This window comes from Lissotriton helveticus, chromosome 3_1 (genome assembly GCF_964261635.1).
Source record: "Lissotriton helveticus chromosome 3_1, aLisHel1.1, whole genome shotgun sequence".
Classification (NCBI taxonomy): Eukaryota; Metazoa; Chordata; class Amphibia; order Caudata; family Salamandridae; genus Lissotriton; species Lissotriton helveticus.
The window spans coordinates 1,089,283,771-1,090,437,203 of NC_136061.1; the positions used below are offsets into that span (position 1 = coordinate 1,089,283,771).

Sequence of the window (1,153,433 nt, forward strand, 5' to 3'; positions counted from 1 at the left end):
AGGTAGTGTATGTACAAAGGTGTGAGAAAAATCTATCAATGTGTGGCGATATACAATTTATATCAACAGTTTCCTAGCTCTATCAGAATTCCTGATGTAATAAGCCTGAAAAACAAGAGCACGTGATTACTAATGCGCGTATCCCATTGCGCTTGGTTAATATCAGCTGTAGGAGATCAAAGGGAAATACACATAGAGACATATGTTTCTCTGATTCCCCAACAAAAGGGAAACACTCCTCACATATGAAACAGGGTGAATCCTGTACATAATACAGTGAGACACACAAACATTCACACACATACAATAGGTTAGTTACTTTTGATCCCAGATGCAATGGTATAGAAAAATGCATACTGAGAAATGGTGGAGTCAGTGCCCCAGGAGCCAGAACTGGACTAGGGGTAGTAAGAGGGTCCAACTGTAGAAAGTGAAAAAAAGAAAAAAAGAAAAACAGAAAAACAATGCTAGTCCCCCTGTTTAAATATGTTACTCTAATGTACCAACAGTACCACCACAGCGATGTGTTCCTCCCGGCTAAGCCGTACCTACTCAACCCAATGCAGGCTTCGCTTCCTCCCTGGTCCGTGGCTTCCGTGATATGGAATGCCGTGGTCGGGCGGACCTTATATAGTAGGTTAATTGGTTAAATAGGTATAATTGGTAAGCGGTGTGTTCTAGTGGTAGTCTTTTAGTTGTATGACAAAACGGAACGGCCATCTTGGAGTGGGGAAAGTCCCCCGTCTGTGACCGGACCTGACTGCGTATAATGTTAATGCAGTACCGGACCTGCTGGTAAGTGCGGAGTTGTGAGCCGGTTGACGTTTCTAAAGTGAATACTGAGGGGTCTTAAACTCCGAAAAAGAAAACGGAAAAACAGGAGGCCGTGGCCAGCCGCGAGCGTGCGCATGCGTGGTGCTGCGGGTAGCATCGCAACTCCGCGCATGCGCCGCACACACCCTGTCTCCCCTTCCAAAGCACGCTAGATATGCGAGTGTACCATTAGGGCCGATTATTAGGTCTGTATTTACAGTAGGTTTCTGGGCAAACCTCACAGATATGAGATGTAATACGAGGCTGTTTTGAACACCATCAAGGATATGTTATTTATATTCGTGGTTCAGATGAAATACTTGGTTATTTAGATGCCCAATTGGGACCAAGGTATATCATGGTTGAGTCCTGTTTCATGAGTGCCCAATCGGGGCACCCAATGTTGTTCCTTCACCAACAAGTTTTTGTCGCTTTTAAATGACTCAATTACTGTCCATTTTAAATCATGAATGCTGTGCCCCATTGTTAAATAGTGTGTGGCCATTTTGGTGGTGGTCTTTTTACACCGCACGTTGCTGCGGTGTTCACCCATGCTTTTCTTCACTGGTCTTGTGGTCATCCCTACATATTCTTTCTTGCACGGGCATGTTATTAAATAGACCACATTACGGCTATTGCAGTTGATAAAGGAACGTTGTTCCCACATTGATTGGTTTGAGAAGGTGATAGAGCGGCTTTTTTGCGAATACTGGCATGACGCACAGGAACCACAAGGGTGGTGTCCATTCACCTCTGCTAGTTTTGGGGGGTCATTATCGATGATGTTTCTCGGTCTCGTGTGGACCAGTATGTCCTTAAGATTCTTTCCTCTTCTATGTGAAAACATAGGTTTTGGAAAATCAAGTTTCCCACAATTGAGTGTCTTCCAATATTTATTCACAATTTTTGTGATTTTGTCAGAGTTAGTATTATACATAGTAACACAGATGGGGCGTAGATCCGGTTCTTTTGCCACGGTTGGTTCCAACAGAGCCTCCCTGTTATTGTTTTTGGCTCTTTTCAAGCCTTTCCTTACAATAGGTAGGGGGTAGTTTCTGTGCACTAGTTTGCGTTCTAGATCAGCTGCTTGTGTTTTGAAATCCACAACATTTGTGCAGTTCCGCCGTAGTCGCAGGAACTGTCCATACGGTAGGTTGTCACGTAGGTGCCGCGGATGGAAACTGCTGTACAGTAACAGGCTGTTCTTCGCGGTTGGCTTGAAATGGGTGTTGGTCTGTAATTGACCCTCACTGGGGTAGATATTTAGATCAAGAAATACAAGGTTCTCCTTAGAAGTTGTATGTGTAAATTTTAAGAACCTGTCTTGCTGGTTCAACCAAGTCATGAAATGGGTAACTGAGTCTTGGTCCCCCCTCCAGATGACCAGCACATCGTCTATGTACCGTTTCCATGTCACCACGTGATTCCGGTAGGGGTTTTGTTCGTTGAGGATTTTTGTTGTCTCTAAGTGGTGTACGTACAGGCCTGCCAAACTAGGGGCGCAGGTGCTCCCCATACTTGTACCGTGTTTTTGTAGATAGTACGTGTCTTCGTACATAAAGAAATTCTTTTTTAAAGCTAGAGAGATACATTCAAGGACCACCTGCCTTGGTGTATGGTACTGCCAGGGTGAGGAGAAGAGTACTTCTGCCATTATCTCCAATGTTTCTTGGTGGGGGGCTGGTGTAGAGGCTCTCCACATCCAAGCAGAGAAGGAGATCACGTTCTGGGTCAAACTGTACCTCTTCTAACAGTTGGAGGACAGCCTTGGTGTCTTTTAGGTAAGTGTTGGTAGTTTGCACTATCGGTCTTAAGAATGCGTCAGCGAACTTAGACAGTGGTTCCAAGATTGAACCGATCCCTGATACTATAGGGCGTCCCGGTGGATAGGGGGCATCCTTATGTATCTTAGGTATTGTGTAGAAATAAGGTGTCTTGGGTTTGTCCTGAATGAGGAAGTCACCTTCTTTCTTTGTAAGCCAGTCATGTGCTCTTGCTTCTTCTATCATTATGAGAATACAGATCCTGACCTCTTCTGTTAGGTCCTCTCTGAGTATTTCATAATTTCGTCTGTCATCAAGTAGTTTGCGACATTCTCGGTCGTAATTGCGATATGTTTGAATTACTGTTGCTCCGCCCTTATCGGCTGGTTTTATTACGATCTCTGCGTTGTTGGCTAATTCCTGGAGTGCGTCTCTTTCTAATCTAGAGGTGTTCTGGAAGATATCGCTCCCATTCGTGGGTAGGTTTTCAAGGTCCCCCATTACTGTCTTCTCAAAAGTTAGAAGTTCTACTGGTATCGTAGAGTCTAAAGGGGCAATGGTAGATTTTTTCTTCAAACCTGTATCTGGCGGAGCCTCGGTCCTATTGTCAGAGTTTTGGGAAAAAGCTCTCAATTTCAATTTCCGCATTGAACTCTTTCATTTCCTGGCATAACCTGAACTTGTCCATTTTGTTTGTTGGGACAAAGCCAAGCCCCTTTTCTAGAACTCTTTCTTGGGCTTCTGTTAGGTGGTTATCGGAAAGGTTCACCACTAGGTGCCCCTGCTGATTGATGCTGTCTGGCTCTGTGTTGACACCCCCGAAGGCGCTGGTGGTTGTTGGTTCCAATGGACCTGTGTGCCTCTTCGGGGGCCTTGGCCCTGGCCTAAAAAAGGCGGTGGGCCATAGTAGTTGAATGGTGGGATCGGCTGATTCCATGGTTGGAACTGATCACCCATATACGATGGCGCTGGTGGATAATGCATATAGCCCGGTGGTCCCTGATAGGGTGCCCAGCCGCCTTGTGTGTACGGTCTTCTAAAGGATGATGCCCCTCCTCGTGCTCTCTGGTTACTGTTCCTACTTGAGCCCGAACTGTTCGAGCTAGTGTCTGAATAGTCAGTGTCTTGGTCGCTGTTATGACTTCTGGACACGTAATCCTTTTTGATATAGGGATATACGCGTTCATGTGTGAACCCCTCTGTGTCTTTTTTATATTTTTTGTATTTACTTGTTTTGAGGGTAAGTTCGAACTCCATCATCTCTTGGTTGAGTTCTTCTAGTCTCTTTTTTAAGGCAGTGGGGGATAGATAACTTTTGATTTTCACTTCTAATTTCGTTATGTCAATTTTAAGTTCTTGTGTAAGTTTGGGCGCAGTTTTTATGATGAGGACTAGCCAGTCCCTGGTGCATCGCCAACTTATCAGGGACCAATCCCTCTTGAATTCCAAATTGTGAGTAAAGATAAATGGTTCATTTTTAATAATCAAGCCAGGAGGGGCCGTTTTTACTTTAAGGAACTCCGACATGAGTAACCCATGTAAGCTGTCTTGATTTGTGTTCTCCTTAGCGCCGCCAATTCGTCCCAGTCACCATTGGTTGGCCCAGGGTCAGAATTGCTCAGCCCTTCAAAAGGGCGGAGGATGGCTAGGATCCTGTCGACCTCCTCGTCGTCGAAACTTAGGCCGCCTGCCTCTTCCATGATGAGATGACTAACCAACTGTGTGTGTTAGAAATGTGTGTGAAAGTAACTGTGATGTCCGTGAAGAAAAGTGTAGAAAATATTAATTAATTATGAAAAGGAACTACCAAGTTGGTTGTTCTATTTTGTTCCAGAAATACTGGTTCTCTTGGTCAAACGACTGAGAGAAGAAACTCCCACAGCTATGCGCTGTTTAAAGAGTGAATAGTATCAAAAAGGGGGGAGTGAAGAGGTGGTGCTCAACGGCACCTAGGTGGGCACATCCTCCTCTCCTGTAAGTACGAGTTATAAAAAAGGTCCACCTCAGACTGAGTTACTGTGTGTCCAGTTGTTCTTGGAATACACAGTATGTGTTAAAATACCCCTCACACACCAAAAGGGCCCTTGGTGTCATGCTTCATCATCGGGGTCTTCCCTCCCCGCTGCGGGACGGGGCGTGCAACGACAAGCGACTACGCGTAGGGTCCCCAAGGGCCCGATAGTGCAAACTACCAACACTTACCTAAAAGACACCAAGGCTGTCCTCCAACTGTTAGAAGAGGTACCGTTTGACCCAGAACGTGATCTCCTTCTCGGCTTGGACGTGGAGAGCCTCTACACCAGCCCCACCACCAATAAACATTGGAGATAATTGAAGAAGTACTCTTCTCCTCACCCTGGCAGTACCAAACACCAAGGCAGGTGGTCTTTGAATGTATCTCTCTAGCTTTAAAAAAGAATTTCTTTATGTACGAAGACACGTACTATCTACAAAAACACGGTACAAGTATGGGGAGCACCTGCGCCCCTAGTTTGACAGGCCTGTACGTACACCACTTAGAGACAACAAAAATCCTCAACGAACAAAACCCCTACCGGAATCACGTGGTGACATGGAAACGGTACATAGACGATGTGATGGTCATCTGGAGGTGGGACCAAGACTCAGTTACCCATTTCATGACTTGGTTGAACCAGCAAGACAGGTTCTTAAAATTTACACATTCAACTTCTAAGGAGAACCTTGTATTTCTTGATCTAAATATCTACCACAGTGAGGGTAAATTACAGACCAACACCCATTTCAAGCCAACCGCGAAGAACAGCCTGTTACTGTACAGCAGTTTCCATCCGCGGCACCTACGCGACAACCTACCGTATGGACAGTTCCTGCGACTACGGCGGAACTGCACCAATGTTGTGGATTTCAAAACACAAGCAGCTGATCTAGAACGCAAACTAGTGCACAGAAACTACCCCCTACCTATTGTAAGGAAAGGCTTGAAAAGAGCCAGAAACAATAACAGGGAGGCTCTGTTGGAACCAACCGTGGCAAAAGAACCGGATCTACGCCCCATCTGTGTTACTACGTATAATACTAACTCTGACAAAATCACAAAAATTGTGAATAAACATTGGAAGACGCTCAATTGTGGGAAACTTGATTTTTCAAAACCTATGTTTTCACATAGAAAAGGAAAGAATCTTAAGGTCATACTGGTCCACACGAGACCGAGAAACATCATCTATAATGACCCCCCAAAACTAGCAGAGGTGAATGGACACCACCCTTGTGGTTCCTGTGCGTCCTGCCAGTATACGCAAAAAAGCCGCTCTATCACCTTCTCAAACCAATCAATGTGGGAACAACGTTCCTTTACCAACTGCAATAGCCGTAATGTGGTCTATTTAATAACATGCCCGTGCAAGAAAGAATATGTAGGGATGACCACAAGACCAGTGAAGATACGCATGGTTGAACACCGCAGCAACGCGCGGTGTAAAAAGACCACCACCAAAATGGCCACACACTATTTAACAATGGGGCACAGCATTCATGATTTAAAATGGACAGTAATTGAGTCATTTAAAAGCGACAAAAACTTGTTGGTGAAGGAACAACGTTGGGTGCACCGATTGGGCACTCATGAAACAGGACTCAACGATGATATACCTTGGTCCCAATTGGGCATCTAAATAACCAAGTATTTCATCTGAACCACGAATATAAATAACATATCCTTGATGGTGTTCAAAACAGCCTCGTATTACATCTCATATCTGTGAGGTTTGCCCAGAAACCTACTGTAAATACAGACCTAATAATCGGCCCTAATGGTACACTCGCATATCTAGCGTGCTTTGGAAGGGGAGGCAGGGTGTGTGCGGCGCATGCGCGGAATTGCGATGCTACGCGCGGCACCGCGCATGCGCACGCACGCGGCTGGCCACGGCCTCCTGTTATTTCGTTTTCTTTTTCGGAGTTTAAGACCTCTCAGTATTCACTTTAGAAACGTCAACCGGTTCACAACTCCGCACTTACCAGCGGGTCCGGTACTGCATTAACATTATACGCAGTCAGGTCCGGTCACAGACGGGGGACTTTCCCCACTCCAAGATGGCCGTTCCGTTTTTTCATACAACTAAAAGACTACCACTAAAACACACCGCTTACCAATTATACCTAATTAACCTATTAACTTACTATATAAGGTCCGCCCGACCATGGCATTCCATATCACGGAAGCCACGGACCAGGGAGGAAGCGAAGCCTGCATTGGGTTGAGTAAGTACGGCATAGCCAGGAGGAACACATCGCTGTGGTGGTACTGTTGATACATTAGAGTAACATATTTAAACAGGGGGACTAGCATTGTTTTTCTGTTTTTCTTTTTTTCTTTTTTTCACTTTCTGCAGTTGGACCCTCTTACTACCCCTAGTCCAGTTCTGGCAAATGGGGCACTGATTCCGCCATTTCTCAGTATGTATTTTTCTATACCATTGCATCTGGGATCAAAAGTAACTAACCTATTGTTTGTGTGTGAATGTTTGTGTGTCTCACTGTATTATGTACAGGATTCGCCCTGTTTCATATGTGAGGAGCGTTTCCCTTTTGTTGGGGAATCAGAGTACCATTTGTCTCTATGTGTATTTCCCTTTGATCTCTTACAGCTGATATTAACCAAGCGCAATGGGATACGCGCATTAGTAATCACGTGCTCTTGTTTTTCAGGCTTATTACATCAGGAATTCTGATAGAGCTAGGAAACTGTTGATATAAATTGTATATCGCCACACATTGATAGATTTTTCTCACACCTTTGTACATACACTACCTTGTGGTAAAACATTAGTGAGTGACAGGGGGATCTGACCCCGGTCCTGACGAAGGGGCATATCGCCCCGAAACATGTTGACCCGCACAGGAGAGTAAGCCCAGTAACTAGCTTTATCTCTCCGATCCACTCTTTTTAACTATACCAGCCTGTGACTATTAAAAAAAAAATTCTACCACAAGGCCAAGTATTATTTTAACATCACTCGTAATATTACCCCGGACCCTACTGACACTCACTCTAATACACTCACATAGCACCCACAAAAGTAAGGTGCTCCAGCGTAGTCGCTTTTCGTAGCACGCCCCGTCCCGCAGCGGGGCGGGAAGACCCCGATGATGAAGCATGACACCAAGGGCCCTTTTGGTGTGTGAGGGGTATTTTAACACATACTGTGTATTCCAAGAACAACTGGACACACTGTAACTCAGTCTGAGGTGGACCTTTTTGATAACTTGTACTTACAGGAGAGGAGGATGTGCCCACCTAGGTGCCGTTGAGCACCACCTCTTCACTCCCCCCTTTTTGATACTATTCACTGTCCTTTGGACACCCCATGCACCCTTGAAATCGCAATCTCAATTTGTGAATCTCTAATTGCGATTCGAAAATTGAGATTGTCTTCCCATTCCTTCCTATGGGCCTCTAGGCCCATAGAATGAATGTGGAGGTATTCGAGGTATTGCGAGTTGCAATTAAGGAATTCTAAGAAATCGCTATTTTTAAAGTGATTTCTTGATGCATTCCATTTTGCAATTCCTTAATAGCGAATCGGTATTTTTCGCTATTAAGGAATCGCAAAGTGGGTTGTTGATGCATCTGGGGGTTGGTTGTTTAATCTTTGATTCCCTGATCAGTTCTTTTTTCTCCCAACGGTTGGCACTGGGAACCCTCTTGGGGTAGCTGTGCGCCTTACAAATTCAGCTTAATAATAACAATAATAATATTAATAATAATATTAATGGCCATGATCAGCCTGTTGCCCTCATTAGCATGAGGTTTCTCCCCAGAGAGCAGCGTTGGAGTGCCATTGAGAGAGAAACCTTTGCTGTGCTTTGATCCTTGAAGAAGCTGAGACCATACCAACCACAGCAAAAACACACAAGATGATGGACGGAATGATGCACAATGGCAAAACATTCACCCCAGTCACAGATCTGGGTTTAATCCATCGTTATTTTGCTCACCAAGCCACCCCAGTTCAGACATGGCCATATGCAAATCCGACTTGACCCTGTGCCTCATGGGAACAGTCCAGCCTGAACTGCCAAGCCATGTCTTCCCTGGACCGTAATCAAGCATCCTAGGACCGGTTTCTGGCTATCAGCCGTCTTCAGCCAGGATAGCTTGACTCCAGTGGCTTAGTGAGCAAGGGACCCACGTCTGGGCATAACCTTCCCACATAGGGTGAACAGCAAGATGATAGACGGAATGATGCACAATGGCAAAACATTCACCCCCAGTCACAGATCTGGGTTTAATCCATCGTTATTTTGATCACCAAGCCACCCCAGTTCAGACATGGCCATATGTAAATCAGACTTGACCCTGTGCCTCATGGGAACAGTCCAGCCTGAACTGCCAAGCCATGTCTTCCCTGGACCGGAATCAAGCATCCTAGGACCGGTTTCTGGCTATCAGCCGTCTTCAGCCAGGATAGCTTGACTCCAGTGGCTTAGTGAGCAAGGGACCCACATCTGGGCATACCCTTCCCACATAGGGTGAACAGCAAAACACACAAGATGATGGACGGAATGATGCACAATGGCAAAACATTCACCCCCAGTCACAGATCTGGGTTTAATCCATCGTTATTTTGCTCACCAAGCCACCCCAGTTCAGACATGGCCATATGCAAATCAGACTTGACCCTGTGCCTCATGGGAACAGTCCAGCCTGAACTGCCAAGCCATGTCTTCCCTGGACCGGAATCAAGCATCCTAGGACCAGTTTCTGGCTATCAGCCGTCTTCAGCCAGGATAGCTTGACTCCAGTGGCATAGTGAGCAAGGGATCTTTGACTGGGGGTGAATGTTTTGCCATTGTGCAACATTCCGTCCATCATCTTGTTTGTTTTGCATACCAACCACAGGCCTTTCAGATGGATAATACAAATAAAAGGTGAAAATCCCAAATTGTTAAGGTGGTCCATCTCATTACAAGATATGAACTTTACAGTGGAACACAGACCTGGGACAAAGCATGCAAACGCAGATGGTCTTTCCAGGTTTTTCCACTTAGATGATGAAGACTCTCTTGGGAAAAGTTAGTTTCATTCTCTTTCATTTGGGGGGAGATGTGTAGGAAAATGTACAATATTTGACTTGGACGCACTCACTTTTTCCCTGATAAATGATGCAATTTCGACAGAAGTGCACTAGGTTCCTGCTATCCAGGTCCCCAGTGTCAGATCTCTTTCCCTAGAACTGTGGAATTGTTGCTCCAAATGGCAACGACGTTTAGCACCCCTGTAAGTCTCTAGTAAATGTTACCCCTGATACTTAGGGCCTAGTTGCTAAGGAGAGTCCTTAAGTGCTGCAACATGTATTGTGCCACCCTATGGAACCCCTCACCATATGTATACAAACTGCCATTGCAGGCTGCATGACATGGTGCAGACAAAGGTAAAGACATGCCTATATACACTGCAAGTAATATATGCAAGTCATCCTTACCACAGGTCTTACAGCCTTAAAGCAGGGTGCATTATATTTTTTGTGAGGACATATCTACACAAGCAGATATGGCCCTGTGATGTCAAAGTTGACTCTTGGGCATTGCCAGTGAGAAGGGGAGTCATTTTGAGAGTTTGTACTTGGCACTGGTGATTACAAGTTCCCCAGCTACACAATGGCTTCACTGACACCAAGGATATTTGGTATCAAACATCTCATATCAATAAACCCATACTGATTCCAGAGGTGGATTTATTAATACTTGTACCCAGAGGGTACATGAGAGGTGCCCTCTGAAAACCTTCCATTCTCCAGGGTACTGGTTGAGTGGTGTAGACCAGCCTGCCACCATAGACAGGTTTGTAACCCCCTGCAGATGAGAGCCCATGCTCTCTGAGGGCAGAAATAATGCCTGCTATGACCGGAGGTGTTGTCACATCCTCCAAGCAGCATATCAAGGCAGGAAGCTTGAAAGGCCTCTGCCTTCTTTAATATGAGACTATTAGCAAATTCGCAATTTTAAATACTTTCATGCATTGCATTTAAGGAATCTCAATTTGAGATTCCTTAAATGCAAATAATAGCAATTTAGCGATTTCTAAAATTGCGATTTTTGCATTTGGGATGATGCATCCCAAATGCAAAAATACCGCTCGCAAAGGGGCAGATTCTGAGAATCTGCCCCTTTGCGAGCGGATTTTTGTTTGATGAATCTGGCCCTAAGTCTTCAGAGTTCTACAGGATCTACCATACATGGTTTCCTCGCGTAAAGTGAGAGGCAGAGAATTCCATAGAGTGGAACCTAGATAAGAAAAAGACCGACCACGCATACGAGAAAGTATGATTTTGGGGATAGTAAACCTAATTTGCTGGGCGGAACACAAAGGTTGTGAGGGAAAGTAGAGTTGTACCAGAGATTGCAAATATGTCGGGCATCTCCAATTTAAATTTTAAACAAGTAGCATAAAGCTTTGAACTTGATTTGATTCTCCATCTTTAGCCAATGCAGGTCGCGAAGGTAGCCAGTGACTGAGGCAGTCTTCGATATATAGCACAGTAATCTAGCCGCCGCATTCTCAACCACCTGGAGCCTATGGATTGTCGCTTTGTTGGATCCCAGGTAAAGGATGTTACCGTAATCCAGCCTAGACATTACCTAGGCATGAACCACCGTTTTCTGCGCCGAGAGAGGTATCATCCATAAGATTTTTCTCAGCCGCTTTAGAACATTAAAACATGTGACAGCCACCTTGGTGACTTGTTGTTTCATTGAGAGATGGTTGTCAATGATGAAGCCCAAATTACGGACCTGATGTACTGGTAGGGGCAAAGTACCCATTTCAGAAGGCCAGTGACAAGGTCGTGGTTTTTCCCTAGGATCATAACTTCAGTCTTCTCTCCATTACGTTTGAGCAAGTTGTTTTGCATCCAAGACACAATTTTACTTAAACCCGACTGAAGAGCCGAGGGTTCAGATCCCTTAGATGAAGAGAGGGAAAAGATGATCTGAGTGTCATCGGCAAAGGAAAAAAGGGACAACCGAGCCTCCCCTGCAACATACGTCAGCGGACGGACATAGACATTAAACAGCAAGGGACTCAGGACCGAGCCCTGAAGAACACAATAGGGTGACACATAGGATTTGGAGCTGGCCGCTGTAGAAATGACCTGAAAAGTATGGACGATTAGAAAAGAGCTAAGACATTGCAGGGCAGAGCCCCCTAGGCCCAAGGACTTCAATGCTTTCAGCAGAACAGCATGGGACACCCTATCAAATGCAGCGTTGAGGTTCAGCAGGACGAGAGCTGCTGTGTCTCCCTATTCCAGCCGGTGCCTCAGGATTTCGGTGACTCCAGGTAGAGTTGATTCTGTAGAAAAAACAGCTCTAAATCCAGATTGAGAGGTGTGAAGACATTTCTGGGACCCAACAAAAAGGTCAGCTGAGTATTGACATGCTTTTCAAGTATTTTAGAAAAGGCCGGGGGCAGCTAAATGGGACGGAAATTAGATAGCTTACACGTATCAGCTTTGCTTTCTTTAAAAGAGGGAGCATCATAGCATGTTTCCATTCCGAACGAACTAGACCCTCCTGCAGGTTTTCATCACCGAGATAGGCAGTATTTCATGGGGGAACCAGCTTTAATATTTGTCAAAAGACGATTAAATAGGCTGAATTCTAAAAGAGACCAGGCTTCCAGTTTGTTGACTGACTTAGTGTCAATGAGGGTCCCAGTCCTACCATCACTGGTAGCATTGGGGGGGTCTCAGAATCAGATGAAGGGTTTGTAACTTAGTACTAGACAGCGCAGAATGCTTTTTTTCAACTTTATCCACAAAGTATTGTGCGAGTTCCTCACATTGAATACCAATACGAACAAGTGGAGTGGTCTAAGTTTCCGAACCGGATAGTTCTTTTACCACCTTGAAGAGAGTTTGGAGCAGTTTTGGCCTTGAGAAATTTTGTATGAGAAAAATTCAGCTCAAGCAGCTCTAGAGAAAATGTGATATTCTCTTAAGGCTTTTTTGAAGGTCACTTTGGCATGTGTCTGGTAGTTTTTTCTCCAGTGTCTTTCAAGGGATTTACATCTAGATTTTTTAATCTCAAGTCTGTCAGTCAACCAAGGGACTGGTGGTCGATGATTGTTAGAGCGTTAATTAGACAGAGGGAAGCAGGTGTTAACTGCTTGTAACATCCAATTTTGGATGGAACCAAGATCCGTTGTTGATAACTTTTCTACCTCTGGCCGACTGTCAGTTAAAAGTTTATTCAGAGCTAAGACATTGAGTTTTGCCCAATTATTAACTTTTTGTTTAGGCCCCATAGAGATGGCTGGAAGACAAGGTGAGACTTTCAACAAGAAAGTAACAGCGAAATGATCGAACCAGCATAAGGGAAGAGTCGGGCTGCAACTGAGAGCAGACCGATTGAAGAAAATAGGGTCGAGTAGATGGCCTGCCACATGGGTCGGACCTGAAATACAAAGTCGAACGTTCAATGCTTCTAATTCAGCACCAAATGACACACTTTTGAAGCATTTAGGGTCTACTAAGTTAGAATTCTCTGTTATACTGCGTTTATGTCGGACATTTCCGCTGTACTCATTACTCTGCCTAGGGCAAGTGAAGGAGTACTTGCAATGTTTTCAGTCAGAGAGGACTTAATCTATTTTAAAAGCTTTACAGTTGGAGGAAGGGGTCGGATGGAGCTAGTACAAGTGTTTAGCATTTTAGATACCTCTCACAGTATTTGTTGGACTAGGGGTTGTGGCCCCTGGTCCCTGTCGGGTGCAGATAGGCTTGCCTTTGGCGTGCCAAAGGAGTGCATCTTTTTCACGTCTGCTGCTGGTTTAATAAATAGTGAGCCGAGGCGTGATGCAGCGTAAAATCTAGAATGCTAACTAAAGCTGACGTGAGGCACAACCAAGGTGACCTCTAGGGAGCAGAGCCTTCAATTAATAAAGTGCGGAGAGTCGAATTCCAATGCGAGCAACTTTTAAAAAGCAGAGTCAAATTCAGTGCTAAACAAACAATTCCCAATTCCCAGAATATACAGCTAAAAATAAATTTTAAAAGATTCAGCGTCACAAGCGCAAGACACAATTAGTAGAAGCTTACCAGGCACTGCGCGTCTGCTCCCGGTTCATTAAATAGTGAGCCGAGGAGTGACGCAGCGTAAAAACTGGAATGCTAACTAGAGCTGACGTGAGACACAACCAAGATGGCCTCTAGGGAGCAGAGCTTCGAATTACTGAAGTAAGGAGAGTCGAATGCAAATGCAAGCAACTTTTAAAAAGTGGAGTCACATTCAGTGCTAAACAAACAATTCCAAATTTACAGAATAAACTGTTAAACATTAATTAAAACGGATTCAGCGTCACAAACAGGACACAATTAGTAGAAACCTACAAGGCCATCATTATTGGTCTGGGATAGGACTGATCCTATCCCACTTTTTTAAGACTCATCAATCTGCACTATAAACTGCTTAAAATGATCTGGAGCTTTAAGAATGGGTGCTCAGCACATTGATTCTTACAGGGTGTCAAAAGCCTTTTGACAGCTCACTCTCCTGTTTATCTCCTTTGGGATCTTCTTGGAGGTAAGTTCAGTGAAGGGTGTTAACTCTCCCATGTTTCCCGAGGAACAACATGCAAGCGGCAGAAGAAAAGATCCCAACATCCACTATTCACGAATCCTGCCAAACAATGTCAAAGTAAAAACCAGTGTGATGGGGGAAGAGGGGAAACAAGGGAAAAATAAATGAAGAATTGTCCCTCGACGTACTTAGTGAAAATAGGTAAGGTTCAATGCAGGTATACGTGTTTCCTGTATGTAGGGGGTAGAGAAAGAGGATTAATGTGTTTACTAGCTGTATGCCAATGTCTATAATTCTATCCAAGTGAATCTGTATGTAGAAAGCCTTGCTACCTGTTTAACTTCCCTCTTCCACTATAAATCAATAACAGTCCACACAGGATTATAGAAGCAATCTATGTGAACGGCAATAAAGAAAGATATTGTAAACTCACTTTAGTATAGCAACCATGAATTCATAAATACATCTACACACAAACCACTCACCTACTATTAAGAAGTAGCAGTGAGTTAAAGATAGCCCAAAGTTTCATATAAATTCCCGTATAATTAACCAGAGAGTAAAAACAGTATATATGAACTCTTCCTTGAAAATATGAAATACTAAATATGCAAAAAATATGCAGGCTATATATGTCTTGTTGTCTTCAGGAAACACTAATATACTGTTTCTTAATTCACAGATCTAGTCAATGTGCACAGAGAAAATACAAATCTCCAAGGTCGTAGGGACAACGATTAGATAAGTATTTCATAGATCTATATAGCATGCCAGTGTGTAGTGCGCTACCGTCTTATAGATATAACTTGATACTTTAGGTTTTTGTTTCTTCTGTTTTGGCTTTGCAGGAAGTTCTGAGGTGGGATACTGAGACACTGCAGAACAGGACGACAACAGGATCTGAGACCAGTTCCCGCAGCAGCCCAACAAAGGAACAATGAATACAGTGTGATTCGATTCCGAACACCCAGGAAGAACAAAGGTAAGTGCACCAGACACAGAAGAGCAGCACTCCATAACTTTAACACGAGGCGCTCTCCCGCAGTCTCAGGGCTGTTTGAAGCCCACACCTCTCCGCTCCTGCTGCAGCTTGCAGCAGCAGCAGAGCATTCACGACAAGGGGTGCTACAATGGTGCCATAGCCCTTCACAAATCTCCTGTATTACCCTTTCAAGCCAAGGAATGACCTGACTTGAGTCTGGGTTGCTGGAGCTTCTCAGTCCAATGTAGTCTAGATCATGGGCTGTAAAGGTTGAACTTGACCTCTACCTACAAAGTGGCCCAAGTATACACCTGAGCCTTGCCCTATCTACCATTTGCTTCCCTTGATAGTGAGGCCTGCAGCTTGCAGAGCCTTCAGGACCTTTCCAATGTGGCTCAAGTAATCCAACCAAGTGAAACTTTAGACCACAATATCACTGAGATGTGCTGCATGACAAGTCTCCTACCCAGTAAAGACTTTATTCACCAACCATTGGAAGGGCGCAGGGGCATTTTTTAATCCAAAGGGCATAACAATGAACTGACAATGCGAATCTGGGATCGAGAATGCTAACTTCTCTTTTGTTTCTGTGATCAGATCAAGCTGCCAATACCCTGATGTCAAATCAAAATGATTGAGAAATTTGGCTGTCCCAACTGTCAATTAATTCATCAGCTTTAGGAATTGGGTGTGCATCTGTTTTGGTTACTTCAGTGAGGCTCCTATAGTCCACACAAAACCTCAGCTTTGGTTTTCCACCCTCGGAATGAGGTTTTGGAACTAACAACTGGGCTGGCTCAGGGCCTTTCAGAGGATTCAATGACTCCAAATTCCAGCAACCTTCTAACGTAATCTCTGATGCTCCCCTTAACTTGGTCAGACTGTTCGTATACTTTGGTTTTGATGGGTGCATTGTCCCCAGTGTCCACATCAGGATGTCTGAATAAGACTTAGGGAAAAGAGCTCAGCGTACTCCTCCAGGCCTTGCCTGTCATCACCTTGCTATTGGACAGAGGTGTCTGAGAAGACAGCTCCATCCACTGAGTCATCTTTTGGGCTGTAGGAGAGGAGGTCGGGGAGAGGTCCATTCTCTGCTTCCTGATACTCATGAGTGACCACTAGCATGTCCACATCAGCCTTGTCATAGAAAGGTTTCAGACGGTTGACATGGATGACTTGTGAGGGCTCCTGCAAGTGGCTGGTTCAACCACATAGGTGTCCTCACCTTTCCTCACAAGCATAGGGTGGGGACCACTCCACTTGTCTTGGATGGTCCTAAGTGCCAAAGGCTTCAAACCCATACCTTCTGCCCTGGTTAGAACTCCACCTTTTGTCATACCAAAGCTTCTGGAACTCTTGGCCTCAAGGTATTTTGATACTTTACCCATGTACTCAGCCACCCTGATATGTAGGCAAAGCACATAGTCCACAATATCTTGTTTAGGCTCTTTGAGAGGTAGCCTTCCTTAACTAGACACATTAGTCCCCTCACAGGATGTCCAAATAGAAGTTCAAAGGGGCTAAACCCTACTCCATCTTGAAGTACTTTTCTGTAATTCAAAAGCAGGCATGGCAAAAGGACATCCCTCTCTTCTGAGTTTTTCCGAGAGCCTTATGATCATACTTTTTAATTGATTTCTTGAATCTCCCAATTAAACCATTTGTTTGTGTGTGATATGGGGTGGTACTCCTGAATGTCAACTCATACTCAAACCCTATGGTTTTCATTTAGCCAGGCATGAAGTTTGTACCTCTGTCTGACACAGCCTCCTTAGAAAAGTACACTCTAGTAAAGATTATGATGAGGTCTCTGGCAACTGCAGGAGAAGTGACAGTCCTAAGGAGAATTCTTCAGGAAACCTGGTGGCATAATCCACTACCACCAGTATAAATGTTTCCCAGATGCTGTTGGAGGGTCAAGGAGGCCGACTTTGACAATCCTTACTCTTTCAAAGGGTACCCCAACTACTGGAAGTGGGATTAAGGGGGCCTTTGGGTGGGTACCTGACTTACCACTGGCTTGACAGGCAACACAGCAGTTAAAAAATTATTTCTCCTTCTGGGACATGTTTGGCCAATAGAAGTGTTTGACTAGCCTACTCCAAGTCTTGCTCTGACCAAGATGTCTGGCTAGAGGGATGTAATGGCAAATTAGAAGAAAAACTCTCTGTATTGCTGAAGCACTACCTCTCTCCTAGTGACACCAGACTTGGGGTCTCTGGCCTCAGTATACCGGAGTACTGCTTCCCAATAGGTCCTGTGGGAGCCAGTGACATCTCCCTGTTCCTATGCAGCAGCTTGCTGTCTCAGGTTTTCAAGAGTAAGGCAGGTCCTCTGTCCTTGGCACAATTCTGCCTTAGGGCATAGCATAGCAGTTCCGACATGTAAGGCTCAAGTTCCTGGGGCTCAGTTCCCTCTGGGCTGATAGGTCTTCTCTCTTAGGAGAGGGGACCTGAACTTGAAGACGTATTACCTTTTTTCTTAGAGGATTGGGCCATGATTCCAGGCTCCAACTCCTCTTTTTCACCCTGGGCCTTGTTCCGTGTTTAGGTTTTTATGCACACTCATTCAGGGTTTCCCAGCATGGCTACAATGGAACTTAGTTCTTCCTCAGCCCATACTGAGGACTCCGAGATCATTCCGTAGCAGACATTCAAACAGAATTGCAAAGGACACGACCACTTTCTTTTGGCGAGTAACCCCTCCCCACTCCAAGGACACCATAACCATGGAATGACCCTTGGTCACATTATCAGCATTGGTGACTGGATAAGTTTGTCCAGCCAGGTACCATTCTGGAGATACCTGTTTTTCAATCACCATGGTGAAACTTGCACATGTGTCTCACAGTGCTTCTACTCTGATCCCATTTATCACAAGCTGCTGTCTATATGTCTGCATGCTAGTGGGTCCGACGGCCAGGGTGGCAATATCAACCCCACCTCAGAGACTAAGGTAGCTTTTGTGTGCTCTCTGACCTGGTCAGAATCACCACCATAGCAGTAGCTGGAGGTGAACTTAAGGAATTCTCTTTGGGACATGCAGAGTCCCCAGTTTAGTGGCCATTCTGTTTACAGTTAAATCACCATACCTTTTTGTGATTCCAGTTCTTACCCTGGTACCCACTTTAGGTTTGGGAAGTGTCTCAGACCCACTCTCCTGAACAGGTTTTTGGCTGCCTTTAGAAGACTCAATGGGCCTGATTCACAAAGGTAAAGTTAGACGAAAGTCTAACTTTACGACTTTCAGTATTCACAAAGACCACTTACGTGTAGCAAATGCCCTTTGTGAATACCTAAAATCGAACTTTACAACTTTCAGTATTAACAAAGGGCATTTATAAGTAGTAAATGCACTTTGTGAATATTGAAAGTCGTAAGGTTAGACTTTCATCTTACTTTATCTTTGTGAATCAAGCCCTTTGTTTTTATATTTATAGTGTTCATCATCTTTCCCTTGGGGGGATAAGCAACCCCTTTATTTTGGTGATCCCCTCCATGAAACTTTTTGGACGCCCTAGTTTTGACCCACTGGTCAGCCTTCTTTCGCACTTCTGAGAGATGGTTTCTATGTCCACCTAGTGCTGATGCAATTTTTCAGAAACACAGTTACTTAAAAGATGCTCTTTTAAAGCAAGATTTTAAAGCCTTTCATAGTTTTGCACCTTGTTACCTTTTAACCAGCCACCTAGTCTTTTGACTGAGAAGTCAACAAAATATACCCAGGTCTGACTCGAGGTTTTGTGAGTCTAACTGAATCAAATTCAGCGCTCATCACTGGTGATTCCAAAGCACTCAATCAGGGTATCCTTCATGATGTTATAGGACTCAGTGTCAGTCTAATTAATTGGCAGGAGTCTACCCTTGCATTTTCCTGAAAACAGCTACCAGAGTAGAGAGCCCCAATACTTCTGGCTGAATTTGCTCATCCTACAAGCCCTCTCAAAGGCTGTAAACCATCTGGCAATAATATTACCTTCTACGTATTTGGGGACAATCCTTTTGAAGATCTTAGAGTCAAAAGCTTCATCTTTCTCCCTATTTAAGATTTTGCTGCCACCAGTAATGGGTCCTAAACTCATCTCATCTCTTTCTTTTTCTGAGTCTAAGATTTTAGCCTTCAGGCTATTTTCCTAGCTAGTTTTTGAAGACCAGATTCTTCCTCTTCTATTGCATCTACGGTACTACCAGAAGTACTCACAGCAGGGGTGCTGTCAGCATGGGAATCTGTGGGCTCATCATCCTCACTCACATCTCTATCCCCAGACACATTAGGGCTTTCTTCCATTGCCATGCTCTATCATGCTCAGAAAGTAAGTTTTGTAGATGTGCATTGGTTTAGACCACATGGCAAGGTTCCATGCCTTACAGAGGTCCTTAAGTTGCTTCAATTTAAGTTTCTTGCAGGGACCCAAGTTAAGCACCTGGTTAGTACCGTCTGACTCAGACATGGTATTATTTTAGTTGGGCAAACACAAGGGGATGATGGACGGAGCGCTGAAACTTTTAAGACACTCACCCCCAGTCACAGATCTGGGTTGAATCTATCATCGTTCTTTAGCTCACTTCGCCACCCCAGTTCAGACACAACTATATGCAAATCAGTCTTGATCCTGTGCCTCATGGGAACAGTCCAACCTGAAATGCCAAGCCATGTCTTACCTTGACCGGAAACAAGCATCTTGGGACCTTTTTAGAATCAAGAAATAAAATATATCAGACTATTTTTAAAGGCCTAACTGTCTAGGATACATTTAAAATTCTAATTGGACTGGGGTCTTAAACAAAGGCCATTACAGTTCAAATTTGCAAATTCAGAAAAATCAAAAATATGTAAAAACTAATTTTTTAACTGATGTCAATTGTGGATTTACTTTGTGGAATCACTGATTGACCAAGTTGTTTCAACAAAGGCAAAGTCTTTTATCCCACCGCTGCCACCAATGTAGGAAGCTGGCCCTCTATATAGTAGACCAAAATGAGGTACACTGTGTAGAAAGTCCAATCAACCCTTATTTTTTTTCAGAGGCAAAAATGATAACAGTATATGCTCTCTTTTGTGGTAGTGTGGGAAATCAGGTTAGGCTTATCAGAGGGTAGTGCTATGCATTTGCTTTACTCATAGAGGCAATAAATGAGACATACTCAAAGAATAAATCTGAGACCAATTCAGGAAATTAACTTGTATTTTTATGTACATTTTGATACTAAGAACTTACAAAATAAGTACTTTTTAAGGTCCAATGGACTACCAACAGTTAGAGCTTACCTATTCGGGCATCCAGGAGTAGAAGTGCTGTTCGGGTTGATACCCTCACATGCCAAGGGTGAGAAAAGGAAACAGTACAAGGACATACTACAGAGATTTAAATTTACCTAGAATGGTGCGAGGACCAACCCCTGGACAAGGGCTTGAAAGAAAGAGCTCCCGACTAATCAAGAGCCAACAGGTCAGGACAGTTGCAGGGCAGGTAACCTCCGCTAAGTGCAACGCCAGCGTCACACTCCTCTCTGCAGCTACTCTTGTTCCCCTTCTAATAAACAGAGTCTTCTCCCGAATCTTCTTTCAGAGTGCTCGACCAGCCCTCTGAGGTCTGCGGCATCCACGATTCTTCTTCAGCATACGTTGGGTCAGTGACAGGTCTGTGACAAGTCGGACAATCTAACTGACTAAGCCTACCTTAGTTATACCATTTTCCAGGATATGTACCCCCCCAATATTGCAAATTCATGTATTCCCATTATTTGATTGGTCAGAAAGACGGGGAGAGGTCATCACACCATACCAGTATGAAGTCATTCTCCTTTAGTTAATTGAGCTAGGTTCCCACCCATAATTTACTTTCCCATGCTTTGATTCCACCCAACAATATTTCATTTAATTTCATATACAATGCATAACTTTTCATTCAGTTTCTTCCTCTCTCCGAGTCAAGAGGTGAGTTTCTCATGCGCAGCGTGGGTAAGATGGGAGTTGGCAGTCATTCAATGCCAGGACTTCAAGGTTTTCAAAGTTCGAGTACGCATGCAATGGAAATCCAAGATGGAGAATACAGACACCCTTCAGGCCCAAATACGAGCTATCAATAAAGTCAAAGAGAGACACGTTAGAATACAAAAATAAATGAATGCACTGTATACCACTTATTTCTACTCTAACCCCATTACTTTATTTTAACTATTGCATTAGCAAATTAGCAAGACACACAAGGTTTAGTTTAAGCGAAAACATATGCATTAGCATGTGAAATTTGAAGCAGCCATCTTAGATGCTACTGCGCAGCTGGAAAGAATTCCCTCCAAAAGCAAAAGGCGTCATACCACGTAGATGCAATAGACGCATGCGCAGAAGAGTTCCTGCATTTTTGGCAACCATATTAAGACACTCTGGTTACTTGTTAGTAAAAGCACATAGATAAGCTTCCCCTAGAAACAGAAATGTTGTGTGGTGCAATTAATAGTAATCACAAAACATGTTGGTTAAGCTATTACATGTTATTTCGAGAGGATTGAATCCAAGCAAGTTTCGTTACATATGAAACCTTGTTCCATCAGGGGCACCTCTAAGGTGTGCTCTGGGTGCATGTATTAATAAATTCACCATTGTAATCATTTTGTTTTAACAACTTTATTGGCATTTTCATGCTCTCATTTATACAGTGTCAGGGATATTACAATCAGTTTCTTTACGTCATATAATATATTAGCAAACAGTGATGCTACATGCTCAATCTCGTTTCGCCTTTGTGCCTAAACAATGTACCCCACTGTGTTTAGTGTTTCTATTATTCCTAGTCCTTCGCACTATACTCTGTTTGCTTGTTTACGGCGTGATTGTTACTCGAGCCAATATTATCCCTCAATTCCCCCTCCCTCCTGGTGAGTGTCTAATACACATCTTTGTGTCTTCCTTGTGTCTGATCTAGTCTAATAGGGAATAATCAGTTGTCTTGTGTGTTCCCCTGTCTATACCCATCCTTGCCTAGTAGCTTTATTCCGGAAGTGTCCTTCGGTCACTGATCATTGCCGTCAGGTCCTGATGTCATCCTCTATTTTTTCATCTTTGCGGACCTCTTTCATTCTAATTTTCTCTGCCGTTGCCCATTCGCATATGTCTTTTAACCACAATTCATATTTCGGCGGTGTCGGATTCAACCATGCTATCACCATGCGTCTTTTCGCTTTCATTAGTCCTAATACCTCAAATTTCCTGCTCATTTCCTCTTCTTGGTCATGGGCAGTAATCCTAATAATGCTACCCTTATCTTCCTGGGAACCTCCCAACCTGTGACTTCCTGGAGTTTTTCCAAAACTTCTGACCAGAATGGAACTACAAGGGAGCACGTCCATACTATGTGCAGAAAATCGGCTCTGTTTCTCCACAGCGGGAACATGTACTGGACCTATCTTGGTATATTTTACTCAGCACCTTGGGGGTTAGGTAGGCCTAATGTGCGAAATTGTATTGGATTAGCTTAAATCGAGTGTTGGAGCTGACCAGTTTGACCCCTTTGTGTATCTCGACCCATTCCTGTGCAGTTATAGGTTCATCCACTACCATCTTGTTTCTATGGGGAGTTTTTTCCTTGGCAAGTCATCTCGTATTGCCTGGTATATGTGAGTAATCAAAAGTCGACCTTGGGCCATATACAGCAGTACCTGCAACATTTTTGTTATGGAGGACTCCTCCGGGAAAGACGTCCAAAGCTCACTAGCCACTTGAGATATCTTTGCACATTGCAAAAAGTGTCCTCTCCCCAAATCAAAGGAGGCCTCCTCACATTCCCTCGTTATAAATTGACCATTATTGTATAAATCCTCCAGAGTTAGACAACCCCCATTCCTCCATTTTCTTATTAACATGGAGTCAGCGATCTTGACGAACGGAGGTATCACCCATAGAGGCATGTCTGGCATGTAGGGTACATGTTTTATCACTTTTCTTACAATAATCTCCCATATCTCCATATTGGATGATGTAAGGCCATTCTCTCGGGATACCCTTGCCATGCATCAATAACTCCGGTAGGGAAATTTCCTCATGTGTCCCCGCCACCAGTCTTATTCCCAATTGTCCTGATCGTCTGACCAGTGAATGGAATTCTGTATTTGTTCAGCCATATAGTAGAATGCAATACTCCACATTGCTGCCAGGGTCTCTGTAGTGTTGATAGGCAGATGCGCTTACATCTAGGGCCCCATCAAAGGTCTGTAATTAAGCTATCCAATAGTTTGAAGTAACTGACCAGAATTTGATATAATGAGTTTTGTAAGGTATAAAGAATCTCAGCAAAATGATCATTTTAGTGATTGCGACTCTGCCCATCAGAGACAAGGCCACTTCCCTCCAAAGGTTTATGGAGCCCTGGATCCTTCCACAACCCTCCCTATATTAAGTTCCAGGAATCCTTCTGGTGTATGTGCCAGCTTAAACCCAAAATATCTTGGAGCCGAGGACGTCCAATGTAGCCCCACCCCGGGAAGCAGGGCGATTGAGTGGGTTGATAATCTCCCTAGTGGGAGTAACTTAGAATTCTCACTATCAATACCTTAGCCAGGTGTTTAGCAAGTATATCAAGGATCACTCCTTGTGTTAGCTCTAGTTTCCCATCGCTATCTTGACGTTGCAAGATCGGTAATGTAATCGATTCTCTTTTCAGTAACCTGGCTAACATGGCCCCAGTTTTGTCCCCCTCATAATGGAGGCGTTGTCTATAAACAGTATAGTCATAGTATTCTAGATATTTCCATGCTTCCAACAGCTAAGCGCGAGCTTTGCACCATGATGTCCTTTTCTGCAGGAGACATGCTTCTCCGCCTTGAGTATGGCCAGGCTGTGCTCCTGCATATCTATATCCTGTTCCAGCTGTTGTGGCACCCATATGTTGTGTGCATACAGATTCCACTCATATGCCCTACTGGAGGCCGATACCCAATTTTCCTTAAAGTATCTAACCAGCTCAGTTGACACAACTACTCCAAAGGGGGATCCAATAGCGCCTCCATCCTGAGGCGCTACATCGGGATCGCCGGTTTAGGCCTGCGGCCCTCGAAACTGAGGAGGACTGGCGAATGATCCAAGATATACTGCGCTTGGTATGGTAACCCTTTGACATCTAGTATCAGTTCATGTGAGATGAAACAGTAGTCTAGCCAGCTAAACCTATTAATTGCTGGTGTGTAGCATGAGAATGTCCTCAGTCCCGGGTTGCAGGCTTGCCAAATGTCTTTAAGTTGCAAGCCCTGCAAAACATCTATCAGTGTATCAGTCATATGTGGTTTTGTGTGCAATCAGGGGAGGGGGGTTTCACAATCTAGCGACCCATCCACGACACAGTTAACATCTCCCAGCAACAACATTGCTGCTGCAGTATACTGTGATGCTGCCGCCATGACGGAAGGGAAGAAGTTAGGACAGTCGACATTAGGAGCATACACATTAATAATACCCTGGGTGCTACCCAAAGGAGTGCTCCTCAAGCGAATCCTGATTTGGAAGTAGCATACATCTGCCCCCTCCATCTGTACCTAATACATGGCAATGAGGCCCTCCACACATAGGTTTCCTTCAAGCATGCAATTGAGACCTAATAAGGCTTCTGGTAGGCAAATACTCACCTACGTTTCTCGAATTCTGACAGTCCCCGGACATTCCAGGTGCGTATTTTCAAGGAATTGGGGGTTAACCCTGCCATTTCCTCTCTTGTGCCTTCCCTCTCCCACTATCAGTCACCCCTCTCAGACTCTTCATAGAGAGTTGTATGATTTTTGCATAAATGATATAGAGACCAGAGACATTCTAGAAGGACATCACCATTTCCCAACTTGTTGAACAAACTGAACTCCCCAAACCTCCCACCCCCTGGGCAGCACTGCTGGTGCCACCTCCCCCGACCATAGAGATTTAGGGCTCACCGATGCCGCCCCATACCCCTCCACCTTAACAAATTACAAAATGTCAACAACTAGTACACCATGTTCAAGTTACCCTGTCAATATATTGGTCACAAGCTTAGTTCCTTTTTTGAGTCCATACTCCCCCAGTCTTAACCTCTAAGTGACCGAGAAAACAGCCGGTGTGAGGCTGAGCCTCTAGCTCCCAGGGCGTGACTCGGACCCTGGTAGGCAGGGATAAGTCCACCCGCCGGTGGTGGTAAGTTACAAAAATAACACCTTATCCTGGTTTGTGTTTGATTCCTTTGTGTGAGACTCGTACACTGATCTGTCACACCCCTCACAGGTTATGCTCTTTACTTTTCAGCATGCGTCCTTTGATAGGAGTGAGTCTGGAATTATATCCTGCAATCTATCCTCGGAGTCAGGAACCAACTCCATCATTTGCAGGGTGCCTTCCTTGTGTACTCGGATTCTACTCTGACTGATGTTGTGCTCCCCCTTGGGTCTTTTGACTGGTTTGGGATTTGCTCCTAGCCTGGCCCGTTCTCCGCAGGGATCTGCCAGATCCCGACTGTAGCACCAAAGAGGAGTCCGAGTGGCCTGATTCATCCAGCCATTCCGCCACTTCCATCGCTGATTGAAAGAAAAGGACTATTCCCTTAAGCTCCACCCACAGTTTGGCTGGTAGAGGAGACTGTACTTCAGCCCGGCGTCGTGAAGACGGCATTTCACCGCCAAGAAGGTTCTCTGCTGTTCCTGAACTTTTTGTTTATAATCAGGATATATAGCAATGGTGTGTCCTTGATATGATTTTGGCTCCTCAGAAGGGATGACCTGTAGAATAATGTCCCTATCTTTATAATAAAAACAACAGGCTATGATTGCTCTTGATGGCACTCCAGGGCGAGGCAGCAGAGCAAGCGCTCTGTGGGCTCTTTCTATATTAAAAGATTTTGAAAGTCTCTTGGGGGCCAGCTCATTGACGATCCAGTTCTCCAGGAATAGCTCAGCAGGCGAACCTTCAGCTTTCTCTGGAAAACCTATGAATCTTAGATTATTCCTTCTGGATCTTCCTTCTGCATCCTCTGCATGGTCAACCAAATGAACTACCTTTTTGTGTAGCAGTGCGACTGTATCCTGCTGCATGGCCTTTACATCTTTTTAGTTTGAGGAGACTCTGTCCGGCACTTTAGGGAGATATCATCTCAGTAAATTAACATCTATCGCCACTGCATCAATCCTGTGGACCACATCTGCTCTAGTGGAGTGAATTGCTGCCATAATGTTTGCAAGAGAGGGATTTGGTCTGGAGTGCGCTGCGGATCTTCCACCGGCCCGCATTTGGGCCACCTAGGACCTGAGGGCACGGCTGCGCCAAGTTTGAGAATTTGTTTCTTTGCACTTTGTTAGCTTTATTCTTCACCATTTTGGGTCTCTATTGGCTTGTATCCCCTGTCAGATGTCGCTTATCTGTTGTGTGTGTTCTCTGGAGTTTCCTGTGCCAAGTGACCCCCAAGCATCTCATGACGGTTGCCCATCCCTCAGAGTTTGCTGATGAACAACATGGGCAAGCACTCCTGTAATTCACTCTTTTGCCCTGTTAGCATCCGTGGCACAACCCGTTTCCAGCAGCTCTAGTCTCAAGAGCACCCCTCCTCACAATCAGATCCCAGATCCAGTCACAGATACTCTCCAGTACACAACCGTGAGCACATACCTACTGGACTCCCTGGGTCTTCTTGCTCCTTTCCTCTTTGTCAGGGATCACCCGGGCACAACTAGGCAGGATCCAGTCAGGGCGCCGGGAACCCCCCCAGAGGCTCCCGACTTGAGGTGGGCACGTTAAAGTACGAGCATTCACTATATCTCTAAGGGTTTGTTTACAACCGCAGTGGTTCTCAGGCATATCACAGACCAGGCCCATTATGGGCTGACTTCCCTACAGGCCTCAGCAGCAACTACCCCCTCTCCGAGCTGTCCTCCAGCTCACCGATGCTGCTCCAGCATGGGGCCCCCGGCGCCCACGAGATGCCACCGATCCAAGCATTTTCTATCGGGACCCCCAATCCATGGGGGCCTGAACAACCAGCCATTTCTTCAGTTCTCTGTTGTACACTGCGGACGCACAATCTTCCGTACACCTTCCATGTTATCGGCGGCATGGGAGGGCCTCCACAGCTGGAGCACACACAAGCAGTGCCGGGTCTCCCCCTGGATGGCAGCCCGGTCCCCCAGGATTCTTCACTTTAGGCCGGAGCAGACAGGGGCCGACCATCCCCCACAGGCCCACCACCTGGCTCCGCCTGGCTCACTGCTGCGTTTGTCACCTCGCAGTCGGTCCAGATTACTCCTCGGCCTCCTACCTCACAGGTCTCCGGGGGATCCCCTGCACAAAACACGCCCCCTCTGCCGCCCGTTCGGACGCTTGGGTGCCTCCCTTTGGGTTCCGATTCCATACTGTGATTCTCTGCTTCCTCCAGTCGTCCAACTGTCACTCCGTGCGGGCTCGATAGCCCCCAGTACTCCATCCAGCCTGCCACCAAGATGACGTCTCGCTGCCCAGGTTGAATGCGTCTCTCCAGGGTCTGTTTGGCGAGAATCACCGGATATTTGGCGCCTTTGCTGAGTCTCACACCCCAGGCCAACTTTCCCACCAGGTTGCTGGCTTCACGGCAAAGTGATACTGCAGGATGTTATGCACCACCGGCGGGAGCTTCAGCAAGTGCGTCTAGTCCACCATTTGTCCAAGCCACATTCCCCCATTGGAATCATTATAGCTTTATTAGGATGAGATGTTTGATATCAAACATCATTGGTTTCAGTGAAACCATCATGTAGCTGGGGAAATCGTAATCACCAGTGCCCAGTACATATTCTCAAGATAGCTTCTCTGTTTGTTAAATATTGGGGGGATTTGTTAGCATGAGCTGAAAGCCATTTTGTATTTCTGGCATCTTGTTTTCCATGTCCTGCCACGTGCTCACCATGTGCTCTGTCCTCCCTCAGTGTTGACTGCTCTTGTAATCTGCCTAGAAACAAACTATATCTAGCATCTTCCACCTTCGCACATGTCCAGAAGGGCCTAGCTAGTAGAATGCACCTGCTTCTCTAGTATAACTGTCAGGCTATTTTTGCTGCTGATTGGAGAAGTAGCTCTCCTCCCACTTTGTTGAGCAAGCAGATCTTGTATGCCCATCTTAGTCATTTTTGCATGCTTACATGTGCCAGGACTGCTCCTTGGTCTTATGCTGACTATGTAACGATAAGCATATATAAGGCCTCTGTTTTCTGCACTCCTCAGACTGCCTCATTCATTTGCTAAAGCTTCTGTGTGACGTAGTCTCCCTCATTTGAGGTTAATAAAGATGTTCTTTTCATATTTCAGCTTCTGTGCCAATTTCTTCTTTGTTAGTTTAAAAGGACCAAGTATCAGTGGGACCCCTGAGAAGGTTTCTATTGTCTACAAATGGCGCTCCAACGTGGACCTCATCAGAGAAGTGGCTATCTAAGGAGTGATCTTGTCAGGAGACAGAAATCTACTGAGGAGGACAGGACAGGACTCTACTAAGGAAGTACTCTGTGCACTGAGATTCTGGGGATTCTCTGTCTCTGCAGCCCAGTATATTTCTGATATTCCTGAATTTGATCCTCCATATGAAGTCACTCCTGACTGAGAACCTTTTTGGCGTGAGTATTCTAAAAAGACTGTTGGGTCATTCAGAACTTGGCAGTTAGAATTTGGACAACCGGTTGTTTGGTAAGAGTCGTTCTGCGGCACTTGCTGTTGGTTTGATGCCTTGGATTGGTAAGGTAGTTTAGTAACACTTACTGTGGCTTTGGAATTTTGGAATTTGTGTTGGCCAACTTTGGATTTGTATGGGATAGATATGCGAATTGCAATTTGTGTAGGCAGGTAATGATGAGATTTTTCTCTGTTTGACTTTGTTTGAATGGCGCAACGTACGAAGAGCACCTTAAGTGTTACTTTGATTATAATATTTGCATATTCTGCAATATTTTTGGCATGCCTGTTTCAAGCACACATCGAAGAATGTGTTGCTTTTTGGAGGTATCATATTGAGATGTGAAGTGAATTAGCCGGCTCCCCTGAGGGAATAGCTAGATAGGTTTTGGTATAAAAACATATTTCTTCCTTGGTGTTATCCCCAGGGAATTAAAATATGACTAAAACACAAACAAGGATCCTTTTCTGGCACGTTTATAAATGGAGATATGCAGAGCGATTTTTTGGTGTTCTGCCTGACAAAGCTAGTGAATTGAGTCTATTTTGGCTTTTGGAAATACAACAGTTTGTTGGGCTGTTTTTTTTTCAGTCTTTTGGAATACTATCGAGAAGCACTTCTTGTAATTATGGCTTACAACTAGTATTTACAAAGGGTTTGGTTTAAGAACAGTCGGTGGGCTGTCCTTTGTTTCTGTCTTAAGTGTTGATCTGTGGGTTAAATGTGTGTTTAAATGTCTATGTGGTTTGTGGGATTTCATATTAGTGATACTTTTGTAAGTAAATAGCGATTGCGCTATTTGTGAAATAATGGCTCTTGAGCGCACTGTGTTGTGTGATTCTGAGTGTGTGACCCCTTCTGTATATGTCTGGAATGAGCTCAATGTTGTTTGTGTTTTCTTGCTGTCATCAGTCTGTTATGCAAAATGTCATTTAATTAATACTAAATAAAATTAAATAAGAAATCCAGAAATGAACCATATGAAATGCTAAATAATTATATGTTACTATTCAATTTATAGAGTAAGCAACTATGCACACGTACAAACTGCTAATGCTATAAAGATAAAATTAGAATTCACATTCAATAGGAATAAAATAGGCCTCAAAAACGAAATTGTGTGTTTTGTAATAAATAAACAATTATAAAGCATTTTCCTTAGATACATTGTATTAGATATTAACAGGCAAACACATCATCTGAGTAAATTGGATGTTGTTGAACTAAAACACATATTATAGAACATGCATTGAAATGCCTCAGTTTTAAATAGACAGTCACCATGCTTCCATTTCAACACAAAAAAAGCTTTACAACAACTGTGTTTTAACTGCTGAGCAGCAGCTGTTGTTTTGATTGTAGGCCACGGAGAGACAGGAATGTTGACTCAGCCAGGATTTTGTCAGTTAAACACGGTATAAAATCCTGCATTTCAGACTACTGTTTTAAAAAGTTACAAAAATCAGGTTCATTATTTTGAATAACAGGAAAACATTTAACGTAAGGATCTCCTTTCTTAAAGCCTTTTTTTATAAGCATATTCGTGGTTCTGATGTTAAATAATTGTCCTTTTAAAAAGTGGCGCAAAATGTTTCATGTTTCAAGTTAGGCTTCTGTGCTTAGGCTTATGAATGGATGTGTCTAAATATGATAGGCAAGGGATGCAGCTTGCTTTTCATGTGGAATTATAAAAAATGATTAGTTTTATTAAAAAAATATATATATATATTAATTATGAAAAATGATTAAACAAATGAGGGCTTTTAAATTCTTTTTTTTATTTATAAAGCTTAATACTCATGCTGTGACCTCCTAGCAATAAAATTAAATCTAAGTTGTGTTGTACCACATAATGAGGATATTTGCTTATGGAATTTCACTCTGCGCAGGCGTAAAAAACTCATTTTTGTAACAGTATATATGATTATTTCTGATTTCTCACTCCTGGGCTATCTAGAGAACATTTTGAGGATGACTATCATGCAAAAAAATTATAGGATATTCATTTTTAAGTGCCCCAAATATCCAAGTCGAAATTGGGCAAAATTCACTATTTCAACAGCATTTTTCCCATTCAAAGCAGCTTTTACTTGCCTTAGGCCTCAGTAAATGCATACATTTAGGTATAATACAAATAGCTGACTTCTATATTGTTAGACAAGTATATCGCACACTGCTTATAATTGAAAATATGTACAAAAAACCAGCAGAAGTTATTAAACTGACAAACAGGGGAATGGGTCAGCTTTCTGTTTTCAGGGTGACTTTGAATAGGGAAAGCTGCATGAAAAATTTGCACACAGAATAGGACAGCTGGAAGAGTTAAAAGTCAGTTCTATATTTAGAAGCCTGGCAGGGCTACCAGAGCAAGTTCTGCTTTGACATTTTGACATCTGAAACTTTTTGAAAGACAAGATGGCAGCGCAGGGAAAGAAGGAGGAGTTGTGCTAATTTTTATTGTTGGCAAAAGCAAGTTTTATGCACTCATATGAATATACCACAATACAATTGTATATGTGAGCTTGGCCATATATACAGCACTAATGCTTTTAATTTGGTGCTTACTAGGGCTGAGCTAATTGGATTTAGTTTGAATTCATTCGCCCTCATGTTACACTTGTACATTTGCTAAAAGGATTGGGATTTGGGTATTCATATTCTTTACCTCCTCAAAAGTGCTATGTACCTCCTATAACTTTGTTTATGGCCAGTTGCTACAAATAGGGGTTGATAGTGTTGACAGAAGTGAAACCTGTTTCAGGTTTCCTACTGTCAAAATGAGGGAAAGAGGCTAGCTCCTCTACAAATTAAGGCTAGGTAATATGTATGTTGCTCTCTACTTTTTTCACATTTTTTTGGGCCTGTCTAAGCTGACTGTGAAATAGCAATGAGACAATTAATTGGCTATTCAGTAATACTGTTTTAAACATTGTTAGCATTAATAAAATGAATAAATATATGTTACGTTACCGCCCATCCGGTTTGATGAAATTATGACAGGTTCAGTATTCTAGATTGTTGTTCCCTTATTTGACCTTTAAGGGGAGCTAGATGTGGGTAGTTTTTGTTCTAAAATTCTAAGGTGATAACACCATTATTGTATGTTTTTCCATGCTACATAGTTTTGCAAGGGCTTTGCTAGTTTGTTATTAGCTAGTCTGTGTAAATAAACTGACAGTCCTTATTAGAGCTGATGTTGCATAGTTTGGATCATGAATAGTAGAACGCAGGGAAGATGCCCATGTGATCCTTAGCAAAAAATGTTTTGAATGAAATGTTGTTTTATAGATAAGAACCCCTGTTAAAGTACCAGTTTTAGATTTTTCCTGCTGCTCCTATAACATGAGAGCATAGTCCTAAAGCGTACAATGTAGGTGGTTTTATTAAGAAGAAGAATTTTAGAAGTGTCTGCAGTTCTGTACAAGTAATTTCCTTTTTTGAGGGTTTTCAGATTAGCACACAGGAATACACCAATGTAAGGGTTTAGGGTATGTCTGTGTTGTTTTTCTCTTTTCCTCACAATTTAGTAAATGAATACAGACTTCCTTGGCTGCTTGGTATTGGGTGATGTATTACTCTTGTTCACCAAAGAGTTCCTTTTATACTTGCCAATAGGTCCAGGCTGTTTTTTTTTCTCTCTCATAGATAGATGGAAGTGGTTCTTGGGTACCTTGCTAATATATGGGGCGTCCCAAGACTAGGAAGTATTCTGACACTATCCTCTCTGTTGATAGACTGTTTCTGTGCCTTGTCTAAAGACCTTTTGTTCTGTCCACCAATAGATATTTACTGCTTTACAACCATTGCTAGAGGGGCCCGGACATCAGATTCAGCCTGGGGAGTCAGCGTCAGCACCAGTCCAGCTTGAAGCCAAAGTGAAGGTAACCAGTACAAGCATTGCTGGCAACTAGGACCTCAGTGAAGGCGGAAGCCCTGGGATGTTAAGTGTGTACCCCTGCCACTGTCTTGGACGAAAGACGGGGTCACAAATCAGAAAGGAGAAATTGTGGATCAAGCCCAGCTCAGAGTCACAGACCGACCTGAATAGCGAGGAGGCTTTGCTTGAGGTGACCCCTCTTGAAACAAGGGTTGCTTCAGAGATCCTAGCATCAGGCCTCTGAATCCTGGCCCTAAAGTGAATGCAAGTTTTCTCCTTTGTTTGTTGGTCAAGAGAAACCTGAGCACACTGAATGCAATGTGTGGCTCCAACTAATGAGCAGTGCGCCAGCAGAGCAATACAGGAGTTAGGGAAGGACTTGAGATTAAGGTACAGGTGCTGTGTCTCTGGTGCCTGTTAGATTGAAGTGAAGAAAACTGGTGCACTGCCTGATACACTGGACAGTATCGCTAAGAGCATTTGCCTGGTGAGTGACTGCCCTATCCTGAAAGAAGAGACTTTTTTTCCTTGAAACTGGGCTATGATTCTCGAGTTGCGAGTTGTGCGGCTCCACCGTGGAAACAACAAGAGCCTGCCTGTGAGGCTCAAACGGACACAGGGAGAAGACTCCCCTCTGGCTTGGTTGTACAGCGGCTTCAATTTCTGCAAGGACTTCTTCTTTTTCTTGTCAATATTGTACCCCTTTAGTCGTCCCATTTTTGAGGAGGAGCAGCCCTTTGCAGCTCTTCGTTCTAATTCCTATGGCACTGTGTGGTCCTCCTCGTCCCAGATATGATTGATGTTCTAGCCCTCATAAAAGGAAAATGTAAAAGTCAATTGGAAAATGTTTTTATTAGATATGTGGTGTTAGCTGTTTTGAAATTAAAATGAATAGCACTGAAATGCATAGGAGCCCTGAAAATGTTTACTAGATGATATTAGGATTTGCTTTTGCTTAGGACTAGGAAAAATGATAATTCTGTTTGTGATAGTGGTCATTACTTTCTCCTTGTATGTTACTTATGACCCAACGCTTTGTTCCCTTTGTATTCCTGCTTATACCTTACATGTACCCGCTTAATGAAATGTTTAGAATGGAAAATGCCGACCTAGCAATGAATTAGGATATTGATACATTTATGAAAATTAATGTGCAAATATTTTCTATGTTCCTACTGGATCATAGGAATGTCTTTAGCTCATGCTAAAAGGACTATCTGTTAAATATTGGAGGGATTTGTTAGCATGAGCTGAAAGCCATTTTCTATTTCTGGCAGCCATCTTGTTTGCCATGTCCTGCCACGTGCTCGCCATGTGCTCTGTCCTCCCTCAGTGTTGACTGCTCGTGTAATCTGCCTCGAAACAAACTATATCTAGCATCTTCCACCTTCACACATGCCCAGAAGGGCCTAGCTAGTAGAATGCACCTGCTTCTCTAGTATAACTGTCAGGCTATATTTGCTGCTGTGTGGAGAAGTAACTCTCCTCCCACTTTGTTGAGCAAGCAGATCTTGTATGCCCATCTTAGTCATGTTTGCATGCTTACATGTGCCAGGACTGCCCCTTGGTCTTATGCTGACTATGTAACCCTAAGCATATAGAAGGCCTCTGTTTTCTGCACTCCTCAGACTGCGTCACTCATTTGCTAAGGCTTCTGTGTGATGTAGTCTCCCCCTCATTTGTGGTTAATAAAGATGTTCTTTTTATATGTCAGCTTCTGTGCCAATTTCTTCTTTTTTGGTTTAAAAGGACCAAGTATCAGTGGGATCCCTGAGAAGGTTTCTATTTTCTACATGTTCACTAACAATGCCCAACAGTCACTTGAACATCACAGGGGCAAATCTGCTCACACCTAAATGTACTTACATGTATTATAATTCCCCCTTTCCTTAGGTCTGTAAGGTTTGCTGTAGGGATGTCTTACAAATAGTACATGCTGTGTCTGTAGACATGGCACACAGGAGGTGTGCCATGTCATGTATTCACTTTTGTCTGTATCATGTTACGCAGCCTGCAATAATAGTTTACACAAGTGTGGTGAAGGGTCCCATAGGGTGGCATAATATATGCTGTAGCCATCAGCATCCATTCCCTAGGCACCTGGGGGACCATTTACTAGGGACTTATAGTGGTCCTAAAAGGTGTATCCAATTGGGGGAACAATTGTACAGTCTTAGGGAAAGAGATCTGGCACTGGGGATCTGGATAGCAGGAACTCAGTGCACTTCTGTCAAAATTGCATCATTTACAAGGCAAAATGTGGGGGTGACCGTGTCAAAAAGGGGCACTTTCCTAGAACAATGATACTAAAATGACAAAAATACAATCAGTAGTACGGGAGATATTCAATTACATTTTTTAGGTAAGTATAGCGCCTAAAAGCCCAAGGCGCCACTCATGGCCATCTGAACATTCTAGAACAAAGGAAAGTTTGAGCCGAATGCCATGGAGTGCAGGCCAGATGCAGGGGCCAAGTTAGTCCTACTGAAAAAGTTCTCTTCAAAAAATTCAGGGGAGAGCATCGGTGAAGATCACTGCTGTCATGCGAAGAACAGGATTGGCATCACGGATGGTTGCAACTGTCACACGAAGAACCAGTAGGGCATTGCAGAAGGTCATTGCTGGATCTGTGCGCTGGTGATCACAGCGGGCTATTGATGCTGTAGCACATAGTGCAAATCTGGTATTTCTGGTCATTGCTGTAGCAGCAAGAGCTGGATTCACAGAGCTTTGAGTTGGCAGTCATCATGGGTCGGCAGAGTTTTGGCACCCACTGACCCGTTCGCTGTCATGAAGAGCCCACAACTTCAGGATTTCACTGATCCTGGCATAGGAGTGCACTCTGATGCCAGCCAAGGGTCCAGGACCTGCAGATGCACCTCTTGTGGTTAAGGGATTCCCTGTAGCAGAGGCTAGCAGAACTCAGGTAGCTCCAGTTGGGCAGTTGCAGGGAGGCATCTGGAGCTTGTTGTTTCCCTGTAGCTCAGAACAAGAGGCCTGCAGCTAATCCTTGCAGTCACTCTGGTGGTCCTGGGTTCAAGGACCAAATCCAGGCTTCCTGCAGTCCTTTTTCTGAGTCTTTCACAGGTACCAAAGTGAACTGATGAGTGGTTCAAGAGGTCCAATATTTATATGTGGTGCAGGCCTTTAAAGTGCGGGGACTCCCTACACTACCTCCACAACTTCTTCTAAATGTTCTTCCCGTTCCCAGTCATGGCTCCAAGTAGTCTAGGGTGACAAAAGACTGGTGTAAAGTTATTTTGTGTGTGTGCTGGTGGCAGCCCTTTGAAATGTAAGTGGGGCAGGGAACAACTGTGCCATAATCATTCTGGGGGGAATACACAAAAGGCAACTGCCAACCTATTCTCTGTCATTTGACCCAGGACACAAGCAGCAAGCACCAAATGGTTAGGACAAGAAAATGCCAACTTTCCAAACGTGGCAATTTTTAAAACAGTGTCTAAAATTTTTTTGTGTAAACATAATTTTCCTATCTGCTCCCAAATTTACGCCCAGGTAGGTGAAGGTCTCTGCCTCTTCCAGTACATCACCTTCAAAAATTACTGCAACTGTGCGGGCTGTGTTAGCCTTCTCTGGATGTCAAGGCCAATTGTGCTGATGTGGCTGCCACATTGTTGGTTTTCTCTTGCATCTGCTGATAGGAATAGGACAGTAGGGCCAGGTTGTCTGCATAGTTCAGGTCATCGAGCTGTGTCCAATGTGTCCAATCGATCCCATTCCTTCTCCCAGCTGTGGATATCTTCATGGTACAGTCTATGGCCAGCAGGATGTCCCTTCTTGCACAAAAACAATCCTGCTTACAATGCAGGTACCCTTGCACCATACTGCAAGGGGCCTCCACTGATGCTAGACAGCACATTGTCCGCCAGCGCAGAAAGTGCAGGGAACAGACAGGCATACTGTTAGATATAGACCATTCCTGTTCTTTCCCTATCACGCAGCACAGCAAGGTGACTTGCTGTGCCGCGTGGTATCTTAATAAATATGCCCCTTAGTTCTTGCAAGTGTTGTAAAGTAAGATGGCTGACTCTGTTTTCCATGAAAGTGCCGGCTGGGTGCTCAGGCGTGCTGTGCTCCTAAGGACATTGCAAAAGACAGAGCACTTGCACACAAGTACTCAAACAAAGGGCAACTTTATTTATTGGAAACTCCAGACAGTTAGATTTTTCTACTATCGAGGGTCACCTGCATCTTCAGAAGCAATCCCAAAATTCCCTGAAAGCAATGATTATCAAAAGAGCCTGATTGGGAATCAAAAACAGCCTTGGCAAAAATGTTCAAGCCAGCCCCATTCCCTTCCACCTCCCTCAACTCTCTTCTTTCGTCTTTCTTTTCTGTCGTTCCTCCAGCTCGCCTAAAACATCGTCAATGCCAGCTGGAATTAACCTGGGGAAGCTAGAGAAGGTGACAGAGGTGCCAGCAGAAACCTGTGGTTTCAAAAACCATACTCTAAAGACTTCAGCCCAGCGGGGGAATGCCCGATGGGATTCTTGTAGAGTCTGGCACTGTACATCACAATTAAAACACGTGCCAGTGGAGCTGAGGGTTCACGGGTGAGGAACTGGTAGGTCCTACCAACAAAATAAAAAATGTTTTTACACTCCTTCCTGTCAGACCCTGGCACGAAAGCACAGCATTAAGACACCGTTTGAAGTAGTTTATTTAAGAAAACACGTCCTTACAGGAAGTTCTAAAATTACATTGGCAGACACGGCGTTGGTGTTCAGGGAGGTTTCAGTAGCATCAGGTTTTTCTTGAAAACCAAATCAACCACGCCTACACCACACTGCGAAGAAGGAAGCTGGTTATTGTAAACGAAATGCCTCAATATATCAACTCCACCAGCGACAACTGCCTTTTACATTGAAACCGGTTTGATCAGTTCTGCCACAACCAGTAATGAATGTCATGCTTTGCTCGCTCAGCAAAATGTATGCAGATGTTATGTTGACCTCACAACCACACCGTGTGCATATTGAATTAGTTTATTTTAGAAGTCGTCATGTGTTGCAAAATTTCCCCCAGCAGGTTGCACCTGACACACCTTCTGTGTACACAGTATAGAAAACGAAACAGCATACTCTGACGAAAGCAACAGGAACGAGAATCGAGGTGAACAGAAAACCCCAGCCTGAAAGGAAGTGAGGGCTGTAGTCTCCCGCAGGTGGAACGGATTGTTCACTTGTGTCGATCACTTCTGCAGGCCTACATTCTTCACTGAGGTGGTCTCGCCTTGTTTGTTACTTTTCGCCCTTCGCCTCCTTCAAAAGGTATGTCTATAAGTACGTTCTTCTGGTTGCAGATATATAGGATTCATATAAAACCAGAGCTTTAAAAAAAAGAACCGCGATATGTGGCTTGTAATTTGTTGTAAACAGTTTAAGCATTCCAACATTGCAGCAAATTTACAACCATACACATATCCTATTAATCAATGACTGGCGTGATAGAGAGATTGAGCGCTGCAATGTGCGAGTGTAAGTGGCTGATGTAGTTGAGGGAATACCAAGGGAGCTGCTGCTCAAACTGCAAGCTGGCTCTAGTAGCCATTGTGACGTCACACGTGTAATAAATAATTACAGTTGCGATATCATTTGACTATTATAGGTAAGTAATGATCTCATAACTAGACCGTAATAAGGAAATGAGAGACAGGTTTGTATAAAGAGAGAGCAGGTGGTTTACACGTACTATAAGTAAGTAAAAGACACCTATGATTAATCATGTTCATCAACCTGGGAGACGACCTTACGTAGGGCAAGGGGTGCAGTATTATCTGTGGGGAAACTGATAACAAAGCAAGTTTTAGGGCCTGGTTACAAGTTTCGATGCTATTTATCGCACCTGATAAATAACAATACCCGTGGTAACACCAATTACGAGATGGTGGGAATAACATGCAATTTGAACTGTTTAACGCACTGAAATCAGCATGATGTGATAATTACCAAGTGCTCTTCTTTTCTTAAATGTGAGCAGGTGTGACCTGCTGAGATTTAGCTACGGTTGAGGTATTTAATGCATCAGATAATCATTGAATGCATGAAATACCTACTAACTCGTAGTTCTAACCTGTGAATAAACAGAGGTTTACGCATGGATCAGAATTAACCAACCCTCTCGCAATCAGGCCCTTAATGTCATTTTTAAAAAGAATTGGCAGTATATGTAATAGAAATCAAGAGTTCGAAAGTGAAAAAAGTATAAATGCCGCTGTCAAATTACGGCAGGCACAGATTTGCAAAGAAAAATATCTAAAACGTGCATCTATCTCTTTTTCAGATCACTGTACGGGTGATCAGAAAAAAATGTCTCTCTCACTGCAAAGCTGCCAAGGCTTAATTAAACTAACTGACTTATTGCGGCATGCTGCGGAGGGCATAACCAAAAAGTGGAATACAGAGTACACACCAAAGGATAAAGAGGGCTGACCGAAAGCATTTCAATGCATAGATGCCCAAAAAGTATATGGATGACTGGAGTGCTCCAAAGCCCAAGATATTTTTTCAAGTACGGGAAATTAATTACAATATATCCCACTTGAAAAAAAAAGATAAAAAAGACTAAAAGTATTTTCTAAAGCAACATTGGCGAACATATTCTGGGCACCATATTTACAGAAGTGGGGGAAAAAGTATTAGTCACAGACCCTATAGTCATAATATATTTAACTATATCAGAGTATTCAAGTATTTAAAAAAAAAAAAACATAAATATCTTATAACGAAGAAAACATCTGCATGCTCTTGAGACCAGCCTGGGAGCATGAAGTTTCTATTATACGAAATTATTCTGTCCAAAATATGATATCTGATTTACCAGTAGTTTGCAGTTTCCCATTTTTCCTACACATAGAAGCTCACTCTCTTTCACTTACTTGCGAATGTTAGTTTTCACCCATTCACTTGCAAATATTTTGTTTGCAAATAAATACCTTGAAGTTGAAGTTGAAGTTGAAATGTTTTATAAAGCGCTCTAACACCATGCGGTTCTTGGCGCTACAGACCGACAGCACCAAGGGGAAACAGGAGAATTACTGCGATGGTTATGCATGGGAGAAGAGATGAGTTTTTAGGGCTTTACAGAAGTCCATATAGATAGGGATGGACCTAATGGTAAAGGGAAGGGCATTCCAAAAGTGAGGGCCAAGGGTGGAAAACCTCATGCCTCCAAATTTTTTCCTCCGAAACCAGGGGACACTCAGGAGGGACTGAGTGGAGGAGCGGAGGTTTCTGCTAGGAACATAAGCACAGATCTTCCAATTAATGAAGCTTGGGGAAGTGTCAGCCGGGGCCATGAAGATCAGGCAACCCATCTTGAATAAAGATCGCTCCAAGATGGGCAGCCAGTGAAGAGTTTTAAGCAAGGGGGTAGCTCGATGAGACTTCGGAAGCCTGTAGATGAGGCAGGCTGCTTGATTTTGAATTAACTGTAGGCGCCGAAGTTCGTAAGCCGTGATGCCTACATACAGGCCATTGCCGTAATCAAGGCGGGATAAAATCATAGCCAGGAGAATGAGTTGGAGGGCTTCAGCAGAAAAGAAGCAGGAAATTTTACGTATAATTCTAAGAGACAGAAAACAAGATGAAACGACAGAACTAATTTGAGGACGCATGGTAAGGTCATGACTGATTTTGATACCCAAACTTTTGACAGGGGAAGAGGGTTGGGGAGGGGAACCAAGGGCTGGGGGCCAGAAGGCAGAGTTCTAGGGATTGGGGAGGCCACCGGTAAGGACCAACTCCGTCTTGTCAGGGTTAAGTTTTAGGTGATTATGGTTCATCCTGTCATAAATGAACGTAAGTGTGGTTTGAAACTTAAGAATAGAATGAGGGGAAGAGAAAAGGTTGAACATGAGCTGGAGGTCATCGGCATAATTAAATACCGTGACCTCTATTGTTTTCAGAGTGGCTATAAGAGGATAGATATAAACATTGAAAAGAAGAGGAGAGAGAAAAGAACCCTGGGGGACCCCGCAAGAGACAAGACAGGTGGGAGCAGAGAAACCCTCCAGCTGGACGGCCTGGGTACGGTCTGGTAGGAAAGAAGTGAGCCAGGCCAAAGCTGACCCCCGAATGCCGGCGCCCCCGACACGATCGATAAGGATGGAATGGTCGACCGTGTGGAAGGCGGCGGACAGATCAAGGAGGACCAAGGCCTGAGGAGAGTTGATGTCAGCACTTCTCCTAAGCTCGTCCAGGAAGGAGAGGACCACAGATTCCGTCGAGTGAGCTGGGCGGAAGCCGGCTTGATGAGAGGCCAGAAGATGGTTCTCCTCAATAAAAACAGAGAGACAGGTGGTTACGTGGCTCTCCAGGATCTTTCCCAGGAATGGGAGCAAAGAGATAGGACGAAAATTGGAGAGAGAGGTAGGATCAGCACTGGGTTTTTTTAAGATGGGGATCACTATGGATGATTTAAACGACTCTGGGACAATTCCCTGAGTAATGGAAGTATTAAGAAGGGTTAACAGAGGATCAGGACAGCTAAGGAAGACTTCCCTCAGAATGTGGGCGGGGCAACAGTCGGAAGGGGACCCCGATTTCACTTTCTTAAGCAGGGAGAGGAAGAAATTGAAGTCACCCAGTATCAAAACAGAGGAATTGTTGACCACCAAGGTGGCCAGCAATTCCTGCATAGCTGGAATAAAGTAAGACATAGCTTGGGGTGGACGGTAGAATAGCGCACAGGTGAGAGGCGTCGCTAGGTTGACAGAGCGAGCAACTAGGAAGTCAACTGCAGTGATGGTAGGGTAGGAAAGAAGCTGGAAATGGAGGTTGGAGCGGACTAACATAGCCTCTCCCCCTCCAGCCTTCCCATCAGGGCGATCGGCTCGGAGAGCATAATAAGAGTCAGGAAGAGCCGCTAGGACATCAGGCAAGGAATCATGTGAGTACCATGTTTCAGTCAGAAACAGGAAATCAGGCTTGGCTGTGTCCAGGAGGTTGAAGAGCTCCAGTTGGTGTTTGACTGATCCAGCGCTCTCACCAAAATTATGCATAAATGATTCTACCTACTACCACTAAATTTACCATACAACACTAGGCCCATATCAACAACAGAGTGACTGAATCATGAGGCGATAAGATATATATATGTTGTTTTAAACTACCCACAATAAACAAGACCAGCTTGTCATTTAGAAAGTTTATTTAAACATATCTAGAAAAACTCAGGTTTTGGAATTTTATTAAACAGTCATTAGAAAAAGTCATAAAGAGAGGTTTATTCAGAATTAATAAAGAGAGCAAAATTCAAGAAATATTATTCATTAGCAGAAATAAGTAAAATTTAGCATTTCCAAACCCTAACTATCTCACTGTCTCTACCCTCATCACCTAGAAATAAAATAATTATAAAACTGCTTTCCTTACGTATTGTTGTCCATCAGCATAACACGTCCCTCAGGAATCTCGAGCGCAAGCCAAATGTCTGCTGTTTGGTCTGATTCTTATACCCTAAAACTATGCTGAGCTAACTATTTTTCACATTCCAGCAGACGAATTCTAGCTCTCCATTGGCTGAGCCACCTCATGCCACAGTAAATTGTGACATCTCCTTTCCACATGTCCAGGCTAATTCACCAGTTCATTGTTCATGCAGAAGTCTTGGCAGCACTTCCTCAGGCTGCTACAATTTGTAGCGAAAGAAGTTCAAGCAATGCAAATTCTATCACGTCTCTTCCTTCCAACCTTGAGCCTGTCCGTTCTGAGCTCCCGTGGCACGTTAGCAAATTTCTCCACAGAGTCACTTTTAGCAGTTCTTTCCAAAACCTTTCAAATTAAAAGCTCAGAGGCTTTTCATCCTTTTCAGAATTATTTTCTCTTGTGGTAGTTTCATCAATAGGCCTCTTTTCAAAAAGCGTCATTTTTCTGCGCCACCTTTGCTTGCGTCAAATTTTAGAAGTAACTATTTTTCTGCAGCCATCTCTAAGCTTCATTTGTAAAACTATTATATAAACAAAAATAAAAGAATAATTAATGTGAGTAATATAATTCATTCTGTTGCCACCCTCCATTGCCATTAGTCTAAATTACCTAGCTGAAATGCACAATTAGAGCAGCATTTTATATCTACCATTCTTCATTTAATCCAACAGGGTCCTTTATGCACCTATACAGAATAGAGTGACACCACATAGACAAAAGGCAAAATAAGCACATGCCATCCTTTAAATCAGCCGCTATTAGTAATGACACAACAATAGACAAAATTAATGTATTATTTCCACAAACATGAAGATGCAACATATTGCACATTTATAAGCACACATGTTAGTTTCCCGCGTGTTCTGTGTAGATGCAACTTTAAACTAGGTTGAATTAATACACACACAGCACAGATCATTAATATTATTAATTAATTATGGAAGTGTAACTTTACGAGCTGAAATGTAATTCATTTCTGAATCTCGCTCCATCAACTCCCTCATCTGGTGATTTTAAAACCACCCAACACCACCAAACATTTTAGCAAAAATGTTATCTAAGATGAACATGATTCAATTTCACCTGTGTTAGTATTTCTAAAGACTTGTCTCATCAGTTTGCCTACAACTCTCACATTCAGTCTTACGAAAACCCCTCCAGTTCTATCTCTCTCTCTTGTGCCTTTCTGATTTTATAAATTCTCTTCTTTTCCTCAAGTATTTCTTTCTCTTGTGTAACATGCAACTGATCTTCAACAAAAGTGTCGCAAAAACTATAATTAATAAAGGTGTCAGTATTACACTATGTTTGTCTTGACTAGCTGAAGCTTTGCTTGTCATAATGACCTTAAACTTCTCCTTGTTAATTCCAAAAAAGGAAATGACAACTAAAATTAACTAAAGCAGAATTATTAGGAACACACATATCAGAGACATCTTACAACATCCCTTAAAGATTGAGCATCTTAAACTGTTATTCACAAAAACATGAAAGTATTTTCACTAAGCTTTGCAAGGAAAAATAAAACAAACATTTTAAAATTTTGTCTAAATTTTCTAAAAATTTCTAACACCCCCCTTTTTCAATTTCTTTTTTTATATACACCCTTAAACCTTCTAACAGTTTTTCTTCGACCTTGCGTCACAAGTTATTTTCCAGCTAACACAATTTCTTCGACCTTGCGTCACTTAACACATTTTCTTCAGCCTAATGCCAAAAACAGGAAACCCAAAATTTCAACAGGTAAGTACTTCAATCATTGTCACTATTCTCTTCAATCTTTTCCTGACTGCTACTATTTACCTCCACTATAGGTATCACTTCTAATTTCTTTCCTGCCTCACTTTTCTTTTCAGGATTTCTTTGACTTGATATTTTATCAATCTGTTCTTTTGATCTGTGTACCAATTTGAATTTTAGGCTTTCATTTTCTTCTGGCCAATCACCACTTTTTCTTGGTAATTTCTTCTTTGACTTGATCACATTATTTTCTGTTCTCCAAGCTCTTTTTCTGAATTTTCTTAATTGAGAATCTTCATCACTTTCATCAGTTTCAGTGTCAGAAATTTCAACTTTAGACTCAGGTACTTCTTTACTCGGCAGCTTCACTCCATTAGGAACGTCATCTTTGTAACTGGTACTTGGCAATTCATCTTCTTCTTTTTCTTCAATTACCTTCAACTTCCCAGTTTCAGAATTCCTGTTCCTGCTTTTAGAGCTTCTTTTCTGCTTTTCAACACTCTCCTGGTCTTCAATCACAATCTGTTCACATTCTTCTTCTGCTTCTTTTTCTAGCAGATCTTCATCAATTTCTGAATATACAGTCACAACTTCCAAGTCTTCTTCATTCAAGGCTTGTTTTTCAATCAAACTCTCCAGATGTCGACCAACCTGTCGATCTTCAAGATCTGGATTTCTTTCAGACTCTTCTTCATAGTCTGAATCAGCAGTGGTGACACTATCCTCATCATGATTTTCAGGTGTAGGTACACGAAAAGTATGGCCAGTGTCAATCCATCTCTTCAGTCTTTTGCACTTCACTGCATTTTTTGTCACAAGACTAACTCGCTTCGCTTTCTGCCACCTTGGTACTTGACCATTTCCTTTTCGACGAACTTTTTTCCTGACCCTGTCACCTGGTAACAGATTATGTGCTTGCTCTTTTTCTCTTGTTTGCACTTCAGTTCCATCTTTATTAGACACAGAAGTCACTACATCTGATAAATTCCTGTAGTACTCCAAATTGATGCTATCATTAATAGTCATCAATTTTCCCATTGGTATCAATGTCTGTCTCATGACCTTGCCCATCATAATATCACGTGGGCTTAAACCTGTCTCTTTATCAGGTGTGGCATCTGTCCATTTTATACCTGTAGCTAGGCACATTTTTATATCTCTGTTCTTTGTAGTACCATTCTCTTGCTCCACAACACCTGTAATTTCTAGTCTATATGTATAATGGAGCAGTCTGTTTTCAATATGTCTTCTGCCATCTGATAACTTTGCAACAGTAATTGCATCATTATGTCGCGTAAGAAATCCTTCCACCCATCTTGAAAACAAACAGATAATCACAAGAACGTAGCACAGTTTGTTATGCAGTGCCATCTCAATGAAATCCATTTGTAATCTGGTGAATGGATCACTCTCCTCTTTTTCTGTTTTCATTCCCACAACTGTTTTCTTAACTTTGTTCAATAGCTGGCAAGTCAGACACCCTTTGCAAAGAAATTCTACAATTATTTTGAATTTTCTATTGAACCAAATTCCTCGGAAAAGCTTGACCATTGAATCTCTTCCAATTTGTTCAAAACCATTGTACATTCTGTCCATGTCAGCAGTCATGCTGTTTGGTAAAACTACTTTGCCATCTTTATGTCTCCAAATTTCATCCTCATCTCGCTGTCTACATTCTGCTCTCAACCATGTGTTTTTCTCCTCATGAGTTGCTTCATCTTGTAAATCTTTGACTCCCTGCCATGTTTCAACTACAGATATTAGTATTAGTGAACTCAAAGCATGTTCATCATTCATTTTGTATGCTGCACATTTCACGATAGCAATCCTTTCTGCCAACTGAATGTCATCAATCAATCCTTTAATTAAATTTGCATTTCTGATAGGTGAACTTGCAGAGGTCAAATAACCTCTTTGGGACCAGAGCTGTTCATAATCATGCCCAACTCCATAACCGTATTCGCTGTCTGTTTCCTGATCTTTACTTAATCCTGTATCTGTATTGTCTGTCTGCTTATTAACATAATTTGGCAATGGCAACGCAATCAGGTCAACATCAGACTTCTCACTAGCTAGACCTGAAGTCATCACTCCCTCTTGCTGAGTTTGAATCATTACTGGCTCATTTTCAGGTACGTTAGAATAAAGTTTTTCAGCAAAATTTAGAATTTCAGAATTTAATGGGACTGTTAAAACTGTAGAACTTATTTAATCCTTTCCAAGCACAGGAACTGTCACTGCTTCCATGTATTTCATTGACTGTTTTAAATAATTTGTAGAATTTACATGATCAGGAATATTAATTCCAGAAGTACTAGGCATTTCATCATGCTTTTCTGTCGCGTCACATTGAGAAGAAGTCTGAGCTGGGACTTTATTAATCTGAACCGTGACTCTTGGCGTTACATTAATCTGTTCTGGGGGCCTTCTTGAATTTCTGTCCTGATCTGTATTTACAACATCAATTTTACACTGATCAATATTTTCTACTCTGACATGTTTATTATTTACATTCACTAATTTGGGAATCATTAATTTGCTCTCACATTTAGTAACAACTTTTTTCATTTTCCGGTACCAAGAAATCAATTTCTTTTTCTTTAGAAAATTGTTATCCATGTTAAAATAGTTAAATATAATTTCAATAGGTAAATGCACTCTCTTAATTTGCCTTACAGCGTTTGCTGATCAATTAATTAATTAATTTAACACTATTAGGTGTAGAAAAACCTTATAACTTGGTCAATTTAATATATCTCCTAATTTACCTGCATCACTATTTTTAATAGACCTGGAAAGAAAAACATTAATTTGCAAAAACAGCAATATAAAATATTCAATTTGCAACAACAAAACACCTAAATGTGATTGGATATGTGTATAATGTATTTATTTGCACTTACACACCTTTCTTCATCAACAGCTGTGGAAAAAGAAAACTTGATGTGTTTGCCTTTAATTTAAATAAAATGTTTTGCTGCAAAAACCTTTAGACCCCTTTTACCAATAATTTTTAGTCAAATCTGCTTTCTCTTTTTCTTAAATTCTCACTCTTAATTTGGGCAGTAAAAAAATGTAAACTAACTAAAAGCACCAATGGAAGTAATCCAATTATTAAATCAAATAGGGACAAAACTTCGTAATTTAAAATTATACCTCTGGGACACTATAATCACACTAGTAATTAATACAGCAACTAACAAAAAGGCTAGGTAATAATATTTATTTAATTTTGCTGCACAAGTCTTCGCTCTCCTCCTCTGTTAATCAGCTTTAAGATCACAGCTGTGGCTCTTACTATGATCCTTGTTAATTAGATAGAACTATCTCTTTGAACTATTTTTAATGTCTAGTAGGTAGCGCTATGGACAAGGAATAGCGATGTACTTAATCAAAATTTTGCTTAGAAAATACACTGAGTTTCTATACAGAGCCAATCATTACTCAATATGAACACATTTTTCTTTACACTGAGGTATTTACCAGCTATTCTCATCTATCAATTTAATTGTAAGTGCACACAGCTTCTAAGTTGTTTTTATTAATTTTCACTTCACTGACAGGACATCTGGCAACACCTGTCTCATTGAACCAAACACTGCCCCTTTCCCACACTGATAGAGGACTACAGTAAAAGAGAGTAGAGTAATTACCTCAGAACTAAAATTTACTAGGCGCTACAAGAACAAACGCCTCTATGACTCTGTTTCTAAAATTCCTCAGCACACTCACAGGATGAATAATGACTTTCTACCAGTAAACAATCTTGAAAACATACACTAAATAGTGATGGAGGCAATTTCACTATAATTTTCGGAATTGTGTTCTTTCAATTTCAATTTAAATGAAGTTCTGGGCACTAACATTAGTAAAATCAAAGTCTTGACACCTTCGGCAGAAGTAAACAACTCCTCCGCCAATCACAGCATCACAAATGCCTCTGCCAATCAGAGCGCTGCTTTGCTCTGTCACTCCGGATGCCTCAGCCTATCAGAGCGTGGCGGCTCTGACGCTCATAGCCACTACAGTTTCTAGTTCTCTGCGCTCAGCCCCTCCTTTAGGAATTATAATTTTAACACAGCGTGTAATCACTCGTCATGCGCATCAATTTTATCACTTTTCCTTTTAAAACCAATAGCGAACTAAGAAGATAACCAAATCGGGGACATTCATGATTTATAAACAATTCGGCAGCTCTAGCCAATCACAGCGGGACTTTGCGATGACGTCATGAACGCCTCAGCCAATCGGAGCGCGGCGACTATAACGCCGCTGCGGCTTCAGCTTTCTCTTTAGCGCTTGTAATCCACACACAACCCCTTCCTTGCAAAATGACCTGAGCTGACAATATAGCGCACCACGCTCATCGGCCGTTACCGCATCAGCTGTAATACTCACAGTTGTAGTTCTTGAGAAATAAAACCAAAGCGAGGGCTAAGTTCTATACTCAAGTGTGTTCTTACTACGTACTGTAGATCAGTCCATACAGACAGCTGATCCACTAGCACATAATTAATTTGGAAAACAAAAATCTCGGCAGGCAATGACGCGCATTAGCCAATTGGAGCACAACACAAAAACGCTGTCAGCAAATTACAGTGCAGCTTCGCTTATAACACTACGGCCACCTTAGCCAATCAGGGCGCGGCCCTGCTATGACGCTGCGGCACTTTGACCAATGAGAGCGCGGCGGCTGTGACGTAGACAGCCGCTGCAGCTGGCAGCTCTCCCCACACGCTCTTCACTCGCCAGAACAATTTTTCTTTATATTTAAAGCGGGGACAATTTAAAATGTTAATCTATAATTTTAACATATAGTGATAGTGTACATTAATCAATTTCTACGCTACTACTTATAACTAAATGGAACACTTATTAGCGAATCTCAGCGTTGCTTTACTATGATGCTACGGACCTTTCAGCCAATTAGAGCGCTGCTTTGCCCTAATGCTCCAGACGCTTCAACCAATAAGAGCACTGCTTCTCTATTACACACCGGAACTTCAGCCTATCAGAGCGCTGCGACTCTGACGCAGACAGCTGCTGCGGTTTCAGGCTCTCCCCACACGCTCTTGCTCCTAAAATCGGCCCCTCCTTCACAATTTCGATCGTAATGCTTAAAATTTCTTTTTTATTAGCACGCAATACTTTTAAGTGTATTTAAACAGCGAGCAATATCTTATAAAGTCTTTAAATAGTACAGACTTTATCTTGAACGTTCCTAAGTACCTTAAAATTACTTTTGGTACAATTTAGTAACTACATAAAACAAAACCATTTGTCTGCTTCTCTAAATAGGACAGTTTTATAGTCATGCAAGAAATTCTTTGCGTGGAATAGACGACGCTAATCTCACAGAATAATTTCAATCGCTAATAGAGCAATTCTTACCCTACCCTTCTAACAGGTAATAATCAAAATTGTTTCAGTTGAATGCAGGTACATTTAGCAATTCAAATTTAACTCAATTGACATTACAGAACATTCACGCACTTTCTAACAGGAAAACCCTAAAACATACATATATGAAATCTTTGCAGGACTCTCACCTGCTTATAGATAACATGCACCGTTAGTAAAATAAGCGACTCTTTTCACAGTGAGTTTTAGAACGGGCTCATTGTCCCTATAGTCATGCTGCTCAAATTTCTTAGACAATCCTCACTATGCATACATTCACACCTATATCCCTCACATGTGTTGTACGACTACAACACGATGATATGCGACGATATCACTTTTTGAAGCAGAACAAATGAACCTGTGTAACCTGATAACAGCATCCTGATCACAGCGTTACACTAACCTTGCCATGGCTAACCTGGGAAATTTTCACACTGCTGGAAAAAATCCCTTTCAACTACATTAAACAATCTGACAAAATCATTAACTCAACATATGTTAAACATTTATCCTATGAATATACCAACATATATGTGTTATGCATGTAACATGTATGTCAAAAACAACATATAACCGTCCGATTTGCTACCAGGAAATTGGTCCAGCGCTCTCACCAAAATTATGCATAAATGACTCTACTTATTACCACTAAATTTACCATACAACACTAGGCCCATATCAACAACAGAGCGACTGAATCATGAGGCGATAAGATCTATATATGTTGTTTTAAACTACCCACAATAAACAAGACCAGCTTGTCATTTAGAAAGTTTATTTAAACATATCTAGAAAAACTCAGGTTTTGGAATTTTATTAAACAGTCATTAGAAAAAGTCATAAAGAGAGGTTTATTCAGAATTAATAAAGAGAGCAAAATTCAAGAAATATTATTCATTAGCAGAAATAAGTAAAATTTAGCATTTCCAAACCCTAACTATCTCACTGTCTCTACCCTCATCACCTAGAAATAAAATAATTATAAAACTGCTTTCCTTACGTATTGTTGTCCATCAGCATAACACGTCCCTCAGGAATCTCGAGCGCAAGCCAAATGTCTGCTGTTTGGTCTGATTCTTATACCCTAAAACTATGCTGAGCTAACTATTTTTCACATTCCAGCAGACGAATTCTAGCTCTCCATTGGCTGAGCCACCTCATGCCACAGTAAATTGTGACATCTCCTTTCCACATGTCCGGGCTAATTCACTAGTTCATTGTTCATGCAGAAGTCTTGGCAGCACTTCCTCAGGCTGCTACAATTTGTAGCGCTGATGTCCAAGCAATGCAAATTCTATCACGTCTCTTCCTTCCAACCTTGATTCTGTCCGTTCTGAGCTCCAGTGGCACGTTAGCAAATTTCTCCACAGAGTCACCTTTAGCAGTTCTTTCCAAAACCTTTCAAATTAAAAGCTCATAGGCTTTTCAACCTTTTCAGAATTATTTTCTCTTGTGGTAGTTTCATCAATAGGCCTCTTTTCAAAAAGCGTCATTTTTCTGCGCCACCTTTGCTTGCGTCAAATTTTAGAAGTAACTATTTTTCTGCAGCCATCTCTAAGCTTCATTTGTAAAACTATTATATAAACAAACATAAAAGAATAATTAATGTGAGTAATATAATTCGTTCTGTTGCCACCCTCCATTGCTAATGATTAACCCATTAGTCTAAATTACCTAGCTGAAATGCACAATTAAAGCAGCATTTTATATCTACTATTCTTCATTTAATCCAACAGGGTCCTTTATGCACCTATACAGAATAGAGTGACACCACATAGACAAAAGGCAAAATAAGCACATGCCATCCTTTAAATCAGCCGCTATTAGTAATGACACAACAATAGACAAAATTAATTTATTATTTCCACAAACATGAAGATGCAACATATTGCACATTTATAAGCACACATGTTAGTTTCCCGCGTGTTCTGTGTAGATGCAACTTTAAACTAGGTTGAATTAATACACACACATCACAGATCATTAATATTGTTAATTAACTATGGAAGTGTAACTTTACGAGCTGAAATGTAATTCATTTCTGAATCTCGCTCCATCATGCCCACTGAGTGTGTGTTAAGAAAGTAGGCCGTAGCCACAGCAGGGGAGCTAGGAAAAGAGAGGGAGAGGGACTCTGATTGAGTGGTTGACGATGAAGAGGTCTGTGGTCCTAGCATAGGAGACAGTGATGAAGTATGAGTTGGCTGAGATATGCCCAGATTCTTAAATTGGGCCAAGGTGGAAACACTAAGAGGCCTATTACCTTGGCAAGCATGTAGTTGTGTCGAAGAGTAGTTTAAAAAACAAGCATAATGATGGGCCCCGGGTCCTGATCGGGCGCGGACGGGCGCAGACGGGCTTGCCTTTGGCGCGCCGCCGGCGCGTCCGAGGAGGCATGGTCATTATATGCCGGGGAGGTCGGGAGGGCCGAGCAACTGGTCCGCTAGCCCTGTTCCTCACCCAAGATGGCGGCTAAGGGGCTTGCTCCCGGGCAGCACCTAATCGGCTGCGATGGGGGCGAGGCGCCGAGAACAAGCAAGGGGTGCAAATGTATTTTAAGAACAGGTCAGTGCCAAGAGATTCGAGCAAAAGGTGCAATTTTAAAATCGCTAATGAATGCTATCACAGTCACACAATCCCGGCTTCCGCCTCAGGAATACACGCACACTGTCAGTCTGTGCTCGCGAATGAAAGCGCGTCTTTTATGCCGGGGAGGTCGGGAGGGCCGAGCAACTGGTCCGCTAGCCCTGTTCCTCACCCAAGATGACGGCTAAGGGGCTGGCCCCCGGGCAGCACCTAATCGGCTGCGATGGGGGTGAGGCGCCGAGAACAAGCAAGGCGTGCAAATGTATTTTAAGAACAGGTCAGTGCCAAGAGATTCGAGCAAAAGGTGCAATTTTAAAATAGCTAATGAATGCTATCACAGTCACACAATCCCGGCTTCCGCCTAAGGAATACACGCACACTGTCAGTCTGTGCTCGCGAATGAAAGCGCGCCTTTTATGCCGGGGAGGTCGGGAGGGCCGAGCAACTGGTCCGCTAGCCCTGTTCCTCACCCAAGATGACGGCTAAGGGGCTGGCCCCCGGGCAGCACCTAATCGGCTGCGAGGCGCCGAGAACAAGCAAGGTGTGCAAATGTATTTTAAAAACAGGTCAGTGCCAAGAGATTCGAGCAAAAGGTGCAATTTTAAAATAGCTAATGAATGCTATCCCAGTCACACAATCCCGGCTTCCGCCTCAGGAATACACGCACACTGTCAGTCTCTGACTTACTTATTTTTTTCTGTTGAACACTCTGGAACTGTTGCAAGCATTTTGTATGCAAGTGCGTATATTGATAACGTTTTTCTGAGAAATTATTCAGCACAAGAAACACTCATCTACAAATTATTCAAAACAGTCCTGATTTTTATTCAAAAGCCAAAGTTGGGTAGAACTTTGTGAGCTTCATAAAATCTTCACAGACCCGAAGGTTAAATCACTTCTTGCTTTAGAAAACCTTTCCCATAATAAAAATATCAGATCAAATTCACAATAGTAGGCGCACAACCTGACATTCACTCCTCTCCAACTTCCGTCATGAAAATAAAAAATGTATTCATAGCTTCGCACTTTATCGGCATCAACATGTCAAAGACAGTAAAGAAAATAGGCACCACATTACACTTGAATTTTAAGTTGGCCGTACACTTGAATTTGAACTTGGCCGTACACTTGAACTTGGCTGTCTCAGCCCACCAAGCACCCACTCTGCTGTGCACATTGAGGGTTTTGGGAGTCATCAGGGCATCGCGCCAGTCTGCCTCTTCTAAGGTGCCAAGCCAGCCTTCCCAGCGAGCCCGAAGCGAGTCTAACGTGGTCGGACCATTGTTCACTAGGGAGCAGTAAATCCGAGACACCCCTCCTCTGCCCAGATTTCCCATCATGACCTGTAGCTTTAGCGGGCTAAACTCTTGCAAGGATGTGCTAGTTGGTGCGTGGACGGGGAGGGTGTGATGGAGCTGCAGGTACTTAAAGAATTGGGAGTTGTGAAGGGTGTGACACTGCTGCAGGTCGGAGAAGGCCCTGATGTGATCCCCCACCCACACATCCCCAAGGAGAGAGATTCCGATATGGTACCACCATCGAAATCCTGCGAGGGCCGCCATCTCCTGCAACCACCTGCCCTGCCATAGTGGTTTGTGTTGAGTGAGACACTTGTCCCAACAAGTGTGTCGCAGGGTGGAACGCCAAGTCACCAGGACTGCTCTAGTTGCATCGCTTGTGGTATCTGAACCCCGTATAAATAAGCCTGGATGTGCGGAAAGTGCTTGTCTATAAGTTTGATCCGGTATGCCGGGTCAGACCACCCCCGTGAACCAGTTATGGTTAACGAGGAGTATGGTGGCCAAATAATAGAGGTGGAGATTCGTCATGCCCATACCTGCATCGAACTGCAGAATCCAGCATCGGGCCAGGGCGATACGTGGCCTCCTACCCCCGTTAGGAATTTTGTGTCAGATCCCCACAACACTCACCATTTGCTTGTGGAGTGATCCCGCAGGGATGAGGTGGACAACCCCCTCCGGCCCCCTATGTCGCCTAGCAAGAACTTAATACTAACCAGGTTGAAGAGGGGACTGGGGGAGGCAACCAAGATAGGGTGAAAGACAGCATAGAAGGACGCTTGGAGTGATCTGCCCTCTGATCCTTTTGGGGTCTTGTGGTGGACACCACCTAAGGGATGGAACAGATGGGTCACACACATGCCAGGCACTGCAGATAAGGTAACTACACATAACAGAAGAAAGAGTCGTAGTACCTGAAATGCAGTGCTTTAGAGTAGGAAGGACCAATCGGCAGGGTTCTGGATCTTCACTGAAGCAGCGCTGCGTAATCCAGGAGTAGGCAAAGGGCATCTCCTACCCTTACAAGGGTTGCCGTGGAAAACAATAAAGGGGATGTGCTCCTGCACTGGTGAGAATGTTCAAGAAATGCAGCTGTGGTTGTTGGAAAAAGTAAATGGGAGCGCTCCTGCGCTCTGAATGAAAACAAAAGAGAACGCGACCCCGTGTTCTACAGGGGTGCTGGGGCAACGTGAAGTAAATGTGACCCTATGCCTTTGCACAGGTCGCGAGTGCTGGAGAAAAACGTTCCTGCGCTGGTGAAAAGCAAAGTAACGCGACCTCGTGTACTTCACGGGTCGCGGTATGCAAATTCGGCGGCTTCTGCCTTGACGAGAGCAATGTTGCAGCGTGTGCAACCCCATGCCTTTGCACGGGTCAGGAGTGCTAAGGAAAGCGCTCCTGCGCTGCTGGGGCTCAAAGTAAGCGACCCCGTGTTCTACATGGGTCGCGGGAAACAATGTGAAGGCGCTCCTGCGCTGCCGGGAAAAGGTCAGGTCCCAGCGGCACCGTGCCTTTGCGAGTCACGTCAGGCTCCTGTAGTCGCCCTTGCGCGGTCCGGAGGGTTCCGGTTGCAGTTAGAGCATGCGCTCCTGCAAAGCTCAGTACGGTAATACGAAGCCCCGAACAGGGCGGCTTCGGTAAGGTTATAGGTACTCCCCCGGAAGTGCAGGTCAGCTGTTGACGCGATACTCCTACCGTCTGGAAGGCTAGACGGCCGACCTGCTCTGCCGATCTTGGAGAAAGAAGGTGGCTGGCTCCCGCATGCACTTATACCTCGCATACCAGCACCAGGGAACATGACATTTTGTGACCATCTCATCCAACTCTCGAAACCACCTCCCTGGGAAGTGAAAAGTGGTAGTCTGGATAATGTATAGAAAGCGGGGAAGGATCATCATTTTAAAAAATGCCCCTCTTCCAAGAGGGTTAAGAGGGTAAAGTGGTAAGGTTTGCCAGCACTTGAGATCGTATTTGGCCTTCGGGACCAGGGGGTTAATATTGAGCGCCAATTCCAACTCCTGGAGCAGAGCCACCCAAATACAGAGGTTCTTAAATGACTGCCTTCGAAGGGGGATAGTCGATTGCCCATCAAAGCAAGCCCTTGAAAGATGGAGAGGGATCAGGGTAGATTTGTCTGGGTTGAGCCGCAATTCTGAGATGCCCTCGAAGACCCGGAACACCTCCAAGCAGACGGGACCAGAGCTTTCCAAGTCTGCCAAGAAGAGCAGGACATCATCCGCATATAGTGCAATCTAGTCCACATGGCGGGAGTCCCAAGACCTGGGGGTCGCTACGAATGAGACAGGCCAGGGGCTCCATCGTCAATGCAACAAGAGGGGTGATAGAGGGCACCACTGGCGCGTGCCTCTCTGAACTGGAAATGCATCTGAGATGGCACCATTGGTAAGGACCCTGGCCCTGGGAGTAGAGTAGAGGGCTCAATCCAAGTTCCAGAAATGGGATCCACAACCCATTGTCGTGAGGTCGTCCCCCAGATACCCCCCCAGTCCACCGTGTTAAAAGCCTTCTCAAAATCTATAAGTAAAAGGGCCGAGTATGGTGTCAGACGGTGATGGTGGGCCAAGGCAAGGTGGAGGCGCCGTATACAATGCCTAGTGCCGCGAGCCGGCATAAACCCGCACTGATCCGGGTGGATCAGATTGGTCAAGAGAGAATGGAGGCACTGGGCCAGGGCTGTGGGAAAAATCTTCATTTCAGTGTTGATTAAAGAGATCGGAAGGTAGTCTGCACAGGTGGCAGAAGGTGGTTGGGTTTTCAGAATGACAACAATAGTGGCCACATCGGTCTCGGGGGGTAAAAGAAGCCCACCTAGGCAACATGTTGAAAAAGTTCAACCAGCTGGGGTGCCAACAAATCCCTGTAAGCCGCATAATACTCCTGCAGGAAACCGTCCAGCCCGAGCGTCTTCCCCGGATTCAACAGAGAAATAGCTCCCTGCATCTCCTCCGGGCTAAAGGGAAGTTCAAGGTCCGCTACTTCTGCCTCAGTTAGGCGGGATGAACTGCTGCCCGTCCTAGCAGGTCCCCAAGAGGTGCCTCGGGGGGGTGAGTGAAGTACAGCTTAGCGTAGTACTCTGCAAAGACTTGTGCGATGGCCCGAGAAGTGTGGTGGCGGGCTCCAGTGGCGTCTCGATTCTCATGGATAATTCCGTTTGCCCTGGGGTACGAGATCAGGTTGTGAAGCAGCTTCCCATTTTTGTCCCCCCCGCCATAGACACAGGCCATGGAAGAGCGCCAAACCGCCTTGGCAGAATCGAGGAAAGTCTGTCGGATTTCATCTCGAATTGCTGCCAGTTGCCTAGCAGATTGAGGGTCAGTAGTGTCAGAAAAGGCTGTTTCGAGTTGCGTGGCCCAAGCCTCGAGCAGAGTCAGGTGCTTGGATTGAGTTGCACGCTTTGCGTGCACCAGGCCCCTTGCCACGCCTCGGATGGTGGCCTTACCAGCCTCCTAAAGCGTGCCCGGGGAGGAAACGAGCCCTGATTTGTAAGGAAATAGTGGCGCAATTCTACTTCTATCGCATCTTTAACCTCCTTATATTGTAAAAACTTAGGGGTGAGCGGAATTTGCGTAATCGCGTTACGCAAATCTCAGCGAAACGGTAAAAAATCTCTGCGAACACGCAGAAATTCCGCAAACGCGGAATTGCTTGTTCACGATGTTTTTTTCCTTTTCGCAATCGCTGTTTGCGTGCTCATGGGGAAATATCTCATGAACACGCATTTTGAGAACGCGAACAAGCAGAAAATTTCGCAAGGTCGCGGAACGCAGAATTTTGGGCAATTCCGTGTTCTCCGCGGAATGCGAAATTACCCAAATTCCGCAAGCCAAACAGAATTTGCCACCCAGGTCTAAAAACCATGCGTTCAGTCTCCAGATCGGCCACGGCCCATCCGACACTTCCCCAGTTGCAGGGACATGGCCGAGTGATCTGAGATCCCCGAGGGAGAATAGAGATATCAGAGACACTTTGACAGTCCCTGGCGGGTAGAAAGAGTAAGTCAATGCAATAGTGTGTGTGGTGGGCCGCCGAGATGTGGGTGTATTGTGTCCCTCGGGGGTTCCAGACCCTCCAAACGTCGCATATACCAAGAGCCGCCAAACAGTCCGACAGTTTCAGGGCAGACGCTAGGTGTGTCGGAGAGGACTCACCGGTTGCGTCAAGAAAGAGATGGTTGCATGATCGCATTAAAGTCGCCCCCAATTATTGTCAGACCTGGGGGCAAGGCAGATACCATAGCTGTGAGATGATGGACACTGGAACTAAGCATCGTGGGGGGAATATAAGTGGAGACCAGGTTCAGGGTATGTTCCTCAAGCCCACCCGACAGGCCACACATCGGCCCAGTTTGTCTGTCGTTACCCTCTCAACGGTAAAGGGGAGATCCCTACGTAGTAACATGGCTGCCCCATGGGAGCCCTTTGTAAAACTCGAATGCCACACCTTGTCAAACCATTACCTTCCTAAGAAGGGGCAATGAGTGCCCAGGAGACTGAAGGAGGAGAATGTTGGGCGCGTGGCGCTGAGCACATCTAAGGACTGTTGTGCGTTTGATGCGATCTAACAATCCGTTCACGTTCCAAGACAGAACATGACAGGATCTAGTGTTAATAGACATCTGGGTCAGAAGTGGTGTATGAACGAGGCGGGCCGGGGGCCTGGGACTCAAGGGAAACAATGTTCTGCAGCCAGAGCGGAAAGGTGTGGCGCACATGATGTGATATGCTGTCTGTCAGTGGAGATGCTGGTGTACAGATGCTGAACACAACATGAAACAAAGGCACAAACGGAGCCAGCTCGAAAACATTCTTGAGGACAACTCCCCCCCATTACCCCCACATCCTCCTTCCCTATACTTCCGGAACCGAAGCATCTGTTGCTCTGAAGCAAAATAGGTTAACAGCAACAAAGGGCTAAGCTAAAACACTTAGCTGGTAGATCATGGCAGCGGTGGTCCCTTTCCACAGTGACCGATGGTATTCATCAGCTTGCGGTATTCATCAGCTTGTCATTGAGCGAGCAGTGTTCATGAGAGCTCTGCCCCCAGCCTGATCCAGGGGAGCCCCTGCAAATCAAAGTTCAGCCACGTCCTTGAGGCCCTGGAGTGCAGGGTTTTAGACAGGATCGAGTCCATAACTGTGGATTCTTCCACATGACGGTTACAGTATGGATCTTTAGCAAACCTTTGGATGAACAAAGTTCGGAGAGTGCCTATACCCACATCAGTCCGTTAGGGTCCAAGTAAGACCGACCTCCGTCTCTCCTCTGAGGCCCTGCAGCACGGTACCTCTAGAGAGGTCAGTCTCAGAGGTCACGGATTGTAGACTCGGGCTGCGATGGAGATCATCCACTGAGCCGGATTGGCTGTGATCCTGGAGGACCAAGGGGCCCAATCGGCATTTGGTCCTCGGGCTCCCAGGTGAGGCGATGCAGATACGGCCCCTTGCCGATTCCCTCTCCTGCGGGACTGCGTTTGTCTATGCTGCTGTTTGGGAGGGGCAATCTCAGCACCTGAGATCCAGGTAGGACTGCTGAGGGGGCAGGCTGTCTCCGCAGGGGCCGCTCCTCAGGCAGCCTGTGGAGTATTGAAGAAGATTGTCACGCCCTGGAAGACCACCCATAAACATGCCGGGTAGAGGAGGCCATATCTCAGTCCTAAATTACGGAGCTTTTGTTTGACTTCAGCATATGAGTGGCGCTGGGCAAGCACCTCCCTCATGTAGTCCTGGAAGAGCATGACAGTGTTGTTCTGGTACCTCAGGGGTCCCTGGGATCGGGCCGCGTTGAGGATAGTGTCTCTATCCTGAAATTTAAGGATCCTTGCGATTATGGGACGATGCGGGGTGCCTGGAGGTAGCGTAAGAGTCATAGAGCGGTGGGTGGGCTCAATCGCGGAACAAGCTGAGAGCGTGTCTTTGGGCATCCAGGATCTCAGCCATGTCTCCACGTTGATGTCCGTCTGGCCCTGCTCGACCCCCTCCAGAAACCCCACTAGTCGCGGGTTGTTGTGATGTGTTTTTCAGCATCTTCGGCTCTACAATGCAGCTCCAAGGTGCGAGTTCGGAGGTGGGCCACCTTGGTCTTCAGCTGCCCGAGCTCATCCTCAACCGTGGATATACGGGACTCTGCCTCAGAGATCCGTGCTGTAGCATTATGCAGATCCTGGCGTAAGAGGGAGAAGTCCATACATACCTTGTCCATCCTGCTTTCAACTGAGGCCTGTGAGCTGCTAATGGCTTGAAGGATAGTTGAGAGATCGGTCCCGGGAAGGGGGGAGCTCCCAGAGTTTCTGTCGGCTGGGTTACGATCAGCAGTAGCGAATTGGTCTATTTTGGTTTGAGTTTGTGTCGCAGGCGTCTTGGGGATGTGATCCTTCCCCATCTCTGCTCCAAAGTAGGGGGGCCTCAGCCACCAGGAGTGACAAGGCCCGTGCGGGCACAGGGGCGCAGGCAATCCCTGTGAGATCTATCTATTGCGCAGATCATCATCTCTCAGGCCCCACGATGAAGGGGCCGTGGGAACGGGGGAGAAAAGGAATGGGTTGCAGGACCCCCCTCCCGGCTCCCGCTGCTCAATCAGCGCAGCCGAAGTCCCCCACTGCCACCTCTCCCGAGCAGATTCTGAGGAGGATGCAACCAGGGCCCGGTTTAAATCAGCTATCTACCACCCCACAGTCCCTGGGGGGACCGCGGAGACCCCCCCACACCCAGCACAGCAGGTCTGGCTCAGGTCAAAAAGCTATGCCCACAGCTGTGCCTCAAGACCACAACTTCCAAGGTGACCCTAGCAGCAGGAACAGGGGAGTCCCAAGTGTCCCGGGAGGTTGCAAACTGCAGGGTGGCCAGTGTTGTGGCTGCCGAGTCGGGCCGTGTAGCGGTCCAGGTGTATGGAGAGCCAGGAGGCAATCTGTGTGCGGTGCGTTAATACAGGAGGTCAGAATGAGCCAGGTTGGGCTGGGCCCGAGTGGGAGGTCTCTACAATGGTGGGCTGTGAGACAGGATGAAGCGTCTCTGGCATAGACCCCATGTGTGTGGGGGGGGGCAGGCAAGGAATCACCACTCACGCACAACCAAAACAAGTGTAGCGCGGTCACCCACCTCCACTCAGGTTCGCCAGACTGCAACCGGGAATCCACCACCGGCAAAAGGCAGGAAACCGGCCGGCACCGGCCCAGCAGACCACGATGTCCGGTCACCTCCACGGTGCAGCCGCAGGGTGCAACCGTCCCAGGATTGCTGCTGCGGCGGAGCAAATCAGGTGCACAGAAGCTGTGGCTTCACCAGCAGCCGGAGAGAGGCCTCGCTCACCCGCGCCCCAGAAGCCTTGAAGGGCGGCCAAGGCAGATCTCGCTCCCATGGTCCCAATGGCAGCTGGATCCGGTCCTGCCCCATGAGGGTATGCCGGGCATGGCCCTCCCGTCAGAGAGGTCAGCATAGGGCCAAGCATAGACTGAGGCCAGACCTGGAGAGAGAGGGGTGGGTCCAAACCTCGAGGCACCGCCGCCCGATATAGCGGCCGATCCCCCGGGCGCAGGGCTGCTCGACCACCAGTTGCCACTCACCACCCCAGAGGCCAGGTCGGCGGGGGTAGAGACGTGGCCAGGCAAGGGGGGCGCCTCTTCGGTCCCAGCACGAGAAGCCCCAGCCCCGATCCCAACCAGGGCAGGACACAGCAGGTCCGGAAGGGTGCCGCACCGGAGGGCCTCCAATGGTGAGCTCGGGGAGTCGGAGCAGCAGTCTCAGGCTAGGGCAGCGAGACCCCTAAAACAGGCACCACCATCTTGGGCGCTGTGAGGTCAGAAATCAGGGCATTTTGTGCCCGCAGTAGACCACACCGTGAATTAGTTTGGCCCTGCCGGGTAGCCACCGCCACAGTAGGTACAGCAGATACTCAATAGGGGTATGTAGAGGCGCTGATGGTGGTGGATTTCAACGCGGATGACGGAGGGGTCCGGAGCACGGCCATCTTGACGCGTCAAGCCACACCCCGCGATTCTTAATTATTAAGACATCTATTAGTAAGGATTTTTCCCTTTCTCACTTTCTTCCATTTTTATTGTTATCTTCATATATAATTTTTGTCATAAATGCTAACATATTGTTTATGTTCTAATTAAATTGGTTATTTGTGCATTCTCAGAAAACATACTTTATGAATATAATGTTTAACATTATTTGCAGACTTGTTTTGTGTTTGTTAATTAAGGTTTTGTGCTTGCTGCAACACGTTTATGCTTTGCACTTAATAAAAGATCAGAATTGATTGATTTAAATACCTACTCTACATGATATGCCTCATTTGCTAGTTAAAAACTTAAATTAGGAGATATTTACGACACGTCATAAATATCTCACCTGGGGTAATGGTATTAGAGTGGGTTTAATGCTGACCATTTCTCATAATTCTCTGTTTTTCTTATCTACCTCAGTTCCCTGCTCCTTAGCTTTTCTCCATATTCTTTTGTTTGTCCTGCTTAAGACGAATTTCAGTCGCACTGCATTTTGATTGGATGAGTTTTATCCCCCCACCATTAGACCTTGTAGAGCAGAGGAACTATTTTATTAACCTTGCTCTGTCTCTTCTTGCTCCTACATTCCTTTTTCATACTAATATCCTTATTAAAAATATTGAAACCTACAGCGCCTGCGTAACTCCCAGCTCCACACACTGTGATCACCACCTGCCATATCGTTAAATAGTTTAGACTATTCCAAATGGCTTCCAAAACATGCAAATGTGTGCAATTGTGGAATGTTTTCCCTTATGCTGTAAGAAAAAACATTCAAAGATTGCCACTGCGTGTGCTTATTAATGGGCTACTGACATTTTTTCACAATATTTCTTAAAGCATAAGAAGAGTCCAAAATTGACATCATGCGTGTGTGCGCAAACACAGCGGCCATCTTGAAATAGTTTGTCTTTTCGTTTTAAGACAAATTATTCCAAGAAGGCTGTTGTACATGCATGCAAATGTTTGACAGCCATGTTGGAATGTTTTTAGCATGCACTGACAAAAGAGAAAAACTCCAATAAGCTGCTGGTTGAAGTTTTTAAAAGGCTTGTTTAAAACTGTCGAACGGGTGTCAATTTATTCCATGTACTTTATGGAGGAGGGTACAGATTTTCAATCAAAAACAGGAAGCAGGAGCACAGTTAGACAGTTTACGGTCTTACCAATGGCAAATATGTAGAAAACCTCACTACAAGCTTGGCATCTGATATCTAGACATAAGCCATCAATTTCTGATACATTTTGTGAAGCATTTTGGTCTTGTCAGTAAAGAAAGAATTACTCAAAAATGGAAGATTAGATTTTTTCCTACAGTTGCACTCTCAAAAGCAGAGGATTTGTAGATGCTGGGAAGGCAAATGTAGTATTCAAACTCTGTTCCTAGAATAATTGGACAAAGTGCAACATTTCCTTAAATACTCCATGATGTTTATTTGATATTCTATCTTCAATACTTGATTATTTTCGGGGAAGGTACATACTCGAATATTAAAAAACTAAATTTAAATAATGTTATTTTGCAAAACTGTTGCCAATTGGTGAATCAAATACAACTGTTCTACATAAAGGCTGATGGCCTGCTCTAGAGCTATTTGTAATTCCACCAAGCAAAAATGGAAAAACGAATAAAGATTACCAGCCAATCTTGTGACCAATGGAGTTTACAGTTCACAGGGTGTTTTCAGGTAATGAATTGTGATGCTTGAGGAAACTGTGACATTGAATGTATCTCTAGCTGTAAATGTTTTGCAGATTGAGTTAATAGAGAGATTTAAGCATGAAGGGGCAGATTTTAGATGGAAGAGATAGTAAGAGGTGTGGTTGGTCCCTCCAAACTGCTCCATAATTGCCATAGTACTTGTAGATATGTTCTGTTTGCTGATGTAAATCTATGTACCGAAACTTTTCCTCCATTGAACATTAGTACCATCTGAATGTGTCATATAGCTCACAGATCCAGCAGGTGTTATGTATGTTAAAATAAATATGTATGCTTCAGTGACATCAATTACTTATTTTCCTGAAATGCATGCTCTCGTTTAGCAGGTTCATGTATTCATTATGAATTATGGCTTTACATAGGTAAGGGATCTGTGGGAGGGCAGCCAACCTTCCAATGGCCAGAATAATTGAGTGTGAAGAAACCGACAGCGGACCCCACCGACCTCAAGAACTTTCGCCCCATCTCGCTCCTCCCTTTTCCGGCCAAAGTCATCGAGTAGACCGTCAACAAACAGCTCGCCGCCTTCCTCGAGACGAACGGATCCCTCGACCCCTCACAATCCGGTTTCTGAGCCAACCACAGCACCGAGACCGCCCTCATCGCAGCCACCGACGACATCAGATCCCTGCTCGACAACGGGGAAACAGATACCCTCATCCTCCTGGACCTCTCTGCGACGTTCGACACTGTCTGCCACCGCACCCCAATACAGCGCCTCAGCAACATCGGAATCCAAGAGAAGGCACTGGAGTGGATCATCTCGTTCCTCGCCGGAAGAACCCAGAGAGTCCGCCTCCCCCCGTTCAAATCCGCGGCCACCGAAGTCATCTGCGGCGTACCACAAGGATCCTCTCTCAGCCCCACCCTCTTCAACGTCTACATGAGCCCCCTCGCAGCCATCGCACACCAACACAACCTGAACATCATCTCCTATGCCGACGACACCCAGCTGATCCTCTCCCTCACCAAAGACCCTGCCACCGCCAAAGCCAACCTCCAGGAAGCAATGAAAGACGTCACCGAGTGGATGAAGACCAGCCGCCTGAAACTGAACTCAGACAAAACGGAAGTCCTCATCCTAGGGTCATCCCCCTATGTCTGGGAAGACTCCTGGTGGCCCCCCGCCCTGGGCTCCACCCCCAAGCCAACGGACCATGCAGGAAACCTGGGCTTCATCCTGGACTCCTCCCTCTCGATGACCAGACAAGTCAACACCGTTTCATCATCCTACTTCAACACCCTGCGCATGCTCCGTAAGATCTTCCGATGGATCCCCACCGAAACCAGGAAGACGGTCACCCAGGCACTCGTCACCAGCCGACTGGACTACGGGAAACCCTCTACGCGGGTACCACTTCCAAACTACAGAAAAGACTCCAGCGCATAGAGAACGCCTCCGCACGACTCATCCTGGACATCCCCCGCCACAACCACATCTCCGACCACCTGAGAGACCTGCACTGGCTCCCCGTCAGCAAGAGGATCATGTTCAGACTCCTCACCCACGCACACAAGGCTCTCCACGACCTGGGACCTAAGTACCTCAACAACCGCCTCACCTTCTACACGCCCACCCGCCAGCTGCGATCGTCCAGCCTCGCCCTCGCCACCGTACCACGTATTCGCAGAGCCACTGCCGGAGGAAGATCCTTCTCCTTCCTGGCAGCCAAGACATGGCACTCCCTCCCCATCCACCTATCAATTTACAGTTATTAGCCTAGCAGTCATGGCAAAGTGTATTTAGAATCATTCAAAAAGCCCCTAATTTTCGTTTTTATCCACATTTAAAAAAAAAATACAGACAAAAAAATAAATGGTTTTCTGTCTGTATTTATGTGTAAAAATCAGCAAAAACAGAAAACGGAGGCTTAATTATAATTATGCATAATAGGAGGGGTTCCAAAATGGTTCCTATCTGATATATCATACATTCTTGAAAAGCAATTGGTTCATGAGTATGTAAGGTTATAGTACAGCCCTATATTTCTCATGCCCTTTTTGGCATAAATTCCACAATTTTTTGCCTGGATTCTAAAAAGCGATAAATCACAAAAAATAGTATTTGCGGTAAGTAGATTTTTACAAGCAATGTGGTACAAGAGACTAACCCCCAGATTCATCATTGTCCTCTTTTGCGAGTCCTTAATCGCGATTATTAAGGAATCGCTATTAAAGACTCGCAAAACGGGATTCATGTAGAAATCGTAATATTATTTGCGATTTCTACAGCTTCCTTATTTGCGATTAGCCAATTGCTAATCGCAAATAAGGATGCGATTTCAAGGGTGCCAGGGGTGTCGAAAGGACACCCTGTAGCACCCCTGAAATGTAAATGTAGACTGATGTTGTGCACACACATGTCCAAAGGACATGTGTGTGTGTAACATACAACTTAGAAAAATGCACTAAAGTGCATTTTTCTAAGTTTTCGCTATTTACCACGAAGTCAGACTTTGCGGTAAATAGCGGCCAAAAATAGCGATTTCGCAAATCTAAAATGGTTCATGAATTGCATTTAAGGAATCTCAAATAGAGATTCCTTAAATGAAATTCCTCGCAATTTAGCGATTTCGCAATTTGCGATTTTTGCATTTGGGGTGATGAATCCCAAATGCAAAAATTGCGCTTGCAAAGGGCCAGATTCTCAGAATCTGGCCCTTTGCGAGTCGATTTTCCGTTGATGAATCTGGCTGTAAACGTTTTAAAGGCTTTAGAATGATGTGCCTCACTGGTTTACTTTTCCCATCATGTACTGTAGTTTAACTTTACATTGCATTATGCACTATGCACAGACATTTTCTTGCACTTTTTGCCCAGCCCTCACACTATATGTGAGGACAGTAATTGCACATGTACAGGAGGCAAATTATTGCTGTTTTTATATATAATCGAAAAAGAGGCCTCAGTTATTTATTTTCTGAAGAGACACATATTTTATCTTGTTTTGTAATCTTTTTTACGTGCTGCTTTTACTGTGTTTTCTGCATATTTTAACTGCTTGGAGGGAATTGATGAAATTTTGGATATTTTTGGTTATTATGAATTATAAGGAAGGCTTTAATGACCTGACTGAAACTTTTTTTATGGCAATTGTGATGATGTTGCATTGGGTGAATATAGGTCCCCCTGGAACAAATTGAGTCAAGTATACAAGTTGCTTTTTTGTTCTTTGTGAATTGATTGTTTGCGCTTTTGTTTTTGTTTGTTTGTGTGTACTTTGATGGTTAGCCAACGTATAAAGATTATATATACATATATACATATTGCTTGTCAAACTCAGCAGTCTCTGTTTTATTCTGCGTGTGGACTTACACTTTGGCTTTCTGCTTACTTTCTCAAAGGCAGAATATGAGCCTGGTCCTTGTACCTGACCCACGCTCAATTGCAGTCAGCCTTAACTTCCACCCTAGTACCAGTGAAACCCAAGAAGATGACTGTGGTTGGCACTGAATGCTTTTTGGCACTTTTTAAATTTTAAACTTTAAAAATTCACATCTCTAGTTCTATTCATTGGATTTTTTTTGTCATTTTGGTTTCATTTAATTTAATTTAAGAAATATTCTCTATTTTTCTAAATTGGCTTGAACGTTTCTTGCATTGTGTTGTGACTTTATTACTGTTTGTTCAAAAACTACAGGGGTAGTCCAACAACTGTCTGAGCACTGCAAAACTATTTTACACAATGCTCTAAAGTTAAGCCTGTCTGCTCTGTGCTATAACACGAAGGGGGTTGAGCTCAGGTTATTTAGGGCCTTTAGTCATTCACCCTGACTAGGATGGTGATTAATAATTGAGCTGGGTTATCACCTCTCTCAACTTATAACACAATTTCTTACACTTAACTACATGTGATCATAGATACGATAAGATGCCAAATACACAAACCATTGTCAACACATTTCTCAATATTAGAGCAAAGCTTCACCAGTGCAATCGCTAGCCACAACTAAAATAGTTTCCATTCAAATACATTCTTCATTAGGAAGAGTTTCCTCCAATTAATGCACATCTGTCTTAAAATCTCGCATATTCCTATAAATCCACTTATGTTTAGCTCAGAATAGGCTTTATTCCTTTTTCAGCCCTGCGTGGCTTTTCCTGTCCTTGTAAATATGGCCCCTTTGAGTGAAAGGGGCATTCCATGGGTGTTGCTGTGGGTGTTCCCACGCAACACCCATGGAATGAGAAATATTTCCAAATCTACGAGGATTAGTAAACCTGGAAATGCGTCAGTATGCTACGCCTCCTCAGGGAAGGCATAGGGAGGCGCAATGAGTAGAAATGTTTTAATTTCCCCTCGTTTTTCCTCTTTCAATACTTGCTGCATTGTACAGCACCCATTAAAAGAGGTGCCCCTTCCTGAACAAAAACAATCGCCCCATGGCGCAGGCATCCTTGCACCATGGTGCAATGGTGCCTGTGCCAGCGCATCGCAGCTGTTTGTGCACCAGCGCAGGGGCGAGCACAGTAATGCGACATATCACTGTAAATATGTCGCATTTCTGTGCTCTGAAAGTGCAGCAGCGTGGCGCAGCCAAATGGCTTGCGGTGCTGCGCTGCAGTACTTTCTTGTAGATCTGCCCCTCAATGTTTAAAAAGTATTTTTGAACCGGTTTGGAAGAAAGCTTATTAAAAAAACTGTAACTTCTTGTCTGGCTCTTAGAACCACCTTAGCTGATCCCTTTTTTGACCTTCTGTTCTCTTTTCTTCAAGGCCCTAGATGGAGGTGAAATGGAGTGCTGTTCCTCAAATGGAAAGGTTTGTATATGTTATATTGTGTGTTGTTCTTTGCAGTATGAAGTTGTCAGGGCCAGGACAAGAGAATGGGGAGATGGAGCAATATGTCACAGACCCGCATGTTGTAATGCTACGTACTTCTGTAGCACCATTGTTTATAGATGTTTAATTCAAAGCAAGCCTGTCATCATTTTTAACAAAGAGGCAGCTAACGGAGCAATGCCAATAGAGTATAACAGACACCACAGCTGCCAAGTGTTCTTCACTTTTTTTCCCATAGAAATAGGTGCTTTTATAACATGGCAAAGCGAAATAAGCATCCAGTGGGTCCACATCAACTTATTGACTCTGGCCCTGCAAACTCCTCTGACATGGACGTCTTGCAGGCCTGGTACCATGTATGAGTGATATGTATCCCCTGCTGTTTTTTTTACTCTGCGGGGATATAGCATATGCCCCTTTCTTCTCTGTATGTCATTGATACTTGTGAAATCTCTGAAACAGACTGGTTATCTTGCCCATCGATGTAGTTATTGGTGGAGTGGTATGCCAGAGATTAATGTAGTGTCAATAACGAGGATGCTAAAGTTATTAAGTGACAATCCACTAATTGAGAGGTAGAGGTATTAACCTAGAACAAACTACTTTATAATAACTATGCCGCCATAAATGATCGGGAAATGGAAGAGTTGCCACTACCAAGTCCTTTTCCAAAGGTTTTGCAGGTATCCAAGATACTTGGATAGGTTACGTCACCCACTCATGTTGTTTCATGCTTCATCATATGTGACCTGTCCACACTGTCGTGTGTATGGGGGACTCAACTTTTTCACAGACATTCTGTATAAACTGCTGCTGAATAAAGACAAGGATCCAGATCTAAAGATACCTTAAGTAATCCCATGGAAATCTTCCTATATTAATGGGGTAACTTAGGCATGATTAAACAATAAAATTTGGATAGGGAGTGATATGCGATGCATCATCTATCTACTGTATTGGTTTTCTACGTGTATAGCCAACATAATGCAAGTAAGTGAGCACTCTGAATTTGTTTAAAGGGTATTGTTCAAAGAGCATATGTGCATTCCACAAGAGTAGTACATTTGATGACTTGCTCAAATTCATCATCACTCATAATCCTCATATCTTTGACAATGTATAGCTTTTCTAAATATTGACCATACAAAAAGAATTTGCCCACAGTGATGAGCATTTGCCTTACAACAGCAAAGATGATGTGTAACTGGATAGTTATGTCAGATATGGATCATGGCATGTTGGATGAGGTTGACCAGCATCTGAATTCCCCAAACATATGTACATTTCATGATTCATTATTTTTCTGAGATGTCTCTAAAGGCAATTAAAGAATGCAATTGATATTGGAATAAATGAGCTCTCTGGGTGGGCACTCCTGGACATAGGAGCGGTCCTGGGGTGGCGGTCCCATTGGCCATTTTTGGCACCACGCACCCCCTTCCTTTGTTGGAGTAGGGCCTGCCCCGGGAAAGTGGTGGTCCCCGGGGCCTTGAGAGGCTCAGGAGGGGAGCCATACAGGCCTCTTCCCATTGAAACAAATAGATTTTGGCCCTGGAGAGTGGTGGTCCCTGGGGGGGGGGGGGTCTGTGAGGCCCCTTACTATACATCAAACAGCTCCGAGTGAGTGGTGTTCCCTGGGCCATGGGGGGCTCCTGTGAGGCACCCCCTGAGGTGCTTCATATTATCCCCAGTGAGGTGGCGGTCCTGCAGCTGTGAGGGAGGCCATAGGGACCCTGGCATTAATTTAAACAATAGCCCGAGGATGTGGTGGTCCCTGGGGTACACTGGGGTCCATAGGACCCCCACATTACTTTGACAAAAAACCCCAGGGAGGTGGCGGTTCCCGAGCACAGGTGGGTCCTCAAGATCCCCGATTTCATCATAATAACAAAGGTCGCATGCCCCCAGGACCTGGCCTACCCAGGAGCTAAACAATAGAGAAGCGCAGTAGCTCAAGCATCACATTTTCTTTTTTGGGGTGGGAGCCGCTGCTCCAGTGAGACTTCCACTTAATTTTCCTGGTCTGTAGTGTTGGCAGTCAATCAGATTTGAGCATGGGGACTGTCGGATCCTCGGAGGATCCGCATCCCTATGTACACAAACTAGGATTTTCCTTACTAGTTCCAAAACTACTGAATGGTTTGACACCAATTTATATAAAAAGAAAGGGGCTTTCTGACCCAGCAACCAAATTTCTGCAAATTTTGTGTAATTTCGTTCAGCAATTTGGTCTGTAGCCGTGTCCTAAATTTCTATGGAAATTAACATCGGAAACGCATATTTTTGATACCCCCCCTTTTCCCAGCCCCCGCTTGACAGATCACTCCAAAACTTTACATGTACAACAAAAATCACTGGCACGATTCTTTAAAACATGCAAAAGATATAAGCAAGTCTAAAACGCTTTTCCTATGGAAACAGGGGGCCTATTAGCAAGAAATAGCAATATTTATCGCTAAACGTGGTTAGCGACTTTGTTTTTATCGCTGGCTATCGCTGGATATTTTAGCGGAGAAAACATGCTATTAGCAATCTTTTTCTCCATTGTGCTAAAATATCCAGCAATAGTGGCGAAATGCGAGAATATCTCCCATTAAAGCCAATAGGGGCTTAATCTGATAATCCACCCCCCATTGACTATACAGGTAAGTCAACTTTTTAGCAGGCGTTAGTTTATAACGATAATCGCGCTTAGCGCAATTTTTTTTAATCCCTTCGCCTGCCTTGCTAATAGGCAATAGCTGTGTTAGCGACTGTTTTCAGTCGCTAACATTTTGGGTACGCCCACTTTACATGTTATTAGAGATAAATATCACTGACATGCAAAGCGGGCCTCTAACCTGTAGCTATCGCATAAAATCTGTAGCTAACTGCTGTTAGCAACAGCTTGCTAATAGGGAGATAAAAATATTGCCGCTTTAGCGGGAAAGAGTCCCACTAAAGCGACGATATTGCCCTTGCTAATAAGCCCTAGGTCCTATATATATATACCTACTGGCTGCCACCAGTAGGTAATATTAATATATATATATATATATATATATATATATATATATATATATATATATATATATATATATTCACTGAAAAAACCATAGGTTATAGACCATATATAGTTAGGAATTAGCATTTAAAAAACCTTATTTTACTCACACAAAACCATTGAAATTCCATATATAGTTAGTTGCACTAACTATATATCGCGCACCCGCAATCCACTGCTGATCATGTCACATATTACATCATTCATGACATGGTCAGTGACATCACTGATGACATCACTGATGACATCTCAAATGACATCACTGATGACATCACTGATGACATCATCCAGTGACTGTGTGTTTCTGTAAAGTTTAAATATGTTTTAGATATTGAAGAATGAGTAGATGTATAACTGTCTGGACGAAGGATTTAGTAGGTGCACGACTGAATGTATGAGTGAGTGATTAAATGTGTCTCACTGAGTGCATGGGTTAGTGACTAAACTGTCTTAATTTGTGCATCATTATGTCTGTTGTTCTGTAAACTACTGCATGTGTTGATCAGTAGCTATATGATTAACTATATGGGTTATTGATTGATTGTCCAAGTATTTGTATGGGAGACTGAGTGTGTGTGTGGCTGGCTGGGAGGTGTGTGACTCTGTGCAGATCAATGTGTACTTGTATCAATGATTGTATAAGAAAGTAAGTATGTGTTACTATATGTTTGAAAATGTAAGGTGCTCTATGTTTAACTGTATAGACGAGAAAATGGAAGTGTGATTGATTCTTTACAGGACTGACTAGGTGTGTGAGTAACTCCATGGATGAGTGGCAGAGTGTGAGTGTCTGTATAGGTGTATGAGTGCATATGATAGTGTTGTAAAGATGAGTGATTGTATGTATGAATGATTGTATGGGTGAATGAGTGAATGTGTGTGTAGACGTAGGAATCAGTGAGTACGTATGTAGTAACTAGTATTGGTGTGTCAATGGTTTCAAAAATTATACTCTGTATTTAACACTGGGTGAAACAGAGGTTATATTAAAATGTGAGGAGATGCATTGTATTGTCACATGAATGATATCATCAGTGATGTGGTCATTGATGTCAAATGAGATGTCATCAGTGATGTCATCAGTGATGTCATTTGAGATGTCATCAGTGATGTCATCAGTGATGTCACTGACCATGTCATGAATGATGTAATATGTGACATGATCAGCAGTGGATTGCGGGTGCGCGATATATAGTTAGTGCAACTAACTATATATGGAATTTCAATGGTTTTGTGTGAGTAAAATAAGGTTTTTTAAATGCTAATTCCTAACTATATATGGTCTATAACCTATGGTTTTTTCAGTGAATTTCAATGGTTTTTTAATAGCAAATATCATAAGCTGTCGAATGTCAAGTACGTGGTAAGTGAAAACATTTTCGTGTTTATGCACACTGATCTGCTTTGAATGGTGCCCCCCCCCCCTCATTTCTATTAGGAGTACTCTCTCTTTGCAGATAGTGAAAGGTAGTTAACGCAGGCCTTTGCCCCCGTTGTAATCCGTCGTGCCTGCTTCTCTCTCCATTTGATTGATTGTTATCCAAGTATTTACTGTTTTAGAATTAGTTCTCTTTGGTTCATTCTCTATTTACAAACAAACACAGAGTCGCAATACTCTGTTTAGTCTTTGCAGATAACGAAAAATCGTGTAAAAAAAAAGAAAAGGAATCGAGCAAAATCAGTAGGCCACTAATGGGATCTCTTTTTGACCTCGCTAAAATAGAAACATTAGGAACAACCCCTCATGACAAATACAAAACTAGTGAGATGAACTGAACTCCACACAATGATGGCTGCAAAACAGCTCGGCTCCGCCACCCACCCCGCCCAAAATAACGATAAAGAGCGGCTGCCATGATTGGTTGCGGAATGGCCACAACGGAGCTACGAAATGGTGCTGCTCTCATGCTAACCCCAGCTTCGGTCTGAAACATCCAGAAACACTGTAGACTACCAATTCGATCAGTTCCGGTAGCGCCCCAATGTAACCCGGTAGAGAAGAACTAGCCCTCCCCTCTTTGACTGATGGTTCTTGTTGCCTGTCCCTTCTGTTGTCATTTAACAGAACTATTTAGCCTGCTGAAAGGGGTTGTGTTTCGACCGCTGGTTGGTGGAGACATTTTGACTATATTCTGGACCTGCGTTGTCGCGTAATGCGTCATATGACGCGCCGTGTTAGCGCATCCGGAAGTCATCCGGGGCGCGCAGCGCGTAACGTAAGCATAACAAGTCATGTGACTTGTTAATAAAACTTTTCATTGGTTCATTTTACTTTTCTTATTCTAATGATGAAAGCCTTGGTCATATCACCTAAAAATTACGCTTTTAATTACTTCCGAACATTATTTTCTCTTAAATATATGTTATAATGTTCCAGGCTAATGTACTTTCCCGGAAATTTTACAACTGTCCTGCAAGTAAAATATATTCTTTTTTCGAGAAAAAGAGCGTTTCTTCGTCCCATGACGGAGCCGTTGAGCAAAAGAGGGTCGACCTGCTGTCTTAGTCGCCGATACGCCTGAATATGAGATTCTTATCGATCACTTTATGTTGCAGGAATAGAAAACACAACAGCCCTTGACCATTTATCTTTACTGCGTTCCTTCGTATTATACCTTTTACCCTTCATGTAATTGGTCTGCTTTATTTCACTTGCCTTTTAATGATTCTAAAACAGTGACTATTATTAAAAACTTTACCAATGTATACACTACTACCATGTTTTCTTTTAAAAACCTTTATTGTGAAAATTTCATTATACAAATACGAGCCTATAACCACGTGGGCCTGCCACGGAGCAAACTGTAATCGTATATGATGAATAGACATTTACACTGTAGAGGAACGTAACGGGCGGGCCATTAGGTTGCAAAAACTAAGGTGTCTAACAGTTACGGAATCGGTGGACGTACATTTTATAATTAAAATACGACAGGGCCAGTTACAATAAAATTATCTAGATATACATTTGCGGGCAAGTACCATGGGTGACGTTAATTCGAATTTTCAACAGTACAGTAATCAATAACACATCAGAACTTAATATCAATAGGGATGTCGAAATATTCAATCAATTCTCGTCCCCGCCCGCCATGTGCTTCAAAACTGCATACGTATCTCGTGATTTCAAGGTTCTGCAACCAGTACACAACAAGGAGTTACGAGTCCCATTTATTCCGGCGCCATTTTGGGCGAGGACGGGCAGGTCCAGGATATAGTCAAAATGTCTCTACCAACCATCGACTATGATGATGTTCATATGCTGTATTTATTAGAGTAACACTCATCTGCCCACATGAAATTAATTTACCACAATCTAAACATGTCATTTTAATCTTTCCAAAGTTCTTCTAAATATTTGGGACCGTTTCCCTTGCCTCTGAAGCTCTCAGTGCCACTTCTTTGATGAATGTACTAGCAGGTCAGGGGTTCTCCTCCAAATCTCTCTTTTATGCAGCACTATAATTAATTGGTGCCACCTCTCCATATGACGATGCATGGTATAGTTACCACAACTATATTTTTTTTCGGTTCCTCTGGAGAGTTCATCGTGGCAGATGAAGCGTGTAACATACCGGGCATTTACCTTTTTTTGCATGTACAGGAAAGGAAAACAAAATCGAGCGTCCGAGTTCTAAGGTGTCCCAGGGCCATTTTAGTGGACCAGGCCCAAATCCAAAGAACAGGCCGCCATTTTGAGAGTCCTCTTGCAGCCGCCTGTCGCTGTAGCATCAAGAGCGGCCGAAACTCAGCTGAATGGCAACTGAAACGGTAAAGGGGCGCCCCACTACATTTCAGCATTGTAGGATGACCACACCAGTACAGCAACTTGCTAGACATCACCTCGGTGCCATCCGGATCTCGGCGCCCCACTGCAGATGAAGTGCCTCTCAACTATGAAACCACCACGGTGACATCCGGATCTTGGCGCGTTGTGCTGCCTTCGGCCTATTCGCACATCGGTCCGCTACTGACGCCATCTCACAGGCTAATGGGGTGACCCACGCCGAGTTTCAGCATTGTAGGATGACCACACCAACTTGCTAGACATCACCTCGGTGCCATCCGAATCTTGGCATCTCAACGCCTAGTGGTATCTTCCATACAGAAAATATTGTTACGCTGCCTTTGGCCCCATTCGCACATTAGTCCGCAACTTAGACATCACCTCGATGCCATCCGGATCTTGGCATCTCAGCGCCTTGTGGTGTCAGTCAGAAAATATTGTTGCGCTGCCTTTGGCCCCATTCGCACATCAGTCCGCTACTGACACCATCTCACAGGCCAATAGGGCGCCCCACGCCGACTTTTACCATTGTACGATGGCCACACCAGTGGCACAACTTGCTAGACATCACCTCGGTGCCATCCGAATCTTGGCATCTCAACGCCTAGTGGTATCTTCCATACAGAAAATCTTGTTACGCTACCTTTGGCCCCATTCGCACATCGGTCCGCAACTTAGACATCACCTCGGTGCCATCCGGATCTTGGCATCTCAGCGCCTTGTGGTGTATTCTCTTCAGAAAATATTGTTGAGCTGCCTTTGGCCCCATTCGCACATCCGTCCGCAACTTACACATCACCTCGGTGCCATCCGGATCTTGGCATCTCAGCGCCTTGTGGTGTCTTCTACTCCGAAAATATAGTAGAAAATATTGTTGCGCTGCCTTTGGCCCCATTCACACATCAGTCCGCTACTGACACCATCTCACAGGCCAACAGGGCGCCCCACGCCGACTTTTACCATTGTACGATGGCCACACCAGTGCCACAACTTGCTAGACACCACCTCGGTGCCATCCGGATCTTGGCATCTCAGCGCCTTGTGGTGTCTTCAAATCAGAAAATATTGTTGCGCTGCCTTTGGCCCCATTGGCACATCGGTCCGCTACTGACGCCATCTCACAGGCCAACGGGGTGCCCCACGCCGACTTTCAGCATTGTAGGATGGCCACACCAGTGCGGCAACTTACTAGACACCACCTCGGTGCCATCCGGATCTTGGCGCGTTGTGCTGCCTTCGACCTATTCGCACATCGGTCCGCTACTGATGCAAACTCACAGGCCAACGGGGCGCCCCACGCCGACTTTCAGCATTGTAGGATGGCCACACCAGTGCGGCAACTTACTAGACACCACCTCGGTGCCATCCGGATCTTGGCGCGTTGTGCTGCCTTCGGCCTATTCGCACATCGGTCCGCTACTGACGCAAACTCACAGGCCAACGGGGCGCCCCACGCCGACTTTCAGCATTGTTGGATGGCCACACCAGTGCGGCAACTTACTAGACACCACCTCGGTGCCATCCGGATCTTGGCGCGTTGTGCTGCCTTCGGCCTATTCGCACATCGGTCCGCTACTGACGCAAACTCACAGGCCAACGGGGCGCCCCACGCCGACTTTCAGCATTGTTGGATAGCCACACCAGTGCGGCAACTTACTAGACACCACCTCGGTGCCATCCGGATCTTGGCGCGTTGTGCTGCCTTCGGCCTATTCGCACATCGGTCCGCTACTGACGCAAACTCACAGGCCAACGGGGCGCCCCACGCCGACTTTCAGCATTGTAGGATGGCCACACCAGTGCTGCAACTTGCTGGACACCACCTCGGTGCCATCCGGATCTTGGCGCGTTGTGTTGCCTTCGGCCTATTCGCACATCGGTCCGCTACTGACGCCGCCTCACGTGCCAACGTATTTTCTCCTAATTTTACACCCTATGCCGCATAACAGGTCATGTGACTTGTTTATAAAACTTTTCATTGGTTCATTTTACTTTTGGTTTCCTAATGATGGAAGGCTTGATCATGTGACCTAAAAACAACACTTTTCATAGGATGAAAACTTTTTTTTTTCCCCAAACGATGAAAGCCCCACCTTGTTTCTGGATGTTTCAGACTGAAGCTGGCGTCAGCATGAAAGCACCACCATCTCGTAGCTCAGTCGTGGTCATTCCGCGAGCAATCATGGCAGCCGCTCCCCACCAGAAGCCTGCAGGAGTCGGAGCCCCCAAAACTTTTGATGAATTCTCAAGGCGGAGGGGACGCTTTCGAGAATGAGGTCCAAGACCTAGCAGACAAGCGTCCGATTTCCAAGGTGTCCCAGGGCCATTTCAGTGGACCAGGCCCAAAAAGGAAACAGCCTGCCACCATTTTGAGAGTCCTGTGACAGCCGCCTATCGCTGCACCGCAAGAGTGGGCGCAACTCAGCTGAATTGCGGCTTTTGACACAGTGGACCAAAAACGGACGGAATGGCAACTGAAACGGCAAAGGGGCGCCCCACTACAAAAGACGAGACTCCACCTGGAGAGGCCCGTTCACGCCGCCTCCCCCGGGGCGCTCCACGCCGTTATTCGGAGCTGCATTGTAGGATACCAAAACCAGTGCGGCAACTTACTGGACATCACCTTGGTGCCATCGTTCTGCTGCCTTGGAACTATTCGCGCAACAGTTTGCTACTGATGACCCACCCCCGCGACGCCCCATGCCGTTATTTGCTGGGTGGCAACTTACTAGACATCACTTTTGTGTCATCTAGATTTCGGCGCGTTCTGCTGCCTTGGAACTATTCGCACAACAGTTTGCTACTGATGACCCACCCCCCGCGACGCCCCACGCCGGAAATCTGGACGTTGTGCTGCGTTGGGACTATTCGCACAGCCGACCGCTACTTCGTTGTTTTTCCCTAAAAATGTTTATATGTTATTACTATTTTTGTTTTCTTGTATATATTTATAAATTATTAAAGTTTTATAATCTTACTACTTAGTCGGAGTGCTATATATTTTTAATGTGACACATAATTGTAAAAACTTTGATGTACAAACAGTCATCCCTGGAATCTTCCGCTTCAGGCTCGGTCCCCTCCCCAATCACAATACAGGATGGTTTTCAGATAATAGCAACGCTTCTGCTGTGACGGATCTCATCGAGTGTGGGCCTTGATCTACTATAACTCCTTTGAAGAGGGGTGATTCTTTACAGCTGTGGCCATAAACTACATCTGCAGGGCTAGCTGATACCCTAGGACCAGCCTGGACAATCGGACACAGAGGAAAAGGAGTGTCAGAGGGTGCGGTAGTGAATAGGGCGAAAGGGAGGTGTCGGGCGGGCACAGGGTGTGATTCTCAGGGAACAGCAGCGCAGATGGGGGAGGTTTATTACCCATGCATAAGACAGAGAGCGGGGGTGACCACTGCCTGGGGGAGATGCTTGCGAGGGTGGGGAGCCATGCTAAGGATCGACAGCGTGCACAGAGTGGGTCTGGTCAAGGCATCTAAAATGGCTGCCGTGCACGACAAAAGTGTGGCATTTGAAAAAAGACAAGATGGCGCAGACAATGTTTTTCAACACTTCCTGATTTCCTTCGAATCGAACGTTAACAGACGTTGGGGCATATTACCAAAGTTAAGCGATATTTATCCCTAACGATGCTTAGCAACGATTTTTTTACCGTCAGAAATTATCGCAGATAAACCTTGCTATTATCAAGGTTTATCGGAAATACGATAAAAAACGACCGCAATGCATTAATATCGCTGAAAACTCAGCGATATTCATGCATTACCGAGCTAATGCTCTTAGCCATGTTATCCACCTCCCATTGGATAACATGGCTAAGAACTGCTCAGGGCAGGTGGTAGCTTTAAGAGATATTCGCCCTTATCTCGAATATTTCCAAAAGTTGATAATAGGAGATAGCGATGTTAGCGACTGTTTCCAGTCGCTAACATCTTGGCATGCCCACTTTGCATGTCATTAGTGATAAATATCACTCACATGCAAAGTGGGGCCCAAGATGGTCGCTATCTTCTACTAGCCGTCGCTAACTGGTGTTAGCAACAGCTCGGTAATACACATATAATTTTATCTCCGCGAAGCGGAGCGCTGTTACAGATATATATCTTGTTTCTGAACGTTAATTTCTCAAAATGCACTGAAGCACATATATTGAGACCTAGCAAAGGCACATCGGGCTACGAGTCCCTACAATTTTGCCAAGTTTCGTGCAAATCCATTCAGCTGTTCGATCCTACCGAGAGACAAGATGGCGGCCGCTACGGACTGTTTGGAATGTTTACAGACACCGGAGAGCCAATCAGCTTCGCTTCGCAAAGCTCCGTAACGCGAAAAGTACGCGAAGCGGTGCGCTGTTACAGATATATACCTTTTTTTGAACGTTAATTTCTCAAAATCCACTGGAGCACATATATTGAGATCTAGCAAAGGCACATCGGGCTACCAGTCCCTACAATTTTGCCAAGTTTCGTGCAAATCCATTCAGCTGTTCGATTATTATTATTTTTATTTTTTTTTGCCCCGCGGGGCCCTTTTAAAACCTCCACATCAAACCTAGGGGGTGAGCGACAATGTACTATGCCCCCTTATGGTCATTTGCCCCTTCGCTTTGGCCTCCTCTTGTCTCTCGATCCTACCGAGAGACAAGATGGCGGCCGCTACGGACTGTTTGGAATGTTGACAGACGCCGGAGAACCAATCAGCTTCGCTTCACAAAGCTCCGTTGCGCGAAAAGTCCGCGAACCAGAGCGCTGCCCGGTCCGCTATTACAGATATATATCTTTTTTTAAACGTTAATTTCTCAAAATCCACTGGAGCACATATATTGAGACCTACAAAAGGCACATCGGGCTACCAGTCCCTACAATTTTGCCAAGTTTCGTGCAAATCCATTCAGCCGTTCGGGCTAAAAGTGAGGCCAACCGCCCTATGGAAATTAACATGGGAAAAACGCGTTTTGGGACCCCCCTTTTTTCTCGGCCCCCCCTTGACGAACCCCCCCCAAATTTTCAAGGGCTGCTCAGAAACAAAATGTGCCATTTTCCTGAAAATTTCAGCCAATTCCGTCCACAAACGCCAAAGTTATTAGACATAGAATTTTCAAAAAACCCATAGAGAAAAAATCCTAACTATATATACCTACTGGCGACCGCCAGTAGGTAATATACATATAGATATATATTTATATATATATTCACTGAAAAAACCATAGGTTATAGACCATATATAGTTAGGAATTAGCATTTACAAAACCTTGAAAATTCACTGAAAAAACCATAGGTTATAGACCATATATCGTTAGGAATTAGCATTTAAAAAACCTTATTTTACCCACACAAAACCATTGAAATTCCATATATAGTTAGTTGCACTAACTATATATCGCGCACCCGCAATCCACTGCTGATGATGTCACATATTACATCATTCATGACATGGTCAGTGACATCACTGATGACATCACTGATGACATCTCAAATGACATCACTGATGACATGACTGATAACAACATCCAGTGATTTTTTGTTTCTGTAAAGTTTAAATATGTCTTACATATTGAAGAATGAGTGGATGTGTAAGTGTCTGGACGAAGGATTTAGTAGGTGCATGACTGACTGTATGACTGAGTGATTAAATGTGTCTCACTGAGTGCATGGGTTAGTGACTAAACTGTCTTAATTTGTGCATCATTATGTCTGTTGTTCTGTAAACTGCTGCATGTATTGATCAGTAGCTATATGAGTAACTATATGGGTTATTGATTGATTGCCCAAGTATTTGTATGGGAGACTGAGTGTGTGTGTGGCTGGCTGGGAGGTGTGTGACTCTGTGCAGATCAATGTGTACTTGTATCAATGATTGTATAAGAAGGTAAGTATGTGTTAGTATATGTTTGAAAATGTAAGGTGCTCTATGTTTAACTGTATAGACAAGAAAATGGAAGTGTCATTGATTCTTTACAGGACTGACTAGGTGTGTGAGTAACTCCATGGATGAGTGGCAGACTGTGAGTGTCTGTATAGGTGTATGAGTGCATATGATAGTGTTGTAAAGATGAGTGATTGTATGTATGAATGATTGTATGGGTGAATGAGTGAAGGTGTGTGTAGACGTAGGAATCAGTGAGTGCGTATGTAGTAACTAGTATCGGTGTGTCAATGGTTTCAAAAATTATACTCTGTATTTAACACTGGGTGAAACAGAGGTTATATTAAAATGTGAGGAGATGCATTGTATTGTCACATGAATGATATCATCAGTAATGTGGTCATTGATGTCAAATGAGATGTCATCAGTGATGTCATCAGTGATGTCATTTGAGATGTCATCAGTGATGTCATCAGTGATGTCACTGACCATGTCATGAATGATGTAATATGTGACATCATCAGCAGTGGATTGCGGGTGCGCGATATATAGTTAGTGCAACTAACTATATATGGAATTTCAATGGTTTTGTGTGGGTAAAATAAGGTTTTTTAAATGCTAATTCCTAACGATATATGGTCTATAACCTATGGTTTTATCAGTGAATTTTCAAGGTTTTGTAAATGCTAATTCCTAACTATATATGGTCTATAACCTATGGTTTTTTCAGTGAATTTTCAAGGTTTTGTAAATGCTAATTCCTAACTATATATGGTCTATAACCTATGGTTTTTTCTGTGAATTTCAATGGTTTTTTAATAGCAAATATCATAAGCTGTCGAATGTCAAGTACGTGGTAAGTAAAAACATTTTCGTGTTTATGCACACTGATCTGCTTTGAATGCTGCCCCCCCCCCTCATTTCTATTAGGAGTACTCTCTCTTTGCAGATAGTGAAAGGTAGTTAACGCAGGCCTTTGCCCCCGTTGTAATACGTCGTGCCTGCTTCTCTCTCCATTTGATTGATTGTTATCCAAGCATTTACTGTTTTAGAATTGGTTCTCTTTGGTTCATTCTCTATTTACAAACAAACACAGAGTCGCAATACTCTGTTTAGTCTTTGCAGATAACGAAAAATCGTGTAAAAAAACAAAAGGAATCGAGCAAAATCAGTAGGCCACTAATGGGATCTCTTTTTGACCTCGCTAAAATAGAAACATTAGGAACAACCCCTCATGACAAAAACGAAACTAGTGAGATGAACTGAACTCCACACCATGATGGCTGCAATACAGCTCGGCTCCGCCACCCACCCCGCCCAAAATAACGATAAAGAGCGGCTGCCATGATTGCTCGCGGAATGGCCACGACGGAGCTACGAAATGGTGGTGCTCTCATGCTAACCCCAGCTTCAGTCTGAAACATCCAGAAACACTGTAGACTACCAATTCGATCAGTTCCGGTAGCGCCCCAATGTAACCCGGTAGAGAAGAACTAGCCCTCCCCTCTTTGACTGATGGTTCTTGTTGCCTGTCCCTTCTGTTGTCATTTAACAGAACTATTTAGCCTGCTGAAAGGGGTTGTGTTCCGACCGCTGGTTGGTGGAGACATTTTGACTATATTCTGGACCTGCGTTGTCGCGTAATGCGTCATATGACGCGCCGCGTTAGCGCATCCGGAAGTCATCCGGGGCGCGACGCGCAGCGCGTAACGTAAGCATAACAGGTCATGTGACTTGTTAATAAAACTTTTCATTGGTTCATTTTACTTTTCTTATTCTAATGATGAAAGGCTTGGTCATATGACCTAAAAATTACGCTTTTTATTACTTCCGAACATTATTTTTTCTTAAATATATGTTATAATGTTCCAGGCTAATGTACTTTCCCGGAAAATTTACAACTGTCCTGCAAGTAAAATATATTCTTTTTTCGAGAAAAAGGGCGTTTCTTCGTCCCATGACGGAGCCGTTGAGCAAAAGAGGGTCAACCTGCTGTCTTAGTCGCCGATACGCCTGAATATGAGATTCTTATCGATCACTTTATGTTGCAGGAGTAGAAAACACAACAGCCCTTGACCATTTATCTTTACTGCGTTCCTGCGTATTATACCTTTTACCCTTCATGTAATTGGTCTGTTTTATTTCACTTGCCTTTTAATGATTCTAAAACAGTGACTATTATTAAAAACTTTACCAATGTATATACTACTACCATGTTTTCTTTTAAAAACCTTTATTGTGAAAATTTCATTATACAAATACGAGCCTATAACCACGTGGGCCGGCCACGGAGCAAACTGTAATCGTATATGATGAGTAGACATTTACACTGTAGAGGAACGTAACGGGCGGGCCATTAGGTTGCAAGAACTAAGGTGTCTAACAGTTGCGGAATCGGTGGACGTACATTTTATAATTAAAATACGACAGGGCCAGTTACAATAAAATTATCTAGATATACATTTGCGGGCAAGTACCATGGGTGACGTTAATTCGAACTTTCAATAGTACAGTAATCAATAACACATCAGAACTTAATATCAATAGGGATGTCGAAATATTCAATCAATTCTCGTCCCCGCCCGCCATGTGCTTCAAAACTGCATACGTATCTCGTGATTTCAAGGTTCTGCAACCAGTACACAACAAGGAGTTACGAGTCCCATTTATTCCGGCGCCATTTTGGGCGAGGACGGGCAGGTCCAGGATATAGTCAAAATGTCTCTACCAACCATCGACTATGATGATGTTCATATCCTGTATTTATTAGAGTAACACTCATCTGTCCACATGAAATTAATTTGCCACAATCTAAACATGTCATTTTAATCTTTCCAAAGTTCTTCTAAATATTTGGGACCGTTTCCCTTGCCTCTGATGCTGTCAGTGCCACTTCTATGATGAATGTACTGGCAAGTCGGGGGTTCTCCTCCAAATCTCTCTTTTATGCAGCACTATAATTAATTGGTGCCACCTCTCCATATGACGATGCATGGTATAGTTACCATAACTATATTTTTTTTCGGTTCCTCTGGAGAGTACATCGTGGCAGATGAAGCGTGTAACGTACCGGGCATTTACCTTTTTTTGCATGTAGAGGAAAGGAAAAAAAATCGAGCGTCCGAGTTCTAAGGTGTCCCAGGGCCATTTTAGTGGACCAGGCCCAAATCCAAAGAACAGGCCGCCATTTTGAGAGTCCTGTTGCAGCCGCCTGTCGCTGTAGCATCAAGAGCGGCCGAAACTCAGCTGAATGGCAACTGAAACGGTAAAGGGGCGCCCCACTACAGCAGACGAGCCTCCACCTAGGAAGGCCCGTTCACGCCGCCTCCCCCCCCCCTTCGGGCACCCCACGCCGTTATTCGGAGCAGTATTGTAGGATGGCCACACCAGTGCGGCAACTTGCTAGACATCACCTCGGTGGTAACCGAATCTCAGCGCCTTGTGGTGTCTTCTATTCAGAAAATATTGTTGCGCTGCCTTTGGCCCCATTCGCACATCGGTCCGCTACTGACGCCATCTCTCAGGCTAATGAGGCGCCCCACGCCGAGTTTCAGCATTGTAGGATGGCCACACCAGTACAGCAACTTGCTAGACATCACCTCGGTGCCATCCGGATCTTGGCATCTCAGCGCCTTGTGGTGTCTTCTAGTCAGAAAATATTGTTGCGCTGCCTTTGGCCCCATTCGCACATCGGTCCGCTACTGACACCATCTCACAGGCCAACAGGGCGCCCCACGCCGACTTTTACCATTGTAGGATGGCCACACCAGTGCCACAACTTGCTAGACACCACCTCGGTGCCATCCGGATCTTGGCATCTCAGCGCCTTGTGGTGTCTTCTATTCAGAAAATATTGTTGCGCTGCCTTTGGCCCCATTCGCACATCGGTCCGCTACTGACGCCATCTCACAGGCCAACGGGGCGCCCCACGCCGACTTTCAACATTGTAGGATGGCCACACCAGTGCGGCAACTTACTAGACACCACCTCGGTGCCATCCGGATCTTGGCGCATTGTGCTGCCTTCGGCCTATTCGCACATCGGTCCGCTACTGACGTGAACTCACAGGCCAACGGGGCGCCCCACGCCGACTTTCAGCATTGTAGGATGGCCACACCAGTGCTGCAACTTGCTGGACACCACCTCGGTGCCATCCGGATCTTGGCGCGTTGTGTTGCCTTCGGCCTATTCGCACATCGGTCCGCTACTGACGCCGCCTCACGTGCCAACGTATTTTCTCCGCATTTTATACCCTATGCCGCATAACAGGTCATGTGACTTGTTTATAAAACTTTTCATTGGTTCATTTTACTTTTGGTTTCCTAATGATGGAAGGCTTGATCATATGACCTAAAAATAACACTTTTCATTGGATGAAAACTTTTTTTTTCCCAAACGATGAAAGCCCCACCTTGTTTCTTGATGTTTCAGACTGAAGCTGGCGTCACCATGAAAGCACCACCATCTCGTGGCTCCGTCGTGGTCATTCCGCGAGCAATCATGGCAGCCGCTCCCCACCAGAAGCCTGCAGGAGTCGGGGGCCCCCAAAACTTTTGTTGAATCCTCAAGGCGGAGGGGACGCTTTCGAGAATGGGGTCCAAGACCTAGCAGACAAGCGTCCGATTTCCAAGGTGTCCCAGGGCCATTTCAGTGGACCAGGCCCAAAAAGGAAAGAGCCTGCCGCCATTTTGAGAGTCCTGTGACAGCCGCCTATCGCTGCACCGCAAGAGTGGGCGCAACTCAGCTGAATTGCGGCTTTTGACACAGTGGACCAAAAGCGGACGGAATGGCAACTGAAACGGTAAAGGGGCGCCCCACTACAACAGACGAGACTCCACCTGGAGAGGCCCGTTCACGCCGCCTCCCCCCCCCCCGGGGCACCCCACGCCGTTATTCGGAGCAGCATTGTAGGATACCAAAACCAGTGCGGCAACTTACTGGACATCACCTTGGTGCCATCGTTCTGCTGCCTTAGAACTATTCGCACAACAGTTTGCTACTGATGACCCACCCCCCGCGACGCCCCACGCCGGATGCCGAAATCAGTGCGGCACCCAGGCAACATCACCTGGGTGCCGTCCAGAAATCTGGACGTTGTGCTGCGTTGGGACTATTCGCACAGCCGACCGCTACTTCGTTGTTTTTCCCTAAAAATTTTTAAATGTTTTTACTGTTTTTGTTTTGTTGTATATATTTATAAGTTATTAAAGTTTTATAATCTTACTACTTTGTTGGAGTGCTATATATTTTTAATGTGACACATAATTGTAAAAACTTTGATGTACAAAGAGTCATCCCTGGAATCTTCCGCTTCAGGCTCGGTCCCCACCCCAATCACAATACAGGATGGTTTTCAGATAGTAGGAACGCGTGTGCTGTGACGGATCTCATCGAGTGTGGGCCTTGATCTACTATAACTCCTTTGAAGAGGGGTGATTCTTTACAGCTGGGGCCATAAACTACATCTGCAGGGCTAGCTGATAGCCTAGGACCAGCCTGGACAATCGGACACAGAGGAAAAGGAGTGTCAGAGGGTGCGGTAGTGAATAGGGCGAAAGGGAGGTGTCGGGCGGGCACAGGGTGTGATTCTCAGGGAAGAGCAGCGCAGATGGGGGGAGGTTTATTACCCATGCATAAGACAGAGAGCGGGGGTGACCAGTGCCTGGGGGAGATGCTTGCGAGGGTGGGGAGCCATGCTAAGGATCGACAGCGTGCAGAGAGTGGGTCTGGTCAAGGCATCTAAAATGACTGCCGTGCACGACAAAAGTGTGGCATTTGAAAAAAGGCAAGATGGCGCAGACAATGTTTTTCAACACTTCCTGATTTCCTTCGAATCGAACGTTAACAGACGTTCGGGCATATTACCAAAGTTAAGCGATATTTATCCCTAACGATGCTTAGCAACGAATTTTTTACCGCTAAGCATCGTCAGAAATTATCGCAGATAAACCTTGCTATTATCAAGGTTTATCGCAAATGCGATAAAAAACGACCGCAATGCATTAATATCGCTGAAAACTCAGCGATATTCATGCATTACCGAGCTAATGCTCTTAGCCATGTTATCCACCTCCCATTGGATAACATGGCTAAGAACTGCTCAGGGCAGGTGGTAGCTTTTGGAGATATTCGCGTTTAGCGCGAATATCTCCAAAAGTTGGTAATAGGAGATAGCGAAAACAGTCGCTAACATCTTGGCATGCCCACTTTGCATGTCATTAGTGATAAATATCACTGACATGCAAAGTGGGGCCCAAGATGGTCGCTATCTCCTACTAGCGTCTCAAAATCCACTGAAGCACATATATTGAGACCTAGCAAAGGCACATCGAGCTACCAGTCCCTACAATTTTGCCAAGTTTCGTGCAAATCCATTCAGCCGTTCGATTATTATTATTATTTTTTTTTTTGCCCCGCGGGGCCCTTTTAAAACCTCCACATCAAACCTAGGGGGTCAGGGAGGATCTACTATGCCCCCTTATGGTCATTTGCCCCTTCGCTTTGGCCTCCTCTTGTCTCTCGATCCTACCGAGAGACAAGATGGCGGCCGCTACGGACTGTTTGGAATGTTTACAGACGCCGGAGAACCAATCAGCTTCGCAAAGCTCCGTTACGCGAAAAGTACGCGAAGCGGAGCGCTGTTACAGATATATATCTTTTTTTGAACGTTAATTTCTCAAAATCCACTGGAGCACATATATTGAGACCTAGCAAAGGCACATCGGGCTACCAGTCCCTACAATTTTGCCAAGTTTCGTGCAAATCCATTCAGCCGTTCGATTATTATTCTTTTTTTTTTTTTTTTTGCCCCGCGGGGCCCTTTTAAAACCTCCACATCAAACCTCCACATCAAACCTAGAGGGTCAGGGAGGATCTACTATGCCCCCTTATGGTCATTTGCCCCTTCGCTTTGGCCTCCTCTTGTCTCTCGATCCTACCAAGAGACAAGATGGCGGCCGCTATGGACTGTTTGGAATGTTTACAGACGCCGGAGAACCAATCAGCTTCGCTTCACAAAGCTCCGTAACGCGTAAAGTCCGCGAACCGGAGCGCTGCCTGGTCCGCTGTTACAGATATATATCTTTTTTTTAATGTTAATTTCTCAAAATCCACGGGAGCACATATATTGAGACCTAGCAAAGGCACATCGGGCTACCAGTCCCTACAATTTTGCCAAGTTTCGTGCAAATCCATTCAGCCGTTCGGGCTAAAAGTGAGGCCAACCGCCCTATGGAAAACTCAATGTTAAAAACATGTTTTGGGACCCCCCTTTTTTCTCGGCCCCCCTTGATGAACCCCCCCCAAATTTTCAGGGGCTGCTCAGAAACAAAATGTTCCATTGTCCTGAAAATTTCAGCCAATTCCGTCCACAAACGCCAAAGTTATTAGACATAGAATTTTCAAAAATCCCATAGAGAAAAAATCCTAACTATATATACCTACTGGCGACCGCCAGTAGGTAATATATATATATATATATATTCACTGAAAAAACCATAGGTTATAGACCATATATAGTTAGGAATTAGCATTTAAAAAACCTTATTTTACTCACAAAACCATTGAAATTCCATATATAGTTAGTTGTACTAACTATATATCGCGCACCCGCAATCCACTGCTGATCATGTCACATATTACATCATTCATGACATGGTCAGTGACATCACTGATGACATCACTGATGACATCTCAAATGACATCACTGATGACATCACTGATGACATCTCAAATGACATCACTGATGACATCATTCATGTGATAATACGATGAACCTCTTCAGACTCTAATATAACCTTAGATACACTCAGTTAAACAGACACTGACAGACTGTCACTCATCCATGGAGTTACTTACACACCTAGTCAGTCACACCTCCATTTCCTCAACTATACAGTTATACACACCTTACTTATTCAAACATATACTAACACATATTTACTCTCTTATACAATCCCTGATACAAGTTCACAATGATCCATACAGCCACTCACTCATTCACTGGCTCTTATGCACAGTTATTTATATATGTCAACTCTCACATGTACTGTGTTTTACATATGTACTTACTTTGACATGTAGCACTGAGATATCTATTCACTCACCAATACACTGATGCACACAGTCAACCGCCCATACAGCTGTTTCCACATGCACTTTTGAACTCATACATCTAGTGAATCAACTGCTCACACATCTATGCACAGAGTCATACATCTCCCAGCCACCCACACACACACTCAGTCTCCCATACAAATACTTGGGCAACCAATCAATAACCCATATAGTTACTCATATAGCTAATGATCAACACATGCAGCAGTTTACAGAACAACAGACATAATGATGCACAAATTAAGACAGTTTAGTCACTAACCCATGCACTCAGTGAGACACATTTAATCACTCACTCATACAGTCAGTCACGCACCTACTAAATCCTTCATCCAGACACTTATACATCCACTCATTCTTCAATATGTAAGACATATTTTAACTTTACAGAAATACACAGTCACTGGATGTTGTCATCAGTGATGTCATCAGTGATGTCATTTGAGATGTCATCAGTGATGTCATCAGTGATGTCATTTGAGATGTCATCAGTGATGTCATCAGTGATGTCACTGACCATGTCATGAATGATGTAAAATGTGACATGATCAGCAGTGGATTGCGGGTGCGCGATATATAGTTAGTACAACTAACTATATATGGAATTTCAATGGTTTTGTGTGAGTAAAATAAGGTTTTTTAAAAGCTAATTCCTAACTATATATGGTCTATAACCTATGGTTTTTTCAGTGAATTTTCAAGGTTTTGTAAATGCTAATTCCTAACTATATATGGTCTATAACCTATGGTTTTTTCAGTGAATTTCATTGGTTTTTTAAAAGCTAATATCTATAGCTGTAAAATGTATTCTTCTTTAAATCCCAAAATATATTTTATATGTTTATTAATACATTTTTTTAAAATATTTTTTTTGTTTCGCTCCCGGTCCGCGAACCGGAAAGCTTTCCGTTAGCTCAAATTGATGCCGCGACCCGGTCCGCGAACCGGTAAACGTTCCGTTTGCGCAACTGCCGCGTTAGAAATCAACATCGTGACGCGTCGCGGAAGTGTGACGTATCGCGTTGTCGCGTAATGCGTATTATGACGTACCGCGTTAGCGCACCCGGAAGTGCTCCGGGGCGCGGACCGAGGCGCGAAGCGCAGCGACCCGGAAGCGATCCGCGGCGCGTCGCGAAAGCGCGACGTATCGCGTTGTCGCGTAATGCGTATTATGACGTACCGCGTTAGCGCACCCGGAAGTGCTCCGGGGCGCGGACCGAGGCGCGAAGCGCAGCGACCCGGAAGCTATCCGGGGCACGTTCCGCAGCGCGTAACATAAGCGTGAGAGGTCATGTGACTTGTTAATAACACTTTTCATTGGTTCATTTCACTTTTGGTTTCATAATCATGTAAGGCTAGGTCAGGTGACCTAAAAATAACACTTTTCATTGGTTGAGAACTATTGTTTTTCCCAAATGATGAAAACCCCTCCTTCTTTCCTCACTCTGACTTTCATCATTGTGAGAGGAAGACCTTTATTAATACTTGAGAAATGACTTCAGTACTTGCTTCAGCTGGTGCACCCCCACCACCACCTCCACCTCCTCATGGGAAGAGAGGACCACCTCCCCAGGTCATCACCAACACAGAGGAGGAAGAGGAAGAACTAGAGGAAGAGGAGAGAGAAGAACCACAGTTCTTGGAAGAGGTGCCCCGGGTTTCCCATAGGAAAGCCAGTTTCATCTGGCAGTTTTATTCAATCCCTCCAGGGCAAAAGAAAGTGAATGCGAGGTATGTCACCTGCCTCATCTGCAAAGACAAATTATCAAGAGGGACTGATAAAAAGTATAGTTATGGGAACTATACCATGCATAGGCACATGACCAGGAAGCATCCACTTAATTACAGCCGGGCGGAAATACGGGATATGGAAAAAAAACCAACAGCAACTCCTGTGGCCAGATCAACATCGTCAATATCATTGACACCAGCAGAGGCACGGGAAACTGTGCCAAACATCCAAGAGAATTTTGGGCACATGAAACATACTTGTATGCACTGTGGTGCATTGATATCATGTGGTAACATGAGTATTAATGCCATCAACCTGGCTTATGACAATCATAATTGCCCTAACCGTCCCCAGTAATTTTTTTTTGCTCCTGTTGAGCCCTTTTCAATGCCTGTTTTTTTGTTGTTTCCCCCCCCAAAAAAACCAAAAAAAATATAAAATTGTTCAAAAAATACAAAAAAACCAAAAAATGTTAAAAAAAAAATATATATATAAAACAACAAAAACATTAAAAAAAAGTTCTTTTCAGAACTACCTCCCCTTTCAAAAAAAATTGCTAGAATGTTTAGCACTCTGGCAAGCTCTATTTCTTTTGGTTCGCTTCCCGGTTAGCTTCCCGGTACGCGGACCGGGAGCTAACCAAAAAAAAAAAAAAAAAAGAGTAAGTATAAGGAAAGTAAACAGAGAGTGATGTTAAAAGAAAGACAGCTATAGGGAGTAAACCAGAGATACTGTTTAATAGATCTATTTACCGAAGAAAAGACGGAAGAGGGTATAATTGTGAAAAACAAAATAGATAAGGAAGTGAAAGAAAAAAAAGAGAGTAGAACAATAACAAAGAAGAGTTTCTTGGAGAATGTGAGTGAATGTTCAAAATAAGATTAAAACATGGGGAATAACAGAGAGAAAAAATAGAAAACAGAAAACAAAAAATAACAGAAAAAGATTAATTGAAACAGCAAAGAAATGTAAATAACATAGAGCCATATCATCAACATAGGCAATAAAAGTTTTGCAGCTTTTATCGGCAGAAATGTGTTGCTAAAGCCGCTTTTGCGGCAGAAAACTGCAGCTAAAACCACTTTTGCACCAGTTTTCTGCCAATAAAAACAGCAATAATGTTATTGGCTGTGTTCATAATATGCCCCTTAGTGTGCTTCAACTACACAGAGAAAGCATTATGAACAAGTAGTGATAGAGTGATCAGTCAAAGACACTAAGAGTAATAGAGTGAGTGAACAAGAGTGAGGAACTATGAGAAGAGAGGGACTGAGAAAAAGAGTGGAAGGAGTTGAGTAAGTAGGTAATAGAGAAAGGAATGAGGAAAGTAGCAAAGGCAGGAAACTGAGGGTTAAAGAAATGAAGCTGTGGAACTAATAGTAGGTGAATGTGATAGAAATGTAACGAAAAGAATACAAAACATTTACCTTATAATTGTCGTTAAATTACTCACTTTTTGTTTTTATACTTTCAATCTGTGAAAGAGAGAACAAACATTTGAAAAATATTAAAACATGTATTTAAAAATTACAAAAGACAAGGGAAAAGATTGAAGGACAAACAGTTTTTCAACAACTTTGACACTTACAGAAGCTTCTGCTTCTCCAGGCCCCCTACACAGTCATAAAGATATACATTTTAAACTAACAGTATCTTGATGCAGATGAAGTGAGGCCTATCTTAAAACATGGTGCATCTTTTGCACTGCTGTTGTCTCAGAAAAGTGTCGCAAGACACTAAAATTTTAAATGATTGCTTCAGGATGCCAATAAGATGTGTCCTATCCAGAGGTTTGTTTGAGGTGATGCCTACTCAGGGTTGCAGATGAAATTTAGAGTTGTTGAAGAGTACAGAGGAGATAATACATTTGCAGGCCTACCAATGAAGTGAGTCATGTCCACTGCACTCTTGAACAAAGGCCAAACCTCCTCTGTTTCCCTGGACAGACCTAAACTTGATCTGCACAATGTGATTCGTAATGATAGGAAACACAGGTGATGTAATTGAAATACGTGCAATTTCTTTTGCTCATTTCACAATCACATCACTTGTGTTTCCTTTGCTTAGGTATCTCATTGTGCAGATGTAGTCCAGCATATGAAAGAGTACGCAGAAGTGCAGCACTACATGCAACAACTTTGACACTTACAGAAGCCTCACCTTCTCCATGCCTCCTACACAGTTCTACATATACATCATAAATGCAAACAGTACAGAATTAATTATACATGTTAAATGGTTTATTTTTGCTGTTCTCAGAATGTATCAAATTTCACTAAAAACAGTGACTTGAAGGTATTCATCATATAACAGCGGGGAAAAAAAAACACAATCAAAATGATTGTGTTTAAAAAACCCATACAACATAACAAATCAGAATTCAGAACTCCTTAAAGTTAACTTACTTTCCATGACGTCAAAGGATGTCCTATGAACAGCTTACACTCTGTTGTGCTGTTATTACTTTCAGCCCGCCACTTTCTGAAAGAAAACCTCCATCGTTTTGAAAAACATGTTACATACAATAAATGACTTCTCGCTCTCTACCACAAGTTTCCACAAGGCCAAATCTTGTCAGAGCCATTTATAACTCTTGGATTTCTTGTAAGCCAATCCCGTCATTTGGCATTTCCGCAACTTTCAGAATTAAAATGTTGAAGATCATTTTCACAATCCTGGACTAGTAATATCTTCCCCTTCTTCCTCAGTCATGTGCTACATTTCCTATGACACTGATACTGCTTACTATGAAGCAGACTTACACTACCTCTATGACTACTACAATTATTTAATTCTCTACATCACTTTTAATCACAAAGCAATGTAAAACAGTAGACAGCATTGCAGACTTACATTCCCTCTACTCTATGTTTTGATTGGCTGCTTCAATTAGCTTATAAAAAGAAATAGTTTTTCTGAACTCATTCAAAGTGCACTTATTTCTCCATGACGTCCAGTCTTATGGTTAGAAGTTATGTCTCTGAACTACACTTATCCTCAAGGCCAAATCGTGTAGGAGCCATTAGAACTTCTTGAAATTCCACAGAGCACATCCCGAGATTCTTTCCCTAAAATTTTGGTTTTAAAAACACCAGGTAAGAGTTTTTAAGGTCATACGGCAATTTTTTTTTGAAAATTAAAACAGAATCATTGCAGAATGACCAGCCATTTCTAGACTTTAAATAAGCTGTGTAATGTCCTGATGTTATTGAAGGACCGTCATGATATATAATTGCTGCAGTTACAAAAGTCCTTCCTGATATTGACAACTGCGAAGCTACAACATTTTTAATTAAAGTTGTCAATTTTGTTCCATCAGGCCTACATCGTTGGAACATTAAAATGACATACTGGCCATATGTCCGTATAAATAATGTGGACATCATTTCAGATTTACATTGGCTACACTCCATGTTGTGATCAGCTGCTTTTACTAGCTTATTAAAGGACACTAATTTACTGTCTGGCAAAGTTAAATATATAAATCTTTCTGAGTCTACACTAGTAGTACTTGATACCATACAGTTCTCGCAGTCATGCTGCCATTGATAAGAAAGCCCAAACAGCTGATCTACATCTACACCTTCAGCATGCAATACATCAAGCATATACATTAAAAACTCCTGACAATCTTGCTGAATATTTTGAGAGAATTGTGTTTGGCCTGAACATCTGTCTAACAGATTTCGAATTTCAGACACACTTTCTATGTTTGTTCTATCAGTGCTACATTTCTCTAACACAGAATTTAACAAACTGCAAAATCTTTGATCAGAATTGACCACAATCTCTTCTTTTACATTTTCAAGAGAAAACAAAACATTAACCACTACATTAGCATAGCAGTTGACACCAGAACTGTTTTCAAATTGAAAACCAACAACATCTTCAACAGAATCCTTTTTGTTTCTGCTTATAATTTCAGGTTCATCAACTTTTCGTCTTTTTGCTACAACCTCCCCAGTATTGGTCACATTTCTTCGTTTCCGGCCTACCACACGTTTCTCAAACAAAGGATATTGAGGCAAATGTGGCGCATACTCTCTTTTTAACCTATTGTATTCCTTAACACAATCTAGATCCGCACAAATGCTTGTGACATCACACTCAATCAAGTAAAATCCCGATAAAGTTCTAACTCGTGACAATGCCACATATGCCATACCCTCCTTGAACACAGAACTGCCAATATTCACCAATGCACTGTCTACACTTAAACCTTGCGATTTATGGATTGTCACCGCATATGCCAAGCAAACAGGAAACTGCTTACGGCGAACATATAAGTCTTTTACAAGCAAAAATCTAGCAGAACAACGACCAATTAGCTGTACTTCCTCAATGCCATCAAATTTAATTTTTAAAAATTCAATTCCATCTCTATTTCTGTATTTTACAAAATCAACAACATTACCCATTGATCCATTTACCAGACCTCTTTCAACATGTAAATTCCTTCTTAAAATTATACGGCAGTTCAAGCACACAGTCTTTTCAAAACCTGCAGTTTTAGATATACTCTTCTCTAATGAATCCAATTTTGTTTTCAGATTCTCAGACAAAATAATTGTTGATCCCATATGCTCTACTCTGTCAATAGCTTCCAGTTTCACAATCTCTTGCTTTTCTAAATGCAACATTTTGTTGTTGAATTTGGCACATTCTGCAAGAGTTGGCATCAAACATATTCCAGATTTCTTCTCAGTAATTTTCTGAAAAATATTCTCAGGCACAACGTCTTGTTCTGGATATAAATTTGACAGTAATCGTGCATGTAAAGCTTCTTTCCCATGCTCGGTCACTTTTCCAATTCTAACATCTTGTAGAATAGTCTTGTAAACTTCATCCTTCGCCTGATGCATATTTTCATGCAGTTCAGCATAATTGAAGTTTAACCATATATTGACGTTGCCAATGCTGCCTAGGCACTTCCTGGTATCTTCATGCGTGAGCATTTTGAACACAGGTTGCCCTTTCACTGGTGTCAGCTGCAGAAGATCTCCGAAAACAATGATGTGTTTGCCACCAAATAACACATCATACTATGTTTTAAGAACTTCTTGCATTCTCAAATGCACAAAGGCAAGCATGACATTGGAAACCATGCTTACTTCGTCAATGATAAGAAGTTTCATTTTCCTCAAGACTCTTGAAACTTCAAAACAAGCATCTCCAGATAGCTTGTGATATTGTAATTTGTTGTCATGCTCCACTGGCAGCATCAGTAAACGATGTAAAGTAATCCCTTTAATGTTATGTGCTGCCAGTCCAGTTGGAGCGGTGACAACACAAGACAGCGATGACTCTGTCCTTTCCTGCAAATAACATGAAATTGCTTTAATAAGGAAACTTTTTCCAGTTCCCGCTTCTCCACTCACGTACAGTCGGACAGGCTTGAACGACGTACATGAGCACTCTTTCTTGTCATGACTTAATCCATGATCAATTTGCATGGTAACTTCGTCATATATTTTCCTCTGCTCAACGTTGAGTTGTCTTTCCAACTCTTCTAAGTTAACCGCATCCTCCTGAGCATGTGCCATGGCTCTTTCCACTTCATTCATAGCAGTGGCAGCTTCATTTTCGATAACAGGTCCTCCTAGTGGATCCTGACTCAATGAAGCAGAACTCTGACTGTCCTGAGAACTGTCTCTGGCAATCTCGGCTGCAATCATTGCTTCCTGCTCAATTTCCACATTCAACATTTCTACATATTTGGGAAAAGCAGGACATTCTATGGTCTCCTTGGCGGCATTGAAAGAGTCTTCGTAACAGAGAAAATCTCCAATCAGTTCCTCTTCTGCACGCCAAGGTTTGAAAAGTTGCAAAAGTGCTAAATAGAAAAACTCCTTTTTTTCAGGAGATTCGCCACTCAATTTTCGATGGTTTACCAAGTGGCATTTTCTTTGCTTGACCAGACATCCCTCACTTCCTATTACAGCATACACTCCTTTCTCAGTATCTTCTTTGATGTTCCTCTTGAATATGTAATTTTGAAGAACCTCATACAGACAAACATTCTCGAGGTGAATGCTTCGATTTGGATAATATGTATCCAACATGTTGGTCTTCAAAATGTCGGTACTGTTTGGCTCCTTTTCCGCCAAATACTCAATTTCCTGCACAGGTTTGAGAACTCGATTACGCGTTGCAGCAAGACCAAGACTCGCCCAAACGATACTCCTGGACTTGGCATAGAGACTTGCTGAAGACAACCGGTCAGAACATTCGTACGCTCCGATTTCTCGATGCGACAACATCTTCAGACTGAAACTGTACAACTTCTTGCTGAGGCTCTTTTCATGGGAAATGTCCTCCCACATATCCTTCAATTCTGTCTTCTCTTTTTTGGTGATGTAAGACGTCACATACCGAGCCACAGCCATACAGTTATCAGCCACAAACTGTATATCCATGTTAGCATTCCACATGGACAAAATCACCGGGTTGTAGTCGTTGATGTACTTGGACTCTTCGTTCCTCTTCAAATTGTATGTGTTTTTAGGTGATTTCTTCATCACATTATGTCGCAGCGAAGACATCAAACTGTTTACTCTTCCTTTAGAAATCACAGGTCGTGGAAAGCCGAAACGACATTTGGTGTAGAACTTGTCCTTGTTTCGGAATTTACGACGACAGTACTTTCCACATCGATGGCTTTGGAAACGCAGAACTTTTTCTCTTAGGCTTTTCTTCTCCTTTGCGTTTGGAACAGCACACGTAGAATACTGTTGCATAAAACTCATCACTGAGTCTTCTGGATCCGTTCCAAATTTAGGTGCATCCTTGATCCACAGCAACATATGTATATGAGGAGCACCTCTTGCTTGGTACTCCTTTCTCCAGAAGAAATCCAACACCTCTCCAAGAGGTGGATTCTTCTTATTCATGATGAAAGACATCATAGCTTCAAATCTATGATTGAAGTACCTACATACATTGACTGGATCCAAAGAGCACAGTTCTCCGGGTGTCTTGAATTCGATGTTTTCTACGTTAGCATTTGCCTCTCGTAGAAATTCAAGTAAGTCTTCCCAGCCATACTCGGCACAGCTCAGAGTGAGGAACCATGTGGGAGTACCTAAGTTCCTCAGCATACATTTTAAATCACCATGACGACGGTACCAGTACTCATTAGTACCACGCTGACACGCCATGAGATTAATCAGGGAGAATCCAAAATACTGTCTTGGACATTGACTTTATCCATAAAGTCACTTGCCGAGATGTTTTGCATGTGTATACCACTTTTCAAGATGTGGTTCACTGCATATGACAGTCCAGACAGATCGCTTTCAAACAGGAGATGAAACAAATAAGGAATGCATTGTCGAAACCTAGCATCTCCTGCATACAATCGCAAAGTCCGGTATTCAGAAGCAGGAATTTGATGAGGTCGCTCATCATATCTTCCTCCCTGACCTGTTGGAAAAAGCTGTGGGAAACACCGAGCTTCCAAACTTTCCTCCCAAACACTAATGGGACTCCCTTTGGCTTGTTTCATTTGAAACAACTCAATAGCATTCCCCATGACTTCCTTGGAAAGCAAAGGATGAACACTATAATGTTCATATATTTCTTTACTAGTAGAGGGTTCTACTTTCTCAATTTGACCAGCACACAAATCGCTATCCTCTTCCTCACTTACTTCCTCTTCTGCAACATATACATTCTTATAGTATTTATTATTTTTTTTCAAATACAATGTTGCCTTTTTAACTTTCCTAACATCTACTAAATCTTGCCATATTTTCTTATTCTTTGTCGGAACCCCATTAACTAAGATAACCAGAGGTTCCTCTTCCACTTTTTCTACTCCAATTGTGTTAATGTTTTTCTTCAAATCTAGAGGCAAATAAACAACTCTTCCCTTTAATCCTCTCTGTAAATCTGATGGAGGCAATTTCCCTGTCTTTGGCTCCATTCTTACAATAGCCTGAAAGGGATGGATACTTTGAATCAAAATAGATTCATAAGTATTTAAATCCTTCAATTCAGAAGGAATCTCAACCAATTCCAGATTATTATGAACTGCTCTAGCAGGCATCTGGTTTTGATTTAATTTGCAACAACAATAAGTACACACACGTTGATCCAATCCCAAATCAAAACAATTTTCTACCATCAAGTATGTTGTGAAATCCTTCCATTCACTATTATTTTCCCTTTCACTTTTTGCATATAGATCCACTAACTTATTCTGATTCTTATAATAAGTGCGTCGACAACACACACAAGTGAAATTTGGCCTGTCACTTGATTTGACCTGAAACGTCGCAATTTCCCTCTGGAAATTATCTGTACTGGAAACCTGTACACTATCTTCCACATTACCCGCTTCTTCTTGGTCAATTTCAACATTCTCCTCTTTACTTCCAAAGTAACAAAACTCAATTTCTTCACATATATTCTTCACATCTATTTCAGAACCATGCAAAAGAGCAGCACATAATTGTTTAAGCAAAATTGCTGGACTCTAAGCATAATACAACATTCTAACTAATTTCCTCACTTTATTATGATGCACTGCTAGCATCCTGAAATGATGAAAAACACTCTGGCATACTCTCCTGGAAAGACAAGCCAGTGAATGACCATGCAAACCTGTCACTTCTCTCACTCTGCAAGGATCTAATTCTTGCAACAACCTTATTTTCTGCTTCAAACTTTTCTTATTAAATGACCGTACAAAATCACAAAGCAAATTGATGGAATCCTGTCGCACACTGCAAATACTACTACACTTCCAGGTGTACACAGGACCCTTAGCACGTCTTCCTAAAACCTCATTACCTAACACCTCTTCTGCCTCTGTTGTCACAAGTTTTTCTTTTTCAACTGGACAACCATCTTTCACTTCATAAGCACGACCACTGGTGTCAACTGCATGCACCAAATCATTATCCTGGAAATAACTCTCCTCATTAAAAAATGCCTCACAGCTTGAACTATGCATCCATTCTCCAGAAAAAACTTCACAAAAATTACTACGATTAACTATTCTCTTCCATCTACTATTTCTTTTGAAATCATAAATTGCCTTGTTTAGCTTCCTAATTCTATTGATTATCAAAATAATTAACTTACGTTTAATTTCAAATGCCTGATCAATAACTTTCTCAACTATTTTTTTTCTCTTATAAAAAAACACTTTCTGTTGACCTTTCTTAATATTTTTTAACAAATTGCCAATTATCCTGTTGCGGAACATTCGTTTACGAATGTCCCTAAACTGTTGTTTCCTTCTACTATCATGCACAGAGTTATCTCTTGCTCTAGCAGTAACATTTTTGATTGGCCTTTCCTTTCCATTTGAATTGCTTCTCTTTTTCTGGACTGAAACATTTTCTGTAGTAATATTTTTTTTACTACAAATAGTTCTTATGAATGTTTTTGTACTCTTACCCGGTGCTTTCTTGGTGACTTGACAAATCTTTTTGTTAGAGGACTGCTGCTTTTTTTCAATCACCTGCTGTCTTTGACGTTTTGCAGCCTTTCTCAGTCTTTCTTTCGTTGGCATGGTGAAATGTTGAAATGATCTGCAGTTGAATCTGTGGTAAAATATATTAAAAAATGTTATTAACCACTATTACCCAACAGTACATCAATAACAGTAATCAAAATCTTAAAACACTACTTTACATTTTTACATATAAGATTTTTTAGTGCATGGCAATTTTAGAATACAGAAATAGCAGAAAAGAAATGGAATTTATATTCATGTTACCTGTGCTATTTTATATGTGAATCTGATCTAATTTTATGAGCATATTTTAATATTTTATTGAAGACACTACACATAACCTGTTTTTGAAGGTGTCTTTATTTTTAAATTAAACGGTTTACATTTTTAATTTTTATTTATTATAAATTTAAAAAATAAATGTTTATAGTTCCATAGGATCAAGCAGGTCAGCTTCCCACCCTATGTCATATAATTCGGACAAATCTGCATCCTCATCACGTTCTTCTTCATCCTCAGGATTTAAATCATCCAAGGGATCAACATCCACTGATGTTTCAATTACGAGTTCAATGATGAGGTCAAAATCAACTGATTGCTGATTGTCGCTCATGTTGATGTTGTCTTTATCTTTAAAGAAAGATAACAACAATGAGATGTTGCAGAGGAAGAGACAAATCTCAGAGATTATAATAGTAAAATTGTTTAACAAGAGTAACATTTTGCAGCTATTATTTAGCCATGTCCAGCGATGCTGAGCAGGTGAAGCCTATGTCTAATTTTTCAGTGAACAGGACTCATCTCTTCTTAACCTTGGATAAGCCTCACCGACTCTGTGTCCCCTGCACATACTTAAATGTAAAGGGGCAGATTTATGTTAAATGGCACATCCCCAGGCATGCACCAGTTAACACGCACCGCTGCTCTGCCACCTATGGTGTGCCGCATTTACAATCAGATAGGAGAAAGCTGCGTCAAAACCCTGCGCCTGCTTTAAGCAGGCATAGGTCTTGACGCAACATTGTGGAGATGGGGCACCCCTGAGCCTTGCTGGAGCTGCATCGCACTTGCGATACAACTCCAGCAATGCGCCACCTTTACGGCACAGATGCGTCACGCATCTGTGCCATTTTTGCCCCATGCTGCGCCGCATTGTAAATGCAGCACACCATGGGTGGCGGAACAGCGGCGCAGGATGACTGGCACATCCCTGGTGATGCGCCAGTCATCATAAATGTATCCCTAAGCTTCTTATCTTGTTACAGATGAACCGCCATATGTATCATCAAACTATTTTGCATTTCCTAAATAGCAAATTTTAAGGGATAAATAGCGATTCTTTACCATTCCTAATTTGCGATGAGCAAATTGCTAATTGCAAATTACCCATTCATTTCCATGGGCCACGAGGCCCATAGGAATGAAGGTGCAATTTGCGATAAGCAATTAGCTCATCACAAATTAGGAATTTTTCCAAAGGTGCAGGGGTGTCTCAAGAACACCCTGCTGCACCCCTGAAAAAGAAATTTGGGGGCATATGGCTCACATACATGCCCTAAGGGCATGTATGGGCGTCATATGGCACCTTTTGTTTTTTGGAAAAAAAGCTTTTTGAAAAGAATTCGCAAATTACCACCAACTAGAAGTTGGTGGTAGTTTGCAAATCCTTAATGGCATTTTTTGCATATTTTTTGTTTGGTACATTGCATTTAAGGATTAGCAAATTTTGCTATTCCTTATTTTGCATCAAACTTGTTTGATACATACCATTTGTCTAATTAGCATTCGCAAAGGCCGAAATTCGCAGAATTTTGACCTTTGCGAATGCTAATTAGCTTGATACATATGGCCCCAAGTGAGGCCTGTCTTGCAACATGGTGCATCTTTTGCATCACTGCTGCATCGGTTTCATGTGGCACGTTTTTTTTACACCATGACACATCTGCCTAAATGCATCAATTTGTAATTTTTTCGCCTCATAGCAAATCTTTTGCACCTCCGCTACATCAGAAAAGTGACGCACAGTGGCGCAAAAGAGGCATACACCTATCATAAATCTGTCCCTAGCATTTTAAATGATTAATTCAGGATGACGATAAGGTGTGGCCTATCTAGAGGTTTGTTTAAGGTGAGGCCTACTCAGGATTGCAGATTAAAGTTACGCTTGATGAAGAATACAGAGGAGATAATACATGTAAAGGCCTACCAATGAAGTAAGTAATGTCCACTTCATTGCGCCACTCATCATAAATGTATCCCTAAGCTTCTTATCTTGTTACAGATGAACCGCCATATGTATCATCAAACTATTTTGCATTTCCTAAATAGCGAATTTTAAGGAATAAATAGCAATTCTTTACCATTCCTAATTTGCGATGAGCTAATTGCTAATTGCAAATTACCCATTCATTTCCATGGGCCAGGAGGCCCATAGGAATGAAGGTGCAATTTCCGATTAGCAATTAGCTCATCACAAATTAGGAATTTTTCCAAGGGTGCAGGGGTGTCTCAAGAACACCCTGCTGCACCCCTCAAAAAGAAATTTGGGGGCATATGGCGCACATACATGCCCTAAGGGCATGTATGGGCGTCATATGGCATCTTTTGTTTTTTGGAAAAAAAGCTTTTTGAAAAGAATTCGCAAATTACCACCAACTAGAAGTTGGTGGTAATTTGCAAATCCTTAATGGCATTTTTTGCATATTTTTTGTTTGATACATTGCATTTAAGGAATCGCAAAATTTGCAAATCCTTCAATACAATCGCAAAATAAGGAATACCAAATTTTGAATTAAGGACATTTTAAGTCATTTCCCAATGTGCAGTGTTTTCAAATTATGATTTGAAAATCGTTTGTAGGGAAAAGGAATGGTTTGTACATTTATGACAAGGACATAATGGTGTATGCTTCTTTATAAGGCATTTCAGTGTCTCTGATGTCATTTTTCCCATATTACATTAAAAGACCTTTCCCCGTGGAGCACATTCCTTGTAAATATGCTCCCACCTGTGCATGGTAAATTTAGATTTTGACTGTTTGAGTTACATAGCCATATTAAAAGTGACCCATAAAAGTTGCAAAGGCTTTAAAAAAACACTTTCATGTGTCTTAAGGACATTGTAAGTCATTTCCCCGTGGGCAGTGTTTTGTAAGTGTCGCAAAAGAGGCATACACCTATCATAAATCTGTCCCTAGCATTTTAAATGATTAATTCAGGATGACGATAAGGTGTGGCCTATCCAGAGGTTTGTTTAAGGTGAGGCCTACTCAGGATTGCAGATTAAAGTTGCGCTTGATGAAGAATACAGAGGAGATAATACATGTAAAGGCCTACCAATAAAGTAAGTAATGTCCACTTCATTGCACCAGTCATCATAAATGTATCCCTAAGCTTCTTATCTTGTTACAGATGAACCGCCATATGTATCATCAAACTATTTTGCATTTCCTAAATAGCGAATTTTAAGGAATAAATACCGATTCTTTACCATTCCTAATTTGCAATGAGCAAATTGCTAATTGCAAATTACCCATTCATTTCCATGGGCCAGGAGGCCCATAGGAATGAAGGTGCAATTTGCGATTAGCAATTAGCTCATCGCAAATTAGGAATTTTTCCAAAGGTGCAGGGGTGTCTCAATAACACCCGGCTGCACCCCTGAAAAAGAAATTTGGGGGCATATGGCGCACATAAATTTTAACAACATTTCTTTACATCAAAAACGATTTTCAAGTCATAATTTGAAAACACTGCACCCTGGGGGAAATGACTTAAAATGTCCTTAAGACACATGAAAGTGTTTTTTTAAAGCCTTTGCAACTTTTTTGGGTCACTTTTAACATGGCTATGTAACTCAAACAGTCAAAATCTAAATTTACCATGCACAGGTGGGAGCATATTTACAAGGAATGTGCTCCACGGGGAAAGGTCTTTTAATGTAATATGGGAAAAATGACATCAGAGACACTGAAATGCCTTATAAAAAAGCATACACCATTATGTCCTTGTCATAAATTTACAAACAATTCCTTTTCCCCAAAAACGATTTTCAAATCATAATTTGAAAACACTGCACATGGGGAAATTACTTAAAATGTCCTTAAGACACATGAAAGCGTTTTTTGATTGCCTTTCCAGCATGGTTGGGTCACTTTTAACATGGCTATGTAACACAAACATTCAAAATCTAAATTTGCCATGCACAGGTGGGAGCATATTTACAAGGAATGTGCTCCACGGGGAAAGGTCTTTTAATGTAATATGGGAAAAATGACATCAGAGACACTGAAATGCCTTATAAAGAAGCATACACCATTATGTCCTTATCATAAATATTATAACCATTCATTTTCCTCAAAAAACGATTTTCAAGTCATAATTTGAAAAGACTCCACAGCTCCTATGCAGAAAAACACCCTGTCAGTACTAATACTTCACATTTTCTCCAATTACATTTTCTCAAAGAAACAAAATCTATTTGTAAAACACTTGAGACAAAGCAACATTTGAAAAACACAACTTTCTTCATAATTTTCTCCTTAAAGCACACTATTCTCCATCTAAATTAAAGAAATATTTTCTCACCTTAGCAAATACTTTGAGTTTCAAAACAGTCTCAGAAACACACCAATTTGTCTTCAGCAGAGCAAAAGGTATGCACTCCAGAGTCTGCAGCTATCAAAAGCACAGAAAAGCTTTAATTCTTCACACATATCTCTCATGTCACCCAATCAAAACTCTTCCCTCACTTTTTTTCAAATGAAAACCCTTCCCCCCTCTTTTCTCTCTGTCTTTTTTGCATGGCAACCACCTCTTGGAAAACCTCTGGTGTTTGCAAGTTCACACAACAATGTTGCAATTGAACTCTGAACTCTCAGTGCACCTGCATATCCAGTGCAATCTTTCATTTAATGATTTTTTATTGACCATTCAAAATACATCTTTCAAAGAACTCATCCATGCACCCTAACTTGCTGTTTTCAGCAATCAAAATCCACCAATCACTGTTACTGCTTCATTAACACAGAAACTCCACCGTTTTTTTCATTTTAAACTCTTATTTTTTCAACTGCCATTTCATTGCCACACTTCATCTGACTGCAGCAGAACCTTCTCTCACCATGTTTTCTGTCTGGATTGTTGGACATAGTTATATCCACTGGGCTCACAGGTATGCTGAGAACAGGAATTTACCTAACCTCAATTTACAAGATGTGGAAATTAAGTGGTTTGGCCACAGAGGATTAAAATGTCACCAATTGATACCATTGGTGAAAACCTTTATGCATTTGCCAAAACCTGACCTGTTAATTGTGCACTGTGGAGGTAATGATTTGGGCACTTTGACTGGGGTAGGTCTGGAAATGCTTTTAAAGGACACCTTCGAGCAATTGATGGCACTTTTTCCTCAGACTGCCTTGGTATATTCAAATATATGCCAAAGACAGAAATGGAGGTGGTCAAACCAATTTTGTCCACAAATTGAGAAGTCGAGGAAGCATGTAAACAAATCTGTTTCAGCTTACATGAGAGACCATGGAATGGGCTCCGTGTACAACAATAACTTGCGTTACTACATGCAAGATATCTACAGAGGAGATGGAGTTCACTTCTCAGATGAGGGCAACAGAATTTTCATTCTGAATTTAAGACTGTGCATTGGTACCTACTTATAAGTACCTAAATGTACCATAAACCCAAAAGCTCTTCTCAGAGCTACCCTACATATGATCACTCACAATTATTATTTTACTCTAACATTTTTCACTAATTTTCAACAAAGTACGCTCCCTGGGGCGCTACCCGGTACGCGAACCGGGAGCTAACCTCGCGAAATTTTTTAAAAAAATGGTTTTTTTTCGCACATATAAGCCTCCTCAGCCACCCTCAGAAAACCTAGGGGGTCAAGATAAGTCTACCGTGCCCCCTTCTACCCATTCTGAACATTATGTGCCCTCCATCTTGTATCTTAATTCGACCGAAACACAAAATGGTGGACTCCCGTAACGCTTAAGGTCCGCGAACCGGGGCGCTCAACAGTTCGCGTACCGGGTCGCTCCCTGGGAAGCACACCATCAAAAAAGGTGGGAAAGTAGTTTACAGAAAAGCAATTGGAGACAATTTCACCAAATATAGATTAGCTCATACTACATACCAATCCCTACCATTTTCACAAATTTGATTGGAATTCCATTTAACCATTTAGCCTGTAGACGACTCTGAATACCCTGAGGTAAATTACTTCACAAAACACATCTGAAGTGTTGGAATTGACAACCAATTAAAATGTTACTTTCATTTTCTACTTTTTTTACCTGACATTTGATTGGTTATGTACCTGAATATATATAAAGGAAGAGAGAGAAACACAGCCATTTTGACTACTACTTCCTGAACTACATTGCAAGATCATTTTCACTCACAACTTAAACTTGTTTTTAGAAGGTGAGATATTATTTTATAAATTTGAAAACATTTTCAGATAGTTATATACTATCCCTCTGTAAGAGTTAGACATTGAGAAAGGCTTCTTTATTGTAATTATGGATTGATTTAGGTTTCTGTGGTATAATTATAAATTTACTTAGACTTCTTCACAGGCACTTTTTAATAGTACTACTTCACGCCTGAAACCATACAGTGCCCATAGATTACTTCTCTGTTATAAACTCACAAGTACCTGTCTGAACTTACACCCAACAGTGCCCTATCTCTTCTGATATATTTATTTTTTATGCAAATTACAGCAATAAAATGGAAGGTGAGCAGAATGTTTCCTTCGAAATTGTTCTGGAGAACAACAAAGAAAAAGATATTGAGGACAATGATGACTCAGATTTCATGGATGAATCACGGGACCATGAATTAGTTCAATGTGTAGAATCTGTGGATCATTTACTCCATTATGATGACGGTCAAATGTGGGAACTTATGTTCACTCAACAAGAGGACATATCGGACAGTCAAATGCTAGACGTTCTATTAAATTTTGAGAAACAATCTGAAAAATAAAATTGTATGTAATATTAAAAAATTGTTTGAGTCTTTAATCATTTTTATATGTAATTTATAAACTAGTTAAATGTTAGAAATGTTATTAAATTTTGAAACACAATCACAATAATAAATAATTGCTTAAAAAATAAAAAAATTAAAAAATAATCTACAAAACCAACAATCAATTAACATACAGTATTTGAAAAGTCTATCATTCTTTTTTCCTTATAGTACGCTGCCCAGAACGCTTCCCGGTTTGCGAACCGGGCGCTACCCACGCAAAAAAAACAAAAAAATTATTTATTTATTTTTGCCCCGCGGGGCCCTTTTAAAGCCTCCACATTAAACCTAGGGGGTCAGGGAGGATCTACTATGCCCCCTTATGGTCATTTCCCCCTTTGTTTTGGCCTCCTCTTGTCTCTCAATCCTAGTACGCTGCCCAGAACGCTTCCCGGTTCGCGAACCGGGCGCTACCCACGCAAAAAAAAACAAAAAAAAAATATATTTTTTTTGCCCCGCGGGGCCCTTTTAAAGCCTCCACATTAAACCTAGGGGGTCAGGGAGGATCTACTATGCCCCCTTATGGTCATTTCCCCCTTTGTTTTGGCCTCCTCTTGTCTCTCAATCCTAGTACGCTGCCCAGACCGCTTCCCGGTTCGCGAACCGGGCGTTACCCACGCAAAAAAACCAAAAACCAATTTTTTTTTTTTTGCCCCGCGGGGCCCTTTTAAAGCCTCCACATTAAACCTAGGGGGTCAGGGAGGATCTACTATGCCCCCTTATGGTCATTTCCCCCTTTGTTTTGGCCTCCTCTTGTCTCTCAATCCTAGTACGCTGCCCAGAACGCTTCCCGGTTCGCGAACCGGGTGCTACCCACGCAAAAAAAACAAAAAACAAAATCTTTTTTTTTTTGCCCCGCGGGGCCCTTTTAAAGCCTCCACATTAAACCTAGGGGGTCAGGGAGGATCTACTATGCCCCCTTATGGTCATTTCCCCCTTTGTTTTGGCCTCCTCTTGTCTCTCAATCCTACCGAGAGACAAGATGGCGGCCGCTCCGGACTGTTTAGAATGTTGACAGACACCGGAGAGCCAATCAGCTTCGCTACGCGAAGTTCCGTTACGCGTAAAGTCCGCGAACCGGAGCGCTGCCCGGTCCGCTGTTACAGATATATATCTTTTTTTGAACGTTAATTTCTCAAAATCCACTGAAGCACATATATTGAGACCTAGCAAAGGCACATCGGGCTACCAGTCCCTACAATTTTGCCAAGTTTCGTGGAAATCCATTCAGCCGTTCGGGCTAAAAGTGAGGCCAACCGCCCTATGGAAAACTCAATGTTAAAAACACGTTTTGGGACCCCCCTTTTTTCTCGGCCCCCCCTTGACGAACCCCCCCCAAATTTCCAGGGGCTGCTCAGAAACAAAATGTTCCTTTTCCAGAAAATTTCAGCCAATTCCGTCCACAAACGCCAAAGTTATTAGACATAGAATTTTCAAAAATCCCATAGGGAAAAAATCCTAACTATATATACCTACTGGCGACCGCCAGTAGGTAATATATGTGTGTATATATATATATATATATGCATATATATATATATTCACTGAAAAAACCATAGGTTATAGACCATATATAGTTAGGAATTAGCATTTACAAAACCTTGAAAATTCACTGAAAAAACCATAGGTTATAGACCATATATAGTTAGGAATTCGCATTTAAAAAACCTTATTTTACTCACACAAAACCATTGAAATTCCATATATAGTTAGTTGCACTAACTATATATCGCGCACCCGCAATCCACTGCTGATCATGTCACATATTACATCATTCATGACATGGTCAGTGACATCACTGATGACATCACTGATGACATCTCAAATGACATCACTGATGACATCACTGATGACAACATCCAGTGACTGTATGTTTCTGTAAAGTTAAAATATGTCTTACATATTGAAGAATGAGTGGATGTATAAGTGTCTGGATGAAGGATTTAGTAGGTGCGTGACTGACTGTATGAGTGAGTGATTAAATGTGTCTCACTGAATGCATGGGTTAGTGACTAAACTGTCTTAATTTGTGCATCATTATGTCTGTTGTGATGTAAACTGCTGCATGTGTTGATCATTAGCTATACGAGAGGCTATATGTGTTATTAATTGGTTGCCCAAGTATTTCTATGGGAGATTGAGTTTGTGTGGGGGTGGCTGGAAGGTGTGTGACTCTGTGCATAGATGTGTGAGCAGTTTATTCACTAGTTGTATGAGTTCAAGAGTGCATGTGGAAACAGCTACATGGGCAGTTGACTGTGTGCATGAGTGTATTGATGAGTGAATGGATATCTCAATGCTACATGTCATAGTAAGTACATATGTAAAACACAGTACATGTGAGAGTTGGCATATATAAATAACTGTGCATGAGAGCCACTGAATGAGTGAGTGGTTGTATCGATCATTGTGAACTTGTACCAGGGATTGTATAAGAGAGTAAATATGTGTTAGTATATGTTTCAATAAGTAAGGTGTGTATAACTGTATAGTTGAAGAAATGGAGGTGAGATTGTTTCTTTGCATGACTGACTGGGTGTGTGAGTAACTCCATGGATGAGTGGCAGTGTGTGAGTGTCCGTATACACTGAGTGTATCTAAGGTTATATTAGAGTCTGAAGAGGTTTATCGTATTAGCACAAGAATGATGTCAAATGAGACATCATCAGTGATGTCATCAGTGATGTCATTTGAGATGTCATCAGTGATGTCATCAGTGATGTCACTGACCATGTCATGAATGATGTAATATGTGACATGATCAGCAGTGGATTGCGGGTGCGCGATATATAGTTAGTGCAACTAACTATATATGGAATTTCAATGGTTTTGTGTGAGTAAAATAAGGTTTTTTAAATGCTAATTCCTAACTATATATGGTCTATAACCTATGGTTTTTTCAGTGAATTTTCAAGGTTTTGTAAATGCTAATTCCTAACTATATATGGTCTATAACCTATGGTTTTTTCAGTGAATTTCAATGGTTTTTTAATAGCAAATATCATAAGCTGTCGAATGTCAAGTACGTGGTAAGTAAAAACATTTTCGTGTTTATGCACACTGATCTGCTTTGAATGCTGCCCCCCACCCCTCATTTCTATTAGGAGTACTCTCTCTTTGCAGATAGTGAAGGGTAGTTAACGCAGGCCTTTGCCCCCGTTGTAATCCGTCGTGCCTGCTTCTCTCTCCATTTGATTGATTGTTCTCTTTGGTTCATTCTCTATTTACAAACAAGCACAGAGTCGCAATACTCTGTTTAGTCTTTGCAGATAGCGAAAAATCGTGTAAAAAAACTAAAGGAATCGAGCAAAATCAGTAGGCCACTAATGGGATCTCTTTTTGACCTCCCTAAAATAGAAACATTAGGAACAACCTGTTGATAATACCAATGTGTATGTACATAAGCGGCGTTCATTTGTGTTCACAGTACCCCTTGTTGATTGTTTGAATCGAGCATTGAATTGTTCGAAGTTGGTTCTCTTAAGAATCTTCTCTGCCTGCAAACGAGGAAGAATAGGAATATTCTCTCTCCCTTTGCAGATAGTGAAGGGTAGGTAACGCAAACCTTTAACACGTCGTGCCTATTTCGTTCCTCATTGATTGATTGTTTCCCCAAACATTGACTGTTTGGGAATTGGTTCTTTTTGGAGGTATTCCCTGTTTGCAAATATACGTAGGAAAATCTTTGCAAATAGTGAAAGGGTACGTAATGCGGACCTTTCTCCCCCGTTGTAATCTGTCATGCCTATCTACTCCCCACTGATTGATGCACCTGTTTCACCCGGACCATTTACTAGAGATACGTCATCTGGCCCGACCAGAGAGCACCCCTAGTGAAAAGGACATATGCAATAATAACGAAGTGATCACTGTATCCTGTTAACAGAAACTTTAGCATGAAACAACCTGGAAAGAAAAGAATAGGAAAACGAAAATCAGTAGGCCACTGATGAACATGAACTTTTATTAAACAACGAACAAAGAAACGATAACATAACGTAATGATAAAACCTATTAATGTCCTAGAAACAAGAAAACATTAGAAATATGCCAGTGGTGAGAGACCAGAAAAACAGTAAGAGAAACCAAATCACCCCTCGCTGTCCCACCGCCTGCCACGCCAAAAAAATCGATAGACTAGGGAAAATGCAAGTCAGTAGAACATCCGCCCCCACTCTGGAAACTTACAAGGTGGGGCAGGGTTGCGGCTACGCCCAGCCGGGAGCAGCCCATATAAGGCGGGTCCTGCTGCCACGCCTCGGCCAGGAGATCCTAACGTAGGGTGTAGCCGGAGGAGAGGCCGAGGCCAGCGGGACATGGCCAGGGGATTGCCTTTACAAAGCTGAAGAGTTGCAGGGGGGGGAATGTCTCCTCGATCCTCCCCTCCCTCTCTCTCCCAGTCCGGCCGCGGTGGCCCTTGAGAGTTTCAGGTAGTCCCGCCACATGCTCTTCCGGTCCGGCCACCAACGGTCGGGGGGCCGAGGCCAACGGGATCCGGCTGCAGCCGATAAACCAAGGAACCCGTTCATGGGGCCAGAGCCAGGGGCGTCCGGCTGACATCCACCGGAAGCCCGGCCCAAAGACGGACGGGACATTTTTTCTTTTCTCCTATGTAATAGCAGCGGCAACACGCCAGGCACCACTTTTTTCTTCAAAAATGGCTTTGACAACACTGGGGGGGATGTCTTGCACATGCCTCCGACCCCCCCCCCGTCCTCATCGCCATCGGCCATAACAAATGTCAAGCGGGGCGCCGTGGGGTGCACTGGGAGGGAGAGACGGTGCGAACAGGCCTCTCCCGCCTCCTCAGGTGAAGGCTTCCCAGCTGCACCCTCAGCGCTCCAGGCGCCCCGAAAAGGGTTCGTCCACTGTGGCGATGCTGCAACGTCTCGCCCGGCAGGGTGGAGCCCGTCCGCTCATGTGACCCCGCGATCGCCGGTAGCTGCCGAACTCTCAAAATGGCGATCGACCTGGCAAGACCGGGCCCAGCATGAAGAAATGGCCCGGTCACTGGTTGACTCCACCACCGTAGTCCTCCACGACCTTGAAGATTCTAGAGGAGCCGCGGGAGTCTCCGACCCCCGATGGGGAATGACTGCCATGATCGCCCGTGGAGTGACGAAACTGTATCCGCGGGACGTCGGCGCTCCCATGCTGGCGCCAGCCTCACTTTGAATTACTAGAATCCTGCAGACCTCAGTTCCGGTGAAAGCACAGTGTGACCCGGTAGGAAAAATTGTTGCACCCCCTCCCCTTTTTGAGTGATAGTTCAAACCACCGATCCTTTCCTTTGCCCTTTTAACGGAACTTTGGACTGCCTCCCCCTCTTTTACATTTTCTAGAGAAAACAAAACATTAACCACTACATTACCATAGCAGTTGACACCAGAACTGTTTTCAAATTGAAAACCAACAACATCTTCAACAGAATCCTTTTTGTTTCTGCTGTGACCCTGCTACAGCACAGGCATTGTCCCCAGCAGTAATTCTGCAATGCCGGTAAGAATAGCTGTGGTGCCTACTGGACTCACTCACCCCCGCGGCGCCCCACGCCGTTATTTGCTGGGCGGCAACTTACTAGACATCACTTTCGTGCCATCTAGATTTCAGCGCGTTCTGCTGCCTTGGAACTATTCGCACAACAGACTGCTACTGACGACCCACCCCCAGGCAACATCTTCTGAATTTTCATAATTTGAAAGAACTAGTAACATGTCCTCATCAGGAATTCAAAAGAAATTGCCACGGTCTCTTCGTTGTTTAAATGTTTTTACTGTTTTTGTTTTGTTGTATATATTTATATGTTATTAAAGTTTTATATTCCTACTACTTTGTTGGAGTGCTATATATTTTTAATGTGACACATAATTGTAAAAACTTTGATGTACAAAGAGTCATTCCTAGAATCTTCCGCTTCAGGCTCGGTCCCCTCCCCAATCACAATACAGGATGGTTTTCAGATAGTAGGAACACGTGTGGTGTGACGGATCTCATCGGGTGTGGGCCTTGATCTACTATAACTCCTTTAAAGAGGGGTGATTCTTTACAGCTGGAGCCATAAACTACATCTGCAGGGCTAGCTGATAGCCTGGACAATCGGACACAGAGGAAGAGGAGTGTCAGAGGGTGCGGTAGTGAATAGGGCGAAAGGGAGGTGTCGGGCGGGCACAGAGTGTGATTCTCAGGGAAGAGCAGCGCAGATGGGGGGAGGTTTATTGCCCATGCATAAGACAGAGAGCGGGGGTGACCAGTGCCTGGGGAAGATGCTTGCGAGGGTGGGGAGCCATGCTACGAATCGACAGCGTGCAGAGAGTGGGTCTGGTCAAGGCATCTAAAATGGCTGCCGTGCACGACAAAAGTGTGGCATTTCAAAAAAGGCAAGATGGCGCAAACAATGTTTTTCAACACTTCCTCATTTCCTTCGAATCGAACGTTAACAGACGTTGGTGCATATTACCAAAGTTAAGCGATATTTATCGCTAACGATGCTTACCAACGAATTTTTTACCGCTAAGCATCGTCAGAAATTATCGAAGATAAACCTTGCTATTATCAAGGTTTATCGCAAATGCGATAAAAAACGGCCGCAATGCATGAATATCGCTAAAAAGTCAGCGATATTCATGCATTACCGAGCTAATGCTCTTAGCCATGTTATCCACCTCCCATTGGATAACATGGCTAAGAACTGCTCAGGGCAGGTGTTACTTTTTGGAGATATTCGCGCTTAGCGCGAATATCTCCAAAAGTTGGTAATAGGAGATATATATCTTGCATGTTGTAATGCATATTATTGTGGTATATGGAACTCATACCATAATCTCTCAGGAAAGCAGAAACTGATCCTTTTGGGACCGCCTGAGAAGGCCTAGGGGGTGAGGGGTACTCTACGTTGCCCCCTTTTCACGTTCCGAACTATTTTATTTTACTCTCTTCTGTAATTACACAAAATAGCAGCGATAAGATGCATCAGAGACACACAGTGAGAGAAAGGAGGCCGGAGATGAAGTAGAGATGTCAAATACACATTGGAGATAATATAGTGGGAGAAGGGAAGTAAATATGAGTAAACTTACCATGTAACATAAAAATGTTGCACTCTATACTATAAGTCTCATTTTATACTACAATCACTTCGCTACAACCTCATAAATTAAAAATAAAAATGAATAATGTCTCAAACAATTTTTGATTTCTAAATATAAATTTATTCTTCAGAATTTTCTAAATTTGAAAGAACTAGTAACATGTCCTCATCAGCAATTTCCTCTTCAATCATCTCATCTGGAATCTCCTCATTAAAAGTCTGGAATGATGATTCTTGTAACTCTATGGTCTCCAAACATTCGATAAATTCGCCATCAACAGATTGATCAAAAAAATCATTCAAGTCATCTCCTCCTTGTGACAATATTTCATTATTGGTGCTGTCAATTTCAATCAATGTAGTGGAATCATTCAAGTCATCTCCTCCTTGTGACAATATTTCATTATTGGTGCTGTCAATTTCAATCAATGTAGTGGAATCATTCAAGTCATCTCCTCGTGACAATATTTCATTATTGGTGCTCTCAATTTCAATCAATGTAGTGGAATCATTCAAGTCATCTCCTCCTTGTGACAATATTTCATTATTGGTGCTGTCAATTTCAATCAATCTAATGAAATCATACAAGTCATCTCCTCCTTGTGACAATATTTCATTATTGGTGCTCTCAATTTCAATCAATGTAGTGGACAATGCAAAAGAAATTGCCACGGTCTCTTCATTGTGAGCCATTTTATTTTGAAATTGCTTGCTGTAAATTGCAGAAAAAAATAATCACTTTCATTTATCGTTTTTAGTAATACATAATATAAAACTAACTTTATCAAGTATTTAGTATAACAGAAGGACTGCAAATAAATAACAGAAAACATTTTTCAAATTATCTTCAAGTGTACAACATAGTTCCCCTTACAAATTAACAACTCACCTTTTTAAAAGTAGGAGAAGTGTTAGTACTGTGTAAATCAAACACCAGAAATTCACCACCAAAAATTCCTCACAAATGTACCTCAGACAGTAGTATCACAAAATGGCTGTGGTTTCCTCTCATTTGAGATATATACATAACCAATTAACTTTCATCACACACAAATACAAAACCAAAGTAACATTTTAATTGGTTCTAAATTTCAACACTTTCAAATGTGTTTTCCCCATGCAATTTTCCATAGGACATTTACATACGTCTACAGCCTGAATGGCTGAATGGAATTACACCAAACTTGGCAAAATGGTACATCAAACCTAAGAGGTCAGGAAGGATCTACTATGCCCCCTTATGGTCATTTGCCCCTTCGCTTTGGCCTCCTCTTGTCTCTCGATCCTACCGAGAGACAAGATGGCGGCCGCTACGGACTGTTTGTAATGTTGACAGACGCCGGAGAACCAATCAGCTTCGCAAAGCTCCGTAACGCGAAAAGTACGCGAAGCGGAGCGCTGTTACAGATATATATCTTTTTTTGAACGTTAATTTCTCAAAATCCACTGGAGCACATATATTGAGACCTAGCAAAGGCACATCGGGCTACCAGTCCCTAATATTTTGCCAAGTTTCGTGCAAATCCATTCAGCCGTTCGATTATTGACATTTAGATACGTCTACAGCCTGAATGGCTGAACGGAATTACACCAAACTTGGCAAAATGGTACATCAAACCTAAGAGGTCAGGGAGGATCTACTATGCCCCCTTATGGTCATTTGCCCCTTCGCTTTGGCCTCCTCTTGTCTCTCGATCCTACCGAGAGACAAGATGGCGGCCGCTACGGACTGTTTGGAATGTTTACAGACGCCGGAGAACCAATCAGCTTCGCTTCACAAAGCTCCGTTGCGCGAAAAGTACGCGAACTGGAGCGCTGCCCGGTCCGCTGTTACAGATATATATCTTTTTTTAAACGTTAATTTCTCAAAATCCACTGGAGCACATATATTGAGACCTACAAAAGGCACATCGGGCTACCAGTCCCTACAATTTTGCCAAGTTTCGTGCAAATCCATTCAGCCGTTCTGGCTAAAAGTGAGGCCAACCGCCCTATGGAAAACTCAATGTTAAAAACACGTTTTGGGACCCCCCTTTTTTCTCGACCCCCCCTGGACGAACCCCCCCCCTCAGAAACAAAATGTGCCATTTTCCTGAAAATTTCAGCCAATTCCGTCCACAAACGCCAAAGTTATTAGACATAGAATTTTCAAAAATCCCATAGAGAAAAAATCCTAACTATATATACCTACTGGCGACCGCCAGTAGGTAATATATATATATATATTCACTGAAAAAACCATAGGTTATAGACCATATATAGTTAGGAATTAGCATTTAAAAAACCTTATTTTACTCACACAAAACCATTGAAATTCCATATATAGTTAGTTGTACTAACTATATATCGCGCACCCGCAATCCACTGCTGATGATGTCACATATTACATCATTCATGACATGGTCAGTGACATCACTGATGACATCACTGATGACATCTCAAATGACATCACTGATGACATCACTGATGACATCTCATTTGACATTACTCATTACATCATTCATGTGATGATACGATGAACCTCTTCAGACTCTAATATAACCGTAGATACACTCAGTGTAAACAGACACTCACAGACTGTCACTCATCCATGGAGTTACTCACACACCTAATCAGTCTTGCAAAGAATCAATCACACCTCCATTTGCTCAACTATATCGTTAAACACACCTTACTTATTGAAACATATAATAACACATATTTACTCTGTTATACAATCCCTGATACAAGTTCACAATAATCCATACAGCCACTCACACATTCACTGGCTCTTATGCACAGTTATTTATATATGTCAACTACCACATGTACTGTGTTTTACATATGTACTTACTTTGACATGTAGCACTGAGATATCCATTCACTCACCAATACACTCATGCACACAGTAAACCGCCCATACAGCTGTTTCCACATGCACTTTTGAACCCATACATCTATGCACAGAGTCATACACCTCCCAGCCACCCACACACACTCTCAGTCTCCAATACAAATGCTTGGGCAACCAATCAATAACCCATATAGTTACTCATATAGCTAATGATCAACACATGCAGCAGTTTACAGAACAACAGACATAATGATGCACAAATTAAGACAGTTTAGTCACTAACCCATGCGCTCAGTGAGACACATTTAACCACTCACTCATACAGTCAGTCATGCACCTACTAAATTCATCATCCAGACACTTATACATCCACTCATTCTTCAATATATAAGACATATTTTAACTTTACAGAAACATACAGTCACTGGATGTTGTCATCAGTGATGTCATCAGTGATGTCATTTGAGATGTCATCAGTGATGTCATCAGTGATGTCACTGACCATGTCATGAATGATGTAATATGTGACATCATCAGCAGTGGATTGCGGGTGCGCGATATATAGTTAGTACAACTAACTATATATGGAATTTCAATGGTTTTGTGTGAGTAAAATAAGGTTTTTTAAATGCTAATTCCTAACTATATATGGTCTATAACCTATGGTTTTTTCAGTGAATTTTCAAGGTTTTGTAAATGCTAATTCCTAACTATATATGGTCTATAACCTATGGTTTTTTCAGTGAATTTCATAGGTTTTTTAATAGCAAATCTTTATAAAAATAATACATTTTAAATCTAATTTTATATTTTATAATTTTTTTATTTTTTTTTTAATATTATTTTTAGTGCGCTCCCGGGGCGCGGACAGGTGAACGCACGGGTAAGCGCAATCTTGCGGCGCGCCCCAGGGCGCGTACTAATGCGCGTCCCGGAAGCGCTATTGCCGAGAATGAAAACAACATTGTGACGTATCGCGTAGCCGCCACGCCTTGCGTCATAAGACACGTATCGCGTAGCCGCGAGATGCGTCTTATGACGCACCGCGTAAGCGCACCCGGAAGCGCATACGATCGCGCAACGTAAGCGCCCCGATGCGCTTACGATACACGCCCGGGACGCGCCCCGGGGCGCGTAGCGTAAGCGCGTCAAACCATGTGACTTTAAAATAACACTTTTCATTGGTTCAGAACTTTTTTTTTTCCAAATTGTGTGAAACCCACCCATTTCTCTCACTATTGCTTTGTACTTGGAGAGAGCAAGAGCTGTTGTGTCTACTCTATCTCCTACTTTTCTGATCTCCAGCAATGGCTGCAAGAGAGTCATCCAGCAGTGATTCAGAGGGATTTTTAGATGAGGACCCTCCTCAGCAAAAGAAAAAAACCCATTTCATCTGGAAATTTTACGAAATCCCAGAAGGACAGAAAAAAGTCAACACTCCCAAAGTAACATGCAAAATATGTGGGAGTAGTTTATCCAGAGGCAATCCTCTGAAAAAATATAGTTTTGGGAATGCTAATTTGATCCGGCATGTTAAAAGAAGACACCCTAACAACTTTGCCAGGGAGAGTGTCAGAGAGCTGGCACGGAATGCACCCACAGATGGCGGCAGCACCTCCACTGGTGGAGCAACACCTTCGGGACCACCCCGTGGAAGAATGGTCCCTAACATTCAGCCGGTGTTTGCGGGCATCAAATTTTCGTGCACAGAGTGTGACGAACTGCTCTGCTATGGGGAGCAGAGTGTTGAACTGATTGCCCTAAAGAAGCAGCAACACCGCTGCTCTGCCAGTCCCTAAATTTTCAAATTTTTTTGCTCCTGTTGAGCAGTTTTGCAATCCTTGTTTTTGTTTTTTCCCTTGAAAAAAATCCCCAAAAAATATAAAATTGTTTTTAAAAAGTCTAAAAAAATATAAAACAACAAAAACAAAAAAAAATATATAAAACAACAAAATCAAAAAAAAAGTTCTTTTCAGAACTACCTCCAATTTTTAAAAAGAAGCTTTATTTTTTTAAAAGTCTGTCATTTTTAATCTCCATGGTACGCTCCCCCGTACGCTCCCCGGTGCGCGTACCGAGCGCTCACCCCCGCGAAAATCGTTTTAAAAAAAAAATAATAATTCACCCGCGGGAGCCTTTTATGGCCCCCACATGAAACCTAGGGGGTCAGGGGGTGTGTACCCTGCCCCCTCTTGCTCATTTCCCCCTTTGATTTTTGCCACCTCTTGTGTCTCAATCCTACCGAGACACAAGATGGCGGCCGCTGCGGACTGTTTCGAATGTTTACAGACACCCGAGAACCAATCAGCTTGCCGTGCGCAAGTCGCGTTGCGCGCCTGGAGCGCTCCCCGGTACGCGTACGGAGGAGCGCTCCAGGCGCGGCTCTAGATATATATCTTTTTTTGAACGTTAATTTCTCAAAATCCACTGTAGCACATATATTGAGACCTACAAAAGGCACATCGGGCTACCAGTCCCTACAATTTTGCCAAGTTTCATGCAAATCCATTCAGCCGTTCAGGCTAAAAGTGAGGCCAACCGCCCTATGGAAAACTCAATGTTAAAAACACGTTTTGGGACCCCCCTTTTTTCTCGGCCCCCCCTTGACGAACCCCCCCAAATTTTCAAGGGCTGCTCAGAAACAAAATGTTCCATTTTCCTGAAAATTTCAGCCAATTCCGTCTACAAACGCCAAAGTTATTAGACATAGAATTTTCAAAAATCCCATAGGGAAAAAATCCTAACTATATATACCTACTGGCGACCGCCAGTAGGTAATATATATATACATATATATATATTACTACAGTTGTTTGATCCACCAGGAAAAAACGATGGTCACACCAGGAAACTCCGTTTCAATTACTTTAATTAGTTGGAAACAAACAGCTAGCGGCTTAAGTCCGACATGTTTCGTTCCACCTGGAACTTTTTCCTAGGTAAGCCTCGCTCTTGCAGCTCGCCCACAGTCCGATGTTTGAAATCATTTCGTTTGCCTCCAATGGCATTCATTTATGGAATCACTTCCTGTTGAAATGCATTGTGGTACTTGTGGTCGTGCTCTGAATCTGGACCCTCTGAAGCACAGTCCGAATTCTTTAACGGTCGTTTTTGTTTTTCAGTGTCTCTCTCGCTGTTATCTTTCCACTTTGAATATCTTATCCTGACACTTGTAGTCGGACCTGCGATTCAAAAAGTCTGTTCAATTTTTAAAACCCTCCAGTGGGTAGAGCGCTTGTGCTGATGTCCTTGCAATTTTTTACAAAGTACATTGGTTCTGGTGATGAGCTTCCGCTGGTCAGTCTACATGGAGACTGACACTGACAAACCAATACCGAGATCCAGTCCTCGGCGGCACCCATCTCCCATTCTTTCGGTTTTCCCGAGTCACAACGTATATATAGAAAGAAGAAACAGAGAACTCTGGGTAGTTCTCAAGTTTAGGTGGAAAGCAGCTCCTGTACAGAGCACTCTCAACACCAGCAACACTACATCTACTCACCTCAAATGTCTGCTTTTCTATCAAAGTCTTTAAGCATAGGATTAGCACAGTGCTATCCACGCCAAGATAGAAATGAGCAGCGCTGTTCATGCCGAGCTGTAAAATGACAAAAGCCATTTACCACTCCAGGCACAGTATTACAGCTTCAAATTGGTAAAATACCACCCAAGCCAACCTGAAATGCGTAAAAGCAACCCCGACACTGTGTTTTGCTCTAATTAGAGCTCTTCTGAGAGGTATAGCTTTGTCCAGACACAAGGGAGCACCCACTATAAGTCAAAACAATACCCTTTCAGGCATAGAGTGACGCATAAATTATGCAACCAAAAAAAAAGACTTTGATAGAAAAGCAGACATTTGAGGTGAGCGGACCTAGAGTGTCGCTGGTGTTGAGAGTGCTCTGTACAGGAGCTGCTTTCCACCTAAACTTGAGAACTACCCAGAGTTCTCTTCTTCGTTTTTTGCATAATTTATGCATCACTCTATGCGTGAAAGGGTATTGTTTTGACTTATAATGGGTGCTCCCTTGTGTCTGGACAAAGCTATACCTCTCTGGAGAGCCCTAATTAGAGTGAAACACTGTGCCAGGGGTTGCTTATACTCATTTCAGGTTGGCTTGAATGGTATTTTACCAATTCAAAGCTGTAATACTGTGCCTGGAGTGGTAAATGGCTTTTGTCATTTTACAGCTCGGCATGAACAGCGCTGCGATAGTTCTATGCTTAAAGACTTTGCTGTAGAAATGGCAAAAGACATAGTCAATTTCTATCTCGGCGTGGATAGCACTGTGCTAATCCTATGCTCAAAGACTTTGATAGAAAAACAGACATTTGAGGTGAGCAGATATAGAGTGTCACTAATGTTGAGTGTGCTCTGCACAGGAGCTGCTTTCCACTTAAACTTGAGAATGACCCAGAGTTCTCTGCTTCTTTTTTTGCATAATTTATGCGTCACTCTATGCCTGAAAAGATATATATATATTTTTTTTTTCACTGAAAAAAACATAGGTTTCAAGGACGTTATAGTTAGCTGGACATTTCACTCAGAAAATTCCAAATAGGTTTCAGAAGCCACTAAGCACCTTAAATTCTCCATCACCTCAAACAGCGAAGAAGGCGAAAGCAATGGCGTACACGCCGCACAGTAAGACAGGGGGAAATGCTAGAACCCGAGACATTGTACGGTGCCAGAAATTAGCATTTAAAAAACCTTAGAAATTCACTGAAAAAAACATAGGTTTCCGGGGTGTTATAGTTAGCTGGACATTTCACTCGTACAAAACCATAGAAATTCCACCGTTATTGTTAGTTCTGCTAACTATAACTTGCGCGCCCGCAATGCACTGCTGATGTTGTCATATATTACATCATTCATGACATGGTCAGTGACATCACTGATGACATCTGTTAAGACACTTATCTGAAATCCGTAACGACGAACACGGAACTGGGAACCACAAGTCCCATGAGCCCATCCAATCCAAACTACAATACCCAGAGGACCTAGCGCGGTACACACGCGGAGGGCGTCACCATAAAGGCAGTCGGGACGCCAGCAGTCCGCATCGGATATTTTGCTTGTTAGACGCGAGACCGCAACGCCGACGCTTCAGAGAAGGTGAGCCTCGTAAACTCCATTGATTGCATACGCGAGCGCGGGACGCTGGTGCGGGAAAGGAGAACTCTCGCGAACACAGACCCTGCCAGCCACGGGCGTTCATGTTCCGCCCCAGCCGTTAACCTGTCCAGTCCCCGCTCGAGGGTTATCGAGCGGTTGAGACTAAATCCTTCCATAGACATTGTCAGTCCCCGTTCGAGGGTATTCGAGCGGTTGAGACTTAATCCTTCCATATACCTTGTCAGTCCCCGCTCGAGGGTTATCGAGCGGTTGAGACTAAATCCCTCCATAGACCCTGCCAGTCCCCGGTCGAGGGTTATCGAGCGTGTGGGACTCAGTCCACACCTACCTTTGCAGTCCCCACTCGAGGGTTATCGAGTGGAAGGAACTTTCCTGGCTTTTCGTTATCCTTTACATCGTTTTGCCCTCCGTTGGAGCGTGTCAGGACTGACACGAGTGCGGAGGACGACAACACTCCTCCGATTACTGCCAATCCCCGCTCGAGGTTTCTCGAGCGCGTGGGACTCAGTCCACACCTACATTTGCCAGTCCCCACTCGAGGGTTATCGAGTGGAAGGAACTTTCCTGGCTTTTCGTTATCCTTTTTATCATTTTGCCCTCCGTTGGAGCGTGTTAGGTCTGACACGAGGACGACAACAACCAGCTTGTGTATATACTCGAGTGGCTTTGTCGGCCAATACTTAGCACGGTGTCCCCTGTTGGTGAGTGCCAGGACTGGCATTCGTGCAGAGGACGGTTGGACCATCTACTGTACCCTTACCTTGTATATCTATAATAAATAGCTGGTTCGATTATCACGCATCGTCTGTTCTCCGTCCTTGAGTAGTGGGTGCCAGAGGGTGTGGGGTTACCCGATCCCGAGGCAATCGGGATTACATAATATCCGACCTTACCATCGCAATCAGCCTCCTGGTCGGGTAACAGGCCATGGCCACCATGGAAGACGTCTTGGCGGCTTTGCTAGACGTACAGAACGAACTGGCTGCCTCGCGCCTGGAAACGGCGGACTTAAGAGCAAGGGTGGATCACCAGCAGAGGAATCCGTTCAACGCAGGGGCTTAGCCCACGGGAACGCCTGCTGCAGTGGTAGTAGAGATGCCTGTAGCAATACCGCTGGCCACACCGGAAAGGTACAGCGGGTATCCATCCACAGTCCAGGTGTTCATAACACAGGTGGCTCTACACTTCTCCTGCAAACCGAAGTCGTTTCCCACCAACCAGGCGAGAGTCGCATTCATGATCTCCTACTTGGCGGGGAACGCCGCTCAGTGGGCTGTACCGTTGGTGAGTAGGGACGATCCGCTTTTGTACGATTGGGAACAATTCCAAGAGGAGTTCATAAAGATGTTCGATCGAAGGGCGGATTCATACACCGCGGAAAGAGAGTTATTGGAGCTAAAACAAGGCACAACAGGTCTTGTCCATTACCTGAACGCATTCAGAAGATTGGTCGCGGAATCCAAATGGCCCCCGGCCAAACAAACGGCGCTTTTTCACCAGGGACTGAGCGAGGACTTGAAGGACGTGATCGCGCAAATAGACCCTCAACCGGTGCACTGCGAAGACCTAATCAGCCTGGCCCTTCGCCTAGACCACCGCCTTAGCGAAAGGCGTGGGGGTGTACATAAAAAGGAGAAAGCCCCGCTTGCTGCGGGCCATGCGTCCGCTTCTGAAGCGACAACGGCTGCGCGTACTGACTCCATGGACATCGGGCGGTACGAGCCAGCCTTACGGCTACCGAGAAAGAGGCTCGAAGAAAACAAGGGCTATGCCTGTACTGCGGCAAGAAAGGACACTACGTCCGTGAATGTCCGGTCAAACCAAAATCAGGACGTCCGCGCCCTGGTCGATTGTCCACGGCGTCAGTGGACAAGATGGCGGAAAACTAAAGAGCTCCTGGAACAACGAAGGGGATTCCTGGAGTCATGGCTTTATCCCTTCAGCCCAGCTGCACACAACGGAGAGCAACCAACACCTGTACATCCCGTTACAGCTGAGGGTCAGGAACACCTGGATTTCAGTCTCAGCTATGGTCGACTCAGAAGCCACAGGGCTGTTTATGGATGAGAAGGAGGCAAAACGTATAGGTATGGCCCTACTGAGGTGCGCGGTCCCAGAGGAGGTCTTCAATGTGGATGGATGCAGGCTGGTGTCTGGACCCATCAGTCACCACACAGGGGACATTGAAGTGGTGTACGGGACACAGCACAAGGAGGTGGTGGACTTCAAGATCATCTGTGCTCCGCAGTATGGGATTATTTTGGGATTGCCGTGGCTGAGAAAACACAACCCCACAATCAGCTGGGAAACACAAGAACTGCACATGAACTCCCCTTTCTGTTCTCGGTCCTGTCAATGGTCGAGAGAGTCAAGCAAGGAAGCGGAGAACACGGGGTGGGTAGTGGCCACCGCTGCGGAAAAGGAGGTGAGCCTCCCTGAGGCATATTCATCCTATAGAGACGTGTTTGATGATGACCTAGCAGAGACGCTTCCGCCACATAGGGTCTTTGATTGCCAAATCGACCTGGTCCCGGGGGCTACGATACCTGGCGGCCGACTATACGCTCTATCAGAACCCGAAAACATCCACCTTCGCGCATACCTGGATAAGATGTTACAATTCGGGTTTATTCGGCCTTCACGTTCTCCTGCGGCTTTGCCACTGTTTTTTATCCCTAAGGCCAATGGGGAACTCCGCGCCTGTGTGGACTTTAGGGCACTCAACGCCATTACAATCAAGAACAGATACCCCCTGCCGCTCATAAACATGCTCCTAGAACAAGTGAAAACAGCACGTGTATACACCAAACTCGATCTGAAAGGAGCTTACCATCTAGTCCGTATGCGTTGCGGGGACGAGTGGAAGACGGCTTTCAAAACAAGGTTTGGCCTGTTTGAATACAGAGTAATGCCGTTTGGGCTGTGTAACGCCCCTGCAGTGTTTTAGTTCTTCCTGAACGACGTGCTTAGAGACATATTGGATGTATACGTCGTCGTATACATCGATGACATCTTGATCTACTCGGACAACACGGAAGAGCATGTGGGGCACGTGGCTCCGGTACTCAGGATTCTGCGGGAAAACACGCTATACTGCAAGCTCAGTAAATGCGACTTCCATGTGACCACCGTAGAATTCCTAGGAGTCATGTTAAGCCCCGAAGGACAAACTATGGCGGAGAGAAAGGTGAAGGCGGTGGCGGAATGGCCAGCCCCTAAGAACATAAAGGAAGTTCAGAGCTTTCTTGGCTTTGCCAACTTTTACCGCCGGTTCATAGAGGGGTTCTCAAGGCTCGTAACTCCCATCACGCACCTATTGAAGAAATCTGTAACGTTTCTGTGGTCGTAAGGGGCCGAGAACGCGTTCCGTGCGTTGAAGCAAGCCTTCGTGTCCGCTCCTGTCCTTGCACACCCTGACCCGGAACAGCAGTATCTGGTAGAGGCGGACGCATCGGATTCGGCGGTTGGGGCTATTCTGTCCCAAAAGGACCCTGTGACAGGAACGCTACATCCCGTTGCGTTTATGTCCAGAAAGCTGAATGCGGCGGAACGGAACTATCATGTCACCGAAAAGGAGCTACTGCCCATCAAGGACGCCTTTGCCGAGTGGAGACATCTGCTGATGGGGGCCAAACACGTGGTGTTGGTGTACACAGACCATTGGAATATACAGTTCATGACGGCGGCCCGACAACTGTCTCCTCGGCAACTACGCTGGATGTTGTTCTTCTCCGGGTTCCACTTTACCATCACCTATAGGCCGGGATCCGAAAACAGGAAGGCGGACGCGCTGTCGAGACAAACCACCGAGGAGGAACCTCCTCTACCCACCTTTGAGTCCATCATAAATCCGGGTGCGGTGGTGAATGCTATCCAGCCGGGGGCATTCTTACATGACATACAGAAGGGTGTCAACACCGTCCGATGGTTGACATGGCTACAGAGGCACGAGGACTGGCGGGTGAAGGATGGCATACCGGTGAAGGGTAGTCGGGTATTGGTACCTACCCCACGACTACAGAAACAAGCCTTTATATGGTGTCACGAATCGCCCAGTGCGGGACTCTTCGGATTGGAGAAAATGGTGGACTACGTAATGCGACAGTTTTGGTGGCCATCGGTGAGGGCAGATGTAAGGAGTTGGATAGCCGCATGCGCGACCTGCGGCGCCATGAAATCGGATCACAGGCGCCCCCAGGGACTACTGCAACCGCTTCCAACTCCAGCACGGCCATGGGACCGCATCTCCCTTGATTTTGTGGTTGGGTTGCCAGTGGACAAAGGGTATACCGCCATACTCGTGGTCATAGACTACTTGACCAAGATGGGTCGCTTTATAGCCTGTAAGGGAGTGCCCACGGCTGGACAGTTGGCGGTCATGCTGCTGAAGGAGGTGGTGAGGGCTCAGGGCCTCCCCCGCGTCATTGTGTCGGATCAGGGATCGCAATTCACGGCGCGGTTCTGGAAAACCTGGTGTTCATCGCTGCACGTCACCTCCGCGTTGTCCACCAGCTACCATCCGCAAACTGCCTCAACCAAACGTTCAAACAATACCTTCGTTGCTTCGTCGACCAAGGCACGGAGGAGTGGGTGGATAAGTTGTGGCTTGCAGAAGTCGCTTATAACAACACCACGCATACGTCCACGAAGGTGTCTCCATTCTACGGCAACTACGGGCATCACCCCAGGTTCCTCCCCTTGTCGCACCCCGCGACGACGTCGGGCATTCCTGAAACCGCCAGAAGAGTGGCTCACATCCGGGACACAACAGTGAGTGCGAGGAGATGTTTGGAGGAGGCGAAGAGGCAATACAAGGTGTCGGCGGATAAAAGAAGAAGGCAGGGCCCTCTATATCGGGCAGGGGATTACGTATGGGTGTCCGCCAAGAACCTGAAGTTCCGCAAACACAGCGTTTTTCATCCTCGTTTCATCGGGCCGTACCGAATAAAGGAGTGCATCAGTCCGGTGAACGTCAGACTTGAGTTACCAGGCAACCAGCGCATCCACCCCGTTTTCCACATATCCCTGCTTAAGCCGTCGGGGGCGCCCAGACCCCCCGCGCCGAAGCCGGTATGGGTGAACGATGAGCGGGACTATGAGGTCAAGGGTATCAGAGATTCGCGCTGGCGCCGGGGGAAGCTGTGGTACCTTGTGGCGTGGAAAGGCTACGGTCCTGAGTAGGAGTCCTGGGAACCTGTTGGCGGTATATGTGCGCCGCGGCTGGTGGCGGCATACCACAGGAGATACCCGTCTAAGCCCGTTCCTGCTGGTGGCCCCTGACGGAGGGGGGATGTACTGTTAAGACACTTATCTGAAATCCGTAACGACGAACACGGAACTGGGAACCACAAGTCCCATGAGCCCATCCAATCCAAACTACAATACCCAGAGGACCTAGCGCGGTACACACGCGGAGGGCGTCACCATAAAGGGAGTCGGGACGCCAGCAGTCCGCGTCGGATATTTTGATTCTTAGACGCGAGACCGCAACGCCGACGCTTCAGAGAAGGTGAGCCTCGTAAACTCCATTGATTGCATACGCGAGCGCGGGACGCTGGTGCGGGAAAGGAGAACTCGCGCGAACACAGACCCTGCCAGCCACGGGCGTTTGTGTTCCGCCCCAGCCGTTAACCTGTCCAGTCCCCGCTCGAGGGTTATCGAGCGGTTGAGCCTAAATCCTTCCATAGACATTGTCAGTCCCCGTTCGAGGGTATTCGAGCGGTTGAGACTTAATCCTTCCATATACCTTGTCAGTCCCCGCTCGAGGGTTATCGAGCGGTTGAGACTAAATCCCTCCATAGACCCTGCCAGTCCCCGGTCGAGGGTTATCGAGCGTGTGGGACTCAGTCCACACCTACCTTTGCAGTCCCCACTCGAGGGTTATCGAGTGGAAGGAACTTTCCTGGCTTTTCGTTATCCTTTACATCGTTTTGCCCTCCGTTGGAGCGTGTCAGGACTGACAAGAGTGCGGAGGACGACAACACTCCTCTGATTACTGCCAATCCCCGCGTGGGACTCAGTCCACACCTACATTTGCCAGTCCCCACTCGAGGGTTATCGAGTGGAAGGAACTTTCCTGGCTTTTCGTTATCCTTTTTATCGTTTTGCCCTCCGTTGGAGCGTGTTAGGTCTGACACAAGTGCGGAGGACGACAACAACCAGCTTGTGTATATACTCGAGTGGCTTTGTCGGCCATTACTTAGCACGGTGTCCTCTGTTGGTGAGTGCCAGGACTGGCATTCGTGCCGAGGACGGTTGGAACATCTACCGTACCCTTACCTTGTATATCTATAATAAATAGCTGGTTCGATTATCACGCATCGTCTGTTCTCCGTCCTTGAGTAGTGGGTGCCAGAGGGTGTGGGGTTACCCGATCCCGAGGCAATCGGGATTACAACATCACTGATGACATGTCAAATGACATCACTGATGACATCATCCAGTGAATGTGGTTTTGTTTGAAATGTAAATATGTATTATATATATATATATATACCAATCTGTATTGAAGATTGAGTGGATATATAACTGTCTGGATGGAGGATTTAGTAGCTGTCTGACTGTCTTATTAAGTGAGTAATTAAAAATGTCTCACTAAATACATGGGTTAGTAACTAAACTATGTGAATGTGTGCATCACTGTCTCTGTTGCTGTATAACCTGCTGCATCAGTTGGTCACTAACCACATGAGTGTCTATATTAGTTATTGATTAGTTGGCTGAGTATTTGTATGGGAGACTGAGTGTGTGTGTGGTTGGGTGGGGGTGTGTAACTCTATGCATATATGTGTGAGTGGTTGATTGACTAGGTGTATGGGTGTAAGAGTCCATGTGGAAACAGTTGTTTGGGTGACTGAGTGTGTTTATGTGTGTGTTGGTGAATGAATATATGTCTCAGTGGTACATCTCCAACAAAGTACAAAAATAAAAGGCATTGTATGTGAGAGTTGGTGTACATAAATAAGTATACGTAAGAGTCAGTGTTTGTGAGAGTAACTGTATGGATGAGTTTATAATTGTAATAGTGATTTTTTAACATAGTAACTATGAGTTACTATGTATATGAATAAATGAGGTCATGTGTGTATAACTGTGTAGGTGAGTAAATGTAAGTGTGATCGATTCTTTTCATGAGTGGGTAGTATGACTGCATAACGGACTAGGATGACTGCTGATGTGTCAATGTCTATATATATGAGTGCATTTGATAGTGTTCTATTGATCACTGACTGCATGTGTAAGTGATGCTGTGGGTGAATGGGTAGTTGTGTGTGTAGACTTAGGAATCAGTGAGTGGGTATGTAGTAACTGGTATTGGTGTGTCAATGGTTTCAAATATGGTACTATGTATTTTACAGTGAGTGATCAAAGGTTATACTAGTGTCTGATGAGGTGTATCAGATTGTCATGTGGATGATGTCATCAGTGATGTCATCTGTGATGTCATTTGAGATGTCATCAGTGATGTCACTGACCATGTCATGAATGATGTAATATGTGACATCATCAGCAGTGCATTGTGGGCGCATGAGTTATAGTTAGCAGAACTAACTATAACGGAGGAATTTCTATGGTTTTGTACGATTGAAATGTCTAGCTAACTATACCACCCCTGAAACCTATGGTTTTTTCAGTGAATTTCTAAGGTTTTTTAAATGCTAATTTCTAACTATCACGTCCCTGAAACCTATGGTTTTTTCAGTGACTTTCAAAGGTTTTTTAAATGCTAATTTCTAACTATAACGGGCCTTGAAACCTATGGCTTTTTCAGTGAATTTCAAAGGTTTTTTCAATGGAAATTTCTAACTACAATGTCCCTATAACCTATAATGATTTTTAAGTAAATTTTAAAAACATGTGTATACTTTTTAATGTGGAGCTTCAAAATTAGCGGTTGTCCACTACCGCTGCCGGCACCCACTCACGAGTGCACCGTTGGAGAAGTGGTAACAGAGCATGTATATATATATATAAAGCTCTAATGTAAAAAGGGGGGAAATATGTAGAAGAATGCCTGAACCCCCAAATAGAAGGCTCAGATGTAGTAGCATCGTTTGAATCCCTAACAAAACTAGCAGACAAATTGCTGGAAGCGAAAGGCTCTACTAGGACAACAAATCACCCACGTTGGTTCGACACAAGCTGCTCTAAAGCATTAAGGAAGCTAAAAAAAGCCCTCAAATGCAAACCAAGAAATATCGCACTAGTGGCCAATTATAGACAAACCTACAAGTCTAGTGTCAGGGAGAGGAAAGCAGCACTGCAGGCAGAAGTCTGGGCAGATTTAAGAGAGGCAGGTGAAAACAGGGACTACTCTGAATTCTGGAGAATTGTGAATAGGCCATGTTTCCAGGATAATACCACCCCAGTTATTACCTCTAGTGTCCTCCCTGACCAATGGGTTATGCACTTTGAGGGCTTGTATAATAACACCAAGGCGGTCACGCAAGAGGGAGCGTGGGAGGGTGAAAGGAGTGTGGAATTAGCTTTTTCCTTGGAAGAGCTAAAAACGGCGATTCAAGGTCTTACCCCCAACAAAGCACCAGGACCTGATGGAACACCCCCAGACCTATACAGAAGCAACATAGATCTCTGGCACCAATTTTAACAAGGGTCTTAAACGCAGCCATTAGGTCTGGCCTACCACGTTCCTGGTCCACCGCACTGATCGTACCCATCTTTAAGAAAGGGAGTAGAGAAGATCCCAAATGTTATAGGCCGATTTCTTTAATCGATGTCTCTGCGAAAATATTAGGGCGGGTGATCTTGAATCGGCTAATAGACTGGACGGAGGAACACCATACCATAGTGGATACCCAGTACGGTTTTAGAGTGGGCAGATCTACTAGTGACCAGTGTCTGAACTTGTACCTGCTATCGGCCAAATACACAAAAACTAGTAATGGCACAGTTTTTATGGGGTTCATGGATCTGGCAGCAGCTTTCGACAATGTTAATAGAAGCAAACTATGGGCCATGATGTACAACATGGGCATGGAGGTGGAGCTCATTAACATCCTGAAAGAGCTCCATTGGAACACCACGGCTAGGGTGCGCTTCAGCCCAGAGGGGGGGGCGTACTAAGGCTTTTCCCTGCTCAGGAGGTGTAAGACAAGGATGTATCCTTGCTCCTTTTCTCTTTTCACTATATATTAATGGTCTGGAAAGAACCCTCATCTCCCTTGCCCTGGATTGCCCGAGAGTAGGATCGCGTCAAATCCCAGTACTATTGTACGCGGACGACGCGGTCCTGCTGGCCCGCACATCGAGCAGCCTACAACAACGGGTGAACGGCTTTGTGAAGTTTATGGCCGACCTGTCGGTAAACTTAAAAAAATCATTTGTCATGGTGGCCGGTAAAAAACCAGTTAAGAAGCCTGTGTTCAAAATAGGGACACATACTCTAGAAACAGTTAATACTTTTCCCTATTTGGGCCTCTTGTTGGATGGCGATATGCACTTTAAACCGTTGGTGGAGGAACATTGTTCTAAATTGGTGTCTTCTACAGGGGCAATTCTAAGCTTTGCGCATAGACTGGGGCGTTGGTGCCCTGAACAAATAATGACTTTGTATGGATCAATCACTATGCCAAAGGCACTATATGGCGCGGAGGTATGGGGATTCAGGGACCCGAAAAAGCTGGAAATCGAAGAAGACAAGTTTCTCCGTAGAATCCTCAAAATCCCACATTCTATCCCCACTGATATTGCTCATTCAGAACTGGGGACACAATACATCTCGGACTAAGTGAAGATTAGGCCAATCACTGCATGGATCAGAATATGGACTAACCCAGAGGCTGAATTGGGCAGGGAAATCGCCAAAGACTGTTTGCAAAAGGACAATGCATTGCAAATCCCCTGGTTAAAATACGTTAAAAATACTTTTTTTTTTTTTGTCCTCATAAATGCCACCAGATATTGTCAACTCTAGATGGGCTTATCTCCTGGCCTTTACCACGGACTAACTGTTCCCGCCATGGCTGCCGTGTATAGCCGGCAAAGATCGCCCAGAGGTAGGTCGTTACCTAGTCCCACTCCTCTTCGTGATGTATCGGAGCCTATGGGAGGACCGGACCACAAACCTCTGGCATAATCATTGGACATTTTGTGTACCTTGTCCGTTATCTCTCAGACCATGCAATTAATTGAGACCATATTTTTGCAGCACTCTCTCCTCCGCACAATTGGTCGAAACGACTAACAGCCATAATGTTCTTAAGACAGTTTGCAAATCGAGGAGGACTTGCTGATTTCCACTCCCTGCATATTTCCCTTCTGGCAATAACAATAACGTAAAAAATAAACTGTGAAATACTGTTACTAATGTCGTATTCCATAGGGAGACCAAAAAGTATTAATCTGGGGGAAAGTGTAACTGGTATGGATAGGACCTCTTCTAAAAACCCAATCACCTGATCCCAATAGTTAACGATTTCGTGGCAATCTACAAACATATGTCTATCGTCTGCATCTGGTAACCTACATCTTGGACAGACATATTCTTCTGCTGAGATCCTCGATAATTTAGCAGGAGTCCAGTAAGCCCTATAGGCTGTAAATAGATAATTCCTCCTGAGGTTGGATGGTTTTATGATCTTTTGGGAAATTGTAAATGAGTCTATCCAAATCTTCAGCATCTCTTCAGGATCCTGAATAACGGCATTAGCCCAGAGCTTGGTGGTATCCGCTCCTAGTTCATCCTTTGCCCCCACCAGTGCGTTATACCAAAGTGAAACCTCCCCTTTCTTCCCAATTGCCATGCTAATCAATCCCAAGATCGGAATTTCGTCCTTGTTAGCTCAATATTGACTGCCCCACCAGGAGGATAGTTTGTAAAACTTAAACCTGGAAATGGAACCCCCAGTTAGATTTAGAATAGATTCCCAGCCTATTAGTTTGGAATCATTGGATAGATCTCCCCACTTAGTTAATCCTGCAGCTCTCAGAGGAAGGGCCAACCGATCTAATAAGCAGTCTGGTGTACCTGGGGAGTCCCAAATGGGGGCTTCGGAGTGATAGTATGGTATGTTCAGGATTCTACGTATTGCCCTCCAGATGTTGAGTGCTGTCCCAAGAAGCTTCAGTCGAACCTTTTAAAAAAACTTCTGGTCCCCAAATTTGTATAGAAAAAACTCCCGCCCTTGTGGCAGGTCTGATAGCATGGCCTGAAAAAGTCTTCCGTGTGAGGAAGAATCTAGTTTGTTTGTCAAAAGTCTAAAATTCTTAAATTGGAAAGCATAACAGTAAAAAAGTAAATCCGGCAGAGCCAGTCCACCCAGTTTTAATCCCCTTCTTAATTTCCGCCAAGCAATTCTGTGGGACTTGGTCGCCCAGATAAACGAGCCAATCCTTCCTTGAAGATTAGAAATATCTTTTTTGTTAAAGTACAAGGGGATAGGATTAAAGAGAAAAGTAACCTTCGGCAATATTATCATCTTGACTAGATTGACTCTTCCATAAATGTTCAGAGGTAGGTTGTTCCATCTAGCCAAGAGCTTCCTAATTTCTTTTACTGCCGTCTGCCAACTACTTTTGGTAATATCCCCCAAATTGTGAGTAAGCTGAATACCCAGGTATCTAATTTTTGATTTGGCTTCTGGTATCGGATGCAAATTATTCTAACTCATAATATCGTTTTTTTCTTTATTAATACTGTATCCCCAGACCTTGCCACAATCTTCGGCCAATTCAAATAGTCTGAGAATGGCCTGCTCAGGATTTGATGTGTACAGAAGCAAATCATCAGCATAGAGTGCTGTCTTAAGGGTCAGGTCTCCAACTTTAAAGGGGAGAATCACTGGGTCAGATCTCAAGGAGCAGACGAACGGCTCAATATAGATATCGAAGAGGAGAGGAGACAAGGGACATCCTTGCCTCATTCCCCTCGAGATGTCCAGCCATTCAGTCAGACCGCCATTAATTAATACCCTGGCTCGTGGGCCCCTATACAATGTCTCAATCCCTCTGATGAATGTGTCTGGAAATCCGAAGTTTACCATGGTTTTCCGTAAAAAAAAGCCAGTTGACTTGATCAAATGCTTTTGCAGCATCAATCGCCACAATAGTCAGCGGGAGTCCTTGCTGCACTGCCATATCTATTGCTCCTACCACTTGAAAAAGTGAGTTCGTTTAGTTGGCGCCCAGGTATAAACCTGCGTTGGTCAGGGTGAATGATGGACTTGATTATCTTCGCCAATCTAGACGTAAGGATACCTGAATAAATTCTAGAATCCGAGTTGAGGAGTGAAATGGGCCTATATGATGCTATGTAATTGGGGTTTTTATTTGGCTTTGCTATCAGGGTGATAGTGGCCTCTGACCATGAAGCTGGGGTCTCCTCTCCTTCTATAAAGATTTTATTAAATAATGACAATAGTGGGGCTATTATTTCTTCCACATTGTCCCTATACAGTTCAGTTGGCAGTCCGTCTGGACACGGAGCCTTGTTCCTAGCCATATTTTTTAGTTGGGCTCGAACCTCCCCCTCGGTGATCTCTGTGACTAGATATTCTTTATCAGGCTCACTCAACTGGGGTAGCTCTCTCATGGCCCACCAACGTTCTAACTCTTCTTCCCCCAGGCTGTTCTGCTCCCGATAGAGTTCTTCGATAAACCCTCTGGCCTCTATCCTGATGTCGACATCTTCGGTTATGGGCAGACCTGAGCCCCGCTGTATTAGTGTACTATTCCTGGATCGTTCCGTTCTAGCTTTCCATGCGAGAAGAGAGCCACACTTCTCCCCATACTCAAAGTTTCGGAGTTTACTCACTTCCCACCTGTCCTTGATTTTTTTTATCGGCACGTGCTTTAAAACTGATTTGTAGCTCAATCAGCTCTTTCTCAAGTAGTGGGATCCTACCCCTGTCTTCCAATACAGCTGACTGTAGTTGTTTTTCTTTAGTTTTGATCTTTTCGAGGTCAGATCTATCTCTTGCTTGCGTAAGCTTTCTTTTTAAGGCCATATACGACCCCAAGGTACCTCTCAAGTAAGCCTTAGAAGAATCCCAGACAATAGGTTCAGGAGCTGTATGTGCATTAAATAGAAAGAACTCTAATAGATTTCCCTTGATTTTGCTTTTAATTTCCTCGTCTAAGAGGATCGTTCTATCTAAGGTCCATCTATATATTGGGGGCTTAACCTTAAGATCAAGTATCAGTTCCACAACCGAATGGTCAGAGAAGCCTACCGGAATGTGAGATGTTGATATAATATCTGACAAGAAAACTTGGTCTATTAAGAAAAAGTCAATTCTAGAATATTGTTTGTACTTCTTGCTGTAAAAAGAGTATTCCCTAAGATTTCCTTGCTTGATTCTCCAGGCCTCCCTAAGATTAAAGTGTTTTATGATGTTTTTCAGGGCTAACAAAGATTTCTTAGGGGAGTTATATTTTGCCTTGGAGGTGCGGTCTAAAGAAGGATCCAAAACAAGATTGAAATCACCTCCCAAAATAACTGGAGCTGTGTATTGAATCATATATTCTTCTATTTTTTGGAGAAACCTGGGATTATCTTCATTAGGGCCATAGTATGCAGTACATAAAAAAAAAAGACTGCCTATAGAGAGGACCGCCGCTAGCCATCGCCCTGATTGATCTGTTCCCCAGTTTTGTACTCTAATACCCTTATTTGCCCGCACAATTATAGCTACTCCTCTAGTAGAGCCCTTCTGCCCGGAGCAAAGGATCTCCTGAACCCATCTAAGTCTAGAGAAAAGTTTACCGCAAGCTTCCGCCTCGAGATGGGTTTCTTGTAAAAGAAAAATATGCACTTCTGTGTTTTTAAGGAACTCACAAACTCTTTGCTGTTTCTTTCGATCCCCTATTCCATTTAAGTTCCAAGATAATATCTTAGTACTAACTGCCATAGCGGAAACTAGAGGTTATAGCTCGTTGAGATCTGCGTTCGTTTTTCAGCCCATCAAAATAAGAATTTCCGACATGTGAGGACATTTTTAAGTATTTTACCCCCTCCCCCCAGTAACCCTACCCACCCCTCCCACCGAGGAACCCTCCCTCCTTGCTCTTATTCGGCGTGTTGACGCCCTAGAGAGCCCTTCCCCGCCGTGACACCACATCTAACTTAAAACTTTATCCTACCCGTGTTCTGTGTGTTAACCATTTTAGCCAGTGACTATTGTATCCCCCAGCAACCCGTGTACAGTTTTTTTTTTTCCCCTTTCCTCCCCTTTTTTTTCCCCTTTTACCCCTTTTATCCCCTTTTATTTTTTGTGTATTTTCCAACAAAATATGATAGCTACTTTCTCCCTACATTACTATTTACATACTATTACATATTATGTATCAGAATTGGTAAATTGGTGTAATATGACTATTTTCTCATTATATCTAGTAATTCGTCTACTTCCTCGGGATAATTACAATTGTACATCTTGTTGTTCCACATAATTTTCAGTAGGGCAGGGAATTTCATTTGGACTTGAGCCCCCAAAGAACGAAGTTCAGGCACCCTGGAGCCCAGCTCCCACTGCCTCTGAGCCGAATTCCCCCCAATGTCTGATCTGATCTGATAGGGATTAGCCTGATAATGAAGAGAAGATCTTGCGAGGCACCTACTGAGGATTAGTTCTTTTACAGTATATGTCTGAAAGTATACCAACATTTTTCGGGGAGCTTTACGGTCTGAATGTAACCGAAAGGGGTCTCTATGTACCCGCTGAATCTCAGCTTCTAAATCTATATCTTGTCGATCTTTTAGTATGTCTTCCCTCAATAGCCTGCATACGAATCGTTTTATGTCTTCCACCTCCGTCCCTTCTGGAATTTTAAGGATTCTCAAGTTGTTCCGGCGGCTCTGCATTTCTAATCTTTCCATATCCATTGTGAGCTTACGGTTCTGCTCTTTTAGGATCTTAATGTCTTTGGAGTTGTCCTTTGATATTTCCACAAGTGAGGTAAGTTTGTTTTCTAGCACGCTAGTACGAGCCGTTAGTCCCTCCATATTTGCCTCCAGGTTATCGAATCTGTCATACAACCCTCTCTGATTACTCTCAGAAGTTGCAAATTTGTCCATCAAATCATCCCTGAGAGACTGAAATAGACAGCCAATTCGGTCACTCTCTTCTCCGCTGAGGGCTTCATCAAGCCTACCTCTGGTATTTAATGTGTTAGGAGTGGGAACGTGTAGGATGGTGTTTAAACCATGGGAAGAAGGGGCGATGGGTTGGACTGTATGGGGAACTTGAGAGATGGGAGTTCCCCCATCATTAGGTATGGTTTGGGCCATGGACTGGACCGGAGACGAGACAGTAGTCAACATTACCGCATCTAAGTTTATGCTTGAAGGGGAGACCCTTGTCTGCTTGGAGAATTGATACACAACCCCATTTCAGGCTCTGGGGGAACAGATACTGCATCATCAGATCCTTCCATATGTACTATTGACCCCAATGCTGCATACCTATTTTCCAAGGATAAGGTTGTCAAAGTAACAGGGAGGGGGGACTCAGTGTCAAGTTCATCAGCCCTTCCGCCTATCTCCGCCACCCCATTTGGAACGGGAGGCTCTACGTTGGTATTTTTTATTTCTTCTGCTCCCGCAGTGGATTTTCCGGAGTTAACCGCCTGCTCCATTATCTTAAAGAAACTTTTGAGTGAGGGGGTGCCCTCCTGAGCTAATAGCTGTTTGTTATACTTAACAGCCCCCCCTTTCCTGCCCCCCTTCTTCTTATTTTTATGGGGGGATACCGGAGTTGGCCCCTCTCTCACCTGGGTCTCTTCTAAGTCCCAAAGCCCCTGCCTCCTATGGTCCTGTTTAGACCTCAACTGATATCGGTTTCTGTTTCTGGAGTCCGCTGTTCCACCGCCACCCGAAACTACCCCCTTTGACTGTTTTGAGCCTTTTTCTGTGTTACCAGGAGGATTTGCTACAGTAGTGTCTGTGGGTTGGTTTTTACCTTCACTCACAACCTCTACCTCCATGCAGGCACTCCCACTTAGAACCCCCTTACCGGCAGTTTTATGCTCCCTTGGACTTGAAGAAGAACAATTGTCCCAGCAGGCCGGACCTTTTACTCGAAAGATGAGCGCTGCTCTTGAACGCTGCCAGTGGCCACAACTGTGAAGTAACCTTGTATTTCTGAGGCTATCAGTAGATGGGATCGCAGCAACCTCCGTGTAACTACGCCCGATGTCTCTCGCACGGTTCCTCTCTCCTGCTCTCCGTTCTCCTGCCTCCGATCGAGCACACAGCTGGGCGTCACGTGTGACGTAATGCCGAGGCTGCATCCCATGAATCCGGATTCCAGGGTCCTAGTGCCTGGGACGTTTTCTCCGAAAGGAAAAACAAAGCAAACAACTTAGTTTCGCGAAAAGGAGAAAGAAGCTGAATCGCTATCTATTCTCACCGTAGAAAACTGCGATAGCTAGCCGACGGAAATCATCGTTATGCCGGTAGGTTTCGACGAGCGCTGGTGTCAAGGCGAGGGAACTCCGCAGCAGCCGCTAGCCTGGCGCCGCCATGTTCCTCTGTTCCTGACGTTAAAAATACTTTGATAAATATTGACCAGTCTCATTTGTTTTCTGACCAGTCCCTAATTACAAACAATTGTAAAGCTACAGTAAAGAAATTGCTCCTAGAAAACTTTGCAGCACCCAGACTAAATGTGGGAAAGGTTAAGACATCAGTAATTGCACATGATTTAGTGGACAATGTGGTGGGCATGGAACCTTACTTGTTCCTGATGTATAATCAACAAGCCAGATTTTTAATGTGCCGTTTTAGGCTCAATCTTTTACCTAATATTTTAGCCTATCCTTCGGGTTTTACTGCAACGATTGAGCAGAAGGGTGCCTGCGGCTGCGACAATAGGTCTCCGCAGGACACCCTTCATTTTGTACTTTTATGTTCATTTTATCAACTGCCTAGGCGTAGATTCCTGGTTCACATTCTTAGAAAACAGAAACTACGTCACGCAAAAGCAGCTCTGCTATTCTTACAGAAAGCAAATGACACGTATACCTTGTGCGCCATATCAAGTTTTTTTAAAGTAGCAGCTAGATTGAGAAATACAAGAAACTAATTGAACTGTGAACTGGAACTCATTTCTACCTCCATTCTTGACTTATATGCCCTGCTCTTGGTGTTTCATTTTTAATCCTTTTAATTTGCTGAAATGTTCAGAAATGTAATTTAATGATATTTTATGGGTAAATGTATTGTTACTATGTATTTTTATGATGATTTTTAATTATCGAAATAAAAACTAACTGAACTGAACTATATATATATATATATATATATATATATATATATCAACGCCAAGTCCTCAGCACTGCGAACATTCAGCCACAGCAACAGAAAACACGGACCCCAGACTGCATATATATATACACACACACACTGAAAAAAACAAAGGTTAAAGGGACGTTATAGTTGGGTTCCCATTTTACACACACAAAACATTTGAAATTCATCAGTTTTAGTTAGAGTTATCTGAAGAAGATATTGCTCCTGCTCCAAGGTAACTATAACTCTAGCCCCTGTCATGCAGTTTTCTCATCAATAATTTTATTTCAGATGTTGCAGTGATATTATCAATGAAGTCATAGAGAAGATGTCATTAGTGATGTGAAATGTGCTGTAATGAGCAGTGCATGGTGAGGGCATGAGTTTTAGTTACCTTAGGGCATGAGTTATAGTTTCTTCAGACAACTGTAACTATAACAGCTAAATCTCTATGTTTTTAACATAAAGTAATATTTAATTACCATATGTTGATCCAACCTGAGGCCAACCCTCTGCATGCAGCCAACCCCCTACTGTGCACGGCCTCCAGCCGTGCACAGCAGGTGGTTGGCTGCAGAGACTGAAATGCGGCCAGGCCCTGCTGCCAACCGCCCCATGCCCTCATGCAGCCAACCCTATGCACTGCCTTTGGTCATGTTTGGTGTAGGGTTGGCAGCTGGGCCTGGCCTGTGGCCAGGTCCTGCGGTCAACCCTTACAACCCTCCACATGCAGCTAACCCCACACAGCACACTGCCTCCCCTCCCCAGGCAGATTTTGTACCCGAGTACCTCATCTTTCTGGTCCCCGCCGTATTCTTTAAAGGGAAGAGGGCATGCAGCCTCCCTCCAGACCATTATTGGCCCTGAAGACCCGATCCCCAGGGCCTGGTCAGCATCTACGCAGGGAGGGGGACACCCAGCGCCCCATCCTTGAGCCAATATTGGCCCTGGGGACATCATCCCCTGGGGCCTGTCAAAGAAATTAGAGGAGGCCTCGGGCTTATTTCAGTCAATATGAACCCATCTCCTGGGGCTCGGTCAAAATTAGTAAAGGGGGACGGGAGCCTTCCTCCCTGGGCCGATGTCAATCCCAGGGACCCCCATCCTCTGGGGCCTAACCAGTCAATGGTGGTCCCCTATAGTCCACCTAGGGGGCTGCGATACCCCCAAAGCTCCCACTCATTTCCCCGCCTCCAGTGGGAACTGGCATTGCTCCCACACACAGGGAGTGGCAAAAACTGCTGCTTCCTGCATGTTTATCTGTTTCCTTGCCCATTTGACAGCAGACAGGGAAACAGATGAAAAGTCCAATCACAGCAGGAAGGCACCATGCTAGATGTGGCCCACCCAAGGGGCAGATAGAAAACAAGCACAGAAGGCTACACTTGTTTTTTTGTTAATTTTGCCATGAATTTACATATCTACTGTGATTTCACAGCACAAAAAAAACATGTGTGGCCCCTGGTGAGACCCCACTACCAAGCCTAGGCGGTCAGGGAAATCCTACCCTGACACTTTATGGTAATTTTTGCTTTTTCTCTTGATACCCGGCTGAGTCAGAGTCCCAAGATGGCTACCATCACCTGCGTGAAGAGTTGACAGCCAGTCGGATCTCTGCATGAGATCTGTCAGATCTGCGGAGGATTCACGTCCCTAGATATCTATACATCTTTTATTTAAGAACTCCAAAACTACTGAACAGATTACACCAAATCACAGAGCTCTTTATGGACCAAGAGCTAGCTTTCTGCCAAACTTGATCTAATTCTATTCAGCGATTTGAGTTGTAGTCATGTCTGAAACCTCTATGGGAAATTGCATTGAAACATGTGTGTTTTGACCCTCCTTGCCTAACTAATCACCCCAAGACTTTAAATATATGCTGTGATGTTGTGCGGACAAAGTCTCCACAAGACCAGAGCATTGAGTTGGAGTCCTAATGAAGTTTGGCACAATAAGGTCTCTGTGGGACAGACTTGAAAACTGTAGCCATTGAAATCCTATTGATACTTACTTTACCTTGTCACCCTCTTCAGCTACTAAACTGTACTATGTTCCAATGTTTAATAATTTTTTCATGTACGTATCCTACTGCTCACAGGATTTTCAGAGCTTTTCTAGGTGACCCATGCCACAGATCCAATGAAGATCTGTAGCTACACTTTGTTTCTCCAAGCAAAAGCTAAAGGTAGCTTTCTACTGGGCTTGGACTCCCAAGGGTCACTCATGTCTTTGACTTCCCAGTAGCCAGCGCCCCTATAGAAATTCTGTCTCAATAACGCTACCCCCAACATCAGATACTCACCATTAATCATAAATCACTCACAAGGCCCATTTACTAACAAGACAGATTTTGGGCAACTGAATCATGTGACCTAATTAATCAGAACCTATTCACAAACTATTTATACATTTATATACATCACCATGGTTTAAGCAAATAACATATTAATTAAGTCACTAAGGTAAATGGATCAACTAATGGTAACAAGACCATGAATAAACAAGACCAGCTTGTTGTTTCAGAATCTTATTTTATTAACTTTAATCAAGTAAGCGCATTGTATTAAATACTTTATTAGCAATTTTAGCAGCTTTTATTGAGGAATAGCACATTAGACTGAAGATTCAAAGTAAAATCAATCAGCATGTTTTAAGTAAAATAAACAGTTTCCATCACCTAAGTTCCCTGTCTAAAACTCACTTCATCTAAAGGAAATAGTCATTAACCCTATTGATCCTTACGTGCACCAAAAAGTCCTTCAGCACGACACGCCTTACTGGATTCGGGAAGCGAGAAGCGCCCTCCCTCCAAAGGGGTCAGTTTTTATACCTTTTCTGACTAGCTAAAGTAACTTTATCACACATTGTTTCTGAAAATTCAAACTTCTAATTGGCTGAGCCATGTCAGTCCACCATTAGGTCATATTCTCCTGACCAAGTCCGGGCCTCATCATAGCCCTTATTGTTCTTAGTTTCTCCATCCTTTTTGCTTCCTCAAAAAGAAACATTCTCCGAGCACGAAACATTTCACTTCCTAATCTTGGCAGGCCATGCCGCATCCTGTCCTTGGAAATGTCACCAAGAACACATTCGACTCGACCACATTTGCTTCTGCATTAATCGTTGTCAGTTCAGCAAAATGCTCTATCGTCTGCGCATGCGTGAAGGCTTCACTCTGGTCAAGTTTCATATTCTGCAGCACTGCCAGCCATTTTCTTAGGCCCATTCGCAAAACTAATGTATAAACAAACACAAGACATCTATTAATGAAATAATTAGAATTCGTTCTGTTACCCACCCTCCTTTGCTAATTATTAACCCATTAATAAATGTTACCTAGCCATAACATATAAAGCAGCAGACAGGATTCTTTCTCAAACTTGTGCCATATAAAGACGGAAATTGCAAAAAACACAGTCGATGGACAGAATGTAGAACAATGTCATACATTCACCCCAGTACAAGGATCTGGGCCTAAATCCATCATTTTTTTGCACTCCACACCACCCTGGGTTAGACACTGGCTATATGCTAATCAGCTCTGACCCTGTGCCTAAAGGGAACAGTCCAGTCCGAACTACCAAGCCATGTCTTTCCCAGACCGGAATCAAGCATCCAAGGACCGGTTTCTGGCTATCAGCCTTCATCAGCCTGGATAGCTTGACTCCAGTGGTGTGGAGAGCCTGGGACTCACGTCTGAGCATACCCAGCCCACTAGGGGTGACAATTGCAAAAAACACAGTTGATGGACAGAATGTAGAACAATGTCATACATTCACCCCAGTACAAGGATCTGGGCCTAAATCCATCGTTGTTTTGCACTCCACACCACCCTGGGTTAGACACTGGCTATATGCAAATCAGCTCTGACCCTGTGCCTCATGGGAACAGTCCAGTCCGAACTACCAAGCCATGTCTTTCCCAGACCGGAATCAAGCATCCAAGGACCGGTTTCTGGCTATCAGCCTTCATCAGCCTGGATAGCTTGACTCCAGTGGTGTGGAGAGCCTGGGACTCACGTCTGAGCATACCCAGCCCACTCGGGGTGAAAATTGCAAAAAACACAGTTGATGGACAGAATGTAGAACAATGTCATACATTCACCCCAGTACAAGGATCTGGGCCTAAATCCATCGTTTTTTTGCACTCCACACCACCCTGGGTTAGACACTGGCTATATGCAAATCAGCTCTGAAACTGTGCCTCATGGGAACAGTCCAATCCGAACTACCAAGCCATGTCTTTCCCAGACCGGAATCAAGCATCCAAGGACCGGTTTCTGGCTATCAGCCTTCATCAGCCTGGATAGCTTGACTCCAGTGGTGTGGAGAGCCTGGATTAAACCCAGATCTTTTGACTGGGTGTGAGTGTTTGATTGATTCAGATGCTCCGTCCATCACCACCCCCTTTTGTACCGCTTTTGGCCGCCATAAGTGTGGCAGGGTATGCTCAGACGTGAGTCCCTTGCTCACTTTGCCACTGGATTCAAGCAAGCCAGGCTGAAGACGGCTGGAATGCCAGAAACCCGTCCTCGGAAGCTTGTTTCCGGTCCAGGGAAGACATGGCTTGGCAGTTCGGGCTGGACTGTTCCCATGAGGCACAGGGTCAGACTGATTTGCATATAGCCATGTCTGAACTGGGGTGGCAGAGTGGGCTAAAGAACGGTGATGGATTAAACCCAGATCTTTTGACTGGGTGTGAGTGTTTGATTGATTCAGATGCTCCGTCCATCACCACCCCCTTTTGTACCGCTTTTGGCCGCCATAAGTGTTGCAGGGTATGCTCAGACGTGAGTCCCTTGCTCACTTTGCCACAGGATTCAAGCAAGCCGGGCTGAAGATGGCTGGAATGCCAGAAACCGGTCCTCGGAAGCTTGTTGCCGGTCCAGGGAAGACATGGCTTGGCAGTTCGGGCTGGACTGTTCCCATGAGGCACAGGGTCAGACTGATTTGCATATAGCCATGTCTGAACTGGGGTGGCAGAGTGGGCTAAAGAACGGTGATGGATTAAACCCAGATCTTTTGACTGGGTGTGAGTGTTTGATTGATTCAGATGCTCTGTCCATCACCACCCCCTTTTGTACCGCTTTTGGCCGCCATAAGTGTGGCAGGGTATACTCAGACGTGAGTCCCTTGCTCACTTTGCCACTGGATTCAAGCAAGCCGGGCTGAAGACGGCTGGAATGCCAGAAACCGGTCCTCGGAAGCTTGTTTCCGGTCCAGGGAAGACATGGCTTGGCAGTTCGGGCTGGACTGTTCCCATGAGGCACAGGGTCAGACTGATTTGCATATAGCCATGTCTGAACTGGGGTGGCAGAGTGGGCTAAAGAACGGTGATCGATTAAACCCAGATCTTTTGACTGGGTGTGAGTGTTTGATTGATTCAGATGCTCCGTCCATCACCACCCCCTTTTGTACCGATATAAAGACGGAAAGACATAACATAAGCACACACAAATAAGCACATGCCATTAATTAAAACAGCCGCATTTAATTTCTGACAAAAACAATAGACAAGGTTAGTTTATTATTTCTCACGTACATGCAGATGCAACATAGAGCACATATATGAGCACATGTATTAGTCCCTTGTGTCGTTAATGCATTTTAATCTAGGTTGATTAATATAATTCACTTCATGCTGATTAATATGATTATTTTATTATGGAAGTTTAACTTTGCGAGTCAAAACAAATATGTTTCTGAATCTCGCTCCGTCAACTCCCTCATCTGGTGATTTCAAAATCACCAAACTACACCCAAAAATGTAACAAAATTTTATTCCGTAAGCATGTTTTTATTTACACTGTATTAGTATTTCTAAAGTTTTGTCTCAGCTGTTTGCCTGCAACTCTCATATTGAGTTCTACGAAACCCTTCCAGTTCTATCTCTCTCTCTTGTTCCTTTCTAAGCTTATACATTCTCTTCTTTTCCCTTAAGTACTTCTTTCTCTTGTGTAACATGCAAGTGATATTCAACAAAAGTATCACAAAGACTATAACTAATAAATGTGTCAGTATTTTGCCTAAGATTGAACCACCTAACTCTTGAAACCAGGTTTTGATTGCTGCAAAGCTTTTGCTCAAACGTTCTGAAAAATCTTCCTCTTCTAAGGGTTCAATTTCTGAATGAATCTCTGAAATGTTTTTGATATACATCTCAATACTTTGACTCTTATCAGGGATATAGGTACAGCAGTGTTGGACATGTAAAATGCCACAAACTCCTCCCTCTTTTGCTAGCAGAATGTCAAGTGCAAGACGATTCTGCATTACCATAGACCTTATAGCAATAAGCACAGTATCCACTAATTGGAAACCACTAGCTGTATCAGTTGACAATCTGTCAACTATTGTAGACAGTTTTCTGATTTTAACTTCATTCAGGGTTATATCTACTAAAGGTATTACTGCTTCAAAGATGTCTCCCAAAATTTCTGAGAAACTTTCTCTTTTAAATCTGCTCAGGTGACTGTTAATCTCAAATGAACCCTCTGCATTTCTGTCAACATGAAAGATTTTTGGAAAAACTAAACCAACAAAGAAAGTCCCATACCAGTGGTCTGGGAGGTTGTAATAAGCTTTGTCTCCACACACAAAATGAATTCCAGGAAAAATTGGATCCTTGCCACCTTTGAATCCCCAACCCCCCATGATTCTTCACATTGACTGGCACCCACAAAGTAATTATCAAACAACGTATTATCTCTTCTGATACAAAATTTTCCACTAACAGGTTTGTCTATGTGAATAGCAACATTTTCAAAAGATTTGCCATTAAGCTTTTCATCCTCTATTTGCCAAAATTTTGATTTGGTTTGCATTTCATTTCTCTTATAAATTGCTCTTCTCTCTTCAACTAAATTCAAGAAAGTCTTTTCTTCAGTTCTCAACTTACAAGTCAAATTGTTTTTAAAAGTATACTCGTAGGTAAGTTCATTAGTCACAATAAAGAATTCCCTCATCTGATTAGCATGTTTATGCTTATTCAGACTTTTGTCAATTTTCAAATTTGCAAAGATTTCATCATGGTTCGAATAGTAATATTCTAAACGACCAGTCTGATAAAATAAGCTAGCTATCACACTGCAGGTTATGCCATAAGTAAGAGGAAGCATATTATATGTCACTCCCTCTGAAACAGAAGCAGGCAATTTTACACAAATATAGCAGTCTTTGACTTCCATCACTTTAACATACTCTGCTAGAAGTCTTGAAAGAGTATTACTAGAAAAATCACCAGCGGATCTATCTTGATGGATCTCTGGTTTGTGATCAATAATTCTGTTAGTTTTACTTATTGCACCATGATTATCTTGTTTCACTGTAGCTTTACTTGACATATTAGCTTTGTACGTTTCCTTATCAATCCCAAAAGGGAAAATGACAGCTAAGATTAACCAAAGCAAGATTATTAGGATCACACAAATAAAAGACATTTTACAGCATCTCCTTAGAATGGAACATCTAGAGTTGGTATTAGTATAAGTATAAGGCATCTTTACTCTATTAACAAAAGCCTTGCAAAGAAAACAAAAATCAAAAATTCTAAATTTACAAATTTCTAAAATTTCTAATACCCCCCTATTTTTGAATTTTTTTTTTAAGAAAAAACCCTACTTTCTAACAGCTTTTCTTCGACCTTGCGTCTTACATCAATGTGTTTATCCAACTAACACAATTTCTTCAACCTTGTGTCACCTAACACATTTTCTTCAGCCTTATGCCAAAAACAAAACCTCAAATTTTTACAGAAACATTTCAATCATTGTCACTAAATTCATCAATTTCTTCCTGACTACTACTGTTCACCTCCACCACAGGTGGGATGATTAAATAAGTCCATTCAGGGGACTTGTATTTCTGGTTAGGTTTTACAACTCTTTTTGCCCTACTGCTAATAACTTCTATTTTCTTTCCTGCTTCACTTTTCTTTTCAGGGTCACCTTTTTGACTTGACACCTCATTCACTTGTTCTTTTGATCTGTTCACCAATTTGAATTTTAGGCCTTCATTTTCACTTGGCCAGTTATCACCTTTTCTTAATAATTTCTTTTTTGGCTCAGACACATTACATTCAGTTCTCCAAGCTCTTTTTCTGAAATTTCTTATTTGAGAATCTTCATCACTCTCATCTGAGTCTGTATCTGAAATGTCAAAACTGATTTTAGGATCTTCTTTACTCGGCAGCTTCACTCTGTTAGGAACATTATCCTTATAGCTGGTACTTGGTATCTCGTCTTCTTCTTGAATTACTTCTAACTTCCCAGTTTCAGAATTTCCGTTCCTGCTTTCAGAGCTACTATTCTGCTTTTCAATACTCTCCTGATCATGGATTGCTTCTTGCTCAGACTCTTTTTCCGCTTCTTTTTCTAGCAGATCTTCATAATTATCAGAGTCTACTATCACAATCTCTAAATCTTTTCCATTCAATGCCTCATTCGCAGTTGAATTTCCCAGATGTCGACTTTCTTGTCGATCTTCAGAATCTGGAATTTTCTCAGGTTCTTCTTCAGAATCTGCTGTAGTGTCACCTTCGTCAGGATTTTCAGGTGGTGGTACACAAATTGTGTGACTTGGATGAATCCACTTTTTCAAACCTTTACACTTTATTGCATTTGTTGTGACAAGAATTATCTGTCTTGCTTTTTGCCACCTGGGTACCAGACAATTTCTTCTTCGATGAACTTTTGTCCTCACCCAGTCTCCTGGTAACAGATCATGTGCTTGCTCTTTGTCTCTTGTTATCACTTCAGTTCCCACCTGATGGAACACAGAAGTCACGACGTCAGAAAGGTTCCTACAGTACTCCAAAATGACGCTATCATTTATACTCATCAGTTTTCCCACAGGTACAAATGCTTGTCTCATGTCTCTGCCCATGACAATGTCATGTGGACTTAAACCTGTCTTTTTATCAGGAGTACTTCTTAGAGACATCAAAACAAGTGGAAGTGCATCTGTCCACTTCATTCCTGTAGCTAGACACATTTTACCAATCCTGTTCATAATTGTGCTATTAACCTGCTCAACAACACCTGATGCTTCTGGTCTGTAGGCACAGTGCAACTTTTGTTTTATGTTCAATGCTTCACAAACCATTTGTAACAGTCTGTTTTCAAAATGTGTTCCACGATCACTTTCCACAGTCACCGGAAAACCGTACCTTGGTGTGATCTCCCTTAAAAGCAATTTTGCAACAGTAACTGAATCATTGTGACGTGTTGGGAACACTTCAACCCACCTTGAAAACAAACAGATTATCACAAGGACATAACGTAGTTTGTTGTGGGGTGGCATATCAATGAAATCCATTTGCAACCTAGTGAAAGGACCACCCTCCCGTCCTATGGTTCCCATGCTTACAACTGTTTTTCTGTTTGGGTTCATTTGCTGGCAGATTAAGCATCTCTGGCAAAAAGATTCTGCAATTATCCTGAACTTTGGGTTAAACCAAGTCTGTCTGAATAGTCTAATCATGGAATATCTTCCAATATGTCCCTGACCATGATACATTCTGGCCATGTCAGCCAATCATGCTATTTGGTAAAACTGGTCTGTCATCCTTGTAAACCCAAATCCCATCTTCTTCTCGCTGTCTGCAATTTGCTCTTAACCATGAGTCTTTTTTCTCATCACTTGCCTCATCTTGTAAATCTTTTACTCCTTGCCATGTCTCAACTACAGATGTTAGCATAAGTGAATTCAAAACATGTTCATTATTTTTCTCCCGATTGATTGAATAATTGTTTGTCGCGCAATATTTTGCGATTTCATCTGCATAGACATTCCCTTTTGTAATATAATCCTCACCTTTCTTATGAGCTGCACATTTCACGACAGCAATTTTCTCTGGTAATTGAATGCCATCGATCAATCTCTTGATTCATTTTGCATTTCTTATTGGTGTTCCCGCAGAAGTTAGATAACCTCTTTGAGACCATAGCTGACCATAATCATGGACAACTCCGTATCCATACTGACTGTCAGTCACTATGGTGATTTTCAACTCTTTTGCTCTTTCACAAGCACGAATCAAAGCAATCAATTCTGCTACTTGAGCTGAACGAATTCCTTCGAGACATGATGCTTCAACCACACTTGCAACTGTGCAGACAGAATATGCTGCTCTCAGAAAACCTTCGTCTGTTCTCAAGCAAGAGCCATCAACAAAGTAAACAAAATCTGACTCAGGCAAAGGAACATCTTTAATGTCCTGCCTTGGCTTGGTACAATAGTCTAAAACATCCAAGCACTCATGATCAATGTCACCTTCATTTCTGATCTCTGTCAGAGTACCATCAGGCCACAATGTGTAAGGATTTAAATTTACACACCTTGCTATCGAAACATTATCTGATCCTAGAATAGTTTTCTCACATTTTGTTAACCTGTTACTTGTCAAATGCTGTGTTTTGCGTCTGGTAAGAAGAATTTCAACTGAATGGGGTACATAGACTTTTACAGGAAATCCCATTATAATTCCCTCACTTTGCTCAAGGCTCACACTTGTTGCAGCTACTGCTTTCAAGCAGCCTGGTAATGCTTTTGCAACAGGGTCAAGAACTGCTGAGAAGTATGCTATTGGCTTTCTCAGTTTTCCATGTCTCTGAAAAAGGACTGATAATGCACATCCTTCTCTTTCACTACAGTACAACTCAAAATCTTTTTCGTAATCTGGCATGCCTAAAGCTGGAGCTTCACACAAGCTTCTCTTTAGCTTTTCAAATGCCTCCATCTCAATTTCTGTCAGAACAATTGGATCTTTTATGTCAGCTTTTGTTAGTCTCTGCAGTGGTTTTGCAATTACTGAAAATCCACTAATCCATTGGCGATAATAGCCAACCATTCCTAAAAACATTCTGACTTGTCTCTGTGTTTGTGGAGGTTGCATTCCCTTAATCATTTTAATTCTCTCAATTGTCACTTGTCTGATTCCTTTTGTAATCCTGTGACCAAGATATTTCACTTCTTGTTTGCAAAACTGTAATTTTGCAGGAGACACTTTATGTCCCTCATCTGCCAGGTGATTTAAAAGAGTAATCGTATCTGTAACACAATTATCTCGTGTTTTTGCTGCAACTAGCAAATCATCTATGTATTGTTCCAATGTTGATTTACCGGGTAAATCTAGATTTTCCAAGGATTTTTTTAGCAACTGATAAAAGATAGATGGACTCTCTGTATACCCCTGAGGGATACGACACCATGCTAGGATGCGATCCTGGAACCTAAACGCAAAAATTTGCTGGCTATCTGGATGCAATGGAACAGTAAAGAACGCATTGCAAAGATCAATGACTGTATACCATTCCGCATCATGTGGAATCTGGTAAAGAATCACTGCTGGGTTTGGAACAACTGGGCAACATGGAACAACTATGTGATTAACCTTTCTCAGGTCCTGAACTATCCTGTAAGTTCCATTTGGCTTTTTGATCCCCATAATCGGTGAATTACAAGGACTGCTTTTAATTTCTTTCAGTACACCCTGTTTCATAAATTTTTCAATTACAGGAATGACACCTTCAATTGTTTCTGCTTTCATTTTATACTGAGGAATATTTGGAAAATCTATTCCCTGTTTCCCTGTAATTTTGACTGGATCAACATTTTTCATCAAGCCCATTCCATTTCCTGTCAAATCCCAAATTTCAGCTTTCACTGTCTTTTTTAATTCTTCAGGAAGATTATCTTTATCAAATGCAGGAAATAGTTTACTTTCTTCTGCTTCAACCATGAACATTGTTAATTTGTAAAGCCCTTCCTCTTCAAGAGTTTGAAGCTTAATACCTTCCGGTGAGCAATATATTTTGCAGTTCATCTTACATAAAATGTCCCTTCCTAACAAGTTTACAGGACTGCTGTTACAAACTACAAATCTGTGTTTGTCTTTGAATTTACCAATTTCGACCTTTACAGGTTCTGTTAAATCTGTTTTAATTTGTTGATTAGCTACACCAACTACTTGGATACTATCACCAGAGAGAGGCAGGTTTTCTATTTCCACTGATCTAACAGTAGAACGGGTAGCACCAGTGTCCACAAGAAAAGTGATTTCTACATCATTCACTTTACCATTTATAAATGGACCGGACTGGTCAACCTCAAGAGTGGCTCCAAGCACACACTCTTCCCCCTCTCTCAGGCACCGTCATAAATAATCCTCAGAATCACTTCCTCCATTTCTGTCAACAAAAATTGTCGAGAAATATTTGGCATATTCACTCTTTGTGGTCTGATTACCTGATCACCTCCGCAGAATCCCGTTTCCAAATTGTACCTCTGACCATTCATACAGTTTGGAAGTGGCGGTTGTGGAATCTGACTCTGCTGATTCACTAACTGTCGCTGTAGCTGTTGCTGTTTCAACTCCTCTATATTAACATTGAATTTTTGCTTGTTACCTTTAAATTTACCTTGATTCTGATTCTGATTAACATTGACATTCTTATTCTCCAAATTTGCAATTTGTTGTTCAGCTACCTTCACCTGTGCCCACATTGCCTTTTCTTTTAGCTTTTTCTGCTTTGCATCTATCTCATCACTGCAGTATTTAGCCTTTCTCAAAATGTCATCAACTGAGAGTGATTGCCAACCGACAAACCCATTTCTAATCATTTCTCCAATTTCAGGTCTCAAACCATAAACAAATCTATATATGAAGTGGCTCATGTCCTTTTCACTTAATTTTTCATAGCCACCGTATTGTTTAAATACCAACAGTAACCTTTCATAAAATGAATGCACTGATTCTTTTGGCTCTTGATTTGTTCTGTCTATTTTAACCCAATCACCTTCTTTCTGGGGAATCTTGTTTTTCAACCAATAAATTACTTTATCATACAGTTCCATAACATCTGATGATGGAGCACCTGTTACTCTATTTCGTTCAGGTTCTTCCTTGGGCCAATCCACAAAAACCTTACATTCTGTCCAAAGATCTGATGGGACAACAATGTCGAAGAATCCATCAAGATCAATCCACAGAACTTTTGAAACTTTGATAAATCTATCTACCTGTCAATACCATTCTACAGGCTTTTCTCTCAGCCGAGGGAAATCATTTGTAAACAACAAAATGTCCTGTCTTGACCAAGGAACATGCACATATCCACCTCCTACTATTTCCCTCATTGGATTTTGATTTGCTACCATGCCCCTTTCTCTCCTTTATTCCTCTCTTTTCTTTGTCCATTTCACTCTCCATTTGCTTAAATCTCCCAATATTTTTATATACACAATCCAATCCTTTATATGCAATATTCTTCCCATTGTGTTGAAGTTTTCAATGTCTCTTTCAGTGAATTCTAATCTATAGTGTTTTCCCAAATTCTTCTGTTTGTTCAAATCAATTTCTAATTCATTAGCTAATCCTTCCAACTGCTCATATTTGTTTTTCGTTTTCCATTGTACACTTTTACAAATAAATAATAATTCATCATCTTGATAATGCTTTAAATTGTCCGGTCCAATTGTGCCAATAATTAATTCCTCCAAATCTGCTTTTAATCTAGCAACATCAAGTTTTGGGGATGTTACATTTGAATTTTCAACACTCTTTTCTGGAGTTTCGGTATCAGATTCTGCACCAATTGGTGTTTTGCATGATGAAACTTGATTAAAAGTTAAATCAGGCATCATTGTTTTCTCTCGATGTATTTCTGTTAAATCTGAGTAAAAATTTTCAGCCACTCTCTGAATTTCTGCATTTAATGGAATAGTCAAACCTGGATGTCTAATTTCTCCCTGATCAAATACAGGTTGAACAGGACCAAGTGTTACTGGAACTGTTACTGCTTCCATACCTTTAGTTAACTGTCAAATTAATTCTTCTTTTGATCGTAAATATTCTGAAGCACTTGGAGTTTCCTCATCTCTTCCAGTCCTCATTAGACTTCTGGAAGTCTCATTTCTCGAAACTGGAGTTTCAGAAAAATTTCTATTTTCACCATTTGTACTAGAATTAGTTCTCGTTTCTACTCTTTCAGGAGTTTCCTTATTATTCAGATAAAATCTAGATGATCCCTTATTGAGTGGTGGTGAACTTGGAGTGGTTTCTGTAAAAACCATCGGGGTAGACCATGCACAAGCTGGTTTAAAAGGAGTCTGTTTTCTATTTGTAAGATACATTTCTTCTAAAACTGAATCTTCTAATTCACATTCTTTAACAATATTATTTTTCTTTTGAGTATTCTTTTGACCTGGTATTTCAGTAACCATCACTCTTACTGAGGAGAGACCATCACACATGTCTGCTTGTCTCCATCGACGCATTCTATCTTCATGAGTTTCTCTATTAATGTCTAATTTTGGACCTTTTGTTACACCTCTGGTTTCTCGTGCAAGTTCAAACATTTCATCTTCCCATTCAACAAGAGCTTCAAATTGAGTAGGTCTAGGCTTTGGCACAAGAGCCATCATTTTTTCTCTCAAGTTTTTCAAAACCCTCATATTAAATGACCCATCTTCTGGCCATGCTAAAACACCATAATTTTTGGTATAATCCATCGAATTATCAAACCAAATGCAAGTGTGATAACCATATTCACCTTCCATGTATGCTGCAGGTGTTTTGTACTTCTGAAGTAATTTTCCACCTCGCGTTTCGATTTTCTTATCAGGTGTAAATATATTTTTTATTTTCTAAAGCCATGTAAGCTTCTTCTCCTCTTTTTTGTAATAATAACTCATATTTCTAATCAGATCTGCTTAATTCTAAATGATCGTAAACGTTTCCAGGTTGTTCCGCAAAATCAACCAATCCGTGCGCGAAACTCACCAACAAGCCAATCAGGTTAAGCTACGTCACCACCTTGCTCAACCAATAGAATTGACGTTTTCAGGATAAGCCAATCAGCTAACAGCTCGTCTGAGTCACGTTGAGCCAATCAGCGCGCTAGATGTAACGTATGTTAGCCAATCACAGCGCAGACCCTGTGGCGTACACTGCCGCTGCAGCTTCTCGTCTCTCACTCCTAGAGCTCACCCCTCCTTTACAGAATATTTTCACAGAGCTATTTTAAGAAACCCCTTTTCAATGAATTTCGATTAATAATGACAGAAAAACAAACCATTTGTCTGTTTCACTAAATAAAGTGATAGTTTATACAATCACTCAGGTATTCTTTTGCGTGGAATAGACAACGCTATTCTCACAGAATATTCAATCGTTGATAAAGTATCGCTACTCTACCCTTCAAACAGACAATAACGAACTAGTTTCCCTCTGAATGCACATAAAGTAACAATTCAAAGTTTGACTCGAACGCAATTACAAAATCATTTACGCACATTCAAACAGAACAAACCCTAACCATGCATACATGAAATCTTGGTAGGACTTTAACCAAACATAGAAATCCTCACGCGCCAGTAAGAATAGACAACGCTTCCTTACCCTTCACGCAAGTTTAGATAAATTCCATTACTCTTTTCGCAGTGAGTTTTAAAACAGGCTCCAAGTCCCTATACTCAAAAGCTACAATTTCATAGACAATCCTCACTATACATTTTACCTAGCACACCTAAAATCCCTAAACTTGTGCTGTACGTCCACAACACTAGTGATATATGACAATACCACTATTTTGAAACAGAACAAATGCACTGTGCAACTTCACTTGTCACACTACTCTTGTACCGGTACAAAACTAGGAATTTTCACACTGCTGGAAAAAACCTTTCGACTACATGTAACAAGTGAACAAACTCAACATATGTTAAACATTGATCCTATGTAATTACCATGTAACATGTTAGTTACCATAGTAACCGAACTCTGCTACCAGAGAATTGATCCAGCGCCCCTATAGAAATTCTGTCTCAATAACGCTACCCAACATCAGATACTCACCATTAATCATAAATCACTCACAAGGCCCATTTACTAACAAGACATATTTTGGGCAACTGAATCATGTGACCTAATTAATCGGAACCTATTCACAAACTATTTATACATTTATATACATCACCATGGTTTAAGCAAATAACATATTAATTAAGTCACTAAGGTAAATGGATCAACTAATGGTAAAAAGACCATGAAAAACAAGACCAGCTTGTTGTTTCAGAATCTTATTTTATTAACTTTAATCAAGTAAGCGCATTGTATTAAATCCTTTATTAGCAATTTTAGCAGCTTTTATTGAGGAATAGCACATTAGACTGAAGATTCAAAGTAAAATCAATTAGCATGTTTTAAGTAAAATAAACAGTTTCCATCACCTAAGTTCCCTGTCTAAAACTCACTTCATCTAAAGGAAATAGTCATTAACCCTATTGATCCTTACGTGCTCCAAAAAGTCCTTCAGCACGACACGCCTTACTGGATTCCGGAAGCGAGAAGCGCCCTCCCTCCAAAGGGGTCAGTTTTTATACCTTTTCTGACTAGCTAAAGTAACTTTATCACACATTCTTTCTGAAAATCCAAACTTCTAATTGGCTGAGCCATGTCAGTCCACCATTAGGTCATGTTCTCCTGACCAAGTCCGGGGCCTCATCATAGCCCTTATTGTTCTTAGTTTCTCCATCCTTTTTGCTTCCTCAAAAAGAAACATTCTCCGAGCACGAAACATTTCACTTCCTAATCTTGGCAGGCCATGCCGCATCCTGTCCTTGGAAATGTCACCAAGAACACATTCGACTCGACCACATTTGCTTCTGCATTATACGTTGTCAGTTCAGCAAAATGCTCTTTCGTCTGCGCATGAGTGAAGGCTTCACTCTGGTCAAGTTTCATATTCTGCAGCACTGCCAGACATTTTCATAGGCCCATTCGCAAAACTAATGTATAAACAAACACAAGACATCTATTAATGAAAGAATTAGAATTTGTTCTGTTACCCACCCTCCTTTGCTAATTATTAACCCATTAATAAGTGATTCTGCTATTTTACGGACCTCTGCTCATCTTTTTCTATCAATTATGTTAAATAGAGGCAGTTGCCAGAAAAATTGAAAAAAGAAAGACCCTCAGCAGAAAGCATTTCTGGTATTTTACTGACCTCTGCTGGTCGTTTTCTATCAAGACAGTTAAATAAAGGCAGTTGAACAGAAAAAAGTCCCTAAGCGGAAGCAGACAAGTCCTAGGGCTGATCTCCAAAGCCCACAAAGTACTTACACAGATAAGTATATAATAACGTATCACAGAAATTAATAACAATGACAGCCAGAACAGCCACAACAACAATCATAACACTAATAACGATAATAACGATATTAATAATACTAACTTAATAATATACTTTTGAATACATTGCATTAAGTTACAGTACTCTTCATTCAAATAATTTGATATTAACAATTTCTGTGAGTTCTATGCCTACCATTATATTGGCAATTTGCTGGCCAGGCCACTTTCGGAAATTGGCTTAACATTATGCACCATCCCTTTACAAACTTTACTTATTTGTTTTCTTTCCAAGAATGTGCAGTAATTTGAAAGTCTATGTGGCTTATCCTGTTCTTTCTTGTTGTGTTACATTCATTGTGCAGTGTAAGTCTACATGGTGAAATGTTCTTGTTCTTGATTTTCAGTGATGATGAAAGCAGTGAACTCTGCAAGTCCAAGTCTAATATCAAGTGTGCCCTCTGTAACTTGTGCCAGTGGTTACAAATCAAACATGGTACGTTTAGAAGCATTCCACTTTGTGCTTTGTGTCATGTTGACATATGAATATTGAAAAATACAACTTTGAAATGAGATTGAGTTCAATAGCACCAATGAAATATGAGTTAGTCTTAAACTCTGATTATATCTCTACATTAAAGCATAGGAGAACACGCTCTTAAAACATATAGGTCAAATTTATATCTACCTTGAATTTAAAGTTAGTGGAGAGAGCTGGGGATAAAAACCATTAACATGCTAGTGAACACCCTCAAAGTAGTCGTTTTGCGGATTTTACAAACCTTTTTAAAGCATTTTCTTACCAATCTCCACAGCTGCGCTTTTTCACCAACAAAATGGTGGGGTAAAATTTGAACAATTCCTATGAAATAAAATCACACCAAATGAGTATATATGGATGCGTTTCCCAATCCAATTTTCAGGTAAAGTTATAAGTTCAATCTCACACTTTCGAAATCCGCTGGAGTAACTGTGGCACAGTAAGAATTCACATGTAAATCTACAATATATAAGGTTTCTATGTGTACTGCTGGTAATTATTATTGCTAACATTTATGTAGAAATCTAAGCAAAATCTGTCTGGAAACTAGGATTTGAAAATTTTCATTTTGATTATGTTTTTCTGTAAAGTAAGCCTCAAGCACCTGGTCAAAGAATTGTCTGATGTGAGAAAATTAATTATTTGTAGGGGTGCGCAAGCAATAATGGCACTATTTGTGTTAGATCTAGTAAAAGATGCAGTAATTTACACCTGAATTCAACTCCTGGTAGCTAGGGCAAAGAGCAGACAAGCTTAACTTCAGTAAATGTACAAAGCATTCAGAAATACCAAAACAGTTAACAAGTCTAAAAAACAAAACATTAAAAATCCCACTCTAGTTTATGAAAATAGATAATATTTTAAAACAAAACAGCACCAAAATGATAAAAAAATCCAATAAGGGGAACTAGACATTTAAAAGTTTTGAATAAAAATAGCAACAAAAAGCACAAAGCATTAACCGCTGCTAACAGGTCACGCAAGGCTCAGACAAGCGTAAGGTCTGAAGCCATCCACGAAGGAGCGCAGGTTGGATACTTGGAGCAGGATGGTCCAGGTCAAACAGTTACCTTCGGACTTAGCATATCTTCAAGAAGGTAGAGTCTGGGCGTGGTCTGGCCACAAAAAGATATGACAGCTTGAATTAGGAGCTCTGTGCGAGGACAGGCTCCGGACGGTGGTCACGGAGTCTTCTACTGTGCAAGGGCGTCTCCAACTTGCCTCCCCTACCGAACCCAACACCAATTATTGGCACTGTCGGGGTGACAACCAGCAATGCAAAGCCTGCGGACCTCCTCTCCTGGTCCAGCGTGCCCTGATATCAACAGAACCTACACAGTGGGGAGAAGCCACAGCCAACAGCATCAAGGGAGGCCTTGCCGATCATCAATAAGCCGCCTGCCGGGCTCACAGATGACAGACGTCCCTCCTTACAGAGCGGTGGGGGCCTGAACCACCCTTTCACCCCCACCACGCCTGCCACATACTTTGACTGCGGGGCACAGCTATAGGGCCTATGCAGCAGGGAGGAGCCGCAGCCCACAGCATCAAGGGAGGCCCAGACGGGCAAGATCAATAATGGTACCCTGCTGGCACTCAAAGATGACAGGCATTCCTCCTTACAGATCGGTTGCGGCCCGAACCATCCCTACACCCCCACCGTGCCTGCCACATACTTTGACTGAAGTGGCACAGCTACAGGGCCTACATAGCAGGGAGCAGCCATGGCCAATAGCAGCAAAGGAGGCACTCACAGACGACAGACATTCCTCCTTACAGAGGGGTGGGGGTCCAAACCATTCCTACACCCCCACTGCTCCTGCCACATACTTTGACTGTGCGCACAGCTGGAGATTTTTCTGTGACACCCCCAAACAGCCGGCCCGATAACGATGGCAACACTGGGTGCACCCCGGACAGGTGGCTTGCGCAGGACTGTGGCCTGCACCTCAGGCAGAGTACCAAACCTTCATTTGGTCCCCGCCCGGAGTGGTTTTTACCTGACCCCAGCTGCGTACACTGCCCAGGCCCAGCAAACTGGCTAAACGGACCGCTCCTTTGTCAGTTGAGCCACACCATCATTTGGGCCACTGCCAGCAAGTTCCACAACATCGTTGGAGTCCCACTGCGGCCAGGCTGGTAGTAAGTGATCCCATGGTGCAGGGTGAAGAGGAGGCACCCCCTGGTCACTACTGCTGTGTCTCCCCTTCTTTTAGTACCTACCTCTTCTGCACGGCCCTGAGGGCCAGTGCTCCTGCTACAGCTGTGACATTGCCATCCAACTGGAGCTGCCATGTGCAGCCACGGACCCCTCTACCACAGACCGCATGAAGACCCTACAGACCTCTCCTCATCTGGGGACCCCACTAGAGGCATCCAAGGGAACTGCACCTCCAAAATCCTGTGCACTATGGAGCCCTCCTTGCATGACACAGGATCACGTCCTGAGCAGAGTGGTCACCTGGAGGCTACTTGATTCATGTGGATGAGTGGTCGCCAAGACTGTAATCTGCTAGACCCGAGCCTGGACCGTTGCCTGTCGTTGGCCCGCCCTGTTACCATAGATCCTGCTTCAATGCCACCGGGGTGCCCACCAACCACCGGTGCACTGCCACCTCTGAATTATTAGGAGACCTCTTGCTGGTGATGCTCTACCACCTGTTGCCTAACTTGGGGCCTCTGCCAACGCCAGTCCTCTGACCCACCACAGAGCATCTACCCACTGTAGTGCAGGGACAGGGGATGTCTCCTGGCAACACCATGGGCAAACTTGCTCAACAGCTGCTCTACTTTGAGGCCCTCAACCTGCCTCACACTACGTCGAATTCCCCGGGCACTACCCCCTCTGAACCAGACCAGTCTGGACCTGCTGTAGCTAGACCCCGTACACCACCATGGAGGATATCCTTCAGGAGATCACTGCAGTGGGCCATTGCCTGGAGGGCATGGACGCATATATTTCCAGATTGAGGACCGGATCTAAGTCCATCCACTCGGACATCGCAAGCTTCCAGACCTGGGTGGATGGTCTGCCCAACGAGTTTCCACACTGGAGGACAGCATCAGTACCCTGCCGGAGTGGAGTCAGGAACTTTTAATCCTCTCCAGCAAGGTAATAGACTTAAAGGACCGGAGCTAGTGGGACAATGTGCGCTTTTCTGGATTCCTGGAGTCTGTGGGGGGGCCACATGCCAAAACGTTCATTAAAGACACACTCCCAATGCAAACTGGCCTGACCTTTGACCCTCCATGGAGATACAGCAAGCGCACCGCATAGGTCCACCAAGGTGATGAACGCCCACACGCCCACAGCCCAACATAGCCTTTTTCCTGCATCACAAACAGGCCTGATCTCAGCAGCCCGAACTCATGGCCCGTACATTTACGAGGGGCACAAGGTGTGGCTGGAGGTGGACTTCCCCAGGGAGAGAAACGAGCATCGTAAAACCTTCGTATCCTTCCGCCCCACGCTCCGGCTGCTAGACATTAAATATGGAATCTTCTAACCTGCCCACTATCAGGTCACCAAGGATGGAGACTCAAAAGAATTCTTTGACCGGGAGGACCTGCGCCGCTTCCTTGCTGACCTCTCCATCTAGGACATGGACATTGCCTCACCAGCTACCACAGAGGGTCATGCCCGATCATTGTCCTCCCACACTGCCCCTCCCAGCAGCCTCTGCGGGACTCCGGGGGCTCTCGGCACAGGGTCAGAGATCACGACAGAGCAGCCTGCTCCAAGGACAATAGGAGCTAGGCTCTCCAGGTGGTGGCTGCACTCATGAATCAACAGGATAGGGACAGATCCAATTACCCCTTGAAGCCCGCCTCTGACCCAGAGACCAAGCCCTGAGGACTGAGCATCCATGGCGACCCAGATTTCAGGGGGGGGGACAGAATCTGGAGTATTAACGACCAAAGGCGGTGGATGTCTGAGTACTAACATGCTTTTTTTGCAGACTATCTTTCTCTTCCCGAATGTTATTAATGTTTCATGCCTTTCTCACTGTTCTTTCATTGTTTCTTTGGTGCCACTGTTTACTAATTTATTCCACCGTAGCGATCTTCATTTGCAGTCCCCAGCTCCTTGACCAATAGGCCACCAACGAATTGACCTCTCAACTTGGGGCGGCATGCAATCGCCCCCTCCCGCTACTCCCCACCAAATGGGCCCCCTGCTTCATGTATCCTATGCAATGCGCAACTAGATTCCCAGGGAACTCATATGTGCTGACATTACCCCTGATGTCCAGGGGACCTCAGACTCATGGCAACCTCCTACCTCAGCGGGTCCATATCTGCACATCCATGCGCCTTTTAACCCACCCTAACCCTGGAAGGGGCCCTCCATGTGCATTGCATCCGCAAGTCCAGACCAACAACGCAAAGTTTAGAGCCCAGGCGCTTCTCCCACACAAGCCAACCACCTATTCACTCCTTTCACCTCCTACCTAGTGTCACAAGACCTCCCATCTTGCCTGACCGTTGTCTGCCTGCAAGCACCCTATAAAAGGAGGATATGTCGCATGGCCGCCGGCGCGCCGCCGGTGCACCATAGGCAAGCCCGTCCGTGCCTGGACGGTGCCCAGTGCTGGAACCCCTGGTCCTGTGGCATCAAAACCCACCAACGCTATCAGGTATTCTGACGAGAAACTATTAGCGTTAAGACAATGTAACTCCAATAATGCCCCCTATCTCCCCTATCAGGGTAACACTACTGACCAAGTTAGATGGTCCCCTGATTTTCATTCACCAGAATGTACCAGACCACCTGAGCATACAGAATCAACGAGGTCCCCTCCAAAAAATAAAAGTAGCATCCAGTGTCTACTCCTAAATACTAGATCTCTGGTGAAACATCAGTTAGAGTTCCATGATTTTGTGCTAACGCTAAATATAGATGTGGCATACATAACAAAAACGTGGGCAGTGACAGCTCCGGTCCTGATATTGTTGCAGCTACACCCCCTTGGTATGCCACATTCAGATTAGATAGGCAAATTAAAAGAGGAGGGGGACTGGCAATCCTTTATCGAGACAATATAGTGCCAGATTGGAACCACTAGTAACAGTGAGCTTCAAAGCAATGAATTTCTCAATTGAGCCACCAGACTCATCAGTTATAAAAGGAATTCTAGTTTATCACCCTCCAGGAGACAGGAACAGTTTCATGTCTGCACTGTGATGGAAACTCTAATAATCAATGAGAACTTCACCGTGTTGGGAAATTTTAATTTCCATTTGGAAATCTAACTCCCTAAGATTTATTGATGTAATGGGCTCATTTGGATTCCCTCTAGTTACCAAGGGTCCAACACACAACCTCGGTCATATGTTGGATGGTATATTTTCCGACTGGGAGGACATTGTGGTATCACCGTCCCTCTCAATGACCTGGTCGGACCACTTGGTCGGTCAACTGGCTAATGATGACTGAAACAGTCCCCCAGCCTAGACAAACAATACAACAAACCACTGGTAGAGCTTGGCATAAAGTCCACCGTAGATGAACTTGAAGAGGCGATCACTGCTACCCCATGTCAACTGGAGAACAATGTGGATCATAATGTTGAGATTCTCTCTCGCTGGCTTAATACTGCGCTGGATAAGATAACACCCATCATTAGCAAAACAGTCAAAAGAAAGGTGTCCCAACCCTGGTATAATGAGAATATGAGACTATTAAGACAGGAATGTCGTAGACAGGAACAAAGATGGAGAAAAACTATGAAGTAGTGGAAAAAATCACATATAAAGCCAAACGTGCAAGGCATAAGAAAGATAGAAGCAAAAACAGAATACTTCACTAAGCACATAAAAAATGCTTGCTATACTAATAGAACCCCTTATCTCGGTTATCATTACGTTGGTCAAACCTAATATGGCTAGTCATACAGAATCAAATCAAGACTTTTGCGATCTATTGGCCAATCTTTTTCAAGAGAAGGTTGTCAATATCTATGACAAATTCGCGGATAAAAACACTCAGATTAAGCATACATCTGATACTAGAAAAAACATAAATAGCCTTTCTATGCTTATGAACCCCTTGGAGGACCAATTAAAAGACCTTATCCTGTCAGTTAGGTCTGGCTCCCCATACTACCCCTGCCCGCCTAGCATAATGCATCTGATACCCACCCAATTGGCAGTGTATTTGGAGCAAATTATTAATAAAGTGTTCTCTAGCTGATTTTTTCCCGCCCAGTGGAAACGTACCTCAATTCTTCCACTCTTAAAAAAAGACAACCTGGACAGCACTGAACCCAGCAATTACTGCCCTATTGCAAGACTCCCTTTTGCCGCCAAATGTATAGAAAAATTAATAAACAAACAAATCACAGAACACATTGAAACAAACTCATTGCTAAATGAAACACAACATGGTTTCAGGAAGTATCATAGTAATGAATCTGCCCTTATCATAGCAACTGAGGATATCCGTGTAATTCTTGATGAAGGCGGATCGGCTGCCTTGGTGCTGATTGACCTCTTGACAGCCTTTGACACGGTCAGCCATGAGATCTTGGCTGACTGTCTCCAGGAGGCAGGAGTACAAGGCACAGCATTTGAGCTTTTAAAATGATTTTTAATAAATCGACAGCAAAATGTAGCAATGGGGTCAGCAATCTCCAAGCAGTTCTCCCTACCATGTGGAGTCCCTCAGTTCTCCTTACCATGTGGAGTCCCTCAGGGCTCAGTCCTGGGCACTTTTTAACTTATATGTAGCACCACTAGCCCTGATTATAAAAGAGGCAGGTTTCTCCCTAGCTTTATACGCTGACGCAAATTGTGGTGTCCCTAGCAAACAGAGAAAAGAACCCGGGAGAGGCTTTTTGTGCATGTATGAAGAATGTGAGTGATTGGATGGATGGAAACTGTCTGAAGTTGAATGCATCAAAAACAGACGTTATTATCTTTGGTAACAAACCCTCCCTCTCGACGCTCGACTGGTGGCCACCAGTACTGGATGCGCTGCCTACACCCTCTACCAAAACAAAGGACTTGGGCATCATCATAGACAAAGAACTCAAGTTCAAAGAACAAATTAGCAAAATCACATTTGTTTCATTTTGTGCCATACGACCAATCAGTAAAAGGAAGAAATATATACCAGGGGAACTATTGAAAACTGTGACCCTGGCCATGGTCCTCTCACGTATAGACTATTGTAATAGCCTTTATCTTACCCTCAACTCACGTCTGGTCAACAGGCTCCAGATCGTACAAAATGAAGCAGCCCGTCTCATTTTAAAGATCCCTAAAAGCGTATCAGCAAGAGAAGCTATAAAAAACTGCACTGGTTACCGGTTAGGCAGAGATGTAAGTTTAAAGTCCTCTGTCTGGCTTTTAAATTGTTGCACGGTCAAGCACCAGTGCAGTTTAGGAACAAAGTAAAGTGGTGTGTCCCCAACAGAACCTTACAGTCAGGAATGGCTAGGAACATGATAGTTACTCCCTTCAAGAAGGCTACCTGGGGAGCTAGGAGCCTCTTTAGATCAACAGCGATGCTTTGAAACAAATTACCTATTACCCTAAAAAAAGCTTCATCCCTGCTGAGTTTCAGAAAAAAATTAAAAACGTGGCTATTTACACAGACTGCATTACCTAAATAATCTTTTCTTTTGCCTGTCCCCAGCACTAATGTCCCTTCTGTCCTCACTCGTTATAGCGCCAAGACGCCTTCGGGCAGTAGCTGCGCTTTATAAATCAGATTTACAATTACAATTACCCTCTTAGTGTGCCTGGGTCCCCTGCCCACCTACTCCCTCTACTCCCTACCTGAGTCCCTCCTCCTTTCCTCTATACCCCACTTCTCTTACCCTCCTTACACCCTACCATCCCCCCTTTCCTCCCCTTGTCCCCCTCTCGACCACCACCCGGCCTATTTCCCTCCTACTTTTTCCCCTCCTCCCCCCACTACTGCCCTCTGATGGTTCGCGGTCTCCTGCCACCTGGAATGCCATTCTCTCCCCCTTCCCTTTGGCTGACACTCACTGGGAGAGGTGTGGCGCTGCAGCCAGGGCGACTGACGCTGGACGCTGGGGATCATGGTTTGATCCCCGGCTCCGGCGGCAGGGATCTGCCCAGCACCATGCGACTCTGGGCAATAGCTCACTTAATCTTCCCAACGGCCCCCAGCGCCTAGATACCCCTTTGGGGGTGACTGGTGCACTATACAAGTACTGAATTTACATTTCACTCTTGCACCCCACGTAATCGCTCCCAACTCCGCAAGACACTGGACTCCAGATGACTGCACCTACACCACGCCCCATTCAACCTCTGCACGTTCTATCCTAGAACATCCATGGCTTCACGCACTATATTAAATAGAAAAAGGTACTCTTGTAGCTGCATGCTAAAAGAGCTGATGTGGCCCTCCTACAGGAGACACACCTGGACGTCCTAGAAGCCGACAAATGGTGTCACGACTGGACTACAACGCCTTCCACTACCTCAACTAGTCCACAGCGTACATGCTGAGTAGTGATACTCCACCGCAAAACATTACCCGTCACCCTTGTTAAGATGTGGTCTGACCTGGATGGCATATACGAATTTGCCAAGTTGAGGGTAGGAGATAGGTCTTTGTGTGTGTGTTCGGTATATGCACCGATGGCCAAATGCGCCTTCCTCCTTCAGTTAAATTGCCTCCTTGTGGAGATCAGCATATCTTAATACATCATCGATGGGGACTAGAACCTTGGTCGCGACGCAGTTTTAGATAGGACAGACCCCCTAGACAGGGTAAATTATGTGGATAGAGCCTTACTGGGGAATATCACCTCCGACCATGGCCTCGTCGATCACTGGCGTTTCTTCCGCGCGACGGACAGGGAGTATAACTTCCTGTCCTTGGTACATGGCACGCAATCCAGTAGAGACTATTTCCTCATCTCCCACCCGGCAGTGGCACTTGTTTGGGAATACTAGAAGCAGCCTTGTCCGACCATTCCCCGGTCCTACTGTCTTTAGATGTAGGCTTGGCCTCCCCAGGCCATAACCATGGCTCATAAACGTACAAAGATGCTGCGCCCCTCAAGGCAAGGCCCAACTCCGAGACCATGCCTCAACATACATGGCAGACAACAAGAACTTCGTAGACTTCCACAGGGTGCTCTGGGTGGCCACAAAGGCAACCCTCCATAGCCAACTAATGAGGGATGCCGCCATGGCCAATAAGCAGGCTTCTCTTCGTAGTGTCAAGTTGGAGGCACAGATCACCACTCTAACCTGCTTCTACTCCTCCTGCCTCATTGTGCCCAATCATAACCATTTAGAACAGTATTGTATGGCCCTCAATTGTCTTTATACCTCCAACATGGCGTATGCCCTCCAGCGTAATAAAGTGAGGCACTACGAGCTGGTTGAGAAGACAGGATGCCTGCTAGCAACCCAGCTCGGGCAAAGGGAGGCTTACCATGGCCATACCGGCTATGAGGTGGATGAGCGGGGAGAAACTCTCCCAACCTCAGGACATTGCTAATGAATTCGCATCCATTTACAGCGCGCTATACGCCCCTGAGATACAGGCGGATGCGGATCGAATCACAGCATTCCTCAAGAAGGTTGACCTCCTGCGCTTAACAGACAAGGGTCGAGAGCTCCTAGCGGAGGACATTAGTAAGGAGATTGCAGCAGCCATCTCTGAGCAATCCTATCACAAAGCCCCAGAAGAGGATTGCTTCCCAGCTGAATTCTACAAAATGATCAGGATAAGAGGTGATCTACTCCCTCCAATCAGCCTTCCAAGAGGCAGAGCGGATGGGCCTCTTTGGGAACACTCTCTAACAGGGCAGTATTGCAGTCCTCCCCAAACCAGGAAGGGATCCTTTGCTCTGTAGTAATTACTGGCCCATTGTGAGAAGTTGGCCTGGTATATGATGTCCACTAATTAAAGTGGGCACCTTGCACCAGTCCAAATGACCCTTATTGATGAGTAGGTCAAAGACAACCTTTAAAGAAAGCTATCCTAGTGGTAGCTGTGGAGAGCAGCCTTCAGGCTAAGTCTTGAAGGAATGTAAAGCAGCTTGTTTTACCAGATTAGAACCTCCTGAATAACCAAATGAAAGGAGAACCACACAAGAGATATATAAATTATATGTATTTATTACTAAACACTTTCTAATAACCTCTATACGAGATTAGAGCACAAGGCACACAATTATTAATCAATAGAACGACGGTAAATAGCACAATACACTGCAGGCTACTGGGGGGAAACCAAACCATATACTAAGAAAGTGGAATAACAACCACTATTTAACTAGACACAGTGCCTAGAGCACGTAGAATCGCTGGGACCCCAAAGAACCATCCAAAGTAGTGACAAAGGAGACCCACGGAGGACGGGTGCAGTGTGAGAACACAGACGCAAGCTCCGTACAACTCTATAGAAAAGTCGCAGTTGGAAAATTACAGTTTAAGGACACTTCGGAGAGGACTTAAAGCAAACCCTCTGGAACATAGAAGGTTCTATGGCCAGCACCTTTGTGAGTACTGAAGTACCCATATTACCTATCCCTGGGGAGCCGGGTGCATAGGTGTCAAGTGATGTCAGAAACCTTTGTTGTTTTCAATGGCATGACTCAAAGAAGTGCGGCTGCTGGGAAGATGAAAAGTGTCCGGTGAATCCAAGCCTGGATCCAAGGTGAGAAAAACCTGAAAGCAGAGGGGACAGAGTCTGGGTTACTTTAGGGTGACCAGGGGCTCGGGAGAGGAATGCCCACTGATGTCGGGTGCTTCAGGTGAGACTAAGGGATGCTTGACTCTGCAGCCACGGGGACCAGGAGATGTCGACGACAACCAAAGTCTGGAAGTGAGCTGTCCTACAAAGGATGTCGAGTGATGAGGGGTCAGTGTCTGGATTGAAAACCAACAAGCCTTGGCAAATGCAACCCACGCAGGCCGAGGAAACCAGTCCCGGTGTGGACCAGCAAGGTCCAGGATACTCTCTAAGCTATGGGGAGTCAGGGCACGTCTGGAGCAACCAGGGAAGCCCAAGAGAAATCAAAGTTACCTTCACAGGGACCCACAGGCCAATGGACCATGGATCGCGAACGGACCTCGAGCTGAATCACAAAATACCTACACAGAACACTTGTGGAGTGGAAGCTGGAAATCTTTGGTGCAATTACTGATCGGGTCAGGACTACACGTAGCCCAAAGCACAGCCTCAGGGATTTCCAAAAAGCATATGCTGCTGCAAAAGTACATGGTGCACAGGGGCTCAGGTTGCACGGTCTCCACGAGGGATACTGGTCTCAGAATTGCTGAGTGGGCATATCAACCTCAGAGACGCTCAGGAACCCACCTCCTGTGTTGCAGAAATCTTTGGAGTACCCAGGAGCTTGGGAGATGCAAACTGATCAGATGCGTTAAAGGTGCCTGCCTTGCAGGGGAGTAACTCCTTTACTCCTAGGAGATTCTTCAGTCATCCAGCATATTGTAGATCATCGTAGTACTTGGTTTCTGCTTGCAGAGTTTAGTTCAGGTAAAATCTAAAATCCTGTAATCAGGGTTCCTAATTCATACCCAAGGAAGGGGTGGGACAAACTCTGGGGATCCACCTATGGGAGGGTCAGGACAGAGGGGTGGTTACACCCATGTCCTTTGTCCATCTTTGCACCAGAGCAGGAGTAAATGGCTCCTGCAGCCGGTTTGAATTGGACTATGCCCAGGGACAGCAAATATGCCCCCAGTGCAGACTGTCAGGCACTCTCAGAGTGCACCCACCCAGCCCCAATACACTGAATCCTGTCTGGGCGGTGGCCACACCTCCCTACGACAAAAAACCTATTGCCCAACCTCCCCTGCTCGAGCTCAGCTCCACAGCAAGAGGGCAGATGCATGTCTGTGGCTGGCAGCATCCATTTTGTGATGCCCAGGTCGAGAAAGCTGGTACCGGGTGTACCGGTGTGTCACATAAGTCCCTCTAGAAGGGTGAAATCATACCTCCCCTGCCAGTTACTGGCAGGGAGATATGATTCCAAGGTGTTTGACTTCAAACACAAAATGTTTCTAAGCAGCCGTTTTAAAGTTAGCATTTACCATGAGGTTATAATGCACTTAAATATATATGGTTGGCTGCATCACAAAAGACCCTGGAAAATAGGTTCCGAAGGCTGCAGAGGGGCTCTGCTCATGCAGGAGCACCCTCTCACATAAAACCCAGTACCCTGCCTTCAGGATTGATAAGGCCTGTCTTAGGGGTGACTGATAGGTTTATATGTTCAGTGATTTTGAATAGGAATAGTGAACCTATATCTAAGTGATGGGTGCATGGACCACCTTACACAGGCTGCAGTAGCAGACCTGTGGTGTCATGGTCTATCAGTGGTGGCATAATACATGCTGCAGCCCCTGGAAGGCCCCCGGGGTCCTTATGCCCTGAGTACATAGCATACCATATACTAGGGAATGATAAGGGTACCCCAGTATCCAATCTGGAGTGTACCTAAAGTACATGCAATCAATTTAGAGGAGAAAGCAGCTTGACTGGGGTCCTGGATAGCAGGATCCGTCAGTCTAAGTCGAAAACAGTGATACATCAGCAAAAAGTGGGGGCAACTATAAGAAGCAGATTCAACTCTCCTACACCCATATCTCTCCTAAATGGTGATATTAATGAACATACTGGTGTCACGCTTGAAAGCGGTCCTTCTCCCTTATTCATAACTCACAAGTCTGCTTTGTACCAGGCCGTTCCTCTAAAAATCTTCTTGGTACACTGAAATATACTCTTCGGACTGCCAGGAACTTTCCAGAGGAGGCTGTTGCACTATCTATAGATGGTGAAAAGGCATTCAACCGCATTGAGTGGGGATACCTTTTCACCATTGTGAAACGGTTTGAACTGGGGAATCAGTTTATCTCTATGATACAGTGCTATAAGACTGCCTGACAGCTCAGGTCAATTGCGAAAGGTTCATCTCTGACCCCTTCCAGATCCGGGGGGGTTGCGGGCACATGCCAAGGCTTCCCGCTCTCTCCACTTCTATTGCTACTAGCAATGGAACCCTTGGCCTCCATCATTTGCCACTCATCACTCATAGCCGGTGTCCCCATCTTGGGAGGCCTCTCCAACACGACAACCTACTCACCCTGCGGGATCTTCGCAACTCCCTTCCAGCAATACTGGAAGTCATAGACGACTTTTCGGCCTGTCCCACTTTAAGGTAAACAGGGACAAGGTGAGGCACTCACGCTGTCGACCTGCATTACATTGGTGGCAATCCACGGATATTCCTTCTGCTCGAAAGCTGCTCGGCTCAAATATTTGGGGATCTTGGTCCACAGGGGCCTAACCGAGATGGTAATGGACAACCTGACTCCCCTCATCATGCAGATGAAATGGAACTTTAATAAATGGTCCCTGCTGGGTTTTCCTATGCGGGGAAGGACACAAGCGGTGTGGATAGTCCAGCTGCCACGCTTTACCTACACACTCAGCATGCTCCCTGTTGCAGTTCCCCTGGCCACACTACATCTCATAGAGTCCCAGATTTGAGCCTTTGTGTGGGAATTCAACTGACCCCGACTAGTAGCAGCCAAACTTCAACTGCTCCTGTGGTGGCCTGGGCTTACCGTCGGTGTAACAATATTCTCTGGCCATACACCTTTCTCAACTTGCCTACTTTATACCAGGCACACTGGACCCTCCACAATGGGTTCACATTGAACGTTCACTCCTCGCTCGTGACAATGGACACAAACCTACTCTATGGGTTCCATGCCCCTCAACCATCACACCCACATCCAGTGCTGCAGGCCATGTCCAAAGCCTGGCACCATGCCCACCGTCTCAGAAGATATTTAATAGAATTTTGGGTTTTCTTAATTCAGTAAAAAATAACTTTTATGTGCAATTTATAAAATAGTTTTTTGGTAACTTTAGACCTGACAGTGCAGTTATTCTTTGGTGGATGCTTTAATAGAGAATACAAGGGGCACAGATCCTTATTCCTTACAGAAAGCAGGGAAAGGGAGATTGTTGTTTTTGTGATGTGATACACCCCCTCACTTTTCCAGTAAAAAGGGTATCTCCTTTATGATTGTTAGTCATTGTCATGGGAGGAAAGCCTATGCCCACCACACCATTGACCATCAACTGGGGTCCGGCATGCAGCAATAGGGTGAAGGGCCTAATACCCTTTCTCCAATGGCAACCTGCACCCCCTCATCTTGCACCGCCAACACTCCCTATCCCACCCTTCTCCCTGCATTCATTCCCTTCTTATTGTACCACTCAATGCTGTCCATTATTGCATTTCTCGCTTTGAAACCCCGTTGTATGCTTTTATTTCAATACAAATTATGATACAAAAAAAGGCAGCCTTTAGTGTGGCAAGGATGCAGGCTGGATCCAAAGACAGGCTTCTCTGGGATGGGTGGATGAAAGACGAGGTCTTGGGGAAGCCATTGATGATCATGGGAAAAGCTCTGAGCTGGTTAAGTCCAGGGTTCATGCCCAGGAAGCTGTTGGCATCAACTGGATGCTGCTTGATGTCAAGCCCAATGAAGATTTCTACTTTTGACCTTTTCTGGAAATTTGATGTCATCAGCAATGCAAGGCTGCAGGCTTTAGCCAAAGAGGGCTCAACGGTCTCAGATGCCAGTCTCCTCTCAGTCTCATGTCTACCTGCCATAAATCATTCTTATTGTAATTCTGCAATTGGAAGATACCTCATTTCATACGTTGCAACCTCTCCGATAATAAAACCCTATCCCTGTAATCTAACATTATCTATTCTCCACCAATCTATCTATCTCACCCACCATTCACCTAAAACCACATAGCCCTCACTAATAATCACACCAGCCTGCTATTATTATATCACAAAGTAAGTGGAGTAAATGCATGCATTGCTTCTCGAGAGCACATGCCTAATCACAATAACCAACAATTAACCACAAGATAAACCACTAAACTTAGGTTCCAGAGTAGCGTGCTACTCACCGTAAATCACAATACTTAGGTCAGATTTACAAAGCAACAGAAGTAAGCATGGGCGGATTTTGCGAATCTGGCGTCGCGAATGTGCGTATTTACGGATTCACAATCCGCAGAATCCGCGAACTCTCGAGAATTTGCGGATTTTTTTTTGTGTTCGCAAGGGTTTCTGCCAGTTCGCGAGGTTTGTGTACCAGTTCGCAATTGCGAACTTACTTGTCGGCTCGCAACGGCCGCGACTATGTTGTTTCTACGTCTGGTTCATCATCACAGGTTCACAGCACCCTCTGTTTCACCACTGCCACCCTCTGGTACACCCATGCCACCCTCTGGTACATCACTGCCACCCTCTGGTTGGTTTATCACTGTAGATTATGGGGGTGAAAAAAAGCAAGCACACCTGCCCTTCTTCAACTGACATGAATTAATTTGGGTTTGATTAATGTGTCACTGAATGTAAACTTCCAGTCTGGCTGGCACCTGCTTCCTTATCTGTAATTTGCTTTCTGTTGCAGTGCAATTTGTTTTCACAGGACCTTTGTGGCCTACTTGTAGCTATTCTATGAGCCTGCTGTGAGGGTCAGAGCAGGGTCATAGAATAGTTGCAAGTAGGCAACTGAACTCTGGAGGGGCCCCTCAGTAAGCACTAGAGGGAATGGTTACTAATGATAAGATTGAACTTTTGCACCTGCTGAGTGCTTTCAATTTTGCAAAAATCGTTTTTCTGCAATTTCGCGCGATTCGCGGGGCGCGAATTCATGCGAGATCGATTTCGGAAGCCGCGAATTCGTGCGAATACACGATTTGTTTTTTTTGCGGCGCGTTTGTTCGCGTGATTTTTTGCGTGTTCCCAAGCCGCTTGTAGCGCAACGTTTGCAAAGTATCCTCTCTGCCATCCTTTGCTTGTTTGAAGTTTTTTTAATCTATTTTACTTATTATCTATCCCTCTATTTTTCTAGCTCTATATTTTTGTGTTTTTTGCTACTTTTTGTTAATTTTAAACTACTTTTCTAAACTCTTTTCTTTTCTTCTTCCCTATTCTATTTCTTCTTTATTATTTAGCTTCCTTTCTGCCCAGACCATGGTAAAGGGAGCCGGGAAGCATCCTGAGAAGGGGAAGGGTCCCGCACCCCGTGCCCGGCTCCCGTGCGGGCGTTTGAGGGGGGGGAATGTCCAAGCCCGGGAGATCTTCAGCGCGGAGGAGGTGGGCGCCCTAGTTCCTTATGTTCAGTGCCGCCTCCCCAGGACCATCATGGCAGGCGGCAAGATTGCTAGCGGGTAGGGGATCCGGGAGCGCCGGAAGCGGTGGGAGAAGGTGTGCCGGGCCATGTACCAACAATCTCGGGTCCGGCGCACCTACAACCAAGTCACCCACCGTTGGACGGATATCCTGAACCGGGAACGCGATCTGCTGGACCTGCTCGGCCTTGAGATCCCCGGGCTTGGTGAGTAGTAGTAGCTATTTCTTTACTACTCTGTTTTCTCCTGCTCTGTGTGTTATTATCTTGCAAATTTTTGTTTTTTTACCAAGAGCAATAATGCTGCTGATTACATTGTAGGTAAATTATATTTCAAAATCTTCTGTGCATTTCAGGTGCACTGCTCTCCTTCTCAGTAGCGCTGCTACTATGCTTATTTGTTTTCGGTTTTGTGTTCATTTCATTGGCCTGTGAAATTATGCATGAGTGTAGTTTAAAGAACTGCGTAATGCTAGACACTAAGGGTCAGATTTTTAATTACCGGCGCATCCCTGCAAAGTAGCAGGGATGCGCCAGTAATTGTGCGCCACGCCACCACCACCCATGGTGCGCCGTATTTACAATGCGGCGCACCATGTGCCCAAAACGTCACCGAAGCGTTACGCTTCTGTGCCGTAAAGGCGGCGCATAGCTGGAGTTGCGTCGCAACGATGGTGCAGCTCCAGCAATGCTCTGGGGTGCCCTATCTCCCCAATGCTGCGTCAAGCCGTACGTCTGCTTCAAGCAGGCACAGGGTTTGAGTCACGCATCATTGTCCTCAAAGTGACCGATTAAAATCTAGTAGATGTCCCTTAGCCACTTTTAGGATGCGTTCCTGCGCAGGAACGCCCTCCCTTGCGCCGGAACGCCCCCTGATGGCGCAGGGCTTTACAACGTGATGCATCTCCCATATGCGTCACGTTGTTAATATACGCCGCACCATGGCGCCTCTTTTGTTCTGCCGCTGCGTCACAAAAGTCACGCAACAATGGAGCAAAAGAGCCGCAAGGGGCTTCTAAATCAGCCCCTACAGACTCAAGTCCAGTCCTTCCTTTGTACACATGGCGATAAGAAGAAATAGTGGTGGTGGATTGATAGTTTAAGTATTTTAATGACTGGTTAATGGTGTAGGAAACTTTTTAGTGTTGTCGCTGATCTGCAATCACAATGGACTTTGTCTGTCACTTTGCGTGCTGCGGACTGCTGCCTGCCAGTCCTAGGCGAACCTTTTTAGTAGTTTGTTTAGTGAGTTACATAAGAACTTTCCAAGTCGACGGTCCGCAAATCAAGCAATACTAATAACGTAGTAGACCACATGAGATCGGTCAATATATCCCGTGGAATAGTTGTGTATTTGCGATTTTGCCAAAATATTTTGTTATTGTTCTTTTGAAATGTTTGATTTGGTTGACAAATATCATCCATGTTTTCTGGTCTTTCTTTCTTTCATGTTGTACATCAGCTCCCCCCAAGGGCAAGAGGGCATTGGAGGAGGCTGCTGCTGAACGGGATCGGTCAGGCGAGTGCTCCTTTGCTGGCCCCGGTAAGTTTTAATTTTAATGTAGAGTACCTATTTTTTCCTAGCGTTCCTCATTCGATTTTTTCTAAATCGTCTTTGATTTTCTTGTAGACTGTATCTAAATTCTTATCCTGCCTCGACTATGACTCCCTGTGGTATTACAAGATTATTCTTATTAGTCTGTCTGTGTAGCTAACTAAGATTGCACATTTGGCAATTCCATTGGACTCCCATTCTAGTCAGCAATAGCTCTATGCACTGAGCCTTCCCTGGAAAAAGGGACATTTTTACTTTAGATTAGACAGTCACAAATTATTACATTGTTTTCTGTTTTTTTCACATTTCTTTATTCCTAGACCAAATACTATATAGTAGTGAGTGGTGTATTCTAACATTCTTAAATGTACTTTGTAGGTGGAACATCTGGTGGCGGGGCCAGCGCGGAGGTGGTGGTGCTGGATAAGGAGAACACTTCTGGGGAGGAGGGGGTGCAAGTGCCGGACGACACCAATGTGCCTGTGAGGGTTCACACGGTGGTGGCGGGCAGAGGTAAGCTATATATTCCTTACTTATTGAGATTGAAGACTGCAGAGTGTGCTTTCTGCACGGGTGTATTATAAATCAACCAGGTAGTAGCCTCCTCTAAATGTACTTCGACTTAGCTGTGAAGTTTTTGGCGAGAAGAATCCCAATCAGATCTGAGATGAACTTGATGGATGGGATGAACGAAAAGCGAAAGAAGGGTGTAAGTAAGTTTGGAAGGACGAGAAATGTAATGATGACTGGCAAAGAAGAATGATATGTGTTTGCTTGGTCCCCGAGGTGGCTGGGAAGGAAAGAATATGGTATGGTGCATGGCTGGGTGAATGATGAAGCAAGGATGGGTGGAAGGAGAACAGCCTGGGTGGGTGAAACAGAAACTGTATGTGTGCATATACTTTGAATGGATGGATGCCTGGATCATGGTACTATCTGACTCTTAGATAGCATATGTGTATCTAGAGAGAGTAGACGGTCACTGGATGAACTAAGTGTTACTTTGAAGAGCATGTAACACCGCACCCGCACGTCCGTTCCAGTGTAGGAAAGGCAAGGAAAAGAAGTTGTAATTTTGTCCAAATACTACCATGAATAGTAACAGTAGTTTGTATTGCAACTGCAAGCACAGCATATATCCGGTTATTACGGTGGACACTCCCTACCTCTCTTAATAAGTTTAGTTTAGTAGTAGTACGTCATTCATGTCTGGGTGTATCACTGTTCACTCAATAAAAAGCAAAGCATCTAAAGTCATCCCATATGTAATCAAATACATCCCATGTGAAGTGATAGATAATCAGATTATTTAGCTTCTTCATTTTCCTTTTCTAGTACTCATTTGCACTGTAGGGTGAAAGTTAAATTAATTAAGCAGTAGCCCTTTTAACAGAGTATACTCAGTGCCACCCGTAATAGAAAAGTAAAAGCTTCACCACCTGCATGTACTGGACCGGTACAGTAACGCAAGTCTGTCTCACTCATCATGGTGTGCGTCTGTTTTTCTCAGGTGCAAGTTCACTGCGCTGGCATTGTGCCGGCTTGCAGAAGATAACGTACCAATTTTCCTAAACAAGAGAGAAGAAGAAGAATAAGACTGGTGTACTGTCATAGTCGACTGTAATGGAAGTCCATAGTGCTCGTAGAATTTGTTCCTTAAACTCCCACTAATGTTAGAGCAAGGATGAAGAAGTGGGAGGTTAGATAGATACTGGCCTCAATAATTATGTACTGTGCTTTCAAGTTGCTAGTTGTACTGTGACACAACTTTCTGCTCAATCATTTTGTGTTAATCTTAAGGAGCATTGGTTACAGACTATGTCTTTCTTTCTTCATATAGTTGCTCCTTCCAAATAAAAAAAACCAACAAAGAAGGAGCAGGCTCGAATGGCCCGGCAACGGAGGCTGGATGCCACTGTCACAGAATATCGGCGGCTGCTAGCCCTGGAGGAGGAGGACACGCAGTCTACTGGTACATCCACTGCGACAGCTGCATCCTCCTCCGGGCCCACACAGGCTGCCAGCCAGCGCAGTGCTCCAGCGGTACGGAGCCGGGCTACCAAAGCCAACCGCCACCGCCGAGCAGCAAAGACAGCAGCTGCCCCCCACAGGAGTTGCAAGGCACGCCAGCGCCGCTTATGCCTCAGAGTGTCCTACCTGTAGCAGGAGGTCTTAACATATAAGAACTTGGTGGAGGGCCTCCGCTCCGACCATGCCACCCTCCGCAAGGAGTATGATGCCCTGGCCGCTAAAGTGAACAGCATCCTGCCGTAGTGTCCCTTGCCCCTTTTTTAGAGACTTTTGGGGGGTGGGAATTGGGAGTTGGGTTGTTTTTGGGACTTTTGAAGGACAATCGTTGGGGTTAGGGAGGGTCTTGCGGGAGATTATTTTGTTAGGGCTACACAAATATACTTTTTGAAACTTTATCTGAGCATACCTGTTTTGTACTGCTTTTGAGTCTGGTGGGTGGGGGTTTAACAGTAAGTTTGTTTTCCTGAAACTTAAGTCTGTGTCATTTTCTTCCTTTAAGCGTAAATGGCTAAATGTTTTCAACACTAAGTGCCGCTCACAGAGTAAGTGATCCCCCCTTTCCCACCATGGATTTTCTTCAAATCACTTGCAACCAAAATTACACATTCCCACGAGTGCTCTAAGACCCCAGAACTCAGTTGCAAAAATCAAGAACACCCCGAAACACATGCAATCCTGCTGCTAGGGCTAACCCTAACGAACCCTAAGTTACAAAAAGTGCCAAAAGGCTTTTCCGCATGGATTTTGTCCAAACCAGTTTTATCCGGTATTAGACCTTCCCAGCAATGGCCCCAGAGCCGTCAACCCAGGCGAAAACAAGTAGAAGACCCCCAAACAGCCAAAAAGCAAAAGTACAAAAATGGGGACTTTGTCACTTTTGTGAAAATTTCCAAAATCACTCAGCGCGTGCTCTGCAGCTAGGCCCTAACTCCCCTCTGCCTCCATGGATTTCCTTCAACCTCTTGCTATCAAAACTATCCATATCCAGCAGTGCTCCCAGACCCCGAAACCCACCCACAAACACCAGGAAGCCCCCCAAACAGGCCCCCGAAAACGCTACATTGAGCGAAATGTCAGAAAATGCAAAAACTTTTCCCTCATGGATTTTGTCCAAACCAGTTTTATCCGGTATTAGACCTTCCCAGCAATGGCCCCAGAGCCGTCAACCCAGGCGAAAACAAGTAGAATACCCCCAAACAGCCAAAAAGCAAAAGTAAAAAAATGGGGACTTTGTCACTTTTGTGAAAATTTCCAAAATCACTCAGCGCGCGCTCTGCAGCTAGGCCCTAACTCCCCTCTGCCTCCATGGATTTCCTTCAAACCTCTTGCTATCAAAACTATCCATACCCAGCAGTGCTCCCAGACCCCGAAACCCACCCACAAACACCAGGAAGCCCCCAAACAGGCCCCCAAAAACGCTACATTGAGCAAAATGTCAGAAAATGCAAAAACTTTTCCCTCATGGATTTTGTCCAAACCAGTTTTATCCGGTATTAGACCTTCCCAGCAATGGCCTCAGAGCCGTCAACCCAGGCGAAAACAAGTAGAAGACCCCCAAACAGCCAAAAAGCAAAAGTACAGGTGATTAAAGTTTTAATTATATTAACTGTGCAAAACAAAGAAAGACAGACACACAGGAATAAAAGTGAATAAGTACGAAAAAGAAAGTTATTGATTCACTGGCTCATTTTCAGGGCTCGGTGTCAGGGAAGAAGAGTTCGTCCTCATACTCTGCGAATTCAGGCAGGAGTAGGTCAGTGTCACCTAACACAGAAGAAATTCCCTCATCTAAGTTGCTGTCCTCCTCGTCTTCTTCCGTCGTGTAATCAGGTACTTTGTAATCTGGTGGTATGAGGTGCTGATTCATCTTGATCATTGTTAACCTCTCCACATTTTTGGGCGAGTGGCGGGTCCGTTTGCAAGTTACAATGCTACCAGCAGCACTGAAAACACGTTCAGAAGACACACTTGCGAGTGGGCAAGACAAGTAATTTATAGCCAGGTTGGTGATCTCTGGCCACAATTCTTTTTTCCCATGCCAATACGCCAATGGGTCATCATGAAGAGAGACCTCTGTTGAGTCATTCAGATAGTCCTGCACCATCGACTCAAGGTTCTCCACGGTTCCCCCACTTTGCTTAGTTTTTGCTCGGACCTTTTGAGAACCAAACCCAAGCTCAGCTAGCCAATCCTCTTCACAATCATCACCTGATATTTCTGTTGTGTCTGGTGCAGATGATCCGGTTGCCGGTGTCTTTAACGGCTGAGAGGTCACTTCTGCCACAGCCACAGGTGCAGAAGTGGAGTCTTTTGACTGGGAATGGCCTGCTGATGCTGATGTACTGCCTTTTCCTTGAATGTGCTGCCGTTCTCTTTCAAACCTCATGGCTGACAAGGCTAGCCAATGTTTGTACTTTGTAACATCTTCATCACCAAAAGGAAATAATGCACTGCCTGCCAGCGCCTTTTTGTAGCGTGGATGCAGAATAGTAGCACAAATGTAATGCTGTTCTGAGTGGATCTTTTGAAGACGTTCATCGCCAAGTAGGCGCTCTAATAATTTCTCCGCCAAAACAAAAGCTTCTTGCTTTTCTTCATCTTTTTGAAACTTAGAAGACACCGCCTTCAGTTTGTGCTCCAGCATGCGCAACAATGGGATAGCTTTTCCCAAATTACAGTCCTCCCTGCTGACTGCACGCGTGAAGACCTCAAAAGGACGAAGCATGTCTGTCAGGCTTTTAACTAGCTCCCATTCCGCTGCATCTAGCCTCAGGTCCTTCTGAGCTGTACCCAGTGTTAAGAAATACTGATCGAGTACCGTAAACTGCTCATACAGACGCTCAAGCATGTAGAAGGTTGAGTTCCAACGTGTTGGCACCTCCTGGATGAGTGCTTTCACTGGCATTCGACGTTCATGTAGCAGGCTCCTCAGATGCTTCCGGGCCTTAAAAGAATGGCTGAAATGGTTTACACATTTTTTGGCAGGTGGCCACTAACTCGCACACTGGACTGTCTTTATCCAAAAAATTTTTAACAACCAGGTTTATACAGTGCGCCAAACACGGTACTCTGAAATAGTGACCCAGGTCCATGGCCTTAACTACATTGGCGCCATTATCTGTGGAAACATAACCAATCTCGCGTTTTTTTGGGGACAGCCAGTGAAAGACCTTTGTGTTAAACTCATTCAAAATGTTTTCTGCTGTATGACGTTTCTCCAAGCCAAACATGGCTAGTGTTGCATGTTTCCGAGCAGCTTTAAAAACTTGGTCCAGGTCAACACCTGCGTTTAGCTTTGCTTTAACCCCTGAAAAAGAGACCCAGTGTGCAGTGATGCACATGTAATCAGTGCCTGCGCCACTGGTCCACATGTCTGTTGTCAGATTTATAGTGTGAACAGCACTCTTCTGCAAAGCTGCCCCAATCACCTCCAGCACATCTTCATATAGTGCTGGAACCGCAACTCGGGCAAAATAGAACCGGCTAGGAACCTTCCATTTACGGCAGAGCGCTGCCACTAATTCTAGAAAACCAACCCCTTCTACAAAAGAAAAAGGGAGAAGATCCAGCGCTAGCATTTTAGCCAGCTTAGTATTATACAGACGCGCCGTTGGGTGGTTGCGTTCATATGGCGCGTCTGAAAACAACATGGTTCTAATGTTGCCCTGGACCATTTTACGGGATGATGATGACTTCTTCGACCCAGTTACGCTCGCTGATGAACTTTTTCGCATTGGTGTCTCACTCACAGGGGATGTGCTGACAGGGGTACTGGGTGTAAGTGAAGTGTGTGACGCTTCTTCCTCCTCGTCATCATCAGATGGAACATCAACATTTTCTTGACTTGCAATTCGGGCTTCCTTGATCTCCTTTAGGTGCGCAAACCATTTGACAGCATGCTGTCTCTCAAGATGACCTCTCTGGCCTCCAGTCCCATAGTTGGTACCAAGCTTACCACGACTAACTGCACGCTTACAAATGCTACAAATGGCTAGGTTTTCCTTTTTTGGGCAAATACTAAAGAAGTCCCAAACTGTGGACTTGAAATGTCTGGGGGGGCCGGAGGAGGCGATACTGGTGGTGGTCATGCTGCTAATGCCAGATGAAGTGGAGGATGCGTATTGCTGAAGTTTACTACGTTGTGCACTTTGCCCACCACTAATTGAGGTCGAGGTGGATGGAGGTCCCTTCTGGCGAGGAAGAAATATGGAAGCGGTAGGTGGTGGTGTACTAGTTAACTTCAATGATTGTGGTGTTCCCATTGCCTCCTCGTCGACTTCATCATCACGCTCAGCAGCTTGTCGGGCTAGGGTCAAAATGTCTGTTTGCTGCATGCCCGCTGAGGCTGGAGTCAAGCCTGTGATGACTGCGTCGTCGTCGTGAGAGTCTTCAGCAGCAGGAGTATACGCCACTTCTTGTTGAGCGTCATCACACTCCATAACTATGAGAGTTTCGACGACCTTCCTTTTACGCTTAGCTACCTTTGTCAGATCATGGTGTGCCTCAGCCTCACTCTCAGACGGCAGTGGTGCTGGTTCCCAAGTAAGATCCATATCATCAGAAGGAGGTGGGCTTGAAGAAGATGTAGACACCACCACCCTTGATCTTTTCCTTGCTCGGGATGTGGAAGACAATGAATGATCATCAGGAGGAGTGGCTTCCTCGAATGATACCTCGGCTTGATTGTCGATTTCCAGATGTGCCCCTACTTCTGGAGGAACAACTATTGTGGGCACTTGTTGTGCCCCTCCATGCACCTCTGCTTGTGCATCTCCTTGTGCTGCCTCTCCTTCAACATGTACTTGGGCTTGTACTTGCACATGTGGTTGTTGTTGCGGCTGTGGTTGTTCAACACTCGTCAGATGAGTTACAACAACCTGTGTTGATTGAGGGACATTGCTGCTGCTTTCTTGCGATGAGCCAACATCACTGGTTGATGGTGATTGAACAAGTAGACTGGCTGCCTCTGCAGCACTCAAGGGCTTGGACTTAAGTTGGCGTGGGGGTGGTGGCACTGAGCCCAATGGAGCGGGGGTGCTGCTCCCAGCTTGGTCCCCAGCAGATCCCGCTGATGCTGCAGGCGTATTTTTTTTTTTATTCCCAAAAAATGTGGCGGTCGGCACACCAGTCTGCTTGGTAATTTGCTTCTTCTGCTCCTTTCTGGCAACTTTCTTGCTAGAGGAGATACGGGGAACTTTTTTTGGGGCCATCTTCTTCAGATGTCACTCAGAACAGCAGGCCGCAGTTGCACAAGCTGCAGAGTTGTCTGTGGCCACACGTGACGTTGTGCTGCACACACCGCAGCAGGACTTCTTCCTGGCACTGGTGGTTCTCTTGTGCACCTAAAAGCAATGGAAGACAGAGGAACATCAGTTATACACCCCAAAAAATCGACAAAAACCACAAAATTCAGCACAATCCCAGCCCACCCATGGCCTCAATGATGTTTAAATTCAAGAAGACACCCCACAGAAAGACTAGGCCCATGCACCACTCACTACCCCTGGGCATAATGGATGAAAGCTATGCAAAATAGGTGCACCCCAAGCACATGTTGCCTGTACCAGCACTCAAGATGGCCACCACCACCCACATGGCCAGTCCACATCAACAGTACACCCCCAAAAAACGAAAAACACACAAAAATCACCACAATCCAATGCCATCCAGGATGTTTACATTAAAGAGACCCCACAGGCAGACTCAGTCCATGCACCACTCACTACCCCTGGGCAAAAGGCCACAACAGCAGCCCCAAAAACCGACAAAAAACACAAAATTCAGCACAATCCCAGCCCATCCATGGCCTCAATGATGTTTAAATTCAAAAAACAGTTGTATCATGCACCCATAACTAACCCTGGTCCTACTGGATACTGTGGCTACCCACAATATATTTTATTTAATGTTCTGAAAAAGTTCCAAAATTGTAGTTGCAGCAACTGCAATGCCCCAAACAAACTTACTTGTGAAAGTTGATTTCTAATCCAAAAGTGATCCAAAGAAAGTCCAAAAGGCCTCAAATCCAAATATCCAGCAGCATCCACAAAGAGTAATCCTTCCAGGTCAAGGTCCTAATGAAAGTGACCAGCACATGAAGAAAGCACTGGGAGGAGCCTGCTGGACAGGAACAGGAAGTTGGAGACTGTGGGGCACTTCCTCCCCCCCCCCAAAATGGACTCCTTGCTAAAAAAAGTGCATGCAAATGTCAACCTGAGGAGTGATTCTGATAAAAATCATCATTTTCTGAAGGTTTATGCTGTTTGCTGGTGGATTTCTTGTGCAGAATTGCAAAATCTGTATTTCGCGAGTGCGAGATTGTTGCTGCCCGCCGCACCTACGTGTTCGCAATTGCGAACTCTCACGATGCGTGCTGTGCAAGGTGGCAAGCCGCGATGACGTAATCGCGGTCGCCAAACTCCCGCGGGATCCCGCAGCACTCACAAAATATCGAGAAAAACAACTCGGCAAACGCTGAATGACGGTAAGTGAACGCCGCGCACCGCAATATTGTATCACCAAGCAAAAAAATCCGCCGCGTGCGAATTTACGAATTTTTGGCAAATTCGCGAGAGTTCGCGGATTGCGAATTTACCGAAAATCCGCAAAATCCGCGAGCGGAACGGATTTTACGCCCATGCTTAAACAGAAGGCCACCATGCTTGGCACTGCATTGCTTGGTAAATCTGGAAAGATGCAAGGCAGCGCAAATCGTTTTCTTGCATTATTCTGCACATTATATTGTATATTCCTGCCAAGTTTTATGTGCATTCATATGACACTCCGCTCTACGCTACTCCAATCTACGGTATTCCTGTATACGCCACTCTAGTGTAGACCACTCCACTCTACTCCACTACACTCTACAACACTCCACTATATGCCATTCTAATGTATGCCATTTCACTTTATGCCACTCCACTGTATGACTCCCACCTCTAGAATATTCCACTCTACATCACTCTACTGTATGCTATTCCACTTCATGCTATTCCACTATATGCCAATCCACTCTACACCACTCTACTCTATGCTATTCCACTGTATGCCACTCCACTGTACACTACTCCAAACTGCACCACCCCACTCCAATCTATGCTACTCCACTGTACACTATTCCACTCGCAGCCATTCCATTCTATCCCACACCTTTCTATGCAACTGCATGCCACTCTTCTCTTCTCGACTCCACTCTATGTTATTCTACTGTACACCACTCCAATATTCACCCCTATTCATGGTTGTCCCCAAGCTTTTTACCTTTATCAACCATTGCTTAAGAGCTTGTTCTGTCTCCTTTAAAATAGTAACACTGGTTTTCACCTGATTGGCATATTTAATTTACTTTTATTTCCCCTGTAGAATGGTGTACCATATACCTAGGGCTTGTAAATGAAATGCTACTAGTAGGCCTGCAGCACTTATTGTGCCACTCACTTAAGTATCTCTTTACAACATGTCCCAGGCCTGCCATTGCAGCCTGAATGCAGTTTTATACTGCCAATTTGAGGTGGCAATACGACCCTGTGAGAAATTGGGTTGCCTGTTGACTGGGATGTGACCGCTGGCTAAGCAGGAACGGCAATTCTTGCAAGGTTAAGGAACAAGCAAACCCCAAATAAACCTGGGCTCAACCCCTACAGAGCAGCCAGGCTTAACTTAGATGCAATGTATGAAGTATTTGTGGAACACTTCAAACAGTTGAAACATTATTGAAAACACCACACAAAAAGTATCCCACACCTAGCTGGAAAAATAGAGCAAAAGTTCATAAATTCCGGAGTTATGAATTTTTAAAGAAAATTAATAAGGGTCCAACCGCCACATTAGTAATGGGGTGGGTGGACCACCAGTGTGGCGGTCTGCGGAATGCCACTACGGGTTTAGCGGTCCATTGGATAAGGGCCTAAGGCAAGAAAATGGCAACTTTCTAAAAGGTATTTTTTTTGAGAACTTCAATTTAAAATTATTCAACTTCACCAGAAATTAGCATTTTAAATTGTGATTCCAGAGACACCAAACATGAACTGGGTATCCATTCCCATTAGGAAAATACAATTATAAAATGTAATACAGCAACTCCAATATTATCGTATGGGAGAGATCGGCCTTGCAGTAGTGAAAGAGGTATTTAAGAGTATTTCACTACCAGGACATGTGAAACTTAAAGCTGCATGTCTTACATTTTAAACACAGTGCACCCCACCATCTAAGGTGTCTGGTCCTACCCTAAGGGTGATATATGTATTTAAAAAAACCAACAGAAGAAGAACTAAGAAGCTCTCAAAATCAGACAACAAGGACCTCAAAAAGGACGGACTTACCCCTTTGCCTCGGCCCTAAGTATACAAGGACAGACTACATTTGAGGTCTGAAAGGTAAGGTAGTTAGTCAAGTAAGAATTTGTTAGTTAAATCTTTTATTGTTGTTCAGATAACAGGCTGGCCTAGACCTGTTTCATGTAGGTCGCTTCTTCATGGCCAATACATTAACTTTTCAACACTGAAATTATTTGTATACCACAGGTCAAAACAGATAGTGAACACAACCAGATCGAAAAAGAGAAAATCATAGAGTAACGAAAGACAGAAAAATATGTATAACTAGAATCACAAGTAAGTGTCTCTGGGGAAATTATACCTGCCAAATGCAAGCTTCAAGGGTGGAAGCTTCATTTAAACAAATAATATAGGCCCTTTTTGAATGAGCCTGGGAAGTCCATGCGCTGCACTGCGAGCCATGCTCTATTGGAGTATGGAATTGAAGCCCCACCCACACTACACCCATATTTGTCATTGGCTTGTGTCATTGTAAATGCTGGCTTCTGATTTGTTAATAGCATTCTTAGTCCCTCCTTAGTACCGCCTTGTCTTCATTTGTATCCTCTCATGAGGCCTGGTCCTTTTACTTCCGTTGTTACACGGAAGTCTGTAAACCCTATTTTTATGAATGGTTTGCACTAATACATGCACTACATGCTTTCCTGCAACATTCAGCACATTCAGTGCGCCATGCAGGCTTTCACACTACACTTTTACAACAAAAATATTTGTTTGTCAACTTGACAAACAAATGATTTTTTGGAAAAAGCGCCCCATACCACGCATTCACTTTAATAGCAGTCGTGGACCTTGCTTTAGACAGGCTTGTCTCAAGACCGGGGCGTGGCCTCTATTAACATGAAAGCGCAGCATGGGGTGCTTGTAAACAACAAGCATTATCAATGCAATAGATCTCTTATTTTAGAAACTTTGACCTATTGGTATTGAAAATGACAATGCCTTTTATTGCAGATTTTTTAAACACAAATAAAAAGCATTGTCATTTATAATGCCCATAGCTCAAAATCTCGCAATTGCGAGACCTATTGCAAATGTTTGTTAATCCTTCTGTTGGAACCTCAACAAAGTGTTTGAAATGTAATATCTTATAAGAAAAAGAAGAACAATAGGAGAAAAAGGAAGATGTAGTCAGGTCCTTGAAAAGGGCAAACAGATCCTTGCCTTTTTAGTCAAATCACCTCCAAATACACCATCTACGAAAGCAACGTGACACCAAAACAAAGAATAAATAGCCCAATATGCTTTTCCAGGAGGATCAATAAAAGATCAGTCTGCTTGAACTAAAAAACTGTGTAAAGCATGTACAATGGGAGCACAATGCCACCCTTATGCATAGGTCACAAAACATAGTTACACTACATGCATCTTATAAGTAAGTTACAATATCAAGATACACATGTATGCAACTCCATTGTAAACTACTACATTCTATGCTGCTCCACGGTATGCTATTCCAATCTATGGCACTCCACTGTATGTCCCTCCACTCTACGCTATTTCACTGTGTGCCTCTCCAATCTACTCCTCTCCAATCTACGTTATTCCACAGTATGCCACTCCGCTGTACGATTCAGTGCATTCTTCACCACTCCACTTTACATCACTTCGCTCTGTGCTATTTCACTGTATGCCACTGCACTATATGCTACTCCACTGTACGCCACAAAACTGTATGCTACTCCACTCTTCGTCAGTCCACTCTACAACATTCCACTGTGAGCACCTCCACCCTATACCACTGCACTCTATGCTACTACACTCTACCCCACTCCACTAGACACCAATCCACTTTATGCTGCTCCGCTGTACTCTACTTCTCTCTACACAGCTTGACTGAATGCCACTCCACTCTACTCTATTCCACTGTACACCACTCCACTCTATGGTAATCCACTCTACTGTATTCCACTATATGCCACTCCACTGTATGCTATTTGACTCAATGCTATTCCACTGTATGCTATTCCACTCTAACTCACTCCACTGCACACAGCTCCCATCTAGGCCACTCCACTGTATCCCACCCCTCTGTACGCTAATCCACTGTACACTATTCCACTCTATGCTACTCCATTGTATACCACACTCTATGCCACTGAACTGTATACTATTCCACTATATGCATCTACACTATACATTACTCCATGCCACTCAAATGTATGCTACTCCACTCTACACCACTCCACTGTACTCTATTCCACTGGATGCCACTTCACCCTACACCATTCCACTCTGCGCTATTCCACTGTATGTCACTAAACTTTACCCCAGTCCACTGGACGCCACTCCACTGTATGCGGTTCCACTGTTCGCTACTCCACTCCATACTACGTCACTCCACTCTACACCACTCCACTGTACGCTGTGACACTCTACACCACAGCATTCTATGCCACAACAATATACACACGATACTCTACGATGCAACACTTCACGACACATCACTGTATGACATGGCACTCTATGCCACTCAAGTATACTACAATCTATGACCCTCTACTCCACTCTACAACACTCTACACCTCTATGCTCCCCCAAACGGTACTTAACTGTATGTTTCTCCACTGTACAACACTGTACTCCAGTCTATGTCACTGTACAACCCTGTAGTCCACTATAAGCCTCTCTACCAAACGCTTCTTCACTCTAATCCCATCTATGCAACTCCCTACATGCAGCTCCACCACAATTTACTTTACTCTACTCTATAACACACTACTCCACTTCACTTAATTCGACTCCACTACTCTACTCTAAGCCACTACGCCACTCTATGCCATCCACTCACTACAATACAATACAATACAATTTATGAAGCGCACAACTGTCTCCGAAGAGGCACAGTGGCGCTAACACTTCAGAGTTGCACTAAGAGAAAAGACTCATACTGAAGTGTGTGGCCTACTTGTCAAACAAGTATGTTTTCAAGAGTTTACAGAAAGTTGGTTCAGAGGATGCGAGGCGAAGGGTTGAAGGCAAATAATTCCAGAGTTTCACAGTTGAGTAAGAAAGGAGCGGCCCCCTCTTCGTGCCTTACTGATCCTTGGGAAATGTAAAAGTTTGTGTTCATTGGAACTAAGGGCCTCATTAGGATGGCGATGGTACCACCACCGTCACCCCATTGGTGACAGTCCCACCGCCACCTGTGACTGCATTACCGCCCGCCTCATTATGATGGCAAACGGTTCCTTGCCAACCGCCCACCATGGATCCGATGGGCTCAAGGAGCATGTCAGTCTGTTGGAGGTGCAGTAATACGTACAATGCTGATAGTGCCTGCCTGGCACTGCCATATGTATTACAATGTTCCTTTCTGCTTGCCCAATCATGGTGGTGAACCCGCCATAAAAACGCAGGCAGAAAGGGACATTGGGGTCCTGTAGCGGGCCCCCCTTCAACCCTGGGCCTCAGCTTTGGGTTTTCGGGGGGGTTGGAATCTATGTTACCCCTACACATTCCTGCACCATGTGGCAGGCTCCTCATGGTGCCTGCCACGTAGTGCAAGCATATTTGTAATGTCCATTTTTTGTACTGCGTTGTGTGCTGCAGCCCGAGCACCAGTCGAACTACAGAATATAGACACTGCACCGCTGTGGTGATGGTAGCATCCTAATTCGCCTGGTAGGACCCCGACTTTTAGTTGGGCGGTCTAATTTACGAATGCATGGCGGTTGGGCGTTAGTCCAGCCGTCATGCTAATGAGGCCCTAAGTGTTCTCACCCGATTATAGGGAAGCATTCTTTTTCTCAGATAGCCAGGCCTTTCGGCTCGTATGCTCTTTAGGTGAGTATTAAGGCTTTAAATTTGAATTGGCTAACAATAGGCAGATACGTGAGACTGCGCATAGAAGCCATGACAGAAGCACATGGCATTAACTTCAAAATCAGCCGTGCTGCTGCATTCTGAATGATCTGCAGTCAGTAAAGCAGATAGGATGACTCTCACTGGGATCAGGTGAATCATCTTCCTAACTGCTTTCAACGTATGAAAACAACTGTTCGACACTGATCTGATCTGAGGAACAAGGGATAAATTGGTGTGAAATTTGTCCCCAAAGGTTTCTTACTCCCACTGCGGGGGTGTGTAATAGCCGAGCTCTAGGAGCCACCAGTTGAGGGCGTCGGTTAGAATGTCTGTTTTCTCAGAGTTTAACTCACAACAACTCGCATTCATCCATTCGTGGACGGTCCTCACACATCTCTTAAACACTGTCAATGCACCCACCTCTTTCTCGAGGAATGAGAGCATCATTTGTATATCCTTATGCCCCATGCCTCCACTAGCTTGGACAAAGAGTATAAGTAAATATTAATAAAGAGATGGTCTCAGGGCAGAGCCCTGAGATACCCCAAATTCAAGTGGGTTGGTTGCGGATGTGAAGGGAGGTAACAAAATAACCTTTCTGAGTGGTCCTCCAAACAGGACTTCAGCCAAGCCCAAGCTGAACCTTGGATACCCACATGGTATAATCTGTTTCAGAGGATAGAGTGGAACACCGAATTGAAGGCCCATGACAAATCAAGAAGGATAACCATGGCTACTGAGCCCTGATTGAGATTGCCCTTAATGAATTCAGCAACCTCCAACCGAGCAGATTCTATGCTATGTCCTGCATGGAAACCCCACAGAGTATCATAGAGCTAGTTATTATTTTTTTTAAACTGGAGCTTTGGCTGCTAGCCCATAACTCTAGCATTTTGACAGAAGCTGGAAGCATGGACATAGGCAGAAAATTGCTATGCACCTCGAGGGTCCGCATTAGTTTTTTCATCAAAGGTAGAGGCTAAGCGTGCTTCCAGGCGTGCTGAACTATCTCTGCCTCCAGTGATGCATTCATCAACTTATCTAAAATAGGGTTGATTATTGGTGGAGGTTTTTTGAGAATATCTGGGGGGCATGGGTCCAATGGAGATCCAAACTTACAACAAGCCAATAGAGAGGTGGAAACCATGTGTTTAAGGGGATCTAGATTGTCTAATGAAGGGACCAAATGAGTGCTCCTGTCTGTGATAGAAAATTAGGCTTCCTATGGGGGAAACCTATCATAAATCATTTGAATTTTGCTATAGAGGTAGTCTGTGAGTTTTTCGAACATTGCAGCGGATGGAGTCAAGGTGTTTTGTGAAGCACTAGGTGACAGAAATTAGTTCACCACTTTAAAAGGTTTGCTGGGATTATTAGCGGCGGTAGTGATTGAAGATAAGATGAACTCTTAACATGCCTTGCAAACCGCATTTACTGCTATTTGTAGGTGAGTTTTGCATCCAGGTCATAGGCTCTCCTCCACCTATGTTCAAGAGGTTTACAGTGCGACCTCTCCTTTGTGATGCAGCAGTGAATCAGGATGCAGATGGAGTTTATTTCCATTGGAATACCACTTTTAGAGGAGCAATGCGATCCAAGGCTGAAGTTAGCCAACTATTATCAATGGTCAGGGCATACTGTCCCTGAAAGTTCAAGCGGTGTAGTCTGCAAAGCTTCTAAAAAATGAGAATTCAGATACTTGCTTTTATGGCCTAGTAATTTTCTGCAAGGGAGGAAGCTGTTTCTTAGGGCAGATTGCACTGTATGCCATTTGACTCTACAACACTCTATGCCACTCCACTGTACCCAAGTCTACCACACTCTACTTCACTCTACCTTACTCCACTCTTCAACACTGTACTCTGCTTTATGCAACTACACTCGACTCCACTGTACAACAATTTTCCACACTTTACAACATTGCATACCACTCCACTATATGGCACACCACTCCACTCTCTAACACTTTTCTCCAGTCTTTGCTTCACTACTACAATGTACTCTACTCCACAGCACTGTACTATGCGACAATTCACTCCACTGTATGACACATTTCTCCATTGTATACCTCTCCACTCGACTCCACTGTATGACACTTTACCCCACAATACGACACTCCACTCTACCCGGCTCCACTCTACAACACTCTACTCTATAGAAATCTAGAACACTCTACTCCACTCTATGCCACTCTAATACACTCTCTGCCCCTACATTCTACTGTACAACACACTACTCCACTCTCGGTCACTATACATCGCTCAACTCTTTGCCACTGTACGACAGCCTCCTCCACTCTAAGACACACTGCACAACTCCCTCAATGCCACTGAACTGCACCGCACCTCACTTTACTAGACTATATTATATGACACACTACTCCACTCTACTCAACTACTCCACTGTACGCCACTCCACTTAATGCCACTCTACGACAATCAGCTCTATACCACTACACTCTACCACAATGTATTGTAACCCACTCTGTTGTGAGGTTAAAAGGCTCTGTGAACAAACACTTCCATTTTATATGTTCACGTTTAAAGTTGACATCTTTTTAAATAATGACTTTTAGCACACATTTGCTTGCGTGCCTTTAAGAGATAGTGTACACAAAAAAGGCTAGAAATTTCTAAGAAGGCCTATTATCATACCTGAGAACATTCTGTCCAAGGAATGAGTACTCTTCGCAAACTGCCTTGTTTTTTTGTTATCAGTTCGGGAACAGCTTTGGATGGGAAGAATCAGCAATAACAGGTGGATCAGAGTTCCGGCACAGAACCAATTAGTCCTGTTTTATTATGTCGTTGATTGGTAGAGGAACATTTTGATGGATACTCATTGTCGTTCGTGCCTGAATCCCATTACTATTCTGAGAGGGAGGGTGACTTGTTCCAAACTCCATTCTGTGCTATGCCATTCTATGCCGCTCCACACTGCACTACTCCAGTGTGTGCCTTTCGATTCTACCGACTCCATTCCATGCCACTCCACTCTACCCCACCCTATGACACTGGACAACACTAATATACACTCTTGGCCCTCCACTCTACCACAGAATACACCACTGTATAGCACTATACTGTACAACTCTGTACTCTAGTCTATGCGAGTGTGTGATGTTCTAGTTTACTCGTGCCAATATACAAAACTTTACTGCACTCAGTAACGTTTTACACACCACCCTCTAACCACTCCAACCCACTTTACTACACTGTACTGTATAACACAGTACTGCTCTTTACTCTACTCTACTACTCCAGTCTACTCCACTTCACTTTATGCTACTCTATGCCCCTCAATTCTATAAGGCTTGTGGCACTCCATTCTATACAGTTCCAGACTCTACGGTGCTCCATGCCATTGCACTATAGAACACTCTAATCTACTCTGTGACACTCCCCTCTATTCTGTTCTACTCTACTTTCCAAAACTCTATGACACACCATTCTACTCCACTCTACAATACAGCACTCCACTCTATGAAACTTTACTCCACTGTGTGCTATGCCATAGCACTCTACCCCACTCCACACCACTCAACACAACAACGTAATGAGACTCTAGCCAACTCCACTCCATTCTACTCCACTATATGATGCTTTATCCCACTTTATGCCACTATTCAAGACTCTACTCAATGCCTCTCCACTCTATGACACTCTCCTCCACTCTATATAAGTCAACTCTACAGAATTCTACTACACTCTATGCCACACTACAACACTGTACTACACTCTATCCCCTTAAACTTCACTGTAGAACTCTGTACTCCACTATATGCCTGTACACTCCACTGTACAACACTCTACTTCGCTCTGCAAGAATTTCCAACACTTTTCGACTCAGCACTTCACTCTGTAGCAAAAGCCGCCACTCCAATTTATTACATTTTACTCGACTCCACACTACATCACTCCACTCTACTCCACTTCATGCCACTCTGCTGTACGACCAAGAATACATTGTAATATACTTTACTACAAACTACATTATGCCACTCCCCTCGACTCCACTCCTGTCTCCTCTACTGCAGAACAGTTTACCTCATTCTACCCCACTGCACCACACTCCACTCTGTCAATCCACTGTATGACACCCTACTGCCCTCTATGCAACTCCACTCTACAAGACTATATCACACTCTCTTACACTCTATTCCACTGCTCCACTCCATTACTATCCCCTGTCTGCCACTGTACTATACTGTATGACACTCTAGCTCATGCCACTCCAGTTCTCTCTATGACACACTGGTCCACCATGTGAGGCGGAAATTGCTCCTGCTTCGCGGGATATTGAAAAGAACTTCTAACAAGCGGGAGCAAACATACGTTTCCCTGCATGGTACAGTGTGGGCATATACACACAAACATTTATGTTAACCTATGAATTCATGGTGTCAAAACATAGGCAATTAAATGATACATAGCATTTAATCACTTTGTGTTTTGCACAGCAGGACTGGCTTCACTGCCAATGATGCCCATTGTCAATTATAGTTTGTGATGATTACATTTCACTTTCCCTAATGTTAATTGGAACAGAGGCAGAATTGTAACTTTGGCACCCTTAAATATATGCATTTTCAACTACCTTCTTCTTAGTGATATAATGTCCTACCGTTTGGTGAGACTTCCAGCTTAATAAATGTAGTAAGGACTCCCCAATGTTATCCTATGAGAAGGGTAGTCGTCACAGTAGAGAAAGAAATTGGGAGTTTTTCACTGCCATGACATGTAAACCTTAAAAGAACAGTCCGACCTTTCAATTACACAGCAACTTGCCTTATTGGCTACTTAGGGCCTACATTAGGGATGATATATGTAATAAATGAGAAGTTTAAGACTTGGGAGTTCAACACTGCATTCAGGATGCAATGGCAGGCCTGGGACATGTTTAAAGTGCTAGTTGAGTGAGTGGCACAATAAGTGCTGCAGGCTCACTGGTAGCATTTAACTTACAGGCCATGGGTATGTTTCAAACCACTCTACGTGGGACTTCCAGGTAGATTAAATATGTCAATTGTGTCTAAGCTGATTTAACTATGTTTTAGGGGAGGGAGCACACTTAGTTTAGCACTGGTTGGCAGTGGTAAAGTGCACAGAGTCCTAAGGTGAACAAAAATATGTTCATGAAAACATAGAGGAAAAAAGGCAATAAGTTCAGGGGCGACCATGCCAAGTTGGCCAATATAACAATATCTAACTCCTACACTTAGGATTTTTTTAATATAGTTTTAGTGAATGCTTATGTGTTATGTTTTCTTTCATGTACATTTTGAATGTTTTTGATGAGGTCACGGAGGTTTTTTGTTTTTCATTTATTAATATTTGTTTCTATTTTTCATAAATATATATTTACCTTTTGCTACTTTACTTAAGGTGTTTATACATATGTTAAATTTGTAAATGTTTCAGTGTATTATAATATTTTGTATTTACAATTTTGTAGAATTAATAACAATATTTGAAAATGTTGATTTATTTATGCTTATATTTAATTAATTTGCTTTAGTTAAATAAACATTTATCCAGGTATTTTAGTATTCTTATAAATACAGTTTTTTTATGCATAAAATATTTTTAACCTAAGGAATATATATCATTTGTGATTCGTCTTCAAATAAAATTAAAAAAATACATCAGATTGCAAATTTTGAAAATAAATATAAAGATGTTCTATACATTTATATGGCATTAGTCATTTAAAATTTGAAAACAAATATTCTAGATATTTATTTCTTCAATTTTATTTGTGATATTTGTTCACAGTATATTGTTGGTTTCCAGTATTTTCATGAATTTTAATATTAACTTTTAAAACACAATATTATTATAATCTATATTTTGGGTATTTCATTGTTTTAACTTTAGATACCTTGTAGGTCAATAACTTGGACTTGATATTTTTGTTATTGTAAGTAAAAATATTGAGTTAGATACAAGAGAATGTTTAAATCTTTGGCATTTTGAACTAAATATTTTTGTAGGCTGATGTTGTTGATGTCCACATTCTGGACTACAATCAGTGTCTTAGTAAATGCGTGGACCCCTGAGGAATCACCTTAGAACAGTGTATTGGGGAAGAATTTTTACAGTTTTATAGGGACATCCAAGGCTCTTTAATTGGTAACAATATTGTTCTACACGGTTTACAGCATTACCTATGCCTCATGAGCCCAGTATCTGTATTCAGTGAAGCTCAGGTTTACACGGTCAGGCTTTCAAAGTCGTGGAACACAGTGGCCAGACACTGTGGCCAATACCCTCTGCACAGAGAGGTTTGGTTACCCACAGAGCATTTGGAACGCGGCTTGTCTGAAAGCCAGGCTCTAAGGCTAGTCTTGTGGACGGTCAAGGGCTTTCGTAGAAGTCAGATATAGTATATCATAAAAAACTTTGTAAAGAGAAGTTATAATTTCTTCTGCTTGTAGTACATCATTGTATGTTTAACCAAAACGTTATACTTACATTAAAAAACATTAAAGTGAAGTGATGGGTACAAAATACACATAACAACACCTGAAATTGAATAATTATAGCAAGCAATACAAAGGTTTCTCTAAATGGAAATCATAACTCGCCCACCAAATATACAGCTTATAACCTAAATATAATTAAACTCATAAAGCAATAGGAGGTGTGTCAGGTAATGAAGTTAAGGCAATCTTATTGTTTCAAAGACCTTTATTCATATTCTAACATTATTTTTTAATACATTTCCTTGTTAAAACAAACAGCTCAGCCAACGTGTTTCTTTCCAAACCGTCGGAACTTCGTCAGGGCTTGAAAAATAGTATAGACAAGTTCAGTCTTCAAAAGCAATAGTTATCATGGTATTCAATAATAGGCATGATGATGCCCATGAGGAACTAAACCCACGCTGACGCATGGAGATGAAATATGAGTAATAGTTTTGCTTTTTGCTGTTCCGGTGCGATGCTGCTCTTGCAGGTTATCGAGCTGCATGCCCTTTGACCACAGTGAGTGTGGCCAATAAAGAAATGTCCTCAACAGAATTCCACAAAGCAAGTGGGGGCTGATGAAATCACAAGGCCCGTTCCTTTGTTGGGGCACGGCACTAGCAGAGGTGAGGCTCCTGCATGACAGGAGCGTCCCTGCTCTACCTTGCACTGGGGCCTCTTGGCATTGCTGGATCCATGCTGGACGTTGACGCGTTCAGCGAGGCTTCCACACTCTGACGTTGTGGGAACTACGACGGCTTCTGTTGGCATTGCCGGGCACTGCTGAAGACCTTACTGCAGTGCTGGTTATTAGGTGACGCTTGGGGAGACCTCAGTGCTTGCTCAGCTGGCGAGCTGCTGTGCTCAATTCTTCAAGGTCTTTAATCACCCGGGTACCTCACAACACGTCACGGCTAGCGGTGCCTCGGTTGTTGCATGCCATGGTAGAAGGGGGAATCGGCCCACAACTGGGCCAAGGCCATATCCAATGGAGTAGCACCAGGGAATTTTCAGCAAAGTAAAGCACCAGGAAATTCCCAGCAAAGTAAAGCACAGGGAATTTTCAGCAGATAAAGTACCAGGAAATTTCCAACAAATAAAGCACCTGGAAGACTTTGATGTCCCTGAGTCTTTCAAAATAGGAGGCAAGCACACACAAGCCTTTGGAGATTCTTCACAGCTGGATACCACAGCAGGGCAAAAAGAGTCAGTCCTTCTCCTCTGCCACAGACTGAAACAGCAACTGCAGGCCAACCCACCCCTCACACAGAACAGATAGTGCATCTCACACAGCTTTTCAGCTCTTCTTCTTGGCAAGTTCTGATTGTTTCCGGAAAAAATCAAAAGTCCTGAGGTTTTAGGTCCAATACCCCATTTTCTCATTGTTCTCTTTGTGGCAAGGATTTCTGAGCCCAGGTCAAACCATTCCTGGCCTCCTTGGTACAGCTTGACTGCAGGAGGTGGAGACAGCATTGTGAAAAAGAGACACAGCCTATTCAGGTGCTAGTAAAACCCCTCTCACCACTCTAAATGCAGACCAGGTCTATGCAGCCTAGCGAGGAGTCACCTAGGCAAGGCAGGGCACACCGTAACCCCACCTTGTGACTGTCTAGAGTGAATGCACATGCCCAGCTCCTGTCACTCCAAAACCAGACATTTAATACACAAACAGGCAGAGGCACACAGGTTGGTTAAACAAGAAAAAGCACATGCTCTTAAAGTGGCATTTTCAAACACATAATTTAACAACCAGCTTTACAAAATGTGTGTTATTAAATTCTGATTTGAGAGAGCCTAAACCCACTTTCTCTATCTTGTCCCAATGGCAAGTTACACTTGAAAGATGGTACAAGGCAGCTTCAATGTTAATCTATGGGATAGAAAGCCTTTCAATAGTGAAAAACAAAATACACTGTATTTCACTATGAGGACATGTAAAACACCCTAGAACATGGCCTACCTTTATATACATGGCAACCTGCCCATGGGGGACATTGGGACTACCTGAGGGGTGCCTTACATGTAAGAAAAGAGAAGGTTAGGGACTGGCAAGTGGGTGCACTTGCCAAATCAATATGGGAGTATAAAACTGCATGTGCAAAAATAAAGTGGCAGGTCTGAGACACATTTATAGGGCTGCTCATGTGGGTGGAACAACCAGTGCTGCAGGCCCACTAGTGGCATTTGATTTACAGGCCTTTGTACCAATCAGAGTTATTTACACAGGGAGCACTTGCACTTTGACACGGATCAGTGGTGGCAAAGTGACCAAAGCATCTAAGCCAGCAAAAACAAAATCCAGTACACAGTCAAAAAATGCAGAAGGTAGAGTCAAAAATATGGGGGAAACCACGCCAAGGATAACAAGTCTAATGAGAGTGCTTTTAACAACATAATAGAGACATTTTAAGGCATAGGTAAAATGGCATATTGACCAAGGTCCCCTTCTCTCAAAGGACTCCCTGGTTATGAGATCTGCACAGTCCCGTAAACATTGTTTACTAGCTTTTACATCCTTTGTTACTTCATTATGCTTTGTCGGAAGTCATTCACTCAGCATTGCAAGTCAGGTTATCATCTTATGAGGATCGAAGCAACAAAGATATTATGGTGGTAGGGTTGGGCTGCCATACACACTACACTTCTCTTAAATGGGCAAGTGCAGCCCAGAATAATGTATCTTTTCTTACATTACATGTAGCACTCAACAGACATAGTATGAGATGAGGTGCCTCTTGCATTTCAAGCAACCACAGTACACACAATCAGGCATTCACTTTTACCCAAACTAAAAAGATGAGGCAGAGTAGTGTTCAGCTCTACTTTCTACTGTGTAAGCCATGCCCAGTTCATCTACTGCATTGGCCTTTATGAACACATAAAGCACTGGATTGTAGGGGGATCCTGGCGGATCCCAGTTCCAGCAGGTATTTATGTGCTGTATCTGGGACCTGGTTGGCCAAGGGAAACTTGCTGAATTTATCCTGGTATTATCTTCCAGCACTGGAACAGATTTAACCAGAACAACAGCATGTCTGCATTCTGTTGAGAGCAGCAACCTGCAGGCATCAAGAAGCTAAACAAAGACCTGATTTAAAGGCACATCAGCCCTTATTGTGTTCAATATTCACCCTTACAGGCAGTTATCTGGAGCCTAACACCTAGAAGCCACTGCAATGGAGGGAAACATAGGACTTATTACTTGACAAGTACTTTAGAGAAACTACGACTTGTATTCCAGATGTTATCTGTATTTATGAGTAAATACACAAATAATGATTTAAAAGAAACTACACTTTTTTTTACTTCATTGTTTTACAGCCCTACTCATCCCAGTATAAGATGTCAGAACACTTTACATTACACACAGAGACACAATAAATCATACATGTGTGCATCTCATTGTATAGGAATTGTTACATAAGCGAATGAGCGTGATCAGGAGTGAGAATCTAAATCTCTCACTTACAGTTTGCATGCAGCTCCCTCATGGTGATAAATAGATCACTGTGCTATATTAGAATATTCACAACTTAAGAACTGGAAGTAAAATAAAATGATCTCAGTATCAAACGCAGCGGCCCACTTATATATCTACATAAAATACAAATCTATGATCTGGATATTACAAGATGTGCTTTGCAGCCGGCACATTAACCCTCTGTGATAATTTATGAGCCAAAACTGTGACTGGAAAAAAAGACAGAACTCTCCCAGAACTGCATTAGCCAGTAGAATTATCTTATAATGGCCTAAAAATTGCTGGATACAAAACTTTTTGCAGCACATGTCTTAACCCTGTAAGACATTTTACATTGCACCCTCGTTGTGGCCAAATAAGCAAGCTAGACCAGATTTACTGACACATGTGTCCTTGTTGCCAATTTCTTCATAGCATTTTTAAAACTAAACATGTCAGACTCTGCTTTTTAATCTTCATCCCCCTTGACTCCTCCCCCTTTCCTCTATGACAGAGTAATCCCTGGTTTATGGGTTCCCTTAAAAATAATTCCAATTCCAGCGCTGACCACATAGCTAACACATAGGCAGAGGGCATAGAAAAGATTTGTTTTGTACATCATATATACATGACTGCTTCCTTTGTTCACCTCCATTAGGCTCTCGAATGGCTCGTCACTCCTCCTGGGCTGAGCTTTGAGTGATTTGCTGCCTGAGAGCCATATTGACTTTGGGTCCTGAGAGACAGTGGCGTAACTAAACTTGAGGGGGCCCCCCTGCACGGTACATGAAGGGGCTGTTGCAAGGATCCTGCTCATAAACAAAACTGTGCACAGAGACCTAGGACGTCAGTGAATTGTGGTGTACCAGAAACTCACCTCCGTACCTAGAAAAACCCCAACCAGCTAGCATCAGTGTCACATTAGCTCTTCGTCCTATAGCGAGGCAACCAATGATTAGACAACCTAGAACATGCGACTTAGGACCATCTCAGGAATGGTGGGAAGTGAGAACACTCTTTTGTTATGCTCTCATACCAGTCCACAAGAAGAGACACGGTAAGGTTAAAACATTTATTTTAATGGCGTAATCTCATGTGCAGTATCTTAGCAAACATAGCAGACATATGATTAAAAATAATATGGTCAGCATGGTTACAATTCCATGAAGTACAAAAGGAGGAATCATATTACAATGATGGTGAAAACAGGTCCTATGGTTCCAAGTGTTAACACTCTCCCTCTATAGGAACTATGTATTATAAACTACAGAAGGTCTCTTAGGCTTGGTTTTGGGGACCCCATTACCTTTCTGCTCAGTAAGAGTAAATTACATCTGGATCAGCATAGACTCTCTACATCCCTGGAAACAGAAATCTTCCAAGTGCCTGAAATCATGGCTAGTGTGTGATAATAAGGACGCCAGAATCTTGCTGGGCTCACAGCTGCCAAAATGTTGTTTCTAGAAAACGTTACGCGAACATGTCGAAAAACAACAACATGTTTTGATAACCTTGACGGCTTTAGCACTCACTGTGCAGCCTAGTGGCACGATGTAAGTCTAGAGATGTCAAAAACATACATTTTCTCATGTGTAGACCTTTGTGAAGGCTAACTTACAAAAATAGCTATGCAGTGTCACGTGCAAAAACAGCAAAAGGCAAAATGGCGTTTAAACTTCTAATAAGCCAGGCTAACATAACATGCACCCACACTACACCCTCCCTTGATCGGGGAACGCACAATAAACGGGGCAAGATTTATAGAACGCAGAGTTCAAGTTCGAATGAGACAGAACCAAGTTCAGGAATTTTGCCAAACTTGATAATTGGGAGTAAAATCAGAATTAAAAGCGCAACCATGTTAGTGAAAACAATTACGGGTGGCCATGGTGTGGAAAAAAAGACCTCAAAAAGTAAGAAAAACATTAACTTCCTTATGGGACAAAAGAGCTCTTATTCAGCTCATCTTGTTGAACTCTGCTTTCAAGTTTGGAATAGAAGGCCAGATGGAAACATCGGGCCTCCCATGTGGAGGAGGAAACAAGATATTCTTACAGCAAACCACACACTGGGAAACTGTAACTGTTAGAAGCGGCTGTCTCAATTTGGCAGAGGTATACACTTCTGACAAATAGGGACACACCTTTTCCAGTCAGGGCAAGGGGATCACACACTTAGATAACCCCTGCTCACCCCCTTGGCAGCTTGGCAAAGCAGACAGGCTTATCTCAGAGGCAGTGCGTTAAGCATTTATGACCACATACAGTAATAAAGTGAATACACTACAAATGGACACGACACAGTAGTATTATAAAAATAAGGATGTTTATATAAGGCTTAGCACAAGACCAAATAACGACAAAAATATACCACAATCTTAATAAATACTCTTGGAAGGAAAAATAATAGTTCAAGCACGGTTTCTTCTTAGCACAAAGTCTTTAGTAACAAAAGCAACTCTTCTTCTTTAAAACACAGTTCTTGGCAACAATGTAACCCACACGGGAGTCACACGACGTCGAGGCAAAGTTAATCCAAAGGTTCGGCGTCGACCGCGAGGAGCGCTACGTCGAGCCCGGAGTCGCACAGACCCCCACGACACAGTACCTTGGAAAAGTGAAGCACTCGTGGATCAGCGGCGTCGAGATGTCCGGCGTCGCGTCTTCGGCGTCGATCGGGCCTCGGAGTCGGGGCGATCTGCAGCGGCGTCGACCGATGTCGGGCAGGAGCAGCGCTCACGGGATGAAGCAGGATACGGCGTCGTCGATGTCGATGTTGCAAGAGTGAGCAGCGCTCACGGCGTCGAGAGGGCTCGAGGTCGATGCGATCAGCGGCGGCGTCGACACAGGGTCACTTGGAGCTGGAGCCGAACTCGCTACTCACTGGCGTCGCTACTGGCGTCGATCGGGCCCGGCGGCCGGCGTCGAAGGTGCGGGACACTGGAGCCGTTACTCACGATGTCGAGCTGGATTCGGCGGCGTCCGTCAGCGTCGAGATTGCTGGATTCTTCAGAGGTGCTGGATTTCAGGTTCCAGCAACAAGCACTTTTAGCAAATAGATGAAGTCCTTTGGCCCTGTGACTTCAACAGGAGGCTGGCACTCTTCCAACCCTTGGAGATTTTCTTTAGCAAGTTTGAGAGTACACACTCAGTTCCTCTCTCCTGGTTCCTTGGCAAAAATAAAGAGGCAACTGCAGGATTCCCCCAAAAAACAGCACTCTGGCAGAAGGGGTAGGCAGTCCTTGGATCAGCAGGCTTCTTGTCCTTGGTTCAGGTTTCCTTGTCAGAAGTGATCTAAATTCTTGGTTCAGGGGTCCTTCTCTTATACCCCTTTTTGGCTTTGATCCCTTTGTCCATGCAGGGGAATTTCCCCCCATCTTGGGTTTGTTGTGGGTGTTGCCAGGCCTAGGCACCTGGCCTATTCACTGTGCAGGGCAGAGTCTTCAGCCGCCCAGCAGGAGCGGAGCCAGCATTGTCACTGGCAGGGGCAGGGCCATCAGTTGCCCGGCAGGAGGTGGGGCCAGGAAAGTCCCTGGCAGGCACAGAGTCATCAGTCGCCTGGCAGGGGGGCAGAGCCAGCATTGTATCAGGCAGGGCAGGCTATCAGGAGCTACTCTTCCCCTACTCTCAATGCAAATGCCCCACTCATCCCACACTGACTCATTCAGACCTCTGGAGCCACCCAGCCCCTGTCACACACACACCAGAACCAGCAGAGACCGGTAGACAGTTAGACAAGAAAATAGCTACTTTCTAAAAGTGCTATTTTCAAACACAGAGTCCGAAAACCATCCACACAAACGGATGCGTTATTAAACCCTGAGTTCAGGGATACCAAACTCGGCATTGCACCATGCTCCCCGAGCCCGCTAGGATTATAGCATTAATAATCCTGGCAGCCCATTCTAACTGATGGAGAGCAGGTTACCTTACAATAGTGAAAAACGAATATCGCTGTAATTCACTATTAGGACATGCCAACCTTGTCAGGCTTGTCCTACCTTATGCTTACAATGAACCCTGCCCTTGGGCCTACCATAGGGGTGACTAACATGAAGTTAAGGGAAGGTTTAGGGACTGGCAAGTAGGTGTACTTGCGCAGTCTGCGTGACAGTACCAGACTGCACGTAGGTCTAGCAATGGCAGACCTGTAGACATACTTTTACTAGGCCGCTTCTGTGGGTGGCACAATACGTGCTGCAAGCCCACTAGCAGCATTTGTATTTACAAGCCCTGGCGCTCCTGGTGCACTCTACTAGGGACTGACAGTAAACCATACCGGCAAGCATAACACAACAATCTTCATTATTTAATAACAAATGACTACCGTTTGCGAGCAATGTGAAAGTTGGTGTAATAGCCGGAGTGGGGGTGCCTTTCAAAACACACGCAAGATTTGGTGCCTGGACATTGCAAGAACCGTGCAATTGCAGATTTCTACAGACTAATGAATGATCTGGTGTGGATGTGCAATCTTCACCTTTCAAATAAACTTCCTTTCCTTCCCTCAAGCACCTATATGTGAATGGGAGATTCCAAACTTCATGAAGATAAGCACTACCTAAAGGTTCAAATCTACCTATGGCATAGTGTTTCATGCAAGACTCAAATTTAAACAGGGGATAAGGTAGAGTTATCAACCCATGTATGAGCCAAAGTGCAGAATTAGACTCAGCCACTCAATATGGTAACGCTCCAGTTTTTCAATATGCAAAAGTGAAAACGTGGCATTCTTCATTGACATAAATTGTTGTTTAACAGTCAAATTAAAAGGCAAAAATAACAAACTCGTGTTGATGTAATCCCAAGGCACCTTGCCATTTTTCAACGTTTGAAGAGTCCATGCAAACTGCATAACAGAACGCAATTGATTCTGCCCATGGTACAATACAGCAACGTCTTCTTGCACAATATCAACAACAGATGAAACAATATTGTCCAATGTATAAATGCGGGAGGAAAGGGTGTTAATGCTATTATCTACAATGGCAAGCACTTTTTCCAAATTGGCCTGATCTATAGCTCTGAGCCTAGAAGCAGCTTCAATCTGGGACAGTTTCCAAACCTCGTTGTAAGCAGCATATATCCATCTTTTCGACCTGCCTGCTGCAGGACCTTTAACAAAATCATTTAAGTCGAGGGTGTCAGTCAGCTTGGACAAATGCAGCTTAACAGACACTAAGGTCGAGTGTCTGAGCCAACTCTGACATAATTTGCCTACAGAATAGGTGGTGACTGAATGTTGAGTCTGAAAATGGGGATCTACTCTAACCGCTGTATAGGCAGGGGTCAGACCCAGAAAACCGTGCTGGCAGGAATCTGCACTTTTTTGCCATAGCAACCAGCCTTCAGGATTAATGCCGGAGACATTAAAAGACGAATTTTTTAACAAACCCGACCACCAATATCGTTGCTGGAGAAGAGAACCAGTAGCTAACACGCCGGCATGCGCCTAAGCCATCCCGGCTTGAGCTGCTATAATCAGAGCCTGCCTGCGGTCCACGTTGGGTATTGACCTGTGCCAACGTCGTTAATTCTCACATAAGGAACTTTATCAGGGCTTAAATGATAAGAGTATTTAGAAGGGATACCCCTAGGGTAATTACCTCCCTTCTCTGTTGCGGAAATAGCTGCCAAGATGTCATCATCAATCTTACTTTTGGAACGTGTAACTGCTGCTACTGCATATGTTGCAACTCCTGTCTTCGCAGCCTCGTCTGTGAGACAGTTGCCAACAGCGTGAACTCCAACACGCTGGTGACCCAAAGTATGAATTACAAAGACAAGTGGCAGCCTCTCCTTAAGTTCAGCCACTCGAACCCAGATCATTTTATGTTTTATTGTGCGCCCCTTGGAGTCACGATAATCATTTTGAGTCCAGAAGGGTAGATTGTCATTGTAGGATTGAACACAGTAGTAAGAGTCACTTACAATTAGAGTGGTCACACCGGGGTCGGTGTACTCCAATGCAAGCATCAGAGCACGGAGCTCTGCCAATTGGGCGGTACAGTCCCCTAATGTCTGACTATGCACAACATCAGACTTGAATTCACCATCCACTAGAGTACCAACCACAATTGCGCAGGCCAAAGGATATGAGTGCTTTGAACCTGTAGCCGCTTGCGCACTGCCATCAGTGTATATGATACAACGGAAATCCTCAAGCGGGCGCATGGTCAGAGGAGCAGGATGAACAAATTCATACTGCAAGTACTTTTGAGTCTGCAAGGAGGAATAAAAAATTAACGTGACATCCGGAGATGTCAAGAACGTGGCCCATTGTATCCACAGAGGGTGCAAAGCTTTGGAATTTGGTACACTGGCTTTCGTCACTGCCTACAAGGCAGGATACAGAGTAACAACCAAAAGGCACTTTCCCTGCGACAGTGCACGTTCCTTAAGAATCGCCATCTGCACTGCTGTCAAAACTTTTTCCACAGTGGAAAATCGCAACTCAGCCGAAGTGCACAAGTGTGACTTGTAAGCGATAAGGACTGTGTCACCCTCATTAAAAGTGAAGTACGTGAAACCCACCGTCCCTGGCACAAATCTTATTACCAGGTAGGTGTGGTTATCATGGGTTAGCAAGAATTTAGATTCAAGCAGATCAGCCTGCAAAGATTGCAAGATGGCTGAATGCTGAGGCAGCCAGCACGATTTGGAAAAAGTAGGTTGTATCAAAGCATAAAGAGGCTTGATACGCTGGGCATATTCAGGAATGTAGGTACGCCCGAAATTCAAAAAGCCCAGCAAAGATTGTAGTTTATTCAGTGTTATGGGAGTTCACAATAGTGCGCATTTCTCCAGGAAGTGAGGAGCTAAATCTCTATCTTCATTGTTGAGCTCGTAGCCCAGGAACAACACTGTGTACTCTGCAATGTGTGATTTCGCAAAGTTAAATTTGCAGCCAAAATCCGCAAAATTGCAAATTATGCGGTCCACTCGGCACAGATGCGGCCATAATTCGTCGTCTGTGAGATAAATGTCATCCACATACGAACATGCATTTGTATCAATCCTCTGCAACGCGAGCGGCAAATACGCCTGGGCTGTTCTCATAGCCCATAGCCAAATGGCGAAAATGGCTCTGTTTGCCACCACTGGTAAAAGCTGTCCATTGACTAATAAGTGGGGACAGATTATGGGCAAAAAAACCATTGGATATGTCAAGTGTGGTTTTAAACCGTTCACGCGTGAGACTATCCACAAGAGCAGAACAGTGAGTATTCTGCACCGCGCACGTACGACAATGTGAATTTAAGTGGCGGTAATTGAATACCAAACGGTACGAGCCATCTGGTTTGGTCACAGAAAAAAGGGCGTTGTTTATCAGAGACACAGACGTTTCAACTACACTTTGATATTCCAGTTGTTCAAGCATTTCCGCAATGGAAGCCTTTGCTTCTCGTCGCACAGGGTATTGTGGTTGAGGCTGTGGCATTGACCGCAAAGGGATCTCATGTTGAGGGGAAAATGTGTCCCACCCACAGTGAGTACGGTACAAAGCCGGCGCAAGAGCCTTAGCCCAATTTTCTGCAAAATGCAGCGACTGCTCTTTCGGCACTGTGTGCACGAAACTAGGGAGGATTATCTCCTCCCCTTGGGGAGCAGCTAAGACAAAGGGTGGGGGCCAGTCGACCTCCGCCAACAAAATATCATAGGTACTAGTTAGATTATCCCAAAATATCCCTTTTATGGTATGTTCTATGTCACCTTCAATTACGAGGACAATTTCATAAAGCCTGTCAGGGGGAGCCACTCTAGTGTCTGCTGTCTCAACTACAACGAAGGTGTCAGTCGTTGTCTCCTTCAGTAGTGGACGCAGGGCCTCTCGTACTATGGTAATCTCCGCTGTGCTGTCCAACAGCGTCAGCGCCCATGTCAGATTCCGAAGCTGCGTTCTCACTATCTGTGGCATATCTCGCTGCAACAGCGGCAACTTTCTTCTTTTGAAAACAGGGGTCTTTGTCGCTGTGACTCGTCTTGCTTGCCTTTTCTGTTAGCGTTGCGAGGCTGCTCACAGCTCTGTTGGGCACCACGACCTCTGCTGCCACCTCCTCCTCCGGTGGTTGAGACCGATGTTTCCTGCAAAGAGTGAGTGGAGCGTTGTTCAGGAACCTGAAATCTTTCAGGTGACTTAATAGTACTGCGGTCGCGCAACTCATATGTATGCTCAGTAGAGGCAGGTGTAGGAGAAGCAGGACGGGACCCCTGTTTTTGGGTGCTGTTTCCCCTGTTTTTTGTTCTTACTCAAACTTTGTTTCTGAACTTTTGGGCGGTCATCCTTATCAGATGATGCTTGTTGAGATTGCTGCTGTGTTTGTTTCTTAGCAAAAGGCTTAACACCCAAGCTATTACGGCCAACGTTCTCATAAGCCTCCATAATAATTTTCGGTAACTGAAGGGGTTTGTCACATCGGGGACATCGAGCAAAGCATTAGACACCTGGAAACTCACCTTATCCCCCTTAACATTTGCAAGGACGAGATCGCAGACCATGTCAAATGCTCCCACGAGTCGCATTCCCAACTCCACAGCCGCCTCCGGCCCGGGTTCATCCTGAAAACACTTAATGACGGAGGGCAGGACAGCCATTGATGGGGTTCCGAAGCACCTAGTATAGACTGCCGCAAAAATCACACCCCAAGTTGTACAGTTATTTACGTCTGGCACTAAGTCTTTCTGCAAACTAATGGTAAGGATCCTGTGTTTTTCCACAGGAGTAGTGTTAGATTTGGGGGTCTCTAGTTGGCACAGGTAGGTACATGTGACAAATAGGGACCCTCTCCTCTAGTCAGGATAAGAGGATTACACTCCTAAAACAACCCCTGCTCACCCCCTTGGTAGCTTGGCACGAGCAGAAGGGCTTTACTTCAGAGGAGTTGTAAGTTAAACAGTTGTGACCACATACAGTAACCCAGTGACAACACTACAAATGGACACCACACAGGTTTTATATAAAAAATAAGTAGACTTTATATAGAGTTACCATAAGACCATAAACGACAAAAATACACACTATGATTACTTTAAGATGGTAGATTTAAGCTTAGTTCAATTCAGTTCTTAGAAGCGACACTCTGCGTCAATGTACCTTGGGTTGCGTTGCGCTTCCACGACAAGCAATGTCGCAGCGATGGGAAATGCGGCAAAGTTCAGATACAAAGAAATAAAGATGTGAAGATCTTCCAGATGCGGCACGCTTCTCGGGGATGCGAGAAGTTCTCAGTTCGATGCATGGACTGCAGCGGAGACACCCTTACGATGCGAAGGCAACAGCTCCAGCGGTGACGCTCTTCTCCCATGATGCGTGAAGCTTCCGCTCGATTCGACAACTACAGCGGCGACATCCAAGATGCGACGCAGCAGCTACGATGGCGGCGCGCTTCTCGAGTGTGCGAGGTGCTCTTGATTGATGCGGTGCAATGCGACAGTTCCAGTGGCGACACTCTCCTTTGGAGTTGTGACTGCAGGCACAGCGATGGCGACACGCTCCGACCTCGTTGCGAGATTCTTCTCCTGATGCGGCGCAGTGCGACAACTACAGTGGCGACACCCTCCTTCGGAATTGCGATGGCAGCAGCAGCGACGGCGACACGCTTCCTCTTTGTTGCGGCACGTTTCTCTCCGATGCGGTGCAGTGCGACAGTTCCAGCGGCGACAGCCTCCTTCGGAGTTAAAACGGCAGGCTCAGTGACGCCGACACGCTTCTTCTCATTGAGTCGTGCTTCCAGCTCCTTGCGACACGCAGTTCCTCAGAAGGCCCAAAACATCAGCAGGCACTTCCACAAGAACTCTGGGGAGCTGGGGGGTAGAGTCTGTTGTCCCTGAGACTTCAGCAGGAGGCAAGCTCTTTTCCAAGCCCTTGGAGATCCTTCACAAGTTGAAAGCAAAGTACACAAAAGTTCCTTTCTCCTTCCTTTGGCAGTAAGGCAACCCCTGCAGGCCAATCCCCCAAGCAGCACTTCGGCTTGGGAATAGTCTCCCCTCAGTTTCTTCAGGTTCCTCTCCTCAGTAAAGGTTTCTTCTTGTAGTCCAAAGTGATCTAATTTCATGGGATCAGGGTCCCAATATATATACCCCAAAATCTGTTGTTCTCTGAAGGGAGAGGGGCCTTTGCCCAGTCCAAATCAGTTCTGAAGCACTCTGTTTACCAGACTTCTCCTTTCCTTTCACAGTGCAGGGCATGCACATCAGACGCCCCACAGGAGGTGGAGCCAGCATTGTGGAAGGCAAGTACAGTCCTGGAGCACTTTGTTTACAGGACTCCTTCTCTTCTTTCAGTGTGCAGGGCAGAGACGGCAGTCGCTCCCCAGGAGGTGGAGCCAGCATTGTGGAAGGCAGGCACAGCCCTATTAAAGGTTCAGGTGCAACTCCTCCCTCCCATCTAGATGCAGATCTCTCTATTCACCACCGGGTGACTCAGCCTGTCTCCTAGAATTCCCCAGGCCTGTCACTCACAAAACCAGACATAGGAATACACAACCTAGCAGAGGGAGGTTTGAATGGTTAGACAAGCAAATACCTACTTTCTAAAAGTGGCATTTGCAAACACAGAATATTAAAACCAACTTCACTAAGAGATGTATTTTATTATTCTGAGTTCAGGCATACTAAATTCGAATTTCTACCATGTTCTCCGGGACAGTTAGGATTATAAAATGTAATAACTCTAACAGCCCATTCTGGCCTATGGAGAACATGTAGCCTTGCAATAGTGAAAAACGGCTGTAATTCACTATAAGGACGTGCCACACACTTCAGGGCTTGTCCTACCTTATCTATACAATGCACCCTGCCCTTTGGGCTACCATAGGGGTGACTGATATGAAGAAAAGGGAAGGTTTAGGTACTGGGAAGTGGGTGAACTTGCCCAGTCAGCATGACAGTACCAGACTGCATGCAGGCTCTTCAATGGCAGACCTTAGACACATTTTACAAGGCTGCTTCTGTGGGTGGCACAACCAGTGCTGCAGGCCCACCAGCAGAATTTGGATTTACACGCCCTGGGCACACTCAGTGCACTGTACTAGGGTCGGACAAGTAAACCAAACAGCCAAACAGGGAACCACTGATTAATACATCAATTTACAATAGGGAGCACTTGCACTGTGGCACTGGGTAGCAGTGGCACAGTGCCCAAAGCATCTAATACCAGCAAAAATACATAAGGCAACAACGAAGGGAGACCCACGCCAATGGTACCAGGTCTAACAAGTAGTATTTGGGAATACTGCTTCCAGTTGGTCGAATTTCTCGGCAAGCCAAAAAGGCATCTCATCCTTATCATGGGGACGCTTGCAAATGACCACATTAACCATGACGGGACTAAGCTTCATCCCGCCCCCGCCAACTGGATGCGCTGCACCACCCGGGGCCCCAACCGGGAGGTGGCGGGTAATGTAATGAACCAGACCCCTAATAGCTGACACAGCAGAAGCATAAAGGGGTCTTAGTTGCAGAGCTGTTAACTGCCCCGCCTAAGGATGGATGCGGGGTATAAGCAGCTAAAACAGGCCACGTCGCGCCTGGGATTGACAACGACCCTTGTCTGACCGCCATTATTACATGTGGGAGTGCGCCATTAAACCAATCGGCATGCTGCCAAGCCAAAATCGTAATTTGCACTGTCCTATACGGAGCGTACCCTGCAAGCACATCAGCAGGGGTGTAAGTGTGAAAGACACCAGACACAGCATCTAACGCAGGAAACGTGACCCATGAGTAGAACAACTCAAATGGGTATAATGCATCAGCTGATACAACAAAAACTACTGCCTGTCCCTCCAATGAAATGAGGTAATCCTGCAATTGATTCCGCACAGCCAAGCAACTGTGTGCTGGGATATCAACAGCCATATCGAGACAATGATAAATAGGTACAATGCAATAGAAAAAGGCCCAACTGGGTAGTAATTCAATAGAAAATCATTTTAAAATATTAAGCTTGAAAAGACCTATGTAACTAAAGGTAGGTTTTATCCTTCACTACTGTCAACCGGAAACAATAGTGAGGGGGTCATAGACTCATATAAGCACTTAAGTGTCTCACAATAAGACCACACCCGTTGGGCACCATGTTGCAAGAAACCTGCTCATACATAGAACTGTGCACAGAGACCTAGGACGTCAGTGAATTGTGGTGTGCCAGAAACTCACCTCCGTACCTTGAAAAACCCCAACCAGCTGGCATCAGTGTCACATTAGCTCTTCGTCCTATAGCAAAGTAACCAATGATTAGACAACCTAGAACATGCAACTTAGGACCATCTCAGGATCGGTGGGAAGTGAGAACACTCTTTTGTTATACTCTCATACCAGTCCACAACAGGAGTAAAGAAGATACACAGTAAGGTTAAAATATTTATTTTAACGACTTGATCTCATGTGCAGTATCTTAGCAAACGTAAGCAGACATATGATTAAAAATAATATGGTCAGGATGGTTACAATTCCATAAAATACAAAAGAAGGAATCATATTACAATGATGGTGAAAGAAATTAATAAAGCGCCTAGTTTTAACACCCTCCCTCTATAGGAACCATGTATTATAAACTACAGAAGGTCTCTTAGGCTTGGTTTGGGGGACCCCATTACCTTTCCGCTCAGTAAGAGTAAATTACATCTAGATCAGCATAGGCTCTCTGCATCCCTGGAAACGGAAATCTTCCAAGTGTCTTAAATCATGGCTAGTGTGTGATAATAAGGACGCCAGAATCTTGCTTGGCTCACAGCTGCCAAAATGTTGTGTCTAGAAAACGTTACACGAACATGTCGAAAAACAACTACATGTTTCGATAACCTTGATGGCTTTAGCACTCACTGTGCAGACTAGTGGCACTATGTAAGTCTAGAGATGTCGAAAACAAACCTTTTCTCATGTGTAGACCTTTGTGAAGGCTAACTTAGAAAAACAGCTATGCAGTGTCGTGTGCAAAAGCAGCAAAAGGCAAAATAGCGTTTAAACTTCTAAAAAGCCATACTAACATAACATGCACTCAAAGTAGGCCCTAGACCTCACTACAGAGCCCCCTCCGGACTCAATCTGGAGCTCTCCTGTCGAAGTGTGGTACTGAGAGGGGTCCCTGAAGGTTGGGGCCCCCCTGCACCATGGGGGGTGCGGGCCTGTGTTACACCCCTACTGTGAGATGATTCTTTCACAGCACAAATGCAGCACACTTGTTAAATGTCTAACATCTATGGACATTGTCTCTCCTGGTTGTGAACAGACACAATTTGAATTAGCCTCTGACTCACACTGAACAGTGCTGGGGGCAGGAGTGTTTATCGTGTAGTGTAGTTGTTTATTCTAAAATAGAGGGTAGGCTTGAGGGTCTTATTTTTCTTTTGTTGTCACTTCTAAATGGAAAGGATAGTCGAGCACACTCTGGTTCACACCCAGGTCCAGATTTACTAGTGGCTTGCTTTGCCCTTGCATGACTCAAGGTAACAGAAACCCTCAAATGTCAAATGTCAAATGTCAGATGCTTTTATATAGCGCGACTATCACCAAAAGAGGTCTCAAGGCGCTTTGCAGAGGAATGGCAGGATCCTTCCAGAGCGGAGAACGTGGTTGTGAGGCATTATTTGGGAAAGAGCCACGTTTTCAAGCTCTTACGGAACTCCAGATGATTAGAAAGGGACAGGAGATGCACTGGCAACTTGTTCCAGAGTTGAGGGGCCACATAAGAGAAGGACCGACATCCATTTCTAGATGTCCGGACCCGAGGCTGTGATAACAGGAACTTTGAACAAAAGCGAAGTGCTCTGGATGGTTTATACCAGACTAGTTTTTTAGCTAAATATGATGGTCCAGTGCCATGAAGGAGTTTATGAGTTAAACTCAGAATCTTAAATTGACATCTCTGGCACACAGGTAGCCAATGCAGCTTCTTGAGGTTGGGTTTAGAGGCAGACCTGGGCGGTAGTCCCAACACTAGTCTTGCTGCCGAACACTCTGGAGGGTTTGCAGCTTAGTCAGCAGACTCTCATTAATGGAAGCAAACATCGCATTTCCGTAATCAAGCCTGCTGACTATCAATCCCTGAACCAAGGGCTTTCTGGTTTCAAGAGGAAGCCATTTAAAGATTTTCCGCAATTGCCATAGTATTCCGAAAAAAGTTCTGGATATTTGATTGACATGTGCTTTCATAGAGAGAGCGCTGTCAAGCATAATGCCTAAATCTCGAGCAGCTTCTTTGGGTTCAGGGCAAGGTCCTAGATCATGAGGCCACCAATCCTGGGACCATATGGTCTTGGCCTTACCGAATACCAAAATTTCGGTCTTACCGCAGTTTAGTTGAAGTCTGTTCTCGCTCATCCAATTATTGATATGAACCATGAATTGTTTAAATCTGGTGCAGGTTTCCAGGAATTCGGAACTGCAGGTGATAAGCACCTGCATGTTGTCTGCGTAAGACACTGTGGTAAAGCCATAGGATTTTATGATGTTAGCCAAGGGAGAAAGGTACAAATTAAACAATAGGGGACTGAGAATGACCCCTGTGGGACCCCCACGGAAAGAGGGGTGTTACAGGATACAAGAGTGTTCATCTGACACCAATCTCCCACAACCGATGTTTCAAAATTCTGTGGGAGATGGTGCCAAAGGCCGCCGAGAGGTCTAATAAGACCAAAATGGCTGATTCGCCTCTATCTAGGGTGAGTCGGATGTTGTCCACTATCTCAACCACTGCAGTTTCGTGCCATGGGCGGCGCGAAACCCTGACTGCGAGGGATCAAAAAGTGCATGGGTTTCAATATAGGAGGAGACACGTTTATTGACTAGGTATTCAAGCACCTTCCCGAAGTAAGGCAGTAGGGATATATGTCTATAATTGGACATTATAGAAGGGTCACTGTGTGGTTTTTAAGGATGGGCTTAACCTGGGCCAGCTTCCAACTCCTAGGAAAGGAAGCGCTCTCGAAGGAAGTATTAAAAATGTTGGTCCGACTGTCAACTAGCAGCGGGAGTATCTCACTGCACTTACGTGGAAACAGTGAGTCAGTGGAGGAACCAGTTTTAATTTTCCTGAGTGCCAGTAGCACTTCTGCTGTGGTGATGGGCTCAAATTCTGTCAGAGATGGAGATTCAATGGTTTCACTGGTGGGCGCAATACAAGATGATGCCACCCCTGTTAAGGCCACATTTTGATGGGAGGGTGGAAATGAAGAGTAGATTAGCTGAAATTTATTGTAAAAGTATGGTGACAACGAGTTTACCCACTCCACGGTGGGAATAAACGCTGATTGCTCCACCTGGGGGGAGGTAAATTCCTTGAGTATTTTATACAATTCTTTGCTGGATTGGGCTGCCTTATTTATTCTTTGCGTGATGTAATGCGATTTTGCTGTTTTTATATGTTTTAGATAATTAGAATGAGATAATTTATAATTCTTGCGATTTTACGGCGTTCTAAATTTCCGCCATAACCTCTCAGCTGATCTGCTGACCGTTTTCTCTCTTTTCAAGGCCTCGGTAAACCATGGTGAGGCGACTCTTTTTACATTGACTTTCGTTTCCGGGATAATTATGTCAAGGGTGTTACGAATGGACACTTCTAGTTGAATAGCCATTGTTTCAGTATTATTAAAACTATTATCAAGGGGCTTAAAATGCATCAGAAAGGCCTCGGGGTCAATTTATGCCAGGGTCGTATAGAAGTGGATTCTTTGTAGGTAACAGTCCTTGACCTACAGGGTTTAGGAAAATTAAAATGTATTAAGAAGTGATCAGTCCATAATATCTGCATGGGAGAGTCACAGTTTAAATCCGTTACGTTGGAAAATATTAAATCCAATGAGTGACCCGCTTGGTGGGTGGGGCCTTGTACCCGTTGGGTTAGGCCCAGGGTTTCCAGAATTGTGATTAGATGACGAGAATCGGTATCACATGGTAGCTCTGCATGGTGATTAAAATCCCCTAATAAAATAAAATTATCAGTGGCCAGCACATGAGATGCTAGAATTTCTAACAGGTTGTTGGCAAAATTAGATTTTTCTCCCGGGGGTCTATATACCAGGGCTACTCTACCGAAGGATACTGTGTTGTATTTCATATGAATTATCAGAATTTCAAGCACGTCATTAGACAATGAGTCAAGCCGGGTAATCTCAATGGGAGCCTTAGCAGCCACTGCAATGCCTCCCCCTCGTTTTCCTACTCTATCTTGCCTGATGAGATGATATTCTGTGGGAAATGCCGTAGCAATGTCTGGGGAAGCCTGGCTATGGAACCACGTTTCTGTGAAGAAACAAATATCAGGTTTCTGATTATCCAATAAGCTCCAAAGTTCTAGAGCATGTTTAGGGATAGATCTGGTATTACGATAGAGAGCAGTAAAAGATTTAGTATCCGTGGTCGAACTGATATTGCTCATTTCCAGGGGGCTTTCTGACACAGGTTCCACAGAATCCCCGCTGAATAAAGAGGAGACGGCTATCTTGGTAGACTCATTCCTGAAGGGAATAGCAGTGGGGTAGACTGCCCGAATTTCAGATAGATTAGGCGGGTTTAAAGAAAGCAATTCCTGCCGATTGTAGCAAATCATGATTGATATACACAGGCTCCTTAAACTTCTAGATGGAGCCTGGATCTTACCAGGGGTCTGGGGCGACGGGCGGCGTCCTGGCGCGGACAAGCGCAGACTGCCTTGCCTTTGGTGCGCCTTCGGCGCGCCGCTGCGCGCGTCCGCGCTGGGAAAGGAAATAAGTAGGGAAGAGGGCGGGGCAGCTCTGATGACGCTGCTCGGTGTACCGGTGCTTCCGGCCCCTCCGCACAACCGGCACAAGCCGTGGCGGACCAGGGACCAGCACAGAAGGAACAGTCAAGTAAGAAAGTGGCGGTTGTAATCACTGCACACACACTTTAAAAACACAGAAATGCTGGTGTAATGAAAGAAGACGCAAATTAAAAGCTTATTGGCCCTCAAAGAGAAGTTACTTCTTCAAACGATTTTAGTATCCCAAAAAACCCTCTCAGCGTACAACGCAGGTTAAACAACAGCAAGGGTGCCAATCTCGCTGCGCGTGTCCGCGCTGGGAAAGCAAGATTTACTAAGCCACGCAAAGCCACATTGCGTGGTTCTGCGTGGCTTAGTAAAAAAAGAGTAACACAAGGCAGCGCAAGTCACTGCCTTGCATTACTCTGCTCCTAGAAGGCGTTCCATGGGCGTTCTCACTCATCCACCCACTCATCCACCCCATGGATTTTGGTGCATTCTCAGATTTACTAAGAAAGGTAAACCTAGGAATGATTCAAAATGATACGCCTTCCCAACAGAGACATAATTTCATTATTTCGATTCTGCAGCACACATAGAAAGAGGAAAATGCTTCTGAGGATTGTTTTTGTATAGGGTGGTATTTCGAACCATTTCACTTAATGCAGTGAGAGAGCACAGGTAAACATATGCTATTGCTATAAAGATGCATAAAATGTGTATAAATACTTTTTGGGCATGCTGTTTCCACTGTTACCATATATTTAATAATCAGGTACAACAGTAAACTCAAAATATTTTTTTGCACCAGATTATTTCATTTTGATGCCTTGAATAGAGTCCCCCAACTTTTCTCCGGGACCCATAAATGCTTGGGTTGGCTCTGTTCTAATTGTTAACATGTTTGGATCTGCCTAATGGTCCTGTCTCGTCTCCAACTTTTTTAGCTACTACTGGAATTTTAGCCACAACACATTGCTCTTTGGGACTTGTAGTTTTGCTTTAGACATGAGTGGGTGGAAAAATTCCTTCATGTAAAGTGATTTTTTACATAAATCCAGGAGTAGCTGAAAGTGTCATACATTGACACAGTGCCAAAACAATAAATGCCAATTTGACAAAATAAAAGTAAAGCATCAGTATCAATTTCGGTCAAACGTTTTGTGACACTCTTTAAAATCCCTTACATATTGTGTGACTCCTTAGCTCACAATATACTTTCATTTCACATGTGAGGTTTATTTAAAAAGAAAAAGAGCATTGATTATGGACATTTCAGTTAATATGTCTATCGATCATAATGCGCACTTTTGTCGACACCATAATTAACTAAAAGTGTCGATCTTTCTTGTTACAATTTACTCTGCATATATTATGATTAATTGAAATGCACTATTGTAAATCAGTTTTTTTTCTCTGCCTGCTAGAGGACGTGGCTTCAGGCCTCATTTCACCTCTACGACGTGCTTGTATTTTTAACATTTCCTACAATAGTTTTGAGAAAGTATGTTTGTAACTGTGATGGGCCATGATGAAAATATTTAACTTGCGGTGTGAACGGTATTTAATTGTGTTTATATCATTGCTCTCTAGAGCAATACGAAAGAAGGCAAGCAAGACTCATTTTGTGTCTCAGTAAATTACCAAATCAATTATTAATCTCAGGGTGGGTCAGATATGGCTTTAATTACATGTACCTGTGTCATTAGTATCATTAGAATAAGTACCCCTTTTACCACTGAGCTCCATTTGACGTCCTGGTCACTTCACAACAAACCTGCTTCTGTTATATTGCATGCAGCGCCCTTACTTCACAGATTATGAATGACTTTTGCGTTATTCTGACTCTGCTCTGCCTTAGTTATGGATATGAAAGACGGTCCCCAGAGGAGTGCTGCATTTTGAATCGCTGCTGTGACCTCACAAAATAAACTTCAACAGCCAGAATACAAGTAACCTGCAGTTTAAATGTCAGCAGGAAGTATTTCAGGGCCTAGTTGCATCTTTCATTACTGGCACCATGCTTTTCAATTATTGCCAACTATTTCGAAACAAGTTAGTATGAAGCAAGGCGTCCTCCCTGACCCTGCAGCTTTGCATATGGCGAAGTATCCCTACACTTGTTTAATATAATATGTGCACTCAGATTGGGGAGCCCAGGAGAACCTGACTGGTGAAAAAGCGTGTCCATGACTAATACTGTCGTGCTCACCACTTGAGGCGGATTCGGCGTGCTCTTGAAATGCCACACTGTATTACCTTATGTTTACTTTGTCTTTCGATGCTCTGAGTTTACTTTTCCCGAACTGTGCCAGGCCTCTGGGCTCCTCTTCCAAAGCACTCCTCCTTCACCTTCTTTGTGAGCAGACACCCTTCCGCCTGCTGCCTTTTCTAACCTTGAGGTGATTGCTCACCACATCTTGCTGTAAGGCGGGCAGTCCCGTGCGCTTCAGGGACGGTTTCTTTTTTCAGGGGACACATTACACATTCTACCCTTTTGCCGTGTCCTCAGCATCCGCAGGCTGATCAGAGGCGGCCTCGTGGGATTCTGAGACTTTAAATCTCTCTGGTCAGTTTACTTTTATTTTCACCCCTCACCTGACCAGAGACTATTCCAGTCTTTGACTGATGTGTGGTTCCAAGGATGAAAAGAGTGGGCCGTATTACCAAACGATTTTGGCTGGCGCTATTTAATGTCCTTGGTGGTAAGTTTAGGAGGTGCATGGTGCAAAAAGCTCCTATCATCGTATTATGAAAGCGGGATTATGGAGGTGGTAATGTGTGTCAATTCTTTTTGTGTGTATTTGTTGTGTTGCGTTTCGTTGTGAACTTTTGCCTTTTTTTTGTGCAGCTGTGGGTTTGTGCTGCATTACTGCAATGCTCTGCTGTGGTTGTGTTTTTACATTTCGGTTTGACTGTGATGTTTAGTAGCGTCCTCTCATCTTGTAATCGTGTTGTTGCTTTGCTTTGTGTGTGTTATTGTGTCACGCTGTTATTTACTTTAAAAATGTTAACAAACGTTCCCGCATTTCAGTGTCTTAACGTAGTGCTCTAAATGCTCACTTTATGTGTGTGATGATGTGTGCAATGTGTTTTTAGGTCCACCCCACACCTCTTCAAATGCTTTATCTCGGGTGATTGTGTAACCTGATAGGAGGCAGTTTCCTTTGGCGTCTCATGGTGATCTAACAGTCTCGCAATCTGGTTGTTTTGTTTCACTCCTGAGTAGATTAACACTGTTAGTTTTTCAGACAGTGCTGCCCACGTTTGAACACAGTGTTTGAACCGTGCACCGAGTCCAATCATTTATAACTTCGGGAGGTCAACACCTCCGGAGACAATCTGTCGGGGGACTCTCGGGTGAAACATGGGGGGCGGTGGCTGAGTACTGACAGACATCCGCCATCAAGAGAGAGGTTTTCAGGCGCCCAACTGCTCGTCTTGTTCTGCCTCACTAATATTTAACTTGGGGTTTAAAGTTTGAAGTGCAGGCTACTTGGACTGCGTACACGGATGCCCGGCGCCTCTTCCTGACACTTACATTCTCTTGTTTCCTTCACTCCCCTTTCTTGCACAAACTGCATCGACTCAGGAAAGAAACACCCCAGGCCAGCCAAGATCGGAAAAGAAATGAAGGTCGGTAGTTCTAATTCATTTTTCACAATTATTGCACGTTGTTTTGTAGCAATGTCTGTCTGTATTATATTGACTGTGTTAAAAGTGAAAACATATGTTAGCTTCTCTGCAGACATTCAACATGTGGGGGAAGAAGGAACAATGCACAGAGTAAACAACGTTAAGTTGAGTTGCTGTGTGATTAAGCTGTGAACCAGTTTCAAATTAATGCTCTGGAGATGCTCTATACTGGTTTACATTAAATATGTGCATATATGGTTGTTTTTAAGATCGACCTGCTCCTCTTCCATTTTTCCATGCGTTTTTGGTCCCCAGATTGCCCGCATTTCACTGACAATGGTTTGGAAATTAAGCCAGTGTTCCGCCTCCTGCCCAAGAAACAAAAATCAGTCTTTGCTGATCTCTTACATTGTACATTAGTCGGGTATTTGTAGCAAGAAGGTTCACACAAATTCAGGACTGAAGTTACAATTTCCTTTTCTCCGAATTTGACCATGTATAAGGGCACCTTTATTTGCCCCACGGGACTGTGCCTGGGGACCTCGCTATTCCGAATAATGTAACACTTAATTTGTAGATAAGAAAGTGATAAACGGCATCACTTTGGATAGTGTGAGACAGTGTTTAGCAGATTTATGATGCCTTCCATGGAAAGAATAGAACTATTTATTATTCGTAGCTTATTGCCACCGAGTGGAGTAATGTCTCCTACCAGTAATGTATCTGTGCAGAGAAAGCATTTATGGAGACTGCTAACCTTCTCTGTATAACATGTGCAAGCATCCTGTGGAGCCTTTTCGGTTCTGCTTGCTTTCACTGTATAAAACAGGCAGGTATCCCATAGCATCTTTGGCAACTGTGCTTGCTTTTACTGTAGAAAATCTTCAAGCATCCTATGCTGTCTTTGGCGACTGTGGTTGCTTTTGCTCTAAAAAACCCGCCAGCCCTTGTGTGCGTCTTTGGTGACTGTGCTTGCTTTCACTGTATAAAATCGGCAAGCATGCTGTAGCAGCTTTGGCGACTGTGCTTGCTTTCACTGTTTAACATCTGCAAGCATACTGTAGCATCTTTGGCGACTGTGCTTGCTTTCACTGTATAAAATCTGCCAGCCCTTGTGAGCATCTTTGGCGACTGTGCTTGCTTTCACTGTATAAAATCTGCAAGCATACTGTAGCATCTTTGGCGACTGTGCTTGCTTTCACTGTATTAAATATGCAAGCATACTGTAAGATCTTTGGCGACTGTGCTTGCGTTCACTGTATGAAATCCGTTAGCCTCCTGGAGCGTCTTTGGCGACCGTGCTTGCTTTCATTGTATAAAATCTGCCAGCCCTTGTGAGCATATTTAGTGACTATGCTTGCTTTCATTGTATAAAATCTGCAAGCATACTTGTTAGATTTGGGGGTCTCTGGTTGGCACAGGAGGGTACTTGTGACAAGCAGGGACCCTATCCTCTAGTCAGGGAAAGGGGGCTTACACTTCTAAAATAACCCCTGCTCACCCTCAAGGTAGCGTGGCTAGAGCAGCCAAGGCCTTACTTCAGAGGCGTTGTAAGTTAAGAAGTTGTGACCACATACAGTAACCCAGTGACAACACTACAAATGGACACCCCACAGGTTTTATATAAAAAATAAGTCGACTTTATATAGAGTTACCACAAGACCATAAACGACAAAAAAACACACTATGATTACTTTAAGATAGTAGATTTAGGCTTATTTCAGTTCAGTTCTTAGATGCGACACTCTGCGTCAATGTACCTTAAGTTGCATTGCGCTTCCACGACCAGCAATGTCGCAGCGATGGGAAATGCGGAAGTCAGGTGCAAATAAATAAAGACGTGAAGATCTTCCAGATGCGGCACGCTTCTCGGGAATACGAGAAACTCTCGGTTTGATGCGTGGACTGCAGCGGCGACACCCTTACGATGCGACGGCAACAGCTCCAGCGGCGATGCTCTTCTCCACAATGCGTGAAGCTTCCGCTCGATGCGACAACTATAGCGGCGACATCCAAGATGCGGCGGCAGCAGCTCCGACGGCGGCGCGCTTCTCGGGGATGCGAGGTGCTCTTGGTCAATGAGGTGCAATGCGACAGTTCCAGCATCGACACCCTCCTCATTCGGAGTTGCGACGGCAGGCACAGCGACGGCAACACGCTCCGACCTCGTTGCGCGATTCTTCCCCTGATGCGGTGCAGTGCGACAACCACAGCGGCGACACCCTCCTTCTTCGGAGTTGCGACGGCAGCAGCGACGGCGACACGCTTCCTCTTCATTGCGGCACGCTTCTCTCCGATGCGGTGCAGTGCGACAGTTCCAGCGGCGACACCCTCCTTTCTCTGGAGTTGCGACGGCAGGCACAGTGACGGCGACGCGCTTCTTCTCGTTGAGTCGCGCTTCCAGCTCCTTGCGACACGCAGTTCCTCAGAAGGCCCAAAACAGCAGCAGGCGCTTCCAAGAGAACTCTGTGGAGCTGGGGGGTGAAGTCTGTTGTCCCTGAGACTTCAGCAGGAGGTAAGCTCTTTTCCAAGCCCTTGGAGATCCTTCACAAGTTGAAAGCAAAGTTACAAAAGTTCCTTTCTCCTTCCTTTGGCAGTAAGGCAACCACTGCAGGCCAATCCCCCAAGCAGCACTTCAGCTTGGGAATAGTCTCTCCTCAGTTTCTTCAGGTTCCTCTCCTCAGTAAAGGTTTCTTCTTGTAGTCCAAAAGTGATCTAATTTCATGGGAGCAGGGTCCCAATATTTATACCCCAAAATCCTTTGTTCTCTGAGGGGAGAGGGGACTGTGCCTAGGCTAAACCAGTTCCTGAGCACTTTGTTTTCCAGACTTCTCCTCTCCTTTCACAGTGCAAGGCAGAAACATCAGACGCCCCACAGGAGGTGGAGCCAGCATTGTGGAAGGCAAGTACAGTCTTGGAGCACTATGTTGACAGGACTCCTTCTCTTCTTTCAGTGTGCAGGGCATAGACATCAGCCGCTCCCCAGGGGATGGAGCCAGCATTGTGGAAGGCAGGCACAGCCCTATTCAGAGTTCAGGTGCACTCCTCCCTCCCAGATGCAGATCTCTCTATTCACCACTGGGTGACTCAGCCTGTCTCCTGGAATTCCCCAGCCTTGTCACTCACAGAAACCAGACATAGGAAAACACAAACTAGCAGAGGCAGGTTTGAATGGTTAGACAAGCAAAGACCTACTTTCTAAAAGTGTTATTTGCAAACACAGAATATTAAAATAAACTTTACTAAAATCTGTATTTTATTATTCTGAGTTCAGGCATACTAAACTCGAATTTCTACCATGTTCTCTGAGCCTGTTAGGATTATAAAATGTAACAATTCTAACAGCCCAGTCTGGCCTATGGAGAACAGGTAGCCTTGCAATAGTGAAAAACGGAAATGACTGTAATTCACTATTAGGACATGCCACACACATCAGAGCTTGTCCTACCTTATACTTACAATGCACCCTGCCCCTGGGCCTACCATAGGGGTGACTGATCTGAAGAAAAGGGAAGGTTTAGGGACTGGGAAGTGGGTGCACTTGCCCAGTGAGCATGACAGTACCAGACTGCACACAGGCTCTGCAATGGCAGACCTTAGACACATTTTACAAGGCTGCTTCTGTGGGTGGCACAACCAGTGCTGCAGGCCCACCAGCAGCATTTGGATTACCCGCCCTGGCACACTCACTGCACTAGACTAGGGTCTGACAAGTAAACCAAATAGCCAAACATGGAATCATTGATTAATACATCAATTTACAATAGGGAGCACTTGCACTGTGGCACTGAATAGCAGTGGCACAGTGCCCAAAGCATCTAACACCAGTAAAAACACATGAGGCAACACCAAAAATGGAAGGGAGACCCACGCCGATGGTGCCAGGTCTAACATGTGTACCCTCCAGCTGAAAAGTGTGTAGAACTACCCTAACTCCTGGGAGTTCTCTTCACTAAGGCGGAAACATCTGGACAGACCATCAGCGTGTTCTGTACCAGGGCGGTGTTCCACCGTAAAGTCCATACCCTGTAGGGAAATAGACCACCTCAACAGCTTTGGATTCTCACCCCTCATCTGCATCAACCATCTGAGTGGTCTGTGGTCTGTCTGAATCCGGAAGTGAGTCCCAAACAGGTATGGTCTCAGCTTCTTCATTGCCCAGACCACAGCAAATGCCTCACGCTCAATAGCACTCCACCATTGTTCCTGTGGAAGTAACCTTCTACTGATAAAGGCTACAGGTTGATATAGGCCCTCCTCATTCATCTGTGACAAAACAGCCCCCACACCATGCTCTGAAGCGTCTATCTGGACAATGAACTCTCTTGAGAAGTTGGGTGCCGAGAGCACGGGTGCCGTGCACATGGCAGCTTTCAGGGCCTCAAAGGCTTTCTGACAGGTGTCAGTCCAAATCACTTTCTTGGGCTGCTTCTTAGAAATCTGCTCTGTCAAGGGTGCAACAATGTTGCCATACCCCTTGTCAAACCTCCTGTAATACCCTGTGAGACCTAAGAAGGCTCTCACCTCTGTCTGGGTTTTGGGTGGCTCCCAAGCCAGGATGGTTTCAATCTTGTGTTGTCGGTGCGCCACCTGGCCGCTCCCAACTTGGTGTCCCAAGTACACCACCGAACCCTGCCCGATCTGGCACTTACTTGCCTTGATCGTTAGGCTTGCATTCCGCAGCGCCAACAACACTTCCCAGAGGTGGCACAGATGTTCTTCCAAAGTGACACTGAACACTGCGAAGTCATCCAGGTAGGCGGCACTGAACTCATCCAGTCCAACCAACACCTTGTTGACCAACCTCTGAAAGGTGGCAGGGGCATTCTTCATCCCAAAAGGCATAACACAGAACTGGAAATGCCCATCTGGTGTGGAGAATGCTGACCTCTCCTTTGCCACATCAGTCAAGGCGATCTGCCAGTACCCAGACGTTAAATCAAACGTGCTGAGGTACCGTGCAGCCCCTAGCCGATCAATGAGCTCATCAGCTCTGGGGATGGGGTGCAGTCTTTGTGACTGAATTGAGCCCTCTGTAGTCCACACAAAACCAGAGTTCGGGTGTGGCACACGGCGCTGCAGCCTTCGGGACCAAGACCACTGGGCTGGCCCAAGGACTGCTAGATGACTCAATCACCCCAAGTGCAAGCATCTTTGAGACCTTCTCTTTAATGCAAACTCTGACCCTTTCTGTTACCCTGTAAGACTTGTGCTTCACAGGTAAGCTGTCTCTTGTGTCAACATCATGGACGCACCAATTTGTGACACTAGGAACTAGGGAGAACAGATCAGAAAACTGTCCCAGCAACTGGCGGCAGTCATTCTGTTGCTCAAGGGTCAGTGTGGAAGAGAGGTTAACACCATCCTCTGACCCATCTTGCTCTGAGGCTGGCAGGATGTCAGTAAGAGACTCAGTCTCCTTCTCCATCCCAGCATCTGTTGCCAAGAGAATGCCCACTTCAGACCTCTCTAAGTGGGGCTTAAGGCGGTTGACATGTAGGACCCTCCAGGGGTTCCTAGGAGACCGCAAGTCCACCAAATAGGTAACAGGACTCTTGCGCTCCACAACCTCAAATGGTCCGTTCCACTTATCTTGGAGCACGCATGGCTCCACTGGGGCATGACCCACCCCTTCTGTCCAGGCTGAAGCTCTACCAGAGTGGCATTCTGGTCATACCAGTGCTTCATCTCCTCCTGGCTGGCCTCCAGATTCGCCTGAGCGAGTTCACTGAAGCGCCTGCTCTGGTTCCTAAAGGCCAGGATGTAGCTAAATACATCCTGGGGAGGTTTCCTGTGAGATTGCTCCCAGTCTTCTTTAACCAGACTCAGAGGTCCTCTGACCGGGTGTCCATAGAGAAGCTCAAAGGGACTGAACCCTAGAGATTTCCGTGGCACCTCCCGGTATGCAAAGAGTAGGCACGGTAAGAGGACGTCCCACTTATGCCTCATGGGTTCCTCAAGACCCATAATCATCCCCTTCAGTGTCCGGTCGAACCTTTCAAACAGCCCATTTCCTTGGGGGAGGTAAGGAGTGGTAAACTTGTAAGTTACACCACACTCCTGCCACAGAGACTTCATATACTTGGAAATGATGTTGGGATCCCGGTTAGACACTACCTCGCGAGGGAATCCTACTCGTGAGAAAATTCCCATCAGTGCTCGTCCCACCACGGGGGCCGTCAATGTCCTCAGAGGTATGGCTTCCGGGTACCGGGTGGCATGGTCCACAAAGACCAGGATGAACCTGTTGCCCATGGCTGTCTTGGGGTCCAGTGGCCGCACAATGTCAATCCCCACCCGCTCAAAGGGGGTACTGACCACAGGGAATGGCTGGAGAGGAGCCTTGTGCTTCCTCCCACTCTTTCCACTTGCCTGGCAAGTCTGACAGGTCCTGCAATGAGTATCAGAACTCTTGCGCATTTGGGGCCAATGAAACTGGGCGAAAAGCCTTTCAAAGGTCTTGTCCTGCCCCAAATGTCCTGCTAATGGCACATCATGAGCCAGCCCCAGTAGGAAGGCTCTGAACTTCTGGGGTACCACCAGCACACGGGCTGACCCAGGTTCAGCAACCTTAGGCTCACTATACAGGAGACCATTCTCCCAGTAAATCCAGTGTGACCCTGACTGATCACCTGTTGCCTGGCAAGCAGCCTATTGCTGCTTGCCCACAAGAGAAGGGCACTCTCTCTGCTCCTTGCAGATGTCTTCCCTGGAGGGACCTCCTTCTTGCTGCCAGTGGGTCAGCTCAGGCAGGTCTCCCAGGTCAGCTATCTGTTCCCCGGTAGGCTCCAGGGCATCCCCCTCAGGGTCTACCTCCTCCTGGGCCGTGGGAACTTCAGGGGCCGGTTTCCCGCGCCCCTCACCATTTCTCTCTTTGGCAGATTCCTGGCCCTCCCTCTCAGGCCCCAGGTCCTCTTGAGAACCCCTACTGGCTGACATTGACCGGGTGGTCACGCACGCCCAGTCAGGCAGTCCAACCATCTTCAAGTGAGTTGTCTTCTCCACCTTTTCCGAAGGGGAGCTCTCCAAATCATTACCCAACAAACAGTCAATAGGCATGGCGGGCCTCACAGCTACCTGAAGAGTACCAGAGCCCCCCTCCCCCCCACTCAAAGGGAACCTAAGCCATTGGACAATGACTCTCTGTGTTGTCAGCGTTAACAACTCGGCAAAATGCATGAGGTACAATCTGCTCTTGAGTCACCAGGTGACACCTGACAGCTGTCACAATTGCTCCTGTGTCTCTAAGAGCCTCCACCTTTCGGCCATTGACGGTCACTGGCTGCCCATATTTCTTAGTGTTCCTGGGTAGCTGAGCTTCTGAGACCGCCTCACAGTCTCCTAAAGAGACAAGGGTCTTCTGTATGGGACCCCCCCACCTTGGACTTCTCTTTCCTCCCACAAGGCTACACTAGCCATCTGCCGGGGCAGAGCACCAGTGGGTGCTTGTTTACCAAACAGGCGGCATCTGGTATCATTCGCCTTATGACCCATGTCTCCACACTTGTAACATTTCAGGGGCCCCTGGGGAACAGGACTACTTGTCGGGACCCCTTGCTTTCTCTCCGGGGGAGGCAAGGGAACGTTTCACGGGGTTCCCTTGGGGGCTACCTTGGGGCCCTTTGCGGAACTCCTTCTGTTTACCCTTGTTCCCCCCCACTTTTCAGCTGGGGACCCTGCCCTGCCCTGAGTCTCCCATGTGACCCTTGTGGACCCTGGTACTGACCCAGCGGTCCGCCTCCTCAGCAAGCTTCCTAGGGTTAGTCAGCTTGCTATCTATCAGATCCTGGCGCAGCTCTGGAAAACAATTATCAGACAAGTGCTCCCATGCAATCAAATCAAAGAGACCTTCAAAATCATTAACCTTGCTGTCCTTTACCCAACCATCCAATGCTCTGCAAAAGAAAGTGAGATATTCAACCCAAGTACTGTTTTCTTTTTTTTAGTTTAAGAAATTTTGATTGTTTTAACAAAAACACAAACAGAGCCATACGATATTGTAAATGAATATGATAAGTTAAAACATGAGGCAATAGAGTTAATGAAAAATCCAGAATAACCAATGAGGTGAAGAAAGAAAAGTAAAGAGAAAGAAGAAGAGAGGAGAGAGAGAGAAAGAAAAAAGGCGGAGGTGGGGAAGGGGAGAAAAGACAGAGAATGAAGATGGAAGGGGAGAAAAAGAAGTCAGATGAAAGTAGGGAATATGCGAATATAAAACAGGCCATGAACTCACGTGGGATGGGTAGAAGAGAGGTAAGTAACAAAGGGGAGCCATAGGAGATCGGATTTAAAGGGACAGAAGAAGAAGAAGCAACAGAAATCCTATGCTCGTCACATATGAAATTCGACCAAGTTATAACAGAAATTTTGGAGTTATCTTTCCAACAAGATAAAATCACTTTAAATGCAATAGCAATAAACAGATCAAGTAATCTAGCATTAGATGAGACCATATCTATACCATCTGATAAAGAACCTAAAAATACATTTGCTAACGTGAATGGAGTAGAACATTGAAACATACGCATGTATATACCCCAGATAGATTTCCAAAATGAGAAGACAGAGGGGCAGTCAAGCAGTTGATGCTTAAGTGTACCTGTTTTGGAAGAACAAGACCAGCATGCAGAGGGTGAAGAAGGTGAAAACTTGGAAATACTTACAGGCGTAAAAACAACTCTATGATAAATGAAAAAAAGGGATTGAGTAATGCGTGCAGCAATAGAAACTTTAAATAATTTGGACCATAAACGATCCCAAACATCAACTGGTATCGAGACATTCAAATCAGCTTCCCAAGCAGTCTCAACAAAGGACTTGGGTCGTCAGAAACATTAGACACCAATAATTTATATACATTGGCAGCTTTTGATTGGTGTAGGTTGAACAAAGGGTAAAGTGGGGAGAAGGGGGAGAAGGAGGGTAAAACATCGGGTGGTGAAAGGAATGTTAAGTGAGAGCAAATAGCATTAGTTATGATGGTATACTCCTGTAAACACAAAATGGGAAGTTGATAAATATTTTGCAACTCATGAAAAGGGAGAATAGAATTATTGGAAAAGAATTGATGCACAAAAGAAATCCCCTTTTCTTTCCAGTATTTATAATAGAAAGACTTGCCCTTATATTTGAGAAACTTATTATACCACACAATGGACGATAAGAAGCATTGAAGGGGAGATAGGTCTTTGGAAAAAGTGTCATGCAACAGCGACTGAGAATATTTCAGTTCCGAATGTTTGGACAAAAATGAACAATTGGACATAAGGACAGCATGTTGAAACGAAAAGTCTTCAACAGGGAACGTTCAAACATCACCCATCTGGGTACCGGTGAAGTCGAAAAATCATATGCTAAAGAGAAGGATTGTTTTATCATAAAGGCAGAGTGATATAATTTGAAGTTGGAAAAACTGACTCCTCCTTCATTTTTAGGACGGATGAGTGTTTGCAAAGCAATGCGGAGGTGCTTATCATTCCACAAAAATTTGGAACATATAGAATTCAAACAAGCAAAATATGAGTAAGGGATTTTTATGGGGAGCATAGATATAGTATAAAGAATATGCAGCGTAATCATCATTTTAATAGTATCCAGTCTACCCCACCAGGACTAAAATAAGGGATACCAGCTTTGGAGAAGGGACTGGATTTTTTTGACAAGGGTATCAAAGGTGAACTTAAGTGTGTCAGCGAGAGAAGTGGAAAACCAAATACCAAGGTATTTTATTTTGGAAGGGCACCAAGCAAAGTCTGTAGAGTCAAACATGTATTGGTAACAAATGGAATCTAGGGGTAGGACTTCTGTTTTGGATAGGTTGAGTTTGTAACCTGAAATGGAAGAATATAAACGAACTTCATCCATGAAATGTGGTAAAGACGAGACCGGGTTAGCCATATAGACTAGGATATCATATGCATATGCAGAGATTTTCGTTTCAACAGATGCTAGTTTGAAACCATGGACATTGGGGTTATTTCGGATACGTTCCAAAAAGGGTTCGATACATAAAATAAACAGTAATGGGGAAAGAGGACAACCCTGTCTCGTGCCCTAGAGAAAGAAAAAAATCTAGAAAACTCGTTGTTGACAAAAATACTAGAACGGGGAGAGGAGTAAAGGAGCTTGACTAAGGAAATAAAGGAGGGACCAATTCCAAACCATTTCAAGGACCGAAACATAAATTGCCAGTTGATCCGATCAAAGGCTTTCTCTGCATCCAAGGACACGGCTGCAAGGGGAGATTTAAATGATTTACTGTGTGAAATAATGTTAGCAAACATAAAGGGCATTATCAGAGGCCAATCTACCTTTTACAAAGCCAACCTGATCAGTTTTATTAAAAAAAGGGATAAGGGCATCTAGGCGAGAAGCAAGTATTTTAGCAAAAATTTTATAATCATAATTAATCAGGGAAATTGGGCGATAATTCTTACATTGGGAGCGATCCTTGTCTGGTTTGGGAATTATGATAATTAGGGCTTCCAGGAAGGAACCAGAAGCTTTAGCAGATGAAATAAATGAATTAAAAAGTTGAACTAATTGGGGCACAAATATGGTATGGAATGCAGAATACAACTCAATAGGTAATCCATCAGGACCCGGAGCTTTAGATTTTTTGAGGGAAGAGATGGCCTGGAGAACTTCTTGAAGAGAAATGTCTTTCTCTAATTGGGCAAATTCGTCAGGGAGTGAAGGTGGAGAGGGGAGACCCTCAAAGAAAAACGTTAGGTTAGAATCCGATGGGTGAGTGTCATCTGTATAAAGGTTGTGATAATAATTATGAAAAACTTCCGCAATATCCTCATCCGAGGAAACTAATTTATTAGTCCGATCATTAAAAATAGGACCAATCGTTTTACGTTTAGATTTGATTTTGAGATAGTTTTCCAGCATTTTGCCCGCTTTGTTTTGGCCCCCATGATATTTGGATTTAATTTTTAAGAGGGTGTTACAAGCTTCGACTGTAGCAATTTTATTTAACTCAGACTTTGCTTTGATTAGACTCTGAAGTGTATCCTTGGATTTTGAGGAAAAATATGAATGTTCAAGAGTTTTAATATTCTTGAGTTGGTCTTCATATTTGAGTCCATTAGTTTTCTTCTTTTTTTGTAACATACGAAATAGTGAATGCTCGGAAAGCAGCCTTGAATGCGTCCCAATTATTAGGAATAGAGGTGTCAGAAGGGTCATTAAGGAGAAAAATCTCATTAATAAAAACCATAGCTTCCTTAACATATGCAGCATCAGACAATAGAAATGTATTGAATTTCCATCGACTGAATTTGGAGGAAGTTAGGGTAAGATCAATGGCCGCATGAACAGGAGCATGGTCTGACAGAAAAATAGACCCAATATCAGACTTTTCAAGTGAGGGAAGGAGTGATTTACTAACCATAATATAGTCTATCCTAGAACGGGTATGATGGACATTGGAAAAAAAGGTATATTCAAGGGTGTCAGGATTACATGTTTTCCATACATCATAAAGGGGACGCGAGGCAATGGCAGATTGGAAACATTTATGAGTCTTATCAGGTTGAAATTTGTGGGATGAGAGCCTGTCCGCAAATGGGTCTAACCATTGATTAAAGTCACCAGCTATTACAATATTTGGGCAGACCATAGTAGATATAAGGATTTTGATATCGTTCCAAAATTTGGGATCTGGTCGAATTGGACCATAAATGTTTAATAGAACCAAAGTCTTATTTTGGATCACAACCTTTGCCATTACCCAGCGTCCTTCGTCATCATTTTGAGAGGATAACATTTGGGCCGACAACCCTTTATGGAACAAAATCGCAACACCCCCTTTCTTGTTAACCGCAGGAGAAAATACCACTTGACCGACCCAATGGCGTTTTAACTTAGAAGATTCAACATCTGAACAATGAGTCTCTTGGAGAAAAACTACTTGAGAATTAAGTTTAGATAAATGAGACAGTACCTTCTGACGCTTGACAGGATGACCAAGACCTCGAACATTCCACGTCACAAAATTACACATGATGGAAGGTAAGGATGGGGCAGTACACGTGGGGTGGACACACTGCAGGAAAACATCTACAAGAGAGGACACAGCAAAGAAAAATGTTACACCGGGAGAAAATACCCAATACATGTATAATAAGAAGATTCAATATGACCAAAATCACTGTGATTGAGAACAACAACCAAAGAAGCCACAGTTCGAATAACAGAGACTGTCCAAGGGGAAAGAAGTAGGGGAGTGCCCAAGTCGTAGGGAGAGCGTAGGAGAAGAGACAGCAAGAAAGAAAGGAAAGAAAAAAGAAAAGAGCAACAGGAAAGAAACAAGAAGACAGATCAAGGCAGAAAAGCCAGGTCTGAGAGGCTAGGAAACGCCAAAGAGGACACGGGTCCCTTTGAGCAGCAGAAGAGCAAGAACGGGCATAAAAAGGATGAAACCATGAAACCTCAAGAGAGAGGATGACACATGCAAAGAACCATGGCAGAGTCAGAGAAAACAGATAACCACAATATATTCAGGCCTACAAAAGATAAATCAAACATTAGTGTCCATGTCAGATGAGGAAACAGTCTGTAGATAAGCATGGAGCTTCTGGGGATCATCGAAGGATTGGGTACGCCCATTGTGCGTGATCTTGCATAAACATGGATACAGAATACCATACTTAATATTCAGCTCTCGCATCTGAGGCCGAACATTCAAAAATTCTTTTCCTCGAGCATTGGTTGCATTGGAAAGGTCTTGTGAAATAAAATTATTATGCCCCGACCATATAAGAAGACGCTTAAGTCTAGCAGATTTGAGTACAGTCATTAGTTTAGTAACCTCAAGAAATAAAACAATAATACCACGAGGCTTAGACGCATTGGAAGTGAGGCGCCCTAGGCGGTGTGCTCGCTGGATATTAAGAGGATGGGACGCAGGTTGGAGGTCCAGAAGTTCATGCAGGAACTTTCGAACAAAACGACACCATGTCTGATCCCTCAACATTCTCCGGAACACCATATAAGCGCAGGTTATTCCTTCGATTGCGATTTTCAAGGTCCTCGGTGTGGAGCTTGAGCATCTGAATCTCTTTTTCCATTTGAGGAATTTTAGAAGAAGCATCCTGCATATCACTGATGCGTTGTTCTAGGTTCAGGACTTTACCCTCCATAACGACCCATCGCTCCTCGATTTGCTTAAGCTTCTCATTAGTAGCAGACAGAAAAGGCTGTAGCCCCCGTACCTCCTCCAGAATGGAATCCAAAACGGGATTAGGAGACGTATGAATAGGAGAGGGGGGATCATTTTTGGGTCTCTTAGGTTTTGTTCCTGTGTGGGTTGATTTAATATTACTTGCGTCATGAGACATTGCGACGACTGGATGGCGCTGTAAGATTCAAAGGAATAGTGTGACTACTGAGGAAAATAATGTGAAAACCTCAAATATCTCAGATAGAGAATCGCAGAAGCACAGAGTTAAAGGTCACAACCGCATAAAAGTAATAGAGGAATGGCAACTGCAACTCACACCGAGATTGAATGCCCAGAATCCACAGCAAGGTTTAAAAATATCATCTCACGAAGGGCAAAATGCTCCAAATCAGCAAATTCGCCATGTAGCAAGGTAAAAATGAGAGAAAAGAAAACAAGGTGGACAGCATTCAGGTAAATAAAATACAGTCATAGTCATAGATTGCGCAGAATATAATGCCTTTCAAATCCAGCACTTAAAATGGCCGCCATAGCTTCAAAAACGAATGTTCTCAGGAGAGAAGACACTGAAATCGCTGATTGGAGAATAAGCTCTGTGTCATACCTTATAGCGGAAAATAGAGAGAGAGTCAGCACATTACAGGCATGTTGAGGGAGACTGCGACGACATCAGGATGAAGCTGAAGAACATGTGAGAGGACGGGGGCACGGCGGCTCAAAATGGCGGCCGCCCGCGTCCCGACAAAGGAGAAAAACGCCGAAGTGCGCTGCTGACGAAAAACGGCATAGAAATTGCCGAATCCGCTTTCATTTAATGCAGAGCATATTCCGCCGTGGAAACCTTGCAAATTCAGGCGTTCGTCGGCGGTGTAGAGGTGGATATGCTGAATAATAGCCCGTAGCTCGACAGAGCTCATGGGAGAGCCGTCTGTACTCAACGGCGCGTAAGCCACGCCGCCCCAAGTGCTGTTTTCTAACTTTTTGCATTTCCTGAACCTCTGCCTCTAGAGCTCAGATGTCAAACCATATCTAGACATCAATGCATCTTTCATGTGGCTGTATGAATTGTGGACTTCAGAAGGCAGGTCTAACAATGTATCCCGCCCCTCACTAAGGAAAAGAAATGAAGGTCGGTAGTTCTAATTAATTTTTCACAATTATTGCACGTTGTTTGTGGCAATGTCTGTATTATATTGACTGTGTTAAAAGCGTAAACATATGTTAGCTTCTCTGCAGACATTCAACATGTGGGGGAAGAAGGAACAAAGCACAGAGTAAACAATGTTAAGTTGAGTCGCTGTGTGATTAAGTTGTGAACCAGTTTCAAATGAATGCTCTGGAGATGCTCTATCCTAGTTTACATTAAATATGTGCATATATGTTTTTATCTTTTTATAAAGTACATGTTTTTAAGATCGACCTGCTCCTCTTCCATATTTTCATGCGTTGTTGGTCCCCAGATTGCCCGCATTTCCCTGACAATGTTTTGGAAATTAAGCCAGTGTTCTGCCTCCTGCACAAGAAACAAAACACAGTCTTTGCTGATCTCTTACATTGTACATTAGTTGGGTATTTGTAGCAAGAAGGTTCACACAAATTCAGGACTGCAGTTACAATTTCCTTTTCTCCGAATTTGACCATGTATAAGGGCACCTTTATTTGCCCCAAGGGACTGTGCCAGGGGACCTCGCTATTCCGAATAATGTAACACTTAATTTTCAGATAAGAAATTGATAAACGGCATCACTTTGGATAGTGTGAGACAGTGTTTAGCAGATTTATGATGCCTTTCATGGAAAGAATAGAACTATTTATTATTCATAGCTTATTGCCACCGAGTGGAGTAATGTCTCCTACCAGTAATGTATCTGTGCAGAGAAAGCATTTATGTGGACTCTGCTTGCTCTTTCTGTATAACATGTGCAAGCATCCTGTGGAGCCATTGTCGGCTCTGCTTACTTTCACTGTATAAAACAGGCAGGTATCCCATAGCATCTTTGGCAACTGTGCTAGCTTTTACTGTAGAAAATCTACAAGCATCCTATGCTGTCTTTGGCAACTGCGGTTGCTTTTGCTGTAAAAAATCGGCCAGCATACTGTAGCATCTTTGGCGACTGTGCTTGCTTTCGCTGTATAAAATCCGCCAGCCTTTGTGAGCGTCTTTGGTGTCTGCGCTTGCTTTCACTGTATAAAATCTGCAAGCATACAGTAGCATCTTTGGCGACTGTGCTTGCTTTCAATGTATAAAATCTGCAAGCATAATGTAGCATCTTTGGCGACTGTGCTTGCTTTCGCTGTATAAAATCCGCCAGCCTTTGTGAGCGTCTTTGGTGTCTGCGCTTGCTTTCACTGTATAAAATCTGCAAGCATACAGTAGCATCTTTGGCGACTGTGCTTGCTTTCAATGTATAAAATCTGCAAGCATAATGTAGCATCTTTGGCGACTGTGCTTGCTTTCACTGAATAAAATCCGCCAGCCCTTGTGAGCATCTTTGGCGACTGTGCTTGCTTTCACTGTATAAAATCCGCCAGCCCTTGTGAGCATCTTTGGCGACTGTGCTTGCTTTCACTGTATAAAACCTGCAAGCATACAGTAGCATCTTTGGCGACTGTGCTTGCGTCGACTGTATAAAATCCGCCAGCCTCCTGGAGCGTCTTTGGCGACTGTGCTTGCTTTCACTGTATAAAATATGCCAGCCCTTGTGAGTATCTTTGGAGACTGTGCTTGCTTTCACTGCTTTCACTGTATAAAATCTGCAAGCATACTGTAGCACCTTTGGCAACTGTGCTTGGTTTCACTGTATAAAATCTGTACGCATACTGTAGCATCTTTGGCGACTGTGCTGGCTTTCAGTGTATAAAATCTGCAAGCATACTGTAGTATCTTTGGCCACTGTGCTTGCTTTCACTGTATAAAATCTGCAAGCATACTGTAGCATCTTTGGTAACTGTGCTTGCGTTCACTGTATAAAATCCGCCAGCCCTTGTGAGCGTCTTTGGTGACTGTGCTTGCTTTCACTGTATAAATCTGCAAGCACCCTGTAGTATGTTTGGTGATTGTTCTTGCTTTTGCTGTATAAAATCTGAACACATTCTGTTGTGTCGTTGACGACTGTGCTTGCATTGTAACAAATCTGCAAGCCCCCTGGAGAGTCTTTGGCGGCTCTGCTTGCTTTTGCTGTATAAAATACGCAAGCATCCTGTACCATCTTTGGTGACTGTGTCTGCTTAGTGCTGATGTCGGCAGCCCTCCCCAGCAGCATAGTAAGGTACTTAACACACAGTTCATTAAATAATCACGTCACACAAAGTTTGTTGGAAAGCAGTTTGCTGCAGGTGTATTTTGTACATGAAATATGCCAATGTGGTGGGTTAACTTATGGATGATCCAAGGGCAGACAGAGATGAGTAACCTAAGCTGCCCACCAGGCTGATAAGCCAAACAGCACTGTGGCCAACACAATCGGTGCTACTATTTTATCTGGGGATTTTCCCCCCTTAATTACCATGGACCACCAGTCCATGACTTTACTCATGTCTTTTTAAGGGCGACGCACTGCAAGACAAGCCCCCGGTTGCTCAGGCTTACAACTCCCAAAGGACTAGCGGTCACTGACCTTTCCATCCAGGGTCCTGCTGTGAAGACTCATGGGGGTTGGCATAGAGCACTTCTACTGTGCTCATTGAGAGGGTACCCCTAACTACCAATTAGCCTCCGGATCAAACCGTAACACATGCCATGGATGTGGCAGCCGCCACTCCCAGAGCTCCCCAGCCAAGGCAGGCAACTTACCTACAACCGCCGTTACCAATACTTCTCCCAGATCCAACTGGAAGAGGTCCATGTCAATCTCTGACAGGTATACCCCGTTCACTATTGCTCCTGAGGCGTGAGCCGGGAGCTGCTGCTAACTTTGCCCTATTGCTTCGTTTTGCACTTATTATCTGTCCAGGATTGTTGCTGCTAAATTGAATGAATTTCACTTTGAGTTTTATTAGTTTTTTTAAAAATTATAATAAATTGTGCTGCTGATCTGTATTTTAACTTGGTCACTAAGGGAAGACAGGCTACTATTTATTACTTAATCTCGAGGCCCAGAAGGGAGGGAAACGCGACTAGGCACTCACCCGGACGGCCGCCATTTTGAGTGGGCCAAGGTGAGTGCTCTAATCTTTTCTCCTCCACAGACCTTCAAAAAGCGGGCTGGCGCGCCGAAGGCACGCCAAAGGCAAGCCCGTCTGCGCCCGTCCGCGCCAGGGTAGCGCTCAGCGCCAGCCACGCTGCCCTTTTTGGTGAAGGTAGGGTGCCCTCCTCAGAGATGGCTTTTCGGCATTACTCCAGGGATACCTTGCTCAATATAGGGGAACATTCTGCCGACAAGGGCAATCTTGCCTTTGCTGATTCGGCCCTTCCTTTGACCGATTTCCAGGGTGGAAGCCTTCTCTCGTGCAGACTTCTTAACGTGAGGTCCCTGCCAAAACACTGAGTAGAAATCCAATTGCTAATTGAATCACATCAGCTTGATGTTTTATTTATGACAGAAACTTGGACTCGCCCTGATTGCGAGATTGAGTCTGGTTGGGCCTGCCCGCCAGACTACATAATCCTTCATCTCCCTAGACCTAATGGAAGGGGGGGGGGATTATCTACAGGGCCCCCTGGCTAGTCGGGACCATTGAGATAGACTCAGTTGTTGGTGTGGAACTACTGGGCCTGGCTATAAAGAATGCCTCGGGCCTCATTGCCACTGGGGTTATCTGCTATAGACCTCCTGGGGTTTTTACGGTTCTACAACAACAATCTCTGCTAACTACCTTTACGAACATGACAGCCTCCCACAACAATCTGCTAATCTTAGGGGATTTTAATCTTTGGCCAAAATGTCCCTTAGATGTAGGGTTCCGTAATCTTCTCAACTCTTGCGAGGATTTGGGCCTCGGTCAGCAGGTTGTGGGTGCTACTCACAAGGACGGTCATTGCCTTGACCTTCTCTTCTCCTCCCTCATCTGCTGCATATGGGGAATACATTACCGTTGGTCTGGACCGATCATTTTTTAATTACATTTTATGTTAACGTCAATACTGGTCGACCTCGACTGGTGCGGCACACTACCGATGTTCTGTGTAGGGACTGGAAGGCCCTTGCACGACTGTGTGGGTCTGACTCGGTGTTCATGGTTAGAGATTGCTTCTCTCCGGACAAGCAGGTCGACGAAAATTTTACCGCGTTGTGCCTTAGGATTACCACAACGCTAGACTCCTTTGCCCCGCTAAAAAAACTTAGGTGCAAAAACAGAGCCTCGGCCCTCTGGTTTACTGACACCTTGAAATCCACCAAACTAGCTTGGAAACAGGCAGAGAGGAAATGGCGGCGGGGGTATAACGATTCAGACAGGCTGCTTTGGAAGCTTAAATTGGCTGAGTATAAAACCCTGATCCATAATACCAAAGCAGAGTACTTTTGCTCTACGATTTGTAACGCCTCAAACAGCTCCAGGAGCATCTTTAATATTCTTAACAGCCTCACCAGCCGGGATTGCTCCAGGAATTCGATACCACCATCGCAGGAACTCTGTGAGAACCTGGCCAAGTTCTTCAGGGACAAAATCGAGGTCATTATCAATGATCTCCAAGCTCTCCCTGTGGCCAGCTGCTCCCAGGGATTGATGGACCGGACCTCGTTCGGCAGGGACATAGGCCCCTGTCATCAGCCTGGGGAGCAACTATTAGGGTTTTCTCCCTTAGGGGAGGAAGACTTTAGGAGGCTGGCTTGCGACATCTCTTCCGGCTCACCTTTGGACCCGGTCCCGCATAATATCTGGAAGGAGTATGAGGTGGAATTATTCCCTGCTCTCCGCCTGATCTGTAATCAGTCTCTGCCAGCGGTATTGTGCCCACTCGTTGAAAACAAGCTTTGATATCCCCGCTGTTGAAAAAACCTTCGCTGGACCCAGAGTGCTCTAAGAATTATAGGCCAATTTCATTGCTTCCTTTCCCCGCAAAGATTGTTGAACGTAGGGTCAGCTCTCTATTGTCCAAACATTTGGAGCAACACCAGCTGCTGGAGGATTTGCAATTCGGCTGTCGCCCTGCCCATGGGACTGAGACGGCCTTGGTTACGGCCATGGATTAGCTTCAAATGCGTGCAGACAGGGGTCAGGCAACCGCTTTGATTCTGCTTGACCTGTCTGCCGCATTTGATACGGTAAACCATGAGATCCTCCTGCGCAGATTGCAGGAGGCAGGGGTGAGGGGCTGTGTCCTGCGATGGTTCTGCTCCTTTCTTGAAGACAGACAGCAGGCTGTGGCCCTCCCCCCTTTTCAATCTGCATTTTTCCCAGTACCACATGGTGTTCCTCAGGGCTCGGCTATTAGCCCTATTTTGTTTAATCTTTATTTAAAACCGTTGATCTCTCTGATTAAGTTCTATAAGATCAATACGATTAATTATGCGGACGACACTCAACTGATCCTTTCCTTTGAGGGGGAGGATTCAATATCGGTTGAGGTTTTCCATGAGTGTTTGAGGGACGTGGCCGGCTGGCTACAGGTTAATTCCCTGCAATTCAACGCAGGTAAAACTGAATTGCTCTTCTTTGCGGGGAGTAAGATTTCACACTCTCTCCCTGATAATCTCTGGCCCCCAGAATTTGCCACTAGGGTTTCTCCTGTTAAAACAGTGCGTAACCTAGGTGTTATGCTGGACAATAAGCTGTCTATGGAGGCTCAGGTTGCAAAAACGGTCTCGTCCTGCTTCGCCCTGATTAGGTCCCTTCGCAAAATCATGCCATTTCTACCTCCCTCTGCCCGGGCCCTGGTAGCCAGATGTACAATTCTGTGTAGACTCGACTATTGCAACGCACTGTTGCTCGAGTCTCCCAGTTTTCTGCTTGATAGGCTTCAAAGAATTCAATCAGCGGCGGCCAGAATGGCCTTGGGGTGGCCGAAGAACATCAGCATCCGCGGCCCTGGCCGAACTCCATTGGCTCCCCCTTAGACAGAGAATACGATTTAAGTCTCTCTGCCTTATTTTTAAGGCCCTCCATGGGCTTGGACCCAGAATGCTGCAAGCTAAATTTGCATGGTATACCCCCGCCAGAGCACTGCGCTCCTCGTCAGCACGCCTGGTGAGAGTCCCTAGAATTAAAAAAGTCAGGGCTGGGGAAGATCTTTTGGGGTGGCTGCGGCCAAATTGTGGAACAGTCTACCTTGGGAGATTAGGCAACTGGATAAACTTCTCCCGTTTAGAAAATCCGTGAAAACTTGGCTGTTCACTAGGGTTTGAGTTGGCTGTTTTTTGCTGTCCCCCCGTTCATGTCTTTGGAGCTCCAGCGCCAGGATGCCTGCAACGGCGACAGTGCGCTCTATAAGTTCTATAAATAAATAAAATAAATAAAATAATTCTTGAAGTACCCATTTGTGCCGGCATTTATTAGTCCATGTCTTATGAAGGCAAAAAATCTCTCTGCTGTGTGAACTTGTGCATGGCGCTATTCACCCTTCTGCGGCAATGTTCAATAGTCCCCCAGACCTGGCCCAGTGTCAAACCCTCTGCGGGGCAATCTCAGACCCCCATAACTTGCAATGTCCTATGCATTTGATCCAGTGGTTCAACAACAACAGATACTCCACTATCATATACTCACCTGGGCCCATAAACTCACAGTGCGTAAAACCGCTGAGGTCAAGTTTGTAATTTTCACAGTGTTCAGAGTTAGTTCTTTAATACTCCTAACTAACCTTTCACTGATCAAAAAGTTCTTTCCTCTGGTCAATGGACCATTAGTTGAAGTAGTTGATGGTGAAAAATAACATAAACTAACTGTTCTGTTCTTTTATTCAATGTAAATAACCACAGGCTCATGAAGTTTTTAAATCTTTACCTAAAATTAATGCATGTGACCCATTCCGAAATACAGTGCAGTCACCATCATTCATAGGAGAGAAAATTCAATTCAAATCAAATAAAGCTTTATTCGATTCCAGTAAAGAAAATCATAAAAGCACATGCTATCACTCATCATAATTAAAAATTCAATATTTAAAAAAAAACTTTAAAAATACAGTCTAAGATCTAGGATTGAATCAGCCTATAATAATTTCAGTTCAAATCGATTCAAAAAACTAATATTGGGTAAATATTGGTACACAGAAAATTCAATTCATAAACACCAAGCATAAACGTTGGACTCATACAATAATCAATGCTCAGAAAAGGAGAGTACAGAGAGAAAAGAAGATCAGCAAATAACAAGAGAATACAGTTACCAAGGATGGTGTGAAAGACCAACCCCCTGGCCAAAGGGCTGGTGAGGGTCCCCCGGGATAGGACAGGAGACAAAGACTCCAGGACAGGATTCAGGACAGGATGGATGACCTCTCTAGAATACCGACGATTGAGCCACACCCCTCTCTGACACTCTTTTGCTCCTCGATATTCTTCTGCAAATCTTCTGATCTAACCCAATTAAATTAGGATAGAAAGTTCTGCTTTGGATTCTGCATTCGGTTCAGCATCTCACAGCATTTCTAACGGAAACAGCATCTTTGTCAATCTAGGCAATTATTCATCTGACTAATTAACTAAAACTATCTTATTTATACCTTTCGTTCTTCATGTTCCACCCATTAATGTTTCAATATTGTGAAAATACGAAATATAATTGGTCAAGGAAGGGGGAAGCTTCATCACACCATGCTTACATGTTATTAAAATCAGTTTGACTATTGTTTGCAAACCCATCCCCTTAATTTTTATTCAGAAATTTAGTTCTCATACATCTTTTAGTTCACTTTGAAACAATTTAATAACATTCGGAGTACGAGTTTTCATCGCTGAACTCTTCACCATCCATTCTCATGGTGTAACACTCATTTTTGGCCACCTTTCAATAGCACAGTCAGGGCCTTCATGGATTCATTCAGAGGGCATGCGCAGACTTTGCATTACTCAGCTTAATCCAGTTCTACGAGAGAGGACCAAATACGCACTAGTGATAAAGTCAGAAAGACAAATATAAATTTCACAAATAAAGTGGTAGCATTGTATACCACCCACCTCTACTCTATTCCCCTTTACTTATTAATACATTTCCCGCATTAGCATTAGTAAAATAGCTTGCTCTAATTTCAAGTAAGCAGGTGCAATGCATGCGAGTCTTCAAGCCACCATGTTAATAGCTTCTGCTCATGCATTAGAATTTCCTTCCAAGTGTTACCTCGTCATACAACGTAGATGTAGTTGACGCATGCGCATAACAGTTTTTCTCGTTTAAAGCGGTATTAGTCCGTCTTCATTGTCATCCGCGTTAGTACACACATATGCAAGCTTCACACATATGCAAGCTTCACTAACCCGCATGTTTATGTGGTATGTATTAATTATTCACAACATTTTGTTTATAACTTCTATAGTAAGTTAAACAAGTGGATTGCATCCGAGCTAGTTGTTTTTCCACAAAACCAATCTCAGACCACATAACTTGCCATGTCCTATGCATTTCCTGATCTCATCCATGGTAGATTTCATAGCCTTTATTAGTGGGCTGCGCCCCAGGGAAGTAAGGTCATTGTCACCAAGGTGGATAACTAACATGTGTGTAGGTGGTTCCCACCAGCTAGTCTCTGCTGCAGCTGGTAGACTACAAAATGGACAACTTATTAAGCACCAATCCCAGTGTAAATAATATTTGAGCATGTTGACGGGAGGCATAGCCTCATATTCACCCTCTGTCTTGAAGCGCAGCAAATATGACAGGCCAGATACAGAGTCTAAAGGTATATATATATATATGTATATATACAAGGCAGGGGATCCTGCCGAAAAGCGTTACAGCCCTGATATTTGCCAAAAAAAAAGCATATTTATTCACTGAAATGGCGTAGTTGGAGACTTTCATACCCCACGCTTTAACTTGGAAGGGTGGGGTGGCTCCCACAGCCTGTAAACCTTTGGGTCTGCACAGTAACATGCATCGTAACATGTCGGTCCATGCTGTTTTTACAGTCCCCTTGCGCATGTTCACCCAGACAAATATCCACTGGCAGTACTCTATTTGTGTCCTTTGAAACTGGTTGTGAATGGCACTGCAACTTCTGATAACTAGGACTCTTATCTGTTTCTTTGAACCTAAACCTCCCTGGTATAAAAATTCACGATTATGTATTTAATGCCCTTTTATTAATCTACCTATTGTAGCTTTTAATTATTACTAGAACATCATTTTAAATCAATCCAACCGTGGACAGGCAACCTCCAATTAATTGCTCTCAGTTATCCCCAAGCAAGGTACTGTTTCGGGTTTCTGGACATCCTTATTTGTTCTTCGCTTTCTGTGAAGTGCATATCATTTATGTCACATGTCTCAAACTGTAATCTTTAAGCTACAGGTAGCTGGAGAATGTCCCTGGCATGGCTCAGCCAATTGAATCTCAGCCTTGCACATCATGCAGAGGGTTCCAGTACATAAAAAGGGGCAGTGCCGTTCGTATTGGGGACCCTTTAAGTGTAAGCCAACCGTATCAATTGAAGACCCTCCTGCTAATGCTTGAATACTACATGGCCAGTACCATGGCCCTTTGCATCACCACCAGGATTAAACCTGTTTAGTGATTTTTCTCTGTTAGTCAGCCCAAGCTGGGGCGATTCGTCTTAAGTCTTGTTTCTCATAACATTGTCTTATCTTATCTTATCTTATCTCTGAATTTGTAAAGCGCACTGACACCATGAGTTTCCTGGCGCTGAGAGTAAGTGCAGAAGATGTGGCAGAGCAGGCTAACCGGACCTAGCGAATAACCAGGTTTTTAAGGTCTTTCTGAAATTCAGTAGGGTACTACTGGTCTTGATCGCCAAGGAGAGGGGATTCCACAGCTTGGGTGCCAAGTGTGCAAATCTGCGACCTCCTAGCTTTTTGAGTTTGATAGTGGGGGTGACCAGTAGGTGAAGGTGAGCGGACCGGAGATTGCGAGCCGGGCAGTGTTTCACAATTAGGGTTTTCAGGAAGTCTGGCCTGTTGCAGTGGAGGGCTTTGAAAATAAGACAACCCGTCTTGAAGGCGGCCCTCTGTTCGATTGGTAGCCAGTGCAGTTTACGCAGCAGGGGTCTAGCTGATTTCCATTTCGGAGTTTTGTAAATTAGACTTGCTGCCTGATTTTGCACGATTTGAAGGCGGCAGAGCAATGACTGTGGTGGCCTAGGTAGAGGGAGTCGGAGAAGTCGAGACGGGATAGTACCAGGGAGATCACAACTTGTACCAGCGCAGCGTGCGAGAGTAGGTGGAAGATCTTTCGGATTTTTCGCAACTGAAATATGCTAGATGAAATCACTGCCCCCACCTGAGCCTTCAGGGAAAGATCGGAGTCGATGATCACCCCGAGGCTCTTCACCGAGCCCGAGGGTGTGGGGGATGGGCCCAGCTCATTAGGCCAGAACTGAGGGCCCCAGTATGCCATGCTGTTGACTGGCAGGATGAGTTCCGTTTTCCCTGGGTTGAGTTTTAATTGGTTGTGATTCATCCACCGCTGTATGTGGAGCATCACTGCTTGGAATTCTGTTGCAGCATCGGGGTGAATCGAGAGGGAAGATGATCATCTGCGTAATTGAACACAGTGATCTTCCACTTTTTTAGCGAGTGGATCAGTGGCCGAAGGTACAAATTAAATAGTAAGGGTGAGAAGGAGGATCCCTGGGGGACACCGCATGTCGTGGGTTCCTTAGTCGCCGTGAAGGGACCCAGATGGACCGTTTGCACTCTGCCCGGGAGAAAAGACTTAATCCACTTGAAGGGGGGGGGCCCTGGATGCCAGCCTGTCCAACACGGTGTAGGAGGATGTTATGGTCCACCGTGTCGAACGCGGCAGACAGATCCAGGAGCACTAGTGCTTGCGGGGCCCCTTTGTCTGCGTTCCCCCTCAGGGCATCTAGTACTGCCAGGATAACGGTCTCAGTGGAATGTGTCGGCCTGAAACCAGCTTGATTGAGTTTGAGAAAGCAGGAGCTCTCGATGAATTTTGAGAGGCACATGGTTACATGGGCCTTGAGGAGCTTAGATGGGTAGGGCAAAAGGAATATGGGGCGGTAATTGGAAAGGTTGACGGGGTCTGCCCCCGGTTTCTTCAATAAGGGAACTAATATCGCCTCCTTAAAAGAGCTGGGAACCATGCCTGTGCTGAGGGATGCATTCAGAAGGGGGAGGATACTGTCTGGTAGGGAAGAAAATACATTCCTGAGAACGGGGGGGGCAGCAATCGTTGGGAGACCCTGATTTAATACGATTGAATGATGCATCTCATGTTACACAATGTGGATACTGCTCTGCTTGCTTCGCCGTTGCCAACACATCACCCACATAAGCTCTTTTAAAATCACCAGTTAACCAGCCGATGCAAGTGGCCATCGCATCATCTGCTCAGGGGGCAAGCAACACTTCACTGCTACCGTTGCCTTAGTGCATGGATACGCGCAAAGAATTCCCTCGGTGGCCTCAAAGTAAGGTCTGTGGTGTGCCTGAAGGCTACATTGATGCCAGCATGGTGGAAATGGGGCTTTTTGTTATGTTGTCTCAGGGTTGCAATCCCACAACCGCACCTTGAGGTTAGCCTTTTCTGCTTGCTATCCTTACCTTGGGAGAGTCAAGTTTAAAATGGACGTAACTCAATTATTGAATTGGAATGAAATAGAATTGTGAACTGTGAAGACGAAAATCCAGGGATTAATCTTGGCATCCCTACTTGGCCAAGTTTTGATCCTAGGCAATTGCCTTATTTCACCTTTTCCTTCATTTTTACATATACGGGCACATTGATGTATATGTGTTCTAGATATACGCTGTATAAAACTTTCTCTTGTGTTGCTTTATTAAAGTATAATGTTGTCTATATATACTGACAACCAACAAGCCAGGGCACTCAGAAGGTTCTTCATGTTACTGACTCACCAGGGAGAAACGCATGTGAATGAAACACGCTTTTTAATTTTTAAGAGATTTTATATTCGCACGTTTGTTGAAAGATGTCTCAAACTAAATGTGTTCCTACCTTTATATGGTGCGGGGCACCTTGTTTGCTCCTTTTATTCAGTTATTGTAAATAAATGCTTGCCCGTTTAATTAGTATTGTTATGAATGTTAGTTCTCTTGGCAGCCAATGCGGTCGTGTGGTCCCGGACCATACTCTGAGTATCACTGCCCTAGTGCCTGAGAGTACTGCAGGCCGCGTCTTGCTGCTAAGGTTAGAAGAAGCATTTCTATATCATCTAGAGGCTTCCCTAGTATAAAGTGTGTGTACTTGTCCTTCTTAACAGCCTCAGAAGACTGTTATAGGTTGGTGACTGTCCCCACTATTGTATGTGGCAGCCTATCTTCTGATGGGGTGGCCTTAGGAATTGAAGCCCCTATGTAATTGCAATATGCTAAACCTTTCTTACAGTTTACTACTGCCCACCATCTTACCAGGCTGCTTAATTGCTGACCGTGTGAGTGGTTTACTAACATATTCTCACACACCACACCTCATTGTGGGTCCTCCTATATAAATTGGAGCACCGGGAAAGTTTATGACTTCCTTGGCAGAGTAAGTAGTTATTTTTAATCCTATTAATCACATTTCTGGTTTCAGAAATCAGAGTCCAGTGAGTTTCCATGTGCAGCCTTTTGTATACCATAGGATGGGATAATGAAGGTGTTCCCCTTGTACCTTTAAAATTCAGAAGATGCTTTAGCAAGGGGCTCTTTTTTTACTAATTTCAGGAGAGGGTTGCTCTGTACATGTTATGCATAGGCGAGAAACGATCGCAGAGGCATCCATTGCATCTATATAGTAAAAACATGCTATAGCGATCCGAAGGGCTAAAGGCAATAACGTCCTGGCAGCACAACCTCTAAAACGCCGCGAAAATTGTAAGCCACTCTTTACAACATTGCTCTAGTAGCCGATGGGAGAAAGTTAGCCCTTCTAACTTGCGAGATGTGCATGTGTCACTTGAACTGCTCAGTAAAGAGGGGGAGATGATGAAATCAAGTGATGAAATTGAAAATTATGAGTTATGTTTCAAGTAAACGTTCTCAATGTCCATCAGGTTGGAATTTTGATGCTATGACGATGTAGTAACGTAGTCCACGCTAGTAGGATGTAGTTTAAGTAGGTTTATTCAAATAGATAACAAGTAGCTTATATCCTGTACAGCAGTCAGTTAAGTTCTGTAGAGCAGCCACACCAGGAGCAGCCCATCCACCAACTGTCACCACGCACACCAGCCACTCAAGCACTCCACTAATGGCCCACACACCAACATTCCACACAGAACACTCACACTGGCTGAGCAGCTAGGAACAAGATAAAATAGAACATAGAACATAATAACACAACATGAAGATGCTACAGCCTATAGTTCAAATATAGCTGTGGACAGTTCCATTACTGTTCCCAGTGGTTGTGTGGATGTAGTTGATTGGTATGTAGTCTCTTGGGATGTGCGTGGGCTTCCCTGCTGGGAGGGGGGAAACTGGTGTAAGGGCTGGAAGCCTGTCCAGCCTTGTAATCCAAGTAACCTACTAAGAAGTGCTATCCCAAACCCGATGAGAGTCCTTTTAAAATCAGTGCGGACTCAGTTGGCCACTGCCACATTCCAGACTCCGGAATGTGAACTCAGGAGCTTGGCGTGAAGCTAAACTTCTGCAAGAAAAGACTTTAGCACTTCTTACCTCAAGGGAAAGGACAGCGGTTTCAGTGTAAGGCCCGGTATGGTTACGAGCTGAGTTGGGCAATGCCTAAGCAGGTCCTTCATTTGGGGTGCTAAAATAGGTAATAAATGTCTGAGACTAATAAAAATCTGAGGAAGTAAACCATCTGCACTACTGAATACACTGTGGGCGAGCTGCACAAAATCAGCTGCAGATTCTTGTGTTAGAAAGCCTGGCACACCCGCACCCATTCATGCCCAAACAGGTGTTTGCCAACACAAAACCTTCACCTGAACAGATTATAGATCTCGAGGATCTGGAGGGGGGACACAGCACTGAACTAATCGGAGCAGCGAAGACATCAGGGCCGTCTGCATTTATAAACAGCTTGTGGGATCCGGACATACACTGAGCTGTTCAAAGGCCACCAAGAAAAGAAGTAATACTTCTGATCATAGAACTAAGGCTTTTTTGATGGATAAACAAAAGGGCCTAATCGCAGCGTACTGTGGGCAGGTAATGACTTGTGAACTTTCAAGGTAACTTTACCTTTCTCTCTTCTCTTCCCCCCATACAAACAGACCAATCCCCATGGCTTCACACTCTCTCTTCCACAATATCCAGTTGATTAAAGGCATGTCTAGTTATTCTTATATTTTCACAATGTTACATAAATAAGAAAGTATAATTTATGGGGATTGCAATTGAAACTAGTACCTTTAGTACAAACGGATGTAAGTGTCCAACTTAAAGCAATTGCTCACTCGTGGTGTATGTAACCTTACTAATGAGACCAATCTCTCAAGGCAAGAACCCCTGCTGGGCATTGGGATAAAGTGCAATTAAGCAAACAAATCAAAGTGCCACCACACTGAGAAACAAATGGAGGTAACCAGCCTATGTATTATCCCAATTCCTCAAAATTGAAGCCACTCTTTCGATGGTAAGTGCATTATCTCAAACAGCACTGCGTGGACAAAATAAAAAGAATAGTTTTAACTCATCCGAAACGCTTTTCAGGCAACAACTGTATAGGAATGAAAGGCTCTTAGAACTGTAAACATACATTGGAACAGTAAATGATCACATACCAGGCCAACTGAAGAAGGACACATCAGAGAGTGCAGAGAGGGGCACGGCACTGGTGCATGGTCTGCCAATGAAATGTTTTGAGCAGTGATGGAAAGGTCTCCGGTCTCATGTGAGGATGTTGCATGGAGTGAGGAGGGCACAGTAGAGACATCCAAACACCACAGTAGATTAGGCAAGTGTACATCTACTGAATGAAGTGTGACAAATATGACTTCAAGTGGTGAGGGGAGGATTGGAAGTAACTCAGCCAATATATTTTCTGAAACGAGGATGGGAGAGTTGTACCATCATTCGAGTACTTTACCACTGAATAGTGCATTATAACGCCACCCAAAATACATGTAGTTACAACCCTTAGAACTTACAATAAAACATAGGAGAAAGCCATAAATATCCAAGAAGGGCAAGCTAGGGGTGGCCAAGAGTGCCAATGTATTTCTAATGAGGCTCAGGAGACCTGGGTAAAGATAGGATGTCCTAACAAAACTCAGCATTCAGTGGCATTCATCAAAATATGCAGTTCTTATTAAAAGGGTAGAATGTGTGTGTTAGTGATAAAGATCCATTGGTCACTGGTACAGATACCATCAAAGCTTACTTAATGTTCATCCGTCTGAGGCTGAAAATCGAATACCAGTGTGTTAGGTAAAAGAAAGGTTTAGTATTTAACTCCCTGAGATGCAGTTTATTTTCTATAGTGAGTTTACTATCTTGGTCCGCATATCATGTGCCCCGCCGCCCGATGTAAAGTATGATAACCATTCTGCATATTTCTGCCCGCAGTGGGACCTGAAATCTTCCTGTGGACGGCATATAAACCTGCCACGGAGCTACTGCCAGTGGCCAGAAATTGTCCCCCCCTTCCCACGGTGCAAGCGTGCCCTGAGCAAACACAAGGAGATGACGAACGGAGTGTTGAAACTTTTCAGACACTCACCCCCAGTCACAGATCTGGGTTTAATCCATCATCATTCTTTAGCTCACTTCGCCACCTCAGTTCAGACCCGGCTATCTGCAAATCAGTCTTGACCCTGTGCCTCATGGGAACAGTCCCACCCGAACTGCCAAGTCAGGTCTTCCCGGAACCGGAAACAAGCATCCTGCCCTGAAACACACAGAAGCAGGTGCAGTCAGCCCCAAAAAGGGTGGGGGGCCAGGTGGTCAAAGAAACCATCCCAATGGGCCCTGGGCTCACCGCGAGAAAACACTGATGCTGTTTGCAGGCACAAGACAACAACGCAGCATGGCGCCACATAGTCAGAATGTGGGACCAGCGTGTGGCAACATTCCCGATCAACGGTAGCAACCTATGATGGGCACTAAGACGTTTAAATGAAATCAGTCCACCAGAGGTGCACCTTTATAGGAAATGTGTGAGAAACACACTTAAAATCTTGAACGTTAAAACTCTGGCGAGATAGAAGAAAACAACAAAACAAGGGGACAGTACCACCCTTCGGCCTAAATACTCCATGGTGCCCTGGAGGATAGCATGTCCGAGCTCTAACTCTCAGACAGACTCAGAGCCCATTTTGTGTGAAAAATGCCACTTTATTGAAACAGGTGCACATTACAATAACGTACCTGGCAACTGCCTAACAAAACTAAAACCTCTCTATACATCCAATACCTAACCCCTTGTCCCACCCTCACCCCTACGATCTCCTCAACATGCCCCCCACCCTGCTATTACATATTACAAACATTACAATGTATTGCAATTAAAATACACAATTGTGATAAACCTACATCCTATGCCTGCCCTTCAGAAACTGTAAATAACCAAACATCTACAACTGAACCTTAAACTACCTCCTGCCTTTCCTTTCCCTGCCCGTGTTCTCAACCTTCAATGGCAGCCAAAGTTCTGGCAACTCCTGGCAAACTTTGCAAACCCCAACCACCCAGAAAAAGGGGGATGGTGCACACAACCCTTTATCTGCCGCCCCTCTCTTGCTCACTAATAGTTTCTCCTCACTTGTGCTGCTGCACATTCAACATTCAAGCCAGAACCTCCCTGATCTCCCTAAGATTTAAATCCATGGCAATCCTAAAGAGGTGTACTCCATCATCCCTGAAAAACTCGAATCTGTCAAAGCGTATCTCCCAATGACAAATCCTACCAAGCCCCCAACGAGCCATTTCACTGTTGACTTTATGTCTTGCCCTATCTACCACTCCTAGATTTACTTCTCCTCCGCCACTTCCTTCGGAGCACAAACTCGGTCCATAACACAAAACACCCTTCCCACTCTCTTTGACAAGTGCTAGGTCTTGCTTCATGATGCACATAAGTACTATGCCCTTTAGGGGAGTTGGCCTAACGACTAGGGAGCTCGACCTCGGACCTGGGGATCTGGGTTTGAGTCTCGGTAACGACGCCAAAAACCTCCTGTGATTCTGGGCAAATCACTTAATCTCCCCGTGCCTAAAATGAATGCGTGTCCTCATGTAACGTAACTGGTGCTATGTAAAGCGCTCTGATACCTGATTCAGTTCGGGTCTAGTTCGCGCTATATAAAACTCTGCAAAAAATAAAAAATTTGCACAAAATATTTTCACCTAAATGCAACACCAAAATATCCGGGCACTGACTGCGTCTCAGCATACTATTCAAGCATGGGACCAGCTCCTTCCAACACATGACCCCCTTTCCTTTCTAGGTAATTTTGAACAAATGCTCATTAAATCCGATGTTCTGATCAAAATAGCTCTGATGAGCCTGTACTTGGGCCTATTTTAGAAATAAATGAGTGCCCCATGACCCAAATAGCCATTTCTTCCATCTCTGGGCCAGACATAAACCTGACATGAGAAAAATCAGCATAAATCTACTGTTCACGGCGCGCACATCCTCCCCCAGCCCAATCATATAGCTCTTGTAACAATGCGATGACCAGTGACCCAAACGCATAATTCTGTCCTGTGCCCACCCCAGTGCAGAAGGAGTGCGTCCCATACTCTGACCCATCCACCCCCAGACAGTGTAAGGCTTTCCTCAATATTGCCAATTCTCCTCCCCAATTCTCCTGCCGGTGGGTTGTAGCCCCATAAGAGCTTCCCCATGAAAGCAATTACTTCCAATTTACCGATGATTGTGACTCTCGATAAGTCAATGAGGTCCAAGATGTATTGTATCACATCCTCAGCTCGCAGCGACCCCTCAGCTCACAACTGGGCACCCAAACACAAACATTCTCTCCATGGCAACATGTAAGACAATCTAGTGGAATCCGCAAGTGATCCTACCACCAGTTGTAACACCCAACGTTGCCTACATACCACTGGTGCCACAACATGGGCATCAGGGTCCTGTCAGTGTCCTTGGCGAGCTTACGGAATCTACCCCACTGTGAACGAGACAAAGCATCCGCAATGTCATCGTCCACACCCGGAACGTGCAAGACTCTGTAAGCAATGTCATGCCGCAAGCAACCCAACACAAAAACTCTCAACAATTTCAGCACCTGTTCATCCCTTGCTGACTGGCGATTCACGATTCTGCCAAGTTTTCCACTCTAAACAGCACCTTCTTGTAGGCTAATTCTTCCCCCAGAGTGTCACTGCAACCATCAAGAGAAAGAATTCTAAAATGGTGGTGCTCCTGCCGCCAGTGTGCCAGCTGCTGTTCCGCGCACCACCTCCCTTTGCAAAACAGACCAAAGCCCATGCTACCTGCCTCATCTGAAAAGATGTGCACGTCCCAGTCTAAGTCTTTGTCCCTTGCTCGAAGAATTCCATTAAAAGACTGTAAGAAACCTCCCCACATCCTCAAATTTTCCTTGACCCCAGCTGAAAGCCGAATGTGATGGTGAGGTAAATCTTTCCCTGACAAGGCTCATCCCAATCTCCTACAGAAGGTCCTACCAGCCCTCACTGCTCTGCACTCAAAGTTGAGGTGCCCCAGAAGAACATGAATTTCTTTAACCTTCACTTTCTCCCGGGATAGCATGTCCCACAAGAAAGTTAGTATTTCGTCCTTCTTATCCTGTGGCCAACGCTCTTGAATTTCCTTTGAATCAATCGCAATTCCCAAACATGACTGCCCCGTGGTAGGGCCCATCCTCTTTTCCAGTGCCAGTGGCACCCTGAGCTCCTGCTTCAGCTCTTGGAAACTTTTCAGTGCCTTCTGGCATTCCACGGCATTTCACGGAGCTAGGGGAGCCCACAATGAAAAAAGCAGTCAGGTAGTGCGTCACCCACTGGTGCCCTGTTTAGCTTGAAAAAAGCCGCTCTAAACATATGCTGAAACACTCAAACAGTGCACACGAAATGGAGCAGCCCATCGGTAGTAGTTTGTCCATGTACCACTATTTAAGAAATCCTATTTTCATACATTAGTTGTATCCCGGAAGTGTGCCTTTCAGCTCACAAGACAGGATGCCCAATATACAGATAACAGAACCCTAAAATAGTTTTGAAAAAGTATGCCCTCACAGTGACTGAAGGCCGAAAAGCTAATTCCATTGTGTAGGTTCAGCTGTCCCGTCCATGAGAGAAGCCTGGGTGAGATTTAAATATGCTGTTTTAATATTCGCAAATGCTAGAGAATTAATTCAAAGTAATGTTCCAAATAACTTTCAGATTTTGCGACTCATTACATTTCCAGTGGGTGGAATATACAACCTTTGCTGAAAGAGTTTATGACTTTGGCTCAGAAGACAACAGCCTGCATAAATGTTTTGTTGAGAGGATGCATTTCGCTCAAAATGAAAAATTGTAGAAAAAACACCTGGCATGAGCAGCGGCTGCTCATGCCCTTGCCCTTCATCTTGTTCCCAAGTGTGTGTGGTAAAATTTTGTGCAAGCAATGCATAAATACACAATTTAGTGTAATGGCTTAATTTCTTGAAATTTGTATAACAACCATAACAGAAGATTATGGAAATTAAGCATTTTGCACTGGTGTAATTTAAATTTCTCTTGGGCTTACTCGTGACACTTTCTCCCACCCAAGGGCTGGAACTGCACAACAAGGGATAAGTGAGTGGCTTCATGTTTGCCTACTCGGGGGTCACAAAAATCAGAAATCCCCGTAAATCCAAGAAGGCATTGCTGACCACAGAGCATTGAACCCTAAAGGAACTCTGTAAAAAGAGATATCTAGTGTTGAAAAGCCTGTCTTAAGGACCTGGGGGCTAAAGGACTGACCAGAAAAAATATTTTCCAGCAGTTCAAGAAAAGAGAGATGTAGTTATTTTTTCACCGTCCAGAGGATTGGGACAAGGTGTTGAGTCATAACCATGGAGGTTGCATCCAAAGCAGTCAAGAAAATCATGTTGCTCTTGCTCAGCATTTTTTGCTGCGCTGAATATGGGTTCCGCAAGACTTCATGATTAAAGCATCTGGCCTCATAGAGTCCTGCCTGCTACAGTCTTCCAGCCTTGCCCCAAAAACTTGACTAAATCCGAATGTAAATGGATGAGGTGACAAATGTATTAGATTTTCAGGAAATCTAACCTGGGCTTCTATTGGAATTCTATAATGCATATTAGCAAGCCCATTATCGCCGTTTTAGCTGCAGTTTCCTGCTGCAAAAACGGCGATACTTTTAACGAGGTTCTTGCTAATATGCCCCCACATACCTCTGTTTACCCTTATCCAATTTTAATGATCTTGAGTTGGGAATTTAATTGAGTGGTGTTCTTAAATTTAAACTTGTTGCTACTGCCTGTTACATGTGCGATAGATACCTGTTGTTAAACAGAAAGTCACTAAGACCTATGTCTTTTAAGTTTAGAAGGGTCACCTTCTACTAAATTATTATCCATTGCCTGACACTCAGCAAGATGGTTTCAAATGTACAGAAGAGTCTTCTTGTGGGGACCTGTTGCTTATATCTGCTCTCTTCTGGTCGTTTTTATTCTGTGGCATAACTTTAACCCCTTCGGTGCTGATGACGGCCTCCGTCCGTCATGCACCGCGGTGGGCGTGTGCTGATGACGGCTGGGGGCCGTCATGAACCCGCCCACTACGGAAAACGCCGCACAGGCGCAGAATCGCGGCCGCGCCCAAGGGGTTAAAAGTCATATCATTGCTTATCTGATAGAATCTGTAGAGACTTGAGCTAGCTGTAATATGGGATTCCCTAGATGTCTTGGAGTGTTATGGGCAAAAGGGATCCAAGAGCGCAAGCAAGTGTAGTTGGTTACATATAACGTGCACACAGAATAAAACATGTCATTAATGTGACAGGATACATTAGGTACGGGTGGGGGCAAAATGCAAATCCTGCAAGTTAAATAATAATTGTTTATTTGCAAGTCATTCAACTTGGCACACCACTACTCACAGGACATATTTTTTCACTGAATGCAAACAGCATCAGTTCTATTCAGTTTTTTTAGTGCCCTGAAATAACCTATCCAGAATATCGGCATGTAAGGTCCAATACAATAATCACAAAACTCATCACCAGGGGCCAATTAGGAGCAGCATGATGGGATTTCCAGAGTCATAATTAGTGATTGTAGGTTACTGATTGTATGTTTTATTTCCTCCCCTGCACTGTGGACTTATGAGTTCAAGGCACTGGAATGGAGAAGAAGACCACAGACCCAGCGTTACTGGGTCCTTTATGGCATGTTTATCCCCTATCCAGGGGCACCTGCTATGGGCAATGAATTATAATTTTGCTTTTCTAGTTCACATGGACTGTAATAGAATGAAATGTAATGTGGAGAAGGAAGAGAAGATTCCCTGGCAGTATGTCATTATTTGTAAGTTTTGTCTAGGAGTACTGTAGTGATATGTGAACAATGCACTCATGTATTTTATTTTCACTTATATTGAAGACTAAGAATATATGTGTTGATACGATTGATTAAAGGAAATTATCTAACTGATATCGAAGTAGTATTCTTTGAAACGGTTAGCATGTATTGAGTAATAATTGAAGGATGAATTCTGAAATGAAGGGATATTTAGCTTTTTTGCAGCATGAATATGTGCATAAATGAAACAATAATGAAAATAGATTAACTTTATCATACAAAGTCAGTGTTATGCAATAATTGATGTGATTCTGTAGCTAAATATGCTTTAGTTATTTTGGACTCCCTAGAAATTACCCTCTGTACTTAAGGCCGTGATTTTATCTAATAATATAAGTATTATTTTTTATTTGATCAGCACCATGGAAGTTAATACTTTGTATGAGATGTAAGATTTCAATAAAAAAAAATATCATTAAGCAGACAAATATAAACACGAGCCTGAATATGTAAATCTGCCAACCACAGTAAACTTTCATTCTAATTCATTGTATTTATTGTCCCTAACATGTTTCCATTTCTCACATCTCATCCTGCAGACATATGTTAAATGGCTGCTCGGTTTACTCATTGGTGCTGTTGCCATTGCCATCATTGCTGTTCCAGTGGCTCTTCTAGCAACACGTGGTAAGTTAAAAATAGAAATAATGAAGTTCAGTTTCTATACACATTTAATAGGAATTACAGTTCTGTTGTGTGCTTTGAAAGGGGGCACACTTAGTATAAACATTACCACAATACTGATGGATAACTCCAATACTAGGAGTACAATGCGTACCAACTTGTTAATAGTTACGAAAGTGATTTTGCTTGAACGGTGAGTATAAATTGACCATGGACATGCATCTTAAAAGGCGTAGGTTGTTTCCAGTCACCAGTAGCCTCAGACCTAACAGGTGTGGTCTATTAACAGTGCTTTCCTGAAATATTTGGGGCGAATAACGCATAGGGTGCACTTTCCCTGTTTGAGCCAAGGTGCACCTTTTAAAAAGTGCGCCGGGTGCAAACAGACTAAGTGTGCCCTACTTTGATGAATGTGGTGCCCTAAGGGCAGCCGTGAATGTGTGCCTGCCGTGGGGGCAGTGCCTTCAAGTGAAAACAGGGGCAGCTGTTTAAAGGCTGCTCTGTGTTTCACAGTGCAGGTGACAATCCTCCTGCACTTTCAAGAGGGAAGAGAGATCCCCTGCAGGCGAGTGCAGTCAGTGATTGCACCCGCCTGCAAGGGGATGTCTGGGAGGTACATAGGCCACCCTTTCCCTCCTCCAGAGGGCTGCCATTAGGGGGCGCCATTTTGTGGTGCACTTTAACTGCCTCTCCTGACAGTTTCTTTGCCCATGTGCCCACATCCATAACATAGAGCTGGCACAAACGCAAAGAGATTCCCTCATTTGCATGGGGCCGTGCCCCCATGCCAATGAGGGAATGCCCATTTGAGACTGTGCTGGTGCCACATGTGTGCCAGAACTATAGGTATGACAGAAGGGGCCTCACAAGCATCTGCTGCCCATTCTGTAATGCCAGATTGCCCATGATGTGCCATTAGCGGGTGCACACGCCTGTTGCACTCCAGGGTGCCTTGCACAATATGGCTCCGGCTGATCAATCAGATTGAGTTGGGGAGGGTAGCTGTTACCTATATAACAGAGGGCTCTGGGTATGCCAGCATGTCCAAGTAGAGAATGTTTTATCCACTAAGCACTCAAATTGGGACAGGTGAAGCATATAGATCAATTATGGATGTACTATACCACCACTCTCTCCTACTGGAGGACCTTTAGAAAGAGATAAGATACCAAGATTTACTGAATTGTGTGCAGTCTAGGTACAAATAAACCGTTTTCATTATGCCTTCCCTTACTACACTATCTACTACATAGAAAATACACAATTGAATGATCTGTGGAGGATGTTGGCCCACTAAGCTGTACTTTTATCTGTGGACATACTCATTATATAATTCATCTTACACTGGTGTAGGTACATCTCAAACTGTAAATGTCTCAGGTGTGACAGACCACTGACCAACATTTAGGCATTGTTTATATCCATATGAATTGTTTCTCTATTAGGTGATACTGGAGGTTATAATAACCCAAATGATATTGACCCTCAGTGGATGTGCCTGTCCACAAATATTAAAGCAGAAAACAAAGACTCAAAGGCCCATTTTGATGAAGCCTTTGTGTTGTTCTTGCGTCACACAAGGACAAAACAAAGGCTTCAGTAATACTTACACAGCCAAACAATGCCTGATTTGCGTGCCCTTGTGTGGCTTTGTAAAGAATTGTAATGCAAAGCAACTGCATTGGGTTACATTTCAACTTGGGAGACCATTCATGGGTGGAGGATGGGCTTTCCCATTCATTCACCTATGGATTATGGAGCATTCACAGCTGCACTGTAATTTCATATGTGTTAGACCTGGCATCTTCGGCATGGTTTCGCCTGACTTCTTTGCCTTCTGACCTGCTGTCTTGCTGATTTCATTTTTGCTGGCCTTAGTATACTGGGCACTTTACCCTTGCTAACCAGTGCTAAAGTGCATGTGCTCTTTCTCTAAAAACTTGGTAACCTTTGCATATCCACAATTGGCATATTTAATTTACTCGTTAGTCCCTGGTAAGGTGCAGTACATGTGCCCAGGGCCTGTAAATTACATGCTACTAGTGGCAGGGTATGCTCAGACATGAGTCCCTTGCTCAGTGCACCATCAGGATTCAAGCAAGCCGGGCCGAAGACGGCTGCAATGCCAGAAACCGGTCCCCGGAAGCTTGTTTCCTTTCCAGTAAAGAATTGGCTTGGTAGTTTGGTCTGCCCTGTTCCCATGATGTACTGGGCCAGGGACAGACTAATTTGCATGTAGCGACGTTCTGGGCTGGGATGGTGCAGTGAGCTAAAAAACGTTGATGGATCAAGCCCTGATCTTTTGACTGGGTATGAGTGTTCTGTTTAACTCAGATGCTCTGTCCATCACCACCCCCTTTCTGAATCGTTTTGGCCACTATAGGAGTGGCAGGGTATGCTCAGACATGAGTCCCTTGCTCACTGCACCATCAGCATTCAAGCAAGCCGGGCCGAAGACGACTGCAATGCCAGAAACCGGTCCCCGGAAGCTTGTTTCCTTTCCAGTAAAGAATTGGCTTGGTAGTTTGGTCTGCCCTGTTCCCATGATGCACTGGGCCAGGGACAGACGAATTTGCATGTAGCCAGGTTCTGAGCTGGGATGGTGCAGTGAGCTAAAAAACGGTGATGGATCAAGCCCTGATCTTTTGACTGGGTATGAGTGTTCTGTTTAACTCAGATGCTCTGTCCATCACCACCCCCTTTCTGAATCGTTTTGGCCACTATAGGAGTGGCAGGGTATGCTCAGACATGAGTCCCTTGCTCACTGCACCATCAGGATTCAAGCAAGGCGGGCCGAAGACGGCTGCAATGCCAGAAACCGGTCCCGGAAGCTTGTTTCCTTTCCAGTAAAGAATTGGCTTGGTAGTTTGGTCTGCCCTGTTCCCATGATGCACTGGGCCAGGGACAGGCTAATTTGCATGTAGCCAGGTTCTGAGCTGGGATGGTGCAGTGAGCTAAAAAACGGTGATGGATCAAGCCCTGATCTTTTGACTGGGTATGAGTGTTCTGTTTAACTCAGATGCTCTGTCCATCACCACCCCCTTTCTGAATCGTTTTGGCCACTATAGGAGTGGCAGGGTATGCTCAGACATGAGTCCCTTGCTCACTGCACCATCAGGATTCAAGCAAGCCGGGCCGAAGACGACTGCAATGCCAGAAACCGGTCCCCGAAAGCTTGTTTCCTTTCCAGTAAATAATTGGCCTGGTAGTTTGGTCTGCCCTGTTCCCATGATGCACTGGGCCAGGGACAGACTAATTTGCATGTAGCCAGGTTCTGAGCTGGGATGGTGCAGTGAGCTAAAAAACGGTGATGGATCAAGCCCTGATCTTTTGACTGGGTATGAGTGTTCTGTTTAACTCAGATGCTCTGTCCATCACCACCCCCTTTCTGAATCGTTTTGGCCACTATAGGAGTGGCAGGGTATGCTCAGACATGAGTCCCTTGCTCACTGCACCATCAGGATTCAAGCAAGCTGGGCCGAAGACGGCTGCAATGCCAGAAACCGTTCCCCGGAAGCTTGTTTCCTTTCCAGTAAAGAATTGGCTTGGTAGTTTGGTCTGCCCTGTTCCCATGATGCACTGGGCCAGGGACAGACTAATTTGCATGTAGCCAGGTTCTGAGCTGGGATGGTGCAGTGAGCTAAAAAACGGTGATGGATCAAGCCCTGATCTTTTGACTGGGTATGAGTGTTCTGTTTAACTCAGATGCTCTCTCCATCACCACCCCCTTTCTGAATCGTTTTGGCCACTATAGGAGTGGCAGGGTATGCTCAGACATGAGTCCCTTGCTCACTGCACCATCAGGATTCAAGCAAGCCGGGCCGAAGACGGCTGCAATGCCAGAAACCGGTCCCCGGAAGCTTGTTTCCTTTCCAGTAAAGAATTGGCTTGGTAGTTTGGTCTGTTCTGTTCCCATGATGCACTGGGCCAGGGACAGACTAATTTGCATGTAGCCAGGTTCTGAGCCGGGATGGTGCAGTGAGCTAAAAAACGGTGATGGATCAAGCCCTGATCTTTTGACTGGGTATGAGTGTTCTGTTTAACTCAGATGCTCTGTCCATCACCACCCCATTTCTGAATCATTTTGGCCACTATAGGAGTGGCAGGGTATGCTCAGACATGAGTCCCTTGCTCACTGCACCATCAGGATTCAAGCAAGCCGGGCCGAAGACGGCTGCAATGCCAGAAACCGGTCCCCGGAAGCTTGTTTCCTTTCCAGTAAAGAATTGGCTTTGTAGTTTGGTCTGCCCTGTTCCCATGATGCACTGGGCCAGGGACAGACTAATTTGCATGCAGCCAGGTTCTGAGCTGGGATGGTGCAGTAAGCTAAAAAACGGTGATGGATCAAGCCCTGATCTTTTGAATGGGTATGAGTGTTCTGTTTAACTCAGATGCTCTGTCCATCACCACCCCATTTCTGAATCGTTTTGGCCACTATAGAAGTGGCAGGGTATGCTCAGACATGAGTCCCTTGCTCACTGCACCATCAGGATTCAAGCAAGCTGGGCCGAAGACAGCTGCAATGCCAGAAACCGTTCCCCGGAAGCTTGTTTCCTTTCCAGTAAAGAATTGGCTTGGTAGTTTGGTCTGCCCTGTTCCCATGATGCACTGGGCCAGGGACAGACTAATTTGCATGTAGCCAAGTTCTGAGCTGGGATGGTGCAGTGAGCTAAAAAACGGTGATGGATCAAGCCCTGACCTATTGACTGGGTATGAGTGTTCTGTTTAACTCAGATGCTCTGTCCATCACCACCCCCTTTCTGAATCGTTTTGGACACTATAGGAGTGGCAGGGTATGCTCAGACATGAGTCCCTTGCTCACTGCACCATCAGGATTCAAGCAAGCTGGGCCGAAGACGGCTGCAATGCCAGAAACCGTTCCCCGGAAGCTTGTTTCCTTTCCAGTAAAGAATTGGCTTGGTAGTTTGGTCTGCCCTGTTCCCATGATGCACTGGGCCAGGGACAGACTAATTTGCATGTAGCCAGGTTCTGAGCTGGGATGGTGCAGTGAGCTAAAAAACGGTGATGGATCAAGCCCTGATCTTTTGACTGGGTATGAGTGTTCTGTTTAACTCAGATGCTCTCTCCATCACCACCCCCTTTCTGAATCGTTTTGGCCACTATAGGAGTGGCAGGGTATGCTCAGACATGAGTCCCTTGCTCACTGCACCATCAGGATTCAAGCAAGCCGGGCCGAAGACGGCTGCAATGCCAGAAACCGGTCCCCGGAAGCTTGTTTCCTTTCCAGTAAAGAATTGGCTTGGTAGTTTGGTCTGTTCTGTTCCCATGATGCACTGGGCCAGGGACAGACTAATTTGCATGTAGCCAGGTTCTGAGCCGGGATGGTGCAGTGAGCTAAAAAACGGTGATGGATCAAACCCTGATCTTTTGACTGGGTATGAGTGTTCTGTTTAACTCAGATGCTCTGTCCATCACCACCCCCTTTCTGAATCATTTTGGCCACTATAGGAGTGGCAGGGTATGCTCAGACATGAGTCCCTTGCTCACTGCACCATCAGGATTCAAGCAAGCCGGGCCGAAGACGGCTGCAATGCCAGAAACCGGTCCCCGGAAGCTTGTTTCCTTTCCAGTAAAGAATTGGCTTGGTAGTTTGGTCTGCCCTGTTCCCATGATGCACTGGGCCAGGGGCAGACTAATTTGCATGCAGCCAGGTTCTGAGCTGGGATGGTGCAGTAAGCTAAAAAACGGTGATGGATCAAGCCCTGATCTTTTGAATGGGTATGAGTGTTCTGTTTAACTCAGATGCTCTGTCCATCACCACCCCATTTCTGAATCGTTTTGGCCACTATAGGAGTGGCAGGGTATGCTCAGACATGAGTCCCTTGCTCACTGCACCATCAGGATTCAAGCAAGCCGGGCCGAAGACGGCTGCAATGCCAGAAACCGGTCCCCGGAAGCTTGTTTCCTTTCCAGTAAAGAATTGGCTTGGTAGTTTGGTCTGCCCTGTTCCCATGATGCACTGGGCCAGGGACAGACTAATTTGCATGTAGCCAGGTTCTGAGCTGGGATGGTGCAGTGAGCTAAAAAACGGTGATGGATCAAGCCCTGACCTATTGACTGGGTATGAGTGTTCTGTTTAACTCAGATGCTCTGTCCATCACCACCCCCTTTCTGAATCGTTTTGGACACTATAGGAGTGGCAGGGTATGCTTGGACATGAGTCCCTTGCTCACTGCACCATCAGGATTCAAGCAAGCCGGGCCGAAGACGGCTGCAATGCCAGAAACCGGTCCCCGGAAGCTTGTTTCCTTTCCTGTAAAGAATTGGCTTGGTAGTTTGGTGTGCCCTGTTCCCATGATGCACTGGGCCTGGGACTGGGACAGACTAATTTGCATGTAGCCAGGTTCTGAGCTGGGATGGTGCAGTGAGCTAAAAAACGGTGATGGATCAAGCCCTGATCTTTTGACTGGGTATGAGTGTTCTGTTTAACTCAGATGCTCTGTCCATCACCACCCCCTTTCTGAATCGTTTTGGCCACTATAGGAGTGGCAGGGTATGCTCAGACATGAGTCCCTTGCTCACTGCACCATCAGGATTCAAGCAAGACGGGCCGAAGACGGCTGCAATGCCAGAAACCGGTCCCCGGAAGCTTGTTTCCTTTCCAGTAAAGAATTGGCTTGGTAGTTTGGTCTGCCCTGTTCCCATGATGCACTGGGCCAGGGACAGACTAATTTGCATGTAGCCAGGTTCTGAGCTGGGATGGTGCAGTGAGCTAAAAAACGGTGATGGATCAAGCCCTGACCTATTGACTGGGTATGAGTGTTCTGTTTAACTCAGATGCTCTGTCCATCACCACCCCCTTTCTGAATCGTTTTGGACACTATAGGAGTGGCAGGGTATGCTTGGACATGAGTCCCTTGCTCACTGCACCATCAGGATTCAAGCAAGCCGGGCCGAAGACGGCTGCAATGCCAGAAACCGGTCCCCGGAATCTTGTTTCCTTTCCTGTAAAGAATTGGCTTGGTAGTTTGGTGTGCCCTGTTCCCATGATGCACTGGGCCTGGGACTGGGACAGACTAATTTGCATGTAGCCAGGTTCTGAGCTGGGATGGTGCAGTGAGCTAAAAAACGGTGATGGATCAAGCCCTGATCTTTTGACTGGGTATGAGTGTTCTGTTTAACTCAGATGCTCTGTCCATCACCACCCCCTTTCTGAATCGTTTTGGCCACTATAGGAGTGGCAGGGTATGCTCAGACATGAGTACCTTGCTCACTGCACCATCAGGATTCAAGCAAGCCGGGCCGAAGACGGCTGCAATGCCAGAAACCGGTCCCCGGAAGCTTGTTTCCTTTCCAGTAAAGAATAGGCTTGGTAGTTTGGTCTGCCCTGTTCGCATGATGCACTGGGCCAGGGACAGACTAATTTGCATGTAGCCAGGTTCTGAGCTGGGATGGTGCAGTGAGCTAAAGAACCGTGATGGATCAAGCCCTGATCTTTTGACTGGGTATGAGTGTTCTGTTTAACTCAGATGCTCTGTCCATCACCACCCCCTTTCTGAATCGTTTTGGCCACTATAGGAGTGGCAGGGTATGCTCAGACATGAGTCCCTTGCTCACTGCACCATCAGGATTCAAGCAAGCCGGGCCGAAGACGGCTGCAATGCCAGAAACCGGTCCCTGGAAGCTTGTTTCCTTTCCAGTAAAGAATTGGCTTGGTAGTTTGGTCTGCCCTGTTCCCATGATGCACTGGGCCAGGGACAGACTAATTTGCATGTAGCCAGGTTCTGAGCTGGGATGGTGCAGTGAGCTAAAAAACGGTGATGGATCAAGCCCTGACCTATTGACTGGGTATGAGTGTTCTGTTTAACTCAGATGCTCTGTCCATCACCACCCCCTTTCTGAATCGTTTTGGACACTATAGGAGTGGCAGGGTATGCTCAGACATGAGTCCCTTGCTCACTGCACCATCAGGATTCAAGCAAGCCGGGCCGAAGACGGCTGCAATGCCAGAAACCGGTCCCCGGAAGCTTGTTTCCTTTCCTGTAAAGAATTGGCTTGGTAGTTTGGTGTGCCCTGTTCCCATGATGCACTGGGCCTGGGACTGGGACAGACTAATTTGCATGTAGCCAGGTTCTGAGCTGGGATGGTGCAGTGAGCTAAAAAACGGTGATGGATCAAGCCCTGATCTTTTGACTGGGTATGAGTGTTCTGTTTAACTCAGATGCTCTGTCCATCACCACCCCCTTTCTGAATCGTTTTGGCCACTATAGGAGTGGCAGGGTATGCTCAGACATGAGTCCCTTGCTCACTGCACCATCAGGATTCAAGCAAGCCGGGCCGAAGACGGCTGCAATGCCAGAAACCGGTCCCCGGAAGCTTGTTCCCTTTCCAGTAAAGAATTGGCTTGGTAGTTTGGTCTGTTCTGTTCCCATGATGCACTGGGCCAGGGACAGACTAATTTGCATGTAGCCAGGTTCTGAGCCGGGATGGTGCAGTGAGCTAAAAAACGGTGATGGATCAAGCCCTGATCTTTTGACTGGGTATGAGTGTTCTGTTTAACTCAGATGCTCTGTCCATCACCACCCCCTTTCTGAATCGTTTTGGCCACTATAGGAGTGGCAGGGTATGCTCAGACATGAGTCCCTTGCTCACTGCACCATCAGGATTCAAGCAAGCTGGGCCGAAGACGGCTGCAATGCCAGAAACCGTTCCCCGGAAGCTTGTTTCCTTTCCAGTAAAGAATTGGCTTGGTAGTTTGGTCTGCCCTGTTCCCATGATGCACTGGGCCAGGGACAGACTAATTTGCATGTAGCCAGGTTCTGAGCCGGGATGGTGCAGTGAGCTAAAAAACGGTGATGGATCAAGCCCTGATCTTTTGACTGGGTATGAGTGTTCTGTTTAACTCAGATGCTCTGTCCATCACCACCCCCTTTCTGAATCGTTTTGGCCACTATAGGAGTGGCAGGGTATGCTCAGACATGAGTCCCTTGCTCACTGCACCATCAGGATTCAAGCAAGCCGGGCCGAAGACGGCTGCAATGCCAGAAACCGGTCCCCGGAAGCTTGTTCCCTTTCCAGTAAAGAATTGGCTTGGTAGTTTGGTCTGTTCTGTTCCCATGATGCACTGGGCCAGGGACAGACTAATTTGCATGTAGCCAGGTTCTGAGCTGGGATGGTGCAGTGAGCTAAAAAACGGTGATGGATCAAGCCCTGACCTATTGACTGGGTATGAGTGTTCTGTTTAACTCAGATGCTCTGTCCATCACCACCCCCTTTCTGAATCGTTTTGGACACTATAGGAGTGGCAGGGTATGCTCAGACATGAGTCCCTTGCTCACTGCACCATCAGGATTCAAGCAAGCCGGGCCGAAGACGGCTGCAATGCCAGAAACCGGTCCCCGGAAGCTGGTTTCCTTTCCAGTAAAGAATTGGCTTGGTAGTTTGGTGTGCCCTGTTCCCATGATGCACTGGGCCTGGGACTGGGACAGACTAATTTGCATGTAGCCAGGTTCTGAGCTGGGATGGTGCAGTGAGCTAAAAAACGGTGATGGATCAAGCCCTGATCTTTTGACTGGGTATGAGTGTTCTGTTTAACTCAGATGCTCTGTCCATCACCACCCCCTTTCTGAATCGTTTTGGCCACTATAGGAGTGGCAGGGTATGCTCAGACATGAGTACCTTGCTCACTGCACCATCAGGATTCAAGCAAGCCGGGCCGAAGACGGCTGCAATGCCAGAAACCGGTCCCCGGAAGCTTGTTTCCTTTCCAGTAAAGAATAGGCTTGGTAGTTTGGTCTGCCCTGTTCGCATGATGCACTGGGCCAGGGACAGACTAATTTGCATGTAGCCAGGTTCTGAGCTGGGATGGTGCAGTGAGCTAAAGAACCGTAATGGATCAAGCCCTGATCTTTTGACTGGGTATGAGTGTTCTGTTTAACTCAGATGCTCTGTCCATCACCACCCCCTTTCTGAATCGTTTTGGCCACTATAGGAGTGGCAGGGTATGCTCAGACATGAGTCCCTTGCTCACTGCACCATCAGGATTCAAGCAAGCCGGGCCGAAGACGGCTGCAATGCCAGAAACCGGTCCCCGGAAGCTTGATTCCTTTCCAGTAAAGAATTGGCTTGGTAGTTTGGTCTGTTCTGTTCCCATGATGCACTGGGCCAGGGACAGACTAATTTGCATGTAGCCAGGTTCTGAGCCGGGATGGTGCAGTGAGCTAAAAAACGGTGATGGATCAAGCCCTGATCTTTTGACTGGGTATGAGTGTTCTGTTTAACTCAGATGCTCTGTCCATCACCACCCCCTTTCTGAATCGTTTTGGCCACTATAGGAGTGGCAGGGTATGCTCAGACATGAGTCCCTTGCTCACTGCACCATCAGGATTCAAGCAAGCTGGGCCGAAGACGGCTGCAATGCCAGAAACCGTTCCCCGGAAGCTTGTTTCCTTTCCAGTAAAGAATTGGCTTGGTAGTTTGGTCTGCCCTGTTCCCATGATGCACTGGGCCAGGGACAGACTAATTTGCATGTAGCCAGGTTCTGAGCCGGGATGGTGCAGTGAGCTAAAAAACGGTGATGGATCAAGCCCTGATCTTTTGACTGGGTATGAGTGTTCTGTTTAACTCAGATGCTCTGTCCATCACCACCCCCTTTCTGAATCGTTTTGGCCACTATAGGAGTGGCAGGGCATGCTCAGACATGAGTCCCTTGCTCACTGCACCATCAGGATTCAAGCAAGCCGGCCGAAGACAGCTGCAATGCCAGAAACCGGTCCCCGGAAGCTTGTTTCCTTTCCAGTAAAGAATTGGCTTGGTAGTTTGGTCTGCCCTGTTCCCATGATGCACTGGGCCAGGGACAGACTAATTTGCATGTAGCCAGGTTCTGAGCCGGGATGGTGCAGTGAGCTAAAAAACGGTGATGGATCAAGCCCTGATCTTTTGACTGGGTATGAGTGTTCTGTTTAACTCAGATGCTCTGTCCATCACCACCCCCTTTCTGAATCGTTTTGGCCACTATAGGAGTGGCAGGGTATGCTCAGACATGAGTACCTTGCTCACTGCACCATCAGGATTCAAGCAAGCCGGGCCGAAGACGGCTGCAATGCCAGAAACCGGTCCCCGGAAGCTTGTTTCCTTTCCAGTAAAGAATAGGCTTGGTAGTTTGGTCTGCCCTGTTCGCATGATGCACTGGGCCAGGGACAGACTAATTTGCATGTAGCCAGGTTCAGAGCTGGGATGGTGCAGTGAGCTAAAGAACCGTGATGGATCAAGCCCTGATCTTTTGACTGGGTATGAGTGTTCTGTTTAACTCAGATGCTCTGTCCATCACCACCCCCTTTCTGAATCGTTTTGGCCACTATAGGAGTGGCAGGGTATGCTCAGACATGAGTCCCTTGCTCACTGCACCATCAGGATTCAAGCAAGCCGGGCCGAAGACGGCTGCAATGCCAGAAACCGGTCCCCGGAAGCTTGTTTCCTTTCCAGTAAAGAATTGGCTTGGTAGTTTGGTCTGTTCTGTTCCCATGATGCACTGGGCCAGGGACAGACTAATTTGCATGTAGCCAGGTTCTGAGCCGGGATGGTGCAGTGAGCTAAAAAACGGTGATGGGTCAAGCCCTGATCTTTTGACTGGGTATGAGTGTTCTGTTTAACTCAGATGCTCTGTCCATCACCACCCCCTTTCTGAATCGTTTTGGCCACTATAGGAGTGGCAGGGTATGCTCAGACATGAGTCCCTTGCTCACTGCACCATCAGGATTCAAGCAAGCTGGGCCGAAGACGGCTGCAATGCCAGAAACCGTTCCCCGGAAGCTTGTTTCCTTTCCAGTAAAGAATTGGCTTGGTAGTTTGGTCTGCCCTGTTCCCATGATGCACTGGGCCAGGGACAGACTAATTTGCATGTAGCCAGGTTCTGAGCCGGGATGGTGCAGTGAGCTAAAAAACGGTGATGGATCAAGCCCTGATCTTTTGACTGGATATGAGTGTTCTGTTTAACTCAGATGCTCTGTCCATCACCACCCCCTTTCTGAATCGTTTTGGCCACTATAGGAGTGGCAGGGTATGCTCAGACATGAGTCCCTTGCTCACTGCACCATCAGGATTCAAGCAAGCCGGGCCGAAGACGGCTGCAATGCCAGAAACCGGTCCCCGGAAGCTTGTTTCCTTTCCAGTAAAGAATTGGCTTGGTAGTTTGGTCTGCCCTGTTCCCATGATGCACTGGGCCAGGGACAGACTAATTTGCATGCAGCCAGGTTCTGAGCTGGGATGGTGCAGTAAGCTAAAAAACGGTGATGGATCAAGCCCTGATCTTTTGACTGGGTATGAGTGTTCTGTTTAACTCAGATGCTCTGTCCATCACCACCCCATTTCTGAATCGTTTTGGCCACTATAGGAGTGGCAGGGTATGCTCAGACATGAGTCCCTTGCTCACTGCACCATCAGGATTCAAGCAAGCCGGGCCGAAGACGGCTGCAATGCCAGAAACCGGTCCCCGGAAGCTTGTTTCCTTTCCAGTAAAGAATTGGCTTGGTAGTTTGGTCTGCCCTGTTCCCATGATGCACTGGGCCAGGGACAGACTAATTTGCATGTAGCCAGGTTCTGAGCTGGGATGGTGCAGTGAGCTAAAAAACAGTGATGGATCAAGCCCTGATCTATTGACTGGGTATGAGTGTTCTGTTTAACTCAGATGCTCTGTCCATCACCACCCCCTTTCTGAATCGTTTTGGACACTATAGGAGTGGCAGGGTATGCTTGGACATGAGTCCCTTGCTCACTGCACCATCAGGATTCAAGCAAGCCGGGCCGAAGACGGCTGCAATGCCAGAAACTGGTCCCCGGAAGCTTGTTTCCTTTCCAGTAAAGAATTGGCTTAGTAGTTTGGTGTGCCCTGTTCCCATGATGCACTGGGCCTGGGACTGGGACAGACTAATTTGCATGTAGCCAGGTTCTGAGCTGGGATGGTGCAGTGAGCTAAAAAACGGTGATGGATCAAGCCCTGATCTTTTGACTGGGTATGAGTGTTCTGTTTAACTCAGATGCTCTGTCCATCACCACCCCCTTTCTGAATCGTTTTGGCCACTATAGGAGTGGCAGGGTATGCTCAGACATGAGTACCTTGCTCACTGCACCATCAGGATTCAAGCAAGCCGGGCCGAAGACGGCTGCAATGCCAGAAACCGGTCCCCGGAAGCTTGTTTCCTTTCCAGTAAAGAATAGGCTTGGTAGTTTGGTCTGCCCTGTTCGCATGATGCACTGGGCCAGGGACAGACTAATTTGCATGTAGCCAGGTTCTGAGCTGGGATGGTGCAGTGAGCTAAAGAACCGTGATGGATCAAGCCCTGATCTTTTGACTGGGTATGAGTGTTCTGTTTAACTCAGATGCTCTGTCCATCACCACCCCCTTTCTGAATCGTTTTGGCCACTATAGGAGTGGCAGGGTATGCTCAGACATGAGTCCCTTGCTCACTGCACCATCAGGATTCAAGCAAGCCGGGCCGAAGACGGCTGCAATGCCAGAAACCGGTCCCCGGAAGCTTGTTTCATTTCCAGTAAAGAATTGGCTTGGTAGTTTGGTCTGCCCTGTTCCCATGATGCACTGGGCCAGGGACAGACTAATTTGCATTTAGCCAGGTTCTGAGCTGGGATGGTGCAGTGAGCTAAAAAACGGTGCTGGATCAAGCCCTGATCTTTTGACTGGGTATGAGTGTTCTGTTTAACTCAGATGCTCTGTCCATCACCACCCCCTTTCTGAATCGTTTTGGCCACTGTAGGAGTGGCAGGGTATGCTCAGACATGAGTCCCTTGCTCACTGCACCATCAGGATTCAAGCAAGCCGGGCCGAAGATGGCTGCAATGCCAGAAACCGGTCCCCGGAAGCTTGTTTCCTTTCCAGTAAAGAATTGGCTTGGTAGTTTGGTCTGCCCTGTTCCCATGATGCACTGGGCCAGGGACAGACTAATTTGCATGTAGCCAGGTTCTGAGCTGGGATGGTGCAGTGAGCTAAAAAAGGGTGATGGATCAAGCCCTGATCTTTTGACTGGGTATGAGTGTTCTGTTTAACTCAGATGCTCTGTCCATCACCACCCCCTTTCTGAATCGTTTTGGCCACTATAGGAGTGGCAGGGTATGCTCAGACATGAGACCCTTGCTCACTGCACTATCAGGATTCAAGCAAGCCGGGCCGAAGACGGCTGCAATGCCAGAAACCGGTCCCCGGAAGCATGTTTCCTTTCCAGTAAAGAATTGGCTTGGTAGTTTGGTCTGCCCTGTTCCCATGATGCACTGGGCCAGGGACAGACTAATTTGCATGTAGCCAGGTTCTGAGCTGGGATGGTGCAGTGAGCTAAAAAACGGTGATGGATCAAGCCCTGATCTTTTGACTGGGTATGAGTGTTCTGTTTAACTCAGATGCTCTGTCCATCACCACCCCCTTTCTGAATCGTTTTGGCCACTATAGGAGTGGCAGGGTATGCTCAGACATGAGTCCCTCGCTCACTGCACCATCAGGATTCAAGCAAGACGGGCCGAAGACAGCCGCAATGCCAGAAATCGGTCCCCGGTAGCTTGTTTCCTTTCCAGTAAAGAATTGGCTTGGTAGTTTGGTCTGCCCTGTTCCCATGATGCACTGGGCCAGGGACAGACTAATTTGCATGTAGCCAGGTTCTGAGCTGGGATGGTGCAGTGAGCTAAAAAACGGTGATGGATCAAGCCCTGATCTTTTGACTGGGTATGCGTGTTCTGTTTAACTCAGATGCTCTGTCCATCACCTCCCCCTTTCTGAATCGTTTTGGCCACTATAGGAGTGGCAGGGTATGCTCAGACATGAGTCCCTTGCTCACTGCACCATCAGGATTCAAGCAAGCCGGGCCGAAGACGGCTGCAATGCCAGAAACCGGTCTCCGGAAGCTTGTTTCCTTTCCAGTAAAGAATTGGCTTGGTAGTTTGGTCTGCCCTGTTCCCATGATGCACTGGGCCAGGGACAGACTAATTTGCATGTAGGCAGGGTCTGAGTTGGGATGGTGCAGTGAGCTAAAGAACGGTGATGGATCAAGCCCTGATCTTTTGACTGGGTATGAGTGTTCTGTTTAACTCAGATGCTCTGTCCATCACCTCCCCCTTTCTGAATCGTTTTGGCCACTAAAGGAGTGGCAGGGTATGCTCAGACATGAGTACCTTGCTCACTGCACCATCAGGATTCAAGCAAGACGGGCCGAAGACAGCCGCAATGCCAGAAATCGGTCCCCGGTAGCTTGTTTCCTCTCCAGTAAAGAATTGGCTTGGTAGTTTGGTCTGCCCTGTTCCCATGATGCACTGGGCCAGGGACAGACTAATTTGCATGTAGCCAGGTTCTGGGCTGGGATGGTGCAGTGAGCTAAAAAACGGTGATGGATCAAGCCCTGATGTTTTGACTGGGTATGCGTGTTCTGTTTAACTCAGATGCTCTGTCCATCACCTCCCCCTTTCTGAATCGTTTTGGCCACTATAGGAGTGGCAGGGTATGCTCAGACATGAGTCCCTTGCTCACTGCACCATCAGGATTCAAGCAAGCCGGGCCGAAGACGGCTGCAATGCCAGAAACCGGTCCCCGGAAGCTTGTTTCCTTTCCAGTAAAGAATTGGCTTGGTAGTTTGGTCTGCCCTGTTCCCATGATGCACTGGGCCAGGGACAGACTAATTTGCATGTAGCCAGGTTCTGAGCTGGGATGGTGCAGTGAGCTAAAAAATGGTGATGGATCAAGCCCTGATCTTTTGACTGGGTATGAGTGTTCTGTTTAACTCAGATGCTCTGTCCATCACCACCCCCTTTCTGAATCGTTTTGGCCACTATAGGAGTGGCAGGGTATGCTCAGACATGAGTCCCTTGCTCACTGCACCATCAGGATTCAAGCAAGCCGGGCCGAAGACGGCTGCAATGCCAGAAACCGGTCTCCGGAAGCTTGTTTCCTTTCCAGTAAAGAATTGGCTTGGTAGTTTGGTCTGCCCTGTTCCCATGATGCACTGGGCCAGGGACAGACTAATTTGCATGTAGGCAGGGTCTGAGCTGGGATGGTGCAGTGAGCTAAAAAAGGGTGATGGATCAAGCCCTGATCTTTTGACTGGGTATGAGTGTTCTGTTTAACTCAGATGCTCTGTCCATCACCACCCCCTTTCTGAATCGTTTTGGCCACTATAGGAGTGGCAGGGTATGCTCAGACATGAGTCCCTTGCTCACTGCACCATCAGGATTCAAGCAAGCCGGGCCGAAGATGGCTGCAATGCCAGAAACCGGTCCCCGGAAGCTTGTTTCCTTTCCAGTAAAGAATTGGCTTGGTAGTTTGGTCTGCCCTGTTCCCATGATGCACTGGGCCAGGGACAGACTAATTTGCATGTAGCCAGGTTCTGAGCTGGGATGGTGCAGTGAGCTAAAAAACGGTGATGGATCTAGCCCTGATCTTTTGACTGGGTATGAGTGTTCTGTTTAACTCAGATGCTCTGTCCATCACCACCCCCTTTCTGAATCGTTTTGGCCACTATAGGAGTGGCAGGGTATGCTCAGACATGAGACCCTTGCTCACTGCACTATCAGGATTCAAGCAAGCCGGGCCGAAGACGGCTGCAATGCCAGAAACCGGTCCCCGGAAGCTTGTTTCCTTTCCAGTAAAGAATTGGCTTGGTAGTTTGGTCTGCCCTGTTCCCATGATGCACTGGGCCAGGGACAGACTAATTTGCATGTAGCCAGGTTCTGAGCTGGGATGGTGCAGTGAGCTAAAAAACGGTGATGGATCAAGCCCTGATCTTTTGACTGGGTATGAGTGTTCTGTTTAACTCAGATGCTCTGTCCATCACCACCCCCTTTCTGAATCGTTTTGGCCACTATAGGAGTGGCAGGGTATGCTCAGACATGAGTCCCTTGCTCACTGCACCATCAGGATTCAAGCAAGACGGGCTGAAGACAGCCGCAATGCCAGAAATCGGTCCCCGGTAGCTTGTTTCCTTTCCAGTAAAGAATTGGCTTGGTAGTTTGGTCTGCCCTGTTCCCATGATGCACTGGGCCAGGGACAGACTAATTTGCATGTAGCCAGGTTCTGAGCTGGGATGGTGCAGTGAGCTAAAAAACGGTGATGGATCAAGCCCTGATCTTTTGACTGGGTATGCGTGTTCTGTTTAACTCAGATGCTCTGTCCATCACCTCCCCCTTTCTGAATCGTTTTGGCCACTATAGGAGTGGCAGGGTATGCTCAGACATGAGTCCCTTGCTCACTGCACCATCAGGATTCAAGCAAGCCGGGCCGAAGACGGCTGCAATGCCAGAAACCGGTCCCCGGAAGCTTGTTTCCTTTCCAGTAAAGAATTGGCTTGGTAGTTTGGTCTGCCCTGTTCCCATGATGCACTGGGCCAGGGACAGACTAATTTGCATGTAGCCAGGTTCTGAGCTGGGATGGTGCAGAGAGCTAAAAACCGGTGATGGATCAAGCCCTGATCTTTTGACTGGGTATGAGTGTTCTGTTTAACTCAGATGCTCTGTCCATCACCACCCCCTTTCTGAATCGTTTTGGCCACTATAGGAGTGGCAGGGTATGCTCAGACATGAGTCCCTTGCTCACTGCACCATCAGGATTCAAGCAAGCCGGGCCGAAGACGGCTGCAATGCCAGAAACCTGTCTCCGGAAGCTTGTTTCCTTTCCAGTAAAGAATTGGCTTGGTAGTTTGGTCTGCCCTGTTCCCATGATGCACTGGGCCAGGGACAGACTAATTTGCATGTAGGCAGGGTCTGAGTTGGGATGGTGCAGTGAGCTAAAGAACGGTGATGGATCAAGCCCTGATCTTTTGACTGGGTATGAGTGTTCTGTTTAACTCAGATGCTCTGTCCATCACCACCCCCTTTCTGAATCGTTTTGGCCACTATAGGAGTGGCAGGGTATGCTCAGACATGAGACCCTTGCTCACTGCACTATCAGGATTCAAGCAAGCCGGCCGAAGACGGCTGCAATGCCAGAAACCGGTCCCCGGAAGCTTGTTTCCTTTCCAGTAAAGAATTGGCTTGGTAGTTTGGTCTGCCCTGTTCCCATGATGCACTGGGCCAGGGACAGACTAATTTGCATGTAGCCAGGTTCTGAGCTGGGATGGTGCAGTGAGCTAAAAAACGGTGATGGATCAAGCCCTGATCTTTTGACTGGGTATGAGTGTTCTGTTTAACTCAGATGCTCTGTCCATCACCACCCCCTTTCTGAATCGTTTTGGCCACTATAGGAGTGGCAGGGTATGCTCAGACATGATTCCCTTGCTCACTGCACTATCAGGATTCAAGCAAGACGGGCCGAAGACAGCCGCAATGCCAGAAATCGGTCCCCGGTAGCTTGTTTCCTTTCCAGTAAAGAATTGGCTTGGTAGTTTGGTCTGCCCTGTTCCCATGATGCACTGGGCCAGGGACAGACTAATTTGCATGTAGCCAGGTTCTGAGCTGGGATGGTGCAGTGAGCTAAAAAACGGTGATGGATCAAGCCCTGATCTTTTGACTGGGTATGCGTGTTCTGTTTAACTCAGATGCTCTGTCCATCACCTCCCCCTTTCTGAATCGTTTTGGCCACTATAGGAGTGGCAGGGTATGCTCAGACATGAGTCCCTTGCTCACTGCACCATCAGGATTCAAGCAAGCCGGGCCGAAGATGGCTGCAATGCCAGAAACCGGTCCCCGGAAGCTTGTTTCCTTTCCAGTAAAGAATTGACTAGGTAGTTTGGTCTGCCCTGTTCCCATGATGCACTGGGCCAGGGACAGACTAATTTGCATGTAGCCAGGTTCTGAGCTGGGATGGTGCAGTGAGCTAAAAAATGGTGATGGATCAAGCCCTGATCTTTTGACTGGGTATGAGTGTTCTGTTTAACTCAGATGCTCTGTCCATCACCACCCCCTTTCTGAATCGTTTTGGCCACTATAGGAGTGGCAGGGTATGCTCAGACATGAGTCCCTTGCTCACTGCACCATCAGGATTCAAGCAAGCCGGGCCGAAGACGGCTGCAATGCCAGAAACCGGTCTCCGGAAGCTTGTTTCCTTTCCAGTAAAGAATTAGCTTCGTAGTTTGGTCTGCCCTGTTCCCATGATGCACTGGGCCAGGGACAGACTAATTTGCATGTAGGCAGGGTCTGAGCTGGGATGGTGCAGTGAGCTAAAAAACGGTGATGGATCAAGCCCTGATCTTTTGACTGGGTATGAGTGTTCTGTTTAACTCAGATGCTCTGTCCATCACCACCCCCTTTCTGAATCGTTTTGGCCACTATAGGAGTGGCAGGGTATGCTCAGACATGAGTCCCTTGCTCACTGCACCATCAGGATTCAAGCAAGCCGGGCGAAGACGGCTGCAATGCCAGAAACCGGTCCCCGGAAGCTTGTTTCCTATCCAGTAAAGAATTGGCTTGGTAGTTTGGTCTGCCCTGTTCCCATGATGCACTGGGCCAGGGACAGACTAATTTGCATGTAGCCAGGTTCTGAGCTGGGATGGTGCAGTGAGCTAAAAAACGGTGATGGATCAAGCCCTGATCTTTTGACTGGGTATGAGTGTTCTGTTTAACTCTGATGCTCTGTCCATCACCACCCCCTTTCTGAATCACTAGTGGCTCTGCAGCACAGATTGTTCCACCAACTCAAATAGTTCTTTAAACTTGTCTTAGGCCTGCAATTACCATGCCTGTTAGTAAAGTTTTAAACTTCCATTTTAACTTGGCAAGTTAACCCTCTTGCCAGGCCCATACGTTCCTTTTTAGTATATATAAGTCACGCCAAAGGTAGGTCCTGGCAGGGTGCAGTGTATTTCAAAAGTTGGACATGTACTTTTAAGTTTTACACGTCCAGGTAGTGACATTTCTTTTTCACTACTGCAAGGATTATCTCTCCCACAGGTTAACATTGGGATTACCTTATTACATTTTTTAAGTATAATATCCATTTGGGAAATAAAAGTTTGGTGTTTCTGAACTCACAATTAAAAATTGCAACTTAAGGTAAAGTGAGGTTTTAAGTTGTAATCCTTGAAATGCCACTTTTAGAAGGATGGTATTTTCTTACTTTAACCATTTTGTGCCCGTGGCTGTCTCTGAATACACGTCTGGGTTGACTGGCAGCTGGGCTTTGTGAATTCCCTCTAGATAGCCACACACAAATGAAATTTAGGTGTGCCTGAGGGCCCATTCACATCCTGATCGGCCATCACCAGGCAGATAGGCCGTCCTGAACAGAATGGGAGGGAGGAGCTAGCACTTGCACCTGAATAGGACAATGCCTGTCCCCACACAAAGAGCTGTATACCCCTCTGTAGTGAGTCTGGAATCAGGCAGGAAGGGCATAGACCGTGTGCACCTCAAAGACCTCTTTTTGAAGTCTTCCTTTCTTCAAAGGCTAAGCTGGGTATAAGTACTAGACCCCTAACATCATCTGAATACACTTCTGGACCTGAGGACACTCTGTCAAGAAGAAGGACTGCAACACTGCTGAAAGGACTCTCACTCTGCAGGACTCCTACTCTACTGTGTGTTTCCTGTTGTCTGCTGCTCTCCTTGCTTGGTATTGAGAATGAATGGACCTGCATCTCTAAATCCCCAGAACCAAGTGACTCCAAGGGTTTGCTGGTGTGCCTCCTGTTCTGAAGTCTCAGGGACATCAAAGAGTTCATTAGACTCCGCTCCAGCCTCTGGGTTCTGTCCAATGTGAGTCTTGCCCTGTCAAGTGGTGCAAAATCCAGTACTGGAACCTTAGAAGTTGTCTGTAAAATCCACACATTGTTGACTTTGCGCTGTTCGGAAACAACACATTGCCTTCATTGCCAAGAGTTTGACAATGATGCATCTCTCTAATACACGACTCAGAACTGACGCATCGCCTATCACTTACTGTTGTTAGCTAATAGTGCCAGGATGCCTGCTGGGTGTAAGTTGCGCATTATAAATGATTAATTATAATAATAATCCCATGGGTCGACAATGAAGCATCTCCTCCAACCATTACGTGTATGTGGCTCCTAAACGTCAACGCTTCCTCCATGAAGGTACTGTTTGCAGCTGGCCCTGTGTGGCTCCTGTATGCAACCTGCACTCCATCACAGTCAGCCTAACTTTTCAAATTTGACCCAGCCCAGCGAGACAAGACAACCCTGCTTGGCACTTTAAGGTTCTAAGCACTGGTTTTGAAGATAACCTTTAAAAATTCTTAACTCTTGTTCTACTTATTGGATTCATGTTGTTTTGGTCTTAAATAAGCTCTATTTTTCAAACCTTGTGAGGATTATTTTTGTGTGGTGTTTTCACAGTTTTACTGTTTTAAGTGCTGCACAAATACTTTCCACAGTGCCTGTTAAGTGAAGCCTGTCTGCTCCGTGGTAAGCTTACCCTGACTTAGATTGTGGTCTCTACTTGGACAAAGTGCAAACCTCTGCCAACTACAGACCCAATTTTGAACATTGGTGATCAGCCGTGAGATTAGGACTTGTGTTTCTACAGTGCCTTACAGTAATTTGGTGTACACTACTGATCCATACTTAAGACCAATTCGAGTTAATTCCTCCTGATTTACATTATTCTTAATTTTTTTGTCAGTCCTCTCTGATTGACAATTAAAAAATTTCTATTCTCCCTGATACACATTTTTGCTTTTTTACTAAAATCATGCCTCTGACTGGAGGTTCTTCATCTGCACCTGCAAAAATGGATTTTGAGCTGGCCAAACTTGAGGGTTACACTGTGGTCCAGTGCAAAGATTTCTGCAAAGGCTTTGGGATTCTTGTAAAGAGCACCACCAGGAAGATGCATATGCAAAAGGCACTGAGAGCCTGGTCCGAAGTCTATGCTGCATTGAATAAGACCCCTAGAAGATTAGGAAGAGGAGGAGAAGGATGAGGAAGATGATTTGACCAGGGCCCGGAGGAGGGTCTTGGACTGCTGCCTTGGGAGAAGGGGTTCAACATCCTTCCAGGATTGGAGATTCCACCCCAGGCAGGAAGCAGTGTGTCATCCAGTGGCCTGTCCTCAGAGGAGCTGGATGACAGGAGGGAGGAGAAGAACCTAAAATTGGAGCTTGCAAAATTAAAGATAGAGGCAGAGAAAAATAAATTGACCATGGAGAAGAAGATAGCTTTGGAGCATTTGGCTCATGAGAGGAGCTTTAAGGAGCTGGACCACAGGCCTGGCAGACAGAGGCCAGCAGTGATAGTGGCAACATTTCTTCAGTGCCCCCTGGAGACAGGTGGGTCCACATACCTAAGAAGCAAGTGGCTGAATTTGTGTTGGGAGACTACATTGATAAGTGGTTTGAGGCCTATGAGATTGCCCTACAGATTCACAAGATTCCTGAGGGGGATTGAGGGACTAGTCTGTAGAGACATATCTTTAGGGAGGGGAGGGATACCCTACTGGCCCTAGGGAAGGAGGACAGGTTGAGGTATCCCCCCCCCCCAATGAAGTAAGCCCTTACCTGGAAGTATGGCCTGATCCCAGAAAGGTGTAGGGTCCAGGTCATAGACAGCCAGAAACTGTCCCAACAGTCCTGGGTGGGTTTTGTGGATTCCTTTTTGCAGGGCGCTGGATGGTTGGGTGAAGGGCAGTGATGTGAATGATTGTAAAGGGCTTCCCCGTGGCCTCTTCATTGCGGGTGCCCACCCCGCTTAATTTTGTCTTTTCCTGCAGGTGCCCACCCTGCATTATGACCGTTTTATTTGTGACCATTGCGGGTGCCCACCCCACATGGCTGCCGTGATTGTCCTTATTTTAATTGTGCGGGTGCCCACCCCGCGACTTTGCCCGCAATTTTGTGCGTGGGTGCCCCCCCCGCTTTTGTGTATCTGAGTACAAGGGAGCCTACTCCTCTTGTGGCCGAAGCAAAGTCACCGCCGGCTCGGGAATAACCCCGCGTCATCACCGGCAGCGCCGCACTGGGATTGGAGCTAGCGGGGGACGTTGCCTAGCAACAGGAGGGCTCGCGGCCGGAGGAAATTTTGGTTGTATACGGGGTAGGACGGGAGCCTACACCGCCTCCCCGAGTGCTGGTGAAGAGTCCCGGGTCGCAGGAGGGGGCCCGGGTGAAGAGCGGGGCTGCCACGGGCAGCGGAGCACACACACGGAGAGAGTCCCCGAGACGAGGTTGGAGCTCTCCTGCGGATCCCGCTGTGTCCGCCACTCTCGAGAGGAAACCGGGTAGAGAGCCCCCGCATTGCCAGTCCCTGGAGCCTGGAGATCTCTGCCACGGAGAGCAGCCCCGCATAGCCCATGAGTGAGGGCTGAGGGGGCATCATCATTTCTAGAGCCTGAGTGGCTCCCACGCTTCGCCCCTTATTTTATGAACCCTGTATGGCTCCAACATTGGGGGCACGTTCTCCCCCTCCATGGTGCATAGTTATTTAAAGCGCCAGCGTGCTCTACAGTATTTGGGGGGCAGTATTATTCCCAGAGCCTGAGTGGCTCCCACGCTTCGCCCCTTGATTTTAGAGTCCCCATGAGGGGCTTGGGACATATTTAATTTAGAGCCTGTGTTGGCTCCACCCTGTTTATTTCTAGAGCCTAGATGGCTCCAGCGTTGGGCACCTTTGTTTGAAGGGCCATGGAGGTCCCATGCCGCATTTTTACTTTCCCAGCTGCCCAGCCAGTAGTGGGCAGCTGCACCGTTTAGGTTTTTCCTTCTTTAGTGGACATGTCTTAAACTCAGGAGTGAGACGCACTCCTTCGCCCCATCTTTGCCTGCACAGCTGCGCAGCACTTAGTGCCAGCTGCCACGTTTAGGTTTGGGCCAAGTGCGCACCCTTGACTGTCGCTGCATTGGCAGTGCTCCCTGACTTTGGACAGAGGGATTTGAGCCCCTTAGAAATGGCCAGTTGGCCCTGTGGACTATTAGATTTATAGGGCGCCAGGGCCCTAGTGTGATTTTAATTGGTGTTAGGAAATGTAATGTTTAGAGTATATTTTATGCACTTTGATTTATGCTTATAGATGTGATTTTATGCTTATTAGGTTTTACCTACTGTCTTATGTTTTATGTGATTCTCTACTGTGGTCTAGGTTAGATTTATTCCCTACTACAGGTGATGTTATCAAGTTTGTTTCCTAATGCAAGTTATGTTTGGGAGAATATGGTCTACTATATTTAGTTTATGAGTTTGGCGCAGAATAGAGTTCTCACCTTATGTGCTACTGTGCCTGTTATGATTTATGTTACAGGTTGACGCCGAGTATAGTGTCTGCCAGCGATTACTGGCTGTGTTCTAAGTCCCTGATATATTCTTACTATTTTTACCAAGAGACAATTCTGACAGTGGCCCTGTCATGTGTAAATAATCCCCTGTAAATATTGCCCATGCCAGTTGGCACAGTGTATATTGTGTAATCACCATCTAATGTGTTTTATGATAATCCAAAGGCTATTTCTATATATATAACCTTGTGTGGAGTTCCTTTTGTGGTGTGCCTAGTATGTTGTTACTGTGTGTGTGGTGCATATGCTTTACACATCGCCACCGAGATAAGCCTAGCTGCTCGTACCAAGCTACCAAGGGGGTGAGCAGGGGTTATCTTTGGCGTGTAACTCCCAAGTCCTGACTAGAGTGGTGGTCTCTGCCTGGCTTTGGCACAAGCCTTAGCCAACCAGAGATCCCCATTTCTAACAGGTACCATGTGATAGGGCCTCTCAATTTTGTTAAGGAGGGCTAGGCAAGCTCCTGGGAGGGCCACTCAGGATTTGGTCAGTTACATGCTGATCTTTAACAGCCCGCTTCTGGAAACTTGCTCAGGAGAATCTGGAAGCCAGCCAAAAGAACATGAAATGCTGGTATGACCCGAATGCCACTCTGGCTGAGTATCAACCATGCCAAAAAGCATGGTTAATGGAGTCCGTGGAGCCCCAAGCTCTCTACGACTGCTTGTCTGGGCCCTATGAGGTGAAGGAGCGCAAGAGCAAAGTCACCCACCTGGTGGACCTCAAAACTCCTAGGAACCCTTTGCAGGTCCTGAATGTTAATTACCTTAAGCCCCATTCTCAGAGGTCTGAGATTACCATGCTCGAAGTCACTGATGATGGGGTGGAAGAGAAGAGTGAACCTCTCCCTGACCTCCTATCTTCCAAGGAGCAGGATTGGTAAGTGGAAGGTGTCAGCCTCTCCCCTACACTGACCCTAGACCAATAGAGTAAATGCCGCCAGTTGCTGGGACAGTTTGACTCTTTATTTTCTCTTACCCTAGGACTCACTACATGGTGTACCCATGATATTGATATTGATACTGGTGACAGCACACCTGTAAAGAACAACATTTACGGGTTGCCTGATAAGGTGAAAGCCAGCATAAAGCAGGAAGTCTCCAAGATGCTGGTGTTAGGGATAATTGAGCCCCCAAAGAGCCCTTGGTCCATCCCAATGGTGTTGACCCCAAAGACTGCTCCTGCAGGTGTCACACCTGAACTTAGGTTCTCTGTGGACTACTGTGAGCTCAAAGCAGCTACTAAGACTGATGCACTCCCCATCTCCAGATCTAATGAGCTCATAGATCCACTTGGAACTGTCAGCACGTTTGACCTTATGTCTGGATACTGGCAGATTGCCTTGACCGAGGGGTTAAAGAGATGTCTGTGTTCTCTACACCTGAAAGGCACTTCCAGTTCAGGATCACACCCTTTGAGTTGAAGAATGTCCCTGCCACCTTCCAGAGGTATGTGAATCAAGTGCTTCAGACTCTGCAGAGTGCAGGCCTGACTATCAAGGCCAGTAAGTGCCAGTTAGGGCAAGGTTTTGTGGTCTGCTTGGGTCACCAAGTGGGAGATGGCAATGTGCAGCACCTATAGATCAGATCGAGACCATTCTGGCTTGGAAACCCGCTAAAACCCACACAGAAGTGAGAGCCTTCTTAAGCCTCACATGTTATTTCAGGAGATTTGTTAAGGAGGATGACACCATTGTTGCCCCTTAACAGAGCTGACTTCCAAAAAGCAGCCACGCCAGGTGATCTGGACAGCGTCATACCAGAAAACACCCTAAAGGAGGCCATGTACACAGCACCTGTGCTCAAGGCCTCTGACTTCTCCAGAGCATTCTTTGTCCAGACAGATGCCTCAGAGGATGCTGAAGGGGATGCTGATGCTGTTCTCTCACAGCTAAATGAAGAGGGCTGGATCAACCGGTATGCTTTATCAGTAGATGGCTACTTCCCAGGGAACAGAGGTGGAGTTCAACAGAAAGGAAAGCCTTTGCTTTTGTCTGGGTGCTGAAGAAGCTAATGCCATACCTATTTGGCACTCATTTCTGGGTTCAGACATACCACAGGCCCCTCAGCTGGCTAATGATTATGAGGGGTGAGAATCCCAAACTGTTGAGGTGGTCCATCTTCCTACAGGGAATAGACTTTACAGTCGAACACCATCCTGGAACAGACCACCAGTGTTGATGATTTCTCAAGGTTCTTATGCCTTACTGAAGAGAACTCCCAAGGTGTTGGGTAGCTCACCCCACTTTCGATTGACAGGGGCACGTGTTTGACCTGGCATCTATGGTGTCGTTTCCCCTGACCTTTTTGCCTTCTGACCTTATTACATTTTACAAATGCAATTTCCAAATGGGTAAATATAGATATCTCGAGTTTGGTGTCACTGGACTCACAATTTAATATCGCAACTTATGGTAAATTACGATTTTAAGTTGTACGTTTGGAAATGTCACTGTTAGAAAGTTCCAACTATACATAAAGTTACCGACTGCACATTTTCTTTTATGTCTTTTATTTTATTCACACCTTTTTATTTTATTTAGAAATAAAAAGGTATGAATAAAGAGTACCTTACAAACTTAATTGATATTAGTTTGTTTCGCTCAATTTTGAGACATAAAAGAAAATGTGCAGTCCGTAACTTTGTGTATAGTTGGAATGTAATGAGGGTCCAACCAACTGCATATCCCAGGACCTAACTCCTTACTTTAAAAAACTGTTAGAAAGTTGGCATTTTCTTACTTTCACCTTCCTGTGTCTCTGTCTGTCTCTAAATACAATTCAGGGATGGGTGACAGCTGGGCTTTGTGCATTCCCTGTGACAGCCACACACAAAAAGAACTTAGGTGTGCCTGATGGGTCATCACCAGGCAGATGGACCATCCTGGGCAGGATGGGAGGGAGGCACTGACACTTGCACTGAATAGGGCTGTGCCTATCTCCACACACAGAGCTGCATACCCCCCTCTAGTGAGTTTGAAGCCAGGGCAGGAAACGCAGGCACGTGGTGCACTTCAAAGGCCTCTCTTTGAAGTTCCCCCTATATCTAAGGCACAATTGGATATAAGTACTGGTACTGGATCCTTGACACCACCAACTCATTACACTTCTGGACCTCAGGACAATCTACCAAGAAGCAGGATGGCTGTGCTGCTGATAGGCCTGCCACTCAGCTGGACTCCTGCTCTGTTATGTGTGCCATGTTGATTGCGGCTCTCCTTGCATGGTAGTGAGAAGGGTTGGACCTGCATCTCTACATCCCCAAACCCAAGTGTCTCCAAGGACTTGTTAGCTAGCCTACGCGTCTGAAGTTTCAGAGACATCAAAGACTTCATTAAACTCTATTACAGCCTCTGGACTCTGCCAACTGTGTGTCCTTTCATGCCAAATGGTGCCAATTCAGTCCTGGGACCTTGGAAGTGTTTTTTTGGGCTGTTTTCTGTGAAATAGACTTTGCGCTGGTCGGAAACGACACATTCCCTTTGACACATCTCCACTTTGAGGACATCACACCTCTGAAAGCGTGGCTCGACAACGATTCATTACCTTCATTGCCAGCTGTATGACGACGACACTTCTCCCCACTACGCAACTTGGAACTGACACATTGCCTACAATCCTACTGATCGGGCCGATGTATTGCCTCTGACCACTACTCAAGGCTTGCTCCTTGACATTAATGCTTCCTCAGTGAAGGTACTGGTTGCAGCCGGTCTTGCGTGGCTCCTGCATCCAAACCGTGCTCCATCGCGGTTGGCCTGAAGTTTTATATCTAACTCAGTCCAGCGCGAACAGATAGCCCAGGTTGGCTCTTTAAGTTTCTAAGCACTTTATTTCAAAGATAATCTTTAAAATTCATAGCTCCAGTTTTACTTATTGGATTTGTGCCGTTTTGGTCTTGTTTTGATCATTAAATTAAGCTCTATTTTCTACTTTAGTGTGCATTATTTTTGTGAAGCGTTTTCACTGTTTTACTGTTTTAACAGTTGCACAAATACTTAACACATTGCCTCTTAAGTTAAGCCTGACTGCTTTGTTCCAAGCTACCACAGGGTGGGCACAGGTTAATTTAGGGTGTATCTGATTTACCATGACTAGGATTGTGGGCCCTACTCGGACAGGGTGCATACCTCTGCCAACTGGAGACCCTATTTCTAACAATAATTATAATAATAAAACCAGCATTTGTAAAGCATGCAGCCTCCTCAGGAGTGGTCTCCCGGTGCTCTGGGCTGTGGGAAAAATTAAGCGAGCTATTGCTTTGAGTCACATGGTGGTAAGCTAACCTGCCACCGGCGATCGAACCGTGAGCCCCTTGTTCCAGAGTCTTGCGCCTTTGCCATTGCACCACACCTCTTCCTTAGAAGCCTATGCTTAAACAGTGGATGAGCACAACATTGAAAGTGACATTATGTGAACATTATGTTTATTTATAGTTTAAAACTACATATGAAAGGTAACTGTATTTTATGTTCTGTACAGTTTCCTAAAATATTTCCTTCAACATTATATTTATCTCACGTGGTATACATTTAAGGATGTACACATTTTTATTCTTGTGAAAGTTGCATTCTTGGAAAAATATAATCTTTCTTTAAAATGACAAGCTGAATGAACTTACTGTGCTTGTGTTCTCCTTATTACCTGCAGTGGCACAATTTTTGTAAAACGTTCAATACAAAGAGTACCTACTACCCAAGAAGGACTCTCAAATCTATACTGGTCTCTATATAGAACATTCTCAAAGTTAGAAAATTCCAAATATTCTACATCAGTGGAACCTCCTTTTAACTGCAAACAACCAAGCAGTGGATGCCCCTGGCAGCAATAATATGACTCCTTCACAGTGATCTGGATTTTCCAAGAGTGTAAAGGCTAGGTTGTTACTATACATGCCACGCTTCTCACTCGCACACCCAAAAAGGACTTTACCTTCAATGATTGTATGTTCCCTAAGCTTGGCTCTATCCATCTTTCACCCTTCTAGAACATTGACACATGAAAGTGTTTCACTAAGCCCACAACATTATTGAAACATTCCAGTGCTCCTCACACTACTTCAAACTCTTTCCACAGAGGTCACACTAGAAACATACACAATACCAACCATATCTTCACTTTATTTTGAAATTCTAATTTTGCTACAATAATATACCACAAAATCAAACGTAGTTAGGTTTATAAAAATATCTTAAACATTAGTTGACTCTTGTTTTACTTGACCAGTAGCCAACGCATGTTTTGCAGAGTTTAGTCTCTTCTGCTTCATCAAGAGGATAGTTCATCTTTAATTCAATTGGAGATTACAAGTCTTATGTTCATTGAGATCTTTTGTTTACGTTGTCCGTCTTGTTTGAGGCTGGTATTCTTACGTTGGCTTTTTGATTGATGTCATGTTTTAAAGATATTATTGTACACCTAATTACGTTTGACTTTGAGTCATATTACTGTAATAAAAATTGAATGTATTTATAATATTCTGAAGTTAAGATATGTTCTATTCATGCCCCTTCGAAACTAACCCCTTGTTCAAGGTTGTTAAACTTGACATCTTTTGGTGTGTTTCCCCAGTCTTTTTGCGTTCTGTCCTCCCAGTTTTAACTCTGTTTTTGCTGGTTTAGTGTCTCTGAACACTTTCTCATTGCTGTTCAGTGTTAAAGTGCAAGTGCTCCTATGTAAATTATGTTATGGATGGTGTTTCCAAGATCAGCATATTTGATATACTGGCGAGGCCCTTGTAAAGTGCACTGAGAATGCCAGGGCTAGTAAATCAAATGCTACTAGTGGGCTTGCAGCACTGGTTGTGCCACCCTCAGACGTAGCCCTGATAAGGTAACTCAGACCTACCACCGCAGGGTCTGTGCGCAGTTTGTAACTGTCATTTTGATCTGGCAAGTGCACCAACTTAACAGGCCACAACCTTAACTTTTTCTACATGTCAGTCACCCATAAAGTAGGCCCAAGGTACCCCTGTGGGCAGGGTGCTGTGTATGTTAGAGGTAGGATATGTACTGCTGTGTGTGAGATGTCCTGGTAGTGAATAACAGTGTATTTCATTTTTCACCATTGCAAGGCTTCCTGTGGGACAGAATGGGGAGTTTGTTTATAACATCTTATAAACATAACTGGCCCTGGGAACAAAGTGGGTAAATAATGTTTAGTATGCCTGAACTCAGAATATTAAAATGCATCTTTTAGTGAGGGTGATTTTTACATTCTGTGTTTGAAAATACCACTTTTAGAAAGTAGATATTTTCTTGCCTAACCATCCAGTGGGCCTCTGCTAGTTTTATTTATTGCATGTCTGGCTTTTGGATGACAGGGGCTGGAGAGGGGTAGCGGCTCCAGAAGTCTGATGGGTCAGGGCTGGGCTGAATAGACCTGGGTTGCATTTAGAGTAGTGAGAGGAGATTTCCTTGCACCTGAATGGGCCTGGTCTGCCTTGCATAATGCTGTCTCCACCCCCTGCCAGGAAGCTGCACCAGTGAGGACCGAACAGGTTTTGGCTGGGTACAGACACTCTCTGCCTTCAGAGAACAAAGGCTTTGGTGGTATAAATATTGGGGGCCAGACCCCAGAACTTTAGAACTCTTTTGGACCAAGAACACTGCCAAGAAGAGCTGGAGAAGCTGTGAGGAGGAACTACCACTTTGCTGTGTGCTTTGATGTATTGGCCTGCAGTGGCTGCTTCTGTTTTGGGCAGTGAAAGGACTGGACTGAACTTTCGGCAATCCCTTTTTGTGAGGTTCTCCAAGGGCTTGAGATAGACCTTGCCCCCTGTTCAAGAAGTCTCAGGAACAGCAAAGGCTTCAAGTTCTCCTGCCCTCAGCACTGGGGACTGTGTGTTTTGTGCTGCAACAGAAGAAAAAGCAACCCAATGCCGTCTACGATGCTGTGTGCTGAAGGCATTGCAGAAGGCACCGCCGCAACACCGCATTGCAACCCTGGTCTCACCGATGATGCCTGCTGACATTACCACTGAGCCGCTGCTTGCACCGCGACCTGTGGGAACTGCACTCTGCACCGCCTTGCTTCACATCATTGCCTTGGTATCCCTAACGACGCCGCTTCATACCGGCTTCAACGCCGCTGCTTGCACCGTGGTTCGAGGGCATCACTCGTAAGTTCCACAATTCCACCGTCCTCATCCCGCACCGCAGCCTTGGCATACCGGCGCCATCGACTCCAGTTTGTCAGCCGACGACAGCTCTTCAGCAGTGACGACGCCGCTGCTTGCACCGTGACCTGCCAGCACTGCGACATGCACTGCATGCCGCACTGCTACACTTTGCACTGCAGCACCCGACGCCTGCCAACGCTAGCACTCCCAACTTCAACCTCGAGGAGCTCAGTCTGCAACGCATGTGACTTCAAGGGCCCGACAACTCCTGCACCGACTTCCAGAAGGATGCCTGCGGACGCCGTGCTTTCGGAGCTCAATAACAGGTCGCTGACACCCTACATTTCCAAAGGTACTGTTTTGTGAGTCTTCCCGACACCGTAGATTGCCCGCGACGCCGTGGTTTGCCAGAACTGTTTGCATTTTGTTGTTCACGATGCCAGGATAGCCCCAGACGGAGCTATTGACTTCAAGGAACTGTTTTTCAAGGTTATTTTGATAACTGAAGATTTCTAAGTACTGTATTGTGGATTTGTATTGTTTTTGGTCTTGTCTTAAGTATATAAAAATATTGGATATTTCTCTAAACTGGTGTGGTGTCCTTTTGTATTACTTACACTGTGTTACTGTTGGTTATGTGCAAATGCTTTACACACTGCCTAAAAGATAAGCCTGACTGCTCGTGCCAAGCTACCAAGGGGGTGAGCAAGGGTTATTTTAGGAGTGTAACTCCCCTACCCTGACTAGAAGGAAGGGTCTCTATTTGGATAAAGGTGCAAAACCTTGCCAACCAAAGACCCCTATATTCATATATCAGAAGCAACTTCAACAATGACATTGCATGTGCTCTGTTTTATACATATATAAGACTGTTATATGCTATTTGTTACCATTCTTGAGTGTAGGGAGGGGCCATGACTTACTAGCATTATATACTCTGCACATCTGCATATTTGATTCATGTCTTAGTGTTTTACCATGTATTAAACCTAAACCAGGCTGCAAAGGGATTAGATTTGTGAGGTATGATAGCATTATGCTGAAGAAGCCTCGTGACCAGTAGAATAGCGTGTCCAAATATTAACTACCTGTAATATGTAATCTATGAGGCAGTAAAGAGTTTTTTAAGTTCGCTCCACAATGGTAATAAACTACAATATGACTTTTGTACTGCAATAAGAGGTAGGTGAATGTGCGTAGAAGTAGAGAAGAACTAAATACCTTGTGTTATTGGGCATTTATTTTGACTGCCATGAGATGACTATATAAGCGTTTCCACTAAACTATGTTCCTATTATTGTTTTTGTTATTGCTCCTGTTGTAACTTCACCTTTAAAACGCATTGGTAATGCGAATTGGTTTGGTGTTAAAGGAATAATGTATGGTAATGTCGATCATTACAAGTAAATAGCAAGGGAATAGATATGTATTTGTGTGGAAGCAAAGAACTGTAGAATAACATTAGTGTAGGTTAAAAGGTCACGTGACTGTTGCACTGTCAAGCCAGACCTAAAAAGCCATGTATGTTAAAGACTGTCCTCCTCCCATCTGTGCTGCTGTCAGAGAAAAACAACATAAATAATCTTATCTTTGACACTTTAATAGCCTTGCAATGTCATTGTGTGCCCCTGAAGGTTCTAGTTTAGGCAGCTGGATAAATGAATAAAATGATCACAGCTGCTGGAGGGCAAGCACTTTTTTGTAGAAGCACACAACTTCTTCCCAACTTCTTCCCAATCAAAGTATGTGCTCCTTTCCTTACAGGTGGGTGGAGCCAAATGCCCTCTTTAGAGATGATCATGTAATTAAATTGTCTGGTGACAGCCGCGCTGTCAAGCCAGACCATAAAAATGGATAACAGGAAACACATTTTAAAAACGTTTGAATGAAAAAAACGGGGCATAGTCTGTACTGAAAGTACAAAGTCTCGAGCGTCTTTTTAACTAGTTTTCTTGACGTCTCCTAAAATGTGTTTTGACCCCGGTGTATAATGAGAAATGTAAATTCAAACAATTGGAATGTAGGCCAATTACTATCTTTCTTTCTGAGGCTAGTCCCTTTTCCAACAAAAAAGCTGAGTAGTATGGTCTTTAATTAGGCACATTATTTATTCACTGGAACGAATTTAGTAGATTGGAGTCGTCTTGGTAAAAGTTAATCATGAAGTATTCTCTGAAAATATTTCTGAGGTCAAAGTTTACTTCACGATGACTAATATTTCTTTCTACCACATTGTTTAGTAAAACATGCCCAATGCGTTTGGCAGCAGAGAACAGCACTTGGCAACACATTTAGAGAATGTTGTGGAAATGGGTTTATCTGAAATCCCATTTATGCAGTAATTTGACTAGACACCAATTAAAAACAAAACAAGCAAAGGAAGGGGGAATGTTTTATAGAGTGAGCGCCCCGCAAGAAGGAGGATAGTTTCTATCTTTGGTGCAGTAGGTGCTCTGACACCTGGGACCAGGGTAAGATGGACCCACTACATCCCTTTGTTGCTATCATTTCTTACCCGTCCCAGGACATTGCAGTTTTCCTTGCCTGCATTAGGGCCCAGAGGATACACATGCGAAGCCCCTGTAGAGGTGGGAAAGCACCGCACGCAATGAACAGGGCAATCACAGAGCCCTATACTTCAGGTTCATTAAAAAACTATTGTGAGGTCATAAAACTATGATTCATGATATCAGATTAGGGTTCAGTTTTTTCTTGTCTGTGAACTGCCTTCTCAGTTTAATCTTTTTTTAATACCATTTTATCAACAAAGCATACATTGAATGTAGTCTCCCAGTTAGACTGAAGTATTTTATTTCGTTTTCTGCACTCATAAAAAAATCTAAATTGTTATGAGTGGGATAGCTTTCATGGCCACAGGTGGAAAAACAATGATTTTCCTGTGCCAAACAAATGGTGGGACTTTTAAAGGTGTTCACCATCTGTTCATTATCTAGCAATAGTTAGACTTTAAAGATAGTGATATAGTGAAAGCAGTAAATTGTTTGTAGTAGTATTTCCCAGCAAAAAACACACACACACACTGAAGCTGGTAATCGGTGCTTGGCACGAACAGCTGCAAACGTTTCCCACAGAATCTTCAAGAAGTTTGCTGTATTCGATGTATTTAGTAGCACTTACACAGTGCAAGCCTGGTTGTTGAGCAATGGAGTGTTGTACCGGGTTTGTGGGATATAACTGAAGGTAGTTTACAAGAGAAATATTTAATTTTTATTTATTTATAAAGTTTTATATAGCACAAACAAGATCCCGAAGGATATCAGAGAGCTTTACAAAGAAAGGAACAAAAGGGCATATTATCAAGAACGGCGTTAAAAATTATCGGCGGTTTAGCGCCAGAAAACTGCCGCTAAAGTGGCGATAATGGGCTTGATAATATGCCCTTGAGAATTCCAATAGAAGTCCGTGTTCTGGTGTGAACATGGGCTTCTATTGGAATTCTCGAAGGCATATTATCAAGCCCATTATCGCCGCTTTAGCGGCAGTTTTCTGCCGCTAAACCGGCGATAATTTTTAACGTAGTTGTATTGTATTGTATTGTAGGAAGCATTTATATAGCGCAAAACTGCCACCCTGCGGGTATCCTGGCGCTTAGACTACAAACTAGTCAGCACGAAGATCAGCTTGAGCTGGTTGGGAAGATCTACTTTTCCGCCCTTGGAAATAACCACGTTTTTAGACTCTTTCTGAAACATAACAGTGAGTCGGCCTGTCTAATGGGCTGAGGCAGGTCATTCCAAAGTTGTGTGGCTGCCACACCGAAGGCTCTGCCCTCCATCCTGGTTTCCTTGAATCTTGTCATTCTTATTAAGCTCGCATTGGAAGAGCGGAGCTGTCTTTTCGGGTTATGCCAAGTAAATCTTTCCTGTAGTGGGACGGGACCCAGGCCATGCGCTGCTCTATGCATAATACAGAGAGATTTGAAACACACTCTCGCCTTCACCGGCAGACAGTGTAAATCTCTCAGGGCACCGGTCGGGGAGGCCCTGCGGTGCCTGTTCAGTGCCAGTTTTGCTGCCAAAGACTGGACTCTCTGCAATCTCTGTAGAATGTACTGCGGTGCACCCAAATACAGGGCATTGCAGTAGTCCAATCTACTAAGGATTACACTCCTTACCACAAGCGAGCGGGAATCTTGCTTGTAGTTCTTGATAATATGCCCCAAAGTAGGTTGCACATACGTTCCTATTGTAGAGATGAGATTACAAGTCCAGCAGCCTTTGTGGAGGGTTGGAAATTTTAAAAAAAAGAAAATCTAAGTGAAAATCCAGCAAATATGAGTTTCGCAGGAAAAATTCCTCAGAAACTAAGGGGCATATTATCAAGACAAGAGATAAAAACTGCTGCAAAAACGGCGATAAGTGGCTTAATAATATGCTCTATGGAATTCCAATTGAAGCCCATGTTAGATGTGAAGGACATCTAACATGGGCTTCAATTGGAATTCCATAGAGCATATTATCAAGCCAATTATTGCCGTTTTAGCAAAGCAGCGATAATTTAATAGCCTGTCTTGATAATATGCCCCTAAATTTTCATGACAGTTTACTAAGACAAAAAATATTTTTTACAGCAAAATGTATCAAGAAAACTATTAGCACAGGCTTGCAAAGGGTAATACTTGACGTTTGTCAGACAAAGAACGCCATCAAAAACGTAAACGATGTCCGCCCACAGTTTTACTCATCCTTATAGTCAATGACACTCAAAAAGCTGCTGACGCGACATCCGCCATGTTTGTGATGCAGTGCTCTTTCCCCTAAGCTATAAATATGTATGTGGCCCGAGTTTAATAAATCTGAGAAAACTTTGCAAGCGCTCCAAGGTTTTGAATTCGAAAGCTTTGTAAAAAGTGGAACATATGTTGCTCAGAGAAGATTCTAGTACTGCCAAGTCTTCAAAGAAAGGTGTGAGTGAGGCAGGAATATTTTCATGTCATGTAATTTTCAGCATGTTCAAACATGCTTAAATCTGCTTGTAAATTTATTACCATAAAATATCATGCAAACCCAGACTATTAAGCTAAACATGTTACAAACAATTTCTACTTTCTGTTTGCTTATGTTGATTGTGTAATATTATTCCTCTAATTACATGGCCGTGAAAAAGTCTCGCAGAAACTTTGAAAGTGCCTGTATTGCACCCAGACGCACTGGAATACAAAAATTCACCTCATGAATTTACAAACTAGATATTTTAGAGCATTTCCAGATTTACCATGAGTGATAGACCTGGGAAAGGCATCAAAGGGAGACGCAAAACCTAGATAAGATTTACCAAACCACGCAAGGCCACCTTGCGTGGTTCTGCAGTGCTTGGTAAATCTGGAGTAACGCAAGGCAGCGCAAGTCGCTTCCTTAAGTTACTCTGCCTCAAGGAGGCATTCCATGGGTGGAGTGTGGCATCAAAATGCTATGCCTCTGCAGGGAAGTCATAACAAGGAGAAATATCTTTTTTTCCCCTTGTTTTTTCCTCTTTCTAACCATTCTGCATTCTGTAGCACACATAGAAAGAAGAAAAGTCCACAACAATCGTAATAATGCAGGAAGGTGCCCTTTCCTGCACAAAAAACAATCCTGCCTGCAATGCAAGCACCCTTGCACCATTGTACACGAGTGCTTGCATTGGCGCTATGTAGCATATAGTGCGCCAGCACAAGTAGAGGACTGGAATGCAGCATATAATGTTAAATATGGCGCATTCCAGCCCTCTACCTGTCATACAACACAGCACAGGATGGTGTTTTGCTCACGGGAATACCATGTTTTTGTAATTTTACCCCCTGAAAAAATCTTCTTAGAAAAAATATTTGTATTTTGTTTCTTTTATCTCTTTTTTTCATTTGTTCTTGTAATAACATTTCATAAATAGTAAAACAGTCATTATCTCTTTTACGAAATATATATACAAAAATTCTAAAAGGCATGATGATACCTGTGACCAATTTACAAATCTGAGATAAATAATACAGTAAGTATTAACAAAATATCCAAACAGTGCATAAATATCCCCTTACCAGAATCACATTCGTACCAACCTCACATACAATCAAAGCATACCAAACAAACTCATACACACATCACAATACAATCATTTCCAGCAACACATTGGCTTGTAAATCAAAACTCATGGTGATTAAATCTTCTTAAATGTCCATGGTTGTACAGCCTGCTGGAAATAACCAGGCCAACCACCTTGCGGAGATAAACTGATTTGAACCACCTTCTTCAGGACCGCTTACTCTTGTAAATTTAAATGCAGCGGAGGTAAGGTAGGAGGTCTAAAAATTAGAGAGGGATGCATGTAATTCGTAATGCCCTGAGCAAAGGCTACAGCTAAACCAGAACATCTGCATGTTCCAAATATTGGAATAAATAAATTGCGGATCCAGAGGAATGTGCCACTACAAGGGTGTCCTCCACTGCCACTAGTGTGAAATTAAAAGCAGCCTTAACCATGGTGCCAAGCAAGACAGTTAGATGACAGTATCTAAAGACTTAGGGGCTTATTACGAGAATGGGGGTCCTAGGACTGCCATACTTGCGGTGGTGGTCTGAACACCGCTATGCTTGTGTTCTGCCAGCCGTATTTGGAGTGTGATGGTCAGACTGGCACAGGACCGCCGCCTCCACCAGGTGCCGATGCCAGCACTGCCAAGCATATTCCGAGTTGCATTTCTACCACCCATTTCATGGTATGCTGGGTGGCGACATGCAAGTAAAGGGGCCCTAACAGAGCCCCCCAGGCAAATTTGCCAATGGGGTGCATGCAGGAGGGCACACGTGTTGTCCCCCTTTACTTGCACCTATGTTCATGCACTGTATGGCATGCACAACATGATACATCAGGATTCAAGCAAGCCGGGCGGACGACGCCTGAAATGGCAGAAACCGGTCCCCGGAAGCTTGTTTCCTTTCTGGTGAAGAATTGGCTTGGTAGTTTGGTCTGCCCTGTTCCCATGATGCACTGGGCCAGGGACAGACTAATTTGCATATAGCCAGGTTCTGAGCTGGGATGGGGCAGTGAGCTAAATAACGGTGATGGATCAAGCCCTGATCTTTGGACTCGGTAAGAGTGGTCTGCTTAATTCAGACACTCTGTTCATCACCACCCCCTTTTCTGAATCGTTTTTGGCCACTATAGGTGCGGCAGGGTATACTCAGACATGAGTCCCTTGCTCACTGCTCCATCAGGATTCAAGCAAGCCGGGCCGACGACGCCTGAAAAGGCAGAAACCGGTCCCCGGAAGCTTGTTTCCTTTCTGGTGAAGAATTGGCTTGGTAGTTTGGTCTGCCCTGTTCCCATGATGCACTGGGCCAGGGACAGACTAATTTGCATATAGCCAGGTTCTGAGCTGGGATCGGGCAGTGAGCTAAATAACGGTGATGGATCAAGCCCTGATCTTTGGACTGGGTAAAAGTGGTCTGCTTAATTCAGACACTCTGTTCATCACCACCCCCTTTTCTGAATCGTTTTTGGCCACTATAGGTGTGGCAGGGTATACTCAGACATGAGTCCCTTGCTCACTGCTCCATCAGGATTCAAGCAAGCCGGGCCGACGACGCCTGAAATGACAGAAACCGGTCCCCGGGAGCTTGTTTCCTTTCTGGTGAAGAATTGGCTTGGTAGTTTGGTCTGCCCTGTTCCCATGATGCACTGGGCCAGGGACAAACTAATTTGCATATAGCCAGGTTCTGAGCTGGGATGGGGCAGTGAGCTAAATAACGGTGATGGATCAAGCCCTGATCTTTGGACTGGGTAAGAGTGGTCTGCTTAATTCAGACACTCTGTTCATCACCACCCCCTTTTCTGAATCGTTTTTGGCCACTATAGGTGTGGCAGGGTATACTTAGACATGAGTCCCTTGCTCACTGCTCCATCAGGATTCAAGCAAGCCGGGCCGACGACGCCTGAAATGGCAGAAATCGGTCCCCGGAAGCTTGTTTCCTTTCTGGTGAAGAATTGGCTTGGTAGTTTGGTCTGCCCTGTTCCCATGATGCACTGGGCCAGGGACAGACTAATTTGCATATAGCCAGGTTCTGAGCTGGGATGGGGCAGTGAGCTAAATAACGGTGATGGATCAAGCCCTGATCTTTGGACTGGGTAAGAGTGGTCTGCTTAATTCAGACACTCTGTTCATCACCACCCCCTTTTCTGAATCGTTTTTGGCCACTATAGGTGTGGCAGGGTATACTCAGACATGAGTCCCTTGCTCACTGCTCCATCAGGATTCAAGCAAGCCGGGCGGACGACGCCTGAAATGGCAGAAACCGGTCCCCGGAAGCTTGTTTCCTTTCTGGTGAAGAATTGGCTTGGTAGTTTCGTCTGCCCTGTTCCCATGATGCACTGGGCCAGGGACAGACTAATTTGCATATAGCCAGGTTCTGAGCTGGGATGGGGCAGTGAGCTAAATAACGGTGATGGAGCAAGCCCTGATCTACGGACTGGGTAAGAATGGTCTGCTTAATTCAGACACTCTGTTCATCACCACCCCCTTTTCTGAATCGTTTTTGGCCACTATAGGTGTGGCAGGGTATACTCAGACATGAGTCCCTTGCTCACTGCTCCATCAGGATTCAAGCAAGCCGGGCCGACGACGCCTGAAATGGCAGAAACCGGTCCCCGGAAGCTTGTTTCCTTTCTGGTGAAGAATTGGCTTGGTAGTTTGGTCTGCCCTGTTCCCATGATGCACTGGGCCAGGGACAGACTAATTTGCATATAGCCAGGTTCTGAGCTGGGATGGGGCACTGAGCTAAATAACGGTGATGGATCAAGCCCTGATCTTTGGACTGGGTAAGAGTGGTCTGCTTAATTCAGACACTCTGTTCATCACCACCCCCTTTTCTGAATCAAAAATTCTAAAAGGCATGATGATACCTGTGACCAATTTACAAATCTGAGATAAATAATACAGTAAGTATTAACAAAATATCCAAACAGTGCATAAATATCCCCTTACCAGAATCACATTCGTACCAACCTCACATACAATCAAAGCATACCAAACAAACTCATACACACATCACAATACAATCATTTCCAGCAACACATTGGCTTGCAAATCAAAACTCATGGTGATTAAATCTTCTTAAATGTCCATGGTTGTACAGCCTGCTGGAAATAACCAGGCCAACCACCTTGCGGTGATAAACTGATTTGAACCACCTTCTTCAGGACCGCTTACTCTTGTAAATTTAAATGCAGCGGAGGTAAGGTAGGAGGTCTAAAAATTAGAGAGGGATGCATGTAATTCGTAATGCCCTTAGCAAAGGCTACAGCTTAACCAGAACATCTGCATGTTCCAAACATTGGAATAAATAAATTGCGGATCCAGAGGAATGTGCCACTACAAGGGTGTCCTCCACTGCCACTAGTGTGAAATTAAAAGCAGCCTTAACCATGGTGCCAAGCAAGACAGTTAGATGACAGTATCTAAAGACTTAGGGGCTTATTACGAGAATGGGGGTCCTAGGACTGCCATACTTGCGGTGGTGGTCTGAACACCGCTATGCTTGTGTTCTGCCAGCCGTATTTGGAGTGTGATGGTCAGACTGGCACAGGACCGCCGCCTCCACCAGGTGCCGATGCCAGCACTGCCAAGCATATTCCGAGTTGCATTTCTACCACCCATTTCATGGTATGCTGGGTGGCGACATGCAAGTAAAGGGGCCCTAACAGAGCCCCCCAGGCAAATTTGCCAATGGGGTGCATGCAGGGGGGCACATGTGTTGTCCCCCTTTACTTGCAGCTATGTTCATGCACTGTGTGGCATGCACAACATGGTACATGCCACTCCCTGCAGAAACGTGCTGTAGGCACAGTCACAGCAGCGGTCTTCAAGCTAGGTCTTCTATGAGCCTAACAGACCATGGCCGTGACACAGTCGCCCACCTACCCTGGATTCAACTTGGAATTTGGTGGGTGGGTGCACCTCAGGCTTGACGGTCATCCTGTGTGTGCAGCGGCGGCAGTCTCACAGGAGGACGGGTAAACTCATAGTAAGCCCCTCAAAGTAGATACCTCCTTGAGTTTAATTTGCAATAGCAGTGTATCTTAGAAGGTGTGGTGTGAGCCTAAAAACAAAAATGGATTTCATAACATTCGCTGTTTGTGGCAGCCGCCTGGGTTCTGTTCCTTGTTCATTGGAGAGGAATTCCTTCTGTAAATTGTTTATGATCTTCAATTTTGATATCAAGCTTCTAGGGTTCTACTGTGACGTAAAATACAGCTGTGCAAATCTGCGCAGTCAATAGTATTTTTGGTTTGAGTTTTCCATGCATTTTGACTCCGGCCACTGTGAGACTGACATTCAGAGTACTCAGACCCTAAAATATGGGGTAAAATATGGGACAAACAATTTGTGGTCAACTTTTAAGAAAGCACACAATTACGTGTTGCTGCAAGTGCACCAGACACATATAAGTTAAATGTCACATGTGGACTGTATAAACATTTAAACCATCCACGTGTTTTAGTGGTTGTCTCAACCTCTTTCAGAGGGCCACAGGGTAAGCCGGACCCGCCCAACCATGGAGGTTGAGGCCTTTACTCCTGATATTCCAGTGTCCAGCTTACTATAGGTCCTGAGTAACTGGACAGAGTGCTATCGCTTTCAGCACTTGACTCTCAGTGGTAGCGTGGGTCGAGCTCACCAAAGATCTTCAAAGTGAAGATAGGAGTGAGGCATACACAGGTTCAAGATACACACTGTAACAGCAATAAGGTGATTGTCGTGCCCAATACTTGCTTTTATTTAAAAACAAGTATTTTAATGTGATCACAAAAAGCATAGAATCAAATGTAATAAATAATACCCACAGACTTTTAAGGACAGTGTGCTAGTGTTGTCCCAGATGGAATCCCTCTTTCCAGTCTTGTGGAGTCCATTATTCCCCATCCTATACTGGAGGCAACTTGTGGCCCAGACTAGCCCCATGCAACAAAGTTTATATCTTTGCTTAAGAGGCAATATTAGCACAGTTTTTTTTGCTAAGTTCATGCAAGTCCGGAGGAGGCCCAGTGGCCAGGAACAGTCTTACCAAGACTCATTGCAAACAATCCTGGGAGGACCAGTGCGCTCCTTCACAAGCTCCAGTCTCTCAGAACTGAGAACCCACAACTCTCATAGTCTCTCTCTAATGACATGTCAGCCTTGCAGCCTTTGGATGGATTCATCAGTGTTGGATGTCTTCTCCTGGCTCCTCTGGTGACCAGCAAGTGTTCAAGCTGGCTTCCTCACATGAAGAACTAGGGCAAAGGCCCTGACTAATGGTCACCCCCCTCCTGGTCACACTGAGGGTTGCCGATCTCGGCTCACACATGGGCAATGGCCTTGTCTTCATAGTGGCCCGCTTTCTGGTGACACAGGGATTGGCACTCTTGGTACCTACAAGGCGATGACTGCCACTTCAAAATGACCCCCCTCCGGTTCCCACAGGAATTGCCGACTTTGGGGCTCACACAAGTGACGTCCCGCACTGTAAGGTGGCACTCTTCCTGGTGACACGGGGGTCACCAACTTTGGGAAGATCAGTGGGCAGCTTGCACTCCTGCAGTGGTCCTAACCAGACCGGGTGTCTCACACTTCACCCATCAGGATCCACTTACTAGAAGCCTCACTGGGCCTCACTCCTCCTGGTTTTCTCCTCCTTACAGGCTCTACTGCTAATGGCAGGAAGGCAGCAGGCTGGTGCTCCAGGCTAAGGGTGAGTTGTATTGACTTCCTGGGTGATGCCCCCTCACTTAGCAGGCAGACTAGCAGACTTTGGTCCCCAGTACTGGTTCCATCAGCTAGAAGTCCTGGTGATCTTCTTTCCCTGGATAAACATTGCTGTTGAACAACTTGTGAGTGTCTTGCTTCCCCTTTATAATCCAGCTCCAATCACAAATGGGCAGTCTGCCATGGCAGGAATGGCTCCAATTCTGATTGACCCACAACACAGGCCAAGAGAGTAACCGGGGATCACACCTGGCTGTCAGCCTCCACCGAAATATGCCTCATAAAAGTTCAAATGCCTAAGCCTTTCTCTCTATCACACTATTCTGGTCTACAGTGCTAATGTTATCAGTCCAACCATCTCCCTGACAATTTGCATAACCACCCACTGAACAGTAACCTTTCTTGAAATCAAAGAGAACTTTGATGTGCAAAGGGGATGCTCTGCTTCTCTTCCTTCAGTGTATGCTCTGACCCTGGCCCTCAGGAATGTCAGCAATATGCACCGCCTGTCTGGTGGTTACAGTCTTCATCAGTCCTAGCCTCTCCAGGCTCGGGGTTTCCAAAGTGGAACCCACAGGACTTCATGGTCCATACTGTACACAGGCATGGATAGGCAAGTATAAGTGCTGTCCGGTGTTATACAAAATCCATACAGGCCAAGAATGAATTGGGTACACTCATACAAAACTTTACATGAGTAGACCGGTAGGCACCACTCCTGTAATAAAGGTAAATTGTTCATAATACTGGTCACTATGAACCACAAAACAGGTATTAAGCATGGGGGTAAAATCCGTTCCGTTCGTGGAATTTGCGGATTTTCTGCAATTTCGCGATCCGCGAATCTCGTGAAATTGCAGAAAAATCCGCGAAATCGCGTTCGGGACGAATTTTCAAAAACTGAAGTACATGAAGCACTTACAGGGTTACAGCAGGTGCCCAAGTTGAAGCTAATTTCTTTGTAACCATTTACAAAATGGTTACAAAGAAATTAACTTAAACTTGGGCACCTGCTGTAACCCTGTAAGTGCTTCCTGAGCGGCGCCTCCAGAGTTGTTGCCTACTTGCAACTATTCTCTGACCCTGCTCTGACCCTCGAATAGAATAGTTACAAGTATGGCACAATGCTCCAGGCTGTCACAAAAATTAAACCACAACAGGAAGCACTTACAGATAAGCAAGCAGGTGCCGGACTTGAAGCTCAAATTCAGTAACACATTAACCAGCCCTCAGTTGAGGCTGGGCAGGTTTGCTTTCTCCCCATAATCTACAGTGGTGAACCAGAGGGTGCTGTGATGAACCAGAAAGTGCAGTTGTGAACCAGAGGGTGCTGTTATGAACCAGAGGGTGGCAGTGGTGAACCAGAGAGTGGCAGTGGTGAACCAGAGGGTGCTGTGATGAACCAGAGGGTGGCAGTGATGAACCAGAGGGTGGCAGTGATGAACCAGAGGGTGGCAGGGGTGAACCGGAGGGTGGCAGTGGTGAACCTGAGGGTGGCAGTGGTGAACCAGAGGGTGGCATTGGTGAACCAGAGGGTGGCAGTGATGAACCAGAGGGTGGCAGTGATGAACCAGAGGGTGGCAGGGGTGAACCAGACGGTGGCAGCGGTGAACCAGAGGGTGGCAGTGATGAACCAGAGGGTGGCAGTGATGAACCAGAGGGTGGCGCTGCTAAACTGCCCGGGAGCCCTGTGGGTGTGAGCCCCTGCGCTGCCGAGCTGCCCAGGGGTTGTGAGCCCACGCGCTACTGAACTGCCCCGGGGCCCAGTGGGTGTGAGCCACCGTGCTGCTGAACTGCCCCAGAGCCCTCTCAGTGTGAAAATCATTTGTGCTCAATTGCCTGGGAGCCCTCTGGGTGCGAGCACACATTGTGCTAAGTGTCCCCCTGCCCCCAGTACATATATACCCATACCGCACAGCACCATTATGCTCTTGCAGCATGAAGTCTGGTGCCGGATGCTCCTGATCTGTGTAGGTGGTACCACCGTCTGGTGCAGTCAAAATGTAAAGTCATAACTTGCTAGACAGCCCCCCGTGGCACCGGTATGCGCATGTACCAGGCGTGGAGCACCCGCATGCCACTGCACCCTACTGCCCAGTGCCAGCATATGCCTGTATGGGGCAGTTTAGTATGAAATGGGACATTGTCCAGCAGCAGCATTTGCATGCGCCTGAACCCACTGAGCAGGATCAGAATGGCTTTGTACCAACATGCGCAGCAGAGCTATCTTGGACATCTGAAGGATTCTGGGGTCATGTGCCAAACGTATTTTTGCATCCATGAGTTTCCCGAGCGCCATCCCCGTGTAGATCCTGTGACCAGGAGGCTGCTTTCTCCTCATCTGCTGCTCTGCTCGGTCTCTGACCCTTTATAAACAAGATACATGTGAACTCGCATAGAAGCCCCGCCCGTTTGGCCCCATCCACCACACGCTAGCGGTATGAAACGTCTTCCAGCCCATCCTCACTATAATGGCCAGCTCACTCAAGGGACCTCGGCGCCATTTGGCGCGCTGGCAAAGTTACAGGCACACGTGGTCACAATTGGCACAAAAATCCGCGAGTTCGCGGGAAAATTGGTGAACTCGCAGAGTTTTTTTGCAATTTCGCACGAATTCGCGGACCGCGAATTTGCAAATTTCACCCATACTTAACAGGTATGCTGCCACCAGTCTGTCTCTTAACTCCTCCTACTATCATAAGATTAGTGCTTGGCTCACCCGTCCCGGTCAAATAAGACCCAATTATTATGACACAGTCCTAAGTCATGATGCACAGGCATTATCAGAGTCCGCCTATAGCCAAAACTCATTACCAGCAGTCCAGATATCTAAGTAGCTCTGGAGCTTTGTGTAGGCCTGCACATCTGTCACCATGCCGGGGACTTTTCCAACCCAACATTGAATAAACGTTGTTTCTACACAATTCTTGGTTAACAACAACTAGAAAATGCATTCACTGTTTATTTTATAATGTTTATCAGAAATCTAGTTCAATTGTGAACGTACAATTTTTAATAACTTTATTAGAAAGGTAACTATGCACAATCATGCCCCGTGCTGCATGTGAGTTTTAACCGCATGAATTCATTTCTGTTGAAATTTCCTACTGCACCTGATTAGGTCTTGATAAGATATAAACAGTTCTTCCTGCCAGTAAACAATAGAGCTATTTTTATGAGTTGCTAAGTTTGATAAAATTAATCAATGTCAAATTGTCTTACAATGTGACAGTTGGGAGTGGGCATGCTTACAGATGCTATCAGAAATAGCCAATGTTTGGCTTTCTTCTCTTATTGACGGTGTTAGTTTGAAGAATGCCTTTTAGTATGGCATCCCTTCAATGATATTGTCTCTGTGCTAAACATGTTTCTAGAAGAGTGAGAATGGTTGGATGATCCTGAGTCTGATAGGCCAAGCCCTGCAAGAAGTATGGTAGTTCTGCACACAGGCTTCTGCGATAGTTTGTAGGTAGTCAAATAGGAACTGTTGCTAATTGGGATAGTTGCGGTACGGGAATTCTGCAGGAACCAGATCATAGATTAACATTGCTCACTGGCTAGTGTACAAGTTAAAAGGGCACCAACCACCAGCTTATCTAGTAAGGCTGAGAGGTATCCTGTTCTCCACTTCAATCCAGGTAATCGAAATTCTCTCCAAAAGTTAGTTGGATGGCCTCTTGATTTACTTCAAGGACACAAAAGGCTGATGAAGGGTTTTACCCCATGTAGACAAAACAACTTCCCATTTGGGGCGGAACACCCTGAATATAGTGGGAGTTCAGGCCGTGGTATTATGTGGTGATAACTTTTTCCAAGCATCTTTTGCAAAAATCACTTTTCATAGCATCATTTTCTCTAACATAATTTTTCCATAACATCTTAGACCAAGTTAAATATTGCAATCTGTTTTAAAAATACACTAAGGGCCCAATTCACAAACTGCATTTCATAGCACATAAAGACGTACTTTAGTAGTACTAAGTGGAAATTTCCACATGCACCTCTTCTGTCTTTTCTATGGGGAGATCTTGACACATGTAAGATCACAACTTGGAAGTAAATGTCAGAGGGAGTGGTGGAAAATCGGGAGTACCCATTATAAAGTGGAAGTGGCATAGGGAGTAGTGAGGAGTGGTTTAGGGAGGGACAAGCTACCACAAACATCCACCCACAAAAAAAGTAATCACATTGTGTTAGACTTGGCCCTTTTTTGCAGGGTTATACCCAACATTTGACTTTTTCTTCCGGTATTTTCCTGACCTGTTTTTGTTGGCTTTAGTACTTTGTGCTATTTACCACTGTTAATCAGGGCTAAAGTGCATATGCACTCTGTGAAAATTGTGAACATAATTGGTTATCCATGATTGGCCCACAAAAATTGCTAATCACAAACTATGGGGACGATTCACAAAACTAACTTATGACAAAATCCTAAACTTACTACTTCTGGTATTCACAGAAGGGATTTAGTAGTCTTAAATTAGGATTTTGTCCTGAGTTAGGATTTTGTCTTAAATAAGGATTTTGTCCTAAATTAGGATTTTGTCTTAAATTAGGATTTTGTCCTAAATTAGGATTTTGTCTTAGGTTCGGATTTTTTCCTAAATTAGGATATTGCCTTAAGTTAGGATTTTGTCCTGAGTTAGGGATCTGGCGGAGTGGAGTGTATGTGCCAAAGTACGAAGATGATTTCTAGAAGAACGTCCAGGCACAAATCCCACTTGGGTATGATGATTTCAAGAGGGCAAGACTTTATGCAGGCGAGATGCGAGAATACTGGCTAGGATTTTAACATCACAATTAAGAAGGGATATGGGTCGATAGCTGCTACAAATTAATGGATCTTTGCCTAGTTTAGGTAGGACTGCAATTATCGCTTTATTAGATATACAGTCTAGGGAGGCTTTGCTGTCTGCTTCCTGAAAAGCAGTATATAGACTGTCAAATGTTTGTTCACCTCACCAATTATATAATTCTGCAGGAAAGCCATCTTCACTGGAGCTTTATGATATGGGAGTTTAGCTATAGATTGTGAGATTTCTACTTTAGTAATTTCCCCTTCAAGGAGTGCCCTGCCCTCTTCAGACAGATAAGGTAGATTTACCTCTGAAAGGAAAGAGAGCATTTTGTTGTGATCTATTCTTACATCTGGGGTATATAATGATTGATAATAAAAAGCAAATTCATTAACAGTGTCTTGTGGATGAGTGAACATGGTCCCTTCAGATGTTTTAATAGCTGGAATAGCCATTGCGACCTCTCGTTGTCTCAATTAGGCTGCTATAAGTCGCCCTGCTTTTCCACCCTGTTCATAATGGTATCCTTTCATTTTTTGTAAAGCATATTCAGCTTTGGACGTAAAAACTATTTAAAGCCATGCATGCTTGTTCTAGTAATTTACGATATTGTAAAATAGGTTTTTTAGTATATAGTTGAGAAAATGTCGCAATATCTTATTCTAGTTCCTTCTGTTGAGCAGCATTTTGCCTATTGGCCTGTGCAGCATCCTTCATATGTTGACCCCGAATAGTGGCCTTGGCTGCAGCCCATAGGATTCTGCTTGAGTGCACAGATCCTTGATTAAGGGAGAGATAAGTTTGAAGATGAGTTTTGAGCTGTGATTTACCCATAGGAGTTTTATAACGCTAAATATTCATTCTCCAAGGTTTGCGTCCTGGTGGAGTCAATCCTGTTTGAAGAGGTAATAGAACTGGGGAATGATCAGAGATAGACGCTTCTAAAATATGAGATTTGTGAACTAACTGTGCAACCTTTTGAGAGACTGAAAAATAATCTAGTCTCGAGAGGGTCCAATGAGTGGGTGAGAGGAAAGAATATTCGGTGTCAGTCGGATGGGAGAGGCGCCAGTGGAAAAATTGTTTTGTCGTACCTGTTGGGGCATAAACGGATCCTATGCAAAAGATGTATCGCCAATGTGCAGTTTGACAAATACATATCTGCCATTTGGGTCTTCCCACGTTTTTGAGACTATAACTGGTAGAGGTTTATGGATCAGAATGGCCACACCACATTTACGAATAGGAGTAGAGTCTAAGGGCCGGTCCGTATAAATACTGCTGTGATATACTTTAGCCACCCACTCTCTGCGTAACTTGTCAGACTCTGATGCCTCGAGATGAGTTTCCTGAAGTAGGGCCACATCTACGTTTTTTGAGTTCAAATAAGAAAGGCCTTTTTTCCTTTTGATATAGTGCGTTAAACCATGAACATTCGATGTCATAACATGCAGATGTGTAGTAGCCATACCCCAAGTAGAGGCCAGAACACTTAAAAAAGGTAAGTAAGTAATGAACTTAGATAAAAGTGAGTTAGAGAACAGACACAAAGTTTTTTAAATGATTAGCCCGAGATGTAAGAGAAAGAGAAGGAAAGAGAAAATAAACATAACAAAATAGAAGAGTGAAAGAGTACTATTTAAATAACGTATAGAATAATAAGATATAATAATAGGGAGTAACCAAGGAAAAATATAGTAGAAATGAAAGAAATAAGCAAGAAACTGTAGAGAGGAAAAACAAAAAGTTTAACTTTAGCTTCGGGTCTGGGCTCACTAGAGCACCGCCGCGGGTAGGAACTCCGGCAGGAGGGTTAAGACATAATAAGGACTATGTAGGGGGAGAAGTGAAGGTCCCAAGAGCCAAGTGTGTGTATAAGGGGCAATGTAAAAAGCCAAGCTTATATATAAATGACTGTTAAAGGAAGTGACAAAAATTATTAGAATACATACATGTACATTAAAATATATGGATTCAGTATCACATATATACAAATATAAACTAAAATATGTAGCGAGTTACAGATAATTAGCAAATAATTTATGAATAATTTATAACTGTATATAGGATATAGTTAACAATAAATATGTGTGCATTAAAAATTAGTAAAATAAAAGCAGGTACAGATATATATATATATTTATATATATATATATATATATATATATATATATATATATATATATATATATATATATATATATATATATATATATATATATATAAATAGTAGCGAGAAATTGGGATGGCATTTATAAAAAGGAATAAACGTAAGCTAATAAAATACATAAATATACAGTCAAAGATTCATAAGATTATTAATATTTGCATACTACCATAAAATGTGTAATAATTGATTAATAATTTATGATATTAAATAAGATGTAATAAATACTAAATATTTTGGGATGAATAATAGTAAGATGACGTTAGATAGAAACATAAATGGAGATATGAGTGAAAAGAATAAAGGAGAGGAACCATTGAGAGGGAAAAAACGAAAGCTAATAGAATAATGGAATAAATAGTTAGAGACAAGATATATTGAAAGGCAGTGACAGATAAATAGCAGTATATAACGTGGAGGAAGTGATTAAGAGTGTACAAGGATATATAAAATATAATAAGCAATAAGTACATTAATATATATTGGTTATTGAAAAGAGACAAGCAATTCTTTTTTTTTTTTTATTTCTTTTTTTATTAAGACCAAACAGTGGCCTGCATAGTCGCACACAAGGGTCACAAAGACGCACAAAAGATCATACAGGGTGTACATCCTTACATCAATGTCATGGCAAAAAGACAGCAATACGGTAAATCACTTATACCTCTACCTCGAGAACCGATTGTGGAGGCTGAGGGGGTTCACAGATGTTTACTCTATAATCATTCCATTTGTCCCAAACCTCCCCCCATTTTTGGGGCACCCCCGGGCTGCATGTACCGTTCTTTTTTGGAGCATGCACCAGTCCATGTCCCGTTTCCATTCGGTGAGTCGTGGAGGCGGGACTGCCCCCCAGTGTCGTGCAATATTGCGCTTAGCTACTACTTGACCAAGCGTTACCCAGAGCCTTCCCCTCGCTGGTAGGTCCGTTGGCTCCCAGATCTTCAAAATGCAACTTTTCACCTCAGGGCGCAACTCTACCCCCCAAACCTCCTGTATACATCGTACCACCTTTTTCCAATAAGTCTGCAGTATCGAACATTCCCATACCATGTGAAAGAAGGAACCAACCATCCCGCACCCCCTCTTACAGCAGTCCTCCTCACTCCTACCCATTCTTTTCAGCCTGGTGCTTGACATGTACACTCTGTGTAAAATTTTCAGTTGGATGAGCCGCAGTCTGGATGAGATAGCGCACATTTCCACTCCTCCTCGTCGATTACCAGACCGTCCACCTCCCACCTCCCTTTAAGGCCCAGGAGTAAGTCAGGGAGGTTATTGATCAGTTTTTTATAAGTGAGTGAGATAGCGTGTTCCTGTGTGTGACCATCTAGCAGCCTATCCTCCAGGGGGAGGCTTGTGGGGGCATCGTACTATGTGGAATGTTCTTTTGAAGGGAGTGTCTGACTTGCAGGTACCTTAAATACTCAGTGTTTGCGAGGTCAAATGTGTTCTGTAGGGATGTGAAGGATTTAACCCCGCCAGAGTCCCAGAGATCTTTGACCTGCGAGATACCAATGAGCTCCCAGTTCCGGAACCCCTTAGTGTGATCTAAGAGGCCCAGCCGCTCAGAGGCCCAGAGTGGGGTGGCCATTGTGAGAGTATTAAGCCAACCCATCTTACGTTGGACAATGTGCCACAATTGCACCGAGTGACGAGTCGGCCCTGTAAGTTCGTATCTGGCAGGCCTTCAGTAAAGTGCTGCTTCAAAGTTCCCCCCTGGGAGGAGCCACCTATCCATTCCGTATCCAGGATCATTGTCGTCACAGTACGTGCCTTGATTAATAGCCGAGAGGTGTGCGGCCCAGTAGTACCTGCGGATGTTGGGTAGAGCAATCCCTCTATCGTACCACCCAAGAGTTAGTTTCTGCAAGGCTATCCGGGGAGCACCAGACCACAATAGGTTTCTCTGCGCCGCCTCAACTGCTGCGAAAAGCAATTCTAATGATAAATAAAAGTATGTAACAAAATATCTATAATGCTAAAGTAGTGAGAAAAATTAATTAACATTTATCTTTTCTTTTCTTTTTAAGATTACCGGCAATAAACCTAAATGTGTAAAGATGTAAAAATATATAGTAAAAATATCTATAGTTCTAAGGAGAGAGAATGTTAAGTAAGTACATGTTGAGAATGAAACAGTAAACCAAAGTTTGTAATATCAGATAAAATAGATGGTACATTACATTCTGATATATTATCTAATATAGAATAATAACATATTTAATATTGATTATTAAAAGGGAAGGGTTCACAGCTGATAAAATGTAGAAGGATATAGGCAGCAATAAACCAGGATACTTAATATCAAATATATCAAATATAATAGATGTTATGTGAGGCAAAAGCTAAGAGTACATTTCAATAAATACCAGATTATAAATAATCCTCTGACCACTCTAAATTAAGATATAATTATACAGTAAAACAGGAAAACCTCCGTACAGTAGACAAAGTCTGATGTGAGGAACTGGAAGGAATGCGTAAAGAGGATATGTACTATCAATCATATCTGTAAGGAAATATAAATATTGTTAAAGTCCTTCTTCATCCGAAGCAGATTTTAAAGGTGATCTGGATTTGTCTCTATGCAGATCTTGAGTGAAGGTAGAAACTGTCTGAAGGGCAGAGATCTTATCTTCATGAGTACGGATTGATCGTTCAATGTCTCTGCCACGATGACAAACTTCACTAGTGATGCGACGCCGAGTATCTGATAGTTGTGGAGGATGTTGAGAACCGTGAAAAGACAAATCAATAGCAGGGTTCGGTGTGTCCATGTCCTGCATATGCAGTTCATCGATAAAGTGTTGCTAATCTTCAGGATTGTAAAAGTCTTTGGATTCGCCATTTTTAGTGATGCGAAAACAGGCAGGGTCAAACAAACCATATTTGATTTCCATTTTCCGCAACTGTGGTCTCATAGAGAGGAAAGCTTTTCTCCTGTCATTAGTTTCTCTTGAGAAGTCAGCTGCAATGCGGATTTCATTTCCAGCATAGATCTGCAAACCTTGTGTGCGCACTGCCATTAATATTTGTCGTACTTACTCATGCCTCAAGAAGCAAGCAGTGAGGGGTCACGGTCGAGAATCTGAGGCAGTACGTGGAGGACCAATTTGATGAGCACGCTAGATTTCAAGTGGTGGACTGAAGGTGATGCCCAGTAGCTTAGGAACGACATTACAAAAGAAGAGTCTGGCATTCTGATCTTTAATCTTTTCAGGAAAGCCAAAAAAAGGACATTGCCTCATCTGCTACGATCTTCTAGATCAACTAGCTAACTGTGGAGAAGCAAAAGATCTTGATCCTTGTCTTGTATGGAGTCAATCTTGGTTTATACCACTGTTAATCGTTGGTCTAATCCTTCCGTCTTAGTGTTAAATTGAAGAGTCTCTGCTTTGATGGATTTGGCCTCTGTGGTGAGATTAGAAATATTAATGTCCATGCCTGTCAAACGACAACTAATGGTTGAAATTTCTTGGAAGATGCAATAGTCTCCCCTGATATTGTAGAAGAGGTGGCCAAAGATGGAGTAGATATGGATGAGGATGAGCCTTTCGCAGCTACGTTTTGTGAGTGTTTGAGAACGTCTGCGAAGAGAGGTAGTTTGGAACTTTTAGGCTCGTTCTTTTGATTAGGCATTTGGAGATCGTCTGCTTAATAGCAAAAGAAGATTAATAGCAACAACACAATATCTCTTGTCTGGTCACAGAGACAAGGTAGTGTCGAAAACTGAAGTACCCAATATTATGATAAACAGTTATGCATAAGTAAAGTTGATTGACACACTCACTTGGCTAATCACATCACCATCGCTTGATACAAACTATTTTTACAATAGTAACATATGTGACATAAAAGGTATTATCAGGATTCAGTTTATTCCATTAATGAGGTTCTTGTATAAACAAGGATGGCAAATCTTAATTATCAGCAGCAAGCAAAATATCATCCTTTTATTGTGTTGTAAACAGTAGAGGAAAACATACCCCTAACATGAAGAAACAATACCCTGTTGATAGAGGCTTTAAAACTCAAGACTAATATTGTTCCACAGTCAGCTTTGCATACATTGCGCTGCTCTTGTTATAAAAACAAATTCACCTTGAGTCACAAGCACTAGCAAATTAATTTCTTCATGAGGTGGACAGAGTAACGCCGTAAACCCACAGCGCAAGGGGCTCAGACTACAAGAAGCTACTACTAAGGTTACCTGAAGAATACTCCACCAAATAATAACAATAAGTTGTGGAGCATTGAGCACATTTATGACAACCTGAGAATAAACACCTCTCAGTTGCTCGGAGAATAATGTTCCTGATTAGAATATTGTCCATTACTTTTCCATGCATAGAGGTTGCCAAGGCAAGAGCAGAGAGCCTTTTATATCAGTATATGAAAAATGCCAGAAGATCTCACTGTTTGTGAATATCCGGAGGCAAAAGAATGTCGTCTCCCAAGCCATGGTACTCGCGACAGCAAAAGCCTTGCAGTGAGGTGACAGACAGCGCGCACCAGTCACAGGAGGGCCGGTGATTCTGATTGTGCAAAGGGCCCAGCGGCATCTGAGTCCTCAACAAAATTAACTCATAAAGAGTTCACATTGCCACGAAAACCGGTTTAACCACTGCCGCCACACTGGACTCTCCAAATATGTTGTTACAGCAGTCCTGGTCACGCTGTGGAGAGCGACGACTCCGTCGGAGGTTCCACCCGAAGCGGAGCTCCTCTCCTAGGCGGCCATCTTCCTGGGTGGCCATACCACGCCCCCCAAGAAGGGCTATTTTGGCAGGTTTGTGCAGCAGGTTTTAGGCTGTTGCTGTCAGGCTATACAGGTTAGGCTCATGTCATGTTTCCCTATCATTTAAGTGAATGGCACAATAGGTGCTGCTGTCCTCAAGTGGCACTTACCTTTCCATGCATTGGTGTGTTGTCTACACCATAACATATGGAATTAGAGGAAAGTTAAATATGCCAATTATGGGTAAGCAGATTCTAACATGTTTAAATGGGGAGCACAGGCACGTGACTCCTTCTTAGCAGGGGTGAAAAGAGCACCATGTTCTAAAGATAGCAAAACAGAAAGGGACACAAATTGGGGAAATCAGGCCAAAGATGGTAATTTCTCAACATTTCATATCAATTATATAATATGTTTCTATTTGTATTTATTGTTACCAGTGTTTTGCCTGTAAGTGGTTCGGTACATTTCCAGCTTCCATAATAATTAGTACACATTTTAGTGACTGCAGAAGGATGAGGGTCTAAGTTGTTTATGCCGCGATAAAATGATGAAGGACGAGGGTCTAAGTTGTCTATGCTTTGATAAAAACCTTTGACTTGCAGATAACAACCATATGCTGGCAGTATGGACTCAATTCACTAAGGGCCATATGTAGGTAATCTCAATTTACCTATTCTTAAATACAGAATCATACCGATTCGGTATTTAAGAATAGGTAAATGGGATATAGGTAATTTTTCGTTAAAAATTACAGAATCCGTACGTTTTAGTAATTACCGAATCGGTATTTACCGATTCGGTAATTGCCATTCATTCCTATGGGCCTGGAGGCGAGCCTGTAACCAGGCGAGGTCGCCCCCACACACCACTGCTTCAGACTCGTTCTGCTTGCCTGCATTGTGTTTTGCCCTTGCTTTTACCTCCTTTTTGCCTCTGTTTTTTCTGTTTCTCTTGCCTTTCATTTTGTGTTGCCCTTCGTTTTCATTAACCTTTTGCCTCCATTCTTCTTGTTTTCCTTGCCTTACATTGTGTCCTTTCATTTTGCCTTACATTGTGGCCTTTCATTTCGTGTTGCCCTTCGTTTTCATTAAACCTTTTGCCTCCATTCCTCTTGTTTTCCTTGCCTTACATAGTGTCCTGCCCTGCGTTTTCATTTTCTTTTTCCTCAGTTTTTTTCCAGCTCCCCGGACGACCCAGCCGCCGCTGAGCCGCCCTCTGTCCTCTTTTTCCTGCCGCTGACTCCCTGCGGCCCCGCCCCCCTCCTGCCCATTCGCCGCCCCGCTCCCACCACCCAGCTGCTCCTCCCTCCCGGCTCCTCACTTAAGGGGATCGCACCGTGGTGCAGGAAGCGACCGCCGAGCCTGTAACCAGGCGAAGTCGCCCCCACACACCACTGCTTCAGACTCGTTCTGCTTGCCTGCATTGTGTTTTGCCCTTGGTTTTACCTCCTTTTTGCCTCCGTTTTTTCTGTTTCTCTTGCCTTTCATTTTGTGTTGCCCTTCGTTTTCATTAACCTTTTGCCTCCATTCCTCTTGTTTTCCTTGCCTTACATTGTGTCCTTTCATTTTGCCTTACATTGTGGCCTTTCATTTTGTGTTGCCCTTTGTTTTCATTAAACCTTTTGCCTCCATTCTTCTTGTTTTCCTTGCCTTACATAGTGTCCTGCCCTGCGTTTTCATTTTCTTTTTCCTCCGTTTTTTTCCAGCTCCCCGGACGACCCAGCCGCCGCTGAGCCGCACTCTGTCCTCTTTTTCCCGCCGCCGACTCCCTGCGGCCCCGCCCCCCTCCTGCCCATTCGCCGCCCCGCTCCCGCCACCCAGCTGCTCCTCCCTCCTGGCTCCTCACTTATGACGCCCATGCGAACGCCCAGCGGTGACGCGCAGCGGGAGCACCGATTGTGCGCCGAAGGCACGCCAAAGGGGCGCCAAAGGCAAGCCCGTCTGCGCCCATCCGCGCCTGGACTGCGCCCAGCTTCAGGACCCCTGGTCCCCACCGCCGATGCAAGACTACACGACGGATCTACGATGCCGTCACTCTCAACGCACTCAATCCCGGCCGGACCCCTGCCTGCTACCACCCCGAGACGCACCCACGGACCCTTCGCCTGCCAAGCCTGCTGATTCACCTGCGCCCGGACCTGCACCGCCCCCGCCAAGTCCAACACCAGCAGCAACCACCTGAAGTGCATCCTGCTCAACACCTGCTCCGTCCACAGGCACGCCGTGGAACTCTGGGACCTGCTCGACGCTACAGCACCGGACGTCGCCTTCCTCACCGAAACCTGGACTAACGCCTCCTCAGCGCCAGACATCGCCATAGCCATCCCGGACGGATACAAGATCACCCGGAAGTTTCGCGTCAACCAGACGGGAGGAGGCATCGCCATCGTGCACATGAACACCATCCGCATCTCGACTAACTCCGACGAAACCTTCTCCGCCGCCAAACACCTGCACTTCCAGATACACACTGACCCCAAGACCACCCTCCGAGGCACCCTCATCTACAGACCACCGGGACCACGCACACAATTCAGCAAAGACATCGCAGACTTCATCAGCCCGCACGCCCTTCCCTCCGTCGACTACATCCTCCTAGGGGACCTCAACTTCCACCTGGAGAACAACAACGACAGAAACACCACCCCCCTGCTGGACAACTTCGCCAACCTCGGACTCAAGCAACTGGTGAACACCCCCGTCCACCACGCCGGACACATGCTTGACCCCGTCTTCTCTTCCAGCAAGCACATCTCCCTCAGCCACGCCACCGGACTCCACTGGACCGACCACAGCTGCGTCCACTTCAGCTTCAGAAGAACTACGACCCACCACCACCCGCAACAGGTCCCCCGCCGAAGCTGGAGCAAGATCACCGCCGAGCAGCTCACCGCCTCCCTCAGCCAGAACACTCCCACCAGCACAACGGACCCCAACGAAGCAGCCAGAAACCTCACCAAGTGGCTGACCGCCTGCGCCGATGACCTTGCACCACTAAAGAACCCTCCCAGCAGACCCGGCAGCAAGAAAACCCCCTGGTTCACTGACGAACTCAAGGAATCCAAGAAGAACTGCCGCACCCTCGAGAAAGCCTGGCGGCTCGACCAGACCACAGACAACAGGACCGCCCTCAAGCACGCCACCCGCAAACACCATCAGTTGATCCGCGCCACCAAAAGACAGCACTCAAAGAACGACTGGACAACAACGCCCACAACAGCAAGGAACTCTTCGGCATCGTCAAAGAGTTCTACAACCCCAGCGCCGGAAACAACTACATCACTCCCTCGCAAGACCTCTGCAACTCACTCGCCTCGTTCTTCCACCGCAAGATCGCCGACATACACAACAGCTTCGACGCACAGACCACGCACCCTACCACCGAACGAACGCCCACCACCAACACCCTCTGCAACTGGACCCCGATCAGCTCCGAAGACACCACCCGCACGATGAACTCCATCCACTCCGGATCACCAACCGACCCGTGCCCACACCACGTCTTCAACAAAGCCAACGCCATATTCGCACCCCATCTCCGAGACACCATCAACTCCTCCTTCCACACCGCCACCTTCCTGGAGAGCTGGAAGCACGCCGAGCTGACCGCCCTCCTGAAGAAACCAACGGCGGACCCCACCGACCTCAAGAACTACCGTCCCATCTCGCTCCTTCCTTTTCCGGCCAAAGTCATCGAGAAGACCGTCAACAAACAGCTTGCCGCCTTCCTCGAGACGAACGGATTCCTCGACCCCTCGCAGTCCGGGTTTCGGGCCAACCACAGCACCTAGACCGCCCTAATCGCAGCCACCGACGACATCAGAACCCTGATCGACAACGGGGAAACAGCGGCCCTCATCCTCCTGGACCTCTCTGCGGCATTTGACACTGTCTGCCGCCGCACCCTAGTGAAGCGCCTCAGCAACACCGGAGTCCGAGAGAAAGCGCTGGAGTGGATCATCTCATTCCTCACCGGAAGAACCCAGAGAGTCCGCCTCCCTCCGTTCAGATCCGAGGCCACTGAAGTCATCTGCGGCGTACCACAAGGATCCTCACTCAGTCCAACCCTCTTCAATGTCTACATGAGCCCCCTCGCGGCCATCGCACGCCAACACAACCTCAACATCATCTCCTACGCCGCCGACACCCAGCTCATCCTCTCCCTCACCAACGACCCCACCACCGCCAGAGCCAACCTACACGAAGGGATGAAAGACGTCGCCGACTGGATGAGGAACAGCCGCCTTAAACTGAACTCAGACAAGACCGAAGTCCTCATCCTGGGATCTTCACCCTCCGCCTGGGATGACTCCTGGTGGCCCCCAGCCCTGGGCACCGCTCTCAAACCAACGGACCACGCACGCAACCTGGGCTTCATCCTGGACTCCTCCCTGTCAATGACCAGACAAGTCAACGCCGTCTCATCCTCGTGCTTCAACACCCTGCGCATGCTCCGCAAGATCTTCAGATGGATCCCCACTGAAACCAGGAAGACGGTCACCCAGGCACTCGTTACCAGCCGACTGGACTACGGGAACACCCTGTCCGCCGGAACCACAGCCAAACTTCAAAAAAGACTCCAACGCATCCAGAACGCCTCCGCACGACTCATCCTGGACATCCCCCGACACAGCCACATCACCGGACACCTGAGAGACCTGCACTGGCTCCCCGTCAGCAAGAGAATTACGTTCAGACTCCTCACCCATGCACACAAGGCTCTCCATGACCTGGGCCCCAAGTACCTCAACGACCGCATGACCTTCTACACGCCCACCCGCCAGCTACGATCGACCAGCCACGCACTCGCCACCGTACCACGCATCCGCAGAGCCACCGCCGGAGGAAGATCCTTCTCCTACCTGGCAGCCAAGACTTGGAACCCCCTCCCCACCCACCTCCGGCGAACCCAGGACCATCTCACCTTCAGGAAACAGCTCAAGACCTGGCTGTTCGAGCAGTAACATACTCCCCTCCCCCAGCGCCTTGAGACCCACCCGGGTGAGTAGCGCGCTTTACAAATGCCATGATTGATTGATTGATTGATTGATTGATAGGAATGAATGGCAATTACCGAATCGGTAAATACCGATTCGGTAAAAGGGGGAAAACATTGAATGATGGCAGGGTGTCACTTTGACACCCTATTGCACCCCTCAATTGTGTATGGGTGCACATGTGGCACACATACATGCCCTAAGGAGATCTATACCTTTGAAAATGCACAGATTTGCATTTTCAAAGGTATTTGTTATTTACCACCAACTTATAGTTGGTGGTAAATAACAAATCCTAAAATGGGAAAAGCACTTATTTGAGTGCTCCCTACATTTCAGATTCGGTAATTTACCGATTCGGTATTTTTAAGAATCGGTAATTTACCGAATTCCTAAATGCCGATTCGGTAAATTACCGAATCTGAAATGTAGCCACCTACATATGAAAAGCCTAATTCCGGTCGGTAACAGCCGAAATTCGTAATTTCGGCCGTTACCGACCGGAATTAGGCTTCCTACATCTGGCCCAAAGTTATTTCACCAGCCTTAAAAAGGAAATTATGCCAATTGTTTTAGCAGGAGATAAAATATGAATTAGCAATGCATATAAACATTACAAATATTTTCTATAGCACAACTTGACATACTTAACATACAGAAATTGGTGAAAATATAAACAGCTCATGAGGATTCTGCTGATTCAGGAGGAGTTAAACTGACATGTTTTGTTCAAAATCTCCTCCAAGTAATGTGCCAGATCTTGAAGGATGAATCAATGATTCCCCAGATGTGCTTTGCCCTGCCCTGGAGAAGAGATAACAGTTTGCAATTTTTCCAAGTAAACAAGGATGATAATTGCATTTATCTTTACTGTACACGGTTATCCAGTAGCCAAGAGATCGGGCAAATTCCACAGGGTCAAAGATAGGACATGGTTTCCCTTAGTGGTATCGTCTCTGAGCAGCCTTTTAAATCATTGTAGGAAGTCTTTGATTTGTATGTCTTAGATTTATCATAAACCATGTCTACCTAATGATTTGTTTTCACTTGATCAAAAAACTCTATAGTTTCCAAATAGATACTGAAACCCACATTTGAAACTTTTAAGTGAACTGAAAGCAAATTCATACACAAACACACACACACACACACATATCCCGTTACACAGGTATACGGCCTGTGTAGTTCTGGTTAGGTCCATTACGAAATATTTCTTTCCATTATTAACGTTGTCACCATTTGACAAACCTGCACAAAACTTTCAAAAATGATACATCCCCTTTAAGTTTGTCAGCTCATGGGATTTGTGCAGATCTGTCAAGACAGAGTGACACAAGGAGTGCATTCCATAATTTGCACAGCAGCCATGCAAACCATAATTCACACACCAAATGCAATAGTTATTACCTCATCCTATTTATTCCAGTAAATATCAGTACCTGAAAGCACAACGAATATAGATAACAACAACTTAAACTAATAAATACAACAACTTTCATAAACATCACTTTCATAGTGTTAATGGGAAATGTGATATGTAATCTCATCGCTAGGATTATTTATTATATTTCTGAACACATTGTCACATCAAGGATGAGGGCTTCTCTAAATTGTTGATTCCACATAGATTTAAAAAGCCATAAGTGAAACTCAGCCTGTTCAAATGTATTTATATCATATTAACAGAATCCAGTGTCAACACTCTAATTAAATAATTAGAGGATTGGTCTTCAGAATCAGGACTAGCTGATTCTTCTTAAGACCTTGTATGTTTTTGTAAGATGAAGTCTTAGTGTCCATTAATAAAACCTTCTCAAGACAAGAATTCACGCACAACCACCTTAAAGATTTATTAAAAATTAACTTCATTGCCCCATGGATAAGGGGTTTGAAGGTGATTGTGTTGTTGTCAGTTTTGCTAAGCCATCTGTTGCTGGAGAGTTGATTTGTTCCTCTGATCTGAGTCTTGTCAGGCCCAGTGATGTGAAGGTTTTGCCATCGGGCTACTTTTACAGAGATGTGGGCTTGAAGGGTGGTGCATTGAGGTCTACGCATGTCTTTTGCCACCACAGACTGTATCTTATTCTGTCCCCAACACTAATCGCTTCCCAGCCTTGTCTGGGGTGGGTGATATTGATTTACATCATAGCTCGGCCTTTCCATCTTTCAGGGTTGGGGAAAATGGAGGCAGCGCATTTCCCAGGGTGTCAGCTGTTCAACCTGGTACTGACACAACTAATGAGGATGCCTAAAATTGTTCTACTAGACCTCTTACCTTCCCTCTTTATTCTCTTAATAATGTTAAAATATTGAGTAGGAACATTGCAGGCCCTGCAGCCAAAAATAATATGAAGAATTGGGTGTACTTCATTTCTGTATTTGACATTGTTATTCTACATGGGATCTGGGCCACAAACGATATTTTTGTGATGGTTTTAGCTGGATTTCTGTTCCAGCATCACCTTCTGTGAAGAGCAGGGCCCTGGTCGAACTCACTGTGTGGTTTAAGACCTTTCTTGAGTGTGTTATATCACCTATTGACAGAAATAGCAGTTTTTTCCAGGCGTTTTCTTTAAAGTGGCTCAACACCTTAAGTTGTGTGCTCATTCATTTTTATAATGACAATTTTTTCAATCATGATAATTTTAATTTTGTATCCCTTTTTGATTTAATTCGGGAGTTAGAACATAGTTTCACCCGCTGAGATACTGTTTTGAAAGTTATTTTAGCTGGGGATATCAATGCTAGACTAGGAGCCGGGGTGAACAACCCAGCTGGATCTGATTATAATATCTTTATTCCTTATTTCCTGGCAGTCCATGTGGGCTCTAGTCATCGTAAATGGTCGATGCTGCTTCCCTATCCGTCAAATATAATTTCTGTAATATACTTTTATGTGCGGCATCCAGTGGTTAATTTGCGAAAAAATAAGTACTGTGGCTCTCGTCAGGAGGCAGCATGCACCAGTCTATTGCTCCCATTAGCTCCACCTATAACAGAACTTACTACTAACCATGAAACCCTACAAGATTTTTTTTTGGGGGGGATTCAAATAGCGCAAACTTGACCCGAAGGTATCAGGTATCAGAGCACTTTATATGAGCACCCGTTGCATTACACGCGGACGCATTCATTTTGTTAGGCACGGGGAGATTAAGTGATTTGCCCAGAATCACAGGATGTTAAGCGTCATTGCCGAGACTTGCACCCGGTTCCCCAGATTTGTGTTCAACAGCCCTAGACATTTGACCACATCCTCCCCCCCAGTGGAAGAGGATGTGGCTAAGGGCCAGTTCTACCTACTTTTGAACTGGAGAACCTGGTTCAAGTCTCAACATAGTCTCAACATCCTGTGATTCTGGGCAAATCACTTAATCTTCCTGTGCCTACAAAAAATGAATGTGTCCTTAACTGGTGTTTATGAAAAGCGCACCAATACCTTTGGGTTGAGTTTGAGCTGTAAGTGCCAGTGTTGATGATTAAGTGCTGAACATCAGAACCACCAGCTCAAATTAAGCACTGCTGCATCACAGAATCTCATGATCCCTACCTTTGTTGGAGGTACTGTTACACCAGTATTGATTATATTTTTGCCAACAGGAATTTTCTTGAACACATTAAGGATGGGGCAGTCATTCTTAGTACATTCAGTGATCATAACCTCTTATCTATCACGCTGACGTTCCCAGTGCATCACCCCTGCATCATTGTCGCAGTGGCACCAATGTCATCCCAAGGAACAATGGACTTAGGCTTGCGTGGAAATCTTGTAACCTGAAAAATGTCCAGTATAAGCTCTGTATCAACCACATGACCCTACATGTTGATTGCCTTAGGTCGATTGACATTTCTAATTGTAGTGTGGACTCCTTTTTAATCTTAGGTAATGCTATCTGAACATATCTTATGAGACCCATAGCTCATGCTAAGAAGTTTGCTCATTCCTGGTTCAATAAGGCCTGCATAGAGGCACAGTAATGTTTATGCAGTGCCCTTAAAGCAACTCCTAGGGATTCGGTAGTTGTTGCTGCCAATTGGAGATCATATAAGAAGGCTATTAGCCGGAGGACGGCTGAACTAAGGGAGGAAGCTGGGACTGGATTGGCCACCTCCTGTAGGGACAGAGACTCTGGTGTATTTTGGTACACAGTCAATAATAACAAAATCTTTCAAACTGATTCTAACTTGGTCTGTGCCAATATTGGCACAGATGCCTGGGTTGACCACTTCAGCCATATTTATCATTCAATAGATTGTGTCAGTGAGGTACCCAATTCTAATCTATCTACTTTTCCACTGAGCTGAATTCTCTGTGGCTTAAGTAGTGGAGGCCATTAATTAAAGCCCTATGCTTAAAGCCCCGGGTACTGATGGAGTCCCCATGGATCTCTTCGAATTGGAGATGGGCCTGTGGGCCCCCGTTACTGTCAACTATGTGAATGTCACGTGCAAAAGTGGCTTCCCCCAGTCATAGCATTCAGCCATTATCGCGCCCATTTTAAAAAAAGGTGACAGGGCTTTCCAAGATGCTACGGACCTATCTCTTTCATAGATTCCATGGCCAAAGACATTGGCAGGGTTGTACTCAATAGAATTAAGACCTAGTCCTCCGAGAATTGTATAATTTCTGAAGTCCAATGCAGCTTCAAATCAGGTTTGGGCACTCAAGACCAATGGTGGAGTTACATTTGTAGATCAACAAATATACTGTTGCGAATAATGGCCCAGTCTGTTTGGCTTTCATGAACCTAGCATGCGCTTTTGACAGTGTGGCCAGGTCCAAACTTGACCCTGGCCTGGTTTCTTTTTTATGTGCCCTCCATATGGATTTAATGATTTCTCTATGATATGGGCCGAATGGTGCATACACTGAACGTTTTAGCCTAGACCAATGTGCCCAACAAGGCTGTGTTTTGGCACCATGCATATCAATGACTTGAATTTCAGACTAGTCAGCAAAGGAAAGGATATGGCAACTGTGAATGGGCAGAGCATCCCTGTCCTTCTTCATGTGGATGACACCATTTGATTGGCTAGAACACTTAATGGCCATCCGTTATTGTTAGATATTTTCGTGAGCTTTATGGATGGACTAGGTTTGGTCACTTATTCAGCTAAAACTTTTATCACAACCTGTGGCTCCGAAAACCTGAAACTGCAAAGTCTTGTGCTACCGGGAACATCCATTGCTAGAACCCAGAAATTCTCATATGTGGGGGTCAATTTGGACTCCTCTGGGTCTCGGGGCTTATGTCTGAAACAGAGGAGGCATACGTTTTACAATTCGCTTGGCTTTCTCTTTAGTCTGGCCTCCAAAATCATTAACGAACTTATAGCCCCTATGGCTGAGGGTAGAAGAGAAAGTGTCTCCCTGTTTTCACATATGGTTATTGTTTGTAGGGTTATAAGCATGGGCGTCCGCAGGAGGGGGCAAGGGGGGGCACTTGCCCCCCCCTGGATCATCAGTCCGTCCGGTGCGGGCCGTACTGGCAGTGCTGCTGTTAGCGCTACTAACTGAACCAGAAAGCTGGCAGCGCGCCGTGTGTGCAGCTTGCAGTTTGCAGGCAGGTTCAGGGCTCTCAGGGTTGCGCAGAGGTGAAGTTACAAACAATGTAACTAATTCACCCTCGCCAGCGCGGTTGCGCAGATAATTTCAGCAGAGTGCTGATGACATCGCGCATAACTGTTTGCTTGAGCCGAAATAGTAAAGTATCACGTCACCCAGGACCGTATGCCACCAAAGGGATGGTGTCTGAACAGACACTGCAGTGAGCCCAGCAGCACTGAGGCCATTATCAAAATGTTGCACCAGCACTGTCCTCGACTCTAGGCCAGAAATGCGGGCGGCGCTTCTGCAGGGAAAGTAATCGGGGCAGGCTGGCCCATCAGTCCGGGACTCCGGGTCGTTGCAGCTACCGGCGCAGGAGCAGGCTCGGTGGCAGCAGCTGATGCAAAAGTAAGTGTCCGGTTACTTACCAAACATACCGCTATATGTATCAACAAACCATTTTGCATTTCCTAAATAGCGAATTTTAAGGAATCGCTATTTAGGAAATGCAAAACGGTATGTATGTACAAAATCGCTTTCCAATAGCGATTCCTTAGCATTCCTTAATTTGAGATTAGCAAATTGTCAATCGCAAATTACCCCTTCATTTCCATGGGCCAGGAGGCCCATAGGAATGAAAGTGCAATTTGCAATTAGCACTTTGCTGATCGCAAATTAGGGATGTTTCCAAGGGTGCAGGGGTGTCTCAAGAACACCCTGCTGCACCCCTGAAAAAGACATTTGGGGGCATATGGCGCACATACATGCCCTAAGGGCATGTATGGGCGTCATATGGCACCTTTGGTTTTTATCAAAAAAGATTTTTGATAAGAATTCGCAAATTACCACCAACTAGAAGTTGGTGGTAATTTGCTACTCCTTAATGGCATTTTTTGCATTTTATTTGTTTGATACATTGCATTTAAGGAATCGCAAAATTTGCAATTCCTTAAGTGCAATCGCAAAATAAGGATTAGCAAATTTTGCTAATCCTTATTTTGCATCAAACTTGTTTGATACATTCCATTTGTCTATTTAGCATTCGCAAAGGCCGAAATTCGCAGAATTTCGGCCTTTGCGAATGCTTAATAGCTTGATACATATAGCGGATAGTGGCTTATACTACTGCTCAACTGTTTCAGTCACCGAAATGCCGATTTTGGGAAGCTCAGCATTAAGCTCATTTTGCTCGAGTGAGGCCCATGACTAGGATTCTTTTCTCTTCTCCGCAGTCTCCCTTCTCTGGACCCCCTCCACCCACGCAGTCCTTTTCTCCTGCCTCGCATGGTTCTTGGGGTGGCCAGTGGCCTTGTACAGGCATCAGCGAGGCCACGAGCTCCACGCCGTGTTCCCCACAGCCGAGGACCGAGTTGGCCGCGATAGGAAGGCCAGGGAACTTGAGGCCTTTCAAAACCGGGAGATTATTCCAGGGCACATGGGACGCAGAACTCGGATGCGTGTCACATCGTACCTAAAAGATCAGCAGACAAAAGACTGTGACATGGTAACCCAATCTCTGGAAGGGAAGAAGTCGGGGAGCCCTTGCCTTAACACAGAGCACCTGGGAAGGCCAAGCCTCCCAGAGAGGGAGGACAAATCATCCACGAGGGAGGGACGCCCTGAACTAGGGAGACATGAAAATTAGGTAAAGATGGAGGCAGTGCCTAATTTAAAAAATAATAATAAGCACAGGGGTCCAAAGTTTTCTTATGGAACCACTGCAGGAGCAGCTGAAAGCTGGGGTGCCTAGTCTTGTGGATAACTAATGCAATACCCCCCCCCCACCCCTCCCCCCCACACTGCTGGTCTCTTTAGCTTTATTCTGCTACATGTTCTTTTTAATCCATGTTCCCCCTTTTTTATTGTTTTCCCTTTTCTGCTTCTTTTTCCTTTCTCTGCCTTTATCTTTCTTACTCCGGGTAAAGTCTAAATAATGAAAAATGTGTCCCATTCTGTTAAAAAAGAGCGCTAGACACCACCACCACCTGCACACATGAGGAACTGGAGATGTAGGCTCTCAGTTAATTCAACTGTCAGCAGGACACCATGTTTACAATCCAAGGCTTTCGTTTTAGGTATCTTTGTTTTTAAGTGTATTTATACAAAGTGGTCCACTGAGGCATATCAATACCACAACTCCCAGAATGCACAAAGTAGTTAAATCACTATAAGTTTCAGATTGCTATGTGTGACATTTTCATAATTTCATTGTAATTATGAGTCAGCCGTTTGCACCAGTTTTAAGATCTTCTTAGAGTGTTTCATTGCTCAAATTGGTCTAATTTTTTATATTTATATGTTTCCCTTGTCTTCCTTGCTTGATTTTTGCTCGCAAGAAAGTGTCACTCATACTCGTTGAAACGTCACTCATAATTACACTGTAATTATGAAAATGTCACACATAGCATTAGCAATCTGAAACATTGGCAGCTATGAATGCTGGCAGTGGCGCTCCAGCAGCCCAGTGACACATTGGGCTGCAGGAGTGTCCGATGTTACCAAAAATAATGGCGCCCGGCCTGCGAGGTGCGGGCCGTACTCGTTCTGGCTGGACCTGGTGGCGTGCCATGGTGCCATATGGGTGGCAGACGCGGGTGGCCTGGCGCCATTTTTTTTAGTAACACACTAACACTGGCAGTGCACTCCAGCAGCCCAGTGAGTGACACTGGACTGCAGGAGTGTGCGCAAGCGCGTTCGATGTTACCAAAAATAATGGGGCCCTCTCGACCACGGCCCAGTTGTAACGAGTCACACCAGGCGGTGCGGGTCGCAGGCGGCCATGCCACGGGGTCACTCAATGCGAGCGCTATGTCATTGGTAGCTGAGCCCTATGCTGCTACCAATGAAATTTAGCATATTTCTCAGCTACCAACAACCATGGACTGCACCCGGCCGCAGGTTTAACAGCCACCAGGAGGTTCAGGCGGTATTTGCAGGCAGCATGGGCATTTCTAGTCAGTCCAGTCCATGATATGGATAACTACACACCAGACAATTTTCTATAATTTGTTTGACTTCATCGCCTGTAGGAATGTGAGCATGGGCTGCGGCCCTGCATCTTAACTTCAACAGCTACGTCTACCCCCAAAGGTTCCAGTACACATGGGATGAACTGTCGTTTTTAAGTATTTGCTCTTTTGCTGTTTTATTAACTTGTATACTATTGTGTATAGAAATGACATGGAATATACAGGTGGTAGGGAATGTGGCGTTGGTACACTGCACGGGAAATGTGTCCTGTTAGTCTTATTTAAAGACAGTGACTGCATGGTCTTTGAATAGTATAATATTTTGCGTGTTTGCCTGGGAGGAGTCCCTGAATTTCGCATTCATGCAACTGCGCAGTTACAGTAGGCCCTCCCTTCACCACCCGGTGCTGTCCAGCAGAGGGGTGGGGGGCAACCCTAGTGGAACACACACTGGCAGTGATACATAATATGTGGGTGACAACATTGGAGCTAGCTGTCCATGGAAAAAGGGTGCACTTTCTATTCACGCACGTCATATAGCGCCAGACACCTGAGCACTGGTGGGGCTTCTGCTTCAAGTGCATGGAGCTCTGCGGGCCCCAGCCATCAGACGAGCTCCTCAGAAGGGCACCCTCCTCTAGACAGGTTCCTTGGATTCTGCAGCTTCGAATCCATAGGTTAAACACCTCCTTAAAAACCCAGACAGGTTACTGCAGATGTCGGTCACAGGTGATGCCCCGCTCCCCCGACCTATGCAGCCCGGACCCCCAGGGTCCCTGAGAGGACCCCGCAGTCCCGGCCCTCGGACGCCACCCGCCCCCATCCCACCGGTGACCCACCTCGCACCCACCTGCAGCGCCGTCCTGTTGAAGCGGTTACTGGCGTTGGCACTGGCCCCATCTTGCAGGAGGCCGCTGACCCCATAGCTCCTCCTGCGCCCCAGTGTTTCTTGTGCCCCACCTGGCACACATTATGTTGGAGGAAGGTGAAGTAAAAATGTTGCCCCCCCCTGGATAAATTTCTGCGGACGCCGCAGCTACATTTTTGCAGGATGAGGAGAACAGAGTCTGTAGATGTATCTTTGGTGTCTCACCAAGATCACTGACGTATGCTGTGCATGAAGAGCATGGGCTCCCGTGTGTAGCTCATGACATCCTTCTGACTCCAATGCTATTATCATGCTCAAAATGCCACAATCCTGAAGCTTTCCTGAAATGGGAGATTGTTTGGGGCTGCCTTTCATCTGACAGAGGTCTTTCTATCCCTTGGCTAAGGTGTGTCAGGGATACCTGGCATATGCTTGGTAGACCCTACCTCTTTTTCCTGCCTACAAATATCTATTTGAGCGACAAAAATGGGACTAAATCCAGCTTTAGAGATCTCATATGGAGTGAGAGGGAACTGTTGGAGCTGAAGAAGCCCACTAGTAGGGAGTATCAGCTTAACCCTATCTAGAGATGGTGCCCAAATCTTCAGATAGGGTAATTCTGAACAGATTTAGTTTTGGCCAGATGAGGTGCCAGCTCTTATCTCCCTTGGGCCAGTTTGACCTCAAATGGATTTTGGTTTGCCCTTACAAGGAGCAAGCCCTACAGACTTTGGCATATTTTGTGGGGGGTTTTTAGGCACTATTGCTGCTATACCAGAAGGTTTTTTATTCCACTGCTTGAAAGTGCATCTAATTTTAGATATTCCCGGCTTGTATAATTGAAAAACACCCCACCTTGGAGTATGTATATGCGTGGTTGTCTTTCTCAGGTATGATTTGCGGCGCACACAAACATTGTTCGTGCAGCTTACCTAATTTTTTCCGAGCTCCATAGCCCAAGGCTAATGCCGGCTCTTTATTTTTGGTAAACATTATGGCAAAGTGGCACCGGCCTGGATGCTGTTTTTACTGATGTTTAATTTTAATTATTATGTCTTGCGCCATGCACTTGAGAGACAATATGTACTTTAGGTTTTTATAATAAATATCATGTGTCTTATGTTAAGTTAAACTGATACAAGCTGTTGCTCACGTGTAGTTTTTTTTGCCTTCTCTGTGTATGTATGTACCGTTGTGTAATTTTAATATTTTTTTACTTCATTGCAGAAGGCAAAAAGATCATTAGTCAATCAGAGGGAAGTTGGCATTTATAAAAAGTCAAAGTCAAATAGTGCAAGAGGATCAACATAGGGTTAGCTCCAAAGTAAATCAACAGACAAAATGGTACAAAATAAGTAATCCGACTACCATAAAGTCTACTCAGTGTATTAGGCAAAGACAGTGTAAGTATAAATCAACAGATAGATAAGCACTTATTCCGCTCAGTAAGCAAGTGCAAAAAGCTTTAAGTATAAATATAATAACAAACTTGCACAGAGTATGCACAGTTGGAAAGGCTGGAAAGGTCTGGCACATCTCTCGCATTCAAGGCATTTCATAGGTTTTTAGAAATGTCACGCACACGACATGGTTTGAAATGACATAATAGGGCTCTATTAGGATATGTGTGAATTAACCAAAGACTGTTCAAATTCACAAGATACATCAAATACGTTTGGTTAGAGAACACCTATTCTTCAGCATACTACTATGTTTTACATGCATAGGAAATGAAGGCAATTTCAGGGCTTTTATGTAATTTAATAAACAATAACACGTTCAGAGCATGAATGGCTGTCTGGTTCGATCGTAAGCTAAGGGCATTGACTATTGCAACATACCAGAACATCGCAGTCACAGCTTCCTCCTGAGGAGGCAAATTAATGCAATGCTGTTTTATCAGCATGTCGGCTCTGTCAGTAATTGGGTCTCTAGTTGGCAAAGGTTTGCTCCCTGTCCAAGTAGGGACCACAAGCCTAGTCAGGATAAGCTAGATGCACACTTTAACTTAACTTGTGCTCACCCTCTGGTAGCTTGGAACAGAGAAGGCAGGCTCAACACACACACACAGTAATACAGTGGAAACACCACATATGTTTAGAAAAATAGAGCATATTTGTCTGAGTAAAACAAGACTAAAACGGCATAAATCCCATCAGTCGAGAAATGAATTCATAAAAAGAATAAATTCAAAAACAGTTCTTGAATGTCAATAGCACTAAAAGTTTACTTGAGGTCATGAGGGACCAGGGTAAATCAAAAGTTCAGGTCAAACACGATGGGGGCAGGCCAGCTACGAGACACATGTAGGTCCGGCTGAAACAGCACCTCGTATGGAGCAAAGCGTTGCGGTGATGGCATGACGCGTTGATATTTTCCACGCATCGGGCCACTGAGCCCAGCTCCATTGAAACACAGGCAATGCATTTTCATCAAGCCCCTCAGAGCATCATTGTCGGGACATGCAGGCTATAGAACTGCTGTCATCCAACATCCTCTGCATCAGCCTTGAAGGGCAATGCATCTGTTCTGACCAACGCAGTGGTGATGCTACGGTTTTGTAGAAAATTAGCTACAGTACGCACTTGGTCTATATTTGCAAGCAAGTGATTAATCCTGTAATGCTGGTCCTACTATTCCACCATTCTATTAAAGTGCACCCGTTCATTTTAGCTACCTAATGTTGACATACACACACAGGATACATAAATGTACATAGATTCGTCTGAATAGCATGTTAGTTATGACCTGTTTTTGTTTAATATAATTGATAGCGACTGAATCGATCCTGTATCTTTCCTTTTTAGACCCCTGAAGAAGGGTCGTTCCTTAAGACCCGAAATGCATTGGGTGTCGTATAAAGCATTTAATGATTAAGATCACGATGTGAAGAAACAAATGATTCAAACTAATCATGAAGCAATGAAAATGAGAATGAAATCAACGAAATAAAACTACACTTGAATCAAGATTTTTTGATTCATCATTTAATTAAGGATAAGATTGTGAAGAAACAATCGTGTTTCAATTGTAAAAGTGCGCAGATCTCTGAGACTGGTGATTCCAGTCACACACAATTCAGTTATCTAAGGGTACCGACAGACACGGTACAACAGATTGTGCATCACAACAAGAACTTTTCAAAGGATATACTTCGAGAATACATACATTAGGGAGTAATTAGAGTACGCAGGGATACCAAACCACCCCTGTTATTATTTCACCACTGTTACTTTTGAAACAGTTGGTATACATTTGTATAAATATAACTAAATATTGTGCTTGTTCTTTGGTATTGTGTATTGCCAAGAGAAAAAAGGCTAAGAGCTTTCTCTGAGGAAATCACTATTTTTTTCAGGTTTACATTATATACCCAGGTTTCCTGGAATACAGGGTTGTCCCTTAATTATTGAGAGAGACTGGATATCGAGTAAACAATATTATTATACCTTAATACCGTAGCCATAATCTCGAGGACAAAGAAATTGACAGGAAGGAACACACAGATTTTCTATAATAAAAGTCCAAACATATGTACCTTAAATATAGTTAGATACGTTTTCTTGGTACATAGATTTGGAGTTAACAATAGTAAATCTATACTTCCCTATATGCACGTATCTTTCAGTTTTTTGTCCTCATTATTTTGGCTATGATGTTAAGATATAACATTTTCCCAAAAGTGCCCTTTGGGGGAGGGGCATGGGAAACCTAACATACATCACTGCAGCCAGGTTAAGTCATATATTCTACCTGAAAATGACGTCAATCCCTGCACCTCCCTGAAATCACTGTGATTCAGTAAAAGATGGACAAGCAATTTCAAACTGCCAGTCCTCCTCTCTATTCTCCATTGTCCCCAGTGCCGGTGTGATTTCGCACCAGCACTGGGGACAACAAATTTTGTGTGCAATATGGTACTCTGTCTCTGCTTCATCTGGGAGCATCAGTAATTTTACATAGTATTGCTCCAGGAGGAGATCTGGATATGATGCTGTATGGATAAAGTATGCAGAAAAGTATGTGTTTGACTCGCTGAGACATTCCCCTTTGACACTCTTTGTACTGAGGGCAAAAGAAATGTTGCCACACACCTGACATTTTGCAGATGTGTAGGTTCAGTTTACGAAGAAACACACACACATTCTTTTTCCATAAAATATAGTGAAAACACCATTGTTAACCTGTCTCTATGTCACCAGGTAAGAAAGGGCTTCCAGTGCAAGACAAGGATTTAATGTTGATAGCCTCTAATCTATAGAAGACTTGATTTAGGGGTGTGGTGTCTTATGATATAGTGTATTTGCATAATGCAAAAAAGAACAGTTGATAGACAGAATGTCAAACATTCACCAAAGTACAGAGATCGGGCTTAAATCCACCGTTTTTTTGCTCCCTATGCCATTGCAGTTTAAACTCAGTCGTATGCAAATCAGTCTTGTCCCAGCTCTCTATGGGAAAAGTCCAGCCCGACTTCCAGGCCAGGTCCTCCCTGGAGCTGAAACAAGCATCCTGGGATCGGTTTCAATGTTTCACCTCTCACCAGCCACGCTAGCTTAACTCCAGTGGCATGAAGAGCACAGGACCCACATCTGGAGATCCCTGTCCTACTCGGGGTGACACATGCAAAAAGAACAATTGATGGATAGAATGATGAACAACGTCAAACATTCACCCCAGTACAAAGAGCTGGGCCCAAACCCATCAGGCCCGATTCACAAAGTTAAACTGAGACAAAAGTCTAACTTTACTACTCATAAATACCATTTGTGAATACCGAAAGTCATGAAGTTAGACTTTTATATCAGTTTACCTTTGTGAATCGGGCCCAAAGTTTTTTTGCTCCCTATGCCATTTCAGTTTAAACCCAGCAAAATGTATATCAGTCCTGACCCTGCTCCTTATGGGAACAGTGCAGTCTTATCAGTCATATCCTTAGGATATGTAGTCATGTTTTGAACTATGGGTTCGCGAAGCCAATCCAGATATCTTCCAGTGGGTTCATGTATGGAATTTCTTGCTGAAAATATTGGTCTAAAGGAAGTTTATGCAGCTCTTTGTTAATCCTGGGTAACACGTATATATGTGATGTGCTCTGGTGATCTTGTATGAGGTAACGTTTTTCCTCTTCTGTGATTGTACCCTTTGATCTCGCCCTATCCAAAATAATCAATAAGATCTTAGAAAATTCCCATGTGGGATTCGAATCAATTTCATGTATGTAGTGACATCTTGCACATGATCATTCACATTTCTCTGGTAAAAGTCGGTGTCTAAGATAACAAGAGCTTCCCCCTTGTCTTCCTTACAGCAAGTAATCATTTTGTTATTAGCAATTTGTGTGATGACTCCTCGTTCTTTTTTTGAGTCAAATTGGAAATTCGAAGATTTTTTCCTTTGAATACTTCATGTAGTTCTTTTTAGACTACTGTCTCAAATGAATCAAGAATTTTATGGCTGATGGGTCCTAAAAATGTACTCTTCTTTTTTAGACTTAATAAGGTATGTTCTTCTATGCTAGACAGTTGTTCGACCACATTATCAAAAAAAACTTAAGTTCCTAAAAAATCTAAAAAACATACTTGTGTTGACAATTCCTTAGAATGGTGAGTGGGGACAAATGATGTTCCTTTATGTAAGGTATTAATTTGAACTGGCATCAATTGGCAGCTGGAAATGTTTTCTGACTCTTGGTTTTCTGACTCTTGGTTTATTTCACAATTGTCTGTACTTTTCTGTTTGTGACCATGTCCCCTGTGGGTTCGATGATGACATCTTGGCCTCTCCCTAAAAAAGATGTGTCTAAAGTGGGTGGATTAAGGGTTAGTAAGCTTGTATTGTTGGAAGTTGATGCCCTTTGATTCACTTTCTCTCCAGGATGTCTGATTTTATTTACTGAATTATCTAATGACGAGGTTTAAGCCTCTGTAAATCTGGTTGAAAACGTTTTTTGTTGAGGTCTTCGGGCATGTATTTAGTCCAACTATAGAATTCACCCATTTCATAATATATGGTGTCCCGTTTAAATTTGTGGATCTTCCTCTCATTAATTTCCTTAATATATTGATCCAGTTTTGAACTGTATACTTCGGCTACTTGTGACTGTATACTTCAGCCACTTGTGATTCCAAAAAAATTCTTTATATGTTAAAGTGGACTAGCATGTGTGGGCAAAATAGAACGGAAGATGAAAATTATACTTACCGAACATAAAAGTAACATCCATAATAAGAACGAGAACTCTACCATTGCTTTCAATTTCAATATAAAGAAACACAATGTGAGCCACATTAGATTACTTGTACTGGAGATAGTACCAATTTAAGAATGTAGAGATAACAAGAAATACCTGCTCCAACGGAAAATCTACTGGATGAAGAAAATGGACTTGTGTAGCCCGAAGGGCCTAAATGAATGATTAGACCTCAGTTGTTAACTTTAAGACCTGCTCACTTTTCTTTTTTTAACATTTAATGATTACTGTCAGCCATTTGATATTGTTGTTCATGACCTTTACTATGTTCAATTCCTTAGTTTTTCTCATTTTTGCTTATTTTCACCTTACAAAATGGTGCTCATTTTTTCTATGCCACCAAATTCTTAGTTCCTTTTACTTGCGGCCTCTTTCTATTTCATTGCCTTTTTAGTCACTTGGGCGCTTACTTTCACGGTAGCACCAATGACAGCAGCATTCATGAGCTTTAAATCCATGCAGGATATGAATCGCCTTTAATGTATGTACACCCTTGGGTTCCGAGAATACGCATTTTGCACTTTTGAAATCAAAATATAAGCGTGGCTAAACATTGCACCTCATAGTGCACCTGGTACAGACTATTGCATGCTTCTTTCTTTACTATTTCTTTGAACCACCTGGTGTTTTGTACACACTGCGAGTACACACGTTTACCTCGCTGACAGAGGAGTAACCGTTTTTGTACGACATAATGCATGCTTCTTACTCTACATGCCATGAGCACACGTGTTGTTTACTTTCATACCATAAAAACACTTAGGCCACAATTACGTAGTTTGAGGAGTAACAGCTTTGTAATTGCACTGCATTTTTTCCTTTTCAAATATCTTTTGTACACCATTGTGTGTTTTGAGTGAGTTAGATATAGGTTTACTATCAAACATATCTGAAAGTCGTCATGTTCTATATGAGTATTCCTCATATTTTGTGGTTTGGGCAGCATTGTTTGTGTCAATGGATTACTTTAGGACTGCAAGCAATGGACTACTTTAGTACTGCATGCTATAACACACTTTTTCTGGTTCTCTTGACGTTACTTTAATGCTATTTGGCATAAATAATGACAGGTTTTTATAGCTTGTTCTTGTGACAGTTAGGTTGTTCCATTATTGGTTGTTTTTGATTCTATTATAGGACATATTCCCCTGATGAATAGGCTAGTCCCGAAATCCATTCCTAAGAAATGCATAAAGATGAACAAATCTATTGTGATGGACCAACACTATTAATTTGATGAATCAATCATAATGATGCATGTAATTGATACAGTAGACTACGTTGTGACAACTAGCCCAAAGGTAAATTAAGAGAATGCATAGATGATTTAAACTTATCAATAAAATTGTAAAGTGGGGACGTAATACCCTTCCAGGAAAACGCAAAAAAAGACTTTTAAAAAGTTGCCATTTTCTCGTCGTAACCATTTGGTGCCTGCAGCCTGTATCCTTAGTCACATGACTAGGCTAGGTTGACCTGTCAGTTGGTCTTTTTGTATTCCTTGCACACAGTTTGACAGAGGGGGTTGGGTGTTGGCAGGATGGGCCCTCTCTGACTTCATATCGGGGGCGGAGCTGTCACCCACCTCACTTGCACATCCCAAAGACTCTGCCTCAGCACACTCACAAAAACTTTCACACTAGTCTTTTGTGCCCCTTGGCAAGGTGGGGCCAGGTCAGGGAGGCAGGAAATTCCAGACACCTCTGTACGGGGGAGGACTCTAGAAGTTTCTCCCACTTCACATATGACTTCAAGTTTAAATATTGGTCCCAACTCTTCAGTACCCAACTGAACTTCTGTAAGAATCGGGAGAATGACTACTGTGCTACTCTATGGCAAGATGGACTGCTACTCTGATGTCCTGCTACTCTAGTACCCTGCTGTCCTACTGCCTGAGTGAGAAAGACAGGACCTGCATCTTGAACCCAGGATCACCAGACTGACTCCAGGGGTTAATTGGCTGGCCGCCTATCAGAGCCTCAGCAACAGAAAAGCCTCCAAACACCTTGAACCCTGCACCTGGACTCTACCTACTGTAAGTCCTGCCCCCCAAGTTGTGCCAACCCTGTTATGGACCCTTGGATGTGGGCTTGAAGATACTGTGTCATCCCAACTGTGATCTTAGCAAAACCGACGCAGCGCTATACATCATATCATAGCTCAGTACCGGAACCACCACTGCATGATGTATCCTCAATGTAGGACCTCACATTGCAGCCTGGCGCACCTCTGAACTGCTACTGCATGGCACATCCTTGGCGCATGACCTCGCAACGCTCTGCAACCAGGATTTAAGGTACTTTTTTCAGTGGGTCTAACTTGGTTCCTGTATTTGGCCCTTGTTTCTTAATAGTTGGCCTGAACTTATGACTTTGTCTCAGTCCAGCATGAACAAATGACCACAGTTGGTGCTTTGCACTATTTTTTCTTAAACCTTTAGCCAGGGGCCCACAGTCAATTTCCGACAGTCTTTTCGTGTCGGACAGGTCGACTCAGAAAGGCTGTTGGAAACCGACAATTGTAATCACTTGGTCAGAAACTCTGTCCTTAGAGCTTTATGATGCGGTTCCGACTGGCATGAATACATCGAGAGTCGGTCGGAACCGATTCGAAAAGACCATGCGACTTACAATCCAATTGCGCACATTGTAATTGGTTGGAAGCCCTCCGACACAGTCGAGAAGATTCTGACTGTCGGGAGGAGGCTTTCCGCATGACATCTTAATCAGCCCAGAAGTTGTCTCCCCAGGAATGTCCCTTCTCTGAGACGCCTAAGGGAGGCAGTAGTTGTATATCTGTCTTACGCAGTCTTTAGATCTGTGTCTAGTTTTTCCTTATAAAGGGTAGTTATTCACCACTGTTCCATTCATGCAACGATACACTGACCCTTAAGACTGCCTTAAACTCGTCCCTTGGAACATGCAAAGATGTCTCACCCATGGCATTCTCCTCAAAGTAAGCTTTAATACCCTCGTCTAGGTTTTGCTCTATGAGCCTCTATTTCAGAATAGATTTAACCCATTTCCTGCGCCTTAAATTCAACCATGGCGCTGGTGGGGCTAGGGGGTGGACGTGGCACTCCGGTACTTATGACGGCTCCACGCCGTCATGAGTCATGGGCAGCATGTGCTCATGACGGCATGGAGCCATCATAACCCCGTCCACTCGTTAATTCGGCCGCACAGTCGGGAAATTAGTGCTGCGTGGGCAGAGCTGCAGCGGCATGACGGCTCCACGCCATCATGAGCACATGCTGCCCGTGACTCATGACGGCATGGAGCCATCATGAGCACTCAAAGGGTTAACAGTTCACCTTCTCTCTTGACTATTGAATCACAAACCTAAATCTTGTTCCCAAATAGGCATGGCATGATTTAATCATTTAACCAGCTCCTGGGCAATAGCCATCATATCTTGCAAGAGAGATTCAGTGTCCTAAGCCAAATCTATTCTAGACTAGGACCTGTAGACAAAGGGAATGTGAGAAAGTTCCCTCCTGTATAGCTCTTCAGTTCTTATGATGCTTAACTGGGGAGGTTTAGCCCGTAACGTTCCATGGCAAGATCTTCGCCATACTATTATTAAATGGGCTAGGCCCATGTTAGCCCGAAATGTCAATGCACCTCCCGTGTTCTGGTGGTAAACAGCTTCGAGTGTGATGAATCCCTGATATATCTTCCTGACCTCCCTGTAGCCCTCCCTCCTACCGAACCGCCCAACAGGAACAACTTACCAAGGTACCTAAAACATTGGTGGTTCCCTCTGGGAGAGGGAATAGCTACAATCCCAGTGTGATGATGAGACACTCAGTGTTCTGCCTCTTCCCTGTAGCCAGGGTGAAGATTGGCATGCTAAATTGCATATAGGAGTCACTCTGGAGCCTAAAACAAAAAGAGAAACAGGGCTTCCAGTGTAGAGTGCCCCCTTGGTTCGATTTAGCAGAGGGCTAAGGTGTTCCACAGACCCCCATCGCAGATGTATTCAGTTTCATCTGTCATCATCCCTTTACACACAGGCGGCCTTTGCAGGGCAGCACCTGCAGGTAATCAAGCAGGGCGCTTCACAGAAATTATGCAAGTGCGCCACCTAAATCCCACCTCTAGTTGACTTTGGAGGCCCAGGGATGTTTGGGAAGAGCATCGCAGGACGTTATTATTCCTTTCTTCATGTCTTTAGACAGGTTTAACTGTAGCTGCTTGCAGTGTTCTGGTAAATTACTCCCATTGCAGGTTTCCTAGGGAGTGTTAATGTTAGCCGGTTTACAGTGAGATTCACACAGCTACACCTGAAAGCGATCTCTGCCTCTCAACTACTGGGCTGTTTAACCCTGCATTGTATACAAAAAAAATCATGAAAGCCAGCAAATGAGTTTTATTTCGTACCTCTGCACTTTCACAGTAGGACAGAAGATACCATCATCTCTTTTTGTTTTCTTCAACCAAGGGCATGTTGCATTGTGGGCCCAGCAGATTTGCTTTTAACAGTTTCATCATGGCTCAAAACCCCAGCATAGAATGCACCGTTGGTTAAAACCCCAGAATTGGCAAAGTGTCAACTATGTTTTAAAACATTTACAAAGGCATCAGCTATATTTTAACATTTTACAAAGTAGACTACTCCATTTAAAAAGAAAATCGTGTTTCACACGTACATTCAAAACTAAACTCTGATCACATATTTGTAAGCATTCACTCTTTCACTCACATCATGCATTAAAACAAGTATTCACAATATGAATATTTTTTTTCTTCTGTTTATCTTACAACACAAACACGGTACGACATGGATAGCAGCAGCACAACCCTTTCTAACGCAAATAATATGTTAAGGACATATGGCAGTAGTAGAAGGAACATAAAATAATTTTCTCGCACATGCAAGGCTGGTACAACACAGGTAGCTGATACATTAAAGAGCAAGTGAGATGGATTAGAGGACTGTTGTACAATCTCCATAAACATGCATAAGTACAAAACATCTGGAACAAAGAGCAAAATCTGATAAGGAATTAACATACATGCATGTACTCCAATAGGATGATGAGCACTCAGCTACCTAGTGGGCTACTCTTAATCAGTGGGTTCCATATTTGTACTTGGAAGCATTTATAAGTCTAACTGTTCTCTGTTTGAGCAGCCACCTAACAATGGGTTCCTTAACTTTGGAACGGCTATGTCCCTTAAATTATTTATGGGTGAGCTGTTTACTGGTATCTCCCTATCACAAGATTCAAAATGGCAGGGAGAGCAACAGTTTCTAATTCTCTTTTCCATCAGTATTTTCTGATGCTCAATTATTGGCCCTATGTGGTCGGAGGTCTTCACCAGGAATGCAGGTATTGTGAAATAGTCCCTGCTTCATATGGCATGTTCACCAGCCTCAGAAAGAGGTTGGTGAGTACGATGGGGCAACTTTTCTTAGGCAGTACTCTTTGAAGAGGCCTCTCAATGTGCTATTGACGAGGCTGTCGGAGTATGCAGCATGTTTCACAAAGTGAGTCACTGTGGGGCATATGTAGGTAGGCGTTTGCGATTCGCAAACGGTGTTTTGGTATGTAGGTGCACATTAGCAAAATAAGGAATCGCAAAAATTGCGATTCCTTATTTTGCTCAAGCATTTAAGGAATCGCAATTTTGCGATTCCTTAAATGCTATGTAGGAGTGAATTTTAAAATGCGATTTTGGCTTAAGGAATCGCAAAATACCACCTACTCCAAGTAGATGGTATTATGCGATTTCCTTTCAAAATGCATTTTTAAAAACCCCTCAAAGTGCCATGTGGCGCACAAACATGCCCTTAGCGCATGTATGTGCGCCACATGTACTTACAGGCACATTCCAGGGGTGCAACAGGTGTCCTTTGGACACCCTGGCACCCTTGGAATTGCGATTCTCAAATTGCGATTTTCTCATAGAAAATCACAATTTGAGAATGTATCCCTATTCATTCCTATGGGCCTCTTAGCCATAGGAATGAATGGGACACTCATTCCTTATTTGCGATTCGCAATTTGCTAATCGCAATTAAGGAATGTTAGAGATTCGCAAAAAAAATGAGAATTTTTACCTAAATTGCATTTTGCTATTCTCAAATAGAGATTCCTTAAAAATCGCTATTTGGGAATCGCAAAATGGAAATTACCTACATATACCCCCGTAATCGTAGCCTGCACTATGAAACAGGCCATGCCCATGCTGCCAAGCCACCCTCACAGCAGACTGGATGTGGGAAGTGGGAGTGCTTTGGCATTAAACCCGTTAATCAATTGTCCAACATCAAAGCATCTCCTGCCTCGCTATCTACACTTGGAGAGTGGAAGTAAAGCGGTGATGGCTAGGTCCCATAATTCTGAGCAAGACCCATCTGTGTTACATCCTGTCTGAAAATCAGTGCAGTGGATACTGAAGAGAATAGCCCTTAGCTCATCCTGGGCATCCTAAGCTGCTCAAGTGGTGCTGACTACCACTTTACTTATAGCAGAGGCGTGAACTTTTATATAAAAAAGTGTACTTTTTATTGTTTCCCTATAGCACCCTAGATGAATGCCCTCAGTGGTCTTTAGTAGGATTAATGTACAACACCCTTTCCGCGTGGACAGTTTTATTATAACTCAAGAAGCAAGTCAGTTATCTTGTTTCTCCTATGGAGAAACATTAGTGCCTATTAAACCATACACAAGAGAGATTGTTGTACAAGGGAATTATTTGAATGTGCTGTCAGATGCGATGGTCATAGATAAGGAGGCACAGGGAAGAAAAGCGATTTCTAGGGTCACAGTGTTTGACCCAGCTTGGTAAACAGGATTGAAACTAGGTTTCCTAATTAGACTTTGTACAATGCCGGTGGATATCACATTCTTTCCGCTTCTACCCTAATGAGAATTTTTATTAGTGAATGCATGAAATATTGTTAGGTGCACAGATACTTCTGAAAGAAATGTCCAGGAGGTAAAAGTGAGGGCAGGAAGACCCAAGAGGCATGACAGTTGTCTAGTGCCACTTACACAAGGCCTTTATTGTTATTGACGGAGCAACATTATGGTCTACCATACCATATATGAGAGAGGTTTTGTACACTGCAATGCCTGATCTGAATTATTCCAAGCTGCTCTCAAATGTGATGATCGAGGAAAATGAGTCAGAGGTGAAAAAAAAAGTAATTGCACAGGGACACACAGTTTGGAGAAGCTAGGAAGCTGTGATTGAAACCAGAGTCTCCGCGCCAGGACCCCACAATCAGTGTTTGAACTGGGTCCTACAAAAGCTTCTGACTGACCTGGACATGTAATGCGAGAGCATTTAAAATATCCTTTGTGATTTTATAAGATAGGGCAGCAACATCAGAAACACCTCTCTTCATAGAACAGGTGCACCTTGGGCAGAAACTGTGCAAGTTTCTCAACTTAAGAGTACAAGTGCAGCCAGGGTAGCATCAACACAAACCTTTATTTCCCATCACATTACAGGTACAGTTCAGGCAGTATCAGTGGAGCTTTACTTCCTAGAACAACAGGGACAGTATGGCAGTAACAAAGAAATGTAACCTCTTTCATAGAACACATATAGATAAGACATGAATGACAGGTAGGTTACAGACAGATTTCTGAAGTAGATGCTAAGTCACTGTGATGAATGTATAGGTGGATGAAAATATGGAATATGTAAGTTCTGACACCATGCTTTTTTTAGGTTCTGGTCAGCATCCTGAAAGTCCTGCTGCTGCCAGTTTGAGGCCTGCTGTTTGTGTTGATTTTTTGATGTTCCATGTATTGAGAAATAGCCATTAAATCGTAGGTCATTGCCACAGCAGACTAACTAAGCTCTATGCTCCTGGCAGGCACACAGGTAACAACCTCTTTGAAAAGGTTCTGAATGCATGCTCTCGTCAGTCGCTATGCAATCCCAGGCTCGGTGCTGCACCTGTTTAAAATGAGGTGGGCCGCCAGTGCCTTCACAACTTAGGTGCCGCTCTCAACCCACATTTGTGATTCCTCCCACCACTCCTTTTGCTGCTTTCCTGACTTCTAGGTCACCTCAGTTTCTGATTATTCATCTTTTTTCACATCTTCGAAGGCCACCTAACTCTCCTTTATAGTGGAAATCATGTGTTTTTTTCTAGTTCAACAGGAACCATAGTGAGAAAGAGAATATCTATCTGTTGTGCACTTGACAACTATAGGTCTGTGGTGATAGGAATCGGAGCTCTTCGAAAGTTCAGTGTATTTTGTGAAAGATCCTGGAACAAGTCTGGTGGATAACCCAGAGATACAAATTCCTCTGTCTTTCTGGCTTCACACATAATTGTATCTTTGAGCTGTGAGGAGCCATCTGTTTCTATAATGTCTCTGGATTATGCTTTAGGTGAATCTCAGGGAGCTCTGACTCTGTGTGCTTTGATGATCAGGAGGTCGAGACCATCAGCTTCCTGTAGTATAGCTCGGAAGAGGTCCTTACAGTGCTTTACTGTATCAGCTCCATATTCTGCTTCTTTCACATTATGCATTCAAATGTTGTCCCTGTGGGATCTATCCTCAAATTATGCACTCTTTTACTAGATCTCCTTCAGTTGATGCTCCAGTTGGGCTTGTGTTAACTGTGACTTCTCCATCTCCTGGCTCAAAGTCTCTATGTCATCTTCATCAGTCACTACTCATTCCCCTACTGCTTGGATGTTTTCAGTTGTTTCTACTAAGGGAGCTGTCATATTAGTTTTCATTCATTGAAGCTGTGTCTGCCATGTCCGAGATCTTTTGATGAAGCTCAGCCACAAATCCTGTAAATCTTCCTATGTTAGTGGTGCTTGGGGTCAGTCCTTTTGACAGCCATGTCGTCTTGCAGTTCTGGTGGATGGTCATTGCGTGTTTCCTCTTCTAACCCCAGATGAATGATTCCAGCAGTCCTTAAGTCCCCTCTGTTTTTCACCCATTTTAGGCTTAGGCATCGGTAGAATGAAACATATGGCTGTGCAGTTGAAATTTACAAGTGGGCACCGGTAGTATTTAGAATATATGGCTCTATCTCTTTTTTTGTTAAATATTTTTATTGAATTTTCCAACAACAAAAGATCTGGCATTATAAATCTCAAGTTGATGAGTCAATACTTATCATGACAATAGTTCCTTGATATACTTTTCTCGACGCCCTTGTCATTGCAATTATATGGCTACACTTTTCACAATCTTTAGTCTGTCTCTCATTTCTCCTCTTCTTTGTAACATTCAATGGTCACATACAATGTCATCCTCTGCCCACAATCAAAGCAAGCCTCGGTTGGTTGACTGATAGTCGCATCAATATAGAGATAAGCCAGTCCCATGACTTCCTCCCTCCCCACCACTTGCCACCGGTGTGTTCAGCCTATATACAGTGAAGAAAAGAAAGAAAAAGGACAATATTTTACATTACTCAAGGTTAATTAGCTCATCAACATCTGGACTGCTCAACTCAGCCTGCTATCATACCGTTCCTACAGCGGCGCTGCCTGGGAGTGTCAGGGGTTTCCCCTCTAGCCCAACAGCTCAGGGCGTCCCCGTCAGTGCATCTAGTGCTGAGTCTCCATCCGAATCTGCTTCAGGAACCTGCAGTAATACCACTAAGGCTTCCCACGCCCACGCAGTCCCTAGCGCTCTATCATTATTAGATCTTTTAGCCTGCTGGAACCGAACTGTGCTTACACTTGTTGCCCATTTAGTTCATCATCATCATCAAATCTTTATTCGGTTATTAAAATAGAACAACCATAAAAGTACAATAAAATCACGATTTACTAAATCTCATCATAAAATACAAATACTTCATCACCAATCAGGATATAATAGACTGTCTTGATCTAAAAACATTTTTAAAAAACGTTGAAATAGATACAACAGTTAAAATATTATCCAAACTTTGAACAGCCAAATAGGCAGGATGGCAACGATTCATTTCCATATTCTTCAACAGCGGAACAATCCATCTTCGTCTTGGAACCGAATAAAATTTACAAAAGAAAAGGATATGGATGTCCGATTGTTCAGAAATTTCATCGCATGGGCATTTAGGTAAAATTTTTGTCCAATCATTCATATTGGGGAAGCTGAGTGACCTGAATATTAGGTTTAATCTAAAACGAGTTAGAAAAAATCTCTCATGATCGCTCATTTACAACTTTAGATATGGCTGCATTTTTAATGTGATTATTGTCAACTGATGAGCAACCACCGTTTGTTTCACCATCTCTTTAGTTATTCTACGCTTTTCTAGGTGACTCATACACTTTTCCTTGAGGGCTTTTCTAGAAATGTCACACATAGATAGAGGTTCAATGAAATGATTTTCCAGACCTAGGTCAGTGAGAAACTTCTTTACATAACTTAACCAACCAAACCTACCACCATTGTCTAACCTCATCACATCGTTCAAGATGGATCGATTTAATTTACATTCTTCAGTGGTCCAGGCCCTATGCCATAACAGAACTGGGGCGACCTTTATTGTGTCTTCTAAGTATGGTTCTCCAAGTTCAGTATGGCAAACATAGGTAGATACGCTTTCTGGAACATTTAAAAGATACTTCATGAAGGAGTTTTCCACCACCTGTAATGATCTCACATTAGCATGCCCCCACAGTCCAGTGCCGTATGTGACAGTTGCTATGCAGGTCGCTCTATTTACTGTAAGCATCTCCCCAATTGGTTTTGTACCCATTCGTTTACAAAAAATTTTTTTGTGCCATTATTGATTTACTAAACAGTAACCTTCTTGTTTTGATTGCGTTATTCCATCGACCAGTATGGTCGAATAAAACACCTAGGTACGGGAAAGTTAAGGTAGTGTCGACTGGACTCGAGGAGACGAAAATTGTCCTTCTCTTTCTAGCTGCCCCGTGGCCACAATTAATGCTAAAGGTCTTAGTGCAATTCATCTTTAAGTCCAGATTGGTCATAAAATCAGTAAAGGCAGTGACTATGATTTGCATAGCCATTGGTGTTCTTGCCATTAGGACAGCGTCATCTGCGTATAATAACGCTGGGGGGATTGGTCTTGTCTTTCTGTAATCTCACACCCCCTCCTCCCAATACGTTTCCAATTGCGGACAACTCCACATCAAGTGGTGAAACTCCGTCCCTTCTAAATTGCAACTCGGGCATTGAGCTGTAACCACTTTAAAATACCTATTGATCTTAGCTGGAGTTAAATACGCCCTATGTAATATATAGAAGTGGAGTGGTGTGGCTCACTGGTTAGAGGCGGCAGACCCGGAAGCAGAGAACGGCCCGGGACCAGGGTTCAATTCCCGACGCGGCAGGGTCGTGGACCAGGGTCAGCGGACTCGATAATTCTCGCCTCGGTGCCTACTCTAACCAGGGATCACACTCTGCAACTCTGGGCATTAGCTTGCCTCATCTCTACAACGGCCCCCCACATTCGCCAGGGATGCCTGGTTTCACCTTGGAGATACCCAGTAGGGACCATCTCACAGGGATAGCCAGGATGGGTTCCCCAGCGGTCTACAGCGCCACGACGCCTCAGGGCAGCAGTGCGCTTTACAAGACACATACATTACATTACATTACATAGAAGTGAACCAGTTGGAAACTGGCATTGCGCGTGCTCTTCCACGTTCTCTCAACTAGCCGGGCCCCCATTGTCTCAGGAATCTCCTTACCGAGGTCTGCCTCCCATTTCCATTGCAATTGACTCAATGGTTTCATTCCTCTCGCTCACCATCCATCTATATAGGCACATAATAGCTTTGAAGGTCCCCACTGCATCACAACATACTAGCACGCCATAGATGTCTGCTGTTCCAACAACCCCCCTCCCCAATGACGTTGAATTGCTGACACCAGGGCGGAATACAATAAGAAATCTACCCTGGGAAGGCCAAACCTATCCAGTAGGATCTGATAGGGTATTAGAACGCCGTCTTCATATAAGCCTCCCAATACTTGTACCCCCAACTCCTCCCATGCTGCCAGAGCGGTCCAATCCCCCTGTGTGAAAGAGCAGTACACATACGCAGGGGAATCTCCAGAGCATATGGGTGAGCAATCCCATCTCTGCGCTGGGTCGGGTTCCAACACAGCCTCAGCGTCCGCTCCTCGTGAGATAGCATCCCAAAGTGCAGTTGCAGTTGAAGTATAATAAAAGATAATACATGACGTGGTATCCACCGACCCACCAGGCCATCCGGGCCCTTGTACTCCCTAGCCACTGCCTCGGTAAGCCATTGCAGTTGAGCTGCCAAATAATACAGCTCAATGTCTTGGACTGCCCACCCCCCTCAGCTTGCGGCCGCATCATTGTGACCAATGCCACCTACTGCCTACCGTTCCCCTACAACAATCCTTCTACCAGAGAGTGGAGGGTTTTAATTAGCGAACTCAATATCCAGATCGGCAGCATTCTAAAATAATACAACAACTGGAGGAGCGCCACCATCTTCAGGAGTGCAACCCAACCTGCTACCGATAGCAGCTGAGTGCTCCAAAATGTTAGACTACCCTTAATTCCTCTCAGAGTTCTACCTATGTAACCTTCTAACATGTCCTCCTGTGTATGATAGATATTAGTTCCAAGGTAAGGTAAGCAGCGAGGCTCCCACCGAATATCCTTCACCCGTGTGGGGCTCGTCATTGATGTGTCCGCAGGGGACAGGCAGGTCTTCCCCAATTCACCACAGCCATGAAGCCGTGCCGAATGTGCACAGTAGAGACGTTGCCCCATTCAGAACTTCCTCCGTATTGGCCAGGAACATGAGTAAATCGTATGCATAAAGCAATATATACTGCATTCTCTGCGTAAATTGAGACCAAGGTAGTGCCTTCCTGATCTGGCCTGTGCGGCCAGTTGTTCAATGTCCAATGCAAATAGCAGAGGAGAGAGTGGGCACCCCTGTCACGTGCCCCGCCCAACTGAGCAGGAAGAGGAAACCGTCGCTCCTGTCCCCACTTGAGCTGTTGCGGATCTATAAAAGATTTCTGTCCACTCCACGAAAGCCTCCCTCAGACCCAGCACTCGCATAACTTGTAACAAATATGGCCATTCCAAACTATTGAAAGCCTTTTCAATATCTACCAAAAGGACCGTCACAGAAGGTACATTACTGTGATCTTCCCCCAAGATGTAAAGTAAGCGTTGCACGTTAGTATATGTATTCTGGGTGGGGATAAATTCCGTCTGATCATGGTGGACCTGCTGCACCATGTACGGGAGAAGTCGAGTCGCAAGGATCCTACTCAGAATTTTATAGTCAGTGGTTAACTTTGAGAGGGGGAGGAAGGCCGACCTATCAGAGGGGTCCCTCCCGGGCTTCAGTAGTGGAATAATAATAGCCTCCTGAGTAGATGTCGGCAACGTTCCCACTTTCCGCACCTCTTGGAATCCCGCCAGCAGCCGTGGCGCTAAACAGTCAACGTATACCGAATAGAACTCTATGGCCAGCCCGTCGATCCCCTGTGTTTTGTTGCATGCTATATCCTTAATTGTGCCCCATATTTCTTCTATCGTGATCTCCAGCCCTAGCAGGTTTGCCTGCTCCTCATCCAGCTGTGGCAGTGCCAATTCTGACAAGAAATCCCCTAAGGCGTCCCCATTATCCCGCTTCAGTAGGGCTCAGTATAGTTATCCAAGAACAACCCATTGATCCCCTGTTGGGTATACACCGACCCTCCCGTCGGATCTGTCAAACCCAATATAGGTGAGCCCGGGGGGGGGTAGGGTTGGCTAGCCATGCCAGTAATGTGCCCACCTAATCCCCTTCCGCATGCGCCCTCGCCAGATAGGACTTGAGGTCAAAGCAGCGCAACTGCTCCACCTGCGCGGCTACAGCCTCCCTAGCATCTAAAACTTCCCCTTGTGCACCCGAATCCTCTGGGGGAGCCATCTCGGCTGTTCATAAACGTTGCTCTGCTGTCTCTATGTCCGTCAAGAGTGTCTTCCACACCCCACCATCTTAGCGATACATAGGCCCCTTACCACTACCTTAAAGGCATCCCACTCCAGCGCCAATGTAGATGCTGTGCCCTCGTTCTCGCTAAAATACTGGGTGTTGCCTGTCCCCATTTCCTCGCGGAAGAAGGGGTCCTCCAGTGCTTCCGCTCATAACCGCAAGGTCGGTACCACGGGTCTCTCCCTGATCCACTGCATCTTTACCAATAATGGATTATGATCTGACAATGTTCTTGTGAGATATTCACTGTGGCCCACTTTAGCAAGGATGTCAGGGGTACATATGGCGTCGAGCCGCACATGCAATTCGTGTAGAGCGGAAAATAAGAATAATCCCGCTCCTTCAAATGGTGCACGCGCCATGTATCTACCAACCCCCATCTATTTTGCCATTCACGCCTAGCCTTGGAGAGTCTATGTATACTGGCTTCGGGCAATGGGGGTGGGACCTATCCATCACGGTATCCGCTATAGAGTTGAAGTCCCCTCCCATCAATACTGGACCAGTCAGGTAAGATGCTAATCTCCCCGATAGGTGATTAAAAAAGGAAATGTGATCCACATTAGGAGCATATATACTACACAGCGTTACGTCTGCGTCATTCAGGCTACCCCCCCCCCCACCACAAACCTCCCTTCCAGATCCACCAAATGTTGCGTCGGCTGGAATGGGACTCCCGCTCTTACCCATATCAGAGCCCCACAAGCAAAAGCTGAGTATGTTGTGTAAAAAACCTGCCATCTCCACCTGCGCTTCAACGCCAACCCCTCGGTTTGGCTAATATGAGTTTCCTGGAGGAAGGCTATGTGAACCCCCCTACGCACCAAATAGCATTTACTTTATGGTGTCTCATCATCGTGTGTAACCCCCATACATTCCAGGTAATGCATTTCAATTCAAGTAATGTCCCCATGCTGAAACCTAATCTCACAAACAACCGCTCACGACGTCCGAATACACCAGTGGCTCTAACTACCCCCAAAAAAAACATGAATTCCCCCAACAGCCCCACCCCAGAACAGGCTCTACAAATCTAGTACCCATCCAAACTAACACTCTAGTTGCTCCTCCGGTAGTTACCGAGGTGCCACAAACACACCAAGATAGGGGCGGTGGCCCAGGGCCGTATAGGTCCGACCTACTATGTCTCCCTTATCCTGCGCCGTACCCCCAATGATAGCTAAGCCCCATCATCTCTTGAGGCACTGTGATATGAGGGAACCACTCATTTCAAGCACCCATCCATCCCTGTCGACCCCACCAACCTTTATCCAATAGGCACCTAAAGAAGGGTGGGAAATCATCAAAGGATAAAACACCCCCCGTATGCTCTCATAGATATATTCCACAGTATTAAGCATCCGCAATCTCGTCCGCTGTCCCAGGCGTCACGTGAGGCAATCGAACATTTCCTGTTTCCGACTCATCAGATTCCGACCCCATGGAGCCCTTTTCTGATTCTGTCTGATTCTGTCGCCACCAATGACGCCTCTCTTTCTCTTGAGAGCTTGCAATGACAGCCAGCAACGCAGCCGATCATTCTATCCCTGTTTGGGTCTCCGTGGGTTTTTGAGCAATAGGACGGCCCCTTCGGATGCGCTGCGACCGGTGCGGGCGCGGCCCCTCCGCTGGTGTACTCCTATTGCGTCTCGCTACACCCGTGCCCGCTCTGTAAGATTCCAACCAAGTCCAGGCTTCCTCGGGCTGTCGTAAAAATATGTTTTACCCTCCATGGCCACCCTTAGGTGCACAGGAAAAATCAAAGTATACTGGAGACCCTCGTCACGGAGCGCTTTCTTGACCTCTAAAAACAAAGTACAGCGGCGCTGTACATCAAACGTGTAATCCGGAAACAGTATCACGTAGCAGTTGTCCACTTTGTAGGGGCCCGAGGATCGAGCCTTGTTCAGCAGGAGGTCCCTATCTTTATAATGGAGTAGCCTCGCTACCACCGGTCTGGGCGGCCTGCCAGGCGCCAGCGGCCGAGCTGGCATTCTATGCGCTCTTTCCAGAGTATAGAAGGAGGTCAGGCCTTCAGGGGCAACCTCAGTCCTCAATTTTCCAAGTAGTCCACCATATTGGCCCCTTGCACTCTTTCTGGCAGCCCCACCAAGCGGACGTTGTTTCTTCAGTTCCGCCCATCGCAGATGTATTCAGTTTCATCTGTCATCATCCCTTTACACACAGGCGGCCTTTGCAGGGCAGCACCTGCAGGTAATCAAGCAGGGCGCTTCACAGAAATTATGCAAGTGCGCCACCTAAATCCCACCTCTAGTTGACTTTGGAGGCCCAGGGATGTTTGGGAAGAGCATCGCAGGACGTTATTATTCCTTTCTTCATGTCTTTAGACAGGTTTAACTGTAGCTGCTTGCAGTGTTCTGGTAAATTACTCCCATTGCAGGTTTCCTAGGGAGTGTTAATGTTAGCCGGTTTACAGTGAGATTCACACAGCTACACCTGAAAGCGATCTCTGCCTCTCAACTACTGGGCTGTTTAACCCTGCATTGTATACAAAAAAAATCATGAAAGCCAGCAAATGAGTTTTATTTCGTACCTCTGCACTTTCACAGTAGGACAGAAGATACCATCATCTCTTTTTGTTTTCTTCAACCAAGGGCATGTTGCATTGTGGGCCCAGCAGATTTGCTTTTAACAGTTTCATCATGGCTCAAAACCCCAGCATAGAATGCACCGTTGGTTAAAACCCCAGAATTGGCAAAGTGTCAACTATGTTTTAAAACATTTACAAAGGCATCAGCTATATTTTAACATTTTACAAAGTAGACTACTCCATTTAAAAAGAAAATCGTGTTTCACACGTACATTCAAAACTAAACTCTGATCACATATTTGTAAGCATTCACTCTTTCACTCACATCATGCATTAAAACAAGTATTCACAATATGAATATTTTTTTTCTTCTGTTTATCTTACAACACAAACACGGTACGACATGGATAGCAGCAGCACAACCCTTTCTAACGCAAATAATATGTTAAGGACATATGGCAGTAGTAGAAGGAACATAAAATAATTTTCTCGCACGTGCAAGGCTGGTACAACACAGGTAGCTGATACATTAAAGAGCAAGTGAGATGGATTAGAGGACTGTTGTACAATCTCCATAAACATGCATAAGTACAAAACATCTGGAACAAAGAGCAAAATCTGATAAGGAATTAACATACATGCATGTACTCCAATAGGATGATGAGCACTCAGCTACCTAGTGGGCTACTCTTAATCAGTGGGTTCCATATTTGTACTTGGAAGCATTTATAAGTCTAACTGTTCTCTGTTTGAGCAGCCACCTAACAATGGGTTCCTTAACTTTGGAACGGCTATGTCCCTTAAATTATTTATGGGTGAGCTGTTTACTGGTATCTCCCTATCACAAGATTCAAAATGGCAGGGAGAGCAACAGTTTCTAATTCTCTTTTCCATCAGTATTTTCTGATGCTCAATTATTGGCCCTATGTGGTCGGAGGTCTTCACCAGGAATGCAGGTATTGTGAAATAGTCCCTGCTTCATATGGCATGTTCACCAGCCTCAGAAAGAGGTTGGTGAGTACGATGGGGCAACTTTTCTTAGGCAGTACTCTTTGAAGAGGCCTCTCAATGTGCTATTGACGAGGCTGTCGGAGTATGCAGCATGTTTCACAAAGTGAGTCACTGTGGGGCATATGTAGGTAGGCGTTTGCGATTCGCAAACGGTGTTTTGGTATGTAGGTGCACATTAGCAAAATAAGGAATCGCAAAAATTGCGATTCCTTATTTTGCTCAAGCATTTAAGGAATCGCAATTTTGCGATTCCTTAAATGCTATGTAGGAGTGAATTTTAAAATGCGATTTTGGCTTAAGGAATCGCAAAATACCACCTACTCCAAGTAGATGGTATTATGCGATTTCCTTTCAAAATGCATTTTTAAAAACCCCTCAAAGTGCCATGTGGCGCACAAACATGCCCTTAGCGCATGTATGTGCGCCACATGTACTTACAGGCACATTCCAGGGGTGCAACAGGTGTCCTTTGGACACCCTGGCACCCTTGGAATTGCGATTCTCAAATTGCGATTTTCTCATAGAAAATCACAATTTGAGAATGTATCCCTATTCATTCCTATGGGCCTCTTAGCCATAGGAATGAATGGGACACTCATTCCTTATTTGCGATTCGCAATTTGCTAATCGCAATTAAGGAATGTTAGAGATTCGCAAAAAAAATGAGAATTTTTACCTAAATTGCATTTTGCTATTCTCAAATAGAGATTCCTTAAAAATCGCTATTTGGGAATCGCAAAATGGAAATTACCTACATATACCCCCGTAATCGTAGCCTGCACTATGAAACAGGCCATGCCCATGCTGCCAAGCCACCCTCACAGCAGACTGGATGTGGGAAGTGGGAGTGCTTTGGCATTAAACCCGTTAATCAATTGTCCAACATCAAAGCATCTCCTGCCTCGCTATCTACACTTGGAGAGTGGAAGTAAAGCGGTGATGGCTAGGTCCCATAATTCTGAGCAAGACCCATCTGTGTTACATCCTGTCTGAAAATCAGTGCAGTGGATACTGAAGAGAATAGCCCTTAGCTCATCCTGGGCATCCTAAGCTGCTCAAGTGGTGCTGACTACCACTTTACTTATAGCAGAGGCGTGAACTTTTATATAAAAAAGTGTACTTTTTATTGTTTCCCTATAGCACCCTAGATGAATGCCCTCAGTGGTCTTTAGTAGGATTAATGTACAACACCCTTTCCGCGTGGACAGTTTTATTATAACTCAAGAAGCAAGTCAGTTATCTTGTTTCTCCTATGGAGAAACATTAGTGCCTATTAAACCATACACAAGAGAGATTGTTGTACAAGGGAATTATTTGAATGTGCTGTCAGATGCGATGGTCATAGATAAGGAGGCACAGGGAAGAAAAGCGATTTCTAGGGTCACAGTGTTTGACCCAGCTTGGTAAACAGGATTGAAACTAGGTTTCCTAATTAGACTTTGTACAATGCCGGTGGATATCACATTCTTTCCGCTTCTACCCTAATGAGAATTTTTATTAGTGAATGCATGAAATATTGTTAGGTGCACAGATACTTCTGAAAGAAATGTCCAGGAGGTAAAAGTGAGGGCAGGAAGACCCAAGAGGCATGACAGTTGTCTAGTGCCACTTACACAAGGCCTTTATTGTTATTGACGGAGCAACATTATGGTCTACCATACCATATATGAGAGAGGTTTTGTACACTGCAATGCCTGATCTGAATTATTCCAAGCTGCTCTCAAATGTGATGATCGAGGAAAATGAGTCAGAGGTGAAAAAAAAAGTAATTGCACAGGGACACACAGTTTGGAGAAGCTAGGAAGCTGTGATTGAAACCAGAGTCTCCGCGCCAGGACCCCACAATCAGTGTTTGAACTGGGTCCTACAAAAGCTTCTGACTGACCTGGACATGTAATGCGAGAGCATTTAAAATATCCTTTGTGATTTTATAAGATAGGGCAGCAACATCAGAAACACCTCTCTTCATAGAACAGGTGCACCTTGGGCAGAAACTGTGCAAGTTTCTCAACTTAAGAGTACAAGTGCAGCCAGGGTAGCATCAACACAAACCTTTATTTCCCATCACATTACAGGTACAGTTCAGGCAGTATCAGTGGAGCTTTACTTCCTAGAACAACAGGGACAGTATGGCAGTAACAAAGAAATGTAACCTCTTTCATAGAACACATATAGATAAGACATGAATGACAGGTAGGTTACAGACAGATTTCTGAAGTAGATGCTAAGTCACTGTGATGAATGTATAGGTGGATGAAAATATGGAATATGTAAGTTCTGACACCATGCTTTTTTTAGGTTCTGGTCAGCATCCTGAAAGTCCTGCTGCTGCCAGTTTGAGGCCTGCTGTTTGTGTTGATTTTTTGATGTTCCATGTATTGAGAAATAGCCATTAAATCGTAGGTCATTGCCACAGCAGACTAACTAAGCTCTATGCTCCTGGCAGGCACACAGGTAACAACCTCTTTGAAAAGGTTCTGAATGCATGCTCTCGTCAGTCGCTATGCAATCCCAGGCTCGGTGCTGCACCTGTTTAAAATGAGGTGGGCCGCCAGTGCCTTCACAACTTAGGTGCCGCTCTCAACCCACATTTGTGATTCCTCCCACCACTCCTTTTGCTGCTTTCCTGACTTCTAGGTCACCTCAGTTTCTGATTATTCATCTTTTTTCACATCTTCGAAGGCCACCTAACTCTCCTTTATAGTGGAAATCATGTGTTTTTTTCTAGTTCAACAGGAACCATAGTGAGAAAGAGAATATCTATCTGTTGTGCACTTGACAACTATAGGTCTGTGGTGATAGGAATCGGAGCTCTTCGAAAGTTCAGTGTATTTTGTGAAAGATCCTGGAACAAGTCTGGTGGATAACCCAGAGATACAAATTCCTCTGTCTTTCTGGCTTCACACATAATTGTATCTTTGAGCTGTGAGGAGCCATCTGTTTCTATAATGTCTCTGGATTATGCTTTAGGTGAATCTCAGGGAGCTCTGACTCTGTGTGCTTTGATGATCAGGAGGTCGAGACCATCAGCTTCCTGTAGTATAGCTCGGAAGAGGTCCTTACAGTGCTTTACTGTATCAGCTCCATATTCTGCTTCTTTCACATTATGCATTCAAATGTTGTCCCTGTGGGATCTATCCTCAAATTATGCACTCTTTTACTAGATCTCCTTCAGTTGATGCTCCAGTTGGGCTTGTGTTAACTGTGACTTCTCCATCTCCTGGCTCAAAGTCTCTATGTCATCTTCATCAGTCACTACTCATTCCCCTACTGCTTGGATGTTTTCAGTTGTTTCTACTAAGGGAGCTGTCATATTAGTTTTCATTCATTGAAGCTGTGTCTGCCATGTCCGAGATCTTTTGATGAAGCTCAGCCACAAATCCTGTAAATCTTCCTATGTTAGTGGTGCTTGGGGTCAGTCCTTTTGACAGCCATGTCGTCTTGCAGTTCTGGTGGATGGTCATTGCGTGTTTCCTCTTCTAACCCCAGATGAATGATTCCAGCAGTCCTTAAGTCCCCTCTGTTTTTCACCCATTTTAGGCTTAGGCATCGGTAGAATGAAACATATGGCTGTGCAGTTGAAATTTACAAGTGGGCACCGGTAGTATTTAGAATATATGGCTCTATCTCTTTTTTTGTTAAATATTTTTATTGAATTTTCCAACAACAAAAGATCTGGCATTATAAATCTCAAGTTGATGAGTCAATACTTATCATGACAATAGTTCCTTGATATACTTTTCTCGACGCCCTTGTCATTGCAATTATATGGCTACACTTTTCACAATCTTTAGTCTGTCTCTCATTTCTCCTCTTCTTTGTAACATTCAATGGTCACATACAATGTCATCCTCTGCCCACAATCAAAGCAAGCCTCGGTTGGTTGACTGATAGTCGCATCAATATAGAGATAAGCCAGTCCCATGACTTCCTCCCTCCCCACCACTTGCCACCGGTGTGTTCAGCCTATATACAGTGAAGAAAAGAAAGAAAAAGGACAATATTTTACATTACTCAAGGTTAATTAGCTCATCAACATCTGGACTGCTCAACTCAGCCTGCTATCATTCCGTTCCTACAGCGGCGCTGCCTGGGAGTGTCAGGGGTTTCCCCTCTAGCCCAACAGCTCAGGGCGTCCCCGTCAGTGCATCTAGTGCTGAGTCTCCATCCGAATCTGCTTCAGGAACCTGCAGTAATACCACTAAGGCTTCCCACGCCAACGCAGTCCCTAGCGCTCTATCATTATTAGATCTTTTAGCCTGCTGGAACCGAACTGTGCTTACACTTGTTGCCCATTTAGTTCATCATCATCATCAAATCTTTATTCGGTTATTAAAATAGAACAACCATAAAAGTACAATAAAATCACGATTTACTAAATCTCATCATAAAATACAAATACTTCATCACCAATCAGGATATAATAGACTGTCTTGATCTAAAAACATTTTTAAAAAACGTTGAAATAGATACAACAGTTAAAATATTATCCAAACTTTGAACAGCCAAATAGGCAGGATGGCAACGATTCATTTCCATATTCTTCAACAGCGGAACAATCCATCTTCGTCTTGGAACCGAATAAAATTTACAAAAGAAAAGGATATGGATGTCCGATTGTTCAGAAATTTCATCGCATGGGCATTTAGGTAAAATTTTTGTCCAATCATTCATATTGGGGAAGCTGAGTGACCTGAATATTAGGTTTAATCTAAAACGAGTTAGAAAAAATCTCTCATGATCGCTCATTTACAACTTTAGATATGGCTGCATTTTTAATGTGATTATTGTCAACTGATGAGCAACCACCGTTTGTTTCACCATCTCTTTAGTTATTCTACGCTTTTCTAGGTGACTCATACACTTTTCCTTGAGGGCTTTTCTAGAAATGTCACACATAGATAGAGGTTCAATGAAATGATTTTCCAGACCTAGGTCAGTGAGAAACTTCTTTACATAACTTAACCAACCAAACCTACCACCATTGTCTAACCTCATCACATCGTTCAAGATGGATCGATTTAATTTACATTCTTCAGTGGTCCAGGCCCTATGCCATAACAGAACTGGGGCGACCTTTATTGTGTCTTCTAAGTATGGTTCTCCAAGTTCAGTATGGCAAACATAGGTAGATACGCTTTCTGGAACATTTAAAAGATACTTCATGAAGGAGTTTTCCACCACCTGTAATGATCTCACATTAGCATGCCCCCACAGTCCAGTGCCGTATGTGACAGTTGCTATGCAGGTCGCTCTATTTACTGTAAGCATCTCCCCAATTGGTTTTGTACCCATTCGTTTACAAAAAATTTTTTAGTGCCATTATTGATTTACTAAACAGTAACCTTCTTGTTTTGATTGCGTTATTCCATCGACCAGTATGGTCGAATAAAACACCTAGGTACGGGAAAGTTAAGGTAGTGTCGACTGGACTCGAGGAGACGAAAATTGTCCTTCTCTTTCTAGCTGCCCCGTGGCCACAATTAATGCTAAAGGTCTTAGTGCAATTCATCTTTAAGTCCAGATTGGTCATAAAATCAGTAAAGGCAGTGACTATGATTTGCATAGCCATTGGTGTTCTTGCCATTAGGACAGCGTCATCTGCGTATAATAACGCTGGGGGGATTGGTCTTGTCTTTCTGTAATCTCACACCCCCTCCTCCCAATACGTTTCCAATTGCGGACAACTCCACATCAAGTGGTGAAACTCCGTCCCTTCTAAATTGCAACTCGGGCATTGAGCTGTAACCACTTTAAAATACCTATTGATCTTAGCTGGAGTTAAATACGCCCTATGTAATATATAGAAGTGGAGTGGTGTGGCTCACTGGTTAGAGGCGGCAGACCCGGAAGCAGAGAACGGCCCGGGACCAGGGTTCAATTCCCGACGCGGCAGGGTCGTGGACCAGGGTCAGCGGACTCGATAATTCTCGCCTCGGTGCCTACTCTAACCAGGGATCACACTCTGCAACTCTGGGCATTAGCTTGCCTCATCTCTACAACGGCCCCCCACATTCGCCAGGGATGCCTGGTTTCACCTTGGAGATACCCAGTAGGGACCATCTCACAGGGATAGCCAGGATGGGTTCCCCAGCGGTCTACAGCGCCACGACGCCTCAGGGCAGCAGTGCGCTTTACAAGACACATACATTACATTACATTACATAGAAGTGAACCAGTTGGAAACTGGCATTGCGCGTGCTCTTCCACGTTCTCTCAACTAGCCGGGCCCCCATTGTCTCAGGAATCTCCTTACCGAGGTCTGCCTCCCATTTCCATTGCAATTGACTCAATGGTTTCATTCCTCTCGCTCACCATCCATCTATATAGGCACATAATAGCTTTGAAGGTCCCCACTGCATCACAACATACTAGCACGCCATAGATGTCTGCTGTTCCAACAACCCCCCTCCCCAATGACGTTGAATTGCTGACACCAGGGCGGAATACAATAAGAAATCTACCCTGGGAAGGCCAAACCTATCCAGTAGGATCTGATAGGGTATTAGAACGCCGTCTTCATATAAGCCTCCCAATACTTGTACCCCCAACTCCTCCCATGCTGCCAGAGCGGTCCAATCCCCCTGTGTGAAAGAGCAGTACACATACGCAGGGGAATCTCCAGAGCATATGGGTGAGCAATCCCATCTCTGCGCTGGGTCGGGTTCCAACACAGCCTCAGCGTCCGCTCCTCGTGAGATAGCATCCCAAAGTGCAGTTGCAGTTGAAGTATAATAAAAGATAATACATGACGTGGTATCCACCGACCCACCAGGCCATCCGGGCCCTTGTACTCCCTAGCCACTGCCTCGGTAAGCCATTGCAGTTGAGCTGCCAAATAATACAGCTCAATGTCTTGGACTGCCCACCCCCCTCAGCTTGCGGCCGCATCATTGTGACCAATGCCACCTACTGCCTACCGTTCCCCTACAACAATCCTTCTACCAGAGAGTGGAGGGTTTTAATTAGCGAACTCAATATCCAGATCGGCAGCATTCTAAAATAATACAACAACTGGAGGAGCGCCACCATCTTCAGGAGTGCAACCCAACCTGCTACCGATAGCAGCTGAGTGCTCCAAAATGTTAGACTACCCTTAATTCCTCTCAGAGTTCTACCTATGTAACCTTCTAACATGTCCTCCTGTGTATGATAGATATTAGTTCCAAGGTAAGGTAAGCAGCGAGGCTCCCACCGAATATCCTTCACCCGTGTGGGGCTCGTCATTGATGTGTCCGCAGGGGACAGGCAGGTCTTCCCCAATTCACCACAGCCATGAAGCCGTGCCGAATGTGCACAGTAGAGACGTTGCCCCATTCAGAACTTCCTCCGTATTGGCCAGGAACATGAGTAAATCGTATGCATAAAGCAATATATACTGCATTCTCTGCGTAAATTGAGACCAAGGTAGTGCCTTCCTGATCTGGCCTGTGCGGCCAGTTGTTCAATGTCCAATGCAAATAGCAGAGGAGAGAGTGGGCACCCCTGTCACGTGCCCCGCCCAACTGAGCAGGAAGAGGAAACCGTCGCTCCTGTCCCCACTTGAGCTGTTGCGGATCTATAAAAGATTTCTGTCCACTCCACGAAAGCCTCCCTCAGACCCAGCACTCGCATAACTTGTAACAAATATGGCCATTCCAAACTATTGAAAGCCTTTTCAATATCTACCAAAAGGACCGTCACAGAAGGTACATTACTGTGATCTTCCCCCAAGATGTAAAGTAAGCGTTGCACGTTAGTATATGTATTCTGGGTGGGGATAAATTCCGTCTGATCATGGTGGACCTGCTGCACCATGTACGGGAGAAGTCGAGTCGCAAGGATCCTACTCAGAATTTTATAGTCAGTGGTTAACTTTGAGAGGGGGAGGAAGGCCGACCTATCAGAGGGGTCCCTCCCGGGCTTCAGTAGTGGAATAATAATAGCCTCCTGAGTAGATGTCGGCAACGTTCCCACTTTCCGCACCTCTTGGAATCCCGCCAGCAGCCGTGGCGCTAAACAGTCAACGTATACCGAATAGAACTCTATGGCCAGCCCGTCGATCCCCTGTGTTTTGTTGCATGCTATATCCTTAATTGTGCCCCATATTTCTTCTATCGTGATCTCCAGCCCTAGCAGGTTTGCCTGCTCCTCATCCAGCTGTGGCAGTGCCAATTCTGACAAGAAATCCCCTAAGGCGTCCCCATTATCCCGCTTCAGTAGGGCTCAGTATAGTTATCCAAGAACAACCCATTGATCCCCTGTTGGGTATACACCGACCCTCCCGTCGGATCTGTCAAACCCAATATAGGTGAGCCCGGGGGGGGGTAGGGTTGGCTAGCCATGCCAGTAATGTGCCCACCTAATCCCCTTCCGCATGCGCCCTCGCCAGATAGGACTTGAGGTCAAAGCAGCGCAACTGCTCCACCTGCGCGGCTACAGCCTCCCTAGCATCTAAAACTTCCCCTTGTGCACCCGAATCCTCTGGGGGAGCCATCTCGGCTGTTCATAAACGTTGCTCTGCTGTCTCTATGTCCGTCAAGAGTGTCTTCCACACCCCACCATCTTAGCGATACATAGGCCCCTTACCACTACCTTAAAGGCATCCCACTCCAGCGCCAATGTAGATGCTGTGCCCTCGTTCTCGCTAAAATACTGGGTGTTGCCTGTCCCAATTTCCTCGCGGAAGAAGGGGTCCTCCAGTGCTTCCGCTCATAACCGCAAGGTCGGTACCACGGGTCTCTCCCTGATCCACTGCATCTTTACCAATAATGGATTATGATCTGACAATGTTCTTGTGAGATATTCACTGTGGCCCACTTTAGCAAGGATGTCAGGGGTACATATGGCGTCGAGCCGCACATGCAATTCGTGTAGAGCGGAAAATAAGAATAATCCCGCTCCTTCAAATGGTGCACGCGCCATGTATCTACCAATCCCCATCTATTTTGCCATTCACGCCTAGCCTTGGAGAGTCTATGTATACTGGCTTCGGGCAATGGGGGTGGGACCTATCCATCACGGTATCCGCTATAGAGTTGAAGTCCCCTCCCATCAATACTGGACCAGTCAGGTAAGATGCTAATCTCCCCGATAGGTGATTAAAAAAGGAAATGTGATCCACATTAGGAGCATATATACTACACAGCGTTACGTCTGCGTCATTCAGGCTACCCCCCCCCCCACCACAAACCTCCCTTCCAGATCCACCAAATGTTGCGTCGGCTGGAATGGGACTCCCGCTCTTACCCATATCAGAGCCCCACAAGCAAAAGCTGAGTATGTTGTGTAAAAAACCTGCCATCTCCACCTGCGCTTCAACGCCAACCCCTCGGTTTGGCTAATATGAGTTTCCTGGAGGAAGGCTATGTGAACCCCCCTACGCACCAAATAGCATTTACTTTATGGTGTCTCATCATCGTGTGTAACCCCCATACATTCCAGGTAATGCATTTCAATTCAAGTAATGTCCCCATGCTGAAACCTAATCTCACAAACAACCGCTCACGACGTCCGAATACACCAGTGGCTCTAACTACCCCCAAAAAAAACATGAATTCCCCCAACAGCCCCACCCCAGAACAGGCTCTACAAATCTAGTACCCATCCAAACTAACACTCTAGTTGCTCCTCCGGTAGTTACCGAGGTGCCACAAACACACCAAGATAGGGGCGGTGGCCCAGGGCCGTATAGGTCCGACCTACTATGTCTCCCTTATCCTGCGCCGTACCCCCAATGATAGCTAAGCCCCATCATCTCTTGAGGCACTGTGATATGAGGGAACCACTCATTTCAAGCACCCATCCATCCCTGTCGACCCCACCAACCTTTATCCAATAGGCACCTAAAGAAGGGTGGGAAATCATCAAAGGATAAAACACCCCCCGTATGCTCTCATAGATATATTCCACAGTATTAAGCATCCGCAATCTCGTCCGCTGTCCCAGGCGTCACGTGAGGCAATCGAACATTTCTTGTTTCCGACTCATCAGATTCCGACCCCATGGAGCCCTTTTCTGATTCTGTCTGATTCTGTCGCCACCAATGACGCCTCTCTTTCTCTTGAGAGCTTGCAATGACAGCCAGCAACGCAGCCGATCATTCTATCCCTGTTTGGGTCTCCGTGGGTTTTTGAGCAATAGGACGGCCCCTTCGGATGCGCTGCGACCGGTGCGGGCGCGGCCCCTCCGCTGGTGTACTCCTATTGCGTCTCGCTACACCCGTGCCCGCTCTGTAAGATTCCAACCAAGTCCAGGCTTCCTCGGGCTGTCGTAAAAATATGTTTTACCCTCCATGGCCACCCTTAGGTGCACAGGAAAAATCAAAGTATACTGGAGACCCTCGTCACGGAGCGCTTTCTTGACCTCTAAAAACAAAGTACAGCGGCGCTGTACATCAAACGTGTAATCCGGAAACAGTATCACGTAGCAGTTGTCCACTTTGTAGGGGCCCGAGGATCGAGCCTTGTTCAGCAGGAGGTCCCTATCTTTATAATGGAGTAGCCTCGCTACCACCGGTCTGGGCGGCCTGCCAGGCGCCAGCGGCCGAGCTGGCATTCTATGCGCTCTTTCCAGAGTATAGAAGGAGGTCAGGCCTTCAGGGGCAACCTCAGTCCTCAATTTTCCAAGTAGTCCACCATATTGGCCCCTTGCACTCTTTCTGGCAGCCCCACCAAGCGGACGTTGTTTCTTCAGTTCCGCCCTTCAGTGTCTTCGGCTCTCCGCTCCAGAGCTTGCAATCGGTGCATTACATCTGCCATCTGAGCATCCAGCGCCTTTTGGGTGGGTTCTGGGGTCCCCAAGGTTACTTCCGTCTGCTTTACCCAGTCAGCAAGCTTAGCATGATCTGCACGAAGAAGGCCTAGTCCCTATACCACATGTACAATGTCCTGCTGAAGAGCATCCCTAGTGTCAGTGATGGCCTTAAGAATTTGGTCCACTTGTTGCTGCAGCAGCCCCTCCGGGTGCGGTGTTATCACATCTTGCTTTTTATGCGCACCTGTTTCTTCCTACAGTTCGGGGGTGCTCTCCCTTGCTTCCCCCGTGGTTTCCCCATTAATGGTTTTGTTTCGAGTCCCGGCACCAGTGCAGTCTCTCATATGACCTCTCACGCTACCCGTGCCTATGGCAGGTACCAATCTAGTTCCTCTGCCAGTAAGGACTCTCTCCGCAGCCCTGCCGCACTCCTCTCACCACCTAGCCCTCTGTCATCCAGGGCCGCCCCCCACCAGCTTCCAGTCATAGTCTGCTCAACCTGCCAGTTTCGTCCACAGTCTTCCTCCAGCGCTGGGGGCCCGGGTGCAAAGCGTCTTCTCCTGCCAGTCCAATCCACTCTCCCCAGGAAGGAACCGCATTCAGGGGCTGGAGTTGTGTCCCAGGGCTCGCACACAACTGCTTCATCCCGCTCCAAACCCACCTATGTCAGCCAGTGCACCACTGCTCCGTCTCCTACTCCACGATGTAACTGCCGGTGGTGTGCCCCAGTATTTGTCTTCCCAAGAGCTATGGCCTCCACTCACCTCCTGCAGCAGCAGTCTTCTACTGCAATACCATCGATGCGACAGCTCGAAGAGATCTCAGCCACTCCACTGAAGACTGTAGTGTGGTCCCCTTGGAACGAGCCTCCGCAGGGCCGCCTGCCGACCTCCTCTCTGCAATCCCACCAATGCCCACACCACCGCCTGGCCGCCTCCTCACCATCCTCTGTGGTCTAACGGGCTACTCCTCCGCAAGGTCTCCATCCGCTGTTTCCATCCCTCCAGGGGCCTCGGTGACATCCGCTGCAGTCTTTGCGGAGCCCCCTCCGCTGTCTACCGCTCTGTCAGTCATGCTCAGCTGCGCTTACTGGAACGATCTGCAGCGCGGGGCCCACCGGCCATCCAAATGTTCAAGATGGCGGTCTGAGCCCTAAAATGGTGGTCCACCCGTGAGTCTGCTCTCTTCAATGGTGTTTCAGTACCGTGTCCAAGGGGGCGAGATGCCGCCTGCTCCCCGCGGATCACTGCTTCACCGTGTGACCGCTTCCTGCGCCTCCATATCCTTCCGATCCATTATAAGCCGCCGCTCCATCAGCCCCCTCCGCGCCAGATTGGCAGCCGCTAAACTCGGTATTTCAGGGCTCTCGGTCTGTCAGTGCGGCGGGGTTCTCGGTGCTGTTGCGGTTAAGTTGTATTTGCTGTACTCCACTACGCCCTCACTAGCTCCTGGGTCCATCCTCCAATGCTGCTTCCAGGTTCATGAAGCTGCCATCAGTGCCATCTTGGCCACTCCTCGATCGATCACACCGCCTCGCTGGGCCGCTGGTCATCAGAGGCGCCCAGTCCTGCAGTTACCATCGAATGGTGCTCCCAGCCCCTACAAGCCCTATCACGGGTGCTCAGGGGATCGATTCCAGTTCTCTAAGCAGGATAATTAACAGGGTCAGCACGGAGCTCCAGGCTCAGGCGTCTTTCCTCATTGGCTCTGTGGCCACGCCCTATATGGCTCTGTCCATGAAATCTGTTGTGCATATGCCCATACACTGTAGATCTTATTAGATTGCCAGTTTAAGTTTCAGGTACAAGTAAATGGTGCAGAGGGGAGCCGTAGACAATTACAGCTCAGTGATCATGTAGAGAATGGGGAGTGCTAAAAACAGTGCATCCAAACTGCCCCTCAACAGTTTGCTCCACGCTGCAGGACTCATTGTCAATGCTCCCCAACTCCAGTCGTTGCAAAGGCTGAGCATTTACTTGATGCCGGCCTCAATTTCAATGACTCATTATTGCACACTAGACCAAGATGACTGGCTCAACTCTCACTCATGGGTGCTTGGGGAACTGGTTGCTTCTCTAGGGTGCAAAATCCATGGGAATCCATGTGAATGGGAGCCCAGTAAGGTCAGCCCCCTCCCAACATCAGAAACGTCTATCAGTGGGGCTTGTCTCCTCACATCGTCATGCTTTGGTCTAGTCGAGAGTGCCTGGCAGGAGTCCATCTATGGGACACCATCTTCACCCCCTCCCATTATTAGATTTTTGCCATTTTCATATCATTTGCTTATTATATTTTTCTCTGTTTTTATAAATTGGAGTGGGTTTTAGTTTGTTAAACTCATCTTTTCTGTGCCATAGCTACCAGAGATTGGGTACTGGTTTAAAGTACTTAAACCTCTGCAGGACCTAACAGTTTGTGACTTTATTTCTTGAGCTGGACCACGCCAGGTAACCCAGCACCAGATGGGCTTACAGAAGGTATCGTGGGTTGTACTCAAAGACGAGTTATACTTTGGCCACCTTGCAGAAGAGTCTTATCAGCTCTCGTCCCATTCAGACGGAAACCAGAATGCTTCTGCTGCCTGAAGCCCCCTCTGGCTTTTCATAACAAGAGGGGCACTCTAAGTCTCTCAGTGAGGTTTCAGGAAGCCCCTACCCGCTGATGAAAGGTTGGGAGATTCAAACACAAATGTTGTGCCTGAGTCAAATGAAATGTGTAGGCAGTGAGAATTCCCCTACTTTCCATTGAAAGTTTTTCAAGCAATCGAAGGTCATCATTTTTTCTCACCTCTGCCTGTAGCTCCTAAGTGATCAGTTATTAAAAGCGAGCGCTGGTGGTGAAAAAAGGGTTACCAACTGAATTTTTAAATTTTAAATACACAAGCCTTTCAGGTATAGCCTTTGTTATGATGCATTCAAGGAATGGCGTACACATATTAATCGACAGCAGCTTAGGGGGTTGTACACCTCCAAACACTTGCAAATAGGTCTACAAAAGCATTTTTAAAAATAGCATAATTCTACATTTAGGCGCACAAAAGTTCCCCTTGAGGTATGCCAAGGTGTACATGACCCCAGGGAAAGCCCAGCGATATTCCCTTTCCTTAAATAACTATGCACTTGCGGTTTTAATAAAGCTCCTCTGAGAGCAATTCCACACCTTTCCTGAATGGTAAAAATAAAGCAATCCATCTGGGCTGAGAAGCTGATTTGCCTCTCCAGTAGCTTCAGTCTCTCCTTCATGAACAGCTAATTATTATTTATCTATTGAGAAAACATGACCCCGAGCCCTCAGAGTGCTTCACAGAAGGAAAGATAATGATACAACAGTAGTGATACAGTAGTAAATAATGTCATCATAAGCAAAGCAATCGGAAATTGTACACGTACATAAAATACTGAAAAAAGCAAACGTGAGAGAGCGTCCTGAAGCTAGCAATGGATCCAAGGTCATGACCTAGACTAGCAAAGAAGCAGGCTAGGCGTGGCAATATAGACTAAAATAATGAGTGTGAGGGAATAAAGAGATGTAAACGTGAGGAGAATGAAACAAAAACATAGGGGGTAATAAAAATACAGTGGCCAGAAAACAATGAGGGGCGAGGGAAGTCCAAGAACAAGGAGTGAGAAAGAAAGGAGAGAGGAACAAGGAAGGAAGTTGTAATACAAATGCACTAACTAGGATTTCACAGAAAGTGCCTTTGGATAGATGACACGTTTCTGCACAAATTTGCAGGAGCCAAGGTATGAAGTGATTCGTAAATCTTGAGAAAGAAAGTTTCAAATTCTTGTCAAGCATCCAGTGAAGGATTGTATTATCATATGAAACTTAGAGAGGAAAAAAACTATTGTTACCAGCTATGCATGGATCATAAACCACCAGACTCTGTCAGTTTTGCTGCAGTTAACATTGGCTGGCAGTATGTAAAAGCTTGTGGATGATGCTTGCAATATTGTAAGTAGCCTTAGCTTCTATTGGTAACTTCTGAGGAGTTAACAGGAGAAATATTTTTTGTGCAGCGTGAAGCACTGCTTTCTGCTGCGTAAGGTGTGCTTTAGGAACTCCAGTCAATAAATAGATGCCATAAAGTTTCCACTAGAACACTAGGGAGTGGACTATTGTGTTGAGATCAAAATCAGAGGAGAATTTTTGAATTTGCAAAAAAAGGCGCAGCTGGAAATGTACAGACTTAGGCGTAGCATTTATATGCATTAGCATGATAAGTTTGTTGTCAAAGGTGATCCCTAAAGATTTCACAATGTCAATTATAATCGGCTTACTTGGGCAGGTAAGGTTGAGTGTTTAGGCGAGTTAAGTACGAATTACATTTGTAGGGGTTTAAACTTCAGATTATAAGACGACATCCAGTCCTGTACCATTTGCAAAGTTTGAAACATTATCGAAGGAGATCTTTAGGCAGATATGAGTGGCAGTGTGAGTTTTGATGATACTAGATCCCAGAGTAAATGAATAGGAATGACCGAAGGTGGCTCATTCTAGAGGATAAAAGTAGAAAAAACCATGATGGCAGCTTGTGTGACACCTTGTTTCAGGAGGACTAGACTGCACATAACATTATCAATTTTGATCTGCTTTGACTAGTCTGAGAGCTAAGAGGCGCACCACTTAAGAACTACAACATCAATCTCCATATGTTCATGAAGAATTCTGATGAGCATAGAGTGATTCACTGTATCAACGTATAGCAGCACGAGAAGACAAAAGTTGCCAGTATCAAGGATGAGAAGTGCATTATTCATGACCTGTAGCAGGGCATTTGATTTACTATGACCAGGTTTGCTGCGGGAAACGGCCACTACAACAAAGCCGTTTCCACGAAATCCTTAACCACGCATGCAGTACAACGCATGCGTGGTTACCACGAAAGCCTTTACCACGCATACCTTTACTACGAGGTTTGTAGTAAAGGCATATGTGGTAAAGGTAAAAAGTAAAAAAAGGGGGGCTTAGGGGGGTCTCCCCCCCAAAAAAAAACTCACCTGAAGTAACGTCGGGATATGCAGAAACTCAGCGTCGTTTAAGAGAAATCGGAAAATAAACTTCCGCTTCTCTTAACGACGTATGACGTCACCACGCAAGTATTCGAGGTAAAGGTTATGTGTGGAAAACAAATTCCGTTGTAACGCATGCGTGGTAAAGGCATGCGTTGCAACGGAATTCGTTGTAACGTCATACATTCGTTTGCTGCCAGATTAGTACTCATCAAAAAGCTGATTGTGAAAGATATGCTGAGTTAGCTATGGTGCCACACAGCTTTTTATCACTTTTGCAAGAAAGGGAAAACCAGAAAGAGGATGAAAAATATTGAGATCCCCTGTGTTTGCTGTGAGTTTTTGGAAGAAGAGTGACCTGGTTGATGTGTATGCAATCTGGCAACACACCTAACTTAAGCTCTGAGGAAACTTCAGGTTTTGCCACACAGCATCACAGCGCAGTTCCCCAACATGGTTTACTTTATACAATGAGAGGTCATACTCTGACGCAGTGCTTGCAGTGTACACAATGTAGTTAGCTGAAACTCATGTTCCCCATAAATAATCGAGGTAGTAATTTTTTTAATACTCTGTCCCACACTGTTAATAGCCTCATATTTTGAACTACATGTTTCAGTAATGAGTAGTGTTATTTCCATAGCAGCCCGCCAAACTAAACTATAAGGCATTATGACTATTGATCTAGGCTTCCACAGGGTGTTCTTGGCATTCTGTGGCATTTACTAAAAGGATCAGACATAAAAAAATAAAGGGATTTCGGCAATGTTTACCAATGTCAGAGTAGCAGTGATTGTAAAGAATGGTGCACTGGCGCAAGGGCTGGACAGAGGCCTGATTATGATATTGACGGGCGGGATACTAGTCACAAATGTGAGGGATATCCAATCCCCGTATTACAAGTTCCAGAGGATGTAATGGAACTAGTAATATGGCGGACAAGATATCCCTCACGTTTGTGACCAGTATCCCATCCGCCAAGATCGTAACGAGGCCCAGAATCCGTGAATTGTACCTTTCACCTGGCGAGGTAGGAAAGGAAGGAACGTTCCTGGGAATATTTTTAGACAAATTGATCATCCAAAAATCGGAGCAGAATTGTTAAATTGTTCACTTGATGCAAGCAATCCGGGATTTATGCAATTGTTCAGAATGGAAACAAAATAAAATGAAAAGCACACAACTGCAGCTTTGAAACATTGATTGGTAATAAAAGTGTGACTACTTGCTTGAAATTTACAAGGAATTTAGGAGCGTTTGATCACAATACTCTCATGAACCTTTTGTGCAAATGTACCAAGATTGGAAAGGAGTCAGGAAAAGTTCACCTTTACATTGAGTCATATGCCGGTAGCATTATTTGAGAGTTGATAGTATAAAGCTGAAAGGTAATTTTTCTACCTGAAAGCACAGACAAAAAATATTTCAGGACAAATGTATAGAGAAAACTAAAAATAAGATTAAGCAATTTCACATAGTGGTAGAAGACTCAACGAACGGCACCATTTAGGAAATTATGGCAGCCAATGATTAACTGGCTAGTCTTTCTGAAATACTAGACATTGGTCATATGCCAGGTGCTTTAAACAGCATTTACTCCCATGATTTAAATAGCATAATATGTCCCCTTTCAAATATTTGCGGCTACCTTCATTTTTCAGAATGTGCGATACAAAGACAATATGAAAAATTAGGAAGAACTAAAAATAATAACTATCGTCACTGATTCTTATTCTGAAGTGAAAATAATTTGCCCAACATAGTACATCTCTTTGAAGTCAAGATGAGGCAAGAGTGTTGCCAAAGCAAGCCCTGATAATATAACTTGGACTAGAACGAGTCCTAAACTCTTAGGTGCAACCGGCTTACACAATCATTAATTTGGCAAAGTTAAAGAATCTCAAATTTTCATAATATATTTGCTTTATTGCACACTCTTATCTTCATAGGAAATTCATGTATTTTCCAAGGATGTGTCTAAGCCTATCGCTCCTTGTTCCCTAGGTTTGCCCCAAATTTAAGGGGAATTGCTTTCCTTAATAGTAATCAAGGTCACGAAGCTCTCTCTTACGAGCCTGATGGAGGTTAGCAAACCTACTATTTTTTTTATTACGGAATAGGTTTGCCTCAATAGATCACAGGCAACGGTACATTCACGCATTATCTAGTATTAATGATTAATTTCCCCATACAGAGAAAGTGATAAACCCAGTGTTGGACTGGCCTGTTTGGCAGTCTGCCACCGCCAGGAATGCTGGCTTTATTATTAGTCTGTGGGCCAGTTGTTTGCTCCCATTTGGTTGTGAAAGGACTAAAAAAAATTGGCCCACACACTGCCCCTTTAAAGCCAGCCCATCTGGTATTATAAACCTCTTAGTATTTATACTGAAGCAAACCATGTTGTGGCAGTGGTTGATCAATTTTGTCAATAAGCAAAGAGGAGGAGCACAGTATACCATATTTTGTCCATACTATCTTTGTTTCTCTTACATTATGGCTAAGTGATCCTGATCATGATTCTTACTGTTAATTGCAGTCACAAGTATCAAACAACAAGAAAAAGACTCACCGGCGAACTAGGGGCCTGATGCATGAAATCTCCATTTGACAAAAGCACTCGTAAATTGGGTCGCGGATTTTTGCGAATAGAAAGTGATTTTGCAAACAAACGGATGTACTTCTAGGTCTGTTAAAAAAATTCTGAATTGTTGTGGGCCTTAAACTGACATACCTCATCAATATTCATGAAGTCGGTCACATATCACGACTCAGTATGATTGGATGCCATCACAAGGATGGAGGCCTGCTGTGTTCAGCAGACCACCATGCCTGTGCTCGTATTATGAATAAAAACAACTTTTTTTAAATGTAATTTATTTTCCTTAAAGGAAACAGGGCTTCCTTTAAAAATAAAGTTTTGCTTTGTTTGTTTGTTTGAGAATTGGCAGTGGTCTTGTGGACCACAGCATATTACCCAGCAAACCTTTTTAAACATTCACAAAGGAGAAGGGCTCTCAGTGGGACCTCTTGCAATTTGCGAATGGGTTAATACCGCCTTTGGGGTGTCGGTAACATTTCAGAGGCAATTTACAAGCCCCTTGCGCTGCCAGTACGTCACTTTTTGTGAAGCACTGGCAGTGCATTTCTCTGCCCCATATTTACACGCAGCACTTTGCATGAAAGGGGCGTTCCATGGGTGTTGCTGTGGGTGTTCCCACGCAGCACCCATGGAACCAGACACATTTCCAGATTTACGAGAAATCGTAAACCTGGAAATGCCTCAGTTTGCTACGCCAACCTAGGGGTGGCGTAGCCAGGCGCAACTAGGAGAAATGTTTTAATTTCTCCTCGATTTTTTCCACTTTCAACAGCGTGCTGCATTCTACAGCACGCATTGAAGGAGGAAAATGCCTGTAGTGATTGTTTTTGTGCAGGACGGTGCCCCTTCCTGCACAAAAACAACCTCCCCATGGCGCAGGCATCCTTGCACCATGGTGCAAGGGTGCCTGCACCGGGGCATGGCAGCTGTTTGTGCGCCAGAGCAGGGGAGAGCACAGGAATGCAACATATCATTGTAAGTATGTCGCATTCCTGTGCTCTGAAAGTGCTACAGCGCGGGGCAGCTAAAGTTCTTGCGGTGCCGTGCTGCTGCACTTTCTTGTAGATCTACTCCTACATGTTTGGTGACCGGATTTCGGTTAAAAAACATTAATAAATAACTTAACCAATCGCTATTTGGAAGGGACTTCTAAACTCATTTGGTGTTTCGGTGATACGTTTCTGAATTGTAAAATGGGTTTGGCACACAACAGAAAGTCTTTTTCCGGGTGCAAATCCTGTGATTTTTGCAAACTGCAGGCTTTGGACTGCAACATTGCTTTGTACATCAGGACCCAGAAGTGGTGGCATGCAATTTGATGTTCAAACCTTGTCTTGAATGCCATAAATCAGATTTTAAGGCTAATATCCAAGCTTACATGTAGCTTTTTCTTGACGTTTCTCCATTTCCATAAGAGCAACACTCCCAAAAATGAAAAAAATAAATACACTACTTTAGAGTTTAGTCATTTCGACTTAACATGGTCATCATTTTCATGTATGCTTCCATGCATTGTTTAAAACATAAAACGGCAAAATATCTATAGGATTGCCGCGTAACGAGGATAGTTGCTTAGTTATGTAGTTTTACATACGGTCTTCACTAATAGGTGCAGCTGATTACTGCGACAGAATATCGGCCACACCGGATTTGTTTTGCATCCGGTTTCTTCTATTGCTGGTCTGCTTTTCACTGTAGGCTTGTTTCTTGGCTCACGTCTGTTCCACTTACAACATCTGGGTCATGTTTCAGTGGTGGCTGCCAAAAACTCTCAAAAGAACACGTCAAGCTTTGCAAAGATTGTATACACGTGTCTCACATATATTTATTTTTTCTGAGATTTACTACGGTTGAAAGTAAACAATTTCGAAATTATGTTTGCAGGAAGTCTAATTGTCAGTTCGATTGTGCTTTTTCACTTCATTAAAGCACCCCTTTCCTTTAAATGGATCACCCCGCAAATTACGTCACAATATGTTTAAAAAACCTAGCGGACATCATCAAAAAAAGAAACATCATGGAATGCCTATTTTTTTCTTAGGCATGCAGTACGTGGCAGGAACTGTTTTTTCTCTTTCTGCATCGGCCCTTTAAGAATGGTTGTAGGAAATCTCGATTTTTGTGTATGTTTATTATTTATCTTTGAATCAGATTCCTTACCTTACACCCATCCTGGGGTTGAATATCTCGGGCCTGATTTACAAGGGTGACTTTTTTGAGTATGTTTTCTACTATCGGTTATTCTCAAACTCTGAGTGTAACTTTACTCCAAAAGAGCCTGATTCACAAAGGTGTCAGGTAGATTTGAGTAAGCTTCCAGTTTTCAGTAAGGTTACTACTTTTCAGTATTCACGGGCTGTGGGCCTGATTAACAAAAGTAAACTTACATTTTTTGGTCAGTTACTTTCTTTAGCTATTCACAAACTGCAAGTTAATGGTAAGGACTGTGAAGACTTCATAGTAGGGGTGGATAACTACACACAAAAAGGGATAGGACAGGCCTATCTGTTTATGTGTAAAGTTCTCTGCCCTGAGTATGGAGTCTCTGCAGTCCTAAGCTTACTGTTAACTCAGTTTATGAATAGCAAAACAAAAATACACAAAAGTCTAAGTTTATGATTAGCAAATAATAAATATACAAAAGTGTAAGTTTACCTTTATGAATCTGGCCCTTTGTCTCTAAGGGGCAGATTTATGAGAAACTGAAGCATCTGTAGAGATGTGTCAGCCTGCGCCAGCCTGTGATACCCTTTCACCACCATGGATGCGCCATATTTACAAGGATTGACAGATGCGTCAGAAATTCGAACCCATCTCTTGGCCCAAAAGTAAACACATTCCTGGAGTCGTGTCGCAAGCATGATGCAACACCAGCAATGCATGTTGAGGCCTATACTTATTGTCCTGCTTCACTCCTTACACCTGCTTCATGCAGGCATCAGGTTTTGACGCAGTGGCATCCTAGAAGGTGCACAGTGAAATCTTGTAGATTTAACTGCATCACTTTTACGAGACTTTCCTGCATGGGTACGCCCACCCTGCATACATTTTACCTGACACAGGTAAAATGTGACGCAGGGCTTTACAACGTGACGCATATCCCTACATGCATCACATTGTATATTGGCTGCATTGCTTACGCCATCGCTGTGTCACAAAAGTGATGCAACGGTGGCGCAAAAGTGTAGCAAGGAGCTTGTAAATCTTACCCTAAGTTCCCATTAAAACAAGCAGTAGTAATTCCACCAGTACACCTCACCAACTGCTAGTTTTGCAACGCCCTCCCATAGAAAATAATAGAATGGATGGTGCAGTACCAGTGGTTGGCTACTAGTAGTGTAGGTTACTACAAAAGTGTAATCTACTATGAAGGTGCAATTTGTGAATACCAAAGATTAGTAAACTTAGTAAAAAGTGTAAATTTACTCAAAATGCAGTGTGTGAATTAAGCCCTTCTGGACTTGGCCATTTCTGACGGGTCATCCTCAAGCTTTTTGCTTTCACCCTCCTGTTTTCTGAACCTATTTTTGTTGGCCTTTAGGACTTTGTAAACCGTTCCACTGTTAACCAGTGCTAAAGTGCTCTCTCCTTTAAACACAGTAAAATTGACTTACACCCAATTGGCAGATTTAATTTACGTGTAGGTCCCCAGTAAATGGGTACTGCATGTATTCAGGGGCTGTAAATTAATTGCTACTAGTGGGCCTCCAGCACTGGTTGTGCCACCTACTTAAGTAGCCCTTTAAACATGTTTCAGGCCTGCAATTGGAGACTGTATGTGCCGTTTTAATACTACTATGTCAACCTGGCAAAATAGACCTTTTGCCAGATCAGAATCTTCCTTTCTAATACATATATGTCGCACCTAGGGTAGGGCGTGGACAGCTCTGAAGGCAGGGTGCAGAGTATTTACAAAGCCTGACGTGCACTTTTAAGTTTTTGCATGTCCTGGCAGTGAAAATCTCTTGTTTTTCACTACTTCAAGTTCTACCTCCACTATAGGATAACATTGTGTTACCTTATTCCATTTAATAAGTGATAACTTTCAATTGGAAGCAGATGGACAGGTCGAGTTTGGTGTCTATGAAACTGTGACTAAAAGCCCTTTCTCATAATGAAGTAAGATTTGTAATCACAGTTCTGGAAATGCCACTTTTAGAGAGTTTGCATTTTTCTGTGCCAACCATTTGGTGTCTGCTGCCTGTATCCTGGGTCACATGACTATTTGTAGTTGGCAGTTGGTCTTTGTCTATTGCTCCAAGACAGTAAGGAAAAGGGAAGCTAAGTGTTGTCATGATGGGCCACTCTTAGTTAAAGAAGTGGAGGAGCTGTAACCTACCACACTTGCTCATCACAAAGGCTCTGCCTGAGCACTCTCACAAAAGGTTTAAGACTGACTTAAGTGACCCCGGACAAGCTAGGGACAGGAATGGGAAGAAGGGGATGCCTGACCCCTCAGGGAGCTGGAAACCTTGTGATGATTCCTCTACTTAAATATTGGACCTCAGACCCCAACTCTTCAGTACACTTCTGAACCTGTGAAAGTCTTTGCCAGGAAAAAGGGCTGCTATGCTGCTGAAAGGACTGCCACTCTGCCCAAGTGTTTCCCTGCTACCCCTTTATCTTGGTGAGATAGACTGGACCTGTAGCCAGGACCACCAGATTGATTTCAAGGGCTAATCTCTTGTTAGTAGAGTCTGGACTCTGCAGCTGTGAATCCTACTTTGCCAAGTGGTGCCATACCAATCTGGACATTTGAAAGTGGGCTGAAGGTGCTCTACCAGCCCATCTGTGGACTCAGCAGGCCCAACACATCTCCTCTACTGTGCGGCACAAGTCCAAGCAGAACCAAAACATGGACTTTTCCTGCACGGGAACTTTTCATCACCTCTGCAGCTTAATTGGGACTGCCGCTGTGTGACACATACTTGATGCAGGCTCTTGCATCGCAAGCCCTTATTGACAGCAGCCTCGATGACAAAGCAGGATTCCACATTGCAAAACCTGCAGCTTGCTCTGAACCAGCCAGTGCTCAATGTATCCTCAATGCAGGATTTCGTATTGAGAGCCACCTTATCAACTGCCTCCTCAATGGCGATATGGGACCTTGCTCCACAGCCTACCAGCTCTCTAGAACCAATGCTGTGAGATGCATGTTTGACCCGGACCTCGCATCATCTCAGCTGTACAACGCATCCTAAAGTGGGACCACGCAACCAGGAATTAAGGCACTCTTGTTTAGCTGATCTACCTAGGTCCCTGCAGGAGGCTTGTGCTCCATTGCAGTCAGCCTGAACTTGTGACTTTATCCTGGTCCGGTACGACCAGATAACGTCATGTAGCACTTTGTGCTTTCTTGCACTCTTGTATTTTTGCTTTTTGGCACCATATTCATTGACATCTTTAAACTTCTCTCTGGTTCTGCTAATTGAATTTTTGTCATTTTGGTCTTGTTTTATTTATTCAAACTTACTCTTTTTGTCTAATATCTTGTGGGATTTTTCTTCTCTGGGTTCTGACTTTATTACTGTTTGAAGTACTGCACAAATACTTTACACATTGCCTCTAAATTATGACTAACTGCTCTGTGTCAAGCTGCCACAGGGTTGAACACAGGTTAATTTGGGGTTTGCTTGTGACTTAACCCTGATAAGGATTGTGCTTTCTGCTTGAGTAGGGTTTCAATCCCCTCAATCAGTAATCCAACTTTTTACAGGCCTAATTGTGCAGCCATGTTAGTTCCAGTTCTTGAGTAAATGTACACTTTGTGGGTAAAATCTTCAAAAGTGAATCAAGTCCATTGTCTGTTGCTACATTAGTAATAAGAGCTCCCTCCTTCATTTACCTCCTCCCCTTGAACGAGACCTTCCATATTTCGTTTCCGATTCTCTTCACTTTCATACTGACCCTCTTCACTATCAATAAGCAGGATGTAGGCTGGTAGTTCAGTGGAACAAGCTTTCAAAGAAAACGGTGGAATGAGTTGATTTCGAAATTCGCTTTTGCATGTTTTTTTCAGGTGTAAATGCAATGATGGCAGGTCTTACTTTCAAAATCTTTTTTGTCAGAGGTGTTTTTATCTGTGCTTTTCTTCAGGGGACATTATCTCAGATTATATATTTTCCATTGTCAAAAACTTACTTTCAATGATTTTAGTTTGCTGACCCCTCACCTCCCTTAAACACCATCCATCCCTGACCCCTCACAATTCCTATGCACCATTCCTTCCTTCCTTCTAAAAATCCTACACCATGCCTAAACTCCCCAATCCCTGACGCCTACACTCCACCCATCCCTGAATTCTGAATGCCCTTTCTACCCCAAACTACTTCCATTGTTGAATCCTACAAAACCCCTCATCTCACTTAAACTACACCCATCCCTGGTCCCCAAACTCCACTGATCCCAGAACAAAGAAACCTCTTTCTACCCCTAAACACAACTCATTCATGATCCTTAAAAAAACCTTTCTACTCCTAAACCCCACCAATCCATCTAGCTATGGGAGGCTAGAAAAGAAGTTGGAGAATTTCTGTCATGTGATCCAGTGGATAAGATATAGGATTTATCTTTCTGTACTCTATTGGAAGATTCAGAGTAGGAAGAGTGAGTCCCATAGGTAGAAACCGTTTAGATTGTCTATGCAAGACATGACAAGGCAATAGATGCCTAAAGCTCCTATGAAAACACAGACGTCCGAAGATGCATCAAAGAGCTAGCAAAGTGTAGAAATTACTTATCGTCACTTGGTTCACTATGAGCACAGATGTAAGGCTGATATCCTTTTTTTTTTATTTTTTTTTTTTTTTTTTTTTTAAAACCTTTATTGTACAATGAAGCTCACAAATACGGGCCCACAACCCACCAGGGCTGGCCACCACATGGTAATATATAATAACCGAAAATAAGTTCTTTACAGGATACGATATCAGGAGCATAGATAAAACAATAAAAGACATCGAGCAATCAGAAAGAACAGGATAATAAAAGGTTAATTTTCTAATGCGGGGCGGGGTACAGAAGAACAACCGTGTAGGAAACAACCAGGGAGGAGGGGCCGCGGCAAGCCGCCATCTTAGGAACACAGAATGAAAAAGAAGCCATACAAACATCGCTATCCAAAATAGAAACAAATTCGGATCATAAGGAAACGAGAATGGCAATAATCAAACCGCGCCCATCAGTCACCGCCCCCACCCAAAGTGAGGAGGCATGATCAAAGGGCCCGCAGTGTAAAAACAATACGAAACGCACCCCGACAGAAATAAAGGGACCCTCATAAAGGAGGAAAAAGGGGGGAGCGAGAAAAAGGGATAAAAGAAGGGACTCCCACCAAACCATGCACCCCCAGGAGATAAAACAGGATAATAGAATCCGGCCAGCAACGTATCAAAAATCGATACCGAATAACCCAGCGAGCCACAATCAGACACCCACCGGATTACAAAAGTCACAGAAACTCCCCAGGGGGACACAGGAGGAGACGGAGTCCCGAAAAAGTGAACACACAAGAGCCATAGAACAAAAAAAGGGAAAATAAGGGAGGAAAAAGACCCCCCAATGCAGACAGACCCCCCCAACCCACCCCGAAAGCCCACCCTGCACCCCTGCAGAAGGCTACGGCCTACCCCCCGGCAGCGTGCCTGTCGCCCTAAATAGAACCCGAAATATAGCGGAGCAAAGTGAAGTCGGAATCAAAAGACAAAAATGGGAAGGGAGGGAAGGGAACAGGGGATGGGAGACACACACACACACATATACGGGGGAGGGCCGGGAGACAGAAGTAAACGTACCCCATCACCCGCCTGAATGAAGAACCAGGTACCCGGGAAGCCAAAAAAACCATCGGGTAAAGTCCAGGAGCACTAGCCAGTCATACATAACCATACCGGGACATGTTGACCCTCCAAATCAGTGCAAGACTACCGCACACAGACTCCAGCATACATCAGCCCTGTCCTTGTTTGTCCAAAGTGGAAACCTCCCGATCGAGAGAGGACCAGGCCACGAAGAACAGGAGACAGACAGCAGGAAGATCCGACGGCAGTCCAGAAAAGGAACGGGAAATGAGACACGGAAGATCCAGGAAAGTCACTAAGTGGAGCAAACGATGCAGGCACAAGTCCAAGGATATGTCCAGAGAAACCGACCCATCTGGGCCAGAACAGGAGACATCGCCGGGCAGCGGCGGCCGAAAGGAAGCGGGAGAGTCATGAAGGTCCGGCCAAACAAAATCCAGCTCTCGGGCCCGAGAAAAAGGAGAGAGCGCAGGAGGAGGAGGCGCCATTAAGTCCCACACATCCGCAGACGCGGTCGTGACCGGAGCCAATCCCGCCAGGATAATTCCAGCCGCACCCCGCGGCGGCGAAGTCGCAGTCAGCCGTGGGGGCCCCAGAGGCCCGTCGTGAGGAATCACCTCCGAAGCCATAACAGGCGCGGTTGTACAGAGTCGCCAGGAGAGCAAGGTGTCCAGGATCTCATTAAGTGTAGAAAAACCTTTACAGTGTCCGGCACCCGGGCAATGCGGCGGGCCCCCAGCGCTCGCCCAGGCCCGGCCAGGACACCCGGGGCCGGTCGCCATTTTGAGAGTCCAACAAGGCCGCTCGGTCGACAAACTCCGCCGGGGCGGCAGCAAGGCAAGGGAAGTCCCGCCGACCGGCAACAGAGCACCCCAGGCAGGAAGGAGGGCCACCAGAAGAAAGGGGTGCGCCGGCCGCCCAACGCCGCCGGTCCCGTTCTCCGAGCCCGGGCGGTAAAATCAAAATGGCCGGACCGGAGAACAATGGGAGAGCAAGCCGGACACACAAGGAGCTCCGACAACGGAAGGCAGCGCCTCCAACATAGGTCTCCCTCCAACGGGATGCGGCCAGTAAGGACCTCCGGCCCACACGAACAACGGCCTTCCGACCACCTCCACAGCGCCCCGAAGGGGAGATCCGCAGGCTCTGTCCGGCCCGGGAGCCAGGAAGAAGATCCAGGCCAGTCCGCCTTCCACTCCCCAAGACAATCGGGGAGGCACTGCACCGGAACCACAGCAGCCAGGACAACCGGAGCAAGAGGTAAGTGCCTGCAGAGCGTTGTAGCACCAGCACACAGCAAAAGGGGCTTCCCGGGGCAGGATAACAACAGGATAAATGTGAAAACACAGGCGGGCGAACGGAGCCGAGCTAAAGCGCGGCCATCACGGTCGCGAGCTAGGCTCCTCCCCAAGGCTGATATCCTTGATGACAAAAAAAATCCTTATTTCAGTTGATCTCCCATGTATTGATCCACACCCATGGAGCAGGATTGTGTTATGCCAAGTCTTCCAAACCCAGCAAGTAAAGATCTCTGTTTTGGATAAGTGAAGGGTATGGTGGTTCTGCAGCATCAATAGATCAACAACTTTGAGTAAGTGGTCTAGTTCTAAGTTGTATATGTCGTTTGAGTTTCCCAGCTTTATGAGGAGCTGTGTGTGAGTAGCCAAGTTGTAGCAGATTAGGCTGAAGAACTTGATGAGGTTAAAAGAGGGGATGTGAGATGATAGATCCTTCAGGTATATCAGATTGAATTTTGAAAGGAGGTGACATATATACAAGCCGCAAGATTATGCTAGCTTTGCTGGAGAGATAGAACAATATCTCTCTAATGTCCAATTGTGTTAAAGGAGAGGGGCAGGTTCTAAACTGGAAGTTCTGAAACTCGTTTTCTGCTCACCATAATCTTTGAATCATTCCACATGGAAATCATGGCAGACTCTATGGAGCTGAACCCTGTCTGGTTGACCTGACAGTATACTGTTTAGTTTTAGAATATGAAGCTCTGATAAAAGGAGGTTCTTTCAGTCAGTTGTCCTAAGACTAAGTCACTGGGGATGACTGGTAGCTATCAGAGTTGCTAAATCATGTTACTTTATTTTGATCTGTGGTCTAAGGTGGGAAATCTTGATTTCAGATACGAGGTCTTGAATTTGAAGGGACACCTGCATGACAGTAGAGTTATTGGGGAGGATTTTTGATGGGGGTCTAGGAAATGAACATCTGCGTGGTTTGTCCCAGATTTGCCCCAGAGGGCAGCAGCCGGTGAACCGAGTGTACTTAGGAGAAGTTGTGGAGGGAGATGTACTAGGAGTTTGGGACCCATCTAGTAGATTGTTTGGAGTTAGTTAGTGAATGCACCTAGGATCATAAAGCTGTTTTTTGCCACTCGCAAATTAAGTTTTAAGTAGTCCCGATCGACGTCGGATGAAATTATTTGGCTCCTGATGAAGGGCCAACATTCAGCCCGAAATGCATTGAGCCGGCAACGGACAACTGAAGAATCTGTTTGAAATAATTGTTCAAAATGTATTTTGTTTATTGAGAAAAATATTATTTGATGTATACATGTTATTTGCAAAATACAAATGAAGTATCACGCAAAAAAATAATTTCTTTGTGTCGAATTGTAAAAAGTTTGAAGAGTAATAGAGAAACTGTTTGAGTTCAATGTTCAAAGGTGTTACATACTCAATATAAAGGTGGTAGTGACCAAAGCTACAGTGCATAGTGGTCGAGTCCTGTGGGCTCGAGGTAGGTAGGTTGCCCCAGATTTTTGCCAAATCGATTTAGTGCAATCTGGAGTAGAAGGTATCTGGCCTCATGGAGCTTTCTTTGGCTACAACCTGCACCCATGCCCCACTGGAGGAATCTGAACTCTAACAAAGTGACAAAGTATAAAAGGAGAAATCTTTACTGGTCAAAGCTGCCTATAGTATCTGGCCAGTGAGGTACATTCCCTGGGCAGAACATTTGAATTTCTACCAATTGAAGCTTCTATCCAAAGGTCAAATGCTTCACAGGGATCTTGTCAAACAGCTATCGTGGAGCCCTCCTCAAGCACAGGCTGTTGTCTTTCTCCACGAAGTCTGAAGGTAAAACGTACAAACGTGTTGCACCTGGCTTCTGTAGATGACCTTCCCTCCATTACAGTCCACCTTAAATTGCACCTAAGTTCCATTCTCTTGCAACCAGATAAACGTGGTTGGTGTTTAACACTTTTTTGTGCTCATTTTCCTTTTTTTATAAACTTCATATCTCTTATTTCCCTTCCTGGAATTTTGTTGTTTTGATGTCATTTTACTCTATTTTACAAATGTTCTCTAAGTTAATGTTGCCTGCTCTGTGCCATAGCTTCTGGGGGGTTAAACTCGGGTAATCTAGTGACCTTATTGGCTCCCCTTACACAGATTGCAATTAATACTTGAAATGGGTAGCTAGCCCATCAACTAATACTCCAGTTTCTTACAGGGATCATTGGAGATGTTAAGAGTGGAACGTTTGAATGACCTGACAGAGCAGACATATGATTTTGATCTTGCTGGTTCATTTGCCTTGACAGTTTATTTGAAGTGAGAGTCAGACTGTTGATGGAAAAATGCTGATGGAAGGCTGCTGAGGGGAATGGGCATAATAGTATTAATTTTGGTATGAGTGATGCTTGCTTTTGAAAGCAAGTAATCTTGATGGTCGTAAAGAGATTGAGGTGCCTTTGTCATTTTGTACTCTGCATAACTCTATTAATACCCCATGAAAATCATTTACAGAGCATTTGTCACTGGAGATCCATTGTGGGCAGCAGAGACATTTTGTGTTCCTGTTCTTGCAACAGGTTCAGTCATTGGTGGTGAATTTTGCCATGCTGTATGCTACAATTTTTCCATTGGTCTTGGAATCCTATGAGTTATAAAATGTTGTACTTCATTGAGTCTAAGGGTCTTAGGTTGAATGGACATCTTTAAGGAAATGATTAAGCCACAGCCTTTAGAAAGCTAGTTGCACTTATGTTATTTCATCAGGAAGTGACATGGCTGAGGGATGAGAGTGCTATAAGAGTGAGTCAGTTATCTTTGTAGCTGAAGTTTTTTGTAACTGTTACTGTATCATTTGATCACATGGGAGACTGACCATAACGTAGATGAGCTGGTTGTAAGTTCTTACAATGGGATGTTTCCTATTACTGTGATGAGTCTTGGCAGGGATAAGTTTCTCTTCAGTTTATAGCCAGTTTTATTTATATTTTCAGGGATGAGCTAGGAGATGCTAGGGTCTTTAGGTCTAAGTGAGGGTTCTTCACTAGGGGATGTTCGGTTGGTTGAAGATGTCTGGTCACCTGGGTGCAGAGATTGTTATGGCAATTTAATGAGATGAAATCTAGGAAGGTATCTGTGAAAACTGTGTTATTTTACCCAGGACTGTACGTCTTCAGGAATTAGCATGAGATGGTAGGTGAGGGTGAGGAATGGATGAGCAATGACATGAAAGCTTATGGTATGTATTGAGTCCCTGGAGTTGACTGGCTGTCTTCCTCTGGTCTTTCAGGAAGGTATTGTGGAAGAATTCCATATTCATGGGGAGGGTAGACTGTCCCACACAGGATTTGGGATGTATTGTCTCTAACCAGTTGAAGTAAATAAAGGGAAAGATAGCCAATCTGTTACTGTCAGAAAAGTATGATTTGATCAATAAAAACGTTAAACTCCTTGTGTCTCATCATCAACAGTAATGATCACTCCAACATGGTGTGAGATTATGTGTTAGGGATGGATTGCAAGAATAAGTAAAGAAATAATTCTTTATGCCAGTTACCAGAATATGTGGGTGCTCTCCTGTGCAAAATGACTTATTGATTAACACATCTCAACAGAATGTAGATGTTAGTCAAATGCCCTATGCTGATTCAGTGATAGAATATTAAATGGCCCTTCAAAGTCTTTGATCCGAACTAATTGATGTATTGAAGGGTTTTCGAAAAGAGACTGCAAGGGCGAATGGTTATTGCATATCAAATGTGACTCAAGCCAAGCATGGCATTTTAGGCAAGAGCATTCTGCCTTGCTTACTATTAAAGGTATAGGTTCTGAAGTATACAAATTCATGTAGTGGTATCTAAACGAAAAGTAAGTTTAAGAAAATACTTGACTGTACTAGAACATGAGAAATATAATAGTTGTTAATTATTTGTATTCACTTTAGTACAAGTATGCTAACATTGGGGTGGCAATATGCTACTGAAGCTAATAGGGTCTGTTTTCCAATGAGGTGGGAAACCTATCTTCAGGCTCATAGTGTTCATGAAAGCAGTGATTTTGAAAGGCGATGGGGGAAATCACAATGTTCCGATTTTTTTTGTTTTTTGCGAAGATGTAAGTGGTCACAAATTCAGAACTATCATTTTCTTTCTTGTTGTCCATCCACCGCAAGCCTCCTTAAGATTAATGTTGAAATACACCCATATTTTGGCTTTTAGCCAAAACAGTCTTTAAACTCCATCATTGGCATGCCTGCAAATTTTGCAAGATATTTCTTTGAAGAACACTCAACCCTCACTTATTAACCATAATCAGTTTTTGCCGTTTTCACTCCATTGTACTGCATAATGTACTACTTAGTAGTTCAACAAGTTTATTCAAGTCAGAAAAATCTATCTCTAAAGTGGCATTTAAATCTAACTCCAATATTCCATCATTATTTGTAGTGCTATGTTTGTGACTACTGTTGTCAGAAATCCCTCGTGTTATGACCCCCCAACTCCCATTAAAAATTACCCTAACCTTTTGCCTACTTTTCATCGATGTTACTGGCAAAATAGGCATCATATGCGCTACAGGACAGTAACAATTCCCCATGAAGAATGGCAAACCGCCTGAAAAAGATGAGTTTAAATTATAATTTCGGCCATTGTGTTTTACAGTCTCCTATTTCTCACAACCTTACTCCAGATATTTTTCAATGGTAAAAAAAATCACAGTAAAAAATGCTAAACAAAAAGTGTGATGTGATAGAAAATAGCACAAAATACACTGCATTTTTTAAAATAGAACCCCAACAAGAACCCTAGTTTGATTGTTTCTGTATTGGGGCTAGATTTCTGGCTACAACACTAGAATATCTTCTGGGATCTTCCCTCCACACTGTCACCATTCCAGGAGTCCTTCCTATCTGAGATCACCACAACCATGTTTTGAAGCCTCAGGCCCTAATCTGACCCTTCATGCCAGGTGTCAGAATGTTATGTTATGTTATGTTAACCAACTTGTATAGCGCAACAGTTGTCTCAGCGGAAAGGCTGACTGCAACAAGACATATAGGCAAAGCCTAAGAAGGAGGGAAGAGATAGGTTTTGATAGCCTTCCAAAACGCCAGATAGTTGTCCAGACAGCGGATCTGGAAGGGAAGGGAGTTAAAGAGTTTAGCCTATAAGCTGAGAAACTACCGTCCCCCGGCACATACACGTTTCACCCGAGGGACGATAACCAGACATGAATGATACTCTGCTCATTCATTACCTCTATTCCCTTCCATGCTCCCATACTCATACCTGTTTGTGGAGTCACTGCTTCTGAGCCTTTGTTCTTTTCTCTGCTGGTACATGTATGCAGGACATTTTCTCAAGATTTGTGGCATACTGTGCTTGATTTGAAACAGTGGGTACCGATGTGGCCCACAAGCACTCATTTTTGGGGACCAACCTTTATTTTTTACATTAGACTTTGACCCCGAGCAAGAGGGGGAAAACACATAGACGTGAGGGGAAAGAAGAAGGGAGAAAATGGCGGGAAAAGTACAGCAAAGGGAGAAAGTTAGATAACAAGCAGGTAGTAGCCGATAGTGGATGGAAGAGGTTGATTTAAGACTACGCATCCTTAGTATTTGCTGCCTAGACATGTAAATGCACTGGTAGCAGGTTCCAGAACAGAGCTTTGGGAACCAGCACTCATTCTATTACAAATTAAGCACTGGTTGCCTACATTTGGGAATTCAAGAACCAGGTAGTCAATTCTTCTCACTGGGAAGCTGCAACCCTGACCCCTCAGAAGTAATATTCAACACACTGAATTCATCATGTTATACTTTTTTATAGGGCTTTTTTCCCCTGATAAATTTCAACAGGATTGTCCTGCAGGAATCTGTCAGGGGTAAGCAGTTGTTGTGATAATTAGCAGATGACTCATAATTCCTATCCTTGTGCAAACTCTGGTTTGCAAAGGGTCTTTAATTTAGAACTGAATTTATAAACAGGGTCTCACTATACACCCTAAAAGAGACCTGTCATAAAGAGGGGTATTCAAGCATCTTAACAGTGTAACTGAAGTGTAATGGAAGTTTAGCTGTTGCAAAAGAAGCACATTATGACTAAGAAATATATGATGATCATGATGATAATGATGGTGACATTTGTGCACCCAATCTTTAATTCTTACTTGCACTCACACTCATTGACTGTCTATTCTCAAACTTCTAGGGCCACTTCCAGATTTGGGTCCATAGCTGTCTTTCACCCCTTCATTGCAAAATCCTCTCTCTTTCATGAGGTCAACTTCCTCCTTCAAGGAGCTTTCCAGAGATACCTCTGTCTACTTAAAGACCCCAATTGGTTGTCCAGTAGCACCGATACACGCCATGTGGTACACACCTCTCCTTTAAGTTGAGTGTAGTGGCTATAGCATTGTGTATTGTTCTTCTCTCCTCTCAGTATTTTCCGTTATCACACCTAAAGCAATTTAAGTTACCTTATCAATTTTTTTTGTGTATGCAGCTAGGTAAAATGTGTTCATCATTTCACATCAGATAATCATCGCTGATTTAGATCTAGATATGTGTTTGTTTTACGTACAGAGTTTAATAAAAGTCAACATTTCCTGTTTGTTTGGAACTGAATCAAAGGACAATTTAACCCAAATTAACCCTTCATGTCTGCATGAATTAAGGAGTGGGTGTGCTTTTGAGTGGGCTTGATAGGTAACTCCATTCTCACATATTTGAGGGGATGGGTTGTCTTTGAGTCTGCCTGGATCTCACACAATGAGGTTTATATATGCCTACCAGTTAGGCATGACGTGGCATGATATGATGTTTACTGGGGAAGATTCCTTGAGTTCTCTGCAACGGAGAGCAGGGTCATGCCTGAAGTACTCATGAAGGAAACGTTTGCCAATAATATGCTATGCTGCCTGGTGAGACACATGGAAAGTTAGGAGATAAGATGGATGTGGGTATCCTTGATGGGGCAAATTGGGAGTAAGTGCCTGCACTCCAAATAGGGGTGGCCATGCAAACCAATCTGTGTTTAATGCACCTTAACATTATTTTGCATATTTTAACTGCAAAAGAATGCACACAATGGGACTTTCCACTAATTGTACATGTTTCAAATGCAAAACATTTTGATAGCACTCACCTTTATTTATGCTATCCTGAAATGCGAGCAGATCCACAACAAATAGTCGGGTGTTAACAGCAAACTATGGATTTAACACAGTCCCATTTCCTTTATGGAAAACAGACTTCAAGTTATAAAAATAGGACTTTAATTATTAGCAATACCATTCATGGTGGTCTGCTGCCACAGCAGGCCACCATGCCTGGGATATCCTCTAAAAATAGTGTTACAATTTGTGACTCATTAGAATTCATGTAATAGGTCGGTGTAGTATGCTGCTCAGCCAGGATGTGTGCAATGTAGAATGTTGGTAGTTGGAATGTTGGAATGGTTTCAGGCTGCTCCTGGTGGGGCTTGTGATTTATATACTTTGTTACTTGTAACTTCATTGCTTAATAAATATACCTGAAGTTACCAACATCAAATGGACTTCTTTCCGTTCATTACAGTCGGATTGTGGCCCACGACGATTCCGATTTTTTAGAGCCAACCTATTAGTGTATGCATCGGTTCATAAAATTGTTTACTGGTCACAAAAATACTGGGCGTATTTTGTGACCAAAAACTTGTATGTCTTGCACTAAACTCACATGAAATCACTGAGGGTTCTGCCGGGGCTTGAACGTGAATTATGAAGGTATATTTGGATAAGGGTCAGCACACCTCATATCTGCCTGTGGTGTGCACTATTTTCTTACTGTTCTTACATTTCTTATGTTGAAGCAACAGTTATTGGGTAATAACGTTGGCATATTTATTGTAATTGAATACAATCAATGCACATTTTTTTGAACAATCAATGCAGAGAAGAATTAAAAATACCTTTTTTGTGTTTTAGAAGAAAGCAAGCCTGACCCGCGTCCAACCTTTCAATTGGAAGATTATTTCAGTGGTGCCTATCGGTATAGTTCATACAGTTTACAGTGGATTTCAGGTAAGAATATATAATCCGTCAACTTCAGTGAAAACTCTAAGTTTATCTAAGAGCTTCACTATGTGTGAATGGGAATATGCAGACAGAAAACAATACATTTGAAAGTGCATCTCATAGACTGGTCAGAAAAAAACGGAATCGTTTCTAACTATGGCAGCTGTGTTTTTTATGTGAAAACATTGTACATTTAGAAGCACAATATGTGAAATGTTGTACACACTGTGCTCTATTTAAAATACAGTGTATTTCTGGCTCTGTATCTCATGTGCAGGTAGTGTCTGTACGCATATTATAGGGATAGTTATAGTAAACTTTGTAGTTAATCAATAGAATTTTTTGATCATGAATAAAAACAATCATAAAAGCACATAATCACATCGAAAATATAAAACAGTAAATAGCAGTTTCAGATATGAAAAATACATAAAAATTGAGGTCAAGAATAATTGTTTAACAATCTAAAACAGACAGTAAAGATTTCCTATGCTAGAGAGCAAATTTAAGAAAAGTGGCGTCACAAACGCATACGTATGAAAGCGCCAGAGTGTATCTGATCACCAAGGCACTTTTGAGTAACTTAATTTAGAACCTTTTGGTATACAATAAAATCTACGCGACAGGGTTTGCAAAGAAAGTTTGTCACACAGGCAAATAAGAATAGTTTTAGGGTCAAAGTGGCCCAAAGGACATTAAAGCTGAAACTTGTTAGACCTGGAATCCTTGTCGTGGTTTCCCCCTGACTTTTTGCCTTTTTGCAGGGTGCAGTGTATGTGAAAGGTAGCACATGTACTAGTGGGGGTAACTTGTCCTCAGTGAAATACTGCCAATTTCGTTTTTCACTATTGAAAGGCTAAATTGCCCATAGGACATAATGGGGATCCCTGAATTCAGAACTTAATAACACATCTTTTAGGAAGGATGTTTTTTAAATTCTGTGCATGAAAATAGCACTTTTAGAAAGTGGCTCTTTTCTTGTTCAACCTTTCTGTGTGCCTCTGCCTTTTTGTGGATTCACTGTCTGGTTTGAGAGTGGCAGGGTCTGGGGTGGCTTAAGGAGTCTGGGTGAGTCAGCTCTAGGCTGAATAGGACGATCTGCATTTGGAGTTGTGGGAGGAGTAGCACTGGGGCCGGAATAGGGCTGTGCCTGCCTTCCACAATGCTGGCTCCACCTCCTGCAGTGTGTCTGAAGAGCATGAGACACACTGACAAAGGAAGAAGTTGTGCAGTGGCAGAGTGCACCCAGAACGAATTTTTATTCTGGGTCCAGGACCCCTCACACATAGAGAACAAAGACTTTTGGGGTATAAATATGAGAGCTGAAACCACTGGCGTAACGAAAAGTGAGGGGGCCTCCCTGCACGGTACTTAGAGGGGCCCCCTCCAGGCTCAATCAGGAGCTCTCCCGGCCATAGTTCAGTGCAGAGGGGGCCCCTTTGAGCTAGGGCCCCCCGCACCGGGTAGGCTGCGGGGGCCTGTGTTACGCCCCTGGCTGAAACCCCTGTAAGTTTGGCTACTTCATAATCAAGAGGTACCTGTTGCCAAAGAAGACTGCGAAAGAGACTGAGGAGCAGGACTGCCCTTGCTGTGTGTCTAGGGCTGGCCTGCAGTTTTCTGTTTCTACTGAGGAGAAGACAAGGGGACTTTTCTGTGTGCTCTGTCCCCTGCTTGAAGAAGGACTTTGCTGTGTGCTGTGTCCATCTGAAGAAAAATCCCCAAGGGCCTGAGAAGAGCTGGCCTCCAGTGTTTAAAGTCCTAGGAACAAAAGGCCTTCACCCCTAGCTTCCCTGAACTTCCTTGCAGGGATTTCTGACCTGCCAGGAGGTGCCTGTAACTGTGTGTGAGGCCCTTGCTGTTGGGAGCTAGAAGCGCAACGCAACGAGGGAGAAACGCGTCGCCTCTGCAGCAGCTGCCGTCTCATCGCTGAGGAAGCGTGCCACTGCTGCTGTTCCCCACCGCATCACCGGAGAAGCGTGTCGCAGGGCCGTCACATCACTGAGGAAGCATGGTTATAATTCCGCGAAGGGTTATCAATGTTCAGACTGGGATGGCGCACAACATGTAGTGGTGAGGTAGTAATGAAGGGGTAAGGTTGTTTGGTGCTGCTTGTTCAGAGAAAACCCTATAACTCTGAAACCAAAGGGTGAGAAGGCTAACCCTTATGCAAAATGAAATGTCAAATCAAGCGCACACAACGATATCAGTGATATGGGTAATCAAGATCTAAAGTTCTCCAAGGATAAGATCACACAATAGTGTTAATTTTCATTCTTGTTTTAATTAGTATATGGATGTTTCTCCTGTTCAAAGGAGATCCATATAGAAAGAAACCAGCCGACACGTGTTTCGTCAGTAAGGGTGTTAACCCAATGACTCTTCAGGGCTGCACTAGTATAGAGGGTCGTGTTCTCGGGGGAACGGTGATAATTCCAAACCGCTCCTGTTCGGGTTTGTAGGGTCCTAATGTGCACGGGTCTGCACCAGGAAACAAGTTAAATGGACCAAGTGTAAAGTTCGACAAAGGCGAGTAATGCCTGTTGTCACTTTTTTAAGCGGCGTTTCCGCCGTTATGTTGAGGTGAACGGTGTTCTCCGGATACGGGAAAAAAAAACGTATCCGTGCACATTAGGACCCTACAAACCCGAACAGGAGCGGTTTGGAATTGAACAATGAACACTATTGTGTGATCTTATCCTTGGAGAACTTTAGATCTTGATTACCCATATCACTGATATCGTTGTGTGCGATCACTGAGGAAGCATGCCGCCGCCGGCCCTGATCACCGTCGCATCACAGGAGAAGCGTGTCGCAGGGCCTGTCGTGGATCTGGAAACCACTAATTTCACGCACGGCCTTGCATGCATCGCCTCGTCGTTGTCGCATCGCATCAAAGATGCCATTTTGTCGCATTGCACCGGATTGTCGCAACGCATCGAGGCACCATCTTGTCGCATGGTACCCGGAGTGCAGGTAGAATCAACGCATCGCCTTCTCTGCGACCCTTTTTGTTTATTTTGCGTTACACTTCCAAGGTACTTTGAGAGTAGTGTTGCGCTCCCATCTACAGACTTATTTTTGCAACAACCTTTTTAAAGACACTCTACTGAGTATCTGTATGTTGGATTTTTGTAGTTTTGGTCTTCTTTAGTTTAGATAAAGAGCTTTTATTTTTCTAAACGGGTGTGGTGTCCATTTGTGGTGTTTTTTCACTGTCTTACTTTGAGTGTTGGTACAAATACTTTACACATTGCCTTTGGCATAAGCCTGTCTGCTTGTGCCAAGCTACCAAGGGAGTGAGCAGGGGTTATCTAAAGTGTGTATCTCCCTTACCCTTACTAGAAGCAAAGGTCACTATTTGGTCAAAGGTACTAGCCTCTGCCAACTTGAGACACCCAGTTCTAACATTGGTGGCAGCGGTGGGATTTGAACTTGTATTTATAGTTGACCCACAGCAATTGGTGTACATCACTAGATTAGTGCAGACCACTATGCAACCACATACTGTGTTTTTTTTTGGTTCTATTTTTGATCTGATCCTTGAGTCATCCACGCATCATGTCTCAGAATGGTAAAGCAGCAAGTGAGAAGGCCGAATTGGAGTTTCACATTGAGGATTTGTATTCCTACAAAGTAGATCAACTCAAGCAATTTTGCAAAAATTTGAGATGTCCCATGAGTAGTAGCTCTAAGAAGGATGAGCTGCAGAAGGCCTTAAAAGCCTGGTGGGAGGCCAAAGAGGGTGAGGAGACAGAGAATGCAGAAGTGGATGAGGGTGCGCAAGGGAATGGGTTCAGGTCACAGGATTTGCTTGTGCCAAGAGCAGCCTCAAGGGCTGGCAGTGTCCATTCCACAGGAGTTCTCTCTGAAGAGGAGCGGTAGGAAAACCAGAGGATCAGAAAGCATGAGTTGGAAGTTTTGAAATGAAAGAAGCAGGCCAGGGCGGAAGAGAGCAAGAGCGCTCTTGGTTTGGAAGAGAAAGAAATGCTTTTGGCTCATGAGTTGAGCATGAGCGAACTGGACATTAAGGCCAAACAAATGGAGTCCAGTTCAAATGGTGGCAGCGCACAGCCAGTGCAAGGGGGTAAGGTGTATAAACCCTAGGATTTAGTGCAGAATTACCAGAAGGGTGATGATATGTATGTATGGTTTGAGTCATATGAACTTGCATTGAGGATGAATGAGGTGCCTGAGAAGATCTGGACGGCGGGCCTATGGAAACACTTTGAGGATTCTGGGAGGGATGTATCGCCACCTTAGAGTGGGAGGTTAACGTGACCTACGCCAACATGAAGGAGACCTTATGCCTCAGGTATGGGCTCACCCCAGAACAGTAAAGGCAGAAGTTCGGGAACTTCAAGCAGCATGATTCAGACACTTGGATTGAATGTGTGAGGTTGTACATGCGTGCACTGGAGGGTTGGATAAAGGGCAGCAAAGTAACTGATTATGAGGGGTTATGCCATCTAATTAGTTGGGAGAACTTAAGCAGTCTATGTGTTCCAGAGCTGCGCCAGCATCTTTTGGACAGTAAGTTAACTGATCCCAGTGAGCTTGCTAAGGAGGCAGACCGCTGGACTAGCACCAGGGTCCACAAGGGGATTGTGGGTAACACAGCCTAGTGTTGGCAGGGCCCCCAGCAGAAGAGTGGGGGGACAAAGGTAACCAAAAGGTGTTCTCTAAAGGGCCCCAATACAGTTCAAAGCGAAAGGAGTTCCTGCCCCCAACCTAAGACATCTCAGCCCCCTGAGGGTGGGCCTACCTTCTGGGGTCCTCCCAGGTGTTACTCATCTGGCGAGAAAGGTCACATTGCCCCTAGGTGCCCCAAGAAACCCCAGCACCCACTGGTGCTCAGTCACTGGGTTTAGTGAGTGTAGCATTGATGGATGAATTAGTTTCCAGTGAAGGGGAGGAGCAAGCATTGGTGACCCCTGTCTCTTTAGGAGACAGAGAGATGGCCCAGGGGACCTACTTGCCTGAGAACACTAAGAAATACAGGCAGTGGGTGACCATCAATGGGAGGAGGGTGGAGGCTCTGGGAGACACAGGAGCCAGTGTGACATCTGTTCGCTGTTAATGGGTGTCTGAGGAGCAGGTTATTCCCAATGCACTTCACCCTGTAGTTGCGGCGGACAACTCTGTGCGCCTCTGTAAAGTGCCGCTAGTTCCCTTTGAGGCGGGGTCTCCCGTTCCTTGAAGGTCGATGTTAGTCCATCCATGGATGTAGACTGTCTGCTGGGAAATTACCTGGAGAGTTCCCCATTGAGGGAGGTGGAAAGCCAGGCTCAGTTAGAGATGTTGGGTGTGCCTGAGTGGGTCTGTGTGGCCACTCGGTCATTTGAAGCCAGTTGGGGTAATCAAGAAGCCCTGGAGCCTGATACAGTGGCCCAGGAGCCTGCCAGGAAGAGGAGGGGTAGTGGGCATTGGAACCCAGCCCCCGAAGTTCCCACAGTCCAGGAGGAGGCAGAACCTGAGGGGGATACCCTACAACCTATAGGGGAACAGGTGGCCGAACTGGGAGACCTACTTGAGCTGACCCATTGGCAGCAGGAAGGAGGTCCTTCCAGGGAGAAGTTCTGCAAGGCACAGATGGAATGCACTTCTCTCATTGGTGTGCAGCAACAGGCTGCATACCAGGGAGACCTGCCTGAGCTGACCCATTGGCAGCAGGAAAGAGGTCCTTCCAGAGAGGAGTTTTGCAAGGCGCAGTTGGAATGCACTTCTCTCATTGGTATGCGGCAACAGGCTGCAGACCAGGCAGCAGGAGATCAGTCCGGGTCACATCTCCTTTACTGGGAAGATGGATTACTCTATAGTGAGCCTGTGTGCTGGTGGTACCCGAGCACTTCAGGACCTTCCTACTGGGTCTTGCTCATGACGTGCCTCTCGCAGGATATTTGGGGTGCGACAGGACCTATAAGAGGCTTGTGAACCACTTTTACTGGCCCCAAATGAGGAAGCATGTCGGTACACATTGTAGGACTTGCCAGGCAAGTGGCAAGAGTGGAGGGAAGTGTAAGGCTCCCCTCCAACCCTTTCCTGTGGTAAGCACCCATTTTGAGTGGGTGGGCATCGACACTGGAACCCAAAACAGTCTTAGGCAACAAGTTTATCTTGGTCTTGGTGGGCCATGCATTGATGAGGATCTTTTCCCATATGGGGTTCCCCAGAGAGGTGGCTTCCTACCGGTGTACCAACTTCATTTCAATGTAAATTACTTCTTTGTGGGAGGAGTGTGGTATGACTTACAAGTTCACCACTCCTTACCATCCTCAAGGGAACAGGTTAGTTGAGAGGATCAACCGAACCCTGAAAGGCATGATCAAGGATCTTGCTGAACCAATGAGACGGAAGTGGGACATCTTTTTGCCATGCCTGTTGTTTACCTACAGGGAGGTACCCCAAAACCTGCCTTATCATGGTTGAAAAGTTTCATCTCCAACCGATCCCAAAATGTTCGCCTGGGCTCTCATTATTCTACCTCCAGGGAGCTCACTAAGGGGGTCCCACAGGGCTCATGTCTAAGCCCCACATTATTTAATGTGTATGTGGCCCCCCTGGCGAAGGTCGCAAGGAAATTTGGGTTCATACCAATATCCTATGCAGACGACACCCAGCTATTGTTCCCATTCCATAATATGACCTCAGCAGTAAGGAATTCCTTTGCTGCTGGAATGAGAGCCATAGCTGGATGGATGACCTCCAATTGCCTACAATGTAATGTGGGCAAGACGGAGGTCATGCTCTTTGGGAAGGCACCACTCCTTTGGACACCTGAGTGGTGGCCCCCAGAATTGGGTACAGCTCCTTGTCCTAAGGAAAGTGTGAAAAATCTGGGCGTCAAGTTGGATCAATCCCTGGTACTAAAAGATCATGCCACACAGGTTACGGGAACCTGCATGAGAGTCATTGGCCTACTCAGAAGGGTGTTCCCATACTTAGCTGACCATCATCGGAGAACACTAGTACAAACCTTAGTTATGAGTAGGCTTGACTACTGCAACGGATTGTTTATATCCGCTAATGCAGAACAGCTGAAGAGACTGCAGGTTGTTCAAAACACTGCTGCTAGATTGATCCTTAATGTCCCTGCGAGAACCTCCTCACATCCTCTACTGAGCAAGCTACACTGGCTTCCAATACGCCAGAGAGTGCAATTTAAGATTTGTTGTACTATCCACAAATGCTTGTACGGTATTGGTCCTAGGTACCTAATTGAAATCTTCCAACCTTATCAGCCAGGAAGATCTCTAAGATCGGAAAATCAAGCCTTGCTGCAGATCCCTAGGATCAAAAGAGAAAGACAAGGAGGCCGAGCCCTGGCATTTAGAGGTCCTACTTTATGGAATTCACTACCCCCCTTCCTAAGACAAAATTCCAATCTTGTTACTTTCAGAAAATATCTGAAGACGCATCTGTTTCCCATCCAGTAACCCTAGATATGTCACACAAACTTTCAGTCTGCATCTATCTTCGGAACAACACAGCGCGGAGATATCTCCCTGGAGATTGAATTCCTGCGCTCTATAAGAAACACAAATAAATAAATAAATAAAAGTCCTTAGCGTTCAGTCCCTTGGAGCTCCTGTACGGTCACCCTGTGAAAGGACCTCTGAGTCTGGTGAAGGAGGGTTGGGAGAAGTCTCCTGGTAAAACCCCACAGGATGTGTTTAGCTATGTACTGGCCTTCAGGAACCAGACACACCGCTTCAGGAAACTCTCTCAGGCGAACCTGGAAGCTAGCCAGGAAGAAATAAAAAGATGGTATGACTAGAATGCCACTCTTGTCAAACTTCATCCTGGGCAGAAGGTGTGGATGATGTCACCCGTGGAGCCCTGTGCACTCCAAGACAAGTGGACTGGTCCATATGAGGTAGTGGAGCGCAAGCGTGACATAACCTATCTGGTTGACTTGCAGTCTCCCAGGAACCCTTTGAGGGCCCTACATGTGAATCGCCTCCAGCTACACTTTGAGAGGTCTGATGTGACAATGCTCCTTGCTACAGATGATGGGATGGAGGGGGAGAGTGACCCTTTTCCTGACCTCCGTTCAGCAAAGGAGCAGGATTGGTCAGTGGATGGGGTGAACCTCTCGCCAACCGTGACCCCAGAACAGCAGAGGGACTGTCACCATGTGTTGGGTCAGTTCGCCTCCCTATTCTCCCTGACACCAGGAGTCACCGATTGGTGCATCCATGATGTGGACACTGGGGACAGTCTACCACTGAAACAGAAATGTTACAGTGTAATTGAAAAGGTCAGGACCAGCATCAAGGAATACATTTCCAAGATGTTGGCGTTAGGTTTAATTGAGCCCTCCAGCAGCCCCTGGGCTAGCCCAGTTTTCTTAGTACCAAAGCGGCTGCACCCAGTGCCACCCCAGAACTCTGGTTTTGTGTGGACTACTGTGGGCTCCCCATCCCCAGAGCTTATGAGATTGTTGATTGGTTAGGCACTGCCCGGTACCTCAGTATATTTTGATTTAACATCTGGGTAATGGCAGATTGCCTTAACTGAGGGGGCCCAAGAGAGGTCAGCGTTTTCAACACCTGAAAGGCACGTTCAGTTCCGTGTTATGCCCTTTGGGTTGAAAAACAACCCTGCTACCTTCCAGAGATTGATCAACCAGGTACTGTCCAGGCTAGAGGAATACAGCGCCGCTTAGCTGGATGGCATTGATGTGTTCAGCTACAGTTGGGAAGAACATTGGCAACACCTCTGCGAAGTGTTGAAGGCTCTGCAAAGGGCAGGCCTCACTATCAAGGTGAGTAAGTGCCAGATAGGGCAGGGGTTTGTGCTGTACTTGGGACACCAAGTAGGGAGCGGCCAGGTGGTGCCCCTACAAGCCAAGATTGATACCATTCTGGTTTAGAAGCACCCCAAGACTCAGACAGAGTTAAGAGCCTTCCTAGGTCTCACCGGGTATTACAGACAGTTTGTCAAGGGGTATGGCACCATTGTTGCCGCCTTGACAGAGCTGATTTCAAGGAAGTAGCCCAGGAAGGTGATCTAGACCGATACCTTCCCGACCACGTTTGATGCCCTGAAAGCTGCCATGTGCACGGCGCCCATGCTCAAAGCGCATGATTTCTCCAAAGAGTTTGTGGTGCAGACAGATGCTTCAGAGCAGGGTGTGGGAACAGTACTCCCACAATTGAATGACGAGGGCATGGACCAACCCGTAGCTTTCATTAGTTGGAGTCTACTTCCCAGGGAACAGAGGTGGGGTGCAATTGAAAGGGAAACTTTTGCTGTGGTCTGGGCGCTGAAGAAGCGAAGGCCCTACTTGTTTGGGACTCACTTCTGGGTTCAGACAGATCACAGGCTACTCAGAGGGTTAATGCAGATGAGGGGTTAGAACCCAAAACTGTTTAGGTGGTCCATATCCCTACAGGGAATGGACTTTACAGTGGAACACCGCCCTGGTATAGAACACACCAGTGCTGATGGTCTGTCCAGGTTCTTCCGCCTTAGTGATGAGAACTCCTCAGGGATGTGGAATTCCTATAGCCCGACGCCCAGGACATATTGTTTGGGGTCAAGGGCAACAAGTTTTAATGTGCATTTTGTCCTTGGGACAAGTAGGCCCAACCCCCTGCAGCACAAACCCTTTGGCTGCCAGTTTGCAGTAGCACATTACGGGGCAGGGAAGGGCACAGCCTGAAGTCAAGTTATTATTTGTGTGCCTATGTTAATGCTGTTCAGACTTGTATTTATGGTTCATCAATTGAAAGCCTTTATTATTAGGGTGAGCGCTCTAAGTAAATGTAAGTTGTAACTGCACTACTGACAGTGGTTACAGTATAAAAATGTGTACTCAAAGTTTGGCAATATGAGGCTATGCATAATGTTCCCAGAATGCTCACTGATTAGATGCAAATATTTGCAGAAGCTTGAGAGCAAGATTAATGACTCTTTGCTTTCAATATAAAATGTTCCTAAAAAAATGAAAGTAGGAAAAAAATACATTTTGCTAAACTACTGTGAAATTTCAGGTACCCTTTCTTTGCAGCATCCTTTAGTAAAATGTGTTGATGCATGCTAGTATTTCGCAAAAACATTCATATTGGAAAATCAGTGTAACCAGTTTCAATAAGATTGAGAAACAAAAAGAAACAAGCATTGGCAAAGCCAGTAGGTCTGAAATTAGTGTCAGCTTTTTAATTTTGCCAATACGTGACTTGTTTTGGCATGGTTTTTGTAAAGCCTTCTCGATATGAGAGCTGCCGGGCGCTCAAAAGCAAAAAAATAATTGGTCTAAAAAAGCACACACTGCCACATTAGTTACTGCCACTGAACAAAACTACTTTGTGTGCCAATATACTCCGTGTGAAAGAGCTTAATGCCGTCACTCACAGTGAAGCCAGCCGATACAGAGAGAGGGAGACAGAATTTTAATAAACACAAAAGGTTGTGGTTAACGCCAGACCACATTAGGGGCCCTATTAAAAAAAATCTCAAAGTGCACCCTTGGTATATGTCCTTGCATTAAGTGCAGCTATATGGCTTTCATGAATTTACAAGAATTTAAAGAAGTAGGGCAAGAAATATACTCCTGGAAAATATTTGTGAAATGCAGTTTATCATGAGCAAATATGCATGTGTAGATTTGCTCATGCGAAAACCCAAGGGTTTGCAAGGTCATTTTCCCATTAACCACTTTTTTCCCAACTCTGGAAGAAGGTTTACGTCTGCCATTGTCAGGAGTAAATTTCCAACATTTCTCAGTATTGGAAAAGATTAGAGAAGAGTTGTTGAAAACCCTTAAAACATGCAAGTTAGGGGCATGGCCAAGATGGCGACGGAGTAGGACGTGCTTTTTGTCCCCTCCGGCGTCGGGCCTACAATAGCCTTGTCCAACTTGACCCCGGGAGCTCCTCTGGGCTTACAATCGCTCCGAAGCCCACTGTGAGCGGTGGCTGGCAGTGGAGCGAGTCCCGACGCTCTTAGTGCCCGCGGGCGTGAGTTGGGAGCTGCCGGCGATCTTCGCGCCCTGTGCGACACAGAGGGCTGGAGTGCCGGGCGGAGCTGCGGGACCGTCTAGGGGCACTCGGCAGCCGGTGGTGGTCGGCACTGCCTCATACTGACAGCGGAGCGCCCCCAGGGGCCGGGCGGCAACGACACGGACCTGTTTGGAGCTGAGGCCTCGAACACCGGAGGGGGCGGAGCCTATTATCCGCGGACGGCGGGCCCTGCGGTGAGCCAGGCGGACTAATTGAGGCCGGGGACTGAGGCCTGGTCCGCGCATCGGCCTGCACTCCGCCTGGGGGTCGCTCCTTCGCGCTACAGCCTGGGCGGCACACGGCAATTGGGGCGACTGGACCCTTCAGTGAAGTGTGGAGGCAGTCACGAGGTGGCACATTTGGAGACTCCAGCTTGGCATTGAGGGTGCATGATCGGCTTGGCACGGCTGCCGGCGGCTGTAAGGGGACACGGGCCGTGTGAGCGCTCGTCCCCACGGCGGAAGACCCCTGCTACCGGACAGCGACGACGATAGTCTACAGGTACGCCAATTGACTCGGAATCCGGTGTAGCACCGCTGTGCCCGGCTGATGAAGGTTTGGGGGCCTCTGAAGGACTCCGGGAGGTGATTGTACCCAGGCGACGGCCTTCCCTCGCCCGGACCTAGCGGCGGCCCTGCGTCCTGTGGGGGGAGCGCTTCGATTGCCTCGAACTCCCGGGAGGCCTGACTGGACCTGAGACCCTTGGCTGGCCTGCTGCTAGCACGTCGTCACGCGCCTGCCTGCCCGGGGTGTGCTCTCTGAGCGCTGGGGCCCTGAGATCTGCAGGCTAGAGACACCGGTCTACCTTTGACACTGGGGCACAGGGGACAGCTGGAGAGTGTAGGGCGGTGCCACCGCCTGGTTATTACGGCAGGCTTTGGTGGTCTCTGCCCCCCTGTACGCCGCTCTTGTGACCTGCCTGGTGGCTGCAACAGCGATGGCCACCTCCCTACGCAAGGGGAAGCCTGGTAAGGACGGTTCGGCTAGGGGCTCCCAGGCCCCGGCCTCCCCAGGTCCTAGCGCATCTCCGGGGCGGTCTGATGATGAGGCCCCGGCTACTAAGGCCTTCATGAAGGACCTCTTCGCCTCCATCAAAGACGATATTGCCGAACTCGGAACCCAGCTTACTTCGGATCTCCGCGAAGTGCGGAGGGATGTCGACGGCCTTGGGGAGAGAGTGGCCACTCTGGAAGACCATGACCTCAGCGTGGCCAATGATGTCCACCTGCTACAACAGGACGTGCTCCGGCTCATGGAACAGAACATAGATTTGCAGGCCCACGCTGAGGATCTGGAGAATCGTTCCCGCCGAAATAACATCCGCATTCGAGCTGTCCCTTGGGAAGGCGAAGCAGGAGATCTCAGGGAATATGTGCAGGCGCTCTTTCTTCAGATTTTGGATGAGGAGGATGTGCAGGACATCAGAATGGACAGAGTCCATAGAGTGGGGCTGCCCAGGCGGAATGGGGGACCTCCCCCTGACATACTGGTGTGTGTGCATGATTTCCAACTCAAGGAGCGAATCCTCAGGAAGGCGCGGGACACTCCCACCCTGCAATTCCGGGACTATCGACCTCAGCTGTATCAAGATCTGGCTGCCTCCACGCTCCAGAAGAGGCGCGAGTTTCGACCGGTTACTGCTTATTTGAGAGAGCACAACATCTCCTACTCGTGGGGCCATCCCTTCCGCATAGTCTTCCGTTGGCAGAACAGACTGGCGCAGATTCGATCTCTCCGGGAAGCAAAGGCACTCCTGGGGATTGAGGAGGAGACGCCGGCGCAGGCCCGTCGCAGTCCTTCACCACGGAGACGACACCGCTCTTCATCTTGGCACAGGGTGGGACCGGAGGCGAGCCGCAGGAGGCCTGACCACGCGACTAGCCTGCAGGAGCGTGGAAGTGCAGCGGCGTCAGTGGCTTCTGCCACGCTGACGTCGACGCAGCAGAGCTCTGGGGCGGCCTGATCTTCGGGCTGCTCGCCTTGGTGCCGGAGGGGCACGCACATTCAGGTACCGGGGTTATGTATGTATTTTTCGAGAAGACACCCCACCCTTTGGCCTTGGGAGTTCCGATGTTGGATCCCCATTCACGCCCCCAAGGGGGTCTCAGTGACTTGATTTTTTTCTTCTTCCTTTTGTTCCTTTTGTTGGGGGGTGGGGGGCATGAGGGGAGGGGGTCGGGGAGGGTCCGTGGTGGTGACAACTGTGCTAGGGGGTGTGTATGGCAGAGGTGCAAGTTTGGAATGCGGAGGATTGGGGCAGAGAGGGCTTACCCCCGGTTCCAGATGTCTGGCTCCCCTGGGAGGGGAGACTCATTGGCGGGGGTCGGGGTGAGGTTCTGTGATGCCTGTTAGTGTAGGGACCTGGAATGTTAAAGGGCTTAACTCGCCGCAGAAACGACAGAAAGTATGGAAATATGTGACTGACCATCGGCTGGATGTGGTGGGTCTCCAGGAGACTCATCTAGCGCGCAAAGACGAGCTGCGCCTCAGACATAAGGCTTACCCTCTTATTTACAGGTCTTCTGCTACTACGAAACACAGAGGGGTGGCCATCCTCTTCCGCGCCGCGCTGCATTTCAAAACTGTAGAGGTGCGCAATGACAAGGATGGCCGTTGGCTGATGGTGAAAGGGGTTGTTCAGGGGCGAATGTGTACCTTTGTGGTGGTTTATCTTCCTAATGCTGGCCAAAATAAGTTCCTGCAGGAATTGCTGCAGAAGGTGGGGGATTTCACTGATGGGCACCTGTTCCTCATGGGGGATTTTAATTTGGTGTGGGATGAGGTTGTGGATAGCTCTAGGTCACACAGGGCTGATACAGGAGTGTTTTCGGATGCAACACAGCAGATGGTGGGTGAACTGGGGCTGACTGATGGATGGCGATTTTATCACCCTACTTCCCGAGATTACACATTCTTTTCCCATGTGCACCACTCCTACTCCCGTTTGGATTATATTTTTCTCAGTCAGGCCCTTAGGGGAGATGTCCTGGACTCCACCATCCTCCCGATGTCAGTCTCCGACCACAGTTTGCTGGTGCTCACCCTTCGCTGGACATTGTCCGGTAACGGACAGCGGAAATGGTACTTCCCGGCCTCGGTGGTCAGGGATGACGCGTCGAATAGGGCACTGCGTGAGGCTATTAGGGAGTTCTTTACTCTCAACCCCACAACGGATACATCGGTAGCTACTACTTGGGATGCTTTTAAGGCGTCAGTCAGGGGAACGTGTATAGGCCTTAACGCCGCTCTTAACAGGTTGAGGCGGAAAGACCGGGAAGCCCTGGAGGCCGAGTTGGCCATCCTCGAACAAGAGCACAAAACCCGTCTGTCGAGGGCGACCCTACGTCCGCTTACGGCGGTCCGAGGGAAACTGAGAGCTCACTACAATAACAGGGCTGAACTTACGATGTTGAGGCTGGGGCGACAATCTTACTCCTCTGGGAATAAGGTGGGTAGACACCTAGCGCGTCAACTGCGTGACAGGAGGGAGCGCGAATATGTCGGCGGGATTGAGGATGACGCGGGCGTGTTACAGCATAGGGACGAATTGAAGGCGAGCATTTTTGGCCGCTTTTACGCGGATCTCTACGCAGGGGATGAACTAGATGCAGAAGCACAAAGGGAGTATTTGCGGCGCCTACCACTCCCCCAGATATCAAAGGAATGGAATGATCTGTTGGAGGCCCCGATCACCAGGGAAGAGGTGCTTGAGGTCATCCACAATCTGAAATTGCACAAAGCACCTGGGCCAGATGGCTATACAGCCTTCTTCTACAAGACATACGCTACTGAACTTTGCGACTTCCTCGTGTCCCTCTTTAATGATATGGCCACCTCTGGTTCCGCGGCCGGAACATTGGCGGAGGCGGTCATTACGATCCTGCCGAAGCCGGGGAAGGATCCTACCCAGTGCGCCTCCTTTCGCCCAATAGCGCTCCTTAATATAGACGCTAAGCTGTACTCCTCAGTCCTGGCACGCAGGTTGCAAGACTTGATGCCGGCAATCATTCATCCTGACCAGTCCGGGTTTATCAAGGGGCGCCAGACTCACGATAATACGCGGAGGGTGGTACACCTCATTGAAAAGGCAGATAGGTTTCGCATCCCAGCGGTCCTGGTTGGATTGGATGCCGAGAAGGCCTTCGACCGTGTGGACTGGGGCTTCCTATTTAACACAATGTCGGCATATGGCTTTTCGGATAAATTTATTACTATGGTGAGGGCCAATTTTTGCAATCCCAGGTCACGGGTGACAGTGAATGGACACTTCTCGGCGTTCTTTCCACACTCCAGGGGTACCCGGCAGGGTTGCCCTCTTTCACCCCTCCTGTTCGCGCTGAGCATTGAACCTTTAGCATTGGCGGTACGTGAGAACGAGGGGATCCGGGGCATCCCTTTCACGGGAGAACAACATAAAATCACGCTCTTCGCAGACGACGTTCTACTATCGGTGGCGGACCCGGAACACTCGTTACCCTGCATCAGGGAGGCCTTATTGCAATTTGAGGCGGTGGCCAGTTTCAAGGTCAACTATAGTAAGTCATATGTCCTGAATCTCACCCTGTCGCAGACGGAGGTGGAGCGGGTGCGTCCTTTGACGCCCTTAGCATGGGCCGCCAGTTCGATTGTTTACTTGGGGGTCCACTTGACTTCGACGGTGGGCGGGCTGTTCTCGGCCAACTTCCCCCCTCTATTAGCGACAACACGAGCTGAAATGGACAAGTGGAAACCTAAATTTCTGTCCTGGTTGGGCAGGGTTCATTCTGTAAAGATGGTTCTCCTTCCCAAATATCTATATTTATTCCAGGCGCTACCCATCCCACTGGATAGAGCTTTCTTTCGACGCCTCAGGACTCAGATATTGCGCTTTATATGGGAAAGGGGGCGGGCTCGTCTCCCCTTTACGGTCCTGCGTAGACCAAAATCTGAGGGAGGAGTTGGACTTCCGGACCTGCAGCTTTATTATAAAGCGGCACAACTGAGGGTGCTAGTGGAGTGGTCGCAGCAAACGTCAGAGAAGCACTGGCTTCACATGGACCGGAGCGTGTCGGGTAGGTCAGTCTGGGACTTGGCGTGGAAACCAAAAAAAGACCGCCCTCTTAACGCTTATATTAGCACCCCGACGGGGACGAGGTTGAAGGTCTGGGACTCGCTAGCTTCGGACGAGAGGTGGACTACATTTCCCTCACCTTTCAGACCCATACATTTCAATCCGGCTTTCCCACCAGCGCTCCGAGAGGGCCCCTTTGATGCTTGGAAGGAGGGGGGCTGTAGAGCACTGACCCATCTGTTTCATGGGCAGGATCCTCTCTCCTTTGCTAATTGTACGCGGGACTATGGGATCCCCCAGACTGAACGATATCACCACGTACAATTGCTCCACTGGGCTACGTCGCCTGGAATACGGGAGGCGGCTACCAGACCACTATCATCATTTGAGGCCTTCTTGCTGCGGACATCTGCCATGAAGGGCGCTATCTCCTTCCTGTACCAGCTCTTGCTTCGATCTGCTGTGGCGCCCCGGCCTCGTTACATGGAACAGTGGGAGGGAATGGTGGGGAGGGATATCTCTGATACCGAATGGTCTGCACTGTGGCGGGATCTGACTGCGTTTAATCATTCCCTAAATCTAAGGGAAGCGCATCTTAAGACACTTATGCTTTGGTATCTCTGCCCGGCTCGGCTCCATCGCATATACCCGGCCACGTCCGACAAATGCTGGAGGGGTTGTGGGCTCCTTGGAGACTTCCGCCACATATGGTGGGACTGCCCAGTGATTCGGCCTTATTGGGAGGAAATTCTCTCCCATATCAAGGACATTCTTCGCTATCCCATCGAGAATTCCATCGCCTTTGTCTTGCTGGGCCTGCGGGACCCTGGCCTGGAATACCAGACTCGAGCGGACAAGAAGATCTTGTGGCTCTGCCTAGGAGCTGCCAAGCTCACGTTAGCTGCCGCTTGGAAACAAAAGGGGGCACCAGCAATCTCCTTGTGGCACGCACGGCTCTGGAGGCTTTTGAGTATGGAAAGACTGGCGGACATCTTCCTGGGTAACTTCAAGAACTTTCAATTTCAGTGGGGCCCGCTGGTTACCTTTCTTTCTAAAGGGTTACCATCAGCTGTGTGTCCCGCCTCCTTACGATCACTACACCTCTTTCGACTCTAGAGTAAATGATGGAATGACAGTTGGAGCGCATGAATCACCACCATGGGGAGGGAGGGGGTGGACGGGGAGGGGGGGGGCGGTTTCTGTTACTTTGTTCTTGGGCCCCTGGGATGCATAATGCAGGGCACACTACTCCATGCATTTCTGCACAGGGTACTCTACCTACAAGCCACTCAGTGGTCTTAACATTTTTGTCATCATTGCAGAGCTGCGTGGTCTACTGATCTAAGAACTTTGACCTTGATTAAGTACTTGTGTTACTGCACGGACCTTACGCCTATGATGCTAAGATAAACTGTCCTCCTGTGCGAGGGAATGTGTGGCACCTCGGGGGCCCGTGTCATGTTTTTCCACTGTTTAAATCAAAATCAAAATGTTACCAAAAAAAAAAACATGCAAGTTAGTAGATTTGCACAGACTTAAAGGGCATTCCAACCCTGGAAGCATTGCTTACCACTACCTTCAGTCCCAGTATGTAGATCTGTAAAAACGTGGCAACATAAAGGGATTGCCAGCATTCAAGAACTACTATGGTATGAGCACTGGCATAATCAAAGAGGCTATAGAAGCTCTTATATAATGAGATTGCTGTCATAATTTGGCGCCAAACCACATGACACCAAAGGGACAAAAGGATTTTGTTAAAGGACAAGTAGATTTATGAAGCAACTTGCCCCATGGACAAGTAGATATTTTAATAAATTCCACACCCCTGCTGATATCTAATCGTGCTCTCGCCCCTTGCCCCTTTAATAAACTCCGTCTCCCATCGTTCAGTACTGGGGCCACCTCTTGCCTTCCAATGTCTCGTAATCTCTCTCTTCGCTAATAAGAGTCCCATGTCGATAAATTTGCTAGTCACCTTAGTCTTGGAGGTGTGAGGGAACCAGTGTAGTATGCACTTTGCTATATCATAATTTAACTGCCTGTGACCGTGGACAAGATGTCTCCTATTTCCTCCCAATAATCTCCCAGGTTAGGACATTCCCACAACATGTGCTCTAGCTCCACTCCGGCTCTCAAGCATCTGGGGCAAGCCGCATCCTCCACATGAAAATATTTCCTGATCTTACCTGGTGTTAGATATGCTCTTTGTAGGATATAGAAATGTATCAATTGGAATCTTGCATTTCTCGTGCTTTTCCACGCCCTGTGCATTATCTGAGTCCATGTTGTCTCTGCTTTGGGCCTCCCTATACCTCCTTCCCAATTCACTCTTAAGGTATCTAATGGTGTCAGTTCTTCGTTCAGCAGCCTAGAGTACAGGCATGTTACCGCTTTTTAGTCCCAGCCGCCATCGTCACATATTGGCAAGCTCTCTTCGTCTTTGGTTCCTCCATGCCCCCTTTACAATGCAGTCTCAACGCACAAGCCAGAGCAGTATGCAGCAGAACCGCCCCCCCCCCCCCAGCCACCCCCCCAGGCAAATCGTATATTTCGCTCAGTGTGTGGTAAGGCAGCAGTGCTCCGTCCTCGTATAAATCCCCGATGACCTGGATTCCCGCCCTTTCCCATTCCTGTAACGATGTCCAATCTCCGCCATGGGGAGCGCAGTCACCATGCCCAGCGGAAATTCAGGCGCATAAGGATGCAGCACTCCCGCTCGCCGCTGCGATCGATTCCAATACAGTCGTAAGGTCGTCTCTTCCATAGTCAGTTCCTTAAGGACCAACCTCTGTTGCATGACTATAAATGAGAGCACATGCCGTGGTATTCCTCTGTCTCTCAGGTGTTCCGGGCCCCGAAACTCCCTTGCTACCGCCTGCGTCAATACTTGGAGTTGAGCCGCTAAGTAGTACAGTTCAAAGTCAGGGACCGCGAGTCCACCCTCCGCTTTTGGCCGTGTTACTGTTGCTTGGGCTACTCTACTCCACTATCAGGGATTTCAATGCTTTAAACATGGAGCATGGTATCCAAACAGGTAATGTTCTAAAAAAATATAATAGCCTAGGCAATGCTACCATTTTTAATAGTGCTATTCCGCCCGAGACCGATAGCGGGAGCACCGCCCAAAAGGCCATGCTTCCCTTCAATGCTCTAATACATCTCCCTATGTTCCCTTCCAGCATGTCATTAGCTCCATGATAAACATGAACCCCTAGGTATGCCAGACATGTCGGTTCCCACCGCAGATCCCGAGTCATCACAGGGGCCACCGCTCCCGGCTTCACCGGAAACAGACATGTTTTGGACCAGTTCACTCGCTGGCCCAAAATATCTCCAAAATCCGAAAGCGGCACTCTCCAGGGCCCCTTCTGCATGCTCCAGATACAGTACCAAGCCGTCCGCATACAGCGAAATGTACTGTCGGTCACCCCTAAATACCAAACCTCCGTACCTCTCTCCTAGCCTGGCGTGCGCCGCTAGTGGTTCCACTGCTAAGGTGAACAACAGGGGCGTGAGCGAGCACCCCTGTCTGGTCCCACGTGCCACCGGACACCTGGCTGATATCAATGGTCCTACCCGTACTCTCGCCATTGCAGACGCGTATAGCACCTTTGTCCAAGACACAAAGTCTTCTCCCACTGCAAACCGTTGCAGCGTATTGTAGAGGTACACCCATTCTAAGCTGTCAAAGGCTTTTTCAATATCTACTGACAGAATCACAGGCTGTCGCGCCCCCGGCTGATCTTCTTCCAAGATCCTCACCAGGCGTCGCACATTAGCAGCTGGGATAAAACCAGCTTGAACCTCATGAATCAGTGCGGTCATATGCTGCTGCAGGCGAGTCGCCAAAATCCTGCTCAGAATCTTGTAGTCAGTAGTCATCATTGCCAACGGCCGATATGAGGCCGTGTCTGTCCCTACCCTACCAGCCTTCAGCAGTGGGATTATCAGCGCCTCCCGCATGGAGCCAGGAAGTTGCCCTAAGTCCTTCGCCTCGCAATATACCTCCAACAGCCTAGGAGCCAGTAGATCCACACACTTCCAGTAAAATTCCACAGGCAGCCCGTCTACTCCCGGTGTCTTGTTGCGGGCCATGTGTTTAATAGCACTCCTGATTTCTTCAAGCGTTATTGCATGGCCCAAATCTATCGCCTGCTCCTCTTCCAACCTCGGAAGCACTCCCCCCCCTAAAAAAGTATCAATGGCCGCTCCCCCTAAGAAGTTATGAACTATCGCACTTTGGGAGTGTACCACCTCTCCGTCACTATTTTCCAGTGCTAAAATGGGTGAGCCTCTCTTCGTCGGATTAGCCAGCCAAGCAAGCAATGTCCCTGCTTTATCCCCTTCAGAGTACGTTTTTGTAAGATAGATTTTGTAATCAAAGCACCGCAGTCTCTCTACTTCAGTTGCCATCCCCTCTTTAGCCGCTGCTAGCTCTGCCTGCGCATCCGGGCGACCAGGTCTATCTAATTCCGCCTTTCGTAGCCTTTTCTCAGTTTGGTCAACATCTTGTAGAAGAACTTTCCTCACCCCTACATGTTTGCTAATGCAGAGCCCTCATATCAGCACCTTAAAGGCATCCCATTCCATCGCTTTAGTGGAAGCTGAACCGGTATTCTCTGTGAAATAATGTGTAATGTCCTCAGCGATTTCCCCATGAAACACCGGGTCCTCTAATGCCGCAGTCGCCTCGTGGGGATGGCAGTCGTCGCCTTCACCCACCGCAATGCAAACAATAGCGGGTTGTGATCTGACAGTGTCCTAGCCAGGTATTTAGTGAGCACTATGGTGGTAGCTATCCCCGCAGAGCACAGGACTGCATCTAATCTAACATGGAGATCGTGCACCGCCGAAAAGTAAGACTAATCACGGTCATATGGGTGGTGAGTGTGCCATATGTCTATTAAATCCCAACTAGTCTGCCAATCTGATCTACTCCTGGCTAACCTATGTACAGGTGAGTCCGCCAGTGGGAGGGTGTAATCTATCCGGCGATACCTCCGCTATGGAATTAAAGTCACCTCCCATTACCAAGGAACCTGTAAAATAGTGCGCTAACGTACTTGACATCCGCTCGAGAAATCGCACTTGGTCTGTGATTGGTGCATATACACTACAAAGTACAATATCTCTGCCGTGTAACCTTCCTTCTATCGCCACAAACCTGCCCTCAGGATCTATTGTTTGCCTTGTGACCTGGAAAGGGACCCCAGCTCTAATCCATATCAGTGTTCCTCGAGCTAACGCAGAGTATGCCGTGCTGAACACCTGTCCCCTCCATCTTCACTGCAGCGCAATACCCTCCACCTTTGTGAGGTGTGTTTCCTGAAGCAATGCTGTGTCCACCCGCCTTCTCACTAAATAGGCGTGGATCTTGTGGCGGCGCGTCATAGTCTGTAGGTCTCTCACATTCCAGGTAATACATCTTACATCAGGTAATGTCCCCATCGCTGACACTGCGCATACACATTTTAACCTTTGCTGCAGTTTACACACCGGTGAGTACCCAAACACCTCTATCCACCCAACCCCTCAACAGTCCCTCCCCCCCAAGAACAGGACCTAGAACAAAACAGCTAGTTCCCATCCAAACCCCTAGAACACAAAACACACAACTAAGCCCGCCAGTAGTAACTGAGGGCATGCCTTATGGGCTTGGGGGGGGACTCAGTGCCAATGGGGTGCCGTTGCTTCCTCGGATCCAGTCCGCTCTGCGAACCCGAAATATGATATCTCGCACTTCTCCCTTCCCCGCCCGCTACCCCCATCACAACAAACATCATCTCCCAGTGCTACCAGTCTCGCCAATCTCAGCTCTCCTGATGTGGTATCATCTCCCACCACCCCCACCCCCACCCCAGCGCCCAAGTCCGGCGGCCCCGCATGTCCACAGTGCACTCCACCTCTCACATCCCTCCCAACAATGCCATGTCCCTCTTCCACCATCCAGTCTTCACTCATCCAGCAACCCCTCTGCTGTCTTCGGCGTCACTGATGGCATCTGTATGCTGTCCACCTCCGAGATCTCGGTGTCGGAACGCTCCTTGTCCTTCTCCGAGTCCGTGCCCTCCCGGGAGTGCGGTCCCTGTTCTCCCGATAAGGCGGTCACTGCCGCCAGAGCCGCCTACCGCTGCATTGCTGTTTGCGAGGATGTGGGCCCTGGTGACTTTCGTCGTCTTTGCCACAACCTCTGAGATTTGCGTCGTGGCAAGCCCTCCCAGGAGGTCCGTTTCTTGCTCTCCGGACCATCTTTTCCAGCTCTGTAGGATTCTAGCCATGTCCATGCTTCCTCCGAAGTGTCATAGAAGCTGGTCGTTCCATCCACAATCACTGTTAATTTGGCGGGGAAAAACAATGAGTACTGTAGACCCTCCTCTCGCAATTCCCGTTTAATAGCTAAGAAGGAAGAGCGGCGTCGCTGAATCTCTAAGGTGTAGTCCGGGAATATATTGACCTTGCTATTCCCAACATGATAGGGTCCATCAGCGCGGGCTTTTTGGAGCAACAAGTCCCTATCCCGGAAGTGCAGCAGTCGGGCCACCACCGGCCTTTGGGGCCTCCCCTGCTGCGGCGGTCTTGCCGGTACTCTGTGGGCCCGTTCCAACGTATAGAAGGCTGAGAGTCCCTCCGGTGCTACTATCGTTTTCAGCCAACTCTCCAGGTATTGGACCATGTCTGTCCCCTCTGCTTTTTCTGACAGACCCACTATCCGCATGTTATTCCTCCGATTCCTACTTTCAGCATCCTCGGCCCGTTTTTCAAGAGCCACAATGCGGTCCAAGGCATCAGACGCCGTGGCCTCCAGCGCCTTCTGGGTTGGTTCCGCGTCTCGGAGCACCCCCTCCACCATCTTCACATGTTCTGTTAATTTAGAGTGGTCGGCCCATAGGAGCCCCAGGCCCGTCGCTACCTGTGCTATATCTTGTTGAAGCGCAGCTCGAGATTCCGCTATCGCTTCTAGGATTTTATCAAACTGCTGATTCATGGTGGGGTCTTGCTGAGGTTCCTGCATCCCAGATTCCGGTGTGGCCGGGGGTTCACTGTCCGATTGTTGTTGCACACCGTCTTTCTTCCCCTTCACGTTCCCCATCAGGCCGCTCCATACCCCGGAGTCTGTTGGGGAGGCCCGCAGTCGACGTCCTCTACGTCCCACATGTGTAGTTCATTCCCGCGTGCAGAAGGCCACCTCGCCACCACCACAGCCTTTATATCTGGTCCGTCCGCCGCCCCTCCACTCCGCTGCGTCGCTAATATAGGTCCCGGGTCCCACTGCCATGGCTTTTGACGGGCCGCAAATGCCTCTATGCGCTCAGGATCAGGGTACGGGCCAGCCGTCCCCTCAGTCTAACACGTCCAGCGCTCACCCTGCCACCGAGTTGTTCGTCAGTGGTCCAGTAGGGCCAGTCCTCTCCGGTCCCCCAGGGCAAGTCCCAGTTCAAAGGGCACGTGTCTCAGTGCAGCAGGGGGTACTAGTTTCACTGCAGTCCTCCAACACAGCAGTGCAGGCGCACCCCTAGGACCCCCCACTCTCCGGGGCCCCATGCACCAATCCCCCGCCGCCGATCTCCTCTTCAAGGGTATCTCTGGGCGGGGGACAGCAACCCCAGCCTCATTCAGCCAAATCCACCTACCCCGGCTTGCAGACCGCCTCTAGCCTGGGCGCCACGCCCACCTCCGCAGCTCGCGGTCCCCGGCCGCCTTGTGCTCCACTCACCAGTGCAGATGGCCGGCTCCTCTGTCCATGGGCAAACCGCAATCCTCTCACAGCCGCACCATCTCTACTCAGCTCCTCAGAGCTCTCCGGGATCGCGGCGCCCGTGCCGATCGCGGCGCCCTCAATAGTCCTCAGCACCCAGTAACACCATTTAATGCGGCTGCGGCCGCTCACCGGGCCTCTCCAATTCTGATGTTCTTCACCGCAGGGGGGCGGGGGAAGGGGTGCCCCCTTACGTTCCCGGCACTCGAAGGCGCCTCACTCGAGGCCGGCAGCAGGGATTGACGGTCCTCGTCATCGGCCGCCCCGGGACACCGCCATTTTGTTGTTGTGCATCGGGGCGCTCTCGCCTCCAATCGCAGTCCCCACCGTGATCCACTTTAAGACGCATGAGTTCTGCCTTGGGGCCGCACCAAGTCAAGTGCGCCCCGTCTCATCTATTTTGGAGAGGCAGCCGGGGGTGTTCCGCATCATTTCGTCAGGATAACAACGGGTTCTCGGCGGAGCTCGCCGCTTACACGGCTCCCTCCATCGGCTGCCAAGCCACGTCCCCCATGGCTCTACTGATAACTTTGACATAGAAGTCAAGTAGAGGGATAGGCCTGTAACAACTATGTGATGTAGTTTTTCCTTTTTTTAAATTAGGGACGATGATGGTTGACTACCAGGGCTGAGGCAGGCCATTCTTGCAGGCTAAGTTGGTGTAATATGTAATTAGAGGTTGTATAAATCCATTGGCACCCCTTCTGGACCAAGGACTTTATTCGCAGGGCTTTCATGAATAGCTTTGGCCATTTCTTCGACAGTGAACTCGATACCAAGGAGAAATTTTAACACCACAAGTTCCATAACATCAGTAGTTATGTCAAGCAAGTGGTGAAATTTACTCAAATGGATCACTCATTCTTCTGCAGCAATAATGGCCCACACTAAATTCTAGTGAGCATTAAAGAGTTTGTTATCATTAACAGCATGCCAAAACAAGCAAGTATTTCTAGTCCTTCAGGTGAACCAGTCTTCATCTCTCAGGTCCGACTTCCTCCTACATATAGCCTGCTTATTTAATCTATTACAGACTGCAATTGTCTCAGTGTCCCTTGGCGTGGCCCTCAAGGCCCTTTGCAAGCATCTATTGGCCTCCCTCCATGCCTTATTAAGCCAGGGCTATTCAGCTGTATTAATGCATTTCTTGGGCTGTAAAAAGAAAGATTTGATAATATGCCCCAGAGCAACAAAGGTGTCCACAATATAGTTTGGGCCTGGAGTCGAGTTCAGACAAGTATGCAACAAATCCAAGTGGTTGCCAGAAAGCCTACACTGGACATCACACAGATTTGAAGCTCTCCATACTTGCCTCAAACCATTATCCCTTGGGCGAACATTTACACCCCCTACAGAGATATCCCAAGAACAAGTTACCGTCATTCCAGAGTAATAAGTGGGTAATAAACGCTATATATACTAGGGCACACTAACCCATCCGCAATACAAATAAAGAGGGGACCTACCATCAGGGACTCCAGCTACCATCAGCCTTTGCAAGCGAGGGAACAATGGCTCCTGTGGAAAAAGGGACTCCAGCTACCATCAGCCTTTGCAGCTGTAGTCGCAACCGTGACCTCTGCCCTGACCCGCTACTGTTTGCACCTGGATGCGCTCATAAGGCCCCTTATCTTCCCACAACGTGGGATGCGTGCGGGCCGCGCGTGGCGAAGCCCGGGCCTAGGGCGGTCCTGTCCTTGCCCGTCATTGCCAGGTAGAAGCAGGTCAGGGCCACCCTCTTTACATCTGCATTCACAATCGAGCTGTTTGTTGATGTCTGCTCTTTGAGGAATTGTGTTCCCTGCTTTGTTATTCCAATTCATTGAAAATACATTGAGACTATCCAGGACTATACTTCTCGCAGCTCTTTGGGGACTATTCATTCTTATTATTTGTGTATCTATCAGAGTGAGCGGTTCCCTTATTGCTTGTGTACCCACCCCCTTGTACTGGTGGTTTGTGAGCATGAGAGATGGGGAAGAGAAAATCAATGTGTTAGGAAGGTCGATCTTGAGCAGATAGGGATACAATATAATTCCTCTACGGTCAGGAGGACCAACGTGGCTATACAAGGAATCGGGCAGAAATATGTTTTTCATTCAAATCCCTGGCAAGATTAATACAATATTTCTGTTGTTAGTGCTGTGCTCGAGTTCACCAATAAAATCAAAGAGAGATACAAAATTCAGATGTCATTAAAAAATAATAATTTGAAAAACCCAAAGAAATTTGTACCATTTCACTTGCAATGCATGGATTAGTCCACAATTTGTGGGAATGGGCAATAAAGCACAATCATGGGTAGTTTTGAATCAAACGGCTAACCCTGCACGGGCCCTTCTGGACATGAAGGGCAAGGCCGGGACAGAAAAACAGATAAAACTATAACAAAATATATAACTTAGGGACTAAGTCTCCTGCAGCATAACTATGTTATAGGAGTAATAGATTCCACCCAGTACTTCATTCTAAGTTTGACAGCAAGCCCTGCCTATTCCAGCTCAACAACATAACCCTTTTGGCCAGGCCGGAGTGTATTGATGGGTAGTGAGAAAGCACTTCTCTTACTCTGCAACCAAATAATTATTAGAAGGCCTTGCTGTCACCCTTTAAGTGGTAGTAACGCTGGTGGTGTAATAAAGTAGATGAAGTTGAGCCCTTGTGTCACTCATTGCTGCACTTCCCAACCAAGATAGATAAACAATTGTTGGTGGGCACAGGTGAGGATGAAGTCTGTACATCACAGGAGTAGTTAACTCTCTTGAAGCCCCTGACCTCTTACCAGATACCTATATAAATATCCCAGTGGTAGTACCTTGACTCGACTTCCTCGGGTGAGACCCAAATTGGATGACTGAATCAATTCTCCTGGAACAAACGGTTTAGCAAAATTGACAATAATACAACCGCCCACATATTCCTTTTCCATGGGTCCCACTCATCCCACTCGGCAAGCAAACAGTATGTCTGAAGGCAATCGAGCTTTACTCTGAATGTTGGAATGACATGGGAATGTAGCCAATTCATTAACTGTTTAGTACTCTTGGTCGCCTCGACTAGCAGTCTAGGAACCTTGGCCAGAATAGCGACATAAGGTCAAGTGGCAGGTGGTAAATGGCATACTGAATGAAGTATTGCCTTTTATACCATCCAAGGCTGGCATATTTAGACAGTCAACGGGGGGGTTGAGATTGCTATGGCAGCTGGAGCACGATGGAGATAAGGGGACTACAGATATCAGTACAGATTGCAGTTGATGAGAGATCGCATATGAATGCTGTGAAACTATGTTTGGCAATAGGGGGAAGAGTCTGTGTTGAAGTGTTAGAAAATAAATATTGGGTTTCCCCCTTTGTCGTGCCATTGGCCCGACCCAATTACCTCAATTTCTTTATTTTCAATGGCCTCTGAACGATCAAACAGCTGACGGAGTCAGGCAGTCAAGATGGAGTTAAAACTCTCAAACATCTGAATAGGAAATTCATTGGTATAATTATACATTTAGGAAGGATCAGAGGAGAGGGTCACAGGATTGTAACGCTGATTGATCCACAACAGCATCCACCAATCTTGACTATATGTTTTTTGCTTTTTGCATGGGGTGATCTGGCCGCAGGAAGCAGGATAGGTATCATTAGCAATAATAAATACAACAAAAAGTGGAGTGGAGAGATGAAGTCGATTCGGTCTCCCCGAACACAATTATTTCAACACAAAGAATCCACACAAGTATGGTATAGTCTGGTCCCTACAATGGTGGGGAGCACACAGTGTTCTTTAAATGCCCCTCACACACCAAAAGGGCCCTTGGCGTCATGCTTCATCATTGGGGTCTTCGCATCGCTCTATGCCATAGAGTCTATGGAATGTGGCGTGCTGCTGACCAACGATTACTTGGGAGCACTGAATTTTTTAAAACTATGTGTGGTGTGTGGAGGTATTGAATGGTAAGTGAGTGGTGGGGTCGAAAGTGAAAAATACGTGAATGTTAAAGAATACCTCAGGGGTGTGGAATTTATTAAAATATCTACTTGTCCATGGGGCAAGTTGCTTCATAAATCTACTTGTCCTTTAACAAAATCCTTTTGTCCCTTTGGTGTCATGTGGTTTGGCGCCAAATTATGACAGCAATCTCATTATATAAGAGCTTCTATAGCCTCTTTGATTATGCCAGTGCTCATACCATAGTAGTTCTTGAATGCTGGCAATCCCTTTATGTTGCCACGTTTTTACAGATCTACATACTGGGACTGAAGGTAGTGGTAAGCAATGCTTCCAGGGTTGGAATGCCCTTTAAGTCTGTGCAAATCTACTAACTTGCATGTTTTTTTTTTTGGTAACATTTTGATTTTGATTTAAACAGTGGAAAAACATGACACGGGCCCCCGAGGTGCCACACATTCCCTCGCACAGGAGGACAGTTTATCTTAGCATCATAGGCGTAAGGTCCGTGCAGTAACACAAGTACTTAATCAAGGTCAAAGTTCTTAGATCAGTAGACCACGCAGCTCTGCAATGATGACAAAAATGTTAAGACCACTGAGTGGCTTGTAGGTAGAGTACCCTGTGCAGAAATGCATGGAGTAGTGTGCCCTGCATTATGCATCCCAGGGGCCCAAGAACAAAGTAACAGAAACCGCCCCCCCCCTCCCCGTCCACCCCCTCCCTCCCCATGGTGGTGATTCATGCGCTCCAACTGTCATTCCATCATTTACTCTAGAGTCGAAAGAGGTGTAGTGATCGTAAGGAGGCGGGACACACAGCTGATGGTAACCCTTTAGAAAGAAAGGTAACCAGCGGGCCCCACTGAAATTGAAAGTTCTTGAAGTTACCCAGGAAGATGTCCGCCAGTCTTTCCATACTCAAAAGCCTCCAGAGCCGTGCGTGCCACAAGGAGATTGCTGGTGCCCCCTTTTGTTTCCAAGCGGCAGCTAACGTGAGCTTGGCAGCTCCTAGGCAGAGCCACAAGATCTTCTTGTCCGCTCGAGTCTGGTATTCCAGGCCAGGGTCCCGCAGGCCCAGCAAGACAAAGGCGATGGAATTCTCGATGGGATAGCGAAGAATGTCCTTGATATGGGAGAGAATTTCCTCCCAATAAGGCCGAATCACTGGGCAGTCCCACCATATGTGGCGGAAGTCTCCAAGGAGCCCACAACCCCTCCAGCATTTGTCGGACGTGGCCGGGTATATGCGATGGAGCCGAGCCGGGCAGAGATACCAAAGCATAAGTGTCTTAAGATGCGCTTCCCTTAGATTTAGGGAATGATTAAACGCAGTCAGATCCCGCCACAGTGCAGACCATTCGGTATCAGAGATATCCCTCCCCACCATTCCCTCCCACTGTTCCATGTAACGAGGCCGGGGCGCCACAGCAGATCGAAGCAAGAGCTGGTACAGGAAGGAGATAGCGCCCTTCATGGCAGATGTCCGCAGCAAGAAGGCCTCAAATGATGATAGTGGTCTGGTAGCCGCCTCCCGTATTCCAGGCGACGTAGCCCAGTGGAGCAATTGTACGTGGTGATATCGTTCAGTCTGGGGGATCCCATAGTCCCGCGTACAATTAGCAAAGGAGAGAGGATCCTGCCCATGAAACAGATGGGTCAGTGCTCTACAGCCCCCCTCCTTCCAAGCATCAAAGGGGCCCTCTCGGAGCGCTGGTGGGAAAGCCGGATTGAAATGTATGGGTCTGAAAGGTGAGGGAAATGTAGTCCACCTCTCGTCCGAAGCTAGCGAGTCCCAGACCTTCAACCTCGTCCCCGTCGGGGTGCTAATATAAGCGTTAAGAGGGCGGTCTTTTTTTGGTTTCCACGCCAAGTCCCAGACTGACCTACCCGACACGCTCCGGTCCATGTGAAGCCAGTGCTTCTCTGACGTTTGCTGCGACCACTCCACTAGCACCCTCAGTTGTGCCGCTTTATAATAAAGCTGCAGGTCCGGAAGTCCAACTCCTCCCTCAGATTTTGGTCTACGCAGGACCGTAAAGGGGAGACGAGCCCGCCCCCTTTCCCATATAAAGCGCAATATCTGAGTCCTGAGGCGTCGAAAGAAAGCTCTATCCAGTGGGATGGGTAGCGCCTGGAATAAATATAGATATTTGGGAAGGAGAACCATCTTTACAGAATGAACCCTGCCCAACCAGGACAGAAATTTAGGTTTCCACTTGTCCATTTCAGCTCGTGTTGTCGCTAATAGAGGGGGGAAGTTGGCCGAGAACAGCCCGCCCACCGTCGAAGTCAAGTGGACCCCCAAGTAAACAATCGAACTGGCGGCCCATGCTAAGGGCGTCAAAGGACGCACCCGCTCCACCTCCGTCTGCGACAGGGTGAGATTCAGGACATATGACTTACTATAGTTGACCTTGAAACTGGCCACCGCCTCAAATTGCAATAAGGCCTCCCTGATGCAGGGTAACGAGTGTTCCGGGTCCGCCACCGATAGTAGAACGTCGTCTGCGAAGAGCGTGATTTTATGTTGTTCTCCCGTGAAAGGGATGCCCCGGATCCCCTCGTTCTCACGTACCGCCAATGCTAAAGGTTCAATGCTCAGCGCGAACAGGAGGGGTGAAAGAGGGCAACCCTGCCGGGTACCCCTGGAGTGTGGAAAGAACGCCGAGAAGTGTCCATTCACTGTCACCCGTGACCTGGGATTGCAAAAATTGGCCCTCACCATAGTAATAAATTTATCCGAAAAGCCATATGCCGACATTGTGTTAAATAGGAAGCCCCAGTCCACACGGTCGAAGGCCTTCTCGGCATCCAATCCAACCAGGACCGCTGGGATGCGAAACCTATCTGCCTTTTCAATGAGGTGTACCACCCTCCGCGTATTATCGTGAGTCTGGCGCCCCTTGATAAACCCGGACTGGTCAGGATGAATGATTGCCGGCATCAAGTCTTGCAACCTGCGTGCCAGGACTGAGGAGTACAGCTTAGCGTCTATATTAAGGAGCGCTATTGGGCGAAAGGAGGCGCACTGGGTAGGATCCTTCCCCGGCTTCGGCAGGATCGTAATGACCGCCTCCGCCAATGTTCCGGCCGCGGAACCAGAGGTGGCCATATCATTAAAGAGGGACACGAGGAAGTCGCAAAGTTCAGTAGCGTATGTCTTGTAGAAGAAGGCTGTATAGCCATCTGGCCCAGGTGCTTTGTGCAATTTCAGATTGTGGATGACCTCAAGCACCTCTTCCCTGGTGATCGGGGCCTCCAACAGATCATTCCATTCCTTTGATATCTGGGGGAGTGGTAGGCGCCGCAAATACTCCCTTTGTGCTTCTGCATCTAGTTCATCCCCTGCGTAGAGATCCGCGTAAAAGCGGCCAAAAATGCTCGCCTTCAATTCGTCCCTATGCTGTAACACGCCCGCGTCATCCTCAATCCCGCCGACATATTCGCGCTCCCTCCTGTCACGCAGTTGACGCGCTAGGTGTCTACCCACCTTATTCCCAGAGGAGTAAGATTGTCGCCCCAGCCTCAACATCGTAAGTTCAGCCCTGTTATTGTAGTGAGCTCTCAGTTTCCCTCGGACCGCCGTAAGCGGACGTAGGGTCGCCCTCGACAGACGGGTTTTGTGCTCTTGTTCGAGGATGGCCAACTCGGCCTCCAGGGCTTCCCGGTCTTTCCGCCTCAACCTGTTAAGAGCGGCGTTAAGGCCTATACACGTTCCCCTGACTGACGCCTTAAAAGCATCCCAAGTAGTAGCTACCGATGTATCCGTTGTGGGGTTGAGAGTAAAGAACTCCCTAATAGCCTCACGCAGTGCCCTATTCGACGCGTCATCCCTGACCACCGAGGCCGGGAAGTACCATTTCCGCTGTCCGTTACCGGACAATGTCCAGCGAAGGGTGAGCACCAGCAAACTGTGGTCGGAGACTGACATCGGGAGGATGGTGGAGTCCAGGACATCTCCCCTAAGGGCCTGACTGAGAAAAATATAATCCAAACGGGAGTAGGAGTGGTGCACATGGGAAAAGAATGTGTAATCTCGGGAAGTAGGGTGATAAAATCGCCATCCATCAGTCAGCCCCAGTTCACCCACCATCTGCTGTGTTGCATCCGAAAACACTCCTGTATCAGCCCTGTGTGACCTAGAGCTATCCACAACCTCATCCCACACCAAATTAAAATCCCCCATGAGGAACAGGTGCCCATCAGTGAAATCCCCCACCTTCTGCAGCAATTCCTGCAGGAACTTATTTTGGCCAGCATTAGGAAGATAAACCACCACAAAGGTACACATTCGCCCCTGAACAACCCCTTTCACCATCAGCCAACGGCCATCCTTGTCATTGCGCACCTCTACAGTTTTGAAATGCAGCGCGGCGCGGAAGAGGATGGCCACCCCTCTGTGTTTCGTAGTAGCAGAAGACCTGTAAATAAGAGGGTAAGCCTTATGTCTGAGGCGCAGCTCGTCTTTGCGCGCTAGATGAGTCTCCTGGAGACCCACCACATCCAGCCGATGGTCAGTCACATATTTCCATACTTTCTGTCGTTTCTGCGGCGAGTTAAGCCCTTTAACATTCCAGGTCCCTACACTAACAGGCATCACAGAACCTCACCCCGACCCCCGCCAATGAGTCTCCCCTCCCAGGGGAGCCAGACATCTGGAACCGGGGGTAAGCCCTCTCTGCCCCAATCCTCCGCATTCCAAACTTGCACCTCTGCCATACACACCCCCTAGCACAGTTGTCACCACCACGGACCCTCCCCGACCCCCTCCCCTCATGCCCCCCACCCCCCAACAAAAGGAACAAAAGGAAGAAGAAAAAAATCAAGTCACTGAGACCCCCTTGGGGGCGTGAATGGGGATCCAACATCGGAACTCCCAAGGCCAAAGGGTGGGGTGTCTTCTCGAAAAATACATACATAACCCCGGTACCTGAATGTGCGTGCCCCTCCGGCACCAAGGCGAGCAGCCCGAAGATCAGGCCGCCCCAGAGCTCTGCTGCGTCGACGTCAGCGTGGCAGAAGCCACTGACGCCGCTGCACTTCCACGCTCCTGCAGGCTAGTCGCGTGGTCAGGCCTCCTGCGGCTCGCCTCCGGTCCCACCCTGTGCCAAGATGAAGAGCGGTGTCGTCTCCGTGGTGAAGGACTGCGACGGGCCTGCGCCGGCGTCTCCTCCTCAATCCCCAGGAGTGCCTTTGCTTCCCGGAGAGATCGAATCTGCGCCAGTCTGTTCTGCCAACGGAAGACTATGCGGAAGGGATGGCCCCACGAGTAGGAGATGTTGTGCTCTCTCAAATAAGCAGTAACCGGTCGAAACTCGCGCCTCTTCTGGAGCGTGGAGGCAGCCAGATCTTGATACAGCTGAGGTCGATAGTCCCGGAATTGCAGGGTGGGAGTGTCCCGCGCCTTCCTGAGGATTCGCTCCTTGAGTTGGAAATCATGCACACACACCAGTATGTCAGGGGGAGGTCCCCCATTCCGCCTGGGCAGCCCCACTCTATGGACTCTGTCCATTCTGATGTCCTGCACATCCTCCTCATCCAAAATCTGAAGAAAGAGCGCCTGCACATATTCCCTGAGATCTCCTGCTTCGCCTTCCCAAGGGACAGCTCGAATGCGGATGTTATTTCGGCGGGAACGATTCTCCAGATCCTCAGCGTGGGCCTGCAAATCTATGTTCTGTTCCATGAGCCGGAGCACGTCCTGTTGTAGCAGGTGGACATCATTGGCCACGCTGAGGTCATGGTCTTCCAGAGTGGCCACTCTCTCCCCAAGGCCGTCGACATCCCTCCGCACTTCGCGGAGATCCGAAGTAAGCTGGGTTCCGAGTTCGGCAATATCGTCTTTGATGGAGGCGAAGAGGTCCTTCATGAAGGCCTTAGTAGCCGGGGCCTCATCATCAGACCGCCCCGGAGATGCGCTAGGACCTGGGGAGGCCGGGGCCTGGGAGCCCCTAGCCGAACCGTCCTTACCAGGCTTCCCCTTGCGTAGGGAGGTGGCCATCGCTGTTGCAGCCACCAGGCAGGTCACAAGAGCGGCGTACAGGGGGGCAGAGACCACCAAAGCCTGCCGTAATAACCAGGCGGAGGCACCGCCCTACACTCTCCAGCTGTCCCCTGTGCCCCAGTGTCAAAGGTAGACCGGTGTCTCTAGCCTGCAGATCTCAGGGCCCCAGCGCTCAGAGAGCACACCCCGGGCAGGCAGGCGCGTGACGACGTGCTAGCAGCAGGCCAGCCAAGGGTCTCAGGTCCAGTCAGGCCTCCCGGGAGTTCGAGGCAATCGAAGCGCTCCCCCCACAGGACGCAGGGCCGCCGCTAGGTCCGGGCGAGGGAAGGCCGTCGCCTGGGTACAATCACCTCCCGGAGTCCTTCAGAGGCCCCCAAACCTTCATCAGCCGGGCACAGCGGTGCTACACCGGATTCCGAGTCAATTGGCGTACCTGTAGACTATTTCGTCGCTGTCCGGTAGCAGGGGTCTTCCGCCGTGGGGACGAGCGCTCACACGGCCCGTGTCCCCTTACAGCCGCCGGCAGCCGTGCCAAGCCGATCATGCACCCTCAATGCCAAGCTGGAGTCTCCAAATGTGCCACCTCGTGACTGCCTCCACACTTCACTGAAGGGTCCAGTCGCCCCAATTGCCGTGTGCCGCCCAGGCTGTAGCGCGAAGGAGCGACCCCCAGGCGGAGTGCAGGCCGATGCGCGGACCAGGCCTCAGTCCCCGGCCTCAATTAGTCCGCCTGGCTCACCGCAGGGCCCGCCGTCCGCGGATAATAGGCTCCGCCCCCTCCGGTGTTCGAGGCCTCAGCTCCAAACAGGTCCGTGTCGTTGCCGCCCGGCCCCCGGGGGCGCTCCGCTGTCAGTATGAGGCAGTGCCGACCACCACCGGCTGCCGAGTGCCCCTAGACGGTCCCGCAGCTCCGCCCGGCACTCCAGCCCTCTGTGTCGCACAGGGCGCGAAGATCGCCGGCAGCTCCCAACTCACGCCCGCGGGCACTAAGAGCGTCGGGACTCGCTCCACTGCCAGCCACCGCTCACAGTGGGCTTCGGAGCGATTGTAAGCCCAGAGGAGCTCCCGGGGTCAAGTTGGACAAGGCTATTGTAGGCCCGACGCCGGAGGGGACAAAAAGCACGTCCTACTCCGTCGCCATCTTGGCCATGCCCCTAACTTGCATGTTTTAAGGGTTTTCAACAACTCTTCTCTAATCTTTTCCAATACTGAGAAATGTTGGAAATTTACTCCTGACAATGGCAGACGTAAACCTTCTTCCAGAGTTGGGAAAAAAGTGGTTAATGGGAAAATGACCTTGCAAACCCTTGGGTTTTCGCATGAGCAAATCTACACATGCATATTTGCTCATGATAAACTGCATTTCACAAATATTTTCCAGGAGTATATTTCTTGCCCTACTTCTTTAAATTCTTGTAAATTCATGAAAGCCATATAGCTGCACTTAATGCAAGGACATATACCAAGGGTGCACTTTGAGATTTTTTTTAATAGGGCCCCTAATGTGGTCTGGCGTTAACCACAACCTTTTGTGTTTATTAAAATTCTGTCTCCCTCTCTCTGTATCGGCTGGCTTCACTGTGAGTGACGGCATTAAGCTCTTTCACACGGAGTATATTGGCACACAAAGTAGTTTTGTTCAGTGGCAGTAACTAATGTGGCAGTGTGTGCTTTTTTAGACCAATTATTTTTTTGCTTTTGAGCGCCCGGCAGCTCTCATATCGAGAAGGCTTTACAAAAACCATGCCAAAACAAGTCACGTATTGGCAAAATTAAAAAGCTGACACTAATTTCAGACCTACTGGCTTTGCCAATGCTTGTTTCTTTTTGTTTCTCAATCTTATTGAAACTGGTTACACTGATTTTCCAATATGAATGTTTTTGCGAAATACTAGCATGCATCAACACATTTTACTAAAGGATGCTGCAAAGAAAGGGTACCTGAAATTTCACAGTAGTTTAGCAAAATGTATTTTTTTCCTACTTTCATTTTTTTAGGAACATTTTATATTGAAAGCAAAGAGTCATTAATCTTGCTCTCAAGCTTCTGCAAATATTTGCATCTAATCAGTGAGCATTCTGGGAACATTATGCATAGCCTCATATTGCCAAACTTTGAAACCGTGAGTACACATTTTTATACTGTAACCACTGTCAGTAGTGCAGTTACAACTTACATTTACTTAGAGCGCTCACCCTAATAATAAAGGCTTTCAATTGATGAACCATAAATACAAGTCTGAACAGCATTAACATAGGCACACAAATAATAACTTGACTTCAGGCTGTGCCCTTCCCTGCCCCGTAATGTGCTACTGCAAACTGGCAGCCAAAGGGTTTGTGCTGCAGGGGGTTGGGCCTACTTGTCCCAAGGACAAAATGCACATTAAAACTTGTTGCCCTTGACCCCAAACAATATGTCCTGGGCGTCGGGCTATAGGAATTCCACATCCCTGATACCTGGCAAGTGAGGTCTAATAACTTTAATGGGCCTCCGTGCTGGTATTGTTAAAAGGGGTGTGGTGGAGGTTTTTTGTAGTTTAACGTACAACACCTCACATGTGTGTCGACATGTTTCGAAGCAAAGGCTTCTTCTACAGGACGGGGTGCACAGATCCCCACCTTACTAACATCGGGGTGTCACTAGACGTAACTCATAAACAAACTTTGTTTAATCTAGCTAGGAAGAAGACTAACATGTGCCTACTTAGTTTCTCCTACTCACAAGTATCTACAGTGAGTACCTGAAAAAAATGGGGAACAGAAGAACACAAGAAGAAAAAACACGTGGTATTTAGTAGAAAATATCCAACTTGATGGTTCAGTGACTTAGAAAAAAGTGATGGCCGCACTTTCTAGACAAAATATGTCATCCTATTACTGTGAAGTGCCCTGTAAAAGAAAAAAGGACAAGTACAAGACATACATACACACAACATAAAACACACGCTCTATTAGGATATCCATTAGATGTTGTTGTATCCTGGAATTTAAATATAGGAGGTAAAGAAGTCAAAAAATGCATACTTGCAGCCAATCAAGTGGTTAACATCATAAGCCTTTAAAACAGTGGGATTGTTGTGCTTAATAGCATCCTACAGAACACGTGGGATAGATCAAAAATAGCCATGGATTGGCTGACCATCACATTACTTACTTGAGAAAGGTGTACTGCATTCTTGTGATCTATCTCGGCTGTGCCGTACTTACAGAAGCAGGAGATTCTCAGTGCTTGACTAAGCCCAACCGCGGCTCCGTGGATAGTGTGGATAGTGTGTGGAGCCCGGCTGTGCATCGTTAAATACGCTATCTGATTAACGTTAATTGGTAACTCCCGGAGTTGACTAGGAAAAATATCCAGGCCTTAAAAGGTATTTCCGGGTCTAGAAAGCCAATGCGATTGTTCCGTGTGGAGATAGTGTCTGTTGACACTTGCGTATTGGAGCACTGCATCAGTCTGAAAAAAACTAGCCGATGCGAAAAGGGGATGTTTGCCGCGCATGCGCAAGGAGCAGTGGCTCGCGCACACGCATAGTATTGTAGCGAGAAAAGCTGCCAAAGGTGTCTTAACCTCTGCTGAGCATTCTGTGCAAATGGTAGTAGGGCCAAAGCAAGGTGGCAATAAAATATAAATGCAATAGATAATGTAATGACATAAGGTCATTGAGTTAGGCACGTATGTGTTGGTAAGTAGCGCCTTGTAAATCGACCCTTCTAAACCACTGTATTTCTGGTGATTTTGCACCCAGAGGATGATTACAAATGCAAGGTAGTTTAAACCTTACATATTAGAGCACAAACTTCGGCCGTTTTTCTGGTGTGGTTGGTAAGGTGGTTGTCAGTTATAGGATGCCACCCCATTCCAAATCCTCATTTATGGAAGAGAAAGATACACACTCAAAGGTTGTGTGATGTACACCCTATGGTCATATGATGCAGAAATATCCCAAAAAAAGGGGGAAGACCATACCAGAGTAGGGTTATGATATTACATTTCGGTGACAGAGTTAAAAAAAACTATCAAAGAAGCTGACTCCACGGGATGTCATCGTTAAGCCCATCAATATGTGTCCCTAAACAGAACACCCAGCGTTGTTCCTTCTCAAAAAGGCCTTTTTCTGTGGGGAGCTCTTCAATTATGGTCCAATTGAGGTCATTTACGGAGTCTGTCTCAGTTAGAAAGTGGGAAGCCATTTTGATTGTACTCTTTTTGCACCTGCCATTACTCTTGGCTTGCCAATTCGGATCTTAGCTGATCTCGACGTCATACCAATGTATTCAAGGCTGCATGGGCAGATGATCATATATATGACATTTCTAATGTTGCAATTGGTGAATTTTCCTTGTTTCCATTCGCTACCATTCCTGAATTTCAGAAGTTTACTCTTCTTTGTTAGGTGGCAGTTGCTGCAATTGCCACAAGAGTGATGGCCCTGTACCCATTGGACAGCAGGCTGTTCTAGTTGATTGGTGCGTAGTCGGGTATGGACCAGAATGTCCTCGTGGTTTCTGCCTCTCTTGTGGGTGAAAAGGGGTTTCTCTAGGTTCAGGTCGCCGCACACAAGGGTCCTCCAGTGTCTGTTTACAATCTTGGAAATCTCGTTGGAGTGGGTATTGAAGGTGGTTCCACTGATGGGCCTTTTGTTTGGTTCTTTTTGTACCCTTTCCTCCAAAAGAGCATCCCTATTGTTGTTGCGAGCTCTTTTCATGGCCCTGTCTATCACTGGTGTCATATACTTCCGATTGTGAACTATGTTTTTGAGGTCTACTGCTTCTGTCTTGTAATCCTTTACGTCGGAGCAGTTCCGTCTGAGAAATTGGCCATAAGGGAGATTATCACATGGGTGTCGTGGATGGAACCTATCGTACCTCAGGAGACAGTTTCTTGATGTAGGTTTAAAGTGGGTGGTAGTCTTTAGGAAACCTCCTTCTGGGTAAATGTTGAGGTCCAGAAACACCATCATGTCACATGATACAGAGCTTGTAAATTTCAGAAAAGTGTTCTGTGTGTTGAGACTTTCATAAATCGTTCAACAGATTGATTATCACCTTCCCAGATGGCCAAGACATCATCTATGTAGAGTCTCCAGGTCTTTATGTTGTGTCTGTAGGGGTTGCTTTGATGGAGAATTTTCTGAGCTTCCAGGTGGTGAACATAGAGGCCGGCCAAACTAGGAGCAAAGGTGCTTCCCATGCTGGTACCGTGGCTCTGTAAGCACAGCGTTTTTTCTTACTGGAAGAAATTCCTTGTTAGTGCCAAAGTGATGCACTCCATCACTAGGTTCCTTGGTGTTATATATTCCCATGGAGTAGCAAAAAGGACTTTCCCTATGATGTTGATTGTTTCGTCATGAGGTACGCTGGTATAAAGACTTTCTACATCCAGGCTTAGTAGTAGTTGGGTGACAGGGTTGAAAGGTAGTTTCTGTAAGAGCTGAAGTACAGCTATGGTATCCTTTAGGTATGTGTCCGTAGCCTGTACCAGGGGACGCAAAAAGGCGTCAGCAAACCTGAACAGGGGTTCCAAAATGGAACTGACACCCGAGACTATTGGTCTCTCAGGGGTTTGGTTCAGATCCTTGTGCATCTTGGGAATGGTGTAGAAATAAGGAGTCCTAGGTGATTTTTGGAATAAAAAGTCTGTCTCTTTTTTGGACAACCAATTGTGTGCCAGGGCTTCTTCCACCATTCCCATGATCCTGATGCGCAATGTCTATGTGGAGTCCTCATGTAGGATGGTATAGTTCATTCTGTCCGATAGGAGTCTTAGGCATTCCTGGTCATATGCTATTGCCGTTTGGACAACAATCACACCCCCCTTGTTGGCAGGTTTGATGATGATTTCTTTGTTTCCTGCGAGTTCCTGGATAGCTTCCTGTTCCAACCTGCTGGTATTGTGAAACACGCTCATATTCTTTGTTGTTAATTTGCCTAGATCTGTCATTACAGCTTTCTCAAAAGCCAGTAGTTCAACCAGCAAAATGGCATCAGGAGGGGTAAACGTCGACTTCAGTTTCAAACCATGTCTGTGGGGGTAGAGGTATCTTCTTCTTCTGGAGTTTCAGTTTTCGGATGAAATCCTGCATCTCTGCATGGATCTTACTTGAATCCAGCCTATTTGTAGGTACAAAACCTAGACCTTTGTTTAGGACCATCTTCTGGATGTCAGACAGGGTTAAGGGAGTTATATTCACCACTAGGTCCCCCTCTTGCTGGTTGAGGCTTGGTTTTGGAGGGCGCCTGTCATGCTCCTTGTTGCCACTCGTGGGTCCTTGTGATCCTCTGTCTGCCAGTTCACATTGTTGCCTCTCCTGTTTCTGCCTTGTCGTGGTCCTGGGCGTGACCCTAAAAAAGGCGGTGGGCCATAGAAGCTCCCATCGTACTCCGATGCCCATTGTTGGAAAGGGGCTCCTGTTGGATGTGGTCCGTATTGGTATTGTTGAAATGTCGGAGGGCCTTGGTATGGTTGGCATATCGGTAGGCCTTGGTAGCCTCTCCATCCCCTCTGTGTAGGATAGAATGGCCTCTGTTGTTTTTGCTCACCCCTCTGGTATCTGTAGAACTGGTGCCCACTTCTACTTGACCAGTTGGAACTGCAATCTGATGTCTCGCTATCCTGATCACTGTTATTATCTCTTGCTAGGTAGTCCTCTCTGGTGTACGGATAAGCTCTCTCATGTGTGAAACGCTCTTCATCTTTTTTTAGTTTATTAAACTTGCTCTGTTTCAGATCTCATTGGAGGCAAGATGGCGGCCGCTTAGGACGGCCGGGCGGCAGTGCGACTGGAGAGACGCCGGCTAATCGCTATGCTGTGACCCGTAACTGAGATTTGAATCAGCAACTGCAAGAGTATGCACTCCTGTAGTATGTAAGGACTGGCCCCGAAAATACAGAGGATCTGAACTCACCGTATGCCCCTTATCCGCTATCGGCCGCTCAGGCGGCTCCTACGGGAGCTTACACAGACCGCAAGGTGGGTTGCGTCAGGAGGCGTAACAGGAGGAGGTCTGGTCGCGGAGTTCGTGGATTTCGCCGAGTGGAAGCGGAGATCACGAAGCGGGCGGTGCTTGCTCCACAGGTCTCGGCAGCAGCTACTGAGATCGAAGCAGACGAGCCCTCAGGGGCAAGCAGAGCGTAAAGAACCACAGAGCAAGCTGGAAACTGCAAAAGAAGCGGAGGAAAGCGACTGGGACATTAAAGTTAGCGGTAAGGAGCAGTTTGGAGATAAGGAGAGGAGAAAGGAGATTATGGCTCCAAAAATGAGTGCCAGTGCCAAAGCGGCTGCAAAAAGGAAAGCTGCTGCTGAGCAGGCAGAGCTGCTGTCGGAAAAGGGGGGGATGGAACTAAAAGGAAGAATCAAAATGTAATATCCCCAACTAAAAAAACAATGCAGCAATAAGGAGCAGCGAAAGCTAATCATGGCACTACCCCAATCTCTAATATTTTTCAAAAGATAAGTAAGGACAAAGAATCTACTGGTGAAGTATTGGAGGCTTTGGAAGCAGGGCCTATAGAGAATGACAGCCCGAAGGGAAAAAAAAAGATGGTCGCACAAGACCCTGCTTTACCGATTCAGTTGATGGATTCAATAAATAAAGAGGGGGACAGTAACGTGCAGATACAGGTAGTGGAAAGAACTGAAACTATCACTCAGTCTTTACCTCAGTCTTCACCTATTAAGCCTATTAAGCTGGTACCAGACTCAGTCATTGAAATTCCCACCCAGGTGCTGGAAGAGGAGCTGGAGGAGGAGCTCATTGAGAATGCAGATAATGCAGAAAATGCAGAAAACTCTGAAGATAAAAAAGAGGCTCCTAGTGAGGCTTTCTTCTCACTCTCAGAGGGGGGAGAATGGTCGGATGAAGACGAAGGCAGCCTGGATCGAGAGGATAGTGGCTCAGCCTCTGAAAGTGAGCTTGACAAGGAAGAGGATTTACCTCCAACATCCGTGGGAAAATCCAATATAGGGTTAAGAGCATGTGGACAGAGTCGTGACCAACTTCAGCTTAACCCCTTAGCGCAGAGCCCTGGAGGGGAGGCAGCTCAGATGTCTCTGCTGGAGGTAATACATCAGGAAATACTGGCACACAGAGAAGAGGCCCGCCAAGAGAGTCGTAAATCACAAGCCGCAGCCAGGAAAATTCAAGGAGCGGTAAGAAAACTGGCTAGAGTATGTACGAACTTGGGAGAACGTGTTACCAATCTCGAAGAAAGAATTGTCATGACAGAGTCTGACACGACAGCTGCCACGCGCAAAGTGGATCAACAAGGCAAACAGTTGATTGACGTACAGTGGAAACTTGAGGCATTGGAGAATAGAGCAAGACAAAATAATCTCCGCATTCTTGGGATACCGGAGGGAGCAGAAAATACGGACACAAAGGCCTTTATAATAACACTTTTTGAACATGCTTTCACTGAGTTGAAGGGATGGGATTGGGCGAAGGAGATCCAGAGGGCACATCGTATCCCCGCCAAAATTCATAAGAATGCTAAAGAAGGAGATAAACCCAGAGCGATTTTAATTTTCTCGGTAACTTTAACCTGAAGCAGGCAATCTCAGAAAAAGCAAGACCGGACTCAAAAAAGAATATTGATGGCTTTTCTTTCTTTGTCCGACCGGATTTTTGTCATGTTACGGTGGAAAGACGTTGGAGACTTAGACAAATGATAAAACCGTTCCAGGATAAGGGCATGCAAGCATATCTAATCAATCCGGCACAGTTGAAAATAATTAATGGTGGGAGAACCTTGTATTTTTCTTCTGAAGTCAAAGCAAAGGAGTATCTTGATACTCAAGGCTCCTAGACCTCTCCATGGGATGTGATTAGATAGAGGCTTGGTGGATAGAAGGAAAGGGCTTTTAAAACTGGGACCCAGGAAGATCCAGGAAGAACCGACGGGGGGTGGAATGGGTGAGGACTGGGTGTTGTACAGGTTGTGGGTGTAGTTGCTGCATAGGTTTAAAGAGATAAATGGGTCACAGGCTCCATGATGGCTATCATTGAATCTCTTCAGTTAGCACTGCAAACCATCACATGCACAGACCGTTGGGTCTGAGCGCCTCTGAAAAGGGGAGGAAGGGGGGGAGAGCAGGGGGGGCAGGGGGGGCAGAGGGGTTGTAGGGGAGGAGGGGTGGGGTTGGGGGGAGGAGGGGAGGGTAGGGGAGGTGGTGGTGGTGGGGTGTAAAAAGAGGAAAAAAAATGTTGAGATGAAAAAGGGCCAGATATTGGTATGTGATAGATTCATGGATACAAACAGGATGGAGGTAAAAAAAGACAATAATGTCAGACATTAAGATATGTACTATTAATGTAGGGGGCCTTAATGATTGGAAGAAGCGACAGAGAATGAGTCAATTTGTGAAGTTTAACAATATTGAGGTAGTCTGTATTCAAGAAACACATTTACCTTGGGCTAAAAGGAAACTTTTGACTATACCCGGTTATAATTTGTTAGGCTGCTCGTCACAAACATCTACAACAAGGGGGGTTGCCATTATGGGGAGATGCAATCTGGGGGGGGTGAGACGCACTAAAACAGATGGCTCAGGTAGATGGGCCCTGGTTGAGCTAGAACTTGGCATCACTTTATGTGTAATATATGGTGCAAATGATGACAACCCAGCAGTTTTTGATGTGATGGAGGAGGAACTGGCTAATTGGGGTACCCCTTTGGTGTTATGTGGGGATTTAAACATTTCGGTAAATTGGAGGCAAGCAGGCAACTATATGGGACGTAAACAGAAGGTATATAGAGCATTAAGCTCTCTCCTAAAATCTCATGGTTTGTCAGATGTAGGGTCTGAAAAAGTTTTTGGAGACCCGGGATACACTTATTTTTCATTTCCAGCTCAGAGATTCTCTAAGTTAGATTATTTTTTTGTCTCTACTAGTGAGTTATGCAAAGTTAAAATTACTAAATTACCAAGATTAGTCTCAGACCATAACCCCTTGATAATGACATACAAATTATGTAATCTACCTAAAAGGATAACTAGATGGACTTTTGAAAGGAAACTTCTAAATGACGATAGATATGTTAAACATATAAAACACTGGGCAAAGGAGTTTTTTGAAATAAATAGATATAGTTCGTCTAGGAATGGGGTATGGGAAGCCTTCAAGGCAGCTTCAAGGGGAGAGACGATCAGCTGCTCCGCAAGATTAAGGAAGGAGGACAGAAATAAGCTGGAAAGGCTTCTCTTAGAGTTAACAGTATCAGAGAGTCGGCACACAGAGGAAATAGGATCAGGTAATGATGGGAGGGAAACGGCAAAAAATATGGCGCTGATTAAAGGGGATATCTTAAAAATATTCACGCAAAAGGAAATTAGAGACTATCAGACTTCACGAGCTAAAAGATATGAGACAGGAGAACAAGCTGGTAGAGCGCTCGCATTGCGCATAAGGCAAGATTTTAATAAGAATAACATTCAGAAGATTGAAGAGAATGGAATAGTACATACTGAACCAGGAGAGATAATGGGGGTTTTCCAGAGATTTTACCAAAAATTATATGATCAAGAGGCCAGTTGGATACCATCTAGACAAGACTCTGGAATCCCCTACCCAGTATTAGAGGGAAATGACAGAGAGCAGTTGGAGAAAGATATATCCCTAGAGGAGATCAGAATTGCATTACAAGACCTTGCTGCAGGTCCAGATGGGATACCTATTGAGGTATATAAAATTCTTGGGGAGGAAATATTGCCCATATTTCTCGATCTTTTCAATGGAATAATATGTTCAGGGAAGATTCCAGACTCATGGAAACAGACTAACATCGTGGTTTTCCATAAAAAAGGCAAACCTGAAGAAAATCCGGGCTCTTATAGGCCAATATCTTTGATAAATGCGGACACCAAATTGTATTCAAAGGTATGGGCAAAGAGGATGGGGGGAATCATTGGCCAACTTGTCTCTCCTTGGCAGCACGGGTTTGTACCAGGAAGGGGTACGACAGACCACACTTCGCGGGCAATTTCATTGTTTGATGCGACGGCTGCCATGGGGGGGGAGATGGCCTTGATTCTCCTAGACGCTGAAAAAGCCTTCGACCGAGTGGTCTGGGAATTTTTATGGGAAGTGTTGGTTAGTAGGGGGTTCGGAGGAAAATGTTTGAAAGCTATAAAAGCCATGTATGAAGATCCAGTAGCCCGAATTACAACTATGGGATTACAGTCAGATGAAGTGGTAATTAGGAGAGGCACGCGTCAGGGATGTCCTTGTTCCCCTATACTTTTCGCGCTTTACATAGACCCATTAATAAGAAGAATTTTAGATTCAGACCAAATCTCCCCGGTCATACTAAATGGACATTCAACTAAAATACTGGCCTATGCAGATGACCTGGCAATAACAACTACTAATCCACAGACGGCCATAAGAGAACTGATTCAATTAGCTAAAAATTTTGGGCTCCGCTCGGGATATAAGTTAAATGAAGGAAAAACTATAATAATCAGCACGAAGAACATACATAAGGTTGATCGCAGCTATGTGGAATCAGCAGTTTATTTGGGTGTGAGGATCAATGCGAATGTGGAGAAAATTGTACAAGAAAATTATGTACCCCTGATTACAACAATAGAGAAAGAGTTGAGAAGAATTGATGTTTTACACCTATCATTAATAGGTAGAGTGAATGTTTTGAAGATGTCTATGTTCCCAAAAATTTTGTATCTTTTCCGAGCCATACCTTTACTTGTAGAAGAGAGTGTCTTTAAGAAATTGGAAGCAGTTTTCTCACAATTTTTATGGCAGTATGGGAAAATTCGTAGATCTCTAGCTCGACTATCTGCACCATTGGAGGGTGGGGGTTTGACGGCACCGAATTTGAGGTTATATCATTGGACCTGTTTAATATTACAAATGAATGTCCTGTTTAAATACGATGATAGGGATGTATTAAATATCGTAGATAGAACTCCTACAATATATGAATTACTAGTAGGCAGGAAAGCAGTGGGTCTGCTTACTCGAGAAATTAATTTTAGGTATTTCAAAAGGAGTGGGAGCAGACTGATGTTGAGCGCCTGGGGCTTATGGAAAGCAATAATGAGATATTTGAAGATTCGGAAAATTAACTGTATGATAGATATCTGGCATTCAAATCCTTTTGAGCATCTCGGACAGAATAGAAATAGTAGGATATGGAAGGAAGCGGGGATTAAGTGTTTGGGGGTGTCATGGTAGAGGATGAACTATTGGGCTTCGATGTGCTTCAACAAAAATTTGGCATACCAGCTAATCAATGGTTCTTATATAGACAGCTAGAAGAAACATTGAAAGCTATTAGACCCAGGATTCTGATTCAGGAGCTCAGCCCAATTCTGAAATATGTGAGGAATGGTGGTAAGAGGATACAAATTGGTTACAGCTATCCCCTTCAGGGCTTGGGGGATGATATTGGTCGAATTGAATCAGATTGGGCGGAAAGAATTGACGATCCAGATGTAGATATTGATTATGTCCTTGCAATGAATAAAAGGGTTTTAAGAGCTTCGAATTTAAAGGCACAGCATTATAAGACCATTTTCAATCTTTATTATACACCTGCTAAGTTGTATAAGTGGGGTAAGAGGGATAATGATAGATGCCCTAGGTGTGACCAAGGTCCGGCAGACTTACCACATATGTTTTATAATTGTCAGAATTTAAATCCTGTTCATAAAGAAATTGAAAGATTTTTAACGGGGCTGTTAAAGAAACAGATCACTCTATCCTCTACCACTGCTTTGATCGGTAGGGATGCTAGCCTAAGGTTAGAGTATGAAGCGGAAGCCTTCATTTTTATCTCTATGGCTGTTCTGAGGATTCTAATTTCGGCTGGGTGGAAAGATCCTGTAGCCCCTACTTTCCAGCTGTGGTTAACTAAATTGCTGTGGATACATAATGTTGAGGAATGTTTGTACGACTTTAAAGGAAGAAGGATGAGGGAATTGGGTATTAAGATATGGGCTCCGCTTAAAAATTGGAGAGTAAATAGATGAGTAAGAAATTAAGGATTAAGTGAAGATATTGAATTTACTCTGTATATACTATTGTATGTTTTAATGTCTGATCTGTTTGAATCTCTTTGATCGTGTCTACATTATGTTATGTTGTATTTTTGAATACCTGAAGTGTATCCTGTTAAAGTTATGTATTTATGTTTTTTTTTTTTTTTTGCGATACCCGGAATCATCTAAAAAAAAAAAAAATTGGGAAACTTGCTCTGTTTCAAGGTAAATTCGAAATCCGTCATTTGTTGATTGAGTTCCTCCAGTCGTTTTTTTAAGGACGGTATGTAATTGGTATGATTTAAGCTGTACCTCCAATTTTTGAATATCAACTTTAAGTTCTTGAGCTATTCTTGTGGCTGTTTTTATAATGAGGACTAGCCAGTCCCTGGTGCAGTGCCTCCATTAGCGACAGGTTATTTGAGGGAGTTGAAGTGTGTTAGGGCAAATTCCAAACTACTATCATGAGTCTCATCTAGTTGGGTGAGCAGGTCACTGAGACCTGTAGATGCGGAAAGTTCATGGCTAACAATAGTAGAGGAGGGAGCTGCCTTTCTCCAAGCTGTATTTCTTTGTCAATAACTCTCTTTGCCGGATCAATAAAGCCGCCCAGAGTTGAGTTTTTGGCTTTGTTTGATATCCCCAACCTGAATTTGCCCATGTTGTAACCTCACACACTTACAGTAGTCGGAAACCAGGCATACAATATCAAAGGACCAGCTGTCACCTCATTCGCTGCACAATAACCAAGAAAGAGGGGTGCATAAATAAATAAGCACTACAAAGTTCCCAGACGAGCCGCCAAGGTGTAAGCTAAGCCTAAGAGATGGCTGAAAGGTGATGAACCACGAGAGGGGCCCAGACCAGCCTTCTCCAGTCAAGGATGGACAAAGACCGGGCTTGGCTGGTCAAAGTGGCCCCACCTTGCTCCGTCAGCCCACGCGGGCAGCACTGGGAATCCTTGGACTAGTAGTCCCTGAAGCTCCTCTTGTGTGGATTTAACTATGCTCTAGTCCCTCCCAGGAACGTGCACATGCAGTGACCATTTCTGCTCCTTAATTAGCCCCCCTTCTAATGAGTCTGCAGATCCGTGGGGTCCTAGATTACAAACAGGTCCTTAACCCCTTCCATGCTCATGATGGAACGGTTCCGTCATGAGCGTCGGTGCTCCGGTGCTCATGACGGAACATTTCCGTCATGAGTCAATGTGATTTATGACCCTTCAGCACTGCAGCGAAATTCGCGCAGCACTGAAGGGGTTAAGGGACTCGCAGACATTCCTCCAAATATTGCCGCCCTGAGGTCCCATCTGCTGCACATTATTATTCTGTTTCAGTGTTCTGTTTCTGCACCACAAATCCTGGCACCACTCTCCTTACCTAGGCCAGTTGCCCCTTAGTCTGCCATTATGCCCTGCAGGCCTTGTCAGTCACTCCAACTGTGATTCGCCACTCACCGAGCCCGGGAGAGTCTCTCTGGCCATGACACAACTGAAGGCCAGGTGGATGCTCCCCCTTCTTTTAACTATTTCCCCGAGACAGTCCGCCAGTCTGTTAGCTGTCATACCACTCCTTTCCCATCTAAGCAGAGCGATCAACCACGATTCAGTTCTGTGGATTTCTGTGCTCAATGACATCTTTGAGCCGCTCACTGTCACTGCCAGTGGCTGGCAGAGACACAACCCATGCTTCCCCCAGTGGCAAGACCCTAAGGCCCAAAATGAAACTCTGTACTCCGAGTTTAGTACAGTGGTCACTAGGGAAAATACTCTCGGTCATAAACACTGTATCATTTAGTGTCCCTCCAAAATGGTGTTTTGGCACCGAAGTTTATCTTGGATAGTGGTTTGCAGATTGGTCAAGGGTGAAGCATGAGTGCTCCTTAGGGAGGCCTCATTATAATTGGTTAAATTGATTACAATTACATTTGTTTAAAACCCCCATTACTTCTTCATCCTGGAATTACTATTACTAATATTTCTCCATCGTGGAAATTGAGGGGGAGGGAAGGGGGCCTAGGTGACAGGGAATTACCAAAGGTTAACATTTTGTGAGGAAAAACATACAGAAATAGTTTTTCCCCATCTGATTCTTGTATGGTTTCTCATGAAGTGTGAATTGGAGATTTTGGCTACTTTGAAAAGGGTTATTATTTTCAAGGTTACTATGAATACTTAAAACGTTGTGCTTCAAAACAAATATTTTACAAATATGGTATGCATTAACACTTTTCACTGGTAAATGTCCTCACATGTGTAAAGTGGTTATTGAGTGAAAATGAAAAAGCCTACACAAATATTACACAGAGTTACAGTAGTAGTCATAAATCAGTAATACTACCTGCACCTAACCCCTGGCATCCAGGGGTTATTTACTAAAGGTAGTGTATGCACTTGTGTTACACTGCTCAATTCTGTGCTGTGACTACAGGCTCCTAAAATGGTGCATAAAATTTGCGTTGCATTGTGCTACTAGGCGTCACTTTGTTCCACTCAAATAACCATAGTAAATTGAGAACCCAGGCTTCCGACCCACGTCAAAAAACACAAACTTATCATTTTGTTCCGCTAGTCCTGCCTGAATATAATTTCTTTAGATAACTATATGTTGTGGTTCCTACTTCAGCAAGTGTCTTTGAACCCAATATATATGCCCATTTTCAACACACCCGTTTCTGCCTTCTTGCTTTGTGTGTTACAGCCCTGGGCACCCCAATTCAGTATTCTCCAATCCTGTATGTTCAAGAGAAAATATATAAACTCAACAGATAATTGCATGATTGTGTTTCTTTCCTTTCTGCAGAGAATGAGTATATCTACACCACAAGAGAGAAAAATATAGTCCGAATCAATGTGGAAACTGATACCACTACTGTGATTCTGAAGAACACCACAGTGGTATGATTCGTTTATATATGTCTTCTGACTTGTACATACAAAAATGTAATACATCCACTGAAAATATTCTCTCATTTTTATCAACAGGACAGCTCCAATGCAACCTATTTTTCACTATCTGCTGACCTAAAATTTGCGCTACTTAGATACAACTATGAAAAGGTAATATACATGTATTTATCATCTAATAACTTTTCCTCATTTCGCATCCCTACAAAAGGTAAATATTAGTAAAATGACTCTTCTTTGTTTCACTTTCCTTAAATGTATTTCACACATAGGGCTAGATTTGGCTAATTCCGATGTACCTACTCTTAAATACCGAATTTTACCGATTCGGTATTTAAGAGTAGGTAAATAGGAAGGAGGCAGATGTAGGTAATTTTAAATTCAGAATTACCGAATCTGTAACATTCGGTATTTACCGATTCTGTAAATACAGAATCGGTATTTCCCATTGATTCCTATGGGCTTTGAAGGCCATAGGAATCAATGGGAAATACCGATTCTGTATTTACAGAATCGGTAAATACCAAATCCTGCAAGGGTGCAGGGGGTGCCACTTTGACACCCTCTAGCACCCCAAGTACAGGCTTGTGTGACATGTGGCACACATACATGCCCTAAGGGCATGTCTGTGTGTCACATTGCACAGGTGTGCATGCACACCTGAATTCGGTATTTTACCACACAATAGGATTGTGTGGTAAAATACTGACTCTTAAGGGCCTGTGGCACTGTAAACTGTGCCACCTACATTTGGAATTACAGAATCGGTATATTTACCGATTCGGTAATTTACCGAATCGGTAATTTTACCGAATCGGTAAATATACCGATTCTGTAATTTTCAGCCCCCTACATCTGAAAACCCCAATACCGGTCGGAAACGGCCGAAATCGGCCGTTTCCGACCGGTATTAGGGCTCCTACATCTGGCCCATAATCTTTAAATAGAAGAAATTGCAACATGATTGTAAAGTAGCTCGAGGAACGATTGGTAATCTATTCATCTGTTTGTAGAATTTCAATTCTAAGATCCTCTGAGGCACTGGGTTCAGCATAGTACTGGCATTACAATGTAATTACCTCAGACTCTCAGAAGTCATATGGTTTACTTCTTAAACTCATATTTAATCCACTTGAATGTCGATTCACCAAAATTCTACGGGTATTATGAACCCTTTGGCATTTATGACAACATTTTGCATCATAAGATGTTTGAGGTATGTGTCTTCAGAGGCATTTTCTTCCTTCTAAGTGTGCTGAAGAAAGCAGCACACTTAGAAAGAGGAAACAACAAGGAGAATTAAAGTTATTTCCCCGCATTGCACCTCCCTATGGAAGGCGTAGCTTTTTAACACATTCCCAGGTATATTTTGGCTTGGAAAATCTTGTAATGTGCCAAAATCCATGGGTGGATGCATGGGAACACCCACACTCCGCTAACAGGACGCCTTCCCAGGGCAGAGTAACATAAGGCAGCTACTTGCACTGGCTTGCGTTACTCAAGATTTATGAAGCCAAGCAGGACCACGCAATGTGGCCTTGCATGGTTTGTTAAATGTCATTTTACGTTTTGTGTAGCTTAAGGTGTTTCATGAGTGGAACATGGGTGTTCCCATGCATCCACCCATGGACTTTGCAACATTCTGGTAATCACAAGTAGGTGGTTACAGTTAGAATGTAGTTTCTGTAAAAAGAGCATTTTTTCATTTGCCAATAACTTTGGAGTTGTTTAACAAATCTTCACAACATTTTCAGAACTAATTTGCCAGTCACTTCAGCTGCTGGTTAGACAAGTTTGTGGTGATCCATCAAGCGGGAACTGAGAAAAAGGGTATCCCAAATTCATTTTCTTCTAGTGAGTTTCCATAGGAAACTTTAGACACGCTGTAGCCAAAACTGCTGAATTGAACTACACCAAATTTGGCAGAAAGGGAGCGCTTGGTCCAGAACACTTTTTGTTTGTTAAATGGTACAAATCCATTCAGCAGTTGCTGCGAAATGTAAAGATTTTTAAGATATGCAACTTAGGCCGCGGATAAACCATGACTCCTCCCAATCTCGTGCTTGAGATCTGAATGGCTGACAACACTTCAAACCAGGAAGTATTGGCAGCCATCTTGTGACTTGGTTGAACCGAGTCACAAGACAAAGACATAAAAAAAGAAAAGGGGGCAGAGTAGAAACACCCTAACCCCCAATGCCTCTTGTTGGGGTTCCACAGGGACTCACCAGGGCCAGAAAAGCATTTTTTTTTTTAAATCAAATTGCCGGGAGTCGTGCTGGATCCGTGACTCCTGCTGAAATAAAAAATGCAAGATAGGCCCTGGGTAGGCCAGATCCCGGGGGCAAGTACCTATAGTAATGCAAATGATACCCATGCAGCAACCCAGCACCATGGGGACTGCCACCTTTCCGGGGCAAAGATTTAAAATTGTGATGTTGGGGCCTGCATGTCCCTCAGCAGCCCCGGGGACTGCCACCTACCCGGGGCTATACATTTAATTAATGTGGGGAACACCCTTATGGCCTCCCTTGCTCCCCCGGGGACCAGTACCTCCCAAGGACTAAACTGAATAGTAATGCATGTTGTGGCTCTGGCCCCCCTGTGGAGGACTGGGGACCGCTACCTCTCTGGTGCAAGTCTTTTAAATTACATATGGGGCCATGCAGCCCACTCAGCCCCTGGGACTACCACCTCCTCGGGAAAAAATTAACATTGGAGGCCCCCCTCGTGGAGCTGCACATGGTCCTGGGGACCACCACCGCCCGTGGCTGGCACCAGCAATGTCCTGGGGTGCCCACACCTACAACATTGCAGTTTGCTATGGTTTGGTGGGAAGCCATAGCAAATACTCTGCTTTCAGCAAACAAGAGCATAAAAAAATCCTCGTGTTTGCTGAAAGCAGAGCATGTTTGTTTTCCTGCCTGCTGTCAAGCGAGCAGGGAAACAGACGAGATCCAGGGAGCTGCATGATAGCAACTCCCTGAGTCTCAAAGCAATGCTGGCTCCCGTAGGTGGTGGGGAGCTGGCAGGGACCACGGGGGCCTTCAGGCTCCCCGTGGTGCCCAACTCTGTGGCCAGGCCCTGGGCTCCCATGGGCCGATATCGAACCGGGGAAGGGGGCACATAGTCCCTCTTTCCCTTTGTTAAAAAAATATTTGAAGGCCTGACCCGAGGGGTTAGGGTACCTGGGGCAAAAATCGGCCCTCCCGTGTCAAAAATAGAAAAATTAAAGAAAGGGCAGGCCCCGGTGGATTCGGGCCCGGGGCCATTATTTTTGGCACAGTTAAGGGGGCCCTGAAAATGAAAGGCCAGGCCCTGGGGGATGGGGTCCCCGGGGCCCAAAATGATTCATGGCACCCCTGTGTAAAAAGTAGCACACCCCTTTTCTCCATCACTCTGCAAATGCCTCCTGGCATGCTGTTGGGTGGGGCATGAAATCTCCTTGGCTGCTGAGGGTCCTTAGGGACCAACAAGACCTCCTATTACCTCCAGTAAGCCCCACACACATTGGGATTGTTGGGAGGTGGTCGGATGCCACGCCCCTTTTTCACAACACTCTGCAAACGCGCCTCTCAATGCACTGCTGATGGGGGGATGATGTCCCCTTTGCATCCTGAGGGCCTCAGGACTAAAGTGGACTTCATACCCCAAGCAGCAGTGTGCCAGGAGGCATGTTTGTAGATTGGTGGAGATAGGGTGTGTGGCCTCTGAGAACCTCTCAACAAATCAGCTGTTTGGGTTTTACTTGAGAAAAGAGGAGGGCTAGTTGCCCCCCCCAAGGACCCTCAAGAGCCAAGGGAACATCATCCCTCTCCTAGTAGTGCACCAGGAGCCACGTTTGCAGAGTGGTAAAGAAAGGGAGCATGGCCACCAAAATCCTCCCTGCAAACCTGCTGTGTGGGACTTGCTGAAGGTAACAGGAGGGGTAGTGGCCCCCAAGGACTCTCAATATCCAAGGGGACTTCAGTCCCCTACTAGTAGTGCGCCAAGAAGTGTGTTTGCAGAGTGGTAGAAAAAGGGTGCATGGCCTCCTATCAGGGCTCAGCAATCCTGCTGTGTGGAACTTACTAGAGGTACCAGGAGTGGTAGCTGGCTCCCAAGGACGTAATTGGAGGCCAACTACCCCTCGTGTTTTCTCCAATAAGTCCAACTCAGCAAGATTGCTAAGAGGTCTTCAAAGGCCAAGCCCCCTTTCTCCACCACTCTGCAAACGTGGCTCAAGTTGCACTTCTGGTTTGAGATGGGACCTTGGGGGCCAAGAAGTCCTCCAGGGACTTCCTGAAAGTCCTACACTGCTGGATACCTAAGAGCCGATTGGAGGCCCAGCCTCCTTTCTTCACCACTATGCAAACTCAACTACTAGTTGAAAAAACATAGAAAATCACTGAACAAAACAAAGGTCACAGGGCGATATAGTTAGGAATTAGCATTTGAAATTCACTGAAAAACCAAAGGTTACAGGGATGTTATAATTAAGAAATGGAATTAAAAGAACCTTAGAAATACACTGAAAAAAACAAAGATACAGAGACGTTATAGTAACTCAAGTGTCACTCGTACAAAACCAGAGAAATTCAGTTGTTTCAGTTAGTGAGCTAACTATAACTCAAGCCCCTACAATGCACTGCTTATGACCGCACATATTACATCACTCATGACATGGTCAGTGACATCACTGATAACATTGCTGATGACATCTCAAATGAAATCACTGATGACATCACTGATTACATCATCCACATAATCTCTGAGGAACCCACTCACACCACATATAACCTCTCATACACCCACTCCAACTACCACACTACCATTGCCAAACCCATTCACACACATACCGGTAATTACACTACCATTAACTGAATCTTAAATTAACACACACATACACTCACTCACCCATACAGCTATTCATACACCCACTCACTCACTAATACAGCCACTGACATATCCACTCATGCACTCATATACCCACTGACACATTGAGTCAGTCACCCATAAAGCTACTCGTACAACTACTTACTCACCCATATAGTTACACACACAATCACTTACTCATACAGATACTAATGCAGACTCATTCACCTATACAGTCACTGACACAAACATACACTCACCCATACAGCCACTCTCACATTCACTCACTCACCCATACAGTCACTCATATACCTCATCACACCCATATACCAGTGACATATGCACTCACTCACCGACAGTGACACATGCACTCACTCACCGACACAGCCATATACACACACCACATACAGCCCCACACACATGCACTCACTAAACCATACAGCCACTGACCCACCTACTCACTCATCACCCATCCACACAGAGATTCAGATACCCTTAGAGGTATCAGACAACCAATCGCTCACCCATACAGAAATTCATGTACCCACTCACATACCCATGGAGCCATTTTGACACCAACTTACAAAGAGATACAGACTTTCACACAACCAGTCACTCACCCATGCATTCACTGAGACACCTAATCATTCACTTATACAGTTAGTCATGCACCCATTGAATCATCTAATCAGACACTCATACACCCACTGATTCACCAATTTACCTTAGAATAGAATTTAACACTCAAACGTTTTATAAACACTCAGTCACTAGATGATGGCATGAGTGATGTCATTTGAGATGATCAGCAATGTCATCAATGATGTCACTGACCATGTAATGAGTGATGTAATATGTGAGGTCATAAGTAGTGCTCTGACGGGGCGAAAGTTATAGTTAGCTCACCAACCATAACATCTGAATTTATCTGTTTTCGAACAAGTGACACCTGAGCCTAACTATGACATCTCTTTGGTTTTTAAGGTAATATATATATAAATAAACTTGGCAGTAAGCCCATGTATTCTTGGATATTGGGGCTCCTGGGAGTCAGGCACCGCTGAAGGCACGGTGCTGAGCGGTGAGAGCAAGAGACTTGGCTATTGGCAGACAGTGCTTGTTTGTGAGTTGCAGCGTTCTAGCAGCTTGACACAGAAGGTTGTTGAAAGAGAATATGAAGGATGGTTTCTGGAACTGCATAGACAAGTATATTTGCTGACTGTGCAAGGATTAAAAAGTGCTCCTAAATCGGGATAGAATATTTAAAGAAGCCTGAAAAAGAGAAATAAATTATAATAAAAGTGACAGTCTCAAAGTTATAAACACCGGAAAACCAAAAGAAAGCTATTGCCTTTATTTTCTATTTGTTGCATTTTAGAGATGCAAGAACTATTGTTGAGCACTTTTACGGATTTTAATTTATTTTAACATGTGAAGGCAAATAGTGGACATAAAAGAAGTAATCTAAACTGAAAGTATTTTGTCTATGTTTACCTACCGGAACACATGTGAAAGTATTTAATCTGCAAAGTTAATGAGGCTCTTTAAGGTTGACAAAGGTTGAGTGAACAGCCGAAATGCTTTCCTTTGGCATGTGCTGTTTTAAAATAAATGAAAATGCTTGTAGTCCCTGAGTGCAGCCTTTCTCTTTACTGGGGAGAAAATTGGAGTGAAGTTAAGAAGGGCGTGGTGGTATCGCCCTTAGGCTTGCGCCACTGACAGTCTGGATGCACACTACCAAACCACAAACCCAGAGGAATATATATATATTATAGCGCAATAGGAGTGACTATGACCGAGAGCAATTTTTACATTTGCGAAGGAATTTGATAGTCTATGGAAGCAGCGCTTGTCGGAGAAAAGTAGAATCTCTGAAGAAAACAGTCTGAGAAAAAGAGAGCAAACCCAATTCAGAGGTCAATATGGATCTGGAGAAGGCACGTCTGGTGCCTCAAACATCTCATTTGTCATTGACGAATTAGATTTTTTACTGCAAGACCGCAGGTCCAACCTACATCCCAGGGAGCACTAAATCCAAATACACAAGAAGGAAAAGGCAGAGGAGGAGGAGACGCCACTGCGCCAGTGAAAGGAAATCGAGGCAGAAGTAAATAGAAATAGAGCAAGGAGTAAAAAAACTGTCTTGAAGGACAGTAACAACACAATCCTCAATTTACCGAGCATACAAATATCCTAAAAAGAAGACATTTTAAAGCTAGGCCTATTATACTGTCCTGTACAAAATATGAACTACACACAGGTTAGAATTGATTTCTTTAAATTAATTTGAGCAATGAAACCTAAAAAATGTGTTCTGCTCCAATCTAAGAAAAAACTCGAACCTATGCAGCAAACATTGGGCATGCAAGACACAGTGGGCCCTATTCACAGAACTAACTTAAGACAAAATCCTAAACTTACTACCATTTTGGTATTCACAGAAGGCACTTACTCATTTTAGTATTCACAGAAGGCACTTACTCATTTCGGTATTCACAGAAGTTAGGAGTCCTAACTTTAGGACTCCTAAATGCCTTCTGTGAATACCAAAAGTCTTAAAGTTAGGATTTTTCTCAGTTTAGGAGTAGTAAAGATAGGAGTCCTAACTTTAGGACTCCTAAATGCCTTCTGTGAATACCAAAAGTCTTAACGTTAGGATTATTCTCAGTTTAGGAGTAGTAAAGTTAGGACTCCTAGCTTTGGTCACAAGAAAAATATATGATAAAAGCCTACAACCAATTTGATAATCAGTGATGTTACTTCAGAGTCACATCAGCGACCATGAAACAACAGCAAAAAGGGAATAAGCATGAACTAATGGACTGGGGGGATCGATGACTCATTAGCCATGAAGAACATCAGTACCTCAAAGTTGATCACCAAACCACTTCGGTAATGTACTTGATTCCCAGTGTACATAAAGATAAAAGCAACCCTCAATGCCGTCCAAATATTTCCACACTGGGCAGTGCGTTTGGAAACACTTCTAAATAAGTGAACCATTTTCTGTATAACCTCCTCAGAAAAATGATTGACCTGTCTTGGGAAAGTGACTTTTTAGTAATTACCATTGGCAGTGTCACACTGTATACTCTTATATGTCACACAGATGGGCTGAGGGCTGTATGCCACTTCCTGAGGGCTCGCAATAAGGTGTCGATGCCGCTGCAGAACCGCCATGCATATGTAAATATGTAAGCACATAGAAATGCTATTAACCATGATACAGAGATGTCTTGATTGCAATTTCTTTTCTTTAACAAAGAACTGTTCCATCAAACACACGATACGGCAATGGGCACCTGCTTCACCACCAGCTAAGCTAATTTGCATAAAGACTGGTGGAAGGGGCAGGTGATCCAGACCAAATACCACTAAGACTGATCTGATCATGTGATTCATTCAAGTGGATATTTTAATGACTTTTTCATAGTGTGGAGGGGCACGGAAAAAAGTGCAAGGTCATTTTTGAGAAGAATAGAAACCAACAACCTCAATTTACTCTCATTATTAACAGTGCAGAAGTTAATTTCCTTGATCTCACAGTGTATATCAAGAACAACATGTGTGAGACATAATTGTTTGGAAAACCTACCTCATGCAACGAATTGGTTCACACTACTATCTTTCATCCTTGCAGTTAAGAAAACAGCATCCCATACAGTGAAAGCTATTGCAGTGAAACTACTGAAGCTAAAGAAGATAAAGCGCTCTTAGACCTGACAATAAGATTTGCAGATAGGGGATACTCAAAAAACTGTTTAGATCAGGCCAAGAAGAGGGCCAAGTCTAGAATCAAAAAACAGTTTAGATCAGTCCAAGAAGAGGGACAAGTCTACAACTAGGGAACAACTACTATTTGCAAGTAAAACCACTAACAGAGATATCCAAATCGACCAACACTTCAGGCTCATCACAGCATAAAAATGTGCTATGAGGTCAATCTTGCAGAAACAGTGGCATATCATTAATAATTATCCGCTCTTGGGGAAAGTGACCCCCGCAGACCGGGAATAATGTTCAAGAGAGCGAAATTCATGAGAGAGGATTCAAGGCCTGATTACGGTCTCACCTCCTTATTACAACTTTGGTGGTTGGATTGCCATTGCGCCGATGCAACCAATAGGAACTGTGTTCCCTGGCAGGCCTGCAGCGGTCAGGGGCTCTCAATAAGGTGTCGATGCCGCTGCAGAACCGCCATGCATATAACAAGTTTCAGGACCGCTAGCGATGTCATGAAGAATCTTCCTCCACGAAACGTCTGGTGCTCATGTTATTATGTTATGTTATTCAAATTTATAAAGCACGCAAATACCAAACGGTATATTAGTGCTACCAGTCCTGAGTGTACTGGGACCTCTATTTGTTAAATAGCCAGGTTTTAAGAGCCTTCCTGAAGGCTGACAGGGAAGGGAAAATTCGCATGGAAATGGGGAGGCTGTTCCAGAGCTTCGTAGCCTCCACTTTGAAGCTCCTGCCACCCCAGTTGGATTTACCAAATCAGGGAGGTAGCATCAGTTTCACCCCTTCCGCACAAAGGCATCTGTTTGGAGAATACCAGTGCAGTGACCGCCTCAAGAACTAAGGGCCGGTACCATGAAGTGCCTTATATGTAATGCGTAGTGCTTCAAAACAATGCGACTCCTAACCGGAAGCCAGCACAGCTTCTGAAGATGCTTTCTTACTGATTGAAACTTAGGAATCCCTAGCAGAAGTTTTGCAGTGGCATTCTGAAACAAATGGGTCCCTACATGGCATCCTCGTGCCTATGCACTGGGACACATTTTGTGCCCCCCTGTGTTCATGCACCTCCAGTTCCACCATGGCATGGACATCACAGCCCATGCTGTGTTGATACTTGCTATGGCGTCCCTGCGATGATGCCTTTCTAATGCATATATAGGTGTCTTTGAAATTCACCACTGCAGGACTGCCATGCCACCCACCCTGCAGACCATGAAAAACTCATAATCTGGCAGCAGCCCTGTTTGGTGATCTTGGAGTGGGGCAGTAGAGTGGCGGCCCACTCCAGAACTGTCAAACATGCAATTGGGCCCTTAGCCAAAAGCAGTCTTGAAATAGTAACTTCTGCCCAAATGACGTGGTTGAGCCGCAACCCTGGCTTCCAGAGGTGTGGCTGATGTAAAGCATGCCAACAGCATCAACACCAAGGAATACTTGCCAGCCTTTTCCAGAAAGAGGAAAAATATCCTTGGGAGATATCACTGTAAAACGGACCATGCAGTGTATATTTTACAATGTCCCAGCAAGTTAATATATGCAGGATGCACCATGCTCTCAGTCCATAAGAGGATCCTACAGTATCTTAGGGCAGTCACAGATGGCTACAGAGCTTATCCTTTCACCAGACATTTTGAAGAACAACATCAAAGTAACAACATTAGCCTCAAATATTTTGTGATAGAGGGCATTCCGGTTAACATCAGAAGAGGAGATCATGAGAAATTGCGGAAAAGGGAATCTAGATATATAATAAAATTAGACTCCGAAATTCCTCATGGTCTCAATATGGAGGAAGACCTCCACACACACATATAGTTTTCTGTACATACTCCTCTCTCTCCATATAATGAGATTGTCTACACTATGGTTTTAACTCAGAATGTGAGTTACGTCGGGTGTAACAGTGACACATGTAGGCAACAAGGAGCAGACACTATTTGATCAGTGCTTTATAACGGTGCATGCAATCATTTGGATATTAAGCTTGTAATTTTGGCAATGATACAGTTTGTACGTATTGGTGCCAATATCTTGGATTTATTAAATAAGCCGACCCAAAGTTGCCTTTTGGCCCACATGGGCCAAAGATTTTGAGTTTTTTCAGATTTCGATCCATTAGGCTTTTTCTACTATTGAACAGTATATTGCATTGATAGTATTGAAGGTATAGATAACCATGAACACATTAACTGTGAAATATATGTCAAGAGTCATCAGGTGACCCCTTTTGTGACCAATGATGCTGGTTATGAACAAACAAATTGCTTGTCAGCAGCAAGGCATGTATGATACAACTGTTTGATTATGATGTGCCACTTCATACCAGTGCCATAAAAAAGGGTTTTGGCAGGGCATTTAACAACTTGGGTAGGTCAATTTCTTGACTTGTCACATTGGACTTCATTATGGTGGAGGGCGGACCACAACTGACAGGCTGTCGGTGGCAGTCCCATAGAAATCAAGGCCATCGACCTGACTGCCAGGCTACAGGACTGATGGTTCGGGCACATCGGTCAGGGTGGAAGACTGAGACCCCGACGGGGCTGTGGTCGTAATCCTAGCCCTGCAATGGAGGAGGTGCCTGCACAGGCACCCCCGTAGGGATTAAGAGGTTTCTTTCTGAATGCCTTTTCATGGCTGTCCCACTGCCATGAAAACGCAAACAGAAATAATTTGGGGGCACCATGCAGAGCCCCCGTCCCCTGAGAGCCAATGTTAAGTGCCGCCCACACATACATGCATCGTGTGTAAGAAATCACATGGTGCCTGGCAAACGGTGCAAGGATTTGCACAAAGTGCCTTTTTCTATTGTAGCTTGTGTTACGTCCCTTTTCCTGGGCAGCAGCACAAGCAGCAGTAAAAACTGGCACTTTCTGACCACCAGCACAGTGGTCTGATCATATTAGTCTTGGTGGGACCACCGATTCAATGTCGGATGCTCACCTGCCAGATACTATGGCAGTCGGTGGTCCGACCACCTGCCATCGTAATGAGGGCCTTGATATCTGCTACAATATCATTAGCTACTTTGTCGCTTGTTATTCAGCTAAAAGTTTCCCTCACTTTGCAAGTGAATAATAGTGAATAATAGTGAGTTTACTATTAGCACTGATCAATTACATTACATTTTCTCAACAGACGTTAACAAGCCAAGACAAGACAACTGTGAGTCTGTTTTCTTTGTTGCTGTGAGGTCACAGGTATTATTAAAGATATGTGCACTTAAAATTGCACCTCACTATCAGTGAGTAAGGCTGGAGGACAGTATGATATAAAACACATTATGCAAGATGCTGGGAAAAAAATTGTATGCATCCTTCTCAACATCCAGTAAAATGAAAGTGCTGTTTTGCGCATCAAATTATAAAGGTAAAATCCTATATATGTATGCAGATAAGTTTTTTTCCAGCATTTGCCATAATGTGTTTTATATCATAGTTGGAGTGATAATCTCCAGTCTCATATAAAGGAACACATAGTGTCCCTGAGAATGAAAATGTAGTGAGAATAGAGGTGTTAGCATTGGCATAGCAGTGGTGTAGATAATAAGCCTGAAAAACAAGGGGAATTAATTTGGAGAGACAACTGTTTACATGTAGCACTAGCACTTTTAACTGGATATAACAGATTCCTCTGAGGTATTACCCATATAAATGTATTTGCACTTTAGATATACGCACACAGAGATGTCATTGTGGAGAGGATTATTTATATTATTTATAAACAGGAGCTGCACTTTAGATATGATATTATGTAGGATAGTTTACACATAGGAATTTGCACTTTAAGTCTATGCAGGAGGGAGAGTAACTATGGGGACACCTGTTTATAGCAAGCATTCGCACTTTATTGTTTGACAATGTTGATGTTCGTGAAACAGTGTTTACAAATATGCATTTGTTCTTTAGGTCGACACAATAATCACATTTGTGAGATAATGAGTTGATCCCATATAGAAATGGATATGGACTGTGTATACCGCTAACCTATTTAGATAAAGACAGCAGATATGAGACATATGGATAGCTACTGTATCAAAGTATATCCTAGGTGTTTAAACTTATATGCCCTATGGGAGCCCAAGGAATGTGATTTACATATTATGCTTGATGCAACAGCATTTTACATTTATATTTAATAACTAAACACCTCAGGAAATGTGCAAGCTATCATACTGTGCTGATGAGTGGGGATTTTGACACCAGTGTGTAGGTGTGACACAGTGAGCACAAGTCTTTTCCAATAGCACTGTAATTATAAGGTGATTAAAATGCACAGACAAGTTGTGAAGCCACATGGAGATATCACCTCTGGAAATATGGTTTAAATGTTTCATGCATGGATCAGGAATGAAATGCAGGGTTTCACATATTAAGTTACTTGATGTTTTGCAACTCCAAAACCAAGAATGTAATGCAGTTTTAAATGCATTAAAATGCTTGACACTTTGGAATTCCACTATGGCTGTCGCCTTGAGACCTTGAGACCTTGTCGCCTTGAGTCAGGCAGGCTAGATACTGTTGATGGGAAATGTGCTAGGATCATGTGACTAACTTTTTTTAAACACTGTGGTTGTGGGTTTTGGAGTTTCGCGGTTAAAGGCATAAGCCGAAACGCGTAGGCCTCCTATGTTGGGTGTTGCTGAAACACATAAATAAAAAAACTGTTCAGTACCCGGACTTATCTGTGTTACCCTTGCTGGAACCATGGGAAGAGTGCAGCTGGATCGTTAGATGAAGATGAGTGTTGTGGTAGAATTAAAAATGTGCTAATATTCGTGCCAAGAATTTTCAATTCTATTCTTTACTGAAAACACAGCAGCCAATCAGTACGCAGTAAAGAAATAACAAACTACATTACCCATAAACCCTGGGTAACCATAGAGTATGTAAGAGTATATAAAGGGGCATAGAGGTGAACACTTCCTCTTTCTTTGTCTAAAGTCAGTTAGTAAAGATCAAACGGAAACTCAAACAATCCATCAAAGGCGTCCCCCGGAGAGGTCAGCGTCCGGCTGAAGAGGGGAAGGAACCTCCCAGAGCCACAGGAACAGCAACAGACCAACCAGGAGAAAAAAGTTGCGGCACACTTCATTTAAGGTCGGAGCCTGGAAGAAGGGAAATAGAAGCCGTAAAAACTGTTCCCCAAAAGAGTTGAACATAGTATTTAGGACAGGGTGAGAAACATTTCATAAACAGTAAACAGTATGGTACAGCATAAATGCAGTAAGCATAATATAAATACAATAAATGAAAGGGTGGGATAATCCTCACCTCCTGTCCTTAATAGAATTGAAAATTCTTGGCACGAATGTTAGCAAATTTTTAATTCTATGGCAGGACGGAGGCTCCGATTATGCTTGTTTAAAGCTTTGCCACCACAACAGATGCAACATCTACAATTGGTTTAAAATAAAAAGTTTTGAAAACAGACTCAGATGACCAATCCGCAGCCCTCATGATATCATGAAGACTAGCACCCATGGAAAAAGCCTTGGAAGCCATTGCTCCTCTTGCAGAATTTGGCCCCAAAGAGGGAGATATCAATGCCCGCTTCCTGCATGAGCCAACGTAACCAACGTGCTAACGTAGCTGGAGAAACAGGCTTGAAAGGCTTCTGTAAAGCGATAAGCAATTGACCCTGTGGATCAGAACGAAAAGGTGCAGTGCTTACCTCATAATCCTTTAGGCATTGGACCACACACAACTGAGGGTTGTGAGGAAAGCAAGGATAGGAAACCGCAGCTGTATTACATTTAGTTTGTTTTGAAATGACAAAAGAGACACCGTCAGGCGAGAAGGTACGACCCGCGAGATCCAAAGCCCGCACATCAGACACTCTTTTACAAGAAACCAAACACAGAAGCATAGTCAGCTTAGCTGAGAGTTGTTTGCGGGATAAGAGATTATTGGAAGGCCAATCAGACAGAAAACGTAAAACAATAGAAACATCCCAAAGGGCAACATACTTGGGGCAAGGAGGTTTTACCATCCTGATGCCCCGCAACAACTTGGAGATTAAGGGATGTTCTCCCGCTGGTTTACCATCCACAGGAATATGACCTGCAGAAATCGCAGAACGTAAATTATTAACCGTTCTGTAAGCTAGCCCAGAGGATGCCATAGAAGCCAAAAAGTTAATGATCAAAGTAAGATCCGCTGAAACGGGATCTACCGACCGCTGTGAGCACCAATCACACCAACGCTTCCAACTTGATTTATTGCGCTTATGTGTGTTAGGGGCCCAAGCCTCATTGATGAATTTTGTAGCGTCTCCCGATAAGCCTTGGATTTTCCAGCGTTCCCCGAAATTCTCCACGCTACTAGCAGGAGCTGGCCCGACATTACAAGAGGATGTGGTTCCCGTAGAGGGTCCAGCAACAGGTTCCATACCTGTGGAAGGAGAAGCGGTGTCGAGCAACTCATCTCCAGAAGAACTGGAAACCACGCCTGAGCCCTCCAAAGAGGGGTTATTAGAATGAGCTCCGAAGAGAATAGACGGGCCCGGGCTAGAACTCGGGGAATCATGAGGAACGGTGGGAATGCATAGCAAAGCAGAGGAGGCCAGACCTGAAGAAATGCATCCGTGGCTATGGCCTCCGGATCTGGCCTCCAACTGTAAAACTGGGGAACCTGGGTGTTGAGACGGGAGGCAAAAAGGTCCAGATGACAAGTTCCCCAAAATTGGGACAACCTGTGAAATGCCCGAGGATGAAGCCTCCAATCGCTGAAATCCCGCAGATGGCGAGAGTTCCAGTCCGCAATTAGATTTCGAGAGCCCGGCAGGTATTCGGCAATAACAGTGATCTTGCGGTTCAAGCAAAGGTGCCAGAAATCCTTCGCAATTTCTGAGAGAAGTCTGGATCTGGTACCCCCCAGTTTGTTCACATAACGAACTGCCGAGACATTGTCCATTCGGAGAAGAATGCAACAATTCGTTTGGAGAGGAGATAGACATCGAATCGCGAAAGAGCCCGCCAGAAGCTCCAGGCAATTGATGTGGAGAGACAGTTCCTCCAGAGACCAACGACCCCCTGTCGACACTGAGCCGCAGCGGGCTCCCCAACCCCAGAGGCTCGCATCTGACTCTATCACAACATCGGGAGTCCTCCCGAAGAGCGCACGGCCGTTCCAGGATTCCATGTGGTCCAGCCACCACAACATCTCTGTCTGGGCTTCCTCCGAAAGAGGAATGTGATCTGAGTACCGAAGACCCTTCTGGAGATGGCGTATCTTGAGGCGCTGAAGCGCACGATAATGTAATGGACCCGGAAAAATCGCCTGGATGGAGGATGATAGAAGACCCACAATCCGAGCCACTGAGCGCAAGGAGACTGTCTCTTGAGCGAGAAGCAACCTCAAGTCCCTCTTGATGGATCTGATATTTTGACGTGGCAGAAGTAACTGACAGGAGATTAAATCTATCTGAAAGCCCAGAAAATCCATAGTTTGAGATGGAGAAAAGTTTGACTTTAGGGGATTCACTAGAAAATCCAAAGACTGTAAAAGAGCCACGGACCATTGCAAATGAGAATGAAGAAGAACAGGGCACTGAGCCAAGAGGAGAATATCGTCTAGGTAGACAATTAACCGAACTCCGCATGATCTCAAGGATTCCATCACTGGACGCTTCGTGAAGCACCACGGAGCGGAAGAAAGGCCGAATGGTAGGACCGTGTACTCGTACCAACTGCCCATCCATTGGAACTGAAGGTAGCGACGATGAGGAGCATAAACTGGAACGGAGAGATAGGCATCCTTCAGATCCAGTCGAACCATCCAATCGCCCTCCTGAAGAAGATCTCTGAGAAGATGGATACCCTCCATCTTGAAATGACGATAGACTACGCCACCGTTGAAGTCTTTTAAGTTGAGTACTAAACAAGACCCTCCCCCTTTTTTCCCCACGAGAAAAACATTGCTTACGAAACCCTGGGGATGAGGAGACGTCGGAAAAATGGCCCCTTTGGCCAACAGGGAAGAGATTTCTGCGGAGATAACCTCCTGATCTGGTCGGGAAAAAACAAGAGGGCGAGGCCGGAGATGTTGGTGAGGGCGAGAGTAAAATTCTATCTTGTACCCTTACACCGTCTCCAGCACCCAGGCATCGTTTGAGATCAAACGCCAATTGTGCAGAAAAAACCAAATCCTTCCCCCCAAAATCACATTGGAAGCGAGAATCAAGCTCACCTGATGCGGAAGAATCCGGACGTCCTCTTGGTTACCATTGTAACCGCCTTTGCCATACTGCCCTCGGCCTTTTCTGGAAGGGTAGAAAGAAGATTTGTTGGAGAAGGAACCTTGACCTCCTCTGTGGGACTTATTCCCCCGTTGAGCGGGCTGGTCTGACCCACGGCCGGACGAACGTCCCCTTCGTCCGGCCCTGCCGAAAAACGGGCGGAAGGCCCGTCTCAGGTTCGCTTGAGCTTTATCTAGCCCACTGAAGGTCGAAACAAACTTAGTAAGCTCCTTGAGAAAAGGAGCTCCGAAGAGTAAGCCTTGAGCTTGGGAGCCAGATTCTGAAGTTGCTAAATCAGTGAGGCGTGGATCAAGCTTCATCAAAATGGAGCGACGTCGCTCCGCCGACAAGGCACAGTTAGCATTACCCAGAAAACAGACTGCTCGCTGTGACCAACCAATTAACTCGTCAGGGTCAGTCTGAGCGCCAGACTCTTTAGCCCTGTAACCCAAGTCCAGCACCTTCGTGTACTTGCGCATATATGTGACCATGGTAGGGTCTACATCGGGCGTGGAAGCTAGCTTGTCTGAAAGGTCAGGGCGAGGGCATTCCGAGCGTAAACGAGCTCGCACATCTTTTTCAAATGTGGAACGGATGTGGGATTGGACATAGTCTGCCACCTCGGGAGATGGCAACCAAGCAGAGGAATTGGGATGAATGATGTCTGCAGGATTAAATGTCAAAACCTTAGGTGAAGATGGAGCATCTACATAGTGTTCTTTCCGAGATTTCTTGGATGGGGGAGGCTTAGCAGACTCAGAGGACGAGGAAGAGGAAGACCTATCATCTGAGTCGGACGGTGGGTCCGAACGGGCAGGCGCAGCACGTTTCCTCGATGAAGGAGCAGAGAGGGTTTTGGGCAATTTAGCAAACTTGGATTTGTGAGGGTTTTTTGGTGATTTTTTGCTACGACTAGAGGAAGGAGGTACCCAACCCTGTTGGGCTGCATAATCAGAAAGATGCTTTTTTAGTGGCGCAATCGCCTGAAACAATGCCTGGCCCATATAATCATCAAGGGACGCAGAAGGCTCATCCTCCCCATAATAAGCCTCACCTTCCTCATCATAATATTCCGCCATGGTGACAAAACCACCAAATAATGCCCACAGGAAGGAAGGAATACGTTTTTGAACTTATAAAAGGCAAAGCCAAATTGGGGGAGTGGTACCCCAGTGCAAGTCGTTTAAACGCAGGAAAACCTGACCAAAATACAATAAATTGTGGAGGGAGGACTCGCACCGAACACCAGCAAGATTCGGCCACTCTAGGCAGAGCCTATGCTAATTTTACAACCCTCAAGATAATATAGATAGAGGGCGTCAGGGAGCTCAAGCGGCAGCACCAACAGGGCAGGCGTCGAAACGAACACCAGATGTTTCCTCCGTCTGAGGCAAAAGCCGACTGCTGAAGTAAACACACGCCTTCGACGGGCGTGTAAACAAAGGCTTGGCGCATGCGCAAAAGCCGCTGCCGAATAGGGAGAGACGCGCGAGGAGGCGCGTCTCAGCCAGCTCCGACTCCCGCTCCACACCGGTAAACAGACAACGCGAACACGCGTTGAATATACACAGGAGGTGAACTCACGCTCCAAAAGCACAGAGACCAACACGGCAAACGAGGTCAGCGACCTCGAACCAACACGGCAAACGAGGCCAGCGACCTCGAACCAACACGCCGAGCAGCGAGAGAAGAGCGCACACAGCGCGAAAAATGAAATACAAGTCAGAGACAAGTAAGCGTAGCAAATATAGAATAGCACAATGCATAAACAGTAATGTAAAAGATAAAGGCACTTAACTGGCTGCGAAGCAGCAAAGAAAGAGGAAGTGTTCACCTCTATGCCCCTTTATATACTCTTACATACTCTATGGTTACCCAGGGTTTATGGGTAATGTAGTTTGTTATTTCTTTACTGCGTACTGATCGGCTGCTGTGTTTTCAGTAAAGAAATTGAGAAAGCATAATCGGACCCTCCGTCCTGCCATAGAATATATATATATATATATATATATATATATATATATATATATATATATCCAAACACCACCTCACTCGTGCTTAGCAGTGAAGTACACCGACGCCTGCTGAAGGTTGTAGAAAATAGTTTTATTCATTGTGGAAAGCTGCACAGGTAAAAATAAAACCCAACGCGTTTCTCCTCTGAAGAGGCTTGATCACGGGTAGAAGTTCTCTGCCTTTTAACTGTTCTCGTGCTTTCGTTTCGTTTCGTGCATCGGAGCAATTGTGGTTGGATATATATATATATATATTTCGTCAATCTTTACAAATAAACGCATACTCAAAGTCAATTTCTGCAAAGAAGATAGCTTTTTATTGCTTGCTCGTTACGCGTTTCGACAAAAAAGTTTGTCTTGATCACACGAACATTGTTGCAAAACAGCGTGCATAAATAAAGTGAAACAAACCTTCGTAATTGACAAGGTAATCAATGACGGACTGTTAGTGATAGACTAGCCCTCTCGCCAAGCACAATGTCAGACATTTTGTAATATACAATTTTCGGGCAAATAGTGACATTTCATAATAAGACTTTGAATATTCACCATCTTAACCATTGTACAGAGTTGTATACCCACTGCTCATTGAGTTTTTCTCTTTTTTGCATTAAATACGGTAAAGTGCACGAAAAACATTTTTGTACGTCGCATTGCTTGCTCTAAAATATATTATTAATGTTGTTTCTCAGTGAGACATTTCTTAATATGGTCCCCGGTTATATGCCCTTATTCGGTATAGCGAAACTTCTGCTATACTACAAGTCACAGGGCGTGCCAAGTTGCTTTCACTAAACTTCGATGGCGGCCATCTTTGCAGAGATATTTACATTTTATGCAAGATACAAACGTAAAATACATCCCAAGCTTAGTAATACTGATAAGTCTTGTAGAGACACACAACCTTCTCAAATCTATCGTACAACACCGCAAATATAAATTCATAAATGCTAAGTACCATAGGTGCCCTGTACATGGTTAAAAGTTACTCATAGAAGTATGTGTAAAGTACCTCATTACGATAGTGGTGATGTACCTGTCAGATAAAACACATATAGGAGTCACATGAATTCGGTCTAGTGCCCATATACATATTGGACATAATAAATAAGTCCATTCGATCCTATCACTATTTAGCTGAGACATAGTTGTACTAGTGTCTACAGGTGTATGCGGTCTAGTGCCTAATACATCAAAAGCCAATACAAGTTAATTGGATAGTTGCTCCATAATGTCATTGCTTTTGAATGGGTGGTCGCTAGAGGGAGCTAGTGAGCGGAATTGTGAGTTCACCAGAACGCCAGAACGCCTTTGCCTCGAGGCGAGGCGAGTGCTGCTGCCACAGAGGGAAGCGGAAAGCCATTGTAGTGAGAGGCAGCGCCACGGATTTTTGACCCTTCCCGGTCTCTCCGGCCTCTTCGCCTCCCCCCCCCGGTGCGAGCGGCTCACAGGCTGGTGGCTTGGCTGATCCCTGCCCCTCTCCCCCGTGCTGTGCAGAGCAGAGCAGAGCGCAGGAGCGCGACCGTAGGTGGCCGCCAGAACCCACAGCCTTTACAGCAGGGGCCGCCGGCAAAATTCGGGAGCGGCCCGGTCACGGCGGGAGCCCTCGGCAGGCAGCCGGCCGGGGCCACATGAGCTCTTGGTCAGCGCAGGGCTAGTCTGGAAAGCGGAGGAGGATTGCAGCAAGGTCCCCTACAGTGGCAGGAGTATTCCAGAAGCCGCGGGAACACTCAGCAGGAACACCCAGCAGCCCAGGTAACAGCAGCAGCCAGGGCCACCCCTGAGGCAGCGGGAGTCGCCGGGGACACTGAGACCAGCCTGTGCATCTGTGCATCTGACGACGTGGGAGACAAGAGGTAAGAGGTGGAGGCAAGCGCGGCAGCCGTTAGAGGTCGCCGCCAAGTAAGAGCCAGAGGGCGTGGTCTGAGGGGTTGGTAGACTAGGTCTCCAGCTTGCAGTCCCCCTCGTGTGCACCGCTTGCTGACCCCTCCGTCACCCTCCACACCTCCGTCCCCTCAAAACAAAAAACACAGCGCAACACGGGGGCCCACATCAGTACTAGTTCTGGTATTCCCTCCCCACCAGCACAATCAGGCACAAACAAGCCTAGCCCCAGCAAACGGCGCAAAAAGAGATGACGCTGAGGAAGACTAAATCCTGCACGGAGGATGAGGGGGAAGTGAACCCTGAGAGTCTAGCACAAAGAAGGGTAACCAGAAGCATAAGTACCCAAAAATCCCAGGACCTGGTCACTGGCAACTCCCTCCCCCCCCCAAGGCCTTATCACTCAATTCTTTCAGGCCTCAAACTGCCCCTCACCTTTGGATGAAACGTCACAAGATCCCACGACCGATGCCCTACCGGGGATCCCAAAGATCCACCTGGCCCCAGGGGACTCTTACTCCTGCGAGTCTGCTAACTTCGAGTCACCTGGGAGCCTTGAAGCTCGTTTTCCGTCTGAGGCCAGGACAAAGAGCCCGATTAGGGTCACTGCCGACATTCACGATAGGCCAACGCTGGGGGCGAACGTGGATATAGATACTGGGAGGACAAGCGAGGTTGTCACATCCTCCTCCCCAAAGAGCACAGGCACAGGCAAGGGCCCGAATGCAATTGTGACACCTAGGGAAATACAGAGGCCAATCCCCCAGGGTACGGACGTTCCAACAACTTCGTTCTTACTAAAACTGGAACAGACTATTGAACGAACACTTGAAACTACCCCCATTAATTTAGGAAGAGCTAAGGCCCCGAGAACTGCACAAACGGAGGGTTGGAGTCCGCTGAGTTTAACTCATCACCAAGACTTAACCGACCCAATCGTTGAACCCACTTTTAAAGACCTTAACTCATCAGCTATAAGAGAAGTCCAGGACATAATGGCTAGGGCACTGTTATGGCAGTCCGCAAAGATGGAACTCCAAATCGATCTTTTGCAGTCGATAGCCCAACATTTGGTGTGCCAAGATGATAAGCTGGCAAAGCTGGAAGTCCAACTTAACGTCCAACAAGCTTATGCCGCCAGCACCAATTCCTGTGACGTCTTAATTGATAAATGGGCAAGTCTACCCGAAGTCTTAAAAGAGATGCTTGCATTAGCAAGGGGTCAGGGCGAGATAACCACGCAAGAACAAGCCGCACAAAAGCTACCACCACAGACGACAGAGCATGCCGAAACAGCAACCCTTAGCACAACGGGCAATAGCGCCACAAAGGCTCCGCTAGTAGGGCCCCGCATTAACTTTATTTCGGCTAATAAAGGGAATGGTGACCCCGAGGCCTCGGATCTCGAGACCGTTAGTGATGACCTGTCTGTTACTACCTCTGAAGTGGAGAGGGTCGAAGGAGCATTAGCAAGTGCCAAAGGTCCGTTATCAAGGAGAGCCAAAAAAAGACTTAAAAAACAACTTAAGAAGTCCAAAGTTAGAAGCAGAAACACACCCTCGGTGGTATCAACCCTGGGCGACACTGAAACTAAACGTATCCCCAAACCATTCTTCCCCATTTTCATACCCAAGCAGGTGTCTAAAATGGGCAAGCCATGTGACGCACCTCTTGTTCGCGGTGAGGCCCAAAGTCAACAAATCCCTCTCATGGAGGGTCAAACTAATGAGGCTCTCCAACAAAGGCCTTCACAGGTGGCCGTCGCCACACCATTAAGTGCCCCCAGCCCTTCCTGTTCGGTTCTGAAACATGAATCTGTAACAAATCCCAAACTACAACAGCGCGCACAGCTAGTACAGTCTAGAGTGGTAGGTCTACCAACTGAGGGGCAAGGGAATCAGCAACCAGGAGCCGCACTCAAAAATTACCTAAATGTAACATCAGACCAGGGGGAGTGGCAAAGATGTCCGAGTGTGGTAGGTCAATCAAGCACGGGGCCCAATGGGCAGCAGCCAGATTCCACTCACATAAACCCTTTAAATTTCAATAACCAGAGGCTTAAGCTCCAGGGAGAAGGGGTGAGTTTGTGCTACATCACACAAAAAAAAAACAATCCACCTACGAGCTGCAGTTAACCCCAAGGTACACAGCAAAAGGCCCATTTGACATCTTGCACAGGTCCAACATTGTCCGCCTCTTTGGCCATATTGCCTCGCTGGCCCAAATCACCTCAGAAAATATTGAGTGGGTGATATTCAAGAGATTGGAGATAGACACTCATGACGATTCCACCATAATTGGACTTGCGAGTCAGCAAGTCCAACAGGCTGTCCTCAAGGAAGCAACACTGTTTGCTGAATGGGGCATTGACGTCGCTGCTCCAAGAACACTGAAATATCCACACGTCCTGTTGCCGCAACAGGACGCACACGAACCGTCATCTATTCTTAAAGGCATAAGGCACACCCGCCCAGAAATAGTGGCGAAATCAAGGCGGGCAAAAACCCCGCTAAAAATTAAAATCCAGCAAAACGACGGACAACGGAGCGTGCAGCGGCATTTTCAGACATCGGATCATCTGGAGGCCACATGGAGACAGTGTCCCTAACCTAATAAACAGCCATGTAAAAAACGCCTGCTCAAATCCACTCAGGGGCCTAGTCCGCGAGTTATCCATTATTTCATGGAACATTGCGGGGGTGAGTAACATCTTTAGGGACATAACTACACCTGAATACCTCACACAAGGGGACATACTGTGTATTCAGGAAACCTGGGCAAGGGCAACGACCGCCATTGGTGGCTTTTACGAACATTTTAAACCAGCGACCAAAAGGACAATCTTTGGACGCCCGTCAGGGGGTCTCTCTATCTACGTAAGTCATGCGTGCAAAATTAACACAACTGAATTAAAGTTGGAGTCTCCTGATCTTCAAGCCATCCTAATCAGTGGGTTGTCATCGGGTCAAAAATCTCGCCCCCTCCTAATAATTAATTGCTATTTCAACCCAATTAAGTATCAATCCTCCCAGGCCATGGAATCACTTATTTCAATTTTGGAAGATCTTTTAATAAATTGGAAGGACCAAGACGTAATAATCGCAGGCGACTTCAATCACAGAGGCCTGGGTTTAATTCCGGAGGCTCCATCAAGCAAGAAGTTAGCCTTACTGACTGAATTTCTCGCAAACTTTAAGCTGCAATCCATCCATGGAATACAAAAAAAGACCCAACCTGAATGGACCACCATCCCGACTTTCAGAAATGTCTCTACTATAGACTACATCTTTATCAACGAAGGGCTTGCCCACAATCTTTGCAACTTCACAGTGGACGACAGAGAGGAAAGCGACCATAGGCCCCTCCACGCCACATTCAATCTGGCGCGGGTACAAGCAGAATTACAAGTAGTTATTGGAACTACCACGGGGGAGGAACATCACAAAGTGCTTAAAAGAATAAAATGGTCAACCAATCTCTGTCATAGCCTGCTTGACTATGTAGCTAGAAGGGAGGAAGAACCTAACCCAGTTCAAACTAAGAACATCATTCACCTCTGGGAAACTCTGACCGCCGACTTATTGGAACGCCTGGGCAATAATCATCATTCAAGAAGTCGCCAATTCCACTCTGATCCTTGCCGTGCAACATCGTGGTGCCTGTCACAGTGTAAGCGTGCTCTAAATAAGGCAATCAGGGCACAAAAGAAAGGCACTCATTTGTCAGGGAGATACTCCATTGCTGCTCTGCGAACAGACTATAAAAAGAAAGTCTGGGCCCACAAAAAACGGCAGACTGAACAGAATTGGTTGACCGTGTTCTCGTTAATTAAAGGAAATGACAATAGCAAGCTTTGGCGTTTCATTAACAGTCTGACCCCCAGAGGAGAGCAAAAGGAAAACAGTGTTGCAGGGAAAGCGTGGGAACAGTATGCCAAAGGGTTGTATACCTGCGAGTCAAATCAGGCCACTGCAGGAAGCAGTGCATGGTCCAAGGTGGCGGCGGAAATTATCGAACCCGAAAGAGCTACGTCAGAAGGCGTAAATTCGACCTGCACCAGATTGTTCACAGAAATGAAGGTACTAAAGTGCATCAAGGCCATTAGAACTGATGGCGCTCCAGGCCCAAATGGGATTCCGGCCCAGGTTCTGAAAACTGCCTCAGCCTTTTTTGCATCCAGACTCACCCCTTTATTTAACCATTCTTTTGCCACGGCAATGTTGCCATCCTCTTGGAAAGGTTCTATTCTATTCCCCATCCATAAAAAGGGGGACCACACGAACCCGGCCAATTATAGGCTTATAGCTCTCCTCGACGTAGAAGCAAAGATATATGCCCGCCTTCTTCTCAGGGATCTGGAGGACAGGGTGGACAAGAATGGCATTCTTCCGCCCACACAGACTGGCTTTAGGGCTCATAGTTCCACTCTTGACAACATCTTAGCCCTTTCCTGCCTTGCGAAGAAGGCCAATACGAGGAACAAACCGCCCCTGTTCTGCTGTTTCATAGACTACTCCACAGCCTTTGACCGAGTGAACAGGGGTCGGCTCTGGGCAAAACTTGACTCGTGGGGGCTACCACAGGCTCTGCTAAAAGCTATAAAAGCGCTCTATGAGGGCACCTGGGTTAAGGTGAAGCTAAGCCCCACAATAACAACTGCAAGAATTGAAACCAACTCGGGCCTCAAGCAGGGGTGCGTCTTGGCCCCCATGCTTTTCAACTTGTATACTGCGGACATGGGGACAGCTCTGAAAGATGCCAACTTAGCACCTCCAAAACTGGGGGGGCTCGTCTTGAGAACACTCCAGTATGCAGACGACACGGTGATCATGGACCACACTAGGGTGGGGCTCCAAAGAGCCTTAAGCAGTTTGACATTATACAATAAGTCAAATGACTTAAGGATCAACGTAGGCAAGACTAAAATCGTCATTTTTGGCAAATACCCCCACAAAAAAGAAGCTTCATGGTCTCTGGGAGAGCACCGTATCATCACTGCCCCATCCTACAACTATTTGGGCACCTGGGTATCTGAGAGTGCCTCTGCAGCCAAACATCTGAAGGAGCTTAAACCTAAAATTGACAAAACCATTCTGTCGCTAAGACGCTTATGCCACCGCTTGGACAGTCCCTCAGCAGAACCAATGTTGACAGTGCTCCGGGCAAAACTGATCCCTGCCATTGCATATGGGCACATAGCCTAGCATGGTGCATTTGACAAAATGGTCAACGCGGCCCAGGCGAAAGCCTATAAGATGGTGCTACAGGCCCCTAGATACGCAAGGAACACTAGATTAAGGCTAGAAATAGGCCTTAAGCGACCTGAGCTGGTATTACTGGGGGACCTTTTAAAACTCTACATTAGAGTATTGAAAGCACCAGAACATACGCTAAAGCACTCCCTAAAATCAATCTTTGATGAGGTGGGCTCCCCCTGGTACTCAAAGGTAGGACAAGCTATTGCAGGATTGAAAATCGAAAGAAGGAGTTTGCACCTGCATGAAATTCCTTTCTCAGCTTGGGCCCAAGCAGTTAAGCGACAAGTCCGGATCATCTCCTTTGGTCTTGACCTAGCATCTCTTCGGCAAAATCCACTAACTCAGGCCCTGGACAAATCATATATTCCAGGTAAACCCCAACCTTACCTGCAAGATCCAGTATCCACCTACGCGAGAAAGAAAATTTTGTACTTTCGACTTTTGGCCCTCAGGATCATGGACTCCAACCCCAAATGGGCCCGTACGGATGGCACCTTGGCCTGTCGTCTATGCAATTACCGTAGAGAATCCTGGCTACACTTGCTGTGCTGCTGCACAAAGCTGGCCAATGACCGCCATCGCTTGCTGCTCCCGATTTTACGGAACACGGATTATAGAACTTGCAGAGAGGCTTCGGACTGGTGCCTCTCAGTCTCCACGACCTGTTTGATAGCCAGAGTTGGGAAATTTATATACCAGGTAAAAATGGCACTCGACTCCCACTTAACGGCATTGTCGGCAAAGTAACCGGAAGCCTTCCGCCCCAGTTATCAACCTGGGCTGGTTTAAAGATCTACGAAGAATCCATCTTTCGTTAACAGCCCCTGGTACATGAATTGACTCTACCGAACTTTCATGTGCCTCCCCTTATCAGCTGGGAAACAACCTATACATTACTCCTTTTAAAAAGAACTCTGTTTTGGACAGCTTATCAGGATTAATATGTTAGTTTTTTAACTTAAAGTGATTTTCATTTTTATGTTTGGATGGAACTTGGGTGAGGGGTGAGTTGGGACGTTCATAAAGCTTTTTATTTTTTATACTGTAAAGATTTTAAGTAATCATGCAGTTTATTAATAAATAAATAAATAAATACAGCTGAATGTAGTTGCTCCATATATCATTCAATCCATTTTTTCGAATGCACCTTAAATCATTATTGAAAAGGTAAAAATTAATCTTTCTTGGCATGTATTGCCATGTTCCTGTCACATAGCAGATTACTACAGCCCAACCTGTTGGCTCTTATGTAAAAGTCCATATCATAGATATACCAGTAGTCTGAATTAAATAGTGAATAACGTGCCGGAAAGAAAACTTAGAATAACTATACAAGTGGAAATTTAAATGTTTTAATTTTACAATTTTTAAAAGTCTCTTATTTGTATTCAGTGTTCACCCGTGCATGGGGGAAGAAAAGGGTAGGGAGCCTGTGAAGTGACCACACGGTGGTGGGCCCCTTCCATTCCTACTGTGAATGGGAACACAGAAATAGAAACGTCATAAGTACAATTTCTTACAAAAACACAAATATTCACATTCTGAAACGGTATCTTGTAATCACAGTATTTGATACATCATTAGATAACAAATGCATGAATTATACATTAATCAGCATGGAGATGAACGGCTAGTTCATCATCGAGATTATGACCCCTGGGTGCATGGTTTCTAATACCAGTACCCATTTTGATTCTTTCTGTCTGAGTGCCAACTCTCTATTGCCTCCTCTGATGCCCACTGCTACCTGTTCTATAGTAAAGAATCTTAATAGGGCATTGTTTGACTGATGATGTTCTACAAAATGTCTGGCTATAGGATAATGTGTATCTACGTTAGTAATGGCTCTCAGCTGCTCCATGACTCTCTTTTTGACCATGCAAGTAGTGCTCTCAATTTGCATGGACACACCAATACATATATAATGAAGCTACTACTGCACGTGAGGAATTGGTTAATAGTCCACTTCTTAGCTCTTCCTGGAATATCAAATTCTTTAACAGAATGTCTAAACCTGCACGCCCTACAATGCCCGCAGGGAAAGAAATCCTTGAGATCGTGGAAATTACTCTTTTGGTTTCAGTCATATCACCCTTCACCAAGATATCCCTAAGGCTTCTGCCCTTTCAATATGTTATCAAGGGTCTGTCACCTACATCTCGACCTATAACTGTATCGGTCTGCAGAATCTTCCAATTTTCCGTCAACATTTTTTCAATTTTTTTGGATTGGTTATTGTAGGTGGTAATCACTCTGGCACTTGCATTCACTCTCTCGTCTGTTTCTTTCTCTTCCAGAGATTTCTCTCTACTGACCGTACAGATCTTGTTGAGAGCTTTTTTAAGGACCCATTCTGGAAAGCCTCTCTGTCGAAATCTTTCAAACATGATCTCTTGTTCTTCCAGAAATTTCTCATCAGTGCTGCAGTTTCTTTTTGCCCTCAGCAGCTCCCCGTATGGAATGCTCCATTTTAATGATTCCGGGTGGCTACTGAGGGCATGGATAAGACTGATGCCCGCTGTTTCCTTCCTGTAAAGACTGATAACTAGATTTACTCCCATCACTTCGATCCTGGTGTCTAAGAACTCAACCGACTTAATACTGATGTTATGTGTCAGGACAATGTTGTATTTGTTCTTCTTAAGTTTATCGATGAACTTTACAACCTCAGTTTCGGAACCTTTCCACACTACAAGCAGATCATCGATATATCTGAGCCATACCACTACTGACTCAAATCTGTGATGAGAGACATAGCTAGGCGAATCTCCTATTCCGATTTACCCAGGAAGAGATTTGCAATGCTCGGCGCGAAGCATGTGCCCATGGCTGGGCTCCGCAACTGCTTATGCAATACCCCATCAAACATAAATATATTGTTTTTAAGGCATAGAATCATCATTTCTGCTATCATGTGCGTGTGCTCTAGATACATGATGTGTCTGGTACCCAGATAGTGCATACAGGCTTCTACTCCCTGGACGTGGTCAATTATAGTATATAGAGAGTTGACGTCCAGGGTGATAAGATAGTAATTATCCGCCCAGGCCAAGCCTTGTATTTTATTGAGAAAATCCTTAGTGTCTTTCACGTATGATGGCAATTTCGTGACATACTCCTTAAGAAAATGATCAATGTATTTAGAAATGTTCTTGTTAACATTGCCTAATGAAGAAACAATGGGTCTCTCTGGTGGAATCGTGCAATGCTTATGAATTTTAGGGAGAAGGTATAGGATGGGAAGCTTTGGATAATCCCTCTTTAAAGAACAATATTCTGGCCATGAAATAATACCTGCTTCTTGCCATTCTAACAGTTTGCGCCAGGTAGTAGTGATACTTGCATTATATTTAGATGTGTCACAAATACAATTGAATTCAACATTATCCAATTGTTTCTTTGCTTCGTTGATGTACAGTTTTTTGTCCCATAGGACGATATTCCCACCCTTGTCTGATGGATATCATATACTCTCACACACACACACACACACACACACACACACACACACACACACACACACACACACACACATATATATATTCATTCAAGAAACTTTCTCCGAACATACTGAATAAATCCACACTCTAGGCATGAGTATATTCACTGGTTTTAATGACAGACAATATAAAAAAAATATTCAAATGTAGCAGCTTAAATTCAGGATGCATTTCGTCTTTCCTCTACAACTCATGCGAACGATATGTCTTGCCAATTATTTAATTGCTTTTACAGGGGTCAATCAGACTAAAATCGTAAAAAAACTGCTCGGCTCAGCACCGATTTGAATTAAAAAAGTCTGTGAACATTGCCGTTATATACATCCCAGACTGTTGCCATTTGTTGTGTGAGCAAAAATAAAATCACACTGTGCAAGAAATCAATCAATTTAGAGCCAACATTTGTTAAAGTTGTTGATGCTCTTCATTCATTGAACACAGTATCTGTCTTGATGATGCAATGTCATTGTTTACCTTACGCGTCATCACTCAGGCAACTGTCTGACGTGGCATTCAGCTCCGGGAATGTCTCTATAGTCGGAGAAAGTGCAACAGCCCTCCTTCCTTCAGTACATGCTCCTGTGGCCCTCATGTTTCACCAGTCGTGATCTTGTTGAAGATTCGGTGCTCCAGATCGTGGGGGGTGCAGAAAATGATATCACTGCAGGTGTTATTTTAATATTCAAGAAACTTAATCCAAACATAATGAAGAAATCCGCAATCTAGGCGTAAGTATGTTTGCTGGTTTTAATGACAGACAATATAGAAAAAAGTTCAAATGTAGCAGCTTAAATTGAGGATGCGTTTCAGGTTTCCTCCACAGCCTTTCTCAAATGATGCGAACGCTGTAGTCTTGCCATTATTTAAGTACTTTCACGTGGGTCAATCACACTAAAATAGCAAAAATACTGCTCTGCTCAGCACTGATTTGAATTACCATTGTCATATGTCGCCAGTCGCCAGTAGGTAGTTATAGTTAGGACCTATTTTCCATAGGAAATCTGCAAGATTCTATTTGGAATAACTTTGGCGCTGGTTGACGAATCTTCGAGAAATTTTAAAAACTGGTGGGGTGCTCCTGTCCTCTCCTATCCTGAAAGGGGGGTCCCAAAACATGTTTTCCTCATGCAATTTTCCATAGGTACCATTCATCGCGGCTACAGCCCGAATGGCTGAAGGGAATTACACCAAATTTGGCAAAGTTGTAGTCCTTTGTTCAGACTTGTGCCTTTTGCTTATATGGTGTAACTCTGTTCAGTAGTTCCTGATAAAATGACAATTAAAAGTACATATATATCTATGGCTTCGGTGGATCCGCGGATTATAAGCGCACCATTCCGATCACGCGCAGAGTGCTAATTGGCTGTCAACATTTGAAACCAGGAAGTGTTGGCAGCCATTTTGTGCCTCGGTAGAAGGGAGGATCTTGAAATTAGTGGAACAAGTGTTTAAAATATATAAAAGGGGCAGGTAAGAAATATTTTGACCCTCTAGATATGCTTAGGGGGTCCGCAAAAAGTTTTATTTATTTATTTTTAACAGAAAAATGTGCGGTGGGTGCATGGATCCGCCGTAAAAAAAATAAAAACGAAGCGCGGGCTCCTATGCTTGTTTAAAAATTAGCTACCTGGGAAAGAGAAATCCCGGGGTCTAAAATATTGCATTTGAAGTGGGGGCCGAGAAAAAAGGGGCTCCTGAAATGGGTTTTCCTCATGCAATTTTCCATAGGAATCGTTCATCACGGCTACAGCCCGAACGGCTGAACGGAATTACACCAAATTTGGCAAAGTGGTAGTCCTTGGTTCAGACTCGTACCTTTTGCTTAAATGGTGTAAATCTGTTCTGCAGTTCCATTGAAAATTGCAATAAAAAATGCATATATATCTATGACCTTGGTGGATCCGCGCATCTTGCCCGTACTCTAAGCGCACCTTCCCGATCACGCGCTGAATGCTAATTGGCTGTCAAATGGTTGTCAACATTCGAAACCAGGAAGTGTTGGTAGCCATTTTGTGCCCCGGTAGAAGCGAGGATCTAGAAAATAGTGGGACAAGTGTTCAAAATGTATAAAGGGGGCATGTAAGAAATATTTTGATAATCTAGACCTGCTTAGGGGTCCCAAAACATTTTTTTGGGGGGGGAGAAAATGGAGAAATGTGCGTAGGGTTAATGGATCCGCTGTAATAAAAATAAAAAGAAAGCGGGGCTCCTGTGCTTGTTTAAAATTAGCTACCTGGGAGGACCAAAACCCGGGGTCTAAAATATTACATTTGATGGGGGTACAGAGGGTCCCTGTAGCCCGGGGACCGCCATTCCTCTGTGCTACAACATAAAAGGGTGAGGGAGCTCAAAAGTCCATCTAAGCCCCGGGGATTACCATCCTCCATGGCTTTTTATATTTTGAGAGGGGGGCCGAGTGGGCTGCATTCTGGAGCAGTCGAAAGCCTGGGGGAACACCACCCCCCAGGAGCGGCTCCTGCTGTGTCTCGGGGTGTCTACCCACGGGACACTGCTATTTGCTATGGCAGGGCGGGAGTTGAGGTTCCCGCTGTGTCATAGTAAGCTTGAGGGCATATTAAGAAGTGCCATTTCACCGCAATTTAAAAAAAAAGCCAAAAGTGCGGTGAAAATTATATCGCCCTCTTACTAGGCGACGCTAAGATTCATTAATGCATGTTAGCAGCCGGTTTGCTAGGGGCTCACTATGTATCTCCAGTGAGATGCAATATAGGTGTTCTCAGTGGCAATGTAGGTGTTTCTATGAGAATATTAAAAGGACGAGGGAGGGATGACAATAGCATTGTATTTACAAGGCGGCCCTAGATTTGAGGACTGATAGGAAAACTCTTGATAAGTGCGGTTTATGTCGGATCCTAACATCTGTTCTGAAGTAGACTTAATATGTTTAATATGCGAGGTGGATTGATATGTTGAGTCCACAGTTTTATAGTAATAAGCTTTTCAATTGCGAACATAAATTATTGCTGTATTTCTCGCGATATTGGGGGCATATTTACAAGGACAGCGTTAAATTTATGGCCACTTTAGCGTTATGAAAGTGTTGTTAAAGTGGCCATAATGGTTTAATAATAGGCTTTTGAGAATTCGTGACAATTCCAACAGAATCCCAGGTTTACACCAGAACATGTTAACGCTGTCCTTGATAATATACCCCCAACTTTGCTATGGCAGGGCAAGAGCTTCGGCTCTCACTCTTGCATAGCAAACAGCAATGTTGAATACATCTTACGGTAAGATAACAAAGGATTTTGAAGTCCATTTTCACCATTTTTGTTGCAGTTTGCTGTCATTAAATCAGCGACAATTTTAACGCTGTCTTTGTAAATATGCCTCTAAGTTTTGTAATGTCGACAATCCTGTCTCCCATTTAAACAGGCACGAAGTATTTAGTGAAGTGCAATGTGAATTGTGAAGCAACACTGTCTAATTGTAATTGATAAAGAATTGAAAGAGTTGTGTACTTCTTTTGCTCGTAATGTGGATAAGGGCAGATTTACAAGTTCCTTGGTCACTTTTGCATCACTTTTAAGATGGGAAAAGTGACGCGAAAGTGGCGCAAGGGTCTTGTAAATTTGCTACAGTGTTCTGTCTTAGTTTGCTTTCCTTTCTGTCATATAGAGGATCCTGGGTAAATATAACGGTTTCTGTACAGCCAGTACCTTTAAACCCTACCTCCAAACTGCTTACTGCCTGTTACCATAGTAACAGTTCATGGAACACTTAAGTGAGCACACAGGTTAGAAGTTCACCACACAATGTTGCTAATCGAAACAGTTACTGTGCTGTAGTTTGACATTTTTTCCATGGGAACTGTTAGTCGCAGCTTTAGACTCTGATAGAGAGCTGGTAAAGAGTTAGCCTCAGTATTGAACTTCTAATTATAAACATAATTTCTATTTTTAAATGTTTTTTAATCGTCGCAGGATCCTCACCCGCTCAGTCCTTGTGGTACCACTAACTCAATGACCAAAAAGGTCATGCACGTAGTGGTGGGCCCATCTACTCTGTGGTTTGGGCCTACATGAGGCATCCGAAACACTAGGACGGGCCATCTCAGTGCTTGGGATAGGAACAACTCTAAAATGGCGTAGAACACGTGAGCCCCGTCTTTTTTATTGGTAGGGTCACGTGTGTAGTGACGCATGTGCTGGATCGGTGTGGTGTGGGTGTATACCAGGCATGAGGGAATGTGTGTGTGTGTGCCGTTCTGATAACTAGACCTGGAACTTAGAAATCACTACAATGGAAATCTCAGCAATGTTGCGTTTTTATTTTTTCCTGGAAGCGTAAGCGGAGTGGGCTGGACTGACGTATGCCAGTCTTGCGCGAGGCTATGAACCACGATTCCGTATCTATGGGCGTGGTTCCATCGTGAGCTATATGAGAAATCAAGTGATTCGGGTGTCCGTCTTGTAGTGCTGATGTCACCCGGGTCTTAAACGACGTAAATGTGTCATTATATCTGTAAAGTCCTACAACATGGCCAACATGGAAGGGACGGGGTATCATTGACTCTATTTTCATTCATAGTTGCATACATAAAAGATGGTGGACATGACGCATTTCTGCGTATATGAATGTTTGTTGTACATTCAGTGGAGTGTTGTAGCTGTAGTAATACAGGGCTATGAAAGCTTTAGGATGCATTTTTGGGCACATGAAGTGCAGCTAATATATATATATACGTATGAAGTCATTCGGTATGCTGTTGAAGTTGGTGCTGGAAATCAGTGTTTGAGCCTCTGAGTCGTGTCCACATTCTGGTATTGAAGAGAAATGACGTAATCTACGCGTGCCTGAAAATGTACTGAACATACGGTAATCATGTAAAGTGTTGATATAGTTTGGGGTTGACTTTGCGCTATATAAATATGCTAAAAAAAAGAAAAAAAAAGAAATATAACACATTTATAAATTGACTATACAGTTTCTTTGAGGTATTTTAATTATGCATTTTGTATGTTCATATTTGTAAAATAAACAAGAAAAAGTTATATAATCGAAGTTTTTGTTATTGGCAGTGGTAAGATAGTTGTATACGCTGTTTACAACACAATATAATGTGGTAGGCGCAGGAGCAGCATTTTACAAAAATAATAAGTACACTGACACAGATAGATAGTTGAAGCGGGTACGGGCAGGTGTGCTCGACTTTAATACATTTCTGTTGGTAACAAGTAGAATAGTAATCATGATATCATACACAGATATTCAATCATAAACGGTTTATAAATTCTGCTGTACAAAGGTAGGGGCACTATATGTGAAATAATACACAGACGATTCTATAGTGAAGGGTTTATGAGTTGTGGTACTCTGAGGTAGGGGCGGTTTGTCCAGAGCCTGCGATCATGCGTGGTTCAAGACGAACGCACTGGTAAAAATGTTTTTTGGCAACTGAATTTTGTCTTAATAAGGCCACGTGGCGATTATTTATAGTGCACTTAGTTTGTGGTACTCAGAGTGTGCTCACCCTGCGATGATGCGTGGTTCTGGCGGTCTGTACTCAAAATATTTAGTGTTGCATTCTGATCTGCATGAACTTTGAGGTTAAAAAAAAATAACTACCATCAATAGTTATCAATTGCTCTGCAAACTAGGTTTACAGATTGCTCCCCATAACAAATTGAATGATTGCAAAATGGGAACGTATGTCTGGGGGTGTTGTTAAAGTGATACCCCAGAGGTACTTGGTATTGCAGGTGGTGGAGGTACATTTTGGCGCTGTATTCTAAATTTTTTGTAAACATAGTTCACAGGATGTAGGGATTAAAGGTGCTTGCGCATACTAGCAATGCCTTATGAGTATTTTTTGTCTGTGCCTTAAATAAATCAAGGCTAAATTCCCTACTGTCTGTAGTGTAGATCCAAAGCTGAATTCAAGTTGTAAACCCTGCTGTCCGCAGAGTAGTTCTTAGGGTGGACTGCATTATCTGCAATCATGATTGAAGTGAAAGATAGAACATGTATGTAGCATACATTTTATTATTCAACTAAATCTATAAGTGATATAAAAGAAGTTTTTGAAGGAAGCATACTAAAGGGATTTTGTGTAGGTTTGATAGGTGTTATACTTAGTTTGGTTTGCACTGAGTTAGTGGTATCTGAAACAACAAGGTTCTGGTGAGCCTGCAATGATGCGCGGTCCGGGTAGACCGTACTGATAGTAATGTTTTTGGTGTTGTGAATGCTGCCTTCGTAAGGCCACGTGATAATGATTTTTGGTGCACTGAGTTACTAGTACCTTTGGTGCTTAGCTTGTACGTATCCTGCGATGATGCGTGGTCTGGGGGGGAGGGCACAGTAAGTAATGCCTTTTGTCGATTGGATTCTGCATGAATTCCACTTAAAAGTGATAGTATGCCTAATTGCGGACATAAAATTGTTCACTCTTCTTTCTGATGATTTATGGTGCACTGAGTTAGTAGTATCTTTGGCGCTGAGCTTCTATGTACCCTGCGATAATGCGTAATGCGGGGGGGCTGTACTGGGAGTAATGTTTTGTGCCTAGTGAATTCTGCTTTAATAAGGCTACTTGTGAGATGACTTGCGGTGCAGTGAGTTAGTGGTACCGAAAGAACTCAGCGTGTGCGTACCCTGCGATGATTCGTGGTTCGGTGGGGTCGCAGTGGGATAATGTCTCTTGTCTACTGGAATGAGTAATGTACAATCGTCATTCTACCTGAATGGTGAGCCCTCACAATGTAGATCGAAGGCAGTAGTCATCACTGACATCAAGAAATTCTTTTTGTCGTATCTTTTAACAAAATCTGAGGACGTAAAGTACAATTAACTCTTCCTTAAAAAAAACAAGGCTAAATTTCATGCTGTTCGTGGTATAGATTCAAAGCTGAATTCAAGATGTGAATCCTACTGTCCGCACTGTAAATCGAAGGCAGTAATCAGAAGAGATATCGACGAATGATTTTTGTCACTTATTTTAACAAAATTAGAACACATACAGTACAATTATCTCTGCATTAAATAAATCAAGGTTGAATTCCTTACTGTCCGTAGTATACATGCAAACTTGACTTCAAGTTGTGAACCCTGCTCTCCTCTGTTGATCGCAGTGTACATTTGAAAACACAACTCATTACAGTCATTGAGGAATGTTTTTTGTGGCATCCTTTAACAAAATAGTCTTTGCCTTGCATAAATCAGGGATAACTGGAATGCTGTCGGTAGTGTAGATGGAAAGCTGAATTGAAGTTGTGAACCCTGCTGTCCGCAGTGTAGATCGAAGGCAGTAGTCGACACAAACATCGATGAATGCTTTATTGTTACAGTTAACAAAATCTGAGGACACAGTACAATTGTCTCTGCCTTAAATATATCGAGAATTAATTTAATGTTGTCTGTAGTGCTGATGCGATTCTGGTATGTAGTAGTGAACTCTGTTGATCGCAGTGAACATTTGAAGGCAGTACTCAGTACAGACATTGAAGAATATTTTTTGTTGCATCATTTAAAAAAATTGTCTCTGCCTTACATAAATCAAGGCTAACTTCAATGCTGTCCGTAGTGTTCATGGAAGGCTGAATTTAAGTCATGAACCCTGCTGTCGGCAGTGTAGATCGAAGGCAGTAGTTGACACAGATATTGAGGAATGCTTTTTTGTCACATGCTTTACCAAAATCTGACAACATAGTACAATTGTCTCTGCCTTAAATAAATCAAGACTGAATTCAATGTTGTCTGTACTGCTTATCCGCAACTGGTATCAAGTTGTAAACTCTACTGACCGCACTGTAGATCGAAGGCAGTAGTCAGCACAGATATTTACGAACAATGTTTGTCACTTATTTTAACAAAGTCTGAGGACATAGAGTAGAATTGTCTCTGCCTTACATAAATCAAGGATAACTTCAATGCTGTCCGTAGTGTAGATTCAAAGCTGAATTCAAGTTGTGAACCCTGCTGTCCGCAGTGTAGATCGAAGGCAGTAGTCGATACAAACATAAGTCTACGGTGCTGTGGCGCTGAGTTCGCAATGGGCCTGTATTGAGGAGGCACGTGGTCATGGCGGCAGCCACGTGGCAAGGTGAGGACCTTTACTGTGCTGGAGTCTCTTCTCTTTGCAGAAGTGAACCACGCCCAATGCGTAGCCTAATTATTTATAGTCTTATGCTGACATTGCATACGTTGGACCAGCCCACTCCGCTTCTGCTTCAAGGGGGGGGAACACAGCTACATAACCAAAATATTCCCCAGGGTCTCAGATAATATGGTTGCATCCACTATGCAGTACACTACACGTATCAATAGTATATCTACACATGCTGTTCGCACTGATTGCACAGTGCCAGATGCTTGTCTGCACTGTGCAATAATTGCAAACCGCTTCTTGCACAGTGCAAATGGTCGTTTTCTGCCGCTTGAGCAGATTTGTACTCGAGTGGCAGCTTTCTTAACACGGACTGGTAGTTTCTCATCGCAAGTGGTCGCAAGCATACGCGACCACTCGCAATGAGAAATCTGACCTCCCCGCGTTGAGAATCTCGCCAGGAGATTTATTTTCCACGCTCGTGATTGGCAACTTGATGTTGCTAATCGCAAACGAGGAAAAAGTCTCGCCGGGATGTTATTTTGCTCACTCGCGGTTGCCAACTTGACGTTGAGGACTGCGAGCAAGCAAAAAATGCCCGCTACGCCTTTTTGCACTAGCTACGTGCTATTTGCATAGCGCATAGTTGCGCAAACTACGCACGCTCCGCGAGCGGAGCGTAGTCCTAAGGGTTAATCAGAAGAAAGATGAAAGTGTGTTTGATTTTTTTACTTGATTTGAAGGTATGTTGTGGGATTTTAGAGGACAGGATTTGTCGGTGGAAGGGGGTGTCCGACTGTTTGTTAAAAGATTTATTATGTAACCTGCTTCCTGAGATCACGACTCAGTTGCAGGCTTTGGAGAGCACCTGGACTAGCTCCTCCCCTTCTGTAATATTGAGTATGGCACAGTATTAAGAACATAGGGAAAATGAAGAGAAGGAGAAGTTGGAGAAAAAGCACAAAGTATTGAAGACGAAGGTGTTATTGCAACATGCTTCTTGAGGGAATGGTCGAGGACGTGGTGGTCCAGACTGACAGCTTTCACGCGCAAGCAGTACTGTAAAGAGGAGGAACACTGGTATAGCGAGTGTCCTCTGCTTTTGCAAAAGGTGGCAGTCCCGAGGGGACGAGGGTCTCATGGACAGGGTCATGGAGACGGTGGCCAGGACAGACTTCAGGCCATTGGGACATGGAAGGGTCGCACTGACCAGAATTAATTTGATGGCCCTAGGGGCAAACAGTACTATCACGATGACTTTGACCTGGACGAGGTTACAGGAATGTCTCACAGCTAGTACAGCCAGGGACCAGTTCAGATACCTGTAGATCAGCGTGGCCCTTACTTTTCTGCAGATTTACATGGCCCAGCTAAGGGATTGTTGGTGGATATAGGTGCTATGAATAGCTCTATTGCCCATTCACTGGTCCCCAGTGGAAGCTCTGTCTGGCTATAATCATGTTTCGGTAAGATTTTCTGGTGTACTGGTTGAAAATCCCCTTTTCCAAACCTCTCACATTGACTATAGGTTCTTTTACTGGAGATTCACCATCCTTGTTGACATCTAATTGTGGGGAAAATCTGATGGGCTTGGATTTAATTAAGAAGTTGCATGCAACCATTTATTGTCCTCTGGGAGGTGTTTACATGACAATGGGTCAGAATGTGGTCAGCTGTAAGCAGTGTCTGTCCAAAGATGCACCCCTCGCTGCTGAATTTAAGGATGTGTCGCCCATGTTGTGGGCAACAGGTGACATGGACTTAGGACTATTGTAGATTCCCCCTGCTTCCATTAAAGTTAAAGACAATGCTCTCTTGCCTCGTATTCCCCAGTACAAAATACCACAAGCAGGGCAGCAAGCTTTGTTGCGGATTATACAGGACCCGATTGAGTCAGGAGTTGTGGAAAAGATGACTACTAATGTGTGCAATAGCACTATTCTTCCCATTCTTATGATGCACCTTCAGGCTCCTCTGATGATCATCCAGATGTTTATCATTTTGGGATTGACTTGCACAAATTTGATAAGATAGTAGTCCCTCAGTTCCAAGTGGTCTCTGACATTACTGCCCTTCTGACAATGATTCCTTCCTTAGTGAAATACTTTTCCGTCATTGATTTGAAGAATGCATTCTTTAGTATTCCAATCCATCCCGACAGCAGGCACTTGTTCGGTTTTACCCTAGCTGGCAGAAGCTTTAGGTTCTGTCGAGCTTCTCTGGGATATACTGAGAGCCCTAATCAATATAGCCAAGCCTTGAAAGCCCAATTGGACTCCCTCACGCTTCCCTAAGGTAATATATTGCTTAAATATGTGGATAATATTCTCATTACGTCTGACACTGAAAAGGGATGCAAAGACAGTACGGTTAAGTTTTTGCTGCATTTGGCTCACCACGCACATAAAGTGTTCCTTTCTAAATTTCAATATTGTCGACAGGAGGTCACCTATTTAGGTCACCTACTGTCGAAGGAGGGTAGGAGTTAGACCCTTGAGTGCATCAGAGCCATTGTTAAAATGCTTATCCCTAAAACTCAGAGGGATGTGCACGCTTTTATTGGCATTACTTCCTACTGTCGCCAATGGATCTCTAAAAATTTGTTATTAACAAAACCCCTGTTCACACTAACAACTAAAGATGTGCATGAACCCTTGCCTTGGACACCTGAATGTCAGCAGTCTTTTGAGCAATTAAAAGTTGTGCTGTACTCTGCACCTGTGCTGGGTACGCCTGACTATATGAAGCTGTTTGTGCTGAAAGTACACGAGATGGGCGGTTGTGCGCTTTCTGTCTTAATGCAGGCCTTTGGAGGTAAGCGATGACCATGTACCTATTTTTCTGCTCTTCTTGACCCTGTTGCAAGAGCCATAGTAAGCTGTCTAAGAGCGGTCACGGCAGTAGTGTTAAATTCAAATGAATATAACAAATATATATTTAAAACATTCTAGATTCATTTAAGAGTTCCAGCATAGCACAGATTGTCAGGTAAAGAGCTTCAGGGATCTAGCCTAGAATACAGAATGCTTAACATACCAAAACAATCCAAAGATAACAGAGTGTTCTGAAAGCATTTAAAGACATAGGATACAGAATATAAAGAGAATGTAACACATCCTTCCCCTTAACAATTTAAACATAATACTTCATTCTAGTGGGAGGTCTGATACTTCTGCAACCAGTTTTAAATCTGAAAGCAATAGATTCAGGCTCCTTGGAGATGTTGGGTTCACAAAGAATGGAGTGATCAGAAGGGAAAATTCATTTAGCAATTGTTCTAACATTCCAAATTCTTCCATCTTGTGTCATTACACTATTGAAGTTAACTTTAACAACTCTAATGAGAGGTCCAAATTTGGAGGACCCTTTGACGTTGAACCGTGGTTTGCGTACTCTTACCAAGTCACCAGCCACAAATGAAGGTTCCTTCACTTTCATTTTTGTGTCAAAGAATTCTTTCATTTTTTCTTGTTTTGGTTGAACCTTAAACAATTCTTATTTTCAATCACCACCAACAAGATCTTTTGACATTTTATTTTTTATCCACCAAGGACACAGCTTAGAAGCTGGTTCTCTTCCTCTAAGGAGACGGAAAGGGCTCAAGTTAGTCGTAGAATGTGGAGTAATGTGATACAACCATAATTTCTCCCTAAGAACAATTTTCCACTCCCTGCCTGACTTCCTGGCTGTCTCAACCTGTCCATTTCCCTGGGCTCGTAAAGGGCTGTGGTATGATGCTTAATGTTATGAAAATTTAAAAAACTTGCCATTTTATGAGACTTAAGTTGTACTCCATTATCTGTCACAAGAACAACCGGAAAACCTTCCCTAGCAAAGATTTCCCTGAAACACTCAATTATGGCTGAAGTGGTGGCATGATGAACAAACTTAACTTCTGGCCATTTAGAATGATAATCAACGATTACCAATGCAAAGTGAGAGTCTTGAGGCAATGAGTGAAAAGGCCCAGAAACATCAAAAGCAACCTTTTGTTATGTTATGTTATGTTATGTTAGATGAATTTTGTAGAGCGCACTGACACCGAGGGTTTCCTGGCGCTGTAAGACAGAGGTGAGTGTGGGGTCTGAGGAGGCGGAGTTTAGCCGGGTGGGGGAAAAAAGGAAGGTTTTGAGCAGTTTTCTGAAATGAAGAAAGGAGCTACTGGATTTGATGAAAAGGGGAAGAGGATTCCAAAATTTGGGGGCTAGGTGGGCAAACCGACGGCCACCAAATTTGTTGGTTTGGGTTTTGGGGGCAACAAGCAGGTTGAGGTGAGCTGAACGGAGATTGCATGTTGGACGGTGTGGGTTGATAAGTGTCGCCCTTTGTTCTATAGGTAGCCAGTGCAGTTTGTGTAGCAGAGGTTTGGCCGACTTTTAGGAGTTTTGTAGAAAAGACAGGCTGCTTGGTTCTGCGCGACCTGGAGGCGACGCAGCAGTGATTGTGGGAGTCCGTGATATAGGGAGTTGGAAAAGTCCAAACGGGATAGTACTAGGGAGATGATAACCTGGACCAGAGCGGCTGGTGGTAGACGGTGACTGACTTTACGGATTTTACGAAGCTGGAAAGTGCATGAGGAGATCACAGCGCCCACTTGAGATCTGAGGGACATTCCGGCCTTGGCACTGGTTTAAAAGGTGCAGGTAAAGCTCTCAGCATCTTATCACTATTAACACATTCAAAACATTACCTTACAGACCTATCTACAGTTTTGTCTAAACCAGGCCACCAAAAACTAGATCTTATTAATCTCTTCATAGACTACATCCCAGGATGCCCCTCATGTGCAAGTTTAAGAATGGCATCCCGCATTGATTCGGGAGGAACACACTTTCCATTTTTGAAAATCAAATCATTTTCTACAGTCAATTCAGAAGAAACTTGCAAAAATGACTGAAAGTGCAACAGGAATACTTCCATTGTTAGGCCATCCTTTAAGAATGAAATCCTTAAGTACACCCCAAGTCTTGTCAGAAATGATACTCTGATTCCACTCTTCCTCAGAAATCGTAGAGAATTCCTGGGAAACAAGATGAGACACAGAGGCAATCATTTCAATGTCTCAAGAAACTTTAACTTCTCCCCTCTGATAACTGGGCAGCCGGGAAAGACAACCTGCAGTAGCATTTTGTCTTCCCGGGACATATTCTACAGAAAAAATTACACTCCTGCAACCTGGACATAATTCTACTAATTCTTGCAGTGGCATTCCATCCACACCCAGGAGATAAAATAGAAACAAGGGGTTTGTGATCAGTTCTGAGTATAAATCTGTTTCCCCAGATAAAATTCCGAAAATGCTCAATGCCCCAAACACATCCTAGTAGTTCTCTCTCAATCACAGAATATCTCCTTTATGTTTCGTTTAGAGTGCTGGAGGCAAACGCTACACACCACTCATCCTTACCAGCTTTTTGTGAAATAACTCCCCCTAATCCATACATGCTGGCATCTACTGTGACAATACAAGTCTTATTGATATTAAGGTGGGAGCCTCAACAATTTCATTCTTGTTCAGTTAAAAGGCATTTTCCTGTCTCTGTGTCCAGCAAAATTCCACTTTGTGCCTTGTAAGCTCTCTTAAAGGCTCCATTTTGCCAAAAACAGCAGTAGGCACTTCCAAAGAACTCTGGGGAGCTGGGGGTTGACGTCTGTTGTCCCTGAGACTTCAGCAGGAGGCAAGCTCTTTTCTCAAGCCCTTGGAGATCCTTCACAAGTTGAATAAAGTGCACACAAAGTCCTTTCTCCTTTCTTTGGCAGTCAGGCAACCACTACAAGCCAGTCCCCCAAGCAGCACTGCAGCTTAGGGCATAGGGATAGTATCTCCTCAGTTTCTTCAGGTTCCTCTCCTCAGCAAAGGTTTCTTCTTCTTGTACAAAAGTGATCTAATTTCTTGGGATCAGGGTCCCAATATTTATACCCCAAAATCCTTTGTCCTCTGAGGGCAGAGGGGCCTTTGCCTAGTCCAAACCAGTTCTGGAGCACTCTGTTTACATGACTTCTTCTTTCCTTTCACAGTGCAGGGGAGAAACTTCAGACGCACTACAGGGGGTGGAGACAGCACTGTGGGGGGCAGGCACAGTCCTATTCAGGTCCCAGCTGGAACTCCTCCCTCCCATCTAGATGCAGATCACTCTATTCACCACTGGGCGGTCTCCTGGAATCCCCCAGCCCTGTCACTCAAACTCCAGACAAGGAATACACAACCTAGCAGAGGCAGGCTTGGATAGTTAGACAAGAAAATACCTACTTTCTAAAGTGGTATTTTCAAACACAGAATGTTAAAACCAACTTCACTAAAAGATGTATTTTATCATTCGGAGTTCAGGCATACTAAACTCGAATTTCTACCATGTTCCCTGAGTCAGTTAGGATTATAAATTGTAATAATCTAACGACCCAATCTGGCTTGTGAAGAACAGGTAGCCTTGCAATAGTGAAAAACAAACATGGCTGTAATTCACTATTAGGACACGCCACACACATTAGGGCTTGTCCTACCTTATACTTACAATGCACCCTGCCCTTGGTCCTATCATAGGGGTGTCTGATATGAAGAAAAGGGAAGGTTTGGAGACTGGCAAGTGGGTGCATGTGCCCAGTCAACATGGCAGTACCAGACTGCACACAGGCTCTGCAATGGCAAACATGAGCCACACATTTACAGGCTGCTTCTGTGGGTGCACAACCAGTGCTGCAAGCCCACTAGCAGTATTTGGTTTACAAGCCCTGGGCACACTCAGTGCACTGTACTAGGGTCTGACAATTAAACCAAATCAGCCAATCATAAAGTCACTAATCCATACATCAATTTACAATAGGGAGAGCATATGCACTTTAGCACTGATCAGCAGTGGTAAAGTGCCCAGTGTCATAAAATAGGCAACAACAAGTCAGAAAAAATATAGGAGGAAGGCAAAAAGTTCAGGGATGACCCTGCAAAAAGGGGCAAGTCCAACAGGTACGGAGGCGTTTTTTTTGTTTGTTATGGAGGTTTACTTTTTTCATGTGCCCTGCTTGATTGATATTGGGGCGAGGCTAACTGTAAATGTCCTAAATTACAAATGTAAATGTACAGATATTGAAAGGTCATGTGTAGCCATGAAGTTTGCACCAAGGTTTTATTTTTTAGCATCGCTAGTGTGTGGCTGGGAAAGCATTACGACACATGTGATGTAACAACTATTAAAGGCTATGCGTTGTTACATTGCATGCATTGTAATGGTATGCTGTGTAATAGCCGTGTACTAATAGCTGTTCATCAAAAAAACACAGGTTTCAGGGACGTTATAGTTAGTTGGACATTTCACTCGTACAAAACCAGTGAAATTCGGCCATTATAGTTAGTTCAGCTAACTATAACTCGCGCCCCCGCAATGCACTGCTGATGATGTCACATATTACATCATTCATGACATAGTCAGTGACATCACTGATGACATAATCAAACGTGATATTCTGATGCACCTCCTCACACCCTTATATAACCTTTGATACACCCACTCTAAAATACAGACTACCATTTTCGAAACCATAGATACACCAACACTACATACCATAGGGAAATAATTCCCCTTGAATACTGAGGGTCCCTGGGGGCCAACTAGCCCACCAGGTAGCTCCAGTAAGTGCCACACAGCTGAATTGCAGAGAGGTGGTCCGAGGCCATGCCCTTTTTTACACCAGGCTGCAAACGCATTTTTCGTTTGTTAATTTCCATAGGGAATTTTGAGACAGGCTACAGCCCGAACTGATGAACGCAATTACACCAAATTTGGCAAAAAGGTAGTGCTTGTTTCAGAAAGCGGCCTTTTTGTAAATGGTGTAAATCCGTTCATTAGTTGCTGAGAAATTAAAAAAATAGGAGTCAAAAAATCCATTTGCCATAGGAAACTTTAGGCAAGGCTACAGCAGAAACTGCTAAATGGAATTACCCCAAATTTGGCAAAACGGTACTGCTTGGTTCAGAAAGCAACCTTTTTTTAAATGGTGTAAATCCGTTCAGTAGTTGCTGAGAAATTAAAAAAATAAAAGTTTCGATATCTATGGCTAGGGTGGAGTCGCGCCCCCTCCCGACCACAAGCTTTATTCTAATTGGCTGTCAACACTCCAAACCAGGGTGTGTTGGCAGTCATCTTGTGACTCAGTAGAACCGAGTCACAAGAAAACAGTGAAACAACGATATAAAACAAGAAAAGGGGGCAGGGTAGAAACACCCTGACACCCTAGGCCTGTTCAGGGGGTCCCACAAGGACCCCCAGGGCCCAAAAAAGCATTTTTTAAATATTTGGGTGGAATTTGCACTGGGGTTGTGCTTCAATTTATTGAGGCCTCAGGGTGGGCCAGGTCCAGGAGGCATTGCTTAAAAAATAATAGTGGGGGCCCCAGCAGCCCCGGGGACAACCTCCTCCCCAGGGCTTATTATAATGTATGCAGGGGCACTACGGCCCCCTGCAACCCCAGAGAACCGCCCAATGCTGTAAAAAAAAAGCATTGGGGGTCCCAATCCTCCCACATGCAGCCCCGGAGACCTCCAAGGGGCTCTTTCTTAAATTAAAAAGTATGTGTTGGGGCTCCAGCCTCACCACATGCCCCAGGGACCACCTCCTACCTGGGGCACTACATTTGGAAATTGGGGGGTACATTACGTACCCCAAAGCCCCGGGGACCACTACCTCCCCGGGGCTTCACTCACATTCCGCAGTCACACTGTCACTCCCTGTGCACTCCTTCAATCACCCAGCCACTACCATGTACTAATCCAAACACTCCTCCAATACCCAAGCACTTATAAATTTACCACACACTCTCCTTGCAGTACTCTAATTATTCACTCAGTATCCATGTACTCATGCAATGATCCAGTCACTAACACATACACTGCTGCTGCAATACCTTCAGGACTACCTAAGCAGTACAGTAATCTCCCTGGTACTATCTATGCAGTCCTCCAATCTCCCAGTCAATCCTATGTGCTTATCCAATCACTGCGCCAAAACCAAATCACTCACAAAATCACCATGCACTCTCCTTGTAGCACTCTAATCATCCAGTCACTACTCATGTACTCATGCAATAACCCAGGCATTAACTCATGGCAAATACAGAGGAGGTCATGCTTATCACAGGGGTACCCCAATGCATAGCATTCCCTAGTGTATGTAGGTGTTGTCACTGTTTTCTAAGTGTCTTTTAGCATAGCACTGGCTCTAGGCCTGGTTAGTCAGAGTCAGTTACCACCAGTGCCCATCAGCAAAAAGTTGGGGGCACAGGAGGACTTTCTGCTCCTCTGTTGGTTCTTTCTGCACATCTCTTCTTCTTCCTGCACTTTTCTTCGTCTTTCTGGACTTCTGTTGCCTCTTTCTTCATTTGTCTTGCTTCTTTCTGAACTTTTCTTTCCTTCTTCACATATCCTACCTTTGTAGGCATAGTTAAACATTTGTATTTAAAAAAACCTTAACAATTCACTGAAAAAACCATAGGTTTCAGGGACGTTATAGTTAGTTGGAGATTTTGCTCGTACAAAACCAGAGAAATTAGGCTGTTATAGTTAGTAGACCAAACTATAACTCGCGCCCCCACAATGCACTGCTGATGATGTCACATATCACATCACTCATGACATGCTCAGTGACATCACTGATGACATCATCCACATGCTCATCTCATGCACATCTTCATACCCTAATAAAACCTTTCATACAACTACTCTCTTAAACAATCACTCATAGAAACACACACTCATCCATACACATATTCACTCACTCTCACATACAGTCATTTATATATTCCAACACTCACATATACTGCTTTAAAACATATGTAGTTACTCACACATGCACCACTGAGACATCCATTAACTCACAAACACACCCATACACACACTCACCCACCCATACAGCTGTTTCCATATATACTGTTGAACCAATACAGCCAGTGAAACAACCACTCACATATCTATGCACAGAGTCACACACCCCCCAACCACTTACAAAGATACTCAGGCACCCATACAGATACTCAGACAACCAATAAATAACCCATATAGACACTCATGTAGCTACTCACCAAGCCATGCAGCCGCTTACACACCAACAGACTAATAAAGACATTCACACAGTTTAGTCGCTAACCCATGCATTCAGTAAGACGCATTTAATCACTCACTTATACAGTCAGTCAAACACCTACTAAATCATCCATTCAGACACTCATACACCCACTCATACTTGAATACACCTTGGCATATATATATATATATATATATATATATATATATATATATATATATATATATATATATATATATATATATATATATATATATATATATATATATATATATATATATATATATATATATATATATATATATATATATATATATATTACCTACTGGCGGTCGCCAGTAGGTATATATAGTTAGGATTTTTTCTCTATGGGTTTTTTGAAAATTCTATGTCTAATAACTTTGGCGTTTGTGGACGGAATTGGCTGAAATTTTCAGGAAAATGGCACATTTTGTTTCTGAGCAGCCCCTGAAAATTGGGGGGGGGGGTTCGTCCAGGGGGGGTCGAGAAAAAAGGGGGGTCCCAAAACGTGTTTTTAACATTGAGTTTTCCATAGGGCGGTTGGCCTCACTTTTAGCCCGAACGGCTGAATGGATTTGCACGAAACTTGGCAAAATTGTAGAGACTGGTAGCCCGATGTGCCTTTTGTAGGTCTCAATATATGTGCTCCAGTGGATTTTGAGAAATTAACGTTTAAAAAAAGATATATATCTGTAACAGCGGACCGGGCAGCGCTCCAGTTCGCGTACTTTTCGCGCAACGGAGCTTTGTGAAGCGAAGCTGATTGGTTCTCCGGCGTCTGTAAACATTCCAAACAGTCCGTAGCGGCCGCCATCTTGTCTCTCGGTAGGATCGAGAGACAAGCGGAGGCCAAACCGAAGGGGCAAATGACCATAAGGGGGCATAGTAGATCCTCCCTGACCGTTTAGGTTTGATGTGGAGGTTTTAAAAGGGCCCCGCGGGGCAAAAAAAAAAAAAAATTATAATAATCGAACAGCTGAATGGATTTGCACGATACTTGGCAAAATTGTAGGGACTGGTAGCCCGATGTGCCTTTGCTAGATCTCAATATATGTGCTCCAGTGGATTTTGAGAAATTAACGTTCAAAAAAAGATATATATCTGTAACAGCGCACCGCTTCGCGTACTTTTCGCGTTACGGAGCTTTGCGAAGCGAAGCTGATTGGCTCTCCGGTGTCTGTAAACATTCCAAACAGTCCGTAGCGGCCGCCATCTTGTCTCTCGGTAGGATCGAGAGACAAGAGGAGGCCAAAGCGAAGGGGCAAATGACCATAAGGGGGCATAGTAGATCCTCGCTGACCCCCTAGGTTTGATGTGGAGGTTTTAAAAGGGCCCCGCGGGGCAAAAAAAAAAATAATAATAATAATCGAACGGCTGAATGGATTTGCACGAAACTTGGTAAAATATTAGGGACTGGTAGCCCGATGTGCCTTTGCTAGGTCTCAATATATGTGCTTCAGTGCATTTTGAGAAATTAACGTTCAAAAACAAGATATATATCTGTAACAGCGCTCCGCTTCGCGGAGATAAAATTATATCTGTATTACCTAGCTGTTGCTAACACCAGTTAGCGACGGCTAGTAGGAGATAGCGACCATCTTGGGCCCCACTTTGCATGTGAGTGATATTTATCACTAATGACATGCAAAGTGGGCATGCCAAGATGTTAGCGACTGGAAACAGTCGCTAACATCGCTATCTCCTATTATCAACTTTTGGAAATATTCGAGATAAGCGCGAATATCTCCAAAAGCTAGCACCTGCCCTGAGCAGTTCTTAGCCATGTTATCCAATGGGAGGTGGATAACATGGCTAAGAGCATTAGCTCGGTAATGCATGAATATCGCTGAGTTTTCAGCGATATTAATGCATTGCGGTCGTTTTTTATCGTATTTGCGATAAACCTTGATAATAGCAAGGTTTATCTGCGATAATTTCTGACGGTAAAAAAATCGTTGCTAAGCATCGTTAGGGATGAATATCGCTTAACTTTGGTAATATGCCCCAACGTCTGTTAACGTTCGATTCGAAGGAAATCAGGAAGTGTTGAAAAACATTGTCTGCGCCATCTTGTCTTTTTTCAAATGCCACACTTTTGTCGTGCACGGCAGCCATTTTAGATGCCTTGACCAGACCCACTCTGTGCACGCTGTCGATCCTTAGCATGGCTCCCCACCCTCGCAAGCATCTCCCCCAGGCAGTGGTCACCCCCGCTCTCTGTCTTATGCATGGGTAATAAACCTCCCCCCATCTGCGCTGCTCTTCCCTGAGAATCACACCCTGTGCCTGCCCGACACCTCCCTTTCGCCCTATTCACTACCGCACCTTCTGACACTCCTTTTCCTCTGTGTCCGATTGTCCAGGCTGGTCCTAGGGTATCAGCTAGCCCTGCAGATGTAGTTTATGGCCACAGCTGTAAAGAATCACCCCTCTTCAAAGGAGTTATAGTAGATCAAGGCCCACACTCGATGAGATCCGTCACAGCAGAAGCGTTGCTATTATCTGAAAACCATCCTGTATTGTGATTGGGGAGGGGACCGAGTCTGAAGCGGAAGATTCCAGGGATGACTCTTTGTACATCAAAGTTTTTACAATTATGTGTCACATTAAAAATATATAGCACTCCGACAAAGTAGTAAGATTATAAAACTTTAATAATGTATAAATATATACAAGAAAACAAAAATAGTAATAACATATAAACATTTTTAGGGAAAAACAACGAAGTAGCGGTCGGCTGTGCGAATAGTCCCAACGCAGCACAACGTCCAGATTTCCGGCGTGGGGCGTCGCGGGGGGTGGGTCATCAGTAGCAAACTGTTGTGCGAATAGTTCCAAGGCAGCAGAACGATGGCACCAAGGTGATGTCCAGTAAGTTGCCGCACTGGTTTTGGTATCCTACAATGCTGCTCCGAATAACGGCGTGGGGCGCCCCGGGGGAGGCGGCGTGAACGGGCCTCTCCAGGTGGAGTGTCATCTGTTGTAGTGGGGTGCCCCTTTACCGTTTCAGTTGCCATTCCGTCCGTTTTTGGTCCACTGTGTCAAAAGCCGCAATTCAGCTGAGTTGCGCCCACTCTTGCGGTGCAGCGATAGGCGGCTGTCACAGGACTCTCAAAATGGCGGCAGGCTGTTTCCTTTTTGGGCCTGGTCCACTGAAATGGCCCTGGGACACCTTGGAAATCGGACGCTTGTCTGCTAGGTCTTGGACCCCATTCTCGAAAGCGTCCCCTCCGCCTTGAGAATTCATCAAAAGTTTTGGGGGCCCCGACTCCTGCAGGCTTCTGGTGGGGAGCGGCTGCCATGATTGCTCGCGGAATGACCACGACGGAGCTACGAGATGGTGGTGCTCTCATGCTGACGCCAGCTTCAGTCTGAAACATCCAGAAACAAGGTGGGGCTTTCATCGTTTGGGAAAAAAAAAAAGTTTTCATCCAATGAAAAGTGTTGTTTTTAGGTCATATGATCAAGCCTTCCATCATTAGGAAACCAAAAGTAAAATGAACCAATGAAAAGTTTTATAAACAAGTCACATGACCTGTTATGCGGCATAGGGTATAAAATGCGGAGAAAATACGTTGGCACGTGAGGCGGCGTCAGTAGCGGACCGATGTGCGAATAGGCCGAAGGCAATACAACGCGCCAAGATCTGGATGGCACCGAGGTGGTGTCCAGCAAGTTGCAGCACTGGTGTGGCCATCCTACAATGCTGAAAGTCGGCGTGGTGCGCCCCGTTGGCCTGTGAGTTTGCGTCAGTAGCGGACCGATGTGCGAATAGGCCGAAGGCAGCACAACGCGCCAAGATCCGGATGGCACCGAGGTGGTGTCTAGTAAGTTGCCGCACTGGTGTGGCCATCCTACAATGCTGAAAGTCGGCGTGGGGCGCCCCGTTGGCCTGTGAGATGGCGCCAGTAGCGGACCGATGTGTGAATGGGGCCGAAGGCAGCGCAACAATATTTTCGGAATAGAAGACACCACTAGGCGCTGAGATGCCAAGATCCGGATGGCACCGAGGTGGTGTGTAGCAAGTTGCCACACTGGTGTGGCCATCCTACAATGCTGAAAGTCGGCGTGGGGCGCCCCGTTGGCCTGTGAGTTTGCGTCAGTAGCGGACCGATGTGCGAATAGGCCGAAGGCAGCACAACGCGCCAAGATCCGGATGGCACCGAGGTGGTGTCTAGTAAGTTGTCGCACTTCTGTGGCCATCCTACAATGTTGAAAGTCGGCGTGGGGCGCCCCGTTGGCCTGTGAGATGGCGTCAGTAGCGGACCGATGTGCGAATGGGGCCAAAGGCAGCGCAACAATATTTTCTGATTTGAAGACACCACAAGGCGCTGAGATGCCAAGATCCGGATGGCACCGAGGTGGTGTCTAGCAAGTTGTGGCACTGGTGTGGCCATCGTACAATGGTAAAAGTCGGCGTGGGGCGCCCTGTTGGCCTGTGAGATGGTGTCAGTAGCGGACTGATGTGCGAATGGGGCCAAAGGCAGCGCAACAATATTTTCTACAATATTTTCGGAGTAGAAGACACCACAAGGCGCTGAGATGCCAAGATCCGGATGGCACCGAGGTGATGTCTAAGTTGCGGACCGATGTGCGAATGGGGCCAAAGGCAGCGTAACAATATTTTCTGTATGGAAGATACCACTAGGCGTTGAGATGCCAAGATTCGGATGGCACCGAGGTGATGTCTAGCAAGTTGCTGTACTGGTGTGGTCATCCTACAATGCTGAAACTCGGCGTGGGTCGCCCCATTAGCCTGTGAGATGGCGTCAGTAGCGGACCGATGTGCGAATAGGCCGAAGGCAGCACAACGCGCCAAGATCCGGATGTCACCGTGATGGTTTCATAGTTGAGAGGCACTTCATCTGCAGTGGGGCGCCGAGATCCGGATGGCACCGAGGTGATGTCTAGCAAGTTGCTGTACTGGTGTGGTCATCCTACAATGCTGAAAGTCGGCGTGGGGCGCCCCATTAGCCTGTGAGATGGCGTCAGTAGCGGACTGATGTGCGAATGGGGCCAAAGGCAGCGCAACAATATTTTCTGAAGAGAAGACACCAAAAGGCGCTGAGATTCCAAGATCCGGATGGCACCGAGGTGGTGTCTAGCAAGCTATGCAGTTGAGTTGTGTGCGCACTTGCGGCGAATAGGTCGAAGGCAGCATAACAATGTTTTCTGAATAGAAGACACCACAAGGCGTTGAGATTCGGTTACCACCGAGGTGATGTCTAGCAAGTTGCCGCACTGGTGTGGCCATCCTACAATACTGCTCCGAATAACGGCGTGGGGTGCCCGAAGGGGGGGGGGGAGGCGGCGTGAATGGGCCTTCCTAGGTGGAGGCTCGTCTGCTGTAGTGGGGCGCCCCTTTACCGTTTCAGTTGCCATTCAGCTGAGTTTCGGCTGCTCTTGATGCTACAGCGACAGGCGGCTGCAAGAGGACTCTCAAAATGGCGGCCTGTTCTTTGGATTTGGGCCTGGTCCACTAAAATGGCCCTGGGACACCTTAGAACTCGGACGCTCGATTTTTTTTTCCTTTCCTGTACATGCAAAAAAAGGTAAATGCCCGGTACGTTACACGCTTCATCTGCCACGATGAACTCTCCAGAGGAACCGAAAAAAAATATAGTTGTGGTAACTATACCATGCATCGTCATATGGAGAGGTGGCACCAATTAATTATAGTGCTGCATAAAAGAGAGATTTGGAGGAGAACCCCTGACCTGCTAGTACATTCATCAAAGAAGTGGCACTGAGAGCTTCAGAGGCAAGGGAAACGGTCCCAAATATTTAGAAGAACTTTGGAAAGATTAAAATGACATGTTTAGATTGTGGCAAATTAATTTCATGTGGACAGATGAGTGTTACTCTAATAAATACAGCATATGAACATCATCATAGTCGATGGTTCGTAGAGACATTTTGACTATATCCTGGACCTGCCCGTCCTCGCCCAAAATGGCGCCGGAATAAATGGGACTCGTAACTCCTTGTTGTGTACTGGTTGCAGAACCTTGAAATCACGAGATACGTATGCAGTTTTGAAGCACATGGCAGGCGGGGACGAGAATTGATTGAATATTTCGACATCCCTATTGATATTAAGTTCTGATGTGTTATTGATTACTGTACTGTTGAAAGTTCAAATTAACGTCACCCATGGTACTTGCCCGCAAATGTATATCTAGATAATTTTATTGTAACTGGCCCTGTCGTATTTTAATTATAAAATGTACGTCCACCGATTCCGTAACTGTTAGACACCTTAGTTCTTGCAACCTAATGGCCCGCCCGTTACGTTCCTCTACAGTGTAAATGTCTATTCATCATATACGATTACAGTTTGCTCCGTGGCAGGCCCACGTGGTTATAGGCTCGTATTTGTATAATGAAATTTTCACAATAAAGGTTTTTAAAAGAAAACATGGTAGTAGTATATACATTGGTAAAGTTTTTAATAATAGTCACTGTTTTAGAATCATTAAAAGGCAAGTGAAATAAAGCAGACCAATTACATGAAGGGTAAAAGGTATAATACGAAGGAACGCAGTAAAGATAAATGGTCAAGGGCTGTTGTGTTTTCTATTCCTGCAACATAAAGTGATCGATAAGAATCTCATATTCAGGCGTATCGGCGACTAAGACAGCAGGTCGACCCTCTTTTGCTCAACGGCTCCGTCATGGGACGAAGAAACGCTCTTTTTCTCGAAAAAAGAATATATTTTACTTGCAGGACAGTTGTAAAATTTCCGGGAAAGTACATTAGCCTGGAACATTATAACATATATTTAAGAAAAAATAATGTTCGGAAGTAATGAAAAGCGTAATTTTTAGGTCATATGACCAAGCCTTTCATCATTACAATAAGAAAAGTAAAATGAACCAATGAAAAGTTTTATTAACAAGTCACATGACTTGTTATGCTTACGTTACGCGCTGCGCGCCCCGGATGACTTCCGGATGCGCTAACGCGGCGCGTCATATGACGCATTACGCGACAACGCAGGTCCAGAATATAGTCAAAATGTCTCCACCAACCAGCGGTCGGAACACAACCCCTTTCAGCAGGCTAAATAGTTCTGTTAAATGACAACAGAAGGGACAGGCAACAAGAACCATCAGTCAAAGAGGGGAGGGCTAGTTCTTCTCTACCGGGTTACATTGGGGCGCTACCGGAACTGATCGAATTGGTAGTCTACAGTGTTTCTGGATGTTTCAGACTGAAGCTGGGGTTAGCATGAGAGCAGCACCATTTCGTAGCTCCGTCGTGGCCATTCCGCAACCAATCATGGCAGCCGCTCTTTATCGTTATTTTGGGCAGGGTGGGTGGCGGAGCCGAGCTGTTTTGCAGCCATCATTGTGTGGAGTTCAGTTCATCTCACTAGTTTTGTATTTGTCATGAGGGGTTGTTCCTAATGTTTCTATTTTAGCGAGGTCAAAAAGAGATCCCATTAGTGGCCTACTGATTTTGCTCGATTCCTTTTCTTTTTTTTTTCACGATTTTTCGTTATCTGCAAAGACTAAACAGAGTATTGCGACTCTGTGTTTGTTTGTAAATAGAGAATGAACCAAAGAGAACTAATTCTAAAACAGTAAATACTTGGATAACAATCAATCAAATGGAGAGAGAAGCAGGCATGACGGATTACAACGGGGGCAAAGGCCTGCGTTAACTACCTTTCACTATCTGCAAAGAGAGAGTACTCCTAATAGAAATGAGGGGGGGGGCACCATTCAAAGCAGATCAGTGTGCATAAACACGAAAATGTTTTCACTTACCATGTACTTGACATTCGACAGCTTATTATATTTGCTATTAAAAAACCATTGAAATTCACTGAAAAAACCATAGGTTATAGACCATATATAGTTAGGAATTAGCATTTAAAAAACCTTATTTTACTCACACAAAACCATTGAAATTCCATATATAGTTAGTTGCACTAACTATATATCGTGCACCCGCAATCCACTGCTGATCATGTCACATATTACATCATTCATGACATGGTCAGTGACATCACTGATGACATCACTGATGACATCTCAAATGACATCACTGATGACATCACTGATGACATCTCAAATGACATCACTGATGACATCACTGATGACATCTCAAATGACATCACTGATGACATCACTGATGACATCTCATTTGACATTACTGATCACATCACTGATGACATCATTCATGTGATAATACGATGAACCTCTTCAGACTCTAATATAACCTTAGATACACTCAGTGTAAACAGAAACTCATAGACTGTCACTCATCCATGGAGTTACTCAGACACTTAGTCAGTCATGCAAAGAATCAATCACACCTCCATTTCCTCAACTATACAGTTATACACACCTTACTTATTCAAACATATACTAAAACATATTTACTCACTTATACAATCCTGGATACAAGTTCACAATGATCCATACAGCCACTCACACATTCACTGGCTCTTATGCACAGTTATTTATATATGTCAACTCTCACATGTACTGTGTTTTACATATGTACTTACTTTGACATGTAGCACTGAGATATCCATTCACTCACCAATACACTCATGCACACAGTCAACCGCCCATACAGCTGTTTCCACATGCACTTTTGAACCCATACATCTAGTCAATCAACTGCTCACACATCTATGCAGAGAGTCATACACCTCCCAGCCACCCACACACACACTCAGTCTCCCATACAAATGCTTGGGCAACCAATCAATAACCCATACAGTTAATCATATAGCTAATGATCAACACATGCAGCAGTTTACAGAACAACAGACATAATGATGCACAAATTAAGACAGTTTAGTCACTAACCCATGCACTCAGTGAGACACATTTAATCAGTCACTCATACAGTCAGCCATGCCCCTACTAAATCCTTCATCAAGACACTTATACATCCACTCATTCTTCAATATGTAAGACATATTTTAACTTTACAGAATTATACAGTCACTGGATGTAGTCATCAGTGATGTCATTTGAGATGTCATCAGTGATGTCATCAGTGATGTCATTTGAGATGTCATCAGTGATGTCATCAGTGATGTCACTGACCATGTCATGAATGATGTAATATGTGACATGATCAGCAGTGGATTGCGGGTGCGCGATATATAGTTAGTGCAACTAACTATATATGGAATTTCAATGGTTTTGTGTGAGTAAAATAAGGTTTTTTAAATGCTAATTCCTAACTATATATGGTCTATAATCTATGGTTTTTTCAGTGAATTTTCAAGGTTTTGTAAATGCTAATTCCTAACTATATATGGTCTATAACCTATGGTTTTTTCAGTGAATATTTATATATATATATATATATATATTACCTACTGGCGATAGTTAGGATTGTTTTCCATAGGGAAATCGCAACATTCTATTGGGAATAACTTTGGCGCCGGTTGAAGAATCTTCCTGAAATTTTCCTTAACTTTGCCTCGCGGCGCTCCGATCCTTCCCTGAAAGTTTGGGGGGGATTTGTCAAGCGGGGGCCGAGATAAAAGGGGGTCCCAAAACGTGTTTTCCCCATGTTAATTTCCATAGGGCGGTTAGACTCACTTTTAGCCCGAACGGCTGAATGGTTTTCCACCAAATTTGGCAAAATTGTAGGGACTGGTAGCCCGATGTGCCTTTGCTATGTCTCAAGATATGTGCTCCAGTGGTTTTTACGAAAATTAACTTTGAAAAAATATATATTGGGCTACATTGGGCTATATATATGTTAGAGCCCAAATGTAGCCCAATGTAGCCCAATGTAGCCCAATGTAGCCCAATGTAGCCCAAAGATGGCTACCAGAGACAAAAAAAAAAAAATGTAGCCCAAATATCAGCCAGATGTAGCCCAATGACAGAATGTCCCAGAGTGTTCTAAAGAACAACTAGAGCGCTAACAGTCTTACTTATGACAAAAGTATGGCACACCTGAAGTCATCTTGATTGGAATAAAGTGTTAACACTTAAAACATTTAATTTACAAAGGAACAAAATGAGGAGGTTCATTTTGCCATAGAAATTATGATTAGTGCTGAAGAAAGAAAAATTAGGGCACATTTTGAGTGACTTCTCAAATCCTCTTATATTTCATTAAAAAAATTCTGATATGCAGTCTCCCAAGATGGTCACCAGAGACAAAATAGCCCAAATGTAGCCCAAATATCAGCCAGATGTAGCCCAACTATAGCCCAATGACAGAATGTCCCAGAGTGTTCTAAAGAACAACTAGAACACTAACAGTCTTACTTATGACAAAAGTATGGCACACCTGAAGTCATCTTGATTGGAATTTAATTTGAAAAGGAACAAAATGAGGGGTTTCATTTTGCCATAGAAATTTTATATATATATATATTCACTGAAAAAACCATAGGTTACACACCAGTTATAGTTAGGAATTAGCATTTAAAAAACCTTTGAAATTCACTGAAAAAACCATAGGTTTCACACCAGTTATAGTTAGCTGGAAATTTTACTCGCATAAAACCATTGAAATTCCCACGTTATAGTTAGTTGGACTCACTATAACTTGCACGTCTGCAATGCACTGCTGATGAAGTCACATATTACATCACTCATGCATATATTTAAATATTTAAACATTACTCGCCAATATATGTATTCACTAATATACACTTAATAAGCCAGTTAACCAATCAATTTTTTTTTTTAAAAACACTGAAAAAAACCATAGGTTTCAGGCCTTATATAGTTAGAAATTAGCATTTAAAAAACCTTTGAAATTCACTGAAAAAACCATAGGTTTCAGGCCTTATATAGTTAGGAATTAGCATTTAAAAAACCTTTGAAATTCACTGAAAAAACCATAGGTTTCAGGCCTTATATAGTTAGGAATCAGCATTTAAAAAACCTTTGAAATTCACTGAAAAAACCATAGGTTTCAGGCCTTATATAGTTAGGAATCAGCATTTAAAAAAACCTTTGAAATTCACTCAAAAAACTATAAGTTTTAGTGGTATTATAGTTAGCTGGACATTTTACTCATACAAAACCAATGAAATTGCTCCTATATAGTTAGTTATACTAACTATATTTCGCGCACCCGCAATCCACTGCTGATGATGTCACATATTAGATCATTCATGACATGGTCAGTGACATCACTGATGACATCTCAAATGACATCACTCTGGCGAAGAACTGGAGAGAGGCAGTTTCATAAAAGTCCTAGCGCTCTCCGGGAAAAAGGCATAGATGTTGTTCACTTTATTCACAAAGGATGCTGCAATTTGATCACATTGCTCAGTAGATGGGAGGATTGCCACTGTGGTGCATTCTAGGGAGGTAAGGGACTAGATTACCTGAAAGAGCTTCCTGGTGGAATTTTTGGAATGTTCAATTTGTAGGGCTTAGTAATTTGCACAGGCCTGCCTAAGGTTCTATGGTACTTCATTATGGCTGCAAGGTATGTGGATTTATAATGGTCATTATACACTTTGTGCCATACATGCTCTTACTATTTGCAAGACCTCTTTGTTTCTTGTACTGCCTCTGAAAACCAGGGTGCGGAGGGATTAGATCATCTGCTAGTAATTGACTTGAATGGTGCTGGAGTGTCTAAGGCTAGATTAATCCTTAATGGGCATTCTTCGAGGGTTCGTCTGTGAGAGTGTAGGACCTTTGTAAATGTGGTAGGAGTAATCCGAGCCCATTCACTTAAGGTGGATTGTAGGGGCGGTGCCATTTTCAGTGAGGGTTCCAAAATTCCAAAGGGAATCAGGTGGTGGTCTGACCACCCCACCGGAATGGGTTTGGCTACTGTTAAGAAGTGAGAGTTAGTAAAAATGGGGCCAGGATATGGCCCAGATCATGTGTAGGGGCCTTCACTAATTGGGTAAGTGGACACAATTCTTACCTGCGATATTCCTGATGATGATATTTTTCATGTCACAATATGAATGTGACTATATTATAATAAGATGATATTTCTATCTTGATATTAAGCTCAAACTCCAACGTGTGATTACCATCTAACTCTAAATATTGACCCAAAGGCAAATTTATACTATGCAACTTGATGTGCAACTCAATTCTCCTTTACCATAAATGAAAAGCAGAGAAAGCAGTCCCTGGACCGTTAGAGTTAGAAGAGAGAACAAAAGCTTACACACATGCTCCTTATGATACAGATAATCACTTCACAGACCAAGGAAAATAATTCTCTTTAGATGCCCTTGACTCACCATCATGCAGTTCATTGAAGCTCAGGCCCTATGATGAGGAGATCATGAGGTTGTAGGGAACATATGAACAGTGTAAAGCAAAAAATAAAAACTAATGTATGTACAAATGATTTAATACATTAAAAGGAATGTTATTCTGTATGTACTGGAGAAAGACATAGCACTACTGGCTTACTGAAATAGTGTGTTGAAGACCCCTAGGCCCAGCAAAATTGTTTCAAGCCTCCCGAGCCTTTATTGAACTACATTCTGGACCACCACAACAGCTGGTTCAAACAAAGAATAACAAATAATAGTAGTTGTTGCAGTGAGGGAGCCTGCTGACTCTTCAGCTCACCTGCTTGTTGTTCCAGTATACATCTTAGGTATCCTTCCTCCAGTCATGGTAAGGGGTAGAGGGCTTCTAGGCAATGTGTGAATGCCTATGGATCCATTGGGCTTGCTAGGGACTGTGATACAGTCAAGCTTGGCAGACGTGCAAGCCAGCAGAGGCTTTAGCAGGGAGTTCAAGATTGTTCTCTACCAGGAAGATATGGGCAGCATTTAGCTCCACAAACTGGACTCATCAAAGGCAAGTACTTCTAAACAGATTCAGGTTCAAAAGATGTTCACTAAACTGGAGGGAATCCCCAGTTTATTTATCAAATGTGGGCATTTAGACAATGGCAGTCTACCAATCAGGGCATGTGTATGCACCACATGGCACTTTGAAAGCTGCAATTTTGTGCATTGTTCAAAGGATTTGCAAATTACCATCAACTTGAAGTTGATGGTAATTTGTGAATCCTTAATGCAAAGTCACATTTTTAAAATGCTTCATGCAGTGCATTTAGGAAATCGCAAATTGTGATTACCTAAATGCATTCGCAAAATAGGTAATTGCAAAAATTGTAATTACCTATTTTGCAAATGCATTCAGGTTTGATGCATTGGATATGGCTTTTTGACGGTCACCAATGGGCCGATTCGCATGTGCCCCTAAATGTTTTTATTTTCATGGAAACATTTTCTTGTACGAAATTACCATCTTTTATGTGATGCCCCGCCTGATTTTAACCTTTTCTGCTTTGCTACTTTTAGAGTTATGTGCACTTTATCGAGTAAAGACCCTCTACTCCACTTTTAATTAGATAGGGTTCTTCCCAATTGTCACATTTATGAAAGTCCATAGTATATGGGGGTGAGACACAAAGTACACTCAGGACCCTTATGTTAAAGCCCACTTTTGGACTGCAGTACTCATTGCACCAATAACTATAGTGGCATTGCAAACATCACCTCAGGCCTAACCTGTGTAGCGTGACTGCTACAGTGTAAAACCTGCAGCACAACATGTCAAAATATGCCCTTTTGACAGGCGAAAACCTCCCTTTCAAATATTAGTACATTCCCCCCTACATTCCCCCCTACATATGCCTTGGAGCTCACAAGGTAGGGTGCATGTTATTTAAAAAATTGGAATATGTAGAAACTTAATGGGGCATATTACCAAGCATGAGCGAAAAATATCGCTCAGCTTGGTTAGCGGGCAAAATTATATCGCCGAGCATCGCCGATTTTTATTGCTTAGGAGCCTTGATATTATCAAGGTTTATCTCCTACACGATAAAAATCGGCCGAAATGCATGAATATCGCTGAAAAGTCAGCGATATTCATGCATTACCGAGCATATGCTCTTAGCCATGTTATCCACCTTCCATTGGATAACATGGCTAAGAACTGCTCTGGGCAGGCGTTAGCTTTTGGAGATAATCGCGCTTAGCGCGATTATTTCCAAAAGTTGGTAATAGGGGATAGCGATGTTAGCGACTGTTTCCAGTCGCTAACATCTTGGCACGCCCACTTTGCATGTCATTAGCAATAAATATCGCTGACATGCAAAGTGGGCACCTAAATGCCCGCTATCGCCTATTAGCTGTCGCTAATTGGTGTTAGCGACAGCTAGGTAATAGGGCGATGAAATTATCGCCGCTTTAGCGGGAAAAATTCCCGCTAAAGCGGCGATAAGGCCCTTGGTAATATACCCCAAAGTTCCTTTAGCCATAAAGTGTCAAGGGTCAAAGAGCTATTTTCACTGTGGCAAGGCTAGCCCCCTTTGTAGAAATCATCCTACAAATTAAAAATACTAGTACTTTATCTCAGGAATGGGACCAGCTAGAAATATAATTATACCATTATTTTAATAGTTGTTAAAATCCAAATAAATGGTGATGTTGGATTTTTAATAAAAATTAAAGCAAAGTAAATGTAACATAGTTTTAATTTTTCTGAATAACCATCTTCAAACAGATCCTCTTCAAGCACCTGAAATCACACTTAGGTCCTGGTCTATGGGGATCTCTGACTACCATTGTCACTTTGTACTTTGTGGTGCTGCTTTCCCTCAAATCTGTAAAAATTCACACCTCTAGTTGATCTAATTGGATTTTTGTTGTTTTGATATAATTGTATTTAGTAAGTTTTACTGTAATTTTTTTATCGGGTTGGGGATTTTTTTTACTTAGTGTACCAAGTTCAGTCTGTCTGCTGTGTGCCATATATACCGGGGCGGAGCTAGCTCAGGGTAATTTAATGTATTTTAAGGTTCCTGCTGACAAGAGGTGTGATTAATCTATGAGATGGACAGTCTCCCACTTCATAAAATAATCAAACTTCTAACGGTTCTTCAAGGAGAACCCCCTCCCATGTATCTCTAAACATTTTGTGGGTGTTCTCTCTCAGTTCAAGCTTTGGATGAAGATTGACTACTGCATTGATAGGAGTAAATATATGACCACATGCATGATGGCAATGAGGTGTACAACATTTTTTGGGGAAACATCCTTTACCACGCGGATTTTACTCTGCGTGGCCTTTACAACGCATCCCTTACAACGCAAGTCGTTACCACGACTTGCGCTGGAGGGCGCTAAAGGATTAAAAATAGTCAATTTACTATCCCAACACCTTCCCTAGTGTCCACGGGGACTGGTGTTAGAATAGTAAATTATACTATTCGAAATCCGCGCCCCCAACGCAAGTCGTGGTAACGACTTGCGTTGTAAGGGACGCGGTGTAAAGGGATGCGTTGTGACGGTACGCGTCGTACCGTCATAAATCCCATTTTTTGAACAGCTAGAAACTTGCAAGCTGTTACGTGTTCACCTACTTTCAAGAGCAGCTCGTGCAGGTAAGAGCAGTGGGCTAGGGGAGTGGTGGGGTGGGGGACTCGACAGACAACGACACCGGAAAATTAATTATTTATTTAATTTGCATTCGTCATCTGTCGAGTCCCGCCCCACTCCGTCCAAACACACCACCGCTCTTACCTGCACGGACTGCTCCTGCCTACTTTCCAAGGCATTTTCACACTGGAAAACCCCCACACTGTAAATGTGATTAGATTTGGTCACAAGTAGTATTACATCTTTGGAAGTATAAATTAATTTTTTTTTAGAGTACAAAACATGAATTAGGATTCATTCAATAAATTACATGAAGGTTGTAATACAGCTTTAGTTATTTAGATGCACAGAGAAGAGACACAGAGACACATAGCTTTTCATTGTTCTTTTAACACATTCTCACATGCTATTTTTCACATTGACTAATATGGAAACATTCAGCTCCATGCTGATCATTCCTTATATAAATCTGACCCGTGAAATATTTTGTAATAAAAAGTAGAGGACACCTGGGACCCCATTATGTAAATAGCTCAAAAACCATTTGTAAACCACAGCATACCTTTAACTGGGTGCACAGGCTAATAACAGAAACAATGTGCCCTATGACTCCTCAGGGGTAGCAAACGATATATAAATGCAATTACAAATACAGTTACAGGTAACGTGCTACCCTAGGGCAGATGGGAACTGGCTGCTGCCCCGGGTGCAGTGCATAAGTAGGCGCTGGAGATGCCATTTGTAGCCGGCTCTCCACCCTTCACAGAGCAGGCAGCACCCCACTTCCCCGGGTCACAAAAGCGGGTGCTCATGTCCACTGCTTCCCCAGGGAACTTTATGTAATTCACGCCATGAGATGAATTTCACATGAGTTTAGAGTACATTTTCTCAGTGAGGCATTGTATTCATATGAATGTTCATTAAGTTTCTTCCACCTGCTCACCACCTCAATAAGATGAAATGTCTGTTTCGAGTCAGCAGAGGTTCACGGTGTTAGTTACATGAATCACAAGATGTGTTGTACAATAATTTATAAATAATAACAACCACGAGCCTTAACTAGCAATGTGTTTTCTGTTACAGCTATGGAGACATTCCTACACTGCGTCCTATGGCATTTATGACCTTGAAAATAGGTCAGTATCTTTATTTACATTATACAAACGATTTAACAAGATCTGTTAGTCAATTAACAAAATACTGAAAATCTAGACTTTAATGTTTTGCTAATTGTGTTGCTTCGCAGTGCACTGCTGAACCCCAGTCTGCTTCCTGACAAAATACAGTACATAACCTGGTCTCCTGTTGGAAACAAGTTGGTCAGTACATATATTGTTACTTTAAAAAAAATGAATGAAAAATTGAAATCTCTTTGGATATGGCAACAGATTTATTTTTATCTGCAAAGCTTTCTGCTCAACATTTTAAATCCCTCTTTAATCTATATTATACACCCGATAAGGTCTCGAAATGGTCTGGGGATGCTATAGGGAAATGCTTCAGATGTGGTCAAACTTCTGCAAATGATGTACATATTTTTTTATTTGTCCATCATTGGCTCCCCTTTTGTTACAGATAGAACGATTTTTATCGGGAATTGTAGGTTGTCAAATTCAGCTATCTGCAACTCAGATTCTTTTGGGGGTAGAAATGGGATCAAAGGATACTGGAACTGCAAAGCAACATGCTAAATTAATATTTGTGGCGACTGCTGTCTATAGACTATGTATAGCTTCGTATTGGCTACAACAGGAACCACCCTCATTTGTGGAATGGCGCTCCAGATTCTTTGCTATTCATAATATGGAGCACAGCCTGTACGCGTTGAAGGGCGTACGTAAAAAGCAACTTGGCACACAAATATGGGGTAGAGTTTCATAGTATGTGGAGTTATAAAATAGGGTTATATCTTTTTATCCTTTTATTAGTGTCTGCCCGTAGAATTAAACCAATGTCCTGATTTTTTTCTTATATTTTTTCATTTTTTTCCTAATAGACTAATGTGTTAAGTGAATATCTAGATAGAGTTTTTTCCTCTCTGTTTCCTCTTTGTTTCTCTATCCATATTTATCAATCCTCTCTTTGTGGATTGTTTATGACATGTGCTGTCACTTTTGTTTGATTTAAAAAGCAATGTTATTATTTGTATTATATGCTAATAAGCGATGATTCATGTGGCACTTATTTGTATTGATTGGAATGACTCATACTAACCGCTTCATGTATCAAAAAAAAAAAAAAAATAAAAAAAAAAATGAATGAAAATAACTTGCTTAACTGTGACTATTGCAATTTATTTCAGCAACACGAGTATGTGCATGGAGTTATGGAAATTGAAAATATGACGAACAGAGGACAAACATTTGGGATGCTCTGTGGTAGATCCATTAGAGTATATTTTTCCAATTATCCTCAAAAGACAAAGGCAGTAAGAGCGCGTATGGTCATCCTCCCTTGTACACATCAAATGCCTCCTTTAAATCTGGCCTTCGTATACTTTTCTTGCACGCCTGATCGAATTTATGACCAGTGGCGTAAGGAAACCATAGGCACCCCCCTGCAAAGGATGGCAGGTTGAACCTGGCAATACCCATACCTTCGAGCTGACAATCTAAGGAGGCCCAACTTATGTATAGAAGACTGCCCCCCACGCAACCCAAAGGCTGCAGGGTGTCCTTTTCGCCCCTGTTTATGTCAGTCTGTCACTTTATGTCATTCGGCAGTGATCAGTAGCCATATCTGGTGTATGTTGTTTGTCAATAAAACCCATTATTCAGCATTAGATGCTTTGTTGTTAATTACATTAAATAATCACCTTCATATCATACTCCAGTCACAGTCGCCTTACGAGTAATTCACCGAAAATTGCTAATTATTGCAAACACAAAATCACCTCTGTAACTAGAGCAATTTAGTTCAGGTCACTTTCTGATCACCATAATGTAAGGTTGTGTCAATAGCTCAGTTTGAGTCATTGTTAAATCCTACAGTCCACTAAATAGAACTTGTGGCAGGGTCTGGCACAAATAATTCATTTTGTTCTTGTCTCCATTGTGTTTTTGATTTTGATCTCATTGAGAGATATTAAAGTGCCATTAAAAATCAGTATGTGTCTATTTACTAAACAGATTTTCCATCCTATCCCAGAAATGTCTGGTGCCTTGAATTGGATGGGTTTGAAAGGATAGGATTTGGCAGTTTGTTTAGCAATATGCTGTTACTTATGTTGCTCCACAGAACAGTGCAGTACTTGTCCGAATTGATGAAAACTAGGGTGAGTACGCATGGTTGGTAAAGTCGACGGCTGTCTTTCTGCTCTGTGAAAAGATCATGAGTGTTCATCTTTGTAGTTGTGAGCTTAGCACTGTATATATCTATGCTTTTGTCCCAGAGAAGTGTAAGGCTTACAGAGTGATTCTTCAACCCATTATATCTATTGTACTAATGTTTAGCTGAAACTGTTATCCGCTATTGTTACGCCACTGTCACCAATACAGCCGGTATAAGTAACACTGGATGGTGAAGTTAAAGGTTGGGCTTAGTCTGCCAGCAGGCTATCATAGGTGGTGGTCCATTGATTACAGGGTCCCTGCCATCACAAGGCCGAGGAAGTTTGCCCAATTTTAGGTGGGTTTCCTGATGCAGACTCCAGTCATGATAAACAACATCGGGCCCACTCATTGTTCAGTTTTGACAAAAGTGCATCCACTGCTCCTTCTCTTTTCCATTTTAAAACATTAGACAATGCGACAATGCAGTATTTCAAAAGCAGATGTAACTACAAAGAGCACATTTTGATAATACATTTTTATTAGCAGACAATAGCAATCTTAAGAGGAATTGCATAGCTTCATACACACTTTGACCCCAAGTCCATCACAGTCTCTCTCTCTCTCTCTCTCTCTCTCTCTCTCTCTCTCTCTCTCTCTCAGTCAGTCAGTCTCTCTCTTTCAGTCAGCCAGTCTCTCTCTCTCTCTCTCTGTGTCAGTCAGTCTATCTCTCTCTGTCATTCAGTCTCTCTCAGTCAGTCAGTCTGTCAGTCAGTCTCTCTCTCTCTCTCTCTGTCAGTCTCTCTATCTCTTTTTTTTAAAATTTATTTTCATTCCACAGCAAATTCAAAAAATAAGTAAATACAATACATGAATCAATTGAATTATTTCTTCATGCCGGTACATTCATATAGTCCGAAATAGGCCCCCACATATCCCTACCAATTTTTCGTTTATTCACCCCTCTAACAGCATACAAGCTAAATTCCAAATTAAATAAGCTAAACATTCCACTTCTCCATTGAAAAAAAGAAGGAGGATCCACTTGAAGCCAGGCGGCAGCAATGCACAATCTTGCTACAGTCATAGCAATAAATATAAGATGACGATATTTAAAGAGTTCCCCACCCCTACTAAATTGGATATCTGTCCCCAGAAGCATAGTTAAAGAAGTTATAATAATTGTTTTGCCAATCAAATCACTTAAGAATTGTTCAATATCAGCACAAAAATACTTTAGCTTCCCACAATTAAACAAAATATGTAACATATCCGCATCATCATCATTACATCGGAAGCATTTCCCATTATGTCCAATTTTCCACTTGGCCATATATGCCGGGGTGTAATATAAATTAAAAATAGTTTTAAAGCATTGTACACGCAAATTGGCTGACATTAAAGATTCTTTTGATAATGCAATAACATATTCTAACGATGGGGCCTCCATCATTAAAGTTTCAGACCATTTATCCCTTTTTTTTCTGCAAATCATCTTTCCTATATGCTAATAATAGGTGATATACCTCCCCAATTTTTGCCTTGCATTGTATAGCATTTATAACTAAATTGGGAAGACATATAATTCTTCGCCGTATTATAAAGTTGCAAATTTGTAGGTATTTAAAAAATTGTTGTTTCGGTAAATTAAATAAACGAGATAGCTCAATAAAAGACATTACTGTCCCATCAGCTCCTATGAAATCCCCCAATTGTACAATCCCTTGTGCCCGCCAACCTGTTGCCAAAGCATCCCAAAAAATTGGAGGTAGTAATTTAGTAGCATTGGTTGGAGTATACCATGACACCTTCCCAACTTGGGATAATTTTCCAACCTTTTTCCAAACATTGAAAGCTGATGATAAAACCTTGAACCTGGTGCGTTTAAAGTAACTCCCATCTATTTCTTTGAATAAAGATTGTCTAGTTTCTGATCCTAACAACATTTTATAGATTGAGGGCGCTTTTGCCACATTAAGTAAGTCTGCTCCAGTTAACATTATCCTCAACCTTAACAGAAAACATGTATAAAAATACAACATAAAATCTGGCATTGCTAACCCCCCCGATCAACCGGAAGAGTAAGGAATCGCATAGCCCTTCTTGGTTTTCCCGGGGTCCAAATAAATTTTGAGCAAATAGCTTGTAGTTGCTGGAGTTGGGGTACCGTAAACTCTAAAGGGACTGCTCTAAATAAGTATAAAACCTTTGCTAACACATTCATTTTAACCACATTTACCCTGCCAATAAGTGTAAGATGTAGTCGTGACCATTTGTCAAGTGAATTCCTAATATTAGCCGCCAATTCCCCCCAATTAACATCCAATATTTCAGACATGGATGAACGCACTTTTATACCTAAGTATAACACTTCCTTTTCTACACGTGGATCATTCATTGTGATAGAATCGGAAGTCATTATTTGTGTTTTTGTTGCGTTCAATTTATACCCAGATGCTTGACCGAATATTATCGCCAGTCGTTCTATCTCTTGTAATGCTAGAACAGGCTCTGAAGAAGCTATCGCAACATCGTCCGCGTAAGCGAATAAGGTATATGGAATATTCTGCACTACAAATGGTGTAATCCGGACATTATCAGCCAGCAAATCAATAAAGGGGTTAATATAGAGGGCAAATAATAATGGTGAACTGGGGCACCCGTGTCTGGTGCCCCTAGTAATATTAACTGTTTTAGACATTAGACCCATCATAGAAATTTTAGCTACTAGTGAAGTATATAACACCTTAATGGCCGTCAGAAAGCGTTGACCGAAACCTGAGAGTCGCATTAATTCCCATAAATATGTCCATTCTACACGGTCAAACGCTTTCTCCGCGTCTAATAACATCAAGCCAAGATCACGTCTCTCCACTTGTGCAATATCAAAAAGTGTCACTACCTTGTTGATATGTGAAGTGGTACTACGGCCTGATATAAAACCGTGTTGCATTTGTGATACCAATGAAGGAATAACTCTGGATAGACGAGTGCCCAATATTTTCGAATAGATCTTACTATCACAATTTAATAGTGATATTGGCCTGTATGAGCCTACCAACTCTGGATCTTTGCCTTTTTGATTAAATACTACTATAGTAGCTTCTGCCCATAACTGCGGTGCCCGTCCTGCTTGTGCAGCCCTAAAAGTTTCAAGCATATCGAATTTAATTACACCAAAGAAGAGCTTATAAATTTCCCCAGGTAATCTATCTGGCCCGGCAGCTTTTCCCAAAGCTAAGCCCTTAACTGCTGTCTCCAACTCTTCCATGGAGATAGGTTCTTCTAAAGCTAATATATCAATAGGATCTAGATATTTCAAAGTCCCTTCAGTTAGATTAAAAAACTCTCTATGGTCTTGCGGTTGTGCTGTATATAACTCAGAGTAGAATCTATGAAATAATGATAAAATCCCTTCAGAATCTAAACATGTTCTCCCATCACTATCTTTCAAGGCTTTAATCCTGCCTATAGCTTCTTTCCTGCGTAACTTCCATGCCAAGCATTGTCCCACCGATTCTCTGTATTCGTGCATTTGTTTTTTACTAACTAGGTATTTTCGTGTATTATCAATGTGCCAAATCCCTTGAATTCTCACTCTTACTTGTTCAATAATTTCATCAGACTCTGCGATATTATTTGCCCCTAGTTTAACACAATCCACTAACTTTGCCTCTGCCTCCTTTAACTGTTCATATAATGCACGTAACTCCAGCTTTTTCACTCGATTCTGTCCAAAGACAAAACTTAAAACTTCCCCCCTAAAACTCGCCTTAAATGAATCCCAAACGGTAGCGCAGTGAGTTGAATTCCTATTATTGATAAAAAAAATCCCTTATCCATTGGGCCAACTGTTCTTTAAATCTCTCATTCGCACAGAGTTTATGGTCAAATGAAAACATCCTTAAAGGTGGGGTTTGACTTTTAGCTTTAAGTGTCATTAAAATCGGTGAATGATCGGACGTAATCCTTGGAAACACTTGAATTGCAGCCTCATCTTTCCAAGAGAATGACAAAAAAATAATAATCTAGACGTGCAAATTTCTTATGGGGATATGAATAATAAGTGAAGCCAGGAATTGCTGGATTCAAATAACTCCACAAATCTATTAGCGCGTGATCATTAATAAAGTTATACAAAGCTTTAAAGACACGGGGTATCCGTCCTTTATACTTTCGCAGACCATCATATAATTCAGGAATCGTTAAATTAATATTCATATCACCACAACGAATAAGTGGTAAATCCCATGACGCTAATTCCACATTTAGTTCCACCAAAATCGAAGATTCATCCAGGTTAGACCCATATACAGCACAGATTGTGAATTTAACATGCCCAAAGAGACATTGTGCAATCGCCCACCTCCCACATTTGTCAGCTAGGCATCATGCCATCGTAACCCTATTATCTTTGACTAAAATTGCTACTCCTCTGATCATAGAAGCTTGATGAGAAGGAACTATTAAGGAATAGCCAAGCTTTTCTAATAGGGCCCTTTGTGACCAAGGTACATGTGTCTCCTGGAGACAGACTACATCGGGCTGAATGTTACGGAGCTCAGCTGACACGCGATTCCTTTTACTCCAGCTATTTAGGCCAGAAACATTACAGGTACAAATTTTAAAACCAATTGCTGCCATGTTAAATGGAAGGACAATCTAAATTTAACAACCATCTCATAATACTGAATGCACCAAATACCTAAATATTACGTTACATTGTACCCAAACATTTTTTTGTTCAATTTTCACATGTTTTTTTCCCCCTTTTTCCCTCACCCTGGTGAACCCTGTACCTCCCCCACCCCAACTACCTGACTACACCCACCCCTCCCCCCCACAAACGAGGCTTTAGGACTGATAGTTCTGTAGATGGAGACTAGTGTGTACCCCCTTGCTAACTCCCGCAGCTCTGACTACAAACCGGAGTGCAAAGGCATAATAATCCAAACACTGATATCAAATATAAACAAAAAAAACTATGCCAGTGCGCTCCTATACCTATATAATTTTAAACAATACTTTGTTGCAGATACAAAAGAAGCCAATTATTCCTTATTAAGGGATAGTAAGAACTTTTTAGCTGAAACCTCAGTCAAAAAAAAGTGTACATTCCTTATAAACAACTTTAAGTTTTGCCGGATTCAGCAAAAAAGACTGTGCACCTTTGCCTTGAAATTGAGGGATCAATTCACGTAGCTGCCATCTTAATTCCACAGTATACCTACAAAAATCGTGTTGAACAAAAAATTCAAAATCCCCCCAAACCTTTTCTTATAGGGTCGAGCCAACTGAAACACATCTTCCCTTGCCAGAAAGCTATTAAGAGAAATTAATAAGTCCCTGGGTTTTTCCTTTGCAGAGTCTGTATTGGGCAGGGCAGGTTTAAAGAAAGGAAAGTGATGTGCCCTTTCCTCTTCCCGCTCCCAGTCCCATTTGAAAAGTTCCGGTAAAGCTTTCGTAAACAACTCCACCACAAAACGATGGGGATCTTGACCTTCTTTTCCTTCCGGAATCTGCAAAATATGCGAATTGTTCCGTCTTACCCGATTTTCTATATCGGCTAGTTTGCAGGCTGAATCATCCCTTACTGCCTGAAGTGAAGCTGTTACTGTTTATTGTTGAAGGAGGTCGTCCTCTAGTGTAGAGATCCTCGTCTCCACCTCATTAACCCGGCCAATGAACTCAGCTTGAGTTTTTGACATTCTACGAACGGTATTCTGAAGTTTGCTACATATATTCTGTGTTTTCAAATTCTCTTCCCTGGTTTCTGTGCGGAAGGATAAAATAGACTGATATATTAGGGAGAGAGAAATATCTCCTTCAGCAACTGTATAAATTACAGTCTGACCCGCACCATCTACATTTAAACCACCTATCATCGGCGTCAAATCTAGCTTCCTGCGAACCGTATCAGGGTGATTGGTTTGGTCAGTTAGATCATCCAGTAGGAGACTACTGTGGTCACTTCCCTCGTTCATACTCATTTGAGCCGCATACTGATGTACTAGATCTTTGATTGCTCAGATAGGGAATAATAATCCCCGGAGTCTGCATCAAATACTTGAGGCACAGTTCCATTTATTGCCATACCTTCAACTTCTGCCAAATTATTTTCTTTCCCAGTCTCTTGTTCCACACATGCAATTGCTGTTTCCTCCTCCACGGGAATATCCACCTCCTTCGCTACTTCAGCCACTACCTGCGCATCTAAATCTACAGTTGCAGTTGAAGTTATAATGATTCGTGGAGTGCCCTGGGTTTGAATATCAATGCCCTCATTTGGGGGGAGCGGATGTAAGGACTGGGGGGGGAGGTTGCTACTGTTGCTTCCCTCGTCGTCGCTCTTTACTGTTAGAGAAGATCGCCGGCATTTTTTTAACTTCTTGAGCAGGTTTTGCCTCAGCAGTATTACCAGCAATATTACCAGCAGCAGCGACTTTCCCTTGCTAAACATTCACTCTGGCTAAAAAGTTTTTCGCTTTGCTCACCTCTGCGTCGCCGGCCCCTCTGCCCGCTTCAGCTCCTCTCTCCACTGTGGCTGTGCCACCGGCAGCTCCCCGGTCCTGGAGAGGAGCCGAGTTCTCCAGGGCGCGTGATTTACCTCGTCCGCCTTTGGACGGCATGTCACTCTCGCAACAATCCGGTCGAAAATTAGGCAAACGCTGACTTCCTGCAGCCCGTAGCAGCACCAGCTGCCTCCAATTATCTCTCCTCCAAGCAATTCTCTCCAAAGGCTCCAATGCCCCCTCACACCGTCTCGGAGCAGAGAAACCTAGCCGCGGGACAACCAAGATTCAGTGGCCGCGAAGAAAGAGACAAGAGCAGAGAGTGAAGCACACCGCCCACTGCCAGAAACCAAACGCCAAACACCGCAGCTCGCTGCCTCAGCACCACCGATTCGGGCAAAAATAATAGCTACAGCAGCTGCCAGTTTTTGATGTGGTAAGTTTTGCACAGTTAGTTGTCCGAATACTTTTCAATATAACTGCAACATTGTATCTGCAATAGCTCACAACGCGGGAGCCGCAAGGAACGCCGTCCTACACGTCCGTGGTCACGGGCACCACCTTGCCTCTGTCAGTCTCTCTATCTCTCTCTCTTTCTGTCAGTTTCTCTCTGCCAGCCAGTCAGTCTCTTTCTCAGTCAGTCTCTCTCTCAGTTTTTCAGTCTCTCTCTCTCCCCCGGTCAGTCAGTCTCTCTCTCTCAGCCAGTCTCTCACTCTCAGTCAGTCTCTCTCTTTCTGTCAGTCAGTCTCTCCCTTTCTGTCAGTCAGTCTCTCAGCCAGTCTCTCTCTCTCTCTCTGTCAGTATCTCTCAGTCAGTCAGTCTCTCTATCTCAGTCAGCCAGTCTCTCTCTAAGTCAGTCCCTCTCTCTCTCTCTCTGTCAGTCAGTCTCTCTCTCTGTCAGTTTCTCTCTCTGTTAGTCAGTCTTTCTCTCTCTGTCAGGCAGTCTCTCTCTGTCAGTCTCTCTCTCTCTCTCTCTTAGTCTCTCTCTCTCTGTCAGTAAGTCATTCTCTCTGTCAGTGTCTCAGTATGTATCTCTCTCCGTCAGTCTCTCTCTCTCTCTCTTAGTCTCCCTCTCTCTCAGTCAATCTCTCTCTCAGTCAGTCTCTCTCTCTCTGCCGGTCAGTCTCTCTCTCTCTCTGTCAGTGTCTCAGTTTCTCTCTCTCAGTCAGTCAGTCTCTCTCAGTCAGTCAGTCTCGCTCTCCCTGTCAGCCTCTCTCTTAGTCAGTCAGTTTCTCTCTCTGTCAATCCCTCTCTCTGTCAGTCTCTCTCTCAGTCAGTCAGTCTCTCTCCGTCAGTCTCTGTCTCAGTCTCTCTCTCTCGCAGTCAGACAGTCTCTCTCAGTCAGTAACTCTCTCTGTCAGTCTCTCTCTGTCAGTCAGTCTCTCTCTCTGTGAGTCAGTCTCTTTCAGTCAGTCTCTCTCTCTGTCGGCCAGTCTCTCTTTCTCTGACAATCTCTCAGTCTCTCTCTCTGTCAGTCTCTCTGTCAGTCCGTCTCTCTCAGTCAGTCTCTCTCTCTCAGTCAGTCTCTCTCTCTCTCTGTCAGTCTCTCTCTCAGCCAGTCAGTCTCCCAGTCTCTCTCTCTCTCAGTCTCCCTTTCCCAGTCAGTCAGTCTCTCTCAGTCAGTCATTCTTTCTCTACTTCAGTCAGTCAGTCTCTCTCGCTGTCAGTCAGTCTCTGTCAGTCAGTTAGTCTCAGTCAGTCAGTCTCTCTCTCTTTCTGCCAGTCTCTCTCTCAGTCAGTCTCTCAGTCAGTCTCTCTCTCAGTCAGTCTCTCTCAGTCAGTCAGTCTCTCTCGCAGTCAGTCTCTCTCTCTCAGTCAGTCAGTCTCTCTCAGTCAGTCAGTATCTCTCTACCTCAGTCAGTCAGTCAGTCTCTGTAGTCAGTCAGTTTCTCTCTCTGTCGGTCAGTCTCACTCTCAATCAGTCTCTCTCTCTCTCTCTGTCAGTCAGTCAGTCTCTCTCTCAGTCAGCCAGTCTCTCTCTCTCTCAGTCAGTCTCTCAGCCAGTCAGTCTCTCGGTCAGTCAGTATTCAGTCTCTGAGTCAGTCAGTCAGTCTCTACTCTCTCTCCACTCTCTCTCTCTCCATTCTCTCTCTCAACTCTGTCCACTCTATCTCCACTGTCTCACTCTCTCTCCACTGTCTCTCTCTCCACTCTCTTCGCTGTCTCTCCACTCTCTCTCCACTCTCTCTCTACTCTCTCTCCACTCTCTCACTCTCTCTCCACTCTCTCTCCATTCTCTCTCTACTCTCCCTCCACTCTCTCTCTCTCACTCTCTCTCTCTCCCTCTCTACTCTCTCTCCACTCTCGATCCACTCTCTCCAATCTCTCTCCACTCTCTCCACACTCTCTCTCCACTGTCGCCCTCCACTCTCGCGCTCTACTCTCTCTCCACTCTCTCTCCACTCTGTCTCTCTCTCTTCTCTCTCTCTACCCTCTCTTCACTCTCTTTCTCTCTCCACTGACTCTCTCCAGTCTCTCTTCACTCTCTCTCTCTCCACTCTCTCTCTCCACTGTCTATCTCCACTCTCTCCACTGTCTCTCTCTTCACCCTCTCTCTCTCTCCACTCTCTCTCGCTCCACTCTCTCTCTACTCTCTTCCCATTCTTTCTGTCAGTCTCTCTCTCTCTCTCAGTCAGTCTCTCTCAATCAGTCAGTCTCTCTCAGTCAGTCTCTCTCTTAGTAAGTCAGTTTCTCTCTCTGTCAATCCCTCTCTCTGTCAGTCTCTCTCTCAGTCTCTCTCTCAGTCAGTCAGTCTCTCTCCGTCAGTCTCTCTCTCACTCAGTCTCTCTCTCTCAGTCTCTCTCTCACGCAGTCACCCAGTCTCTCCCAGTCAGTCTCTCTCTCTCTCAGTCAGTAACTTTCTCTGTCAGTCTCGCTCTCTGTCAGTCAGTCTCTCTCTCTGTAAGTCAGAGTCTCTCTCAGTCAGTCTCTCTCTGTCAGTCAGTCTCTCTCTCTCAGTCAGTCACTCTCTCTCTATCAGTCTCTCTCTCTGTCAGTCTCTCTCAGCCAGTCAGTCTCTAAGTCTCTCTCTCTCTCTTAGTCTCTCTCTCTCTCAGTCAGTCAGTCTCTCTCTCCCAGTCAGTCAGTCTCTCTCAATCAGTCATTCTCTCTTTACCTCAGTCAGTCTCTCTCTCAGTCAGTCTCTCTCTAAGTCAGTCAGTCTTACTCTCTCTCAATCAGTCAGTATCTCTCTCTCTGAGTCAGTCTCTCAGCCAGTCAGTCTCTCAGTCAATCAGTATTCAGTCTCTCAGTCAGTCAGGCAGTCTCTCTACTCTCTCGCCACTCTTTCTATCTCCACTCTCTCTCTCTCTCCCCTCTCTCTCTACTCTGTCCAATCTATCTCCACTGTCTCACTCTCTCTCCACTGTCTCTCTCTCCACTCTCTCTCCACTCTCTCTCTCCAACCTCTCCACTCTCTCTCCACTCTCTCTCTCCACTCTCTCTCTACTCTCCCTCCACTCTTTCTCCACTGTCTCTCTCTCTCCACTGTCTCTCTCTCCACTCTCTTGTTCTCTCTACTCTCTCTCCCCTCTTTCGCTCTCTCTCCACTGTCTCTCTCCACTGTCTCTCTCTCTCCACTCTCTCTCTCCAACCTCTCCTCTCTCTCTCTACTCTCCCTCCACTCTCTCTCCACTGTCTCTCTCTCCACTGTCTCTCTCTCCACTCTCTCACTCTCTCTCCACTCTCTCTCTCTCTACTGTCTCTCTCCACTCTCTCGCTAAAACCTCTCCACTCTCTCTCCACTCTCTCTCTCCACTCTCTCTCTCTACTCTCCCTCCACTCTTTCCCCACTGTCTCTCTCTCCACTGTCTCTCTCTCCACTCTCTCGCTCTCTCTACTCTCTCTCCACTCTCTCACTCTCTCCACTGTCTATCTCCACTTTCTCTCTCTCCACTCTATCTCCACTTCTCTCTACTCTCTCTCTCCACTCTCTCTCCACTCTCTTTCCACTCTCTCTCTCTCCACTCTCACTCTACACTCTCTCTCTACTCTCAATCCACTCAGTTTCTCCACTCTCTCTCTCCACTCTCTCTCCACTGTCTCCCTCTACTCTCTCTCTCCACTCTCTCTCCAGTGTCTCTCTCTCCACTCTCTCTCTCCACTCTCTCCTCCCTCTCTCTCTCTCTCTCTCTCCACTGTCTCTCTCCACTCTCTCTCCACTCTCTCTCCACTGTCTCCCTCCACTCTCTCTCGCTATACTCTCTCCACTCTATCTCCACTGTCTCTCTCTCTCCACTCTCTCTTCACTCTCTCTCTCCACTCTCTCTCTGCACTCTCCACTGTCTCCTTCCACTCTCTCTCTCTACTCTCTCTCCACTCTCTCTCCACTATCTCTCTCCACTCTCTCTCTCCCCACCCTCTCTCTCTACTCTCTCTCCACTCTCTCTCTAATCTCTCGCCACTCTCTCTCTCCACTCCCTCTCTCCACTCTCTCTCCACTATCTCTCTACTCTCCCCACTCTCTCCCCTCTCTCTCTCCGCTGTCTCTCCACTCTCTCTCCACTATCTCTCCACTCTCCCCACTCTTTCCCCTATGTCTCTCCTCTGTCTCTCCACTCTCTCTCTCCACTCTCTCTCTACTCTCTCTCCACTCTCTCTCTTGACTCTCTCTCCACTCTCTCTCCACTCTCTTTCTCCACTCTCTCTCTCTCCAATCTCCCCACTCTCTCCCCTCTCTCTCCCCGCTGTCTCTCTTCACTCTCTCTCCACTCTCTCTCTCCACTCTCTCTCTACTATCTCTCCACTCTCTCTCTCCAGTCTCTCTACTCTCTCTCCACTCTCTTTCCACTGTCTCTCTCTACTCTCTCTCTGCTGTCTCTCTCTCCACTCTCTCCTCTCTCTCTCTCCACTCTCTCTCCCTTCTCTCTCTCAACTCTCTCTCCACTGTCTCCCTCCACTCTCTCTCTCTACTCTGTCTCCACTCTCTCTCCACTGTCTCTCTCTCCACTCTCTCTCCTCTCTCTCCTTCCACTCTCTCTTGACTCTCTCTCCACTCTCTCTCCCCTCTCTCTCTCCACTGTCTCCCTCCACTCTCTCTCCACTGTCTCCCTCCACTCTCTCTCTCTCCACTCTCTCTCTCTCTCCACTCTCTCTCCACTGCGTCTCTCTCCGCTCTCTCTCTCTCCACTGTCTCTCTCTCTCCACTGTCTCTCTCCACTCTCTCTCCACTCTCTCTCTCCACTCTCTCTCCACTCTCTCTCTCTCCACTTTCTCTCTACTCTCTCCCCAATCTCTTCACTCTCTTCTCTCTCTCTCTCTGCTGTCTCTCTCCACTCTCTCTCCACTCTCTCTCTACTCTCTCTCCACTCTCTCTCTCCAACTCGCTCCTCTCTCTCCACTCTCTCTCTCTCCACTCTCTCCAATCTCTCCACTCTCTCCACTCTCTCTCTCTCCACTCTCTCTCTCCAATCTCTCCATTCGCTCCACTCTCTCTCCACTCTCTCTCACAAAGTAGTGTGCGTTCTAACAAGAGTGCTTACCTGAGGGCACCATTTTCCTGCCTCGTCCCTTCTCATATGAGCATTGCCCTGGAGAATGCTTTCTCTGGGGCCCCCACGCTCATCCTTTTTCTGGGCCTGGCACGCTCTGACTGAAGAGAAACAATGTAACTTGTTACATTGTTTCTCTTCAGTCCTGAGTCAGCGAGGAGCTCAGAGCAGGCTGCAGACTGCAGCTGCCTGAGATAAATCCACTCACAGCTCTCTACCGATTAGCTGAGTGGGCCCCCCTTCATGTACTGGAGACTGGGCTGCGGGGGTGTTTGTTATGCCCATGTCTGACGCGTGGGAAGATTAATAGAGGTGCTAAGTTCTGTTGCCGTAGTAAAAAATAGCCTGCATAGTGGGTGGCACAATTTGCCACACAAAAAGCCTTGAAAAAGGTTTGTCTGGGTTCCAGGAATAAGTGGCAGGCTCGAAGGGCTGTTGCAAGATAGTTCAATGATCACAGGTTGAAGAGGGTTCTTGTAGAAGCACTGAAGCTTGCGAAGACAGAAGGCAGCACCCACAAGGAAAGTTCCATTAGTGCAATCTAGTACAAGTGCCATGGTATCTTAGACTCACTGATAGAACCCAGGAATGGGAAACTGAGCCTCAGAGTTGCAGACTATCCAATTCTGTTAAGAGGCAGTGGACAAGTATTGGGTGATCTATATCCATAATTTTTTTCTGATCTAACTGTCATCAGTTCTGTTGCACCAACAATTAAAGTTAAAAATCTTTGGGATATCTGGGAGGAAGCTGAGGTAGGCACTAGCCGCCATGGCAGTAAAACTGGTGTCTACCCCGCCAGATGCATCTTACCAGTTGTAAACAGTCTATCAGGTGATTTGCGACAGGTGAAATGCATTTTACTATGTACAAACTCTATTTTGCGAGTTGGTAACCTATTACCAACCCGCAAAATAAGGTTTGCGAGTCGCTATTAGGAAGGGGAGTGCCAGGGGCGTCCCTTCTTAATAGTAACTCGCAGGGGTATGTACGATTGTTTTGCAACCAGAATGCGGTCGCAAAACAATTGCAGTTTACTGCCTACTTCAAGTAGTTGGTAAGGCAGTTGCAAATGGGAAGGGGTCCCCAATGGACGTCCATATAATAGGTCCACTATATTATTCGTTGGCAAGGCAATGTGGGAAACAGCTCCGATTGTGTTCGTAATCTGTGAACCTTCAAGTAACATTGGTTCTGAGCATCCGCTGCGGAGCATCGTTTGGTAGATACACCGCCATTAAGCCAGGAAGGAATACTGGCTTTCATCAATATCTGCGAATTAATAAGCAAGATCACCGTCGGGGGCACAAGTTGCTGTTGCACCGACAGAACTGATTTATACAGTTTTCGCACCACCAAAAGCCCGGCTGGGTTTATGAGAAGGCTGTCCTCACCCGTCCCACACAGTCCTGAGGAAGACCCGCCTAGACGCCCCCAGAGGCGCTTCCAGAGCGTCGAAACGTCGACGAATAATATAGTGGACCTATTATATGAAAATCCTGTATTTAATATTGACATTTGCAGTGTACAGTTGGATAGTAAAAATAGTATAGGCCACGATAAATCCTTCCTGTGTCCCCCTTGTAAATAATGTTTGTATATTTTGTCAGTCAGACTTGCGCCGAGAGCACAGAGCACTAAAAGTCACGAATTGCACTTATTGTTCACTTTTCAGCCTTTTTGTAAATGATATACATTCGAAGTATTTATGAATGAATACAATTTATAAAACGTTACATGAATACATAGATGGTTTGGATTCTGTTTCTTAAAATATATTTTTTGTTGGAAACACTTTTAAGTAAAGAGTTGTTTGAATGCTACATACATATATGAGATAGCAAAAGAAATACGTTGCAGCCAAATGAACCAACTGTTTATAATATTAATTTACTGCCCAGGTTCATAGGGATACTGGGTTAACCCCATTGGATACTGAACTGGCCCATAAGATACAGCATAAACCATAAAAACCCAAGAACGTGAAATTACCCCCCTCTACCACCCCCTCCCGGTCTCCCTGCCAGACGGACCCCAACTATCCGCCACCCCAACTTAGCAGAATGCTTCAATCCCATCAACAGTACTTGCATGTGGGGGCGAGAGAAGTCTGTGGAGCACCGGAGTCTTTCCCCTCCACAAGGACAGTCTGATAGCCAGGGTGCGCCATGTTCCAGAATGCAGTCCTGCCAGTCCGGTCTTTGGCCCATCACCTTCAAGCGGGAGGACCATGTTATTTGTACCTCAGCCACTTGTATTATTCCCCTCTCACATGTGGCCAATCTATATAGACCTCTTCCTATTCTGGCACGTCTCAAGTGTATAGTGCCACTGATCGTCAGTCCTCGTTTTCAACCAACAGTGCACCTTCTTCCTCTTGTCCCCGTCTGTGTTCCGTAGAGTCATTGGTTTCTCTGCACTGCTGCTGTCTTCTGTCTGTCCCCCTGCAGCCTTCCACTCATCGCCATCCCTCGAGCCAGTCGTGGGCTTCCCCCGGCGTTTCAAAAAAACAGGTCTTCCTGTCTGCCACCATGCGCAGCACACGTAGTGGTGGGGCTATCCTTGCTGTTTATAGTATAACATCTCTGTTGCGGAAATTGTAAATTCGGGCCAGAACTGGTCTGTAGGGGGCCCAAGCTTAGGCCTTTCCCCCCGCACGCTGTGTGCACGTTCCACAGAGAAAAAATTGGATAACCCTCTGGGTTGGAGTCTAGTTTTGATAAGCTCCTCGACATAGAGATCCATGGCCGGATTCCCTTCGCTCTCGGGAATTCCTGTGTTTCGCACGTTGTTGCGCCGAGAGCTTCCCACCTGGTCGTCCAACTTCTCCACCATACGCCTATGTTCTGCTTCTAGATGGCTGACCCTACGGAGCAGTGCAGCGGTGTCCTTCAATAGGGTTTTTGTAACCTGTTCCACCTCACTGACTCTGGCAGTCATCTTCTGGAAGTCCGCTCTCAAAAGTTGAAATAGTGCCCACCGTCGATTGCACATTAGTGAGGGCTGACATGATGTCCTCCAGCGTCACCTTCGTCGCCCCCTCCACATTAGTCTTTATCAGAGGTGTCTTTGCGCTCAGATAGTGCAGGAAAGTCTTTATTAAAGGCAAATGAATCCAATTTGCCCTGCGAATTTGTGCGAGGGCCTCTGCCCCCCATCTCTGCCCGATGAATGTTGCGCCGGTCGGTAATCGCCGCCGCCTGCCGCGGGACCACTTTCCATGCGCGGCCTGTCGGTTTTCCTGCCACGCAGCTAATTTGTAGAGTATGAGGCCATGGACCGGCAAAGTGCGATCAAAAATGGCGCACCCTGGATCCCGGGACGCACTGCCTCTGTGCGAGCCCCCTTTCTTCCACTTGGGGCCATCAGTTATGGAGCCTGTTGTCACCCTCAGCCATGCCGTAGGCTATGTTGTTCTGTAGCGTATTATTGCTACCAGTGCCGCCAGTTCAGTCATTCAGGGCCCCGGGGCAGAATATAGTACTGCTCACACCTTCAACAAAGTCTCTCTCCCACCTGGTGTGATCTTGTGCGGCAGGTTAGTGCTGCCGCCTTTGCAAAGTCTGTCCCAGTGCATACAGTGGGTTCCCGGCAGTTATGACTCCTCACACAGGCTCGGGGGAAAATCAATGTCCCGGCTCTCCCCGGCCGTGCAAGCCCCTCTCACTTATGCCGTGCGAGTTCAGGTTCTTTGTGTCCCGCATCGGGTATTGGCACCTCGCGGATGCTGGTCCTGACCTTGAAAGTATTCCGCCCCCTCCTCCGTCCTACCACACTGCAGCCCGGGGCCCACACCAGCCCCGCGGGCGCCCTGCAAAGTACGCCGGCAGTATGTGCCACAGGGGAGAAGAGCAAGTTAATGGGTGTGTTTGCTGGCAGTGTGCGCGGGTCGCCTCCGGCTCTCTCAGTCCCCACAGGCGCCCACTAGACCCTCCCCTGTCCTCAGGGCCCTACTCACTTCCGGCGGCCCTGGTGTTATGCCAGTCCCCGGCCATATTCTCCCGCAGCCGCCCGCCTTCACACACAGAGCTCCTGCTTGTCACACGCCGGAGCGATTGATGCCCCTTGCTGTCCGCTTTCAGTTGGTGCCCTTGAGGTCCTAAAATTAAAAGGATAATTGTCGGATTTTACGGGGAATCTGCGTCTCCTCCCGGAGCTTCTCTAAAGTGCGGCCATCATGATCGGCTGCAGGCCATGCCCCCTCATTTTTCTTTTTGAAACACATCCCACTGCCTTAAAAAAATTGCTTAATTTAAAAGCAAACACAGACATGGTGGTCTGCTGTCCCCAGTAGGCCACCATTCCTGTGTTATTGCCCATTCCCAGTGGGTAGCAAATTGCCACCTGCCTCATGAATATTGAGGAGGCGGGTCCATTGCACCCCAGTGGAAATCACTAACGTGTCTGAGACACATTAGTACATTTCATTTTGCGAGTCTGTAAATGTGAGTCACAAAAACTTGCAGTAAGAGGCTCGCAAAATAAAATGGTGATACATGTGGCCCTCTGTTACATGTCCACTTCCTTCATGGAAGATAACTCATTTATAACAGCAAATGTATATTTACATTTGTTTACCATTGTGCTTTTGAATGGATATTTGAGTTGGTGCTACCATTGTCATTTCTATCATTATATTCATTTTATATCACATTGTAGATAATATCATTTAATTATATTTTCCATTGATTGGCCAATTTTGTATTTTTCTTCTGTAGGTCTATGTGGTTGACAATAATATATACATGATGGAAAAACCAGGTGAACAACCTCGTTCTATTACTACAAATGGAAAAGAAAATCAAATTTTTAATGGCGTGCCTGATTGGGTTTACGAAGGTTAGTTTTTCTGCTTTTCATTTTATTGTTCATTTTGAAACAGTGTAAGTCTAGGTATACTCACAGGCGACAATATATAGTAACCTAATACGGTCTGTGTTATTTAAGGGTTCAACAGTATTTCTGATATGAATAATGTTTACTCGATGTTATTACTTGATTGCAGAATGTTCCCCGTCATTCTCACAGAATCTCTTCTTAAGAGAGAATTAGGCTGTCATATTTTTAAAAAACTGTTATTATTATTTTGTATTTCCTTTTGTATTTTGCTGAGATTTTAAAGCACGCAGGCCTACCTCTCCTTATTCGTCACTCGCAGATTTCCCCCACAGCCGATTAGGCGCTGGGACGGGGAAAAAGACGCCGTCATATTGGGGGTAGACCCGGTTGCCGCACTAGCTGTTGGGACCTCCCGACCCCTACCCGCAGTATTTAAATCGCACAGATAACCTTGCGCATTAATCAGAACTAGGTGCTGTCTCCTGAGGTGGAAGCCGGGAGAATTAGGTTGTCATATTTTTAAAAAACTGTTATTATTATTTTGCATTTCCTTTGTATTTTGCTGAGATTTTAAAGCACGCAGACCTACCTCTCCTTATTCGTCACTCGCAGATTCCCCCCACAGCCGATTAGGCGCTGGGACGGGGAAAAACTCGCCGCCATATTGGGGGTAGACCCGGTTGCCGCACTAGCTGTTTGGCCCCTCCCTTTTTTTTTTTTATATCATGAGTACCCTGCGCCGGCCACGGCAGGCCGGGGCCAGGGGCCACAACCCCTGCGTCATTTGCTGGACAAAAAAGGTATTATAGCTCTGATCTTCTTCTCAGCATGAGGCCTACTGTGGAAGCTAGCTGTGCGCGCTTTTATTACCCTTTAGATCTGCCTGCGACTTGTTCCTATAGTAAACATAAGCTGAACGCCACACAGTACCAGGATGGAAAGCTGGATATCAATATGTTGCTTCTAAATTGTAGGTCTTTACCTAAACATAGTCTAGAAATTGCACTCCTGCTGGATGAATATATGCCAGACGCAGTTTTTCTAATGGAAACCTGGCTGACGCCAGATTCTGAACCCGTTGTAGTACAAGCACTAATGCCGGATTATCAGATTATGCAGAAAGATCGCGCTCTTGGGAAAGGAAGGGGCGTGGCAATTATTTTTAAAGAACAGTACTTATGCCGATGTACCTTTGATTCTATCCCAGATTGTGAAAGCATGTTTTTTTGTATTGATTTCTCTTCGAATAACTGTTTTTCGGGCACTCTTATATATCGCCCCCCAGGCCCTCTAAAGCATTGTCATAAAGCCTTATCATCTATTGTCGCTGATTTGGTTATCACTCCCGCCAACTTCACGTTGCTGGGCGATCTCAACATGCATTTCGACACTGCCTCTGATCGCACTGCCGTGGAGCTGGCGGGCAGTCTAGCTGCATTACAACTGGAACAATTGGTTGTATCCTCTACCCACATTAAGGGCCATCTTTTGCACCCAGTTTTTAGTAACTGCACTGAGCTTAAGGTAGGCTCGACTATCGGCCTCCCATGGACTGACCATTTGTTGATCCCTCTTACTTGGTCTATATACAATTCATCCTCTTTGACTCCCATTCCATGGAAATCGAGGAACTGGTCCAGACTCCCAGTGGAACAGTGGACCAATAATCTTATGGCTTCTAAACCTCCATTTAATGAGGAACCTCTTCTAGCCAACAAGGAGTACAATGAATGGATTCTGAATTCTCTTGATGCCACTCTTCCCCTGTGTACAATCACTCCAAAGCGGTCGCGGAAAACCGATCCATGATATTCAGTGGTGCTCAGGGAAAAAAAACAACAATGTAAAAAACTAGAAAGAAGGTGGCGCCTGGAATATGCTGCCGCAGATAAAATTGTATACAGAGAGGCGATAAGAGCATATAAACAAGAGATAAAAAGTGCGCAATCTGTCTATTTCACAGGAAAAATCACGCTGGCCAAATCAAAACCCAAAGAAATCTATCGAATAGTAAAGAGTCTTACCAAGATCTCTCCTCCTTCTGTTTCCAATTGCAATACAGTGGTTCACTGCAATGATTTAGCAAATTTATGTATCATTCACAGATGCCAACCCAGGTTTCTCGGCCCAAGAACGGCTATTGCCGTTAGAAACTGTCCATCTGCCCTAATTTACTTTGGATCAGTTTCCTCTATTGGATAAGGAGACCCTTGAATCGTTGATGCGTCAAGTAAAGTCAGGATCCCCATGTGACCCAGCTCCCCGGGACATACTGGTTTCGGCCATCCATGTTGTTCCTTTCATCATTATGAGCCTACTGAATGCCTCCCTGTCTTCTGGTATAGTTCCGTTCACCTGGAAACAAGCCATGGTGGCGCCCACTTTTTAAAAAGCCGAACTTAGATCCCAGCAATTTTAATAACTATCGCCCTATCTCTCTGCTACCCTGGGTGAGCAAAATCCTAGAAAAATATATTAATATACATCTAACGAACTTTCTCGAGAGTAACCAACTGCTTGATGCCACCCAGACGGGTTTTCGCCCCAGACATGGGACGGAGACCGCTCTACTGGCAGTCACCGAGGAAACCAGAGGGATTCTGGATCGAGGGGGATCAGTGGCAGTGGTCCTCCTCGATCTGAGCGCAGCGTTCGACGCGGTTAACCACAATATGCTACTGCGTCGTCTCCTTAGCTTGGGAATTTCTGGGATGGCAATAACCTGGCTCAGATCTTTTCTAAGTAACAGGACCTTTCAGGTCTTTGAGGGAGACATTGTCTCCTCCAGTAAACCTCTGAACTGCGGAGTACCGCAGGGCTCATCATTGAGCCCTACGTTATTCAACGTTTATATGAGACCGCTGGCTGAGGTCTACCCTCCATATGGTATTAAGATCATTACATATGCAGACGATACGCAGCTAGTGGTCTCCCTTGCGCAGGAAAATGGCCAGTCAGCACGGAGTGGTCTGATGAATTGTCTGGAGGAAGTAAAAAGTTGGATGACGACATCCTGCCTTAAGCCTAATGGAGATAAAACTGAGCTGATGCTCCTTGGTCCTCCGGCCTTGCTCACTATTGATTCCCTTTGGCCCTCCAGCCTGGGCACGCCACCTACACCTAAGGATAATATAAAAAGCCTGGGTGTATGCTTGGATAAATCTTTGACTTTTAGCACCCAGGCAACCAAGCTATCGGTAATTTGTTTTGGTCTTCGCAGGCTTTTGAAAAAAGTTCTCCCACTTCTTCCTGTGGAAGCTAAACAGATAGTTGTCCAGGGCCTGATTCAGTCTCGATTGGACTTTAGTAATGCCCTGTACCTAGGTGCACCCGACTATACACTGCATAAACTGCGGATCATTCAGAACTGCGCTGCCGGACGTTGCTTCAGTTGCCCCGCAGGATGTCTGCAAAACCTGGGCTCAGGAGCCTACATTGGCTCCCGGTGAGGGAAAGAATCACTTTTTAAGCGATGTGCATCTCCCACCAAGCCTATTGGCAGACGGGTCCGGCGATTAGCCATGCGTTGATTATGCCATATCACCCCAGTAAACAACTTCGCTCAAGTCACGCCTTCCTGGCCACAGTTCCCCGAGTCAGGAGAACCAGAGCAGGTGGTAGGTCGTTTTCTTACAATGCAGCTAAGTTGTGGAAGTCGCTTCCACTTCAACTTAGGTCCAATTGCAATCTGCTATCTTTCCGTAAGCAACTCAAGACTTTTCTTTTTAATATACATAACTGATTCTCTGTGACGACTGTATCTGGCAGGTAGCACTATTTCTTTTCTTCAGCGCTTGGACGCCCCAGGGCAGCAACCGCGCTCTACAAATCCCCTTTTCATTTCATTCATTTAATTCATAAATCTTAATTGGAGGTCGTACTCCTCTCAGTAAAGCAATAATAGATTTCCATCCCATGGGGGAAGCCTCACCTATATCTTTATGGCACTCCTATCTTTTAACAATAATGCCATTTCAATCCTGAAGTGATCTAGCATACTTAGAAACGAACAGAATCTCGAAATTGATCGTATGGTAAAATATTTAAATTTATGGACAAAATAAAAGAATGTGAAAAGGGCACTTCCGGACAATAAACAAGCGTTATGTTTTTTTTAACATAGCCCAGATGTTCTGTGTTATTGATTGTGTTTTAAAACATTGCTTTTCAATGCTGTCAATTGCATTTTCTCCTTGAGTCCAATGTAAATGAGTCTTCTGTCTGCAACTTGTGCCCCTCATTAAATGACTGTTTGCTTTATTTTTATGTCCAATTAGTTGGGCCCTGGCAAATGATAGAGAATCTATTAGTAATAATGCTTCCGTATTTGAAGCCTTGATATAGTGTGCCATAAATGTGAACATTTTTGGCTTGTTTGCTATTGGAATCCCGTCCTGGAGGTTGAATTCTATCCATCTGCAGTGGTCATTTTTGTGTTCTGCTTCTAGCTAATGTGATAGTTTGGAGTTCTATGCTGTGCTTGCCTGGTGCCATAGTGGGCGTGTGGGAGTCAAGCATATTTACAAGCACATAGTTTGCAACTGAGAATCCTTACCAACTGTGGAAATAAGCAACAGGCACATAACCCTGGTTTTACTGCTGGAACAGCATCTCATTCTGGGCTACTTGGTGCCAAGAAGGACAAGCATTTGCAATACAATCAGTCTCGCATTTGTGAAAGTTAAAGCTATTGGCCTAGTAAAAGAGAACGTTTTTTACTTTTGTTTTTTTGGGTTCCAAGTATTTAACACTGCTGTTCCATAATGTTAAGTGCTGCCAAAGCCAGAAGGTTTGGCCTATCACTTATAGTGCCTTGATGTTTCCATCCATGCTTTTACATCCGTGAGGTTAATCATATTTGTTTGACATAAAATTAAAAGTGCCTAACTGCGTCTATCTTCATGATTTGTCAGGTTACCATGGTAACGTGTACCCTTTTAATGGATAGGAGACACTACCCAGGCATGGATCCACATACCCAGCACTAAAGAAACAAGAGGCATATCAGCAAGGGCTTTATCACGGCTTTTATGGCTTTAAAAGCCAAAAAAGGCAGAGATAAAACTATCGCCCTATCAACAGCAGGGTGCTAACATGCAAAATCGCATGTTAGCACCCTTTTTCACTACGCCTCCCTTTGCATCCCTAATGAGATGCAAAGTGGGCGTTCTTTCCGAAAATAACTGGAGAAATGTTGCTAACCGACATTTCTGCAATTATCATTAGGCACGCTAACAAGCATAGCGATAAGAAACGTAGCGCTAACCGCGGTTATCGCTACTTTCCTTATGCCTGCTTTTAGTTTGACTTAGCCATGATATCCAATGGAAGGTGGATATCATGGTTTAGTATGCCATGCCCTATCAACAACGTAGCGGCAAACGTTGTGCGATTATCGCTGGAATCCCAGCGATAATTGCACATTTGGCAGCTAACTCGGTTATTTTTATCGCTCTGGAGATAAGCATCGCTGATAGCGCGCTATCTTCACAATGAAAACAAGCTATACCCGGCGATAATTATCATTGCGCTGAGTGTGCTTAGCGATAAGTATCGCCGGGTGTTGATGATATGCCCCGAAATGAGCAGAGCTTCAAACATGCTTTACAGAAACAAATAATACATGTTGTGCTTGTAGACTTAGTAGCACAACTCTAGTGATAGAAGAACAAGCCGGATGGCTATCTGCAGTAGTGTGAGCCTCATGCAAATGCTATTAAAAACTAAATACGACAGACTGTCAAAATAGTATATGCTATAGTGATGAAAGTATAGGCCACATGATTGGGCAGAAGAGTGGGCCTCATGTGCAGCTCTGTTGGCGAGGTAATGAACAGCAATTAAAAAATGCAAAAGTCCCTAACTGGGAAAGCATATATACATTTACGGACTGTCTTCCGTTGGGAGGTAGCCATGGGCTAATGAGGGTGTCTGCAATTTAGAGAAAATCACCCCAGCAGATTAACAAGACGCGAAGATTGCCTGTAGGATAAAGGCACCAGGAACAGAGATGGAAAAACGCGAGAGGCAAAACGTGGGGGAAGGGTAGGCCTAAGGGGAAAGGAAGTGGGAACTAAAGAACCTCTGCAAACGGAGCCAATGAGGTACCAAAAAAAACTGAAGCGGTAAATAAAACTAGAATCCATGATCAATTCCATAGCTGCACGAATCAATTTTATAATTGTCCGAATCCAGACTTATTAAAGTTCCATTTCTGGCTGTCCGGGCAATTTTTAATATATCACCACTTCCCCACTCACCTTTCCACGATCACTACTGCCTTAACCAAAGGTAAAGCCTCCTGGCGGAGGGTGCACACAAAAGACTTGACCCAAGGATTACGCACTCACGTGTTAAAAAGAGCAGGGACCCATCATATACCGCTACGAGAAATCAAAAAACACGTGTATGAGGGTCTTTTTATTGGGAGACACCCACTTACCTACCTGCAGACCTTGGTTCACGCAGGACTAGTGATCCTTTCCCTTGTTGATTATAAATGTAGGATAAAGGCACCAGGAACAGAGATGGAAAAAAGCGAGAGGCAAAACGTGGGGGAAGGGTAGGCCTAAGGGGAAAGGAAGTGGGAACTAAAGAACCTCTGCAAACGGAGCCAATGAGGTACCAAAAAAAACTGAAGCGGTAACTAAAACGCTGGGTCATGAAAACATTGTACCGGCTCAGGTGGCCGCTGCGCAGTGTTAGAGTGAGCAAAAGAAAATGTTAAATTCAAACAAACTTAAATTCCAGCGGTGCAAATAGCCAAATGCATTATTCCTTTAAACAAACATAGTGGGCAATCCCCTCCATTAGTCAAGTGCGCCACTTCCCTGGTATCCCGGCACACGCTTGCACTTACAGTACTCTTCTCTTCCTGCACTGCCCCATTACAGTCCGCTGCTGTTGCCCTCGAAGTCATTTTAACGAAGCGGACAAGTGTGTATGGAAACTGGAGTCTGTGCAAGGAGAGGGATGCAGGAGTGGGGAATGGAGAGAAGAAGGCTCTACTATGTATAGCTTAGCAGCCATGCTGGTTATGAGACTAGGAAGAAATCGGTTGCAGCAGGAGCTGCGGCCCAGAAAGTAATGCTGGTAAAAGAGCTAGCAGGAAGACCGAAATGAATGAGCAGGATGGGGAAGGGGAGTAGAAGAGATCAACAGGACTGCTTGGGTGAGGGGGTCTACTTTCTTCTGACAAAGCACCAGCTAAGGTCCGTACTGGTATGTTCCAATCCAAACCTGCCTAGCATGGCTGCCCACTCTACTCTGATCCTCGGCTGGGAGTATACATTGATCCTGTCCCCTTGGTATAAGACAGAAAATTGTCCAGTGCACATACCGTTTGAAATCCCTGATTAGCCTTCTCAGTGCCGGCTTAAACATTGCTGATGATTAAAATAACTATTTGAACTTTCCCTAGTGCAGAAACGACCAGTTTGCCTCCTTTAAGAACTCAGAGTACAAACAACCCCAATTGACGTGCAGCAACACCCAAGGGAAGCAGACGATTCGACAGGATGAAACTAAATCGTGGGTGGAACTACAGGGTTTAGCCTTCCATTACCGGAAAAAACTAAAGCGCACTTCCACAAGATTGCAAACGCATTAGCGCTACATTTTTTTTTTTTAATAGAAGTTTGTAGCAATTCTAGCGCATTATGGAGCAGTTGTCCTTAAACTTACATAAATGAATACTCCCTCCTCTACTTTGATGATGGTACATCCCAAAGCACACAATTCGTAAGATTAACTGAGGCGCTCCAGAAACGCCCGCCGTAACAACACAAAGGGGCAGATGTATCAAGCCTTTTGCGATTCGCAAAGGCCTAAATTCTGCGAATTTCGGCCGTTGCGAGTCGCAAGCGGCTTTTTTGCATTTATTGAAATGTATGAAAAAATCGCAAAATAAGGAATCGCTAAAATTTGCGATTCCTTATTTTTGCTTAAGCATTTAAGGAATCGCAAATTTTGCGATTTCTTAAATGCGATGTATGAGGCTTTTAAAAATTCCGATTTTGGGTTAAGAAATCGCAAATTACCACTAACTTGTAGTTGGTGATAATTTGCGATTTCATTTGAAAATGCCCTATTTGGCATTTGTGAAGGTAGCATGTGACGCACATACATGCCCATAGGGCATGTATGTGCGCCATATGCACACACATGTGAATTTCAGGAGTGCAGCAGGGTGTCTTTGAGACACCCCTGCACCCTTGAAAATATTCCTTAGTTGCGAAATCGCAAAATGTGATTCGCAAATTAAAAAATAATGCAGAATCATTCCTATGGGCCTCCTGGCCCATAGGAATGCATGGGAAATTATTCCTTATTTGCGAATTCGCAAAGTGCGAATTCGCAAATAAGGAAGACTAAGAAATCGCAAAAAAATAGCGATGTTTTACATACATTCCATTTTCAGAATTCTAAATAGCGATTCCTTAAAAATCGCTATTTAGAAATCGCAAAAGGGAACAATGATACATCTGCCCCTAAATGATGCTCCAAGAGCGCCACGCTCACAGTTAAAGTTTAACGCATGAGCGCTACTGAATGTATTTTAAAATAAAGAGCGGCGGGCGGGTGGCACTCGGGGGTGGCACACATAGGGCGGGTGGCGGTGCAGGGGGGACGACGTTGGGAAGGACGAAACAGACATGCACCGAGCACTGGCACAAGCATGAAGTCACAGCAGGCGCGCAACACCCATTGGAATCAAAGGGCTTCAGCCCCCCCCGTCGTGTGTGTCAGCCTGGGGTCAGACAGCTCCCAGGCAGACACACAGCCACACCCGAGCATTTCACAGGTATTTAAAAGACCATGTGCATTTTAAAGAGGCTTTGTTGATGTTTCACCCCTTGTAAGAGCCCTTGCAGCGCCACTCTACCTACTGCTTAATGGTTCAGCCCCCCCCAAAACTTTTTCTTAGCCCCCCCCGAAATGTGGCTCTAGTTGCGCCTCTGAGTCACAGTTATAGTTTAACGCACTAGCCCTACTGAATGTATTTTAAAACAAGGAGCCATGGGCGGGTGGCACTCGGGGTGGCACACAGAGGGCCGGTGGCGGTGCAGGGCGGGACGATGGTGGGGAGGACGATACAGACGTGCATCGAGCACCTGTTACCAAATCGCAAAATGGATTTGCAATTCGGTAATTGGAAGGGGCGAATTTAGGGCGTCCCTTCCAAATACTGAATCCTAACGGTATGCATGAAAGCTTTGTGACCGTGAATGCAGTCCTAAAACATTCACATATTACCAGCTACTTCAAGTAGGCGGTCACACATTCACAAAAGGGAAGGAGTCCCTAAGTTACCCCTTCCACCTTTGTGAATGATTGTAAAAGCATTTTTAAGAGCAGGCAGTGGCCCCACAGACCAACGCCTACTCTTAAAAAATGAAACTGCAAAGCAACATTTTTAATTTTTAAATGCTTCCCATTTTCCTTAAAGGAAAATGGGCTGCATTTATAAACAAAAAAGACTGCTTTATTTAAAAGTGATCACAGACATGGTGGTCTGCTGACCTCAGCAGCCCACCATCCCTGTGATGTTGTAGATTCCTAATGGCTCGCAAATTGCGACCTACCTCATTAATATGCATGAGCTAGGTCTATTTGTGACCCATTCAGAATCACTAGTCAATCAATCAATCAAGACATTTATAGAGCGCACTACTCACCCGTAGGGTCTCAAGGCGCTAGGAGGAGGGGGGTGCCGTTACTGCTCGAACAGCCAGGTCTTGAGCTTCTTCCTGAAGGAGAGGTGGTCTTGGGTCAGGCGCAGGTCGGTCGGGAGGGAGTTCCAGGTCTTGGCGGCCAGGTAGGAGAAGGACCTTCCTCCTGTTGTCGCTCTTCGGATGCGGGGGACGGCGGCGAGGGCGTGGCTGGCTGATCGGAGGTGGCGTTTGGGAGCGTAGAAGTTGATTCGGCTGTTGAGGTAGCTCGGGCCTTGGTCGTGAAGAGCTTTGTGTGCGTGGGTGAGGAGGCGGAAGGTGATTCTTTTGTTGACGGGGAGCCAGTGCAGGTCTCTCAGATGTCTGGAGATGTGGCTGTTTCGTGGGATGTCGAGGATGAGTCTGGCTGAGGCGTTCTGGATCCGCTGGAGTCTCTTCTGGAGCTTGGCGGTGGTTCCGCGTAGAGGGCGTTGCCGTAGTCCAGTCGGCTGGTGACGAGGGCCTGGGTGACAGTCTTCCTGGTCTCGGTGGGGATCCACCAGAAGATCTTCCGTAGCATGCGTAGGATGTTGAAGCATGACGAGGAGACGGCGTTGACTTGTCTGGTCATGGAGAGGGAGGAGTCCAGGATGAAGCCCAGGTTGCGTGCGTGGTCCATCGGTTTGGGTGCGGTGCCCAGGGCGGGGGGCCACCAGGAGTCGTCCCAGGCGGAGGGCGAGGAGCCCAGGATGAGGACCTCCGTCTTGTCTGAGTTCAGTTTCAGGCGGCTGGTCGTCATCCACTCGGCTACATCTCTCATCCCTTCGTGCAGGTTGGCTACGGCGGGGTCGTTGGTCAGGGAGAGGATCAGCTGGGTGTCGTCGGCGTAGGAGATTATGTTGAGGTTGTGTTGGCGTGCGATGGCCGCGAGGGGGCTCATGTAGACGTTGAAGAGGGTGGGACTCAACGAGGATCCTTGAGGGACGCCGCAGATGACTTCGGTGGCCTCTGACTTGTATGGTGGTAGGCGGACTCTCTGTGTTCTTCCGTCGAGGAAGGAGGTGATCCATTCCAGTGCCTTCTCCTGGATTCCGATGTTTCCGAGGCGCTGCACTAGGGTGCGGTGGCAGACAGTGTCGAATGCCGCGGAGAGGTCCAGGAGGATGAGGGCCGCTGTTTCTCCGTTGTCCATCAGGGTTCGGATGTCATCGGTGGCAGCGATGAGGGCGGTCTCGGTGCTGTGGTTGGCTCGGAAGCCAGACTGTGAGGGGTCGAGGGATCCATTCGTCTCGAGGAAGGCGGCCAGCTGTTTGTTGACGGTCTTTTCGATGACTTTGGCCGGAAACGGGAGGAGCGAGATGGGACGGTAGTTCTTGAGTTCGGTGGGGTCCGCTGTAGGTTTCTTGAGTAGAGCGCTGAGTTCTGCGTGCTTCCAGCTCTCCGGGAAGGTGGCGGTGTCGAAGGAGGTGTTGATAATGTCCCGCAGGTGGGGTGCGATGACAGCGTCGGCCTTGTTGAAGACGTGGTGAGGGCAGGGGTCGGTCGGAGATCCGGAGTGGACGGAGTTCATTGTGCGGATGGTGTCTTCGGTGGTGATCGGAGTCCAGGCGCGGAGGGTGGTGGTGGGTGGCGTTGCTGCGGTTGTGGCGTGCGTTGATTGGATGCTGAAGCTGTTGTGTATGTCTGCGATCTTGTTGTGGAAGTAGGACGCGAGGGAGTTGCAGAGGTCTTGCGACGGGGTGATGTCGTTGTTTCCGGCGTTGGGGTTGGAGAGCTCTTTCACGATGTTGAAGAGTTCCTTGCAGTTGTGTGCGTTGTTGTCCAGCCGGTCCTTGTATGTATTTTTCTTGGTGGCGCGGATCAGTTGGTGGTGTTTCCGGGTGGCAAGCTTGAGGGTGGTCATGTTGTCCATTGTTGGTTCCCTTCTCCATACTTTCTCGATGGCTCGGCAGTTCTTCTTGGAGCTCTTGAGTTCATCGGTGAACCATGGGGTTTTTCTGCTGCCGGGTCTGCTGGGCGGGGTCCTCAGAGGGGCGAGTTCGTCCGCGCAGTTGCTGATCCACTTCGTGAGGTTGTCGGCGGCCTGGCTGGGGTTCGCAGAGCCGGCAGGAGGGTGCTGGCTCAGGGAGGCGGTGAGCTGGTCGGCTGTGATCTTGTTCCAGCTTCTTCGGGCAGCCTGTTGCTGGTGGTGGTGGATCGTCGTTCTTTTGAAGGTGAAGTGGACGCAGCTGTGGTCCGTCCAGTGGAGTCCTGTTGCGTGGCTGAAGGCGATGTCTTTGCTGGATGAGAAGACGGCGTCGAGTGTGTGTCCGGCGAGGTGGGTGGGGGTGGACACCAGCTGCTTGAGTCCGAGGTTGGCGAGGTTGTCGAGCAGGGTGATGGTGTTGCGGTCGCTGTTGTTCTCCAGGTGGAAGTTGAGGTCCCCCAGGAGGATGTAGTCGGCGGAGGGGAGGGCATGCGGGCTGATGAAGTCGGCGATGTCCTCGCTGAATCGTGTGCGTGGTCCCGGGGGTCGGTAGATCAGGGTGCCTCTGAGGGTGGTCTTCGGGTCGGTGTGGATCTGGAAGTGCAGGTGTTCGGCGGTGGTTAGGGTGTCGTCGGTGTTGGTCGTGATGCGGATGGTGTCTCTGTGGATGATGGCGATGCCTCCTCCCATCTGGTTGGCGGTGCGGTCCCTCCGGGTGATCTTGTAGCCCTCTGGGATGGCGATGGCGATGTCGGGCGCTGAGGAAAACAGTTTCATACATTAGTATTAGCAATTACCCAATTGCGATTTGGAGAAAATCACAATTAGGTAGTCGCTACTTGTGATAATGATACATGTGGCCAAAAGTGTTTTGCACACCAGGCACTCAAGTGGACCCATCTATTGAAGGGCTGTTTCTTATTCCATTTATATTCCACAAGAACAATCAGAGTCCTATGCACCTACAGTGCTAGTACTTGTCATTCATACAAAAGCCCGACTGGCTGTAACGGGCATTGGGTGTAAACCTGGGAGGCTAAAAGTGTGGGGGCCAGTTTTGTTAGTGGAGGCTGGCTTTGCAGCTGTGCTACAGTTTTAAAAGCATTGCAACGTTCTAGTATGTACATCAGTTTTCAGGAAACAACAAAAGTGTCAAGATAAGTCTGGTGATTAATGTACCTTCTGGAGAGAGATGGAAGTGTGGTCTAGTGGCAGTTTTGACTCATATAAGGTAGCGCAGAGGGTTAAAATGCCTGCTGCGAAGAATGTGTACCATGCATACCAAAGAACAGTATTGTATGTGAATTGCTCAGTGGGAACTGTTTTTGACAAAGACGTTCTTTTGTTACTGTATGGATCACAAGTTACAATTCTAATCTAACACTATGAGCTAAGAACTGCCATCAAAGAGCTGCATGTTACAGGTAGAAAGGTATGTTTTTTCCCAGTGTTCAATTATCCTGATGTTGCTAAAAAAGGTTTATTTGGGTAGAAATACATTCTTATTATTAAAGTCAACCCTAACCACTCTGTTATGTTCTGCATCCTGAGTTTGTGCATCTCCAGACCAAGCACACTTAAAGAATGCCTGCTAGTATTGATGACATGAATCCTACACCTTCTATTCCCTTTTGCCTTATGTAAAATTTTCTATACACTGTTATACCCATGCTTGATTCATTGTCTCTGTATGTGTGTGGGATGTAAACTGCTCTCATGCGCTACACTGGTATGAGAGGTGCTATAAAACAAATGAAATACCTTTGAGAGAGAAGCTATGGAGAGATGAGAGGCACGGTTGGAGGGTGATAGTGAGGGAGTCATTGAAGAGTCCCATCAAAGATTGTTGTATCCTTGTGCACAGTAAGGTCATCATTTATTACACTTTAAAAGCAAATACAATTGAATATATAATGACAAATGTGTTTAAGATTGCACCATTTCCCCCAAATTTTCTTAGTGGGAGAGTTCTCCCCCCCCCCCTTTGTAGTGGTCAGGCTCACTCGCTGCACTTGCTATGCACCATATGGGGACTGGTCTAACAAAATTTGCCAGGACTGCTTTGGTTTCCCAGTCTGACCCTGATACATGTCCATGTAAAGTATATCATTGAGGCCACCTGGGATGAAACTGGGACCTCTCCAAGGTGATCCGGGAAACGCAGCTCGGACAACCTATCCAGGGCTCCTGCAGAGACCTGCCAATTTGATAATACCCTGGGAGAATGCACAGTTAAATGGATCATTCTACATAGTTTATCATCATTTTGTGGCCAGACTTCCTTGCCATGTTCAACCAATCACTCTGGCTCCCAGTTCTCCCTTCCAGGTTCCTCTTTCCCTTCACTTACAAAGAACATATCTGCTTCCTCTGAGAAATGGAAAGAGCACAAGTACCAAACCTGCCCGTAGCCGATCTAGGGCCTGAAATATGTCTCAAATGGGCCCAAACCTGTAAACAAGCAAACATCAATCAATTGCCCGAGACAAAATGCTTACAAAGCCTTCCCACTTTGAGATTAAATATTACTTATGAACCTTTCATGGCTTCAGGCTGTTGGTATATTATTAGGTTTCAGATGGAGAGTGGTATAAATACCTCAACTCTCTAGTATGTCAGGATTATACATTTATTAGCAATGGATTACACAAATGCAAAATAAATTTTACATCGAAAACTTCCACAGGGAATAGTAGAGAAAGCTCATCAAGAAGTATATTGAATCCTCAGAGATGTGAGTCATCTGCAATTGCTGTAAAAGCACCAATTCTAGACATTTTCATAACACTCAACACTAGCTGAACATAAAAACCCTGAGCAAAATGGACAAGGCCACGAGCAATCTTAAAAGACTGAAGATGGAAAGCCCAGATTCGTCAAGATTAAAGAGAAAAGTCCCAATACTTTTGAACTAAAATCAAACACACTTATTAAACTGTGCCTGGCCTCAGGGTTGTTCTTGACAAGCGCAAGCCACCAACCTGCGCTTTTCGCAAGAAAGAAGTTCCAGTGTTCGTACGGAAAATGTAATCTTTGCTGAATGTCAGAGGAAACCAAAAAAGAAGATTCCACCATCTGAGAACACATTTTGTAATTCCTAACTTTCAGCAGAATGGCAACAAATGGAAGAAGTATCAACCTGCTTACTAGGAGATACCATAGTCTGGAAGCTCAGTGTAGACCCTAACAGGATTACCAATGCCACACAATGTAGTTTCTAAGCATGTTTCACATGACAGCAAAAGACTAAATAATACCTGCCTTGTTGTATAACCCGGGAAAGAGATAAGCTTTGGTTAGGTCGACCTAGAGGTAATAGAGGGAACCCACAGGAATATTTCCAGTGAAGGATCTCCTGGAAATTAGCAAAACGCATTCTGCCCTCACACATTCATTAAATAGCTGCAATATCCTCATGCTGGAAACTGCAGCCAGTGCTTCAAGACTCTGATGAAATGTCAAATAGGGGCATGCCATAGAGCAAGCCTAGAGGAGGGCCACCCTTGTTATATTTCTGTCGCATTAAGAGGCATCTTACCAGTTAAGTTACAAATCTTTTGGGTGCTCGATAGAGCCTCAGATCCTCATCCCCTGTGAATGAAGTAAAAACACTATTAAGATGCCACAGGAGGTGCGTACTAAAGCAACAAGCATTGGTAAATGCATTAGGTTTCACCAATGTGATTAATAATAAGCTGTTTTGGTGTTGTTAGTTGTAGCTTGCTGAGTAGTTGTACTATATAAGTTACAGAAAGTCTGTTAAAGTGTTATGGCTTGTTTATGTACAAAGGGCAATATATTGTTCTGTTACTAGTTGTATAGTGCAGTTAGGTAATAGCATAATTTTGAAAAATGACATGAAAGAGAAAACTATTAGAATTAATTGACGTAAAGCAATATCATGTGTTTAGAGGAGTTCTGACAACATTTAGGCTTGTGCCAGTGCACCTGCAGCATCATTAAAATCACGCCTCTAGTGCCTGCAAGATAACTGCATTTGTGACTGCCTGTTTAGTAGTAGAATATAGCAATATTTGGTGTTTAGAGGAGTTATGACAGCTTCATGCCCCATTGACACTGTACCTGCTGCACCGTTCAAATCATAACCCTATTGCCTGTAAGGTAATTGCACTTGTGGCTGCCTGTTTAGTAGTAAAATACAGCAATATTTGGTGTTTAGAAGGGTCCCTAGAGGGTTGGACCCCGGTGTCACTGCACCTGCAGCACCAATTAAATCATGACCCTAGTGCCTGATAGATGACTGCCTGTTTAGTAGTAAAAATTAACAATTTTCTGTGTTTAGTAGGGTCCCTAGAGCTTTTGGCCCCGGTGTTACTGCACCTGCTGCACCATTCAAATCAAAACCTTTTAACTTCAAGGTAACTGCAAGTGTGACTGCCTGTATAGTAGTAAAATAAAGCAATATTGGGTGTTTAAAAGAGTTCTGACAACTTTTGGCCCCAGTGCCAGTGCATCTGCTGTGCCATTCAAATGATGCCCCTTTTACCTGTAACTGTAATCGTGACTGCCTGTTTAGTAGTAAAAACAGCAATATTAGATGTTTAGGGAAGTACAGCATCACTACAGATAGGAAGTTGGAGAGAGTGAAAGGCATAGCTTCATTATAGACAGGGCCACTGGAATTATGAGGCATGAGAAGGCTAAATTATGCTGCAGGGTTGAATACATTGTGCAGCAAGAAAAGGCAAATTAAGCAGCATAATGCCACACATTTTGTAACAGTATTACATCCTTATTTTGTCATTTCTATATATTAACACTTCCCGGGCATTGGTTGCACCTCATTAATACCAGTTTAACACCCAAATGGAGCAATAAGCAACAGAAAGGTGACCAGTCCAGCTTTGGAAAGGGTCTTCCACTGAGCGGCAACATGTGTCACTGCATTTTTAGTAACTTTTGAACAGTTTGAGCTAGATACAAACCCTTTTTTTTATATCTGCAGAATACATGGCAGACAAAGGCTTATATAGCAAACGCAGCAAATCTATAATTATGCAAAAATTGTACCATCTGCACAATCGCATAATTCCAGTGGAACTGATTAAAGATGAGAAGTATGGGAGAGGGCACAGCTGTCGTGGAGACTGCAACGACAGGGGTGATGTTTATGTTATGGAAATGCCCTTAACATTAAACAAACAAAAAAATAGAAGCTGTAAGAGATCAACTCTATTACATTATATGGGGATTTTGTATGAGTGCTTGCTGGGTACAAATGATTTCAATGCACTGCGTTGATTTACTTACCATTAAAAAGGCCAGCGTGAGCAGTTAAAAATTGTGCAGAGTCACCTGACCACCCAAAATGCCCCTATTAAATCTAGATCATGGTATGGGCTTTCATAGCGCTAATCTTAATAGTAGATGGGAGAGCAAAAGTGAGCACCTTTATTCTAAATGGGCAGGTGGATGTGAGGACATGGGACAAGTTTTGGAATGTTCACAAAGTCTGCTTACCACTGCTCGATCACTGATAATTGGCCAACACTTGCTGTAAGTCACTCGCATGCAGAAGAGATGGCCCTCGCGCATCTTTCATGTTGAAGTGAAGATTCACGCTTGCAGCACCAATTTACTGGCCTGAGAAGTGCGTCCTGCTTCATGACATCAATTAGATGCAAGCCATGGGAGTACTTTGGCCTGTCCTTGATTACTAAAGATGACATCAGCATTTGGCGTGAGTGTGTTGACTTGAAGCATCTGTATTGTCATTCTGTAATTCCTCCCAAACCTTTTAACCTCTGCTTGTTGATTTTCTGTTCTAATAAAACATGTGATCTGGTACCTAAGCAAGGCAGCACTTTTAGAGTTATGTTAGCCATTACCATATTAGGACAAAGAAATCTAGACAAAGAGGTAACGTTCCTTGCAAAGAATCCCATTGTGTGAGCCTGGCTTCTCACAGCTTGCACCAGAGAACCTCAGAAACCCTCTTAATTGTCCCAATTAAGAGGGTGTGATTGCGCACTGCCGGCAGCTAATAGTCACTGTGTTAATAGCTGCAGGCACATTGCAGCACTTGTAGCGAGGCTTAATGCGCATACCGCAGAGACTTGGAACGCAAGTGCGTTCCAAAACAAGAGAAAGAGAAGAAGCACTAACCAGCTGCTGAAACAGGCCGGTGCCATTGCGTGTCAAAACCTGCAGGGAGGGCATAATAGAGAAGGAGGGATATAGCAAGACCCCACAATGAAATTAGTGTGCTCCGACAACATCGGGTCTCACATGCGACCCCCTACAATGTAATCTTATCACTGCCCTGATGTTGCCTGGCTCTCAGATGCAGACAACAGTATGCAGCGTTAACCAAATGAAAAAAGTTGGAGCGACCAACGCGAATGGGAATGAGTAGTTAGGCCATGGGAAACTGATAAGAGAGACACAGGAGGAAGAACAGGCTACAACCAATAAAAATAGAGGAAAGCAAACTGGCAAGCACACTGACCTATACGAAGCAAATGCATAATGTAAGTCCCTCTTAAGATATATTAAAAACAATAGATTTCACTACCACTGTGCAGACAAAACCTAAAAATGGCTTACTCTCTCTGAACACAGTGCTTGACTATTCCTTGAAGCCCTCTCCTTGCTAATCTATACTGGTTAAGTGAAGATTTTATCATAGAACCCTGTCCTTCGTTGATAAGACACTGCACCGAGGTGTACCACTGCACATTGTCTACGATGTCTTACACCAACCTCCCATATGAAAAGTAAAAAGAGAAATAACTTCACATCAAAAGAGCTTATTGAGAGGGTGCTCACTTAAGGTCTTTGGATCTTCTTTCAAATATTCAAGATCTTGAATTATCCCTTTTTAGGATATTCTATTAGGGTGTGGTTATGTATCGACCAATAATTACTGTGACTATTTTATTAATAATTTATTTTGACGTACGGATATATTTCAGATGCAATTTTTATATGTGACCTTTGAAGTAAGCTTGCGTTAATGCAAATGATAGAATCTAGTGACAGTTGTAGATCTTCTAATCAATATAATGATTTTCTGTTTACTTTATTTACAAAGAGTGCAGTTTTACCAATTGGCTAATTTTTGGTTGTGATTTTCTAAATCACACACATATCTGCGCCCTGACTGAAGATGGTTTTCAGTCTATGTACATGACGTAGTTACAAACATGAGGGCTTCAAGCAGCCGATATATCGTTAAACACTGAGTACCCAATTTACAAAGCTATTTTGTTGTGTAAGTTTAAGTTTTACATTCAGCCTTTTCATGAGTGTAAAACTACTTTTGAACTTGCAATAGTTGGTTTTGCACTTATAAAATGTTTCCTCATGAAGACTTTCTTGTGAGTAAATCCGCTAACTGTAGTATGAAGAGGACTTTCCAGAGCAGCAATGATCTATGGTTTTGGATGCACCCACTCACTAACTAACATGCTTATGGGTAGTTTCAATACCATCTCTGACCCCAAATCACACTGAAAATGATGCATTTATTTGAATGGGAAGTGTAAATCCTTTTTCACAGTGGGAAAGGGGCTGGATAACCCCCACAATTAGTGGAGCGTTAGAGGAAGAGGTCATCAGGGTTCCAGAAAAAACAGTTGGTGTGGGATAACCTGCTACCTTACATGTTTGCGGGTATTCATGAAGTCCTCCATTTATTTGGATCAAACTAGATATTTTGGGAATGTACTCCTGAGAAGGGAAAGTGTACTTCTTTTTTGTGGGTGGAAAGGGGACTGAAAAAAAGTTAACAAGTGCATTTGATCTTGCTTGGCAGAATTTAGCATGAGCCAAATTGGACTTTTGAATTTGAGCATGTTAAAATGAAATTGATAAAAAAAAAATCAGAATGACGCTATAAACTTGAGAATGTTGCAGGGTCCAGTGCTATTTCCGAATGTGAGTCGTTAAAATCTGCATATTTCGTGTGTATATTGCCGGGTGTAGATTTTAGGCATCTTTAAAAAACTAGACCCTAAATATTTTCCAAACTGTAATGAAGATGTGATGCATTCATGAAACGAACAGATAAGATATGTTGTGTTACAGCATGGTGTATTTGTTAGTTTTAATGTGTAATATAACAATTTAAAATAATTCAATATTATTCCTTTTGTCTTTTGTTTTTAGAGGAAATGTTCAGCACTAATTATGCTCTATGGTGGTCTCCAAATGCATCGTTTATAGCCTATGTTCAATTTAATGATACAGAAGTTCCTCTAATTGAATATTCCATGTATGGAAATGAAAAACAGCAATATCCCGAGACCATTTCCATTCCATATCCCAAGGTAAACACTGTGTGTCATACTATGAAGCAGAAATGTCCCAATGCTCTTGTTTTTCTCTTAATTTCTGATGGAAGTCACCTTAATAAACGCCTGTGTGTCTGAAACAATAGTAAATGTTGCCATTTAAATGTCACTAATACCCTGATTACTTAGTGGTTACTATAATCCAAGTCCTAATCTTCCTTATCATTGTCGTTAACAAGTGAGGAGAAGCCTCATACTAGTCGCATGATTTTCCAACCTAACCCCAAAACAACTACTTATTCTCCACTTAACCTGCCCCAATGGATGGGGTTTCTCCTTCCTTACACCATAAAGGTCACCTTGGGAGCAGGGGACCTCTAAAGCTTTACACCCCAAAATAGTACCTCAACAGCATACCCACAGGAGAATGATTTGGTGACTGTGTTAAACCTCTATTTGATAAAGTAATGTGTCCCGAACCAAGGCACCTTACAACAAATCAAAAATACAGTTGATTAAGTAAGGGCAGGCTCAATAATTGAGTTCTAGGGCAGGAATAGGAATTTTAAAATGTTTATTACAAAAATTCAAAATTTGCAGCCCGAAATCCTAAATGCCAACGTATAAAGTTAATGCCATAAAGAATCTCAGCAAATTGAGCAATACAGAATGAATTGCATAAATCTGAAACATTCTAAGTCTCAAGTGAGCAGCAAACTGAATTCGAAACCGTACAGCATCACTAATAGCTTGGGAAAGAGCTCCGAATCACCCCCAAAATCTGGGAGTTGTATTAAGTTGTCTTGTATCAATTCTGCAAAATCATCATGTTGTAAGCAAAAGTGCTATATTCTCAGCAAATCACCTGGTTGCTGGTGGTGACAATGGTTTTGATTGTGCTTTTGCCAAATTCCCCTGATGAGAGACAGATTTGCAATTTGCAATAATCTAACGTGATAACATCAGTTATTGATGGAAATGTTATTGAATGTATGTAGGCAAATCCTATAGCTCTGCGCATTAGTGCTTCTTGAGGTAAAAGGCCAGTGGTTTTGTCCATGGTACTTCTAATAATCAGGGCAAGAGGTAGAGCATGTGGCCATTACAGACTAGTGGATGCACGCACTTAAGCCAGCTTGTTTTTGATGGTTCCATTCATCTTTTTCACTATGCCACACAATTGAGGACAATAACTACAATGGCACCTTTAATCAATCTGTAGAGTTGTGCAAATCAATTTAGAAATTTCATTTTTAAATGAGTTCCAAAATCTGTCTTAATAGAGTCTGGCCATCCATACCGTAGCATCAATTCCCTTAACAAGAGTTTGGCACCTGTCATACAAACCACGCTCTGGATACAGTAGGTATCAACCAACAAGGAGGCAATCATGAGAATATATTGAAGGCCATTGTGAACAAGCATCTAAATTAAGTCTACTTGGAGTCTCATAAATGGGTCCTCTGATTTGCCCATATGAGTCATAAGCACCACAGTCCCTTTTCCCTGAATATTTCTCTGACAAATGACACCTCTCTGATGCAAATCGTCTGGAGCATTTCAGAATTTTGGATTGAACCAGTACTTCCTAAAAAACCTAGTCATTGTATCCCTTCTATATGAGTATGGCCATGTGTTGAACTTGGCCCTCTCTGCAGTGTCATGCTCAAACATGTTATCTTCACCCTTCTATTTTCTGAACCCATTTTGTAGGTTCTGTGAACTCTGCGCTTGTTACCAGTGCTAACTAGTGCTAAACTACATGTGGTCTCTCCCTTAAACATGGTCTAATTGGCTTGCATGTACCTGGTACATTTAATTTACTTGTTAGTCCCTAGTTAAAGGGCACTACATGTACACAGGGCTTGTAAATTGACTGCTAATAGTTGTCCTACCGCACTGATTGTCCTACCCACTAAATTAGTCTTTTTAAGCATTTCTTTAGGCTTGACATTACAGCCTATATGTGCAGTTGTAAACTGTAATTTCAACCTGACAAAATACACCCTTTACCAAGCCCAGATCTTCCTTTTTAACACATATATGCCACACCTAGTGTAAGCCATAAACAGCCAAGAGAGCAGGATGCATTGTATTTCAATGTTTAAACATGTACTTGTTACTTTTACATGTCCTCATTGTGAAAAACTCTTAACATGATTTTTCAGTACTGTAAGGCCTACATCTCCTATAGGAGAACTTTGCATTACTTACTACCTTTAATAAGTGCTAACTTTCAATTGGGAGCAGGTAGGAATGTAGAGTTTGGTAGCTAAGTAATTTAGAAGCTCTATATAATAGTAAAATCAGATTTTAAGTCACAATTCTGAAAATGGCACTTTTAGAAAATTGGCATTTTCTTGTCCCAACCATTTGGCATCTACAGCCTCTATCCTGGGTCAGATGACTAGCTTTAGCTGGCAGCTGGTCTTTTTGTATTGGTCACAGACAGTGACAAAAATGGGGAATACATGTTGGCATTGTGGGCTATCTGTGACTGGAGGGGTGGAGGAGCTGTCAACAACCACATTTTTACATCACACTAGTCTTTTGTGCCCCAGTCATGCTGCAGCCAGGGCAGAGTGGCACGGAATTCTACACCTCTCTGGGTCTAAATCTCCAGAACCACCTCCTACTTTAAAATTGGCTCCAAGTATAAATATTGGACCCTTAGATCTAACTCTTCAGGCCCGCGTCGGAACTGTGGTAGACTCAGAAGGACTGCTTTACTGCTCTGATGCAAGGACTGCTACTCTGCTGCCCTGCTGTCTTAGAGAAAAGGACTAGATCTGCATCTTGGACCCAGGACCACCAGAGTGACTCCAAAGGCTAGTCGGCTGGCCTTCTGCTCAGAGCATCATGGACAGAAAAAACTCCAACCACCTTGAACCCAACACCTGGACTCTGTCTTTTGAGAGTCTTGCCCCTCAGGTGGTACCATCCCAGGCCTGGGCACTTGTAAGTGGGCCTGTAGCTGCTCTTCCCAGCTGTGGTCTCTTGGGCAGAACAGATTCAACACAATGCATCTCTGCATCAGAACTGCCACTGTGCAATGCATCTCTGATGCAGGACCTCATGTCACAGCTCATTGGAACCACCACTCCATCATGCATCCCTGACTCAAGACTTTGCATCACAAGCCTTCATCGACGGTATCCTTGATAAACACACAGAACCTTGCATCGCAATCTCAATCTACAGCTTCCTCTGAACCACTGCTGTGAGATACAATTCTGATGCAGGACCTCACATCACAACCCAGAGCTTCTTTGGAACAGCTGCTGTGCAATGCATCTGCAATACGTAACCTCGAAACTCTCCTCAACAAGTATTTAAGTTACTTTGTTCAATGGGCATGACTTGGTCCCTGTATTGGGCCCGCGCACCATTGTGATCGATCTAAACTTTTGACTTTGTCCCAGTCAAGCAGAACTAGATAAGCACACTTGGAGCTCTGTGCTTTTAAGCACTACTTGTCCCTCAGATTTTTTGAAATTGCATACCCCGCTTCTTCTGATTGGATTTTTGTTGTTTTGATGTCAAATAATTTATTAAATACTGATCCATTTTTATAAATTGGTGTGGTATTTTTCTTGTGTTGTGTTTTCACTTTATTATTGTTTGATGCACTGCATAAATACTTTACATATTGCCTCTAAGTTAAGTCTGACTGCATTTGTGCCGAGCTACCAGATGGATAGGCATAGGTTAATTTGGGGTTTGCTTGTGACTTTCTTCTGACACAAATTGTGGTTGCTGCTTCAGTAGAGTTTCACCCCCCTCAATTAGTCCAATATCCTACACCATGTAAATAGTGGGCTATTGACTATAGCATATTAAAAGGGAGAACATATTTAAATTCAGTAGTCCCCAAAACATTATTCTAACTTCTTTTGCAACCTGTTTGCTCTACCTTCTGTCTCTCATCCTCTGGTACCTTCTTCTGGAGTTCCCTCTATTCACTTAATGATGTGTATAATGGATTTAGCAGAAAACAATTGATGTTTTCTGCACCTTCAGCAAAACTTTCACTTGATGCATTTAGTTTGGTTTCTTGAATTGCTATCTGCTCATTTGATCTCATAGTTTCATTCTCAAGTGTGCAGTATCTTGCCACTTGGTCAGCGTATTTGCTTCCATTCATGATCAAATCTTTTCCACCCATATGGGCACCACAATTGACCATTGCAATTTCTTTTGGTTGTAGTATTGCTTCTAAAACATAAAGAATACAAAAATCATCCTTGACGGAAGTGCCAATGGAGGCCATAAACCCCTTTGTGACCACAACTGCCCAACATCATGTACCATTCCCAAAACCATACTGGCGCTCTGTTTAAGTCATGATATTTACATAATCTGCAAGGTAATGACGGTTTTTTGGTGCATTTAGTTCTGCCACTTGTGCTGATGTTACGTTATGCTGGTATGATTCTTCAACAAATCTAGAAATGGAACAGAGTACATAGGCTTTCAATGCTGCACATGGTCTCTCACATAAGAACTATCCACAGACATAAAGGGATCAGCCATTTGAAGAGGAATTTCTTTGATATCTGGTTTTACTTTGGTATATAAATCTGCAACATTAATATAATCATATTCTGGCTCATCATCATCATCATCATTGTAATCATTTTTGTCTTTGTCTTTATTACTATCTGAAGCAGGAACCAGTAAATTACATCTACTGATAGAGATGTTTTAATTGCGGCTATGATCTGCTCATAGCTTGTAAGGTGGCTGTTTGTTATAAGCTGAATGTTAGTATGGGTCAGCAAACTCTCGCCTGAATGAGGAACAAACACAATTGGTGTATGTTCCAGTGCTTTGCCCTCACTTTGTTGAAATGCAATGTAAAAAACTGCAGCCACTTTCAGACATCCAGGAAGGGTAACATAGCAGATAGATATTCCACATGCCACATGCTACCCCATGTTTTTAGGTCAAAGTTAACAGAGCAAACACACTTTTTCATGACAAAAAGGTAGAACTCCTTTTTGCAATCGGGCATTCAAGTGGCGAGTTTATTACATAATATTTTTCTTCATTCCTGGATGATCTTCATGCATTCTGTATCAAATGGTGATACCCTTGATATAACTACGAGGTAGCCAACTTAAAGGCTTCACAGTGAGGGAAAAGTTTTGAATTTATTGGCAGCAGTAGCCAACAATTCCCAGCAATATCATCACCTCCCACCGAAGAGTTGGAGAACTTATATTATGAATTGCAGAATCAAGCTATTTTGAGGTTTTCCTTGGTCCCTTTTCAATATATAGACCAAGATGAATTAAAACCTTTCTATAATACTGCATCATTTTGGGTGAAACCTTGTGCCTTTGTCAGCAAGATGGTTCAGAAGGCCAATAGTATCTAGTTTACAGTCTTGCCTTGTTTTTGATGCCACAGGCAGTTCATTAATGTAATGTACCAGAATTGAGTTACAGGCCAACTATAGATCCTACAAATCTTTCTTTAGGATCTGACTAGAAATTGAAGTACTTGCAATATACATCTGTAGAATTCGACACAAAACACACATTTTATGTTGGAACTGGAACATTAAAAAGGAAATGTACTGTCCTCATACAGAGGAATAGAGAACAACGTTTGACATAAGACAATGATTGTATACTATTCTGCATCTGCAGGAATCTGGAACAACATTGTTGCAGGATTTAGTACCACCAGACTGCACAGGCTCAACCTTTATTTTTATTTTCTAAAAATCTTGAACAATTCTCCAATTAATGTTCTGTCTTCTAGTGCCCATTGCCAGAGAGTTACGAGGACTACCAGCCAGCTCTTGCAGAATGGCTTGTTATATAATTTGTTCATTTATGGCGTTCATTCCTTCTTCTGCTTTTTAGCAATCCTATCTCTTTACCTGTGAATTTCCATTCCTCGTCTTTGACAATATGGCTTAAAATCCAGAGGTAGATCAACATTAGTAAAAACTGGGAATAACTGAACTCTTTTTTTTCAGTGCTCATATATGACAACGGCTTGGACCCAGCTGTGGGAGGGGAAACTGGTATCTTGATTCTAGGCCCTGCATATCTCCACGGTCCCGCTGTCCATTAAGTGCCTTCTTCAACTGTTGGTCAAGGAGGGTTTTGTGTTGGCCCCCACTAACCTCCTCACCCGGTTGAGCTTTGGCTTAATCCTTGGACTTAGTTGTAACGAGACCCAGATGTTCTATTGTCCCAGCCCACTCATGGTGGTTTAAGTCATCAGATTAAGGGGTTAAAAAACCTTAAGAAAGGTGGCCCACATTTTTTCTCTCTTAAGCGAACCTGATTGGCAATTTAATCTTGCCAACCCGCACAGTTAGGTGGAAGTTCAGAGACCCAATTTTTTACAGATTTCTCTGTGTGCAATAGGTATTAGTATAAAGAGTAGGAAGATTCTAATTTTTCCAAAACTAGGTTTGTCTGCCTTCAGTACCACAAAGATATTTAAGGGTAGTCTTACCTCAATAGTGGCCCCCAGGATTGTATTCAATACTTGACCTACATCTTACCAGAAGACCTGGATGGCGGGACATTGCCAAAAGAGATGTATGTTGTACGCGTTCTCCGAATCACACTTTGGGAAGCATCTTCTCTTGCTTCTTGCCATCTTCGCTAGTTTCTTAGGGGACCAATACGCCCTGTATAATGTAAATAAATGGTTCCTCCTGAGTGGTGCAGATTTTACTGACGACCATAGTGTAATAACAGATACTTGCCATAAGTGGAGAACATCTCCGCCTGGCATGTCCAGCTTCCAGATCTCTTACGGAGTTGTTGAGTATCCATTGTCCCCTTTTACCAATACCCAATACCACTTAGAAATTTCCTTTCTGTAATTCTGGGTGTTTTATAGTTACTTTTCGATTTCCGTTTCCATCCCCAGGTTCGATTGAGTTTGTGCCCAGCTAGCCAGCAGATAATACTTAAATTGGGATAAATTATAGTTTGTGGATTGGTTTAGAGAGAGCAAGGGTGCCAAGGCACCTTGCTCGGTGAGTTCACCCCACCTATCAAGTCCGGGATTTAGCAATGGTAGCACCAAACTATCCTTCAGCAGAGAGGCTTTCCTGGGGATATCCACATTGGTGCCATACTGCTATAGTATGGGATCTCTAGTATCTTCCTAATTTGTGACCAAAATTTGCATGCTGCAATTAGAATCTTAATTGTTTTTATTTTTTTTAACTTTTGGGTGGCCAAATTTAAATAAGAAGTGATTGCCTTCTCCTGCTAGGTCTCTTGTTAAGGCTCTATAATTCACTGGCATGTCATGTACATCAACCAACAAACGTCTAGCATTTTTCAAGAAGAAAGCCCAATAATAAAACTGGAAATCAGGAAGTGCTATTCTACCCTCCATCTACTTTTTCCTCAGTTTTTTCCAAGAGATTCTCACCGCTAACACCTCTATATAAAATTGCTAAGTTGACCATGTCGTTTTTTTATACCAGGCTTGTTTAAAATGTACAGGAAGAGCAATTAAAACTTAAGGTGAATTTTGGAAGGATCAACATTTTTACAAAATTTGCCCTCCCCATAATAGAGATTGTAAGGGAAGCCCAATTCCGCAAGAGTCTTTTAGATTCCTACATAAGTCTATTAAAGTTCATAAATGTCATTTTTTCCAAATCCTTTGTAACATGGATTTCTAAGTATCTAATTTCTGTTTTATTTAAGTGCTTGAGATAATTTGGGGGAGGTCTGTTCCACATCATGATCTCTGTTTTGTCTTTATTCACCAAGTAACCTGAGAATTTCCTAAAACTTTCTGTTATTTCCATAATTACCGGCAATGAAACCTCCAAATTGTTTCTGTAAAGTATTAATCTTCATACAGAGCCTCTTTTTTTATACTAGTCCCAATACTGTCCTGGATGGATCTTTGCTCCGCTCTAATTTTCCTCGCTTGAGGCTCTATATACAAATTAAACAATTGCAGCGAAAGAGGACAACCCTGAAGAGTTCCCCTATTTATCCGAAAGCTTGAAGTCAATGAGCCATTGACCAATATCTTAGTTGTGGGGGCTGAGTATATAGTTTGACTTGCTAAAAGAAAATTACCACCCAAACCATTCAGATTCATTAATTCATAAAGATAAGGCTAACTGACTCGATTAAAGGCATTGGTAGCATCTACCATTATGACCAATAAAGGAACGCCCAAGACAGTGGCTACATCTATTGTGCACACCAAATCCTAAACTAAGTCTGAGAGCTGCCTTCTCTCCATAAAACCCGTCTGGTTTACATCTATAATATTTCCCAATACCGTGTCCAAACTTTTCCCAAGAATCTTGGTATAAATTTTGTAATCTGCTTTGTGCTAGTAAATTGTTCTGTAAGACTTACATTTTTTAGGGTCTTTTTCTGGTTAGAGTATCAGGGTTATCACTGCCTCGTTCCAAGTAGTCGGGGTAGCATGATATTTATATATAGAAAAAGTCCCTGTGTAGGGTCCTAGAGAGGAGATAGTGGAAAACTAAGGAGGTATCAGATAAACTAGCATACCGGACATCACATAGAGCCTACCTCAACAGCTGTAACACAGCAAGAAGGACATATCTGGGTGTATGCATAGTGGAGGCTGATAATTCCTCCAGGGAACTCTATTGGATCCTGAAGGAATTTACAAACCCACAGGGCCGGTAAGGAAGCCGCCCCCCCCACTCAGGACCGGTGTGAAGATCTTGCCAGGTATTTTACCAGCAAAATCGATCTGATCTATCAGTCCTTTGGGTCGACATTATACGATCCAGGGGAGGAACATCTACCTGGAAACCGACTCCAAGAACTGGCCTTGCCCTATGGGTTGGACACCTTTACTAAGGTAACCAGAGAGCAAGTAGAGCCCCTATTATGCCGTGTAAAATCTGGCTCACCACTAGATCCGGCGCCCCCAGCTGTTATGGCAACTCTCAGCACGGTCTTGGCAGAGGCTCTTGTTAAGATATATAATATCTCATTGGAGATGGCGGTTTTCCAAGTCATTGGAAGAGTGCGCGGGTAAAGCCACTCCTAAAAAAGGCGGCAGCAGACCCGAACGCCCTACAGAACTATAGGCCAATCTCTCTTCTCCCCTGCTGCTCGAAGGTCTTGGAAACTCTGGTGAACCAACAGCTTTCTAATTATTTGGAACAGCACAACCTTTTGGACCCCTCCCAGTCTGGATTTCGTGCATCCCATAGCACGGAGGCTGCACTGGTGGAGATGACGGATTCCATAAGGATGACCTTAGATAGTGGGACCCCAGTAATCCTAGTCCTCCTCGACTTGTCGGCAGCGTTTGACACCATCTCACACAAGATGCTGCTAGGCAGACTGAGGGGGAGTGGGGTGCAGGGAAGGGCCCTTAAGTGGATTCAAAGTTTCCTCTCAGGGTGTACCCAGAGCATCCAGCTAGATACGTTTGTATCACAAACTGTCAAGGTAGATAAGGGCGTACCAGAGGGATCTGTGCTTAGTCCGACCCAGTTTAATGTGTACGTAACCCCATTGGCCGATATCATCAGCGGCCATGGCTTTCAAACTATCTCATATGCGGACGACACGCAGCTAATCATCCCGATTGGGGAGGATATTATATCCACCCAATCAAGGTTCAGAAGCTGCATGGCTAGCATCGCTACCTGGATGAGGAGGAATTTTTTTACAGCTTAACTCCTCAAAAACTGAAATCTTGCTGTTTGGGAAGGCAGAGACCATCTGGTGGCCTACTGAGCTGGGCGATGCCCCCGCACCCAGGAGTTGTGCGAAGAATTTGGGCATTAAGATAGACAATAAGCTATCCATGGAGGAACAGGTCAAGACAGTCTCAGGGGCCTGTTTTGGCACCATGAGAATGCTTAGGAAGGTTCCGTGGATCCCTTTGTCAGCAAGGAAGACCCTTATCCAGTCACTCCTGGTGAGTCGGCTGGATTATGGAAACTCGCTGCTGGTGAGAGCAAGGGACGATCTTTTATCTCGACTCCAGGTAGTGCAGAATACGGCGCGCGGCCTTGCCCTCAACAAACCGGCGAGGAAGAGAGCTATCTTTAAGATGCTCTGCGTAGTATTTAGATCACTACAGGGAAATGGCCCGGCCTACCTTAGAAATAAACTCATGTGGTATCAGCCAGCCTGACAACTGAGATCCAGCAACTTCAATTTTCTGTGTACCCAGAAAATACGGAAGGCACGTATTGGAGGTGGAGTCTTCTCCTACCTGGCAGCCAGCCATTTGAATACGCTTCCACAAAATCTCAGGTCCGGCAGGGAACTAACCAATTTTTTAAAAAACTGTTGAAGACATGGCTCTTTTAAATACGTATCCTCATGATCTTTCTCCTTGTATAGTTCCGAGAGATCCTTTCGGGGATGATTCGTATGCGCTCAATAAATCCACAAATAATAACAAATAAATAATAATTAAGAGATGCCTGCTGATTTTTATCCAGACAGAGGAGGTTATCCTGTTGCAACCATTCACTGATTTCTAAATGTGTGACTGCTGTGTCATTAGTATACAAATCTTGAGAAAAAAACAGAAAAACCTCCCCAAATGTCCGATCTTCTGTACATCAGCCTTTAGATGTATTGTTTAATACTTCCTTATTCTGGTTCCTGACCTGATCTTGCCTCAACTTCCAGGCTAACATCTTTCCACATCCTTTCCCATATTCATATTTTGCCAACTTGCTAGCCTCACATCTCTTTTTTACAATCCCTTTCAAGTAGTCTGATAAAGTCTCCCTCGCTTCTCTCAGTTTATTTTGTAGCTATCCGGTACAAAAGGGGGTGGTGATGGATGGAGCATCTGAACCAATCAAACACTCACACCCAGTCAACAGATATGGGTTTAATCCATCACCGTTCTTTAGCCCACTCTGCCACCCCAGTTCAGACATGGCCATATGCAAATCAGTCTGACCCTGTGCCTCATGGGAACAGTCCAGCCGAACTGCCAAGAATTGCCTTCCAGTATGTGTGATCTATTTACAACCCTGGACTGTATTTCTTTAATGGACAATTCCTATTCTTTTAATTTGTTGTTGCCTATCTTCCTTTCATATGCTGTGGCACTGATTAATTTCCCACAAATATAGGCTTTAAATGCATCCCAAACAATGTGCGGCAGAGCAGAATGTTCGTTTTGGTAAAGAAACAGACTGTGTCAGCTTTTAGGTGTTTTATATTTTATAGATCCCCTAGAGTCCATCTAATTTGTGATGAAGGAACCTCTAAAGACATCTCTAGTTTCACCACAGCACGGTCTGATAAGTGTGACGGTTGGTGTGCAACATTATTGATGCTCCTATTAAGTTTCTGGTCTGGAAAAAAAATCAATTCTAGAGGAGTGAGACCACTTATTGTTCTGAAAGTATGCCCTCTAACCTTTTCCTGCTTTCCATCTCCAAATGTTACCATGGTTAAGTTCTTTATCAACAGATGTACATAGTCCCTCATTTTACGTGAATTCACTGCTGGTCTGATTGTGGATTTATCTAACACTGGGTCCAGTAGTGTATTAAAATCTCCACCTATAATAATATGGAATTTTGTTTATGAGAAGATGTTGGTATAATTCTCTAAGTAATCGGCATTTGGACCATAATACCCCCACAAAAGCATAGACTATATGTTTGATTTTGGCATAACTTATTAGCCATCTACCCCCTGAATCTACTGTGAAACCCTCCTCCCTGGCAAGGGCCAAGTTCTTATATAGAATCGCCGTCACTTTCATATTACAAGTCTGATTAGTGCTTACAAGATGGCTGATCCATTCATTCTGCTCTAACACTCCCTGCCATTCTTCCCCTTGTAATTGAGTTTCCTGTAGTATTATGAAGAGATTAAAAAAATTCTAGGATCCTTCTTCATCTACTGTTTACCCTTAGCCCATTCCCATTCCAAGAAAGTACCCTCAAGATCCGTGCCAATTTTTCCTCACCTAATTGTGGTGCATGTATTTCCCGCCTCTTCTACCAGAGTCCTTATGCTTTGCACCAATAAGGAACATATATTTTTTCCCAATGCTCCCCACCCTGTGTTTAAATAGCCTAGAAAAAAGTGTGCCCTTCTGTGAACCATCTCTTCTGCCCACCATGGGGTACCCTCCCTTTATCCAACCTGGGTATTTCCTCATATCCCTTTGAGCTTCGCATCTCCGACCCCTTATTATGAATTTTTTATGAGTCCTTGTAAGTCTTAATATGTAGAAAGGATTTTCAACCTCAAGTGCCTCTCTTAAATTGTACATCTTGTTTTTCCACATTTCTCTCAACATTGCCGGAAATTTCAGTTGTCTGATCTTATGGTAAAAGACCATTCCTGTTTTTGAAACTGCTTTCCCCTGAGGGCAGCTGTAGGGATTAATTCCTTTATAGAGTAGGTGCGAAAATCTATTACCATCTTTCTTAGCTTTCCTTTGTCCAGAATTCTTCTAAAGGGGTCACAATGAACCCTCTGTATCTGTTTCTATAGCTTACTCTGCCATTTCCGCAATGTGCTCTTTGAGTAGGTTAACTACAAAATGCTTTATACTTCCACCCTCTGTGCCCTTTGGAACATTCAGAATTCTTAAGTTGTTCCTTCTGGAATTATTTTCCAAAACTATCAGTTTGTCTCTGAGTTCCTTTTCTCCTGCTTCTAGTGCTGAAATCTCATTTTGATTGCTCTTTACTTCCTCTTGCAGGGACCCAAGGGAGCCTTCCATGTTGAGAAGCCTCCAACTTTTCCTCTGAACCCTCGCAAGTGACTTGAATTTTAGCCTGGGTATGCTCCAAAACTGCAAATTTCTCCTCATGTCATTTGACAGGGCAAGCAGAATCTGACTAATATCTCCATCCAGGAATTCGGGTATTGCTGGAGGACTTGTTTTCTCTAAGTCCTGGGCTTCTCCTACACCTTCCCCTGTACTTTCAATGTTATTAGAGCGCCCCCCCCTCCAAACTCAAGGGTTGTAGTCGGGTTCTCCTCAGGGGGGTTATTAGGGTACTCATCATTCACAAGAGTGGAATAGTGATTAGAAGTGTGAAGGTCTTAGGAATTAATGACTCCATCTCCCGCGAGGAGTGTGGCGTATCAATTGTCTGAGCACTGCCCAGCTGGTTACCCTGATCCTCAGTACCTTTTATTTTAAAGTAGGACCACAATGAGGGGTTTATTTAAACTCTACCTCCCAAACCGGTGGCAGGCAGCTGTGGGGTTTTTGTCCCCCTTTTCGAAATCTTTTGAGCAACATCTTTTAATTGGGGTTGATTATAGGCTGGTTTCTAACTAACTTCCATGGAGGAGACAATTGTTTCTGTTAGCTTCTGACTTTTCCTAATATTTGTGTAAAAAATACTTCCCCTACCCCAAAATCTGCATTGTAGGAAGGTGGATACCTGACTATGGTTACCCCAGATTTTCTGCCTTGTGTTTAGCTGGTTTTCGACTTAGTTGGCCTGGGATCCTGCTAATCAGGACCCCAGGCTATCTGCTCTCACTGTAAAATGGACTCCATGTACTCTAGGTACATCTCCAATTGGATATTGGGTCACCTTATGAGCCCCTGTATAGTGTAGCATAGGTGCATCCAAGGCCTACCAGGGGCTGCAGCATATCTTATGCCACCCCTGGCTGGCCATCCAAACTGACACAACTGGCTGATCACTCAGCTGGGGCAAGGTCGTGTAATCACCCCTTGCTTAGCTATAGTATTCCTATACCTACCATTATATATAGACACATATGCACCTATAAGTCACTCCTATGGCAGGCCTTAACAATCCTGAAGGCAGAGTGCTTGGTTTTATGTCAGATGGTGCTCTAGCAGGAGCTGAGCCTGTCTGCAGCTTTCGGAACCATGTCCTTATAGCTGTTCTATGATATAGCCATACCCTATTCTCTGAAGTGCATTATAATCCTCGTGGTTAAATGCTAACTTTGGTTTGGCTTTATCAAAACATGTCGTGTAAGGTGTCATACGCTTTGGAATACTACCCCCTCACCAGTTCTGGTGACGGGGGTAGCATTCCACCCTTCTAAAGGGAGAAGACATGTTGCTCCTACTAATCCCGGTTAAAGTTAACCAGTGCCTCAGCATCACAAAATGGATGCTGCTGCCACAGACACAAGTCTGACCTCCTGCTGCTGGGAGTCCTTCCAGAGAGGGAGGCTTGGACAATAGGTTTCCTGTCTTGGGAGGTGCTAGCACCACCCCAGACAGGCCATAGTGTATTGGGGCAGGGAGGGCTGAATGAAATGAGACACTGCCTGGGGCACACAAGGTGTCCCATGCATAGTCCGGTTCAAACCCGTGATGGGGCACTCCAGCCCCAGCTCTGGCACGAAACTGGACAAAGGGAAAGGGGTGTAACCACCCCGTTCCCTGGTCCCACCCATAGGAGGGACCTAGCAGGTAATCCAGCCCCTAAATTTGGTATATAGGTAAGAGCTGAGTCCCAAGACTTTAGATTTTATCCTGACTGAAACTTGAAATGAAACTCTGGACCTTCGACGTTCTACCTGAAGATAGAAGACTGAAGAATCTCCCTTGTGGTAAAGGAGTGACCACCCTGTGTAAGCAGGCACCATCAAGCGGTCAACAATTTGCTTTGTCGACGCTCCCGCCGGAGCCCGAGCACAGAGCCTGACAAGACCCGGACTTCCAGACTTCCAACAGCCCAATCCACAGCCACAGCAGAGCTGAGGCCCGTGGAGGCGATGAGAGACGTGGGACCGGCCATCTTGTAAAGCCAGCAAATAGCTTTCCGTGCAACTTCTGAGGCACCCTCGAAGTTGTGAATTGGGGATTGAGAAGCCCCAGCCCGAGCACCAACTGCACCGAAGATCAGCCCTCCACACTCCACGAGTTCTGCTTGGGGCCCTTCTGCATTTTCCTGCTCGACGCGTCTGTCCGGTCATTTGCCCATTGGCTAGTGGCCTCTGTGACAACGAACCTTTGAATTTACACCACTGGTCTGGTTGCTCCGGACTGGCCCCTGCTTCTCTGAAAAGTAGAAGCCCATCAGACCTTGCTGGTCTGATCCAGAAGCCATCTTCGATTCCTGCGTAGGTTGCCTTGCCAAGGCTTGTTGACTCCAATCCGGAAGCCGACACCGCTGACAGCGAGAGCCTTCGTGGGACAGTCCATATCCAGCTCCTGGTCATCGTCCACACCTCCTGGTCCACGTGGCTGCAGAGTCAAGCTTCACGACATCACCTGATTGCTTCGCGACATCGCCTGGTTCCTTCCTGGTTCCTTCCTGGTCACTGGCTAGTGACCCAGACTCTGTCCCCTCTGCTTTCAGGCACTCTTCATCCTCGATCTGCTATTGGATCCAACTGGACATGGGCGTCCGCAGGGGAGGGCAAGGGGGGGCACTTGCCCCCCCCTGGAACACCAGTCCGTCACTATTGACAGCCCCCACAGTGGTGTTTGTCTGCAGGGCCGTCAATTTTCAAGCTAAGGAAGAGTGGAGCTGCAGCCAGGGGCCCTAGGAAGGGGTGGAAACCATCAAAGCCTCATTAACGCCGGCACCGAATTACACAATTCGCCCAGAGATGCAACGGGTGTGTCTGCCTGTTTTTTGCGAGATCAATTGGAAAGTCCTTCTGTGCACTTGTGATTTATTCGTACTCAAGCTATATTCCTTTCTTTTGTTGGTGCTACTACATCCTGGTATCTACTCTTTAGGTGCCCTTTCGTATACCATATCGTGTGTGGTCCAGACACTTCTGTTCCAATGGATGTGTGCACTTTTCAGCGAACATTAAAGTTTCATCAATTTCTTTTCCATGGTAATAATAAGTTTTAATTCATATTTTGGTTAACTGTTGTTATACGTTTTTTAATATATCCATTATTTCTAAAATAAAATAAAATAATGGATATATTAAAAACAGTAAACAATGGAAACCAAAATATGAATTAAAATATTTTGTTGACAACTGAAAAAGAGTTAAAACTGAACAGAAGTGTCTGCACCACACACGATATGCCTGTTTTTTGCACTATAAGCACTAGTATTACAGAAGGGTCTGCATATGAGATGGTTTAAAGAGTTTACGCCTTGAGCTCCAAAGGGGAAGTACCTCATGTTCATTGCAGTATCGAGTGTAGCCCCTGGACCACTGTCTGTACTCACTTTCGCCTGCCATGATTCACGAAGGGAAAGCTGTCCCACAGGGACAACTTTTCTTTTCTGAATCATGTACCAACTGCAGCTCAGTGTTGGTATCAGATCAACGGTTTGCGACTGCCATTGCGTTTGAAAACCATTGATATATGTCATTGTAAATTGCAATTTGAAGATAGCACCCTTTCCACTGCCCCTCCAAATTCCAATATGAAGTAAGATGCAGAACCCCTTTTGTCAATCATGAAGGTTATACACAACTCTAAAAAGGGGGTTTGCAGTAGCAACAACTGTGATGCTGCAAATTGTAAGCTTCATGACCACAATATCCTTTTGTATTTGAGGGCCCTAGTTATTTAGATAAAGCAGGATGTGCAGTGAAAGGAATGGAGTTACAAATGAGTAGTGCCTTTAATGCTCTGGAAATGCTAGGATCTCCAATCTACCTCTCTACCTCTCTCTCTCTACCTCTCTCTCTCTACCTCTCTCCCTACCTCTCTCTCTCTGTCTCTCTCTCTATGTCTCTCTTTACCTCTACCTCGCTCTCTACACCTATCTACACCTCTCTACCTCTCGCTATCTCTCTCTCTCTCTCTCTCCCTCTCTCTCTACCTCTCTCTCTACCTCTACCTCTCTCTACCTCTCTCTCTCTACCTCTCTCTCTCTACCTCTCGCTCTCTATCTCTCTCTCTCTCTCTCTACCTCTCTCTCTACCTCTCTCTCTCTCTACCTCTCTCTACCTCTACCTTTCTCTCTCTCTACCTTTCTCTATCTCTTTCTCTACCTCTCTCTACCTCTCTCTCTACCTCTCTCTCTACCTCTCTCTCTCTCTACCTCTCTCTCTCCACCTCTCTCTCTCTACCTCTCTACCACTACCTCTCTACCACTACCTCTCTACCTCTACCCCTCTCTCTACCTCTCTCTCTCTACCTCTCTCTCTCTCTACCTCTCTCTCTCTCTACCTCTCTCTTTACCTCTCTCTCTCTCTACCTCTACCTCTCTCTCTCTACCTCTCTCTCTCTCCCTCTACCTCTCTCCTCTCGCTCAACCTCTCTCTCTACCTCTCTACCTCTACCTCTCTCTACCTCTCTCTCTCTACCTCTCTCTCCCTACATCTCTCTCTCCCTACCTCTACCTCTCTCTCTCTCCCTACCTCTACCTCTCTCTCTACCTCTCTCTCTCTACCTCTCTCTCTCAACCACTCTCTCTCTCTCTCGACCTCTACCTCTCTACCTCTCTCTCTCTCTACCTCTCTCTCTACTGCTCTCGCTCTCTACCTCTCTCTCTACCTCTACCTCTCTCTCCCTCTACCCCTCTCTCTCTACCTCTCTACCTCTACCTCTCTCTCTACCTCTCTCTCTCTCCCTACCTCTACCTCTACCTCTCTCACTCTACCTCTCTCTCTCTCTACCTCTCTCTCTCTACCTCTCTCTCTACCGCTCTCTCTTCCTCTCCCTCTTCCTCTCCCTCTCTACCTCTCTCTCTCTCTCCCTCTCTCTCCCTCTCTACCTCTCCCTCTACCACTCTCTCTCTCTCCCTCTCTCCCTCTACCTCTCTCTCTCTCTCCCTACCTCTACCTCTACCTCTCTCTCTACCTCTCTCTCTACCTCTCTCTCTCCCTACCTCTACCTCTACCTCTCTCACTCTACCTCTCTCTCTCTACCTCTCTCTCTACCTCTCTCTCTACCGCTCTCTCTTCCTCTCCCTCTACCTCTCCCTCTCTCTCTCTACCTCTCTCGCTACCTCTCTCTCTCTCTCTCTCTACCTCTCTCTCTACCTCTCTACCTCTACCTCTCTCTCTCTACCTCTCTCTCTCTACCTCTCTCTCTCTATCTCTCTCTCTCTATCTCTCTCTATCTCTCTCTCTCTCTACCCTCTCTCTACCTCTCTCTCTACCTCTCTCTCTCTCTACCTTTCTCTCTCTACCTTTCTCTCTCTCTATCTCTTTCTCTACCTCTCTCTACCTCTCTCTCTCTACCTCTCTCTCTACCTCTCTCTCTACCTCTCTCTCTACCTCTCTCTCTACCTCTCTCTCTACCTCTCTCTCTCTACCTCTCTCTCTCCACCTCTCTCTCTCCACCCTCTCTCTCTACCTCTCTACCACTACCTCTCTACCACTACCTCTCTACCTCTACCCCTCTCTCTACCTCTCTCTCTCTACCTCTCTCTCTGTACCTCTCTCTCTACCTCTCTCTCTCTCTACCTCTCTCTCTCTCTCCCTCTACCCCTCTCTCTCTACCTCTACCTCTCTACCTCTACCTCTCTCTCCCTACCTCTCTCCCTCCCTACCTCTACCTCTCTCTCCCTACCGCTACCTCTCTCTCTCAACCACTCTCTCTCTCTCTCTCGACCTCTAGCTCTCTACCTCTCTCTCTCTCTACTGCTCTCGCTCTCTACCTCTCTCTCGCTCTCTACCTCTCTCTCTACCCCTCTCTCTCTCTACCTCTCTACCTCTACCTCTCTCTTTACCTCTCTCTCTACCTCTCTCTCTCTCTCCCTACCTCTACCTCTCTCACTCTACCTCTCTCTCTCTACCTCTCTCTCTACCTCTCTCTCTACCGCTCTCTCTTCCTCTCCCTCTACCTCTCTCACTCTACGTCTCTCTCTCTACCTCTCTCTACCTCTCTCTCTACCGCTCTCTCTTCCTCTCCCTCTTCCTCTTCCTCTCCCTCTCTAGCTCTCTCTCTCTACCTCTCTCTACCCCTCTCGCTATCTCTCTCTCTCTCTCTCTCTCTACCTCTCTCTCTACCTCTCTCTCTACCTCTCTACCTCTACCTCTCTCTCTCTACCTCTCTCTCTACCTCTCTCTCTCTACCTCTCGCTCTCTATCTCTCTCTATCTCTCTCTCTCTCTCTACCTCTCTCTACCTCTCTCTCTACCTCTCTCTCTACCTCTCTCTCTCTCTACCTCTCTCTCTCTCTACCTTTCTCTCTCTCTACCTTTCTCTCTCTTTATCTCTTTCTCTACCTCTCTCAACCTCTCTCTCTACCTCTCTCTCTACCTCTCTCTCTCTCTACCTCTCTCTCTCCACCTCTCTCTCTCTACCTCTCTACCACTATCTCTCTACCACTACCTCTCTACCTCTACCCCTCTCTCTACCTCTCTCTCTACCTCTCTCTCTCTCTAGCTCTCTCTCTACCTCTCTCTCTCTACCTCTACCTCTCTACCTCTTCATCTCTCTCTACCTCTCTCTCTCTCCCTCTACCTCTCTCCCTCTACCTCTCTCTCTCTCCCTCTACCTCTCTCTCTCTACCTCTACCTCTCTAACTCTACCTCTCTCTCTATCTCTCTCTCTCTACCTCTCTCTCCCTACCTCTCTCTCTCTCCCTACCTCTACCTCTCTCTCACCTCTACCTCTCTCTCTACCTCTCTCTCTCAACCACTCTCTCTCTCTCTCGACCTCTACCTCTCTACCTCTCTCTCTCTCTACCTCTCTCTCTACTGCTCTCGCTCTCGCTCTCTACCTCTCTCTCTACCTCTACCTCTCTCTCTCTCTACCCCTCTCTCTCTACCTCTCTACCTCTACCTCTCTCTCTACCTCTCTCTCTACCTCTCTCTCTCTCCCTACCTCTACCTCTACCACTCTACATCTCTCTCTCTACCTCTCTATCTCTACCTCTCTCTCTACCTCTCTCTCTTCCTCCCCTCTTCCTCTCCCTCTCTACCTCTCTCTCTCTACCTCTCTCTCTACCTCTCTCTCTCCCTCTCTACCTCTCCCTCTACCACTCTCTCTCTCTTCTCTCTCCCTCTACCTCTCTCTCTCTACCTCTCTCTCTTCCTCTATTACTCTACCTCTCTCTCTCTACCTCTCTCTCTCTCTCTCTCTATCTCGCTCTACCTGTACGTCTCTCTCTCTCTATCTCTCTACCTCTCTCTCTCTCTCTCTACCTCTCTCTCTCTACCCCTCTTTCTCTCTCTACCTCTACCCCTCTCTCTGCCTCTCTACCTCTCTCTCTCCCTACCCCTACCTCTCTACCTCTCTCTACCTCTCACTCTACCCCTCTCTACCCCTCTCTACCCATCTCTACCTCTCTCTCTACCTCTCTCTCTTCCTCTCTCTCTCTACCTCCCTCTCTCTACCTCTCTCTCTACCTCTCTCTCTACCTCTTAATCTCTTTACCTCTCTCACCCTCTCTACCTCTCCCACTCGATCTCTACCTCTACCTCTCTACCTCTACCTCTCTACCTCTACCTCTCTCTCTACCTCTCTCTCTACCTCTCTCCCTCTACCTCTCTCTCTCTCTCTCTCTCTCTCTCTCTCTACCTCTCTCCCTCTACCTCTCCCTCTATCTCTATACTCTCTCTCTACCTTTACACCTCTACCTCTCTCTCTCTACCTCTCTCTCTCTCCCTACCTCTACCTCTTTCTACCTCTCTACATCTCTCTCTCTACCTCCTCTCTCTCTACCTCTCTCTCTACTTCTCTCTACCTCTGTCTCTCTACCTCTCTACACCTCTCTCTCTACCTCTCTCTACCTCTCTACACCTGTCTACATCTCAACCAGTTGAATTCCGGGAAGCCCAAACCATCAGTATTTCAAATCTGCGCATGAAACGTGGGTAGGATGAGCCGTGCAGCTCAGAAAGGGATGCTCTTTTTACATCATTTGTATTTAATAGAATTGGGAAGCAGGAGAGCAGTCTCACAGTTGAGACAGGGATTAACATACACTGGTGACAACTTTTGAATTGGCTTTAAAACCATTCAAAGATGGCTGCAGCATCTACGTGGGATGTGGTGGACTAAGTGGCAGCCGGAGCCATATAGCACTGCTTGTCATTTAAAAAAAACAGCATTGACATAGCCAATAGGTCTCCCCTTTGGGACCTTATAAGTGTTTAGTTGTCTAGTACAATATCCTTGGTGCAACAACTTCAAGTGTTGCATGGCTAAACACTTATAAGGTCCCAAAGGCGAGACCTATTGGCTATGCCAATGCTTGTTTGTTTTTTCCTCTGTTTCATTGTGGTTGCCAGGTAATCTGCTGTGAAGCCTCACATGATTTTCTCCCACCCCATGGGTTTCTTTGTTTATTTAAGCTCTTTGTCTTATTAGATTTTTTTATTTGTTTATTTAATACTTGTGCTCAATCATGTCGGAGGATGGTGATGAAGTAAAAATGTTGCCCCCCCCCTGGAAAAATTTCTGCGGACGCCCATGCAACTGGACATTTCCCTCCTGGTTGCCTGCAGCATCTTTCTTCAAGGCTCCATAGGAATCAGCGACGAAACCCGACCCACTTTGACACCTATGCACCCGCGTTCTGTGGGTGAGGTAACGCGAGTACTTCGGTGCTCCTGTGGGTATTGACTATCCTAGTGTCTAAGTTTTAATTAGCTTTCTCCTAGTCCATCCGGAAGTATCCTAAAAGAACTAGTTTCCAATTCTTTTGTTCCCATTCTAACTCTATGGTAACTTGTGTGTGTAAAGACACTGCACACGCATCCCGTGGACCTCCTGCTCCCTATCCTTTGGTAGTACAGCGTAGCCCCAGCGATTCTCCAGGCCCTAGGCCTATCCTTTGTTCGTGACGTGGTTCTTATACCACTATTTTAGTATATGGTTTGAAGTGCCCCTAAGCATTACTGTATTTTGTGCAACTTATTGCATGATAATTGAGTATCTTGTTATGTGCTTGTGCCTCTGACCTCATAAAGAGTTCAGAGGATTAATAATAAATTTAGTAATAAATGCATATATATTTTATATATATAACCTGTGTGGTGACCTTTCACTTGGTATTAAAGGGATTGCATATGGTAAACAGCTGGCTTCACATGCCCTCTTGAGTTTAGCGTAAGACTGATTTGTCCATGCTACCACTAGGATAGCTGGTCTATAAGGTTGACTTTACGACCATCACCATCAGGGTTGTTTGGACTGGTGCAAGGTGCTCACTAGAATAGTGAACATCATATACCAGGCCAACTTCTCACATGCATTCCTTAGGGAGTATCTATTTTTACCTCTTCTCGTAGGAAAGGCAGAGGGGTAAGCTGGTACCCCTTCTGGAGAGCTGGTTGTCTTCTGTTTACTAGCTGCTATTCTGTTCTCTGCAGGATCTGCTGATTTGTTAAAAGAGGGAGGATTTAGATTCCTGCAGGTGCAGGCTTTAATTCCCTTTTTGGGGGGCATAGATGATTGAGGGAGATTCCCACTCCTCACCTCTATCTTTGCTGTGGGCAAAAGTTCAGGAAACGATGTAGATAAAGTGCTGACTCTGCCCCCAGGCATCTGGAAATGAATGCGGGCCGTGGCTCGCCATTTCTGCCGGATTTCCGAGGCGGCAGCAGGCACCGGGGACCCGTGTCTGCCACAGCCGCTCTCCCCCTCCCGTCGACCGGGGGAGGAGGCACCAAAGCACAGCAAAGCTGTGGCTGAAAAGAAGCAGATCAGGCAACAGGCCAAGCGAGCCCGAGATCAACGCGGGCGAGGTGAGTGAGAAGCAGGGGCAGAGATGTGAAATGCATGCGGCTGGCCCGCTAGCTAGCCAACATGTTGCCCACTATAACTGAACTCTTGAATTGATTTGATTTTGAACATTGAGGGTCAAATTTATTAAAGACTTGCATCGCCCTAGTGCCATGCAATGGGGCGCAAGAGTGACACTGCTCTTATGTTAGATATATCGTGCCACTCAAGGTATGGCCTTGTGTGGCTTGTTAAATCTAGAGTAACGCAATGCAGCGCAAGTCACTGCATCGTGTTACTCTGCCCCAGTGCGGCATTCAGTGGATGGATTGCATTCCCAGATTTACCATTAGTGGTAGAACTGGCAATACGTAAATATGCTACGCCGCCCCACATGAGGCTTAACAAGGAGAAATATCTTTATTATTTCTCATTACTCCTCTTTCTATGTGTCCTGCATTATTATGCAGCACACATAGAAAGAGAAAAATGCCTCCTGCTTACAACGCAAGCACCTATGGTGCAAGTGCATCTGCATTGGTGCTAATCAGCACATTGTGCGCCAGCGTAGGGGAAAGATAGGATTGTGCATTATCATGTTAGATTCTGCACATTCCTGCCTTTCTCTATCATGCAGTGCAGGAAGGTGACTTGCTGCGCTGTATCATTTTTTATTAAAATACCCTTTAGGCTTGATCTTGAGTTTCAATTGCAACTGTATCTGGTGTGAAATAAATCCTGCAGTTCATTTTGAACTCTGGCAAGTAAATGAACAGGACTTTGCTCAGACACTATGAAATGATGATTGTTTCCTATTGATGATCCTATTTCAACCTCTACAGTTCTATACCTCAAAATATTACTTCAGCATCACGCCCACATGTGAGTGAATTGGAGACAATGGTAATCGTTAATTTCATGAGGTAATGTGCCCAGAGATAAGGAACATTAAGCATTTCAAAAATGCAGTTGCTTATGTAAGGACAGGCTCAAAAATTAAGTTCTAGGGCATTTACTGAACCTATAAAATATGGAATTCTCTTTCTCTTTCTCTGTAGAATTGTACAGCTCTTCACTATTCTTGGAAAGCCATAAAAACCTTGCTTTTTAAGCAATAGATTGTTTTAACCCCTTTAGTAGTCCTTTTCATTTTGGCAGTTAGCTGCACTTAGATGCCACCGGGCAGTAGGGCGCTATATAAAAACAAATTTAATTTAATTTCATTTAATAGAAATTTTAGAAGATTTATTACAAAAATTCAAAAGGTGTTGTACAGCCATCACGAATGCAGATGCATAAAGTTATTGCGATAAAGGCCCTCAGCAAATAGAGCAGTACTGCGTAAAGTACAAAAATCTGAAACTTTCTAATTCCCAAGTGAGCAGAACATTCTTTTTAACCTGTACATTCCTAGTATATGGTTTATAAAATTCTCCCAGGGCCTTGAAATTGAATATCTTGCTGGTGGACTGCAGCACCTATTGTGACATGCACTACAGTGGCAGTGTAAACATGATTACATTCCTACCATAGTGCCCTGACTGCTGCAGTGTAAAACCTGCACCATGACCTGTTAAAATAACCCTTTGTACCACCTAAAACCTCCCTTTTAAATATTTTTGTAACTGTTTTTTAATTGTTCTTTATTTTAGATTAAACAGTTGAACAATCATTGCAACCATTCCAGCAGTTTATTTTGACAGTTGATATAACACAAACATAAATCAATATGATTTAACTCTCTGGTGCCATCCCAGAGGGGTCCCATCCAGTCAAGGCCACCTTTTTAGTGGTTGGACCCCTTCATACACTCCTCTCGCTCCTTGGGTCCCTGTACCGTGACCCATGATCTGGCTGATCATCCCGTCCCATACCTCTAAATCCTCTTCCATCTTTTTATTTCACCTCACACGTATCATATGTTAAGTGTCAGCTTCTGCCTAATCTAGGAGATCTCTCTTCCACCACAGCACCTGAGGGCCTGGGGTGACTTCCAGTGATTTGCGATCCTGCCTTTAGCCAGGACCATTCCAAGTGTCATCTTAGGTTTCCTCCTTCCTGTTTTTTCCATTCTTTGAGAATATTTAATATGCATAACTTCACCTACTTCTCCAGGGGTGATGTTCTAATTAGGCCTGGGCAATAAATTTCGTTCCGCTCACGGAATTTGTGGAATTTGCATAATTTCGCATTCCGTGGAGAACTCAAAATTACCCAAAATTCTGCGTTCCTGCGACTTCGTGACATTTTTTGCTTGTTCGTGTTCTCAACATGCATGTGCATGAGATGGATGTATGACGTTACAACGCACACTTTTACAACGCATACCTTTACAACGCATTTTTTACACCGCAACATCCATTACAACGCACACTTTTACAACGCATACCATTACAACGAATTCTTAAAACATACCTTTACAACGCATTCCACTACAACGCATACTACTTTTACAACGCATACCATTACAACGCATTACATTACATTACAATTAAGGTAAGTATTGGATAGTGTAGGGGTTAAAATTACTATTCTAACTCCAGGGGCAGCAACAGTAGGGAAAATATTGGATAGTGCAGGGGTTAAAATTACTATTCTAACTCCAGGGGGTGCAACAGTAGGGTAAGTATTGGATGGTAAGTTTTGCGTTGTAATGGTATGCGTTGTAATGACTGCGTTGTAATGGTATGCGTTGTAGTGGTATGCGTTGTAGTGTCATGCGTCGTAATGACTGCGTTGTAAATGTATGCGTTGTAATGGATGTTGCGTTGTAAAAGTTTCGTTGTAATGGTAGTGCATTGTAAAAGTTGCGTTGTAAACGTTACATACCGCGTGAGATATTTTCCCCCAAGCATGTAAACAGCAATTGCAAACAGGAAAAAAGCTTCACGAACAAGCAATTCCACGTGTTCGCGGAATTTCTGCGTGTTCGCGGAGATTTTTTACCATTTCACAGAGATTTGCGTAACGCGATTATGCAAATTCCGCCCACCCCTAGTTCTAATGTGAGAGAGTTCAGTGGAGAAGGAGCCCCAAAAGGCTTGACGGGGCAAGTCCATTTCATATGTAGAAAGCCAGCTGCATGCAGTCCACATCTGCTAGAGGCCACTGGTGTAATGGGGTCAATTTGCATTAGTCTGCCAGGTCTGAGGGACATCTGGTGCAGACAGATAATTAAAGAGAATCACCTTAAACTTGGCATTGGGGGAGACCATTTTCACAGATGTGCAGTACTTTTGCCATTCATGCACTGCCAGTGCTTCTGAGCATGCCTCCTCTTACTTGTCTTTTGCTCTAGTCTTTGTGCCTCTTTATCCTCCAGGAGCGTTTTATATATGTGTGTGATTGATCTCCTACATCTCATCAGGTCCACCAATTGATGCACCACTTGATGTACTGGAGGTTCGTCTTGGAATGTTGTCCACTCCTGGGGTGCCACTTGAGCTATCCTTGCATATTGCTGGAAATGGCCCGTTGCCACACCAAATTGTTCTCGCTCTTGTTCAAAACGTATAAATCTGTTATTCTAGTATAGGTTGCCTGATGTTTCGCAACCACCCTCTCGCCAATAGGTGAAGGACATTTCTTCCCTCAGGGACGTGTAGGGCTGTTGCCGACCAAGTGGTAATCTTTCTGCAAAGATTACCCTCTGTAGGGTTTTGCTAACCACCCTGTGCCACACATCCACCATGTGTCGAATAGGATGTGGAACACCTTTTCTTATTCCATCGCCCATGAAAAAGAGGTCCTGTAGGGTGTATCACCCTTATGTACCTCCAGGTTGATGTTCATTTTAAACCAACCTTTTGCATGTTGGAGCTGTGTTGCTACGTAGTATGAGAATAGAGCTGGGAGAACCAGCCCTTCCCATGTCATGGGGACATTCAGCGAGTCCAGCTTTACCTAACTTCTCTTATCAGCCCATACCAGTCAGTTGAGCAGTTGCTCAAATTTTCAAAATATTTGCATTGGAATCGGACACATAACATTCGACATCATGTACAGACATCTAGGGAGAATTCCTTTATGGCCACTGCCACCATACGATGATAGACAGGACGACAGAATGGGAAGTGCGGAGTTAGGCTGGAGCTAGACCATCCTTAATCTGGACTTCCCTTTCTGCCGCCCTGTCCATGATTGCTCCCCAGTATTCCTGAAAGAACCTTGAAGCGAACTCCCCATATTTGATGCATACCTGCATCCATTAGAGTATCAGCTTGTAGCGACCACAGTGTGGCCTTGGACCTAGGCTCTCTGGGGGAGAACTAACAGGAGCAAAAAGTGGTCATTAAGGTATTGTGTCAGGTATGAAGACTGTTTAAACATCCCCACATCTTCTTTACACCACAGTAAGTAATCCAGCCTACTATGTCCCCCGTGTGTCTGTGAGTAATATGATTAGGTGTGTGCTTCGGGGGGATGTACGACATTACAACGCATGCTTTCCCCACGCATGCTTTTACATCGCAAGTTTTACAACGCATACCATTACAACGCATAGTGCTTTGGGGCTCTGGATAGTGAATAGTTTAATTTACTATTCCAACTCCAGTCCCCGTAGATAGTAGGGAAGGTGTTGGACAGTAAATTAAACCTATTCCCTATCCTAGAGCGCCCCCCAGCGCAATGCGTTGTAATGGTTTGCGTTGTAAAAGTTGCGTCGTAAAGGCACTGCGTGGTAAAAGTTGCGTTGTAAAGGTTGTTTCCCGCTCCGGGGTGATGATTGTGCCACCGATCTACCAGCTGTAGGTTTTCTATCCCTCGATTCAGGGTTGCAACCATGGATGTGGTTGGCCGGGGGTCTACACTTACTGTCTTCTCAATTTAGGGTATCCTAGCTGCTATCAATGTGAGCACACACGTAGCATATTTGGAATAAGTTGCCATGTACACTATGTCCCTCTTCTTTTTACAAAACATGGGAACATCTGCTCCTAGAAGTTGTGTTTCCTGTAACATGGCTATCGGTACACTATGGTGCTTAAGATAGGAATGTACTCTATAGCATTTTGGACAGCTGTTCAGCCCTCTAACATTCCACGGTAATGATGTACGTTTCATTTCAGATCGAGGCAAGGTGCCTGCATTTTCCACCGCTCTTCTCTTAGATGTCATCCCATCCCCCCAGTCTGTTCTGGCTGTAATGAGTAACATCTCCCCAACAGTCTTTTCCGTCCCTTGATTTAGCTGCAGCATCTACCCTTCCAAACCTCCCTTCAAGCAAATCTATCTTTCACCCCAACTGAGGGCTCACCCATATACATCACTAGCACTTGCAAAATATAGGAGAGCTGTGAACGTTCCCCCAACAGCAAATGTTCTTAAGATAAAAGTAACAATATACTATAGAGAAACAATGTTTGCGACCAAGCATAAGCTGCTATCAGTCTCCCTGAGGCAGGGTCCATTCAACGAGTCAGCTCAGCCAGAATTTGCCTCTCTGGCAAGTAAATGCCTATAGTCCCTCTCCTGGGGCAGCTGGGAGAAGGCTACTGCAGACAGGGGTAGGCCCTGAGACCCAGTAGTTGAATGCAGGTGGCCCTCTACACAGTGATGTTAGTACATTTGTGTATGCAGTGCAAAAGAATAGTATTTCCCAGTTTTTGTATTTATACCAACATTCCACTTTGCTTGTAATTGAGCACAGGAGTCTTGTACTTTAGTTTGATCAGGTGCTGCACAGTCACTTTCCAATGTTCAAGCAGTCTCCACCTCAGTCCGTTCCAACGTACCCCCTCAGGGTGGCCAGAGTCTTCTGATGAGGACTCTCTTGGCTCTCATCCTTGTTCTGTCTTCTCCAATCATAATCCGTTAGAGCTGCTGGGTGTGGCCACCAATACACCTGCCTGGTTTCTGTCTCTGGCTGCGTACCACACTCCAGGAAGAATCAGTATCTTGTGAGCTTGGTGGCCCCTGCCAACCATTTTTGCCTTATCATATCTCTTTAGCCATGCCTACACATCCTCTGTGCTATCGAAGAAGTGACTCTTTCCATTTAGCATTACTTTTAGATGGGTTGAAATTAATAACATGTAGAGTAGGCCCACAATGCAGAGCTTCAGTTTCACCTCCATATATGTCCTCCTCTGACCTTGCACCTTCCTTGTATAGTCTGTGTAAATCATGAACATTTGATTTTCAAATGGCTTCTGTGTGGCTGTTTGGGCAGCCCTAAGGATGTTGTCTCTGTCTCTATTGTTCAGGATACAGATGAGCAAGGCTCTAGGCAGAACACCGGGGAGGACGTGGTGCCAGTGCTCTGTACACCAAGAAGGAGAATTTCTCTCCTTGAGTAAGAGCTGGCTAAGCCAACCTGAGGGCAAAAAGGATAACTTTCTCACACACAGGCAGTCATGTGCCGTAGTGTATTGCAAGGCAGGGATCCTCTGCAGCCATCCACGCAGCCTACGCCGTATCTCCCTGGTGGTCACAGTCCTTATTTCTCTCACTGGAGTTGCAGCAGAGGGCCGCTTCATGTTCATCGGCTCTGTGGCCCCCCATCTCTAGGCCACGGCTATGTGGATTTGTCATTCCTCTGAAGCCCGCACTCGCCTCAGGCAGGCTCACCACGGGGCATATTACCAACGATTAGCGATATTTAACGCTAACGAGGCTTAGCAACGAATTTTTTAACGCTAAGCATCGCCGGAAATTATCGCAGAGATAACTTGCTATTAGCAAGGTTTATCTCAGGGGTGATAAAAATCCTCACGCTAACTGCCAAATGAGAGATTATCACTGGAAAACCAACGATAAGCTCTCGAAGTTTGGAGTTAGCTTGATGATAGGGGCTCACAAACTTAGCCATGATACCCACCTTCCATAGGATATCATGGCTAAGTCAGGAAAATAGCAGGTGTAAAAAAAGCAGTGCTAACCGCGGTTAGCACTGCTTTTTTATCACTAAACGGGTTAGCGAAATCCTTGATAATAGGAGAAATGTCGCTTAACAACATTTCTCCTATTATTTTTCTCTGGAACGCCCCCTTTGCATCTCATTAGAGATGCAAGGGGAAGCGTAGAGAAAAAGGGTGCTAACATGCGAATTTGCGTGTTAGCACCCTGTTGCTGATAGGGAGATAATTTTATCTCCGCTTTCTTGGCTTTTAAAGCCAAAAAAGCGGAGATAAATCCCTTGATAATATGCCCCCCGGTCTTTCCACAGCCGGGCCTGCTGCTAATCTGAACTTCCAGACCTTGCAGTCTAAGACTCTGTCATCGTAGTGTCTGTCCACAGCTACTGCAAAATGGCCGCTGGCTCTTGTGCCCCGAGCCTGGTGTGTTCACTGCATGCTTTCTATCTTAAACACACAGGTGGTGCCATTTCAGTGAGACGCGTACATTGTTTCACCCTATGCACAGCGTTGAATTACCAATATGGGCAGTGCTCCCCGCAGGATTCAAATGTATTTTTCCTGGGGCTGTCGGATCTTTCACGCATTATGACCGGTCAGCCATGTTTCTAGGCCACAACCCTATGCAAGGCTTGTAGCTCACAAGATAGGGTACGTGGTATTTAAAAGTGGGAGATGAAAAAAAAATACTGTCACCATGTCTCCTACAATGACAAAACCCTTTAACCTAATTTCATGATTACAGGTCTAACTGGCCAGATTGTAAAATTAGAGTACTGATTACAAATATTACTTCTGTATCTCAGGAATGTGAGCAGATAAAAAAAAATTAAATACCTATTTTATTTAAAGTTATTAAAAATCAAATTCTATGGTGAAAATGGATTATTAATAAATAAAATGGAAAACTAACTTTTAGAAACTTTAAGAAATTGCTGTGATGGCAGTTCCTGCCAATGTAAGAGACATCCTCTGGGGCAGTGCACATCACTATATTTGTAGTGTGGTTACTCCTTCACCCTGTTGCTACACCAATATAAACCAGGCCCTAAATCAGAACGTAAAATCTTCTCCTGGGATGAACCTTGTTGATGTGCGCGATCAGCCTAAAATCATGTCTATGTTATAGTCTAGATCTCCCATAGTCTATCATTGTCACTTTTTAGAGAATGTTTAAAATTCATGTCTTTTTTTCCCCTTATTGGCCTTCTATTGTTTTGCTGTCACTTTGTTTAATATTTTTTACTCTATTTTCCGGATTCGGTTTGGAACTTTTATTACTTGGTGTTTTGACTTTATTATTGTTTTGAAACTGCATAAACACTTTACACATTGCCTGACATTAGGCATGTTTGCTCTGTTCCATAGCTTCCCAGGTGTTGAGCTCAGGTTTCAGGTTACTGTAGTGAATGTTAGGTTTCACCCTGACAAGAATTAAGATTCTTGCTTGAGGTGGGTATTGGTCCACAACAAATAATAATTCAATTTCTTTCAAGTGTCAAGAATTATCCATCTTCCTCGTCGGAGTCCGTAGGCAGTGAGGATTTAATCCAAAAGTGAATAAACCCATCAATATGACAGCATTCATGAACCCAAATATTGACACCTTGCTCCCTTTTCTCAATGCAAGGGGTAATAGGACAAAACTGTCCAAACTCAGATTCTACATGCTGCCTTGATCATCATAGAAAGAGCTGACAGTCAATTGAGAGCGCCTGAAGGTACAGAAAGCATTCCATCTAACGCTCTAATTCTTGCATCCCAAAATAGAGTTGGACTACTGGCCAAGACAGATCAATAATGCCCAAAATGTATGCAAGTGCATGCTTAGTTCTTATTAAAGAAGAGCGAGAAGATGAAGCATGTGTATGGCAAACTTTACTTGTAACTTGCAAGATCCCGGAGGGAGAATTGGAGAATCTCCGACACTTCCCTGTGGAACCTTGCATCCAGCAAGTAGCCAGGTAGACGGGTCATACATAAAACCATGATTGCCCTTCTACTAGCCAGGAGATGACGGGCACTAAAAGTTCTGGGGACAAAAAAGACTTCAAGTGACCAGGAGTAAAAGATGCATGGGAGAAACAGGACAGTGACCAAGCTGGCTGCCACAAGTATTCTCCCGTAGGACACACACTGGTCAGTAGAACCAATGTCCACTTGCACAGATGCTCCAGCGCAGACCTAGCAGATTCGGAAGCGGTCTCGAAAGGCTGGGGATAAAACTAATCTTCTGGAGGGTTATAACTGGTTTTCTCGTGCAGGTGGATAGGAGCTATTTTATTGTGACATTGTACAAGGATTCCAAAGCTGTGAACATGATTGGTGATGTTTGTTGTGTCTCAGGGTGCTCCTAAAAGACATCTCTGTATTCTGGTTAAAAAAATAGACCTGCGACCAATTCGCCTAAAGGAGCCTTTTTATACTTTAACTTTTTCTAAAAGATAGGTTGGAGGCTGAGATATTGCTTGACTGTTAGCCTTTTCCTTTTTAAAGCTTGTTTAAGCATCAAACGATATGTGATTTTCTTCTATCCGATCCCCTGTGCAATTTAGCAAAACCTTATAAAAGGTCTTACCATGTGCATCAAGTAAGGATATTGCTCTATCGTTGTTAGTGTCTCTTTTTATTGCCTGGGGATAGGCGTAATGGTGACAATTTCTCTTGAATCGAGGATTCTTCAACTTTTAAGAATAAAATCTGCTAGTAACCCTGAAATCTCTATTTTAGGGGTCCCGTTATGCAAATTGTGGTTAAAACATGTTTTTCTACAATGTGCCCAGTTCGTTTAGAGCGCCATCTGGCATACATTTTAATGCAGTTCATGTTGTATTGCCTAAATGATTCTTTAAAGCATTACCCCAAAACCCCATTCTACAAATTTAATTATTTTTGTATCGGTTTGGATCAAAGTTTGCAATATCAGTTCCAGAATGAGATTAGTTTGTACTCATGACTAAAGTGGGAACATTCAGCAAAACATAAAGCTGCATTTTCACTAGTCATTCATGTGAAGCACATTTGATACTGTAAGCAGATGCTTCTTCCCACTGTCCACAACTTCAGTTTCTACAGACTCCGTTTGATTTGGATCCATTATAATCAGGGCCACTGAAGTTATGTGGCAGGAGAAGGCAACATTATGCTGCAGGGTTGAGAAAATTATGTGGCAAGAAAATCCGAATTATGCAGCATAATGCGGCACACCTTGTGATAGTATTATTTCATTATTTTGACAATTTTAAACTTAGTAACACAGTCTGAGAATTCACTGTACCTTGTTAATTACCAGTTTAACACCCAGATATAGCAATAACAAACAGAAAGATGACCAGTCCAGCTTAGCAAATGGCCTTCCACTGCATAGACACACGCGGTACTGCATTTTTAGTAACTTTTGAACCATTTGAGCTAGAAACATTTTTTTTGTTGAAATCAGCAGATTATGTGCCAGGTGATGGATTATGTGGCAAATGCGGCAAATGTTTAATTATGCAAAAATTGCTGTGGACGCACAATCATATAATTCCAGGGGCCCTGATTATGATGTCTGTTAGTATTGAGGTTTCCGGTAGGCTAGGGTAAGCACCTAAGCCAAGCAGAACCCCACTGTAGTCAGGGAAAGCAAGTTACACAGCAAAGATAACCTGTGCTCACCCTATAGTAGCTTGGCGCAGAGCAGTCAGGCTTATCATCAGAGACAATGTGGAAAGCATTTGCCCAACTTACCCTCACCAGCAACACAAGGCATACACCACAAAAGAGATTCAACACAGGATTATTTTAAAATATAGTATTATTGTACATAACACATAAACCAAAATCAACATGAATCATAATTACTTTGCCAACTAGGTAATTATCAATCATTACAATGAGTCCAATGAGAGGAAGACTTATACGCTGCAAACATCATGGAACAACATTACCATGCATACTACGCGGTCACATTATATAGTACTCATTATCCTAACCAAGACCAGGCAAAATGACATACATCAATATATTGGAATGGAATGGAATGGAATATACACTTATATTGCGCATGGTTACCCGTAGGCATCCCAGTGCATTAGGATAACTAGAACGCCAAACCACTCAAGGGAAAAGGAAGGTCTTCAGCTGTTTCCTGAATTGTAAATAGTTGGATTCAAAACGAATTGATTCAGGGAGTTGATTCCAGAGTTTTGCTGCGTGAAGCGCAAATCTGCGTCCGCCAGAGCGGGCCCGGCGAAACCTTAGTTCTGGTAATGCAACAGATAATAACCAAAACACATAACTCCCCAATATTACCCAAAATACAGAGGATGCTGCGCCCCTGCACTCCTATTAAGGTCTATGCAGTAATGTAGGCACTAAACATAGGACATAGCAGCACCTACGTGCCTATTACATGGAACACGGTCTATGTAGTTGTCAAAAAGGTCACCAGTTCTAGACCCGGGGCCTCCATTGAGGACTCACACATCATGCACAAGAATGGAGCCAGTCAGTGCAAGTGCCTTCTGGTCCAGCCCAATCGTGGGGGATACCTACACACTATCAAATTGTGCAAGGAGACCTTGCTGGGTTCCGTGCCGGCGGAATCAGTAAATGCAGGTGTCCGCGAGTGGTCACCAAATGCTGTCGCATCACACGCTGATCCAAGCAACTTTTATGTGAAAGGGGGAGACATCCAAATGCCCCTTCCCACAAAAAGCTTGCCTCACATGCTGTTCTTTCTGGAAAAGTGGGGAGCACAAAGCGCTCAGCACCCGCTGGTCCCCAGGATTTAAAAACCCACCCTGGGAGTAAATTTCAGATGGTGAAAACAGGAAAGGAGCAAGTCACCCAGTCCCCGGAGAACAACTGGGGGGCACAAAAGCAGGAAGCCGGGCAGCAGTCCAGTAACTATAGCCCAATTGCAAAGTGGCAGTCCTTCTTGCAGCCCAGCAATCAGTAGGCAGCAGATCAGCACAACAAAGCAGATAGTCCAAATGGTGGTTTCTTCCTAGTAACACAGCAGTTCACTGGCAATGTGAAGCACATAGAGCCAGCAGTGTCTTGTTACAAATTCTGCGCAGGATCTAAAATTATCAGGTCGAAACCCTTGTATTTATACTCCAAAACATCGTTCTTCATAAGATGACTTACAAAGAAACCTTAAAAGTGCACAGCACACCTTATAAACTCCAGCCCTAGCACCTGGCTCTAGGCATCAGTAGGGGGTAAATTAGCTCTTTGTGTGAGGGTAGGACACAGACTATACAAATGAAAAGTGTGACCACTCCGCTCTCTCCCAGTTCAGGAAGGCCATCAGTATGCAGATGAATGCATATGTAACAGTGTAACACCCAGTAGCGGTCGGCAGTAGGAGTTACTGCAGGGCGGTGACGTGGGCAGGGGGAGGGGCAGGGTGGGGGGTAGTAATGTATGGATTACGGAGTTTTACAGGTAAGTAAGCGTTTAAATTAATAAAACGAATTTCGTTGCGCGCACTGCATCACATTTGCCTGCCTGGAAAGTATGCACAAAGTGCAGCTGTCAACAAGCCCTAGAAATAGATTTGAGACAGGCTGCAAAGCACACAGGGGTATATTTACAAGGGAATAGGGGAACATCGTGTTAAGCACACAATGCTAGCCCCATGCTCCGCTATTCCTAAAATGCAGGGATGCGTCGTATTTACAAAGATACGGTGCACCACTGCATTTTTGCTGGTGCTAAATTAAGCTGCCTAGCACCAACGCAGGCACCCTTGTACCATAGTGCAAGGGTGCCTGCATTGAGGGAATGATTGTTTATGTGTAGAAGTGTGTTCCTTCCTGCACATAAACAATCAGGAATGGTGATTTGTAACTTCTATGTTTGCTGCATTATGCAGCCTACATAGAAGTTGCAAAATCGTATTTATTTTAATGAATGTTTACATGCAGGAAGGGTCACCTTCCATCACATAAACAATCATTTATGGTGATTTGCTGTTTTTAGGTATGCTGCACAATGCAGCACACATAGAAACAGCAAAAACTAGGAGAAATTATGCATTTCTCCTCGTTTCGCCATGTTAACAACACCAGGTTTTCCCAGGTCTTAATTTTGGCGCTGCCCCCCATTTACACCACCCTTGTAAATAGGGGACACTGTCAAAAACAATGGGTGTTGCAGCAGAGAGCCCACCACAACACCCATTGCCTTGCCCTTTCAGGCTAGTGTAGCATGAAAGGGTGTTTTAATTAAAAGGCGGATCTAACTCATGCTAAGTGGCTTAACGCCGCCTTGTAAACAAGGCAAACCCCCCATCACCATAGGAACGTCAGAGAAAGTGACGTTCCTGTGGCGATAGGGGCTTGTAAATATGCTCCACAGAGTTACAACCACAGAGAAATACCCACTTTCTAAAAGTGTCATTTCTAAAATAGTAATGTAAAATCCACTCACATCAGTAAGCAGGATTTATCATCACTATTTGAAACATACCAAACATTGCAAGGCTTCTCCTTTCATATCAGGAATTACCACTTAAACACATATGAGGTAATTCCTAATACTATTCCCAAATATGCTAGTGAGAGGAGCAGGCCTCACAATAGTGAGAAACCAAATTGGCAATTTGCCACTACCAGAACATGCCACACAATAAAGGATCATGTCCTACCTTTTATTTACACAGCACCCTGCCCATAGGGCTACCTAGGGCCTACCTTAGGTGTGACCCATATGTAGTAAAATAGGAGTTTTAAGGCTTGGGAAGTAGTTTGAAATACCAAGTCATTATGGCAGTAAACTACACATGCAGGCCCTGCAGTGGGAGGCCTGAGATAGATTTCTATGGCTACTTCTGTGGGTGGAAAAACAGTGCTGCAGGCCTACTAGTAGCATATAATTAGAGGCCCTGGGTATTTTGGACACCACTGTACAAGGGACTTGCAAGTAAACCGCATACGCCAAACAAGTGTAAACCAATCATACCATGTTTAGAGGAGAGAGCACATGCACTTTAACTGTGATTAGCAGTGGTAAAGTGCCCAGAGTCCTAAAACCAACGGAAAAGGGTCAGAAAAATAGGAGGAAAAAGGCAAAAGGTTTGGGAATAACCGTGCAAAAAGGGGCGAGTCCAACAATGTCTTTGTTAGAAGTTTCATAGTGCGATCACAGATACAAATCTTTTATGGGTGACAAATAAACATTTTATTAAACAAAACTGTTCCTTTGATACTCATCACCGTGAATAATCCATGTATGTTCCATCTCTTCATTTAACCATGTCCTTTATTTGTTACTGTCAGACCAGCTTTAATAGTGCCACGGGGCAGGCAGAGGTTACAGGGCCCAACGTATGGGGTTGTGGCTTTTAACTCCTGAACTACCATGAGCCCATACCAAGTGGGGCAAGTACTACCCCTTCAGCACTTGACTCTCAGTGGTAGCACAGGGCAAGCATCCAGGCTTCTCAGGGGACTTACCCCCCCCAAATAAAAAATCTATTGTCCATTCAAATGCTCACTTTTGCAATAAACGTAGAGTTTGATCTAATCACACAAAGTACATACACAGTATATACATATCACACACAATAAATCCACAGTCTCTAAAGGTTGGCATGCTACCACATTCCTAGGTAGTAACCCCAAGTCCCCCTTTCCTTCGAATGGAGTTGGTCATTCCCCATTAGATAATGAAGGCATCTTTCAGGTGTGGCCCCCAGTAGTCAACCATCAATAAAGTCTTGCTGAGCCCTAAAGAGTCAATTAAGCAGCGCCAATAGCTAAGCTGCTAACCTCCCGCCAGTCCCAGGGATGTCTATCAGTCTTGAAACTCTGGGTTCTTTGCATAATATATGTGTCACTCTATGCCTGAAAGGGTTTTGTTTTGACTTATACTGGGTGCTCCCTTGTGTCTGGACACAGCTATACCTCTCTACTTCTCAGGGGTTGCTTTTATTCTTTCAGGTTAGCTTGGATGGCATTTTACAAATCCAAAGCTGTAATACTGTGCCTGGAGTGGTGAAAGGCTTTGGCCAAATTACAACTTAGCATGGATAGCACAGTGCTATTCCTATGCTTAAAGACTTTGCTGTATGAATGGTAAAATACTTTGTCCCTTTTTATTTCTGCGTTGATGGCACTGTTCTAATCCTATCCTATAAATACTTTGATAGAAAAGCAGACATTTGAGGCGAGCAAATTTAGAGTGTCACTGATGTTGAGGGAGCTCTATACAGGAGCTGCTTTCCACATAAACTTGAGAACTGCCCAGAGTTCTCTGCTTCTTATTTGCATATGTGTGTATATATATATATATATATATATATATATATATATATATATATATATATATATATATATATATATATATATATATGTACATATTCAGCGGATGGGTTCCGCCGCAGAGCAACGCACCGCCAGCAAGTCCGCCATCATTACCCACCCCTAAACCACACTTGGATGCTTCGGTAAAACGAACAGGGTAACGGACGCTGCCACGTACTGGAATGTGGCATGGTCCCTGACAGCCTCGAAAATAGGACTATAAAAGGGGTAATACTGCTCAGGAAAGACCTTGCTTCCTGTGAGACAGCACGAAAATTCGCCACAACCGACTGAAGGTTTTCACTGAGACCATTGTGAAAAGACTACAGATACCATCATGCACCAAGAATGTAACATCTAAAAATTACCACCAGAGGACTGAAAACATTTAATATGCGAGCATTTCCGTTGGCTCACAATTGGTCCCTGTGGCCAGGGCTAACCTTTGATAAAGTGCACTGGATGCATGAAATACGTCAGTAATGCCCGCAGCTGCTCATTAAATTGGTTTTAAGCCACAGTGTTACGAGTGCAGCTCATGTCTTTCTGCAAGGGAAGAAGTTGTGTACATATTCAGCGGCTGGGTTCCGCCGCAGAGCAACGCACCGCCAGCAAGTGCGCCATCATTACCCACCCCTGATCCACACTTGGATGCTTCGGTAAAACGAACAGGGTAACGGACGCTGCCACGTACTGGAATGTGGCATGGTGCCTGACAGCCTCGAAAATAGGACTGTGAAAGGGGTAATACTGCTCAGGAAAGACCTTGCTTCCTGTGAGACAGCACGAAAATTCGCCACAACCGACTGAAGGTTTTCACTGAGACCATTGTGAAAAGACCACGGATACCATCATGCACCAAGAATGTAACATCTAAAAATTACCACCAGAGGACTGAAAACATTTAATATGCGAGCAATTCCGTTGGCTCACAATTGGTCCCTGTGGCCAGGGCTTACTTTTGATAAAGTGCACTGGATGCATGAAACGCGCCAGGATTGCCCGCAGTTGCTCATTAAATTGGTTTTAAGCCACAGTGTTACGAGTGCGGCTCATGTCTTTCTGCAAGGGAAGAAGTTCTGTACATACATATATATATATATATCAAGCTCCTTAACACCTTGGGTGCTATGGCTTTTCCCCTCCTGTGCTGATTGATTGATAATCCCATTGTTCATGACAAGGTCAGCTCGTCATTAGCACAGCTTCAGTGTGCCTCATGACGAGCTGAGCTCGTCATGAGCATGGAAGGGGTTAAATATTATTTGATAGACAGTATACCACAAAGTAAAAGAGGGGGAGATAGAGAAGACAAGCTCCGCAAATTGGAGACCAGATTCATTTTGGACCTGGACTCCAAACACCCTCAGGGGCTGAATACCACGGAAGATCTGTATACATGTCTTTAATACAATATAATATTCTAGAATCTGCAGTGCCACACCAGGAAAATCTGTCTATGTAGACAAAATGTAAATATTTATACATAGACATTAGATACAACTGGGCATTCCAAAAAGTTCATAGACTCAAACCTCTCGAATCATGATATGAAAAGTAATAAAGATACATATTCCCAAAAAATGTGGGATATTTTAAGTTAGCTTTTATCTGTCACAAAATACCTAATATAATCCACCAACACTTTCACTTAAATATTAACACTGTCAACACCGGAGCAACACTGTACCTTCCAACAGAGGCTTCTGGAGGAGGAACACAGTACCACAATGATATAGGGAGTGCTTAAAATCAGGCCCCTTAATAATTAAGACTTGACCCAGGTTCAAAAAGAATTTTAAGGACTGTATTATTTAATTGTAATGTATATAGATTTATTTATCAAATGTGTATATATATGATTGGTTTTAAATATACAAGAACAGCGTTACCTCTGCACAAGAAAGCATATTTGCCCATGTACAATTATGTTCCATCTAGATAGGATGTAACCTTGCGGTATTTAAACCGATAGGTAAAGCATAATTTTGCACTATATAGCATTATTTTGCACATGAGATCTGCACTTTTTGGCAGAAATGTGCACATGTAATGCAATTTGCACTTATATAAATGCAATAACAAGAATGCAACAGTAAATGGTATTTAAACCACAACGTGAAGTAACTAAAGTCAGAAAATACACTGTGGTACTTTGCACTATATGTATGCACTGTCACTTTAACAAAGCATCACAAAAAAGAAAAAAAGTGAAAAAAAGTTGGGCATAAAAGGAGTCAGGTGACATACTCACGTGTCATGTGATCAAGGTGCTACGGTACCGAAACGCGTTATGGCCGACTGGTGAACAGCTGAATAAAGAAGATTTGTTTGCACTGAATTGGATCTGTGTTCTTTGTGTACGAGGACCGCCAGCAGTCTACTCGTGGTAGTGGAGTTGCCTGGATATATATATATATATATATATATATATATATATATATATATATATATATATATATATATATATATATATATATATATATATATATATATATATATATATATATATATATATATACATATGTCTGAAAGGGTTTCTCATTCGATGTAATTAGAGGAAACACAAAAGACTCGCACTCCAGGGTCCGTGTGAAGATTTTTTTATTGGTGACGCGTTTCGACCAGGCGGTCTTCTTCGTTAGCCAGCCACATAAACTCACAATCACCATTTTAAAGTGCACAAAGGAAAAAGTGGACATAGACATAGGACCACATTCCGAGAAAAACTACAAATGAGGTAGAGAAAAGACTCTGTTGCGTAACTGCTTTGTAAAACTATGCTTGCTAATAGACAGACATTTCTTATTTACACAGGCAAATGTTAAGTTCATAACATAATGCAAAATAAATTAACATCGGTCAATATATGTTTCGGCCAAGTGGCCTCGTTTCACCTCTCGGAAAGGAATGCCAAATTACAGGTTTTGATTTAGAATCTAATTTCTCATGGAAAAATGTCCTGGCCAAGTGGCCAATTGACCTCAAGTAGTAAAATTTCACTATAAAGGCAATAGTGATTTGACAATTATTATGTACAAGTTCCCAACTTCCCAAGGATTATTCTATTAAGGTTCATAATTCATGGCAGGTGGTGCTACATCATAGGGGGGTGAACGGTGTGAAGAGGGAATAAAGCTGATCCGCAGATATAGCTAAATAAAACCTTACAGCACTAAAATAAATCTTTTAGCGCTGTGATTAGTGCAAAAAAAGTGAACCCTATACTATCTGTTGACAGTCTAGTCAAACCTACATCAAAGAGTACAGTTGTGGATGTGATTGTACAGTGAAAAAGTGGAGTATTGGTTATGAGCAAAAAAGGGGGAATTTATATATATATATAGCAATCCTGTTCTTCATGAGAATATACAGGCACCAACATGCTGAAGTTTGATCATGAGTTTACTGGAGACGGAAAACTCTGATGCATTTCGGTGGATGAGCCACCTTGTTCACACAGTTCAGCGCCATTGAAAGTAAGGTTTATATAATGTTGCCATTGAAACCATGTCACTGACATGGACATAAAAGAAACACAAACCAATACTTTACAAGCATGTTGATGGCACATTGCGAGTAGAAATGCCAAAATATATGCAAAATCAATAAACAGCATTGGCTATAAACATTAAGATATACAATTTAAATCTTAGGTTATAGGCCACATATGCGGTACAATTCCGATAGAAACCATAAGTATGGGGATATGGGGATGGTGTATGTGGTTAAAAGTGTGCTCCGCAATAAACGCAATCAGTGACACTTTATGGTTAACACCTTGGCAGCTCAAGATATTCCTCTGCTGTGCTGGGCCATAATGTAAATGGGGGTGGTCATGACGAGCTCAGCTCATCATGAGCATCCTAGAGGTATACCTCATGATGATCTGAGCTCATTATGAGCATCGAAGAGGTTAAACATAGGGGGTGAATGGATGTAACGATGGTTAAGATATCATGAGTTCATTCTGTATACACATAGATATCTATATTTTCAAGTAGCGGATGAATTGAAGCAATATAAAGCTAAGGAACTATTTACATGTACCAACACATCAAATAAATAAAGCTCAAGTGGGTTATATGTAGCTTTTCTCAACCCCAAATGATTTATAAGAAACAGCATGTTTTTGATTTATTTAGAAAGTTTTATAAAGTTAAACATGACCCTTGCGGGTATCAGAGCGCTGTACACATGGCGAAAGCATGAATACACTCCATACAATAGAGGTCAGCACAGTGACACCGCAAGGAGTACCCAAACAAGATCAGGGACCTGGTAGTGGGCCACACTAGATCCATTTCTCCCATGGTGTAAAATATTTCCTGTGATATTCAGCAAAACCAGAAAAGTGAGCTTGACACAACATAGTAAAATAATTGTCAAAACTGTATGGTGAGTATCCTCGGGTAAAATAACAGCTAACCATCAAACATGAAATAAATGGAGAACGCTAAGTTGGGAAAAAATGTCAGATCTGTAAACAAGGTTACATGCAAAAGAGAACACAATGATGCAGTTAATGATCATTCAGAAAGATCAATTTGGCCTGTTTCTTGAAATAGGAGTGGAAGGATTGGCTCTAATCTCAGTAGGAAGAGCGTTCCAAATTGTAGGTGCAAGGCCAGAGAAAGCACGCGTTTACTTACTTTTCTTCTTAAATTTGGAAGGTTTCAAGAGAAGTGTGGACGTACTTCTTAAATTCCGACTCAAGCCGGAAAGAACAAGCTTGCTCACCAGATAGGCCTGAGTGTTATAATGCAAGGCTTTATGCGTAAGGCAAGCTATTTTAAAACAAATCCTCGCTTCAATGGACAGCCAGTTAAGCTACACAGGGTCCGGTGTAATGTGGTTGTGTGTTTTGGAGCCTGTGATGAGCCTGACCGATGCGTTGAGAGTGGCTCTGAGGAGGGGGGGGAGGGGCAAGCTCGCCTTAGGCAGCCCCGCAAGGGTCACCAGCCCATATTCAAGACGTGAGATCACCAGGGATTGTACTACAGGTCCTATGTCTTCGGTCGCAAGGAAAGGTTTGATTTTCTTGAGGGCGTTAAGATGAAAGTTGGCACCCCTAATAGGGGCACTAATGTGAGCTTGCATATTAAGTAATTTGTCCAAGGTAATGCCTAACGATTTAGCGGAATCAGGTGCAGAGTGATTGCTGGGGGCAATCAGCAGGAATTCAGTTTTGAGGGTATTCAATAAAAGATGGTTCTGGGATAACTATTGTTGCGTTTGCGAAAGAGCCTCATTTGTTAAGTTTTAATGTCATCTAGAGAGGAGATCTTCAAGTAAAGTTGTGAAGTCAACCTGCATACATGTAGTAATGAATGTTAAAGTGGTTTAGAATGACAGTGAGTGGCTCCATAAAAAGGTTGAAGAGCGTGGACGAGAGTGCGGATCCTTGTGGAACTCCATTCCTGACTTGGGTACTGGAAGCAAGGGACTGGTTGAGTTTAATCCTTTGAGTGTGGTTGTGTAAGAAGGAGGTAAACCACTTTAGGACTGGTCCTGATAAACCCATCCTATGTTGTAGAAGATTAATCAAGGTTTCATGTTTGATGGTGTCAAAAGCAGAAGACATGTCCAGAAGGATCAAAAGACAAGGGACATTATGATCAAGGGATTTCAGAGCGTCATCCACAAAGTGCGTTAGTGCAGTTTCAGTACTATGCCCTGCTCTGAAACCAGATTGATAGAGGTCCAGTAATTGAAATTTCTCTGTATGGTTGCAGAGCTGCTTGTGGACGCATTGCTTGAGACGTTTGGCTAATGTCATGATGTATGTTATAGGTCTGAAGTTGATGGGATCAGATAAATCTGAGTTAGGCTTCTTAGGGATGGGAGTGACTTCCCCGATTTTGAGGCAATAAGGGATGTTCCCCTGCAGTAGAGATTCATGAATAATCTGCAACCAAAGGGGTAGAATGGCCATACACCCATGCTGAGCTCATACACTCATAACTCTAAGTACCCTTTACTTATAAATTTCCTAAGAAGTATCCAAATCACACGATATAAGACATTATGTCAGGACTAAAATCTAATGCCTATTACCCACGGCATAATGTAAATTAAATAAATTGTAGCTCTGCACTGGAAAGGCTGTTAGGGAGTGGGTGACCACAAACATAATAACAGCTGCGATATTAACTCTTCATAAGAGTTGAGTCCATATGGAATTTTGCTGTTAAGCTTGAGGATATAGCATGATTCCAACCTCTTCAATTGCTGCTCCCTGTTACAACGCCTCGAGTTTTTGGGAATGGCATCTATCACACAGTACTTCTGTTCCCTGGTGGTGTTCATGGATGTGCCTGGCTACTGGGTAGCTCCTGTCATTTTTGTTATGGCCCTGAGGTGTTGCAAGATTCTAACGTGGACCATATGAATCGTGCTGCCTACATACCCTTTAGGGCACGCATACTCTAGTACATACACTGCAAATTCTGTCTTGCAGTTGAACATCCCCACAATGGTCATAGGTGTCTTTCTTAAGGGTGACTGGACTGTTTTCATATTTCTACCATGTTTACATGCTTTACATGCTTTACACCTGGAACACTTCTGGAAACCCCTACTTGTTCTCAGCCACTCAGAACCAATCCTGGTTTGGGTAGGCTCTGCTCTAGTTCATTCCGCATGGATTTTGCCCTTCTAAACGATATGAGGGGTATGCGGAGTGTGTCAGGTCCAATCACCGGATCACTTTAGATAATTCGCCAGTGCACGTATGAGATGTTGCGTAATCTGGCATGGTAGGTTGAGTACCCCATAATGAGGCAAATCTGACTATTATCGGTGGTTTGTTTCTTCCTCTTGTGCATGCCAAATAGCAGATATTCTCTCTTCTGTGTTTTAACCTTATCTTTAGCTATTGTCCAGTACAATTCCAGCATATCCTCGCATTGTACGACGTGTAGAAAGATCACTCTAGACCTCCCTCAATTTGTCCTCACTACTACAGATATTTTGTCCCTTTCTATCTCAGCGTCGATGGCACAGTGCTAATCTTATGCTTATAAACTTTGATAGAAAAGCAAACGTTTGAGGAGAGCAAATTTAGAGTGTCACTGGTGTTGAGGGTGCTCTGTACAGGAGCTGCTTTCCACCTAAATTTGAGAACTACCCAAAGTTCTCTGCTTCTTGTTTGCATATATGTGTATATATGCATATAGTCCCCAGTGGGAGTTAACCAACGAGGCTTCATAAATCCCCTGGAAGAAACTGCATATGGAACTGGCATTGAGGAAGGCAAACAGCCGAAACGCGACTTCCAGACACTTTTTGCACTGCGCCATGAAAATCTTTTAGCCAGTGGTGAATTAAAACTTACCTCAAGAACACTCGAGCTGTGTCAGAGCCCGTTTTTTACTTGTAGCGAGAGCTGGAGTTTATATATAGATATATATATATATATATATATATATATATATTTTTTTCTTTATACTTACCAGCATGGTAAACGCATGCGTGGTAAAAGCATATGTGTTGTAAAGGGATGTATTTTAAAAAATGCGTGTAAAGACATGCATAGTAAAAGCAAGCGTTGTAATGGCGTACAACTATTCACAAAGCAATTTAGATCGATTTACAGTGGTCAATGACTCCATTTATGCCTCAAAGCTGTGCACAAAACGATCACATAATTTCCTTTGTCAGTTTTGGAAACCTAAAAACTCAAAAAGCTGGGGGTATTCACAAACTCCTATCTAAACTTTTCCACTACAGAAGTCAAAACATAAACCCAAGATGCGTTATCCTGAAAACAGCCAAGTTATCATTTTTTTTTCTGAAATGAAGATGGTTGATAGTAAGGCAGAGAGCTAGAGGTAAAAGATTCCACTGGGCTGCCGCCAGATACCAAAAAGAGCATTCACCAGTTCTAGTTTTCGTAATACCTATTGTCTTGGCTATGGCCAGGTTGCTGCATCTTAAATTGCCTGAAGGCTTGTAAAATTCGACTCTGGTTAGTAAACGTTTAGGTCTAGTGTTATACAAGGCCTTCCGAGCATTTTACAAAATGGACATATGTATTTTCTTTTTTTTTTTTTTTATTCTTTTTATTGAGAACTTTTTTTTTCACGTTATTTCCCCCCAGCACCTGGGGTGAGGAACATATCACTATGTACATTCAATCATTTATCCAGTAAAAGAAAAGAAAAAATAACTTATATTACATTACACATAGAGGAACATATACATCAGGTGGAGCTTAAGATTAGTAATTGATCAGTCCAATCATGTGGGGCACCTAAAATTAACAAACCATAAAGAAGAAACATATGACACTTTGTTACCTACTAGTCACTTAAGAGTCCTCCCTCCTACCACACTAAATATTACAAACCCATATATTATATACATTATATACATTATATTTCTTCTCTCCATTTTGCTATCGGCTCCCATATTTTCAATCCTAATCTCCTCCCATACTTTCCTTTTCTAGAATATATTGCTTTTTCCAAACTGTAGCTGTTTAAGACCTTAGCTAACCCTTGTTGAAATACTGGTGGTGCCTGATCAAGCCATGCTGAGGCAATACATAATCTAAAAACGGCCATTGCAACAAAGATAAAATAACAACCCTCTCCATATGCATTGCCTGAATTCACTCCCAAAAGCACAATTGTGGGGGTTAAGTTGACAGTTATTTTCAATGCTCTTCGTAAAAAAAATTGTATTTCATTTAATAAGGTTGATAGACATGGACATGTTGCAAAGATATGAACTACATCAGCCTGCAGACTTCCACATCTGGGGCAGTTAATCCCGGTAGTCGCCCCCCATTGTGCAAGTTTTGCCGGAGTATAATACAACCGGTAGATAGTTTTATAGTGCTGAGCCTGTAGTGTTGCAGAACACAAAATATTTTGTCCCAATTCTAATGACAAATTAAAACATTCCGAATCTATGTCCAGCTTAGTCGACCAACTTTCCCCCCACTTAGCCAGATCATCTGGTTTTGTTTCAATTAACTCTGCATAAAACCTTTTAATAGTGCAATTTACTCCGTTATGTATCGCCTCAAGTATAGAGATTTTCTCAAATCCTCTCGGGCCGCCTCTTTTGTTCACCAAAAAACTTCTTACTTGAAGGTATTTAAAAAAATGCCTTGCTGCCAAACCGTATTTGTCCTGTATTTGTACAAATTGCTTCATCCCCTGTGTGCCCATCAAATCCCCTACTCTTATAATACCCTTCCTATACCATTCTAAATACACTAAATCAGAAAAAATAACCTCAGGGAATAATGAATTATCTTTTATTCTCGTATATCTATTGATTTTCCCTAAGCCATATTTCTTAATAAAAGCTTTCCAGATGTTATGAGCTCCCAAAATAGTCTTAAATCGTGTCCTTTTAAAGTAAGCAGTGTCAAAATTTTTCACAAATATATTTTTTACCTCATCCCCCAACAATAGACCATATATTGCCAATGATCCTAAATCATCATCCCCTTCTACTTCTGCCCCACCTATTAAACCGACCATATACTGTAAGGCTGCTGCCCAATAATAGAGTTTCAAGTCCGGTAAGGCCCACCCGCCTCTCTCTCTTGGTAGTGCCATAAATCTTGCTGCTCTCCTAGTTTTACCTTTAGACCAGATAAATCTATTGATCATTCCTTCGATCTTTTTAAACCAGAGATTATCAAACCATAACGGAATTGTCCTAAAAATATATAGAAATTTCGGCAAAATTAACATCTTTATAATATTTACTCTGCCGACTATTGTAAGGTGCAAATTATTAAGTCTGTCTAGATCTTTCCCAACCTTCCTTATAATAGGATCTATATTTAGTTCTACTACCTTTCCCAGCTCTGCAGTGATCGTTATACCCAGGTATGTCCCTGTCTGCACAACTCGTGGATCTTGACACATTGCCTTACTATTCTTTATAATCTGTGTTTTCCCAGTATTTAAAGAATAACCTGACACTTTTCCAAATTTTATAGCCTCCATTTCCAGATATCTGATAGCCTCTGTGGGTACTGGTGTTACGACAGCCACGTCATCAGCATAAGCCAATATCTTGCAGTCCCCCCTGGGCGTAACCACTGGAGGTATATTCCCATTCCCTTCCATTCTGCGTATTAACGGGTCCAGATATATAGCAAAGAGTAATGGGGAACACGGACAGCCCTGTCTAGTACCCCTTTTAATTATCACTTTTTCAGTTATTCCCGAGTTTATCCTGATCGTGGCCACCGGATCCCTGTAGAGAGTCTTTATTGCCGTCAGAAAGCCTCTCCCAAAACCCACTCACCCAGGATACGCGGTCGAATGCTTTCTCGGCATCTAACAATAAAACCGCCAGTGGTTCGCCCATAACTTCCATTTTGTCGAAAAGAGTGATTAGTTTCCGTGTGTGATGCGTGGTTCCTCGCCCAGGTATGAATCCATGCTGACTAATAGTAACTAATGGTGTTATTACGCTAGCGAATCTTTTTGCCAATGCCTTTGAATAGATCTTTGTATCGGTGTTCATTAGCGTGATTGGTCTGTACGAGCCCGGGTCTGTAGGAGCCTTTCCTTTCTTTAAAATGACAACTATCTCTGCTCCAGACCAAGAATTCGGTATTGATAAACCCCTCTGTGCCTGTTGCATTGTAGTTACCATATCCTTCCCTATCTCTTCCCAGAAAACCTTATAAAATTCCAGCGGGATCTTATCCGGCCCAGCTGCTTTGCCAGATGGGAGATTCCTCAGAGCACTTCCTATCTCCTGTTGATCTACCGGATTGTCTAGTCTCTTTCTCTCTGATTCATCCAATTCCACCCCTGCTTAGTCATTCAAGTATGCCACTATCTCTCCTGAATCTATTACATTGCTTTCTTGATATAGCTTTGTATAGAATTTTCTAAAGACTTCTCTAATTTGCTGCACACTTGTTACCATCTTTCCCGAGCTATCTTTTATTGCCTTTATCTCGCCAATCGATGCCTTTTGCCTTGCTCTGACTGCTAACATCCTACCTACTCGATCACTCAACTCGTAGCATTTTTCCCTATTAGTCACATATTGTTTAACTGCCTTTGCTGTTATATGCTCTTCTGCTTCCATTCTCAGTTTCGCTAACTTAACTATAGCAGGGTTTGGTACAGATCCATTAATATTGAGTGAATCTAGACCTTTACTCACTTCTGCCTCAGCTAATAATATCTCTCTTTTTAAAGCCTGACTTCTCTCTTGTTCCTGCTTTCTTTTCCTTGCTCCAAAACTTATAGTTTCTCCCCTCACCCCGGCCTTAAAACTATCCCAGACCATACCTACATTTGCTGTATCTCTATTTATTGTCAGGTATTCAACTATCCAAATTTTCATGTGTTGAATATATGCCTCATCTTCCAACAGTGCTCTTTCAAAAGTCCAGACCGACCCCCCCCTTACCGATAATAATCCTTTCAGATTTATGATCAGGGGGTTATGATCCGCCAATAATCTTGGCAATCTCTCGATATGTGCGCCTTCAACACCCTGGTTGCTAACCAAAAAGTAGTCTAATCTTGAACTTACTTTATGCGGTGCAGAATAGTATGTGTATCCATCCTCTCCTGGTTTGAGTGCATCCCAGACATCCAGCAACCCATTATTCCTGGCTAGTGAGCAAACCGCTTGAAACACTCTTTTTTTCTTTCCTTGATATTTAACTGGGGGTCCTAACCCTAATCCCAGACCTCCTGCTCCATTGATGTTAAAATCCCCCCCTATTACTACATATGGGGCCCAAGTTGCCAACTCTATATCAACCTGTTCAAAAATGTCCGCATCGTCCCCTGTAGACCCGTATATAGAACCAAGAGTTACCCATTGTTCTCCTACCAAACATTCTATCAGAGCCCATCTCCCCCATACATCCTCCCATTTTTTCCTAGTAGTGATGTCTCTCTGCTTTGCTAATACTGCCACTCCCCTGTTCCTAGACCCCTGTCTTGAATACGCTAACAAGGAAAGTCCCAGTTGTTCAAGCAGATGAATTTCAGTCACCTGAATATGTGTTTCTTGCAATATTAAGAAATCTAGTCTAAGACTCTTAATTAAAATAGCCACCTTCTGTCTCTTTCGTCTGTCATTTAACCCGCAGACATTCCATGTCATTATTCGAGTATTCATTCTGGATTATTAAATGAGTCAACATTTCTTATATCAATACACAACACAAGCCTTATACAAGATGAGCTAGCAGCCATATAACAATCATACCATTTTCTTTTATTAGTCATTGTCTTCTGACTTACTTTCTTTGTTCCTCTACAATATCTCCAAAATTTTTGTTCCTCACCCCTCCCTTGCCCTCCCCCCCCCTGAGTTCCCACCCTGACTGTCCCACCCCCCCTACTGGCAAATAGGTCCATCGGACCTATGTGTAGCAGCTGTGACTATCCGGGAACGCCGTATCCCCCACCTATACCAACCTATAGAAACAAGATGAAAATAACCTATATATATACAAATTCCTAGCTTACTTTGCTATGATCATTTGTACTTCTCATCAATTTTGTGTACTTTTACAACTTCTTGGTTCCTTGCGCCACCAGGGCTACCACTCGCTCTTTATCAGCCTGCGTCTGGGACTGTGGGCTATTATCTTTCAGCCATATCAAAAATTCCTGAGCTTTAATTTCAGAATCAAAAATTTTAAACTGTCCATCCCTTACCACTTTTAGCCTACTAGGGAACATCAGGTATGCCTCACATCCCATTTTCTGAAAGGGAACAATCAGCTCCCGCAGTCTCCACCTCCTTTCTACAGTTGTGTGGCAAAAGTCAGGCCTCGCAAAAAACTCAACATCTTTATACCTGCACTTAGCCTGTGGTTTTGCCTTTGCCATTATCTCCTCTCTCAACAAATAATTACCAACGTAAATAAGTATTGCTCTAGGCTTGCCTGATATATTCCCTTTTCTCTGTGCGAATGGAAATCTATGCGCACGCTGTATCTCCGACTCCCAGTCCCAGCCCTCTATGCCAGGAAGCCCACCCTTGAGTAGCTCAATAACGTACGCTCTCGCATCCTGCCCCTCTTTCCCCTCCGCAATACCCAAGAGTCTGATATTGTTTCTGCGCTGTCTATTTTCAAATCCTTCCAATTTCCACAGGACGTCTGATGTAGTCTTCTCTTGCTCCTGCCTTGACTCCTGCCATTTCTTCATCTCATCCTCTAGCAAGCCGGTTCTTTCTTCCACCTCTGTGACTCTCCCCGACAAATCTGCGTATAACTTATTCACTTTGCGGAGAGATCCTTGTATCGTTTTGCTTTCCTGCCTGGCTCTACGACTTTCCACTCTCGCCTCAGTCTGTATTTGCTTCAGCATTGAAAACATCATTTCAAACCCTTTAAGTGGCGTCTCCCCCTGAGACTGATTCTGATTCTGCCTCTGCATTTGTTCAAGTTCCTGCTGTGCTGGTTCTACAGCACCTATATTTTTGTCTCCTGACACCCCAGCAGTCTCTTGGTGCATCTGTGATGTCGCCGGGCAATCCCAATCCAATCGCTTTGCAATATCAGCATCTATAGGACTTATAGTACTTTTTGACTTCCTTCGCTTTTTTGTCAACATTTTTGACTTACTTTTAACAGGTAACTTTTGAGCTGAACCTTCTCCAGATTCTGTCGTGAGCACTGCCTCTGTAGCTAACCCAGACATTGTCTGATCATTCTCTGTCTCCACACAGCTTGAAGATGCTATAGAAGTGCTCCCCCCCTCCTCCTCCAGCTCTCTCTCATCCTCCTCACCCTCATTTACAGAGACAAAACATTCATCGGAAGGAGAACCTGATATTGCCAAAGGGTGCCTGCTAGGATCTCCTCCTTTTTGTGCATGAAGTTCATCAGAGTCTACAATAGCCATACCATTTACTGTTATCATGGGTCCGGATCTAGCCAGTTCTTGAGAGGCCACCCAGCCTGTAGTGTCTTCCGGGGAAAAAATCATACCCTCAGCCTGTATTTCTGCAGTTTCTTCCCCTTTCCCTATCGACCCCCCTGTTAGTGCCATGTCCTTATCTCCACTGACTGAGATAAGCCCCTTCTCAGCCTGGCAGCTGCCATTGCCATTGTTACCATTATTTCTTCCGTTATTTCCAACCCCTCGCTCCTGCCAAGTTGGTGTCCCTTCCATTTGCGGTGCACTACTCGCTTGGACTTGACTCACCGCCTGTTCTCCCCCTTCCATTAGATCACACTCATTCTCTTTTCTGTTTTGCTCCACGCCGTCTGCCTGCAGCATTACTCCTTCCAGCTGCTCTGAGACACATCGCCCCGCCCCTTGCTCGTTTGCTGTGGCCGCCGCCTCCGTGCTCACCGGCACCATCAGAGCTGTGTCCAAAACACCGTCCTGTGCCGAGCGTTGTGGGGCGGGAGTGGAGATTGACTCGTCCACAACAGGAGCTCGGGGAACCACTGCACTCACCAATGTCCCGCGGGTGCAGGCGCTGATACTTACAGGTAGAAAAGCCTCATATACTGTAGATTGCCTCATGATTGTCTGGTCAGCTGTTTTACCGCCTGCGTTACATTTCTTGGTAGCTGCCGCCTTGGTTTTCTCCTTTTTCCTCTTCCTCTCAGTCGCGCATATGTATTTTCAAAAGAGCAGCATTTTAAAAAAATCATGTGCTACTTGCACTTGCTACGCCACCTGAAAAGCTGTGCCTGTTGCAACTTTCCAGGTCTACTACTGCTGAGTTTGATGAATATGGAAAAACCATTATGACTCCCTCAGTGATCAGGTATCCTGCATGCTATAACCTGCCTTTAAACAGAAATCCCACATCAAAATATCTCTATACAGCACCTTATGACGGAGATCCGTCTGATACAACCTGAATCTCCCTAAAGCAATCAGCAGCTCATTGAAGTTAGGCCCATGCTATATCAAATATCACAAATGTATAAGCACCAACGCCTGAATTCCCCTATATGTGTAAAGTTGCAGCCTTTGTTTACCTCAAAGATGATCTCCTTGTGCAATTCCAGTCTGGATTCAGTGTTACACAGTGGAATGTCAACTAAAGTCTATATTCCTCTTTTATCATAAAACTCTATAGTGAATCATGCTTTATTTAATTACAACAGTTGCTTATTTGTTTTCCTTTATAATGGTATTATTCATATGATGCCAATGAAGTAACCATGTAATACTTTTATTGAGTTTTTTTTAATGTTTGTCATAGGCTGGAGCAACAAATCCCACTGTGAAACTGTTTATTGTGGACACACGGCTGCCCGGCCCAGCATTACACCAAGAAATTTCTCCACCGGCTGCCATAGCATCAAGGTTGGTTCTTTTATTGTATATGCTATGGTATTTGAGTGCAATCTCAGTGCACAGCACAGTTCTTGCTGTATGCCTTTGGCGCCTCTAAATCGTGAGGTCATGTAAGAAGAATTAGCTATATTTTATAAGTAATTGTAAGACCTGACAGATTTTAGCCAAAAAAATATTAGTATTAGGGAAGCTAATATGTAAGGAGCATCTGTGTGCAGTTCATATGCACACACATGCGAACTCACTCCATTATAAAGTAGTCTAGATATCCTGATTTGTGGGTTAACAGTTACCTAAGGAAGGTGTGAATGAAGCTTGGGAGGGTGTAGCTGTCCTCTGATGTACACTAAATAAATACATTTTTATTTTGCATGATGTACGTACCCTTGTTTGCTTTTATGCCCCAAGGTGTATGCGTGCTTTTGAAGTTGGAGATCTAGAAATATGTTTTTTGTTGTCAAGGGCTGGACACAGTAGATGTTCCCTTCAGGTTTGCTAGAAGATAAGGTGACTAGTTGGCATAAAAGACCTTCTTGAAAACACTCAGGCCTGATTCACAAAGGTAAACTTACACTTTTGTGTAAGTTTACTATTTTTGGCTACTCACAAAGAATGAGTTAATAGTACGTTTACAACTGTGGAAACTCTGCAGTCATGGTGGAGAACTCTGCACATAAAAATATAGGACAGGCCTGTGATTCAGCTAGGCATGCTGATATGAGCAGTGTCATTCTTAGAAACTGCAATTGATTTACATCAGTGGAATTTATTTTGGCATTCAGAGCTCACCCAGTGGCATTACACAAGCCAAACAATTTTAGTCATTGTTAAACCCCCAAGGTTCACTTAATGGATTTAGCTCCACAGCTAGAGAGTAGCAGTATATTTGAGGCACTATTAAGTCATCAAGGAACATTTTTTTAATCTATTCAGGAGCGACAGAGCAATGACCAATAGAAGGCGCAGTTATAATCCAAGGATACTTGTGTAGAATCCACCCAGGAGCAATAGAAGACTAACATATTGAAGGCAATGTTAATTTACCATGGTGCATTTTCGGGAAATAATAGAGAAGCAATACAAGAGCAAACCATTGGAGGCATTGTTTAAACTACTAAGGAGTATCAAATGGAACAAGCCCAGGAGCAACAAAGGAGAATTGGAGGCAATTTTAAAATATCGTGGAGTATTACATCGAATCTACCATGAGCACCACAGGATCTACACATGAATGAGGGAGGAACAATCTATTAGAGAGAATGAGAGGAACAATTGATTGGATGCACTGTTATATTAGTAAGTGGAATTATATGCAGTCTTCCGTTGTAAGAAATTGGGTTATTAGTTGAGATGGGTGGAAGTTCCACTAAATTCTTAAGCACAATCCTTGTCTGAAAAATAGGGAAACATAAAGAAAAAAGAAGCTAAAACAGAGAAAAAACCCCACAAAAGTCACTAATAAACCTGTGCTTAACCCTCCGATGGCAATGGAGTGTGAGTCAGATACAGGGACCAGGTTTGTCCCAGTGAAGAGTTTACCTTCTCACAGTCCAAGTCAATGTAGGTATCCTCAGCTGGAGCTTCGTTTTGGTGGGGCCACAAGGAGTCTGTTGCGGTTGCGAGGAGCAGGTCACAGCTGGAGCTTCGCTTTGGTGGTTGATGCGGGTGGTTGCTGCTTGGCGGAAAGAGTGCGTCATTGCTGGAGCTTTGCGTTGATGGAAGACATGGTGGTCATTGCTGAAGTGTGCGCCCAAAGCTGATGCGAAGAGCAGATCATACCTGTAGCTTCACGATGATGGTCATATCAGGTTGTCAATTCTTGGCGTGTGGATCCCAAGGACCCCAAACTTTCAGGAGTTTCACCTGGAGTTCTTTTGTGAGGCAGGAAGGGTCCACTCTGATGCTAGCCAAGGGTCCAGGACCTAGGGCGTTTCTCTTGGAGATCAAGACTCAATCCAGTAGGGCTGAGGCAGGTCCAGTTAATGGTGGTCAGCAGGGCAGTTGCAGTGAAGACTCTTGAAGCTTGTTAAGTTCCTGTAGCTCTAACAGGAGGTCAACCAACTGACCATTGAAGTCATTTCTGGGCATCCTGGGTTCAAAGCAAGCATGTCTAGTATTTCTTCTTTGGACAGCAGGGCAATCCTTCGTCTGAATCTTCTACAGGTCCAGGAGTGTTCTGATGAGAGGTGCCAGCCTTTGTGAGAGATCAATCCCTGGCCTATTCCCAAACTCATTGTGGTTCAGTTCTACCCCTTCTCATAGGTCTGGATTCACACTGTCTAGTTTAACAAAGGCAAGAACAGGCCGGGTGTCAGGTTCATTAATGTGTGCTGCTGGCAGAGTCCAATAAAGTGTAATCATGGCAGAGCACAACTCCTCCCCTGCCATTCCGTCAGGAAGGCCCATTCCTACAGCCAGGTCCTTTTGGCCCACGTGTCTGGAAGGAATACACAACACACCACAGGAGAGTCATTCACAATGACCCTGGACACTGCAGAATGGTTTTGGCAGAGAAATGCCAGCTTTCTGAAAGTAAAAATAACATATGGCGTAGGGAATGCTGAGCAAATCAATCATTCACCCCCAGTCAAAGATCTTGGTTAAATCCATTGTTTTTATGCTTGACACATCACCCCGGTTTAGACCCAGGCATATGCAAATCAGTCTTGACCATTCTCCCCATGGAAACGGTCCAGACCAGGTCCTGCCTAGACCGTAAGCAAGCATCCCGGGACCAGTTTTGGCGTATCACTCCTCATCAGCAAGGCTGCCTGAATCCAGTGGCACAGTGAGCATGGAACCCTCGTCTGGGCATAGCCTTCCCACTTAGGGCAACAAATGCAAAAATAACAGATGATGGACAGAATGCTGAACAGATCAAGCATTCCCCCCCAGTCTCAGATCTGCGTTAAATCCATCATTTTATTGCTTGCAACGCCACCCCAGTTTGGACATAAGCCAATAAGTCTTTACTGTGTTCCCCATGGTAATAGTCCAGCCTGAACTGCCCGGCCAGGTCCTCCCTGGATGGGAAACAAGCATCCTGGAACGGGTTTCGGGGTGTCACCCCTCATCAGCCATGCTTTCTTTAAACCAGTGGCACAGTCAGCACGGGACCAATGTTTTTGCATACCCTTCCCACTTAGGGTGACAAATGCAAAAATAACAGATGATGGAGTGAATATTGAACAAATCAAGCATTCACCCCAAGTCACAGATCTGGGTTAGATATATATTGTTTGTTTTTTTGCTTGCCACGCATCCCCAGTTTGGATGCAGCCAAATGCAAATCAGACTTGACCCTGCTCCCCATGGGAATAGTCCAGTCCGAAATGCCTGGCCAGGTACTCCCTAGACTGGAAACAAGCATCCTGGGATGGGTTTTGGGTAATCACCCCATATCAGCCAGGCTAGCTTGAATCCAGTGGCACACTCAGTATGGGACCCATGTTAAGGCATATCCTTACACTTAGGGAGACAATTGCAAAAAGAACAGATGATGGGCGGACTGCTGAACAAATCAAGCATTTACCCCCAGTCACAGAACTGGGTTTAATCAATTGTTTTTAGCCCTGTACAAAAGAGTCTTGACCCTGCTCCCAATGGAAACAGCCTAGCCCAAACTGTCAGGCCAGGTCCTCCCTGGACTGGAAACAAGCATCCTGGGACTGGTTTCAGGGTATCACCGCTCATCAGCCAGGCTAAATCAAATTAGGGGGCATAGTGAGCACAGGACCCATGTAAAAAACAGAATCAGCCAAGGAAAACCAAAAACCGGGGTGACCCTGCAGAAATGATTCTATCCAACAACCCTGTTGCATCGGAGGAGTCACATTGTTAGTATTATATTGGATCTACTCAAACATAATAGAGAACAACCCATTTGAGTAATGTCAAATCACAAAGGACAAATATGTTAGAGTCTACTAAAGAGTTAGAAAGGATCAAGAGAAAAGGAAAACATTGGACACACTTTAACATCACAGGGGAGTATTACATGCCATCTACCAAGGAGTAAAAGAGGAGCAACCCTTTGGAGGGATTGTTCAGCCACCAAAGAAATACTCTTTAGTGTTTACTTGAGATTGGCTGGGGGAGGCATCAGGGAAGGACATTAGATGGGAAGACAAAGGAGATATGGCCCCAGATAATGGCCCTAACAGACGAAATCAGAAATGAGGCCACTGGAATATGCCCTTAACCTTCCACCCCCACCTGAAATCTCAGTTCGGACATCACCATTGCGAAAATCAAAGAGGCATTGCATGGGGTGAGGTAGGGCCAGGAAGGTCTGGACTAAAGAGGAGGAAAGGCTCCATGTAGCTCAGGAAGGAAATAGAGGAAGGAAGCGAGAGAGAGAGAGAAAGAGAGAGAGAGAGAGAGAGAGCGGGAGAAAAACATAGAGAGAAAAGATAAGAAAGGGGGAGAGTAGGTGAGAAATAAAACAAGACACATAAGAAATGAGAGGTAAAAGAAGATAAAACAGAGGAAAAAGGAAGGCCAAATATAAGGAGAGAGAAAACAAGGAAAAATATATCTCAGAGATGAATCTTTTTAAAAGGCTGTTATACATTAACGGATCCCATTCAAAAGCATAGCTGTGAATTATCTACTTAAAACATTCAAAATGGTGGTACTTACGTTTCTTTCAGGGACAGATGTGGGATGTCATTTTAAGAAATGTCATTCAGGAACAAAGACTTTCCAAGCCCTAAAATGGCCAAACACAGGAGTCACTACAAGGAGGCGCAGTTTGTATTGGACACCCTTACCCAAAGGAAACTGGGCAGTGAGACATGTAAAGAAAAACCTAGAGACTTTTCTCTTGAGATATTCAGTTTGGTCAGCCAAGCCAATTATAGCAGGTAGGGGCTATTTTAGAACACTGTAACACCCAGCCCAGGAAAACGTCACCATAAAGCACTTTATGCAAACAACTGTGGCCATCTTTTAAGGATCACCAAATTCAATTCAGAGTCCCAATCACTGGTGGAGTTACACTGGCTTCCAGTCCTATTGAGGACCCCAAAATTAAATTCAGTCTCCCAATCTCTAAAGAGTTCCACTGGTTTCCAGTCAGAAAGCGAGTGGCATTCAAGGCACTCTGCATGGCTAACAAAGTCCTTCATGACACCGGTCCAGATTATGTCAGGAAGAAATTCAAATGGTACATCCCCAGTAGAATCTTCGTCCAACACTGTGCTAATCCCTACAATCAACACAATGTCCTGGGTTGGAAGAAGCTCTGTCTATTCCATCTGTAAAATATGGAACAAGCTGCCTTGGCATCTTAAAAATCTGTCTCATCTCCCTCAGTTCCAGAAATTACTTAAAACCTGGCTATTCTTGATTGCTCTATCTTACTAGATCATTGTTGGATTAATCAGCTGGCGCCAGTGCCAACAAACATTTGTGCACCTCAATAAACAATATCAATATCAAACTTTGTGTAGGTTGTTGCAGCCATACCGCATGCAAAAACATGTTAAAGTAGCAGAAGTACACAGTGAACGCATGGGTTTCATATTATCAACGACTTCCTGAGGTTGATGAAAAGTTGGAAAGGAAAGTCATGAAAAACAAAGGCACACAAGCATTGATAAAGGGTGATGATTGACTGCTAACCAGTGCTAAAGTATGTGTGCTCTCTACTTAAAACATGGTAACACTGGCTTATCCACAATTGGCATATTCAATTTACTCATAAGTCCTTAGTAAAGTGCACTACATGTGACCAGGGACTGTACATTAAATGTTACTAGTGGGACTGCAGCACTGAATGTACCACCCACATAAGCAGCCCTTTAAACATGTCTCAGGCCTGCCATTGCAGAGCCTGTATCTGCACTTGTAAACTGCCACACCAACCTGGCAAATTAACCCTCTTGACTGGTCCAAACTTTCCTTTTTAATCCATATATGTCACCCCTAAGACAAGCCCTGGACAGCCCCAAAGGTAGTGTGCAATGTATTTAAAATGTTATACATGTGCGTTTGAGTTTTACATGTCCTTTTAGTGAAAAACTCTTAAATTCTTTTTTCATTTTTGCAAGGCCTATCTCTCCCATAGGTTAACATTGGGATTACCATATTACACTTTATAAGTGTAATTTCTATTTGGGAAAAGTTGGACTTGTCACATTGGGTGTCTCTGGGCTCACAATTTAAAGTCACAACTTAGGGTGAAGTTGGTTTTTATATTGCAAATCTGAAAATGCCACTTTTAGAACGGTATACAAAAAAAAATGACCAGATAGGTTGCACCTCTTGACTTGTTTTACCGATGTACATGACATTTTTCGATTTAAAATTTGTAAAGTCGTTATGACGCTAGTATTTATGTCCATCAGTAAATAGCGTTCCTTCCCTCGTGGAACCAAACACAGAACATTTGCCAAATTTATGGTGGCCTTGTATGGGTTGGTGGTTGAACATAGTACGCAGGTTGTCTTTTTTTGTGGGGAGCGAGGCAGAGTTGATAATTTGTTGGCCAATACTGCGATTCTTCTTAAGAGCAAACAGTGGTGGGCCAGTGTCTGGGATGACAACTGTGTAGCCCTTTGCCCTACACACAAGCAGGACCTCTGAAATGGTCAATGGTCCACCTGTTATTTGTGTGTTAAACATGGACTGGCTGTTCGTAGGACATTTGTAGGACACTTATAATTGTATTGGCATTTCTTTCTTTTTATGTTTATCAATTGTGTGATTTTTTTGTATTGCTGATTTCTGTTATGTTTTTATAAGCATGGTATATTGAATGATGTGTTATCCATCTTATCACATTAATGAATTTTTTAATCTACATGTGCATGAAATAAGTCACAAGTGATGTGAAATAAATCACATAAACTTAGAATTGTTTGTCTAAGCTCATACACAAGTAATCAGTAATAACCTATCTGGTCATGTTTTTGTTGTATAAGATTTGAGTGGTCGAGGCCAGGTAGTGACAGGACCCAAGCCTTTCTTGTTTTTCCTACTATTAGAACGTTGGCATTTTCTTGCTTTAGCCATTCTGTGCCTTCTGCCTGTCTATGAATACACATCTGGGGTGGTGACAGCTAGGGTTTGTGCATTCCATCCAGACACAAAGGGAGCTTAGGTGGGGCTGATGGGCCATCCACATCCTTATGGGCCATCGTGGGCAGGATGGGAGGGAGGAGCTGAGACTTGCCTGACTAGGCTATGCTTGTCCCGACACAAAGAGCTGCATATCCCCCTGTAGTGAGTCTGGAGCCAAGGCAGGAAGGACAGTGACTGTGCACTTCAAAGGCTTCTCTTTGAAGTCTCCCCCACTTCAAACACACTACGTGTGTATAAGTACTGGACCCCTGACACCACCAACTAAGTGCACTTCTGGACCTGGGGACATTCTGCAGGAAGTAGGACTGTTGTGCTGCTGAAAGGACTGTCTGCTGACTTTGTTAGACTCTGCTGGACTCCTGCCCTGCTGTGCCTGACCTGCTGACTGCAGCACTCCTTGGCTGGGAGTGAGAAGGACTGAACTTGCATCTCTACATCCCCAGAATCAAAGGGACTCAAGGGCTTCCTGACTTGCCCCCTTTTCTGAAGAGTCAGAGACATCAAAGACTTCCAACAACCCTGATACAGCATCTGGAATCTGACAGCTATTAGTCTTGCCTTGCCAAATCCCGGGCCCTTAGAAGTAGGTTATTCTGTGTTATACCTGCATTGCCATCGTTGCGCCGGTCAGAACCGACACATCTCCTTCAGCACCGGCTCTCGCTTGCTTTGAGAATATTGTTTCGCCAGCTGTGCAGCTCCACAACAATGCATCGCCTACATCAGAAGAATCCACAGTATCTCGATTTGTGTGGCTCATTATCGATGCATCGCCTAACATTCAGAGGGATTGACGAAGATACATCGCCTCCTCTGCTTCATGCATGGTGCTTAGTTGATGGCACAACAAGGTACTTTTTCAGCGTGACAAGGTTAATCCCTGTGACCGACCCTCGCTCTATCGCGGTTGGCCTGAACTTTTAAATTTTATTCGATCAAGCACAACAAGATAGCCTAAGCTGGCGCTGTATATTTTAAGCACTATATTTACAGGTAGTCTTTAAAAACCCATAACTCTGGTTCTATTCATTGAATTTTTGTTGTTTTGGTGTTTTTTTGTTCAACACATTAAGCTCTATGTTTATAACTTGGTGTGGTATATTTTTGTGTGGTGTTTTCACTATTTTAAGTGTTGCACCAAATACTTTACACATTGCCTCCTAAGTTTGGCCTGACTGCTCTGTGTGAAGCTGCTAGTGGGTGAGCTTGGGTTAATTTAGGGTATGTGACTGACTTACACTAACAAAGATTGTGGTCCCTACTTGGACAGGGTGCATACCACTGCAAGCTAGAGACCGATTTTATAACAGGTATGTTGGACCTGGCCCTTTTGGCAGGATTCACCCCGAAACTTTTTGCTTTTTCCTAGCCTGTTTCTGGAACCTGGTGTTGGTGATTTTAGGCCTCTGCGCACTTTTTCACTGTGGTACAGTGTAAAGTGCGTGAGCTCTCTGTGTATGTGTGGTTAGTGACCTGCCCTCCCATAGGAATGCATGGGGAATATGTGTGACCATGGTAGTTCCTGATGTGTGGGGAGTGCAGGGTCGAGTTTGGTATGTGCGAACTCATGAGATTGAAAGCTGCGTAATGATGTATGTGGCATGAATATGTCTAGTGTGGAAGTGCCACTTCTAGACATGGGTGTGCGTGTGTAGTGAGTCTGCTGGCACGTGATTGGCTGGCGCCTGGCTCCAGGAGTGTGCCTGGGCCTGCTTGTGGATTGACTGTCTGGTTTGAGGGTGACAGGGGCTGGGGAGCCCCCAGGAGGTTGTCTGAGTCAGCCCTTGGTTGAATGACTGCATCTGCCACTAGAGTGGTGGGAGGAGATAGCACCTGGGAGTGAATAGGGCTGGGTTTTCCCTACACAATGCTGGCTCCGCCCCCTGTGGTGCGACTGATGACCCTGCCCTGCCAGTGAATAGAGTGAGGGGCTGAGCACATCCAGGGTGCTCCCAAACCTGCTGCGCCTGGTTTTCCCCCCACCTTGCACCTTTAGACAAAGGTTTTTGCTGTATAAAAAGGGTCTGTGTCCCCTTACAAAATGTTCTTGTTTCTGACTTGAATCCTGCCAGGGGCGTGCTGCGGCTTGGGCCCAGGGGAAGGTTTGCCTCCCTGGGCCCTGCCCAGCCCCTGGATACCTGATAGGCCTGGATGCTGGGTGGACTTTGTTTTAGGGACCCCTCTGCTGTGCTTGTGGGCTGAAGGACTTCCTTTTGACCCTCCTGCCCTCTGCTCCTAGGAGGGCCTTGTTGCTGGGTCCCTGTCTTCTGAAGGGGCACCATTCCTGTGGAGCCTGATGCTGCCCGTGGCCCCAGCGCCTTGAGGGCGCTTTATTGTGAATTGCTGGGCAGAGCGCTGTTGTTGTACCGCTTAGGGAAGCGCTCCTGCCCTATGTGTGCCCCGAGTGCCGGTGCCCACCCGGCGCCTTATTTGCCTATTTTTATAGTTCAGGTGCTATCCCGTGTATGGTGCCCTAGCGAGTGCCTACCTCGCTTCTGCCTTTTATTTGGATTTCGAGGGTGCCCACCCCTCATTCTGCCTCCTTCGTTTCACCGCCGTGGCCCGAGCCGTTTTTGATAATGGCCGCCGGAGAGAAGCTTTCCCGAGGCGCCGCGCTGTGAATGGCGGGCCGCGGGAGGCTCGCCCTGGAAAGCGGCGCGGTGATGGGCCCGCGGCAGGAGGCGCAACTGAAGGGCCCGCTCGGGAGACCGGAGAAGAGGATGGCGCCGGCCGCTGTGGGGCTCCCGTGACTGAGGGGAAGCGCCGCACCCAGAGAAGAGACGCCGCCGCAAGAGTCCCGAGGAGCGGGAGCTCTCCGTACCCAGCCGCCGCCACACCCGGTGAGTGTGGCAGCAGAGGAAAAGGGGGGGCGCCGGGACACATTGTCGGTGTCCGCCCCCCCCCCCCCAGTGGCGCGACCTCGTGCTAGTCGTTATTGGGAAGCCGCGAGGGCTTCAGGGGCAGTTCTGATGATTTCGAGCCCACGAGGGCTCCGGGGGCCATTGTCCTTTTGAGTCCCCAGGTGGGGGACTCCAGCAAAGCGGCGCCACCGTTGCTCAGAGCCCCAAGAGGCTCAGAAGCGCCACATTTGTATTGAGAGCCCAGAAGAGGCTCAAGGCGCCCCAAGTGTTCCTGTGTCCCCCGTGGGGGACCCCACCGCCCAGTGAGGCTGCATTACTTTGTTTAGAGCCAAGAGAGGCTCTGGGGCATTCTTTGTTTTAGAGCCCTGAGAGAGGCTCTTTGAGTGCCATTTTGTGTGTAGAGCCCAGCGAGGCTCTTGGGGGACACTAGTGCTGTGTTTAGAGCCCCGAGGCTCCCACGCTGTGTGTTGGCCCCATTTGTGTTCTTGAGCCCACGAGGCTCCAACGTGTGGCCCCATTGTTTGCACCAGTTGCCCAGCACTTTGTGGGCAACTGCTAAGTTTAGGCCACTGACTTTGGGACACGGGGAGTCCTCGCCCCAACAAGGCCAGTTGGCCTAGGTACTGCCACAGGTGGTGGCTTATGTAATTTTGTGCAATTGTGTGGTTTTTACTGCACCTCTGAAGGTGTTTTTATGCATCATGTGTTTTCCTTCCCTACACCTCTGAATGTTGTGATGCATCATGTGTAATGTGTTCTTGCTTATACCCCTAAATGTATTTTATTCTTAGGTGGTTGTGTTTTGCCTAGTAGAGTTTATACTAGAGAGGTTATGTGTCCATGCGTGATCTAGGCCTATGGTTATTAGTATTGCGTAGTGTGTACCTTCCTTTACCAGTAATTATTGGTTGTGACCTATAATTATTCTTTTGTGTTACCCTTATTCTATGATCTACAAAGTGCTATTTCTAAAAGTGTTTATCCTGACAGTGGTCCAAATGGCCCTGTCTTGTACAGAATCCCTTGTGAATATTGCCCCTGCCCGTTGGCACAATGTACATGTGTGATTCCTATCTGATGTGTTTGGACAATACAAAAGTTATTTTTATATAACCTTGTGTGGAGTTCCTTTTGTGGTGTGCCTAGGATGTTGTTGCTGTTGTGTGCGTGCGCAAATGCTTTACACATTGCCTGTCTGCTCGTGCCAAGCTACTAAGGGGGTGAGCAGGGGTTATCTTGGCGTGTGACTCCCTTGCCCTGACTAGAATGGTGGTTTCTGCCTGGCTTTGGCGTCAGCCTTAGCCTACCAGAAATAGCCAGTTCTAACAAGGTAACTATGAGCTACACAGACAATCTGCAACAATAGCAACAAGCATTGGCATAGCCAATAGGTCTCGCCTTTGGGACCTTATAAGTGTTTAGTTATCCAGCACAATATCCTTGGTGCAACAACATAAACTGTTGCATAGCTAAACACTTATAAGGTCCCAAAGGCGAGACCTATTGGCTATGCCAAGGCTTGTTTATGGTGTCTCTTATTTGCTTGTGATAGTGCCTGAGTGCAGCCTTGTACATCAGTGGTGCTGTGGCTGTCTATCTGTTTCCTTTCTAGCTGTTTACATTGTTGTTTAGTGTCTTGGAGGTCTTCTGTTTATCACCTGGTCTGCTTGTTTGATCTAATATGCTTGTAGAGTTGTATGTGTGCAAGGGAGTCCGTGCAGTTCTTGATCCAGTTCTTGATGTCCTTGTTAAGGTAGTTTGTAGACTACGTTGTATCTGTGCTAAAGGTGCTGAGGGAGTCTGCTTCTGTGATTTTGCCCAAGCTGAAGCTGGTAGGCATGTTGACTTGAAGTGTGTTGATTTGGAAGTGGATGATGGAGTGGTTGGTCCATGTTAGCAATGTGGGGTAGTTGTAGTTAATGTTGTTGCTTGTGGTCCTGTTGGGGTCCAAGGTGTGTCCTGTGATGGGTGTTGGTTCTGAGACAAGCTGAGTGAGTCCTATGTTGCTCAGTCTTTTTAGGAGAGCTTTGTGGGATGGGTCATTTCAGTCTGCTGTTTCGGGAAATAGATGAGGGCATGCTGTATTAATGTATTTTCTGTTTTTGTCATATTAGTAGAGTGCATGGCAGCTTCTGTTAATAGATTATTGCTGCTGAATATTGATAGAGTGCCTGTGAATTTTAATTCATGGGTTACTGTTTGTAAATATTGATTATGTACTGATAGTTTATGTTTCTGGATGTGGTGTCCGGGACATTGTACTAAAAGATTATTATTGCTTCGTTACTTACACGTCTGTTCCTTCATGGAATCCTTAGATCATGTGACACCAGACTAGATTGGGCTAGACCAGCTTTGATATTCACTAGGAGGAAATCAATGTAAAAGGCATGCACAGGGCCAAGTCATGTCTTAATTGTTACTGTTGTGGCATTTTGAATGCGTAGAACCAACCACTCACGCACAAAGGTTTTCTCCTCAAGCCACTGACTATAGTAGAACTGGGAGTTGGGAATCCAAGCAGGGGCATCTTCAACCTTCTCTTCTAGGCGCTATATCTGATGCTGTTTCAGACTGAAGTAATGGATCTTACCCAGGATTAGTGGCTTAACCAAGGCCCCTGCAGTGCGGGTGCCCCCCTCGACACAGTACCCTAGCCCTAAGTGCTCCCGAGTCCGGTTGGGGGGGGAAGGGTTATTGGGCGCTTCAAGTTTAGTGACGCCACTGCCCATGAATACTTCTGTAGCCTGACCCGTGCAATACCAGGAGACAGGCCCCCCTGCAAGAAGGAAGCTGGGGGAAAGTGGGGAAGTGTAGGCTGTGTGTGTGGCCTGTTAGCCACTGAGCCCACAGTTGTGAGGCTCCCAAGAGGCAGAACTTCAGATGGTCGTTAAAACATAAAAGGAAGACAGACTCATGAACATGTGCGACGCAGGTCTCGGAAGTGAATGAGAGATTGCGGAACTGTGGGGATAAAACCCTCCTAACCAGGGCCGGGGCGTTTTGTTTTATGAAAGGATCAATGTAAGCAGATATGGTCACTCCTGGCGACACAAGAGAGCACCTGAGACACACAGAAAAGGGCGTCTGCAACTCTCTGCTAACAGGCCACGCAGCAAGCTCTAAACACTGTTCTGCATGAACTGCCAGTGTCGTATTCAACCCCAGCTTTTAACCAACGAATTAATCAATCAGTCAGGGGCTTGTAAAGCGCAACTACTCACCCATGATAGTCTCAAGGCGCAAGGGGGGGTGTAGTCTTTATGATAAAGACTGCGGGGGATATGTAGGCTGTATGACACTCACAGACTCAAAACAAACAGAACAGAAACGGGGAGCTAGGTTTTTTTTTTCCACGGAAGGTGATGGTGGTGGTGCCATATTTGGTTTTGCCCTGGGCGCTATTTACACAAAGTCAACCACATGTGTTAGTATGCTTGTCGTGGTAGTTGTATGCAAGGCTGATTCTAGTATTGCAATGGTTGTGATTAGAAGCTGTTGTATTAAAGCAACCTTTCACACAGTACTTAGTGGCATAGCTCAAAATAACTCACTCCCCCACCACAGGATGTGGTGGGAGGCGGCTGAGACTCCCATGTCACAAATATTCATATGCCTGGGCCTGAAAGGGGCCCCTGGAGATTGGGGGACTGTACATCGGGGCTGCGTTTTGCCCTGACACTCCGTGGCTCACTGTGCCGTTTCGCTTGAGCGCTGTGCACACATGGGAGACCACCCTCGGATCCACACAAAGGCGACCAGCCCCCCTTGAAAACAAGAGTGTGGCCTGGAGCTCCTGCGGCCTTCCCCGCCAGGCTGAGTGCCGAAACCCGGGGGTCAACACTGTGGAGCCACCAGGATATGAGCGATATTTCGGGGAGGGGCCGGGGCAAGGGGCTTGTTCAGGGAGGGGCGGAGCAAGGGACACGCAAGAGCACATAGACTTCTCTAAAAAACACCCACTACTCAGAGACTCAGTATCAAACCCAGCAATCGCGCACACTGTAACCAAACAGGAAGACGGCCACCACAGAGACAGACACACAAACTACTGCAGAAACACCCACACAAACAGACACAGCACATGCACAGACACATTTCTGAAATCAACCGCATGACTTGGCTCGAGATGACAGCGACGCTCAATTGGCTTGCAGCCGACACAGCACAAGGGACAGATGCCAGGGCGAAGCAGCGGTGCACAACTGGGGAGCGAACTGGTGCCGAGACAAGAGGCCAGAGAAGTCCGAAGAGAGAGCTTTAAAAGGGGGATGACAGAGCGAGAAGGGTACAAAAGAAGAGGAAAAGAGAAATGAGAGAGGGGAAACGCACATGGGCAACTGAATGTTATGGCTCCGGCGGCCATGTTAATGTGACAACCTAAGGGCATCACATGGTGCTCTATTTGTAAAAGCCGCAAAAAAAAACAACAACAAGCGCTGGAGCTCGGAGGCCCACACAGGGAGACAGGAGGGCGGGAGGGGAGGGAGGGAGCTGAGGGGAGAGGGAGAAAAGCATAAGGTGCCTGCGGCAGCTGAGAAAGTGGAAGTCGTCCAGCGTGCGGCACCAACCCCTCAGTCACAATCATTCCTGCTTTAGGGGTCTCATATACGAATCAAGAAAGACAAGCGCGGGAGCTCGGAGGCCCGCACAGAGGGAGACAGGCGGGTGGGGAGGGGACGGAGCTAGCTGAGGGCCTGTTTACATTGCGTGAGCGAGCAATGGCACCATCTGTTTGCAAGTTAATTACAAACAGATGGTTTCAAATCTTGTTCCCGCAGGGAATCGCCAAACGTGAACGCGTTGCCATTCAAAGAAATGCAATGCGTGCCCGTTTTTGCCTGCAAACTGAATCGATTTCTAAAGGTCTCCTCCTATGCCGCGCATGCGCGCTGAGTAGGCGAGACCTAAAAAGGGGACAATCTAAGGACATTTAAGGAGTCTTCAGGGATCAGATGTAGGACATGAGCTTGCCTAATTTACTGTTGCACCAATTATATGGCTCTACATATATGCACTGGTGTAACTCTATATGTTGTGATGGTGGTCACAATCAACCAATGACTAATGAAAGAGGGTTGATCAATTCACTTAAACCATCTAATAGGTGACATGGTTGATCCTTCAACCTCTCTTTGTAAATTGGAAAATCTCTACGAAACAGCTAAACCATCTGCATACAGGACAAAAAGGGAAGTGGATGAAGTTTTAATCTCACCAGTAGCCCCTTTCTTCACCGTTGTCACAGGGGTGCCTCCCCTCCTGCATGATATGCAGCTTGACGTTGTCCACTCAAAGAATCCCACAAACACACACACTGTGGGTACGACAGTGTGACCATGTGCGGTCAACTCCATTTTCTTCTATCCCCTCTGGCCTCGCCTGGCCAGAGGAAGTCGGGTGTGCACCTTCCGGATCCGTGGCAGAATAAACAGGACTGCTGACCTGCTACATCCATGACCCCCCCCGGATTTGGGTCTGAAAGATATATGGGGGGAAAGAGTGGTTAACAGAAGAAGGGAACAACAATTTTCAAGTCCATTATATCAAGGCCACCTGTAAAGGTTGCCTCGTAGCAAATAATGACTGTACACCGCCTTCTGGTATGAGGGGTTTATTCTATAGTACAGTTCTCAGAGAGCGCCGAGCCAATACACTCCCGGCTCCGGAACTCACGCTTCTACCCTGAGGATGCGCACGCATCCTCAAAATGGCCGGGGGCGCGTTGCGTCATCACGCAACGTGAGTAGGCTGGAGCGCTAACATTACATATCTCCCCTTTTTTCTACCAATGGAACAAACATGAAAACTTACAGTCCATCGCTCATATCATAGTCCTGGAACCTGGATGGTCTCACCACCGCTCTCCCACTCCGGGTATGCCTTACCGGGGTGGATGCAGCTTCTCTCTCCTGAGTCTCTCCACTACCTTCTCCACAGCTCAGTTCAGCTGGGCTCCCCATCGACCTCCTTACACTCCTCTCCATCTCCAGTCTGGGGGTGCCTCTGCTGCCTTGCTCCTTGTCCAAGCATCCATTCTCCGTGTCCGCCTCCAAGTTGGAGAGTTCATTTTCTTCATTGGGCTCTGCTGCCCCTTCCAGCTCCTGCTCACCATGACTCTACTGTAATACTTTGTTGCATCTCGCCATGCGGTCTTGAGACCATACATTGCCATCGCTTAATAGGGCCGCTCTATCGTACACCTCCTTGACCTGAAGGGGTCTACTGTATTTGCTGTCACCCTTCCTTTGCATTACCACCAGCTTGACTCTCACCCATTTGCCTTCCTCTAATCCAGTGTCTCTCACGTTCCTCCGTAAGTTATAGTACTTGGCGTAGACAGCTTGTGCCCTCACCACGTTCGCCTGAACTACCGCCGGGGACCATTTGCTGGTTACTGTTTTTTCTTTCCACACTCGGTTGTCCCTCGTGAAAGGATCTCGGCCCCTCAAAATTTGAAAGGGGCTATACCCTGTTCCCGTTTCAGGACTATGCTGGGGGTCGCGTAACTAGTTAGCATGGAGGAGTCTCATTCGTTATCGAAATTAACCAGACAAATCGTTCCACCAACTAAGAACAGCCATGCACCACCACCCACAGAATCGAGAAAGAGCTATCAATCTGTCAATCCTTTCCAGACTCCTCCATGCTAACTAGTTACGCGACCCCCAGCATAGTCCTTATGATGATCCCCTTGTAATCAGAGCGCGGGATCGAAACGTCGACCTTTTTAAAGTAGTCATACAAGTTTAACCATTGTGTCATATTTTTTGTATGTGCTACCCTGGCAAACACTTCTAACACTGATTTAAATAGTGTCCAGATTGCTCACTATTCTTCTGCCTGAAAATTCTCCTCTCTTTTACTAAACTATCCTTATTCTTCCACTGTACTTCTGGTTCTGAGTACGGTACAGGATTGTGCCCTACGTTTATGAATTGTTGTTCATGTATTGTTAGATATCTCATGATTATTGTTAAAATAAACTCCCTGTCCGGCTGGACACGGTTAAATATATAGCATGGTCTATATATCATCTCTTGTTTAATATTTTGAGCCTGCTTTGGACCTCTGTTTTCCTCAATTAAAAAGGACCTGGTGTCTTCCTTGCTGGTGGGGGGTGGTGCGTCACAAATCGCTTTCACGTTCTCAGTCTTGGGCGTGATTCCTTGCACTTCAATTTCATGTCCTAAGTAGATCACTGATTCCATGCCTAGGCGGCACTTTTCCCACTCTGCAGTTAGGCCTTTTTCCTCCAGCACCCTCAGCACTTTGGCATGTTTAGCGTCGTGGTCTATCTTGTCACGCCCCATTACTAGGATATCATCCTGAAAGTACTGGATGCCGTCCATGTTCTTGAACAACTGGTGCATCAGTTTTTGAAACACCGCTGCCGCTGATGCCAGTCCGAACGGCATGCGGCGGAACTGGTAGCACCCGAAGGGGGTGATGAATGACGTCAGCCTCCTACTCTCCGGGTGTAACGCAATCTGGTGGTATGCTGAGGTTAAATCAATGGTGGAGTACCACTTTATTCCTCTTGTTTTGGCTAACATTTCTTCAATACGGGGCAAGGGGAACTTCTCCACTACAATGTTCTTGTTTAGTTCACGCAGGTCAACGCATAGCCTGACCTTCCCGCTGGGTTTCATCACCACCACTAGTGGGGAAGCGCCACTTACATCGGATACATCGCATCGCGCTGACATTGCAACGCGGCGATTACATCGTGCCCATCATCACATCGCATTTCATCAGGACGGATGCAAGTGCATCGCATTGACTATTACATCGTTAACGATGACATCGAATTTACTTCAAATTGGAAAATAAAGCGAGCACGTTAACGATGACATCGAATTTACTTCAAATTGCAAAATAAAGCGAGCACAATAATTGACTTCAAATGGGAATCGCATGTTTATTTAAGTAATTTCAATATGCGTACTTCAAATGGGAATATTAAAGAACAATGTTTATTTAAGTAATTTCATATGCAATGGGAAGTATGTTTATTTACATAAAATGTGAAGCAGCAAGAAGCAAAGCAGCGCATATTTGGAAGTATGTTTATTTAAGTAAGTTAGAATAAAGCGAGCACAATAATTTACTTCAAATGGGAATATTAAAGAACAATGTTTATTTAAGTAATTTCGTATGCGAGCACAATTGCTGATGACATCGAATTCACTTACAATGGGAAGTATGCGCAGTTTACATAAAATGTGAAGCAGCGCATATGCGAGCACAAAGAAGCAAAGCAGCGCATATTTGGAAGTATGTTTATTTAAGTAAGCGAAACATCAGCGTCAATCACTCCAACAACATGTGGTCTGACGGAAACATAGACAGACTTTGGTGCTGACAGACGAGGTTCAAGCCTTCTACCATCCACTCATAGCAAGAGCATATATATTTTTGAATTAACAAAAATATACTTCAATATGTTCAAATTAACATATGATATTTCATAAACACCTGCTAGTGTTTACTTTAAGCAGCGCATATGGGAAGCGAGCACTATTATTAAAGAACAATGTTTATTTAAGTCATTGCAATATGCGAGCACAATGACATAAAATGGGAAGCTGCAAACAGCATATATATTTAATATCACATATGATATTTCATAAATACCTGCTACTGTTTACTTTTTTACAGCGGGAATTAATTAAAACATCATATTTCATATCGTGATCTTCAGCGGGAATTAATTAAAACATCATATTTCATATCGTAATCACAGCGTCTACAACTACAACAAGATGTGGTCAGACGGAAAGGTAGGCAGACTTTGGTGCTGTCAGACACGGTTCAAGCCTGCAATCATCCACTCATAGCAAGATAATATACTTCTTTTTTTTCAAACATTTGATGGCAAGTGTATTTATCACGCACATTTGAGGTTATTTTTTAGAGCGGCGGATTGGGTCAAGGTGTGCTGTGTATTTATCACGCACATTTGAGGTTATTTTTTAGAGCGGCGGATTGGGTCAAGGTGTGCTTCATCCCCTCATATCAATATACTAACGTCAAATGAATACACCATATTTAATAAACATGTGATGGGTGGATGGGTGGATGGATGGGTGGGTGGGATGGGTGGATGGGTGGGTGGGATGGGTGGATGGGTGGGTGGGATGGCTGGATGGATGGATGGATGGATGGGTGGATGGATGGGTGGGTGCCTGGATGGATGGGTGGATGGCTGGATGGATGGATGGATGAATGGGTGGGTGGGATGGGTGGATGCATGGGTGGGTGGATGGATGGATGGATGGGTGGGACGGGTGGATGGGGATGGATGGATGGATGGGTGGATGGATGGATGGATGGGTGGGATGGGTGGATGGATGGGTGGGTGGATGGATGGATGGGTGGGAGGGTGGGATGGGTGGATGGATGGCTGATGGTGGATTAATGGATGGATGGGATGGCTGGATGGATGGATGGATGGATGGATGGGTGGGTGGCTGGATGGATGGATGGGTGGGTGGGTGGGTGGGATGGGTGGGTGGATGGATGGATGGGTGGATGGGTGGGTAGGATGGGTGGATGGATGGATGGATGGGTGGATGGATGGGTGGGTGCCTGGATGGATGGGTGGATGGATGGATGGATGGATGGGTGGGTGGGATGGGTGGATGCATGGGTGGGTGGATGGATGGATGGGTGGGACGGGTGGATGGGGATGGATGGATGGATGGGTGGATGGGTGGGTGGGATGGATGGGTGGGTGGGGTGGGTGGGAGGGTGGGATGGGTGGATGGATGGCTGATGGTGGATTAATGGATGGATGGGATGGCTGGATGGATGGATGGATGGATGGGTGGGTGGCTGGATGGATGGATGGATGGGTGGGTGGGTGGGATGGGTGGATGGATGGATGGATGGGTGGATGGGTGGGTAGGATGGGTGGATGGATGGATGGATGGGTGGATGGATGGGTGGGTGCCTGGATGGATGGGTGGATGGCTGGATGGATGGATGGATGGGTGGGTGGGATGGGTGGATGCATGGGTGGGTGGATGGATGGATGGGTGGGACGGGTGGATGGGGATGGGTGGATGGATGGATGGGTGGGATGGATGGGTGGGTGGGATGGATGGGTGGGTGGGATAGGTGGATGCATGGGTGGGTGGATGGATGGATGGATGGGTGGGACGGGTGGATGGGGATGGATGGATGGGTGGATGGATGGGTGGGATGGGTGGGTGGATGGGTGGGTGGATGGATGGATGGATGGGTGGGAGGGTGGGATGGGTGGATGGATGGCTGATGGTGGATTAATGGATGGATGGGATGGCTGGATGGATGGATGGATGGGTGGGTGGCTGGATGGGTGGGTGGGTGGGTGGATGGATGGGTGGGTGGGTGGGTGAGATGGGTGGATGGATGGATGGATGGATGGATGGGTGGATGGATGGGTTGATGCATGGGTGGGTGGATGGATGGATGGATGGGTTGGATGCGTGGATGGGGATGGATGGGTGGATGGATGGATGGATGGATGGGTGGGATGGGTGGATGGGTGGGTGGATGGATGGATGGATGGGTGGGAGGGTGGGATGGGTGGATGGATGGCTGATGGTGGATTAATGGATGGATGGGATGGCTGGATGGATGGATGGATGGGTGGGTGGCTGGATGGATGGATGGGTGGGTGGGTGGATGGATGGGTGGGTGGGATGGGTGGACGGGTGGTGGGATTATGGGTGGGTGGATGGGTGGGACGTGTGGATGGGGATGGATGGGTGGGTGGGTGGGTGGGTGGGATGGGTGGATGGATGGATGGATGGGTGGATGGATGGGTGGGTGGGATGGGTGGATGGATGGCATACTGCAAGCATACCCTCGGAAAATAACGCCAATGTGTCATGCGCTTTACACGCACGCTGATATGTTATGTCACATAGAAAAATACACAATAATCACGTTTGTACATTTTTATTTGTTAAACACCAAAAACACGTTTTTACATATTTAATTGTAAAATACAATAAACACGTTTGTAAATTTTTATTTGGTAAACACAAAGACGTTTGTACATTTTTATTTGGTTTACATTGCTTGTATTCAAAATACTTACAAACTTACTAGGTGTGTAAAAGAATGAAATAAAAGTACATATCCATGGGAAAAATGTAAACACGATAGGGGGTACAATTTACAGACAGGATTATCGGGCACAACAGTATGGATTCAGAGGATGGAATACAACACATACAAGTGCCAACTTTTTTTACCCAAAGGAATTAAGTACATGTGCGATGGAAGACAGATAGTCAGAAGGCACAGAGAAGGGGAAAAGTTTTAATACTGCCAAAAGTCGGAGAGACATTTCCTTTGAACGCGGGCAAACACGTGCATGTAGATTACCTGCTAAACACTGTGACATTCGCATTTCCTGGAAACTTTGCTCCTTTTTTAAAATCTCAAGAAAACTCTAGAAATTAGGGTGCGGTTTGCCTATACTTTTGTTTAAAGAGTTGTGCCAACCCTCAAGGGCATTGTTTGTCTTTGCTCCTCCCTCTAAGCAGGTGGAGAAGCAGTTCCACCAGTCCACAAGAAAACGTGGCTTCCTCCGGCAACCCAACCTGCTTAGATGCCCAATCCATGTGTCTTCAAAATAATTTAATAATGGTGCCAATTTGTCCTCGCTTACCATAAAATATTCCGACTCTGTAATCGATGTGTAGTAGTCATCTACACTATTAGGAGGAACAAAGCAAAGACCAGCTAGTTTTTTAAGCTCAAACTGCAGTTTACTATCAGACACATAATCCTCAATAAGGGATGTTTTTTTAATTTTGCGCCAAATAGCCTGAGAAAAGTGAAAATAACATCCTTGTATTTGGGTATCCATGTACAATTTCTTTACAACATTTATCATGGGTAATTCAAAGTCCATGATTACTTTTCTCGGACTTTTGTTTGGGATTTTAGATTTTATGACTGACAAAAACTCAGTATACGTTGAGGATTGTTTGTCTGGTAGTAAGCTGTAGACCCAAGGAACTACAATGTCGTTAACGTACCCGTGAATGGTGTAGATTTGGGTGAAAGTGGTGGGCGTGCTTTTAAACGTCCCATCAAGCATCCACACATCACTGTTCTCCAAGCGGTTAAGATTGCGGGGGGTGCAAAATATTAAAATGCGCTTATGACAGTTGTCATTGTCATACAGAATAAACTGTTCCTTTGAAACGGTAACACAGAGTTCAGCTGGAATTTTAATATCCCCAAAAGTTTGTGGTGCCACACTTTGTGGGTGATTCGCGAGTTTCTTATGTTGGATCATTCGACGTAAGCTGGGGATGGCAGGCATACTACTAGCCACATGTTCAGTAATATGTGATACCTCCCTTAAAATGGCACCACAAGGGTCATTGGAGTTGCCTGCAATCATTTTCATCTCATTTATCGATTCTCTAACTTCAATAGAAGTTGCAGAGGCTGAGTGGTTATGCTCTGTGCTTCTTAAAACAGACTCACCCAGAGTAACCGCTCGTCCTCTGCAATGCCTTGAGTAATATTGCACACACTTCCAATGACCCCGTGGCTCTGAATTTCTCTCCTTGCAATATATATAACCGCTGTGTTTGAGTAGGCGATTTCCTCTGCTTGAGGTGATATATTGCCCCATCTTTGGATCAGACATTTGCTGTCGGGGAAAAAAAACATGGTAAAAATGATGATAAGAAAGACATTTGTGGTAGGGGGACAACAGAAAATGCATTTTAAAAATAGTAAGAAAGACATTTCCAGTAGGAAACAAACAAAAACATTCCTTTTGAAAATCATAAGAAAGACACATTGTTCCTAATGCCGGACACGAAATGCATAATAAAGCACTGCATAAAGCACTGCATACACCCCTGCGCCCGCGGCAGAAAACCTCCATCCCAACCGACCACAGAAGGATGAAAGGCCCGTCCAAAAAACAAAAACATAACATCAACTCCCCAAGATCAGTTACTAAAGTTTAAGCTATTGCCATTCTTAATTACAATAACTTTTATTTTCAAACATTTTATTTTATTATAAAAACCTTGGATGTGTAACATCAATGCTTGGAAGTGACGTCAATCCAAAACATGTTGCTATAGGTGTCACATTGTCCACAAATACAAGTATTAACATTGTTAATGACAGAGCTATTAATTTCACAATTTAAAAACAAAACACATAAATAACAAATTTGTCATGTCCTGCTCAAATAAAGCTAACTTTCCTAATGCGAGACCTATTGCATTGCAAATGTTTGTTTACCTTTTGTGCTAATCTGCTGCCGCTGCACTTAGCGTAGAAAGCCAAAGTCTTAGCTTGAATTGCACCTCCGTTACCTTTACTAATCTGTAACCGAAAGTAAAAAATCAAGGTTTGCGGTGGCATTCTTACTTAACTCTTTGAACTACACTTTTTTCAGTTTAAAGGTGTTACATGTTATAAGTAGTGTACTACAAAAAACAAGTAGTACGAAACATAGCATTTTCTATCAGCAACCCAAAAAAAATTTGTTTGCAGTGCCATTATTACACGCCTACTACAACAACAGCAAGAAAATTACATCCCATGGTACTATGCAACACATTGCTTCAAGTCATTTGGAAATAGCATTTTGGTACCTGTATCGTTGCTTTACGCTTTGAATGGCGTTCTTCTTAGTGTTTGGATAACCACACAAAGCTTCACGGTGGGGGCAGCCTATTTTAGGAGACAAAATAGAGATTAGACTAACGTTGGGTATATCCAGCCAATCCTGCAGCAATTTATGCACTCCACCAACCCATCCACCCACCAACACACCCGCCTGCCAACACATGGTACTATGCAACACTTAGCTTCAAGACACAATTTCTTGTCTTAATAGTCTTTTGGGACTAGCAATAATGTACCTGTTGCGTTGTTTTACGCTTTGAATGGCGTTCTTCTTAGTGTTTGGATAACCACACAAAGCTTCACGGTGGGGGCAGCCTATTTTAGGAGACAAAATAGAGATTAGACTAACGTTGGGTATATCCAGCCAATCCTGCAGCAATTTATGCAATCCACCAACCCATCCACCAAACCATCCACCAAACCATTCACCAAACCATTCTTCCACCAACCCATTCAACCAACCAACCCATCTATCCATCCACCCATCCATCCATCCACCCACTGCATCCCCCTCCCACCCCGTTAAATGTAACTCGGGTCATCTGTATATAGAGATAACTGTAATCACTAGTATATGCAGTAGACCTTTGTACTTTACCATTCCTATGTGACTCTTGCAGTATATCCATTCATATCCCAAGGGCATATGGTACATTTCCAAGTTTTTTCTATTTGTATCTTTTATGTAACATGTCTAATCCAACGAAAAGTTCTTATGTTTTGCTGCTGGCTCTTATGTAAAGCTCTCTGACACCTTGAGGTAAAGTTCACGCTATTTAAAATCGCATAAAATAACACATTTACAAAAAAAAAAAGCACCCATCCTCTTTCTGTGACTTAACATCTTGTACATTTGCAAAACGAGGGAAACAGAGGGATGGGGTGCACGAAAAACGAAGGAAACATTGGGCAGGAGGGCACACATAAGCCAGGGAAACAGAGGGCTAGGGTGCACGAAAAACGAAGGAAACATTGGCCAGGAGGGCACACATAAACCAGGGAAACAGAGGGCAGAAGGGCATGTAATTTCTATATCACACAATCATTGTTTACCCCCTCAACCGAAACCGGGGGGGGGGGCATTGGGAACGACGGAGGCGTAATCAAAACATACATTGGCCAGGTGCAGAGACTGATATGGCGCCATTTGTGCTCGCATATTGCTATATATTGCTATCTGCTTCCCATTAAGTTTGTGCTCGCATATTGTTATATCATATCTGCTTCCCATTAATTTCACATAGGCGCTGCTTAAATAAACACCATTCCCGCCGATGTAAATAAACACAATTCCAGACGATGCTTCCCATTAATTTCACATATGCGCTGCTTAAATAAACACCATTCCCGCCGATGTAAAGAAACACAATTCCCGACCATGCTTCCCATTAATTTCACATATGCGCTGCTTAAATAAACACCATTCCCGCCGATGTAAATGAACACAATTCCCGACGATGCTTCCCATTAATTTCACATATGCGCTGCATAAATAAACACCATTCCCGCCGATGTAAATGAACACAATTCCAGACGATGCTTCCCATTAATTTCACATATGCGCTGCTCAAATAATTCGCATTAACACGATAAAGGATAGGCGACCTGTGTGCAATGCACCAGTATGATTTGCGGGAAATTAAGGCCTGGCGACAGTGAGCAGGGATATCAATCTTAGCGTAATGGAAGATAGGGTTAACGGCTGCACAAAAATAACAAGTGGATACTTACCGATGCAAATGTCTGTCCTCAGGGTCACGAAATGGGCACAAATGGCTGCAGACATGGCGGGCAACACAATATATACCCCCCACCCCCACGAACAACCCATTGGCTATAACGAATTTCAACGTGCGGGCTAAACCATTGCGTTGTCATGTCGCGCGATGTAAGGTCACACGCGATCCTATTGCTTGGCCGCATTTGCGTTGCAACATCGTGCGATGCTAAAATAGCCGATGTCACTGCACTTGCGATGTAGTGACGGCGATGTGAATTACCGCGATGTGTTTCAATATGATGGATCGTCATACAACCCCACTAGTGGCGTCAGCCATTCGGTGCACGTGATTGGTTCGATTATCCCCTTTTTCTCCAACTCCTGCAGTTCTACTTGCACCGCGTCTCTCACAGCAAGGGGTACATTCCTCACCTTGTGGGATACTGGTTCTGCTCCTGCTTTGAGTACAATCGGGTGCGCAAACTTCTCTAGTTTCCCCACTTTGCCTCCGAACACCTTAGGATACTCCCTCTTCCATCTGTCCAGGTCCAGCCATCTTTCTGGTTCAGTGAGTAGGATCTGAACCTCACCTCCCGGGTCCAGTTTGATGCCCAGGTCACCCTGGTCCAACCACCCCAGTACCGATGGCCCTTTTTCTTAGACATACAGCTTGCAGCACGCACTGCGGCCTCTGAATTCAAATTTTAATGGTCTGAACCCCACCATGGGTATGCGGTCTCCATTGTACGTGACGGGCCTTATGTCCAGCCGTTCTAACTCCGAACCCAAGTGCGGTCTGAACGTTTCGTTCCACACCGCCCTTTGGACTATCGTGTAGGGCGAGCCCGTATCCGCCACTATGTTTATTGGTACCCCACCAATTGTCATGTCTAGCACCGACTTGCTCGATCTCTTGGTATCCACGCATAGCACCTGGTCGTATATGCAGAGTACCGTGTCCTCTTCTTCGTGATTGCTCTCCTCAGGGTCTTCTTGTCCTTGGTCTACATATTTTATCACGTTCCTGGCTGACTTCCTTCGGCACACCTTCTCGTAATGCCCAACAATCCCGCAGAACATACATTTGGCGTGAAACGCTGGACATTTCCTGTCGTAGGCCTCGTGCGCTATGCTCCCACATCTGTAACAGGCTTTCTTGCTGCCTCCCGTTTGTTTTCCCGGAGGGCCTGGATTTCCTTGCCATCTGTTCGGTCCTTTCTGTGGGGTTCCCTTGTTCCTACTGTCTCTTCGGGGCTCCTCTTCTTCTATTCTGTTCACCATGGGTTTGGCCAACGTCTCTTTCTTCGCCGCCTCCGCACATCGTCGTGCCAACTCCGCTTTCTTTACTATTGCCATTACTTCCTTCAGCGTAGTATCACCACTTGCCCATAATTTATCTTGCACGGCCTTACTTGTGGTGTGCATCATGATTTGGTCTTTAATGAACTCATCTTGGAGCGCATCGTATATGCATGTGGATGCTAGTTTTTTTAACGCCGACACATATTCTTCCACCGATTCCCCAGCTTCTTGCTTTCTCTGTTGAAAATTGTAACGATCAATTGAGACGCATACTGCTGGCCTGTAGTGTTCATTTAATTCTTCGATTGCGTGGGCATAAACATCGTCATCGGTATCTGCTCGTTGTTTAGGTACTAGGTTTTTAAATACTCTGAGCCCCTACGGGCCCAGGTTGTGTAACAATATCCGTTTCTTCCTTTTACTTGTAAATTTCTCTTCATTTTCATCCTCTAGTACTTCGATAAAATTATCGATGTAGTCTCTCCAGTCTTCCCACCTCATAAGGGGTTCTCCTGGCATGGGCAGGAATGGTACGGGCGCCGTAGCAGAAGACGCCTGTGCGCACATGGTTTCGCGCCTTCCAGGCGGTGAGGTCCCACTTTGGCCCTTGGGACTACACGGTGCGCCGTTTTCCTCCTGCTTCCTAGATTGTGGCAGGGGACTTTTTGTTTCTTCCCCTTCACTTTTCCCTGAGGTCGCCAGTGCTTCTGCCCCTAGGGTCTAATATGCTGTGGGGTTAGTCTCTTTCGTTCTTATCCCCGCTGCGTGCCCTTTCTGACCGTGTCTGTGTGGTTGTTGTAGGCTCTGTCACGCTCTCAGATGTCCCTCTTCTGCGGCTTGACTGTGGCTCTCTCTGGCACCCTGTGATGGGTGGGCCCACATGGGTTCTGTGCTCGATGATTTTGTTTTTTTTTCGTTTTTTTTTTCTATTCACCCGACCTCGTCGTAATTGTAAAGGTTGCCTCGTAGCAAATAATGAGAGTACACCGCCTTCTGGTATGAGGGGTTTATTCTATAGTACAGTTCTCAGAGAGCGCCGAGCCAATACACTCCCGGCTCCGGCACTCGCGCTTCTCCCCTGAGGATGCGCGCGCATCCTCAAATTGGCCGGGGGCGCGTTGCGTCATCACGCAACGTGAGTAGGCTGGAGCGCTAACATTACACCACCGCCCACCAAATGTTTCGGGACAGAAGCAAATTGCATTCATTACTCATGTACAAGTAGATGGGCCGATACTATTGGAAATGTTATGCGTACTGCAAATTCCTTTCGAACATAATGTTATGAGCGTAAAAGCAACACAGATATACAGTTATCTGGGTTTAATCCCAATTTACTAAATAGTAATAGAGAAATAAGATGTCTTTAGCAGTGTGCTGATCGGAGACAACAAACGTATTTCTTTTGTGTTATTTTCCATATTGTAGTCTAAAAAAGAAATCAAACTAATCCTGGTGGCTCTATTTTCAATTTACAGCAGTTGGACATGTATATCGCATCTCTAATTCTAACCATTCTACAGTGACAATTTCAATAAAGATCTGTTAATTAGTTAGTCGTACGTGCTCTCTGGAATCTGACATCACATGCACTATGTATAAAATTACATAGAGACGGTGTTTTGTACTCGCGGAGAAGTTCATCCTGCAACTAGCGTCCAACTACCTAAATACATTATTCTGTTGCATACTACCCTCTAGTGGACAAAGATTTATTTACATGTAGTACAACCTTTAGCTAATCTCTAGATAATGATAAAAAGAGGAATTCGAAACGATATCATTCTTTGAAGAGAGAGGGCCATTACACTGTAGCTCCCACGTATCTCTTAGTTATTTGCTGTTATGCAGCGTGTTATTGACTGCCAAACGGGTGCAGATTGCGTTGTACACTGACAGCACACATTGCATGAAGATGTGGGAACATAAATATATGAAGATTGCGGTAGAGTATGGCGGGTAGAGCGAGCAAATCATGCTCAATAGATAATCAGGCCGGACAGAAAATCAAAAGCAGCCCTGGCAAAAATGTTGACACCAGCCCTGCTCCCTTCACACTCTCTGCTTTATTGTTAGACATTTGATGAATAGTTGCCTGGGGTGTGAGCCCTGGTCAAGTAGCAACCACAAACCTTGTCAGGGTTCGACAGAGGAACACCCCAAATTAAAATAGCTGTAAAGGTGTCAGATTGCTTATGTGTGACATTTTCATAATTTCAGTGTAATTTTGAGTGACATTCAACGAATATCAGTGAAGCTTTCTCACAAACAAAATCAAGCAATGAAGACGAGGGAAACATAAATAAGAAAAAAACTACACCCATTTGAGCAACAAGAGACTCTTAGAAGACCTTAAAACTGATGGAAAGCACCAGAAATGGAAGGGCACTGAGAGACCCGACTGTACCAAATAGGATGTCTGAGACCCCAGCGGGAATGATCTCAGCTGCCTGCCAATAAATTATCATAATTACTCAGAGTCACTACAGTCAGGTGACTCAGAGTGCTATCCAGCCCACCGCACAACCAGGCAAACCTCATAAGAGTGAGAGGCTGAGGCACACAGACTAAAACAAATTCTAAAGACTTTAGCTCAACTTCTAGCTCTCTAAAAAAACCAATCAATTTTACTGTAGGCAATAGCCCTGATCAGTTTAATATGAAAATATATTATATGTTAAAAGTGACTAGGGATATATATAGGTGGATTTCTTTTACACCTCATTAAAGCATGCAGAGAGGTATTTTGTTACCCAGAATCTTACATATTACCACAGTACACTCATATCTGCTCTAGGGATCGTCTTTTGTAATAAAAATGGACTCAGTGTAATAGGCTGTAATTGGTGTGGTGATAATGAAGCCAGTTTTAACTACAGCTTTTATAATAACAGGGACCTGCGATTAAAGGTTACATATTTGTCCAAAACAAAAACATGTCACTTAAAATGCTGGACATAGATTATGTATGATCAAAATAAAATTTCCTCCTATTTTTGTTTAGCATTGTATGAATTCAGAAGCCCCATGTAGAGGACATAATTGCTCCTTTTAAAACATGAAAACATGATTTAGCAAAAGAGAAGGAGATGGTGAACATGTCTGTCGGGCTCGATGTAGAAAGAAGAGATTGTAAAGAGCTACAGAGTGTGCAAGCAGAACTTTATGTATTGGATAAAATAGTGAACCCAGCCCCATCGGACCTGTGCAGTGTAGCACAATGAGAGAGTAGGGAGTGATCTGTATCCAAAAACGAGCACTTCCATGAATGGAATGGGGAGCCAGGAACAGCAGATACCCTCACTGGATGGACATTTGCTGTCTGATTGTAAACACAAGAGCATGAATAAAAAAAAAAAATCCCGAGAGCCACAGGTCACGTTCCCAGATCAGCTCAATTGAAAGTAGCTCATGTTGACATACTCTTGTGCCAAAAATGTAGGGCCTCATTTACTATATTTAGATGCCCTGCAGCACGGCAAGCCTTCCTGCTGCACTGCCGCGCATCAAAATGAAAGGGTAGAAATGTGCCAAATCTACAAGATACGATGCATTCTTGTCCTTCTCCCCTGCATTGGTGCACAAACAGCAGCTGTGCCCCAATGCAGATGTCCTTGCACCTTGGCGGAAGGCTGCCTGCATTGCAGGAATGATTGTTTAGGTGCAGGAAGGGACGTCCTGCACATAAACAATCAGTAAAGGCAATTTGCTCCTTCTATATGTGCTACAAAATGCAGCACACATAAAAAGAGCGAAAAACTAGGAGAAATAAAAATACTTCTCCTCGTTGCGCCATTCCTACACCTCTCCTAGGGAGGCAAAGGATTCTAAAGCATTCCCAGGTTTACAACACTTTGTAAAACTGGGAATATGTCAGGCTCGATGGATGTTGCATGGAACACCAACAGCAATACCATAGAACGCCCCTTTAGTGCAGAGTAATGCTCGAAAGGGGCCCATATTTACATAAAAAAGTAACGCAGGGTGGTCTGTGCTTTGATCAATGAGTGATAATAACAGCATTCCCGCCTCTCACTTGTCAGCAACTTCAGGAGGAGCTATAAGTGCATGACTTTGCATTTTGTTGTGGTAATGCATACCACCACACCAAAATGTGTTAGTCTAACGCCTGATGCATGGTACTTGGCAGGGCTGAACTGATCTGTGTTCAACCCCCGGGTAGCTTGGCGCTGAGCAGTCAGGCTTAAATTAGAGGCAAAGAGTACCGTTTTGTGCAACACTTCAAACAATAAAGCTGTGAAAACACCACAGAAAAAGGATCCAACACCAAGTTAAAGAAATAGCTCTGGATTTAATGAATAAAACAAAACCAAAACATCAAAAATCCAATCAATTGAACCGGAGTTATACGTTTTCTAAAGAATAAACTGCAATATAGAACTTAAAAGCATAAAGCATCAATCGCAATTATCTCATCACACTGAACCGGGTCAAAGTCAAAAGTTCAGGCCGTCTACCATGGAGTCCTAGATTAGTCCCGCTGAAGGTTACGTTTTGTGCCAAGAATCCCTTTGCGTGGAAGAAATTCACTGGGAGCTAGTAGAGAGTTGCTGGCAGTGGTCAGCCTGTTGCAAGGTGCAGGCCGGGCCACGCAGATGTCGGTCTGATACTTCACTTTGGAGGTCCTCCACAGGCAATCGATGCTTGCAGGGGGGAGAGGGGGCTTGTGGAAGCTCAGTGCGAGTGGTGCAGTTCCTGGGCGTATGGGTCCATACACTGTCACGAATAGCCAATAAGCTTGATTTTAAGAGCTCAGTAGCCTCACTAAAGGTCCAGGACTTGAGAGACACCTCTTGGAGGTCAGGAATTCACTGAAGCCATGTACAGAAGCTGTTGGGGAGCCTGTTATGTCCCTAAAGCTTAGATCAGGAGGTCCACAGACCATCCCTTGTAGTCACTCTGAGGTCGTGGGTTTGAGATGAAGTTGCAGGCCCAGTTCCTGTTACCCAGGCAAGAGGGCAGCAGGTCAGCAGGCAGCAGCTCCTCCGGAGTATAAGTCCAGCAGAGTAGCAAACCTTTCAGCAGCACAGCATTTCTTCATCCTGGCAGAGCATCAACAGGTCCAGAAGTGTACTGAAGTAGTGGTATCTGAGGTCCTTCTTTTATACACTGGTGTCCAGGAAGGTGGGAGAAGCTTCTAGACAATGTCTTTGAAGGGCATGTAATTCCCTGCCTCCCCTTCCCTGACTCTAAGCTGACTGTAGTGACAAAGCAGGGTCGTTAAGCCCTTTGTGTGGAGACAGGACACATCCTATGCAGGTGTAAGTGAGGCTGTGCCCAGCTCCTCCCTCCCATCAAGGCAGTGATGGCACATCCAGTCACACCTAAGCTCCCACTGTTTGTGGCTGTCTAGGTCAAATTCACAAAGCCCAACTGCCAACTGCACCCAGTAATGTGACCAGAGACTGGCTGCAGGCACCAAATGCTAAGGGAAGAACATCATATAATCTACTCATATCAACTATAGGGCTAGGGGAATGAGAGAGAAAATTATAGGGTTATATACATTTGCACTCTCTTTTTTGTCTTCAAAACTGTGCTGCCACACCACACGGCAACATCAGGAGGATGGAGATGCAAGAGTGGGTGCTGATGGCAGGGAGAGACCTTTGGCGAAAGAAGACAAATTGTGTGTGCATGCTGATCCGCTTATACGACTAAAAAAACATACCCACTGATACTAATTGCTCCCATGGTGTGACAATTTTGTCTTTTTTTCTGTTTTCTTAAATGTTTGTCTTCAAGGCTCCCTAATTCCAGTACTCCATGACACTGTCCCGAATTTGGCGTAAGAGTTAGAATGTGAATCTGGGTGTGTGTGAGAGTTGCACATTGTCTCCTTGTGTTACATGAATGTTTTACAAATGAGACCACACATGCCCATCTTTTTTAACAAAAATGTTATTCTTCCTCATGAATGGCATGGCTGATTCTCGCACGGCCGGCAACCACTGATTGGTCATGCCTTTTTATTTAGGAAATGCATGTCTCAACTACTAGTACATTAAATATGGCGATTGGGGGTAAGCCAAATATTACTATGTTTTAAGGAGGGAGGACATGCACTTTGGCACTGGTTAGCAGGGGTAAAGCTCTCAGAGCTCTGAGGCCAGCGAAAATAGTTCCAGCAAAATGGAGAAGAAGAGGCATAATGTTTGTGGAAAGTCCACCCTAAGGCTGACAGGTCTAACATTCATCTCTCTCTTTCTTTCTGTCTCCTCTCCTGAGGTCTCCCAGCCCCTCTCTATCTGACATAAATAGTTGGTGAAGCTGGAAAAGTTTATCACTAAAGGCTCCATTTCAAAAGGGAAAATCACCCAATATAAACAAACCATTTTTTTTGATGTACGTGACGTCTGGTCTGCAACATGAAAGTGATCAGACAGAACATGCAAGCCCAGATTTATGTTTTTTTTCCATGAAACACAATGAAGCAAAACACCTTGATGTGCTGTACTGTGCTGCATGAAAGAGAGAGGGCAGGAATGTTCCATATCTATGAAGATATGGCGCATGGCGTGTTCCTGTTTCTCTTTGCACTGGTGCATTCAGTGCAGCCTCACGCCAATGCAGGCATTCTTGCTCCTACGTTACAGGCAGGATTTTGTTGTGTAGGAAGGGACACCTCTCTGCATGAAAATAATTCTTAGTGGCATTTTCCTCTTTCTAAGTGTGCGGCATGGTGGAGCACACTTAGAAGGATGAAACAATGAACATAAATACATACATTTCTACTTGTTGTGCTTCTATTGATTCTGACACATTTCCAGGTCTACCAGTGTTGATAAATATAGGAATGCTTCAGAATACATTGTGGGTGCATGGCAACAGCCATACTCCACCCATGTATCACCTTCCTGGTGCAGTGTAACTCAAGACAACGATTTGTGCTGCCTCACATTACACCAAAATTACCAAGCCACACAGGGCCAGCAGTGTGCCTCTGTGTGGCATGGTAAATTGCATTCTAGGTTGTGCGTTGCCCTGTGTTGCCTTTTGTGGTGCGAGGGTGATGATTAATAATACATCAGTATCATATCATATCAAAACACATCCACAGCTATAGCACACCCGTTGCACTGTTCTACTGGCTTTTGAGCCAGGTTGTCGAAATCCCTGCTTCCTCCCTTTACTGCCTTAAGTACACCCTTCTAATGTCACCACCTAGACTGTACACACTGTGGGTCGGATTTAAAGTTTGGGGGATGAGTTTCTCCCCACAACTCCATAATTCTTAGTGATTTACTCTACCACGAAGAAGCTAGAATGAACACATCGAATGGTTTGCTTGAGCACACAAGACTAATCCTAATAATGATCAATAACCAATAACAATGGACTAACCACTAACTTTAGGTAGTAAATAAGTTGATTCGTAACTGGTTGCAAAAATACTCATCGCAAATTGCGACCGAAATTCCCTCTCAGTCAAGGGATCTGGGTTGAATTGATTGTTATTTTGTTACCCATGCCTCCCTAGTTTAGACCCAGCCATATGCAAATCAGTCTTGAGCCTGCTCCTAATGGGAACAGTCCAGCCTGAACTGCCAAGCAAGGTCCTCCCTGGACCAGAAACAAGCATCCTGGGATCAGTGTTAGGGAATCACCCCTCGTCAGCCAAGCTAGCTTGAATTCAGTGGCACAGATAGCCTGGGACCCACGTCTGAACATACCCAGCACACTTAAGGGGCACACAAGTGATGGACGGACTGTGAAAAAAAATCAAACATTTTCCCTCAATCAAGATATCTGGGTTAAATCAAACATTCAACCCCAGGATGCTTGTTTGCAGTTCAGGGAGGACCTGGCTTGGCAGTGCAGGCTGGACTGATCCCACGAAAAGCAGAGTCAAAACTGATTTGCATATTGATGGATTTAAATTGGAATGGCATAGTGGGCATAAAAACTATGTATTTAGGCCCAGATCTCTATACAAGGAATGGTGAATGTTTGACATTCTTCAGCATTCTGTCCATCAATTGTTCTTTTTACATTTGTCACCCCTAGTAGGAGAGGTTTGCCTAAGATGTGGATCCCATGCTCACCATGCCACTGGATTCAAACTAGCCTGCCTGATGAGGGGTGATACCCACAAATGTTCCCAGGATGCTTGTTTCTGGTCCAGAGAGGCCCCTGCCTGGCAGTTTGGGCTGGACTGTTCCCATGGGAAGCAGGGTCAAGACTGATATGCATATGGCTGGGTTTAAACTTGAATGGTGTGGTGGGAAAAATAATTATGGATTTATGCCCAGATCTCGTACTGGGGTGAATGTTTGTCATTGTTCAGCATTTCATCCATCAATTGTTCTTTTAACATTTTAGAACAGGCAAGTGGGAGACTTTGAAAACAATTGGGGAATATATTAACCCCAATGATTTCAATTGTAGCTGAGGCAGTTTCAGGCCGGGAGACAGCTAAAATAAAGTAATTTTTGGCTTCAGTCATCAGGAGTCTCCCACCTGAATCAGGTCTATTGGCATTTATGCCATGGGGAAAGGTCCTGTGCTTTTAGAGATTAGCAAAATGACAGCAAGTGCTTTTCTCCCAGGTGAAACTATTATTGTAATTCATGTCTCTCATTAGGCGACCTTTTATGCATGGCGACAATTCCTTCTCTCCCCTCTTTTCTTTGATGGGAGACGCCATGCTTTTGGCACTTGAACACTTCCCTTCCAGTAGGTTGTCTACCCTGCATTTCTACACATCCGGAAGTACCCTAAAAGCACAGATTTGCAAATGTTTACTTCTTGCTATATTATTGAGCTTCTTATCCTTCCTCTTCCTCTTCCTTTGCATGATGAAGAGAGCAGCACAATTTTGGAAAATGCTCATGAGTCAATGAGTATCTTCACACAAGTAATCCTCTTCCTGTTCAGCAGGATGTCAATGGATAGCACCTTTGAATCAAAACATTTGGGGCAGATTTACTAACATTTCATGCAATGTAGAGCAGCAAGGCAACTTGCTGTGCTGCGTTCCGTGAAATTTACAAAGTTATGGTACATTTCTGCTGCCTCCCTGCATTGGTGCACTGTGTGCTGCCTATCACCAATGGAGGCACACTTACGCCATGGTGCCAGGGTGCCTGTGTTACAGGGAGGTTTGTTTTTGTACAGGAAGCAACAGAAAAACAATTGTTAGAGACATTTTCCTTTTTCTATGTGTGATGCATCACACATGGAAAAATCAAGAAACAATCAGAAATAAATATAATGTTCCTTGTTACACCTGGATCTAGGAGGCATACCGTTTTGACGCATTCACAGATTTACAATGACTTGTAAAACTGGCAATGTGCTAAAATCAATGGGTGGATGCATGGGAACGCTCACACTCCATCCATAGAATGCCTCCCAACTACAAGGCAACACAAGGCAGTGAAATGTGCTGCCTTGTATTAATTTAGATTTACTAAACATGCAGAGGCATGCAAGGTGGCCTTGTGGGGAATGATCAATATTACTTAAAGGCTTGCATGCGTTTCCTGCGCTAAGCATGGGCAACACAACCCCTTAGTAAATCTGGCCCAGGCATTTCACTGTGGCCACTACTAAGGTTTTGCTATAGTCATCTTGTTTACTGATGCAGGCTGCACTGTGAGATTCCATTGTTTCATCAGCTTTCTTATGCTTTCTTTATCTAAAAAAACTGTGATTGTCTTTTTTCCTTCATTTTCTATATAGTGAGAAATAGGCCGCTCCCTGCAACTTGAAAGCTTATCTTCTGTGCCCATCAGCTTCTCTTTCAGATAACATCGATATATCATGTGCTATTTGAGAACTCAACTGACACCACTCCCTTGTCTCTGTGATAGTCTGCCTCCAAGTATCAGAAGTGAAATAGCCACAGGATCCTTCTTGGTCACTCAACAGCCTCTTCAGCTGATGCCTCATTATATTAGTTCTCCTATGGGCCGAATCACAGAGAGTTATGAAGCCCTAACCAGGGGTGCACTCATGCCCTCAGTGGAACTTGCATCAGCTTCTCAACTCCACTGCTTTCCCACCCCATGTCCAAGCTTACACCAGAACTGCACCAGGGCTAATGCCACAGTTCCTTTCAGCTTACTATTTGGGCGATAATATCCTGGTGCTGTCCTGGGATGTTATTTGAATCTGCTGCCATCAGGCTATTTTTATCTGTGGGGCAGCCTGGCCACTCCAAATATCCATGGGTTCATCAGTTTAACTGCTACTAGTTAAACTCCACCGCCATTCTAGTGTGGGGCTCAACCCATAAAACTCCCTCACGTTAGGTGGTACAAGGAGGCTTTTACAGTTTTTAAGTTGTAAATAATAAGTATCCATTCCCCAAAATCTTTCTGAGGAGGAAGTGTCAAGGAGAGGGAAGTGGGGGCTGATGTAGATGTAAGCCTTACCTGCAGCACCACTACAGCCTGGAGCCCCTGACCTCCTCTGCCAGCTTCCCCATCTCATCCCTTATAGAGTGAGCCTGGCCAGTGAACAGCATGCACATCACTCTGGAGAAAGGGAATGTTTGATCTGGCCCATTATGCAGCATTATCCCCAAACCATTTGCCTCCCATCTCATATTTTTCTGTCCTTCCTTTTGTTGGCTTTAGGACTCTGGGCACTTTACCATTGCTAATCAGTGCTAAAGTGCATGTGCTTTCTCAGGTATGATTGGTTTAAACTTGTTTGGCATATTAAGTTTACATATAAGTCCCTTGTAAAGTGGTATACCATATCCATATACCCAGGTCCTGTAACTATTGGCAAACACAAGGAGATGATGGATGGAGTGCTGAAACTGTTCAAAAACTCACCCCCAGTCACGTATCTGGGTTGAATCCATCATCATTCTTTAGCTCACTTTGCCACCCCAGTTCAGACACAGCTATATGGAAATCAGTCTTGGCCCTGTGCCTGAAGGGAACAGTCCAGACTGAACTGCCAAGCAATGTCTTCCCTAGACTGGATACAAGCGTTCTAGGACAGCCCTCATGAGCCAGGCTAGCTTCAATCCAGTGGCAAAGTGAGCAAGGGGCCCACGCCTGGGCATATCTGCCAACTTAGGGAAAACAAAGCAAACACAAGGAGATGATGGATGGAGTGCTGAAACTTTTCAAACACTCAACCCCAGTCACAGATCTGGGTTGAATCCATCATCATTCTTTAGCTCACTTTGCCACCCCAGTTCAGACACAGCTATATGCAAATCAGTCTTGACCCTTTGCCCGAAACCAGTCCAAAGATGCTGGATTCTGGTCCAGGGAAGACATGGCTTGGCATTTCGGGCTGGACTGTTCCCATTAAGCACAGGGTCAAGATTGATTTGCATATAGCTGTGTCTGAACTTGGGTGGCAAAATGAGCTAAAGAACAATGATGGATACAACCCAGATATGTGACTGGGGGTGATTGTCTGAAAAGTTTCAGCGCCCCGTCCATTATCTCCTTGTGTTTGTCCTGTAACTTTTGGGCCTGCAGTGCTGCTTGCGACACCCACAGAAGTAGCCTTTCACACCTGTCTCAGGCCTCTACCACTGCAGGGCCTGGGCGCGCAGTTTGCTGCCACATTGACTTGACATTTAAAACTAACTGCCTAGCCTTAAACTCTGCTTTTACTACATATAGGCCACCGCTAAGGAAGGCCTTGGTGGCCCTATGGGCAGGTTGCTGTGTAAGTAAAAGGTAGGACATGTGCCTTTATTGTGTGGCATGTCCTGGTAGTGACAAACACCCTATTCCGTTTCTCACTACTGTGAGGCCTACTTCTCTCATAGGCTAGCATTGGGAATTCCCTTATATGTATTTAAGTGGTAATTCCTTATCTGAAAGGAGTGGTGTTGCCATATTTGGTATGTTTAGAATAGTGTTGATAAAACTTGCTTAATGGGGGAGGTGGGTTTTATATTACTATTTTAAAAATGCCACATTTAGAAAGTGAACATTTCTCTTTGCTTATAATGTATGTGCTTTGCAACCTGACTACAATCCACATCTAGGGTTGAGTGACAGTTACACTTTGTGCAATCTCTCCAGACAGCCATCAGACAGGAAGGGTTAAGTGTGAAAGGGTTACATCTGCATACTTATAGTCTTCCTGGGCTGGGAGAGAGGGAGGTGGGGCACACTTAAATTTGTATAAGCTGTGTCCTGTCCTCAAACAAGGGCTTGTTGGTTCGCCCCCTGTTCTTTTTTGAGGTCTCAGGAACACAACAGACCTCACTACGACAAGATTCTCATATCTGATCTTTAAACTGCAGTGCCCCCGTGCTGCGAGAACATTCTTTTCTATTGCCTGGGGCTGAAGAGCTGCATAGCATCTTCCTGACAGCCGCCTGGTCATCAAGGTTCCTCAAATGCACTTTCAGCACATGTGATTACAAAACGCATTCCTTGCGGCAGCCCATGGTTGCTGCAGTGTGTGTTTATTTAATTTCCTTCGGATCCGAGTGGTCCCGATAACAGCACCTGGCACATCTCACCATTGAGGAGTGATTACCAACGTAATTCCACCCTGCGACCGCAGCGGTGCATATTTATTTAAATTGCTTTGGACTCGAGTGATCCCTATAAGAGAATGCAGCGCATCACGCCATTGAGAGGTTACCAGTTCAATTTCTGCCCACAGCCGGTGCAGTGTATGTTTATTTAAACTCCTTTGGAGACCTACGGCAGTACGCTGCACCTCACCATGTCGGGGTGATTATAAACGCACTTCTGGCCCTGGCCCCCGTCTGCAGCGGTCTGTGTGAATTTAACTTAATTCAGACCCGAACGGTCTCATCGACTTCTCCGTGCCCCTCACAGTTGGAATTCACTGACATTAGCTAGCACCCTTGTACTATAGCAGGCCCTATGTCCCCATTTGCCCCAACCTCTTACTGGGGTAAGTGGGGGTATTGCAGTCTCCTCACAACCACAGGGACATACGAAAGTAGAACCCACTCCCTTCACCGGTCCTGCAAGAATTATCGTAAAGGCTATAAAATGAGCCCTGGCTGATTCTGAAACACCCCGATTGTACCAATAGGGATTACAGTAACCCTGCTAATAGAGGTGCAGGAGTTTCTGGATCCATGCTTACTATTACTGATGTGCTCAAGGTGATATTTGGGGATTCAGGAGTTTGGTCTCTAAACACAGTTACATGTCTTGCACTAATGTGACAAATCTGTATTATTTCATAACCTGTTGCATTTCATGCTCTAAGTCTTCATTGAGGTTATAATGTATGTTGTTTTGATTCTTGCACTGTCAGGATAATGAGCACTATCTTAGTATTGCATAATATGCAGAGCATTTCTGATTCATGTCACTTTAGGCTGTGTGTTTTGTACAATATACTATATATTTTTATATAATCTGGTGTGGAGTCTCTTTTGTGGTGTGTTCATTGTGTTACTGTGTTACACATTGCCTGACTGCTCTGTGCCAAGCTATCAGAGGGTGAGCACAGGTTATCTTTGGTGTGTAACTTATTTGCCCTGACTAGAGTGGTGGGTACTGACTGACTTAGGTGCAAACCCTGGCGAACCAGAAACACAATTTTTAACACCATTTTTAACAGGGCAACACTCCCACTTTTATTACTATTGTGGCTCATGGAAACTAAAGAACTACTTATATATTGAGAAGATAAAGGATCCCGAAGCACTACCCCAGTGTATGGCAAGATGGCGGCTGCTGCAGCGGCTGTGTGAGGTACCTGCTCCTCTGCTCCTGTAGTGTAGTTCCTATATTCCCAATAGGCTCTGCACATTGGAATAACATAAACAATAGTTTAGACGTAGGATTGAGGTCAACTAGGTCTCTACTGAATATGTTAGCATTAATTATGATTGCCAGCTGGCTCAGAGGTCACTAGAAACTTTCTCGAGTGAACAGGAAGGAGTTAACTTTCCTGAATAGACAAGAAGGGATTAGTTTCTGACAACCGCATAAACATGACAACTTTGCTCCCTCCAGAATAAGGAGTATATCTCCAGAGTCGTGTGAAAACAATAGACAGCTATTTCACTCAGTCAATCGTGCATGCTTAGTTTCACCAGAGTGCAGAGAAATAGAGAGACGGGCGTTTTCAATAAAAGTTGTTATTTATTGAGCAGTCCTCTTTCTCGTGCAAGAGAAGTGAATTGCCACAATTTCAATACTTGTCATAAAGTAAAGTGCGTACAGTAAAAGGAGTATTATGAAATAATACTGTAAAAGCATTTATATGGTTTCTGAGCCATATGATACTTAAAATGGATAAAATACACAAAATACATACAGCGATAAAAGGTTGACTAAACGTGCTTAACTGGTGTTTCTAAAATACGCCTACCCCAGTGTACCTGACCTAAGCCTAATACGTGGGAAGGTGTAAGTAAGTTAAGATAGTTTTGTGAAGAATCTGCCTCAAGAATTCTCTTAAGGATCTAATCAGCTCCGTACCTTGTTTATAGAATGAAGGAGGTCTTGTATCTCTTTCTCAGGACTCGTTCTCCCAGTCACCCGCAAGGGTGACTGGAAACACTGGAGCTGGATTTCTTGGCAGGAGAAAAGACAGCGTCTCTCTCAGTGCGTCAAATGGGAGGGTCGGCTTCCTTCAGTACTCGCATCAGCTGGGCGTCGGGCAAGTAGATAGCCGCTCTGCTCCAAACCACCGTGTGTTTGCTTAAGGCAAATGCTGGTATATTTATACCTGAAAGGTGCTGGGTTTGACGTAAGGTTGGACATAAAACGTCACTAAGAACTTACAGTTCTTTCTGGACTCCAGGAGTTCTTGCACAAATCAAAACAAAAGCAGGGGGAATTCCCTTGCTGCTGGAGGCTTGGTTTGTTTAAAGAACGCGTTGTACTTTCTAGGAGTCTATGGGAGTAGCCTTGCCGTATTTGGACTGCATTGGCTATGACTAAATATAGATATGATTCTTATGCCTTTATAAGGATATTATTTGTTATAGCCACATAAGGGCATGAATCGGGAATATTTAATTAGGGTCCTAGATACGTTTACAACACTCCTGGTCGGGAAAGGGAGAAGCTAACGATGTTCACCTAGTAGGCTTCTGGCTTTCTTCAATCGAAATTGGGATCTCTCTGCTCTTTGTTGCCGGCGCTTGGAAGATTTTAGCTAAAATTGGATTACACGGAGTAGCGGCTCCAGTGCTTTCAGAGTGTTGAGGTTTCGGCGTGGGACGCGTGGCGCTATAATAATCCATGGTTGCACCATTACTGTTTCTCGATTTTCCCCGAGTACCAGCGTGGTGCTTCCCTCCCCTTTCTCCTGGACTTTACCTGTTTGGGGCTGCTAGCTCAAAACCAAGGATGCCGCTGAAACCCCCTCTGAAGCCTCTGGTTACCAGAAGCGGCAAAACGAAGACTTCAGGGCAGCCTGGTGTTGAAGAAGGAGCCGCGGGTGAGTCGGGGGCTTCGGGCGGTGCTGAGAAGTCGACTTCGCAGTCGGAGCCGACATTAAGCAGTAGGAAGGGAGGGGAGCGAAGGAAAGCGCATAACCTGAATCCTGCAGCACAAACACTCCCCGAGATGTTTGAGAAACAAATATTGAAGAAAAACTTACTAGAGAGATCTGAAAACGCACCAATGAGCCAGGTAATTCAGGAAGGGGATTCTACTGCGGAGGCATTAATTAATTTAGTTACAGAAACGCTTCTGCCTGATACCGCAAATAATGTTGAAAAGAGCCCGGATGGTTGCATTATGGGAAATGGAGTTCATGTAGATGCTGGTTTAAACTTTGAAGGTGCTGCTGGTTTAAACTTCCCCTCTGAGGGAGCAATGTTATCCGAGGTGGCGGAGGCTCTATACCCTGACTCTCTGGCCCTCCAAGAGATTGCCGACAACTTTTTCTCAATGTCAGACCACTAGTCGGATGAGAGTATGGATAAGGATTGGGCAGATTATCCAGGTGAGAGTAGCATGGATGACGAATCTAGAATAAGTGAGACTTTCCCTGGGTCTGCGACAACTGTTAAAAAGCAGAGAGCCAAAAAGTCTACAGGTACTAAGAGTAAGGCACTTGACTCTAGTGGTATGGTTGTGGAAGCTGTATCCAAATCCAGTTGTTTTGGAGGAAAGCAATCTAACTAATCTCATAATGATCAAGAGGTGACTTTAGCTATGATCTATCAGACAATGTTAGCACACAGAGCTGAGTCAAAAATGGAAATTGCTTGCACGCAAACCACATGTAGAAAGGTTCAGAATGCTGTTAGGCGAGTCACTAAGATTTGTACTGATATCTCATCACGAGTCACTGAAGCAGAGACTAGAATATCCGCGCTTGAGGATGAAGTTGCGGCTCAAAAGTTAGAGCTCAGTTCCATAAAAGCTGAACGTGACGACATAAGCTTCAAGCTCACGGAGTTGGAAAATATATCGCGTCGGAATAATCTGCGAGTTTTGGGGGTTCCGGAAGAAATCGGGGGATCTGATGTACGGAAATTTATTTGCGAACTTTTCCAAGATGCATTTCCAGAGCTAACTTCCGGGCTTGGTCTACAGTTATTGAACGGGCGCATCATTTTCCTTTTACAATCAAGAAAGCTAAGCAATCAGAGGTGGAACGGCCTAGAGCAATTTTGGTCCGATGTAACAATTTTTTGGCTAGAGAGGCAGTTTTTGGTCTTGCTAGACCTGATAAGCAGAGAACCGCAAAGGGCTGTAGCTTTTTTGTTCGGCTTGATTTCTGTCCCCCTTGTTGTTCACATTATATATTGAGCCCTGTTTGAACTTTTTTTAGGAAAATAAGCTGATTTTGCTCCCGTGAAAATTCATCAAGTAGAATATAACGTTTTTGCATATGCCGATGATGTCGCTATTGTCACCTCTGATATTAAACTTGCGTTACCTAAAATAATAGAACGGGCTCAGGAATTTGGCGAGTTCTCGGGATATAAATTGAATGTCTCGAAAACGCAGCTGATTCACTCGGCAGAGGGTCGACCGGGTGGCTTGGTGTTTTCTGCTGACCCTTCTTATCTTGGTATAACAATATCTGCCAAAATAAATGACATTGTACGGCTTAATACTGACCCTATATTAGATTCAGCTAATAGAACACTGGAGAGATTAAATAATTTACATCTATCTCTCAACGGTCGCACTAACGTGCTAAAAATGTTAATATTTGCTCAATTTTTGTATTTGTTTCGTACGATACCCTTGTTGTTTCCCTCTGATTTTTTTTTTGTAAAATAGATAGAATGACCTCCAGGTTTCTCTGGGGCTACGGGAGATCTAGAAGAGCTCTGAAATGGTGTACTCTTCCTAGAATCAGGGGAGGCTGGGGGATACCGAATTTTAGGTTATATTATTGGGCGGTTCAATTAAGATATATGGGCATTTTAATTTTTCAAGATGTCACTTTGGATGAATCAATTATGCCGTCAATTTATGAAATGGTTTTGGGGAAGGAAGTGCACAATGTTTGGTGAGAATAATAGAGCCCAGTTATTATAAAAAAACAAAATTTAAAATTATGATAACTGCTTTTCAAATGTGGAAGCAGTTCAAAAAAAGATTTAATTGCTGTTTTGGCTTGAATTATTATATGCCCTTATTGAATAATCAGATTCTACCTGAGATTTTTAGAGACCCAGTAATGATGAGGTGGCACGCTGCTGGTGTGTGCATATTAGGAGATTTATATCAGGATGATCAATTTGTTTCTCATTCTTTTTTACAGCAAAAATATAATTTCTCTAGAATGGATTTTTTTAAATATCTTCAAATTAGAAGCTTTCTGGAGTCTAAGGGTTTTTTAAATCAAATTTTGATGAATAAAATTGATATACTAGAATGCAGCAGAAAGGGGATCAGAATTGGCTTAATATACCAGATGATGATACCTAGGCTGCAAGATGATTTGTGTGTATATGCAGATAAATGGCAAGAAATTAGAAAAGGAGGAAGTTGATCTGTCTAGAGCAATCAAATTGTCAATTAGTACTTTATTTAATGGATCTTTTAAAAGTCAACATTTTTTGTCCATTTTTGATTTGTATTATACCCCTGCTTAGTTAGCTAAATGGAAATCAAAAAGCGGGGACAAGTGTAATCGATGTAGTTATATTGCTGCAGATTCTACTCATATGTTTTTTACTTGCCCCAAATTACTTCAATTTATTACCGATGTACAATTTTATTTGAATGACAGCTTAGGGATCCAACTTGAATTGTCTGCTGAATTAGTAATTCTTGGAATTCAGACAGATCAAATTGGTACAGGAATGACTGTAGAAAAAGGTTTTTTATTTATCTGTATGTCTGTATATCGATCCTGTATAACCTCCCGTTGGTTAGATTTTGATCCTCCAGCTTTTCATCATTGGCATTCAAGATTATTATCTATATTCTAACTTGAGAATGCGGTGTACAAACTGAAGGGTTTGAAAAAGAAGATATTTGGTCGAAAACTCTGGGCTCCTATCTCAAACTGGATTTGATTTTCTTCTTCTTTATGTTTATCGACTGTATCACCAAAAAATGCTTACAGTATTTTGCTTTTTGTATTTATTTTCCTTTCATTTTTTCTTTGTAGTATGACGTTCGCCATGCTGGATTTGTATGTTTTTGTGTATGATTTATTTTCTGTATAACTATCTGCTGACATGAAATAAATACAAATATTTTTAAAAAAAGAGAAGATAAAGGATCCCTTTAGTAACTGTCTTTCTTCTGTGTCTATGACTGGAAAATTAAAGGACGAATCTGCTGTTTCCTACTGCTAGAGTGGGACAATGCAGGAGGAGGCAAAGAGTCATGGTCCACTGAAGTGAATGCCCACTGGCAATCACAAATTAACTACTCAGGTGTCACACTGGATCCAATGGATAAAGCTGCTATTTCAAATATAGGTCAGTGTAACTTGGTCTATGAGGTTGACACATCTAATGGAGACAAACAAGATTGGATTTTTTCTTGTGATTAACTCACCTTAGTCTGAAAGTATTGTACATGTTTGCCACAAAGTGTGTGTGATGAAATGCTTTGCTTTAACAGAGTTGTGTTGCATCCTTTAAACCTATATTTTTTAAATATAAGTTTATATGTCCTGGGAAAAAATCATGTTAGAGCTAAATGGATCACGTCTCCACCCACAATTTTCAAATTCAACCATTACAAATATTAAACCTGTCCATCTTAGTTACATTTACTTTATGTATGAGGAATATGAGCAGAGAACTCCTAGAATTCTGTGCTATCTTTGAATTCTATACTCAAAACGTTCTTCTTTCTTTCAGTGATTATTACCTTACCTCTACAACGTGGGTAACAGATGAAAAGATGTGTGTACAATGGCTTAAAAGAATCCAAAACGTATCAGAATTGGTCATATGTGAACTAGCGGGTGCAGGAGGAGCCTGGAACTGTCCGAATGTAAGTGCCATTAACATGTGAATGTATGCAAAACTCCATGAATTGAAAATGCCTGAATGAGTGAAGTAAATTTAATTGGGCAACAGATGATGCATCTCTAGACTTCTAAATTAACCAGGCATATCAACACTGGACAATGTGGTTGCTGACATTTTTTCACTCTTACGACATTGGCTGTGATGTCCACAACCCAATTCTTGCTCCAGTTGTTCTCTGCCCCACGTCCTCCCTTAACAGATATCATCATCATTCTAGAACATGGAGGGATGTAGACAAACTCCATCCCTCTTTCTCTCTACCTGAGCCTAAAATCAGGGGCGTAACACAGGCCCCTGCAGCCCCACGGTGCTGGGGGGCCCTTACCCTCTAGGGGGGCCGTCAGCACCGCACTTCTGCTGGGGAGCTCTAGATTGAGTCTGGAGGGGGCCCCTGCACGTACCCTGCAGGGGGGCCCCCTCAAGGTTTGTTACGCCACTGCTTAAAATGTATTTACCAGCTCATAACATGGCCTGTCCCCTGAACGCATACCTCATCCTAGAGGACATCATAACCTTGTTCAGTTCTAAAGATACATAGAAGCAGAGATGTAGCGGGGGGACACGAGTTTTGAGACGGTGCCCACCCTGCTCTTACCTGCAGCCATGCGGGGCAGCAGAGGCTGGGACCGCCACGAGCGGCAGAAGGCCTAGCCATGCAACTGCATAGAAGTTCCGCATGGCAGGTGAAACTTGCACCATACATAAGCAATCTTCCTATATGGATTATCAAATATTTTTTTCCAGACCCTCCGCTGGGCACCAGGGCCCAGATTTATGAACCTGTCACACAATTAACGCGGCTCCCAAATTTTCTGTGCTGTGTGACAAGGAGAAAGCAGGAAAATATCATATCTACAGAGATATGAAACTATCCTGTATTCTCCCAAGGGCCGGTGCAGAATCATGTTGCCTAGCACCATGCACACACCTTTGTACCATAGTGCAAAAGTGTCTGCACAAGTCTACTATAGGTTTTGGTCTGGGAGGGTACTCTTCCTGAAACAAAACTATGCTTAGACTAACTTTTAAACTGTTTCTACATTGTTAGAATGCTGTACAATGCTGCACACAAAAGTAAAGGAAAGTAAAATAAAAAAATAAAAAGACCATTCACCTTGCGCTCGCTGCATCGCCAACTCAGCGATGTGGCAAATGCAAGGAAAGTGGTTATATTTATTTGTTTATTTTACTTTCCAATACTCTTGTGTGTACACTCCCTACCCCCACCTCCCCGCCCCCACCCCACCGCCTCACCACTGTTACCTGTGCCGGCCGTGTCTACATGAAATGCCCCTTGCATCAGGTCTGCGTTATAAAAGTAACACAAACACGATGTGAAACCTTTCTAAATCTGGCCCTTCATATCACCTTACTGTTTACTGCAAAATGATAGCACCTCTAAGGAGGCAGAGCAGTAGTCTAACACAGTCATGCTTTGTGATTACCTGCATTTTCATATTCCCGTTTGCATTTTTATTGCTTGTTTACTTTGAATATTTTCCAATTTAAGCGGGGCACTTATTGTGGCCTTGACCTTTAATCATTACTGCATCTGTTTCTTTTGATTAGTCTGTATCACGGTGAACCAGTCTGTATATATTTTGAGGGGCAGATCTCCAAGGAAGTGCTGCAGTGTGGCACTGCAAGCCCTTTGGCTACACCACGCTGTGGCACTTCCGAAGCACAGTGATGAGACATATTTAGAAGAATATGTCACATCTCTGTGCTTCCCCCTGCGCTGGCACACAAACTGCAGCCATGCGCTGGCGCAGGCACCCTTGCACCAGGGTGCAAGGATGGGGAGATTGTCATTGTGCATCTATGGCTATTATCAGATAACATCAACTTTCAAATCGGACTAACACCACAACCGTGTTGTTATTGATTTAATGCTTTGATTACGTTGAACATCAGGGCCATAGCTTGTGCTGGTAAGAGAAGAAGACTTGTCCAAGGCACCATCTCAAGTAATATTAACTCATCATTAATGTCCTTCTGTCACTAGAGTCCCAATACTGCTCTCAATGGCATCTGGCTCTTGGGGAAGTCCAGAGCCTGGCAGATCTCCACTGTCTTCAAAACCATGACACTCCCACCTACCTGGCTGACAAACTCACTATTACTGGTGTTTCTTGGCTGACCCAGAGCCAGGGCACCAACAGACTGGAGACTGACTGGAGAAGTTCAAAAAACAGACAGCAAGGCAGCAGGATATCTCCATCTATTATCCAGGATCGGAAATAACATGATGGTATCCCAACCCTGCTCCAATAAAGGGAAAAAGCTAAAAAATGTTACTTGAAAATGTAGTTGCAGCCCTTGTCTCTTCTTGGAAACTAGCTACCCCCTCTAATCACTTGTTAACTGTTTCCTTATCTTTGACTCTGCACAGTACTCAGCTGCAATGAGACTCCGTTTGCGCTATATGAGCACTATACACATACATATAGCAGTACATTTCAATTATTTTGATCTTTTTTTACGTTTCAAGAAGTTATTACAACTATCGTAGACATCTTGACACTAAAAACTGTACAGTAATTAGTATATGTTAGACCTGATATCAATCGCCTGGTATTCCCCCAAAACGTTTGCCTTTACCCCTCCTGTTTACTGAATTTTTTATTTTTTGGCTTTATGACTCTGTGCACTTAACCACCCAGTACTAATGTGTTGTGCTCTCTCCCCCAAACATGCTGCATTTGTCTACAAGTAATTGGAACATTTAATGTATTTCTAGGTGCCCAAAAGCTGGTACTACATGTTCTTAGGGGCTGTAAATGTAATGCTACTAGTGGGCCTGCAGCACTCATTGTGCCACCCACTAAAGTAGCCTGCTAAAAAAACTGTCTCAGGCCTGCCAATGAAGCCTGCAGTACAGTTTTAAACTGCAATTTTGACCTAGCAAAAAATAAATCCTTTTGCTAGGCCTAACCCTCCCTTTAAAATACTTAGAAGTCACCCCCATGGTACGCCATAGTGGCTCACAGGGCAGGGTGTGTTGTATTTTAAAAGTAGGACATGTGTGTGCCACAGCAGTGAAGAACTCCTAAAGTTGTTTTTCACTTTTGTATGTTCTATCTCACTCATTGACTAACACTACATTACCTTATGAAATTTTATAAGAGCTAACTTTAGATTGGAAGTAGCTGGAGATTCGCCGTTTAAACTCAAATTAATTGAAATTTAGAACCCTCTTCAACAATAAAGTCAGATTTTATGTTAGATTTCCAAAAATGCCACTTGTAGAGAATTCAGCTTGAGCACTATTGTTCACAAGGAACTCATTTAAATAAAGATGTTTTAGCTTTAGAAAATATCTCACTTTTTGCAATGATTTGATCACAGACCCACAAGGAAAATTGAAAATGATACAATCAATCTGTTCAAATTAATTCACACTGATCAGTGTTTGGACCAATGACTATAGAAGAGTAGCCCATTAGAGAAATATTTTTTGTAACACTCACTTCAGCCGAAGTGGGTGATATTTATTTGCAATTACAAAATTCTCAATAAAAAACATACGCTCATAAAACACAACATATATTGATACTATTTACATACTTATAAGGGAGTGTCTTATGTGACCCCAGTGAAGTGAACAAAACCAACATGTGATTAAACATGAGGTGGCCGTTTTAAAAGGGAGAAGTCAGTCATTGCAAGTTAAAGGCTGTCTTTTAAGGATTCTGAATCAATCATTAGATCATAGAGTATGGTCTAGTGTTCTTCGGGCTATGCTTTAATGGTTTATGATGACATTTCAAACCCACTACGGATATCCGGGTCTCTTTAGGACAGGAATTCTTGGGACTATAAGTATGATAAAGTGTTAATGAGGCTACAGTGAGAATCTATGGGCTACATGAATGTTTATATATGACCAAGACTTACCCAAGGCACTTTGGTATTTGCCAAAGGTGCCAATTCACTGTACCGTTAATTCTCAATGGTCTAACCCTCAATACTAGCTTTCTAGGCAAGGTGAACCTATAATGTAGAGGAGTTGAGGATTAGGCATACTGAACTGGGAATTCCTGGATGGCCTAGTGAAGATAGAAGGAATAGAACTCTCCAGCTAGGCCAAGCTCAACTTCAAACGGCGTTGCTTTTGCATACATAAAGGAACTTGAAACCAGGTCTACCCTGTCTTTTGTCACCCCAGACAGTTTGGAACATTGACAGGGGAAGAACCTTTCAGAACCAGAAGTGGGAGTAGGACTGGGAATCTCCCACATAAAGGCTGACACTAGGTATACATATTGGACCTTCAGAGGCACTCATCAGAACATCCCTAGACCTGTGGAAATTACAGTGGAAGGACTGCCCTGCTGCCAGAGAACTGCCCTGATGCTTGAAGGACCACCTTGCTCTCTGAAAAGAAAGATTTTACCTGCTTACCTTCACCACAGGCAACACAGAGTGGCTCCAAGGGTCAGTTCGCTGACCTCCTGTGTGAGATACAAGCATCATAGGATGAGGCTGCAACTGCGCTGCTGACTTTCTGCAACTGGACCTGCCTGGACCTGCAACTGGACCTGTCTGACCCCTGCTGTTGGCCTCTGCTGTGGTTAGGGCTGACCCCAAGATGTACCCCCCAGGTTCCGGACCCTTGGTTGGTATCAGTGAGAGCGCCTCCTAAGAAACAATATGGAAATTGAGCTCCTCATAACCACAGCTCTGCTGCCAGCAACACCCTCCAACACGAAGTTGAGGTGACACCTGCTCTTTGCAAAGAAAGCGATTTTCAGGGATGACCTGCAACATGAGATGCGTACTTCGCACTACAGCCATGACAGCCTGCGATGACCTCCAACGCAAAGCTACAGCAACGACCGTCCGCAAAGCCTGAACGGCATTTCACACAATAGCGAACACCATCTACGATGCCCAAACTGGTCTTTGTGCTGCAGCGATGAGCTTTATGATGCTCAGCCTTCTCCTCACAGTCTCAACAAACTTGAACAAAACTCTTTGTGCCAGGTTTGAGAAAGTAACTCTTCAGCAAGACTAAGCTACTCCGTATATCAGACCCAGCTCCACCGCAGTTGGCCTGAACTTGTAACCTTCCTCTGTTCTAGCATGACCAGATGACCACAAGTGGTGCTTTTTGATTTTGGGAGCTATTTGACCAACAAAATTTTAAAACTGAAAATGTCCTGTTCTACTGATTGGATTCTTGTCATTCTGGTATCCTTTTTTCACAAAATCTTTCTCTATTTTTCTAAATTGGTTGTGCTTTTGCTTTATTATTGTTTATGTGCTGCATAAATACTTTGCAGACTCCTCTAAGTTAAGCCCGACTGCTTTGTATGTACCAAGTTACCAGCCTGTAATCTTCTTGAGTGATTGCTGGTGTATAGCCTATGACCTGCTCCCGGGGTGCACCATTTGTTTCTTTGTATAGCTCTAGTTGTGGGTTGGAGGTGCCTGGCTCCTTTGCTTTTTAGCATCACCATCTTAGAAGGACATTATTGGCTGTTTTAATGTGTTTATGAATTGTTTTCCAATGTTTATTTTAACTTTTAAATATATTTCCAAGTAAGTTTTGTTTCAAAGGGGAGCTTCTGAATGCAAGTAGGAGTTGCTGAACTTTAGTTTAGATTTTTACTTTCTTGCTTCCTTATCCGCTGACACAATGCATCATAGCCCAGCCATGCCCCTTTTTATATGGCCGGCTTCTTAAAGTGCAAGGCAGCGTGTCACCACCACGGGTATGCTGCTGGTGTGCCGAAGGTGTGACAAAGGCAAGCCTGTTGTGCACATCTGTGCCTGGACTGAACCTTGTTCCCAAACCCCTTGACCTTTTTTGCCAAAGGAGTGATCTCAGATTTATTATATGTGGGATGATATGCTAAGCCTTGGAGTAAGAAGCACTTGACATATATGCTCCCTGTTTGGGCCTGTTTTAAACAGTGAAGCCTCCTGCAACAATCTAGCCCAATCTGCCAATCGCTGCATGTCCTCAGGCTGCAATAGTTGACGATTCTCTTGCTATGCCAGTTAAGTTTCTCACTAGCAAGTTGCCATCTTTTGAATGCACACTCGCTAATGATGAATAAAATTACATTTTTGGGGATTCATTCAGTTGCACAATCCTGACTGCATTTTTTAAATTAAGACCTAGGCACATGAGGACTTAGCCCCCTGTTTTGCTGATGCAGTTCCAGACATGCACAATATTTTATACGTAGCATATACCAGAGCATTATTTCTCTAATTTCCTCCACCACCTGTGAGGCTACAGTGTACAATCTGAAAGTTCTTAATACCTTTGCCTTCACAGTTTTATTTCTCTACCAGCCCCCGGGTCCTAGGGCTCCTCTATGAGTATACTCTTGGAACCTTTTGTCCATAAATAAAAAAATAATCCTTTTTGGGGGATTCTAACGTTCACCTGGAGGTGCTGTCTTGCTCCTTCTCTAGACCCCTCACTGATAGCACGTCCAGTTTTGGTTAATCCCAACTCTTATATTCTACTCATTCAGTGGGGCACACTCAGGATGATGTTTTAATTAACAATCCTTTGCTTAAGGTTCCCTCTTATCTGGCATGACCATAGTGTAATTGGCTTTTCAATTAATTTACCTTTTTTGAAAAACATCTTATTGACCCTTTATATCAAGGTAGGGCTTCGTGATTAGCAACAGATGGACTTGGATAAGTTTGATCATGTTCTGAAGTCCATGGGTTTTGTTACTCATCCTGATCCTGAGTTAGTAGTTGTACTTCACCAGAACCTGTGCATGGATCTCTGTGACATTGTGGCTCCATTTAATACTTGCCATCAGCATTGGGTGAAATCTTCTGAACCCAGTTTTCGGATAACCTTAAATCCATGAGACAATTATGTCACAGGCAAGAGCGCAAATGGTGTCTAGCATATGAACCTCAGGCAAAAGGTCTATAATTTGCAATTACAAGCAGGCCACTTTTGAGGAAAATCCTGCTTTTATGCATCTAAAATTATTAGTGCCCACCACCCCAAGATGGCCGCTTGTTAGAGCAGCTCCGATATCCATCTGCAATATCCCCAGCCATTCGCTTAATGATCCTTTCTCTAGAAGCAATCAACTTATATGCAATCCATTGCTGGCCTGTGGGAAACCCAGCAAACCTGCAACGACTGTTTAAAGCTGCCATCTGAAAACTTGATGCATTTGGGCCTAGCCAGTGAGTGGACCCTGTCCTAGAGTAAGAATTGTGCTGGAGAGGATGAGTGCTGTGGCCAAAACTGTGTTGTAGCGGCAGTGATAGACTGGCCATGCCGGGTGGTGGTGCAGGTTGGGGTCTCGGAGATGAGGCCCTCCCCCTTTGAGTCTGGTGGCCTGGTGTGGGCGAGACTTTGTGGCAGAAGCTGTAGGCCACTTGGCCCGGCTGAGGGAGTGGCTAATCGACGTGGTCCAAGCCTATTGAAGATACAAGGGGGTGAGTTGCCTGATTGGGCCCCCACCTTCTGGACAACCTTTAGGTCACCCAGCCGGGTGAACACTGGCTCTGCAGTGGGCCCCGGCAGAGGGCCTGTCCGCTCTCCCTACCCTTCTCCTCCTGATCCAAATTGAGTGGATCTGGACTGTGGGGAGTTGGCATAGACTTGGGCAGTAAGTGTGGAGCACAGCAGTATCTACATCAGGTGCCTACCAACCTCTGGTTAAAGCAGCACTTATGCATGCATGCCCTCACATAATGGCTCTGCTTTAGACTCCTTACTGCCTCATTCACATTCACTGATGTAATTGTGCATCTCCATATGGAGTTGTTACCATCGTGAGCCATCACTGCTATTCTGCACCTCGCCTGTTCCTGTGGACTCGTACCCCTCTTCAGACTGCGGTACGATCTCCTCTACTGCCGTACTCTCCTCAAAGCACTTGGCTGGATATCTGCGGTAGGTTGCGTTCCCCTGCTGGTTGAATCTAGGCTGGGTGCATGGTTGGCCCTTGTGGAGCAGCGCACACATGGTGAGAAAGCGGACAGTCTGCGTGGGGACTGTGTTGTACCCCGAGGCAGGCAACAGTGAGTATCCCCATGGCCCCCGTCTCTCCCTCATTTGTCCCCAAGCCCCAGGGCTGACATTATGATGGACGGCAAGTGTATGCCAGGAACCCACCAAACAAAGTGGGATAAATATGCACTCCCAAAGGGCCCAGTCACCACGGATGGCTCTTAGAAACAACTCTCATCAGCTGCATTATTACCTCACAAAAAGATGCCCCTGACTCGCACAATTTCATGGCGTGATTGAGGGAGTGCACACCACACTGGAGGTACACATTGATTCTACCACAACAGAGGTCTCACTGCTAAGAGCTGATCTTTGTAGGATGACACATAGAGTCAAGGAAGTGAAGGAATCTACGGTCACCATGCACCATGACACAAAGGCCCTCATGGCCCAGGTCGCCAAATTACAAGCCACAAGTAAATTCATTGAGGCCTGCCTGGAAGATTACGAGGGTAGATCATGTCAAAATAATGTGTGCATCCTAAGAGTCCCAAAGAGACCTGAGGGATCAGCAGTAGACCTGTTTGTTGAAGACCTGGTTCTTTAAGAGCTACAGCCTTGATGCCTTTCCAAATAATTTTCAGTGGAATGTGCCCATTGTTTTTCAGGCAGGTGTCCCAAGCCGGTATCCCCCCAACCCGTCATTGGCCTTATTTTCGATTTCTACGATATTATACTTCAGACAGCATGTAGTGCTCCTCCAGTGACATATGAAAACACAACTATAACCTTCTTTTCTGATTTTACACTCAGGGTTCAGTGCAGCATCACAGTTTCCTAGAAGTCAAAAAAGCATTACAAGACAAGACAGTGAAATACTCAATGAATTTCCCAGCAAAACCGTGTGTAGAATCTGAGGGAAAGAAATGGTTCTTCTCGACCTCGCAGGAGGTCTGGGACTGGCTCGAGTGGTGGAGGACGGCAGGATGCAATGGCTCTAAAAGACAACAGAGATGGTATGGGCAACGATCTGAGGAGTCGATAGGCAAGTGGTTGTAAATTCAGATTGAGAAGGGATCAAGTCACTGCAACGACAAACTGTGAGAGCTAACATTAACATTGACCGCTGCAGCCGCAGTGACACACCCCGTGAACATATCAATTGAAACAGGACATGGTTTTATGGCAGATTGCATCGTTGTGTCTGAAGATAAGTCCTCATACTGTAAGGGTCAGTATCGAGGAGGGACCGCACTGAGCTTATCATTCTCAAATGTTGACACTTTGCTTGCTTAGTGGGTTACTGATAATGCTTAGTGTATGGGGATCAGCGGGTGGTGGTGTCTCGGGTGGTCCACACTCTCCTCAGTGTTTCATGTTGGAAGGGACGACAGGCGCTCTGTAAGTTGGGGAGACTGACAGTCTTAGGGTTATCTTGCATGGAGGCAGGGAGGGTGCTTTGAGTTTAAACTGGGGGAGAGGAGAAGTGGGTAAGGGGTTGGTTTGATAACATTGTATTTTTTATTTCTCTGATAGCTTGACACCGAATTTTCTTATCTACCACATTTCTTGAGCTTGAAAGGTGTATGAGTGCGGTTCCTTGTTCCACTACACCGGATAAAGCTGTTGGCTGAATATCTGCAGACATCATCAAGTAGTACTGGGTGATGGTGCTTGCATTGACCACCTCAGAAATATGGCTCATGTCCTCAAATGTAAATGATTTGGGAGACAAATCAATGTGGGGTGGTGCTCCAGTGTCTTAAACATCACTCCCTAGATGTTTTTCTCTTATAGGAAATCTCTCCCTCACCAACGACCCCGCAACCGCCAGAACCAACATACACGAAGGGATGAAAGACGTAGCCGAGTGGATGATGAACAGCCGCCTGAAACTGAACTCAGATAAGACGGAAGTCCTCATCCTGGGATCATCACCCTCCGCCTGGGACGACTACTGGTGGCCCCCTGCCCTGGGCAGCGCACCCAAACCAACGGACCACGCACGCAACCTGGGCTTCATCCTGGACTCCTCCCTCTCGATGACCAGACAAGTCAACGCCGTCTCCTCGTCATGCTTCAACATCCTACGCATGCTACGCAAGATCTGCCAGTGGATCCCAACCGGAACCAGGAAGACGGTCACCCAAGCCCTCGTCACCAGCCAACTGGACTACGGCAACTCCCTCTATGCCGGAACCACAGCCAAACTCCAGAAAAGACTCCAGCGCATTCATAACGCCTCAGCACGACTCATCATGGACATCCCCCGACACAGCCACATCGCCGGACACCTGAGAGACCTGCACCGGCTCCCCGTCAACAAGAGATTCACGTTCCGACTCCTCACCCACGCATACAAAGCTCTCCACAACCAAGGCCCCAGATACCTCAACGACCGCCTGACCTTCTACACTCCCACCCGCCAGCTACGATCGACCAGCCACGCCCTCGCCGCCGTTCCCCGCATCCGAAGAGCCACAACAGGAGGAAGATCCTTCTCCTACCTGGCTGCCAAGACGTGGAACTCCCTCCCCATCCACCTCCGCCTGACCCAAGACCACCTCTCCTTCAGGAAGCAACTCAAGACCTGGCTGTTCGAGCAGTATAGGACCCTCCTCCCCCAAGCGCCTTGAGACCCTCCGGGTGAGTAGCGCGCTATACAAATGCTTTGATTGATTGATTTATTGAAATGCACCTTCTCGACAGTGCTTGTAAGGCTTTGGATCAATGGGGGTATAAAATGATAGTGCATGTGGGATACACCTCCAGTTCAAGGGGCACAGGTATCCTTCTTAGAAAACAACTTCCCCTCACTGTTAACCAAACCTGGACAGATAAGCTTGGTAGATATGCAGCTCTTTACGGGTCGTGGGAAGGTGCAACAATCAATATTCTCTCTGTAAATGTTCCCCTGACTATGCATAACAATAATTTCCCGGAATTGGGGAAGTGTCTAATTGGATTGCATATTGGAGAACTTCTTATGTGGGGAGTCTTTAATATGGCACTCTGTATTACTAAGGATCTTTGCCCCCACGACCTTCCTGTTCCCACCTGTCAGGCTTACTCTCTGCCCTAGGACTTGCTGGCATTTTCCATGCACAGAATCCCATTGCACAATTTTACTCTTTCTACTACAAGGCTCATAGTAGCCTTTCCTGGACTGATTTTATCCTTACACTGACCAGCCACACCCCTTGCTTTCATGATGTACGCTATGTGGCCTGGGGAATTTCCGGTTATTCCCCACAGTGGGTGCTTTTCAGTTTGAACAGGCTGTGACCTCGAAGGGTCATCACTTTAAACCCCTGGTACCGTAAGATCCCGGGTGTACGAGAGGGACTGGTTAAGGACATGGAACACTACTTTGCAGAGAATGCCACATCAATAGAATCTCCTCAAATTCTCTGGGAGGCTTTCAAAACTGTCATTAAGGGGCAGGCACTCTCCCTGTCAGTTGCGCATCGAAAGAAAAATAGAAAAAAGGTAGACATACTTGAACAAGACATTTCAAAACTAGAGGCTGCCCTGACTGGAGATGATACTCAGGAGGTCAAACACAATTTAAAACTTGAACAGAAACAATATAGGGATCTATTGATGGAGGCAGCCACGGCTAGACTCCAGGCAACCATTATTTCATATATGAGATAGGAAATAAAGCCGGAAGGCTCCTTGTATGGTTAGACAGGCCTGAGAGGGCGAGTCAGTGAGTAACCAATATCTACTCTGATTATGGGGAACACTGACGAGATTGGAAGATATTGCTGATGCTTTTGCAGCCAATTATACTCATCTTCACTGTCTTGTGGGTACAACCACCAACGGAGACTGCCATAAATTATTATCTGACTTACATCTCCCGACTCATTCTTTAGAGGATAAAACTCTTCTCGAAAACACCTCCACAATGGAGGAAATTGTGCTATGATCAGTAACATCCAATCAGGCAAGACGATGGGACCAAATGGTCTCCAGATTGAACTTTATAAATTCAATACCCCCAGCATCCCGCCTCACTTGTTGGGAATGTAAATGGAGAGTCGCAGCAAAGGTGTCCTCCCCAGAGACCAAAGATTGTCATCCATCATTGTAATACTTAAACAGAGTAAGTCCGGCGGAGAACTGCGCTTTCTATAGGCCCATCTCACTCCTCAATGCCAAAGCTAAAACCCTGGCTATACTCTTCGCATCTCGACTTAATCCAATAATAAGTAAACTGGTGCAGCCGGATCAGTTCAGTTTTATGTGCAGCAGAAATACTGCTCTTAATCTGCGGCTACTTCATGGAGTACTGGGTTGCTTTGACAGGATTCGGGAAAATGCAGTAGTCATGTCACTTGATGCTAGTACGGTCTTTGATATGATTGAATGGTCATATCTTTTTACTGTGTTCGAACAATTGGGCTTTGGTCCCACGTTTCTGTCCTGGTTAAGACTCCTCTACTCTGGTGAATGGATAGATCTCCTGGGTGTTCCCCCTCCAATTTGGTAACAAGCCGGGATGCCTTCTTTTCCACTTATTTTTGCCTTGATCCTTGAACTGTTGATGGCCTCGGTACATATGGACCCACTGATTCACTGACTGCATTGTACCAAGGAGTAGAGAGATAAGATATCTCTAATGCAGATGATGTCCTATTATATATTGCTGCTCCGTAATCCTCCTTCTGCAGAGTATTAGATATATTCACTAACTTTGATAAATATTTTGGATATACTATTAATTGGTGCAAATCCACAATATATGTCCTCCATGGTGGAGCACCAGGCCTTTTGCTTGATTGTTGGGTAACCTTGGCATCAGATGGCTTCAGATATCTTAGGATCTACGTTAGCACTGATCCTGAACTCTTTCATGCCTATATCTTCAAGGTCCCTTGTTGCAACTTAAAGGTTATCATAAAGATTGATAAAATGCACTCCATAATATTCATTTCCAGTAATTTTGACATCATGATTCAAATGCTGGCGTGCCTCTTAAAAGTGACACCCAGCATTGGAGGTCTTTGTGACTGGGGGTGAATGTTTGCATTGTCCAACATTCTGTCCATCAATTGGTTCTTTTGCATCTGTCGCCCTAAGTGGAAAGGGTATGCCCAGATGTGGGTCCCGTGCTCACTGCACAACTGGATTCAAGCTAGCCTGGCTGCTGAAGGGTGATGCCCTGAAACCGGTCCCAGGATTCTTGTTTCCGGTCCCGGGAGAACCTGGCTTGGCAGTCCGGGCTGGACTGTTCCCACAAGGAACAGGGTCAAGACTGATTTGCATAGGGCTGGGTCCAAACTGGGGGGGTGTGGTGAGCAAAAGAATGATGGATTAAACCCAGATCCTTATGACTCGGGGTGAATTTTTGCATTGTCCAACATTCCGTCCATCAATTGTTTTTTTTGCATTATTCCAAATTATGGCATTGCCACAGTCTCTATATGTGCTACAAAACATACCATTGTCCATCCCCGCAGCCTATTTTAAAACTGTAGAGAGCAAGGTCCGACTTCTATTGTGGGACGATGGATCCCCTCATATCACCTACTCCAAATTAATGCACGTTTGTATGGTGGGGAAATAGCTTTACCCGATGTACCAAAATACTACTTGGCAGAGCATTTAGTGGTAATTAACTACTGGTCGATCAATAATTCCCCTGATACGTCCTTCCCTTACATGCCCGTTGGGATGCAGATTTAGAGGACCGTGCTGACAGGCAGTGTCCCAAGGCTTTGGACTCCCCGCAGGAAGAAGCTATTCATATGCAATTTTGGCTAGTCCAGCTAAAGTTACTCCATAGATCTTACTTCTCCCGCAGCGCTTTGGTTAAGATAGGCAGAGTCCTTGATCCAGCTTGCTGCAGGCAGTGTGGGCGAGAGGGATCCTTTTTTCATATTCTTTGGGAATGTCCCACAATTCAAACCTACTGGAAATTGGCTGTGATGTGTCTGAGTAGAGCGTGTGGTGATGAGTTAAGTCCTTCCTCCAAATGACGTCTGCTTAATGTTTAGGATGCCACAGACTTGGGTCGCAAGCAATTGTGGGTCAACCTAGGATTGATAATTGCCAAATACAATATTGCCTGTCTGTGGGGGGTGGATTCCCTGCAGAGCCTTCACAAAAGTAGAGGCTGTCCCAAAAATGGGAGAAGATCTGGGGCAAAAGGATTGTCTATAGGGTTAGTCTATGTGTCACCCCCATAATGATGTCCTCGATGGTCAAAACTGCCATTTATGTGAACTCTGATCTCCACTAGACAGTCTATGTATTTTAATATCAGTCAAAGGGTCGTTGGGGCTAAACAACACTGTTTACGCTTGTTGTACTTAAGCACAACTCCTGTGGTATTTGTGCCTGCTCTGTTTTCATTACCCTGTTTAGTAAAAAGATTTTTAAAAAGATGTCAACTTGCTCTCTGACTCAAAAGTACCAGCAGCCACAGAACGGCCACAATCTTTTTGTGACGATTTAGCCACCTTTTTCCTCGACAAGGTATGTAATATATTTTCAGAGTATTCCAACCCTCAGGATAGCATTCAATTGTATAATATACTTCTACTTACTTAGATGTGGCCAATAGGAACATTCCCCTTCTTTCTCCATCTTTGCCTACACTAAAATCTCAAGTTAATTAGCTTTTTTCAGCTGCTTGTTAGTTAAATTACACTACCATATTATCTTCCTTTTCCTCGTTCTCTGTCTCCCAAGTTGAGGCTCTTCTGTTTAAAATTAAGTCAAGATCTCCTCTGAACCCCTGTTCACTTAAAATTCTACACCTGGTCTGTAAGGCAGTTGCTTGTCGCTACTTAATCTGCAATTACCTCTGGCTGCTTCACAAACATTTAGAAGGAAGCAATGGCAATTCCTTTGCTTACAAAGGCCAACCTTGGTGTGAAAAATGTATAGAACTATTGTCCTACACAACTTTTGAATTTACCAGCTAAAAACTTAGAAAAGCAAATGAATTAGGAACTGATGGATGTCATCGATCACTATGATCTACTAGACCAATCTCAAACTGTATTTAGGAAAGAACATAGAACTGAATATGCATTAGTGCATTGGTTTATAACATCAGAACCATTGTGGACACTGGAAAGTCTGTGATGCTTATCATGTTAGATTTGTCTGCAGACTCTGATGCTGATGCTGGGGATCAAGGTTAAAGCCCTGAATGTAGTTAGTTATTTTCTTACAGAAAGAACTCAGACTGTTAGATGTGAACAGTTCACTTCCAAGACCATTTCGCTGCCCTTTGGGTTACATCAGAGTTCATCCCTTCGCCGTACTTTATTCAATCTGTACGTCACTCCTCTGGCCAAGCTTTTTCAGTCTTTTGGCCTCAGTGTATTATCCTATGCAGGCGATACCCAGATCATTGTTACGGTTGGATGACATAGTTTCTGTCACTCAAAATGTTAACAATTGTATGTTGGCAATCAGCAAGTGGATGAAGGACAATTCCCTAAAACTTAATGCTGACATTCCTTGGTTTGGTCTCACAATTATTGGCCCTCTGCCCTAGGCTCACCTCCTGTTCCTTCTTGCTTTCCATATCCATGTCAATCTAATAGTTTCTTCATGTTTTAACATCATTCACTGCCATAAGAAAATCTTCCCTTTTGATCTGTAGTCGGAGCAGAAAACTGTTTTTTCTTACCTTAATCTCGTCTAGATTTGATTACTGCAATGCTTTATTCCTCAACATAAAGCAGAGCTCTTTAACCAAATTACAGAGTTTTTTTTCAGAGTTTTTTTCAAGCCTGTACTATATTAATATCGTCAGGCATACAGATGTTCAGATTGCTCACTGTCACCTTCAGATGGTATGAATCAACCAAGTCTGTTTGGACCACAACAAGCAGTGCAAGGGTTGTTGTGTGGTACCAACATAGGGCAAAGTGCACACACCTACATAAATAGAATATTTCAAATTTCGGGATTTCCAGCTCATCCTCCTCATTGGGTTTCAGAGCACTGTCCATTTAATCCTGGGTTGTTTGCCACCCCATACTAGCCTACTTCAATGAGGTTGTAATGATGAAAAACAATTTGTGTGTTGGGTAAATTGGTGTATTGTGAAACAGGTATAGAAATCGCAGAGGACCACCATCATTATGAAGGTGATCATTCCTACCATTGTCAAAGGAAGCTTGATCCAGTGATTGACTTGCTCCATAAGGTTTGATATAGCTGTCCTTAATTGTGTTTTTTCATCATCCCTATTTCCGAGTAGAATTTAAGTCTGATTGCCAGATTGCGCATTTTCCACCTGGCATTGGCGTGTGCCAGGAGTAGGAGAAAATTGCAGTAACTTAACCAGTTCACATTTATCCCAGACATCCTGCAGAGCTTCAGAAACACCCTGATCAAGAGTGAAATATTAGTTCTGTGGTCTCTAATTTAATGGACTTAATCAGTGTAGAGCGGCACAAGCATCAGGTGGGATATGAAACTTACACAGTTTTGAAATGTTTTTGGAGGATAAAGCAAGTTAGAGACTCTATCACGATTGCAAAGAGGAGCGGTGCATCTCTGCCTGGTACCTGAGATACATTCACCAGGTTGGAGAGTGCATTATTAATGAACACTTGAGCCACGAGTTGAGTGCACAATAGTCTCTACCAGGACAGGACTTTGTCTCCCAAGCTGATCTTTCCTAGTACTTTAACAAGTAATTCCTTTAAATGGAACCAAACTTCTTGGCTGCGTACAAGAATGCAACCACAGCTGGTAAGTGTGGATCTAGTTGGTTTAGAACAGTGAAAGTTTGCAGGTTCCATGATGACGAGCGCCCGATACAAATCCAGCTTGCTCAAGTACCACTATCTGAAAGATCAGACGTATAAGGCCCCTGCCAATATTTTACCTAGACATCGGGCAATAGGAGGAGCATTGTACAGGGTCTTTACCTGGCTTGAGGAGTGTTATTAGAAGGTCCTTCTGCATTGTAGGTGGCAATTGCCATACTGCTTTTGACTCCTCTAGAGATGCAGCCCTAGTATATTTGTATGCTCTTTGTAGAACTCAGATGTGAGTTCTTTGCTCCAAGAAGTCTTACCAGACAGTTTATCTATTGCTTGTTTGATGTCCTTCTCTAATGTTAGTTGCACCAAGTGCTCCCTATGTGGACTTTCCAATCATGCAAGGGCAGCGTCCTCAAGACAGTCAGTTATCTCAGTGCAGTTGTACATGGTGTGAAGTCTCACTGGATATCTGACTGTAGACCAAAGCTATTATCTGATGTGTGGGAACTTGGAGCCCTGATTGACGAGCAAATTGGTGCTTAATTCTCAGATAAATGCAGTGATAAAGCCTTGCTATTATCTTTTTGACGTACTTAGGAAGAAATTTTCATCAGAGGTTAACTGATAGTGTTCTCTGTGGTTATCTTGCCCAGACTGGACTATTGTACCAGCCTTTATCTTGTTGTGCTGCACAAACTACTGGCAGAGTGTCAACTTTCTGAGAGTACAGCGGTCCACATGGTGACAGATTTCAGTAGGTGAGCTGTTATCACGCCTGTATTAGCTTGGCTACACTATCTCTCTCAACCTCTAAGAGTTATTTAAGTTTAGTGCATCTTCCTTAAGCCCTACTCAATAATAATTCCCCATCCTTAGTAATAGATGACTTCAATAGTGCATATTGACTCACTTACATGTGGTCAGCAGACAAAGATGAAGTCGGTTTGCAAACTAAAGATCACGGTTCTGAGATTTCAATGTGCCTTTGGCTGTCTTGTTTAAATTTATCTAAATTGATCTACAGATGAGGACCAACTTCTTAACTTTCCACAGACCTCGGAAACTTTGGCTTTACACACACAATTGAGCTATACATTTGTTTACTGTAGAAAATTGGGTGGAAGCCTCTTTCAGGCAACAACGAGAATTCTTGCCAGGGTGAACCACTGAAATCAGTTAACAAACTGTGTTTAATAACCACAAATACCCTAATGCACTACGAACCGACAGCTCTTCCATGGAACAAAGAGAAATTCTCTGTAAAAACCCCCAAACTATAAACTATACTTAGGGTCTGATTTAGAGTTTTTGGGACAGGTTACTCCATCACATCATTGACGATTATCTCCTCCACCAAAATATAAATACCATAATATCCTATGGGATTTATATTTCAGGGGATGGGATATCCATGACCGTTGTGACTGAGTAACTCGTCCGCCAAAATATGAATAAGCCCTTAATAGGAAAAGAGCCAGGTTTTCAGGCTCTTTCAGAGTAATAAGTGATTATCCAGTTCTGAAACATGGTGAGTAAGAGAATACCAGAATCTGAGCAGTCAGAAGGACAAAAGACCTGCCTCCCTATCTAGCTTTGTGATAAATGGGTATAATCAACTGTCTCCTCTATGAAGAGCATGGTGGTGTAGGCGTGCGGTACCTGTGACATTTAGACTGGAAGAAATAAGGTCCATGACCAAGCAGAACACAATAAGTAATACAAAAAGCTTTGAAAGAGCCAATGCAGTTTTTTAGCTCCGGGGATACTGGTCTGAATTTAGGAATATCCAGAATGAGGCGGACCGCGCCATGCCACTGATAGACAATCTTACTATTCTGCTAACAACTAAATTAGGGTGTGTCAATAGATAGAGAAGTTTGGCAAACAGGCAATTGGGGATATGTTCCATGAATGATAATATAGCCCTTTGGATGAGTACTTTATGTCTACAACAAGGTCCTCACTAGAAAAAAATGTCCTACTATAGATTAAGACTTGCTTTGTAAAACCACATTGACTAAATTCACACAGGAACCTTTAGTGCTTCTGGCACGAGACCAAATCTCCAACTCTGGTGTTCCTTCCTATTGTATATTTAAACTGTGTATAATATCACAGCCAAGGGAGCTGAGGTGTCTATTTGGGGAGTCAGGGGTAGCTGGGAGAGATCTGGGTAAACACTTGACTGATGCTCAGTGTAAATTTTGCTGTCAGAAGACCAAGGTAATTGCAGCAAACAGTGTACAGTGAGCAGTGCACTATAAACTCCTTCACAACTAAAAACAGATAAAGGGATATGGACCTGCAACACAACACTACAGGTTAAAGATGCAGGGACATGTTTTTGATGCATGTTATACAACTGGCATGATACTGTCTATGCATAGGGTCATTATGGAGAGATTTTGATGTTGCTAGGCTACATGTATAACATACCCAAAAAGGTGGGAAAAATTACAGCAGTGGCCTTACTCATTGCCAGAAGACTAGCCACAAGGCACATGGACCAGAGTCTCTCCCCACTATCGAGCTCTGGATTAAAGACATAGTCTACTGCAATGACCAATGTGAAATGTATCATGAGCTTCTACCAACCCAAGAACCCAAAAACATATGGTAGCCACTCCACAAATACCATAAGCAGTGGAGTCCCTTGCTCACTTTGCCACTGGATTCAAGCAAGGCGGGCTGAAGACGGCTGGAATGCCAGAAACCGGTCCTCGGAAGCTTGTTTCCGGTCCAGGGAAGACATGGCTTGGCAGTTCGGTCTGGACTGTTCCCATGAGGCACAGGGTCAGACTGATTTGCATATAGCCATGTCTGAACTGGGGTGGCAGAGTGGGCTAAAGAACGGTGATGGATTAAACCCAGATCTTTTGACTGGGTGTGAGTGTTTGATTGATTCAGATGCTCCGTCCATCACCACCCCCTTTTGTACCGCTTTTGACCGCCATAAGTGTGGCAGGGTATGCTCAGACGTGAGTCCCTTGCTCACTTTGCCACTGGATTCAAGCAAGCCGGGCTGAAGACGGCTGGAATGCCAGAAACCTGTCCTCGGAATCTTGTTTCCGGTTCAGGGAAGACATGGCTTGGCAGTTTGGGATGGACTGTTCCCATGAGGCACAGGGACAGACTGATTTGCATATAGCCATGTCTGTACTGGGGTGGCAGAGTGGGCTAAAGAACGGTGATGGATTAAACCCAGATCTTTTGACTGGGTGTGAGTGTCTGACCGCTCATCCCTCCACAGGGCTTGGTCGCCCCACTCACTGCTGCCGCTCCTGCCTGCCTTTGCCGCCTCCTGCCTGCAGATTCCTTTGCTCGCTGCCCGCTGCTCCTGGGAATTTCCCGCTGCTCCTGCGAATTTCCCGCTGCCCGCTGCTTCTTGGAATTTCCCGCCGCTGCCTCCCTGCGGCCCCGCCCCCCTGTGATTCCATTCGCCGCCCCACCACCCAGCTGCTCCTCCCTCCCGGCTCCTTACTTATGACGCCCCCAGAGCGACCGCGCAGCGGACGCGCGAATCGGGAGCGCCGAAGGTGCGCCAAAGGTAAGCCCGTCTGCGCCCGTCCGCGCCTGGCCCGCGCCCAGCGCCAGGACCCCTGGCCCTCCCCGCCGAGGCAAGACGACCCGACTGACCTACGACGCCGCCACTCTCAACGCACTCAATGCCGGCCGGACCCACGCCTGCTGCCGAGCCACCCCGAGACGCACCCACGGACCCTTCACCTGCTGCACCTGCAAGTTCACCTGCCTACGAACCTGCCCCGCACCCCCAAGACAAACACCAGCAGTAACCACCTCAAGTGCATCCTGATCAACACCCGCTCCGTCCACAGACACGCCGTGGAACTCTGGAACCTCCTCGACGCTACATCACCGGACGTCGCCTTCCTCACGGAAACCTGGATGAACGCCTCCTCTGCACCCGACATCGCCATCGCCATCCCGGACGGGTACAATATCATCAGGAGGGACCGCATCAACCAGACCGGAGGTGGCATCGCCATCGTCCACAGGAACACCATCCGCATCACGACCGACGCCAACGACTCCTTCGCCGCAGCCGAACATCTCCACTTCCAGATTCACACCGACCCTAGGACGACCCTCAGAGGCACCCTCGTCTACAGACCCCCGGGACAACGCACACAATTCAGCGAAGACATCGCCGACTTCATCAGCCCGCACGCCCTCCCCTCCACTGACTACATCCTCCTCGGGGACCTCAACTTCCACCTGGAGAACAGCAAGGACCGCAACACCACCGCCCTGCTGGAAAACCTCGCCAACCTCGGACTCAAGCAACTGGTCAACACCCCCAGCCACTACGCCGGCCACACGCTTGATCCCGTCTTCTCTTCCAGCAAGTACATCACCTTCAGCCACGCCACCGGACTCCACTGGACCGACCACAGCTGCGTCCACTTCAGCTTCAAAAGATCCACGACCCACCACCACCCACAACAGGTACCTCACAGGAATTGGAGCAAGATCACCGCAGACCAGCTCACAACCTCCCTCAGCCAGAGCCCACCCGCCAACACAACGGACCCCAACGAAGCAGCCCGCAACTTCACACAGTGGCTGACCGCCTGCGCCGACGACCTCGCGCCACTAAAGAACCCTCCCAGCAGACCCAGAAGCAAGAAGGCATCCTGGTTCACCGACGACCTCAAGGACTCCAAGAAGACCTGCCGCACCCTCGAGAAAGCCTGGCTCCTCGACCGGACCACCGACAACATGACCGCCCTCAAACACGCTACCCGCAAGCACCACCAGCTCATCCGCACCACCAAGAAGAAATCCCTGAAGGAACGACTGGACAACAACGCCCACGACAGCAAAGAGCTCTTCGCTATCGTCAAGGAGTTCTCCAACCCCAGCACCGGCACCAACGACATCACTCCGTCACAAGACCTCTTCGACTCCCTCGCCTCGTTCTTCCACCGCAAGATCGCCGACATCCACAACAGCTTCGGCGCCCCACCCACGCACCCAACCATCAAACCAAAGCCCCCCACCGCCACCCTTCGCACCTGGACCACGGTGACCACCGAAGACACAGCCCGCACGATGAACACCATCCACTCCGGATCACCGACCGACCCCTGCCCACACCACGTCTTCAACAAGGCCGACTCCACCACCGCACCCCAACTCCGGAACATCATAAACGCCTCCTTCAACACCGCCACCTTCCCAGAGAGCTGGAAGCACGCCGAGATCAGCGCCCTCCTGAAGAAACCTACAGCGGACCCCACCGATCTCAAAAACTTCCGCCCCATCTCGCTCCTCCCTTTTCCTGCTAAAGTCATCGAGAAGATCGTCAACAGACAGCTGACCGCCTTCCTCGAGACAAACGGATCCCTCGACCCCTCGCAGTCTGGCTTCAGAGCCAACCACATCACCGAGACCGCCCTCTTCGCAGCCACCGACGACATCCGGACCCTGCTCAACAAGGTGGAAACAGTGGCCCTCATCCTCCTGGACCTCTCCGCTGCGTTCGACACGGTCTGCCACCGCACCCTAGTCCAACGCCTCAGCAACATCGGTATCCAAGAGAAGGCACTGGAGTGGATCATCTCGTTCCTCGCCGGAAGAACACAAAGAGTCCGCCTCCCCCCGTTTCGCTCCGAGGCCACCGAAGTCATCTGTGGCGTCCCGCAAGGATCTTCACTCAGCCCCACCCTCTTCAACATCTACATGAAACCTCTCGCAGCCATCGCACGCCAGCACAACCTCAACATCATCTCTTACGCCGACGACACCCAGCTGATCCTCTCCCTCACCAGAGACCCCGACACCGCCAGAACCTGCCTACACGAAGGGATGAAAGACGTCGCCGAGTGGATGAAGGACAGCCGCCTGAAACTGAACTCGGACAAGATGGAAGTCCTCATCCTGGGATCTTCGCCCTCCGCCTGGGACGACTCCTGGTGGCCCCCAGCCCTGGGTACCGCAACCAAGCCAACCGACCACGCACGCAACCTGGGCTTCATCCTGGACCCCTCCCTCTCGATGACAAGACATGTCAACGCCGTCTCCTCATCGTGCTTCAACACTTTGCGTATGCTTCGCAAGATCTTCCGCTGGATCCCGACCGAGACCAGGAAGACTGTCACCCAGGCACTCGTCACCAGCCGACTGGACTACGGAAACGCCCTCTACGCCGGAACCACAGCCAAGCTACAGAAAAGACTCCAGCGCATCCAGAACGCCTTCGCCCGACTCATCCTGGATGTCCCCCGACACAGCCACATCTCCAGCCACCTGAGGAACCTGCACTGGCTCCCCGTCGACAAGAGGATCACGTTCCGGCTCCTCACCCACGCACACAAGTCTCTCCACGACCTGGGCCCCAAGTACCTCAATGACCGCCTGACCTTCTACACGCCCACCCGCCAGCTACGGTCCACCAGCCTCGCCCTCGCAGCCGTACCACGCATCCGAAGAGCCACCGCCGGAGGAAGATCCTTCTCTTACCTGGCTGCCAAGACTTGGAACTCCCTCCCCATCCACCTTCGGCTGACCCAGGACCATCTCGCCTTCAGGAAACAACTCAAGACCTGGCTGTTTGAGCAGTAGCATACCCCTCCCCCCAAGCCCCTTGAGACCCTCCCGGGTGAGTAGTGCGCTATACAAATGGCATGATTGATTGATCGATTGATTGATTCAGATGCTCCGTCCATCACCACCCCCTTTTGTACCGCTTTTGGCCGTCATAAGTGTGGCAGGGTATGCTCAGACGTGAGTCCCTTGCTCACTTTGCCACTGGATTCAAGCAAGCCGGGCTGAAGACGGCTGGAATGCCAGAAACCGGTCCTCGGAAGCTTGTTTCCGGTCCAGGGAAGACATGGCTTGGCAGTTCGGGCTGGACTGTTCCCATGAGGCACAGGGTCAGACTGATTTGCATATAGCCATGTCTGAACTGGGGTGGCAGAGTGGGCTAAAGAACGGTGATGGATTAAACCCAGATCTTTTGACTGGGTGTGAGTGTTTGATTGATTCAGATGCTCCGTCCATCACCACCCCCTTTTGTACCGCTCAATGGTTAGAGCGGCAGACCCTGATGCAGAGGTCTGGCTTGGGACCAGGGTTCAATTCCTGCCTCGGCGGGTCTTGGGCTCAATTTCCTCGGACCTGATAATTCTCGCCTCGGTGCCTAATCTAATCATGGGTCCCACTCTGCAACTCTGGGCAGTAGCTTTCTTAATCTCCACAACGGCCCTGACAGCGCTGGGATGCCTGGCTTCACCTTGGGGGTGCCCAGGAGTGGACACTTCACAGGGAAAAGCCGGGAAGGGTTCCACAGGGGTATGCGTACAGCACCTAGCGGCCTCAGGGTATAAGTGGCGCAATACAAGTACGAAGTTTACAGTTTTTTTTACTTGTGTAATAATCAACAAATGAGGGCCAATGCAATTCTGAGCAATTCCTTTAATTACCAAATCAGTTAGCAGTATGGTATGACTGACAATGTAGAATTTCATTGATTGATCATACAGGATCAGAGCACCGATACTGTCCATATCTTGCATAAGAAATAATTAATCAGAAACAAAATGAGGTTGGTCTAAAGTTGTCCTTGACAATGATCAAAGAAGTGATGTATATTGGGAAAATACTGCAATAATCTTGCTATAATGTTTTTGATAACATTCCCTCAGTTGTATAGGTTGGCGAAAAGCGTAAAGTTGCAGAGTTTTGTTGACATAAGAGAATTCTTCTTTAACAGAGGATGAGACTTGTCTTTCAACTATGAGAGGACAACGCCTTGGATAAAGTGTGAGTTAGTTAGGTGGAGCTAGTATGGTGCAATAATTAGTTCTGATGGTTATTTCAAATTGTGCCTGGAAAAAAATCCCAAAATTGAGCAAAAAGAGCTCCTAGCTTAATAGAGCACTCTTCTTTAAAAACATGACAATGACTTTAGGTTGACCTCCATAATCTAAGTATGCATTATGTTTCCTATTCCTTGTAGCTTCTTGTATTGAAACCAGACTATTAGTATCTTATAAGATAGATTACTAGCTTTAATATCTACAAATATTAGGCAATAAAATTGTACAAGCTGTTAAAGATGATCTATGAAAAAGAAGAGGTCAGGATCCTCTATACACAGTGTTAGCATACTCTGAGTAAATCATAAAGAACCAAATAAATTTGCTTGTGTTAATTTGAACTAATAATTTGTACTTTCTTTATTGAATCTGCTATAGTACCCTATTCTCTGTGCAATAGTGTGGGCTCCAGTGTTGCATCAATTTACAGATTTCCTATTTCTCAGTCAGTGGCTCATATGAAAGCCAAAACATACATTTACTCTTTGACTAACTTACAGTCCCTACAGCTGACAAAAAAGTTTTATTCTACTAGACTCACATCCAAAATCAGCACAGCCTTTTAGTATCTCACAAAATGTTTGACAAACTTAAAATCAATAAAAATGTCTATTATATACTATAAGTACATCTAGCAGAAATTTGCCACTCCTGTAGCTAATTATTGATTGTAACATTTTTATGACACTATTGTGTTTTCAGATTCTGAGTAGGACATTTATCACATCCATATACCCAGTTAAAATTTCTCCGTTAATCTTTTTTAATCAGAGATGGTGCAATGCCAGCCTTCAAGACCTGAAGGAAAACTGGTGGATATGTGCGGTCAATGTCAAAAGGTACCACCGGATCACCCAAAAGGAAGGTGGAAGGTTTGCCATAGATCCTCAAATAATGTAATATTTTTAGAACCCATTCAGAATTTAGGCCTTCATTATGATTTGCCTCCTAATGGTTCCAATTACCGGAAAACTATGAATAAATTTGAAAGGCCCATTGTTGTAGTGCCTTTTATTTTGTTTATCTTACATTTTCCTTGTAAACGCCACCTGTCTCACCAAATTCTCTAAGATATGTTTAGCAGTTTTCTTTGTTGTGGAGAAGTGTGGCTCAATGGTTAGAGCGGAAGATCCTGATGCAGAGGTCTAGCCCGGGACCAGGGTTCAATTCCCCGCCTCAGCTCAAAAATTCCACGGACCTGATAATTCTCGCCTCGGTGCCTATTCCAATCATGGAGTCCCACTCTGCAACTCTAGACAATAGCTTGCTTAATCTCCACAACGGCCCCCACAACGCTAAGGATGCCTGGCCTCCACCTTGGGGGTGCCCAGGAGTGGACACCTCACAGGGAAAGCCAGGATGGGTTCCACAGCGGTATTCGTACAAGCGCCTTGAGACCCTTGCGTGTGAGTAGTACGCTATACAAGTATCAATTTACAATTTGGCAAAACATCTTCCCTTTAAATCCTTGCTTTTCAGTGGCGAAGGCACTCGAGGAGAAGAAATGCACAATTTTCTTTGGTTGTTTGAAGTTTTCAATCTTGGTTTAGGTGAGATGAGTGCTGTTGGTTACCCTTGAATTAGTGGGATAGACAGTCCTCATTAATCCAAGTGCTGATGTTCCAAGTTGGCCAATTAGCCCTAGTGCCAATGTAATTGACTAGTATTAGGTTGAATTACATGATGGTGCTAATATGTAAAACCAATACATTCTTTGGTGTACTCATAATGGCTGCAGTCAAGCCACACCAGTTCCTTACCCTGTTGAAGTCCAGTTACTTCTTGTTAAACCTGTCTGCCTTAGGGTGGTCTTCCGCCAAACGTTTCTGCCTATTCACCTCCTATTTTTTCTAAATTTGTCTTTGTTGACTCTGTGCACCTTACAACTGTTCACCAATGCTTAAGTGCCTGTGCTCACTCCCTAAAACATGGTAAAATTATCTTACGTATGAGTGGCATATTTAATTTTCTTATTATTCCCTAATAAAGTGATATATTGTATACCAGGGCTGGAAAATTAAATTCTACTAGCATTTATTGTGCCACCCACTTAAGTAGCCCCTCAATATATGTCCCAGGATTGCCATTGCAGCCTATGCCCTCTTAAACTATCAATTTGGTGAGACAAAATACAACTTTTGCAAAACCTAAACTCTATTGCAATACAAATAAGTTGCCCATAAGGTATGCCCTAAACAGCCCATAGGAAAGGGTGCATTGTATTAAAAGGTTTAACATTTACATGTCCTTGTAGTGAAAGACCCACAACTTTGGTTTTCACTAGTGTGAGACATACCTCTCCCAAACATAACTTTGGGTTTCTTTATTACATGTAATATAGAAATCTCATGTTTGTTGTCTAGGGAATTTTAATTTTAAACCCTATTCAATGGTGAAGTCAGATTTTAAGTCAGGGGGCGTGGTTTGGGCGCCAGCTGTGATGGCGGCGTGAGCCCGGAGCTCCTTACAGGATCCCACATTTCTCCTGTAAAGCCCTGCACCGGCGCTGGCTCGACAGCCGGAAAGTTCGCCCCCCCGCACCCGACACCGAGAGGCGAACGTTGCGGGAGAAGCGGAGGTCCGGCGGCGACGGGGGCAACCTGCGCGGAGCTCCTGCGGGGTCGCGATCCAGCGCCTAAGATGGCGGCGGCGGCCCCGAGGCGGCGGTGACGGAGGTCGGCGAAGCTGCCTGGCAGGGGTGCGGGAGTGGCAGCGGCCGGCGGACGCCCGGCGGGACGGCACCTGCAGGCGCAAGAGGGGCCGGCGACACCCGCGCTGGGGGAAGCGCTAGCAGGATTGACGACGGGAGGGCTGGTGGCCCCTCCCCCACTGCTGTGCAGGCCCACGAGGCGGGCGGCCCTTGGAGATTGGGGCTGCGGCTGGCGATTGCGGAGGGGAGGAGAGGTGGTCGTCCCGGAGGCTGCCGGGTGCCAGCGCAAGGCAGTGGACCCCTGAGTTGTGGTGGAGCAGTGGCCTGAAGGGCGGCCCCGGGGCCCGGGCTGTACCCGACCTTCGGCTGGAACTACGAGGTTGCTGGAGAAGCTGCGCACACGTGGTGGGGTGGCTCTCCTTAGCGATCGCCTACACGCACTGAGGGGACATCAGGGGCCGCTGTATCGGACCGCTGGGGGCTCTCCTGGGTCCAGCCCGGAGGGCTGTGTTGAGGGGTCCACGGAAGTGGCGAGCTCGAGGGCCCGCTCCTTGTCTCCGCTTTCGGGTCTCCAGTGTGAGCCGACAACGAGATACCGACTGGTGGAGGGCCATCCTCTGCCGCGGGGGCGCAGTGGGATGTGGCCCCGTGCTACTGTATAGCTGGAACCCGCAGGAGGCGCGGGGCTCTGCTGCTCCTGGGGACACACGTGGACACTGCTCCTTCTTTCTTTTCGGTGGTGCTTCCTTGCGCAGGACGTCCCCCGGTGGAGTGCAGCGCGCCTGCTCCAGGACACAGGCGCGGCCTGCGGATTGGGGGCTGCAGCGGTACAGTTCGACCCCCAGTGCTGTGTCGAACATTTGGGGGCTCTCTCTGATGGCGGACGTGGATGGCGATATGGCGGCTGGAAGGGGCCAGAACGCGACGGCGGGGCCGAACGGGGCTGACGCCCGACAAGAATGCCCGGATACCACAGCACAGGAACGCAGGTTGAATGCTCGCCTGGATGGCATATTGGAGGCGATTACTGCGACCAAGGAGTCCCTGCACCAGGACATAGGGCAGGTGGCTACGGGGCTGGGACTCCTGAGGGCGGATCACGCCAAGCTGTCGGATAGGGTGAAAGACAATGAATCGCTTCTTCAGGAGCTTAAGCCTGCGGTGGTCACGGCGGAACATAAACTTTCTGATATCCTGGCCCGACTGGCGACGCTGGAGAAGAGAGCGGAGGACTCCGAAGGTCGCAACCGCCGGAACAACGTTAGGGTGGTGGGCCTGCCGGAAAAAATTGAAGGGGACGATGCTGTGCGGTACATGGAGGACTGGTTCCGATCCACGGTTGCTCCTGAAGGCTTGTCCCCGTTCTTTTCCGTGGAGAGGGCGCACAGGGTCCCATCTCGTCCTCCCATGCAGGGCCGTCCCCCCCGGCCAATGGTAGCCAGGCTTCTGCATTTCAGGGATAGGGACCTGTTGATACAGAGGGCGAGATCAGCGGGACCCTTCCAAGTGGACAATAGCCGAGTGACTATTTTCCCGGATTACACCCAGGAAGTTCAGCGGAATAGAGCGACCTTCCTTGCGGTCAAGAAAGAACTTAGAGAGGAGGGTATTCAATATTCACTGCTCTTTCCGGCCCGGCTGAGAGTGATACTGGATGAACAGACTCATTTTTTCCACACCCCTGATGAGGCCTGGTCATGGCTAGAAAGGTATAGGATGGGTACTGACCGCCAACACAAGGATGGGAAGGAGAAGAAGAGGCCGACGCAGATCCGTAAGTCTCAGAGGATCCGCAAACGCGACAGGCTAAAGCAGGCGTTGAAGGAAGAAGCGCTAGCTGCGGAACGGAGAGGAGCGTTGGCTGCCACGGCGACGATCACGGGCTCGCTGCTCAGGGAGTTGGAGGAGGACTCGGAATCGGAAAGCGGGGGCCGCAAGTCGGGTGGAGAACTCTCCGAGGCGGACAGCTCTGTGGGACCATCGGCCACGCCGCAAACGGCGGATGGGCTGTTTAATGTGTAACTGTTGGGGTGCGCTGGAGTCTCTGCAGTGGTGAACATTTATCCAGTTGGCCAGCGTTTAGCAGGTACTCTGTTGCACTTTACATATGGGATCTTGGACATGGGGTGTGGGTTGCCCTGCCGCGGGTTGGTGCCGAGTTACCCCCCTATTGCCCTTACGGCTCCTGTGGCGGCTGCCACAGGTTAGTGAACTGTGTGTATTGTTGTGGGTTTGGATGGAGGCTGAAGCACCGTTGTTAGGTCCTGTCCTGGGGAGTGGGGTTGGGGTAGTTTTTTGGGGTGTTGGGGGGGGTGGGTGTGGCTGCAATGATGTGATGGGTTGGTTGATGCGGGCGGAGGGGAGGAGTGACAGCAGCAATGGGGTCGTCACCTGATGTGAAGTGCTTAACATGGAATGTTCGAGGTCTCAGAACAATGTCTAAGCGATACAAAGTGCATGCTTATTTAGTGATGCGGGGTGTTCAAATTGCCATGCTACAGGAAACTCACTTAACCAAACTTGAATGTGATGCATTGCAGAAAAGGTGGCGGGGCCAAGTGTTTGGAACCTCTTACTCGGCGTTTGCGAGGGGGGTGCTGATATGGGTCAGGGCTGGGGTCCCATTCCAGGTCACGGATCGAGTGGTGGATCCCGGAGGTCGATATGTGGCAGTGAAAGGGAGGCTGCATGGTTCTGAGGTGGTGTTATGTAGTGTTTATGCTCCTAATGTTGACCAGGCCCGTTATTTTGATGTCCTGTCAGGCTCCTTGGCCCATTATCTGACATGTCCCATTATCCTGGGAGGGGACTTTAACTCTATCACAGATATAGTGTGGGATAGGTCCCACCCGCCGCTAGCGGAATCCCCGGTGCGGAAGCTATCGGAACGTAGAAGGGAATGGCAGGACAGGTGGGGATTGCTGGATGTGTGGAGGAGGCAGCATCCTACTGATAGGGATTATTCCTTTCATTCGGCACTGCACGATCTACATGTCAGAATTGACTCCATATTGTGTGACGCCCATATGGCGGCCATGGTGACCCATACTGAGTATCTAGCTAGGACCGTCTCGGACCATAACCCTCTGCTGGTGGCGGTCAGGTGGCAGAGGGTAAGAACTGAGATCCCTACCTGGAGGTTACGGCCGGACACTTTGGAGGACCAGGTGTTTGGGGAAACGATTGGACAGGGCTTAACGCTGTATTTTGAGGAGAATGAGGGCTCGACTGCAACGAGGTCGCTGGAGTGGGATGCAATGAAGGTGGTGGTGCGGGGTGTGTGCATGGGACGCTTCTCGAGTGTACGATCGTCCGTTCTGGCGGATTTGGGAAAAGCGGAATGTGTGTTGCGAGACATGGAGAGGATTAGGCCGGAAAGACCGGACTTGCAGGAACGACTGTTGGAAGCGAAGGAGGTGGTGGCAAGGGAAACGGAAAGGTTGAGATGTTATGATTATAAGCTATACCTCATAAAGGTCCATGCGGAGCGGGACAAGGTGGGCACGTTGTTGGCAAAGATTGCTGACCCGGTACCGAGGAGTGGCCCGATTCTGTGCATTAAAACCGAAACGGGGGAGGTGGTCCATTCACCGGAGGCCGTTTTACAGCATTTTCAGCGGTATTACACGGGCCTTTATGATACTAGGTTGGCGGCGGGTCCCTCGGATATCAGTGATTATTTACACGGGGTACAGCTCCCGGTGTTAGACGAGGAGCCGGCGAGGGATCTGGGGGGTCCGATCACCCTGCTAGAAATCCGTGGGGCTATTAAACAGATGGCCAGGAACAAGACACCGGGGGTCGATGGGCTGCCTATTGAGTTTTATGCCAAATACGCGGATGTACTGGCGCCCACATTGTTGGCGGTGTACTCGGAGGCGATGACACTGGGGCGCCTTCCCGTTTCCATGAGAGAGGCGCTGGTGATCCCGCTTCTGAAACCGGGTAAGGATGCACTGGAGGTGACGTCTTACAGGCCACTGTCCATGCTGACGGTAGACTACAAAATCTTGAGTCGTATACTGGCTACCCGACTGCTCTCGCATATGACCATGTTGGTGCACAGTGACCAGGCGGGGTTTATCCCTACCAGGAACACAGCCATCAACACGCGCAGGCTGATCGGTGTACTGCAGGATGCTTTGGGCTCGGACGGAGCGTCGGCTGTTCTGTCGGTGGATATTGAGAAAGCCTTTGACAGCCTTGAGTGGTGTTACCTGGATGCGGTGCTGGAGAAGTTCGGATTAGGTGAGGGGTTTGTGAGCTGGACGAAGATACTATATTCGTCGGCCACGGCCAGGGTGCGAGTGGGGCCGCTTATATCATCAGCTTATCCGGTGCGTAGAGGAACTAGACAGGGCTGCTCGCTCTCTCCCCTTCTGTTCGCCCTTGCGATGGAACCGCTGGCGGCACGGGCCAGGACGGGGGACTCCTTTCTTGGAATCTGCTGTGGTGGTAATACTCACCACATTTCATTATATGCCGACGACCTGTTGTTATACTTGGAGGACACGGAGTTGGCCTTGCAAGGAGCCATGAGACTGCTCTCCTCCTTTGGGGAACTCTCGGGGCTCAAAGTGAATTGGGGTAAGACCTGTGTTTTCCCGCTGAGAGTGGAGGCTCAGCGCCCTGCTCTTGCGGCGAACGTGGTATGGGAGGACAGGTGCTTTACATACCTGGGAGTCCGGATCTACCATGATACGAGGAGCCTCCTGGAGGGGAATGTGGGGCGGTGTATCAGAGGGTTGCGCGGCTGCATGTCCTTCTGGGCTACTCTACCTTTGTCGGTGCAGGGACGGGTAGCACTGTTGAAAATGGTGGCGCTCCCTCGACTGTTGTACTATTTCAGGACCTTGCCTATCTGGATCCCGCAGCGGGTTTTTCAGGAGCTGCGATCAATGATTATCGGGTTCTTGTGGGGACAGGGTAGACGTAGGGTGGCGTTGCACACCATGACTCGGCCCAAACTTGAGGGAGGGCTGGCAGTGCCGGATTTTGAATTATATTATCTGGCAGCCCAGCTCCAGATTCTGACGCAGAATGTGGCTAGGGAGTTTAGGGGTCCTGACCGGGGGATGGGTATCCAGAGGCACGTCCTCTCCTATATTGTTATGCAGCAGCGGTTGGCATTGCGGGGGCTTACCTTGGAGGAAAAAACCCTCCGTCTCTGTTGGAACAGGAGCCTGAGGCGGGCGCGAGCGGTACGGCCGTATGCCCCGGAGATTCCCATTGGGATGTTGACGGCTCTACCGCATGGGGGCGATTGGTCACCGATAGCGGTGTGGGAAGAGCTGGGGCTACAAATGGTGGGAGATCTGTTTGTGGAGGGGGTGTTGGCCCCGTTTGCGGTGCTCCAGGAGCAGTTTGGTCTCCCGGATGGGGATTTTCTCATACACGCTGCGGTAACTACGGCAATACGGAAGCACTGGAAGGGGGGACTGACGGAACCGAGCACGACCATGGCCTGCCAATATGTGGTGATGGCCGCGGGTACAATCAAGGCGGTGACCTGTCTCCATTCACGGATGTTGAACGAAGGGCTGGAACCACTAACGACGTTGAAAGCTACATGGGAGGACAGTGTGGGCAAGCCTATTCCGGATCCTGAGTGGGGCCACATTCTGGCTCGGACGTGGAAAGGTAGTAGGAATGCCAGGTTCCAACAAATACACTTCTTCCTTTTGCATAGGGCATATCTGACCCCGGGGAAACTCCGCCGGCACTTTAAGGTGCGGGACGCGGCATGCCCGAGATGCCTGGCCGGTGGGGTTGAACTGGACCACATGATGTGGGGTTGCCCAAAGTTGGGTACGTATTGGACTGAGGTGGGCGCCCTTCTAAATGCAGTTACGGATAGGGAGGTGGAATTCGACATGGCGGCTTGCCTCCTGCTGTGGTTTCCCCACACGGCCAAAACGAAAGTCACGAGCAAGTTCATTGATTTGGGACTAATGCTAGCGCAGAGGGAGATCACCTGGCGTTGGAAAACCAAGGAAGGCCCGGCTGTGGGACGCTGGACGAATGAGTTGTTGAAGTGGTCAAGGTGCGAGAGTGTGGTGAGAATGCGACAGGCCACGAAACTGGGGAAAGAGAAGGGCTTGGAGGCGGCTAGGGCTTGGGAAACGATTGTGCAAGCTTTGAGTGACCACTTAACGGTCGATACGGAGGAAAGACTCTCGGAGGCTGAGTTCCAGGGAACTGATAGCACGAACGTTTGATCAGTATTGACGACGCACTGTTATATCCAACGCACATCATAGCCACCCGCACTAGCCGCAGTTAGAGGGGGGGAGGGATAGAGGAGTACGTAGTCTGTCCTGTTAGAGCATTGCAGCAGATGGGGCAGAGTATCCACCATGCGGATTGACTTGTTGCAATAGGGGCGGGTTAGGCTCTGTGGATCTACTGCGCTGGGATGGTGTCAGAGTGGTGGGTACGTCTCCTCTAGGGAGCGATTGGGAAGGGGGGAGTTGTTGTTGAGGGTACAGAAAATGCGGAACCAGGATTGTGTTGTTGACCTACCGTCCCTGTGTGCCAGGCGGGGAGACCTCTCTTGCACACTGACTTAACGCCGCCCTGCCTCCGGGATGTGGGCTGATGGGCTGTGTACTACTGTTTTTCAAAGTGGTCTCTTGTGTGGGGACGGGCTGATGGTTGACATTCTCGATGTTTATCTGTAATTCTGCAATAAAAACATACTTTCAAAAAAAAAAAGTCAGATTTTAAGTCACAATTCTGAAAACGCCACTTTTAGAAGGTAGGAATTTTCTTGTCCTAACCATTTGGAGCCTGCAGCCTGTTTCCTGGGTCAGGTGACTAGGTGTAGTTAGCCTTTGTCTATCCCTCCCAGACAGCCATACAATAGAGAACCTGCATGGTGGCAGTATGGGCCATCAAAGGCAGGATGAGTGGTGGAGTTGTGCACAATCCTGCTTGCACTTCAAAGGCACTGCTTCAGCTCACACACAAACAACTCCACACTAGCCTACTGTGTCTGCAGGCACACTGGGACCAAGGCAGGGAGGCAGGAAACTCTAGACACTTCTGTGGGGGAAATATTCCAGAAGATTCTCTCACTTCAAAGGGGGCACAGGTATAAAAATGGGACCTGCAAACCAATTCTTCAGTTTACTTCTTGACCTGTGGAAGGACTCTCATAGCACTGCCCTGTTGCCTGTGGCCAACTGTGCACTTCAGAGGACTGCCCTGATGTACAAAGAGGACTGCACTGCTGCCTCAAGCCAGTTTTGTGCTCTTAGATGACTGCCTTGATGCTCGAGGCTTGCTATCAAGCTTGAACTAAGGTCTTCCAGAGTAACTGCACGGGCTAGTTGGCTGGCATCCTGGTCAGAGCCTCTGGGACAGAAAAGGCTTCAACCATCTGGGCACCTGGACCTGGACCTAGCATGCATGAGTCCTGACTCTCCCATTAGTGCCCCTCCAGTCGTGAATCCTTGGAAGGGGTTGCTGAATGTTCCCATAGAGCCCAAATCTAAAACTTGTGACTTTTCTGCTAAAACGTTCTCAGAGAATCGATAAGAGACAAAGACCTTCCTGCTTGCCGATCCACCCACGGTGTATCAGCCTGAATTTGCGGCAGCTCCTGCTACGTTCAAATTCACAGCAGCAAATCCTGTACAGTGGCTCTTCATAGAAGGGTTTACGCCTTGTGAAGCCCTCATCAGCTACAGCCTGCAAGTTCATCAACTTCCAAAAAAGAGACTAACTGCGAACATAGAAATCTTCACCGCCACTTCTTTCAGAGTCTCCCCGACAATGACACATCCGACTTGGACACTGTCAGCTGTCTTGCACTACCGAATGTAACCTTCTCACACATTTTTCTTCAAAATTTCTTCAAAATCCAAAGGTAACTGGTGACAGGTCCCAATCCACTTTGTATATCCGAACTGTACTCCATCCGGCTTGGCTTAACTTTTGACTTTGCCCCGGACTCGCACGACTAGATGTCCGTGGTTGGGGCTTTGATCTTTTAGATTACTAAATTTTACTAAAAACTAAATAAATTCATTACTCTGATTCGACTGATTGGATTTTTGTTGTTATGGTGTTAAACAATGTGTTAAAATGTACTCAATGTTACCAAATTGGTGTAGGAGATTTATCGTGTGTGTTTTCACTTTACTAATGTTTAAGTGCTGCATACATACTTTCCATATTGCCTTTAAGTTAAGCCTGACTGCTTAAGTGCCAGGCTACCGGAGGGTTAAGCACAGGCTAGTTTAGTGACTTTTTTGTGGTTCACCCTGACAGGCATTATTGCTGTTGCTTGAATAGAGTTTCACCCCATCAACCAAAATGCCAATTTCTCAGACTTCTCACTCTTCATTTTGAGTATTGTATTTTCACTTTCCTGTTGTACACAATTGAAAACATACAAGTGCAACCCATCAGCAAAAAAGCTTGTGCACCACGTCTCATACTCCGTTGAGCATTTGGCAGCAAGAGCTAATAGTTGGAACAATGACCCATGGATTTGAATTAACTGGGGGCAGTTGAGATCCAGGCATATGGGAATGAAGCTACCTACCAGCCTGCTAGGTCAGTGGAAGCCCTAGACTATACTCCCCTGCAAAGGAAAGCATGCCATATTTAAAGATCACCCACTAACTTGTGGAAATCTCAGGGTCTTCAGTGCATCCGTAGGTGCTATGGATGCAATGAAGACACAAATGATTGCCAATTGGTCAACTTACTTACTGTCGGTGGACATTTCACTGGGTCTGCCAATAGAACCATCTAACCCATTGGCTCATGAGCCTAAGGAGCTCTGAATTATTATGACTGTCATCTCACACTATTGAATGAGTGTCTACCGTCACTCATTTTCCCTGCCCGTGTCTGCCATACTATGCATGGTGGAAACGGGTAGGAAAAATATGAAATGTTCCTGAACATAGGAGAAAATTTCCCTGCACATCAGGCCATTTACTTTTAGTTATTTGAAGATGAACTCCTGCTTTAAACATAGCTCATGCTGCGCAAATGTTCAACATTGTAAAGCAAGTCACTGTGGCAGTGACCCACTTTACAAAAGAGAGATACCTGCCGGCCTACAGGGATCTCTAGCTAGGGTGGGTTTTTCTTCACAAAGTAAGGAGAGGAAATCCCTCCACTGACCTGGCAAGAATGCCCACACCCACCAAAAGCTAAATATGGCCCTAAATATTTTGTTACAGAAGTAGTACCATTCCAAAAGTAGACAATACATTTTCTTGTAGGTAGAATATTGGAGTGCTTGACCATTTCACTGCCCATCCATGTCATTTCTTCTCAGCGATACATTGGAATGCTGGGCATGTATGACCTAACTGAGTTACAGACGGGGCGTTCGATCCCTTCCATCTGTTGGAGGGAGTAGGATGGGTCCCATTTTCTTAGATAGGCACGGACACAAGACTTTCCCTCCACTTTTTGGGAATTGATAAGGACCACTGTTTCCTCCTACCCGACCTGTACTATAATCCGAAAAGGTGTCACAGATCGAGTTGTGGAACTAGGCAGAATAAATTTCCAGGGAGCTTGCCATAATAGAAACATACACTGCTAGTCCCCTGTTAACTGCACTACATGCTCAGCAGTAGTGCACCATTCATTTTATAATGAGGCACAAGATTAGTCTCTTTAACAGGCTTGTCGGGAACCCTGGTAATGCTTAGAACCAAAGTGGTCTTGGAATTAAATGAATGACAACTGTCCCATGTTCTTTTTCAGTTTTTCTTATGATGATTCAAATGTCATTATATTGTTTGATGAAACATCTACTCAAAATAAACCTTCTCATGATCAAATTTAATTTTGAAATATTTTATTAGTATGTTATACTGCACTACTCAGCACAACTCCTTCGATGTCCACAGTATACCATGGAATGTGAATCGGTTGTATGATATGCATGACTTTGCCATTAATTTTTCCAGAGGCACAGTTGGTACTAATGAGGAAATCTCTAGAGGGAGAAGGGTGGTGTAGTGGCCAGAGCAGCTGACTCTCGAGCTGCTTCAATCCACGGCGGCAGCTCAGCTCATCATCATGTGACTCTGGGCAATAGCTCATTTATTCTCCCTGATGATCCCCAGCACTTAAATCCCCTGAGGGGGGATAAGTTGCGCTGTACAAATCTGGTATTATTATAGTAGGCAGATAAAACTGATTATATAGATAACAAAAAAAATGCCCTGGATGCAATAACTATTGTACCCAACAATATTGGTACTAAGGTGGTCAGAATTTCTCAGACTCAGTATTTGCCTATTCTAAATGTTTGGGGAAATAAATGTTAGTTTGATGCTTAAGGCAATATAATTCATTAGTTTTGATAAATACTGAGCCATTCCTCTTATTAAACCCTGTCAAGTTGCATCTGAATACATATAACGGAGGAGTTGCATTTTAATGGGCCACTCATAACCAAGTTTTATTAACAACACACAGTTTTAATTGCTGTCCAAATTTAGTTCCAGTTCAGAGGGAAATAAACTTTAAAATGCAGTCATTACAACACAACATCCTTTATATAGCATGCCATTACAACACAGCCTTTGCATAGCATGTCACTACACCGCACGTCAATACAACGCATGTCACTACAACACATGTCATTACAACGCAATATAAGGTAAGTAATGGGGAATAGTTATTTTTACCCCTCCCCAATCCAACACTTACCCTACTGTTGGACTCACTGGAGTGGGAATAGTAATTTTTACCCCTATACTATCCAACACTTACCCTACTGTTGGACTCACTGGAGTGGGAATAGTAATTTTTACCCCTACACTATCCAACACTTATCCTATGGTTGCACTCACTGGAGTGGGAATAGTACATTTTACCCCTACACTATCCAACACTTACCCCACTGGTGCCTTAAAAGTAAAATGCGTTGTAATGGTATGCGTTGTAATGGTATGCATTGTAATGGAGTGCGTTGTAAATGTAGTTTCTAAAAATGCATTGTGATGGCATGCGATGTAAAAACATGCATTGTAAAGGATGTTGCAATGTAAAAACTGTGTTGTAAAGGCATGCGTTGTAAATGTTTGAGTTGTATTGTCATACATTCCAGTTCGGATTGGCTCCTCCCATCTGTTTTATCTGTGTGCTCTATTCATAGTATGAAATAGCCTTTAATAGCCTTCAGAACTGATCAGATTTCAGAGGATGAAGTTTTGAAACATTTTGCAAGAATACATTTTCCACTTATTTTCTCTTTCCTTAGTAGTTGGTTGTATTTTGCACACAAAAAAACTGAATTCAACCAACTGACAGTGAAATGTATGCAGTGAGTAAATGTTCATGGATGTTGTTGTGGCTAATTGGAACACTTCTGTTGTTTAATTGACATCGAAGACATTTTATCTACGCTTAGTCTCGAGGAAGCTAATCATGTTCTATGGCAGGGCATGGGTCAAAAAAGTAAAAAAAAGATAAATCATACCCAATCACCTGCCTCCAACTAATGATGAACTTTTTTCTAGACCAGAGAGTTGTCTTGCTTGTTCCTTTAAAGGTGGGCAAACAATTTCTGGAGCTACAAGGTTACATTTGAATTGAAGATCAATCCGGTACTTGGGCAAGTTCAGAGTGGAGTAAAACTGACAGTGTGTTCTGAATAAATGTTTTTGAGATAGGGTTTCTAACTATTGGTTCTCCAAGATCATAGGCAATCTTGGAAAATGTCTTGTAATGTATTTCAAAGGTAGTTCAAAAAGATAATATGCGTTAGAGCTTCATTGGACCCTACTGCGTCAAATGAAAAGCTGTATTATTGTGATAATATCCACTGGCTTTCACCCTTCATTGGTTTGTAAATAATACCTTGTTTTGTTTGTTTCTTTGGATGCATTATATTCAGTACTGATACCCCAACTTATTTCCAATTTAGAAAATTGTTGTACCCATTGTAAAGACATTAATAGTGCTCTCTTTATTAACTGCAGTTATTTCAACATGCTGCTGTAAAGTTGGAAATTGGCATTGAACCCACACTCATATTTAAAGGCTGGTCCCTGGTGTACACTGAGGTTCATGAGAAAGGCCCAATATACCTAATTGCTAAGATAGTCTGGGTTTGTCCCAAGCGATAAATAATGTCTCGGACACGCACTTTGAAGACAGTACTGTTATTTTATTAAATAAACCTGAATCAAATTGTTTTTGTGTGCAGAAATGTGCTTTGGAATAACTTACTTAAGAATTCTGGGCAATGGACCACTTGCTAACTCTGAGGGAAGTAGTTAAAACCAAGGGCCTGGTTTAGAGTTTAGCGACAAGTTACTCCATCACAAACATGATGGATATCCTGTTCTCCTTATTGCAAGTGCTTAGAATGTGCTTGTAGCAAGAGGATGGGATATCTTACTCATCTGCTAGACTCTAACTCAGGCCCTAGGTCTGTGCAAAGGATGTTAAAACGTTTCCACTAATCTGTTTGATTGATAGGCAACCTGGAAATACTGTAAAAATAGATCCAGGTTTTAGGTGATTTTACTTTGTCAAATGATAGGAAAATGAAAAATAAAAAAAATATTGTTTTGCTTATGGGACTTTCATTTCATTTATCAATTTATTTGAAAGTTTTATATAGCGCAAACAAGATCTTTGCAGATAACAGAGCGCTTTACACAGGCAAGTGCAGGGTAGGGAAACGAGGGAGCATACTAGGAAGGTAGGTCATCACGTTAATGTAAATAGTACAACTAATACAGATAGTACAGATATGAGGTAGCATGGCATAGTGGGAAGGTAGGTCATCAAATCAATGTAAATAGTACAAAAATCACAAATAATACAGATATGAGGGAGCATGAACAATTAGGTAGCTCAATAATACAAGTAAAACACATGTGCATAGGAATCGGACCGGTAATACTGATCGACGCAGAGTAAATCAAACGTAGTAGTTCAAGTGTATTTAGCCATGAGGATACTTTTGACTTCTTTCTTAAAAAGAAGAGTGGAGGAGATGAGTCTGGTTTCAGGAGGGAGTGAATTCCAGATCCTGGGCGCCATTCCTGAGAAGGAGCGTTTGTAGGTTTTTTCCTTCCGGAATCTTCGAGGCTTCAGCAGAAGATTGTTTGTACTTCTGGTGGTTCTGGACCCGCCGGAAATTGTCAACTTCTGCGTGAGGTAGCCGGGTGATTTCAGGTGTATAGCCTTGTGCGTCATGCAGGCAATTTTCAGCTGTATTCTGGCTTCAAGAGGCAACCAGTTCAGGGATTTAAAGTCAGGGGAGATATGCGAATGTTTTTTAGATCCAGTGATGAGTCTTGCTGCCACGTTTAGTGAGGCTCTGAGGGGTGCATGGGAAAGTGGGGGGGAGATGGTATGGGAGAGAGTCGTGTTGTGAGGGTCAGAAGCGGTGGGTTGTTCTGAGACGCTAGTAGGAAGTGTGTTGTTCTGGTTCAGTTGGAGTGGAGTATTAGTGGAGGTCCGAGGATTGGAGAGGTGCTCTTTGAAAGTGGGGAACAGGTTGTCGAGTAGTTCCAGGTTCCTGTCTGTGGATTGAATTAGGACAACCCCGTTATTGTAGATAGTAATGGTGGTTCTGCCTGGGAAGAGTTGGGATGGTGTGATGGAGAGTGTTAGGCCATGAGCGGAGTTCCTGGTGGTGGAGATGTTGAGTAAGGTGAGGAACGCTTTTCTCCATTGAGCTCTGCGTGTGGTGTGAAAGATGATATCGGTGTTCAGTGATCCATTGACCGGTGAGAAGTAGGTGTCGGCAAAGGGGGTTTCAGGGTGGGACCTCAGGAAGTTGTGTTTAAAGCGTTTAGCGGCTTTTTTGGTGAGTGCGGGTGGGTAGTTGATTTTATATGTGTGCTTGCCGATGGGATCCATGTTGGGATGGCGGTATAGGTGGGTGTGAGAGGGTGAACAGTAGAGATATACAAGGGCAGAAGGTAAAAGCAAACAATAAATTACATGGGTCAAAAGTGACACTAGTGGAGGTTCAAAATATATGAGGTAGTAATCGGTGCATTACATGAATAAAAAGTGAAATGGGTGCAGTTTGCGAAAGAACTGTACAAAAATATATGAGGTAGCAATAAATGCATTACACGAATAAAAAGAGAAATGGGAGCAGCTTACATAAATGTACAGTAAACACATATAAGTATAATACTGATGAATACTGATCAATTAAATGTAATTATAATTGTGATAATGAATTATCTATTGCACCAAATTTAAAACACATGCTTTGTTTTATTATTCAATAGACAATCAGAGAAGAAAGCACAACTGGCTGGGTTGGAAATGTAAGTTTGAATTTTGATGAAATGTATTTTTAATAATGATTATCTTGATGCCAATACGTTTTTCTCTTGACTTGAAATAACACATTATATAATTTGCCTCAAGTGTGGATGATGTTTTGAAAGTTGCATTGGCTTTACTGCACTTGCTTACTTGTCCGGTCTTGAGAAGTCTTGTTTAAACAGCATAAATGTGTGAGATGTTTAATAACTAGTTCGATAAATCGTCCATCAATATTATATTATCATTGCTACTGCTCTGATAAAGGACACACATGATCCTGACCAGCTGATTAGCTATTTTAGGTCTGTTTATTCATTTGTTTATTTATATATTTAACAGTAGTATGCAGCACTCATTCACTGCGAAGTATGTAGGGGCTTTACATTAAACAGTCGAATATTAGAATGAAACATCAAATAACTGTAAACACTTTTAGTCAATTAAATAATAGTTAATATGTGCAAAATTGCCCAATTCCATTTTTATTCATACTGCGAGAGTCCAGATAAGCAGTAGAAAATCTGATAATGTGAAGACAGTAAGATAGGCAGGCGATGCTTTAGAGAGGTTATTGAGGACTATGTTAAGAATGGTCTTAGCTAATCACAAGTAGAAATGCATAATAACTAGGAACATGGCATAGATGACTATGGTTGAATTTGATATATTCAATAGCTGATATTTAAATGAGGTGGTTGATTGATGGGTTAGGCCATTACAATAGAGAGTGAACTGTCGAGTTAAGACAGAGGATAATAGAAGTTGGAAGAGTTGGACAGAAGCGCTGTTAAAGGACAGCCCTTATAGACAAGGTTTATAACAAAGTGTAAGATTATCAGGTGGGACAGCATAGTTGAGAGGACAATGAAGTATTAGAGTTACATGAAATACGAACAAATCGGTCTTTAGATGCTGGCAGAACAACAGTAAGGCGGTTTTTCAAGGGGTGCTGGGAGAGACCTCTGCAGGAGAGTTCCAGCTCCTGTAAAGTATTGATGGTGTGCTTATGTTGCTCTGAAGTTGTGATTTGTAGTAAAAAGCTATCTTTCCTCCTGAGGACTCCCTAGCCTCTTGGTAATTATAGGAGGTTTTAGAGATAATGAGGGTTAGTTAAGATATCTTCCTTTGGAGCTTAGGCAACCCAGTTTAAATGTAACTTTTGCCTCAATGGGTAGACAATACAGATTGATGACAGTCTAGGTGATATAGTCATACCTCTTGGAGGAAGAGAGAATTCTGTTTGGAAAGTAGAGAACACCTTTCAGAAGGTAGTAGCCAGTTTCTGGTAGGCTTGTTAGAACATCATGGCCAAAGTCAAATCCTAACAAGATTAAGGCATGGGATGATCTAACTTTCATTTTTTATTATTGCAATGGATATAGCTATGTTTTTAGTGCATATATGTTATACTTATAGTGAGTGTTCTATGTGCATATGTGTAATGCATTTCATTTCAGTTGATATGCGCTCAGTAAGCAATGGAGTGTGGTGTAAAGCATTATTAGCCATTCAATGGCTGATTATCTGAATATTTCTGTGAGCCTCCCTATTCGGCTGCTTCTTTCAGCAAACTTTGTTTTTTTACTTAGTGCCAATTGCCTCTGACACGCCATGTTTTGTCATTACTATCTTTCACTTGGAGTCCTTGCTCTGTCCTGAGGCTTACTAGTTTTGCCTGGGCTTTTTTCCTATGCTGTCGAAAGCTGATTGACTTGTTTTTGATGAAGGAGTCAGTGCATCCTTGATTCTCTCTACACTCCATTGCTTCAGTTTGGCTTGTGGTTCCCCTATATTGGTTACCAGCAACATGAATGTTGCTTCTGCTACTTGACCACCAAACTTTGGATTGTCTCCTGAGCCTTTCATTAGGCACTTGTAGTTGAATCACATGTAATTGGAGTCAACTTGGTTTATTCTCCATTAGCTGATACAGGGCCAGTAGATGTAGTCACTTTCCCCTCTTCATTGGCAATGAAACCAATCAATACAGCTATCCTTGTTTGGAATAGTGCTGGAATAAATTCAAAAGTAGGTGAAATGGAGTAGGGTGAATTCATTGATGGTCAAGAGATTTGTCTTTTTCAGGAGAAATAGGCTGCTGAAAACATTCATCAAAGTTGATTCAATAGTTATTGTGTCCTCTCTCTAAGGTCCCCAGCGGGTGGCATTCTCATCTGGTTGAATATTGCATTGTCTTACTCCATAGCAGAGCTCCCACTTGTGTCACCTGACATCCAAGGACTGATTGTTACATCATCAAAGGGAATATCCATTTTGTTAATTAACCCCTTGCGTGCGTCGGACGGCCGGCGGCCGCCCGACGTCACGGTGGGCGTGTGCGGACGACGGCCGGGGGCTGTCCAAACCACGCCCAGGCTATAAATCACCCGCACCGCGGCGGAATTTCCGCCGCGGAGAAAGGGTTAAATCTATGACAGGAGTTCTGGTAACCAGAAGGAATCTTACTCTATCCGCCTATTGGATAACATCTTAGCTCTTTATAGTGGGACCTATCACGTCATTTTGGCAGGTGACTTAAACATAATCTATGAACCCAACAGTATTTTACGGAATTCATGCCGTGATGAAGACATATTTTGAGGAATTCCCAAGTTAACATCTCCTGCAAGGAGTAATCTTTCCTGGGCTGCTCTCCAAATGGTGGATTTATCCCTTACACACAGTGCATTTAATGGCAGTACCTCCTCAGATGTGTCCCTCACCCCCACCTTTTGGGGAGGGACATACACCAGCTAAATTGATTATATCATTCTGGATATTAGTATATGGTGATTCATGCAGGATATGATAGTGGAGATAGGGAAGAGAGCGACCATAAGCCACTGATTTTAACTGTGAGGGATCTCTTACCATGTATTACAGAGACACCTACTCAGCATTGAGGATATGAATTGGAGGTGAATAACAATCATAGAAATGTGAATTTGGAGGCAGTTTTTTCTTCTCTTGAAGTGGTTTTGGATATCTATGCCAAAGGGTTACCCACATGACTGATGCTCGAGAAATGAGGGAACTATGAGGGAATTATAGTTGAACACCCTAATTTATTTGCGGGGTTTAAAGATAATTTGGTCAAACTTTCACGCAGGCCCATGGGAATGGCAAATTGTTTGTCTGTTTCTCACCAGAGGGCAGGGAGGCAAACAACAACATGGTAATGCATGAAACAAGGAGGTATAAGATCAGGGAGTTAAGAATCCAATACAAGGCTGCACTAAGATCCGCTAAGGCAAACTGGGAGATTAAAAAAATTGGATGATTTGTTTGGCATTAAAAAAGGAGGTATAAGTTAAGGGAGTTAAGAATCCAATACAAGGTTGCAATAAGATCAGCTACGGCAAACTTGGAGAGTAAAAAATTGGATAATTTGTTAGAAGCTAAGCCCACTGAACAAAAGTGCAAAGATCCTGACTGTGTCGATGTTGTAGAAGATGCGGGGTGCAGCCGAAGTGATGCGTCAGCATCGATCCTCGCAATGGCGAGCATGCACTGGACTGTACAATAGCGGCAATGCTTTGGCTTTGATGATCGCAGGGGTTGTGATGCAGAGTTCTCATCATTGAGACTGTCGTCGAGGAGATACAAATGCCTGGGGTAGAGGGTCACACAGTGCTGGTTTCAAAGGCGATGCATCAGGTCTATCCATACAGCAGAGGCGATGCGCAAGTTCTGGTCACGTTACAGGGGTAATGCACCAATCCCAATCCATGCAACGACGTGGATGCACTGGTTTGTGAGAGACCCAGCAGAGAGCATATTGGATCCGAGGCCATGCTGTGTAGGCCACCAGGACTCAGACTGTATACAGTCATTGACGGTTGCACCCCCCAGAGTGCAACTCTACAGGCCATTGTCTCACACTGATGGCAGACACAGCTGGAAGCACAGTCACACTGCAATCGGGGCTGGTTGGAGGTGAGGCCTGTGACAGCTGAGGGCATAATGAACCATATGTAAAGATGCCAACTGAAGTGAGTGCACAGTCAGCTACAGACAACTCATATATTAACCAATCAAAGTTTAGACTTTGAATGACACTGTCAGGGAAACTATTCCTTATAAAAATTGTTTTTGGAAAATGCAACTTCAGGATCCTCCTCCCCCGTGGCTGCTACTAAGCCATGAAACTTTCCACCAAAAGAGATCCACGTGCTGGAGTCACGATCTTAATGTCCTTAACGCAACTTCCGCTTTAGGGTTTGTAAGGTTGGTATGAAATAGCAGGCAGCCAAACACTTAGCAATAAATAAACCCTCCAGTCCCAGCTGAGTCAGCAATGAGCTGACAATAATAATTGCGACTGGCTAAGCTGGAGCATGAAATGTGCAGACTGTCTTATAATGGCACCAGGAGCTATAAAAAGCATGATGTGATGATGTGGATTCTCGCCCTAAAATACGTTAGTCTAACTCCTGATGCATGGTACTTGGCAAGGCTGATATTACCATTGGAGGAGCAAACTTCCAGTGTCAACAGTGGATGGGCAACCACTGCTATACTGATGTAAGAGGTATTTCTACTAGAGAGTTCTCCATCCTCAGGGTATTCGCTCTAAAACACGTCATTAAATCATGGCACACTGCCTTGTAACTGCTACGGCAAAGTATATGTGAAACTAGAATATTAATAGTTCCTGAATTCTTTACATTGCACTTTAAGACATTATTTTAAAAAACATAAGACCATTGATGGCGTTTACAGCATTTTTGTTGTCTCACAACATACTCAATGTGCAATGGATGGCCCTTTGTCCAAAGATTCTGTTGCACTATTTGTCCATAATTGGGCAGACATGTTTTTGCTGATAACTGTTACCAGCAGCAGTTACTCTTCATTCTCATGTTTACAAACATCATTCACACTGCCTAGTAGTACATATGCTATAAGAACTTGAAATAGTAATGTTTAGAGTCTTTAATCTGTAAAGACTGGAAATGTTAATGATGATATAGAGAGAGCCACCTCTACCAGAGTCTGAAAAAGTCAAAGTGAAACATATGTGTAGAATGTTGTATTATTATTATCTGATAAAGGTATTTGCTACATCTAGCAGTGAGTTGGAACTATGAAAATCACAGTAATTAAGACATATTCATATATGATGGATGTTGCACCACTGGAATATCTTTAGAAAACATATAGCTCAGTAAATGCAATATACAGATTAATTGTGATTAACCTAGATTTATGTACCTTTAATACACGTCGCCTCAGAGAAGTGGCATGCAAAACGTTCATGTTGCAAGCTATGTCTTTCATCAGAATTAAGCTATCATTCAAAGCAACCTTCAGTTTCAGCATAGTAGCCTGCCTCTAATTTCATTATTATTCTCGAGTCGTGATATCTCTAGATGCCAATAGTAAGTAAATGATGCAGCTATTGTAACTGTAATCACTTATTACAATTCAGTTGTGACGTCTCTAGTCAAAAATGACATAGCTCTTGAAATGTAGCGACCTTTTACGTTTAAGCTGTGACGTCATAATATCGAATGCCAGACCCAGCAACCAAGGTGAAAGAATGGTCATGGGCAACATTGTAGTGACAGTTTAAACAAAGAAAATGAGAACTGTCTTTATGTTTATGATATTTTGTTTCTAAAATTATCAGTGCTCAGCAGAAAAGAGATACTTTTGTCAGCATGTGGATTTTTTCACACATTTTATTACAGGAAGAAATATTCTGTCTGCCTTTTACTGCTCTTGCTAAGCAATAGCCTTTTTCTTTTGTCTGACTTATATTAAACTATTGTTTTTGTGACAAACTACTAAGTGGTTTATTGTGTTAAATTTCCCACTATAAAGTCCACTTGTATTCTTCTACAATACCTGAAATCTAATTACGTTTTTCATATGAAGCAGCAAGACACCAAGGATTTACTCTTTTGTTGGAACAGTGATAGTGTGCTCATGTATTATAGCTAATCAAATACTGTCTGCTATACATCAAAAAGATATTGCAAGTCACCTGGGAGTTCCAGGACCTTATAAAGGAAATTAGTATTTGGTATTGTTGCTCTCTACAGTAGTGGAGCTCCTCTGTGATTTGCAATATCCTTATAATGTATGGCAGGGGGGATTTTATCCCATATATAGTTGGAAAAATACATGAGCACCCAGTGGTAATATTTAGTGGCACACAATGTGTCTCGAGCTGCCGGGCTGATACAGCGCACAGCAATGTCTTTATATTTTGGTTTTTAGTGACTCAGGCCCAGATGTATTAAGCATTTTAACAGTCACAAGCTCTTCTATTTGGCTTTTGTGACTGTTAAAATGCTGTTTCCTATGTCTCAATCTTATTTTAGGAGATGGAAAAGTTTTCTCCACCCAACAGATTGATATCTTATGTATCAATGTTTTGCCACTGGTATCTGATGGAAAACTTTGAAAATGTCCTTTCACCTTAAAGTAGGTGGTAATACATTCACAAAGGTGAATGAGGTTCCCCTGTGAATGTAGAAAAAATAACCGGTAACTCCTGGCCCACTGCCTACACTGAAACAAGCTTTAAAAAAAAATGATTAAGGGCCATATGTAGGTAAATACTATTTACCAATTCTAAAATACAGAATTTTACCGATTCGGTATTTCAGAATCGGTAAATGGTATGTAGGTATTGATTCGGTAATTTTTACCGAATCGGTTTACCGAAAAGTTTACTTTATTGAAAATCAGTCACAGACATGTTGTCTGCTGATCCTTGCAGGCCACCATCACTGTCGTTGTGGGCAATCAGATTAAGTCACAATTTGGAATCTACCATGTGTATATTAATTAGGTAGGCAGACTTGTGACTCAGTCTGTTTCTGTTTTTTAATGAGCTAGCCAATAGTCCATAGGTGAGTTTGTATAAATATTAATTGATCGCAAAAATACTGGTTGCAAATGGCAAGCAGTATTTTGTGACCAGTAAGAAGTACATCTAGCCCCAAGTCACTAGATGATGGAGGATATGCAGTGGTGCACGCACAATACTGCCTTGTGTGTGGAGAACCAGGATTACAGCTCAAAAACCTTAGGTCCAGTTATCAGCACGCTGTCAATCGGGACAGTGTCTCAAATGTGAAGCGCTGCTAAGCCCATGTTACAGCCCAGACTGACCAATGATGACAATTGAAAAGTGTGCAAATTGAGGAATAGATTGCCCTCACCTCGGGATGTATGACACTACAACGCATGCTTTTACCACGCATGCTGTTACGACGCAGTTTATACAACGCATGCTGTTACAACGCATAGCGCTTTGGGGTGCTGGATAGTGAATAGTTTAATTTACTATTCCAACTCCAGTCCCCGTGGATAGTAGGGAAGGTGTTGGATAGTAAATTAAATCTATTCCCTATCCTAGAGCGCCCCCCAGCGCAATACGTTGTAATGACATGCGTTGTAATGGTTGCGTCGTAAAGGCACTGCGTGGTAAAAGTTGCGTTGTAAAGGTTGTTTACCCTCACCTCGAGTATGTCTAGGGTTAATGCGTTACTTGAAATTCTTGTCCATCTGCCAACAATATTTTCTGCAATGACACTTGATATATTTAGAGTGAATCAGTGTACAATATTGATATTTCAAACTCCCTAACGGTTCCTCAGTCAAAGACACTGGCCAGAGATAATTCTATAATCAACACTGAATGTAATACTTGTTTGAAAACTAGCGTTATGAACAGTAAACATAAAGGTGGTTGGCTTTATTTTTAAACAAAGCAAAATCTCATTCTTGCCCTGGGGCACAGGTAAGTTTTACAAATTTAATAAAAACCTCAAATTGAAAACAAAACTAAATGTACATTTCTTTATTGTTGTCTTAGACTCTTTTATATTATCATATATGTATGTTTTACTTACATAAAGCAATATTATAATTGTTATCCACTTGCAATAACAGATAGCTGTGAAACGATTCTCATTCTAAATTACTGTAGCATTTTGAGACTACATTTGAGTTCTGAGTTTATGTTGGTGGCTTTGGACATGTATCTCTGTATTTGCCAGGTAGGAGACCAAAGGAAAAATACAGTGTGTACTATCTCTATTTAGTTTATTGAAAAGTAGGCACTTTTATGTTCACAAAGATGGCCCTCATGGGTTTGACAACTACAGGACTATTCCTGTTTTCTTTGTTATAGTCAATGATGAAAGTTCTTCTTGTCTAATGTTAAGTAATGTCTGTGGTCATATGTGAAAAGAGAGAACAATTAAGTATTCTAAGCACATTTATAAAAATTGAGAAAGCTTCCCTTCCTCTTCCATTTGAATTTTCTCAGTATAATTATGTGGGAAGGTGCCTCTTTTTTGCATGGTCACCACCATTTTTTATAGACTTATGCTGCTGGGTTTTTGATTCTGTGCACTATGACACTGTGACAATGCTAATCAGGTCCCAGTACAGTACACGTGCTGTGACCCATAAAACATGTTACAATTAGCTAACTCCTACTCTCATCTGACTCCTAAAACTTGTTGAAATAGGCTAAACCCTAACTGGCATATTTAATCTTCATTTTATGCCGTAGTATGTATAGTTAAACGTCACCCATGGAATACAGCACTACTGTGCTGTCAACTATTGTGAGCAGGCAAACATGACTCCAGGTCTTCCACTGTAGCCGGGCAGCTGCAATAAAAGAATAATGATCCCTGACCTGTCAAGATTCCCTGAAACACCCTATTTATTTTTTGGTTGCCATACAAATGGCAGCAAATCCAGTATTAAAAATCAGTTTCTACAAATCTGTGTACTGTACATAGATTGGTCAAACATTTCAATGCACATAATCAATAGCATGATCAAAATAATTGGCTGGGTTCCACAATATTATTCTCAGGGATTTTATTTTACTTTTGTTACTGAATGTTTTAGTAGGAGCAATGGCACTATGGTGTACCAGATAACAACTTACTTAAATCTCACTTTTCATGGTTCATTGCTTCACTAAAATTTCTTCTTGACTCATATTTCCCTTGATGCTTAGTTCAAGTGTGCAAGCTTAGAAGTTACAGAAAAAAATGCAATGGGAAGTGGCTAAAGCACATTTTATACTCTTAATAACTCACAGATATGCATTCCTTTATGTTTGGTCTTGATCAAAATCACACATGCATAAGTCATGCTTGCTATGTCTTCAAAGAAGAAACTGAATTAAGACCAAAATATTACATGTAACTATTCTTCAGTTAGATTTCTTTGTAAATCAAAAGGCAGTTAGACCTAATACTTGGCAAAAGAAAAATAACTACTGATTAGGAATTCCATTGGCAGAACCGACAACGCTTGTGAGACATATTACAACGTTTCATCAATAGGTGATCATTTCAAGGTAAACCAATAAAAGCTAATAATTTAGGAAGTCATTGCTAACAACAATAGGCACATTGTATAATTATTTGCTTCAACTATAAACATGATATTGCTTATTAAATCACATGCTTGACTGCTTAATGAGGTTTATCATATTCATTACTGTATAAAAACACCTGGACACAAATATGTCAATATCATAAAATAAAAAGAAATAGAACTAAACCATGATCGTAGAAATCCAATCTGAAAATGAACACTGAGCGATAGATGTGGTGTTGCAGATATATTTACAGAGCAAGGTGCACCAGGTAGTTGCAAACACTGTATATTAATTGCTGCTTTCTGTGATGATATCTCACCTGAGAAAACCTGTTTACATAATATATGCATGTTTTTAGTTTCAACCTTCAGGTCCATATTTTAAATCAGACAATTCAACCTACTACAAAATTGTAAGCGACAAAGAGGGCTACAAGCACATTCACTATTTTAATATCCCCCAGGTAAGCATTTCTTTTTTGTGTTTGTTTTCTTTATTGAGTAAGTGCATTGTCTTTCTCACTTATTAATGTCTTGTTGAACACCTTTTCTCCAGAAAGAAGCTCTTACAAGTGGAAAATGGGAAGTAACAAAGATTGCCACTGTAACGGATGACTTTTTGTAAGTATTTCAGATTGACCATATCTTTATTGGACTTCATTTTTTATATATGTGCATAACCCAATATCTGATTTCATAAGTTACTTGCATTTTAATAAATATCTTAGGATATTTTATAAAAAAACATTTAGCAGCAGCCATATCTTTCTGTGTATCTCAACTGCAATCTCAAGCGTTACAAGGATTAAAGGTTTACTTTTCAAATTTCACTTCAGAGTATCTTAAGACTCATGGTGATATCATAATTTTTCAATGGCCAGTGGCAGCCGGTAGGTAGTTATAGTTAGGACCCAGTTTATATAGGAAAATCATTTTTTGAGTTGCTTATAACTTTGGCACTGTCTGACAAATCTTCAAGAACTTTTCGCAAAAAAGTGCCATGAGATATCTAGTTCTGCATGGAAAGTTTCTGAGTGATCCATTATGTGGCGGCTGAGAAAAATGGGGGGGGGAGGGGGTCAACAAAAGTGTGTTTCCCATGCAATTTCCCATAAGGAGTTTAAACACAAGTTCATCCCAATGTACTGTACACAATTACACCAAATTTGGTTTAAATCCATTCAATAGTTGCAGCATTATTAAAGTAAAACCAAAGTTGTATATCTAGGGACACAGACCCTCCGTGGATCTCAAGCTCCACCAGCAACATGGTGATTGGCTGACCACAACGACCTGACTGGGAGGCTGTGGCCGCCAGTTTAAGTATCGGGGAATGGTCACAGTGACTTAATATTTTTCTGGAAAATCATTAAAGAGGTCAGGGTAGAGGTATCCTGACCCCATGTGTGTTAGAGGAGTGGGAGAAAGACCTATGTTGGGTACAAAATTGAGTTATATCGGGTATTTTTGCACTTTGGGAATCTGCAGATCCTATGGAGGCTCAGTGTGGCCCCAGTTTAATTCTGTGACAGATTCGCGAATCTCGATGCACTTTAGAAAAAAAAAACACATTCAGATCCACTCAGACACTCACACGGGTACTCTCACACCCATTTACAGACCCACCCAGGCAGTCATGCACCCAGTTACAGAAATACAGAGGCATTCACACAGACTCACAGAGCCATGCAATCACTCTCAAACCCACTCACAGACCCATATAGGCATCTACACACCCACCCACAGATCTATGGAGGCATTAACACACCCACTCACAGTCCCATGCAGGCACTAAGAGGTCTACTCACATACCCATGTAGGCACTAATACACCCACTCACATACCAACAAAAGGCACTCACACACCTAGTCACAGACCTGCACACTCACACACTCACTCACAGACTCATACAGACACTCAGACATCCACTCACAGACCTATGTAGGCATTGACCAACCCACTCACAGACCCATGCAGCTGTTCACAGACCCACTCACATACGTAGGCACTTACACACTCACTCACTGACCCAAACAGGCACTCACACACCCATTCACAGACCCACACATACATTAACAGACCCACTCACATAGTCAATCAGACACTCACACACCCACTAACAGACCCACACATACATTCACATACCCAGAGACCCACTCAGACACTCACACGCCCACTCACAGACCCACACAGACACTTACACACTTACTCACAGACCAATATTGCCAGTCACACACCCACTCACAAACTCATACAGAAACTCATAGTCCCACCTGCAGACCCACTTAGGCATTCATGCACCCACTCACAGACCCATACAGGCACTCACAAACCCACTCACAGACCCACAAAGACACTTACTCAGTCAAGACCCACACAGACACTCACATACCCACTCACAGACCCACACACATCCACAGACCCACTTAGGCATTCACACGTCCAGTGTTAGACCCACTCAGACACTCACAAACATGCTCAAAGATCCATACAGCCACTCACACACCCAGTCACTGATGCATACAGCTACTCACACACCCACTCACTGACACATACAGCCTCGCACCAACCCTATCACACACCCACAAAACCACTGACACATTCACTCACAGACCCATTCAGCCATTCAGACGCCCACATACTGGCCTATACAGTCACTCACACACCCACTCTCAAAGGTTACAGGTTAGAGTTTGTGGTAAATAAATAAATAATACCCTATTTTTGAATGAATAAATGAATAACAGATAGCTCAATAAATAAGAGTCAAGATTCGAGGTAGTAGGAGTTTTGCAGGTTTAATACAGCATAAGGACAGGAACAGGACCACCTGCACAGGAATAGGATGGCAGCGCTGCCGGGGACAGGATCGGGAATGACGGCGTCTAACTTTTAATAACAATACATGAGCATATATACATAACGCAAACACATAGCATTACATTGCAATAGGCGTAGCAGTGGGTGGAGCAATAGGCGTGACGCGTAGCAGTCGCGAAAGATAAGGGTGAAAAGAGGTGTAACAGGGCGTATACATAGACATGTGATGCAAACGTAACAGAATATGTCATGAATGGGGCGGAAACCATGGAGGGGGCTACCTGAGGAGCCGGGACTTCTAACCTGATGGTGCGTGCAAACTGGCAATGACGTATCACTAGGAGAAGCTGGGGGCTTCGAACTCTGTGCTAGGAGCAGAGACTGAAGTCTGGAGAGTCAGGGCGACATGTACCTAAGCAGTATCTAGTATCTGATGTTTAGAGAACATGTTGATATAAACTAGAAGTCAGGAGGGGAAAGGCTAACTTGATTCTAAGACTGGAGCATGCATTATTCTACATGTAGTGCGTGATGAAGAATATTAAATGACCATTAATACAGTATTTCTCTAACGTGGAGACGTGAAGGCTAGACAATGACGGAAACTATCGATGCGATTCAGTAGCTTTAGGAATGTAGAGAAGGAGGACTGAACTGATAACTGGAATCATAACATATTCTTGGCAGACTCAGAGGCAGAGCCGAGCTGAACCGGGCACTGCGAGGCAGGAAGTAAGTGAAGGGTCGAGGATACAGGTGGGGGCTGTATCGCTCCTCAGCGAGGGCTTCAGGAGACAGGAGCTGAATCTGGTGTCCGGGCCCTTTTGAGGCCTAGAAACGGGGACTTTACAATGGAATAACGTGCACACTGAGAAACGTGGCAACGTAGCTTTACATAGGCCTGATATTCGTAGTATTCACGAGAACTGGAAACTGGCATACTAGAGGTGGACACAACTGTAATTGCGTCTTTAATCAAACATGGGGAATAACATATGCATATTAATCATGCACATATAACATATGATGGATGACACGTAGGGACACAGAACATGGCAAAATTTACTTTTCCACATTCCCTCCTTGTCACTACGTTTCCATCAGGAAACATCAATATTCATGATACCATCTATCATTTCATACAGTATCATTTGCTCGTCTCGAATTTTCTTGGAACGGGATTTAGAACGGGGCTTGGGACTAGGAATACATGATGTAGCACAAATGCCGCAAATCGCAGGGCCACATTGTATACAGAGGCAGCAGCTGAATATGATCGCTACTGCAATACCTAGAAAGGACAAGACTTTCCACCCCCAGGCGGAAATTATATTCCAGAACCAACCGGACCATGTCCAGGTGCCTGGATCTTGGTGTAACAGATGGGCAATTTTATGGAGTCTGGTTATAGCTGAATAAACAGACGGCGCGTTATTTGGAATGAAGATGCAGCAACTAGATCCGATGACTCTACAGGCCCCGCCCCTATCGGCCAATATGACGTCAAGGACGAGACGATTCTGTAAAACGACAAATCTCATAGCAGATTGCTCTTCGGTTAAGTTACCTAGAGCAGAGGCAGTCTCATTGACTACAGCTTCAAGGGTTCTGGTTAACCTACGGATTAGTTTACTATTCTGGATAGGTCCTATAAAGAAAAAGAAACCTCTGTTGAAATCTGTATACTGTTCTAGGGCAGTTTCAGTATAATCGACAATTGGGGACTCCCTTCTATGTCTAATGTGTACTAGATGTGTGTTTCTATGATAATCAGATGGGGCTAGGAAAACTGGTGGCAGTAGGAAGGCAATGTAACAGGTTCCCTCCCAATCGAGGGGCAGACGAACATATGCAGTTTGACCACAAATAAAATAAGAATGACGTGAAGCTTTGAAAATAGATTTCCCACTGTCACTATACTTGACAATAGTAGTACAATCACTATGTCCTACGTGTACGGAACCATTATTTCGGACACATAATTCGCCTTTGACTGGTAGTACTGAAATTGCAGGTAAATCTGGAGTGGAATCAGACTGAACATTCAGGACCATGAAATTCGAAGAATAATTACCTAAATTGTACACTTCATTTTCTAGATCTAACCCGATTCTGTGGGGGAGACCTTGCTTGTCTGGAAAACATGTACTGTTAAGAATAGACATATCTGTTAAGGATGACGTTAACGTGGACCATGCTCCACACGAACCATTATGTGAAAAAGGATAAGGAAAGAGTGGCAGAACTCCCTTCGGTGTCTGGAAAGGGGGGAGTCGACCACATACCCAACAATTAGTGGCATTGCTGGTCTGGTGTGAATAATGTAACATGCGGATAAAAGAATTATTTCGCATAGCGAGGCGGTAAGAGAGTTCATGAGGAGGCAGATCACTAAACGTGTGTTCTACTGTAGCATTAGAAGACGTACTTACATGAGAAACTGGGAAACACAGGTAAAATGCATAACTGGTGCAGGAAATCATAATGCTGAGAAATAATATGAAACATAGAAAAATGATACATCGGATTGAGTTTTGACTAACTCTCTCACTATGGGGGTCTATTTTATACATGTCAGAAACAGTCTAACCGTTTCACCTAGGGGAGGACTTAGACAATCAAACTGGCTGACTTATTTTACTAGACCGGAGTTTCAACTTATACTCCTGCTGCGGAGTTTTCTCTAACATGGGAGGGTTTGTAGCAATGTCTTTTGCGGGACAGTCCTTGAGAACAATATTTTGGCAATCCTTCAAATCCTGGGAAATGTTCTTTGAGACGGGTTTCAGTCCATAAAACTTCTTCACGTGCGAAAGGTGCACCCAGCCTTTGCGACCCTCCAACTTCACGGCTGTACGGGTGGCGAGGAGGACCTGTCGGGGCTCCTTCCAGCGTGGCTCCAGCGGACTTGAGCGGTCAAAATTGCGGACAAGGACCATGGATCCTGGAACGATTTCATGCGGTGCCACCTCGGTATTGTCTGGAAATGCGGCGGCAACCTGTGAACGACAAGAGTTGAGGGCAGACATCAAGGAAGCTAGGTAATCTGTCAGCATATTACTTGAAACATCGGTAATACTTCGGGGTCTAGGAGTACCCCACATGTTAGGGGGGCGGCCGAAAACGACCTCATACGGGGACAGACCTGATCTGGAATGTGCGACCATGCGCATATAGAACAAGGCAACTGGCAGAGCTACTAGCCAGTCCACACCTTTCTCTTTACACACTTTAGCGATGCGGATTTTCAGGGTCTGGTTATGTCTCTCTACGAGACCGGCTGCTTCAGGATGGCGTACACAATGGAACTTCCACTGGTACCCTAACAATAGGGAAACGTGTTTCATTAACTCTGATGAGAATGGCTGGCCGTTATCAGAATATACGACTCTAGGGAGTCCATAACGGGGGAAGAACTCACGAACCAACTGCTTGGCAGTGGTCGCGGCTGTGTAATCTGGGACTGGATATGCTTCTGTCCACCTGGACAAAGCGCATACAACTACAAGGACATACTTGAAACCTCGACATCGCTCCATCTGAATATAATCCATCTGGAGGACTTCAAAAGGGTGGTCAGGAGGCTGGAATCCCCCTCGTTCCACCGGGACACTTTTACCTGGATTAAACTGACAACATATCATACAGGTACGGACTTTTTGCTTGGCTGCAGCTCGTAAATGCTTGTTGAACCAAATGTTCTGGATACTGTCTAACATAGCTTATTCTCCTAAATGTGCTGGACTATGTGCGGTATTGATAATGACTTGAACCATAGAGTCGGGGAGAAACCATGTGGCTCTACCCTTCGTTAACCATCCTTAATCTGTCTGGACCCCTCCTTGTTCGGACCATTTCTTGATTTCATCGGGAGTAGCGTGTAACTGGATATCTATGACATCTTGAGTAGGGTCCTTAACTGTCATGCATGTAGTCGGATCTGGAGTGTGTGTTATGTTAACTGGAATGTCTGGAGTCTGTGCTGTAAGCTTGGCTGTGCGATCTGCTAGATCGTTACCTTGAGAAATGGTGTCAGTAACTTTCGTATGTGCTTTGCACTTCATGATAGCGATAGATGTCGGTAAATGTATGGCATCTAACAGAGCTTGAATAAGGAGACCATGCTGAATCTTGGTTCCATGAGAAGTCATGAAACCTCTCTCCTGCCAGAGCACTCCAAAGTCGTGTACGACTCCAAATGCGTAGCGCGAATCTGTGTAAACATTAACTTTCCGGTTCTTAGCGTGTAGGCAGGCTTGTGTCAGAGCAACTAGCTCTGCTGCTTGAGCGGACAGGGTGTCAATACGGTGTGTTTCAATAACTTCAGTGTCAGTAGTCACTGCATACGCGGCGACTAGTTCTCCTGTACTTGTTCTCATACATGAACCATCCACATAAAGTGTCAGGTCGGGGTCTGGTAACGGAGTATCTGTCAGATCTTGTCTTGGCTTTGTCGTAATGTTAACTACTTCCACACAGTCATGTGTGGCAGAATTCGAAGTAACTGATGGTAACAATGTAGCAGGATTTAAAATGTTGCAGCGTCTGATTTCTATGTGTGGCTGGAACAGTGTCAATTCATAACCTGTTAAACGTGCAATTGTCAAGTGCTGAGTCTGTGTTCGGTTTAAAAGAACTTCCACGGAGTGTGGAACTTGTACTGTCAAGGAATGTCCTAATACTATGGAATCACTTTGTCTGATAGCTAGTGCTGTGGCTGCAACTGACTTGAGGCACGCAGGCAGAGCCTGGGCTACAGGATCTAATGTGCTCGAAAAATAAGCACATGGCTTGTATTGTCCTGCTTGATCTTGTGTGAGAACAGATAATGCTGTACCTTCGCGTTCTGTGACGAAAAGTGTAAAAGGCTTACTGTAGTTCGGTGTAGCTAGAACTGGAGCTTGGCATAGGGCTTTCTTTAACTCATTGAAACTGAGTGTATGTTCAGATGTCCAAGGGAGGACAGTCGATACGGCTGCCTCCTGTGTCGTTAACTGTATCAGTGGCTTGGCTAGGAATGCATACTGAGGAATCCATTGTCGGCAATAAGAAGTAAGGCCAATAAAAGCACGTACCTCCTTCTGGGTCTTGGGCTGAGGAAGACTCGCTATTAACTGGATACGGTCTGGTGTCAACTGCCTACCCCTCTTGGACAGTAAGTGTCCTAAGTAGACCACTTGCTGGACACAGAATTGAAGCTTAGAAGGGGACACCTTATGCCCCATCTCGGCTAGAAAATACAGAACCGTCAGTGACGCTCGCTCGCAGTCACGTTCAGAACGGGCTGTGATCAGTAGATCATCGACATACTGGAGCAGGGCAGTGTCAGTTGGCATGTGAACATTATCAAGTTGTCTCTTAAGTGCTTGACTGTAAATACTAGGACTTTCTGTGAAACCTTGAGGAGCTCGTGTGAACATATAGCTCCTTCCATTTAAACAGAAACCGAAAAGGAACTGGCTGTCTGGATGAATGGGGACACTGAAAAATGCGTTCTTGAGGTCTATGACAGTGAAAAATGAAGCTTCGGAATCAATGGCTGTTAATAGGGAAGAGATATCTGGGACTACTGGGTACTGAGGAATAATACATTTATTAAGTTCTCGTAGGTCAATCACTAATCGATATACTGGGGGTGCATTTGGATCAGTACGTTTCATGACTGGAATGATCGGGGAATTGCATACATTGGAGTCAGTTTCTACAACTACTCCTTGAGCGATGAGCTCGTCAATAATTTTGGATAAGGCTGCTACAGCCTCGGGTGGCAATCTGTACTGTCTGATTCGTGGTAACACTACACCTGGCTTGAGAGTCACACGATGGGGTGTGATTTGCATGTAACCTACATCAGTTGGACCTTGCGCCCATAAATGCTGCGGAACATTAGACAATCTGGGATCAAAATCTCGTAATACATAGTGACCCTTGAAGTCACGTAGGAACAGACGTATTCCCTCTGGGGAACAGCATATAACTGCACCTAATTCTTTCAGTGTTTTAATGCCTAATAGGTTTTCTGGACATGACTTAGTAAGTAACAGATCAGTAGTACGGGACAATGGACCTACTTCTAGAGTAACTGGCTTTGATATTTCATTTACGATAGGTTTTCCTGAAAATCCAAGGGAAACATTTCTTGAGCCTGAGAGCGGAGCCCCTGGAACTTCGGCGTGACTAATTGTGGTCCTACTTGCCCCTGTATCAATCAAAAACTTTCTGTCTTTCCCTAATACTTGACTATTCTCGTAGGTCAATCACTAATCGATATACTGGGGGTGCATTTGGATCAGTACGTTTCATGACTGGAATGATCGGGGAATTGCATACATTGGAGTCAGTTTCTACAACTACTCCTTGAGCGATGAGCTCGTCAATAATTTTGGATAAGGCTGCTACAGCCTCGGGTGGCAATCTGTACTGTCTGATTCGTGGTAACACTACACCTGGCTTGAGAGTCACACGATGGGGTGTGATTTGCATGTAACCTACATCAGTTGGACCTTGCGCCCATAAATGCTGCGGAACATTAGACAATCTGGGATCAAAATCTCGTAATACATAGTGACCCTTGAAGTCACGTAGGAACAGACGTATTCCCTCTGGGGAACAGCATATAACTGCACCTAATTCTTTCAGTGTTTTAATGCCTAATAGGTTTTCTGGACATGACTTAGTAAGTAACAGATCAGTAGTACGGGACAATGGACCTACTTCTAGAGTAACTGGCTTTGATATTTCATTTACGATAGGTTTTCCTGAAAATCCAAGGGAAACATTTCTTGAGCCTGAGAGCGGAGCCCCTGGAACTTCGGCGTGACTAATTGTGGTCCTACTTGCCCCTGTATCAATCAAAAACTTTCTGTCTTTCCCTAATACTTGACTATGAACATAGGGACCTTCTTGATCTACAGGTATCTCGATGAGAGGCAAGCCTACCTCCCTCTCTAGGCTGTTTCATGAATACTGCTGGTACTCTGGATACTCAGACTGTGCATACTGGTACATCTGCTGTGTAACATGCTGTGTTGCAGCGATGGGCTGCGGTGCTGTAACTGTCTGTGGTGCATTCTGTGGCTGAGGAATCTGTGAAACTTGTTCTTGTCTAGGCGGACGTGGTCTTTCTTTAGTCTTACCGGTAGCTATGTTATGTTTCAGAACTGCACACTCATTTATAAAATGACCTGGCTGTTTACAATAATTGCAGTTCCCTTTAACGGGAGCTGCAGGATAACTGGCTTGATTTGGAGCCCTCTTCTGACTGTCTTGAGGAACAGATTGTGCAACTAGTACTTTCATTTTCGTGTCTTTCATACGTTTTCTCTCGTGTTCTTGCTCTTCCCTGATTCTATTCTGGTGGCATTGGAGCATCTGTAACATCTGGGACGGGGTATTAGCTTGCCAGGTACTTTCGACTTTCAAAACTCGATTTTTAATTTGTGGACTTGAATTCTCGACTAATTTAGTAACAAAAAGATGAGGGTATGACTCACTACTTGTCTTGAGGCCACTGTTGATGCTAAAACATTTCTCAAATCTGGAATAAAAATCACTAATATCTTCGTCTTGTTTCTGTTTACAGGCTGAGATTGCATCCCAGTCTTCTTTTCTAGTTGTCAATAATCTAGGTAAAACTTGTATTAATAATTCTGGTAATTCTTTACATTTCGCTCCAAGACCGGTACCTGGTACTCGTGCCTTATCTTCAGCTTCTAGAACTGCCCAATCGATCTTTTTCTCTCCCACCTCCCATTCTTTTTCCTTGAGCTTTTCATACACCCCTGCGGGCAGCAGAACTTTTAACATTTTAATTATATCTGGATACGTGTATTCTCCCATACGGAGCATGTCTTTTAATTCTCTATGGAACCCTGCTGGATCTTTATCATGACAGGGGATTAATTTCTTCATCTCTAGGAGTTCCATCTTTGTAATCGGAGTGTAAACAAACACTCGTTCTAGTTCGCCACCCGTTCCTCTAACTGGGTGGACTTCTCGTAACGGATTCTGTCTCTCCATGTAAAATGGTTTACTTTCTGGGGGTGAGACATGAACAAAATGCGGGTTCAAAAACGTTCTATATTTGTGACGTTGTTCTAGAACGACACTAATTAAATCGGTACCTAAACCTTTCCATCTATACTGGAGTAACTCGTTCAGGATATCATGTAACGGGCCTGGATCAGAGTGCTGACCCTCATACAATGTAATGAGGTGCTGAATCATATACATACCCGCCAGTCGTTGCTCGGCTGGGGGCAGTTTCAGAAACATTTGTGCCACTATTTCGTCTGGAAAAGTGGTAGAATCAGTAATCCATCGGACAGCCGATCGGACTAGTTCTTGTTCATGCATGGTACTCAACTCACTGTAACCGATTCGTGATTTCAGAATGTGATCGGTAGCTTGAAACACTTGTTCTAGAGAACCTTGTTCTGGTGCTGGATGATGAAAAATAGACTTGTGTTCTAGGCGTAAATGGCGATCTGGAAATCTAGATTTTCCTACATACGCTATTCTGTCGGGATTCTCGTCCTCTACCTCTTCAGTATCAGAGTTACTTTCTTTCTCGCTTACTTGTGCTGCTTTACGTTGATCGTGTAACCTTATTATTTCTTTACGAATTTTCTTGTACATACTGTCCATAGCACTGATGGTTCTGTGCTTACCCTCGGCTATATTATCACTCCACTTTGTCAGGGTTCTCATTTCGGCTTGATCTTTGGACGGGTAATCTTGTTCTCTTATTAGACAATTGATCAGAAACTTTAATATCATGAGCTGGGTCTCAGCTTTCCTTTGGGACATGACATCACTAATACTTTCTGGATCTTCCCCTGTACGGATGAAACGATATATTCTGTCTAGATCTTCTTTCATATTCGGTAGGGTGACTAGATACTCGGCCACATTTCTTACGCGTAATGAATATAAAACCATATCATCCTCGCCTGGGACTGGGTCATAGCAGCATTCGGCAAGGGATTTTCTTATTTCTGCAACAGACTGATGTCTGGGCGTACGCTGTGACGCTTGCATATGTAATTCGGCTGTCGTTAAACGCTTATGTGGCGGCGGGGTCTGAGGAGGACCTCCCCCTGCGGCCCCTAAACTAGAATCGTCGACTGATCCTCTTCGTACTAGTGTGGCAGGAAATTGAAATGCGGGCTGAACTGGTATGGCGGGCTGGACCGGGGGTACCGTAACAGGTACTCCGGTGTCTGGAGGAGCGGGAAGTGCCTGATTTACAGGGACTGGCGGAGCGCGAACAGGATTTGCATATTCTGGGACTGTGTCGTCCAAATAGGACGAAATAAAAATATCAGCTGCGGTCGGTTTGTGACGTAGCTTGGTCGGAACTAATGGTGGCGGAAAGTTACTGGATGCCTCCGGGGTCGCTTTTGGCAGGCCCTCGGCAAGGAGAGGATACATACCCTTAATAAGGGCATTCCTCTGTCTCTCTGATTGTTCGGCTTTAACTTGTTCACCTATCTCGATTAGTTCTTTTTCTTGTGCTCGTTCTGAGGATTCTCTACTTAATTCTGACTTTCTGATTTCTTTTTCGGTTCTTTTATGAGCTTCTTTGCGCCATAACTCGATGGCATCTTTCTGTGACTGTCTGGCTTTCTTTTTCCATAATGCTTCTTCTACTCGCATGATGCACTCGGCATCCCATGTACCCGATACGGGCCATCTATACTTTTCTTCTAACTGTTTGGTATAATCTACCCATAAATCTAGATATAATATGGCACTTATGCCATGCTTCTGATACATAAAATGACCTGGACTGTCCCTAGGCGGAACTGGAACTGCTTCTTCTAACAAACCCTTTCTAGTTTTTAACTGACGTAATCTCGAAAAGAGAGACATTGTAAACTTGAATCGGAACACAATACACTAGACGAGGAACAATAACAATTGGGAGAACAATTCAGGCATACCACAACATTGGAAATACATTGAACAACATCATAACATAACAGTTCGGACAAAATATTACCTGGAATACTGAGAACAGAAACACAAGAATTTCTCGAGAACGGAACAGACTAGAGTTACTGGATGCACTGCTGAAACAGTACGGAACATACCGGTCCCATAAAGGGACGCATCAAGACCCGTATCCACCTAGGTGAACACTTCGTTTGTGGGTCTGTGTACCACCAACCCACGGACCAGAGTCAATTTAGATTGACCCTGTCTAGATACTACCCCAGCGACGGTACTCACCGGGCAGCAAGAACGGAAGGCCTCGGATCGGACTGGACTGCTACGACGACGGACGACGAACTTCGGACTTCAGTTACGGGTGGGCCTCCGGATACCTCGGACCTTGGACTCTCGGCTTGGGCTCTGGTCGGGACTCGCCGCGTTCCTCCACCGTCTCGTCTGGATGCTGGACCGCCTCCTCCGTCTCCTCCGTGGGCCTGAGGGATACTTGAAGCAGAAATATCTGCCGGTGCGCAGAAGAGTTCCGTCACGACTGCAGAGGGTCAGGGGGTCGGCGTGGCTTCACCGACGCGTGGGGAAAGGGCAAGTCCCTATTCGGGCGCCATTATGTGGTAAATAAATAAATAATACCCTATTTTTGAATGAATAAATGAATAACAGATAGCTCAATAAATAAGAGTCAAGATTCGAGGTAGTAGGAGTTTTGCAGGTTTAATACAGCATAAGGACAGGAACAGGACCACCTGCACAGGAATAGGATGGCAGCGCTGCCGGGGACAGGATCGGGAATGACGGCGTCTAACTTTTAATAACAATACATGAGCATATATACATAACGCAAACACATAGCATTACATTGCAATAGGCGTAGCAGTGGGTGGAGCAATAGGCGTGACGCGTAGCAGTCGCGAAAGATAAGGGTGAAAAGAGGTGTAACAGGGCGTATACATAGACATGTGATGCAAACGTAACAGAATATGTCATGAATGGGGCGGAAACCATGGAGGGGGCTACCTGAGGAGCCGGGACCTCTAACCTGATGGTGCGCGCAAACTGGCAATGACGTATCACTAGGAGAAGCTGGGGGCTTCGAACTCTGTGCTAGGAGCAGAGACTGAAGTCTGGAGAGTCAGGGCGACATGTACCTAAGCAGTATCTAGTATCTGATGTTTAGAGAACATGTTGATATAAACTAGAAGTCAGGAGGGGAAAGGCTAACTTGATTCTAAGACTGGAGCATGCATTATTCTACATGTAGTGCGTGATGAAGAATATTAAATGACCATTAATACAGTATTTCTCTAACGTGGAGACGTGAAGGCTAGACAATGACGGAAACTATCGATGCGATTCAGTAGCTTTAGGAATGTAGAGAAGGAGGACTGAACTGATAACTGGAATCATAACATATTCTTGGCAGACTCAGAGGCAGAGCCGAGCTGAACCGGGCACTGCGAGGCAGGAAGTAAGTGAAGGGTCGAGGATACAGGTGGGGGCTGTATCGCTCCTCAGCGAGGGCTTCAGGAGACAGGAGCTGAATCTGGTGTCCGGGCCCTTTTGAGGCCTAGAAACGGGGACTTTACAATGGAATAACGTGCACACTGAGAAACGTGGCAACGTAGCTTTACATAGGCCTGATATTCGTAGTATTCACGAGAACTGGAAACTGGCATACTAGAGGTGGACACAACTGTAATTGCGTCTTTAATCAAACATGGGGAATAACATATGCATATTAATCATGCACATATAACATATGAGGGATGACACGTAGGGACACAGAACATGGCAAAATTTACTTTTCCACAAGTTAGGAAATAAACTTAAAAAACCTTTGAAATTCATTAAAAACACAAGGATACAGGGAGGTATTAGTTGGAAAACAGCATTAAAAAGCCCTTGGAAATTCACTAAAAAAACAAAGGCTTCAAGGACATTATAGTTAGGAAATAGATTTAAAAAAACCTTTGAAATTCACAGAAAAAATAAGGTTATTGGGTTGTTATACTTAGGCTCAGATTTCACATGCACAAAAACATAGAATTCAGCAGTTATATTTATGCTGAGCTAAATATAACTTACGCCCCTGCAATGCACTGCTTATTACCTCAAATATTGCATGACTCGTGACATGGTCAATGACATTACTGGTGACATTACTGATGACATCTCAGATGACATCAATAAATCAGTCAAACAGCATTTGTAGAGCACAACAATGTCACCCCTAGGGGTATCTGGGCACTCTGCCTCTGTCAAACAGCTAGGTCTAGTGTCTCTTTCTGAAGTCTGCCAGGGAGGAGGCAGGGGTTCACCTGTTGTCAGCTCTGGCCCTCGGTCACCTTTGAGGCTGCACTGCCACATGCCCTGTGTTATCCTGCAGTCTTATTGATTGAACACTAGCCGGGCACATTAGGCTTCACATTAGATTTCTTAGGCAGTATGGCAGTTAGTGAGGTTGCACCCCACCCTTTCCCATCTCGTCTCAGGGTGAGAATATCAAGTCTGATGCACCTCCTCCCACCTTCTACCATGGAATGATAAAGGAATGGTATTCAGAAGAGGATTAAGACACACTGCGTCATCACAGTGGAGACCAGACTAAATGGATTCGGGAGCATAGACTGCTTTCAATAAACTTCATGCCTGCCCCACTATCCCCTAAATAGGTTTGGACTGTGAGCACACCATTGCCTGCCTTGCCCTTCTAATTTCTTCTGATACTGCAGCACAGACTTACAGCATTAAAAAAAAAGGCACAAAAGTGTACCATGATACTTTCTGAAACTGGTTTACATGATACTCTGCAAATTGGTTCATGAAAATTATTTAGGTGAGATTATTTGGAAAATAATATCTTGATGTGTAAACCTCAGCCTCAGCTTTCTTACGCAGATCTCTAGACTGCCACAATAATCAATTGGTAAAACTAAATAGCTCTAAAGGACTTATATTTAAAGGTACTGTTTTTAGCTTTGGCCTGGGCAGCGCATGCACTGTTTCTTTGAGGCATGCTGTATCTACTCTTTAGACTTACAACCCACCTATCCGTTTTAATGTGTTGCTTTACGTGTCCTTCTCAAAGGCTTGCTTCTTTGTGGGAAATGTTAGTTATATGTCCCTCCTTTTTGGGTATCAATCCCTCACATGGAGCATGCCGCCATTACTTGTAGGTTTGGCCTTTTGTGCATTTAGGTTTGATGAAGCACACTATTTTGTTATTTTTTGTCATGGCCATGCTTTTTGAAATGATGGCTTTTTTTCCAGTACGTGAGACAGCTGTGAAGGGGTGAGTGTGGAGGATGCCAGAGTCTTCTGGTCAGCGAACTCAGCTTTGTATGAGCCCATCTTTGAGTAAACTTATCTGTGAACGAGTGCAGTGGTAATTGAGAATCAGGGTAAGAAAGCATAGTGATATGTGAGCATGAAGTAGAGTGGGCCTGTTAGTGGGTGAGCAACACAGTGAATGTGTCTGGTTCACACTGAGCTGTATGTGAGCTTAAAGACTCTTGAGTGTGGCAGGGAGTGTTTATACGGATGAGTGAACATGGTGGTAAGTGAATACAGCCTGCAGTGAGTGAGCCTGTTTGTGAGCATGTGTAATGAATGAGCATGATGGCAAGTGAAACCAGTGAGGAGTGAGAATAGTAGTAAGTGAGCACACAGTGCGAGCCTAGCAGTGAGTGAGCATGTCAGTGATTGAGTACAGCAGTGATTGACGTTAGCGTTGAGTGAGCCTGTTGGTGAGTGAGTATGAGTGAACATGATGGTGAGTAAATTCTGTGGTGAGTGAGCATGGGACTGAGTGAGCACATAGCTTGAGCCTGTGAGTTAGTGAACCTGTCTGTGAGTGAGAGCAGCTGTGAATGATAGTTCTGACTGAGGCTGCTGGTGGATGGGACCAGCAGTTAATGTAAGCCCAGTGCGGAGTCTTAGCTTTCTGTGTCGAAGCACCGCCTGCCACAAAGTGTTGATTTTCAATATATATATATATATATATATATATATTAAATACATGTTGAGGTTTTAATGAAAACGTGTGGTTATTTTATTGAAAGATAGTGCACCATTGAAGAGATTTGTTTCAGAACTGTTTGGTGGCCCTTGTAGGAAAGAGTATCTGAGCTGAACTACCACCGACTGCACTGTGAGGTGCCCTCGGATTACCCACAGAGTTGTGTCCTGACCATGGTAGTGATTGGTGGGCACACTGCACAGTGTGTTTGGTGGTCTCGGCCCTGTGGTTACTCCCTGTTTGTTTGGGAAGCAGCAGTTCTCCAGAGCCTGCAGTCATTTGTAATTGTATTCGGAGCACTGTTGTGTGGTTCTGCTGGCCTGCACATAAATACTAACACTTTTCACGAAGCTTCAGTTTTAGGAGGCAGGATGAAAGTGAGACTCTAGGGGATAGAATGCCATAACTCCACTGTGGGCCAGGCAGAAGATGAGGACGGGCAGAAGCAGACATTTGGGTTGGCTGATAACATGAAATGAAATTCACTTACTGTACACAGAGCTTTATAGTGACACAGGAGATGTTGTGTACAGTGCACGCTCTGAATTGATGCATTTCAAGGTGCTGTCACGTGTGATAATGAAGAAAGAGCAGGCATTACGTTGTAGCATTTATAGCACTTACTAACCCTATGTGTGGCTCTGAAGCACTTACCTGCATGGTCTACAAGCTATGTCATGTAGGGTGTGTGGTTTGGAAGTGTTTTCTTCGGTTTGTGATCCCATGTGGGAAGTATTTCCATGTCTTGCCTGATGAACACCAAGATGTGCTTATCATGTTATCAATTGAAAGGTCTTGAAGAGTGGTGACAACATAAATCCAAAGTCTTTCCTATCAGCTTTTTAAGGGAACTCTAAGTATTTTGTGCAAACCACAGTATGGACACCAAAGAAATTCAGCTTAAAAGTAAATGAAGGTGGGTGTGGGGGGTATTTCAGAAAAATGTGTGAGTTGCTTGGTCTTTAGTAGCTCATGGCAATTTTCACTGCCCAGAAGTAACTCTCACTACAGAAAAGGTTGGAGACCCCTGCTTTTAACTTTGGTGTTTATGTGTTCATTTAAGAATGACATGCTAATTAAATGGTCTAGTTCCATCAGTTCGTGACAGCAGGTCCAAAGAAACATGACTGCATTATGCGAATGATACCAGACTACCCACAGTAAACTAACTATAGACCTGCACTACTGTAGAACAAGGCAAAAACACCACTACCTCTCTCAAATGCAAGACCTATTGGCTTTGCGAAAGCTTGTTCTGTTTTGCCAATTACTAAAATATGCTGGTCTCGAGTTCTGTGTAGGAAGGCTCAGGCAGTGTTACTTTTAAAGCTGCTTGTGTATGTTAGAATGAAAAAAGTTAGCTTTCGCAGCGCCATTTTGTGTAAGGGCGCCATTTTGCATCCTTATTGAAACTAATTCTTCTGCCATTTCTGAGAAACGACCTTCTCTAGGTTATGTTTCTTGGAGCTGAGTTTTGCTACACCAATGAATGCACTGTCATTATTAGTGCATACCTTTCCTGTTAGATACAGGCCTTCTCCCACTTGTCTAGTGGTGGGTAGAGTCAAAGTGACCTTGAATAGTAGATAATGTAACTGACTCTTCATTTGGTACAGAAGGCTGAGAGGTGGTCCTGAGTGACTCGGGTGACCCTAATCGGGCCACTTCCTTCATGTATCATGTTTCTAAATTGTGACATTTTACATTTTAAAAGTAACTATACCATAATCAGTTGATTTCTAAATATTGGCATTACTCGGACATACCAAAGCATTGCTGTAATAGACTGTCCAATATTAAAATATATGCTTGCATCTACTTCAGCGTTCTGTGTTGCATTCACCCACTCATGCACAGTATCCTCCATGTTCATTTATCTTTCAGAACGTGTGTGGAACTGGACTAGTGGGGGATGGCAGGACGCTATTCCCTTGCATATTTCTACAACCAGTGTAATTCTGACTTTTGTCTGTCAGTCCTACCTTCTACATGCCACTCTCTGTGGGAATGCAGGTTACTAGAGATATTGTACATTCGGAAGGGGTGCTTTTAAATGTTTATTGTATTTGTAAAGTGACATGTGTTGCTCAATTTGCATGAGTGGATCTTTGGGACAGAAAAGGAAGCTCCCCTACTCTAATGTGACTGGGACTCTAAGTCATTTTGGAAACAGGATGAAAAAACCCTCATAAGGAGCAGCCACTTCAAGGGAGACAGTATTTTTCCTAAGGAATGTGTGCTATTTCAAGCCATAGTTGGCACTACTAAAGAAGGGAACTAGTATGGATGAGTGCCTGGGCTCCCTAATTAATTCTGCGGATAGTAGAAGGAGCTGAGGCTTTTCAGACAATGTGCATTGGATTGGTCAGAAGAACATGTATAGTCTTGAATATCTTGGGAATGGAGTGCTGCAAAAAACTATTTTCCTCTTGGTAGCAAGGTGCCTTTCAAGAGAGGCATCAGCATTTTATACATAAGCGTGCTTGTTCAATTACCTTTGCTCAGATGTTTCACTCCTCTTCTCCTTGCAATTCCAAATCGGTGGTTACCCCCCTCTCCACAGTCACATTTCACCGTCCTACTGTACTGATATGGTTTAGTCGATCATTGCTTGTCCCTTGACCTATAGGTATGCCTTATGACATCATGAGCCAAACCCATATGCCGTGGTCTTCAGTGCTGAATTTCTTTGTCAAAGATAAGCTCAATAATTCAACCTATTTGTAAACGTGGTCTACTAGATAGCCAGAGTAAGTTTTGGCTATATGAGATGCTAGATGCAGGTCTAAGATAACATCAATTTCTGTCATACAAGATTATGGTGAAAATGGTCCACCTGGGTGACATAGCAGCTATTGCGCCATTGATTACCAAAGAATGCTGTATGATAAGAATCTAACAGCCTGCATTCTTGACTATGCTGAACCTTTGATACAGCAGAGAGGGTATGCACATCTGTGATACAAAATATAGGCTTAGGAAAGCGATCAAGTATTGTTGCATCGGATTGTTGAACTGCACAGGCATAAGTGGGAGAAAGAGAAGCTATCAAACGGGAGAACCACCTCCCCAGGTTATTTCTATAATTGGCCTTGGACAGGGGTGCATATTGGACCCTCTACTCGTCTCATTATAGACAGCAAATTAGCCGATGCCCTTACACATCTGGATTCTCATCTGGTTAGGTCAGGGAAAGAGACAATTAACTGCCTGTCATCTTATAGTTAATATAATAAAAAGGTCAAAATGTAAATCCTTTTTTTATATTAATAGTTTTAACGTAAGTCAGGAAAAGGAATAATGCTAGCGGGGTGTGTATTTGACATTCACAAGGTTGACTCACTAAAATTGATAGCTCAAGGATGAGTTATATTACAAATCTAGCTAGGGGGAACGAGTTCTCCTTGCTGTTTTGGAGTTGTAAAAAATACCACATGGATTGCTGGATAGAACAAACTGGTATTAATAAATCACAGTTCAGAGGTGCCTTCAGTAAGAAAAATATGGTCAAATCTTGAGAAATCATTTGGTTAATATGTTATTTAACATCTATCTTCCTTCCAACTGCTCATTCATATTCCCTGCCATGTTAATAAGGTTAAACATGAGTTTCTAAGATTAAGGCTCTTTTGCTTTCAAAACTGTAGTTCACTGCTGGGTGCCCGGGTGTACAAATAGTGAATGGACCTGTCCTCTCTCTCAACAGGCTTCTGAAACAATTGAACATGTAAATTGGATATTACATTGATAATATGTTGCAATAAACATATTAACTTTGTACAATGTCTATTCAGGCAAAGAATTCACACTATTGCAGAGACAATCGACTTTTGCTGTTTCAGTCTATGCTAAATGACTATGAGCAAATATGTTAAGTACCTGCAATTACTGGCTAAGACCTACAATCCCAGCGGCAGGTGGGATACCATCTCACTCAAAGTCATTACAAATATTGGGTCATATTCTCAAAGGTAAATGTACATGTGTAGATTTACTCACAAGTTAACTTACTGCTCCACGTAGTAGTATCTTTACACTTTATTGACATCTACCATTTCCGAGAGTAAATATACTACTAGATACAGTTTTAAATGTCTCCGCCCTCTCAAAGTTTGGAATGGAGCATGTTAGAACAGGATTCAAGAGTGTAAAGTTAATAATAGTAACCTTTCACACTTAGGCCCACGTCGCACGACAACACAGCCTCAACATCATCTCCTACGCCGACGACACCCAGCTGATCATATCCCTCACCGAAGACCCCCACACCGCCAAAGCCAACCTCCACAGAGGAATGAAGGCCGTCGCCGAGTGGATGAAGGACAGCAGGCTGCAGCTGAATTCAGACATGACGGAGGTCCTCATCCTCGGCCCCACCCCCTCAGCCTGGGACGACTCCTGGTGGCCAATATTGCTGGGAGCAGCCCCAGAACCCACCGACCACGCACGCAACCTGGGGGTCATCCTCGACTCCGCCCTCCCCATGACCAAGCAGGTCAACGTCGTCTCCGCTTCCTGCTTCAACACCCTCCGAATGCTCCGTAGGATCTTCAAATGGATCCCCTCCGACACGAGGAAAACCATCACCCAGGCCCTCATCACCAGAAGACTGGACTACGGGAACGCCCTCTACGCAGGAACAACAACCAATCTCCTGAGACGGCTGCAACGCATCCAGAACGCCTCGGCACGACTGATCCTCGACGACCCCGACGCAGCCACATCACACCTCACCTGAGAGGCCTGCACTGGCTCCCCGTCAACAACAGGATCACCTTCAAATTTGCCATCCACGCACACAAAGCCCTACACAACGCCGGACCAGCATACCTCAACGACCGACTCATCTTCTACACCCCCACCCGAAGTCTCCGCTCTGCCAACCTCGCCCTCGCCACAGTTCCACGCATCCGTAAAACCACCACCGGCGGCAGATCCTTCTCCTACCTCGCCGCCAAGACCTGGAACACCCTCCCTACCAGCCTACGACAGACCCAGGACCTGCTGGCCTTCAGAAGACTTCTCAAGACCTGGCTCTTCGATCAGTAGCGTTCCCCCCATCCCCCCCCCAGCGCCTTGAGACCCTCAGAGGTTTGAAGCGCGCTTTACAAATGTAATGATTGATTGATTGATTGAGGCAGAGGTCTCCGACATGGGTTGGAGATCTTTCTATAGTAAAGTATAGGTAAAAATAGTACGGTTTAATTAATTAATAAAACATATTAACCACATTTTAATGGTAGACAAAAATATGAATTAACTTGAAATAACTAATATTAGCCTAGAACTAAAAACAACTTATAGCACATGCACTCACTAAAACTAAATGCATAAATAAATATGTATATATGCGTATGTATGTGTGTATATATAACATTTAAAAGTCTAATTAATTTGCTTTATTTATCATTATTTCCTATGTGGTGGTATTTTAAACTTGTGCCTCCATTATTTTGTTTTCTATGGGGATGTTTTGCAGTACCTTTGAGTGGCTATGCATAGTGTTGAACTTTCTCCAAGGCTCAGCTAGAGTACATTTAAAACAATGTTTGCATCCTTTTTCACTGTAGTAACTTTAGAAATGCAATTTGTGAATAAGCAATAGCCTTACCTTTTGTTGATGGATGTTTGTATTTGAAAGTCCCTTCCTAAACTCCTCCTTATCTCTCCCTGAAACCCACTGTACCAGCTCTTAGTCCTAGCACATTTAATAGTAAATAATCCCCATTTTCCCGCATTTACTACTATTACCTATTCCTATGCTTGCAGAGATCTCCTCAACCATGGAAGATCTCTGCATATAAATGTTAGGAGGTCTTGCAGATAGTTATGTCAATAGGATTCTCTAGCATATGAGTGCTATCAAGTACAACCATTGCAATACTTCTAAGGGTACTGATTGTGAAAAGGTCCCACTGTATCCAGTATGGACAATGCACTTCTAAATCACTGTTTTCAGGTTTGTTAGTTAAATGAGTTCAATAGAAGCCTAGTATGCAATAAGTCATCACTTAGGAGTTCATGACCGGAAACAGTGTTCTTAATGATCTGTATTGAGGTGATCACACTAATCTTAGATTAAACTGCAGCTGGAGATTGCAGTTGCTACCATGCAAGGTGAGTGCTTTGCATTTTTTAGTTGTTCTAGTCAAAGGCAACCATAACTAGCACTTATTTATACTTTATACAAAGGACAAAGTGTGCTTCAATAGATCTTGTATTCAATTCTTAAACGCAACTGTTCTGTTATGTGTAATAATATAATGTTTGTAGATGGAGACTTGTACTGGTGACAATTACAGTGCATTTAATTGTGTGGTATTGTAAATTGGAAATTATTATGTCCAGATGGTACATTTTATGACACTACAGATTGGCTGTATTTTCATCAAAGAACGTGGCTGTTGAAGCGCTGTAAAATAACCATGGTAACCTTTAACTGTTTTATGTCTTACAGGTATTACATTAGCAATCAAGGTTTTCCAGGGAGAAGAAATCTTTTTAGGTAAGATGCATGGTTTTCAAAATAAAATACTGATATATTCATGCAGAGATCTTTAATTGAATATGTTTAACTATAAAATGCTGACATCTGTTATTTGATATGCTTTATTTCTCCTTAACTGAAAAGTGACCCTGAATACATTTTTCAAGTGGATATTTCTGATTGCCCATAGGAAGAAATCAGTATTTGAAGTTTACATTTTTTGCTGTGATTACACGTTTAGGAAGAAATATTCCATTATGTCACCTTGGGTAAATTTATTAATATGAGACCAGGGAAAATGCCCATCCCTACTGGATGGATGGAAATAGTGCAAAGGGAGTTACATGGAGCTTTGGAAGGTAGTGTTATATTCTAACATGAATAACCATTCCAGACGTCACTCAGGACTCTCATAACCAATACTGAGTAATGCTGGAGGGAGGTTGAGAGGTGAGGAGGTGTTGTATCACTGGGGCGCACCTCATGCCAAGGTATGCAAGTCCCTCAGAACATAAACCGTACACATGCTTGATAAGCTAATTAGTTTGTGTGAGAGGGTGTGAGCCCTTCTATAGCAACAGTCACAATCTCTGTCAAGGAGAACCCTAAATAGCCACTAAATTAACCTGTACTTATTTATACAGCACACAAACAGCAATAAAGTGAAAATACAACACAAAGATTCCACACTAATTTAGAAAATAGAGTACATTTTATTGAATTATATGACACCAAAATGACAAACATCTAATCAGTAGAACTGGAGTTATGATTTTGTAGGTGAAAACTAGCTCCTAAAAGATCAAATAGCCACCCGCGGACATCTAGACATCTAGACATCTAGACATCTAGACAAGGGCAAATTCAAAAGTTGGGACTGACCGTTTGGAAATATAAAGTGAATTGGGCACATTCTCCGTTTACCTCTGGACTTGGTAGAAATTGCTTGAAAAATTGTCCAAGGCAAACGTCAGCAGGGCAAGGCAGCGGCAGTGTATGTGGAGGAAGGATTGTAATTAGGGAGCCACTGGATGAATGCGTGGTGAAGAATCCTAAGTTCAGACTTAGTCTCTTTTAGGAAGGCGAAACTCCAGCGGTATGACGCTGCAGACTGTAGCTGACAAGGGCTCCACAAGGCCTAACACCCCTTCTTGAGGAATAGCTGAACAGGATTTGCTGCTGTGGAAAAGAAGGTAGCAGGAGCTGTGGCAAAGTCAGGCTGGCCAGTGATACACCTTGGGCAAATTGGCTAGCAGGTAGGTCCCTGCCTTCTATAGATTTTCGAGCCCATATTGGCTAAGTCCCACATTTTGGATTTGGTCTATCTGTGAACAGACAGCACCACTTCCATGGGTTTGGGAGGGCAGCAAGTCAGCAGAGCAGGGCAGTAGTTCCTTCAGAGCAGCAATCCAACAGAGTAGCAGTCCTTTCAGCAACATAACAGTCCTTCTTCCTGGCAGAGTATCAACACGTCCAGAAGTGCACCGAAGAGTCTGAGGTCCAGTATTTATACCCAGTTGTGCCTCTTAAGTGGGGAGAAGCTTCTAGAGGCATACATTTGAAGTTCACAGGTGCCCTGCCTTCCTGACCCTGGCTCCAGACTAACCATGGGGGAATGAAGTCCTCTGTGTGGAGACGGTACACAGACTATTTAAATGTAAGTGGGGCTGGGCCCTGCCTCTCCCTGCATTCCTGCCAGTGATGGCCCATCCAGTCACATCTAAGCTCCCCATTGTGTTTGGCTGTGTAGAAAGAATACACTATGACCAACTTTCAACCACACCTAGTAATGTGGCCCAGAGACAAACTGCAGCCACCAAATGGCAAAGGCAAGAAAATACCACATTTCTAAGAGTGGCATTTTTAAAATTGTAATTAAAAATCCAACTTCACCATAAGTTACGATTCTTCTTTACAATTCCAGAGACACTAAACATGAATTAGGCCACGGTTCCCATTTGGAAATTACAGGTATAAAGTGTAATAATGTAACTCCAATGTTATCCTGTGAGAGAGGTACGCCTTGTAGTAGTGAAAAACAAATGTAAGAGTTCTAACCACCAGGACATGTAAAGTTTAAAAGAAATTGTCCAACTTTTTAAATACACTGTACAATATTTGACACCTAATTTCAAATGAACATCTCAAAATAGACATTTATGCTCTTGTCTTCTAATGACTAGACTTGTTAATGTCATTATCACATGAGGTGCCTGCAACCTCAACTGCCCCACGCAAAGCTCTCTTATACTCAGCGGCCAGGCTGAGTCATTCAGTAAGGAAATATGATCGCTTCATTCTCATACTGAGAGACTAAGAAGCCTCCATTAGCTTCAGCCTGCAGCATGAATACCATTCAAATTTAGTTGCATGGTTCATAATTAGCCCACCATACATTACTAAATGACTTAACATTTCCGTGGTGCAAGAGAACTAAGGAGTCAAAGTTCTCTGCGAACTGGAAGTTAAAAAAAATCGTAAACGCTTCTGCACAATATTTCTCTGGAGCAGTCACTGCAGCATGAAATTCCCTACCGCCAACACTCAGAACTCTAACACTGCCAATTGCCTTCCAAAAGCAAGCAGATATGTTCAGAATATTCTTGTCCTAGCAATACACATTAATCAAGCTTTCACGTAGTACAGCATGCGGCTTTGCTGCTCTGTGTAAAAAAGAAAGGGCAGGAATGCGCCATATTTAATATTATATGGTAGCCCTATCCTTGCACTGGCACCATTTTGGCTGCCTGGCACCAACGCAGACATCTTTGAGCCGCAGTGCAAAGGTGCTTGTGTTGTAGGCAAATTTTTGTTTGTGCAGAAAGTGGCACTTTCCTGCTCAAAAGCCTTCCTCAGAGGTATTTTTTCCCTTTTTCCTTCGAAGTGTGCTGCAAAAAGCATCACACTTAGAAAGAGAAACCAATGAGTTGAAATAAAGATATAGCTCCCCATTGTGCCTTCCCTGTGAAGGCATAGCACTTTGATGCATTCCCAGGTTTATCAATGCTGGTAAATCTGGGAATGCGCCAAAATTCATGGGTGGATGGGTGGAAACACCCCGCTCCACCCGTGGATGCCTCCCTGGGGAAAAGTAACGCAATGCAGCAATTTGCGTTGTGTTGCGTTACACCAGATTTATCAAGCCATGCAGGGTTGCATGGCTTGATAAATCTTACTTTAGAGTTGCATCACACTTTTGCCCCCATTGCATGCCGCAAGTGCCCCTGATTTTATTGGACTATGGCAAGTTAATTTGTATCTGAAATGCCCACTGTTTATTGCTGGTATGTTTAGTCCTTTTTTGACTCTTTGATTATTTACCACACATACTTCTGCACCATGGGCCAAACGTACGAAGCGCAATGTAGTGCCTTGCAAATTGCGAATTTTTTGCGACACGCAATTGGCGAGGCGCAATTTTGGATGTACAACAGTGTGTATCACACTGTTCGTGATTCCCAATGGGGTCGCACATTGAGAGGCTCATGAATATCAACGAACCCCTCACAATTTGTGACCATATTGGGAATGGCAGGTACTCCCAGGTATGGTGGCATGCTGGGCTCAGCAGACCACCATTTCTGGGACTGCTTTCAAATAAAGCAGTTTTTTTTAATGCAGCCCGTTTTCCTTAACGGAAAAAAAAATGCATTTAAAAAGAAAAAAATGATACTTTTTAATTTCGTTTTTAAGGGAAGGTAGTGGTCTCTGGGAACCCTGTCTACCCTTAAAAAACTATTTTCCCCTGCATTTGCAAAGGGGAAGGGGTCCCCTGGGAACCCCTTCCCTTTTGCGAGTACATTACCACCCTTTTGAAGAAGGTGGTAATTTGCAAGTGTTTTTCAACCGCAATTGCGGTCGCAAAACATTCATACATGGGCTTGCGCTCGCTATTAGGAAGGGAACTCCCTTTCCTAATAACGAGTCTCAAAACCTATTTAGCGAAATAGGTTTTGTACATGCCCCATGCTGGTTTGCAAACCCGTTTGCGCATGCAAAAACGGTCGTACATCTGGCCCATAACTCTTATTGGTCCAGGCGCATGAAATGAGTATAAAAAATAAAAAAAAATATTATGCATGTAAAGGGGTGTGGATGAGACCTCTTGAGATGTTTACAATCATTGTACATAGTACATTACATCTTAGTGAGTATTTCATTTCTGTTCTGAGCTAGAGTATGAGTGTGTAAATAAGATAACGAGGGGCATATTAGAAGGAAATGTTGGCGCAGGGAGCTGTGCCAAATTTGGCAGTGCCACTTCCGACATTTCTAAAACACAGGGATGTGCCATATTTACAACAATACAGTGCACTCCTGTGTTTACCCTAGCACTGGTACTAAAATTAGCTGCCTAGCGCCAACACAGGCACTCTTGCACCATAGTGCAAGGGTACCTGCGTTGCCGGAAATGAGTGTAAACGTGCAGGAAGGTGTCCCACAGCACACATAGAAAAATCAAAAACGAGGATAAACGTATTTGTCCTTGTTGCACCCTTCTAATGTCTGACATGGCATTCATTTTTGGCATTGCCTGAGATTTACACAACCGTGTTAATCTGGGGCAGCATAAACACACAGTGGGTGTTGAGGTGGAATGGCCAGAGCAACACCCATTGCCCGCCCCTTCGTACAAAGTGATGCATGGAAAGGGGCTTTATTTACAAGGTGGCATTAAGCTTGTAAAAATGGAGAAAGGCATAGTGCCACCAGAACTTTGCTAAAAGTAATGTTCTGGTGGCGCTATCCCCTAGTAAATATACCCTCGAGACTCTTCAAGCACCCATATTCAAGAGGAGTGTTTCAGATCTGTCATGCAGGTGGTATTTGGGGTCCAGTAATAGTTCCTATTCAATGTTGGCATTACAGCAAAACAACATGTTATAATTTGATGTAGTGGGATTTACAGGTGTCACATGATTTTTAATTGTTAAGCAAATGTGGTGACCAGTGCTTTGAAAGGAGAAGGCCGGTTTATGGTTAGAGGTCAATAATATGTTTCAATACGGGAAATCGAAAAGCTGACCTGCGGCGTGGAGGACGGCCGGGCTTGGCTCCGCTGTCTGTTTGCTGCCCTTGTGCCCTTCCTTGGTGTTCTGCAGCCGGGCTTTGCTCCGCTCAGGGTCCGGCCGGGCTTGGCTCCGCCGGGACCCTGGTTCCTACAACCCCCAGCAGCCCTAGCGCGGCAAGGACGCCGCTGACGTGACTCCGAGGGCGCCAGGAGGCGCATAAAGGCTCCCTTGGTGCGGAGCTCCTGGGGAAATCGAAAAGCTGACCTGCGGCGTGGAGGACTTCCGGGCTTGGCTCTGCTGTCTGTTTGCTGCCCTTGTGCCCTTCCTTGGTGTTCTGCAGCCGGGCTTTGCTCCGCTCAGGGTCCGGCCGGGCTTGGCTCCGCCGGGACCCTGGTTCCTACAACCCCCAGCAGCCCTAGCGCGGCAAGGACGCCGCTAACGTGACTCCGAGGGCGCCAGGAGGCGCATAAAGGCTCCCTTGGTGCGGAGCTCCTGGGGAAATCGAAAAGCTGACCTGCGGCGTGGAGGACTTCCGGGCTTGGCTCCTCTGTCTGTTTGCTGCCCTTGTGCCCTTCCTTGGTGTTCTGCAGCCGGGCTTTGCTCCGCTTAGGGTCCGGCCGGGCTTGGCTCCGCCGGGACCCTGGTTCCTACAACCCCCAGCAGCCCTAGCGCGGCAAGGACGCCGCTGACGTGACTCCGAGGGCGCCAGGAGGCGCATAAAGGCTCCCTTGGTGCAGAGCTCCTGGGGAAATCGAAAAGCTGACCTGCGGCGTGGAGGACGGCCGGGCTTGGCTCCGCTGTCTGTTTGCTGCCCTTGTGCCCTTCCTTGGTGTTCTGCAGCCGGGCTTTGCTCCGCTCAGGGTCCGGCCGGGCTTGGCTCCGCCGGGACCCTGGTTCCTACAACCCCCAGCAGCCCTAGCGCGGCAAGGACGCCGCTGACGTGACTCCGAGAGCGCCAGGAGGCGCATAAAGGCTCCCTTGGTGCGGAGCTCCTGGGGAAATCGAAAAGCTGACCTGCGGCGTGGAGGACTTCCGGGCTTGGCTCCGCTATCTGTTTGCTGCCCTTGTGCCCTTCCTTGGTGTTCTGCAGCCGGGCTTTGCTCCGCTCAGGGTCCGGCCGGGCTTGGCTCCGCCGGGACCCTGGTTCCTGCAACCCCCAGCAGCCCTAGCACGGCAAGGACGCCGCTGACGTGACTCCGAGGGCGCCAGGAGGCGCATAAATGCTCCCTTGGTGCGGAGCTCCTGGGGAAATCGAAAAGCTGACCTGCGGCGTGGAGGACTTCCGGGCTTGGCTCCGCTGTCTGTTTGCTGCCCTTGTGCCCTTCCTTGGTGTTCTGCAGCCGGGCTTTGCTCCGCTCAGGGTCCGGCCGGGCTTGGCTCCGCCGGGACCCTGGTTCCTACAACCCCCAGCAGCCCTAGCGCCGCAAGGACGCCGCTGACGTGACTCCGAGGGCGCCAGGAGGCACATAAAGGCTCCCTTGGTGCAGAGCTCCTGGGGAAATCGAAAAGCTGACCTGCGGCGAGGAGGACGGCCGGGCTTGGCTCCGCTGTCTGTTTGCTGCCCTTGTGCCCTTCCTTGGTGTTCTGCAGCCGGGCTTTGCTCCGCTCAGGGTCCGGCCAGGCTTGGCTCCGCCGGGACCCTGGTTCCTACAACCCCCAGCAGCCCCAGCGCGGCAAGGACGCCGCTGACGTGACTCCGAGGGCGCCAGGAGGCGCATAAAGGCTCCCTTGGTCCCTCGTCCCGCGGGACGCGCGCGGGCGCGCCCGGAAGAAGCCCGGGACAAGGGCGGGCCCTCTACGGCCCTCAGAGGCCAGAGGAGGCTGGGCTGGGCCACATCCCTGACATCCACGACAAGAGGTGAGCTGGGCCAAATACATTATGGGGAAGCGTAATAACAACACGTCTATAACATCTGCCCCTGCCAGCCCCCCCTTTCCACCACCCTCCTTTGAATGTTTACTAGAGAATGCCTTAACAATGGTGCAGGAGGAAATTGCCAACACTGAAAGAAGGATGTCACTGGGCTGCAGCGCCATTGATTTACAGTCACCACATAGCAGTCCCTCAAACATTTGCCCTCTATCTCCGACTATCACCATCACAAAATCATCTATCTTGGCACCACCGTTGATAATGCAGTTTGGGGACACCAGTCAGGCTATAACCATCGCCTCTCAGCCTGACTGTACTACACAGTCTGTAACATCACCCCTGTCAATCGGCAACAAAACCGGAGAAGGCAAAAGGAAATGGGGCCCCCTGAAAATGACTGTTAATAAAAGGAAGCAACCGGTGCGCAATAAAAATCAACCTACCCCTCAGAGCATGTGGACTAGAGGGAAACAACAACAATCTGAGGCTAACATCGCTACTACTGAACTGCCCCTGATTATCGACTCAGCCACCCCTATAGTTACCCCTATAACTCTTTCCATTGATGACTCTAATTCTTTGGGTACCCAGACAGAGTTCTTGACTGAGAGCATTATTCAACCCAAACCCAATGGGAATTTTATTGAGACAATTGTGGACTCTATTTTTAAACAACTAGAATGTCAAATGATCAAACAATTTAATGCTGTTTTTAAAAGATTAGATAAATTAGAAAACTTAGTAAAAAAGGAAGAGGTAAAAAGGAAAGGGGCGATCATCCTTGATCAGCGGAGGGGCGATCGCCTTCTGAAAGACCTAGAGTCAGCGGGTAAGGTACTTTCGTGCGGCGCGCCTAGCCCTAGTAGTAACACGACGGGAGTCCCTAAACTTGTCAGCAGTACCCCCATGGCTGACAATACACATAGTCACATCAATACATGGCAAACTAAACCCGTCCCTAAACCCAAGCCTACCCCTGTCGCTGTTGCCGCTTCTTCCATCACCATCACTGCATCGAATGGCACACGACAGGAGGGCTCTAACACAATCCCGGTGAAATCTGCAACCCAAAGCAGCAATAACATTAGGAAGGAACAACCAGCAGCCAGCAGACCCAGACAACCTCATGAATCTGCCCTCCACTTACCACCTGACGCCTGCCCATACGTCTTAGTACTGGCAGGCGTCCCACCCCTTAAGGAGGGACAAGGGGAGTCATGGGTCCAGTTAAACAACAAGTGTATTGACTGGCTAACTAAACATAAGGGGGTCAACCATGATATTTCACGTGAAATTTTGTCTGCCCGCCGTGTTAGCTGGGTTGGTCCCTTACGCAAAGATTTCAACGGGGACTGCATCGTTCTAAATTTTAGGTATCCTGGCACTGCCAAACACATACTTAACCGTAATTGCAGTTATCCTGCTCCATCTACTGTTGTTACCCCCTTGCCTTTGGCCTATTTTTATAGGCCTCCACCTAGGCAACTCCTCTCCGCCCCACCCTTTCCAATCTTCCCAGCACCTCCGCCCTTTCCACTTTTCAACAGATTCAGCGCACTTGCAGATACATGTAGTTTGGACTGACCATCAGTGAACTCATCCTACACTTCAGCCGTTAACTGCACTAGTAAGGTAACCCCGGCTGATGTTCCATCCATCTGTCCTATTGTAACACAGCCTAATTCTTTAGGTAGGCATAGGTCGCCATCGGTTTCTCCCAGTGGTGCTAAGGATCATGGACCCATTTCCTCCCTTGATGAATTCTCAATCCTGAGTTGGAACATTGCTGGCCTTAATGCCAAAATGAAGATCAAGTCTTGGACGGACTGGGTTACTAGCTTTGATGTTTTATTGTTGCAGGAAACCTGGTGCACAAGACCCTTACTTCTTGAGGGCTATAGATGTCATAATCTGATCGTTCCCTCCCCTCCCATTGGCCGCCCCAGTGGGGGTTTATCAATCTGGGCTAAAATTACAGATGGAGTCAACTTGGAACTATTGCCAACTAACAACAATAGTTTCATGGCATTGAAATACATGGGCCGGTTAAAGCTATGTATTATCAACTTTTATAATAATGACTTCACAACCCACCCTAATGTTAATTTTTTGAATTTGTTTAACTTCATTGATGAAGTTGAGGAGGGTCAAAAACACGGCAAATTCAACGGCATATGTCTGGGAGGTGATTTTAATGCTCATATCCATCCTAGATTCCCACCATGCAGGAGAGGGGAGGAACTACGTGATTTGTTGGCATCTCGTGATCTAGTTAATGTAATGGAGAATCTAGACACAGTTGCAATTAATCTACCTGTACCCTCCTACATAGGGCGAGGGAGCTCCACAACTATTGATTATGTGTTTATCTCATCTCTTCTTGAGGATCTCTTATTAAAATCTAAGGTTATCAGGTCAACATACAGCGACCATTATCCCATTTATATTTGCTTTAAAACAATTAAAACTCAGAGGAAGAAAACCGAAATTGGGGCTAAAAATTTAACAGCATCAACGGACAGGTTAAGGGTAGCCTGGAAGGGGAATGACAACCAGGATGTTTTGGCCAGAGTCATCAAAAAACATCCTATTCCTGTTTCGGTTTGTCTATCTACCACCAGCCCGGGGCTTGACATTGTAAATTCATTCTGTGAGCTCTGTAAGGTCATAAAAATAGAAATCTCTAAACCTGTTCCCGTTCTAAAAAATATTAACCCCAGGTGGTTTGACACCTCATGTTCCAAAGCTAACCGGGATTTAAGGGCAGCCTTAACTGCTGCCCCCCGTGATCCGTCCTTAGTAAGGACTTTGAGATCCAGATATAAACTCTGTCTGAAAGTGAGATCGGAAGAGCTTGTAAAAGAACATTGGGAATCGCTTGTTCGTACAGCCACCCTACGAGATACCGCAGGGTTTTGGAGGGAAGTCAGGAATCTTAGATCACTGGGCTCCAACATCTCCCCCATTAATTGTAACATAACTGGGGATGTGTGGACTGAGCACTTCTCTAAGATTTACGATGCCCCAGCGGCGGGTGAGCTGTTTGAGCTGTTTGAACCTACTCCAGCCATTAAGCCTTTAAACATCTTGCTGACGGAGGTGGAGGACGCTATTGCAGATAGTGCGGGGAACAAAGCCCCTGGCCCTGATGGCCTATCTATTGATCAAATTAAATCCTTACCGGATTTTTGGGCTCCCCTGCTATGCAACGTCTTTAATAACTTATCTGCCACCACTGTCCCGGAAACTTGGTCATGCAGCACCATCGTCCCTATATTTAAAAAAGGCGATAGACTCGACCCCGGATGCTATCGACCTATAGCACTAATTGACAACACACTAAAAGTCTTAGGTAGGGTCCTTTTTAACAGAATCAGTACTTGGGCGGAAGAAAACTCCATCTTACACCCTTGCCAACTAGGCTTTAGAAGTAAAGTTGGCACGGTGGAGCAATGTCTGAACTTAAATTTACTCATGGCTAAATATACGATCGCTAAAAGATCCCCTATATATTTTGGTTTCATGGATTTGAGTTCTGCTTTTGATTTTGTTAATCGTTCCCGCTTATGGTCTGTCTTGCTGAATTATGGTTTAGACGAAACTTTAGTTTATTTTGTGGCACATCTTCATAGCAATTTGAAAGCCCGTGTCCGCATTAACAATGATGGTGAAGTTTCCAACGGTATTTTAATTGGCAGGGGGGTCAGACAGGGTTGTGTCTTGGCCCCCCTGCTTTTTATTTTGTATATAAATGATTTGAGTGTTTCCTTGGCCAAAATAACTAATGATGTTCCGCAAGTACAAGGTAAACCTGTCCCTGCACTTCTTTATGCGGACGATGCGGTCCTTATGGGCCGCACACCTAATGCTCTGCGAATTTTAATTTTGGGTTTTGTCAAATACATGGCAGATTTGGGACTATGCACCAATTTAAAAAAATCTTTTATAATGGGCTGTGGGCCTAAAAGCTATAAAATAAGCCATATCCAATGAGGGGGCAACACCCTAAAAAGCACTTGCACTTTCCCCTACCTGGGGTTGCTATTCTCGAATACTGGCTCCTGGCAACCACATGTAGCGCTAGGAAGGAACAAGATGAGCAAGGCCATAAATTCCTTAGTTTCCCTTCGCCAACCCCATCAGGCAGACGTGATTATGTCACTGTTGCATATTTACAAAACACAATGCCTTCCGGTCGGCTCATATGGGGCCGAGGTATGGGGTTATTCCAACTGCACCCAACTACAGTCCGAAGAAAATAGATTCTGTCGGAAAATTCTGGGGGGGAGGGTAATTAGTGCACCAACCCACATTTGTCATAGAGAACTTAACCTCCATTACATTGAGGACTTTATAAGATCTCGACCCCCATTATTTTGGACAAAAATTTGGTGTAACCCTGCTGCCTCCTTGACACGTGACATCATCAATGACTGCTTAAATTGTGAAAGGGCTAAACTTATACCCTGGCTTAAGGCTGTGGACAGTAGCTTATCAAGTGTGGGGATGGGCCATCTTTTTACATCGCCACAATTGATTAACTATACACATAAGAACATATTAAAAAGGGCCCTTTATGATCATTATCGTAAGGAGAGGCTAACGTGTGATCGGGCCAAGCCGTCCACAGTTAGATATATGTCCCTTATGGAGCAATTCGATAAACCATCTGCTTTGCCCCAGGGCTATCTTCGTTTAAAGCTTGGCAGGTGGAATAGGAGCTTATTATTCCGGTTTAGGGATGGAAGCATCATAAACTTACTCAGCTTTCCCTTAGGTTTTAACAAAAATGTGGAAAAATTTAATTGCCCTTGTAACACAGGCGGCAAACAAAGTCTGCTTAATTTTGTCTTTTTCTGTGGTTTTTACAGAACGCTCACTTTGCACTTTATAATGCCGCACTGCCGAAAATATGCTTTGACGGATTTTACATTAGCTTTTAAAGAACTGTCATTGTTGAAAACGGACGAGGCCATCTTTAGAATGAGCTGCTTTTTTAAAGCTGCTGTTCGGTCCCGTGCCTCTATGCTAACTGACTGAGTAATTGACATCATGCATATTTTGCACTTTGCTTTTGCACATTGCATATTTTGCACAAACGACTGCATTTTTTGCACATGAAAAATGATGATGATTTATTGCTATGAATTTGTTACCAAATGTTATACATGCACTTTATTCGGTTGGGTTTTAATGTGTACTTTTATGGATGTTTTACAATCCGAATAAAGATCATTTGACTTGACTTGATGTTTCAATACTAGAAAGAGGAAATTCGATAGGGAATTGTTATGCTCTGCGTGCTGCCTGTCTAATGTCTATGTTAGGAGATGTTCATAAGTCATGGTAGATTTAAACATTTGCAGACTGAACAAAATGGCACTTTTCTGAGTGATTCAAGAGAAGAGTGACTGAGGTCCATGAATGGGCTGATGTAGTACTTTCCCTCGCTACAGCCACAGGAATGAATGTGCATCTTCACACAATGGTAGGTGAAATCTAGAATAGACCATAGCACACCATGGAAGGTAATTATTCAACTACTCTTGGAATAGTTCATGTTTTTAAAACGCAGTCCCAAAAAGTTGCAGCAAACATGATAGCACTAGCAAGGCAAAAGATAAAACTAACTTCACAGTGTAGTAACTAAGTACTATTGCAAGCTGCACAATACATGTTTAACAGTGCAACAAGAGAATATTTAAACAAAATTTGAAAATTCCTCTTGAGATACACAGTCAATGCAATTGTATGGTGTTTGTACAGACTAGTGAGTTCCTGGGGGAGGCACAGTAAGAGTATTTCCAAAACTGACAATCTGGGCCATTCTAGATATTGTGTTGGGTGTGGAGTCAAACTACTCCCTGTTGTGTATCACCTGGAAGGCAAGAATACAGTCCAATGTAGCACAAACCTACTGAATTATTTGTATTACTTAACAGTGTGTTTGTGCATTACTGATTTACCTGTTGTCGGATGTCCATTAACATTATTCACTACTACTGTTTGTTAGGCTAAAATGGAGGGTGTTTTATTGATGTTGAGGAAGTGTTGAAATTAAAGTGAAGAATGGGGTCATAAAAACACCCAGATGCATTTTACTGTTGAGATCAACCAGTAGTGTGTCTGTCCATGAGAAAATAAGAATGAAGTCATATCGGAGGAAGATTGAACATGTAGCAGATTTGCAGGGCATGAGTCCGGCATAAAAAAAATCTAGTCCTAAACCATTTACATGCACTCTATGGTTGTGTGTGTGTAAAATATGAACCTAACTACACATCCCTGTAACCTTTGCTTTATAGTGAATTCCTAAGGTTTTTTTAATTCTATTTCCTAACTGTAATATCCCTAAAACCTTTGTTTTCTCAGTGAATTTCTACGTTTTTTTTAATACTGTCTCCTAACTATAAAGTCCCTGTAACCTTTGTTTTATTCAGTGATATAGCATAGGTAGTAAACTGTTACAAATTTTAGTTGGCTCTCATACAGTAGAGTGGAGTGCTGTGTCATATAGAAAATTGTCGAATTGTGGAATAGAGTGCTGTACAATGAAGCCTACAGTTATAGAGTGGAATATAGATTTGGACAGTCTAGTGTACGAGAATAGAGTGGAGTACTGTAAGTCATCGAGTGCCATAAACTGTGGTAGATATTTATAGAGAGGAGCTATATACAGTGAAGTGGTGTAAAGTGGAGTGGTACATTCCACTATCCAACTCTGTACACCACTCTATATCTGTGCACTCCATTGTACAACACTTTATTTCACAATTCAACACTTTTCTATTTGGCACAGTGCTCCACTCTGCTGTATGAGACCCCACTTCCAATTTATGTACACTACATACACTATGCAACTCCACTCCTTGTCACTATAGTCTTGACATGCCAATGCACTCGATTGTAAATTACTTCACACTACGTTATACCACTGCACTTGATGCTACTCCATTATAGAAGACTTTATCTCACTCTATTCTAGTGTACAACAATGCACTCTAAGCAGCTTCACTGTTTGACACACTACTGTACTCTATGCAACTCCACTCTACAACACTGTACTACACTGAATGCCACTCTCTGACACTTTACTCCTGTCTATACACCTTACACTCCAAAGTACCACCCTGCTCTATACTGTGGGCTACTGTACAACACACTACTCCACTCTATGGAGCTCTATGATACTCTAGTCCACTATATAACACTGTACACAACTCTTTGTATGCCACCGCACCCTACTTTAGTCCACTTTACTCTGTGACATAGTACTGTACTCTACTTCACTAATCCAATGTATGCCAGTCTGCTCTACACCGCTATATGCCATTGCACCCAAGCATTGCTAGTCAACTTAAATGAAGTCTACATGACTTTCCAATACCATTCACCACACTGCTATACTCTACTGCACAACTCATATTAGAATTAATTGACATTCCATTCGACTTAATGCTTTGCCACTCCACTCTAGTGCACTCCACACCACTATAGTCTATAACATGCCACTCTACTCTGTGACTCTTTACTCCACTCTACAATACCCCACTCCAGTGTACTTTTATTCAGTATCAAGAAGTCATTGACAAAGACCATGCCCTGCAGGTTCTGAAAGCATTAACACCGTAGCCAGGCCACAGTCAATGCACACGACCCATTGGCATGATCTTAACCATGCATATCATTACATATCTCAATAAATTCTGTGCAATATTTCCAAATATAGGGGCTCAGTAGGATAGCGGTTTTTCCGCATCCTCTGGGCCGGCGGAAGCCACTGCCGGCCCAGAGGATGCGGAAAAACCGCAGCGGACCCACCAAAGACCCACCGCCATATTAGGATGGCTGGTGGGTCCTGGTTTCCGTCCGCAGCTTTTCCGCCGCGGTTGGCTTACAACCGCGGCGGAAAAGCACTAATATGGTGACGGTGTCTATCAGACACCGTCAGCCATATTAGGATGCCCAGAAAGAAATGCTTTTCCATGGCGGATTTTCCGCCGTGGAAAAGCATACGGAGCTTCACTGCGGGGGCCCGTTGTGGGCCCCCTGGGTGAAGGGGAGGTGGGGGGTGCACATGGGGGGTACCTATGGTACCCCCCTGCAAATGTATGCAGCAAGCGGCAGGCACAGCGCGGTGCCTGCTGCTTGCTGCATACATATGCAATGTATGCATTTTTAACATTGCGGCTGGTGCAGCTTGAAGCTGCACCCGCCGCAATGTTAAAGATTGAGGATGTGACCGCCAGGCTGGCGGTCACATCCTAATTGCACTGGAGGGACCGCCGCTGCCCTTGCGGACGGTCCCTCCTCCTCTAGGGTGGCGGACGGACGCAAGTCTGTCCGCCATCCTAATGAGGCCCTTAATGTGAAGGTTTTATTCAAATATCAAATACTAACCTATGTTTACAAATAGCCTTACAATACCTTGAAAAATGTCAGCTAAAAACTTACAGTTTTGATTAGAGGCAGTGATACATTTTCTAGATGATCTAGAACACAGCCTGGGAAATAGGCGTTCTAGACCCTTTAGCACTAAGATCTTTGTCAATGGGCCGAACTGAGAAAGAAAGAAGGACTGCAACCACACTGCAACCAGCCAAGCAGTACCTAAGATTGATGCATTACAGGTAATAAATTATAAATCTTGTGACATATCACAGGTATGATTAGTGAAACGCAAATCCTCTTTCATATTGTATAGACACATCAAGAACACTAGATAATGATAGATACAGTTTATAGGTGTATTTTAAAATGTAAATCCTGACATATTGAGCACAATATGAATTGTAACTATACTAAAAACAAACAGTATGGTAGCTGCAACATTTACAAGTAACATGAATAGCAGAAAATATTGGAACATATTGGCTGTTTAAGTTGATATACATCCTACCCTAATATGTTTGGCTTACTAAGTGAAACTCAGAACCAAAAGAATATCTAATTGAAGTTTCAAAGAGGGTTCCCACTCTCACACTTCTTTCATACAATGAAGCCATTGTTCTGTGGTATATAAATAAATAATACCGGATCTAGGTTTGACTAGGCATAGCAATAACAGATAGCTCAATAAATAAGAGTCAAGATTCGAGGTAGTAGGAGTTTGCAAGTTTATTACAGCATAAAGGACAGGAACAGGACAACCTGCACGGGAATAGGATGGCAGGGCCCGGCAGCTGCCGGGGCTGGATCTGGGATGAGCGCTGTTGGACTTGGCCCGCAGGGCTGGTTCACCCCTGAACTTTTTGCCTTAGGTGTGACCCTGTGTCAGTGATTTTGGGTCTCTGCGCACTTTTCCCTGGGTCCCAGAGTGAAAGTGCGTGCGTGTAGCATGGCTGGCCTGCCCTCCCATAGGAATGCATGGGGAATGTGTGTGTCCCTGGTAGTTCCTGATGCGTGGGGAGTGCAGGCTCGAGTTTAGTATGTATAAACTCGTGAGAGTGAATGCTGCGAGATGATGTCTGCGGCATGTATGTGTCTAGAAGGGAAGTGCTACTTCTGGACATTGAGATATGTGTGCATGTGCTGTGAGGGTGCTGGAGCGTGATTGGCTGGAGCTGGCTGGCATGCCAGGCTCCAGGAAGTCTGGATGGGTCTGCCCGGTGGTGAGTGGGAGATTAGCATGAGTGATGTGTGGGAGGAGTGTACCTGTGTCCTGGATGGGCTGGGTTTTCCCCACACAATGCTGGCTCCGCCCCCCTGTGGTGTGTCTAACGACCCTAGCCTCCCCAGTGAATGAAATGGGTGGTTGGGCCATTAAGAGTGCTCCAGAGCCAGCTGAAACTGGTTTTCCCCCCACCCTGCACCCTGAAACAAAGGATTTGTTACTATAAGAAGGGGCTGTGTCCCCTTAGAAAATGTTCTGCTTTTGGATCCTGCCAGAGGGGGCTGTTGCTGCTGCTGGGCCAGAGGACCGCCACTTGGGGTGTCTCCCTGCCTGGAGACCCAGTGTGCTGGCTCTGGGCCCAGCCTTGCCCCCCCTGCCTGCCTAGGAGGCCTTTTGCTGGGCTTGTTGGCCCCTAGCGCCTGGGAGCGCTTTTTGCTGCTGTTTAGCGCTTACGAGCGCTTATTTTTGCCTGCAGCGCTTGGGAGCGCTGTGGTCTGCAGAGGCCGGTGCCCACCCGGCCTCCGATCGCCCCGTGTGGTGGCTGGACGGCGCGGGTGCCACCCCGCTCATTGCCGTATTATTTTGCCCAAGTGCCGATTTGTTGGATTCACGAGGGAGCCCACTCCTCGGATCCTGGGAAGCCGCCTGCCTGCCGAAAACGGGCCGCCGCGCTGCCCGCGACGACCCGGAAGCACTGGGCCGGCTGGCCAATCAGAGTGCGGCCCCAGAAAGGCCGACCGGAAGTCCCGCCTCCCCCGCCGAGCCGCGAGAGAGCCTGCCGAGGCTCCCCGAGAGGAGAGGAGAGCCCCGGGACCAGCGGGAGAGACCCGCCGCCGCTGGAAAGCCCAGCGCCAGACCGGTAGGTGCCTGCAGAGGAGGGGGGGAGCGTCGGGACACCTTGCCGGTGTCCGCCCCGCCCCCTCTCTGTAGCGCGACCTCGCGCCTATGTGTTGTTGGAGCCTGAGGGCTCCGGGGGCATTTCTTTACTTCACGAGCCCTGAGAGGCTCTGAGCGCCCCACAATCACGTCGAGTCCCCAGAGGGGGGACTCCCAAAGAGAGGCGCCCGTGTGTTTCGAGCCTGAGGGCTCAGGGGGTATCTCCACGTTTTGGAGCCACGAGGTGCCCCGGGGGCACCAGTTGGTTTAGAGCCCAGCGTGGCTCTTGGCGAACATCACTGCTTTGGGTCCCCAGAGCGAGGGACCCCACAGCCCAGCGAGGCTGCACCTTTTGTTGCTGGAGCCCTGAGAGGCTCAGCAGCCCCCTTACTTGTGTAAGAGAGCCTGAGAGAGGTTCACCAGTGCCACAGTGGTGGTTCTTTGAGCCCAGAGAGGCTCCAACTTTGCGCTAACTTTCCCTGCTCCAGTTGCCCAGCACTTTGTGGGCAACTGCCACGTTTAGGCCCTGACATTGGGACACCGGGACAGTCACAGGGGGTGACTGGTGAGTTTGGGGAAATTGGTATTTGCTCTGCACCTCTGAATGTATTGATTATGCGTCATGTGCCTTTACACCTCTGAATGTTACGGCATCATGTGTTTTGCTTACACCTCTGAATGGGTAGATTATTCATCATGTGTTCTCTTTGTCCTTTTACACCTCTGAATGTTACGACATCATGTGTGTTGCTTTTGCACCCCTACAGGTAGTGTGACGTGTAGGTGGTTGTTTTCTCCCTAGTACAGGTGGTGCTAGTGAGGCCCTGTTACCAGTAATTACTGGTTGTGTGCTATTACTGAAAGTATTGCTTTATTACTGAAGGTATTGCTAAAGTGCTATTACTGAAAGTATTGCTGCTAAAAGTGTTGATACCCTTGACAGTGGTTCAAGTGGCCCTGTCCTGTACAAATATCCCTTGTAAATTCCGCCCGTGCCTGTTGGCACAGTGTAACAAGATGTGTGTTTTATCTGATGTTTATTTATTATAATACAAAGGCTATTTTTACATAACCTTGTGTGGAGTTTCCTTTGTGGTGGGCCTTTGGTTGTTGTTGCTGGGGTGCGTGCGCAAATACTTAGCCTACATCGCCTCCAAGTTTAGCCTTGCTGCTCGCGCCACGTTACCTAGAGGGTGAGTAGGGGTTATCTTGGCGTGTAACTCCCTTGCCCTGACTTGGGTGTGGTGGTCTCTGACTGACTTTGGCGAAAGCCCTGGCCAGCCAGGGATCCCATTTCCAACAAGCGCGCTAACATTTAATAACAATACACAAGTATATATAGTAAAACAGTTGCATTACAGTACATATGATAGGCGGAGCAGTGGGTGGAGCAAAGGGTGTGACGCGTAGCAGTCGCGAAAGATAAGGGTGAAAGTAGGTGTAACAGGGCGTATACATAGATATGTGATGCAAACGTAACAGAATATGTCATGAATGGGGCGGAAACATGGAGGGGGCTACCTAAGGAGCCGGGACCTCTAACCTAGTGGTGCGCGCAAACTGGCAATGACGTGTTACTAGGAGAAGCTGGGGGCTACGAACTCTGTGCTAGGAGCAGAGACTGAAGTCTGGAGAGTCAGGGCGACATGTACCTAAGCAGTGTCTAGTATCTGATGTTTAGAGAACATGTTGATAGAATCCAAAAGTTATCGGGGTAAAGGCTAACAGACTCTAAGACTGGAGCATGCATTATTCTACATGTAGTGCGTGATGAAGAATATTAAATGACCATAAATACAGTATTTCTCTTACATGGAGACGTAAAGGCTAGACTATGACGGAAACTATTGATGCGATTCAGTAACTTAGGAATGCAGAGAAGGAGGGCTGGACTGATAACTAGAATCATAACATACTCTTGGCAGACTCAGAGGCAGAGCCAGGCTGAACCGGGCACTGCGAGGCAGGAAATGAGTGAAGGGTCAGAAATACAGGTGGGGGCTGTATCGCTCCTCAGCGAAGCTTAGGAAACAGAAGCTGAATCTAGTGTCCGGGCCCTTTTGAGGCCTAGAAACGGGGACTTTACAATGAAATAACGTGCACACTGAGAAACGTGGCAACGTAGCTTTACATAGGCCTGATATTCGTAGTATTCACGAGAACTGGAAATAGACATACTAGAGATGGACACAACTGTAATTGCGTCTTTTAATCGAACATGGGGACTACATATGCATATTAATCATGCACAGATAACATATGATGGAGGACGCGTAGGGACACAGAACATGGCAAAATTTACTTTTCCACATTCCCTCCTTGTCACTACGTTTCCATCAGGAAACATCAATATTCATGATACCATCTATCATTTCATACAGTATCATTTGCTCGTCTCGAATTTTCTTGGAACGGGATTTAGAACGGGGCTTGGGACTAGGAATACAAGATGTAGCACAAATGCCGCAAATCGCAGGGCCACATTGTATACAGAGGCAGCAACTGAATATGATCGCTACTGCAATACCTAGAAAGGACAATACTTTCCATCCCCAAGCGGAAATTATATTCCAGAACCAACCGGACCATGTCCAGGTGCCTGGATCTTGGTGTAACAGATGGGCAATTTTATGGAGTCTGGTTATAGCTGAATAAACAGACGGCGCGTTATTTGGAATGAAAATGCAGCAACTAGATCCGATGACTCTACAGGCCCCGCCCCTATCGGCCAGTATGACGTCAAGGACGAGACGATTTTGGAGCACGACAAATCTCATAGCAGATTGCTCTTCGGTTAAGTTACCTAGAGCAGAGGCAGTCTCATTCACTACAGCTTCAAGGGTTCTGGTTAATCTACGGATTAGTTTACTATTCTGGATAGGGCCTATAAAGAAGAAGAAACCTCTATTGAAATCTGTATACTGTTCTAGAGCAGTTTCAGTATAATCGACAATCGGGGACTCGATCTCCCTTCTATGTCTAATGTGTACTAGAAGTGTGTTTCTATGATAATCAGGTGGGGCTAGGAAAACAGGTGGCAGTAGGAAGGCAATGTAACAGGTTCCCTCCCAATCGAGGGGCAGACGAACATATGCAGTTTGGCCACAAACAAAATAAGAATGACGTGAAGCTTTGAAAATAGATTTCCCACTGTCACTATACTTGACAATAGTAGTACAATCGCTATGCCCTACATGTACGGAACCATTATTTCGGACACATAATTCGCCTTTGACTGGTAATACGGAAATAGCAGGTAAGTCTGGAGTGGAATCAGACTGGACATTCAGGACCATAAAATTCGAAGAATAATTACCTAAATTGTAAACTTCATTTTCTAGATCCAACCCTGTTCTGTGGGGAAGACCTTGCTTGTCTGGAAAACATGTACTGTTAAGGAAAAACATATCTGTTGAGGATGACGTTAACGTGGACCATGCTCCACACGAACCATTATGTGAAAATGGATAAGGAAAGAGTGGCAGAACTCCCTTCGGTGTCTGGAAAGGGGGGAGTCGACCACACACCCAACAATTAGTGGCATTGCTGGTCTGGTGTGAGTAATGTAACATACGGATAAAAGAATTGTTACGCATAGCGAGGCGGTAAGAGAGTTCATGAGGAGGCAGATCACTAAACGTGTGCTCTACTGTAACATTAGAAGACTTATTTACATGAGAAACTGGAAAATACAGATAAAATGCATAACTGGTGCAGGAAATCATAATGCTGAGAAATAAAACGAAACTTAGAAAAATGATACATCGGATTGAGTTTTGACTAACTCTCTCACTATGGGGGTCTATTTTATACATGTCAGAAACCGGTCTAACCGTTTCACCTAGGGGAGGACTTAGACAATCAAACTGGCTGACTTATTTTACTAGACCTTAACTTTTTCTTATACTCCTGTTGCGGAGTTGTCTCTAACAGGGAGGGTGTAGTAACAGTGTCTTTTGCGGGACAGTCCTTAAGAATAGTACTTTGGCAGTCCTTTAAATGATCTGAAATGTTCTTTGAAACGGGCTTCAATCCATAAAACTTTTTGATATGCGAAAGATGCACCCAGCCTTTGCGTCCCTCCAACTTCACGGCTGTACGGGTGGCCAGGAGGACCTGTCGGGGCTCCTTCCAGCGAGGCTCCAGCGGACTTGAACGATCAAAATTTCGCACTAGGACCATGGATCCGGGAACGATTTCATGCGGTGCCACCTCGGTATTGTCTGGAAATGCGGCGGCAACCTGTGAACGACAAGAGTTGAGGGCAGACATCAAGGAAGCTAGGTAATCTGTCAGCATATTACTTGAAACATCGGTAATACTTCGAGGTCTAGGAGTACCCCACATGTTAGGGGGGCGGCCGAAAACGACCTCATACGGGGACAAACCTGATCTGGAATGTGCGACCATGCGCATATAGAACAGGGCAACTGGCAGAGCTACTAGCCAGTCTACACCTTTTTCTTGACAAACTTTTGCAATTCGAATTTTCAGGGTCTGATTATGTCTCTCTACGAGACCAGCTGCTTCAGGATGGCGTACACAATGGAACTTCCACTGGTACCCTAACAACAGGGAAACGTGTTTCATCAACTCAGATGAGAATGGCTGGCCGTTGTCAGAATATACGACTCTAGGGAGTCCATAACGGGGGAAGAACTCACGAACCAACTGCTTGGCAGTGGTCGTGGCTGTGTAATCTGGAACTGGATATGCTTCTGTCCACCTGGACAAAGCGCATACAACTACAAGGACATACTTGAAACCTCGACATCGCTCCATCTGAATGTAATCCATCTGGAGGACTTCAAAAGGGTGGTCAGGGGGCTGGAATCCACCTTGTTCCACCGGGACACTTTTACCTGGATTAAACTGGCAACATATCATACAGGTACGGACTTTCTGCTTGGCTGCAGCTTGTAAATGCTTGTTGAACCAAATGTTCTGGATACTGTCTAACATTGCTTTTTCTCCTAAATGTGCTGGACTATGTGCGGTATTGATAATGACTTGAACCATAGAGTCGGGGAGAAACCATGTGGCTCTACCCTTCGTTAACCATCCTTGATCTGTCTGGACCCCTCCTTGTTCGGACCATTTCTTGATTTCATCTGGAGTAGCATGTAACTGGATATCTATGACATCTTGAGTAGGGTCCTTAACTGTCATACATGTAGTCGGATCTGGAGTATGTGTCTGTGTTGGCTTAACTGAAATGTCTGGAGCCTGTGCTGTAAGCATAGCTGTGCGATCTGCTAGATCATTACCTTGAGAAATAGTGTCAGTAACTTTCGTATGTGCTTTGCACTTCATGATAGCAATGGATGTCGGTAAGTGTATTGCATCTAACAGAGCTTGAATAAGGAGACCATGCTGAATCTTGGTTCCATGAGAAGTCATGAAACCTCTCTCCTGCCAGAGCACTCCGAAGTCGTGTACGACTCCAAATGCATAACGTGAATCTGTGTAAACATTAACTTTCAGGTTCTTGGCGTGTATGCAGGCTTGAGTCAGAGCAACTAGCTCTGCTGCTTGAGCAGACAGGGTGTCAATACGGTGTGTCTCTATAACTTCAGTGTCAGTAGTCACTGCATACGCGGCTACTAGTTCTCCTGTACTTGTTCTCATGCATGAACCATCCACATAAAGTGTCAGGTCGGGATTTGGTAATGGAATATCTGTCAGATCTTGTCTTGGCTTTGTCGTAATGTTAACTACTTCCACACAGTCGTGTGTGGCAGGATTTAAAGTAACTGACGGTAACAGTGTAGCAGGGTTTAGGACGTTGCAGCGTCTGATTTCTATGTGTGGCTGAAACAGTGTCAATTCATAACCTGTTAAACGTGCAATTGTCAAGTGCTGAGTTTGTGTTCGGTTTAAAAGAACTTCCACAGAGTGTGGGACTTGTACTGTCAAGGAATGTCCTAAGACTATGGAATCACTTTGTCTGATAGCTAGTGCTGTGGCTGCAACTGACTTGAGGCACGCAGGCAGAGCCTGGGCTACAGGATCTAATGTGCTCGAAAAATAAGCACAAGGCTTGTATTGTCCTGCTTGATCTTGTGTGAGAACAGATAATGCTGTACCTTCACGTTCAGTTACGAAAAGTGTAAAAGGCTTACTGTAGTTCGGTGTAGCTAGAACTGGAGCTTGGCATAGGGCTTTCTTTAATTCATTAAAACTAAGTGTATGTTCAGATGTCCAAGGGAGGACAGTCGATACGGCTGCCTCCTGTGTCGTTAACTGTATCAGTGGCTTGGCTAGAAATGCATACTGAGGAATCCATTGTCTGCAATAAGAAGTAAGGCCGATAAAAGCACGTACCTCCTTCTGGGTCTTGGGCTGAGGAAGACTCGCTATTAACTGAATACGATCTGGTGTCAACTGCCTACCCCTCTTGGACAGTAAGTGTCCTAAGTAGACCACTTGCTGGACACAGAATTGAAGCTTCGAAGGGGACACCTTGTGCCCCATCTCGGCTAGGAAATACAAGACTGTAAGTGATGCTCGTTCGCAAGCATGTTCAGAACGGGCTGTGATCAGTAGATCGTCGACATACTGGAGCAGGGCAGTGTCAGTTGGCATGTGTATGTTGTCTAGTTGTCTCTTAAGTGCTTGACTGTAAATACTAGGACTTTCTGTGAAACCTTGAGGAGCGCGTGTGAACATATAGCTCCTTCCATTTAAACAAAACCCGAAAAGAAACTGGCTGTCTGGATGAATGGGGACACTGAAAAACGCGTTCTTGAGGTCTATGACCGTAAAAAATGAGGCTTCGGAATCAATGGCTGTCAATAGGGAAGAGATATCTGGGACAACTGGGTACTGGGGAATAATACATTTATTAAGTTCTCGAAGGTCAATCACTAATCGATATACTGGAGGTGCATTTGGATCAGTACGTTTCATGACTGGAATGATCGGAGAATTACATACATTGGAGTCAGTTTCTACAACTACTCCTTGAGCCATGAGCTCGTCAGTAATTTTGGATAAGGCTGCTACAGCCTCAGGTGGCAATCTGTACTGTCTGATTCGTGGTAACACTACACCTGGCTTAAGAGTCACACGATGGGGTGTGATTTGCATAAAGCCAACATCAGTTGGACCTCGCGCCCATAGATGCTGCGGAACATTAGACAATCTGGGATCAAAATCTCGTAATACATAGTGACCCTTGAAGTCACGTAGGAACAATCGTATTCCCTCTGGGGAACAGCATATAACTGCACCTAACTCTTTCAGTGTTTTAATGCCTAATAGATTTTCTGGACATGACTTAGTAAGTAACAGATCAGTAGTGCGGGACAGTGGACCTACTTCTAGAGTAACTGGCTTTGATATTTCATTTACAATAGGCTTTCCCGAAAATCCAAGGGAAACATTTCTAGAGCCTGAGAGCGGAGCCCCTGGAACTTCGGCGTGGCTGATGGTGGTCCTACTTGCCCCTGTATCAATCAGAAACTTTCTGTCTTTCCCTAATACTTGACTATGAACATAGGGACCTTCTTGATCTACAGGTATCTCGATGAGAGGCAAGCCTACCTCCCTCTCTAGGCTGTTTCATGAATACGGTTGATACTCTGGATACTCTGACTGAGCATACTGGTACATCTGCTGTGTAACATGCTGTGTTGCAGCGATGGGCTGCGGTACAGTAACTGTCTGTTGTGCATTCTGTGGCTGAGGAGTCTGTGAAACTTGCTCTTGTCTGGGCGGACGTGGTCTTTCTTTAGTCTTACCGGTAGCTATGTTGTGTTTCAGAACTGCACACTCGTTTATAAAATGACCTGGCTGTTTACAATAATTGCAGTTCCCTTTAACGGGAGCTGCAGGATGACTGGCTTGATTCGGACCCCTCTTCTGACTGTCTTGAGGAACAGATTGTGCAACTAGTACTTTCATTTTTGTGTCTTTCATACGTTTTCTCTCGTGCTCTTGCTCTTCTCTGATTCTATTCTGGTGGTATTGAAGCATATGTAACATCTGGGACGGGGTATTAGCTTGCCAGGTACTTTTGACTTTCAAAACTCGATTCTTAATTGGTGGACTTGAATTCTCGACTAGTTTAGTAACAAAAAGATGAGGGTATGACTCGCTACTCGTCTTGAGGCCACTGTTTATAATAAAACATTTTTCAAATCTAGAGTAAAAATCACTAGTGTCTTCGTCTTGTTTCTGTTTACATGCTGAGATTGCATCCCAGTCTTCCTTTTTAGTGGTTAATAATCTGGGTAACACTTGTATTAATAATTCTGGTAATTCTTTACATTTATCTCCAAGACCGGTACCTGGTACTCGTGCCTTATCTTCAGCTTCTAGAACTGCCCAATCGATCTTTTTCTCTCCCACCTCCCATTCTTTTTCCTTGAGTTTCTCATATACCCCTGCGGGCAACAGGACCTTTAACATTTTAATAATATCTGGATACGTGTATTCTCCCATACGGAGCATGTCTTTCAATTCTCGGTGGAACCCTGCTGGATCTTTATCATGACAGGGAATTAATTTTTTCATCTCTAAGAGTTCCATCTTTGTGATCGGGGTGTAAACAAACACTCGTTGCATTTCACCACCCTCTGTCTTAACTGGATGCACTTCTCGTAACGGATTCTGTCTGTCTATGTAAAAGGGTTTACTTTCTGGGGGTGAGACATGAACAAAATGCGGGTTCAGAAACATACTATATTTGTGGCGCTGTTCTAGAATGACACTAATTAAATCAGTACCTAAACCTTACCATTTATACTGGAGTAACTCGTTCAGGACATCATGTAACGGACCTGGATCAGAATGTTGACCCTCATACAAAGTAATGAGGTGTTGAATCATATACATACCCGCCAGTCGCTGCTCGGCTGGGGGCAATTTCAGAAACATTTGTGCCACTATTTCGTCTGGAAAAGTGGTAGAATCAGTAATCCATCGGACTGCTGATCGGACTAGTTCTTGCTCATGCATAGTACTTAATTCGCTATAACCGATTCGTGATTTCAGAATGTGATCGGTAGCTTGAAATACTTGTTCTAGAGAACCTTGTTCTGGTGCCGGATGATGGAAAGTTGACTTGTGTTCTAGGCGCAAATGTCGGTCTGGAAATCTAGATTTTCCTACATACGCTATTCTGGCGGGATTCTCGTCCTCTACCTCTTCCGCAGAGTCATTTTCTTTCTCGCTTACTTGTGCTGCCTTACGTTGATCATGTAACCTTATTATTTCCTTACGAATTTTCTTGTACATACTCTCTATACTACCGATAGTTCTATGCTTACCGTCGGCTATATTATCACTCCATCTTGTCAGGGTTCTCATTTCGGCTTGATCTTTGGTCGGATAATCTTGTTCTCTTATTAGACAATTAATCAGAAACTTTAATAACATGAGCTGGACTTCAACTTTTCTTTGGCACATGACGTCACTAATACTTTCTGGATCATTCCCTGTACGGATGAAACGATATATTCTGTCTAGATCTTCTTTCATATCTGGTAGGGTGTCTAAAAACCCGAGCACCCGTCTTACACGTATAGAATATAGAATCATACTGTCATCACCTGTGACTGGATCATAGCGACATTCAGTAAGGACTCGTCGGATATCTGCAGCGGACTGATATTTGGGCGTACGTTGTGACGCACATTCATGTAACTCGGCCAACGTTTTACGTTGGTGCGGTGGCGGGGTACCAGGAGGACCTCCTCCTGCGGCCCCTAAACTGGAATCATCGACTGATGCTCTTCGTACTAGCGCGGCGGGAAATTGAAATGCGGGCTGAACTTGTATGGCGGGCTGAACCTGGGGGACCGTAGCAGGTACTGCAAGGGGTGCCCCGGTGTCTGGAGGAGCAGGAAGTGCCTGATTTACAGGGACTGGCGGAGCGGGATTTGCATATTCCGGGACTGTGTCGTCCAAATAGGACGAGATGAAAATATCAGCTGCGGTCGGTTTGTGACGTAGCTTGGTCGGAACTAGTGGTGGCGGAAAATTACTGGATGCCTCCGGGGTCGCTTTTGGCAAGCCCTCGGCAAGAAGAGGATACATACCCTTAATGAGGGCGTTCCTCTGTCTGTCTGACTGTTCGGTTTTAACTCGTTCACCTATCTCGATTAATTCCTTTTCCTGGGCTCGTTCTAAGGATTCTCGACTTATTTCTGACTTTCTGATTTCTTTTTCGGTTCTTTTATGAGATTCTTTGCGCCATAACTCGATGGCGTCTTTCTGTGACTGTCTGGCTTTCTTTTTCCATAATGCTTCTTCTACTCTCATGATGCACTCGGCATCCCACGTACCTGATACGGGCCATCTATACTTTTCCTCTAACTCCTTGGTATACTCTACCCATAAATCTAGATATAATATGGCGCTTATGCCATGCTTCTGATACATAAAATGACCTGGACTGTCCCTAGGCGGGACAGGAACTGCTTCTTCTAGCAGACCCTTTCTAGTTTTTAACTGACGTAATCTCGAAAAGAGGGACATTGCAAACTTGAATCTGAACACAATACAATACACGAGGAACAATAACAATTGAGAAAACAATTCAGGCATACCACGACATTGAAAATACATTGAATAACATTATGAAGCAACAGTTCGGACGGAATACTACCTGGAACACTGAGAACAGAAACACATGAATTTCTCGAGAACGGAACAGACTAGAATTACTGGATGCGCTGCTGAAACAGCACGGAACATACCGGTCCCATAAAGGGACGCATCAAGACCCGTATCCACCTAGGTGAACACTTCGTTTCAGATCTGCGTACCCAGACCCATCGGACCAGAGACAATTTAGATTGACCCTGTCTAGATACTACCCCAGCAACGGTACTCACCGGGCAGCAAGAACGGAAGGCCTTGGACTGGACTGGACTGCTTCGACGCCGGACGGACGAACTTCGGACTTCTGTTACGGGTGGGCCTCCGGATACCTCGGACCTTGGACTCTCGGCTTGGGCTCTGGTCGGGACTCGCCGCGTTCCTCCACCGTCTCGTCTGGATGCTGGACCGCCTCCTCCGTCTCCTCCGTGGGCCTGAGGGATACTTAAAGCAGAAATATCTGCCGGTGCGCAGAAGAGTTCCGTCACGACTGCAGAGGGTCAGGGGGCCGGCGTGGCTTCACCGACGCGTGGGGAAAGGGCAAGTCCCTGTTCGGGCGCCATTATGTGGTACATAAATAAATAATACCGGATCTAGGTTTGACTAGGCATAGCAATAACAGATAGCTCAATAAATAAGAGTCAAGATTCGAGGTAGTAGGAGTTTGCAAGTTTATTACAGCATAAAGGACAGGAACAGGACAACCTGCACGGGAATAGGATGGCAGGGCCCGGCAGCTGCCGGGGCTGGATCTGGGATGAGCGCGCTAACATTTAATAACAATACACAAGTATATATAGTAAAACAGTTGCATTACAGTACATATGATAGGCGGAGCAGTGGGTGGAGCAAAGGGTGTGACGCGTAGCAGTCGCGAAAGATAAGGGTGAAAGTAGGTGTAACAGGGCGTATACATAGACATGTGATGCAAACGTAACAGAATATGTCATGAATGGGGCGGAAACATGGAGGGGGCTACCTAAGGAGCCGGGACCTCTAACCTAGTGGTGCGCGCAAACTGGCAATGACGTGTTACTAGGAGAAGCTGGGGGCTACGAACTCTGTGCTAGGAGCAGAGACTGAAGTCTGGAGAGTCAGGGCGACATGTACCTAAGCAGTGTCTAGTATCTGATGTTTAGAGAACATGTTGATAGAATCCAAAAGTTATCGGGGTAAAGGCTAACAGACTCTAAGACTGGAGCATGCATTATTCTACATGTAGTGCGTGATGAAGAATATTAAATGACCATAAATACAGTATTTCTCTTACATGGAGACGTAAAGGCTAGACTATGACGGAAACTATTGATGCGATTCAGTAACTTAGGAATGCAGAGAAGGAGGGCTGGACTGATAACTAGAATCATAACATACTCTTGGCAGACTCAGAGGCAGAGCCAGGCTGAACCGGGCACTGCGAGGCAGGAAATGAGTGAAGGGTCAGAAATACAGGTGGGGGCTGTATCGCTCCTCAGCGAAGCTCAGGAAACAGAAGCTGAATCTAGTGTCCGGGCCCTTTTGAGGCCTAGAAACGGGGACTTTACAATGAAATAACGTGCACACTGAGAAACGTGGCAACGTAGCTTTACATAGGCCTGATATTCGTAGTATTCACGAGAACTGGAAATAGACATACTAGAGATGGACACAACTGTAATTGCGTCTTTTAATCGAACATGGGGACTACATATGCATATTAATCATGCACAGATAACATATGATGGAGGACGCGTAGGGACACAGAACATGGCAAAATTTACTTTTCCACAGTTCAATGAAAAAGAATTGTCTGATATTATCGTCTGTGCTGAAAAGAAGGCTGCTAATCTCCAAGCAAGTGAAGGCTGAATACCCCTCAGTTAGACCTTCTGCAAAAGTCAGTTAAGCGATCTTGCACTGCCGGTTTCTTCTCAGAATCCTGGCATAAATCTCCGCTGTCGCCCTCAACATTCTGTACCTAACTTATATCACATTATCTGTTGATTGTTGAATCATTGAGAAAAAACAATTAACAGACCTGATGCCCTTTCACTCATTTTCATTCTGTGAAAGCGCGCTCTTTAAATTAAAATAATAAATGTGAATTGGAATGATCAACTTCATGAAACTTTGTTCACAACTTTGTTCAAGACTTAATAACAATCATTTTTAAAGAGAGAATGCAGCTTTGGATTACATACTGTTAATATATCCTAGCTGACTTTATTTTCATGTCACAAAGAAAAGTGACCTAACACAAATATGCATTGTATTTTATTCAATCATACTTAGAATGATTAACATATAAAATCTATGAGGGGGTACCCAAATGAATGAAAACATGATATTTATAACATCTGCCACCCGTAATTATTTTGCGACTGGATATGGTATGTACCCAGCCAATATTGGCCTGGTGGTCCTGTCGTTACTTAACGGCCCATTCTAACCTGTTAAACTACATGGAGTCACTGATCACCAAAGCATGCTTGAAGTTCTTGATATGCTGATGGGACTGCTAAAAGGTAGGTAAAATATGAGTTAGCTGGGGCAACATGTTCCCACTTAGAGACACCACAACTAGGCTTATTTCCACGTAAATGATGTCCTTCTGGTGAAAGGTGCAACACACTTCCGCTGGAAAACAAAACCCACCCATAGGTATGGCAGGGGATTGATTGAGGGGCAATGCAAGGGACAGAACAGAGGTAGGGCTTGAGAACCTTGGAACCATGGACATAGGTACTGGCAAATGGGCATCGTGTATGGAAGGGATAGAGTGTGTCGCAGAACTAACTAATTTGCTCTTTGTCTTAATTAACTGGGAAATGAATCTGCTATATTACTTTTACTTGCTTTTCAATACTTGTGCCTACATGTATCAAGACTGTTGTTATAAAGGAAACTAGGTAAAACAAAACACAATCACCATTTTATTTAAGAAGTTGTACAGTAAATACATGACCAATAGTTTATGATGATCATTAAACCATTCACCTAAATACTTCCTTTTTCTCATACTTTTCATAAGTGTATGGTCTCGTGTAACCACTATAAATACAATTGCTTCACAGAAGTAAGTTTAATTGAGAAAGGTCTTGAATGGCAACTTTAGGGTACCAATTAAACCTTAACTCCCACTCAAAGTCATTATTTATTGATGTAAACAAACATATATAGTTCTTCCTGTTTTTTGTTTCCTGGGTTGAATATCACTTTAAGAGGGTCTGGAACGTTTTCGACCCTTGGGAATACTTTTTGATATTTGGAATTTGAAGCAAGTGTATCTCTCTGTTTCTCTCCATCTCTCCAATGGCTCTTTGGGTTTGAAGTGGTACAGGCCATGGGCCTACTAATGCTGACATTGACACTGAGTTAATGCAGCGAAGGCACAGATCATCTGACATGCAACACCGGTGTAGGGATGGGTGAAGTGCAGGGATTTTACGGTTCTCTAGGAGGGGAGATGTCCTGAGGGTGTGTTCTTGTGGGCAGTACATCTCTCATCATACAGCTCTTTCAGTCTCACACTTTCCAACGAGCTCTCTTTGCTTCAGCCTAGCTTTGCATCTTCATCCAGGTTGGTCGGTATGATTTGCCTACTGTTCTTGCTTCTTTAAATGCACATGTTCTCTCCGTCCAACGTCTGAGGGATGCCTAAAAGACATTTTCATCATAATGCAATTGAAGTGAAAAATAATTATGCTCATTTTTCAGAATAAACCTCAAAGAGAGTTTGAAAACTCCCGAATGTCTCACTTGCCAATTGCGGCCAGAACGATGCCAATACTATTCAGCGTCCTTCAGCAAGAATTCGAAATTTTTCCAATTAGCTTGCAGTGGTAAGTAGGCACTCATCTTCTGCAGAATATCATTTTACAGTGATTTGGCTTACATGTCTCCTGCAACATTATATTGTAAGTCTATATGGTGCCCTACAACAACTCTCAAACTCAGCAAGTTAGTCAGCAAAGAATGCTCAATTCAGTCAGTCTTCGATCCTAAAGATATATATTTTTCTTTACAACAAAAATCATTTTCAGTACTTAGGCCCCTATTTAAAATAGGTATATACGAGCCCCTGTGCTTTGTTTGGGTTGGCTTCTGCTGTTCACCAGCTCCTTGCCAGTGACTCTCCCTCCAAACTATTTCGGTAACTTGCAGTCTGCAGTGTTGATGAATTTGCTCGTAGCTTTGGTCTTCCTGACCTCTATGTTGTCTTCTGTTATCACCATGAGTAATAAGTACTGCGGGCTAATTGTGCATGTAAGTCTTCTTTAAATGCTCCTGCTGTGTGAGTGAGTTAATGTGGACCCCTCCTGAGGCGGAAGCCAGGAGGTAGATAGCGGTGAACAGTGATTTATTAACTGTGTACTTTGCTGATTAATAGCGTAGGTTACATATTTTATTTGCAGCGACTTTTAATTTCCGATTTCACCTCCCTGCACCTCCCTGAGCACTCACCTTTAGTTTGGCTGCTCCATTTCCCCTCCCTGGTAGTTTGGACGGTCACAGCCGATTTTAGGGCTGAGGACCGAGACCCGGACGAAGATTTCCGAGAGCGGACATCTTGGGTGGGGGACGGCTGCAATTGGTAGCGCTCCAGTCTACCCTACATAAGGAACCTCACTGGAAGCAGACGCGAGATTCCTGCTGTGTGAGTGAGTTAATGTGGACCCCTCCTGAGGCGGAAGCCGGGAGGTAGATAGCGGTGAACAGTGATTTATTAACTGTGTACTTTGCTGATTAATAGCGTAGGTTACACATTTTATTTGCGGCGACTTTTAATTTACGATTTCACCTCCCTGCACCTCCCTGAGCACTCACCTTTAGTTTGGCTGCTCCATTTCCCCTCCCTGGTAGTTTGGACGGTCACAGCCGATTTTAGGGCTGAGGATCGAGACCCGGACGAAGATTTCCGAGAGCGGACATCTTGGGTGGGGGACGGCTGCAATTGGTAGCGCTCCAGTCTACCCTACATAAGGATTCTCGGCATGCCTCCGCGCAGCGGACGCGCTCGGATCAGCGCCGGAGTCACGCCAGAGTCCAGCCCGTCTGCGCCCGTCAGCGCAAAGGAAGCGCCGGGGGCCGGGACGGATGCCCGACCATTCACCCATGACCCGGTTAGCACCCTTTATGACCACCAGATGCTTACTGCACTTAGAACCCCTGCCAAGAGCTGCCACCACAGGTTTATCCCTGAACTGTTTTTAAACACCCCCTCCTGTAGCTGCTTTGATAGAAAGATCACTTTTCCTTGTCCCACGTCCCGCTACAACCCTTTTAGGGCTGAGAAAAGCGACCCCCTTCCTCCGATCATTGAGGTTGGGTTCCTCATTAACGCCAGGTCGCTTGTCAAAAATAACGTAGCTTTTGGGGACTTCATCTGAGAAAGAAACCCCGCATGGGCATTTGTCACCGAGACGTGGGCCTCCGAAAGTTCTGGTCCGGAACTCCTAAACGCCATCCCCGAAGGATACTCCCTGGCCAGTATGGATAGACAGGGCCGGAGGGGAGGGGGTTTGGGAATTCTCCATAGAACCTCGATTAAATGCTATATTGATCATCTTCCTACTGATGCTTTCCAGGCCTTGCACTTTATCCTGAGCCCTGCCCTGACCATCTCCTTTGCAGGCATCTTGATTTACAGACCACCGGGCCCCAGGTCAAATTTTAGTCATGACCTCCTACAAATGCTGGAACCCTATTTGGATAAACCTAACCTATCTATCTTAGGGGATTTCAATTTCCATTTGGAGGATGGTACCTCCAGAGACACTATTCATCTGCTAGAGGCCATGTCCTCTTGTGGGCTCATACAATCAGTTATAGGGCCGACCCACTCCGCCGGACACACTCTGGAAGGGGTTTTTTCCAATGACCCTAGACTACGTATAGGCACCCCCCTTCCCCTGTCCTGGTCAGATCATCTGGCAGTCACTTTTTATCTTCCACTCTCTCCTCCCATTGCTGCGCAAGGAGTTTCTAGCAGTTGGGAATTGAGAAGAAACTTTCGGGAGATCAACAATGAAACCCTGGCCCCTTTTCTGGCTAGGTCTGTGCCCCCTACTATCGGGGACACAGATAACTTGGCCCTGGCCCTTCATCATAACATCTCGAAAGCCGTTGACGCCCTGGCCCCGATGAAACAACACTATTCTGCTAGGAAACGTCCCACTGCACCCTGGTTCTCAGACAATCGAAGAGCGCTTAGACAGGGTTGCAGAAAGCAGGAGAGGCTCTGGAGACTCCACAATGATCCCCTTGAAAAAGACAACCACTTCTAAAGACCCTACCTGTGGGGAGTCATCGCTGAAGGGAGGAGAATTTGCTTTTTTTTTTGCACAACGGACCTCGCCGCACCCGCTCCGCGGGTGCCGCTTCGCCTTGTGGAGACAGAGGCAGCCGGACACACATCGAGGGAGCTGTGAACTGTTGGTCCCGGGCAGAGGCAGGCAACGGGGCTGCAAGCGTTGCAGGGACTCCATTTCCCAGGAGTCCCTGCCTGACCGACAGCCATCTTCTGGTCCGCTCTCCCTGTTGCTCCGCCCGCTGCCCACCTGAGGAGTATTAAACTCCCTGTTTGTTCTTATCTTGCGGGCGCACTTCTAAAGACCCTACCTGTGGGGAGTCATCGCTGAAGGGAGGAGAATTTGCTTTTTTTTTGCACAACGGACCTCGCCTTGTGGAGACAGAGGCAGCCGGACACACATCGAGGGAGCTGTGAACTGTTGGTCCCGGGCAGAGGCAGGCAACGGGGCTGCGAGCGTTGCAGGGACTCCATTTTCCAGGAGTCCCTGCCTGACCGACAGCCATCTTCCGGTCCGCTCTCCCTGTTGCTCCGCCCGCTTCCCACCTGAGGAGTATTAAACTCCCTGTTTGTTCTTATCTTGCGGGTGCACTTCTAAAGACCCTACCTGTGGGGAGTCATCGCTGAAGGGAGGAGAATTTGCTTTTTTTTTGCACAACGGACCTCGCAGAACCCGCTCCACGGGTGCCGCTTCGCCTTGTGGAGACAGAGGCAGCCGGACACACATCGAGGGAGCTGTGAACTGTTGGTCCCGGGTAGAGGCAGGCAACGGGGCTGCGAGCGTTGCAGGGACTCCATTTCCCAGGAGTCCCTGCCTGACCGACAGCCATCTTCCGGTCCGCTCTCCCTGTTGCTCCGCCCGCTGCCCAACTGAGGAGTATTAAACTCCCTGTTTGTTCTTATCTTGCGGGCGCACTTCTAAAGACCCTACCTGTGGGGAGTCATCGCTGAAGGGAGGAGAATTTGCTTTTTTTTTGCACAACGGACCTCGCAGAACCCGCTCCACGGGTGCCGCTTCGCCTTGTGGAGACAGAGGCAGCCGGACACACATCGAGGGAGCTGTGAACTGTTGGTCCCGGGCAGAGGCAGGCAAAGGGGCAGGGACTCCATTTCCCAGGAGTCCCTGCCTGACCGACAGCCATCTTCCGGTCCGCTCTCGCTGTTGCTCCGCCCACAGCCCGTAACCACCCCTATATCTTGGGACTGGTGTCCCGCAGCGCGGGACGCAGCTCGGGGCGAAGACCGGGCAAAGAGCGGGCCGTTCGAGGACGGTAAGGACTGGACTGGGCCATCTCCCTTGTTACTATCCTCGTTGCCCATTATACCTTGTTTGCACCTCGGCCAGAGAGAGACTATGTGTTCACGAGGAAGTCGCAGTAAGACCGCAAAGGGAGGGAAAATGTTGAACGGGACTCTCGATGATTTCATAACTAAGACCAACACGGCTATTGACATTGAAATCACCAAAATGCAACACAGAGTTTCCATAGAGTTAGACGCGGCTAGAAGACTATCCCAGGACCTAGCCATGTCAAAAAAGTCATCCTTAGGTAATATTGCCTCTGCCAAAACTCCCGAGCGCCTGTCTGGCCCCCGGCCACTAATAACAAAGGCGGTCATTCATCACTCTACAGTCACTCCACCATCTGTGCAAGCTATTACCCCAGTGCCGGCCTCTCATAAGTCTAAGCAGAACCTTTCGATAAATCCCCCTGTATTAGATTTAAATATCTCCCAAAACTCTGAGATGAATAAGTCGATTGTGAGTGCTAACCATAGGGATGTTATTCAAAAAAGAAAACGCATTGCAAGATCAGCCTATGCTAGAAAGAAGGCCAAAATCGCTAGGGCACAATTCTTTAATAATAGAAGACCCCCTGTACTAAGCAGGGTGGAAGGAGATGTGCCCCAAGCTGACTCATGTTTAAGTGACGAGGAGTCTTGCACAAGCACAGACAAAGTTGAATTAGATATATTAGTCAATGAGACTTGTTCACATCTCGTCGCGGGGGTTAATGGGGGACCTGCGTGCGAGCTAGAGGGGAGTGATGAAGACTTTCTAAAAATAGTATGGGAGACCCTGAAAAAGCTCATATCCCCCCTTGAACTCAGACTCTCACACATAGAAAATCACCTGCTAGAGATGGACAAGACTATTGTTACACTAGCTAGCTTTAGCCTAAAGCAAATGGAACCAAAAATTTTACTGGGAGTAGAGAACACTGCGCAGGTACTAGTAGCAGCTACACCTGTTCAGTCCCCGCCCAAACCGATACCCAAACCACGTACAAAGGCTTACAACCCCATAGCCACCACTCCCCAAACTATTGCCCCCACTCTCCGCCCTGCACAATGTATGCGACTTACAAGACAGGTCGCTGCCCCGAGACCAAACAACACCGCGACCCACCGTACATATCCACAGGGACCCCGAAATGCACATAACTTTCGCCGGGGTTTTATAGATCTACCCCCAGATGCTAGGCCCTATGTTGTGGTGTTGGCTGGAGTGCCTGTATTGGAGACACAATCCCAAGAGAACTTCTGGTCATTAAAAAATAAGGTAATTCATTGGCTTAATACAAACAGGCAATTACCTAATCATTTAAGAAGTAACGTCCTAATGGTACGAAGGGTCCCTTGGGTAGGCCCTACATCTAAATCCATCCCAGGCGACTGCATTGTTGTCTCCTTTGCAGACCCTTACACGGCACAACACCTATGCTCATGGGATGCACGAGGCGAAAACTCAACAATTGTTGTTAGGCCACTTACCTTCTTCCATCCCCCACGGCCAAGTCCAAATCCAGAGGGGAATTGGTCACTAGCTCGAAACTCTGTGCGGGGTGGGCGAAGGGATGGATGGCAAGGCCGTAATGGTCGGTGGGAAGGAGCCCCAACCTTTAATCGGTATGGATGTTTAGATGAGGTCGATTGACTCACAAGGATAAAGGCTTCTGCTTATGACCCTGAACACATTCCCCTTTCTGTGAGTACTGTCTCTATTCCACTTGAACAATATGAAGACAGTGCTCGTTTGCCTGAAGGTCCCAGTCTGAGTCTGAGTTTGAGTCCTGTTCTTAAGATTACTGAGACCAGGGTGGTGGATGCTAGCTTACTAGAGGCTAATCCTACCTGTAGTCAAGTGGGCTTGCTCAAAGTGGTCTCCTGGAACATAGCAGGGTTAAGGGGTCGTTTGGATAACAAAGATTGGGCAGAATTCATCGACTCCTTTGACATTGTTGTGCTGCAGGAGAGCTGGGCAACAGTCCCGTTATTTAGAGCAGGGTACTTAAACTACTATAAGCCTGCTATCCAGGGCCCAAAGGGAAGAGCCTCTGGAGGATTGGTGGTGTGGATTAGACACTCTTTGGGGTACCGACCCTCTGAAATCTTGGTGGGCAACCCAGACCTCTTATGTATTAAACTCAGTAGGGGTAATGATCAGAGCATCGTGTTAATAAATATTTATGCCAAGGAGGTCGTAAGCAACCAGTCTTGAACGACCTTGATCTGCTTTTGAGGGAATTAGGCAGCGACAATTTCATCCTAGTGGCAGGGGATCTAAATTGTTCATTTGAACCTATTCTTAGTTTAGTTGAGAATGTGGGAGCCGATGAGGATACTGTTTGGAACATCCCGCCATTGTCTATAAGCAAGGGTGTCAGGGGAACCGAGGCGGCACTGCTTTGGATGGGATTTTGTTTGGAGTGGGGGTTGCGGGCAGTGAATGGGCGTACACTTTCTGATAAGTCTGGTCAACCAACCTTTAATAATGGGATCAGTATGAGTCGGATTGACTATGTACTAGTTAAAGTAGATTTCTGGTCTTTTGTGGTTGATATGGAGGTTGTGGTACGGCCAGAGAGTGATCATAATCCTCTCTCATTGGGCCTCAGGGTACCCGGTGCGGGGGTTGGACCTTTTGCAACAGCATGTCTAACGTCTGATGTCATTCTGTGTAATGACAAAAGACGGGTAAAATGGCCCAAGGTCATTGCAGACCCTTCGCTTATCAAAGATATAGAGGAGGTAGTAATGAAAACAATGGTTGTCATGGCGGATTTTCCATCTCCCCCTGGTGTTAACTCTCAAATAATCGATTTACATGAGAAATGCTTAATGGAATTAAAAATTTTGCTCACAAAGCCACTGAGGTCAAAGAAAGATAATGCTCACAAAAGGTGGTATAATAAGAGTTGCAGGGCAGCACACAGTAAACTAATTTCAGTAGTCAAATCTAGGGACATTAATGACATTAAAACTGCCCGGATATCATATAAACAAGTATTGTGGGCAGCTAAGAGGGAGTGGGATGACCAATATTGGTCAGAACTCCTCTTGGCGTGTCAATCATCAAACCAAACGAAGTTTTGGGAGACCGTTAAGTGGGGCAGGAATTCGGATCCTCAAACGCCTGTGAACCACGTTTCTGCAGTAGACTGGGTGGTCTTTTACTCTGCTCAATTTAAAGATATGAGTGCAGCACATGAAACGCAGCAGGTGCCTGCAGCAGATTTGACTTTTATTGATGGGGCCGTGCTTACCTTCTCACCTACTGATACAGAGCATGCCCTTGGTACTGTACAGTCAGGGAAAGCACCTGGATTGGATGCAATCCCTGCAGATCTTTTTAAATTGAATCTTGATGTATGGGTTCCGTATATAACCAAGCTGGCCAATGCCATTGCAGCAGGGGCCAGGATCCCCGACTCTTGGAAAGGGGCAGAGATTTTACCTGTTTTTAAAAAAGGGGACCGCTCACTCCCAGGAAATTACCGCCCTATAAGTCTGATAGATTCACTTCAAAAAATAGTTGCTAGGATGGTACTTGCAACAATACAGGGGTGGATAGAGCAGGAAAACATATTGTCCCCCATGCAAGCTGGGTTCAGACTGGGCACTAGCGCCATAGATCAGGTCTTCAGACTTACTATGTTATATTGGAAGGTGGTTCTACTGGGTGGAGGGGTTATATATGCCGCCTTTGTGGACCTTAAGTCGGCTTTCGACTTGGTTCCAAGAGCAAAACTGTGGGACTCACTGAGACTTATGGGCCTACCCGTAGAACTTCTGGACATAGTTATGAGATTACATGAGGATAACTTTGCCAGAGAGCGGTGGGGCAAACAAGGACAGGTGACTGACAGCTTCCCGGTAACACGTGGGGTGCGCCAGGGATGTGTGTTGGCCCCCACTCTTTTTCTCCTGTTCATCAACCAGGTAGTCAAATTGTTTTCCAACTCTCAGACAGATGCACCATCTTTGGGCGGGTCTAAGTACCCGATGTTAATTTTTGCTGATGACACCCTGCTTCTCTCTAAAACTCGTAGTGGGTTGCAAACAGCCCTGAATAGGTTTGCAGAGTTTTGCAGGGTAAATGACCTACAGATTAATGTAGATAAAACCAAATTTATGGTCTTCAGTAATAAAAATCCAATCACAAGCTCCGTTAGCTTGAATGGTGTTTTGATCGAACAGGTGAAGGTAATGACTTATCTGGGTGTGACTCTGGATTACCATCTAAGTTGGAAACCCCAGATTGAGGCATTATATCTCAAATTTGTACGTCTCACGGGTTGTTTGCTTCTGGAACAAAAGAAATCCCTGACTAAACGAATTGCTCCTGTACTAAAAATCTATGAAGCTAAGATAAATGCAGCCACTTTGTATGGTGCGGATATTTGGGGTTTTAAGGACCTGTCCCTCCTGGTCAAAGTACAGAATACGTTTTTGCGAAATTTGGTAGGCCTTCCCCAGTCCACACCTACCAAACCATTGTTGCTAGACCTAGGTTGCAAACCCCTAAATGAGATGGCCCGGTTTCGTTTGGTGGCATTATGGCGACGGATCTGGACGACTCCGGAGCTCAGCCTTTTTGCCAAAGAATTAGACGAGGTCAAATCTTTGTGGGGAGCTTCTAGAATCCCATGGCTTAGGGAAGTCAAACAGGTTTTGTTAGAAATGGGTCTCCATCAGCTCTGGATCAATCCGGGGGGTTCCATCTTCCCCTCCAAACAGATTTTAAAGACCAGTTTTGGGCATCTGTTAAGTCAACTGCAGTTACCCAATCGGAAGATACCAATTTAACAGGTCTCTTTCTGACTTACAAACTGACACCTTCCCTTGAGCCATATTGGGATGTGATTTGTAAAACCCTTGACTGGAAATTATATCATCAATTCCGTATCGGGACGCTCCCTATTAATTCCTTTACTGCTAAGTGGGCTGCGAATTCAAATAACAGCTGTCCTTGGTGTCCGGATCATTTAGAGAGTATTGGTCACTTTTTCTTTGCCTGCCCAGCCTATCGAGCCCCACGCCTAAAATGGCTTAAACCCTTTTGTTGTAAACTGGATAGTAAGGGGTATCTTGAAGCCCTGAGGATTTTTTGTACTAACCTGTCTGAGTCTGTTGTGGTTGGTGTGGCCAAGTTCCTAGGTTGGGCATGGATTATTCGTACTAGGAATCCGAACATTTTATGATGGTTTTATATATTGATGCTGGTTTATAATTGATAATGTCCGAAGGCATTTTTATTGTAAAGTCTTTATCAATTGTTTAATAACTTTTTAAATGTTCTTCTGATATGATGATTTTATTAATATTCCATGTACTGTATACTTGTCTTTTATGAATTTTATTTCGAAATAAAGACTTATTGAACTGAACTGACAACCATAAGAGACTTCTCAAGGAGTACAAAGCCGCAGTAATTGTGGAAAAGAAATCTCATTTTGCTAAGATCACTACTTCCCTCAGCTCCCCACAGGAGCTATTTAAAATAGTGGATTCCCTATGTGCCCTTCAAACGCCTGACCCTATTGAGGCCTCTCAGGAACTCTGTGATCAAATCTCCATCTTTTTTCACGAGAAAATCACGAACATCTTTGCAGGCCTTGAAGCCCTCAATCAAGACTTAGGGCTTCCTACCTTCCCGGAGAGCTCTCCATCTTCTACTGCATCCACTGTCTCCCCCCAGGGCTGCCAGTTCTCCAACTTCCCCCCTCTTTCCCCTGAACAATTTAACCTACATTTAGACAATCTGAGGTCAGGATCTCCTCTTGACCCCTGCCCTCTGAAAATCCTGAAGGAATGCAGAGATGTCTTACGTCCTCCCCTCTTAGAGGTGATTAATAAGGCAATTCTTGAGGGAGTCTACCCTAAATCATGGAAACAGGCCATCGTCAAACCCCTCTTGAAGAAATCTACATTAGACCCTCACATGCTTAAGAACTTTCCCCCCATCTCCCTGCTTCCTGCCCCTGCGAAAATATTGGAAACTCATTTAAACACCCATCTGAGTTCCTTTTTAGACCAGGCTAGCCTGCTTGATCCGTACCAACATGGCTTTCGCAGGGCCCATAGTACAGAGTCTGCCCTGACAGTCGTTTCTAACAACATACGCTCTAAGGTTGACAGTGGCCAGACAACCATGCTGGTCCTGCTCGACCTTACAGCCGCATTCGACACTCTTTCCCCAGCAATTCTGGCTAGGTGGTTGGGGGAGATAGGGGTGGATGGACTGGCGCTCAGCCTTCTAACATCTTTCCTCACTCAGCGGGAACAGAGGGTCAAACTGGGGGATCACCTCTCCCCAGTACAGCCTGTGCAGTGTGGGGTCCCTCAGGGCTCGTCCCTGAGCCCCACGCTCTTCAATATATACATAACACCTTTGGCCAGGCTTGTTAGATCCTTTGGTCTGGAAGTCGTATCCTACGCGGACGACACCCAGATCATGGTGTCCATCTCACACAACGCTGACATCTCTGCCCTGAATTTTAAGACCTGTATGAAGGCAGTCGCGGTGTGGATGGTAAGAAACAACCTCAAACTGAATGGGGAGAAAACCGAGGTCATCATCTTCGGAGGAAAGCAGGACATCTGGTCCTCGGACTGGTGGCCATCGGAGCTTGGGGCATGCCCTACTCCCACGCATTCAGCTCGAAACCTGGGTGTTATCTTTGACTCCTCGCTCTCCTTTGATAAACAGGTCAGCAGGACAGCCTCAACCTGCTGTGGGGTCCTACGGATCCTTAGAAAAATTGTTCACTACCTCTCAATGGAAGCTCGTAAACAGGTCACGGTAGCGCTCATAACCTCCCGCTTGGACTATTGCAATGTCCTTTACCTGGGAATTGCCAAGCAACTGGTTCAACGGCTCCAAATTGTACAGAACTCGGCCGCAAGGTTTGTAGTTGATGCGCCCAGGCGCTCATAAAGCACAGCCATTAGAAAAAATCTCCATTGGCTCCCTGTACAATCTAGGATTGACTTTAAGGCATTGTGCCTCACCCATCGTGCTGTGCATGGGCTTGGGGCAAAAGATCTTGGCTCCCTTGTGTCCCTCTATGTCCCGGGTAGAGATCTTCGTTCTGCAAACAAAAACCTCCTCGCAGTTCCCAGAATCTGGAAGGTTAGATGGGGTGGGAGGGCCTTCTTTGCCCTGGTCCCAAGGTTGTGGAACACCCTCCCTGTCGAACTTAGGGATCAACCTTCGCATCCCCTCTTCCGGAAGTCCTTGAAGACCTGGCTATTCAGGAAAGCTTACCACTAGGCATCATCTCCCTCACACATCAGACTGTTTGTTACCATCCTCAGCGCCTTGATGCCCCCGGGCAAAGTTGCGCTATACAAGAACCAAGTCAGTCAGTCAGTCAGTCAAGTCGAAATCAGGTGCCCGAACCTACGGAAATGACGTAATACTTGTTTGCGGTGAGGCCTGGGCCGTAAAAAATCCCCTTAACACGGTGGAATGGTGAACTGGACAGCTTCATAATGGATGCGTGCGTCAGGGAAGTGAAGAAAGAGCTCTAAGATTTACTCTTTTAAGGTAACTTGTTGCGCTGCGTTGTGTGCAAGGGAGAGAACAGAAACACGCCATATCGTATAAGATGTGGCACACTTCTCTCCCAGCACTAGCACAATGTGTTCTGCCTAGCACCAACGCAGCCACCCTGGCATTATAACGCAAGGGTGTCTGTGTTACGGAAAGAACTGTTTTCGTGCAGGAAGGAATACATTCCTGAACAAACCCAATACTTAGAGGCGTATTCCTCTTTCTTGTGTACTGGAGAATGCTGCACACGTTGAAGAGGAAGTAACGAGGAGAAATACAGATTTTTATTCTTGTATGGCTCTGTCGGGTAGGCCTCTTTTCAGCCTGTTTAATTTGTATAGTTTTCTCTCATTGGACTTCCACTAGCCCCTCAGCAGCAAATATGTGGATGCTGATGTCTTAAGAGTTTTACATGGGGTCTTTTGTGTGATGGCACTGTGGATCAAAAGTTACGTGATATCACTTTCGGTACCTCTGGCTTAAGGATGAATCAACACTCAAAAGCAAGGCCTGATGGAGGAAACCTCTTAACATAGGTTTGCCCACAAAAAAACTCTAATAATGACGATGAAAGTCAATTTTCAATCTCAATTTAAGTGACTGACAGAAACACCAGAATCTTGCAAACTTGTGTGCATCGGCTCCTGGTTAAAATACGGATACCTAACATGGACCTGCCATCATCTACATCTTCAAGATTAAAACCGAAAGTGTAATTAAAAACTGTTCCTATGCTATATCTGCATTATTGTACCCAGAAAATATTCAGCTCAGTCCAGTCAAAAGTGACTAATCAGACTCCCTCCAAACAAAACAAACATAGATGAAGCATCAAAGAAACTGAATCATGCTATGTACAACATGTTCAACTGAGATCCTAAAGTAAATAGTTATTAGTTTAGCAGTAACCTAAAAGTTCACTGCTTTAGTAGGCGATGCACTTTTCAATAAAACAAGGGAAAACAAGGGAACCTGAACAATTGGCTGAGGACCACGGGTGTCAATCATATATTACAAAGAACAAGGGTCCTTAGCACTTCAAAGATCAAGAAAATAATAAGATATAGACCACAATAGGTAGCTATATTCCTCCTGTGTCCAGCCGGACAAGGATTTTATTATGTAGTAAATCACAAAAATGAGAACAAGAATATCAGAACATAGATTTGTAGTAGGGCACAGTCCTGTACCATACTTGGAAGGAAAGTACTGGGGAAGGAACACATACAACATGCAAAAGGTTTACAGGCAAAGACTGAGCAAAGTTGGCCAATTTTAAGTCAGTGTGTCAATTCAAAGTATTGCCAAAGTGTGAAGCACAACAAAATTATACACAATGGTAAGTTGTGGAGACACTAGAAGAAGTCGACGCTTCGATCCCTTGCTCTAAATAAATTGGGATTATCATCAGGACTGACAATATTAACATTTGCCTGGTATTTATCAGTTAAAACCGCCTGTTAGGGAGGAATAGGGAATGAAAAAACAAACAACCAGTGGCTGAATTAAGAAACGATATTAGAGACTAACTGACATTAGAGGGCGCAAGTATATACATTGGCAGCCATTGTATTAGGAATCGGCATACCGTGCTGTACATTCAGTGATTGCAGTCGAACTAATCGTGAAAGACCTGTCTGTTTGTGCCTTTGTGACATGCTGACTGAATATGTAATTTCAGGGGCGCATTGTGAGGAGGCAACACACGTTCATTCCTACATGGGTCTTGGCAGCATTCATGCATTCATACAAACATTGTAATTTCAGGAACACATTGCGAAGTGACAGCATACGTGCATTCGTACGTGGGTCTTGGCAGCGTATGTGCATTCATTCAGGGGTCTTGAGGGAACTATATATAGTGATTAGGTGGCACATACTCGTTGGATTAAGTGAAGATAAAATGAAGATAAAAACCGCGGTTCGGTAGTGTCTGCCGGGTATTTTAGAAGCGGAGTGTCCGAGTGAATGCAGGTTTTACCGCATTGTGGAATTGTGACGGCGTTTTCGGGATGCCTTATTTGATTAAAAGGGGGCCTGGTGGTATAAGGGCTTACCCATTGTAAAGGCAGTATGTTCCGGCTGGGTCTATGATTGCAAGGTGCCGGGCGTCTGCTGTGGACACATAATTAGAGATTTGTGAGGAACAGTTCAGGTGACTAACCGTGCTCAAAGCGTAATGGTGAGCAGTGCGTGTTGTACCTTGTTTAGAAAGCCGTAATGGGCTCAGATGGGTTTCTGCCAAGGCATCTCTGTGGCGTGCTGGGCGATTCCGGGCCAGCCGGAAGGTGTCTGAAGGTGGAGGCGCTCTGAATTGCGAGCCGCTGTAGGGAGAAGGGATTTTAAGGAAGGAGTTCCGCTAATGACAGTGTGCTCGGGTGTTTATCAAAAGCTGGGAAACGTCTTACCTGGCTTCGAGGGTGGACACAGCAACGATCTGCTTATTTCTCCGCTGGGCAATATTTCCCACGTGTGCTCTGCCGAATCGCAAGCACAGACTGCGCTGCTCGGGTGTTGCTTAAATCTCCCGGGCCATTGAGGGCTAGTCACGTGGATAGTGAAAATAGACAAGGGGTGTGCTGCAATGCTCAGGTTAGCGGCCATCTTGGAGTGGTGAAATTGGTGAGGTAATACATTCTATCTTTTGCACCATGACGCACTGGTGGTGGGAATCCGGGCGGTACTGTTTCAGTCATGAACCCTGACGTGTGGGGGTTGCATTAGGTCTGAAAGGGGTCACACATGCTGGGGATCAGCCGGGTGGCTGCCGGTGTGTCTATTTTCACTATCCATGTGACTAGCCCTCAATGGCCCAGGAGATTTAAGCAACTCCCGAGCAGCGCAGTCTGTGCTTGCGATTTGGCAGAGCACACGTGGGAAATATTGCCCAGCGGAGAAATAAGCAGATCGTTGCTGTCTACACCCTCGAAGCCAGGTAAGACATTTCCCAGCTTTTGATAAACACCCAAGCGCACTGTCAGCGCACTGTCATTAGCGAAACTCCTTCCTTCTCCCTACAGCGGCTCACAATTCAGAGCGCCTCCACCTTCAGACACCTTCCGGCTGGCCCGGAATCGCCCAGCACGCCACAGAGATGCCTGGGCAGAAACCCATCTGAGCCCATTACGGCTTTCTAAACAAGGTACAACACGCACTGCTCACCATTATGCTTTGAGCACGGTTAGTCACCGGAACTGTTCCACACAAAACTCTTTATGTGGCGACAGCAGACGCCGGCGCCTTGCAATCATAGACCCAGCCGGAACATACTGCCTTTACAACGGGTAAGCCCTTATACCACCAGGCCTCCTTTTAATCAAATAAGGCATCCCGAAAACGCTGTCACAATTCCACAATGCGGTAAAAGCTGCATTCACTCAGACACTCCGCTTCTAAAATACCCAGCAGACACTACCGAACGCGGTTTTTATCTTCATTTTATCTTCACTTAATCCAACCGAGTATGTGCCACCTAATCACTATATATAGTTCCCTCAAGACCCCTGAATGAATGCACATACGCTGCCAAGACCCACGTACTGAAGTACTGGGTTTTTCGGAACCCATCGGTGCCAGGGGTACACCATACGACTTCGGGTCCTTCCTGTTTACACTACAGAAACTCAGAGTCTTCTAGGTGAAGTCAAAGATCGAATTTATTGGCTGCAACCAAGTAACAGGTATCCTAGAAGTACAACACGGTGTATATTCTCAGGAGACTGCTCAATCTTACAAAGCCAGCCTTCTCTTTTTATACAAAATATTACGCTTTAGGCAAACATTCTTTACATTTCAGTTGACCATTCACATGTTTTCACTACAAAGAAAAAGCAGAGTCATGATGACAAGCCTATATTTCAGTTCGTCCAGCCCATAATAAATTATCCGGCAAGGCCCAGTTTTCTCATCAGATATCGACAGACCCCCAATAAAATCGGGCACCTCCTCATCGTAAAGCAAGTCATAAAGTAGGGAACAGGGACAGGTGTGTGTAAGATTAGGCAAGGTTTGTGTGCGATGAAAAGGTTTATGGTAGGCTGTGCCTTGATGCTATCTCGATCGGCCACTGGGAGAGGAACTGACCGAACAGGTTTGGCCTTGGGCATTGGAGTCAGCTCGCCCAGGTCGCAGAGAAGTCAGGAAAGGTGTACGTGTCCTTCGAATCGTGTTTGGCCTTAGTCATCTGCCTATGTGAGGGCAACTCACAAAATGACTGCCGTACACAAAATGGAACCCAAGGGTTCAGGACGAAAACTACGATTTCAGGGTGAAATTGTCACTCGAATATGACGAAAATGCTTGTGCATAGTGTACTAGCCATTCTCGGTCTTCTGATATCAAAATCGTCATGCTACGATGATGTTTATAACACGGGTCCAGATTTTAAGTACTACAGACCCTCCTTTTGCCCTTACATAGGCAATAACCTATACTCATGCTAATCTGAGTCCAGGTCTCTATTCCTAAAGTCATTGAGATGTTGCTGCAGCATCATCCTATTACTTAGCTCGTCCCTTGATACAGGTTTCCTTACACACGGTGTAGCACAGAGGCCACATATTGCAGGAGCACACTGTACGCACAGACAGAACAGGAAAAGAATGGCTAAGATCATCCCAATGACCATCAGAATTTTCCATCCCCAGGCGGATATCAGTTCCCAGAACCATCCCATCAACGACTAATCTCCTTTATCCACATGAATAGATTCGGAAATCTTATGTAGTTTGGAGATGGCCTGGTACACTGTTGGAGCGTTATCTGGAATGAAAACACAGCAACTTGATTGGATCAATTTACATACCCCACCTCGGTCTGCAAGGATGACGTCTAATACAAAATATTACGCTTTAGGCAAACATTCTTTACATTTCAGTTGACCATTCACATGTTTTCACTACAAAGAAAAAGCAGAGTCATGATGACAAGCCTATATTTCAGTTCGTCCAGCCCATAATAAATGATCCGGCAAGGCCCAGTTTTCTCATCAGATATCGACGGACCCCCAATAAAATCGGGCACCTCCTCATCGTAAAGCAAGTCATAAAGTAGGGAACAGGGGCAGGTGTGTGTAAGATTAGGCAAGGTTTGTGTGCGATGAAAAGGTTTATGGTAGGCTGTGCCTTGATGCTATCTCGATCGGCCACTGGGAGAGGAACTGACCGAACAGGTTTGGCCTTGGTCATTGGAGTCAGCTTGCCCAGGTCGCAGAGAAGTCAGGAAAGGTGTACGTGTCCTTCGAATCGTGTTTGGCCTTAGTCATCTGCCTATGTGAGGGCAACTCACAAAATGACTGCCGTACACAAAATGGAACCCAAGGGTTCAGGACGAAAACTACGATTTCAGGGTGAAATTGTCACTCGAATATGACGAAAATGCTTGTGCATAGTGTACTAGCCATTCTCGGTCTTCTGATATCAAAATCGTCATGCTACGATGATGTTTATAACACGGGTCCAGAATTTTAAGTACTACAGACCCTCCTTTTGCCCTTACATAGGCAATAACCTATACTCATGCTAATCTGAGTCCAGGTCTCTATTCCTAAAGTCATTGAGATGTTGCTGCAGCATCATCCTATTACTTAGCTCGTCCCTTGATACAGGTTTCCTTACACACGGTGTAGCACAGAGGCCACATATTGCAGGAGCACACTGTACGCACAGACAGAACAGGAAAAGAATGGCTAAGATCATCCCAATGACCATCAGAATTTTCCATCCCCAGGCGGATATCAGTTCCCAGAACCATCCCATCAACGACCAATCTCCTTTATCCACATGAATAGATTCGGAAATCTTATGTAGTTTGGAGATGGCCTGGTACACTGTTGGAGCGTTATCTGGAATGAAAACACAGCAACTTGATTGGATCAATTTACATACCCCACCTCGGTCTGCAAGGATGACGTCTAACGTGACCCTGTTCTGAAGGGTCATAAGACGATCCGACTGGAGCTCAGCAGTTAAGTTACTAACGGCACCGGCAGTTTCAACTACGGTGGATTCAACCACCCTTGTCAATTGCCTAATGTTCCTGCTGTTAACCATGGGTCCCCAGAACGGCAGAAAACCTTTTACGAAGTCCCCAAATTCTTGTCCTGCAGTGTCTTCTTTACCGAGGACACCTCTAACTATCCTGGTCTTATGGTAATCTGCTGCAGTGGTGTAGGTGGGAGGCAACAGGAACGAAACAAAACATGTGCCCGAAAAGTCAGGGGGCAACCATGTATAGGTCTATCATGGCAGATGAAATAGGTACCCTTAGCTGCTAGGAACGATGGGGAAGTCTGGGACGCAAAAACATACGTTTCAGTACATATACTCTTCCCTAACTGAGCTCTGGGATTCTTGCCATTACCTTGCAGACATAAGTGACCCTGATGGGGTACAATCCAAATCGGGGAAGATCTCTTAGCTTGCTGTTTCTCACTCAGAGTAACTCCATATCCGGTTACGTTCCATCCTATATATACTAGCGTCTCATCTCTCTGGATAGTTTTGTAGGAAATATCTTCCTTAATCATGTCTACTATACCCTTAACTAGAGCGCTATTCTTAGGATTGTCTGTTACAGAACGTAGGGGGTAGACTTCATGTGCGTAGATGAACATTGTTCTGTATGCCCACACAGAACCATTATGGCTGAATGGCAGGACCAAATAAGGGATACCTTTATCCGTTGTGTGAGGCATAAGATCACACACCCAACAGTTAGTCGTGTTCATTACTAGTTGGTGTTGGTGCAAAAGCTGAACGAAGGAGTTATTAATAAACTCTAATCTCCTAGCAGATTCATGTTCAGGAAGGGTTTGAAAAGAATGTGAGGAAACAGTAGGAGGAGGTATGGGTGATGTAGTGGGTGCAAATGTCACTTGAAACGAGAATAAAACATATCCTATAAAAAACATCATTACACTGAACAACATAAAAGTGCATAGTATCAGAAAGCTTTTCTTGGTCATAATTTTACATATTCTGTCTTTAGAGTTCATTGTTTTGGCAGGTCTCTCCATCTCGAAAAACTCCATCCTCTCTAATATGCTGCTCGCGATGGTTGGGTGTTCTATGCTAAGGAATGCTTCTGTCAGTCCAGGGCAACTCCCTTAGACCAACCAAAACTGTCGACCTAACGTCTTCAGCTGCACCCCAAAGACTTTGGGCAACCGCGACCCTACAGCGGAACCTGGATGGTGGTTCGAAAAACAAAAATAAAAAAGTTTCTCAGATGAGAGAGCTGCATTTAAAAAAAAAATAGCAATAAAGAAGGCAATTTTTATTAGTTCATAATTCTCGGCCTCAGATTATATCTTTTCTTTCCCGGTATTGTCTGGTCTCGGAAAAGGAGTTCAGGTTCTGTCGTGTCCAATCGAATTTATGGTGGTACAGTTTGTTGCAAAATATTGTCACTCTCTTTTTCAGTAAGTGTTCCTTTTATACGTGCATCGCTGAAAGGCAGAAAACGAGGCACAGTTTCAGTCTCTGAGTCGGCGACACCCTCCTGGACCCACCGGTCGTACGGCAGAGGCAAAGGTACCCTCTTGCAGTGTACACCGTGGATTCAGTGCTTCTTTCCTTCTACTCGAACAGCTGATCTCGTTGACAGAAGGACGAGGTGAGGGCCAGTCCACATGGGCTGATCGTTCTTTGTTCGCTGAAAGTTTTTCACCAGCACCCAGGATCGATCTGATGTCCCGGAGCTTCAGAGACCTGAGGCAGAGTATCGTGAACCTGTTGGTGTAAAACACGCAATTTAGCCGTCAATTCGTACAAATAGTCAAGCAAAACAGGGTGTTCGATTTCACTGAATTTTGTCGGCCTTGGCACTCCCCATATGTTGGCCGCACGGCCGAACACAATTTCATAGGGACTAAGTCCCACTCGTGAATGCACAGTCATTCTTGTCGATTGGAGTGCTAAAGGCAGAGCGTCAGGCCATTTAAGACCAGAGCTCGCTTGAATTTTGGCTAGTTTAAGTTTTAACATGCCGTTGTAGCACTCTACTAGTCCAGCTGATTGGGGGTGATTTGCAGCGTGGAATTTCTGGTGGATGCCTAGCCCTTCGCATACTTTCTTCATCACTCGACCCACAAATTCACTCCCATTGTCGCTCCAGACCATTCTCGGCATTCCAAACCTAGGGAAGAACTCTTTCACAAGGGCTTTAGCTGTGGATAAGGCAGTGTTGTCCTTTAGGGGATATGCTTCTACCCATCTTGAAAAGGCACAAACAACAACGAGTACGTATTTTAAATTGTTGCACCTCTCCATGTGGATGAAATCTAGCTGCAAGACCTCGAACGGATACGTAGGAAGCGCAAAATGACCAGCTGGAGTTGGGGTTCCCCTACCAGGATTGTATTTCAGACACACCATGCAATTCTTGACCACATTCTCTGCACACTTAGGAATTACAGCATTTTGCCATACTGGAGCCAACAACTTACAAATCCCTTTCACACTGATGTGAGCCATTCCATGGGCCATTGTAACCACTGCAAGCACATACGCATCGGGTAGCAACCATCTCTGATGCTCTGACAATTCAACCCAACAACCATTGGCATCCATTTTACCCGTACTTTCTCTCCACACACTCAATTCTTTTTCTGTAGCTTCAGCTTGAATAGACTTCACACTCTCTATCGTATCTTCACACATTCCAACATCACCAATCCATCTTGCAGGGCCTGCAACATACATTCGACTCATCACATCCCTTGCTGTTTCTTTTGCGACTTCGTCAGCAAATGCATTTCCACGACCAACATCATCCGTCACCTTCTTGTGTGCGCTACACTTTACAATCGCAACTTGCAACGGCAAGGTCAGTGACTCGAAAAGCTCATTCACCAACTGACCATGCTGTATCTTAGCTCCATGCGAAGTCAGAAATCCACGTTCTTTCCACAATCGTCCAAAATTGTGGGCCACACCAAATGCATACTGGCTGTCGGTATATATAGTCACTTTCATTCCTTTCGACAACACACATGCTCTCGTAAGTGCAATCAACTCTGCTGCTTGAGCTGAATTATGTGGAATACGTGCAGCTTCAACAATCGTATGCAAAGTCCTATCACCATTCGGAAGCTTGAAGCATGAACCATCCACCCATAATGTACCATCACATTTCACAAGAGGAGTATCTTGGAGGTCTATTCTCCCTTTCGTTTCTTCTTCTGTTCTGAGAAAACAATCATGCTGTTCTGAAGCATCTAACTCTGCTACAATCGGCAACAGTGTAGCTGGGTTAAGCGTGTTGCATCTTTTTATGTGCACATGACTCGCTAACAGTGTCAACTCGTAACCTGACAATCGAGCACTAGTTAAGTGCTGTGTCTTGGTTCTGTTTAACAACGTGTCCACTGCATGTGGAACCATCACAATCAATGTATTATTCATCACTAAACCAGCAGACTGTCGAATAGAAACAGCTGCTGCCGCTGTTGCTCTTAAACAACTCGGCAATGCTTTAGCTACCGGATCCAAAGTTGACGAAAAATACGCACATGGACGCTGCTTGTATCCGAACAACTGTGTCAACACTGATAATGCACAACCTTCTTTCTCATGGACATACAATGTAAAGGGCTTACTGTAGTTGGGGGTACCCAACACAGGAGCCGAACATAATGCATCACGCAATTCGCAGAAACTTTTCTGACACTCTTCAGACCATGGAAGGGGATTCGGTGTATCTTTACAGGTTAATGCCACCAAAGGCTTGGCCATCAACGAAAAATTTGGTATCCATTGTCTGCAATATGATGTAATGCCCAAGAAAGCACGCACTTCTCTCTGTGTTCTTGGCACACTCAATTTTGCTATTGCCTGAATTCTTTCTGGGGTCAGTTTCCTTCCCTCCTTCGATAAGAGATGACCTAGGTAGGTCACTTCTTGTCGACAATATTGCAATTTCGAAAGGGACACTTTGTGATGCAGATCAGACAAATGACGTAACAAGGATAACGTGGCTTCTTTACAGATTTCCTCAGTACCTGCAGCAACAAGCAAATCATCGACGTACTGAATAAGGGTAGCATTATCAGGTAAAACAATCGTATCAAGCTGTGTTTTTAAAGCCTGACTATATATCGATGGACTTTCACAGTAGCCCTGGGCAGCGCGTTTAAAGCGGAAACTTTGTCCTCCTAAACTGAAGCCGAAAATATCCCTACTCTTTTCGCCAATCGGGATGCTGAAGAAAGCATTCTTCAAGTCAATCACCGAAAACCAAGTTGCGGAAGCTGGAATCATAGTCAATAGGGCAGTGATATCAGGAACAACTGGAAATTGTGGCACAACGATCTTATTGACTTCTCTAAGATCAATCACAAACCTGTAAACAGGTGGCTGAGAAGGGTCAGAACATTTCAAAAGAGGCAGAACAGGACTATTGAAAACGTTGCCTCTTGTCTCTTCAATTACATCTTTTTCAATAAAATCGTAAATAATCGCTAGCAAAGCTTTTTCACCTTCACTAGAAATCTTGTATTGGGGAATGCGTGGCATTTTCACATTGGCTTTCAATGTCACAACATATGGCGGTATTTCCAAAAGTCCCACATCATTAGGACCAGTAGCCCAAAGAATATCGGGAAGAAACGACAATTCTGTCGGAAGTTTGTCCTTCGACAAATACATTGAGGAAACCACTTTCTTACCTAGTGTAAGTTGTACTCCCGAAGGAGAACAATACAAAGTCGCATACAATCTTTTCAACAGATCCAATCCCAACAAGTTTTCACCACAACCTGTCGTCAGGATAAGGGGTGCTTCGAATTCGCAAGGTCCAACAGAAAGGGACATAGGACTAGAAATCGGATTCCTAACCGGGGCGCCAGAAAAACCTACTGAAACATTCATTTCGCCAGACAAAGGTGCGCCAGGGAGTTTTGAGTGCATAATAGAACTCTTTGTAGCACCAGTATGCAACAGAAAAGGCTCTGACACACCTGATGTAACCACCTCAACGTAAGGCCCACTCTGATCTACTGGAACTGAAACAACTCCCTCTCTCTGTCTATGGCTGTCCTAGCAATCATTACCTTCCATATGTTCATCTTCTGCATAGTAGTCATCAGCATAGTACTGAGCTGTCCTACCAGACGCGTTATTCTGCTGATCAAAACTATTCATTGAATTTTGAGGCGGAAGGGAACGTGCGTTCTGAGGAAAATGTCCACGTCCTCTACCTCTAGGCGCTTGTTGAACACCTCGACCTCTTACACCAGAAGCACCATTCATACGCTGTATCAAAATAGGACAACTATACTTGAAATGACCCTCTTCCTTACAGTATGAACACTGATTGGGACCTACAGGGATCGTGGTTGAGTATACTCGACTCTTTGCGAGTTCCTCTGATACTGTTGAGGTTTCTGATAGTTATTCTGACCACCACCATTTTGACCACCACGTGGCGGATACGCTTGCTGCAACTGAACCTTCGTCTTTAACTCTTTAGTTTTCTTCTCTGCTCTATCTTTCTCATCTTTATCTCGATTTTCATAATACTGTGCAGTAGCCAATATCTGTGCTGAAGAGGAAACGGCCCAAGAACTTTCTGAATCTTTTAACTTTTTACACAACTCGGGAAGTAAATTGTGCACGAACTTGTCAACGAACAACCGTTGACCACCTTCTGTACTCATATCTTGACCACTGTGGTCGACAAACGTCTCTTGGAACCTGGTGAAGAAATCAGACACCGTTTCATCTTTCTTCTGCTTACACGCAGACAATTTATCCCAATTCACACGCATCGCAGGCATTAAAGTTTTCATGTAATTAATGATCCTACCGGGGAGGTCTGCTACTAAAGGCTCGGGTTTAGCACAACCAACTTGAACCTGCAGTCTGTGACAACTCCTTGTAATACCCTGCAGGATTTTTACGGGGATCAGGCAATGTCTGTTTAAGGGCCAAGGGCCAAGACTTCAGCTCGCTTCCATGGAACATGTACTCAAACACGCTGAAAATGTGCTGTTATAGCTGGGGGAACATTATTCAGACCAGCCGCGACTTCTTCCTTCCATACTGGAGGAACTTCTCTCATGGGATATTGTCTCACCTTCTTCTTAACAGAGGAATCAAACAATGAACGAGAAACGCCTTCACTCCTGAAGGATAACAATGTCGCAACCGCTTTTTCAACATCTGAACCCACAATTGTTCCCTTTGAAAACTCGAACCGTACACGGCTCAACTCGGGTGGATTAGGCTCCAAATCATTTTCCTCTAAATCTTCACACAGAAAAACACACATTTTCTCAAAAACGTATCTCTGTTTCGGTGCTTCCCACTGATGGAAGACATCCATAACAGACTCTAGGTCATAACCCGTTGAGTCAGTAACCCATTTGCGTGCCAAATAATTCAACGTTTCCTTCTCTCTAGAATCAGGCAGTTGACTATGCAACTGTTTACGCTCAGAGACAGGGGTCGTACTTGTCGCCCCAAAGAAAGGATATAGAAGACTAGTGACAGTGCTAGTCACTCTTTGTCGAACAGAGGGAGAAGTCGATGAAAAGACAAGCGGAAAAGCAGGGTGAGGCGAGGCAGATGCAGAGGCAGTGTCAGGAAGAATACCAGGAGTGGGAGTCGATATAGTAGTTAAAGTTGTAGGAAGTAAAGGCAGAGCAGATGTCAAAGCCGGTGGCCCTTGAGGAGGCTGCACCGGAGGAATAGGAACCACCTGAAGAACAGCTGGTGGCTGCGGAGGAGCAGGAGGCAAAACAACCAAAGGTTGAGCAACTAAAGGTTGCGGAGGTGCCATAGCACTCTGCGCATAAGGGGGTGGCGAACTCAATAAATGCGACATTAGGGGGTCTTTTTCAAGATCTTTTGCTGCATCTTGCTGAAGAGGCGGCAAAACTGGATAACATTTATCGATTACCATTTTATGTTGCCTGTGCAACTGCTCACTCATCTGTTCTTCTTCGTTATCTTTAAACTGCATAGCAGCTTGCATTATCGAGATACCCCTTTATCTCTTATTTCTCTTTGCTAATTTAATTTCCTTCTGTTTGGCTTACTTACGCCATAGGCGGAAAGAGTCAAACATTGCCGGCCGGGCTTTCTTCTTAAAAAGTTTGACCTCGAGATTATCTAAAATTTCCGTGTCAAAGCTACCATATTGGGGCCATTTTAAAACACCATCTTTTCTGGTGTATTTGATCCACTCTTCATTGTATGTGATGGGGCCTACTCCATGTTTCACATACAGTTCATAGGTCGGAGTTCCAATCGGAGGAACCGGACTCGAGTCCTCCAATCGGGAATCCCAATTATTACAACCAAGACAAAACAAATTTCCAAGTATGCTAAGACCAGGCATCTTCGCTCTCTAGTCTAGCTTCAAACTTCAAAGGATTATCGAATACGATATTCTCGTGAATACACGAGTCCTTCGGCTTTGGTACTTGCAAGTTCCAAATCAAAGATCCCAAGGGAATACCCAAACTAAGAACCAAACTAAGGACTGGGAGACGCTCCACTTATACTTAACTGAGGTATCGATGACGTCACCAGAAGACTCGTCTATCGTTTCGCTCTACCAAACGTCAAGGGTCCAAATCAGGGCGATAGCCAGGGCAGCAGTCCTTCGTAGCCGTCGGGAAGCGGGGAACCTCGCAGCAAAGACTTTCGGACCACGTCGACATATAGGGGTCGATGAAGTGGCGGCCTTCCTCCAGAATTTTCACAAGAAGCTCCTCACGAACGTTGGGCGCCAGATGAAGTACTGGGTTTTTCGGAACCCAGCGGTGCCAGGGGTACACCCTACGACTTTGGGTCCTTCCTGTGTAGACTACAGAAACTCAGAGTCTTCTAGGTGAAGTCAAAGATCGAATTTATTGGCTGCAACCAAGTAACAGGTATCCTAGAAGTACAGCACAGTGTATATTCTCAGGAGACTGCTCAATCTTACAAAGCCAGCCTTCTCTTTTTATACAAAATATTACGCTTTAGGCAAACATTCTTTACATTTCAGTTGACCATTCACATGTTTTCACTACAAAGAAAAAGCAGAGTCATGATGACAAGCCCATATTTCAGTTTGTCCAGCCCATAATAAATTATCCGGCAAGGCCCAGTTTTCTCATCAGATATCGACGGACCCCCAATAAAATCGGGCACCTCATCATCGTAAAGCAAGTCATAAAGTAGGGAACAGGGTCAGGTGTGTGTAAGATTAGGCAAGGTTTGTGTGCGATGAAAAGGTTTATGGTAGGCTGTGCCTTGATGCTATCTCGATCGGCCACTGGGAGAGGAACTGACTGAACAGGTTTGGCCTTGGGCAGTGGAGTCAGCTTGCCCAGGTCGCAGAGAAGTCACGAAAGGTGTACGTGTCCTTCGAATCGTGTTTGGCCTTAGTCATCTGCCTATGTGAGGGCAACTCACAAAATGGCTGCCGTACACAAAATGGAACCCAAGGGTTCAGGACGAAAACTACGATTTCAGGGTGAAATCGTCACTCGAATATGACGAAAATGCTTGTGCATAATGTACTAGACATTCTCGGTCTTCTGATATCAAAATCGTCATGCTACGATGATGTTTATAACACGGGTCCAGAATTTTAAGTACTACAGAACGAATGCACGTATGCTGTCACTTCACAATGTGTTCCTGAAATTACAATTTTTGTATGAATGCACGAATGCTGCCAAGACCCATGTAGGAATGAACGCGTGTTGCCTCCTCACAATGCGCCCCTGAAATTACATATTCAGTCAGCATGTCACAAAGGCACAAACGGACAGGTCTTTCACGATTAGTTCGACTGCAATCACTGAATGTACAGCACGGTATGCCGATTCCTAATACTATGACTGCCAATGTATATACTTGCGCCCTCTAATGGCAGTTAGTCTCTAATATCGTTTCTTAATTCAGCCACTGGTTGTTTGTTTTTTCTTTCCCTATTCCTCCCTAACAGGTGGTTTTAACTGATAAATACCAGGCAAATGTTAATATTGTCAGTCCTGATAATGATCCCAATTTATTTAGAGCAAGGCATCGAAACGTCGACTTCTTCTAGTGTCTCCACAACTTACCATTGTGTATAATTTTGTTGTGCTTCGCACTTTGGCAAGACTTCGAATTGACACACTGACTTAAAAGTGGCCAACTTTGCTCAGTCTTTGCCTATAAACCTTTTTCATGTTGTATGTGTTCCTTCCCCAGTACTTTCCTTCCAAGTATGGTACAGGACTGTGCCCTACTACAAATCTATGTTCTGATATTCTTGTTCTCATTTTTGTGATTTACTACATAATAAAATCCTTGTCCGGCTGGACACAGGAGGAATATAGCTACCTATTGTGGTCTATATGTTATTACTTTCTTGATCTTCCAAGTGCTAAGGACCCTTGTTCTTTGTAATATTAGTAGGCGATGCAATCATAAGCCTACACTAATTGAATGTATGGCCAGTGACCCAGACCTCAACTCTACAGGGTTCCCCAAAGATTCATCAGCTTGCCATTCCAAATGTTTCACCTAATCCAAGTTCCACATGTGATCTAAATTGCTGTTAGGCCTGCATGACAGTTGTAAATAGATTTAGTTATGCCGATTTCTCTGCCATGAGCATGGAAAAATCTGTGAGTAAATCCTAGGCAAGGGGCTGAAAGTTGCCTTTATAAGGGGTGGTTTAGCTTGTAAGTTTGTGAACAGCCAGAAACATGTATGTTTGCAGGTATTTGTGGAATAGATGAAGTTCAGACGGTAAGTAGCGGACGTTAACCTTTATCTGATAAGGTTAACTGTATACAAGCGGCACCAGAGACAACTTGCATCACCGTCCTTACAACCATCCCTATCAGAATCCTCCCCTTTCACACACATTCTGACATTCATGCATTCTACACACCTCACGCGACCATAAGATGATTACAACCCGATACCACACACCATCCCCATATAAACACTCCACAAAAAAAAACATCATAACTAATTACAGAACTAGAAAGAAATATAACAACAACTATCCCAGCTTATAATCAGCAAAATGAGCTGGAACTTTCCTCAACCTTCCACCTCGGTGCAAAGCACCACCATTAGCACAAGATTCTTGCCTAGCTGCCTCTTCCAGCATGACATCACTACTACACAATTCCACAACATGATCCTTCCCCAAAATGTACCCACTGCACACCTCCTCATTGGCCTTTTCCCTACCCCAGACACACCATTCTGCGCATTACACAAACTCAGCTGATGGAAATGCCATTTCCTGCCGTCTTCCAGCTCCACAGCACTACCCAACACCTTCCTCACTTTCAAAGGCCCTGACCAACTAGCCTCGCCTTTCAACACACCTCTGAGACTCCTCACACAACCCATTTGACCCCCGCTGACAACAGGCCAGCGGTAATTACCACCACGTGCGCGAACAGTACGCTCTTGAAATGCCTTAACCCTAGATTTCATAGCCTCATCACGTTCAAACCCATGCATTCCTCCTCCTCAACCACCACGGAACCAACAAGGTCAAATGTTTCCTCCTCTCAACACTTCAAACGTAGTTTTACCAGTTACAGAATGGAGAGTAACTCGATAGACCTACAATCTCTGTTGCAAAGCCTTCCTTCAAAGAAATCCTGCACTCAAAGCCAACTGAACTGCCTCCTTAACCACTCTATTAAAACGCTCCACTTCACCATTTCCCTCTGGATGATATTATAATTATCTCACATGCTTGATGCCCTTCTTCTTTAAAAATGCATGCATTTTATTAGAGGTTAATTGGACGCATCATCCGAGACCATGAACACCTTCCCTAGGAAACACATCCTCCAAAAATTCAATAACCACATCCATGGTCACATTGCTGATCATCCTTACCTCCGGCCACTTAGAATAATAATCAGTTAAAACAATTGCATAACAGTTTTTATCAGACACTGCAGAGAATAGGTTCATGAAATCAATACCAAAGTTTTGCCACGGTTCCTCTGGTAACTCCACAATGGTCAAGGGAATACTGAAAGGTGTTGCCACTTAACACTAGTACAACAAAACTTACAATTCCTACCCCAACAATCTACCATATTATCAACATCAGGCCACCGAAAATTCTCTTTTATCCTTCTCTTAGTACTTGACATACCCCCATTACCCTTGTGACTCATCTCAATGTTACAAATATGCATGCCCACCGGAGGCACAATCCTGTCACCTCTTAAAATAATACCATTTGACACACACATCTCTTCCTTAATCTTCCAAAACGCAGACCATTCTCCACGTAAGGATGATTCCCTCGGCCGACCGCCCACAATATATTTCTCCACAGCTCTCAAAACCACATCCTTATCAATTTTATGTAACCACAAATCTTTAGAGATCACACTACAGTCTGCCTTCTGCCCACACTCAACAGACATTATATCCTTGAAAGTAAAAGTAACCTCACACTCGCTTACCCATCCTTCCCAGGAATATACTCACATTTATAGAAGAACATTTATAGCTTAGACGCTAGTCTGGCTAACCTTGGTGTCACATTCCTCCCCCCTTCTGGCCTCAAAATATTCACCAAAGGCTTATGGTCAGTACAGATCTTAAATTTCTTTCCCCACACATACATCTGGAACCACTCAGCAGCACATGTTGCTGCAAGTAATTCTTTCTCAATCATGGAATAATGCCATTCCGAAGTTGTTAATGTCCGGGAAGTGTATGCAACCACCCACTTCTCATCCCTCATGCATTGAGAAAACACTGCACCAATGCCATATCCACTATCATCCACAGACAACACACACTCAGCTTGAGGCATAAATGATTTCAACAAAGGAGATACAGGGATTTCCTTTTTCACTGCCTCAAAACTGAGTTTCTGTTGTTCTGACCACATAGACCACACCCTTTTATTGTAATGCTATCAATGGTTTCACTTTGGACACATAGTTCTCAACTAAAATTCCTTGCGGCCCAAAAAGGACATCAATTGTTCCTTGTATTTAGGTTCTGAAGCAAACAGAATTGCCGCCACATGGTCGCTTTTAGGACAAATCCCATCTTTGGATATCACATGTCCAAGATACTCAAATTCACGTTAACAGTTAACCCATGCTTCCTAAGAGCCACGAACACTGCATGTAGATCCTCGCCAAAAATTAAAATGTCATCTTGGAATACCTTTGCCCCACAAATCCCACATAAAATTCTCGTCATCTCCCTCTGAAAAACTGCTGAAGCACTTGCCAGTCCAAAAGGCATAGGAGAGTAACTGAACATACCTTTAGAAGTGATAAAAGCTGTGCAATGCTTCGAGTCCTCTTAAAATTCAATTTGGTGATATGTGCTTGCTAAACCTATTTTAGAGTACCAAGAAGCACCTCCAATAGAAGAAGAGGACTCCTGTAAGTTGGGAAGAGGAAAGGTATCTACCCAAATTGCTTCATTCAAGCATCTCAAGTCCACACATAAACTGAGACTGCCATTGCCTTTAAGAGAAATTACCACTGGAGAAACCCAATCTGAACTCTCCACAGGTGCAATTATTCCTTCTGTACTCATTTTCTGAAGAATGTCACCCAATTTATCACGATAATTAACTGGAACATTCCTAATTGTTGTCTTGCAGGATAAGCACCGTCCTGCAATATAACTTTGTGGTTAAAATCTGCCATCCTGCCCACATTGTCAGAAAAAACATCTAAATACTTTTCCCTAAGCTCTGTATACTCTGCTTTAGGACACATCATTGTTCCTTCCTCACTCTTCTGTTGCACCACAAACACAGGGCACTCAAAATTTGCATTGATTTTCAAAACCAACTCCATGATGTGTGGCCAACCCAAAATAGTGGCGCCCTTCTTGGCTACATACACTTTACCTTGGCATGACTTTTTACCAAAACTCACCTCCGCCCACACAAAATCTTCCAGTGGAATTTAATGGCCAGAGTAACTACCAGCATTGACATCTGGCTCCAACAACAGTCCACCTGGCCATAATTTGTTTTTTTTGTAGAGTTTTATATAGCGCGAGCTAGACCCGAAGATATCAGGAACCAGGTTACCTTACATGAGCACCATTTTCATTACACAAGGACACATTCATTTTTGTTTGCCACGGGGAGTTAAGTGATTTGTCCAGAATCACAGGATGTTGGCATCCCTGCCGAGACTCCAATCCAGTTCCCCAAGCTTCAAGGCCGACTGCTCTAGCTGTAAGGCTACATCCTCTCCTCAAATACATTTTTACCCATAATAGTGTACCATGCACAAGAGTCCACCATCATACTCACCTCATCACCATCAATGCACACAACATACATGGGCAGTTTCTTAGCTTTATCCACTTCATTCACCGGACTGTCTTGCACACTCAACACTTCTCAGATTACACTCAAATCATCACCATATCGCTTGCATATCCTACTAAAATGTCCCTTCTTTTTGCATGTACTACACACTTTACTTAATGCAGAGCACCATTTAGAATTGGCTAACTGGTTACTAGAACCACGCCTAAAACACAATAACCCTTGTGACTCATCAGATCTACCTCTTGTAGTACTCTCCCCAATCTTAACCACACCACTTTTACTTTTCACATTAGAGTCTTTAGCTAAGGCACTCACTTGGTTACTCACACTATTTTCATTCCTCCGTTTATGGATACACTCATCCGAAACATCAACACTCCAAGCAACATCAACTGCAGCCTTCAAGGAAAGTTCCCCACACAACCATAACTTCTCTTGAAATTTCTTAAACTTAGTCTGCATCAAAAATTACTCACAGAGGACTTGATCATAAGTCATGCGGTCAAATTCACACATTACTGCTGAACCTCTGAAAGCAGACACAAATTGATCAATGCTTTCATCCTCTTTTTATACCCTAGAATACAACTTAAACCTCTTCATAACCACAGTTAGCTTCCTCCCAAACCTCTCTTGCATTTATTTTACAGCATATTGATAAACTCCAACCTCCCCAGCATTATCAATAGCAGGCAAATTCTTAAATTCTCTTAATCCTACAGCCCCTAATCTGTGCTTGTCCGAACACTTATCCTCTTCAAGGACATCCACATATACCTCAAAAAGGTCAATCCAAAGATCCCAAGCAACAGGAGGTTCACCAAGGTCTAATAAAAAAATGGCGTTGTTTGGACAGTCGCCATGATGTAAACCATAAACTAAAATAATAACCCAAGAAAGAGAATAAGAATAATAAAGTCACAAAATGCCAAAGAAAAAGTACTGCTTAGAGTGTGCTAATCACCGTCATTTTACTACTTGAGGTGTGCCAATCACCGTTGTGACAGCACAATGTCATATAACTACTTAAGGGGTGCCAATCATCGTTGTGACAGCTCAAACTCGTTGAACTGCTTATGGTGGGCCAATCTGTTGTGACAGCACAGTGTCGTAGAACTGCTTATGGTGTGCCAATCACCATCGAAATTCCTTCAACATATGAAAATGCTACACACCGTGCATACACAGGCACATGTAATCATCAAAATTAAAGGGGTGCCTATCACCGTAAATCACAAGCGAATTGAGCAACTGCTCACCAGTACACCGATATCAACAGGTGGAAATAAATCCTTGTTGATACCTGCAGTGAACTGTTCACCAACGATGCTCATCAGTGATGCCCACTAATGATGCTCACCAGGTGTGCCTGTCACCAACCTTGACAGCCACAAGGAATATGCCTATATCCTTAACTCCTCCTCCGTACTCGAAAGCAGCCCAAAATGGCTGACACAACGTCATGGAGCACGAAATGGCCGTCACGTTACATAGCATGATGATGTGACACTCCTCGCAAAATGGCTGAACATAATGGCCACAGAAGTCCGTCCTTGTTGCGCACGAAGCAGACCAGATGCAGATACTAAGATGGACGCCGGCTGACTAATGTCATTGATCCAACCGGCCGCAACACGGACAACCTCTGGCAATGCCTCACCACTGGATACGAGGACATGGCACAAAACGCCTCAGGACACATCTGGAAAAACACCACCAGTATTCTTGTGACACTGCCCTAAGAATTCCTCACGAACATCGCTGAAGGGTGAACATGGAACCTGTTGGATGAAGTACCTCTCGGGAGACATCTCACTAGCAAATCATCTTAGAGTCTCTGGTGCCACTTTATCCCATCCTCGTCGCCATTGTGGAAAAGATGAAGTCCAGATGGTAAGTAGCAGACGTTAACTTCTATTTGATAAGGTTAACTGAATACAAGCGGCACCAGAGACAACCTCCATCACCATCCTTCCAACCGTCCCTATCAGAATCCTCCCAACTCACACACATTCTGACATCCATGCATTCTACACTTCTCACGTGACCATAACATGATTCCAACCCGATACCACAGTACTCACAAACTCTGATCCTTTCCTATCCTGTAAATTATATGACATGTACTTGAACCAAGGTCTGGTGTTACACTCTTTCCTGGATAGAAAGGGGGATGGATCACAAACAGGTTTGATGACCTGTAGAGAATGGCTTCTCCACAGAGAAAAATATTTTCCAACTGAAGATAAAAAAGAAAGCAATTGCATTTGCACAGTGGGCACCATTCTCCCTGTGCTTACATTTACACTAATATATCTCAAATAAGTGCGACCACTAACCGCACAAAACTGAGAATTCTGAATGCCACTTCCGGTGATCATCATATTTCCTTTTACACTCGATGATTGTTGCTTACTTTGAGAGGTGGTAACAGGCATGAACAATCTTCTCTGGAATCAACAATTTAATAATAAACCCTCTGTATGGTTACAGTAAAGTAAATATAACAACTTTACTTAGAAACAGAAAAAAAGAGCAGTCAAAACACTGATAATACTCCTTCCATTTATCCAATAAGGTCAAAATGACATCCCAGTAACATAGAATAAGTGGGAAAATGCATAGATAATTCATTAGGGCAGCCATCAGATTGAACTATGACCATCCTTGTATTCTTCTTCTTCTAATATTTATTTCAAATACAGAAGATTAGGTAAGAATGTATCATCGTTCCATCACAAGGACCATCTAAAGCATCCCTGTCAACATTTCAATGCTTTTCAATAGGAGTCTCCTTCATCAGGATGACACTTTATTTAATTATCATTCTGATTATGATAAATGTGCCATCTTGACTGGAATCTACAAATAATTATTCAAAGTACTAGACCTCTATTTTAACTTACTCCTAGTCATAAATGGAGCCAGACTCTAATTTATAGGCCATATGTGACTAAGGGGCACATGCATCAGAAATCGCTATTGAGGAATTGCAATTCCTTATGCATCTAGGAATCTCGAATCAAATTGCGATTCCTACATATTCGGTTTTTTTTTACGTAGTTTTATATAGCACGAACTAGACCTGGTATCAGGTATCAGAGCGCCTTACATAGCATCAGTTGCATTACATAAGGACACATTCATGCACTTTAGTGCATTTACCAAAGTTTTCGCAAATTACCAACAACTTTAAATTGATGGTCATTTGCAATCCCTATTAGCAAAATCGCAATTTAAAATTGCATCATGCATTGCATTTAGGGAATCGCAATTTGCGATTCCCTAAATGCATTTGCAATTTAATTAATCACGAATTTTGCTATTACTTAAATTTGCATTTTGGTTGATGCATCCCAAATACAAAAATATCAGTCCCAAGGGGCAGATTTTTGTGACCGGTATTTAGAATGATGCATGTCCCACTAAGTACCCAGCGGTGGCTCTTCGGATGCGTGGTACGGCTGCGAGGGCGAGGCTGGTGGACCGTAGCTGGCGGGTGGGCGTGTAGAAGGTCAGGCGGTCGTTGAGGTACTTGGGGCCCAGGTCGTGGAGAGACTTGTGTGCGTGGTTGAGGAGCCGGAACGTGATCCTCTTGTCGACGGGGAGCCAGTGCAGGTTCCTCAGGTGGCTGGAGATGTGGCTGCGTCGGGGGACATCCAGGATGAGTCGGGCGGAGGCGTTCTGGATGCGCTGGAGTCTTTTCTGTAGCTTGGCTGTGGTTCCGGCGTAGAGGGCGTTTCCGTAGTCCAGTCGGCTGGTGACGAGTGCCTGGGTGACAGTCTGATATAGTATCATAGTGAGTCCATACATTGTATACATGTGAACCTAAGTTTGCTGTCATTCCTTATTATCCCAGAAATAACATCTCACAGTCAACATTATCTGTTGCTTATAAGGCAGCTGTCAGATTCCTAACAAATAATTTGTATTTTTCACTAACAGCTATCCTGATATCCACTAAATGCCACAACTGCCTAAATGATTGTACATGACGTGTTCACAATCATGAATATTAACATCTTTATACGTTACTCACTGGGCTTTTTATGCAAGTCCACGGAAATACAAGGGTAACAATCCCCCCATTACTATAGCTTTTATGTTCTATATCTACCAGTCCAATTTGTTTGGTCTGAAAAATGATATGCAGTAATGACCTTTGATTCAGGTGTAAAATCCATCCTTTCCAATTTATAGATACACAGACAAAACTATGCTATGCAGGGGGACTAGGAGGCCAAGAAAGAGTTCAAATTACTCTTCCAGCAGTACGCCTCGAAACATTCGTTTGGCACTACTTCCCAGAACATTTGTACATGCTTTTTGTAAATGGGCCCCATTTTGTAAATGCAAAAGAATGCAGTACACTAATTAGAAGTATCCTTCCTAAAGCTTTCAGGCTAATGCACACTGCTGGACAGTGATGCACTTGAATCTCTCAGGTAACAATGTTATCAGTGTTGTTAGACTAGAAGGCAGATGTACTAACAGTTTGCACCAGGACTCTGTCCCAAAAATGACTCGAAGTGGCACAGAATGTAGGTTTTGAGTTTACTAGAAAGGTGCTTGGAAGTAGCAAAAAGCATATATTCAAGTTACTTTGCATCAAGGAAGCATCTCGAGGGCATTCACATGCAACCACGAAGGCTTTTTGACACAAAACACTATCAATTAACAACAGTGAACAGGGTTTTGCAACAAAAAAATGCCTCTTTAAGGAAGGCATACAAAAGGTTTCCGACTTTGCATCTGTTTTCTACTGTACACAGATCTAAAGTGGGAAGAGTTTCAGAATTTGTCTAGACATAGCGTTTTGTACTGGAAGAGTACCTTTCAGTACAAAACCTAGCGCACACGATGGGCAAAGGTGTGTGCATGGTGGTAGGCAGCATGATCATGTGTGAGTGCTAGGGAGAAAGCTGGACAGTGCCATATCTTAGTAGAGCTCTCTCCCTCTCATGCAACACAGCACTGTAACCCAGTGTATAGGAAAACAAAGTGGAAATTCCCATTCCAATGTTGTGTTTTCCTACCCAATGTAGAATGAGACTTTCAATGAATCTCTGTATATTTGATCATACTTTGATTTTTGCCATGGTTACTGAAAGTATCAAGTGCAACAAGCATGTTTTCAAACAAACTTTTCATCTACTTTGATTTCATTTATAGGTCCTGGAGTGCCCATATATACCATCCACAGGAGCAGTGACAAAAAAGGTAAGTGCCTTCTACTCCTGTATTTAGATCAAACATAACTAGATGGAGGCAATGTACCAATGTGGGAAGAAAACATTCTACTCCAAAAATATAACGTACCATTTCAGCTTTTGTGAACTTTTAGCAGTTAGTCTCTTTATGTGTGTATTCCTTTTTTCAGCTGTATAGGTAAGACTGAAATTGGCTTGTAAACATATAGCAAATCAAGCAAACAGAACCGATAACCAATTGACTTTAAAAGTCACATAGGAGATGGATTGTGGAAAAAATGTGCTCAGAGAAAAAGAGAGTTAATATGTAATGTTATGTTATCCGGATTTATAGAGCGCACAGATGCCCCAGCAAAGGGGCGTCCTGGCGCTAATAGAACATAAAAACCGGACAAAAGCAATACCGAAGGACACAAACACAACAACACTAGGAATCCAATGGAAAGAGGAAAGTTTTTACGGCCCTCCTGAAAGCCAAGAGACCGTCAATCGCACGGATATGGGCGGGAAGAGAGTTCCATAGCCTAGCAGCAAGCACTCTGAAGGAGCGGCCGCCGGATCTGGACCTCTTAAAACGTGGAACTGTAGCCAGGTGTAAACTTGAGGACCTCAAAGACCGTGTAGGTGTATATGGAGAGATGAGATGCTCCAGAATCTGAGGAGAAGAGTGTTTAAGGACTTTAAACGAGAGGCAGAGAGACTTAAACTTAATTCTCTGGGCAACAGGAAGCCAATGGAGCTTATGAATAGTTTTTTTGGCCGAACAGAATCTTGGTAAGCCTACCAGAGCCCTGGCGGCAGCGTTCTGAACGCGTTAGAGTCTGGAAAGTTCAGCCTGATTAGCTCCAAGCAAAAGAGAACTTGCATAGTCCAACCTAGCCAGAATCGTAGCTTGTACTATAAGCTGTCTGGTAGGAGCATCAAAAAATTTAAAAGTGGATCTGAGCTTGCGAAGAGTACCAAAACACGTAGCGGCAACTTTTTTTGTATGAGTAACAAAACTAAGTTTAGGATCAAGCCAGACCCCTAGATTTTTAACCGCGGTAGCAGGAATGGGGGTCGGACCATGCTCAGATGGCCACCATTTATCACCCCAGAGATGACTCTGCTTTCCAACAATGAGCACCTCGTTTTTTTTGGTGTTCAATTGAAGGTAGTTATCTGTCATCCAGCGGGCCACTGAGATGAATCCCTCACGGAACTTGGCTGCCTCAAGGCCAGAGGCCCCACTTATTGCAACCGCCAGTTGCATGTCGTCAGCGTAGGATACCATAGTCAGGTTCCAACGCTTGGCGACAGCAGCCAGCAGCTGCACATAGAGGTTGAATAAAGTGGGGCTAAGAGCCGAACCCTGCGGAACTCCCTGGGCAATGGGATAAGGTTTAGATTCAAAAGGTGGAGTGGCCACCTTGAAAGTACGACCAGATAGAAAAGATCGAAACCAATCAAGTGCCACGTTGTCGACACCTGCCTCAACCAAACGCTGTAGTAGAATAGCGTGGGAGACCGTGTCGAACGCGGCACTGAGATCAAGAAGCACCAGTGCCGCAGTATGACCAGAATCTACCAATGTCCGAAGGTGTTCAACCATTGAGAGTAACGCAGTCTCGGTACTATGGCCGGGCCGAAACCCATTCTGCGAAGGATCTAATATATTAGCAGAGTGAAGATGATTAGATAGGGTGGTATTGGCATGGGCCTCGGTCAGTTTAGCAACCCAAGGAAGAAGGGAGATGGGACGATAATTCTCCAATTTCAGAGGGTCAAGGGCAGGTTTTTTCAATATGGGAATCACCTGAGCCTGTTTCCAGATAGCCGGGACAGAGCCTGAAGACAGAGATAGATTGATAAGGTCTCGTAACGGAGGAAGGCAGAAAGGAGCAGATTCTCTGAATTGGGTAGGTTGTAAAGGATCCATTGGAGAACCTGTTTTAACTTTCACTCCAAGTTTGTTAAATTCCTCCATCGAAAGCTCTGGGAGATGAGTCAAGGACATAGTAGTTTTCGACTTTTTTTGTAACAAGGTAACCCAAACAGTTAGCTGTGGACCGTGGGTAAATACTATTATTCAAGAACAGGGGTCCTTAGCATTTTAGATAAAACACAAAATTGATGAAATATAGGCCATAATTGGAGACTATATTTTGTCACTGTCCAGCCGGACAGGACGTTTTATTTTTCAACAATGTAAATCTTGTAATTAAAAGGATAACAAGGCACAATCCTGTACCACGAAAGAAGAGAACACAAGAAATAAAGAAAAATTTCCAGAGTGTTGGAAAACAGGCAAAAGAAAGAGCAAATGTTGGCCACTTTTCAAATCAGTGTTACATTCAAGGTATGCCAATCAACTGCCAAAACACAACAAGATTTAACACAATGGTTTAGGTTGTGAAGGCAATCTACATAGTCGACGTTTCGATCCCTAGTGCTCAGTTAATTGGGACCATCATCAGGACTGACAAATTTACAGTATTTGCCTGTCAATATAAATTATTTACAGTTTTTTTACCGCCTGTAGAGAAATGAAAGGAGGAAAAAGACGAAAGAGAAAACTGTTTTAGAATTTAAACAATTTTTACATGAAGAGAGTGTTCATTAGACCTGAAAAATCTTGGATCACATGCGGTAACAGAACTCTTGTACTCGGATTCGACTTATTCGTGCCTACATATGTGATACACTCGTGGTGGGTTTGTTTAAAATAGACCGACGTGGTAGTGACTTGTGAGCAGCTCCTTGTATTGTTAAAAGGATTAATAAATAAAGATCATCATTGACGCGAGCATTTAGTTTGAACCTGTTCTCAGTGGCTAAGACATGCAGTCGGCGTCGGTTGTGGGGTGACAAGAGGGGCGGGCAGTATGGGCTTACCCTGGGTCGGCGGGGATAGCGACCCTGTTCGTGGTGGTGGGGGAAGAGAAAATGCGGGTCATCCACCTGAAAATAAACGGGATTTTTAGCATGGAGTGCTGCTAAGGGCGGGGCTGTGCGTGGCTCATTCTCCGGGGCGCAAATTACCTTAAGGACTCGTGGGGTCCAAGCTCCGTGTTGGGTAGCCTGGTGCTCGTTGGTTGTGCACGTTCCCTGTGGGGAAACGAATTCTAATCAGGTGGTAGAACTAGCAACACTGGCGCACAGTTTAGGTATTTGGAAAGCCGGGACCTCACGGAGTGACCGACTTAGTGCAATCTTACCTGAGGGCGTGTGGTTTCCGCGCTATGTCTCGGTCGACATAGTGGAGCAGCGGGCGGGAAGTCAATGTCCGGTACAGCGCTGATTGTGCACTGGAGGCCATTGCACTGAAGTAAGCGTGCAAAGCGTCCATGAGATGACGTCAACAATGGGCGCCATCTTGGAATGGGAGTGAATGGCAAGAACTGAGCGCCATGTAGGGTGGGTCAGTGCGCGGTGCGGCTGAAGGGCCGTCCCATGCTATGAGGGTAGGCAGGGGGAAGGGGCGCCATCTTGAAGAATGGGACCCATGGGTTCAGTCTAAGCGCCTTATAGCGGGGACAATGGAAGAAGTGACATTTGTGCAAATACCAATAATTACAATGGTGAAAAGGTGCTTATTTACAGTGCAAGTGCCAATCTATTTAGTGACATTTCTTCAAAACCATTTCTTTAAAACTTCTCATTTTGTTTGACCAATACATAACTTGTAAGAGTATTAAATCGTTCTTTGTCTATGAAGTTCAGACGGTAATTCCAGGAAAGGCAGCATTAAGTGTAGTCATTCAAAGGAGACTTGTCCAGTCCTCTAGGCGATTTAAGCCATTCCGAATGGTGTCAAATTGGATCATTGTTCTTAATTCTTCCTTATTCAGTAGCTGAACCAAATTACCCCCTCTTGGGGGAAGTTTCACGACTTTGAGGATGGACCATTTGATGTCGTTCTCAGTGTGTCCTACTGCATTATAGTGGTCCACCAGGGGGGCATTTGCAGTCCTGCATCTAATGCGGCTTCTGTGTTGGCAGATTCTAGTCTTTACTTTCTGCGTCGTTTGTCCCACGTAGAGTTTGGGACAAGGGCATTCAATAACATAAATCACATTTGATGTGTTACAATTTGAAAAAGATCGTCTTTCAAATGTGATGTGCTGGTGCGTGAATTTTGTGCCCTCCACCGTGAAGTCGCAAACATTACATCTTCCACATTTAGCATGACCTACAATGGGTGGCAAGCCCCAAGCTATTTCAAGTGTATTCCCTTGTGTAGCAACTGGGAGAGCTGCCCTCACCAGATGGTCTTTCAGATTTTTATTTTTTATTAAATGCGAAGAGGGGTTTGTCAATCTTGATACTCCCCACATTTAAAGTAGGCCAATGCTTCAGAATCGATTTGCGGATTTTGTTAGATATTGGAGAGAAGGTGGTAACACACGCTACTCTCTCTTTCTGAGTTCTTTCTTTTGGGGTTAACAACACTTCCCGCGGGCAGTACCATGCACGTTTGGAAGCTTGTTTCACTATTCGTTTTGGGTAGCCTCTTTCTTTGAGTTTAGTGGACAGTACCTCTGCTTCTCTGAAATAGTCTCTCTTATCCGAGCAGTTTCGCCTAATCCTCAGAAATTGCGAGTATGGCAGTGAATCTCTGAGGGCCCTGGGATGATTGCTTTTATAGTTCAGAAGCGTGTTACGCTCTGTTGGTTTACGAAATAGCTTTGTGAGAAGCTCACCTTCCGCATGGTAAATAGTGAGGTCTAGGAATGCTATTGAAGACTTGTCATGGGTAAGGGAAAAGGTAAGACCAAGGCAGTTATTATTGAGCCAGTGGAGAAACTGTAATAATGTCTCAGAAGGCTGAGTCCAGATCATAAAAATGTCGTCTATATAGCGACGCCAAAGTTTTATGCCCGGATGGAACGGGTTGCCTGGCACCAGGATTGAGTCTGTTTCTAACTGGTCCATAAATAGTATGGCCAGATTGGGGGCAAAAATAGCCCCCATAGATGTCCCCTTGATCTGTTGGTAGTAGGTGTTGTCAAAGAAGAAAAAGTTTTTTGTCAAGCAGAGCTCGAGTAGTTGCAGAATGAATAGGGAGGGTACCCTATGTGGACGTGGCCGTGTATCTAAGATTTTTTGAATGACTAGTAAGGCAGCAGTTTGAGGGATGTTTGTGTATAATGATTCTACATCTAGGGTGCACAGGGTTTCATACTTTGGGTCAAATTCCAAATGTTCAACAAGAGTAATCATAGACATGCTGTCTCTGACATAGCAAGTTGTTGAGGGCACAAAGCTTTTAATAAAAAAGTCAACATAAGCCCCTAGTGGTTCTAGCACGGAACCACATGCGGATACAATTGGGCGTCCGGGAGGGTTGGTAAGGTTTTTATGTATCTTCGGCAAAGTGTATATTACCGGGATACGTGGGGACTTGATGTTAAGAAAATTATATTCTTTCTTGCTTAAATATCCCTCTGCACAAGCTTGAGACGTTAGCTCCTTAATGGTCTCTTGTATTCGACTGGTAGGATTGCCAGGGAGCCTTTGGTAGTGCTCAGTATTGTTTAGTTGACGCAAGATTTCTTCTTTATAGGCCTCAATTTCCTGAATCACTATCCCTCCACCTTTATCTGCACTTTTGATGATTATGTTATTGTTGCCTTTTAGGGTATTGATAGCATTTTTTTCAGACAGTGATATGTTATAAGGGATGAATAGTTTCTGATTTTGAATCTGTGACAAGTCATTTAAAACTAGTTTTTCAAAAGTCACAATTTCCGCCGGTACCATAGAGGATGTGGGCGAAAAAGTAGAGGGAGGTCTAAAGGGTGTGTATGAATCTTGTTCGGGGCTAGGGTGTAGTTGAAAAAAGGCTTTCAGACGTATTGTTCTGAAGAATCTCAACAGTTCTGTCTGCAGCTCCATGAAATCGGGGCGGGTGGTGGGCACAAAAGAGAGACCTTTTTTAAGTAGTTCCATTTCAGTGTTGCATAGAACATGTTTAGAGAGATTAAATATAGGAATAATCTCATTGGGGGGGCCAGTTACCATTGGTAAAAATTGTTCCTGGTTTTCCGTTCTCCAGGGGGGTTGTGCCATCTTTTCTTTGCTTTCCCTCGTTGTGGGGTGTTTGGCTGGCCTCTGGATAAAAAATTAGGCTGCCCTCCACCACGTCTGTTTAAATTACTAGGTCCTTCACCTGCGTCTGAGCTTTCTGATGACTCAGCAGATGTGTCTGAAAAACCAACAAGGTTTTGCCTACGATTGTAGCGTCCCCAAGGTTTATCTCCACGAGGATTTGAGTAGGCTCTATTAGTATAGAAATCTTTTTGGAGATAGGGGTAGGTGTTTTCTGTATTGTAGGATTTGATGTCTTTCTTCACCTTATTAGCCTTTTTAGTTTGCTCTATCCTGTGAAAATCAGCTATAGTTTTCTCTAGTTGTTCAAGGAGTTTAGATACATCAGTGGTAGAGTTTGCCTCCCCCAATTTTTTCTCTAGGTCGGCAATCTCTGCCTCAAGGGAAATTAATGTTTCTGTTGCTATGTCAATCCCTAGACATAACCAATGCCGGGAGCACGTTGTTCCAATATAACTAAAGTTGTTTATATATTTAGGATTGTCTGTGAAGATACCAGGGATATTGCGAATTTGGAGGCCTAGGGGAATTACGTTTGCTTTTAAATAGTCAGTCAACATCAAAATCATCAACTGAAGTCGGACTTGCTTCTTGCGAAGTTTCTCCAATTGGTCTGGTATTGAGCTAGTGATTGTGGTAGGAGCGTCTGGGTTATCAGAAAGAAGAGAGGGTCTCTGACAAATTCGCTTGATGTAGTCATCCGTGTACAGTGGTGCGTGATCGGACATATCAGGTTTGGAGTAAGAAGGGGGTTTTTTTGTACTAGGGTGGCCTACCCTCGGCTGAGGGTTGGTGGTTTCTTCCGGAAAACCTTGCAATCTAGTGATTGCGCTAAGGTACTTTTTTTGTAACAAGGTAACCCAAACAGTTAGCTGTGGACCGTGGGTAAATACTATTATTCAAGAACAGGGGTCCTTAGCATTTTAGATAAAACACAAAATTGATGAAATATAGGCCATAATTGGAGACTATATTTTGTCACTGTCCAGCCGGACAGGACGTTTTATTTTTCAACAATGTAAATCTTGTAATTAAAAGGATAACAAGGCACAATCCTGTACCACGAAAGAAGAGAACACAAGAAATAAAGAAAAATTTCCAGAGTGTTGGAAAACAAGCAAAAGAAAGAGCAAATGTTGGCCACTTTTCAAATCAGTGTTACATTCAAGGTATGCCAATCAACTGCCAAAACACAACAAGATTTAACACAATGGTTTAGGTTGTGAAGGCAATCTACATAGTCGACGTTTCGATCCCTAGTGCTCAGTTAATTGGGACCATCATCAGGACTGACAAATTTACAGTATTTGCCTGTCAATATAAATTATTTACAGTTTTTTTACCGCCTGTAGAGAAATGAAAGGAGGAAAAAGACGAAAGAGAAAACTGTTTTAGAATTTAAACAATTTTTACATGAAGAGAGTGTTCATTAGACCTGAAAAATCTTGGATCACATGCGGTAACAGAACTCTTGTACTCGGATTCGACTTATTCGTGCCTACATATGTGATACACTCGTGGTGGGTTTGTTTAAAATAGACCGACGTGGTAGTGACTTGTGAGCAGCTCCTTGTATTGTTAAAAGGATTAATAAATAAAGATCATCATTGACGCGAGCATTTAGTTTGAACCTGTTCTCAGTGGCTAAGACATGCAGTCGGCGTCCGTTGTGGGGTGACCAGAGGGGCGGGCAGTATGGGCTTACCCTGGGTCGGCGGGGATAGCGACCCTGTTCGTGGTGGTGGGGGAAGAGAAAATGCGGGTCATCCACCTGAAAATAAACGGGATTTTTAGCATGGAGTGCTGCTAAGGGCGGGGCTGTGCGTGGCTCATTCTCCGGGGCGCAAATTACCTTAAGGACTCGTGGGGTCCAAGCTCCGTGTTGGGTAGCCTGGTGCTCGTTGGTTGTGCACGTTCCCTGTGGGGAAACGAATTCTAATCAGGTGGTAGAACTAGCAACACTGGCGCACAGTTTAGGTATTTGGAAAGCCGGAACCTCACGGAGTGACCGACTTAGTGCAATCTTACCTGAGGGCGTGTGGTTTCCGCGCTATGTCTCGGTCGACATAGTGGAGCAGCGGGCGGGAAGTCAATGTCCGGTACAGCGCTGATTGTGCACCAGGCTACCCAACACGGAGCTTGGACCCCACGAGTCCTTAAGGTAATTTGCGCCCCGGAGAATGAGCCACGCACAGCCCCGCCCTTAGCAGCACTCCATGCTAAAAATCCCGTTTATTTTCAGGTGGATGACCCGCATTTTCTCTTCCCCCACCACCACGAACAGGGTCGCTATCCCCGCCGACCCAGGGTAAGCCCATACTGCCCGCCCCTCTGGTCACCCCACAATGGACGCCGACTGCATGTCTTAGCCACTGAGAACAGGTTCAAACTAAATGCTCGCGTCAATGATGATCTTTATTTATTAATCCTTTTAACAATACAAGGAGCTGCTCACAAGTCACTACCACGTCGGTCTATTTTAAACAAACCCACCACGAGTGTATCACATATGTAGGCACGAATAAGTCGAATCCGAGTACAAGAGTTCTGTTACCGCATGTGATCCAAGATTTTTCAGGTCTAATGAACACTCTCTTCATGTAAAAGTTGTTGAAATTCTAAAACAGTTTTCTCTTTCGTCTTTTTCCTCCTTTCATTTCTCTACAGGCGGTAAAAAAAACTGTAAATAATTTATATTGACAGGCAAATACTGTAAATTTGTCAGTCCTGATGATGGTCCCAATTAACTGAGCACTAGGGATCGAAACGTCGACTATGTAGATTGCCTTCACAACCTAAACCATTGTGTTAAATCTTGTTGTGTTTTGGCAGTTGATTGGCATACCTTGAATGTAACACTGATTTGAAAAGTGGCCAACATTTGCTCTTTCTTTTGCCTGTTTTCCAACACTCTGGAAATTTTTCTTTATTTCTTGTGTTCTCTTCTTTCGTGGTACAGGATTGTGCCTTGTTATCCTTTTAATTACAAGATTTACATTGTTGAAAAATAAAACGTCCTGTCCGGCTGGACAGTGACAAAATATAGTCTCCAATTATGGCCTATATTTCATCAATTTTGTGTTTTATCTAAAATGCTAAGGACCCCTGTTCTTGAATAATAGTAGTTTTCGAAGCAGATTCCTGTTTCTCCAATGACACGGTAGAACCAGGAAAGGAGCGGTAAATGGCCTCCACCTTTTCAACAAAAAAAGCGGCCAGATCCTCGCAATGGGAAGCAGAGCAGATCTCTGCAACTGGGGCTCTACTGGCTGTGAGATCCTTAAGCACCTTGAATATAAGTTTAGTCGGATTAGTGCTGGTGCTAAATTCAAGAGAGAAGTGGGCAGCGCGAGCCTTAAAAATCGCTTTGTGGTACTTCTTAATCCTAGCAAGGTACTGAGTTTTCCTTTCAAGCTGATAAGACTTACGCCAGGCTCTTTCAGCTTGTTTACAGGATTTTTTTAGGAGCCGCAGCGAGTCATCGTACCAGGGGCTGGATTCGGTGCGCCGATGTTTACTCTCAGAAATAGGAATCAACCTATCTAGGGCATTAATAAGCCAATTACAAAAGAGATCGTAGCCAGATTCCACAACTGTAAAGGGGCCCAAAGGATGAAGACTAAGGAGCTGATGAAAATCAGCCAATTTCAGTTTTTTCCAGGTACGTCTAAGAGTGACAGGAGTAGGGGTTCTAAGGGGAGAATCATTAAGCGTAAGGTGTACCTCAATTAAATGGTGATAAGTCCAGGCCATAGGCCTCGGGGGCAACACTTTAGACATAGTTAGGTTAGTAAAAATAGGGTCCAGAATATGACCACCAACATGAGTGTGGCGATAGACTAGCTGGAATAACTGGAGAGCCTCCAAATCGGCAAGAGTACTACTAGCGGCAGGGGAGCAGGGAGAATCAAAGTGGAGATTTACATCACCCAGAACACTAAAATTGGCAGCTTTTAGAGCTAGTGAGCTGACTACCTCAGGAAGGGCTGCCCTAAAGGCAGCGTCCGGACCCGGAGGCCGGTAGATAAGTAGGCCGGAGAAAGTGAAATGGTGGCTAACAGAGACACAGAAATAGGCGCATTCACAGCCAACTATGTCCATAGCCTTCCATACACATGGGTAGCAAGACTTAACAGCAGCCGCAATGCCACCAGCTCTCGAGTTACGATTGAGAGTAAATATCGAATACCCAGAGGGGAGCGCCAAATTAACTGCCGCCAAAGCTTCCTCATGTAACCATGTTTCTGACATGAAGAGAATGTCAGGAGTCTCCTCCGTAAGTAGATTGTAAATATCCAGATGGTGCTTAACCAATGATTTGCTATCAAAGGGAGGGAGTATTGGGCTATTACTACTCAAAGCAAGTAGAAGGTCCAGTCACGACGTGCCCAAATGAATTGTTTTGACAAGTAATGCCGTGCTGTTCCTAAAAAGGAGGGGAAATGTTACAGTCCGCGATGCATGTGATTAAGGCAGGGGGACCAAGAGGTGACCCTGGGAATCCATTTTGTTGGATTTAATGCCCTCACACACCCTTTCAGGTGTCATGCTTCATCATTTGGGCCTGCTCCTCGTTGGGTCGGCGGTGCAATACCCAACGGGCAACACCTCAAAGAGGGGCTCTTTGGCGGAGACTATAACAAAATCTAGATGCCAGCTGGTAACATTACTTTCCACCACTCTCCTCTAGATAATCGTTTTTAACTTAAGCAGTGGCCCTCCTGAATAAAGCATTCCCGGTACCACTAGCTTTATTTTAACGCACCACACAACGTCTACCCTCTAGTTCTGGCCCCACACCCGCACTTCATCCATACGGCAGTTGGAAAAAGATCCATGCCAAAGAGCCCCTCTTTGAGGTGTTGCCCGTTGGGTATTGCACCGCCGACCCAACGAGGAGCAGGCCCAAATGATGACGCATGACACCTGAAAGGGTGTGTGAGGGCATTAAATCCAACAAAATGGATTCCCAGGGTCACCTCTTGGTCCCCCTGCCTTAATCACATGCATCGCAGACTGTAACATTTCCCTTCCTTTTTAGGAACAGCACGGCATTACTTGTCAAAACAGCTTAACCAATGATCTCACATTGAGATGGCATACCTTAAAGTCATAAAGACCCTGAGATTTCACCTGAGGGGAACCAGTAGTATCTGGTGATCCTAAGGGAACTATCTTGTGGGCAAGAATAGGGGCCGGGGATGTAAGATGAAAAGCACACCCGGGGCATTGAAAAGGGCCACGGAGAGGATGTAAAGGAGTATAGGAACAGGGCAGCGAAATGTGGCGAAAACAGAGCAGCTCAGCTCTAGAATACATTCTTACCGACAGGAAAAGAATAAGACACAGAAGAGACCAGGCTATAGAGCCCTGCCCCAGCACTTCCTTAGCGCTGACGAGCGCAGACGGGCAGGACTCTGGCATGACTCAGGCGCAGTGAAGGCGCTACCGCAGCGCGTCACCATTGCGCGCTAGAGGGCAGGTTTAAGTAAGGCGGGCGTGATGTAATGAAGCATACAGTCATAAAAATAAAGTGGTAAAAATAAAGTGAATAGATCTTAAAATGTGGCACAGTCAAGCTTGGGTCCCTTAGTTATAGAGCTGGGGCTGTAATTTTTGGGCATAATGTGTTTCCGGTGTAGGAGTTCGAATCACACGTCTTTTCAGATGTTCAGGTCCTATTCGGTGTTCCATAGTGTTTTCATTGCAAGATACTTTTCAGAGCATAGAGAAAGGGATCTATGTGAACTGCATAATAAAAAAAATTAAGAAATTAATTCGCAGGGCAAACCAGTTATGAAGAACATCTCTGATAACAACCCCAACTCGAACCCCAACATGTATGTTAATTCCTATCTTGGAACATAGGGCCTAGTAACAATATTGATGGGACAGCCATGAAAGGCTGTCGGATGCGGTCCCACCGACATACTGGCTATCGGGCCCACTGCCGCATTTTGGTCGGACAACAGAGGTCAGGGGGAAAGACCGCTGCCTCTTACAGGATCTACGATCCTGTTGGGGTGATGGTCAGAATCCTATCACTTCAATAGAGGTGGTGCTTGCGCAGGCACCACTGTTGGGATTAGGATGTCCTTTCCGACTGCCTTTTCATGGCAGTCCATCAAACCACCATGAAAAGGCAGTCGGAAATGAACTTTAGGACCCCAAGCAGGGTTGAGCCGATATTCTCTTAGAACTGTGCTGTGATCATTGGCATGAGCTGTCGTCACAGCAGATCCTGTAAATGCATTTGACTATTCGGTGCAGGGGTTCATCAACATGATGGAACCTTGCACCAAATAGTTTTCCTTTTTTATTTTCAAAAAGAAAACCTCGAAATGGTATTTTCTTTTTTAAATGATTCAATTTACACTAAGAAGGGAACAGATGCACTAGTTTTCTCGCCTTTTGCATCCATCAGTTGGTTGATCATTGAACGTGTGAGGCTTTCTTCTGCCTCCATATTCATTTCTTAACTTAACATGGCTTTTATTGAGCATTTTCCGAATCTTGATTTCCTTTGAGGTCTTCTGGCCACATCAATGACTTTATTGCTCAAATGTTTGGAATAGTTCTTCATGTCTCAACCTTGTTTAGGATTGGCAGATATTAGGACACTGTTTTCTCAGTTTCATCAAAGGTTTTCATTTCATCCTCCAGTTCGTCCTTATTCTATGCTGTTGTTGGATCTACACTTTGTCATACAGTCTTTCCAACAGCTCTACTGCCAGCTAAGATTTTGATTTTGGCTGCAATTCCTCAGCTATGAAAATGTGAGAATGTGCTGCTTTGTAGAACAGTTAGCATTGTGGCTGCTATTTCTAGGTAAGGTCATTGAAAGAATCTGACTTGACAGACTAAGGGAAGGTTGACGACAAACAGATCATTAATTTCCTTTCAGTTAATTTTGGCTATCAGAACCAAACCTCCAAAGTGTGGATTTGATTATCAAAAGCAAAAAAACAAAAGCCCTAATGTGCAGGTGAGTTTTCTCCCAGCATAGGGGAATCACTGATTGCTTTGTCTGCCTCAGTTCTCCGTTTCACCATGTACAGACCAGCAGGCCTGACTAACATTGATCCATCTCCATTTTGCAAGTGTGGTTTGGAGAGGGATCAAAGGTGGATCCATAATGAATGTAGGAATGGCTGAAATAGCAGGCCTCTGTAGATATCAAAACAAGGTACAGAAAAACAATCAAATTTTCAGTTTCACATTAAGGAATTTGTGTTCACTGCGATCATGCTCCAGCCTAGTTTAGAATGTTTTCCAACTGATTTATCATAGTTTTAGAAAAAAACAAGCTATTGTGGTTTTAAGTTTTATTTCAAATCTATAGTCTCCAGAACAGGTATGACTCTACTCACTTGAGGTTTGCTAAGCACTCCTAATGGTTTTATGACAGAAAACTGATGATTTTTGCTCCAGTTATTGTTACCGACGAATTAGATTCAAAGAGACCTTTACACAGGCTATGCCTCCGTACTGCTGATCTTTTAAAAAATAAAAATGTATTGGTTTTAAGCATGCATCACTCGTTAATATACCACTCTTCTACAGCTGTGAACCAACAGTGCACTACCTGTGGATAGTGTTTACAGAGCAGAGCAGAATTGGTGTCTATTAAGGTTATGAAAATGTAGATATATAGGTCTCCTGCATCCATCGTTATCAGATTTTCCTTAAAGGAGTTCTTTATAATTTTTTTTAGGTCTGTTGCTCTGGCACTGATCTATGGATGATACTTGTACAAGTTTTTTAATTAACATGCAGGTTTTGTAAAGTGTGCTATGTCAGTGTGGTCCTGGTTTATTATCGAGTGCATTAGCATCCAACTTGCAATGTTCTCGGGTTGTTTCAACTGTGATGAGGGAGAAGAATGCAGCAGTAATGTCCAGATCACTGAAATGTAATCTTTATTGCAACTTTCTTTACACTTCTATCAAAGTATCACCACGTGTTACTACTTTGTACAAACAAACTGAACAGTGGAAGTAAGAGTCCATTTCAAGTCAAACTGGGAAATTATTTATGGAAAATGTACTTGCTTGTCACCAAGGAGGATTGTTTAGACTATGATAAGAAAGAGTAGTACTTGATGGAATAGTGCTTCAACACACAAGTCTTATGGTTGACAAAATGGTTCTCATTCACCAATGTAAGTAACATTGTGCACAAAATGTATGCACTGATTACATTGTACATATATGGCATTTGTGAGAATTAGCAACACATTACAATGTATATATGTGGCAGACTCCAGTAGGTAGTTATAGTTAGGAACTAGTTTCCATAGGAAAAATGTTTTCTGACTTGCCTATATCTTTGGCACTGGTTGATGAATCTTCACAAAATGTTCCCAAAAACATGTGATGCTCACATCACCTGCTGTCAGGAAAGTTGTGGAGTGATTCATCAAGTGGGGGCCAAGAAAAAGGAGGGATCCCAAAATGCATTTTCCCCATGTAAATTCCCACAGGGATATTGAACAGGACGACAGCCCAAACTGCTGGATGGAATTGCACATAATTTGGCTGATGTCATTTGAAATGTCATCAGTGATGTCACTGACCATGTTATGAGTGATGTAATATATAATCATAAGCAGTGCATTGCAGGGGTGTAAGTTATATCTAGCTCAGGTAACTATAACAGCTGAATATCACTGGTTTTGCACAAGTGAAATCTGAGGCTTACTATAATGTTTCTGTAACCTTTGTTTTTTCGGTAAAAATATATTATATATATATATATATATATATATATATATATATATATATATATATATGTATGTGTATGTGTGTATATATATATATATTTATATATATATATATATATATATATATATATATATATATATATATATATATATATATATATATATATATATATATATATATATATATACACATACACACACACTGAGCTCCCAAAAAGAATAGGTAAATTGCTTTCTAATGTTCTTCGATGGGTTTTATCAAGAAAGAGAATGAGGAGAAATCTAAGAACAGGCAGAGCTAGAAGAATTCACATTCTATTTTGTGCTTGAAATCATTTTGCTCTCATGACCTGTAATAATATTAATGAATCTATGTAGAAATCCGGGTCCTGGAAGACAACAAACCATTGGAAACGAAGTTAAGTGATATCCAGATGCCTTCAACTGAAAACAAAACAATTAACGTGGCTGGATTTGGTAAGTTGAGTGGGTGCGAAATAAGCATATATTTATTTGTAAAATATTTTTATATGTACATTTGGTAATAGCTATATTCTTAGTAGAGAAATTATCTAAAAATGCTCTTCTTAAAAACATATTTACCATCCTCTTAATATCACAAAAACTGAAAAAGGTTATGAGAAGGCCATACTTCTGCTCTACTAAATCACACAGAAACACGTAAATTAGTAATAGCATTGGCAATATTAAGGAATCAACACATTTGAAATAAAAGACACATCTATTTAGGAAATACACTTTAGAATGGAATTTAGTTATATATTTACAAAAAGAACATATTAAGGTCCTTATTTGAATGTATACGAGGGGCACCACTTTTCAAGGGGCGGCAGGCACCGCCGTATTGGTGAAAGAGTCTGTGGGGCCACAGTGACACCTGGGAAACTTGTGGGATTTCCCTCCACATTATATATATATATATATATATATATATATTACCTACTGGCGGTTGCCAGTAGGTAGTTATAGTTAGGATTGATTTCCATAGGGAAATCGCAACATTCTATTTGGAATAACTTTGGCGCCGGTTGAGCAATCAGCCTGAATTTTTCAGCAACTTTGCCTCGCGGCGCTCCGCTCCTTCCCTGAAAGTTTAGGGGGGATTCTTCAAGTGGGGGCCGAGATAAAAGGGGGGTCCCAAAACGTGTTTTCCCCATGTTAATTTCCATAGGGGTGGTCTGTCGCACTTTTAGCTCGAACGGCTGAATGGATTTTCACCAAACTTGGCAAAATTGTAGGGACTGGTAGCCCGATGTGCCTTTGCTATGTCTCAAGATATGTGCTCCAGAGGATTTTGAGTAATTTAGGTTCAAAAAAATGTATATATCTAGAGCCGCGCCCCGGTACACGTACCGGGGAGCGCTCCGGGCGCGCCACGCGACTTGCGCACGGCAAGCTGATTGGCTCTCGGGTGTCTGTAAACATTCGAAACAGTCCGGAGCGGCCGCCATCTTGTGTTTCGGTAGGATCGAGACAAAAGAGGTGGTAAAAACAAAAGGGGAAATAATGAAAAGTGGGCAGGGTAGATCCCCCCTGGCCCCCTAGGTTTGATGTGGGGGCCATAAAAGGGTCCCTCGGGTAAAAAAAAAACAAAAAAAAACGATTTTCGTGGGGGGGGGGGGAGGGGGCGCCCGGTACGCGCACCGGGGAGCGTACCAGGGAGCGTACCATGGAGATAAAAGAATGACAGACTTTTTTTTTTTTTAAATAGCATTTTTTTATAAATTGGAGGTAGTTCTGAAAAGAACTTTTTTTTGTTTTTGTTGTTTTATATTTTTTTATACTTTTTAAAACGATTTTATATATTATTTTTTTTTCAGGGGAAAACAAAAACAGGGATTCCAAAACTGCTCAACAAGAGCAAAAAATGTGAAAATTTAGGGACGGGGAGGGCAGCGGTGTTCCTGTCTCTTTATAGCAATGAGTTCAACGCTCTGCTCCCCATAACAGAGCAGTTCCTCACACTCCACGCAAAGAAATTTTATCCCTGCAAACACCGGCTGTATGTTAGGGACCATTCTTCCACGTGGTGGTCCCGAAGGTGTTGCTCCACCAGTGGAGGTGCTGCCACCATCTGTTAGTAAATTCCGTGCCAACTCCCTGACACTCTCCCTGGCAAAGTTGTTTGGGTGTCTTCTCTTGACATGCCTAATTAAATTGGCATTTCCAAAGCTATATTTTTTTAGAGGATTGCCTCTGGATAAAATACTGCCACATATTTTGCAGGTTACTTTTGCAGCATTTACTTTTTTTTGTCCTTCAGGGATGTCATAAAATTTCCAGATGAAGTGGTTATTTTTTTTCTGGTGAGGAGAGTCCTCAGGCAAAAAATCTTCTGAATCATTGCAGGATGACTCCCTAGCAGCCATCGCTGTAGATCAGGAAAATTAGGAAAAGAAGACAATACACAGAACAGCTCTTGCTCTCTCCAAGTACAAAGCAATAGTGAGAGAAATGGGTGGGTTTCTCAAAATTTTGAAAAAAAAAAGTTCTGTACCAATGAAAAGTGTTATTTTAAAGTCACATGGCTTGACGCGCTTACGCTACGCGCCCTGGGGCGCGTCCCGGGGCGCGTAGCGTAAGCGCGTCGGGGCGCTTACGTTGCGCGATCGTATGCGCTTCCGGGTGCGCTTACGAGGTGCGTCATAAGATGCATTTCGCGGCTACGCGATACGTGTCTTATGACGCAAGGCGTGGCGGCTACGCGATACGTCACGATGTTGTTTTCGTTCGCGGCAATAGCGCTATTGGGACGCTCACCAGTACGCGCCCCGGGGCGCGCCGTAACATTGCGCTCACCCGTGCGTTCACCGGTACGCGCCCCGGGAGCGCCCCGGAGTGAAAAATAAAAAAATAAAAAATTGACATAATTATACAATATAAAATTCGCTTTAAAATTTATTATTTTTTATAACTATAAAGATTTGCTATTAAAAAACCATTGAAATTCACTGAAAAAACCATAGGTTTCACACCAGTTATAGTTAGGAATTAGCATTTAAAAAACCTATTAAATTCACTGAAAAAACCATAGGTTTCACACCAGTTATAGTTAGCTGAACATTTTACTCGCATAAAACTATTGAAATTCCCACGTTATAGTTAGTTGGACTCACTATAACTTGTGCGTGCAATGCACTGCTGATGACGTCACATATTACATCACTCATGACATGGTCAGTGACATCACTCATGATATCACTGATGACACCATCCTTGTGACAGAGTGACAGACCTCCTTTCACTGTAATGTAACCCTGGAAACACATATTCCAAAATAGAAACTAACATTTTCAAAAAAATGGAGATACCCATACCATTTACAACAACCAATTCAATAATTCCACCATCTATATACACATCCACTCATTGACCAACAGTTCTATTTAGTCACTCATACATATACTCACTCATCATATGTAGTGATACACCTATACATCCTGTTACGCACCGACAGTCATCCAAAAGATACTCTCACACATACTCACACATGCAAATAAACTATTGAACATCCATTTATTTGCATATACAGCTATACACACACTACCACCTTACTTCTAAGGAAACTTACACATACTTACTCTCTTAAACAATCATTTATAGAAAAACATACTTATTTAAACAGGTACTCTTACAATCCCTCACTCTCACATATACTCACTTATATACATCAATATTCACATATATTAGATTAAGTCATATGTAGTTACTGATAAAGACACTAGTGAGACAGTCATTCACTCACTAACACACACATATACACACTCATCCACCCATACAGTCCTGCACATATGCTGTCTTCAAAACACATACAAGCAGAGAGTCAGTCACTCATGCATCTATGTGCTAAGTAATACCCCCACCAAACCATATAGACACTCATAATGATATTAAAACAAACATCTAATAACCCATATACACACACATGTAGCTAATCACCAACCCATGCAGCCACTTATACACAAAGTGAAATACTAATACATATATTTGAATATTTAAATATTACTTGTTAATAGATGTATTCACTAAGATACAGTTAATAAGCCAGTTAACCAATCATTTTTTTTTTAAAACATCCATGTAAACTCTTATTTAAACATTTATTCTTCCAGCAACTTTTACATATACATATATAACACATATTTTTTTTTTTAAATACACACATCCACTGGATGGTGTCATCAGTGATGTCATGAGTGATGTCACTGACCATGTCATGAGTGATGTAATATGTGACGTCATCAGCAGTGCATTGCACGCGCAAGTTATAGTGAGTCCAACTACTAACTATAACGTGGGAATTTCAATGGTTTTATGCGAGTAAAATGTTCAGCTAACTATAACTGGTGTGAAACCTATGGTTTTTTCAGTGAATATATATATATATATATATATATATATATATATATATATATATATATATATATATATATATATATATATATATATATATATATATATATATATATATTTATAGCAAGCAGCACATCAGGGATTACTGCACAATTATTTTAATGTGCACCAAGACGGCGGGTTTCGGCATTAGTCTTTTTCAGATGAATGAATACTGCAGTTTCCCTTAGAAATACATCTTGTAGTTCATAGAAAACGAAAAAATACTTCATGGTTTTGAGCATGAATATACACAATATCGTAATTCAATATAAACATGATATATTGTCATCTTTGATATCATATTGTGGAAACCATAACTCATTATATACAATGTACACTACTCAATAGTGATCTCACGCTTTTTGGTTCTCACCAAGGCATGCAGTGTATATAGGTTAAACCATTTTAAATTGTCAATAAAGTTTTTTAAGCCCATTTATGGTAACTGCTTTGTCACGCTGTCAGTGGAACATTCACGCACCAATATTGTGACTTAGCAAAATTTTCAATAAAGATTTAACTCGTATTTGGTAATACCTTATTCGCTCTGTCAGCTGGACCTATGCACAACACTACTGTAGTTAGAAGCATGAAGAATATCAGGCAACCCTATCTGCCTCTTATTCTGTTTATTTATCCTTAATGCCAGTGGTAATGTACCTTGACTTCGGAAGTGCCTCATGCAATCATAGGTGATGTGCCTGATGCAGTGTATGTGAATTACACGACTTGACATAGTCAATAAAGTTTACAACTCACATGTGGCAATTATTGGATCTCGCTGTCAGCGGGACCTACGCGCAACAATATGGCAGTTAGAAGCATTAAAGATGTTAGGTAACACTGTCTGCCTCTTAATATTCTAATCATCTGTATTTATTTATTTTTATTTTATTTGAAGTGTTTTATACTGCTCTGGCTATACCCGGAGGTATCAGAGCGCTTTACATAAGGAGTTGTTACCACAGAATATTGTTACATAGTTACATCATTTCCTAGAATAAAAACATAGCATGGAGAAAGATATTATTACAAATATACATCTGTTACTAGAACATACGAATAAAACAGTAACATGTCCAAGGTGCAAGGATGGTAGAGGGGTAAAAGTAAAGGGTTAAGAGTACATAGCAAGTCAGGATGACCGGTAAGGGAGAAGAGAACTTCAGTGGATACCAAAAGTCAGAAGACAAGTTGAAAAAAACAGGAGAGGGTCCAGGGATCTACAAACAAACCGGTGCAGGACTTCATCACTGGGTGAGGCAGAGAGTTGGAAGTGGAAGGGGTGTCCCACCAAGCCGAAACACAAAGAGCGCGGTGAAGCCGAGCAACAGGAGCAAAGACCAAACCAGAGGCAGAGGAAACTGGCTAGTGGCAAGGAACAGTCCGGGGCCCACCAAAACACCAAGATGGAGTCACCAACGACTCAGACCACAAGAGTTACAAAGACAAGATGGCCGGGCTGCGTGAATGCAAAAAAAACAACCCCAAAAAAAAGAGTTCAAAACCTACCCCAAAATCAGAGCTAAATGGGGAAGGCAGCAGCTTGGCACTGGAGGGAGGCAAGGTCGAAAATCGCTGCTCTATCCCGGGTAAACCACTGCTGGAGAAGAGAGCGCGGGTGTCCAGACAGCAGTCCCAGGAAGTGAGGAGGCAACAGCCGGTCAGGAGGACGAGCAACTCCGGAAGAAAGGAAGCAAGCTCTGTGGTGCAGGGCAGCAGTGCTTTGTGGCTTTCACCTCTGAACACGCGTTGGTTCTTGTTCCAGCGCAGCAGGATTACCAGCAACCTTGTCTTCGATCCAGAAAGGCAGGTGATGGCCGGGGGAGAGAGACCCCGCCAATTCCCCACCAGCCACCATGGTAATTGTGCCTGTGGTGTCCAACTCTATTGAGTTAGCGGGAACAATAATATGGTGAATAACTTAATTATACATGAAACAAAGGGGAGAAGAGTGGGGGGTTTGATTATATCCAATATATACATTTCAGGTACAGAGTGTGTTAATATCACATACTATATACACTAATTTCAAACAGAGCCTTGTTTCTTTATTGGTAATCAATCAACCCAGCCCAATACCTACAGTACTACCATTTAAAATTGTGATAGTGTATTTAAAAGATGAATTGTTGATATTAAGCCTTATATTGGTCCAAATTTTAGACTCCTATGTGGGTTGCTAATTCCTCCCCGCTGTTAAGTCCATTCGGCTTTTTAGTATTGAGTCCAATTATGTACTTGAACTCCAGGATGCGGAGTGCTCTCCTCCGGTCTCCACCCCTGGGATGAGGCAGTATCCTGTCTATCCCATAAAATGTTAGAAGATTGCTATCACTGCTGTGTTCCTCAGCAAAGTGTTGTGCTATCGAATAGGTATAGTCTCCATTGGAAATTGCACGCATATGCTGCGAGATCCGCGCTTTTAGTTACAGTTTGGTGCTGCTTACATATATGTACTGACAGGGACACTCTAGGACATATATTACACAGTCACTAGAGCATGTGATGAATTTGTTAATCCTCCTTTCCTCATTTAGATCAGTCCTGTTGGATTTTCGGCTCTTGCTATTCTTACATGCCTTGCAATTCCTGCATTTTACGAATCCTTTAGCAGATTTTAACCAGTTACCTACATGTCCCTCTTGTTGGTAACTGTGGACCAATTGGTACTTCAAAGACCTCGATGTTTTGTATGTAATTTTGGGGGCCTGCCCTATATGTTTGCCTATAATGGGGTCAGCTTTTAATCGACTCAAATGGGCTTTCATTCGTCTTCTTAATCTTTGGGAGCATCGACTATAGGTGGTGATCATTCTGGGAGCATCATCATTCTTCTTACCATCTTTAGGATTTAGTTTGAAGAGAAGGTGGTTTTGCGTTTTTCTTGCAATCTTTGTTTTGGCTGCATCTAGTATTTTATTGCTGTATCCTCTCTGTTTGAAGCGTTTTACCATCACCTCCTTTTCCTGTAGGTAGCTCTCATAGGTGCTACAATTTCGGCGAGCTCGTGAAAGCTCCACATGTGGTATGCTTCATATTAAAGTAGTAGGATGATTACTGACCGCATGCAGAATGGTGTTCCCTACACTTTCTTTTCTGAATAGGCGAGTGGTTATTTAATTGTCGACCACTTGCACTGCCACATCAAGGAATTCACAGTAATCTCTTCTTATATTATGTGTGAAACTCGAAATTGAAGCTATTCATTCCTAATTTCCGAATGAATTCCTCCGCCAGTTCTGTTGATCCATCCCAAATCAGGAACAGGTCATCTATGTACCTGATCCAGATTGGGATGTATTCCGTGTACCGGTCATTTGAGCTTTCCCCACAACTTGTTCTTCCCAATAGCCCAAAAATAAATTAGCCAGGCTTGGGAGCCAAACAGCATTGCTGTACCAGATACCTGGCCATAAAGAGTCTTTTCAAAAAGAAAGATATTTTGCTCAAGACAGTAGGTCATCATTTCTTCTAACATCTTATTGTAATCTTTCAATGAGATGTGTCTACTTCGTAAGTATTGCATGCATGCCTCCACTCCCTGTTTTGATTAATGCATGTATACAGAGAGCATACATCCAATGATATTAAAAGATACGTGGGTTCCCATTGAATGCCATGTATGCATTTCAGGAATTCAGAGCTGTCTCTACAGTAGGAACACAAATTGACAACAAAGGGAGCCAGAAATAAAGCTAAGAAAATGGACAAATTCTCCAATAATTCCTCATTGGACGAGACTATTGGTCTCCCTGGTGGGTTTTGAGGGTCGTTATGAATCTTTGGCAAGATGTACATATATGGGACACGAGGCTTATCATTCTTTAAGACACTATATTCATTATGACCTAACAGACCCATGCTGTACCAGCCTCTTCAAAAGACCATGATATTCTCTGATTCCAGATCTATATTCTTCCCACCCAATTTTTTCATAGCTTGTGTGGTCATTAAGTTGTCTGAGTACTTCTGTTCTGTACTGGGATACATCCATAATCACAAGGTTGCCTATCGGATGGCTTGATTACTATTCTAGGGTCGTCCATTAAATTCTTTAGAGCCAGTCTCTGATCCCTCGTCAGATTGTCCCATTTGCCTTTGGTGGTGCATTTTCTCAGTTTCTTCAACTCCTCAATTCTAGCTGATCCCTAAGCCTTGATGTCATTATGCGAGATATTTGTATTGTAACATGATTTTGGTTTTAAACCGCTGTGGCTGACTTGTCCGGTTGCAATATCCATTTCTCCCAAAATGATGTTACTATTTTCTTGTGTATTGCTGTCCATTTCTAATGCTCACATATCCAATAATAGTTCAATATCCCTACTTGGAGATTAGTGAAATCTGGAACAGCTTTCCCATGCTCAGTTGATTGTTGTGCGCTGGAGGACATTTTGTATAATTTCATAAATTTCAATTTCAATCCCAGTTTTAATAACATTGCTTCTTCTTGGGATAGTGATCTGGAGGACAAATTGATGATGGAATTATCATTTAGATCATTTGGTAAGTACCTCTTTGTAGAATTTGTATGTCTTCCTTTTCTCTTAGTTAATCTATATAATTCATTATGGTTTTCACAATATGATATCAAAGATGATAATATATCATGTTTACATTGAATTACGATGATGTGTACATGCTCAAAATTTTGAAGTATTTTTTCGCTTTCTATGAACTACAAGATGTATTTCTAAGGGAAATTGCAGTATTCATTCACAAGAAAAAGGCTAATGCCGAAACGCGTTGTCTTGGTGCACATTAAAATAATTGTGCAGTAATCCCTGGTGTGATGCTTGCTTTTTCTTGTCTGGAGTTCCGGATAAGGAGCTTGGCAAAGGAATGAAGGCCGTCGCCGAGTGGATGAGGAGCAGCCATCTGAAACTGAACTCAGACAAGATAGAGGTCCTCCTCCTAGGCCCAGACCCCGATGCCTGGGACGATTCCTGGTGGCCGACCGCACTGGGAGCAGCTCCGTCACCTACAGACCACGCACGCAACCTGGGATTCATCCTCGACTCCTCCCTCTCCATGTCGAAGCAAGTCAACGCCATCTCCTCCTCCTGCTACAACACCCTCCACATGCTCCGCAGGATCTACAAGTGGATCCCGACCGAGACAAGAAGAACAGTCACCCAGGCCCTTGTCAGCAGCAGGCTGAACTACGGCAACGCACTCTACGCAGAAATCCCAGCCAAACACCTGCAACGACTACAACGCATCCGCCTCAGCCCGACTGATCCTCAATATCCCCCGCCGCAGCCACATCTCCTCCCACCTAAGAGACCTGCATTGTCTCCCCGTCAACAAAAGGATCACCTTCAAACTCCTCACCCACGCACACAAAGCACTCCACAACACCGGACCAGCCTACCTGAACAACAGATTCAAATTCCACACCCCGCCCGGCAGCTCTGTTCCGCCAGCCTCGCCCCCGCAGCCGTCCCGCGCATCCAACGAATGACCTCCGGTGGCAGATCCTTCTCCTTCCTCGCCGCCAAGACCTGGAATACCCTCTCCACCCATCTATGGCAGACCCAAGACCTGCTCACCTTCAGAAGGCTCCTCAAGACCTGGCTCTTCGAGCAGTAGCAGCCCCCCCGCCTCCCCCTCAGCGCCTTGAGATCCTCACGGGTGAGTAGCGCGCTTTACAAATTTCTGATTGATTGATTGATTAATACTTTACAGCAGGCACCGGCACTTTAGGAAGGCGAACCGCAATAGCAGCAATTGCAGAAGTTGAAATATATATATATATATACATATATATATATATATATATATATATATATATATATATATATATATATATATATATATATATATATATATATATATATACTTGAAGATGAAGGATCACAAGAAAACAACAGCCAGCCAGGGCAAAAATCTGGATCCCAAAGTATACAATGAGTCACAAAGAAATAAAATATCCACAGCATATCAATCCTAAAGTTTACTACATTAAATATATAAAATAAAATAATAAAATAAAATATATACAGCATATCAATCCTAAAGTTTACTACATTAAACTGCCAAATGTTCCCAATTAGTACAAAATTATATTGTGTTGTAGTTGCATATCTTCAATCATTTCATTCACTGGTGGGCTCCACATTGGTTTCCATTGCCTTTTAAACCTTGTGCCACGTTGTTTTTTCATCTTATTGCTTGCTTCATTGCCTTTGCATTATTCTAAATGCAGCTTTATATTATTTTCTGGCTGTGTGTTGTAGAAACAGCTGCAGATGCTGTATTCACTTTTTTCTCTAACTTACCGCTCCCACCTTTTGTCTCTCCCTGTCTGCAACCCTTCTCTCTCTGTCACCACCCTCTGTCTATCTCTCCCCTCTCTCATCTTAGGTCTGACTAAAGTGTGTTTTAGCTGTCTCGATCAATTTTTCTCTGTGCAGAGTCAGAGGATAAGGTGTAGCCCCCCTAAATTATTTGTTGCTCTAAGTATCATTCACATATTGATCAACACACACTCATTAGCCTTAGCTTGATGACAGATGTAAGTCATGTAGCATGGAGTTTTGCTTTTACATCACTTATGAACATTTTATTTCTGCAACAGATTAATGAATATACAAACAGAGGGGCACTCTATTTTATGTCCTGGTTACTATTGTTATGCATATACAGTAATGCATTCATTTATTCAGACACTTGATGCAAAGGCATTCACCATCCTGTAATGGTGGTAGCCAAAGTATCAAACAGCTCATGCAATCCTAATATGCTGCGGCCAAAGAAATGCTGGTGTCACATATGTGGACACCAGTGCAAGGAACAGAAATGTGAGAGTTTGCTTCAGTTATCTCCCTGCCCACTTCATGTTCTAGTTCTCTCCCTTTACACTGTGTCCCAATTCTGCGCCAAGAATTGTCGCACCCTTTACATGCCCACCTTCGCCTTCAGCAACTTCCGTTAGCCCACGTTCACCAGCTCCCCTTGCAATAATGCCTGTTTCATTTCAGAATAATTGTATGAGAGATACCAGAAGTGGTGGCTTTTGACATTTGAAAGTAGTGAAGCTTATATTCCGACTGAGTGACCTGTGGCGATCACGCACAGCAGAAATGAAATTGAAAAAAGAGTTGTCAAATGATGCATTGGGAAGCAAATTTGATAAAGCAATAAGGTTAGTAAGGCAGTTGTGAAAGTGTAGTTGTGATATCAATAAAGAGTTTTGACGTGATAATGATGTAGATAGCTGCTTATTCAGTATAACCACAGAACTTCATATCAGACTTTGAGATAACAATGCTGAGGACTACACAGATTTCCTTATTTATTGATATACCTTTTTAACAAATTAAATCTTCTGAGGAAATACACGTTATTTTGATTTGTCGGACTTGAAAAAGGATTTATTTGGATCCCTAATTTTATTGTGATTTAAGCCATCAGTCCCAGTAAGAGAAAATTAATACATAGACTTCGATTACAGCTGTAATTTTTTATTTTAGATTTGTGGTACCAGATGATTCTTCCTCCTCACTTTGACAAATCAAAGAAGTACCCTCTGCTTATTGATGTGTAAGTAAAAGCTACTCAAAATGGCATGCACGTTGAAAATAACTGCCACAAATGAGGTGGAGGAGTGGTTTCAAGCAATACCTAGTCTGAGGTCGTTGGAAAAATTGAGTTTTAATAAATATGCATATATTTTTTAAAGTGAGGGAAATGTTTTTGTGCTATTTAATAAATTTCTGAAACGTTTTTACAAGAGAAAACTGAGTTTAGTAATTTACAGTTATAAAAGTAACACAATGGGAGATATATTGTCTGATTGGCTTCCCAAACAAACCCTGTCCACTTTGTATGTAAGGTTTTGCTCTTTATTTGATGTACAACAAAATTACACCATTGAAGGTAATATTGTACAATTTCATCCAATAAAATGTTGTTTTTGTAAACTATACTTAAGACATTATATTTTAATCAGGTGATATTTCCATTGACCATATTCTGACATATCACAAGTATTTCTCACCATTTGAGTGGACATTATTCACTGTTAACTGGAACCTGAAGGGATCCATAAAATATTTTAGCTTTAGCCCCAAATCACAACAGGTGTAGGCGCAGCTTTTTTTTTTGTAAATAAAATAATGTTCCTGAATATTAACTTGTCAATTTTTTGAATTTTTTTTTTTGTCCTTCTGTAGTGTTTTTAATTTTTGGGAAATTAACCAAATGTGTCTTTAATTATCAGCTTGTGATTTTCTGAAAGTGCTTTAATGTCGTCCTCCAATATCATCTAATATTTTCTTTGAGGCACACATTTTCTGGAAGTATTATCCTTTCCTTGATTTTGTCCCCAATCAATCTGCAGAATGCCATTTTAGGAATATATTCATGTTATACCCAAATGCTAGGTTTGTTTCCATTTTCTTTTACTACGACTAGTTCTTTTCTAGTATATCTGCTTTTTACTTTCTTAAAATATGTTTACTTGAACTCCAACTACTGATTTTCATTTTAAGTAAATATATTCTATTTGTCCTAAATATAGCATGTGATTGTCAAAAAATGAATTATATATCCCAAAGTATGCAACTTTGTTTACACTGTCTACTTAATTTGGTACCTCTAATCTGGGACAGTCACTGCCTCTATTTCTCAGTTTAACCATCATGTGATAACATTCACTCATTTTATGCCAATGCAGAGACACATTTTGGTATCTCCTCGTATGTGTTTCATGCACTACCACATGTACTACTGTATTAGCCCAATTACATCTCATATTCATATTGCCACCATCATAAACCAAGACCAGCTTCATAAACCTGGGCTGATCCTCATGGGTTCTTTGTTCAGTTACAGCCATCATATGCCCTGATGACATATGACTTTTCCATGTACCTCCTCATATGATTATGCGCAGCATCACATATATTCCAATGTGCTCATATATCTATGTGTCACTATCATATACCAGAGGCAACATTATACTACTAGATTTAGCTCCACATGTAAATAAAGCCTTGTTCACACACGTAGTGCAATATGTATTTACCTGACACCAACATATTCGAGGAGCAGCTTTCTAAGTTCAGCCTTGATCAGGTTTTTCTACCCATCATTTTCCAATCTACTGCCTTATTTGCCCATGTACCGCCTCTTTCACTAATGCTCAAGAATGAGTCATTAAAAAAGTTTTGTGATCCCAGGTTTAGCCTTGTATGTCCAGCATGGCTATGTAGAGCTGATGTAATTATACAAAATGTTTACTAAGAGTCTACATTAACAAAGTAATGAGCATTTTGAAAATCTATTTTAGGTATGCTGGCCCTTGCAGTCAAAAAGTTGATCAAGTTTTCAGAATCAATTGGGCAACATATCTTGCAAGCACAGAAAACATAATTGTGGCAAGCTTTGATGGAAGGGGAAGTGGCTATCAAGGGGATGGCATCATGCATACACTCTATCGAAAACTTGGAACAGTAGAGGTGGAGGATCAAATCTCAGCAGTAAGGTGAGTGGAGCATTTTGATATCTATCTTCTATGCCTTAAAATGCAGCTTTGAAAATAGATGAACTAATCAGTTACTCCGTATGATGGTCTGTGTTTTGTACTCTACTTTTAAATATAGTTTTATTTCTCGTGCATGCAGGCTGTGATATTATGTTTTAGCAAGATCATTTGATGGATTATAGGTAATGATTCTCGTTAAACATCGTCAGGCTGGCGACTTTATCTCTGTTGTAGTAGACACCGTCAGATGGGAACAGGTCTTTAGTTGTTGTAGTCATGTTTCCCCAAAGTGGCTCGAGCATACTTGGTGTGAGTATCTTTGGCTGGAAATAACCCATGATGACAGGCTGAAAATGTGATTCTAACAAGGCGATTTATTATAATTTAGGTTAGGACAGAAAATAATCTATTTCCACCAGCATCAGGTCTGACAATAGGGTGTTCTCAATGGTGTGGCTCCAACATTGGGTGGGACGTCAGGACATCTGCATTTGTTTGGCAGACGTCCTGTTACACACCCTCCTCTAAATGAGATGAAGCCCTCAGGGTTGTTATGAGCACTTTGAAGAACATTCTATTCTTAACATTGTAAAGATGTTTATGATAAAGTAATTATGCTTTCTGAGTGATAAGACATAACAGTGCCTTGAAGTAGGATCCTCAGGGTTCGGTAACATAAGGGCAACAGGAACATTTGATTTTTCACTTTAGAGTCAAGTGGTGTTAGTGGAATAAATATAGTGCAATGATACTACCTTGGTTGAATGCTTTGTGCTCAACATATCATATAATTTCTGTGTATACATGAATGACTGCTTTACAACATATGATAATGTTGTTTGTAACTTTTTTTTAACTCAGACTCATGAAAAGTTAAAAACTTTTAGAATGTTTTTCCAGCCCACAGGTCTGTTTTTATTTTTCTGCATGTATGAATAATGTTGTTAAACTTTCTTTAGGCAATTCATTAGCATGGGCTTCATTGATGAAAAAAGAGTAGCCATTTGGGGCTGGGTAAGTTCCTATTCTACTTAATTTCTTTACCAATACACTTTAAGTTTCCTGTCCAGTTTTACCTGTTTAATTGTAAGCAGTACATTTTCGAGTGCTTTCTTTCCCCTTGAATATCTAATTACTGAGTTGCCTCTGGTATGACTGGTAGTTCACCACAAGTCATAACAGCACTATTCTTGTTAGGCCCAGTAAAGTTTGAGGTAATTTAAACCTGAGCTCAACCCCTGGGAGCTATGGCAAAGAGAAGGCAGTCTTAACTAACATGGCACGATAAAACTCTTACAGCAATTACCGCAAACGGGATTACCTCGCTGCCAAACTCACAAAAGCTGGTCAAATAAGAAACCTAAGAAGCTCCAACTCACTCCTCTTAATCCCACCAAAAAGACATAAACAAAAAGCCCTCCCCTGCTATTTCTCTGGGAATGCCCCAAAAATTTGGAACTCTCTCCCTACTCACATCAGGACGAATCCCTCTTTCACGTTCTTCAAGAGATAACTAAAAGAATTTCTCCTCAACCGCCACCTCTATGCTTCCAGACAATGACTTTTGTTACTCTTGGTACCCAATATCCTCGTGATTCTCACTGTACTTTATTGCTTATGTTTTCACTTTTATGTATGCTGTAAAGCGCTCTGATACTCCCGGGTCTTGTAAGCGCTATATAAAACTCCAAAATAAATAAATATATACATTTAATGAACAAAATGATACTAAAATGTCATAAATACAGTAAGGGGAACAATAGATATGAATTTTCAAAGATTTAAATAAAAATATCACTGAAAAGCACAAAGCACCAATGGCAAGAAACTAGTCGGTTAGACCTTGACATGAGTAAGGTTTGAGGCCAATCATGATGGAGCGCGGGCCAGATACAAGGACCAGGTTGGTAAAAGACAAAAAAGTTGCTTTTAGACTTAGAATATTTTCAAGCAGGCTGGAACCGAAGATGGGCACACCGATGATGTGATGGTAAAGAACAAAGTCCCGGGATGCCGGCAACAAAGGCAGGAAAAGCTCAGCGCAGGAAAAGTCCAGAGTTTGTCTCCAGGATGCCCCCTACATCAATTGGATGCACTTCAGTGTCTCACCCAGTGAAGATGTGTTCCTTGGGACTTAGACTCTTTTCCGGAAGTCAGATCTCCTCCGTGGTGCAAGTCTGCAGGCTGTAGCCAAAGAGGGTTCAACATCATTGGATGCCACTCATTGTCAAGCCCACTGAAACAGACATAAAGCTGTGGAGAAGAATGTAACAGGGAGCTACAGTAAAGTCTGGCTATGCATTTTCAATAGATGAGCTTCGCAGGTTGGTCCTGGTCTTCTGTCTCCAGGCAAGACGTCTTAGAAAGGTTTCTAAGTCCCATCCTTGAGGGTTAGGCTGGAGGAGTATACTGTGACACCAGGCAAGGGTTCATGGACCATAGGACCAGGATGTAGGGGGTCAGGACTCAATCCAACAGACAGTACCAACAGAGCAGGTCCAGTTGAACGTTGTCATCTGGGCTTCTTCTTGTGTTACCTGTAGCATGACCATAGCTTAACCAGCCTACCCTTGGAACCCTCTTCTCTCTCCTGAGTAATACTGAGAGCAGGTCCAGCCCTTAGGTTTCTACCCACAGGTCACAACAGTAGTCTTCTTCTGTCTTCTGCAGTTTCAAGAGAATTCTAAAGAGGGTGCCCAAGAGTCCCAGATTATGTGTGGCCCTTGCCTGTGGGTAGATGTGGCTCCTGGTCCCTCCCTGACCAATAAAGAAAACATTTCCAGTGATAACTCTACTCAATTTTGCAGCAGTTCCTGTATGCCCTACTGCAAACTATCCCACAGTGCCTCTCTGTGCATAAATCCAAAATACAAGAATATTCCTTCCCTTGTGCAGAGCTCCTGTGCCCACCCTTGAAGTGTGGCCAGGAAAAAGAGCAACCCCTCCTCTGGTTTTTCGCAAAACAGGTTCTGGGTGCTACTCCACTCCCACTGGATTTGTTGCTTGCCATGCTAGGGGGAAAAAAGAGAGGGGGCGTAAGCTTCATTTGCTAGAGACAGGGTAGGTGTCCTTTGAAGATAATCAAGGGATGGGCACTGCCCTCAGGCCATTCTGTCAAGGGAACGCCAAATGTTTTCCCCACATACAAGCACTTTGTCACTGCTCTGAGAGTCAATCCGCACATCAAGGAGCTATTTATTTAGTGGCTGACAGTTGGAAGCTCAGGGAAATTGATTTCAAGGCTTTAGGCAGGTTAAATGTGACAGTTTAAAAATATCTTTTCTAAAATATTTGTTACAAATTGAATGAATTGAATTTGTAATAAATCTTTGAAAAAAGTCCAACAAATAACTTTTTATCTGGTCCTAGGCAGATATAATGTTATTGACTTGAATAATGCATCCCGTTTCTTTCCCCAGGAAACCGTTTATTGTTCTATAGTGGAAGTAGCTTTTAGGGCTTTGTCACTGTAAGGACATGTCGAACCTAAAATGTTTACATGTCCTACTTTTAATTATCATGCACCCTGCCTTATGGCATTTTTAGCCTACTGAGGGGTGACATTCAAATTTAAAAGGAGGGTTGATGCATGTCAAAGGAGATTATTTTGACAGATCTAATTTGCAGTTTAAACCTACCAGGCCAAGTTACTATTGGCAGGCCTGTAGTCATGTTTTGCATTGTCAATTTAGTGGTGGCTCAATATTATTATGTTATATTTATTTTGTATAGCGCGCGGCTACTCAAAAAGAGTGTCCCGGCGCTTTGAGTAAGGAGGACTACCACACAATAACATAACACAGTTAAAAGAGAAAGGAGCAGAAATAAAAAGGGCAGACAAAATGTATGCAGCCTACTGGATAAACAACCAGGTTTTAAGACCTTTTCTAAAAGCAAGTAGGCTGGTGGCTCCCCGAAGTGTGAGCGGCAGAGAGTTCCACAACTGAGACGCCAATAGTGCAAAGGAGCGACCTCCCAGGCGGGCTCTCTTCACTCGCAGGACCACCGCCAAGAACAGGGATTCCGATCTCAGAGAACGAGCTGGGTGGTAGAATGCAAGTATCTTTTGGAGATACTTTGCTCCAACCGCATGGAGGGCCTTATAGGCCAAGGTCAAAGCCTTAAAGGCGATCCATTTGCGGATTGGAAGCCAGTGCAAAGTCTGCAGCAAACCTGCTGCGCTGGCACGTCTGTTCAAGCCAAAGATAGCTCTAGCAGCCGCATTCTGCACCACTTGAAGCCGCTGTAGCAGATACTCTGGCAGGCCCAAGTAGAGGACGTTGGAGTAATCTAGCCTAGAGCCGATCAGGGCCTGCACAGTCAGCTTCCTGTGCTCCTCAGATAAAAGGGGAAGAAACCTCCGCAGCATTTTAAGGAGGCCGAAGCACATGCCCGACACCCCAAGGATCTGAGATTTCAGCGTTAGCCCCTTATCCATCTTGACCCCCAAGTTCTTCGCCATTTGGGATGAACAGGACGGAGGGAACATACCAATGGGCCACCAGGCCTGCCAGTCTGGCTCCGTGACGCACCCAAAGAAGAGTACCTCGGACTTATCGGAATTGCACTTGAGGCTGTTTAGTTGGAACCATTGAAAAACAGCCCCAAGGCAATTCCGGATACTCTCCCCATCAAAGTCTCCTCCACTCTTACACGAGAAGAGGAGCTGGGTGTCGTCTGCGTAGGATACGATCCGGGCCCCAAACGACTCCACCAGCGCCGCCAAAGGGGTCATAAAGATGTTAAAAAGGGTCGGGCTCAAAGTAGAGCCCTGTGGGACCCCGACTCCCAAAGGCGGCATCACGGCGGAATCTGGCGAGGCCCAGACCGTTTGCCGGCGGCCAGCTAGAAAGGAGGAAAACCAGCTGAGCACCGTCCCCCGCAGTCCTATCTCATAGAGTCTTGCGAGAAGGCCGTCGTGGGGGACAGTGTCGAAAGCCGCCGACAGATCCAGCAGCACCAGCATGGCTTTGCCCCCCGTGTCCAGAACCCCTTTAATGGTTTCTGATACCTCGAGGAGCGCGGTCTCGGTGCTGAGATTTGGACGGAAGCCAGACTGGGTGGCATGCAGAATCTCATTTGTCTCTAGAAAATTGGAAAGCACCGATTGAACGTGCTTTTCCACAACTTTCGTGAGAGCCGGCAACAGAGAGATAGGCCTATAGTTGACTGGGGCCTTAGGGTCCAGACCAGGCTTCTTTAGCAGCGGGATGACCATTGCCTGCTTCCAGGCCTGCGGAACCACTCCCTGGCTCAGCGAGAGATTCAATAACGGGTTCGCCAGCGGATTGATCACCTCGGCAATTTTTGCCAGAAATTTAGCGGGGCACGGGTCCAGCGGCAAGCCCGATTTAAGATTGCCCATAAGTATTAGAGAGGCAGGGGCAGAAATGGGTGGAAACACGCCCAACGTCAAAACTGGCGAGGCCAGAGGGGATGGGGTAGCCTCATGGTTAATCAGCCCCACTGGTACAACCGAAGGAAAGGAGTCCTGTATAAGTTGGATCTTGCTAGTGAAAAAATTAACCAGATCCAAAGCCCAGTAATCCTCTGGCCTCTCATCCGAGGTATTAGACCGTAAGGATGTAAATTCTCTCACAATGGAGAAAATTTCCTTACAGGAGTTGGAGGCGGCCTCTATCCTCCCTGCCAAATAGGCTTTTTTTCCCAAACGGATGTCCCGGTGGTAGGCCTTAACCGCCGTCTTATAAGTCAGCTTAGCCCCTGTGTCGTATTGTGCCCGCCAGGCTCTTTCGGCCACCTTACACTGCTGCCGCGTAGCGGACAGTGCTGCGGTGAACCAAGGAGCGGAGACCCGTTTCGGTGTCAGGCGGGGGGGCAGTTCCGGGACAAGATGGTTTAGCCTGTCTACCAGCCACACATGCAAGGACTCCAAATCCTTCTCTAAGTCGCCTGAGAGGGGGCAGGGGTGATCCAAGGCAGCCTGGGCCAGCATCGCAGGGGTCACTCGATGGTAGGCCCTATGGACTCGACCCTGCTGCTGTGATAAAGCAACAGCCGCTTTAACTGTGCCTTTGATTGAAAATTTTGCAAGCAGGTGGTCTGACCACAGTACCGGGATGATCTCTGTCACCTCAAGAGGGGATGACGAGAAGACCTGGTCCAGAGTGTGCCCCTTGTCGTGCATAGGCCCCTGCAAGTAAGGGATCAGTCCCAGCGGGGCCATAGCCTCTGAAAGTTTGATAGCGGCAGGGTCCGACGGATCATCCATCCGGAAGTTGAAATCCCCGGCCACAATGCAATGTTTTGCTTTCAGGGCCAGTCCCAGCAGCACGGAATCAAGATCTTCGAAGAACGTACCAGGTGGGCCAGGCGGTCTATAGACCAACAATCCCTTGACTGATTGATGCGGTGCCAGGGTGATAGAGAAAGCAAGGGACTCAGAACCGCGGATGTCATCCACTGGCAAGATAGTACAAGGCGTGCCCTTCTTCACCACCAGTGCCACTCCACCACCCCTTCCATTGGCTCTATCCTTCCTGAAGATGTTATAATCAGGCGGGATTGCCATGGCAACATCTGGATTGGAAAATTCCCCCCACCACGTCTCAGTAAGCATGAGACAAAGTGGCTTTAACGTATCCAGGAGCTCAAAAATATCCTGTGCATGTCTACCCGCCGATCTCGTGTTTAATAGCATGCACAGATATCCAACACTAGCGATGTTATTATTAGGAGACGATAACAAGGCGCGGGAGGGGCACCAGCCACAAGCAGGGCAGGTGGACTTACCGCGGTGGCGACCAGGAAAGACAGTGCAACAGCCACTGGCTGGATTACAGAGAGCGCGAAGCTCCCCAGAAGTATAACGCAGCACAGGAAATCCTGTCTGACACATGCCTGGTATCAGAGATCCCCCCGCCGCCCCGAGCGCCTCCGGGACGCTGACGGGCGCAGACGGGCAGGACTCTGGCTTGACTCAGGCGCGAGTCAGGCGCCACCGCTGCGCGTCTCCGCTGCGCGAAAGAAAGTGAGCTTTAAATGCAGCCTCACCTGGTCTCCCAAACGGAGCACTAGAGCGCTGGATCAGGTGGAGCGCTGAAAGAACAGCAGCCCCAATATGGCGGCCAGGCGCCACGAATGAGCAACCAGAATTGAAATAACTCCGCTCTAAAAGCGGTGGGGGGCCCAATTATGGTGCGAGTGTGTGGGCGCGGCGGCGATCATAAAAACCGGACTAAATAACATAGAACAACAAATATATGAAAAACGGCAAGTTTAAAATGCAGAAGCGCTGCGCGCCTACTACAGCCTTAGACAGCCTTAAACAGGTAAAATAGCACGTTGGAAATGCTGAACCCTCCTTACTAGAGGTCGAGCTGCTCTAAGAGCTCGCCTTAAATGCAGCCTCACCTGGTCTCCCAAACGGAGCACTAGAGCGCTGGATCAGGTGGAGCGCTGAAAGAACAGCAGCCCCAATATGGCGGCCAGGCGCCACGAATGAGCAACCAGAATTGAAATAACTCTGCTCTAAAAGCGGTGGGGGGCCCAATTATGGTGCGAGTGTGTGGGCGCGGCGGCGATCATAAAAACCGGACTAAATAACATAAAACAACAAATATATGAAAAACCGCAAGTTTAAAATGCAGAAGCGCTGCGCGCCTACTACAGCCTTAGACAGCCTTAGACAGGTAAAATAGCACGTTGGAAATGCTGAACCCTCCTTACTAGAGGTCGAGCTGCTCTAAGAGCTCACCTTAAATGCAGCCTCACCTGGTCTCCCAAACGGAGCACTAGAGCGCTGGATCAGGTGGAGCGCTGAAAGAACAGCAGCCCCAATATGGCGGCCAGGCGCCACGAATGAGTAACCAGAATTGAAATAACTCCGCTCTAAAAGCGGTGGGGGGCCCAATTATGGTGCGAGTGTGTGGGCGCGGCGGCGATCATAAAAACCGGACTAAATAACATAAAACAACAAATATATGAAAAACGGCAAGTTTAAAATGCAGAAGCGCTGCGCGCCTACTACAGCCTTAGACAGCCTTAGACAGGTAAAATAGCACGTTGGAAATGCTGAACCCTCCTTACTAGATATGTGCTACGGTCCACTAGCGACTTTTAACTTAATAGGCCTGGGTACACTCTGTACCATATATGAGGGACTTGTAGGTCAGCTAACTATTTAAATCAGGTATACAGTCAATCTTAAAATGTTTGAGGTGTTAAAGCACATGCACTGGGTCCTGGGTAGCAGAGGCCCATTGCATAGAGTCAGTAAAATCAGCATCATAATTCTAAAATAAAATGGGGGTGATCGTTGAAGACAACTGGCTCTCTGTACAGTGTACTAAAATGAAGTACTCTATCTAGAGAGTCTGGAGTATCCCCAGTGGGTATGCAGAGGTTTAAGTAGATAATGCTAAGCATTTGTTCTAATCACAGAGGCAATAAATGAGACAGACCCTCAAGAATAAATTCGAGACCAATTTGTATAAATTTTAACATAATTTTTCAGACCAAGAACAGAGTTTTAAGGTAATTACTTTCGGAGATACGAATTTGCAAAGTTTGATAAATGTATCACTTCTATGCGCAGTTACACACTATAGGAAACAATGGGGAAATGCAGAAACCTGCATAGAGATTCAGGCAATGCTTTCACGAAGTTCACCTTCTAGTTTTAGTTTGATGTTGAGACCAGATCCAAAGTTCCAACAGCATAAGTTCAGGCGTATCCTGGATTGGTCCGGAACAGAGTGCTGAAGTCTTCGAAGCTGGTGTGCAAAGACGAAGGTAGCCACTTGAAATTGCACTGCACAGAGGGACTTACAGGTAAGCCATGTGGGCCTCCTTAGAGACCACAAGGGCCTGAGGACCACAGGAGCAGGGCTGGTTGGTAGGTGCTTGGGCAGGTGGGGCTGGGTGCAGAACGAACAGTTCAGCTGGGTATTGTGCATTGAGAGGCCTTCGTGTACGGGAGTAGGCAACATGGAGAGGTGATCTCAGGACAACTGGGCCACTCAGGAAGTTGGTCCCTGGTATCTCAACATCCCTTGCTTCTGGTCATTTGTGAGTCCAGAGGGGACTCTTCCTCTTGGTGTTTGCTGTGAGGAGGTCTGCACCCCGGGTATTTGTACACAGCGGATCCTGTAGGTCCTAGAGTCTCCAAAAGCGGTGTGGAGACAGATGTGATACCCCAGAGCTGTTGTACCTTTGCCTGCTTACATGCTGCATCAAGGCCATCGGGCAGCAGCAAGTCGATAATCCAGACTTCACGGAATTAGTGCCTGAATTATGCAGGGGAATGCTACCTTCACTGCAAGGGAATTGTCAGCGATTTCTTGAAGTTTGGAGGTGCTCTGGGGTTCGTTGAGTCCTCTCACATTTCTGGACAACACAGCAGCAGTGATTGTCAAGTTTTGGGAGTAGCAGGCAGGGTTTAGTGCCTTTCTCATCTCTGGAAGGGCTTCAGTTCTCATGCAACAGGTCATCTTTGTCTTGGTCTTCTCTTGTCCATCGAATCTTATGTTCAGGTCTCATGGTACCACCTAAATACTGAATTTAGAGGCTTTACAAGAGGGGACAGGTAGTTGCCAGTGGGCTACCTACATTTAGGTTGTCTACAACCTCTTGTGGACATTTTTGCCCAATTTCTTTGCTACCGTGGGCAGCAAAAATTATTGAGGCACAAATTAACACCTGCCTCACTACTTTTCTAAATACCAATGGCATTCTGGATCCTACGCAGAGCGGTTTCCGCCCAGGCCACAGCACAGAGACAGCTCTCCTTGCTGTGACTGAACATCTGCGGACTGTTCTTGATGAGGGTAACACTGCGGCACTAATCCAGTTGGATCTTAGTGCCGCCTTTGATACTGTATCCCACCCAATTCTTCTAACTCGCCTGGAGGAGGCCGGTATCGGTGGCTCTGTCCTGAATTGGTTTAGATATTTCCTTTCTGAAAGAACTTTCCAGGTGTCTGCTCCACCCTTCCTGTCCTGCGTTCAGTCTTTTGGCCAGGGTGGGCCTCAGGGCTCCACCCTGAGCCCCGTACTTTTTAATCTGTACGTTCAACCTCTGCCAGTTATAGCTAGGGACAGGGGCCTCTCCATTGTTTCATACGCCGACGACATGCAGTTGGTGGTGGTTCTCGCTGATGATTCTACGCAGGACGCCCGTAAATTTGGGAGTGGGCTGGCGGCGGTTGCGGAGTGGATGACCGCCATCTGCCTCCAGCTTAATGCGAATAAATTGGAGGTGTTGTTGTTGGGTGAAAACACCAGACTCCGGAGTGAGAATTGGTGGCCTTACACCCTTGGGAGTGCTCCGTCCTCCACAGTGGTGGTGAAGAACCTAGGGGTATGGATGGATTCTACCCTCAGTTTTCAGGACCACACCAAGAAAATCGCTGGCACCTTCTTCGGTCTACTACGAGGATTGAAACCCCTTTTAGGCTATTTTGATCCATCTACTAGACAATTGATTATCCAGGTAGCCATTCTGTCTAGGCTTGATTATGCCAACTCGCTTTTTTGGGGGCAAATAAAGCCTAGATCGTGAACTTCCGAGAAGACGCCCCACTTCAGGCGCAATCCGGCACCTTCATTGGCTGCCTGTAGCCAGGCGTATAGAATTTAAAGCTCTTTGCCTGGCTTTCAAAATCTTGAAACTCTCCTCCCCATGTATTCTGACCAGTGTGCTGGTACCATACACACCTACACGCCACTTGCACTCTCTGGGGTCATGCCTTGTTGTTCCGCGGGTAAAACGCATGCGTGCTGGGGCCGTTCTTTCCTCTGTTTGGCGGCCAAACTGTGAAATTCTCTCCTCATGCACATCCGCAGCCTGGAGAATTATTTGACGCTAGGAAGGCTATAAAAACTCATCTTTTCCCTGCGGTTTAGGCTCTAGTGTTTTGGTCTGCCTGTAGCAAGCGCCGGGACGCCTCTTCGCCAAGGCAGCTGTTGCGCTATACAAGATGGTCTAACATAACATAACATAACATAACAACAGACTACCCTAGCCCTGAATGGAGGCTTTCCCACCATTTCAAGATGTTGGAATTTCAGGAGAGGGTTCACATCGCATGCCCCGACCTAGTGGGGACCCTCTCCTAATCTCCCTAATTTTACCAACTTTCCTCCTACCAGAAGTGGAGCAGGAAAGGGGGCTTGGCTTGTCCCACTACCTGGAGGTTCCTGGGTTGCATTTCAACGGCAGCAACACCTTTGAATCTTCCCTTCCATGATGGCCGTCCTGTCTTCGAGGAGGTGCAAAGCACCTCCGCCCAGAGCAGGCTTTGTCTCGGTCCTCTGATAGTGCTGAATCTCACCACATGAAGTCAGAAGCATGTCTGGTCATAGCAGGCGAGGGAAAACAAGTCAAGAACCACAGCAGTGCTTGGTAGGTTTACCGGGGACCCTCTAAAAGGGTCTCCTGTGTGAATTTATTAATACATCTATCACTGGCATCAGATTGGATTCATGAAGATGAGATGTTTGGTACCAAACACCTTAGAAATCAGTGAAGCCATCATGGAGCTGTGAAACTCGTGTTAGCAAGTATCCAGCCCATGTACTCTTCATGACTCCCCAGTACACTTACAATATCTCAGAATATACAGGACATTGTAGGGGCATATCCGCTCATGATGATAGGCTCACACATAGGATAGAGAGCACCCTGCCTTAAGGCTAAAGGACTGCAGTAGGAGTGACTTATCTTGTGCAGTGTATGGGGGGCATGGCACACAAGGCTCCATGCCATGTCAACTATTTGGATTTCCCTGCACCAGGACACGCAACCTGCAATAGCAGAGCGCACAGCCTTGGTCAAGGGTCTCTGAGGTGGCACAACCAGTGCTGCAGCCCCAGAGGAACCTCTTCAATACCTTTGCCCTAGGTATCAGGGTTACCCTTAACTAGGGACTTACAGGGGTAACTGAAGGTGTGGCAATCATAGTACAGATTTTGGAAAAGGTATCTGGTACTGCAGACCTGATTAGCAGGGACCCAGTGCACTTCCCGTTAGAAATCACATCAGACATCACACAAAAATTGGGGGCTCACCATCTCAAAAGGCACTCTCCTACTTGACCCCCCACAATTAAAAGAAGATGAGACTAACCTCCCCTAGAGAGTCTTCATCATCTTAGTGGAAGAACCTGGAATGTCCATCTGCATTGGAATGGGCGGTCCCATGTCTGTCTTCGACTTCAAAATCCATTCCCTGTAGAGATATGGACAACCTTACCATTTTGGGGTTGTCATCTTTCATCTGCATTAACCATCTGAGAGGCCTGCGGTCGGTTTGAACAATGACGTGAGAGACAAATAGGTATGGCCTCAGATTCTTTAGGGACCAGACCACATCAAAGACTTTGCTCTCAATGCACTCTAACGCTGTTCCCTGAAGAGTAGCCTTCTACTGATGAAAGCAACAGGCTGGTCTTGACCTTGATCTTTATTTTGGTATGGTACCCCTCCAATCTCATGTTCGGAGGCATCAGTATGCACAATGGCATAATTTGGAGCTTTCTAGATCAGGTGCAGAGCATATTGCTTCCTTCATAATGTCAAAAGCCTTTTGACAGCTCACTGTCTAGTTTACCTTTTTTGGGTATTCTTTTGGAGGTCAATTTTGTGAGATGAGTTACAATGGTGCCATAATCCTCCACAAACCTCCTGTGGTACCCAGTCAAGCCAAGGAAGGCCCAGAGTTGAGTCTGGGTTGTTGGGGCCATCCAGTCCAGAATGGTCTGCATCTTGGGTTGTAACGGTTAAAAGTGGCCTCCACCAATTAGTGGGCTAATTATACAACCTTTCCCTGCTCTATTTCGCAATTTCTTGCCTTGATAGTGAGCCCTGCACTTCTCAGAGCTTCCAATACTTGCCCAAGGTAGATCAGGTGATCCTGCCATATGGAGTTAAAGACAGCTATATCATCTAGATAAGATCCATTATAGAATTCCAAGCCAGCAAAAACTTTGCTCACCAACCTTTGAAAAGTGATAATGCCAATCGGAGGTTAAAAGTGCAGATACATCTTTTGTTCCTGGAATCAGACCTATCTGCCAGTACCCAGATGACTAAAAGTACTCAGATACTTGGCTGCCCCCAACCTGTCAATTGATTTATCTATCCTTAGTGTTGGGTGTGCATCAGTTTCGGTCACAGCATTGAGTCCTCTATAGCCCACACAGAACCTCATTTCCTTCTTAGCATTGTGGGTAAGAGGTATAGGCACTAACACCACTGGGCTGGCCCTGGGGCTCTTAGATGGCTCTATGACTCCCAATTCCAGCATCTTGCTTACTTAAGCTTTGATATGCTCCGTCACATAATAAGACTACCTGTAGGTTTTGTTTTGTCAGGTAGGTTTTCACCACTGTCCACATCATGGGTACAACATCTAGTCTGACCATCAGTCAAATAAAAGAGTGCTCCAAAGTGATTTAGGACTTGCCTGCAATTAGTCTGCTGCTGGGCAGTGAGAGTGTCTGACAAGGCCACTCGTTCCACTGACCTATCTTTTGGGATGTTGGGTAGGAGGGCAGGTGGAGGTTCATTCTCTGCTTCCTGATCCTCCTCTGTAACCATGAGCATGGTCATATCTGCATTGTCATAGTAGGGTTTAAAAAGAAAATAGAAACTAGAGCAATATGTTCTAGACAGGATGTGCACTACCTGATACACTCAAGCATGAGTGTGTATTAACAATTCATCAAAACTTATGGGAAATTTTTCGAAAATGGAAAACCAATATTGTTCATAATTAACATCATATCTATACAGGGTAAATGTTCAAAAATAAGGTGTTCAAAAATAAACCATGAACCGTATCCATCTTGTTGATGTGCTTCTTTTTATTAGCACGTGTGATGTAGATCCAAATCAAAATAGGTTTCAACAGTCCGTTAATCAGATCATAAACAATGAGGTAGGACTTGTTCATCAATCCCAATGCATTTTGGGCGTAACCAACACCCTTCGTCAGGGGATATCTACAAACAAATGAATCACATTTATCTCACAAAATAAAAAAATAGTTTTTAATTTTAGCATGAAATGAGGCTAAGTGATAGACCTGTGTTATCCAAGAAGGTTCAAAAATGCAGCGTGAAGTAAACTCAAAATGAGCAGGTTAGTAAAAGGCCACTATTCCAGATTACTGTGACCTAAGGCGATACTCGAACATCAAAGCTCGGTAAAGGTAAAAGCTCAAGATTTATCAAATTACCCTATGCATAAAATAGGTGAAAAACACTGTTCCGAAAATCTTGTATAATGAGTATATCTACCTAATCAGAGTCCAATGAGGGACTGGGACAGACCCAAAGCTGGTCAATCGTACCAAACCAATAAAAGCCTGTTGAACCAAAAAGGATAACAAATAAATAATAACCATGGCAGTATACGAATATCAGACAAGTAAACTATAGTGCAAAAAAAGAAAGTGACGGTGAAGACACGAAACTCACCAGGCGTTCAAATAGTCCGCAAATGACCAAGCTCTCTACTCTATAAAGAGTAAAATAAGGACACTATCAGTCTGGCAGGAAATTTTAGGCTGTAAATGAACCAACAAGTATAAGCTACAAGAAATTACAGTGAGAGAGAGCAATAGACGAAACACACAGAAAAAAAGAAACTCACCAAGCATAAGGAAAAACACTTGTAGGGTTCCTAATGAATCGGTCAATCCAATACGCTACTGCGATATTGAACATAGTTCTGAAAAATGGTGAATGTTATTTACTATGATGCAAAAAATCCAGCTGTACATTTACAGAGTAAATATACCCCCATGTAAAGGAACTTATGGTTATCGTTGACTACTTTCCTTGTCCATGCCATACCAGACACCAAAGTTCAACCGACAGGCTCTAGAACCTCCGACACTAGTAAGCTCTGCCACAGAAAACGCTAACATGCTGCGTGTGCGTTCAATGAAAATGAAAAAAGAAGACTCTAGGTAGTTTCTATCAAACAAGGATGGCGGCCATATTAGAGAAGTATGAATCCTAATAAGTAGTACAATAACGGGTGCTCGCCCAAAAGTTGCAGAAATGCAAACAATGGTGCACGTGAAAAATATGATGGACTATGAACACTTGGAAGTATGAATCCTATTAAGTAGCACAATAACGGGTGCTCGCCCAGAAATTAAAGAAATGCGAAAAGAAGTGCATGTGAAAGATGTGGTAAACTATGATCACTTGGATAGTGCAAGAGTGCTTACCCAACTAAAATCTCGTATAATGAATACGAAGAAATTGTGAATATAGAATATTAGCATCAAATGTTCTCAATTGTATAACCATATAAAGCAACTGGCGAAATGTCAAAATGCATGAAGCATCATGCGATATAGGAGACAGGTGTTCACAATCATATACAGCAATATGACAATAAATCCATGACCACGCCATCGGTGAGACCCCCAGCATGGACCAATGGTGACTAACAATACAATGGTTACTTGAAAGTTGATAATTTTGAAAAAAAAATTATGAGCCATACAATGGTAGGTTTACGGAGGCTACCTCACGAGTGGTATACAATTAAAAATCATATCTAAATGCCCCAGTATGGACCAATGGTGACTAACAATACAATGCTTACTTGAAGGTTGGAAATTTAGTATGTGCCATACCATGATAGATTTTTGGAGGCTACCTCACGAGTGATATACACTAAAAAATCATATCTAAATACATGTTAATTCCCTTAACAAAGTCTTATTTTGAATTGACACAAATTGTCCTTTGCATAAAAGTGTACCTCGTTACAGAATCAATGAGTATGGGAAACAATAAAATTCAACAATACATTAAGATACTATTCAAGTGTTAGCACAACCTTGCATTAGATTGATTACATGCCATGTTACAGATCCTTATAATTGTGTAAATCACAAAAATCAATGGTACATAAAAATACAAGTAGATGCCATTCATGTTATGAGCTATGATGTCTGGTGAATATAAATAAAATTCAATTAGTGCAAGGTAAAATGAAAAGTATTATAAGTTGCCAGTGTTGCCTTACTTACTAGAGTGGCTGTGAATGTTAGCAATCCAATGTTACTGAAGGAATGCCTTTACAGAAAAGATGCTAACTCCAGTTTATCATTCAAACCCTTAGGACCCATTGTGTCCAAGTACCTGATCCAAAATGTCTCTCTCTGGGTGATACATTTCGACATGTCTCTATCATTGTGACCCTGCACAACTTCTACCACACTGAATCTTAATTGTGCTATTGTATGATGTGCATCAACCCAATGACTAGCAAGAGGGGAGCTCAAGGTCATTGTTCGAATCCTGGGGCAGTTGTTGTCCTAAGGAGAATAGCATCAGGATACCTGGTGGCATGATCCACCACCACCAAAATATATCTGTGTCCTGCTGCTGTAGGAGGGTCAAGGGAAATCACAATGTCAATCATTACCCTCTCAAATGGAACCCTAACCACTGGAGGTAGAATTCAGGGGGCATGTGGGTACCCACCTGTCTTGCCAATGGCCTGACAGATGGGCCAGGAGTTGCAAAACTCCTTCACCTTCTGGTGCATCCCTGGCCAGTAGAAGTGGCTGATTAGCCTACTCCATGTTTTGGTCTGCCCAATGTGTCTAGCTAGGGGATGTCATGGGCCAAGGTTACAAGGAATTTGAAAACAATTGAGGTATTACCACTTTGGGACCAGATTTGGGGTCTCTAGCCTCAGAGTAAAAGATTCCCTCCTACCAATAGGTCCTGTGGGAACCACTGACATCACCTCATTCCTGTGCAGCAGCAGCAGTATCTAGGTGGCACGCCGAGACCCAAACACCAGATTCGACGGGCAAAGAGAAGCCTAGGACAAACAAGACCCCGTGCACAAAACTGAAGTCCTGCAGCAGAAGAAAAAGGCACCAAATCCTTTCAGCTTCCTTCCTGAACTCAACACTTGCTGCTGCTATCCCCTCTTGACACCTGAGAAGACTCTAAGAACCCTGGAGTACCAGCCTCCATGAAATCACTGAGAAGCAGTGAAGTGTGAAGGTATCACTCCCCTACACATTACAGGAACCAATCCTGTGAAGTCTGGTTTGTCGACTTGCTGCTCCCCGACAACCTCAATGCAGTACCATAGCAAGAGAAGGTACAACAGCTCTGGAGAGACGGATGTGTCTCTGAAACAAGTTTGAACACACCAGGACCTACTGGAGCTGCGGCGTACCAATACCCAGGGTACCAAACCCTCAATGGCAAACACCTAGTGGAAGAGTCCCCTCCAGACTCCCAAATCACCAGAAGTAAGCACCCATTGAAAGACTTTGAGACACCTGAGACCCACTTCCTAAGGGGCGCAGCTGTCCCAAGATCTCCTCTCCACGTTGCCTGCTCCTAACCATAAGAACCGTAAGACACACAACGCTCAGCTGACCTCTTCCCTCTGCACCCGTCCCCACCGGCCTCCACCACCGGCCAACCAGCCCTGCTTCCATGATCTCCAGGCTCTTATGACCTCCTCCCTCTAGGTAGACCCCCTGGGCTTACCTGTAAGTACCCCAGTGTAGTGCATTTTTAAGTAATGTAATGTAATGCAGTATTTATAAAGCGCTGACTGCCACTCCGAAAGGAGCATCCTGGCGCTGGTTGGAGGTGAGAGGGGGCCCGAGGAATCCTAAATGAGCGAAAGACAGAATTCGTCTGAGGAGCTGAATACCCAGGTTTTCAGTGCCTTCCTAAATTGGGTTTCTGTTTTTAGCAATCTTAGATGAGTTGGCAACAGGTTCCAGGCCTTGGCTCCCAAGGCCATCACTGTTTTTCCTCCTTTTGTTTTACATCTGAAAATGGGTGATTTGAGGAGGTTGACTGACGAGGACCTAAGGGTTCTGGTTGTGATGTAGGGAGTGAGCCTTGCTGTAAGATATTTTGGTCCCAATTTAAGCATGGCTCTAAAGGGGATTAGGAGGATTTTAAAAAGTATTCTCTTATGCAGTGGGAGCCAATGAAGGGCTTTCAGGACAGCCGATGCCGAGGACCTTCCTGGAAGTTTTAGAACTAGACGTGCCACAGCATGTTGGACCACCTGGAGACTTTTAAGTGTTGATTTGTTGGCTCCTGCCAGAAGGCTGCTGCAGTAGTCCAGGCACAAGAGAATCAGGGCCAATGCCACTGATTTCCTTGCAGCGAGTGGAATTAAATCAATGAGTTCTTTTTAGAGATTTGATGAGGCTAAAGCAGGTCCCTGCTACAGCTACAGCATGTGGAAAGCAGGAGACAGCAGTATCAAATTGTACTCCTAAATGTTTGCCTCTCTTCACCATTTCAGGCGGAAGTGTTGTCCCCTCTGGCCACCAATCACAAGGCCGAAATGAAACATCTTTCCCTATGGGTAGGGTCTCAGTCTTGTCGGTGTTGCATCTGAGGAGGTTGTCCTTTATCTATTGGATGACTTCAGCTAGGCAACGTTTAAAAGTTAAGTTCGGCGTCTGTGGAATTGTTGTCCAGAGAAAGGAGCATTTGGGTATCGTCTGCGTAGGACGTGACTTCAATCCCAAAGGATGCTATCATGGAGTTGAGTGGGGTCATATAAATGTTAAAAAACAGTTGGCTTAGCGACGAGCCCAGTGGCACTCATGCTGTATGTTGCATTCCACCGACTTCTTCCTGAAAAATGCGTGGGCGCCTGCGCAGGCGCATTTGTCAGGAAGAAGTTGGCGAGAAACTAGGAAGAGGGAGCCCTGGGACGCCGCATCTCAGGTAAGTCGTTTTAATTACTTTTACAATGTTTTAAAAGATGTTGAGCATTTAGAAGAGGGCATGGTGCATATGCTGTTTACCTGTCTTATGATATCAGAATTTTGGATGTCTCTCGAGAACATTATGAAACTAAAGTTAGAGTGCACATTTTCCTTAGATCCATCGTTAGTCTTGCTAGATGTTTATGCTATGAATACTCCACAAAGGGTTTTAATTACAATCTTGTTATCGTGCGCTAAACTTATAATTGCTCGCACTTGGATTTCTCCCAATCCCCCACATATCATGGAATGGTGGTCACTAGTTAACGAGATTCATGGTATGGAATTGGCGCTCGCCAGGCTCAGGGGCAATAAGTCCTTAGCTAAATTTGATAAGATCTGGGGGTCCTTTATTAGCTGAAAGTTATTCACTATCCGATGTTTGTTTAGTATATAAATTATTTTTTACGTCGTATGCCTGCAACGATATTTGTTTTTGTATTTAATCTGACTGGATTTGATTAGAACTTATTAAGGAATCAATGTCAATTCTGGTTATGATTATGTTTTTTTTTCCGATCTGCTTGTCTTTGTTTATACATTTATGCTTCCACTGCTGCTAAAATAAAAAAATTAAAAAAAATAGAAGCGGGAGGGAGGCGGGCGGTGCGTAGTGGGGCTACACGAAGTGTGTGGATGGTGCTTCGCATAGCCTCTTCTTCTCGTTAGGCGTGGAGCGTTGTCTCAACACCATTCCAACAGTCTCTTCATGGCTTCCCTGTGCACTTACAACATCCCATAATAGACTGGACATTGTACGGCATGTTTGCTCATGCTGATATGCCCATACATAGGATACAGTGCACCCTGCCTTAGGGCTAAAGTCCTGCAATGGGGTGACTTACCTATATCTAGGCAGTGTATGGGGGCATGGAACACATGGCTGTGTGTCATTTTGACTCTTGAAATTTCTCTGCACCAAGACATGCAGTCTGCAATGGCAGCATGCATAGCATTGGAGTCCCTGCACAAAAACAACCAGTGGTGCAGCCCCAGAGGACCCCCTTCAGTACCCAAGCCTTAGGTACCAGGGGTACCTGTTACTAGGAACTTTTATGGGTAACTGAAGTTGTGCCAATCATGGTACAGGTTTTGGAAAGAGATCTGGCACTGTGGACCTGAATAGCAGGGACCAAGTGCATTTACAGTTCAAAATCACTTCAGACATCTGACAAAAAGTGGGGACTAACCATATCAAAAGAGGCACTTTCCGACAATCATTTATAAGGTGAACTTAGCGTTCCTTAAACTTTATATAAACATAGGTTTCCCATATATCAAAGTAAGTTTCTTTGCCACTTCCTTGTCAATGAAGTGTTTTAAAACTGCACTCTAGCCAGAGCACAATGGTGTTCGTTGGAGACATACACTTTAGTGATATATGTGAATTGTGCAAACACACATTGCAACTGACCTATTAAATGTAACTCCCTCATCACTGCTGCATTTCCTATGCCAGATTACTATGGTACTATGACCTTACAGGAAAGTTAAGTAAATCAATTGTGTAAAGCCAATTTAAAAGTTAAGATTTAAGGACTGTGCACATGTACTGTGACTCTGAATGGCACATCCAGAATGTACTGTAATACAAATAGCTAAATTAAAGTCCAAATATGGTAAAAAAAAATAAGGATGAGTCAACTCAGAAAAAGGTGACTTGCTAAAATTATATTCTGAGATTAATATGCTATTCATTATCTTGTTGAGTGTCTGAAGGGATCATGACTCATGAGAGGTGAAGCCTTTAGGAGATCAGGTCATGTCTTTCACAGCCCCTCCCAATCCATACTTCAACAATGGTGATAATGTAACACTCTAAAGATCAGCTTGCATGGTTTTTGCTATTGCTATTTTTTCATGTTTAGAAGTTATAGCGAAAGGTATTTCAGGCTTCATATTTATGTTTATATATTGGGATTTATGCTGTAGCCATGCATAACTAAAGAAGTGTAATAAGCATTTTGGGGACTAACTGATCATTATTTTTCATCAAATCGAAGACCCATAGTTTTTATTGAAAAAGATAATTGTTCTATGTGTTCACATGTGAGCTTTCATTCAGTGTCACATGGAGAAATTGAGTTTGGTTGTTTTAAGTTATATGTACTAACTGTTATACTATACTTTAAACTGTCCAGAGAGTAATTGATGATGACAATGTAAATCCTATATTTAAAAATTGCTCCCGTCATGTTAGTAAAACATGTTTCTTCTTAGTGCTTATAAATTACATGGTTTGTTTTCTGCAGTCCTATGGGGGCTATGTGTCATCAATGGTGCTCGGAAGTAATAGTGGATTATTCAAGTGTGGAATTGCTGTAGCACCGGTGTCCCGCTGGCAGTATTATGGTAAATGTATTCAAATTCTTACAATTAAAATATTGCTTAGCTAATTGGTCTAGAAAAAAGAAAATTCTACAAAACACTACTACATAGTTAAGCAACACATTACATAAGCATAACATATTTTACAACTATGGCCCCCTCGTCTATCACCTGTTTACTTGGCCTCCCTCCTCAGAAGTTACCAATACCTGGGATAGTAGTTGAATAAAATTGGGACTATTTAGTTCCCCTGAAAAATGAATGTTGACCTAGAGAATCAACAATTTGGCATTCAATCCCCCTGATAATTCCTGGTTTCCTCATGCTTTCCACCTGGAGATTTCACTAGATTGGGACAGTTCAAATATCTGGAAGGGAAATTCCATGTCCACAGTACATCTTTAGAATTAACAGTGAGATTCCAATGAGACCCTATATGTCAATGATACAATCTCCTGTAATATGAATTCTAGTCCAATACTGATTAATGGCACAGCACAGAGGAATGAAGGTCAATTTGGGGTCTCCCAGGGTCGCACCCACGACCCATAAGCCACCCTTTTTTACCACTGCCACCTTCCTTGTGACCCCTGGCTGTTGGTCAGCCTTGGCAGGTGCTCTGGTGGCACGAAAGCAGCCATAGTGTGAGCAGTTCTTGATTGCATTGCTGTGTCAAACCTCTACCTGCAGAGACATCATGATGGCCGGCAAGCTGGGCCTGGGTGGGAGAAATAACTCTTCTCACTCGTTGCTGTGATGACCTGGGCCGTGGCAGCTGTTGTAGTCCTTGATTGAGCTACTGCGGGCCTGGGCCAGGACGCTGAGCGAATGATCTGGAGGCACACGCAGCATGGTTGGACATGATTGGACAGTGACTGCTAACAGCACACGTGTGTAAACGTAAGCACACACCTGCTGCACCCTACCCTAGCTGAGAACCTGGTGTCTGGTGCGGTATGTGTACCACCGTGTTTGGGACTGTCAACCATCAATATGGTAGCATGCGAAAATGCTACCATTCATGATGGCTCTGGCACAAATTATTGACCATCCCCTGCACGGCAGTAAAAGCCGCACTGCCGCAGCCTTGGAGTCGAGTCAGACTCATGCCTGCTGTGTGTGTGCTGGTTGTCAAGACTCTAAAGTGACTGGCTAGAAACAACGCAAGTTCGGAATAGGGCCATGAGTGACTTGCTTAACCTAATTGTCACTCTCTGACTGAGTCAGGTCGAGGGGCAGGTTAGATCATGCGATAGTGAGACTATCTGAGTCATCACATTGACTCGACTAGAGTCTTGACTCACCATTTCCCCTTGTGGTGGTGCTGATCTTTGTGACTCCTGTGACCTTCGGGCCCTGGACAAACCTCTAACAGAAGCAACAATTAAAGTAAGATAACATTATCTGTATTTTTTGGGAGTTGTCACAAGGTTTTCAAATGCCCTGCAAAACTTCAAGCACACATATCAGGTACAACCCTTCTAGTGGTCTAGCCATCGTTTAAGTAATTTGAATAACACATTAATTGCCATTGTTTTATGTTGAACACTGCATTTGTGTAGCCACTGCTTGCACCTTCTCGTCAGAAAGTCATGGTTGACTGGCCAACAAGACCGTGTCTGTTTTGAATACCACCAAGGCCAGAATGGATATACCGGGCATCGAGCAATGGATAGACATTTCCCCAGGAGGCTGGAAGGGTTGGAGGCAGGTTTTGTTAGTGGGGCCCGTTTTGTAGCAGTGTAGCAGTTTTAAAAGCACTGTAAAGTTCCTTTGTATAGTAAGCACTTTTGGGCAGCAATAAAAGTGTCAAGATAACCTGGTGATTTATCAATGTACCTGCTGGAGAGAGATAGGAATTTTGTTTAGTGGCAGTTTTCACTTATCTAAGGTAGCGCAGCCATACCACAGAATTCACCAGGACCAACCACTCCATTGTCCACTTCACCATCACAGGTGCACTTCCAGTGCTTAATTTGTAAAATATGAAGTGCAGGTGCTCAAATGTTTGTCAGAGGCCACACCTACTTGTCTCTGGCTCCACCCACTCCCTCCACTGGCTCCACCCACGTATTGTATTAGCTCCACCCACATCTTCAACTGGCAATGCTAAAAGTCCGGAAAAGCACACATTCAGAATTTAAAACATAACAGCATTGTTAGGGGCTCTCTCAAATAAACATTGATTTCTAGCCAAATGAACCCTTTTTGCAAGATTAGGATAATGAAAGATTGGGGAAAAAAAACATATAGCTCTAATATATAACTTGTAGTTTCCTTGCAGCTCTTTGATGACAGTTAATAGGTTGCTGTTTTATGTTAAGATTTTAATTTACAAACTGCAAGTAACAAAAGGATTTCACTGACAGAAGCAGTAACACACTGACCTATTTGACATTATATGCACTTTTTGATCTGCATGGTAAACGTTCTTTGCCGCAGGCACATTAACCCTCGGTACTACATTACAAGCAGTCAAAACTTCCCCTAGACAAAACCCCTGTCTCTCTCCAGGAAGACGATTAATCACCAGAGTTATATTGGCATTTTAATTGATGCCTGATATTACTGGAGGCCAGGAACTCGGCATCAGGTGCATTTAAAACAAGAATATACTGGCAAACTGAGGTCCCCACAGTGTTACATGGAAGAATGAAACAGAGATTGAAAGAGTGAAACAGAGCTTGGGTGAGGGATCTGTATTACAAGGAAGAGTGAAACGGAGCCTGGGTGAGGGGGCCATGTTACAAGGAAAAGTTAAAGAGAGCTTAGGTGAGGGATCTGCATTACAAGGAAGAGTGAAACAAAGGTTAAGCATGGGATCTTTGTTACAAGGAAGACTGAAACAGAACTTGGGTGAGGGATTTGTCTTACATGGAAGAGTGAAAATAGATTGGGTGAGAGAGGTCTGTGTTACATGGAGTAAAGCAAAATTTACAGATTTGTAAATAATTTAATAGAGAAAAAGCATGGCTCGGGAATAAAGGCTTTTGGAAATACATAATGGTGCAAAAACGAAGGCGAGGACTTGGGGTCCTGGACACATATTGTATGATGAACCAATAGCAATCAGTAGTAAAAAAGAAGTTGTGTGCACTTGTTGGCCCAGAAGCAGTGGAGGAAGAGTGTACCCTTGTCGAACCTGGAACATGGATTTATGAATGGAAGCACTGGTGTCTTATTCATGGACAGAACAAGTAATCCAGTATCACTTCAAAGGGTCAGAGGTGCAGGTGCTACATTGTACAGATTCCTGAGTAAATATTGGTATATATGACCATGAGAATATTGGCATGTACAGAACATTACGAGGAAGTGCTCAGTGTGTGCACCCAACAAAGAGCCACGTTAGTTGGTTTGGCAAACAATTGGCATGGGCCATGTCACCGCCACCCACGGACAGCAATGGAATGATCATGGTGGCAACGCTACAGTACTGTACTGCAGCTGCTACTGTTACCGTAACAGAGTGATCAGTGCAATCACAAGTTACCTTTCGGGCTGGGCGGCCGGCCCGGGACACACACACTGACTGAGTACACAGCCTGCAGCCTGATTTACTTACGCAGTAATTTATTTCTGCCACTTTGTGCAACCACGGCTAACAGCTGCTGGCCTTATTAGCCCTAATTCTTGTCCATGACAATGAAAAATCTTCATGAATGGACTCAGTGCCGTGAAAGCAGAGTCCTTCCCCGGTGTAGAACCTCACCCCAAAGCAGCCTGCCCAGCTTTATTTTAACTGATTACGCCTGTTGCCAGGCCCTGCCTCATCTGGTGGCTGACGCTGTTACTGGCAGCACTGGCCATAACTTACTGCTCGCAGCGGCTACGGGCTACTCCTCAACGTGGGTCAACCACGCCAAGCGACCAATGCACACTGCTCGCACCGCAACAACTTTGTCCGGCCTGGCCGGTGACGATCGTGCTTGCTGACTTTCACACTTACTTTCTTTCACTTACATAGTGAATGCTACCTGCCTGCTGATCGGTTTTGAACTACTACTGAGCGGCAGTTGATGACTCAGTGGTGGGGGCCGTGCAGGTATGCTGGGGTGAGGCAATGCAGCGAATGCGCTCGCATTGCAATCTAAAAAGTCTGGTCACGCTTGCTACCACGCACAGCCCTAACCCCCCCCAGATTTGTACAGGCTTGAACCAAAATCCAGCCTGGGCCGGCCCGCAACATCAAACTAAGGGCGCCCGCGGCCGCCATGCAATCATCATCAATCAGCATATCAACTGGTAATCATAATGTCAGACAGATATTGAGATTAAATCATTCATTCTTTTAATCTCTCCATACTGCTCCCGGCTCCCAGCTGGCGTGCCCGCAACACACTGTTTCTCTTCTTGACTGTGGGACCAGGGACCCGGAACACGGGACCAGTAAGTTGAGTGGGATTGTGGGAGTCTGACTCTCTCGGACACTGCTCTGTGCACTGCCTTAGGCTGCTGCGCAGATTCATTAACTGATTAGGCCGCGGCACCTGACAGGCCCTGCCTCACCTGGTACTGCTTAGATTGCTGCGCAGGAGCTTTATTTGTTTTAACTGATGTTGATTAGGCCTACTACCAGGCCTTGCCTCACCTGGTGTCTACTCCTCAAGACTCGCCTCAATGTAGCCAATGTCGTCCAGATCGGCGCCACAATGTCAGAGACTTTGAATGGCGGCAGCCATAATTGAACCAGGATAGGTGCCGGTACTGGGTGAGGTGCGGCCGTGCGGGTATGTTGGGGTAGTGACAAGGCAGCAAATGTGCGCGCAATCTGAAAAACTCTGCGCCTGCTGCCTCACACAGCCCCAACCGCCACAGAAGTCCAAAACACAGCTCTACCCCGCCCAACTCAGTGTCCCGCCCACTGGGTCAGCAACACTGAGCCGCGGCCGCTGGGCCGCCAGTGCCACTGCATTGAACAACAAGATTTGAGTCACTCACTGAGAAAGTAAGAACTTGAATAAATTCAGAGTGAGAAAAACTAACAACACAACAGTGCGTAAACACTGCTCTGTAACAGTAACCAAAGGAAACTTAACGGTAGGGAAAACTCACTCTGTTCCTCTAATTACTATCCAGTCAATTAGGTCCACTAAATACTTGTAGACCTGGCCCTGATAATTAAGTGCCGGTGCTAAGCACCGGCAAGCACCGGCACAAATTAAGCACTGTGCACTTCGCACCACCCCAATCCTCCCAGCACCTCCGTTCGCAGCTAGATCAAAGTGTCTTAGACCCAATGTACTGATGCACTCAACGACCCCCAGCCCTATGACGCAACCAACCTGGAACAGGCAGTCAAAATTTTCACCAGCGCCGCCGACCATGTTGCACCCATCAAACCAGCCAAACACCGCAGAGCCACAGAACAAGCCAGCTGATACACAACAGAACTCAGCACAATGAAAAGCAGCTGTAAACAACTGTAGAGAAGATGGCACACCAGCAGAGGCAATACAGACTGAATCACTTTTTAAGTCATCCCCCAACAGATACTACCAATGACTCAAAGACACAGAAAAAGGATACTCTTGCAGACCACATTGAGTCTAGTGCCAACCACACCAAGGAACTCTTCACCATAATCAGAGAGTTCTCCTGCCCAACAGCGACTGAGAACATGATCCCTCCATCACAGGAGCTCTGAAACGCTCTAGTAAATCACTTCGAAAACAAGATACCCACCATCTACAGGAACTTCAAGCCCCAACCCACTGACCTCCTCTGCCTCCTCACTCCAACGTAAACCAACATCTCACTGCATGAAACAGTTGACCACAACACACACCACAGCCATCATGAACTCCATGCACTCTGGAGCACTTACAGACCTCTGCCCCCACCGCCTCTTCAACCTAAGAAGCAACAAGGTCAGTCTCAAAATCACCAACATCCTCAATTCATCTAATACCACAGCCACCTTCCTCGATGCCTGGCAACACACAGAGATCAGACCACTCCTCAAGATACTCTCCATCGAGGCCAGTGAACTCCAGAACTAATGCCCCATCTTGTGGCTCTTGTATCCCGCAAACGTACTGGAAAAAACATAAACCCCCAGCTCACTTGGAGAGAAGCAACCTGCACCAGATCGTTCCTCACAGGACGCACGCAGAGAATATGCCTACCCCTTCACCTCGGAACTCACGAGTACCATTTGTGGCTTCTCTCAAAACTCATCACTCAGCCCTCCCTTTTCAACATATACACGATGCCTCTAGCCGATATCCCAGAACCTACAATATCAACATCATATCATACATTGACAACACAAAACTCATCCTTTTGCTCTCAGCAGACACCAACACCACCAAACCAACTTCAACAACTACATGAAGAACGTTGCAACCTGGATAAAGGACAACTGTCTGAAGGTCAAAATGGACAAAAACGAAGTACTGATCTTTGGCAACCATGTCTACCTCTGGAATAACGCCTGGTGGCCCAAACAGCTCAAGATCTACCCTCACACCAGAGACCATGACTGCAACCTCGGTGTCATCCTAGACACCAAACTCACCTTGAAACGACAGACCAACACAGTTTCCTCTACCTGCTTCCACACTCTTCACATGCTCTAAAGAATCTTTAAATGGCTCCCCATAAGCATGCGAAAAACAGACAACCAAGCCCTGAATACTATCCACCAGTACTACAGTAACACACTGTAGGCAGGAACCACCATCAAACTCATGGGAAGGCTTCAAGTGATGCAGAATTCAGTGGCCAGATTGATCCTTAACCTCCTCAAATGGACCCATATCACCCAATACCTCATGAACTTCCTCTGGCTCCCCATCCAGAAAAGATTATTAACCTCATTAGTATATGGGTTGCAGGGAAAATATGAAGCATATTGATAAAACAAGCTGTACATTAATAGCTAATTTTCATACAATCAAGAAATAGGATAAAAGAAAAGATGAAAAATAGAGAAGACTAACAAGAGCCAGAGAGAAGGCTAGGAAAAGAGAAAGTATTGCGGTCAGAGCAATTAAGAGGATTCCATCTGTTAATATTCGATAATTGTCCAATAAGTGTGTCAGAGAAAACGACCTATTGCAGAGAAGCTTTTCAAGGTCAATCATGGAGGTTTATGTGATTTGAAATATATATCTAGACTATTCCACATATGTCTAGTGGAGGGATTCCAAGCGGAGTTCTGAATAGAGATCTTATCTGCGCCCCTAAGGTGTATAATCCAAGGCCTGATTACATTTAGAACACCTCCGCAATTACCTTATTTGCTGGAACTGTAAGGAGGAAACAGGCAATTTAGCCCATCTTATTCTGCATTGCAAAGCCGTGGCGTCATTTTGGGACAAGGTATTTGATTTTATTTCAAAACTATTTTGTTGTAATCTAAAAAGAGAACTATCCACCTTAACAACCCACTTTCTTGGCATTGATACACTAAATGATACAGACAAAGCCCTACTGGACCCATTATTCAAATCAGCAATAAAAATTATCTTGAATAACTGGAAAGAGACGTACAAGGCATCATATAAATGCTGGATGAACTGGATATTCCAAGCTTTCATGCACATTGATGGTCGTTGTTTCTAAATCTATCATGCCCAGCTCTTACAATAAACCATTCTCTTTGGTTATAATTTTCTTTTGAATTGATAATTGTAACTTTAGGCCTGTGTTTCACCTGTCCTCTGGGTTACTGAAAAATCTACCAATTCACAGGTCACAGTAACTTTGTACTTTCTTTTCGGTACACACTCAGACACTCCCCAGACATGGTTTAGAGCCTCATTTAGAGTTTGATGGATGAGCTACTTTTCCAGGCCCTGAGTTCTTTTTTCTTTTTTGCACTATCTTTCAAAAAGCTGATACCTTTAGAATTAACGAAGAAGCACTTTTTTCATCTTCCCTATCATGAACTTTCCAATTTTAGCTTTGCATGCCCCCCAGAAAATGGTAAAGAGGCTTAGATGTTGAGCCTAATTAAGTAAAGGCGTATTGATGAAAAGTTAGACAAAGATATAACCAAATAACTAACCTTATTTCCTTCATTCACCCAGCATCTGGGGCTTAATCATGATTTTCCATTATACTAACAATGTCTTAGAGGTTTATGCAGGAAGCGAATGTAGGTAAATCAGAAAAATATTTTCCAAGTAGAATTACACCTTTCCACTTAGATGACATCCAGCTCAACATCGTCATATCCCTCCCTCTTCTTCCTGGTGTGACACCATGCCCCACATGTACAAAGGAGAGAGGATGTGGCCTAATGGCTAAAGTGGTCGACCTTGAAGTTGGGGAACCGGGATCGAGACTCGGTAGAGGTGCTCAACATCCTGTGATTCTGGGCAAATCACTCAATCTCCCCGAGCCTAACAAAAATTAATGTGTCCGTATGTAATGCAACTGGTGCTCATGTAGAGTGCTCTGATACCTTTGGGTTGAGTTTGCGCTATATAAAACCCACAAAAAAAATGTTCCATTTCAGGAATTGCAAATTGTGACCAATAACTGTTTGCAATTTGTGATTCCTTAAGAGGATTGTACAAAATGGATTTGTTAGAAGTCGTCACAATTTGAGCACCAACTTCTAATGAATCCATAGTTATTTTGAGAATCAACCTATGTATTAATAGGTTGGTTCTCAAAATAACTATTCGCAATGGATCGCAATTCGACCTATCTAATTAGTATGCATGAGATAAGTCTTACAACGATTGGCCACAATGACAGGCATGGTGGCCTGCTGGGGTCAGCAGACCACCATGTCTGTAATTTCTTTTAAATAAATACATTTTTTTGTTTTAAACACAGCCCGTTTTTCTTAACGGAAAATGGGATGCATTTAAAACAAGCATTTACAATGCAACGGTTTCGCCTTTGTAAAAGTTAGAGCTATTGGCATTGTAAATGACAATTTTTTTTATTTATGTGTTGGTTTTGAAAACAGATAAATTAATGGTATTGTCATTTAGAATGCCAATAGCTTAATCTCTTGCAAATGGACGATACCTTACACGTATTGTTTCTAAGCACTGTATTAAAGGTAGAACGATAACAACACATTTCACGAGCACTTAGATACATTTGATATATTGAAAACGGTTGCTAACCCAACCCAACACCCATCTTGCTACAACCCGTATGTTGAGCACTTCGAACAGCAAATATAAATTATATAGCTGCAGTACACATTCAAAACTCGGACACACCAAATTAATACCAGTCTTCCACTGGAACACCTTCCCCAAAGATTTGTTTAGTTTACTATTCCTTCTCACTTTCAAGACAGAACTGAAGGCCAATGTGTTCAGTTTCAAAATACCCTAGGCACCGCTCCACAGCTATGGGTCTTGCTTAAAGCGCACCTGATATTATTTTGCCCACAAAATCAGCAATTGCCTAAATGTAATGTAAATGTATTGTTTCATTCACCAATCATGCTCACTACTGTCGCAAGTGACAATGTTATCACAGTGCCAACAATCCAATATACCTAATTTGTGGTAGAAATAATTCATCAAGAAATACAGACACATGGGTATAAGTCCCCCACAGAGAGGGCATAAAAGTATGATTTACCACATGGATTCAGACATTCTATTGCACGCTGCTTTGGAGAGCCAGAATTTTGGCACATATTGGCGAAAAACATTTTTTCTCACTACTACATTGCTCTTAAAAGTTTTTGGGGTCTAGTTTGTATCCTACTTTTCTTTTCTATAAGCAACCTTAAGGCAGCTTCAGCAAAGAATGCTGCTCTCAGCAATACAGGATGTAGAAATCCTGCTGGAAAAAAACACAATGATGTTATTTTTTCCCCCGGCTTGTCCTTCTGTGTCTGTCTAAGTGTAAACCATTCCCTTATCAGCGTCAGATGGAATGAATGACTAAATTCATGAAGGACACAGCAGCATAAGTTGTCTGGTGTATCGCTTGTTTTGCATCGTCCTCGGTTATAAACAAACTTTCCAGAGACAAGCTCAGATATCTGACCAATTTGGTTCAATAAAGAAATTAAAACACAGGCACATTTAACTCTAAACAGCATCTTACAATGTGTTATTGGCCTAAATTTTCAACCCTGAAGTGGTCCGTCCACCCAAAAAAAATCAAAAGAGACGACATGGAAACTTATATACGAAGTACCTGAAATACGTTCACGCTCTATGGCCCCTGAACATCACCGTCCCAGAGAGGTGGAAGGTATGCAGACTAGGCGCTCTGATGGGCCATGAGGAGACCAAAACGTCTGGCACAATACTGGACAGACTGGCTTTTCTTCTACTGCCGTGTTGGACCTGCGGTCCACATAACAGTGCAATAGCGCCGTACAAACGCCCCCCCCCCCCCCAAAATAAAAAAAACACTGTCATAATGTTGGCTGTCCTTCCCCTGGATCCCTAATCCGTTTATTTATGTTTTGGAGCTGAATACAATCTGCCTCAACCAATCACCGCACAGCTAGTTCAGATATTGGTTGGAAGGCCTACACACAATTGTACACAATATTGGTCCGAAAAGAAGAAATAGAAGTTCAACTATGGTCATCTCCTGAGTTAAAATTTGAGGTATGACTTGGAAACAAATTAAAAAAAACACACACAATGCTTACTCTTTGTGCCATACAGACAGCAAGAATCTTAGCAACAAAACACACACAATGAGCCCTGAAAAAGTTTCGATGTGAGGAATGAAACACATTGGCTACATTTATGATGTTTTGGAAGAAAAGTGTAAATGCTTCTTTTATAGAAAATTGGTTGCTGTTAAGGGCTGTTACCATACAACCTGAGACAATATTTAACAAGATGTTATTCCAGAAACAAATTTGTGGCAACGACATGCTTTCTGGCACAATAATATGCTTCTGTGAAACTCCAAAAGCAATACAGTGTGCTTCGCTCACTTCCTGGATATGCCCCCAAATCAAGGCATGCATTTTCACCCACTCCTGCTTTATCAGCAAACATCTTCTGGCATGCATATTGTGAATATAGAGTTAACACGTGTGGTGGTAAGCTTAAAACTACAAGTCTCATTTGAACTGATACTGTCGGCTGACAAGTCAGCCCTGCTCTAAAGTCACAAACATATCAAGGGGCAAGTTGCCAGCTTTGTTTCAATGACTGAGAACTGCGAATCAGCCTCTCGTTACTCTTTCCTCTAGGCCAAGTGGGTTGCCAGCATGCAAAACTGTCTTTGTGTTGAAGTCCCAGCATGAGCCACTCACCGTTGTAGAGGATGGTAACCATGCAGGGCGCCCAGCACGTGTAGAACACGATGACGACCGGCACGAGGACGCGCGAGGCGGCGTCGTCGTGCGCCCCCAGCTTCTGGCTCTGGCGGCGCGCGGCAAGCCAGAGGCGCAGGTTGGCGAAGGTGACGATGGCCGAGCAGGGGAAGAAGATGACGGCCGTCAGCAGCAGCGAGTAGGTCACATTACTGGCGTAGTCCGGGTTGCAGATGAGCGAGGCCCGCGAAAAGTAGACCCGTACCACCAAGCCGCCGGGGATAGCGATGGGGAAGAGGAATGCCGGCGGCAGCAGCCAGGCGGCGGCGATAAGCAGCTGCACCCGCCGCCGGCTCATGACGCGCCCGTAGTGTAGCGGGAAGAAGACGGCCACGTAGCGCTCCAGGCTGATGGTGGCCAGAGAATAGATGGACGAGGCGAAGATGCTGGAGTTCAGAAAGGCCACAATGTGACAGTAGGGTCCGAGCGGGCCTTCGTCCGGCCCTCCGGCGTCGGGCTCCAGTGCCAGGCTGCCGTACAGGTTGAGGGGCACCACCAGCAGTGCCAGCGCCGCGTCGGTGCCTGTCAGCGAGATGAGGATGTAGCGGCAATTGCGCGACCAGCCCGACACGGACGAGGCGATGACCATCAGCACGAAGGTGTTGCCCACGATGATGAGGCCGCCCAGGGCCGTGATGATGCCGATCTTAGCCATGCGGCTGCCGTGCCACCAGCCCTGGGCCCCGGACTCCGCCAGCAGCTCCTCCTGCAGCGAGGGGGGCCCCGAGCTCAGGTTCTGGATTGCAGCCGAGGCGTTTAGCAGAAACGGCAGTAGGGAAATCATGATTTGGGGGTGGCTCGGGATGTTCTTGCTTGCCCCCGATGCCTCAAGCACGAGGGTTTCTTCCATGCTGTTGATCTGACGTCCCACCCTTGCAGTGTCCATAAAGTCATTCGGATCGGCTTAGTCTTTAGCAGATAGTGGGATGTTGTTATCTTTGTTCCAAAAGAATGCCTTAAACTACACCTCGCATGAGATGTTTAATAATTTACGCATAAATGCAGTTCTACGTTTTTCTTAGCTATTTTCGGGTATGCGGTGAAGGGGCCTTTAGTATTTCCGACCTAACTGATTAACAACTTTGCATTAACAAAATCAGGTTGACTTCCACCTGGAGGGCGCCTGGTTAAGCGGGAGTTGTAATGAAGGCGGGACTTTTGGGTTTGAGTCGAATGAGCCACCTGCTGCCGCAGGAGGGGACTGTTCTGAAAGTGATCGGGCCCTTTGACGGAGGAAGTGGGTGTTACCACGTTAAACAAGTCAGGTCCCGGGCCGGCAGCCAATCACAGCGCGGCCCGGGAATGACGTCAGGGGGGTGTCCCAGGCCGGCAGCCAATCACAGCGCGGCCCGGGGAATGACGTCACGGGGTGTCCAGGGCCGGCAGCCAATGACAGCGCGGCCCTGGACAAAGGGGCGGGGCTTAAAAAAACATAGAGAAACGCCCCCGAATCGCGTTTTCACAAGAAAGCGTGATTGACAGCCTCTGTCTCCCAATGGCTAGCGACCATTTATGGAGCTAGCCAATGAGAAACAGAGGCGGTGCCGACATCCATACTGTTGACAAAAGTTTTCGATCTGGGAGGGGCACTTCGTGCCCTCGCCAGGTCGAAACCTAAAAATATACAAACCTTTTTTATGAGTAGGCAATGGTGTCATGGAGCACTGCTTATACATAAAAAAGTTTTGGTGAACATTCACAAAGAGGAAGAGGCCCCTTGAGGACCCCTTCCCATTTGGGAATGGCTTACCACCTCCTTTGAAGAGGTGGTAGAATATTAATGTTTTGCGACCAGATTTAAGTTGCAAAACATTAATGCACCCCTAAAGGATTCAATATTTGGAATGGATGCCTTTAACATGCCCCTTCCAAATACTAATTCGATATCTATTCCCAAACCCAATTAGTGATTCTGTAATATTTAGTAGCATTTTACTGAATTGCTAATTAAGTTTGTGAGTTTAAAAATGCAATTTTCGTGTAAGATAGGCTCTGATTTTATTAATTGGAGCCTTGCCAACTGTTAAATGGCATGATACATGAGGGCCAATCTCTTTGTGGCTATTCTGTATATTTCCAGAGCTGCAACTAACAATATCCTGCTTGAGTACTCAGGGGCACTCTTTTGGCTCTGCTTCAATATAGGGCTTTGCTTCAGTCTTGCCCCTTACTCCATCTCTTCTTCTGGGACAATGTTGGCTCATATTAATGTTACATTTTAGCTGGGTTAATTATGTACCTGTAATCAATCACTCCCATGTTACTTATCTTGATCTGTGCTAATCAGTTAGCAAATCTGTTTGTTCCCATGGCAATTATTTGATGCCATTGCAAGGCAATCAACTTTTTCTGATTAATGGATAACCTTGCAGTGTAATTTCCTTTCGGGCTGACATCCTCTGCTGCAAAACATTGCAATCAAAACAGAAATCATGGACATACCCTACCCATTACATCTTACCATTAGCCATATACTGCTCCCACATCAGTGACTGTTGTGTTCCCTAGTGGTTGTTCTCTTCATTCCACTGCTTTTATAATTAAACTTGAAATACTTAACAGTGCAGTCCTTAAAAAGTAATGTAAATCCTATTTTGAAGCATACTGAAAAGGGACCAGGTACCTTCCCTGGATTGTTGTAATGTATCAGGAAGAGTAGCCAATCACCTCACCTGACTGTGTAACCTAGTTCCTTGAGTCAGCCTTCTTCCGACTCTTTTGAGGGTAAAAATGGGATTCTTGGTCTTGTGTCTTTAAATCTGGGTTTCTTGTTCTGGCTAGGGACTTCCATGAAGGCAAATTACCAGCAGCAGGATGCAGACAGCAACCATTCCTAAGTGCCTCTAGACATGTTCTCAGCCAAGAGGAACTAGGTAACATTTAGCTACATTTTTCATATCCATCCCCATTTCAATCAGTGCTTCACAAAAGGATGCTGTACATATATAGCAATAGTTACTTCAAACTTGGTAAAATACCAGTAACTGCCCTCAGCTAATCTCCTTTCCCCAAACCAAATTTACACAAGGCTACATAAAAGGAAAAAAGCAGTCCAACATATTTCAGTGCCACCTCTTCATAGCAGAATAACTTGAATCGCTCATCACTGCTACTTTCGTTATATTCAGATATGTAAAAACTGACAGCGAGTCTTCAACACAATATTGCACTATGTCACAAAATTTGAAAAACTCCATATATAATATTTTGTATGTCAAAATAATGTTCTTTTGGAAAATCTTCAATGAGTAATTTTGATTTCAGAAACATGTAGTGAAAATGATAGTGCCAAATGCAAATTTAGTATTGGAAAACTATAATGAGCTCTATGTTTGGAAGTACCTGATCATCAGAGGCTAAACAGGTGGGTGGATCTGCATCCCACACAAGAGATATATGGCCTTGAACCTTTCAGGCAAGACATAGTTTCAGTAGTTTAAACCGTAACTCAACCCCTTAGTGGCTATGCCACGAAGCGGACAGTTCTTAGAAAATTGGGTGAAGCAATTAGCAGTAACAAAAGTGTTAAAAAGTCAAAACACAATGCAACAAAAATTGCCCAAGTAATTAAAAGAAATAGAGAATAATTGAGTGCACAAAATTACACCAAAATAAAACAAAATCAAATAAGGGGAAGCAGAAATAAGAATGTTTAGGGAAAGAGCACCTGTAAAACTCCAATAAGAAGTCACTATTTGAACTTACCTGAAACCTAGATGCGATTTCAGGCTGACTGTGCTGGAGCAATGGTCAGAGATAACAAGTTGGTAACCCCAGTTAAAGATTTCACCTTCTGACTGATTACAAGTTTGGCGGTCCATTGGACCGCCAAACTCACAGTGACGTGGCGGAAACCGCCGCACTGGTGGTCTGACAGCCGCATTACGAGTACGTTGGTCCCACCGCCGCAGATCTGACGCAACTACCGGGGATCTGTGGTCCCTCTGATTTGGCATGGCAGTGTGGGGCAGCAATGTGCAGGCGGTGCAGCTGCGTCACCACTAAGCATAATAATACTTTCCAGACCTTCACACTTTTCATGGAGGTCAGTAAAGTAAGAGGGCCCTACAGTGCCCCCTGGTGCCCCTGTGCATGGGGTTGCAAGCAGAGGGGCACATGTTGTGCCCCCTGTCTATATGCACCTATGTTGCTGAACGGCATGGACTGCACAGTCCATACCGTACAGGAACAGGTTTTGGTGCTCTCAGATCACTGTAGTTCTGAGGCTCGCATATGAGCCTTAGAACTGCAATGCCGAAGGACTGCCAAAGCACTTCCCACTAGACCACGAGGAAACAAGTAATCTAGAGGCGGTCGGCGGTTGAGTTTTGCGGTCTTGGAGCGGGGCTCTGGCATGGTGGCTCACTCCAAGACTGCCCAACTCATAATCAGGTTTTAAGTCTCTAAAATGGAAGTTGAAATCCTCCAGCGGAGTAAGGCTGCAGGCTGTATCTGGTGAAGTCCTCTTGTGGTCGATCTTTGGATGAAGTCCCACTGAAGTTTTTTGGTTTTACAGGGAAAGCTCTGACTGGAAAAAATACTTTTCACACCTTCTCCAAAGTCAAGATCATTACCTTAAAACATAGTTTTCTTTATGGAGCTCAAATCCTCCACCTGGGCAAGCCTGAAGCTGTGTCGAATGAAGTTTACTTGAAATTCGACACCTTTGGCACAAGGTCCTACTGATGGTCCAGAGATCTTAGAAGTCATAAAATGTTACCAATTTTTTAAACTTTCTGGTGGAGCTCCTCTTTTTCAATTCTTAGGCTCCCAGGACCTCAGGGGCAGCACTTAGGTGCCAGGATTCCCTCCAGCAGAGTTCACCAGCAAGGTCTAGCCCAGGTCCAGTTGCTATTTTGTACTTCAGGAAAAAGGCCTCTTGAAGCTTCATATGTCCTTGTAGTCACAAAGGAGATAAGCAGACTAACTCATTTAGTCCACATCTTAGCCCTTCATAGGAGTGGGCATAACTCACGTAATTCTGTGTGGCATAATCATGCTGAATTACCTAAGAATTGCCGAAGAAATCTGCAATATTGAGCTTAAACTATACAAGAAGAACAATTCTGCATTTAGTGCTATCTCTTAGCACAAAAAAATGCTTCCTCGCTTCCAAAACAGATGCAAGGATGAATTTTGCGCTAAGAAATAGCACTAAATGCAAAAAAACATGAAAAGTGAGCACAAACGGCTGCCCACATTCTCTAAATATGCTCTTGGGTTAGGATATTAAACTTACTTACTACGGCATTTAGTGCTATTTTTTCAGCACAAAATGCACCCTTGCATCCAAAATGGATGTGAAGATGTATTTTGCGCAAAAAACTGTGCTAAATGCAGTAGGACATGTACAGCGAACATGTGCAGCTGCTTGTGCCCGCTAAGTGTGCTCTTGCTGTAGGAGTTTCTCCCAAAATTGCTCTTAATTACATGAAAAGAAGTAATCACATAATTATTGGTAATTCTGCATCGAAGAGCAATGCTGAATTACCAAAACTACTCTGAATACTCTTGGGTTATTGACATTCCAGCCAGGCCTAGTCCTGGGTACAAGTGGGAGCTGTTGCAACCCTTTAGGTCTCTACACGGGTTTCAAACAGGAAGTCTAGTCCTCTTCTGTTTATCCACAGGTCAAGAAAATGTTCTGATGAGCTAAGGGTTAGATGCAACTGTGTTTGGATTCATTAGCCAGTGGATGGGTGTAACTCCTGGACACTCCCTAACCAGGGAGAGGTGTGGCGCCGCGGCCAGGGCGACTGACGCTGGAATCTGGGGATCAGGGTTCGATCCCCGGCTCCGGCGGCAGGTTAGCCCAGCACCATGTGACTCTGGGCAATAGCTCGCTTAATCTTCCCGACGGCCCCCAGCGCCTAGAGACCCTTACGGGTGATTGTGCGCTTTACAAATGTGGACTTTACTTTACTTCACTTTAATAAGACAAGAAAATCTTCAAATGTAACTCTTCCCCCTTTTTCAGCCCATCCTGTATGCCTTACTGCAACCACCCGCTGTGCTCTACCGAAATCGAAGATATGAGCTTTTTCTGCCCTTGGAGGCTGCTGCCTCACCAACCAGGGATGTCTTTAGGAAAATAGGCATTCCACTCCTCCTCAACTACTTCTGAATGATCTGGAACCAGCTCTTCCTTCCTCTAGGCTGGTGCCTAACAGGTACCAAAGGGTTCTCTTCCTTTGCACATTAAACTATGAATGGGCAGGTCTGGTGCCTTTAACGCTACTCTATCCTCCCTATCTATAGGTACATGCCAACAATAACTTTTGCATGTGCCACTTTTAAATATTAGACACACTACCTTGTGGACTGCAAGGTATACATAAGGGTGAAGTATTTCATATCTTAAAGTAGGGTTCTTTCCTGTCAAAAAACAGGTATCTTGACAGGTTCATCAACATTTTTAAAAGATCAAGGAGTTAGGCTACACAGGTAAGCTTTAAGCCATTTTTCCTTTTTCAGTCTAGTTGATGGCACACCATGTGCTTTAGTCCACACGCCACCGTTAACTTGCCATGCCATCTGTGTATTAAATTATGGCTTCATTGGGAAGGTAAATATGAAAATTAGGAGTTAGCCAATTTTACTATATTTTCAGGGTCAGAGCACATACACTGGGGGCTGAACAGCAGTGCCCCAGTGTCCAGAGGTACAAAACTAGCAGCACTATACCTCAATAAATGAAGGTGACCGCACACGATCTGTCTTAAAGCAGCTGTAAGCCAGACTTGAGTTCAGCTTATATTTTCAAGTCAACTCAGAGAATAGATGGCCCAACTCATATTGCCGTGCACATCTTAGTTATTTTCCAGAGACTGGTCAATTTGGGACCCACAAGGAATGCCTAAAGGAAACTATATGGTATGTATTACTGTTTTGCACCAAATTCCGGTTGCAAAACATTAATGCTTTATCACCAGTTTAAAACTAGTGGTAACAAATTCTCAAAGGGAAAAGCATCCCCATAGGACCCCCTCCCCTTTGATAATGTAAATAGTAGTCAATGGTCCCACAGACCATTGCCTACTATTAAAAAATGAAACTTCAGGGTTTCATTTCTTTTTTGTTAAACACATCCCGTTTTCCTTGAATGAAAACGGGTGGCAATAAAATACTAAAAAAGATTATTAAAAAGCAATCACTGTCATGGGGGTCTGCTGACCTCAGCAGACCACCATCCCTGTGATGGCTGTGACTCTTAATGGTTCACAAACTGCAACATACCTCATTAATATTCCAGAGGTAGGTCAGTTTGCAACCCACAAGGAATGCCTAAAGGAAACTCAATAAATTTGACACATTAGGTATATACCAATTTACTGATTGCGAATCAGAGAGAATCACAATTGGGAAATCGGTATTCCTAATGTTTGTACATCCGGCCCTAGGTGATTAATAACCAAGTCCTGATGTTGAACTTAGAAATAACCTACAAGATTGAAACCTTGACATTTAACAATCACACTAAGTAATTTCTGGAAACATAAAAGTCTTTGCTGCATTTTCACATGTGTAACCCTATAACTGATATCTTTCCCTAGGGCAATTGTTTTGTACAGAGACATACTCCCCCTTATCACTGGTATTTATCACTGTGTACTCTAAGCCCTTTTCTGTGCTATATTTGAACTGTATAATTAGTTGGTATAGATCTATTTGTATTGGCTAGCTCTGTGTTGGCATCATTTATTGCAATGATTTTGAATTACCAATGTTTCCAAATATACACGGAAGTGAGTCCTTACTGAATATTTGTTACTGACAAAATACCTTAACCTTGACTCCTAAAGTGGGTTTCTTTTGATATCATTAAAATTTTCATCTGTGAGCACACACTCCAAAAATCTTTATCATCACTAAAAAAAAAACTAAGTCCGTAAAGAATGTAGAAATGTACACACTCAAAAAAAATATGAAAAAAGAACACTGGCCCGTGGCCACTGAATCTCATTAGATATCATCTTTGGGAGCAAATATTGCACACTAAGGTATAGATGCATCAACAATGCCATTTGCGATTCCTTATTAGCGAAAAATAAGGATTCGCTAATAAGGAATAGCAATAGGCTATGCATGTAGAAATCGCATAAAAATAGCGGTTTCTAAACATTCCTTAATTGCGAGTCGCAAATTGCGTGTCACAATTAAGGAATACCTCCCCATTCATTCCTATGGGCCTAGAGGCCCATAGGAATGAATGGGAAGACATTCTCAATTTGCGATTCTCAATTAGAGAATCACAAATTGAGAATGCAATTTCAAGGGTGCCAGGGTGTCAAAAGGACACCCTGTTGTACCCCTGAAATCTGCATATGAGAAAATCTTGCACACACACATGCCTGAAGGGCATGTGTGTGTGTGTAAAATGGGACTTTAAAAAATGCACTTGAGTGCATTTTTCAAAGTTTTTGCAAATTCAACTTCATGGTAATTTACTCACCCTATTAGCAAAATCGCTAATTTCTTTACTTTGATGCATTGCATTTAAGGAATCTCAATTTGAGATTCCTTAAATGCAATCGCAATTTAAGTAATCGCAATTTTGCGATTTCTTAAATTGCGATTTTTGCATTTGGGATGATGCATCCCAAATGCAAAAATACTGGTCGCAAAGGGGCAGATTCTGAGAGTCTGCCCCTTTTGCGACCGGTTTTTCCTTTGATGCATCTATACCTAATACTGATAAAAGATGCTACTAGCCAGGACCTCTGCAAAGGGAGTCCAGGACACCGATCTATCCTTCGAAAATAAAGACTAGGCTGGTCAAGGAGATATTTGTCTACAGTGGCGGCTCTGACAGGTAAGAGCGGGGGCGGGGTCCGTGGTGGTGGAAATTGAAGCATCGTGCGCAAGGTAAGTGGTTTTATTTAATATTACTTAACCTGTCGTCTATCGACTTCCACCATCCCCCACTCCGCCCTGCTCCACCCCACCTGTGCGAGCTCCACTCCACTGGTGTGAGACGCTATTCTTTGTATAACTCACAGCAGGCAAAATAATGTCCCTATTAAGAAATGGATTTGCTGTTTGGAAAGCACCCACAAAGTCTCAAAACCAAAAATACAGGTGCAACAGAACAATACTTAAAGTTAACTTGTGTTGATTTTGTCATTGTGGTAGAATGTGTCATTGTGCACCAGTTCACAGCAGAATTAAAAGATCACCAGTTGAACTCATGTACATGTTGATAGAAAACTAGAAAATGTGAACTCACCATGTTTCATTCCTATTCCCTCTAAGCCCTAACGTTTATTCTGTGGATTGTCCGATTGCTACTCTATCTGTGGGGGACAGTGTCTCCTCATCATAATGCCCTCACACACCCGAAGGATGTCATGCTCCATCATTTGGCCTTTTCTCCTTGTCGGGCCGGCGGTGCAATGCCCAACGGGTCCACTGCAGGGTCTCTTTATCGGAGATCTTTTGATGAGAAGCCGTTTGGGTGTATGGGTGTAAGTGGCAGTGAAGTCTAAAGTGATGTGTTAAAAAATGACTGGAGGGAGAGTGGGTACTATATATTAGGTTGACCCCTCTGTCATTGTTAAAACAAAGTGTGTAGTGCTGCTCTAGGGGATATTATGCCCTTCTATAGCTGGGTATATGTCCCTAATGGAACATCCTTCGGGGTGTGTTAGGGCATTATGATGAGAACACACTGTCCCCCACAGATAGAGTAGCACACGAAAAAAAGTTTCTTCCTCTTTCATCCTCTATAAGGAACAGTGACTCCCTTTCTGTACTAGTTACTTTTCGGGAGCAAGGGTCACTGGACCTAATAATCATCTCTTAGTGTCCCCCTTCTCTATAAATAGGATTTGTGTGATTGCACCACACTGGACTTACTTTCATGTTCTGTAATCACATTTCCAAGAACCTGTAAGAAGACCTACTAAACCCACGACTTCATACTATAGTTTGTTCAGCTTGGAGTACATTACCTGAACATTTCTGCACTAAGCTAAATATGATTGCACTTATTTTTCAAGGTTTGAAAAACATGTTAAGAGTTTAAAAACACGTGAACAAATTAATATATTTTTAAAACCTTTTCACGTGTATGAACTCAGTCTACTTTTGTATTCTAATTGTACATGGTCTGTTTTGAATGATAAATAATTTGATAGTGGGTCATACAAGGATCATCAAATGATAATTTTAATAATGGTTTGACACTGCTTTCACGATCATTTTTAGATTGGAATTTTCTTTTCTTTTCTTTTTCTTTTCATCCGTCTCTTGCTTCAGTTTGAAATGGAAAGCAGGCAGCTTTTCATGTTTTGATATCTCTTCTGTAATTGCTTTGTCCTCCAGCTCTTTAATGGTGCACAGCCCCTTCGTAACCACCACCACAACCAACCCCCTCATCTGCCTTTCAATATCCGCCTTCCAAATGTAATTGCGCAACTCAAGTATTTTTTTCTTCCAACCTAATTAAATCCCTATTGACTGATGTTGCTTTGATGTCTCGACTCAACCATGTTTTCTTGTCGGTACTTTCAATCTAATCTGCAGTGTTCAATATCGTATTTCTTCCATACAAACTACAGTATGCTAATAGGCAGCGCATTCTTTTTTGCACAGACTCGATATACACTGAGCGCTACATGTGTCTGCCTACCAAAGAAGATAACCTTAACAGTTATGAGGTAAGAAGAAATTTTTTTTAACTTAAAGTGATATGTGCCACATGCTATCTAACCCATATCTTATATTTTTCTAAATCCAAAGAAGAACACCCTTAACAGCACTTCATTCAATAGATGCTGAAGCATGCAATGTTATGCATAAAGTTAATGTAAATGTTAAGCATGGGCGGATTTTGCGGATCCACGATTCACGAATTTGCGGATTCACGGATCGTGGATCCGCAAAATCCGCGGATTTTGCGGATCGGCGGATTTGGGGGCGGGGCTTCCTCGAGTGTGTGGGCGGGGCCAAACGGACGGGGCTTCCATGCGAGCGCACATGCCTCTTGTGTGTATACAAAAGGTCAGAGACCGATCAGAGCAGCAGATTAAGAGACAGAAGCCCCTGGTCACAGGAACAGCACGGGGATTGCGCACGTGAAAGCCAAAGATGCAAATGCCTCTGGCCAGCATCACAGCGGATTTCCGATGGTATATTTGGGAAGAAGGCACATCTGCCCAGCCTCCCAACGCTCACGATTTTTTTTGGGCTGATGAATGAGTCACTGCATTTGCGCTTCAACTAGTTCCAGCGACCAAGTGTGTGTTACTACTATGCAATCGCGCCGAAGTGCGCAGGGGTCCCTTGAGTGAAATGTCCATCATAGTGGGTAAATGGCGGGAAGACGGGCGGGTGCACACCTCGAGTGTGTGGGTGGGGCCAAACGGACGGGGCTTCCATGCGAGCGCACATGCCCCTTGTGTGTATACAAAAGGTCAGAGACCGATCAGAGCAGCAGATTAAGAGACAGAAGCCCCTGGTCACAGGAACAGCAGGGGGATTGCGCACGTGAAAGCCAAAGATGCAAATGCCTCTGGCCAGCATCACAGCGGATTTCCCATGGTATATTTGGGAACAAGGCACACCTGCCCAGCCTCCACAACGCTCACGATTATTTTTGGGCTAATGAATGAGTCACTGAATTTAAGCTTCAACTAGGGCACATATTTATTCAAGAAGACACACCATGTAAATAATTTACGATGGCGCCGGCAAGCTGCCAGCGCCATCCTGCAAAAGTTACTTAATTAGCTTCAACAGGAAGCTCCAACTGATAAAATAAAGCAGGCGCTCGAGCCCCTGCTTTATCTTATCTGTTAGAGCTTCCTGTCGAAGCTAATTAAGTAACCATTTGATGATGGCGCTGGCAGCTTGCCGGCGCCATCGTAAATTATGTTAGGCTTGAACTTTTGACCGCAAAATCCGCTCCGATCGCGGATTGCGGATTCTCGGTAAATTCGCGAGAGTTCGCGGATCGCGGATTTACCGAAAATCCGCAAAATCCGCGATCGGAGCGGATTTTGCGCTCATGCTTAAATGTACATCTGCACTGACTGAGTGGCACATTTTTTTGTACTGGTCAGTCAGTGCAACTGCTGTTTTTGCACCGTTTGGCAGTTTATATGTCACTGCCAAATTGCCATGAAAATGTGCTAAAATGCCTGGAATCCATGATTGTCCAACCTTTGTGCAATGTACATTGTCTGATAACAATGTGTTTACATCTAGAGTTACCCACACATATATTTATATACTCACTACAAACAGATTCACAAAGTATTTTATGATCATACCTGTTTGTCACTACCAGGTCATGCAAAACATAAAGGTACATGTCCTACCTTTTACCTACATAGCACCCTGCCCTTAGGGTTACTTGTGCCCACCTTAGCGGACACATATGCAATAAAAGGGGAGTGTTAAGGTTGGCAAGTGATTTTAAATGCCAAGTTAAAGTGGCAGTAAAGTGCACACACAGGCAGTGCAGGGGCAGGCCTGAGACAGGTTTGAAAGGCTAATTCTGTGGATGGCACAATCAGTGCTGCATCCCACTAATAGCATTTGAAATGAAGGCCCTGGGTATGTGGTATACCACTTTACAAGGGATTTACCAGTGCAACAAACATACCAATCAGGTATACACCAGTGTCAACATGTTTAGGGGAGAAGCACATGCACTTTAGCAATGGTTAACAGTGGTAAAGGGCTCAGAGTCCTAAGGCCAACAAAACGAATTTACAAAAATGATAAGCAAAATGCAAAATGTCTGGGGAAAGATCACCCTAAGGATGACAGGTGTAATATGTGCCCCCCCAGTTGAAAGTGGGGACATCTACCCAACCTCTAGGGAGTTCTCGTCCCTAAGGATGAAAACCTAGACAGGCCATCAGCACTGGTGTGGTCTACCCCAGGCCTATGTTTCACCCTGTAGAGAAATAAACCGCCTCAATAGTTTTGGATTCTCACCCCTCATTTGAATCAGCCACCTGAAGGGCCTGTGGTCAGTCCGAATCACGAAGTGAGTATCAAACAGGGATGGCCTCAACTTCTTCAGGGCCCAGACCACTGTGAAAGCTTTTCTCTAAATAGCACTCCACCTCTGGAGATGAAGACTACAGGTTGGTCTGGGCCCTCCTCATTAAGGTGGTATAGCACTGCCCCCATGCCATGCTCTGAGGCATCTGTCATTATGATAAAGTCCTGGGAGAAATCAGGAGCTGTACACGTGGCTTTCTTCAGGGAGCCAAATATAGTTTGGCATGCCTATGTCCAAATCAGATTTCTGGTCTGCTTCTTGGAAGTCAGTTCCGTCAAGGGGGCAATAATGGTGCCGTATCCCTTGACAAACCTCTTATAGTACCCAGTGAGGCCCACAAATGCTCCGACCACAGTCTGAGTTTTGGAGGGCAGCCCAGCCATGACGGTTTCCTTCTTTGCCTTAAGGGGCTACTGGAGGGTTCTATCAACCCCAACTCCAGAATTTTGGACACTTCAGCCTTAATGCTGGACCTCACCTTATCTGACAGCCTGTAAGAATTATTCTTAAGAGGGGGTTGTCCCCTGTGTCCACATCATGGGTACACAGGTGGGTAGTCCTAGGTAGAACAGAGAAGAGTATTGCCACAACACATGGTGGCAGTCTCTCTTTTGTTCAGGAGTTAGAGTGGGGGAAAGAATGACTCTTTCCACAGACCCATCCTTCCCCTTGGAGTCCAAGAGATTAGGGAGAGGTTCACTCTCCTCTTCCATTTCTCCATCAGTCAGTCGCCAACAGCATGGTGAGCTCAGACATCTCAAAGTGTGGTTTGAGTCGATTTACATGCAGTACCCTCTGGGATGCTTAAGGGTCTTGAGGTCCACCAGGTATGTGGCTGCACCCTTTCTTTCAATCACCTCATATGTGCCATTCCAGTGGTCTTTGAGGGCTCTGGGCTCTACCAGCTCCAACACCCACACTTTCTGACCAGGTTGAAATTACACGGTGATATAATTTTTGTCAAACCACCCCCTCATGACTTCCTGGCTGGCTTCAAGGTTACTGGAAGCTTGCATCCATAACTTAGCTATCTGGTTTCTGAAGGCCAGCATGTATCTCACTACATCCTGGGGTACCTTCCCAGGAACATTCTCCCACCCTTCTTTAACTAGGCTAAGAGGTCCCCTGACGGGGTGCCCATACAGAAATTCAAACAGACTGAAGCTCACTCCTCTCTCTGGCACTTCTCTGTAAGCGAACACGAGGCCTGGCAAGAGGGTATCCTACTTTTTGTCTCAAGGCCTCAGGCAAGCCTCAATTCATGCCATTCAGGGTCTTGTTGAATCTCTCAACAAGCCCATTGGTTTTTGGTAGTAAGGGGTGGAGAACCTCTTCTTTACCCCAAACTTCTTCCACATTGACTGCATATAACCAGACATAAGTTTATTCCCCTGTCAGACACAACTTCCTTTTGGGAACACTACTCGGGTAATAATCCCCACCAGGGCCTTTCCACTGTGGGTGCTGTAGTAGTCCTCAGAAAAATTGCCTCTGGGAACCTAGTGTCATGATCCACCAGAATTTGGATACATCTGTTGCCTGATGCAGTCTGGTGATCCATTTGCTCTACAATGTGGATGCTCACCCTCTCAAAGAGGGTGCTCACAACAGTTAATGGGACAAGGGGTGCTTGAAGTCTCTGCCCTGTCTTCCCACTGGCCTGGCAGGTCACACAAGTCCTACAGAATGCATCTGGGAAATTCTTGATCCTAGGCCAATAGAAGTGGGGGACAAGTCTTGTAAAGGTCTTGGCTTGGCCTAGGATTCCTGCCAGGGGGATTTTGTGAGCCAGCTCCAGTAGGAAGGCACTGTAGCATTGAGGGATCACCGAGACACTTGATGTCCCATGCCCAAGAGACATAGGCTCACTGTAGAGGAGGCTGTACTCCCAGTTAATGTGGTGACTACCAGAGGCGTCACCCGCTGCTTGGGCATCAGCCGGTTGCATCATACCCATTAGTGTTGGACACTTCCTTTATGGCCTACAGAACTCCTCCTTGGTGGGTCCTCTTTCCACATGCCATACAGCAAGGTCAGGGAGGTCACCAAGGGAAGCAATATACTACCCAGTGGACTATGGGGTGGCCACTACAGGTGCCTCATCCATCTCACAGGAGGAATATTCAGGGGCTGGTTTTCCATGCGCTCTGCCTTTCCCATTGTTAGCAGCTGCTAGGCCATTTTTCCAGGCTCCAGCCCTTCCTGACTCGCTTCCCAAACAGCCAAGGACCTTGTCATGGCACAGATCCACTCAGGTAACCTTAACATGTAATGTGCTCCAGGTCAATACCTAGCAAAAAGCCCACATTCATCGCAAGGGTCCCTGCACCTTTCAGAAGACCTGAATCCTCCCCCCACTCAAATGGACAAGTGCCACAGGATAGTGACCCTATTTTTTGTCAACCACCACAACGTGGTGGAATTCATTAGGAATTACCTGGTCTGGGGAAACCAGATGACTCCTCATCATAGTCATTCTGGCTCCTGATTCCTCAGAGCCTCTACACCTTGCCCCTTGATGGTGACCCACTTCGTATACTTAGTAGTATTTGAGGGCACATGGATCTTAGGAGCCATTTCACTGTCACCAAGGGACACTTGGATAACCTTAGTCAACTCCCCCATTCAGTGGAACAAACTCCTCCCCCACCACTGCGGTAGCTTCCCCTGGAATTGTTCCTCCAGTGAGAGGTGGTGCTCTTTTCATGCAGTTGGAATCCCCTTTGTATTGTCCATAGTACTTGATGAGCTTGGGTTGCTGACCTTTGTCAGAGTAAGTTTTTGTCTGGTGTCCAGATTGGTAATACTAACCAGACCCTTTACCCTTTGAGTTGTTTTGTGGGCCTTTTGAGAACTCAGTCTTTTTATCGCCCCATTTTTCTTCTGGTGGCAAGCCCAACCATTTTGGGATCCCCGATACCTTTCTGGACACTCTGGTGCTGACCCAGAAGTCCACCTCCTAAACAAGCTTCCTGGAATCAGTAAGCGTGCTATCAACCAGGTTTTGTCACAACTCAATATCAATAATTTTCTCCTTTAAAAACAAGTTGTGCAATCCTTCATGATAACTAACTTTGCTGCCCCTCACTCAGCTCTTCAGTGCCTTACCAACATAGTCTAAACAAATCCACCCATGTTTGTATAAAGAGTTTGTGGCTTGCCCTGAACTGTTGCCTGTGCTTCTCAGGTCTCAACCCAAACTTAGTGACAAAAATGCTCTTCATGGCAGTGTAGTTGTACTGGTCCTCCCTCTCTAAGGTAAGGAGTGTGTCTTTTCGCACTGTGGGCATGTACCACCATAAGGCAGCCCCTAGAGCTCCTCTGGGATCCTTTGCTCTTTCAAAGCCACTTCATATGCTGCCAACCATTTATCTCTGTCATTCCCCACATTAGAACTGGGCACTATATATTTTGGAATATGTAATCTGGACTCATGTGAAAATCCTGCATGTATGCTGCCTCCATTATTGTGGTTGCTGTACCCCACTTAGAGGGCTCTAATATCCAGCTCTTTGACTGTAAAGCTCATGAACGATCTGTCTTTCCTCCATGGCCAGCTTCTTCTCTTTTAGATTTTAGTCTTATTCCAATCTAGGAAGGACCTGCTCCTTTTCCAGTTTGACATGGGCCAGTTCCTTTTCAATCTTGACAAGGACCTTCTCCCTGTCACTCTTTGCAAGCTCTAGCCTCAGTTTCCTCTCATCACTACTGTCCTCAGGCCTCTCTGGGACAGGCTCTTTGAGGACACACAGCTGTCTGCTCTAGAGTGGATCTCCAGTCCCGGAAGGAAATTGCTCCTCCCTCTGGTGGCTGTATGTCAAGACGCTCTGGCAGGACCCACTGTGATCCTTCCTCAGACACAGATCCCTCCTCTTCATCCACTTCTCCTTCTATGTGGGCATCTGCCCATGCTCTCCAGGCTTTCTGAAGCTCTGCCTTCTTAGCACTTCCCTTATGAACACCCCTGTCTTCTGAAAGAGCCCCTTGAGCTGAGCCACTGTGTATGCTACATTTGTGGGTCACATAATCATTGCTGGAGCCCACTAGAAGCATTTGAAGTAAAGGCCCTGGGTATATGTTATACCAGTTTACAAGGGACTTCCACAATACAAACAAATAGGCCAATCAGGTATACACCAATGTCATCATTTTTAGGGGAGGAGCATATGCATAGGCTAGTATGGTAAAGTGCTGGGAGTCATATGGCCAACAAAAAGAGTTCCACAAAAAGAGGAGGGGGAAAGTCAAAAAGATAGGGTGACCAGTCAGAGAGGGCCATTATCCAACAGTGATATAAAAAGATATAATCTCATGATAGCATGATCTGCCATCCCTTTCCATACATTTTGATTTAATCATACGTTCAGTTCATAAGGAATGTATCTTGAATTTTGACTAGCCAGACAGCGTTGGGGCATCGACTCCATCAGTTTCTTGAAGTTTGGAAGGAAGACATCCGAGACACTTAAGTTTTGAGCATAATCGAGGAGGGCTATGCAAATGAATTTTTTACAGACAGGTACCAAAGTGACTCATCTTCCTGTTTCAAGTTTCAAGAGAGGGGCTCTATTGAAGGGAGTAGAGACATTTCTCAGAAAGCAAGGAATTGTGACTAGTCCGATCTCATTCTGATTGCTCCCAGGTGGCCTTGGGCCAATTAGTTTCCTCTGATAATACTCATGATGTTGGCCCCAGGTTTGGTAATTCCTTTGAACCTATATCCTATTGACTTACTAATTCTACAAAGAACGTTGTTAAGGAGACTCCACCAGATGGTTTGGAAGCTGAGAGGAGAGGTTTGAGGGGGCAGGGTTTCCCAAATTTCTTGGTAGTTACGTGGAAGGCTTCCAGAAGGTCTTTAACCCAGAAGTCATTTAACAGGCATTGGGGGTGATGTACTCCTTAGTGTACTGCCAGAGGTCTCAACCCTCCAGTCAGTCAGCTTGGTAGTAATTGTAGAATTTTTGCAGCGAGGTAAAGTGTTAGGTTTCCCCGTAGCCATCCTACAAGTGCAATGGGGAGCAATTCAGGCATTCAGAGCTCCCTGGAATTTTTTTTAGCTACAATGAAGGTTTCATTTCTAGACTGTTAAAGGGTCTGTAAAATACTTCTTCTAGGGTGTTTCAATCCTTTCCCACTTGGGATTTGATGCTGGCTTTGACAGCTTTAACTAAGTCTCCATATGAACTTTTAGAGGTGGTAGATTTGCATTATCTAACCCGCTAGACATTCTTTCTTGTGGCTATCACTTCCGCTAGGAGGCTGGGTGAATTGGGAGCTTTGTCATGCAGGTTTCCTTTTGGTAAAGTGGTTCAGGACAGGGTGGTTTTAGCTTGGGTACATTCTTTTTTTCCAAAAGCTAATTTCTGTATTTTCATAGTGATCAAAAAGTGATTTTTCAAGCCTTTTATCCATCCCTTGCTTCGGAGGAAGTGTCAAGGCTGCATTTGTTGGATGTAAGGAGGGCACTGCTAGTGTAACTTGAAAGGGGTCAGGCCTTTAGGAAGGACGATTCCTTATTTGTACATTTCGGGCCAGATAGGCAAGGTGAGAAGCCAGTCAGAACCACCTTCAATAGAGCGATCAAAACCTTAATTGATAAGGTATATGCAGTGGTAAGAAGGCCTCAGCCTTTGCAGATACAGGGCAGATCAACACGTAGCATGGCATCTACAGTTGCAGAGTTGGAGGGTGCGTCTCTTCAGGAAATTTGTAGAGCACCTAAATGATCGGATTCCTCTACCTTTGCAAAACACTACACATTTGGTGAAAATGACAATATAGATGGTGTTTTTGGTTATAAGATCTTGTCCTCTATGAAGGAATAGGGGAAAAGAAGTTCTATTTCAAACAAAGAATATTTGTGTGGCAGCTGTGAAAGGAGGTCAGTTGTTTCTCATTTCAGAGCTTGGAACATGTGTTATGAAGGAAAGTGAGGGAGGGACAATAAGGTAAAGCTTTTATTACTTACGGAAATGGCAAAACTTTGAATCCTACTCCTCCGCTTTCATTAATACTAGTCCATCCTACCTTCCCAGGATGCACAACTGACATTCAGGTTAAGAGGCTTGATTACTGACAGGAGGTTTGGAGGGGGAAGCGAGAGGTTTTATATACAGTAGTAGCATGTGGTTGGTCTGACGAGGCAGGGATTCTCATGTGTAATAAATGAAAGCGAGGGAGTAGGAGTCAAAGTAATGCCATTAACGGTAAGTAATGTGAGCATTATGAACGTAAAGCCTGCAGGCAAATTCACACCGCGTATCCAGCTTATGGATGATCAAAATGTCAGAGGGATCACGAGAGTGGACAAAGGAATTTTTGATATAGAAATTCACCTTATGTGCATATCCAAAACAGGAAGATTCAAGGAATGGCTATGGGCAGGCAAATTAATTATATCTTACGCCAAAACAGTAGCAAGTATTACACTGATGTCTGCTGACAATGTGAAACAACTGGATTGCATTAGTTTCCTTTGTTGTAATATTCATTTGATAAAGCTTTGAACTGCAACTAGGCTAACACATTTATTTAGGTGATTTTCACTCTAGGCAATGCTCCCTCCAAAAATGTAGTACACTCTTTTGAGAAGAGGAAGGGTAATATCTCTGTGAGACTTGAGTCTTGATATATAAAAACTATTCTCAGTTTTTGACAGATTTTCATGAACGCTTTACAATGGAATAATTTAAATGTGATTGTGGGCAAGAGGTACGACCATACCATTTTGCGACTCGCAATTTGCGAGTTGCAAAATGCTATGTACAACAGTGTCTGAGACACTGTTTGCAATTCCTAATGGGGTCACAAATTACGTGCCTCTTGAATATCAATGAGGCAGTCGCACTTTGTGACCATATTTAATGTTGTGGGCAATCCACTTCGAACCTTTAATACATTTTTTCCACGAACAATGCCAAATGTGTGTCCTTAGAATCCTACATCTTGGTGATTCTAAAGGTACCTTGAGCTTGTGGATTCCCTTAAAGGGAACTGAGACAATAGCCAAAGTATGGCAAAGAGTTATTTTTTGGGGGGGAAATTGGCAAAAGGTGCTGTGCCAGAAAGCATATGTTTTCCCACTAACAATGGCATCAGCAAAAGGCTTGTTCTGCTAAGATCACAATCTCCCTAGCTGTCAAGAACATTCCGAACTGTAAAACAAAACAAATGTGTTATCACAGTATTTGCATTTTTCTAAATGGTAGTCAATTTTTCCTATGTTTTGTGGTTTCAACCTACTCGCATTTTGTGGTGAAAACAGGTGTGAAATCCATGGGGGTGAACCCAGAAAGTCATACATTTCTGTGATAAAGTGGATTGTTATTTAGGATGGATGGTAATCCACAACAAGTAATAATGACAGTATTCATTTTACGTCCAGTAGAGGTTTCAGTAATTTAACTTCTTCTCAAACCCTGGTAGTTTTGGCACTGAGCAGACCTTAAGAAAATGTGTAAAGCAGTCAGACGTAGAATAAATGTATTCACGCGGGCATTCCAGGGTGGTTCAAATATTAATTTATTTACCATGTGGCAGTAAACAGACATGCTTTGGCAAAGAAGCCTTGATCACTGTGAAGAAGTAACAAAACAGTTAAAAAGTCAAAAGCACAACACAATACAAATCCCACTCCAATTAATGGAAATAGTGAATAATTGAATGAACAAAATGATAGAAACCAAAAAATCCCATAAGGATAACTGGAGATATGAATTTTATAGTTTTTAACAATGTAGCAGATGAAGGTGGCAAACTGCTTCTCAGCAGTGTCTGAAGAAAGTTTGAGGGCATGGGGTGTACCCCATGAACAAATAAAAATACTGGACAATCACTGGGAACAAAACATCCATGCCTAGAGTGCATCAGTGTTGGCCTCAACCGCAGTTGGTACAGGTAAGCACGGTTTGGTGGGGGGAAATTGACAGATTATGGAATGGGTTTTATTTATTTATTTGATTTTGTCAATCCCTTCGACTGTCGCCTTCCCCCCACCCGACCCGCCTCCGCCCCACCCCACCGCGCTCACCTGCACCAGCTGCAGGTGGTTTGCCCTGCAGTAAAATATCAACACTTTGGATAATATGACCCATGTTGGAAAGTACATCCTCATATGGTAGCTTTTAAGGTCTTCAACACAACTGATAGAAGGTGGAGCCATACTCCAACTCTACCAGCTTAGAAATTAACTCTGTAGGAACAAAATGTCCAAAAGGGTGTTCATTAACAAACGCAGATATATTCCAATCCAAGGTAAGAGTAGAAAGATTGGAAACCATGATAGAATAGAAAGTACTCTCACAGGCTTCTATGAAAGCTTTACTCAAATAAAAATTATCAAATATATAGGCACATTAGTGTGGATGTTTATGCCACCACAGGTCAACTAAGCTGAGGATATCGACCATGGATGCCATTTAGGGGCATCCAGGGGTCACAGTTGTAATGTTGGCTTTGCAGTACTGGCATTTCCCAGTTACAATGCCTGGTTTGTTCCGTGCACTGCCTTCAGATGCTGCAAAATCAATGCCAAGAGCAGAGGGCCAGCTCACCCTTATTGGTGTTGGGCTACCCATTCTAATTTTCAGCCATTACACTAATTACTATTAGTGTAATAGAAAATGGAGCACCAGGAGCTTCAGCAGAGCATTAGGGGCCTATTTATGAGAGCCCAGTGTCACTTTTGCTCCACATAACGTGGTACATCTCAATTTGATTTATGAAGCAATGCAAAGCCACCCTGCATGACTTTGAGTCGCCTCAAAAATCTTTAGTTAAGCAACGCAGCTCAAATCGCGGTGTCCCCTTACTCTGCTACCGGAATGCGGTCCATGGGTGTTGTGGTGGGTTTTGCCACCCAACACCCATGGATTTTTGTTGGGCCCCAGATTTACAAAATCATGTAAACGCGGGGAAGTGTCAAATCGAGGTGAGGCGTAATGAGGTGAAATATGTTTATTTCTCTGAGTTTTTTCCTATTTTTATGTGTGCTGATTTTTGTAGCCCACATTGAAAGAGAAAAACCCTTCTTATGATTCTGTGCAAGAAGGTGTCCCTTTTTACACAAAAACAATCCTGCAAACAATGGAGGCACCCTTGCACCTTGGTGCAAAGGTGGCTATGTTGATGCATAAATATGGTTCATTCCTGCCCTTTCGCCATGGTGTAGTGCATCACAGGAGGGTGCCTTGCTGCGCTGCCCTATGCTAAAATCTTATAAATAAGGGTCTTAGCTTTTAGCTGAGGTAAGTAAAAATAAAATGCTTCTAAATGTATATTGTGTGCTTGTGTGTCTGTGAGAGTTTTCTGTGTGAGGGAGAGAGTGTGCGTGCATCTGTGTGTGTGAAAAGGGGTAGTGAAGGTGGAGACAGTGAGTGATAATAAGTAGAAATGAGTGAGATTGGTTGTCATTAAGTGGGCACAAATAAGCCCAAGTGAGTGAGAGTAAAAGTGACTACATATGAGGGAGAATAAATGAGTAAGTGGGAGTGTGAGGGGCTGTTAAATAGAGTGAAAGTGTGTGAGTGAGATTGAGGGAGATTGAGTGACAGTGAGAGAGTACACTTATGAGTGAGAATGAGAGTGGGCGAGTTAGACTGACAGAGAATGAGTGATTGAGAATGAATGAGAATAAGTCAGACTGAGTGACAATGGGTGATTGACGGTATCAGTGTAGGTGAGTGAGTGAGTGACAAAGTGTGAGTCAGAGTGAGAGTGCACAATGTAGGAAATGCTTGACATTTGGAGCCAACCATGTCACATTTTGGAAAACTGATTGTCAATTCATGAGCAGTGTCCAGGTTCATTGGCTTGACACACCATGAAAAGATTTGACCATGTAATGAGTGCCTTGTCAGATCCTACAGCTTTTCAGCAAATGTATGTGAAAACTGTGCTTGAAATGCACTCAGGGGATCGCTCACTTCACTAACTTGCTACAGTTCAGAATATTTATAAAGCACAACCGCATTCAAAGATCACTGACTGCCACTTCAAGAACAGAAAGTTAACAGTGTCTTGATGAGCACTAGTTACACTCTCCAGCCTTCACTGGAGCCTGAACTTTACACTTTAGGTTTTGTAAAAGAAATACCTTCAGAGGCACAATGCCTACTTAATTAAAAATGTGTTTCACATGCAGAATAGTGCCTTGCCAAATTATCATAAATCAAAATGTATTAGCAATATGAATAATTTAAGCCAATTACAGAGTTATTATTCAATATTTGCTCTATGTCAATTATTATATATGGACATATTTGTTACTTTTGTAATCCTGTTTGTTCCAGTGATTTATCAATAAATTTCTTGTTGCTGTATGCACAAGGAGAACTGCTAACTAATTTATTTATTTATTTATTTTAGGTTTTTATAGAGCGCGTAGTCACCCTCGAGTATCCCAGCGCTGAAACCTCAGACTCCTAGAGGGGGGGCACAGGGAAGCTTCGAAGAAAAATCAGGGAAAAAGGAGGGTTTTGAGGGACTTCCTAAATCGTAGGAGGTTTGGTTCAGCTCTGAGGTTCGAGGGGAGAGCGTTCCATTTACTGGCCGTGTTTACCGAAAATCTGCGGCCGCCAATGCGGGTTTTCTTCACCCTAGGGACAACGATAAGGTTTCCCTGTTCAGACCGGAGCGCTCTCGGCGGTCTGTATGGAGTGATCCAAGTGCTCAGAATGGGGGGACCCGCATTGTGCAGGGCCTTATGTGCCAGGCAGAGGGCCTTAAAGGCGACTCATTCCCTCACGGGGAGCCAGTGAAGTTTTCTCAGGGCAGGTTTGGCCGATGTTCTTGCTGGGGTGTTTGTGAGCAGGCGGGCTGCGGCATTTTGGGTTTTTTGTAGTATTTGCAAGGTGGCTTCCGGTGCCCCGAGGTAAATAGCGTTGCTATAATCCAGCCTTGCTAGCACTAAGCCTTGAATTAGCAGGAGGCGGGACTGGAATGGTAGAAGGGGGAGCACCTTTCTGCATGATCTAAGGAGCCCATAGCAGATGCCGGCTGTTTTCCTAGCCTGTGTCCTGAAAGTGAGATCTGTCTCTAGCCACACTCCCAGACTCTTAACCTCTGTCTTAGGGGAGGGGGGGTCACCCATACAGGCGGGCCAGATGTTAGGGGGGAGACTCGAAGTTTTGTGACCGAGGAGCAGGATCTCTGTTTTTGACCCGTTAAGCTTTAGGTCAGAGTCGCCCATCCATTGATGGACGGTGGAGAGGCAGTCTCGCAGGTTGGAGGGCTTTAGCTTGGGGTGAGAGAGGGTCACCACCAGCTGAGTGTCGTCAGCGTAGCTGACGATCGTGACTCCGAATGGGACGACCAGCTCCTCCAGTGGGGCCATATACACGTTGAAAAGCGTGGGGCTCAGTGAGGAGCCCTGGGGCACTCCACACCGGAGGGGGATTGAGGGAGAGCGGCTTTCTCCTTCCCAAACTTGGAAGGAGCGTCGGGAGAGAAAGGATGTGAGCCATCTCAGCGCACTGTCTTGTACGCCAGTGTTCTCTAGGCGCTGGGCTAGGACCTGGTGGCTGACAGTGTCGAATGCCGCGCTAAGGTCCAGGAGGACCACTGCCACTGATCCTCCTGTGTCCATGATTTCCCTCGCTTTTTCTACGGCCGCCAGAAGGGCGGTGTCTGTGCCCTGACCTGGTCTGAAACCTGTTTGGGAGTTTTTTAGGAGATGGTTTGTCTCTAAGAAGTGGAACAGCTTTTTATTTGCGAGCTTCTCCGCGACCTTACCTATCCAGGGGAGGAGCGAGATGGGTCGATAGTTGGATAAGTCTGCGGGGTCTAGCGACGGCTTCTTCAGAAGACCTTTAACAACGGCCTCCTTCCAGCTTTGTGGGACTTCTCCTTGGGCAAACGAGGTGTTAATGAGGGCCGTGAGTCTAGCTGTAATGGTCCGAGCGATGTTTTTAGTGAACCGTACGGGAACTGAGTCGCTGGGGGCCCCACTTTTCGTGGCTGCTAAAGTAGTTGCCACTTCTTCTTCTGTGACTGGTCCAAATGAGGCTAAACGAGGGGATTCGGGTTTGTCCGTGGGGTTTCCTGACGTGAGGGCACAATCCTTGGCTATTCCAGGGGTGGCCTGATTGGTGGCAGGTAGGGAGGAAAGGATTTTCTTAATTTTATTGTCGAAGAAGTTAGCCAGGTTGACGCATTTCTCCTCGGCTGCTTTGGGGTCCAAGGGTATCTGCGGGGGGGCTGGGACATGGAGAAGCTCTTTAAGAATGGAAAAAGTCTCTTTGGCAGAGCACGAGGAATTCTGTATTCTTTCCTCAAAGAAGGAGCTTTTTGCGCTGTGGAGGGCTTGTTTGTAAGCCTTCATGGCTGTTTGATAAACGTTTTTGTCCTTCGCTGATTTGTTTTTTCTCCATGTTCGCTCCGTCTTTTTGCACTCCTTCCTAAGAATGTTCAGGAGCGGAGTGTACCAAGGAGCATGGTTGATCCTTTTTACATGCTTAAGAGAGCATGTTAATGGAATGAGGCTGTCTAGGGGGTTGGTGAGCCAGCTGTTAAATTCTCTATCAGCGGTGTTAGGGTCAGTTGAGAGGGGGCCGTCGGAATCCCTAAGCTTCACTTCCCATTTATCTGGACTTAACTTGTGCCAGCGTCGGGTTAAAATCCTGGTTTTCTGTTTAGGGACCGAGGCGGGTCTAATGAAAGTTTGTGTTATAAATAATATAGCTTACCACTGCTGTTCTGTGTTTTTTCACTACATTGTCCTCATACGAACATTTACTTTTTCATACAATACAAAGATAAACAAGTAATGCACCCATGTCATATGTTAGAACCCTAATATAGGTTGAATCTAAGATAGACATTTGTCTGTGTTTTTTTTTTTAATTAGACAGTTAGTATGGAATGTTTGGGATGTCAATCATTGTGATGTCAACGGGATTAGGGTCATGTTACATCACTCCCTTGGAACAGAAAGGTGCAAAGGTCATAAATTCATTTCTTGGGATGTCATTACGTTCAAATGGTGCATTGTGCCACAATCTCTATCCTTGCTATTTTGGTGAATTGACATCCTTGGCATCGAGCATAGAATTTATGGCTCAGCTAACCAATTGGATCTGATTTACATGTGACTGCCTGATACAGGAACTTTAATAAGAAAATAGTATCCCCGTTCATTTGGACAGGCCATATTATTTTGAGTCTTACTCAGAACAGCCTATATGGACATTTGCCATTTATTCACTGTGCCTAGTGTACCAATCGGGATATCCCCTAGAGCAGCTAGAGGCAGATATCTAACTCCTTGATAAAAGAACTTAGTTCAGTGCACCAATACGAATTAGAAATCCAGATGTACTGTGACCCATACACAAACCACTGAGTTATGTATGAGCATTGTATTTTGATCATGATTAGTTTCACTAGATGAGTTTACAGTGAAACTCCAAACCGTCCTTAGTAAGTGAATAATACACTCAAAATAGCACTGAGAAACATGGGATCAAACTTAAAATGTTAATTTCTAAAACCCAAGACTAGTGCATGAAATATGGATGGTTACCATGTAGAAAGAGAAAATAAATGTAGTAATGCATGACGTGGACAGCAAAAACAACATGAGCATCTCCAACATTGTTAGTCTCTCCTAGCTACTTCACACCCTATTTCTGCCTCTAAGTGATATGCTTAAACTTAGCAGAAGCAGAAAATAGCAAGCCTATAAATCAAGTTTCCTAACGTGGATCACACAGCCTACCTTCTCCCTGTACAAATGAGCTTTTTAGCTATTCTCTATCATAGACATTGCCCGGAACGAGAAGCAGTGCCAGGCTGAGGGATACTTTTCTGATTTGCTCCCGCAGCAGCACCTACTATAAACATACAAAATATGGCAGCATAGATAGGAGGCGGACATAAGCCTAACAATTCAGGGCGTATCGAAGATTTCACGCCTTCTAATGCAAAGAAATAAAAGAACCTGCAGGTCAAACACATGATAAAATCAAAACAACTCAAATAGGTCCTATCAGAGTGTTCACAACACCAGAGACCATTGCTCCAACTCAGTTATAATTCCTATTGAAGCAAAAACATGTTGGTAGTTGCCTGGTTCCTCGTGCTCAGTTGACATATTCTAGCAGACTGACCAAGTTTCTTTTCTTTGTGTTTGGAGACATTTTCATGTATTTAGTTACTTGTGGAAAACATAAGCTGAATAATTCTGACAAATTTAGCCTGGTGTATTCGCAGTGCTTTAGAGTATTCGTTTCGAATATTTCGAGCACATTTTTAGTTCCTTGTGAAAATAATTGTGTCTTTCAAACCATTGCAACCCTATACCTTAAAACAAATAGTTTTAGCCACCATTATCGAGAGTAGACTTGATTATAGCAACCCCTTTTACCTCAACCTCCCACATAAACCTATGTCTAATCTACTTATAGCCCCAGTGTACAAAGGACAATCTCTTAACCACCCAGTAACCACGTGAACTCGTCATAGTTATCTTCACAAAGTTCCATTGTCTCCAAACGCAATATACAAGGGGACATACCCTTCATACATGGCTGCACAGTTAGGATCCACTCTATGTAGTTCCCCATTTCTTTCAAACAAAGACAAATAATGAAGCTCCTGTTTGACATATGGGTAGCCTACAGGAAGTCACGGCCACTGAGAGGGTGCTGCGAATTGAACAATTATCTAATTATGATTTGAAAATGCTAATGAGAGCAATGATTGCAATCAATAATGAGTCAAGTTCTTTCTTGTTTTATTTCAGAGTTCTACGGTGATGGAGAGAGCGGCACATTTCAAAAACGTTCAATACCTTCTTATTCACGGAACAGCAGATGGTACGTTCCTGCTAATTAGTCAGCTGTGCAGCAGCAGCGCTGTCAAGATAAATCACCAGACCCATTGCCGCGCTCAGTCACATTAAGGCGTTCATGCTACAACTAACACCTTAAGGGCCGGCATTTCAAAATCTAGGACATGGGGGATGGGTTCATGTGCTCTCAATGCATGCCAAGGACCAAGTCACATTGTGCAGCTAATTACTGCTGGTGATGTGCAATGCATGCTGGGTACAGGCAGTGTTTATATAGCATTGGACGCGTCTTACTGAATTTAATTTTTTTATTTTTTATTTTTCACTTTCACAGGGAGTGTGTAGCGCAGTGGAGTGTACAGCAGGCAGTGCTGCCATAAAATGTATTTATTTTGGTTCAGTGCTTGCAGCGTGCCCTGAAAAATAAACTTTGCGTTTAACGTCTGTTTAAAAATGCTCTGATTTACTGATCCAGCTCAGTAAATGCCAATAGCTTGTTATGAAAGAGGCAGTATTTCAAGCAATAATGTGAATTGTTCATGTTGTATCCAGTGTACATTTCTTTGTTTACTGTGAACGTTTTATTAAATACGGCAAAGCATGCATCTGTACGGAGGGTGGCACAATACACAGTCAATTATTGATATTATGCTTTTCAAGCCCGTGATCTTTAAAACAAAAGTCCGCAGAAATGTCTAATACAAAATGCTGCCATCAAATATTTAGCTTTCTACATAATATGGCTCACCTGGGGCGAGAGCAGGATTTTACCATTGTTAGAAGCATAGTTCAGAGGTTTACATGTATTTCACATACAACAATGTAGGGGTGGATAAAAGAATACGTGAAAGATGTCTTTCTGAGAAAATAGGTTAAATCACCAAATGACAAACAGATCGCTCAACATTAATGAACAATTAGCACATACTACTTGCATCCTGTCTACTGGTGCACCTGGTCCCTAGGTCCTGTAAATAACATATGCTATATTTAATGGCACTCAAATCACCGACCTTGATAAGATAGGTGGCTCAGCTGGTGTTTTGGGGATCTAGGTGTGTGACTTACAGATCACCGCGGATGCCGGGTAGCAGCAAGTGAACAGAACGTCATGCAGCCAGTCACTTGGAAGGGATGTCAAAGTGCACAGAGAAACATTAACGTTTATTGAAGCATGCATACTCTTTGTACACCGCCCACTTTGAATTGAATAACTGTAGGTGCTCCAAAATTCATATATCTCAGCTGGCAGTGGCATTGAGAGTTCCTAGAATCAGGCTAAAACCTACTACTACGTGTGTGACAAAACACAGCTGGAACCCAACACAGATTCATTACACATTGAGCACTGCCGCCCAATCTCACGGGCAAAGCAACAAAAAATTATATATACTGCGGTAAATTACTGGACCTAAAAGGCTCCTTTGAAGGTTTGGTATTTTTTGTTCTGGTATTCAAGTAATGTGGCACAGATGTGTTGTTTGGATGATATGTTGCAGCCTTGCATTACAAGCCAAGCAAAGTGGTTGGGTCTCAAAGAAGGCATGTGCTTCTGTGTTTTCAATTACACCTATAGGGGCGAACATCTTAGACACCTTCTTACCAGTTCTTGTGGCAGATGTAACAGCAGGATAGCTTGACCCATCGTGCTGTCCTCTGTGTTATTTCCTGCTTGAAAATCTCAAACGGGACTAGCATCTATGTCAGGCATTTGACTAGGCCCCATTTTCCAGCTACCCCCGATTCTAGCAGCATGAGTCATGGATCCATTGCCCTGCTATGTGGGAGCATCTCTTCTGGTCTTGACCTATTTCTAGCACCTGCGGGACCGCTTTGAAGTAAGAGCGCAGCGAAGGAGTAATCTTTGGGGTCGGAGCTTGGGGAGGTTTGGCCGCCTTGTTGCACTTCCTTCCCCTCTTAGCCTTCACCTCTACCGAGAGGTATGAGGATGTTTTTTCTGAATTTGAATCGGAGGGTAATCGAGTGGAGACTTGAGAGGGCACCCTAGTTCCGGAACCCACTAAGGCTGCAGAGGCTTCTGACGTACTCCTTAAAAACTTCTCCACTGAAGATGACTCCCCACCTTTACCCTTCTTTTTACGGGTACACTTCACTTTTCCCAGACCTTTAATTGGACCCTTACTTTGAGTTTGATTTTCTTCAGTAGTCCTAGCTGCTTTCATGTGCGTAGGGAAAAATTCAAAAACTTTTGACTTACTCCCACCTTTCTTCCCCTTTACCTCAGTTATGCATGCGTCCTCTTCAAGCAACTCACTTTCGGGTGATCCGGCGTCTGTCCCCGTTTTTAGGAGACTTGGTACAGAGCAAACGCTTGGACTGGAAACAGACACGCTCTCGCTGCTTTTGCTTGTGTAGGAGTCCTTACGGAGACTCTGTACGTGTCTAGCCCTACGGAGCTCCAGGGCAGCCTGACTCCAGCGCAGCAGCTCAGGCACCCGCTGCTCTTTCGCTGGGCGTTTCCTGCAGTCGGCCTCGGTTCTCTCCGCCTCCACGCCAAGACCTTCACACATCGAGGCGGAGCCGGAGCCGTGCAGATGCGAGAGCTTCGTCGGCCATGTGTGCAGGTAACCAGACGAAAATGATTGTGTTTTTTTCAGAATATTAAACCGCACTTCTTTTCGAAATCCAAACTTGCAAATTGGAGCGAAAAGAAACAGAGAAAAAGCCGTGGCACTCAGGCGGGGTCAGAGCGGAGCACTACAGCAGTCAGCCTGCTGCCGCCATGTTTCTCAACCACGTCGTTCTTTCAGATGAAGGGAAAATCAGGAACTGACGGCTTACTGTCTGAAATCTACAAAAACTTGCAATTAGAGGTATCTCCCGTTGTGGTGGCTATGTTTAATAAGATACTGAAGGAAGGAGAGGCCCCTCCAGCCTCCTGGGATAGCGCCTCCATAACACTCATCTTGAAGCCAGGAAAGCCCCCATCCGACTGTGGCTCTTATCGGCCAATATCAATCTTAAACGCCGATTACAAGATTTTTGTGACAATATTGGCCAAAAGGCTCGGACAGGTAGCCCCGGATATACTACATCCCAATCAAAAAGGTTTTGTTAAAGGGAGGCAGTTATACGAGCTCACGTATGATCTTGTAGGCGCCATAGACGTGGCGACGAAGGAAGTTTTGCCCCTCTCAGTTCTCACGTTGGACGCCACCAAGGCCTTCGACAGGGTGAATTGGCTATACCTGTCGGAGGCCTTGCTGAAATTCAATGTGGGGGACAAGTTCCGCAGAGCAATAGAACTGCTCTACAGAAGTCCTTTGGCCTCAATTTTCATCAACGGGGGCTTATCTGAGCTATTTAGGGTAACAAGGGGTACGAGACAGGGTTGTCCCCTGTCTCCCCTGCTATTCGACTTATATATAGAGCCATTAGCGCAGAAACTAAGAGAAAACACACTAATTAAACCTTTTGTCTATTGCGATTGGGTCAAAAAAGTGCCGCTCTACGCAGACGATATTATGATTTTTTTCACCAGACATTAACACCGCGTTTCCAGCGGTTATAGATTTAGCCCTGGAATTCGGCAAGGTTTCAGGCTATGAGGTGAATGCCACCAAAACCGAGTCAATGTCATGGAATGTCAACTTAAATACCCACAGTGAAACATCAAGAGCTAACTTGCGATACCTGGGGATTAATATAGACAAAAATATAAATTCGATAGCCTCCTTAAACTTTGCAAAAGTAGCAGCGCAGTGTCGAAAACTGATGAGAGCTTGGGCACATCTCCCTCTTACCATTTTGGGGAAGGTAAATCTCGTAAAAATGACTATACTGCCAAAGGTTTCTTTTTTATTTAATTCGATTCCGCTGTCTTTTGACCCTAAATTAATTTCAAAGCTGCAGAGCGAGATTTCTTCTTTCATTTGGAACAACAAGAATACAAGAATTGCTTGGAAAAAGATAAGGCGTCGCAGGGAGAAGGGCGGGTTGGCGGGCCCAGACCTTCAGGCTTACGCATGGGCATTCCAGTTAGCGCATGCACGAATGCTTTTGAAAACACCAACTGAGACAGGCGTGGGCCTTATGTTTTCCACCTTGCTGAGCTGTGAGGGAGTTGGGCAGGGCAGTTCTTGTTTAAATTCGGAGACCCCAAATATTTAAAAAAAATAAAGCTGAAGGTACTACAGGGGATGGCCAATATGTGGTATAGAGTGAGGCACTTGATCAAACTAGGTTATCACTCAAGCAGAGCTCCAATATGGGATTTACCTGCCCCTCCAGCCTGGGCCGAAGATGCATTAGCTTTACCACTTAAAGAGGCTGGAGTTGTATCCTGGGGTGACTTGTTTTCTGATGGTTCTCTACTCCCATGGAATTACTTGGTCAACAAAGTCGGGCTGAGATTCTCAAGATTCAAATATCTACAAATTTCAAGTTGGTTTCAGACATCCCGCTCACAGTCTTCGCGGAACAGCAGTTTTCCCATAGGGGGAGGGAGTGAATTGGAGGCATGCCTGGTGGACAAACCCCCTATAAAGAAGGAGATCTCACTCTGGTATAACATGATCCTAGAGGAAGCAGATGGCAAATTTTGTCTCCCAACGCAATTGTGGGCTGAGTCGATGCCAGGAAAAGACGTGGAAGAACTCTGGATAACTTCATGCAGGGTGCTGTGGGATCTGGTTAAGCCAGCTTGGCTCCGAAGGAACCACTTATTTACATTGCACAGGGCTTATTATTCCCCGCAGAGGCTGTCAAAATTTTCCCAGACAGGTCCGGTCTCTTGCCCAAGATGTGGTCTGGAGGCGGTGTCGGACATCCATATGTTTTTTGAATGTCCGCAAATTACTCCTTTCTGGGATTCCATAAGTAACAAACTGTCCTCGGTACTGGATTTTCAGATCTCCCTAGATTTGGGCTTAGTCATCTTTGGTCTGAGTGGGAAGTCCCGCAGCGCTGCCTCCAACCTGGTGTTCTATTCCATTTTGGCGGCTCGCAGGGAAATTTGCAGACATTGGAAGGACGCCTTGCCGCCCACCTTTTACGAATGGCGTTCTTCAATTCTCCAGATTTCAAAACTCGATCTGGCAAGGGGAGGGAATCAGGTAAAGAGAGCCTATTGGAATCATCTGGTGTGGTCAAGTTGAACCTGGGTTTTTTTTTTCCCCCAGGTCCAATGATTAATGCAGACATGGCTCACCCTCTGGTTCAGCCACAGTACGTGGTGTTGCTTTTTGGGGCCCTGGTACCTCGGGCACTATTGATCAACAAAACAGCCCTTACGTCAGAGTCTCATGGCTTGCCAGCAGTTACTGTTGGGATTTGGTCGCCATACCTCCTGCGCTATCCCTGCCAGCTGATGCTGTGGCAGTACAAGGCACTGCCTGATTTTCTGCTCTGTGGCAACTTTTGTTTTGATAGATTGGAGCCATGTACGCAAATGAGGATAAAAAAAAAGAAAGAGGCAGTATTTCAAGCAATAATGTCAATTGTTCATGTTGTATCCAGTGTACATTTCTTTGTTTACTGTGAACGTTTTATTAAATGCGGCAAAGCATGCATCTGTACTGAGGGTGGCACAATACACAGTCAATTATTGATATTATGCTTTTCAAGCCCGTGATCTTTAAAACAATAAGTCCGCAGAAATGTCTAATACAAAATGCTGCCATCAAATATTTAGCTTTCTACATAATATGGCTCACCTGGGGCGAGAGCAGGATTTTACCATTGTTAGAAGCATAGTTCAGAGGTTTACATGTATTTCACATACAACAATGTAGGGGTGGATAACACCGCATGAATGGTTCTCTGACAAAAGAATACGTGAAAAATGTCTTTTTGAGAAAATAGGTTAAATCACCAAATGACAAACAGGTCGCTCAACATTAATGAACAATTAGCACATACTACTTGCATCCTGTCTACTGGTGCACCTGGTCCCTAGGTCCTGTAAATAACATATGCTATATTTAATGGCACTCAAATCACCGACCTTGATAAGATAGGTGGCTCAGCTGGTGTTTTGGGGATCTAGGTGTGTGACTTACAGATCACCGCGGATGCCGGGTAGCAGCAAGTGAGCAGAACGTCATGCAGCCAGTCACTTGGAAGGGATGTCAAAGTGCACAGAGAAACATTAACGTTTATTGAAGCATGCATACTCTTTGTACACCGCCCACTTTGAATTGAATAACTTATAGGTGCTCCAAAATTCATATATCTCAGCTGTCAGTGGCATTGAGAGTTCCTAGAATCAGGCTAAAACCTACTACTACGTGTGTGACAAAACACAGCTGGAACCCAACACAGATTCATTACACATTGAGCACTGCCGCCCAATCTCACGGGCAAAGCAACAAAAAATTATATATACTGCGGTAAATTACTGGACCTAAAAGGCTCCTTTGAAGGTTTGATATTGGGCAGTTCTCCCTAGAAACTGGTCCCTTTTCTGTAAATACGGGAAATGAGCACCAGGGGCGTATTCACAATTCCCAATTCAGGCTTCCACTGCTCCATTGTTCCTACATGGCCATGCTATTATGATCTTTTCAAGGTTAAATAAGTATAGATGATCTGTGAACAGCCACCTGGTGCCCCACTCTTCATGGTTAAACATCGTAACACACTATTTTGTCTCAAGGTCTGTCTTTGCTGCTTCATTACGATTAAAATAAAGAAACCAGAAAATATCAAAATTTGAAAAATTCATTTAACCAACCTTATAGGTTTCCAAGCCTCTTCTTTAAATTCATCTAGAGCTCATTCTAGGTATGTCATACCGTTTCCATGCTAAAAGATGTTTGCTGTTCTTCTTAAATACCCCTAGTCTTGGTCACTTATGTTTTTTGACTTGTAAATACATTGGAAACCAATGGAAGAGCTCCCAACTGAAGGCACAGCACAAGCCTTGGCCACTCCCCCAGAATGGACTCTTTGTAGCTGTGACATCTTAAGGAAATGTCTCTTGCCTAGGTGGTGCCAAGCCCAAATTACCACCTGGAGAGTTAATCGCTGTAATGTGTCCCTTACAAAGGTGTGTAGTCACTCACTCACTCACAAATGAAACACTTATTCGCCAGTGATTCGGTTATTTGCATGCTTCCTGACTACTAGTTTTGTTCACTAATTCACGTCCTCACTCAGTGACTCATTCACTAGTTTACTTAATTTCTTGCTTACTGACTGTCTGCCTCTCTAGCCCAGTCGCTCAATTAATCGTTGACTATCCAACTTAGTAATTGAGACTCGATTATTTGCTCACTCACACATTGACTTACAGATTCTAAAACCTATTTACTTAAAGGGACAGTGGCTGCTTTAATTAATGCAGCTATCCCCGTGTTTACAGGCATTTCCAGGTGTTGCAAAATACCTCCTTCTTCATAAATGTTAGTGAGGTAAGATGTGTGAGATCTGCCTGCTAATGTACATTTTACGATGTCATGATTAGGTACATCCGTCGCATGCCATGATGAAGCTGAGGTGGCACACAAGCAGTGCTTAATTTGGGAAATAATAAGTGCCGGGGCTCTCATCAGGAGGCCACTGCAGTTTGCAACACACATAGCCCCTGCAATGCTGCCAACGATAGAAACAACACAAGTATTAGCCTCAAACTCCCACAAGTGTCACTAATCGGACTATTTCAGGCCCCCAAAGCTATAAGAATGGCTTGGGAGGCAGGTAATAGTCATTACAATGCTTATTGAATGAATAGTTACCTGTTGTCGTAGTCATATCCAAATTAGCCAGACAGCGCCACCTTGTGGCAGCTATCACATGCGCTGTTTTTGAAAATTAAGGGCTGCTTCGAGCACCGGAAACCACAGCTCACATTAGGCACTGATTGCAAATCACACCTCCCACTGATGAGGGAGGGCTAGACTGTAGCTTGTTTCAACAATTGGAATTATGTGACCTCAACCGAACCAGACTATATCAGGAGTTTTCTGTACAGGTAATTCACTGGCTCAAGCAAAAAAAGAAACTCCACCATTAAAAAGTCATCACCTGCAACACTCCTGTGGAGCATACACAGGGCTCTCAATTCCATAGACCCGGCCCTTTGAAAAAAGTGCTGGTGCTTAGCACCGGCAAGCACCGGCACAAATTAAGCACTGCACACAGGTTGGTCTGCAAACATACAAACTTGATTGTGACCTCGGCTTCATACATACAGTGCCTAGTTCTTTGCTCACATGACTATTTTGTTCCATTACTTGTGACTTACACCAAAATACCTCAAACAAAGTAAACAATCAAACATGGAAAGAGGAAACAAAGAGAACGAAATGAATCTTGAATGTTAATTGATGTGAAATTCTTGAAAATTGAGTTGAAACCTGACATCACCTTCACAGAATTTCTAGAGATCCGTACTGTCCTATATGTGCTAACAAATGTGGCAATGAGATCACTGAGACAATCTCAGCAAAATCTGAAAGCATAAACATGCAGACAAGGTTTAAAAAATTGAGGGAAATGTTTCGAGATTTAAACACGTGATTTGTATACTTTCTGAAAGATTGTATCTGAGGATTTAAGCAAGATCGATATAGCTGTCAAGATTAGTTAACAATGTTTTTTAGCTGCTGCTAATCAAGTCAAGGTAGTTCAACATTCATCATATTTAAATGCTTAGTTGATTTTATGATTCACAATCTAAAACTATACTTGTTTTATGTCCTAAACACTCTTTTTTATTTTAGACAATGTTCACTTCCAGCAAGCTGCACAAATCTCTCAAGCGCTAGTCGATGCTCAAGTGGATTTTGAAGCAATGGTATGTTTACTTCTTGTCAAAATATGCAAATATGATGTTGGTATTCCATTCTTACTCATATTTTCGGAGGGAGTTGCAGGGTGGCCATTATATAGTCAAACCATCATTGGTATAGGAAGTATGCCACAGACCATAACCCAAAAGAAACAAAACGGACCGTGCTGAATGTCAGCTGAGCAGTAAAAGATACTCAGAGGCGTGTGGGTGCTGTGAGAACCACACAATATCTGTTTGAGAAATATAAATGTGCATTTGACATTTATAACTACCTGAACTCAGTTGACGTGTTCCACAGGGTACAATCACTATTGTCCTCATTACATTTACAAAATTGGTATACTCTTTAGAATACTGGTGTTTGACACATCAAAAAATCAATTTAGGAAATTATACCTCCATTCATTTTTCTTTCCTTTAACCTACCGTAACACAAAACTTTTCAAAATTATTATTTGGTATTGAACTGTACTTTAATAATAGAATTTCAATCTATAAACAAATGGTATTGACAATGTTCTGTATTTGAATAATTTGGTATTCTTTCAAAGTTGCTTTTTAATTTCAGTGTGGGCACCCGCTTAAAGAGTCTTCTTGTTAATTACAAGAGAAATGGGGACAGAGCTGGGGATTTAAAATTACTGATTCACTTGAAAATTTCCCAGCTTACCACATGTAAACAGGCTGGAAATGCCTCCTGGAGTTACCAGTACTTCCAATATTGGTGACTCAGGGGTATAAGGTGATCCTTGGTGCTTTATCAGTGTATTTGTAATGATGACCAATTTTTATCTTTATCTTTATTTGATTATTCAAAAATTATTATAAAAGAACATCAATAAAAACATAAATATCCTTTTCACAGTACATCTATAAAATATGCAAGCATCAATAAAAATATCTACTATAAGATAAGTTAAAAATAACAACAGCAGGCCCCCTCAACACAACCAAATTAGATATAATAAATACCATCAAACTGCTAACAAAATAAAATCAGAAAACCACACTTTTACGATAAGGAATAGTCTATTTAAGAAAGAGACTGACGCTCACACACCCATCAGGAGAAGGAAGCATAAGTAATTAAAGTAGTGCTGATCTGCACTTTGTGAACCATAGGATTACTTAGAACAAGAAAAATATATTTGCATGGAAAAGGCAGATACAACCTCCAGAAGAATAAGAAAGGAAACAGGGTCTGTGGAGTAACTTTATTACAGTGACAACAACATATAGACTCTGTATCATATTGACCCAGGGTAAATCATACTTGCCATCTTATTGTGCCCATTCTTCGTCTGGTCAAAAGCAACTGTTCAAAAGTATCTGTGACGGGCCCGAAATAGGGTTCAAGACCTACAGAGGTGTATATCATTACATAGTCTTTGTTGATTAATTTTATGAGGTCCACCATCTCCAGCTAGATCCCTGTGTCTAGCACCCATAATAAGCCAGCCCTTATCACTAGAATTTAATGGAGCAGGGAAAAGGAATATGGAGGGTCTGCCCAGTCTTTCAAGGGTGGCTTTTATATAATGGAGCCAGTGAATAGCGAGGTCGTGGTCACAGGAGAGACAATCCTCTATCATTTCTTTATTGAGAATGGCTTGATATAGAGAACCACAATAACTTGGGAGCAAGTTTTATTTGATCCTCTACTACTTCTATTCTCAGCTCTTCATGAATTATTGCAAAATAAGAGCTTCTCATAAGGAGGCCCAGAATATGCTGGCATACATGTTTTCTTCAACCTGCAAAGTGCATATTGCAATCCATCAAGATTCCGACCCCAAACATCAAGATTTCATGGATGGTCTAGTTAGAAAATAAAATATATAAAACCTTAAACATTTCACTAAAAAATAAAGGTTACTGGGATGTTATACATAGAGTCACATTTTACATGCACAAAATCATACAAATTCTTCAGTTATTGTTATATTTATTTCAATTAACTATAACTCATGCCCTAAGGTAACTATAACTTGCGCTGATAATTTCCGCATAGTTAATCAGTCATGATATCTATATGACATCAACATTTGCTATAACATTATTGCTCAGAAAGTTGTGCTTGGCGGGGCGCAAGTTATAGTTACCTCAGGGCAGCTATAGTTACTTGAAATAATTCTAACCTTAACTACTGAATTTGTATGGTTTTGAGCATGTACAATGTGAACCAAACTATAACATCCCTGTAACCTCAGTTTTTTTAGTGCATTTCAAAGGTTTTTTAAATGTTATTTCCTAACTATACTGTCCCTGTAACCTTTGTTTGTTTCAGTGAATATTATATATATATATATATATATAAAAAAAATATATATATATATATTCTTTCCAACAATGTGCCCATGCGCACAGGAGCGCACACAACATCACTTAACCATCCGGCTTTCACACTGCAGTCCGCCTCTCTGCACCAAATTTCATTAATTGTGCCAACGCGTTTCAGAGTAGCAAGACTCCTTCTTCTTGGGCTCAAAAGGAACATTCAATTACTCGCTGCTTTGCATATCCGGTATTTATTCATTTCCGGTGATTACCATACCTCAGTGGGCGTTTGCATAGTGCACAGAGTAATAAAATGCGTTATGGGACACAGAGTCCTGTAGCGAGAGCATTATTCTTGAGTAAGTTTAAATGTCCCAATTGTTCATTAAAGATGCATTAAAACCTTAATAGGCAATGGCGCAGACAGGCAGACTCGATCTGCAACAGTGATGTGCAGTTCACTTTCCATGGGTTCGGACGGAAGCCTCAGTCAGCTGGCTATCCGTTTCTTCACCAGTTGACGATGGTGCAGCTCCCCACGGCTGGACCACCGTGTTACATATTCTTTCCACCAATGTGCCCATGCGCACAGGAGCGCACATGACATCACTTAACCATCCGGCTTTCACACTGCAGTCCGCCTCTCTGCACCAAATTTCATTAATTGTGCCGACGCGTTTCAGAGTAGCAAGACTTCTTCTTCTTGGGCTCAAAAAGACCATTCAATTACTCGCTGCTTTGCATATCCGGTATTTATTCATTTCCGGTGATTACCATACCTCAGTGGGCGTTTGCATAGTGCACAGAGTAATAAAATGCATTATGGGACACAGAGTCCTGTAGCAAGAGCATTATTCTTGAGTAAGTTTAAATGTCCCAATTGTTCATTAAAGATGCATTAAAACCTTAGTAGGCAATGGCGCAGACAGGCAGACTCGATCTGCAACAGTGATGTGCTGTTCACTTTCCAAGGGTTCGGACGGCAGCCTCAGTCAGCTGGCTATCAGTTTCTTCACCAGTTGACGATGGTGCAGCTCCCCACGGCTGGACCGCCGTGTTACATATTCTATATATATATTTATATATTCATTCAAGAAAAGGTTGCCCCATTGGAATCGGCCACAAGGTAAGTTAAGAATAGTTCCATACTTTATTCAAGGCAGCCACATCTAGGCAAACGCAGGAAAACAAATCTTCAGATTCACTCAGCCAGACCGGTTTCGGGTGTTCGCCCTTTCTCTATGGCGTTCTGTGTGTCAAAAGGCGTTTTTTCCATCACGCACTGTTCATTTCAAATAAGTCTGCCTCAGTGGGCGTGGCCGTGCTCACGGCCTTCTGGACTTTGTAGTGCCTCAATATCTTTTTTGCAGTGAGTCCGTCTTGGCACACAGACAGTAATTGCACAATAAATCCCAAGTGGGTTAGATTCTGTATCCTGCTGAGTCGCCCAACGTCTTTATCAGCTGCCTTGTGGAAAACGAACCTCCCATGAGTAACGGCACCAGTGTCATGCCATTACAGGTCCGCTTGCGCGGCGGGCTTCTTCCGCGACCGGGCAAGGCCGCAAATATTCATTCAAGAAAAGGTTGCCCCATTGGAATCGGCCACAAGGTAAGTTAAGAATAGTTCCATACTTTATTCAAGGCAGCCACATCTAGGCAAACGCAGGAAAACAAATCTTCAGATTCACTCAGCCAGACCGGTTTCGGGTGTTCGCCCTTTCTCTATGGCGTTCTGTGTGTCAAAAGGCGTTTTTTCCATCACGCACTGTTCATTTCAAATAAGTCTGCCTCAGTGGGCGTGGCCGTGCTCACGGCCTTCTGGACTTTGTAGTGCCTCAATATCTTTTTTGCAGTGAGTCCGTCTTGGCACACAGACAGTAATTGCACAATAAATCCCAAGTGGGTTAGATTCTGTATCCTGCTGAGTCGCCCAACGTCTTTATCAGCTGCCTTGTGGAAAACGAACCTCCCATGAGTAACGGCACCAGTGTCATGCCATTACAGGTCCGCTTGCGCGGCGGGCTTCTTCCGCGACCGGGCAAGGCCGCAAATATTCATTCAAGAAAAGGTTGCCCCATTGGAATCGGCCACAAGGTAAGTTAAGAATAGTTCCATACTTTATTCAAGGCAGCCACATCTAGGCAAACGCAGGAAAACAAATCTTCAGATTCACTCAGCCAGACCGGTTTCGGGTGTTCGCCCTTTCTCTATGGCGTTCTGTGTGTCAAAAGGCGTTTTTTCCATCACGCACTGTTCATTTCAAATAAGTCTGCCTCAGTGGGCGTGGCCGTGCTCACGGCCTTCTGGACTTTGTAGTGCCTCAATATCTTTTTTGCAGTGAGTCCGTCTTGGCACACAGACAGTAATTGCACAATAAATCCCAAGTGGGTTAGATTCTGTATCCTGCTGAGTCGCCCAACGTCTTTATCAGCTGCCTTGTGGAAAACGAACCTCCCATGAGTAACGGCACCAGTGTCATGCCATTACAGGTCCGCTTGCGCGGCGGGCTTCTTCCGCGACCGGGCAAGGCCGCAAATATTCATTCAAGAAAAGGTTGCCCCATTGGAATCGGCCACAAGGTAAGTTAAGAATAGTTCCATACTTTATTCAAGGCAGCCACATCTAGGCAAACGCAGGAAAACAAATCTTCAGATTCACTCAGCCAGACCGGTTTCGGGTGTTCGCCCTTTCTCTATGGCGTTCTGTGTGTCAAAAGGCGTTTTTTCCATCACGCACTGTTCATTTCAAATAAGTCTGCCTCAGTGGGCGTGGCCGTGCTCACGGCCTTCTGGACTTTGTAGTGCCTCAATATCTTTTTTGCAGTGAGTCCGTCTTGGCACACAGACAGTAATTGCACAATAAATCCCAAGTGGGTTAGATTCTGTATCCTGCTGAGTCGCCCAACGTCTTTATCAGCTGCCTTGTGGAAAACGAACCTCCCATGAGTAACGGCACCAGTGTCATGCCATTACAGGTCCGCTTGCGCGGCGGGCTTCTTCCGCGACCGGGCAAGGCCGCAAATATTCATTCAAGAAAAGGTTGCCCCATTGGAATCGGCCACAAGGTAAGTTAAGAATAGTTCCATACTTTATTCAAGGCAGCCACATCTAGGCAAACGCAGGAAAACAAATCTTCAGATTCACTCAGCCAGACCGGTTTCGGGTGTTCGCCCTTTCTCTATGGCGTTCTGTGTGTCAAAAGGCGTTTTTTCCATCACGCACTGTTCATTTCAAATAAGTCTGCCTCAGTGGGCGTGGCCGTGCTCACGGCCTTCTGGACTTTGTAGTGCCTCAATATCTTTTTTGCAGTGAGTCCGTCTTGGCACACAGACAGTAATTGCACAATAAATCCCAAGTGGGTTAGATTCTGTATCCTGCTGAGTCGCCCAACGTCTTTATCAGCTGCCTTGTGGAAAACGAACCTCCCATGAGTAACGGCACCAGTGTCATGCCATTACAGGTCCGCTTGCGCGGCGGGCTTCTTCCGCGACCGGGCAAGGCCGCAAATATTCATTCAAGAAAAGGTTGCCCCATTGGAATCGGCCACAAGGTAAGTTAAGAATAGTTCCATACTTTATTCAAGGCAGCCACATCTAGGCAAACGCAGGAAAACAAATCTTCAGATTCACTCAGCCAGACCGGTTTCGGGTGTTCGCCCTTTCTCTATGGCGTTCTGTGTGTCAAAAGGCGTTTTTTCCATCACGCACTGTTCATTTCAAATAAGTCTGCCTCAGTGGGCGTGGCCGTGCTCACGGCCTTCTGGACTTGGTAGTGCCTCAATATCTTTTTTGCAGTGAGTCCGTCTTGGCACACAGACAGTAATTGCACAATAAATCCCAAGTGGGTTAGATTCTGTATCCTGCTGAGTCGCCCAACGTCTTTATCAGCTGCCTTGTGGAAAACGAACCTCCCATGAGTAACGGCACCAGTGTCATGCCATTACAGGTCCGCTTGCGCGGCGGGCTTCTTCCGCGACCGGGCAAGGCCGCAAATATTCATTCAAGAAAAGGTTGCCCCATTGGAATCGGCCACAAGGTAAGTTAAGAATAGTTCCATACTTTATTCAAGGCAGCCACATCTAGGCAAACGCAGGAAAACAAATCTTCAGATTCACTCAGCCAGACCGGTTTCGGGTGTTCGCCCTTTCTCTATGGCGTTCTGTGTGTCAAAAGGCGTTTTTTCCATCACGCACTGTTCATTTCAAATAAGTCTGCCTCAGTGGGCGTGGCCGTGCTCACGGCCTTCTGGACTTTGTAGTGCCTCAATATCTTTGTTGCAGTGAGTCCGTCTTGGGATTTATTGTGCAATTACTGTCTGTGTGCCAAGACGGACTCACTGCAAAAAAGATATTGAGGCACTACAAAGTCCAGAAGGCCGTGAGCACGGCCACGCCCACTGAGGCAGACTTATTTGAAATGAACAGTGCGTGATGGAAAAAACGCCTTTTGACACACAGAACGCCATAGAGAAAGGGCGAACACCCGAAACCGGTCTGGCTGAGTGAATCTGAAGATTTGTTTTCCTGCGTTTGCCTAGATGTGGCTGCCTTGAATAAAGTATGGAACTATTCTTAACTTACCTTGTGGCCAATTCCAATGGGGCAACCTTTTCTTGAATGAATATATTTATATATATATATATCCGCAATACCTCGCAGAAAAACACCGCTTTAGAAAGCGGAATCACAAAGAGTGGAGCAACTGTTGTGTCAGCGTTATTTTATTTCCATTCACATGTCACGACGCGTTTTGGCCATCCCGGCGGCCTTGATCACATGACTGTGCATTCTGACAAGCCCAGATTTTAAAGTGCAAGTGCATCACATATTGCAGTCGACATAGAGGAGATACTTTCAAGTTTAAATACATGTATAAGAATGTTTTTTCAACAATTAAATAAATACATATGCCACAAAATAGGAAATACCAGCTTGAATGCATGATACTATAAACATTCCATTTTGGAGAATTTTCATTTTTAGAGAAAAGACATATATTAAAACGTCCTTTCGTAATATATATATATATATATATATATATATATATATTATTCATAAAGGTTGCCCAGAGATGGAGCCGCACTCCGTGTTCAGGTAGGTAACAACCTTTATTCAAAGAACAAACTGCTTCCCATTCCGTGATTGTCCCTGGCCTTACGCGTTTCAGAGAAGACATTCCCTTTCCTCAGAGGCCGAAATTCGAGCAGCTCCATTACGTGCACCTGCACTGTTCTCTGCATGTTGCTTGAGTGGTAATTATTAGCCTCCGGTGTGCCACTTAATTTATTCACTCTTCCGCTTCCGCAGGTGCACGTAATGGAGCTGCTCGAATTTCGGCCTCTGAGGAAAGGGAATGTCTTCTCTGAAACGCGTAAGGCCAGGGACAATCACGGAATGGGAAGCAGTTTGTTCTTTGAATAAAGGTTGTTACCTACCTGAACACGGAGTGCGGCTCCATCTCTGGGCAACCTTTATGAATAATATATATATATATATATATATATATATATATATATATATATATCCACACCACTCCACTCCCACGAGCTGGTTGCTTGCGCTTTCTTTCCCAGAAAAAACGTGGAGCACAGACCCAGGTTGGTGCCAAGAATTTCTGTTTATTTAGCTGTTGTGCTGTCGGCCATTACGCGTTTCGGTACTCAACGTACCTTGATCACATATATATATATATATATATATATACAAATATATATTGACAAAGGCTTCTGTGAAGCCGAAACGCGTGTCTTTAAGCCCGGGGTCGAGGGAGACTCAGAATAATAAAGGTGCCATATTTCTGCAGCTCTCGAGTACGTGCCTTCTTCTTTGGGAGCAGGATTGTTTGTTCATATATATATATATATATCGAGTCAAGATCTCCTGAATTGCATATGGCAAACAACAGAGAAACGGACGCTTGTATTCTTCTTCTCGAAGCAGGTATTTATTTTTAGATTTTACAAGTGAACTGCAAGTGCTGAAACCAGACGCGGTTCGGCGAACACAGTCGCCTTGCTCACTGGAAAAAAGTGCATGGTGACCCAACATATTTAAAACACCATTAACCAATCCTGTGTTAAGAGGTCACATGGTTCATCCTACAGACATGGAAAACATACTTATGTGCTCCACATTTCATTCGACTTGGAAAATGGTAACGACCCAATGCAATTTATAAACGCATTTTTGTAACCAGGGATTTAAAACTGAGTTAACAATGCTGCCATTATGTCAAATTACAAAAAGATTTGTATCTTTGCAAAGACGCTTTCACAATAACAATTCAAAACCATTTTTTAGTCTTGCTGTGAATCGATATATACAAACTGCAATATAGCAAAATAGTATAAAACAATTGAAAGAATAGTAGAAAATAATTCCAAGAACAAACCACATTAATGGCCACATTTGTTAATAACTGCATAATACATGATTTCAATATATGTGTGTTCTCAGAAAATATGATACTATATTGTTTACATAATGGCATCCTTATTCCTAGGCACAACATATCCCTATCCGAACCATGGTCTCCAAAAGTGCTAGTGCTAAAGTGCATAACGAAATAACAGTACTAATGATCTGTACATATAAAGATCATTGAATCTTCAACCCCAAACCGTTATCATGTCAGTCAAAAACCTTATTGATTTGACCCAGCCGGGTACAAATTCAAATGGGTTGAATGGTTGGGATGAGAGTCAGACCTGAAAAGGAAACAGTTCCTGAAGATAACTTAATGGTTGCTCCAAAATTAATCCTAAATAAGATCTAAATTTCATAAGAACTGGGTAATATAAACACACTCAAGAGATTAAACTATGGGAATAAGCAACACATCAATTTGATAGAAATCGCAATCAGAAATCAAAAATCAAAAATCAATAATCAACAGAAGGCCAAGCGTAGTCTTAATGAATTTAAATTCAGTTTCAGTCATCTCCAAGACAGCATTCCATCAGTGCCAGGGAGCCAATAAATACCATAAAACCAACATAAAACCAACAATTCATAGGACTAGTCTAATAAATTCATGATAAAATGCATATAAACTGACCACATGGCCGATGTAAAAAACCATCAATAGAAAATGACTAAAACCAACATCAAAGCTTAATAACTTTCATGATTAAAAAATGTGAAAACCTCAGAGACTAAAAAGACCAAAATTAATTTATATACACACTATCTGGATGGTGAAGGGGAACCCAAATTATGAAGATCGCTATTCAACAAATGCCCTATAGGTAATGATGTAGATCCTCACAGATGTTAAGACCTCTTGGACTCTTAGAATCCATTTCAATTATGTATTTTGTTTCTAACTGTCTGAGGGACTTTTCCCTGTTGCTCTTATTCTGTGGGACACTGTCAATCACAAAGTATTGCAAAACATTCAGATTGTTGTTGTGTTCTGCCCTGACATGTCGGGCAACTGAGTATATGGGATCTGCATTGACTGTTGCCCTCAAGTGCTGTAGAATGCGTGCATGCACCTGAAGTTTTGTACTTCCTATGTACTGTAACCCGCAAATGCAATTTTAAAACATAAATGGCATACTCAGTTCTACAAGTATAGTGTCCCCTTATCTTAATTGGAACATCTGAAAAAGCATTTACATAGGATTTGGTATTAATACCAAACTTACATGCCCTGCATGTACTACATTTAAAAAAAACCTTCTTTGGCGACAGCCAATTACTTTTGTTGTATAATTCTGGGCTAGTTTTGCCTTGCGATAGGTGAAATTGGGTTTACCCGGTAAAACTCTATTCAGAACAGCATCAGTCAATACTATCGGCCACTGCTTGTTTATAATCTGTTGGATAGAAGAAGACTGCCTACTATAAGTAGTGATGAATCTACATGAATTCACAGAATCAGAATTCTTACTGGGGCTAGGGTCAGTTGGACCATCCATTGCGTCCAAAGACTGAGATGTGACCTTAATCAATTTGGACCGATCTTTTTGGTTTGCTTTTTTCATAGCTATGTCCAATTTACGTGGATTATAGCCCCGTTCTAGCAGTATATTTTTAGTTGCTGTTTGTGCCGCTGTCAAAGCAGCATCAGTATTACATGCCCTGCGGTTTCTCAAAAATTCTCCGTAGGGCAGACTGGATATCGTATGATGAGGGTGGAAGCTAGTGGCATGCAACAATGTGTTGCCAGCAGTAGGCTTCCTATATAGACTAGTTTGAATACTGTTATCTTCAATTTCTACCTTGATGTCTGAAAAGGTAGTTGACATAGAATCAATTTGGGATGTAAATTTAAGGTTAAGGTCATTCGAGTTGATGACATTCACAAAAGCCTTTGCCTCAGCCTCATTTCCTCTCCAAATTATAAAAACATCATCTATATATCTCCACATATGTACGACGTGCTGTTCAAAAAGTGCCTTGTGCTGTTTTCTGAGGGCATGCTCCTCCCACCAGCCTACTTGTAAACATGCATAGCTGGGGGAGAAGCATGCCCCCATTGCCACATCGTGTTTCTGTTTATACACCTTGCCAAAAAACATGAACATATTATTGAAAAGACACCATCGTATCATTCCTAATAACATTTTGTTGTGTTGGTACAAGTCTATGTCCCGGTGTTTGAGATAAAAGTCAACGGCACGGAGCCCATCGTCATGCCTGATGCAGGTGTATAACGAGACTATGTCCAAAGTTAAAAATAGATAGTCGCTGGCCCACTGTACATTGTGTAATTTGGATAGAAAGTCTCTGGAATCTTGTAAAAATGTGGGCAACGCTGGTACATGTTCTTGTAGGAAATAGTCAACATATTTGGATGTGCATTCAAATGTACTGTTTATTGCCGAAATGATGGGTCTTCCTAGCAATGGGTCTAGACCTTTATGCACCATGGGAATTAAGTAAAAAGTTGGTAGAGTAGGGTGTTCTTTATATAGGAATTTAAATTCCTCTTTGCTAATAAGACCCTCAGGCTGCCACTTTGACAATTCATGTATATATATACACAAGAAATGTCCGGTTCTTCTGAAATAAATGAATACTGCTACACCTTGCGGGATTCTGCTGCCTCTGAATGCATCCTTGCAGGGGGGCACCTGGAGTGATGTGATGTAAAACGGCTGGTCCCGGCCGGGAGGATTGCACGGCCACGGAAAAGAAAGGGAAGTGTGTGTTGTAACTAGCTTGCTTGCTCGTAGAATATGTAGTGCATGACATCAAAGATTGTGGTGTAGCATTCCAGCTGGAATATATTCAGTTGAAGAGCAGAACTTGTCGGTGGTTGTACTGAATAAATCTGCGCTTAAAAAGACTTGAAGCATTTTTTTTTTTATCACTGGCGATGAGGGAAAGCTTGATTGGGGACAAGCACACATAACCACCGACTCCCCTGTGAACCCACATTCGGTATTCGGACAATATTTGGACTACAGCTGAACAAATAGCAATTTATCACCAAGAAACAGTTTCAGGAAGAAAACTGTTAACACTTTGGAATCGGCGGAAGAAATGAAACGAACAATATATGTATTTTCATAACTTTGACTTACTAGATTTGGCCATTGAGAACAGTTAATGCTCCCGTACCGCTCGCACTCTCACGCGACAAGTTTTCTTTTGAATTCACTGCGCGTGTGTTGTCTCGAGGTGAGCATTCTGTCTTCTTTGCGCTGACCCTGACACTTGGACGCATGTCAGGTAACACAGCGTACAACGTAATAACAACGTGGCGGCCATCTTTGTTAAGTTTAGAAGCTCTTTTTAGTTTTAGAAGCTTCACTTCGGCAGTGAAAAACGAACGACGATCTCTTCAACTAAACCGACTGATTAAACCAACAAATTGTTTCAAACGCGGCATAACTACCAACTATAAGGTGTGGATTTCCTTTCATTTTTTTATAATACCACCATCATTTTTACATCATTTTTATCTGAAAGAGACTTTATTAAACCATGAACAAAATATAAGAACATCATTTTTCTCGGTTTTATACATTGGACATTCAACTAACAATGGCTACATCTACTAGTATGTCACAACCTCCACCATTCCTTTCTGAAGAGGAAGACCCCAATCCTCCCTTGGAAGAGGTGGAGGAATTTGTTTGATTCCTACAAAGTAGCTATTGGGGGAGAAACATTTTCGGCCTTTAAGAAATTTTGCTACATAATTTGGGTGTAAAGGGCAGGAACACCTATGATAGTATGGACCTTATACCAGTAGGCAGTGGTGATGGAGAGCCTGCGGACGTATATGAGATGTCTATGACTATGTTAGAACGTTATTTTGGTCCCAGAATTAATGTTGTTCTCGAGCGGCACAGATTTTTTAACGAGTACAAGGTCCTGCTGAACGTGTAGGAACTTATGTTGCCTCTCTCAAGACATTGGAAGGTACTAGTGAGTTTGGAGAACTATCTGATTCCCTGGTGAGGGATCAACTTGTAAGATGTACAAACAGTTCAAGAGTTCAGGAAAAGCTCTTATCTAAGAATCCCAAGTTATCTGAAGCAGTTGCCATTGTGGAAGGCATGGAAAATACTTCCTCTTGGGTTAAGGAAATAGGAAGAAATTGGGAGATTGGTAATCAAACCCCTAATGAAAATCCCAAAAAATTCAAGATAGTGTACGTACGTTGGGTGATAGTGACAATAATGAGGAGTTTCCTGATGGTGTTGCTAAAGTTTCTGCGAATGTTAAGAACAAGGTTGCACTAAAGAACTCTCAATCTCACTCTCCAACCAGCAGAGATGTTCCACCATCTAATGAACGTGATGCTTGTCAGCGACGCTCATCTGATCATAACAAGATTAAAGATTATTAAATGATATGATGTTATAGATGTGTGTAGTTTCTCTCATTCCTCTAACTTTCCCAACTGTTATGCCAGAGACAGTATATGCAATAATTGTGGGATCAAGGGGCATTATGCTCGTGTTTGTAAGTCGTGCAAGAGAAAGGATGTGAGTGAAGATGTTTCAGATGTTATCCGCACTGTAGTGGTGTCTAATATATCTGAAAGTGATGGCAAGATTGACTCTGAACAGATCAGTATGCCTTTTTGTAACATTGGTGTGGATAGTAATGTGTTTAAACGCATGGCAGACTCTGGATCTCCATTCACCTTAATAGGTAACAAAATTTGGGATGAGGTTGTGGGATTGGAAAATGTTACACTTTTGCCTTCTTACATTGCTCCTGTAAGTACTCCTCTGGGAGCATATTGGTTCCTGAGGATGCCTTTCGGGTAAGCCTCAGCGGCGGCCTGCTTTCAGAGAGTGATGAAGATGATTCTTGGAAGTCTACAAAACGTAATGTTTTTTCAGGATGACATTTTGGTCTATGGTAAGGATGAGAATGAGCATGAGGTTGTGTTGAGATCTGTGTTGAATAAATTGGGGGAGAGTGGACTCACTGTCAAGAGAGAAAAGTGTGGAATTGGTCTAGAATCTGTTACTTATCTTGGCCATGTGATCTCGGGGAATGGTATACAACCAAAGAAGGAGCTTGCGGAGAGTATTGTCAAAGCTCCTGCACCGGAAGACAAGGAGCAAGTCAGATCCTTCTTGGGTATGGCTGAGTTCTACCCTAAATTCGTCAAAGGTTTTGCAAGTGTTGTTATACCCATTAGAGTTCTGTTGAGGAAGGGTGCGCGGTTTGCATGGTCGACTGAATGTGAGGAGGCTTTTAATACTATTAAGTTGGAAATTGGAAAGATGCCAACTTTAGGTCACTTTGACTCGAAGTTAACGACTATCCTGACGACTGACGCCAGCCTTAGATGACTTGGAGCTGTTCTTTCTCAGGTGGTGAATGGAAAAGAAATAGCTATGGCTTTCGCCTCCAGGGCTCTTAGAGAAGCTGAAGTAAATTACTCTTGCATTGAGAGGGAAGCATTGGGAGTATTTTGGGCAGTACTTAATTTAAAATTGTATTTGTGGGGGATTCCGTTTGTAGTGAAGTATGATCATCATCCCCTGGTACGCACTTTATTTCATGTCATCACAGTGACCACAAGACTAAAGAGATGGATTGAAGGTTTGCAGGAATTTAATTTTTCCGTGCAGTACATTCCAGGTCGGAACAATAAACCTGCAGATTGTTTTTCACGACTGCCCGTTGAGGCTGAACAAAAACGAGAAGATATTGAAAGTGTGAGTTGGGTGATGGAACCTTCTTTGTCTAAGGAGGAATGGTCAGTGTGTGTCAAGAATGACAAAGTGTTTTCATCACTCAAAACGGTCATCTCCAGAGGTTGGCCTGTTTATGAAGATCTTGATTTTGATCTGAAACTGTACTGGACAGTGAGGAATGATCTTACCTTTTGTCAAGACAATCTAATGAGGGGTGACAGAATAGTTCCACCCAGTGAATTAAGAGATAAGGTTGTCAACTTAGCTCATGAGGGGCATTTCGGAAGAAGCCTTACGAAAGCACGAGTCAGGGAAAAGTACTGGTGGCCCGGCATGGATGGATGGTAGATGGTAGAGTCTGCAGTTAGTGATTGTCACTTGTGTGCTGTCAATGATAAATCATGCACCACTCCCCTTTCACCTGTGGAGGTTCCTGATGCGGTTTGGACTAAACTTGGTTTGGATATACCTGGCCCTTTTGAGCTGATGCCTTCTCATGAGAGATTTGTTGTCCTTTTGGTTGATTACACTTCAAAATGGGTGGTCTCGAAGTGCATGGGTGTTATCAACTCAAGGTCTGTGATTGAGTTCTTAAACAATGCATTTGTTTCAGAAGGAATTCCGAATTATTTAGTCAGGGACAATGGGGTACAATTTACCTCTCATGGGATGGATGTTTTTCTTAAGGATCTTGGAATTGTTCACCAAAAGACGGCTCTGTATTCTCCCCAGGCCAATGGTCTCACAGAAAGTATGAAAAGAGTTGTAAAGAGCTGTGCTCAGAGAGCATTAGAATCAAAGATTTCTTTCAGTAGTGTGTTGAGGGAAACTTAGTTGGCACATCACACTGTTCCTAATGCTATTATGCAGAAATCTCCTTTTGAAGCTTTGAGGGGTAGAGTGGCGAATTCTAAACTCAACCCAGTTTGGCTTCCTGTAGGGAATAGTGATGATGGTGTGACTGATGAGTTGAGGAGGAGGGGTAAGCTTGCTAAATATCAGCAAAAGTATAAACAACGGTATGATGTCAGGATGGCAGTCAAAGTGAGAAAATGGAATTTGGGTGATCGTGTATTGGTGAAGTGGCCTATGCATGGTCACAAGGGTTCCTCTAATTTCTGTGGTCATTATTACTGCAATAAAAAAAATTGTGACTTTGGACACTGGATATACCTGGAGCATGTCCAGATTGACAAAGTTTACAGGGTTTGGTGACAGTTCCACTGTTACCCAGTATTTTGTTCCTCCAAGTAAGAACATGAACACTGGACATTTGGCCAGGCGGCACAGACATATGCTGGAGACATTCAAAGATTATGTCTTGTATTGATGTATTTTCTTGTTCTATTTAGTTCACTTAACAATTTTTTTTAGCTTTGTTGAGCTCATGTTGTTATATTGTTGTTACCTATTTTGTTAAATCACTCTGTTAGGGAGGGGTGTTGTAACTAGCTTGCTTGCTCGTAGAATATGGAGTGCATGACATCACAGATTGTGATGTAGCATTCCAGCTGGAATATATTCAGTTGAAGAGCAGAACTTGTCGATGGTTGTACTGAATAAATCTGCGCTTAAAAAGACTTGAAGCATTGGTCTTTTTAACAGTGTGTTCTGCCTCGAACAGACTGTCTGGACGGTTATGGCAGAGAGGCAGTGTCTAAATGAAACTGAACTGTTTTAGGTTCGGAGGCTCACAGGAGAGCATTCATTTTAGCAGAAAAGAGTTGTGATATTGGCAGCAACCACCGAAGGTTTTAATTGAATGTGAGCACTGCAAGTCCCAGAAAGGTGTGAGAACTATTAGGTTTATCGGAGGGCGGGCCCACCAGAGGGCGATAAATGTAAACTTTTACTCTAACTTTGACTGCCAAATCACATGCGCCCGTGAAGAAGGAGCAAAGAAGCTCTGAAACGCGTAGGGCAATTATCTTTTTTCGGACAGGAAATGGCCGGTTCTTCTGAAATAAATGAACACTGCTACAACTTGCGGGATTCTGCTGCCTCTGAGTGCATCCTTGCAGGGGGACACCTGGAATGAAGTGATGTAATATGGCCGGTCCCGGACGTGAGGATTGCACCGCCACGGAAAAGAAAGGGAAGTGTGATCTGCCTCAAACAGACTGTCTAGACAGTTATGGCAGAGAGACAGTGTCTAAATGAAATTTAACCGGTGTTTTAGGTTCGGAGGCTCACTGGAGAGCATTCATTTTAGGAGAAAAGAGTTGTGACATTGGCAGCAACCACCAAAGGTTTTGATTGAATCTGAGCACTGCAAGTCTCAGAAAGCTGTGAAAACTATTAGCTTTATTGGAGGGCGGGCCCACCAGAGGGCGATAAATGTAAACTTGCACTCTCACTTTTGACTGCCAAATCACATGTGCCCGTGAACAAGGAGCAAAGACGCTCTGAAATGCGTAGGGCAATTATCTTTTTCAGACAAGAAATGGCCGGTTCTTATAAAATAAATTAATACTGCTACAACTTGCGGGATTCTGCTGCCTCTGAGTGCATCCTTGCAGGGGGAGACCTGGAGTGAAGTGATGTAATACAGCCGGTCCCGGCCACGAGGATTGCACTGCCAAGGAAGAGAAAGGGAAGTGTGGTCTGTCTCAAACAGACTGTCTGGACGGTTGTGGCAGAGAGACAGTGTCTAAATGAAATTGAACCATTGTTTTAGATTCGGAGGCTCACTGGAGAGCATTCATTTGAGCAGAAAAGAGTTGTGACACTGGTAGCAACCACCAAAGGTTGTAATTGAATGTGAGCACTGCAAGTCCCAGAAAGCTGTGAGAACTATTAGCTTTATCGGTGGGCGGGCCCACCACAGGGCAATAAATGTAAACTTGCGCTCTCACTTTTGACTGCCAAATCACATGCGCCCCTGAACAAGGATCAAAGAAGCTCTGAAACGCGTAGGGCAATTATCTTTTTCGGACATGAAATGGCCGGTTCTTCTGAAATAAATTAACACTGCTACAACTTGCGGGATTCTGCTGCTTTTGAGTGCATCTGTGCAGGGCGACACCTGGAGTGAAGCAATATATGTATATACTTGTATATATGTATACATATTCAGTGAAAAAATACATGATAAAGTAATATAATTATGTTCTAAAATAACATAAAAACTACATTTAAAAACTAAATAAATAACGGAAATTCACCAGTGACAGTTTACTGAGCTCACTATAACTTGAGACCAGGACATGCATTGCCTAAGAGCTCACATATTACAATCCTCATGACATGTTAATTGACATCACTGATGACATCTCAAATGACAGCAATGATAACATCATTGATGACAGCATACAATCATTGTTACACTTCCCTATAAGGCAGTGTCAGACTATAAGCAGTGCACTGCTGCGGAGCAAGTTATAGTTAGCGCAGTCAACTATAGCTGATGATTTTCAGTTTAATTGGTTATTAAATGTTAGTTTTTATCTTTTTTCAAAACCTAAATATAGGGTCACCTCAAGCTTTGTTTATTTCAGTAATTTTTTTAACATAAAGTAAGATGTTCTTACCATACTTACCTACAAAAATAAACTGTCTAACAAAAATGCAACCTTGCACCCTTCCACCATGGTGTAAGGATTCCTGCGTCATGAGGAGATTGTTTTTGCACAAAAGCAATCAATTGAGGTGATTTCCTCATCCAATGTGTGCTGTAGAATGCAGCAAACATTTAAAGAGGAAAAAAAACCGAGGAGGAATGAAAAAATGTTCCTCGATGCACCTCGCTACGCCACCCCTAGGGTAGCGTAGCATTGTGATGCATTTCCCGATTTACGATTCCTCGTAAATCTAGAAATGCATCAGTGGACATAGGTGTTGTGTGGGAACACCCACAGCAACATCCATGTCATGCCCCTAACACGCAAAGTGTTGCGTGACAAGTGGCGATATTAGCAAGCACAAGCAAAGACACGCAGGGTGGCTTTACGTGAGCTTGTAAATATCACTCAGCAGGTTGCGCCGCTGGTGCATCATGCAACATGAGGCACTAGTTGTGCAAGGGGCTTGTAAATTTGCCCCACGGTATTTTGTGGGAGATTGGTTTCTGACTCGTTTGAATCCCATACGTTTTATTTTTATTTTTTACTTTTATCTTGAGTTAGTACAACTGAGTCTCTCTCACTGTAAGCTTGGAGCCGAGCTCTGTTAGAACCTGCTTTCTAAAATGAGGTGCATGCTTCTTGGCTTGAGGAAGAGGCTTTGTGCTGTATATATGAGAACACATCAGTACACTTGAGTGTGGCCAAAGTGAGAGGGACTACTGTTCATGTTAGCCCCGTATTTGCATTCAAGTATTCTTTGCGGATGGGACCTTATGTAAATTGGTTTGGCTTGTTAAGCCATATTATTATGGGGCCTGAAAACAACATTACCCAGCTCGTTTTGACTAAAGTGTGCATCTGTCATGTTTTACTGTAAGCCTGTGGTGCTTTACTGTATTCACACTCTAGGTGAAATATATGTCAATATATTAACTTTGTATTGGCTCAACACAGGGAAATAATAATAGTTATGTTTTCTGTGCCTCTCTCCTTCACATACCTTGGGCTTTGCTTCATTTTTCTAAGTCAGAACTACCCTGCTTTATTACTCAGCTGCTCTGCAGCTAGCTAATAAATAATAGATGTGTTATCCGTCAATTACCTACCCTTAATAAAAACCGAATGTTCTTTTCCAATTTGCTAGATAAGAAGGGGTATAATCACAATGCCACCATTTTTGAGAAAAATATAGTCTAGTCTGGAATAGGAATGATGAGCAGGTGAAAAAAGGAATATTCTATCAGTGAGTCTTCAAGTGTTTATTAGAGACGATTGCAAAATAGTAGAATACAACTATTTAGGCATCTTCTTGGGAACAAAATGCATCATTTTTTTCATTGACAAGACAAAAATCTCTCTAGTCTGGCTCATCTTAATACTACTGTCACCTTTTCAGAAACATTATGTGACCAACATTCAGTGTTTTCTGAGAACAACATTCAGACAAATACTAGCGGTTTTTCTACATCTCCCCCCAAGACTGAATCAGCTCGATATAATGGTGCTCCCACTCAGTTTAAATTTCTGTCCAGTGAAAAAGATGTTGTATCTTTTATTATAACAAAAGGAAACATTGCAGAGAAGTAAGAGTGACATATTGCCGAAATATTGTCATTTTATAAATATTTGCCACGGATGAAACTTTGAGAACGTCGGATATTCAATATCATTTCACAATGCTAGGTACAGTTACATCTGCTAGGCATGCCCACAAATACAATGATGTTATATACTGGATTTTATGGCTATTTTCGATGAAATGTAAGTGAGAGTGTGCCTGCCTTTACCTTAATAGCTCATCACCATGTACTGATTTACTGGTTGAATTACCCAAGTGAGATACTCATCTCCCTGCAGTCTTATGCAGCAGTAGACAGTAGGAAGTTCCTGAGGGGGCTCCAGATGTCTGTGGGTGAGGATGTAGGCAGCATGTGTTCCGTATGGATTTCAGTATGCTCATTACAGTATACCAAGGAGTGAACCCACTGTTGGAGATCTCTCTTTGCCCCAACATCAGCAATCAGCCATTTTGCTAGCACCAGCACTAGATCTTTATGTCGTTTATGAGAGGATGGGGTCTCCCACAGCTGCCCTAGTATTTCAACTCTTTGATCAAAAGGCAGATTATATATAATTGTATCGGATAGGGGGGTGATGATCTCCACCAATAAGAATGAATGCTGTTGCATGACCATGATAAATGTAAACATGTCCTGACCAACCAGATCTAGCACAATCCATGGTGTACTCCCAGTGAAGGCGTTGAAAGATATACTTTGTTTATTTCGTATAGGCTAACCCATTTAGTTAATCCCAGATTAGTCAGTCTAGAAATTGCATTCATGCATTACTGGCTTCAGTGGGTGCTGGTAAAGTGGTGGGGAGGGTCAGTAGAGGAGCCTCATTCTCGTTCATTTGCTGATCTTACACCAGCCCTACAGGTGCATATCTCTGCTGCTACAATAGGCAAGTAGGGGGGGGAGTTGGGGCACCAGTCAGAGCTGTCATTGAAGCTCTGTGGGTCGTTTCCATTTCCATTGCAATGTGTGGTAGAGCCCAATAATGTGCAAAATGGTCTTGGGCACAGAGATAACAGAGCTCCAGATTTGGTGCTTCGAGAACCCCCATGGTGGAACGGCAGTATCAGAGTTTTCCACTTAATCCTGGGCTGTTAGCAAGCCAAGGTTAGTCTGAAAAACTGTGTGTGGATCGGGATTTGATGAGCTGCTGAGGGATGTTAACAAACATATAAAGTAGTTTAGGGAGTGGCACCAATTTATGAGCCCCATCCATTCAGCCAGTGATAAAGGTCGAGACATCCACAGGGTAACCTGCTCAGTCATTTTGAGTATGGTCTGGCCGTAGCTTTCCTTTATAGCAGTATCCATGTTGCAATTTATCCTGATGTTAAGGTACTTAACGAACACATTGCACCGTTTTAGCGGGAAGTCCAGGGTAAATTCGATCACCCTCTACTCTCCACAATGGGGAAGATTTGTGATTTATTCTAGTAGAAGGTTGTCCCAGACATGGCCCCAAATCTAAGGTTTTCCCGGATCATCTCATCAAGGTACTCCACAGAATCCCTAAGATACAAAGTCATATCATTGGCATATAACAATAAGAGAATATGCTTGCTAACGTATCTAATAGCATAGTCTGAATAGAGTTGATGGAGTTTAGTCACTAGAGGTTAAAGAGTGAGTTCAAATAGTATAGACGACAGGAGGCATCCCTACCTCGTGCCTCTGCGTAGTTCTGTTGGGTTGCAATAGGGGGTCATTTTTACTTACTCTTGCAGTGGGCGCAGAGTAGAGACGTCTAATCCAATCTATGGAGGTGCATGGCTGGCCCATTCTAGAAAGAATGGTGAAGAGATATTCCCATTCCAGGGAATACAATGCCTTTGAAGCATTTAGGAATACAGAGACTGCATCAAGGTCCGGATTCAGGTGCTGCATGAGGGCAAAAAGGAGGTGCAGGTTGTGCGCCATTAAGCAGCCCAGGATGAATCTAGGCTGATATAATGTCATCAGGACTGGTAGAAATAGATTTAAGTGATTAGAGAATAATTTGACTAGAATTTTGGCCTCTCAGTTGAGAAAGAACAGCACACAATATGATTCACAATGCTGTGACAATCTTCCCGGTTTCAGCAGTGTTGCAAGCACAGCTTCATGTTTAGTGGGGGGTAATATGCACAGCTTTCAGGTCTCCTCAAACAAAGCCAGAAGGTGGGGTTCTAGGATATCTGAGTAGCTTTTGTTAAATTCAGGGTGTAGCCCAAATACGACAGTGGTCTTGCATATAGGAAACCCACTTATCACTTCTTTAATTTAATCTAGAGTGAACAGCTGTACTAGAAGTTCACTCTGGGAATCAGATATCCAGTCAATGGCTGTGCCAACAAAGTGCCAGGGAGTGACCCTGTGGAGGAATATAACTTAGAGAAGAATGTGTGAAAGACTCATGGAATCCAAGAGGCATCCTGGCAACATGTGCCTATCCCATCCTCAATCTGAGTGAGATCTTTTCCTGCCATGGGGTGCCTGATCATGGCACTAAGGACATTCTTGGGCATTCTTCTTCCCCATCTGCCCAAGAACATTCTTTTTTTGACCTGCACACCCTTTCTTCCAACTAAGAACACCTTCAGGCTTATTACAATGTCGGTCGGAGTTGCCTTCACCAACATCTTCTTGGACTCGGCACCGACCGGCCTCCAGTCCGACCGCCTGATTACGATGCGACTAAACAATATTCTGTCACATACTCACTTTTCCTTATGGGAGCTTGTGTCTCGGCCGAGAAATGGGTGTGTGTATAAAACCCTGCACCCTGTGGCAGGCACCCCATGGTGCCAGCCACACAGTGCACGGTTTTACAGGAGGTACTCTAGGTACCCCCTAGACCACCAACCATAGACAGCAGAGGCATGAGGGCCCTACTAGGGGCTCCCACAGTCACTTTCCGACAGCCTTTCCGTGTCAGAAAGGCCCGCATGGAAAGGCTGTGGGAAACCGACATCATAATCCTCACAGGAGAAAGCCGTCCATCGAGGATTCTAGTGCGGTTCCAACCGGCTGGAAGACTCCAAGAGCCGGTCGGAACCAAGTCAGAATGACCGGTCGGTTTACGTTTCGACTAATAACATCGTAATCTGTTAGTCGAACCACAAACCGACTGCATCGGTCGGAAAGCTTCCGACTATCGGTCGGAGGCTTTCGGACCGACATTGTAAACCCCTTAGTAAACTTTTTTGATTTGTAGTTTTACCTGGTCATGATTGGTGGGGTTTAGGGATATTTCCAATATCTTGAGCTCATGCAAGTCAGATGTGTGTGAAGAGATATCAGGATTCCATTATACTTGGCAATATATTTGCTCTGTAGTAAAAGTTTTTGGGGGAATATTGATTCCATAAAATATAGTCAATAAAACAATCATTAATATACAGTTTCTCAGAATTATTATGGCCAGTTAAAATCTCTTCAAGCCTATTTCAGTGCATCATAAAATCACTTTAAAAAGAATAGAAACAATGTTCATAACACAGCAAGAAGTAAAAACACGTACATATGCAAAATAGCAACGACTGCATGCAACCAATTTCTTCTGGTCTACAATTTAAGGCCATTAGCTTCCTTTATAAGCCCTACCATGAATAAGAACTTGCTTACAGCCAAACAGTATAAGTGGATGAGCAACCCTTCAAGATTTTCAACGCCTCCAAATACCTCTGAAAGCCATAATGCTTGCACTGTGGACGTATCCATTTCCCTCTAGGCTTTGGATATGCTGGACAGAAAATAGTACATGATGTATAGTTTAATTTGCTGACAGAGAATACATAGTACATGCAGACAAATGGACAGTGACCCTAATTCAAGTCAGTCGGTCATAGAGGAATTTCAGGTATTGAGATTTGGTCAATTGTTGCAGTGGGAGATCAAAAAAGGTTTCATAAGAGGGACGGTCCTTAGTAAAAAAGAATTGGTTTGAATATATTCCCAATAGCTGAAGCTTAGAAGTAGCCACAAGCAAGGCAGGTTCCGACCAGAAGGGTCCAAGGTCCAATCTTTCAAACCAATAGTTGGCATGTTTGAGCCACAGGAAGGTGAGAATTTTTCAAAGGCAAATAATTTCTCAAATGCCGTCCGATATGGCCTCGACTCCTCATTGATCTAAAGCCTCATCCGATCTAGGAAGGACATTAATCTAGCTGTCTCTCCACTCTTTTTCGGTGGACATCTTAAACATCGGTATTAAGGGAGTGCTCATGGGCAGATAGAGTAATGAGCAAACAAACTTGTTTTTGCTTGTAGTAAGAGAATTAAGAGTAGGCATATCCCCAAATTTCAGCCCCCTAAAAGGCAGAAGAATGGGTCTTTAGTTTATATAATTCAAGTGCCAGAGTAAGGCTCTCAAAGCTGTTCCCAGAAACATCCTATAGATGGCTGAGGCTTGATGTTGGATCACAAACCTTCTTTTCTGAATATGTGGAGACCATGATAATCTACTATCAAGGATTATGCCCAAATGCTCAAATCTTAAGCCACATCCAAGTTTCCAATAGCCAGGGACAAAGCGTGCTTAAATGTTTTGTGTAGTCTATCATTAATTTAGTTTTTCAGATCAAGGTCTTTATATGAACAAAAAGCATTAACATGAACCAAAAACTGCTGAAGGCCCATCTGAGTCGGGTAGATTAAAAAGTTGTCATCAGTGAATAAGAGTGCGGGCACCCTGGCCCTGTCTAATTTTGGTGCATCTATGTTCCCTTGTAAAAGAGCCTCCACTATATTTTTGACATACAGGGAAGAGACGGTAAAGCCAGGATGCACCCTTGCCTCACTCCTCGATCAGTCGTTTAAATTCCAAGTCCCCAGCAAACTTGGGAATACTTTCTCTGGTGGAGGCTAATAATCTGGGCAAGGAGGACATCTGGGATCCTGAATTCCTTTAAGGATGCCCAAAGCAACCCCCTGGGGATTAAGTCAAATGCTGCTCTGAGGTCTACAAATGCATTATAAATATGTCCTTCTCTGAGTCTAGTATATTTCCAGAGAATAATCAGCAGCATTAAGACTAGATCAATAGTTCTAATGTTTACCCTCAATCTTGTCTTTGATATATAGTTGTACTTGTTCATGATTGTTGGGGTTCTGGGACATTTCCAATGTCTTAAGCTCATACAAGTCAGGCGTGTGTGAAGAGATTTTGGGATTCCATAAACTTTGACAATACTGTAACCTTAAATGTTTCCCATACTATGCCCACACTGCTCAACAAGTCATGGTTGCTCTGGAAGTATTTGGCACACAGTTCTTCAGAAAAAAGACCTTATCCAGGAGTCCTTCAGCATTCAGTCTCTCGTGCTCTTTGTTCCCTGCCAAACCCAGACGTTGCAGGCTCAACAATACCAGGGAGTGGTCAGCGAAAGTTTGGGTCAAGTGTCTCATGCAAGTCACCCACAACCCCACATCCTGTGTGCCAAGCCAAAAATCAAGCCTAGACCAGGTGTTATGGATTACAGAATAAAAAGCACCCTCTTTTTGCAAGGGTTGGAACCGTGTCCAGGCATCCAAAATCCTATGCTTACAGATTATCACATGTAGATGTGATTAGGAGGCCAGAGAGGCCCCACCTGGAGTGATCCTGGATCTGTCCAAGTGCTCCTGTAGGATGAAAATGAAATCAGTCACAGCAGTGAGCAGGGGATTGTGGAAAGAAACTTCCCCATTTGGTGTCACATATTCCAAAATTGTCTATGTTAGGACAATAGCAATTGACAATCATAATCTGTGTCAGTCCCAGCCTGCCCCAGAGCATTGCTCATCACCCACATTCATCTATGCTTGAGCCCGTGACACTTTTTACCAGAATGGAAATGGTGCAGGAGTATAAGGAGTATGAAGATGTGATGCAATGCAAGGCCCATGTTTTGGCATAGACAGGTTGTAGGCAGGGTTTGAGGTGTGTCTCTTGTGATAGGGCAATATTAACAGGGTGTCTGTCTAGAAATTATAGTACCTGATGCTTTATCCTGGGATTGCTGAGACAACTAACATTCCTGGCCAGGCATGCCACTATCTTGACTATGTTACCATTGTGTTGGAGTGGGAGCCTAGCATAAAGCAAAAGATCTGTGAATCAACAGGTGTGCTAGGCTCATGTAGTAACTATCTTGGGGTGTATGATGTGTTGAGCCTAGTGGTTTGTATGGTATATATCGAGTCTGTATCTTTCACAACTAATGTCTCCAAACTGATAGCCACAAAACCCTCAGAACAAACCCTGGAGCTATTCTAAGATAAACCATAACCATTCTTTCTTATCAACTGGGCAGACATTTAACAACTTTGGCATTGTAGGTCACTAGTGTTTAGGATAAAACTCTGGGGTTCGCCAGAAGATTCAACAGAATTCCCCTCGAACATAGATCGAAGGTGTCAAATGAGTCATTGAAGTGCATCATAATCAAGTAGCCATATTGCATGGAATATAAAACTGTGCAAGCAGAAAATGGCAGGAACTGTCAGTAACATCAAGACTCTATATGATTATATATGTTTGTTGATAGCGACTCAAGCTTTTTGGAGGGTTCATAGAGCCCATTAGTACAGTACTAGGTTGATGTTTTAATCAGAGTTATTTGATACATCAGGAAGTTGTCTCGCACTGCGCTGCCACCCCACCTGACAAGCCCACCAAGACTTTTTTCAAGAATTCTTTAGCTTTCTGGAGTATTTGAAATATGTGCTGTTTCCCTTCATGGGTAATATTTAGCCGGATAGGGTCAAGCATGGCATATTGTATTTTGGTTTTGAGGGGTTATTGCATGATTAGCACAAATTTTCTTCTGGCTTCCTGTAAGGCAATGGTAAAGTTCGGGTGTAATGAGATGTCATTGCCCTCATAGGATAGCTTTCATTTTTCACTAACCAAGCTCAGTACCATGTCCCTATACTAGAGGTTTAATAAAAGGGCAATGATGGGAGGTACAGGTGTGTCTAGAGGGGCAGGCAATTAGTGGTAGATGAGCCCTTTTCATAACCACTAGTTATGAGAAAGCTTCTACCACAAAAACCTCAAGGAGGAGCTTCTGGACCTAATCTTCCATCACCCTGTATCTCCTGTCACCAGGATAACCTGGATCTAAATGTTGTTTCATCTGGACCTAGCTTCTAAGTCTTCATTCTTGGAGACAATCACATGCAAAACATTTTCCATATTGAGGATTCTCTCTCCTTTTGTCATGAGGCTGACCTCTGCAGCTAAGAGTCTTTGTTCTGCCTCCAACAATTGGTCATCATGTTTTTAAATTTACATGTAATAGAGTTCATACAGGAGGTACATATGTCCAGTTTGTTGGCTGTGGACAGTACACTCTCCTGCATCGCTTCCAGCAGAGATTTATTAATATCATCTTTATTTTCCAGGTCAGATATCAGTTCAATAGTTCCTGTTGTTATCCTGTCCTGTGTCACCATTTTGATACCCCACTTGGGATCTAATTGAAGCTTTGATTGATTGTTATCTGCTTTTCCCATTGTGTGGGTGTGGAGAGGTGTGTTCAATGGAAAACCATATCCAGAAAAGCATGCAAGTACTGGAACTTGCATCTTGGCATTCCTGCAACACTTCTCAATAGGCTGCAGTTAATATAGAATAACACACACAGTCTTTGGTGGGTCTTCTTTTGCAGGCCATCCTCAGTAATTTCACTGGCTTACAATTAAGAATCATTCATGCAATGTTAAAGCTTTATGTATTTAGCACAAGGCTTTTCAGGAAAAGTATCTGCAGACATTATTCTTTATTGCCAGTCTCATACCTTCTGGTCTGACAATGGACAAATTATTGTGTTCCCTAGAATAAATGTGTGTATTCCTTTTTTAATTGTCATTGCACCCCTAAGCTTTAGAATGAGCTCTCTTTGAATACTAGCTCTGGTTATTTGTATAACTGGACTTCCCAGCTTCCTAAAGCTGTAAGGTGCAGGATGCACTACTTTCGGAAGCTGTTGCAATACATCAATAATTTTATTATTTCATTAATTTATTCATAACTCACAAAAAATGCAGCCATGCTAACCATAACTAACCAACAAAGGTAGTGCCTACAAAGTAATGTCTATTGATGAAAAACTATGATTGTAGTGGGGGGTATACTTGCACATCCTTCTTCCAATTAGGTCCCTGTGACCTTTGGTAATGAAGACTACAGACAAAGGAACTTAGCTGAAATTCCTTTGTGCATTGCTACTAATAAATAGGTTTAACCACTTGGTATCCTCTTCTTTCATACTTGTGGAACAGGAGTCAATTTTCAACATGTTTTGAGGTTCAAAACATAGTCATTCTTATTCCTAATCCAGTAATGCTGTACCTGCGAATCCTTGTACTGTGCGTAATAGTAATGGTTGCAGTTTTGCTGCACAATTACAAGTTGGATCCTTATAAATGGGGATTAACGGCAATGGTTAGTTTGTACACTGATGATTCTCACATGCTTTTACTTCAGCCCAAGCAATTTTTTCCCCACACATATTTCCCCAGGATCTCCAGTTGATACGCGCTCTTTAGTTAGTTTCAATTGATCAACAGGCTTGAAGACAATAGATGAAATCGTATCTTTAGTTTTGTTTGTATTGTTTTGTTCATTTCTTGAAATTGCAATGGATGACAAATCTATATAGATATGTTCTAAAGTAAAAAAAAAAAAACTTATTGTGGGGTACCTACATATATTTGTGGAGATATTTAAGGCAAGCACTTACATTTATAATTTTACAATTTAAACATGTTAGTTGATGTTGTTTTTGAGAAATGCGGTTCTAGGTAATAATGAAACAGCTTTTTTATTTTACCATTGCTCTTTAATTCATGCACTGTTTTTCGTCCTAGATTAATTAGTTTGCTCATATTTGGAATTGTCTAAATGCTATTTGTCTAACCACAGATAATCTAATACCTGCATGTGTTAATTATGATTTTTTTTGTTTCAGTGGTATACTGACAAAGATCATGGAATTGGTGATAACGCACACAGGCATATTTACACCCACATGACCCATTTTATGAAGCAATGTTTTGCATCATCCTAAAGATAACAGTCTGTGGTATGGGGATAAATGAAGTGACTCCACTAGACAATTCAAGCATGGACATTAATGCTGAAAAACAAACATTTTCTAAGAAGAAATCACCAATCAAATGAAGAAAAGGCTAAAGTGCTTCCCTTCTACTGTTGCCTTGTAAAATATGCACTTTACTCAGGGTTATTCTGGATCAAGTACTGGTTCTGAAAACTGTTAGAATTGACTTATGTTAACACTTCTTTCTTTATCAGGAATAGACATTAACACATTCACACTAAAATGTATTTAATGAGATTCACTCTATCAATTTTCATTGTTATCACTTTCAACATAAAATTAAAATATAGGATATCTTTAACTGTAGCTGATTAGTTAAAGCCTTAATAATTGAAATAAAAACGGTGTTGTTCTTGAGTTATGGAGACCTAAGCATGTAAGCAATAAGAGATATGTATAGGGAAAGACAAACATATTTTTAATCTTGCATTATGATATTCCATTAAATAAAACAAAAGAAGATCCTTTTGCTTAGTTAAGGGATAATCACACTTGATTGGCAGTGTGATCTTATGCATAGAAAATGCTACATGCATTGTAAAGCATTCAAGCATAACATTGAGCCTAACCCCATAAGAAAATATGGAAACAAATGTATTCCACAATCTTTGTAAGAAAGTCTATATTTGTTGGTTTTAATAGCAAGCACTTCATTTTGAGGAAGATCTTTCATTTGTGCAAACTGTGAGTCATGAACTGAAAAAAGTATATGTCTATGTTTGCGTTTGATGCTATGGAAAAAAAATGGTCCAAATTCAAAAAAATGAATTGTACCTTGCAATTGAGATGATGTCATTGGATTCCATTAAAACTGCTTGGAAAAGTCAAAACTATTAGTTATATAATGCTTAACCCACAATGTAATTAGTCCTACAGTTATAAATGTTCACCAACTTGCAAAAAGTTCCAGGATTCCACAAGAAAACCTGTGCCAGATGCAGATTTGCATGTTGATTCAAAAAAGGTGAAATACATTTTCCCATGGAGAAACACTTCCCTTTCAAACAAACCAAGTCTATAGAATTTATTCCACTACCCAACCTGGAAAGTGACTCATGCCAGCACTGCATTGGTGTAAAAATCAGACCCTTTCCAGGCTGGAATGGAGAGTTAGAGGAGTTTCTGAATGCCTACAAACATGCTTTTGAACGCTTTGGAATGCCCACTCCTCAAGAGGGATTTACAGATGCAGAGAACTTTCCTCTTTCATAAATAGACTTATGCCTGGCAGGAAACCTTTTGTTTATTACCGGATGGGTGTAAAAAAGTTGAATTTGGTTGTAAACTTTTCTATTTCTAAATTTACATTCCTGAGTTGGACCAATAATGTCTCCAAATCTTTCATCATATTTATGATTGTACTGCTAGGAAGATGTAACTGATAATCTAAAAATCATATTTTCTAGGAAATTAAATTTATTTTCACTGTTTTAGTAGCCTGATGACAAAAAGATGAGAAAATGTTCTCTGTCACTTTGCATATCCCTGCTTCAGTCACCTTATGAGTTTCAGTTCAGCACTTCCTAATTGTTAAATGAATGCAAATGATTTATGAAAATTGCTTTGTACACTATGTCCAATTGTTATTTTAAGGAACAAGTCGCTAAACTCATTTTGGAGTTCCTATTACCTAAGTTATTTATTTAAAATATAACAATATAGATCAAATCTATGCATTTGTATTTATGAAAGATCAGTATGGAAGACAGTTTAGAATTTTTCTCTTGCATGAATTATTGTCAGTTCTACAGTCAAATATGACATTTTTAATACACCACTAAACCCCTCTGTTATTCTGAGTGACTTGCTTATTTGTCGACACAATGTTACTGTGATATTATGTCCCAAAGTAAGATATGAATTATCTGCAATAAACAGTTTTGATTATAATAAACTTGGTGGTTGTTTCATATATTATGCCTCCTATTTACTTAAGTGATGACTAAGAAATGGTATCGGAACTTGGTGCAAGAGAGTTTTTTTACAGCAATAAATATCAATGATAATAAAGGCTGTTAGAAGGCTGCTTCATGTTCTCAAAGGATTCTCACCATTCAACAGACTACAGCCCAATAACAGATTTTGGGTACATCCAGGGCTCTTACATCAGAGACAATTCACAAGTAGAAAGAGACAAAAACGTGGCTATTTTGGCAGATGTGTAATAGGTAACTCACACATTATTGAATTTAATTATCGCATTCCTATATAAAATGTGCTGTATACACCTGCTACTCAGAGTATCTTGTCAGTGGGGTGGATGAAGTTTTTCTCTGAAAGCCGCATTTACAATATCAGCCAAGAGGGAAACTTCACTTGCATAACAGATTTGCAACGTTTCGCAAATCAGTTCAGCTTGACAGTATTCAGTATACTAGACAGTATTCATGGTAATTCATTGATCTCCTAAAATTTCATCCACACCTAAACCAGTGAACTAATATATTGGTATGTATATGTATTACCTACTGGCGGTCGCCAGTAGGTAGTTATAGTTAGGACCTACTTTCCATAGGAAGTCCACAACATTCTATTTGGAATAACTTTGGAGTCGGTGGACGAATCTTCTGGGGTTGATTCGTCAAGTGGGGGCTGAGAAAAAAGGGGGGTCCCAAAACGTGTTTACCCCATGCAATTTTCCATAGGGACCTTTAGCCAGGGCTACAGCCCGAACAGCTGAACGGAATTACACCAAATTTGGCAGAGAGGTCGAGTTCGGTTTGCAGATTGTGCTTTTTGTTAAATGGTGTAAATCCGTTCAGTAGTTTCTGAGAAAATTACAAGTAAAATCATAGCGATATCTAGAGACAGAGTTCTACACGCGGACGGAGATCCATTTAATTACGAGTGCGAGCTGCATGCTGATTGGCTGTGAACTGTCTGTCAACACTCGAAACCAGGAAGTGTTGGCGGCCATCTTGTGCCTCGGTAGAACCGAGTCTCAAGAAAACAGTAAAACAAAGTTGAGAAATAAGGGAAGGGGGCAGGCTAGAAACATTCTGACCCTTTACGCTTACTCAGGGGGTCATACATGGATGTTTAGGCTCTTATTTTTATTTTATTTTTAAAAAAGAAAAATCTCAGCGTACGCGTCCGGAAATACGTACAATTACAAGCAGGAGCTGCATGCTGATTGGTTGTCAATACTCCAAAACAGGAAATGTTGGCAGCCATCTTGTTTGTCGCGAGAGCCGAGTCACAAGAAAACAGTAAAACAAAGTTAAGAAATAAGGAAATGGGGCAGGGTAGAAACAATCTGACCCTATAGTCTTGGTCAGGGGGTGGTACATGGATCTTTAGGCTCAATTTTTATTTTTAGAAAAATAAAAAATGGCGGGGTACTCGTGCAGTACTTGCACGTAGTGGAAAAGGTGAAAAAAACTAGAAGTCCGTTTTATTCATTAGGTCCCGGGGGGGCAAATTACGGGGGCAATTTTTAGAGCTATATTTCTATGATAGTATGTAAAACTTTCCGTTTTTTTTCCTGCATCAGTTGTACTCTCTATGCATGCGCAGCCTTGTTTGCAAGTGCACTTTTTTTTCTTTTTCTTCAAGTTCGCCAGGCAGACCTCTCCTAATTTTAGGTATTAAATTTGCCGCTTTCTTTTCCCGGGTCATGTGTGTCAGCCGGTGGTATACTTTGTAATATATTAATAAACATATTGTATGTATATTTATTTGAAATGTAGTGTCGAAGCGCCAAACGTTGATTACATACTCCGTCCAACCGCAATTTTAGTAGTTTTCCTCCGTTATTTTTATTATACCTGTTACTTTAATTTTACCCTCTGCATATTTTCTCTGTGACCGATGAGATTTCGTGCCACAGATATCACGGTGTTTGTCTTTGGCCTCCGATCTTATCAGACTTGGTCACACGTATACCTAGAAACTAATTTGAAGGACAGAAGCCACAGCCATTACAACACGTGTTCGTCAACAAAAAAAAATTATTAAGATTATGCGTTTGTCATGCGTGGTAAATGCATACTAGTTGTAAAAGCATGTGTGGAAAAGCGATATGCGTGCTAATGGTTTTGTGGTGACAATCACGCATGCTTATGAACCGGGTCTGGGCGTGGTGGAGTCTAGGGTACCAGGCGGAGGGGCACGCAGCTCCACTCATACAATATAGAAGTAATATATGACATCATCCTTGTGAAAGAGTGGCAGACCTCCTCTCACCCTAATATAACCTTTGATACACACATTCAAAAATGGATACTAACATTTTCAAAAAAATGGAGATACCAATACCAGTTACAACAACCTATTCAGTAATTGCAACATCTACATACACATCCACTCATCCACCAACAGTTCTATATAGTCACTTAAAGATGTACTCACTCATCATATGTACTCCTACTCCCATACATCCTGTTACACACCGATACTCATCCATAGAGTTACTCACACACATACTCACACATGCAAATAAACATCCATTTGTTTGCATATACAGCTATACACACACCACTACACTTACTTTTACCGAAACGTACACATACTTGCTCTCTTAAACAATCAGTTATAGAAACACATACTTATTTATACAGGAACTTTTTCAATCTGTCACTGTCATATATCCTTACTTATATACATCAATACTCACATATACTAGTTTAAAACATATGTACTTATTCATAAAGACACTATTGAGGCAGTCATTCACTCACTAACACACCCATAGACACACTCATCCACCCATTCAGTCCTGCACACATGCTATCTTCAAAACACATACAAACAGTGAGTCACTCATTCATGCATCTATGCGCTAAGTAATACCCCCCACCAAACCATACAGACACTCGTACTGATACTCAAAAACCCAACTAATAACCCAAGTAGACACTCGTGTAGCTACTCACCAAACCCCATGCAGCAACTTATAGACAAAGTGAGACACTGATACAGATGTTTACATATTTAATCATTACTCGATAATACATGTATTCCCTAAGATACACAAATTAAGTCAGTTATGCAATCATTTTTACAAAAAAACATCCATTTAGACACCTATTTACCTATTTATTCTTCCATCGACCTTTAGATATACATATATAAAAAATATTTCTTTTTCAGAAAGACACGTTTACTGGATGATGTCATCAGTGATGTCATTGGAGATGTCATCAGTGATGTCACTGACCATGTCATGAGTGATGTAATATGTGACGTCATCAGCAGTGCATTGCGGGCGCGCAAGTTATAGTTAGCTGAACTAACTATAACAGGGGAATTTCAATGGTTTTGTATGAGTGAAATGTCCAGCTAACTATAACATGTGTGCAACTTATGGTTTGTTCAGTGAATTTTTAAGGTTTTTTAAATGCTGATTCCTAACTATAACGTGGCTGAAACCTATGGTTTTTTCAGTGAATTTCTAAGGTTTTTTAAATGCTAATTCCTAACTATAACGTGGCTGAAAACTATGGTTTTTTCAGTGAATATATATATATATATATATATATTACCTACTGGCGGTCGCCAGTAGGTATATATAGTTAGGATTTTTTCCCTATGGGATTTTTGAAAATTCTATGTCTAATAACTTTGGCGTTTGTGGACGGAATTGGCTGAAATTTTCAGGAAAATGGAACATTTTGTTTCTGAGCAGCCCCTGAAAATTTGGGGGGGTTCGTCAAGGGGGGGCCGAGAAAAAAGGGGGGTCCCAAAACGTGTTTTTCCAATGTTAATTTCCATAGGGCGGTTGGCCTCACTTTTAGCCCAAACGGCTGAATGGATTTGCACGAAACCTGGCAAAATTGTAGGGACTGGTAGCCCGATGTGCCTTTGCTAGGTCTCAATATATGTGCTCCAGTGGATTTTGAGAAATTAACGTTTAAAAAAAGATATATATCTGTAACAGCGCTCCGGGCAGCGCTCCGCTTCGCGTACTTTTCGCGTTACGGAGCTTTGTGAAGCGAAGCTGATTGGTTCTCCGGCGTCTGTAAACATTCCAAACAGTCCGTAGCGGCCGCCATCTTGTCTCTCGGTAGGATTGAGAGACAAGAGGAGGCCAAAGCGAAGGGGCAAATGACCATAAGGGGGCATAGTAGATCCTCCCTGACCCCCTAGGTTTGATGTGGAGGTTTTAAAAGGGCCCCGCGGGGCAAAAAAAAATAATAATAATAATAATCGAACGGCTGAATGGATTTGCACGAAACTTGGCAAAATTGTAGGGACTGGTAGCCCGATGTGCCTTTGCTAGGTCTCAATATATGTGCTCCAGTGGATTTTGAGAAATTAACGTTTAAAAAAAGATATATATCTGTAACAGCGCTCCGGGCAGCGCTCCGCTTCGCGTACTTTTCGCGTTACGGAGCTTTGTGAAGCGAAGCTGATTGGTTCTCCGGCGTCTGTAAACATTCCAAACAGTCCGTAGCGGCCGCCATCTTGTCTCTCGGTAGGATCGAGAGACAAGAGGAGGCCAAAGCGAAGGGGCAAATGACCATAAGGGGGCATAGTAGATCCTCCCTGACCCCCTAGGTTTGATGTGGAGGTTTTAAAAGGGCCCCGCGGGGCAAAAAAAAAAAATAATAATAATCGAACGGCTGAATGGATTTGCACGAAACTTGGCAAAATTGTAGGGACTGGTAGCCCGATGTGCCTTTGCTAGGTCTCAATATATGTGCTCCAGTGGATTTTGAGAAATTAACGTTCAAAAAAAGATATATATCTGTAACAGCGCTCGTACAAGGAAACAAGAATGATTGACTTTTAACTTATTGTATGTTTATAGACTTTTTTTTTTCTTTTTTTTCTGCTGAGTGACGTCTCGGCCTATCTCCACGGGATGCAGTCCCTACCATCTCGGCGTTTAAGCCCAGGGGGACCGGTAGTGTGGGAGAGATAATGTCTGTTAACGTTCGATTCGAAGGAAATCAGGAAGTGTTGATAAACATTGTCTGCGCCATCTTGCCTTTTTTCAAATGCCACACTTTTGTCGTGCACGGCAGCCATTTTAGATGCCTTGACCAGACCCACTCTCTGCACGCTGTCGATCCTTAGCATGGCTCCCCACCCTCGCAAGCATCTCCCCCAGGCACAGGTCACCCCCGCTCTCTGTCTTATGCATGGGCAATAAACCTCCCCCATCTGCGCTGCTCTTCCCTGAGAATCACACCCTGTGCCCGCCCGACACCTCCCTTTCGCCCTATTCACTACCGCACCCTCTGACACTCCTCTTCCTCTGTGTCCGATTGTCCAGGCCGGTCCCAGGCTATCAGCTAGCCCTGCAGATGTAGTTTATGGCCCCAGCTGTAAAGAATCACCCCTCTTCAAAGGAGTTACAGTAGATCAAGGCCCCCACCCGATGAGATCCGTCACACCACATGCGTTCCTACTATCTGAAAACCATCCTGTATTGTGATTGGGGAGGGGACCGAGCCTGAAGCGGAAGATTCCAGGGATGACTCTTTGTACATCAAAGTTTTTACAATTATGTGTCACATTAAAAATATATAGCACTCCAACAAAGTAGTAGGATTATAAAACTTTAATAACTTATAAATATATACAACAAAACAAAAACAGTAAAAACATTTAAACATTTTTAGGGAAAAAGAAGGAACAATGGTCAGTAGCGGTCGGTTGTGCGAATAGTCCCAAGGCAGCACAACGTCCAGATTTCTGGACGGCACCCAGGTGATGTTGCCTGGGTGCCGCACTGATTTGGGTATCCGGCGTGGGGCGTCCCGGGGGGTGGGTCGTCAGTAGCGGTCTGTTGTGCGAATAGTTCCAAGGCAGCAGAACGCGCTGAAATGTGGATGGCACCAAGGTGATGTCCAGTAAGTTGCCGCCCTCCGAATAACGGCGTGGGGCGCCCCGGTGGGGGGGGGGGTGAGGCGGCGTGAACGGGCCTCCCCAGGTGGAGGCTCGTCTGCTGTAGTGGGGCGCCCCTTTACCGTTTCAGTTGCCATTCCGTCCGCTTTTGGTCCACTGTGTCAAAATCCGCCATTCAGCTGAGTTGCGCCCACTGTTGCGGTGCAGCGATAGGCGGCTGCCACAGGACTCTCAAAATGGCGGCAGGCTCTTTCCTTTTTGGGCCTGGTCCACTGAAATGGCCCTGGGACACCTTGGAAATCGGACGCTTGTCTGCTAGGTCTTGGACCCCATTCTCGAAAGCGTCCCCTCAGCCTTGAGGATTCTACAAAAGTCTTGGGGGCCCCCGACTCCTGCAGGCTTCCGGTGGGGAGCGGCTGCCATGATTGCTCGCGGAATGACCACGACGGAGCCACGAGATGGTGGTGCTTTCATGCTGACGCCAGCTTCAGTCTGAAACTGGGATGGTGCAATGAGCTAAAAAACGGTGTTGGATCTAGCCCTGATCTCTTGACTGGGTGAGAGTACTCTGCTTAATTCAGAGACTCTGTCCATCACCACCCCTTGTTGTAAATAATTTTGTCCACCCTAAGCGTGGAAGGGTATACTCAGATGTGAGTCCCTTGCTCATTGCACCATCAGGATTCAAGCAAGCCGGGCCGAAGACGGCTGTAATGCCAGAAACCGGTCCCCGGAAGCTTGTTTCCTTCCCAGTGTAAGAATTGGCTTTTGTAGTCTGGTCTGCCCTGTTCCCATGATGCACTGGGCCAGGGACAGACTAATTTGCATACAGCCAGGTTCTGAAACTGGGATGGTGCAATGAGCTAAAAAACGGTGTTGGATCTAGCCCTGATCTCTTGACTGGGTGAGAGTACTCTGCTTAATTCAGAGACTCTGTCCATCACCACCCCTTGTTGTAAATAATTTTGTCCACCCTAAGCGTGGAAGGGTATACTCAGATGTGAGTCCCTTGCTCATTGCATCATCAGGATTCAAGCAAGCCGGGCCGAAGACGGCTGTAATGCCAGAAACCGGTCCCCGGAAGCTTGTTTCCTTCCCAGTGTAAGAATTGGCTTTTGTAGTCTGGTCTGCCCTGTTCCCATGATGCACTGGGCCAGGGACAGACTAATTTGCATACAGCCAGGTTCTGAAACTGGGAAGGTGCAATGAGCTAAAAAACGGTGTTGGATCTAGCCCTGATCTCTTGACTGGGTGAGAGTACTCTGCTTAATTCAGAGACTCTGTCCATCACCACCCCTTGTTGTAAATAATTTTGTCCACCCTAAGCGTGGAAGGGTATACTCAGATGTGAGTCCCTTGCTCATTGCACCATCAGGATTCAAGCAAGCCGGGCCGAAGACGGCTGTAATGCCAGAAACCGGTCCCCGGAAGCTTGTTTCCTTCCCAGTGTAAGAATTGGCTTTTGTAGTCTGGTCTGCCCTGTTCCCATGATGCACTGGGCCAGGGACAGACTAATTTGCATACAGCCAGGTTCTGAAACTGGGATGGTGCAATGAGCTAAAAAACGGTGTTGGATCTAGCCCTGATCTCTTGACTGGGTGAGAGTACTCTGCTTAATTCAGAGACTCTGTCCATCACCACCCCTTGTTGTAAATAGCTTCAGTCTGAAACATCCAGAAACAAGGTGGGGCTTTCATCGTTTGGGAAAAAAAAAAAGTTTTCATCCAATGAAAAGTGTTATTTTTAGGTCATATGATCAAGCCTTCCATCATTAGGAAACCAAAAGTAAAATGAACCAATGAAAAGTTTTATAAACAAGTCACATGACCTGTTATGCGGCATAGGGTATAAAAAGCGTAGAAAATCCGTTGGCACGTGAGGCGGCGTCAGTAGCCGACCGATGTGCGAATAGGCCGAAGGCAGCACAACGCGCCAAGATCCGGATGGCACTGAGGTGGTGTCCAGCAAGTTGCCGCACTGGTGTGGCCATCCTACAATGCTGAAAGTCGGCGCGGGGCGCCCCGTTGGCCTGTGAGGTAGCGTCAGTAGCGGACCGATGTGCGAATAGGCCGAAGGCAGCACAACGCGCCAAGATCCGGATGGCTCCGAGGTGGCGTCTAGCAAGTTGCCGCACTGGTGTGGCCATCCTACAATGCTGAAAGTTGGCGTGGGGCGCCCCGTTGGCCTGTGAGGTGGCGTCAGTAGCGGACCGATGTGCGAATAGGGCCAAAGGCAGCGCAACGCGCCAAGATCCGGATGGCACCGAGGTGGTGTCTAGCAAGTTGCCGCACTGGTGTGGCCATCCTACAATGCTGAAAGTCGGCGTGGGGCGCCCCGTTGGCCTGTGAGGTGGCGTCAGTAGCGGACCGATGTGCGAATAGGGCCAAAGGCAGCGCAACGCGCCAAGATCCGGATGGCACCGAGGTGGTGTCTAGCAAGTTGCCGCACTGGTGTGGCCATCCTACAATGCTGCGCCGAAAGTCGGCGTGGGGCGCTCCGTTGGCCTGTGAGTTCGCGTCAGTCAGTGGGGGTTGTTTGAGGATCTGACTGCATTGGAAAGCAATGTGATGCTGTGCGTCGCCCCCAAGATGAAGGTTCCTCGGCTGCAGTGGGGCGCCCCTTGGTGTTTCACTCGCTATGCAGCTGAGTTGCGTGCGCACTTGCGGCGAATAGGTCGAAGGCAGCACAACAATATTTTCTGAATAGAAGACACCACAAGGCGCTGAGATTCGGTTGGCACCGAGGTGGTGTCTAGCAAGTTGCCGCACTGGTGTGGCCATCCTACAATCCTGCTCCGAATAACGGCGTGGGGGGTCCGAAGGGGGGGGGGGAGGCGGCGTGAACGGGCCTTCCCAGGTGGAGGCTCGTCTGCTGTAGTGGGGCGCCCCTTTACCGTTTCAGTTGCCATTCAGCTGAGTTTCTGCCGCTCTTGATGCTACAGCGACAGGCGGCTGCAACAGCACTCTCAAAATGGCGGCCTGTTCTTTGGATTTGGGCCTGGTCCACTAAAATGGCCCTGGGACACCTTAGAACTCAGACGCTCACATTTTTTTTCCTTTCCTCTACATGCAAAAAAAGGTAAATGCCCGGTACGTTACATGCTTCATCTGCCACGATGTACTCTCCAGAGGAACCGAAAAAAAATATAGTTATGGTAACTATACCATGCATCGTCATATGGAAAGGTGGCACCGATTAATTATAGTGCTGCATAAAAGAGAGATTTGGAGGAGAACCCCCGACCTGCAAGTACATTCATCAAAGAAGTGGCACTGACAGCATCAGAGGCAAGGGAAACGGTCCCAAATATTTAGAAGAACTTTGGAAAGATTAAAATGACATGTTTAGATTGTGGCAAATTAATTTCATGAGTGTTACTCTAATAAATACAGCATATGAACATCATCATAGTCGATGGTTGGTAGAGACATTTTGACTATATTCTGGACCTGCCCGTCCTCGCCCAAAATGGCGCCGGAATAAATGGGACTCGTAACTCCTTGTTGTGTACTGGTTGCACAACCTTGATATCACGAGATACGTATGCAGTTTTGAAGCACATGGCGGGCGGGGACGAAAATTGATTGAATATTTTGACATCCCTATTGATATTAAGTTCTGATGTGTTATTGATTACTGTACTATTGAAAGTTCGAATTAACGTCACCCATGGTACTTGCCCGCAAATGTATATCTAGATAATTTTATTGTAACTGGCCCTGTCGTATTTTAATTATAAAATGTACGTCCACCGATTCCGCAACTGTTAGACACCTTAGTTCTTGCAACCTAATGGCCCGCCCGTTACGTTCCTCTACAGTGTAAATGTCTACTCATCATATACGATTACAGTTTGCTCCGTGGCCGGCCCACGTGGTTATAGGCCCGTATTTGTATACTGACATTTTCACAATAAAGGTTTTTAAAAGAAAACATGGTAGTAGTATTTACATTGGTAAAGTTTTTAATAATAGTCACTGTTTTAGAATCAGTAAAAGGCAAGTGAAATAAAGCAGTCCAATTACATGAAGGGTAAAAGGTATAATACGCAGGAACGCAGTAAAGATAAATGGTCAAGGGCTGTTGTGTTTTCTACTCCTGCAACATAAAGTGATCGATAAGAATCTCATATTCAGGCGTATCGGCGACTAAGACAGCAGGCCGACCCTCTTTTGCTCAACGGCTCCGTCATGGGACGAAGAAACGCTCTTTTTCTCAAAAAAGGAATATATTTTACTTGCAGGACAGTTGTAAATTTTCCGGGAAAGTACATTAGCCTGGAGCATTATAACATATGTTTAAGAAAAAATAATGTTCGAAAGTAATAAAAAGCGTAATTTTTAGGTCATATGACCAAGCCTTTCATCATTAGAATAAGAAAAGTAAAATGAACCAATGAAAAGTTTTATTAACAAGTCACATGACCTGTTATGCTTACGTTACGCGCTGCGCGCCGCGCCCCGGATCACTTCCGGATGCGCTAACGCGGCGCGTCATATGACGCATTACGCGACAACGCAGGTCCAGAATATAGTCAAAATGTCTCCACCAACCAGCGGTCGGAACACAACCCCTTTCAGCAGGCTAAATAGTTCTGTTAAATGACAACAGAAGGGACAGGCAACAAGAACCATCAGTCAAAGAGGGGAGGGCAAGTTCTTCTCTACCGGGTCACGTTGGGGCGCTACCGGAACTGATCGAATTGGTAGTCTACAGTGTTTCTGGATGTTTCAGACTGAAGCTGGCGTTAGCATGAGAGCACCACCATTTCGTAGCTCCGTCGTGGCCATTCCACGAGCAATCATGCTAGCCGCTCCCCACCAGAAGCCTGCGGGAGTCGGGGGCCCCCAAGACTTTTGTAGAATCTTCAAGGCTGAGGGGACGCTTTCGAGAATGGAGCCCAAGCTCTAGCAGACAAGCGTCCGAGTTCCAAGGTGTCGCAGGGCCATTTCAGTGGACCACGCCCAAATCTGAAGAGCCGGCCGCCATTTTGAGAGTCCTGTGGCAGCCGCCTATCGCTGCACCGCAAGAGTGGGAGCAACTCAACTACATGGTGAGCGAGACGCTGTAGTCGAAAGAGCGGGCGGTAAACAGCTGAATAGCGGAAGAGGCACAGTGTAGCAAAAGCGGGCGGAATGGCAACTGAAATGGTAAAGGGGCACCCCACTACAGCGTGTCTTTAGGTGAAACGGATTGTGGGACAAGGTCAAGAATGGAAGAGTTACCAAAAGGCAAAAAGTTCCGCTTGATCCCGGGAGCCGGCCACCTATGTCGGGGGCGATCTCAGGCCACACCAGGAGAACACGACTTGGGGAGGGGGCCGGAGCTAAGCGCCCCCTCCGAGTCCGCGCCATCACACCGTCCCTCGGGGGCCTCTGTCAAGCGGTTCAGGGTGGCACCGCATCACATTGTTTACAAATGCAGTCACGTCCTCAAACAGCCCCCACTTACTTTGAGAATAGTGAAGCTGAAGCAAGTGCAAATAGGCTTCAGACAGTGTTACAAGCACTCCTCAAAACTTTGAACCATCAGAGTGCATGAGTTTCATGCTCGATCGATTGAGCTAGCCGGATCGGGCAACAAAAAGTATAAAATAGTTATGTAAATAGTTGTTTAATAAAATGTTTTACCCTGTTACTTTGCTGGTGTGTTGTATATATTTGTAATATTTGCATAGAGTTTATCGTTATTTTGGGCGGGGTGGGTGGCGGAGCCGAGCTGTCTTGCAGCCATCATGGTGTGGAGTTCAGTTCATCTCACTAGTTTCGTATTTGTCATGAGGGGTTGTTCCTAATGTTTCTATTTTAGCGAGGTCAAAAAGAGATCCCATTAGTGGCCTACTGATTTTGCTCGATTCCTTTTGTTTTTTTACACGATTTTTCGCTATCTGCAAAGACTAAACAGAGTATTGCGACTCTGTGCTTGTTTGTAAATAGAGAATGAACCAAAGAGAACCAATTCTAAAACAGTAAATGCTTGGATAACAATCAATCAAATGGAGAGAGAAGCAGGCACGACGGATTACAACGGGGGCAAAGGCCTGCGTTAACTACCCTTCACTATCTGCAAAGAGAGAGTACTCCTAATAGAAATGAGGGGGGGGCAGCATTCAAAGCAGATCAGTGTGCATAAACACGAAAATGTTTTTTCTTACCACGTACTTGACATTCGACAGCTTATGATATTTGCTATTAAAAAACCATTGACATTCACTGAAAAAACCATAGGTTATAGACCATATATAGTTAGGAATTAGCATTTACAAAACCTTGAAAATTCACTGAAAAAACATAGGTTATAGACCATATATAGTTAGGAATTAGCATTTACAAAACCTTGAAAATTCACTGAAAAAACCATAGGTTATAGACCATATATAGTTAGGAATTAGCATTTAAAAATCCTTTTTTTACTCACACAAAACCATTGAAATTCCATATATATAGTTAGTAGTACTAACTATATATCGCGCACCCGCAATCCACTGCTGATCATGTCACATATTACATCATTCATGACATGGTCAGTGACATCACTGATGACATCACTGATGACATCTCAAATGACATCACTGATGACATCTCATTTGACATTACTGATCACATCACTGATGACATCACTGATGACATCTCAAATGACATCACTGATGACATCTCATTTGACATTACTGATCACATCACTGATGACATCATTCATGTGATAATACGATGAACCTCTTCAGACTCTAATATAATTTAGATACACTCAGTGTAAACAGACACTCACAGACTGTCACTCATCCATGGAGTTACTTACACACCTAGTCAGTCATACAAAGAATCAATTACACCTCCATTTCCTCAACTATACAGTTATACACACCTTACTTATTCAAACATATACTAACACATATTTACTCTCTTTTACAATCCCTGATACAAGTTCACAATCATCCATACAGTCACTCACACATTCACTGGCTCTTATGCACAGTTATTTATATATGCCAACTCTCACATGTACTATGTTTTACATATGTACTTACTTTGACATGTAGCACTGAGATATCCATTCACTCACCAATGCACTGATGCACACAGTCAACCACCCATACAGCTGTTTCCACATGCACTTTTGAACCCATACATCTAGTGAATCAACTGCTCACACATCTATGCACAGAGTCATACACCTCCCAGCCACCCACACACACACTCAGTCTCCCATACAAATACTTGAGCAACCAATCAATAACCCATATACTTACTCACATAGCTACTGATCAACACATGCAGCAGTTTACAGAACAACAAACATAATGATGCACAAATTAACACAGTTCAGTCACTAACCCATGCACTCAGTGAGACACATTTAACCACTCACTCATACTGTGGTAAATAAATAATTAAATACCTGATCTATTTTTGACTAGATATACAATAACAGATAGCTCAATAAATAAGAGTCAAGATTCGAGGTAGCTGGAGTTTGCAGGTTTTAATACAGCATAAAGGACAGGAACAGGACAACCTGCACGGGAATAGGATGGCAGGGCCCGGCAGCTGCCGGGGCAGGATCTGGGATGAGCGCGCTAACTTTAATAACAGTGCACAACATATATATACTAAAACAATTGCATAGCATTCAGTACAGTAGGCGTAGCAGTGGGCGGGGTTCGTAGCAGTCGCGAAAGATAAGGCATAAAGTAGGTGTAACAAGAGGCGTGAACAGGGCGTATACATAGACATGTGATGTAAACGTAACAGAATATGTCATAAATGGGGCGGAAACATGGAGGGGGCTACCTAAGGAGCCGGGACCTCTAACCTAGTGGTGCGCGCAAACTGACAATGACGTGTTACTAGGAGGAACTGGGGGCTATGACTTCTGTGCTAGAAGAAGAGACTGAAGTCTGGAGAGTCAGAGCGACATGTACCTAAACACTATCTAGTATCTGATGTTTAGAGAACATGTTGATAGAATCCAAAAGTTATCAGGGTAAAGGCTAACAGACTCTAAGACTAGTGCATGCATTATTCTACATGTAGTGCGTGTTGAGGAATATTAAATGACCATTAATACAGTATTTCTCTTACATGGAGACATAAAAGCTAGACTGTGACCGAAACTATTGATGCGATTCAGTAGCTTAGGAATGCAGAGAAGGAGAGCTGGACTGATAACTAGAATCATAACATACTCTTGGCAGACTGGCAGGCAGAGCCTGGCCGAGCCGGGCACTGTGAGGCAGGAAGTAAGTGAAGGGTCAGGGATACAGGTGGGGGCTGTATCGCTCCTCAGCGAGGGTTCAGGAGACAGGAGCTGAATCTGAGTCCGGGCCCTTTTGAGGCCTAGAAACGGGGACTTTTACTGAATTAACGTGCACACTGTGAAACGTGGCAACGTAACTTTACATAGGCCTAATACTCGTAGCTTTCACGAGAACTGGAAACTGGCATACTAGAGTTGGACACAACTGTAATTGCGTCTTTAATCGATCATAAGGGAATACATATGCATATTAATCATGCACATATAGCATAAGATGGGGAACACGTAGGGACACAGAACATGGCAAAATTTACTTTTCCACATTCCCTCCTTGTCACTACGTTTCCATCAGGAAACATCTATATTCATGATACCATCTATCATTTCATACAGTATCATTTGCTCGTCTCGAATTGTCTTGGAACGGGATCTAGGACGGGACTTGGGACTAGAACTTGGAATACAGGATGTAGCACAAATGCCGCAAATCGCAGGGCCACATTGTATACAGAGGCAGCAACTGAATATGATCACTACTGCAATACCTAGAAATGACAATACTTTCCATCCCCAGGCAGAAATTATACTCCAGAACCAACCGGACCATGTCCAGGTGCCTGGATTCTGATGTAACTGATGGGCAATTTTATGAAGTCTGGTTATAGCTGAATAAACAGACGGCGCGTTATTAGGAATGAAAATGCAGCAACTAGATCCGATGACTCTACATGCTCCTCCTCTATCGGCCAGTATGATGTCAAGAACGAGACGATTTTGGAGCACGACAAATCTCATAGCAGATTGCTCTTCGGTTAAGTTACCTAGAGCAGAGGCAGTCTCATTCACTACTGCTTCAAGGGTTCTGGTCAACCTACGTATTAATTTACTATTCTGGATAGGTCCTATAAAGAAAAAGAAACCTTTATTGAAATCTGTATACTGTTCTAGAGCAGTTTCAGTTTGATCGACAATTGGGGACTCGATCTCCCTTCTATGTCTAAGGTGTACTAGATGTGTGTTTCTATGATAATCGGATGGGGCTAGAAAAACTGGTGGCAGTAGGAAAGCAATGTAACAGGTTCCCTCCCAATCGAGGGGCAGACGAACATATGCGGTCTGACCACAAACAAAATAGGAATGACGTGAAGCTTTGAAAATAGATTTCCCACTGTCACTATACTCGACAGTAGTAGTACAATCACTATGTCCTACATGTACGGAACCATTATTTCTGACACATAATTCGCCTTTGACTGGTAGTACTGAAATAGCAGGTAAGTCTGGAGTAGGATCAGACTGAACATTCAGGACCATAAAATTCGAAGAATAATTACCTAAATTATAAACTTCATTTTCTAGATCTAACCCTGTTCTGTGGGGAAGACCTTGCTTGTCTGGAAAACATGTACTATTCAGAAGGGACATATCTGTTGAGGATGACGTTAACATGGACCAGGCTCCACACGAACCATTATGTGAAAACGGATAAGGAAAGAGTGGCAGAACTCCCTTCGGTGTCTGGAAAGGGGGGAGTCGACCACACACCCAACAATTAGTGGCATTGCTGGTCTGGTGTGAATAATGTAACATACGGATAAATGTATTGTTGCGCATAGCAAGACGATAGGATAGTTCGTGAGGAGGCAGACCACTAAAGATGTGCTCTACTGTAGCATTAGAAAACTTATTTACATGAGAAAATGGAAAACATAAATGAAATGCATAACTTGTGCAGGTAACCATCAAACTTAGAAACAATATACAACTTAGAAAAACGATACATCGGATAGAGTTTTGACTAACTCACTATGGGGGTCTATCTCATACATGTCAGATACCTGTCTAACCGTTTCACCCGAGGGGGACTTAGACAATTAAACTGGCTGACTTATTTTACTAGACCGGAGCTTACTTTTATACTCCTGTTGCTGAGTTTTCTCTAACAGGGGGGGCTTTGAGTCAAAGTCAATAGCGGGACAGTCCTTGAGAATAGGGCAATTTTTAGACTCGGAAGTGTCTGTAGAAGTATCATTGAACGTTTTAGTTCTTAGTCCATGAAATTTCTTGACGTGAGACAGGTGCACCCAGCCTTTTCTGCCTTCCAACTTCACGGCCGTGCGGGTGGTCAGAAGGACTAACTTCGGCTCCTTCCAGCGAGGCTCCAGCGGACTCGAACGATCAAAGTTCCTGATTAAAACCAAAGTGCCGGGAAGGACCTCGTGTGGCTTGACTTCAGTATTGTCGGGAAATGCAGCAGCAACCTGTGAACGACAAGAGTGTAGGGCAGACATCAAGGAAGCTAGGTAATCTGTCAGCATATTACTAGAAACATCTGTAATACTTCGGGGTCTAGGTGTACCCCACATGTTCGGGGGCGGCCGAATACGACCTCATAAGGGGACAGACCTGATCTGGAGTGTGCGACCATGCGCATATAAAACAAAGCAACTGGCAGGGCAACTAACCAGTCTACACCTTTTTCTTGACAGATCTTGGCAATACGGGTTTTCAAGGTTTGATTATGTCTCTCTACGAGACCGGCTGCTTCTGGATGGCGTACACAATGGAACTTCCACTGGTACCCTAACAAAAGGGAAACGTGCTTCATGAGTTCGGATGAGAATGGCTGGCCGTTATCAGAATACACGACCCTAGGGAGTCCATAGCGGGGGAAAAATTCACGAACCAACTGCTTGGCAGTGGTCGCGGCTGTATAATCTGGGACTGGATATGCTTCTGTCCACCTGGACAAAGCGCATACAACTACAAGGACATACTTGAAACCTCGACATCGCTCCATCTGAATGTAATCCATCTGGAGGACTTCAAAAGGGTGGTCAGGGGGCTGGAATCCACCTTGTTCCACCGGGACACTTTTACCTGGATTGAACTGGCAACATATCATACAGGTACGGACTTTCTGCTTGGCTGCAGCTCGTAAATGTTTGTTGAACCAAAGGTTCTGGACACTATCTAACATGGCTTTTTCTCCTAAGTGTGCTGGACTATGTGCGGTATTGATAATGACTTGAACCATAGAGTCGGGGAGAAACCATGTGGCTTTTCCCTTCGTCAACCATCCCTGATCTGTCTGGACCCCTCCTTGTTCGGACCATTTCTTGATTTCTTCAGGAGTAGCATGTGACTGGATATCTATGACATCTTGAGTGGGGTCCTTAACTGTCATACAAGTAGTCTGTTCTGGAGTGGATGTCGGTGTCTTGTTAACTGGTATGTCTGGTGTCTGTGCTGTAAGCTTGGCTGTTCGATCTGCTAGATCATTTCCTTGAGAAATAATGTCTGTGACTTTCGTATGTGCTTTGCACTTCATGATAGCGATAGCTGTCGGTAAATGTATTGCATCTAACAGAGCTTGAATAAGGAGACCATGCTGAATCTTGGTTCCATGAGAAGTCATGAAACCTCTCTCTTGCCAGAGCACTCCAAAGTCGTGTACAACTCCGAATGCGTAGCGTGAATCTGTGTAAATGTTAACCTTCAGGTTCTTGGCACGTATGCAGGCTTGAGTCAGAGCAACTAGCTCTGCTGCTTGGGCAGACAGGGTGTCAATACGATGTGTCTCTATAACTTCAGTGTCAGTAGTCACTGCATACGCGGCTACTAGTTCTCCTGTACTTGTTCTCATACATGAACCATCCACATAAAGTGTCAGGTCGGGATTAGGCAATGGAATATCTGTCAGGTCTTGTCTTGGCGTTGTCATAGTGTTGACTACTTCCACACAGTCATGTGTGGCAGGATTTGAAGTAACTGACGGTAACAGTGTAGCAGGATTTAGAACGTTGCAGCGTCTGATTTCTATGTGTGGCTGGAACAGTGTCAATTCATAACCTGTTAAACGTGCAATGGTCAAGTGCTGAGTCTGTGTTCGATTTAAAAGAACTTCCACGGAGTGTGGAACTTGTACTGTCAGGGAATGTCCTAATACTATGGAATCACTTTGTCTGATAGCTAGTGCTGTGGCTGCAACTGACTTGAGGCACGCAGGCAGAGCCTGGGCTACTGGATCTAATGTGCTCGAAAAATAAGCACAGGGCTTGTATTGTCCGGCTTGATCTTGTGTAAGAACAGATAATGCGGTACCATCACGTTCCGTGACAAAAAGTGTAAAAGGCTTACTGTAGTTCGGTGTAGGTAGAACAGGAGCTTGGCATAAAGCTTTCTTCAACTCATTAAAACTAAGTGTATGTTCAGATGTCCAAGGGAGGACAGTCGATACGGCTGCCTCCTGTGTCGTTAACTGTATCAGTGGCTTGGCTAGGAATGCATACTGAGGAATCCATTGTCTGCAGTAAGAAGTGAGGCCGATAAAAGCACGTACCTCCTTCTGGGTCTTGGGCTGTGGAAGACTCGCTATTAACTGGATACGGTCTGGTGTCAACTGCCTACCCCTCTTGGACAGTAAGTGGCCTAAGTAGATCACTTGCTGGACACAGAATTGAAGCTTCGAAGGGGACACCTTGTGCCCCATCTCGGCTAGGAAATACAGAACTGTAAGGGATGCTCGCTCGCAGGCACGTTCAGAACGGGCTGTGATCAGTAGATCATCGACATACTGGAGCAGGGCAGTGTCAGTTGGCATGTGAATATTGTCTAGTTGTCTCTTAAGTGCTTGACTGTAAATACTAGGACTTTCTGTGAAACCTTGAGGAGCTCGTGTGAATTTATAGCTCCTTCCATTTAAACAGAATCCGAAAAGGTACTGGCTGTCTGGATGAATGGGGACACTAAAAAATGCATTCTTGAGGTTGATTACAGTGAAAAACGTGGCTTCAGAATCAATGGCTGTCAATAGAGATGAGATATCTGGAACAACTGGGTACTGGGGAATGATACATTTATTGAGTTCTCGAAGGTCAATCACTAATCGATATACTGGGGGTGCATTTGGATCAGTACGTTTCATGACTGGAATGATAGGAGAATTACATACATTGGAGTCAGTTTCTACAACTACTCCTTGAGCCATGAGCTCGTCAATAATTTTGGATAAGGCTGCTACAGCCTCAGGTGGCAATCTGTACTGTCTAATTCGTGGTAGGACCATACCTTGCTTGAGAGTCACACGATGGGGTGTGATTTGCATAAAACCAACATCAGTTGGACCTTGTGCCCATAGATGCTGCGGAACATTAGACAATCTCGGATCGAAATCTCGTAAAACATAGTGACCCTTGAAGTCACGCAAAAACAAACGTATTCCCTCTGGGGAACAACATATGACTGCACCTAATTCTTTCAATGTCTTAATACCTAACACATTTTCTGGACATGACTTCGTAAGTAATAGGTCAGTAGTTCGGGACAATGAACCAACTTCTAGAGTAACTGGCTTTGATATCTCGTTTACAATAGGCTTTCCTGAAAATCCAAGGGAAACATTTCTAGAGCCTGAGAGCGGAGCCCCTGGAACCTCCTCATGACTGATAGTAGTCCTACTTGCCCCTGTATCAATCAAAAACTTTCTGTCTTTCCCTAATACTTGACTATGAACATAGGGACCCTCTTGATCTACAGGAATCTCGATGAGAGGCAAGCCTACCTCCCTCTCTAGGCTGTTTCATGAATACGCTTGATACTCTGGATACTCTGTCTGGGCATACTGGTACATCTGCTGTGTAACATGCTGTGTTGCAGCAATAGGCTGCGGTGCTGGAACTGTCTGTTGTGCATTCTGGGGTGACTGAGAAGTCTGTGAAACTTGCTCTTGTCTAGGCGGACGTGGTCTTTCTTTAGTCTTACCAGTGGCTATATTGTGTTTCAGAACTGCACACTCGTTTATAAAATGACCTGGCTGTTTACAATAATTGCATGTCCCTTTAACGGGAACTGCAGGATGACTGGCTTGATTCGGACCCCTCTTCTGACTGTCTTGTGGAACAGATTGTGCAACTAATACTTTCATTTTCGTGTCTTTCATACGCCTTCTCTCGTGTTCTTGCTCTTCTCTGATTCTATTCTGGTGGTACTGGAGCATCTGTAACATCTGGGACGGAGTACTAGCTTGCCATGTACTTTCGACTTTCAAAACTCGATTTTTAACTTGTGGACTTGAATTCTCGACTAATTTAGTAACAAAAAGATGAGGGTATGACTCGCTACTCGTCTTTAAACCACTGTTTATGATAAAACATTTCTCAAATCTGGAATAAAAATCACTAGTATCTTCGTCTTGTTTCTGTTTACATGCTGAGATTGCATCCCAGTCTTCCTTTTTAGTGGCTAATAACCTGGGCAAAACCTGTATCAATAATTCTGGTAATTCTTTACATTTATCTCCAAGACCGGTACCTGGTACTCGTATCTTATCTTCAGCTTCTAGAGCTGTCCAATCAATCTTTTTCTCTCCCACCTCCCAATCCTTTTCCTTGAGTTTTTCATATATGCCCGCAGGCAACAGGACTTTTAACATTTTAATAATATCTGGATACGTGTATTCTCCCATACGGAGCATGTCTTTTAATTCACGGTGGAACCCTGCTGGATCTTTGTCGTGACAGGGAATTAACTTCTTCATTTCTAAGAGTTCCATCTTGGTAACTGGGGTGTAAACAAATACTCGTTGCATTTCACCACCCGCTGTCTTAACTGGGTGTACTTCTCGTAACGGATGCTGTCTGTCTATGTAAAATGGTTTACTTTCCGGGGGTGAGACATGAACAAACTGCGGGTTCAGAAACGTTCTATATTTATGGCGCTGTTCTAGAATGACACTAATTAAATCGGTACCTAAACCTTTCCATCTATACTGGAGTAACTCGTTCAGGATATCATGTAACGGGCCTGGATCAGAATGTTGACCCTCATACAGTGTAATGAGGTGCTGGATCATATACATACCCACCAGTCGCTGCTCGGCTGGGGGCAGTTTCAGAAACATTTGTGCCACTATTTCGTCTGGAAAAGTGGTAGAATCAGTAATCCATCGGACTGCTGATCGGGCTAGTTCTTGTTCATGCATGGTACTTAATTCACTATAACCGATTCGTGATTTCAGAATTTGATCGGTAGCTTGAAATACTTGTTCTAGAGAGCCTTGTTCTGGTGCTGGAAGATGAAAGACTTTCTTGTGTTCTAGGCGTAAATGTCGGTCTGGAAATCTAGAGTTACCTACATACGCTATTCTGGCGGGATTCTCGTCGTCTACCTCTTCAGTAGGAGAGTCATTTTCTTTCTCGCTTCCTAGAGCTTCTTTGCGTTGTTCGTGTAACCTTATTATTTCTTTACGTATTTTCTTGTACATACTCTCTATACTATTGAGTGTCTTGTGCTTACCCTCGGCTATATTATCACTCCACCTAGTCAGAATTTTCATTTCGTTCGGATCTTTAATCGGGGAATCTTGTTCCCTAATTAAACAATTGATCAGAAACTTTAATAACATGAACTGGATCTCAGCTTTCCTGAGAGACATGACTTCACCAATACTTTCTGGATCTTGTCCTGTACGGATGAAACGATACATTCTGTCTAGATCTTCTTTCATATTCGGTAGGGTGACCAAATACTCGGACACCTGCCTTATACGTACGGAATATATAACCATACTATCCTCGCCTGGGACTGGATCATAACAGCATTCAGTAAGAGCTCGCCTGATTTCTGCAATGGACTGATATTTGGGCGTACGCTGTAACGCACGTTCATGTAACTCGACTACCCCTAGACGTCTATTTGGCGGCGGGGTACCAGGAGGATCTCCTCCCGCGGCCCCTAAACTGGAATCGTCGACTGATACTCTTCGTGCTGGCAAAGTGACTGATGTGGCGGGAATTTGTACTACGGGCTGGACCGGGGGTACCGTAACAGGTGCTGTAACAGGTGCCCCGGTGGCTGGAGGACCATGAATTACATTATTTACAGGAGCTGGTGGAACAGGATTTGCATATTCTGGGACTGTGTCGTCCAAATAGGACGAGAGAAAAATATCAGCTGCGGTCGGTTTGTGACGTAGGTTGGTCGGAACTAAGGGTGGCGGGAAATTACTGGATGCCTCCGGGGCTGCTTTTGGCAAGCCCTCGGCAAGAAGAGGATACATACCCTTAATGAGGGCATTTCTCTGTCTGTCTGACTGTTCAGTTTTAACTCGTTCACCTATTTCGATTAATTCCTTTTCTTGGGCTCTTTCTGAGGATTCTCTACTTAATTCTGACTTTCTGATTTCTTTTTCGGTTCTTTTATGAGATTCTTTGCGCCATAACTCGATGGCATCTTTCTGTGACTGTCTGGCTTTCTTTTTCCATAATGCTTCTTCTACTCGCATGATGCACTCGGCATCCCATGTACCCGATACGGGCCATCTATACTTTTCTTCTAACTGTTTGGTGTACTCCACCCATAAATCTAGATACAATATGGCACTTATGCCATGCTTTTGATACATAAAATGACCTGGACTGTCCCTAGGCGGGACAGGAACTGCTTCTTCGAGCAGACCTTTTCTAGTTTTTAACTGTCATAATTTGGAGAATAGAGGCATGACTGGGCTGGAGTCTAGACACAATACAATACACAATGAACACGATAATTACTGAAGAACAACACATTCATACCACGACATTGAAATACATGAATGACATTTAAAATAACTGTTCGGGCAAAATACTACCTGGAATACTGAAAACAGAATACATGTATTTCTCGAGAACAGAACGGACTAGAACAGAAACTAGATGCACTGCTAAAACAGTACGAAACTTACCGGTCTCATAAAGAGACACGTCAGGACCCGCATCCACCTAAGTGAACACTTCGTGTTGGATCTGTGTACCCAAACCCACGGACCAGAGACAATGCAATTGACCCTGTCTAGATACTACCCCAGCAACGGTACTCACCGGGCAGCAAGAACGGAAGGCCTCGGACTGGACTGGACTGCTACGACGACGGACGGACGAACTTCGGACTTCTGTTACGGGTGGGCCTCCGGATACCTCGGACCTTGGACTCTCGGCTTGGGCTCTGATCGGGACTCGCCGCGTTCCTCCACCGCCTCGTCTGGATGCTGGACCGCAACCTCCGTCTCCTCCGTGGGCCTGAGGGATACTTGAAGCAGAAATATCTGCACGTGACTTCTGTGCTAGAAGAAGAGACTGAAGTCTGGAGAGTCAGAGCGACATGTACCTAAACACTATCTAGTATCTGATGTTTAGAGAACATGTTGATAGAATCCAAAAGTTATCAGGGTAAAGGCTAACAGACTCTAAGACTAGTGCATGCATTATTCTACATGTAGTGCGTGTTGAGGAATATTAAATGACCATTAATACAGTATTTCTCTTACATGGAGACATAAAAGCTAGACTGTGACCGAAACTATTGATGCGATTCAGTAGCTTAGGAATGCAGAGAAGGAGAGCTGGACTGATAACTAGAATCATAACATACTCTTGGCAGACTGGCAGGCAGAGCCTGGCCGAGCCGGGCACTGTGAGGCAGGAAGTAAGTGAAGGGTCAGGGATACAGGTGGGGGCTGTATCGCTCCTCAGCGAGGGTTCAGGAGACAGGAGCTGAATCTGAGTCCGGGCCCTTTTGAGGCCTAGAAACGGGGACTTTTACTGAATTAACGTGCACACTGTGAAACGTGGCAACGTAACTTTACATAGGCCTAATACTCGTAGCTTTCACGAGAACTGGAAACTGGCATACTAGAGTTGGACACAACTGTAATTGCGTCTTTAATCGATCATAAGGGAATACATATGCATATTAATCATGCACATATAGCATAAGATGGGGAACACGTAGGGACACAGAACATGGCAAAATTTACTTTTCCACAATACAGTCAGTCATGCACCTACTAAATCCTTCATCCAGACACTTCTACATCCACTCATTCTTCAATATGTAAGACATATTTTAACTTTACAGAAATACACAGTCACTGGATGTTGTCATCAGTGATGTCATCAGTGATGTCATTTGAGATGTCATCAGTGATGTCATTTGAAATGTCATCAGTGATGTCATCAGTGATGTCATTTGAGATGTCATCAGTGATGTCATCAGTGATGTCACTGACCATATCATGAATGATGTAATATGTGACATGATCAGCAGTGGATTGCGGGTGCGCGATATATAGTTAGTACTACTAACTATATATGGAATTTCAATGGTTTTGTGTGAGTAAAAAAAGGTTTTTTAAATGCTAATTCCTAACTATATATGGTCTATAACCTATGGTTTTTTCAGTGAATTTTCAAGGTTTTGTAAATGCTAATTCCTAACTATATATGGTCTATAACCTATGGTTTTTTCAGTGAATTTTCAAGGTTTTGTAAATGCTAATTCCTAACTATATATGGTCTATAACCTATGGTTTTTTCAGTGAATATATATATATATATATATATATATATATATATATATATATATAAAGACGACTATTTCCTCCCAATTCGAAGAAAATTGCACAGACTACTCACGATGCTTCAATGATTTTATTAACACGAAGTCAGCAGCTCCCTACCGACGCGTTTCGCCACTTAAGGCTTGGTCACGGTAAATGTGATCAGTTACAAGCTTCTATTTACATCTTAAATCATTAACACAAAGAAAGGACTTTTCGTGTTGGTTTACACAGACTAACTTGTAGTAGCCATCTTGGAGTGTGTCTTATTATCGTTATTGCCACCTAAATATACACAAATTAAATTTGCAGCAGCTTAACAGTTTATACACATTTGCATTGCGTTTGCTTCATATCGCCCAAGTGGGCAAATCAATTTAATTGATACACTGATGAATTTATCAATAATTCCTAACATTTGGAATTTTATAACGCCTATTTGGGCATTTGTAACAAAGTATACACACTATTAATAGTTGTGTTTCCACAAATCATAAAGTCCAAAAGTTTATCGCCTGATCTGGCATAAATCATGCCCCAGTGGGCTCGTGTACCAAGTCGCAATGCCTGAACTGAATCACTCCACAATTTACAAAAAGTCTTGGGGCATGATTTATGCCAGATCAGGCGATAAACTTTTGGACTTTATGATTTGTGGAAACACAACTATTAATAGTGTGTATACTTTGTTACAAATGCCCAAATAGGCGTTATAAAATTCCAAATGTTAGGAATTATTGATAAATTGATAAATTCATCAGTGTATCAATTAAATTGATTTGCCCACTTGGGCGATATAAGGCAAACGCAATGCAAATGTGTATAAACTGTTAAACTGCTGCAAATTTAATTTGTGTATATTTAGGTGGCAATAACGATAATAAGACACACTCCAAGATGGCTACTACAAGTTAGTCTGTGTAAACCAACACGAAAAGTCCTTTCTTTGTGTTAATGATTTAAGATGTAAATAGAAGCTTGTAACTGATCACATTTACCGTGACCAAGCCTTAAGTGGCGAAACGCGTCGGTAGGGAGCTGCTGACTTCGTGTTAATAAAATCATTGAAGCATCGTGAGTAGTCTGTGCAATTTTCTTCGAATTGGGAGGAAATAGTCGTCTTCATATACAGGGTGGCCGGCACCCGCACAGACTCGCCGTAATCAGAGACTGGGAACAGCCGGGAATGGTTGTCGTACATATTGTAATATGTTCCTGGTTTCCCGCAAAAGAACTCCGCCGTGAACATCTTCGGAATTAAGCAAGCGGCACATACCGCATTGGGAGAGGGCGGTGAGCAAGTTCGCAAGTAATCCTAACGTGACCGGTGGATTATTAACGTGTGAGCAGAGTGGCTAAGGAAAACCCGGAGTGGAACCCGACCTCGGCAATTTCCGCGGAAGACAAACGCGGTATATGCCGTCGCAGGGAGACCTGGTGAGCCACTGAACTTGCAATATTTGCGGTAACGGAGTGGGTCTCAAGCGTGATTGTAACGTGAGAGCCCACACATGATGCTAAAGCGCTAGGACTAGCGCTTAACAACACAACTAATAAAGCACGAAAATGGCGGCTCGCTTTGAAGCGAAAAGAAGAGAGATGTCGGACCGGCTTTTCTTCACTGACCCCGTCACTGGAGCTGGAACTGAGGGTCAACAACAACAAGGAGGCCAAGCCCTCCTAACCAATGAAGTAAAAATACAACAACTATTCAACAAATTGGATAAATTGCACCGTAAAGAGGTGGCGAAATGGTGGGAAGCAGAGTCCCTACAGAAATACTTGGATGCACAGCGGGCACCTAGAGGACTGAGGATTTACACTATCCCCACTTTTGATAATCCAGACCCAGAGATGCTGGAAGAATGGGCAAGTAATACAAAAGACTGCACTGCAACAATGATGCGCATCTTAATTAAATACGCTATAAAGGACAGAGCCAAATTATTAAAACAAATTGATGATATACTGTCAGAATTGGCTATTATTACCACCCAAGAGAAGATTCAAGACTTTATGACCAAGCTTGAAGTGCATCTTAACAAACTTGAAGACGAAATAACAGCACGTAAACAAAGGAAATTCTTAAGAGACTTCCAGGATTATCAATCGGGTAGGACCCTAACATTTCACAAGAAATATGATCATTTGTTTCTAAAGGTGAATATGAATGAAGCAGATACGAGTAAAGTAAACCTCACATTGGAAGGAGAAAGTACTGCCCCCGAAGAAAGTGATGCATCTGATGGGAATGCCTCTGATGCAACAGGAAGTGCACCGGGAACGCCAATTCAAAAAGCAGTTACGGGCAGAATTAATTTCCTTACGCAATTTCAAATGCTAAACCAAGCGAAACAAAATCAACAAGGGGGCCAAGTGGATCAGGATTTTCACAGGGGCCGAGGACGAAACTTTCGCGGCATAGCAAGAGGATCCAGAGGAACCAAAAAGCGAGGCGGAGGAAGCAAAGGAGATTCCAACATACCCGCACCACCACCAATGCAGACCAGAGCAAGAAAAGGAACATGATGACAGTTGTCAACCTCTCAAAACGTGAGTTAAATAACATTGAAACTGACTTACTTTCGTTGGGGTTATCTTTTTGTCCAATGAGGAGAATGGACTATGTTCAAACACGAATAGATACTTTTTGCTTTATTCGTAAACTGAAATTGAAAAAATGGTTTCAAAATCAAGCATTGAGTGTGTCTACAAATACGGTTTCTAATGATTTAACTGATCCGCTAATGCCAGATGTGACCCCTATACAAGAGAGAAATGAGGTTGACACAGTGGAAGATACTGTCTCTAACATTGACAGTGATGCAGTAATGACAGCATTACCGTGTAAGAGTGGCTTTAAGCCAAAATCCACATTTGTTCCTCTTGTCCAGAGTGATGCAATTGATGTTTTTGAGCGGAGCGTTACTAAAGATCTAAAGAAGATTCGTTATAGTACTGCTGGATTGGCTAAATATAATTTGTCTAGATTGCAATATGAGGCACTTGATTCCCTTAAAAATGATGATTCGATTGTAATCCGCAATTCGGATAAGGGAGGAAATGTTGTGGTGTGGGGCAAGACTGAATATCTGAGAGAAGGTCTATTACAACTTGATGACACACAATGTTATTGTAAAGCTTCTATGGAGGAATTATACGACTCTCAAGTGACATATGATGGCATGCTATTGAACTGGTATGAACAGGGAATTTTGGAAAAGGGAGAATATCTAGGACTGAAATGCAAACACCCGAAAACACCGGTCTTATATCTACTGCCAAAATTACACAAGAACCCACTATGTCCACCAGGGAGACCTATTGTGTCATCCATGGGGTCACAATTGGAGGTAACATCTAAATATATAGATTACTTCCTGAGACCTTTTGTAATGTCCCTACCTGCTTACCTCAGAGATACTATGCACTTCTTAAACCTAATTCATGACCTAACCTGGGAATCTGACTATTTATTAATAACTATGGATGTGACCAGTTTATATACATCAATTAAACATGAAACTGGCATCCAGGCAGTCAGACACTTCCTTAGAGCGAGATCAATTACTGCCCAGCCACACAGTGATATGTTAATTAAAATGACACAATTTTGTCTATCTAACAACTTTTTTTATTTTAACGATCAACTGTACAGGCAGATACAGGGCACGGCGATGGGCACCTGCTTCGCCCCCAGCTACGCGAATCTATTCATGGGCTGGTGGGAGGAGCAGCTGTCCAGTAGCCAAGGCGACCAGGGGGAAAGGGTGATACTCTGGATTCGCTTTATAGATGATATCTTTTGTATCTGGAGGGGAGATGAAGTGAGTGCCAGGAGATACATTGCCAGCCTAAATGACAACGAGATGAACATCCAACTAACTTCTCACATAAGCAGTGAGAAGGTCATCTTTCTTGACACCATAGTGGAGGTCAGAAATAACAAACTGTCCACGAGCCTGCACAGAAAAGATACAGCGGGGAACAGCTTGCTGTTTGCGACGAGTGCTCATCCCTACAGTCTCATCCAAAGTATACCTTTCGGAGAGCTGTTAAGAGCCAAACGCAATAGTAGTGATAGCTTCAACTTTGAGAAAGAAAAACAAGTGATGATAGACAGGTTTAAGGAGAGAGGTTACCCTGCAAAAACCATCAATCAAGCAATAGTCAGAGTTGATAGCATGGCAAGAACGGAATTACTTGTACCCAAACAAAGGAATGTGAGTGAGGAGGAGGGGACAGTAAGGTTCATTACTACCTATTCTGGGCAAGCATATCAGGTGAGGAAGATATTGACAAAAAACTGGCCAATTCTAACTACAGATAAATTCCTAAGCAAACACATAACAGAGAACCCCCAGATCACTTTTCGCAAGGGAAGATCACTGAAAGACGAGCTAAGTATAAATATGGTTTCGTCAAAAAAGAAAACCACAGCCAGGAATAAAGCAGGATTTGAGTGTTGTATGAAGTGCAAGGCTTGTAAAGGAAGTACAAACTGTAAGAAAATCCAGATGCCCAACAGCTCCAGGCCATTTTCCATCATGGGTAACTTTGACTGTAACACCGAGTATTGTGTGTATTGTTTAATTTGTCCCTGTGGGAAATTTTACATCGGAAGCACCAAACACAGGGCAAAAATTAGGATATTAGAACACAAACGGGCAATTAGAAATAACAACGAACTTTACCCTGTTGCCCGACATTACAAGACACACCACAACCAAAATGATAATTTGTTGAAATTTGTGGTACTTGATGCAGTCAGAGAAAATGTAAGGGGAGGTGATAGGTTGCGACAGCTGAGAATTCTCGAGTCTAAATATATCATTGACTTTGAGACCTCACATCCAAATGGTATGAATTGTAGTGAAGAAATGGCAGTCCACCTATGAAAATGCAATAAGGTCCTGATATCTCTCTCTAGTTTTTAAAATGTACATATGTTGAATACATGAATTTTAAATGATTACATCTTTTTCATGCAGGAACGTGCAATAAGATCTGGAGGACAAACGTAACATTATTTTGGAGACAAGGAGAGCCACTCATGATCAGCCCACTGGGGCAAGACTTTTTGTAAATTGTGGAGTGAATCAGTTCAGGCATTGCGACTTGGTACACAAGCCCACTGGGGCATGATTTATGCCAGATCAGGCGATAAACTTTTGGACTTTATGATTTGTGGAAACACAACTATTAATAGTGTGTATACTTTGTTACAAATGCCCAAAGAGGCGTTATAAAATTCCAAATGTTAGGAATTATTGATAAATTCATCAGTGTATCAATTAAATTGATTTGCCCACTTGGGCGATATGAAGCAAACGCAATGCAAATGTGTATAAACTGTTAAACTGCTGCAAATTTAATTTGTGTATATTTAGGTGGCAATAACGATAATAAGACACACTCCAAGATGGCTACTACAAGTTAGTCTGTGTAAACCAACACGAAAAGTCCTTTCTTTGTGTTAATGATTTAAGATGTAAATAGAAGCTTGTAACTGATCACATTTACCGTGACCAAGCCTTAAGTGGCGAAACGCGTCGGTAGGGAGCTGCTGACTTCGTGTTAATAAAATCATTGAAGCATCGTGAGTAGTCTGTGCAATTTTCTTCGAATTGGGAGAAAATAGTCGTCTTCCTATACAGGGTGGCCGGCACCCGCACAGACTCGCCGTAATCAGAGACTGGGAACAGCCGGGAATGGTTGTCGTACATATTGTAATATGTTCCTGGTTTCCCGCAAAAGAACTCCGCCGTGAACATCTTCGGAATTAAGCAAGCGGCACATACCGCATTGGGAGAGGGCGGTGAGCAAGTTCGCAAGTAATCCTAACATGACCGGTGGATTATTAACGTGTGAGCAGAGTGGCTAAGGAAAACCCGGAGTGGAACCCGACCTCGGCAATTTCCGCGGAAGACAAACGCGGTATATGCCGTCGCAGGGAGACCTGGTGAGCCACTGAACTTGCAATATTTGCGGTAACGGAGTGGGTCTCAAGCGTGATTGTAACGTGAGAGCCCACACATGATGCTAAAGCGCTAGGACTAGCGCTTAACAACACAACTAATAAAGCACGAAAATGGCGGCTCGCTTTGAAGCGAAAAGAAGAGAGATGTCGGACCGGCTTTTCTTCACTGACCCCGTCACTGGAGCTGGAACTGAGGGTCAACAACAACAAGGAGGCCAAGCCCTCCTAACCAATGAAGTAAAAATACAACAACTATTCAACAAATTGGATAAATTGCACCGTAAAGAGGTGGCGAAATGGTGGGAAGCAGAGTCCCTACAGAAATACTTGGATGCACAGCGGGCACCTAGAGGACTGAGGATTTACACTATCCCCACTTTTGATAATCCAGACCCAGAGATGCTGGAAGAATGGGCAAGTAATATAAAAGACTGCACTGCAACAATGATGCGCATCTTAATTAAATACGCTATAAAGGACAGAGCCAAATTATTAAAACAAATTGATGATATACTGTCAGAATTGGCTATTATTACCACCCAAGAGAAGATTCAAGACTTTATGACCAAGCTTGAAGTGCGTCTTAACAAACTTGAAGACGAAATAACAGCACGTAAACAAAGGAAATTCTTAAGAGACTTCCAGGATTATCAATCGGGTAGGACCCTAACATTTCACAAGAAATATGATCATTTGTTTCTAAAGGTGAATATGAATGAAGCAGATACGAGTAAAGTAAACCTCACATTGGAAGGAGAAAGTACTGCCCCCGAAGAAAGTGATGCATCTGATGGGAATGCCTCTGATGCAACAGGAAGTGCACCGGGAACGCCAATTCAAAAAGCAGTTACGGGCAGAATTAATTTCCTTACGCAATTTCAAATGCTAAACCAAGCGAAACAAAATCAACAAGGGGGCCAAGTGGATCAGGATTTTCACAGGGGCCGAGGACGAAACTTTCGCGGCATAGCAAGAGGATCCAGAGGAACCAAAAAGCGAGGCGGAGGAAGCAAAGGAGATTCCAACATACCCGCACCACCACCAATGCAGACCAGAGCAAGAAAAGGAACATGATGACAGTTGTCAACCTCTCAAAACGTGAGTTAAATAACATTGAAACTGACTTACTTTCGTTGGGGTTATCTTTTTGTCCAATGAGGAGAATGGACTATGTTCAAACACGAATAGATACTTTTTGCTTTATTCGTAAACTGAAATTGAAAAAATGGTTTCAAAATCAAGCATTGAGTGTGTCTACAAATACGGTTTCTAATGATTTAACTGATCCGCTAATGCCAGATGTGACCCCTATACAAGAGAGAAATGAGGTTGACACAGTGGAAGATACTGTCTCTAACATTGACAGTGATGCAGTAATGACAGCATTACCGTGTAAGAGTGGCTTTAAGCCAAAATCCACATTTGTTCCTCTTGTCCAGAGTGATGCAATTGATGTTTTTGAGCGGAGCGTTACTAAAGATCTAAAGAAGATTCGTTATAGTACTGCTGGATTGGCTAAATATAATTTGTCTAGATTGCAATATGAGGCACTTGATTCCCTTAAAAATGATGATTCGATTGTAATCCGCAATTCGGATAAGGGAGGAAATGTTGTGGTGTGGGGCAAGACTGAATATCTGAGAGAAGGTCTATTACAACTTGATGACACACAATGTTATTGTAAAGCTTCTATGGAGGAATTATACGACTCTCAAGTGACATATGATGGCATGCTATTGAACTGGTATGAACAGGGAATTTTGGAAAAGGGAGAATATCTAGGACTGAAATGCAAACACCCGAAAACACCGGTCTTATATCTACTGCCAAAATTACACAAGAACCCACTATGTCCACCAGGGAGACCTATTGTGTCATCCATGGGGTCACAATTGGAGGTAACATCTAAATATATAGATTACTTCCTGAGACCTTTTGTAATGTCCCTACCTGCTTACCTCAGAGATACTATGCACTTCTTAAACCTAATTCATGACCTAACCTGGGAATCTGACTATTTATTAATAACTATGGATGTGACCAGTTTATATACATCAATTAAACATGAAACTGGCATCCAGGCAGTCAGACACTTCCTTAGAGCGAGATCAATTACTGCCCAGCCACACAGTGATATGTTAATTAAAATGACACAATTTTGTCTATCTAACAACTTTTTTTATTTTAACGATCAACTGTACAGGCAGATACAGGGCACGGCGATGGGCACCTGCTTCGCCCCCAGCTACGCGAATCTATTCATGGGCTGGTGGGAGGAGCAGGTGTCCAGTAGCCAAGGCGACCAGGGGGAAAGGGTGATACTCTGGATTCGCTTTATAGATGATATCTTTTGTATCTGGAGGGGAGATGAAGTGAGTGCCAGGAGATACATTGCCAGCCTAAATGACAACGAGATGAACATCCAACTAACTTCTCACATAAGCAGTGAGAAGGTCATCTTTCTTGACACCATAGTGGAGGTCAGAAATAACAAACTGTCCACGAGCCTGCACAGAAAAGATACAGCGGGGAACAGCTTGCTGTTTGCGACGAGTGCTCATCCCTACAGTCTCATCCAAAGTATACCTTTCGGAGAGCTGTTAAGAGCCAAACGCAATAGTAGTGATAGCTTCAACTTTGAGAAAGAAAAACAAGTGATGATAGACAGGTTTAAGGAGAGAGGTTACCCTGCAAAAACCATCAATCAAGCAATAGTCAGAGTTGATAGCATGGCAAGAACGGAATTACTTGTACCCAAACAAAGGAATGTGAGTGAGGAGGAGGGGACAGTAAGGTTCATTACTACCTATTCTGGGCAAGCATATCAGGTGAGGAAGATATTGACAAAAAACTGGCCAATTCTAACTACAGATAAATTCCTAAGCAAACACATAACAGAGAACCCCCAGATCACTTTTCGCAAGGGAAGATCACTGAAAGACGAGCTAAGTATAAATATGGTTTCGTCAAAAAAGAAAACCACAGCCAGGAATAAAGCAGGATTTGAGTGTTGTATGAAGTGCAAGGCTTGTAAAGGAAGTACAAACTGTAAGAAAATCCAGATGCCCAACAGCTCCAGGCCATTTTCCATCATGGGTAACTTTGACTGTAACACCGAGTATTGTGTGTATTGTTTAATTTGTCCCTGTGGGAAATTTTACATCGGAAGCACCAAACACAGGGCAAAAATTAGGATATTAGAACACAAACGGGCAATTAGAAATAACAACGAACTTTACCCTGTTGCCCGACATTACAAGACACACCACAACCAAAATGATAATTTGTTGAAATTTGTGGTACTTGATGCAGTCAGAGAAAATGTAAGGGGAGGTGATAGGTTGCGACAGCTGAGAATTCTCGAGTCTAAATATATCATTGACTTTGAGACCTCACATCCAAATGGTATGAATTGTAGTGAAGAAATGGCAGTCCACCTATGAAAATGCAATAAGGTCCTGATATCTCTCTCTAGTTTTTAAAATGTACATATGTTGAATACATGAATTTTAAATGGTTACATCTTTTTCATGCAGGAACGTGCAATAAGATCTGGAGGACAAACGTAACATTATTTTGGAGACAAGGAGAGCCACTCATGATCAGCCCACTGGGGCAAGACTTTTTGTAAATTGTGGAGTGAATCAGTTCAGGCATTGCGACTTGGTACACAAGCCCACTGGGGCATGATTTATGCCAGATCAGGCGATAAACTTTTGGACTTTATGATTTGTGGAAACACAACTATTAATAGTGTGTATACTTTGTTACAAATGCCCAAATAGGCGTTATAAAATTCCAAATGTTAGGAATTATTGATAAATTCATCAGTGTATCAATTAAATTGATTTGCCCACTTGGGCGATATGAAGCAAACGCAATGCAAATGTGTATAAACTGTTAAACTGCTGCAAATTTAATTTGTGTATATTTAGGTGGCAATAACGATAATAAGACACACTCCAAGATGGCTACTACAAGTTAGTCTGTGTAAACCAACACGAAAAGTCCTTTCTTTGTGTTAATGATTTAAGATGTAAATAGAAGCTTGTAACTGATCACATTTACCGTGACCAAGCCTTAAGTGGCGAAACGCGTCGGTAGGGAGCTGCTGACTTCGTGTTAATAAAATCATTGAAGCATCGTGAGTAGTCTGTGCAATTTTCTTCGAATTGGGAGGAAATAGTCGTCTTCATATACAGGGTGGCCGGCACCCGCACAGACTCGCCGTAATCAGAGACTGGGAACAGCCGGGAATGGTTGTCGTACATATATATATATATATATATATATATATATATATATATATATATATATATATATATTTATATATATATATATACTTTCCACAATTCCTCGTAATAGTGAAGAACACCCAGGCACACGGGTGTTCAATGCAGGTTGATAATTTAATCGTCCAAACAAACACAACGCGTTTCAGCTGACGCCTTGATCACGTGTACAAAATATTTACAAAACACTCCACCAATGATATCCTCTGCACGTCATCAACAGAGGACTAACACCCCAGTGCAAACCTATACGTATTGTTTGACTTTGGCCACCATTTTGAAAAGTTAATACAATAGCATCTTTCTAATTCATTTGCTGTGGTTTTGTATAAGATCTGTTCCTACTCAAATGCTGTTTATAGAAATCACAAAATAAATCATGCATTGATACAGTATAAATGCATGCATTCAATGAGCGGGACTAATAAATATTAGATGTTACCGGCAGTTGACCATTAATAACGATCACAATTCTTATTTCTGTTATTACAGTGGATGTTCAGTCCATTTTGTATAACAGGTGTCCATTATGCGTTCCCATGCCACAATATTACAAAACACAGTATCATCTCGCAGATGTCCGGGCACATCCTACGTCACCGGGAGTTCTATCCAATGACGTTCCGCCAGCAAGTTCAATGTCCATTTCACATTTTAGTTGTTCATAAAGTTAATTCAAAGCAGCTTGTAAGAGTGTTGCGAGCTTTCAATATAAACATAAACCAAGCATGCCAGAATAACGGAGATGAAATGCCCGGCAGTCAGCACACTGCACTTGATGTTACATTTCTATCCTCCCCCAGTGGGCAAATACGAGTTATGTATATCCTAAAATAACAATTATACTCCATCAAAATATAGATTGAGAACACAAGCACGTGTCAATATATTGTGTTATGAAACTGAAAGCTGCGCCCCAATTTCTGCCCCAGTGGACCAACGAGGGCTTCTATGTGCATGCTGACATACCTATTGTGCACACATTCTAATGCATCTATCATGGAAACCCAAAAATATGCAGTTTATTGGGGTGCTCCGGTCAGTTCCTGTCTTGCAAGGTTCGTGGTGATTCGTCAAGCGGGGCCGAGAAAAAAGGGGGTCCCAAAACACGTTTTCCCCATGGTAATTTCAATAGGAACTTTAGACCCGACTACAGGTCGAAATGCTGAACAGAATTACACCAAATTTGGCAAAAAGGTAGCTCTTGTTCCAGAAAGCGATCTTTATTTAAATGGTGTAAATCCGTTCAGTAGTTTCTGAGAAATTCAAGATATAAAAATTGATATATCTGAGCACTGAGGAGGAGTCGTGACTCCTCTAGAGCACAAGCTTCATTCTAATTGGCCGCCAACACTCCAAACCAGGAAGTGTTGGCAGCCATCTTGTGACAAAGTAACCGAGTCACAAGAGAACAGTAAAAAAAAAGGTGAAAAACAAGAAAAGGGGGCAGGGTAGAAACAACCTGACCCCGTAGGCCTTCTCAGGGGTCCCACAAGGACCCACAGGCTCAAAACAAGAATAAAAAAAAAATCATCAGAATTCGCGCTGGGTGCGCGAATCCGGGCAAGAAAAAAAAGAAAAATTAAGCGTGGGCTCCTGAGCTTCATTATCCTTAAACCCCCAGGTGGGCCAGGTCCCAGGGAAATATTCATAATATATGTAGGGCCCACGGGGGCCCGCAGCCCCGGGTACCACCACCTCTCAAGGGCTATATAATTAATGGGGTCCTTGCGGGCCCCCCAAGCCCTGGGGACCCCCACCTCCCTGGGGATTATGTGAATAATGAGGGGGGCCTTGCGGGCCCCCCAAGCACTGGGGACCACCGCCTCCCCGGGGCTTCTTTAAATAATGAGGAGGAGCCTTGCAGCCCCCCAGATCCCTGGGGACCACCACCTCCCCGGTTCTTCTTTAAATAATGAGGGGGGCCATCACGGGCCTCCCAAGCCCCGGGGACCACCATATCCCCGGGGCTTTACAAATGATGGGAGGGGGGCCCCGTGGCCCCCCTCCAGGGGCTCTTGATGGCCCCGGGGACCGCCACCCCCAGGGCCGGCTCCTGCAATGTCCTGGGGTACCCACCCCGGGACATTACTGTTTTCTATGGCAGGGGCAAACTCTGCTTTGGTTTTTGGACGCAAGAGCAGGAAACCTGCCCAGGCTTCTAAAAACCAAACCAGATTGCTTTTGCACAAGGGGAGCTGATTGTCAGCAGGTCCCCTTGAGCAAAAGCAGGAGGTGAGGAGCCAGCTGGGACCATTGGGGATCCCCATCGGTGAGGCCAGGCCCCGGGGGATGGGGTTCCTGAGGCCAGAAGTGGCCCGGGAGGGGGGCCATGTTGCCTTCCTCCCAAAAATACAATAAAAAAAGAAGGCTGGCCAGGCCCAGTGGATGGGGTCCCCGGGCCATAGTTGGCATCTGGAGGGGGGCCATGTGGCCCCCCTCTTCAAAATGAAAACAAAAACCAAAAAGGCTGCCAGGCCCCAGGGAATGGGGTCACCGGGGCCAAAAGAGGCCCAGGGAAGGGGGAACCACACGCCCCCCTCCCATAAATTAAAAAATGTAAGAAAAAGAAAAAAGAACCCAGCCACTCGCCGGAGGCCCCACCCCCTCCCAGCATGAGTCTGTAAGCACGCGCCCTGGCACATTCTAATTTGTGGAATTAAGTCCCCTTAAATATTGAGGGTCCCTGGGGACCAACTAGCTCACCAGGTACCTCCAGTAAGCACCACACAACTGGATTGCAGGAAGGTGGTCCAAGGCTACGTTCTTTTTTACACCTCTCTGCAAACACGCCTCTTGGCACACTGCTGGTGGGGCTCACCAGGTACCTCCAGTAAGCACCACACAGCTGGATTGAAGGAAGGTGGTCCTAGGCTACGTTCTTTTTTACACCACTCTGCAAACACGCCTCTTGGCACACTGCTGGTGGGGCGATGAAGTCCACTTTACTCCTGAGTGACTTTGGGACTTCTGTCTTTCTGCACCCCTCTTTCAGCACCTCTGTTGCTTTTCTCTGCAGATCTTTTGCCCCTTTCTGCACCCCTCTTTTATCCTTCTGCATCTCGCGTGCCTCTTTCTGCATCCCTGTTCCCTGTTTCTGCACCTTTCCTGCCTGTTTCTGTGTCTCTCTTGCCTATTTCTGAACCTCTGTTGCCTCTTTCTGTACTTCTCTTGCTCTTTCTGCACCCTTCACGCCTGTTTCAGCGCCTCTGTTGGTTCTTTATGCACTGCTCTTGCTTTTTTCTGCACCTCACTTGCCTCTTTCTGAACTTATCTTGCTGCTTTCTACACATCTGTTGCTTTTTTCAGCAATTCTCTTGGCTCTTTCTACACGTCTCTTTCTTCTTTCTGTACCCCTCCTGCCTCTTTCTGTAACACTCTTGCCACTTTCTGCACTCCTCCTACCTTTTGCTGTACCCCTCTTACCTCTTAATACACCTCTATTGGCTCTTTCTGCACTGATCTTACTTCTTTGTGCTCCTGACTTACCTCTTTCTGTACCCCTGTTTCCTGTTTCTGTACCTTTCCTGCCTGTTTATGCACCCCTCTTGCCTCTTTCTGCACCTCTGAGTTAGAGGTAGTTTTAACCCCCCTGCCCTATTATGTATACTAGGGCCTTACAGGGGAGGTCATGCCAATCACAGGGATACCCCAACCCATAGTGTACCCGAGTGTATGTGTTAGTTTTCACTGTATTCTAAGTATCTTTCACCATAGCACTGGCCCCGGGCCAGGTTAGTGAGAGTCAGTTACCACCAGTACCAGTTAGTAAAAAGTTGGGGGCACAGGATGACTTTGAAACAAGGCCTCTTTCTGCACCTCTGGTGGTTCTTTCTGTATATCTCTTACTTCTTTCTGCACTTTTCTTTGTCTTTCTGGACTTCTGTTGCCACTTTCTGCATTTCTCTTGCTTCTTTTTGTGCCTTTCTTCCTCTTTCTTTACATGTCCTACCTCTGTCTGCGCTGGTAGAAATTAGCATTTAAAAAACCTTAGAAATTCACTGAAAACAACCATAAGTTTCAGGGATGTTATAGTTAGAAATTAACATTTAAAAAAACTTTTGAAATTCACTGAAAAACCCATAGCTTTCAGGGACATTATAGTTAGAAATTAGCATTTAAAAAACATTAGAAATTCAATTAAAAAAACACAGGTTTCAGGGACATTATAGTTAGTTGGAAATTTCACTCCTACAAAACCAGAGAAATTCGTCAGTTATGTCATTTAAGATGTTATCAGTGATGTCATCAGTGTTGTCACTGACCATGTCATGAATGATGTAATATGTGATGTCATCAGCAGTGCATTGTGGGGCGCGAGTTATATTTAGCTCAACTAACTATAACGGTCGAATTTCTCTGGTTTTGTATGAGTGAAATGTCAAACTTACTAGAACGTCCCTGAAACCTGTGGTTTTTTCAGTGAATTTCTGTATCTCTTGTTAGGACCAAAGTTTTCATGGGAAAATCTCTAACCTCTTACTGTACTGAAAGTCACTGAAAACTTGGCTTGTGGTTTCTCTCTTTCCTCTGCTGTTCCTTGATAGCGTCGGGAAACCCTTTTTCGGTAGCTGTTGCGCTGACATATAAATTCAAATAAATAAAGCATTTTTGTTTTGCCAACAACATTGGTGCTGCTTGACGAATCTTCACAACATTTTCACAAAACTTCCCTTTTTTGGTTCAGCTGCTGTGGGTAAAAATCTCTGGGTGACATGTCAAACAGAGGTCCAGAAAAAGGGGGGCTCAAAACGTGTTTTCCCAATATTATATGGACTACACCAAATTTGGCAGACAGCTAGATGCTGGTTCTCAAAGTGTGCTTTTTGTGATTTGGTGTAAATCTGTTTAGTAGTTTCAGAGATAGTTAGGTTTAAAAAATATAGATGTATGAGAGCCCAAAATCCTTCTGAAATCTTACTGAAATTTGATTGGCTGCCAACACTTCAACCAGGAAGTGTCGGCAGACATCTTGGGACCAATATACATGAGAGCACCCAATGAAAGGCATTGTAGTAAGGGTCACAGAAAGGAGAACGTATAAAGGCTGATAAGAGATTTTAGTAACTATATAATTCATTTTTTGATGGTATCATACTAATTGTAGGAATTGTGGTGTGTTCTAAGGTGATTTTACCCCATGGAAAAGCCTTCTGCTGGGACTTCAAGATCATGTTTGAGAGAAAACTGTTTTCTCAAGACTTCTCCATAGTGGTTATGGAAGGTACTCCAGAAGCTAAAATGAGAACATATTTTCTATAAATTCACACTATAATTTTTAGCCATATGAAATTGAAGTCTGACAGTTGATTACATTGTGCTTTAATGCAGACTCCCAGAATGTTCTAAAGAACAACCAGAGCACTAACGGTGTTACTTATGACAAAAGCACATCTAAAACCATGTTGATTGAATCAAACTGGTGAAATGTAAAACATTTAATTTAGAAAGGAACAAAAAATGAGTGGGTTCAGTTTGTCATAGAAATTATAGTTAGTGATGTAGGAAGAAGAATTAGGACACATTTTAAGTAAGTTCTCAAATATCTACCTCTTCTATTTCATTAAAACATTCTGACATTCAGACTCACACATGAAGACTTAAACATGCACTTTCAACACATGCAGACTGAAACATGCATTTTGAACACCAGCAGCAGACTGCCTAGTGATCAGCAGTTTTACTACAGTGTTTCAATGATCAACTAAAGTGCTAACATTCTGAATGTATGGCAATGGTGGGTGTGGCACAGATGAAAAACATCTTGATGGAATCAAAGTAGTAAACTGAAAGCATTTTCTACCGAGGATACTGCAGTAATTGATGAAATTAGGGAGCTTCATAATGAAAAAGTCTCCCAAGATGGTTATGAGAGAAAAAGGAGCCCAAATATAGCACAAATATCACCTAAATGTAGCCCATGTGTAGCCCAATGACAGAAGTGTGCAAAACACTTAACATTTTAGTTTTTGCAGCTTCATATAGCGTAGACTTCACCCCATGGTATAGGAGTGCTTTACATGAGTATCAGTTACATTACACAAGGATACATTCATTTTGGTTATAGGCATGGGGAGATTGAGTGATTTTCTCAGAATCACAGGAAGTTGAGCTGATACAGAAACTCAAAGCTGGCTCCCCAGTTACAAAGTCTGCAGCTCTGGCTGTAACGGCACATCCTCTCCCTTATGTGTAACATATAATCAAGTGATCAACTGGATGAAGAAAACCATAAATATAGCAAATTATTTAAAAGTGCTTTTTTGCTACTTGAGAACTCAGAAAATACGTCCTCATTTTAGTTGTTTAGAGCACTAACCATAATTACTATGGGAATAAGACCCTCTCATGGAGGAGGGTACAGAGGCACCCACGCCGTGCAGGCGGGAGGGGCAGTGGCAGTGAGAATATAAAAGACAGTGGCAGTGAGAATATAAAAGACCATTGAGGGACGAAGTAAGAGGCAGTGGCAGTAAAACCCTACTTGCCAACAGGCCGGGTTCAGGCAGGAGACTCCCTATGTTTTTATGCCCACAAGGCTTTTATTTTATTTGTCTTCTGCCTAAAGTCTCCTCTTTTTCAATGTAAGTCAATGGGGATATTAATTTTCCCAAGTTAATTTTCAAAATCTCTCTCTTACCAAGTTCAAATTGTTGGCTAGTTTGGTACATTGTTTAACGGAAGGCAGGGGGAATGGGGTAGGGACACCAACAAGGATAAGTGAGGGCAGGAGAGAGATGGGCAGGGGTAAGAAACTGAACTTATAGGGTAGGCGTCAGGGGTTGCAGCAGCACAATACATCATACTGGGCAAGAGGGATGGCAGAGCAGTAAATAGACCATGGAAAGCAATAGGGAGGGAACAGAGCCATGCACATGGACAACAGAGAGCAGAGGGCAAAGAGGCAAGGGCAGCAAAATGACCATAACGGACAGACAGGAGAGAAAGATGCAGAATAACGGACCATGAAGGGCAGGAGGGGGGTGGCAGGGGAACGACAGTGGACCAGACAAGGCAGGAAGGAGGTCATAGGGATATGTACATGGAAAACGGAGGACAAGGGGCAAGGAGGCTGGGCAGGGGCAGCAAGCTGACCATACGGGGCAGGTGGGAGGGGCTGTTGCAGCACAGAAGACCATGCATGGTAAGCAGAGGGTTAGTGGCAGCACAATGGCCATGGTGAGCGAGAGGGTGGGAGGCAGAGGCATGCACAAAAGACCATTGAGGACAGAAATGAGGGGTAGTGGCAGACACAGACAAAAGGCGCAGGGGAAGGGCCTTCACAACAGACCGTGCAGGGCAGGTTGGAAGAGCAGTTGCAGTACAACAGAGCTTGGAGGGCAGAAGGGCGTGGATAGGGGCATGGAACTTGGACAGTCAGAATGGAGGTAGAAGGGACAGGCAACAGCCATCTGACCATGCTAGGCAGGTGGGAGGGGCAGTGGCAGATCAACAGAACACTCAGAGTAGATTGGAGAATGGCAGATCCATGGAATATGGTGGGCAGAAAGGAGGGAGCAGGTGGATGCACAAAGACATCGGAGGGCAGGGAGAAGGAGAATAGGGACAGCAAGCAGGAGGACAATGATGCTGCATAGCATTGCGGAACAAAGAGCAGGAGCAGTGGGCAGGGACATTGGGCTAAATAGAAGACAGTGGCAGCACATCGGACCATGCAGGGCAGGAGGGAGGGACTCTGCATGGACTCGGACAACAGAGGGTAGGAAGGAGGTGGATGGGGCAGGAAGCTAACTGTTGAGGGCAGACACAAAGGACTGTGGCAGAACAATGACCACACACAGCTGTAATGATGGAGCAGGGTCATGGACATGGACAATGGATGGCAAGGAGGAGGGGATTAGGAGTAGCTAGCTTGGGTTGGTGGGGCACAATGCCAGGCCAGGCCCTGTGTTCAACCCGACCCCCACTGTGCATTGCAATGGGCATCTTACTTCACGTTAAAAAAACCTAACAAATTCAATGAAGAAAACAAAAGTTACAGGGACAATATAGTCAGGAATTAGAACAAAAAAGTAGAAATTCACTGAAAAAAACAAAGGTTACAGAGTCGTTATAATTAACCTCAGATTCCACTTGTACGTAGCAGTTACAGTTACCTGAGCTAACTCTAAGTTGTGCCCCGCAATGCGCTGCTTATGACCTCACATATTACATCACTGATGACATCTTCTATGATATCTGAAATGCTATCACTGATGAGATCATCCAGTGAGTGTATTTCAAAAACGTTTCTGAGACAGATAAATACTAAGCTACTGCACAAGTTAAATTATTATTCTTTTTGTACTACTAATTAGTGATACTGTTTTTAACACGTCATCTGAGTGGCTGCGTGTCTGTATTAGTGTGGGAGTGGCTATGTGAGTGGCAGAATGGATTGTGTGAGTGGTTGTGTAAATGGCTGTATGGGTGACTAAGTGAGTAGCTGTATGGGTCAGTACGTGACTGTGTGAGTGACAGTATCGGTGACTGAGTGGGCATGTGAGTGGCTTTATGGGTGGGTTAGTGTATACTTTAGTGGTTGTGTGGGTGAGCGAGTGGCTCTATGGGTGGGTGAGTGGCTGTATCAGTGACTGAGTGGCTGTGTGAGTAGCTCTATGGGTGAGTAAGTAGGCATTTAAGTGGATGTATGGGTGAGTGAGTGGCTGGTTGAGCGGCTGTATGGATAACTGAGTGGGTGTGTGGGTAGCTGTATTGTTCAGTCAGTGTCTGTATGAGTGGCTCTATAAGTGAGTGACTTGGCTTGTTAATGCTTGTTTTAATCTTTAAATCCATTTGTAAGTTGTTTTGAAGAGTAGATGTATGTGTGAATGGCTAAATGGTTGAGTGAGTAGCTCTGTTAGTAGCTGTATGGGTGAGCGAGTCACTGTGTATCAGTAGCTGTATGGGTCTGTGAATGGGTAAGTGGTTGTGTGGGTAAGTGAGATATATTACAACTAGTATGACTAATTACTAGTACAGAAACATAGTAATTTAACCGATGCAGTAGCTTAGCATGGATGCTATTCCTTGAGCTGAGACTATGTGCGATTAAACTCCATGAATATTTCTCAGGCCCTTATCAAGGAGGCCCATGCATCGCAAAGCAGTCTAGAGATCTACAACATCTGACATTATCCCAGACCAGGGTCCAGACCAGACTAGGCCCGTGGACCCACTCAATAGAAGCAACATGCTTGCTGTATTCACCTTTTACTACACTTGCCCTGACGAGGTTCAACCTTTGAATGAAACGCGTTGGCTGATGTATTGCGCAAATCCTATGGATTGTTGGAAATAAAGATTTATGAATATATTTTTGCAACAAAGACAAAGATCGAGCTTCATTATTGACGGTATACTCACTTGGGAGTTCACCGCTTCATCGTTCTCATAGCTTAGCATATATCTTTAAGTCTCAAAATGTTAATGAAACACTAACACACACTGGATGATGTCATCAGTTATGTCATTTGAGATGTCATCAGTGATGCCACTGACCATGTTATGTAATATGTGAGGTCATAAGCAGTGCATTTTGGGGGGCGTTATAGTTAGCTCGGGTAACTATAACTGCTGAATTTCAATAGTTTTTACGAGTGAAATCTTACCCTAACTATAATGTCCCTGTAACCTTTGTTTTTTTCAGTACATTTCTAAGGTTTTTTTATTCTATTTCCGAACTATATTGTCCAGAAAGTGTTGCCAACCATCTTGTGACTTGGACTCCTCTAAGTCCCAAAGAAAAACAATTAAAAAAAGAGAAAAGAGAAGGGGGCAGTGTAGAATACTCTGACTCTCTGGGCCTCTTGCTGGGGGTCCATCAGGGACCCCGCAGGGCCTACAAATTTGTAGTGTAAATTGTCACGGATGTGCAGCACATACCTTTAAAAAACAAGCGCAGTCTCCAGCACTTGTTTACACTATAGCCCCAGGTTGGACCAGGACCCTGGGGCATGTGGGAATACAAAACACACAGAGGGGTGCATGAGTCAACCTCCTTAGGCTCTTTTGAGGCCCGGGGCCCGCCACCTCATGGGGCTTTTTTATGTATTGGAAGGGGCTGCGCGGACCCCCTTCATGGGCTCACTTGAGCCCTAGGGACCACCACCTTCCTGGGGCTTGAAATATAACATGGGAGGAAGAGCAGACCCCCTCCTGTGGCTCTTAAGGACCCTCAGGACCTTCACCTCCCCAGGGCTTAAATTATGAAGGCCAGCCCCCTTTGTCTGACACTCTTGCATCCTGGTGCACTAATAGATGGGGAATGAAGTCCCCTTGAATGTTGAGTGTCCTTGGGGTCCAACAAACCCTCCAGTAAATCCCACACAGCAGGATCGCTGAAAGGTTATTGGAGGCATTTGAGGTGTCATTAGTGATGTAATATGTGAGGTCATAAGCAGTGCAGTGCGGGGGCATAAGTTATATTTAGCTCAGCTAACTATAACTGCTGAACTTCTCTGGTTTTGTATGAGTCAAATGTCAGCCTAAATAAAACCTCCCTCTAACCGTTGTATTTTCTCAGTGAATATACATTTATATATATTACCCACTGGTAATTGCCAGTACATAGCTATAGTTTGGACCATGTTTCCATAGAAAAAGTGATTTTTGACTTGCCAATATATATGTTTGATGAATCTTTAATAAATTTCCAGAGATAAGGGATGTGGGGTCAAAAGAAGTGTGTTTCCCATGTTAATTCCCATAAACTCTTTAGACACAGCTGCAGCCTTAACCACTGGGCAGAATTACACCGAATTTGGCGGAAAGCTAGCCTTTGGTCCGCAGATTGTGCCTTATTATCAGGTGTAAATCCATTCAGTAGTTTGTGAGATATTAAAGGAATTTGAATATCTAAAATCAGAAAGTCTTCGCGAACACTGACGAGCTTGTGCAGGGATCTTAAGAGTTCTTTTTGGCCACCAACCCTTTAATCAAGAAGTGTTGCCAGTCATCTTGGGACTCTGCATCAGCTGAGTACAACAAAGATCATGCGAAAATAAAGAAAAGCAGCCAGGGTAGGTGTTAGACTTGGCATCTTTTGGCGTGTGTCCCCTGAGTTTTTGCTTTCTGACCTCCCGGTTTTTACTCTGTTTTTGCTGGTGTATGGATTCTGCGCATTTTCCTCACTGCTGATCAGTGGTAAAGTGCAAGTGCTCCTGTTGTAAAATGTGTTATGGATTGGTATTTCCATGATTGGCCTATTTGATTTATGTGTCAGTCCTTAGTAAAGTGCACTGCGAGTGCCAGGGCCTATACATCAAATGCTGGTGGTGGGCTGTAGCACTGGATTGTGCCACCCACACAAACAGCCCATAAAGTGTAACTGTGGCCTGCCGTTGCAGAGCCTGTGTGCAGCCTGGGGCTGCCATGTCGACTTGGCAAGTACACACACTTGCCAGTCCCCAAACCTTCCCTTTTCTACATGTGAGTCGCACCTAGTGTAGGCCCAATGTACCCCTCTGGGCAGGGTGCATTGTATGTAAAAAGTAGGACATGCACTGGTGTGTGTGGCATGTACTGATAGTGAATTACAGCCTACTTCATTTTTCACTATTGCAAGGCTACCTATTCCCCATAGGCCAGAGTGGGCAGTTTGATTATAACATCCTATAATCCTAACAGACTCAGGGAACATGGTAGAAATTCGAGTTAATATGCCTGAACTCTGAATGATAAAATACATCTTTTAGTGATCTTGTTTTTAACATTCTGTGTTAGTAAGTACCACTTTTAGAAAGTAGGTATTTTCTTGCCTAACCATCCAGCCTGCGTCTTTAAGGTTGTGTATTGTCTGTCTGGTTTGTGAGTGACAGGGGCTGGGGGAGACTCCAGGAGACAGGATGAGTCGGAACAGGACTGAATAGATCTATCTGCACATAGATGGAAGGGAGGAGTATCACCTGGGTCTGAATAGGGCTGTGCCTGCCTCCCACAATGCTCGCTCCACCTCCTGTGGGGCGTCTGATGTCCCTGGCCTACACTCTCAAAGGAAAAGCAGGAGTCTTGTAAACAAAGTGCCCAAGACTGACCAGAACTGGTTTGAACTAGGTACAGGACCCTCTGCCTTCAGAGGACAAAGGAATTGCTGGTATAAATATTGGGGCCCAGAACCCAAGACTTTAGATCTCTTTTAGAATAAAGAAGACTGCCAAGAAGAAGAGCTGGAGAAGCTGTGAGGAGGAACTACCACTTTGCTGTGTGCTTTGCTGTGTTGGCATGCATTGGCTGCTTCTGTCTTGGGCAGTGAAAGGACTGGTCGGAACTTTCTGCAATCTACTTTTGTGAGTTTTTCCAAGGGCTTGAGGTAGAGCTTGTCCCTTGTTCAAGAAGTCTCAGGAACAGCAAAGACTTCAAGCTCAACGAATCCGTGTCCTGACGGTACCACAGAGGGCACCACTGCAACGCCGCAACGCGACCCTGGTATTGCCGGCGCCGCCACCGAGCCGCTGCTCACACCGTGACCTGTGGGCACCGCACTCCGCACCACCTCGCTTCACGACGACGCCGTGGTATCCCCAACAACGCCACTCCACGCCAGACTCGATGCTGCTGCTTGCACCATGGTTCGAGGGCACCGCTCGTAAGATTACACTACGCACGTCCCGCATCCCACAACGTAGCCTTGGCCTACCGACGCCTGTGCAATTGACTCCAGTTCATCAGCCGACGACAGCGCTTCAGCGAGATGATGACGCTGCTTGCACCGCGACCTGCCTGCACTGTGACGAGCACCGCCTTCATCTCACACTGCGACCCTGGTCTCACCGCCGATGCCATCTGATGCCTCCACCGAGCCGCTGCTCGCACCGCGACCTGAGGACACTGCACGCCACACCACTGCACTTTGCACCGCAGCACTAAACTCCTGCAGACGCCAGCACTCCTGACTTCAACAGAGAGGAGTTCGATCTGCAACACGTGTGACTTCGAGGGCCCCGACAACTCCTGCACCGACCTCCGGAACCGACGCCTGCAGACGCTGTGTTTTCGGAAGCCCAACGAGAGGTCATCAACACCCTGCATTTCTGACAGGTACTGTTTGCGGGTCTTCCCGACACCGTAGCTGGCCCGCGACGCTGCAGTCAGCCAAAACTGTTTGGAATTGTTTGCTCACGATGCCATGATTGCCCCAGACAGAGCTATCGACATCAAGGAAATGTTTTTCAAGGTGATTTTTAAGTACTGTTTTGTGGATTTTTATTGTTTTGGTCTTGTTTTAAGTATATAAAAATATTGGATATTTTTCTAAACTGGTGTGGTGTCCTTTTGTAGTGTTTACACTGTATTACTGTTGGTTAAGTGCAAATGCTTTACACACTGCCTCTAAGATAAGCCTGACTGCTCGTGCCAAGCTACCAAGGGGGTTAGCAGGGGTTATTTTAGGAGTGTAGCTCCCTTATCCTTACTAGGAAGAAAGGTCTCTACTTGGACAAAGGTGCAAGCCCTTGCCAACTAGAGATACCCATTTCTAACAGTAGGAAATTAAATACTATGATCCCCAAGCCTTGGTCTTGGGGTCCTAGAGGGACCCTGCCAGGGCAAAAAATTACTTTTTTAAAAACAATTTGCTTCAAAATCATGACAAATTTGCAGCAAAAATGAATGGAAAAAAAACAACAAGCACGGTCTCCTGCATTTGTTCATACTAAAGCTCCCAGGTGGGCCAGGTCCCAGGGGTATGTGCACATATTTAAAAAATAATGGGGCCCCCTTCAAGGACATGTTTATGCCCCAGGGACCACCACCTCCATGGGTCTTATATTTTAGGTATTGCAGGGGTCTGCATGGACCCCCCTGGCCCCCGGGTACCACTACCTCCCCAGGGCAATTCATAAATAAAATGAATAGGGGGGCCACATGGACTACCCGGAGTCCTGGGTACCATTAACTTCCTGGGGCTTATGCTAAATTGAATGACGTGGGCCATGTGAACCACCCCCTGTGCCCCATGGACCACCACCTCTCTGGGGCTCTAACTTAAAAAATATATGGGTGCTATGCTGACCCAACCTGGGGACCACCACCTCCATGTGGCTATCATAAAGATTGAGGAGGATTGACTACAAATTAAGAGCATGCCAATTCTCACAAGAGCCATTAATGGAAAATGTAACCTTTAACAACAGATGTTCCAATTTCTCTGATATTTGTTTACCGCAGTTAATTTTAGGTAACCTTCTGATCTGAGATACTCAGTGTAGGACGGTCAGCAGGTACCCATGAAAGGTGGACCAGGGATGCCATTCAAGGGTGACACATCTGCCAGTTTATCACAGGGTCATCTCAAATTATTGACCCCATTCCTTCCCCTGGGAGGATGTTCCGGGATATGTAGAATAAGAAATAGTACATACAAAGTGCACCCCATGTCTCATACCCTGTTGAGATCTGGCGACCATCCTTATGCCCCCTCCATAATACCCTCTGTCCTCACAATAGTGTAGGTCTGCATGTGACCTGAAAGAGGTACTCATGTGGGGATGCATGGAGGGGTCGATGAGAGAGGAGATGGCTGGCCTCACAAGATAGCAGGTGAAAGCCAACAAAGTGCTGATGACGTGTTCTTGATGCCGTGGTATATGAGGACATCACAACCAAATAAAAAAGCACTTACCTCATATAGTTAAGAGAAAGTATCCTTGTTTGGTGGATATTTACCTCTGTGTATAAGACTAACAAGGTTCATTCGGCAAGCATATTGCAATTTTAAGTTAAAGAGGTCCTGTTAAATCCTCCCTCTTATTTTCTTTCTCTTTTACCACTTAATGATTGTTATGATACACGCCAAATTTCTAGAGGGATGATTCGAAAAGAATATGAGTAGTACCCCTAGGAAAATTGGGTCGTCTTTTAAATGTATGATATACAAGTCAGTGAGAGTAAAGAAAAGGGAGTGAAGTTCCTTGTATATCAGGTTTTAACTTTTGTATTATATTATTATTATTATTTATTTTTATTTTATTTTATTTTTTCTTGGTTTTTATCTTTCTTTTATTATTCTCATTACGGCTGACTTACCAACTGTTTTTCTGTCTTCATTTTTAACAAGTTGCACATGAAGTTAATAATGTAACCCTCTTTTAAAGATGTCTATGTTATATCTAAATAAAGAATTTCTACTACCTTTGTCTGTAGAAAATACAATCTACCTCTGTGTAGTCTTCTTGTCTTTTCTGTAGGAAAATTCATATTACCACAGCTGTGTAGATAAAGATGCACAAGGAACAATTACATTTCTGAAATACACACAAGGTCACTGGAGACATTTGGTTTGGACCATTACGCAGATGTAATGTAGAATACACACTGGACATTTGACCAATGAGGTAGTTCTTCGTAATGAACAAGAAGAAAGTACTACAGTTAGGTAGACATTTAGTTGAAAAGTGTGTTCTCCTGTAATATAAAGTGGCAGGCCAGGTTCCATTCTGGTGCAGTCACTCACACAGCAACTGAAACTCCCACACAGACACTTACATACCCACTCACGCACCCATTCTGCCACTCTCACATCCACTCACAAATCCAACAGCCACTAACATCCACTGACTGAGCTATACACCCTCCACACACCGTTTCACATGCCTGCAAAACCACTTATACACTCATTTACAGACCCATACCAATACTCACATGCCTACTTAAAGAGCAATACAGCACTACATTCACCTACTAATTGACATATACACTACTCACATACCTACCATCAAAGTCCACAGGTTACAGTTAGCAAACAAAATATTTTAAAAACCTTATAAATTGACAGAAAAACAAAGTTTACAGACCCGTTAAGGTTAAGCAATATAATTAAAATAGGAAATCACTGAAAAAAAACAAAAAATTCAGGTCTGTTATAGTTAGGAAATAGAATTAAAAAACCTTAGAAATTCACTGAAAAACCAAAGGTTACCTGGAAGTTACAGTTAGGAAGTCGAAATTTTAAAGACCTTAGAAATTCACTGAAAAAAACAAAGGTTACAGGGATATTATAATTAGGCTCACATTTCACTCGTTCAAAACCAGAGAAATACAGCCGTTATAGTTAGTGAGCAAACTATAACTTGTGCCCAGCAATGCACTGCTTATGACCTCACATATTACATCACTTATGACATGGTCTGTGACAGCCCTTATGGCATCTCAAATTCCATCACAGATGACATTAGCCACAAAATCTCTGATGCATCGATACACTCCCCCATATAACCTTTCATACACCCACTCCAACTACCACACGACCATTCTCAAACCCATTTACACACCCATATCAGTACTTACACAGCCACTCACTGATTCATAGATCAACACATACATCCATTCACTCACCCGTACAGCCACTCATACACCCACTCTCTCACTAATACAGCCACTGACATATCCACTTATACACTCATATAGCGACTCACACACTGAGTCAGTTACTCTTAGAGCTACTCACACACCTACTCACCCACCCATGCAGTCAATCACACAGCCATCTCACCCATACAGTTACATACATACTCCCTCACTTACTCATACATACACTAATACATACTTACTCACCTGTACAGTCACTGACACAAGCACACACTCACCCATATATCCACTCTTACATTCATTCACTAATCCATACACTCACTCATATGCCCCATATTCACCTATACTGCCTTTCACATACCCAGTTACTTACCCATATACCACCGACACATGCACTCACTCACAGACACTGCCTTATACCCACTTACTCATCACACAACCCACACAGACACTCAGACAACCAGTCGCTCACCCATGCAGAAACTCACATACCCACTCACGCACCCATATGGCCACTTAGACACCAACTGACAGACAGATACAACCATTCACACAACCAGTCACTCACCTGTACATTCACTGAGATACCTAATCACTCACTTATACAGTTAGTCACACACCCACTGAATCCTCCAGGCCCCCTGCTTCGACCTGCCCACGGCATCTCTATCCCGCTGAAAACTTACCACAATCTTGCCCAAAATGCAAATCATCCCTCAAACCGAAGCCTGCCGCTGAACTAACCCACGATTACCGTATGTTTATGTTAAATTGCCGATCCCTGCCGAAACATAGGGCAGAATTTGCCCTACTATTAGATGAATGCACGCCGGACATAGTATTCCTGACGGAAACATGGCTCAGCACAGATTCCGACCCTGCTCTAGCCACCGCCCTTCCCCCAGGCTTCCAAATCTCTCGGCTGGACCGACCTAAGGGAAGAGGAGGAGGCCTAGCAATTATTCATAAAGAACAGTTTCATTGCCAAGTAACTCCTGAAACCATCCCCGACTGTGAGAGCCTCGCCTTCAGTATCGAACTTTCCCCTAATAACTGCTTTTCAGGAACACTCATCTACCGTCCCCAGGCCCCCCTAAGCAATTCCACAATCTTCTTCCGCCGATTGTGGCGGAACGCGTCAGCACTACGTCTAACTTCACGCTGCTAGGTGATCTCAACCTTCATTTTGATTCTGCACTGGATCATATAGTCACCACGTTGGTAGATGACTTAGCTGCTCTGCAACTCACCCAACACGTCAAAACCCCAACTCACGTCAAGGGCCACCTGCTGGACCCGGTGTTCAGCAACTGTGCAGACCTTGTAGCCGGTCCGCCAATTCCGCTCCCCTGGACAGACCACCTACTGGTGCCCTTCATCTGGACCACACTTAAGCCCCCGCCGACTGGGCCCACCACTAGATTCACTCGAGCCTGGTCTCGCCTCTCAGTCGACGACTGGTCTATCAAGCTCGCCAGCAACCAACCCCGCTATAATGAGGATCCTGGTCGAGCCAACCAGGCCTATGTTGACTGGATCACACAAACTCTTGAAAACATCCTCCCTAAAAATAAAATCATGCTGAAACGCTCCCACAAAACTGCCCCCTGGTATACGGAGGCTCTCAGGGATAAGAAACGCCAATGCAGAAAAATCGAAAGACGATGGCGTTTAGATTACTCTCCAGGAAATAAAATTTGTTACCGAGAGTCAATCAGTGAATACAAAGCAGAAGTCAAAGCTGCCCAGACTACATATTTTTCGAACAGAATTCTCCTAGCCAGATCAAAACCTGAAGAAATTTTCCAAATTGTGAAAAAACTAACAAAACCCCCACCCAGCCTGCACGATACAAAATCCACAACTCACTGCAACAACGTAGCTGAATTTTTCCATCAAAAAGTTAATCAAATATATTCAGCTTTCCCCCCTAGCGGCTCCACCTCCTTAGCCCGGACCAATAAAGTTATACCAACCCCCTCCCTTCAGCCTCAACCTACTCTGACTCACTTCCCTCCCATGGATCTTGCAACCCTTGATTCCATAGCTCGGAAAGTAAAATCTGGTCCCCCTGACGATCCAGCCCCGCCAGACATTATAATGTCAGCATCCCAGTTTACACTGCCAACTATTAGGGATGTCTTGAATGCTTCTATCATCTCTGGCACTGTCCCTCCTGTCTGGAAACGGGCCATGGTCCGATCACTGTTAAAGAAATCCAATCTGGACCTGTCAGATTTCAGCAACTACTGGCCCATCTCCCTGCTCCCGTGGGTGAGCAAAATTCTGGAAAGATACATCAATCTCCAACTGGTAAAATTTCTAGAAGACCACCAATTGTTAGATCCCACCCAGACGGGCTTCAGACCCAAACACGGGACCGAAGCCGCCCTCCTTATGGTCACTGAGGAATCCAGAAAAATCCTGGATCAAGGAGGATCAGTGGCAGTGATCCTCCTTGACCTCAGCGCGGCATTCGACACGGTCAGCCATGACACCTTGCTGTACCGTCTGTCTAGCGCCAGAATCAAGGATAAAGCCTGGCTCTGGCTCAAATCCTTCCTGGAGGACAGATCCTTTTGAGTCTTTGATGGTGAGTCTGTGTCCACCAGTAGACCACTAAGGTGCGGAGTCCCCCAGGGCTCCTCTTTAAGCCCCGCACTTTTCAACATCTATATGAGGCCACTGGCTGATGTCGTCCGCCCATTTGGGGTTAAGATTATTTCTTACGCGGACGACACGCAGCTGGTGGTCTCACTGGCGCAGGAGGCCAACACGCCTGCGTCAGGCGGACTTAGAGAGTGCCTACAGGAAATAAAGAGTTGGATGTCCTCATCATCCCTCAAACTGAATGGGCACAAAACGGAGCTGATGCTCCTGGGCCCTTCCGACCCCTGCTTTTTTAACTCTCTGTGGCCCCCTTGTCTAGGCCCCCCTCCAGCACCAAAGGACAACATCAAGAGCCTTGGGGTATGGCTGGATAGATCTCTCTCATTCAATACTCAAGCCACAAAACTTTCAGCTACCTGTTTTGGCCTCCTTAGGATGCTAAAGAAAATTCTTCCTCTTCTACCCATGGAAGCCAGGCAGGTAGCTATACAGGGTCTAATTCAGTCTTGCCTAGATTCTAACAACGTGCTATACCTCGGCGCTCCAGACTACACCTTACGCAGACTCCAGACAGTGCAGAATTGCACGGCTCGCTCACTGCTCGAGCTTCCTCGCAGACAATCAGTGAGGGCCGGTCTGGTCAGCCTTCATTGGTTGCCAGTGCACCAGAGAATCCTCTTCAAGGCCATGTGCATTGCCCATCAGGCCTTTTGGGACACAGGTCCCATGATTACCCGTGACTTAGTCACCCATTACCACCCCAGTAGAAACCTCCGCTCTAGCCAGACCTTTATGGCTACTCCCCCAAGAATAAGAAAGACTAGGTCTGGCGGCAGGACGTTCGCCTACAATGCATCCAAGACCTGGAATACCCTCCCCCTACATCTTAGAGCCAACCCCAACTTCTCTTCATTCCGCAAGCAGTTAAAAACATTCCTTTTCAATCTTCCCTACTAATTCTTAGCTAGCCTCTCTAAAAGGTCGCCTTTGTTATTTTCTAGCGCTTGGACGCCTCCGGGCAGCAATTCGCGCTCTATAAATTCACATCCATTTCCATTTCCATTTCCTCCAATCAGGTACTCATATACCCACTGATTCACCAATACACATTGAGATATAATTTAACACTCTTTTTAAAAACACTCACAGTCACCGGATGATGTCATCACTGATGTCATCAGTAATGTCAATTGAGATGTCATTAGTGATGTCATGAGTGATGTCACTTACCATGTCATGAGTGATATAATATGTGAGATCATAAGCAGTGAATTGTGGGGACACAAAATATAGTTAGCTCCTAACCATAACAACTGAGCTTCTTTGGTTTTGTATGATTGCCACCTGAGTTTAATTATAATGTATGTGTAACATTTAGTTTTTTAACTTGTAGTCACATTTGCAGAGTGGTGGAGAAAGGAGTTTGGGCCTCTGACCACCTCTCAGGAATTCCACTGTGTAGGACTTACAAGAGGTATAGGGAGGGCATCTTGGCCCCCAAGGTCCCTCAGGAGTAAAGGGGACATCATCCTCCAACTGTTATGTTTCATAGGGTACCTCTATATACCCCTGAGTATTCTAACCTTTCACCTACATTTACGAGTATTGGTAGGGACCTTAAACCTAGTTAAGCTCTGCATAAGATGTAGTGTGGTTTTCCCCGAAAACAAGCCTCATTAATTATGCATGAAGATTCTCATAATCACAGCAGGATTACCTTCTTCTGCATAATAACTATGTATACGTGTCATCCCTTCCATCATCCTTGGCCAACATGACACAGCAAAGTAGAATCCCCTAACGGTACCTTTTGGGTATATATACACCAGGGAGCAGATTTATGATAACTGGCGCATCCCAAGGGATGCGCCAGTTATCTTGCGCCGCTGCTCCGCCACCCATGGTGCGCCGCATTTACAATGCGGCGCACCATGGGGCAAAAACGGCACAGATGCGTGACGCATCTGTGCCGTAAAGGTGGCGCATTGCTGGAGTTGCGTCACAAGCGCGACGCAGCTCCAGCAAGGCTCGGGGGTGCCCCATCTTCACAATGCTGCGTCAAGACCTACGCCTGCTTCAAGCAGGCGCAGGGTTTTGACGCAGCATTGCCCTGAAAGTGACTGAGTGAAATCTTATAGATTTCACTCAGCCACTTTTAGGAGGCGTTCCCGTGCAGGAACGCCCTCCCTCCCCTGCACAGGAACGCCTCCTTATGGCGCAGGGCTTTACAACGTGACGCATCTCCTAGATGCGTCACGTTGTAAATGGGGCGCATTGTTTGCGCCACCGTTGCGTCAAATAAAGTGACGCAATCGCGGCGCAAAGAGGCTCAAGGGCCTCATAAATCTGCCCCCAGATCTTTGCCAAGGCAGAAAGAGGAGAAACACTTCCATGCTGACACACTGACAAGAGACACTGAGGTTCCTGCATGCAGGCACTCCAGCTCGCAGTGGACTGGTGTCCCTCAAGGGTTGTCCATCTCGAGACCAAGATGGGGTCCCACAGTCTCTCACTTCAGGTAATGGGGTTGGCTTCAGCCTAGGGGGATTCTTGCCTCTACACCTACATACATGCTAGGTACACTTAGGAAAATCTAGTTAGGGTTGCATCGTAGGAGTACGCATTACTATTGTCATATATTTATATTTATATACATGCATATAGCCATTGTTTTTAGCACTATGGTAGGAATCGAACATCCATTTACTCTGTTGGTGCTTGTAATCATTTATATCTGTTTCTGTCTTATGTTTGTCTCAGCACACCCATTTTACATTAGAATGACGCTGGTTCAATAAATGCCTATTGAAATTGTCCCTAGCGTTTATGCTGTGTTTCTCTCAAAGACAGAGTGAGCATGAGTGACTGAGCGAAAAGTATTACACTGTTTCCACGACCCCTGATGGGACAGGGTTGTCATTTTCGATAGTTGCCAAGAACTATTCTCTGCTTGGTAAGAGGAGTTTACCATGGCACTGTGAGCTAGCTGGTATACAGGTAAATATATACCTGGTTGGGGTGTCTGGAATGTGTCTGGACACCAATCCCACAGTGTATGTGGTCTAAACGCGCAGATCCTATATAGGTTTATAGGAATGACACAACCAGTATTGCACCAAGAGCCGTGTTTGCAGACTGATGGAGAAAGGGGGCATAGCTTCCAAAGACCTCTTAGCAATACCTCTGTGTGGGACTGGAGGTAACAGGAGGTGTAGTTGGCCCCCAAGGATGTCCTTCAGGGAGAACTATCTCTCCTGTTACCTCCAGTAAGTCCCACACAGCAGAATAGCTGAGAGGTTGTCAGAGGCTTTGCTCCCTTTCCCCACCACTCTGCAAACCTATCTCCTGGTGCACTACTAGTAGATGGATGAAGTCCCCTTGGCTCCTGAGTGTCCTTGGGGGCCAACTACCCCTCCTGTTAACTCCAATAAGTTCCACACGGTAGGTTTTCTGAAAGGTGTTCAGTGGCCACGCCCCCTTTCTCCACCATTTTGCAAACATGCCTCCTGGTGCACTACTAGTTGGGGGCTGAAGTACCCATGGGTTTTGTGGGTCCTTTACATTTATTAAAATAGGGAAGGGGGGCTGTGCAACCCCCTCCTTGGTCCAATTTAGACTCTGGGGACCCCATCTCCGGGGCCCGGCCTTTTACAAAAGGGAGAGAGGGGCTGAGCGACCCCGTTCCTGGGCTGAATTGGGCCCCAGGATCCCATACCCCAGAGCCTTCCTATTTAAAGTGGGCGCCTCCAGGGTACCCACTCACCAATGGGACTGTAGGGAGCCTGATAGTCTCCATGGTCCCTGCCATTCCCCTCCTCCTGTGGGAGCCAGCATTGCTTCAGGATCCAGGGACCTGCTGACATCCAGCTCCCTGAGTTCCAAAGCAATGTCTGTTTCCCTGCTCGCTTCACAGCGAGCAGGGGAACAGACACAGTTCTGCTTTCAGCAAGCAAGAGCATTTTGTGCTCCCATTTGCTGAAAGTAGAGCAGTTATTTTCTATGGCTTGGCGGGAATGGTGCCCCCGCCAAGCCATAGCATACTGCAATGTCCGGAGAGTGGGCACCCAAGGACAATCACTGGAGCTGGCCCTGGAAGGTGGCGGTCCCCAGGGCCATCCAGGGCTCCTGAGGGGGTTCGTGTGGCCATCCTCCTTTTTTCCAATTTGCCCGGGGAGGTGTTGGTCCCTGGGGACAGGGATCCACAACAGACCCCTTCATTATTGTATGTGTGCCCTGGGGAGGGGATGGTTTACGATTTATTTTAACCCCAGGGAATTAGTGGTCCCCAGTGTACGGGGTAGGTGGAGGGCAACCTACGGGGAGGCGTAGGGCCTTCCCCACATTGTTTAAAACAATATTTAATTACTGTGCACTGGAAAGTTGGTGTTCTCTGGAGCAGCAGGGGGGGCGAGTGCCCCCGCATTTTTATACAACAGTACCTCATAGAGGTGGCGGTCCTGGGGCAGTGGGGGAGTCACAATGCTCCCCTGCATATAATTAAGTTACTGCCCCCGGGAGTTGGTGGTCCCCAGGACTTTGAATAGCCCTAGGAGGTGGGCCTCGTGCGCCCCTTTCTACATTTCCATAATGCCCCTGGGAACTGGCCAACTTGGGGGTTACTCCAAAGCAAGCACGGGAGCCCACGCTTGCTTTTTAAGAATATTTTGCCATGGATTTACGGATCCACATGCGAGTCCGCGGCAAAATTAAAAAAATGCTTTTTCCCCCACAGGATCCGTGAGGGACCCCTCCATATCTGTGGGGTCAGGGTATTCATATCCTACCCTCTTTTTTTTACTTTACTTTTTTCTGGGACTTGGCTTCAAGCCGAGACCCAAGATGGCTGCCAACACTTCCTAGTTTAAGGGTTAACAGCCAATGAAATGTGAGTAGGATTTGCGAGTCCAATGCAAGGACTTGTGTCCCCGGATATCTATCATTTTTAAAGATAGCTATCTCAAAAACTACTGAATGTATTTACACCAAATTACAAAAGGCATGCTTTCTGGTCCAATATCTAGCTTTCTGCCAAATTTGGTGTCATTCTGTTCAGCAGTTCAGGCTTTAATCATGTTAAAAAAATTATAAATACCTGTAGACTTAAACTGGGGGCAAAACAGTTTTGGGACCCCCTTTTTTTCTCAGACCCCGCTTGATGGATCAACCTGAAAGACATTCATTCAACACATCTGCTGAAACAAAAAGGGTAATTCTTGGGGAAATTTCCTTTGAGATTCGTCAGGCGGCGCCAAAGTTATTGGCAAAACAAAAAACGCTTTTCCTATGGAAACTTTGTTCCTAACTATAACTGCCTACAGGCGACTACCAGTAGGTAATATATAAAACAAAGGTTAGGAATAAGATACAGTGAGGTACACTTTATTCTTTCTATACAAAACCAACCTAAACTAGACAAATATTAGAAATTCTAAAGTTATAGTTATAAATATAATTTATAATTTACACACCACCCTCAAATTACTATCAGTTGTGCACATCCGTATCCAGTGTCATCTCACTTGCCACACTACATTAACTACATCACTACGTTAACTACATAACACTTTCTCCATGCACTGGTTATACCCTTCTATATAACATCACTTATACAATGTCAAATATTACGGGAGAAACTTGTGGGGTAATGGCTCCAGTTTTTTTTTACTCAACCTGCTCACTAATGAGGATGAGTTGATGTAACTTGTCCTTGAAAATGAGAAACCCCTTAACCATTAGTTCAGTAGCAAAAAGAGTGTACAAGTAAGGGTATTCACAATGATGTATCATTATGAATAATGATGTATCGTTATGAATACCCTTACTTGCCCTTGTACACGCTTTTGAATGTGAAATATTAGCATTTCTAATACCACATATGACATCTCAAATTACATAATTTGTGACAACACAATGCGTGGAGAAGGTGCAAGTTATAGTTAATGCATTGTGACGAGTGAGGTGACAACACTGGATACAGAGGTGCACAACATATAGTAATTAAAAGTGGTGTGTAAATTATAGAGTTTCTAATGTTTGTCTAGTTTAAGTCAGGCTTCTATAGAAATAATACATTACATTTTTCTAACTATAATTTATTACTAAACTATTTTGTTCATTGAATTTCAATGTTTTTTTTAGTTTTTTATTTTAAAAACATTGCAATTGTACAGTTTACTGTCATTGAGTATCTTGTCAATAAAGTACAGTAGTCTGGTACAGTAGAGTGTTGTAAAGTGTACTGTCAGAGTAGAGTACTGTCAGAGTAGAGTGTTGAAGAGTGGAGTAGAGTGGAGGGGCATACACTGCAATAAGGTACACTTGAATGTTGTAAAGTGGAGTGCCATGTATTTGAGTGTTGTATAGTGGAGTGGCATATAGTGTAGTGGTGTAGAGGTGAGTGGGGTAAAGTGGAGTGTTGTAAAGTGGAGTGGTGAGTGATGTACTGTAGAATAGTGTACAGTGGAGTAGGTGAAGATTGGAGTGGTGCAGGGATTAGTGTGGGAGAGTGTAATAGTGTACAGTGGTACAGTGGAGTAGCAGAGAGTGGAGTGGCTTCGAGTGGAGTGGTGTACCGTGGATTGAGGCACACTTTAGTGGCATACTGTCCAATAGCATAGAGTGAAATGTTGTACATTGTTGTGGCGTCGAGTACAATAGCTATTAGTAGAGTGTCGTACATTGTACTAGCATTGAGTTGAATAGTGTATAGTTTAGTGGAGCACAGTGGAGTGGTGTACATTGGAGTGGCATAGAGTGGAATAGTCTAGAGACTGCATTGATGCCCGTAGGGTGGCGGTCGGGCGTTTGGGTGAGAATATTAGCGATAAGGTGGGTGTAAGAAGGTGAAAAATATGCATCAATCTGCTGAATTGCACAATGTGAAACCAGTAAACCTAGAATTTATTTATTTATTTATTTATTTATGGGTTTGTAATGCGCCGGAATCACACCCGAAGGTGCATCTCCGCGCAATGCTGTACCGGGAGAGTGCAATGAGGAGAGACATTATTACTGAAACAGCACTGTTTTTAAACTTTTCCTGAAAATTGAATGGCTGGTGCATTGCCTAAGTGAGAGAGGGAGGCTGTTCCACAGCAGAGGGCCCATGACAGAGAGGGCTCGTCCTCCTTGCCTGGCTTTCCAGATTCGGGGAACCTGTAGTAGCAACTGGTTACTGGAACGGAGGTTGCGTGTGGGGCGTTGAGGGACAAATCTATCAGCCAGATAGAGTGGTCCCAGGTTATGCAAGCTTTTATGCACCACACAGCACCAAGCTGCTTTTCCACTCAACCAAATTGTGTGATCCTAGGCAGTTGTTTTATTTCACTTTCCCTCCTTTTTCTTTATTATCACATTAAGAGGACCACAAAATCGGCTTTTTCGGGAGGCAAGATGGCGCCTGCATGTCAGGTGTATTTGTGAGAGCTCCGTTTGGGCGATCCATCTAGCTGCCGTACCTGAGCTTCAGTGTATCTACTCGGGCCGACTTTTGCTGCTATTGTCGAGCCGTGACATCTGTGCTGTGCTGGTGTCCATATATCATGCAGTTTGGGAGCCTTGAAGTGTTCTGGCCACCGGTCGCGGGTGCCGCGATTCTGATGCTGTTTTGTGAGGCGGCCACTGCGGACGCGGACGCTGGGAGGAGCAGCGGCGGCACGAGCAACCGAACTCCGACTGCAACGCCAGGAGGGGCGGTTCATCGAGCCGTGGATCAGACGCCAGGAAGACGCTGGTAGAACGCCGAGTGCAAGAACGCCGAGTACGGGTTTGAGTGCGAACCTGGGCAGGAACAACGGTATGGATCTAATGGCCAACGTTTAAACTGCGGAGAAACGCCGCCCGGGTGAAAACGCTACTAGATTCTGCAGATATACGAGGATAAAGTGTATAGAGCCAAGTAAGACTCGATTAATAATCCTAAATAGAGACGAACCGGGGGGGGGGAAGGGTGCTCTCTTTCTTCACCCTATGCAAAAAGGACTGAAAAGACTTTAAAGGCTTAAAGGGATTTAAATAATAGACAGACAAAACAGGATGCTAGCAATAATGACCCCGATGTTTGCCAAACTGCTACTCCAAAAATATCACAAATGCTCAATTCTAAAGCAAAAGCAACAATGACAACGACAAAGACCTTAACAGTTGGAGCTGGGGGTGAAAAAAATATCGCTATGGATGATTTGGGAGGCTTAGATGTGGATAATGATCAAGATAAGACCTTGGTGGAGGCACTTGAACAGTTAGTAGTCTCTCCGGTAACTTACTCAACTATCCCATCTACACTTGATCCCCCACTTGCATCATCTAGATCACAAAATACTGTTGTTTTCAATATCAACGATGCGATTGAGGGTGAAGTTCATGTCGAACAGGACCCATCTCGAGCTGAAGGGGTAGAAGGTGAAGGTGACCCTATCAGCAGCAAAGATAGCAAATTTTACTCACTTTCAGAGCACTTAGAGGATGAGGTGGAGACCTCTTCTCTGGAAAATACAAGTAAGGAAACATCTGTTATTGTTACAGCAGATTTGCGGGTGGATAGAGATTGGAGTGAGGAAATTTCCAATGGAGACCTGACCATAACAGATCAAGATCAAGATCAGGATCTAACTGACTCTACTCAACAAACCAGCTCTAGCCCTGGTTTCCTAACCAGACACCAATAGATATTATATTGAAAGCCATTACAGACCAACGATTGGAGGCGAAAGCCAAGCATTTGAAAACCCATAATGCGTGCAAAAAACTTCAGAATACGGTGATACGTTTAGTAAAATCATGCAATGATTTCACAGATAGAATGGTAGAAGCGGAAGGACGCATATCCTCATTGGAAGACCAAGTAACAAACATTAAAACCAGTATTGATGATTTCAAGGGTCAGAAAGAGGATGTGAATGTTAAACTGGTGGACTTGGAGAACAGGCTCCGTCGTAATGACTTGCGAATTTTAGGTGTTCCAGAAGGATGTGAGGGACAAGACGTACGACAGTTTGTGGTCGAACTATTTGAAGAAGCCTTTCCGGAGGTTAAAGACTGGCTGTGGTCTCATGAGATCCAGAGGGCACACCGCTTTCCTTTTCGCAAGCAAACATCACGGAGCACCCAAAGTCGGCAATACCCCCGAGCCATTTTGATATCTCTAAATAACTTTTTGGCAAGACAAAAACTTTATGATCTTGCAAGACCTGATAAGAAGCGCTCTGGGAAGGGTATTGAATTTTTTGTACGCCCCGACTATTGTCATTCTACCGTAGAAAACCGCTGGCGGATGCGCCAGTTGATCGATCCATTCCAAAAAAAGGGCGCCCAAGCTTTTCTGCTTCAACCATCCACATTAAAGATTGTATATAAGGGGCAAAATAGATTCTTTACCGCTGAAGCTCTAGCAAAAGCGTATTTGAATACATTAGCATGAGGAGAAAGAAATGAGCTTTAGATAATTATTGTTTCTGTATGTGGTATAACTCATGCTTCTCTCTTGTTTTAGAGCAATGGATACGTCTAAACACTTGTGGTTTTCTCACATACATCACCGGGGTGATAGGCCCCTTTGCCTTAGTGTTGGGGGAGGGTCACGGGGGGGTGGAGTGATGGGGGTGGGGTTGGGTGGACACGGGGGTGTGCTGGGGAAAAAAAGTGGAAAAATTCAGTCAAAGCCATAGAATATTATGTTGAAATATATAGTTTTTTTGTCGTTGATGCAATGGTGCAATGGTGCAATGTAAATTCTGTAATGATTTTATGTAGCTGTTATGGCTAGCTGTAATTTTCGTATGTGCTCATTTAATGTATGTGGCCTCAATAATGTGCATAAACGTAAACGTGTGATGCATGAAATTCATCTAATTCAACCGGATATAATATGTCTCCAGGAGACGCATATACCGTGGGCAAAAAGAAAAGCTCTGAACGATCTGGGGTATATAGTGTTGGCTGCCTCACAACAGACTACTATGAATCGAGGAGTGGCTATATTGGGACGACAGTCTATAATAGCAACTGGGAAAACCAAAGTAGATAATTTAGGACGCTGGGCAATTGCGGAATGTGTCATAGGGAATGTTGTCACTACAATTTGTACAGTATATGGGTCTAATATTGATGACACCGCAGTGATAGAATTTTTAAATCTAGAATTAGCTCTTTGGAGTACCCCATTATTTTTACTGGGGGACTTCAAAATTCATGGGGAACTGAAGACTTGGAATTTAAGGTTTAGTAGATATCAAGGTAGGAAGCCTAAGGTATTTAAGGAATTACGCCAACTTTTATATCAACATGGGTTGATTGATGGGTGGCCTGTGGCGAATTTGAAGGATCCTGGTTTCACTTTCTTTTCTTCAGCGCATAAGAAATTTGTGCGTATAGACTATATTTTTATACCTAGGCATATGGCACAAGGATCTCGAATGTCAGTCAAGCCACGTATTACATCTGATCATGCTCCGATTGTTATAGATATACCTATACTTAAAACCCAGCGAATACAAAGGTCTTTTACATTTAATAAGAAACTTCTATTAGATGAAATATATGTGAAACAAGTTATAGATTTGGCCCAGCAATTTTTTGATGTTAATAGGGGTTCTACATCCTATGCGATGGTATGGAACTGCTTCAAGGCAGGATTACGAGGCGAAACGTGCAGTTATGGCTGGAGCTTACAGCAGAAAGGGAAAAATATAATGACGCAATTAATACAAGATTTAATAAATGCGGAACATGATTTAATGCGTGATACTAGTTTACACCATGATAGCAAAGCTTCACAAGACAAAGTTGCGAAGCATAAAGCTAAGATTAATGGGGTTTGGAGCCAGGATATAGCACAGCAATATAAGATTCATCATGCAGAAAGATATGAATATGGGGAAAATGTGGGTAGATGTTTAGCTCAAAGAATACGGGGAGGCAGACCGCACAGCGTATAACTTCTATAGAAAACAATCAGGGTACTTTAATCGAATCATCAGAGGGTATTCTGCAGGTTTTTCATGAGTATTATACAAATCTCTATACCCAAGAAGACTTCTCATTGGATCTACTTGATCATTATATAGATAAATTGGATTTATCCCAATTAGATTCGGTTCAACAGGAACAACTAGAGCTCCCAATTACAATTCAAGGACTTGAGATCTCCCTGAAAGAATTGGCCCTGGGGAAGGACTGTGGCCCCGATAAACTTCCGTTAGAAATTCATCACGTGCTATTTCCTACAATTAAAGATGATATGTTGGCAACGTTTTTAGAAGCCCAAAATGGGTTTCCACCACCATCATGGGAAGATGCAAGCATAGTTGTATTTAGGAAAAAAGATAAGCCTTCGCATCTCCCTGGGTCATACCGACCTATTTCACTTATAAATGTTGATGCAAAATTGTACTCTAAAATCCTTGCCAATCGACTGAGCCAAATCGTTCCTGTCTTAGTCTCTGAACAACAGCATGGCTTCCTCCCAGGTCGTGGTACAATTAATCATATACACCGTGTTATTGCAACATTAGATTACGCTACTACAAATCACTTAAACGTTGGATTGGTGTTTTTAGACACAGAGAAAGCGTTTGATCACGTTACATGGGCATTCTTATGGGCGATTCTGGGAAAAATGGGGTTTGGATCACGATTCATATCTGCTCTACAAATTATGTATAGACATCCAAGGGCCAAGATATGTATTTCGGGGCAAGAGTCAACGACAGTTAACATCACGCGGGGCACACGGCAGGGGTGCCCCTGCTCACCTCTTTTATTTGCCATGTATATAGAACCACTGTTAAAGACATTGATGTCATCTAAGCATGGGCGGATTTTGCGGATTCGCGATCCGCGAATTTGTGGATTTGCGTATTCGCGGATTGCGAAAATACGCGAAATACGCGAATTCTCGCGGATTAGCGGATTTTTTGGGGGTGTGTGTGTTCGCACGGGTTTCTGCAAGTTCGCGAGGGTTTTGTACTATTTCGCAAATTGCAAACTTACTTGTCGGGTCGCCAGTTTAGCGAACTTGTTGTTTGTACGTGCCCAGTCTGTTTGCTAAGCTTTCTTCATCACTGCCACTCTCTGTCACCACTGGCACTCTCTTTGGTCACCCATGCCACCCTCTGGCTCACCCATGTCACCCTCTGTGTCATCACATCATCCTCTAGTTCACCAGTGTACATTATTGGGGCAAAGCAAAGCACTGCCATCCTCTGTCAACACTGGCACTCTGGTTCACCCATGCCACCCTCTGGCTGGCACACCCATGCCACCCTCAGTGTCATCACAACACCCTCTGATTGACCACTGAGTGAACAAACACCTGCTAAGTGCCTTAAGTTTTGCAAACAACAACACCTGCCCTGCCCCAACTGACATTAATGAAGGCTGGCACCTGCTTGTCTGCTCCCTTTCCTTTTTGTTGCAAATGCAAAGTAAATAATTTTTTTTAACAGGATGCAATGGCATACTTGTAACTATTCTGTGACTGATAGAGCAGGGTCACACAATAGTTGCAAGTAGGCAACCGGATTCTGGAGGGCCCCTTCAGGAAGCACTACAGGTAAATGGTTACAAATGAATAGCTCGAACTTTTGCACCTGCTCGTTCGTTTTGCTTTTGCAAAACTCGTTTTTCGGTAATTTCGCCCTATTCGCGGGGCGCGTCGTAGTGCGAACTCGCCCGTGGAAGCCGCGAACTCGTGCGAGTTACCTCAAGGTTGAGTATGGGCGCCGCCATTTTGTTTGCGTGACGTATTTCCGTTTCCGCCCGCTAAGTGTAATCTCGCCCGACTCGCGCCTTGCGAATACAAGTTCGCACGAGTTCGCGAGAGAAATCGCGTGCGAACTTACTTACTCGCGCGTGATCGGGCCGCCATCTTGTTTTTCATTCATTCCTATGTGTCTGGGTATGGTGTTTCTATCCTCTCTATATCTCTGCCATCCTTTGCTTGTTTTACTATTTTTTTGATCTATTTAACTTATTTTCTATCCCTGTATTTTTCTAGATCTATATTTTTGTGTTTTAGGCTATTTTTGTTTACTTTTGAACTACTTTTTTAAACTTTTACTTTCCTTCTTCCCTACTCTTATTTTTTTCATTTTGTCTCTTCTTTACTGCTCACACCTGCCCAGAACAAGAACATGGTCAAGACAGCTGTGAAGCTGCCCAAGACGGGCACCGCAGCCCGTGCCCGGCTCCCGTGTGGTCGATTGAGGGCGGAAATGGTGGTGCCTCGGGAGATTTTCAGCCCTGAGGAGGTGGGCGCACTTGTTTTTTACGTGCAGCGCCGTCTCCCCAGGACCATCGCGGCAGGCGGCAGGATTGCTGCTGGTTACACCAACAGCCAGGAGCGACGGAAGCGGTGGGCGCAGGTGTGCCGGGCCCTTTTTAAGATCACGGGGGTCCAGCGCACCTACAATCAGGTCACCCACCGCTGGACCGACATCCTTGACCGAGAGCGTGACCTGCTAGACGTGCTGGGAGTGGAGGTCCCCGGTCTTGGTGAGTAGTAGTAGCAATTTTTTCATTAATATTTCAAAATCTTCTGTGCATTTCATGTGCACTGTTCTCCTTCTCTGTGCCGGTGCCACTGCTTATTTGTTATCTATTTTGTGTTCATTTAATTGGGCTGAGTATGAGTGTATTTTACAGAACTGCGTAATGCTAGACACAAAGGGGCAGATTTACAAGCCCCTTGTTCCACGTTTACACTGCCTTACCTGATGCACAGCGACGTAAACGTGGCGCATCCCTGCGAGTCATGCACAACGTGATGCATCTAAGGAGATGCGCCACGTGAATGCCTGGGCCTGCGCCTCAATGGGTGCGTTCCCACGCAGGGGGGGAGTGGGGGGTGGGTGGTGCCGGTCAGGCAGATGTGTGCCTCGCAAAAGTGCCTGCGTGAAATCTACAAGATTTAACGCAGGCACTTCCGCGACGCTGCTATGTCAATTCTTTATGCCTGCTTGCTTGAAGCAGGCGTAAGGACTGATGCGGTATGTAGAGTATTGGGCAGCCCTGAGCACTGCTATAGTTGCATTGCGCCCGCGAAGCGACTCTAGAGATGCGCCCCTATTTCGTCACGAGATGCGTTACGCATCTGCCTACCCTTGCGCCAGGGTTTGCCGCATTGTAATAGCGGCGCATCTGCCGTGACGCAAGGTTATTTTTGTGTTACGTATTTGTTCTGGTGCACATCTGGAGGTGTGCAGCTCAGAACTCGTAAGTATGCCCGTAAGTGTCAGATTAGCAATTACCTGCGCATCCCTGCAAAGTGTGTGGCACGGCAGCACCACCCATGGTGCGCCGTATTTACAATGCGGCACACCATGGTCCCAAAACGTCACCGAAGCGTTAAGCATTAATAAGCATTGTCCTAAATGACTGATTGAAATTTTATATATTCCCCATAGCCACTTTTAGCATGCGTTCCTGCGCAGGAACGCCCTCCCTTGCGTTGGAACGCTCCCTAATGGCGCAGGGTTTTAGAATGGGATGCATCTCCCATATGCGCCACGTTGTTAATATACGCCACACCATGGCGCCTCTCTTGTGGCGCTGCGTCACAAAATTGACGCAAGAATGGAGCAGAAGAGCTGCAAGGGGCTTGTAAATCTGCCCCTAGAGTAGAGGCTCAGGTGCAGTCCTTCCTTTGTAGCCCTCTTTTTGGATGAAATAGTAGGTTCTTGTTCTTTCTAAATGTTTGATTTGGTTGACAAGGACATCGGCAAGCAGCAATCATCAATGTTTTCTGTTATTTCTTTCATGTTGTACGTTAGGTCCGCCCAGGGGCAAGCGGACCGAAAAATCTGCTGCAGCAGTGGCTCCAAAGGAGGAGGATGCAGGCCAGGGCGGCGAGTGCTCCTTTGCTGGCCCCAGTAAGTTTTCTTTTAAATATAGAGGACCTATTGTTGTCCAAGCATTCCAAATTTAATTATTTTGAAAAAATATTTAGAAAGAAGCAAAATCAATAATCCTACTGTTGCAGGGACAATTCTCCACAAACCGAACTATGGACACCAAAGACCAGAGTAATAATATTTCAGAGTGGCGTGTTTGGCACACTGTATAAATAAACCTGGTAGTGTCAGCAGCACAGATTCCTCCTTCCAAAAATTGCAAAACTTTCCGCTCAGTCACTCTAGTCCGGACTCTCTAGAGGAAAAACTACAGAGTCAATTCAAGTTTAAAAGCTTTATTAAAAGTTTAAGTAAACACATATATTAAAATAAAGTTAGTTGGAAATGGAAAAGTGCTTGGTGCTGATTTGATGAGTTCTGGAATGGTACACATTTCTTGTGGTCGAGCCGAGCTTTCACCTGGTTTCAAGTTGATGTTCCTCTCTTGTCATTAGAAGTCCAGTTTCTGTCTGTTCAGAGAAAAATAATGTGTGTTAAAAAATTAAGCAAGCATTCAACAATTGTGACAAAAAAATTAAGCAAGACAACAGCTTTCCCTGGAAGGAGGGACATTTACTTTAGACTACAGTAGACAGTCAATTACTTTTTCAGTTGTTTTCACATTTTTTCATTCATAGTCCAAATACTAGTGGAGTGGTGTAATCTAACATTCTTAAATCTACTTTGTAGGTGGAACATCTGGTGGCGGGGCCAGCTCGGATGTGGTCATCATTGACTCGGAGTCCGAGGGTCAATCTGGGGAGGAGTCGGACCAAGAAGAAGTACAGACTGTGAGGCAGGAGACAGTGGCGGTGGCGAGTACAGGTAAGCTGGATCATGGTACTATCTGACTCTTAGATAGGATATGATGTGTATCCAGTGGTGGCCCAGTGACAAATTACAATATGGTAATTACAGCAGGCTGGGACCGAAAGACAGATAGAGGCAGAGACAGAGAGAGAGGAAGACAGAAGGAGAGATAGAGAGGGAGGGAGCCAGAGGGAGGGTGAGGGAGGGAGACAGAGAGAGAGAGACAGCGAGGTAGAGGGAGACAAAGGGAGACAGAAAGAGTGAGACAGAGAGAGAGAGAGAAAGAGAGAGAGAGAGAGAGAGAGAGGGAGGGAAACAGACATATCGCCTGGGCCTGGTGCAGATGATACGGTTGCTGGTGTGGTTAACGGCTCAGAGGAAAAATCACTCACTTCTGCCAGATCTCTTTCATATGAAAGAGCACCAAACCAAGGATACAAGAGAGTTGTGGGAAGGGAAATGGTGATTCAAGCGCCCCTCCCTGCGGACGCCCATGATACTGGCCTGAATAGTTTTGTACTGCCCTGGCTAGTTGCTAGTTGTACTGTGACACAACTTCCTGCTGAATCATTTTGTGTTAATCATATTCCTAAAGAGCATTGCTTACAGATTATGTCTTTCTTTCTTCATATAGTTGGCAATACTAAAACCTCCAAACCAACGAGGAGTATGCTGGCTGTACTGGCCCGGCAACGGAGGCTGGAAGCAACTGTTGCGGAATATCGGCGACTGGTGGAACTCGAGGGGGATGACACGCACTCCAGTGCATCCAACTTAACATCGTCTACATCCTCCTCTGTTACCCCACGTTCTGCCGGTAAGCACAGTGCTCCAGCGAACCGGAGCCGTGCCGGAAGACGCCACCGCCGAGCAGCAAAAGCTGCACCTCGCAGCACTGTTAAAGGTCGCTTGCGCCGTGCACTCCGCAGAGTGTCAGACCTAGAGGCGGAGGTCCAGAAATGGCACAAATTTCAAAATGTGGTGGAGGGCCTCCGCCTAGAGCAAGCCATCCTCCAGGAAAAATATGATGCCCTGGCCCTAAAGCATGATGCCCTGGAGGCCAAACTTACCAGCTTGCATCCATAGAGTGTCCCTTGCCCCTTTTTTTGAGACTTTTGGGGGGTGGGAATTGGGAGTTGGGTTTTTTGGGGACTTTTGAGGACTATTTGTTGGGGTTAGGGAGGGTCTTGCGGGAGATTATTTTGTTAGGGATATAAATATACTTTTTCAAACTTTATCTGAGCATACCTGTTTTTTTACTACTTTTGAGCTGGGTGGGTGGTGGTTTTGCAGTAATTTCATTTAACAGAACACTGTCATCGTGTTGGTTCACGTGCAATAGGCCAAATGTTTTCCTAAGTAAATGCCTGTCACAGACTTTGTCAATTCAAGAGCCCTAGGACTTTGCTGCTAGTACCACTGTCACTCTCTCGCCTCTCCGAATACTCCATTATACTACCTCCCATCCAAAAGCTTATCTTACCTGTAATTTGTGTTTGAGGGCTGGCTCCACCTGGAATTCACAGAGTCCTAACGCGTTCTGCAGCAGGGCCACAACTGGAGTTTCCCGGCGTGGATTTTCTGCAAATCAAAAGCAATCAACATTAGAAATGTGGTAGCGGTGCTGACACAACCCTAAAACCTAGAAACCCCAGAGACAGCACCCCTGAGACAGGCAAGCGAGCAATAGAACGCCTACACGTTCACGTGCAATAGGCCACATTTTTTCCTAAGTAAATGCCTGTCACAGACTTTGTTAATTCAAGAGCCCTAGGACTTTGCTGCTAGTACCACTGTCACTCTCTCGCCTCTCCGAATACTCCTTTATACTACCTCCCATCCAAAAGCTTATCTTACCTGTAATTTGTGTTTGAGGGCTGGCTCCTTCATTTCTTCATTGTGCAGAATCCAGGCATCAGCATTATGGGTAATGGATAGGGTGAGTCAGTCTGGAGGAGGAGGACTCAGGATAGACGACCAGGACTGAGTTCTTGTCAACTAACTGTTGTGAACCGGAGGAATGCTGCGGCATCAAAATCAAGACAGTTCTGCTGATGTGCTTGTTGTTTGATTGGGTGATTACAGTTTTGTTGGGAATGTGATGAAGCACTTGCTAAAGAAAGACAGACATACAGGAATAAAAGTGAATAAGGAGGACTATTTACAATTAATGAATGATTGATTGAGTCATTTTCAGAACTCGCTGTCAGGGAAGCAGAACTCGTCCTCATACTCTGCTAAATCATCAGTCGGGGTTACTTCTGGTAACTGAGGAGAACTTTCCTCGGGTAGGGCGGTGTCCTCTTCTTCCTGCGTGCATTCTCGTACTCTGTAATCTGGTGGTATGAAGTGCTGGTTCATCTTTATCATGGTGAGCCGCTCCACATTTGCGGGCAAGAGGCGGGACCTTTTGGAAGTCACAATGCCACCAGCAGAACTAAAAACACGTTCTGAAGACACGCTTGCGAGTGGGCAAGACAAGTAATTGATAGCCAGGTTGGTGAGCTCTCGCCATATTTTTCTTTTCCCATGCCAATACGCCAATGGGTCCTCAGTAATATTGACCTCTGTTGAGTCATCCAGATAGGCCTGCACCATTGAAAGAATGTCCTCCCGGATTCCTGTACTTTGCACTTCTGTGTCCTTTCTAGGACCAGGAAACCCTAGCTGAGTTAGCCAACTCGCTTCAGACATATCGCATGCGCCTGGTGCAGATGATACGGTTGCTGGTGTGGTTAACGGCTCAGAGGGAAAGTCACTCACTTCTGCCACAGGCACAGATGGTGAAGTGCTTTTTTGGGACGCCTGATCGCCTGCTGATTCACTAGTAGTACTGTCTTCTCCTACAGTTTCCTTCCGTTCTATTTCAAAACGAATGGCTGACTGAGCTAGCCAACCTTTGTACTCTGTAACATCCGATGTTTCAAAAGGAATTATTACTTTGCCAAACAATGGCTTTTTGTAACGTGGATCCAGAATAGTAGCACAAATGTAGTGCTGTTGTTTCTTGATATTTACAAGCCGTTCATTGCTAACTAGGCGTTGTAATAATCTCTGCGCCAACTCATGTGCTTCGTTCTTTCCAACGTCCTTTAATTGTGAAGACACCACCTTGACTTGGTGCTCGAGCTTCAGCAACAGTGGGATAGCTTTGCTCAAAGAACAGTCCTCCCTGCTCACGTCACGCGTGAAGACCTCAAAAGGCCGAAGCATGTCTGTCAGGCTTTTAACTAGCTGCCATTGCTCCACCGCTAGCATCATTCCTGTCGTATCACCACCCAGGTTGTAGAAATACTCATTGACTACTGGAAACAGCTCATGCAGACGCTCAAGCATGTAGAAGGTTGAGTTCCAACGTGTTGCTACCTCCTGGATAAGTGCTTTCACTGGCATTCTACGTTCATTTTGCTTGCGCCTCAGCTCCTTCCGGGCCTTAAAAGAATGGTTGAAATGTGTGCATATTCTTCTGCAGATGGTCAGTGTTTTGTCGACTGCAAGTTCTTTTTTCAAAAAATTTTGCACAACAAGGTTGATACAGTGCGCCAAACACGGCACTCTGATATAGAAACCGTCCTCCATGGCCTTAACTACATTCCTGCCATTATCTGTAGAAACATAACCAACCTTGCAATTTCTTGGGCGCAGCCATTTCAAGACCTTTTTGTTAAAGTCAGCCAAAATGTTGACTGCAGTATGACTTTTCTCCATGCCAAACATGGCTAATGTTGCATGTTTACGAGCACCCTTAAAAATCTCGACCAAATCACCACCTGCATTTATCTGTTTAATAACCCCTGAAAAAGAGACCCAGTGTGCAGTGATGCACATGTAATCAAGGGCTTGGCAACTGGTCCACATGTCTGTTGTCAGGTGTATAGTGTGAACAGCACTCTTCTGCAAAGCTGCCCCCACCAACTCAAGCACCTCTTTGTGTAGTGCTGGAACAGCAACCCTGGCAAAATAGTACCGGCTAGGAACCTTCCATTTAGGGGCCAATGTTGCCACGAGTTCAAGGAAACCCACACATTCGACAAACGAAAAAGGGAGAAGGTCCACCGCTAGCATTTTTGCCAGCTTAGTGTTATAGAGGCGTACAGTTGGGTGGTTGCGTTGAAATTGCGCATCTGAGGAGAACATGCCTGAAATGGTGCGCTGGACAAATTTACGGGATGATGCGGATGCCTTCTTCGACCCACTTCTGATCAGTGTTGACATTTTCCGCATTGGTGTGTCTCCCAGACTCTCAGTGTGCCTGTTATGTGTTACGGAGGGTGTGATGCTGCAAGGGGTACTGGGTGCAACCGGACACATGTCTGACGCTTCTTCTACCTCCCCATCATCTTCAGATGAAACACCTACTATGGGTATATTTTGGCCACTTGCCCTTTGGGATCGCTTTCCCTTGACGTTTGCTAGGTGCGGAAACCATTCGACAGCGTGCTTTCTTTCAAGATGACCTATCTGGCCTCCGGTTCCATAGTTGGTACCAGTCTTACCACGGCTAACTCTAGTCTTACAAATGCAACAAACGGCTATGTTATCATATTTTTCATGGACACTAAAAAAGTTCCAAACTGGGGACTGGAAACTTCTGGTTTTGCCGCACGAGGTGATACTGCTGCCAATGCCAGATGAAGCAGTGGTGGATGAGCCTTGCAGACATCTACTGGGTTGTGCAATTATTGCAGCAACCTTACTTGAGGGAGTCGAGCGGGATGGAGTCCCCCTCCGGGGAGAAAATATGGGAGCTGTAGGTTTTGTTGAACTTGTGGTACTACTTGACTGCGTTGGTGGTGCTACCAGTGGCACGTCGCCAGGGTCACGCTCAGCATGACGTCGGGATAGGGTGTAAATGTCTGTCTGCTGCATGGCCGGTGTGGCTGGACTGACATGTGTGATGACTAGGTCATTGCTGTCATCCTCTTCAACAACATCAGAATGCACCACTTCATCAAGTCCGACGTTCGGATCCATAAGTATAAGCTTTCCGGGGCCCTTCCTTTTAACATTTGATACCTTTCGCAGCTCATGGTGTGCCTCCCTCTCAGACGTCGGAGATGGTTGCCAATCCAGATCCAGATCATCGTCTGATGGAGCGGGGCTTGAAGAGGAACTTCTACACATCCTCCTTGATCTTTTCCTTGCTGGGGAGCTGGGAGAAAATGAATCATCAGGAGGAGTGGCTTCGTCTTCCTGACATGATACCCCGGCTCCAAAGTCAATTTCCTCCTGTGCCCCTACTTCTGGAAGAACAACCATTGTGGGAACTTGCACCGCTCCATGGCCATCTTCACTGACCTCTACTTGCAAGTCTCCATGGACCTCTCCTTCTCGGCCTTCTCCTTCTCGGCCTTCTCCTTCTCGGCCTTCTCCTTCTCGGCCTTCTCCTTCTCGGCCTTCTCCTTCTCGGCCTTCTCCTTCTCGGTCTTCTCTTTCTCGGCCTTCTCCTTCTCGGCCTTCTCCTTCTCGGCCTTCTCCTTCTCGGCCTTCTCCTTCTCGGCCTTCTCCTTCTCGGCCTTCTCCTTCTCGGCCTTCTCCTTCTCGGACAGCTCCTTCTCGGACAGCTCCTTCTCGGACAGCTCCTTCTCGGACAGCTCCTTGCGCATGTACTTCTGCTTGTACTAGTAGCCCATGCAGTTGTTGTTGCGGCTTTGGTTGTTGAATAGTACTTGTGAGATGAGTTAAAACCTGTGTTGATGGCGTGCTGCTACTTTCTTGCGATGATCCAACATCACTGGTCGTTGGTGATTCAACAACTAAACAGGCTACCTGTGCAGCACTCATGGTGGGCCTTTGTTTTTTTGGTTGTTGTTGCCCAAAAAATGTCTTGGTTGAGCAACCAGTCGCCTTGGTAAGTGGTGCCACTTGCTTCTTCTTCTCCTTAGTAGAGACATCTTTCTTGGAAGAGGACCTACGGGCACCTCTTTTTGGAGCCATCTTCTTCAGATGTCTTAACAACAGGCCGCAGCAGCACTTCTTCCTGGCACTGATGCTCAATGATGATGCGTAGTTTTGTGCACCTAAACGCAAATGAAGACAGAGGAACATCAGTAAATATAAATGTTGCATATCTAGCGCTTGAATAAACAGTTAGCAAGTAGGCATTTATGAATACACACGTGCACACCACACAATATGGAATTTTCATAATTAGGATTTGCTAAATTTTTGGGAAACAGGAATTTAACAATGATCCAAGAGAGCACACACACAGAGGGTTGTGCTTTCATGTACCCCTGACTCCGCCTGGGCACCATGGGTGAAAGCAAGGCACATTGGGTGTAGGCCTATGTCTCATAGCTCACTGCCTGCCTTCAAAATGGCCGCTTGACCCCCCCATCCACATGGCCAGGACCATGCCTCAAAATGGCCACCACCAACATAGCCAGCACCCAACCCCTACTCCAAAAAGTGAAAACACACAACACAAATCAAATCACCACAATCCAATGCCATCCATCCATTTTCAGAAGGCTTATGCTGCCTGCTGGTGGTTTCCCGGTGCAAAATTGCATTTTTTACAATTTCGCGAGTGCGAGATTGTTGCTTCACGGCGCGAACGTGGCAAAAACCCACAAAATCCGCGAACAGACCGATTCTGGGCCCCCCTGGGCATAATGGATGACATCAGAGCACAGAATCATGTTAACAAAAATAATTTCAACAAAACAGTTGTATCATCCATGCACCCATAAATAAGCCTGGTGGTTTTCAATTCATGTGCAGCAGAATTGTAATTTTTACAATTTCGCGAGTGCGAGATTGTTGCTGCGCGGGACACGAGCAGTGCGAACACAAGCAAAAACATCCTCAGCTCGCGAACTTGCAGATTTTCCCCCCAAAAAGTCGAAAAAAAAACACACACAAAAATCACCACAAACAAACAACATCAACTTACTTCTTTGTGAAATCAAAATTCGAATCCAAAATTAATCCAAAAAGCCTCAAATCCAAATATCCAGCAGCAACCACAAAAAGTAATCCTTCCCAGTCAAGAATGATCGAAAAGTGGCCAGGAAATGGAGGAGCTTGCTGGACAGGAACAGGAAGTTGGAGACTGGGGCACTTCCTTCACCCCACCCCTATGGGAGGAGCTTGCTGGACAGGAACAGGAAGTTGGAGACTGGGCCACTTCCTTTACTAAGTAATTTTTGTACTTTCGCTAGTGCGAGATTGTTCCTGCCCGCGCCGCGGACCGCGAGCAGCGCGAGCAGTGCGAACACAAACAAAAAATCCGCTTCGCGCGGATTTTGCGTATTCTCGCCGCATCCGCGAGAGTTCGCGGATTGCGGATTCCCCGAAAATACGAAAAATCCGCGAGCGTAACGGATTTTACGCCCATGCTTAATGTCATCCCAATATATACAATCCATGGTTTTGCCCGGGGGCAACATACGGGTGTTAGCTTATGCTGACGATATTGCAGTTATAACATCTGATCCGGAATCTGCATTAATTGAAATTGAAAATCTGACTGGCGAATTTGGTACTGTGTCAGGGTACAAACTTAATATCCAGAAGACACAGGTTATATGCTCAGCAGGATTATGTACTAATGATAGCCGGGTCACCCCAGAGGCCAAATATTTGGGCATCAAAATTAGATTGTTACCTCAACAGTTAATTATGGCGAACTGGTCAGATATATTGCTATCGGTTAGAAACCAACTAGAGAAAATTGAATGTCATTGGTTGGGAGACGCAATGTCTTAAAAATGACCATCTTACCAAAAGTCTTATATTATTTTCGTGCAATACCATTGGAGATATCTACATTACAATTGAGGAAATTACAATCTATAACCGATCGATTTTTATGGGGCTGGAAATCTGCGCGAAGAGCATCTAAATATATGACATTATCAATTTTAAGTGGGGGTTGGGGAGTTCCAAATTTTGCATTATATTATCTGGCATGTCTTATGCAAAATATTAAATATTTTGCAATAGGTGGAACCCCGCCCACATTTGAAAGCCCAGATATCTTTTCTCTCTTACTTGGCCCACAATCTTGGCAAATGTTGCTTTGTTTTTTAGAACCTAGTTACTATAAAAGAACTAGATTTAAACTAATAATATCCGCCTTCAAAGGATGGCGATCCATACGGAAGCTTATTTCTTTGGGACGTATTAATTTTTATACTCCTTGTAACTCTATAGAATTGCTTCCGCTAATATTTAGGGATTGTATTATGTGTATATGGCGGGAAAAAGGCATAACTGATATAGGTAATATGGTCAAAGACGGTACAATTGCCTCATTTCAGGAACTAAAAGATAAATATAGTCTCTCTCAACATGATTTCTTTAAGTATCTGCAAATACGCAATTTTATTTTCAAACATCCAAATGTTTTACCACTCTGTCATAATGAATGTATTGAAATACTTTAAAAACCAACACGTATAGGGACTATATATAACTATTTGTTAAATTTACAGCAGGATGATATGGAACAACAGGAATCCAAATGGTGTATAAGACTAGGCACATCGGTAACACCCTTTCAAGAATCAATATGTATAGCCGATAAAATTATTCTATCCGCCAATTTATATTCACAGCATTATAAAACTTTATTTAATCTTTATCATACACCACTTAAAATGCTAAAATGGAGCAATGCCAATAATGGGAAATGTTATAGGTGTCAATGTGATTTGGCAGATATTATACATATCTTTTCAGACTGCCCTATATTAAAACCTTTTTTTGTATCCATAGAATTATTTTTACCATATATTACAAAGTGCGATGTAATAATCTCAAGAGAGATGATTATTTTTGGTTTATCTAATGATAATGAACTGTTTTTAGGTTATCAGGAAAATAGATATGTTATATTTATGGCTATGGCTGTAGCTCACCTTTGTATATCATCAATGTGGTTAAAGCCTGAAGCACCTACATATGAAATGTGGCGAGCAAAGTTTTATAATGTTTTTTATTTAGAATTTAATCTATATTGGATCAAATATACCAGGAAAAAGCGAAGAGGGTATAAAATATGGCAGGCTATGATAGACTATCTGGATTCCTAGGGACCATTATTCCTGTCGTTAAATAGGATAATCTGCTGTTTAGATTGTATCTATTTGATATTATTATTGCTTCTATTGTTTATTTTTTTAATTTGCATTTATTTTTAATTATCTATGTCGAATATTTATACCATAAATCTGGTATACTGGTATGCCGATTGTGATATGATATAATCGCTTTATATGTTTATTCTTGTACATATGGCTTTGAACTGAATCAATAAAAAAAATAAAAAATAAATAAAAAGAGGACCACAAAATGTGACTTTAGAATGTGTGCTTTGAAAACCTTCTCCTGTGTTTGAGTTCATAAACTATCATGCTGTTCATATATAATAGGAACCCAGGCAACCCAAAGAGTACGCATAACAACTGACTTGCCTCACAGTTCACTTAAGGCATTGCTGCAGTGGTGGGGGAAGAATTAATGTTTCTAAATTCATTTTATGTAGCTATCACAACAAAATACACTGATATTCTGATGTACAAAGATGAAACACTTTTAGAAGACTGAAGAGACTTTATCATATTTTGACACTGTTGCTGCAAGGAGTCTTCAAAAATTAAGGTGGTCCTAAAATTATGTCATGCAGGACACCCTAGTTACTTTCATTCTTTAACTTCAACTAACATTCAAAAAATCTTATCTTGTGTGTTTATTTAACATCTTGTTGATGCTAGTGCTGAGTCAAGTAAACCTCAGCCCAGTGCTCCTGTTGATGAGGGGACCACATGTAGAGGTCCAGAGGGCCCCATGTAGAGGGCCACATGTGAAGGTTCAGAGCGCCTTATGCGAACCCAGGCCTGTACTTTGAGTATCACTGCATACTCCGGAATAGTGTAAGGTGGATTGGCTCACAGTAGAGCAGCACAGTGGAATAGTGTACAATGAAGTGGTTTAAAGTGCAGTGGCATAGAGTGTAAGGTGGTGGAGTGAACTGGCATACATAGGAATAGCGTAGAGTGGAGTGGCATAGAGTGGAGTGGCAGAAAAGTGGAGTTTTATAGAGTGGACTGGTAGAGTGGAGTGAGGTACATTGTAGTGGCGTAAAGTTGAATAGTGTAGAGTAGAGTGGCGTAGATCGCAGTGGCATAGAGTGACGCAGCATACAGTGAAATAGCATACACTGGAGTGGCATAGTGGAGTGGCATAGCATAGAGTGGAATAGAGTAGAGTGCAGCGAAGATTGGAGTGAGGTACAGAGTGTGGCATAATGTCAGATAGCGTAGAGTGGAGTGGCATAGAGTGCAGTGGCCTATAGTGGAGTGCCATACCGAAGAGTAGCATACACTGGAGTGGGGTAGAGTGAAGTGGCGTAGACAAGTGGCATAGAGTGGAGTTACGTACAGTGGAATAGCATACAGAGGAGTAGCATAGAATGGAGGGGTGTACAGTAGAGTGGCATAGACTGGACTAACATAGAATGGAGTGGCATAGAGTATAATAGCATAGAGTAGAGTGGGGTAGAGTGGAGTGGAGTGAAGTGGTGTGGTGTGCAGTGGAGTAGAGTAGAATGGAGTGGCACACGGTGGATTAGCATACATTAGCTTGTCATAGAATGGAGTGGTTTATAGTGAGTTTCATACAGTGGAGAGGCATACAGTGGAATAGCATACAGTGGAGTAGTGTAGAGTCCAGTCGCACAGAGTGGCGTGACATAGAGTGGAGTGGCAAAGAATGGAGATGTGTATGGTGGACTGTTGTAGAGTGGACTGGTGTACAGTGGAGTGAGTAGTGCAGGAAGGAGTTAAAGTTAAAGTTAAAGGTTTTATAAAGCGCTCATTGACCAAGCGGTTTCTTGGCGCTGGGGACGGAAGTACGGAGGGGACGGGGGTGCCGCCTATTCGGCGAAAGCTTGTGAGAAGGGCTGAGTCTTCAGGGCCCTGCGGAAGTCCATATAGAAAGCAGTGGTCCTAATACTAAGGGGAAGAGTGTTCCAAAAGGAGGGGGCCAAAAAAAGAAAAACTCATGCCTCCATGTTTCTTCCTTCTGAAACAGGGGATGCATAGAAGGTGCTTAGAGGAGGACCGCAGGGCCCGGTTGGGAATCTTAAGTTGAGAAGTAGTAAAGGCAGGAGCTGTGCCAGCAAGAGCCCTGAAGATCAGACATCCAAGTTTGAAAAGGGAACGTTCAGAAAGCGGTAACCAATGTAATGTTTTTAGCAGTGGGGTGGCATGATAGTGTTTGGGGAGTTTGCAGACTAACCTGGCAGCCTGGTTCTGGATTAGTTGGAGACGGCGACGCTCGTATGCAGGAATGCCAACATACAGAGCGTTTCCGTAATCCAGATGGGATATAACTATGGCTAGCAAAATTAGTTTCAGTGCCGCAGTAGAGAAAAAACGGGAAATTTTACATATAATACGTAACTTAAGAAAGCAGGATGAAACCACCGCACTGATTTGAGAGTGCATGGAGAGATCACTGCTAACTCTGATGCCAAGGATTTTGACAGAAGCAGAAGGAGAGGGAGGGGAACCAAGGGAAAGGGCCAGAAAGAAGAAGACCAGGGACTGGAGACACCACCAGTAAGCACTAGCTCGGTCTTATCAGGATTAAGCTTAAGGTAGTTGAAATTCATCCAGTCACTGATGAAGGTCATGATCGTTTTAAAATTAAGAGCAGAAGAGGAGTGAGAAGAGATATTGAAAAAAAGGTGGAGGTCATCGGCGTAATTAAACACCCTGCCATCAAGTTTCTGAAGAGCAGAAATAAGGGGAAAGATATAAAGATTGAAAAGAAAAGGAGAAAGGGACGACCCTTGGGGGACACTGCAGGTGATAGGGCATGGAGCAGCAGAGAAGCCTGCCAGCTGGACAGCCTGCTGGCCATTCTCCAAGAATGAGGTGATCCACGCCAGAGCGGATCCCGAATGCCCGCACCCTTGACATGATCGATCAAGATGGTGTGATCGACCGTGTCAAAGGCAGCGTACAGATCCAGGAGAACCAGGGCCTGAGAAGAGCTGGCGTCAGCACCACCTCTGAGCTCGTCCAGCACCGAAAGGATGACAGACTCTGTAGAGTGCGCCGGACGAAAGCCAGCCTGATGAGGGTCTAAAAAGTGCGTGTTTTCAATGAAGGAGCTAAGGCATGTTGTGACATGACTCTCCAGGATTTTCCCAAGAAAGGGAGCAGAGAAATAGGGTGATTGTTAGAGAGAGTCGACGGATCGGCCACTGCCTTCTTCAAGATGGGAATGATTTTAGCAGATTTGAAGAGGTCAGGGACCGTCCCCTGTAAGAGAGAGTTGTTGAGAAGTAATAACGGGGGTCCGGGCAAACGGAGAAAATCTCTTTGAGTAAGTGGACAGGACAACTGTCGGAAGGAGACCCAGATTTGTCTTTGGTGAGTAAGGAGGAGAACGTTTCCCCAGATATCTGGGGGAACTGCTCCAAAAGGTAGGGGTTCGAGGGAGGCGCAGGACAAGAGAAGTTGGGTGAGGGAGGGGGGATATTGACTTTGATTGTGGTGATTTTATCGATGAAATAATCATTTAAGGAATTACAGAGGGCTTGTGAGGGAGATGGCTTAAGGGTGACTCTTTCAGAGGTGGACAAGTCATGAACAATAGAGAAAATGTCTTTAGGCTTATTGGCAGAGAGAAGGATTTTAGAGGTGAAGTAGTCCAATTTAGCCTGCAGGATGGACTTTTTGTAGTCATGTAACAAGGTAAGGTACAGTGATTTTAGGGTCGGGCAATACCTCAACCTCCAGTGTTGCTCAGCCTGCCTGAGAGCCAGCTTTTTAGATTTTAGCTCAAAGGGAAACCATCTATTGGAGTCATGAGAGCACCGCGTCCTGAGACGTTTTAGCGGGGCCACCTGATCGCAGGTGGAGGAAAGCCAGCTATTGACTGCGACAGCCTGAGTGTGGAGGGAAAGGTCAAGTAAGTTAGGGAGTGAAGATGAAAGGGAAGAGCAGAGAAGAGGTATATCCACTCGTCCCCAGTTTCGAACCCAGGTGTTGGATGGAAGCGAAAGTTTACTAGCCTCCCCTAGGTCAAAGGAGAATGAGATGAAAAAATGGTCCGACCAAGGGCATGGGCTAATGACAGGAGTAGGGATGTGCAGGTTAATTGACCAGACCTGGTCAAGAATATGACCATGAATGTGGGTCGGGGAGTGTAAGTGCTGGTAGAGATTCAGGTTCCAGAGCAAGTCGGTGAATTCTTTGGGATGAGAGTCCTCCCGAGATCGGAAGGCCAAAAATTGTAGTCGCCCAGCACCAGGACAGAGGAGTTGTTTACCACCAGCGTGGACAACAGTGCCTCGACTGCCTGACAAAAGAGGGGCATAGACTGCGGTGGACGGTAAAAAAGGACACAGGTTAAAGGGGCAGTGGTAGAAGTGGAGCGGATGACAAGATAATCCTCCGCTGCAATCGTAGGGGAAGACAAGGGCAGAAAGTGAAAATTAGAATGAATAATTGTTGCCACGCCACCTCCGGCCTTCCCCTCCGGGCAGTCGGAGTGTAGAATATAATGAGGATCAGGGATTGCTGCTAATATGTCTGGCAAGGAGTCAGATGAGAGCCATGTTTCAGTAAGAAACAATATGTCTGGTTTCACAGTGCCTAAGAATGTAAAAAGTTCGAGCTGGTGTTTTACTGCCGAGCGAGTGTTGAGGAGGTAGGCTGACACTATCGTGGAAATAGGCTGAACAAGGGGGTCTGGGAAGGCACATCTGCCATAGTGTGAGGCAAGGAATGATTCGGCTGGCCTAAGTGAGATGAGAGGGAAGCCGTGGGGCTGGGGTTTAAAATACCCATGTCTTTAATGCGTGAGAGAGTACAGTCTGCAAGAGTTCAGTTGCCCCAAAGTGCAACTAGTTCTTGGGGAGGATATCTGGGAAAATGGGCATAGTGTGTAGCCCCTGGCCCAGGCAGGCCGCGGACGGGCCTTCGGCACGCCTGCTGCGCATGAGCAGGGAATTAAGTGGGTCAGGATGCACACAGGAAATGAGTCTGTCCTCCCCGGAAGCCCTCCGAGCAATCGGCACACAGCCGCGTCGGACCTGGGCTAGGGGGTTAAGCAAGTAAGTGCAAAAGAGAGAGGTTTTTTAAAAATGCTAGTTTGCTTACAGAACCATAAAAACAATGCTGAGCATCCACACAAACAACTAGCCAAAGCCCTTTGCCACCGGGTACTGATCGCGTCTGCTGTGCATGCGCATGAGCAGGGAATTAAGTGGGTCAGGATGCGCGTAGGCTAGAGAGCTGACCTGCCAGGAAGTGAGTCTGTCCTCCCCGGAAGCCCTCCGAGCAATCGCACACAGCCGCGTCAGACCGGGGCTAGGGGGTTAAGCAAGTAAGTGCAATAGAGAGAGGTTTTTTTAAACATGCTAGTTTGCTTACAGAACCATAAAAACAATGCTGAGCATCCACACGAACAACTAGTCACAGCCCTCTGCCACCGGGTTCTGATCGCGTCCGCTGCGCGTGCGCATGAGCAGGGAATAAAGTGGGTCAGGACGCGGGTAGGCTAGAGCGCTGACATGCCAGGAAGTGAGTCTGCCCTCCCCGGAAGCCCTCCTAGCAATCGGCACACAGCCGCGTTGGAACGGGGCTAGGGGGTTAAGCAAGTAAGTGCAAAAGAGAGAGTTTTTTTTTAAATCCTAGTTTGCTTACAGAACCATAAAAACAATGCTGAGCATCCACACGAACAACTAGCGACAGCCCTCTGCCACCGGGCACTGATGAAGGAGTGGCGCACAACAGAATTACATACACTGGTGTGGGGTCAAGTGAACTGTTGTAGAGTGGATTGGCATAGAGTGCAATAGTGTACAGTGCAGTTTAGAGTGTAGTGAGGTACAGTGCAGTGGTGCAAAGTCGAATAGTATAGAGTGGAGTGGCTTAGGGTGCAGTTGCATAGAGTCGAGAGGTGTAGAGCAGAGTGGCATAGAGTAGCAAAGAGTAGCATAGAGGAGGGGGCGTACATTGGAGTAGCATACAGTGGAGAGGCGTAAAATGGAGTGAGCTATAGTGTAGTTGCAGAGAACGGCGTGGCATACAGTAGAGTCCCGCAGAGTAGAATGGCTTACAGTGAGGTGGGTAGAGTGAAGTCTTGTAGAGTAGAATGCAATAGAGTGGAGTGTTGTAGACTTTAGTGGCACACATTGAAATCGTGTAGAATGTAGTGATGTAGAGAGCAGTGTCATAGAGAAGAATGGCATTAAGTGGAGTAGCATACAGTGGTGTGGTGTAGATTAGAATAACGTTGAGCTTTGTTGTGTGCAGTGTAATGACAGAGTGGAGTGGCATATAAAAACACTAAAAAAGTGGCAATCTCTTTCAATTTTGTCTCAAAATTGAAAGAGATTGGCACTTTTTTAGTGTTTTTAATGTGATATAGATACAATATAGTATCCACAAGTAATGTATTGTATGAATTCCCTAATGGGACCTTTTAATAATTATTAAAAAATTTGTATATTTGTATAAGTGTCTGATAGTTCTTCACATTTTACATATTGTGCTATACCTTGATATTGTTTATTTCGTTGTAAATTTGTAATTTGAGATTGCCTAGGAGTGATACTTTTCAAGCAGTTTATCCCTGTCCTAGGAATCATGTTATTCATGGTTCAGGGGGTTCTTGTTTTTCTTTCATAGTAGAGTGCAGTTTCATACAGTGGGTTTGCAGAGAGTGTAGTAGCGTAAAGTGGAGTGATGTAGAGTGGAGTGGCATATAGTAGAGTGGCATAGACTCTATTGCTGCACAGTGCAATAGAGTACACTGGATTGTTGTAGAGTGCAGTAGTGTATAGTGCGGTGGCATACATTGGACAGCATAGTGTTGAGAGACGTTACAGTGGAATAGCATGTGGTGTAGTGGTGTACAGTGAAGAGGCGTACAGTGGACTGGCATAGAGTACACTAGTGTAGAGTGTAGTGTTGTAAAGTTGCATACCGTGCAATAGCGTACAGGGGAGTGGCATAAAATGGAGGTGTGTATAGTGGAGTTGTGTAGACTGGAGTGACATAGAAAGGAGTGGCATAGAGTATAATAGAGTAGAATGGTGTAGAGTGGAGTGGCATAAAGTGGAGTGGAGTAGAATGGAGTGACATACAGTGGATTAGTGTAGAGTCTAGTGACATATAGTGGAGTTACGTAGAATTGAGTGGCATAGAGCATAATAGTGCAGAGTCGAGCAGCATAGAGTGGAGTGGCATAGAGTGGAGGGGCATAGAGTAGAGTATGTTGATTGGTACTGACGTAGCATGAAAATGTGTGAACGGATGTAGATGTAATGTGGCAGGAAGATACATCATTGTCGTGTAGTTCCTCCTAATCCATAGGATCTGCGCATTGTTTGGACAACATAAACTAGCGGCTTGGTGTCAAGACTGATTACAGACATCCCCGCAGGGCATGTAGGCTTATAGACCGGTTAACTCACAGTGCTACAGTATGCCGCCCTAACCTATCAGGGAGCGAATGGTTTCTGGCAACCACTGAACATGACAACCCTGTCCCCTCAGGGATCATGGAAACAGTACAGAACCTTTCACTCAGTCACTCATGATCACTTGTTCTCAGAGAAGTATACAGAGGATACAAAGTGGGACATTTTCAATATCTTAATTGAGCCAACATTATTCTTGTATAGAATACATGTGCTCTAATGATTAGAAGACAGAAGCAGATAAAAGGGATTACAGGTAACAAAAGTGTGAATAGTAGATATAAATCTACCATGTTGCAAAAACAATATAGGCATATAAAAAAAGGCAGCGATCAAGCGTACTATGCAAACCCCTACTCTAAGTGCTCCTAGAGTGTGTGTAGGTGTAGTGCCAAGAATCCCCCCACAGGGACAATCCAACCCCATCACCTAATGGGATAGAATGAAGGGCTCGGTCCTGGTCATGAACTGGACACCCTTCACAAGATGTCAGACCGCTGTGTGGTGATTTCTCAACATTTAAGGACCCTCAGGGTCAGTGGACGTGCCTCTACTATTCTTTTGGGATTTTCATCTTTTATAATAGAAAGCAGCCTTGCGATGTGCGTATAGATTAGCGATGGTGTGGATACGTAGATAGCCCTGTTTTCCTGTGGATGAAGATACTGATGAAGTTTGTACATAGCGCAAAATGAGACTTTGTACATGATGGTCACTGTGTTGTGATAATGTTGTGCGAAGCTAGATGTGTAAACAAGTTTAGTTTCAGGGAAAGTAATCCAACATTGTCATGCACGCAAATATGAAATAAACAATGGGCACGTGAGTTGAGAAACATCAATGTAAATGATCTTACCATCATGAGCAGTTATCTCCTGCCACCACCCCCTAACATGACAAATCTCAAAGATCTCACCGATCACTACACTCACTCCATGGCTGATATCTTCGACTCACTGGCTCCCCTGCAACTCAAAAGAATCCCTAGCAAGCATTCTAAACCTTGGTTTAACGGATCCCTCAATGAGGAACAACGCAAATTCAGGCTTGATGAAAGAACGTGGAGAAATTATCCCTTCCTAGACAACCTCAAACAACTAAGAAAGACAAGAAAAGCTTATAACAAACATATGCGCACCGCCAAATCTGATCACTTTAGATCACAGCTGGACAAGGCCAAAAACAGACAACTGTCCTTACTTGGCCTAACGTTGAGTGGGGAGCCCCGGGTCTCGCACTTGGTGACAGTAGTGCGGGACTGGGACTCTGGCTTCCAACAGCCAGCCTGGTGAAATACTTTCTCAGTGAGTTGAAGTAATGTCCATTTTTGACCTTTCATGTCATTCTCTAGGTTCTTTGTGTCTCCTCTCCCAATACATTCAACTTACTTCCATTGCTGGAATCTGAATCCTCATTCTTTGTGATATCCTTTGGCTTTGTTAATGGGCCAATCAAAGTATGCACCCCTGGGTCTCATATGTTTTAGTCCCCAGTTCTTTGCGCTTTCCAACCCCTTTGGGATGCTAGACTACTCCAATGATACTTTTCGTCTTCCAATCTGCACACATTTCCTATCACACCTCATCATGAGGAACCAATCAGGACTTGTTACTCGGTGGCCCTTATAGTCCTCCCATTTCTGTGGTTTCAAAATGTCAGTATTCTTCCAGAAGCATATTAGACTGTAAAGCCATCAGCCAGAAACCCCAGGACTAGAACAGGACCACAGCAGCCCAACAGAATGATCAACAACCAGTTAGCAGCAGAAGCCTATCTAGGACTATGATTTAGCCCAAGTCTAAGAGAAAGCACAAGCGTCAGTCTCAGCATGCTTCTTCTTTTCTCTAGATCTCTACCTTCCCGCAGATCTGCAAATACCTTCTCCCTCCATCTCACTCTTTCAATCTCTACAATTCCTCTTAATTTCTATATCCACTTAATTTCTCCTTCCTTCCTTTCCCTTTGCTCCACCCTCTCACGCTTACCCCTATCATCACCCTTTTTCCTGACCCAACCCATTTCCAAATTCCATCCCTCTCCTACAACCCTCTGACTAATTTCTCTTCCCTCCTCCAATTTTACCTCCTTTCAGTAATCACTGTCACTGTGCTGCACTCTTCACTAACGCCTGCAGTGCACCATGACATGCACCCAGAGCGTCCGAGACTCACTTCACCTGCGATGCCCTAGTTGGCCAGGCGCTCTTCACCAGTGCCTCCTGTGCACCACAACTCACACCCAGCGCATCCGAGTCTCCCTCGTCCTTCGTGTGTGTCCAAGATCACAGGGCTCACCTTCTGATGGTCTCAAGCTGCCACAACAGGCGCCCACTGCGTCACTTGAAACTTCTCCGGAAACTTTTATGTTCCTGTGTTTCCAAACAGGGAGCCAGCTCACCTCGGGCCCTTGGGGTCACAAGACACAGCACAAAGCACAGTCTTCATCAAGCGGGGGGATCCTGCACCTCCAAGCACAGTTCCAACAGACTTTTCCTTGGGTAGAACAGTCTTTCCCCAGCAGTCTCTTCAGTTGCTCCTTCCTTAGCAGAGGTTCCTCTTGACCACAAAATGGGTCCAAGCCTTTTCAGTCTCAATCCATTTCTGTTTTATTCCAACGTTCAGGGGTTTCAGCTATCATAGTTATACCCTTTAATGTCTTTGAGGTTTGTTGTGCTCAGGGGTCCCTGACCCCTCCCTAAATCAGTTCGGGGTGTCTCCCTCCCCGTGTCACCTTTCTATGTTTGATACTGGGGGTCTGGATCCTTAATCACTCAGCAGGAGATGGATACATTGTTTTATAGCAGCAGCCCAGGCCTCTTCACCTCCCAGGGCTTGTCCTCACCTATTCTCCAGATGCAGGTCATCCTCGAGCCATCTCAATCCCTCCCTTGGGTCAAGACCTCCCCCAGCTCCTCTCACTTCTCAGATCCAGACAGTCAATCCACATTCAGCAGGGACACATAGAAATGCTTAAAGCACAAAACTCTGCCACTTTCTAAAAGACTGGTTTCTGAACACACAGTGACAAAACCACTTTCATAGAAAGATGTGTTATGACACTGTGAGTTCATACATACTAAACTTCACCTCTCCATTATAGGAAAGTGGGCTACCAAAACACAATACCCAGCGTTCCCATTCTGTCCTATGGGCAGAATGACCTTTCATCAGTAAAAACGAAATGGAGTGTTTTCACTGTCAGGACATAGCGTACTCCTCAGTATTTGTCCTGCCTTTTACTTACACTGCACCTTGCCCAGGGGTTACCCAGGATTTACCACAGGGGTGCCCAAAAGAGAAAGTAAGGCCTGACAAGTGGTTGCATTTGTCAGGACAACATGCTAACTTAGCAAACTGCGTGCAGGCCCTACACTGCAGGTCTGAGTTCGCTTCACCACACACCTTTGCATTACTAGCCTGGCACACACAGTGCACATCACAAGGGACTTTACTAGTAAGGCAAACATACCAATCACGGCCAACCAATTACCATTACACTTTACATAGGGAACACTTGTACGTTGACACTGATCAGCAGTGGCAAAGTACCCAAAGCATCTAAATAGTCAACTCTTTGTCAGGAAAATGGTCTAGGGGGAAATCAAAAAGATTAGGGAACTTTAGCCAAAAAGGCCAAGTCCTACACTGGCGAATTGAAGGAATGGGCAGAAAAGAGCTCAATTGCACATCTTCTAGCTGCGCATCTACAAAATGCAATTATGCCCATTCCTGCTTAATGAGAAAATATTGGGGTTTTGGGGAGCACTCCTATTTGTTAAAAGTTATTGATTTATTCTAATTTGACAACTGGTGCTGCGGCTGGCAGGGGTTGTCAACCCCTGAACACTGTGACTATAGTTAAAACAAGCAAAGGTACTTGTTGCAGCCGCGCACTGTTCACTTGGTGTTCCTTCACACCCAAACAACTTAATCACACTTTAACACAATTTGTCAAGTTGCAATCTTGTATTTATCAGTCAACTTTTATGCATTACAATGATTGAAAATGTACACAATCAAATCTGTACTGTGTTTCATAAACTTATATGTCACAAATCATAACATTCAATGTTGCTCATTGATGTACAATACGGATACACTGTTAGCGATTCCTAATGGGGTCGCAAATTGCATGTCTCATGAATATTAATAAAGCTGTCACAATTTGAAACCCCATTAGGAATGGCTAGCACTCCCAGGATGACCACCATGTCTGGGACTGCTTTTAAATAAAGCAGTATTTTTTTTTTAATGCAGCCCATTTTCCTTAAAGGTAAACGGGATGCATTTAAAAAAGAAAAATGAAACTTTTCAGTTTCATATTATAAAGGCAGTGGTCATGACTTGGTGTACATGACTTGGTGACTCGCTTTTAGGGAGGGACGCCCCTTCCTAATAGCGGGAGTCGCAAATTCTATTTCGCGGGTCAGTGACACGCAAAATAGCATTTGTACATGCCATTACCCTTTTTTGCAGTCGCAAACAGGAGGATCTCTTGTTTGCGGCCGAAAAAAAGAGTAGTACATCTGGCCCTTAAAGTGGTATGACATAAAATAATGACCAATTTTCTTCTGAAGTGCTTCTGAAGTAAAGACATGACCCTACCTACTGACATTCTAGTTTCATTGTCTCAGCAACAAAAAATGAAATGACTAAATCAATACAATATTTGCCCTAAGCCTAGCCAAAATGGAAAAAACTATTTGTCTTGTGATGTGGTTACTCAGATCTTCTGCATTCCAAGACACAAATCGGAGCATTAGAAACGATTAAATGGAGGCTTTGTTTCACAATGGGCAATTTCTTTTTACAAAAACTCGATAAACAACATGATGTGTATGTACAACCACAACATACGTAACAAATATATTGACACCATCAAGAGACAAAAAGATAAAGAAAAATGCACACAAACAGGTTAGCACTACATAAGAAAAACAAGCATTGGCATAGTATGTGAATACGTGCACTGGTATATACATTTGGCTATGTGTGTTTGTGTGTTAAATATTAAACTGTCTATCTACATATACATTACCTGCATGATATTTTTGTTGTCTGTATTCTTGCTACAATATTTTTATGCCATGATATTTTGGGCTCATTATTCAGGTGGTAAAGCGAAAGCGGTGACGTGAAGGTTAGCACAGGCACTTCGTTCATTACAAACTGCTGTCAGGTTCAGCAGCACCAATTAATGCACTGCAAGGCGTTTCCTAAAGACACACAGCAAAAGGCATGGCAGACACCTCGAAAGCGCTCACACAGTATGGCCAGGGACTAACGAACCCCCCCTTGCCCCATGTGTTAACCAACATTATTAAAAATTGACATGAGAGGGGTTTCTTTGGAGGTGGGGGTCATACAACCCCTGGCCATATTTATTAAAACATAAAATAAAATGAAAATTGATTATTTACACAATTACGCAGAAAACATTCCATGACATTTGATTACAATTGATATATACTGATATCAGATGGCTAACCTTAACAGAATTCTAGTACAAGGTATTTCCTATCCGAATCTAACATATGAACCATAATCATACAGTAATTACTTTTCTGTGTATCCTATTTGGGCCTACGGCAAGGTCACTAACTGGTGTCAGATCCTTGCATCTCTGCGCCATTTACTTATGTCATTGTGCACGTGCGGGGTGGGCAACCAGCCTAGAGAAAGCGTGACTCCCCCCTCCCCCGCACCATCCAGCCAACCGGCTATACTGCCCATGGAGTTCTAGGAGAGACCACTTGTCCCTCCCCTTGGGCGACCCCATTCAAGAATAGTGCCGCCCTCTAAGGACCTTAAATTTACTGCTCACCAATCATGACCTTACCGCCTGACCAAGGAATAGCAATAAATACGGCGATTGATGACCTGTAAATGGGATAAAGTTTTAAGGAACAAAACATATTTGTACGACACACCTGTCATCCATATACATTTGGAACAAACATGTGAAACAACCTTCATAAATACCAATCATCTGCTTTAGGGGATGGTGGGGGGGGAAAAGAATTACAGCCTCCTGGAGGTTGGGGGGGCAGGCCGTGGAGCGTGGGGTCAAAGAGTCAGACTCCCATGCTCCCCGGCCTTTTAATCCCTCACTAGCCAGGCCGGTTCTAACCGGCCTGGCCTTTGCTTCCCAGTGACCCGGAAGTGATTCAATCACTTCCGGGTCACTAAGGAACCTGGGGTCCAATCCGCAATAAGGCGCGCCCGCTGCGTCATTTGTGACGCAACGGGGCGTGCCCCACCACAGATAGCGGGTGGGGGCCTGTGCACCCGCCATACTTGCGGCGGGCCGATGCAAGGTACCATCTGAGACCATACTATGGCGCAGCCCTGACACGTCTTAGCTAACCACCCCACTTCTGAGATTATGTCCTCGATCAAGCCTCTTCTACCCAGATCCACCAGGTTGTTCTGTTCCCACCCAAGTATAAGATAACTATCCTGGGTGGAGCCCCGTGTCTACTCAACAGATCTGTAATGAAACCCCTGAACTGACTAAGGCAGAGACCCCCTTTTCCATGGAAAGATACCCTGAAACCATCCTGCTCAACTCTGTGTCTGTAAGAAAAACTGAATTCAGACGTCTTACATACGAATGACCAATGACCCAAACAACATGTGCTCCTGCATCTTGTGGATGTGCCCGTCGTTGTGTTGTATCTTGTTGCTGGTGCACCGGCGCCAGTTTCCCCCCTTCGTGACAGGTTTGAGAAACTGAAATGTAAGCAGAAGATGAGACAGGCATCAGTACCAGTAAGAAATGCCACACTCACAACATGTGTAGCCGCACATAGTGCATATAACAATTGGAGGTCCACCTCCCAATTTTCTTCCCACTGTTGCTGTGCAAACCTCTAGCTGTTGCTTCTGTGGCAGCCCCTATTCTGAACGAATGTGTTCCAAAGCACTTTGGATCCAAACCTGTCCTGTCTATCGCCATGTCCAAGACCCTTTTAAATTGGAATCTGGTGAGTGGGGTACCGTCAGCATGTATTAGTAGTGCTCCCCCATTGCGCTATTCCTCTGTCGGAGGAACGCTTCTAGCTGAGTCACGGGGCAGCAAGGATTATCCTGTGGGCGGTGAAGTAATATACCTTCGCCACAGGCTTCTTGGTCTGTTTTGGATTTTCTAATGGATATTAGTAAAGTGTCGCCCTGTACCCTTGCATGTTCCAACTGCAGCCCTCCTTGCACGTCCTGCATATTGCGCGCTACCAGCTCCCCTAACCTAAAGGCTCCATAAAAAGCCAACGAAAAAGCGGCTCTGAATACCAACCTTCCCCGGTTGAGCTGCAAATGCCACAAAGGGCTGCAGGCTTAACCAACAGACTGTCCCGAGCAATAGGCTTTACACCACTCCAAGATGGTGCCCGCCTTATGGCTGAAGCCATACAGGACCTGCAGCCTCGGTCACATGACCTTGTTTCACGATCCAATAATAGCATGTCCGCCCCTTTTCCACCACCGTGCAGATTGAAGCATTGATGCAGTGCACCGAGCCCGGCACCGCCCGGTTTCAGGTAAGGCACTACGCCGTATGAAAGTTGTCTGCCTCCCTAGTTTACCAGGGCTATTAACTATTTTCTTTTCCTTCCCCGTATGGCGGACCGCTGCCAAATTGGACCGCACCCTTCCCACGACCCCCGAAACCACGGGCTAACGCTGTACCTTTTTCCCCTTAGCGGATCGTGTAATTCACCGACCGCACCCTGCCTCCGGCCACCGCGCCGCTTCTCAAGCGAGGCTCCGCTACAACGGTATGTATTGCCATATGCCCACATGCCCCGGAGCCGACGCCACCTCACGAGGCAATTAATTATGTCCGATTTCATTCTTGCAGAAATTCAATATTTACCAACCCACAGACCCCGCTGACTGCCCTTTCGAACCCGCAGAGGGCGCACTAGCCCTCAGATTCAAACCGACGCGCCCGCATTCTCACAACCTTGAGCACGCGGTAGGTTGCCTCTCCCGGTCACCCCAATTTACCTCACCCGGCCAAACTGAACCCTAACTGCTTATTCTTAAACCCACAGTCACGTCCCCTGAACGCCAGCCTGCAGTGAACTAAGGAATCACTTCAAATTCATTAGAGCCCACTGATCCATGCAGGAAGACTTCCTCTCGCCCATCCTCACATGAGAGGTAGGCAGTACCTAATGTGACCATTTACCTTGACAAGTAGTCCCAATAGGAAATTACAACTAAATTGCACCTTGCCCCCCCCTCGCCACACAACACAGAGGTTGGGTCAAGTTTCGTAGTCATCACCAGCACACGGTTTGATGTACAAATCTGGCACACCTTCTTCACTGCGATTCCGAGGACATTGTATGTTTATGTTTTTTATTCCAGCAATTTTTTATTCCAGCAGTTTTTATTCCAGCACTACTTAAAACACTTGGTTCGCAAGGACTCGTGCATGTAACACTCACTGCGATTCCGATTTTCCAGTGGTGCAATTGTGTATCTGACCGCTCTCCACAGTCATATATTTACACCCCCTTTTTTATTTTTCCTGTTTTTCCTTTTCTACCAGGCTTGTTCTTAATTTACAAACCAGGCAAAATAATTAATTTAGTCCTGAAGATGATCCCTTGATAAATCCGAGCCCGGGATCGAAACGTCGACTCCTTTGAGTGGGCATACAGTGATTCATTATATATTTGTAAGCGTATGTACCACTTCAGGCGATACTGGTAACCTGTGACTCTAAACAGTACCCTGCCTGCTCCTTTCCTTTGCCTGAAACACCCTTTTTATCCTCTATCCTTTCTTCCACAGTACAGCACAGGAGTGTGCTTCACGACAATGATGTGTTGTTGTTCTAAGACAAATTGAAATATGATTAATAAATTCCCTGTCCGGCTGGACAAGGACTAGAAATATATAGAGCCTATTGTGGTCTATAGAGCATTGTTTGACTATACCTAATTCGCTTTGGACCTTTGTTTGTTTGAACTCAGCAGTGATGTCAGCAGCTCTATCCCAATTGGGCGTCTTGTGTCTTGGGCTGCCCCCTGGAGGCGCGCCACCACTTCAGTGCCTTTCTAACAATGAAACTATTAGTGGGATCCCTGGTATCTTTAATTTGTGCGAAGAAAGAGATTGCTGCTACATGTCGCCTGGCTGTTGCCGCAGAGAGCCCTTCCTTATTCAAAATATCTAAATACCGGAGGAATGCCCCTGTCTTATGCCAACTGTCTACCCATTCCTGCCCCAAAAAAGCGCAGTAAGACCAAAACGCCTCTTCATAAGCTTTCCTGGTCTTGGGAGCTAGGCTAGCTGCCACGAGGTTCTGTAGCTAGGGGCACCAATCTGCCAGAGTACTTCCGGGAAGAGTGTGGTGTTACCTCCGCAGAGAGTAGGTGTTCCCTGAAAACCTGCATTAGTAGTGCTCCCCCATTGCGCTATTCCTTACAGAAAGCTGATTTTTACACTCAGGTGTCCCTATGTAATCAAATGCAGGTATCCTGAAGCCATGCAAAAAAACCTTCTTGTAACGTACTAGCCGTGGCATGATCTGGGTACCTGCTTAACCAGAGAGTCCTAGCCATAACGTCAATGGGTGAGTGTGTTACCAGTTGTGTCCCCTCCTTAATCCTGTTTCTTCTTTCCCCTATACCCTGATTTCTTGACGGATTTAGATTCTGGGTGAGAAGGGTTGTTGCAGATAGAACATGCGTGTCTGAACTTACAAGTGCCATGGGCCCTGGTGCATGTCTGTCTATTAAAATCCCAACATGTCCCTTTCCATCCCCCCAGTGCCTGGACTAGGGGCCTTGCCCGTGGTTTGGGGTGGCCCAAAGGGCTGTGACGCTTGAAATGTGTGTCCCTTGTTCAAGTTTTGGAATGCGTTACGCGGCTGCCGTGGTCCAAACTGGTCCAACCATGAGATTGTGTCGACTCGGTCCCAGGAAAGTGATAGGTCAACTGCCTTGGCCTTCTTGAAATTCATGTCATAATCCTTCCACCCTTTGTCATGAGACACAGTAATCCTGCTCTAGTAACAAGCCATCTCTACTTGTAAGTTAGGTGAACGCTCCTCTATTATTGCCATAAATACTGAAAAGGCCTTAATCCAGTTGCTCAAATTCTCATCTTCCCTGAATTTCAACAGTTCAGTGCACCATTCACTAGGAAGCATCCAATCTTTCTGCTTCCTTGAATACTCCATTTCCCTATTATCCACAAGTAAGGAGAATATATTAATGTAAGCACCAGAACCTACCAATTCTTTCACTTCGCGTGTTACATGCCTGGCCAAATGTTCCCTTCCTGTGGGTAGCACATCCACGCCTAGTAATGGCAATGTCACTTCCTTACCTATTGCCACGACTCCAGCTGGCTCCGTCACCTTCTCTTTTCCATTGCTGCTCGCTGGCACCTCTTTGTTGTCTCCTGCTAAAGGAACCCCCCCTGTTGGTTGGGGGACAGATGGATTACCTGGCCCTTTGTGTGGCGTCCCGCTTGGAGCCGCAATAATCTTTGCCACCATCTTCTTTGCCTCCGCCAACGGGTCCTCCCCTACTTCTTTTGCCCCCACTGAAGTTGGCAACATCCCCCCTTCCTAACCAAGGGAGAACTGCCGCTATCTGTGCCACTAGCTCCTGTGGGACCTGATTGATGTCTGCTGGCACTGTGACAGGGGTAGGGAGCACTGGGCTCGGTACCGGCATCACTGGACTAGGTGTGGGCACCAACGGGATTGCTGTGAGGACCACCGGGGTTGGTGCAGGGGCCACCGGACTTAAGGGGGCTGGTGTGGGGGCCACCGGACTTGGCGTGGGCACCACTGGGATAGGAGCGGGGTCCAATGGGATATTTGTGGGGATCACTGGGATAGGTGTAGGGCTCACTGGTGTCAATGGAAATCCTGAGGGGCCCTCACCTGCATTCATCTCTCCCAGAGGATAACCTGGCATGGGGGCTTTGTCCTGATTCCTCCCCTTCCTGGGCCTAGCCCGCCTGGGGAGCGGATCCAATTCACCCCTGGGTTTTGGGGGTACCATGGTTCGCTTAGGCCTCCCCACCGCCTCACTCTGCCCTTCCACTCTTGGTCTGAGCTCCGCAAGGCTCTACCCCAGTTTTTGAATGAAAAAGTATTTATATAGCGCTTAACTACCCGGAGGCCTCATAGCGCTGAGGAAAGAAGAACAGAATAAGGCCGGCCCGCAAGCTAAACAAGCGTTCCAAACAGGAGTTTTTTTAAATGTTTACGGAAGACCGAGTGATTGTTGTTCCCCTGCATGGCCTGGGGAAGGGAGTTCCACAGCTTTGCAGCAGTAAATGAGAAGGAGCAGCTGCCCCATCTCACCTTCCTTATTTTCTTGATGGTTGCCAGGTGTAAAGAACTAGAACGTAAAGTTCTATGCGGAGGGTAAGGAGTTATTAGTGGGTGCACGCACGATCGGTAGACCGGTCTTCCATATGGCCTTATGTGCCAGACACATAGCTTTGAACTGTACCCTTGCTGACATCGGAAGCCAGTGCAGCTGTTTCAGTGCCGGTCTTGCCGATTGCCATCGTGGGGTCTGAAGAAGCATTCGTGCAGCACAGTTCTGGGTCACCTGCAGTTTATTTATTGTAGCCTGGGGGGCTCCTAGGTACAAAACATTCCCGTAGTCCAGGCGGGATAATATAAGTGCTTGGACCATTATCCTTCTCGCCTGAAAGGGAAGGAGAGGGATAATTTTACGAAGCATTCTCATCAGTCCGTAACAGGTTGCTGACAGTATGGTTGCCTGGTATGCGAAGTTGAGAGAGCTGTCAAGCCACATGCCAAGGCCCTTTCTCTGTGGCTTCGGGAGGGGGAGAGGGGGGGACCTAAACATGAGGAGAGAGGCAGTGGGAGATGAATTACCCAGCAGCATGATCTCTGTTTTGTCTCCTTTAAGTTCAAGATAGGAGAGCTCCATTCATCCAGCCACTGCCTCTAGGCGTAGGCCCAGGGAGCTAGTGGATCCTTCAGCATGATGTAGAGACACCACTAACTGGGTATCATCTGCATAGCTGACGATCTTAATGCCATATGGATGGATGACCCTTGCCAGAGGCCTCATGTAGATATTAAAAAGCGTTGGGCTCAGGGCAGAGCCCTGCGGAGCCCCACAACTCAGAGGTAGTCTAGAGGACGTCACGTCCCCCTCAAAGATCTGAAAGCAGCCGTCACTGAGGAAGGATGAGTATCAAGCCAGAGCCGCGTCCGACACTCGGACACTCTTGAGTCGGTGGATCAAGATGGTATGATTGACCGTGTCGAACGCGGCACTGAGGTCCAGGAGGATGATGGCCGCCGCTCCTCCCTCATCCACCAGCTTCCTTGCCTCTTCTGTCACCATCAACAGTGCCATTTCCGTCCCGTGTTGCGGGCGAAAGCCCATTTGTGAGATGTCCAGCAAATTGTTCGATTCTAGATGATTAGCCAGAATGTTGTTAATATGTTTTTCCAGCAGTTTACTCAGCCATGGGAGAAGGGAAATTGGACGGTAGTTGGACAGATTAGATTGATCTAAACTTGGCTTCTTCAGAAGAGCCCTGACCATCGCACATTTCCACGAAGACGGGACCGAGCTGGATATGATTGAACAGTTCAAGACATCAAGAACAAATGGACGGATGGATTCGATAAACGCCATAAGGTGTTGTGGTGGAGCCGGGTCCAGTGGAGAGCCTGAGGTCACCTTGGAGGCTATCCGGTCTAGTGTGTCTACATCTAAGAGATGCAATTGTTCTATTACAGGGGCAGAGATTCCTATCTTAGTTTCCGTTGGGTGAGGTAAAGTGAGGGGGAAAGCTGTGTAAATAGTTTGAATTTTTTTGTTGAAAGAAGACCGCTAGATTATTACAGCGTGTCAATGCTCCTTCCCTCGGTAGGGACTTTTGAGGAGGAGCAATAAGAGACTACGCTATCCAAAAAATCTCTTTTGGGGAATTCGCAGCTGTGCTGATTTTGGTTTCATAAAAGTGAGCTTGTGCTGTTTTGATCTCAGCTTTATACAACCTAATAGCTTTCCTATAATCATCCTTCCTAAGTTGTGAGGGGTCCCGCCTCCAGCTTCTTTCTAATCTTCGGCAGGATTGCTTTAAAGCCCTTAGTTTAAGAGAGAATCATGGGGCAGTGTTTTTCCTATTTTTTGTTAGGATAAAAGTCTTAGGGAGGATTACATTGAGGGAATCCTGAATCCAGCTATTAAAGTTATTATTCACTTCATTAATAGTAGTGCTTCCCTTTAAAGATTTTGAGGTCTCAAGAGCTATCTTCCGTTCCACCAAAGGAAGTCTAGACCATTTCCTACACCAGGATGCAGTTTGTTTCTGGACTGGCAGGGTAGCAGTCATAGCCCAGAATAGAGGGATAAGATGGTGGTCCGTCCAGGGGAGTGGGAAGGGGATCCCTGTACACAGGCTGTCTAAGTTACTAAAAACTGGATCCAGGAGGTATCCTTTGTCATGTGTCTGAAGGGAGCTTTTAAGGTTGAGATCAATCGCCTGAAGGCTTGATACGAGTCCGCTAGCTGTAGAGTTAGACGGATCATCTAAATGTATATTAAGATCCCCCAACACTGTAAAGTTCGCCGAGGCCAGAGCTGAATTAGCAGCTAGATCAGTGAGCTTGGGGATACATTTTTTTAAGGCTTCTGGAGGGCGATAGATCAGCAAACCGGAAAAGGTACTGGTTGGCGTCAATTCCACTGCGAAAGCCATGTTTTCACAATCATCAAGCATAGACGGTAAAAGTCGGCACTTGTATGTATTCTTATAGATAATTGCTAGACCTTCCCCTCTACAAGAGGCACGGTCCATTCTACATATTTTGTAACCTGAAGGGAGGGCCTGAATGACATTCGGGTCACTCCAAGTCTGCAGCCATGTCTCCGTTAAAAAAAGAACGTCAGGTTTAAGTTCTTCTATCAGTAATGCTATTTCAGTGCTCCTATCCATTGTCATCATCCTACGCATCATATGTTCCATGCGGGGACGCTTCGCGCCACTCTTACTGGTCATTACTCCTGAGCAAAAATGACAAGGTCACTTACAAACCGATAGGTAATAATACCGCGAACACAATGTTATCTGTGACCTAAATGATTCCTCTCACTGAGAGCCTCCCCGCCTCCCCGCACTGTTCTCCTGTCCTGGAAACCTGTCCAGGTCCTTACCTGGGCATCGTTGGGGGTACACAAACCATCCGTAAGCACCACGCAACTGGAGCTGCGCCACACCAGCTAACCTGGGTGTTGGGAGAGTAATCTCGAGCCCGGCAGCCCACAGAAGCAGTGAAATGAGGCCTGTCTGTGTCCTCTTAAAGCGATGTTCTTTGTGTCGCCTCTTGATGACCGGCCGCGGTGAGTCCCTCTGTTTGCACTTCTATAATGATAAGTAAGAAGATTGTCTTACGCACTGGACACACAACCAATAGTGGACCCCTTTGTAACCTTTGACCCCCCACCACAATGCATTCAACTCAAATCCCACACAGTGAGTAGGCAAATAAAGCACCCCCCAACTGCAGTGCACATTTACTTTTAAATCCTACAGCATTCCCCCCTGCTAGCTGTTTAAAACAAAAATGCACCGCCCTACTCACCAAATGGATTGTGTTGCCCCAATTACTTGTGCCCTGGTAGTCTGCACACAATGCTTCTACAGATATATGCCACAACAAATCCCCGTGTATCTAAAAGACACACCAGGATGGCAGAAACACACACCCTCTTCTGCTGGCTGACCTACAAATGCTCGCGGGTCAATGGCTCCCCCTTTTGATTAATTGTGCCCTTCCAAGAGGAATAAAACAAGATTCAGTGGTGCACCCAACCACTGGGCGCCCTTTTCAAAGGGGTTCACGTTCCACCCGCGCATGCATTGATAGAAAACCTTGGCCCCCACTAACCCCCTCACGGTACCTTTGCAGTGCGCGTGTGCGCTTTAAAACCCCAAGCGTCCGCCAAGCAGTATCGTCAGGACCGGCTCCGCAAATGCAGCTCTCCCGATCTCGCCGCATCCTCTGAAAGACATGGAGTCACCGGCTGCCGCTCGCTGTCCACAGCCGCACGTGCCCCGCCAAAACCTGCAGAGGGGCAAAGAAAAAGAAAACACTTCTGCTCCACCGACGCGATCCTGAAGCTCTCGAACCCGTCTTCTTCCACAACGACCTGCAATGAAAATAAAACAAAGAAAAAGAATTACAGCCTCCTGGAGGCTGGGGGGGCAGGCCGTGGAGCCTGGGGTCAAAGAGTCAGACTCTCGCGCTCCCCGGCCTTTTAACCCCTCACTATCCAGGCCAGTTCTAACCGGCCCAGCCTTTGCTCCCCAGTGACCCAGAAGTGATTCAATCACTTCTGGGTCACTAAGGAACCCGGGGTCCAATCCGCGATAAGGCATGCCTGCCGCATCATTTGTGATGCCGCAAGGCTCGCCGCACCACAGAGAGCGGGTGGGGGCCGGTGCGCCTGCCATACTTGCGGCGGGCCGATGCCGGCCCTGCCTTTCTCTCTGTCTCTCTCTCAAACACACAACACCCCAAACCAAGAAACATGAAGGCTATACATACAACACAAGACATGTCACACTCAGGGACAGGCGGTGACGACCACAGACACATAACGAGGCTGGCAATCGTAGGAGCAACACTCCATCATGCATTCTTTGAAAATACACACACACACTGAAAGGTATAACACACCAATGAGTGACAGGAGAACTATAGACCCCCCCCCCACACATTATGTTGCACTCAGTGCTGTAAACACACACACACACAACCTGCACTCAGAGCAGTAAACCCACACACACTATGCTGCAGTCAGGGCTGTAAACACACGCTGTCACACGGCGCGTTTCCCTTCATTGTTGGAGCCAGGTGATATTTTGGTAAGAAATATACTTATTGTGAGTCTTTGCAGCAGCCTGCACAGACAAGTGCAGGCAGCACCTGAAACCGAGTGTTGCAATGTCTCGGAGAACAGCGAACTCCAGAGCAGCAAGAGCCCACAGATCCTAGGGAAGAAAACAAGTTGGCCCTTGGACAGGGGCAGACCACGTAGTGGAGGCTGAGTCAAGGCATGAATTTAAAAGAGGAGGCTTCTCCATGAAGGTAACAGGACAGATCTAGGCCATTCAGGTGGCAGCATGCCAGACACCAAGTGTCAGACATGAAGGGTGCAGCCAGATTTTTGAAGAAACAGATCTCACATGCAGTCACCACGATTATGCGTCCCCTCGGGATTAATCATTCTCTCGTGAGTAATGCGTCTCAATTCTAGAGAAGGGCTGGTCTGAAACACTCTACTTTCCTTCTAGATTTCTGCAGCAGGCTTAACTCCCTGGCCTCCAGGCCAGGGGAGCCTTCCCGCAGCACATGGTGCATACAATGCATAGCAACATCCCAGACTCATGCACTCTTTGAGGTTCGAACCGAGGAGAACGGGGATCACTTTTTCAAGATGAACGCATATCTTTAATTTAAGAGGGTCGCCATGGCTCCCACAATGAGCACTGTTGTCATATTTTGATAGCAACTACCCTTTTCTTTCTCGATCCACTAATTTATTCTCGCACAATTCCCTGCTTAGTCAGGGCGACAATACATCCGATTACAGCACAATTATTTGAACGGTTTATTTAATAGTGGGCACATGTGTCCAAGCACCGAAGGGTGATGCAGCGTTCTGCAGTCCCGCTTGAAGCAAGGCAAGGAGCCGCAGTCTATCAAGGCCCAATCGTAGGCGGAGAGCGTGCTGTTCCCAGGGACTGCCTCCGGGGACTGGGGCCTGCACCAAAATCATACTGTACATTGGGTACCCAGAATGAGCGGGGATAGGTAGCATTTCCCATTGTTTGGCGAGGCGCAAAATCTTATAAGTGTAGCTGCGTGCACATGGAATGATGCAATGGAATACGGCCACGGACCTGTGCACGCACAAGGAGGGGAACAGTTCCCCCAACAACAAATGAGATTACGTCAAAAAGAGTAGACTGCACCAAGACGCTCTGCTGCTGCCGAATTCAAGCAACCACGGGTCACAGAAATAATTGGAAAGTCTAGGTTAAGCCTTTGTGGCAGCTTCAAAGTCTTGCAGTGATCGACAGGAAGAAGGGACAGTTACCGCCTCCAACCAGATGAGAAAGTGTCCAAGCAAGTCGAACAGCCACAACAGACTGATTCTTAGCGTCTAGTGGGAGCTGAACCCCACTTGGGTACGCTGCCAGTTTCAGTGATGCACGCAGGAAAAATGCTCATCAGTTTCCAATTAACGCGACAGCAAGACGCGGGCTTATAATTGCAAACAGATGTCGCTGCTGCTCACTCCTGAGCACCCTAGGCCAGGGGACAGAGAAGGCGTGACAAGCACCCGCCTTGGACCAATTGCGTGCTGTCATTCTTAGAAAGACGCATGCACAGGCCAATTGCTGGTTAATAAAAAAAAGCACACACACAAGCGTGTGTTCAGAGTTCAAAAGCCCTTACTAAATGCCTCGCAGAGCACCGCATGCACACTGGCTCAGACAAGACCTAATGAGAGAGCTGTTTTAAAATGAACCTTTGGAAATAAACAGCCCATCTCACTTCCATGTGCTGCCTCACAACAAGAGCCAGACAAAGACACTTGAACAACATTTAGGGATGTTAACACAAAATAACAAACCTAAACGAAATAAGGAAAAAACATAAATATGCAATTAAATATTTAATCGAACAAAGTAGATCCAACAGTGAAAGACATATTAAAAAATCTAACTTCGGTAATAACCCATCACCAATTTATGAGCATTACAAATAAATCAAACAGATAAAAATAAGAAAATCATGTATTATTACTGTTCTAAGTATCCATGCCTTTTCCTTATGTTTTTTCTTTGTGAATCACCCTAAACAAACATGAATGAATTAAGCTATAATGTTTACTCAATTGCCTGGTCCCAACTTAAAGGATTCTTGAGTGGGTATGCTCTAGTCTACTTGCTTAAAAGCAGAGGCGCAGCACAAACTCAGCTGGCGCTCCACTGGCGTGCCCAGGGCGCACCAAAGGCAGGCTGGTCTGCGCCCGTCAGCATCCAAGAGGCGGCTGGAGCTGGCGATGCTGCAGGTTCGACTGGGGCTCTTGAACAGTGCATACAGTATCACCTTCATAAGAGACCATCTCGATTTTTGTGAATCTCTGAAAACCTGGCTCTTCTCACTATAATATTTCCACTAGGGCCAAAATCAGACTAGCAGACTATCATATAGCAGACTATTCGCACTAGTGCCTTGATGCCTTCGGGCATTGTTCACTCTTTACAAGTTGCACATTCATGCATTCATTCAAGACCAATATACTTTCGAAATCTCATTTTCAGCCCCCTCAAGCTGACCATCCACCCTAAGGCTATTTTTTCTGTTCCTGTTTGCAAATCAGGTGCCAGATTTGTAAAGATTTTTGTCTCATATTCAAGATTAGATAATATCTTCATCACATCTCTGTATTTCTAACATATTGTTCCACCTCAAAAACTCTAAACTTCATTATTGACTATTTATTGTCTATTAATCATACCGGTTATTAATGTCAAGCTTCCGGAATGAGAGCCCAGCCTTATTAATTGTTTTCACTTTTTTCATTCTGCCCATTAAATAAAATAGTATATTAAGACAATAGACCTGAATTAGAGTACGCGGAAAAGATACTTTATTTCAAAGGCAACGGAGTATTATTTCTACTGTACTGATGGTCTTGCTGCCTCATTTAGAGTTAGATGGACCTTCAGTTTTTCAGCAGTCTAGACTACTCATTCTCCACCACTAGCATACACCTCCGACGGACCGGCAAAGTAAGGGCCATGGGAGATTTGGCCATTTGATCACCCACCCAATTTAAGGTGGGCAGTCAAATGGCCAGTTTTCACTGTCCATCCCCGCCAGGTAAATGCTGACTGTAGACGCAGTGAAAACATGTAAATGTAAATGTGGGATACTTGTAAAGCGCACTGTTACTCTACCCGAGTGTCCTGGCGCTGTAGACCGCTGGGGAACCCGTCCTGGCTTTCCCTGTGAGATGCTCCCTTTTCTGGGTATCTCCAGGGTGAAACCAGGCATCCCCGGCGTCTGTGGGGGGCCGTTGTAGAGATGAGGCAAGCTTAATGCCCAGAGTTACCGAGTGTGTTCCCTGGTTAGAGTAGGCACTGAGGCGAGAATTATCGAGTTCGTTGACCCTGGTCCAAGACCCTGCCGCGTCAGGAATTGAACCCTGGTCCCGGGCCGTTCTCTGCTTACAGGTCTGCCACCTCTAACCAGTGAGCCACACCTCACCACCATGTAAATGACCCTTTTGCCATGGGAGGAATCTCCCATGGCGAGTGGACCACTGTTTTTTTATTTTCAAAAACAAATTCCCACTTTGGGAATTTTGTTTATGAAAATATCATTGAATGTTTGCTGTACGGCTCTGTTTTGCTGACGGAGCCGTCCAGAAAACTTTCAATACATCAGACCGTCCAGCTTTTTGTGGTTTTGTGATTTGCAAAATAAACACGAAATTAACTTTGATGCAGGACATAAATGGGCAGACAGCCTTATTACAATGACGTTGTTGGATTTGAAACCGCCCAGTCAATCCTTCTGGTTTCTGATGGGCTCAAGGAGCCCGTTGGCCAGTTGGAGGCCACACATAATCCCCTATGGACGGCGTTTCCTCCATGGGGATTATGATGCCGGTTTCCGCAGGCTTTTCATGTGGGCTTTCTAACATGAAAAGCCTGTCGGAAAGCAACTTTGGGGGCCCTGGCAGGGTCCTCTGCAGCCTCCGGTTGGGGGCTTGAGGGGCACCTGTGGAGCCCCCCCTGTAAATCCCTGCAACGTGTGGCAGGCACTGTGAGGAACCTGCCATGCTGTGCAGGGATTTAAACAAATTCCCATTTCTCTATGGGAGCTTGTGCTGTGGCTGTTTTCCAGCTGCAGCACAAGCTGCCATGGAGAATGTTAAGTCTGTGACTGCATCATGTGCGGTCGCATATACAAAATGAGGTTGTGACCGCCGGCCATTGGTCGGTCTCTCCCGATTTCACAACGGTGTCCGGCCCAACATTGCAATCATCCCCAAAATGTTTGTTTACATTTACTGTCTCCTGTAGCTAGTGAATAGTCATGGTAGGGGAATACTCCAGTGGGGGCTTGCTTCGTACACCATGTGCGGAATCCTCAGTGTGCAAAATTGAGAAGTCCTGGTTGCATTCTTTTACCTTCACTATTCATGCCTTTTCGTCACTCTGTGTGCATTATTGAGGGTACTTGAGGGTGTTGCTTTGATTACCCCACCATCCTTTTATTATAAAACTATAACCTGATAAATACCAACCAGCATTGGCTTGTGCTGAAAAACTATCCTGCTAAGAGAAAGTTAGAAATTGGGTTATTGTTTGGTGGGGGTGTTAACCTTTCTCAGGCAACAACCACAATCCTTGTCAGTGTCAACCACATAATTCACTAAATTAATCTGTGCTTAACCCTCTGGTAGTTTGGCACAAAAAGCTGCCAGTTTTCACGTAGAGACAATGTGTAAAGTATGTATGCAGCACACAACCAGAAATAAAGGGACAACACAACACAAGAAACATTCCATACCAATTTATAAAATCTGAATATGATTTAATAAACAATTTGAATCCAGAGCCACAAAAATCCAATCAGTAGAACTTTTTCTCCTCAAGTCAGTTCAGGAGTTTCATGTAAGATTCATGCAATTCGGCTAGAACGGCTGAAAATTAGCAACTTAGTGGGATGCAGTGTTAAGAAATATCCTTTCCTGTTCTGATGTACGGCTCATTACAAATGATGTACCACATATTGGCTTAAGTGTCTGGCCTTCTCTGATGGCTAAAGGGCATCTGGTGGTCATTATACAGTTTTCATTGGCTACAAAACCAAGGGGCACAAGTCAAACCAGAATCAACTGGTCCTGGTTGTTTCTGGATTGTAGATCAAACAAAATTCTCCATTTGCTTCCAGCAACATTACTGGAGGATGGGTGAGTATCACTCAGGCAGTATGGTATCAGAATATAGTAACCAAATATTGCCAGACAAAATATTGAATACGAATTATAGTTTACCTACATATTGCCCCACTGGAGAAAATAATAGAAAATGTACCCCTAATGCCTCTCTAAAGGGTATTTAAGACATATCTCTGTCTGATGACATTTTTGGTACCAATATTAAGAATTAGGGCCTGATTACGACCCAGGCAGTCTTTGAACCACGTCCTGTTTTGGCGGTCTGATCGTCTGACTGCCGGAGCACAAGCAGGGCAGGCAGACCACATCAAGACCACCACCACTACCATCATGTCTGCTACCACGACAGCGGTGTCAGTTGCAGCCCATAGAAGCGGTCCCAGCATTTCCACTGCCGGGCTGCTCACGACCTTGAAAGGTCAGCGGTTTTGGGGTGCAAAATTGTAGGCGGGTGAGTGTGCCCTTGAGACATTTTCCTGTTGCCAGCTGTGTTTGCCCCCGTGCCATTGGCACAATTGTGTGTACTGTTTCTCCTGCAGACCGTGCTGCAGGGAAGCTGAATGCCTGACCACCAAGTGCATTGCAGCATGGCCAGCATTGACTGCAGGCTCTTTCCTAGCGCCACGGCATGTCACCCCCATGACTGTGCCACTGACACACCAGCAGCACTGCAGTAATGTCGTAATGCAGCAGTTGGGATGCCACCGGCCTGGCGGCGTGGTCCTGACTGCCACTACAGTGGTCTGGGGGTGTGTCCGCCAGGGTCATAATTAGGACCATAGTACTTAGAGATAAGCAACAGGCACAATTTTGTAGGAACAGTAGGTTTTGGAGAGGCTGGCCTGTGAGAGAGAAGTGTCAGGGTGGAAATACCCAGCCGTCCCAAAGGAGAGTCACTATTTTATGCAAACAGGGTCAAAACAGAGCCACAATGGAGTCTTTCTTGTATTAACCACATACCCATCAACACACAACTTCCAAATATGCCACACTTGATAACGACAGGTGAACCAATTTATGGGTTTTTTATGGATCTTTAAGTAGGGAATGTCAATGCGCATACTCCACTGACAGGTTTTGAAACAAAGGCCTATGAACCTCAACTGTGAAGACAGTGCCACAATTTCCAGTTACAACTTAAGCTAGGTTAAGAGACAGTAACAACTGGATAGGGGAGTACACATAGGTCGACTCTGGCTGCTCAAGCGCTGAATGGATTGCAAACAGCTGCAAAAATGAAGCCGAAATTTAAATGGATTGGCACGATTATTAAGTTCACTAGAGGTAAGCAAAGGGCTTGCTAGAAAAATTGACAGAGAACGAGTATTTTTCGAAACTGTGCAACAGATTTTCACCCAAGCGCATATATTTCTAGAGTGGAAAGTATTGGGGCTGGTAAGAAAGGAGACAGGACGCCAAGTATATAGGCAGTTAGCGATTGATTGTGGTCAGCAGGTTGCCTGGAATGGTCTTTTAAGAGAAATAGCTCCCTGAGCTGTCCCAAAAGAAAGAAATATGAAAAACAGTTGCATTTTATTCTATATTTGCCGCACAAATGTTGCTATACATGCAAATGTGTGCCTCAAAATGTCAGTTTTTATGCCAGAATTTTTTTTACATAATGCCGCAATATCCTGGGTGGTCTCATATATTTAACTTTACACAAGAGGGTTAACCTATGTTATAGTGATGTCTTCAGATTGAGAGATCAGTTGTCTGGTCCTTAGTATATCCCAGGAGAATGAGGAATCCACATCCAGATAAATTAGAGTGATCCTGGCATCTCTTGGATATTTTGGTAAAATCCTCACCCACCAGTACCACCTGTGGCATGCTTCATTATTGGATCCTCATCCACTGCACTTGGTGTGAGTGGGTGGGCTCAATGCAATTTGTAAGCGGATCTCTTATACTAAGAACTAGGGCTTATGCCTGAATTGAAAATGCCTTCCACAGCCTAACTACTTTTACTGTGAAGGTCCTTTGGCAGAGTCTGTGTCCTAAATTTTAGTTTAGATATCATAAGGCAGTGGGGATGGATGATCCCTGTAGTCACACATTCATCAAGGGACATCATTCGTAATTTCTCCTATTCGGCTCCCTGCACGCCTTGCATAGGACATAGACCATGAAGAGGAAAAGGTTCATTATGGTCTACATGTTTGCATGCATGCTTCATGTTGTTTGTCTGATAACACTAGCCTAAAGTTGGAAATACCAACCCCGAATTGTGGGGATTCAATATTTCTCTTGGTCCTGAAAAAAACTACTGACTCTTGGGGGGATATCACAGGCTGAAAAATGCTGAACTATTTATGTTCTGTGTCATCATAACCACAAGACATCTCACTGTTTTTAAGAGTCAGATATGCGCAGTGTATGGTTTGCGATTACCAAATAGCAAATTTTTGCCATTCGCCATCTAGTAATCGCAAACACTAATTTAGGAATTCACAGTGGGTCGCAATTTGACCTACCTCATTAATATTCATGAGGTAGGTCTTAGTTTGCAACCCATTGGTAAACGCAAAAATCACAGGGATGGTGGCCTACTGGGGTCAGCAGACCAACATGTTTGTGATTGCTTTTTAATTAAACAAAGATTTTCATTTTAAATGCAGCCCACTTTCCTCAAAGTAAATGGGATGCCTTTCATAAAAGAAAAATTTAACGTTTTCTTTTAATTTAGATTAGCAGTGGTCCGTTGGACCACTGCCTGCTATAACAAAAAAAAAATCAAAACATTCACAAAGGGGACGGGGTCCCTAGGGGACCCCGTCTCATTTGCGAATGGATTACCACCTACTTAAAGTAGGTGGTAAAATGTGAATCTTTTGTAACAGCATTTCAGTTACCAACAATTTACACATACCACTGCGATTCTGTATAAGGAAGAAATGCCCTAAACACACTCCTTCCTAATACTGAATCACAGACCTAATTTGCGATTCGGAAATATGTTACTGAATTGCAAACTGGGCCTGAGGTCATAAACTAATAAGGCTGTTTGTGAGCTCAAAAATGCTTTGTACATCTGGCCCTAACTCTGCCATAGGACCTTCACAGTAAAAGTAGTAAGGATTTGGGAGCCATTTTTAATTCACTAATAATCCTAACCTTATTAGTATAAGAGCTTTGCTTCCAAACTGCATTGAACCCACCCACTCACATTAGGTGTAGTGGGTGAGGATCCGATGATGAAGCATGCCACAGGTGGTACTTGTGTGTGAGGAACCTCCAAAACTATCCAAGAGATGCCAGGCTCGCTCTCATTTATCTGGGGGCGCATCCCTCATTCTCTAGGAATATACCAAGGAACACGCAGCTGGTCTCTCTCGATCGGAAAAGATGACGATAGCATAGGTTAACCCACTTGCCTGTAGTTATTTGTAACAGTCTGAGTGGCTGAGGGTTGCACCTTACATATCTTCTCACTTTCCTTTCTGGTTATATATGTTAAGCAGGGTCTAATATACTAGAGGGAACAGTCATAACAGCTGTTCCTACCAATGGAAGAGATATCTGCTGGGGCAGTGACATCTCTAAATTTGGTGGTTTGGACCTCAATCAGGGCAACTCAGTGCTTTACTTCATCGCCCTGACAGAGTTAATCCCTTCCGCCATACTCTAAACCAAGCCCAATGTTCTGGCCATATCAGTGCCTATAAAAACGCAATGATCCGCTGCCTTGATTATTTAACTGCAAATGATTTGGTAATCACACAAACCATGTGAAACATTGAGAGACATCTCCTGCATAGTATGATGTAGTCATATGGTGAAAGATAGAGGGGCTTATTTACAAGCCCCTTGTGTCGCAGGTGCGTCACTCTTAGGGGGTAATTTACAAGGCCCTTGCTTCACTTTTGCATCACTTTTCACATGAGAAAAGTGATGCAAAAGTGGCACAAGGGGCTTGTAAATTTGTCCCTTAATATTGAAAAGGTGACTTGCCTGCGGTGCAAAGGACTTGTAAATAAGCCCCAGAATGAGCAACATAGACGTACATGCTGTAAAAGAAATTACTTCGGGGCATATTTTCAACCCTTTGTGCCACCGTTGAGTCACTTTTTCATGTTAAAAGTGACGCAAAAGTGGCGCAAGGGGCATCTAAATCTGCCCCTTCATTTAGAGTGATGTGTGCTCGCTCTCAGCCATCTACACTGAAAGCTCCTTTCAAACACGTAAATATTACATTGAAGAAATGAAGGCATCCTATTCCTTCTTGCAGCATAATAAAATAACTTACATCTTCAGTAAGTATTTTCACCTTTTGTCTTGCTGCCTTGCATTCTGTGAGGAGAAAAACAAACAGCCAAATACGCATTTTTAAGCGCCGTCCATGACCCTGTCAGGAGAAAGAATCTTATCATCTTGCTGGCAGGAGGTTACAATGCCCCCAGCACACAAAAGATAATTTCAAAGCTCTGTAAAAAAGTGGCTGTCATGCAGGCACCTGAAGCAGCCATCACCACTGACCGCCAAGCCAGAACCTAGAAATCTATTTTTAACCCCTTCCACGCTGATGACGAGCTCAGCTCGTCATCAGGTACACCTCTCGTACGCTGATGACGAGCTGAGCTCGTCATGAACCGCGGGATTCCACGATTCTCAGCGCACAGCGGGAAAACCCGTATCGCGCATGCGGTTTAAAAAGAATGGCAAGGATTAGTGAACCCATCCATGCCTGGTGATGTCTCAGCCTTCTGCAAATCATTAGTTACTTACACCTCTTGAATATTTGTTAGCTGACTCATGCCCAGCGCCGTTGCTTTAATAAAGAACGTTGCTGTAGAGTAAAAAAGAAGATCTTCTACAATCCGAAAGAGAGTCTCTTTACTATTTTTAGTGCAATAAGAATTGGACAGCGGGACTGGTGATAGACTTGATTGAGGGAGATGCTTTAGTGGAGGAGGATGGGATGGCAGAAGTAAGGGCGTGAGTCACTGAATAGTCATGACGGGACCTGCCCTCTGCAGCGGGTGAAAAGTATTTTAGATAATGACCTTTAGGTAGGACTAAGCTGAGGAGCCAAAATTCCAAGTCACTCTGGGTTTTTATAAAAATTACCTTGGCCTAATTAAAATAAGTTTCTTGCATTTTTTAGGTCCTGGGCATGTGGGTGAGAGAAAACATGTAGGTGAAGCTATTTTCTATTTTAGATTGAATTATTGTACACCTGCATCCTCTTAGACATCGGTACCATAGCACCCACTTCAATATTTCACAACACTTTAGCAGGTGGAAATTCAGGGTCTTATTTATGAGTCCTTGCGCCACTTTTGCGCTGCCGGTGCGTCACTTTGTAAACCCCTGCGTCGCATTATACCTGCGCCAGGTATAATGTATGCGGGGGGCTTTCCGAGGCAAGAAAGGGTCGTAGAAGTGACGCAGGGAAATCTACAATATTTCACTACGTCACTTCTAGGACGCAAATGCGTCAATATCTTACGCCTGCCTCACAGCAGGAATAAGACTGATGCAGGCACATTTCACATGGGACTTGCCCATATGTAATGACCCATTGCTGGAGTTGCGTCACTTTTGTGACACACTCCAGCAATGTGCCATTTTTGCGCCTACAGATACATCAGAAAAACTTACGTATCTGTAACTCCTTACGACATGATGATTCATACTGTAAATATGACGCATCCAGCATGTCGCAAGGAGGGTGCAACGAAGAGCGACGCATCTCTGTTTTCACGCAGCGATGCGTCACTTTTCATAAATGAAGCCCTTAATCTTTTAGTGTTTCTCTTCATATCTTTCTAGCAGCGTGATACATTCCATGCAGCATCCTATTTAGAAAACACACTCATGTTATAGAATAGCATTTCGTGAACATTAATGGAGGAAAAGCCATACACTAAAAATGCAACCCAAATACATGACAGGTTACATACAGCTAAACTATGAATGGGACAAACCCAGCTAGACTGATCATTTGAATGGTTCTATTATTCTTACTTATAATACCTGATGACTCCCTGTTCATTATCAGCATATGCTAATTGTGTAGCTCACAATTGACAAACAACTGAAACTGGGAAAAGAAACAGCATAGTTTTACTCTTTAGGTGACTGACTGGTGTAGTGCTTCAGAACTATATTGGCAAATCCAGAGCGTTATGGTTTAAGAATTACATACAGCAGCCTCGGCCTATTCAATGCACTTGCATGTTTGTTGTCTGAACGCTGGGTGGCACTAAAACCTAAACAAAAATCACTTCACTCTGGGGTGTAGTTTTAGAGCTGATGCAATGAACAGAAAATGTCTTTATTCAAGTGGAAAGCATGTATGTATAAGCTTTCAACTGGCATCCATTCTTCATGCAAAGTGAAACATCTTCGGTAATTTAAATTTGAGAGTAGGTGATTTGTATATTAAACTAAAATATAAGCAAACTTTTTCTTATTTAAACGGAATGGGGATATTTTAACAACAGCAAAAGAATATTGAGTAAAAAAAGCAAAAGTAGATTTACAGAGCCATCAGTTGAAACATTTCTTAAAGTATAAAAGGTAATACGGTAATCAAATTAAAGCAGTAACTGTGAATGTTAGTGCATACGACTTACATATGTTTTTAAACTGTATAGGGGTGGGTGATAAATCCGCTCCACCGGCCGAGTTTGCGATGTTTTGCCCACTCTGCGCTCTGCTTGGCATGCAGAGCTCTGACAAAACACCGCCAACTGCTGTGGGGCAGAAGTTTATCTTTCAATGTTAAGTTGGAGAGCGCAAGAGAAAATGTGTGTCTCATGATTTCTGGTGCTAGAACGCCTCTTGGTGAGATTTCTCAAACTTTCGGGTCACTTGCAGGTCGCAATCGTTCACGTTGAGAAAGCTGCTGCTCGCATAGAAAAACTACTCGAGCAGCAGAAAGAAGCAGCGCCCTCTGGTGCACCGCGTGGTGCCATTTGTATTGATTTTACAGGGCAGAACAATCAGCGTGAGCAGCGAGAGGTGGTGAATTCCACCTACTTGTGAAACTGCAAAACCATGCAGAGTTTATACACAACTCCCTGGAATTCCATGGATTGAAAGTCTGCGAGTTCCACCTTCCCCTAATATATATGTTTAGCAAAAATAATGTTTACCTTGTAGAGAGAATCTTAAACTTGACACCAGGCTCTTACTTGTATCTTATCTGCGTGCAGTGCACACTAGTACCGAATGTCATTGAAATGATGAAAGGGGGAGATTCAGTGTGCCTAGATGTAGGCTTCATGCTGTTGTGGTTATCAAAACCCTTATACAGTAAGGAAAAGGGATTTTAAGGAGACAGAGGGTTACAGGTCCCAGCCAGCTCCCACATTAAGATGCTAAAAAAGTGACAAATTACATGAAATTCCCTTAGCAAGAAATTGTCAGATCACTCAATCTATGGTAACATCCTGGGACCCTATTCACAAACTGCATTTTGAAGTATGATTTCTACTACTACAAAACATACTACAAAATGATGTTCACAAAACTAGGGGCCCGATTCACAGAATGAACTTAAGACTCAATCCTAAACTTACTACTATTTTGGTATTCACAGAACGCACTTACTATTTTTGCCATGCACAGAATGAACTTACTACTTTTGGTATTCACAGAAGTGAGTTTTTTGTAAATTCTGTCCTACGTCTGTCTTAAGTTTGTCTTAAGACAAACTTAAGACAAAATCCTAACTTCTGTGAATACCAAAAGTAGTAAGTTCATTCTGTGAATGCCAAAAGTAGTAAGTACATTCTGTGAATACCAAAATAGTAGTAAATTTAGGATGGAGTCTTAAATTCATTCTGTGAATCGGACCCTAGGTGTGGAATTTACACTACTGTCTCTTCTATCTATACCTATATGTCCAGAGATCAGTACCCCGACTGCGGAGTCCCCTCACATATAGGTACATGTTTTGGTAGTAAATGTGGAAGAGACTGAGGGGTTGGCTGGAAAATGGAGAATACTTATGAATAAAGGGGAGGGGTAAAGTAGGAGAAAAGAGGTGTTTAAGGAGAATCAGAAGGGTTATGAACGGGTTTAGGGAGGGATGTCAACTCACCCACGAAAGAGAAAGCCCATAGGCTATTTATAGTCTGCACTTCTATGGTTACTGCAGCAAAAAAAAGTAGTAAAGTACTCGAGCTCAGAATTGGAGTAAGTCTAGCACCACATATGGGCAATCCCTGGTATTGCAACACTTTCCCATAGAAAATAATGGAGTGAGGATCTTGAAACCACACCCCATGGTAAATAATATTAAATTCAATTACATTAGATGATATTTATAAAATATAACTATATAATGTAACAATAAAAATAATGTGTCGTTACAGTACAAAATATGTGTTTGAATATAAAATATATCAACACACTCTTTCACATTTAAAAATGTTAAGAATAGTGTGACAATACAATTTATTAAAATATAGTTACATTACTTTTAATAAATTCTATACATCACTTTTAATAATCAATAATGTATAATACAATTGCAATAGACATTTAATTCAAATCTAAGTTAATAGTGCAGTAGCATGTTGTATTTAGTTATATCTTCTAAAATAAACCTGTACAACTAGATTACACATATTTATCATTAAATATATGATTATTCTTTTTTCAAGTTTAATAAACCTTTTAATTTTTCTTTTGCTATACCATTGGGAGGCGCTGCTTTCGGTTTGGAGATCAATGCATGGTAAGCTATTCGGTCTCCTAAAGCGCTTCCCTTGCTTCTTCCTTTTTTCAGTTTCACTTCATCACATTGTCCAGTAGAAAGATGGTCAAAAGATGTTTATATATTTTTTAAAGTGCTTTTATTCTGTGTAAAGCATATTGATTAGATGTAGAGTAAAGGTTATTGATGCCCTGTGATGTGTTTTCTGTTTTACTATTGAGCCTAAAAGTCTAACATTCTTTGACACACCACAGTGACTGTATGGCTTCTCTGTCCAAAAGTGTATAAAGTGTCTCCATTTGGGAGGATGCCCAACAATTTTCCTCGACTATCCTAAGTGGCAGATTCCAGTTTCTCTCTTACTACTGTGCTTAAGACTTTCTTTGGTCACATTAGAGAACAGACTCGTGCTAGTGTGTTTATTGGTCTGCACTTATAATAATTCCATGTTCTCTTCTGCTTCAAATTGAGCAGTCTTTATGACATTTTGTTTGCCATTGAGTTTGTGCTTCACCGTAATTGGGTTCGGCTATTGACTGATAAGGGTTCTAATTCTGCTGCCAATAATATTTTGCATTATTTGATTGGATTGGCCAACCAATGGCTTTTGCCTTTTATATTGATTCTTCATATTTATTTAAATGAACCTACATGGTTTGTAAATTGTACCTAGTCTCGAGTGGATTTTGCTGTATAGATTGTCCTATGTTTATTCCTATGTTTGTACTCAGTGTAAATTCTAGACTGTATTTGGAGTATCTTAGAGAGACTCGCACAAAGCCCTGATCCATTGATTGACCCTTTTGATTTAAAAAGAGCTTTCAGCACCATAGTGCAAAGGTGTGTGAATGATGTCTAATACTATGCCATGTAGGTGTTTTTGGAAAGAGATTCCCATTTTGTATTACCATGCTGAGCACACAACATTTGCCCAAAGCATATTCTGTGTGCAATAGAATGGAGTGACAATATGCAGTGGTCACCAATGTTTAAGGATTTGCATCTGACCTTGAGTTAAAGCTCACACCTTTGGCCTCTGCTTTACTCTTTTTTGGGATAGTCACTTACAGCTGAGGCCTTCATATATGAGTCAGTACTCATGCCCTCTGTAAGTGGAAGCTCACTTTCACCACCTTAGAACATGAGTGCCCTTTTGACATTGGCCTGAGCACATAAAAAATCTTGTCAGCACACATAACAGTGAGATTTCCTGCAGGCCCGGTGTCGAAGCAAAAGGAATTTTCATTTATAGGAAAATGGGTTATTAGTTGTGCAGTGTGTGAGGCCTGTGCAAGTAATAGGTTCTCAATGTTCCCTTGTTGGGAATCAAGCCTCTGCTGTAGTGCTTGGCTCTCTCAGGGAGGGCAGCGAAGCAGAGCAGCCCAGTGCCCAGTCAGTGCTTTTTCTTTAGAAAAGGAAAAGTACATTTATTACATTGACACAACTAAATACAATGCATTAATTTACAAATGTATGCATAAGGCAGATCAGAAATACCTTGGATTATGTTATGACATTACATTTGATCTCAAAAGGCCAAGACCCTCAAAATCACAGTGCCACATCATTTAAAGTTTGTATGCCCAAATCCAAAAGTGGTAATGGCAAGGAAAAAGTTTTTGCAATCTATATACGTCAAATGTAAAATTAACTTAGCAAAGGAACTGGTCGTTTTATGCAAATTTCCCCCAAATGAATTTGTCTGTCATAAATTTTACAAATTTTTAAAATCATTTTTAACTTTGTATTAACATGAGAAATGTTAAATGGTGTAAAAATCGAATTTTATGCTTAAAATATTTGTGGTCCTCAGTTGAGTACCAAAGCAAATAAAAATAAATAAACTGACCGTGCCACATCCCCTATCAATACCAGAAAACACATCACAATATAAGAGGCTTTCACTTTAAATAAAAGAGGCCTATTGGCTTTAAGGTTCCACCATATTAAAAAAGCAACAAACCATATGTCGAAAACACCACCATTTTATGTGAAAAAGCAGTAATCACTAATTACCATGGGTAAATGCAATACTAAACATCAATTAAGCATATCAACCTTGATGAGTAATCACTGTCAACATTGTTATGTCAATAATGCAGTATAAAATAAAAATAATATGTAAGTGTGTGCTTTTTATATACTTTCAGGGCACAAATACTGAGACCACAAAAACAGCCCATAGAGGGCAATACATTCCATGTGTCTTGGCTGCACATCTTCAGACCACATAAAATGCAGTCAAACAACCAGTCCCTAGCGGACCCTGCACTCCCACCTGCAGACCAAAAGTTCCAGCCTTTGAAATGCTTAAAAACATTTTTTAAATTCCAGAGGGTCATAGCTTTCTTGACCCTGAAAACGCAGGGGCAGTTTAGAAAGATTGTTTCTGTGGGGTTGCTGTAACTCCTACAGCTCCCCACACTTTCCAGCTTCATTGGTGGTGCCGGTGTCAACATGGGGCCACCACTAAGAAATAAAAAGATGTAAATTAGCAAGGCCAGCAGGGCAATATTTTATGAGCGGCTCTCCTGCTGTGTGAAAGAGAGCCACAAAGATTTTCTCCTTTGTTTTTTTTCATTATTTTCTGAGGTGTCTAGTCTCAACTGGACACCCCGGCTATACCTCCTTGGTTGGACAGCTTGGGGAGCCCACCCCAGCTGCCTTAGCCAGCTCCTCACCCATGCAGCACTTCTTGATTCTGGCACAGAAGCATTCAAGCGGGCAGTAAGATTGTTGCGCGGTGGCAGACTCAGGGAGCGGGAGCAAGGCCACCACCAGTGGAGGCCCAGAGATCAGGTCCCAGGCCTCTTTTCCCTTAGTTGGCAGAGCATGACTCCACTCCCCAGGTTTCCATCTAAATTACCTCCTGGGTTGATGATTGCCACAGGAGCAGAAATGAAGCTGGGGAGGTGGGCCACATGCACGCCCCCTCCCTGGGAGAATAAACACAGATACTCCTTGTGCCAATCCCTGGCCCTGACCCACCCCATGGGTAAATCTTCCACATGCGACGTACCCGCACACGTTCAGTCCTTGCTGAGGGTCAAAGCTCAACAACCTTAAAACAGCCATAACTCAGGCCTTTTTGGGCCAATCAGGACAATCCTGGACTTGTTGTATTCCTGGTGGCAAGTTCTAGCATACCTCCTGTCTTAAAAAGCAGTGTACCTTGCAGGGAGCTGGTTCTACTAACTTCCTGTGTCAGCTTTCTGTATGGTCTTTGTCTCTCACATAGAAGTCCAAATATTTCCTCCAGCTAGTCCTGAGGGGACAAGGTTGACTGGTCCTTGGAGACACCCACTGGTTCACTGATTCTGGGGTCAACTGGGTACGAGTCCTTATTCCTTTTGGGCATCAGGGAATTTCTTCTGCCAGTTGTCTAGGGCTGTTGAGATCCTATGGTCCAGCAGCAAAAAGTACAAACAACCCAAGCAGCCCTTTCTCTCCCTTGTGCAGGAGGTTTGAAAAAAGGTGGGAGGGTCTAGAATCCAGGTACTCCTTTAGATCCAAGGGTGCCACATTACTTCACCAACCCTCATGCACAGCATGCAATGACTGTCCAAGATGGCATCCTCCAGAAGTGACGGGTCACAATTGCTTTTGGGTTCTCAGATTCACCCCTTGCTGGCATCACTGTTTCCCATCAAAATCTCTTAGAGGAGCCCCCTCCTATGTTGGCTCTAGTTGTCTTGGCTTTCTCATTTGTTAAGAGGGCCTGGGCTGTCCCCATCCCTGGCACAGTGTGACAGCTATTTAAAGATGCAAGTTTTCTTCCCCACCCCAATCTCCTCGGGAGCTGAGGGAAGCAATGTTAATTACTCCTTTTGTGTGGGGAGTTCTTTATTCCTTCTGCTGGGGATCAGAATAATCAGCCTGGCCCAGCAAAGTGTCAAAAGGCTTTGGCTCTGATCCTGAGCTTAGCCAGAGTAATACGACAATTCTTGATGACCCATAAGATGGACATATGTCTGCCTGGGACTTACATAATCCATCTTGGTGCACATGTGTCAACACATTTTGATATTTTGATTATCTTTGGGTGATCAAAAAAACACAAAAAATAATCTAAGTGTACAAAATGGGCGGAACCCATTTTACAGCATACACTTTAATGCTATTCACCCCTACTTGTTGTTTTCCTGTTTCTCCTAGCTTCCACTTGATGAGATGTGAGCTTGGGCACATCACCACTTTAAGTGTCCTACGTCTCACAACATGTGAGTGTCGTGAACTATACTTGTGCCTGCTGACGCTGCCTTACGGTGCACAGACTGATCACCTCTGCATCTTTATCATACAAAGGCCCAGATAACTCATAGTAGTCCTGCATGCTCTGATTTATTGACCACCTCCACCCCACTTACTAAGCACCTTCATTGATAAAGTCCTGCATGAACTCTGGTTGAGGTTCGTGAAAACTGAGCCGCATGTTGCCTTTTCCTCATGGGTAGGATTATGTCTTCCCGCCTGTTGATTTTACCTACAGACAGCCCACTGGAGGTCCACATTATGAACAGAAAGTGCCAAGAAGCCTTCTTGACCCCCATCAAGGCACCGGCGGGCACTGCCCAACAACCATTATCGTGGTTATTTGAGCTTGGATGTGATTCTGCCTTGGCCACACACTCCCTCCACATGCTAGTTCTTGCCTTGGCCTTTTTGGCACCTACATTCGATCTCCCCATATGCCCTTTTCTTTACACACTAACCTCCTACCACTATCTTGCAAGCTAAGCCACTCACCGGCCTAAATGATCTTGGAGCTTAGAGAGGTGTCTTTAAGCTCCTAAGGGACTGTTCTTACCTGGCCTTGCCTAGCATAGGTCGAATTATTTTTTAAGCCTGCATGTGTGTCATATTCAGGTAGAGTGAAGTATGAACTTAGCGTGTGCTTGTGTGCCTGTGGGTTCACAACTTAATTGCACCTATGGATTCGTCAGCTAAGTGCTAATATTCATTACTCACGTCTGTTCTCCTGATGATGAAGCCATTAACCTGCTAACTTTAACCCTAAACACTAACATACGTATGTCATTCTGCTTTTAAGATTACATCTGACCCCTGAAACATTTCATACCATTTGGTTAGAATCTTGTTTTCAATCTTTGATTGTTCCAAATTTTGTATGCTGTGAATTTATGACTTCTGTTTTTTGCATTAAATATCAACCCTGAACAGTGCTTAAAGAATTATTGTATTTCAATGGAGGGCCACAATCCTCTGTGTTGTATTTTCTGGGTACAGCACAGCATTCGCAAACAGTTAGAGGCGGTGACAGAGGCTGCTTCTTTGAGTTATGTCATTGTTTAATTTGAATTGTTGAGTATGCCCACCGCTGGAGGTCATGATCTTAAACACCAGGTTCAAACCCCGGTTATTCAGTGCTGTGACGTAATAGCAGTAAAAATACGTTTTCGTTTTTCACTTCTGTCACATTATAACACTGTAGACACATTTTGAAACTCTGTGGTTGATGTTCCACTCGTCAATGCCTGTACATAGCTGGACACCTTGCATGTGGCACAACATACGTGCTCACAGATCACTGAGAATTGAACCCATTGAAAGTGGCTAATCTTCATTTCTGCTATTTATTTGTGATATCTGGCAAACTTTTGCTAAATCTGAAAAATTGCCTAACATTAACTAATTCGCTGCTCAAACATTGGCCATACGTCTGGTCCAAACCCGCTGTCTTGAGGAAGTAATCTATTAATTCGCTGTAATTCAATGTTTATGGCAAGCAACCTATAACTTTTAAAGTGAAATGAAAGACAGAACCTTCACAATTGTTGCTTTAGTCCTACCGTTTTTTATTTATTTATTTATGTGATTTTATATAGAGCGAACTTTACCCGAAGGTGTCAGAGCGCTTTACATAAGAACCAGTTGAGAAACATAAGGATTTAGGATTACATGCGTTACATAAAGGATACAAACAGAAAAAATTGCAAATGTACAACATCTAAAGTCACACAAGGAGGAGATACAAATGGATATACTCTAAGAGTCACATAGGAATGGTAGATAGTACAAAGGTCTACTGCATATACTAGTGATTAGAGTTATCTCTATATACATAGGGAAGGGATATGACTGGATATACTCTAAGAGTCACATAGGAATGGTGGGTAGTACAAAGGTCAACCGCATATACTAGTGATTAGAGTTATCTCTATATACATAGGGAAGGGATACAAATGGATATACTCTAAGAGTCACATAGGAATGGTAGAGAGCACAATGGTCTACTGCATATACTAGTGATTAGAGTTATCTCTATATACATAGGGAAGGGATATGACTGGATATACTCTAAGAGTCACATAGGAATGGTAGAGCGTACAAAGGTCTACTGCATATACTAGTGATTAGAGTTATCTCTATATACATAGGGAAGGGATACGAATGGATATACTCTAAGAGTCACATAGGAATGGTAGAGAGTATAAAGGTCTACTGCATATACTAGTGATTAGAGTTATCTCTATATACATAGGGAAGGGATACGAATGGATATACTCTAAGAGCCACATAGGAATGGTAGAGCGTACAAAGGTCTACTGCATATACTAGTGATTAGAGTTATCTCTATATTCATAGGGAAGGGATACGAATGGATATACTCTAAGAGTCACATAGGAATGGTAGAGAGTATAAAGGTCTACTGCATATACTAGTGATTAGAGTTATTTCTATATACAGAAAAGCAGAGTTCCATTAAGAGGGGTCGGAGGGGGGATGCATTCACAGCACCAAGGGAGGGACAGAGAAGGGCAGGAAAGTGAGACAAACCAGAGAAGGAAGCAGATAGTGACGAGTAAGACAGCGAGGAGTGTGTCAGAGGCAGCAGGAGAGACAATAGAAAGGTCGCTAGGACAGAGGGGGGAGGTCAGAGATCGCTAAAATGGCGGAGGAGAAAGGTAGAAGAATAAGTGAGTCATAAAAAGAAAATGGCGGGGAACACAGAGGTCCAGGTCAGAAAGTCCAGGAAGAGTGCTGCCATAGCCAGCAAGTCCAGGGGGAGAAAGGCAGTCCGCAGCAAAGTCACAGCCTCATTGTCCATGAGGAGCTGGGACAGAGGAGTTTGATCCGGAGACCAGGGGTCGGGGAAGAAAGACCACGGGCGCCAAGACAGCTGTTCGCAGAACGAGAGGCAGTCCCGGGAGCAGGGGAGAACACGCCACAAAGCCGTCCCTCATCATCTGGGGCCAAATGGAGGAGCCTCAGCAACGCCGACGCTTGATGGGCACAGGAGGAGGCACAGGAGGAGGGCACAGGAGGAGAGCTCTGCAGGCTATGAATGAATGAATGAATGGCATTTTTTACTGTGCAAAAACTTAGCCCCAAGGGGCATCAAGGCGCAATACATACAGACAAGAAAAGTCCAGACTCCAGGTAACTAAACCAAAAGGCCATTGGGAGAGCAAGAATCTAATATGCTTGAGAAAAAAGCCAGGTCTTAAAAAGTTTTTTAAATATTGCTAAGGAGGATTGACTGATAAGCTCAAAGGGGAGGGAGTTCCACAGTTTGGGAGCCAAGGTGGAAAAGGCTCTACCTCCCCATCTAACCTTGGCAAACCTAGGGACCACAAGCCTATTCTTCGAAGATGAACGAAGTGTTCTAGTGGGGGTGTAAGCACACAAAAGAGATCTAATGCCTTCAGATCCTGAGCCATGGATAGCACCATGGGCCAGACAAAGAATTTTGAAAGAGATGCTAGATGGAATCGGAAGCCAGTGAAGGTCCCTTCTGGCCACTGTTGCAGACGCTCTCCTAGGAAGGCCTAGAACCAATCTGGCAGCCGCATTTTGCACCATTTGGAGGCGATGGATAGAGCCTTTGTTGATGCCACCATAAAGGGCATTACAGTAGTCTAGCCTCGATAGTACTAAGCCAGCTGTTGCTTGTTTCCTGGCTGCCAAGGACAAGTAAGGGGCAATTTTCTTTAAGATTCTAATGGTGCCACAACAAGTTGACAATGTCCTATTTACCTGGGGGTCGAAAGAAAGGGCAGGGTCAATTTGTACTCCAAGGTTCTTAGCAATGGGAGTGGGGATCGGACAATCTCCCAGGGACGGAGGCCACCAATCCTTTGACCAGAGATCTTGGCTCCCTCCGAAGACCATAACTTCGGTTTTTTCGCCGTTCCATTTAGAGACTGCCTCCATGCAAGCCCTAAACTTGGAGGCGATCTCACAGACTGGCTGGGTGATGGATACCAAGATCTGTGTGTCGTCAGCATATGATAGCACGTCCAGGCCAAAGGATCTTACCACCTGTGCAAGTGGGATGACATAGATGTTAAACAGTAGAGGGCTCAACGAGGAGCCCTGAGGAACCCCACATTGCACCTTTTGGGGATCGGAGAGGAAACTGCCCATTTTTACTCTCTGCTCCCTGTGATGGAGAAAGGAGGAGAGCAAAATGAGGGCCGAGCCTCCTAATCCGATGTCCTTGAGCCTGGAGATCAGTATTGACGGGGACAAGGTGTCAAAAGCTGCTGTGAGATCTAATAACACAAGCAGCGAAGGGTGTCCCTTGTCAACCTCAGATCGAATTTTGTTTGTCACAACAGTGAGAGCAGACTCAGTGCTGTGAACTGGTCGAAAGCCATGCTGGGAGCTGTCAAGCATGTTGGAATTTTCAATAAAAGTAGACAGATTTTGATTGATATAAGATTCCAGAATCTTGGCTGGGACCGGGAGTAAGGAAATGGGACGGTAATTCTTCAGGATCCCTGGGTCTAAGGAGGGTTTTTTAAGCAAAATCCTAACAATGGCGGTTTTCCAGGAAGAGGGAAAGATACCCTCTCGGATAGCCAAGTTCATAACTTCCAATAAGGGGGGAGCACCGACTCTCTGCAAGTTTTTAAGATTTTTAATGGGCAGGGGTCAAGAGGCGAACAGGACTTTGTGGCATCAAGTAAAAGATTGAGATCCTCTAGAGACAGGGAAGGAAAACATGTGAGTGATGGTTTCGGCAAAACATCAGTCTTTTCATTTCTTTCAAGGATTGAAAAGGAAGATCCTAGTGCCTTAGTGTTTAGCTCTTGATTTCTAATTTCAAGCGCACTGTAGATCTCAGCAATCTTATCATGGAAAAAACCCGCTAGGTTATTACAAAGTTCCTGGGTTTCGATGGTAGGATCAGCCGGGGTGCCGAGAGAGTGTCAATAATGTTAAAAAGGTCGCTAGGGGATTTTAAGGATGTAGTTAGATTAGTAAAATAATGCCTTTTTTCTTCCATTATCGCTTTCTTATAGTCTCTGAGAAGGGATTTATGCAGGGCTTTCCCCCGTGGATCAGGATGAGCAGTCCAAGACCTTTCTTGTTGCCGACATTTTTGACGCATGGTTTTTAGGCGGTCCGAAAACCAAGGTTGAGACGGGCTCTTTCGGGCTGAATAATGTCGTTTGGCCGGGGCAAGAGAGTCTATAGCAGTGGCTAGAGCATTAGAGAGGTCAGAAGCAGCCCTATTTAGGTCCTCCAAAAAAGGACACCTAAAATCATTCAAAAAAGGTGAAAGAGTGTTATCATTTATAATTTTATAGTTCCTTCTTGTGGACCAAACATCAGTCTTCGGTTTATTGCCTAAGTTGCAATTTACTTTAAAAAGAAAGGGAACTGCCAGATGGTCAGACCAGGAAAGGGGAATAGGGGTGCCAGTCCAAAGTCTGGCATCATTAGAAAAAATGCCGTCCAGCGTATGGGAGGCCAGAGTTGTGGGGCCGTTGACCAATTGGTCTAGTCCACATGCAGCTAGACCCTCTACGAGTGCTAGCGTATCCTTCAAATCCGTGGCCTCTAAATGGAAGTTAAAATCACCCAGAATAGTGAAATGGGGCCTGTCAACATAGGGCTCAATGAGCTTAAGAATTTCATAGGGAAAAGTCATTTTAGGGCCTGCGGGTCTATAACAAAGGATTCCAGAGAAAGACTCAGAAGGGAGAAAGTTAATGGAAAAATACAGTGCCTCAAAGGTGTCTGACAGCAGAGAGAGAGGCTTGGTACAACAAGTAAAGATACCTCTAAACAAGATTCCCAGCCCACCACCCCTCCACCTTGTCCTATCAAGTCTGGACAGGGAATAGCCCTCGGGAACTGCCTCGACGAAATCTGGGCCAGAGGTTTCAGAGCCCCAGGTTTCAGTGATAAAAACCCAGGGTGGTTTGTTTTGAGAAACAAAGTCGTTAAATGCAACATTATTTCTTGCCAGAGATCCAGCATTTAGCAGCAGGCCTGCCTCACTTAACAAATTAAGAGCGGGCAGCTGATTTCCAATGGTGACAGGATTTTTATGACGAGGATAGCGAGGGCGTCTAAAAATTAGAGTCCTCTTACAGCAGTGGATATTAACCAAATCATCTGGAGGTAGACTAAAGGGGCACAATCTTGGTACAGGTCTAAGAGCCACAAGAGTAGAGTAAGAATACAACTCACAATTGCCATGGAGGGGGAAACGAGGACCAGCCCGTCTGGCCCCTGATGCGTCCGCAGCGCGGACGGGCGTAGACGGGCTTAACTTTGGCGCAACTTTGGCACACATTCGCTGGGCGCGGAAGAATATTGCCCCTCTTAAATATGACCGCTTCAGGACCCTGGCGTCCCACCTGACCAGGATTCAACCAATCAGCTCGGAGAGCAGCTGTTCCCCTACGCGCCCTCCACACAATCGGGAAACACCCGTGGTGGACCGGGGCACACAGCAATCAAGTTTGTACTTGGCGAGGTAAGAAGCCAAATGTGCTTAGAGTACTGAAATCAATCTTTTTAAAATACGGTAAAAACTTGTTTTAAATGACGATTTTAAAAGAAAATACAAGCAAGAATATTCATAAAGCACAAAACACGTTATGCATGTAGTCCCAAGCGCATATTAGTCATGCACTGGGAGTAAGGACCATCTGAGCTATTCTATTTGCCCCTCTTAAATATGGCCGCTTCAGGAGCCTGGCGTCCCACCTGACCAGGGTTCAACCAATCAGCTCGGAGAGCAGCTGTTCGCCTACGCGCCCTCCACACAATCGGGAAACACCCGTGGTGGACCGAGGTACACGGCAATTAAGTTTGTACTTGGCGAGGTAAGAAGCCAAATGTGCTTAGAGTACTGAAATCAATCTTTGGCAATGCTTTGGCAGCAGCCGATCGCGAGCTTGAAAGTCTGTCCGGGGAGTCATTTGCACCGATGTCCCTAAGGCGCCGCCATTCTGGGGTCAGGCAAGCCCTGGGGCAGAGCAGACTGGAGCGCATCTCTGAGGAGAGCAGTGAGGGCGCCCGTTAGTTGTGGTGGCGCACGGCTCACCTCTAGTGCTGGTGTAAAATTGGAGGTCAAGGTCTTCAGGTGGCAACCTCCGCTGGCACCACAGGATCCGGTGAACAAATCCGCCCGGCAACCGCCATTTTAATCAGGAGCTCCTCCGTGGGTGAGAGGCTGAGCCAGCAGGTAGGAGAGAGGAGCAAGTGGTTCAGGAGGTCTGCTGGAAATCAGGGTGTATGCTACCATTACAGGGGTCCTCCAGACGTTGTATGGCCGCAGTAGCTCGCCGGGCAGTCAACGGGATTCATTGGCGCCTATAATCGGAAACTGCCGCCATTTGAGGTCAGGCACGGAGGCCGTGAGGGTAGCGCCGCCGGGTGTATTTCAGCATATGTAAGCCGAAAGTGCTTGTTGCTGTTCGCGCTGGCGGCCGGCTCACCTCAGGCGCGAGGGCTGGTGCAGGGTGGCTCAGGTCTGGAGGCGGTGGCGGAATCCGACATCTGCGGGTTCTGGCGTTCAAGTACGGGTGTCAGCCGCCATCTTAGCTTGCGGCTCAGCTTGGTGCTCTCGTAGACAAAGAATCAGGTGAGCGCCCCAAGCTTTTGCGCTACATGTTCCGCTTTTGGATTCTGTCTGCCTTCCTGGCTCCCGCTCGCCTGGCTTCACGCTTCTCATTCATTGAAAGATGGGCGCTGAAGAGGAAGAAGATCAGGTGTAATTTATGGATTTGAGAGATGGGTAGAAAGAAAAAGGCACACAGGTCTAAGCACCGAGTGAACATAGTGGGCGTGAGTGGGACACTGAAGACCAATTTCACAGGCCACAGAAATGTTTAAGTCACAGTCTAGTGACTAAAACATTTTCAAGAATAATTATTTACAACAAAATCGTTGACAAAGCCAATAGTCCGGGTTGGTTTTAGGTGTACGTTAGTTGTGTTATATATCTGGATACAATAACAGAAAACTCAGAGAGGCGACAAAATACAGATATGGGTGGAGCACTATAGAAATCATAGTGCCACGCCCTTAATTAACATAGGCCACGACCCTTTCAGAGATCACCCACTATTTCCATCCCACTTAAAGCCCTGCTCCTGGCGCTCAAATTGTTTACTTTAAATCTGCTTGTCACTAAGTTTTGGTTTACAACTTCTTGAGTTTCATAAATTTCCAATCTGTTCTCCATTACCTATTATTCATGACGTGAAAGAAGGGACACGTGGTGACTTTAGGAATGAAGATAAATCTGCCATCCTACAATGCAGATGGAACATTCCTACTCCGGTTATTACATTACTAGGCTGAAAGTGGTGTAACTTAAGCTGATCCGCATGGCTCAAACCGGATTTACAATATTCTGAACACTCTTCGGATAACGTGGCTTTTATATTTTATTAGTGGCAGGAGGCTGGTCATTGTAAAAACTGTAATACACACGTTAGATGTCCTTAAGCTTTTGGAACGGGATTTCTGTTTTGTGGCGTTTTTTGAATGATCCTACTTTTAAATGTATTTGTTTATCTTTCATTTATTCTGGCGACAGATATGACATCCTATTGGCGTTTGTAAAGCATGTGATTGCCTTGCTTATGTTCAGCCCCATAAGCCAATTTCCATATTTGAATCTGGGTCAAAGAATAGCAAACAGCATCAGGGTCGATTATGAGTTATCGCTATTTGCGCCTACAGGGGCAGATTTACAAGCCCCTTACACCACTTTTGCGTCCTTTTTCCCATGTTAAAAATGACGCAAAAGTGGCGCAAGGGGATTGCAAATCTGCCCCACAGATTTTACAATTGCGCAATCGGATCTGGCGTGTGCTATTTTCACATGTTCTGAATTCACATGTACGACTCTGAATATCGCAGGGCATGCAAACTGCACGTAATCACGCCTCTGCCATGCGGGGTGGATCCACAATTTTACGTTCGCACAATTTGCGCTAGTTTTGCATCTTCATCGTAATCAGGACCCAGAAATTGGAACCTCGGGAATTTAAAGTCCAACATTCCAATCCTTCCAAGGTCACCTTCACTGATTGTCCTTCTTGCAACCTTACAATGAGCAACCCTATCTGTCTTAATGGTTTCATTTATTTAGAAAATATAGATTTTTTTTGTAAGCGGCTTTAAATAACGAAGAATGTGTTTCTTGGTCTAATGTATTTATTTATGTAACTGGTTCATATAGCGCCAGAGCATTAGCACTTTACATGAAATCCCATGGACTCAAGTGGCCTTATTTATGAAGGTCTTGCGCCGCCGGTGCGTCACTTTTAACATGGGAAAAAGTGACGCACCGGCGGCGCAAGGTTTTCATAAATAAGGCCCAAGGTCTTACATGTAGCAACCTATAAAGAGGAAAGGCAACATAATGGCAATTAAATGTAAAAGAGGCACGAGTCCCTCACTGTAAATGAGTTTGATGTAAACCATGGCTACTCGCAAACATTTCAGAGGGCCAAGAAGTTTGCCTGTTGTGCGATCGAGGGCCGCATTGATAGCAGGTGGGGGTGAGAGGTGTAAGGTGGGCATGGGCAAAGCAAAGCATGTACATATAAAGGCTGAATTGCACATTTTGAAGCAAGAAAACCTGGGATTAATCTCGGCTTCCCTACTTCAATAAATTGGGTGATCCTAGACGATTTTTTTTTCACTTTGCATTCTTTTTCTTTATTATCACATATAGGAGGTCCTCGAAATACATGACTTCAGGATCCGCACTATATGAAACCTTTTCTTGCATTTTATTTGCTAAACTATAATGTCATCCACGTATAATAGGAACCCTGGCCACTCAGATAGTAAACATAACAACTGACTTGCCTTTTAGTACACTATTTGCAGTGTTGCCAGTGTGGAGAAGAAGCATGAATGTTTCTAAACTCGTCTTGGCAAACTATCACTTTAAAGAAAAAAAATCTCAATGCACTGATATAATCTAATGTACTAAGAGGAAACGCTTCTGCATATTAATGAAATAAACTTTTTTAATTTTGAAGAGACTATCAGATTTTTATAGTTGCAACATGTCTTTAAAATCTGAAGGTTTTCCTAAATGTAAATGGAGCAGGACACCTTAATTACTTTATTTAACTTCAGTTAAGCTGTAAATAAATGTGTGCCCCTTTATTTAATATATTTTTCAACATTAGTGCTGCGTCAAGAAACAGCAGCCCAGGGGGGGCATGTGAAGGTCATGAGGGTCGCATGCGCCTCCCTGGTCGTACTTTGCGTATCATTGATATAAACCTTAAAAAAAAAAACAGTAGTCGAAGTGGGGAAAAAAAAGGAGGGGAACTGTGGGTGGAGAATTAGGGGGCGGGAATACCCAAAGATTGAATCAGTGGGCGGAGTCAGGGGTGTGGCTAGAAATAGCAAAACATACCAAATTCAAATTCATATATACTTTATTCGGTTTTTGAAATACAAAACCATAAAAGTTCATAATAAATACAATTTACATTCCAGCTAATAATAAAAAACATTTTAAATGATCAAGGTACAGTAAGGTAGGGTCCCGGACATAAAAAATTCTTCTCCACTCCAAGGTTATGGCAGTCTCAAAGGAGGTCGTGGTTAAACGTTGGAGTTCATGATTGGTCCGGGTATTCAGGGAGGGCAACATGGGATTATGGGGTAGAAATCATGTAAGTCCCATATTGATATTGGGCCGTCTATTATTTGGGGCGGCCAAGATTTCAAATAAGGGACAATATTTCGGTCTCTAAATCTCACAAGTACCAGGTCCCCTGCAATATCCTTGGGGAGAGAGCCCAACCAGCCCACCCTTCTAACACTCCTTATCGCTCCGTATAGATTAAGAGGCAATGGCCTATTTTTTGACAGCCAGAATTTGGTTTTATTGACTAAGTCATATTGACTCTCAATTTTTCCCGGTGGAAGAGCAGGTACACCCGCAAGGATGCACATGTATGGGGCCGCTTCCGGGGGTAAATGAATAGAGTTAACTTTATTATGACCTACTCTAGGTGCGGTCGGCTGGGGAGGGAAAACTTTAGTGGGGTATTTAGCTGTTTTTTGCCCTGTTGCACTAGGGCCAGCAGGTTGTGTTTGACGCCTTTTTCCCTGCACAAGTGGTTTTAAGCCTAGATGGGTAGGAGGTGTCTTAGGGCGATTGGATGTGACACTGCGTTTGTCAACCAGCGAGTTTAACTTAATGGCTTTCTCTATCTCAGATAGCCGTTCCCCTAACAAGTTCATTTTTTCCAATATCGGAGCTATCATAGAGCTAACCAATTGTTCGATAAGGGGTATTATTTGCAGGTGGGAAGGGAGTGTTATTGCTTCTGGAAACTCAGCAATCGGTGGAATCATTGGGAAGTTAGCAGTGGATGGATTTCTGCACAATTTTTGGGTTTTGGGGTTGTTTTCACCTAGATTGTCATCGTTATTTTTCCTTTTTGCAGATGGGACCTGAGGGAGTTCAACACTTTGTGTGTTCGGGCTGCAGGATTTGTTAACTAATATGGGGTGATCTAAAAGTGTAGCCTTGTCTGAAAGTGTACTAACACTTTTGGGCGGAGGGGGAGTTTCCAATGTGGCGTATTTGGTTTTGCATAGGAGGTTTAGCTCGTCTAGCAGGGAGAACGTTTGCCCAGTACCAGCTTCGCTGGTTGAATGGTCCACCTTGGAGGTCATGGTGGTATGGGGATGTAGGTCCGTGATATATGAAAGAGTCCACAAGGTATAGAAACGGGGGGGGGTCTTTACCTTCTGTGTGATAGGCCTACAATGTGCCAGCCAAGGGGGGGTGGCCCGTCCCGTCCTAATCGGCCTTTGAGGGCCGTAGAGGGCCCGCCCTTTGCCCGGGCTTCGCCCCGGGCTATGTCCCACACGCGTTCCGCGTCGCGGGATTAGGAGCAAGATTTATACACTACGTGCGGGGGGGGCGGGAACGCCGAGGGAAGAGGCAGCAGCTGTGGAGCGGAGAGACTGCTGGTCCTCGCAGTCCCTCGGCGTGTGGTGCAGTCTCAGTCCTTTCCCCTCAAGTAGCCCCACACAAAATCACAAGCGATGGCAAAGCGCACGGGTCCCACGTCGTCCTTTCTGGCCAGTAACACACTGTGAGCGGCACCCGCGGAGCGGGGGCCGCGATAGGGTAATGTAATGTCCAGGCGGGGGGGCGGGAACGCCGAGGGAAGAGGCAGCAGCTGTGGAGCAGAGAGACTGCTGGTCCTCGCAGTCCCTCGGCGTGTGGTGCATTCTCAGTCCTTTCCCCTCAAGTAGCCCCACACAAAATCACAAGCGCTGGCAAAGCACACGGGTCCCACGTCGTCCTTTCCGGCCAGTAACACACTGTGAGCGGCAAAACATACCAATTTTTAGTACGTTTAGCATTTCACTGACCAGTTACAGCTTATAACGTTATTTAATTAAAACAATGGATAAACATGTTTTTTGAGGTTTAATTCAGGAAAAAGCAAACACTCATAGGGAGTACAGGTTTATGTAAAGCGTGTGAAATATAAGCAGGAACAACATGTTACCTTAATGCTTTTACTCCCATTGTTCAGAAATCCATGATTATGTTTTGTCTCAAACATTGAGGTCATGAATACAGGGCTCCTCCTGTACACATGTGTTAAGCAGGGCTCAGAAGAGGGACTCTTCAGGAGAATCTAGACTCACAGAAACCCACAAAGGCTCCTTCATATTCATGTCAGCCAGCTAGCTGCTCAATCATAATATAGCAAAAAGAACTGGTGGACAGAATGCAGAACAATATCATACATTCACCCCAATGCAGAGATCTGGGCCTAAATCCATTGTTTCTTTGCTCACCATGCCATTCCAGTTTGGACCCAGCCATATGCAAATCAGTCTTGATCCTGCACCCAATGGGAACAGTCCAGCCCGAACTGCCAGGCCAGGTCCTCCCTGGACTGGAAACAAGCATCCTAGGACCGGTTTCGGTCTTTCAGCCCTCATCAGCCAGGATAGCTTGATTCCAGTGGCATGGAAAGCACGGGACTCGTGTCTCAGCATACCTGTCCCACTCGGGGTGAGAAATGCAAAAAGAACAATTGATGGACAGAATGCAGAACAAAGTCATACAATCACCCCAGTTCAGATAACTGGGCTTAAATCCATCGTTTTTTGTTCACCATGCCATTCCAGTTTGGACCCAGCCATATGCAAATCAGTCTAGATTATGCGCCCAATGGGAACAGTCCAGCTCGAACTGCCAGGCCATATGTATTCAAGTGTCCTTTCATTCGGGAAGTGAACACCAAGCAGTACCCACTGAACTATGCACATAACATATTGCTATTTGATATGCATGGTACATGTTCTTTGCAGCAGGCATATTACCCCTCTGCACTACCTTAGATGAGTAAAACAGCCACTAGACAAAACATGCTCCTATCTCTCTCCAGCAGGTACATTGATCACCAAAGTTATCTTGGCACTTGTATTGTTGACCGAAACCTTCTGAATATACAAAGAACTTTGCAGTGTTTTTAAAACTCCTGCACTTGTACAAAATCGGTCCCCCCAAACTAAACTGGCCCCCTATCCTTCAAGTCGCCCTGGGAAACGCCTGCTCCTGCCCTTTCACTGCTCCTGTCCAGTCAGTACTCCTGCTCATGCTCGATCAACACTCCTACTTCATCAATTCCCCTGCCCCCTCCCTTCTCCTGGCCCATCACTTCTCCTGCCCGTCACTTCCCCTGCCCTGTTCACCGCTCCTGCAACGTTCACCGCTCCTGATCCATTCACCGCTCCTGCCCCGTTCACCGCTCCTGCCCTGTTCACCGCTCCTGCCTTGTTCACCGCTCCTGCCCTGTTCACCGCTCCTGCCCCGTTCACCGCTCCTGTCTGTTCACCGTTCCTGCCCGGTCACTGCTCCTGCTCATGCCTAATCACTGCTTCTCCCCCGTCACCTCTCCTGCCCAGTAACGTCACCTGCCCGTCACTTCTCTTGCCCGGTCACTTCTCCTGCCCGGTCACCTCTCCTCTCCTGCCCTGTCACGTCACCTGCCCGTCACGTCACATGCCCTTTACGTCACCTGCCCGTCACTTCTTCTGCCCGGTCACTTCTCCTGCCTGATCACTTCTCCAGCCTGGTCATTTCTCCAGCCCGGTCGCCTCTCCTGCCCTGTTGCCTCTCCTGCCCTATTGCCTCTCCTTCCCCGCCACTTCTCCTGTCCCAGTCACTTCTCCTGTCCCAGTCACTTCTCCTGTCCCGTCACTACTCCTGTTCCGTCACTTCTCCTGTCCCGTCACTTTTCCTGCCCCGTTCACTGCTCCTGCCCCGTTCACTGCTCCTGCCCCGTTCACTGCTCCTGCCCGGTTACCACTCCTACTTATGCCTAATCACTGCTCCTGCCCCATTACTTCTACTGCTTTGTCACTTCTCCTGCCCCGTCTCCTTTCCTGCCCCATCACCTCTCCTGCCCGTCACCTGCCCGTCACCTCCCCTGCCCCATCACCTCTCCTGCCCGAGACCTCTCCTGCCCCGTCATTTCTCCTGCCCCCTCATCTCTCCTGCCCCGTTACCTCTCCTGCCCCGTCACTTCTCCTGCTCCGTCACTTCTCCCGCCCGGTCACCCCTCCTGTCCATTTACCTCTCCTTCCCAGTCACCTCTCCTTTCCTGTTGCCTCTCATGCCCCGGCACTGCTCCTGACCCGTTACTTTTCCTGCCTCGTCACTTTTCCTACCCCGTCAATTTTCCTGCCCCGTCACTTTTCCTTCCCCGTCACCGCTCCTGCCCATTCACTGCTCCTGCCCGTTCACTTCTCCTGCCCGTTCACTGCTCCTGTGCGGTCAGCATTCCTGCCCGATCACCGCTCCTGTCCCATCACTTCTCCTGCCCTGTTCACTGCTCTTATCTGTTCACTGCCCCTATCCGTTCACTGCTCCTGCCGGTTACCGCTCCTGCCTATGCCTAATCACCGCTCCTGCCCCTTCACTTCTCCTGCCCCATCACTTCTCCTGCCCCCTACCTCTCCTTCCTGTCACCTCTCCTATCCCGTCACTACTCCTGACACGTCATCTCTCCTGCCCCGTCACTTCTCCTATCCGTTACTTTTCCTGCCCGTCACCTCTCCTGCCCTGGTACCTCTCCTTTCCTGTCGCCTCTTCTGTCCGGTCACTGCTCCTGCCCAATTCACTCTGTGTACAACATTAACAAATTACACAAGGTGTCAAGTTCCCCACAGTACTCTGTCTGGGGAAAGCTCCTCTGTAATCACCAACTCAGATCTCACTGGCACTTGATATGCTAAAGGCAGAGGGCGGGCACTTTGTCATTCGAAAGGGGGTAATCAGCCTCAATCTGAATGACAATGGGCCTGCCCTGGGTCTGTGCGAGCTCAGGGGGGGGGCGGGGGCGGGGGCTGCTGCAGCCTCTGGAGTTCACAGAGAAGTGCGAGCAGCCCCTGGAATCTAATGAAAAAAGGTATTGTTTTTGAGTTGGACTATTCTTGCCGTCCCGGGATGCTTTTTTTAAAGTAAGAAGTAGGGGAACGGACTGAAATACTTTTTAGAAGTAGGGGCACACCATGCCCTTCCATCCCCGCCCACTTCTACCACTGTCAAAAACTAAAGGAGAGGAGCGGGGAGAGGGATCAGATGAGAAAGCTTGAGCGGAGGGATAGGACAGAAAGAGGAGGGAGGGGAGAAGGGGAGGAAAAGGAGAAGAGAGCGAGAGAGAGGGAAGAAGGATAGGGAAGGGAGGAGGAGGATTGGAGGCGTAGGGAGAGAGTTGGGGGAAGATAGCGGACTTATAGAGGAACGTGGAGAAGAAAAGGTCAGGGAGAGGGTAAAGTGTAGGAGGGAGAGGAAGGGGAAAGACATTGGGAACAGGGTAAGGGAGAGAGACTCACTAGGTGTGTACAAGGACAGCAGGGAGAGCTAACAATGAGAGTATGGAGCAGAGACTTTCAGGGGAAAATAGAAGCTGGAGGAAGAGATCTGAAAAGGGAGACAAACAAGCATTTACAATGCAATAGGTATCGCAGCATTAACGATTGAGTTATTGGCATTGTAAATGACAATGCTTTGCATTATTTTTTTATTTTTTTATTTGCAATTGGTATATAAGCATTGTTTGTGAATGGTTAGTTGTTGCTTATGCAAGGCAAAGTTGGTAGTAATATAGAGTGCTAGTCTTGCTTGTTATAAGCATGCTGATTTAAAGTGCTCTGATACCAGCGGGTAAAGTTTGCGCTATATAAAAGTGAAAACTAATAAATAAATAAAAAAAAGCCTACCTGTACCACGTCTGTTCTTATTCTGCGATGCCACATATCTTTGGGTCCCTGTACTTATTAACTGCACCCGGCTGTGGGAAACCTCCATGGCAGGAACAACGTGTTGCGGGGCAGACACGGGCAATGTAGCCACTGTCCTGTGGCTGCACCGCGGGGTAACAGTGCTGGTGCAGGAAGGCAGGCAGTTGGTAGTGCTGTGCCAAAGCAGTGTAGTTCTTTGTGTATGCTGGGCATGGCGGTTGCTATTGGCTGACAAGAAGTGGTGAGGAGGTGCCGGTTCGGTGTTCCTGCTGCCTGATCTTGGGCAGGCGACATGTAAAAAAACAAGACTAAGCCTGAAGGCAGCTCTCCACAGCTACCACTTGGGTGGCTTTCTAACGTTATCTTTGACCTCTTAAATCACAATAAGGGTTGTTTGGGCTGGTGCAAAGTGCCCACTTTAAATAGTGGACATCATATACCAGGCCAACTTCTCACACTACACACCAAGGACTTAAGTAGTTTGTGGTAAATGTGAAGTTGTGACCATGTATTTTAAGGAAAAAAGAACTCCCGGTCGTACCTGATAAGGTTATTGTAAGTCACCTCAGAGTTCCATAACCTTATAAAGGAACTCCGCCTTTAGCTTTGTTCCTCAATATGGGCATGGAAATCCTTGAGGACTTGCAATAGCCATATAATACATGTTGAGGGGTACGTAAAGCTGAGTCAACCTTTTGAGGCTTCCAAGTCCTAGCCTACACATCGCTGCATATCTCAGCAGTAACATTCATCCTATGGTGCAATATAGCTAGCTAGAAGTATTTGCAGGGCCACTGGAATTATGTTGCAGTTGAGGACCAAATTATGCGACAGGGTTGACTAAATTATGCAGCGAGAAAAGGCAAGTTATGCAGCATAATACAGCACATTTTCTGATAGCATTAGTCCATATGACCTGCAAATACTAATTAGATGCTATCTAGACGAAAGCACAGTCGCTAATTTATGGGTTCAAAACATTATAACAGAAACTGAACTGTCCGTCATTCACCCATCTGCTCACGGTTATGTCTGCTTGGATAGCGCCAATGTTGTCCTATGGTATGGAATTATGCGTGGTCGGGAAATAGCCAGTCTTAACAGGATCCCAACAAAAGTTTATAAATCTGTGGTTTGTTAAATGTTTATGGGGGCGCACCAAAATAGAAGTCCAAAGAAGCCGTTTTCTTTACGTATGTAAAAGAATGTCTTTATTTGTCTTTATTCAGTCATAAAATACAGATCACCAAATGGTATACAAAAAGGTCAGCCAACGCGTTTCACTCTCTACCAGAGAGTTTCTTCAGGGCACTGCGATCTTTTCTAGCCGCGTGGGGTCAAATAATTCCCTTTTTCAGGCTGTTTCTTAGTCGGTCCTGTCCACTTAGTTATTCTTATATCAATCTTTTGCCTGTGTAGTTTATATCTGCACTTTTAAGTATCCATGCTCCCAAAGTTGGTAATTATAACCACAGAGTAGTTCAGGAACTCTAATTTCTTCTTCTCCCTGACCGTATTTAAGTAGGGTCGTTGTAAATCTGTATCGTATCTTTATCGTAGCGGCATGGCTGGTTCCTTACTTTGGAACTGGATTTTAGGTGCGGCTTTAAAGGGTCCGCTGCTGTTTTTTGTACTGATCTTCAGTTTATAAATCTGTGTTTAATATCCCAAAGTCAGCTTCATCAGCCAAGCATGCTTTCAGTTTGGCGTGAACAATCAAGCATGCCAGTGCAAGAGCGCGTTTATCAAACTGTGCTGAAGACTACAAGCTTCTGAAAGGCGATCCATTAACATCCTGTGCTGGCTTGAAATTGAGTTACAGCAACTTAAAAGGCTCTTGGGGAAATCATCTAAATCAGGCCTTTTATGATCTAGGTATGCAAAAAGCCTGGGCAGCAAGCATTTGAAAATCTGCATTTAATTAAGCACTAATTAGGTCAACTCGGATCTCATCTCGCCAAATAGATAAGAACATATTTGGTTTTATGTATGTTTTTATTATCCATGTTATTACCATGTTATTGACTTTTATACTGTTCCCATTATCTCTGTTTACTCCTACTGCCCCTTCCCTATCTTTGTGAAGCGCTCTGATATCTGTAAGGATCATGTTCGCGCTATATAAAACTTTGAATAAATAAATAAATAAGGTGACACGCCTGGCCAGTGATAAACTCTAATAGCAACTTACACCCCCAGGAGTACATGGCAGCGCATTTTTCGATGGTATTAAAGCACCAGCTCATGTTATTAGTTCTTTCATTTCGGCAACATGGAGACAAGACATCTTATTCCCTTCTGGAAACAGCAGTCGCAAAATCCAACTTGCCGACTTTGTGGATATAATCAAGAGTCCCTAGCCCACATCGTCTGTTTCTCCAGTACCCTTGGCACAAAAAGGAAAATTCTCCTGAAACGAATCCTCAGAAAACTGGAAATAGGCTCATGCAGGGAAGCGGTACCTACTTGGTTAACTGGCACGTCTGTACCCCTAGCTTGCAGGGGGATAACGTTTTTAATGCCGCTTTTTAAAGAAATAACAACAACAACAAAATGTAGGACTCAGAGTAAAATGTAACATTTCTATAGGTCAAGACACATGATCAGGTCCTCCAAGCTAGCTAGATTTATGCCTTTAGCTGCACCACGGACACCCACCTTACGTTACAATGAGACTATAGACCATGAGCACTACGGCCCCTCGGTCAGGATGAAAACAAATTCTCTCAATTTGAAATTACTTTATATGTAATAGTATTTTAATTGCAGGATATTTTGCACAAACCTAGAATGCACTGTTTAATGTTAAACATGTAAATAGTTTTTTTAGAACTGCTTTGAGTAATTTTAACATTCTGAATGTACTTGATTTGGTTTCAATGGTATGCAATGCTTTTAACTAACCTTTTAACCATGAAAACAAACTTGCTTTGGCTCGATTTGAAGGTATTACGCAATTATTTTGTCATTTGTACACTTCTAAACACTCTCTGGGCATAGTTTAAACCAAATATAGCAATAAACAACAGGGCCTTCCACTGTGCACCAACACGTGTTGCTGGGTTTTTATCAACTCTGGGTCCACTAATGAGTAATATAATTATGCGGAAAAGGCTGCACAGTTCCAGTGGCCCCGGGGTATATGTTTTTACTCACCTGCAAATTGCATCCATTATGCACATGATGCAGTTCAATTAAATTCCTCATTTTGCGCCTGAGATTATCTGAATTTAGCAGGAGACTGCAATCAAACGTAGGCCCCCTTTTAGACAGGAATTCGAAATGTAAATATAGTCATGACCAAAGCTTTCAGATGTGCAGTTGAAAGTAGAAAACGCTCTCACTCGCAGAGATTTAGTTATCTGGGAGTAAGGAAATATATGTTCGTCTTGCCAGTTCATGGATTTCAGACCAGCTTTGATTACTTTTTTTTAATTCTAACTGATATTTTGATTAAATCTAAAATCGGTACTATCCAACGTCTCCAACCTCGCCCCCTTTATCATCAGTACATAATAGGATGTTAAATAGTTAGTTAGTTGGGAAATATGTTGGTAGGTGGAGATTTAATTATTCACTATTAGCTCAATCCAATTCTAAGTAATGCATGTACCAATTCTCCTTCTGAATGATTTACAACAATAACCCAAACAGCAGTAAGGGATGATCTAGTAGGCATTGTCATGAGATAATTTCCCAATGCTGCATAACCAATGAACAGGCCATTATCAATGGTAACACTTTCTAGAGTGTCCTTTCATGTTCTGTTAGTCTGACGTTAGTAGCCCCAGCAAGTCAGTGCATGGCTGTGTCATTAGATCGGTCTGCCAGTGTTGCTCCGGGTCTGCCTTGAGCTAAGCTTTAATAACACCAGAAGCCATGTTAAATTGATCTCTATTAAAGTGTAGACTCTACTGCCCAGCTCGCTGTGCGTGCATTGCACTAGCCTGCTGCGTGTGCCTTTGATAAAATCATTGAATCCAAGAGAAGTTGGAGTTGTAGAGTAGCTTTAATGTACAACCATCAACAGGAGATAGAAACAGCAAACTGAACATCTCAGTATTGGAATGTCAACATTCTAACAGTGATGTAATTAACCAGGAGGAAGTCTTAAAGATACAGTGAACATAACACATCCCCCATTCATAGTAAAATAAATAAAACAAGGCTTGGAAAAACAATATAGAGCATCAAAAGAAAGAGAACACAGGAAAAGATTAACCTTTAACACGGAATACAATTAAACTAACGCAGTACATAATCATTGAACTTCCTAGGAAGCTGTATGGATCTCCTAGGGGCAACTCTCTGGTAGCTAGTAGAAGGAGCAGAGCTAGGATCAGTGGAGAGACTGGAATTGTTATTGAAATGATGTCTGACATCATTGCATTTGGCTAATTTGGACATGTTCCACGTGCAACCATTATCTAATGTGACAACATTTTTCCTAATGGAAACAATGGTGAAAGGCCCTGTGAAATTTGAAACACCTTTGTGACCAAATCTCGTTTTTTTAACTAGCACACTGTCACCTACATTCCATTTCTTGAGTTTGACAACCATCTTAGCATCATAGCGTTGTTTATATCTCTGCTGATAGTTAGTCAAAGCTTCTCTCCTTCTTGCTGCCTTTTCAACACTGTCATCACCCCCTTTCTCTGGAAGCCATGCGGGATTGAGCTTAGAGCAAGCCAATCTTCCCCTCAAAGCTTCAAAAGGCGATCTCTGCATGACAGCATTGGGAGTCGTGCGATGTGCCCACCACGTCTCCCTCAAAACACTGGTGAAAGAAACCTTGGCCTCTAAAGCCCTCTGTGCACAACTCTTCACTACTCTATTCATCCTTTCAGTGAGACCATTCGCTTGAGGAGAGTAAAGAGCCGTCTTCTGATGTATGATCCCCAAACTATTCAAAAAACAACCCATCTCATTGGAGGTGAACTGTACCCCGTTATCAGTGAGTAAAAACTTAGGCACACCTTCAGAAACAAATACTTCTTTCAAAAATTCAATCACAGTCCTAGAACTAACAACACCCATGCACTTTGAAACCACTCACTTGGAAGTGTAATCCACCAACAACACAACAAATCTCTCATGAGAAGGCATCAGTTCAAACGGACCTGCAATATCCAGTCCTAACTTGGTCCAAACAGTAGTTGGCACCTCAACAGGAGAAAGCGGAACCCTACTGGTGGTGTGTGACTTGTCATTGACAGCACATAAATGGCAATCTTTGACTACGGACTCTACCATTCGGTCCATGCCAGGCCACCAGTATCTTTCTCTCAACCGGGCCTTCGTGAGATTCCTACCCAGATGCCCTTCGTGAGCAAGATTAACCACCCTATCTCTCAAACCACTTGGAGGCACAATTCTGTCACCTCTCAAAATATTACTCTCGAAAAAAGACAATTCATCCTTCACAGTCCAATAAGGCTTCAAAACAGATTCAAGGGTATCATAACTTGGCCACCCGTTCATGACCACATTCTTCAACAAGCGAAACACATCGTCATTCTCAACACATTGAAACCATTCCTCCTTGGATATGCTAGACTCCAACACCCAATTTATACATGTTGTGACATCATCAACAACACAATCACTTTGGATGGGAAGACGTGATAAACAGTCAGCAGGTTTATTATTTTGGCCAGGAATATACTGCACCCTGAAGTTATACTCTTGCAAACCTTCACTCCACCTTTTTAACCTAGGTGTCATATGATCACTCTGATGACAAGAGAAAATTTGGACTAAAGGACGATGATCAGATTTAACAATGAACGGTATTCCCCACAAGTAAAACTTAAAGTGGAGTACAGACCAAAATACTGCTAACGCCTCCCTCTCAATACACGAATAGTTAAACTCAGCTTCCCTCAAAGCTCTTGAAGCGAAAGCTACCACAACCTCTTCACCATTCACGACCTGAGAAAGCACAGCACCCAGACCTTTGAGGCTGGCATCAGTAGTCAAAATGGTCCTAAGCTTAGCGTCAAAATGACCCAAAGTAGGCATTTTGCCAATTTCTCTTTTTACCAATTCAAAAGCCTTGTCACAATCAACAGACCACAAAAATTGAACACCCTTCTTTAATAGAGATCTTATGGGTTCAACCAGACTAGCAAAATTTTTAACAAATTTGGAATAAAATTCCGCCATTCCTAAGAAGGACTTAACTTGTTCCTTATCCACGGGTGTAGGTGCGTTCACAATGCTTTCCGCCAATTCTAGCTTAGGCTGAATCCCATTCCCAGAGATAACATGTCCCAAATACGTGACTGACTTCAAACCAATACGACATTTTTCTCTTTTGACAGTAAGTCCACTAACATTTAGCTTACCCAACACTGATCTTAAAACTCTGTCATGCTCACACTCATCCACCCCATGAACTAGAATGTCGTCTTGTCGTGGAAAAGATGGCCGCCAACGCGATGACGTTGCACGTTGCGTTGGGGCGTTGCGTGAGGACGTCAGACGTTCATGGCTCCAGTGACAGAGGCTGCACACGCGCAGGCGGACACTTCCGAATGCAGAATGGAGGTCGCGAAGAAGAGATCTCCTGCATGCGACGCGAGGCAAGTTTAACGTTTTCTTTTAAAAGTCAACAGGGTTGCCAAAAATCGCTGAAAATCGGAAATAAGGCCCAGAAAATGCGCAAAATGTCCGAATTTTCCTAGGGCAAGCAGCGATCACTTCTAGTGTAGCCAGGAACAGTTGATATGGGAAACATGTACAACTAAATAGACCAAGTCAGTTTTTGTCATTCTGTAAATCCAAATACAATATATTGAAGGTTTGAAGAAAGATCAGGCCAAGTAATCCAAATGTACAAGTGGAGATAAAAGTCCAGAATAATATAGTACCTGAATGCGTCCAAGAAGAAGTCCAAATCCAAATGAAGGTAAAAGTTCAAGATTTTGTCAAAATTAAGTCCAAAATTCACATCTAGGGAAGTTGATGGTTGTGGATGCCTGTCCCCAATCAGGCCTTGACCCTCGTCGCCAGTGATAAAAGCATTGAATCCAAGAGAAGTTGGAGTTGTAGAGTAGCTTTAATGTACAACCATCAACAGGAGATAGAAACAGCAAACTGAACATCTCAGTATTGGAATGTCAACATTCTAACAGTGATGTAATTAACCAGGAGGAAGTCTTAAAGATACAGTGAACATAACAGCCTTGCACACACGTACGTGCATCAAAGCGAAGAGCACTAAACAAACAGCTGTCCGGGCTAAGCACCAGGAGGACCGTCATCTGTAATAAATGTATTAGCAGGACAGGGTCCTTCTGAAACATTCTGGTGGGAATAACAGGACGTGTGATATACCACACAGAAGCTGGAATGGTGATTTAAGCACAATCTTTTCACGATCCGAGCAGAAGAGAAATGTGTCTTATTGCGAAAGGCTTCTCGTGAGAAAAACAGTTTGGCAAAATAACTGTTTTACAATTTGATTTAGAGTCGGATTGGTAGATGTGAAACACAATACATACTTTCGTTTCTAAGAGTCGTGCAAACCAGCGTCATGGATTACACCTGTCTGTGGACCATGGTCGTGTGTTTACAAAGAAAACGGCCTCTTGTAAAAGCAGGCTACACATCTAACGAAACAGCACGCCAATGGCAAGTGTAGAATGATGGAGACTGCAGACAGAGAGCAAACAGGCATAATGATACACTGCTGAGAAGTATGAGAGCAGGTATAAACTGACAGACACACAGCAACATAGATGGACACAAAATACAGACAGACACGCAGACAGAAAGATAGAAGGAGGGAGGGCTGGTGTCCTTCCACAACCATCTGCCTGAACGCCTCCAGGCTGCGGCTGGCCTGTCCTCTGGAGTGTGCCACGGAGGAAGAGTGCAAGCACCTCCATGTGCTGCTGCAGGCCTTTAGTGAGGAGCACTCGCCTCCTCGGCTCCAGCTGCAGCCGCTACCTGTGTGTTCCTCCCTCTGTGTGCACTTAGTGAGATCTGAACCATGTCCCCGCCGTGTCACTGAAACGATTATGTGTGTTTTGGGGAGGGAGTGAGATGGGGGAATAGGGAGATATCAATTATGTGCGATTACACCCCTCCCCCATCCCTGATCGGCTCAAACGTCAGACAACACAACGGACGAGAACCATGTAAAAGAAGGTCCGCCCGCCTCTCCAGCTCCAGATCGGATGAAGAGGAACGCTGATAAGGCACATCTGCTCTCACTTAAACAAAATATTAATAATAATACGAAAACCCCTTGAAAAGCCATCGCTCTGCGCTGCTTCTCTCCCAATCTCAGCCCGCCTCGGGCTAGCGTGGCGTGCTCAATCCCGGGTGGAAGTCAGGCAGGCCGGGGGCGGGATGACAAGACACACTGGAAGCCCAGGCGGGAGCCTACCCAGCACGAGTAACGGTGAGTGGGGGCCTTTGCTGAGCTGCGAGGGCTCCTGGGGGCATTCCGAAGATACCGAGGCCCACGAGGAGGGAGGGAGGGGGGGGGAGTGGAGTTTCTCTATCTATGTATGTATGTGTGTGTGCATATGTGTGTGTGTGTGTGCGCGCGCGGCGGGGGGTGGGGGGAGGTTGTCTATGTGTGTGTGTGTGTGCGTGCGTGCATGTCTGCTTACAAGGAGCCAAGGGAGACAGGAGATTGTGAACGCGCGCGTGACCTGATCTGATTCCGCAAGGTTGCGCGTGCACATCACTTGTCTCCTGTCTCCCTTGACTCCTTGTAAGCAGAAATGATTACAATAGAGTCTCGCAGCGACAATCGCTTCGCGATCGGTTCGCAGTGCGAAACCTAAAAAGAGAGTATGACATGTTATATGAAATGGGGCAAAATATGAAGGCAGCAGAGGAAGTTGGGGGAGTTGGGAGGTGGGGGATCTGGATTGAAGAAGAGGCTTGTTGAAAAAGGCAGGGGTGGGGATCAGACAAAAGCGGGGAAGTCCAGAAAGGATACAAAGTATGAGGGGAAGGTTAGCATGAAAAGACACGAATGAAAATAATATAGACACAGAACAAGAGGTAAGAGTTCAATTTGGCTATTTATTTTTTTAACAGTTGTATAAAGTGCCAGATGCATGAGAGCTAAATCTAATATTGCAAAAATATGATATGATATTTGATGATATTGAGCTGTCTCAATATCTCATTGTATCCCAGTATCTTTAATGTCTATTCTCTAAAATCTAACATCTCAATATATCAATGTTTAATATGTCAATATCTCAATATAGCAATGTCTAATAACATCAAATTTTAGTTAAAAAGCTTCTCCTCATTGCTTTTCTTGTTCATGAAGAAATTTCATACTACTTCTTAGGTTGATCACTTCCTACAGGGCACTGTTCCCAGTCCTGGAAGTCTGTGTAATAGCCTAATGTATTCTGGGTGCTTTGTTTTTGTTTTGCTTCCATTGAAGTAATTAGAGTGACCCTTCTGAAATCAGGGATTTGTAGGTGAAAAGTTCAGGACTAGAGACAGTGTCCATAATGGCCTGGAGAGAGGTGACACCCTACCTGAATCTTTATTTTTCTATTTATTTATTTAAGAATTTATAAAGTGCACTTATACCCCTGAACATGGTATCCAGGCTCTTACCGGAAGGAACTTCATTATGACAGGCAAACTCAATGGGGTCCTGAAGAAATGAGTTTTTAACAGTTTCTTGAATTTACCAAGGCATCTTTTAAGTCGAATGCGAAAAGCAAGGGCATTCCAAGCCTTTGGGGTCCCCAACACCAGGGAATGGCTGACTAAAACAGTGGGACAGAGCCAGAATTAAGTGAGCCTAAAAGTATATTTATGAATAGTATATATGCTAAAAGAGAGATGGCATATACTATTCAGAGGCAGGAGCGGCCCGTGAATGTAAGAGTGGTGGGCGGGGTGGGGGAAGACTCGACAGACGATGACGAGGCAAATTAATTCTTTATTTAATTTTCCCTCATTGTCCTCTGTCAAGTTCCCCCACCTCACCACTCTTACCTGCACGGGCCGCTCCTGTTCAGAGGGTAAGTTATAAAATGCCTTATGATAAAAGCAGAGAGCTTTGAAATTATTGTTGGGCAAGGTGCAAAGAAATCTGTGACGCTTGCGTAGACACGGTACTAACCATGCGGCTGTGTTTTTAATCCACTGAAGTATCTTTTGTCAGGTAATAGGAAATACCCACACATTAAGAGTTACAATTGACTAACCTGAAAGTAATTAGTGCACAGGTACACGTTTTCCTGACAGAATTTGGCAAGAAAGGGAGAACTTTCTGAATGATCTTCATCAAGAGAAGGCAGGTCGAAGTAAGCTTGTTAATATGTGATACAATGGCAGCTGTGAAAATTATGCCTTGATTATGAGTTGTCAGAGAAAGTGATGGGGTGGGCCTACGATATCTGGCCACCAGTATGAGGTCCACAAAGAGTAATTACCAAAGACTAACACTACAATCGTCTTGCCATTTAAGGTGAGTGAGTTAACTTTTATCTAGGTGGCCAATGTAAATCACCAATAATCACAAAGAACAAGAGTGAACCAAATGTCCTTGCGAACTGGGTATGCTGATCGAGCAAAACAGTGTTCAGAAGGAACTCGTTTCAAACAAATATTATGATTTTAACAAGTATTAGATTTATCTTGCTTGATTTAAACACAACTGATGCAAATGAAAAATGTAACCTTAATTAAATTGGGTATGTCACTTTTGTAGCAAGGATATTTATAGACAGTTTTATAAACACCCACAGAACAATATAAATAAACAAGCATTAAACTGAGTATCAGTTGCCAATCTAATCTAAGGATGGTTTTATTTAAGCGTCATCCACATAGGCGAAAAGGTGATGCCAAAAGAGTCAAGAAGGTTAGCCAAAGGTGAAACATACAGATTAAAGAGTTTTGGACTGATATCTGAGAATTGGAGCACATCAGAAATAATGGATTTGCCTGAGGAGCTAAAGTTACCATAAGAAAAAACCTGGGAACAATGGGGCATATTATCAAGGACAGGCGATACATTACCGCTGCTTTTATCGGCAGGAAACTGCCGATATAGGGCGATAATGGCCTTGATAATATGCTCTATGAATTCCAATCGAAGCCCATGTTAGATGTCAACACATCTAACATGGGCTTCGATGGAATTGCCCATGTTAGATGTGAACACATCTAACATGGGCTTCGATTGGAATTCGTAGAGCATATTATCAAGGCCATTATCGCCGCTTTATCGGCAATTTCCTGCCGATAAAAGCGGCGAGAATGTATCGCCTGTCCTTGATAATATGCCCCAATGAGACAGATAAGAATCAAACCAGTTCAATACAGATCCCTTAACACGAATGCCCTATTCCCAATTTAGCAGAATGGCCGGGTAAATGGTGTCAACGGATGTTAATAAATCAAAAAGAATTAACAAAGCTACACCCCAACGGCCCAAAATCATGTGGATGTCATTACTGACCTTTTCAAGTATGGTTTCAGTGCTGAGATTGTGTCAGAAACGAGACTGAGATGGACTAACAAAGTGTTAGCTCCAAGGCACCAAGGCAGTTGACCATCAACAACATGTTCAATGAGCTTAGCTGCCAATGGGAATAAAGAAAAAGGCCAAAAAATAGATGAAATTGCTGGGTCAGTGCCTGCAGTTTTCAGCAATGGGACACTCAGCTTTCTAACTGTCAGGCACATTCATAGAATACAACAAACTGGCAAAGGCAATAGGTCTGGCTTCATCCGCCAGAACTAGTGACTATTCCGTCGGCTATTCTTCTTTTATCGTGGCTTTTGCAAAACGTTATTGCTTGGGAAGCTGCTGGGCATTTGTCAATCAAAAAAAAACATTGCCTAAAAGCAAACATTTTTTTTGTCCTAAAAAAGGCAACATTACCATTAGGTCTGGGCGGAGTTAGCGGAGTTCTGCTGCTCAGAGCTCCACAGAATAAAGAAAACTCTGCCTGCAGTGCTACATGGATTTCAGCTAGCGGTGGAGTTTGGATACATACATGTCGCGTTGCATTTGGAATGCAGAGTGCATCCTTGCGTTCCAAATTACACTTCGACTGCACTACGCCGTTCTCAAGTGCATTCTAGCTGTCTAAATTGCACGCAAACAGTCTGCATGGGTGCGCCCATCTTGTTTTTCTGCTCTCTGTTATGGTGCAGGGCCTTAATTTTAATCTCTCTATAATCACTGTAATCCTCCACCTTTAAAAAGTATGGACCCATCATTTTTATTTTTTGTGTGTGTCTTTGTGTCTGTGTATTTTATGTGCTCGGGAATTTTTTTCGTTTTTTGACTACTTTTTATATTTTGTTTAGTATTTCCCCTAGCTTCCTTGTTTTTACTTTCTTTTCCCTTAATTTTCCATTTTTTCTTCTACCCCACCCAGCGCCATGGCAGAGGGACGACTTTCTTGCGGGCACCGCTACCTCTGAGGTGTGCAGCCCTGGGTGATCTATGGAGAGGAGGAGATGGCAGCACTCAATTTTTATGTGCAGTGCCACTTCCCTTCTATGCTGGTATCAGGTGGCAGTTCTGGTAGCGGATGCCCCCTGCGGGAGCACCAGCGGCACTGGGGGCCGTGCGTGCGGCAAACTAGCCAGGTTCAGGGCACCACCCAGCAGCTGATGCACTGCTGAGTGGACATCTAGACCGGGAATAAGACCTGCTCAATCTGCTAGGCATCGAGATTCGGGGGCTCGGTGAGTATTAAATATTTATTTGTGTTTGCGTTGTACAATGCTAAAAAAAAATCAGAATAGCATGCTGCTCACACTCAGAGGTAAGTTACATTTAGTTCATGGTGATATATTATTGTGTGATCTAGTTTCTAGTTTCTGCTAGGCAGGTACACAGTGCTACTGAATCATACTCATCATTGCCACTCGCTTTGGCTGTTTAATTAAGAAGCCATGGCAGACTGTTCTCCTGTCACTACAGTGAATCAATGAGTAGCGCATTCTCTCTGTGACTTCGTTTATGTAGCTTGTACAGTTCAAATTTATTTATTTCACACTGATGTGTAGTATGCATCTATGCATTGCAAAAAAGGGAGACTGAGTTGGTCCATCAAGGGTGTTGAGAAATGGAAATAGAATCAAAGATCATTCACTGTAATACATTAGTTCCAAATATAGTTTTTGTTAAGAAAATTTGAAATAGGCATGTCAGGACTACTATGGGCAACTCAACAACAGTCTGAAGTAAAAACTAGTAGTACTATAGGCGATCTGCTGTAGAGAAGTACAATGTTACTGCATTTCCTTGCCATAATAAATGTTGTGGAGATTATTACCTGAATCACTAATCTTTTTTTTTCATCTTCTTAATTTCTTACATCAGCACCCAAGGGCAAGAAGAAGGCTATTGTTGAGGGTCTGAGAGAAGCTGGTCAGCCGGCGTCGACCACCAGCATTGTTGCCGAGGGTTCTGCTGACCCCAGTCCGTCCTTTTATGATTACTGTGGACCTCTTAGAGTAGAATCTTCGGGTATTGGAATGCTGTTGCTGTTTATCATGAAGATGCGGATTGCAGGCCCAATTAAGCTAATATTATAAATAGAATTCACCATGTATGTTTTATGAGAAGGCTTTCTTTTTCCTGCTCATGCTCTAACACAGTTTAGTTCAGGAGCGAGTCGCCATGGTCATCATGAACACCCCTATCCCCCAATGTAGTGTGCTGCTGTCTTGTTCATTTACAGTTACAGTATACCAGCAGTTTCACATGACAGTGCAGCATGGCTGGAAAATAGTAGGAGGTCCCACTCCTATTGCATTTGCCAAACAACACCATATGTTTTTCATTGACCATTGTACCACCCATGGCTTGTTTAACTATGTAAACCAACCAATCAAATGCCCAGAGTGATATTTAGAACTACAGTGCTAATTGAACTGTATTGCTATATTGCAGTTGTATTTGGGGTTGTGTATCTGGCATCTGAAGTATGTATAATGTTTTATTTTAGCCACACAGAACAGTAGGTCCCATAATTTCTTGCAATTACTATGCTCTCTAGCTATTGCCAGGGCCTCGTAGTCAGCATATGACGGTTCAGTGAACACCCCCCAGCTCTACCATCCACAGCGGTTGTTGAGTTATTATTATGGTCTCTTCTATCTACAACTCAGCAAAAGCTAACATAATGAGTGCTGATGGCTTGAGGAAGACCTGAAAGAACAGAAAGTTAAAAAGAAAGGAAATGGCATATGAGTGAAATGGTGGGTGAATGAAAGCGTGGTGGGTGGGTAAAGACTGGATAAGAGAAAGAAAAACTCAATCATAGTAGCTTTGGGTGAATTAGAATTAAAGGATGAATAAATATTTGGATTGTTTGGATGAATTGGCAAGGCAGCTCTTTTCATGAGGAGAATGCTTCGCACCTATTTCGCTTACTTGCTTTATGTAGGGTTATCATACAAAGCTGTGGCTCAAAGTGGTGGTATCTTTTATTCTTTGTTCTACTCCGTTGTCTTGCTGTATTTGTTGAGTGAGGCAGATATGTCCCACCCATCATTCATCATCCCCCCTCCCTGCCCAGGGTATTTTTGCCACCTACGACCAAAGTAAAATGTGGGTCAATTTGTGACTGCAGTGTTGGCTGTGCAATGGCCATTTGCTTCAGTTAATGAAGCATTTTCAATGTATTCAATGCATTGCAAACTGAACACACAAGGTGTGTTGTTTTACTTCGCCCACTCAGTCACCTGTTGGTACTCACTCCTTTATTTTTTCCAAGGTTCTTCCATCTCAGCCTACCAAATTTGAAAATCCATTCTTGGCATATACCACATTTCCTTTTATAACTATGTGAAGTGAAGTGATTTCAGAATATATTTTATGGTTTCCATTTACAGATTTATTTGACACTTGTTCTTATTTTTCAGTTTCGAATTATACAGCGACTGAATAAGCCAAAGATGATGAATCGATGATCAGTGTAGTGGCCCCTATATTCTATATCAAAAAAGCAATATCCTACCTACCTAGTCCCTCTACCCTACCCACTGCAGTAGAGTAAACCATCAAGTTAACTTTCCTTGCTTACTGCCAAGTAAATTAATTTATTGGAAATATGTGGTGGTGGGTGAGCCCACGGAGTAAAGTGGGAGTAAGTGCATGATTTGATGTCAAGTTTGGTGTATGGGATACACAGTGCCAAATGTGCCAAATACAATCAATGTAGCACATTCCTTTCTCTGTAGTGCAGTTCATCAGATTCATTTTCCTCAACGTCTACTTACGGCACACAGGATAATATTAATATCTGCATTTCATACGTGAGGTGTGTGACATAGTATCTTGTTTATTATTCATCTGCCTCTTTGGAGACAGGGTAGAAAGAGAAATGCATTTGGAAAAGAGCAGGGCCATTGGAATAAAAAATAGATAATTGTCAACTAAACCTGCCCAGCTGCAGAACTACGCGGCTCACTGGCTAGCAATGAGCACAACTTCATTATTTTAGCACAACACACAACTTGTACTCCATATGGTACATAATGCTGTACTCATTAATGAGAGATAATGTATTTTTAAACTAAAAGTGTTTGTTTATAGTTACTTGACAAGCCTTTAGATGAGAAAAATAGTTAAATCACTGTTTTTAATCCAGTGATGTTATTCTGCCATGCGTTTCTGCCACACACTTAGTGCTTTTTATGCAAGGTATATGTGGATAAAATATAAAATTGGCCTTGTGACTCTCCTAATCATAATCATATCAAATTCCAATGGCCCTAGGGGACCAGCAATTTACTGCTACTGTGACACCCAGTAATTTAAAACAATTGTTTGAACACAGCACTATGTACAACTTGTCTTTTTTGCTCTTCTCAACATAGCTGCTCCTGCAGGTCCAGTTGGATCACCCACCTGGCAGGAGATAGCGACCCGTTTGTGGTGCACAAGGCTATAGTGTATCCAGCAAGAATACTGGCAGCTGCAGGTCATGGAAGAGGAGGAGGAGGAAACAAATGCACTTCAGCCAGGCCCCAGTGCAGCAGGTCCGCCTCAGCCTCCAGCCTCCTGGCAATCCCATTGCCAGCACCACTACCAGCCAACTGCTGTCACCGTGACAACAGGCCATTTCTGAACCGTATCCTGCTGTGGCTGAACACCATTGAGGGTCGGCTCAACACGATGGAGCACAGCCTGCACCAGCTCCTGACCGACATCCATAATGCTCTCTTCTAGCTCTTTTTAAAAACAATTGTTTTGGTTGGACAGACTTGTTGTTTGTTGGGGCTGGGTAGAGAGTTGGGACAGGAGTGACTTTTTCCTTGGACATTTTGAGTTTTGGGGCTTGGGTCAGTTTTGTTTGGGGAAAGGGGTGGGCATGTTGTGTGGGTGGAAAGGGTGGGTTTCTTTGTAAATAAGTAAAAGGGAACTCCATTTTATTAAATCTAAATTTATGCCTGAAGAAGTTTGTTTTACTTTTACTTTGCACTGCTGCCTTCAGCTAGTTTTATGCTGTTTGTTTATGTGCATTAACTTAAGAGAGTGTGTAGTGCTTAGTTATAGAGTTTTACTTCTCTAACTATCTTGACCAATACACTTGACCATTAGGGGGAAGGATGCCATGATGACCTATATTGTCTACAGTAACCTAGATAAACAATAGTAGCAGTTAGTTACTTACTTACTAAGTTAATTAGTTTCATTTCATCCATTCTAGTTGTCTTACATGAACATAAATGAATCAATAACAGGGAAGACATCACAACTTCACGAGAGGTCCGACTTCCAGATCCACGTAGGTAAGGTCCAACAGTAGGAATAATCTGAAGGAATGATTGATTATCCATCGTAGGTAACTAATTAGAAATAGAAAGACTGAGTAAGTGGGTTATATTTTATCAAAGCTTTACAAGGGATTGACGCTGCCTGAGTACTACATGATGAAACAACGAAAATGCCTGATAGTGCTTAAATACAAAAAATAGCAATACTAGTACGTTTTAGCTAATATAGAACTAGTAGTATTTGTTGTGAAATCCTCGAGTTATAAAAAATGGACTCAAAGTTAAGAGTGGACAAGCTTAAGTTAGGCGTTTATGGTTAAGCAACACAAGGCCTGAATGACGATGCTGATGACTGATGTTCTTCAGTCTATATCTAAAATATGGATCACTTTTCATGTGCAGGTGGGTAATGGGCCAGTATAGGCTATTGCTTAGACGATTCTGCAGTAAGTTGGTGTTGCTTTACAACACATCTGCCCCACCAAGTGTGTGATCCATTGATGGTGAAAAGTTTGACAAAGACAATCACTAGAACACAAGGTCAACATTCATCTGGGCAATGAGCAGCAACACATCATTCGCCATCAATATGTTGTGAAAGGAAACAAAGTAATGAGTGTGACAGATGAATGCATTGAAAACAGTCATTCTGCCCCAAAGACCCAAGTTATCAGATATTTAAATATTCTGTTTTCTAGGTTGGGGAGTGAACCCACCCACCCGGTTCTCTAAATATGATTGTTAAAAGAAAAATGATACTGTATTGCAAAATAAGATGGTGCATCTGCATTCTCCTCGGGAATGTTCACTCTTTGGTGCTGGTCTGGACTGGTCCGGTAGGTAAGCTGGAATGTTGTTGAGCTCAGCTAGCTCTCGCCTTTCGTTCATGCAGAGACTAGAAGAAGGCCTTTGGATTGTAAAAGAGAAACTGTATTTTAGAGTCAAGGAGAAGGACAGAAGGAAGGTAAGCTTGATGAGGAGTGTATCAAGAAGACTCAGAGGCAGAGCAATAAAAACAAGTGGGAGACTCTGAGTTTCACTTTTGTCACTAGTCCAACACACACACACACACAGCAGCACACCTCTCTCTGTTCCACATAGCTGAGCACTAGGCCTCAGACTCTTGGTTTAGCTTGAACTGAAGTTGATAACTTCTTGTTTACAGCGGTTGATGTTCCCTCCCTGAGTTTTTCCATCGTCCTCCTGATTCCGAATAACTCCATCCCAGTACCTCCATCCCAGATCAGTCATCATCATGACCCAAGCAAGATAGACATGTAGTGCATTGCTGTTGAAGAATAAGTAGAGAAACAGAATTGCAGTATTTTGCATAGGTTTTTATTTGCTAACTAAAGTGACTGTTATGGTATCTGAAGAACGAGAAAAAGAAAAATACCATGCAATTAAATCAGGCCTAGAGTGTATGGACCCATTACCTCCAGGAACAAAATGTTCACCTACCACTCAGGCCCCAAACAATGCAAATCAATAATCACCGCAAGAAATGTCCCGTATGACAGTTCAACATACCCTCCATCACTGTCAGCCTCCACATCAATCATCACTCACAGTCACTCGATAATCCTATCACTTATTGGTGCAATGGTTATCTGTTTCAAACCAAGCACGGTGGCAGGTACACTATCTCCCCTTTAATGCAAACAGCAGATTGTAATTAGGCATTCTTGACAATCAAAACGATTGTCTGGGGCAGCCTTCCTAGATGATGAAAGAAACAGGACCATACAAAGTAATTCATTTTTGCTAAGTAAGTTTGTGTATGCTAATCACCTCCAGGGAAAAAATAATCACCCAACCCTCAGGCCCCAAACATTGCAAATCAATAATTTCAGGCAAGTTCCCACATTACAGTTCAACACCCTCCCTCACTGTCTGCCACCACGTGAATCATAAGTCATCATCATCACTCACACAATCATTCACTCACTGTTGCAATAATTGAAGTTACCTCGTCCAATCCAAGCACAGGTAGTTTAGGTATTAGGTAATCAATCATCTTTGATGCATGCAACACATTGGAATTTGGTATTGGCAGGCAGTCTTGTAGATAATACATGATCTTCTAGGGCAGACCTTCTAGTGCTAAGTGATACAACAAGGGATAGGCAATAGGCATGTGAGGGGGCAGTCATTGTTCCCAATGTCATGAAGGGATTGTGGAGGCTTCTTTACTGCACACTGGTCTAACTGCAATCTGGCAATATATGTGACCAATAAAAAAAGGCGGGGCAGCATAAATCTGACATAAAAATAGTAATGTTTGACTTGCTACATTTTTTTTTTTGCAAAGTTAAAACTAAGTTCAACAAGAACATTTTTTAAAGTTCTATAGGGGCACTGGCATACCTAGTCCAGAAATTAGAGTTCATCTTCAAACGCAGATGGTTCACACAGAAGTTGGTCAGCTAACATATTTAATTCAATTTTGGATAAATCACCATCCTCCTCTGCTGCAGTTTCAGGAACTGTGTAATTGTGTGGTATAATATGCTGGTTCATTTTGATGATAGTCAATCTCTACAATTTTTGAGAAGAGACACTGCTTCCTCTTACTGTAACAACAGCACCAGCTGCACTGAACACATGTTCAGCAGACACACTAGCAACAGGACACGCCTGATATTTTATTGCCAGCCTGCTGAGCTCTGGCCATTTGCACATCTTCCCATACCAATACATAAATTGATTTTGATCCATATAGACCTTTTTTGGATCATCCAGATACTCCTGGAACATCTTGTGGATGGTCATTGGTGCTGCCAATTGCTCAACCATATTTAATTCAATTTTGGATAAATCACCATCCTCCTCTGCTGCAGTTTCAGGAACTGTGTAATTGTGTGGTATAATATGCTGGTTCATTTTGATGATAGTCAATCACTACAATTTTTGAGGAGAGACACTGCTTCCTCTTACTGTAACAACAGCATCAGCTGCACTGAACACATGTGCAGCAGACACACTAGCAACAGGACATGCCTGCTATTTTATTGCCAGCCTGCTGAGCTCTGGCCATTTGCACATCTTCCCATACCAATACATCAATTAATTTTGATCCATATAGACCTTTTTTGGATCATCCAGATACTCCTGGAACATCTTGTGGATGGTTATTGGTGCTGCCAATTGCTCAACCTGTTTTGCAATCACCTCTACACTGGACTTGAAGTCTGCCAATTGAAACCAATACAATGCAGATGTTGGGTCTGGTCCTTCTGTTGCTGTTGTTGCTGGTGTTCTGGTTGATGGTGTTGTTGGCTGCTGTGAGACAAGAATGCCATATCTGGAAGTTGTAAGCTGCACCCCAGAACTGTGGGGTTGGACTCAAAGTTCCAGCCATTCTTCTTCCAAGTCTCTGGCTTGCTCTACAATCCACCTCTTGTATTTTAACCGATCCTCTTCAGAAAAAGGAATGAAAGTGGGCAAATTGTTTTGTATCTTGGATCAAGTGGTGTGTCACTGATGTATTATTTTGACTTGAAGATGTCAAGTTGCAGCCTTGTATTACAAGCCAAGCGAAGGTTTAAGGTCTCAAGCAAGGCATGCTCTTCTATGTTTTCTTTCACACCTGCAGAGGTGAACCTTTCAAACACCTTCTTTACCTGGTCATGTAGAAGGTGCAAAAACAGGGTAGCTTGGCCCATCATACTGTCCTCCTTAATAAACTTCCCATGTGGAAACCTCAAAAGGAAGGATCATCTGTGTCAGGCATTTGACTTGGCCCTCTTTGTCCACATCCATGGTCATAACGTTTCTAAATGCATCCCCTCCTCTTTAAATGACAAAGTCATTGATCGGTTTGTACTGCTCAAACAGACGTTGCAACATGCAAAAGGTCGAGCTCCACCATGCTGGCACCTACTCTATCAGGGCTTTAGCTGGTGCTGTATTATTACGCTGAATAATCAGCAACTACTTCCGGGCTTTAAAAGAAAGGCTTAAATGACTGCAGGTGTCTAATATGTTGCTGACTATATCTTCTTTTTTGAGAAAATCTTGCACCATCAGGTTGATGCAATGGGCCAAACACAGGACCCTGAAAAAGCCACCACCTGACAAGGCCTTAACTATGTTACTGCCATTGTCAACAAATCCAGTTCTGAAACCTCTGTGTTGCAGCCATTCATACACTTTGTTGTTGAATTCCTCCAAGATGTGTACAGCTGTATGTGATTTTGTTTGATTTTCTATGGGGGCGCACCAAGAAGGAAGTCCAGAAATGTAATCACTTGTGTAGGTAGAAAAGTTCTTTATTTATTTTTGTCCATCCTTTTAAAAACAATCAAACACTTTACAAACAAGTCAGCCAACGCGTTTCACTCCCTACCAGGGAGTTTCTTCAGGGCACTTAAAGTTTTCACCGGAAACGTAGGTATTGACCCTTCAGATATATAGATCCAGTTAGTATTTCTTGTTCCTGATCGTTGGATTATCTCCTTATCCTTGTAATTGATTGTAGGTGTATTCGAACGTATTCTATTTAGATTTCTAAAGGTCCTGGAATGACCTGATGGCGGGGACAAATATATTAACCCCTGTTGTTGACGTTTCACGTTCCGGTATAGAGAATAATGGCAAGGGAAGCCTGATCACTTCCTCCTCCCACAGAAATTTGTAGGTTCCGCTGTAGCGAACCTGTAGTAGTATCTTCGGTCGTCTCACCGCAACGGCATGGATGGTTCCTGTATGTGATTTCTCCATTGAAAACATGGCCACTGTTGCATGCCGCTGAACACTCCTAAAACGTTCTTCAGGGCCAAGACCTGAATATATTGTTATCTTTACCCCTCCAAAAGAGATCCGGTGTGCAGTGATGCACATGTAATCAGTCACCTGACAACTTGTCCACATGTCTGTCATCAGGAGGATGGTGTGAACAACACTTTGCTGCAAAGCTTGTCCAAACAACTGCAGCCCATCATGATGCAGAGCTGGAACAGCAACTCTGGTAAATATAGGTCCTAATTGGTACTTTCCCTTTTGGGCAGAAAGCAGCCACCAATTTTAAGAATCCCACTCCTTCACAAAAGAAAGACGGAGGAGGTCCAGTGCTAACATTTTTGCCAGCCTCCCATTGTACAAACGTGCAGTTGGGATGTACCACTCGTAGAGACCCTCCAGCCTAAAAATGCCCATAATAGTAGCCTGGATTTTCTTCTTTTCTTGGGGCACTGCACAGGTGTTTTTCATGAAGTGGATGATAGTGGTAGACTTAATGTGTGTCATGGTGGGGCACTGTATGCCGTGGTGTCTCCATCTCAATCCGAATCTTGTTCCATTGTGAAGTCAAAGAGGTGGGTGAATATGCTGGCGCACTGCTGGAGACAGTGCTGCTTTACAAGAAGATGTCACCCTCTTTTTCCTAATCATCACCGTCCATCATGATTGGACTTGTAGTTGATGTCCCCCGGCTCTCCTCACCACCACAACCACATTCAGCAATTTTTTAAGGTTCTCCTTCCACTGGATTTAGTGGTGTTTTTTCATATGAGTTGTTTGCGCTCCAGTACCATTATGTATACTAGGATTACAGCAATGAACACTTGTGGTGCAAATGCTGTATACTGCAAAGTCCCAAACTGGGGACACTGCTAATGCCTGAAGAAGGTAGGTGGTTGTATTGTCGATAACCTCTCTGCTTCTCGTGAGCTAGGGGTTAGAGCAGGTCTCAGCTGGGGCTTTGCATATCAGGGAACTGGTGTTGGTGCTACCTGTGCCACATCCATCGGAGCAGGTTAAACAGCAATGACAGACTCCTCTGTGTCACCTTCCACCATGACTACCTCGTCGTCATCATCCTCCCCATCATCCCCTTCCATAAGTCTAAGTCTTTCTAGAACTTTTCTTTTCTCTTGCATCGCCTGTTGTTGCCTGGACTCTGCCGTTGTCCACTCCATGTCTGTATCATCATCAGAAGTGGTGCTTTGAGAAGATGGTGACGTAGTACCCTTCCTTTTCCTTGCTGGAGAGCTAGGAGTCATTGATTCTAAAAGAGGAGGTTCCACTTCTTACTTGGAAGGAAGCTCAACCTCATGTTCTGCTCCAACATCAGGCAAATGTACTATTGCTGGCTGCTGTCCACTTTGCTCTGTTTCCTGAAACGATTGTGCACTGCTTTGCGAAAGGGACAAATCTAATTCAACGTCACTATTCTTCAGTGTCGACATGATTGCACTGGCTGCCTCACTGACAGACATGTCCTGGGCTTAGGTTGGGGAGGTGGTGCTGTTGATGCATGAGTGCTGCTCTCAGCTTGCTCGCCGGAGGCAGGTGTGGCAGGCACAGCTTTGCCAGGAAAAGGTTCTGGTCAGCATGCGTGGTGGAAATCTGCTTCTTCTCCTTCCCACCTGCCCACTTTCTTGGCAGCACCTTTCTTTGGGCCATCTTGAAGCTGTCAGATGGATTTGGCACTTAGCTTCTTAGTTGCCCGTGTTACATAGTCAACCAGATGTCACATCATGCACAGGCCTTCTATCTGGCAGTACTGACTGTGAGTGATGTCTCTTCTCTTGTGCACCTAAAGAAAACAAACAAGAAGAACATCAGTGAAACATGGCATTATTGCAGTTCAATTAGTAGTACAAACAAACAATATCATTTAGTGTGGTTACTTAAGTTATTTTAAATAATTAGCAATGCAGTCTAAATATCCATTTGTAAAACCACACCAACATAAACTTTCATGGTGTAGAGTACACTCAGGGAGAATCCGAGAGAGCAACAGCATATAGATGTAACTATTTGCTTTATGCGCATCACATTTGTATTTGTATTTGTATTTGTATTTGTATTTCCGGTTTATATAGCGCCAACTCACCGGCAGGTCTCAAGGCGCTTTTGACCAAAAGGATACAGCCTCCTACCCTGCGAAGTAGCCAGAGGGAGGACGCACTTTGGCTGGACTAAAAGCCTCTCTAAATAGAATATTTTTCAGTGACTTCCTGAAGCGAAGGAGATTTCCTTCTTTGCGGAGGGAATCAGGGAGTTTGTTCCACATTTTAGGGATCAAGACCGAAAAAGATCTTCCACCTTTTGTAGCGAGTCTATAACGAGGACAGACAAGCAATTGTGCATCAGAAGACCTAAGGCACCGTTCTGGTTTGTACAGGTCCAGTCGTTTTTTTATGTACGACGGAGCTTGTCCATAGATCTCTTTATGGATTATACAGAGGCTTTTAAATTCAGACCGTTGCCTAATAGGCAGCCAATGGAGGCTCTGTAGCAGTGGAGAAGCATGTGAGCGTCTCGGTAACCTAAAAATGAGACGGGCCGCATCGTTCAGAGTCACCTGTAATCTATTCGTTAGTGTTTTCGGAAGACCTAAGTACAACGCATTTCCATAGTCCAGCCTGGATAGTATAGTTGCGGATACAACCGTACGCAGCATGGACCTGGACAAAAGAGGGGCTAATTTGCGTAGCTGTCTTATCAACCCCGTACAGGTGCCAGCTACAGTGGCGATCTGACTTGCCATTGACAACTCCCGGTCTATCTTGATGCCTAAACTTTTCACTTTGTCCGCTGGTTTAGGGGTAGGGCCTAGCTCCTGGGGCCAATACAGGTCACTCCATGGGGAACAGGTCGAAGTGACCACTAAGACTTCGGTCTTCTCAGGATTTATTTTCAAAAGGTTCGAGGACATCCACCTGACGGTGTATCTAAGTACGTTCTGTGCCTGGGTCTGAGCTTGTGCTGTATTATCTATACTCAGCAACAGTTGGGTGTCGTCAGCGTAATTAAAGACGCGACACCCCATCTTTGCCAGGGAGTTGATTAAAGGCTGAAGATACAAATTAAATAAGAGAGGAGATAAGGCGGAGCCTTGAGGTACGCCGCATGTTAAATTACCAACCTCTGAAATCTCCTCCCCCAACTGAATCCTCTGTGTTCTCCCAGTCAAGAAGGCTTTCAGCCAACAGAATGCTGACCCCTGAATCCCAAAACTGGACAACCTGACCAGGGGCAGTGTATGGCCGACAGTATCGAACGCCGCTGACAGATCTAAAAGAATCAGGGCGCTCGGTTTCTTGCTGTCGGCCATCTCTCTCAACTCATCCAGCACCGAAATCTTCACCAATTCGGTGCTGTGGTGAGCGCGGAAACCCGCCTGAAGCTCGTGGAGAAGATGGTTTGACTCCAAGAACAAGGCCAAGGACTTCAGCACATGTTGCTCCAGGACTTTGGCCAGGAACGGGAGCTGGGAGATGGGTCTATAGTTCTTCAATGACTTGGGATCAGCTCCTGCTTTCTTTATTAAAGACTTTACCCGAGCTTCTCTAAATTCATCGGGTAGCTGCCCTGTAAGTAGTGATTTGTTTAGCAATGAGAGGACCTGTTCCTCTAGAATGGAACATGCTAGACGAAATACACTAAGGGGGCATGGATCAGCTGGAGACCCTGACTTAGTTTTGCTCATTATTTGTTCCAGGCTCATAGGATCAAGTAGAGGAAAATGTGAAATTGCGACGTCCTTCAAAGAATGATCAGTCAATTGGCCAGCAAGGCCTGGCTCAGCATCCTTTCTCATATTTTGTAGGATAGTATCTACTTTTTCTAAGAAGTAGCCTTGGAAAGTATTGCAGGGGATAGTTATTTCCATTTCTTGAGGTCTTTTACTTAGCTCCGTTAAAATTTTAAAAGTCTCCTTCTGGACATTCTCGGCTTGACTAATCCGATTCTCAAAGTAGGCAGCCTTAGTTGCCAAAATAAGCTTTTTATAAAGATGGAATAGATTTCTATATTGTTCTCGAGTTATTTCATCTTTTTTCTTTCTCCAATTTCTCTCGGCATTGCGAAGCTTCTTCTTGTGATCCTTAAGGGCTTGAGTAAACCATGGTGCTCCCTTTCCTGCTCCCTTGACTCTTTGTAATTTCTCAGGTACCATCAGGTCAAATGCATTGGTCAGGCTATGTGTCAAATCCCTATATTCCTGGTCTACATTGCTATTAGGAACTGACAGATGAATGAGTTCCGAAAGGGTCGTTCTCAAAGTGCCTTGTTCAATTTTCTTCCACTGCCGGATTTTCTTCACTTTAGGTGGCACTTGCATCAGTCTTGCCCTTATGGGAATGTCACAATAGAATAAGTAATGGTCTGACCAAATGCAAGGCACAACCCTTGGGGGAGCTACCTTAGGATCCAGAGTCCAAATGAGGTCCAGAATATGTCCTTTTATGTGTGTAGGTGTATCGACTAACTGTCTAAAGCCTAAGGATGACATAGTCTGTTCTAAATGACATGCCACAGGTTCTTTTATTAACCTGTCCCAATGTAAATTAAAATCTCCCGTTACTACTATGTTTTTGTAGCGTGATCGAATGTCAGATATAGTAGATAGATATAGATCATTAAAATTTGAGGTAGAATTGGGTGGGCGGTAAACTGTGAGAATCACCAGGCATAGGTTGTCGAGTGTAAATTTTACCGCTATCATGTCGGCTAGGTCTATCGTTTCTGCCAAGATTTTAGTCGCCGTCAAAGACTTTTTGAACACAATTGCTACTCCCCCCCTCTGGCATTATCTGCTCGGTTATGCCATAGAATATCGTATTCACTCGGGACGGCAGCTATAATATCTGACAGTGAGTTGTCTCCCAACCAGGTCTCAGTTAATGTTAAGACCTCAATTTCCCCATCCTGAAGTAGGGAGAATATTTCAAGATTGTGGCATTTCATTGACCTAGTATTTAGACTAGCTAGTTTTAAAAGGGATGGACTTGATGCGGACTTACTATGTGGATGTGGCACAGAAGGAGGTGCAGGTGACAATAGAATAATCCTTAGGCAATGAATGCTGTTGTGTAGTGCACCCAATGGCGGCTCCTACGCTAAGGCAGGGGAGCGTTTCCCCACTGCTTTTCAGCAGTGTAAATAGAAGAAAAGTAAAATTGAGTGTTACTATCATTATATTTGTTCCTGCCGCTTTGCGGCCGGGGTGGGCGGGCTGCTCTGCTCTCAGAGCAGGACAGGGAAGGAGTGGTTTGCCCACTCCAAATGCACATAAATGTTTGGCTGGCCCTCTCGGCCTATGTGAAGAAAATGTTCTGGCTGAGTGCCGAACCACGGCATTCAGACCAATCACAACGCTGCATTGTAGTGTTGTGATTGGTCAGAGGGGCCTGGGTGCCTCCTGGTTCCTATTCCGGCCGAATACTGATGCAGAGAAGAGACTGGAGAGAAGCAGTGGTAATAAGGTAAGCTTTATTTATTTATTCTGTTTTTTTATAAACCCTCGACCTGCCACCTCTAATCTGAGCCGGCCGCCATTGAGTGCACCTATAGCAGGCATGGGGCTGATACCAGATGTTAGGAAAGTGAGGAAAAAATAAAATAAAAATTTAAAAAATAAAATAAAAAAGTAACATCAGTTTTTTTTAAATAGCCAAAACGATTACCTAAAAATAACAAAAATAAAACCAAACTTTAAAAAAATATAATAAAAAAAATTAAAATTAAAAAAATTGAGATTTTTTTATAAATAAGTGAAATTATCCTCAAGCATATTAATGTATTAAGCTGCTATCATTCTCAATCATCCATACATGCCAATGGCAAAGAGCCACACTGGCTGGATGCACAAAATATCTGCCAGCGAGAGCCACATTGTCATCAATCATCAACAACAACACTGAGCAAGGGGGCATGGTCACAACAAAGAAGACAACCAGGCCTATGGCAAAAGCACACTGGCTGACTATGCACAATGGCCACCAGCCACATGGTCACAACAACAAGCAAGAAGGCATGTGGAACAAAGAGAAGACATCTAAGCCTATGGCAAAATCACACTGGCTTGTTACACAAAATGGCTGCCAGCCACATGGTCAGAACAACAGGAGCAGGAGGCCTGGAAAACAAAGAACACATGCAGGCCTATGGACACTGGCTATACAAAATGGCCCTTGGCCACATGGTATGGGGAACAAAGACAAATAGTGGCCCATGGCAAGCACACTGACACACTGGCCAGACAAAGGAGGCATGGTAACAGTGAACACAGCATTCATTCAGGAATGCCAAAAATCAAAATTAAAAGGGCTAAAAATGTTTACAACAACACACATCATCCAAAGGATTTACCTTGCCTATACACTGTTTGCAGGGAAAAAAAATGTAAAATACCACAAAAAATAAATTTTGTATTTTAATCCAATGCCATCCATGGCCTAAATGATGTGTCAATTCAAAGACAACACAGAAACAGTTGTTTCATGTCCCCCTGACTAGTACTGGGACTACTGCTGGAAAGCCCATTGCAGACTAAGGCGCAAAGTGAATTAAATCAATATTGCATTTTTTTTTATTTAGAAAATGTAGTGAACTGTGCAACATTATTCTTTTATAAAAGTAGAAAAATTACAAGCAAAAAATTAATGTGGCCCCTACTGAAACTGCAGGCCACCCACCACAATAAATGTTAAAAATCGATTAAAAGAACAAATAAATTGATACCCCCAATCAAACAAACAATACCCTTATATACCAGTTTTTCAACTTACCTGTGAAATCTCAAATGCAAAGTCCTTAAATACAATGGTATATATGCACCAGACAAGGAGAGTGGTCCTTCTAACTCAAAATCCAGATGAAAAGTTACCAGCAGAGGAACAAAACCAGTCAGTCAGTCAGTCAGTCATAAAACTTCGTTTCGGCATTGCTGCCATAAAAGCACAATAAAATAATCACATAGTTTTTTTTAAAAGTATTAAGATAGCTGTTTACATGCTGTGATTGATTTCAAAAGGTGTTTTTTACACAATTAAACCCTTGGTAAAAGAGGCCATTCAATTTAAAAAAAAAAGAAGAGCTCCCGCAATTAAGTTTGGCCCATGGTGACTTTTGTGGAGGAACCAGTAGATAACAATTTTTAAAATTAGATTACAATACTACCGTCATAAAAAATAGTAAATTTAAAAATAAAATAAAATAAATATCTAGCGTAGAAGGTAAAAAATTACAACAACAACAATTAATACCGCCTAAAGTCGGGAAATTCACAGATAGGAGGGCGACACACATTAATCCCTAGCCCAAACATCTCACTAGACATCTGCGCTTGCACCACATAGCAAATAAACATTTTGCTGTGGCAACAACAACAACCGGATACGTGTCATACTTTATTAATCTGTAGACCTCTCTGTAGTTCCTTGTTCCTAAATTCTTACAGAGTTGGAGAATCCATTTTGATCTAGACAGATGATAGTGACGACAAAAGAAGATCACATGGATATCCGTCTCTTCTTTCTCATTGCACCCGAGACATAATAGTTTGTTAACTCCCAACCACTTATTAGTAAATGCAAAAAGGGGAGCGTCCCGTGCCTGAATTGAACAAACAATTTCTTGGCTATAAGGGGTTGTATCATATCTAAAGTTGGCTCCAGAGTATTGTGCGATTTAACATCCAGAAATCTAGAGATTAGGCTTAATGACTCTGCTACTTGCACGATTGAAGTCAATCTGAATTCCATCAAGGCAGAGGTTAATAATTTTTTAGAGGTTACAGTACAAATCTCCTCTGGGGCAAACCACAGGTTACTTCTTCCTATTTTACAGGCAGTTTCCCTGATGAATGACAGCCAAGGGATCCAACTCGCCCCCAAGTTTGGCATGACCGACTTCAATTCTTCTCTATAGTCCACCAACTCCGGCGTACTCCATAACCGCCGCCAATAGAGTAGTGGACCGGAGGCAATCAGGTCAGCGATGGGACGAATTCCCAAGTTCATCCTCAGTGGGATTAACGGGGTACTCTGGGGTAAGCCCTGTAAATTCCTTAGAAAACGATTTTCTGTGACTGTCAAACTATTAGTTGAGCAGTGGCCCCAAAGTTCTGCGCCACATAATCAAGCAGCCCTTATCTGAACATTATACATTTCAGCCGTTGGGCCAATATCTTTAGCCGCACAACTACTATACACCTTTAAAATTCCCCCCTCTGGCTTGGGTTAATTTTAGATTTGCCTTGGCAATCTGTGGACCCCATTCCATTCTCTCATTCAGAGTGAGACCCATATAGTGAAAAACTGGTACCCTTTCAAGTGATCTTAAATCCATTTTGGGGTGGGGACAGTTGGTAGAATCTGCATGAAAGACCATATACTTAGTTTTCGAAATGTTGACCTCCAAATTCCTTTTTTTGCAAAACACGCTAAATCCGTCTAAGACACGCTGCATCCCCATAGGTGTTTTGGACAGGAGCAGCGTGTCATCCGCAAACATTAATGCTGGGATTCTACGGTTAGCAAGTTTTGGCAAGTCTATATCTTTGACAGCTAATAGGTCATTGATAAGCCCATTTAGGAAGAAAGAGAAGAGAGTTGGTGCGAGCACACAACTTTGTCTCACTCCCTTCTCTACCGGGAATGATGCATAGAGTTCCACGCTTTTCCCAAATCTTACTTTAGCAAACGCCCGTTCATGTAAGCGTTTGAGCTGTTGGCAAAGGTAGACTGGGGCCCCCATTTCGAGCAGAAGGTCCCATAGTTGGTCTCTATCTACCATATCGAAAGCGGATTTAAGTTCCGCGAACGTTAGATAGAGAGAACCTCCCTCCAGCAATATTGTTTTCCAGTAGATTAATTGAAGTCTAAACAACTGGTCTATGGTGGAGGTTTTAGACATAAAACCGGCTTACAAGGTAATAAGTATATTATGGTCATCCATCCAGCTCTGCAGTCTTCCCAAGAGGACCCGAGCAAAGATCTTCTGGGTAACATCGATAAGGCTGAATGGCCTATAGTTTTCCCGGTCTAAGGGAGAGCCTTTTTTATAGATGGGAATGATCTCCGCACCTGCCCACATTTGCGGGGGTGTCAGGCCGCGAAGAATTGCATTAAATATGCACTGCAGATACAGACCCCATACCACATTTTCATATTTAAACAGGTCTCCAGGGATCTTATCCAACCCGGGTGCCTTGTTTGGGAGGACTGTCGACAGGGCCGCTGTAACCTCAGCCAGTGAACAAAGGGGTATATCTACCTGCGGTACAAAAATAAGATCAATATTCGACAAGCCTGTTGGAATAGCTTCCGCTCGAGGCTTGGAATACAGCGGCTCAAAATGAAAATGCCAAACCTCCTCCCCAAGATTTGGTTCGATGGCATTCCTGCCATCGATCGTTCCATTTTTTACCAAGTTCCAAAATCCTCTAGTGTCCATATCTTCTAGTGCTTTCTGCATCGCCTGCCATTTGTCAATTTCCCATTCTGCTTTTGCTTCTAAAATAAATTTTTTCAAAGATACTCTAGCCTCCCTTATTCGTACTGTGTCACCCTGTTGCAAGTGGGTCAGCAGGGCTTTCTTTGCCTCTTTACATGCCCTACTATACCAAAGGTTATTAGTTCTGTTAGGGATTCTTTTACAGGTAGATACTCTATAAAAGTACGGTACAAGAGTATTGACCATAGCTACATGGTTTTCCCCCAGCGCTTCTAGCGAATCGATGGCACCAAAGCTATCTGGAAGTACACTTGCCTTAGCTAAAAAAGGTATGATTGAATTATACAGTGACGCCTTCACTTCTGGGGATTGCAAAAAGGTGCCCCAACAAATCCTTCTGCCACCATCAACAGAGAGCAATACAGGAGGAGGGGAGGTCATTGCGGCATGCCCCTCTACCAGGTGATGCCACTCCAAAGTGACAACCAATGGGTTGTGGTCGCTTTCAGCACGTGGAAGTACTAGGAAGTTTACAATCCTATGCCACATCTCTACGTTGATCAAGATGTAATCTATTGCGGACGTATGACCTATCCTCTCAAAAGTATTTTTCCCTGGGTTGTCAGCAGATAGGCGACCATTGCCTGCTCTCAGAGAATAACTGAGAGTAAGGAGGGTCAGTTGCAAGGCTAGTGGGGTCCAAGCCCTTACTGGATAGTGATTGCACATTGGGATTCCCCACGATAAATCCTCATCACTCGTAACAGAATCATAGACAGTATTCAAAGGTTCAAAGTGGCAATTAAAGTCCCCACCAATAATGGGGACAACTCCATCCGGTAGCATAAATAGAAAGGAAAAAAGATGATTTAACACCTGCGAGGTCCGGCCATACCTAACCGGACGAGAGTAGACGTTAATAATAGCCACCTTTGGAAAATTAGTTAATGAGAGGATAATACAAAGTATATCAGGGCACGTAGTTTCAATCATCCTAACTGTACAGTCTAGGTGCACACCAACCCAGATACCCAACCCACCCGATGGCCTTCCCCTCGCACCCTGAACTGCAGGTTCGCAATATGTAGCAAACCCCACTCTATTCATAGGCTTCAGTGCCCATGTTTCCTAAAAGAGACAAATCTCATGTAGGTCCACAAATTCTCCCCAATCAGGAAGATCCATTTTGGCACTCATGCCAGCAATATTCTAGGAGAGGATCTTTAGCCCATGTGCTATGGGTACCTTATTTCATTGGGGGTCTACAGTAGAATCCCCTATCTCACAGTGCACAGACTGGTCAACCTCGATGTCAGGGACAATGGTTTCAACAAGATCCTCACAATAATGAGAAACAGATCCGTTAAGAGTCTCCATTGGGACCATAACATTGCCCATCTCTACCACACATGCAGGAATCCTATTTACCTGCTGACCTCGGACTACTGGAGCCTGGTTTGGGGTAGTGAAGTTCCCACTGTAAGTCCCAGTAGGATTAGTCATTAGCATGCCCACTAGTACACAACCTTGATCAGTCAATCCCGTAGACAGTTTCCTATTTACAACTTCCCTATTTATTATTGGTGGTTGCTCATGGGCCACACCACCCTCTTCAGGGATATTGGTACATAGCTGATGGACCTCGGGAGTTGAATAATGCTATTGATGGATTGTCAATCAACCTGATCTAGAACGCTGAATCTATTACTAGTTGGAAAAATAGCTGGTAGAGTAGAGTCATAGAAACAAGGCCCATTAGAAACGCTTCCTACCTGCGCTCTCAGGTCCCTTCCTGCCCAATTTTCCCATGTCCCTCTCATTCCCTCGGCTAAAGGCTGAAGAGGGGATGGGGATAGGAATAAAGTCACGGGAAGGATTGAATCCGAGTTGAAGCCCACATCGGCTTCCAATAACAGATATGCTCAATCACCTGCCTATCCCTAAAATTAATCAAAATACAATTGCCCTCAATATCTTTTAGTCTTTGACCCACCCAGTTGACTCAGGTGAATAGAATTTCACTATGTACCTGCGGGGGAAGTAGCCTATTGGAATTCAACCAGTGAGTACATTTGTTTTTAAGCTCAGAGTAAGTCTCCTCCCTGTCATGATCCAGGGGTGGAACCCCAGCAAGCACAACAACATACGGGGTCGATGCGGGGGTTAAATCTAAGTTTTGTAAATGGGCTTTCTTGGTGCCCTGGTTCGCCAAACTCATGTGCAATGCATGGGTTTCCACTCTATGGCTGGTTACAGGTGCTACCCCAGCCTTAGGGTCTGTCGAAATCACTCCTTCCATATTCACAGTATCATTTGCCCCCGCAGACGGAATATAAGTTGGATCTATAGTTGTTGGAGCCCCAGCGCTCCTGCTACAAGCAGCTGGAAATAAATTAATCTGAGCCGGGGGTGAGCTAGGGGGGACAGGGGGGATACACAATACTTTTGTTACAACCTCGGAAAACCCAATGTCCCTCCCCCTTACATTAGAAGTATTAGTTTGATCAGAAGCATATAATGTCTCGTAACGTAGGAGCCTTTCCTCCATAGAAGAGAGTCTTTCCAGGAGAGGAGAGAATGATCTAGCGAATAGCTCCTCCATCCTGACCCAAAATTCACTCTAGTCTGGCAGCGTTGGACATCACCCAAATTTGGCGCAGTCATAGTCTCTAAATGGGACAAAGGACATTGTTCTGATGTTATTTCTGCTTCTGTTAGAGCTGTTAGAGCTGTCGCTCCTGTGTTCCTTGATTTATAAATTTTGGCATTTGTGTTTCTCTGAGGGCCCCAACCCCGCTTTATCTTGGCAGCCGTCTCTCGAACTTGGGCCCCTGATTGCAGTAAACTACTAACAGACCTGGTTAATGTTCGAGAGGGACTGACAGGCTTTTTGATTGCATTATCAGTATGCGAAGGCGCTGTTGCAGACTCCAAAGGTGAAGAGATAATCACAGAAGTATTCACTGGAGTCACTGTTTATATTGCGTTAGGAGGTAACTGGCCGGCGCCTCCTATAATGGCCGATGGAACAATGGCCAAAGATGAGGTTGTTCGGGTGACCTTGCATACGCTAACACTCCAAAGGATGAGCGTTTAGCAAGCAAGGGATCCAGTGACAGTGATAGACGACGTTCAGTTCACTCAATTTCGTGCTCCAGGACCGATATCGCTCTCATCAGAAACTGGTCCAAAGTCCCCACCACTGACCCACATAAAGTGGAATTCCTCCTGTTAGTTCCTCTGTTGGCCATCACTAATTTAGAGCCAGTCAACAACTAACCTCAGATCATGAGGATCCAACAATAATACAAAAGAAATATACAGAAGTTGTTTAATCACCAACCTGACAATGCAGATCACAGAGGGGGGGCCCAGCCCAGCCTCTACCGGTCACTAGCGGGCACAAACGGGCCCGCCCTTGACCCGGCTTCGCCCGGCTATGTCCCGTGCCACTGGGTGAGAGGCTGCGCTATAAGCGCGTCTGCCCCGCCTCTCCCTCAGTTGCGGCAGCTGTGTGGTCCTGCGCTGCACTCTGGGGGATGGATCCCACCCCAGAGTGTGCGGATGGCGGTAAAACAGCAGCGGGACGGCAGCAGCTACCCCTGGGACCCTCGTCCCACCAGGGGCCCCACAAAGACAAATGCGGACAAATGTGGCAAATTCAGGCAGGAAAGTCCACGGGCAAACTGTCAGGTAGGTGGCAGAGTTTTTCAGAGGTCCAGGAAAGTTCCCCGCACTGCGGGGGAGAGTCTGCGCTATAAGTGCGTTGGCCCCGCCTATCCCTCACTCGTGGCAGCTATGTGGTCCTGCGCTGCACTCTGGGGGATGGAGTCCACCCTAGAGTGTGCGGAAGGCGGGAAAACAGCAGCAGGACGGCAGCAGCTACCCCTGGGACCCTCGTCCCACCAGGGGTCCAACGAAGACAAATGCGGGCAAATGCGGCAAATTCAGGCAGGAAAGTCCACAGGCAAACTGTCAGGTAGGTGGCAGAGTTTCGCAGAGGTCCAGGAAAGTTCCCCCTGGAACAAAGCACTGGGAGGAGCCTGCTGGACAGGAAGTTGGAGTCTCTGGTGCACCTCCTTCCTGTTTGGAAAACAACATTTTTAAAAAAGGTTTCTCGCGCAAAAAATAATTCCAAAAATCCGAAAGTCCAATTGGTGGCACACTGCTTGTCCTATCAGCGTGTTGCCCCAAAGCATTGTGGTCCATGAAGTAAGCATCAGCAGGTGCGCCTCTGCCAGGGTCTTGACCAAAAAATCACTGTCGCGTTGGCCATCCCTGGACACGTGTTTCGAGGTTGTTACCTCTCGTCAGCAGGGAATAGGCATATATGTAGGGGTGCTGCGTAGGCTGCCAAAAAATATCCTCAGGTCCGGTACCACTCGTGGCTCGCAGGTGCGTAACCCGGGCTCGTCAGCCCCACCAGCTCAAGGGAGCTTGAATATACAGAAAGTCCAATTGGTCGCACACTGCTTGTCCTATCAGCGTGTTGCCCCAAAGCATTGTGGTCCATGAAGTAAGCATCAGCGGGTGCGCCTCTGCCAGGGTCTTGAGCAAAAAATCACTGTCGTGTTGGCCATCCCTGGACACGTGTTACGAGGTTGTTACCTCTCGTCAGCAGGGAATAGGCATATATGCAAGGGTGCTGCGTAGGCTGCCAAAAAATATCATCAGGTCCGGTACCACTCGTGGCTCGCAGGTGCGTAACCCGGGCTCGTCAGCCCCACCAGCTCAATTCCAAAAATCAGTTTAAGAAGAAAATCCAATCCAAAAGCCTCCCAGCTACAGAAAAGCTGCTCGACTGCTCCGTTTGCGATTGGCACTGCGAAACCCTGAGTGCCCAAATCCCGCCAAGCGGAGCGTAGTTTACAGCTCGGGCCTAATTACCGTATTTGTCCCTTGCACTGAAGGGAACCACTTTTTGTGCAGATATGTTCCTTGTGAAAGGGCATCACACCATAATTCATAGTGAAGTCGGCCAATGGTTAAAGTGGGATAGCACGTTGTCCTGTGATTGCATGCTGAAGTTGGATGGAGACAAATGTGAATGACAGAGCCACAGGACAATGGATGAAGTGTGGCTTAAAACGCCCATAAGTAACTATGTCATGCACATCATTTTTGTAAAATAAAAAGGTCTTGGCTAACACAGACCTAAAATAGCCAATCATTGTTCCACTGACTGCCAGTCTCTTGCCATTGAGAAAGAAAGACAAAAATAAAGAAATGAAGAAAGGAAGAAAAAAAGAAAGGAAGAAATAACGAAAGGAAGAAAGAAAGAAAGAAAGAAAGAAAGAGGAAAGAAAGAAAGAAAAGAAAAAAGAAAGAAAGAAAGGAAGAAAGAAATAACTAAAGAAAGAAAGAAAGAAAGAAAGAGAAAGGAAGAAAGAAAGAAAGAATGAAAGAAAGAAAGAAAGAAAGAAAGAAAGAAAGAAAGAAAGAAAGAAAGAAAGAAAGAAAGAAAGAAAGAAAGAAAGAAAAGGAAGTAGGAAAGCAAGAATTAAGGAAAGAAAGAATGAATTAAAGAAAGAACGAATGAAATCTAGAAAGAAGAAAAGAAGGAATGAATGCATAAAAGAAGGAAAGGTAAAGAAAGAAGGCAATTGAGAAAGAAAACAGGAAAGAAGGACTGAGAGAAAAAAGCAAGAAGGAAAATAAGAAGGAAAGAAAGAGCGAAAAAGGAGAACAAGAAAGAAGCAAAGAAGGGATTACAGAAAAAAGGACAAGAAAGAGGAAAGAAAGAAAGAAAGAAGGAAAGAAAGAAAGAAAGAAAGAAAGAAAGAAAGAAAGAAAGAAAGAAAGAAAGAAAAAGAAAGAAAGAATGAAAAATAGAAAGAGAAAATAGATGGATGAAAAAGAATAAAAGAAAAAGTTAAGCAAAAATGAAAGAAAGAAGGAACAAAACAATAAAAGAAAAAAGCAATGAAAGAAAGGAAGAAAAAAAGAAAGATAGAAAAAGCAAGGGAATAGAAAGGAAGAGAGAGGAATAAAATAAGGCAAAAACAAAGGAAACAATGAAACAAAGAAAGAAGGAAGAAGGAAAGAGAGGAAGAAGAAATTAAAATGAGGTGGGAAATAGAAAAGTGTTACAAGTGCTGAAAATGAAACATGATAAAGGCTGGTTTTCATTCTGGGTAAAATTTGTAACAGAACCATTGGTAAAATTGAAATTGAGTCCAAAATGTTCTGAGGAATTGTCTGCATATGAATTCACATGAATAATATTGAATCATTTGCTAGCTTAATTCAGAGCAGTTTCAAATGGACGCAATCTGTTACATGGTGAAATAACTGCAGTCAGATAAAGGACACTAAAAATGGAATTTACAACAGCATCTGCAGCAGACAGGAACTGGTAATGCGTGAAATGTGGCTTTTATCTATATCTTGTATGAAGAGTCCTGCTGTCAAATCAGACTCTAAAAACAAAGGCAACATCAAAGTAATAAAGGAAAAATAAAAACATTGGCACAGAAGGGAAATAGCTTGTGAGTGGACATGATCCTTGTGAGAGAGCTAAATGCAGTCACTCAAAGTGAATTTATCCAGTGGCTGAAGTGGACTGACTTACGGTCACATATTGTATGCTGTAGTGGCCAGAAACAAAATATGAAAGACACACCCACAGACCAATAGATGAAGAAAGCTTGTTGTAAGCCCTTTTAAAATACATTTACTGTACATATATGGCCTTATTTACAATGAATTGGTGTAGGGCAGCGTTGTAAGTCTTTTTGCTGCTCTTCCCTATCACAGTTTGAATGGTCAGGAATACACTGTATACAAGATACGGTGCATTTGTGTCCTTCTGCCTGCGCAGGTGCATAATTTGGTGACTAGTGCCAATGTAGGCAACCTTGCACCATATAGCGCAAGGTTGTCTGCTTTGTTGGTAGGATTGTTTTGTGCAGGAAGTCACACCTTCCTGTACAAAAATAATCCATGAAGGCTTTTTCAGCACACATAGAAAGAGGAAAAACAAGGGGAAATAAAGATATTTCTGCCTGTTATGCCTCCCCAAGGGAGGTGAACAGTTTTACGTAATCCCAGGTTGGGGGCCCGATTCACAGAACTAACTTAAGAGAAAATCCTAAACTTACTACCATTTTGGTATTCACAGAAGGCACTTACTCATTTTGGTATTCACAGAAGGCACTTACTCATTTCGGTATTCACAGAAGTTAGGAGTCCTAACTTTAGGACTCCTAAATGCCTTCTGTGAATACCAAAAGTCTTACAGTTAGGATTTTTCTCAATTTATGAGTAGTAAAGTTAGGACTCCTAACTTTAGGTCTCCCAAATGCCTTCTGTGAATACCGAAAGTCTTTAAGTTCGGATTAATCTCAGTTTAGGAGTAGTAAAGACTTTCGCACTTTGCGTCCTGGTTATCGGCAGCCGCGAGGGGAAACTGTTGTAGCAGCGGCTCAGAGAGCGGAGGAGCTGAAGCTTGTGACCCACCCCTGGTCTCACCTGAGGTATTCTGTTTGCCTTCTAACCGGCACCCATGAGGAGAAAACTGCGGTAGCAGCGGTGCGGGGGGGTGGAGGCGCTGAGCAGAGCGGAGCATTGCCGCGGTTAGAGGCGGAATTTATTAGCCGCCCCCTGGACTTCCCTGAGGCTGCCTAAAGCTCTCGGTGCATAGAGACATCCCTGACGCTGTGTGGAGGGATATATGCGAGCTGCTCCGCTAGAGTAGTTTGGCAGTCAGAAGTTGCTCAGCCAAGTTCAGGTACCCCCTTTTTTTTTTTTTTTTTACTCTATGGCTGGAAGAAAACACCGCGTTTGAGCAGCAGTAAAAACGGGCAGCTCGGGAGGGGAAAAGAAAAAAAAAAGAGAGGTAACTAATAACGGGAGCTCTGAGCCATACTTGACTTGTGTTTTGTGACTCTGTGACTGGTGCTTTGGCTGGCGCAGCGAGGGTGTGCTGCTGATTTGGTCACTCACCGACGGACTTTTTCCTGAAACCGAATCCACTCACGAATCCACTCCGGGAGCCGCTCGTCTACCAACCTTCTGAGAGTGCTGCCACGGACTTGCAGAGGCAGTAAGGAGTCCCGCACCGAGACTACCCTAGAGACGCCTAGCGGGACTGCGAGGACCAGCCTGCTGTGTGGCTGGGATCGGCCGCAGCTGGTCCTCTTCCCGCCCCTCCCTCATTTATTATTTAGTCTCACGCTACAACGCGCACACGGAACACGCGCGGGCCGGGCCACCTCCCTAACATTGGCTTTGATTTGTTCCCGCTACTCTATATGGTGATTGTATTTCTATTATTACTACATACCTGCCTACTAAATGGCCTAAGAAATGTCTCCCAAAGGTAGTAGAAGCAAGGTGTTGAAGGGGGGAGCCAAACTAACAGGTACACTAGATGACTTTATCATTAGAACTAACTCGGTAATAGATATGGGTATTAACCCCTTCAGCGCTAATGACAAGGGTAACTCGTCATGGACTTTCCATTGATTTCAATGGAAAGTCAATGGACCTCGCACACACCCCTTAGCAGCCAAGTGGTTAATTTAATGCAACAAAGGGTTTCATTAGACCTTGCAATGGCTAGGAGATTGTCCAAAGATCCCTCAATGGCCAAGAGATCATCTCTGGGTCAAATAGCCGCAGCAAAAACCCCTGAACTTATTGAAGGTCTTGTCCTAACATCAATACACCCAATTACGCCTCCTAATCCACTATCACTAATTCCCACCCACACTCCATTACATTTGCCCCTTGAAAATCAACCACTTGAAGTTATATCCCCAGAAATCCAGACGGGACTAGTAATAACGTAGTGATCCCTGCCCCTGAGCCTAATACCGTTGAGAATGAAACACGCACAAGTCCAATGCAACTACGCGGGAGAAAGGAGGGGGCCATACCCAAACGCAAACGCCCCAATCCCTCTGTCTACGCTAGGAAAAGACAAAAAGTGGTCGTGGCACAGGCCAATGCCTTACTAGTTATAGAGAGGGATGGTCCGGGTGAAGCGTTAGCAACAACGACGATAGAACAGAGGGAGGATCAAAACATTGTAAACCTTGAATTAACTGAAGGGATCCAAGAAACCCTACTCACAAACAACATAGAAAGTAGAGTAGGGAAAGCTGATGAGGGAAAAGGGACGACGGATGGGGAGGGAAAAGGGTCCTTATTGAGGGAAATAGGGGATCTTTTCAAATCACTCCTAATGCCATTGGAAGTAAGACTGTCACGAATGGAAAACCAACTGTTGGAGGTTGAAAAAAGTATCATAACTCTAGCAAGCCTGAGCATAACTGAGACAGCGATTAGTACAACTGCACTCGTAGCCACAGCACCCGCAGTACCCCTAGTAGACAACAGCACACAACATCCAACACAGCAGAGTACAGGTACCACACTAATAAGCACTGTTGCCAACAAAACAAGTGTACCAACTACAATCACTGCAGGTGTAGCCATCGCAAATACTACAAATAGTGCTCCAATAGCGAAAGACACCCCAGCACAGGGTGCTAACTCTATAAAAATTAACCAACAAATGCAGAATAGGAATACCCAGAGGAGGAAAAAAGGGGGGGGTTACATAGATCTGCCACCAGATGCTAGCCCTTATGTATCTGTCTTGACAGGGGTCCCGGAACTGGCTATCCAAGTTGATGAGAGCTTTTGGTCACTGAAAAATAAAGTTCTACATTGGCTAAATGCGCAAAGGCCCCTACCACATAATTTAAAAAGTAAAATATTAATGGTTCGAAGGGTTCCATGGATAGGGCCAACAAGAAAGACCATATCAGGCGATTGTGTGGTGGTTACATTTGAAGACCCACGTACGGTGCACCATTTGTGCTACTGGAGCCCTCATGCACTTAATGGAAGCAATGTGATACAGATTAGACCGCTGTCTTACTTTTATCCATCTAAAATGCACTTTGAGGGTGGTGAAGGGTGGACTGTGGTGAACCATAATGCTTCAGGTAGATTGCGCGGTGGGAATTTGGGAAACCCAAGTCAGTGGATGGGGTTGACAACTTTCAATACTTTCAGCTGCTTGGAAGCGGTTGACTGACTGGATCACTTGGTCGAACGCCCCTCCGACACTAACATTGGAGCACAAAGATTGAATCCCCCCACTAGGGCAAAACGAAGGGAAATCGACACGGAAGTAAACTTAGTAGTCCCTAATAATATGAGAAACAAAAAGGACCTCACACCGCATACAAACATCAGACAATTAGACACAGTTAATCCATTAATAGGCAATGAGGTAGCGGTAGTGGCAGGAGAAAGTGACCAGGGAGAGAGTCAACATGGCGCCCTGCTATCAGAACATAGGAGCATAAATAATGCCATTTTCCAGGATGATAAAACCTGGACTTGTGGAAATCCGGCACCACAGGCAGAGGAACTGCCAATAGAGATGCCATCAAACGGGGAAATTGCACTTGGGGAACCATCTGATGCCACAAACATAAAGAATAAGCCACTGAACTTAGTTTCATGGAACATAGCTGGAGCGTCCAAGAACCTGAGGGACCCGGAATGGGCAGAGTTCATTGATTCCAGTGACTTCTGTTTGCTACAGGAATCCTGGGCGGTAGCTACACCACATAGAGTAGGGTTTAAGTCCTTTGGAATAGGTGCTATCCCATCTACAAGGGGAAGGCCCTCAGGTGGACTAATAACCTGGGTGAAGGTAACCCTGAGGATACAGATAGATGTAGTAGACACAAACACACCTGACATACTAGCTCTAAGAATCACCACACGTGAAGGGAAACTATTCTACTTAATAAATGTCTACAACAGACCAGCCCCTGCATCTAAAGAATCTCCTACGTTAGCTAAACTAGACTACCTTTTGGCTAGCATAGTTGAAAAAGATGAACACGTTATCATAGCTGGCGATTTAAACTATAACTATGAACCAGTCCAAGGGCTCAGTGATATTTTTGAAGAAGAGGACCAAGCCAATAATATTCCATCATTGGAGAATATTAAACCTGTCAAATGTACAGTCTGGCAGTCCAACTAATGAAATTGGCTGCGGAATATGGCCTTAGGGCCTGTAATGGTCGACTCACGTCAGACAGTGCAAAAAAAACGACATGTACTAGAAATAGCTGTAAGAGCAATCTAGATTTTGTAATCATCTCTATGTCCATTTGGCAGAGTATGATAGATTTCGAGGTTAAGGAGAGGTTAGAAAGTGACCACTTCCCCCTGAGTCTACTGATAGAAGCTTCCTTGTTTCAGGTAGCAGAGTGTGTGCCATCAATTGATGCAAACAGTGGAATGAGTGATGAAATCCACATTAGTAATAACAGGAGAGCACTTAAATGGCCATTTATATTGGACCATGGTGAGATTCTCGCCGAAATTTATGCACTTTTTGCAGGAGCCTTTGGATCATTTGTAGGTTCCTCTATAGACGAAGGAAATTCTGGTTGTTTTATGTCACTCCACAAAAACTTTTTTTCAGATTTAAGAACGATAGTCACAAGATTGCCAAAGAAAAACCAACAAAAAGTACAGAATCTGTCTCACAGTAAACCATGGTATGATAGACTATGTAGGGAATCCAAGGGGGCCCTGCTAATTGCCATTAAATCTAAATCAGGGGAAGATATAAAAATGGCAAGGAAAAACTATAAGCAGGTACAAATTGCCTCAAGGAAAGCTTGGGAGGAAGAAAGCTGGGCAGACATGCTGACAGCTGTCAAATCAAAGGACAGTGTAGGGTTCTGGAGGCTAGTCGCTAACGGTAACCACGTAGGAAGAGTAACAAAGGACGTCTATCTTGACGAACTAACATGGGTTAATCACTTCACGAACCTTTACAAAAAGTATGACACCATGCCAAGAGCCCCCGGTGACGATGCCCTGTTGCTCGAATATCCCATAGATTGTTTGGTATTCACATTAGGAGAAACTGAGGCAGCAATAAATTCAGTAAAAAATGGTAAAGCGCCAGGGCTAGACAAGATACCTGGGGACTTGTACAAGCACGATTTAAAGGTATGGGCACCATACATAAATTACCTATGCAACAAGCTATCCCATAGTCTAGATTTCCCTGAAAGCTGGAGGGGGGCAGAAATTGTTTTAATTTTTAAAAAAGGGGACCGGTTGGATCCTTTTAATTATCGGCCAATTAGCCTGATGGATATTCTCCAGAAAATCTATTCGAGACACATCTTAACTCGTGTCAATGACTGGCTGGAGGAAAACGCAATCATAACAAAATACCAGGCTGGGTTCCGATGTAAAGTGAGCACAATCGACCAAGTTTTTAGATTTTGCTGCATATACTGGAAATATGTGCATATTAAGAAGGGCCATTTATACGTTGCTTTCGTTGATCTGAGAGCAGCGTTCGATTTAGTGCCACGTGACCTCTTGTGGAGGACATTGAGCGTAGCAGGGCTCCCAAGCGGACTGTTAGCACAGATAAAAGAACTGCATGCAGGGAACTTTGCCAGAGTACGATGGGGCCCAAACGGGGAACAGACTCAAAAAATACCTATTGAGCGTGGCGTCCGCCAAGGCTGCGTATTGGCCCCTACACTTTTCTCCCTTTTTGTGAATGACATCCCTGTACATCTAGAGGGATGTGCAAATGATTCACCGAAATTGAACGGTGAAAAGGTAACATCATTATTATTTGCAGATGACACGATTTTGATTTCACAAACTAAGAAAGGTCTACAGGCACTACTCAATTCCTTTAGTGATTATTGTAGTAAAAAAGGATTGGAAATCAATGGGAAAAAAACAAAATGTATGGTCCTTAATCCACCAAAACCAGATAAAGGCTGCTTAATTCTGAATGGTGAGAAACTGGAATCGGTCCCAAATTTCTCATATCTAGGGGTCACGCTAGATTCTAATTTCTCCTGGTGGCCCCAAATTGAAAAAAGTAAGTTGGCATTCACACAGAACGTAAAACCTATCCTTAGGAAACAAGGCCTGAGTACTAGCAAGGCTGTGTCTCCAGTGGTTGAATTTTTCAAATTTAAGGTCCAACCAGCAGCACTTTATGGCGCAGAAATTTGGGGGCCCATGTCGAAGGACTCCTTTTCCGTTTTGGACAACAACTTTATGAGGAGTCTGGTAAGGGTTCCAAGAGGCACTCCGTTAGTGCCACTACAGCTGGATTTAAACATCAAAAGAACAGACCACTATACAATAATTAGACCACTGATGCTATGGGTTAGACTTTGGCGGGTTCCCGAACTGTATGATTACAGAGAAGGGTTAAAAGAGATAATGAGACTGGATAATTTGAATACTATACCTTGGCTAAAACATGTCAAAACTTGGTTTATTAAAATAGGCCTAAACCATTTTTGGGATGACCCAGAATGTATACTGCCGAACCCAAAATTAGTTGTAAAAAGGGCCTTTTGGAGCTTTGTGTATAACCTAGTAACAAGCATGACCAATGCTGGAACTCTAGTGACTAATTTTCTAAGTTTCAAGGATGAGCCTCTTTTTGAGGCTTTCCTTGATAAAATTGAGCCCCCACTTGCCAAAACCCTTTTCTTAAAATTAAGATACGGGAATCTTTTGACTAAAACAACGTTGGCCCGTTGGACTAGAGGGCCCAATGCTGTAGTTTCAGTGGCAGATGAAATCTGTACTATGTGTGAAGGCAAACAGAAAGATGATGACCTTCATATCCTTTTCTTCTGCCCAGCTTACACACTGGCCAGAAGAAAATGGATCAAGCCCTTATGTATGTTAATAGGAGTAAGATCCTGCAATCAGGCCCTAAGAATAATTAAAACAGACACAACACAAACAATAGTTTTTAGTGTCAGCCGATTCCTGCACTCAATTTATTTTCTAAGGAGGAAAAAAGGCCTAAAGCTGTAATGCTAAAGAATTAAGCTTATACGTCCAAATGTGCCTTAGTAATGCCATCAGGACCGCTGGTATCTTGGTATTGTATTGTGCTCAGATGAAAATTTTACTGGGGAAACCTATTTTCCATGTTTTAATTCTTTCTTTTAACTCACATATGTTTTAAACCATAACAAATGCAATCAAAAATGTGATTTAATGTATATTATAATGAACTGTGTTGTGACTCTTTTATGGCATTTTTTCAAGCCGAAATAAAGAATTTGAGAATTTGTCACTTACGCATGTTGGTGATTCACACACCTCCTTAACATTTTTCTTACTGTAGATGCGCACAACATATTTTACCATGACTTCTTCTGATTTTGAGTTGATTTATATTTATTACAATACACTGGTACACATAATAGAAGCAAACTTTTCACATGAGCAATTTATATATACCAGGACAGTGCTTCATTGGTAACAGCAGTTTTCATAATAGCCTTATTATGATTTCAACGTTGTTTATCAACTTTATTTACACTTAGTTCAAAATAGTGTTTTGCATGATTTGTACATTGCATGTCAAGGTTACATTCATAATTTTGCCTTAGTACATATGCAGTGTTTAATTTGTAAAACAAATAAATGCCAAGGGTCTCATTAGGTGGCCACTACAGCTTCCACCACACATTGCCCCTGCCATGCTGCCAATGATAGTAACAACCCAACTACTAACCATGACACTCCTATAAGAGTGACAATTCAGATTATTTTAGGCCCCCAAAGCAATAAGAATGGCTTTGGGAGCAGGTAATCATTATTTTTAATGTATATTGAATTAATATTTAACTGTTGTTGTGGTCATCTGTAAATTAGTTAGACAGCGCCACCTTGTGGCAGACTGTCACAAGCACCGGTGTTGACATTTAAGTACCGGTGCACAGCAACAGACACCACCGGCTCATATTAAGCACTGGTTTTACCCTTCTTGTGTACTTTCTGTTGTATAACTTGTTAACATGCAAACAATATATCCTCCTCCACTGTTTTAGAGTCTCTTGGGGAACACCCCCGAATGGAAAGAATGGTCTTCAGCATTTAGGGCTAGATTTACAAAACCCTTGCGCCACGCAAGGTGGCACAAGGCAATGCAAGGCCTTCAGTGAAATTTACTGAAGCACGCAAAGCCACCTTGCGTGGCTGTGCTTGGCTTAGTAAACCTGGAGTAACGCAAGGCAGCACAAGTCACTGCCTTTCTTTACTCTGCCCTGGGAAGGCATTCCATGGGTGAAGCATGGGTGTTTCCATGCATCCACCCATGTTTTTTGATGCATTCCCAGATTTACTAACACTAGTAAATATGGAAAAGTAATCAAAATGTTATGCGTAACTAAGGGAAATTGTTGTAAATAATGCCAGGTAGTCCATATACTTTCTTGTTGCTCCTTTATTCAAGTAAGATGGTAAGTTAGATATATAAAGGGGAAACCCCACCAGGAGTGGCCTCCTGCCACTCAGCCCACATTCAACTGCCAGACATCCACACAGAACATTATATCAGGCTCTTGCATCACACATTCTATGCTGGGCAGCAGGGACAAGTATAACACATCTCCCTTCTTTAATTTGACGAACGAGAGATATGAATAGAAATTGCGGAGAGTAAGTGAGATCACAAGTCACATCACGCAATTTCAACATAAATGTAAAATCAGATAAAATTAGCAATTTTAACATCTTCACAAACCAATCACGCAAACTAATAAATAACATTCACACCACCTTCTCCCTTCCTTAAACAAACATTACTCGCACAACGAAATAACCAACACACTATCACGCCCACGCATCACATACTCAACCCAGAAACCAAACAAACCGACTGGCCAGTTCAGTAAGAGGCAAAAAGGTCCCAACACACGGCGTAACAGTACAGTGGAACTCCAAGCTCCCTCAAACTCCATGAGAGTATTTAAAAGTGGAACTACAAGCTCCCTCAAACTCCATGAAAATATTAAAAAGTGGAACTCCAAGTTCCCACAAACTCCATGAGAGTATCTAAAAGTGGAACTTCAAGTTCCCTCAAACTCCATGAAAATATTTAAAAGTGGAACTCCAAGCTCCCTCAAATTCCGTGTAAAAGGATACATATGTTCCTTGCAAAAAGAACATCACCACCCCACAAATACACCTCCCCAGGGCACATACTACCCTAAAATAAACTCAATTGGACCCTAAATACACCGTGAATTAATAAATCACCTCAGGACAGAATACACCACCAATATGACCTCCCCAAAGACAAACCCAAGCCTCATACACCAATTAAAACCTCCAACCCAAACACAAAAACGACATTACAATGACCAGCAAAATAATGTCATTAACAGTCTCGTGGTCCGATGAGCGGTCTCTCACCCGAGGTCTTCATAGAGGTAGAGATGTCTGTCCTTAATCATCCGGTATCTGTCACAAACCAAATGATATCCATTGACAAGTCTTCTGAGAAACACACCCTCCATCGATAGTAACATCTTCTTCTGATCGGCTCGCCCGTGCACATGGTATAATTGCGGCAGATTTAAACAGAACAGTACCTTTCCTGAAGTGAAACAGAATGCATTACACATCTTCCAAACTCTTACAGGGTTCTTGCCCATCCGTTCCTTTGTGAAAGATCATGTCCATGGTAACGATCTTGTTTCACGTATAGCACGTCGCACCGGGTGGCTCTTGGCACGTTGCTGCTGAAAAACAATTCCCATCAGCTTACATCCTCGCAACTCCCACGTCTCAGAGGCTTCCATGAATGAGCTGCGTGACACGAGTACAGGTAACACGCGCTTGAATGCGAAAAAATTTTTAAAATTTGAACTGTCAAAAATACTTATACGTTGTAAACATCTTGAAAAAAAAATAAAATGTACAAGTACTTCAAAGCATCCAACTTCGCGTTATCCTTCTGCTGCTCACTCCTCTCAGCTCGTCTCAGCTACATCGCACTTCATTAGCACAGTTCCAGTTCACACGAGCGGCAACTTTGCCGTTTATTTTCTTAAGACAGCCAAAACCTCCAACACAGCTGCTATATTTCCCGATCCTGACTCATCAAATTCCTCGGGCTTCACAGTATGAATGATGCGATGTCTTTTGGCACAACGAGACACTTCATAAAAATTCCACTTGGTGTCAGTGTCAGAAAAAATAGCACAAAAGTAACTTGTGTGCAAAAAAAATTGTCCAATTAAGAGCACTCGATTTTTTAACTGTACTGAAATACAGGAGCTTGGTGTAGATTTAATAAATAAACGGAATAACTCTTATCTACTTGTAAATAGTGTCAAAAACGCTCAATTTTTATGTCTTAAAAACGGCAGTTCAGAGGTCAAACTTCCATGCCACATAACGCAGTACACTGTCTTTTGATGTTAAGCCTAAACTTGCACTTTTAAATCTTTGGGCGACCGATTTTGTGGTCACTGGTGGGGTTTCCTAGTGCCAGTAAGCTTAAACACGCACACATAGAGAGTTTTACCTTTTAAATGTTCCTTTTCAGTTCTTTTCACTTGAATTTTCTTAAATTTTCGTTCTCTGTTCTGTTCTCTTAGATTTTCCTTTTTTTTAAGTTCAACACTCTTGTCTCCTTGTAGGTTCTTTGGTTTTTTAAATTGAAGATTTCTGCACGCTGTTGATTCTTCTTTCTGTCGCCAAAAATGTTGTAAATAATGCCAGGTAGTCCATATACTTTCTTGTTGCTCCTTTATTCAAGTAAGATGGTAAGTTAGATATATAAAGGGGAAACCCCACCAGGAGTGGCCTCCTGCCACTCAGCCCACATTCAACTGCCAGACATCCACACAGAACATTCTATCAGGCTCTTGCATCACACATTCTATGCTGGGCAGCAGGGACAAGTATAACAGAAATATGTTTATTTCTTCTTTTATTTCTACTCTTTCTACGTGTGCTGCATTCTGCAGCACATTGAGAAAGGAAGAAGCCTCAAAAGAGTGTTTGTGTTAGGAATGTGTCCCTTTCTTTACAAAAACAATCCTACCTGTAACAAAGGTGGCTTTGCACTCCGTTCAAGGGGGCCTGTGTTAGCGCTAGGCTGCACTCAATGAGCCAGCACAGGGAGAGAGTAGGAATGTGTCATATCTTACTAGATATGGAACATTCCTGCTCTCTCCTTGTCACTCAATGCTTTGTGCTGCATGGCTTGTTGCAAAAGAGATCCATCTTTTCAGAGTTAAAAGGAAGAAATGTATTCTTGAACATGGTCTTGGAAGAGAGAGTCATCTGAATGTTTTCCTGTTTCACTCCTATTAAAGGAGAGGAGTTGGATGAATTCCAAGAAGCTGTACACTACTCAGAACAATGTTTTAGTTCACAGAAAACTATGGTAGTCAGAAGATTCAATTAGTTTTTTCAAGAGAACACGGTCTGTTGAGACATATGTTACAGCACTCAGTGTACTAGCTTCAACTTGAGAGTTTAAAATGTTTACAGATCAACCAATAGGGATCGATGAGCTGTGAGATGTCAAAGCAAAGTGATACGAGAAACGTTACTGTCATTTAAAAAACATTAATTAATTGAAGCAGTTGCCATAATTGAATTTTCACAAGAAAAGATGAAGTAAATAAGGAAGAGTTCTGACAAGTCTATTTCTTCCATTAAGAGTAATCCTCTTGATATCAAAGAAAATGTTTTTGTGCAAATCTAGTGGACCTTCTTTTTCACTAAACAATTTTCATATCTGTTATTTCTGTGGCTCTAAGCCCCATATAGCATATTTTCAATATTGTCCAGCAGAACGAAAAATGTATAATCTATGGAACCTTAGGGCATTTTTGTAAAGTCTACATGAAAAAAAGTGAGTAAATGAAACTGCAGATACACAGGGAGAATAACAAGCATTTGCACTGCAATAGGTCTCGCATTTGAGAGCGTTTGAGCTATTGACATTGTAACTGACAATGCCTTTTATTTAGGTGTTTTGAAAACCTGCAAGTGTTGCGGTTAACCGCTTCGCTGCTGGCCCGTTTCCGCCGCTGTGCGGTAAACAAATGAACAGGGCGGGGCCGTGACGAACCCCAGCCATCATCAGCACACGAGCACCGCGGAGCGTGACGGCTGGGGTTCGTCACCAGCATGCAAGGGGTTAAACACACACTTTGTACTTATAGTCCTTGAAGCAAGGTTGTCAGTACAAGAGGCGCAGTTACTGCCAGCCTTGCTTCTCGTAAGCAACGACTATAAGTACAAAGTGTGTGTTTATGCAAGGCTTGCAGGTTTTCAAAACACATATATAAAAGGAATTATCATTTACAATGCCAATGGCCCAAACACTCGCAAATGTGAGACTTAATACATTGCAAATGCTTGTTTTATTATGGTCATTCAGTTGTACGTAATGTCTACTTGGTTATATATAAGGTAACAAAAATGCTTATAACACTTTTTTATTATAACTTTCTAATATGCTGCACAGAAGCCTCTACAACATAGCTAAAAGACGTTGGCAAAACCAATAGCTCTGGCTAAACACTTATAAGGCCCCAATGGCGAGACCTATTGGCTATGCCAATGAATGTTCTTATAGGCATGGGAAAATTAAGTGATTTGCCCAACGTCACAAGACACTGTGGCGACGCCGAAACAGGAACCATGGGGCATATTAGCAAAAAACTTGTTAAAGTTATCGCCGTTTTAGCAACAGGAAAATGCCATTAAGACAGCGATAATGGGCTTGCTAATATGCGTTATAGAATTCCAATAGAAGCCCAGGTTAGATGTCCTGCACATCTAACCTGGGCTTCTATTGGAATTCTATAACGCATATACACTATATAATTTCGTAGCGCGCCCTGCATTGCAAAATGCGATGCAGTGCGCGCTACGAAATTCGTTTTATTAATTAAATTGTTTACTTACCTGCAATTATCCATATGCCGGTTTTTAGCACCCTCCACTCTGTCCACGGGCCGCGGCTGATAATAATATACAAAAAGATGTTAGTGTCACCGATTAGAAGTATTTTACGACATGGGCAGTATTTTTAAGTTGCCTGGGTAAAATGAACAATGAAAAATCAGCAACAGCCACGCTCCCTCAAGAAATATAAACTTAAAAACAGCAAACCGAAAAGGGCATTTAAAAAAATTAAAAAACACCTCTTGGCATTTCCAAAATCTGAAAACATAATATCTGCCTATATTTTCCCCTGACCCAAATCACAAAGGCGGGATTAGCGCATGTTTATATAGATGAATGTAGAAGTGAAATTAAACAAATATACATTTAATAGGCTAAACCTAACCCGGTATTGGCAAGGTACATAAAATATAATCGAAGGACAATTTTTATTGGACACAGAAACCTACATTAAAAAAATATTAATACGTTTACGATACGAACACACTCTCCCAGGCAGATACCGGAGCCAACAAGTCGATCGTCCTATGAAATAATGACTTAATAACAACAGAAAAAACGTACTCGGAAAAATAAACTCACGCCTTCTATTTAGTAGCAGAAGGGCGCAGGGATGAACGTACAGCAATTCACGGAGGCCTCTACTGCAGTAATATGGTGTACGCTTTATGTAAACCTTGCAGGATGCATAAAGGCGCTATACAATTTCACTACCAACACCTCTAGAAGGGATTCAAAGTATATTTAACTGTGCCATCGCATATTGTTTATCCAGAGGCCACGGTGGCCCAAATAAAAGAGAAGCAGACCAGGTGTGAACCAGGGGAAATAGAAGAGTTGAAAAACAAAATTACTTTTCAGCTGCAAGCGTTAGCTATGCAAAACATGTTATTTTTACCTTTCAGTTTCACTTTCAGTTTACTGCAAAAAACTCCTCCCTCACAGCATTCGCTGCAACTTTATGAATCTACCCCCAAAAAAGCACATCAGCAACAAACTAAAACCAATATTTATATATTTAAACTTGGCCATTGGCTTCTGGTAAATGGATGTCTTGTTAATGGTGGTTTTGGTGCAACATGCTGCTGTCTGACAAATACTACTCTGATGAGGTATGTGTTCATCTAGCAACAACTGTGGGCAAAGAAAGGAAGCAAATTTAAAAATAATAATAACAAGCAAACAAATAACTTTCTCTGCTTTGTAATGCGCTGCCTACCTCGTGATTGTTCTGCTTATTTGCGTGAAATAAGCATGCAGCTTTAGGTGTACATTTGTACGGCTTCGCAGGGGTAAAGGCATAGAGGCTGCTTGCAATGAGAGCTTACATTAAAAACAAACTTAACCCCCACTCCCTCCCCTTTGAAAAGGGGCTTTAAAAAGCAGTGATGCATTTGCGAGGCACTTACTGGTCTGGATGAGCTCAGCATGAAAGCAGAGCAGGGTGGAAGAGAGGCCGGGTGGGGGGGGGGTGGAACACATGGAGGGAGTCTTACAACTCAGTTCTGTGCAGAGCACATTGTGAATTTCTTCTCTCTTGGCAAATTATGGCTTTCTCCACCCTAAGGTTATAAGGCTTTTTCTACGCCCATGCAAAAGGGCTGCTGCAGCCATGCGGGCTGTGTCTTTACCGTGCAGTGGAACCCTCTCACGTTAACCTTCCACACACTTCGCCTGACTCAGTGTAAACAAAAAACATGGCAGCGAAACAGGATGTCCGCGATGCTACTGCAGGCAGACTTGTTCTGGCGGCCGTAGTGTGGTACGAGCACGGGAGCCTCTCCACTGTGCAGCCGCTGCCAAACTCCAGCATGGCAGTGAATTGCAGGCATCCCAAGACACTGGCATCTGTTGACAGAAGCCAAACAGATGAACACATGCAGTGGATCCCATTCATCGCACAGGTAAGTGAATGGAGGTGTGCGAGACGCACTTTGTGCAAAGCAAAACACAGGTGCAGCCTTCATAGTTGAAGATACGGCTGGGCATGTCCGTGCTGTAATAAAAGAAAAGAGTTCTCCGGAATTCTAGAAAAGAAATTGAAGTGGAAGAGAACTGTAGTTGAGCGGTGCTGCTGTCCCAGAACCAGAAAGTGACGTTACTCTACCAGAAACCCACAAAAATTACTCCAACTGACCTGGCGATGGTCAATCAAAATGTACTTAAATGTGAAGACGTGAAGAATGAAGTGTAAGGGAAATCGTGTAACTTCACCAATAGGTGAGTAAGAAAACAATTCCTTTTTGTTTAGTTACCCTCACACACCCGAATGGTGTCATGCTTCATCATCGGGTCACCCCGACGCCTATAAGTCAGGGTGGGCTCGACCACAGTGTTGGGAGCTCTTTGAAGTTTGTAGAAGACCAGGGGGACTATAAAGATAAAAAACCTCCAACAGATCCCCAGTTTCCCTTTATTATTGGGTCTTTCAGGGTTGTTAAAACTATTAAAAAATTGGGTCAATGTAGGAGTATTATTGTCCTAAGACCTTGGTGCCAACATGTTTCAGTCCATATGTGGCCATAAAGGCCCTGGACTTTCTTCAGGGCTCGGGTTGGCCTCCCTGGATTACTCTACCAGAGCCATTTAGGACGCAGAATAAAAGAGCAACAGTGAAGTGTACCAATTGGAAACCAGCAGGCGGGAGCCAAATCATTTTTCAAGTACTCCAGGTCTTGCAGACAGCGCATGCAAGCTGCCTAGGCTCGACATAAAAAACTACCACCTTGTGTCCAAAATTTAGCATTGAGTGTAGACGTATCGGAATAACACAACGTTTAGAATCCCACAGCTTCAATCGATATAGGAGGTTTCACTATGAAACTACTTATGGATTCTGATGCCAGGGTCACAATCATCACTCACTCAACCTTTCCAAAGTACTGGAACGATTAAACTGTGATTGAATTAGTCATTAAGACTAAGTATTTTCAAGGAACTAAAATTGATTTAATCTGGTATCTTATGTCACTCTAATCAGTCGAGGGATGTTGTATTACTGGGAAATACTATGTAGCTTTTAAAGGGAAAGTATTCTTGGCTGGATGCATCTAGGTATGCTGGACACTGTACTTCTGCCAGGTAGAGAAAAGCAAGTAATGTCTTCACATTAGCTATGTGAATACTTTCAAAGAATGGTCTTGTTGGACCTGACATCCTTGGTGTGGTCTTCCCCCAAACCTTTTGACTTCACCCATCCTGTTTTCTGAAGGCCATTTTTGTAGACATTATGACTGCTACAATGCCTGCTTTGACTCTGCAGGGGCTTCATGTCCCAGACTGGTTTGAGCCCCAGGAGGTGGTCCATTGAGCCACAATCACCTGCAGCTCCTCGGCTTTATATAATGCAATCTATAGTCCCACAGCACGGCCCATCTGCGCCCATCTGCAGCCATCTGAGGTCAGGACTTGGCCTTTCTCTTGACCAGGATTTTTGAAAGACTCCCATAAACAACAAAGACTTAAGGTAGGCCTGTTTACTTGTTTCCCAATTGACTGTTTTTTTGCTAACTTGCTTACTCGTTTGCCCACTTAAAAGATGAGGAAAAAGAAGCATACCCAAGAAGGGGGAAGGCAAGGCTCCATTAATAACAACATATTTGACATCATATATTGGTGCAATTACAACTGAGCTCCAGCTGGTGAAGAACCATAAATACATTGTTCAGAAAATGAATGAAACCCAGCCTTTGCAATCAAGTGAAATGCCTGCAGGAGGTCATACTGATTCGCCAGCAGGACTGACCACTATTGACTCAAGGGACTCCATGTTAACAAGCAAAAAAAACAACATCTATTTGTAACTGGTTCTTCAGCGGACAACCAGTAAGTCTAACATGTATATATACATTTTTGCTAACACTGTCTTGATATGATGTTAACTTTATTAATGATAATTAATGATTTAAATATGTACAGTATATTTTCCTCTGCAGACTGTTTAATTTTATTGGAATTGTTATGGTTTTAATTAACTTGAACAATAAAGATTCATACTTATAAAAACAAAGGGCAGACTGAACTCAGCCAATCCTTGTATTAAAAGTGACCCTCCGGTGGAGATCTCGATGGACTTACCATCTAGTCCTCAGCAAAGTATATCAAAACCAAGCCTATAAAACGCAAGCAGGGAGAAGGCAAAGCACAGAGGGTGGAAGCTACAGAAAGAAAAATAAAACCTGAGGACCATTGTAAATGCTGTAAGACTCTGGATGGATTTGGGCTCTAGGCAGAGCTGACTGAAATTTGCAAGCCCTTCCTCACAAAAATGGAGGAATTGGTGTCAGCCTCTGTTGGACCCGGTCCTTTGGGCAGGTTTACCCCGTGACTTTTTGCTTTTTCCAAGCCTGTTTTTTGGAACCTGGGTTGGTGATTTTTAGGCCTCTGCGCACTTTTTCACTGTAGTACAGTGTAAAGTGCGTGTGCTCTCTGTGTATGGATGGTGAGCGCCCTGCCCTCCCATAGGAATGAATGGGGAATATGTATGCCCATGGTAGATTCCTGATGCATGGGGAGTGCAGGGTCGAGTTTGATATGTATGAACTCGTGAGAATGAATGCTGCAGAATGGTGAATGCGGCATGGCTGTATCTAGTCCAGAAGCGCCACTTTTAGAAGTTGGCATAATTGTATAGTGAGTCTGCTAGCACGTGATTGGCTGATGGGCCTGGCCCAGGCATGCCTGGGCCTGTTGGTAGATGGACTGTCTGGAGGAGGGGGTCTGAGTCAAGCCGTAGATGAAAGGCCCCCCATCTGCTGTTAGGGGGGAGTGGAAAGAGCTCTGGTGGTGCCAGGCTGTGTCTGTCGGCCCACCCTGGATGACTCTCCCTCCCGATGGCCCCCTGTCACCTCTGACCTGAGGCTGACAGGAGAGGGAAACCAGATACTCCCAGAGCTTAGGGCTCGCCTACACAAAGACTTCTAAAGACTTCAAAGCTTTTTCTGTGGATAAGAAGGAGCTCTGCCCCTTCCAAAAGGTTCTTGTTCTTGCGGCTGACTTGGATCTACCAGGGGTGGGCGCTGCCCAGCCCCTGGATTCCTGGATTCCTGGACGCCTGGGGGACCCCTCTGCCCTGCCTGGGCTGAAGGGGGGACTTGGCTTTGCCCCTGGGGAAGCTCTGGGACCGTGGCAGCATGGAGACGCTGCCTTTTCCTGTTGAGAGCGCTTTCTCTGGACTTCCTAGCGCTTAGGATCGCTTTCATGCTCACTTATAGCGCTGGACGCGCTGAGGCTTCTTGCCCGTATTTATTTAATTATTTACGAGTGCCCACCTCGATCTGCCGCGGAGAAAACAACCACGAAGGGGCCGCGACCGGATTGGCCGAGACCCGAGGAGAGCCGTGCTCTGATTGGTCCTTGGACGGGAGCCTGGTCCAGGAGCCGCGCTGTGGTTGGCTGACTCCTGGAAGCTGCGTGACGTGGTGGGGAGCCGAAGAGGAGGAAGGACGCATGGTGGCCGGGAGAGGGCTGTTCCCGCTTCCCCCCTGCCTGGGGAGAAGCTCTGGGTTGTCGTTGCCGGTCTCCCGTGTGGAGAGGGAGACCGGAGATTCCCCCGCCGCCAGTGGAAGCCGCCACATCGAGGCCGGCGGGAGGAGCTGCCGTCTGGAGGAGCAGGCGGGGCTCCGGCGGCAGGAGCAGAGAGCCCCCACGTGCAGCCGCCGCCTCAGGAGACCGGTGAGTGGGATGCGGGCGTTTGACCGGCCCTAAGACGCTGGTGTATGCAGAGCGGCCCCCGATGGCAGTGGGCCGCCCCAACGTCGCGCAGAGCCTGTAGAGGCTCCCACAACCCGGGGGCAGTATTTGTGCCAGAGTCCCCCGTGAGGGACTCCAACGGAGCGAGGATGCTTTGGGCGGCCCCGCTTGGCAGAGGGCCGCCCCGACGATCGCGGGGCATATTACTTGGAGCCCTGTGAGAGGCTCGTGCCCGCATGTTGTTTGGTGAGCCTGTTGAGGCTCAGGAGGGCGTTTTCTTGACTCGAGTCCCCCGTGAGGGACTCCAACTGCCCTAAGTCGTGTTCAGAGCCTGTTGAGGCTCTTGGGGGCCATGTTAGATAAGTAGGGGCGTCGGGGCATATTGTCGGTGCCCGTCCCCTCCTGCCTGGGAGAAGCTCGTGTCAAGGGAGGCTCCAGGGGGCATGTTGCTTTAGAGCCAGTGTGGCTCCAACGTTTGACCCGTGTTGGCCAGGGCCTGTGTGGCTCCAACGTGCGCAGTGTTTGTTTTAGAGCCTGTGTGGCTCAGGTGGCGCAGATTTGTTCTAGGGGCTACTGAGAGCCCTGCCACAGCTTCTGGTACACAGTTGCCCAGCACTTCGTGGGCAGCTGCCACGTTTAGGCTTTTTGTACTTTGAGACTGGCGCTGCATGGCAGCGCACCCTGACACTGAGACTCAGGGCGTCTGAGCCCCAACAAGGCCAGTTGGCCTAGGGACTGCCACAGGTGGTGGCTTATGTAGGTTTTGCGCAATTGTAGGGTTAATGCACCTCTGAATGTAATTTCTTGCATCATGTTTTATTCCTGCACCTCTGAATGTTTTAGACATCATGTGACTTTTGCGCTACTGTATTTTCCTGGTACCTCTGAATGTAATGTTATTGCATCATGTGCGTTATTTCTAAACACCGCTGAATGTGTAGGTTTATACATTATGTGTTTCTCTTTACTACTCCTCTGAATGTGTTTCCTACATCATGGGTAATGTGTTCTTTCTTAGACCCCTAAATGCTGTGTGATACTTAGGTGGTTTTCCTTTACTACTCTTCTGAATGTGTTTCCTACATCATGGGTAGTGTGTTCTTTCTTAGACCCCTAAATGCTGTGTGATACTTAGGTGGTTTTCCTTTACTACTCCTCTGAATGTGTTTCCTACATCATGGGTAGTGTGTTCTTTCTTAGACCCCTAAATGCTGTGTGATACTTAGGTGGTTGTTCTCTTTAGTACAGGTGGTCCTAGTGAGGTCCTGGTCCCCTGCGTGACAGTCTCCCAAGGAGTTTAGGGTTGCGTAGGTGGTACTTACCTGTTCCCAGTAGTTACTGGATGGGATCTATAACTGTTACTTTGTGTTACAGTGAAGTTTATATACTTTTATTCTAATTTCTGACAAGTATTTCTATATCTGCAAAGTGTTGATTCAGACAGTGGCCCATGTGGCCCTGTCTTGTAAATAATCCCTTGTGAATATTGCCGTGCCAGTTGGCACAATGTACATGTGTGATTTCTATCTGATATGTTTTGACAATACAAAAGTTATTTTAATATGACCTTGTGTGGAGTCTCTTTTGTGGTGTACCTAGTATGCTGTTGCTGTCGTGCGCTGACGCAAATGCTTTACACATCGCCTCCGAGTTTAGCCTAGACTGCTCGCGCCATGCTACCTAGAGGGTGAGCAGGGGTTATCTTGGCGTGTGACTTCCTTGCCCTGACTGGAATGGTGGTTTCGGCCTGGCTTCGGCGACAGCCTTAGCCTACCCGAAATAGCCGGTTTCCAACAGCCTCCTTTTGGGGAATTTTAGAGCAAATCAAGTCATAAGAAACTAAAGTTAAAGCTTTAACCCAGATGCAAGAAAAATCCTATAATTTCGAGTCCATGGGCAAGCAGGTTGACCAAGTGATCAGATCTCACCCCCAGTTGGATAGCTCTGGACTGTCTAAAACACATTGCAGGGTCCCCCTTCTGACTTTATTCAAGACTCCAGCAATATAAACGCAAAGCCATATCCAATTTATAATACTACTCAGTCTATACATCAACAGTGCACTGAAATATACCCTCCTTGCAAGTACCCACTGACTTCACCCCATATGTTTTAGCCTTCGAAGGAGTTCCACCTTCAAGTAATTAAGTAATTAAAGATTGGTGGGGTTTAAAAAATAAAGTAGCACATTGCTGCAAGAAAAATGCAGCTTGGCTGGCAGACCTGGTCAACAAGATATAGATAGTCTGGATGGTGGCATGGCTGGGAAACTCAACAAAAAATTAGCAGGGGGACTGTGTTGGAGTAAATTTAAAAAATCCCTGGGTGGTGAGCTTCATGTTACACTTACTTGACCATCTAGCTTCACAACAAGCAAATATCACTCCTGCCGGCCCCTAACTTCTACCATTTCTGACATTAACCGACCCTGTTCTGGTTCTATCTTTGGCATTGTGTCAATTATTTCTTTGGCCACAGAGAATCTTTATGCTCCATTGTCTGGACTCTCAGATATTGAATGGCTGGTCGGCCCCTTGGCTACCAACTTGACTACATCGATTTCTTTTCCAGCACTTGACCCAGTTTCTGCTTCTAACAACAGCAGCGAAGTGGTTATTAATGCTGATGCTCCCCCTCCGGTCGGTGATGACAGGAGAAGTCTTTGTTTTATTACCTGGAACATTGTGGTTGCTTGTCAAAAACTAACAAATGAGGACCGGTTGCAATTGATGAAGAACTCTGATGTAGTTTGTTGCCAAGAGACTTGTGATAATAAAAAGATTTTATGATTAGATTTTCAGTCTTTTTGTGTAGCAGCTGCACCACAATCGTCTTGTACATCTAGGGGGCATTTGGGGGTCCTGATTTCTCTCAATTGCAAGGATATTAAAGTGGAAGAATTAAGGTCAACTCCTTGCTATCAATTTTTGTTATTGTCCACCGAGTCTTCTTATATGTTCTATTAATCAATTTTATGTTAACTGTTTTAGGAAGCAACCTACAGCTCTGGTGGATGATCTGGATACCTGCCATAGAAGGCAGGACCGGGTGGCTATTGTTTGTGTGGGCTATTTTAACATTCAACTTTGTTAGTATAGTAGTGGTCATGTCTGCGGACTTACAGACAGGCAAGGAGAATGTATCACTTTTTTTATTCATGCTCCTTATGATGACGTCCTAAATCAGATTATTGACAAACACAACCTGCTTTTCTCATCTGGCTATTTTAAAGAGTGCACCTTCCAGCTGCTTTCATTTTGTAGGTAGAGGCAGTGGAAACACAATTGATTGATTGATTTATTGTTGACTGTTCTGTTATTTAAAACCATTACAGTAAAAGCTAAAATTAAAACCCAACCCCCCCTACCCTCCCACCCGTTCACCCGCCCTCCCGGGGCCTCCTGTGAGATTTAAAAATCCAATTTCCAACAGTCAAAGGAACTTTCTGCATTCAGTCCTGGAGCTTAATTTTAATGTGGCGATGTTCCAGTCAAAGTACTTGAGGTGGCCGGCAAGATCTTCTTTGCTCATGGATGTTGCAGTGACATCTTGTTGGGGCATTAATCTGGCTCTGACTTTCATGAGCTTGAAGAAAATCAATTATACTCTAACGTCTAATGCTTGACTTGCCACTTTCAGGGCTCCCCCTCATATCTGCAGTATAAAGATTAAATAATAGGGGGGCCAGGACGCAGCCCTGCTTCAGTCCGTTGTTGGTTTCGACTTTTGCTGAGAGAGCTGTGGAGCTTAATTTGACTTGTACCCAGGTCCCCTCATGAAGGGATATGATGTTTTTCAATTAATTGGGAGGGGCCCCCCAGGATAGCAGTTTTTCCCAGAGTTTGCCCCTATTGACGTTGTCAAAACCCATGCTGTAGTCATTAAAACAGCAGAACAGCGGAGGGTGCCTGACTTTCACAGCACATTTTGAGAGGTAGGTCAGGGCCATGATGTCATCTGTTGTTGCACTGTTTTTCCTAAAGCCAGTCAGAAAGAATGTTAATATTTTGTTGTTACTAGCCCAGTCCTCTAGATCTCTCAATAGTATTTTGGCGAAAGCTTTGGCTTCTTCATCCAGCAGGGCCAAGAGCCTGTAGTTTGCGGGGTTGGAGTGGTCGCCTTTCTTGTGAATGGGAAGAGGATAGATCGTTTCCATGAGTGTGGAATTGTTGCCGTTGCATATGAAAAGTTGTATAAGGGGGTGAGGATTGTGGAAAAGAATGTTTGAGCTGTTTTAAAAGCCATGGATGGAATGCCGTTTGGGCCTGGTGCCCAGTCATTCCTCATTTTCCTAATCTCCATCATTATTATCCTCCTCAAACATCTTTGTCCTGCGTCTTCTGTGTACCTGGGGAGAGTGGCTATGTGGGAGGCTGTTTCCTGAATGTTCTTCAAAGGGTCTTGCTCAGTAACTAGTGTACCTTTGGTATATAATCACTTTACGTATTCTACCCATTCGTTGCTTGCAATATTGTTCTCCTTGCTCCTAGGGTGAGAGCTCAGGCGATTGATGTACCTCAATAATTTAGCATGATTCTTTTCCTTTAGCAGGGCAAATACCGTGATCCATTTTTGTTCCATCTCTTTCCTCTTCTGCTCACCTACTTTCCTCCTGAAGGCGGCTCTTAGTGCTACTTTGGAGGCACCCTCTGCCGATGTTCCTCTTTTCTTCCTTCTTCTAAGTGCTTTCATTAGCGCTCCTTTACATTGTCTCAGGCTCTTCGATGTCTGTTGGTTCTTTAAAGAGTGAGCCTTATGACAGGGTTTTTTTACGGTGATTTTTGCCCTGCTTCTGACACAGGTCTTCTGTCAGTTCTTCCCAGCCACCAATCACCTCTGAGTCGGTCCCCCGTAATCCTCTATGCCCTTTTGAGAATTTTCCAAAATTGTCACAAATTGCAATCAACATAAAATTGATGGTAATTTGCAATTCTAATTTGCGAAATCGTAATTTTGAATTGCGACATGCATTGCATTTAACGAATCGCAATTTGCGATTCCCTAAAAGCATTCTCAATTTTGGTAATTACAAAAGTTGCGATTACCTAAATTGCGAAATTGCATTTAAGTTGATACATCCCAAATGCAAAAATACTGGTCGCAAAGGGGCAGATTTTTGCGACCTTTATTTACAATGATGCCTGTGCGCCTATATGCAGAGCTTCCTCCAGTGAAAGCAGCGCATGGCATTATTACCACATTATAGAGCCATAATGGACCCAAGCATGAGTCATCCCTGATAAGGCTGCTTATCAACAAAAGACACATTTATTTCCCAGGCGAGCCTAACGACTTCAATTCATGTCTTTGTGGACAGTAATTTATCCCTTAAATTGAAAACATTCCAGAGCTACTGCCAATGCAGGCCCGCAGCCTTGCCTCACATCCTGCCACGTAAGTGGTACCCTTGTGGGGGAAACCTCCATCCTGACAGCCCACACACTCCCCATCCCCCACCACTGGCTGCAGGGCGCAATGGTGTATATAGAATAGCTTCAAGCATCCCCCCCTTAAGTGTCAACCCTAGGCACCACACATTGCTGCAACATAATCCTGACATAAAGCACCAAAGCGGGCTTGGAAAACGCACAGCCATTGTACCCCTCCAAAAGATCCTCATGGTGGGTTGTTGAGTCCTTGTGCGCAGAGCCAAAGCCAACATAATCCCTTGAGCCATGAGGCCAGTGTGTGTGTGCTGCAGCCCGTTATGTGTGCCTGTCAATACTCAGTGTGAGGCATCCCCGTGTTCTCTGCCTAGCCCTAGCAGCAGCTCAGACACTGGTTTTTATTTTAAGGAGGGAGGTGATGCACTGAGTCGCTGGCCCGGCCCCACCACCTCTGTAGGCAGTACTAATAGCCGTGGACCATCCCCTGATTTCCGGGAAAACACGTGTCTTAGAATCTGCTGCTGTGTATTTTCACTTTCCTTTTACAAAAATACAACAATAAAGCAAGGGAACTTGGGAAGAAGCATGGTAGGCTATTTTTAGGGGTGGGTGCTGGTAAACTCCACCATGCGATGGTCCACAGAATTTTTGCCAACTCCGCACTCCAAGAGGAGTGCGGAATGGCAAAACTCCACCGGCAGAGCAGAGTTTGCCACCCACCCCTAATGTTGACAATAAAAAGAACTAATAAGAATCGCCTCATCCAAAACTGTTTTGATCCTGCATGCACAGTTTCTTTAAAACATCTGAAAGTAGCAGCACATTTCCTACCTCTCAATATTGAGAACCTCAGATCACAAGACACACCTTTAAAGTGACCTTAGAGAGGATGAAACAGGAGCTGAGAAAGAGGGCTTGGGAGGACTTAGCAGCTGCGGTTGAGCAGAGGGATAATAAGGCATTTTGGGAAATTATAAATCTGCCTTTTTTCAGCAAATATTAAACAAAGATTAGAGTCCCTTATCCCTGCTGATCAATGGGCTCCCATTTCTCTAAAAATGTTACTCAAGAAGACACTTCATCAGAGCAGCTACCCCCTCTAGATTCATCTAATATAATTCTGGGCCAATCACCCTCTTTAAGTGCAACAATAGCTGTAAGCAGTAACCAAAGCTATTTTTGGTAAGGCACCTGGCCCAGATGAGGTACCCATTGACATCTATACCCAGAATCCAACATATTAGACACCCTTACTAACTAACATGTTCGGTGCAGCAATCAGAAACGAACTCCTGTCCTCATGGAACAGGTCTACTATTGTGCCAATATTTATGTGATAATCTTTTCATGGTGATTTGCCAAATAAAAGCTTTTGATGATGATGATGATGACTGTTAACCTTTGCTAAAGTAATTTGCTCTCTCCCTAAAACATGATAAATTCAGCTTACCCCAGATTGTCACATTTAATTTACTAATAAGTCCCTAGTATATGATACTAGGTGTATCTAGGGCCAGTAAATTAATTGCTACTAGTGGGCATACAGCACTAATTGTAAGACACACTACATTAACCATAAAACATGTCTCATACCTCCCTTGCAGGCTGTAGTGCATTTGTAAACTGCCAATGCGAGCTGGCTAAATAAACCTTTGGTAAGGCCTAAACCTTCCTTTTAAATACATATGTCACCCCTAAGGTAGGCTCTAATGAGCCCATAGGGCAGGGAGCATTGTTTTTAAAAAGTAGGTCATGTGCATTCACGTTTTTCACATCCTGGTAGTGAAAAACTACTGATTGTGTTTTTTCACTATTGCAAGGCCTACATATCCCATAGTCTAACATTGAGATACATTATTACATTTAATAAATGTAACCTTTTGATTGGGAACAGGTACAAATGTTATATTTGGAATCAAATGATTGTATTTTAAAATTCTCTTTAATGGTAAAATCAGTTTTTAACCCCTTCGATGCTCATGACGGAACGGTTCCGTCATGAGCGTCGGTTGAGCTCTGCTCATGACGGAACCGTTCCGTCATGAGCCGGTAGGCTCATTAGAACCTTCAGCACAGCGCAGGAATCTGCGCCGCGCTGAAGGTCTTAAGTCACAATTCTGAAAAGGCCACTTTCAGGAAGTCAAAATACACACAATTGTATGACATTGTTCTGCATTCTGTCCATCAACTGTTGTTTTTGCATTGGTCAACCCGAGAGGGACAGGTATGCCCAGACGTGGGTCCCGTGCTCTCCATGCCATTGGAAGCAAGCTATCCTGGCTGAAGAGGGGTGAAATCCCGAAACTGGTCCTAGGATGCTTGTTTCCAGTTTAGGGAGGGCCTGGCTTGGCAGTACGGGCTGGACTATTCCCATGCGGCACAGGGTCAAGACTGATTTGCATATGGGGAGGTTTTAGACTGGAATGGTATGGTGAACAAAAAAAACTATGGATTTAGGCCAAGATCTCTGTACTGGGGTGAATGTATGACATTGTTCTGCATTCTGTCCATCAACTGTTGTTTTTGCATTGGTCAACCCGAGAGGGACAGGTATGCCCAGACGTGGGTCCCGTGCTCTCCATGCCACTGGAATCAAGCTATCCTGGCTGAAGAGGGGTGAAATCCCAAAAACGGTCCTAGGATGCTTGTTTCCAGTCCAGGGAGGACCTGGCTTGGCAGTTCGGGCTGGACTGTTCCCATGAGGCACAGGGTCAAGACTGATTTGCATATGGCTGGGCTCAAACTGGAATGGCATGATGAGCAAAAAAACGATGGATTTAGGTCCAGATCTATGTATTGGGGTGAATGTATGACATTGTTCTGCATTCTGTCCATCACCTGTTGTTTTTGCATTTGTCACCCTGAGTGGGATGCCTATGCCCAGACGTGGATCCCGTGCTCTCCATGCCACTGGACGCAAGCTGTCCTGGCTGAAGAGGGGTGAAATCCAGAAACCAGTCCTTGGAAGCTTGTTTCCAGTCCAGGAAGGACCTGGCTTGGCAGTTTGGGCTGTACTGTTCCCATGAGGCACAGGGTCAAGACTAATTTGCATATGGCTGGGTTCAAACTGGAATGGCATGGTGAGCAGAAAACAATGGATTTAGGCCCAGATCTCTGTACTAGGGTAAATGTATGACATTGTTCTGCATTCTGTCCATCAACTGTTGTTTTTGCAATTGTCACTCCGAGTGGGATGGGTATGCCCAGACGTGGGTCCCGTGCTCTCCCTGCCACTGAAAGCAAGCTATCCTGGCTGAAGAGGTGTGGACTGTTCCCATGAGGCACAGGGTCAAGACTAATTTGCATATGGCTGGGTTCAAACTGGAATGGCATGGTGAGCAAAAAAATGATTGATTTAGGCCCAGATCTCTGTACTGGGGTGAATGTTGGACATTCTTCTGCATTTTGCCCATCAACTGTTGTTTTTGCATTTTTGCATTTGTCATATAGAGTGGGACGGGAATACCCAGACGTGGGTCCAGTGCTCTCCATGCCACTGGAAGCAAGCTATCCTGGCTGAAGAGGGGTAAAACCCGAAACCGGTCCTAGGATGCTTGTTTCCAGTCCAGGGAGGACCTGGCATGGCAGTTCGGGCTGGACTGTTCCCATGAGGCACAGGGTCAAGACTGATTTGCATATGGCTGGGTTCAAACTGGAATGGCATGGTGAGCAAAAAACAATGGATTTAGGCCCAGATTTCTGTACTGGGGTAAATGTATGACATTGTTCTGCATTCTGTCCATCAACTGTTGTTTTTGCATTTGTCACCCCGAGTGGGACGGGTATGCCCAGACGTGGGTCCCGTGCTCTCCATGCCACTGGAAGCAAGCTATCCTGGCTGAAAAGGGGTAAAATTCCAAAACTGGTCCTTGAATGCTTGTTTCCAGTTCAGGGAGGACCTGGCTTGGAAGTTCGGGCTGGACTGTTCCCATGCGGCACAGGGTCAAGACTGTTTTGCATATGGGGAGGTTCAGACTGTAATGGCATGGTGAGCATAAAAACAATGGATTTAGGCCCAGATCTCTGTACTGGGGTGAATGTATGACATTGTTCTGCATTCTGTCCATCAACTGTTGTTTTTACATTTGTCACACCGAGTAGGACGGGTATGCCCAGGCGTGGGTCTGGTGCTCTCCATGCCACTGGAAGCAAGCTATTCTGGCTGAAGAGGGGTGAAATCCGGAAACCGGTACTAGGATTTTTTTTTTAAACACACTTTATTGATGACTTTGACATTCCATTAATTGCAACGAGTATCATACAGAGACAGTCTTTTGTATTTGTGGTAGTTACAGCATATATGTTGCAAGCAAATTCCGTATATGTTGCTCAATGCAAGAAAATAAAAACAAAGTACAATGATCCTCAATAAAATCGATGGTACGAAAACATTGTAGTCCCAGCACAAAATGTGTCAATATAAAGCCTTTACATTTCTAATTACCAAGAGAAGCTTGTTCGACCGTGCCCCTCCCTCCCTAACCTGCCCAATCCTGACTCCTGGTCCGTCTTAATTTAGCTTCCACAATGATCAAAATAGTATGGTATAGGTGTAACACTGGGAGGACAATAGTGCCCTTGGGCTATATTGCATGGGTCTGGGTCTCGCAACCCAAAGAGAAAGGGTTGTAGAGCGACATTGTGTGTTATGGGGTTGGAGTGCCCGGTGGGGGTAATAAGTCCAGTGATTCTAGTGCGAGCAGCATAATCTCCCAGTCCATCGAGATGGGTTGCTTTCTCAGTCCCCTCTCTTCTCTGCGAAGAGCTGCACCCTCCGCCTTCCCCCACTGAAGCATGTCGGCCTGCCAAGTGGATACTGTGGGACATCTGGGGGACTTCCACCTCATGGTGGGGGCTCTTACTGCTAAAATGAGGGCCAAGACTAAAAACCCTAATCGTACTTTCTGCACCTTAGTGCATGTACGGAGACCCATGAGACAGTTCAGAGCGTCGTCCGAAACCGGGATTTGTGTGCCTTCACTCAGAGAGTGACGGACTCCCACCCAGTAGTCTCGAAGGCCAGGGCAGGACCATAGCATATGAAGGAAGTCCGCCTCATTTCCTTTACAGCGGGGGAAGCAGTGGGAGGAGTCTGGGAACATCTGATGAATCCTCTTAGGGGTGAGGTATGATCTATGAAGGACCATCGTCTGGATGAACTTCAGTTTCGCGTTACATGAGACTTTTTTGGGGTGTTCTAGCATGCATTTCCAAGCCTTGTCAGTGATTTCAATATTAGAGTCCTCGGACCCGTGCGCTCTAGGGGACGAGAGTGTAATTGCTGCTTGTATCCGATACCTGTATATAACCAACGGACCAGGGGCCCCTCATTTCCCATGTAGTATAAGAGGTGTACCAGGCTATGCTGTGAGGGTTCACTATGCTGTGGGGCCCAAGTGTTCCTAATGTAATGGGACACTGCGGCGTGTAGCAAGTAGAGGCGTGGGGATGTGCCCGTAGCCTGAAGGAAAAAGTCATGATCAAGCATGGTACCATCCCCGAAGAATGCTCCAATGTCCTCCACCACTGCATCTATCCAGGGATGTATCCTGACCCTCGTGAGTCTGCCTGGTGGTGTTGGAATGCCCAAAAGGGGTATGTTCATTATGTAAGGGGTCACCGGGTAGGTGTATGATAATACCTTCCTCCAGCATTGTAGTGCAGTCCTCAGTAGGGGTGGGGCTATCCATGGGAATCTTGGCTTTAGGTAGTAGTAGTGAGTGCAGCTCGCCCTGGTCTATCTGGCGAGGTGTATACCCAATTTCCTGTAAATTTCTCCCCTCAGTCCAGTATGATAACCACTGGAGCTGACTGACGTATTAGTAGGCCCTGAAGTCAGGAACTCCCAGGCCGCTACTCCGGGTCTCCAGTTGGAGCTTCCGCAGACTCATTTGTCTGCGGCCTGTGCCCAAATCAGGTTCATAAATATAGTATTCAGTGTGTTGGAAATGGATCCGCCTCATCACCGATAGCGGCAGAAAGGACCAGAAGACCACACTGGCACGAAGGGCCGTTATAGCCCGCACTATGTTGCCTTCACGTTGATCTGTCTGCGTTCTGTAGACCTGGATGCCTAAATATTTAAAGGTAATGGGGGTCACCGGTAGAGTGTAGTCGCCAAACTGCAGGTTATGTGGGTATGGTGTTTCCTGAAAGAAGTAGGCTGTACATTTTCCCGGGTTTATAGCTAAACCCGAGAGATGTTCAAAATTGGCGAAGGCATCGGGAATAGGGGTATTGTCAGCTGTCAGGTCCTGCAGATATAAGAGAATGTCATCAGCATAAATGGAAATTAGGTGATTCGCACCATCAATTGGGATGCCAAGCCTATCCGCCGAGCTTCAAAGTGCTATGGCTAGGGGCTCCAGTGCAAGAACAAACAGCAGGGGGGATAGCGGGCATCCCTGTCTTGTACCCCCAGGGTTGTATATTGGTCTGAGATGTAACAGCCCGTTTGTGCTCTGGCTGTGGGGGATGTGTATAATAAGCGTACCCATTTGAGATATGTGTCCGGAAATCCAAAGCGTTGTAGAGCCGCGAACATAAAGTCCCAGGAGAGGGAGTCAAAGGCCTGCCTAAGTCTAGTGCTATGCATCCCGCAGACTGGTAAACCTGTGGAGTGGCCTTCATGACGTAGTGTAACTGTCTGGTATTAAGGGATGTGCTACTGTTTGGCAGGAAACCACAGTGGTCACTGTGTATGAGTGTATTAAGATATGGCTGTATACGATTGGCAAGGGCCTTACTTAAAATCTTATATTCAGTCGCTTGCATGGAAAGAGGTCCATAATTAGACAGTTCTAAGCCATCGTGTCCTGGTTTGGGTATCAACGTGACCAGTGCTTGCATGGTGGAATGTGGTAAGTGACCAGTCTCAAAGGCAACTTTGTATACTGACTCCAATGTGGGTACCAAGGTTTCTAAGTATGTATGGTAGAATTCAATTGGTAACCCATCAATCCCCGGTGCCTTGTTACGATTCAGACCTTTAATTGCAGTTCGGATTTCTTGTTGGGTTATGGGGCCATCTATGTCCTTTTGTACGTCTTTGGGGATTACCGGAAAGGGGAGATCCTTTAAAAATTCTGCTATAGAGGGGCCCTCTATAGGAGGAGGTGGTGCGAAAAGCGCATTAAGGTGATCATAAAAGGCTGCGTTTATTTCTCGTTGGGTATGGGCTATATGTCCCGCAGGTGTACGGATTCTAGTTATTATCGGCAGATCGGGTCTATCCCTAATTATGCGGGCCAGCAGTGTACCGGACCTGTCCGCTTCTGTGTGTTTGCGTTGTAGGAATGCTCTATGGTCTATTGTCCTCAGTGTCTCTAGTGTTTCAGCGTGCTCTATATGGGCAGCCTACAATGCCTCTTTTTTCCAGGGTCTGTCACTGCGACTTGTTCGAATGTGTCCATCTGTTGTTCGACTCTCAGTAAACACTGGTGTGTCTCCTGTCGGGCCCCTACCAACTGTCCTATCAATGCCCCCCATATCACCACTTTCAGGGCGTCCCATTCAATTAAGTTAGAGAAGGATGGGGCATCTTCTAGCAATTGTGGGTGCAACTTTCAGGTGGGCACTTGGGTGGGCACCTTACCCCAGTTACGTGTGAGCTCTAGAGGGTTATGATCTGAGAAGGTTTTTGCTAGGTATGTGGACTGATAGACCTGAGTGATATTAAATCTAGAGCAGAGGAATCTATCGATTCTGGTTTGGAGACTATGTACTGGAGAATAAAATGAATATTCTTTGTGAATCGGGTGTAGGCATCACCATGCGTCACGGAGCGCCCATCCGTCAGCCCATGTGGTGAACAGATTGACCAGTTTGCTAGCGTTCGTGCCATGAAGGGGGGGGGGGTAAGATCTGTCCAGGATAGTGTCCAATACAGTGTTCCAATCTCCTCCCGGGACCCGGGGGATACCATCCGAGTCTACTAATGCCGCTCCTAATTGATGTAGGAAGCGGTCCTGATCAAAGTTAGGGACATAAACGCTGCCGAGGACCACCAGGGAACCATCTAGTGTACCCTTCAATAGTATGTATCTCCCTTGGTCATCAACTTGGCGTTCCAGCTCAAGAAATAGGACCACGTGACATATCCAAATGGTCTCTCCCCTTGCAAATGCCAAATAGCTAGTAGACTAAATCTATCCCCTCAATTTTTTGTGTGTTTTTTGTGTTTCAGACTCAGTCAAATGGGATTCTTGTAGGAACCCTACATGTGCCTTACGTCTAAGGAGATATGCATGTATACAATGCCATTTCTGAATCGCCCCCAACCTACGTACATTCCATGTGATTAGGTTGTAAGACCCTAGAGTATTAACTGTTCTGGGCATGTCCCCGTGTGTAGTGTGGAGCTCCAGCTTACATGGAGCCAGTAGACCGATCACGACCAGGAGTCCCCTTTTCCCAAACCAGTAACAAAACCTGGCTCACGCCCGAACTACGCAGGACCCAACAATAGTGCACAAGAATTACATACCAGATAACGGCGCATGCACTAGTAGGGAAGCTGCCGCCCCTAGTCGTGGTCATGGTCATAGCAAGATCTGCAACTTGATGGCTCTACGGAACCCTGCACGGGGGGGTTATAATGAAATATGTCAAAGACAGTGGTCCCGTCTTAAGCAATCATTTGTAGGAGATGGCCGGAGTCCCCGCAGAAACAGAGCCCAATTTGTATATAGACAGAGGCAATAAATATGTATCACTGTAACAAACATTCCGAAACTTCCATGTTAATACACAGGCTATGGCAGTGTGACAATGTTCAATATTTACAATTATGAAAAAAGGATATGATGGGCTCCAGGATTTGGAGGTTTTGTTGCCCAGGGGATCGGGCACCAAATAATATTTCCATAGTCATCGCAGATTCGCCTTCAGTTTTTAGTTATCAATAATGTTGTCTGCTGTTCGGGGTGTAATCGTGGGAAAGAGAGTTATAATGTGTTCAGAGTCTGAATTCAGGGTACTGTCCTCCGAGTCCGTAGGGATTTTGTTTGAGTCTTCTCAGAAAGCACTGGCAACCGCTAGTGCCCCTTCCTGGTCTGGTTTGAGTTCTGAGGTCGACGAGAGCCCGGTTTAGGGAGCCTGTCTGAGCATTGTGATGAGGAATCGCAGTGGCTGATCTGAATGGAGCCAAGGCACATAACTTCCATCCATTCATCGGCATCTGCTTTTTTTTGTCGTAAATAACTTTCAGCCGGGCAGGATATAGAAGTGCGTATTTGAGTTATTCTTTATGAAGCTTTTTCTTTACTGCTTGATAGGATGATCTCTTCCTCTGTACCATAATGGTGTATTCGGGGTACAACGATATATGGTGGTTTTCAAATTGGATTAGCACTCTTTCTCTTGCTTTCTGCAGCAGAACATCGCAGTCCCTATAATTTAGGATTTTTACTATCAGAGGGCGAGGCGGTGCGCCAGACTTGGGCAGTCCAGTTGGTACTCTGTGTGCTTGTTCGACACAAAGGTATGGAGAGAGTCCCTCAGGCGCTACATGGTCCCTGAACCGAGCTTCCATAAATTCTGCTGCCTTAACCCCCTCACAGCGTTCCGGTAGGCCAATGACGCGTATATTGTTGCACTTGTCCCTTCCCTCTGCATCCTCCACCCGATCTAGGAGGCCTGCTATCTTTTGTTGTCGCTGTTGTAAGGTTGATGAGTTTGTCGCAACCCTGGTTGCCAGGTCTGTGAGGGATCCCCCGTGGACCTTGACCGTGTTCGCCAGCTTCCCGTGGTCCACCCTGAGTAGAGTAAGGCCTGTGGTGAGCATATCAATCTGTAATTAGAGTGCCACCCTGGAGTCGCGGATTTCCTTAAGAATTGGGTCCAGCTTACCGGGTGCCCCCTCCATAAGCTCATAGGACGCAGCCCTAGGCGAGGAAGGACGACTAGCAAGTTCTGTCATGGTGGAGGGGGGGTCTGTTCCCTTTAGGCTATCCAGAACGGGGCCTAGGATGCTTGTTTCCAGTCCAGGGAGGATCTGGCTTGGCAGTTCGGGCTGGACTGTTCCCATGAGGCCCAGGGTCAAGACTGATTTGCATAAGGCTGGGTTCAAACTGGAATGGCATTGTGAGCAAAAAAACGATGAATTTAGGCCCATATCTCTGTACTGTGGTGAATGTATGACATTGTTCTGCATTCTGTCCATCAACTGTTGTTTTTGCATTTGTCACCCTGAGTGGGACGGGTATGTCCAGACGTGGGTCCTGTGCTCTTCATGCCACTGGAAGCAAGCTATCCTGGCTGAAGAGGGGTGAAATCCCAAAAACGATCCTAGGATGCTTGTTTCCAGTCCAGGGAGGACCTGGCTTGGCAGTTCGGGCTGGATTGTTCCTATGAGGCACAGGGTCAAGACTGATTTGCATATGACTGGGCTCAAACTGGAATGGCATGGTGAGCAAAAAACGATGGATTTAGGCCCAGATCTATGTATTGGGGTGAATGTATGACATTGTTCTGCATTCTGTCCATCAACTGTTGTTTTTGCATTTGTCACCCTGAGTGGGATGCCTATGCACAGATGTGGGTCCCGTGCTCTCCATGCCACTGGACGCAAGCTGTCCTGGCTGAAGAGGGATGAAATCCCGAAACCGGTCCTAGGATGCTTATTTCCAGTCCAGGGAGGACCTGGCTTGGCAGTTCGGGCTGGACTGTTCCCATGAGGCACTGGGTCAAGACTGATTTGCATATGGCTGGATTCAAACTGGAATGGCATGGTGAGCAAAAAAACGATGGATTTAGGCCCAGATCTCTGTACTGGGGTGACTGTATGACATTGTTCTGTATTCTGTCTATCAACTGTTGTTTTTGCAACTTTCATGAAGTCAGCATTTTCTTCTACTAACCATATGGTACCTGCTGCCAGTGTATTGGGTATCATGACTGTGAATATCTTAGATGTGGGGCATTGTGTATTTGGCTAGATAGTGAGACAAAAAGAGACTGGCTGGTAGCAGGATGGGCAATCCTGCTGGAATGGTTGGAGGCAGAGCTGTTCTCTGCCCCCACTTACACTTCAAAATGTGTCTCCAACAAGGCACACAAAAGAACCTGACTCTAGCCTTTTGTTACCCCAGACTTCTTGGACCTGTTGCTGGGGAAGGATGGCACTTTCTTGAACAAGGTGTGAGCCTAACCTAGAGGATTCCCTCACTGCAAAGGCTGGCACCAGGTATAAATATTGGGTCCTCAGAATACTTCTTGAGTACACTCCTGGACCTGTGGAAAACCTCTGAAGGACTACCATAGACCCCCAGAGGGATTCCCGGCTGCTTGAGACCTGCCTTGTACTTCAGAGAACTGTCCTGCTGCTATCTGAGGACTGCCCTACTGCTTGAGGCTTGCGTTGCCTCTCAGAAGACTGTTCTGCTGTTTCAGGCCTGCTGCTGCTTGAACCCAGGACTGCCAGAGTGACTCCAAGGGCTAGTTGGCTGGCCTCCTGTGTGAGCTACAGTGACATACCAAGTTCCAGAGACCTTGAACCCTGCACCCGGCCTCTTCTGGAGTGAGTTCCAACATGCCAACTGGTGCTTCTCAAATCTGGGACCCTTGGTTGTGGCGTTGAAGGTGCTGCTCCTGCCTAACCATAACAAATGGGGCTTTTTCACCAAAGGTGGCCTGAAAACCGGGTTAACAGCTCACCAGCCACTTAAGATACATCGTCAGTCAGCCTGAATGTTATGTTATGTTATGTTATGTTATGTTATGTTAGGGGGTGTTTTATATAGCGCTCAGCTACTCCAAGGAGTGTCCCGGCGCTTTTAACCCAAAACGGGCAGGGAGCAGAAAAGAGGAGGAGGGGACCCTACTGAACAAACAGCCAAGATTTCAAATCCTTCCTAAAGGCTAACCGATTAGCGTTCCTGCGAATATTGACCGGCAGAGTGTTCCACAGCTGGGGCGCCAAGCACCTAAAAGACCGGCCACCAACCCGCACTCTTCTTATAACCGGAACCGTGGCAAGAACCAACGACTCTGACCTCAGTGATCTGGAAGGCTGATAAAAAGCCAGCCGCCTCTGGATGTATTTGGCACCAGTAGCATGAAGCGCTTTGAAGGACAGAGTGAGTGCCTTGAAAATGATGCGCTTTCGGATGGGCAACCAGTGAAGAGTCTGCAAGAGCTCAGATGCTCTGGTGCGCCGATGGAGGCCAAAGATGGCACGCGCAGCCGAGTTCTGAACTATTTGCAGGCGTTGGAGAAGGTACTCTGGCAAACCAAAGTACAGGATGTTGGCATAATCAAAGCGCGACCCAATAAGCGCCCGCACCGTGATTTTTCTGTGGCAGCGTAAGCAGCGGAAGGAATTTACGAAGCATCTTAAGAAGACCAAAACATCTCCCTGTTAGGCCAACAACTGAATCCACAGTAGTTCCCACTATGTTCTTCTCCGCAGCAGAAAATCCTGTTCAGTGAGATCTCTCTGCAAAGGATCATGACCTCATGGAGCCCACTCCGGCTACAACCTGCAGCTTCATCCCACTGGAGATTTTTGGCTTCCAAGAAAGTAATGAAGTCTAAAGGTAAAAATTGTAACTGCGAACCTGTCCAGGGGCCCAACAATAATGATGCCTCCTCATTGGACGCAGATGGCTGCCTTGGCTGTTGAACTTTACCTTATCAGGAACATTCTTCAAAAATGTTTCTAAGTCCGAAGGTGAACTGAAGCTGGGCCCAATCTACCGTGTGTATCCGGCCTTAACTTTTCACTTTGCCCTGGTCTCGCTTGACAAGATACCCATGGTTGGCGCTTTGATCTTTTAGGTGCTGTTTTTTACCAAAACATTCAAAATTAATAACTCCAGTTCTACTGATTGGATTTATTTCATTTTGGTTTCCTTGTATTTATTAAACGTTTCTCTATATTTCTAGATTGGTTTGAGATTTTTCTTGTCTTCAGTTTTCACTTTATTACTGTTTGTTTGGTGAATAAATACTTTACACAGCGCCTCCAAGTTAAGCCTGGCTCTCTTATGCCAAGTAAACAGAGGGTTAAGCACATGGTAACAAGGTGACTTTTGTGATTCACCCTGTGATTGTGATTGTAGCTTCAGTAGGGTTTTCATCCCTCTCAATCAATAACCCAACTGCTTATATGACCTTAAATCATAAGATAGTATTTTTTATTCTCATAATAAAAGCTACAATCTGAAACTGATTATCTAACAAGTGGACAGTTCCACTTAGCTTTCTCCTATTGTGTTAACCAAGAAAAAGTGCAAAGAATTGTGATTACCCAGTGCATCTGGCTTGATACTCACCCACTACCTAGAATAGATGATCTTATAGTCAAGTTAAACCATGCCACCATATTCAGTCTTTTGGATCTCCAATGATAAAGTTTTTCAATACAGAAGAATTGGTTGTAGGATGGAACCGTGCATGCCATTACACGCATATCTTTATAATGCTGACATTACAATGCATCTGTCTTTACTACCCATGCCTTTACCACGAACCACACATGACTTTACAATGGACGTTTTCACAGTAAAGGCAGGCATGGTAAAGGCTTACCTGTGGTACAAATTTAACAGGTAGGTATAACCCATGTATATCTACATATACCAGAAGGTAGTGTCTATATATATATATATATATATATATATATATATATATATATATATTAACTACTGACGGTCCCCTGTAGGTAGTTATAGTTGGAACCTAGTTTCCATAAGAAAAGCATTTTCTGACTTGCCTATTTCTTTTTCAGTTGTTTGACCAATCTCCATGAAATTTTCCGAAACAGTATCAAAGTAGATTCTGTGTGCCATGGAAAGTTTGAGGGTGGCCTGTGCAGTGGGGCCCGAGAAATAGGGGCACGAAATAAGGGTGCGTTTGCAATGTGAATTCTCATAAGAACGTGTTGTCGAAACTACAGCTGTTCATGATGCCGACGTGAGCGACAGCAGAGCCCCCAGATATAAAATCATGGTGACATCGAAAATATCACGGCAACATCGCAAATATTGGTGAAAATATTTTTTAAAAATGTATATATTTGTACACACTCACCGGTCCCTGTCACAGACTCATGTATGCTCTCACAAACTCACTCAGACACGTATACAGCCATTCACATACCTATTCACACACTTATACATCCAGTCATATCTACTCAGATACTCATGCACCCATTCACATACCCATTCAGCTACGTATGCACCCATGTACAGACCCACTTAGACACTCATGAGCCTCCTTAAAGACCCACTCATACACTCATGTGCACAGCCTCATACCCACTTATGGACTCACAGACCCACCTGGGCAGTCATGTAGCCACACACACTCCCACTCAGATACTCATGCACCCACTTACATACTCAGTAATAGAGTTACACACCCATGTACAAACCCACTCAGAGACTCACATGCCCACTTACACACCCACTCACACATGCTGGTATGTACTCACAGACCCACTGAGACACTTATACACCCACTCAAATATTCATTGAGACACTCATACTTCCACTCACACACCCACACATCCAGTCACGCACTCTGTCACAGATCATGTCAGAGAGTTATGCACTGAGTCACTCACTCATACACTAAAAGACTCACACACCCACTCATAGACTCACTCTGATGTACACGCACCCACTCAAAGACATATGCATCCACTCAAAGACCCACCCAGACACTTGCCCTCCCAGTCACAGACCCACTCAGATGCTCATGCATGTCCCTGTTCACTCAACCACTCACAAACATATGCTCTCACTCACAGACCCATTGCCACACTCATACACCCACTCACAGATTCACTCAGACACTCATACACCCACTTACACACCCACTGGGAGACTCATGAACCCAGTCACTCATATACTCAGAAACTCACACACCCACTCACGGTTACACTCAGGGACCCACGCACCCAATCACAGAATCACTCAGACACTCATGCTCCCAGTCATAAACCCACTGAGACACTTATGCACTCAGTCACAGGCCCACTCAGACACTCATGCACCCATTCACTCACCCACTGAGACATGCACTCAGACACTTATGTATTCACTTACAGATCCAGTCAGACAGTCATATACTTACTTTCAAATGCCCAAAGGCACTCATGCAATTCCTCACAGATCGACTAGGAGACTCATGCAACCAAATCGCAGCTCCATCGAAGGTTACAGGGACGTTATAGTTAGGAGTTAACATTTAAAAAACCTTAGAAATTCGCCGAAAAAAAACAAAGGTTACAAGGACATCATAGCTAGGAAATAGAATTAAAAAAAACGTTATATTAATTGAAATAAACAAATATTACAGAGACGTTAAAGTTAGGCTTACATTTCACTCGTACAAAATAAGAGAAATTCAACAGTTATAGATAGCTTAGCAAATTATAACCCACTCTCTGGCAAAGCACTCCTCATGACCTCACATATTGCATCACAAATGACATGTTCAGTGACATAACTGATGACATCTCAAATGACATCACCAATGACATCACTTATTACGTCATCCACAGAATCTCTGATATACCCCAATATAACCATTAATACAACCACTCCAACTTCAACACTACCATTGTCAAAACCATTGACACACACATACCAGTACTTACACACCCACTTAATGATTCATAGGTCTATACATGCATCCACTCATCACCCTTACAGCCACTAATACACTGACTCACTCACAAATACTGACACTGATATATCCACCCATTTAGCCACTCACACACTGCCAGTCATTCATAGAGCTATTCACACACCTACTCACACCCCTATAGAGTCAATCACAGAGCCACTTATTTACCTATACAGCTATTCACACACTCACTCACTTATTCATACAGATACTAACGTATATTCACTCACCTATACAGTTATTGACACAAGCACACACTCACCCATACAGCCACTATCACAATCAGTCACTCACATATACAGTCACTCATACACTCCAACACTCGCCTATACTACCTTTCACATATGCAGCTACTCACTCATATACCACCGACACATCTATTCACTCACTATATAAATATTTTTTTCACTAAGAAAAACAAAGGTTACAGGGAAATGATACTTAGGAAATAGAACCGAAAAACCCTTCAAAATGCACCCAAAAAAACAGTTTCATGGGGTGTTATAGTTAGGCTCAGATTTCCCTCATACAAAACCAGTGAAATTCAGCAGTTAAAGTTTCCGGAGATAACTATAACTTGCGCACCCACAATGTACTGCTTATGACCTCACATATTATATCCCTCATGGCATGGTCAGTGTCAACACTGATGACATCACTGATGTCATCACTGATGACATCATCTAGTCAGTGTAAGTATTTTTGAAGAGTTTATGATTGTTAAACTTATTTACTAACCTACTACAAAAGGTGCATAGTATACTAGGTGTACTAATACTGCGTGGTACTGCTTCTAACATATATTATGTGAGTGTTTGTGTGACTGTATGTATCATAGTGTGTATGGGTGTGTAGGTAGCTGTATGGGTGTATAGGTGGGGGTGTGAGTAGCTGTGTGGGTGAGTTGGATGCTGTGTGAGTGAATGAGTGAGTGTGTCAGTGGCTGTATGGGTAAGTGATTTGCTGGTTGAGTTGGTGTGCCAGTGGCTGTATTAAAGAATATGTGCCTGTGTGAATGGCTGTATGGATGAGTAAGCAGATGGGTCAGTGCTTCTATGGATGTGTGAATGGGTATGCAAGTGGTTATATGGGTGTGTGAGTGAGTGTGTGAGTGCTTTTATGGTGAGTGAGTGGCTGTGTTGAAAGGCTATATCGGTGAATGATTGGGTGTATGAGTGACTAGGTAGGTGAATGAATGGTTGTGTAAGTGGATGTATGTGTGAGTGAGGGCGTATGTGAGTACCTCTGTGGAGGAGTGAATGGGCGCATAAGTACTGATATGGGTCTGTGAATGGGTATTTGAGTGGTTGTATGGGTGTGAGTGTTGAAATACAAGAGGTTGTATACGGTTAGAGTGAGTATGGCCTTACCACCCAAAACCCCACACAAAACCTAAACCCTAAAAATACAGTTGTCACCCACAAATTCACACCCACCCTACAAAAATGACCATTTCCACCCAAACAACCCATACCCACCCTAAACCCTGAACAGTCCCTTGCTACTACAAAATCCATACCCACCCAAAACCCTAAGTATACCCTAGCCAACCAAAAACCAACAACCACCTTAAGCTCTAACAATACTCTTACCACCCAAAATCCCAAATCCACTCTGAACCCTAAAAATACCTTTGCCACATGAAAAACAGCACCAACCCTAACATATGTATATATATGTATATATAAACACACATCCTCCGGTCACAGGAGCCCCCGATCCTACAGGGCGGCCTTGCAAACACATGGGCACGGAGAAGCCCATCAATTCATTTTCATGAGACAACACTGAGGCCCAATACTGAGGTTGCAGCTTTTATTTTTCAAAGACTCAGCAGCACATCATGCTTCCTTAATCCTTACGCGTTTCGGGGTTAGCCTTGGTCACAGGTGGGAAACATTTTTGCAAAGTGCATCGTGCGTGCTATTTAAACCATAGTCACATGACTAAAAGAATACTTCATCTCCCATAGTGCATTTTAAACGTCATTACTTTCATTTTTGTTAGGTTAGTCCTTATAACTTGTATTTATAACTTGCACCAGTGTTGGTATTACATCCCAATGGAAAAAAGTCATGATATTGTAGCTTGGTGCTGGATTCCTATGACTGCCTTGAAACAAGCTGCATTCTCCAGAACGATCAGCGCAGGACATCCTCCTCGCCGAATCACTTCCTCAGCTCACATATTTTCGCCAATATTAGCTTTCCTTGGTAGGCTTATGTGAGCGAGTGGGTCATGCTCCAGATCAAGTTACAAACACACATCCTCAGGTCACAGGAGCCCCCGACCCTACAGGGCGGCCTTGCAAACACATGGGCACGGAGAACCTCATCAATTCATTTTTACTATATATATATATATATATATATATATATATATATATATATATATATATATATATATATATTACCTACTGGCGGTCGCCAGTAGGTATATATAGTTAGGATTTTTTCTCTATGGGATTTTTGAAAATTCTATGTCTAATAACTTTGGCGTTTGTGGACGGAATTGGCTGAAATTTTCAGGAAAATGGAACATTTTGTTTCTGAGCAGCCCCAGAAAATTTGGGGGGGTTTCGTCAAGGGGGGGCCGAGAAAAAAGGGGGGTCCCAAAACGTGTTTTTAACATTGAGTTTTCCATAGGGCGGTTGGCCTCACTTTTAGCCCGAACGGCTGAATGGATTTCCACGAAACTTGGCAAAATTGTAGATATTGTTTGCCCGATGTGCCTTTGCTAGGTCTCAAGATATGTGGTCCTGTGAATTTTGAGTAAATTAGGTTTAAAAAAGATATATATCTAGAGCCGCGCCCGGTACGCGTACCGGGGAGCGCTTCAGGCGCGCCACGCGACTTGCGCACGGCAAGCTGATTGGTTCTCGGGTGTCTGTAAACATTCGAAACAGTCCGCAGCGGCCGCCATCTTGTGTCTCGGTGGGATTGAGACACAAGAGGTGGCAAGAATCAAGGGGGGGAAATGAGCAAAAGGGGGCAGGGTACACCCCCCTGACCCCCTACTTTTGATGTGGGGGCCATAAAAGGCTCCCGCGGGTGAAATTTTTTTTTAAAAAATTCGATTTTCGCGGGGGGGGGAGCGCCCGGTTCGCGCACCGGGGAGCTTATGGGGGAGCGTACCATGGAGATTAAAAATGACACTTTTTAAAAAAAAAAAAAGCTTCTTTTTATAAATTGGAGGTAGTTCTGAAAAGAACTTTTTTTTTTATTTTGTTGTTTTATATATTTTTTTTTTGTTTTTGTTGTTTTATATTTTTTTTAGACTTTTTAAAATTTTTTATATTTTTTGGGGATTTTTGTCAAGGGAAAAACAAAAACAGGGATTCCAAAACTGCTCAACAGGAGCAAAAAAATTTGAAAATGTAGGGACTGGCAGAGCAGCGGTGTTGCTGTTTCTTTAGGGCAATGAGTTCAACACTCTGCTCCCCATAGCAGAGCAGTTCGTCACACTCCGTGCACAAAAATTTGATGCCTGCAAACACCGGCTGAATGTTAGGGACCATTCTTCCACGGGGTGGTCCCGAAGGTGTTGCTCCACCAGTGGAGGTGCTGCCGCCATCTGTTGGTACATTCCGTGCCAGCTCTCTGACACTCTCCCTGGCAAAGTTGTTAGGGTGTCTTCTTTTCACATGCCTGATCAAATTAGCATTCCCAAAACTATATTTTTTCAGAGGATTGCCTCTGGATAAACTACTCCCACATATTTTGCAGGTTACTTTGGGAGCGTTGACTTTTTTCTGTCCTTCAGGGATGTCGTAAAATTTCCAGATGAAATGGTTTTTTTTCTTTTGCTGAGGAGGGTCCTCATCTAAAAATCCATCTGAATCACTGCTGGATGACTCTCTTGCAGCCATTGCTGGAGATCAGAAAAGTAGGAGATAGAGTAGACAGTACAGCTCTTGCTCTCTCCAAGTACAAAGCAATAGTGAGAGAAATGGGTGGGTTTCACACAATTTGGAAAAAAAAAAGTTCTGAACCAATGAAAAGTGTTATTTTAAAGTCACATGGTTTGACGCGCTTACGCTACGCGCCCCGGGCGCGTCCCAGGCGTGTATCGTAAGCGCATCGGGGCGCTTACGTTGCGCGATCGTATGCGCTTCCGGGTGCGCTTACGCGGTGCGTCATAAGACGCATCTCGCGGCTACGCGATACGTCACGATGTTGTTTTCGTTCGCGGCAATAGCGCTTCCGGGACGCGTATTAGTACGCGCCCCGGGGCGCGCCGCAAGATTGCGCTTACCCGTGCGTTCACCTGTCCGCGCCCCGGGAGCTTACAAAAAAAAGTATTAAAAAAAAATGTATTAATAAACATATAAAATATATGTTTGGATTTAAAGAAGAATACATTTTACAGCTACAGATATTAGCTTTTAAAAAACCAATGAAATTCACTGAAAAAACCATAGGTTATAGACCATATATAGTTAGGAATTAGCATTTACAAAACCTTGAAAATTCACTGAAAAAACCATAGGTTATAGACCATATATAGTTAGGAATTAGCATTTACAAAACCTTGAAAATTCACTGAAAAAACATAGGTTATAGACCATATATAGTTAGGAATTAGCATTTAAAAAACCTTATTTTACTCACACAAAACCATTGAAATTCCATATATAGTTAGTTGTACTAACTATATATCGCGCACCCGCAATCCACTGCTGATGATGTCACATATTACATCATTCATGACATGGTCAGTGACATCACTGATGACATCACTGATGACATCTCAAATGACATCACTGATGACATCACTGATGACATCTCATTTGACATTACTCATGACATCATTCATGTGATGATACGATGAACCTCTTCAGACTCTAATATAACCTTAGATACACTCAGTGTAAACAGACACTCACAGACTGTCACTCATCCATGGAGTTACTCACACACCTAATCAGTCTTGCAAAGAATCAATCACACCTCCATTTCCTCAACTATATAGTTAAACACACCTTACTTATTGAAACATATAATAACACATATTTACTCTGTTATACAATCCCTGATACAAGTTCACAATAATCCATACAGCCACTCACACATTCACTGGCTCTTATGCACAGTTATTTATATATGTCAACTACCACATGTACTGTGTTTTACATATGTACTTACTTTGACATGTAGCACTGAGATATCCATTCACTCACCAATACACTCATGCACACAGTAAACCGCCCATACAGCTGTTTCCACATGCACTTTTGAACCCATACATCTAGTGAATCAACTGCTCACACATCTATGCACAGAGTCATACACCTCCCAGACACCCACACACACACTAAGTCTCCCATACACATACTTGGCCAACTAATCAATAACCCATATAGTTAGTCATATAGCTAATGATCAACAATTGCATCAGATTACAAAACAACAGACACAATGGTGCACAATTTAAAACAGTTTAGTCACTAACCCATGCACTCAGTGAGACACATTTAATCACTCACTTATACAGTCAGTCATGCACCTACTAAATACATCATCCAGACACTTATACATCCACTCATTCTTCAATATATAAGACATATTTTAACTTTACAGAAACATACAGTCACTGGATGTTATCATCAGTGATGTCATCAGTGATGTCATCAGTGATGTGATTTGAGATGTCATCAGTGATGTCATCAGTGATGTCACTGACCATGTCATGAATGATGTAATATGTGACATCATCAGCAGTGGATTGCGGGTGCGCGATATATAGTTAGTACAACTAACTATATATGGAATTTCAATGGTTTTGTGTGAGTAAAATAAGGTTTTTTAAATGCTAATTCCTAACTATATATGGTCTATAACCTATGGTTTTTTCAGTGTATATATATATACATACATATATATTACCTACTGGCGGTCGCCAGTAGGTATATATAGTTAGGATTTTTTCTCTATGGGATTTTTGAAAATTCTATGTCTAATAACTTTGGCGTTTGTGGACGGAATTGGCTGAAATTGTCAGGAAAATGGCACATTTTGTTTCTGAGCAGCCCTTGAAAATTTGGGGGGGGTTCGTCAAGGGGGGGCCGAGAAAAAAGGGGGGTCCCAAAACGTGTTTTTAACATTGAGTTTTCCATAGGGCGGTTGGCCTCACTTTTAGCCCGAACGGCTGAATGGATTTGCACGAAACTTGGCAAAATTGTAGGGACTGGTAGCCCGATGTGCCTTTTGTAGGTCTCAATATATGTGCTCCAGTGGATTTTGAGAAATTAACGTTTAAAAAAAGATATATATCTGTAACAGCGGACCGGGCAGCGTCCCAGGACGCGTACTTTTCGCGCAACGGAGCTTTGTGAAGCGAAGCTGATTGGTTCTCTGGCGTCTGTCAACATTCCAAAAAGTCCGTAGCGGCCGCCATCTTGTCTCTCGGTAGGATCGAGAGACAAGAGGAGGCCAAAACAAAGGGGGAAATAACCATAAGGGGGCATAGTAGATCCTCGCTGACCCCCTAGGTTTGATGTGGAGGTTTTAAAAGGGCCCCGCGGGGCAAAAAAAAAAAATAATAATAATAATCGAACGGCTGAATGGATTTGCACGAAACTTGGCAAAATATTAGGGACTGGTAGCCCGATGTGCCTTTGCTAGGTCTCAATATATGTGCTCCAGTGGATTTTGAGAAATTAAAGTTCAAAAAAAGATATATATCTGTAACAGCGCTCCGCTTCGCGTAACGGAGGTTTGCGAAGCTGATTGGTCATTCTGTCACTGGGCTATAGTTGGGCTACATCTGGCTGATATTTGGGCTACATTTGTTTTTTTTGTGTCTGGCGGCCATCTTTGGGCTACATTGGGCTACATTGGGCTTCATTGGGCTACATTGGGCTACATTTGGGCTCCAACATATATATAGGCCAATGTAGCCCAATATATATTTTTCAAAGTTAATTTTCGTAAAAACCACTGGAGCATATATCTTGAGACATAGCAAAGGCACATCGGGCTACCAGTCCCTACAATTTTGCCAAGTTTCGTGGAAATCCATTCAGCCGTTCGAGCTAAAAGTGAGTCCAACCGCCCTATGGAAATGAAGGAAATGAATGGGTAATTTGTAATTAGCAAATAGCTAATCGCAAACTAGGAATGGTAAAGAATCGCTATTTATTCCTTAAAGTTCGCTATTTAGGAAATGCAAAAAACTTTGATGATACATATGGCGGTTCATCTCTAACAAGATAAGAAGCATAGGGATAGATTTATGATGACTGGCGCATCACCAGGGATGTGTTAGTCATTCTGTGCCGCTGTTCCGTCACCTATGGTGTGCTGCATTTACAATGCGGCGCATCATGGGGCAAAAACAGCACAGATGCGTGATGTATCTGTGCCGTAAAGGTGGCGCATTGCTGGAGTTGTATCGCAAGTGTGATGAAGCTCCAGCAAGGGTCGGGGGTGCCCCTGTCGCAGGGTTTCTGTTCTCACACAGAACTGTGGACAGAGGATTGGAACCTCGGCGAATTAGGGTGTCCCAAAACTCACGTTAGTAATCAAAAACCCCTTAGCAAGCTAGGTACAGTGTCACATTGGATATAACAAACTCTCAATGTTTAGACAATCCAGAATATGAACTTATAGTACCTCAGGATACGTGGAACTCATGAACAGTCGGTCGTTATATATTTCTTAGAAACCAGAACATGGAGTTAAGAAGAACACATGTGTATTTGAAATGTTTATTTACTAATGCCGTCTTCTCAGGCGTAGTATCTTAGATAATACAAGTACACATATTATCAGTAGCAAAATTACCAGCATAGTTACTAGTACATAAAAAGCGAATGGTGATAGTATGTTAACATGCTGTAAATGAATAAGAGTTAGCAACACTTATAAGCAGCCGCGGGCCGTGGAGGGAGTTACGGTGAGGCAGGGAGGCGGGGAGGGGGAGAAGCAGGGTGGAGAATACAAGTACACATATTATCAGTAGCAAAATTACCAGCATAGTTACTAGTACATAAAAAGCGAATGGTGATAGTATGTTAACATGCTGTAAATGAATAAGAGTTAGCAACACTTATAAGCAGCCGCGGGCCGTGGAGGGAGTTAACAACGTTAACAACGGTGTAAAGATATCCAGGACCTAGATGACACCTCCCCATGATCCGGAAACGAACTGAATAAGATAATAGAAGTGCCATCTCATGAGAGCAGATTGCAAGTTTATATGTGGACGGTCCGCAAGGTAAAGCATTAAAAACTAGGAAGATTTAATGCTAAAGAAAAATAAAACAGCCAAGTACTTTATCGAGTCTTAAGCCAATAGGCAAGGTAAATAATAAAAACTTGACAAATAAGTCAATGAATTGTCAATGAAATGCTAGTACTCAGCATATCAAACATGAAAAAGGTCTATGACATAACTGTGTATGCAAAATAAGCTGCAACAGCCTCCAATAGGAAGTCACCGTCTTCATCCGAAAACAGTTCAGCCATCCAATTTAAAAGCGGAAAAGAACATACGTGCTCTCCCAGCACCGGATCCTCTATCACCATCAGAGGACAGCTCGGTGGGGTTTCAAGAAAGCTCTGTTCCAAGAAAGACTGTGCTGCCGCCAGTAAATTCCAGGGACCAATTAGTCCATGCATCAATGCCACAGCCATAATCCTTTCGCCAGGACAAACCAACTCGTGAGTAATGATAGGAGTCATCAGCTGATTAAAGTCGACGTCAGGAGAAACCGGTCCGCAGAGACACAAATCAATGGCCCAATCGAAATCACAGGTCAGGCAGTGAAATACAGGCTGGACACAGGTGAAGTAGGAGAATCGAAAAGATAATCCATATGCCGTGCTTAATATCGCCAACGGCATTGTGCCATAATATTCTAGCATGCGATTGCGGAACAGTGTCAGCAGCTGCAGGGTGGGAGGTTGCATAGGAGGGACATCCATATTTAAAAATGTAAAAAAGCACAAGAGCGTCCGCTGGTAATGCAAGTAAAAATGGCAATCCACGAAGCAGAGTGGAGAAAATAGTATGAAAGAAAGCAGGGATGACTCCAAAGATTTTCTCAAATGAAGTCACAAGACCACTGGTAACAACTTTAAAAAAGTGCGCCAGGGCCTTTGTGGAGGATGCGTTAAAGATAGTCCGAACCATCTTGCTGAAATTGAAAGGCAAATCTGAATTGAAAAGGGTCTGCACCTCTGTACGGGTGTTCGCTATGTGAAGCACGAAAGTTTCACGGGCCGAACTCAAGGCCACCTCTCTCTGAGACAAAAGAGCTCTTATTCTTGCCATGCCGTTGAAATCTGCTCCCAAGGTTGGTATTTGTGGCGAGATTGAAAACTCCCTATGTTCATGTGTGGGAGGAAATAGAACATTTCTGCAGCAAATAACCCGTTCACTTACTGTTACGATAAAAGGAATACTTTTAATTAACCCAGAACAATCTTCATTATTGAGCATCAAATAACTACCATTTTCCAACAACTTGAACGTGGGGATGATAGCAGGAACTGGCGTGCCTTGCAACACGCAAGCCATATTTGGTCGGTGTTTGTTGCATGAACCGTGTAACTGTATGTGCCTACACATTAGTGAATGATCTGGCGTCTCAGTGCATTCCTCTCCATTCAGATAAACTTCTTGATCATCTTTGAAACATCTGTATGTGTATGGAAGCGACCAGACCTCATGAAGAAAAGCACTACCTAAAGGTTCATAACGACCTATTGGTATATATTTCATACAATTTGAAAACTTATATAAAGCAAAAGGCAGCGTTATTAAACCGTGGATAAGGCACGTTGTCAAAAAACCCGCAATCCTCTGCTGATGATGTCACTGAGCATGTCATGAATGATGTAATATGTGACATCATCAGCAGTGGATTACGGGTAATAGTATCTCTAGTTTACTCCCCTATAGCTGTCTTTCTTTTAACATAAGTCTCTGTTTCCTTCCCTTATACTTACTGTTTTTGGTTCGCTTCCGGTTCGCGTACCGGCGAGCGAACTGGGAAGCGAACTAAGAGAAATAGAGGTTGGCACAGTTCCAAATATTGTACCAATTTTTTAATAACGGGGAGGTAGTTCTGAAAAGAACTTTTTTTTTTATTGTTTTTGTTGTTTTATATTTTTTTAATTATTTTTCGGAACATTTTTTTACTTTTTTTGAATTTTTCTGAACAGTTTTATATTTTTTTGGGTTTTTCTTGGAGGGGGCAATGAAAACGATTCATTGTAAAGGGCTCAACAGGAGCAACAAAACAAAAAAAAAGTATTTATTATTTTGGGCGTTTCGTACAAACTTGCATATGATAGTCAATAGCTCTGTTGATCAGAGTGATGCTTCTTTCTCCGTAGCAAATGAATCCATCGCAAAATACGCAGATGTGTTTTACTTCACCAAATCTCATTTGTATATTTGGCACCATCTCCCTGCCCTCTGGTCCCGTTACTTCCGGTACAACAGATCTTCTGGCCATAATAGGGAGATTATCTAGGTCGTTCCGAAACTGTGCAGCACTGTAGTTGTTAGGATGCCACCTAGTCATATGGCGATGCATTGTGTAGTTTCCGAAACTGTATTTTTTCTCGGTTCCTCTGGACAGTCTATCTTGACATATAAGGCAAGTTACGTATCTTGCATTTACTTTTTTCTGACCTTTGGGAATTTTAAAAAATTGCCAAATGAAGTTTTCTTTCCGGTGAGACGTCCTGGGTTCCTCAGGCAAAAACTGCCTCTCTTCCTGCTCTTCCTCGTCTTCCTCTTCTTCCTCTTCTTGCTGAATTATAACTTGAGCAGGTGGTCCACTCTTCCTTGGATGTGGTGGAGGTGGTGGGGAAGCACCAGCTGAAGCTACTAAAGAAGCCATTGCTCAGTGATCACAAAGGGTCTTTCTCTCACAATGATGAAAGTCAGAGTGAGGAAAGAAGGAGGGATTTTCATCATTTGGGAAAAACAAGAGTTCTCAACCAATGAAAAGTGTTCATTTTAGATTATATGACCTAGTCTTACATCATTAGGAAACCAAAAGTGAAATGAACCAATGAAAAGTGTTATTACCAAGTCACATGACCTGCTGTGTTTACGTTAAGCGCTTTGCAGGGCCTCCCGGTTTGCTTCCAGAAACCTGCGCTTTGCGACTCGCTTCGCGTACCAGTTCGCTAACGTAGCACGTCATATGACGTATCACGCGACAACGTGAAACGTCATGCGGACGGGAGGCGTCACGATGTTGTTTTCTAACGCGGCACTTGCGGTAAAGAAACGTTTACCGGCTCGCGGTCTATTTCGCGGCATCAAGGTCAGCTAACGGGAAGGTTCCCGATTCGCGAAGCGGGAACGAAGAAAAAAAAATATTTTAAAAAAAAATTATTCATAAACATATAAAATATATTTTTGGATTTAAAGAAGAATACATTTTCCAGCTACAGATATTAGCTGTTAAAAAACCAATGAAATTCACTGAAAAAACCATAGGTTATAGACCATTTATAGTTAGGAATTAGCATTTACAAAACCTTGAAAATTCTCTGAAAAAACCATAGGTTATAGACCATATATAGTTAGGAATTAGCATTTAAAAAACCTTATTTTACTCACACAAAACCATTGAAATTCCATATATAGTTAGTTGCACTAACTATATATCGCGCACCCGCAATCCACTGCTGATCATGTCACATATTACATCATTCATGACATGGTCAGTGACATCACTGATGACATCACTGATGACATCTCAAATGACATCACTGATGAGATCACTGATGACATCTCATTTGACATCAATGACCACATCACTGATGATATCATTCATGTGACAATACAATGCATCTCCTCACATTTTAATATAACCTCTGTTTCACCCAGTGTTAAATACAGAGTATAATTTTTGAAACCATTGACACACCAATACTAGTTACTACATACGTACTCACTGATTCCTACGTCTACACACACATTCACTCATTCACCCATACAATCATTCATACATACAATCACTCATCTTTACAACACTATCATATGCACTCATACACCTATACAGACACTCACACTCTGCCACTCATCCATGGAGTTACTCACACACCTAGTCAGTCCTGTAAAGAATCAATCACACTTCCATTTTCTTGTCTATACAGTTAAACATAGAGCACCTTACATTTTCAAACATATACTAACACATACTTACTTTCTTATACAATCATTGATACAAGTACACATTGATCTGCACAGAGTCACACACCTCCCAGCCAGCCACACACACACTCAGTCTCCCAAACAAATACTTGGACAATCAATCAATAACCCATATAGTTAATCATATAGCTACTGATCAACACATGCAGCAGTTTACAGAACAACAGACATAATGATGCACAAATTAAGACAGTTTAGTCACTAACCCATGCACTCAGTGAGACACATTTAATCACTCACTCATACATTCAGTCATGCACCTACTAAATCCTTCGTCCAGACACTTATACATCTACTCATTCTTCAATATGTAAAACATATTTAAACTTTACAGAAACACACAGTCACTGGATGATGTCATCAGTGATCTCATCAGTGATGTCATTTGAGATGTCATCAGTGATGTCATCAGTGATGTCACTGACCATGTCATGAATGATGTAATATGTGACATGATCAGCAGTGGATTGCGGGTGCGCGATATATAGTTAGTGCAACTAACTATATATGGAATTTCAATGGTTTTGTGTGAGTAAAATAAGGTTTTTTAAATGCTAATTCCTAACTATATATGGTCTATAACCTATGGTTTTTTCAGTGAATTTTCAAGGTTTTGTAAATGCTAATTCCTAACTATATATGGTCTATAACCTATGGTTTTTTCAGTGAATATATATATATATATATATATATATATATATATATATATATATATATATATATATATATATATATATATATATATATATATATATATATATATATATATATATATATATATATATAGTTAGGATTTTTTTGAATAGGGATTTCTGAAAATTCTATGTTGAATAACTTTGGCGTTGATGGACGGAATTGGCTGAAATTTTCAGGAAAATGGCACATTTTGTTTCTGAGCATCCCCTGAAAGTTTGGGGGGGTTTCGTCAAGCGGAGGCCAAGAAAAAAGGGGGGTCCCAAAACATGTTTTTAACATTGAGTTTTCCATAGGGCGGTTGGACTCACTTTTAGCTCGAACGGCTGAATGGATTTCCACAAAACTTGGCAAAATTGTAGGGACTGGTAGCCCGATGTGCCTTTGCTATGTCTCAAGATATATGCTCCAGTGGTTTTTACGAAAATTAACTTTGAAAAATATATATTGGGCTACATTGGGCTATATATATGTTAGAGCCCAAATGTAGCCCAATGTAGCCCAATGTAGCCCAATGTAGCCCAAAGATGGCCACCAGAGACAAAAAAAAACAAATGTAGCCCAAATATCAGCCAGATGTAGCCCAACTATAGCACAGTGACAGAATGTCCCAGAGTGTTCTAAAGAACAACTAGAGCCCTAACAGTCTTACTTATGACAAAAGTATGGCACACCTGAAGTCATCTTGATTGGAATAAAGTGTTAACACTTAAAACATTTAATTTGCAAAGGAACAAAATGAGGGGGTTCATTTTGCCATAGAAATTATGATTAGTGCTGAAGAAAGAAAAATTAGGGCACATTTTGAGTGACTTCTCAAATCCTCTCATATTCCATTAAAAAAATTCTGATATGCAGTCTCCCAAGATGGCCACCAGAGACAAAAGAGCCCAAATGTAGCCCGAATATCAGCCAGATGTAGCCCAACTATAGCCCAATGACAGAATGTCCCAGAGTGTTCTAAAGAACAACTAGAATGCTAATAGTCTTACTTATGACAAAAGTATGGCACACCTGAAGTCATCTTGATTGGAATAAAGTGGTAACACTTAATACATTTAATTTGAAAAGGAACAACATGAGGGGTTTCATTTTGCCACAGAAATGTTATATATATATATATATATATATATATATATATATATATATATATATATATATATATATGCCACAAGAGCTCCTCCCCGAAAAGAAGAGCAGAGACCCAAGGGGAACAGTTGGAGGCCGTTTATTGAAGAGAGATGGCGGATGCATTTCTGGCCGATGTTTGCCGTCGTCAGCGCCCAAAGCCTCCACAGATAAGATACATTTCGCTGGTAAGTTCTGCCGCTTAAGGACCCGCTGTTGTGAGTCCGCCCCGCCCTCTGTAGTTTCAACGCACCTGTGTAGCGTCCCATGGGTGAGGGAAGACTACAAGTCCCAGGATCCCGTGTGGTGGGACCTCGGGATGGTGTTGCTTGGGGGGAGAAATGGTAGCACAATCCACTGTGCATATTGCAGAATCGTCAGCGTAGGTGTTCCCAAAACGAAAAAATAAAACAAAATGCGATGTTTCAAATTTTCCGGCTTTGCAGTTCAATGTCACGATCTCCTCAGCTCCCCTGTACTGCCTCAGCCTCAGATGCTGCGGGGTCCATGAGGCGGGGGTTACACTGTCAGTGCAGGCAGCCCAGCGCGGGGTTAGGATAACCTCGCTACCGCCGACTATTCTCCACAGCTCCAAGGCGGGCGCAGACCATTCAAATAACTTTGAGGAAAACAGGGGAAAGCTTGCGCCGTCCAAGCCAGAGAGGTCTTTGCCCAAAGCGAAGCAGGGATCTCTAAAGTGCGTTTCTGGCTCCGCACAATTTAATGCCACAAGAGCTCCTCCCCGAAAAGAAGAGCAGAGACCCAAGGGGAACAGTTGGAGGCCGTTTATTGAAGAGAGATGGCGGATGCATTTCTGGCCGATGTTTGCCGTCGTCAGCGCCCAAAGCCTCCACAGATAAGATACATTTCGCTGGTAAGTTCTGCCGCTTAAGGACCCGCTGTTGTGAGTCCGCCCCGCCCTCTGTAGTTTCAACGCACCTGTGTAGCGTCCCATGGGTGAGGGAAGACTACAAGTCCCAGGATCCCGTGTGGTGGGACCTCGGGATGGTGTTGCTTGGGGGGAGAAATGGTAGCACAATCCACTGTGCATATTGCAGAATCGTCAGCGTAGGTGTTCCCAAAACGAAAAAATAAAACAAAATGCGATGTTTCAAATTTTCCGGCTTTGCAGTTCAATGTCACGATCTCCTCAGCTCCTCTGTACTGCCTCAGCCTCAGATGCTGCGGGGTTCATGAGGCGGGGGTTACACTGTCAGTGCAGGCAGCCCAGCGCGGGGTTAGGATAACCTCGCTACCGCCGACTATTCTCCACAGCTCCAAGGCGGGCGCAGACCATTCAAATAACTTTGAGGAAAGCAGGGGAAAGCTTGCGCCGTCCAAGCCAGAGAGGTCTTTGCCCAAAGCGAAGCAGGGATCTCTAAAGTGCGTTTCTGGCTCCGCACAATTTAATGCCACAAGAGCTCCTCCCCGAAAAGAAGAGCAGAGACCCAAGGGGAACAGTTGGAGGCCGTTTATTGAAGAGAGATGGCGGATGCATTTCTGGCCGATGTTTGCCGTCGTCAGCGCCCAAACCCTCCACAGATAAGATACATTTCGCTGGTATATATATATATATATATATATGTATATATATATATATAACCTACTGGCAGTCGCCAGTAGGTATATATAGTTAGGATTTTTTTGAATAGGGATTTCTGAAAATTCTATGTTGAATAACTTGGGCGTTGATGGACGGAATTGGCTGAAATTTTCAGGAAAATGGCACATTTTGTTTCTGATCGTCCCCCGAAAGTTTGGGGGGGTTTCGTCAAGCGGGGGCCGAGAAAAAAGGGGGGTCCCAAAACGTGTTTTCAACATTGAGTTTTCCATAGGGCGGTTGGACTCACTTTTAGCTCGAACGGCTGAATGGATTTCTATGAAACTTGGCAAAATTGTAGAGACTGTTTGCCCGATGTGCCTTTGCTAGGTCTCAAGATATGTGCTCCAGTGGATTTTGAGAAATTAACTTTCAAAAAATATATATATCTGTGACAGCGTCCCCGTTAGCGCCCCGGTTCGCGTACCAGACGCGCAACGGAACTTCGCGAGGAGAAGCGGATTGGCTCTCCGGTGACTGTCAACATTCTAAACAGTCCAGAGCGGCCGCAATCTTGTCTCTCGGTAGGATCAAGAGACAAGAGGTGGAAATAAACGAAGGGGGAAATAAATGAAAGGGGGCTAGGTAGACCCCTCCTGACCCCCTAGGATTGATGTGGGGGCTATTAAAGGGCCCCGCGGGGCAAAAATATAAAATATTTTTTTTTTCGATTTTTCGCGGTGGAAGCGCTACCCGGTATGCGAACCGGGTAGCTCACCGGTAGCGTAACGGGAGTCCGCCATCTTGTGTTTCGGATGAATTTAGTCACAAGGTGGAGGATAAACAATGTTGGGAATGGGTATAAGGGGGCACGGGAGACATATCCTGACCCCCTAGGTTTTCTGAGGGAAGCTGAGGAGGCCCATATATGTAAAAAAAAACCTTTTTTTCACATTTTCGCACGGTTAGCGCCCGGTCCGCGCACCGGGTAGCGTTCCGGAAAGCGTAACAAGGGGAAAACCAAGGGAAATATTAAAATAATATTTTAGAGTGCTTTGAGGTAGGGTAGCTCTGAATAGAGCTGTTGTGTTGTGTGGGTGATGTAAGTACCAACATGTAGGTACCAATGAAGAGTCTAAAATTCAATGTACACCGTCTCCTCTGTAGATATTTTGTATGTTCTAATATGGGTTATTTAAATGTAAATGTGTGGAAAAGCACTTCATGCTTTAAAGCAATTGTATTTTTGAACTGATTGTTCTTTCCTCTTAGTCCTCCTCTTTGTTTTTTTTTTCCCCACACTCTTCTTCAGCATGATAGTTGATAAATTCGTTCCCTCAAAAAATTTATATACATAAAAAAATTATATTAAATACATATAAAATATATTTTTCCTTTAAAAGAAGAATACATTTTACAGCTTTTGATATTTGCTATTAAAAAAACATTGAAATTCACTGAAAAAACCATAGGTTATAGACCATATATAGTTAGGAATTAGCATTTACAAAACCTTGAAAATTCACTGAAAAAACCATAGGTTATAGACCATATATAGTTAGGAATTAGCATTTACAAAACCTTATTTTACTCACACAAAACCATTGAAATTCGCATATATAGTTAGTTGCACTAACTATATATCGCGCACCCGCAATCCACTGCTGATCATGTCACATATTACATCATTCATGACATGGTCAGTGACATCACTGATGACATCACTGATGACATCTCAAATGCAGACATCTTTTTAAGGCATATGGCACCATTATGCCCCCCCTTTAATTGAGCTGACATCCAAGAGGCAGCCCAAAAAGGTGAACTGTACAGACGTGTGCCAGAAATCTTTAATACCTTGAAAAAAGACATGTTTACAGCACCAGTGCTCAAGGCACCCAACTTCTCCAAGGAATTCCTATTTCAGATGGATGCTTCAGAGCATGGCATTGGGGCTGCCTTGTCACAGCCAAATTATGAGGGCTTGGGCCAACCTATAGCCTTCATCAGCAGGAGGCTTATCTCATAGACCCGAGATGGAGTGCAATAGAAAGGTAAGCATTTGCAGTGGTCTGGGAACTGAATACGTTGAGACTCTACTTGTTTTGGACTCACTCCTAGATTCAGACATACCACAGGCCTCTCAGATGGCTGTTGCAATTTCAGGGTGAGAATCCAAAACTTTTGAGGTTGTTCATCTCACTTCAGGGAATGGATTTTACAACGGAACATCACCCTGGGACTGACCACACTAATGGTGATGATCTTTCCACGTTTTTCTGCCTTAGCGATGAGAACTTACTTGAGTGTGAGTAGTTCTCCCTGCATTCTGCTGTAGGATGACATCTCAAATCATATCACTGATGACATCACCCAGTGAATGTGTGTTTTTCTGAAAATGAAATATGTTTTCTATATATGTACATCTCAAGGTCGATGGAAGAATAAATGGGTATATAAGTGTCTAAATGGATGATTTTGTTTGTAAAATTGATTGTATAACTGACTGATTAAGTGTATCTTAGTGAATACATGTATTAGTTTTAAAATAGTATATGTGAGTACTGGTGTATGTGAGAGTGGGAGATTGGAAGAGTTCCTGTATAAATAAGAATGTGTTTCTAAAAGTGATTGTTTAAGAGAGTGTAACTATGTGTAAGTTTCCGTAGAAGTAAGTTTGGCGGTGTGTGTATAACTGTATATACAAGTAAATGGATGTTTGATACTTTGTTTGCATGTGTGACTATGTGTGTGAGTAACTCTGTGGATGAGTGTCAGTGTAAACAGGATGTATAGGTGTATGAGTACATATGATGAGTGAGTACATGTATGAGTGACTGTATAGAACTGTTGGTGAATGAGTAGATGTGTGTGTAGATCTTGGAATTAATGAATAGGTGTGTTGTAACTGGTATTTGTATCTCCATTGTTTTGAAAATTTTAGTTTCTATTTTTGAGTGTGTGTATCAAATGTTATATTAGGGTGAGAGGAGGTCTGCCACTCTATCACAAGGATGATGTCATCAGTGATGTCATTTGAGATGTCATCAGTGATGTCATGAGTGATGTCACTGACCATGTCATGAGTGATGTAATATGAGACGTCATCAGCAGTGCATTGCGGGCGCGCGAGTTATTGTCATCTGAACTAACTATAACAGGGGAATTTTAATGGTTTTGTACGAGTGAAATGTCCAACTAACTATAAAGCCCCTGAAACCTATGGTTTTTTCAGTGAATTTTTAAGGTTTTTTTAAATTCTAATTCTAACTATAACGTGCCTGAAACCTATGTTTTTTTAAGTGAATTTCAAAGGTTTTTTAAATGCTAATTTGTAACTATAACGTTCCTGAAACCTATGTTTTTTTCAGTGAATTTCCAAGGTTTTTTAAATGCTAGTTTCTACCAATGCCTACAGAGGTACGACATCTGAAGAAAGAAAGAAAAAAACTCAGAAAGAAGCAAAATAAATGCAGAAAGAAGAAACAGAAGTCCTCAAAGACGAAGGAAAGTACAGTAAGAAGGAAGATGTGCAGAAAGAACAAACAGAGGAGCAGAAAGAGGCCTTGTTGCAAAATCATCCTGTACCCTCAACTTTTTCAGATGGGTACTGGTGGTAACTGACTCTGACTAACCAGTTCTAGAGCCAGTGATATGCTAAAAGACACTTATAATACAGTTAAAACACCTACATACAATAGTAAAAACTATGCGTTTGGGTACCCCTGTGAATAGCATGACCTCCTCTGTAAGCCCCTAGTATATATTAGGGCAGGGGGGTTAAAACTACCTCATAAAATGCGCCACGGGGCGTGTTTGCACACTGGTAAAGGGAGGTGGGGGGCTGAGATGACATGTGTGCAAACACGCACTGTGGCACATCTTAAGTTGGGGGATTAAGTCACCTTGAATCCTGAGGGTCCCTGGGGTCCAACTAGACCCCAGAGCCCTCAGGATTGAAGGGGAATTATTTCCCCAACTTAAAACACGCCACAGGGGGTGTTTGCACACGTCACCTCAGGCTCCATCCCCTCCCTTCCCCACTGTGTAAACACGCCCTGTGGCCATTTTAAGTTGGGAGATTAAGTCCCCTTGAATCCTGAGGGTCCCTAGGGTAAAATTAGCCCACTAGGTATCTCCAGTAAGCACCATTGAACAGAGGTGTAAAGAGGGGCACGGCCAGCACCATCTCTCTGCAACTCAGCGCAGTGGCACTTACTGGAAGCACCTGGTGGGCTAGTTGGCCCCCAGGGTCCCTCTGGATTGAAGGGAAATTATTTCCCCAACTTAAAATGCGCCACAGGGTGTGTTTGCACATGTCACCTGTGGCTCCGTACCCTCCCTTCAGCACTGTGCAAACGCACCCTGTGGCGAGTTGTAAATTGGGGGATTAATTCTCTTTCAATACTGAGGGTACCTGGTACCACCTGTAAGCACCATGGAGCTGCGTTGCAGAGAGGTGTAAAAAGGGGCGTGGCCTCTGAACACCTGTCTGCAACGCAGCTCCCTGCCGCATACTGGAGATACCAGTTGGTCTAGTTGGTCCTCAGGGACCCTCAGTATTGAAAGAGAATAAATCCCCCAATTTACCACTCGCCACAGACGCGTTTGAGCAATGGTGAAGGCAGGGGGAATGGCCTGAGGTGACATGTCTGCAAACTAGCCCTGTGGCGCGTTTTAAGTTGGAGAATAAATTCCTCCTCAATCCTGAGGGTCCCTGGTGGCCAACTAGCCCACCAGGTACCTCCAGTATGCGCCAGAAAGCTGCGTTGCAGAGAGGTGTTCAGAGGCCACGCCCCTTTTTGCAGCACACTGCAAAGCAGCTCCGTGGCGCTTACAGGAGGTAACTGGTGGGCTAGTTGGCCCCCAGGGACCCTCAGTATTCAAGGGGAGTTAATCCCCAAACTTAAAATGGGCCACGGAAATCAAGATTATCTCTGTATGATAATTGGGGATTCGCCATTTCATTACAAGACCAGAGGCTACATTGTGCAAGTTTAACGCTTTTCAATGCTATATTGCTTACATATTTTACAGGTTTAGGGTAACATTTAACAAAAGTCGAAGCATTTGACCAATCTGCTGCTTTAAGAATATCTGAAAGGGATCCAACACCCCAGAATACTTTACTGGCAATAGCGCCATGGGAAAAGTGTGCACCGAACTTGGATAAATCTATACCTGCTCTCTACATCACTGTTCTGATCCATCTCGAAATTGTAGCAGAAGAGACTGCCTTATAGGGTTTGACAAAGGAAACCAGTAGTTGGCTTTCATTGCTAGTCCTAAAAACAATCATTTTCTGTTCATACACCTTCAAACAACTTACCACACATAGTTGGTCTTGGTCATTTCCATATTTTGAACAACACTCCATCCGGGGAATAAATTCTGTTACATATCTCTAACGCCTTAACATCAGACACTCTTCTAAAAGATATTAGGCAAAGTAGTGTAGCTAGCTTAATGGATAATTGTTTCCTCGTAAGGAAACAGTTATCTGGCCAGGACAAAACAAGGTCAAAGATAATGTTTCCATTCCATAAAGAATTATATTTGGGCTCAGGGGGACGTTTAAGTCGTATTCCCTTCATCACTCTACGTATTAAGGGATCAGTACCAATAGAAAAGTAATTTAACAAGAAATGCCCTGCTGAATTTGCTGATCTGTAACAATATACTGTTCTATAACATAGCCCTGAATTGAAATGGACCGCTAAGTAATTTGCTACTTCTACTACAGGTGCGTCCACAGGATCCATATCCCGTTCCAGGCACCAACTACACCATTTTTTCCATGCATCGGTGTATCTTCTCCTTGTTCCCGGAGCCCATGACTCATCCAGTAGGCTTTTAGCCTCTCCTGAAAGGCCAGAGTATCTTCTTGAACCCCTGAAATCTTCCAGGCAAGACGATTCATGTTTCCTTCTAAGAGAAGAGGGTGTACCACTCCTTCTAGGCCATGAAGGAGGTCTAAACTCCCTGGGATAAGGCGTGGTATTTCTATTGCCAATTCCATCACACCTGGAAACCATATTTGAGAATTCCAAAAGGGAGTAATTAGAACAATGCGGCAACGCTCCATTCGAACTTTCAAGAGAACTCCTGATTAGTGCAAAGGGAGGAAATGCATAGCAACTCAGGGGCATATTATCAAGGGGGTTTATCTTCGCTTTTTTGGCTTTAAAAGCCAAGAAAGCGGAGATAAAATTATCTCCCTATTACCTAGCTGCCGCTAACACCAGTTAGCGACAGCTAGTAGGAGATAGCGACCATCTTGGGCCGCACTTTGCATGTCAGTGATATTTATCACTAATGACATGCAAAGTGGGCGTGCCAAGATGTTAGCGACTGGAAACAGTCGCTAACATCGCTATCTCCTATTACCAACTTTTGGAGATATTCGCGCTAAGCGCGAATATCTCCAAAAGCTAACACCTGCCCTGAGCAGTTCTTAGCCATGTTATCCAATGGGAGGTGGATAACATGGCTAAGAGCATTAGCTCGGTAATGCATGAATATCGCTGACTTTTCAGCGATATTCATGCATTGCGGCCGTTTTTTATCGCATTTGCGATAAACCTTGGTAATACCAAGGTTTATCTGCGATAAAAATCGCCGCAGCTCTTCGGTAAAATGTTGTCTCTAACCAAGCAATAGCGATAATTATCGCTATTGCTTGGTAATATGCCCCTGCGTTTGTTCCAAGATTGGAGAAGAGCATCCACTGCAGATGCTAGGGGTCTGGTCTCCAACTGAAGCACTGATCTTTCTGGAAGGTCAGTCTGCTGGCAAAAAGATGTATCTTGAAGGGTCCCCATAGGTCTTGAATTCTCTGAAAGACTAGAGGAATCAGTTTCCAATCGCTTGAGTCTCTTAGGAGTCTTGAATTCCAATCTGCCCTTATGTTTAGATGGACCGGGATGAATTCTGCTCTCAGAATTATTATTCTGACCCCAGCAGAAGTACTAAATCTTCTTGGCTAGATCTGCCAGAATCCTTGACCTTGCTCCTCCCAAGCGGTTGATGTAGAAGACAGCTGTAAAATTGTCCAGTTTGATTAGTACTACACTGTTTTTCAGAGCTGACTTGATGCTCATTAAGGCGTTCAAGCTCTCCAACATCTCTAAACAATTTATGATGAAAGTGAGTTCCTCTAGGGACCATTTCCCCCGTTTCTAGCTTTCCTAATTTGGCTCCCCAGCCTAAGTTGCTCGCATCAGATTCCAGAATGTGATCCAGAGTATTTCCGGATATTGCTTTCCCATTCCAACTGTCTAGGTTGTTCCCCCACCATAGGAGGTCCTCTTGAGCCTCTGGAGACAGGGAAACGTTGTCTGAGTACCAAAGACCATTTTTCAGGCCTCAAGATTTTAATCTCTGTAAGACCTTGTAGTGAAGGGGCCCTGGTGAAATTGCATGAATGGATGAAGGTAAGAGCCCTACTACTTCCCTGAAGCTCACCGTGTCTTTGGATAAAACATAAGAAACTTCCTTCTTTATCTTTGATAATTTCTTCAAGGAGAGATGCAACTGGGCCAAGGATGTGTTTACCTGGAAACCTAGAAGCTTTGGGTTTTGCGGAGGAGTCATAACAGATTTCTCTATGTTGATGATGAACCTAAACTCTCTAGATGTCCACTGTCGATTTTATGTGAATTAGCAGTTCTTCCTGGCTTTGAGACATCAGTAAGATGTCGTCCAGGTAGATATTCAGTCGACCTCCTCTTTTCCTCAGAGAGGCCACTACTGGTCTCAGGATCTTGGTAAAACACCAAGGTGCTGAGGAGAGGCCCAAGTGGAGACAACGAAATTGGTAGGTTACACCTTTCCATATATTTCTGATTTTCCGGATCCATAGGGATTGTAAAATATGTATCCTCGAGGTCTAGTTTTATGGGCCAATCTTTCACTTGGAGGATGTCCCTTAGAAGATGGATACCTTCCATCTTGAAGTGTCTGTACACAAGAAAGGTGCTTAGATCCTTTAACTTTATTACGAGACGCCAATCATTTTCCTTTTTCTTCATGAGAAATATTGCACTCACAAAGCCCGGGCCAGTCTTTGAGACAATGTAAATTGCCCTTTTGGCTAGCATTTGACTCACCTCTGCATCCACCAGAGCGGATTGTTCGTGGTCCAGGGTAAGTTTTCTGGGTTGTAAAGCCTGGTAAGTAGTAGTGAAGCCTATTTTGAAACCTTTTACAGTCTCTGGTACCCAGGCATTGTTGCTTATCTGTGACCAATTCTGGTAGAAAAGAGAGAGACTTCCCCCTACCTTTGGTGAGAAAAGAACCAGGAGGAAGGGTCCTTACCTTGTTGTTCTTGGCCTTGGAATCTGCCCCAGTTGCCTCCACCTCGTGTGCGACTGTTGCCGCCCCACTGAGGAAAAAAGGTATTGTTCCCATAGAAGTATCTTTCATACCCGCAATGGTTCTGTTGATAGAAGGAGGACCTATTGTGTCCGCAGCTGGCAGTCAGTTCTACCCTTTCATAAACAAGAAGAATCCTACTCGCAGTGAGAGTGAGTATACCACAAGTGTGGGGACACTCAGTGTTGTGTTAAATACCCCTCACACACCAACAGGCCCCTTGGTGTCATGCTTCATCATTGGGGTCTTCGCACCCCTCTAACGGGATGCGGCGTGCTGCGACCAACGACTACGCGGGAGCACTTGCAGTTGGACTATGTGTGGTGTGTGTGATGCAAGTGAAGGGGTAGTTAATGTGAGTGGGTAGTTAATGTGAGTGGTGGGGTTGGTGTGGGTTAAAAAGTACCTGGCTCGCGGGTATTGAGAAAAACTTTATTCGTTACCCCGGGCTGGCACTATTAAAAGGGTGCAGGGTGAGGTAATTAACTGTTGTCACTATGAACAGTACCTCTAGTGTGCGTCAACATGTTTCGGAGCTGGTGCTCCTTCTTCAGGACGGGGGCACAACTTACCACCTTACTCACGTATTTCTAACAAAGTGTATTATACAAAAAAAGTGCAGGACTATATACAGTGCCTACAGCGGGTTTTGTTTGTGACCATGCACTTGCATGACCTACAAAGAAAATAAAAATAAAAATAAAATGAGTGTGGTGGCCCTGTTAGGGTAGCTCAACATGATGCAGTCACCTGGAGCACCACATGGCGTAGTCGCCCTGTAAAAGAAAGGACTAACAACACAGAACACACAGACACATAGATGGTAGGTTTGAAACAATTGGTCATACTCAATTTATGGTGATGGCTTGCTTCATGAGCATTTCTGGACGTCAGGGGATGATTGCTAAATGTGCAATCTACAGGAACAAAAACAGGGGATTTTCAGTTTGCTTACTCACTTTTTTGCTAGGAAAAAGGTGTTTTCTGCAGACTCATACTCACTAATTCAGGACAGAATTTGTCTCCGTGTTCCCCTCACGCTGCTCCGCTGATTTTGACTGTGAAATGGGAGCTGGGCGCTATATATGCAGTGAATTTCCAAGGGATACTCTCTTGCTATTCGTTAATTGTCGGATCTAGTTAATACCCATATTAGGCAAATCCGCTCCTTATTACCGTCATACCATGTATGGCATGTCCGGTTAAACGTGTGGTGCCAGGTGTGTTTCTTGCAGGTTAGAGAGTGCGTGTCTCGGAGCTCAATGGTGATCACTTGCGTGTGCCTGTGGTAAGCCATGCGCACGCATGCGCCAGGAGAGTAGTGACATCGCGCCTGAGCACAACCGCGAGTGTTAGTGATTAGCGGGTAGTGCTAGGCGCATGCGCGTCTCTGGTGGAGACATTGACAACGCGCATGCGTTTAGGTCGGTCATCTGAAAGAAAGAGCTGTTCCTTGGTGTGATATTCCCCAAACACTGAAAGTGGTTAGCATTTTTTCGATCATTGGATATGTCTTGGTCATTATGAGGCATATCCACAGTGGGAGACACAGGGACTGTATTAACCGCCTATATAGTGGTGGTGTTGCAAAACGTTGTTGGCTAATGGTTTCTTTCTACACTGCTTAATGGTATAGGGCAAATTCGATTGGTCTCTTGTGTTAGTTCCCACCGTGGCTGGAAAAGCAGGTTTTGATTTACGGGTTATCATGCAGATATCAACTGGTTAGTTGCCCCCAGGGCACATCATCATTCAATACCTCGATATGTGTCCCTAGACGGAACACCCACCGCTGTTCCTTTTGGAAAAGGCCCATTTCTGTTGGTAGGTGTTCAATAACGGTCCATTTCAGGTCATTCACACCATGTTGTTCAGTCAGATAGTGTGTTGCCATTTTCGTCGTTGATTTTTTGCAACGGACATTGCTTTTATGTTCGCCTATCCTTGTTTTCACCGGTCTCGTGGTCATGCCCACATACTCCAGACCGCATGGACAGGTGATCATGTAGACTACGTTATTGGTGTTACAATTTGTAAATTGTCTCTGTTCCCAATTGGTGCCATTTCTGAATGTTAGCTTGTTGCTTTTCTTCGTGAGGTGACAGCTACTACAGTTCCCACAGGGAAAGTGTCCCTGTATTCCAATGTTGGTTTGTCTGATGGTGGTATTAGGCTTGGGTCTGGTGTGTACCAGTAGGTCTCTCAGATTCCTTCCACGGCGATGTGCATGCATTGGTTTGTCCAGATTGAGATTACCACAGTTCAATATCCTCCAGTGTTTATTTACAATTTTGGAGATCTCGTTTGACATGGTGGAGTACGTGGTGACACATATAGGTCTTTTTTTCTCATCAGGTGACGGTACTCTTTCCTCCAAGAGCGCATCCCTGTGGTTGTTTTTGGCCCTCTTCATGGCTTTCTCAATGATTTTAGGGGGGTATTTTCGCTGTAACAGTTTTGTTCTTAGTTCCCCAGCCTGAGACTTGAAGTTGGTCAGCTCTGTGCAGTTGCGTCTCAACCTTAAGAATTGTCCATAAGGGAGAGTTTCTCTGAGGTGCCTGGGATGGAAGCTATCATACCGCAGTAAGCAATTTCTCGCTGTGGGTTTAAAATGCGTTGTACTTTTCAGTCTGTTCCCCTCAGCATATATATTGAGATCTATAAACACCATGGATGTGTTGGAGATGGTGCTGGTGAATTTCAGGTATCTGTTCTGGTTATTGAGCCAGTTGACAAATTCCATGGCTGTATCTGTCACCCCATCCCAGATGATGAAGATGTCGTCAATATACCTTTTCCAGGTATTGATGTGGGTTCTGTATGGGTTGACGGTATGGAGTATCCTGTTCTGCTCAAGATGGTGGACGTAGAGACCCGCCAGGCTAGGAGCAAAAGTACTGCCCATACTGGTCCCATGGCTCTGTAGGTATATGGTCTTCTCGTATTGAAAAAAGTTTTGTTGCAGTGCCAAGGAGATACATTCCAGAACCAGACCTCGAGGTGTTTGGTACTTCCATTGGCTAGAAAATAGTACTTCCTCTATTATTTGGAGTGTCTCGTCGTGGGGTAGACTAGTGTATAAACTTTCCACGTCTAGGCTCAGTAGTAGTTGTGTCGTTGGGTCGAAGCTTTTACTCTCCAACAGTTGGAGGACCGATTTCGTATCTCTTAGGTAGGTGTCGGTAGATTGTACCAGGGGTCGGAGGAAAGCGTCCGCAAATTTGGAAAGCGGCTCAAGGATGGAGCCGATCCCTGATACTATGGGTCTACCTGGTGGATTGTCAATGTTTTTGTGTATTTTGGGGATACAGTAAAAGTATGGGATTCTTGGTGATGGCTGTTGTAAGAAATACGCTTCTTTTTTACTGAGCCAATCGTGGGCTAGTGCCTCTTCCACCATTCCTCCAATTCTGATGCGTAGTTTCTCAGTCGGATCTTCCTGGAGGACTCTGTAGTTCCTTGTATCAGACAGTAATCTGGTGCATTCGTTGTTGTATGTCTCCAATGTTTGTAGGACAATTGCTCCGCCCTTGTCCGCTGGTTTTATGATCAGTTCCTTGTTGTTGGATAGCTCTCTGATTGCCCTTTGTTCCTCTCCACTGGTGTTGTGATAGATGTTGACATCTCTCATGTTGAGCTTGTTCACTTCTGTGATAACAGCTTTTTCAAAAGCTAGTAGGTGTATTGGCATGGCGGAGTCAGGAGGAGTAAAGGTTGATTTCAGTTTCAGGCCGGTGTCCGTCCTCTCCTTGGTTGGTGGTTTGTCTTGGAAGAATGCTTGTAATCTCAGCTTCCTAGTGAATTCTTGAAGTTCTATGTTCAATTTGAACACATCTGGTTTTTGAGTCGGTACGAAACCTAGTCCTTTATTAAGCACACTCCGTTGTGCATCTGTTAGTGGCCAGGGTGTAAGGTTGACTATTAGGTCCCCCTCTTGCTCGTTGACGGCTGGTTCGGGAGGGATCCGGTCATGCTTCTCGTGGTTCGTGAGTTGGCTTGATCTTGATCCTCCCATCCTACGTTGTTGCCTTTCCGGTTCCTTCCACGTGTTGTGGAACGCGTGCCTAAAAAAGGCTGCTGTTGGCCATAGTATCCGTCATTGTAATCCGGGTTCCATTGCTGGTAATTTTGGCCAATGGGCGGTGGTCCATATTGGAAGGGATTAAATGGTGGTGGGCCTAGGAATGGTTGTGGATATTGCTGAGGCTGGGGTTGATAACCTCTCCATCCTCGTTGTCTCGGGAACTGTTGTCTCCTTTGTCGCCACCCTCCTCTCCATTGTTTGGATCCTCTCTTGCCACTAGAGTTGGAGCCAGAGGATCCGTTGTCTGAAATGTCGCTGTCAGCATCACTATTGGTGTTTGTGGGAACGTGATCGGCTTTAGTATAAGGGTACGCACTTTCAGGTGTAAATTTAGCTTTATCTTTAGCCAGTTTGTTGGACTTGCTCTGTTTGAGTGTAAACTCAAAGTCCGTCATTTGTTGGTTTAGTTCATTTAGTCTTAATTTCAATTCTTCCGTTGACATGTAGGTTTTTAATTGGACTTCTATTTTGTTGATTTCTATTTTTAGCTCATGGGTGATTCTTGCTGCTGTTTTTATTATAAGGACTAGCCAATCCCTTGAGCAATGCCAGGATATTAGCGACCACTCCTTTTTGAAAATTAAATCGTTCTGGAAAATGAGTGGTTCATTCTTAACTATTAATCCTGGTGGTGCCATTTTGCTCCGTAGATATTCCTTCATGAACAAGCCATGAAGTGCTGCCTTAATCTGGTTTTGCCTAAGTGTCATTAGTTCATTCCATTCATTGATGTTGGGGCCAGGTTCCGGGTTACTGAGGCCTTCAAATGGGTTGAGGTCCCTGAGAATTTGGTCGATCTCATCATCCCCAAATGTAAGGCCATGTTCGTCCTCCATTCTTGGTCGACCGCTGGTTTCAAATTCTACTGTGTGTCACTATGTGTGTGTTGTGGAGACTCCCGCAGCTCTGCGCTGCCTAGATATGAAAAAAACAATCAGAGGGAGGTAGAGTATAGAAGTAGGATTCTTACTCCACGGGCACTGTTTCATAAACAAGAAGAATCCTACTCGCAGTGAGAGTGAGTATACCACAAGTGTGGGGACACTCAGTGTTGTGTTAAATACCCTTCACACACCAACAGGCCCCTTGGTGTCATGCTTCATCATTGGGGTCTTCGCACCCCTCTAACGGGATGCGGCGTGCTGCGACCAACGACTACGCGGGAGCACTTGCAGTTGGACTATGTGTGGTGTGTGTGATGCAAGTGAAGGGGTAGTTAATGTGAGTGGGTAGTTAATGTGAGTGGTGGGGTTGGTGTGGGTTAAAAAGTACCTGGCCCTGTGGGAACTGTAGTAGCTGTCACCTCACGAAGAAAAGCAACAAGCTAACATTCAGAAATGGCACCAATTGGGAACAGAGACAATTTACAAATTGTAACACCAACAACGTAATCTACATGATCACCTGTCCATGCGGTCTGGAGTATGTGGGCATGACCACGAGACCGGTGAAAACAAGGATAGGCGAACATAAAAGCAATGTCCGTTGCAAAAAATCAACGACGAAAATGGCAACACACTATTTGACTGAACAACATGGTGTGAATGACCTGAAATGCACCGTTATTGAACACCTACCAACATAAATGGGCCTTTTCCCAAAAGGAACAGCGGTGGGTGTTCCGTCTAGGGACACATATCGAGGGATTGAATGATGATGTGCCCTGGGGGCAACTAACCAGTTGATATCTGCATGATAACCCGTAAATCAAAACCTGCTTTTCCAGCCACGGTGGGAACTAACACAAGAGACCAATCGAATTTGCCCTATACCATTAAGCAGTGTAGAAAGAAACCATTTGCCAACAACGTTTTGCCATACCACCACTATATAGGCGGTTAATACAGTCCCTGTGTCTCCCACTGTGGATATGCCTCATAATGACCAAGACATATCCAATGATCGAAAAAATGCTAACCACTTTCAGTGTTTGGGGAATATCACACCAAGGAACAGCTCTTTCTTTCAGATGACCGACCTAAACGCATGCGCGTTGTCAACGTCTCCACCAGAGACGCGCATGCGCCTAGCACTACCCGCTAATCACTAACACTCGCGGTTGTGCTCAGGCGCGATGTCACTACTCTCCTGGCGCATGCGTGCGCATGGCTTACCACAGGCACACGCAGGTGATCACCATTGAGCTCCGAGACACGCACTCTCTAACCTGCAAGAAACACACCTGGCACCACACGTTTAACCGGACATGCCATACATGGTATGACGGTAATAAGGAGCGGATTTGCCTAATATGGGCATTAACTAGATCCGACAATTAACGAATAGCAAGAGAGTATCCCTTGGAAATTCACTGCATATATAGCGCCCAGCTCCCATTTCACAGTCAAAATCAGCGGAGCAGCGTGAGGGGAACACGGAGACAAATTCTGTCCTGAATTAGTGAGTATGAGTCTGCAGAAAACACCTTTTTCCTAGCAAAAAAGTGAGTAAACAAACTGAAAATCCCCTGTTTTTGTTCCTGTAGATTGCACATTTAGCAATCATCCCCTGACATCCAGAAATGCTCATGAAGCAAGCCATCACCATAAATTGAGTATGACCAATTGTTTCAAACCTACCATCTATGTGTCTGTGTGTTCTGTGTTGTTAGTCCTTTCTTTTACAGGGCGACTATGCCATGTGGTGCTCCAGGTGACTGCACCATGTTGAGCTACCCTAACAGGGCCACCACACTCATTTTATTTTTATTTTTATTTTCTTTGTAGGTCATGCAAGTGCATGGTCACAAACAAAACCCGCTGTAGGCACTGTATATAGTCCTGCACTTTTTTTGTATAATACACTTTGTTAGAAATACGTGAGTAAGGTGGGAAGTTGTGCCCCCGTCCTGAAGAAGGAGCACCAGCTCCGAAACATGTTGACGCACACTAGAGGTACTGTTCATAGTGACAACAGTTAATTACCTCACCCTGCACCCTTTTAATAGTGCCAGCCCGGGGTAACGAATAAAGTTTTTCTCAATACCCACAAGCCAGGTACTTTTTAACCCACACCAACCCCACCACTCACATTAACTACCCACTCACATTAACTACCCCTTCACTTGCATCACACACACCACACATAGTCCAACTGCAAGTGCTCCCGCGTAGTCGTTGGTCGCAGCACGCCGCATCCCGTTAGAGGGGTGCGAAGACCCCAATGATGAAGCATGACACCAAGGGGCCTGTTGGTGTGTGAGGGGTATTTAACACAACACTGAGTGTCCCCACACTTGTGGTATACTCACTCTCACTGCGAGTAGGATTCTTCTTGTTTATGAAACAGTGCCCGTGGAGTAAGAATCCTACTTCTATACTCTACCTCCCTCTGATTGTTTTTTTCAGTCAGTTCTACCCTGTCAGCCCTTCCAAAAACTCTACCCCTGAACATTCGTCTCATGTTGGTTTGGGCCTTACTGAATGTGGAGAAGGTGGAGATATATTTGCCAAGGTATTTAATAAAGGTCTCCACGAAGAGTAGCCCATTCGGGTCTCCCTGTATATCTTTATTGGCCAGGTCCCCTAAGATGGGGTTCATCTGTATTAGAATTGCCCTTTGCCTATCAGAGGTGAGGCTTGCATTTGCATTTCCGGGGAGTCATATGGCACTTTGACTCAATCCTCGTAGGAGCTCGGTGTTAACCGGAGTGCCGTTCATGGAGGACTCCTCTGCAAGGTCTAGAATTCTAGCAAGGGGGTCTAGTGTGTCCAGTAACTTATCTTGACACTGCTTAAGGCAGCGCTCCACACCCTTACAAGGATCCCTTCCTGTTTTAAACAGGAAGGTCAATAACTCTGGATCTAGGTTGGAAGCCATGCCTGCCTTATTGTCCAAGAAGGGTCTAGGGCATTAGGACCTCATCAGATGTTGTGAATCACTCTCAAGGGGTTTCCTATTCCAACCCTTAATACATTTGGCTATGTGGTCCAAGGACCACTAATCGGATCCAATACGATGGGTGATTTTGGAGGGGTTAAACATTCTCATCCATGATTGGTCCCTAATGGAGTCGGAGTTGTTGGGTTGCCCCAAGTCCTCGTCAGGGAGGTCATCATCAAACTTTTCTAGAGGATCGAAAATATATTCATCAGCCTCATCATCAATGCCGATTGGGGACAAGTAGTCATCATCGTCAATAGGAATGTAGTCTCTTGTGCCGCGCAGGACACCTGGTCTCTGTGTGCCGCGAAGGACACCTGCACTCTTCGCGCCATGAAGGTCGCTCATTCTCTTTGTGCCGCTCGGGGCAGCTGGCTCGACTGTAGCGTACAGGCTACCAATGAATAAAACCCCGTCACTTGTAGAGCGCAGTGTACCCTGAGGCTCAAGGTGCTTTGACTTTTTTAAGACCGTACCAGCTTTTTTAGGGAGTGGGTCCACCTCTCCAGAAGAAACTGCTCTTTCTTCCTCAGGAATATCTCTTTTCATCTTTGTAAGTGCTGCCTCTACTACCTCCTTTAAGGAGGGCTTCACTGTCTCTCAAAGAGATTTCTAAGAGAGTTCTCTGTGAGCGGGGTCTCACTATTAAGCTCTGTTTCATTTTGTGACATTTCCCTTTTTTTAATTAATTAATTAATTAATTGTGGGTTTATATAGCTCTAGAATCAACTCCCGGAGGAGTATCTCCGCGCTTCGACCGCTGGGGAACCCGTCCTGGCTCACCCTGAGAGATGGTCCCTAATGGGTATCTCTAAGGTGCGACCAAGCATCCCCGGCGGTCTGGGGGGCCGTTGTGAAGATGAGGCAAGCTAATGCCCAGAGTTGCTGAGTGTGGTCCCTGACTGGAGTAGGCACCGAGGCGAGAATTATCGAGCCCGCTGACCCTGGTCCACGACCCTGCCGCGTCGGGAATCGAACCCTGGTCCCGGGCCGTCCTCTGCTTACGGGTCTGCCGCCTCTAACCAGTGAGCCACACCACTCCACTAATAACCTTAATACTGGTTTAAATGTCCCCCTTGTCTTTAAACTCCTTTAAATGTCCCTCCGTTAGCGCTATTCAAATTGCAGACTTGCCGCGGCTCAACTGAACAGCTGATACTGAGAGACACTGTCCGTTGGCTCTGCACTGTGCGTTGCCATGGAGGCACACAGAGCGAGCTGGAGCAGGCCCTTTCAGAGGGTCTAATTGGCTTGGTGGGTTCCGTTAGAGGAGAGACCCGTGGTGTCAATATTCTAAATTCCTCTAGAGGGTCTCCTCAGGGGAGGCCGGAAGGACCCAGAAGTGGGGGGCATGTGTGCCGTTGAGAGGTGAGACAGCTGGTTCTGGGCCCACGGCTACGAGGGAGTTAAACCTTGTTGCCGATCATTGTGGGCCGGTCGGTGCTACGTTCCGTTTTGTGAGAAGCGCATAAGAGGATTTGTGTCAAAGAAAGAAGGGGGGAACACCCAACCATAAATTGGAAGGGTATCGTTCAACAGGAGGTTAGCCAACTTACCTATTAGACGATATTATTATTGAAGTGTAGCCTACATCGATAGGCTTACCTACCTTTCCATTGAATCTGGAAAAAACGTGGTTAGTTTGTACAAATTACTTCAAAAGACATCAAAGTATTGGAGATAGGAAGAAGTTGTACTTAACTGTCCAGGAGTAGCGAATAAAAGAGGAAGATAGTTGGTTACCATGGCGCTTTGTTATGCTGTTTGGTATGATTTTACTTATGATGTATTTGTTATACTTTAAAGGGCTGCATGTCTGGGCAGCAATACAAGTTATTGCATAATGTAGCCCCTGGTCTTGTAATGAAATGTATACTGTTCTTAGCAGATACTCTTTTAATACTCTGCAGTGTATTTCTCATGAGAGTTTCACTGTCTGCAAAGATTGTGGTACAGAGTAAACTCTCTCCATAGAGAACCCACTTTTCTACTTATATCAACTTAATTTCTCAAGGTAGGTTTGGTGACAGTGAGGGGTTTGATACAGAAAAAAGCTGTCCGTAGTAGGGCATTGATTGTGGAACAGAGGTTCAGTATCTACACAGCCCCCTCCCTGACCCTTAAATGTCACTGGGGGCCACATCCAGTAAAAATTGGAGGGGGCGGGGGTTGTTTGACTGCCATCCACAAGCCTTAAAAGGCCCTATTCCTGGGACCAAATACAGTTTAAAAAGGGAGGAGAGTGGGCAGCCCCCCTCCGTGAGCCTTAGCAGGCCACAGGGACCACATCCCCCAAGCCAAATACAATAAGAAAGAGGGAGCAAGCAGCCCCTCTCTTTATGACTTCTTGGGCCCCGGTGATCCCATTCCCCAGGGCCAAAATCTAAGGGAAGGGAGGCATGAAGCCCCTCCCTCCCCAAGCCTTATTGCATCCCCACTCCCTGAGCCTTATCAGGCCCAGGAGAACCCATCGCCTGGGGCCTAAGCTAAATCAAAGAGAGGACAGTGCATGCAGCCCTCATTCCCTAACCTTTTTCGGCCGTGGTGGATGTGGCCCCATCCCCATGGCCAAATGTAATAAAAAAGGGGAGGGGTGTGCACCCCCCTCCCCAAGCATTATTATGTCCTGTGGAACCCATCTCCCAGGGCCTAGTAACGAATAAAGAGAGGGGCATGCAGCCCCACTCCCTGTGCCTAATTAGGCCCCAGGGACCTCATCCAGTGGAGCTGAAATGTAAATAAAATAAAAAGGGAGAGGGCCACACAGTCCCCTCTCTGAGCATTTATATGGCCCTGGGACCTCATCCTCTTGGGACATACCTTTTTTAAATGGGAGAAAAACCCCTCGGATGAAGTGGACTGTCAACCGCTAATTACTAATCTCTTCGGTCCAGTTAGAGCAGGGAAACAGGGAAAGGGAAGTAATGAGCAATCACCTCTTGGC

The 1,153,433-nt window shown here is 44.5% G+C and overlaps 2 protein-coding genes across 8 annotated transcripts; one reads left to right on the forward strand and one right to left on the reverse strand.

The window, feature by feature from the left end:
* Positions 1 to 37,756: 37,756 nt before the first annotated feature.
* Positions 37,757 to 905,122, forward strand: LOC144823287 (dipeptidyl peptidase 4-like). 7 transcript variants are annotated; one of them, XM_078681655.1, is made up of 30 exons: positions 37,757 to 37,930; positions 67,584 to 67,628; positions 156,581 to 156,669; positions 218,881 to 218,924; positions 255,197 to 255,284; positions 383,501 to 383,596; positions 433,156 to 433,250; positions 433,338 to 433,412; positions 444,996 to 445,022; positions 497,372 to 497,424; positions 497,535 to 497,607; positions 516,277 to 516,397; positions 536,144 to 536,304; positions 589,135 to 589,238; positions 635,098 to 635,233; positions 676,695 to 676,733; positions 686,457 to 686,561; positions 686,654 to 686,718; positions 709,344 to 709,391; positions 741,049 to 741,173; positions 776,940 to 776,987; positions 792,168 to 792,266; positions 803,684 to 803,753; positions 805,504 to 805,698; positions 806,658 to 806,712; positions 826,705 to 826,804; positions 848,646 to 848,710; positions 865,811 to 865,883; positions 874,543 to 874,616; positions 903,079 to 905,122. In XM_078681655.1, exons 2-30 carry the CDS (start codon positions 67,591 to 67,593, stop codon positions 903,175 to 903,177), a joined length of 2,460 nt encoding a protein of 819 aa, XP_078537781.1. In that variant the 5' UTR covers positions 37,757 to 37,930; positions 67,584 to 67,590; the 3' UTR covers positions 903,178 to 905,122. The 7 variants fall into 7 exon arrangements, with proteins under 7 accessions (XP_078537781.1, XP_078537783.1, XP_078537785.1 ...); XM_078681657.1 differs by lacking the exon at positions 444,996 to 445,022; XM_078681660.1 differs by lacking the exons at positions 37,757 to 37,930; positions 67,584 to 67,628; positions 156,581 to 156,669 and adding an exon at positions 217,495 to 217,690.
* Positions 837,856 to 839,162, reverse strand: LOC144825322 (melatonin receptor type 1B-B-like). The gene has a single exon (XM_078684132.1). It carries the CDS (start codon positions 838,936 to 838,938, stop codon positions 837,856 to 837,858), a length of 1,083 nt encoding a protein of 360 aa, XP_078540258.1. The 5' UTR covers positions 838,939 to 839,162.
* Positions 905,123 to 1,153,433: the final 248,311 nt, after the last annotated feature.

Bases quoted from the DNA above. Each gene is read 5' to 3' on its own strand.
- LOC144823287 (XM_078681655.1), top strand. From the start codon at position 67,591: ATGGAGGTGAAATGGAGTGCTGTTCCTCAAATGGAAAG. The intron at 497,425-497,534 runs GTCAGTATCTTT...GTTGCTTCGCAG, and splicing joins ATTTATGACCTTGAAAATAG to TGCACTGCTGAACCCCAGTC. The intron at 709,392-741,048 runs GTAAGATGCATG...CTCATTTTTCAG, and splicing joins GGGAGAAGAAATCTTTTTAG to AATAAACCTCAAAGAGAGTT.
- LOC144825322 (XM_078684132.1), bottom strand. From the start codon at position 838,938: ATGGACACTGCAAGGGTGGGACGTCAGATCAACAGCATGGAAGAAACC.